Below are 1,033,030 nucleotides of genomic sequence, written 5' to 3' on the forward strand. Positions count from 1 at the left end.
CCACCCTGGTTATTTATAGTTGTTTTAATTCCCACTAGCAGCTGCGATACTACAAACGCACTTAAGAGCACCATGGGACGTTTTTGATCACACTATCCGTCTCAAACAAATTAGAAAAGAGTGATTAATAAGGTTTCCACTCTTGATTTAACGATTGTTTCGAGATCTACTACTGGATTCGGAATACTGAAATGTTGTGGAAAAAAGAACACTGCTTCTTACGGAGCAATATTTTACACTAAGTTTTTATGACTTACAGCTTATACTTTCAGTAAATTTCTACGAAGACACCTGTGATAATGTTCGACATTGTAAACCTACTGATGAGTTTCCAATAAGTACAGCACATTTTGTTCAATGCGGTTAATGTTATATCATCCTGAGTCACATAGGTCGAAGTATTGCACCCACAGGTACCTGGTACCTACAAACACACAACGTTTTTTGTTCGGTACTTCAGTCTAGTGATTAATTTCACAATAGCTTGGATAAATGCGCACTTGAGACCGCCATAATCAGTTTCCGCCATTTTCTACAGTTTTGTTTTAGGATGTGAGGTCGTGTTTCGTGCGGCATATGCAAACTTTTCGCTTTCTGCACATTTAAGTGCTGTATAATATATTGTAGCGATTTAGAACATATTGTAAACTATTTAGCTACGGAGTTTCTTGGACAGTAAAATGCTATATACTTTTAGAATTATGTATATAACATGGGCACCGTAAGCCATACGTCATCGTTCGTGAACCATACTGTACCTAGAGACAGAAGAAATTCTTTTACCGTGGGACCTGTGACACTTGAAAATTAACTGATTTATTTAAAGTCTTAACAATTTTGTCTGTGTTAAAAATGGAAATTTGTTTTAGTTTCCAGTAGCTTCTATTTCAAAAAGTATTTGGTTTTTGACAATACGTCTCCTTAATTCAATCTCTTAGACGTTATTCGAATGTGGTAGAGTAATAAGGCAACATGTAGACGATTAAATACAGTACTGCAAAGACTTTTCGGCTGCAACTTTTTTTAAATTTCAAAAGAATATTTGTTCTTATGCACGTTCCTTCGAATATGTTTTAACATTTGGGGGAACCTTAATTTTCCGAAATAGTGTAAAATAAAAAAAACAGAACTACAGCACTTAAACCCCGCCGGCTGATGGATGAAAACGTCAGGCTGAAGCGTAATTTCCCTGCACTACTGGGAAGGACACTTTACAGGGAACATATCGAAACCAGGGTGTAAAGTCTTTGCTTACTGAATTCCATGTACTCCGTTGGAGAGTAACTATTCTCGCAAACGGGCGTGTATAGAACATACCCAGATGTGAAAATTCCAGAGAGGACATGTAGTTGGTCCCAAAGTAGCTGGTTGGAGTAAGCGGCGAATCTCTTGCCATCTGAATAGGAGCGATGCCGCTATTCGACGAAGTTGGGAGGAATGAATGAACCACAGTCGAACACAGCATCAGGAAGGAAGCGGTTTCCCTGGATGCAGAACAGAAAGTGGGGAACAAGGAATGGACACTGAGAGCCCCGTTTTCATCTCTACCATCTATTCGACGTTCAAATAGTGCTTCAGTGACCACAAGGACCATTAACAGGGGGTTACGGAAAGGGGGCTAAGCTCGAAGCGTGTTTTGCGGCCACTGCCGTTGGCCTATAAACCAACAAGCCCGTCCGCAGTGGTGTTGGGCGCTTTCGGTCTGGAATGTCATTGAATGGTATGGAATTGTCTTCAGTGGTGAGTCCCGCTCCGAAACGAGCCCCGACTGCCAGCGAAGACTTGTCTGGCGACGCGTCAGATCGTGGTGTCATACCAAATTCAGTGTCGCTCGCCATACGTCCCGACATCCACGGCTAATGGTCTGGGGTGCCGTTTCATCAACGGCACCGTAACAGAAAAGCAGTATGTCCACAATATTCTGCACTGCGTTTTGTTGCTCTTCGTGGCAAACCAACCTGGGCTTACATTTCAGCAAGATAACACCCGCCCGCACCCGGAGAGAGTTTCCACTATTTTTCTTCGTACTTATCAAACCCTACTTTCTTCAGAAAGTACGCCGGATATCTCCCCAATAAAGGTCGTTCGGAACATTATGGGTAAGGGTCCATCAGTTAACTCCGGATCTTGAAGATTTAACGCGTTAATTGGAGATAATTTGGCACGATATCCCACAGGAAGACATCCAACAACTCTTATGACTACGAAGTCTTTCGCGACGGAGTCCTTGCATAAAAAGTTCTCGGTTTACTTGCCGCGTCAAATTTGGATAAAATCCCAAGCTTTCGATGACTACCTCCGTCATCTTCGTCAGGGGTAAAACTGACTGTCGTGGACCGGTGAGGCTTCCGCTTTTATAAGCAGTGGACGGCTTCTCATTGGCTGGATGACGTCACGGTGAAACCGATGCGTACTGAGGTGGCGGCCTCTATACCCATAGATTTTGTTTGCGCGCTTTATCCAGCGTTGCTTGCAGCGCCATCCATCGCAACAGGCGGAGAACTGCGAGGAATGTAAGAAGTCTCCCTCTGCGCTCTTTCTATATCAATTGCGCGCTTCCATGCATTGTTGAGTGCATAACCGGAATCTCTGTTGAAATTATTTTCACAGAGTCTAATTTCAACTGCTTCCCTGATGACAGAGTACCAATAGTTTGAAGCGTGAGCAAGTAGTCTTGTTTCATCGAATAAAATCTTATGTTTATTTAAGAAACTGTGCTCAGCCACCGCTGATTTTTCTAGATACCTGTATTTCAGGTGACGCTGATGTTCCACACTGCGATCGGCGACAGTTCTTATAGACTGGCCCACATAACATTTCCCACACTCGCTAGGAATGCTGTAAATTCCCGGTACTCTCAGGCCAAGATTATCTTTCACGGGTCGCAGCATTTCCTTAATCTTCCTGGGTGGCCGGAAGACTGGTCTGATTCCTTGCCGGCTCAGGACTCTGCCGATCTTGCTGGTCGTTGCACCGCAGAATGGTAGCCGTGCGATGTGTTGGTCCTCTTGATCTGTTCGAACAGCGTCCTTTCTTGGTTTCTTCGCCAGAGTAGATCTGATATCACGATCAGAATAACCATTTTTTATGAATACCGTCGTCAGATGGTTAACCTCGGAGCCGAGATGATCCTTGTCCGAAATAGTCCTTGCTCTGTGTACCAAGGTGTTCAGCATAGCTCTCTTCTGAGCTGGGTGGTGAAAACTACGCGCGTTTAGATATAAATCTGTATGCGTCGGTTTTCTGTGCACAGAATGTCCCAGACGTCCATCTGATTTTCGCTCCACCAGTACATCTAAGAAGGGTAACTTTCCATCCTTCTCCACCTCCACTGTAAATCTTATGTTCTGATGTATACCATTCAAATGTTCAACAAATTGCTGAAGTGCCTCATTGCCATGTGGCCAGATTAAAAATGTATCGTCAACATACCTGAAGAAGCAGGATGGACGTAAGGGAGCACTGTTCAACGCTCGTTCTTCGAAATCCTCCATGACGAAGTTAGCTATGGCTGGTGACAGTGGCGAACCCATGGCTGTTCCGTCAATCATTTCATAATATTTTCCACCATACAAAAAATAGGTGGTCGTCAAAGTGTGTCGAAATAACTTCAGTATTTCAGGAGAGAAATGAGCAGCCAACATTTTTAACGTATCTTCCACTGGAACCTTTGTAAACAAAGAGACCACATCTAGGCTGATCATGATGTCATTCGGACCTATCCTCATCTGCTTTATAATGTCAACAAACATTTTTGAGTTTCTAATATGATGGCTACAGTGGGCGACTATAGGTGCTAATAATTTGGTTAAGTATTTTGCCAACCGATATGTAGGAGACCCAACAGCACTAACAATAGGTCTCAACGGAACCCCATCCTTATGGACTTTGGGTAGACCATATAACCTGGGTGGCCTTGGTGCTCTTGGTCGTAGATTCTTGACTAGTTTTTCTGGGAGGCCAGAGTTCTTCAGTAGCTCCCCTGTCTTCCTACTAAGTGCTGCTGTGGGATCCCGTTTAAGAATACGGTACGTGGCATCTTCCAATAATATGGCCACTTTCTTATGATAATCAGTAGCATTGAGGATAACTGTGGCATTCCCTTTGTCGGCTGGTAGTACAACTAACTCTTCATCCTTCCCCAACGATTTCAATGCCAGTTTCTCCACTCTACTCACATTGGGCTTAGGAGACTTGGCTGTTGCTAAAATCCGACAACTCTGTTTATAAATTCCAAGCTGAAAACGTGCTTGCGTAAGTGCCAGAAGTGGACCAACGCGTTAGTGACATGCTCAATTTGTGAAGCTCTTTCCCTTGAATAAATTACCCAATTTTCCTGAAATTATATTCATTTGTTTGTCTGCACATGTATATCACATCTACCAATTTCACTCGCATTCGGATAATTCCTCCGTGATGTATCGTTTTTTTCGTCTTAGAGTGCGATTTAAACTTCTGTTACAGAGGTGAAAGTTTTCAGACAACACTCTCTTCTGTCGTAATTTTGCCATGAAAGTCATTATGCAAAGAGATCTTCACACTAACATTCCATTCTTAGGTACAGTGGATTCACTCTGAGCGCAAAATCCCAGTAAGAAAGATGCGAAGGAAATTAATGTCTACGAGTAATTTGCTAGGGACGGAAGATAAGTTTTTATGATGGAAACGATGGCGAAGGAACTCAGCCGCGTCTTTTTCAATGGAAATGTTGTGGCATTCATCTTAACTGAATTTAAGAAATCACGGAATACATAAATCAGGATGGCCAGATGGAAGTTTAAACCGTCGGCCTTCCTGTGCCTTGCTCACTCCTTGAACCAATAATCTTTCCTTCTGTTTATAAATGTCTGGATTACACCGAGAAAAATTTCTACTCTGACTTTAGACTAAAGGACTGAAAAAGGTCGATTACTGTCGCCATTGTGAGTATCGTATTGGTATTACGAGAACAAGATCATAAACTCATTTCTCTATTGTTATGTATACGAACAGAATAGGACAGGGAGGGGCTCTTATCAGATTAACATTACTTATTTGATACTCTTCATCTTGTAACTGATTTACTGCGATCGGATATCCCAACGTCACGCGCCAACCGCTCTTCTCTATCATTGAGATCAACAGAGCATCTTTGCGTTTCCAGTATCTAATGGCACAGTAATTATCGAGGTGGCTGAATTCTGCTATGGTTTCTGCAATACGAAATGAAATGATCTGATGCAGGGTTCGCAATACCAACACAACAAAGGGACACGTGAATAGGAAATAGTGTCAGTTCATATCCATAGTACAAGAACATTCAGAGAATGAAATGGAGGTGACCTATCCTAACAGTTTCCCAAAGTAGTTGCGCGGACATCTACTGCATTGGGTATAAATTGAGTGACGGCGTATTGTACCAAGAAAAAATAAAAGGGAGGCATGAAGGAGAACCCTGACGTATCGACAAAGGAGGTAACAACGGAATTTCTCCGTGGTACATGACAGTAGTGGAAGTCTTCCATTGGAAGCACAATATGTCTACATCTGTAGTTTCTAAGTCCACACTCTCCCATCTCCCTTTTCCCATCCGGCGTCCCTCTTCACATCCGGTTCCCCTCTTCCCTCACCCCAGCACCTTCCCCTTTTGGTCTCTCTGTAACCCGTCTACTTAACCCTATTCCCCTTCCCAAGGATAGGCAAAGTGGACTACCTGATAACTGCCGACTCGATCCCCGTCATGTTTATTTTCTCAAATTTCGCCTGTTCACTGCGAATTTTCAGAAGTGGTACTTTCTGGGACTGGTGGATCAGACACGATTATGGTGGTGAGTATCTTGCAGTGGTTTATTTCTAGATGGCGGCTATAACAATTGTTCCTCGCGCACTTTCGTATTTAAATAATTTTGTGGAGACAAAGGGTTCGCACTTTATTACGTTCATTATTATTAATGATACTAGGAGTACATACACATACACCAGGTTTTAGGGTTTGTTGTTGAATAAAACGATGCTCCACTCTGGAACAACAACTTTTTATATGTAGTACACTCTGCTTGTAAGCAGTATCAGTCTTAGAAGCACACATCACGAACATGTACGCCTATGTACTGGTGTAGTAACCCTGTCCAGAGCACTGTGTACTGCTGGATACTTCCAGTGACATTGAATGTAGACTTAGCTTGTGGCTGTCACTGTCTGAGTCTCCCTCTATCAATACACAGGGTGTTACAAAAAGGTACGGCCAAACTTTCAGGAAACATTCCTCACACACGAAGAAAGAAAAGATGTTATGTGGACATGTGTCCGGAAACGCTTAATTTCCATGTTAGAGCTCATTTTAGTTTCGTCAGTATGTACTGTACTTCCTCGATTCACCACCAGTTGGCACAATTGAAGGAAGGTAATGTTGACTTCGGTGCTTGTGTTGACATGCGACTCATTGCTCTACAGTTCTAGCATCAAGCACATCAGTACGTAGCATCAACAGGTTAGAGTTCATCACGAACGTGGTTTTGCAGTCAGTGCAATGTTTACAAATGCAGAGTTGGCAGATGCCCATTTGATGTATGGATTAGCACGGGCCAATAGCCGTGGCGCGGTACGTTTGTATCGAGACAGATATCCAGAACGAAGGTGTCCCGACAGGAAGACGTTCGAAGCAATTGATCGGCGTCTTAGGGAGCACGGAACATTTCAGCCTATGACTCGCGTCTGGGTAAGACCTAGAACGACGAGGACACCTGCAATGGACGAGGCAATTCTTCGTGCAGTTGACGATAACCCTAATGTCAGCGTCAGAGAAGTTGCTGCTGTACAAGGTAACGTTGACCACGTCACTGTGTGGAGAGTGCTACGGGAGAACCAGTTGTTTCCGTACAATGTACAGCGTGTGCAGGCACTATCAGCAGCTGATTGGCCTCCACGGGTACACTTCTGCGAATGGTTCATCCGACAATGTGTCAATCCTCATTTCAGTGCAAATGTTCTCTTTACGGGTGAGGCTTCATTCCAACGTGATCAAATTGCAAATTTTCACAATCAACATGTGTGAGATGACGAGAATCTGCACGCAACTGTGCAATCACGTCATCAACACAGATTTTCTGTGAACGTTTGGGCAGGCATTGTTGGTGATGTCTTGATTGGGTCCCATGTTCTTCCACCTACGCTCAATGGAGCACGTTATCATGATTTCATACGGGATACTCTACCTGTGCTGCTAGAACATGTGCCTTTACAAGTTCGACACAACATGTGGTTCATGCACGATGGAGCTCCCGCACATTTCAGTCGAAGTGTTCGTACGCTTCTCAACAACAGATTCGGTGACCGATGGATTGGTAGAGGCGGATCAATTCCATGGCCTCCACGCTCTCCTGACCTCAACCCTCTTGACTTTCATTTATGGGGGCATTTGAAAGCTCTTGTCTACGCAACCCCGGTACCAAATGTAGAGACTCTTCGTGCTAGTGTTGTGGACGGCTGTGATACAATACGCCATTCTCCAGGGCTGCATCAGCGCATCAGGGGTTCCATGCGACGGAGGGTGGATGCATGTATCCTCGCTAACAGAGGACGTTTTGAACATTTCCTGTAACAAAGTGTTTGAAGTCACGCTGGTACGTTCTGCTGCTGTGTGTTTCCATTCCATGATTAATGTGATTTGAAGAGAAGTAATAAAGTGAGCTCTAACATGGAAAGTAAGCGTTTCCGGACACATGTCCACATAACATATTTTCTTTCTTTGTGTGTGACGAATGTTTCCTGAAAGTTTGGCCGTACCTTTTCGTAACACCCTGTATAATATATAACCCTCGAAAGTCTCAACACTAGAATACTGCAGATAACCTGTTTCCGAAACTATGTCAACTATGTTAACCTCTCGCATATCGGCAAACAATAATATGTACCTAAGCAGATCGACGGTAGGGAGCAGACAATCCGTAATCATTGCCACAACGTACTCGACGGTGCTGTAAAACTTATTCACCTCTACTTCTCGGAACAGTGCCTATATTTTTATGCGAGGATTCTTTATTTGAATCGCAACTTCACGCTCACTATCAGCTATCTGACCAGCAGTCAGACGTTTTGGATCACTAGAGATGAATTTGTACAGAGTAGCAAAAAGAAGACATGAATTCTGTCCGACCCCAGGAAACACATTGGTTAACTCAATACTGAGGAACATGATTCTGCTATACAAAATGACACGGATGTATGACTCAATGCGCCGTGCGGTCAGAGGTTCCTTGTCATGGTCCGCGCGGCTCCCCCAGTTGGAGGTTTGAGTCCTTCCTCGGGCATGGGTTGTAAGACATCGTGGTCTCCTGACGTTCATTGCTTACATATTCCACCCTCTCCATCATATTCCGCACACCAAGACGCTTCATTCGAACACAAACTCGATAAGATATAGTCAGTATTGTATGGATTCAAGTAAACGATATGCAAATAACAAGTGCACCGTGGTTGAAATACTCGAGGCTGGCATACACACATACATTCCAGACACGATGGTCACAGGAGCTTTTAGTTCGAGAGAGGCAGACCACACGCTGGGAGGCCAGTTCGTCCATTGTGTGGGAGTGCCCAGCCTACGCATTCTTTACAAATATACCACGCAGTTTCAGAGATTTTCACAGGGAGACAGCAAACGCCAAACGCTGATGCTACAGATTTCCGGATTGGTCGCCTTAAAAGAAACGTCATACTTCCGGTTTAGAAGAGCAATGACGATTGGCAGACGATATTCCTGACGCCTTGAGCTGAAGGAGTAATGGAAGAGACCAAAAGATATACCCCTTCACGTCTGGGGCGGAGAGGGGCCGTTCCGTTGTCGCTCTTGGAGCGAGAGCACGTAACGAGAGTGTGCGCGTTCGTACGTGTACTGAAAGAGTGAGGAACAAGTCTCTCCTCAGTACTTCACTGGGAGAGCACCTCGGTCAAGAGTGAATCAGAGTGCGACTGTATGCTGAGTCCTTGTGATTAAGCGTTGTTCACTGTGTTTACCACCATATTTATTGTGCGGTGTGAATGGAAAGAGTTATAGTTAAACGCCTGCGAGCGAATTTTTGAGTGGCATCGTTGACCAGTGTACCACGCCAATAGTTAGAATAGGGGCTAATAGGAGTCCTTGACTTCATCAAGGCGTAGGGAGAGTTTGATTGGGCGAAGGTCAATCCAGATAGAACGAAAGTTATCTTATTTGTCAGCAGCGAGCGGCGTAGACAACAGTCATCGCAGCTTACGGTATTGTGTGCTACAGCTCTTGCGAGCCCCATATTTCCTCCACAACAGTACACTTCACTGCATTTCACATGCGACAGCCTCGACCGTACCTAGCAACATTCTAACGAATAATTATTCAAGTTGAGTAGGCGCATCTCTCAGACATTCTGCCATGTCAATAACCATCTTAAACTTCGTATAGAAATTTCATTAGCGAATCCTGTCCTTGGGAGGTAACTTCACATTCCGAAAAGAACCCAGAAATACCTTGTTCAGTTCATAACGAAAGGTGCCATTGCGATTTCTCAGAATTTTAGCAAAATAAATAATAATTTTCGTTAGTTTCATATTTTTCTTACACTAACTAGCACTACTCCAGTACCCAAGTATCCCACTAGTTACGTAAGAAATTTTGTGCATTATTGTGTCATTTCCTTACAGCGGACGACTCCAGAAGATATTTATTGCTGAAAGTTTTTCAGGCATTTCTTTTTAGAACGTTAGGAGCGTCTGTCTGACTTCTGTAGTAGTGTGGAGGTGGAAATTGCTTATTGCAGGCGCCATGGGGTAAAGGGCACATCTCAGATTAATCCACTGTGCAGAATGACAGAATAGCATCCACACGCTCACAGGGTGTGTGTGTTGTCCTTAGCGTAAGTTCGTTTAAGTTAGATAAAGTAGTGCGTAAGCTTAGGGACTGATGACCTCAGCAGCTTACCACAAATTTCCTAATTTTATGACTCATTGCAAATGTGTGTGAACAGTGGCTGATGTATACACGCAAGTATCAAGGTGAAAAAGCCAACCATTGATACGAGTTACATACCGCGACAAATTACATTGCAACAATTCATACTTAGTGGTGGGTTCCAAAGAAGAAATAGTTGCATGGTGTTTCTGATGATTCTGAAGTAGAATACGCTTTTTCGACTTATAATATTTTATACAAGTTTCTGCTGCCATGTTCTGTGGAACGGCGTTCTCCCCAAGTCGATTTGCCGACGTATTCTGTTACGTTCTCCTGTAGAATATCCACTGCACACAAAACATCTACTTTCCAATGAGATATAGAGTAGCGTACTATTTCGAGATGTCATTGTTTCACGCTAGCTACACTGTGGTCAGATAAAGCCTCCGGCATGCCTGCGATCCACTTCGGCAGCTTGCCGTACATTTTTACTTCGTTGTTCAGACTGATTGTTGCTGAACGGCGTAGGCCCTGACCTCACAAGGATAAACTCCAAGACGTAAATAAGCAATCTACATTAAATTGGAGGGTATGCAGAGGGTCAAAATTGTGCAACACTTGCAGAAAGTGTGCACTGATACGAAACTACCTGACACTTTATCACTGTGTAGCGGACCTAGACTCGAACTCAGGACCTTTGGCTTTTACAAGCAAGTGATTTACTGACTGAGCTACCCAGGCATGACTCATGACCTGTCATCATCGCTTTACTTCCAGCAATATCCCTTTTCCCAACTTCCAAACTTCATGGAAGTTCTCCTACGAAACTTACTGGACTAGCACTCCAGGAATAAAGGATATTGCGGATTCACCGGTCAGCTACAGACCGGGGGACTGTTACCATAATGAATGTTTCACTCTACAGAGGAGTACGCGCTGAAATGAAACTTACTAGCAGATTAAATCCGCGTGCCCAGCCGGGACTCGAATCCGGGACCTCTGCCCTCCAGCTGCAGAGTGAAAAATGCATTCTGGGAACAATCCTCCAGGCTGTGGCAAAGCCATGTCTCCATATCTTTTCTTCTAGCAGTGCAAATCTTGCAAGTTTCGCAGGAGATATCTTGTAACGTGTGGGCTGTGGGAGTTGAGATGCCAGCAAAAGGAAAGCTGTGAGAATGGGACGTCAGTTTTGCTTGGGTAGCACACTCGCTAGAGAACTTGCCCACGAAAGGCAAACGAGCTTGGTTTGAGTCCCTGTTTGGCACACAGATTATCTACAAGAAAAATCTCAATGCAATGCGTATTTTTGCTTTTTGGCCCACTTTCACTTTTAATGGGCAAAACATACCCCAAAAGCTGATTTGGCAAATTAGGTTTACCGAGCATTTCTTTGAAACTGTGAGGCATGACTAACGTTCTCGAAAACTGTACAATCAACTTTTGTAATAATTTGGAACTTTGCAAAATACCCTAGCAAGATTAATTAATTTTGAAGAATGAAAACCTTTTGTACAGAAGCTCTCACGCCACATGCACCCATGTGCAAGAAAGCCGTTTCTCAAGTAGCATTTTAGGGAAATAAGAAGTACATAATGTGCTGCCAGAGTATTTTTAAGTCACCTAATTAAAATATTTAAACTTCCATCATTATTACAATTCCAGAATGAGATTTTCACTGTGCAGCGGAGTGTGCGCTGATATGAAACTTCCTGGCAGATTAAAACTGTGTGCCCGACCGAGACTCGAACTCGGGCACACAGTTTTAATCTGCCAGGAAGTTTCATTATTACAATTATTTCTTTGATTTATTTTTGTTTTATGTTTTAAATTGTTATTTCACGTTCTCAATTAAAGATTCTGTTTTGTTTAGTTTACCGTTTTGCATAAGTTTATTTTGTTATTTGAAATCAATAGGCTTCTCATTATTGTGATATAAAATCATTATACTGATGATTCTGTGTAAAGAAATGCTTAAAACATACTTTTTTCCACGATGCGCATTATGAGCTTTGATAATAAGACAATGGGATCCAGAAGTGCTGGTGACTGCGTTCATAGAAGTAAAAACAGTTAAGAATCTTTATTTCTTAAGATATACAGGGTGTACGCGCCAGTAATCACATTTGACAAGTAAGAACTGTGAAACAGTACATACCATAGTGAATAAATAAGTCACAATCGGTTTTACAAACTCATATCCTGCTTTAAGCGTTACTCAAACAGTATACATATAGTTTTTCTCTTAACTAAGTAAGCCCTGTGGCCAAAAAACATTTTTAAACGAATACAGTTTTGCGGAAGTTTCAGAACCTTAAATTCCTAAGAAAGCTTTTAAAAACACAAGAAAATCGGAACCATTATAAAATCCTATGACCAAACAGCACAATGCAAAGACTAATTAATATTTCATGAGTAAGAAACCTCTTAATGAGGTGGATTCAAACAGTTTAAAAAACCATACAATAAGACCAGGCATATACGGGCCCACCAATGTGTACGTGCAGCCAGGGCCATTGTGGCCACCTGTTACTTACACTAGGCATTCACCGTACACATAAGCCGTCGTCGCACAGAACAGGCCGCGTAACAAGAATAAAAAGCAAACATTCTAAAACACAGAGTAATTAATCAGTTTCAAGCTCGTTGTAATATTTCTGGCTAAGTCAGCCATCATATTAGGCTCCAAGAAGCTGTTCCCAGAGCAGTGGAGATGGAATAGGTATATAGATGACGAAATATGGTGTGAGGTATCTGTGACAGATGTTAGATTCGGTACCATTCCCGTGAGAAAGACCGCCTGCATAATGCTACTGCTCTGTGATTGGCTGCTGTGTTCGGAGCAAGGACTCCAAAACGTTAAAGTATAGTTATTATTATTAGTTAAACTACTCATTGGAATGACTTCACTTTTTAATATAAATATCTCTCAACAGATAACTATCAATCAGTCATTTTAGAATTATTAAAAACAATTTAAATCAAAAACAAAAGACTGACGAAATTGCAGACGAAGCACTTCGGAAGCGTTCGGGTCACGCCTTTTCTGGTATGGCGTGCGAAATGTTTCGGGCTGTTCGTCACTCTGGATTAGGTAGTCGAGATGCACAGTCATGTTGTCTGTGGCAGGATGTGATTGCCAGTATTCAGTATTAAAAGATTCACTCCGGTAGTTTGAGGCACAGACACGTGCCACAAATAGTGTAAAGATACATTTTCGTAAACATTGTGTTTGATCATGTACTTTGATGTATCAGAAGGTGTTGTATTAAAATCATGTAGTCTTCTAGTGTGGCTATATTAAAATACGCGAGTGGCATCTCAAAGAAGTGATATATTATTTCAGAACAGAACCTCACTAAAAGTCAGCTTCAGCCTCAAGATACAGAACCTACGACCTGCGTGCTGTTTTCTGCGCTGGGGACATCAACTTGAAGACAGCAGGTTAGTGAACTGTAACAGAACCTTCGTATTCCACACAGTGCAGTGGAAACAACTAGGCGCCTCACGTGTACTGCATGCACGGAACAAATGTGCTCAGTGACACGTCATCCGCAGTAATGCAGAGGAGGTAAAGGAGGATGATTTTGATTAACACCAACAATCAATTCATTCTTCCTTTCTTGCCGTATCGTGACGCACTGTGAAAAAAATTTGGAAACTTGTGGTAAGTTCTATGGTACCAAACTGCCGAGGACATCGGTCCATAGGCTTATACACTACTTAATCAAAATTAAACTAACTTACGCTAAGGACAACACACACCCATGCCCGAGGGAGGACTCGAAGCTCCGACGGGCGGAGCCGCGCGAACGGTGGCAAAGCGCACCAGACCGTGCGGCTAAGCCACACGGTACTGTGAAAGTACGAGACTTAACTAAATAACAATTACCTGCCCCCCCCCCAAAGAAAGCTTTTTAATAAAAGCATAGTTTAAAGGAAACAAAGTCATTCATTGCAAGGGTGAGAGATGCTGCACAGTTAATTTTGCTAACGAGCAGCATCTGGATTAATTACAAAAAAATTAGCCAGGTGGGAGTAGGTCTCAAACACTGAGGATTAAGTACAAACTTAATTATGTATACAGACAGTACATTCATTCCGGAAATCGAGAATCTCGACCGTTTCTGCGTCTTATCGACGTTGATGGTGGCAATATATCGGTCCTAGGGATTGCAAGATTTTCCAGAATGTTTTAACTTGGAGAATACGAATGTGACTCTCGTGCAGGAGACAGGCGACCATTGTGAAAATAATCAGCAGTTATTCATTCGGGCTGACAGGGTCGCAAATGGTAAAAGTCTAACATCAGGCAAGAATGACTTTGATGCTAACATGAAGCGTTTCCGAATTTATCCGTCATCAGATTTTCAAGAGTCATTACTACACGTTGACGTGGCGTTACATGGTGTACAGCAACAAACATTCGCAGACTAATCGCTCCTGGATATCTGAAGATTGGCAGATTCCAAAACTTGTCATATTAACAATAAATGAACTTATCTCCTTATGTCTGACTTGTCATTGCGACCCAGTCAGCCTGAACGTGGAACTACTGATTGTTTTAATTTAAAGTTTGACATCGGATAACAAATCATGTGATGTAATTACAAGTTAACAATCTTATGATTTTTTTCTTTACTTGCACTGTGAAATCTTACTTATTCGCGAATTTCATGATTGTAGATCGACTGGAATTACCTTATAGGTTTTGATGAACTGGTTCGCGAGTAACGAATTACGTGCATTAATGACCTTAACTTCTGACTGTATTAACTTACAAGCTAACGTTTTTTATACCACCAAGGGACCATAAACCTTAGTATCTAACATTAATTTCAAGTTGATCGGCCATCCGTTTCTTAAAAAAGGATTTTTGATAGACCCGCGGATAGACAGACGGACTACAAAGCAATCCTATAATGGTTCAGTTTTTACAGACTGAGGCACGAAACCCAAAAACCCAACTAACACTTAAAGTGACTAACGGTTAACATCTTCGTTTTCGTAGAACATGAGCAGTAATTACCGAAAACAACAAATTCCAACTTCTTGCTGGTGGAAAATTAGGCTTTTGGGAAGGCCAGGCATGTAACTGTACATTCCTCAAGGCGTTTCTTTTTTTGCATCAAATGCAATGTGAAGTCTTCCGTTATCCTGATGGAATATGCCATTTGGTATGCTGGTATTAAAGAGTATGACAACCAGGTTTCCCATGCTTGCCATACGGTGACAACCATTCATAATTCTTTCAATAATTACCTAATCAATCCTGCTGTCAAGTACGCAAACGTGACTCATACCTAACGCTGAATACCATTCAGTGTCACAGCTGACTCACACTGTACACTATTAAAATCTGTACTGACTATGATCTGGTGTCCTAAACGACTCTTGACAGCTCGAGATGTGAATGCAGTTCCCAGCAATCTGTTACGTGGTGTTGGGCTGAAACCTCAGCCCGGATTTTATGTTCAAAATGGTTGAAATGGCTCTTAGCACTATGGGATTTAACTTCTGAGGTCATCAGTCCCCTAGAACTTAGACCTACTTAAACCTAACTAACCTAAGGACATCACACACATCCATGACCGAGGCAGGATTCGAACCTGCGACCGTAGCGGTCGCACGGTTCCAGACTGTAGCGCCTAGAACCGCTCGGCCTTTCCAGCCGGCCGGATTTTAGGTATTTTCGATTTATTATTTATGTCAGTTGAGCAATCCTAAGATCTTTTCGTGGTGTAATCCTCAGGGAAGGACCCTTTACCTACGTGCCCCACTGTTGTGCTGAGACAATCTGGCAATCCCCCATTTTGCATTCATTCCACTACGGCCAGTTATCTGTACAATCGGTCGGAATGATGCCAAGAATTTGAAATTTTGCAAAGCCTGAAAGATGGCACTAATCAGCACGTGGACGTCCTCTGGCACGATGTCTTACGATCTTCATCTGCGAAGTTCCAGTCGCGCTATACCAACCAACAGGCATCATGTGAACACATCATTCATCTGTAAGATGACTTTGCTGCATTGGAAGTACTGATAATAATCTAGCACAGAACGAAATTTTAACTAACGTATTCTTCAGACATGGAAATTCTGGCCGCTTTGGTAGCCTTTAGTCAAGGTGCTCATGGTATAACGTTTTCTACTTCCAGCAGTGTAAGATACGCAGACATCTACGTCATAAGAAACAACCTGGTCTACTAGGAAATCAATGCTCCAGAATGAGTGATGAATTTTCTTAGGATACGAGTACATTTGTGGAGACAACACTGCCATAAGATTTCCTTCAATACAAGCAATAATGGGTCGATACAGTACCTGCAAACTGTGATGGTACGGAAGACGTCTTATTAAACGCTACCACATTTCGCATGATTCTTTGACATTTTCTTCGGTGCGATTGAGGGTATTGCCATAATGAAATACGGAAATATCTGTGAGAACCTATTGGGGCTATTGCCTAAGTCATATTAAGCTAAGTATCCGTTTTATTCATCTGCATAGATACGTTTATTTCTCTGAGACTATTAGATCTGCTTAAATCTATGATACTTCCATAAAACCTATTATGATGGAAGAAGACAACTGGAGTCTCACAGTTTCCCTGTTGTAACGTCGACTATACTGCAGGTAAAATTACTTTTTGACTGACGTTTCAACTAGTAGGGCGGTAGGGGTCACCTATCAGCCAATCGAAGTTCCTTCCCGAGCGTCCCTATGTCGTCTGTTTTTTAAGTAAGTGCCAGCATGTTGCCTAGCGTCGATGACTGCAGGCTCGCCACACTGCCCGCCACAAATGCGATCTGTCAGTCACAAAGTAATTTTAATCGGAGTAAGATATCATTTTTCACAACTACCTATTTCAAATTATTTACGGTATATGGCAGCTGTAGTGGAACACAATTACGTGACTGAAATGCGTTAGAATTGGTAACCGAGTATATTACTTCTCTCTCGACATGTTTCTTCCTTCGTTTGCAGAGAACCTTCTCACGTTGTGTGCAGATAGAGTTAATTCAACTGCGAATTCGTGTGGGTGCTGTTATTTCGTTCTCGAAAATGGAACTGTGAGCACCAGCGTCGGAGACGGCACGCTCCTTCGCAACAAACATGTTTACAGCAACCAAGAGAAGGATTACTGTAAGCCATTCTAAATTGGAAGTTTCAGCGAGCAGTTCCCTTTCTCAGGCGCGTTTTTCAGAAAGCAGCGCCGAAAGGCAGAATACCCAGAGAGGTATCGCACATTCTGACTCGTGCTGCAAACTAGCAGATTGAGAAATATTGCCCCTCGACGACCCTCTTTAGTATCCTTCACAATTCTGTTAAAAATTCAATCCGTTAGATATTTACTTCGTTTGAGACTAGCAGAATTACGTTCTTAGCCAGTTTAGAAGAACGGGAGCTTTTTTTATGCACTACGAAAACTTTCTCTCTTAGCTTGTTCATAAAATTATTTTTTTTAAAATAAAAGTTTGATCGGAAGAAAGCAGAAGCTTCGGACGCTGACAATAGCATGCTGAAAAGAGGAAATAAATAAAACTGTCCATATAAAATGAGAAAAAGAATAAAATACTAATTTGGGTCACAGGGTAAACAATGGAAGATATAAATCTAGTGGAAAAAGAGGCCCCTGCCCATATAAAATGGAAAAAAAGAATAAAATAATAATTTGGGTCACAGTGTAAACAATGGAAGTTATAAATATAGAGGAAAAAGAGGCCTCAATGCAATGAAAGTTTGCAACAAAGTAGAGGAATTATGGATAACTAAACTAGTCCAGCCACTTTAATATATCAGGAAAATTAATTCATTCTGTGCTGCTTTTCTATTCGAAACGGTATAGTATTCCTGTCATCAACACATTTGAGTAAAATTAAGAAACTGCAGAATATTTTGCGAACTTCCATTCCTTAATCACCTGAAGTGTCACAGTGGACGGTAACACCTTACATCACCTAAATCATGCTTTGAGATTACAAAACTGTAAATAACAATTATTTGCATTGCGAATTGAAGAATGGAGAAACCAATTCAAAGAATGAAGTGTGGTAGTAAATGTATCTTATTATATTCGCTACTCAATTAAAATTTTTGTTCTTTCAGCGAGCAGCTCTATGTGTAAACTTTAATGCAGTTACTATATTGCAAAAGGAGCTCTTTATTAAAAAAAAACACATATTTTCAAAATGTTCCTAGTAACTCTGGAAAGTTTGGATACTTATTACAGTTTACAGGGAGAAATAAATACATTGCGGTGAGGAAGTTGTATTGGGCTGTTGTTGTTTTTGTCTTCAGTCCTGAGACTGGTTTGATGCAGCTCTCCATGCTACTCTAACCTGTGCAGGCTTCTTCATCTCCCAGTACTTACTACAACCTACATCATTCTGAATCTGCTTAGTGTATTCATCTCTTGGTATCCCTCTACGATTTTTACCCTCCACGCTGCCCTCCAATGCTAAATTTGTAATCCCTTCATGCCTCAGAACATGTCCTACCGCCGATCCCTTCTTCTTGTCAAGTTGTGCCACAAACTCCTCTTCTCCCCAGTTCTATTCAAAATCCCCTCATTACTTATGTGATCTACCCACCTAATCTACAGCATTCTTCTGTAGCACCACATTTCAAAAGCTACTATTCTCTTCTTTTCCAAACTATTTATCGTCCATGTTTCACTTCCATACATGGCTACACTCCATACACATACTTTCAGAAACGACTTCCTGATACTTAAATCTATACTCGATGTTAACAAATTTCTCTTCTTCAGAAACGCTCTCCTTGCCATGGCCAGTCTACATTTTATATCCTCTCTACTTCGACAATCATCAGTTATTGTGCTCCCCAAATAGCAAAACTCCTTTACTACTTTAAGTGTCTCATTTCCTAATCTAATTCCCTCAGCATTCGACTAATTCCATTATCCTCGTTTTGCTTTTGTTGATGTTCATCTTATATCCTCCTTTCAAGACATTGTCCATTCCGTTCAACTGCTCTTCCAAGTCCTTTGCTGTCTCTGACAGAATTACAATGTCATCGGCGAACCTCAACGTTTTTATTTCTTCTCCATGGATTTTAATACCTACTCCGAACTTTTCTTTTGTTTCCTTTACTGCTTGCTCAATAAACAGATTGAATAACACCGGGGACAGGCTACAACCCTGTCTCACTCCCTTCCCAACTGCTGCTTCCCTTTCATGCCCCTCGACTCTTATAACTGCCATCTGGTTCCTGTACAAATTGTAAATAGCCTTTCGCTCCCTGTATTTTACCCCTGCCACCTTTAGAATTTGAAAACGAGTATTCCAGTCAACATTGTCCTGATTGTGGCGCTCACCTGCACGGCGCCAAACACGCATACGACCATCATTGGCACCAAGGCAGAAGCGACTCTCATCGCTGAAGACGACCCGTCTCCATTCGTCCCTCCATTCACGCCTGTCGCGACACCACTGGAGGCGGGCTGCACGATGTTGGGGCGTGAGCGGAAGACGGCCTAACGGTGCGCGGGACCGTAGCCCAGCTTCATGGAGATGGTTGCGAATGGTCCTCGCCGATACCCCAGGAGCAACAGTATCCCTAATTTGCTGGGAAGTGGCGGTGCTGTCCCCTACGGCACTGCGTAGGATCCTACGGTCTTGGCGTGCATCCGTGCGTCGCTGCGGTCCGGTCCCAGGTCGACGGGCACGTGCAGCTTCCGCCGACCACTGGCGACAACATCGATGTACTGTGGAGACCTCACGCCCCACGTGTTGAGCAATTCGGCGGTACGTCCACCCGGCCTCCCGCATGCCCACTATACGCCCTCGCTCAAAGTCCGTCAACTGCACATACGGTTCACGTCCACGCTGTCGCGGCATGCTACCAGTGTTAAAGACTGCGATGGAGCTCCGTATGCCACGGCAAACTGGCTGACACTGACGGCGGCGGTGCACAAATGCTGCGCAGCTAGCGCCATTCGACGGCCAACACCGCGGTTCCTGGTGTGTCCGCTGTGCCGTGCGTGTGATCATTGCTTGTACAGCCCTCTCGCAGTGTCCGGAGCAAGTATGGTGGGTCTGACACAGCGGTGTCAATGTGTTCTTTTTTCCATTTCCAGGAGTGTATTATCACCGCTCATTTGTATAGTGTTTCAGCTAAATAATTTTCGTCTCAGAATTCAGATAGAAAAGAAACCTACCTAGAATCGGTGACGTTCAAAATCGGTGGCCAGTCTCAATAGGAAATTTATTTGATTTCAGCTCTGACCAGTTATTTATCAGCTATTTAGTTCATCCCGCTTTTCTACTTCGTTAAGAAAATGTTGAATAAACAGTATCTTCCTTTGTTTAGGCCAGTACGTGACTTTTCTCTAACTACAAAACATAGCTATTACTCACCATTACTAAAAAGTGAAACGTAAGGATTATGAGAAAAATCTAGTTTTCAGAGATGACACTACTACTGTTGCAACTAAACATGAGCGTATTTCTTAAGAATAAGGAAAAAAATCTTTATTACAGCTTGTAATGTGTATACAAGTATCGCTAAAGACTGAATCTTTAAATCCTCCAATTCTAGCTCAGCAACAGTTCAACGCTAGTATTGCATGATTCCATATCGTAGCGTTTCTGCGGCATTACATTTAGCCTTTCGCTATCATCATCGTTTAGTGAACTTCAATTTGGACATTTTGCCTGTATTTACTTCCATCCGTGACAGTTTAACAAACATGGTTGTGTAATAGCTTTAGTCGAGTTTTAACTACTGCAACTGTACAAAGGTGAATGTTTAGGACCAAATCTAAACTTTTACTGCGTCTGCCCGTCCTGCCAGCGCCCTAATGCTCGAGATACCTCAACCATTACTACATGCCATACCTAGTCCCAAGATTTTTCAATTCCTCTTTCACAGTTCGACTAACCTGTATGTGGACTCTGATAATATTTTGCTGGTTATGAACTGCAGATCAGTTCTGAAGAAGTTGTAAAACAAGCCAGGAATTTAAAGTCTTGCGACCTGGATAAAAAGGAGGTGGCTGACGTTGTTCAGGGTTTAACAACCAATGAAATTCAGTTTAAGAGAAGCCTAAAGGATTTATTGGTGGCCAACTCCTTCTACTCCATTGATGAATTTCTTAGTAAAACCAACTGATTTGTATATAAGTACAACATAACTTCTGCACAATTTCAGTGCAGTAATGTGTTCACTGAAAATTTGTGTGTGTGTATGTGTGTGTGTGTGTGTAAGTATAATCTAACTTCTGCACCATTTCAGTGCAGTAATGTGTTCATTGTAAATAAGTATTACAGTAGTTGTATTACATGTTTATTACCTTATAAATAAATAAAAAACGTTTTTTATTTTAAATTCAGTGCATTAGTATTTGTAAAATGACTCTTAGTGTTCATTAAAAATGACGATCATTCCACTTGGGACCTGTGGAATGGTACATTAGTTTATTTGTTTTAGTTGTAAATATTTGTCATGTATTGTTGTTTTTCTGACATGTTCCACATCCAGGAGGACCTCCTCACTACGGATCAATTGGAATGAAAGTAAATCTAATCTAATCAGACGAGGCGTTAGGCAACGATTGACTGAACCGAGGAAAGAAGGACAACAGAAGAATGGATAGCTTTGAGAAACGAAAAGCGATGCCAGCAGAGCGTCAAATAGGTAAAAAGACAAGTAGAAATCATTGGATAACATAAGAGATATCGAACTTAACTGACGAAATGAAGAAACAGTAAATTGCTGCAAATGAAGCACGTGGAAAGGGAAAACAGACTACAATGTATAACTAGTATTCCATAATTTTTCTTATTTGCATAATCCGTAAGAGCAAATGTTACTGAAAAGATGTGAATTCAATATAGCCTATACTCAAATAGCACCAGTGAATTAAATAAATAATAAAATGAGTTTTGTTTACGCCAGTAGTGTTTCGGAAAGCACAGCAAACGAAGGGGCCAAACGTGTTATATCTGTTAGAGCCACGGCCAGGTTAAGACAAATGTAATATCTCTGTTAACTTCAGGACGTAATTGTGGTACACATTAGTAGTAAGGACATATTTTTACATATGTGATAACGGAAGTTGCTTTCTTCATTAGTGGCTAGTATTTCAGTTTAAAATTTGAACTAGTTATTGTCCGGTCCGTAGGCAGGTCGCCCGGCGGAAATAAAAAGTGGAAATGAGTTACAGTCAACACAACAGGTTTAAGCGTAAGAGGAGAAGGTCCACTTACTTGTCAACTAAAAAATTAGATTTACAGAAAGTACGAAAATGTTCTGCAAGAGTGGTTGGATGCCAAAAGCATGGCTGTAGAAGAATACACAACTAGTCGATAGATAGATGTCACCTACAGCAAAATTAAAACGAACTGTTGAGAAAAGAGAAGCAGCCAAATGAATATTAAGAACACAGATGACGAATTAGTATTTCTGCAAAGAAGAGAAAGCTGATTGAGGTATACAGATAAAACTACTACAGAAAGCAATACTACAGAAACGCAAGAGGATGAACGTAAGTATAAGGTGGGAGATACGGCACAAAGAGAAGAATGTGACAAAGCGGTGAAAGACCTTAGCAATGAGATGGGAGATATGACATTGCGAAAAGAATCTAACAGATGAATGGAAGAGCTTAGCCGAAATAGGTTCAGAAAAAATCCCTCAGCATTACTAAGATCCTTGAGACAGCTGGCCATGGAAAAATTATTCTACCTATTGTGTAAAATACATGAGGCAAGCGAAGTATTTCAAGACTTCAGAAGAATGTAACAATTCGAATTCTAAAGAAGGCAGATGCTGACGAGCATGAATATTACGAAATTATCGGTGTAATAAGTTTTGCTTGCAAAATACTGTCACGAATTATTCACAGAAAAATGGAGTAACAAGTAGAAAGTGATTTCGGAAACGATCATTTTGTACTCCAGAAAAATGTAGAGACACGCGCTGCAATAATGACTCTACTGCTTATCTTAGAAAATACAGTGGGTCGACAAAAATATGGAAACACTGCGAGAAATGCTTGCTTGAACAAAAATTCTGGTAGACCTGGTCCAGGAAGATGTATGAAAAGGTTCAGATACAGCAAATTCTAATACAAATTATTCCAATGGAAAATGCTCTTGTAATGGTAACAACGGTACTAGGGAAGAAAATGGTCCGAAGAAGAATAAAACTAAATTTAATGCTAATAACAATTACAATGGAAAAGAGAATTATTATGAGAAACAGATCAAACCCAGTAGTCATGATTACCAAGGAAACTTTGATTATCAACATGCAAATGATAATCAGAGGCAGTATTCGAATGAGAATACAAATAATAACCATCAAAATAATAGAAAAAGGAGAAACGATAGTAGATTGGGAAGTCCATACAAGGATAGACTGAAAAATGTGCGTAATGACAATCAGTACTGGCAACAGCCAGGGCCGAGTCTTTGGCAACCTCACTACAATTTTTCAAAGCAAGGGTAGCCTGTAAATTATATACAGACTGTATCTGTACCAAACAGTCCGTTTTCACAGTCATAGGATCCAAACAGGCAACCTGCATCTAATAATATCGAGAATATGAGAATAGTGGAAATATCACCGGATACGAAACAAGCAACAAAGAATCAGACAAACTAGATTCGGTCATTGTAGGCCTTTGTCAGGAGACTGGACTAAAAAATGAAGGCGGTAGGTCTACTCCCAACAGAATTAATATGATTAGATATCAGGACGGAATAAAATTAGAGGACGCATTATATCACGAAGATATCGTCTGTGATAATGAAACAGCAGAATATATACAAGCGTTTGAAACTTCACCGTCGTGACTTCTTTCCCAAAGCTTCTATAACTTTACAGTTGCTCGCTTGCAGAACCGATAATCGCTTGACCTGCATAACCACTCGGCCACCGTGGCCGGCCGTCCAGTTGTATTTACACGTTACTTCAGAAGTGTCCTTATATAGTAGTTATAGATAGTTTTATTGTAAATTCTTTTATTCATGTGTGTTGGTTTATAAGTGTTTATTTCAGATGATATGTTTAACTGTAATTTCAACTCCTGATGAAATCTAAGTTCCCATAAGGGAACAATTAAAGAATTTAAAGCCTTGAAGTTTCAATACTGAAAGTTCTTTCACAAAAATTTTTGAACAGTTAGAATAGATGTTTCAATGTAAATATGATTCTCTGATTTTTTCTGTCTAGCTTATATTGGGGTAATTAAATATATACTTTAAGTATATTATGCATCTATGAATGTGAATGAGTCATGAATGTACTTTACCTTGATTTATGTAGAAGATCCTATCAGTCAGTTTTTTTATATGACGCTCATTATGGTATATGATTTTTGTCTTCATGTTTCGACATAAAACCAAATGAAGACACGAACAAATACCGCTGCTGTGTAAGTGTAAAGTGATATGAAGATTGTTTATGGTGTGGAACTATGAGCCCCAGCAGTTATAAATATTTGTGCCATATGTCTCACGAGAATTTCAACAATCAAGTGGATATGCACAAACTCTGTTTTTCATTTTTTAAAACTGTGTTAAGCAGTGACAAATCACTCAAATCAGTGATAATATGAACTCACGTCGAGTGCATATGTTAGCAGCAACGACTGAGTGTTGGCAAACTGTTGACAAACTTTAAAATAAAAAAAAAAAGAATTTGAACAGACCTCAGAATTTTAATATAACGAGATAACCTCGCGAGTAAAAACTCTTGAAACAGACTGTACTGCTAGCTGCACGCCAACAATGGGAGTGCAACGTCGGTTCGCTGCACCATGTGCAAAGGTTTCCGAACAGCGAGAAATAAACAAACCACTCAATGAACACCAGACTCTTTAAAAAGTGCAGTGTCATATGGCTGTGATTTATTTAAACGAACTGTAAATCAGTACATTAATCAGAGGAGTGTTTATATGCAGAACATCTTCCGTAAATAAAATGAGTGAATCCTTGTGAATGGAGATAAACTTGTTTCTTCAGCATCAGAAAATAAATAATTTCTTTGTCACTGACACCAATTTTCGATATTGCATGTACCCACACCGGACGAGAGGAATGTGGAAGCAAGAATTGTGCCAGAAATACTAGATCGAGAACAGGGTGCAGTAGACAGCAGCCGGCATTCTAGCGATGTTCTGGTGGCGAACCAGGAGCAGCCTCCATCAGCAGCGGCCTCCACTTGCCTTCGACCACTGATCCAGCAACTGGATATGGTGTTGGGTAATGGACATGTCAAGCCTGACAGTTAGATTAGATAACTGTACTTTTTCGAAGCCAGTTGGACGGTTTTGTTCCCGGTTTTCCGGATCCAGTAAACCCGAATGGGGCAGGATAAGCAATTCCGGAAGTCTCTGCAGCCTTTTGCGAAACTGTGTAGTTGCTGAAGCCGTTTAGAACTACGATATCCACACTAGACATATGGTGTACTACCTGATGTTTGTCTAACCACTATGTAAACTTTCCAAACAAAAACTCTTTATTTAAAGTAACAACTGAACGTTATGTGACATTGACTTAGTGGACTGTAAAAAAAACTTAATCTATGAACAAATGTATTTTCTTTTTCAGCCCAAAGTGCAGTGTAATGTCAATACCAATATTTTGTGTCGCCAGTGTATGGGACAGTGCTCGAGACTTATGAATTAACGAACATTTTTCCAGAAATGACTTTTTAGCCTATATGTGACAACTGAGAAAAGACTTACTATTATATTGTGACTTACTATTACATTGTGAAATAGCAACAATATGTTTATTTTAAAATAAAAGAATAATAATACAACAAAAGATAATACAACAAAAAGAATGTATTTGCATCTTATTGTCTGTGGAATTTTGTGTTCTTCTGTATGAATCGGATGATAAGCTGAGATCTGCTCTTATAAATACTGTAAAATGTTCCATAAGTGATCAAAAGAAAAATATAACGTACAATTTACTAAATGGAATTATAGTTTACTGACTTTTATTTGTAACTAAATAACCAACTATGAATGTTTCAAGTTTTGTGTCCGCAACTGTCCAGACTGTGGTTTGTTTGCCGCCATTACGTCAGATTATGGAGCGGCAATTTTAAACTGCAGAAATAATCAGACACCACTTCTTTCGACCGTTATTACAATATTTGAATTCCGAGGACAAGAACCCACAGGAATTTATTATTTTTCAATTGTAAAAGTGAAAATAACATTCAGTAGAACAATCTTAGACTTTACATAAATGAAGTAATTTTATGGCTGTTGCATAAGATTAATTTTTCCCATACTAATTTCTCAGTGACTTTAAATAACAATATTTACGACACCAGTGTTGTTATGGATAGAGGTTGTGATGTGATGTATTAATTATTTGGTGCATACATTTTAATGTCAAATAAAGGAGTATATGGAATAAGCGAAGATGAACCAATTTGTAAAAAGGATGATTTCTATAATAATTTAAATGGAATCATAGAGGATATCGGGAAAACCAGGGAGATTATTATTGCAGGGGATTTTAACAGTAGAACTGGAAGTAAAATTGGAAATAAAATTATAGGACCATTTGGAGAAAATGTTATAAATGATAATGGTAATAGACTTATTGATATCTGTGAACAAAATTCATTGAAAATATTAAATGGCTTTTATCAACATAAAGAAATGCATAAATACACATGGCATAAAGATACATTGACCCAAAACTCAATAATAGACTATATTATAATTAAACAGCAAACGAGGATAAAAATACATGACATAAGAGTATATAGAGGGGTAACTCTTAGCGATCATTATTTGGTAAATTCCAAATTTTTATTCCCCTTCAGAGGAAAAAGCACTGAAGAAAATCGAAATTGTCCTATAGAAAATATACAAACAGAAATCAAAATTCCTAAATATAATTTGAATAGTTTTGAGAATGAAAGCACAATATTTTTATATCAAAAGAGATTATATGAAAAATTGGTAGAAACAGAGTTTGATAATACAGAAGATCAATATCATTATATTGTAAATAAACTACATGAAGCCGCCAAGGAAGCTTTAGGAGAAACAGAAGAAACACGTACAAACCATACATTATACTACTGGAATGAAGAAATTAAAAAGGAAGTGTAATTAAAGAAAGAAAAATATTTAAAATGGTTAAATACCAGAAATCTTCAAGATAAAATAGAGCTTAATGCACAACAAGCAAAAATCCGGAAAAAGGTTGCAGAAGCAAAAAACAAAGTTTGGGAACAGTCATGTCAAAAAATTGAATCCTATATTGGTGGTAAAAGAAACACAGATGCATGGAAAACTATAAAAAATTTAAGAAGGAATTCCAAAGAACCAACACATATTAAATATATTACTCATGACTCTTGGGAAAAATATTTTAAAAGTTTATTAACAGAAAACAGGCAAGAATACTTGGGAAACCCTGAATATAATGAAATGATAGATCTACAAGCAGAGAATTACAACCGTTTGGAAATAGAGACAGTAAAAACTGCAATAAAATCTTTAAAGAATGGAAGGGCTACAGGCATTGGAGGTATTCCTGCAGAATTATTAAAATTAGGAACAAAGAAATTAATGGAATTGTTAAGAAACCTTTTCGAAAGATGTTTAAATGGGGAAGATGTCCCAAATGATTTGAAAGCAGGATATATTTCAGTGATACATAAAAAAAGGAGCGAAAGATGAGTGTAAAAATTATAGGGGGAATAACAGTGACCAATACCTTCAGTAGATTATATGGAAGAATTATTAAATATATGTTAGAACAAGAATACAAAGAAAAGGAGGCTGAAGAACAAGCAGGTTTTAGAGCTGGAAGATCAACAATTGATCATATCTTTTGCCTACAACAAATTATTGAAAAAAAATGGTTCAGGCACAACCTATACAGATATAGAAAAAGCCTATGATAGTGTGCCTTTATCCAGTTTATGGAAAGCTTTAATATCAATAGGAATAAATCCAAGAATAATTAAAGCAATTCAAAATTTATATAAAATTTCTATTTCAAAAATAAAAATTGGTAAATATCTATCACATGGATTCCAAGTCACAAAAGGATTATGTCAAGGATGTAGCATCTCACCTACATTGTATAAAATATATACAGAAGTAACTTTACAGAATTGGAAGAAAAAATGTCACGCTATGGGAATACCAATAAATGATAGAACGATATACTCGTTACAATTTGCAGATGACCAACTGATTATAGCCAAAGACTATGAGGACATAGAGTATATGTCCAGAAAATTGATTCAAGAATATAAAAAATCAGGCCTAAATGTAAACATGAATAAAACAAAGTACATGGTAATTGGTGGAGTGAATGGAGACTTAATATTAGAGGAAGGGGTGGGAACAATAACAGCTACTGAGGAATATAAACATTTAGGTGTGAAAATTACAAATGATGGGAAACAGGACAAAGAAATTAGATCAAGAATAAATTCTGGAAGGACGACAATCTCTTTATTGAATGGAATTCTCTGGGACAAACACATAACAACTGATAACAAAATAAGGATTTTTAAAACAATAGTTAGGAGCATTATTACATATGGTTCAGAAGTGTGGACATCAAAATGGCAACTGAAATCAAGATTATTAGCCACAGAAATGGATTTCTGGAGACATTCAGCAAGAATATCAAGACGAGAAAGAATAAGAAATGAAGTAATCAGAAACAAGATGAAATGTAAAAATTCAATTATTGATTTCATCTAGCACAAACAACCTAAATGGTATGGACACATCAGACGAATGGAACAGGAAAGGCTACCAAAATGCATAATCGACTGGGTACCAATTGGAAGAAGAAAAAGGGGACGACCACCTGATACATGGATACAGGGAGATCAGTCAGCAATGAGGAAGAACAACATTCCTGAAGATTTATGAACAAATAGAGAAGAGTGGAGAACAATAATTAGTGACTTACTGTAATCTAGAATAGGTGCTGGAAAAATGTACTCACATTGTAAACCCAGAATAATAATAATAAAGAATTACTGAAACTCGTTATAGTTGCGCTCAGCAGCATTTAAATAAGAATTATCAGAGATTATTTATTCCATTCAAATAATGCTGTTATTCTTGCTACTACATTCTCATAAGTTTTACAATAACACATACACACCACCACAACAACATTAAATAGAATCCTATTACCCATTACAGTCGGAACTCTCATTTCTCTTATTTTATTGCGCTAATTACTTCTCCTTGTGTAGATGGACATCAACAAAACATTTTTTGCATCTGATATTTCATCTTCCCTCCTGAAAAGTAATCAACTGAAAACACAATAATATTTTGTCATCTTATGATTAACTTTTTGTAAGTTCAGGTTAAAATAGTTTTAGTAATGAGTCTGTGTTTTGTTTTACATATACTTTTAGTTTCTTTCTGATATTTGACTCCTTTTATATGGTATATTCTCTTACACCCTTCTTCTTCTAATTCACCTTAATCTAGTCTCATTCCAACTGGCAACCTTGACAATGCATCTAACACAACCTTTTGTGTACTTTACTTCTAACTGAAATTGTAGATATAGACCCATTGCATCAGTCTATTATGCAGCGATTTACATTTTGTAAGGAATGTCAAAGCTTGATGGTCAGTGTAAATTGTTATTTTGTGTCCCCATAGGATACAGTAAAGCGTTTTAAATGCCCAGATTATGCCTACGCTCCTCTTTCCGAGATGGTACAGTTTTGGTCACATTTACTCAATGTTCTCCTAGCGAAAGCTATTGATAATCTTTCTTCTTACCACTCCTTTTTAACTACTTGGAACAGGTGTGACCCTAGATCATATGCACCACTGTTGGTTCAATGTGCAAAGGCAGTTCTAAGCCTCAAGATACTGTCCTCAATTATTTCAGTTTTTAACTTTCTAAATACGTCCTGACATTCGTTTGTAATAACTAATACCTCATTGTTGTTTAATTATTCATTGACCTTAGTGTACCAAGGGTTGATGGGTCACCTTTGTGCACACCTTTTGTAAATATTACCATTTAGTGTGGTATTTCCTATTTTTAAATCCTATTAAAAATATTTTCGTTTTTTATCATTTCCTCCACCAGATTTATAAATTTATAAATTTTTCCAACAAAACTTCGTCTGTTAGTTTCAGTCTAATGGCGGTCGTCATAAAGTCTATCTCCTTAATACTAGACGTGACTTGGTAATGAACGTCTTAGTCCATAAATTATAGCATTTCGACAGTTTAGACTCTCTATGGAATTGAATTTCTCTGTGAGGGCAGCAACTATGATCTCAACGATGATTCATTTCTCTTTGGCTTCTTATTATTTCTTGTTCCATCTTATTCAGCGCCATTTTTTTCCAGCGTTAGAGAAAAGTGTGATTGAAAATGTTCCTTTGGTCTCTCTCTGAGAAAGAAGTATTAGGTATTTTAGACGAATCTGTGGCTTCAGAAATTGAATTTGATGACAGTGATGAAGTGGTGAATGAAACTGAAGAGCAATATGTTCTGCATGAGGATGTGGACATTGATGGCTTACAAACAGATTATGAAGACGAATTTTAGGCAGCTTTAATGGGTGATGTCGCAGCTGGTAAGGTCAGTGAGGAGTATTTTACAACCAATGGAAAAGATTTGAGTCCCAAACCTCCTCATATCACAAAGCGAGTTCCACAAAACATAGTGAAAGGGCGAGAAGACATAGGAAATTAAGGCAAATATATGAGAATCATTTGAAAAGATTTTTTAATCCACTTAAAACAAACAGAATGAATTTATGGCTTATGTAGGGTTACTTATTATTATGGGGAAGGAGGGTAAGACACCTATTCCCAACATTTGAGGAAGGTTTGCTTATACTGCCACTATGAGTAGAAATAGATTCCATCTCAGCTTACTAAGGTGGTAAGATCCGGTGACAGAGATGCAGATGAGTTCTGGGAACATGACAAGTTTGCTGCAGTACGATAAGTATTTGATAAAATGAATGAACTACTACCAAGATATTATTCTGCTGTGATGCACAGAGTTACTGATAAAATGTTGTAATTGTTCTGTGGCAGGTGTCCTTCAAGATCGTCAAGTAGGGAAAACCTGGAAAGTATGGTATGCTTATACGAATGCTCACAGATTCTAAAACCCGATACATTCTCAATGTGAAGCCATATGCATGGAAGAAAAGTTATAGTCCACAACAATCAAATTCAGCTGCATCTGTAGTGAAACGCATGGTTGTTCCTATACACAATTCAGGACGCAATGTCACCACAGAGAGATATTACACTTCTGTTGATTTGGCTGAAGAATTGCGGAGGTGTCACTAGCTAATTCTCATGGGAACATCTCAAGGAAAGGATAGTATCCCAGTAAATTTGAGTTCCGTGACTCTGGTACTGGGAATATTCCAGTCACAATTGTTTCTTATATATGACACTGCAACTGGTTCACCTATTGACACTAAGAGGAACATAGTCATAAATTTATATTATAATGAGACGAAATGTGGCATTGATACAATCGATGAAATGGCGTGGAAATTTTAAACTGAGAGGGCTACATGAAGGTGGTCGCTATCTATTTTCTACACTCTTGTCGATGTAGCAGCATTAAATGGTTACACATTGTTTTTACTCAATGTCCCTTAGTGGAATAAGACAAAAATCTAATAAGCAACGGCTTTTTCTTCAAGAATTGGGACTGCAGCTCAGGAAACAATACATTTAAGAATGGGATACGGATTTTAGAGAACTCCAGAAGCGTACTGTTTCAGCCTTGGGACGTATTCTCGGATGGAATATCGAAAAGAAGTTCGCTCCAAAGGTATCTAGAGGAGGTATGGGAAGATGTCATTTGTCTTGTCATGAAAGGCAGTCAAAAGCACTGAAGTGAAATAAAGAGAACAAAACAACAATAATCTGTAACAAATGTAAGAGATACACATAAAGTAAATACAGCAAGAAAACTGTTATATGTTCCAAGTGTGAAGACGTTTCTGAAGAAAGTGATGAGTAAGTCATCACAAAAACTATGTAATGTAAATTGCTGTATTTAGCCTAGAAGGTATGTAATATTTTTGAATTATTATGAAGTGTTGTTCAGTAACTCCGTACTACCGATCTAAAGACAAACTGCTTAAGAAAATAAGACTAAATAAACTTCAATCATGAAGAAGGTGAAAAATACTAAATGAATTTTTGTAAAACAATAAAAGAAATTTACAATTTCTGGACCTTTGTTACATGTCAGTAGCTCTTTATACAACATCTTTGAAAATTAAAGAATTTTCAAATATAAAGGTATTTATGGAGGGCACAAAGTAATTCCACCCTCCCCCCCCCCCCCCCATACTGCGTGTCATGAAAAATAAATCGATAGTGTAAGGGATAAAGCTGGGGTGTTAAAAGCTTGATTTGGCATGAGTTTTCCTTAAAATCCATGTAACCCTAGAAATATTTTTGGGATGTTTCCTACATTTTGGAACTGAATTCTTTAACTGCTCTTATTTTCTCAGGATCTATTCTACTTCTCTGATTACTAATTAAATACTTCACTAACATAATTTCATTTTTCACAAGTTCTGATTTCTTCAAAGCAGTGTCATCCCTCTTTTACATGCAATTTGGAACACCTCCCATAACAAATTACAGTGATATTCCTAACTTTTGTTAGCTATAAGGATACCATACACATATATTTTAACTTTACTACTCAAATACTTGCCTAACACTTTATCCAAAGCACATTTAGCATAGATAGTGATATCTTGAAGCCAAGGGGTACTACACAATGTTGGTAACATTTCCTTCAAAAAGAAACAGTATATTTTATAATATTTTTAGCCAAACCTATCTGCCAGTAGCCTACTGTTAAAACAAGGCTACTCTGATATTGGATTCCACCGAAATTTCCATCTTAACTAACAGGTTTGTCACATACCTTTTTAATAATTGTACTCAGTTTTCTGGCATCACTCTTATTTGATTATCTTTTTTTTTCAACACATGTAATAGGGTTGTTTTAATTACTGTTACTTCTCCCTGTTGCCTCCAGTTTTTCAATTCTGTCAAGTTCTGATGCTACAGCTTTTCTTTTAGCGGTCAGTATTTCCGATGCTTTACTATAAAATGGTTCATGCAGTTTAATATTCAACTTGCACTTAAAATCGATGGCTCTTCCTGCTTCCTCGGAAAAGACCTGTTCATTTTCCACTAACAGTTGGTACAACTTAGCCTTCTCCTCCTCAGTAATTTCACCTTTTGCTGAAATAACTCGTTTTTGTCTAGCCATACATCATTGTGTTCTACAGATTTTTCCTCTTCCCAATCTTTGCAAGAGTCTCCAAATGGTACCTCCATTGCTTTCAAAAAACCTAGTGGTTCACTTTCATTTAAAAAAGGTCCCACAAGATTCAATTTCTTTTCAGGAACTAAATATCTAAAAGTTATTGATCCTTCCTGACAGTTTATAGTTACGTCGTTTTCACTCATCCAATCAATGCGAGAAATAATACTGCCGTTCAGATTACACATCACTCAGAATACACTCTCTGTATTATAGTCCCCAATTATAAAAGGCAAAAACATTTGTCTCCTAATACATTTACTCAACATAACTGTAGCACATACTATTGTTAATCCTGACAAAGACATTTCAGTCGTTTCATCATATTTATTAAATATTTCCACAATGTCTCTGAAATGCATGTCACATCACTTACAGTGTGTGGCAAATCACACTCTTTTACACCATAGCGTTCTATACTAATCAAAGGCTGTCCTATCCTACTTGAGAATTCATTGTCCTCTTCTCTTAGCAGATATTCAGTAGCATCAGCAGTCCAGTGTAGGACTAGCTTATTACATTTCTTGGGTGATTTCTTCCTCCTTTCCAACTTCTGTGCCTCAGGTGGCATTTCTTTATTTTCATCTCTTATACAGATTCATCTGAGGCAGAGTATTCATTATCACCTATACTCTCTTCATCTGCCTGTTTGTATTACTTTGTTCGTTTTGGTGTATACAGAACAATTGTATTTCTTTCTCACCATCAGTCTTTTCCATTTCCTCACCAATACCTAAACTGTGGGTATCTATCACTATTTTCTGCTTTTCCTTCAGTTCATGTTTTACTACACCCCTCTCACATTCACTATTCATTTTTTGCCCTTATTTGGACTTACACTATATGTTTCAAAACCATTCAAAGTTGCACTTTCTTCTATTACTTGATCTTTATATTCCTCACAACACCTGTTACTATTTTCACTTTGATCACTGGAAGTACTTACATATCATTATAATTCTCACTAATGTCTTTGATATTTTCTTCTATGTCTTTTTTTCAGTTGTCTCACACCTGTTTCTCCTATGTATATTTCTCCTTTGTATATTTAATTAAACCTTACCGTATTCTGCATTATTCATCAACCGAGCAATTATATTCCTTACCTGACTGAACATTATTATTATTACTATTATTATTATTGTTGTTATTGTTATTATTCCTAATCTCAGTAAATGCATCTCCCACCTGTTCCCCAGCACTACTGTCAACAGTTCTTTCTACACACTTGCGAGATTTAAAATTGTTCTTTTTGAATGTGTTTAATGCATAATGGGTAATGGTATTACTTACATTCTGTATATCTCGTGTAATATTTCATCTATATCTGCCTGACATGCTTTTCTAACCTTACAATACCTCCTCATTTCTTTTTGTCTACATTTTTTTGGTAAACAGTGCACCCATTCCAATTAGCCTCACTCTATTTTTCTCCACTTATTCATATCCATTTCACACCATGAATAGCATTCTTTATTCGTGTACGTAATGTAACATTTCAATTTTTGCCTATTATTGTGCCTGTTATTATAGTTTTCTTTCTTGAGATAATGTTGGTCGTAATTAAACTGTTGTTGGGTCCTATCCCTTCTATCTTTTCCAATTTGGCAATTTACTGTTGGAGCCCTTCGTTTTCCTCATTGGTTACCTTGTAATATGACCTGGAGTGACGACTTTCCCTGCTCCCAAAACCTTTTCCTCCTCTTCTAACCCTGTCGGTTCTAATGGATCTCACTTCATAGTCTCTACCTCTGTTATTTCTATTATTGCTGTTGCTATTACAATTGAGTGTGCTTTGATTATTATGGAATTATTATCATTTGCTCTGTTCTACACATCAAGTTCGCCTACTCTTCTCATTAAGTCTCTCTTATCACAAATTCCTAAGGTAATATAATCTTGCACTTTTCATGGTAATTTCTGGTGTGTAGCACTTGCACTTAATGATCTTCAGCCACAAGTACTGCACATGTTCTACCTTTCCGCACAATTCCTCACAGCAGGTTCATGTAGCATTCTCTCCCCCCCCCCCCCCCCCCCTGGTCTATATGGAGGTGCATTTAAAACTTCCTGATAAATTGCACTTTGTGTACTTCTTGACCAAACTTTCGCTTCTTGATAAATTCATCTATATAATCACAGTCTTCTGTGGCTATATTTGCCTGCTTCTTAGCATCCCCATGCAGCATAGTTTCTGCAACTACGACCCCACCTTTTTTTGGGTATTTCCTTAGGTACAAGTTTCCTAAATACCTTCATAAACTTTATCCAGTGGATATTGACTTTTCGGTTAATGTTTTTAAATTCAGCCCCAATTTCATAAAGACATGCCCTTCCAAATGGGAAAATGGCAGCTAATCTCTTTACCCTATTTTATGGACTATAAGACACCACAGACTATGATACACACCTTAAAATTTTAGGAAATTCTAAAGAACATTTTTACCATTTTTGTTATTAGTTTGCAAAGCGAGACTAAGAAAAACTCTTAGTTTATAAAACTTGCAAACGTCCCGAAAATCGTCGTCTGAAGTTTCTTTTCCTCTTCTTCTTCTTCGTCATCCTTGTCCTCTTCACATATAAGACTGTCTTCACTGCCATCAAGAGCGTTACTTACGCTGCACTTCTTGAAATATTTAACACTAATGTCTTCTCTCACTCTAGACCATGACTGTTTTATCCACTGACGCACTTAGTTGATTGTAGGACGTTTTAAAGCTCCCTTTGGCGTGAATTCATGTTGGGTTTCATCCATCATCCATTTGTTCCACTTCTCTCTCCTAAACACTTCAAATGGTTTATTTATCGAGATTTCAAGAGGATGCAGTTGTGAAGTAAGTCCTCATGGATTAACAGCAAACTCTGTTATTTCCTTGTTTGAATCTCTCTTTCGCAGAATTTTTCAAATGACTACTAAGCTGATCTAGCATAAGAAAAGAACTCTTCTTCAATAAAGCACCTTTCCTTCTCTGCCACACTCTGTTAACCTGTAGTTTCATACCAGCCTCGTTCATCCAGTCCTTATGATGTACGTGAACAACAGCACTTGACGGTATTTCAGAAGGTTTTGACTTTTTTTTGCGCTTGAAAATGATCATTAGATTAAGTTTAGTACGTCAGCGCTGCATAAAATGAAAACAGTGTAGTGCATTTTTTCATGTCCACTTGATTTATGGTTACAGTTTTATCACCTTTCATGACAATAATTCTGTTACTAGGCTCATCAAATGTCAGAGGAGTTTCGTCCAATTGGCTATTTGACTTAGCTCTACACTGGTTTTCTTTCGATTTTGAATAATAAAACGATGGAAAGATAAAATTTTCCCTTCTTACTCTTGTGACATTTTCTGGTATATTTTGGTTTTGATGCACGTGCTATGTCCTTGACTCTTTATAAACCCGTACCTAGCACCAACCAACTCCACCATTAAAGTCTACTACGTTTCACTGTAGCGCTAGCTTATAAGCATGTATTTGAATCGTTTTTGTATTAATTACAATGTCATTTTGACGGTTTCCTTGAATCAATTTCAATACGTCACCTCCTAGTTTTGGTTGTTTTGCATTCAGTCCTCTACTTGCACATTTTGTCTTACTCATTTTTTTGTTCTTCCTTGCTATCCCGCCAATTGCGAATGGTTGTTTCTGTTGGTGGAGTGCTGAAATGCCGCTCATCTGTTCTGTTTCCATGTTCCTTCGAATATGCTGCTACTTTCAATTTATAACCCGCATCCTATGAATACGTTTTATTTTTTTCCATTACGAAACTAGCCATTGTTACCGGTAACACAAATCACCTTCATTTCAAGTTTACTGGCACGGTAGACTGCAATGACACATCATTGGCTAGACAGAGCCCTGGGTTTATGACGGCGAGGCGGGAGGGAGAAAGTGTTAGCAAGAATGCGAATCCTGCAACTCTTGTTCGTCGTATCGGTGCATTGCTGCTGCCAGTTGAATCAGCTATCTCCTATACTCTTAATGTTTGCACTTCCGCCAAATACGTGTGGTGAGCTACGTCCAAGCATCTGTCGAAACTGCTACTATAAAATGCACTTTGCAGTATACACATTTGTGACTCTGAGTACTAATAGCCAGTATCATGTTAAAAAATGGTTCAAATGGCTCTGAGCACGATGGGACTCAACTGCTGAGGTCATTAGTCCCCTAGAACTTAGAACTAGTTAAACCTAACCAACCTAAGGACATCACAAACATCCATGCCCGAGGCAGGATTCGAACCTGCGACCGTAGCGGTCTTGCGGTTCCAGACTGCAGCGCCTTTAACCGCCAGTATCATGTGTCTTACAAGTTCTGCAGAGGCCACAACTGCACAATATATCTGGCATATATTTTGTAATAAATTGGAGCCCACTTCTTCTTAGATAATTACATGTATTTATTTAGCTACAATTGTTGTAGAATTTTAGCATTCTGATTCTGTTCTCTGAGACTCTAATTGATAATTAGCTCTATTAACACACATATTACATCTTCATGACACCCATTCTCAACTAGGGATCTCTATATTGCAATGTTCTGGAATACATATGCCAGGATTTCCCTTCAGAATATTCCTTAATACCAAAGACATAAGTCCTTACAATGAGAAGTATGTAACTTTACAATATTCTTAATAATATAATCCTTTTAACAAAGTGAATCAAACAATACACATTTTTTTTATTTCACAAATATGGTTTATCAGCGTATACAGCATCATTAGTTGTAATTTTATCCAAAAGGGGGCAGGACATTGCCATCACTTCCCAACATTAGTTCTCATTACACCAGCTAGAAGGCATATGCATACAGTTAGGCGTGCTGCATGTTGCGCCTCTTTAATCATGAGAATAGTCAAGTGCTTAAGTTTTGTCAACTGCTACAATGCTATATTATTACGGAAAGATGTAAGTGGTGGGAAGTTTAGTTTATGGTCGTAATGGTACTTGTATCATTACAAGCTCAGACTACACGTTTTATATATAGTTGTGCACACTATTACGGACCATAACATTTTTCAAATACTCTCTTTTCCTTGTTGGAGTCACAGTTTCTCTCGGATTTCGTGTGGCTTGCAAATAAAAGTTGAAGCCTTTTTATGAGTGCACGTGTGCAGGATCCGATTTACAATAGGTTTTGGGGAATCCTTTTCACACATATTTCTTAGAATCTTGGCTCTGATTCACAAGGAATGTCTGGGGTGAGGGAGGAATGCCCTCCAAATTTTTCGTAAGTAAGCCTAAACCTTGTTACTCTAATAGACAGTTCCTATGCTTCATTGTTACTGCGCACATAATTTCCAATCAAAGGCTCTGTAATCCCTCCAGAATGTGGTAAAGTTAACACAAAGTGGCTCTGATCAAAGTCAATCTTTCTTTGATATTTAGTTCAGAGCCTGTACTAATCAACATTTCGACACACAACCCAAACACGGTTAAGCAAGGATGATATATTATTATGTTACCTCCACCGACTGGTATCACAGATTCGTACTGTAGTGTTCTAGACACTTTCCCAGTAGCACCTATCAAACCATTTACTTTCGCGACTGTTAATTCGTTCTTAATAGGAACTGACTCAAAGAAACCACTTTAGTCGCTGCCTCTATCAAGAAGACAACGCACTGTTATTCCTGAGATATTAGTTTTTATAATAGATTGAGTTATTCTAGTCTGAACAATTTCCTCATGAAAGTCTTCTAATAAATATTTTTCATTATGTTTCCAGCTAAAGTAATTTTGCTCAGATGCAAGTAAATTTACGCTTAGATACGTGGGGTCATCAACCCCTACATCCGGAGCAGCCTTTTCGAACCTGTCCATCAGTTTGAAATCCCGCGCCTCACGACTTCCTCTACTTTAGTTTGCTGCGCATCAGCTAGACTAGTGTCTACCTCTGAGCAACTGCGTCCCTGTGCAACATTGCTATGTGTAATGTTGTCGTCTGCTTTAATAGTCTGTGGTGATTCAATATAAATAACAGATTCTCTGACCTCATTATTATTGCTACCCCCTTCACCTAACGGCTCCTTCTCCTCAAAACCTTTCAAAACTGGATTTGCTTCCTCCACCAAAACTTTATCCTTCAGACTGCCATCATTGCCGAAGTTGTAAGCCTTTACTTCCTCATCTGATTCATTATGTTTTGCTTTTTCTCTTTACTTTTTGCTTCGTTTTTCTAATTGGTCCCAAATGCTGTGAACTAGATAATGAGAGTGATTCAGCAGATTACTGGTACTGTCTGTTTGTGCTCAATTATCCCGGTTATCGGTTTGCGTATACTGATTGACTGTGAACTGTGGTTTTGTACTGGCTGCGTCACTGTTTCCGTCTGATTCACGCCAGCTTCCTCATGGACGGGACTTGCATCCCACACGCGGCCTATTCTGTGCATACGATTCAGAGTGAGATCGAGTATCGTTCTACTCTTCATCTTGTCTCAGTCGTACATTATTTATGTTTCTGCCTATGTCATAATAATTATTGCGAAAGCGCGGTGGCTGCTTACCTCCTCTTCCTTTCCATGGCCTTGACCACAACAATTACATCGTATATTCTGAACTCCTATACTTCTTATATTCAAGTTCCCACAGTCATTACTACGGTTATTTATATGACTGTTAGAGAACCCCCGCACCAAATAAATTATTACTAATGTAACTAATATTGTGATTCGAAACAGAACTATGAACAGTTCAGAGGCGACCTTTACAGGAAGTTCCAAGGAAAATGGTCTATGGCCCTGACTTCTAATCGCCTTAAAAGTTAAAAATAATCTCGCTACTTGCCACGCTGTTTTATGAAATTCACGTCCGCCCCCGGTAGCTGAATGGTCAGCGTAACGGATTGTCAATCCTCTGGGCCCGGGATCGATTCCCGTCTGGGTCGGAGAATTTTCTCCGCCCAGGGACTGGGTGTTGTGCTGTCCTCCTCATCATCCTATCACCCTCATCGACTGCAGGTCGCCGAAGTGGCGTTAAATTGAAAGACCGGCACCCGGCGAACGGCCTGCCCGACGGGGGCCCTAGCCACACGATTAAATAAAAATCAAATTTACGGGTTCAAATGGCTCTGAGCACTATGGGAAAATTTACGGGCGGCACACAAACGGTTACCTCTCTGAAATCTAAGCAATTCAGGACGGTGTACAGTCCTTGCCAGTTCACTTCCTACTCTTACCAAAAATGCGTTGAAGTCTGCTCAGCTCTGACATAATTCGAGGCACAACACACGCGGCCATGTGACTGACGCAGACAGTTTGAAATGTCGGTACGAAGCGTGTCATACCACTGCCTCTCTGCATGTTTTTATACAGAGGCGCAGTGGTCCGCCAAACGGAATATCTGCTATCAGCCGCTCTACGCACAGGTAGCAATTCCTAAATAGCCCCTTTCACGGACACGTATTAATTAATAGTCCTGTCGTTTAGCAATTTATAATCTTCTTATTTAACATAAATAGACTGCATTTAAACTTCGCTGGCTGAAATTCTTAGAACAGTACTCACAGTAGAGCAGGCCTCTGAAGTGCCTCTTTAAGTTTCCTTGTAATCATTGTCATTTAAAATACAGTCCGGAAACTTACTACAGCTTTATTATTTCATGAATGCATTTTCTATTACAAATAAAAATAATACACTGATGAGCCAAAACAATATCACCACCTGCTTAATAGCATGTTTGTCCGTCTTTGGAAAGAAGTACATCACTGATCAGGGACTTGACAGTCTGTTGGTGGGCTTTTGGAGGTAAGTGGCATTATATGTCTACGCACAGGCCATGTAATTCTCGTAAATAATCGGCCGCTGATGTGCGTATGTGGTGATGGTGCTCGATAGCGACCCAGATGGGTTCCATACATTAGGCGATTTTGGTCACCGAGATATTAACATGAGTTCACACCTACATTGCTAAAAACATTCACAATTTCGAAAAACAGTTTGAAGACGCGTTTATAAACGTCTGCAGTGTAAAGTACTCAGATTCTGATTGAATGACTGTAGTAGATAAGAGAGAAGATATAGAGAAGATTAGTGTTTAATATCCCGTCGACAACGAGGTGATTAAAGACGGAGCACGATCTTGAGTTAGGGAGCGATGGGGAAGAAAATCGGCGGTGCCCTTTCGAAGGAACCATCCCGGCAGTTGTCTGAAGTGATCTAAGGAAATCACGGAAAATCTAAATCAGGATGGCTGGACGCAGGTTTCGACTGTCGTTCTCCCGAATGCAAGAACAGTGTGCTAACACTGCACCATCTCGTTCGGTCGAAAATACAAAGACTACAGAGTTGTATCGCTGCATGCTACAAACCATCGCCTCGAGAAGCATTTCAGTCTATTAATGCTGCAGGGATCTGATAACGCAGGTATATGTCAATTCTGTTAGGTAAAAAATTTATCCTGGTGTGCACAGAGTACCAACATTATATTGTAATACACGGATGCTCCTGTGCTACCTTTATTTCAAGGAATACTTAGATCCACATTTAGTTGAAAGAAGTGTGTAAGTGAAAAACGTAGAACCTAAAGCCGTCGGCACACGGACCGTGCATCCGAAAGTTGAGCGTTGAGCGTGCCGAGTTTCTGACGACATAGCGTGGAATAGCACGTTCTGGAGTCTTTCCGAACGTGCAGAGCAATATCTGGCACGTCAGATATTCTGAGCGTGCGTCTGAGCGTTGACCAATGAGATGGCACAACGCCACCTACGTCACACGCATGCCGTCTTCCTTCAGTACAGAGTTGTGAGGCGCCATATTGACATTCATTTCAAGCTTATATGTATATATGCTGTTTATAAGCACCAGCAAATTCAGAATCACTGGAAAACCCGTTGTTAACTGTGTGATTCGTTCCAATAAAATAACGAGAAACATCATATTCATGGCAAAAGAATTATTGTAACTTGCGTATTATGATAGTAGGCTATTTAAAGGCAGCGACACACGGAAGATCCACTAAAACGCATTGTTCTTGGTACAATTTATTATAATTAAATTTCAATTAGTAACATATCTATCATAAGGTTTTCTGAAATGGTAACGTACTTTGATTACTTACATTATATGTATTGTTGGTTTAGCGTAATGAATAGCGTCACTGTCATGTATTGGTCTGGTAGTTGGGGCGGAGGTTCGCGTCTTCACGTTTCTAAATTTTATTTCCTAACATTCGCGTTTTTATTAGGTTCTGACACTGTATTATTAGTTTTATATAAGTATATACACTCCTGGAAATTGAAATAAGAACACCGTGAATTCATTGTCCCAGGAAGGGGAAACTTTATTGACACATTCCTAGGGTCAGATACATCACATGATCACACTGACAGAACCACAAGCACATAGAGACAGGCAACAGAGCATGCACAATGTCGGCACTAGTACAGTGTATATCCACCTTTCGCAGCAATGCAGGCTGCTATTCTCCCATGGAGACAATCGTAGAGATGCTGGATGTAGTCCTGTGGAATGGCTTGCCATGCCATTTCCACCTGGCGCCTCAGTTGGACCAGCGTTCGTGCTGGACGTGCAGACCGCGTGAGACGACGCTTCATCCAGTCCCAAACATGCTCAATGGGGGACAGATCCGGAGATCTTGCTGGCCAGGGTAGTTGACTTACACCTTCTAGAGCACGTTGGGTGGCACGGGATACATGCGGACGTGCATTGTCCTGTTGGAACAGCAAGTTCCCTTGCCGGTCTAGGAATGGTAGAACGATGGGTTCGATGACGGTTTGGATGTGCCGTGCGCTATTCAGTGTCCCCTCGACGATCACCAGTGGTGTACGGCCAGTGTAGGAGATCGCTCCCCACACCATGATGCCGGGTGTTGGACCTGTGTGCCTCGGTCGTATGCAGTCATGATTGTGGCGCTCACCTGCACGGCGCCAAACACGCATACGAGCATCATTGGCACCAAGGCAGAAGCGACTCTCATCGCTGAAGACGACACGTCTCCCTCCATTCACGCCTGTCGGGACACCACTGGAGGCGGGCTGCACGATGTTGGGGCGTGAGCGGAAGACGGCCTAACGGTGTGCGGGACCGTAGCCCAGCTTCATGGAGACGGTTGCGAATGGTCCTCACCGCTACCCCAGGAGCAACAGTGTCCCTAATTTGCTGGGAAGTGGCGGTGCGGTCTCCTACGGCACTGCGTAGGATCCTACGGTCTTGGCGTGCATCCGTGCGTCGCTGCGTTCCGGTCCCAGGTCGGCGGGCACGTGCACCTTCCGCCGACCACTGGCGACAACATCGATGTACTGTGGAGACCTCACGCCCCACGTGTTGAGCAATTCGGCGGTACGTCCACCCGGCCTCCCGCATGCCCACTATACGCCCTCGCTCAAAGTCCGTCAACTGCACATACGGTTCACGTCCACGCTGTCGCGGCATGCTACCAGTGTTAAAGACTGCGATGGAGCTCCGTATGCCACGGCAAACTGGCTGACACTGACGGCGGCGGTGCACAAATGCTGCGCAGCTAGCGCCATTCGACGGCCAACACCGCGGTTCCTGGTGTGTCCGCCGTGCCGTGCGTGTGATCATTGCTTGTACAGCCCTCTCGCAGTGTCCGGAGCAAGTATGGTGGGTCTGACACACCGGTGTCAATGTGTTCTTTTTTCCATTTCCAGGAGTGTACTATAATAACTGGGGCGGAGGTTAGCATCTTCACGTTTCCAAATTTTATTTCCTAACATTCGCGTTTTTATTAGATTCTGACACTGTATTATTAGTTTTATATAAGTATATACTATAATATTTGATGTTATGTAAATATAAGTTCACCTTTTTTTGAGGGGTGACTTTGTTCCATTGGCTTAATCTACAGACAGCTTGCGCTACTTGCATAAAGATATTTTGGTCCTGTTTCTTTTACGCTTCGTAAATCACATGTTGCAAAGATTCTGCTATTGGGTAGGAACAGTGAAGAAGTATTCCAAATTTGTACCCCACTGTTTGTAATGAAACTTTTATATGTCTCTGTCCTTATTGATTGGACATGGTACTTTCCTTTTCGTAGACGATGGGGGAAATGTGCGTTTTAATGGAGCTAACGTGGGAATTTTACACGCGTCCGTTGAGTAAACAGTGTGAGTTACGAACTAGAAACATCCCTTAACTGCCGCTGGAATGCGTTGCGATCGTGTATACCACGTTGGGGCCCACGTACCGTATGCTCAAATCGCATCATTCCTGAGCGTTCAGCAGCACGTTGAACTTGGCACGCTCAACTTTAACGTTCGACTGCACGGTCCGTGTGCCGACGGCTTTAAAACCTGACTTGTGGCACTACCACATTAATGGGAAAATAAAGAAAAGCAGAAACTTTGAATGTGAATACACTGTATGTAAAAAGTCTGTATGAAGGAATTTTTATAATACATTTTGTATCTATCTTTTGTGAGTTTGAATTTTAGTTCGTTTTCATTCTGTGGTCCGTTTCCATACAACGATGGCGAGTGTCTTTATCTCTTGAATTGAACTACGTCTTACGTGGATAGGTGAGATGTGCAGAGATGTCTCCCTCTGTGCTAGACCACTCTATCAGGCAGCGGCAGGTGAACAGCAGAAATAAGAAAAACGCATACTGTGATTTACTGACGAAAAGAGTTTGAGAACATTATTTTTGCAAAAAGAAAAGCTGTGAGATCATCGTTAATGATTAGACAGATGTAGTCAAACCATGTTTGAGATAAGATTTAATGAGGAAATTATATAACGTGACAGTGCAGAAGGTAATTTAACGGGAACCCTCCTCCAGTTTCCGGAAAAATTGACAAGAATTCATAACCACTCACCAGTGTGTTTAATCAGTATGGTACTATTTGGTGTATGAAATAGAGAGATATATATGTGTGTGTGAGTGAGAGAAAGAGAGAGAGGGGGGAAGGTGAGAAAAATATTACTAGAAATCACAGCTTCTGAGAGGTTATATGCAGAGAGAAAAAAAGAGAGAGAAAAAGAAATAATATAGCATGACACCATTTTTATGCCAGAAACAAGAAATATCTTACAATCTCAACAAAGAGTATGCTTCGCTTTCTAGTGGAAGTTATGTAATTTTTGTTACATACCTGGCACCATTCTTACCCATCATTCTATTACTGTGATCTGATTGCTTAGAGATAGGGACGATGGGAGGATGAGTGTATATCGGAAATAGGGTAATTTATTACAATTTTTGCAAATCATTTAAATTTCACACTCCAATTGTTTATTCCTCAGTAATATATTACAATAACAGAGTAATTTTGATAAAGTAGTTTATAGGAAAAGAAATTATTAATTTATGTTAGAGACAACAAAACAGCACCGTAATTTTTGATGTGAGAGATGCAGAGATATGTCTGCACGTAAATGATGCATGGCTTTAACTTTAGAATTGTCCTTCTAATATTATGCCAGAGATATGTTTGCTTGCACAATCAGTTTCGAAGTTTCGCAGAAATAATTGACACCATATTTACGCATTATAAATTTTCATAGAGATCAGTAATTATACCCGCATCCTGCTATAGCGTTTAGCGTTTACCAATATGCGTGTATTGTTCACAATCTAGCGTTTACCATTTAGCGTTCATTCACCGTTAGGCGTTTAGCCTTCACCGCTTAGCGTTTACCATTAGGAGTTTAGTGTTATCATTTAGCATTTACCGTTATGCGTCCAGAGTTCACCATTTAGTGTAAGGCATTTAGTGTTGGACCGTCGGAGCCTACCTGTGAGCATTCACCAATAAGTGTTTAGCGTTTATGAAGCATTTAGCATTTACCGTTAAATGTTTAGCGTTTAGTGTTAACCCTTTATCATTTACTATTTAGCGTTTAGGTTTTAGTGTTTACCATTGTCCGTTTACTGTTTACCGTTAGTGTTTTTTGGAGGGAGTGAGGGGTGTAAAGCAAAAATTTGGTCTATTTCCACCATCTTGGAGTTTGAATACTACCCTATGATGGCTTGGGAAAAAAGGGAGGGGAATTATAAAGCACAAATTGCTACAAAATACCCATTGGACCAAGTGTTTGCCCAGGAGTGAAGGTGAACATGCAGAAAGTGAAGTCATCTCCCAAGCACATTAGAGGAAGAACGTGCTTGGTCACCAACTGGGCTTTCTGGATGTTCACCTCGGTGGAATGAATATTTTGTGTGTTCTTTCTTATTTGTCTGACAAGCCAAAGTGACGTTGTTTGCTGTTAGTGGAAATGGTGGCATGTTAATAAGAATTTTCTGAAGATCCGATGATGACAGCATATATATATATATATATATATAATTATTATGCACGTTTGGGCCCTACTGGACCACGCGAAGTACAATCACGGGGCATTCAGTTATTTTCTTTTAGACTTTCTCTCTGCCCAAATTGTTTTCATTCTCTCGGAATGAGCTCTTTTCCTTTCATCAGACCATGTGGTTCCAGTTTTCTTTGGTTTTTCAGCTTGACCAACTACCCAGTCATGAATTTTTTGCCTAAATAATTTTCTGTCTTGAATTTCATCTTGTTTTATATCTGCCTCTTTCATGTCCTCTTTTATAGCAGCAATCCATTTTATTGTCTCAAATTTAGCTTTACTTCGATTTTCGTAGAATTCCACTACTTGTTTAGTTAGTCTGGTAGCATCCATTCTTTTAATATGCCCATAAAATTTTAATCTGCGTTTTTTCATATCCGAATATATGCTGGTGTATTGTTGAATTTCGCTATTTGCTCTTAGCCTGTATGTTCCTTCTTCAGTATATTTTGGACCTAGAATTTTTCTGATTACTTTTCTTTCTCTTTTTTGGATTTCTTGAATGTCCTTTTTTCTGTTTAAAATTAGCGTTTCAGCCCCATAAAGGCACTCTGGTTTTATGACCGTGTTGTAATGTCTCAATTTAGAGTACCTCGAGAGACATTTTTTGTTGTAGATGTCTTTTGTAAGTCTAAAAGCTGTCTCCATCTTTTGACAACGAATTTCATTTCCAATTTTTTCTAGACCAGTCTCTGAGATTGTTTCACCTAAATATTTGAATTGCGAAACTCTTTTGATTTTTCCATACTTAGTTTCCAAAAGTTTGGGTGCCAGTTTGTTGCTAGTCATATACTGTGTTTTTTCAAATGAGATTTGGAGACCTACTCTTTCTGCTGTTTCTTTAAGAATTTCTATTTGTTTCTGAGCAATTTGGATGTCCTGCGTTAGAATAACCAAGTCGTCTGCAAAGGCCAAACAGTCTATTCGAATATTTGTTCGTCCTAATTTCACTGGTTGGTCAATTTTGAACTCCAATTTTCGTTCGCGCCACTCTTGTATTACTTTTTATAGAACGCAGTTAAATAGCAACGGAGAGAGTCCATCACCTTGCCTCACGCCTGTTTTTATTTCAATGGATTCTGAAATTTCTCCTCTGAACTTTACTTTTGATTTTGTACCAGTTAGCGTGTCTCTGATAATTGCCGTGGTTTTAGGATCCAGGCCTTGTTCTTTCACAATTTGGAAAAGAGATTCACGATCCACTGAGTCATAAGCCTTTCTAAAATCTACAAAGGTACAAACTAGTTTTTTATTGTAAATTTTTTGATGTCTGAGAATTAGTTTGAGGACTAAAATCTGTTCTGGGCAAGATCTATTTGGCCTGAAACCTGCTTGATATTCGCCAATTTTCCATTCAAGTTGTTGTTGTGCTCGGTTCAGAAGACATTGAGAGAGGATTTTGTATGTGACTGGAAGAAGAGAAATTCCTCTGTAATTATTAACATCAGTTTTGTCTCCCTTCTTATGAAGTGGGTGAATCAAGGCGGTTTTCCATTCATCAGGAATTTTTTCAGTTTGCCAAATGTTTTGCATGATTGAAGTAATTTCTTTAACGGTTTTTGGACCAGCTGCCTTTAAAAGTTCTGCAACAATTCCATCTTCACCAGATGCTTTGTTGTTTTTCAACCTATGAATTTCTTTAATGATTTCCTCTTCATTTGGTGCAAGTGAAACTGGATTGCATTGTTGGGGAATTTTTGGTGGAAATCTTTCTGTGGGCTCGGGGCAATTTAGAAGATTCTTAAAATATTTAGAAAGTTCTTTGCAATTTTCTTGGTTGTTAAAAGCCAACTGTCCATTTTCCTTCTTGAAGCAAAGATTCTGGGGTTGGTACCCCTTTATTTTGGTTTTAAAAGTTTTATAAAAATTTCTGGTATTGTATTTCTGAATATATATATATTACGATTTAAGGATAGAGGATTTTCACTCGAGGCAAATGCCGGGATGGTTCCTCTGAAAGGGCACGGCCGACTTCCTTCCCCATCCTTCCCTAATCCGATGAGACCGATGACCACGCTGTCTGGTCTCCTTCCCCAAACAACCAACCAACCGATAGAGGATTTATGGATGAGATAATAGTTCTACCCCACTGATGAATTTCGTAGAATAAAGAAGTGAAGGACGTGTTGTAAGTAGTATCAAATGACGTGAGGTGTACAAAATGTGACTTATTTAAATAGTCAGTGCTGTACAGCATCCTGTGTTCGTAAGTATTATAAAATTATGTGGTATATACACGCCAATTTATAAACACAAATGACTTACTTGAATGCCATTTCACTGTACACTCGCAATATCTAATCTTTCGCAAATATAAATTGCAAGTTTTGCTTGTATTACATTTTCTATCTCGTTGGAGAATTACCCGTGGACCTATAGAACGAAAAGTTCATCAACATGTCTAATACCAAGGTAAATGTCCAGGAATCTAAGACGGTGACCCCATTAGTTATCTCTCAAACCGTAGCTCGTGCTACTACGTTTGCTGTCTCACGGAACGTTCACTGTGAGAAAAGAAGCAGGATCCCCGCTGTTTAGGGATAGAGAGGGGCAGAGAGCTTTAATTCGTCCCAAAAATACTCATACAAGAGCACGCTCTACCAAGGAGTAAGAATATGCCAGTTCAGTATTTCATAGAACATTCAAAGAGCGACCATTGTACTTGAAGGGTCCCTTACTGTGAAGTACTGCAGGTACCCTGCAATAAACTCATTAGCTCGTAATTGCTTTCTGAAAAAGAGTCACCTGTTCTGAAGGGGTTCAGTCTGTTAGCAACTGTCGCACCTCTCTATGATCGCGCGTTTCCCAGCAGAAGCGGTTCTTTCTGCAGAAAGGGACCCACTCATATAACGCACGGGAGTCCTGAAAGGACGCAGGCAGCTATGGTCAGTCGTGAATGGCGGGGAGTGTGGGTGTTGTAAGCCGCATTCAGTCTGCGCACACGTCACCTTCCAGGGCACAAAAAATGAAACGAGATGACTCTTCAGATAACGGTCCAACCACGTGTCGCTCGCAGGCGCTAATTCACGTGGCCCATTAGAACTAAGCGAGATATTCTGGAGCTTGTTTACCATCAGTCCTCCAATAAGTATGTCTTTAATATGACGACTGTAGATGACAATACAGAAAAGTATTTCGATATAGTGAAGAGGGAGTTCTCTTATAAACATTATCAACAACAGCGCAGTGCCATATACAACGGCGTAAATATACTCTCAAAACTGAAGCTAACATTTAAATTAAACTAAATATTGTATCCATTCAGTATGATTAAATTACTATGAACAGTTTTTATCGGGCAAAATAATTACGCCGGTTTTACACGCGGTAGTAATGTCCCATCTTAATACACGGGAATAAATACACTAGGTTAACATAAGGGAGGCCTATGGGCAGTCCTCTTTGAACGAGACGGCCTTCATCTCAGAATGCATCGACAGACAGAGAAAGACGACAGTTTCCCCCTCAACGAGCCTTACATTACTGGACACTTGTTACTTTCTAGCTAATAAGTTAGAAACAGTTGAACTGGAATATTTATTAACTGCTATTACAGATAAGTGATTGCATAATGCATCGAAAGGGATGTATTAGGAACGCAGAAATTGTGCGCAGTCTTAGAGACAGACTCCTATAGGCTGCCACGGTGATAAACAGAAATTATGTTTGATATTTCAAGCATCTGTGGGAACACCTGGTTGCATGTGGATGAGAGACTTAGACAGTAACTAACAGATAACAAAGAAGGGGAAAATCAGCTGAAATAAAATATGTGAGGATAGCAACAGATACACTCTGAGGGCTCAAATAAACAATTATGGGATAAGGAAAGAATTACATATGACTCGTGTGAGTGAAAGAATAGGATACGGGATAACAAAACTAAAGAAACATCAGACTATAGACCTAAATGAATGAGAAGTATACGGAGACAAAGGAAAAGAGAGCTTTTGTGAAGACGGAATAGGTCATAAGCCTACGACCTCAAGGGAAGAAAAAGAAAAAGTCAAAGAAAAATACTTGAAACACTACTGAATGTCTCTTAATCGTGTTAGTATTCTTAGTAAGGAGGACTCCAATCAATAAAAACCGTAAATGCAACTTGAATTTCGGTTTCTTTCTACGTAAGGTTTTTTACATACTCTAGCAGGGATTCAAAATGCCGAATGAACTACCTTTTGTAGATCGTCTGCTTGAGAGCATGCGTTTCTTATTAGGCTTCAAACAAGTCCGCGAATACGTTAACGGGAAACGGGTTACTGCCATTCATAATAGGAGTTCCCTAAGGAAATGGATAATAATAGACTGTTTCGTCCATTCGATTAGAAACTTTACAAACATGAAAAAATAAAGCAGAAGAATTATTTTCATTTGTGTGTTAAAAAAGAAAGTTTAAGAACTTCTGCGTTGGTACCGACTGCTACCGTCACTCAATTCCTAAAGTCCGCCTCAGAATTGAGGTGATTCAAACATGAAAGATAAATATGCAATTGTAGGTGTTTAATGTTTTATTTCGCTGTTAAAGCGAATTCATGGTAACTGTAAATGTAAAGGAAACAATGAGTGTCGCAACAACTGGTTTTATTCAGCGTATAGAAAAGAGATTCACAGAACACAGAGAGTAAATACAGAATATTGAAAACTTTTTCTGACAACTTTTACCTGTTTAATAAGACCAATTTTGGAATTGTCGATGACAGCTATTGAACGCTAAGTATTCGTTGAACATAATTTACAGTTATATATGTAGGGATGGCATTAGATTGATTAATTAATTTAAAAATATAATAGGAACTGTGACTAATTAATTCATGCATGAAATATTAGATTGAAAAGAATCCATATCCTTTACCTACGGTTTGTATAAAATGGCTTGAGAAGGATTCCAGGGCTTAAAATTCTGGAATAAGGAAATCTGGTTAGAAAAAATGGGGGTATTTTTGCTGTACTTACACGAACAGAAAAACGTTATGGTATGTTCATTTATTTTCCGTTACTTATCTATACCGGTACATTACTTTACTATGAGATTTTGTTTGCGTTGCTCCAAGACAATGATGACGTAGTCAATCGTCTGTCGCTTTCTCCTACAACAAGAAAATACGCCGGATGTCATGAACACGGATATAGAATATGGAAGGTGGTATTTACATTAAGAACTCACCTATTTCTTAATAGCTAAAGTTACAGTTGAGAATAGGGTGTAGTGGCGCTTTCAAACTAAATAATGCATCCTTCCTCTACCGCTTCTAGGAAACTAAAGGCAACCGTCTAGTCTCTAGTGGCCAAACGGAAAAAGTACTGTTGACGATAGAGGAGGTGTAGATATCACAAGTCCCCCAAAGGTGGGAGAAGTAACCAGTTTGATTGATAACCGTCATCGTTTTCTTTTTGTGTTTCTTATATTTTAACATTTGTGAAGAGATACAATACAACAGTTTACTGCTAAGTGTGTTCTGCAAGTGTACGGCACTTATTGTATACTTACTGAACATTTAAACGTATAAGGGCTGAAAATAACGAAAGTACTTTAGTAGTTTCATGTGTTGCACAACCACATTGATTATAAGGGATGTACAGGGAACGATGACTTATTCGGTTACTAAATAAGTACCTAGGATGCATTGTTTAGTATAGTGACAGTAGATATTGAGCGGCAGTGAGAGAGGGGAGCAAATGTCATTATTTTATCAGAGAAGGAAGCGACACTTTGTGGATGGTTGAGTGGATTCTTTCCTTGTCTCAGTGAGCGATTTGTGAGAGAAACTTTGGTGGTTCCACTAAATGACCCTTTAAAAAAACAGAGTAATGCAATGTGTTTTAACTCGCTCAATTCCTCGTTGCTGCGGAGCGACGGACTCGTAGCGTGTAGACTCCGGAGGCAACTGACGGGGCAACGGCTCGTGTTTGCACCGGGACGCCGACGGCGTATTCTCCCGTGACTCACTCGGGCGGCAGCGCGGCCTTCTTCTTGTGAACTCGCTCATTCCGTCATTAACAAGCGGCTACGGCGTAGCGCGAAGTGCTCAGACCTGGAATTGAACCAGCGACCCTCAGGTTCGGCATCTCTTCTGGCTGCGTTCATCAACCTCTGCGTTCACATACGACACATTTGGTGAGGCCGCAGACCTTTCGTCCTCACCAGCCACCTGGGTAAGCACCAGACGAACTTCTCTCTGATAACATGTAGAATGGCATCTTCTACGTTGACGAATTGGCATGGTACCGACATCTACTGTCGAGCAGCGTGGCGGCTAGGTCGTTGTAGCGAAGTATGACGTCCACTTACTAACCATCGGTCCGTCCGTGCAGGCGACGTTTCTTCGTATCTTCTTTCTCCCCTCGAAGGAGCTCCTCAACAGACCCCCCTCAAGCCCGTTTCTCGGCGATAATTATTCGGTGTTTTTGCCAATGTCGCAAAGTTTCTAGGGCGGCGACTGACTCTTCGGTCGTTGATGTATGATTTTCACATTGGGCAGAAACGTGACCAATGTCGACACACTTGCCGGCATCCCTTATTCGACTGCTGCCGCTTCCGAATATTATGGCTAACGTGTCAAAGTTCACACAACCTATAATAAGTCTTTACGTAATTTTCTGCTTTGATAAACCATAAATAATACATTATTACTATATACAATTATTATACACCCTACACTATAAATTAGGAAAAGAAAATTTATGTCGTCTTAGTGGGAACTTGAAAAATACGTTTTCTGATTTTTGTAAAGTAATATTTAGGCAAGAATTGGAAATCATCGGAAATTCGTTCAGGTTTCATGAGTTCCTGGGTCGACAAATTTTCGTATTCTTCGGCCTAGCATTTGCCCAGTATTCGTAAGAAATCGATCCCAAAATACGAGTATGTTATCAAGCGGAATCAACTGTTGCTTTGCACACGATGTCAATTTTGGTTTAGCATGCGGAGAAGTACAGGTGGGTCTATTATAAAGGCTGGGTAAGAAATCAGCTCCTCAGACGAACATGAAACAAAGTTGTACAACTAGTGTAAATACATCGAAAAAATGAAAAAAATACTGAAATTGCTTTTTTCTGCTAGTAAACACTCGTCGCATTATTTTTATCTATATTAGTGTATTTACTTGGGCAGAGATACCCTAAAAAATTCAACAACTTAAGAACTAGAAGTACATAGTCCATACCATGTAGTTTTTTAAAATATTCGTTTAAGATAACCGACGAACGCCCGTCCACCCACGCCACGCGTTTCTCGTCTGTGCATTCTATGAACGCTCAGACATTTTATCTTCTAAATTATGCTTTAGTTCAGTGTTCACTGTTCGATTACTCGATATTACGCTCTATCGGTAAGAAATCTTGTTTCCACTTAGTTCTTCGTGTGGGCAGTTTGTGTGGTTCAGTGAAAATATGTTTGGTTATTCGCTAGTGCCTTCCAGCAATAAGACATTTTCTTCTCACTTCACTAGTAGTTCGTATGATGGACGACAAAGTGCTGCCCACTGTAGCTACTACTCCAACAGCCAGTTTCAGTTGAACGCTGTTGTATGCACATTAAACTGTGTGTTCACTTACTCTTTGGAAATTGTGTTCATCGTTCGGAACTGTGGTAACGCTCGCGTTAGAACACTAAAGTACAGTTCATCACACCACTCACCGACAGCAAGTAGACATGACGGTATTCCATGATAGGCAGTATAACATGCATCGCAGCCGTTAGAATTTTCGCGTAGGAAGGCACATACCCACAATTCTCCAGTTTGCTCCTGTCTCTGAATCGTTTGTCACCGGCTCTCCTCACTGAAGAAAACTATTTTTCCATAACTCTAAGTACTAACACGGACAACAACAAAAATCACGAAACTCTCGCTAATCTAGCATCCAATCGCTACTAGTATCTCTGACCTGGTGTTTTTACTGAAGCCGACAAATTGCAGTGTCCATGTAGCTAATTATCTGCACAAAATAGCCCCTTACACTGAACGACGCAACGTTATTTCAATAGCTTTACCAACGTTATTTCAATAGCTTTACCACAGAGGATATAAATTCATCACAACCGCCTTCCTGCCATTATTTCATTTCAGAGTTTTTCATGTCCCAATACAATATTCGTATCTAACAATTCTCAGTTCCTACTTCGAATATTTTGTTTTATTCCAATTAAATACAGTTTCCTTACTGCTTTTTTAAATATTTATTTCGGTAGTTGTCTCATGCAAGTACTATCGATTTCAAGACAAAATTGCCTTATCACCAGTTAGCTTTTAGGCGTTTTTCTAGAAACTCATAGTTAGCTTTTAGGCATGTTTCTAGAAACTATTGAGATCATATAGTCTTGAAATCGATTACGCATATATGAGATAAGGAAAAAAATAAAGAAGTACAGTTATAAGAAAACTGCCTTTCATTTGAATAAAACTACAAATAATGTCGAGTCTTTGGAACCTAGCGAGCTCCACGCTTAAAAATCAGTTTTCAACAAATTTGGCAAATAAATACTTCTGCAAAGCGGGTTAGAGTCTACAAAAAAATCTTATTTCTGAAATATATACACCGACTCGTATATCTACATGATTACTCTGCAGCTCATCGAATTTCTGGCTGACACCTTTAAGCTACTTCTCTACCGTTCCACTTCTCGGATAGCGCACTGGAAAAACGAACATTTAAATCGCTCCATGCGAGCGCTGGTTCCTCTTATTTTATTATGATGATTATTCCTCCCTATGTTGGTGGATGCGAACAAAATAGTTTTACACACTGAGGAGAGTGTCGGAACGAAACACGCCTTTGTTTTAATGACTGCTACTCCAGGTCGTATATCATATCTGTGGCACTCGCTCTTTTATTTCGTGATAATACAAAACGAGGTGCCTTCTCCGAAATTTTTCAATGTTCTCCGTCAACTTTACAAGCTGCTGAGCACCCAACGTACAAGATTTTCAAATAAAAAAATAATGAATGATAAATGAAATAATACTGAATATAAAAGCCAAGCTATGGCAATTATCTGTGTAAGTCACCTTTTATTTTGTCCCATGAAGCGTCTCGAAGGCTTTGAGCCACTAGTTCAGGTGGATTAGTGGATTACATTTCATTTTTGTTTGCTGGATGTAGTCAATCGCCGGTTTTGAGTTTCATTTCGCTACAAATAAATTACAGTCAGAACTTGTTAACGTAATATGGCATTGCGTCGTGGACTTCAGTCCGAAGACTGGTTTGATGCATCTCTCCACGCAACGCTATCCCGCGCTAGCCTCTTCATCTCCGGAAAACTACTGTAACCTACATCTTTCTGATCTGCTTACTGTATTCATCTCTTGGGCTCCGTCTACAATTTTTACCCTCCACCCTTGGTCCAATACTAAACTGGTGATGTTTGATGTCCCAGAATGTGTCCTATCAATAGATCCCTTCTTCTAGTCAGGTTTTGCCATCAATTACGTTTCTCCCCATTTCTGTTAAGTTTCTCTTCATCAGTTGCGTGATTTACCCATCTAAACTTCGGCATTATTCTGTGGCACCACGTTTCAAAAGCTTCTATTCTCCTCATCTCTTAACAGTTTATCGTCCATATTTCACTTCTATACATGGCTACTCTCGAAAGACTTCCCAACACTTACATTTATATTCGATGCTAACAAATTTGTATTCTGTACGAATATTTTTCTTGCCATTGCCAGTCTACATTTTATATCTCCCTACTTCGGCCATCATCATTTATTTTGCTGCCCAGATAGCGACATTCAACTGCTATTTTAAAAGTCTCGTTTTATAATCGAATTCCCTCAGTATTACCCGATTTTATTCGACTACATTCCATTATCCTTGTTTTGCTTTTGTTGATGTTCATGTTATATCCTACTTTGATGACACTGTCCATTCTGTTCAACTGATCTTCCAAGTCCTTTGCTGTCTCTGACAGAATTACAGTGTCATCGGCCAACTTCAAAGTTTTTATTTCCTCTCCCTGAAGTTAAATTCTTCTCTAACTTTTTCTTTGGTGTCCTTTACTGCTTGGTCAATGTACAGATTGAATAATATCAGGGATAGACTACAACCCTGTCTCACTCCCTTCTCAAACACTGCTTCCCTTTCATGCCTCTCGAGCTCGATTCTTATAATTACCATATTGTTTCTGTACAAGCTGTAAATAGCATTTCACTCCCTGTATCTTAAACTTGATACCTTCGGAAAACGATTAGTCTAGACAACATCGTAAAAAGCTTTCTATAAGTCTACGAATACTATAAACGAGGGTTTTCCTTTCCTTAACCTTTCTTCTAAGATAAGTCGTAGTGTCACTACTGACTTGCGTGCTCCCACATTTCTGCAGAATCCAAGCTGATCTTGCCTGAGGTCGGTGTCTACCAATTTTTCCATTCTTCTGTAAGGAACTCATGTCGGTTTCTTGCAATCATGATTTACTAAATTCATAGTTCTGTAGTGTTCACATCTGTCAGCACCTGCTATCTTCGGAATTGCAATTATTACATTTTTCTTAAAGCCTGAGCGTATTTCTTCTGTCTTGTACATCTTCCGCACCTCTAGCGTCACAAATTTTAAACTATAGTATAGCTATTTACAGTATGTTTCAGCAGAAAGGACCATGAGGTTCCTCATGAATATAAACTTTCATCTTCAGGTGTCACACAAACACGAAATATGCACATAAACATTGCAAGAGATAGTACTGCTATAGAAATATACTTTTTCGTCAAGAAGCATTCCTTACTAACTTACATTGTGAATGTAAGATATAGATATAGATAGTGATATAGATACAAATATGACTATATTATGAAAAGGATAGGTTACTACTCGCCATATAGTGGCGAAGATAAGTCAAAGACAGGCACAGCAGAAAGAGTACTAAACATGTACGCTTTCGGCCGAAGACCTTCTTCTGAAATAGACAGCATACACACAGATTCAGTTCTCACACAATCATGACCACTGTCTCTTGCTGCTGACGCCAGTTTGCGAGTAGCAACATATGATGGGAGAAGCAATTTGGGCCATGGGGCTGAGGAGGAAGATAGGGTAGGGAGGGGGAGGCAGAGCAGACTATGGGTAGGTGACGACAAAGCTCTGTTTGTGGGAACATACAGGAACGAAGTGGAGAGAGGGTAGGGTAGCTGGTGCAGTCAGGAGATTAGGTGGAAGGTGCAGTGGGGGTGGAAAAGGAGAGAAGTAAAAAGACTGTGGGTGAGCTTGTGGAATAAGAGATTGTGGAGTGGGAGCAGGGAAGGGGTAGGTGGTTGCAGGACAATAGCTAACGAAGGTTGCGGCCAGAAGGGCTACGGGAATGTACGATACATTGCCAGGAGAGTTCTCATCTGTGTAATTCAGAAAAGCTGGTGTTGGTGCTAAGGTTCTAGATGGCTCACTCTGTGAAGCAGTCATTAAAATGGAGAACGTTGTGACAGGCAGCCTGCTGAACAACTTGGTGAGCCAGCTGTTTCTTGGCCACAGTTTGTCAGTTGTCATTCATACAGACAGACAGCTTGTTGGTTATCAGGCACATGTAGAACGAAGAACAATGACTGCAAGTTAGCTTGTAGATCACATGACTGGTTTCACAAGTTACCTTTCCTTCGATGGGAGAGGTGATGCTTGTGCCCATATTGGGGACGTTGAATGGGACAGGTCCTGCATCTAGGTCTATTACAAGGATATGAGCCTCGAGACAAGGGCTTGGGAGAAGCGGTTGTATTGGGATGGACAAGGGTACAGTGTAGGTTCTGTGGGTGGCAGAATATCACTGTGGAAGGCGTGGAGAGGATAGTGTGTAGGTCATTCCTCTTTTCAGGGCATAATGAGAGGTAGTTGAAACCCCGGTGGGGAATGTTAATCAGTTGCTCTAGTCCTGGGTGGGACTGAATCACGTGGGGTACACTGCTCTTTAGTTAGATAGTGGGACTTTGGGAGGTGATAGGTGTCTGGAGAGATAAGCCACAAGATATCTGTTTAGGTACAAAACTGGGGGGATAGTCATGGCCTCAATGAGACTCTTGGTACATTTCAAGAGGGATTGATCATCACTACAGAAGCAATGGCCACAGGTGACTAGGCTATATGGAAGGGACTTTTTAGTATGTAATGGATGTCAGATGTTGAAGTGAAGGTGGTTGGTATGTTTTTCTTATGAAGTGCTTATGTAGCCATCTTTGAGGTGGAGGTCAACATAGAGGACATTAGCTTGTTGGGATGAGGAGGACCAGGTAAAGTGAATGAGGGAGAAGTTTTCAAGGTTCTGGAGGAATGTGGATCCTCAAACTCAGTCCAGATCATGAAGATGCCATCAGTGACTCCAAGCCAGGTGAGGGGTTTGGGATTCTGAGTGTTTAGGAAGGATTTCTCTAGATGGCCATGAATAGATTGGCATAGGATGGTGTAACGCATTTGTCTATTGCCATACCTGGGAATTGCCTCTGTGTGATGCCTTCAAAGGGAGAAGTAATTGTGGGTGATGAAGCAGTTGGTTATGGTGACCAGGAAGGTGGTTGTCGATTTGGAATCCATCAGGGACTGGGAAAGGTATTGTTCAATAGCAGCCAGGCCTTGGGCATTAGGGCTGTTAGTATAAAGGGCACCATGAGGTAAAGGGACAGAAACAGTGGAGAGTCTATGGGGGAAATGGTTGGTATCTTTTGTGTAAGAGGGTAATAGGCAGAGGGCGTTGTTCTACAAAAGCTGAGATTCTCTCAATAGGGGCATGGTAACCAGCCACAATGGCGCATCCTGCGCTATTGGGTTTGTGGATTTCAGTAAGTGTGTAGAATGTAGGAGTGTGGGGAGTGGTAGGGGTCAGGAGGGAGAAACAGTCTCTGCAGAGAGGTTGTGGGATGGATCTAAGGATTTCTAGGGTGGGCCTAAGAATTTTTGGAATGCAATGACTGCAGCAGGATTTGCAGGTGGACAAATCTGACAGCTGCTAGAGTTTTTCTGCCAGGTAGTTTTTGCGGTTCAAAACAACAGTGGTGGAGACTTTGCCAGCAGATCGGATAATAAGGTTGGGATAAGATTTTAGGTGGTGGATGTAAGGTTAGCTTGTATGTTGAAGGGGTTGGTGAGACAAGGTTTGAGGTTAAGAAATTTTGGGGGCAGTGGGGATGGATCACAATTGGAAGTAGGAGTGAACTGAGTCAGGCAGGTTTCAACATCGGTCTTAGGTTGGTCTGATTGGTAGGGTTGGTGGCGAAAAAGTGTTTCCATTGCAGGGACTGGAAAAAGAAGAAAATGTCTCAAACAAGTCTAGCATGATTTAATTTTGGAAAAATGGATGTGAAATCTTATGGGACTTAACTACTAAGGTCATCAGTCCCTAAGCTTTCGATTGGCTGGCGGCCAGTACCAATCGAGCCATCTCAACAGTAATATTAATTATGACGATATGAAAGCAAACACAACACTTTACCCCGTCACCGAGTGAAAAAATAAATCTTTCACACACCTGGGAATCAAACCTAGGTCCCTTCACTTCAGAATCCCCCGCATTGACAGCGCAGCTACCGGGTCAAACGGACAGCAGTGCTTCAGTACAATAAAATGCGGAAAATACTTCCAACATCATGTTTCCACTCTAGAGTTCAAAAAAATATCTCAAATTTTAGTAGTTCAATAAACGTTTACATACTTTTGAGTGAGTTGTTATTTCTTCTTCTTTGGCTTAGCGTCGCACTTGGAATGTGTTACCAGTGATAATAAAAGCTGCAGTCTTGAGCCACAGGCACTTTACGGAGCGTACTGCAAACCATCCACTCCACTCCCAATAGCTTAGGCTCCCCACCACTCTCAACGATCGGACCCGAGTCCATATCACTAGCTCACTGTTCCCCACCATTCTCGCGAATCAGGTTGCAAGTTACCTCTCTAGCTCACCACTCCCCACGACTCTTGCAAATCGGATTGCAAGCTGCTCCCCACGAAGGCAACTAGCTCTCGCGGACGAGATAGACGGGGCAGACCACGCGGCAATTAGAGGGGCCACTCGGTTCTCTGCACTCTTGGCGCAATGATACAGCTTGCAACTCGCTTTCTTGACTGAACACCTCTCCACCCGAGTTCAGCTCTTTATTCTTTGTAACCTTGTTTGATTTGTTCTAATCGTCGTCTTCTTGTGCTGTTGCTCTTCTGTTTTCTTGTTGTGTGAGTGTTCTTGTTAGGTAAACTATTATGTCTTCTTCTGTATCTGTTGCATTTACAGTTGCTATTGTTGTTGTGTTGGTAGCCTTTACGAAGGTTTCATTCTTAGGTTGGATAGAATACTAAATATAATGGTATGTATAACATATAGTTATTTTAACATTCATGATAGGCCTTGTATGAAGATTTTCTCAGGAGAAATGGTATGAGAGGAGCCATCATTTGAGTCAAAAAACTAAATGAGTATATATGACTAATTCCAAATGGTTTCTGGGATGGAACGCATTTAAAGTTACTTTTGTAAGTTTTTCTCGAACAACACGAAATCGGCGGCCTCTAGCGAAAACTTGTTGCAGTATAAAATTTAAATAAATTAAATTTCCTTTAAAAAAGTATTATTCATTTTTTCTCGAGAAGTTACAGGTTGTGTGAAAAGAATGAGAGAATACAGAAAATTTTGTATAACGTGCTTGCGTTGAGGTACAGGTAAGCCTGTTGGCGATAGTTTGCTAACTTGATAGACCACGCGTCCACTTCAAATTATTGGTCTCGATTTCATCCAAACTACTATGTTACGTTGTAAAAAATGACACTGTTATTGAACAATAAGGAAAATAAGTAAAAATGTCCACTAAATAAGTCTCCGAAACCATTCAGAATATTGTATTTGCCCACATGAAGAATTTTGCTTCAAATGATCATTCCTGTCTTATCCATGAATATTGGCCATTCGTCTTGGGGCAAATTGTATATTATGTTGAATTTTTTGTTTATTCATTTAACCGACACAGATTAGTGCCTTCAGCAGTCCTCTTACATCAGACGAAGGTTTTACAGGTAATTACAAAACAATTCAGAAAGGCAAATTGAGTCTCCAGCTGTATCGAGCTGATCAGTGTCGTCGGGTTTTGGGCCAAGTTATGATTTATTTGCTTTTGTGTTGCCTTCGTCCTCAACTGCTTTTCATTTACAACAACCAATAAGTGACTTATTTAATATTATAAAGAAGTTGTTCAAATTAGATAAAGGTATGGCATTAGATGTACAGCTTTCAAAAATGATTTGCAGACAATACCATCCTTTCTCTATATTTGAAGAGACAAAATTTAATATATATATATGCAACGGCCTTGCCGCAGTGGATACACCGGTTCCCGTGAGAAGTTAAGCACTGTCGGGCGTGGCCGGCGCTTGGATGGGTGACCATCCAGCCGCCATGCACTGTTGCCATTTTTCGGGGTGCACTCAGCCTCGTGATGCCAATTGAGGAGCTACTCGACCGAATAGTAGCGGCTCCGGTCAAAGAAAACCATCATAACGACCGCATCGTCACCTGAGGATGACACGGCGGTTGGATGGTCCCGATGGGCCACTTGTGGCCTGAGACGGAGTGCTTATATATATATATATATATATATATATATATATATATATATATATATATATATACATATATATATAAACTTTGCCAGAATTATAGTTAACCAAGTCGAAAAACATTGTTAAACTCTCCAATGCCCAGTTTGCATCATGAGTTATTTGATAAAATTAATAATGATTTGACCACTGAAAAGGCAGTCTGCCTTTCGCCTGATGCGTGGACAAGTGTAAATATCATTACTTTCCATCCATTCACTGTACATTTCATAGATGAGAAGGCTGAACTGAAGTCGTACCTTTTGAAGTGCTCACAGTTCGAAGAGAGAGACACTGCAGAAAACATCTCAAACTGAGTAAAGTCTGTTAGCCCAAAAACAACATCAATTTCAAAATCACTTCTATAATAACAGAAGATACATCAAAATATGAAATTAACTGCCATACTTCTGAAACTTCCACATATTCCAAGCTTTGCACATTCTTTAAACTTCACTGCGCAACACGCAGTTCAGAAGTCCTTTCAGAAAACCGTTGACGAGATCAAATGAGTTGTTATCTTTTTTAAAGAGAGATTCTTTGCTTTATGCAAACTTACAGAAATGTAAGAAAATTTAAAAAATGACTGACTGAAACAAGATGTGTGAACCAGCTGGAAGTATACTTACGAAATGTTGCAAAGGTTTACTTTAAATAAAGATCCCACAATTTCTTGCCTCGCCATTTTAGCTCGAAAATCGAACGCCTTTAACATAAGAGGTACAGACTGGGAGATAATGCAACAGGATTTAAGGATCTTGAAAGTTTTAGATGAGACAACCAAAGAAATATCCTAAGAGAAAACAGCATCACTTTTAATAATGAAAATAAAAATAATGAAAATCAAGATCAATGGAACAGCAACTAGGATCTCTTAAAGATAAAAATAAACAATATCCTCAAGGAGTAGAGCCACCGGTTGATAATATGCTTAAGGGTTATCAGAGTGGTTTGCGGTTATCTCCAGCAAGAAACTGATTAGTCAGACAACGTTACTGGAAGCCCCGATTCAAAGAGAATGGTTTTCTAACGACAAAACATTTCAGGAGTGCTACATGAAAGATATTGGATAAATAAATGCGTTCGTTGTTCAAAAAGAAAAAACGGGGCCCATTTCTCAACCTGTTACCACTATGACACATAAGACTTCTTCAATACGGGAGGAGTTCAATGAAACTATTAGTCAGCTTCAAGCAAGTCACGACCAAGAAAGTGCGGCAATTGTCGAACTGGACAACTATTTAGTGGAGGGAAACAGCAATCCTTTGAACTGGTGGGAAGTAAGAAAATTGCTGTGGCCAAGACTGTATCAACTGGTACTGAAAGTATTATGCAACACAGCAACAGCAGTGGCCGGCGAACGAATATTTTCAAAAGCAGGACAAAAGGACACTAAGAAGAGTAAGAGACTCATATCACTAAATGGGTCTAATTTTATGTATAAATGACAACACTGATTAATCTGTTCTTTATGGGAACTATATGGTAATACTGACTGTAAGCAATAACTGCAGATACACTTGAGTTATAGTTGTTATAATTTTTATACTATTTGTCTTTAGTAAAAATGTCAAAATATAACAAGAATCAGTCTTCATCCTTAAAATTTTTCTGCTTGATAAAAAATATTTAGGATTTTGTTGTAATATTTATAATTTTTACAGCAGACGAAATTTAAAACAGTTGTATCTGAAAATTACTAGGGAATAACACAAAATCATTAGTCCACTTTATATGTTCTTTCAGAATAGCACGAAATGGGATAAAAATACAGGTTTAATCAACTGAATTAAAAAGACAATGTACCTGCCTTTTACTTATTTTTGTGAGTGAATGGTGAATGCTGAGTCACTGAAAAGAGCTAGTTCATTTCAGTGACTGACAGTTTTGACCCGATCACTGAAAATAACAGTTTTGCTCGTCTCTAGTTTTCAAGGCGACAAGCGAACACAGGAAAGCAGAGAAAGTAAAGGACTGACGCTGAATATAATGGCGTTACAAAATAATAACAAAGGAAAACAGCACTTGGTTGTGGGACGGGAGAAAAATCTTTACGCAAAATCAAACAATGGAAAATCCAGGATGGATAGTGACAATATTATGAAAAGGATGGAGTGCTACTCACCATATAGCAATGACACTGAGTCGCAGACAGGTACAGCGAAAAGTTGGCCATTGTCTCTGGCATGACGTACACTTAACTTTCGCAAATGTTCTACCCTGTGACTCCTGTTATAATTTTATGTTGACAAGAGCTTCTACCAGTGGGCATTCACCAGCGAGCATTCATTCTGATATTCGTTAAATGTAATCCGGCTGCTATCTAAAGCCATGGCTTGGGATAATTCTTGTTTTGTCAATTCTATGAATGACAAGAGCCGTTCGGCTTCAGCTAATCTAATGTACCATCAGGTGATGTAACAAGGCCCAGGACTCCTGAAGAAGATGTTTTTAGAAATATCGAAACCTAGGTCAAGGGCTAATAAACCTTCGTTTTGCCACTGGTTGGTTGATTCTTGAAACCTCTTGAGAAAAAAAGAGTGCTAAAACCTTACAACATTTAACTGTTTTCTTGTTTCAGTATCTCAGAGATATTATTTATGATTTCTTGTGTGCTATGAAACAAAATATTCTTCAGCTACGAAATAACGTGATAATTGGACATAGATGAAGATCAGACAACATGCAACAAATGTATTAAATAATGATGTCAATGTTGGATGATGTTACAATTAATAGAGTACAGGTTAAATAAAGAGTACCTTAAAACACGTCAGTGACGACATATATTTTTATTAAACAATAGAGTGCCCGAATTATTCAGTAATATTAACAGTATATAGAATATTTGGTTCAAATAACATATCAGAAACATTAAAACGATGGTGAAGCAGAATTATATGGATTTTTTTGACGATATCTGGAAGTGGTTGCGAACCTAAGAAAATCTGCTCATTCAGCAGCAGTTCTCAGCGACTGTATCATGATTTTTCTAATCAAACAACTGATGCATCTCTTAAAATTCCTTGTGTACTGATTTCTTATTTCCAGTGTTCCTTTTTATTTCCGTTAGATCTATGTCTCATGCAATGGTTCCAATTGTTTTCTAGCAATGAGTGGCGTCAATCTGTTTTTATGTACTGCTATCGATGCAAAGGAATTTACTTCCGTGTGTTAAATATATTTTCAGGTTATTGAATCTAAAGTAATCAATGTATATTTTTAATAGCCCACTACGAGTTTATTTTCCAACTCATAACTACTCATAATTACTTCCTGCCAACAGTTTCAAAGGTGTACTCAGTGAGGTGCAGGGCAAGGCAAGGTTACATGGCAGCCTAGATTAGATGTTAGTGGGTTTGTCAGAATGCTATGCTGACTCTATGGACGATCCTGAGCTACACTCCTTCACGAATTGATTCTGTTGCCTGACACTAATAGCTTTTCCAGTACTGACAATATCCTGAATGTGTGAAAAATAGTGAGGTTCAGAGTGTAGCTGAAACTGTAGGTCCCTCACTTCGTACGTCAGTGAACAAGTACGGAGCACGTGTGGTAATGAGCGGTGGATTTCGAACCAAGAGTGGGGCTGAGAAAGGATCTGCTTCTTTCACGAAATGAACTGCATGATAAAAATAACAGAATAGTTGCATAGCAAACGGTGCCTTTATTCTGCACTGACTGTAAACCCAAAAAAGTTCATCTGCAACGAAAATTAATTTATAAATCGACAGTACTCTGGTGGATCTTCTTAATTTTTGTCGTAGAGCCACATTTATTAGTTTTAAGTATCCTGAAGATAAACCGCGTCCCCTGACACACGGGTTGGGCTAGAGGTTTCGGGCAAATTTCTCTTATTCACAGGTGCTAATTGGCAATTAGCAGTCATATGGCTAAGCTGCAGATGGACCACTAACGAGTGGCTGGCAGGAGGTGATGCTTACCCTCTCTGAGTGATCTCGTAATGACGCCAGGCGCCACTGGCCAAATAGCACGGAGCGTTAACACTTCGCTGCGTTACGCACATCTCCAGGCGAGGAAATTCCCGCTTCGCGGATAACGGCGACAATTATTGACAACCTCTGCAGCTGACGTGTCCCAGAAGAGTCGTTATCGCCCGCTCCCAGAGTGTTTAATAAAATACTACGACCCCACAGGATACGACGCTAAAAATAGTATCATATCACACTGATATTAACGAAATTTTCGTTTAAAAAGCTGCAGTCCATACATAAATTTTACACGGAAAAAAGGTAGAATTGGAACTGGTAATCAGATATCAGGCTAAAATGCTCGCTTGTGAAACTGTTGGATCGGAAACGTGGAAACCACATCTACTAAAAATTGTCCTTTAACACATTTATAAAATACCCTACGTTAACTGACAGAGATATATGCTGCGGATATTGGAATGGGAATATTACAATAGAGAATCAATCGTAATTGAATCAAACTGGAACTTAAAATCTGTGCCTGTATTTCACAACCTGCTACTGCACATTTTTGACGTTCCTGTAGTTCAAGGACTAGACGCAAAGGCACGTCAGCTGTATTTCCCTCGCAGGAAAGAAAATTATTCTTGCAAACTACAGGGATCTGATTTTGTAGACTTGAGCTACGTAATGGACGGCGCAGTAGCCACCGAACTACCCATCAAACAACAGTGGCACTCGCTATCATAGGGGCGTTGTCTGTCATGGAGAGATTTACTGTTAAACAGGTGAGAGCGTGCGTTCCAAGAAGAGGCAGACAATAAACTTACTCCAGTGTACATCCCGTGGCCTAGGGGTGGCATCGTTGATTAGTAATCAAAAAGTCTTCTATTCCAGTTTCGAACTTCATCACTGCTTAAATTTTGAATAAAAATCATCAGCAATGGCAGCCGACGTCTTCCAGTTTAAGAAATCCCCCCCCATTCAAACAACGGTCTTGTCAGAAAGGGCGGAGGAGCCGACAGAGGTTCAGGGCAATTTCTTGCCCGTGGGGTGGGAAACTACCCTTAAAGGAGGAAGAATCAACAGTGACCACAGGCTTGAAGATGTAGAAGGCAATGTAAACCACTGCATTAAAGACACATAACATGATTCCTCAGAACATGTGGTCCGTATCCACACATCCCAAAGACAGAAGACTTGACAAGTGCGAGAAATATAGCACAATCAGATTAAAAGGTCATACATTGAAATTCCTGACAAGAATAGTATATAGAAGAATGGAATAGAAAATCAAGGATGTGTTAGATGACCATCAGTTTCGCGTCAAGAATGGTAAAGGCACCAGAGAGGTAATTACAGCTCTGACCTTGCTTTTGATAATGGAAGCAAGACTGAACGAAAAGCAAGACACGTTCGTTGGATTTGTCGGCATTAAGAAAGATTTCGATAACGTAAAATGCTGAAAGACGTTATAAATTATGAGAAAATTATGCGTAATCTAGAAGGAAAGACGAATGGTACACAACATGTACTAGTGTCTTATGTTTTATTCTGTGGTCATTTGGAGGGGCCGTGAATTCGGTGTTCCCACGCCCGGGTTCCCGGGTTCGATTCCCGGCCGGGTCAGGGATTTTCTCTGCCTTGTGATGACTGGGTGTTGTGTGATGTCCTTAGGTTAGTTAGGTTTAAGTAGTTTTAAGTTCTAGGGGACTGATGACCAAAGCTGTTAAGTCCCATAGTGCTTAGAGCCATTTGAATTCGGTGTCTTGTATTATGGGTTTTTATGCTCGTAGTTCGGCAGGTCGTTAACTTTTCCAGACTTTATGCTTCTTATTGGGGTCTGCCAGTAAGAGTAAAGAATAATTTTCCACGCTATTGGTTTGAAGACTTGAATTTGTTAAGGGTATTTAATTTCAAGGAGCAGACATAACTCTGAAATTAGAGGGTTTGTGTTGTGTCCTTTCGTTTGGTTGTCTGTCCTTTGTTTTTTTTTATGTTACAGTGTACTACGAGCGGCGGGCGCAAACAGTTCCGGATTGACCATACAGAGGACGACGCCTTAACTGAAAGATGTTAGGACGGCATTAGCTCAGCCAGCTACGTCTTGGTGACGTTCGGCTCTACCTGGCTGTATAGTTTGATGACTCTTGCTATAGGGTGGGTCACCCGTTGGGCTACGCCCGCTGTTTAGTGGAACTTAAACTGACTATTAAGATAACTGTATTTTCTGCCTAAATATTGTTGTTATACTTGAGAGGGATTTTACAAGTGAGTTCAGTGAAATAAGTCACTAACCAGGGTGAATCACTAACTATTCCCACCGAGAGTAACTCTGAAAGTATGATACAGGGTGTTTCAAAAATGACCGGTATATTTGAAACGGCAATAAAAACTAAACGAGCAGCGATAGAAATACACCGTTGTTGCAATATGCTTGGGACAACAGTACATTTTCAGTAGTTACAATTTTCAACAACAGATGGCGCTGCGGTCTGGGAAACTCTATAGTACGATATTTTCCACATATCCACCATGCGTAGCAATAATATGGCGTAATCTCTGAATGAAATTACCCGAAACCTTTGACAACGTGTCTGGTGGAATGGCTTCACATGCAGATGAGATGTACTGCTTCAGCTGTTCAATTGTTTCTGGATTCTGGCGGTACACCTGGTCTTTCAAGTGTCCCCACAGAAAGAAGTCACACGCGTTCATGTCTGGCGAATAGGGAGGCCAATCCAAGCCGCCTCCTGTATCTTTCGGATAGCCCAAAGCAATCACACGATCATCGAAATATTCATTCAGGAAATTAAAGACGTCGGCCATGCGATGTGGCCGGGCACCATCTTGCATAAACCACGAGGTGTTCGCAGTGTCGTCTAAGGCAGTTTGTACCGCCACAAATTCACGAAGAATGTCCAGTAATCGTTTCGGATCTGAAAAATGGGCCAATGATTCCTTTGGAAGAAATGGCGGCCCAGACCAATACTTTTTGAGGATGCAGGGACGATGGGACTGCAACATGGGGCTTTTCAGTTCCCATATGCGCCAGTTCTGTTTATTGACGAAGCCGTCCAGGTAAAAATAAGCTTCATCAGTAAACCAAATGCTGCCCACATGCATATCGCCGTCATCAATCCTGTGCACTATATCGTTAGCGAATGTCTCTCGTGCAGCAATGGTAGCGGCGCTGAGGGGTTGCCGCGTTTGAATTTTGTATGGATAGAGGTGTAAACTCTGGCGCATGAGACGATACGTGGACGTTGGCGTCATTTGGACCGCAGCTGCAACACGGCGAACGGAAACCCGAGGCCGCTGTTGGATCACCTGCTGCACTAGCTGTGGTTGCCGTACGCGGTCGCCCTGCCTTTCCAGCACGTTCATCCGTCACGTTCCCAGTCCGTTGAAATTATTCAAACAGATCCTTTATTGTATCGCTTTTCGGTCCTTTGGTTACATTAAACCTCCGTTGAAATTTCGTCTTGTTGCAACAACACTGTGTTCTAGGCGGTGGAATTCCAACACCAGAAAAATCCTCTGTTCTAAGGAATAAACCATGTTGTCTACAGCACACTTGCACGTTGTGAACAGCACACGCTTACAGCAGAAAGACGACGTACAGAATGGCGCACCCACAGACTGCGTTGTCTTCTATATCCTTCACATCACTTGCAACGCCATCTGTTGTTGAAAATTGTAACTACTGTACTTTCGAAAGTTTGTCTGCCTGAAAATGTACTGTTGTCCCAAGCATATTGCAACAAACGGTGTATTTCTATCGCTGCTCGTTTAGTTTTTATTGCCGTTTCAAATATACCGGTCATTTTTGAAACACCCTGTAGGAGCTGAAACGTTTGTGGGACAAAAGTTGCATGCGACAACGGGGGCCATAATATGATGTTGGGTTTTTGTTGCTAGGTGGGATCGCGTCAGAGGTATGACGATCAACTTCGTGTTTTTAAATGGGATGCTATAGTTTGGTATTTACTTCCTGATAACAGCTATCGAGACGAATCCAATGATGTGTAACAGTAAGGTCTTTGAAGGTCAACGAAGGTCACAAAGATGGTGTGAACGTCCATTTACAGAAGGTGTTCGAAGTGATGACTATTGGTTTCAATGCAGTGGTGCAATACTCTTATCATGGATTGAGTGGTATTCCTTATCGAAGCACATGCTCTGACAATTCCATCTTGCATATCTTCCGGTTAAGTGGAACGTCTTTATAAACAATGTGTCTTACGAATCTCCACAAGAAAAAATCCAGAGGCGTCAATTCTGGCGAACGAGCCGGACACGATACATCTCGAATCCAACGATTTGGGAATTGCTTCTGCAATTCATTTCCAGCCATCAGCAAAAAATGTGCCGTACACCCATCGTGTTGATACCACATTCTTTTTTCTTGTTCCTAAAGGTATTTCTTCTAATAACAGACCTAATGCTTCTAGCAGGAATGTGGTGTACTACCTACCATTAAGATTTCCTTCGATGAAATAAGGGGCCCATAATTCTGTTTTCCAGAATCCCACACCATACATTCACCGACCACGATTTTTGGTGTTCAACTTGCCGCAGCCAACATGGATTTTCAGTTGCTCAATAATGTATGTTACGCAAATTAACATTTCCATGGTTCGTGAATGTAGCTTCGTCAGTAAATAAAATCAAATTAATGAGTGTGTCATCGCCCTGGATCTGAAGTTGAGCCCATCGGCAGAATTCAATGTGATGCATACAATCCCTACCAGTTAATTCTTGGTGGAGACTGATGGCGATGCAGAACACCAACAACACTACTTTGGCTAATGCCAGATTCCCTTGCGATTTGACGCGAACGAACACAAGGATCTCGAACCACAGTGGCAAGAGTACCAATCTCCGTTTCCTCGTTAGTAACTTTCCTTTGGCGTATATGTTTCCCATGTGTTAAATATCCAGTTATTCTCAACGTACCATACACATATTTAAATGTAAAACGTGAAGGGTGAGTACGTTGAGGATATCTTTCAGTGCATAAGTCTCTAGCTCTCACTGAATTTCGTTGGCATTCTCCGTAAATGAGAAGCATATTGACTTCTTATTCGAAGAAATACATCATTCACATTCGCTTGATTCAACGATACTAGTCTTACCGTTCCTATTAGTGTTGTATTGCGAAACCGTCGAATGGTGTTTACATGTCAATGGCACACTAGATGGATACGCTGTATTCAGCGAATATTTACTAATTGCACGATATACGAGTGAGAATTGACAGAGCATGTGCCAATGTGATAAGGAATACCACTCAATCCATGATAAGAAGACTACAGCACTGCGTTGATTCCAATGGTCATCACTTCGAACACCTTCTGTAAATGGACGTTCATGCCACCTTTGTGACCTTCGTTGACCTTCAAAGACCTTACTGTTACACATAATTCGATTCGTCTCGATAGCCACTATCAGAAAATAAGTACCACACTATAGCATCCCATTTAAAAAAAAGAAAAAACAAAGTTGACCTTCATATCTATGAAGTGATCACACCTAGCAACAAAAAACCAAAGTCATATTATGACGCTCGTTGTCCCATGCAACATTTGTGCTACAAACTTTTCAGCTCCTATCATACTTTTGGAGTTATTCTTGGTGGCAATAGTTACTGACTCATCCCGTATACTATTTTGTGACCTCATTGCACCGCTGAGCTTATATGCTATGAAGCATCTGGTTGGTCTAAGTTATTTGATATCAGTGATTTGCCCATGTTTTACTGTTCAAGTTTCTTTCGCCCGTTAAGAAATGTCTATTTAGATGGCTGTAATTGGCACTGAGTTCGCATCTAAAGAACTATCGTTTGTTGTTGTTGTTTCACCGTACTTTAAATATTTTGTGCCTTAAAGGGAGTTCCTTTTACTCAAGCATTTTGTAAAGATTACCCGGCCGTGGTGGTCTAGCGGTTCTAGGTGCTCAGTCCGGAGCCGCGCGACTGCTACGGTCGCAGGTTCAAATCCTGCCTCGGGCATGGATGTGTGTGATGTCCTTAGGTTAGTTAGGTTTAAGTAGTTCTAAGTTCTAGGGGACTGATGACCACAGATGTTAAGTCCCATAGTGCTCAGAGCCATTTTTTTGTAAAGATTAGCTGCGTGGATGATCACTGAATTGTTTATAATTCTATTAAGATCACGATTAAGTGGTCTGACTCTGGTGCTTTTGTCGTAAACTGACGATGTGTTCGTGACTAGCTGTTGAGCTACTAAGTGCGCGGGGAATAATAGTAACTGGCTTAAACTGTTTGCATTGGTCAAATGGTCAATTTTTACTTGAAGCGTCTGGAAGTCATTCAGAATGTCAGTTTGTTAACATGATATGAGAGGGAGCAATAATCTATTGGATTAATTCACGGACGGCTTAATTAGAAAGTTAAAATTAAATGGGTTTGTGGCGTTTAATGCCAAGGGATAATTTTTACAATTGCTTTTCACTGCAAATTTTCTGTGTGTGTGTTTGGGGAGGGGGGGGGGGGAGGAAGGGGGAGGATTTATTTTGTTTGTTGTCGTTGTTAAACATCTTAATTAGGTGCTGTGACTTTCTGTCTCTGACTGGTGCTAATAGCTTTGTTAGAGATATCAAAAATTATTCCAACCAAAGGGCCCAAGAGGATGCCTATTGTAAAGAGAAAGGCCAGCTAGGGCACTGAAGGACTTAAAATTTGTAAAACTAATACCAGTACTGTGACACTTAAACCCTCCTCTCCCCCTACACACAAGTTAGGTACTGTTGTTGATTCCTTGGTTGCCAATTGGTTAGTAAGGATTGTTTCTGTTGTTTAATTGGTTGTCTTGAGTGGTTTCTCGAGCTAGCAATTTGCCAATTGGTTAGTAAGGATTGTTTCTGTTGTTTAATTGGTTGTCTTGAGTGGTTTCTCGAGCTAGCAATTTGTTAAATCGTGAGTTTTAATTATTCGTTTTAAGGAAAGAAGGTCATACTGGAAGATTCTTGGAATTCTTTGTACATATTGTTTACTGTCATTGTTATTTCACTGATGGCTACCAGACTTATAAAGGTAATAATGTTCTGTAATTCTGGTTACCTGAGTTTGTGTAAGTTTTCTGAAGTGCCCATCTGTGTTGCGTTGTTTAAAAGTCTTGAAGAGACTAATAATAAATCTATAATGTTCGTAAAGTGGCTCGGCACCTTACCACTCAACCCCCCCCCCCCCCCCCCAGCTCCTACCGTTTCAGTGTAGAGTGAGGGAGAAGGGACGGGTATTAAATTTTCCAGTAACGCAACTCACTATTCCCACCATCTTGGACACTTTTAATACTGCATTATGATTGGCTGGAGATATGGGGAGTGGCGCAACTCCTCACTGATAAGGATGATGTCACTGATGAAACGATCAGTTCAAGGTCATTGATGACATCATGCATGTCGTCACTGATAAGATCAAATTTCAATGTCAAAGTGCTCCAGAATAACCAGGTATTTGAGAAGTAATGATTCTAGCTGTACTGGACAAATGGTAGTACTCCCGATATTGGTCAGTCACACTCTCAAATGTAAACCACAGTCTTACTGTCTGCAGGCATCAGCATGATCTGATTAATGTTGTATTTTCGCGTACAGGACGTTGCTAAAACTCAGTGCATTTAAACTGGTTTGAAACGAATAATAACTTCAGTAGCAACTTGTGCAGTCAGTGATTCACCAGTAACTGTTATCAACTGAACTTTTCATTGTTTATTTCCTAACTATTACCAGAAAAATAAGGTATATAACTGGTCCCTGTCGATGAGGGGGGAGTGAGACACATCTACTGATATAGTACACCATCCTCGCATGTTGCATGTGGATTCATTCTTCAGTGTAGTTGTGGTGTGCCGGTACATAAAATAACCTCGTTATAAAGGATCCTAAAGATTCTTTATAAATAAAGCGATGCAAGACGCATATGAAGCAGGAAACATGAAGTATAATATTTGTTATGACAGATTTCTTGCCTGTCCCACATATGTCTCGTGTAAATCACTAAATGGTCAGCGCCTGTCATTCAGTAAAATGATTATTGAAAGCAGTAGGCAGTACAGAGAGACTGACAGTAATCAGCCAAAGTGCAGCGACTAATGAAGCAGAGACTAAAAATCGTGCTTAAGAACGAATGGGTGTCAAAAGTGGCAGTATTAGGAGAGTCTTTTCATAACATTGGTAGCCACCTAATACGGAAGATTTGCTGCGTTGGGCTCTAAGATTGTCTTTGTGTTTAGTACAATTTACTAACACTACATTATTAATCCATTGCACGCTCAAGTCCAAGGAAAGTCACTTTTGTTTGGTAAACCCACTTCGAAAATGTAAACGTTAATACTTGTATACATAATGTATGTGTGCTTTTCTTGTTAACTATAAAAAACTGTGTTTGTGTGTCGTGAGATTTTGAGTATTTTCGAATGCTCAGTGTGATAATCATCTCATGTTATATTCGTTAGTGACTGGAAGTCATAGTCGTCTGAATTCTACTCCTGTCAATTAATGAAATATTTAACGTTTGTAATAAGTAACATCAGTGATGGCCAGGATTCAGCCACCTTCTTTTATATTAATTCCTTATCTTTTCATGTTTTGCATGTAATATTCTCTGTAGTTCGGCTGGATCTGTGACTTGGTGTCCCGTTGGGCCCCCTGAGATTTGTAACTCACCTCTTATATGGAAGAGCGAGGGTATAAGTCGAAGTGACCGCCCTTGGCAGGTACCACGCGATAGTGCAGGCATTGTTTCACATGGGAACCAGAAACTCGCTTTCTTGTAGTTCTTTGTATATTGTACCCTGCACAATATGGAGTCCGGGCATACATTCACAGAAGTCGTACAACATAGTGTGACATACGCTTGCTCACTTTCAATTTTTACAAGCTGTGCCATCTGGTGAAAATCACATGTCAAACGAACTTTGGTTTGTGCAGATGTGTCGCTCTCTGAGAATGCTGTGGAAGGTAAGTCAGTAAGAAATAGTTATCTCGGCAATGACAGAGCTGCATTGTCGACACGAATTCCTTTGTCCTTGTGGAACGATGGGTCGACTTTGTCGTCGCTTGAGATGGGGTGAACTACCTCTTGTCTAAAATGCTGTAAGAGGCCTCCTCATTGGTTAATCTTAAAAAAAAAATAACAGAAGAAGTCAGCATGTCAGTTGCTGAGAAACGTGGTTTTGGAGACGAGCATATTGACTCAAGCGGAAAATTTGGTTAAGTGAGAGAAACTCAGAATTGTTTGCAGACTGCATACACGGCAAAGAATCGATTGATTAGCATTGTGTAACTATTGCTAGGAAGGAAGAATGTTGCCTTGTTAAGAAAGATATCACTGGCCAACGCTTTGCAGATCCTTCGTCGCTGGTAGAAAGGAATTGGATGGACTGGTAGAGAGGAGAAAGAATTCTGTGCTGGTAGAGCGCGCATTATCTAGGGATCATGAAGAGAACTCTTCAGCTGGGGATCTGGAAAGACCGTCTTCGTCTAGAGTCTCGGAAGGGAATACTTTGGCTGCAGACATGGATCTGGTGGTACGGAAGAGAGAGAGAGAGCACCTGAAGATATAGAGAAGGGTTGTTCTAGTAGCCGACAGGTGATGTGTAACGTTCTGCATCATATCACAGCGATCGGAACTCTTCACGCTGTTGAGTGCTGAATATAGTGAGGAACTGCAGCTCGGGTGACAAGAGTATGGGACTTGCTGACCGATTACAGACGTGTTGATAGGATAGTGTATATTCCGAGATTCTTACGGGTTTTGTGAGTAACAGATGATCACCCTGTTAGTTGCCGTCTGTGAGGTGTAACTCCCATGTCTCATGTTTCGAAGGCCACCCCTGTCCTACCAGTTATCTGTTGCACGACACCTTCTACTAGAATAGGAGCGATCTGATTATCGGCCAGGCCAGCTAATGTAGATCATTGTGACATCACAGAGGTATGTCAAAAACTCAGCTGTGCGCTCAAAGGTGTGACTAAGAAGGTACTTCGCGTTAAAAACATAGGTCACTCTGATACTTACGTGGGCAAATATATTCATTGCATCAGTTTTGGACCACATTAGTTATGGAATTGGAAACGGAAAATTAAAAGACAAAAAAAAAAGGAAGTAGTTTCAGGAAATCAGTAATCCTTATCCCACATTTCTCTGTTATTGTAACAGCAGACAAGCTGTTGACGATGAGTATAAGGGTATAATTATATTCTCTCCAGACATGACCACTCACATTACCTGGGGAACATTTTCCAAGTATCACTGCACTTTAATCACTTGTCTAAGGTATTTACTTGGATTGAAGTGAAAGCTAATTTGTAAGCCTTGAGGGATTACGTTAAGACTGCTAGCACAGTAATCCTTATCCCACATTTCTCTGTTATTGTAACAGCAGACAAGCTGTTGACGATGAGTATAAGGGTATAATTATATTCTCTCCAGACATGACCACTCACAATACATGCCACGTGCTTAAATAGGCCTACATCTTTCCGTGCGCTGACACACACTTAATAGTATAATTTCTGTATGATGTATGGGAGTCATCCAGATAATAATTGACCTTATATTTTATGAATCGTGACTAATTTTTAACATTAAGTAAACAGCCACTGCCTCAAAGTGCAGTTTGTCGATAGTTGTATACAATTAACCTTAGAGGGCGTTTGTTTATTTATTCACCCAGTCAGCTATTACTTTTGCTGTTTATTCCCTGTCTTTTTTTTTATTTATTTTTTTTTTATTTTTTTTGGAGCAGTTAAATGAAATCTCTCTATCAAGCATCGTTTCACTTCGATCTGTCGTTCAAATTTAGTATCTAATTTATGAGGAGGATGTTATTTAGAAACTATCTGAGTTCCGATATGAATAGGTAGGCGCCAGTGTTGTTAGGACACCGTTAGAAACGCAACATCTTGAACCGCATAAACTTCCGGCAAAATCCGCCTACGCCTTCAGAACGCCCTCAAAGGCCCTCCCAAAAGGTGGTTATTTTACTGTTTCAGTACTTTAATTATTTTATAAGATGACGCGGCAGTACAGCCAGAAAAGTTTTAATGAAAACCGAATTCCACTTCGATTCTGAGGGTAAATATTGATAATTCGGCAGGTATATAGCGTTTGCAGCATTAACTAACAACTAAGGAAAGTGACATAAAATAAAAAATAAAAAATAAAGGAATACATCTGTGAAGGAATGCATCTGTGAAGGATAATAATGACTAAATTTTTGCGCAGGAACTCACGAAAAGGGAACAATAATGTTGTGGTTCGCTGTGCAACAATATTATCGGGTCCCAAATCGATCACGGATGCACTGTGCGTGCGGATCAACAAGGGGAACAGAGCTCAAGGTATTAGACGCAGTCCATCATGAAGGGATTAGCCTGACTGGAGAGGTTTATCGAACAATCCCTACAGTCGATCTCTGGCTGTACGTGGTAATGAGCCTCCAGTCGCAAACCTGTAGGCAGCATTTGATAACTAAACATAGATTCAGAGATGTACTTTCCCAATGATAACTTAAATTTATCGTTCCATACGCATCCCTGAAGCGTCATTTTGTTAACTGGACACTTATAACCTTTTCAGATAAAATTTGAGTTCAGCCTTAATTGGCTGAAACGGTTTCATCCGTACAGAAGTTGGAATTTAGTGTTCGGATAAACTGGAGCGCAATGCTTCATTTGAAGTACACTTGATGCTCTTTGCGATACTTACTGTCAGATTACTCTTATATTTGGTGCAGTGCGTACTGATGATTCCGAACCAGAGTACACCTGTTTATTCCAAAAGCCTCTCGTTCAATCGTCGACATTAAACTAAATAAATTTAATGATGCTTGCAGAGATGTTGAGTGGTTGTGACTCTTTACTGCTAATTTCTGATTCAAATTTGTCTGAGTTAATAAAAAATCATATTTTACATAGAAAGTAAAATTAACCTTGAGTGCCGCAGGTTTATTTTGAGCAGTTCATGTAAATTTTCAAATGTTTCTCTGTCTGTACCTATTCAGACATAGATAGGGGCACTTTTCATTGAAATACCTTTGTGCCCATACGGCAAAGACTACCAAATCCACCGGTTAGTCCCTCAACCGTTAGGGGTCAAACCCAATGGGACTCGGGGCAAGTAAGGCTAGCAACCTGCTTCCCTGGTACTTCAAATATGATGCTGGCAACAATAAATATCTTTTAAAAGTGAAAAAAAAGAAAAACTACGAACGTTCTATAATGGTCTCCACCTATTACGAATATATCAGAATGTTAAAGAAATGTTCTAAAATATTCTAAGAAATTTAGAAAATAATTTGGAAAGGGCATTTATCCCACAGATCTGCACTCCAGCAAATTAACTGTTTTAACCGATGAGTTGTAGGACGTAGTAAAGAAAAACAACTCATGGACAAACCGCATCCTCTTGCAAAGAGAAATTACTTAAACAGTGTAATTTTATAGGTGAACAACTTCAACAATCAAATCAGCAAATACCGAATAAAATACCAGGAAGAGAAAAACTATTTGAATCCATTGATACGAGTAGGAACTAAGACGAAAGCGTAAACTTCTTAACATAATATCCAAATTCGCTTAATTATCGGCGTGTTCTCACACAAAGCTTCTAAACAACATCATAGAAGTGTTAATGTTAAGTGAAAAATGGCAAGTCAATATTAGTACCACGAGTTCTACCCATATCAACTAAGTTACCACTCCGCTTTAAAAGACTCCAATTTACGGTACGATCATTTTACAATCCGACCAACTATAAAGCACAAGGGCAAACATTCCCATGTTGTGGCGAGAATTTAAGAGAATTTTTGTTCAGGGGTTAGAATAGGCCTGCGGTATTCCTGCCTGTCGTAAGAGACGACTAAAAGTAGTATCAACTGTTTCGGCCTTTAATGTGATGGTCCCCTAAGGGGATTTTCCGTTAGTAGGTACCATTTGGGGAAGAACGCCTTACGTGGTGCATCATAAATCCATTTTGCCCTAAGATCTGGCACACCCAATATTGCCATGGAGTTGGACTTACACCGAGCTTCCGGCCACATCAGCTGCAGTGTGTTCCGGATAGCATACACTCCCTCCATTGTGCACTTCCATCTTCGCCCTCATGTTATACATGGATATTGGACACCCGACATCCATCACGGTAGCCAACCCGTTGTGGTGGGGTCATCATGTACCCTCTTGGTGGTAGCCCCCTGACTACACAGGGATGGCACTTCTGATGCCTGAGCTGCTACCTCCCCACATATGCTGAGGAGTAGATGCCTATTCCTCTGGGGCATCAGGACTCCCGGCAAAGACCATCCTGCCAGGTGGTGTTTGCTGTGGCTGGGTGGCGCCCGTGGCGAGAGCCCCTGGTCGGAGTGGGTGGCATCAGGGTGGATGACCCGCAGTGAAGCTTGGTACATCTTCTCTCGCTGGTCGACCTCCACCAGCAGTCTCTAAGCGATCGAAGTTTAACCTCAATGGGAAGAAATATGATCCTAGATCATTTCCCGCCCTGGCCACTCCATGGGAAGAACATATGGCTAAAGAAGGCAGTGGAGATGTTTAACCTGGTACCTCATCTGTACGTGAGTCGATGGTGAATCTTTTATGTCGATCAAGCCCCAGTTTTTTGTGGAGCATTTAGAGGACAAGTTTAGGGAGATGGAGGGCTTGTCCAGAATGCGCTCTGGGTCAGTTCTCATCAAAACAGCATCCTCTGCCCAGTCACGGAGGTTGCTCGCTAGTGATAAGTTGGGGGATGTTTCAGCTACCATCACGCCCCATAAGAGTTTAAACATGGTCAAGCATATTATATTCCACAGGGATCTTCTCCTGCAGTCGGACGATGAACTGCACGCCAACCTAGAATGACGAGGTGTTCACTTCATCTGGCGTGTCCATCGGGGTCTGACGGATAATCAGGTGGCCACCGGTGCCTTCATCTTGGCCTTCGAGGGTGACGTCATACCCGACAAGGTCAAGGTGATGGTTTACTGCTGTGATGTGAAACCATATATCCCTCTTCTGACGCAGTGTTTTAAATGCTGGAAGTTTGGGCATATGTCATCCCAATGTACTTCTGGCATCACCTGTTGAGATTGTGGATGTCCTTCGCATCCCAATAGTCCATGTGCCCCGCCTCCCATCTGTGTCAACTGCAGAGAACACCATTCCCCCTGCTCACTGGACTGTAGGATATTCCAGGAAGAAAGGAAGATAATGGAATATAAGACCCTGGACCACCTGACCTACACCGAGGCTAGGTGGAAATATGAGCAGCTACATCCTGTGCCAATGCCATCAACTTATGCTGCTGCTGCAACACCAGTTTGATCCTCTCCCGTGTCATCCCGTACAGTTGGCTCTCAGCTATGTCAGAATTCACTGGCCCCCTTGATTGTGGGGGACACTTCACTCCCTGTTGCTCCTGCTCCATGTACTTCAGGAGGAACACCAACCCAACCATTAGTTCCCACTTCCCAGCCGGAGAGGCGTGAGACTTCTTCGGCTACTCTCGCCAGGAAGGGGTCCCTTGGGGCCCTCCCATCCCAGGCTTTGCCCAGTGCCAGAGCGGACACCGGCAAGTTTCTGAAGCAACAACCGGTCACTGGTTGTAGGGCCTCATGGTCGTCGTATGTCCTGAGACTGACCCAGTGAGGCCCTCCCAGCCAGAACCACCAAAGGCACAGCACGCAAAGCAGACAAAGAAAAAGGCTCCCAAGCATCCTGACATTGCGGTGACACCCATCCCACCGCAACCTTCCACCTCTGCGTCTGAGGATGAGGTGGAGATTCTGACGTCCGCTGAGGACCTGGATCTCGCCAGTCCCTCAGATGCGATGGATAGTCGTTGCACAGGTAGCCAATCGGTGGCAGCAGGGGCCCAGGAGGCGTAATCTGCCTCCCCAGTCCCTTCCCGCCTTTCTCAGCCATGGACAATGTCATCCTCCAGTGGAACTGCGGCAGTTTCTTCCACCATCTTGCTGAGCTCCGACAACTTCTCAGCCTTCACCCTTTCTTCCGCATTGCTCTTCAAGAAACTTTGTTTCCGGCAATGCGAACCCCCACCCACTGTCGCTATCAGGGTTATTATGCGAACCGGGCAGCTTATGAAAGGGTGTCTGGTGGTGTCTGTATATATGTCCTTCACTCTCTTCACAGCGAGTCTGTCCCTCTACAAACACCTTAAGAGGCTGTCGTTGTTTGGGTGTGGATGCCACAGGCTGTTACTGTCTGCAGTCTATCTTCCACTGGATGGTGATGTCCCACAGCATGTCCTGGCGGCGCTGATAGCCCAGTTACTGACACCTTTCCTATTACTGGGCGACTTCAACGTCCATAACCCTCTGTGGGGTGGGTCAGTGGCAACAGGTCAAGACTTCACCATTGAGAACGTACTGGCACAACTCAACCTCTCCCTTTTAAACGATGGTGCCTTCACGCATTTCATTGTGGCACATGGCACGTACTCCGCCATCGACCTTTCGATCTGTAGCTCTAGCCTCTTACCGTCTGTTCAATGGAGTGTGGTAGTGACCACTTTCCAATCTTTCTGTCACTGCCACAGCGTCAGTCTTTTGGGCGCCTTTGCAGGTGGGCTATGAATAAGGCTGACTGGGACTTGTTCTCCTCCACTGCCGCTATTGAACCTGTTTCTCATGAAGCCATTGATGTGGTGGTTCACTCAGTCACCACCGGCATCGTTACTGCCGCAGAATCTGCCATTCCCAGTTCTTCTGGGTCCCCTGGGCGGAGGACTGTGCCTTGGTGGTCGCCTGCGATCGCCGAGGCGATTAAAGATAGCCGGCGGGCGTTCGAGCGTTACAAGCGTCATCCATGTTTAGAAACCCTCGTCGCCTTTAAACGGCTCCGTGCGCGGGCCCGCCGCATCATTCGTCAACACAAGCAGGAGTGCTGGGAACGGTATGTCTCCACCACTGACCTCCATGTATCTCCATCACAGGTCTGGGCCAAGATTAAACGACTCTATGGCTATCGGACCCCTGTCAGCGTCCCTGCACTCGCACTGAATGGAGAAGTTTGTGCTGACTCCGACGTAGTTGCAAACCGCTTGGCAGAGCATTTTGCTCTAAGTTCCGCTTCTGCGAATTACCCACTGGCCTTCCGCTCCATTAAAGAGCGGTTGGAACGTCGGGGCCTTTCATTTCGCACCCACGATCCTGAATCCTATAATGTTCCACTCAGTGGGTGGGAATTTCACAGTGCCCTAGCCGCTTGCCCTGATACAGCTCCTGGGCCAGATCGCATCCACTGCCAGATGCTGAAACACCTTTCAGTGGAGTGCTAGCGACCTTTAGAGCCGTCTCTGGGTCGAGGGTGAGTTTCCGTTGCAATGGCGGGAAAGCATTGTTATCCCTGTTTTGAAACCTGGCAAGAACCCTTTGGAGGTGGACAGCTACCGCCCCATTAGCCTCACCAACGTTCTTTGCAAGTTGCTCGAACGGATGGTGAGCTGGCGATTGAGTTGGGTGCTCGTGTCTCGGGGCCTCCTGGCTCTGTCTCAGGGTGGGTTCCGTAAAGGCCGCTCTGCCGCCGACAATCTGGTGAGCCTGGAGTCAGCCATCCGTACGGCCTTTGCCCGGCGTCAGCACCTCATCTCTGTCTTTTTGACATGCGGAAGGCGTACGATACGACATGACACCATCACATCCTATCTACACTTCATGTTTGGGGTCTTTGTGGTCCGCTGCCGATTTTCATACGAAATTTTCTGTCGTTTCGTACCTTCCGCGTGCAAGTCGCTGCCTCCCATAGTTCCTCCCAAGTTCAGGAGAACGGGGTACCACAGTGATCAGTCTTAAGTGTCTGTTTTTAATTGCATTTAACGGGCTCGTTGCGGTGGCGGAAACTTCTGTCTCCGCTTCGTTGTATGCTGAAGACTTCTGCCTCTACTATAGCTCCACTGGCATTGCCGCTGCTGAACGTCAGCTGCAGGGCGCTATCTGCAAGGCGCAGTCTTGGGCTGTAGCGCATGGCTTCCAGTTTTTGGCTTCCAAGATCTGCGTTATGCATTTCTGCCAGCGACGAACGGTTCACCCTGAGCCGCGGCTTTATTTTGCTGGCGAACTTCTTGCTGTGGTGGAGACACATCGGTTTTTGGGTGTGGTTTTTGATGCCCAGTTGACTTGGCTCCCACATATTCGGCAGCTTAAGCAGATGTGTTGGCGGCATCTTAATGCTCTGCGGTGCTTGAGCCACACCAGCTGGGGAGCCGACCGATCTACCCTCTTACGGCTCTACCAGGCGTTAATCCAGTCCCGTCTGTATTATGGGAGCCTGGCTTATGGTTCAGCATCTCCATCTGCATTGCGGGTGCTGGACCCAATCCTTCACAGCGGGATCCGACTTGCCACTGTTGCTTTCTGGATCAGCCCTGTGAACAGCATACTTGTGGAGGCAGGTGTCCCTCCACTGCGGTTACGGCACCAACTTTTACTGGCCGCTTATGCTACGCATGTTTGTAGCTTGCCCGGGCATCCTAATTATCGTCCCCTGTTCCCGCAGTCGGTCGTCCATCTTCCGGAACGTCGGTCCCGGTCGGGTTGTGCGATCGTGGTCCGCGTCAGAGAGCTTCTCTCCGGACTTGGGGTTTTCCCTCTTCGACCTCCTTTCCGGGCCCCTCTGCGTACACCCCCGTGGTGGGTGCCTCGCCCTTGCATTTGGCTTGATTTGGCACAGGGCCCGAAGGACTCTGTCCCACTGGAGGCCTTCCGCCGCTGCTTTCTTTCCATCCTTGCCACGTATCAGGGCTCTGGCGTTGTTTACACTGACGGTTCGATGGTTGCTGGTCGTGTCGGTTATGTCTCACTCTTAGGGACCACTACAAACAACATTCATTGCCGGCTGGCTGCAGCGTTTTCACTGCTGAGCTGGTCGCCATCTTTCGTGCCCTAGAGTATATCCGTTCCTGCTCAGGTGAGTCCTCCGTTATCTGTAGCGACTCCCTGAGCAGTTTACGAGCTATCGACCAGTGCTTCCCTCGCTTTCGTCTGGTGATGGCTGTCCAGGAGTCCCTCCATGCTCTTGCCCGTTGCGGCCGCTCTGGGGTCTTTGTGTGGACCCCTGGTCATGTCGGCATCCCGGGCAATGAACATGTTGACCGCCTGGCCAAACAGGCCGCCAGTGAACCACCGATGGACATTGGCCTCCCGGACACTGATTTGCGAGCAGTCTTACGCCGCAGAGTTTTTGCGCTATGGGACGCTGAATGGCGCTATCCGACCACACCCAATAAACTCCGTGCTATCAAGGAGACGACGACTGTGTGGCGGTCATCCATACAGGTCTCTCGTAAGGAGTCTGTTGTCCTCTGCCGGCTGCGCATTGGGCACACATGGACGACGCGTGGCCACTTATTGCGGCGTGAGGAGCCACCTCTCTGTCGCTGCGGATCCTTTTGACGGTGGTCCACATTTTGTTGGGGTGTCCCCTTTTAGCAGTGCTCAGGCAGACATTCGCGCTGCCTGACACGCACCCTCCCCCTTTCAACAAGTGACACTGCCATGGCAGGCTTAGTTTTGCGTTTTATTCGGGCAGGGTTTTTTTATCACTTAATCTGAGTGTTTGTTATGTTTTTCTGTAATGAGTCTGGCCTTTGGACTCCGATTTTAGACTGAGTTTTAGTGTGTTTCTCGGTGGTTGACTTTTCCTTTTTTGTCTCTATGGTCGGCCGACCACTGTCACACTCTGTGTGATTTTAATTCGCTTTGTCTGATCTCTGTCTGAGTCTTTCTTGTCCTGTCTGCCGTCGTCTCCATTATTCGTTTTTATTCTGTGTGGGTGTTTTTAAGTTTTGGAAAAAGGGACCGATGACCGTAGCAGTCTGATCCCTTTAATCCCACAAATCAACCAACCAACAAAGAATTTTGTTTCTTGGGTGAACAAATGTACCTAGTGCGTATGCGTGTTGAAGAAACACAGAATTTATCCGTCTTTGCACCCGAAAGCAGAGTTCCGAATATTTATAGTCACATATTTACATATTTCGTATCTGTTAGATACTACAAGGATTATTAATTGCAATTGTTTTCTGAGAGGAAAACGAAATAAAGACCAAGTGAGATAGCCCATTTTCAGATGGTGCAGAAATAAGACGTACAATCGTTTACAATACGGAATGGAATGGCTGAATACTTAAAAAAGTGTTTCTGTTTATGTTATTTCGATTCAAAATGGTTCAAATGGCTCTGAGCACTATGGGACTCAACTGCTGAGGTCATTAGTCCCCTACAACTTAGAACTAGTTAAACCTAACTAACTTAAGGACATCACAAACATCCACGCCCGAGGCAGGATTCGAACCTGCGACCGTAGCGGTCTTGCGGTTCCAGGCTGCAGCGCCTTTAACCGCACGGCCACTTCGGCCGGCTATCTTATTTCGGATCGACAAGATTTTCGTTAATTCCAGGACAGTGAATACGCAATCACTTTATGCCAACATTCATCTATGGGAATACACTGTAATCTTAACGAAAGAATTAAGTTACAGTTTTCTTGAAACAGTGACGCTGGCACTAGGTTGCGTTATTGTTTAGGCTGGTAATTCGTGGGTTTCTAGCAGTTCTATGGTATCTCAGACAAAATAATACACATAGCTTAGTTTTTCAAAATAACTATGAGCATCATAGCGCAACGAAACCTCACCCCAAATCTTGAACTCGTAGAATTAGAATATTACAGAGCCATTTTAAACAACTTATAGCCACACACCATCCATTAGCAACTTTAAAATAAAAATGTTTGTGAAGGATTATTTGACGTTCAGTTAGTTAAGGTAAAACAATTCAGTTGATATATACGACATCCCAACAGGAAAGGAACTTTCACCATTCCAAAAATAAAATATTTTAACTGTGAACTGGAAACGTAACATGGCAAAATACAACAAATTGCACTTAATTCAGTCAAAAATATGCTTAAATCCACCCAAAAAGATGGTCATTATAATATATAAATATATAACTAATAGGAAACACGGATAACTATCTACATAAAAATCCCTTAACTTCTTGTGTATTTCTATCGCTCAAAAACCGGCGCTGAAGCAACTGTGGTTCACCAAGCGCCGTAGATGACAGGGGTGAATGACGTCTGCTGAGATGTGTACAGGCCAACAGACGTGCAACTGTTGAGCAAGTGACCTCCTGGATGAAACACGGGGCTGCGAACAGTGTCTCCTCGACGACCATTCAGCAAACGTTGCTACATTTGGACCTCCGCAGCATCCACCTGGCTCATGCACCCTTGCTTCGTCAGGGATAAAGGCTGAAATTTGCACTTCATTACCACAGAGTGGTGACAGGTGGGCTTTTCAGATGAATCAGGTTTTATGCCCCATCGGACAGATGACCGCTGAAGTGTACAGCTTGAAACAACTAAAAGCAAATACCATACATTAATTATGGTCTGAGGAATGTCTGGATAATCTCGTCATTCTTGAAAGCACACTCTATCAACACAAGTATGCAGATGTCCTTGGGGACCACGTTCACCCCTGCATGATGTTAGTATCTTCTCAGCACGATGGCATCTACCAGCAGGACAATGCAACGTGTCACACACCTCGTAGTCCACGTGCATGGTTCGAAAAGCAACAGTAGGAGTGTGTTATACTCCCTGGCCACCAAACTTCCCGCATTTAGACTCAACCAAGAGTATGTGGCACCACATTGGTCGGGATGTTCGCGCCATGGAGTCTCAACCTAGAAATCTTGTGCAGCTGGTCATGGTACTGGAGTCAGTATAGTTCCACATGCCTATTCGTACTTCCCAGTCTCTCATTGTCTCTCTTCCTGCACGTCTCACAGAGGTCAGCGGTGCAGAAGGTGGTTGTTCGGGCTTCTGACAGGTGGTCGCGTTGATGTGACTGGAGAGTGTAGTTGTGCCAGCATGTTAATTATTTGCTACGTTTACTCACTTTGGAAGTAAACCTAATAAGGGTGGAACTCAGACAGGCTTCACTATCTGTTTTCAGTGGTTACAAATTGGTGCCAAGTACTACAAAATTCACGTCAGCCTTTTCTATCGGATTTGAATGACACTGTCAAGACGTGACAGCTGCAACCGATTCCTGACGATTACGATCTTGTTTCGACCAGCGTTACTACGCCGTGCCACATGACCTGCGCGTGGTACACTGCTGCTCGTACACGCGTTTTAGAGTCGAGGGTGAAGTCCACAGCTCGTGGTCTCGAGGTCAAGTTCTCGCTTCCCGAGCACGGGGTCCCAGGTTCGATTCCCGGAGGGGTCGGCGATTTTCACCTGCCTCGAGATAACTGGGCGTTTGTGTTGTCCTCATCATTTCATCGTCATTCATGAAAGGGGTGAATTTGGACTGAGCATTGATAACCGCGCAGTTCAGCGCCCCACAAACCAAACATCCTCATCGTCGTCATCGACGTTGATACACCACCAAATCGAGCAACTTAATCTACGGTCAGTCTTGGGCACTTACAAGTTCTGTCATTTCGACAAGTCTCCATGTCGATCCATTTTACTGCACTGACTCAATATAAGTGGTTCATGGTGTGGGTTCCTGTTGTCATGTCCTAGTTCATGAACCACGGGCAATGTATGAGTGGCCATGTAAGTGATCCTGACGGTCGGGATACCAGTTACTTTGGAATAAGGCTGGGCATATCGAACACATTCTGAGTCGTGGTCACCTTTGTGCTCAGACGGCAAAGACTACCAAATCCACCGGTTAGTCCCTCAACCGATAGGGGTAAAACTCAATGGGACCCGGGGCAAGTAAGGCTAGCAACCTGCTTCCCTGGTACTTTAAAGATGATGCTGGCAACAATCAGAGCAAAATGCCTCGGACCTTTGGAGGTGACGGTGTCCCACCTCTAATTGACAAACCAGGGACTCCTAAGATACGACCCGGCAAACAAATGATAACGAGATGGGGAGCTACTAATATCAATGGGGGATACTCTGGGAAGAAGGTAGAGCTGGCAGAGGCTGCAAGTAAGATGAGGTTGGACGTTTTAGCTGTTAGTGACATTCGGGTAAGGGGTGAGAAAGAAGAGGAAGTGGGAGAATACAAGGTCTACATGTCAGGAGTCAAAGCAGGAATAGCACAATAGGGTGTAGAGATTTACATCAGGAAAGAAATGGAACCCAGCGTAGTTGCAATAAGGTATGTAAACGAACGATTGATGTGGATAGATTTGACAGTGTCTAGCAAGAAAATTTGGATTGTGTCAGTATATTCGCATTGTGAAGGGACAGATCAAGATAAGATTGCTAGTTTTTATGACACACTCAGTGATGTAGTTGTTAGAGTAAAGGACAAGGACTGTGTTCTGGTCATGGATGATTTTAATGCCAGGATTGGAAATCGAACAGAAGGGTATGAAAACGTTATGGCGTAAATTTAGAGAGGATATGGAGGCCAACAGGAACGGGAAACAACTCTTGGATTTCTGTGCCAGTATGGGCTTAGTAATCACAAACTCCTTTTTTAAACATAAGAGCATTCACTGGTATACTTGGGAAGGCAGGGGAACCATATCTGTCACTGACGATATAATAACAGATCAGGAATTCAGAAAGGCTGTGAGGGACACATGTGTATTCAGGGGATCCTTTGATGACACTGATCACTATTTTATCTGCAGTGAAATTGGTACTGTGAGGCCGAAAGTGCAGGAGGTCAGGTCCATATGTAGGAGGATAAGAGTAGAGAAACTTCAGGATAAGGAAATCAGGCACAAGTACATAACAGTGATCTCAGGTACCAGTTAGTTGAATGTAGTCAATTACAGTCATTGGAAAAGTGGCTAAAGAATGTCTTGGAACAGTAGTGCGTAAAGGTAGGATGAAGCAAACAGCTTGGTGGAATGACACAGTCAAGGCAGCCTGTAAAAGGAAAAAGAAGGCGTATCAAAACTGGCTACATACTAGAACTCAGGTAGACAAGGAAAGTTATGTTGAAGAAAGTAACAAAGCCAAACAGATAGTTGCAGCATCCAAGAAGAAATCTTGGGAAGACTTATGTTGGAGACTTTGGGTCAAGCTGCTGGAAAACCATTCTGGAGTGTAATTAACAGTCTTGGAAAGGAAGGTAAGAAGGAAATGACAAGTATTTTGGACAGGTCAGGAAAACTGCTGGTGAATCCTGTTGATGCCTTGGGCAGATGGGGGAATATTTTGGAGAGTTGCTCAATGTAGGTGAAAATAGGATCAGCAATGTTTCAGATTTCGATGTGCAATAGGATAGGAATGATGATGGAAATAGGATCACATTTGAGGAAGTGGAGAAAATTGTCAGTAGATTGTAGTGCAATAAAGCGTCAGGGGTGGATGAAATTAAGTCGGAACTCATCAAATACAGTGGAATGTCAGGTCTTAAATGGCTACACAGGATAACTGAAATGGCGTGGGAGTCGGGACAGGTTCCATCAGACTGGACGAAAGCAGTAATCACACCAATCTTTAAACATGTAAACAGAAAATATTGTAACAACTACAGAGGTATCTCTTTAATCAGCGTTGTGGGGAAAATCTTCTCAGGTATTGTTGAAAGGAAGTGCGAGTATTAGTTGAGGACAAATTGGATGAAAATCAGTGTGTGTTTAGGCCTCTTAGAGGTTGTCAGGACCAGATCTTTAGCCTACGGCAAATAATGGAGAAGTGTTACGAGTGGAACAGGGAATTGGATCTATGCTTTATAGATCTAGAAGAGGCATATGAGCGGGTTCATAGGAGGAAGCTATTGTCTGTTCTACGAGATTATGGAATAGAAGGCAAACTTTTGCAAGCAATTAATGGTTTTTACATAGATAGTCAGGCAGCAGTTAGAGTTGGCAGTAAATTGAGTTCATGGTTCAGAGCAGTTTCAGGGGTAAGACAAGGCTGCAACCTGTCTCCACTGTTGTTCATCTTATTTATGGATCATATGTTGAAAACAATAGACTGGCTGGGTGAGATTAAGATATGTGAACACACAATAAGCAGTCACGCATATGCGGATGACTTAGTTGTGATGGCAGATTCGATTGAAAGTTTGCAAAGTAGTATTTCAGAGCTAGATCAGAAATGTAAGGACTATGGTATGAAGATTAGCATCTCCAAAACGAAAGTAATGTCAATGGGTAATAGATATAAACGGACTGAGTGCCAAGTAGGAGGAACAAAGTTAGAACAGGTGGACGGTTTCAAGTACTTAGGATGCATATTCTCACTGGATGGCAACATAGTGAAAGAACTGGAAGCGAGGTGTAGCAAAGCTAATGCAGTGAGCGCTCAGCTAAGATCTACTCTCTTCTGCAAGAAGTAAGTCAGTACCAAGACTAAGTTATCTGTGCACCGCTCAATCTTTCGACCAACTTTGTTGTATGGGAGTGAAAGTTGGGTGGATTCAGGTTACCTTATCAATAAGGTTGAGGTTACGGATATGTGAGTAGCTAGGATGATTGCAGGTACTAGTAGATGGGAACAATGGCGGGAGGGGGTCTACAATGAGCAAATCAAAGAAAAGCTGGGAATGAACTCTACAGATGTAGCAGTCAGGGCGAACAGGCTTAGATGGTGGGGTCATATTCATGGGAGAAACAAGGTTACCCAAGAGACTCATGGGTTCAGCAGTAGAGGGTAGGAGGAGTCGGGGTAGACCGAGGAGAAGGTACCTGGATTCGGTTAAGAATGATTTTGAAGTAATAGGCTTAACATCAGAAGAGGCACCAATGTTAGCACTGAATGGGGGATCATGGAGGAATGTTATAAACGGGACTATTCTCCAGACTGAACGCTTTAAGGCATAATCAGTCTTAAGTGGTGATTATGATGGTGATGATGATGATGATGATGATGATGACGCCATACATCCGGCACTTACACAGCGATTCACTGCCATGGCTTTATGTCAGACGTGCTCGTAAGTGTGCCCCAATGATTGGTTGGTTGATCGGTTGATTCGACAGAGGGGACCAGACAGCGAGCTCATCGGTCCCGTCGGATTAGCGAAGGATGGGGAAGGAAGTCGGCCGTGCCCTTTCACAGCAACCATCCCGGAATTTACCTGAAGCGGTTTAGGGAAATCACGGAAAACCTAAATCAGGATGACCGAACGCAGACTCGTAGCCATTCAGAATGCGAGTCCAGTGTGCTAATCACTGAGCCATCTTGCTCGGTGTTTGCCCCTATCCAAAAAATCAATCATTATGTTATTTCTGAGCCGTGGGGCCGTTAAGTTAGCAGCTGTTCTGTCTGGCGCCACTTGCTCAAGGGTAGTATCGACCATCCCTCTTACGGCCCCATTGTCAGTATCTATGAGGAAGAGTTGGTATCTGTGGGTTGTGTCCTTAGGTCTTTGCTTGCCGATATACAGGGTGTTACAAAAAGGTACGGCCAAACTTTCAGGAAACATTTCTCACACACAAATAAAGAAAAGATGTTATGTGGACGTGTGTCCGGTAACGCTAAATTTCCATGTTAGAGCTCATTTTAGTTTCGTCAGTATGTACTGTACTTCCACGATTCACCACCATTATTTCATACGGGATACTCCACCTGTGCTGCTAGAACATGTGCCTTTACAAGTACGACACAACATGTGGTTCATGCACGATGGAGCTCCTGCACATTTCAGTCGAAGTGTTCGTACGCTTCTCAACAACAGATTCGGTGACCGATGGATTGGTAGAGGCGGACCAATTCCCTGGCCTCCACACTCTCCTGACCTCAACCCTCTTGATTTTCATTTATGAGGGTGTTTCAAAACTCTTGTCTACGCAACCCCGGTACCAAATGTAGAGACTCTTCGTGCTCGTACTGTGGACGGCTGTGATACAATACGCTATTCTTCAGGGCTGCATCAGCGCATCAGGGATTCCATGCGACGGAGAGTGGATGCATGTATCCTCGCTAACGGAGGACATTTTGAACATTTCCTGTAACAAAGTGTTTGAAGTCACGCTGGTACGTTTTGTTGCTGTGTGTTTCCATTCCATGATTAGTGTAATTTGAAGAGAAGTAATAAAATGAGCTCTAACATGGAAAGTAAGCGTTTCCGGATACATGTCCACATAACATATTTTCTTTCTTTGTGTGTGAGGAATATATATATATATATATATATATATATATATATATATATATACGGGTTCGCTAGCCCGAGGGCAGGAGGCAACAAGTTTGGGGGTTGGCGCTAGTGTCACGACAAGAGGTGGTCACGAGGTCCGAGCGGCCGTAGCTACGAGGTACTCAAGGAGGGTCTGCGCAGAGTAAAGATGCCGGAGTACTTCACTGGGGTCAGCGTCGACTACAAGCAGCAGGCCGAAATCCCCTCGGCTTGTTGGCAACATTGGTGTCGGATGACCGCTCGTGGCCCGGCTGCCTTCTTCTACCTGGCTTTCATTGGAACCACTCAGTAACCGCTGCGACGCACCTTTGATCTATGGAACTGCTTGCCGATAAAGGGAAGTAACATTCTGTAATTCTCGTGGTGATTTGTTTCATTGTCTACCTGACCTTCTAATTATTTTCTGGTTTGTACCCGACCCTCAGAGTTTTACTAGGTCGGCTGTCTGGTCGTAAATATGGGCTGCAGTAGTGTACTAGACACTAGTTGTCGTTTGAAAATTTGTTACGATATTATATTGCTTTTCCTTTCTGGTTTATACCCGATCATTAATGTTCTAATGAATCGGTTTCTGCCGGCCGGTGTGGCCGAGCGGTTCTAGTCCCTTCAGTCTGGAACCGCGCAACCGCTACGGTCGCAGGTTCGAATCCTGGCTCGGTGATGGATGTGTGTGATGTCCTTAGGTTAGTTAGGTTTAAGTAGTTCTAAGTTCTAGGGGGCTGTTGACCTCAGATTCTAAGTCCCATAGTGCTCAGAGCCATTTGAATCGGCTTCTGCTCATAAAAGCAGTCGGAACAACTGTACTAAGACACAGGTTGCCGTTAAACAAACAGCGGTCTTGTGGTTAGATTTATATGTTAACTTGTTCAATTTCATTGTAGTTACGTTAGTTATAATCTGAACAACCTGCTGTACTAAGCTGTGCGCTGCTGTATTTTTAACTGGATCTTGTGTTTCCGCCGAGTGAGTTCTCTTGTAATAAGTGTTCAAAAGTAATGTTTTAAAACGTTCCTTCAGAGCGGTTTTCATAACTAACAATCAGTTTAACTTTTAAAATATTAACAGACAACTGTCACCAGGGCTTTAGTCAGAATAAGACTGTCGAATTCCGCAGCTCGTGGTCGTGCGGTAGCGTTCTCGCTTCCCGCGCCCGGGTTCCCGGGTTCGATTCCCGGCGGGGTCAGGGATTTTCTCTGCCTCGTGATGACTGGGTGTTATGTGATGTCCTTAGGTTAGTTAGGTTTAAGTAATTCTAAGTTCTAAGGGACTGATGACCATAGATGTTAAGTCCAAAAGTGCTCAGAGCCATTTGAACCATTTGAAGATTGTCAAAGGGGACAGGTTGGGATCCAGTCGAACCTTGGATGCCGATTATAAGAGGTTGCTTGCTTTGAAGTAAGCCTTATCATTGGTATAATTGTTTCCTAATCTGTTTAACTTTTAGGCACAGGTGCGCATCTTAACCCCGAACCTTTAGATACACAAATTTTAATCTAAAAGTTACGTCATCCGTCTGAGTAGCTGAAACACTCTTGTCATCAATTGTGCTTATATAGGTTCCACGTGTTGCAGAAGGGCATTTAATAAGACAGACTGTGTGCAGCGCGGTAGTGAACACCGCTGTTTCACCCGATAACGGGCAGTCTGCAGGTCCGGTCGCATCGTAATTATTGTCATGTTGTTGGTTGTTTGATTTCTCTTGCAAAAGCTTATTCATCTTACAAATTTGTTCATTTGGTAAAAAACAATATTATTACATATTGTTAAACAGGTTACACGAAAGGAAAGTTATATTGGTAGGTTCCTTCTACGTTTTCCTTTATTCCAGTGAGTAACCACTCCTCAAGTTCTATTGAGTATGATTGTTTTCACCTGCTGGCGTGGTACAGTGGCTTACTTGAGAGTGAAATCTGAACGCTGGCAGCTATTGAGTCTCTTTAGACATACCCTTGTGCTCACACTGCACATACTGGGAAGTGTACGGTAAAAACACACTAGCCCCACTGCGTCGTTTTTTGTTATAATTATTTCACTGAAATCTAGCAGAGAAAGATTGGTAACGTTATCGGGTGAACAACAAAGGTGCGGTGGATGATTTGTGTCACCTCCCCCATCCCATTCAAAATGGCATTGTGCTGAAAGATAGAACAAGGCGCCAGAGGATTCTCGCCTCCGAATATTGTCGGTTAGGATTTATTTACGATCGCTGTCACTATGCCGTGCTACAGAGCTCAAGTGATACACTGACCTACACCAAGAAGTTGGTAAGTTTTAGGTACTCGGCCTGCAAAATATGTTGTGAAGCATTGTGGCTTGCCAGAATTTCCTATTTCCATGATTTGGTTCTGACCATCAGTTGTCTTCTGGTTTGAGACTTCAGTAGTGTTCGGCAACATAAATAATGATTCATCATTGGTTCTTGACATGATTAGCAATCGAAAGAGGAACCAATGTATTATCTGATTCAGTAGGATTGAGAGCTCATCAGTCAATAGCTACATAATAGCAATATCCCTAAAACTGCTACAAACTTTTAAATGTACTTGTAGAGAGTCAAGGTGGTGTGACTTACACGCAGTGTGCCATCTTCAGCTGCTGAGAAATACACCGAAGAGCCAAAGTGCTGGTACACCTGTCTAATATCGTGTAGGGCCCCCGCGAGCACGTAGAAGTTCCGCAACACTATCTGGCATGGACTCGACTAAAGCGCTGGAAGGAGCTGGCACCATGAATCCTGCAGGGCTGTCCATAAATCCGTAAGAGGACGAGGGGTAAACATCTCTTATGAACAGCACGTTGCAAGGAATCCCAGATATACTCAATAATGTTGTGTCTGGGGAGTCTGGTGGTCATTGGAAGTCTTTAAACTCACAAGAGCGTTCCTGGAGCCGCTCTATAGCAATTCTGGACGCATGGGGTGTCGCTGTGTCCTGCTGGAATTACCCAAGTCTGTCGGAATGCACAAAGGACGTAAATGGATGCAGGAGGTCAGACAGGATGCTTACGCACGTATCACCTGTCAGTCGTATCTAGGCGTATCAGGGGTTCAGTATCACTCCAACTGCACAAGCCCATACCATTACAAGCCTCCATTTGCTTGAACAGTCCCCTGTTGATAGTCAGGGTCCATGGATTCATGAGGTTGCCTCCATACTCGTACACGGTCATTCGCATACAATTTGAAACGAGTCTCTTCCGACCAGGCAACATGTTTCCAGTCTTCAAAAGTCCAATGTCGGTGTTGACGAGCCCAGGCGAATCTTAAAGCTTTGTGTCGTGCAATCATCAAGGGTACACTAGTGGGCCTTTGGCTCCGAAAGGCCATGTCAATGATGTTTCTTGTTGATGGCCCTGCATTGAAATCTGCAGCAATTTGCTGAAGGGTTGCACTACTGTCACGTTGGACGATTGTCTTTAGTCTTTGTTTGTCTCGTTCTTGCAGGATATTTTTCCGGCCGCAGATTCCTGATATTCACGGTACACTCACGAAATGTTCGTACGGGAAAATCCCCACTTCATCGCCACCTTGGAAATGCCTTGTCCCATCGCTCGTGCACCGACGATAACCACTCACTTAAGTCTATTAATTCTATGTAGGTGAAACATTATGTAAATAGACACGCACGTAGAACTAAATAATTTCAGGTATAGAAATAACAAGTTTTCAAATCGTAATTTTGGATTAAACAATTTATCTACTTTAAGCTATAAGTGGTTGCAGATGACAAACTGTGCAGCAAAGCGGTCACTGTAGAAACACAACACATCAGAAAAAGTACACCCATGTGGTAAAAAGGTATGAATTCGTAATTATGTGTTTTTTCAAATATCTGTAATTACGATTTAAAAACTAATAGCTACATGTATACAAACAGAAAAGAACACTCTTTATCTTTAACAGATAAAAAATAAAAGCCCACTTAATATGCTGAAACTGCAGTGAAACATGTTTGGGTTAAAAAATATAATTGTGTTTTGCTAAAGGCGGACCCTATCCAAAAGCATACATATAGTAACAATACTCATTTATACAGTGGGATATAACTGACCAACCACTTCCTGCATGAGGTTTCCAAAGGAGAAAAAATATTTCTATTGAAACTAAGAGACAGTTAACTTTAATGTACACGATTGTAGCCAGAGGTCTGAAAGGATTAAAAAACTTTCTTTAAATTTTGAATTCATAAATATTGTCTGTCATTTCTTGATTCTTCTTCTGTAAATTCTCCCAGCTGAAGAATGGAATATTGTACCGCTGGCAGCTCACCGCTCGCTCGTGTGGGGTGAGTAGGATGAAATAACAATAAGAGAAAGAAAAGTGGGGCGGGTAATGGACAGTTACTAGTAGCACGTGTACCCAGAGACAGCTTTCATGAAATCATGGGTACACCCGTGCGTCATTGCCTATATAGCATTAAATAGTTGTTCAACAACTGTCACTGCAGACAGAATTACATCGCAAATAGCATTATTGCTACTGGGCATGGGTAAAACAGTGCCAATAACTGCCGAAAGGCCGGCCGCTGTGGCCGAGTGGTTCTAGTTGCTTCAGTCCGGAACCGCGCTGCTGCTACGGTCGCAGGTTCGAATTCTGCCTCGGGCTTGGTTACATCATACTCTCAAAACCACCTAAAGGCGTGTGGCGGACTATACTTCAAATACCGCTAACTGATTCCTCTTCCCTGCTCCACTCGCGAATGATGCGTGGTTAGAATGAGTGTCGCTAAACGTCTGCATTAGCTCAAATTTCTCGGATTTTCTCGGAGTCATTTCTCGAGAAGTGTGTTGGGGGGAGTAATATGTTGTCCGCCTCTTCCCGGAAACTACACTCTTGAATTTTCAATAGCAAACCTCTTCACGATGCATAATGCCTCTCTTGTAACCTCTGCCACTAGAGTTGTTGAGCGTCCCTGTAACGCTCCTGCGCCAACTAAACGATGCCTTTACGAAGCTCGGCACCCTTCGTTGGATCTGCTCTATCTCTTCTATCAGTCCTGTTAAGGACCGAGCGAGGTGGCGCAGTGTTAGCACACTGGACTCGCATTCGGGAGGACGACGGACGGTTCAATCTCGCGTCCGGCCATCCTGATTTAGGTTTTCCGTGATTTCCCTCAATCGCTCCCGGCAAATTTCAGGATGGTCCCTTTGAAAGGGCACAGCCGATTTCCTTCCCCATCCTTCCCTAATCCGATGAGACCGATGACCTCGCTGTCTGGTCTCCTCTCCCAAACAACCCAACCCAACCCCCATCCTGTTACGGATCCCCAACTGATGAAAAGTACTTAAGAACTTGTCTTGGAAGCCACTTCCTTCATGGATGACTTCCATTACCTTAAGATTCTTCCTAAGAATCTCATCTGGCATCTGCTTTTCCTACTATTTGTTTTATGTGGTCATTCCACTTAAGGTAGCTCTGGATATTTACTTCTAGACATTTTACGGTAGATGCTGTGTCCAGCAGTTTTTCAGAAAAGTGTCTTGTAAAATAGATTTATTTTCCTGTGTTTGTAAAATGGGTTACATTTATTTATGTTCAGGGTCAACTGCGAAAGGTTGCACGATTTAACGATCCTCTACAGATCATTCTGCAAATCGATACTCTCTTGTGGTGGTGCTACCATGTTATAGACAACCGTGTTATATGAGAGCAACTTTCAAATGGTTCAAACGGCTCTGAGCACTATGCGACTTAACTTCTGAGGTCATCAGTCGCCTAGAACTTAGAACTAATTAAACTTAAATAACCTAAGGACATCACACACATCCATGCCCGATGCAGGATTCGAACCTGCGACCGAAGCGGTCGCTCGGCTCCAGACTGTAGCGCCTAGAACCGCTCGGCCAGTCCGGCCAGCGCGAGAAACTTTAAAGAGGTCCGACGCTTGCTACTAGATGTACCTTGTAAGGCGCAACGGTGCTACCACGCTTCCTTGGGGTACTCCGGAAATCATCTTTACATTTGTTGATCTTTTTCCGTTGTATTTAGATCTATCTGCAGTCACAGATCTGGTCCGATAATCGGTAAACTTGTATTTTGTTCATTAAGCGGCAGCGTAGGACAGTTTGAAATGCCTTCCTGAAGTCAACGAACACGGCACCAATCTGAGTTCCGTTGTTTACAGTGCTATGAATCTCGTGGAGGATCAGAGCGAGCTGAATTTCGAAAGATGTCTGCCTGCGGAGTCCAAGTTGAGTTTTGTAGACGAAATTTTCGTTCTCTTTCAACGTTATAAAACATGTTCCATAATTCTGCAACAGACCGAAGTCTACGGCTGCTGTGTAAACCCTTGTGGCGCAACGAGGCTCTGTGACGAAGCGTCACTCTTTGTGGTGGCAGGTCCCAGGGCAGCAGGCAGGCGCAAACGAACGATAAATCACAGTGCACGCAAGAAGCGCATTTGTTGGGCCGCGCTAACGCTAAACTCATCAATTTCCTTTCTTTCCCCCAGGAGAGTCTGGCAGTTTTAATGAACGACCTGAACCAGCAAGGTCAGTGCACAGTATTCCCTGAGGTATTCCTCCACCCCGCCTGGCAGGTTCAATAATTTAAACGGAGATCTCAGTTACCGTTGTGGAAATGCAAAGGGACTGAATAAACTTTTCCTTAATACGCTTACAATGATCTTCACCTGCTTTCACCAAATTTCTAGTTACGCAACAGAACAGAAATGAATTGGGCATGCTTGCCAAGCTACACACATTACCAGTTACGATTGCATTTAAGAGGTGTAGGAGGCAGAAGAGGCACCACAGTACATTTTAATTTCCACTGTCTATACTTTTACACATAAATTCATAAGACTTTGGCAGCATGACCATAAAGGATTAAGAGTTCACACTCATAGCAGTGGAAGTTCTAAAACATAACAAAATAAATTTTTGTACATGTGAAATTTTGTCATTTTTTCACTTAGTATTGGGTGCATTTGTTGCTATAGGTACACTTTTCATCATAAGTAAGAGAAATTCTTCGATGAATTTTGCACAGCAGACATACCATACTTACAGGTGTATGAAACTCTAGAATTTTCGAAATGTATTAAAAAGTGTGGTAAAAATTGAGATAGTTAACTTTAAAATTTGAGTTTTTCTGAACACGAAGTTCAAAATGAAATAGCTCATTCATTTTTTCATGAATGAAACAAGTTCTAGAGTTTCATACACCTGTATATATGGTTTGAATGCTATGCAAAATTCACAGAAGAATCTTTCATACCTATGAAGAAAAGTGTACGTATAACAACAAATGAAGCCAATAGCAAGTGAAAAAGTGATGAAATTTCACATGTAAAAAATTATTTTGCTATGTTTTTGCTATGAGTGTGAATCCCAAATCCTTCCTCGTCATGCTGAGAAAGTGTTATGAATTAAATTGTGAAAGTATAGACAGTGGAAACTAAAATGTCCTATGGTGCCTCTCCTGCACCAAGTCGGCCCATTTGACGTCCTAGCTCCCTTAAAAATAAGTTAGGAACTGAAGTTTATTACTTCATATTCAACTATCTGACTACCAAACCTGTTTGGTCCCTCTCCCTCTGTCCATCTCCTCGTCTCCTCCTCCCTTTGTCGTCTCATCCTCCCACCATCTCTGTCCATCTCATCCTCCCCGTCTCCTTGCATATCAGCCTCTTTCTTTTCTCTGTTCATTTCCTCCACCCCTCTCTCTGTGCACTTCCTACTTCCCCTATCTGATTCTATCCGCTATGGATACTGCCTATGAAATTTGTTGCGACAGTATTAGTAATAAAGACGTAATAGAACGGTACGTATGATGCGCTGCTTTTTCAGACATTTCATTTTTCATGACATTGTCTCTTGAACTATGTAACGTACAATTATATACTTTTGCTGGTACGTTCAGCCTTACCGCAGTGGTAACAACGGTTTGCGTCAGATCACCGAAGTTAAGCGCTGTCGGGCTGGGCTTGGATGGGTGACCATCCGGTCTGCCGAGCGCTGTTGGCACGCGGGGTGCACTCAGCCCTTGTGAGGCAAACTGGGGAGCTACTTGATTGAGAAGTAGCGGCTCCGGTCTCGGAAACTGACATATGGCCGGGAGGGCGGTGTGCTGACCACATGACCCTCCACATCCGCATCCAGTGGTGCCTATGAGCTGAGGGTGACACGGCGGCTGGTCAGTACCGTTGAGACTTCATGGCCTGTTCGGGAGGAATTTACCTTTTTGTAGGTACGTTCAGTGGCTTATATGGATACTGTGTGCCAAATATGTTGCGAATAGATTTAGTAACAAAGAAGCAATAAGCTAAACGTCATGCACGATGGACCAGTTTTTCACGCATCTCGCTGCTTATGACACCAAATCTCCTAATCTACATATCGTACAATGTTATTATTTTGGCGGTACATTCTGCGGAATATGTGGGTACTGTCAGCAAAAGGTGTTCTCATTAGAGTTAGTAACAAAGAAGTAATTAATTTAAGGCCGGCCGAAGTGGCCGTGCGGTTAAAGGCGCTGCAGTCTGGAACCGCAAGACCGCTACGGTCGCAGGTTCGAATCCTGCCTCGGGCATGGATGTTTGTGATGTCCTTAGGTTAGTTAGGTTTAACTAGTTCTAAGTTCTAGGGGACTAATGACCTCAGCAGTTGAGTCCCATAGTGCTCAGAGCCATTTGAACCACTTAATTAATTTAAGTCGTACACAACGAGCCAGTTTTTCACGTTTCTCAGTGTCCATGATGTCGTATCCCCTGAAGTATGTGTGGTACCACGATATATTTTATCGGTGCATTTATAGGCATATGTGGATATCCTCTGTGAAATTTATGGCAAGTATGGTTTGTAGTACAGACGTAATAAATTTAAATGTCATGCAAGTTGCATAACATTGTTTATAATGTCATAAACTCCTGAAGTATGGTAGGTACCCCACAGCGATTACTGACTGACAGTAAATGATATGTGTACCGTGTTTGGCTGAAATCGGTCTTGTGGTTTAGGAGGAGATGTGGAACATACACGCATAGATCCATTTTTACGAGTATGGTATGTGTGGATAATATCAAATTATCGTTAGGCGAAATTCAAAGCAAAAAAGAAAACGTTCCCAAGGTGAAAGAAGAGAATGACTAGGAGGAGAGCTTTGTGTAAGTAGGAGGAACTGTCTGATAGTACAAATAGAAGAATAAATTGATGTCGGTTTGGAAGACAGAACGGATCCAATATTAGAGTCACTGTGTAACATGGTTTTGGAAGACCGAGATCAAATAAGCACAGGGTGTAAAGTCACCTGGCATTTCTAAACTTATTCAGGTAACTGAAAACCAAACGATAATTCCAGTTATTGTGTCGAATCTATGGAAATGGAGACATAACATCGTCATTTCGGAAAAGTGTCACGGTCACAACCCCTGAGATACGAAAGGTAGTTATATACGTGAACTACCAGATTAAAACCTCATGCAAACAAGTTTATGATAGAAATTATATACATAACAGTTGAGGATTTGTTAAATTACGATACGTTTGACTTCAGGAAAGATAAATTCTCCAGAGAGGGGATTTAATAATGAAACCATGGCCTATAGAAAGTGCTGGCATGCTCTTAGAATTTGTTGGTCAAGAAAAAGTGCTCCAAAACGTAAACTTAAAATACGAAACTATCCGAAAAACAGGTATAATTTACAAGAAGGACGGCTAATATGCATGTGTGCAAGAATTAAGAGGAACAAGGCCAAGAGAGAAGCGTTTGCGTTAAGAAGGGTGTACGACACGCAGTTGAGTCTTCGCCTCCTCTGAAACTTCGTACTTTTTACTTCAACTGCTGAGTACAACTTCTTATTAAAGATTTCACTTAAGCTGCTGAGTGAAATTGAATGCAAGTAAATCTGCTTAAACTGCTGAGTGAAACTGAACGTAATGTCACTTTGTTTGTCTTTATCATCTCAACACTGACCCACAATATCCTAGCGCAGTGCAATCTGACTGCTCAAAAATGATAACCAGACTTCAAATAATTAATACAAAATAACTGCCCTGAATTAAAGGAAATAATAACCTATACACTTCATAAGTCACTTACCTGTCCGCCCCTGGTAGCTGAGTGGTCAGAGCGACGGGATGTCATACCTAGTGGCTTTTCTCCGCTCAGTGACTGGGCATTGTGTTGTCCTTATCGTCATTATTTCATCCCCATCGACACGCAAGTCGCTGCAGTGGCGTTAACTCGAAAGACTTGCACCAGGCGAAGGGTCTACCCGACGGGAGGACCTAGCCACACGGCATTTCCATTTCCAGTCACTTACCTCAAAAAAAAAAAAAAAAAAAAAAAAAACCTTTAGTACGCGAACTACTGCAATACAGCAAGAGCCAATACAGCCAGCTAAATAAAAGACTAACTAGTATAGGCTCTAACTACTAATAGGTATGTGGTTAGCAAAGGAAAGACTTTGTTGCAGAACAAACAATGTATTTACCTTATGAATGTGACAACCCGTTCAAATATTACATAATAGTCCATGACATCCAGTTCCAAAAATTATATAATAATCGACAAGTTACATTTACATGACAGACACACGTCCAGATCGTCCACACGCGCTAACACTTCAAACCTCTAACCTCCATCAATGCTAACTGCTCACATCTAACTTCCATCACTGCTGGATGTTCACCTCCAACTGCCATCACTGCTGGCGATTCACCTCAAACTGCCATCACTGCTGGCGATTCACCTCAAACTGCCAGTGCGACCAGCCGCAGAGTCTCTAATAGAATGTGCACAGTGCTGTCAGAGTTATTAATGAAGATCGCTACATAGCGTTGCCAACATACAAACACATAAACAGCCTACTTACATAGCTCCCCCGCTCCTCTCAAAAAATTTTAGGAAATAGTTGGAAATAGTTTGGGCAGTGGCCAAGACTCCATTTTTAAACAATTTTTCATATTAACAATATCAAATAGATCAGATCCACACAATCAGTAACATATTGTTGGTCAGTAACTCGAAAAATTCACCTCACTGTTCCTTTTTTTTGGACATCAGTCTACTGACTGGTTTGATGCGGCCCACCACGAATTCCTTTCCTTTGCTAACCTCTTCATCTCAGAGTAGCACTTGCAACCTAGGTCGTCAATTATTTGCTTGACGTACTCCAATCTCTGTCTTCCTCTACAGTTTTTGCCCTCTACAGCTCCCTCTAGTACCATGGAAGTCATTCCCTCATGTCTTAGCAGATGTCCTATCATCCTGTCCCTTCTCCTTACCAGTGTTTTCCACATATTCCTTTCCTCTCCGATTCTGCGTAGAACCTCCTCATTCCTAAAGACAGTTATAATCATTCATCAGAAGAGTAGTCTATGACAGTTTTACGCACAAAAAGTAAGCAGTAAAAGAAAAGACACATGTAAGAAGTGGACCTCCATGCAGCCTAGAAGAAGTAGTTTTGTCCTCCCAACAGAAACACAGTGCTGACTCTTAACATGAAGAATGATAACATGAAGACAACAGAGCAACTCCACAGCAGAGTCAGTTGAAGTCTTGAAGAATATTGGTAGAATTGGTAAGTCACCACAGAGCAGACGCACAGCTTGCCTTGTAGAGATTATGGTAGCAGTGGGCCACCAAAGGTGCAGACCCGCTGTAATCCTTGTAGAGATGGCTAGTAGCCAACTGTTGCGACTGTGCGGGTGCACAATCACAATTGAAGAGTCTTGATGACAATGTCGCAAGTCCATGAACCACCACTTGTGCGCTCATAAACTTTTTGGAATATCCTTAGAACCAGCAATGCTGTTAACCAGTCCCTTGCTGAATTATCAACACACGTTAAAGCACTAACACAGTCATATAACCTTTGAAATCGTATGACCAACAGAAATGTGTGCAGCAAAATGAATCCCTATAACTTACATAACTTGAAGACCTCGTGTTTATACAATTATAATTTTACAGCTTAAGAATACAATTACAAATGTAAATAAAAAGTCATTGTAGTCAAAAACATAATACAGATAACATTTGTAGTAATATGGGCTTTTCAAAAGAACAGAAATAAACATATACATCAGTATTTGAGGAATTATGACATGATTACATAAATGAAAAAATTCGGATATTCTTGGAAACTTTAACCTGACACATGAGCATTAAAGAAAACATAACATAATAAATAATGTCCAAATATCTTTCCAAAGTAAAAAAAAAGTTAGATTTGAGGATAACAGTACTCCTCATCTTAGTAAATGCAGCTTAATATTAGGAAAGAAAGTTCTACCAAATTTATCTTATCAGGTAAAGACACAGAGACAGGAAGAACACAAACACACAGGGATACACCAACACATGAGACTAGCACAAAAGGAAAGGACAGGTTCTGTTTTCAGTGTCACATTTAGTACTACAGTCCTTGTGGAACTTCATTTCGAATCAAAACTTTATTTATCTCTCTTACTTGTACATTTGTTCCCCCAAAAATATTCTGTCTAAGTATTTTTGTATTTATGTTTTCAACGAGTTTTTGTACTTCCATTTTTTCTTACCAAAATCCTACTTAAACCTGTTGTCACTGTTCCCTACTTACACTTGTTCATTTCCTCTTTCAAAATAAGTGGTCCTCATTATACAATAATCTTTGGCCAGACCTTTTCCTTATAGCTCCTCAATGCATTTCTTCCCAACTCATCACAACTCTTTTATGTAGCATACCGCCTCTTAAGCTAAGCTAACTTAAATCTACTGAGATCAGATACATAAACTAGAGAACAAGGAAATTCAGCAGCACAAAACAACTAACACAAACAGCAATGACAAAAAATGCAAATTGGCAAAGCATTCAGCAGCACATTTAAATTAGCAAAACAAATCCAACATTACAACTAAGGCAAAATGCAACAACAAGAAATAAATCAGAGGTAACACTGACTTATCAGAGTAATACAAAGTAAAATTCAATAGGGAAATGCCTGACAAATAAGATCAGCAAATGCTATAACTTACACATAAACATGACAAAGCACAAGCAGAAAAATTATTACAGTAAAGACAGCAAGAAAATTATGTATGCAATTCCTGTTACTAGTCCCTTCGCCTTTTTATGCTTCTTTCCTTTCCTAGTGCTCCTTTTTTTAAGAATGTCGATCATAAAATTATCACTTAATGGATTTGTGGCAGAAAGTGTTTACAATTTTTTTTATTTTATAAAACCAATGCTGCAGTGCAGCTAGACACTAGATATCAAATGATATAAGCAAATATGTGCAAAGCAATGCATAAAAACATTATTCACCATTTATTCACATTATTTCATAAGTCAGTAAAATTCTCTCAACTCTCGTAGAAAGATACTTGTCAGACTCATGTGTGTAGATATAAGAACATTTCTCGACAATTCATAAGCATTTCAGTAAGTAGCACAAACTACGAGCTCCAAAGGGTAAACATATGTTTCCAAGTAATTGTATATCGTGTTTGTGGTGCATTCTGCAAATAAATATCAATGGCTAGGTCAATGGCCTCTCTTTTTCTAAAACTATGCATGCTCTTATGGATGTGCGGCAAGCTTCAAAGTTGCTAAAGCGACACGAGGAAAGTTTAAAGTCCACACAACAATACGTATATTTCAAAGCAGCTAGCCTGCAGCTAAGCGCAGCATTACGTCAAGGTCACATATACTCTTTACCGAAATATTTGCAACGGATTCCGCTACAGTGACAGTTTCATACAAATGAAAAAATTTTCAGGTTGGAAATTTATGTTGGAAGTGTAGATAAATGAAATCTCATGAGTAACATTGTCCAAAAATTTCCGTTGGCATTGTGGTACTCACATTCAATATTTACTCACCTTTCATAACTCTTAAAGTACAATTCTTGGTTTCCAACTTTTTTTTTTTTTACAAACCCAGAGTCTCTAAGCACTACTCACTATTCATTGCCTCATTACACATACATATTCGTCGATACTTGTTCAAAATTTCATCATAATACACAGGTAGCAAGATCACATTCCTCATATAGCAATATCGTATTGATCATAAACATATCTCAGCATCATAATGCACATCATCACCGTATAATATCTTCATAACTCCTCAATCAAATTTCAAAATCGTATCTTCTTTCAATAATTTGAAAACCTAAAAAAAATGCTGTCTGCCCGTTTCAGTAGTGTCATCTTCCTCAAACGTACTTCAAAAATCATGATCCCATGCAAAATGCATCACTCAATCCTCTCACAGCATCACAATTGTTCCGAAAATATATGAACAGTTACCAAAATGCAGACAAGGCACAATTTCATGCATGCAGTCTAATCCAGCTACGTAATTACCTAGACATGTGTCAGTGATATAGGAAAAAAAAATGTTTGTCTCTCTCAGTTAAATGATCAGATGGCTGTTAATTTTGTGTTAGAGAAATATGGTACCAATGTGTAAAATTGTATAAGCAAGTACCACATTAGCTAGGGCTCCTTGCGTTTACCACATGCATGGTACACAAAGTAGGCGTACCACCATTAGTGCTAATGTAATTATACTCTAAAATGTTACATATTAAAACGGCAGAATGAAATTTATCGCCGAAAACCTTCTCTGTATCATTGTAGTTCAAAAATATTTCTTAAAAATGTTCCAAGTACAAAAATTAATCACTCAAATGCGTCTCCTGTAGTGCTAAACTATGTTTCTTGCTGTAAGGTAATTTCTGTCATTGCTTAGTGGTAAAATGTACAAAGTCTCGTAGTTATCGTCGTTCAAAAGCAAAATTCTCCAAAAATCAATGTACTTACCTTGTCATAGACAAAAGAAAAGTGCTATGCGTATAAATGTCGTAGTTATTACGCTCATTGCTGTGACCTTGAAAGTACTATACTGTAAAGTAGTGTTGTGTTACAAAAATAACTGTCTCACTGTAGCTATGCCACAAAAGTCATTACCAAAACATATTTTACTTTCCGGAAGAAGATAGAAAACAGACATAAACAGATACAGTGTAAAAATCAATCATGAGAATTGTGCACTTATTAGTGCCGTCGTAATGTAATTGTGTAGCTGTCAAACAACCCTAATACTGTGTCATATGTAATCTCTCGTAAAGTACTTTACATAAAAAATGTCTTTTCAAGTAAAGCAGAATGTTGCAGTTAAACTTCATTATCGGTGTATGTTCCAAGTAAGTGAGCTTTATAGTTGTTACGTAATCGTGCAAGTAACAAGCAAAATGTACACACAGTAAGACTGTGTCGTCTGTTCCCTATAAAAGAGTACTCGTAAAATTACTGTGTTAATAGGTTCCACAGGTTCTTGATTAGATAAAAATTAGCTGTATGTTAAAAGTTTATGAATGAAACAAAGCGTAATATTAACGTGAAATGAAAAATTTAATGCCAAAGACTAAGTAAGGAAGCAAATTGTTTCTCAATAGCGGGTATAATCTTTTGTTAATTTTCATTGTACTTTAATGACCAATTAGGAGGAAAGCAATAAGAAAACTGTTGAAACCAAGCCTGTGGATGTATATCATTACTAGGATTCTTGAATGTTCTGAATTTTCCAGTAGTGATGATGAGCTGGTCAGTCATTGTGTCGCCTAGTCGCAAATCTGTCATTCTTACGTCGTGTCGGCGGTTCCTTCTCAAGGATCGCTGCACCTTGCCGGCTCCTTTCAAGATCTCCGGAATACCACGTATTACTGCTTTGTAACCCTTCCGCATTTCTAAATACCTCTTCCTGTATCAGAGTGCCAATACCCTCTGGAATATGTAGTTCTTGTATCACGAGTGCCAACTGATTTTGTACTTACCTCATTTCTCTTTTGTGTTGCGTGTTAAATTGTTTCTGACTTTGTTTGAATATCCTAATTTCCTTGTACTCCTCTGTGTCAGTGAAGGCTACCAGTCTTATATCATTCAAATCATCATTTACCTTCGTGGATACATTTGTTAACTGGTCCGAAAGTTCGGCAAACTTTTCCGATAGCGTGCTGATTTCCTCCGTGTGTTTTTCTGAACAAAATTTTTTAGTGTGTCCATTTGTGTCGAAATCTTATCTACTGTGTCCTTTAAGTTTTCATGATCCCTTACATGTTGCGTGACTGTATCGGTAGATTCAACTGAGTCAATTTTAGTCTGCAAGGTGTCGTGATTTTCATGTACAATGATCTACAGTTCTTTTATGTCAGACTTGTTATTCTGTAATGTTTCTTCATGTCGAGAAAAGATAGGCTGAAAATGTTCACAAATTTGTGTTTTTACATCTTCAGAAACTTTTTGATGTTTTGATTCGATTTTGGATGTCTCAAAAGTTAAATCTTCACGTATTCTTTCAAGTGGTTGTTCAATTGTGTTAAAATTTTGAAGCTCCTGGTTCATTTGATTAACATTTTGAATTAATAACAATAAATATGCATGAGTGACTGAAACGTGTTCCAATGCGATTTTCATCAATGCATCCACACTGTCAATATCGAGAAACAGAACGTGTATCTTGAGTAAATTCAGAAACGGGTAATAACTCAAAACCTAAATCTATGGAAATATCAAGAATTTGTTCCATCATTTTGCATTCCTCAACTTCTGTATGTTCAACAATTTACACAGTTCCTTCATTAAATCCGTTATGAAGTAGGTCCCATGATCAGTAATTATTGTCTCTGGTACACCAAACTTCAGCCAGCCGGGGTGGCCGAGCGGTTCTAGGCGCTACAGTCAGGAGCCTCGCGACCACTACGGTCGCAGGTTCGAATCCTACCTCGGTCATGGATTTGTGTGATGTCCTTAGGTTAATTAGGTTTAAGTAGTTCTAAGTTCTAGGGGACTGATGACCTCAGAGATTAAGTCCCATAGTGCTCAGAGCCATTTGAACGACCAAACTTCAAAATCCAGTTATTTACTAACGCTTGCGTGACCATTGCTGCCTGTTGGTTTGGCATAGACAAAAACCTTGGTCTATTATTGTCAGAATGAATCTATTCCCCGATGGTGTTCGACTGTAAAGTCCTAATACATCAATTCCCAACAAAGAAAATGGACATGTGGCTTCCGGCAATTGTTCTGTTTCCGACTCAAATCTGCACTCTGCGCACATGGTACACAATTCTTGACATACTGTTCCATATCTGCTTCCCTGTCTCTGCGCCGATGCCTCTTTGCCACTCTCCTAATCATCGCTCTGCACCTGCCATGACCAGATAACACGTAATCATGTGCTTCCTTTAAAATCTCATCTCTCAGTTTCGCTGGCACTACTACCCTTGGACCTAACTTCGTTTCCCTGTACAGAAGACCATCGTACACTGTAAATTGTGGCTGTGTCCGATACAATTTACAATCGTTGTCAGCGTCCTGTAATTCTTGCCATACTGCTAGGTCACAACATATGAGTTCTACTTTTTCCATCTTTCTAATCAGTGCATCTGCATTACTGTGCTTCTTCCCTGGCTTGTGCATCACCTCATAGGCGAATTCACTAAGCCTCACAGCCCACCTAGCGAGTTCTAGGAGACGGGTCCTTCAACCCCAACAAACACTTCAATGCAGCATGATCTGTCACTACCCGAAATCTTCTCGCATATAAATAACATTTAAAATATGTGATTCCATAGATTACGCTAAGCATCTCCCTCTCTGTTGTTGAGTAATGCCTCTCTGCTACGTTCAACTGCCTAGATTCATAGGCTACAGGATGTTCTTTCCCATCAATTTCCTGACTAGGAATACACGCTAATGCTTGATTCGATGCATCATATGCTAGAATAAACTCATTTTCAAAATCTGGAAACACAAGAACCGGACTTGATGTTAACACTTCTTTCAATTTGTCAAATGCCTTCTGACACACTTCTGTCCACTCAAATTTCACACTCTTCCGTAACAATCGCGTCAATGGTTGTGCAAAATCTGCAAAACCCCTCACGAACTTTCGATAGAAATTGCAAATTCCGACGAATGATTGCACATCCTTAACTTTTTTCGGCTCCCAAAAATCCTTTACAGCCTATACCAACCTCAGATCTGTTTGTACTCCTTCCTTACTGATGATATGACTTAAATATTTCACTTCTTCCAATACAAAATTACATTTCTCCAGGCTCAACGTTAAACAAGCTGCTGTCTACGCTGCTCCATACTACTTGAAAATACTATAATGTCATCCAAATAGAGAAGACACTGCTGTGGTTTCAAACCCCTCAACACACTGTCTAGCAACGTCTGAAACGTTGCTGAAGCGTTTTTCAAACCGAATGGCGTTCTGGTGTACTGTTAATGGCCTTCCTGAATAGAGAAAGCAGTTTTTGGGCGATCCTCTGGAGCCACCTGTAACTGATGATAACCACCTGTCAAATCCATCATAGAATAGTACTGGCACTGTCCAGAGTCTCCGATATGTTTGAAATGGGGTATGTGTCCGTTAATGTCTTATTATTGAGGTATCGGTAGTCACAACAGAACCTGTATTTCTTAGTTACAGCCATAGATTTTTTTAGGCACAACGACAATGCAGGCTCCTCAGCAACTATTAGTATGCTCTATAATACCGCCTGCAAGCTGCTGCTCAATGAAATCCTCCACAATCGGCTGCAGATACCTCGGTACTCTGTATGGTTTACGGTAAACTGGTTCTTCGTTCCCTGTTGGTGTCCTATGTCGAGCTAAAGGAGTTGCTGGCAACGGCCCTTGCGGAGAAAAACAAATCCTTAAATTCCCACAACAATTCTTCCATGTACTCTTTTTCTTCTCCTTTCAAATGCTTAACTTTGTTACGCAGTGCAGTTAGTGGTTGATCGCTACGCCTACCTCTCGAACACCAGTCTTCGTCATCTGGTACGTCCAGATTCACTACTAAAACTCTTTTTCTCAAACTGGCGTCTAAGGCGCTAAAATTATCCTCATTCATGGGGACTACTCACCCGTCGTTTCCCTCTTGTACGTGTACAATAAACAACCTAATGAATCCAAAAATTCATTGCCCTCCAGTGCTTCAATAACACATACCCTGCCCACAGGTAGATTTGACTCTACACTTACCCAAAGCACACTCATGCGAATTAAGCCTTAATTCTAAAGTACGCAGTTCAATTGGTTTGTTCATTAAGTTGAACACCCCTCGCGACAGCACTGCATCGACGACAGCTTCCCCTAGCTGAAATAACATTCCAACAAGTTCCACAGTTCGTTGTCCAATGTCAATTTTGGCATGATGTTGATGCAAGAAGTCTACTCCTAGGATCATGTGGTAGCCCATGCTTACCCATGGTACTACCTCCATTCATGTATTAAATCGGACTTTCCCTATGCGAAAGTCCACTGTCACTGACCCCAAAGGTGTGACCTCCTTATCCCCCACTCCACGCAACCTATAACGTAGTGGGTCTAACTTTCCTTCATCCCGCCGCTGGCTGTCTACGGAATCCGCATTCGCCTCAGAGGATTGAACCAGCAACCTGCTGTGGACTAGAACGCTGGCGCCCCATCTGATGCTGCGTGTAGCTGCGTGTATGACACACCCTGCCATTCAGGAGAGCTGTCACACTTCAGTGCCTTGTTAGTGAACCGGCGATTATTTGTACATGGCTGTGTGCCTCTGTTTTACTAAAGCACCGCTCTGAGTCATGTACTCATAACACCTGTGCTGCGCCAGTGGGCACCTTCTGCCTGTAACTTGCACCATGCAAACCGCTGCGTTTACTCTTTTCAGCAGGTCTTCGGCCCTGTGGCCTCAATTCTACTTTGAAACCGCTGCTAGTGTAACTTACTGTCAACAGGCCCACGCTTGGCTGTAACTTGTGCGCTCAGTATCTTTTCCCATCTTAAACAGTGGTGCTGCTACAGTGCGCGTAGCGCTGTCAGATTTATTAATGCAGAGCGCTACATAGCACTGCCAACATACAAACACATAAACAGCCTTCTTACACCGCTCATTGGTACAAGAGTTCAAACGGTTCGATAAAGTTAAATAACACACCTAGAACAGCAAAAAGGTAGCTCTGTAAAATGGTCACAAGATTCAACTTGTTAATGCAATCGTACATGGCGTAAAAACAATCAGTTGGAAACTGAGAGATTATGTTAGGTGATAAGTGATTTCCTTTTAATGTATCCTCAATTACGCCTTTAGACCAGTAACTTAAAACATGAAAGTTTAAGACCATTCTAGTCTGTAAAAGATGTTAAATGTATTTATAATAAAACTTCTAAGACTTTAACTGATCGGTTAATGCACTTTGGTTTAGAGTAGAGGTTCCAAGTTGCTACTCCAGATGGGTGTAAAGGGAATGTGCGTAACATTAAATACTGAACGCGAAAATCAAGACTTGGCCCAGTCTGACTACCCACTGAAGCAGATCTTAAGATCTCTTAATTGTGATATTATTTCCTCCTTCTTGCTCTTTCAAAATGGTTCAAATGGCTCTGAGCACTATAGGACTTAACAGCTGTGGTCATCAGTCCCCTAGAACTTAGAACTACTTAAACCTAACTAACCTAAGGACATCACACACATCCATGCCCGAGGCAGGATTCGAACCTGCGACCGTAGCAGTCGCACGGTTCCGGACTGCGCGCCTAGAACAGCGAGACCACCGCGGCCGGCTCTTCCTCTTTAACATATAAATTACAGCCTAAACATAAATCAATGATTAAGGGAACTAGTAAATAGTAAATGATAAATGTTATTTCTGCTTATACATTTACTGTAAATTAAAAAATCCTTTATATTACATATGTTTATATTTCCTAACTAATATTACTGATCAATTGCCCACGTTTGCCCCTTTTTATGGCTACGCGATCTAATATAAATAACACGAAATGACTGATATAATCTACGTAACAAACACTTGAAGACACTACTTTTAAAGATGATCTACAGTGGTATGCAACCTAAGTGGAAATAAAACTTATGTGATCACAGCTGTATAGCCGTATAGCCCTAATTAGCCAAAGCAATTAGCAGTATCACCGTATGTACAGCATCTGGTGCATCACAGTGATGGTTCACGTACACATCTGCAACGATGGAAGATCTTCAGCCACAAAATGAACTTTCAAACACTAGGACAGCAGAAGATGGTCCTATGACTAGTATACTCTAATACTGTCTTCTACTCTGTGTGTTCTGCAGACAAGAAACGCTGACTCCCAGCCACAAAGACGGAATTCTGATAATGTCTCTATGTGAGTATGGACAGAAGAAGTGCTCTCAATCACTGTACAGTGAGTACTCAACGATGACTCCCTTCCCGAAAGCGAAGTCCAGAATTGCATAAATTCGCAACAGTAAGGTACTTAACTGTTCTAACTATAAAATCTCCTGAGAGCCAAGACAGCAAGTCCGTCTGTACCAACAAAGCTGATACTGAGTGACCGTCAAACACGGGCGCTCTAAACGGAAGACCTCTTTCTCTCCACCGCTGGCTTCCCTGCAAAGCTCACCTCCCCTCCCTCGTAAAAGCAGAAGGCGAATCATATTCTCAAAACCATGGAATATTCTCCCTGAACGCCGACCAACCATATTTTAGTGTTTTGTCGTCCAGTGTGGAAATTTTGTGAGGAAATACCTATCCCCGTTAATTAGGACCTCATACAATCGTACCTTTCTCAGAGTAAATATCCTGAAATAACCCAGCCTGCGTGATTTCCGAAGTACGCTTCCATGTTCCTCTCTGCTGCGTCCAGGAATTTCAGAGTTACCGGTTATCCTTCCAGCCTAGTTACAATAACAGTCGGCCACCGCTGTATTGTGGTTCAGTGCTCAGGTGGACCGACTGTCCGTCTTGGCTACTTCCTGTGTCAAGCAGGACCAAGACACCTGTGCGGGATTTTGTACCCAGGGCTTGAGTTACACCTATCGTTTCATTTCCACTCGCGTTCCAACCTCTATTATTATAGGCAATCATTCATTGCGCCGTTTTCATAATAAAGACACTGTCACCTTTCATGCAATAAGCGTAAACAACTATTTACAAGGCGTACGTGAAAAAGTCTTCGTATTCATATATACGATGTACAGCCTATCAAATGATACCTAATTCCGGTTGTAAATCACGGCAATGAACATGAGTGCTTGTAAGGTCCGAAATTATAGCCACCTTACAAGGTCTTGGAATCTGTTCGAAAACACTTAATTCAGTGTCTCACATACGCAAAAGCAAAACAGTCATGTGCAGTTGCAGATACTGAAATTTCGTTCAAATGAGGTTTCGTAGCCGGCAATATGGCGGTATCGGTGCGTAGTAAACACTTAGTACTGGCTACTCATTCGGTAATTTTGACTCGATTTTGTGATAACGGAAACGCGATCACGTAGCAGCCAACTGCACGAAATGGCAACGCTGAAAGATGCGGAAATTTCCGCAGGAAGAAGCATTCAGCTTGAGTTGTAGTTTCACTGCATGTTCTCGTGTTCTAGTGGTAAACATCCTACAAAGCAGAGATAAAGTCGACAGTACGAGACCGCACATCCCTTTAAATTCTAAAGCAATTCCGTCTGTTACAAGAATCACTCTGGGAGATCAGAGAGTGGATTCAGCGGATGCGTGCCAAACCCACCAGCCACCTAACACTGGCCGACGACTGCCGAGGTGACAGTGACGCTTTGCGCCTTGCACCTACACCGAGGTGACGAATGTCGTGGGACAGTAATATACATGTACACAGATAGCGGTAGTATGGCGTACACAAGGCATAGAGAAGCAGTGCATTGGCGGAGCCGGTGATTCATGTGAAAAGGTTTCCAACGCGATGATGGCCAGGACAGACTCTGAACGCCTATGGATATTGGAGCTCGACGCATTGGACATTCCATTTCGGAAATCGTTACGGAATTCAGTATTACGAGATCCACAATGTGAAGGCAGTGCCAAGAATACAAAATTTCAGGCAGTATCTCTCACAACAGTCAGCTCAGTGGTCGATGGCTTTCACTTAACAACCGAGTGCAGCGATATTTGAGTAGATTTGTCAGTGCGAACAGACAAGCATCACTGCGTGAAATAACCAGAGAAATCGATGTGGCGTCAATGTGGGGTCCGTTAGGACTGAGCGGCGAAATTGGCATTAATAGGATATGGCATCAGACGACCGACGCTGGTTCCTTTGCTAGCAGCAGGACTTTGCATCGTATCAACAGGCCGGCTAATGCTGACCGTACGTAAGCTGTCTGTCTGTTTGTGAGATCTTCTCTCGTGACTACATCGAAATCTGATAAGCTAACCACAATGAGATTTTAACTCTGCAGCGGAGTGTGCGCTGATATAAAACTTATTGGCACATTACTCGTAAAACTGTGTGCCGGACCGAGACTCGAACTCGGGGCCTTTGCCTTTCGCGAGCAAAGGCTCTACCAACTGAGCTACCTAAGCATGACTCACGACCCGTCCTCACAGCTTTAATTCTCCCTGTACCTCGTCTCCTACCTTCCAAACTTCACAGAGGCTCTTCTGCGAACCTTGCAGAATTAGCACTTCTGGAAGAAAGGATACTGCGGAGACATGGCTTAGCCACAGCCTGGGGATGTTTCCAGAACGAGATTTTCACTCTGCAGCCGAGTGTGCACTGACATGAAACTTCCTGGTCGATTGAAACTGTGTGTTGGACCGAGGTTCGCAGAAGAGCTTCTGTGAAGTTTGGAAAGTAGGAGACGAGGTACTGGCAGAACTGAAGCTGTGAGGAGGCGTTGTCAGTCGTGCTTGTGTAGCTCAGTTGGTAGAGCACATGCTGGCGGAAGGGAAACGCCCAGATTTCGAGTCTCGGTCCGGCACACAGTTTTAATCTGCCAGGAATTGATAAGCTAACGTTTCAGCAAGTTAAACAATATTTGACAAACGTTGTCTTTCCCAGTGTGGGAGTAAAATTCGTTCATATTGTATGAATGGAATAAGAAAAGAAAATATTTTTTGTTGCATGCATTTCTTTACCGATTATCATTATTGTAACGATTTTGTAACATAATTAATTATTACTTTCAGTTAACAATTATACTTATGTGAAAAGCTAACTAGAGAACGGTTAAAAATTACAACTTAATATAACAGTTTAAAACATGAACGAAAATTTCATTTCTTTCAGAGGTTGATTACACGGTTTTCAAGAACGTTAGATATTTCGACATTTATATCAAAAACGTTTTTTATATTTCGAGTTTTCAAAGTTATTCCCTCTAAAACTAATATACAGATGACTTTTCTGTGTGCATTTTACCCTTTAAAAGTGATATTGGACAAAAAAGGTATTGCATGCTTTTTGTCTCCTCTTCACACCCGCCAAGTATCATGAAGATGATTAATTGGCAATTCGGAATGTTCCTTTGTGAGTGGCGACAGGTCGACAGGTGGTCTTTACAGAAGAATCACATTGTTTTCTCCATCGGCCTGAAACCTAACACCCTGGACCAATTGCCAGAAGGGTTCAGGCCCTCAGATTGAAAGTTATGCTCTGGGGGATGTTTTCATTCTGCAATGCACAATGGACAGCACAACTATGCCTCGACCCTTGAGGAGAATGTCCAACCCTACATGTACACTACTGGTCACTAAAATTGCTGCACCACGAAGATACGTGCTACAGACGCGAAATTTAATCGACAGGAAGAAGATGCTAAGCAACTGATTAGCTTTTCAGAGCATTAACACAAGGTTGGCGCCGGTGGCGACTCCTACAACGTGCTGACATGAGGAAAGTTTCCAACCGATTTCTCATACACAAACAGCAGTTGACCGGCGTTGCCTGGTGAAACGTTGTTGTGATGCCTCGTGTAAGGAGGAGAAATGCGTAACATCACGTTTCCGACTTTGATAAAGGTCGGAATGTAGCCTATCGCAATCGCGGTTTATCGTATCGCGACATTTCTGCTCGCATTGGTCGAGATCCAATGACTGTTAGCAAAATATGGAATCGGTGGCTTCAGGAGGGTAATATGGAACGCCCTGCTGGATCCCAACAGCCTCGTATCAATAGCAGTTGAGATGACAGGCAACCTATCCTCGTGGCTGTAACGGATTGTGCAGCCGCATCTCAATCCCTTAGTCAACAGATGGGGACATTTCCAAGACAACAACCATCTGCACGAATAGTTCGACGACGTTTGCAGCAGCATGGACAATCAGCTCGGAGACCATGGCTGCGGTTACCCTTGACGCTGCATCGCAGACAGGAGCGCCTCCGATGGTGTACTCAAAGACGAACCTGGGTGCACGAATGGCAAAACGTCATTTTTTCGGATGAATCCCGATTCTGTTTACAGCATCATGATGGTCACATCCGTGTTTGGCGACATCGCGGTGAACGCACATTGGAAGCGAGTATTCGTCATCGCCATATTGGCGTATCACCCAGCGTGATGGTATGGGGTGCCATTGGTTACACGTCTCGGTCACCTCTTATTCGACCTGACGGCACTTTGAACAGTGGACGTTACATTTCAGATGTGTTATGACCCGTGGCCCTACCCTTCATTCGATCCCTGTGAAACCCTACATTTCAGCGGGATAATGCACGAACGCATGTTGCAGGTCCTGTACGGGCCTTTCTGGATACAGAAAATGTTGGAATTCTGCCCTGGCCAGCACATTCTCCAGATCTCTCACCAATTGAAAACGTCTGGTCAACGGTGGCCGAACAACTGGCTCGTCACAATATGCCAGTCACTACTCGTGATGAACTGTGGTATCGTATTGAAGCCGCCTGGGCAGCTGTACCTGTACACGCCATCCGAGCTCTGTTTGACTCAATGGCCAGGCGTATCAAGGCCGTTATTACGGCCAGAGGTGGTTGTTCTGGGTACTGATTTCTCAGGATCCATACACCCAAATTGCGTGGAAATGTAATCACATTTCAGTTCTAGTATAACATATTTGTCCAATGAATACCCGTTTATCATCTGCATTTGTTCTTGGTATAGCAATTTTAATAGCCAGTAGCGTAGTTTTTTATCTTCGGAACGATTTCTCAGTGTACCTGCGTGATTCGAAGAGCAGCAGGATGAGTTTACCGTTCTCCCCTGGCCTCCAAAGTCCTAGGACTTAAACCGAATTTAGAATTTGTGGGAGCGAGCACCTCTGTCGAGCTCTCTGCACCACGGACCTTCAACCAAGATAGCTAGCGCAGCTGGTCAAGGTACTGGAGTAGGTACGGCCCCACATCCTTGTCAGTACCTTCTGCAATCTCTTTTCCTGCACGTCTCCCTGCAGTCTGTGCTGCAAAGGTTGGTTATTCGGGCTTTTGGCAGGTCGTCACGTAAGTGTAGCTGCACAATGTATTAATGGGTGAGCCCTAATGCAAGAGAAGATTAGTGTGCGAACACAACATATAATATTTTACATTTGCTGGTACAAAAAATGAGTTGTGACTACGAACAGCGTTCCAGAACTACGTCTACCCTCGCCGGAATTTATTGCCTGAATCTTAGACAGCTTTCGGTCAGAAAGAAGACGAAGAACGAAGTGCTTCACTGCTAATTCCACAAAAATATTTTTTGAGCGGGTTAGTTACGTCATCCCTCGCCGACCCCTCTCCTCATGATATTTTTCTCTAACAAATGTATTGTTTTCACCTCTTGTCGAACGCCCATCAAGAAAATTTTTTTCTTCACGAAAATGAACTTCTAGTTGCATTGCTCCCAAACCAGGAGTGGAATCGAGAAACTACTTAAGTTTTGCTACACTATCGTGTAAAGTACGAGGGACACTATCGGTGATAAATTTATCTGTTGTATTCAATAAACCAACGAGAAACGCTGTGACATATGCACTGTTCTAATACAAATGTATTGCAAAAAAAATGGCTCTGAGCACTATGGGACTTAACATCTGAGGTCATCAGTCCCCTAGAACTTAGAACTACTTAAACCTAACTAACCTAAGGACATCACACAACACCCAGCCATCAGGAGGCAGAGAAAATCCCTGGCCCCGCCGGGAATCGAACCCGGGAACCCGGGCGTAGGAAGCGAGAACGCTACCGCAATGTATTGCAAGTTATCTGTTGTGAAATGGTTGAATAACTGTATCACGAACCAGTACTGAGATTATTAAGCACCAATGTTCGAAAACGTATGACTTATGAACACAAGTTTCAGGATCATGCTGTCCCATTAACAAATTCTTTAAAACCCGGAAACATAACACATTACTTCCCTTCCACTCATTACTTCACATACAACACATACTAACACGTATAACGTAAATCTACAGGGCACTATACCTAGATAGGCGGATCAGCTAGAATATTATGACCACCGACTCACTATCGACATAAAACTGTTCACCTGGGGGGGAATGACTGCTAGTCAGACATACGCGAAGAATGTGTAGTGTCAGTGAGCGTGCTGCCTATGTGGGGAAGGTGTGCGATCTACCTGAGTTTAGGGCAGACTGTGATGACCCGGAGGCTCGGCTCTAGCATATGGAAACGGCACGACTTGCCTGGTGTTCTAGGATTGCTGTGGTGAGTGTCTTCAACACATGGCGAAACTAAGGTTAAATCACGTCCAGAGGTCGCGGGGATGGGCGGCCACTCCTCATCACACATGTCGGACGTCGTAGGCTAGGCAGACTGGTAAAATAGGACAGGCGACGAACTGTGGTGGAACCAACATCCGACTTTAATGATGGGCAGACTACAAGTGTTCAAAATGGTTCAAATGGCTCTGAGCACTATGGGACTCAACTGCTGTGGTCATAAGTCCCCTAGAACGTAGAACTAGTTAAACCTAACTAACCTAAGGACATCACACACATCCATGCCCGAGGCAGGATTCGAACCTGCGACCGTAGCGGTCGTGCGGTTCCAGACTTAGCGCCTTTAACCGCTCGGCCACTCCGGGCGGCGACTACAAGTGTGTCTGAACACACAGTGCACTGAACACTCCTAAGGACAGGCCTTCGCAGCCGATGACCCACTCTTGTGCCAATGTTAACATCACGATAGCGGCAACTAGGACGGAAAAGGGCACGTGGATATCGGCACTGGATGTTGATGCAGTGACACAGTGTTGCATGGTCTGACGAATCCCAATATTCTTCATCATGCTGATGGGAGGGTGGGATTCCGTCGTCTTCCAGGGAACAGTTCCTTGACACCTGTACTGTGGGACGGAGACAAGCTGGCGGCGGCTCCACAGGAGGCAACTACACACTGTGTTGGACAGCATCAACAGGATCCTTCACTTATGTATTCTGTAGTGTATTTTATCATATAATGTAATAAGTGTCAACCATGTGTGTAGCGCCATACGCTAAATAAATAAAGTAACAGGATGAGGAAAGGTACACTGCCGGATTGGTACGCTAACATCCAGGGCAGGTAACTGGGGCGTTAGCGGTCACAAGGCAGAAAATACCGCCAGTTGCACTTCACTAGTAAGAATAATACTAAATTCAATGATGAATAACAAATAGAGAAAGACAACTGCAAAATTTCACGGCCTCGAAGCACTTCACTCGTTGCCGCCGGGCTCAGCGGCCCTGGGAGCAACAACCCGCCGACCAAAGGCGAGATCTCACAATAGTCAAGGTTGCATTAGCAGTTAACTCTTCACTCAAACGTCCAGGGTTTGGTGTGCAACAAAGTCGTCGCTCTCGCAGCTACCCCTACTCGATTCGGCGTGGCAGCACGCCGCCAACGACCATGGCTTGCCCTAGCACTGCGCGGACCTGCTCGCTGCTGCGCCCCCAACCGACCTGATGTCCGTTCGCAACTACTCACCAAATCCAGTACACAGATAGGGTTAAAATAATTGCTCACTGAAAACCACAAGATACACACGGATCCGGAAAAGAATTCCACCAACAACTCACAATACTGAAACCAGTCACTGTGAAAGAACACGGACGAATTATAAGTGGGCACAAACACAGAGACGCCAGAAACGGACGGAAGAGCCAATACGCGTCGTCCGCTGCGACGACCGACCGAACGACCTACTAATGGTTGTGCCCACTCAAGTCAGGCACGGGAAAGATCCTAGTATAAATCGTCGACTGACAACTTATTGCCATGAGGTCACTTCGACTGGCGGACACACACACACACACACACACACACACACACACACACACAGGTAAAAGTTGCACCACTTGAATATCACGGTCCATTCACCTAAAACTCGCTGAATCCGGTCCTTGACGTGGTCCTGCGCTCTCGCGACCACATCCTACCGTCGGACAGTGCATGTGTGTCGCCAGCAAGCAGTCGGGAGAGTACTGGCTGTCCGGACCTCACTGCTGCTCCGTCCCAACTCCCCTCGCTCGACACACGACGACCCGGAAATATCAGATGCCTCTCCAAAGACGGTATCACGGTACGCGCTATCGATAAGCTGGTGCAGGATACTGAAGTACTACTTATCATTGTCATCTTTCAATGAACCTCTACTTTAGTATAACAAAGAAGTATTCGTTACACGAGTCTCCTACTACAAAACAAAACTTCACATATTAGTGAGATAATACGCGTTTTTTACCACCACCCTCTTCGTGAAATCCTGTGTCACATCCAAGAAGCATTGTGGGACTATCACCTGACTGTGTAAATATGAGTGTAGGAACAGATCCATAAATAAATCAATGCCACACGTAAATCATTTAAAAAGCGTATTCTCAAAAACTAAAAATTGTGTAGTTATATGCAGCAAAATTTAAGTTTTTACAGTAGTGCAATGTCACACTTTCTTAAATATTTCACCCTTGTATATAGGAGGTATGAAATCGAGGTTTCAAGAAGACCTAAGATGGAGAATATTTGCTTACTGGTTTCCATTCTGGAAACTTGTGTCTGCACAATAAAAGTAACAAGGTGACTAGCTGTCTAGGTCTCCAGTGACATTGGACCTTAGATCTATTGCATCTTCGATTCCACAAAGTGGCCTCATTACACATAGCTACCAAGCCAGTACTGCCGACACAAACTGTCATCGATAGTACCGATAACGCACAACGTAAAATAATGAATTGTAGATTCTGTGTGAAATGACATTCCTGGAATCAAATCCCATATTAAGTACCTGTTCTTACATCTTACATGATAATCGTTGAAGGTTTTTTTCAGCGAAAGTGACAAGAAAATATCAAGTGAATATAGTAGGTAAATTAAAAACCACTCCGCAATATAAGTAGACGGTCACACAGTTGCCACCCACGTTCTGAAATGTTGTCAGTTCTTCATTAGTACAACAGCACGAAAAATACATTTGCACAGTCATTGTTTAAAAGAAAACATTTTTTTCATGCTCTGACCCACATCCAGAAAGCTCACATTTCGAAGAAGCAGCAACTCTGGCTCACGATGAGAGATGAAACACTTAAAGTATAAGTCAATGATGTTTATTTCCATTTCTGTAAACTAAGATGTCGTTATGAAGTGTAGTTACAAATGATATTCTGACGCACTGACGGCTACCTGAACATCATAAATGAAGAGCAGGTGGAGCTTTTTGTGTGGCATTTGTCTTTAGTAGCTGTCATAGCTATAGTTGTTTTTCTGCATGCTGCAAATTAAAAAATTATTTCACTGGAAGTGTTTTACGTTTATTTATTATCACCCAACATTATAAAGATTTTGAGTAATAACATTTTTTGTCCTTTTGAATATTAGGAACTTAAATAGAGTTTCTCTTCAGCATGCTTTTGTTGGCACTAGCTCTTGCATTGTGCACTGTTTCGACATGAAATCAAAAGCGCACCGTAACCTCTTGTCGGCAACCAAGCAACAGCTTGTTTCATGTCCCAAAAAGGGCATGTGATTGAACCCAATAACTGGAGAATGGCCTTCCTGGGACATGTGCTGCCAGTTACGTGGAGATAGAAACAAATGCCGAGATTGAATATCACTTTTAGCGAGTCTGTGTTGCTAATTTATCAGTTTATATGCCCGAGAAACACATCACTCAGATTTGGTGGAAGACGACGTTGGCATAGCGTCTGATGTGTGGAGTTACAGAAATCACCGGGAGCGTGGAATGATTGAGGCCTATGGACTTACCTGTAGACAGTATGAGCTGCTATTCGGATCATTCTGCTGTGCTGCAAGGTTCTAAATACTGCGTGTTTTAGGCTTGAGTTTAAACCTATGTTATTTAAAAGAGTTTGCCAGCAGCAATAATGTACATCGGTAATTTTTTTAACGTCACTGTCGTTTTTATCTGTTGGCGACGAGCCCAGATTTTTTTTTTTTTATTCATCACTCTGTTTATGGGCTAGATACGGCCCATCAAGAATTCCTCTCCTGTGCCAACCTATTCATCTCAGAGCAGAACTTGCAACGTAAGCCCTCAATTGTTTGTTGTCGTTGTTGCAATTTTTGTCGTCCTCTACAGTTTTTACCCTTTACGGCTCCCTCTGGTCTCATGAAAGTTATTCCCTGATGCCTTAACACATGTCCGATCACCTGCTTCCTTTGCCGGTTAGTAATTTCCACAGGTTCATTTCTTTCCTGATTCTGTGGAGAACCTCCTGTCTTATCAGTCCATTTGACTTTCAATATTCTTCTGCAGCGTCATATCTCAGATACTTTGAATATTTTCCTCTCTTGTTGATAACGACGGCTGATAATGTATGAATATCATATCAGACGCTTCTGTAATCTATCGTGTATTGGTTAAAATGGCTCTGAGCACTATGGGACTTAACTGCTGAGGTCATCAGTCCCCTAGAACTTAGAACTACTTAAACCTAAGTAACCTAAGGACGTCACACACATCCATGCCAGAGGCAGGATTCGAACCTGCGATCGTAGGGGTCGCGCGGTTCCAGACTGTAGCGCCTAGAACCGCTCGGCCACCCCGGCCGGCTGTTGTGTATTCAGCGTAAGTGGAGGTTCAGCTTTCCTATCTCAGTAGTAACCGTGTGAGCGTTATCGTTCAGATCCTATTTACGGACCTAGGCTCAGTAATTTCAATTTAAAATCAGGCTATGTACATCCTAGAGGTTTGTATCTGTCCACGTTATAGATATTTCTGTCAATTCGAGCGTGGTTTGTAATGTATCAATATGAATTGTGCTGTCTTTGATACTCAGGCTTAACTTTATTACTTGTTGTTGTACTTTAAATTTTATTTCTACATCTTTTATCATTGTCTATTACCTTGCCAGTGTTTTTATTCCTAGCAGAGGCTCACTGCCTGTTCTTATCAGGTAAGTAAATGTTTATTTATGTTTCATTTGTTATTATGGGACACAAACTAATTGTAATACTTTGTCTCTGTTTCAGTTCATACTGTGCTTTATTTAATCTGTGTTGAAACAGAATCAATGGAGTGAAGTGAAACTCAGGAGTTTGTTTAATTTTTAATTTTCACTTCTAAATCCTTATTGTCTATCTGCTTGTATTAACTTGAGTTTCTCAGACTTCAAATGTTAAAGGAATACATTAAACTGTTTGGAGTGCACTTTTAAAAATGAAATTGTCGTTTCCAGTTCAAAACTTACGTTTTATGACTTGTCAGCTTACCATTCCCAACTCCTTACTCGCAGTGATATTTCAGCCCTAATACAGAAAAACGGAAATGAAAAAAAGAAAATTCACAGCGCTGTTTATAAAACGTGTACATCGAAAAATAAATTTAGTGAGCTGCGAATGACAAACTTTCAAATAAAAACGCTGGCTTTACAGGGAAAACTCGCGCATTAACCGAAAAATTAGATCCACAAAACTGGGGGCTTCTGTTAACATGAAATATGTAGCAGTTGAAGTCAGAATGTGGAACAAGTAACACAAAAAATTAGTTTGTTCGTATGTAGGTCAACAGCCACGACGTAAATTATGAATGCTAAAACCGTTTTAAAAGTCCACTGTAGTCTGTCATATCGCCATATAGACACACACTTCAAAGACGCATCTGCATGAAAATAGTCCCAGAATGAAACTGGGCACTAACATTATGTAATACATGTTGCAATATAGGTCATCTTGTGTGAATAATTTGGCAGTCTACGATGCACATTTAAAATGTATTTAGTATTCAGCTGATAGTAATGCGTGAATAAGTCACTTTTAAGTGACACTGTCATTCAGTTTATAATAACCAAAGAAACCGAAAATATCGTACACTCTTAATGATTACAAACTAGCACCTGTGATGGATTGCCCATAAAAGTGAAAAGTGTCTGAAGAATGATCTTTGGAACTCTTGGACAGCTTAAGACAAGGAGAAACCAAAGTAATAAAAAGAGGTTTACTGAAGACAGTGCAGGACGGAAGTTCTATGAAGCTTCTGGCAGCTGGCACATTTTAGCCGTCTTTTAGTACCTGGTTGCTCAACACCTTCGACGCCTCTAGACTACACTGCGGGAATTATCAATATGTAATTATTTGAACAGACTGCTACATTAAATATGGCGCTACTTGCTGCTTAAAGCTAATTGAATTTTAATCTGGGAGAAGAAAAGAAATGCTAAATCTTTCTTTGAAGAGAGTCACGGCGCATATAAACATTTCTCCAGCCACTACTCCTCATCGGCTTTTGCTTAACAATAAACTGGGAATCACATTAACAGAACAAAATCATAACGGCAAATAGATGAGGAGACTGACAAAACGGTTCAAAAATGGCTCTGAGCACTATGGGACTTAACATCTGAGGTCATCAGTCCCCCAGAACTTAGAACTACTTAAACCTAACTAATCTAAGGACATCACACACATCCATGTCCGAGGCAGGATTCGAACCTGCGACCATAGCGGTCGCGCGGTTCCAGACTCAAGCGCCTAGAACCACTCAGCCACACCGGCCGGCAGGAGACTGACACCTAACTCGTGAATCACCGTGATAAAGCGATGGTATTATATGATACGAGACGTTAGAGTATGAAAGAACTCGGGATCTAATCTTAATCATTGCTTCCAGAAATATACCCGTATTCAAATAGCCCCTACATGGCTAACAAACGGCCAATGCATGGCGACTATCAGGTATTTGCTGCTTTCAAAGGAAACCGCTTTGACCTTCTACATGAGTCACATTTTATTTTATCTGATGAATCAAATGTCACGTAACGACATTTATTGTGAAATGTCTCAGTGTGAGCCGTTCCTTTGTCTCCGTTGAGCTGCCTTCAGCCTTTCTATATATTTGCGTCTCTATTGGTCGATGCACCTGTGCTTTCGTTTCTGGGGAGCAGAATGAGCAGCAGAGAATGGTTAACTAGTTTCTGACGGGCCAAAGAGGTATTAGGGGACTCAGGTCATCAGCTGTTGCAGGGTATACGGAACCTATTTTCTGTCCCCATTTCCGCCACTACCCGTGAACCTCAGTCCAGTAGCGTGAAACAATGCTGTCCGCTGGGTCATTGGAAGAGGAGAAGAAGAAGGAGGAGGAGGAGGAGCAGCAGATCAGCGTTTAACGTACTGTCGACAACGAGATCATTAGAGGCGGAACACAGCCTCAGATTAGGAAAGGATGGAGAAGGGAAACGACAATGCCCTTTGAAGGAACCATTTGCCTTAAGCGATTTAGGGAGATCGCAGGAAGCCTAAATTAGGATGTCCGAACGCGGGTTTGAACCGTCGTCTTTCCGACCGCGAGTCCAGGTGCTAACCACTAGGTTAGCTCGCTCGGTTGGTTCACTGGCAGATGATGATGTCTGCTCTGATCAGCTCTTGTAATGTAAGTTTAGGAAGTTGGAATGTGTGTTTGGTTGAATTTGAAGTATCTACTTTGTTAAGAAGGGCGACGATGATAATTAGTATTTCAGAGAATTAACAATTCTATTCGTTGGCCTATGGATGCTTAGCGATAGGAGTGTTTGATTCCACCTTTGTTTCTTTGTAGTTAGTGTAAATGTTTCTTGTGTGAATGAGTTGTGTGCATGTTATCCGTGTGTCATGTTAGAATTCATTTTCCTCGTTTCGATCCTAAATTCGTGAAGAGAGTTTCGGGTTTCATGAAGCGTGTCAATCGGTAATATACCACGTTCTTCTCACGTGGCACAGTTGAGCCTTCCGCTCCGTAAATGTTATCTTCTCTTGCTGTGTTTTTTTTCTGTAACTTTCCGTACGTGTATAATACACTTAAGAGCCAAAGAAACTGTTACACCTGTCTAATATCGTGTAACACCCTCGCGAGCACGCACAAGTGCCGCAACACGACGTTGCATGGACTCGACTATGTCTGAAGTAGTACTGGAGGGATCTGACACCATTAATCATGGAGGGCTGTCCATAAATCAGTAAGAGTGCGAGAGGGTGGGGATCTCTTCTCAACAGCATATTGAAAGGCATCCCAGATATGCTCAATAATGTTCATGTCTGGAGAGTTTGGCAGCCAAATGAAGTGTTTAAGCTCAGAAGAGTATTCTTGGAGCCACTCTGTAGGAATTCTGGCCATGTGGGGTATCGCATTGTCCTGCTGAAACTGACTAAGTCCGTCGGAATGCACAATGGATATGAATGGATGCAGGTGTTTAGACAGGATGCTAACGTACGTGTCATCTGTCAGAATCATTTCTAGACGTGTCAGGGGTCCCATATCACTCCAACTGCATACGCATCCACTAGCTTGAACAGGCCCCTGCTGACATGCAGGGTCCATGGATTCATGTGGCTGTCTCCACACCCCATACACGTCCATCCTCTCGATACAATTCGAAACGAGACTCGTCGGTCCAGGCAACATGTTTCCAGTCATCAACAGTCCAATGTTGGTGTTGACGGGCCCAGGCGAGACGTAAGGCTTTGTGTCGTGCAGTAATTGAGTGTACACGAGTGGGCCTTAGGCTCCGAAAGCCCATACCGATGATGTTATGTTGAATGGTTCGCACGCTGACAATTGTTGATGGCCGAGCATTGAAATCTGCAGCAGTTTGCGGAAGGGCTGCACTTCAGTCACGTTGACAGATTCTCTTCACTCGTCGTTGGTCCTGTTCTTGCAGTATCTTTTCCCGGTCGCAGAGATGTCGGAGATTTGATGTTTCACCGGATTCCTGATATTAGCGGTACATTCGCGAAATGGTCGTACAGGAAAACCCCACTTTAAAGCCACATCGGAGATGCTGTGTCGCGCATCGCTCGCGCGCCGATTATAATATCACGTTAAAACTCACTGAAATCTTGAAAACATGCCATTGTTGCAGTAATCGATCTAACAAATCTTCCAGACACTTGTTGTTTTATATAGGCTGAAACTTACCCTTCGAAAATTAAGAATGACTGTGCTGGAAAACTTCTACGCTATTTGATTTTCAAACACCCGAGCAAAACTAAACGTACTCAGACAGTTCTCTCTTTACTTAATCTGATCGTCACTAAACTGACACACAATATTTTTTAGCGCAACGTAATCCGACTTACAATAATCCCTACAGAAGAATGGCCCCGACTAAGAATAACTTATACCTTTCATGAATCATTTACCTCAAAAAAATCTTCATTACTTGAACTACTGCAATACAGCGAGCGCCAATACTGCCAGCTAAATAAAAGATTCCAACTACTGAAGGCACTTGCTACTGATAGGCATAGTTAGCAAATGAAATATTTTAATAGAGAACAAACAACGAATTTACCTTAATAGTGTTCAAAAGTCATTATATATGTCTCAGTTCATGACATCCAGTCTTACAAATTTCCTTTTTCTGACGGACACACGCCCAGCTCGTTGTTGTTGTTGTGGTCATCAGTCCTGCGACTGGTTTGATGGAGCTCTCCATGCTGCTCTATCCTGTGCAATCTTCTTCATCTTCCAGTACCTACTGCAACCTAAATCCTTCTGAATCTGCTTAGTGTATTCATCTCTTGGCCTCCCTCTACGATTTTTACCCTCCACGCTGCCCTCCAATACTAAATTGGTGATCCCTTGATGCCTCAGAGCGTGTCCTACCAACCGATCTCTTCTTCTAGTCAAGTTGTGCCACAAACTCCTCTTCTCCCCAATTCTATTCAGTACCTCCTCATTAGTTACGTGATTTACCCATCTAATCTTCAGCATTCTTCTGCAGCACCACATTTCGAAAGCTTCTATTCTCTTCTTGTAAAAATTATTTATTGTCCACGTTTCACTTCCATACATGGCTACACTCCATACAAATACTTTCAGAAACGATTTCCTGACACTTAAATCTATACTCGATATTAACAAATTTCTCTTCTTCAGAAACGTTTTCCTTGCCATTGCCTACTTCGACCATCATTAGTTGTTTTGCTCCCTATATATCAAAACTCCTTTACTACTTTAAGTGTCTCATTTCCTAATCTAATTCCCTCAGCATCACCCGACTTAATTCGACTACATTCCATTATCCTTGTTTTGCTTTTGTTGATGTTCATACTATATCCTCCTGACACTGTCCATTCCATTAAACTGCTCTTCCAAGTCCTTTGCTGTCTCTGACAGAATTACAATGTCATCGGCGAACCTCAAAGTTTTTATTTCTTCTCCATGGATTTTAATACCTACTCCGAATATTTCTTTTGTTTCTTGTACTGCTTGCTCAATATACAGATTGAATAACATCGGTGATAAGCTACAACCCTGTCTCACTCCCTTCCCAACCACTGCTTCCCTTTCATGTCCCTCGACTCTTATAACTGCCATCTGGTTTCTGTACAAATTGTAAATAACCTTTCGCTCCCTGTATTTTACCTTTGCCATCTTCAGAATTTGAAAAAGAGTATTCCACTCAACATTGTCAACAGCTCGTCCGCTCTCATATCTCTGGCATCTCTCTCCGCACGTCGACCACTGCTGGCGGCTCACCTCCAACTGGCCAACGCTACGCGCTGTTCACATCCAACTGCCCAACACTACATAAGGAAAGATTCCAACAATAAGTTCAACCAACCACAGACTGCACACAGTGCAGTCAGTGATTTTCATACACAGTACTACGTGGCGTTACCTACATAAAAACCTAAACAGCCTACTTACAAGGCGTTGCCGACCTCAGCGCCGAATACTGCTTGTTTACATATCTGTGTACTTGAATATGCATGCCTATACCAGTTTCTTTGGCGCTTCAGCATACTTTATTTGAATAACTTCCGTGAGTTTTGTGTTTCATTGTACAAGGTAGCAAAAGTAGACCAACTGCCTTTCCGCCACGTGGAGAGCCTTCAGCGCAGCGTTATTATTACTTCAAATTCAATTTGAATTTCGCACCGTATAGGAATGTGCTTTCAGAATGTGTGTGTGTGTGTGTGTGTGTGTGTGTGTGTGTGTGTGTGTGTGTGAGTGTGAGTGTGTGTGTGTGTGTGTGCGTACTGCAGGATGAATGAGCAACTTCATGCGGATGAGACGAATCCTTCGTTATACCAAATTGAAGTTTTTCCCACATGTTAAGATATAGTTTATGAAGCAGCTTCTGTGTTATACTACGAAGAATATCAAACATTGTTTTAGTAATCATTATTATTCGTAATTAATGTTCTTACATGATCTGATTCGTGAATAAATGCTAAATGGACTCTAAACTGTGTTTCCTAACGTTTCCTAATGTACAAATGTCCAACTCCGTACCTCTCACCGCCATCTGATTCTACTCTTTGTTCCTCTTTCTAATACGTTATTTTGAGTGAAGAGAAAAGTTTTATTTCTAATCTAATTTAATGCTCGCCAGGGAGAAAACATATCAGTGGTTCAACGCATTCTTAATAGAATGAACTACTAATCCCCTCATAAATTTAATTTATTGAGATTTACTCCATGCAAACGAGAACTAGGCTCTTTTTCAATCTGATCATTCCGATGGAATGTTTAGTTGAAACACAGGTAGGTATCATTCAATTGTTGATGTTAAATATATTGGTACAAAACTGCCTGTTGAGCTCAGATCCTCACTTTCGTGGGATTTGAGTCCTTTGGGACGATACAGTTCCTTTAGTGACACATGTCGCGTTAGAATCCTGGCACGACGCAAACGTTTTCATTGTGTCATTGCAAGCTGCAGAAATCACACTCCAGACTACTAGGGAAAGGCAAATAAAATGTTTAACGTCTCTCCAAGCGTTGTCAATAATAACGATACAGGCAGGTTTAGATTCTGTCAGACTCTGAACACTGCATCACATCATTTCAGGTTCGATCGTGGCTTCCCTAGCTGCTGGTGAAAACTTTTGGATCCTAGAATCCCGAGAGTTTTCTCGACCAAGATTGATATCTGTACATTCACTTATCAAATATTACAAACCTAAAATAATAAAATATCGCCAGCTGGTATTCTTGTGGCTCTTTCCAAGGCGTTTGATTGTGTAGATCATGTTACATTCTTAGATACATTCAGGCTTTATGGAATCAATGGCTTTACGGACAACTGTATCCACCCATTCCTCACAAAATCAATGCAAAGAGTAGTGCTGAATAATTCAAACTATGTTGGAACGATAGACAATTGTAGTAAGTAGAAAAAAATTACAAAGCGAGTCGCAATAGTTCAAATTTGGGTGCATTCCTATTCTTTATACGTGTGATTATCCTTCCATTCAAAATTCATCAGTCACAATTGTTATTTTTTGCAGACTTTACTAATGTTATAATAAATCCCATAAGGAGAAAGCCACAGAAGAGACTGATAATAACATTTTAGAAGAATTATAAAGTAGTTTTCTGACAAAAGACACTCCCTAAATTTTGAGAAACCACTATATATTAAGTTTTGTACAGCAAAAAAAGTTATACCACCGATTGATGTAGCACATGAACTGAAGTCAGTAACTAGGATAGAATGCTCCAAATTGTTGGGTCTACATACTAATGAACTCTTGAACTGGAAGAAGCATATTATTGAGAATCTCTAGCAATGAAGCCCGTCTACTTTTGCTCTTCGTACAACTGCTGGTGTTGGGAACAAACAAATCAACCTCCTGAGTTATTTTGCATATTTCCACTGAATAATGTCTTATAGAATAATTTTTTGGGGTGACTCATCACTTACAAAGAAAGTATTGATTGCAAAAATAAAAAGTAAATAAAAAAAGACGAGCAGTAAGAGTTACGTGCATTGTGCGGTGTAGCCCTTATGTATCTATCTCTTCGCGGAACTACGCATTTGAACTGCACCATCAGAAGAGGTTTACTCGCTAATCAAATAAATAACCCCTCCCCATTTGAAAAGAACAGCGTTGTCCATAGCTACAAAATTAGAGGAAAAATAACCGTTATTACGTATTACTAAAGCTGTCAGGGGCTCAGAAAAAGTTCAATATGCAGCGAAAAATGTTTTTGATTATTTGCTGAGTAACATATATTGCATGACAGGCAGCAAACCAAGTTTTAAATCTAACCTAACATCATTTCTCCTGGATAGCTCTATGTATTCCCTGGGATAATTTATATTTAAAAACCGGTAGACTGAAAAAAAGTCTTGTTTTAATGTGTAGTTGTATGTCTCGGGTTAAAAATAATGTGTTCGTTAATGTTGATTCATGTATGCGTATCCTTTCAATGAAAGAGTCATTTGAACGACCTATGAAAAAATGTAACTAAGTAAATACAGAGTTCTGTAGCTATCGTCTCGGGACATAGTCATCAACGACGATATCTGTGGAGATTGCCTAAGTCAGAACATAATTTTTAGTCACGTTATTTTTTGTTTAAATCTTTGTAATCTTGCTACTCCTGAAAAAAACCTATATTTGATGTTTATTCGTGGCTTGAAAACCACGTCGGTAAACACCTGGTACGATTTCCGTTAATTCGGTACATTTTCGTCTTGTCATTTCACTTTCTTCCATCTAATGACTGTCGAGAAAGTTCGTTATGTAACATTTGATCGCACCTAGTTAGCAATCCGATTAGGTGATCAGTTGACACACACACACACACACACACACACACACACACATGTATATATATATATATATATATATATATATATATATATATATATATATATATAGTTGAAATTACATTATATATATATATAGTTGAAATTACATGACAAAAATTTTTGCACTATCTCGAGACCTGGGACCCGTATTCAGCAGCTCTTGTTGCTGTTAACTAACAGCGAATAGTCTGGAATGTTTTTTCATTAAGAAATAACATTGTCTGTACATCCACAAATTTGAAATGCGGGTTTGTAAATTTATGCGTTACATGGGGATTGGAACTGATCATCTAATCGGATTGCTAACTAAGTGCGATCAAATATTACATAATGAACTTTATAAAGTCCATGCATATTGCATGCCTTTTAAATGTTGTGATGGTATTTTCAAAGAAACAAAAATAATCAGGACAAAAAACGGAATAAATCATAATTAAAGACTTATTTTGTAACAAGCTACCAGACAGCACAGGCCACTAATACAAAAAACGCTCAGAAAATTTGCTCTAACAGTCTCTGAACTTCCCGTTCACCCTGTATATTCGAACTGAATTCTGGTGACAACACTGATTAGGACTCTCTATAGGCTAATTTACTTCCGATCCTAGTTCTGCTTCATCTGGTTCTAATAGGCGCACGGATCTGTCTGTCAGTGGCTGCAAGAAACCGCAAGACCGCCATAAAACGGCGTCATTATCTTAATAAGCTCGGCGACAAGTTACCGGAGCGTTCCAACCGCATTGGACCCCGCTATTTGGCGAGATTAAGCCAACAGCTTACGGCAATTACAGAAATCCCTGGGAGTGCAGTGACCTGGGATTTACCGCGATACCGGCCCGCCGTCTCTCGGCAGCGAATGGCGAGGGGGCGAGGGGCCGACGGCCCGGGAGCGGCTACCTGCGCGGTTCTTTTGCTCCCGGCGCTCGAACAGACCATTAGTCGGAGCGAGTGCCGGCGCAGGTAGTTTATGGCTCGGAAGAGAAGTGCGGGTAGCGGCCGCGTGGCGCATGCAGAGCGCACGGGACCCACCTGTGTGCGTGCCGGGGCTGCGGGCGTGGGTTGGGGAGGCGTGGTATGGGGCCGGGGGTGCTTTCGCATTCCGCTCACCGCTGCCGGCACAGTTCACGCGCACGTCGCTCAGCCACCGTCGCCATTTCCGGTGTCGCTCACGCAATTTTTTTTATTTTTTTTTTTTCGTCTCCTGACAGCCACGCGTGAGCAGCAACCCAACTCTGCTTGTTCGAGGTGCCACTGCACCGAGCAAATGTGTAACATTTCTCTCTACACTTTACGAGAACCTACCTGTGAACGTTTCCCTGCAATTTATTTATTTTTCTTTTTGCCTCACTACTTTTACTGTAGTGTAAACATTGCGACACTGCTGCAGCAGGGTTTGAAAATTCATTGGGTTGATGAGAAATGAGGAAGTGCTTGCAGGACTGGAAAACTTTGACAACAAGAAATAATTGGATGACAGGACATGTGTTAACCTTTTGGTGACTAGCTGACACATGTGCGCCGGATACGAATTTATTTATCTGAGTTCATAGTTATGTGGAAGTCCGACATCTGTTTGTTGCTGCGATTCGGCGTTGAATGTATCTTCTGTCTGGTCCCAAGAGGCACATTGTTTGGCACCGAATGCGCGAAATATAGCTTAATTGTTTCAGTTCTGCAATACGTGCCTTGTGTGTTGATGGTTTTATGTAATTTTTTCCTCTCTTCAATAGATAAACTCAGTAAAGGTGCTTATTGTCTTTCTTTATATTGTTTGGCACTAATACACAGATTAATGCACATATTTATTCACAAAACACTTTTGGATTCGACTAAAGGTTTTTCCTTGTGGGCAGTGTGCGTAGAGAATTTTTCTTTGTGCCTGTTGTTCATATTTATGACTAAATGTTTGCATTTATGTACTGTATGCGGTGCTGTGGTCTTATTTTATTTCCTTTGATTTGATATGGAAAGGAAAACTCTTCAAATTCCTGGTTTGTTTCTTCTGATGATTGCTTGGCTTCCCGTTCTCTTTATATTCCTCCCTGCTGAAAGTTGCATTACAAGAGCAAGAGGAAAAGAAAGTTCGTCACTTATTTACCCACAATTACATTTCCATATGATGAAACTGTTTACCATCAACGTCCAAAACAAAATAAAAAAGACGAGTGACCTACTGCCAATATTTTGCAGTGAACACATAGTGTGTAGTGGGGCGATCACTCTGTTGTAGAAATAATTCATCACAGCCGTTCACAATACGAGCACGAAGAGTCTCTACATTTGGTACCGGGGTTGCGTAGACAAGAGCTTTCAAATGCCCCCATAAATGAAAGTCAAGAGGGTTGAGGTCAGGAGAGCGTGCAGGCCATGGAATTGGTCCGCCTCTACCAATCCATCGGTCACCGAATCTGTTGTTGAGAAGCGCACGAACACTTCGACTGAGATGTGCAGGAGCTCCATCGTGCATGAACCATGTTGTGTCGTACTTGTAAAGGCACATGTTCTAGCAGCACAGGTAGAGTATCCCGTATGAAATCATGATAACGTGTTCCATTGAGCGTAGGTGGAAGAACATGGGGCCCAATCAAGACATCACCAACAATGCCTGCCCAAACGTTCACAGAAAATCTATGTTGATGACGTGATTGCACAATTACGTGCGGATTCTCGTCTTGATTGTGAAAATTTACAGTTTGATCACGTCGGAATGAACGGACAACTGGTTCTGCCGTAGAACTCTCCATACAGTGACGTGGTCAACGTTACCTTGTACAGCAGCAACTTCTCTGACGCTGACATTAGGGTCATCGTCAACTGCACGAAGAATTGCCTCGTCCATTGCAGGTGTCCTCGACGTTCTAGGTCTTCCCCAGTCGCGAGTCATAGGCTGGAACGTTCCGTACTCCCTAAGACGCAGATCAATTGCTTCGAACGTCTTCCTGTCGGGACACCACCGTTCTGTAAATCTGTCTCGATACAAACGTACGGCGCCATGGCTATTGCCCCGTGCTAAGCCATACATCAAATGAGCATCTTCCAACTCCGCATTTGTAAACATTGCACTGACTGCAAAACCACGTTCGTGATGAACACTAACCTGTTGATGCTACGTACTGATGTGCTTGATGCTAGTACTGCAGAGCAATGAGTCGTATGTCAACACGAAGCACCGACGTCAACATTACCTTCCTTCAATTGGGCCAACTGGCGGTGAATAGAGGAAGTACATTACATACTGACGAAACTATAATGAGTTCTAACATGGAAATTAAGCGTTTCCGAATACATGTCCACATAACATATTTTCTTTATTTGTGTGTGAGGAATGTTTCCTGAATGTTTGGCAGTACCTTTTTGTAACACCCTGTATATCTTTTTGTAAGATGAGGACTAATTTCATAGTATGTAAATTGAATGAGGATAAGGGGGAGGGGGAAGAAATTAGGGAAAGGGAGGGGTTTACTGCTGTCAACTACATTGGCACATTACACGGAATCAACGGCGACGAATGAAAATGTGTCCTGGACTGCGTTTTGAATCATAGATCGCCGGCTTATTAGGCAGGAGCGTTAGTCACTGCGCCATACGCGACACAGTGTTATCGCAACTGCGCGGACTATCTCGGAACGTCTCACGGATGTAGCACGCTGCCACCGAGCTCCACCTATCCGCAGTCTCTCTCATTTCCTCCAAGCTCGCTAAACCGAAATCCCCGTAGAATGTCGGGCATATTTGTCCATCCGCACTGAAGAAAGGTGGGTCCATTGTCTAGTGCGAAGGCACCAGTACGTCCAGCTTCCTGCAGGAATCACAGAGCAACGAGGATGGAGGAAATGGACAGGGACTGCAGGTAGGTGGTGCTCGGTGGCGGTGTGGATCGGCCGTGAGGTGTTCGAGATAGTCCAAGCAGTTACTATAACAACCTGTCCCCCATGGCGCAGTGGTTAACGAATTTGTCAAGTTAGTGGGAAATCCCTCATTGGGATCCCGGTTTGGGGCACAATTCCACTCGTCACCGCTGGTTTCGTGTAATGCCCAATGCAGCTGACATCAGTAATCGCTTCCCTTTTCTTTCCTCTCTCCCGCCCTTCCCCGCCCCCCCCCCCCTCCCCCCCCCCCCCACTTTCAATATACATGTAATGTATCACAGCTGCGGATTCCGCATGGTGTCTGTTCTTTTGTATTTGTCCAAAAGGATAGACACCTCTTGCTTATACACTGAAGAGCCAAAGAAACTTTTACACCTGCGTAATATCGTGTAGGGCCCCCGCGAGCACCCAGAAGTGCCGCAACACGACGTGGCATGAACTCAACTACAGTCTGAAGTGGTGCTGGAGAGACTTGCTTGAATCCTTTAGCACTGTCCATAAATCCGTAAGAGTGTGACGGGGTGCAGATCTCTTCGGAACAGCACGTTGCACGGCTTCCCAGATATGCTCAATAATGTTCATGTCTGGGGAGTTTGGTGAGCAGAGGAAGTCTTTAAACTCAGGAGATTGTTCCTGGATCCACCTTGTAGCAATTCTGACGGTTTGGGGTGTCCTGCTGGAATTGCCCAAGTCCTAGGATTGGACAATGAAAATGAATGGATTCAGATGATCACACAGGATGCTTACGTACGTGTTACCCGTCAGAGTCGTATCTGTCAGGGTCCAACTACACACGATCCACACCATTACAGAGCCTCCACCAGCTTGAACAGTCCCCTGTTGACATTTAGCGTCCATGGATTCATGAGGTTGTATCCATATTCGTACACATTCATCCTCTCATTACAGTTTGAAACGAGACTCGTCCAACCAGGCAATATGTTTCCAGTAATCAGCACTCAAATGACGGTCTTGACGGGCCCAGGCGAGGCGTAAAGCTTTCTGTCGAGCCGTTGTCAAGGGTACACGAGTGGGCCTTCGGCTCCGAAAGCCGGCACCGATGATGTTTCGTTGAATCTTCCACACGCTGACACTTGTTGATGGCCCAGCACTGAAATCTGCAGAAATTTGTGGAAGGGTTGCACTTTCGTCGCATTGAACGATTCTCTTCATTCGTCTCTTGCAGGATCTTTTTCCGACTAACTTGATGTTTACCGGATTCGCGGTACACTCGTGAAATGGTCGTACGAGAAAATCCCTACATTATCGCTATCTTGAAGATGCTTTGTCCCATCACTCGTGCGCCGACTATAACACCACGTTCAATCTAACTTAAATCTCGATAATCTGCCATTGTAGCAACACTAAGCGATCTAACAACTGAGCCAGACGCTTGTTGTCTTATGTAGGCGTTGCCGGTCGCAGCGCCGTATTCTGCCTGTTCACATATCTCTGTATTTGAATACGCGTGTCTATACCAGCTTCTTTGGAGTTTCAGTGTATAATTTAAGAGTAGCTACTGCAATGTACTACTATGTATTCGGACATATTTTGAAAAATTTCACAAAAATGTTAAACTGCGATTATAAATGATGGTCCATTGATAGTGACCGGGCCAAATATCTCACGAAATAAGCATTAAACGAGAAAACTACAAAGAACTAAACTCGTCTAGCTTGAAGGGGAAAACCATATGGCGCTACGGTTGGCCCGCTAGATGGCGCTGCCGTAGGTCAAACGGATATAAACTAAGTTTTTTTAAATAGGAACCCCCATTTTTTATTACATATTCGTGTGGAACGTGATGTATATGAATGTTTTCGCTTTATCATAGATGGCGCTGTAATAGTCACAAACGTATAAGTAAGTGGTATCACGTAACATTTCGCCAGTGCGGACGGTATTTGCATCGTGATACATTACCCTTGTTAAAATGGACCGTTTACCAATTGCGGAAAAGGTCGATATCGTGTTGATGTATGGCTATTGTGATCAAAAGGCCCAACGGGCGTGTGCTATGTATGCTGCTTGGCATCCTGGACGACTTCATCCAAGTGGCCAGGCCGCTCGCCGGATAGTTACGTTATTTAAGGAAACAGGAAGTGTTCAGCCACATGTGAAACGTCAACCACGACCTGGAACAATTTATGATGCCCAAATAGATGTTTTAGCTGCTGTCGCGGCTAATCCAGACATCAGTAGCAGACAAATTGTGCCGGCCGAAGTGGCCGTGCGGTTAAAGGCGCTGCAGTCTGGAACCGCAAGACCGCTACGGTCGCAGGTTCGAATCCTGCCTCGGGCATGGATGTTTGTGATGTCCTTAGGTTAGTTAGGTTTAACTAGTTCTAAGTTATAGGGGACTACTGACCTCAGAAGTTGAGTCCCATAGTGCTCAGAGGCATTTGAACCATTTTTAGACAAATTGCGAGAGAATCGGAAATCTCAAAAACGTCGGTGTTGAGAATTCTACATCAACATCGATTGCACCCGTACCATATTTCTATGCACCAGGAATTGCATGGCACGACTTTAAACGTCATGTACAGTTCTGCCACTGGGCACAAGAGAAATTACGAGACGATGACAGATTCTTTGCACGCGTTCTATTTAGCGACGAAGTGTCATTCACCAACAACGGTAACGTAAACCAGCATTATATGCACTATTGGGCAACGGAAAATCCACGATGGCTGCGACAAGTGGAACACCAGCGACTTCGGTGGGTTAATGTATGGTGCGGCATAATGGGAGGAAGGACAATTGGCCCCCATTTTATTAATGGCAATCTAAATGGTGAAATGTATGCTGATTTCCCGCGTAATGTTCTACCGATGTTACTACAAGATGTTTCACTGCATAACATGATGGATGTCCGGCAAATAGGCCGCGTGTGGTTGAAGCGGTATTGAATAGCATATTTCATGACAGGTGGATTGGTAGTTGAAGTACCATACCATGGCCCGCACTTTCACCGGATCTGACGTCCCCGGATTTCTTTCTGTGGCGAAAGTTGAAGGATATTTGCTATCGTGATCCACCGACAACGCCTGACAACATGCGTCAGCGCATTGGTTCAAATGGCTCTGAGCACTATGGGACTCAACTGCTGTGGTCATAAGTCCCCTAGAACTTAGAACTACTTAAACCTAACTAACCTAAGGACAGCACACAACACCCAGCCATCACGAGGAGAGAAAATCCCTGACCCCGCCGGGAATCGAACCCGGGAACCCGGGCGTGGGAAGCGAGAACGCTACCGCACCGTCAGCGCATTGTCAGTGCATGTGCGAACATTACGGAAGGCGAACTCCTCGCTGTTGAGAGGAATGTCTTTCACATATTGCCAAATGCACTGAGGTTCGTGCACTTCATTTTGAGCATTTATTGCATTAATGTGGTATTTACAGGTAATCAAGCTGTAACAGCATGCGTTCTCAGAAATGATAAGTTAATGTACATGTATCACATTGGAACAACCGAAATAAAATGTTGAAACTTACCTAGGTTCTGTATTTTAATTTAAAAAACCTACCTGTTACCAACTGTTCGTCTAAAAGTGTGAGCCATATGTTTGTGACTATTACAGGGCCTTCTATCACAAAGCGAAAAAAAGTGGTCCAACTAAAACATTCATATTTCTTTACGCGAATATGTAACAAAAAATGGGGGTTCCTATTTTAAAAAAACTTAGTTGATATCCGTTTGACCTATGGCAGCGCCATCAAGCGGGCCAACCATAGCGCCATCTGGTTTCCCCCTTCAAGCTAGACAAGTTTCGTCTTTGTAGTTTTTTCCTTTGACGCTTATTTCGTGAGATATTTGGGCCGGTCACAATCAATGGACCACCCTGTATAAATCTGTTTTGCATAATTTATGCTTCTTTCTTCTGTTTACAGATCCTAAAACCTAATGATAACTTTGGTTCAGTTGGGACGTGTATGTTGTACTGATTTCCAGGGGAAACCATTCACTTCTGCTAGAGTGCAGTGGAACATATAAGACCAACTTAAATTAACTGTAAAACTACAAAGAACATTATAACTGTAGAAACATGTCTGACTTAGTAGCCATTCAAAAGTAGAAAACGAATTTTCACAGTAATATGAGAAATTTTAATGAATACGGTAACGAAAGGGTGAGACATCAAGCAATAACGTCCATCGTACAAGAGGGCGAAAACTGTTAGGGGAGGTAGGTGGTATACATCCAGCAACTGAATGAGGCTGAGATTGTCAGGTTTACGTGTTTCTGTGAGTTGCGGACGTTGACACGTCAGAGAAAAATATAGCACCCTAGGTCAAACCACAAAGAATACTGACTATACCGCTCGACACACACACACACACACACGCACACACACACACACAATGCATTGATTCTCTTGGTGTGCAACTGTTAATTAAAAAACTGGAATACTGGGTCTGGATAAAATTTCTAAAGGTAACGTCCGAGTCGTTTTAGAATACTAAAAACGACTATAACCCAAGACTGATGTCTGCTCGTGTCACCGAAGTAGTCTCTTTCAGGCAGATGGAAACTGTTTTCGTTGCTTTGTACGGGACATTTTTTCAAACGAGGGCAGAATTATAAAATTGCCAATTTTCATGTAACTGAGGCTACGTTTCTGAAAACGTGTCTTGCAATAATAACTTAATCTGACAAGAAGTACACAAATCTTTAAGCGACTGGTAGTGCTCCTCTTAGTATTTTATGGTAGACTGCTCTGATACCTAACTGGTAAGCATGTTTCGATAGTAAATGTGAACTATGCCTTTTTATACTACTGCTATATGAATACCATAGTTTTGAACTAACGATTTGAAATTACATTCTCGTACGAATACATCCAAGGTATTCACTGAATTATGAAATAAAACTATAAAATTTCCACAAAACCTTTTTAAAATTCCCATGATAAAAGGCAGAAATTTAAAATGAAAACACTGCAATATAAAGAAGAACGATTGAGCAAATGCCCCTGCGTATCAATAAAAATAACCAAAAAAAAAAAAAAAAATGGAAAATTAACACTCGTCAAGGTGGGGGAACAGGGAATAAACTTTATATATGGCTTATTCAACTTTGATTGCATCTACAGTGCTTTGTTTGCCTTCTAAACTGCCCATCTCATCACGTTTATGCATTTATTTCATTTCATTCACACGTTATACTTTTTTAATATTAACCGGCGTAGCTAAAGTTGAAGAAAATGTTCTTTGGAAGCTATGTGATTTGGGTTGGCTATGAAAAGTGTGGCCTAGAATCGGAATAAGTATGTGTGTTCATTTTAATCTGTCTACTAGTATTTTCAGTTTACCTGTCTGGATATGTGGGACACCCCTTGGACTCAGTGAGGTGTATGGAATTTTTGATTCCAAACTATCATGGTTCTCACACCTAACAGACATGAAAGCAAGGGCCCGAAAACCAATGTATATCTTACAAATGCCTTAGCCGCAGATCTTGTGCAGGAGGCAGGGCACATCTGCACAAGTTTATAGGGCTTTCATGAGATCACGTGTAGGAACTGATGCACTATGTACGGATATCGAGAACTTCTCATCTGAAAGTAGTTGACGTCATCCACCATGAGGGTATCAGGGGGCTGCGGATGCTTACAGGGACATGTCCATACCCAGTGTCTTTCCTGAGCCTGGGGACCCACCACTCAGCATTCGGTAGCTACTCCTCAGGCTGCGTCAAGCGTACAATTGTAATACGTCCGAACGTGGCCACTTTCGTCAGCGCGCCGCGAGCGGTTGAGGAGGAGGAGGAGGAAGGCGCAGCGAGCCCCCAAGAAGAGGACACTGCAGTCATTCTGCAAGCACAGAACGGGAAGCCGGGCCGGTGTCCTCGCCTCGCTCGAGGAGGGACACGACGCGAAGGGCCCGTCTGACAAGGAGAAGCGTGCCAAGAACTGATGGTCACCTGCAGCCATTAGGGCGGAACGCCAAGAATGTATGTGTGAAATCATCTGAGTTCTTCTAGCTCGGCTGGAGTCATTTTACCTGCGTTAGAAAGCAGGGATGTGCCAACAATTCCAGCACCCCACGGGCACAGGGAGGAGCGCACAAAAAGCGCAGGGAACTGACGCAGGGAGGCGTGTCAAAGAAGCCAGGATTCTTAAGATGATGTTTTTTTCGACAATGAGGACATTCCTTATAAATCACGGGCGCTGGCAGATTTTGAGACAGATCGTAAATATGAGTATGTCCAGAGATCACCCAGAGAGAGCGGTTATCAAGAAGTGCTCCGTAGCTGCTCTCCCAACAGCCTCAGAATGCAAGAAAACCTCTTAATCATGAGAAAGGTGCCGATTAACGAACCACACGCCAGCCCACGCCAGATAGGAAATTTCCACCCCGGACGGAGAGGCGTGGCTATGAATCGGCGGTCTGTCATTAGGCTGCATTGAAAATTTCGTCTGCCAATGTCAACACCGAAAGGAAGAATATTTTGAAGAGGAGTTGAGCTGACAGATGGATTAAAAGTGACGGGGCAGTCGTGAAGACGCAGTGGAACCATAAGGACACATGCACTCTCCCACCCATCGCCAACATCCGCCTTTCGACGTCGTTATATCACGGCTTCGGCCACTCAACTGACGACGGGCAGACAACGTGGAGATCGTACCTGGGCCTTGCCACAAAGCGCCGATTGCTGATGAGGGCAGTCAACCAATGCAGCACAGCTCCGAGGTGACGCGCCGCACTGACACAGCACTTTCCCTCGACAGGAGTATACGACGAACGATAACGATTCGTTCCTTCCTCCATCCCATTATTAACTGAGTCATGTCCATGCCCAGTCAAATCGGCCCTGAGATTTTTAATTTTGTTTTGTGTAAACAGCATGAAAATAAATACATTTCTTTCATGGTCTGATCATATAAGCAATCTTTTACATTCGTACTTGAACACCTCTGTATCGTAGCAGTTGTGTTTGATTTTGAAACTTCCTGGCAGATTAAAACTGTGTGCCGGACCGAGACTCGGAACCTTTGCCTTTTGCGGGCAAGTGCTCTACCAACTGAGCTACCCAAGCACGACTCACATGCCGTCCTCACAGATTCCACTGATGGATCGTATCCTCACTGTTCAGTTGCCCAAAGACTTCACTGTCTTCCATGCCGAATTATATGTTATCCTGAGGGCGCTGGAGCAGATGGAACGTGTCGTGCCTGAGCAGTTCCTCATCTGTTTCGACTCCCTGAGTAAGTACCCTTTTTACAACACTTGTGCCCAGTAGGTAAAGTAGTTAAGGATATCGAGAAATGGAAGCAGGTGTCGTTCTGCAAGGTACCAGGGCAAACGGGTGTATAAGGCATTGAAATGGCTGATGTAGCAGTCGGGGAGACATGTCGCAATCCTCGGTTCGTTCAGTGTGCCATCCCCCTGCATGCTATCACCTCGTTCTTAAGATACAGAGACGTGTATCAGTGGAGAGTAAAGTGGCTGGAAGTGAAAGACAGTTAACTGTGTCAGGTAAAGTACACATCTAAGTCACAGTGTACCGTTTTACAGTCACGTGGACAGGATGAAGTCCTCACACTCTTCACACAGGATACAGTCGTCTGAGGCATGGCTACTTGCTCCAGTGAGTAGACCCTCGAGGGTGTGGTGCTTGTGAGATGCAGGTCACGGTGCTTGTGTTTTGTACTCAGAGAAGAGGGCAGCGCCACTCTTGGAGACAACACCTTAAAGTAGCACTTACGTGTGGGTGAGAGGATTTGCATGATTCGACGAAGCTGAGGGCTATAACTGCAACGTAGCTGCTCCTATGCCGAGCAGGCCCCTTGCAGAGAAGCCAGATGAAGAGAGTGTTACAATGTTCCATTTTTCCCTTTATCCAAACCTGAGTTTACCTTTCTTGAGATGACAAAGAAACTCTGTCAAAGCTGATCCCCAGCCCAGCAAAAAGAAGAGCGTTATGAGTAATGCCTCTTTGAAAAAATCTTGGTTCATGTGGCCAGGATGACAGTACCCTGTGATGATCCCTTATCAGGGTTACAGCGAATATTGCAATGATCTAGGATGTAAGGTGCCACCGGGTGCTGTCTATAAACACTTGAAGAGGGGAAGCAGCAATCACCTCTGTTAGGCGACAATTAACAGAGAACAAAAGTGGAGGTAGTTGTCTTAAGTCCTAGTTGGCAACATAGCTAGGAGTAGGTCCTCTGATTTAAGATCCAGTCCATCACTGAGGGGATTGTATCATGGGCTCATTATACATCCACACAGAAAACTACAAGGAATATGCTGGACAGTTACTAAACCCATGGTAAACGAAAATGGGGTTAAAGATATATTATGTGTAGGTACGTGGAATATAAGGGCAGGTTGTAGTACAAAGCAATTAGAGATTCCACAAAATGAGAGAAATTGAGAGCAACAAAAGATTTAAATAGCTGCACATTAATTTACAGTCGAATAAAATCAACTAGTTAGGAGTGGAACAGACATTCTTAAGATGAAAAATGGAAAAAGATTAATTCTATAAGTGAAACGATAGTAATTACTAGATTTAGATTTGAAAGAGGACATTTGCACATCATAAGAGCATATGCTCTGAAGAAGGAAAATTCAAGGAGTCTGAAATATGTTATGAAGAGTTGCAAACATCTGAAATATGTTATGAAGAGTTGCAAACAGAAGTAAATAAATACAACAGAAATGATCATTTGTTAATATTAAACGCATAAATGCAAGAACTGGAAAAGTATCAATAGTAAATACTTTCAATACATTTGGTGAAACATCTTTAAAAGTGAACAGCAAGACATTAAAAGATTTTCCTACATTTAATCAGCTAAAAATTACAGATATCTTCTGCAGAAAGAACGACATAAATAAATACACCTGAAACGCAGGAAGGTCACGCTCAACAATTGATTATGTAATAACTAAAAAAATTAGTTCTCAGATTCGAGATAGTCATGTGTTTAGAGGTAATGATATACGAGGTGCGGCAATAAAATAATGAGACTGATGTGAAAAAAAATGTTGCTTACCGTTTTAGTTAAGTTTAGTGTTGTCTCCTTAAAAGTAGTTCCCTTCTGATTGCACACTTTCCAGCGCTTCTGCCATTGATGGTAACATTTCTGGAACTCATCTCCTGTAATATCCTCCAAGATCCTCGTCGCAGCTAATTGGACATCGTGTGTTGTTTGGAAATGGTGTCTCTTGGCCGCCGTTTTGACTCTTGGAAATAGAAAAAACTCGCACAGAGCGATATCTGGTGAATAATGTGGCTGTGGTAGTACTGATATTTGTTTAGAGGTTAAAAGTTGCTGTACTGACAGAGTGTATCGTATGGTGCATTACTGTGGTGCAGAATCCTATTATCAGCCATGTTGGCATGCACACGAAGAACTCTTTTATGAAGTCTTTCTAAAATTTCTTTGTGGTAATATTGGTTAACTGTTTGTCCAGGAGGGACCCATTCTTTACGAACAATTCGCTTGGCTCTGGCCAAGTTGACATCAGTCCATGAGGACTGTGTCCACTGTGGTCTTCATCTTCAACATTCTTCTTCCTTCACTAAACATTTTATGCCAACGAAAAACTTGAGCTCTTGACATTACCTCCTCTCCAAAAGCCTTCTGAAGCTTACCGTAAGTTGTCGTCGCGTTTTCACCCAGTTTAACGCAAAAAGAAATGGTATATCATTGCGCAATATTATGCGGATCCATTTCTGTGATGAGAGACACAAACATGTATTAACTTATTACAGCACAACTCACGACTGAGCAATTGCATCGATATGACGCTTGGACTAGAAGCAACTTATAGATCAAGGTCAAAGATATTGTTCTATGGAAGCCTGCATGGTTGCCACATCTTGCAAAGAAAATCAGTCTCATTAGTTAGTTGTTGCACCTCGTAGGCTCTGGCCACATCCTAATTACTTCAAAGACTGAAATATGGGCAAGGTGGAGGAAACAAACAGATGTAAAGAAGACCCAGAGACAAATTTTGAAGTGTGAAGTTCGTCTTCTACGGGAAGAAAGTAGAAGAAGTACGTACCAACAAATACTCAGACGTAAACTGACAACAGTTGAAACTATAGACAGTATTGAATAAAATTTGCAAAGATCAAAATTAGCAATGTTGAAAGCGGCTACTAAGATTTTTAAGGAACAGTAAAATATCAGACTAGAAATGCAGTTTGAAAATATGGAATCCAGAAATTGTCAACAATATTGAAAAAAAAATCCTTCTAATGCCCATTTACAAACATTGGCAAATGAAGGTAGGATAATATATAAACAGAAAATAAATAAAACAAAAATTAATAAAAAAGGTACTACAGTGAAACCTGCAAAAAAGTCATTGGTAATATAAAACATGACATTCATAGAAGAGAGAATATAGTGTTTCAAGTTAGGAAACAGATGAATAAAATGGAGAATGGTACTGCAAATCTTAATATACTGGCAGAAAAATCAATAGATACACTATCATAAAAATGTATGATACAGTGAAGATAGTAAACAGTCATTATATAATAAGTAATGACAACTCTGTACATCAGAAAGATACAAAAGAATTAAAAGCAGAGCTAAATGTAACGAAAATTGTAAGGCTGCTGACCTAGATGGAATTAATACTCAATGAATCAGATACACAGAAATCATTTTAGAATTTTTTCCTCCATTTTTTAATTTGCACACAAAGATTAAGAATTTTAAATATGTATTGTAAAAACTGTTCTATATCTAAGGAATGGATCAGAGCTACAGTTATTTCTGTATTTAAAAATGTAATAGAAACACACATGAAATTATAGAGGAATAAGTTTACTAAGTGCAGGATATGAAATTCTTAATCAAAGATACAGAACTAACAAAGTATTAAATATCTTTAATAAGGATTTCCAAGCAAATTACTCAGTCAGTGCAAATGTAAAGATTTATGTTTCTTGCTTTAAGGGGACGCAGTGCCTCAAAAAAGCTTACCCTGAGGTACCCAACAATTAAGGTGTGAATATGCTGATATGCAGATCAGAAACACATTCTGCAGCCAGTGCATATTAGTAGTAGTTTGGAAAACTAAAGACTCCCTGTACAACTCAGAAGGAGCATTGCCACAGCTCTAAAACTTAAACTAACAGTACCGAAAAACGATCAAATCACTTATGAGAAGTGAGAGAATGGGATCCCCATTTCGTCTGTCTAATAAAGGAGCAAGGACTGTACACACACGCGCTAAGTGCAAGCTAACTATGTGCATGACTTTTTCTAAACCACTATACAATTCGTTCATGTTGCTCTCTTATATTCATATCATTTATTCTGAATGTTCAAGGGCTTTTATACTTATGTTCGTTGCTGCAACACTATAAAAAGCATTTGACGATATAAAAACTGATACTATTGGGGTAAAAAAAGTCAGTTGATATGGTAACTGCCATTACCGCAATCAAGGCAACTACAATTACCCCAAATACTTGGTGGATGCAGTTGATGTAGTGATGACTACCGTTACCCGAATGAATTGTTTATACTACTGGGATAATGGTGGTCAGTTGACATTATGACATTGTGATTACAGAGAAGCATCAAAGTAGATGGTAACAACCTCATCTAGTTTGTATTTTGTTACACATAAGCATAGGAAAACTGTAACAAATTGCCATTTTATATTTGTTTGCAGATAAAGATGAAACAAAACTACAACAATCTGCCCCCATTTTGAATTCATTTGCCGAGGAGCATCAAACAACACTGTAACAAGTTTGTTCATACTTCACCTGAGAGCTTCCTGAGTAAGTATGCATAGACATCTTTAGCACAGCCTTTCCCACACAATTGTGACATGACCTCTGACCATGCCTTCTAAATTTAGAGCAAGTTCTAAACTCATTTTCAGTTTCATAACTGCTAAAAGGTTAACAAGAAGAACACAATTCCATCCCCTTCTCAGCAAAAGGATGAAACGCCATAGTGTAAATATAACAATGATTTATAGTAATATATTGTTAATGTATATTTGTGTATTTAACTAATTAAATTGTTCTGTATGCCCAACATCTTAAGCGTAAATGATAGCAACTGTGTAATGGTAGGTATGACATCAGATCGCGGTTTCCACCCAGCTGCAGTTTTCAAAAATCCTCAACATTATCATAATAGAGTGACATTATCTGATAGTGAATGATCCATTTATGTTATAACTTTTTACTTGTTGCAGCTACATTCAGCAGATGTACACAAGTCTCCTCAGTGGAGCTATATCAAAACAGTTTGTCCTGGCGATTTCCCAACCAGTAAAAAATTTTCAAAGCAAGAAAGATCACACCTTTGCAAGAACACTAAGTAATTTAATGTGTGCTGCTATGCTATACGAAGCTCTACAGACGAACTAAGATTGCATTTGTATGTTTGGAGATTTTACGGAACTTTATGCCCCATGCTGATAGAGCTTCATCAGTATGTTGGAACGGATTCACCACAGCTGATGTAGTTCAGCAACTGCATACCATAGTTAAATTTATTTACTTTCTCAATGTTAGAGACTATAAGTAAAAGGAAGTCACAAGCTGTGTGTGCGTGTGCGTGCGTGTGTGTGTGTGTGTGTGTGTGTGTGTGTGTGTGTGTGTGTGTGTGGTTCCAAAATGGTTCAAAAGGCTACTAAAACCTAACTAATCTAAGGACATCACACATATCCATGCCCGAGGCAGGATTCGAACCTGCGACGTAGTGGTCGCGTAGTTCCAGACTGAAGCGCCTAGAACCGCTCGGCCATTACGGCCAGCCTATGTGTGTGTGTGTGTGTGTGTGTGTGTGTGTGTGTGTGTGTGTGTGTGCGTGTGCATGTGTGTATGTGTGTGTGTGTGTGTGTGTGTGTGTGTGTGTGTGTGTGTATCATTAACCAAGAATATTTCCTATATACTAGTCTAATAATGTTCTTAGTAAACTGAGTGTCTGGGAGAAATACCCTGTCGACAAAGACTTCATAGTAGGTAGCCGGTCATGCAACAATACAGAAAGAAAAGTAATCGAAATGCACATGTGCTTAGTTAGCAAGCTCCCACTCAAGTCGAGACTTGTTCTAGATTTAGGACGAATAACCATAGGTAATGTTGTGTTACTCTAAGTACTGTAAGGGGAGGGGTATTACTAAGATATGCACTTAGTCATTGTGATCTCAGGCAATACACGAGACAATGTTTACGATTTTGATTAATGATTATCTGTACTTAGTAAATAATGGATGGGAAGGAACACCATGATTACGTAAAATGATACTGTGCTAATATGCACACTTATGCCTAGTTATCTTGGGACAAGCTGTTACAATTTGGTTTGATGTTTATTATATTATTATTATTATTATGACAATGGCTTTCACGGTCTTGTTAAAAATGGCAGAGAGGCAGACAGAGGTTCAGGGCACACTCTAGTCCTTGGAGTGGCAAACTGCCTCTAAGATGCAGAAGAATCAGCAATGATTAACAGCATGAGGATATAGAAAGCAATGAAAGCCACTGTATTAAAAACTCATAATGCATGCTGACAGGATATGTGGCCTTTAATTGAGAAAGTGCCAAGATTATCTTCCCATGGGGCAAAATATTTCCGATTAGTTTCCCATCTGCATCTCTGGGAGGACATTGCCAAGGGGAAGGTGAAAATGAGGAGAAAATGGACTAAAATACGAAGGGATAACAATGTTAGGTTCGGAGCTTGGTATGCCAGTAGTTTAAACTAACAGGAGAACCAGAAAATTTGAATAGGCAAATGTAAAGGCTCAAACTAGTTTCATTGGGGATCAGTGAAGTGACGTGGAAAGAGGTCAATAAGTGATAGCGTTGTTCTCTCTATAATCTACAACAAACTATCACTAAGAGCAGTGGTTCAGGTGTATACGCTGATGTCGCAAGCAGAAGATGAAGAGACAGAATATGAGTGTGCTGAAAGGGGAATTCGGGATGTTAACGGAGAAGAAAATCTAATAATTATGGAGGACTGGAATGAGGTTGTAGAGGAAGGAGTAAAACAAAGCATTAAGGAAGAATATGAGATCTGATAATAGAAAAGACAGAGGAGAAAGATTGACTGGGTTCTACAATAAATTTCAGTCAGTAATAGCGAACGCATTGTTCAAAAATCACAAGAGCAGAAAGTGTCCTTGGAAAAGGCCAGGAGATATGGGAACGTACAAGTTTACAGCAATGGGAACATTCCAGTTTATATCATAGCCAGGCAGAGATTCCTGAATCAGTTATTGACTGGTAAGGTATACACAGCAACAGATAGAGATCCACATCACAATTTAATAATGATGAAGGTAGACTGAAGTTTGAGAGACTAGTCAGGAAGAATCAGTGCACAAAGAAGTGGGATATGGAAGTACTAAGGAATGAAGAAGTATACCTGAAGTTCCATTAGGATATAGACATTGCGATGATGAATATCTCACTGGGCGTTTAAGCTGAAGAGGAAAAGACTGTAAAGGGCAATTAAGCAATGGGAAAGAAGAACATAGGGTTTGATTTATCGCGGCTTTTCCTGTCTGGTTTGTTAATATTGAACAAGAAACAAGTAATGATAATAGTATGTGGTCAGTTTATACAAACTTTGGGCACTTGACAGTGGCTTTTTGCGTAAGGTCTGTTCCTTGTAAGTTTTATTTTAAGTGATTTTTCTGAAAATATCGCACTTAGTAGTTTGAATATTTCCAAAGCTTTGGTTCGTACTGGACCTTAGATACAATTTGTTACACGGAACCTTTAGCTTTGTCAAGACGCCCTTTAATTGGAGCAATAGGTTGCTACATAAATGAAACGCAAGATTAAATAATATCACTGTATTCACAAAATATTATACTAAACTGAATCACGAAGACGCATACATTAATTCTGTTGCTGTGTGCAACTGTGAGTACGCCTAGTGAGATTCGTCTCATAGAATAATGACGGTGTGCCAAATAATTATCTGCAGCAATGGCAGATATGGGTCCGATCAGGATGGCTTCCAGAGCAAAAAAGGTGTCGTCGCCAAGACAACTGAAGTGCATAATTATTCTAATGTTTCAGCGGTTGCACGCCACAATCGATACAACCACTTATACTGATTAATATAATATGTAATTCTTTATTTCTGTTCTGAACTTTTATCTACGTTATTGCTATATATCCACGCCCATTCTGCAAATGTGCCTTTAAAAGGTAGAAGGGAGATCACTGCGAAGAAACTATGGGTAATAGCAGAAGTGATTCAGTTGATCGACGAAAGAAGGAAGTGTAAAAACATTCAGGTAAATACAGGAATATATAAATACATTTGGGAATGAAATAAATACGAGGGTTGAATGGAAAGTAATGCCTCCACCTTCGTTAATTGGGTTTGGACGGGAACATTTTAATATATCAAACGCAGAAGTAATCCTTAGAATGTGATCTTTAATTAACAATATTCACTTTTCCACATTATGACCAGCCAATTGGATACATTTCTGCTAACGGTGAACACGTTTTCTAAAGCCGTCACTGAAGAAGTCGACACTCTGTTTCCGCAACCACAGACTCATAGTTCTCTCAACGTCTTCACCAGAAGCATAATGATGCCCCTGCAGATAGTCTTTCATTATCGGGAACAGATGGAAGTCAGACGGTGCTAAATCTGGACTGCATGGAGGGTGCCGTACGGTGGTGAGATTCAGTCTTTGAATTTCTACTGTGGTGGCACGTGAAGTGTGTGGTTTGGCATTGTCGTGCTGCAGGAAAACATTTCCCTTTTCCTTTCGAACTCTTGTTAGCCGTCGTTTCAGAGTTCGCAGCTTTGTGAAGTAGCACTCTGAATGTATTGTTGTTCCACAATCAAGGATATCAACACGGATAACACCATCTGGGTGGTTGCTGTTACAGGACGTCCAACTCTTTGTTTGTCACGCAGGTCAGATGGTCCTCCCTCAACATCTTTCAACTTATTCGCCCAACGACGGACAGTACTCACATCAACACAATCACCAAAAACTGCTTTCATTCTCTGAGGAATCTCCTTTCGGGTTATACCTTCTGCTGTCAAGAACTCAATGACTGCAAGTTGCTTAAATCGCGTTGACCGACCGTCTGCGCAGCGTTCCATACTTTACAATCTATGAACCCAACCGTTCAATGCTAAGGCTTCCCGCCAACTGGATCTGTAGAGCAGAGGCTGCAGAACAGGCCAGTACCTGCCACATACCAATGCTGTCAACTGTTGAAGGTGGGGGCATTACTTTTCAGTCAACTCTCGTAGGAACTGCAGGGAAATAAGAGCGAAATGGGTGCTTGAAAAATGTGAAGAACTCGAAAAGACATGGTTTTCAGAACGACTGAAAATAACCTACAGTGAAATTAAAAACCAAGATCGGTAACATTGAAAATGCATTAGGAATAACACTGTTAAATGCAGAAGAGAGAGCACATATTTGGAAAGAGCGTACTGAAGGCCTTTGTGTGGCGAACATCTTGTCTGATGACGTGATAAAAGGTGAAACAGGAATAGACATATGAGAGGTAGGGGATGCAGTATTAGAATCAGAATGTAAAAGAGCTTTGGACGACTTAAAATCGGATAAGGCGGATGAGTTTGATAACACTGCATATGAACTCCTAACTTCAGCTATATGCCATCGACGTTTGGAAAATAATCATACACACGATTCGGAAGATCGCAAGAGCCGACAAGTGCAAGAATCACCGCACATCAACCTATACACATATGCATCTAAGTTGGATACAAGAATAATATGGAAAAGGATGGGAAAGAACTGATGGTTTACTAGATGAGGGTCAGTTTGGCATTAGGAGAGGTGAAAGCAACAGAGAGGCAGTTCTGACGTTGGGGTTGATAATGTAAGCACGACTGAAGAAAATTCAAGACTCGTTTACAATGTTTTTCGACTTGGAAAAAGCGTTTGACGGTATAAAATGGTGCAAGATGTTCGAAATTAGCTGTAGAGACAGGCTCTTTATATGTAATATGCACAAAAACCAAGAACGAACAATAAGACGAAGTTTTCTGGTTAAAAAGGGCGTAAAACGGGGATGTAGTCTTTTGCACCTACTTTTTAATCTATACATGCCACAATAAAAGAAAGGTGATAAGATGCTCTGATGAGATTACTATCGTCAGTGACAGTCGAGAGAATTACATGGTCTGTTAAACGGAATGAACAGTCTAATGAATAGGGAATAAGGATTGAAAGTAACTCGAAGAATGCCGAAAGTAATGAGCAGTTGCAGAAATGAGAACTGCGAGAAACTTAGCATCAGAATTAGGGCACGAAGTAGACGACGTTAAGGCATTCTGCTACCTAGAAAGCAAAGTAACCCATAGCGGACGGAGCAGGGAGGAAATGAAGTCCAATTTAGCACTGACAAGAATGGCTTTTTCGGCCAGGGTAAGTGTGCTAGTATCGAACATGAGTCTTAATTAGGGAAAGAAGTTTCAGATAATGTTTGTTTGGAGCATACCATTGAAAAAAAGAAATGAGCGTTTGGCATCATTGGCCGGTAGGCCCCTTGCGAGACAGTTCCAGCCGCCTTGGTGCAAGTCTTATTGCATTCAATGCCACACCGAGCGACCTGCGCGACGGATGGGGGTGAAATGATGATGAAGACAACACAACACCCAGTCTCCGAGCGGAGAAAATCTCCGACTCAGCCGAGAATCGAACCCGGGCCCGTAGGACGGCACTCCGTCACGCTGACCACTCAGCTATCGGGGCGGACGAGCATAGTATTCTATGGTAATGAAACATGAACTGTGGCAAACTTGAATAGAAGACAATCGAAGTATTTGAAATGTGGTGCTGCAGAAGAATTTTGAAAACTATGTGGAATGATGACGTAAGGAATGAGGAATTTCCCTGTGGTATTGTCAAGGAAAGAATGTATGGAAAACACTGACAACGAGAAGGACCACATAACAAGACAACTTTTAAGACGTCAGGAAATAACCTCGATGGTACCAGAGGGAGCTGTAGATTGTGATAACTGTATCGGAAGGCAGACACTGGAATCTGTCCTGCAAATTATTGAGGACCATAGGTTGCAACTGCTACTCTGAGATGATAAAGTTGCCACCGGAATTTTTGGCATGCTGCCATAAAGCAGTCAGAAGACTAATGGATAAAAAAAGAAAAACGTAAATAAATGGTATGTGAGCAGTTTGTCGGATTTACTTTCACACTTAGGAGACTCTCGACTGAGAGTAATGGTAGAGACCACGAGTTGGGTTATGGATGTCAACACGTCTGTTAATCCTCATTACCCTAATAGTATTCGCCACGCATTCAAGCTAATGGTAGTCAGAGTGACTGGGGTAACGACAGTTATCATATCCATTAACTCTCAATACTCCAATAGTATCCATTTTTCTTATACCATTACCATTTCGGTCTCAGCACAGCAAGAATCTTAAGATAAATTCAATTTAAATATGCAAAAAAAGGTTGGAATACGAAATGGTGCCTTATTGGACAAATTGTTACCATTTTTGTTTGACGCCAGTCCCAAACAGGTGATGTGTGGTACAGATTGTAACAGTTTCGTTTAGAAACTTTAGATGTATGGAGAGAGTTTTCTGATGTTTATCTGTAACTTATGACATATGGGGCATTTTCTTACGATATTGTTGATGCCTATTTGTAACAGTATAAGCTTGCATTACCAGCAGAAGATGACCAATGTTGTGTACTGCAAGACACAATTTTTCCCAAGCTCAGAGTCACTATAATGGTTGGCTTACTTTGAAAAGTAGTAGAAGGTGGACAGCTGAATGCATAGCAACCCTCATTTCTTACCTTTAGTTATGGGTTTTAAATTCGTATGTTAAACTGACATGCAGTATACAAGTGACCCACACTTGTTTTAATAAATAAGACAGATTTCTTGTTTCTTTGTTGTTTTTTTTTAAGTGTGGTAGAAGTATCAAACTATTCTCCCTCAGAAGTGCATTTTAACTTGAGTTATATTAGTTGTGCCAAGTGTGTTTTATAATGTTACAGAGCAAATCTGCGTGAATTTGAAACTTAATGGAGACATCTTTTGGTGTTTTTAGACAAAAGTACAATGAAGGGGACTTTAATGTGTAAATTAGATCAGTTCTGCTAATATGTGAGCTACATGTACTTTTTTAATGTCATAAAACAATTAAGCTACAACAGTATCAGCAAGTGCGTTTTGTACTGTTACAGAGGTAGTCTTTACATATTTTGGTGAATGATATTACAGATTTTATTTTGGTTCGAAGACTGAATCTCATTCACAATCAGAGATTTTTGGATCCATGTCGATCACTGCCTTCCAACTGAGCAGTTTTCATGCACAGTATTTGGTGCATGGTTTAAGAGAAGTGATAAAAAGTCAATATTACCCACTCAAGAACATTAATTACATTTTTCTTGATGCATCATCTTATTCCTCTAAAGAGGTGCTTGGGAAGGTTCGTTTTAGTATTACCTGTAATATGGTGTCATTTAGACCTAAGAGGATATCTCATCTCTTACTGCATTCCTATTTAGCTTGTCAATTTACTCACATGTTTTTTCACTGTTACAGAACAATAAAACAAACAATTTTAGGTGGAAATAATATTTTGATACTTAATTTGAGAGTCTACAGTCATTATATAACATGTGTTTACTACAGTTATTGAATAATAATACAAATGATTTATATGTATAAATATTTAATTCTGGGTAGCCCATTGTGTCTTGCACCAACTGTGGTACAAGGATCAAAGTTTACCTCTGCTGGAGTGCAGTTCAGTTAGATCAGTGTCATCAAATTTGTTTGGAAAACACTCAAGTAATGAACACTGGTATTGTCAATATCTTCATGTATTTTTGACTTGCTTTCTAATGTGAAAATAACATTGTATCATCTGTTATAAAAAGGCTTTCACATTTTTCATTAATTAAATAATGTAAGTTATATCAGTATCATAAATAACCTCACACGTTTTTGAGAGAGATGCTAGACACGGAAATAACGTTGATGTAAATCTTGTGTGTGTGCTTATTTGTTTTTAATACGTAATGCAAACGTGGAAATACTATTTAGACCATTATTGTCAGTAACTTGGCGTTTTTTTTCACATGCAGTTCAGGTTATTTAATATATTTCTTGACAGTGACAATTTACATGGTTCAGATTGGTTGGATATTTTTGTCTGTGGGACAGTTTATGCAGTTCACATCGTTTGGATACTTTTGAACTTGGCTTCAATTTACACAATTCGTGTCATTCAAACACTTTTGAAGATAACACTACAAAGGCCAGGTGACCTAGTTCTGTCGTCTTGGAACCTTGTTTTCTATTTACAGCCACTTTTAACTTTCGGAAACTGTACTAGTTCTGTCATCTTCCATTTTTTTAATTTCCTACCACAGCTATATTGGATTCTGCATTCTTTGATTTTAATTCTTGAGTACAGTTCAGGTTGTTCAAATTCACCAGGTTGGATTAAAGGAAGATGTCAAAGGAATTCGGAGTTGTGCTGCCAGTTTTATTAACAGTAGGTTCGATAAACGTGTGAGTTTGAGGGAGATGTTTCATGATCTCAGATGGGAGTCACTCAAGTAAAGCCAAAGTTCTTTTCACGAAAATAATGACTGAGATTATTTAGAGAACTGGGATTCCCAACTGACTCCAAAATTATTCTACTGTGAAGACAAGAGATATCGGAACTTTCATGGAAATACATACGCAGTCGCCGTTACTGCCCTCCATATGCCAGTGGAACAGGAAAGGGAATGGCTTGTAGTGGTACAGTATACCCTCCACAGTGGACCATATGTTGGCTTGCAGAATATGTATGTCGATGTAGACTTAGGTGCCGACATCAGTGCATGTAGGTGAACTGGGTGCCTAATATCATAACCTGCACTTATTATACCGTAACCTTGAGCAGATGGCATCATAAGTATTCGAAATCTACTGTCATACTAGTTATTGGTCCCTCAAGTGGTTGTAAACTTTGCCCACAGACAAACATGGAAATGCCAGGTCTGCCCTTGTGAATGTAGACTTTCTCGCTGTGCACTGTTGATGGAAAGATCTGGAATACTCAAGTAAATCAGAATATTTGTGATGTTTGAAAATCAAAATTACCATTTTTGTGGTCAAATGCTTGGACATTACATATCCTCTTCCTTACGGTGGAAGGGCGGCTGCCGCCTCGCTTGATGTGAAATGGGCAGTGTGTGAGGACAGAGGCTGGACTAAATTCCGTTGGTTGGCATTGTTGTTCTGTGTAGTGTGGCAGCCAGTGGCAAGCGTGCTCTTGAGAATGACAAGTATGATCCTCGTCGAAATGACCTCCATTGTTCAACCTCACCAGCCAGGTAGAAATCAGAATGCTTTTCATTGTCTTGTTCGTTATTTGGCTATGGTTATTGATAGCATTATTTCCTTTTGATGGACTACTTTTTGCACCAAATGATGAGCAGTCCTCATTATTTTAAAGGAATTGCTTTTATACCTTCGTTTCCCTAAGAGATTTTTGTCAACAACAGTTGCTGTATAGGTGTGGCCTCCCATCCTGTATCAGCTAAAGTCATTAGGTCAATATCTTCAGCACCAACTTCCTGTTGGGCACAGGCAGAAGCTTCGTGGTGGACGTGTGCCATTCTTATAGTTACAGTAACATTCTTCATCCACCTTTGTGGCCCTCTTGTGTGGTCACTTACGATAGGTATCTCAAGGCAATTCCACACAATTCTACGTACACATTCTACGTCATGTACCTGATTTTATAACTTCCTGTTTTTTATCTGCTTAGCATTGATAGAGTTCTTCTCGTGAGTGATATCGTGCAAAATTCTGTCAAAAACGTTTTGGCAAGTCTGCCAACTTGCAGTAGATGCTCTCACAGTGTGCGGACAGGCATTACCTTGCTGAAACATAGACCCAGGATAGCTTGCCATCAAAGGCAACAAAACAGGGCCTGGGAATCGTCGACTTACCGCTATGCTCTAAGGGTGCCTCAGATGACAACGAAACGGATACTGAGATGAAAGAAATGGCCTCGCAGGCCAGTACTCACGGTCGTCGGGCCGCATGGCGAGCGACAGTCAGGATAGTAACACACCCCTGACCGGAGCATCTCCAGACACGTCACCGCTGGTCATCGCGGCTCTATTCGAAGCAGGACTCAGCACTGAAGCCAGTTATACTCCAGTCTGTGCGTTTCCAGGCAGAAGGCGTGTCTTGAGGCACCCTGAACAGCTGTGGGATACCAATTTGAATTCCCCTCGCCAAGTGCTGCGACAACCAGGAGCGATTGACTCGGGCCCGATAGCTCTTCATAGCAGGATTCTTTTTTTTGTCATCCGCGGCACCCTTGCGGCACAGCAGTATCTCGGAGATATTCTACGTCCCATTTTGTTGCTTTTCAAGCCAACCCATTCTAGGCTTGCATTTTCGCAAGAATATCCCTCCCGCACATGGCGAGAGTTTCTGCTGTCTTCATTCTTACGATACCCTACCTTGGCCAGCAAGGTCGCCGCATCTGTCCCCAATTAAAAGTGTTTGAGGCATTATGTGCGGAGACTACCAACTGCTAGGATTTTGACTGCCAAACAAACCAGTTGGAACGAATATTGCACGACGTCCCTGTGAAGGACATCCAAAAAACTCTGTCAGTCACTGCAGAGATGGATAAATGATTTGATAAGGGCCAGAGGTGAACCAACATTTGTTTGTCTTATTCAGTTTTTGAAACTCTTTTTCATGAAGAAAATAGAAGTCGTCCAGTTTTTTCTGAAACTGTGATCGCTTGCGTCTACACGTACATCACATCTACCGATTCGCATCATATTCGGATTTTTCCTTTATGGTGCCTCTTCTCTTTTGTCTTAGAGTTTATTGCCAAATTTTCTTTCACAGAATTCGTCTTTCACGATACCAGTTATTATCAATGAATTCAAACTGTAGTGGTTAATAAAAAAAATAAATGGAGAAGAGAGACCGTGAGAAAAGGCAAAGAATGAAAAGCAAATCGGACTTCGTATTACAGAAAAGCTATAGTTGGGGTGGTCCTTGTGGCGTTTTTGAGCAAAAGTTAAACCAATTTCCACTACAAAACTTACTGAAAAGAAACAGATAATAACAAAATGTAACTGACATGGGGAAGTGCCGTAGATAAATCATCCTTTACCAGGTTAACTTGTCTTCTTTCGTGCGGCGTCCAGGTCTTCAAAAATCTCCTTCATTTCTGTGTGAAAAGTCGGCTCCGAAATCTTGCAATAAGTTTCATTGTCCAGGAATTTCTAATGTATACAAAACCGTCTTGATACTAAATGCAATTTATTTTAGTTGCTTCCCTCCATCCTCCGAATTTCATAACAACTTCCACAATGTCTACATATTAATAAGTTGTTTCGTCTTAATCAGATCACGTCTGCTTTAAGCTTCGGCTATCAAGAGACAATTGGAAACGGATAGAAAACAAAAAAAATTGCAATTTTGGTATTTTCTCTGCCGTCGAGCGCTCATACCGCTGCGACGGGTTATTTTTATCTGAGGGAACGAGTGTAGCGCGGCGAAATTCAAAGTCCCGCTACAAAACTCCTTGTTAATAATTACCTCGTTGTTGATTACTGCTTTTGGTGAGCTTTGTCCTCCTTTGGTATCGACAAAGAATTTGCAGATTCAGGACATAAGTTGTTTGTTCTTGTTTGTATTCGGACGTATTATCTGCTATGTGACAGCACTTTTTAGATAAGTCCTCCTACAGACTTATCGATTCATTACCGTCCTCGGTTATATGAGTACATGTTATTTCTGCTAGTTTATTCACATCATATTATCTCTTCTCATTATGCTGTCTTCCCGCTCTTTTCTGATCCCTTAAAGTCCAGTGACGATCCATTCCCATTGGTACATATCCTCCACATCGTCATTTCGTTTTCATTGTAATCATACTTACATCATACACTCCAGGTTGTTGCCTGATCAATAAATTTCTCATTTTTCTCGTTGTCGTAAGGACCGTATTGTATACTATTAACAACTCGGCGTGTTAGTGACCTATTATGGCGGATACTAATGTTTGTTAGCCATTATCGAAATATGTTATTGTAGGAGAAGCTAATTTGAAGAGTAATGCTTTTGAATTGCTTCGCAGCTGTTATATACAGGGGGTGGGCAAAATAATATGAGCATCTGACACATACACAATATTTTCTTATTAATAAGAGTTGGGCCACCACTGGTTTTGAGAACAGCTTAAACTCTTTGCGGAATAGCTTCTCCCATTCTTCTACCAAAATTTGCGCCAATTGCTTAAATGATGTTTGGGTTGCAGGTCTGGTCCTCAGTCTGTGGTCTAAAACTCCTCGTAGCTTTTCAATGATGTTGAGGTCTGGCGTTTGTGCTGGCCAGGGAAGATGTTTGATGATATTATGATGCTCCAAAAATGATACCTGGAACGTTTTGGCAATGTTTGGCAGCAATATGCTAGTCATACTAAGCACCTCATAGTCGCGGATGTCCAGATATTCATTCGCTGTAATCTGGACAGTGAGCGTAATGTTAGGACAAGCTGAATATCATGACTTAGTCGGCCAAATAGTAACCCAATTTCCCCTATGCCTCACTGTACGAAGCAGGCAGGCCGGATCGTAGCCTTCTTTTGGTGTTCTCCATAAATAAACTCAGCCAGTTGTGAGAAACAATGTAAACGATGATTCAGCGGACCATACTACATTCTGCCAGTCATAAAGTGTCAAGGTTTCATGATCGTGGCGCTACTTCTTTCGCAGCATTTCTTTGCCTTCCAACTGTAAAGGCTGCGTTCACACTGCCGGCCGGGCCGGGCCGGGCTGACGCGTACTGGCTCGCCTAGCCAGCTCAGGCCGACGTGTAGTGCATTCACATTGCGCGCCGCGCCGAGCCGGGACGGCGAAATGGGGGAAAATCAACTTCTCCGATTTTCATGTTTTAAAAATTCTTATCGGTATATAAGACTTCGCCACTTCGTTTTATGAACTTATTTTTTCCTTTAAAGCGTTACTTACGTCGTGAAAAAAGAAAAAGTCTACTTTTCGTTTCGCGTGATTTCTTAGTTTCGTAACGCTTCCCAACCGATTTTGAAGAAAGTATGCGGCTAAAGAATCTGATTTTTGTACACGTGGTAGTGCAACATCTTAGCTTCGTATTGAATCATTTATCTTTCCATATTTCTTAACAGTCATTGTGACATGATGCTATTTGTCAACGTTGTGCACTTGAGTTACAAATCTTGTAGTGAAAAAGTTGTGTAGCGGGTAGCTTACTGTTAGATCCGTTTTAGACCATACATTGTTGGGAATGAAATGTAGCTAAAAGTACCAAAAAGTTTTTGAAATGATACTGATATCTGTCTCTGGTCTCAAGTAATGCGAGCTATTCAGTGGCGTCAGTGCCGCGTCCGCAAGCCACGGAGTTCGCGCGGTTACAGCTTGGTTTAGTGTAGTCATATAACGCAGCACAGAAAAAAACTAATTACTAGTGACCAGCGCAGACCTAGTGCCGGGCCCTCTTATTATTTTAATGGTCTCATTCTCTAGATAAATCCAAATGTATAAGAATTTTTCCCTCGGCTACTGGACAATCATCTGCTATGCTTTTATAATTGGCCACACGTTGCATCACAAAAGACAAACAATTATTTGTCATCAACATCCTACAATTAGTATGATGTATATTTCGTATTTCGAACTAAAAGATAACTGAAGCGCAATTCTGCAGTCTCGTTGTCTACTTTGGCAGAAAAAATAATGGAGAGTTAATGAAACTACTATAGATCGGCACAGATGTGCGTTTCATTGTTCTTCATTGTTTTTTTTCTTCCTTGGCGGGCTGCGCTGCACTGTCAAGGTAATCCCTACTCTTTGGCTACATGGCTGGCGGGAGGCCAAATAAATAAATTTAAAAAGATCCCCACCCTTCGACAGCTGAAAAGCAAGTCAGTAGAAAACGCAGCTGCAGTCAACAGTTGCTCGCCTTCAGCTAGTCTGTGCTGTCGTGTAGAACAATGTCTTCACTCTTTTATTGGTATTGTTTTGACTCTGCAGTAACTCGTCGAGTTTTTAAGTACAGAAGAACTAGGAGGTTATGGATTCATCCCATAAATAGCGACAGACATTTAGGAGAGTTTTTTTCTTTATATGAAGAACTTAAAAACTATCCTGAAAAATTTTATTCAAATTACAGAATGAATCATAATACATTTCAGTATGTGCTGCAGAACATTCAAGACAAAATTTCTAAACAGAACACAAATTTTCGCAGAAGTATAACAGCAGAAGAAAAATTGTGTATAACGATAAGGTAAGATTCGTTAGTACACACTTTTTGGTTTGAAGTAGAACTTTGTACAGGATTCACTACCTCCAATTAATTGTAGTCATGCTTTTGTATTTTAAATTTCACAAACGCTTACCTCTGATGGGAAGAGTGTTTATGGGACTCCTGAGAATCATTAGGAAGTAATTAGCTTCGTCATTTTGGGTAATGTCTTGCTGTGCCTTCAACGAAAAATCGCAGAAATACTCCTTCAGAATTTTCCAACTTTTTTCTTCGTTTTTCTTCATGATGCAGCGCTTGGCAGTGGTAATGGTTCATCATGTGGAGCCACTGATGAACTCACAGAATTCTTTTCATTTCCTTGTAAGATAGACAGATTGATAGGCGAAGAGTTTTGAGATAATGCCCTTTGACTTAGTGGTTCTATTTCCACTGATAAGGAACTGCCGCAGCATGACTTTACAATGCATTATCATCTGGTAGGGACACATTTCCGTCCCTCAATGACACTCATATCTGTCTCCGTTTACAAGTAAATGCGAACTATTCAGTGGCGGCAATGCCGCGATCGCTGGCAAGCTATTGTTTTAAATGCATGTAAATACGGTAGATTAAACAAATGAAATAAAAGTAATTTCGCATGTATCATTATAATAAACGTAATTTTTCCTCACTGATTGTGAAATGTGAGGTAACATCTTAAAATAAAAGACGTGTGCAGTCACACTTGTGATGAAAGCAGAAGGAAGACGTGTGATGCGTGTACTGCAGAAGCTGTAGTGCTGCTCCACAGGCTCGCGCCTGCGGTCGGCTCGCGCCGGCAGTATTAAACACTCGGGATATCGCCGGCTCGGCTCCGGTAGGCTCACGCCGTGTCGGCGCGGCCCGGCCGCCAGTGTGAACACCGCAATTCAAAACCATGTGTTTGACACCAAAGCGGGCGGCGGCCCGGCCAGGCTCGGCTCGGCCCGGCCGGCAGTGTGAACGCCGATTTTGCAATTGTAGCCTTCCATGAATGTTAGCCTTGTAAAGTTCCCGCAGTACTGCTTTTGTCGACACAAGTGAGTGTTGAGTTCTGCAGTCACTTTTGTCGCAGTAGTTTTGTGTTGTCTGATCGCTGTCCTTTTGACTTCTCGTTGGTCACAGGCAGTTACTTTGGAATTTAGTCCACTTCTCTTCGCCAACGATGTTTTATTATGTTACGTATATCCTGTCATTACAGTGGATACTGTCACTCGTGAAACGTTACACAGTTCAGTCATTTTCGTCTCAGATATTCCTGCTAACCGTACACCAACAGGATGTCCTTTTTGAAAGTCTGGGAGATCACACATTTCACTAATCACTTGTGTTCACTGTTACAGAACAAAGTGTACAATACACTGGAATGTAACGTCCAAGACTTGTCACGTCAGCTGTGCGCTGCAACCGTGTATCAGTATTTACACATATGCAGTGGTTCCAAATTGCAAAAAGATGTACTGTAATGCATCGTGTTCACATTATTTTGTCCACCCCCTGTATATGATTAGGGCTATAAAATGGTCTCAAGCTAGAGTCCATTTACATCGCCTATGATGGATCAATATCTTATAAACAGAACTGTTATTTTTCTCTTAAATTCAACATTGATCAAATAGATGGAACTTACGTATAAAGAACAAAGAAACATGTCGGTGCCTTAGGGTTTGATAACGTAAAAAAATGTCAATTTTGCAATTTAAACTGCTGTAAGAGAAACGTGATTGGTGGAAAGTAGCCTCTAAACTTAACACATTGCAGATATGAGTAGCACAATGCTCTTGTAGGAGTAGGATGAGATTAAGATCAACAAGAATACCTTTCTTCCGGCGTCGCGTTCCTTCCTACCACATTTCCTTACCCTTACAAACAACAGAAACGGAGTACCTTGTGACCTTTCTCCTCTGTTTTGCTTACCTGAGAGGCACATTAAAGAGAAGGTATGAGTGCATAAAAAAGAACATGAAGACTTTGAAAGATTCGTAGAGGGCAGTTTCGGTTATTGACACACGTCCCATTACTGATGACGTGATTTATGTCACTATCGAATATAATTAATCGTGTATTGAATTTACTAAAATGACAGGTAAAAATTAGATGTTTTTGAGGGATTCTGTCATCTGCAAGACACGTGGATTGATCTGAGAATTTCACTAATGTTCCTTTCTCTCTGTTATATTGTTCTTAAGGCCTCATATTTTAAATTCCACGCAGTTGACCCTATTCTTATTTGTGTGATGCATTCTAGGAGCTAAAAGTCTTATTGCGAGTAACATTCAAACGAAATGCCACATTTCTTTCTCTTCCTTCTTACGACCAAAGATATGGCGGGAATTAAGTCTCCTCTCAAGGCAAGAAGTAAATAAGAAGTTTCGTCATTACGAGCCAAGCAATATTAACTTCAGGACGTCTGTTAATTTCAGTCGCTCAATGGAGACAGCAGACTTGGAAGCACTGAACTTCGTCCCCACCACAGTCCACCGCACTATCTTTCGTTGACAGCCTCTCGCCTTCTATGGGTCAGCAAGAAATTGTGATGTACTTGACAGTGAAAACTGCATCGGCAAATCCTACTGTCTACTAACCGGATTGCTGCACATACAAATCTTAATAACCCACTAATTAACATAAACTTGATATTTTACTTCCAAATAGTTTATCTATTTATCTCATGGCCGTTACGAATTTTATAAAGGACATGAGAAGGAGAACTAGTCGCAATTAGCAAATCTTACAGTCGTAACGTTTACCTATGATCTTTCGTCGATTAAAATAATTGGTGTTGCGGGTAAATGTAAACTGCGTCAATGTAACTGGAATTGATGTCCTGTAGTTTACTTGTCATTCATGCTTTGTAGCATAAATATTTTACATATAGAAAACAACGTATCACAAACATTTGAGGATTGCGAAGCAAGGTTTCTAGCTGAAAATAAACATTTACTGCAGGGTTAACAGTCTTACTTTTCTCTACCTTTTTTTGCAAGACTTGATTTTTGGATCTATAACCTGCATAAAAATTTTTAACCATCGTGTTTTAGGTTTTCTATGATTTCCTTAATCGCTCGAGCAAAATGTGTCGACGATTCCTTTAGAAGCCCTATGTATGAGCTAGTGCTCTGTCTCTAAAACCCCAAACTTCGTTCCTTCATGTTGCCAAGAAGACATTCCAGCACTTTTTTCTCTCAACCGTTTTTTACTCTTGAGCAACGTAACATGCGTAGTTCGCTTGTATCCGTTTGAATTTGAAACAATGTAGTAATCTGTCAAGTTCTTCGGTGATGTAAGTCGGAAAGTATTTTTTTGCATATTCTAATTGTGAAATATTCCGTATTTATTAGTAGTCTGTTCAGTGCATTAGTTTTCGTGCTAGAGTAAGATCTGCTATCAGGATTTTGTAACGGCTACATATGGAAAATGGATGGATTTGTTCTGTGCATAATCGCCTACTTATTATGTGTCCATAATTCAGTTCTTCACATTTTCTCCATGTACAGAACTGCGTGCTAGGCTTTTCAGCACAGTATACGTGTTTGTATGTTTACCGAGACTTAAGTGCACTTTATTTAGCCTTTTCTTTAATACCGAGCGAGATGGCGCAGTGGTTAGCACATTGAACATGCGTTCGGTAGGACGATGATTCAAGCCCGCTTTGGGGCACCCTGATTTAAATTATCCGTGATTTCCCTAAATAGCCTCAGGAAAATTCCGGCATGGTTTCTTTCAAAGGGCACGGCCGATTTCCTTCCCCATGCTTCCCTAATCCGAGCTAATGCTCCATCTCTAATGACCTTTATCTCGATGCGACATTAAAAACAATTCCTCCTCCTCTTTCTATCCTTTAATGCGATTAATTAACTGCCCATCTTGTACCAAGATGGCATGAAGTCACATATGAGCATTAAAGGTGCAAATTGTTGCAGATGTTGTCCCAATTACTATTGAGATGTGTTTCCTGATTTCTCTTTTGATTTACTTCTTTGAAGCAAAAGCGCTTTGTCTTGAATGGAATTATACTCTACGGCGTTAGATAGGTCTGAATAGAAGAGTACGGTTCAAATGGCTCTAAGCACTATGGGACTTAACATCTGAGGTCATCAGTCCCCTAGACGTAGAACTAATTAAACGTAAGTAACCTAAGGACATCACACACATCCATGCCCGAGGCAGGATTCGAACCTGCGACCGTAGCAGCAGCGTGGGTCCTGACAGAAGCGTCTAGAACCGCTCGGCCACACCGGTCGACAGTAAAAGAGTAGTTCGATACAATGCAAATCATTTTTCACAATGACGACAGCCTTAGCGTTCACACCTCAGTGTTACATATATTTCTATTTACTTTTTGCCATATCTAGCCGGAGTCAACGCAAGTAAATACCACTCAACTGGTGTTTCATGCGCAGTCCATTGTCGACGGAAACCGTAGTTTTTTTTGTTACGCACAAAACGATTTTTAAAGCCGTATCTTACGTCCCCGTCTGTGGCTGTTCCAGATCAGTTTAATGCAATATTCATTTTATCGATATGCATTAACAGGGACAATAAAGCACGCAGAATAATCAACAATCGCGCAGCGACAGCACCGCCTTGGTAAGCGCTTTCTGTTACCGTCATGTAGCAGAGCTGCTCAGTCGCTGCTAGAGTACTGGTTATTCTTATATTCCTCCTTCTCTACTATTCCTGTAAACAGTTTGACAAAACTAATATCGCATTAGATTGATCTGAGACCGCTCAATCGAATGTGCACGTGAAATTCCGCTTAAAAAACAATCTTGTTTGTAATGGGAAACAAGGCGACGTTTTACGTCGGCGCTGGGCGTTGTATGAAAGACGTGATGCTCGGTATCAGTTTCGGCTTAGTACAGTAACAAACTGAAAAAAAAATCGTTGTACCTGTCGAGACACCTGACGACTCTTAGCAGGAAACCTCGTGTATTCCTTTGCAACAGCTGGTACACCACTAGATTTAAATAATGTTTTGCTTCAATGTTCCTTTAGATGACTTCTCTTGAGAATAAAATAGAAAAGTATTAAACATTCAGAAAATTACTGGACACTTGTTACGTCATTTGCCAATTTGTTTCAACGACTTGAAGCAGTAACTGGGAGTGATGACCATTTACAATAGGAAACACTGCAAGACTTAAGATGAAATTTCCATACTGGTAAATCTGTATGGCGAACTGGGACTCGAACAAGAGAAATTCATATTCGCGGCCAACGCTCTTACCTACATTTTGAAATTCTTTTTTCTTTTTATTTTTTATTTTTATTAGTTAAAACATAACTCTCCTGGGAGATGGAGGAAATTAACTAATGCTACCATTCCGTTTGATGTGGCAACTTCTACTTTAAATATTTATTTGAATTAAATTTCTCTCTAATTGTAAATTAAATGATTAGGAAAGTATTTTTTATTTCCTGGAACTGAAAGAAGGTAATCCTAAAATAAAGTTCCTTCATTCTTAAAATGTGAAGTAATTTCTCCTTCTGAAGTCGGTGATGTCTCTCTTAGTACTAAAAGTGAAATTTATGATTCCTCATAAATGCAAAGAATTATAATAATTTGTCTAGATGTAATGACTTGGGCATCTACAGAAACTGAAGTTCTTTTATCTTGTTAAGGAAAAAATAGAAAAATAAATAAAACCAACTTCTTCTCCTTCTCTGTAGCATTTTTTATTTTTACTACATTTATCATCCTATGTGTGCCTGAGTTGTATTTAATATATAGTAACAACGTGGCTAAATAATTAATCAATTAGAGTGGAAGACTCAGCAGGCTAAATACTGATCTTAATATCTCAGATGTAGGATACCATGCTTTGGCGTAGTTTGAAAAGCTGTTTTCATAATTCCGTTTTTTTTTCTGTTCATAGTGTAATTGTCATTCTGATTTCTTTACGCAAACTCCGTCAAGCTTGGCGTTTCTGATATTACCACGTAGTGCACGATTTGGTCCGATAGCCAGGATACCATATTAATTTCTGGCTGGAGAAATGCTTTTGGTCTGGTATTAGAACTTCTGGTATTTTGACATATTGCGTAGTGATACATGTTTTTGTTGAATTCATTGCCAGATTGCGCATGCGCGGTAATGCGTGTGTTGAGACACATCTACTTTATTACACTTAGCACAGATGGATGATCCCGCGCCCGGGTTGCCGGGTTCGATTCCCGGCGGGGTCAGGGATTTTCTCAGCCTCGTGATGACTGTGTGTTGTGTGATGTCCTTAGGTTAGTTAGGTTTAAGCAGTTCTAAGCTCTAGGGGACTGATGACCATATATGTTAAGTCCCATAGTGCTCAGAGCCATTTGAACAGATGGATGAGTCTGTAAGATGGGTACAATGACAGCTCTGTACCTCTCTGGCCCGACATCTCATGAAAGCTAGTTGTTGTGAACATTCTTCCACACCTGAGCCCCATTAACGTGAGGGTATTTAGCTTCCATTCTGTTAGGACTTGACAATTTTCTAATATGGTCGTCCAATTTTTTTTGTGTTGTTCGTTGGCGAGCATTTCTTGGATACCAATATGATGAGCCCCTCATGGAAGCTTATGGAAAGCCGATGGACATTACATGAGTCGCTGACCATGTTAATTAGCTCTTCTTTCTATATGTCTCAACAATCGACGTGTTCCTGGAGACGTCCTGTCGGAGTTCTCAGTAACACTACATATATTTCCTGTTCTGCACATTCTTCGCTGAGAGAATTTTGGCTGCATCTGTCAGCACGTAGTTGGTATCATTCACAAAAACTGATTAGAGGTTCTCATCTACTTCTAACGCAGCATACAACTCACGGAAATGTTGCAGCACTTCACTTTCGATTTGTGCCTGCCGTTGTGTTATCTCGTTTCCTTTTCATATTTCAGCAAATATTTTATGTTCTGTCTTTTTCGACGTTCGCATTAAACTGTAGAGTGACGCATTCTCCTCCTGATATATTATCGTGTATTGACCTCACTTTTTGATACCCTAGTTTCGTTTATTACACTGACATTATCTGCGCTCTAATCTTCTTGATCTGGGAACTATAAGCAGTTACATCTCAGGTATTTTCATGCAGATATATAAAATTCATGTTCTATTCTGCCCATCAGTTTTGTTGTAACCATGTTGTGTAAGCAAACACCTTATTTTGGGCCCGCACACTACAAGCATAAATTTAATCAGCTGAGATATTTCTTCACATTAGCCTTCTTATGATTCCAGCACCATAATTCTCTGAGTGAGGTAGTATTTCCAGTATCCTTGTGCACTGAAAGTCGTTTGCCTCTGTAAACTGATTCTGGTGAACTAAGTGCAGTGATAGTAAAAAGTCACAGGACAGATTTCTGGTGTAGTAACGTTACGTCCTATGACCCGAATGCAAATCTGGTCTATTTTTCTCGCAAAAGGCTAATGCTAATGACCTTGGTAAACACTAATGAATCTGTGTTTGGTGCTTCCTACGTATCAATTACTTTGAAACTGCTGGGCATGTATTCTAGTTGCACGCACCTGTTGAAATCTGATTTTAGTCTTTTTTTTAATTAATAACAGAGTTAAAATAAACACGAAATTCAACTTAGTTCCATATAGTTTGTAAAACAGACATAATTTTCTGTTTGAGAAACTCTACGGCTGCTTCCAGACGGAGTATAGGGATTTAAAAAGATTTTATCTTCCATTTGCGCTGATATCCCGCTACGGCTTAAAACAGTCCCAGGTTCTACAACTTTTGTTAATACCACTATACCAGCACTTTCAGATCTGTTGTGAACTGATTCAGCTTTTCTATACCAGTAGACTCATTTGTGTGGTGAATCGATAGACACTTTCACTGGATGTTCAAGTGCGCGCTGAAAACAAGCGCCTCCGAATTTTTTATGTGAATACTTCGAAAGCTTTTAATGCAGGTTATTAACATTCTACATCTTTATTCTTCGTGTCTACATATTTATTTCCCAATATAGTCGACCTGGCAACGAACACATTTCTCCCAACGAGACCCCCGGTTTTATTGACACTATCAGTGTGCAGTCTTTGTTGATGGAGCAACAACCTCACCTCTCCTTACATCGGTTTAGCAGTATCAAAGTGAAGATGTTCCTAAAGTTTTGAAAACAGATGAAAATCGGATGAGGCTAAGCTGGTATTGCGTGGAGGATTATCGATGACAATGAGCCCAAGGCGTAAGAGTACTGCAGATGTCGCAGCTCTCGTGTGTGGTGCGGGATTGTCATGCTGAAGGGGGATACTCCATATGTGGACGAACTGTTCGAAACTCGTTTACAGCCCGCTGTTTGTCCCACACCGACATGGTCACATTAAACACTGCTATGTTATACGCTACAATTCGGCGGCTACTAGGGGCAGAGGACCGCAAATACATACGGTACATATGAAGAATAAATTTGAAAATTGTTAATAACGTTTATTTTATTTAACACACTTTAAGAGTTTTCATATAAAAATGAGAGGCGTTATCTGTCAGCAGTCCCTCGCACGCCCCTGACATTCCCGGACCGTTTATTTTGTTCGACCGCGATTGCAATGTCTCTTTGATAGTGGGGTTGTTTACCGTTTGTTGCCTTAACGTTGCTAGTAACAGTTCTGTTACCATCTACAACTTCTTTTCTAACCAGGGCTTAACAGTTAGGTCAGCGGTCCTGAATTTTTCTGTTTCCATGTACGCCTAAAGCTGGAAATGCATATTCGTCGGAAACAATGTCGACATCACTACTGTGTCCAGGCTTATTGTTTACAGTTTCGGGATCATCAAAGCACCTAAATTGCTTTCAACCGACTTGGCACTGTTTCCTACTGGTTCTTTGTTTATTCGTGGTACGAGATCAGAAAATGAGAGTTTAAGTTTAGTTACGTTGGGTTCAAGATGGAATTTTCGTCTGGAATAGTCTTGTAGAACATAATCTGTTTCGTTGCATATGAAATTTGACTGTAGTTGCTCCAAGTATGTAATGAATGCATGGCAGCATCCAATACTCTTTAAAGGCGGGAGCAGTTTTTTAACTTTCATTTCGCCAGCTCTTATTTCATTTGGGACGAGGAAGGATAAAATCTGTCCAGTCCTCGTTCTTAATATCGTAAATCTGCAGTTTGATTTTTATTACTTCGTTTCGAACCTCTATAGGAAGTTGAAGACACGCATGTCTGTCAAGTTGCTTTCGACTAAACTAAAGGCAAACTTAGCAACAAAGCCTGTTGCTAATGTCAACTCACAGTCAGCAGTACACTCACTGGTTCATTAAGTTAGAGCACCGCTTGAAGTAGCAGATGAGTATTCGACCTCTTTTCAGTTCCACTTAGGCAATTAGACTTCTAAATTTCGAGTGCTGTAGGCCACTCGTTGTCCTTAGCGAATTGCAGTTTCACTGTAATCTTCGGCGGGTACGTTTCCACTATTGTTTATGCATTTCTCACACTTAGGAAAGTATTAGTTGACCATAATACTATTGCACTTGATTTTGAGGGCACGGTGGTCTATTTACCGCCAGTCCTTAATTTGGGTTGAAAGCATATTCACAATTGACGTTCGAACATTAACAGTGTGACAGGCCAGCGTAGCCTAGAGTGTTATCACAACTTCCAGTACGGGGAAGTATGGCGGGCACGGATCAAATCCGCCCGGTGGGTTAACGATGAGAGATCGGTGTGTTGGCCAGCCTGGACGGGGTTTGTAGGCGTTTCCATACGTCCCACTACGTGAATACCGGGCTGGACACGAATTTCCGCATCAGATACACGCTGCACAAACATTTTGAACACATTCTCACATTTGTACAAAGAATTAACTCTATATGCAGACAGACTGGGTACATTGCTTCTGTTCTGGGAAATGAACAGAAGACGTGATCTTATCTGTTGAGTCCCCTTTAGACTTACTCAGCATCAGCACTGACAGTGCGACCTGTTCATCTTACTTGTCAGTAACTTTTGTACGTGTTTACAGTAACCACCCTACATGTTTTCGATAATGGACAAGCACAATAACATTATGGTTGAGTAGTGTAGAGGCCACACCCTCCGCAGAACTCAGATGTGTTATAAAAGCTACGCAAAACGATACGAATAGCATGTAACTTGGCCGGCCGCCGTGACCGAGCGGTTCTAGGCACCTAAGTCGGGAACAGCGCAGCTGCTACGGTCGCAGGTTCTAATCCTGCCTCGGGCATGGAAGTGTGTTATGTCTGTTGGTTAGTTAGATTTAAGTAGTTCTACGTCTAGGGGACTGATGACCTTAGATGTTAAGTCCCATAGTGATTAGAGCCAGTTCTGAGCACGTAACTTGTAAACACTGCGTGACCGACCGCTACTAAAGTAATACTAATACGTTATTCTCCTTCTTGCGATAACACGATAGCTAAACTATATGTAGTGTTTGGGATGATTTGATATACTGTGGCGATTATCCGGGATGTTAAATATGCATTCCAAAAGTGTCGGTTTTTCTTTTGTCATCACATTATGTTCATCCTGGCCGACGATCCAAGTGAAAGCGCCATTCTCTGTGCTGGGATAAAGTTTCCAATCCGGTATTGTAATACCTTTGACCGTTATCGATGGCTCCAGTGTCCGACTGATTGCGACTCTTTCCCTAGTCCTCTTCCAAACGTGGCTGCGATGACTGCAGATGAAGGCTGATGTGTGCCAACGAAGTGAGGATGTGATACCTTCCGCTGTACGGGTTCGGCTTGAGGTTTGTGTTTTACAGTCATTCTCCCGTGGGAACTGATTTGTTGACTATGTCGTACCGCAAGCAGTAACGCTGGAAGTTAACGGGGGGTTTTTAGTATTTTCCAGGATAAATTTCCAGTCTCTATACGGGTACTTGTCTTCGCTGTGGTTTACCGTTCTTGAATTTTGGATGACACTGACTTTTGTGGAGTGTATTCCATATAATATATTTCTGTTAAATATCGACGAATGTATTAAAATTCCTTGTGATATGTCCGATGTTCATTGGTGGATTCCTGTCATAGGGATATAAAATAGCAAATACATTTTTGTAATGCTTGGCAGGTTGTGCTGTAGTGTTCTAACGCTGCTCTTAATGAAGATTGCTGTGCACTGTGATTGGATGTCTTTGATCCCTAGTCTGCCTTTGAGTTGTCTAAAAGGTTGTTGTCTTGTAGCTGACTTTAAAGATATTCGCTTTCCAGATATACCAACAACCGAGGGCAAATATTTTGCAGTGGGAAGTATCGCCATGTGGTATATTCTGCTGAATACAAAATTATGGGGAAAGCTGACTCTCGGTGGTTGGTTAATATTCCTCTTTTTGTGCTCTTTGATGATATACCATAGAGGGGTTAAGTTTCATTTCCCGCTCAGTTGTGTCACAACCTTCGATCTGTGCGTCAACGTGATATCTAGAAGTATAGTCTCTGTAGTCACGTTTGGTGCACGTGTTCGATTTACAAACCTAGGAGCATTATTTTTCATTTCTTTGAGCTTTGCTACAGTTGCACCTTAATTTTTTATTCGTTTAACTGTCATAATCTCTTCTCCACCGCAGGGTGTAGGCCGTCATGTCACGATTCACGCGGCTCCTCCCTTCGGAGGTACGAGTCCTCCCTCGGGTATAGGCGTTTGTGTGTGTGTGTGTGTGTGTGTGTGTGTGTGTGTGTGTGTGTTGCGTGTTGTCCGTAGCGTAAGTTAGTTTAAGTTAGATTAAATAGTGTGTAAGCTTTGGAGCCTCAGCAATTTGGTCCCATAATATCTTACCACAAATTTCCGAAATTTCTCTTCTCCGGAATTGACGAACGCACATATGATCTGTGTGTGCTTGCCATACTGTTCCTTCGTACTTGCTGTTTAATAGGCACCAGATATGTGTGTTGCCCATTAATTTTCACCCTCGATCCTATGCCATTTCTTCATTTCTTTATTAGCTGACTGGCTCATTAAAAATTAGTATCTTTGTAGTTTTAACTAACAACTGGTGATTAATTCCGCCAAAGGGTTTAATAATATTTAGGAAAGCTATCGCTAATTTCGCCTTGCGTATCCATGTTAAATTTATAATACCTCTACACTCAAACAAAGATTTAACACAGACCGCAATCTAAATGAACCAGCTTGGTACGTTCCAAAAACTTTACTGAGAAGTCGTTTCATGTTATTGGCTTTGAGCAACATAACAGGACGGAAATTTTCTAGTCTATTATTTTGTCAGTGTTTGAATGGAGCCCGGCCGCTGTGGCCAAGCGGTTCTAGGCTCTTCAGTCTGGAACCGCACGACTGCTACGGTCGCAGGTTCGAATCCTGCCTCGGACATGGATGTGTGTGATGTCCTTAGGTTAATTAGGTTTAAGTAATTCTATGTTCTAGGGGACTGATGACCTCAGATGTCAAGTTACATAGTGGAGCCATTTGAAGCATTTCATGCCCGTACGTGTAAGGAAACATTTACGCTTCGAGAAGTCGATAATACTAGGGGACTAATGACCTCAGATGTTAAGTCCCATAGTGGGCAGAGCCAGTTTTTTGAAAGGAAAACCATCATTTCCTCCATATACTTTGAGGGACGACGTTATTTATTAAGACTCAATTGTACATTTCGATGTCTTCGACTCCTATAATACCGCAAAATTCATTGGACAATCCATAGAATCTAACGGCTTTGCTCTTGGCAGCGTTAATGATGTTATGTTTGATGTTCCCGTTTTTTGTTCTAGCGATGATTTCTTCGTTAACACTTGAGTGAAGAAACAATACTGATCTGTTCGAAAAGTAATTTGCCCATGGGTCCTCTGCTTATGGTGCTGAGCAGATACCTTTATAATATCTTGCAGCTTATTCCTTGATCGCACTTTGTTGGATATATTCATTTTCACCGTCATCTACAAGATTACTCATTATGTTTTACTTGTTCAGTTTTGTTTCTCGTGTTATATGGTGGATAAATGCAGTTCATTTTGCGTCTCGAGCCTGTAATTGAAGGCCAGGTAACGTTTGACGAACTCATGATTTTATTTTTACCTTAATTTTGTCATTTTTAATTACGTTGTCCATTAGAGTAGCTGGTTGACGGAATGGCTTACATAAAATTGCAAAGTAGTGTATTAGGGTATTCCTTCTCTAGTACGTTTTATTTTGTGCGCAGTGGATGATACATTTCTTTATTTGCGGCTTTGCCCTGTCCGTCCACCATAGCGCACTTTCTGCGTAACTGTCACAGTTGCTTAAACATTTTCTCCAGTTATCTTTAATTTCTTACCTTAACTTATCATCATCTAGTAGCGACTCATTCAATTACAATACGCGATGTTCTACCTAAGTTTTCTCTCAGGTGTGCGGAAAGCGGTCGACGGTAAGCGTGATGGCCATACCTCATAATCTTGTACATTATTTAACATGGTGTTTGGAGAAACAAATTCTATACAGTCTGCTGGCGGTCTGGTTACTGACTTGAATCAGGGTGGAGAAGGTTCCAGTTGGTTTTGAGGGACTGAAGATATACAGGTAGTTCACTTCTTTCCTTATCGTGCAATTGAAATCTCCTTTTACTGTTAAATATGGACATGCTTTAGTATGAAGGCCTGCGATTCCGTCTCGAAATAAGGGACTTACACTTTTCCTTTTGTGCGATTGGGCGTCTGTGTTGAAGAGTACGTCCTCTGTCATGGCAGCAGTGTGTTTTTCTTGCTCTAGTCACGCCTGAGCTTTACATCGTGTACTCTTTCTGTATAGAAGCACATTTCCAGTTTCTTCACCCATAGTAACTATCGCATCAAGTCCAACTACCCCTGAAATCTTTGTAGAGGAGTTTGCTTGGATAAGAGATATGTCTATATCTGTCGAATATGAATAATCGGTTAACCATTCTATTTTTACGTCTGAATGAAATCGGTTTATGTTCACTGTTGCTATTTTATAAGATTGTATGCTCATGTCTGTCATTTGTATTACTCTGATCAGAGTGGGATGTTTTCTACGTTTATCGGGTGTGTCGTTCGCATCGCTTGTTTCCGTCGATCATCTATGTTGACGGTAATATCCAAGCATGAGCCAGCACTTTCCTACTGTCTACTGCAAGCTATATTTCAATTTTCAATTTTTTCTTATTCCCAAATTTAATGTTCTTGACCGGAGTCGTTCTCAGTACATTCATTTTTCGTTTCTCCCTTCTCGTCGTCTTTATATCCCCTTTGCACTTTTTACTTACTTTTCTACGTGACCCATTTCGATTGGGTTTGACTTTCTCTCCTGGAGTCTTAACAACGCCTTGAGATTTAGTAGTCATCAGGTAGCTGCAACTTCCCTCCACTGAATTTACTGGCACGCAACCATCACTAACTTGACCTCATGTTTTAAGGAGAGAGAAACAAACTTGGAAAGTGTCTGCCCCAGCTATAGATCCTCCCGCGAAATTTGGACGACCAAATGACCGGTTTGAAACCTTTGCACTTTTATAGTTTTAAATAATGACAGAATTTGGAATGAGTCTTGTCGTTGGGATAAGGGTAATTGTGTGAATGAAGAGAAAACATATTTAAAAAATGAACCTAAGACTTGAAAGAATAATTATGTATTTATAATACAACCTTATCTATACATTTCCATACACATAATTTTGGAACAAAATTCTTTGCAGATCATTACAATACCTCGGTGTAAATGGTATTTGACATAAGAATGCAATCTTTGTGTACTTTCTGTTTTCCACTTTCTTTGAGGGGTGTAAAAATGTTCGTTGGCTTACTATCCTTGAAAATGCTACAAGTCGTGTCCGTGAGTAAGGACTGGATTTGTTACAAAAAATCCAGCTCTTTGAAGTGTTTGTCCCTGCGTCTTGTTTGTAGTGATAGCAAACTCAACTTTAATAGGAAACTGTCTTCTTGTCACCTGAAGAGGCATGCTTGGACCAGATGGTGTTAACTATATGCTTTGTATTATAAAAGCTTCACCCGTCTCATCTGAGCGTTAATTGTAAACAGGGGACCCGTGCAAAACTTTCCCACTTTTATAGTCAATAATCATAGTATTTGGAATAAGTGTAGTCGTTGGATAAGGGTACTCGGTGACAATGAGTAATTTGTTCGTTGCATCAGGAGGTACATTCGCTTAGATAAATCAATTGTACGACGGGCAGTGTTAATGGAGTACCGTAATGATCACGGTTGTTATCTATAACAATGCAGCATACAAGTTAACCGGTTAATAAGTATTTTGAAACAATCAGAATGGTATTTGTAATAAGATAATATGAGAAGGGTGTCTTATTCATAAAGACCTTTTGCCTAAGATTGTTAAATGTGTCTTTTCCGTTACAATTTTCAGCAAATAGTAAGTTTTAGTGCAAAAGTGGTATGCAATGTCAGAATCGGTGAGAACACCTTTCTAAAATGCTTACTTCTGCGTCAAGCAACGAACGAAAATTTGTACCGGCAAAACAATTCGTACCCCGGCCCCCTACTTATCAGTCACATACACCACCCGTTGCGCCACACTGGCACTGCAGGTAACGCAGTTGGACAGATTACCCCAGAACGTCACCCCCCCCCCCCCCCCCACGCCAAGAAGAAATTCTAATTCACGCCTTAACCTCTTACTATTTCTCTTCTAAACTCACATCGGTATTGCCGACGCCCTCCAGCACTGGAATAGCGAAATGGTGTGAATCCTACCTGTATCTCAGAAATTGGTGATGTATCCATAATATACAGGCGATTTTCCTGAGATATGTCTCAATTTTAATTACGATAAGGACGTATATTGTATATTGTATATTGTATATTGAGCAAGCAGTAGAGGAAACAATAGAAAAATTGGGAGTAGGTATTAAAATTCATGGAAAAGAAGTAAAAACTTTGAGGTTTGCCGATGACATTGTAATTCTGTCAGAGACAGCAAAGGACTTGGAAGAGCAGTTGAACGGAATGGACAGTGTCTTGAAAGGAGGATATAAGATGAACATCAACAAAAGCAAAACGAGGATAATGGAATGTAGTCAAATTAAATCGGGTGATGCTGAGGGAATTAGATTAGGAAATGAGACACTTAAAGTAGTAAAGGAGTTTTGCTATTTAGGGAGTAAAATAACTGATGATGGTCGAAGTAGAGAGGATATAAAATGTAGACTGGCAATGGCAAGGAAATCGTTTCTGAAGAAGAGAAATTTGTTAACATCGAGTATAGATTTAAGTGTCAGGAAGTCGTTTCTGAAAGTATTTGTATGGAGTGTAGCCATGTATGGAAGTGAAACATGGACGATAACCAGTTTGGACAAGAAGAGAATATAAGCTTTCGAAATGTGGTGCTACAGAAGAATGCTGAAGATAAGGTGGGTAGATCACGTAACTAATGAGGAGGTATTGAATAGGATTGGGGAGAAGAGATGTTTGTGGCACAACTTGACTAGAAGAAGGTATCGGTTGGTAGGACGTGTTTTGAGACATCAAGGGTCACAAATTTAGCATTGGAGGGCAGCGTGGAGGGTAAAAATCGTAGAGGGAGACCAAGAGATCAATACACTAAGCAGATTCAGAAGGATGTAGGTTGCAGTAGGTACTGGGAGATGAAGAAGCTTGCACAGTATAGAGTAGCATGGAGAGCTGCATCAAACCAGTCTCAGGACTGAAGACCACAACAACAACAAGGACGTAGGCTGAGGCATTGAATTAAAAGTTTTACCACCACCAGGGTTCTAAGCGGAAAGTTCAGCTTACTAAGTTCAGCTTACTATGCAAATGCATTAAACGTAGTGACTTCAGAGCTGTATATGTTACGGAAGTACATCTCCCTCCTTGACAGAAATTCCATTTCATGCCTCAGCCCATTGCTGTTTCCCTTCTCAACACGCCTTAGCATCATTGACACTTTCTAGTAATGGAACAGCACTTTAGTAATGATCGAAATGTGGTTAATCCTGCATGTACCTCAGGCGTTTGTGATATATTAATCAAATACATTTGATGTTACTGAGACAAAGTGAGTTTCACCTTTATGTACGACAGTGATGTAGGCTAAAGCAGTAATTTCAAATTTGTTGCACCACTGGGAATTTGTGTTGGGGAGAGATATATACAACAGTAGTTCGAGAGGTTGGAGTATCTGCAATGCGATTGTGGTACAATACTTAGTGCATCTGCTTAGTGCGCAAAAGACCTTCGTTCGCACCTTGATGCTGGTAAAAATTTTAATTCATGTATTTAGCCTACATTATCTGAGCAGACCAACGAGACTCAAATTGAATATGATTTTGATACCATTTTCAGCCCTGTCCGATTAGTATGTGTTGAGCAAAGGGATCGTTGAATTGAGTAATAACGTATATAATTATGGCAGAACACTAAAATGACCATCTGAAAGCAGTGAAGGATTGAAACAGCGCAAGGCCTGTAGCAAATGGTAGGAATATGCCCTTGGTTTGCTTTAGGCCTCAAAGTTTTAGATATAAAATTAAATAAAACTTAAATTTTTTTCCTCAGCTTAATTTGGGCAAATTTAGAAATAATACTAGTCAAAGCAATGCCTCTAAGCAAATTACATATTATATTCATTACGGTGAGGTCGTTTGGATGTTCTTGTCCCATGGTGCTTCGTAATGGGCTTCAGTGTTGAAGAAAATCGTTCTCCGTCGTAGTTGGTGATCAAAGACGTGAAATGGGCAATAGTGTGTCTACATTTGGGAAACGCGATTCTAATGAATTTTCCATGAAAAGTTTATAAAACTGCAGCCCCAGGTGCTCTTGATTTTCGCTGTTAATAGCGGCAGCCACGTATGTTTTAAGCAGCTCAGCAAACTGCTTTCTTCCAAATCCTTTTGGTAAAGAGTGACGATACTTGGAGTTCATTTCCAGCTCTTTTCTGTTGTTGAAGATTGAAATTGCCGAAGTATTCCAAATACGCTAGTCACTTGATGGTACATTTTCATGCATTTAGCTAATGCAGACATCACTTTACCAGTTGTGACAATTAACAATTGAATTGAAAATGTTGTTCATGTTTTCGGTTATTTCCAACATTATAGAGTGTAGTAGAGCTGCTGAAATGGTCTTACTTTGTCTTTAGCTTCGGTCGTCTTGATGCCTGTTGCTTATATTCTTCACGGCCAGTCAGTCTGCTTTTGCTTCATTATCTTAAATTGTAGACCGCATTGTTTGGGCGTAGCCATGCAATGACTTATAAAGGACGTATCACACGTTAAGGTAGCGATAACGCTTGCAAGAGTTCTAGGATTATATTCCAAGTGATAGACAATGTTCCCGTTTCCAACTTACCCATCTTCATAATTAATCCTTCAGCCTGCTTACGACACTCTACCTTTTGATCCATGTTATTGTATGTATCATCAAAAACATGCCTTGTAGTGGTAAAAACCACATATGACTTCACTTAACAAAGTCTAATTACACTCCTGGAAATGGAAAAAAGAACACATTGACACCGGTGTGTCAGACCCACCATACTTGCTCCGGACACTGCGAGAGGGCTGTACAAGCAATGATCACACGCACGGCACAGCGGACACACCAGGAACCGCGGTGTTGGCCGTCGAATGGCGCTAGCTGCGCAGCATTTGTGCACCGCCGCCGTCAGTGTCAGCCAGTTTGCCGTGGCATACGGAGCTCCATCGCAGTCTTTAACACTGGTAGCATGCCATGACAGCGTGGACGTGAACCGTATGTGCAGCTGACGGACATTGAGCGAGGGCGTATAGTGGGCATGCGGGAGGCCGGGTGGACGTACCGCCGAATTGCTCAACACGTGGGGCGTGAGGTCTCCACAGTACATCGATGTTGTCGCCAGTGGTCGGCGGAAGGTGCACGTGCTCGTCGACCTGGGACCGGACCGCAGCGACGCACGGGTGCATGCCCAGACCGTAGGATCCTACGCAGTGCCGTAGGGGACCGCACCGCCACTTCCCAGCAAATTAGGGACACTGTTGCTCCTGGGGTATCGGCGAGGCCATTCGCAACCGTCTCCATGAAGCTGGGCTACGGTCCCGCACACCGTTAGGGCGTCTTCCGCTCACGGCCCAACATCGAGCAGCCCGCCTCCAGTGGTGTCGCGACAGCCGTGAATGGAGGGACGAATGGAGACGTGTCGTCTTCAGCGATGAGAGTCGCTTCTGCCTTGGTGCCAATGATGGTCGTATGCTTGTTTGGCGCCGTGCAGGTGAGCGCCACAATCAGGACTGCATACGACCGAGGCACACAGGGCCAACACCCGGCATCATGGGAGCGATCTCCTACACTGGCCGTACACCACTGGTGATCGTCGAGGGGACACTGAATAGTGCACGGTACATCCAAACCGTCATCGAACCCATCGTTCTACCATTCCTAGACCGGCAAGGGAACTTGCTGTTCCAACAGGACAATGCGCGTCCGCATGTATCCCGTGCCACCCAACGTGCTCTAGAAGGTGTAAGTCAACTACCCTGGCCAGCAAGATCTCCGGATCTGTCCCCCATTGAGCATGTTTGGGACTGGATGAAGCGTCGTCTCACGCGGTCTGCACGTCCAGCACGAACGCTGGTCCAACTGAGGCGCCAGGTGGAAATGGCGTGGCAAGCCGTTCCACAGGACTACATCCAGCATCTCTACGATCGTCTCCATGGGAGAATAGCAGCCTGCATTGCTGCGAAATGTGGATATACACTGTACTAGTGCCGACATTGTGCATTCTCTGTTGCCTGTGTCTATGTACCTGTGGTTCTGTGAGTGTGATCATGTGATGTATCTGACCCCAGGAATGTGTCAATAAAGTTTCCCCTTCCTGGGACAATGAATTCACGGTGTTCTTTTTTCCATTTCCAGGAGTGTATATCAAACATTGTTGTACTCGATAATGGGTTAAATCATAAATCGTGATAGTAATATAAAATAAAGAAGTTTTTGCAGTCAAATGGCGGAAATATCATTCAAAAGAATATAAGTGCCTTTGCAGTATCTGTTCGGGCCCTAGTGTCCGAGAACGTTTTTCGGAATTGGAATTTTTCGGCCACACGTAGTTTACTTCGGTGCTCTCAAAAGAGTACTCCATCGATAGATAGATGCGCAAAAAATATTTAGAGGATTTCAACGAAATCGAAGAAAAACTACGTTTCTATGCAATATTCTGCGGTATGCTGCACATTATTTAATGTACGTCCGTAGTAGGGAATGTGTTCTGCGCATTGCTTTCTTTTGTTACTCGTGCTTCGAAGCCACAGCACTTCCCATTCATGTCGCTGACACTATGCATGGGGGCTTAATTATTATGCAATAACTTCAGTAGCTGTGTGTCCGGCTACGACGTCTCGTAACCGGTTGGCCCTGACTAGTATTAGTACGCAATATGACTGCATAAAATAACAATAAAGAATGAAAGGAAATTTCCGTTAACACAATTGATTGATTAAGTCCCCTGCAACTACGAAACAACAAAGCACAAGTGTAACTGTTCTGTGTGTGGTAGTGTGATTCAACACACATGTATCTGGCACGGTCCGTCTTCAATACGACAAGATATTTTAAACACCATTTACAATGAACTAATTGAAAAACCAGAAATACTATAATTGCACATAGAAACCAGAATTACAGGTACAATACATGAACACGAGCCAGATGCTTTGTTGACTGAACCAAGAGGCATTGTCATTAAGAAAATGTGAAATAATTTTTTTTTACCTCCGTATATATTGACGAAAAATACACTGTGATCATTGCAACATCATCCATCTATACATTACACCAGCCGAACAGCATCTACTGTCTCGCCAAACAGAACAACAACTGCACACGACATGCTCTCACTAATACTGCTCTCGACATCCTCTCAACAAGCACTGCCCACGACAACCTCTGAACTACCACTGCCCCAGCGGAGGCAGCGGAATAATAATCTTTGGCGCAATCTCTGGCGCTGTGACTCAGTGTAGCCACCTTTCATATGCCCCTCCTCCACGGGCTAGAATTTGATGGTATTTTTGCCAGAATTGGTGGTGAAAATATCACCAAATTCGTGCAAAAAATACAGACAAAAAAATAAAAGATGATATTAATAAGTAAATATCACATAACCAAATAAATTTTGGCTTTGCAGTGACCTTTCAGTAACCTAATATATAAAATGCAGTAAGGAATACAAACGCTTGCTTACATGTGGTTTTACTTAATTGTTTACACAATTATCATTTGTCAGAGTGGTTAAACAATTCAATCAATGGCACCAACAATGACGAATAGGTGCAGGTAAGAGTCTCATAACATTTCATAAACAGTAAATACACAAAAAATCAGTTTACAGAAATATTCACATAAAATCTTTTCAACAGTTCAATAAGCAAGTAGCACTCCTCAGAGTAGTTGACAGTTCCAACAGTAGCACCTAGCAATGGTCAACAGGTGCAAATAGCAGTCCCATAACATTTCATCAGTAGTATTTAAATATTTCCAACAGTGGCACCCAGCAATGGCGAGCAGGTGCAGACACCAACAAGTGACATTTTCTCAGTAGCAGCTGTTCCATCAGTGGCACCGAGCAATGTTGACAGGTGCAGGCAGCAACAAGTGACATTATCTCAGTAGAAGCAGTTCTATCAGTGGCACCCAGCAATGTTGAACAGGTGCAGACAGCAACAACTGACATCATTTCAGTAGAAGCAGTTCCATCAGTGGCACCCAGCAATGTTGACAGGTACACACAGCAACAAGTGACATTATCTCAGTAGAAGGAGTTCCATGAGTGGCACCCAGCAATGTTGAACAGGTGCAGACAGCAACAAGTGACATCATTTCAGTAGAAGCAGTTCCAACAGTGGCACCCAGCAATGTTGAACAGGTGCAGACAGCAACAAGTGACATTATCTCAGTAGAAGCAGTTCCATCAGTGGCTCCCAGTAACGTTGAACAGGTGCTGACACCAACAAGTGACATCATTTCAGCAGAAGCAGTTCCAACAGTGGCACCCAACATAGTTGAACAATTGCAGATAACAGTCCATAATATTCACTATCAATAATTAAACAGTTCATCAGAGTTCATTAGCAGAAATTAAACATTTCCAAGTGACACCCATCAATGTTGAACAAGTGCAGGTAACAGTCCATAATATTCACTATCAATAAATAACAGTTCATCAGCAGAAATTAAACATTTACAAGTGGCACCCATCAATGATAATAGGTGCAAGCACGAACAACAGTTTGAATGCACACACAATTGCTTTTACAAAATTATTATCAATGCTCTTACACTAATCATACAAATTATAATAAACACACAAATGATATCAGATAATTGTCATATTAACTATTACAAATACACAAATATCAGTAAACCTCTAATATTTATGGGTGTCAGTTCAAGCTACAACAAACAGGTAAAATAATATTTAGGAGATAGTTTGGTACCAATTATTTGGGATTAGGAAAAGAAAACACACAAAACACACTCACTCATCATTGTAATTGAATAGTGTTAACTGTGTAAATGCAATTCTGTCAAAATTTGATGTTCAATATGTGTATCAAGCAGTAGTGGCAACAGTGTATAACAGTCAATAATAGTTAGTCAATGTCATAGTCATCATGTCAAGACCAATGTTTGCCAAGCCAAATCAAAATGTATGGTTGCTGAACAACTGTCAGTGTGCCAAGATATGCAAATACTTCCTCTCTCCAAAAAAAAGTATATTCTGCTTATTGATTTAACAAAGTGTGTGTGTAGACAGTCTTCCTTCCACTTGAGTGTTCTAGTCTGCCATCTTCATCCTCCTTGTTCCATATAAACCAACAATAAAAAAAAATATGTGCTCCTCACTTACTTTACCTCTTATCCACCAAAACTCCAATAATCATCAGCATCACATAATCTTAGTACTTCAATAATACCTCTTACGTTGATACATATAAACCTTATCATCAATACCATTTACCTTTCCTCTTGTCCACCAAAACTCCAATAATCATCAACAACACACAATCTCAATACCTCAATAATACCTCTTCAATACGTCGATACATACAAACCTTATCACCAATATCATTTCACTTCCCTCTAGTCAGTCTCCTCAAACAAGTACAGATAAAATCCTAGTGCAAACTTCAATTCATCATCCCATACAATCCGAAGACACAATATCCACACACAACCTCTGTGTAATCCACCTGTCCAAATCTTCTACTCATTATGAATTATAAAATACATTTTGGTTACCTTGTCCGTCATAAAATAAAATAAATACATACATGACCTCTAGCAGCCATTAGTTTGCGTAACTTTCAGTAAGTAAGTAGGAGTATGAGGTATGAATGATTACATAAGACTCTGAATGAATAAATCGTAATATTTCACAGTGTGTACACCACTTCAAGAATCATGGAAAAACAGAAGCAAACATGTGGAGTATTTTTTTTGGTGTCAAGTGTCGCTTGCTATTTCAATTGCTCACGAAGAATGCAGTGTAATAACTGTCAATGGTCTAAACCTAGTGTTGGTATTTCATGTCGTTAGCTTCCTTTCTATTAGCATACATTTATATAGCTTCCATAAAACCTCCAGCTCATGTGACTTCAATGAAGTTTCTTGTACCAATGTCGTTCGTAGAATTATAGCAGTTCATTTTCTTATCTTAAAATATAAAGCACTGAGCATAAGCAAAACATGCAATAGCGAGTAAATATACCAGTAGAGAACAGAATGTCAACTAGTGGATGTAGCACAACCCCTAAAACGAGGCTCTGCTGAGCGAACAATCTATAATTAATACCATAGTGTGACCTCAACTCCATGTTCGTACACGGTATATCAGCATTTCTATACACCAAATTAAAGAGTAGTTATGACAACAAAACAGAAATGTGTAAATATGCAATCCATACGCAAAGCAGCAAGTATATATCTTACATAATAAACAGGTCATTAGCATCATATCAGCATAAGCGAATACATGTTCATACGTAATCTTAATAAGTAAACATGAGGGCGCAAGCAGATAAATCACAAAGTATAACTTACATACATAACTATATCAGCACAACTAATCAGGTGACAAATATAATTTAAATAAATAAGCACAGCAGGCACATAATAAAAAAATATGACATCAGTGAAAAAGCAGAGCAGCCAAGCGATGCATAATGTACATAGGTAACAACCCTGTTCATTAACCAATCATTGTCAAAATCAGTTAACACAAAGTATAAATCACGTAATCGCGAGCAGCAAATTACGTATAAAGTACATACCTAAGTAGAAATATATTACCTGAAAAATAAACTTAATTAATAGTAACCTTTTTAGTTTATTACTTTCTTCTTCGAAATTACATTCTTCCTGAAATTTTCTTGATAGCATGTCCTCTTAACGTCGGACACACAAAATTTACCTGAAGTTCTTAAGTATTTTATACAACTGTATCCTGAAGAAAACTGAACGTTAATAACATAATTTATGAAGTCACTATAGCTTTACACTGAATTTAATCGGAGAAATTAGACTGTGTATTTGGTTACGGCTGTCAGTGCATTCGCACTGAGCGCTCGATCAGCTGTAGGTACGCGTGACGTAGGAAGCAACTGTTTGCGGTTAACGACTGCCTTGTGCGGCGCGCAGTCTGACTGTCGCTTTGACAATGTGCCGCCGCCAAAACACAGCGCGGTATCCTTGTATTCTCTGCGCGTTTACATGTAACTGTTAATTTCTCAAAAGGATGTCATTCCACAAGAATTTTAACGTTCGATATATGATGTATTCCCTTAGAGCGCCGTGATTTAGGAGTTTCTACTTCGTCAGTGTCATCATGAATAATTTTGCGAACTCTATATGGACCGTTATAAAGCAGAAAAAATTTGCGACACAAGCCTTTTCCTTTGTGAGACAAACGATGAGACTTAATTAACACCTTTTGACCAACTGACAAGGTTTTTAAACGACCAGGACGTTTAGCTGATTTCTCTCTTCTAGGAGCCGCAGATGCAATATTTTGTAGAGCCAGGTTGACAACTTCAGAATGCCACAGTTTCCATGTAGGCAGAAAAGGAACGATTTCAGAAATGCGATTTGTCGGTGCTTTATTTTTTAATATCAGTATAGGCGGTAAAGAAGTTGAATCATTAGGGAGTTCATTCAGAATGTTTTGAAAAATATGAAGATACTGATCCCACGTTCGGTGATTCTGATGACAATAAAGACGACACGATTTATTGATTTCCTTCATCCATCTTTCTGAAGCGTTAGATTGAGGGTGAAAAAGTGAAATGAAAATTGATTTAATCTTAAGTCGCCTTAGAGTACGAAGCCAAATTTTAGAGCGAAACTGTGATCCATTATCTGATATAACTTTATCAACATGACCCACTTCTTTAAGAAAATGTTTGATGAAAGTCTTAGATACTGAACGAGCTGTTGCTTTGCGTAAAGGTGTAAAACACACATATTTTGATGTCAATTCCACTGCTACCAAAATGTACGAAAACCATTAGTCGACTGCAGCCATCTCCTTTAATTTCGCTGGAATGATAGGAAACATCGGTGCTCTGTGAGAAATAGTTGGCGGCTTAGCCTTTTGACATAATTTACATTTGGCAAGAAGAAATCGAATACGTTTTTCCATATTACTGAAGCAGCAATTTTCTCGTAATTTATGAAAGCATTTTCTGGGACCAAAGTGTGCATAACTGAAATGTGTATACCAAATCAATTTATTAACCCACTCATCAGGAACGCAAACTAACCAAACAGAGTTGTCAACCGATTTTCGTTTAAAAAGAATATCATTGCGAACTAAATAATACTGTCTAATCGCTACGCATTAGGTAACACAGATAAAGCAATAGTTTTTACACATATACGAAAAACTGATTCACTTATAACATTCAATGGGCTCCCAGAATCTAAAACTGCAGTGAACTTATTCTTACTCACACATACTTCAATAACAGGATGTAAAAATGCGTCTACATTATTTTCCTTTTCGTCTAGCAAAATATCTCTCATGTCTTCCAAGCGTACGTACTGTAAAGTCGTAGCGTGATTTCTTTCTGAACCGTCTATATTGCCGCCAGAAGCCGAAGCTGCAAGTCATTGTCGATTGCTTGCGTCACGTCTTTGATAATTCGCATCATTTCGCGGATCAATTTCTACGATTTGCACTTGTCTCTCTGAAGTTCTGTCATGTGGAGGATGCCAGTTAGGTCCCTCCGTCTGTTACATGTAAATTCTTGGTTGTGTCTGTTATTAAAATTTCTATTTTCCTGGCTATCTGCATGACTACTTCTTGTGTAATTTCAACTGTCACTTCTGAAATTATTGTTATATCTACTACCCTTGTTATTTCTGTAGTAACAATTTCTATTATTGTATGAATAATTTCTGTCTCGATGATACCAATTACTGTTTCCGTATGATTGATCACTCCGGTAGGAATTTCCGTTATTATAATTGTCTGTGTAATTTCTGTTAGAACGTCTGTTATTGTCATAAGGCTGGTATCTATTGTCCTGTCTGTTTCGTCTGTCATTTTCAAAGTTACCGCTATAACGTCCGTTCCGATCATCATCCCTTTTCTCTGAAAATCTATTGTGATTACCGTTACTGAAAAAATTACAAGAAGTTCCGTCGTCGTTGTCATACTCAAGTTCTTGTGGCAAAGTCTTAAAAGTTTCAATGTCGTCTTTACATCTTCCGGCTAAGGCAATGTGTCTTATCGATTGTGGCAGCTTAGTTAAACAAATGCTAATTAATTCAGTCGGGCTATAAGGGTTGGAAAGCAATTGATTCTTTCGAATTATGTCTTCAAAGTATCCTGTCGGCGTGCGGAATTCAGGCTGTTTAAAATTACGCTGCATAATAAGACTATGTTTGACTCTGTCTTGCGTGTTTTCGGACCAATATGCCGATAGAAATGCATGATAAAAATCATTTAAATTATTATTATCTCTAATAAGTGCGTGTATTTTTGGGTAAAATTGTCATATCCAGTGATTCTTTACTGACTCCTTTTCTAGATAGATTGATAGTTGAAGAGTTGTTTTGATAGATACAAAGAATAGTAAAAGAGTAAGCAGCAATGCAGAAAACTAAAAGGGAAATAGCACCACTACAGCTCGGTACCCTGTGTACGCTACGGCACATATTCACTAAGTGTAGTGAATCCCCTGAGGACCTAAATAGCCACACATAAATTCCAGTTTGTGACTTAGTGGCCAATTTGGTGGAAGTGCGTACATAAATTGATCTAACCACGAACGTGGATGCACGTCATTATTAGAATTGCGAAAGATCTGACACTTCTGAACAGTTAAAAAGTGTTTACAGTCAAACTTTCGCCTCGTGGCGACAAAGACCTTTCGCGTCTGTCCCAGTCCGAATGTCGATTATTGTCAAGTTCGCGCACCTGCCGCTCTCTTGTTGCATCTCGTAAATGAAATAAATTATTTTCTTCATAACCCGCTGCTATCGGTGATTCCAAATTTCTTCTACTTTCTTTTCCTACGTTTTCGCTTTCGGTTTGTTTAACTTGCTTTCGTAACGCCTCACATTCCCTTTTAACGCGTTCATTAAATTTTCCCTGATTTTCGGCATGTTTATTTATATTCTGGTACTCTTCTGTTTCTGCAAATGGCAATGGAACTGTATCATCTGAATCTCTGTCCCCATTTAAACTAAGATTTGTCAATTTATCTGAAATCTCCTCAACTCTTTCCGATAAGACACCTATTTGTTCTTTCTGTTTATTTACGTCATCCGTAAGTGTCACGACTCGGGTTTCAGTATTGACACATGTAGTAGTTTACTGTTCATATTGTTGTCTTAGGTAATTTATTCTGTCATTTGGTACGGATTCCTTGATTCTTTCAAATATTTCTTCCTTGTCGTGAGCACGTTGAAGATTTAACTCTGAAAATGTTTGTACTATCACGCGATCTCTTTCTTCCTGTTCTCTATCCTGTTCCTTTTGTCTAATTTCTATTGAAATTAATCTATTATTGTGAGCATTCAAAATTGGTTGTACTTCTTATCTAATTTCTTTCTTTAATTCATCTTTCATCTTTTTAGAACATGTCCCTATTCTTGAGTCTAACCGTGTTTCCATTGTTCCCATCTCTGTTTTTAATTGAGATCCTAACTGTGATCCCAAATTTAATATTGCACTCATCAACTGCTCCATATTAACTGGTTCGAAATTCTTTTCGCCCCTAACATTTCCCGTAAAACTAACTTCCTTCGTCGTAGCTGTAAAGCTATCTGTGTTCGATACTATTCCAGAATCTTCTGTCGTTAATCTCGTATTCGATGAATTTTTTTATTGTGAAAAATTTTGAACTGGTTCCGGACTATTTTCCCGGCTTATTAAATTGTTTTCTACTTCATTATCCGTCATATTGTTCTCCTGTGTTGGCGAGTTCGCCATGTTAACGATTTCGTTATTCTGACTATCCATCATTTTTGCCTTTATCATCAATCGCGTAATCATTTACAAAACATACAAAACTCTTCACTATACGAAAATTACACACAATAGAACACTTAATCACCGACAATACCATTCACACGAAATGATTCCCGACAAACACGTTTAACGAACAATTAACATCTTCATAATTGCACAAAATTGTCAAACCTGTGTACGAGACATCAAAAATTAAATTCTGCAAAAATAGCATTAGAAGAATGACAAGACAACGACAAATGTTCAATTACCAAATCTACACATGCAATATAGACTACAATTACTTAACTATAAATTACTACAACATTACTAGTCTGCTATTTTTACCGTCAAAAGAAATTCCAAGGGACGATCCGAAGCAGTGGTCTCCACGTGCATGGGGGCTTAATTATTATGCAATAATTTTAGTAGCTGTCTGGTTACGTCTCGTAACCAGTTGGATCTGACTAGTATTAGTACGCAATCTGACTGCATAAAATAACAATAAAGAATGAAAGGAAATTTCCGTTATCACAATTGATTAATTAAGTCCCCTGTAACTATAAAAGCTACGAAACAACAAAGCACAAGTGTAACTGTTATGTGTGTGGTAGTGTGATTCAACGTGCATGTATCTGACACTGTTCGTCCTCAATACGACATGATATTTTAAACACCATTTACAATGAAGTAATTGAAAAACCAGAAATACTATAATTGCACATAGAAACCAGAATTACAAGTCTCATACATGAACAAGAAACAAATGCTGTGTTGACTGAACCTGTGACTAAGAGGCATTGTCATTAAGGAAATGTCAAATAATTTTTTTTTTTTTTGCCTCCTTATATATTGACGAAAAATGCGCTGTGATCGTTGCAACATCTTCCATCTATACAACAGTAACCGAACAGCATCTACTGTCTCGCCCAACATAACAACATCTGCACACGACATGCTCTCACTAGTACTGCTCTCGACATCCTCTCAACAAGCACTGCCCACGACAACCTCTGAACTACCACTGCACCAGTGGAGGCGGCGGAATAATAATCTTTGGCGCAATCTCTGGCGCTGTGACTCAGTGTAGCCACCTTTCAACTATTATCATAGCTTTGTCCACGAGAAATACACTCCTGGAAATTGAAATAAGAACACCGTGAATTCATTGTCCCAGGAAGGAGAAACTTTATTGACACATTCCTGGGGTCAGATACATCACATGATCACACTGACAGAACCACAGGCACATAGACACAGGCAACAGAGCATGCACAATGTCGGCACTAGTACAGTGTATATCCACCTTTCGCAGCAATGCAGGCTGCTATTCTCCCATGGAGACGATCGTAGAGATGCTGGATGTAGTCCTGTGGAACGGCTTGCCATGCCATTTCCACCTGGCGCCTCAGTTGGACCAGCGTTCGTGCTGGACGTGCAGACCGCGTGAGACGACGCTTCATCCAGTCCCAAACATGCTCAATGGGGGACAGATCCGGAGATCTTGCTGGCCAGGGTAGTTGACTTACACCTTCTAGAGCACGTTGGGTGGCATGGGATACATGCGGACGTGCATTGTCCTGTTGGAACAGCAAGTTCCCTTGCCGGCCTAGGAATGGTAGAACGATGGGTTCGATGACGGTTTGGATGTACCGTGCACTATTCAGTGTCCCCTCGACGATCACCAGTGGTGTACGGCCAGTGTAGGAGATCGCTCCCCACACCATGATGCCGGGTGTTGGCCCTGTGTGCCTCGGTCGTATGCAGTCCTGATTGTGGCGCTCACCTGCACGGCGCCAAACACGCATACGACCATCATTGGCACCAAGGCAGTAGCGACTCTCATCGCTGAAGACGACACGTCTCCATTCGTCCCTCCATTCACGCCTGTCGCGACACCACTAGAGGCGGGCTGCACGATGTTGGGGCGTGAGCGGAAGACGGCCTAACGGTGTGCGGGACCGTAGCCCAGCTTCATGGAGACGGTTGCGAATGGTCCTCGCCGATACCCCAGGAGCAACAGTGTCCCTAATTTGCTGGGAAGTGGCGGTGCGGTCCCCTACGGCACTGCGTAGGATCCTACGGTCTTGGCGTGCATCCGTGCGTTGCTGCGGTCCGGTCCCAGGTCGACGGGCACGTGCACCTTCCGCCGACCACTGGCGACAACATCGATGTACTGTGGAGACCTCACGCCCCACGTGTTGAGCAATTCGGCGGCACGTCCACCCGGCCTCCCGCATGGCCACTATACGCCCTCGCTCAAAGTCCGTCAACTGCACATACGGTTCACGTCCACGCTGTCGCGGCATGCTACCAGTGGTAAAGACTGCGATGGAGCTCCGTATGCCACGGCAAACTGGCTGACACTGACGGCGGCGGTGCACAAATGCTGCGCAGCTAGCGCCATTCGACGGCCAACACCGCGGTTCCTGGTGTGTCCGCTGTGCCGTGCGTGTGATCATTGCTTGTACAGCCCTCTCGCAGTGTCCGGAGCAAGTATGGTGGGTCTGACACACCGGTGTCAATGTGTTCTTTTTTCCATTTCCAGGAGTGTATTTCCGCTGCGTAAAAACAAAGGAGTAAGAAAGACGAAAATAGCAGACTGTACAGTTTTGACTTCGTCTCCATATAAGGAAAAGCTGGAAAACAACGGCTTCGTTTTGTAAATTATGCAAGAAGGATGAACAGAGGCACATACCTGAATGTATGAAATATTGGGAGTGGAAACGTCAAGACTGCGCTAGAGTAGGGCCAAGGAAGAAGATATACTGTTGTAATGAATGTATTTAGATCGTTGTTTCAATTACAAAGTTATTTTAATTTTTCTTCTCAGCGATCACATGGGGCCAATATTATCGTATTTATTTCATCATGACGCAATTTAGGAAACCAGACGTCGGATATAAGACAGCGTATCCCCAAATTGGAATAACGTATGTTTAAATCAAATATTTACTGTGTTCCTTTACAATTTCTCAATTTCATTAATCTGATGAAGCTATGATTCACAATAAATGTGTTTCTATGGACACAAATTTTCATAATTTGTCATTATTCATTTTTTTAGTTAGAAGCCTGAAGTCCTTAGTTGGTTCAGTACGGGCTGCCTTACCTTACATACTCATTTTGCGTACCAATAAGAATAAGATGTTTTCTTCAATAGGATTTCAGAACACGTTTTTGGCAGTTGTGTCCACCTCCGTCGTCTCAACATACCGCGAATAAGAGGGCTCTGTTTGTCACTCCGCTGTACATTAATTACTAGGCGCTCGGGCATTAGGCAGCTGCGGCACAGAGCTAATGACAAACATCGATGCGCTCGAAAGTTTTAAAGCTTTACTTTCAGAAGATCGTAGCTACATCCTTTAAAAATTATGCCCACAATATTCGCTCGTGATCGATTGCTTGGCCTGTTACCTTGCAAGTTTAGTTACGTTTTATTATTAAGTATGGTATTATGAAGTTGATACATATTGTATTTTAACGCAGCGTTATTTTAATGCATTTTTTGTATTTTCCTGTTTATTGAACTAGGCGTTCTTTTAAATTTTATTTTGGTGTGAAATGATAGCTCTTTCGATATGGCTCGTAACGGGCCATTAACTTGCCTGGTACCCTGGTTAAAGATCATAAGAATAAGAACTTCAGAAGTTTGCATAGCCACTGGTATTTCCATTTTAACAATTTCCTTATTTAGTCTGTTCCATTAAAAATTGTTTGAAAAAAGAGAATATCCAAATGTTAATTAGCTGCATTGAGTGGAATGTAGTATTGATGGGCAAAAATTAACCCACAAAAATAACATGGAAAATACTTTATATCACAGCAATGAAAAAGGTCAAAATTTAACTTTTAACGAGTTAACTTCTTTTTTTAAACATTCAGCGAACTCGTCATTAACATTAGTGACAAAGAAGCACACTTGAATGCATAATGTTTTCATTTTGTACTGCAGTGAGTGTAAAAGAAACAGCAGTTTCAAATTAGTAAACCAGTTAATGAGCAGACTTTTGCTCTTTTATATTTTTTGTTGGAATACGTCAGAAGCACTTGTAATGCTGATTGTAAACCCGCCAGGGAATCAGCTTTTATATACACCACACATCTCACATATATTTATTGACAATGTTTCTGCTGTGGGCGAGGTGAACCACAGCAGATGTCTTACATCAGTTTCCTTTACGTATTTTCAATGTTGACGTAATCATTACTACTACTTGGAAATGAAACGATTTTGTTAGATGGTTCATCACCTATAAAACAGTACTAGTACATTGAGTGATCAGTAAATTATTACCACATTGAGAACCGAAAAGTCTACCATAGCGCATGTGACGTTCGTGAGCATATAAAACCTTGTAGCATGTACAGAAGCTAGTGACATTTCAACTAGCAATGAGACAGCTGTCATATGATATTTACTTTTTCAAAACTTAATCTGTCGCAAATTAGTAGAAAAATACAATGAAGCGCTAAAGAAAGTGGTATAGGCATGTTTATTCAAATACTGAGCTCTGTAAACAGGTAGGATATGGCGTTGCAGTCGATAACGCCTATGTAAGACAACAAGTGTCTGGCGCAGTTGTTAGATCGGTTGCTTCTGCTACAATGGCAGGTTATCAAGATTTAAGTGAGTTTGAACGTGGTGCTACACTTGGCGCATGAGCGATGGGACACAGCATCTCCGAGGTAGCTATGTGGTATGGACTTTTCTGTACGACCATTTCACAGGTGTACCGTGAATATCAGGAATTCGGTAAGACAAAAAATTTCCGACATCGCTGCGAACAGAATAAAAATCCTTAACGACGGGACCAATGATGACTGAAGAGAATAGTTCAACGCGACAGGAGTGCAAACCTTCTGCAAATTGCTGCGGCTTTCAGTGCTGGACCAAGTGTCAGCGTGTGAACCATTCAAAGAAACACTGATGATTTGATGATGCTTGATGACTGCATGGCACAAAGCTTTACGCCTACCTTGGGCCCTTCAATACCGACATTGGCCTGTTGATGACTGGGAACATGTTGCCTGGTCGGATGAGTTTCGTTTCAAATCTGGTCAGACGAGTCTCGTTTCAAATTGTATCGAGCGGATGGACGTGTACCTGTATGGAGGCAAAGTCATGAGTCCATAGACCCTGCAGATTAGCAGGGGACTGTTCAAGATGGTGGAGGCTCAGTACGTACGTAACCATCCTGTCTGCTCACCTGCATTCATTCAAGTCCATTGTGCATTCCGACGGACTCAGGGAATTCCAGCAGGACAATGCGTAACCACACACGTCCAGAATTGCTACAGAGTGGCTCCAGGAACACTCTTCTGAGTTTAAACACCTCCGCTGGCCACCAAACTCCCCAGATACGATCATCATTGAGCATATCTGCGATGCCTTGCAATGTGCTGTTCAGAAGCAAATTTATGGACGATCCTGCAGGATTCGTGGATCAGTTCCCTCCGGCACTACTTCAGACATTAATCGAGTCCATGATGGGTTGTGTTGCGGAACTTCTGCTTGCTCCCAGGGCCCTACACGATGTTAGGTAGCTGTAACTGTTCATTTGTTTGTTTTTTTCTTTTCTTTATTGAGTTTCGATTCCCCCCGAAGGGGGCGGGCTGGCAGGAGCAACTTAGTATGCCGCTCTTCAGCCTACAGAATTCGTTTTAAAAAGATGAAGATAATAAATAATAAAAACAAGCGATAAAATCAGAGACTTAAATGGTTACATGGCGGAAAAACCGTGGAACTTAAAACATAGAACAAAGGGATGATGATGCAAATAAAATACATATGAAACAGACAGGTAAAGTAATAGACAGACAATTAAAAAACACGGCGACAGTCTGGTTTCTGTTCGCAAGAGACATCATGATTTCTGTTCGCAACACTTTGGAAAGACGAACAACACTGAACATTCACTTGAACACTGCACTAAAAAGTTGGCAAATATGACATACTACGGCCGAGGGCAGGTGAGAGGGACCTGGACAGATGATGGGAAATAGAAAGGGGGAAAGGAGAGGAAAAACGAAGGGGGGGGGGAGGATGAAAGGAGCCAATGGAGGACGAGGACCGATAAGAGGGGGAGGGAGGGGGGGGTGCTGGACAGATGTGACAGGGAGTGGGGAAAGGCAGAGGAGGGGAATACAAAAGGACTCCGGGTGGGGGGGGGGGTTCCTTTGGCTGTCCCTTGTGTATAAGAGTTTATCTAACGAAAAGACAATCCTGACCTCTTACTGTAGCTGACTGCAGTGGTATCATAGATCGATACCACCTTAACTGAGGTCTTATAGTTGGCAACAGAAACGCTCTTTTCCATCAGACTCTGGTAGCTGTCGTGCGGGGACCCAGCAGATCAAATGATACGTGTCCACTGAACCCCACCTTCAACGGCTCCGACTACGAGCGCCCTCTGTTGCCACTCTATAGAATTGCAGGTGGCAGCTACACAGCCCAACTTAAGTCGCAGTCCTTGACAGCCTTCAGTCTTAGTCAGCCTTCCACAGTGTGCTTGTGCATAAATAGTGGGAACCTCATACTGCATGACGCTCTTTAGTAGCTAGGTTCTGTAAGTAGGTTGTTTAGGTTTTCTTGTTGGTAATGCCACGTAGCGCTCTGTAAGAAAATCACTGGCTGTGCTGTGTGCAGTCTGTAGCTAGTTTGCATTGTTGTCTGCCATTGTAGTGTTGGGCAGCTGGATATTAACAGCGCGTAGCATTGCGCAGTTGGAGGTGAGCCCCCAGCAGTGGTGGATGTGGGGAAGTGAGATGGCGGATTTTTGAGAGCGGATGATCTGGACGTGTGTCCATCAGAAACAGTACATTTGTAAGAATGGATGTCATGAACTGCTATATATATTATGACTTTTGAACACTATTAAGCTAAATACATTGTTTGTTCTCTATCAAAATCTTTCATTTGCTAACTATGCCTATCAGTAGTTAGTGCCTTCAGTAGTTTGAATCTTTTATTTAGCTGGCAGTAGTGGCACTCGGTGTATTGCAGTAGTTCGAGTAACGAAGATTTTTGTGAGGTAAGTGATTTATGAAAGGTATGGGTTAATGTTAGTCAGGGCCATTCTTTTGTATGGATTATTGAAAGTCAGATTGCGTTGCGCCAAAAATATTGTGTGTCAGTTTAAGCACAGTCATTTATAAGGGGAAGTTTCCTATGGCGGCCCTGCCAGGATACCTAACTGGAATCTTCAGATTTTTCTTGTAGTTTGTGTAATTAGTGCAGCCTTTGTTTATTGCTAGTGCATAATCGTAGAGAGAATTTCCTTTGCAGTTGTAGGTTTTCATTCTTGTACAGTAAAACAGTTGTGGCATGCATGTAGATTTGCACCAAGTATTTTGCAGCTGCGCTTGCAATTAACACGAGATATCATTTTCAGTGCTATGCTAATGTGTTCTCTTATTTCTGCTCTTGAAATTGTGCTTTTCTGTGTTATTGTGTGAAATATTGTGACAGTAATGGAGTGTGAAAAACGTAACACTAGGCTCCAAAGTAAACTGAAAAATAATAGTGACGACGAGTGTAGTTTATCAGCACCACTGTGTAATGAATCATCAGACATTCAAAGTGGTAATTTGGTAATTGTGCATAGGGAAATGGAGTGGGGGGCAAATAATGGCGTAGACAGTGAAACAATTAGTGAACAGGGAAGCACTATCGATCGATCGGTTGGCAACAGCTCGCCTCAGGAATCCGAAATGACAGAACACAATATTGCAAATACTTTAGACTGAGGTTTTGGGTCCTCACCGCTTTCTCAAATGAGTCAAGACACATTTTCTGCTTGTAAAAATGTGAATGTTGCTAGTGCAAATGCACTGCCGAAAAGCATAGAGGAACAGATTCCAGACACTAATACATTATTATTGCAATTAATGCAACAAATGAAACAAAATCAGAGACAAACACAGCAACAGTTAGACACAATGGAACAAAATCAGAGACAAACACAGCAAAAGCTTCAAAAGTTAGACACAATGGAACAAAATCTTCGGAAGTTAGACACCACACTTGAACAAACACGTGAAGATTTAACTACTGAGTTACATAACATTGAATCCAAATGTCAAAAAGTCTGTAATGACATAAAAACACAAATTTGTGAGCGTTTTCAATCTATTTTTTTGTGGCATGAAAATGCATTACAGAATCACGAAGCAGCCACAAAAGAACTGCAAACTATTGTTCATGAAAATCATGAGACCTTGCAGGCTAAAATTTACTCAGTTGCATCTACCGATTCGGTTACGCTACTTGCAAAAACTCAGGAAAACTTAAAGGACACAGTAGATACTCTGAAAATTGGTTCAGAAAGACACATGGAGGAAATTAGTTCATTATCAGAGAAAGTAGTCGAACTTTCGGATCAGCCAAATAATTTATCTACAAAGGTAGATGATAATCTGAATGACGCAAGACCAGCAGTCTTTAATGACACAGAAGAGTACGAACAAATTAGGAAATTCAAACAAAATCAGAATCAAATTAATACGCAACACCAAAGAGAAATCCGGGAAGTACAAGATCAGCTGACACAGGTAATACAAGAATTACATATTTCAGAGGACACTCGTGCTCCAACACGGGAAGAGGGACTTAGAAATAAGGAAAGGCCACAAAATAATGACACAGGACATTTCGGAAATTATGAAAGAAATTGGCAAGGTGCACCGAATTTTGAGATGGAACCGTGGACACGATGTAACAATGACCGATATGCGACTCACAGACAATGATGATTTTGACTATAAGCTGTTCATTACTACACTGTAAATTCAAAACATTTAAGAATTCTGGCAACAACATTCATCCACAAGCTTGGCTTCATCAATTCTCTCATTGTTTTCCTCCCAACTGGTCATTAGACCACAGATTAGAATTTATGTGTGGCCACTTAGAGAATGAATCAGCTGTGAGAATGCGATCGGTCATTCATGATTGCCACAGTGAAGGAGGATTTTATCATGCCTTCCCCCCAACATATTGGTCTCAAGCCACACAAGACCGAGTAAAACATAGCATCATAATGATGAAACAATCTGAATTTTCCAGTCTTGTGAAATATTTTGGAGACATGTTGCACAAGAATCAGTACCTGTCAAACCCTTACAGCCCCTCAGAACTCATCCGCGTTTGCTTAATCAAATTCCCTGAACATTTACGGCATACTATTTTGGCAGGACGTTGCAAAGACGACGTTGAAGCTTTTCAGGGACTGTTACAAGAATTGGAAATTGAGACTGACAATCGCGGAACGCAAAAACAGGAGCACAACAATTACAGGTCACATCCGTCACAATTCTGCGATGACAGAAATAATAAATGGACACAAGAAGGCTATTCTTACAACGTAAATCGTGAGCAAAGCAGACACCACCCGTATGACAACTAATAATTACAGGGAAAGATCAGCTCTCCACGGTAATGACTATCACAGAGACAATCAGAGAAACAGACAATATGGGAACCAAAATAATTATTATCAAGGGAGACAGAAGAAATCCAGACGCAACGGTCCAGCGCGCAGTTACGATTCAGGGAGGAATTCTCCACCACGTGTCCGACAAGAAAGAAACTATGGAATCTACCGACATAACGACAGACAATATGATCGTAACGACAGACCTGAATTGCATCAGAACTGGCGGGATTCAAACAGGGCAGGGCCCTCTCGACAAGGTGAATTTGTAGAAGTTAGGTCTCCAAATGCCAATAACGACGCGTGCCAACAAAGAGACAATAGGCAATGACTCATACCACTGGCAGCCACAAAACGTACTTATGAAACTGACGCCGCAGCTGCCGTAGCTAGTAATTATGTAAAAATGGAAGACATTAGGGACATCTTACTCCAGGAACACGAAGTAAAACATAACAACATTGCATATCCTGTGATTCACATTACAGTAAATGACGTAAAATTAACGGCAGTACTTGACTCTGGCAGTCCCATTTCAGTAATTAATGAAACAGATTTTAGCAAATGCAACAAATCGAACGATTGCCCCACACTTCCTTTACGTAAGATTAACTTACAAGGTGGAATTTTTGAGAAAGTGCAGATGTACGCGATCAAACCAACTTAGAATTCTTTTGTCAAAGCCGCAGCTTCTCTATGAACTTTCTTATTGTTCCGTTATTGTCGACGGAAATTATATTGGGAGTAGACTTTTTGAATGAATACAAAGCAATCTTAAACTTTCATGATGCTGAAATAAATTTAGAGAAATAAGGTAAGTCAATAGCTTTGAAATTTGAAGATTGGCTCTCAAACCATGATGAGGAAATTAATCGGCTTTACCTTCTGTTAGACAACAGTTCGGAATTTCCTACGGAACTAGACACTAACAATCACTCTGCAAGTACTGACAGGGATGATATCGACGGCATGTTTGATACTAATGAGTTAATTCAGAAAAAATTCAAACAATTGAGAATTGTAATGACACTGATAGGCAGGACCTTTTTGAGATTTTACAAGCACATTCCACAGTTTTTACTCACAAAACAGGAACAATCACGGGATTTCAAAACCAGTTTCGTGTTCGTGAGCATACTAAATTTTGTGTTATACGATACGTAATTCCAGCACATTATAGGGACCGTGTTAGAACAGAAATACAATATATGCTTGACGAGGGCATTATTGAGCCTGCAGTAAGCTCATTCAACAATCCATTACATGTTGTTGAGAAGAAAAATGGATCGATCAGGCTTGTCTTAGATTCGAGACAAATCAATACTATCATCATTCCTGAAACAGACTGGCCGCAAACGTTGGAAGAACTTCTTCAAAATTTTAATGGTGTAAAAGTGTTGTCTTCTGTTGATCTCAGATCCAGCTTTTATCAGATCGAACTTCATCCAGAATGTAGAAAATACACAGCGTGTCTTTGTTTCGGGGTTTGCTATCAATTTCGGAAACTTCCTTTCGGTTTGAACATTTTTTCGGCAGCATTCATTCGCGGGCTAAATGCCATATTACCTGAGTTCTTAGAACGTCACATCACCTTAAATGTGGACGATATTCTGATAGCAGAAGCCTCATGGGAAAAACATAATCGCATCCTTAACAGTGTGTTACGTATTTTTGCAGAATCTGGAATTACAGTTAACTTGAAAAAGTCTGAATTCGGTAGGACAAAGGTGAAGTTTTTGGGACACATTATTTCTTCCGAAGGCATTCAGCCGGATCCTGAAAAGTTAGAAGCAATCAGAGCCATTCCAGTTCCATCCACAAAAAAAACAAGTCCGCAGTTTTCTAGGTCTCGTAAATTTTTACCGTCTTTTTCTGAATATGCAAATTCTAGTTACACCAATACTTTGTTCTCTTACTGGAAAAAATACTATTTGGAACTGGGATGAACAGGCACAGTTGGAATTCAATTCTTTGAGAGAAGCGCTGCTTAACGCGCCGATACTAGCTCACCCAGATCTACACAAGATTTCTGCCTTAGCACGGAATCTTCTAAAGTCGGTCTTGGTGCTCATTTATTTCAAGAAGCCATAGAAAATGACACTACTGTTCAGAAAATCATTGCTTTTGCTAGCCTAGTGCTAACAAAATCTGAAAAAAAATCCGTTACTGAATTAGAAGCTTTAGCTATCGTTTGGGCATTTAACAAGTTCCGTTTCTTTCTTACTGGTAACCACGTAAAAGCATAGTGTTCATCGTGCATTACAATTTCTAATGTTTTGAAAATTAAATCATGACAGGTTAAAACGTTGGGCATTGTTTCTGCAAGAATTCCACTTCACAATAGTCTACATTCCCGGCAAGGGGAACATTGTTGCGGACGCACTGTCACGCGCACTGGCTGGACGTGAGAAAAGTAACATAAAAGGCAACCTTGAGCAAAATTTCAGTATTCTTTACATTCAGAAAGTCGCCTTTGATAACTTCATCACCACATCTTTAAAGGACATTGCTCATGAACAAGATAAAGATACGATTTGGAAAGACATTAAAAGTAAATGGCGTGAAAAGACACACACACATATTCGGCATTATTATCTGGTTAGAAACGACATACTCTTCAAACGCTGCACTGTTGATGACAAGCTATGGGTACTTTGCATTCCAGATGATTTTGTTAATAAGGTCATTTGGTACATTCATTTTAGCTACGCATATTTTGGTCTAAGAAAATGTTATTATATTCTTCGGACGACTTGTTATTTTAACAACATGGAAAAGAGAATTCTAAGAGTCTTGTCTACTTTTAAACTTTGTCAAAAAGCTAAACCATCCACCATCTCACATCGTGCTCCGTCGTTTCCGATCATTCCTTCTAAATTAAGAGAATTTGCTGCTGTTGATCTCTTGGGACCCCTTGTCAGAACATCGAATGGCTTTTCGTACGTTCTAGTCGTTGTTGAACTTACTCCAAAATTTGTTTCTTTCACTCCGTTACGTAAAGCCACTTGAGAGTCTGTATCCAACGCCTTTGTTAAAAATTTCTTACGTGAAGTTGGACATGTTAGTAAAGTCATTTCAGACAACGGACCGCAATTCAGATCTGCTGTTTGGTCACGCATGCTTCGGTACCATAAAATCAAACCTGTATTTATTTCATTGTACTCACCACATTGTAACCCGTCTGAAGGGATTATGAAAGAAATCAATAAGCTTTGCAGACTTTATTGTCACAGAAGGCATCAGCATTGGGACAGATATTTATACTTATTTCAAAATGTGCTGAATGAAATGCCTCATGACTCCACTGCTTTACCACCTATTCTGGTACTGAAGAATGAAGAACCGCCGAACAGAATCAGAGAGCTTGTACCTTTTCCGAATACACGTAAACTTCAACACAAAGACATAATTGATTTGGGTATTAAAATATAAATTCTGCAGCAGACAAAAGGAGAAAACTACACGGTAAAGCAAATGCAAAGAAATTATATATTGGTCAGAAAGTTCTCATTAAAGCTCATTCATTGTCACATAAGAAGAAACACTTGAGTCACAAATTCTTCTGACTTACAATGGACCTTACAGAATCCGACGTATACCACATGATATCTGCGTTGAAGATGAAAATCTGCGTACTAGGAAGAGTAAAGGTTTACACAACATTTCACATTTAAAACCGTTTATTGAAAGATAATCTGCTTTTTAACTTTGTCTTTGCCATAAAAATTTTTCACTTCACGCTACTAGTACAATTTGTCACACTGAGAAACTGTTAACATGTAACAGTGTTTTGCAGTTACCTATCCAGTCTAGAACCTAGGGAACATATTTCGACAGTATTTACGAGTGCATTGTTATAGTGAACAGACGACTCAGTGTTATTGTGTGTGTACATTCTTGCTTGTTAGTTGCACGATTACGTAACGACTATAAGGCTTACGTACTTAGAACATATACCAGCACTGCTAATGAGATTTTCATGCAACATTTAGGTTTACTTGAAAAGACATTCTTTATTTGAATTACTTTCTGTGGGATTAAAGATGACTTAGCATTTTGTTTCTTCGACAGCTGCACGATTATATCACTACGTTACTAATGTGTGACACAATTTACATTGTTGCTTTTGTGCTGTATCTGCTTTATATCTGCACAGTTTTTCTGAATTCTTCTGGAAAGTAAAACATGTTTTAGTAGTAACTTTGTGGTATAGCTACAATAAGACAGCCTTTTTTGTATTACAACAATACGTTACAGTGTAGTATTTTCTTGATCGCGGTACTGTACGTAATAACTACGATATCTATACGCATAGCATTTCGCTTTTGTTTATTACGAGGTAAGTACATTGACTTCCACAGAACTTTGCTTTCGGACGACGATAATTACGACACTTGGCACATTTTTTACCCTTAAGTAATGACAGAGAATTATCTTATAGCAGACGCACATTTAGCACTAAAGGACACGTATCTGAGTGATTGATTTTGTACTTAAAACATTTACTTTTAAAGATTTTTGAATTGCAATGATACAAAGGTTTTCTCTGATACATTTCATTCCATTGCTGTAATCTGTAACACCTGAGGGTATAATTACATTAATCCTCAGGGGGGTACACGCCTACTTTGTGTACCATGTGTTTGGCAAGCACAAGGAGCCCTAGCTAATATGGTATTTGCTTATACAACTTCACACATCGGTACCATATTTCCCTAACACATAAATTACATAGCTATCTGATCATTTAACTGAGAGATAAACATTTTTTTTACTACGTCAGTGACTAATGTTTACCCAATTACCCAGTTGGATAACTTCATACTTACGAAATTGTATTTTGCCTGTACTTTGTGAACTGTTCATATTTTTTCGGAACCATTGTGATACTATGAGAGCTTTGAATGATGTGTTTGGTATGGCATCATGGTTTTTAAATTAGGTTTGAGGTAGATGACACTACTGAAATGAGCAGAGATTTTTTTTTTAGGTTTTGAAATTATTGCAGAAAGCTACGACGTTTTTGAGATTTGACTGAGGTATGATGTTATTATTACGATGACGATGTGTATTATGCTGTTGAGGTATGTTTATGATCAATAAGCTGATGCTATATGAGGAATTTGATAATGCCACGTATTTATTATGATGAAATATTGAAGAAGTGTCGACAGATGGCACAACTGAGTGAACATTTGGAATACATTTCACATAAATTTTCTCAGCATATTATAGTTTTAGGTGGAGATTTCAATTTACCAGATATGGACTGGGACACTCAGATGTTTAGGACGGGTGGTAGGCACAGAGCATCGAGTGACATTATACTGAGTGCACTATCCAAAAATTACTTCGAGCAATGAAACAGAGAACCGACTCGTGGAGATAACATCTTGGACCTACTGATAACAAACAGACCCGAACTTTTCGACACTGTAAGTGCAGAACAGGGAATCAGTGATCATAAGGCCGTTGCAGCATCCCTGAATACGGAAGTTAATAGGAATATAAAAAAAGAGAGGAAAGTTTACCTGTTTAGAAAGAGTAATAGAAGGCAGATTTCAGACTACCTAACAGATCAAAACAAAAATTTCTGTTCCGACGCTGACAATGTTGAGTGTTTATGGAAAAAGTTTAAGGCAATTGTAAAATGCGTTTTAGACAGGTACGTGCCGAATAAAACTGTGAGGGATGGGAAAAACCCACCGTGGTTCAACAATAAAGTTAGGAAACTACTGCGAAAGCAAAGAGAGCTTCACTCCAAGTTTAAACGCAGCCAAAACCTCTCAGACAAACAGAAGCTAAACGATGTCAAAGTTAGCATAAGGAGGGCTATGCGTGAAGCGTTCAGTGAATTCGAAAGTAAAATTCTATGTACCCACTTGACAGAAAATCCTAGGAAGTTCTGGTCTTACGTTAAATCAGTAAGTGGCTCGAAACAGCATGCCCAGACACTCCAGGATGATGATGGCATTGAAACAGAGGATGACACGCGTAAAGCTGAAATACTAAACACCTTTTTCCAAAGCTGTTTCACAGAGGAAGACCGCACTGCAGTTCCTTCTCTAAATCCTCGCACAAACGAAAAAATGGCTGACATCGAAATAAGTGTCCAAGGAATAGAAAAGCAACTGAATCACTCAACAGAGGAAAGTCCACTGGACCTGACGGGATACCAATTCGATTCTACACAGAGCACGCGAAAGAACTTGCCCCCCTTCTAACAGCCGTGTACCTCAAGTCTCTAGAGGAACGTAAGGTTCCAAATGATTGGAAAAGAGCACAGGTAGTCCCAGTCTTCAAGAAGGGTCGTCGAGCAGATGCGAAAAACTATACACCTATATCTCTGACGTCGATCTGTTGTAGAATATTATGTTTTTTGCTCGAGTATCATGTCGTTTTTGGAAACCCAAAATCTACAATGTAGGAATCAACATGGATTCCGGAACCAGCGATCGTGTGAGACCCAACTCGCTTTATTTGTTCATGAGACCCAGAAAATATTAGATACAGGCTCCCAGGTAGATGCTATTTTCCTTGACTTCCGGAAGGCGTTCGATACAGTTCCGCACTGTCGCCTGATAAACAAAGTAAGAGCCTACGGAATATCAGACCAGCTGTGTGGCTGGATTGAAGAGTTTTTAGCAAACAGAACACAGCATGTTGTTATCAATGGAGAGACGTCTACAGACGTGTAGGTAACCTCTGGCGTGCCACAGGGGAGTGTTATGGGACCATTGTTTTTCACAATATATATAAATGACCCAGTAGATAGTGTTGGAAGTTCCATGCAGCTTTTCGCGGATGATGCTGTAGTATACAGAGAAGTTGCAGCATTAGAAAATTGTGGCGAAATGCAGGAAGATCTGCAGCGGATAGGCACTTGGTGCAGGGAGTGGCAACTGACCCTTAACATAGACAAATGTAATGTATTGCGAATACATAGAAAGAAGGATCCTTTATTGTATGATTATATGATAGCGGAACAAACACTGGTAGCAGTTACTTCTGTAAAATATCTGGGAGTATGCGTGCAGAACTATTTGAAGTGGAATGACCTTGTAAAATTAATTGTTGGTAAGGCGGGTACCAGGTTGAGATTCATAGGGAGAGTCCTTAGATAATGTAGTCCATCAACAAAGGAGGTGGCTTACAAAACACTCGTTCGACCTATACTTGAGTATTGCTCATCAGTGTGGGATCCGTACCATATCGGGTTGACGGAGGAGATAGAGAAGATCCAAAGAAGAGTGGCACGTTTCGTCACAGGGTTATTTGGTAACCGTGATAGCGTTACAGAGATGTTTAGCAAATTCAAGTGGCAGACTCTGCAAGAGAGGCGCTCTGCATCGCGGTGTAGCTTGCTGTCCAGGTTTCGAGAGGGTGCGTTTCTGGATGAGGTATTGAATATATTGCTTCCCCCTACTTATACCTCCCGAGGAGATCACGAATATAAAATTAGAGAGATTCGAGCGCGCACGGAGGCTTTCAGACAGTCGTTCTTCCCGCGAACCATATGATACTGGAACAGAAAAGGGAGGTAATGACAGTGGCACCTAAAGTGCCCTCCGCCAAACACCGTTGGGTGGCTTGCGGAGTATAAATGTAGATGTAGAATAATGAGTAGTGGTTAGGGACTCTGACTTGTGAAAAAGGATGTCGGAAACCAAGAATCGTACTTTAAGAGTTATGAAATGTGTGTAAATGCGTGAATGTAACACAATGCCGGCGAAAATTTTTTGGACACTGTTATATTTATAGGATTTTGTTTCTACACATTTGTAACGCAAATTCTCAATGTGTGAAATTTTTTATATGAGCCTGCCACTGTAGTGGAAACTGCTGTCGCAAATATTTCGGTAAGAAAGGTAAGTGACCTTGTCGTAATGCGTTTGGGTGCCCAGCTGAGAGATAGTCATCTGACAAAAGAAAGCCATTAGGTGGAGAAAAAAAGAGGCCATTATCTTCGCTATTGACATTCCTTTGTAGAAAGCATCGCAAATACGACACGCTCATTACTTGGAAAGATACTTACATCTGCACAGCTGATTATGACAAGCGTCTTTCTACGAGAGTTGAGAGAATTTCTACTTACTTATGAAATGTCACATGACTATTGAATGATATTTTTATGGTTTGCTTTTCATAGTTACTTATTTCATTTGATATCTGGTTTCCAGCTGTGTTGCAGCATTGGTTTTATAAAATAAAATAAAATACATTTGCTAATGTGAACTCTTTCTGTCAACAGATCTATTAAATAATAATTTTAATATCCACGTTCTTCGAAAAAGGAGCATTTGGAAAGGAAAGAACAATAAGAAGGGATTAATAACAGTTACTGCATACATAATTTTCTTTTCAAGTACTTGGTAATTTTTTGTGTAGAATAACTTCTTGTGGTGCACCACTTTAATGACATAGATATTAAGATGTGAATAGACATTTCCCTTTTCTGCATTGTTGTCTTTAGTGTAATATTTTTTCTGCTTGAACTTTGTCATGTTTAGGTATAAGTTATTGCATTTGCTGCTGCTGTTTGCGATGCATAGTGTTACTGAATTTGACTTTGTATTACTCTGTTACGCCAGATTTACTACTGATTTATTTTTCTTGTTTGGTGTGCATTGCCTTATATTAGTTGTAATACTGAAATTGCTTTGTTTACATTTATTGCTGCTTGCTTTGCAAATCTGCATTTCTTGTCATTGCTGTTTGTGTTAATTGTTTTGTGCTGCTGCATTGCCTCATCCCTTAGTTTAGCACCTGAGCTCCGTAGATTTAAGTTAGCTTAAGAAAGTGTAGGATATATAAGAGTACGAGTTGTGGTGAATTGGAAGAAATGCATTGAGAAGCTGTAAGAAAATGGTTTGGCCAAAAAAGGATTTTGAAAGAGGATATGAACAAAAAAGTAGGGTTTAAGGACAACAGGTTTAGGTAGGATTTTCTGGGAAATAAATGACGAGGTAAGATAATGTAAAATAAATAATGAGGTAAGAAATATGTGAACATATGAATACAGAAAGCATGCTTGGATAGGATTTTTTTGGTGGAAACAAATGTTGACATAAGACGAAAGATCTATGGAATGAAGTTTCGGGTTGGACTACAGTACCAAATGTTACTCTGAAAACAAACCCTGCTCTTTCCTCTTGTGTTATTCTGCTATGTGCTTGTGTACCCTTGTGTATTTGTGTTTTTCCTGTCTTTATGTGTTTAGCTAATAAGATTTATGTTGTAGAATTTTTTTAAATACTATCTTATTTTCTTTGTAAAGATGTTTAGACATTATTTACTCTGTTCTGTTTTATTGCTCATGTGTGAAATTAATGTTTCGAAAACTATTCTCATTATTTTATATATTTACTTATGTCATAATTCCTGTAACACTTACATATCTGTTTATTTCTATTCTTTTGTAATGCCTGTGTTACTACAAATGTTATCGGTAGTGTTATGTTCTTTAATGATGTATTTTGTACCTTTGTTATTGTGTTCTTATGTTATACAATGGTAATTGACACCAGTTCATCAAATTAAGTAACTTGTAAGCATTCATTTCACTGCACATATTTCTGTTGCTCATAGTATATGCACAATATGTGAAAAAAAAGAGGACTGTTAGTGTTTGGACGTGTGTTAATAATTCAGCAAGGGACTGATTAACAGCATTGCTGGTTCTAAGGACAATTCCAAAAACTTTGTGTGCGCACAAGTGGTGGTTTATGGACTTGCTATATTCTCCACAAGACTCTTCGATGGTGATTGTGCACCTGCACAGTCGCAACAGATGGCTGCTGGCCGTCTCTACAAGGACTACAGTGGGTCTGCATCTTTGATGGCCCACCAATCCCATTATTTCTACAAGGACTGCACAGGGTCTGCAGCTCTGGTGGCCCACCAACACCATACTCTCTACTAGGACTACAGTGGGTCTACTCTGTGATGAGCTACCTACCAATATTCTTCAAAACTTCGACTGACTCTGCTGTGGGTTTGCTCTGTTGTGGCCCATTACCTGTCTGAATGTCAAGAGTCAGCATTGTCCTTCCGTTGGGAGGACAACACTACTTCTTCAAGACTGCATGGAAATCCACTACTTCCGTGTGCATTTTCTTTTACTGCTCAGACTTTGAGGAAAAAAAAAACACTGCAATTTTACTGTGATGAATGATCAGGACTGTGTGTATGGACTGTGAGAAAATTTTAGCTTTTGACCAACATTGTATCAATAAGTGTGTGCATTTGATTTCTTTGTTATTGTAATTATGAAAAACTTTTTCAAATCTGTATTGGCCAGTGCCCAAAACAATTTGTAAAATTTTTTGTGGGGAACGTGGGGGCTATGTAAGTTGGATGTTTAGGTTTTCTTATTGGTAACGCCACGTAGCGCTCTGTATGAAAATCATCGGCTGTGCTGTGTGCAGTCTGTGGCTAGTTTGCATTGTTGTCTGCCATTGTAGTGTTGGGCAGCTGGATGTGAACAGCGCGTAGCGATGCTCAGTTGGAGGTGAGCCACCAGCAGTGGTGGATGTAGGGAAGTGAGATGGCGGATTTTTGAGAGTGGATGATCTGGACGTGTGTCCATCAGAAATAGTACATTTGTAAGAATGGATGTCATGAACTGCTGTATATATTATGAATTTTGAACACTATTAAGCTAAATACATTGTTTGTTCTCTATCAAAATCTTTCATTTGCTAACTATGCCTATCAGTAGTTAGTGCCTTCAGTAGTTTGAATCTTTTATTTTGCTGGCAGTAGTGGCGCTCGCTGTATTGCAGTAGTTCGAGTAACGAAGATTTTTGTGAGGTAAGTGATTCGTGAAAGGTGCACATATTTCTGTTGGTCATAGTATATGCACAATATGTGAAAAAAAAGAGGACTGTTAATGTTTGGACGTGTGTTAATAATTCAGCAAGGGACTGATTAACAGCATTGCTGGTTCTAAGGACAATTCAAAAAAATTTGTGAGTGCACAAGTGGTGGTTTATGGACCGTAGCGGTCGCGCGGTTCCAGACTGTAGTGCCCAGAACCGCTCGGCCACCCCGGCCGGCTTAGTAGCTAGGCATTACTGGTTTGTACTTTTGTGAAGTTTATTCACAACTCTTAGCGAAAGCTGTAAGTTAAGTAAAATATTTGTTGCATTTACGTGTTCGCTAATCATTTCTGCTCCTGTCCAGCAGCCCTACGACGACAGCTGCAGTACCACTTTGTAGCCCATCTATCCTTACTGTTGTATACGAAGCAGTACTCAACAGAGGCCGTGACAATGAGCACAGTTCTGAAGAAGATTCAGAAAACGAAGGAGAGCAGCATCTCAACACAAACTGAATTCCAATTCAGACTCCACAGCACTGCAGAGACGTGGAAGTATGCCAGAAGTTGCTAGGCGTCGTTCTATGTAGCAACGTAGACAACTTCCATCACGTTTCTTTACTTTGTTTTTCCTTCTATTTTCTGGGCGGGCTGGCAGAAGGACTGTGTGTGCTTTTTAGTCAGAAATTTTTGCTTATATCAAGGTTGAAAATAAATACAGCAAGCCGATAGTAATGGAGATTTAGCTTTTGGAGTTGTCATGCAGCTGAGAATGATGGAATTCAAATTCCCGTGATTCTTCTAGAGCTGATATTCTCTGCTTGGTGACCAGATCTGCCCCAAACAATTAGATGGAATGTGGTAAAGTGAGATACAGTGGTCACGAGCTCATGTGAGGATGACGCTGTAGTGAAAGGCTGTAGTGAAAGGCCGTATAAACTGTAGATCCCAAAGCAGCGAATGTAACGAATATCCACACGTTGGAGGAATTTCTGTCCATTTTCCGATTTTTGAAATTCCTGAAGATTCTGGTTTTTAGCCCATCACATGTATTGAGTCTGGTCATTACAGGTACATGTTCCAAATTCTTTTAGTTTGACAGTGGCTGAACCTGGGCCGGCATAGTGTTGGATGTTTGGCATAACTCCAGTGCCCGGTCAACGTGAGCACCGTCCCACGGTAGTATTGCTGACAATAGATGTTGAGTACATCTGGTGGAGGGACGCCCACTGAAGATCCCTCTACCCACTAATATGAGGACTGAGACTGGGAAGGGGGGGAGGGCGGGGGACATTCTCGTGGAGCGCGCCGGACTGGTTGGTGATAACGCGTCTTTATTCAGAACGGTCACTTACCGGTCAGCTCGGTTCGCCACCAGACACGTCCACTAGTTCCTTCCGTTGGGGGCGCAGTTTCAATTTAATTGCGACAGCCCCATGTTGCCGTAGAGAGTTTGAGTATTAGGCATAGGCTTTTGAAGAAATAAAAACTCCACTGGGGACTGGAAACAGTTTCTTCTCTCGAAGATTTTCTTCAAAATACCACCGGATGCCCCGATTACTTCCTATCCTTGACTTTCGCCGTTACGGCGAAGAAGAATTTAATGGTTTTCTTGCGCTACTGTTTAGCTCACTTCCTCATATTCTACTGGCACGTTACTCGAATAGCTTAATTCAAATTGCTCTTCCCTAGGGAATTTAACCAATTAAAGTATGTTTGTTCTTGAAATGCCAGCAGTGTGGGTTCCCGGTCACCTTTTACAAGTTGCTATGTAGTAAGACACGATAAAGTTTGTAAACATGGATGTGAAAATGGAATTAGGACACCTGGTAACTACAGACTCAGTACACATAGTCCCAAGAGCAACAAACACCTTATTAACGCCAAACCTTCTCAACAATTAAAGCCACTTACAAGGTAGTAGTTAGCGAAATCAATTGGAAATACTTGTTAGGCATTCGTGATTTTGTAATTGTTCATGAAATGGCCGTTAACGCCATGCAAACAGATGAGCGTAAGGTCGACACTTGACAGCTACTTGAATTTGCCAGTTGACCATGCACGTGAGATGCCACCTTTCCCTTACCTCTCTCGTGCCTCTCACGCGCACAGCTGTTTCTTATCTCGTTGCGTGGACACAGCAGAGACCTTTCCGCCTCTCTTCCCCCGCCGATCGAGCCACCACTACTTGGACGTCACGTGAGCCAACGCACGCTTTCTCTTTCCCTTACGCCCCTCTAGGTGAGAGTTACTGCGACGTCAAGCAGCCACAGCCAACCTTCTGAGATACTGTGCTATCCGCAACATATCCCATAAACAAATTGGTACCGGCTTACTTGACGCAACAAACCAAGAGGAGTACGCCAATATCTGTAGTAGACCTCACATTCTCAAAAATTCATTTCTCGACTGATTGATTCGTTAATGTAATAAAACCGCACTTAATTATCTTTCACAACTAAGTTTCTCGATATCTTGGATGACGCTGGGGTAAGTAAGGAAATCAAGCGTGAGGCAGTGCGCTAGCCACAAAACCATGGTTGATATATTCACAGCCCCACTGGTATGCTGAAAGGTAGAGCCGACAGACCTCGGGTTGGAAAGATTAAGATAGCGGAACAATTCAGTTCGCACTTGTTTGGTGTTACCATGTTAGAATTCCCTAGAGCAATTTACACAATGAAAACCTCTCTCTCGTACACGGTCTCAAGTAACAAAAGTTTGTTGACCTTTCCATTAAGACTTACCGAACTTGAATCCTTATCATGAATATTATCAGTTAATTTCAGATTATAGCTGTCACCACAGTCTATGTGCTGATATGTCCATAGAGGTCTTGGTTACGAAGGAAACCTTCGAGACATTGCAACTTTCATCACACACTACTTTCAATAATAGGTAAGCCATCAATAAGAGGCCACCATCGATGCAACAAATACACAGTTCAATAAGTTGCGATAATGTGTGTGCATCAGGCTTACTAATTCACTGATTAGCATTATATACTGCTACCGTCGCAGAACACTTGCTTTTCTGCGACGCTTAATTTACTAACTCTCACCGAGCGAGGTGGCGCAGTGGTTAGACACTGGACTCGCATTCGGGAGGACGACGGTTCAATCCCGCGTCCGGCCATCCTGATTTAGGTTTTCCGTGATTTCCCTAAATCGCTCCAGGCAAATGCCGGGATGGTTCCTTTCAAAGGGCACGGCCGACTTCCTTCCCCGTCCTTCCCTAATCCGATGAGACCAATGACCTCGCCGTCTGGTCTCCTTCCCCGAAACAACCAACCAACCAACTAACTCTCAAGGTAAGCGCGAGAACAAATTTTCAGCAGGGACGTAGATCCAGCAAGAGCCCAACGATGCAGATACGTGCCAAAACGGGCGCAACTGAACCTGTCCACGAGATGAACAACAGCTGGCGTAATTCATGCGAAGAGATACTCCATTATGTATCAACAACACCAGCTACACTTGTTGGCTGAAACGTAGATTACGCCAAGTGATAGTCAGAGAAATGGTACACTTAAAGAAACTCTTGTTAATGCATTAAGATCTTATTTGCCCTAAACTACTACCCCGCGAGGTGACAGGAAGCTGCATTCTGGGACGAGACTGCACCTTGTTCCTCACGCGCGTGAGAATACACTTATCAGCAAGCGAGCTACACGCCACTAACTGTTGCACCTCGAGGTTGTTACATTTACGACGCGTTGAAAAGAAATGGCTGAGATAATACACCCCTGGAAATTGAAATAAGAAAACCTGAATTCATTGTCCCAGGAAGGGGAAACTTTATTGACACATTCCTGGGGTCAGATACATCACATGATCACACTGACAGAACCACAGGCACATAGACACAGGCAACAGAGCATGCACAATGTCGGCACTAGTACAGTGTATATCCACCTTTCGCAGCAATGCAGGCTGCTATTCTCCCATGGAGACGATCGTAGAGATGCTGGATGTAGTCCTGTGGAACGGCTTGCCATGCCATTTCCACCTGGCGCCTCAGTTGGACCAGCGTTCGTGCTGGACGTGCAGACCGCGTGAGACGACGCTTCATCCAGTCCCAAACATGCTCAATGGGGGACAGATCCGGAGATCTTGCTGGCCAGGGTAGTTGACTTACACCTTCTAGAGCACGTTGGGTGGCACGGGATACATGCGGACGTGCATTGTCCTGTTGGAACAGCAAGTTCCCTTGCCGGTCTAGGAATGGTAGAACGATGGGTTCGATGACGGTTTGGATGTACCGTGCACTATTCAGTGTCCCCTCGACGATCACCAGTGGTATACGGCCAGTGTAGGAGATCGCTCCCCACACCATGATGCCGGGTGTTGGCCCTGTGTGTCTCGGTCGTATGCAGTCCTGATTGTGGCGCTCACCTGGACGGCGCCAAACACGCATACGACCATCATTGGCACCAAGGCAGAAGCGACTCTCATCGCTGAAGACGACACGTCTCCATTCGTCCCTTCATTCACGCCTGTCGCGACACCACTGGAGGCGGGCTGCACGATGTTGGGGCGTGAGCGGAAGACGGCCTAACGGTGTGCGGGACCGTAGCCCAGCTTCATGGAGACGGTTGCGAATGGTCCTCGCCGATACCCCAGGAGCAACAGTGTCCCTAATTTGCTGGGAAGTGGCGGTGCGGTCCCCTACGGCACTGCGTAGGATCCTACGGTCTTGGCGTGCATCCGTGCGTCGCTGCGGTCCGGTCCCAGGTCGACGGGCACGTGCACCTTCCGCCGACCACTGGCGACAACATCGATGTACTGTGGAGACCTCACGCCCCACGTGTTGAGCAATTCGGCGGCACGTCCACCCGGCCTCCCGCATGCCCACTATACGCCCTCGCTCAAAGTCCGTCAACTGCACATCCGGTTCACGTCCACGCTGTCGCGGCATGCTACCAGTGTTAAAGACTGCGATGGAGCTCCGTATGCCACGGCAAACTGGCTGACACTGACGGCGGCGGTGCACAAATGCTGCGCAGCTAGCGCCATTAGACGGCCAACACCGCGGTTCCTGGTGTGTCCGCTGTGCCGTGCGTGTGATCATTGCTTGTACAGCCCTCTCGCAGTGTCCAGAGCAAGTATGGTGGGTCTGACACACCGGTGTCAATGTGTTCTTTTTTCCATTTCCAGGAGTGTAGTCTGCTCCTTCAACTCGTATGGGCATGAATACAGAAAGTTCAGAGTCCCTTAATGAATGACTGCAAGCAGTTGCCCCGAATCTTACCGCAGCGTGTGGGAAAACTACGAATTAATTCACCTTAGTACCTGTCCCACAAGCATATGAGACGATAGCTTCAACTTTGACTACAGACTGCCAGAACTAACTTCTAAATGACTTCTAATACGACCTCTGCTACGACCTCTGCTACGACGTCTGCTACCATCTTCTCCAACTCCACTCGCCTTCATCATTTGTGATGTTTATATTACGAATGATTGCGTGATACTTACATTATTTTACTATGTTATGTATTTTGATGCCAACCGCTGGTTAGCCATTTAGTTTGACGATATTTACATTTGTGTTGCCATTATTTGCGCAAGTAGATTACCTAAATTGTCCATACTTCAACCGAAAATGTTACACTGCTATGAAGTTTCATGCTACTGCATAAATATACTCCTCTAGTTGCAGAGGTGTTCTCCATTACGATATTTACGCAGTGAACTGTCTGTTCACTGCGTTTGTGAGTCTGCCTCTCGAGGTCTAGTGGCTAACGTTGCTTCTTCTGAATCACGGGGTTCCGGGTTCGATTCCCGGCCGGGTTGAGGATTTACTTTGCCCGAGGGCTGGGTGTTTTGTGTTGTCCACATCCTTTCATCATCATTATCATTCGTGACAGTGGCTAGATTGAGCTGTGTAACACATTTCACTGTATAAAAATTGGGACTTTGCACGGGCGATGATAATTGCGCAACTGAAAGCCTCACAAACACAACGTAATCATGTTCCTGATGCGTCTTTAGTTTCTGTCGTTAACCATTTACCCTCGTTTATGGATGTGCCAAGCTGTTTCCTTACTACGATGTTTGCCCCAAATAGCTACTCATCGTTCACTCTTTTTTCCTGTTACTTGGAATCATATCATTATTCTTTGTCTTCCGCTGAAACGTGTCCTGCAAGCATCATCTGAACCCTGGTTCACTTGCTTGCAGGAAGATATCATTTGCGTCATTCGGATTCCAGTGTTGTTGACCGTATATCTGCAGATGTTCCACTTAAAAACTTCTTACCAGTTCCTTGAGAGTGTTATTAAAACTCATTCACCCTTCGTATCCACCTGTAACGTAGTGATCTAGTGATCTGCGTTCGGAACTAATCGTCAGACTTTTGCATTTTGAGCATTAATTTATACAATTTACTTGCGCGATGTCTCTAAAGTCTTCGCCAGTGGCTACTATGAAGTTTTTCCGCAACGACCGTGAACGGTATGATTTCACCTGAACAAGTGCCCAGTTTGGTGCCCAGTTTGCGTGTGATCTGTGGAAGTGCAGTTATCTCGAATCCTTCTAAACCAAGAACGAATGATTCACATAACGTATAGAACTGTGTAAAAATAAACAATCTATACTCTGTTGATAAGGTAGTAATCTCCTTGTCGGTCCTTCGAACAGTTGTTAAACCACTCTTTGATTGTTTCGACGCACCTTGCAGTTGGAAGTGTCCGCACGTCATTCCTATTCTCATATCGTCCTTTATTTCGCGGTATCTATTTGACATGTCTGAAACTTTACCTTAAGCAACTGTTGGCATCAGTTCAGATGAAACTTGGTATCGATGCCACCTAACCCGCCGACTCCTTGAGGATTGAGTTAGTGAACGATAAAATCCCCATCATTTGTGACATCTCGTCGTTGTAGGATTCACTACTCCCCCTCCGACCTTTACTGTTCAAGTATTACCGCGGTGTTGACTCCCACTCCCGGCAAGCAGGGTCAAAGGCAGGCGACCGTGGTATTGCTCCTCCCCTACCGTAGTGTCTCCCGAAGCTTTGCAAAGGGTGTGTCCTTCTTTACCGATTCAGTGTTAAGTAGTGTGAGCCACACTCTTGTTGCTCCGAGGAGTCACTGTGCTCTACAGTATGTGCACACAGTGTTGCATTACTAAAGATCGTTTCCGAGGATGATGCCCATAGAAGGCTTCCGCCTTGGTACTGCCACCTTTTGTCAGATTTAAAACAGGATGCATACCATGCAAGATTATAATGCCGTCTGCTAGTTCGTATTGTGATCGAGGACCTTGTGCGTCCAGTCCCTGAACTGTTCAAGATTGGTACCATGTGATTCCACACATCTACCAGCCGTGTGTCTCTGCCTCTCGCATTGCTAATATTGATAATAGCGTATTCCTTTAATGACATTACCATGGATGCGTTATAGTATTACACCCACTGATGTGATACCGTTGCACCATCTTGAGTCCGTTCCAGCATGTAATTTAGCCGTCAATTTGTGTTCCTCCCTCCTCCCTGTCAACCTATTCCCTGGTACCTGAAGAGCGTTCTACGCCTCTTGACCTATCCCCTACTGTAAGTTGGGGCAACTGATCCTGTGCCAAACAGACAGAGTACGTAAGGCGCCCGCCATACGTTGATTGTACTGAGACGCTACGGATTAGATGTGAAGCTAAATATTTACATCTTACCCAAAAAATTATTTCAGAAACTATGTGAACCATAATGCCGAATAGCTTTAACTCTACCCACACATGTGAACCGCTGTTTCGGTTCCTTCTCCGCGTCTTTGCTTTTGACTAGTGATTGACGTACTCCGTCTTCGGTAACGTCACCAAGTATGACCTGCACGCAGGATTCCTACCCCTTATTGTTCAAACAGCTTTATCTCGATGAGAGACTGGTAGGCAGTTCTGTGAACCACTGAAAGAAGTGGCTGTAAGAACCTCACCCAGTAAACCCTTTTGAAGTCTAGACTGTACATGCAACCGAGGGATGGTGCCTCCCTTTGATTAGTACGTAGCTGCAAGTACAAAACCACAGAATCTTTGTGCCTGATAGGTATGATAACAACTTTAGAAGTTTATTAAGGCCTAACTAGGTTGTGATAAGATTATGAAAGTGTAATACTTGTAACCAAGCATTTGTCCGATGGTCTCCGATTGACACTCTTTGTATAATGTTGATAACTGACTCAACCCTTAATAGATTTTTCATTTTTGCTTAACATTATAGTAATTACTTATGGCTGTAGAAGGAAACAGTGCCGGCCAAGAGGCCGTGCGGTTAAAGGCGCTGCAGTCTGGAACCGCAAGACCGCTGCGGTCGCAGGTTCGAATCCTGCCTCGGGCATGGATGTTTGTGATGTCCTTAGGTTCATTAGGTTTAACTAGTTCTAAGTTCTAGGGGACTAATGACCTCAGCAGTTGAGTCTCATAGTGCTCAGAGCCATTTTTGAAGGAACCAGTATCTACATTCTTAGGATACAACTTTACTAGATACTTATATAGGTGTTAACGGAATGCAGGATTAATTTTATTTAATGAGTAGTATTGTACAACATGACATATATACTTGTAATTTGGATAATTTTCTTATTTTCCTCATTTTGGGAAAGCGTCTTAATAATTAAGAGGGACTAGAGAAGAAAAAAGATAATTAAGAGGAGCAATGTTGTACTCTCAGATGTTGTAAGAATATAGATGGACAAACTTAGCAGAAGATATCCGCAGCCACTCATCAGGATTTTAGAACAGAAGACTTTCAGCCTCGGCTGTTAGTATTATGGAATGAAAATGCTTACTAACATTATCTTTCACTTATTATCGCCAATGCAGATGGTTTACCCTATGAGGAATCAACTTTGCCGTATTATTACTCCGTTGTGAACGTGTGTTTATGGCGTTCAAAAATGGCTCTGAGCACTATGGGACTTAACATCTGAGGTCATCAGTCCCCTAGAACTTCGAGCCACTTAAACCTAACTAACCTAAGGACATCACACACTTCCATGCCCGAGGCAGGATTCGAACCTACGACCGTAGCAGTATCGCAGTTCCGGACTGAAGCGCGTAGAACCGCTCGGCCACCGCGGCCGGCTTATGGCGATCGATAGACGCTTTATGGGCACTGATGTCGCTACCTGCCACTAGTGCTAGTTGTGAATTTGAGTGTTACTGTGTACGTTCTTCTTCTGGTTGCCTGGACAGCCACCCAAAAACACATCCTCTGCCAAACCAAGGAAGTCTTAATCATTAGTAAAGATCGTCCGACACATGCTGTGTTATCTCTTAATGCCTTTCAGTCTCGTATCCTAGAAGAGACTACTACCCCTCTTTGCACTCTTACTGTCCTTACGATGCACGAGCCTTTGTTTGTCCCTGTCGGAAACGTCGGAAACAGTTCGTTGTACTCCGTGCCACAACCAGTCTCTGTAGCTCTGATCGGCTATCAGTCTACACTCGTCTCTCAGATCTGCCGGGTCGTCAGAACTAGCAGTGGATTATTGTTTAACATTTCCTCTTGCGACTTATTTACGCCCTCTGTTAAGCTTTCTGCTCATTTAACTTACTCCCACAACGCTAGTCTTAAACCTTTTATGTTATACCTGCCTCAAGTACCTATTATGTTACCACACCCAGGCAGCTTGCCGGTGTTACCCAACAATTTTAAGTCTCGAGTTTTAGACTCAGTTAACATATTATTAGCTAAAGAACATGGGAAAATCATTTTTGATGGCGCCATTGCGCATATCACTGAGTGGAACGACAAAGAGTGATTCTTCTCAGTGCTACGAGTGTCCCTCTAACTCTAATCCTTGTTTGGCTTGTTAGATGGACCTTATATATCAGTGGCTGCTGCGAATATCTTAATCCACGGCCTCAACCAATAACCGAGCAGCTTGCATCAAGCGAGTATCACGGTTAGCACCTAAGCACGCTCCAGGTATGACCCTCCCTTATGTTACGATGTAGAGATCAGTAGTTTGTCTTATTACTTTGATACTCCTTTTAAATGGACAACTTTTATGTCTTGGTGTGGAGTCATGCAGAGTCACTAGAGTGGAATTTTATATTTGAGCATTAAAAGTCCGGCATGTCAGGCACAAGGGTTATTTTGCCACTTTTATTAAGAAATGTAGATAATTATACATTTTTGTAAACCACAATCACGGAAATGGCCTAGTTGTCGAGCAAAGTCCGTTCTACGGCATTAAAGTTAATAATAACTGTTACTTCTTAAACAGCCCCACAACCTGAATTCTTCCTTGACCCCTCTATTTATGCGAGCCCCTCTGTTGAGCGTTACAGCCGCCTGAAATCTGCGAGGCCTACTCACCGAGTCCTCCGACCCACTACGGCAGTACCAGCCCTGTCGGTTTAGACCGCACGCCTACGCCGCGGCGCCCCGAACCCTGCAGCACGCATCTCAGCCGCTGTCCGGCTAATCGCCTCAACCGTGCCCTCGCGCCGTACGCTGGCTTCGATGGCCTGACACCGTTCTCACACCTACGGCATCCCATCAGGCTGCCCACGTCAAGACCCAACTCACTGGCCACTTCTCTATTATGTTGCTTAGTTAGGTTTAATTTTATAAGTTGTATGTGGCTATTCTACACCAGACTTCGACAAATATGAAAACCAAATTACACTACGGGCTATTAAAATTGCTACACCAAGATCAAATGCAGATGATAAACGGGTATTCATTGGACAAATATATTACACTAGAACTGACGTAGGTTCTAGGTGCTACAGTCTGGAACCGCGCGAGTGCTACGGTCGCCAGGGTAGAATCCTGCCTCGGGCATGGATGTGTGTGATGTCCTTAGGTTAGTTAGGTATAAGTCGTTCTAAGTTCTAGGGGACTGATGACCTCAGAAGTTAAGTCCCATAGTGCTCAGAGCCATTTGAACCATTTTTGAAGAACTGACATATGATTACATTTTCACGCAATTTGGGTGCATAGATCCTGAGAAATCAGTACCCAGGACATCCACCTCTGGCCGTAATAACAGCCTTGATACGCCTGGGCATTGAGTCAAACAGAGGTTGCTTGGCGTGTACAGGTACAGCTGCCCATGCAGCTTCAACACGATACCACAGTTCATCAAGAGTAGTGACTGGCGTAATGTGAGGAGACAGTTGCTCGGCCACCATTGGCCAGACGTTTTCAGTTGGTGAGAGATCTGGAGAATGTGCTGGCCAAGGCAGCAGTCGAACATTTTCTGTATCCCGAAAGGCCCGTACAGGACCAGCAACATGCGGTCGTGCATTATCCTGCTGAAATGTAGGGTTTCACAGGGATCGAATGAAGGGCAGAACCACGGGTCGCAACACATCTGAAATGTAACGTCCACTGTTCAAAGTGCCGTCAACGCGAATAAGAGGTGACCGAGACGTGTAACCAATGGCACCCCATACCATCACGCCACATGATACGCCAGTATGGCGATGACGAAAACACGCTTCCAATGTGCGTTCACCGCGATGTCGCCAAACACGGATGCGACCATTATGATGCTGTAAACAGAACCTGGATTCATCTGAAAATATGACGTTTTGCTATTCTTGCACCCAGTTTCGTCGTTGAGTACACCATCGCAGGCGCTCCTGCCTGCGATGCAGCGTCAAGGGTAGCCGCAGGGATGGTTTCCGAGCTGATGGTCCATGCTCCTGCAAACGTCGTCGAACTGTTTGTGCAGAAGGTTGTTGTCTTGCAAACGTCCTCATCTGTTGACTCAGGGATCGAGACATGGTAGCACAATTCATTACAGTCATGCGGATAAGATGCCTCTCATCTCGACTGCTAGTGATACGAGACCGTTGGGATCCAGCACGGCGTTCCGTATTACCCTCCTGAACCCACCGATTCCATATTCTGCCAACACTTATTGGATCTCGACCAACGCGAGCAGCAATGTCGCTATATGATAAATTACTATAGCGCTAGGCTACAATCCGACCTTTATCAAAGTCGCAAACCTATTTGTACACGTTTCTCCTCCTTACACGAGTCATCACAACAACGTTTCACCAGGCAACACCGGTCAACTGCTGTTTGTGTATGTGGAATCGGTTGGAAACTTTCCTTATGGCAGCACGTTGTAGGTGTCACCACTGGCGCCAACCTTATGTGAAAGCTGTGAAAAGCTAATGATTTGCATATCGCAGCAACTTCTTCCTGTCGGTTAAATTTCGCGTCTGCAGGACGTCATCTTCGTGGTGTAGCAATTTTAATGGCCAGTAGTGTAATTTGAACTATTACATTTTTTGTAAACCATGCCCCTTTTAAACGATTTACTATAATTCAATGGCCTCAATATTTTAAGGTCCCATGCTACTGTAAATGTTGGCATAATTTTCCGAGGAGCGTTTTAAATTGCTAGACAGTTTTATAATTTTTAAATCATTTTTAGGATCCGTAAAACGGCTCTCATCGAAAGGGGAGGAAATGTGCATGATGAGCCATTTTATTGAGAGGAAAAATGGCTTTTCAATTTCTTTTCGAATTTTAAATTTCAGTTATCTTTCACGTGACGCACAATACTGCTTCATTGGCAAGACACCGACTGAGCCTGGGTCTGTATAGTACCGGATGTTTTGCGTAACATCCACGGTCAGTCCACGTAAACATCGTCGGACCGGAGTGTAGTTGACTCGGGACGCCATATTGCGTACCGCTTATGGATAGACGCCCACTGAAGCACCCTCTGCCCACCAATAGGAGGACTGGACGGCGTTCGCGTGGGGCGCGCCGGACGGGTTGGTGAGGATCCGTTCGTAATGAAACCTTTGTCTTGCCTGCAAGCTCGGTCCTCGACCAGACGTGTCCACTAGTTCCTCCCTTCGGGGGCGCAATGGCCCTCAATTTAACTGCGACAGGCACCTTCTGACGTAGCGAACTTGAGTATCGAACCCCTTAGGTGTAGGCTGTTGGAGAAATAAAAACTTCTTTCGAAGGTTTTCGTCAAACACCGCCTGTAGCCTCGCTTGTTGCTCATTTTCCCGTCCTGATCGAGTTCAGCACGTACATTTTGCCACAGGATGAGTAGATATAATGAATACCAAATTGTATGGAAAATTTCTGTTAGTTTCTGTTTACTATATTTTTATTCCAATTTACGTGGTGGTCGTGGATATTTCTCACCAGGCCCGATGCACGCCCCTGACGTTCCCAAATCGTCTCTGATCTGCCACGAAGGCAGCAAATAATAGATTTAAAACTTTTGTTCCTGTACTTATCTGCACGAAAGTGAACTGAGTCTCTCCTCTCCCCTTACCATATTGCCTCTCATGTTTAATCGAGGTGCGTCTGAGTCTGTTTAAACTACTCATTTCCCTTACATAGGAGCATAGTAAAGGACCATTTATGGAGTAGTTTCGTCACAAAATTCAACTGTTGCTGAACAGGATAAACTCCGGGTTCTCCTTAGCACATGGTGTTGTGCAGAGTCAGGTCCTTTGACGGCACATTGATGCGAAGCCTTATCCTGTCTTACTTCACACATTCACATAGTGGTTAAAGAGAATCTCGTTGTACCTTAGTACAGTTTCCACCATCTTATTTCCCAATCCGTCCCACGTGACTACCGAAAATGTTTGTATGCAGTAACCTTTTTCTTCCCAAATTCCTATCAAAGAATAAAATAAGTCTAGCTCTTGTTATCCGTAATCACTTCAATTACTGGGCCAGTTTAGTAGATGGACTTAATTAGTGCAACAGGCATACAGGGTTTGAATGTGTTGTAGGTGAACGCAAATTCGATCCCAGACGACCATAGAGGAACGAGCAAATGTAAGTAACCACCATCCAGAGAAATGTTACAAAACACCCTCATTTCAGTTTTAAACTCGCCTAGTGTATTGTCACAAAATGGCCGATATTGCCACTCATACTACTATCCCTTATGAAATCGCAGCTACTATCAAGTTTTGTTAAGTTCTACAATTTAGTACGTTATTATGAAGTTGAAACGTATTTCATTTTAATGCAGCATTATTTTAATGTGAATAATTTTTTATTTCTCTTTGTACTGCAGCTGGCGTTTCTTTAAATTTTATTCATATGCGAAGTGGTCATAAAAGGCCATCAATACGTCTGCTCAGAATGTTAAAGATCGTAAAAATATGAACTTAAGAACGTTCCGAAGCTGCTGGTCTTCCTGTTACAACATTTACTTTCCTCATTTACACCGTTTAATTGAAAACTGTTTGAAACAAAAGAGCATATCTATATGTTAATTAGCTCCATTGAGCGGAATGTAATACTGATAAAGGAAAAAGTGTTAATACATTACCGAAATTATGTGGACTGGATTAGCGCGCTTTTGTATTTGAGACAAAAGTTAATTGCTGAGTTAGCTGCCTTTCTTGAAAACAGTCACTGCAATTGGAGTTAAAAAAGTAATGAAGTGGAACCACTGACAGTACTAAAGACAAGACAAAGTTCACATCTTAATTAGCGCCTCTGATCTCTATGCAATATTTATGGAGAAAGAACTACGTTTTATTTCGCAGACATAAAAAACGTAAAAATTTAATTTTTAGTACGTTAGCTGCATTTTTTAGACATTCATGGAACGTTTTCTCAAAATTACTGACAAAGTAATATCTTAGAACAACTAATGTTCGTGTCTGTCAGTTTTATTTGTTGATGTAATGAATGCGAAAATAACAGCAGTTTCAAACTCTGTAAATCGGTTAATGAGCAGGCTTTTGCTGTTTTAAATTTTTGTTCGAATATGGCAATAACGCATGAATAATTAGGTATTAACCAATCCTGGGATTAGCTTTTGTATATAGGAACCACTCCACATATACTTGTTGACAATATGGTTTCTGCTGCGGAGGAGGTGAGCCACAGCATGTATATTCAGCCTTTTCTACTGTAGTTTAATTCTGACGTAAACTGCATATCTGCTCTTTTAACTTTTAAACTCACTCCTCTTGCAAATATGAGGATAGATGATGATGGCTAAGATAAGGTAATACTATTATGATTGTGCTGGACAACAAATTTTTCAAGAGTAGAGAGCTAGTTGAAACAGTGTTGTAACATTTCATGTGATGTTGTAACAAACATATTGAGACTTTCGTTCGTCGTTTTGAAAATGTGCTAAGAGGTTAAGTTGTTACTACGAGTTTTGAATTGTTTACGACGGAGACTAAATAATTTCGATATCTAGTTTCTTATCTCAGAATTCTCATATTTGGATTCTATATTACTTTTGCCCATGACATTTTGGGAATCTAAGTGTTTGTTGCTTTGATCATACAATGTAAGCTTTCACGGCCGGTATTGTCTTCACTTAAAACTTCCGGGCTGATAGGCCGTGGTCGAAGTATAAAACTCTCTCCTGACGTTTCGTCTCCGACTGCGGGAGACATCCTCGGAGGTAAAGCGGCGAACTGCGAAGAGAACTCGAGGAAGCGCTGATTATGTAGGCAGTACAGAGGGCGCCACTGTCGATCACGTGGCGTCGGCTGTGACATTGTCTCTGGTAATGCCAACATTCTCGACTGGAAGTAATCGATCGTCACGCTTGCGGTGCAACGTGACATCCAAATTTTATCCAGTTTAACACCTTCGTCTTTCCTGTTAAAATTATTACGATGTTTATCAATCTCGATAGCCTCTCTACACAAATGTGCATAATAATGCGAAGTTTTCGATATAACGCTCGTCTCGCTGAATTTTATTTTGTGATCACCTTCCTGGTAAACATGTTCCGCTACGGCCGATTTATCCGTGTGACCCAGGCGGCAATTCCTCTTATGTTCAACAAGACGGGTGTTCACACTTCTCTTTGTGGTACCGATGTAAACCTATCCACAACTACAAGGAATTTATATACCCCCGGTGTAGCCAAAGGGTCTCGTGCATCTTTTGCCGACCTTAAAAATACTTTTATTTTCCTGGTGGGTCTGAAAATAGTTTCTACCCCATACTTGCCCAAAACTTTCCCAATGCGGTCTGTGACCTTACTAATGAACGGAAGAAAAACTTTGCCCTTGGACGACTGTTGTTCGTCGTTACTCCTGATTCTCTGCCTAGAGCGAAGTGCTCGATCTATATCCTTGCTAGAATAGCCATTCTTCACGAAAGTTGACCGTAGATGTTCAATCTCATCTTTTAAATAAACAGGTTCACAAAGTTTGTACGCCCTGCCTACCAAAGTTTTCATTACACCTCTTTTTCGTCTAGGGTGGTGGTTTGATTCTTTGTGTGGATAACGATCAGTATGTGTGGGCTTTCTATGCACCTTATGGCCCAACGTTCCGTCCCGTCGTTTAATTACAGACACATCCAGGAAGTTCAATTGCCAATTCCTTTCCGTCTCCATAGTGAATTGGATTTTCGGATTAATGCTGTTTAAATGTGTCAGGAAGGCATCCAACTCCTCTGCTCCGTGTGTCCATACTACGAACGTGTCATCGACGTAGCGATATCATCTGGCTGGTCTCTTACTGGCAGTCTGCAACGCCCGTTGTTCAAAAGTCTCCATAAATTAGCCACAGCAGGACTGAGAGGGCTGCCCCAATCTGTTCATAAAAGTTATTATTGTATTGAAAGTAGGTTGTGGTGAGGCAGTGTCGGAATAACGCCACAATATCGGTAGGAAAAATGTCCGCTATGCGTAAGATAGCTTCGTTTACCGGAATCATGGTAAATAACGACACAACGTCAAAACTGACGAGGATATCATCCGGGCCCACGCTCGTTTCCTTTAACTTGTCAATGAAATGAGCTGAATTTTTAATATGACTGTCCGTCCTACCAACATAAGGCTGCAGCATTGAGGCAAGGTGTCTAGCTAACTGACAATTGGCCTCAACGGAATCCCAGGTTTATGAACTTTGGGTAAGCCATAAAGTCTAGGTGGGCACGCTTCTGTTTTAAAAAGCAGCTTCTTATCGTCGGAGCCAAATGAAGACGCTTTCAGCAGTCGATTTGTCATTCTTAAAATCTTCATAGTAGGATCTTTCTGGAGTTTTTTGTAATTGGAGGGAACCAAAATGTCATTGATTTTTCCATGATAGTCCTCACTGTTCAGTATGACGGTGGCATTACCCTTATCTACATTAAGAACAATAATGTTTTTCTCTCCATTTATATCCCTCAGCGCCTTCCTTTCAGCCTGCGACAAATTACTTTTAGGTGGCTTACATGTACGTAAAATCCTAGCCGTTTCCATCCTAATTACGTCAGCGGTCTGCTGTGGAAGTTGACGGATACCGGCCTCAATATTTGCTACAATATCCTCTGTGGGTACGTTTTGGGGCGTCACAGCAAAATTGCCTCCTTTCGCTAGTACAGAAATTTCAACTTTTGACAAATCTTTATCAGACAGGTTAATAACAGTTCGAGAATTGTCCTCAACTGAACCTCCAGAAATGTTGTTCTGTAAGTTATTGAACTTCTTCTTCTGCCTATTTGCTGACATTTCTGCACTAACTTCCATAATTTCGAATGTTAGACCGTCAATGTTATTCCAATCACCACACTGCATAGTATTGCTAAGAAAAAGTGGAGACGAAAAAGTTTACTGCTGGTTACCTCCAGTGCTCACCGCGTCTGATGAATCCTCTCACATAGCAATGCAGACTCCATACGGTTGTAAATGCCATGTGCCTGGGCCGAGCGAAACATCCTTTTCACCTTCAGAAATTTCGGAACAGTCAAAGTGTCCCTGCAGCGTAACAGGAAGGTGAGGGTAAACAGTTGTGCTTTCTTCTTGCGCATTCCTTCAAATCGTCGAACTGATGCTGACATATCCTCCCCGTAAAGGCGTTTGATCATACAATGTAAGCTTTCGCGGCCGGTATTGTCTTCACTTAAAACTTCCGGGCTGATAGGCCGTGGTCGAAGTATAAAACTCTCTCCTGACGTTTCGTCTCCGACTGCGGGAGACATCCTCGGAGGTAAAGCGGCGAACAGCGAAGAGAACTCGAGGAAGAGCTGATTATATAGGCAGTACAGAGGGCGCCACTGTCGATCACGTGGCGTCGGCTATGAGATTGTCTCTGGTAATGCCAACATTCTCGACTGAAAGTAATCGATCGTCACGCTTGCGGTGCAACGCTGACATCCAAATTTTATCCAGTTTAACACCTTCGTCTTTCCTGTTAAAATTATTACGATGTTTATCAATCTCGATAGCCTCTCTATACAAGCGTGCATAATAATGCGAAGTTTTCGATATAACGCTCGTCTAACTGAATTTTATTTCATGATCGCCTTCCTGGTAAACATGTTCCGCTACGGCTGATTTATCCGTGTGACCCAGGCGGCAATTCCTCTTATGTTCAACTAGAAGGGTGTTCACACTCCTCTTTGCGGTACCGATGTAAACCTGTCCACAACTACAAGGAATTTTATATACCCCCGGTGTAGCCAAAGGGTCTCGTGCATCTTTTGCCGACCTTAAAAATTCTTTTATTTTCCTGGTGGGTCTGAAAATACACTCCTGGAAATTGAAATGAGAACACCGTGAATTCATTGTCCCAGGAAGGGGAAACTTCATTGACACATTCCTGGGGTCAGATACATCACATGATCACACTGACAGAACCACAGGCACATAGACACAGGCAACAGAGCATGCACAATGTCGGCACTAGTACAGTGTATATCCACCTTTCGCAGCAATGCAGGCTACTATTCTCCCATGGAGACGATCGTAGAGATGCTGGATGTAGTCCTGTGGAACGGCTTGCCATGCCATTTCCACCTGGCGCCTCAGTTGGACCAGCGTTCGTGCTGGACGTGCAGACCGCGTGAGACGACGCTTCATCCAGTCCCAAACATGCTCAATGGGGGACAGATCCGGAGATCTTGCTGGCCAGGGTAGTTGACTTACACCTTCTAGAGTACGTTGGGTGGCACGGGATACATGCGGACGTGCATTGTCCTGTTGGAACAGCAAGTTCCCTTGCCGGTCTAGGAATGGTAGAACGATGGGTTCGATGACGATTTGGATGTACCGTGCACTATTCAGTGTCCCCTCGACGATCACCAGTGGTGTACGGCCAGTGTAGGAGATCGCTCCCCACACCATGATGCCGGGTGTTGGCCCTGTGTGCCTCGGTCGTATGCAGTCCTGATTGTGGTGCTCACCTGCACGGCGCCAAACACGCATACGACCATCATTGGCACCAAGGCAGAAGCGACTCTCATCGCTGAAGACGACACGTCTCCATTCGTCCCTCCATTCACGCCTGTCGCGACACCACTGGAGGCGGGCTGCACGATGTTGGGGCGTGAGCGGAAGACGGCCTAACGGTGTGCGGGACCGTAGCCCAGCTTCATGGAGACGGTTGCGAATGGTCCTCGCCGATACCCCAGGAGCAACAGTGTCCCTAATTTGCTGGGAAGTGGCGGTGCGGTCCCCTACGGCACTGCGTAGGATCCTACGGTCTTGGCGTGCATCCGTGCGTCGCTGCGGTCCGGTCCCAGGTCGATGGGCACGTGCACCTTCCGCCGACCACTGGCGACAACATCGATGTACTGTGGAGACCTCACGCCCCACGTGTTGAGCAATTCGGCGGTACGTCCTCCCGGCCTCCCGCATGCCCACTATACGCCCTCGCTCAAAGTCCGTCAACTGCACATACGGTTCACGTCCACGCTGTCGCGGCATGCTACCAGTGTTAAAGACTACGATGGAGCTCCGTATGCCACGGCAAACTGGCTGACACTGACGGCGGCGGTGCACAAATGCTGCTGTAGCTAGCGCCATTCGACGGCCAACACCGCGGTTCCTGGTGTGTCCGCTGTGCCGTGCGTGTGATCATTGCTTGTACAGCCCTCTCGCAGTGTCCGGAGCAAGTATGGGTGGACTGACACACCGGTGTCAATGTGTTCTTTTTTCCATTTCCAAGAGTGTAGTTTCCACCCCATACTTGCCTAAAACTTTCCCAATGCGGTCTGTGACCTTACTAATGAACGGAAGAAAAACTTTGCCCTTGGACGACTGTTGTTCGTCGTTACTCCTAATTCTCGGGCTAGAGCGAAGTGCTCGATCTATATCCTTGCTAGAATAGCCGTTCTTCACGAAAGTTGACCGTAGATGTTTGTTGCTTTGTTCGTCGCGCTGGAATAAAAGAAATCAATCTATGTTACTGGAATGTCGTCATCATTCAGCTGCAAGATATTTATTATACTGGCGGCTGAGCTTAGGCGGAAGCATTACCTCAGCACATATTTGTGCACTACACTTGTTTCTGCATGTAGAAATGAACTCCACAACCTGGTGCACAGTGCAATAAAATGTGTTCATATAATTCCACATCTAGTAATTTCTTAAGTGCAATGAGAGGACCACAGAATAACCACGAAAACCTCGTACTGTAAAACGACCTGATCCGCACCTTATTGTTGGTGCTACATATTAGGGCACGTAATGTTCTCCAGCCGTTCACCAAATCCAAACGCTTCTGTCGGATTGCCGCAGCATATTTTACTATTCAACACTCAAAACCACTCTTTTCCAAACACCCATAGTGCAGTGGCATCGCTCTTTACATCACCTCAAGCGTCGCTTAGCATTGATTGCAGGAACACGTGGCTTTTCAGGAGCTGCTCAGCCTTTGTATCGTGTTATTCTTAAATCCCTACACACAGTTATTTTGCTCGCTGGACAGCTATCAGCACTTTAGAACTCAATATTTGTGTCTTCCGCTTATTTCATGCGATTTTTTAACATCAACACTGTGAAATGTTCAACGGTCTCCGTCTGTTCGTACGCGAGATCTACCGAGTCATGGCTTACCTACGGTTCTTCCTTGCTTCAGTCTGGAACCGCTCTGCTGCTACGGTCGCAGGTTCGAATTCCGCCTCGGGCATGGATGTGTGTGATGTCCTTAGGTCAGTTAGGTTTAAGTAGTTCTAAGTCTAGGGGACTGATGACCTCAGATGATAAATCCCATAGTGCTTAGAGCCATTTGAACCACTTGAAAATCACAATACCAACAGTCAAACTGCGCTGATTTAACCGGGTTGAAACATCTCTGATGGATTTGTTACACTGGTGATATCCAATAATATGATTCGTCCATGACCTTCTGACTGACCCACCGCCTCTGTACTGACAACACAGCACTCCCCGCCTCCTTTTACACTACTGGCCATTAAAATTGCTACACTACGAAGATGACGTCCTACAGACGTGAAATTTAACCGACAGGAAGAGGATGCCGTGATATGTAATTATTAGCTTTTCAGAGCATTCACACAAGTTTGGCGCCGGTGGCGACGCCTACAACGTGCTGACACGAGGAAAGTTTCCAACCGATTTCTCATACACAAAGAGCAGTTGACCGACGTTGCCTGGTGAAACGTTGTTGTGATACCTCGTGTAAGGAGGAGATATGCGTACCATCACGTTTCCGACTTTGATAAAGTTCGGATTGTAGCCTATCGCGATTGCGGTTTACCGTATCGCGACATTGCTGCTCGCGTTGGTCGAGATCCAATGAGTGTTAGCAGAATATGGAATCGGTGGGTTCAGGAGGGTAATACGGAACGCCGTGCTGGATCCCAACGGCCTCATATCACTAGCAGTCGAGGGGGGGCGGGGTTTATGGGCGCTTAACATCGAGGTCATCAGCGAACTAGCAGTCGAGATGACAGGCATCTTATGCGCATGGCTGTAACGGATCGTGCAGCCACGTCTCGATCCATGAGTCAACAGATGGGGACGTTTGCAAGACAGCAACCATATGCACGAACAGTTCGACGACGTTTGCAACAGCATGGACTATCAGCTCGGAGACCATGGCTGCGGTTATCCTTGACGCTGCATCGCAGGCAGGAGCGCCTGCGATCGTGTACTCAACGACGAACCTGGGTGCACGAATAGCAAAACGTCATTTTTTCGGATGAATCCAGGTTCTGTTTACAGCATCATGATGGTCGATCCGTGTTTGGCGACATCGCGGTGAACGCACATTGGAAGCGTGTATTCGTCATCGCCATACTGGCGTATCACCCGGAGTGATGGTATGGGGTGCCATTGGTTACACGTCTCGGTTACCTCTTGTTCGCATTGACGGCACTTTGAACAGTGGACGTTACATTTGAGATGTGTTACGACCCGTGGCCCTGCCCTTCATTCGATCCCTGTGAAACCCTACATTTCAGCAGGATAATGCACGAGCGCATGTTGCAGGTCCTGTACGGGACTTTCGGGATACAGAAAATGTTTGACTGCTGCCCTGGCCAGCACAATCTCCAGATCTCTCACCAATTGAAAACGTCTGGTCAATGGTGGCCGAGCAACTGGCTCGTCACAATACGCCAGTCACTACTCCTGATGAACTGTGGTATCGTGTTGAAGCTGCATGGGCAGCTGTACCTGTTCACGCCATCCAAGCTCTGTTTGACTCAATGCCTAGGCGTATCCAGGCCGTTATTACGTCAGAGGTGGTTGTTCTGGGTAGTGATTTCTCAGGATCTATGAACCCAAATTGCGTGAAAATGTAATCACTTGTCAGTTCTAGTATAATATATTTGTCCAGTTAATACCCGTTTATCATCTGCATTTCTTCTTGGTGTAGCAATTTTAATGGCCAGTAGTGTATATGGACAGGTCTGCCTGTAATGATATCTGGCAATCAATTCTGCATTACGTAAGGGTGTCCACATACATTTGATCAGATAATGCACGATACAAGCATATATACGACTAAATTTCTCCTGTTTACGTCCTTCTTGTGAACATTTCAGCACACTTGGAGTTCATAGATTCTGAACATGGGACGATAATCACGCAAGAAACTTGGGTTGCAGCATATACGAAATTACATGTGAATTCGAGTTTATTAGGTCATCAATGTCTCTGATGGAACTTCAGTGTTGCAGAGGCAGTGTGTTCTCCTAACAGGACGAACATAAATGTTTGATGAACAGATGTCACATGCCTTCCTTAGAGCCATACTGGAAAATCAATGGGCTACAGAAAATCCGATGGCCGCCAGTTGGAAATCGGCGCATCAGAAACTCGGTTCTACAAGAACTATACAGCAACGTCCATATACTTCAATAGCCGACGACCGAGTCTGTAACGTGTATCACTAATAATACTGGTATGATACGGTACTCTTTACGCTTTACTGGTTCTGTCCAACGTTCGGAGTTGCGTGTGCCTTGAGGAGGCTGTCATGCGTCTCTCTCGAAACGTCTTCTATAACATAATAGACAGATCCAAATAGTCAGTTTAATCGATACTGCAATGCTGCATGAATACTGAACTGCTGCCAAAGATTACACAGCTAGTTACTCCTGCTTGCCCCGTCGGAGGTTCGAGTCCTCTCTTGGGCATGGGTGTGTGTGTTGTCCATAGCGTAACTTAATTTAAATTACGTTAAGAAGCTTAGGGACCGATGACCTAAGCAGTTTAGTCCCATAAGATCTTACCACAAATTTACAATGTTACTTCTGCTTCTCCCTTCCTTTTATTGCGGTAAGGAGGACCTGTTATTTTGTACTGCCCTGGGAGCTTTCTTTAGGTGGGTCGCAACAAGGAAGTTAACTTCGGACTGGGGAAGTCACAGTGCCCCATCTCTGAACAGTCCGCCCCGATACCTGAGTGGTCAGCGTGACGGATTGCCGTCCTACGGGCCCGTGTTCGATTTCCAGATGGGTCGGGTGTTTTATCCGCTCAGGGACTGGGTGTTCTGCTGTCTTTATTATAATTTCATTCCCATCCGGCGCGCAGGTCGCCCAGTGTGGCGTCGAATATAATAAGACCTGCACCATGGCAGCCGGACCTGCCCCGCAAGGGGCCTCCCGGCCAATGACACCAAACCCTTATCTCCATTTCCATCTCTGAACAGCAAGCGTAGGAGGGTGGCCTGCATTCCATAAAACTGCACTGCGTCAGACACTAGTAGGAATTCTTTTTGGCTAGAAAAATTATCTGGAAGCCAGGTGAAGCAGTTGTAACTTGAGAATATGAGTGGGCATTGTCCGCGGTCACGCCACACAGGAATGTTCTTTTAAATCCAATTAAAGGGGACTGTGATTGGCTCATAATAATTATATGGATAGAAGGAGCGTTTTCCTGCGTATGTATACAAACAAAGTTTTTGGTTGGATAGGGTCGGAAACCTGTCATATAGTGGGAGGAGTTTCTGCCTTCGTTCCCATGACACAGCTTTACTGGTTAACAGTGAAAGGATCAAAGAGAGTAGAAATTTGTTAAACTTGTTTAAAATTATTGTTGGTTGCAACTCGCAAGATATGCTGCAATTAGCCAGTGAAATTACTACACTGGCAGACACAGATCATTTTTGAATAGTAAGGTGAGAAAACACTTGCCTCCGGGATATCGAGGAATATTCTTGCTCCATGAGCGCCACTGAGAACGCACTTCACTTTAGGCAGCTGCACAGACAGGTATCTCTGACATAGAGCATAGTTAAGAGCTCGAATTGGACTCAAGATTTCCAGCCGCCACTGCCGCTGAGTTCCATACTTATTCTATCTGAGAGTAGTAAACATGAGCCAGCAATGCAATCAATGAGCCATGCTGGGGACCCTAAGCTTTGCGATTTACGCCAGGGTTTAATTGCAACGAGCTAATTGTACCAATCATGCATTTTGTTGTATCTATTGGTGTTTCTACTTGCTTTCCAGCGATCTTTCTTCAGATATTATTTTTTTCTTGTGGGGCACCACAGCAGTATATTTGCCAAAGGACGCTTTCAATTATTCCACCTCGTCTGTTTTTTCACGAGTTTTCAATTTATTATACCTTGCACGATTGGCCAGTTTCGGTAGTACGGGCCGTTTTCAAGCACAGTAGGTGGCGGTATGTTAAACAATTAGTATGCCGTTGAATGGTGATATAGTCTCCTATCTGAAAGCGAGCAAATGAAGTGCAAGTGTCGGAGTTAAAACTGGAAAGCCTACTGCATGGAGTAACAGTCATCTTTACAACTATTTTCACGTTATAGGACACTACATGTGCTAACACCAGCAGTCACTTTGTCCACGTGGAAACAACCACTAACGATTTTCGCAGTCATTGGCCATACCGGCGGTACAGTTACACATTGTGCTTTAATGTGTAAGGACATCTGTGCCAAGGCTACAGTTAATAATCACAACCCTTTTAGTGTTATAGTCTTCTTTTAGATAACTTTTTATTTGGCAAGGAAGGATCCAACGATTACTAGTATATATATATATATATATATATATATATATATATATATATATATATATATATATATGTATACTACAATTTTTTTTACTTTGGAATTATAAACATATTTATGACAAATCGTCTCGCTTTAAACCCCGGTGTAAACAGTACTTTCTCTTATATGTACCGAAGATAGCCTATTAACTGGTCGAAACTAGAATTCGTTGTATCCTTCCTTGCGTTACTGGCAAGTAAAATATTATCCAAAACAGAACTACAATTACAGATCACTTCTACAACTCTGAAATGTCTGGTGACTGTAATAGAACGCTTTTATTCCTTTCAGTGTTTACATGCTTGATTCACTGAGTAATCGTTTGCATAATGTCTAATAGTAATAAACGTAACGCCGCCTGAAGTAGCCGTGCGGTCCGGGGCGCCTTGCCACGGTTCGCGCGGCTCCCCCCGTCGGAGGTTCGAGTCCTCCCTCGGGCATGGTTATGTGTGTTGTCCTTAGCGTAAGTAAGTTTAATTTAGATTAAGTAGTGTGTGAGCCTAGGGACCGATGACCTCAGCAGTTTGGTCCCATAGACCTTACCACAAATTTCGAAATAAACCTAACTGTAATAGTGACTGCTACTTTTTTTGTAGTTACATCAGCCGCTCATTACTATATCCGTGTGAGTTATGGAACCGATCTTTACATGCTTAACTGGGAAACCTCTATCAGTTTTTATTCAGTAGGACATTATCCGTTCCTTGACATTGTTTCAGTTAATTGACATGATCGCTTCCATATAGGTAACCGCAGAACCGTCTTATAGCATCTTAGGGGGTATGCTAAATAGCTCAGCCGACACCTCGCAGCTACACTTCCAGGTTTTGTATGGAGCGTATTCTCTCTTCTTCAGTAGAATTCCGAGCTAAGAGGTCTTGGTCGAGATATAAAAGTACTCCGTTATGTTTTCCCTCCTACTGTGCTGGACATCTTCGGAGGTAAAATGTTCTACTTCCGGAGACGCCTCCTGAAGTCAGAGACGAAACATCAGGGAATAGTTTCATACATCGTCCACGGCGTCTCAACCGAGAAATTTTATGTGAAATAAATACCAGTTGTAAAAGCCAACACTATATTAATGTGTTCTTTCTTTTACTCATCCATTACCAGTGTCCGATCACGGCAAGGAAAAAGGTTTAAATTAATAATCGGCAAAACATGGGGGAAGGTGGCTACAACTCATGTCCCGGTACCTCCATGCGATTTTCGGTCACTTAGTAACTTAATCTTGAATTATCAAACAGCTTTGCCTGCTCCAGATTACTTTTACCAGTGTTGTAGTCGGTGATATGGCGATCACCTTCGTTGTTTTTCCCCGAACAGGGCGTGTTCCGAGAAACGGCCATTCCGTTTGTGCTCAGGACGAACCTGACGTACTTTGCGTATAAAGTTCCGTTTATATTGGCTTCTCCATCGCCACATGACATCAAAACATTTGTAGAAGTTTACGGATTTGAGATGAGTTCGTCGTTATTGAAGCGGAGGCTTCCTGGAACATTTTTCATTTCGTATGGCAAGTGAAGGTTGAAGAGCCGTAGGCCAGCACGCCGGTTCATCCAACACGGCACGCGCCCTGTCTCTGGGCACAGGGCTGTGCCGCCCCAATCCGACAGCGCAGCATCACCGCCCGCGGCGGCCGACAGCAGAAGGCTGTGTGGAGTACCTCGAGGCCACGGATGCCGACACGGTGTGTTTGTTCGGCAAACTGCGGCGCTGTGCTGCCTGCTGCAGGTGGCCCAGGATGTTGTGCTGCTGCTGTTGCTGCTGCTACCGCTACTGCCACCGCCTGTAACGCCGGTGATCGATAGCCACCGGACGCGCTCTTTACCTGCCTCGGCGCCAGCGCGCCGAAACTCACACACCAAGCGTTTCGCCACCTGTTTGTCTTTTGTCGCTGTCTCGTCGGCTGATAGTTCGTGGTACGTAGGCGACGCTTTTGCTTCAGCCCAAGGTACGGCGCTCGCCCTAAGACATGCAATCACAATGTACTAAATGCAATGCTGTCCATTAAAAAACACAAAGAATAACAGCAAATACAATTTTACTCACGTTGCATTTAGAAGAATACAGCTGATTTCCAGGCTTCCAGAGTGCTGCGTTTCGTACAGCAAGATTCCACCTTTAGTCGCGACAGCTGGTCTAATCCGTATGATCCGGCTGCGTGTAGGATCCAGTTAAGCAAGGAGGACAGATATGGGAACGTCATTCCACGCTAATGTAATCTAATCCCAGAATTCATCAGTTGTGGTAACTGGTCAGTGGTGGCGTGCCACTTTCGCAGCAAACACATGGCTACAATTTTCAAATAACTTCCGGGAATTGAGCCAGGTAACACTTTTAGCGACCGCTGATATTTCGGAGGGAGAACATCCCGCTATTTTCAAGGTAAATTGCAACGGACAGGAGGCCTACATGCAAATTTAAAACCTCGGTTCTCGGACTGAAGCAGGAAAGATAACACACACACTGAACACTTGTGCCACCAAAGATGACCAAAGTCAGAGCTATCGATAGTGAGACTGTGAATTCGCAGGTGAGGTAGCATTGACTCTGTCCCTCTGTTTTTTGACAAGAGAGACAGCCGGATTCCAAATAGAGTTTAAACAGAAACCTCCATCCCTGTTAACGAGGTTGCTCGCTAATTTAATCTCAACTGCCTCCCTAATAACAATGTCCCAAAAGCTGGACGTGCATGCAAATATCTCGGTGTTATTATATAACATGGGGTGACCAGTATCCAAGCAATGTTCGGCAATAGCAGGTCTATTTGGCTGCTGTAATCGTGTGTGCCGCTAATGCTCAGTACATCGGTCCTCCACGGTCCAGATAGTTTGACCAATACATGCCATGCCGCAGCTACAAGGAATGCGATATACACCCCTCTTACGCAGTCCAAGATCATCCTTAACGGAACTCAAAAGTGCTCTAATTTTAGTTGGAGGTCGGAAAACACATTTCACATCGTATTTCCGTAAAATACGACCGATATTGTTGGACGTGTTTCCTACGGAAGGCAAAAAGGCAGGAGACTTAGGTGTTGACTCAGAATTATCATCAATCAGCCGATGTACAGTTGGTCGATAGCGCAACGCACGTTCAATCTGTCTATCACTATAACCATTTTGACGAAATGTAACCTCAAGATAGGACAGCTCAGCTGGCAAAGTCTCAGCGTCATAAACGACATGGACCCTGTGTACCAAGGTACGAAGTACCCCTTCACGCTGAGCTGGATGGTGACAACTATTAGCCTGTAAGTACAAGTCGGTGTGAGTACGTTTCCTGTAGAATTCATGTCCCAATGATCCATCATCCTTCCTCCTAATCAACACGTGAAGAAAGGGAAGGCAACCTTCCTCTTCCACCTCCATGGTAAAACGAATGTTCGGGTGGATCGATGGAGGTGCAGCGTGTCACACAGCTTGCAGTGTGCGTGCATCGTTCGAAGAGCATCAAGATGAGTTTACTGTATTTCCCTGGCTACCGAACTCCCCGGATCGGATCAAACCCAATCGAGAATCTGTGCGACCACTTCGATCGGGTTATTCGCACCATAGTTTCTCAAAGGAGAAACCTAACGCAGCTGGCCACGCCTCTGGGGTCAGCATGGCTCCACATCCCTGACCGTACCTTCCAGAACCTCTTCGGCTCTCTCCCTGCGTCTCGCAACCGTCCGCGGAGCAGAAAGTGGTTATTCACGATTTCGACAGCAGGCCACATTAACGTGACTGGAAAGTGTATAGCGTCTACCATCGATATTATCAGCTATACAAACCACAAGTGGTGATGTTCGGCATGTAGTGACACCTGTTACCATAACGCCAGCTGCTGCGTCTGTATCATGTTGACGATTCCACTATGAAATGTTGAAACCTTCCCGTCTCCTCTATACCTCTTTTGCTAATGATAACATTCCCTTTTACAATAACCTATGTAACCTTTCCTTAGGATTTCTATCTCTTGCTTAATAATAACAAACGAAATCTTCCCTTTGAAATTTATTCTCTTTCTCAATCTTCGCATACAAATTTAATTGCTGCTTATTAAAAGTGATTTTCTGATTATTTCGACGAAACATAGAATGTGTCGTCGTCGTGACCCTCAGTCGTTATCTGCAATAAACCAAAACTGTTCCTTACCTTTTTTTTACTATTACTGAATCGCCATCTGACTGCTACATCGAACTGCGACAAGAATATACTTACTCTGGTTTACTGTACTCTATTAACTGCTGGTGGGCTGTCATAATAAGTGGCTGTATTTATTACCAAAGCTGACGTTATTCTTTATTAGCAAAGCTGACGTTATTTTTTAATTAATTTGACTGAAGTTACGTAATTCATAGTTACACTTTTTCTTGACAACAATAAAATTTTTGCAAAGCTTTATGTTGATGGTTTCTGGGATGGATTATAATCAGTAATGCAACATTGCTGGCACAAATTAATTATATTCTGAAAACGCTTCAAATATTTACTGCTGGTAATGAAACGATCTTACAAACGTTCAAATGGGATTTACTTTTTCAATAATCTTACGAATAGCATTGCGCAAACATATCTTCAGTAGTCTTGAGTTTCTCAAAAAAATAATTCAATAGTATTAGTTCCTCTTATGATAATAGTTAGCTGATGTCTCTGTACATCCGTGTATAATCTCTTGTAAATCATAGCTGGTGGCTAGCAGGCACACCGGTCCTCTCTACCTCTCGCTTCAGACCTGCTACCGACTCGCTTCACTTCTCGCTTACTACTGACTTCCTACGAGCGCTAAAGTGCGGTCTCTCCTGCCAACACTGCTTTCTGGTGCAGACAATCCCTGCTACCATTACAAAATGTATCAATGCCTGGTCTTTCCCACTCTTTTCTTAAAATGTATTCATACGCGGTCTCTCCCGTCCTTTTTAAAATTATATCAATTTGCGGTCTCTCTTGTCAACAATACTTTGGTGCAGACATTCCCTGCTACCATAATTATTTCAAACATGACAAATATTAATTATTCCTACTTAATCCTATTAATAAAATATAAACCTTTCATAAATTGTGATTTGACAATAGACAATAGAAATATACACGTCTTACATAACCCTCCACTGGGGTTTCTTAAAATTTTCCTTCGTCGTTAAGTCATTTGGACTTGACGTAAGGAGAAAATTTGATTATAGAAATGTGTAGTAATAAGTAAGTTAATGATAAAATATTTCTTTCAACAAAGCACATTCATATACTGTCATAAGAATTTGTTTTCCTAAGTCTGAGAAAGAGAATATTCAAAAGAGTATACATCAAAATATACAAATAATATGAGTCAGTAAGTTGGAAGTGTACATTGGGTAGTATACTAGGTGTGTACTACCGAGCACTATAGTGAGATTCACGAACGATGACGTTTCGTGCAGACCGAGGAATGGACGGGGTTCGCAGCGACAGTTTCAGTACGCGCACGCACGTGCTTTGCGATACAAGAAAGCATGTATCCAGCAAATTTTGTCCCTCGCTAACCTTTGTAGAATTTGTCGCTTACCAAGAACATGAGTGACGATAACTCGCAACAAATGGAATAAAAATCCACAAAATAACTCGCTTTTAAAGCTCACGTTGGCTGCGATATTCACAGAAAAGCGCTCAGAGCACTAACGAACGCCCATTGATCGTGCGCCTTCGTTCGTGACTATAGACAGAGGGAGCCGTTGAGACACTGGAGAGCGATGTGGAAGGCCCTCCAGAACCAATCCATTCCATATGCGCCCGTTGCTTGTCGTTTGTTGTAAAAACATGCAGAAAAATTGCGCTGCCGTAACCGCAGTCCCATTAGAACACGATCAACTTTCTCTCGAATTCTGACAAGTGCTCCTGTAGATTTCTGTCCCTCTCTCTTTTTTATCTATTTATTTTTTTATAGTTTTTCTGACTTGTGTGATGCACCCGTCATGAATTCTTGTCCCACGTCAAGCTGTTCATCTCAGACTATCACTGGCATCCAGCATAAATGGTTCGATAATATAAAATAATGCCCATGTTCGAAATTCTCACAAAAATATATGTAAGGTATAGGGGAGAAGGGTAGTATAAAATACGTACAAGAACCACGAGGCAAAACGGAAGTGGGAGACTAAGAACGAAGTGGTCGTTCCGGAATGAGTGTAGTACAGGGATGTCGTCTTTCATTATTGTTGGTCGTTTTACACAGGGAGGAGCCAATGACGCCAACAAAAAAGAAGTTCAGGATGGGATCAACGTTCAGTGTCAAGGAACGTCAGTGATAAGAATCGTTGATAACACAGCTAATACCAGTAGAATTGAGAAGGAGGTGGAGGTGCTGTTGGGATGAAGTGGACAGGCTGATGAGCACGTGAACTAAGAGTAAATTGAAGAAGGAGGAAACTATTGGGAGAAGCAAAAATAAAATTAGCGTTAAACGTGCCGTCAGAACTGGAGACCTTGAAGTAGCTGAAGGACTGCTACTGCCTTGCAAACAAATTACACTGAAGAGCCAAAGGGAATGGTACATCTGCCTAATATCGTTTATGGCCCACGCGAGCTCGCAGACGTGACGCAACACGAACTAGTGCTGGAGGGAATTGATACCTTGAAACCTGAAGGGCTGTCCCTAAATCCGCAAGAGTGCGAGGGGGTGTAAATCTCTTCTGAACAGCACGTTGCAAGGAATCTCAGATTTGCTCAATAACGTTCATGTCTGAGGAGTTTAGTGGCCATCGGGAGAGTTTAAATTCAAAAGAGTGCTCCTGCAGCCACCCTGTAGCAATTCTGGACGTGTGAGGCGTCGCATAGTACTGCTGGAATTGCGCAAGTCCGTCGGAATGCACATTGGACATGAATGGACCCAGGTGATCAGACAGGATGCTTACGCACGTGTCACCTGTCAGAGTTCTTCTAGACGTATCAGGGGTCCCAAATCACTCCAACTGCATACGCCCCACACCATTACACAGACTCTATCAGATTAACAGTTCTCTGCTGACATGTAGGGTCCATGGATTCATGAGGATGTCTCTATACCGGTACACTTTCATCTGCTCGATACAATTTGAAACTAGACTCGTCTGACCAGGCAACATGTTTCCAGCCATCAACAGTCCAATGTCGGTGTTGACGGGCCCAAGTGAGGCGTAAAGCTTGGTGTCGTGAGTCATCAAGGGTACACGAGTGGGCTTTCGGTTCCGAAAGTCCATGACGATGATATTTCGTTGAATGGATAGCACGCTGACACATGTTGACGGCTTAGCATTGAAATCTGCAGCAGTCTGCGGAAGGTTTGCACTTTTGTCACGTTGAACGATTCTCTTCAGTCATTGTTAGTCCCTTTATCTTTTTTCCGGACACAGCGATGTCGGAGGTTTGATGTTTCACCGGATTCCTGATATTCACAGTACGCTCGTGAAATGGTCGTATGGGAAAATCTCCACTTCATCACTACCTCGGAGATGCTGTGTTTCATCGTTAGTGCGCCGACTATAAAACACCGTTCTAAGTCACTTAAATCATGATAGCCTACCATTGTAGCAGTATTAACTGATCTAACAACTGTGCCAGACACGTGTTATCTTCTGTAGGCGTTGCTGACTGCAAAATCGGCGAGTAGAGACACATATGGAGAATATTGACAATAAGTATTGATGGGGTAATGGGACACGTGTTTAACGCATCAAGGAATCACTTCCACGGTGTTTGTAGGCAGTTGGAACTGCAGGCGAAGACAGAGATTGCAATATATCCAACAAAAATGTTGGGTTCAAGTGCAACTCTGAAGTGTAGAGGCTGGCTAATGAGAGGAATAAGTGGCAGACCTCATCAGTCAGATCTCGCGAATGAAACGTTTATTTTAACCAGAAAAAGATACTTCCAAAGTACGTGGTCTAAATACATTTCCAAATTAAGAAAATGTGACATACAAATGGACTGCTGGCTTCACATTAGTTTCTGCAATGAACCCAGTATTTTTCTCTACTTCTTCAAAAATAAAAATGGTTCAAATGGCTCTGAGCACTATGGGACTCAACATCTGAGGTCATCAGTCCCCTAGAACTTAGAACTACTTAAACCTAACTAACCTACGGACATCACTCACATCCATGCTCGAGGCAGGATTCGAACCTGTCATGTAGTGGGGGGAATTTCTGCCTCCGTTCCCATGACACACCTTTACTGGTTAACCGTGAAAGGATCAGTGAGAGTAGAAAATAGTTAAACTTGTATAAAATTATTGTTGGTTCCAACGCGGTTCAGGACTGAAGCACCTATAACCGCTCGGCCACTGCGGCCGGCTTCACTTTTTCCGGTGGTATATCTGTAGCTGATTTGGGAAAGTCACTAACCTCTGTAATTAATGATATCCAATTCGTCCTCGCCTTTCTCTGTGTTTAAAGGCGTTTTGTTGTCGCTGTGTACTGTGGATTTATGTGCAGCCTTCTTCTGTACGTCTGAGTGCCATGATGTGGTAGCAATTGCGGCGCAAAAAGTAGTTTTCAAATGGTTCAAATGGCTCTGAGCACTATGGGACTTAACATCTATGGTCATCGGTCCCCTAGAACTTAGAACTACTTAAACCTAAGTAACCTAAGGACATCACACAACATCCATGCCCGAGGCAGGATTCGAACCTGCGACCGTAGCAGTCGCGCGGTTCCGGACTGAGCGCCTAGAACCGCTAGATCACCGCGGCCGGCAAAGTAGTTTTCAGCTGTACATCTTAAAGAACAAAATTTTAAGTGAAACGCTAGGACAGAAATGCCGAACGAAAAAGAGACAGACATGACATGCAAGATTTTTATCAATTCACATAGCTGTCGGAAACGGAAATTAATTCTGGAGATTCGTTGAGCTCTCAGCTCAGTTATGTGGATTTATCAAGTATCGGCGAAAGAGCGCAATGCCAGCGGCATTTCTACTACTTATAGACAACCAGTGGAAACGGGAAAAATGTTATCGAGACGCAGTGTAAGTTGATATTCCAAGGAAAGAATCATTTATTTGGTACTACTTGTCTCTGTCGGCCGCTGTGACCGAGCGGTTCTAGACGCTTCAGCCCGTAACCGTTCTGTTGCTACGGTCGCAGGTTCGAATCCTGCCTCGGGCATGGATGTGTGTGATGTCCTTAGTTAGGTTTAAGTAGTTCTAATTCTAGGGGACTGATGACCTCAGATGTTAAGTCCCATAGTGCTTAGAGCCATTTTAACCATTTGTCTCTCTCAGAAATACATTTTTTACGCCCCCCCCCCCCACTACACATCGTACCCAGTGGAGGTGATCACAGAGAACTAACGGCTTTCACTTACGAGTGTAAAGCTTCTTGGAAAGAGTGTTCATGTCATCCTGATTGTCAGAGATCTTACCCATTCGTATTCTCTGACTGAATTGCTGTCACTCTGAACTATCATAAAGGAATCAGAAATATTAGGTTTGGTTGGAGTGCACAAATATGCATTTCATCTCCTTTGGTCCTAGCAATCGACTTTTAAGATACTATTAAAAGCATGATCTGTAAAGAATAGCAGCACCGAAGCAGTTTATCTAGTGGTAACAGTGGATTCATCACCTGGGACAGGCTCCAGATATGGTGTGCTGTGGCGAACATGAAGGTAGATGCTGAGCAGTGACATCTCGTGATACGAACGACTCTCGTTCGTCCAGTAATAGATTCTGTCTTCCTGCTAGTATGTGGATGGGGATTTGTATAGCCAGTCTGGAAGTTAGTTGCGTCTACATTTCGTCCCACACTGAGTTTCTCTGCATGGAATAACGTGACCTTATGCGGCTCCTGGTGCAGGTGTCCCCTTAAAATACGATCAGTACTTCGTGTACCAACAGTATCGTGCGTCAGTAAAGAGAAAAGGTAGCATTACTGGGAACATACGATAGCAGAGAAACTATGCAGCATCGTTCTCTATCCAGAGGATCCAGAAGATATTCCAGGACACTAAATTCGCCTTTAGAATTTCATCTTGGCACATTGTTCTCCTGGACTGCACTGCCATACTAGACTACGATAGCTGATCAGTTGATACGCGCATGAATACTAACCATTTTTTACTCAAAATCTTTTCTTCGCGAAAATACAACTGTAGATTTACATTGGCGGCCGAAGACTTCCGGCATAAGAAGTCAGCCTCATTCTGCCAACGGCCTTGTCAAAGAGGGCGGAGGAGCGGATACAGGTTCAGGGCACTCTCTTGTCCTAGGGGTGGGAAATTGCCCCTAAAGGCGGAAGAATCAGCAATGATCAACGACATGAGGATGCAGAAGGCAATGGAAACCACTGCATTAAAGACACGTAACGTGTATCCACAGGACATGTGGCCTGTAATTGAAGAAGTATTATGATGATCTCTCCATTGGCAAAAGATTCCGGAATAGTCCCCCATTTGGATCTCCGGGAGGGGACTGCCAAAGGGGAGGTTACCATGAGAAAAAGATTGAATAATCAACGAAAGGATAACGTTCTACGAGTCGGGGCGTGGAATGTCAGAAGCTTGAACGTGGTAGGGAAACTAGAAAATCTGAAAAGGGAAATGCAAAGGCTCAATCTAGATATAGTAGGGGTCAGTGAAGTGAAGTGGAAGGAAGACAAGGATTTCTGGTCAGATGAGTATCGGGTAATATCAACAGCAGCAGAAAATGGTATAATAGGTGTAGGATTCGTTATGAATAGGAAGGTAGGGCAGAGGGTGTGTTACTGTGAACAGTTCAGTGACCGGGTTGTTCTAATCGGAATCGACAGCAGACCAACACCGACAACGATAGTTCAGGTATACAGGCCGACGTCGCAAGCTGAAGATGAACAGATAGAGAAAGTGTATGAGGATATTGAAAGGGTAATGCAGTATGTAAAGGGGGACGAAAATCTAATAGTCATGGGCGACTGGAATGCAGTTGTAGGGGAAGGAGTAGAAGAAAAGGTTACAGGAGACTATGGGCTTGGGACAAGGAATGAAAGCGGAGAAAGACTAATTGAGTTCTGTAACAAGTTTCAGCTAGTAATAGCGAATACCCTGTTCAAGAATCACAAGAGGAGGAGGTATACTTGGAAAAGGCCGGGAGATACGGGAAGATTTCAATTAGATTACATCATGGTCAGACAGAGATTCCGAAATCAGATACTGGATTGTAAGGCGTACCCAGGAGCAGATATAGACTCAGATCACAATATAGTAGTGATGAAGAGTAGGCTGAAGTTCAAGACATTAGTCAGGAAGAATCAATACGCAAAGAAGTGGGATACTGAAGTACTAAGGAATGACGAGATACGTTTGCAGTTCTCTAACGCTATAGATACAGCAATAAGGAATAGTGCAGTAGACAGTACAGTTGAAGAGGAATTGACATCTCTAAAAAGGGCCATCACAGAAGCTGGGAAGGAAAACATAGGTACAAAGAAGGTAGCTGCGAAGAAACCATGGGTAACAGAAGAAATACTTCAGTTGATTGATGAAAGGAGGAAGTACAAACACGTTCCGGGAAAATCAGGAATACAGAAATACAAGTCGCTGAGGAATGAAACAAATAAGAAGTGCAGGGAAGCTAAGACGAAATGGCTGCAGGAAAAATGTGAAGACATCGAAAAAGATATGTTTGTCGGAAGGACAGACTCAGCATACAGGAAAGTCAAAACAACCTTTGGTGACATTAAAAGCAACGGTGGTAACATTAAGAGTGCAACGGGAATTCCATTTTAAAATGCAGAGGAGAGAGCAGATAGGTGGAAAGAATACATTGAAAGCCTCTATGAGGGTGAAGATTTGTCTAATGTGATAGAAGAAGAAACAGGAGTCGATTTAGAAGAGATAGGGGATCCAGTATTAGAATCGGAATTTAAAAGAGCTTTGGAGGACTTACGGTCAAATAAGGCAGAAGGGATAGATAACATTCCATCAGAATTTCTAAAATCATTGGGAGAAGTGGCAACAAAACGACTATTCACGTTGGTGTGTAGAATACATGAGTCTGGCGATATACCATCTGGTTTTCGGAAAAGCATCATCCACACAATTCCGAAGACGGCAAGAGCTGACAACTGCGAGAATTATCGTACAATCAGCTTAGCAGCTCATGCATCGAAGCTGCTTACAAGAATAATATACAGAAGAATGGAAAAGAAAATTGAGAATCCGCTAGGTGACGATCAGTTTGGGTTTAGGAAAAGTAAAGGGACGAGAGAGGCAATTCTGACGTTACGGCTAATAATGGAAGCAAGGCTAAAGAAAAATCAAGACACTTTCATAGGATTTGTCGACCTGGAAAAAGCGTTTGACAATATAAAATGGTGCAAGCTGTTCGAGATTCTGAAAAAAGTAGGGGTAAGCTATAGGGAGAGACGGGTCATATACAATATGTACAACAACCAACAGGGAATAATAAGAGTGGACGATCAAGAACGAAGTGCTCGTATTAAGAAGGGTGTACGACAAGGCTGTAGCCTTTCGCCCCTACTCTTCAATCTGTACATCGAGGAAGCAATGATGGAAATAAAAGAAAGGTTCAGGAGTGGAATTAAAATACAAGGTGAAAGGATATCAATGATACGATTCGCTGATGACATTGCTATCTTGACTGAAAGTGAAGAAGAATTAAATGATCTGCTGAACGGAATGAACAGTCTAATGAGTACACAGTATGGTTTGAGAGTAAATCGGAGAAAGACGAAGGTAATGAGAAGTAGTAGAAATGAGAACAGCGAGAAACTTAACATCAGGATTGATGGTCATAAAGTCAATGAAATTAAGGAATTCTGCTACCTAGGCAGTAAAATAACCAATGACGGACGGAGCAAGGAGGACATCAAAAGTAGACTCGCTATGGCAAAAAAGGCATTTCTGGCCGAGAGAAGTCTACTAATATCAAATATCGGCCTTAATTTGAGGAAGAAATTTCTGAGGATGTACGTCTGGAGTACAGCATTGTATGGTAGTGAAACATGGACTGTGGGAAATCCGGAACAGAAGAGAATCGAAGCATTTGAGATGTGGTGCTATAGACGAATGTTGAAAATTAGGTGGACTGATAAGGTAAGGAATGAGGAGGTTCTACGCAGAATCGGAGAGGAAAGGAATATGTGGAAAACACTGATAAGGAGAAGGGACAGGATGATAGGACATCTGCTAAGACATGAGGGAATGACTTCCATGGTACTAGAGGGAGCTGTAGAGGGCAAAAACTGTAGAGGAAGACAGAGATTGGAATACTTCAAGCAAATAATTGAGGACGTAGGTTGCAAGTGCTACTATGAGATGAAGAGGTTAGCACAGGAAAGGAGTTCGTGGCGGGCCGCATCAAACCAATCAAACCAGTCAGTAGACTGACGACCAAAAAAAAAAAAAAAAGATTTACAATATGCCAGTACCTGGTGAACGTTGCATCAGTGGAAAACCTTAATGTCATTACTTCGGATGCAAACGCCGTAAAAAAGGGGAAAAAAAGTCGTCTGGTAATCCTAAAAAGACCGGGAAACTATTTTCCCACAGACAGTTAACAAAGAGGAAAACACTGTGAAGATACTAATGTCTCCGACTGACATAAGATTAGTCTCTGCATTTCAACTGCCCCAAAGAAAACTTCTAGCACTTGATGTCACTAGCGTCCTGGATAGATCCAACGAACCAGTAATACCAGTACGTGATTTGAATTCTAAATATACCGTCTTGCATTAAGGGCTACCCAAACCTGAAACATATCTAACTACTACAATATCTCCAGAGGAGTTTGTGGCACAACTTGACAAGAAGAAGGGACACGTTGCTAGGACATGTTCTGAGGCATCACGGGATCACAAATTTAGCATTGGAGGGCAGCGTGGAGGGTAAAAATCGTAGAGGGAGACCAAGATATGAATACACTAAGCAGATTCAGAAGGATGTAGGCTCCAGTAGGTACTGGCAGATGAAGAAGCTTGCACAGGATAGAGTAGCCTGGGGAGCTGCATCAAACCAGTCTCAAGACTGAAGACCACAACAGCAACAATATCTCCAATTTATCTGATATTTCACCAAATGAACCAAATTATTTCTCACAAATACGGTTTACTTACCGGGCGTTCTGTACATCGTTATATATAAAAGCATGCTAATATAAATGCTCTTTGTACCGTAAAGTCTGATCATAGCCCGTTACCATAATCAGTAGGTGATACATCGCCAGTCATTGAGTAAATTCAGGTACACACCAACATTAAACATATTAGCAAGAAATTGCAGCTACTATTGAATCTGTTTCTGAAACGCTGATTGTCGAAGAAGTGGAACTGCGAGTAGTATTATTCACGAGTCTCTTCACCACAGCGGCTAACCTCAAAACTATGCGCATCTCAATTACAAACTACACCGCTGAATTTGTTCCCGAGTTTCAACTAGGAATTGTATGCGGAAACTCTGGTTACGGACGTGTAATCCAACAGCAAAAAAACAGTTAAATAGTGATTTTTATCCATAATGGATCCAGCTGATCTCCCTGACTGTTTCGTTATAGAGTGTAGAGTAGTAACTGTTGCCACTCACAATAGAATGTGGGTTTTATTTAGTGCGCGACAGGTTTCGGATTTGAGCCCATGTTCAGGTTGTTCTACATTCAATTACATGTTTCAGTGCTCAATGTTGGAGATCACTGTATACATAAAAACCAAATAATGTGATGTGACTAAATAGGTCCATCTGAAACAACTGGAAGTTGCTAAGCGACATGTGTTGTAAAGTATTATAGTATCTGAAACTTCCTGGCAGATTAAAACTGTGTGGCGGACAGAGATTCGAACTCGGGACCTTTGCCTTTCGCGGGCAAGTGTCACCGCTTAAAGCAAAGGTCCCGTGTTCCAGTCTCCGTCCGCCACACAGTTTTAATCTGCCAGGAAGCTTCATATCAGCGCACACTCCGCTGAAGAGTGAAAATTTCATTCCATTAGAGTATTTACTTACAGCTGTAATATCCAAGCCGCTCCCACATTGCATTCATCACACATTTTACAAAATTAATGTCTCGATTTTTTACGCATTAACTGCATACTTCATGTGACGGTAAATATTGGTGCTTCCGTGTAATACTTTTGATACAATAGATGCTAATAACTTCAGACGCACATACATTCACAACATATAACGTGTTTACACAGGAAAACGGAGGTTATTGTGAAAGACTTTGTACTTTTCTTAATAAAAATTGATTTGAAATTTGTGAAATAAACCTGGACTGGTTTCCTACCTTTAGCTTCGTGTATCTGTGCTGTAATTCTGAAAAATTCAAGTGGTGTAATTACGGAAACAGGGTTAGTTAAAATAAGTCACCTAAACTGAAACTGTATAACTGCATTTTAATTAATTTCTACAAAATTAATTAGCAAACCAAAACTGTAAGGTAAATAAGCTGCCCGAGAAACTCTGTATTGTGCAAGAGTGAGCAGTGCTACAATGCGTGACGTCACAATACGTAACCTAAAATTTCAACACACAAAGTGAACAGAATAAAAATGCTACATAAAATCACTAAAAGAATTTCAAAAGAATAAATCACCACACTGTAGGTTACGTACGCAATCTGACTAAACAAATTCCGAAGACTGAACTGCATACGCATAGGTAACACTGCACTGTGAAATAAAACTGTGTTTGAAATAAAATATGATCAGATACTTACGTAAATTGAACCTAATAATAATTTTAAAAAGCATTGCTTGGCAGTGATTGACCTCACTGTATCCTGATTGTACTGTAACTACCGCTGTTGGAAATACTTATTTTCTTACAATAGTTCCATGTAAGTCTGTATGCGTTTTTTAGTTTTGTGATCCTTTCTTCACTGGATGTCGAGCTCAGTCCCGTTGTGTGTATAATCTCGCCCCAGGTGTCTGAAACTTTTTTCTCATGTTGTATTCCACACTTCGTTACCAGTGAGTGGTTGTCTGTGGATTTCGGGTCCATGTACTGCGTTTTTCCATGAGATTTATAGTCCTGTTTTGACTGCGATTTCGTGTTGCTTCTCTAGTGTTTCTTTGTCTTCTTTTCTGTTATTTGCGGGATGGTTATACTATCATTTTGTGTTGGCAGTTCTATCCTTGCGTCTCCCATCTTTACCCCACTGTTTCTTTTGACCCATGTCCTTATTATTTTCTTCGAAATCGAGTTAAATAGAATGGATGATAGGCCATCTTCTTGGCTCACTTCTCTCTTGATTTCCAACGGTTCCGAGATCTCTCCCATAAACTTAACTTTGATTGTTATGTTTGTTAATGTTTCCTGGATTAGCTTTCTTTTCCACCTTCTTTCCTTCCATCGTGTTATAGAGTGTTTCTCTATCTGGGGGGTCGTAGGACTTTATGAAGTTGACGAATGTTAAAGTGATACTCGTTGTTGTCAATATTGTTTTCAGTCACCGATCTGTTCATTGAATGAGCTTCGGTTTCTCAATCCTCCTTCGTATTCTCCTGTGTGAAGCTCTAGCTTTAGGTAGAACTTTGTATGTCACAGGCACTAGTGAAATCAGTCTGCTGTTATTAGAATCTATTTTGTATCCTTTCTTGTGTACGGGGTGTATTAGGGCTGACTTATAATCATCTGATACCTTTCCTGTTTTCTAGATGTTTTCGATTCTTCTGTGTATTTTGGGTGTAATGCTTTCCTGGTCTAATTCCCAGATTTCAGTAATCAGTCCATCTTCTCCAGGTACTCTGTTATTTTTCAATGTTTTTCTTATTTTTACGACCTCCTCGTGTTTTGGGGGTTTGGAATTGAGGCTAGGTTCTGTCTCCTAGAATTGTAGATTTTGCAACGGTTTTCCGGAGTTTATTAGTCTGTTGAAATATTGTGCAAACATTTCACAGTTCTTTTTCGGAGTTGTCTCCAGCTTTCCGTCTCGTGTTATGAAGCATATGCTCGGTGGTTGCTATCCTGTCGTATTTTCTCTGAATGTCGTGTAAAAATTTCGTTTGTAGTTTTAGTTGCAGCCCTCTTATATCCCTTCCAATCTGTTATTTTAGTAGCCTCTTTTTTTCACTACAGAATATTTGCGAAGTGTTCTTCTTTATCCTGTTGAATTCTTCCTATTTTTCGAATTGCCTAAGACTGTTAAAATTTTTCCAAGGTCTTATTCTGTCTTCTATGGCTCTGTCACATGTAATGTTCCACCATACGTGTTTATTTTTTCTCGCTAGTTGCCCCTATATTTTCGGTTCCTTCATTTTCATGACAGTTTTGTTCAGTAATTACTGCCGATTTTCTTAATTTTTTTCACGTCATTTAATTTATGTCACTTCATTCTGAAGAATGTACACTTAGTAGTATCAGAAACTGATCAAGGTTCTTACATTAAACTTACGCAACGAGTTGGCTGAAACTTTATATACTGCAGTTTTTTATAATATTTCTTTCTTGTTCGGTTGTTGGTACTCTAGGTCTTTCCTGAAAGTTCTGTTGGTTCTCCTGATTTGGGTATAAATTTCCCTTTGATTTGGAGTAGATGATGAAAGGATTCGAAAACTCGTTTTCTTGATCTTACGTTCATAATTTCTCGGAAGTTTTTCGAAGATATCCCTATGTGGTCTATCTGACGTTCTCTTGGGCGTTGTTGTGAAATTTCCAAGTTCGTAGTTTCTTGTATGGTTTCTGGCATTGCGTTCACATGATTCTGAGGTCTAAATTCCTGTAGAAGTTTTTGAGGCACTTTCCAATTTTGTTTGACCTCTTGTGGGACATGTGTTTTCCTATCGTGTGTTTGAATTTTTTTCCCTGCCTACTTAGGTATCAAAATATCCTAGCCACACTTTCATGTGCCTCGTCGGGATTTTGTTGGTGGTTTCTTCCAGATCTTCCCAGAAACCTATTATCTATGGGGTTTTCTTCTTATAGATATTTGTGAGGGCAAGTGCATTGATTAGTGTATAGGATTTGTTTCCAAATCATATAGTAAGTGTTCATATTTTTTTCTCATTTTGAAGTGTAATGTATTACAGAGACCCGTACCAATTATGTACTCTAAATACCGTTCCGAAGAGTTTGGTTATGGGTGGTTCCTCCTTGTATATTCCGTGGTTTTCCGAATAAAAGTGGTTCTCATCCTTGTCTCCTGTATTGCAAGAATTTTGGTACTGAAATTGTCCAGTTATTTGTCAGATCTTTCAATTTATTTGGTTTCACTAGTGTGTTCGCGTTGAGTGTTCCCATGTAAAACATTATCTTTGTCTTGAGGGTCTTTGAGAAGCTCTGATTCTTCTCTTCATCATATGACTGATCCCCTGGAATCTGATGATCAGGTCTCTTACTCACTGGGGCATATGGTGGTTCATACTTTTCCATTGATCTGTTATGATTACTGGTCCCTGTTGAGGGTTTGGTGGTCGAATCCCAAACTGGACTTCTGAGTTGCTGAACATTCCATCACATCCGAGTTCACAGAGCCAACAGACCAAAGTACGAGTTGCTGCCACACAAATGTGTCCGTATTTTGGGGTTTGATCTGTAACCCTAGGCAGGGACCCTCACAGAATGCTACCATCCGGAGCCAGATGTAACCAGGTTCTTTTAATAAGTGTGTAACTCTTCCTGCTCCTCCGTCCTCACCACTTCCAAGAAGCCCCGGGCTTGGGACCAGCAATGGCGGAGCTCCTCACACCTGATGCAAATAGTTTATGCAACTAACAAAATACAGAGACAAAATACGCTAGTATTCAAAATTAAAGCAACAAAAGGAAATTTTGCAAGGTTACGTTTATTTTGCCACAAAACTATATAAACAGGTGATAGTAAGGCAGAAAAAATGTAAACAGTACAGAACACAAACAACTGCTACATACGTAAAGCTAGAAAAAAAATGTTCTTCGTTTTTCCAAACGGGTTTTCACACACATTCCGACAAATGATTAATGTGCTCAGTATGGGGTGTGACCGCCTCTGGCAGCAGCAATATAGGCTGACAAGAACGGGGCATGCTGTGAATGATGTCATCAGTCTCATATTGAAGCAGTAACTCGAATTCTTCCCACAGAGCTGCTCGCAGTCTTGGACAGTAGTTTGTGGATGCTGACGTGATGCAACCTGTGTTCCTAATGCATCCCAGACATGCTCTATGGGATTCAAATCGCCACGTGTGTAATATCTTCCGTTTCCAAGAAAACATCAACCACCAGTGCTCTATGAAGTCGAGCATTATCGTCCATCAATGCGACGTCTGGGCCCACAGCTCCTCGCAACAACCGCAAACGAGGTTCCAAGATATCATCACGATATCTAACAGCAGTTAAACCTTGCCGTTCACCTGTACAATACCATGAAGAGTTGTTCGTGTGGTAAACACAATTCCTGCCAACACCAATAGGGATCCTCCACGATCTCGGTCTCTTTACACAATGTTTGGGTTCCGAAATCGTGTTCCACGTTCACTTCAGACGCGAATCTATCAAGAATCCCTCTCCAAACCAAATGGAGACTCACTCGTGAAAACAACATTGGTCCACTGTTTGACAGTCTAGGTAGCATGTCGATGACTCCACTCTAGACGTTCCTTTCTATGAAAGCGCGTGGGCCGTTGACATACAGCATGTCTTCCACAATAAAGGCCACTCTACCGAAGCTTTCTGCCCACCGTTTGCTTCGTCCAGTGGATGTTGGGAGCTCACATGCCAGTTACCATCCAGTACTAAGGCGCTAATATCATGCTCTTACAGCCAAATAACGGTCCTCTCTTCTGAAGTCACACGTCGTCGGCCCTGCCCTGGTTTCGGGATACAGTTTTGGTCTCTACAAACTGTCGCCACATCCGAGAAACAACAAAACGATTCACATTAAGCCATCAGGCCGAATCAGTTTTCGACTATCCTTCTTCCTTCCTACCTTCCTTCCTTCCTATAGCCCACCACCTCAGATACTCTGGTGGGCATTTTCTTTGTGCCATATTGCACTGTCTGCGACTGTTTACACAGAGATTGTGGATGTGCTGCTACCCGGCGAATACTACCTCATTTCATAGGTGCCCTGACGTCATCGTTAGTAGGGTTATCCGTTGACCGGAATGCAATCCTCCATGCAGAACACGACAGTATGGACATCTGGTTAACAGTTAGCATTGATTAGACACAGGACGGGGAAACATGGGTTTGCTGCTTCAGTTCTGGACACCAGTGTATTCTACAAATCAACATATAAACGTAAGGTCAAGTGTTTTCTTACAGCTGACTAATCCATAATTTCATTTCAAGTAGTGGCATGTTTACAAGAATTCTAGCACTTAAGTGCTATAAAACATGTTTCATTATTATAAAAAAAAGTAACAAATTATTATTGACAATGATTTTCGACCTGTAACGTACATGCATATTTGATTTCAATATTTATGGTGTTGTATGTCAGTCACACTTTGTTTCAGTGATATGGTAATGCTGCCAGCTTTCGACGTTTATGTGTGTGCGTTCATATATGGATAACTGACGAATGACAATGTTCCTGTAGTAAGGATTTTTACTGTAAAAGCTTTCAAATACGAAGCGAATCACTTCGGAAACAGCTTTAATTTTCAGATCTTCTAACGAAGCATGGAGCATTTAATATTCTTCGCAGTGTCTTATTCTGGACAAATTCAAGTTTGTTAATGTACTGGGATGCAGCGTCTTCCCTCAAGGGCAGACGTATCGCTTTACTGCCTTTATTAATGATTTTTGATTTATTTGAGCAAGACGTTCTGTTTATTAGGGGATGTCAGACAGTTAACATCCTTCTTTATTCCCTGCGTTTTTTTTTTTTCTAATGACCTCGTTGCAGCGGGACGTATAATCACTAGCACTACGTCTGTTATACGTTTCCTAAAGATAGACTATGTGATCAAAAGTATCCGGGCACCTGGCTGAAAATGACTTACAAGTTCGTGGCGCCCTCCATCGGTAATGCTGGAATTCAGTGTGGCGTTGGCCCACCCTTAGCCTTGTTGGCAGATTCCACTCTCGCAGGCGTACGTTCAATCAGTTGCTGGAAATTTTCTTGGGGAATGACAGCACGTTCTACACGGAGTACTACACTGAGGAGAGGCATCGATGTCGGTTGGTGAGGCCTGGCACGAAGTAGGCGTTCCAAAACATCCCAAAGGTGTGTTCTATAGGATTTAGGTCAGGCCAGTCCATTACAGGCCGTGCATTATGAACGGGTGCTCGACCGTGTTGAAAGATTTGATCGCCATCCCCGAATTACTCTTCAACAGTGGGAAGCAAGAAGGTACTTAAAACATCAATGTAGGCCTGTGCTGTGCTGTGATAATGCCACCAAGACAACAAGAAATGCAAGCCCCCATCCATGAAAAACACGACCACACCGTAACACCACCGCCTCCGAATTTTACTGTTGGCACTACACACGCTGGCAGATGACGTTCACCGCGCATTCGCCATACCCACACCCCGCCATCGGATCGCCACATTGTGTACCGTGATTCGTCACTCCACACAACGTATTTCCACTGTTCAATCGTCCAATGTTTGGCATTTACCGGCGTGGTGTGTGGCTTATGAGCAGCCGCTCGACCATGAAATCCAAGTTTTCTCACCTTCCTCCTAGCTGTCATAGTGCTTGCAGTGGATCCTAATGCAGTTTGGAATTCCTGTGTGATGGTCTGGATAGATGTCTGCCTTCATGTTTCCACTTCACTATCACATGGGGAACAGTGGACCCAAGGATATTTAGGAGTGTGGAAAACTCGCGTACAGACGTATGACACATGTGACTTTCAATCAGCTGAAGATGTTCGAAGTCCGTGAATTCCGCGGAGTGCTCTATTTTGTTCTCTCACGATGTCTAATGAATATTGAGGTCGCAGACTTGGAGTACTTGGTAGTAGGTGGCAGTACAATGCACCTAATATGAAAAACGTAAGTTTTGGGGTTGTCCGGATATTTTTGATCACGTAGTGTAAAAGGTTTAGCCAGATGAGCTCCGGACAAGGAATGCTTTCATTGAATAACAGCAGCAGTGTTTGTAAATCCAATTTTTTTCTTGCGTAAAAAGCAGCTACACTTTTGCCCACAATTATTTTGCCCCATCTATCTGATACACCTTTTTTGAACCTTTAGTAAGGCTCGCTGGGTTTTATCGTGAATTTTCGTTACTTTCTTGTCAGTTTAGTATTTGGCTGTCGATAAGTGAAACCGATGCACCCGTTGTTATTGTTTTAATTGGTGACTATATTACAAGCAGTAATGATGTTGTACATATCGATGGGTACAGCATTTGGAGTAAGAGATGTAACTTTCTTTTGCCAAACCTGTGTCTTCTCTTTTGGTGAACTAACGATGTTGATGGTGGAATAATGCTTCGTTTACGTAGTGTTTAACGAGTAACGTCCCAGGCGCAATAGCGTCCTAGGTTTATATTTTGAGTCTATAGTGGCATACGTTGTTTACACGTTGTTTTATTTTTTCGGAGGGTTCCGTGATTCACCTCTTTAATTGGTTCATTATAATAACTGCTACAAGTCACAAGAGAACGTCAATTTATTTAATACACGTCCAGTTTCGAGGCTGTGCCAATTTTCGGATGCTTTTGCATTCAGTTACATGTTTAAGAGCTCAGTGTAGGAGATCACTGTGCACATAAGAAACAAAGAACATGATGATTACTAAATACATTCGATCGAAACAACTGAAAATTGCTAAGTGATATATGTTTTGAAGTATTAAAGTACTTACATACATACAGCTGAAGTATCCATGTCGTTTCCACACTACATTCATCAGATTTTTTACAAATTTAGTGTTTTCGAAAGCATACGCACTCATAACATCTGACGTGTTTACATAGGAAAACAGAGGTTATTGTCAAAGACCTTAGATCCAAGAAATTCAAAGATGTTACACATACAGAAACATAACAGATATTAAAGATTATGGAATTGAAATTATCATATGATTATGGACCAACATTTTCATTTATGGTGTATAGAATGGTTACTGGTAAATTGTATAACGTTGGAATCATTTTCTGTTGAAAGGGTAAAAAGTAACAGATGTAATTTTGAAAAATTTCATTAACGATGTGTAGAATAGGAAAGAAAATTAATGTTCTTGAAGAGATTAAAACTTACATCCATAGCTAAAAATCACCACATCTCATACTCAGTGAAGAAGTAGTCTTGGCAAACAGGTCGTTTCTAGACATCTTTAATGGAATTTTTAAAAACTAAAACTGTTACTCATTGTCTCATCACAACTAGCAAAGAAAAAAAAATGTTTTGCACTCATTTCCATTTCTTTACCAGCTGTGAGGAGGCAAAAAGTAACAGTTTTAATTTTTTTAAATGTTATGAAAGGTGTCTAGAAATGACTTGTTTGCCAGGTCTGCTTGTTCGCTGAGAATCAGGTGTGGTGGGTTGGAAGTATGCAGGCAAATTTCACTCTCCTCAGGAAGATACATATTCTTTCCTTAGCTGACAGTGTGTAGTATGTAATGGTTTCTTCCTGTACATGTAACATCTTTGAACTTCCTGCACCTAAGATTTTATGGTTTGTAGTTTAGTTTTGGTATTCAAGGAAAATGATGTGAGCTTTATATTTTCATTCGATTTGTCATATACCGTTTGTATATACTGGTCACTTTTCCAACAGCAGTTTTCGGTAGTCGGTGTGTTACGCCACAGAGGTTCTGAGAGCAGACACTCAGATCTTTGACTGCTGGTAGCATTGTTGTTGGAGTTAGCGTTGTGGAGGAGGCTAGTAAGAGAGTTGGGTGTTAGATATGCTACTGCATGAATGAGAACAGCTTGCAGAGCATAGAGATAAAAATACAGAGAAGGATAAATTTTGAAATATGATTTGGTAAAGTGTAATTTGGGATGTGAAGATTCCCAGGTTGTATTGGTTTCTTGCAAATAATTATGATGTGCTTTTATAATGGGAGGTTTTAGGGGAATTTCTTTTTATTGCTTTGGGTTAGTTAGTTAATTGTTCAGGCTTGCTCTCAGAAGTTGGTTTTACCACTCTTTTACCATTTGCAGTAACTAATTTCTTGGCAGAGAAATTTTTGTTGTAAAGGATAATTTAATTAAAGATCATTGTAATTGTTGCGAAATGACTACTAGTCTTCGTAATGTAGATTTTTGAAGGGTACATTTGTTTCAATCATTTAGCAAATTCAAGTTCCACCACCGTCTCGTCATTTCTCTGATTATGTGTATCGCGACATTGCACAGAGCGGAACACAGTTTTTTAAAAGGTTAAGCATGATATGTTTAGTATAGTTTCACGTCCTTGCGTTGTACAGCACAAGACCTCTTCTTTCTTATTTGGCTTCGGTGCTCATTCACATCATAATTTCCTTGTTGAGCTCTGTGTCGTTAGCATAACACTGCGCCCACATTTACGTCTAAAGACGGTACTAGCCAACTTAAGAATTAAAAATACTAGTGATCAAGGGAAAAACGAAAATCAAAGAGATCGAAAACAAGAGAGTAAAAGACTGAGAAAGATCAACGGACTGGTTCAAGAAGTGAGGATCTGGGTAAAACTACCAACAAAAGGACTTTACGAACAGACAGAGACGTTTACAAACAACATCAGGAAAAGAAAGCCGAAATTCTTCGGACACATACACAGGACGATCGAAAACAGACTGACTAAGCAGATTTTTAACATAGTGACAACCAATACAGTGAAGAGGAACTGGGTAAAGGAAATAGTGGAAGATCTCAAGAAATTGAACATCTCCACAGAAGATATGGCAGACGGGGAGAAATACAGTGAAAAAATCAGAAAACAAAATCTACAGGAAAGAAGTGGACAGAAGGGAGGAAGAAGAAAGCTGGTGGGTATATGAGAGGTTTTTGATAAGAAAAAAGAATGATATAGACAAACTACCATGAAAATTAATTATGTTTCAGCACTCTCCTTAAAGAGGAATTAACGATAATGATAATAATAATAATAATAATAATAATATGAGGTATAAGGTCTCCTGAGTTGGAACCTTACGAAGTCAAATAAATTAAACTAAATACCGCGAAATAGATAAATGATAGTAATTTTTTCTGAGTTTTGCAGTTATCACAAACATTAATTTAATAATGACTAACTTCTTCCATATTAATTAAATAGCAGAACTTTACAGCAAGGTGAAATAGAGTGAGGGAGAAGTGATAAATGTGTCTGCATTATAAACTTCTAGCCTAAAAAACATTTCTGTGTTACTACTGATAACGTGCCTATGATCTCATTTGTACTAAGATTGCAGTACACGCGAGGTGCTGTTTGCTTCCACAGCCTGAGTGGAATGCATAAGTTCCAACAAATGTTCACTAACCTGCAGTGTTCTACAGTTGCTGCTCCCTGCGCAAAAGAAAAAAAAAAAAAAAAGAAAAAAGAAAAACAAAACAAAACACGTAGGTTGTGAATCCGTAATCTTGAGGCAGTAAGAGACTCTCAGTGAGAAACTGTTGTTTTAGAAATGATTAAATTTCCAATCAGTTTGCCACTCGCTTTTTGTTGGCAGAAGACGAGAAACTGCACAATTACGTTCCTTTTTAGAGTCACAAATGATTTTTATTCTTCAGCAAATTAATAAACTGTATATTTCCGTGATTAGTATCGCAATTTTCTCAACCATATTTCCAAATAATCATGCATTGTTAATAAAGTATTAACTACTAAAACAACATGCCTGTCCTCCGGGACTACCGAACCAGCTCTAATCTTATAGCCGAACCACTTCAGCCGCCATCGAAGTTAGGCGCTATCCGAAGATCACCGAAGTGCTTTGTCTGTCTTTTTGTTTCGCAGTTGTTTATTATTCGGCTGGTTATTAATACTTCTGAAATAACGGAATGATAGCACGCTACTGAGAGATGCTTTAAATATGACATGCAAGTAAATACGCTATTAGCTTGTCTAATATTAATAGCTGAAAATTATCATTTAGCTGCGCAAGTACCAAGCGCAGCAGCCAATCGCAGAAAAGGAACACAATCTACGCGCCCTTTCTCACGATACCCGTACCGAACACACCATCTGTCATCGGTACCTCACACCATATAACAACGTCTTGGCACTTCTGCCTTCTCATGAGCTCTAAGTAGAGCTTCTTTTACCTGAATATGATAGCTGCAAAGCCAGAAATGTTACAACTTCTACTGATCTTTAGTGCGATGTAACTGGTTTGATCGAGGCATCTCTTTTGTTCCAGATTCCAGAATTGAATCTGATAGCGGCAATGATCATCCTATCATTGTATAAAAAATAAGACTGAAATCTATAAGTTTTATCTTCTTAGAGATGATTAGAAACAAAAATTGCGCATAATTCATTTGACTACCCTGTATCACATTAGCACCATCCAACATACGTGAGTATTGGGGCGTACTATTCGTTTACAGACCGTGAAATTACTGTTCACTAACAATGGATGACGTAATATTGGCTGCCAATCATAGCAGAACATTGAAACGCGTGGGAGCGAAACTAATCAGTTAGGAGTACGTGGGCGCTAGAGCGCACTCGTAATGAGTGGACGAAACTATTGGTCACATTTAAATTAAGTAGCTACTTCCATGAATCAGATAGTGAGTGTAGTTTCGGTGTTACAGATGATTTTCTGCGCTTATTCACACAATAATCTCCTTGTTGACCTCTGTGTCGTTAGCAGAACACTGCGTCCACATTTGTGCCTAAGGATGGTATTAACCGACTGTACAGAATCGAATTAACAATATTAGATTAAAATTAAAAAAAATATAACCCTGACCCTATGATTAAAATCAGGAATTTTTGTTGTATCCCCACGAATTGATAGTAAACATGGCGATGTTATTTCACGAATATTTGAGTTCAGGATTAATCTGTATCCTGCGAATAGAGACAAGAGAACTCTATACAGTGCGAAATTAAATCGTCGTATCGTTTAATTAATTGTTATTCGAAATAGAATTATGCCAGTTACAGCAAGACCAATTCGCAAAACACTATAGAAATTCTGTAAGGACTGTACAATATTACAGTGGCAGGCAAATCTCCTGTTACGACTAACAGGAATTCTTCCATGGTCTTTCTTTATTTAAAGGTGGATTTCAAACATTTTGTTTATCGAGATTTAAAGTGGATTTTGAGGGTAGATCGGACGGCATTACTCTTGAATGAGATTTCTTACAAATCCTACTCTTCCGTAGTGCGTGTCTAGACCCCACCCACGTTGTCAAATTTTCGAGAGTGGTCACGCTTTTCGCTGTGGTAAAGAGATTTAATGTTTAGCGCATTTTCTTCGCTGAGTTTCTGTACGGATTTAAAACAAGGAAAAAAGTAACCTCACACCGCTTCAAAGATAACTACAAACAGAAAGAGACACTCCAGTGTCATCGTTTTGTGTGACAGTTTCTGTTAGAAACAGCATTTCTTTGTGGATAAATAATAGATTTCAGCTATCGGTCGTCCTTTGGAATTTTTATTGGCAGATCTAGATTTCAGCTAGTAACTAGCCATTCTCAATACACTATCATTTTTGGTCAATGCACGTAATGCCCTGTTGGTCGGCCGGCCGGGGTGGCCGAGCGGTTCAAGGCGCTACAGTCTGGAACCGCGCAACCGCTACGGTCACAGGTTCGAATCCTCCCTCGGGCATGGATGTGTGTGATGTCCTTAGGTTACTTAGGTTTAACTAGTTCTAATTCTAGGGGACTGATGACCTCAGAAGTAAAGTCCCATAGTGCTCAGAGCCATTTGAACCTGTTGGTCGGGCTTTGTCCACATTCAATGAACTCTGGACAAAGCCCGACCAACAGGCATATATGCATTGACCAAAATGATAGTGCATTGAGAATGGCTAGTCACTAGCTGAAATCTAGCTCTGCCAATAAAAATTCCGAAGGACGACCGATAGCTAAAATCTGTTATTTACAAGCCAAAAATAACGATCGCTGCGTGTAACAGCCTCTGAATGGAGGCTAACCTGATTTCTTTGTGTCTTCTGCGATAGAAGGAACATTAATTTATCCGGAATATCTTTGATTTACTGTATTTTTCTATACTTAAAGAAGGCTGCAGATTTATTATTTTAGCGAGAATATTTCTTGATTATGGCGACTGCCTCTGGAAATAAATCTTCCTGTGACTACATTCTGGAGCAAATCGAAAAAAAGAGTCAAACTATCGTATAACATTTTTTAGTCAGAAGAGGAATATAAGTTTTCCATGAAAAAAGAGCGGTTGTGTGAGCACAAAGACGGTCAAACGCTGATTTTTAAAAGACTCTGACAGAAATGTGAGGAACAGTTGCCTCAGTACTTATTTCACCTTCCTCAGCAAAAATTTTCACATGAAAAATATTCACGCTCTTGTCACCCAGAACGTTCTAAGTTCCTTAACGCAGTCGCCCTAGGTAGTTAAGCAGTCATATTCAACATATCTCTCTCGGTGTCACTGTCTATGTGTCTCTCTTGATTTACTGTATATACCACTGCCACTGTCACATCTCCCAGTTACTGTCTCCTTTAGTGTTTCTTTCCCATTAACAGTGGCTCCGTCATAGTTTAGCAGCTCAAATATTCTGACGAACCCCACTTTTTTCCCCTATATCAATGTGTTTTAAGATTTCTGTCCCAAATGCGCCCTCCCCTGTACCTACTTGTTGATGTTCATTGATCTCGGAGGGTCCAGTCCCCCAAAACCTATGTAGGGAATCCACTCATGTGTCATTTTTATTTACACTATCTCCTCTCAGTTTTACTACCTTTGCTACTATCTCCATCTCTCTCCCTCTTTTACTGCCACTGGCTCTCACTGACCATGAATATCTCCTCTGTCTTTGCCTCCCACTGCTATTGCTTTCATTCATCTCTCTTTCTCTTTCAATGTTACTTTCTCTCTCATGGCATCATTATCTCCTCTATCCCACTGGCAAGGTCCCCTTCTCCTCCACCGTCACTGCCTCTTTGTTACTTTCTTCCTGTGCAGTCCTAAAGCATCGACTCGACACCGACCAACGCAACACCAATGGAAAGGGCGGGCAGCGCCACAATCCAGGAAGATAAGAGTTCAGGGCACCCGTCAACGCTGATTTAACCAGCCGCCCAGTTCTTCGAGAGCATCAGTACTGATTAACAGGAACCCGAAACTTAGCCTGCATTCTGCTTTTAGTAATAGAGAGTAAATGCAACTGTATGTAGGAGGCACAGGTAGCACAGGAACCCACTTCATAACGAGAAGTCAACTTAAATTTCTTCCTTTTTTAGAAATAAAGTATTCTGTAAATATGAGAGTGTTACCGGTTTATATACATCATTTTGGTTGCCAGCTACCTGTCATCGCAACTTCTCTCCTTCCTTGTTTTTGTCGGTGGTGACTGCCGCAGTAGCCGACACAACACTTCTGCCAAAATTTTTTTGTGCAGAAGGGGGAATGGGGATCGTGTCACCGATTACACACTTTTCTGTCAAGATGTTGTTAAAGAGTAGAATATTGGCATTTTCTGTGCTTTGAGAAGGGCATTTTTCGCCTGGTTCCTGTATTTTCCCTGCTACAGCACGGTGAGATGCTTATATAAAATGAATTCTACAGACCAGTAATGTTTCGACAATTTATTTGTACACTTCAACACATTTATATTCTTCAAAATGTATAACCAAAAGATAAGTATATACAACATTAGGTTAACACGAAGAAGTCCGCTTTAAATTATTTCTGGATACTTTGCTCATCGATCGCAATTAATGGAAAACGCCCAGTTTGTGATTTATATCTTTAAACGAGCGAAAAGGTTATTAGAAATATTTTACTGGTTTTAAAGTATTTCCAGTGGTACACAATTGTTTGCAAGTCGTTTCAAGTTCTTTGAAGGCATTTTTTGTCATTGCAGTGCTACTTTGGGCGTAGTTGTGTGGACTTGAAATACCCACTGTACAGAGACAGCACGTCGCAGTTTCGTTGGTGGAAAAATGCTGACTAAAAACATAGTTCAGTAACCTCAGATCCATTGCGTTGATCATGAAACCCTTGCCACGTGTTCACTACATCAGTTAAAACTAGATTCATGCCTCAATTCGGAAATTACGTGCAAGTTTTAAGTGCGTAAGTACGGTAACTCTGAATCTCTGTATCTCTCTAATGGATAATGGCATCGAAAAATGTTTCAAGGTTTGCTCAGTACATCATCTTAAGAACATAAGGTAAAAATTTTGACTTCTTTCCACGGATAAAAATTATAGAAATGGTCAGCCCCAGAATAGATACCTTTCATACCCAAAAACTAATGATTTTCTGCCTGTATCTTGATAATGGATACAGAATTTCGGAAACGGGAAACTGCCTTTCCTAGGCGGATGCCTAAATAATGTACAGTTAAAATTTGAGCCAATTGTTAATGTTAATTACTTAGATAATTGCGGCTCACAGTGAAAAAAAAGGCTAAAATCCTGCTTCTATGATGTTCTGAGTAAGTACGGTAACGTTGAACCTCTGGATTTCAGTAACGAATAATGACATCGAAAAAATTTTCGAAATCTCCCCTGAATATCGTCTTAAGAACGCATGACAAAAAGTACGACTATCTGCCACGAACAAAACACTATAGAATTGGGCATCCCAACAACTGGTTGGAAATGAAAGGCAAACGGCCGTGGCATTTTCGAGGAAAACAGCGTGGTATTGGACTTAAGTGTCTCGGAAAAACTACATGAGTCTAGTGTCAAACTCCCCGCTCTGTAGGTAGTGGAGACGCACGTCACATTCCATGTCGGAAATCGTTACAGAATTCAATATTCCGACATCCGCAGCGTCAAGAGTGTGCCGAGAATACCCAGTTTTCAGACATTGCCTCTTAGTAGGGACAACGCAGGGACAACGGCCTCTCTTAACGACCAAGAGCAACGTCGTCTGTGTACAGTTGTCAGTGCTAGTAGAGCAGCACTGTCTGAAATAACCCCATAAATCAATGTGGGACGTACGACGAGCGTATCCGTTAAGACAGTGCGGCGGAATTTGGCGTTAACGGGCTATGGTAATAGATGACCGACGTGTGTGCCTGAGCTAACAGCAAGTCGCCTGCAGCGCCTCTACTGGACTCGGGACAATATCGGCTGGACCGTAGATGACTGGAATACCGTGGCCTGGCAAGATGAGTTTATTTCATTTGGTGATAGCTGATGGTAGCGTTCGAGTTTGGCGCAGATGCCACGAAGCCGTAGTACTAAGTTGGAATTGTGCAAGCTATTAGTGGCTTCATAATGATGTGGCTTGTGTTTCATCCTTTGCCTTTCATTTTTGTGAGTCTGAATTCCAGACTGGCGTGTGCACTACGGATTCGGTATCTTCTCTACCCAGGGCTGATATCATCTGAAACTTAAAATAAGGATATGTTCTTGGCTATTTTATTTTTTAGTTGTTGCAGGACTTACTACCTCCATCATTTCAGGGTTTAATTTTTGCTTAGAGCCCATTGTGTTATGAATTATGTTGAGTTTAGAATTTAAGGCAAATGTTAAGATTCCATTTTGCCACACTGAAGTACAGAATCGTGCTTATGCGGTTGGTTGAGAAGAAGGGCCCTTTGATTTGAGCCATGTAAGTCCTGATCAGAGAGAGTATGTCTTGGATTACAACGGTTTCCTGAAGTCCTTACTGACCGGCTAGAGGTTACCAACCGAATTAAATACCAAATTCCATTAACTGACTCCACTTCTCTGAGACAGTTCTCAAATACGATTTCACCTCTGAAAATGAGAGAGCTTCATCGAATTGGTTGTATCAAGTGTTGGAATATGACATTATTAGACCATTAGTGTCGCCTTATGCCTCACCAGTTTGCCTGGCGCCTAAGGCTGAGGAAGCAGGGTACAGGCCGCTTGTTGATTACAGGGCTCTTAATCAGTAAGTGGTAGTTGAATGGGTCCCTATGCCTGTATTTACGTAACTGTTTTTCTTGGTTTTCAGGCATTAAGTTTTTAGTATCATTTATCTCAAGCTACTAAGCTACTAGATACCGTTAGCTGAGGAATCTAAAAGTGTCGCCTCATTTTGCACCGATTACAACTTGTATGAGTTTAATCATGTGCCTTTTGGTCTCGCTAACGGGGTGGCAAAATTATTGCAACTACTTGTTTCAGTGCTGGGGGACCTCAAGTTTCGCTTCGTTTATAATTACTTAGACGACGTGCTAATACATAGAGCTTTGATAAGCAACTGTATCACTCGTCTCAGGTTTTAAGTAGTCTTAAGGAGATCGGACTCACTGTTAAGTCATATTTCATTTTCGGGACACGTTGCCTATAGTGTACGCTTTGCGACTGATCAACCTCGAACCCAAGCCATTTATGACTTCAGACCTCCCATAGATAAGAAAGGAGTGGAACATTTCATTGGGAAGGTAAATTTTTTAAAGTATATTCGTAATGGGAAGGTAAATTTTTTTATATATTCGTAACATGCCCCTCATGTCCGTCCTGATGAATCAGCTCTGGAAGACGAATGAGCATTTACGTTGGTCGTCGGCTCAATAGGAGTGCTTCAATGCCTCTTGTGAGTGCACCGGTCTTGGGGAGTCGTGCTTCCTATTTGGGAGTAGCTGTGGTGCATCTTCACGGGGATTGAGGGGGGGGGGGGGGGAGCGGTGACCTCTAGTGCATGGCGTCACGCAGTTTGTCCAGGGCAGAAAGCAAATATTCTGCTTATGAATCGGAAGTGCTGGCTGTTGGATGTTTTGTTTGATCTTGGGAAGTTCAGCTCTTATTTACAACTGATTAGGATGTTCCAGGAAGATGAACATTGGGCATGTAATGAAGCTTTAAAGCGTGGGATGGTCGAAGAAAGGGGCTGCCGCTGTTTTAACAGAGGTGCCCTCGCTGTCTGACAATTGAAGGAGCAATAGCGTCAGAATCCTGATACGGCCCTGATCCGGGAAATGATCGATAATCACGAAGCCCTGGATCTATACTTGTTGGTCTGGTGCATTCTTTGCTACCACACCACCAACGATCAGAAACTGAAAGTTTTCCTTCCTAAGAGTTTGTTTCTAGCTGTTAGTAATTATTTTCATGCTTCCCTGTATGGTGCACATCTGGGCTCAGCTACATCAATTCATACCATTAAACAGCACTTACCTGGAGTGGCCTGATAAGAACTCGATGGCACAATGCGAGTTGTGTAAAACGGCTATGCCGAATTCGAACACCCAGTAGGCCTAGAGGCTGTTGGGTTCCTCTCGGGAAGACAGCCTCAAAGATACTAGGGTCTAGGAGAGCCGGCATGGTAACTCAGCGTGCTCGGTCAGAGAGCTGGTCTCCGTAGTAAAAAAACTGATTGAAGGGATGAAAACGAAATTCAGCGGATATCATTTGACGTTCGCTAAGAACAAATACAACGAACAATAACGAAAAAAATACCAAAAAATAATTTAGCGTCTTTGATTAGTAATGGAAAAGTCCTCGGTCCCGCGTTCGAATCCCACCACCGCTTAAATTTTCATTAATAATCAGCACTGGCGACAGAAGATTTCCGGCATAAGAAGTTACCTTCATTCTGCCAACGGCCTTGTCAAAGAGGGCGGAGAAGCGAAGAAAGGTTCAGGGCACTCTCTGTCCTATTGGTGGGAAACTGCCCCTCAAGACAAAAGAATCTGGAATTATAAACGGCATGGGGATGCAGAAGGCAATGGGAACCACTCCACTTAAAAACACGCATCGTATCTACACGACTCGCGGCCTGCAACGACCTCTCCATTGGTCAACGATTCCATTCGGATCTCCGGGAGGGCAATACCAAGGGGGGAGGTGACCACGAAACAAACACATAATAATCAACGAAAGGATAATGTTCTACGAATCGTGGCCTGGAATATCAAAAACCTGCACGCGGCAGGGAAGCTAGAAAATCTGAAGAGGGAAATGCAAAGGATCAATCTAGATATAGTAGGTGTCAGTGACGTGAAATGGAAATCAGACAAGGATCTCTGGTCAGATGAGTATAGGGCAATTTCAACAGCAGCAGAAAATCGTATAACGGGAGTAGGATTCGTTATGAAGAGGAAGGTAGGGCAAAGAGTGTGTTACTGTGAATGCTTCAGTGACAGGGTTGTTCTTATCAGAAACGACAGCAAACCAACAGCGACAATGATAGTTACTGTGTAATGCCGACGTCGCAAGCTAATGTAGAGATGGAGAAAGTATATAGCGGTATTGAAAGGGTAATGCAATACATAAAGGCAGATGAAAATCTAATAATCGGGGGGTACTGGAATGCAGTTGTACGGGAAAGAGTAGAAGAAAAGGTTACAGGAGTATACGGGCTTGGGAGAAAGGAGGAGGAAGACAAATTTATTTCTGTAATAAATCTCAGCCAGTAATAGCAAATACTCTGTTCAAAAAACACAAGAGGAGGAGGTATACTTCGAAACGGCGGGGTGATACGGGAAGATTTCAATTATATTACATCATAGTCAGACACAGATTCCGAAATCGGATACCGGATTGTAAGGCGTACTCAGGAGCATATTCAGATCACAATATAACAGTGATGAAGAGTAGGCTGAAGCATAAGACATTAGTCGGGAAGAATCAACACCCAAAGAAGAGGGATACGGAAGTACTACGTAATGACGAAATACGTTTGAAGTTCTCTAAGGCTATAGATACAGCACTAAGGAATAGCTCAGTAGGCAGTACAGTTGAAGAGGAATGGACAGCTCTAAAAATGGCCATCACAGATGTTGGAAAGAAAAACATAGTACAAAGAAGGTAACTGCGACGAAACTATGTGTAACAGAAGAGATACTTTAGTTGATCGATGAAAGGCAGAAGAACAAAAATGTTCACTGAAAGTCAGGGCTACAAAGCTACAAGTCGATAATGAATGAAATAAATAGCAAGTTCAGGGAAGCTAACTCGAAGTGGATGGATGAAAAACGTGAAGAAATCCAGAAAGAAATGACTGTCGGAAGGACAGTTTCAGCACCTCCGCCTACATTAAAAACAAGGGTGGTAACATTAAGAGTGCAACGAGAATTCCACTGTTAAATGCAGAGGAGAGAGCTGATAGGTGGAAAGAATACGTTGAAAGCCTCTATGCGGAGGAAGATTTATGTGATGTGATAGAAGAAACATGAGTCGATTGATACAGTATTAAGATTAAAATTCAAAAGAACTTTTGAAGACTTAAGATCAAATAAGGCAGAAACAATGTATAACATTCTATCAGAATTTCTAAAATGATTGAGGAAAGTGGCAATAAAACGACTCTTCACGTTAATGTGTAGAATGTATGAGTCTGACGACGTACCATCTGACTTTCGGAAAAATATCATCCACACTATTCCGAAGACTGCAAGAGCTGACATATGGGAGAAGTATCACATAAACAGTTTAACAGCTCATGCATCCAAGTTGCTGACAAGAATAATATACAGGAGAATGGAAACTGATTTTTAAAATGTGCTAGATGACGTGATAAAGGCACGAGAGAAGCAATTCTGACGTTGCAGTTGATAATGGAAGGAAGCCTAAAGAAAAATCAAGACACATTCATAGCATTTGTCGACCTGGAAAAAGCGTTCGACAATGTAAAATGGCCCAAGATTTTCGAAATTTTGTGAAAAAGTAGGGGTAAGCTATAGGGACAAACGGGTAATATACAGTATGCGCAATAGCCAAGAAGGAATAAAAAGAGTGGATGACCAAGAACGAAGTGCTCGGATTAAAAAGGATGTAAGACAGGGATGTAGTCTTTCTCCCCTAGTGTTTAATCTGTACGTCGAAGAAGCAATGATGGAAATAAAAGAAAGTTTCAGGAGTGGGATTAAAATTCAAGGTGAAAGGGTATCAAAGATAAGATTCGCTGATGACGTTACTATCCTGAGCGAAAGTGAAGAAGAATTTCGTGAGCTACTGAATGTAATGAACAATCTGATGAGTGCAGGATATGGATTGAAAGTAAATCAAAGAAAGTCGGAAGTAATGAGAAACAGCAGAAATGAGAACAGCGAGAAACTGAACGTCTGGAATGATGGTCACAAAGTTGATGACGTTAAGGAATTCTGCTACGAAGGCAGTAAAATAACCAACGGACGGAGCAGGGAGGACATAAAAAGCGGGCTACCAACGGCAAAAAGGGCATTCCTGGCCAAGAGAAGTCTGCCAGTATCAAACATAGGCCTTAATTCGAGAAAGAAATTTCTTAGAATTTACATTTGGGGTACAACATTGTAGTGATGCATGGACTGTGGGAAGACCGGAACAGAAGAGGATCAAAGAATTGAGACGTGGAGCTACAGACGAATGTTGAAAATTAGATGGACTGGTAAGGTAAGGAATGACGAGGTTCTGTGTAGAATCGGAGAGGAAAGGAATGTGTGGAAAACACTGACAAGGAGAAGGGACACAATGATTTGGCATCTGTTAAGGCGTCAGGGAATGACTTCCATTGTACTAGAGGGAGCTGTAGAGGGAAAAACTGAAGAGGACGACCGATATTGGAATACATCGAGCAAATAATTGAGGACGTAGGTTGCTAGTACTACTCTGAGTTGAAGAGGTTGGCACAGGAGAGGAATTCGTGGTGGGCCTCCTCAAACCAGTGAGAAGACTGATGACCCAAAAAAACAGACGTTTATCGATATATCTTTATGGCCTTTGACGTGTTTCGTTGCTTTTTATGGGTTATCCCCGGTAGATCAATCTCAGGCTGTGCCACCATTAAACATTCACCAGCATGTTCTCCAATTTCGATCCATCAGAGCCTGTAGAAGTTTTGTTTGGAGTATGCTATAAAAGTGTATTGTCCCCAGCTGTCCTCCGCCAAGCACGTTAATCGCAACTTAAAGGCTGCTTTCTTCATATATCATGCCGAGAGTCTACGGTGTTGGGATATATCGGTTTTGTTGTTTAGCTTTTAATACCGTCCTTTATGAAGCACATAGCCTTGTTGATGTTGGGCTGTTCCATAAACTTCCCCCTTTCCAATCTGTGGACGGTTGGTGGTTTACTGCCAGAGAAGATTGGTCCTTTTGATATCAAGATCAAGTGGAATGTGGCCTGGCATAACACTGCTCGAGTGCATCAGACACATGGTGTGAGGTACATCCAGGGGCGCCGGGAGTACAGCGTCCAGGTGGGAGATTTATTTTACGTGTGTAACTTCTGGGGGTCAAAGTAAGGGCAGTCATGGGATTACACAGACGATGGTCTCTCGTTTTGTGGGTCCGTGTAAGGTAGTGGAAAAGATTTCCCTTGCCATTTTCTGGTAGCAGCGTATTACAACCAAGAAGCGTACGCAGGCAGACATCAGTGAAACAAAGCCTGACAACAGAGAAAGTCTTAATGTTAAACAAACCTCCCAGTTGTTTCGGTTTTAATGAGCAAGGTTGAGATAATCTGTGGTCAGTGACAGTGATAATTTCCTTACCTGCGAGGTGTACCTCACCGATAAGGGCGGGATTGGGCCGCAGAGATTCGAGGAGCGCATACGGATTGTCTTGACCGTGTGTGTCCAGCCCGTCAGGCGAGCCTGAAAGTGGTTTTTCTCGTACAGTACTCGTATTTGGCGATAGATGCTGTGGACAGTGCTATGTGGAACTGGATATGTGATTGGTAGTGCTAGTGAAGTTACGTGAACCTGTTGCAGTGTACCTTTTGTAACGACAAGCGTCCATGGCTGTTGGTTCCTCCGTGTTTGGATTCCGTGTATTTGTACAGAAGTAAACATCGCAGTCTGCTTAATTGGGACGGCCTCGACTCTGTGCTTCAGAAAAGTCGCTGTTCTGCGGAGGTTACTGTATTATACTGATCTCACCTCGGTTTCAGGATGCGTGGAGAGCGAGTCTGGTGGAGCCATTTGAGTTGTACTTCAGTACGATTGACCATGGTGAGAGCTGTTCTTACATAGTGGTAGAATGAAAGTGTTAGGATTGTCGGCTCCGGCAATAGTTTGGGGGCTCCTGTTTGAGTAGTCATATTCTGTGATCGTAAATAGTGTTAATCTGGATGTTTTAAGGCTTTTAAGTATTTTTAAATTATAAGCTCAGAGTGTTTAAACCTGGTGGGCCTTGCAGTTGCTAAGCGAGTACCTGCTGTCTAAATCTAAAATGCAGTTTGTGCAACTGCTAAATTTGATTTCTTTTGTACTTTTATAAATATGAAAGATGAATTGATTTAACTGAGCTTTCAGTGTTTAAGCCTGGTGGAATTTTGCAGTTCTCAAGTGAATTACTGGAAGCTAAATTTAATTTGCAGTTTATGGTACCTAGTGAATTTGATTTTCGAGCACGATCATAATCATGAAATATTTACTGATCTAACTGACTTTCCAGCCCGCTTGCTGGTGTTATTGCAAATTTATTAAGGTTTTGAAGTTTCTTTCTTTTTTAAATAAGTTTTATAGTTACCTCGCCCATGGCGAGGGTTTGGTGTTATTGTTTTATAATTGTTTGGGTGCTGAAGTTCTGTTTATTCTGTTTTAGGTAGCTACCTGGTTAGAGTTTTCAGCTTTATTTGCCTGATGGCTGCCGCTGTTGGCGTCATCTCGTTACTGGGGAATCTTGCGCCCGTTTGTAAGAAGAGAAATGTATAAATATGAAGTTTCATCCTTTCTTATATGTGAATGTGGAATGAATATTAATTGTGTGATAACTTTGTAATGAAGAGTGTCATTCGTTAATCTTATGACCTCTGGGGTGTGGTCCTGGCACCTACTGAAATGAACGATTTGTCCTGTTTTTTTTTTTTTTAAATTATTTGCTCGACTGTCTTTAAAATGTTGAGCAGTTGTTAATTAGTTTTAACTGTATTGATTAAGTTTTAAGGGTTATTTTTCTCTAATTCTCGGGAATCACAGCGGTTGGAGGGGAGGGGGAGGGGAATCTTAGTTGTATTCCACAGGTGTGTCTACTGCCAGACGCTATGAACACATCTACTGTCTGTCTGAAAACGAACCACGGGCAGTTGTGGCCTAGCGGTTCTAGGCGCTTCAGTCTGGTACCGCGCGACCGCTATGGTTGCAGGTTCGAATCCTGCCTCGAGCATAGATGTGTGTGATGTCCTTAGGTTAGTTAGGTATAAGTAGTTCTAAGTTCTAGGGGACTGATGACCTCAGATGTTAAGTCCCATAGTGCTCAGAGCCATTTGAACCATTTGAAAACGAACTGCACTGTTATCGTAAAATTTTTACGTGTCACGTTTGATGAAGACATGCCAAATTATGTTTGAATGTAGTAAGATAAATGAACTGAAATTTTCATTTTTATATTCTCATATCATAAGAACCTAATTGCACATGTCATGTTGATAATTGCTAGTACCTCTGTCTAAGAGGGCAATACTTGGTCATTAATAACATTTTCTTTCAGAGAGAATCCTATATTCATTACTGATAATCCTTGTCGCACGATTGTAGTTTATTTCTCTGTATGTCAAATCCCCGTTGCCCGAGAGCTGGGGCTCCATTTCGCCTCCACGGAAGGGCAACAGTGAAACTGTAAACATACTACCTCCTGACTTGTCGACTTTTATTCAGGAATATACATAGTAACACGTATCAAAAACGGGTAATACCTTATTGGAGCGTCCGACCCGCACTTTTTCCCACTGGCTTCCTGCGGAACCTCGGGCGAATGACGGAACTTACGCCAACTCTACGCAGCAATAAGGCCATCAAGAAAAGGGAAATGAATAATGTGTGCAAAGATGTTGCGAGACATGTATAAAGAAAAAAAATCAAAACCGAAAACTGAAAAATGTACCAATCCCAATAACACAGCTAAATATGTAAAAATGCTATTTAAAAGCTTTTTTTAATCAATTACATGAGTGGTGCAGTGGTGGCGAATGTACAAATATTGAAAACTTCACTTAAATGCGTATTTGAACGTTATCATAATAATGCAGTTTTCACTAATTAGCTAAGTATTGATCTGTAGAGCTATACAAGTTCATATTTGAAGACTTCCTATCAGTCATTCTAACTGAATGACTGATAGGACTGAAGGTACACAGTAAAGACAGCACTTACAACAATGATAACTGATTGTGTATAAGTGTAACCCTGCCTGGAGGACACTTAGCAAAAGTGAACTAAGCTTGCGTGGAAATTACCGTCTTGATTCACTGAAGTTTTTTTCTTATTATAATATGTTATGTGAGCACTAGGTATTGACTGCTGGCTAGTGTGATTAAGCGAAGACAATTTGAATGCAGTTTTTTAATTTCATGTGAAAACTGTATATTATACATGTGAAGTAAATACTGACAGATTAAAATTTCGTTATATAGCGAGTGTACACATGCCTCCAGAAAATAATGCTTCAGATGGTTCCCGTTGCTGTTGGGGGCACTGCAAATACAACTGCCAAACTGCCAGACAGTGTGTACGTTAAATACGTTTTTTATCTAATTGTAACCAAAATTTAATAGAGATAGATCTTTTTTCGGTGATAATCCAGACTATTATCCCCATATTAATTATATCGTTGATGTTTTCCTTTGCCGTTAGCGTTGAGTTGTCTTTTAACTTGTACCTCTCTCCTGTTAACATTGCTTGAAGTTAGACGTATGATCAAAGTCATTCGTTCCCACTATTATGAATCTTATACTAAAAAAATGTAGCGTTGTTCTCCACCAACTTGCAGAATAGATATGATATGAAATTATTACTGAGATAAATTACGGACTTTCTGTCCCCATGTGTAAGCATTACACCACCTATTGGTGCTCTTACTAATACATGTTAGTAATACAAGCTCTAGTGCACCATGCAGTTGGAAAGAGTTTGCAGGGAGTATTAAGTCCGACACAATAAACAAAAGTCATAGAGGTAATTCCGTTGCCGACTTAATTCAAATATTGAAAAAATAATTACTTTTTTTTTATTAAAAATATTTTTGGTTGTGAGATATTACATGGTCCTAGTAAAAGGTTGATGTATTACATTTGTTGTATTAAAATTAATATCTTTTGTGACATGCTCTTTGCAATGAAGTAACGAAATCTAATGGAATTAGATTTTCCTCGAGAGTATGAGTCTCAACTTTGTCTTCGATAAAGACAGAAGCTGAAGCAACGAATTAAAATTTTTGCCGCAGTTGAAAGTTAAACAATGATCTCCTGTTTACTAGGCAAATGTGCTGATCAGTACAGCACTTTAGCATTGTGGTTACTACAGCTGCACTGAGAACGCTAGTCCAGTTCCCTCCCTAATACAGATTTCAATTCACATCTTCAGGCCATTTTCGCCTTCATAAATCATCAGTACTGCCGATGCTCTCGGACATTTGAAGAGCACCCGAGCTTTGTATGTAATGGTGAAATGCTGCCTGTACCTCATGATTACGTGATCTACTGATGTGATGCAATTACATTTTCCTGGAGACACATCGCTTACTGTTGCACGATAAAGTAAACAAGATGTGTCGTTCTATGTACTACTTTTAAATGGAATACCATGCTGTAATGAAATCATATATTTTCGACATTTTGACAGAGGAAACGGCACAAAGTTGGTAAAGGGTTGTAATTAGTTTAACCTTTTATTCTCAATGTATCAGAAGAAAGAGAGTGTTATTTATCTATACATAAAAGGCTATGCCCCGACTGACTCACTCACCGACACACACACTGATTCATCATCGTCCAGCCCAAACCGCTAAGGATAGAAACTTGAAATTTGGAAGGGGCGTTCATTTTATCAGTAGGCGTCGTTCAAATGGGATTTTTCCAAATTCCACCCCTAAGGGTAAGAAATAGGGAATGAATTTTTTTCTCAAAACATGTCACCATTAAGGCAATTTTGAAGCCGCACCTATGAAAATCGGTATTTGGTGTCTCGGTCAGAAATAAAGGACTGCGTGTTCCAGCATGGGGTGATATAGGGGATGAAAAGTAAAATGAAATTATGTCATTACGAATATTTTTCAAAGCCAGATCTGTGAGAATCTGTATTTGGCTTCTCCATTAGAAATCAAAAAGTATGTGTTTAACTGTTTTCGAAAATTCAGCCATCAGGAGATGACACAATGACAGAAAGTTTTTAAGAATCTACTTCGTTATTTTAAAAATTTCTTAAAGTTAAATTACGAAAACTTGTGTTTCACTTCCCGTTTACATACGAAGAAATATGTGTTGATGGGTGAATGTTCCGATGGAAATATCACAACAAAATCATAAAACGTATGATTAACAAAAGCCGTGAACTATAGCTGCTAGATAGTATTTTGGTCAGTTACACATTCGGAATAGACGATGTGCCTATGGTGTTAATTAGCGTGAAGAGTTTAGAAAGTGCTGCAATTTGTGAACAATATAAAAATTAGATTACTGAAAACCAAATAAACGTTTGCGGTCCCTACAGACTACGAGAGCAAAGCAGCGGGCTCTAATCTAGTTTTTCATATGGAATTATCACGACAAAAGTGAATACGACATTAGTTTATTGTGGCGAGGGAACAACAGACAAATGTAAAAAGTATTTCACGGTTGTAGTAAAACTGTCTTACGATGGAAAAAATCGAAGGTGTTCAGTGACAAGCAAAGATAACCCAGGTGATGTAATGCATCGATTTGTTACTGCGGTAAACAATATTCCAAAAAATAGAAGTCAATTTCATCTGCCGCAAACATTTCTGGAGATTATGACAAATTATTTATACTGAATGGTTCAAATGGCTCTGAGCACTATGGGACTCAACTGCTGAGGTCATTAGTCCCGTAGAGCTTAGAACTAGTTAAACCTAACAAACCTAAGGACATCACAAATATCCATGCGCGAGGCAGGATTCGAACCTGCGACCGTAGCGGTCTCGCGGTTCCAGACTGCAGCGCCTTTAACCGCACGGCCACTTCGGCCGGCATTTATACTGAATATCTTGTAAATAACTGCCGAATACTTCTCATGTCTCCTGGACCAGACGAGCCGCAAAAAAATTGCGAAAGGACGTGTGGGCTGATAAGAAAACCATCATGCATCAGGACATAGAACTTGTATTTGAAAGTGCGAGGTCAACAGCAAAACAAAGGACTCTGAAGTAACAGTAACCAGTACTGCTAACCTATGCAGAAGATTTTCCCTCATCTGATTTACATGTATTGCATGTGTGAGCGAAACATTTACAGTTCATTTAAATGGTTGCTGCAGCAATTCGTAAAGCCAACAGTTTTTCATTGATGCTGCGAAAATAACGCTTTTGTGCCACCGTGTGCCATAACAATAAGTCACTCAGCCACGGCAGTTTGGAAATTTTGTGAACTGAGTTGCGATTATGTCAGCGGGACTCCATGAGGATGTTGCCAGCAGGATCGCCGCTACACCAGCGCTGGCGTTATTCACGTGTGACACCAGTTGCACACATTGGGCAGAACTTTGTAGTACGACCGAGCGAGTAACATGAGAGGGAACCACGGATTACCACCTAGCAGCCGAACAGGACGGATTTGGCTGGAACCCAGGGTATCACTAATCTGGTCAACAGCCGATTAGAATAGTGTGCTGTCAGAAAAATGGAAGTACAGCACTGGGGCAGGGTCCTGAGTTGCATGGTGTGTTAACTCTCCCCCTTAAACAACCGGTATCGTACTTATCGAAAAGAGCTTACAGGTGTGTATATAAGTTCTCCGTCTGTGCCTACCTATGAAGAGTTTTTGTATTAGAGTACCCCTAATTATGGGTTCTTGTACTGTGATCACTTCATCCAGCGAGCAGTTGCATTCACTGAAGCTCTGGTACGTTTTATTTTATCTTGGGATAGGTAATGTAAGCATATCTCAGTAAAGCAAACCTTTTGTTGTCTTTAATCTAGTTTTGTAGGTGCCACTCTGGTTCGTTTTGCAGTGAATGTGTTTTGAACCTTGCGTATTATTTTTAATGTAATTTCCCATAAAGACAGTTTTTGGTACAACATCTAAAGCAACTTTGGAAGTTATTTGGAAACGTTCTCTCATCCCCTTGTAATTGTGAATTGCAAAGAAATTCATTATGACTCATTATTACGGAGATGTTTAATAAACTCAAGTGGCAGACTCTGCAAGAGAGGCGCTCTGCATCGCGGTGTAGCTTGCTCGCCAGGTTTCGAGAGGGTGCGTTTCTGGATGAGGTATCGAATATATTGCTTCCCCCTACTTATACCTCCCGAGGAGATCACGAATGTAAAACTAGAGAGATTAGAGCGCGCACGGAGGCTTTCAGACAGTCGTTCTTCCCGCGAACCATACGCGACTGGAACAGGAAAGGGAGGTAATGACAGTGGCACGTAAAGTGCCCTCCGCCACACACCGTTGGGTGGCTTGCGGAGTATCAATGTAGATGTAGATGTAGATATTTCTAGTCGGCAGCTCGTGGTCTCGCGGTAGCGTTCTCGCTTCCCGAGCACGGGGTCCCGGGTTCGATTCCCGGCGGGGTCAGGGATTTTTCCTGCCTCGTGATGACTGGGTGTTGTTGTGTCGTCTTAATCATCATCATCATTCATCCCCATTACGGTCGGAGGAAGGCAATGGCAAACCACCTTCACTAGGACCTTGCCTAGTAAGGCGGCGCGAGTCTCCCGCGTGGTTCCCCTACGCTCTTTAAAGAAGTATGGGACTCATCATCATCATATTTCTGATTTATTACCATTGTTTTATTTGGCAGGGACTGTGGACGCGATCAACCACAGCAAACTTTAGATGTACAAATTTCTCACTGTTACGGTGAGATTGTACTTGATGCTCTGACACATGTGCAATAAATTCATTTTTGAACGTAATATGTGTTTTTAAATTCTTCTCATTCCGTGGCTTGACACATTGTAATTTCTTTATGTTGTCCTTGCGGCTGTTAACTGGTTTTGGATTTTAAATAACCCTAATGCGTTAAATGTAGGTCCATTAGTGTATTACTGAATATTTGATGTTATTTATCAGCTTCTTGGTCTATTTTAATTTATTGCTCTTATAAGTCTTTCATGTTAGGTTGTAAACTAAACTGTGTCATATTGTTAAACAGAAGATTTAAAATTAAGATCACTCATCACTCAACCCAGCCATGCACTTCAGTTACGTCAATAATCTAAGTAATTAATAATGTTTTATTTCGATTGACTGTTCTCAAACATATATACTGTTTCCAATGAATGTCATTAATGGATCTTCTGTAATTAAAAAAAAATACGTTTTGTCATTTCTCTGACTATTGCATAGGGAACCGGTAACTAGTACTGAATCGCTTATTGCAGATACCCCAAAAGTCCACTTTGGATGAATAGTGAGATAAAGATAGAAACACATACTCTGCATGTAGTTCCTCCAGAGAGTGAACAAAAGTAATTAAAGTCATCGTTTCTTGCCATGTAAACAGAGGAAGGAAGTATGAGCCGGGTGCTGAAACACCCAAAATCCAGGACTTCGTTTATTTTTCCCCTAGCTGTTGGTACTAAAATACTGTTTGGTACAACTGCGTAGAAGAAACTGGTTTTCCTATTCTAAGTATTCTTGTCAAAATAGACGAAGAGTCTTGCACAAACAGTTATTGGAAGAAAAGTGTGAAACATTCTTCGGAATATCAGAGAAATGTTACGAAGAAAGTTAAAATTCACCAAGAGGAACAAGTGAATTACAGAGGCAAAGCAGTTCCGAAGTGTCGAAGAACCCGTTTTAGTATTTTTGCTTAAGACAATTGAACTCTTCCTTTAAAATATTTCCTGAACATAGAGCATAAGTATGATCAGGACCTTTTCCTGCAAGAGCTGATCATAGCTAGTAATGCCAAAGGACACCGTCAAAATAACGAGAGGAGGTGCAGGCGTGGAAAATCTTTTACCTACTTTTGCGCTGGTTGGCGATAAACGATTTCAGTTACTTGGACCAGCTTTTCTAAGTTACACGTGCTTGACATTATTAAGTCAGGGGCGATCTATGCTAATGTAGAAACAAAAGTATAACTTCAAACAGCCAAGATCGCTATTGTAGAGCAACTATTGTGATGACCGGTTTCAGCAAACTACGTTGACTTCATCAGATCTTCTGCATTATATGTCTCTGAATCTTGATCAAATGCATATTATACCACTTCGTATCATAGAACGATTCTTCATGAACATGAGAACACCAGTATATCAGCACGTCAAGCATAAAATAACTATTACATAGAACAACGTACGTCTTGTACTACTATACAGTATCATGTTCATACATTAGCAGAATATAAATATATTGTTCTCATGTTCATGAAGTACAGTTTTACGAAATGACACGGTATAATACGCATTTGATCAAGATTCAGTGAAATGCACTGCAGAAGATCTGACGATGGCAACGTAGTTTTCTGTAACCGCTCTTCACAACAAATGCCGTACAATTGCGACCTCGGTTTTTTGAAAGGGAAGGAAGACTGCTAAGAATGTTAGTCCTATTCCATCACAGGAAATTGTCAAAATTACAGACCACATTAGATCATTCCCCATCAGGGGAAGTCATGGCAGCCACACTATGCGCTACCTACACTGCGAACTATCTGTGAAGAAACTGTACCAAATTTTTATTGCTAAGCATCATAAATCGCCGGTGAAATAAGAGTACTGCAATAAGGTTTGTCACGAAAAATTTTCACTTGGAAAACGTAAAGTAGACACTTGTTACACGTGTGAAAAGCTGATGCTGAAGATTAAGTCGAAAACACTCAATGAGGTCGCAAACCGAGCGGTAGTAGCAGAGACTATTGTCCATATACGAAAGATCTAAGACGTTTTATGATTCTCTACAGAATGGAAAAAGACGATCGAAAACTGATCCTGGAGCCACTGTTTTACGTTCCCACTACATACCAAATGTTCACCTTCCTCGTGTCCCTGTGAAAGAACTGTTGTGTTTTCACTAGTGGACTGTGGCAGTATTTTGTATATATAATCGACTAACAAGACGATCTATTTTTTATCTCTGTCACTAAGGGAACGCGAAGAAAGGAGCCAATGAAGTTCGCACTTTTCTATTAAGCTGCATCAATGAACATACAGCCCAGATGTGAAAAAGTTGCTTCTTTTTTGCGATAACTGCCCGGTACAGAGCCAGCACAGCACAATGATCCGCTTGCAGTTAGCTTCTGTGAAGTTAAACTGGTTCGAAATGATAGAACATTTTTACCCTGCCATGTGATATGGCATTTGGCTCAATAAAAAGAGACCTCAAGAAAGCAGAGAGAATGTAAACAATCCAGGAATTATTGGAATTACTGTAATTTCATTGTGCACTTGGTGAAAGGAAATGAAACAGTAGAATTCAGGAAGTGGTGGCTATCAGTTTATAAGAAGACTTGCTGTTCTGTTGAGACGTCAAGACGATATATTGCAAGGGCTGACAGGCCAATAATAAATCATTCAAAATTTTACCATTACTGTTATAAATCATCAGTTCCAGGCGTTGTGGGAGCAAGTAAGATCATTAATGATCTCAGACCAACAACTTCAACATGGATTCTTATGTAGGAAGAAACCACAATTGCCAGATGAAAAGTGTTACAAGTATGAGAGAGGACCTATAGAGATGAAGAAAATGGAAGATGTTAATAATAAGTACAGATTGTTCCTAATAGTGAAAGTGTCTCATTCTCCTGGAATGAAATATTAACTTGGCCTCCTGTAGCTGTGAAAGAAACGTAGGTAGAATCACTGTACGGTTAACATCGAACACTGTTTTGTTTTGTTGTATGTTTTTCCTTCTGTAAACAGTAATAATTAGTTAAAATTTTAAACATGTCGTACTGCAGCCCTGCAAGGAAGACAACAGTGTACAGGTTTTTCACTAAACTTAGTTAATTCGTTTTAGCAATTCTTGAAATATTTTATCAACAAACGCATTGATTGCATAACAACCTATATCCAGAGCATAAAATGTCTTTTATTGTACAAACTTCATAGCAGGTCGATGTGAAATGCTAAAAGTAACTTTGTTGAGTGCTACGTAATCTTCAGGTTAACTTTCACCTCATTCTAACAATACATTCAGTAATTACATTGTTTCTCTTACTTTTCTTAAAATTAGGTCAAAGTGACTTAGATTGTTTTTGCAATCAGCTGTACAGCTGTGATGGTTAGAAAGGAAAAACAGGAGAGAAGTGCCTGTATGTATGGGAGTTGTTAGCGTGCCAAAGGAAACGAGATTGCATGAGGTTAATGCGCCAAGAGCACTTCTGGGAGTCAGTAGCTCTTTGCTGAAGCTTGAAAATCCTGGAGTGGAAAGTGAGGGAAAAGGATTTCCAAACTGGTACTAAAGGGCCTCAGATGGATGTACTGTCAACATACTGCATCGTGGCATAATTTAGAATGCTCTAAGAAGTGTAACAGTGCAAGTATGTGCAATTCGCAGGAAGATCCACGATTGTATAATACTTTGCAGCACTGTTGCCTCCGTAGATCATCACTTCGACATTTACAGCCAATGTACAGACATTTAGACTTGTAACAGTGCATGAATAAGCCAGTTCATTGCAGTATATCACTACATTTGTAAAAATTCAATGATCACATGTAACATCACTCCTAAGTGTCGCAGTCTGTGTTATGGTCCTGTTCCTGATGCTGAACATTTCTGAGGTTCCATAAATGTGAAGTTAATTATTTCAGCTTTTGCTAATGTTAATAGTTAAAGTGTTCAATGATGTGAGTGAAATTATTAAATCAGTTAAAAGGTACTGCATTTCATGAATAGCTCAGCATGATGTAAAAACCAGATAGCTACAGAAGATAGTTGGTTTATTTTTCATATTGATCTGAAATTACTTTTGCTATCTTCTTTAAAGACAATGCAATGTTTGGGAACGAAGTTAACAGTCCAGGGACTTTAATCCCTTAGCCACAGGATCACGTTCACTTAATCTTGGAAAAGGCTAACATGAATTGGCGTTTTGTAAATGATGTGTTGTAAGTTGGTGGATATTTCTGCAGATCTACGAGAATCGAAGAAAACTAATTTTTTCTTGGAGAAAAGGACACTACGTGAAATGAATTTTGTAACAAGCTGCAGCATCTTATTGCCAGGCAATGAAAGATTCGCCTTCCCGTTTCTGAGATAACTGATTCGACAAACTGGACTATCATCAGACCTATTATATCGAATAAACGTTAACATCTGTTTGCTCGTGTAAAAAAGAGTTCTACGTGTAATCTGAGTTTCATGGATAGAGAAACAGTTTTCAGAAAAAAGGACTGTTTAGTTCAGAGGCGCCTACTCGAAGAAAAACACTTAGTATTATGATAAAAGAAGGAAAATGATGAAGATAATGGCGTGTCTTAAGATATGCAGCCTGTTTGACCTACAAGTTTCTTTGCGCTCCAGAAGGTTGAAGGAGGGTGTGAGCTTTCCCGGTGGACGGACGAGCAATTTATCAGCCCACACAACTTATGAGATCACATTTATTCCGCAGGCTTCCTAGGAAAAGATAATATCAAGCTACGTTTGCAGAAAATAAATGTTGAGGAGTGGTGTTGGAATATATGCACCGTATTATACTGCCCATTTTTCACGTAAACATTATAACGAAGACTACACCATTAGGTTTTCACATAATAACAATGCGGAAGTTCGGCTTTTCACCATCCATCACGAGCTGTGTTAAATACCTGAGTGCACATTTTACTACGGCAATATCTGCTTCAACATCGTATGTTACTATAATTCATCAAAGCTTGGCCAGGCAGTGAAAATTTGGACGTTTTTTTTGAACGTTTAATTAAGATTGGGAATGAGTAAGAAGCTAGTTGATAAATGAAAAGGGTGTTTATTATACTACAGAATTGGCTTTATGTACATAACACAAGAGGAAGAAATAAAATTAGTTCTGAATATCGCCTATCTCTTTTATACGCCATATAAAGACACAAAAACGGTAGGAAATAAAGGTTCTTCCTGTTTGAAGAAGCATTCACACGCGATAAACGTGAAGTGGCCCAGCAGGTACTTCCAAGGATCTTTCACCGAATGATATGTACGTTCATATGTCTTTACTTAATTTTCTCCGAGGTCTCAGAAATTATTAGGTACGAAGTTGATCAAATGCGAGAACTACGGAGGTACTGTGGAACGTCAAAAGGAGAGAAAAATTATAACAAATGTGAGGAACTAAAAAAGGTGTGTCGTAGAGAAATTAGCTGTGAAGTGCACCGAAGAGGGTGGAAACATTTCTAAAGATATAGTCATCCATATTTGATATTATTCGATTTTTATTTTAGTAATGAATTCAATCTCTGTTACGTTTATGTATTTCGTCTGTAATCAAACAGCTAATGGGAAATAGACACGCATTTATCTTAATATTTTATGCAAGTGTGTTAATACTGGAAATATTTGTAAAGTGTTGATCATTGTCTTTGGAACAAAAACAAATGTTGCTAATGTTATCACTGTTTGAAGTGCTTGATTTCGAATCTAAAATCTTGTTTGTCATTTATTTTCAGAATGTCCTAAGTTCTTCCTTGATCAGTTCATCAAATCCTGGACAGTGTGTTGTTGAAGTGCATACCTGAAGAAAGCGAAGGGAATGAAGACGCGCTTCAACACCGCACTTCACTAGCTTCTGATCGATTCAGATCTTTCTTTGCCAGCGTCCATATTTTTTGCTCACAAAGAGCTGTGCTCTAAACATTGTTCTTCAATAATTATTTTCTGCTGTCAAGTTCGAAATTTTTGGATTTTAGCAGCTGCTTAAGAGAAACTACTTTTCCGTTGTGTAATTCTTGCTGCTGTGTCTTTCTCGCCTCTTTGTTCTCTATCTCTTTCGAGAGACAAATTTCATACTGCTGTTTAAGAGCTTCATACAGCCATCCAGTATGTACGTATTCCTTACATTACCTCAGCCTTCTTGCTTTTTGTGTGTCTGTCACAAGCGTTAGCTAGCAAATATTTCATTTCTGTAATCACTCGACCCTACTGCTGTCTGCTGTTTGCTTTCGGCAACTACAGCAAGCCATATCGTGTTGATGTTCTGTTCATGAGAAGCCACTCGTGTATTGAGATAGTCCTTTACTGTCCTAGCTATATTTTCTGCAGTAAAATCAAGTTAGTGCTGAGAATGAAGAACTTTGTCTTACATTTTCTCTGTGTATCATTTCAACAGCACTGAATTCTCCAGAGTGCTTCGCATAAAGAGAGTGAATCAGTCCGTTTGATCCCACGCTGCTACGTTAACAACACTCTTCTCTATATCTTCGAATGCAATGTCGGTTTTCTTTGACTTGTCTACTTTAAACTTTTGTTTAAGGTATACTTTTTGCTGGTCATGATGTGATATTCGCTGATAATGACGACATTATTTTTTCAAGAACATCTGAGTGTTGTGGCTGTACTTCTAACAAGGGAACCTCCCCATCGCACCCCCCACAGATTTAGTTATAAGTTGCCACAGTGGATAGGTCTTGAAAAACTGAGCACAGATCAATTGAGAAAACAGGAAGAAGTTGTGTGGAACTACGAAAAAAATAAGCAAAATATACAAACTGAGTAGTCCATGTGCAAGATAAGCAACATCAAGGACACTGTGAGCTCAGGAGCGCCGTGGTCCCATGGTTAGCGTGAGCAGCTGCGGAACGAGAGGTCCTTGCTTCAAGTCTTCCCTCGAGTGAGAAGTTTACTTTCTTTATTTTCGCAAAGTCCGTTCGTTCATTGACGTCTCTGCTCACTGTAATAAGATTAGTGTCTGTGTTTTGCGACCGCACCGCAAAACCGTGCGATTAGTAAACGAAAGGATGTGCCTCTCCAATGGGAACCGAAAACATTTGATCGCAAGGTCATAGGTCAACCGATTCCTCCACAGGAAAACACGTCTGATATATTCTATACGACACTGGTGACGGTATGTGCGTCACATGACAGGAATATGTTGCCGACCCACCTAACTCGTACACTTGGCGAATGGGTAAAAAGATTCTTCTACCTTGCCCGATTTAGGTTTTCTTGTGGATGTGATAATCACTCCCAAAAAAGTGATCGCATAGGACGGACAGATAATAATTGTCTGAAAATAAAAAAAATTAAACTTTTCACTCGAGAGAAGACTTGAACCAAGGACCTCTCGTTCCGCAGCTGCTTACGCTATCTACGGAACCATGGCGCTCGTAATCTCAGAGTGTCCTTGACGTTGCCTCTCTTGCACATGAACTACTCAGTTTGTATATTTTGCTTATTTTTTTCATAGTTCCACACAACTTCTTCCTGTTTTCTCGATTGATCTATGTTAAGTTTTTCAAGGCCTATCCACTGTGCCAACTTATAACTAAATCTGAAGGGGGTGCGATGGGGAGGTTCCCTTGTAAGGTAATACAGCTTGCAAGTATCTACAGTCAACTGTTGCTGACATTACACTTGAATGTTTCCATGACAGTGTCTTCGGTATAGTTTGTGGATGAACCAGTAAATTTAGGACCTAGGCCGACAAATATTGATGCTTTGAAGCACATAATACATCTGCATGTGTAAGTAAGCTATAAAGGTACGTAGCAGTGTGCAATGTAATTCTCTTGGTTGTTTAGGTGATTCAGGAACTGACAGTCTCTACTGTATGCTTATGGTTGTGTTCGCATAAATCGATAGACAATTTTTTCGTTATGTAATAACCATTGCTATGTCAATGTGTGTCGCTCCAACTTAGACATTTGTCAAACTGTTATACCAAATTCCCAACACCATCGTCGTAGATGGCAGCCGGCTGTGCTTTCTGAAAATTCTCTATGCTGGTCTATAGCGAGTAGCCTGCGCCCACGTGTTGTCTTCGTATAAAGTGTTTCATGTGAACAGATATGATACTCAGGACGAGACAATTAGGGCTGTGTTGTGGGTGATCGAACGCTTCCCATCGAAAAAGCAGCAGGTACGTCTTCACTGCCCCTGCAGAGTGCGGCTGAGAATTTTCATGAAGAATGAAGTGCGTGGCAATTGTGTTAGGTGGGCTGCATTCATTAAGGTGAAGCCTCTGTGTGGGCCCTCCTACTCGGCAGGAGATATCGTTGTTCTAGGTACCTTTACTCGCCCACAGTGCGCTCACAACTGAAAAGAGCGTCTTGATGCGATCGAAGGTCATACCAGAGACACTGTCCAACACATCTGTGCAAAGATTCATCGGGTTTTCACTGTGGTGTCCATTTCGCGACCGATCCGAACTTACTTTCTGGACAACCCTCGTATTTCAAAGAATATTTAAAAGTCGGTGTAGTGCTCACCCACGCCACAGCTGACTAAGCACGTAACCGCTCATTGACGCTTCCTCTGCATGTCCGTTCAGTCTTTCCTGAGGGGCCGTAGCTACAACAGATCCACGGACGAATTTGCCTCCACCATGGGGTACACTGTTGGTGCTATGGACTTTCATTTAGCTGTGTCATGTATTTCACCAACCAGTCTGGGGCATTTATTTTATAAATGGAGTTATGGTTACGCGATTCAAGCACAGTAACATTATTTCCAGAAGGTGAATGAATACATTGTGATCTGGTTATTACGTTTTTCCACTTGTTTACTGGCTGCACAATTATGTCGTAGTAATGTTTCTCTCCTGGCATAAAGTAGATCAGAAGATGACAACTAGGCTCTGTTAAAAACATTAATTGAGGAAAGAAAAATATTTCAGCATTCCATCTTGGCTGCAAAAAATCTTACACGCCGTTTAAAATTTTCCTTCCATTCTTCGATAAAGTACTCTCTAACAGATTTTTGCAGTTACATTCTTCAGAAGCTTAGTAATTATACTCATTCACTAATCTGATGCAACCCCCCTGACACATAAATTACATCCAGCAGAGTATGTGGTTTTTACTCTGCTCTTTGGTCTGATAACCGCTAAATTTCCGTTAGTATTTCATTAATACCTGGAAATTAGTTCCTGGAGAGGACTCACTCTTGCCAGTCACAAAAGACCATAAATATTTCTTCGTTTCATTTCCGTTACAAGATAGAATTTAAGTTTACCCCTTCTTGTGTTTTCAAAGTTACTGTTATCAAACACACACTCTGTGCCACTGTAATCAGCAATTCTGTTCTTTTTGTTTTGTTTTTGTATACTCGTGTGAATAGAATGTCTCTTCTGTACCCAGTCCAGCTCACCATTCATTCTACACTGATCAGCCAATAAATATGTCCACCTGGACTAATCAAGTTGGCTGGGGAATTAACGAGTCTGTTGTCATGCAATTAGAATTTCAGAAAATAGTCATCGAAACTGTCCAGAAAATAGCAAAGGCAGGTATGTGTAAGGACTATCCTACAATCAGTTAATAACTGATGAGGACACGTTCATAAGATTTGTCGCACCTTTCTACAAAGTGAAATAGTATAGTATGTTCAGAATTGTCAGGAGAATAAAGCTTGAGGGAAATAAGCGTAGCATGAAATATGTAGAAGAGCCAAGAGGTAAAAATAAAAATGCAAGGTCAAGTGAAGTCAAGGAAGAATTAATGAATCTACTAGACGAAATGTAGGTTAATTTCCATAGATTATGGACTGAGATTAAACGGAGGATTGCAGAAATTGGATAGCGATAAAACTTCAAAATCAGGCACCGGGCAGGGAAGGAATTTTGCTTTGGTTTGATGCAGCTCTCCATGGTACTCTATTTTGTGCAAGCCTCTTCATCTCCGAGTAGCTACTGTAGCCTACATCCTTTTAAATCTGCTTACTGTATTCATCTCTTGGCCTCCCTCTACGATTTTCACTCCCCACGCTTCTCTCCAGTACTAAATTGGTGACCCCTTGATGCTTTGGAATGCGTCCCACCAACCGATCCCTTCTTTTGGTCAGGTTGTAACACAAATATCTCTTCCCCACAAACCAAACAAAAAAAAATATCTCTTCTCCCCAATTCTGCGTAGCACCTCCTCATTAGTTACATGATCTACCCATCTAACCTTCAGCATTCTACTGCAGCACCACATCTCAAAAGCATCTATTCCCTTTTTGTGTAAACTGTATAACGTTCATTTTCCAAACCCACACGTGGTTAGACTTCAGACTATTACTTTCAGAAAGGACTTACTGAGACTTAAATCTGTATTCGATATTAACTCATTTTTCTTCTTCAGAAACGCTTTTTTTGCTATTGCTAGTCTACATTTTATATCCTCCCTTCTTCGTCCATCATCAGTTATCTTGCTTCCCAAATAGCAAAACTCATCTGCTACTTTAAGTGCTTCATTTCCTAATCTAATTCCCTCAGCATCAACTGATTTAATTCGACTACATTCCATTATCCTCGATTTGCCTTTGTTGATGTTCATCCTATATTCTCCCTTCAAGACACTGTCCGTCCCATTCAACTGCTCTTGCAAGTCCTTTACTGTCTCTGCGAAAATTGCAGTGTCACTGGCAAACCTCCAAGTTTTTATTTCTTCTCCCTGTACTTTACTACTCTAAATTTTTCTTTTTGTTTCGTTTACAGCTTGCTTATTATACATTTTGAATAACATCGGGGATAGGCTACAACCCTGTCACATTCCCTTCTCAACCACCGATCGCATTTTGTGTCCCTCGACTCTTATAACTCCCTTCTGGTTTCTGAACAAATTATAAATACCCTCTTGTTCCCTGTATTTTACCCTTGCAACCTTTAGAATTTGAAAGAGAGTATTCCAGTCAACATTGTCAAAAGCTTTCTCTGAGTCTACAAATGCTATAAACGTAGACTTTATCTTTCCATAACCTATCTTCTATCACATCTGTCAACGCCTGCTTTCTTTGGGATTGGAATTATTATATTCATCTTGAAGTCTGAAGGTATTTTGCCTGTCTCATACGTCTTTCCCACTGGATGGAAGAGTTTTTTCATGGCTGGATCACCCAAGGTTATCAGTAGTTATAAGAGAATGTTGTCTACTCCTGGGACTTTGTTTCGACTTAGGTCTTTTAGTACTCTGTCAAATTCTTCACGCAGTATCATATCTCCCATTTCATCTTCATCTACGTCCTCTTCAATTTCCATAATATTGCCTTCAAGTACATCACCGTTGTATACACTCACTATATACTCCTTCCACCTTTCTGCTTTCCCTTCCTTGCTTAGGACCAGTTTTCCATCTGAGCTCTTGATATTCATACAATGGTTTCTCTTTCCTCCGAAGGTCTCTGTAAGTTTCCTTTATGCAGCATCTATCTTAGCATTGGTAATATACGCCTCTACATCCTTACATTTGTCCTCTAGCCATTCCTGCTAAGTCATTTTGCATTTCCTGTCGATCTCATTTAGACGTTTGTATTCACTTTCTCCTGCCTCATTTATTGCATTTTTTTATATTTTCTCCTTTCATCGATTAAATTCAATATCTCTTGTGTTAGCCATGGACTTCTACTAGCCCTCATCTTTTTACGTGCTTGGTCCTCCGTTGCATACACTATTTCTTCTCTCAAAGCCACCCATTCTACTACTGTATTCATTTGCCTTGTTCTTGTCAGTCGTTCCCTAATGCTCCCTCTGAAACCCTGTACAGCCTCTGGTTCTTTTAGTTTATTCAGGTCCTACGTCGTTAAATTCCAGTCTTTTTGCAGTTCTTTCGCTTTTAGTCTGCAGTTCATAATCAATAAAATGTGGTCAGAGTCCACATCTGTCCCTGGAAATGCCTTACAATTTAAAAGCTGATTCCGAAATCTATGTCTTACCATTATACAATCAATTTGAAACCTTCCAGTGTCTCCAGGTCTCTTCCGCGTATATAACCTTCTTTCTGTAACACTATTGTTCAAATATTCTCTCCTTGTCTGAACTGTGAAATGAATTCGTAGCACTTTAATTCATATTTGATGTATGCAAATTTTGTGTATTGAGAAATGCTACTCTTGCCAACTCGAAAGTTTGCATTTCTTCTCTTTGAAGTTTAATTCCCTTTTCAAATGTCTCCTTTTTTGCCCATACTATTTGCTCAATGTACAGATACAGTATCATAGAAGACGGATTTGTTGGTATATCAACGCGGACTGTTCAACGTGCTTACGAAGCTCTAAAATTGACAGGAATTTCTGTTTTCAGTGAACGCAGATCCGTTTCAAAGAGTTTTAGAGCGAACATTTCGAAGAGTTATTCGTTTTACAAACAAAAACTGTCTTTTCTTGCTGCAGTGTATTTTATTTCGTTTAGACGTGTCTTGGATTTTACTTTAATGCATCTTCAGTGTGATAGTTCTTGGAATCGGCGTTTCTTCTCATCTAGTCACATGCTGGAGGTGGCACCTTAACTTGACTTACGAAAAATAAGCACGTTGTCATATTCCGATTTTTTTCCTTGACAATTTTCATATTGTTTGCCCTTATTGCTGTGGAGCGCTAGTAGTCTTCTGTCACTGGTGGTAGATATTTCAATTAAATTTGTGATTTAAAGTTGTAACTTCTGTGAGTTCAGAGCTCACAGCATTAATTTCGTTATGAAAATTCTCTTTACTGAATGCAACTGACTTTTCGTCACTGCCAGTAGTTATGTTACGGATTTTGTCTACTTCATTGTTCAATTCGTTGCACTAGATCCGTATGCCGTTAACCATTATACTCATCGATTTATGTCCTTCTTGCTTCTATTATTCATTTTAATGATCTCGTCATTTTGTGCCAATGTTTTCTCAAGAGCTTTACTAACCAGTTCAATTATTTGCTTGCAGTTTTTGTCAACGTGAGTCCGAAATTCTTCGTCTTCCGTTTCGATCTCTTCGCGTTTGACTTTACATCCCTCTCTGAGATGATCATGTTTTTCATCGAACTTGTCAGTAAGCTCGGATCGCAAATTATTAACAGTATCTGTTAACATGTTCAATTTAGTTTTGATTTTCTCCTGAATTTGTTTGTTTTCCTCCCACATTTCTTTGTTTTCCTCCCGAACAGATTGTAATTTCCTTTGCGATCTTTCATTTTGTCGTGCATCATTGATTCCATTTCCTCTAATACCTGAGTAGAGACCTTATTACTAACAGTAGTGGCCCCCTTTTGTTGAGTAGCCAAAGACGTTGAACTTGGCTTGGGCAGATGTTTTGTATAAGCATCACGTTAAAGAGAGATGCAAGCTGCATTGCTAATGAGTTTCATCGTCCTGCCCGTTGAATGTATCCTAGGTGGGCAGTAATCACAAAAGGATGTACCAGCCTCCATCAAGCTTACTTAATTGACATGATTGCATATTCGAAATGGAATTGTGGATATAAATATTAATTAACAGTGGTTGATTTTTATTTCAAATACGCATGGGTTGCTGCTCTGAAGACTAAAGGTGGTGTTGCAGTTTCAAACGCGCTTAAAAAAATTTACTCAGAAAGCAGGCGGGTTCCAGTACACTTACAAACTGATCTTGGGATATAATTCTGCAATACTAGTTTCAAAAAGTTAATGCAACATCTCAGAATGAATCATTAGTCCACTTTTTCAAATATGAAAGCTTCTGTAGTTGAACGTTTCAGTAGAACTCTCAAGAGTCTTATGTTCAGAAAATTTACTGCTCCGGACTCCTACAAATTGATTAATACTGTACAAGGTTTCTAAAGCAATATAATCACATGGAACACAGGAAAATTAAAATTTAGCCAGCGGAGGTGTATAATGAAATCAAAAATGATTGATCCACGTCAATCGAAACTTAAAATTGGTGATTATGTCAGTATTAGCAAGCAGAAGACAGTCTTTGACAAAGAAGACATTGCAAACTGGTCAACGGAAATTTTCAGAATACGTAAAGTGCAGTTTCTCAGATGCAGATATTGGTGGTACGTCTTCCATTTCCAAAATTTGCGAGCTCACAGGCGAGCTCTTACCTGCTACCTTATTGGTTTAGTTCCCATTACTGCAAGGGATGAGGAATCTTCGCTGCTACATTTCGCCCCATTTCTCCTTGCCGCCGCCACTGATCTGGTTAAGTCAAAGGATAGCGACAGACTTGATCAATCGTGGTACACAGGACGTGGTACACAGAACTATCTCCGTGGTACTTAAACTGAATTTTGTTAGTGGTTGACTGATCGACCTATTCCCGTGGTACACAAATCGAACTAACCTACACTTGCACAACACACGGGAAAAATGACACACGGAAGGTTTTTTTTTCCACCTCAGCCGGTATAAACCGACCCTTTTAATACTTGAACTAATAATTCGTAATAGAGGGAAGTTCAGAACATTCCCATATTATGCAAATTTTAACCTCTTGTACACACACACACACACACACACACACACACAGCGAGAACTGTAATTGTAAACATTGTGTGTGTGTGTGTGTATGTGTGTGTGTGTGTGTGTGTGTGTGTGTCCTTTAAAGACCTTTTATGAAACAAATCAAATTATATTTGATCACAAAGCAAACTGTAATTCTAAACATTGTGTGTGTGTGTGTGTGTGTGTGTGTGTGTGTGTGTGTGTGTGAGTGTACGTAACCGACTCATCTGGACAGCTGCCCGACCTTGGAGAACGGCCAGAGCGCGATGACTCAGATGGGTATGGTGCGTTGTAGTAAGCGTCCTCGTTGCGTATATACGTCTTCAAAGTGTTTCAGAACGAACATAGACATACTACTGACAGTTATCGTTCTCGGCATTTCATGTGAGCAAGTTAATCACCGAAAGCTTAACTAGGTTAAATAATACTATTATTATTATTATTACTATTATTATAATTAGCGGCGTCCTCCAAGTCGAGAGGACGCGCAGCAGAGCAGCAGCATTTGTCTGATAAACTGTAAATTAATTTAGTCTTTGTTTTTTGTTCACGTGCTTCTCCAAAAAAGAGAACTGTACGTGTGTATTTTACTGTGTAGAGTAGTGGCTAGAAAATTAATCTTAGTCTTTGTTGTTTCGTAAGTCTTGTAAATATCCTTGTGTAGGGCGGCTTCCTAGCGTAAATTTTCCTGTCACCAGAAACTCCATCACGCCACTAAGTTTGAATTTTGTGCTAGTAGGCAGCACACAGTTTAGATCAGTGCATTCTAGTTTGAATATTCATCTCGTGCAGTAACTTTTCGGCAAAAAGGATTTCTAATAACAGGTATCAGTAAATACATCAACTTCAGTAGAGAAATTTATTTCTATTTAATATCTTGCGGTCTCAGAGTACGGTGAGAAACATGCACAGTAACTTTTAATGTTACTTTATTCTCCTTTGGTATATTTACAAACTCAGTAGCGCCGTTTGAGACCGCATATCTAAATTATACACAATACGTTATGAGTAGGGACTGTGCTTTTTGTGAGCAGACACAAGGAGAGTTGGTTCCTGTCCATAAACAGCTGGAAGCTGTGTTGGCTACCGTCGACAAGCTTCTAGCTAATGCTCAATGTTGCGGTGATATCGGGGTGCCAGACACGAGACCTGCAACACCCTTGGTGCCTCTGGAATTCCATGGTGACCTGGACGTCACTGCGGCTTCCGATACGCAACATCTGACCGGTCTGTCCTCACTCCAGATGGGTGGCAGACATTTGTGGGTTCGAATGTCACTGGGTGGAGGGCGAAAGAGGGAACAGGCCGTAAATTTTAGCAACAGGTACGAGATGCTACCCAGTGTTGATGATAACTCTGAACCAGCACGGGATGCCTTCCTGTTGGGCCAGCGATCGATATTCTTGCCCAGTCCGGACAAGTACAGAGAGTGAATATGCTGGTCATTGGGAGCTCCAATGTTAGGCGGGTAATGGACCCCCTCAGGGAGATAGCAGGCAAGGCGGGAAAGAATTCCAGTGTCCATTCGGTATGTTTGCCGGGAGATCTTATCCATGATGTGGATGAGGCCATACCGGCGACTATCGAGCGCACTGGGTGCAACCGGCTGCATGATGTGCCACATGTCGGCACGAATGACGCCTGCAGCTTTGGTTCTGAGGCCATCCTCGGCTCCTTTCGTCAGCTGGCTGATTTGGTGAAAACAACTAGCAACGCACGCGAGGTGCAAGCTAAGCTGCCTGTTTGTAGCATCATTCCCAGGGTTGATCGCGGTCCTCTGGTTTGGAGCAGAGTTGAAGGCTTAAACCAGAGGCTCAGACGGCTCTGCGAAGGTATTGGGTGTGAATTTCTCGACCTCTGCTATCGGGCGCAGAATATTAGGGTTCGCCTTAATAGGTTAGGCGTGCACTACACGGTCGAAGCGGCTGGTAGGGTAGCGAAGTACGTGTGGCGTGCACACGGGGTTTTTTTAAGGTTAGAGGACCCTGGGAGCGGAAACGATTTGCCTATTAAATCAGCCACAGCAACCTCAAAGAATCTTGGTCCTCGCAAATCGGAGATGGAAAAGATTAATATGATTTTAGTATACTGCTGGAGCATTCAAGGAAAAGTTTCAGGATTAGTATCGCTAACTAAAGACTATAATGCGGATAGTATTGGGAACAGAAAGCTGATTGAAACCAGAGGTCAATGACAACGAAATCCTAAATTCAGACTGAACTGTTTATCGAAAGGATAGGTTAGTCGCCCGGCGTGTTTATTGCGGTAAAATAATTCCATAAAATCTAGCGAGGTTATCACGGTTTCCAAATGTGAATTAATCTGGGTGAAATTGAGTATCAAAGAACGGCCAAAAATGGAGATCGGGTGCTTTTATAGACGACCTGGATCAGGATCTGTAGTTGTAGAGAAGGCTTCAGACAGAATTTGAAGAATGCCATTGGTAATTTTCCTGATAATGCCGTTGTAACAGGGAGTGACTTCAACTTGCCAAGTACAGATTGGGAGTGTTATGCCGTCAAGACTGGCGCCAGAGACAAGGAATCGTGTGGCATTTTTCTGGATGCTTGTCCGAAAATTACCTTGAGCAGATAGTTTAGAGAACCAACTTGTGATGGTAACGTCTTAGCCCTCCTGGCAACAAACAGACCTGGAATTATTGAATCAGTTAACGCAGAGAAAGGTATTAATGATCGTAAGGCTGTAACAGCATCTATGACGACGGGTCCTACAAGAAATGTTAAGAAAAGTAGGAAGATATAGTTGCTCAGCAAAGATGGCAGGATACAAATTTCCGAATATGTCAGCAGTCAGTATAAAATATTCAGCGATGAGGACGAAGATGTGGAGACCAAATGGAAAAAATTCAAAGGCATCGTTCAGTATGCCCTAGACAAGTACGTTCCGAGTAAGGTATTAAGAGATGGGAAAGATCCACCATGGTTTAATAGCCGTGTTAGAAAAGCGCTACATAAACAAGTAGCACTTCATCTCAGAGTCAAGAGAAGTAAAAACCTAGTTGACAAACAAAAGATGAACGAAGCGAAAATGAGCGTGAGGAGGACAATGAGAGATGCGTTCAATGATTTTGGAAGTAAGGCGTTGTCAGTCGACCTGAGTAAAAAGTCTAAGAGATTTTGGTCGTATGTAAAATCAGTAAGTGGGTTCAAATCACCTATTCATTCTCTCAGCGACCACACTGGCACCGAAACGGAAGGTAACAGAGAATAGGGCGAAATACTGAACTCGGTCTTCCGAAGTGTTTCATCGCGGAAGATCGTAACACTGTTCTTCCTTTCAATCGTCGTGCGAACGTCGATATGGCAGATATTGAGATAACCGATCGCGCAAATGGAAAGCAGCTATAATCGTTTAGTAGTGGAAAGGCTTCAGGTCCAGTTGAGATACCTATTAGATTCTATAAAGGTTATGCGAAAGAACTTGCTTCCCTTCTAGCAGTAACTTACCGTAGATCGCTTGAGCAACGAAAGGTACCTAACGACTAGAAAAAAATTGCAGATCATACCCGTTTTTAAGAAAGGCCGAAAGAGAGATCGTTGACGTCAATCTGTTGTAGAATTTTGGAACATGTTTTATTCTCAAGAATTATGACATTCTTGGTAAATGAAGATCTCCTCTACAAAAACCAACATGGATTCCGCAGACAGAGATCCTGGGACACTCAGCTTTCTCTGTTCCTCCGTGAGATCCATAGCACAGTGAACAACGGCACTCAGGTTGATGCCGCGTTCCTTGATTTTTCGAAGGCATTTGACACAGTCCCGCATTGCAGTTAAAAAAAAAAAAAAAAAAAGAGCTTACAGAGTATCAGAGCAGACTAGAGATTGGATTCAAGACTTTCTTACAGATAGAACTCAAAACGTCTGAGTCGACAGATATAAAGATAATATCCGGAGTACCACAGGGAAGTGTGATACGACCGTTGCTGTTTACAATATATACAAATGATCTAGTAGAAAGCATTGGATGCTCTTTAAGGCTATTCGCAGATGATGCAGCTGTTTATACCAAAGTAGCAACGCCAGAAGATAGTAAGAATTTGCAGAATGACCTGCAGAGAATTGATGAATGGAGCAGACTCTTTTCGTTGACCCTGAACGTAAATAAATGCAACATATAACGCATACATAGGAAAAGCTACACTATTGATGACAAACAGCTGGAGACAGCGTCTGCCGTAAAATATGTAGGGGTAACTATCCAGTGCGACCTTAAGTGGAATGACCATATAAAACAGATAGTGGGAAAAGTAGACACCAGACTCAGATTCATCGGAAGAATCTTAAGGAAATGTAACTCATCTACGAAAGAGGTGGCTTATAAGGTGCTTGTTCGCTCGATTCTGGAGTATTGTTCATGTATCTGGGGTCCCTATGAGGTAGGACTGATAAACATAGAAAAGATCCGACGAAGGGCGGTGCGTTTCTTCACGGGATTGCTTAGCGGGCGAGAGAGTGTTACGGAGATGGTCCTTTTATTTCGCATGTATCGACACCTTACTGTCTGAAGCGTCGCCGAACCCAAAGCTGACGTCACAGGACGCCACGGGCACCACTCTTTTACACCAAAACAGAAGAATGCTGTAGGCACCTTTGAGCCATTTGTCAAAATGATGTGGTTTCAAAGAAACTACTCTTTATTTCCGCTGTGAAGTGTTCTTTTGATAGGCTGATGGAAGTTTTGATCCACCCAAAACATGACCATATGTTTGTATCCTACACAACTTCGTGATCAGAATGAATACTCACAAGCCACAGACGATTTATTGAGTTATTAGACCTTTAGTCAGTATGGCGGATTAAGCATCTTGTTTCCTTGTAGATCCATTCGTAGTCATAGTGAATGCTGGTACGCAAACTCCAAGCAACCTCCTCCCAGAGGTTTCGCTTTTACGAGTGTTGTGCTTTGCGAGGTTCAGAGCTTATGGTGTCCTCATAAACATCCATATCCTACTATCATTGAGCAAAGGTCACTTGCTATTTTTAAATGTAAAACAAGTTTAAGCTAAATTCTCCCACACTTATGAAACCGTATTAATAACATGGTTCTTGGCATATAATGTGTCAATACCGTCACTGCGAGATAGCGATGGAAATGTTACCGATGGTGATGCTACTAAAGCGGAGTTACTAAATACAGTTTTCCGTAATTCCTTCACGAAAGAAGAGAAGGAAATATTCCAGAATTCGAAACCAGAACAGCTGTTCACTTGAGTGACATAAAATTAGATATCTTAGGTGTTGTGAAACAACTCAAATCACTTAAGAAAGGAAAGTCTTCCGGTTAAAATGGTGTACCAATCAGGTTCCTTTCATAGCATACAGACACAATAGAACCTTTCTTAGCAATCATATATAACCGCTCACTTGACGAAAGGTCTGTTCCTAAAGACTGGAAAGTAGCTCAGGTCACACCAATATTCAAGAAAGGAAATAGGATTAACCCATTGAATTACAGACCCATATCACCGACCTCAATTTGCAGTATGATTTTGAAGCATATACTATACTCGAACATTATGAATCACCTTGAAGAAAATGACTTATTCATACGTAACCAACACGGATTCAGGAAATATCGTTCTTGTGCAACGCAGCTAGCTCTTTATTCCCATGAAGTAATGAGTACTGTCGACAGATCGATTCCATATTCCTAGATTTCCAGAAGGCTTATGATATCGTTCCTCACAAGCGACAATTAATCAAATTGTGTGCATATAGAGTATCGTCTTAGTTGTTTGACTGGATTCGTGATTTCCTCTCAGAGAGGTCACAGTTCGTAGTGATAGACGGTAAAAAATCGAGTAGAACAGAAGTGATATCTGGCGTTCCGCAAGGTAGTGTCATAGGCAGTCTGCTGTTCCTGATTTACATAAATGATCTAGGTGATAATCTGAGAAGCCCCCTTAGATTGTTTGCAGATGACGCTGTAATTTACCATCTAGTAAAATCATCAGACGATCAATTTCAATTACAAAATGATCTAGAGAGAATTTCTGTATGTTACGAAAAGTCGCAATATGCTCTAAACAAAGAAAAGTGCGAGGTCATCCACATGGCTACTAAGAGAAATCCGGTAAAGTTTGGTATACGATAAATCGCACAAATCTAAGGGCTGTCAGTCAGACTAAATACCTAGAAATTACAATTACGAGCAACTTAAATTGGAAAGGCCATATAGATAATATTGTGGAGAAGGCGAAACAAAGACTGCGCTTTGATGGCAGAATACTTAAAAGATGCGACAAGCCCACTAAAGAGACAGCCTATATTACACTTGTCCGTCCTCTGCTGGAATATTACTGCGCGGTGTGGGACCCTTACCAGGTAGGATTGACGGAGGACATCGAAAGAAGGGCAGCTCGTTTCGTATTATCGCGCAATAGGGGTGAGAGTGTCACTGATATGATACGCGAGTTGGGGTGGCAGTTACTGAAAAAAAGGCGGTTTTCTTTGCGGCGAGATCTATTTACGAAATTTCAATCACCAAATTTCTCTTCCGAATGCGAAAATATTTTGTTGACACCCACCTACATAGGGAGAAATGATCATCATAATAAAATAAGAGAAATCAGAGCTCGAACGGAAAGATTTAGGTGTTCCTTTTTCCCACGCGCCATTCGAGAGTGGATTGGTAGAGAAGTAGTATGAAAGTGGTTCGATGAACCCTCTGCCAGGCAGTTAGTTGTGAGTTGCACAGTAACCATGTAGATGTAAATGTAGGATCGAGAGGAAAATCTGTCTGGCTAACAAATATTTCTTTCATTGTATACAATCCACTTCTCGTCTTCGGCATGTGAATTCTGCTGTTTTCCTATATCCCTTGTGAAATCTCTGATGCAAGGGGCCCTGCTTGAGAAATTAATAACGAATACTGCATAAAACCCACTCCCAGGACCATTGGGCTGAAGTGTCGAATTTAATTTCCGTTGCGCTTTTCAAATAATTAATTGGATTATATATAAGTGAAGTTTCACAGAGACTTTAAATGATGATGCATACTGTGGACATGAGCTACAGTAACGTTTTCCCTACCCCTAATGAGAATCATAGTAGTTTCCAGCAATCAGTGGCATATAGCAGAAAGTGTGATCCGAAAAAATAAGAAACAAAATATGTATAAGAATCAGAAACACAAGCAGAACGATCAATTTTGATTCTATAAGGAACCGTTTAGCACAGCGACCATAGACTACAAAGAAGGAGAGGCACAAAGCAATCAGTCGCAATTGCATTAATTTTTAATATTCTTGCAAATCTAGATTTCGGCTACAAAGAGCCATCTTTAGTGCATTTGAATTACAATTCAAAAGACTGTCGTCAGTACATGTCACCTTATGTTCTTACAGGTGTAACAACATATGTTGCAATTGCCTACATACGCAAACTCGCTGTAGGTGACATGGATACAGTAGGTTCTCATATAGCACTCTCAAGACTGTCATGTGGTCAGCATTACTTGTTGCAGCTAATTGTCTTACGCTAACACTAGCGTTGTCGTCAACTGCACGAAGAAGTCCCTCGTCCATTTCGGGTGTCCTTTTGCTCATAGACCTCCCTCAGTCATGAACAGTAGGCTTGATCGTTCCGTACTCAGTGAAGACGACCATTAATTGCTCAAACGTCCTCCTGTCGGGGGACTTCTTGTTTTGGAAATCTCTGCCGATATAAGCGTCGAGCTCCACGATCATTAAAATCTACTAATCCTGACAGCAAATGGACATCTGACAACTCTGCAGTTTAGCACATCTCCATTGCAGTGTTTCGGAAACTAAGTGCGTGGTGAACACCATACGCCTAACGGTACGTGCTCGATGCTAGTGGCATGTCAATATAGCCAACGAAGTGAGACACATATCATCGTTACGTTCGTTCAAATGTAAGTTGGTGGTGAACCTAAGATTTACAACTTACTGTATACACTTCTAACATCGTCAGTGTATTATGAACACGGAACCGATTTTCACCTGCCAAGATCGCTGAAATCTTGTGTTCATATAGATTACCCGTTTCGGCAGTTCTCTGTGCTATCTTCGGTTCTATATTTACATCATTATACAATCTTCTCCTTCAACACAGTAACTGGTGCTTTGCAATTATGTCCATGTTCGTATCGGAGCTGTGCTAAAATTCGGCATGTCCGTTTTAAAATAACAACTATGTTCAAACACGTTTTTGGGCCGATTACAAGTGTTCACATTTATCGCTATTGGCGATCTTGGCAGCTGAAAATTTGTTCAGTATTCATAACTTACCGTGCGTTCTGGCTAAACGTTTCCTATAAGAAAAAATTTCATGTAACGCTGGTACGTTCTGTTTATGTGTGTCTCTCATGATTAATACGATAATGGAGGGAAGCAGACAATGAGCAACAACATGGAACTAAAGGGTTCCCGGAGTCAGGTACTATTATTTGTAAGTCATCAATCTTCTGTCTGGTTTGATGCGGACCGCCACGAATTCCTCTGCTGTGCCAAACTTTTCCTCTCAGACAGCACTTGAAACTTACGTCTTCAATTACTTGCTGGGTGTATTTCAAGTTTTGTCTTCATCTATTTGGATAAATTTTTCCTGTCAGTATGGCCGCTGCTTTTGTGTTCATCACGTTTGTGGCACCTATCATACTTCACAGTTTTCTTCCTGATTGAATGTGGTACTGAGTTTTGGTTCAAATGGCTCTGAGCACTATGGGACTTAACTTCTGAGGTCATCAGTCCCCTAGAACTTAGACCAACTTAAACGTAACCAACCCAAGGACATCACACACATCCATGCCCGAGGCAGGATTCGAACCTGCGACCGTAGCGGCCGCGCGGTTCCAGACTGTAGCGCCTAGAACTACTCGGCCACTCCGGCCGGCTACTGAGTCTTGAGGGCGCAACTTCAGACGAAAATATTAAAAGTGTCAAGTAGAAATAGAATTAACAATAGAAATTAACAGTAACGCCATTTAACGGCTTGTTTCTGATAAAAGTATTATTTACCAAATTTAACTTAAATGACGTGAGCTAATGACTAATACTTCACAATGACATGAAAATGAGAATACCTTCAAGATCTATGAGGTTCGACAATAAAGTAATGTGACTGATTTTCTTTGCAAGATGTGGCAACCCTGCAGGCTTGCGTAGCACAATATCTTTGACCTTGGTCTATAAGCTGCTTCCAGTCCAAGCGGCACACTGATGGAACTGCTCAGTCGTTAGTTGTGCTGTAATAAGTTAACACGTGTTTGTAACTCTCGTTACGGAAATGGAACCACATAATATTGCGCAACGGTATGCTATTTCTTTTTGCGTTAAATTGGGTGAAAACGCGACGACAACTTACGGTAAGCTTCAGAAGGCATTTGGAGAGGAGGTTATGTCAAGAGCTCAAGTTTTTCGTTCACATAAAATGGTTAGTGAAGGCAGATGAAGACCATAGTGGACGACCATCAACGTCAGGGACTGATGTCAATTTGGCCAAGGTGCGTGAACTCGTACGATCTGATCGAAGATTATCCGTGAAAATTATTGCAGAAGAACTGAACATCAATCGAGAAACTGTTCGTCTAATAATAAGTAAAGATCTTGGTATGAGAAAGATTTGTGCAAAAATGGTCCCTAAAAGTCAACAGCTAGAAACACGGAAAAATATGGCAGCCAATCTGTTAGAGCAAACGGAAATCAATCCAGAATTGTTGAGTGGTGATGAAAGTTTTTTTTTTTTTCAGTACGATCCAGAGACAAAACTCCAAAGTTCGCAGTGGTGCTCAAAGGGATCACCCAGACCAAAAAAATGTCGCATGTCAAAGTCAAAAGTGAAATGCATGCTTGTGTGCTTCTTTGATTCCAAGGGAATTGTTCATAAATAGTGGGTGCCTCCTGAACAAAAAGTTAACCAATGTTACTACACAGAAATTTTAGAAAGACTTCGTAAAAGAGTTCTTTGTGTCCGTACCAACATTGCTGATAGTTGGATTCTGCATCACGATAATGCGCCATCCCATAATGCTCTGTCAGTAAAGCAATTTTTAACATCAAAACAAATTTCAGTACTACCACAGCCACCTTATTCACCAGATATCGCTCTGTGCGACTTTTTTCTATTTCCAAGAGTCAAAACGGCGGTCATGGGACACCATTTTCAAACAACACAAGATATCCAAAAAGCTGTGTAAAGGGTCTTGGAGGATATTACAGAAGATGAGTTCCAGAAATGTAACCATCATTGGTAAAAGTGCTGGAAAAAGTGTGTGCAATCAGAAGGGAACTACTTTGAAGAAGAAAACACTAAACTTGACTAAAACGGTAAGCAATTTTTTTTTTCACATGAGCCTCATTACTTTATTGTCGCACCCCGTTTACCTGTTGTCCTTTGAATGTGAGGAATATTTCCTGAAAGTTTGGATATACCATTTTGTTGCACACTGCATAGGGTGTACACCTTCAGCTGTATTTATAGGTCTAGTTTTATTTGCAATCTATTTCGGTGCTACATTACACCATCTCCAGATCACTTTATCATACCAGATGATCATGTGGATACCGGGTAATCATCGTCATACATCTGATGGAGGGTACAAAAAGTTTATGTCCTTCATGCTGAACCTTTTGTTCTTTCTATCGTGTGAACGGTGGTATCTCTACGCTCAGTATTGTACTGCCGCCGTTCACAACACAGCAGGCAAGACGGTAAAATTTGTTGATAATCATGTGTCTTGACCATCCCGCGACAGACCGCCATGCAGACGGCCAGCAAAAGGCTTGACGATATGGCCATCTGGTGGCACTTGAGTAGTGCGTTCGCCGCGGTAACTGGGACGCTGTTCTTCCAACACGGAGCAGCTACTTATATTTCAGTTGCTCGTCGATATTTGACAATGTATCCAAAAAGTAGACACGAAAATGAAATGGCTACCTATATGCTGTATATCATGTGCGACTAGTTGCAGAAGATTTGTCATACATCTGTTAAATATTGCCATTTGAAATGAAAATGAGAAAAAGAACCGGGATAACTGCAACAACTAGAAAAAAGGGTATGGTCGAAGAGAGGCGCAATAAAACCAAGAACGAGACTTTCGCTCTATGTTGTTTGTGACAGTGCATGGCCCTCCTGTGTAGCAAACGGATCTGAAGATAGTAATTTGAGACTGTAGAAACCGGCCGTCTGTTAAGGTAATTGAGATGTGTGTGTCGGAAAATAATATATGGCTCTTGACTCTACGATGTATATCAAAGTTCTGTTGAAAGCCGATCACATTACTCAAGAAAAGCAGTCGTCAGACCTAGAAGGCTGCGACCTGGTAGTGACTGACAGACTGTAGTTCATCGTCCCACGCCGGCCGGTGTGGCCGAGCGGTTCTAGGCGCTACAGTCTTGAACCGCACGACCGCTACGGTAGCAGATTCGAATCCTGCCTCGGGCAGGGATGCGTGTGATGTCCTTAGGTTAGTTTGGTTTAAGTAGCTCTAAGTTCTAGGGGACTGATGACCTCAGAAGCTAAGTCCCATAGTGCTCAGAGCCATTTGAACCATTTTTTACATCGTCCCAGGGAGTCTCAGACGGACGATGAAAGGTTCGATCTGAACTTCTGCGTGGGAACGTGTTTCTCGTGGGTACTTTCACTGGCACGAAACTCGTCCACCTTAGCAGATGTACCACTCCACACTTACACTTTTGTGTTTCATGTATTTTAGTTCTCTAATGTGATATGCGGTAATATTTTGAGGCAACTAAATTCGGGCATAGATTATATCCTTTTTCCAGCAACGAGTAATCCAGAACAGGTTTTTCAATCTCCATGAACTGCATTTAGACCGAAGATTTCTAATGTTGAAGCTTGTGGGATTTGCGGATAGCAACCCATAGCATGGTTAGCTGGGAAAGTAGCAACCTTTCTGTAAACAAAAATAAAAGGCCGATCTCCGTATTGTCAACATATCCGATACTCCACATGTGTGGTGCACTATCCAGCACACTCTGGTAAGCCAAAACATTATGATTGCTGCCCACCGCGACGTTGGATGCCACCTGGTGGCGACGGGGCACGTGACGCGATAACAAAAGTATGTAAGTGGAGAAGACAACGGCGGGGGATCATTCTAGAGAAGATAAGGGCGGCAAATTGTGAAATCGATTGAGATAAGAGACTTTGACAAAGGGCACATTATTATAACGTAGAGCCCGTGAACGGGTATCGCGAAAACGACGAAGCTGATCGAAAGTTCGCGTGCTACTATGGTGAGCATCTATGGAAATATGTAGAAAGACAGTAAAACTAAAATGGTTGGAGGTCCACGGTTCTTCACACATCATGGCGTTCCGAGTAGTGCCTGCTCTGTAAATTACAATGTACGAGCATGGTGATCTGTGGCATCTCTGCCGAAAGGGCACAATTCTGGTTCACGCACCTGCGTATAGCAGCATACCGTTCATCGTACATTGTTGAACATGGAGATCCTGATCAGACTACACACGTGTTGTCAGCCCCCGGTAGCTGAGTGGACGCCGGCACGGTAACTCAGCTTGTTCGGTCAGAGGGTTAGATGCCCTCTATAATAAAAAAAACTGAGTTCACCGATCAACAACGAACTAAAACGGGTGTCTTACGACGTCCGCCCCGAGCAGATTAAACGAACAAAAGCGAACAAAAATGAGACTTAAAACAAAAAAACAAAAAAATAGGTCAGCGCTACAGAATGTCAATGCTCAGGGCCCGGGTTCGATTCCTGGCTGGGTGGGAGATTTTCTCCGCTCAGGGACTGGGTGTTGTGTTGTCCTAATCATCTTCATTTCATCCCCATTGACGCGCAAGTCGCCGAAGTGGCGTCGAATCTAAGGACTTGTACCTGGCGAACGGTCTACCCGACGCCAGGCCCTAGCCACACGATATTTACACTTTATTTACCCCAGTGTTCACATGTTGACCCAACGACATCGTCAATTAGGATTACATTGAGCACGAGACCATCCGGATTCGACCGTAAATCACATTTTTGCTACATTGTGTCGATGGTCGTTTCCACAAACGCCGACATCGAGATGAATGGCGGCTCTCAACTGACAGAGCGTCACGGACGCAGGCTGGTGGGAGCAGTATTGACATTCTGCTGTACTTTCAAGGGACATTTGTTAATAATCGCAGACACCACCTGCATCCCTTCATGCTTGATGTCTTCCCCGAAGGCGATGTCATCGTTCACCAGTAACTGTCCGTGTCTCGAAGCCAGACCCGTTCTACAATGGTTTGAAGAGCATGATGGTGAACTCAGGTTGATGTCTGTTAATCAACATCACCTGATGTAATTCCTAAGGAATCCATCCTGGTCGCTGACATCATCAAAGCGTACGCAAATTAGCGACCCGTTATTTACGCGAACTGCATTCAAATGGTTCAAATGGCTCTGAGCAATATGGGACTTAACATCTGAGGTCATCAGTCCCCTAGAACTTAGAACTACCTAAACCTAACCGAAGGACATCACATACCGGAGGCAGGATTCGAACCTGCGATCGTAGCGATCGCGTGGTTCCAGATGGAAGCGCCTAGAACCGCTCGGCAACAACGGCCGCCCACGAATTACGTGGCCTGTGAGTAAACATCTGATGCCACATACCTCCACAAATCTACCAACGAACTTTCGGATCCCAAATAAGCAGAATCGGTCATGTATTTTGTTCCAAAGGGAGCCAAACATGCTATTATACAGGTGGTCGTAATGTTTAGGCTCATCAGTGTATATTTCCAATATTTTATCAATGCTGAAAACATTGTCATACTTCTGCTTTCATTGTCAACATAACATTTAACGGATCGATATTTTTACGCCTGGCTATATTTAGCCATCACTGCTGTAACCACGTGTGACAACTAAAAAGAGAGAAATGATGACCAGGTACTATGAAACAAGTTACTAAAAAAGATGCTTCATCTTAACGGCTGTTGGAGTACCAATATAATTTCAACAAATACCAATAACCTGGGGGGAGGGGGGGGGGGGAGGGAACTAGTTCATATTCATCATGCGGTTTGTTACATATAGCCGGCCGGTGTAGCCAAGCGGTTCTAGGGTTCTAGGCGGTTGAGTCTGGAACCCCGCGACCGCTACGATTCGAATCCTACCTCGGGCATGGATGTGTGTGATGTCCTTACGTTAGTTAGGTTTAAGTGGTTCTAAGTTCTAGGATACTGATGACCTCAGATGTCCGAGTCCCGTAGTGCTCAGAGCCATTTGAACCATTTGTTGCATATAACTCGTCTCCGCGCCCGCATCTCGTTGTCGTGCGGTAGCGTTCTCGCTTCCCACGCCCGGGTTCCCGGGTTCGATTCCCGGCGGGGTCAGGGATTTTCTCTTCCTCGTGATGGCTGGGTGTTGTGTGCTGTCCTTAGGTTAGTTAGGTTTAAGTAGTTCTAAGTTCTAGGGGACTGATGACCATAGATGTTAAGTCCCATAGTGCTCAGAGCCAACTCGTCTCCGCGCCATAGTTAAAGGCATTACAAAATCCGAGAAAACAGTAACGTTATTTGGCATTTTCGGGGGATGCGTCGGTGGCATCTGATGACGGATCAGTGCACAAACGCAAAACTTAAACCTTACAAAGAAGTGCATCGACTGACCAGATACCTTAGCTCGCCTTCAGTACTGTAAATCACTATTACAGTCTGTACATGGTGGCAGTGTTGATCTTGATATTCTCATTCTTATCACAAAGTACTGCTACGTTACTTGTGGTAGGTTAACGAAGGAAACAGTCGACGTTGGAGTTCTGTCCTGTCTTCCGATACGCCTCATTATCTTAGACGCTCTTGCATTACCGTCAATAAAATAAACGTTTGATTTTTTGTTAGTTGTTAATTCACATCCACATGAGACGTGCGTGTTGGTGGAAAATAGATCACGCTGGAGTAACTACCCTTGACGTACCAATAATTTTCAGATTCGCAACTTGAGTTCATGTACGGAAAAAAATTCAGGGACAAAAGGTCATTTCTCGATGCACCAATCACATTGCACAGACTGAAGTATTTAGTTGCAGTGCTGAGGTCGAGCAATAGTATTAAAATTCAATTTGAGTTTGAAACTCTTGTGTAGGTGATGACTTACAAATAAATTTGTTTTTGGGTGGGATTCGCGTTGAGAAATCAAAAATTTTACTCGTTTACCCCCAGATGTGCTTGCTGAACTTACAGTATCATCAGTGAATATTTTTCTTTCTATTAAAAAACAGGACGAAAATGATCTTTATGTAATGTCATACATAAACACGAGTTCTTAAGTTGGTTGGTTTGTGGGATTAAAGGGACCAGACTGCCACGGTCATCGGTCCCGAGTTCTTAAGTATTCATAAATTTGAAAACATAGAAGATTTTTTATTTATACCTTGTTACCACATGCAATGGTTTTCGTTGTTATTCGTGTTTTGCATTACAGCTATTTTCCTTTCACAATTTGTCATGGGCAACCGAATAGAACTTAACGCAGAAAATTGATTTACTTTAAAAATTTACGACTGGATGCATTATGGTTAGCCCTGTTATGAATTAACTCTGTGTGAATGTTTTGTGTCCGTTTGCGCAATATGTTAAACTTACTTTTTCTGGTTTCCCTACTATCTTCACTGTAAAAACTGTTCTCTGCAGATTTTTCATTTTCAGTGTTAACAAAACCACGATAACAAGATGGTGGTGAGTTGAACAGTTGATACTCTGGGTGGGAGTTTTGAATACTTGTGAGGTGTATCTGATGGTGAGTACGCATGCTCTCGCGGGCGCGCACCCGTATGTCTGTGTGTGTGTGAGAGTGTTATAACAGTTTAGGATGTGTGGGCATTTATTTATTGCTGCGATCAAATGATGCCGCCTCCCTCGTAAATGGCACTTCAGTTTTCTCTAACGTCCTACCAATGTCTCTCCAAACCCGGATTTCTGCTCAGAACAATACGCCAACATCTTTAGTTGGAGGTGGTGACCGAAGTCTGTCTCTTGGGTTTCCCACACGACGCTGGTGGCGTTAGAATAACCACTGACAATGATTTGAATGTTGAAGACTAAAATGCTCATAATCTGCTGGAGTAAAATCATAAGTATATGAAAACTATATTTTATTACCTCTTTTTAATGGTCGCTGAAAGTGGCATGATCAGAAAAATATTTTCTGTGATAGCTGAGAGGCAGTGGGCAGTGCAACACTCTGAAAAAAAATAAAAATAAAATCCAGATTGTATTTCTGCTCAACGAAAATAATTTTAATTGCGTAGGCTTGTGTGAACAACGTCAGTTGACATGTAAGTATTCTGAGTATGGCAACCTGTCATATTGTAAAAAGCTACACTGAGACACCAACGTTTCAGTCACGGTACTGTATAACAATAAATTTTTTCACACAAAGCGAAAGATACAACAAAGTTATCGTTCGGTATCAGATAATATAAACTGTACAGGAATACACTATTTAAAATCAAGTGCTGCTCTGCTTTGGTGAAACTATCCAAGGTATGCTCACTAATAAACTAACCGGAGAACGCAAGTCACATTTGTCCTTTATTTGTTAGCGGTTTCGCGAAGTTTCAGTCTCACTCAATAAACTAATGCACAGAACCTCTTACGGCTGAGTTGCAGGAGTTCGTATGTAAGAAAGCACAGTGTATAAATCGATAGTGAAATGTCCTCCATATGCTTCCAATATATTCTCGATTAAAATGGAAGGTAACTAATTAACGTACAAACACTTATTATTATGAAATTTTTATTTCACTTTTGATTGTCAACATACAAAAACGGTCGATATTTTCTACCAGGTTTTCAATTTTTTATCAGAATTTTGTACAAAATTGTCATATAAAACGGTAGAGTACAAACATTGCTGCTCCTGAGGGCCGAGCTGACGAAACAGCGTTCATTATTGTATTGTCGGTTGTGAAGTGCAGAGAAGCTCCCTCTTGCGTGTGTGATATGTGTGTGTGGCACTCCTCAGACCACGGTCCAATGTGACGGTGTGGAGCAAGACCGCTCCAGAAGCCTGCTGACCAGCACAGCAAGCGCCCACAGGCCCACGCAACCTGTGAACACCAGTATCACTGTAACGCATACACCCAACAACAACGAGACAGATATCGTGGGACAAGAGGGAACATTTTTTTATTGACGTTCACAAAGGCAAAAACGGTGCAGTATTCGATGCAACGACTGATAGAGCAAAATTAGTAAGTGAATTACGAGGAATACAACAGCAGTGAACATTTCTTGGGTGAAAGTAGTAATGATCATTTCAGAAATGAAAACTACAGACATCAAAAAAAAGTTTTGCATCACCCCGGTTCCCAGAACTCCTGAAGATAGACGTTGACTGTGGATACTGTATCACAGACACAGTCCCTTTGACTGTTCAGAGATGTCTCTAAACCCGCCGAAGATGTAAACAATCGTGCATGAGCATCGCCTGTTAGACGGAAGGGGTCCGACAGCCGGTCAGTTCCAGTCATTTCACCAGGAAGGAGGTACACGGCTTCTGTTTTTTGTGGTTCAACCATGCCTAGACGGTCAGCACCGCGGTTCGATCGCATCCACATTGTAACTTAGTTACAGGAATGGCTCTCAACAACGGAAGTGTCCAGGCCTTTCGGGATGAATCAAAGCGATGTTGTTCGAACATGGAGGAGATACAGAGAAACAGGAATTGTCGATGATATGCCTCGCTCAGACCGTTCAAGGGCTACTACTGCAATGGATAACCGCTACCTACGGATTATGGCTCGGAGGAACCCTGACAGCAACGCCATCAGGTTGAATAATGCTTTTCGTGCAGCCACAGGACGTCGTGTTACGACTCAGACTGCAATAGGCTGCCTGATGCGCAGCTGCACTCCCGACGTCCGTGGCGAGGTCCATCTTTGCAACCACAACACCATGCAGCGCGGTACAGATGGACCCAACAAAATGCCGAATGGACCGCTCAGGATTGACATCACATTCTCTTCACCGATGAGTGTCGCATATGCCTTCAACCCAACAATCATTGGAGACGTGTTTGGAGGCAACCTGGTCAGGCTGAAAAACCATAGACACACTGTCCAGCGATTGCAGCAAGGTGGAGGTTCTCTACTGTTTTGGAGTGCCATTATGTGGGGCCGACGTCCTTCTATTGTGCTCATGGAAGGCGCCGTAACGGCTGTACTATATGTGAATGCCATTCTCCGACCGATAATGCAACCATATCGGCAGCATATTGCCGAGGCATTCGTCTTCATGGGCTACAATTCGCGCAGCTATCGGGCACGGATAACGACATCGCTCCACTAGAGTAGCCAGCGTGTTCTCCAGGCGTAAACGCTATCGAAGATGCCTGGGATAGATTGAAAAGGGCTGTTTATGGACGACGTGACCCACCTACCACTCTTAGGGATCTACGCCGAATCGCCGTTGAGGAGTGGGACAATCTAGACCAACAGTGCCTTGATGAACTTGTGGATAGTATGCCACGACGTATACAGGCATGCATCAATGCAGGAGGACGTGCTACTGGGTATCAGAGGTACCAGTGTGTACAGCAATCTGGACCACCACCTCTGAAGGTCTTGCTGAATGGTGGTACAGCATTCAATGTTTGGTTTTCGTGAGCAATAAAAATGGTGGAAATGATGTTTATATTAATCTCTATTCCAATTTTCTTTATAGGTTCCGTAACTCTCGGAACCGAGGTGATGCAAAACTTTTTTTGATGTGTGTATTTCGGCAGTAGACTTCGTGTCCATCGTAAGGATGTGCCAGTGCACCGCTGTTAAGTGCCAGATTTTACGAATGAAAAGTCTATATTGGTGTAGAGTGAATTGTTTCGGGACAAAGCAAGATTGAAGTACTAAATTTAAAATTAGTCAACAGCAAGCAGAGCTCTTGCACTGACGGTTTCGTGCAAACGTATAAATAGACAGTTCATGCATCCCTGGAATCGAGCATCTTGACGATTTCCGACTGTTCGATGCCGATACTGGCAGGATATCGGTCCCGACAATTTCCAAAATCTCAGAAACTCTACAGTAGTTAAGAAAGAATCCGGGTCATACAAAAAGAAGAAAGAAGAGGGCTTTAGTTTTTATATAAAGAGAGAGAAATTTAATACAGTATTTTTATTTACCTTCCAAACCATGATTACAGCTACGATTTATGTCTATTTATCTAACATGCTATTGAATGATGATCGGTGCAAAGTAAGTGGCAAAAAGATATTTTTATATGATATAGATACTACTACACGATTTTCGGAGTTGATCCTTTACTTGTGCTGTGAAACCCCTCTTCTTAACACATGATTCTAGGCGAACAGGAAGTAAGCAAGATATTTTGATGAGTGAGTTTGAGAGTAATAAAATATGTAAACTGTCATATATTATGACTATATTAACTTAGAAGCTTATATTTATTTAACCACCAAGCTATCATAGACCTTAGTAGGTGACAGAAATGGCAACTTGAACGTCTATCAATTCCTGAGATAAAGAGGTCTTAGCAGGCGGTTGGACAGACAGACAGTAGGATAACGAATGACAAATAAAGAATCGTGTAATATAATTACAATTCCACAATTTTTGGTTTTTCCCTCAGTTTCACTGTGAACCCTTGCGTCTTGCAAAATTTCATGAGTCTGGGTCAACGAGAAGTACTCTACAGGTTTTGATGAGTGAGTTTGCTACTATCAAAATATATGACATAAATGGCACTATCATTTGACTGCATTGGCTTAAAAATTAAAACTTTTTACACTGCCAAGAGACCGTGGACCTTAGTATGTGATGTAAATTTGAAACTGATACGTCTAGCACATCATGAGAAAAAGTTTTTTTAACTGTCGGACAGATAGACAGTTGGACAAGAACGTGATCTTATAAGGTTTCCGTCTGTACCACTGAGGTAAGAAACCCTGAAAGTGATCATATAAGAGTTCAATTTTTGCCGATTATGATACCAAATCCTAAAAATTTGTGTGATTAATTAAAATTTTATGACATGTTCAAAATGAATTACAGAAAATAACTGAAATATGTGAAATATTCAGAAAAGATCTGAATATTATTTAAACAACGCCCTTGGAATTTGGAAGCATAGATCGTTCCTGAATGTAGACCAAATGCTGAGTTGACGGACACAGTAGGGACAGTAGTATGTTACAGAATATTCTAAACACATTCTAGTGAAAAGAAACACAGATTAACATTATTTCTCGAAGATATACTTACGCTGCGGTAAAGAGCTGTCTCCAAACAGATGCCGATATCTACAGAGAACATGAACAAACGAAAACAAATGATGCACAAACAGCACGTGGTGTAAGCAAGTTTAACTTGTTCCCTGAGCTAAAAAAAAAGTCCTATGCAGCCTATAAGTTAGGAGAGGGATGTGGTTGCTATGCGAGCAGTATCACGCTAACTTTTAACGATGTGATTTCTCTCGCTGTCGACTGTAAGCATGTACATCTGTGAGATGTAAGCTACAATCTAAAGAAAAATAAAGCTACATAATTAAGTTCTTGTTCATTTGCAGTTACACGTCTGCAGTCTTCGAGCACATAGAAATATCTATGCCACAGAAGAATGAAAACGAAATGATCCTGTCCATCGATGAAGTCTTATATCGATCCGCATTCGTATTTTATTTTCGGTAGTAGAGGAAATACTGCAGCTCTGTCAAGCCAATCCAGATGACGTCTTTAGTCGTCTGGATCGGTTTTGTTCGCTGATACAACAGACAGTACGTCGAGAATACGCCCTGTTTTAGCTTACCACATACATGTAAGGTGAAAGCAGCGCATAGCACGAAGAAAGTGAGAGGATGAAATCTAATTAGGAGCCGCGGAGCTTTAGATGTTCCATTTGTTAAGGAGCGCTAAAAACGCAGCATTGTGTTTCTGGCAAATTGTAGGGAAATGCGGTGACAGTTGTGATTAGTTAGACCTTTGATTTAGTGAATCGAGAACGGAAGTAAGGTACAATCGGTAACAATATTTCCCACGAAGGATTCTATGTTCGATGTTTCCAACAGACTTCCAGAAACAGAGTAGGTCATCAGTTCATCTAGAATATTTTTTTACAGTAATTGTCGTGATCGATATTAATAATTCTGGTCAGGATAACCCGGTATGGTCTTGAGTCAGTGCTGGCTAAGTACTGGGCTTGCACAACGAAAAAGACGGCTTATTAAATTTTGTATGTCCATCCTTTAAGCAGGAGGTCTCTGGGACGACGGCCGTTTACTATCGTGACAAGAAATAAAATCACCTATAGCCGTCCTTATGATTTTATTTGATTGCTACTAGTTTCAACGTTTCATTGCGTCATCTTCAGGCTGTTTTGATGCGGTACAGGTTGATATGAAACCCATGCATAACCCACAAGTTGCCAGCATTACTGGATACGCAGATAATATGTGAGCACTCCAACCATCAACTGCCACTTGGGAAGTGGAGTATACTAATTGCACAAAACGTAAAGTGACGACCTGACGTGAAGGCTTTCAGAGTACTTGAATAGTAGCCTCCTGTTTTCGGCACGTAGGATGTAATAAACACTGACAAACAAGCAACAGGTAGAAGATGTGGAAGTATATTGCAGAGATGAATGTGAGTGGAGAATGCAACGAACTCTCTGGTGCAATCAGGAGCTTAAAGAACAAACTTATTAAAAAATTAGAGGAAATGTTGGTAATGGAGATACACTTAGAAGATGCGCAATGTGTCTTAAGTAGAGTCCAATCTGAATACTGGGAGAAGGTAAGGTACAGAACCTCATCTTTATCTTCTCCACCTCATTATGGGAAGATGTATGTTGGGGCGCTGAGGAAGAGGGAGCATACCGCTGGAACAGAGTTCTGATGGAACAGGAGATAGTCTGAGAAGACGCTAGCCGATACAAACGTTCACACGTTAGACGCCGCCAACACTATGTATGGGATGAAGGGCCCCCTACCCGCAATTTAACATCGAAGACCATAGACTGCCGCTGCAGATAACCATCCGACTCGTTTCTAGACGACATAAAGACATGTCCTAAGCCTTATTTAAGCATAGATATTCTATTACGAGGAACAAATTCTGGTATCAGTTTTTTTTACCTTTCGTCTCCAGTGCAGACAATCTTGATTCAAAATGGACTATTTAACCCTTCATTTGGCAATATTGCCCTCTAGCAACGTAAAAACTGCACACTGTTTTCTGCAATACGTTCCAAGTTTTGGTCTGGATGGGCAGTGGTGCTTGTAAGAAACATTTAATGTCTAATTTACAACGATATTCTGTCCTCTCTGGTGAAAAGCTTCTCAATAGTGTACTTCTTTAGCAGGCACTGTGCAAGGTTATGTGAGCATCAGTTACCAGCGGAGCATTTTCTTTTGATTTTATGGTGCTCCTTTTCTTCAATAACACAAACTTCTTATGAACGGGAAGAGGAAGTCATAAGGATAAGTTGTTATACAAATGTGTTAGAGAATTCTTGCGTGTCACATTGCAAATAGAATGATATCCTGTCGGAAGAGGAATTCTGACTGTGGCTGTTGGATGGACAATAAGTCTAGAAAATTATGTTTGATTGACATTGATATGCACGAGAGGGAAGATGTATGCATAGGCTTCGATTGTTAAGTGTGGAAAATGTGTTATTGTTCGATGCTTTGTACCAAAAAGAAATTCTTTTTAGACGATTCACATGAAATACTGCAAAATTCAATCATTTTTACAGCCATTGGAACATCATTGTAGTATTTAAGTTTTAAAACCCATGCACCTTTCCAAGGTAATGATACCAAATAGTAAAGTACTGTATTTTGAAATTTGTATAATTTTTTTTTTTTACCTCAGCACATACATCTAATTTAAGTAACATAATTTATCTCCTCACGCTATTTGTGTATGCCAAATAAAGGATTAACAGACCAGTTTTTGACACAGAATTATAGTGACATGAAAATAGTTTAAAATCAACTCGTCCAATAGAAAATAGTACAGCCTGGGAATGAAATCTTAGAACTGCCTGATGTGTTGTTATATTTAACCCTCTATGGCCGAGCTCAACAGATTTCTAATACGTACCACCGAAACACTGTTGCAAATTTATAGCAACAAGCACTCCATCGCGGTTGTCACGCATCAGAGATCTGTAACGATTCAGATGACGTGCATAGGAAATGACGCTGTGCTGTGAGAATGTATTGAACCACGTGCACTGTTGCGTCTTGGGAGTTCTGTATAGTGCGGACGCATTTATTTCAACGGTTGATATTTATTATTAATCATATTAAGAACGTAAGTGAACTTCTACAACATACAAGGGGACCTTCGGGTATAGGAAATCCAGTTGGTGGTGAGACTTCTCAGGTTTGTAGTATACCTCAAGGGCGTCCACCCATAAAACTTTTAAAGCGCACTAGCCAGAACATTCCAGGAAAACGGCTTGTAAATTTTACGCGCATCTCATTTACCGGTCAAATTTTACGCTTTAGCAGCACAGCGAAATGGCTGCGCCTTTAGCGGACTCGCTTGGCACGTAGAAGACCCAGGTTCAGTTCTAACTTTGGGTAGCTTTTTATTTTTTTATTGTTTTAAAATAACAGCAACTTTTAAATAAAGTTAATATCCTATAATATTATCAGTTAAACCACAAAGAGTTTTACTTTATTTATGAGGTGACTGTTACAACTAGTTAATATAAACTGTGAATTACAAATAATATTTGTAGATTTCTAGAATGCTGGGTTAATGACAGGAATCATATTGTGTTAAACACCCATAGTGGCGAAATTCAGTTCTTTTTATGTAACTTAAGAAGGTCCGTTTATATTTTGGGATATCTAGTTGGGATCTTCAGCTCGGAGTAGTCTGCGGACCCCCGACTTGATACATATTCTTCTTATCTGTCGAATTACTTAATTTTCACTAGAAACTAGGACTGAGCAACTTCTGTCATTTAAGGCTTTTACTGCGTTTTTACACTCCTGGAAATTGAAATAAGAACACCGTGAATTCATTGTCCCATGAAGGGGAAACTTTATTGACACATTCCTGGGGTCAGATACATCACATGGTCACACTGACAGAACCACAGGCACATAGACACAGGCAACAGAGCATGCACAATGTCGGCACTAGTGCAGTGTATATCCACCTTTCGCAGCAATGCAGGCTGCTATTCTCCCATGGAGACGATCGTAGAGATGCTGGATGTAGTCCTGTGGAACGGCTTGCCATGCCATTTCCACCTGGCGCCTCAGTTGGACCAGCGTTCGTGCTGGACGTGCAGACCGCGTGAGACGACGCTTCATCCAGTCCCAAACATGCTCAATGGGGGACAGATCCGGAGATCTTGCTGGCCAGGGTAGTTGACTTACACCGTCTAGAGCACGTTGGGTGGCACGGGATCCATGCGGACGTGCATTGTCCTGTTGGAACAGCAAGTTCCGTTGCCGGTCTAGGAATGGTAGAACGATGGGTTCGATGACGGTTTGGATGTACCGTGCACTATTCAGTGTCCCCTCGACGATCACCAGTGGTGTACGGCCAGTGTAGGAGATCGCTCCCCACACCATGATGCCGGGTGTTGGCCCTATGTGCCTCGGTCGTATGCAGTCCTGATTGTGGCGCTCACCTGCACGGCGCCAAACACGCATACGACCATCATTGGCACCAAGGCAGAAGCGACTCTCATCGCTGAAGACGACACGCCTCCATTCGTCCCTCCATTCACGCCTGTCGCGACACCACTGGAGGCGGGCTGCACGATGTTGGGGCGTGAGCGGAAGACGGCCTAACGGTGTGCGGGACCGTAGCCCAGCTTCATGGAGACGGTTGCGAATGGTCCTCGCCGATACCCCAGGAGCAACAGTGTCCCTAATTTGTTGGGAAGTGGCGGTGCGGTCCCCTACGGCACTGCGTAGGATCCTACGGTCTTGGCGTGCATCCGTGCGTCGCTGCGTTCCGGTCCCAGGTCGACGGGCACGTGCACCTTCCGCCGACCACTGGCGACAACATCGATGTACTGTGGAGACGTCACGCCCCACGTGTTGAGCAATTCGGCGGTACGTCCACCCGGCCTCCCGCATGCCCACTATACGCCCTCGCTCAAAGTCCGTCAACTGCACATACGGTTCACGTCCACGCTGTCGCGGCATGCTACCAGTGTTAAAGACTGCGATGGAGCTCCGTATGCCACAGCAAACTGGCTGACACTGACGGCGGCGGTGCACAAATGCTGCGCAGCTAGCGCCATTCGACGGCCAACACCGCGGTTCCTGGTGTGTCCGCTGTGCCGTGCGTGTGATCATTGCTTGTACAGCCCTCTCGCAGTGTCCGGAGCAAGTATGGTGGGTCTGACACACCGGTGTCAATGTGTTCTTTTTTCCATTTCCAGGAGTGTATATACAACATATATTAAATGATAAGTATCTTGTTACAGAGGACATTCTGGGTGACGAATAACAAGCGGTTTTTCGATACATACATATATACATTATTGATATAAACTTCTGGTCACTGGTATTCCTCGACAGCGAGGCTGGCGCAGAAGACTCTTTGCCGCCTTTCGCTACTTTGCCCGCCAAGACTCCAAGTGCGTCTTCAACTCTCTTGGAAAGCTACGGAGACCAGGCGGAATATCTCATGCAAATAATAAAACACACGAAACAGGACTTGTACCCTGATAAAACGTCTTACATAATTATTAAATCTTTATATTCCGAACGATTATTCTGGATAACAAAAGATGTATATAATTCTATTAATAAAGCTTGTTCGTTTGTATTCAACATTGATACAAGATTTCACGTCTACTCAAGGAAATTATTTTATTTCCAAACGTTGGCTAAAAAAAGCCGGAAAATCTCGTACGCCCACAAACTGGTGATCGGTTTGGGGTATCAGAAGCCTTTCTGAAATCATCCAAACAGAAAAAAATTGGAATATTTCATGTTAGCATGGAGGCCATGTTAAAAATGTACATGCTACAGTCTAACTAAAGATTTTTAGTGACCTATGACAGGACAACACATAACAGAATTTCGCAATTCTGGCTGATTTCTACATCAAACTAATTTCTATGTTCATTAAAAAAAGTTTAATAATTTCAAATGCATTTTAATGGAGGAAAGTTAGAGCCTTAATTACTTTATCATTGAAATGTTGTTGGAAATTTGACGATACTGTAAGCTGTAGCGAAAAAAAAGGGCTCTGAGCACTATGGCACTTAACTTCTGAGGTCATCAGTCCCCTAGAACTTAGAACAACTTAAACCTAACAAACCTAAGGACATCACACCCATCCATGCCCGAGGCAGGATTCGAACCGGCGACAGTAGCGGTCGCGCGGTTCCAGCGCCTAGAACCGCTCGGCCACTCCGGCCGGCGTTTTCCAAAAGATCTTTTAAGAAAGGTTATTCCTGTAAACAATCGTCCTTCATGAATTGTGTAAGACGTCAAAATATTTTGTGGGCTCAGTTCTGTATGGTAATTATCATTCTGGTACTTCTACGTAAAATACGAAATTGACAAATAAAGACGATATTGTAAAAAAATTAATGCAAATAAAATCCTACCCTAAATTTTGTTACAGTGTTAATTAAAGCTTTAAAAAAATGCCTTTCAGATTAACCAACGTTTTAAAAAGAAAATCTTAGCTGTTATTCACATTTTATGTTAATTAGCTATAAGAGTCATTTCGTAAGTGAAATAAAACTCTTAATGATTTAACTGATAATATTTACGTCATTAACTTTATCGAAAAGTTGTTCTAATTTTGAAACAATTAAAAAACAAAATAAAAGTTTCCCGAAGGTAAGATCGAACCTGGATAGCCCGCTGGCAAGCGAGACAGCTAAAGATACTATAGCGTGTAATTTTACCAGACATGAGCTACTGGTAAGACTTTAGACACATTTTTCTCTGAATCTTCTGCCTAGTGTGGTTTACAGCTTTTATAGTTGGACACCCATGAGGTATACTATTAACCTGCGAAGTCTCATCTCGAACCAAATTTCCGAGAGGTCACACTCTTTCTGGAAAAGCCCTGCCTCATGTATTTGTCTGTTTGCAAAAAGCAACAGGTAACTTTGGCCTCCGAGTTAAAAAAAAACAACAGTAAATGAATACGCGCAAAAATATAAAAGAGAAGTAATAACGTCTTCGAAATCCAGGAAGCTTACGAGCACGTTCTTGTTTTTAAATCTTACAAACTTTTCGGCATACGCCTTTTCAAGAAAACTTGTTTCTGTAGATAACTAAACCTATAGACTTGTATGGATAGGAGAGGAATGTACTCGCTCATGTAATAGGCAGAGCAGACGAAAAGACTGCGGTTGTCTGATTACCTCCTCCTGTGGAAGTGATCGTGATTTTTATGCGCCTAAAATAAGGGTGATACAGTTAATAATACTGCTTCCGTACGCGGGGGTTCTAAAGGGTGACACAGAAATCGGGAACATTTCCACAATCCAATAAAACTGTAAGTGACGAAGGAAAGAAATTGCATTCATAGTAATTGAAACCATACAACTTCGGCATTTACGAAAGATTGATGTCATTTGTCATTTTTTAAAAATTAGTCCTTTAGAAAGTGTCGTTCTGTACGAATACATTCTGAAATCTGCTGCCGGCCGCGGTGGTCTAGCGGTTCTGGCGCTGCAGTCCGGAACCGTGGGACTGCTACGGTAGCAGGTTCGAATCCTGCCTCGGGCATGGGTGTGTGTGATGTCCTTAGGTTAGTTAGGTTTAAGTAGTTCTAAGTTCTAGGGGACTTACGACCTAAGATGTTGAGTCCCATAGTGCTCAGAGCCATTTGAACCATTTTGAAATCTGCTGTTAAGATTCGTCATTGACCGCTGCAACATCTCAGTTGGGATACTGTGAATTGTATTCCGAGTTCTCTGTTTTAACTCATCCAGCGATCGTGAGATCACACGGTTGTCAAACCGTTCTCGCACATATGCCACTGACCGCGGTGCAGTGTGTGATGTCGCTCCGTCTTGTTGAAACCTGGCTTTTTGAACGTTTGGAAAGTTGTTTAATGCAGGTGTAATGAAAGTTCGTAACATCTCCACGTAACGATCGGCATCGACAGTTATTGTGTTGCGCTGTTCATTTGCAGAAAAAATACGATTCGATAATCCCATGTGATGAAACACCACACCATACTGTCACTTTACTAGCGTGTAAATGGTGCTCATGAACATCATTAGGATTTGTGTTTGCTTAGTAACGGTAGATGTGTTTATTTACACAACCTGTGAGATGAAAATGTGCCTTATCTGACATCCACAAATTGTTTAGAAATTCATCGTCATTGTTTATTTTTGTTGCCATTTGTTGACAGGATCCTAATCGTAACCGGTAATCGTTGTTCTTCAATGTTCGCTAGTTTTTAAGTATGAAATTTTAAATCAAGATGAAGAATTCTATGAACACTCTCCTGGGACTCTCCTCTGCTGCTTGCTTACGAGTTGAAAGCCGTGGGCTCCGTAAGACAGACTCGTGTACAACATCAGTGTTCACTGGAGAACGCTCACTTCTTGGTCGTCCTGTTGGTTTCTTCTTGAGGCCAGATCCAGTCTCTTCAAACTTATTAATCCAACATTTTATCGCGTGTTTCTACGGAACGGCATCATGATGCCAAAAATTACAAAAACGTCGAGACTCCCTCTGAACGGCTACCAAACTATCAGTGTTTTTCTAAAACATTTTTTTGGCCAACGCACGCTGTTTTCTGTTCCACTGTTCTATGGTTACTGAAATGGTTGACTGTTTACTCGCTAACTGTCACGAACCCTCAGTGCTGCCACCTGCCCATGGCTGCAACTACTCACTTCAAACATTCCCGTTCTTCTATGTCACACTTTCTACAACAGCAGATTTCAAAAGACACCAATGCGTAAGTGCTTTCTTCAATTTTCAGAGTCGCGTGTTTCATCAAGACAAAGTTGGAGAAGCGCCCTTCATAGGGTATCATGAAGGAATAGCGTGAACGCTCACCGCCGTGTGATTTATCTGTTAGACGTGCCTGACGTGAGGTCAGCAAGTAGTGCGTGTGTCCGGCTTACTATGGAGGCCCGGAAATTGGAACAGCAAAGTGTAGTGCGATTCCTGACTGCGGAAGAAGGGTCAGGAAGTGAAATCGGTGTCCGAATGTCTTATTGTCTGGCGGACACAGCAGATTACGTGAGCGCGGAATAAACGATTTCGAGAAGATCGGTTGCCACTGAAAGACAGCAGTCGACCACGACAAGCTCATCGCCTCATTTCTGCGGTGGATGCTGCTGTCAGAACTGTGGAAGACATTAGGACATATCGGGCCTCTGTTAGGGTACCGCTACCACCGTGACACAGCACTTAGGTTCCCCACAACCTGACAACGGACCAGAAGCTGATCAGAATGTCGACATCACCACAGCTCCTGGAACGGTATCGTGATGAAAACTTTTCCTGTTCCATATTAGCGCGAGAGATGATATGGTGTCATCAATTTGAGTAGGAGAGCGAGCATCAGAGCCAACAACTGAACCACCCGCAAAATCCAAACTCATGCACACCAACACAAGGAAAGTCACGATGACCTTTCCTTTGACTGCAAGGGCCTGATGCTCTTTTGCTTTCTGGAACACGACGCCGCAATTAACGCATAGCAGTAGGAGACGTGGGGAGGGAGGGGGGGACCGACACTTTGCAGAAGCTGAAAAGTGTCATCAATTACAAACGCCCAGAAATGCTGACGGGCTTCATTCAGGGAATACCCGCCCACATGTTGTTAAAGTTGTTTCGACCACGTTGCAGAAGTTTCTCTGGGAAGGCCTTACACATCTTCTAAACAGTTCTGATTTCTCCCAAGTGATTTACATATTTTTGGAACCGTGGCGAAAGACGTTCGTGGCGTAGATCTGCTTCGGAGAAAAAGATGACCGCCTGTGTACAATCACAGTTATGTAGGCAACAGCAAACACTATTAAATGACGGAAATGACCGTCTTGTCTCATAGTGGGATAAATGTATTAATAGTTTCGACGATTACTTGTTTCCCCCTATCCCGTTTTTATTTGAGGGCCCTTATACAGATCCTAACTAACGTGATTACTTTTCGTAAATAAACAGTGTTGGCAGAGTGAGTATATTAATATATCTCAAGCGGAATATGTACAGGCAACTTGTATCAACACTTTTAACACAATGAACTCAGAAATGAATTGTAAGCCATAGAAGTTATGAAAGCGGATATATGTTTGAGTGTTCCAAATATTCTCCTAAATGACTACATCGATTTCAACAAACTTGGAACACTTAATGGTTGCTGTCTGGAAAGAACGAATGAGGGAGTAAGGACCACCTCCCTATCAAATGGTTGATGTTGTGGGTGCAAATAGCCGGACTAAATACATCCAGTATTTGAGACTGAGAGTACTTAGTGACTTGCAACAGAATTTTACACGTAATTTCAAATTCCCAAGTATTATTTCTCGCTGGAATCCAACGCGATATGATGAAAGGAAAAAAAAAGAAAAAAAAGATTATCGCTTTCGCTGTGCAGTGAAATTGTGCCGCATCATGCATGACATTTTAATTTACTGCTTCATTATTACTATCTCTCTTCACAGTATAATTCGCGGGCATTATCCACTGGATGTACCTGCAAAATTATCTGACTGTACAACACATTGTTCAGGAGATATGACGCCATAAACACGTATATGTTTAAAAACGAAATTTCAGGCTGAAACATGTGTAGGAATGCTGAGTGAAATGAGTTATATGTTATGTGTGACAAGTGTGAATATGGGCAAAGCCAGGGATAAAAAGCTCCTCCTAAACCCATCGATAGATTTCAACCAAACTTGGTACACATATTACGATGTGGAAATACACATGAGTACTGTGGGTGTAAGAACCATCAACCTCCTACTGGGGTGGGGAGGGAAGGGAGTCGAGGAAATGGACAGACTGGGGGAGGGGGGAAGGAGAAAGAGGGCGGAGGAGATGAGTGATGGGTAGAGAGAAGTTGGCAGAAAAGGTGTAGAAGGAGCAGGAGGCTGGGAGGAAGAGGGGTTAAGAGGAGATGGATGGAGGGATGAGGAGTGAAAAGATGGGTCAGAAGAGGAGGAAGGAGGAAGTGGACAGAGGAAAGAAAGAGGAGTACAGAATGAAATGTTGGAGGAAATGAGTAGAAAGTTGGGAGGAGGAATTGGGCAGCGAAAGAGGAGGTGATGGAGAGGAAGAGGAAGGAGAATAAGGAGGACGGAGAGAAGGGGAAGGAAAAGATGAACAGAGAGAGGGTGGTGGAAGAGGTGGATGGTGAGACGGGGAAGGAGGTACAGGGAAGCAGGAAATGGACAAAGAGAAGAAACGGATAGAGACTGGAGGTTGGAGGAGATGGACAGAGAGAAGTAGTAGGAGACTGACAGAAAGAGGGCCTAAGAGGAGATGGATGGAGGGATGAGGAAGGAGAAAATGGAGTGGGAGAAGAGGAAGGAGGAGATTGACTAATAAGGGATTTGAATAAATACATACCTTTACAAAAACGGGGAGAAGAACCTGTGCATTGCCCTGAGAGCAATGGAGAGAAGCACATCGGGGGTATTAGGAGAGATATGAAAACAAGGACATTAGTCTTGGAAGAAGACGCAGTCACTACTATAATTATATTGAAGTAAATGCTGTATGCAAGATACAACAAATGACCGAGATAAAGACGTCCTGCTATATGATGATTAGATAAAGTTAACAAAGGTGCATCTTTACATCTGCTACATCTAAGTTCTTTGACCACAGCCCACATGTTTGTATGTATACATAGTGTATTTCACGAGTGCACATCATAATAGTGTAATATGAAGCCATACTTGGTAAAACTGAAATATGGACGTGAAAATGACCATAAGTGTGTAACTAAGTGGCAAAACTATCACCACAGCATAACTGTAACAATGGTGCATCATCTTTATGTAAGTACAGATATATTTTCGTCAAATGCTGTCTTACCTATTTTTTGTATTTATACAGTGATGTCCAAAAGGAGAAACATATACATGAATGTATAAACACCTGAAGATGGGCGCAAGCCCGAAACCGGTCGTGTGAAAATAAATAACCTTTTATTGTGACTGGTAGCAGATAATTTTCTACACCTCGTAAAGATGCAGAAGCTATAAAAGAGCGTGTTGCTAGCTACAGTCACTAATAGATAGGTTCAATAGGACGACTTGATCCAGCATAGGGTGTCAAATGAGATTATGAATGAAATGATCAGTTTCAGTATGTGCCAAGAACAGATGGAAATATGATACTGTTGCCTGTTCACGTAGTTGGAGAACATTCCCTAACAGTGGTTTTTTGCACTTAAACAATTCCCATAAAATACCTTTATCACAGTAAGGTAGTGTTGACCATTTCCTGAGAGTGACCCATGTCTGGGAAACTCCACAACGCAATAACTGATGAATCAGAAAAATGAGTAATAACATAATCGATTTCAGAATGTGCCACTCATTATTACCGTTGAACTACATTGGCCACTGTTTATCGAATTTTTGTTTTAATCCTAAAACTGAAGAGGAGTCCAGTACGTACTATGTGTTACGTGACTAGAGTACCTCCTTGTGTCAAAGGTGAAAATTTGGTGATATGTAGTTTCTATGCAATGTAATGTAGTACATTTGGTAACCTAGCTGAAGGTGTTTCATGTGACGTTACAGCAGCAGTTGAGGCGCCATACTGCTAATACTGAGTTATGTTTGACTTTCATTTAGTGTTCAGAGAGTAAAAAAACGATTTCCGTCATTTTAAACCGTTTGCAGTTGTATGAATGTAAGGTTTTGTGCCCCATATCATAGTAAATTAGAATTAATTAGCAACGGAAAATTTGAAGCTTTTTATGTGATTTTGTAAACCGCTACCCGGAAAGCCGGGCGTACGCAACTGCAAAACATCGTAATGAAACTGCAGCTGTATTTGCTGTACAGCTAAACCGGCCGATCAGAGCTGAAAATGACAAATCATTAGACCAATACCATCGAATCCTTCGCAAAATGAGAGTTGCGTTATGAGTAGACGTATTACGCACAAGTTTCCGCTTCCTCAAATCAGGGTAAAGAAGAGAAGCCGAAAAGAGGAGATGACAAATAATGACAAATAATTTCGTATTACTCAGTCAAACATATCTTCTAAAGAGAAGGAAAGAAAATAAAAGTAGCGACAGAACCCAAAATTAAAAATAATTGGAGAAAGTTCTCTAAAGAAAGAAGCGCAACGTGTTAGGGAGAATGATGAGGAAGTAAATGTGAAAAACCGCTGCAATTTGAAAATGCTGTTTGAAAATCCTCTGCAATTGCGGCCCGAAATATCGAAGAAGAAGAAGAGATCGAATCTATTATTTGCTCAGAAGAAACTGGTATTCTGAGGATACGGTTCACTACTGCTTATCCAAAGGGTGATGGTACTAGGAAAGATCAAATTGTGAAGGGAATGTCCCGTTGATTTCGGAGAAATACTACTGTGTATTCTTATCTTCATAGTGAGTGAACTGTACTCAATACGAGTATAAGTATTTTGTTTTTAATTTATTTCCTTCCAATTGTTGTATTAAAAATTGACAGTAATTTTTGACATTGTTGACTGATAAATAGAGAAATGTTTGCAAAAAATTTTGACTTCGACATTTTTCGAATTAGCCGAAGTATCACCAAAAATCACCTATGTGCGTATTATTACCGTCCGTTACACTATATTCCTTTTCATAATGACGATGGCGATTTTGTAAGTTTCAGATCTACACTGTCGTTTACGTAAGTACTGAACTATTTGCCTATCCTAACTGGGGTGTCTAAAAGGACTTTTCACAACTTTGAACATTCATGCACAGTTATTTACACAGCTCAAACTCCTGGTCTTGGCGTAATTGTGTAGGATTCACGTAGTATGCTAGTACCAATCACACCACGAGAAGCAACAGTTCTAGCAAATATGACTGCTTCCACTCGTCACGGGCGTGCTAGCTGTGAGTTTTGACTTGAAGAATCAAAATCAAAGATAGCTATATAACTACTTTTCGGACCGAGTAGCGTCAAGATCCTCCCAATAGGCTAACAATTTGAGAATAGCATAACGTTTTGGTTTAAAGTGGGTGGTGGTGGGGGGAGAGTCTTCAGCAAGTCATAAAAATCCTCATATCGACAGCATGTATTTGACGATGTCGTAGAACAAGTGAGTTAAAACCTTGTTAACAGTCCTACGGAAACGATGCGCTTCTTTTTGTATTATGAACACCGCAAGCCGTACGAATCACCAACGTTACTAGGACTGAAAGACAGTTATATGGCTACAGGAAGCGACTTTTGTGGGGAAACATTATATCGATTGAACAGAAGTGTAATTTACCTTGGAAAAATTATCTTTGGTCATGGGTCGACTTTTCATTCAATTGGTGAAGTTAATAAACACCGCTATGGTATTTTGGGTAATGAAAGTCCACAACTAACTTTGGAGCACATTTGTGATAGCCTAAAATTCTATTGTGCATGGAGCAAGAGCAAAATTTACTGCCACTTCATTTTCCAAGAGTAAATAACCAACGAAATAGAACTAGATTTTCACTCTGCAGCGGAGTGTGCGCTGATATGAAACTTCGTGGCAGATTAAAACTGTGTGCCGGACCGAGACTCGAACTCGGGAACTTTGCCTTTCGCGGGCAAGTGCTCTACCAACTGTGAGGACTCGTGCTTGGGTAGCTCAGTTGGTAGAGCACTTGCAGTCGAAAGGCAAAGGTCCAGAGTTTGAGTCTCGGTCCGGCACACAGTTTTAATCTGCCAGGAAGTTTCATTTCAGCTTACACTCCGCTGCAGAGTGAAAATCTCATTCTGGAAACATCCCCCAGGCTGTGGCTAAGCCATGTCTCCGCAATATCTTTTCTTTCAGGAGTGCTAGTTCTGCAAGGTTCGCAGAAGAGCTTCTGTAAAGTTTGGAAGGTAGGAGACGAGGTACTGGCAGAAGTAAAGCTGTGAGGACGGGGCGTGAGTCGTGCTTGGGTAGCTCAGTTGGTAGAGCACTTGCCCGCGAAAGGCAAAGGTCCCGATTTCGAGTCTCGGTCCGGCACACAGTTTTAATTTGCCAGGAAGTTTCAGCCAACGAAATAATTCTCTGGAAAATGTTTTAATTCTTCTGATTGGTGTGTCTGACAAGAATGCAGCGTACATTTCATGCAAGACGGCGCACTACCGCACTACCTACGACTGAGATTTCATCGATAGCGACGTTGCAGGTAAATGGATTGATCGAGGTGCACAGATTACGTGGCTTCCACGATGGCTGGATTTGATACGCCTTGACTTTTATTTGTAGGGATTCATCAAATACACGGTGGTAGTAGCACTCTTACCGACTTCTGTAGCAGACCTCAGAGCACGAATCTGCGCAGCTATAGAACAAATTATGCCTAACGTGCTACAAAGAGTCCGGCAATAAACTGACTTTAGATGGGATGTGTGACACATAACAGCTTGAAATAACATTCCATTTGGTTAGCTAAAAGGTGAAAAAAACTTCATGCGCTTTGCTGAAACAAAATTACACCAAAACCAGGTCTATAAGCCATGTGAATGACACTACATCAGTTTTCAAAGTTGTGAAATTGTTTTCAGGCATACCCTATATTTTTTAAAGAAAAGGTCATGCTAAATTTACAAAGAGCGAATTGTTGGCACTACTGCTCCATCAAGGGTTGGCAGACCTACCGGAGGCCCTCGCTGCGGCGGCCTCCTGGTCTTGCTCCCTCCTGGCGGGCCGGCTGTCGGTTCCGGGGCCGAAGAAACGGAAGCTGGCGTTGAATCCCGTCGCGTCCAGGCGACCGTTGGAGCGGAACGTCAGCCGAAAGTACTTGCCGTCCGAGACGGCGTCGAACCCTCGCCTCTGGCCGCAGAAGCGCGGGAACTTGCGGTCGCGGCCCATGTAGTTGGACAGCTCCACGTAGTCGCTGGCCGACACCGCTTCACACCTGTTGGATAGAGAGGGTTGATTGTACCTACGACTGCAAACAAAACACCAAGAACACAAATTCTAAACAAAATTCTGGAGTCCCTGTTTGTAACGAAACATATGTGACATGTGTATTAACGAAAGCATTGTACTTATGCACAACTACAGACATTTCAAATATAATAAAATCACAAGAGGTTCTACTAACAACAGATTATTGGATTAGAAGGAATTTCTGTCTGATTCTGCAGCGAATTTGCAGCTCAGTTAGTCCTACTTTTAACAGAAGACAATACACGTTTCTGCCTACAGTCGCAGTTTCTTTACGTACTACTTTGACAGTACGGCAGCCACAGCTAAGGCAGTATATTGTCAATATTTGAGAATCTTCAAAAGCGTTTTTTACTAAAGAAGGTCTTGCGAATTAGCGGGAACCGCAGTAAGCCTCTTGGAGGCGCCTTAGCTGTTTTGATTCTGTATTGGGAACAGTACCGCTTTCGCACCGTTACAGGTGCACCCCCAAGTGAGGCAGTGATAGCCTTCAACCAATCGGGAAACTACGATATTCCATAGCTCAGCTGTCAACGATAAATTTGGCATTAAGTACCAGTAGGTAGTCGGCCACTGTGGTCGAGTGGTTCTAGGCGCTTCAGTTTGGAACCGCGCTGCTGCTACGGTCGCAGGTCGCAGGTTCGAATCCTGCCTCGGGCATGGATGTGTGTGATGTTCTTAGGTTAGTTAGGTTTACGTAGTTCTAAGTCTAGGGGACTGATGACCTCAGATGTTAAGTCCCATAGTGCTTAGAGCCATTTGAACCATTTTGAACCAGTAGGTAAATGACAAATTGGAGACATTGGGTGATAAGACAAATAAACAAAGGTGAAAATGGCGACAGTCTTTGGTAAGCCAGTGCTACTGACTGGTAGTTGATGGTGTTCTTCTAGAAGCTCATATTGGCAATCCCGGGACGGATGTTTGTCAATATGAGCTTCTTACAGAAATCACCATTTACCTGTCAGCAGAAATGGCATAACAAGCTGTCACCGTTTCCACAGTTGCTTAATGGTCTAATCACGCCATATGTTTGACAATCAGCCACTGGTGCTCAATGCCAAATTTACCGTTGACAAAATCCTATAATCTATTACCATTTTCGATTTACAATTAAACTACGGGATTTCGCAGCTTTCCGGTTGGTTGAGCGATATATTGCATCATCTGAGGATGCACCTGTAACGGTGGGAAACCGTTAAGGATACATCTGTAACGGTGTAAAACCGTTAGTGTTCCCAATAAAGGACCACAAAATAGCTAAACCGGTTCAAGAGTCTTCATTCATCGTGAATCCCATTAAATCATAAGACCTTTGAAGTTTATTAAATATTAACAACACTTTTTTTAAATTTTGCTTTGAGGTTACCAGTTTCGATACAACCTCAGGCCACCCTCTGGCTCTCAATGGCAACGCTCACTTCCCAAGTAAGTGTCAGTTGCTGAGTTGTGTGTCTGACATACGTACTCTGGAAGCGAGCGTGTCGTTTGTTTGCCAGGGAGTGGCCTGAGGATGCTACCGTACATCGAAACCGGTAGCCTGTAGGCAAAATAAAATTTGGAGCTCTAGACGAAAACATATTTTTTGGGACTGTGGTGGTCGCTGTTCTGTCAGATAGTATGTCGGAAATATATACCTACTTTTAACCATAATGTACCGTAGATCCCTTGAACAAAAATCGTGTCCAGTTGGAAGGAAGCACAGGTCACACTTGCCTGCAAGGAGGACAGCAGATTTGATTCACAAAACTGCGTTCCGGTGTTCTCAACATACATTTCTTGTTGAATCCTGAAATATATTCTGAGTTCAGAAGTAATGACGTTTCTAGAACAGGAGAAGTTCCTCCATGCGAAGCCGCATTAACTCCGAAAAACACTGATTATTTGAAACGTAACTGGCAGTTTATTCTCATGATATCCTGAAAGCCACGTATCAAGACAGTTAGGTACATGTAGTACCTTTCGACATTCAATAAGCACTTAATTGAATACCACATCTAAATTTGTTATAGAAATTGGAATCGTATGGGGCATCAAGCGAAACTTGTGACTTTATTGAGGTTTTCTTGATATGGAGAACACAGCAGATTATCTAGGATGGAGAGTCACCTATAACAGAATTAAGTTCAGTGTGATGGGACCCCTGCTGTGTGTATTCTATATTAATGGCCTACCAGACCATATTAATAGTAATAATAGACTTTTCGCAGATGCTGCGGTAGTAAGTACCGTCGGAAAAAAATACTGCAAAGATATTCACTAGGTTCTTAATAAGATTTAAAGTTGATGTGTACATTGGTAACTTGGTTTATACGTTTAGAAACGTCAGATTTTGTACTTCACAAAACGAAAAAGTAAGTAAAATGAATTGCAACCTTTAGCTCGATCAGAGAGACCAACAAGAAAGAGACCCAATAAAATTGTAGTAATAATTATTTTAAAACAAAAAATAATTTTTAATATACTACATTTTTAAATCGGTCCCAAAGGTATCCTGTCTCCATACAAATTGATAACTCCCATTCATGTAGCCCTGAAAATCTGCATTTGTGAATTTTCAATAGCTCTGAATATACTGGTAAGATTTAAAGTGAAAAACATGGGGAGCATACAAAAGATAACTGTTAAGAGATCAGCTATTCATGCATCAGACATCAAGTAGTGTAACAATAAGTTAGTGGACTATTAACGCATCAATTATGTATTGCACGTGCCACACGACTGCGTTTTAAATCTTCCAAATACTTTCACAGCAGCTGAAAATTCATAATTAAAATTTTTCACGATACGTGTATGGGATAATAGATCTAAGTGGGACTGGAAAAAATTATTTTATACGTTTTAGAGTCAACTGAAAACATGGTATACTAAAAATGTGTTTTTATTCAAATAGTTATTTTTAATTATGTGCTGGATGATGAAGTCTGTTCGATTTCTTTGATTCCCTGAAAACACCATATTCCAGTTTGTCGCACTGAAGATTGCGTGGACGCCTACACCTAAAGAACCATCAACGGCTTGAATTGTGTCTTAGTATTTAGCGCGTTTAGGTGGCAGTGAAACATACGTAGTACCCATACGGCAGTTGACATACGTGTCGTCCAAGTACCTCAGACAGCAGGTGAGCGACAAGTGTTCGCTTGCGGCTAAACGGCCCAATTCAGAGCCTGACTAAACCAATAGCCACATCCGACTTCCCAAACACCCCCGACTTTGCAGGTAAACCTCACAGCTTAACTTGCCTGTGGGAGAAATATATGTCGAAGATTATGAAATGTATTCGCAAATTGAGAATACTGTACCACATATAGTTCTATGGTTTACTGTAGACACAAGGAAATTTGTGCCGGACCACGACTCCATTGTGAATTACAACTTATCACTAGTACTCGCCTTAAAACTTCGACTATCTGTGTACGCCTCCTCTAACGATCCGAACTTCCATCTATCATAACGTCTACGTCCCATAGTTCTTGCACACCGTTCATACGATTTCTCCATGGGAGAGAGAATATTTTTCTCGTTAATTTGCCTTGGTTTCGCATGAAATACACTTAGTGCAGCGTCTGTATTTGACAGAGTCTATATAGCTCGATTCAAATGTCCTTCAGACGTGCACGCATTTGTATAGTAAACAGTACAGGTGATGCAATATTGTAATCGCAATTTACGAATACACTTCAAAATTTAAAACTGCTGTTGATCGTCAGCAGTGTGTATATGTAGGGCACGTGCATCGATCTATACGGACACTGTCAACAGACACTGCACTAACTGTAACTACTCGTATATGTCTGGAGTTATTTGGCCACAGAATAATGCAGCAAGACATTTTACTTCACGGTAGGATATTGAGCTGCTGGCTAGCATACGTTTAGTCAGAACACCCATACAGTTCGTATGGTAAGAGCTAGTTTATTTGTATTTTCCTGTGGTTGCTGCAGATCTGAAGATGGTCGTTGCTAACGGAAACCAGTAGTCTGAAGAGCTAACAAGTTTGCGATCATAAAAATAAAGAAAATTATTTTACACTTTCTGCATCACTGTTACATTCGCTACCATGTCGTAGCTTGTGCAAATGGGGGCTCTCGTACCTGTCTAGAATCTATAACATAAAAGACAACTATTTTTTTCTGTAAGCTGTGCCTCTCAGGCTTCTTAGTACCGTCGACGTAGGCAACTGCGTTTCCACTCTTCCTCGGCTATTCTCTGGAACGTGTACGTTCCTAAAAAAATGAGATCACTGCGAACAGTTGGGTAATGTAAAATGGTTATTACAGAATTGCGCCTGGCGCACGACTCTGCAATTATCACCTCAAACAATCGATCAGTGATCATGAAACTTGGCGCTTGGCCTCCTCTACATAGACATTGGATGACTTGGCTGAGAACTTAGTTCTGGAAGTCTGCATTTGCCTTTTAGGCCTAAACACCAATTGGTCGTCATTCTGAAACTACCTGCACGGCAATGATCGTTCATAACATTAATACGGGTGTGAGGCGAAATTTGGTAGCCCAAAGAAGCAGCATGTGATGTGTGTCCCTTACACAGTAAGCTGCGACCTAGTCGTGGAGTAAAAGCGTTGATTTGCGCGAGCTTCCCACGACGTTTTTTCTTTACAGGCTCCCATAAACTTGTCAAGAGATAATTAGATTAATTATATTACGCATCCCTGCTGCTAACTGCGTAAATCTTTAGGATCTCATCGGCAAAGTGCGACGGACATTCAGAGACGATTATTTTAATCTCTCGTTGTATATATTCATGATACCTTCGTGCCCATGCTAGGTATCACACCGCGGGCAACTGACGTTCTTCGGAAGATGCCTACACTGTCATCTCAGCACCGCAAGTGTTATACTACGGTTTGTTTTCACAGTTCAGAGCGTACATTAGTTTCAGTCGAATAGCGGTATAAAGATACATAGGATTAACAATGAACTGATTCAGACACAAAAGCAATTTGGTAACGTTAGTATACTGAAACACAATATACAAGGGTTATTCGGAAAGTAAGGAACGATAGGTCGCGAAATGGAAAATACAGTGAAAATCTGATGAAGCTTTGCACAGATACGTTGGGCACTGTGTCTAGTACGCCCGTCGATAGCGTCATGTCACTCTTTTCAGTTCTGAGCTCACAGTGAGAACGTAAAGATGGTTAGAAATTAGCGTCTCCCACCAAGTATGAGGGCCTGGTGAAAGATTTTGCCTGAAGCTATACAATCCACATAATATAACTATCATGCGGTTCGTTCTACACGACAATCCTCGGCTGCACTCTGCAGGGGCAATGAAGATACTCCTGCAGTGTTTTCGATGAGAAGTGTTTGATCACCCACAATACAGCCTGTAATTGGCTATCCCTGAGGTTCATCTCTGCACAAATGAACCGCTGGCTATGAAGACAATATTTTGACACAGACAACGAGCTGCGGTCCAGAACAGAAAATTGTCGAAAAGCACTGGCGGCTGTCCTCTATAACGAGGGAATTGATAAGTGGGTACAACGCTACTACAGATCTCTAAGTCTGATCGGCGACTGTGTAGAGAAGTAGCTGGAAGGTGTAAATAACCGTTGCAAATAAAACAATTGTGATTTTCACTGTGGTTTCCATTTCGCGACCTATCGTTCCTCACTTTCCGAATAGCCCTCGTACATAGAGGTACTACGCTACAGAAGACCTATTGATAATTCAATCACAAATAATAAATCGCCTTTGGTACCTATTTTGGAATACTCCTATTTAATCCATATTAATGTCTATGTATCTAAATTAACGATAAAATGTAATTTTATATTCTTAAAAATTGTTTCCAAAACTGCAGATAGGGAATTGAATATTTGAGAAGGTCTCTAGTTACCATCTTACATAACATTAGAACATTAGAACCACATTTGGGTATTACAACCATAGTTGTGGTTACACCAGTATTCAGATATACGTACATAGGAAGTACATAGTGACATACATTTATAGGCCGAGCTTTCCAGATACTGCTGAGTAATACGTAGCAATATAGTAAAAAAAAATGGTTCAAATGCCTCTGAGCACTATGGGACTTAACATCTGTGGTCATCAGTCCCCTAGAACTTAGAACTACTTAAACCTCACTAACCTAAGGACATCACACACATCCATGCCCGAGGCAGGATTCGAACCTGCGACCGTAGCAGTCGCGCGGTTCCGGACTGAGCGCCTGAACCGCTAGACCACCGCGGCCGGCAGCAATATAGTAATTTAATGGTGTTTCGCCTTCCCCTGTCATTCTAATTACCAAGAGCTACATCGGCATGCGGGCATTGTTGACGATCTCGTGTGGTTTTTTATATGTTGGTATGTCGTTGGATGTTAACAAGGTTTGGAGGTTGCTTGGGAACATACAGGCCTATTACAAATGATTGAAGCGATTTCATAAATTCACAGTAGCTCCATTCATTGACATGTGGTCACGACACACTACAGATACGTAGAAAAACTCATAAAGTTTTGTTCGGCTGAAGCCGCACTTCAGGTTTCTGCCGCCAGAGCGCTCGAGAGCGCAGTGAGACAAAATGGCGACAGGAGCCGAGAAAGCGTATGTCGTGCTTGAAATGCACTCACATCAGTCAGTCATAACAGTGCAACGACGCTTCAGGACGAAGTTCAACAAAGATCCACCAACTGCTAACTCCATTCGGCGATGGTATGCGCTGTTTAAAGCTTCTGGATGCCTCTGTAAGGGGAAATCAACGGGTCGGCCTGCAGTGAGCGAAGAAACGGTTGAACGCGTGCGGGCAAGTTTCACGCGTAGCCCGCGGAAGTCGACGAATAAAGCAAGCAGGGAGCTAAACGTACCACAGCCGACGGTTTGGAAAATCTTACGGACAAGGCTAAAGCAGAAGCCTTACCGTTTACAATTGCTACAAGCCCTAACACCCGATGACAAAGTCAAACGCTTTGAATTTTCGGCGCGGTTGCAACAGCTCATGGAAGAGGATGCGTTCAGTGCAAAACTTGTTTTCAGTGATGAAGCAACATTTTTTCTTATTGGTGAAGTGAACAGACACAATGTGCGAATCTGGGCGGTAGAGAATGCTCACGCATTTGTGCAGCAAATTCGCAATTCACCAAAAGTTAACGTGTTTTGTGCAATCTCACGGTTTAAAGTTTACGGCCCCTTTTTCTTCTGCGAAAAAAAACGTTACAGGAGACGTGTATCTGGACATGCTGGAAAATTGGCTCATGCCACAACTGGAGACCGACAGCGCCGACTTCATCTTTCAACAGGATGGTGCTCCACCGCACTTCCATCATGATGTTCGGCATTTCTTAAACAGGAGATTGGAAAACCGATGGATCGGTCGTGGTGGAGATCATGATCAGCAATTCATGTCATGGCCTCCACGCTCTCCCGACTTAACCCCATGCGATTTCTTTCTGTGGGGTTATGTGAAAGATTCAGTGTTTAAACCTCCTCTACCAAGAAACGTGCCAGAACTTCGAGCTCGCATCAACGATGCTTTCGAACTCATTGATGTGGACATGCTGCGCCGAGTGTGGGAGGAACTTCATTATCGGCTTGATGTCTGCCGAATCACTAAAGGGGCACATATCGAACATTTGTGAATGCCTAAAAAAACTTTGAGTTTTTGTATGTGTGTGCAAAGTATTGTGAAAATATCTCAAATAATAAAGTTATTGTAGAGCTGTGAAACCGCTTCAATCATTTGTAATAACCCTGTATGAGTAAGAACACGAAGATAACTTGCAAGTACGTTTATGTGATAGGTGTTGCTAGGATATTGTAGGAATATATGCAAACACGTAGTTGGGTAGCGCTTAGGTTGAGCCGACAGAGGTGTTCGTTGAACTTCCAGTGATTACATTTCGCCTGTGCTATAACTGTCCTGAAGCTTGTTGATATTTGTGTATTATTATACCATGGTAATCGTGGAATCAAGTGATGAGTTAGTGTGTCGTGACTCCCTTGGGTTTTAGTAGTCCTCAACCATTCTTCTTGCCAGTCTGGCGACAACTGCTTTTAGACCACGGGTATCACATCTGTGAGACAGAGTTTATTATGTTCCATAACTCCGTGTAGTGATACTGGCTTTGCTAGGACATCTAATTGTTCATTTTCTCGTATCCCAGAGTGGCCTTCCATCCGTGTCATCACTATTCTGCTATACTTCCTCTACAGCCGAAACAATTACGAGGTTGCCACAATTATCATGATGGTTTCTAATTGGTTATAGAGCTGACATACTATGAGAGATAATGACTATCATGTCTGCTGTGGTCATCTGTGCGAATATCAGGGCTTCCATGACAGCTGGGCTGTCATAGTACTGAAGTGTTGAACTGTGGATCCATCTTGTACAGGCCTTGTCGTTTGTTTCAGGTTACCCAATAAGCACTATTAGCCCCGTCACTAGGAACATCTTTGTATATCACGCACGCAGCGTGAGAGTGAGACAAGAATTCCATTGCCGTTGCGTTAGCTGCGTACTGGTTTTAACACGTTAAACTGGTCCTGGCATCAGTTTGTTAAAGTTGATGTTCCGCATGGTCTGTTGTAATGTGGTGGAAGAGGACTTTACCACGCTTGGTGCCTTAATGCATATATCTCCATATATTCAGCTACAACGGGTGAAAGTTGCTTATTTAGCAGTATTTGTCGCACACACAGAACCATGTTTTTCATCAAGGGGGCCATATTCGCCGAAACAGAGCCACATTAGGAATTTCTTCGTGAGAAATGTTTGTTGCAGCTGTAATGGTGATTCATTCGCTTCAACCAGTAGTGCGTTGGTTGAAGTTGACTTGAACGCCCGGACTTTGTGCTGCAAAGTGTCGTGTCTTTGGAGCGTGCTGTCTGGTACTGATCCGGAGTACATGTGTTCGCAATCAAAGTGTGTTCTTAGCAGGGACCGATATTAAATCATCGCTGACAGCCGATCGGAGCCCCACTATACTCCACTCGTAGATATGATAAGACTGTCTGCTTATGTCGGATATAATGATCCCATCTTAGTTTATCATCGATAATCATCCTAAGATATTGTGTTGTTTCCGCAACTGGAAAACTATGTTGTCCTAATTACACTGTTTGCGGAAGTGATATACTGTGGCAAGTAATGATCATTACAGTAGATTTGCCATCACAGATTTCGAAGCACGTTTCTATACACTACTCATGTAGTGTAAGGCACCATTTGGTAACACAAAATTTTCCGAATCTAGTATATCTACTAGCATTTTTCCCACTGCGTTTGCATTCCCGCAGCTCCATAGTGTATGGAGGTCGTTCAAGTCACCTAATACCAGAAGAGGTTTCCGATGGAGTCAAACATTGTTGTTAACTGTTGTCTGGAAAGCCTGTCGTTAGAAGCTTTGTATGTTAAGTGCAAATCCAGATGGAGATCCTTGATCCTCAGTCGAATACCCACCATTTGATTGAATCTTGCTGAGTGTCAGTACTGTTAATGTGTTGTTTGTTGTTGTGGTCTTCAGTCCTGAGACTGTTTTGATGCAGCTCTCCATGCTACTCTATCCTGTGCAAGCTTCTTCATCTCCCAGTACTTACTGCAACCTACATTCTCCTGAATCTGCTTATTATATTCATCTCTTGGTCTTCCTCTACAATTTCTACCCTCCACGCTGCCCTCCAGTGCTAAATTTGATGCCACAGAACATGCCTTACCAACCGGTCCCTTCTTCTTGTCAAGTTGTGAAACAAACTCATCCCTAATTCTGTTTAATACCTCCACATTAGTTATGTGATCTACCCATCTAATCTTCAGCATTCTTCTGTAGCACCACATCTCAAAAGCTTCTATTCTCTTCTTGTCCGAACTATTTATCGTCCATGTTACACTTCCATACATGGCTACACTCCATACAAATACTTGCAGAAACGACTTCCTCACACTTAAATCTATACTCGATGTTAACAAATTTCTCTTCTTCAGAAATGCTTTCCTTGCCATTGCCAATCTACATTTTATATCCTCTCTCCCTCGACCATCATCAGTTATTTTGCTCCCCAAATAGCAAAACTCCTTTAGTACTTTAAGTGTCTCATTTCCTAATCTAATTCCCCCAGCATCACCCGACTTAATTCGACTACATTCCATTATCCTCGTTTTGCTTTTGTTGATGTTCATCTTGTATCCTCCTTTCAAGACATTGTCCACTCCGTTCAACTGCTCTTCCAAGTCCTTTGCTGTCTCTGACAGAATCACAATGTCATCGGCGAACCTCAAAGTTTTTATTTCTTATCCATGGATTTCAATACCTACTCCGTATTTTTCTTTTTTTTCCTTTACTGCTTGCTCAATATACAGATTGAATAACATCGGGGAGAGGTTACAACCCTGTCTCACTCCCTTCCCAACCACTGCTTCCCTTTCATGCCCCTCGACTCTTATAACAGCCATCTGGTTTCTGTACAAATTGTAAATAGCCTTTCGCTCCCTGTATTTTACCCCTGCCACCTTCAGAATTTGAAAGGCAGTATTCCAGTCAACATTGTCAAAAGCTTTCTCTAAATCTACAAATGCTAGAAACGTAGGTTTGCCTTTTCTTAATCTTTTTTCTGAGATAAGTCGTAAGGTCAATATTGCCTCACGTATTCCAACATTTCTGCGGAATCCAAACTCATCTTCCCCAAGGTCGGCTTCTACCAGTTTTTCCATTCGTCTGTAAAGAATTCGTGTTAGTATTTTGCAGCTGTGACTGATTCACTGATAGTTCGGTAATTTTCACATCTGTCAACACTTGCTTTCTTTGGGATTGGAATTATTATATTCATCTTGAAGTCTGAGGGTATTTCGCCTGTCTCATACATCTCGCTCACCTGATGGTAGAGTTTTGTCAGGACAGGCTCTCCCAAGGCTGTCAGGAGTTCTAATGGAATGTTGTCTACTCACGGAACCATGTTTCGACACAGATCTTCATTCCGTATCGTATCTCTCATTTTGTTTTCATCTACATCCTCTTCCATTTTCATAATATTGTCCTCAAATACATCGCCCTCTATATACTCCTTCCACCTTTCTGCTTTCCCTTCTTTGCTTAGAACTGGGTTTCCATCTGAGCTCTGGATATTCATACAAGTGGTTCTCTTTTGTCCAAAAGTCTCTTTAATTTTCCTGTAGGAAGTATCTATCTTACCCCTAGTGAGATAAGCCTCTACATCCTTACATTTGTCCTCTAGCAATCCCTGCTTAGCCATTTTGCACTTCCTGTCGATCTCATTTTTGAGACGTCTGTATTCATTTTTGGCTGCTTCATTTACTGCATTTTTATATTTTCTCCTTTCATCAATTAAATTCAATATTTCTTCTTTTACCCAAGGATTTCTACTAACCGTCGTCTTTTTACATACTTGATCCTCTGCTGACTTCATCCCTCAAAGCAATCCATTCTTCTTCTACTGTATTTCTTTCCTTCATTCTTGTCAATAGTTCCTTTATGCTCTCCCTGAAACTCTGTACAACCTTTGGTTTAGTCAGTTTATCCAGGTTCCATCTTCTTAAATTTCCACCTTTTTGCAGTTTCTTCAGTTTTAATCTACAGTACATAACCAATAGATTGTTGTCAGAGTCCACATCTGTCCCTGGAAATGTCTTACAATTTAAAACCTGGTTCCTAAATCTCTGTCTTACCATTATATAATCTACCTGATACCTCCTAGTATCTCCAGGATTCTTCCATGTATAAAAGTTTCTTTTATGATTCTCGAACCAAGTGTTAGCTATCATTAATGTACGCTCTGTGCAAAATTCTACCAGACGACTTCCTCTTTCATGTCTTACCCCCAATCGGTATTCACCTAGTATGTTTCCTTCTCTCCCTTTTCCTACTCTCGAATTCCAGTCACCCATGACTATTAAATTTTCGTCTCCCTTCACTACTGAATAATTTCTCTTATTTCATCATACATTGCACCAATTTCATCATCATCTGCAGAGCTAGTTGGCATATAAACTTGTACTACAGTAGTAGGCGTGGGCTTCGTATCTATCTTGGTCACAATAATGCGTTCACTATGCTGTTTGTAGTAGCTTACTCGCACTCCTACTTTTTAATTCATTATTAAACCTACTCCTGCATTTCCCCTGTTTGATATTGTATTTATAACCCTGTATTCACCTGACCAGAAGTCTTGTTCCTCCTGCCACCGAACTTCACTAATTCCCACTATATCTAACTTTAACGTATCCATGTCCCTTTTTAAATTTTCTAACCTACCTGCCCGATTCAGGGATCTGACATTCCACGCTCCGTTCCGTAGAACGCCAGTTTTCTTTCTCGTGATAACGACGTCCTCTTGAGTAGTCCTCGCCCGGAGATTCGAATGGGGGACTATTTTACCTCCGAAATATTTTACCCAAGAGGACACCATCATCATTTAACCATACAGTAAAGCTGCATGCCTTCGGAAAAAATTACGGCTGTAGTTTCCCCTTGCTTTCAGCCGTTCGCAATACCAGCACAGCAAGGCCGTTTTAGTTAGTGTCACAAAGCCAGATCAGTCAATCATCCAGACTGTTGCCCCTGCAACTACTGAAAAGGCTGCTGCCCCTCTTCAAGAACCACACGTTTTTCTGGCCTCTCAACAGATACCCCTCCGTTGTGGTTGCACCTACGGTACGGCCATCTGTATCGCTGAGGCGCGCAAGCATCCCTACCAACGGCAAGGTCTATGGTTCATGCGGGGGACTGTCAATGGAAAGGTGGATATCCTGCTTTACTAATAACGCTGCACCGTCTTAGCCACATACTCTATCTTCACTAATTACAAAGCCGCCCTGGATCGTGAACTATTCGGTATACTTTAACTAAGTTTCAGTGATGGCAAAAACGTCTCCTCTATTTTCCATACAATTTACTCGCTGCTGGTGGAGGAGCCGGGTTTACTGTATTAGAGGAGGAAATGGTGGAATCGGCAATGAATCCACTGGAGTCACCGTTCCTGACGTCTGCGGCGTCGTCGTCATTTCATGGGCTGACTGCTGTGCATCGTAGTTGGCAATGCTAATTTTTCCATTGAGTCGCTGCTGAGTCGGAAGAAGCTGCATTTCTGTACACTGTCTCGGAATGTTTGGGGAAGAAGTAACTGCATTCACATTAGGCCTATTGTCGAAAAGGCTACTGCTTGTCGAAAGGTAATATTATTGAGAGACATAATTTTGTTTATTTCATTGTGTTTGAGATATAATAGGGAGTTTCGAGAAAGGGCACTGTGACCACCGGCACAATGAATACAACTTGGTTGAGTGGCCCTAATACAGGCATCGCTTCTGTATGGGCCTAAGCTGTACGTACATTTTGTGCTCCTTCTGCACTGTTTGTTGCCATGTTTAAATTTCAAACAGTTATAGCACTATTAGACAGAGGGAACATACACTCCACTGGTCAGCGAACTCCGCGAATGCAAATAAACTGTGGTAGCCGCTCTCATCTAAACGTCACAAAACAAACTGGTGATGGATTTATTACCTTTTCCTCGTTCAGTTTATAATTTTATCAAATCGCCTGATTGCAAGAACTTGGCCGCAACACGTCATTTCCCTTAGGAATTCATCCTCCGTAAGGGAGTTTCCAACATTATTGATAATGCTTTGTTTAGTAGTGAAGAACTTCGGAATATAGGCCTCCAAATTTGCTTTGTCTAAGAAAGAATGTTGAACCAAGGCATTTGCAGTTAATGATAACACAGTCTCAGTTTTCATTCGGTTTTACCTTGCTGCAGTAATATTGACTCTGTGCTTGAATAATGAATCACATTCCCATCTAATAGCTTTACCTAGTGCAAAGTGGAGTCTGCTTGTATTTCTGTCTACACTTTCAACAGCTGAGATGAAAGGCCCTCTGTCGGTAGCTGTGTGTAAGTTACAGGTAGGTGTGCGACGGTTCTTTCTTGGGTGGCACCGACACGTTACACTTCCTCCATTTCGTCTCATTGGTCGTCCTGCTCTTCCAACTCCTCCGTGCAGTCCTGTTAACGTCTCTGCGAGGGTTTCAGGCCTCTTTTTGTAGGTGCATTGTTAGGTAGAACATGTCTGGTGAGTCTGCGTTGTGGGATGCCATGGCTGCGTCACTAACCACTTCACCGGTGGGTACATGAAGTGCATCAGTATCCACTGCGACGTTGCGTTGCTGATTTTGTGAAGTTTATGTAGCAGGAGGAGGGATCCAGTTGCCACCATCCATGGTGGTGATCGCAGCGCAGCAGAAGTTCTAACGATTTGGCAGAGACTATGGAAGTATATCAGATACGGATACGAACTGTCGCTGTTTACACTGCGTGATCACTAACCGAGCAGGAAGAGTTTACACCGTTGTAACGCACCGATGCGATCTCTTCCATATCTCGGAGCAAACTGCTTCCAAGCCTTCATTGTGTCATACCACATGTTGGTCTTAAAAGGTGAAGAATCCAGCTTGATTTTCTAAATTTTTGAGCTTACTGGTACTCCCTTCTACCACCCAATAACTTCGCTTTATCGACATGTTGGAAAAGATCAGTCGTTGACTGCATTAATATTATGCTCTTTGGCAGCATGGGTATCAACGTTTAGCAACATACACCGTTCTTTAGCTCCGCAAGGGCCACTCGTCTCTTGGACTCTTGTAATGTCAACAGGCGCTTCTGAGACAGGAATTCACGTAGTATCTAAATCATGTCACAATTTAAAATGGGAAGATAACTCGGTTGCATTATTCAGACTGAAATTTATTCTCCGTTTATATTTCATGAACTTAATAAACGCCTTTCAAACATAGTGTGTCTAAATACATTGTGTCTTGTGACTGTTAAGCAAATACATATAATCGAGGAACGAGATTTGTTATGACGGCGAAATATAAATTTTATAGGTGTACTGGGAAGTGTTGGGAAGTGCTGGACTGGTCTCCTATTTAGCCTCAGAAAACACGAAAGACAAATGGTTAAAATCCGAGAACGTGCAGAGGAACAGAAAGGGAGTGAAACTACCTCGACGATTAAAACGGCGTGGGGGATCGAGACTCAACGTTGGGACGTTGCAGGGTAAAGTGCTCTGCCTACTGAGCTATACAGACGCGACTCACAACTCACACTCACAACTTTACTTCCGTCAGTACCGCATCTCCCACCGTCCAAACTTTACAGAAGTTCTCCTATGTACCTTGAGAGACAAGTATTCCAGGAAGAAAGGACATTACTGTGATGTGGCTTAGCCAGAGCCTCGGTCATTTTTTGCAGAATGAACCCTCACTCTGTAATGAAGTGTGCAAAGAGTACCCGTGGTCTAAGGGCTCCTCTTTAAAATCCGCTACGATACCTTGGAGCTGAGAGAAGGCGGCCCCGGACTCATAAACGTGAGGAACAGGCCTGTGCGTGCGATCCAACGCTACTGGAGGTTTGAGCACGTCACCTTAATTAGGGCTATGATAACGAAACGACCCAGCGTCCATTCACTCTCTCCACCAGTCAATATTGGCCACATCACGAGACCGTTCGCACACCTTCGGGACATTTTCAGCGATTGCAGCTACGATCAAGAGAGTTTGCCGGAGACCAGCCCACAAGGAAAGACGTATGTCGAAGCTTCCTCTAACACCTTCGCAATGTGGCGTAACGAAAGTACCCAGCGATACAGTGGTAGAGAATACGGAGAGCGATTTATCTTTCCACTCTCTCGCTACAGAGCTACGTGAGTTCTGATATGTGGTGGTAAACGGCAAATTGCCAAACCGTCAGCGACTTCACTCTGTTCACCTGGTTGACACGCCATTATGCCCCCACTGCGCGGTCGTCGACTCAGACGAGCATATTTTGGTTTGTGGAAAGCCAATCGACTGTTGGCTTATCATGAAGAAAATGCTGGCCCTTTTATTGCGTATGACACATGTTGCGATCAGAGCTAACGACCAACTGTTCTCTGACAAAGTATAATTTTCCGCCGCCCAGACAATTTCCGTAAACTGGATAAAGGATATGACGACGTGTTATCTATATCGCGAAGACGACAAGGACGTCATAGTCGTCTGGCACATTCCGAAAGAGTAACATATTACCTTGTGGTGACACGTAAAATACAGTAGATGTTTTTCCAATTACTTGGGTTTCTTATTCATGGACCCTCCGACCAGCTCGGGTGTTCCGGGTGTGAGAAGTGAAATGAGAAGATGCTCGACGTTCAGGAAATAACATTCATTCCTGATGTATTCCGAGGACTATATAATGTTTATAACTTTGCGAAAAACCGACTTGGATGCACACCAACTGGACCATTTTAGGGTCCTGTTTTACTTTTGTTAGTGAATTCTTTAAATCTAGATGGCATTGAGAGCCGTTTCACGTTTGGTTAAATTAAAGAGCAACTTTAGGTTCTGTATGTTGTGTTTTGCACCTATAGAAAGGCCGGCCGCTGTGGCCGAGCGGCTGTAGGCGCTTCAGTCCGAAACCGCGCTGCTGCTACGGTTGCAGGTTCGAATCCTGCCTCGTGCATGGATGTGTCTGATGTCCTTAGGTTAGTTAGGTTTAAGTAGTTCTAAGTCTAGGGGACTTATGACCTCAGATGTTAAGTCCCATAGTGCTCAGAGCCATTTGAACCGTTTGAACCTATAAAAAGCAAAAATAAATTTCTGATTAGCACTCAAAACGTCGTCGGTCCCGGGTTGGAACTCAGTCACTGCTTAAATTTTTAATACAAATCATCAGCATTGGCGACCGAAGATATCCGCATCATAAGTTACCCTCATTCTGTCAACGCTTTCTCAAAGGAGAGTCTGCAGCTCATGGTCTAGTGGCTGGAGTTGTTGCGTCTGGTTCACAGTGGGCCGGGATCGATTCCCGGCCGGGTTGGGAGAGACAGGTAATATACAATACGTACAAGAACCAAGAGGGAATAATAAGAGTGGACGAGCAAGATCGAAGTGCTCGGACCAAAAACCTGTACATCGAAGAAGCAATGATGGAAATAAAAGAAAGGTTCAGGAGTGGGATTAAAATTCAAGGTGAAAGTGATTTGCTGATGACATTGCTATCCTGAGTGAAAATGAAGAAGAATTACAGGATCTGCTGAATGGAAGGAACGATCTAATGAGTACAGGATATGGACTGAGAGAAAAACAAAGAAAGACGAAATTAAAGAGAAGTAGCGGCAATGACTACAGCGAGAAACTTAACATCAGGATTGACGGTCACAAGGTATATGAAGTTAACGAATTCTGCTACGTAGGCGGCAAAATAACCAATGACGGACGGAGCCAAGAGGACATCAAAAGCAGACTAGCACTGGCTAAAAGGCCATCCCTGGCCAAGAGCTGTCTGCTACTACCAAACACAGGTCTTAATTTGAGGAAGAAATGAAGTGTGTGAAAACCGGAACAGAAGTAAATCGAAGTATTTGTGATGTGGCACTACAGACTAATGCTGAAAATTAGGTGGATTGATAAGGTAAGGAATGAGGAGTTCTGCGCAGAATCGGACAGGTAAGCAATATTTGGAAAACACTAACAAGAAGAAGGGACAGGATGACAGGACATCTGATAAGCCGTCAGGGAATAACTTCCATGATACTACTGGGAGCTGAGAGAGTAAAAGTTGCTAAGGAAGACAGAAACTGGAATATATCCAGCAAATAATTGAGGACGTAGATTGCAAGTGCTGCTCTAACAAGGCGACCCTCCATGCTGTAAATCGCGGATTTTGATGCGCTTCAAATATGTTGCAGAGGCACTTACCCTGAGTATCTGACTATCCGTTTTTTTAGCAACGGGCCTTGGTTTTTGAGAAAATCGATTTTGAATTTCATTGGGTGCTTTGTATACCCGTAACATAAGAGGTATACCGAGTAAGTCAGCGTAGCGCAGTGGTAGAGGCTGACGCTACCGCGCTGGAGGTACAGAGTTCAAAGCCTGCTCGTGTACTTTAGTTTTTCAAAATCGACCGCAGTTTTCAATTTTATTTCAAATAATATCAACAAACAGAGTAAGGTGTGCGAAATTATAAAGATATATTCAGTTATTAATTTTTTCTGTCATACAATATCACAAAATCTTATTTTTCATCGTCCACATTGCTTGATGTGCCAGAACAATATTGTGGCTGATACTTATCACAGAAACAACAGAAACACAAATTTTCGCAGCACCACACGCATTTTATGAAAGCAACCGTCTTGCAGGCGTACGCTTTCATCATGAGCGATACAGGGAAACACAATTCTTTTCCATTCAAAAAGATTTCTCTTTCAACCGCTAATTTCGATGCGAACCGTGCGTATCTAATCATGCTTTCAAAATTAGGTGCCCTGAAATGATGTAGGATTAGCGACTGTAATTTTATCGAATCTTACCTAGAAGCGATCTCCCTGTTGTCTTCCATCAGGTCGGGACCATTGTGAACAATTTTCATGAAGATTTTCGCATGTCGGTAAAAATAAACATCGCAGGGCTGGCAATAAGGAGTGCACTTTGGTGGGACCACTTTTAGGGTGCAGGTGCTCGCCTTCCTTTCATCAGTGAATATCGTAAAAAGTTGAATCGGTTTGCCCTCCCCACGAATCGATAATGCAGAAAAAAACTTTCTGTCCCACGTACGGAAGAATTACAAAACGTAAAAATTATTCGTGTGCCACTTTCGTGAACTTTCTGCATTTCGACTACATTTCTGTATTTCCCAGTTAATTCGTCTACTCGTTTTTGAACATTAGGATCAAATTTTATGCACTGTCTTGAATACATAAAAAAAACATACGGGAACACGATTCGAACACGGTACCTCCAGCGCGGTAGCCGTGCATCTGAGCCACTGCGCTACGCTGACTTTTTCGGGTTAGATGTAATGTTACGTCTATACACAGCACGCAAAGAACTTCAAAATCAATTTTCTCAAAAACCAAGGCCCATCGTTAAAAAACCAGTTAGCCTGGTACTCAGGATAAGTGCCTCTACAACATATTTGACACCGAACGAGGTTGCGCAGTGGTTAGACACTGGACTCGCATTAAGGAGGACGACGGTTCAATCCCGCGTCCGGCCATTCTGATTTAGGTTTTCCGTGATTTCCCTAAATCACTCCAGGCAAGTGCCGGGATGGTTCCTCTGAAAGGGCACGGCCTACTTCCTTCCCCATCCTTCCCTAATCCGATGAGACCGATGACCTCGCTGTCTGGTCTCCTTCCCCGCCGGCCGGAGGAACCGAGCGGTTTTAGGCGCTACAGTCTGGAAACGCGCGACCGCTACGGTCGCAGGTTCGAATCCTGCCTCGGGCATGGATGTGTGTGATGTCCTTAGGTTAGTTAGGTTTAAGTAGTTCTAAGTTCTTGGGACCTCAGAAGTTAAGTCCCATTCTGCTCAGAGCTATTTCTCCTTCCCCAAAACAACCCAACCCAACATGTTTGAAGCGCATCAAAATCCGTGATTCACAGTATGGAGGGTCCCGTTGTAAGATGAAGAGGGTGGCACACGAGAGGGATTCGTTGCGGGTCACATCGCACGTATCAGAAGACTGAGGACTGCCAATAAAAAAAAGGAACTGGAGCATCAATGTCGCATCTCGCATACGATCCGCTTCTGCATAGTGAACAATGTGGATATGATAACGAGCTTAATGGAAAGGGATATGGCTCTATCGTCAAGTACTAACGTTAAAAACACCCGTCTCCCGACTGGAGCAATCCATCAGTTCAGTTCACAGTCCTGAGGCAATAGCACTCACCAAACATGATGAGACTATTATGAATGTTTGACTGTAATTCACCGGCTTCACTTAATATCTGTTTAGGTGTGAAATTCGAAGTTCAATTACTTGCTGCAGAAATGTCGGCAGTGAATATTTGTTTTAGTAGGTATGAAGTGAGAGTGGGGTGGGATACTCACGGCTCCACGCCTTCGACGTCGAAGTAGTGGAAGCGCACCGCGACCCTCTGTCCGGGCCGGCCGTGGAAGAAGTAGTGGCACTCGGTGTCCCGGGGATAGAGTCCGGGGAAGTTGGGGCTGGAGAGCCGGCCCGCGGACGCCACGCTGCTGTTGAACGAGAAGGCGCACGGCCACGCCGACAGCTGCCGGCCGCCCACCGAGGACACGCCCAGGTCTGCGGCACGGCACGTGGCCACAGCCTCAGCCGAGTGGCTACACTGCACTGGCAGTTTCACTACTGTCTGATAACACACTGCAAGCAGATGCCTTCTGACAATGACACAAGGTAAGTCACTGATTTTTAAATACACACTATGTGATCAAAAGTATCCGGACAGCCCCAAAAATATACGTTTTTCACGTTAGGTGCATTGTGCTGCCACCTACTGCCTGGTACTCCATACCAGCGACCTCCGTAGTCGTTACACATCGTGAGAGAGCAGAATGGGGCGCTCCGCGGAACTCATGGACTTCGAACATGGTCAGGTGACAGGGTGTCACTTGTGCCATACGTCTGTACGCGAGATTTCCACACCCCTAAACGTCCCTAGGTCCACTGTTTCCGATGTGATAGTGAATTGGAAACGTGAAGGGACACGTACAACACAAAAGCGTACAGCCGACCTCGTCTGTTGACTGGCAGAGACCGTCAACAGTTGAAGAGGGTCGTAATGTATAATAGGCATACATCTATCCCGATCATCAGACAGGAATTCCAAACAGCATCAGGATCCACTGAAAGTACTATCTCAGTTAGGCGGGAGGTGAGAAAAGTTGGATTTCATAGTCGAACGACTGCTCATAAGCCACACGGCACACCGGTAAATGACAAACGACGCCTCGCTTGGTGTAAGGAACGCAAACACTGGACGATTGAACAGGGAAAAACGTTGTGTGAAGTGACGAATCACGGTACACAATGTGACGATCCGATGGCAGGGTGTGGGTATGGTGAATTCGCGGTGAACATCTGCCAGCGCCGGCCGGAGCGGCCGGGAGGTTCCAGACGCTAAAGTCTAGAACCGCGCGACCACTACGGTCGCAGGTTCGAATCCTGCCTCGCGCATGGATGTGTGTGATGTCCTTAGATTATTTAGGTTTAAGTAGTTCTAAGTTATAGGGGACTGATGACCTCAGAAGTTAAGTCCCATAGTGCTCAGAGCCATTTGAAACATTTAAAACATCTGCCAGCGTGTGTAGTGCCAACAGTAAAATTCGGAGGCGGTGGTGTGGTCGGGCTTTTCATGGAGGGGGTTTGCAACCCTTGTTTTAAGTGGCACTATCACAGCACAGGCCGACATTGATGTTTTAAGCATCTTCTTGCGTCCCACTGTTGAAGAGCAATTCCGCGATGGCGATTGCATCTTTCAACACGATCGAGCACCTCTTCAAAATGCACGGCCTGTGTCGGAGTTGTTACACGACAATAACATCTCTGTAATGGACTTGCCTACACAGAGTCTTGACCTGAATCCTACAGAACACCTTTGAGATGTTTTGGAACGCCGACTTCTTACCAGGCCTCACCGAACGACATCGATACATCTCCTCAGTGCACCACTCCGTGAAGAATGGACTGCCATTCCCCAAGAAACCTTCCAGCACCGGATTGAACTCTTGCCTGCGGGAGTGGAAGAGATCATCAAGGCTACGGGTGGGGCAATACTGTATTGAATTCCAGCATTACCGATGGAGGGCGCCACGAACTTGTAAGTCATTTTCAGAAAGAGGTGCGGATACTTTTGATAACATAGTGTATTTGACCTGCTTCACAAGCCGATGTGTTAAACACGCATGCACATAAAGTCTTGGGATGTTTTTCAGCTTGCTCGTGGAACAACGAAGTTTTTATTTTTAAAATGCCTTAAGATGTTTCTTACAGCTACGTTCGGGATGAACACTTTCATTTACCTTTCACTGAAGCACAATGAGCCTTCCACTGCATACACGACATCCATTCAGACAATAATGTAACTCGCCCGATACCTTTCCTATCATGTCTAGAAGTGTTGCTACTGCAATTCGGCACCGAGTTCGCCCAATGTTAATAGAAGCGGAGACATATGGAGTTACTTGTTCCTTGCAGCTCCCCCCCCCCCCCCCCCACAAAAAATCACAACATATTGTAAGATCATGTGACTTCAGGGTCTAATAGTTCAATTTGAGTTTCATAAACCCATTACATTACGACCGACCCACCGCTGAGGCTGCGTATTGCCAGGAAATACTTTGATATACATACAGTGTTGGTCTGTCTTGTTGTAAAACACCATTTTCGTCATGTTCTCGTAGTTGTGAAATGAATGAGCCAGCCAGCTGCCACAAGGAGACCCTACCGGGAACAGCATGAGCAGGTATCTTACAGTTGACGCAGAGGTTAACTTTTGGTTTCAGTACTCAAGACAAAACCAGTCTGCCAATCTGGAGAAGTAAGGCTACTATGTCCCCGTAATTACCTCTTTTGCAAAGTTTACTACTGAAAATTTTCGCGCATTTTGGAACCAACGTGTTTCGCATAGGCAAATGAGATGCGGAACTTTAGAGATACCTCCCAAATGACAGACGTAAGTGTATGATTGGTTTCAGCATTCCGCCCATGATGTTTAATTTTCCTTACATATAGAGGGATCACCTGCTACATAGTACGAGGTGAAACCGCTAAGACAGGTCCCACAATGGGAAAATACATTTCCTGACACTAAAAAGGAAGCACCCAGAGGATTTCGTAGTATGACAATGTCACTTCTTACACGTGTACGCCATTTTATGATTAAAAACCGTATTTTACGCGGTAACCAGGCCTGGTAGGGTATTTAAGGGCCATAAAAAGATCAGTTGCTGAGTGATCACTGTGTAGAACACGGAGGTGCCTTCTACTCTTGTCAATCAGCGTTGTCAGCACTTGGAAGAGTTTGAAAGGGTCATTGTTGCTGGAATCCGTTTCCGTGATTTGTCGAATCATACAGTAATCCACATTTGTAGGACATTAGTATGTGACATTGGCGCGATGTAGGACTGCTTGGGAACGTGAGGACAGGCATACCCTCTAAGGTTCCGATCGACTACCTCTGACCACCAAGGAAGGACCACCGTGTTGTTCACCAAGCACGTTGTAGCCCCTTCGCATCTGCCATCTGAAAACAAGTAATAGGCTCCCTACAACATACTATATTATCCCACAGCTATGGTCAGAGTCCAGCAGCAACCGGACTAGGGAGTTAAGCTGTTAACACCATAAGCGGCTGCGTTAGGATTAATGCCGTGACCAGGAAGTATGGACAGGTGATGAATGGCATCGCATTGTGTTCAATGATGCATTGTGGTTCTTACTATCGAACAAGACCATCGTCGGAATGTATGGTGGCAAGCTGTTTTGAAGAGGCACAACAGTCTTGTTAGTCCTGGTGTCAAGGTATGGAGAGTCACCTGGACAGTTTGGTCGTTATTGAGAAAACTAGGATGCCACAATGGTACGTGATGTACATTCTGTGCCCTAGCGGCCGCTTATCAATTAGAGGGCCCGCAAGGTGGACTGCCGACCTCCCTTCAAGAGCTCATATCGAAACATCGCCAGTGGATGTAAACAACTCTCCGCGTAAACACGGAAGTACTTCGTGACAAATCATGCGAAAGAGATCCTCCAAATGGAATAAATGTGACAAGATGTAGTACTCCGCCGAATTGGCGTTATAAGCACGCCGGCAGCTAGAACAGCTCCGGCCAGTACCTATGCCGGTTCTAGAATAGTAGACACTCGCCGTAGCATTCAGGAAAATGTTTTATCTTTGTAATTGTGTAGAATAGTATTTTGGCTTTTTTTTCATTTTCTAGTACTCTTATCTGTCTTTTTCCACCACAAGAACTGTTGTGCTTCTTGTTGTTCTTGCGTTTGGAAATTAGGGCACACCAAGAAGGCGTTTTAGTTGTAATAAAGTGTGTTCAGACTTGATTGTTAATTCTTTCCTGCCGACCACAGGACACTGCATTTATTGACGACAAGGATAAAAATTTGATTTTTTAACGAAATGGCCTTTTCAGAGGAACTTCTTCAGTCCTTGGTGGAAACTATACAGCAGATTCAGGCAGCAGTCACAAGGTCAGGACTTCGTCCTCAGTCCCCAGCATTGCAAGAGGTAACTCTTAGAGTTGATTCCATTGTGTGTAAATTTAATACTTTGGACATGGCTCCAACGACATTTCCGGCTTTTGATAGGTCTGTCGAACCATGGTCAAATTATGTCGAACGGTTGGAACAACAATTACTGGCACATGGGATCCACGACGAAAATTGATGTCGAGGGTTTTTTTTTTTTTTTTTTAATTTTGTAAGCGTCAGTCAGTCTACAGATGTATCGTTTAATTCAACTACTGAGCCCTGAGCAGACCCCTTGCTAACTCGGGTTTACTCATATTAAAGGCTGCCTTTTTGAGTACACGCATCACCTCCGCCCGTCAGACTTTCTTTTCTTGTCCTAAGTCCCAAGATCAGACATATCGGGAATGGATTGCGACACTCCAGGGTCCCTCCCGCGCTTGCAAATTCCGGTGTGCCAATGTTGCTTGGAAGCAATCTCATGCCTTGATTCGCATTATGGTAGTGTTTCACGCACCAGACGAAGGTGTTCTGGCTGATATTTTGAAGTTACAGGACCCGTCCCTCGACACCTGTCTGCCGATCATTCGTGTGTTTGAATAATCTCACTGGTTACAACAGCCGCGTCGTCTTGATCCGGCTGTTTTTGCGGTTCGCCAGTTGCCTAGCGCCAAGCTCTCGCTCCTTGTCGATCCGTTGGTACATAACGAGACAGAAAGCTTCTCGCCCGTTTTCCATGTCTGGACTGTTTCCGGACTCCCCAACGGTCGGAGTGCCCCCACCGCCGAGCAAGGTGCACGGCTTGCAGCAGAACGGGCCATATCGCCGTTGTGTGTCAGGCTTTGCAGAAACATCACGTAGATGCCACGCTTCCTGCAGACGCACAGGCTCGTCACGAATCGTCACCTCAGGACCTGGAAACCTCGCATTCCATTAATGGACAAGTATTATTCATCATTTTCCAGTCGGGAGCCCGTTTTCTCCTTACCTTGGAGGCCACGCATATCCCGGTGGTCTTCCAAATTGATACGGCATCATCTGTGTCTGTTGTGGATGGTGCCACATACCAACGCTTGGGCTCTCCAGCTTTGTCTCCGTACACTCGCTCCTTGCGCTCAGTCGACGGCGTTCTTTCCACACAGATAGAGACGGTCGTTCCTTCACCACTCAGCTTTGGTGGTCGGCTCTCCCGGCGCCGCTAACCTTCTGGGTGTGGACATTTTCATCTGGGTTTGTGAGTGCAGGATGTTCAGGCGGTTTTGATCCCCTCCTCGGATACCAACCTCGTCCCGTTGTTCAGCAAATACGAAACGTTATTCTCATCCCCCACATCAGGAGTGAAGGGATTCACCGCGCATGTCCAGCTTCTTCCTTCTGCTGTCCCTCGTTTCTTTTTAAGGCCTACCCGGTCTCCTTTGCTCTCTGAGACCGGCTCCAGGTGGAACTTCGCTGCTTACAAAACGAAGGCATCCTTTCTCCCGTCGCGCACAATCGCTGGGCGACGCCTGTCGTGTTAGTCGAGAAGCAGAATGGTGCTTTATGCATCTGTGGTGATTTTAAAGTCAGAGTAAATTCTCAGTCCGTCATCGATCCATACCCTATCCCATCAGCGGATGACATACATCTCTTGCAGGCTCAACCGTTTTTTTCCGAAATTGATTTGCGTTATGTAATTTACAGCTGCCGTTGGATGAGGAATCGCAACAGACCCTAGTCATCAATACCCCATGTGGTGTTTCCCGGTATAACCATCCCCATTTGGCATTGCCAACGCCCCCTCCATTTTCCAACGTTATTTGGAACACCTCACAAGTCAGGTGCCCGTTGCGGTCAGTTATCTGGTCGATGTCATCGTCGGTGGCTCGTCTGCGGTGGACCTTGCGGACAAGCTGGATAGGCTGTTTCAGATTTTTTTCCGAGGCTAACCTGCGATGCTGGAAAGAAAAGGGTGACTTTTTTGCTTTGGAGGCTAGTTATCTCAGGTTCATGATTGATGCCTGCGGCGTAAGGAGTATATCGAGGTGATTCAAAATTTGCCTCCTCCCACCAATGTGAAGCAACTGAAACTTTTCCTCAGGCAAATCAACTACTATCGGCATTTTATACCCCACGCCACCGGGATTTTGGCGCCCCTGACCGGATTACTGCAAAGGGTGTGCGTTGGGTTTGGGACCCAGCATGTGGACAGGTTTTCAAACACCTCTACTTGGCTCCCTCCCGCCCTCCTTGTCTGGCCGCTTACGATCCGCCCTGCCCCTCATCGTCGCCGCCTATGCTTCAAACTGTGGCAGGGTGCGATGTTCTCGCAAGAGGTCGACGGCATTGGGAGGCTGGTGGCTATTGCATCAAAAAAATTGACAGACGCTCAAACCAAATATAGTTAAATCGAAAGCGTTCGGCGCTCTTCCTGCGACGTTCAACCATGACATTGTCTATCGCACCTCTGAATGGCACGCAAAAGCAAGTTTTCTGACTCGACTGCCTGCCGGGGCAGATCGTGAGTTTGACGTCTCCCCCTTGGTTTGTTTCCATGTGGAGCCGGACATGAAAGCAGTTCTGGAGGCGCTTCCGTTGGATGCCGATGCGATTCGGCAGGCCACCGCTCAGGATCAGAAACTGCAAGCACTCCGCCGAAAAATCGCTGCGGGTTGGCCGTTCAGCCGTTGTAGCGTCCGCGATGCGGTGGTCCAGTATTTTTGGAGTCATCGGCACAGTCTCTTTTTCAGCAGTGACGTCATTCTTTTGCGTAGTCATTCGGGCATTCCCGGGGTGGTCATACCGCATGCATAGCGCTGCCGTGTCCTCGATCTCCTCCACGCTGGCAATTGGGGGATCGTCCTCACCAAACAGCTCGCCCACTGACATCTTTATTCGCGCGGTTTGGATAAAGACCTTCAGTACGTGCCAAACACGTCAGGCAGCACCCCCACGCCAGTATCTTTTGTGGCTGGATGCTGCTGCTTCATGGGAATGCCTCCACTTGTATTTCGCAGGGCCGTTTCATGGTTCCCAGCGCCTCATCCTGATCGATTCTGGATGGGGATACCCTTACGTATCCCGTATGATGAACACTACTTCTGCTGAGACTATGAAAATTCTCCAGGGATTCCCCAAAATGATCGTACGGGCAACAGTTCACAGTTTACTTCGACCGAGTTAAGCAGTTCTGTACTGCCAATACAAATCTCTCGTCCATACCTCCCTGTTTCACCCTACGTCAAACGGCCGGGCAGAACGTTTTGTGAGGACATTCAAGACCCAGCTCGATAAAGTGCTGAGCCGTCAACCGCTGGAGGAGGTTTTGCTTCTTTTTTTTGGCTACATACCACCGATCCCCCATGCTGGTAAAAATCCAGCAGAGATATTTAACAGTCGAACATTCCACTCTTCCTTATCTGTCCTTGTTCCGGAGACTTTTCACCCTCACCCTCCCGCCCGCACTCCGGCGCACTCCTTCCGCACTGAGGAGGAGGTCTGGGTGCAGATCTTCTCTCATCCATGGGCGCGCTGGATGTCTGCCATCATTACCAAGCTCTGCGGCCAAGCGATGGCGTCTCTCCGTTGGGCCGATGGTTCCGCCGCCAGCCGGCACCTCAACCAGCTCCTCCCCCATCTGGTAGACGACACCGCCCCTTGGGAGCTGCCAGTGCTTGTCAACGGCTGCCCTGTGACAGAACCTCCACTTTCGCTTCTGCTTCTACTTCAGCCACTCCCTCCACCGCCAGCTGCCCCTGCCCCGTCGCCGCCGCCCGCCCCTGCCTAACCACGAACCTATGGCCGTCGACCAGGATGCCTCTGCTCCTATGGGCATTTGCAGTGTATCTTTTTTCCAGGGGGAGGAATGTCGTAGCGGTTCCTTTTCAGTTAGAGGGCTCGCACAACAGACAAGTAAGGTGGGCTGCCGATATCCCTTCAAGAGCTCAGATTGAAACATCGCCAGTGTATGCAAACGACAACAGACTTTCCGCATAAACACTACGCCGGCTCTAGTAGAGTAGACACTCACCGTAGCATTCAGTAGGAAGTTGTATTTTTGTAACTGTGTAGAATAGTATGGTTATTATTTTCTTTTCATTGTCTCGTGCTCTCATCTGGCTTTTGCCACCACAAGAGTTGCTGTGCTTATTGTTGTTCTTGCGTTTGGAAATTAGTGCACACCAAGAAGGCGTTTTAGTTATAATAAAGTGTGTTCAATCTTGATTGTTAGTTCTTTTAAGCCGAATGCAGGACACTTCATTCTCTGTCCTCATTTATTACGACCCATTTGATACTTTTAGTGGTGCCATTTTCAATAAAGTGTGTTCAATCTTGATTGTTAGTTCTTTTCTGCCGAATGCAGGACACTACATTCTGTATCCTCATTTATTACGACCCATTTGATACTTTTAATGGTGCCATTTTCAACAGGACAATGATACTCCACTCACGGCATGTATCTCAAAGAACTGTCTGCGTCATTTGAGGTACTCTCGTGGTCAGCAAGAGCGCCACATCTGTACTCTACAGAATATGTTTGAGAACCAGCTAGGTCATCAACTCTGTCCCACAGCCAGTATGCAAGACATAAATGACTAGTTGCAATAAGTGTGAGACAGCTTGCCTCAGGTCAGTGTCCAATGGCTTAATGATACAATTCACAACTCAATGCATGTATTCCGAACAGAGACAGTGCTACGTCATACAGATAAATAGCCTCATACTGCCAAATACGTTATAAATTTGGCTGGGCTTTGTACTCACTGAAGTAACATCACATACTCTCTCGAACTGTGAAGTATGATCTCTTCACCTCCGTTTCTTCACAGTGCTTCACATTTTCTGAGACAGTGTTTATCAAGGGGGGAAGAAGCTCGACAAATTGTAGTGGTGAGTCGTCGGCAAATATTTTGAAGTATGCAAGTCCATTTTAATATATGCAACTGCCTGTTTATGATACCGACTTCCCTTAATGGAGCAATACACTTTTTCTGTGGTATTGGGAAAGGCGTACGAAGGTAGCTTTGTAATCGGGCGGAAAACTTTATATCTCAGGAACAACACTTCTAATATTAGATACAAATAATAACCCGAGTGGTGTGATAGACGTCCAAATGCACACACCATATACGATGGCTAATTTAACGAAATAACCAGGGTAGTACATGAGGAAATACACTGACGGAAAAATATCGCAACCAAATAAGGAGCCTGCCGTTGCGGCCGAGCGTTTCTAGGCGCTTCGGTTGGGCAGCGCGCTGCTGCTACGGTGGCAGGTTCGAATCCTGCCTCGGGCATGGATGTGTGTGCTGTTCTTAGGTTAGTTCGGTTTAAGTAGTTCTAAGTCTAGGGGACTGATGACCTCAGATGCTAAGTCCCGTAGTGCTCAGAACCATTTGAACCAAAGAAGGAGTTGTGCGACGTAAACGAAAGTTTGTAGGCGTAGTTCTACATTTGAAAAATGAGTCGATTCAGATTTCTCGCCAGTCGCATAACAGTGGCGCTAGTAGCACCACTATTAGTATGCAAATAAGATTTGTTATAAATTCACGCTTTTGGTAACGGTCGTTAACATTAGTTACCTTTCAGATTGGGCATTGCGAATTGATGTTAGTCAAGAACGTCTTTTTTATGGGACAAGTAGACCCTTATAAACATCTCACGGAGTTTGAACAAGGTCGTGTAACAGAGCTAGGAGAGGGCTGGATGTTTCTATTGCAATATTGCAGAAAGACTTTGTAGGATCGTAGCCTCTGTACATGACTTACGGCAGCAGTGGTCACGAGAATTTGCAATTTCAAGACCACTGGGCTCAGTACGGCCCCTTGAAATTGCTGATAGACTGGTCACATGGCTTTGTGTTACCGTACTGCATCTGCAGCAGCAATCTGATCATCAGTTGAAACCAAAGTGACACAAAGAACTGTTATAGATCGGTTACTTCAAGAACAGATCTTAGTCAGGCACCCTGCCGCGTTCACTTCACTGGCCCCAAACAACTATCATCTGCTACTTCAATGGTGTGAAGCGAGAGCTCACTGGAGGCGAGGGTTGTGTTTTCTGATGAAAATTGGTTCAGTCTCTGTGCTAGTGGTGTCCTTGTGGTTGTTAGGAGGAGGCCAGCTGAGGATCTGCACGCAATCTGTCTGCGTAAAGACACAGTAGACCTAGCCCTGGAGCTATAGTCGGAAGTGCGATTTTGTAAGACAGCAGGAGCACTCTTGTGGTTATCCTGCTCACCATGACCGCAAAATTGTATGCCAGTCTGGTGATTCGACCTGTAGTGTTGCGATTCATGTGCAGCATTCCAACGGGTGAATTCCAACAGAACAGTACTCACTCACAAACCGCTATTGTAACCCAACATGACATGCTGCCTTGACCTGCTGGATCATCAGATCTATCTCCAATTGAGCACATGTGGGACATCATCGGACGAAAACTATAGCGTCATCCACAAACAGCGTTAACCATCTCTGTACTCACCGACCATGTGGAACAAGCATGGAACTCAATCCCACAAACGGACATCCGGCACCTGCACAACACAATGCATTCAAGTTTGCATGCTTGCGTTCAAATTCTGGTAGTTACACCATTCATTAATGTACCCGCATATCATATTTGCAATTTCTTTGCTCGCACGTTAACCTGTGATCTTGCGGTGTTAATCACTTAAGAATCTTTCCTACAGAATTGTTTTCCCGAAATTTCATTACTTCAAATTAAATGTTTTTGGTGTTGCGATCTTTCAGTAACTGTGAATGCAAAATAATAGCTTCCCAAATTACACTTCCACTGTCACCGGAAGGGATCCCACATATGTATGCCATAGAGTGCAAACTCTAAACCAACACTAACTCAAATACATTTTATGTATCTATCTGCACACTTCAGGTATTCATCAGTGATCTACTGTTCTAGCGAATAGACTGCTCGCTCATGAAGCCAGTTAGATTTTCACAGTGTATGCCATAGTCGAGAAAGTGGAGAAAGATATCCTACTTGTACCAAGCCCTCTTGAATCTTGTTTGCAAATGTCGTGATAAATTACAGAAACTGAATGTTTGGCAAGAAGGCAGATAGGAGGAGGAGGTATTCAGATACTTATACTTTGGGTTTATGCAACAAATTTGACCAGCTGTCAGAGTTGAGTGAAAAGGAGGTTCTTGTAGCCGTAGGTGTAGGGAACATGCAGTAGTCCTCAACAGTTAGGAGGCCTTGGTCAGTTGCAAAGTCTATCAGAAAGAAGAAGGTTCTGCTGCTAGGTAGTTAGCTCGATAGAGGTGTGGACCAGCAGTTGCAGGAAGTGTTGGGGAGTGAGTACCAGGTCACCAGCATTGTGAAGCCTAGTGCAGGGTAGGCTCAGGTGACTGACAGCATAGAGGAGTTATGTAGGAATCTTACGAAGGAGGATCAGCTAGTGATAGTGGGTGGAGCAGGGGTCTTAATAGGGAAAGGGAATATGATGTTGGTGGTGACCAGCTAAAGATAGCTACTCAAACTGGTGACACTAATGTGCATTTCGTGCAACTGTTTCAGCGTCATAACCGGCCTCATCTTAATGCGGCTGTTAGGGGCGTTAACATGGGGCTAGAGAGGGCACTGATGGCAGAGGACATGGGTCACATTTCAGTGGTGCCAGTTGAGTCCATCAGTAGATCGGGTTTCACTAGGCATGGCCTACACCTCGATAGGTTTGGGAAGAAGCTGCTGGCAAAGCTTAAAGGTGACAGTGTAGTGGGTGGTGGTGGGATCACTCATGGAAAAAATTCTGTAGTACTTGGTTTAAGAGTTGCACCTTTTATAGATTGAAGTCAGCTGACAGGTATACTTCCTTAAAGGAAGTCCCTCTAACTAAGGGCTCATCTTCAGAGTTCGTCATGTTTCCATGTTTCCAAGTAGAGAAGGATTTAGCATATCTCATCAAAATATAAGAGGTATTTGAGATAAAGTTAGTGAACTGCTTGTAGATGTTGACTCTGAAATTATTGGTTTATCTAAACATCTATTAAATAATTTTACAATTCAGAGGCTCCCTTTACCAGGATACAGATTAGATGGCTGTTTTTCAAGGAGTTTCTTCCAGGGTGGGGGAGTGGCCACGTATGTAAAAAACAGTATTCCATTTGAGTCCATAGACGTATCATGGCACTGCAGTGAACAGATATTTGAATGTTGTGCAGGGGCAGTTGAATTTAGTGAAACTAAACTTCTAATTGTTGTTGTTTATAGGTACCCTAACTCTGACTTCAGAGCATTTCTGCTTAAGCTAGAGAGGGTTCTTGATTCACTTTCTAGGAACTACCAGAAATTAGTTATACGTGGTGACTTCAATATAAATTTTGTATATGGTGATGCAAGGAAAAGGATGTTGGTAGCTCTCGTAAATTCATATGATCTACTGCAGACTGTGTTTTTTCCAACTAGGGTGCAAGGAAACAGTATCAGAGCCGCAGACAATAATTTTACTCATTCTTCATTACTGGATGTGAATTCTGTTAGTAAAATGGTGAATAGCCTTTCAGACCATGATGCACAAATTTTAACACTAAAACGCTTTTGTACTCAAACAAATGTCACATACAATTGCAAACTATGTAGGAAAGTTAATCCAATGGCAATAGAGTGTTTCTCACACCTCGTCAAGGAACAACAGTGGCGGGATGTTGCTTTCCTTAATACAGTACATTTATCATGCTCTTTGAGAGTTGCTTTCCATTAGTACGTTCTAAACGGGGTACTAGCAGTAAAAGACAGCCTGGGTGGCCGACTAGTGGGATAACGATATGTAGAACGAAGTGGGAATTATATCAGAATATTAGAAGTAGTAAAAATCAACCTACAGTAGCCCATTACAAACAGTACTGTAAGGTGCCTAAAATGTTATTTGGTAGGCAAAGAGTATCTGGTATGCAAATAGAATAGCTAATTCACACGATAAAGTTAAACCCATATGGTCAGTTGTATAGGAAGTGTGTGGTCAGCAGCAGAAGGTCGACGATATAAAGTCAGTTCGTAGTGAAAATATTTCTGTTACTGATAAATCAGATATATGTACAGTATTTAACAATCATTTTCTGAGCATTGCTCCTGAATCAAATAAAAATTTAGTTTCTACAGGAAATCATATAACTTTCTTGGCAAATTCCTTTCCAAGGCAGACGTCTGAAATACCCCTCTGTGGTACAGAGAAGGGGCAGATTGAGTCAATAATTAAATCACTGAAGAGTAAGGACTCTGATGGATATGATGGAGTGCCTAGCAGAATATTAAAGTACTGTGCTGCACATCTAGCCCTGTATTTAGCCATATTTGTAATTTTTCCTTTAGGAATGGTCAGTTTCCTGAACGATTAAAGTACCCCGTAGTGAAGCCGCTTTATAAAACGGGAGAAAGGGATCATGTAGATGATCTTAGACCTATTTCTATGCCGTCAGTGGTTGCTAAAGTTATTGAAAAGACTGTGTATGTAAGGATTATTGATCATTTTATATCACACGATTTGCTATCGAATGTACAGTTCTGCTTTAGAAGTCGTTTAACAACTGAAAATCCTATATTCTTTTTTCTCTGTGAGGTACGGGATGGGTTAAACAAAAGGTTTCGAACGCTAGGCGTATTTTTTTGATTTAACTAAGGCGTTTTATTGCGTTATCACAAAAAAAATTGCTCCAGAAGTTGGACCATTACGGAATACGGCGAGTAGTTCACAATTGATTCACCTCTTACTTTAGCAACAGGTAGCAAAAGGTCAGAATTCACATGGTTGAGAATGGCCGTGATGTGTGGTCTAAGTGGGGTGCGGTCATGTGGGGGGGAGGGGGGTGCCCCAAGCATCAGTGTTGAGGACACTCCTGTTACTTATTTATATAAATGATGTGCTGCCCTCTAGTATCACAGGTAACATTAAAATATTTATGATTGCTGATGACGCTAGGGAGTAAAGGATGTTGTGTGCAACATTGGCTGGATTTCAAATAGTGCAGTTCATGACATAAGATAACGGCTTGTAGAAAATAAACTAACGCTAAATCACAGTAAGACTCAGTTTTTACGGTTTCTAACACAGAATTCAATAAAATCTGACGTTTTAATTTCACAGAATGTGCATATGATTAGTGGAACTGAACAGTTCAAATTTCCAGGTGTTCAGATAAATTGTAAACTGTCATGGAAAGCCCACGTTCAGGATCTTGTTCAAAGACTTAATGCTGCCATTTTTACTATTCGAACGGTATCTGAAGTGAATGATCGTTCGACACGAAAATTAGTCTACTTTTATTATTTTCATTCGCTTTGTCGTATGGTATTATATTTATGGTATTATATTCTGGGGTAACTCTCCCCATTCTTAAAGGATATTTTTGACACAGAAAAGGGCGTTTTGGGGCAATAAGTGATGTAAGTTCACGAACCTCTTGTCGAGCCCTGTTCACGAGTCTGGGTGTTTTCACATTGCCCCTGCTCACTCTCTCTCTCTCTCTCTCTCTCTCTCTCTCTCTCTCTCTATATATATATATATATATATATATATATATATATATATATATATATATTCCTTACTGTCATTTCTTGTTAACAATATTAGCTTATTCCCGTAAATAAGCGACTTTCACTCAGTTAATACTCGGTAGAAATCAAACCCGCTTTTGGATCAGACTTCCTTAACTCTTATGCAGAAAGGTGTGGAGTATACTGCTGCATGCATTTTCAATAAGCTACCATTAGAATCAAATATCTTAGCAGTTACCCACGCGCTTTCTAATTGAAACTGGTTTCCTCATGGGTAAGTCCTTGTATTCTGTCGAGGAATTTCTAGAAAAATGAAGCTGATTCTTGTTGTATTGTTGATTGCGTTTACTTAAACGTATTGCTTGACATTTTTCGGGTTTATTAATATTTTATTTTTATCTGTTATTACTTTTGTGTTGTAATTTCATGTAGTGACACGTTCCATCACCTTGGAGATTTGCTCCTCAATTTGGTCCCATGGAACTTAAAGCGTAAATAAAAAATAAAATTAAAGTGAAGAATAAAAACCAGTAACGAAGACGAATAGCAACGGTCGAGAGAAATACAACTAATATTTTAAGAGAGGTAACACACAGTCCACATATCACTACGAGGTTGCGCAACTGGAATCTGTCAAAGGAAGATTCTGCGGGTACTACCTTCCAATGCATCTGAAACTTCTCATTTCGCTCCCTTAACAGCTAAAAGACAATGACTTTCTAAATCGGTTACAGTTCTCCGAATTACGTCAACAATAACTGAAAAGTTATGAGACATTTGTATTCAAGGTTATGTGTACAGTAGATGAATCGCTTACAGACCAGTGGCGAATCAGTTTACGCAGCGTGCACTGCTGTGAGTTCAACACTCGTGGTGGCTAAAAGAAAGTGATAAAAAATGACCTTGACTTTTAAGTTTCTGGTGCGGCTCTTCAAGAACTGTATTCATGGATGCGTTTTACTGATGCGAATTTAAATAGGCATATAATGTATATGTACAGTTCTTAGTGGATACCTTGCTGCTGTTATTAGAAATCATTCCACTGTACAAAAGACAATGCATGTAGTACCGCCGTCGACATCTGTCCCCCCCCCCCCCCATTCTTGACTGACTTCCGTAACAGTAGATTTCCTCATCTTACGATCGATCAGCCTCTAAGCTCACCACATTTAAATTAAAAGGTTTACGAAAACGTAGCGATAGCTCCCGAAGACATAGGAAAAAGGTGCAACATGGTCTTGCACTGCGGTAAGTCCACATGTGATTAAACATGCAATATTGTCTGCATGAAATGGCATTATAACGTTTATAAGCGAGCATGGTCAATATTTTGAGCACATGAACATGCTAATCATAATATCAAATCCACGAACAGTATCAGAGTTACTTTGTTTGCTTGCATTTGGTACAATAGGGCAGACGATTGAGGCGCCTCCTCTCATTGTGAAAGGACTGTGGTCCACGCTATTGTCCTGTTACCATTGGATCAAGATCCATACACTTTTCTGAAGTCCTCTTCAAAGTCTCTTTTCAGTGTTGGAGAGAAAAGTATATATTTCAGACAGAGTCTTTATGTTTCCAAGTTTCGTAAAGCTCACACTTGCTTGCAGAGTAAAAGACTCATGGTGGCTGTACTTGGCAGACTAAAGAAGGGGTCAACATCCAATCTCACTGCCTTTTCGAATAATAATTACATGTAACTTTGAGTCATCTCTCATATTTCATATACTTCAGGGACTCAGTGAACAGGAATAATGCTAACTATACAGGTTTAGATGGGAAAAAGAGACTTGTGATTTAAAGATTTCGAAAATCAGCACAGTATATCAACAATTCCACTCGCGACATGGGCGGAATCTTTACGTTACTATGCTAAAAATATGCCAGCATCACCCTTCTTTGCAGAGCGGAGTTACGGAACCGACTCAAGCAAGTTACAAAGGGAGTGAAGTGTCACTTGTTTCCAAGGTGCCACAAAGCGTGATGGCAATGGCGATGGATGATGGACTGGAAAATTTCGTGGAAGGTCAGTGCAATTTGATCAAAATGTAACTTCTTGGTCTTAGCTGTCCTTAGAAATTACAGCCCACTCAGGAGCTAGAGTTTCACGAGAAATTATCTACGGAATTCTTAAATCTGTTCGTCAATGTGCTAGGTTTAGCAGAATGTTTTCCGTTCCAAGCAATACTTAAGTGGTTATAATTACAGCGGAAAGATGAGCACTAAACGTGTACCACGAATGAACGGCATAAAACGCTCTTCAAAAATGAATTCTACTTCAGTCTCTAGCCGGTGGTTGATACTGAGGATGAAGTATAATTATGAGAAAGATCCGAACATCATGGAGAAAAAATAGTTTGGAGAGAAGTTTGTGGTAAAGGGACGGTGGCGAGAGATGGAGGGTAAGGCGTCTTGGTGTGAGGATTGACATGAAGATGCACTTGGAAACGTTCGTGATTTTTAAAAAAGTTCACTTGGGTAACTTCCTCTTTGTGAGCTGTGAAGCCCGTCCACATCGATCTGATTAGTTGGATGAACTTCGCGCATCTGACCAAGTGCGCTGATTGGGCAGCATAGTTATTGGACATTATAGTTGGAGCCACGAAGCACGGCGCTCGACTTTAGGTCTGTTCTACGCTCCTACGTGACGCATTCCCCAACAGCCAATGAGCACACAGCAATGTTACGAGCACTCTGCTGTGAATGTCTTAGCCAGTGCTAATGTTAAACGAGATCGTAGATAGTTATGTAATGAATTTTTACTCTATTTGTTGCGAGTTGTTATCGATTATGGTGATGGTAAGCGATAAATTGTACGAGGATTGGAACTTTAATAGTGGCAACTATTTATTTACGGCTCTCACAAAATAGATACGTGTTTCAAAGTTTTACTGAACTTCAAAGTGGTCACCAGCATTGTGTATAACCCGTCGCCAAAGATGTGGAAGTCGTAGGATACTCTTAGGAGCGGGCCGCTGTCGCCGAGAGGTTCTAGGCGCTTCAGTCCGGAACCGCGCTGCTGCTACGGTCGCAGGTTTGAATCCTGCCTTGGGTGCAGATGTGTGTGATGTCCTTAGGCTGGTTAGGTTTAGGTAGTTCTAAGTCTAGGAAACTGATGACCTCAGATGTTAAGTCGCACAGTGCTTAAAGCTATTTGAACCATTTTTGAACACTTAGCAGTGCCACTTGTGTTGACAGTTCGAGAGGCGCGGTCTATTGCCCGACGAATTTGTAGAAGTTCTGAAGCGATTGCAGTGTAGTGTTTTCTTTAGTTTAGAAATCGAGTTCAACTCACGAGAGCTTAAGTCAGGGGAGCGCAGTAGGTGGTATAGCACTTAGCAGCCCCATCGGTTAAACAAATCAGTAACAGCTTGCACTGTACGTGATTGAGCATCGTCCTGCAACAAGATGGTCAGGTCCTGCAGAAAGTGTCAGCACTTCTGTCTCTAGGCTGGTAGTAAGTTGTGTTCCAAAAATGAACAGCATAGAGACAGAAATGATGATACTTTCTGCAGGACCTGACCATAATTTTGCAAGACAATGCTCAAGCACGTACAGTGCAAGCTGTTACTGATTTGTATGACTGATGGGGCTGTTAAGAGCTATACCACCTACTGCACTCCCCTAACTTAAGCCCCTGTAAGTTCAACTCGGTTTCTAAACTGATGGAAACACTTCACTACGTTCGCTTCAGAACTGCTACAAATTCGTCGGGCAATAGACCGCGCCGCTCGAACTGTCAACACAACTGGCACTACTAAGTGTTCAACAGTGGTTCAAATGGCTCTAAGCACTATGCGACTTAACATCTGACGTCATCAGTTTCCTAGACTTACTACTACTTAAACCTAATCAACCTACGGCTGTCACACACATCCACGCACGAGGCAGGATACGAACCTGCGACCGTAGCAGCAGCGCGGTTCCGGACTGAAGCGCCTAGAACCGCTCGGCCACAGCGGCAGGCTGCTAAGAGTATCCTACGACTTCCACATCGCTGGCAACGAATTATAAACAATGCTGATGACTAGTTTAAAGCTCATTTAAACTTTGAAACAAGGATCTATTTTGTACGAGCTGTAAATAAATAGTTGCCACTATTAAAGTTCCAACCCTCGTACATAAGCAAGCGAGAGACATGATACATGATACGCATGATACATGCTTTCCTCAAGCTCGAAGTGCGAGTTTAGGTGTACCGCTTGGAACTGTCAACAATGCAGTCCCTGCGTATGCCTCGTCCCGCGCGAACTGCCATCTATCGTGACTCGCAGCATAGCGTTCGTTCTTTGGTTCTTTGCATGCAGAACAACCAAATGAGGTCGGCTGTTTCTCACTGACTGTTGACGAAGGTGTATCTGGCCTGGAAGCCGACGCCACCGGAGCCCCTGGCGCGCAGCTCCAGGGTGAGGCGCGGCCCGCTGGACATGAGGGGCTGCTGCAGCGGCGGCTGGTGCAGGCCGGCGCCGCACGCGCTCCACACCTGCTCCTGGCGGCCCTCCGACCACGCCAGCACCGACACCGCGTCCACCGCGTCGCACCTGCGCATCGCAACACCGCGCCACTGCTGAACAGGCCGCAGCTGCTGTGCGCTCACAACTTCACTACATTATACCGTGGTACCAGCGATACAGATAGCCGTACCGTAGGTGCAACCACAACGGAGGGGTATCTGTTGAGAGGCCAGACAAACGTGTGGTTCCTGAAGAGGGGCAGCAGCCTTTTCAGTAGTTGCAAGGGCAACAGTCTGGATGATTGACTGATCTGGCCTTGTAACAATAACCAAAACGGCCTTGCTGTGCTGGTACTGCGAACGGCTGAAAGCAAGGGGAAACTACAGCCGTAATTTTTCCCGAGGGCATGCAGCTTTACTGTATGATTACATGATGATGGCAAGGAAAGCGTTTCTGAAGAAGAGAAATTTGTTAACATCCAGTATTGATTTAAGTGTCAGGAAGTCATTTCTGAAAGTATTCGTATGGAGTGTAGCCATGTATGGAAGTGAAACATGGACGATAAATAGTTTGGACAAGAAGCGAATATAAGCTTTCGAAATGTGGTGCTACAGAAGAATGCTGAAGATTAGATGGGTAGATCACATAACTAATGAGGAAGTATTGAATAGGATTGGGGAGAAGAGAAGTTTGTGGCACAACTTGACCAGAAGAGGGGATCGGTTGGTAGGACATGTTCTGAGGCATCAAGGGATCACCAATTTAGTATTGGAGGGCAGCGTGGAGGGTAAAAACCGTAGGGGGAGACCAAGAGATGAATACGCTAAGCAGATTCAGAAGGATGTAGGTTGCAGTAGGTACTGGGAGATGAAAAAGCTTGCACAGGATAGAGTAGCATGGAGAGCTGCATCAAACCAGTCTCAGGACTGAAGACCACAACAACAACAACCATGCATGAATCCAAATGTCTGTACAACTCGTATTCCGCAAGTTCGTAGACTTAGTACTGTGCACACTGCTAGCGAAACAGGGAGAGCTGAGGTGTTTTCATCTTGTTCGCTGTGACTGCGGGCAAGTCCAATTATGAGGCAAATGCTGAAAATAATTTCCCCGGTTCATGATACCAGTTTACCTCTAGGAGGCAAGATTAGTCACATGTTTAAAAATAGTGCTATTTTTATTAACTCATTTAACCTGGTCGATTAGAGAATCCATGTTCTCACCTTAGGTCGGACCGTTTTACGTAACAGCTACTTAACATCATCATCATTATCATCATCCCCTTCCAATTATTAACAGTCATTCCAGTCTCTGTCATCTATGCATCCCTGACGAAGTCTACATCGTTCCCTTATTTCCAGTCGGCCGATAACTCATTTTTCTTTTTGCCACCATCCTATCATCACGTTCCTCCCATTCGCTCTATTTTATTCTACACTACTGGCCATTAAACTTGCTACACCAAGGAGAAATGCGTATGATAAACGGGTATTCATTGGACAAATATATTATACTAGAACTGACATGTAATTACATTTTCACGCAATTTGGGTATATAGATCCTGAGAAATCAGTACCCAGAACAACCACCTCTGGCCGTAATAACGGCCTTGATACGCCTGAGCATTGAGTGAAACAGAGCTTGGATGGCATGTACAGGTACAGCTGCCCATGCAGCTTCAACACCATACCACAGTTCATCAAGAGTAGTGATTGGCGTATTGTGACGGGCCAGTTGCTCGGCCGCCATTGACCAGATGTTTTCAATTGGTAAGAGGTCTGGAGAATGTGCTGGTCAAGGCAGCAGTCGAACATTTTCTGTATTCAGAAAGGCCCGTACAGGACCTGCAACATGCGGTCGTGCATTATCCTGCTGAAATGTAGGGTTTCGCAGGCATCGAATGGAGGGTGGAGCCACAGGTCGTAACACATCTGAAATGTAACGTCCACTGTTGAAACTGCCGTCAATGTGAACAAGAGGTGACCGAGACGTGTAACCAATGGCACCCCATACCATCAAGCCGGGTGATACGCCAGTATGGCGATGACGAATACACGCTGCCAACGTGCGTTCACCGCGATGTCGCCAAACACGGATGCGATCATCATGATGCTGTAAACAGAACCTGGATTCATCCGATAAAATGACGTTTTGCCATTCGTGCAGCCAGGTTCGTCGTTGAGTACACCATCGCAGGCGCTCCTGTCTGTGATGCAGTGTCAAGGGTCTCCGAGCTGATAGTCCATGCTGCTGCAGACGTCGTCGAATAGTTCGTGCAGATGGTTGTTGTCTTGCAAACGTCCCCATCTGTTGACTCAGGTATCGAGACGTGGCTGCACAATCCGTTACAGCCATGCGGATAAGATGCCAGTCATCTCGACTGCCAGTGATACGAGGCCGTTGGGATCCAGCACGGCGTTCCCTATTACCCTCTTGAACCTCTCCGATTCCATACTCTGCTAACAGTCATTGCATATCGACCAAAGCGAGCAGCAATGTCGCGATACGATAAACGGCAATTGCGATAGGCTAAAATCCGACCTTGATCAAAGTCGGAAACGTGATGGTACGCATTTGTCCTCCTTACTCGAGGCATCACAACAACGTTTCACCAGGCAACGCCGGTCAACTGCTGTTTGTGTATGAGAAATCGGTTGAAAACTTCCCTCATGTCAGCACGTTGTAGGTGTCGCCACCGGCGCCAACCTTGTGTGAATGCTCTGGAAAGCTAATCATTTGCATATCACTGCATCTTCTTCCTGTCGGTTAAATTTCGCGTCTGTAGCACGTCATCGTAGTCGTGTAGCAATTTTAATGGCCAGTAGTGTATGTTGTCATCACCTGAAAAGATTTTTAAACCTGATCTTATTGTTACATTCCTTCTTGCATCCATTTTACTACAGTCCCTTACATACCCTGTTGTGGTAAATGATGCGGTACCATAAACACGAACAGATACAGCCATAACTGTATAAGCAGGGAAATGTTCCTATCGGAGCACAAAAAAGCGAATATGTTCCTCTTTATTTGAAAGTGTCTGACTGAAAACTGAGTACCAGCTAGCTCATTTTATCTTCATCAACACCTTTAAAAGCTTTCCTAAAAATGTGGCTTGCGAAACTATCTCAGCTTTTTGTGACTTGCAAGTCACCTCGAACTCCCACAAGCTCCCCTAACTGTAACTCACATCCAATATTGTATCACTGTAAGTGGCTCATACCCATCCACTCCCAGTTGCCGTGTCTCAGTACGTATTGCGCCCAGTTCGTCGTCATTATCTCTTCGTGTCTCTCTGTCATTGCCTACTGTATCACAGCCACAGAAATTTCGTTCTGTCCTACTACTACAGTCTACTCTCACTGCCAGTGTCTTTCTTTTGGCCCCTCTTACATCATTCCTTCTTTCCTACTGCTACTATCTTTTCTTACTGTCGTTATTTCTCTCTACTCTCGTTGTTATTGTCGCATACTCTGTCTCTCATTATCACTGGCTCTCACCCACTTCCACTTTCTTCGTCTGTTTACTCTTCTCCCACTAGCAATGTTTATTTTTTATTTTTTTCTGGTACTGTTCTCTCACTGTCAGCTATATCCCACAACCACTTTGTGCTCCGATAGAAGCTTTCTTCCGATGGTTCTCTTCGTTTCCCTGTCACAGCTTATTTTTCCTCCCAAAGCGCTTCCAATGTTTCCGCATGTACCTTGATATTTATTAGCCTTTTTCTCAGTGTCTCCGTTACAGTTAAAACTAATATCATATATTAGACAATTGAAGAGGGATACTTGTTCTAAAATATTCTTTCTTATTAGTATTATTTTCGATATGACTAGAGTCTTAAAAGCCATTTTTGTCATATTTGCGGATCTAGTTAAATTGTATGTAGGATTTAGGCTTTATGTACTGATCTTTATAAATTATCTTGAAAATTTACTTATCTTAAAAATAAAATTGTCTTAAAAATGGTAGTAATTTAAATATGACGAATGTTAATAAAACCTACATCTTCATCTATATCCATACTACAACAGCCATCTTATGGTGAGTGACGAAGGTTCCTTTGTGTACCGCTGCCACACACACATAAGGAGATCCGACACGATATTAGGAGGTATCCCATGACTTTTTTCACCTCAGTGTAACTTGTCCTGGTCGATGCTGTACCTCCTGTTTAGTTCTGTTCGATTAGGCATGCATCATAAGCACTGTTTCTTGTAAATTTCAACCTAGCGGCATTACGGTTGTACGAGGTTTTCTGGGACATGCTGTTGTTGGTTTATGATTCGAGAGTTAGTAGCTACTGACCTTAAATATAAGTATTATTGTTTTCACTTATTTTTATTTGTGGGGTTTAAATTATTTACTAGTATTGTGAAAAGTTATTTTAAACATACAGGGTGTTACAGAAAGGTACGGCCAAATTTTCGGGAAACATTCCTCACACACAAAGAAAGAAAATATGTTATGTGGACACGTGTCCGGAAACGCTTACTTTCCATGTTAGAGTTCATTTTACTGCTTCTCTTCAAATCACATTAATCATGGAATGGAAACACACAGCAACAGAACGTACCTGCGTGACTTCAAACACTTTGTAACAGGAAATGTTCAAAATGTCCTCCGTTAGCGAGGATACATGCATCCACCCTCCGTTGCATGGAATCCCTGATGCGCTGATACAGCCCTGGAGAATGGCGTATTGTATCACAACCGTCCACAATACGAGCACGAAGGGTCTCTACATTTGGTACCGGGTTTGCGTAGACAAGAGCTTTCAAATGCCCCCATAAACGAAAGTCAAGAGGGTTGAGGTCAGGAGAGTGTGGAGGCCATGGAATTGGTCCGCCTCTACCAATCCATCGGTCACCGAATCTGTTGTTGAGAAGCGTACGAACACTTCGACTGAAATGTGCAGGAGCTCCATCGTGCATGAACCACATGTTGTGTCGTACTTGTAAGGGCACATGTTCTAGCAGCACAGGTAGAGTATCCCGTATGAAATCATGGCGGTGAATCGAGGAAATAGGGTACATACTGACGAAACTAAAATGAGCTCTAGCATGGAAATTAAACGTTTCCGGACACATGTCCACATAACATCTTTTCTTTATTTGTGTGTGAAGAATGTTTCCTGAAAGTTTGGCCGTACCTTTTTGTAACACCCTGTATATCTTGGTGCGGGCAATGCACTGTGTGACCCTGTGAATCTTTGGAGTGTAGCCCACTTCTATGGGTTGGTTATCGTTCGCTTGTTAAATGTGTTCTAGTCACATGTATTAGAAGTATTAGTGTTTGCAGTATCTGAGCAACGTCCTGTAGGTTAGCGCGTCCAGTACTACCGGGATGAGTCCCGTCCACACTTGGTTGGTTGTAAAAGGAAGCTAACTGGACACTAGCTGGAATTTATAAATTAACTGTGTTGTAAACTTTCGGGCAACAATCTCTATCTTGTTACTTAATTAGAGCAATAGTTTTGTATTTTAAAAATACTTTTATTGTTCTAATGATGTTTGTTTGATGGCCTATCTCCATCACTCCTCAAGCACCTACCTCACTGGCAATTGCACTCATGCTCCCACATCTTTAATGGCTGTGTCTACTTGCAATGATAGTTCTGCAATCGAACAACCATAAAGAAATGATACCAAAAAAATTTAAAAATTATTGCTATAATTAGTAATGATTAGTATCAAAAAATGGCTCTGAGAACTTTGGGACCTAACATCTGAGGTCATCAGTCCCCTAGAACTTAGAACTACTTAAACCTAACTAACCTAATGACATCACACACATCCATGCTCGAGGCAGGATTCCAACCTGCAACCGTAGCGGTCGCGCGGTTCCTGACTGAAGCGCCTAGAACCGCTCGGCCACTGCGGCCAGCGATTAGTATGTATCAAATGTCAGTACTGACCAAGAAGAAATAGCGTTAACTCCGGCGCTTCTAGTAGTACGAGAATAACGGAAAAAAATCGTGGCAACAAGATGGAGTTGTGCGACGTGAACGAAAGTTGACAGGCAACTGAAAGCTAATGCCTATGCAAATTTCTTGGCAGTTGCATAACAGTGGCGTTAGTAGCGCCATTTTGAGGATGCAAATCAGATTAGCTTTAAATACACGCTACAACGGTCGGGAATGTTCGTTATCTTTGAAATCTACATCTACACTTACATGGTTACTCTGAAATTCACACGTCAGTGCTTTGCAAACGTACTGAGTTGATGTTGGTCAAGAATACCTCTAAGGCGACAAAGACGCAGTTATAGAGTTTGAATCAGTTCGTGTAATAGGGCTACGAAATCTGGATGTTTCTTCTGCGATACTGCAAAAAGATTTGGCAGAAATGTAGCCACTGTGCATGATTGGTGGCAGCGGTGATCACGAGAATGTACGGTCGGAAGAAGACCAGGATCCGGACTGTCACGTGGTGCTACCGAGGGGAAAGTCCCTGGTGTCGGCGATTTGCTATGGAACATTGTATTGCATCTGCAGTACAAATTTGAGCAGCCCGCGGCACCACAATGACAACAACAAATTTTTACAAATCGCTTACTTCAGGGACAACTCGGAGCCACACCCCTGTAGCGTACATTACACTTACACCAAACCACCGCCATTGGCAACTTCGGTGCTGTCAGGGCAGAGCTCATTGGAGGGCAGAGTGAAGTCCTGTTGAGTTTTCTGACGAAAGCTGATTCTGTGGTTATCCTACGCACCCTGACTGCAGATCTGTACGCCAATCTGGTGATCAGACCTGTTGTGCTGCCGTTAATGAGTAGTATTCCAGGTGGTGCTTTTCAACAGGATAACGCTTGTTCATATACTGCTGTTGTAACCCAACATTATGTACAGAGTGTCGACATGTTTCCTTGGTCCGCTAGATCACCAGATCAATCAAGCACATATGGGACGTCAAAGGGCGACAACTTCTGCATATTCCACAAACAGCTTTATCCGTCCTTGCATTGATAGACAAAATGCCAGAGGTCTGGAACTCCATGCCACTAACTGACATTCAGCACCTGTACAACACAACGCACGCACGTTTAAGTGCTTGCATTAAACATTTTGGCCGCTTACAAAATGGTTGAAATGGCTGTGAGCACTATGGGACTTAACATCTGAGGTCATCAGTCCTCTAGAACTTAGAACTACTTAAACCTAACCAACCTAAGGACATCTCACACATCCATCCTCGAGGCAGGATTCTAACCTGCGACCGTAGCGGTCGTGCGGTTCCAGACTGAAGCGCCTAGAACCGCTCGCCCACACCGGCCGGCCTTGGTCATTTACATCAATTACTAATGTACATACGTATCACATTTGCGGTGCCGTATCTAGCACTTACATTGCTCTAATATTGTAATGTTAACCACTTAAAAACGTTGCCTAGAAGAATTCCTTATTTCTTGGTGTCACGATTGTTTTCTCCGTCAGTGTGCTACAACTACTACAATTACTACTACTCTGCTGTTGCTGTTGCTAATAACAATAATAGCAGTCGTGATAGTGACTGATACACAATGCATTTATGAGTGTGTAAAAGCGATGTGTTCTGAAAGGAAAAAAAAGACTTGATTTTCCGGCATTATCACTCACAATTTAAATTATAAATTACAGGTTTCGGCCGCTAAAGATCCGTGTAACATTATAAATATATAATTTCTCTATGATTTTCAGGTATCTTTCGTTACAAGTATCGTGTATGGTTTTCCATTCCCACTCTCAGTAACAATACTAAGTTCCTTTTTATTAAGTTGAAGGCCCAATACTGATTTATTGTTCTTGTACGTATTTTCCTTGAAATCAACGTGAAAGAGAAGAATTGAAAAATCAATGTATACAAAAGAGGAAAGACCATGGCCGATGTATGCCACGGGTTACTTCATTTGGAAGACTGGCTCTGTTTCAGCTGCTGAACCTGAACGACCGTGGCAAGGTGGATAAGTGGTTCACGTCAGATCATCGAAGTTACACAGCGTCGGGTGAGGCCAGCACCTCCGTGGTGAGTGCCCTGGTACGCCGCGCGTTTTTGACAATTTTCTGTCTCTTTTTATGGCAGAGGGGACGGGAGGGGTGGTGGCGTACAGCCCCTGATCACCAGTCTATGCGCCAATGTCCTGGAATTAATTCGAACCCTTTCATTAGATACACTTACACTGCATTCATACGTCGCGAAGCAAAGGTGCGTGCGGGCGCGAAGATCAGGAGAAACGCTTTCAGTTAGGCGGCTGAACCTGTCCTGCGAGGGATTCTAGCCATTCATGCCTTCGCAATTAGCACCAGTCAGTTTCCTGTTATGGCACATAGAACGTCCGTTAATAAATCATAAGGTTTCTAATTTATCTCGTTTTTGCAGTGATGGGATGGGCAAAGTATTTCTGTGGTATCAGAATAACTTTTCAGTCTTTTGGATAAAAATAACTTCTATATAAAAAGAACTACAATAGTTCCTTTAAGTCTTTCTTTTTTGTTTTACGAATTAATGTGAAATTTGGCTCTTCCAACATTTTCCACGTACATTCCCCAGATATTTCCCGTGTAATATTGCTTTAAAAACTTATAAAAATCTTAAAATTCTAACTTAAAATCAAGTACAAAATTTTTAAATACGGTAAGGAGTTCATCACGTCAGAATAGGTACCGGTATTACGATAAAAGTACATGAAAATTTTTACTTTCCAGAATGTAGTACATAACATCAACCAACTAACAAACTTCCTAGGTGTTACAGAGAATGAAGGTTGTATAGGTACGTTTTCCATTTCGGCACAAAGGACACGTGGTCTGCTGTGGCTTGTTAGAGAGTAACTGATTTCTTAGCCTATTCACTGAAGTATCTGACAACAGAATAACAGTAGACAGTATGCACTGTACGTCTTGTTTGGGAAGAAACGTGTCCCATCTTCTCACAGTAGTTGCTCTTAACAACAGTAATGCTCAATATATTGTTCGTCCTGAAGCTTGCATGCAGTAAAGCTTGGTCCTAACGCAGGTTTGTTTATTTCTGGTAGTTTTAGTTGTACGTTGATAATAATACACAGTAGTTCGGATACGTTTAGCACAAAGGATAATTTTGGTTTTTACTTTAGTCATGTCACCAATAACAGATTCGAAATGAAGTAGTGAGGTGTCATATGAATTTTTAGTTTTCGGTTAAATCGTAATTTTGTCCTGTGCTCTTCCATCTGTATGACATTTTATTTCTGGAATGAGGGTCATAAGGGAAAGAGTGTACAATCAAGTCACGATGTGTATTCCAAAGCATATGGGATGGGCTGATGGACACCGTGTGTGACCTCTTTCTTCAGGTCAAAAACTTCTATGTTAATATTAGTTAACCCAGAATATGATGTGATATGAGTGAGAATAGCCATAGTAAGTATCTACTATTGGTTCTTTCAGATAATGGAATACTGTAATCAGTTCCTGGAAACCGGAAGAATCCTTTCTAGTCCTTAAGGGGAAGTTTGCTATCTTTTGGTTCAAAAAAATCCATCTTTTTAAATGCACTTTTGTATCCATAAAAGTGTTTAGAATCCACCCCTGAAACGGTTTTTCCGAATACGGAACGGAAATGTTTGTTATTCGCAGTTGAACAAAATAATGCACCTCCCTGAAATCGGCCTTTACATGGACAAGTTTTTTCTTTCGGAAGACTAGTTATTGTACCGCTGCTTGGGATGAAACACAAAATTCAAATGAAGGTTTGAACGCGTGTGTTTGGAAGTTAGCCCCTATGCATTTGCATTCTAGTGCAAAAACTGTGGACATTGCGAATTTCATGGCAGTGAGCAGCTTCAACGAAGGGTATTCAGCAATTCTGAGTACCATGACAACGCTAGACGTCACCCTGGGACTCTATTCGACGAAGTTCACCAAGCATTCAGACGACCACCGGATTCGAGCGGCCGAAAACCGCTTGTCACCGGTCATGCGAGCGGCTTTGGAGCAGCACAGGATGGCCCAGATCGAGCAGAACGCCCTCTGTCAGAAAGAGGAAGGACTAGTTTATGGACCCGCAATAGCAGATTGAACGTACGTTGCATAATATTGCATTTATATGTAGTCAAAACTTCAAGGGCGTTTTTCTCGAAAGGACGTTTTTTTTATCGCGCGGTATGGTAACTTCAAATATACTGAACCGATTGGCATGATTCTTTGTTTCCGACGAAGCTAACTAAATTGTATAGGACTTATACCACTTTTATTCCGATCCATCAACTATAAATATTATTACTTGGCCATGGAAAACCCCTATTTTTTTCATATAGCCGTCATTTTGTTTCCTGTGGTCCAAATGACCTAAGTGAGGTACAACTCCTAAAGAATCTTATAATCTTTGCTAACGTCAACTCAAAAGCTTGATTTCAGACGAGCCGGCTGACCTGTGTCATACAGCGCGTGGAGGTCTACATCGAAATTTTGTTTCATTCCGACGGCACTTCCGCCTTTTCTCTTCGACATTTCCGGTCGAAAAATTCCAGTTTATAGAGGAAATGCCAATAAACATTTTGACCAAATTTGACATTGATATCTATAACACATCCCGAGAAAACATTTCTCAAAGAACATGCTTTTTTCGGGCCAAAGATAGTAAACCTCCCCTTAATAAAATAGCGCCAATTACGTCACCACAACACGCCACTCGATCTATATTTGTACGTGCATTTGTTTGACATGAGACGGTTCCCTGCATAGGAAATCATTACGAATGTTATGGCTGCCAGATGTCGACTATTGGTGCCAGTTTTCATGAGCTCATCTCCATGACCTGAATTTGCTAATGGATCTGCAAATGCAGTATGATATGAATAATCTTCCCTATATTTCACCGCATATGCATCTCGTTATGCAGAATGGATTTATTAATAGGATATGCATATATTGTTCTTTTGCAGCGTGATAATACACGCAAATGGATCACACACTGCAGTTCTCAGCATTACAATAAATTAGAGGTTTTTAAACCATACTTCAAGCTAAATGTGAATACAAAAGTTTGATACGTTATTGCTCTTGGTACTAGCAACCTGAGACTAGGCTTTAGAAAAGAATGAATCCCCAATTACATTTCAACGAAAACGTAACTGCAACGAAGAACGGGAAACAATACCAACAACAAAATATTGTTGTGGTGTAATACGATTAGTGTGCCGTAACGCTCACAAATAGGAAGAGCTCATCATGAAATCTCTTCAGTTAAGAATCTGAATGGTTCTGGCACTTAAACGGCCATTAAAAATGAAACAACAGTAGGACATCCGGAGAAACAAATTTTATTGAAAGCAGCATGGAATACACATTAATTGTGAGGTAAATATATTCAGAAGCAACATTCCACCAAGAAATTTTTTTAAAAATTGACATTACTTGACGAACAATACACAGATCAGAAGGAAATTTTCACTCTGCAGCGAAGCGTGCGCTGATATGAAACTACCTCGCAGATTATAACCACTGAGCAACGTCTTCCGTGGGTAAATGTTCTAGCGGCTGATCTACCTATCACGACACAAGACCTCTTCTCACAGCTCTGATTCCGCCAATATCTCGTCTCATATCTGTCAAACTTCACAGAAGTTCCTCTGCGAAACTTGCAGGATTAACACTCCTGGAAGAAAAGACATTGCGGAGACATTGCTTAGCCACAGCCTGGGGGATGTTTGCAGAATGACGTTTTCACTCGGCAGTGGAACTTGCACTGATATGAGAGAGAAAGATCTCGAGTTCGAGTCACGGTCTGGCACACAGTTTTAATCTGCCAGTTTCAATACTCAGATCAGTTCGTAGAGGGAATTTGTGGTTAATTGTCTGTTTGTGATTGAAGTTATATTGTCGTTTATAGTACTTAGAAATTAGACCTATTGAAAACAGTCTTCTGAAAAATATTAGCACACATACTACTCGCAAACCTTGGGCAGAATCAGTTTTTGTGGGAGGAGGTGACATTTCCACTAATTCTGTTGCTGTGAAAATAACTTCAGTACTCAGCCTACGAACAGATCTACTAAAGGGAGAACCTGTTTTCGATTATATGGGTATCCTTTCCGCTGTCACATTTCGAAAAAAAATAGTTTTCTGAAGGGAATGTGAAACAGAATTGAGGTGGGGCACACAAGTATTCAATAAAGATACATTAGAGCATCATACTCAATCTATGTAGATAACATAGTTCCACATTAACCATTCACACAGGAATCGCAATTGGGCCACCTATCCATCTTGTTCAATAAACTGGAATAATGTGATTTGGTCAGTTGCTCCTGATATGAAGGATAAATTATTTAGAAAAACGTAGCAGCCTTGGACAACATTGATTAATCATGCATTTAAGAAATGCAGTTCACGGCCAGAAGCGTCCCACTTCCCACTTGCGACAGAAACTAATTCTTGGTGAACATCTCACACACCACGGAGAGCCAAGCGTTTTAGAGAGCCGCTTCGGGGATTCGGACACGTTTCCACGTCTGACTAGGCGAATACAGGACTGGTTTCCAAGCCCCGACTCAGTTGCACGATTCAAAAGCATTTAGACAACGTTCGCACACAGTTGGGGCACATACACTCCTGGAAATGGAAAAAAGAACACATTGACACCGGTGTGTCAGACCCACCATACTTGCTCCGGACACTGCGAGAGGGCTGTACAAGCAATGATAACACACACGGCACAGCGGACACACCAGGAACCGCGGTGTTGGCCGTCGAATGGCGCTAGCTGCGCAGCATTTGTGCACCACCGCCGTCAGTGTCAGCCAGTTTGCCGTGGCATACGGAGCTCCATCGCAGTCTTTAACACTGGTAGCATGCCGCGACAGCGTGGACGTGAACCGTATGTGCAGTTGACGGACTTTGAGCGAGGGCGTATTAGTGGGCATGCGGGAGGCCGGGTGACGTACCGCCGAATTGCTCAACACGTGGGGCGTGAGGTCTCCACAGTACATCGATGTTGTCGCCAGTGGTCGGCGGAAGGTGCACGTGCCCGTCAACCTGGGACCGGACCGCAGCGACGCACGGATGCACGCCAAGACCGTAGGATCCTACGCAGTGCCGTAGGGGACCGCACCGCCACTTCCCAGCAAATTAGGGACACTGTTGCTCCTGGGGTATCGGCGAGGACCATTCGCAACCGTCTCCATGAAGCTGGGCTACGGTCCCGCACACCGTTAGGCCGTCTTCCGCTCACGCCCCAACATCGTGCAGCCCGCCTCCAGTGGTGTCGCGACAGGCGTGAATGGAGGGACGAATGGAGACGTGTCGTCTTCAGCGATGAGAGTCGCTTCTGCCTTGGTGCCAATGATGGTCGTATGCGTGTTTGGCGCCGTGCAGGTGAGCGCCACAATCAGGACTGCATACGACCGAGGCACACAGGGCCAACACCCGGCATCATGGTGTGGGGAGCGATCTCCTACACTGGCCGTACACCACTGGTGATCGTCGAGGGGACACTGAATAGTGCACGGTACATCCAAACCGTCATCGAACCCATCGTTCTACCATTCCTAGACCGGCAAGGGAACTTGCTGTTGCAACAGGACAATGCACGTCCGCATGTATCCCGTGCCACCCAACATGCTCTAGAAGGTGTAAGTCAACTACCCTGGCCAGCAAGATCTCCGGATCTGTCCCCCATTGAGCATGTTTGGGACTGGATGAAGCGTCGTCTCACGCGGTCTGCACGTCCAGCACGAACGCTGGTCCAACTGAGGCGCCAGGTGGAAATGGCATGGCAAGCCGTTCCACAGGACTACATCCAGCATCTCTACGATCGTCTCCATGGGAGAATAGCAGCCTGCATTACTGCGAAAGGTGGATATACACTGTACTAGTGCCGACATTGTGCATGCTCTGTTGCTTGTGTCTATGTGCCTGTGGTTCTGTCAGTGTGATCATGTGATGTATCTGACCCCAGGAATGTGTCAATAAAGTTTCCCCTTCCTGGGACAATGAATTCACGGTGTTCTTATTTCAATTTCCAGGAGTGTATATTGCCTCTAGGTGCGTAACGGGGTGAAGACAGGAAGAGCATCAAAACACCCCTTAAATTACCCATGCCAATTACTATGATAACAATATCGACTCCGTGTGGATGCGAGAGTAAAAAAAAAGGATTTGACGGAACAGTGAAAGATTTAAGTCAAAATACGGAACCTGGAGTTGACGATGACTCTTTATACACTCCAAGACAAAAAATTATAATTAAATAATAAATAAGAAATTATCCGAATTGGACGGAAATCGGTAGATGTGATGTATATGTACAGAGAAACAAATGATTATATTTTTCAGAATAACTGGATGTTTTTTTCAAAGAGCTTCACAAATAGAGCAAGTCAACAATACTTTGGTTCACCTGTGGCCCTTATGAAAGCAGTTATTCCGCTTGGAATTGATTCATAGAGTTGTTGGATGTGCTTCAGAGGGATATTGTACGAAATTATGCCCAAATAGTGTCACTGATAGTAAAAATCACGAGGTGGTTGGAGAGCACTGCCCACAATGCTGCAAATGTTCTCAACTCGGGAGAGATCCGGCGACCTTGCCGCTCGAGGTAGGGTTTGGCAAGCACAAAGACAAGCAATAGAATTTCTCGCCGTTAGCTGAAATGTAAGCCCAGGGTGACCTGCCACGAAGGGCAACAAAAAGGTGCTCGGAATGTCGTCAGGCTACCGCTGCAGTGTAACGGTGCCGCGGATGACAAACAAATGGAGCCTGCTACGAAACTAAATAGCACCCTGGACCATCACTCCTGTTTGTGGAGCCTGAGCCGTGGCCGGGACTGGCGCCAATAGTATCTTTGACATGAGTACGATTGATTTCCTAGTGCAGGGATTTGTCTTTGTGCTTAGGCCGGCTCGAGATATAAGGGAGTGCTGACCGCTTATAGGGAGGAGAAGGCACAACGCTGTGAGAACGGAACGCGGTGCGTGTGTCGGCGATTGGCGGGCGGACAGGAGCGAAGACGGCATGCCTGAGGCCGGGCAGCAGTTGCCACGTGATTGTACTGGAGTCGGCGGTAGTTGGCTGGCGCTGTGCATTCTCCGGCAACCTCGTGAGCTGTGGATGTGCCCGCTTCCTTGGAGGGACACGCTGTTATGGTCTTGCGAAGTGATGGTCTGGCATCTTCGCAAAATCGCGCCAGCATTAAGACACCCAGTTAAGTACGTTAATTACTAAGAGCGCTTAGTTTGCTGTGATTGTGATCGCCCTTGGTACAGTAAGTCGTTGCACGACGTGTGATGTTATGCTTGTTCCATTTCATATGAGGCCTCCTACTAAGCATGTGCTCTGCTTCCGCATAATGCTGATGTATTTTTAGATGTGTGTCATTAAGTTCTAGTGAGTACCGGTTCTCGTGAGCGAGTTCATTTCCCACTCTTAGAGTTTGTTTATCAAGTACTGTTTCAGTTAAAGGAAGTACTTCCTAGTCAAATTAGTTGTTGTTTACCCTTGACTTTATAGAGATATTTGCTGGTCAGTCTTAAATGTTAAGGTTAGGAAAGGTTTTTCTGCCTTCTGTTGTCAGGTATAGTTTGTGTTTCAGTGAGCTGGGGCATCGGGCAACCGAAGCCCAGAGCGTCCCTTTAGATTACAAGTTTGGCTTACGGGCTCGTGTGTTCCTCTTCGGTGGCGTCTGCTTGGTTCACATTTTGATGCCTACTCGACGTGGGGCTGCAAACGGAGCCACGTCTTGGTTCGACGTTAAGTATTACTTCTCTCAGTCGGTTCCACTGTTCGTGGTTAAACTTCGATCTTACAAGCTTGGACCTTGCTTCTACTGTTACACATTTATCATTGTACAAAGTTGTAACTTTCTATACCCTAAAAGTCCATCTACAAGACAACAGGCATTTGAATAATTTCGGGGTCGCCCTGTAAGGCTGACCAAGTTATGTTTTAAGTATGCCTTTTAAAGTTGAGGCTGTGTGTCAAATGTTATTTTACATGTAATGTGAGTTTTAATTGAAAAGGTCTTAAATACTGTGTCTTAGCTAGAATTGTTTGTTAAAGTTATGGTTAAATTCAGCCTCAGTGGCTTCTGTCAATTTTGGTGGAAAATCGTGGGCTACATGTAACGTTAATTGAAAAGGTCTTAAATAATCTGTATTAACTAGAATTGTTTGTTGAAGTTATTGTTAAATTCAGCCTTAGTGGCTTCTGTCAATTTTGGCGCAAAATCGTGAGCTACATGTAATGTTAATTGAAAAGGTCTTAAATAATGTGTCTTAATTAGTGTTGTTTGTTAAAGTTATGGTCAAATTCAGCCTCAGTGGCTGTTATCAATTTTGGTGGGAAATTGTGGTCTACATGTAATGTTAATTGAAAGAGTCTTAAACAATGCGTCTTGACTAAGGTTGTTTGTTAAAGTTATTTACTAACTTGCTTTAGATTTATGTAACGAACATCTCTTAAATAATCTTGCCCGAGTGGCCCTTGTCAAATTTTAAGGGAGATTGTTTTGCTTAATTAATTAACCCATTCACTTTGTTGTATCAGCCCTTCCACCCAGTTTAGATTTAAAGGTTAAACAAAACAGCTGTTAGGTATTCCGTTCCAGGGCCTTATGGTGGGAACATTCGTGTTGGTATCCAACCATTGTTCGGGGCTGCCGGCCGTTGTGGCCGTGCGGTTCTAGGCGCTTCAGTCTGGAACCGCGTGACCGCTACGGTCGCAGGTTCGAAACCTGCCTCGGGCATGGATGTGTGTGATGTCCTTAGGTTAATTAGGTTTAAGTAATTCTAAGTTCTAGGGGACTGATGACCACAGATGTTAAGTCCCACAGTGCTCAGAGCCATTTGAACCATTTGTCCGGGGCTCTCCAGAAACGCTTCGCTTGAGTTCGGGGCTCAGTTCGAAGCGGGGCTCATCACTGAAGACATTTCTACTGCAGTCAATGGGATTCCCGGCCGAATGTGCCCGACATCACTGGAAACGGACGTGTTGGTGTACAGAGGTCAAGTTTAGTCGCTGCAAGAGGTGCTGTGAGTTCAGACGCCTTTCTGTAAGCCACCTATTAATGGTCCTGAAGCTCCAGTTGCATGTCGGATCGATGATGATGATGAACTCAGGGCTCTGAGTGCCTCTCTGACGAATGCTCGTTCTTCACGTACTGTCATCTGTCTTGGTCGATGGTTTCCTTCTTGGCTCTGTATTCGGACATGGTGCACCCATTCCTGTCAGCATCTTCGAATAGTGGCACCGCTTCTAGTCAAATGTCGAGTGATTTTGCGATTATTCCAACCTGTATCTTTGAGCCCCACTGCGTGCCCCCTCTCAAATGCTGAAACCTACGTATACTGTTCAAGCGCCTGTCTGCGGGGTGTAGTTACTGTCGTACTGAGTATGTGGAAGGCAATTCCCAAAGATTTTATATCCTTCTATCGATAAGTTCCAAGTTTACTATAACATTTCTCCATAGCATGTTAACCAGCAAACCTATGGTAGTATCACTTACCGAATTCAAGAAAGCACTTGATTCAGCATACAGAAAAAAAAATCACCGTGCCTTACAAAAAAAGTTTAGAATCTGAAATTTCCAGCTAAGGAATTCAGAACTGAACTGATATATTTTGGAACTGTGTAGAATGGAATTGAGATAGACTGTGCAGCCTTTGATACCTATTTTGGAACACTTTTAGAAGAAGTGACGGAGGCAGTTACTTGAATAAATCTTCTAGAAACAATAACCGATGGAAGTGATCTCAGAATTCCATCTAAAGAATCAAACTTTATGACAAATAAATGAATGCACAAAAATATTACGGAGCAGAAATATGTAATATACAACGAGTTTGTAAATTTAAAGATCTCACACGAACTGCACAGCAGAATGAACTAGAAATATTTGCAATGGCTGTAAAAACTAGTAAAGTAGAATGACCGATAAATTTATCGAAAAAATCCAGAAAAGGAATTCATTCTTAGAAATTCATGACTAAAACATTAAATCACAATATTTACATGGATCTAAACACTTTACAGTTAGCTTAAAGTTTGACAGAATAGACAGACTTGATAGACAGATTCTTCGAAAAATAACGGGTACGTTACAAACTACACAGTTGGAAAACGAGAATTAATTAGGAAATTTACCAAAAAATACGAAAATACCAGAACTTATAACTAAGTACTTTTATTCTCCTTTCGACACCTCTACCAGGTGAATAATGTTAAAAAAATCATATACTCCTATATTTCTGGAGAAAGAAAGAAATCATCAAAAACAGGGATTACGGAAGATGAAAAACTAGAAAGAACCAATGTAATAAAATAGGGAAATTAAAGAAAGTAATTTCGTAAGCATAAAGTACTAAATTTGGAGAGGTTTAAAGGCAGAACCAATAAGAAAACAGGATAATGTAAAGACAAGGTCGAGAGAAGTGGAACAAGCGCTTGAAAAATATGGAGCAAAAAGGAGAGGAAAAAGTTGTTACTTGATTCCAGATAGTTAATACTAATGTAAGTAAAAGATGAGATTACAGTGCTTGTGTTGATGATGATACAATGTTCTTTAGAACTTGCAGGCATGTCCAAAGGAACTGGCACTGCTACAAATACAGGCCTTATGACTTGTACGAAATACATTCGCAATTGCGAGTATCGATAACCATCAGCTGTATAATGGAATGATGACAATGAAAATAACGGCTGCAGTTGCCACAGTGCCTGTTCCTTCGGACATTGTTATGCTCGGATAGCCTAATAGTATGGCGACCGTTCGCAATAAGGAGGAAATCTGGTTTCGTTTCCCGATCCGGCACAAATTGTCATTGTCGTCCTTCCATTACAGAGCTGATTGTCCATATCTGCATCTGGGAATACATTCCATATATAAATAAAAGGCATCCGTCGATTGATCGTAGAAATATTTATAGTTTTTCGTCGCGTATTCAAGCAATCCAAAGTGTCTAGCTAAAATGTGTGTGGAAACCGTAGCTAGAATCCATAGTTTTGTTGGCAAAAAGTGTCGTTTGTCAGTAGGAATCCAGATTGCAGTCTGTTGCCCCAGGCTGGAGATATATTTCTCTGACACTGCAAAGTTTACGGTTGATTTTTATTAAAGGGTGACTGGTGTGTCCTCGTTAATTCACCAAAGTCGATACGTTTTCTACTTTCAGCCATTACATGACTAGCTTAACCCCCACTGTTTCGCTCGCATGGGACTGTATGGTCTGCACAGATAATTTTCCTGAATCGAATTTTTGTGTTGTTCACAAAGTGCAACACCTAAACCTGTCATGTTAATTAAGACCATAGAAGTATCTACTGACCAAAATGCGATTCTGGTGTTATTTAACCATGCCTTTTGCATTCTTCTGGTGATGTTTCCATAGAAGCTTTCATCCTCTAACATATACTTCTTTAAATTTAATCGATAAGTCAAATAACGGTTTTCATAGATGTAGCTTTAAAATTTTTAATACAACGAAATATTATCCTAAAATTTTCATACCATATTTCACCACCTTAGTGGACGAATTTCCAAATAAAGTGAAACACGCATTATTTTATTTCTGAGTTAGAAGACAATTACCAATATTCTCACATGTAAATTTAAAAAATTCTTTAGTAGTTCTTCACTAATCAACTATTTAAAAAAAATTTCCTACTATTTCACCCCACACGGGTTAAATTTAGAAAAATTTTCGAACACGTATTTCTTTATTTCCGACCGAGAACTCAATTATAAATTTTTGTAGGTCTACTTTCAAAATTGCCTTAATAGCGGCATTTTTCGCAAAACTTTTCATCCCCTTGTTCACCACCTTTCTTTTTTTTTTTGGTCATCAGTCTACTGACTGGTTTGATGCGGCCCGCCACGAATTCCTTTACTGTGCTAACATCTTCATCTCAGAGTAGCACTTGCAACCTACGTCCTCAATTATTTGCTTGATGTATTCCAATCTCTGTCTTCCTCAACAATTTTTGCCCTCTACAGCTCCCTCTAGTACCATGGAAGTAATTCCCTCATGTCTTAGCAGATGTCCTATCATCCTGTCCCTTCTCCTTATCAGTGTTTTCCACATATTCCTTTCCTCTCCGATTCTGCGTAGAACCTCCTCATTCCTTTCCTTATCAGTCCACCTAATTTTCAACATTCGTCTATAGCACCAAATCTCAAATGCTTCGATTCTCTTCTGTTCCGGTTTTCCCACAGTCCATGTTTCACTACCATACAATGCTGTACTCTAGACGTACATCCTCAGAAATTTCTTCCTCAAATTAAGGCTGGTATTTGATATTAGTACACTTCTATTGGCCAGAAATGCCTTTTTTGCCATAGCGAGTCTGCTTTTGATGTCCTCCTTGCTCCGTCCGTCATTGGTTATTTTACTGCCTAGGTAGCAGAATTCCTTAACTTCATTGAATTCGTGACCATCAATCCTCTCGCTGTTCTCATTTCTACTACTTCTCATTACCTTCGTCTTTCTCCGATTTACTGTCAAACCATACTGTGTACTCATTAGACTGTTCGTTCCGTTCAGTAGATCATTTAATTCTTCTTCACTTTCACTCAGGATAGCAATGTCATCAGCGAATCGTATCATTGATATCCTTTCACCTTGTATTTTATTTCCACTCCTGAACCTTTCTTTTATTTCCATCATTGCTTCCTCGATGTAAAGATTGAAGAGTAGGGGCGAAAGGCTACAGCCTTGTCTTACACCCTTCTTAAAACGAGCACTTCGTTCTTGATCGTCCACTCTTATTATTCCCTCTTGGTTGTTGTACATATTGTATATGACCCGTCTCTCCCTATAGCTTACCCCTACTTTTTTCAGAATCTCGAACAGCTTCCACCATTTTATATTGTCGAATGCTTTTCCAGGTCGTCAAATCCTATGAAAGTGTCTTGATTTTTCTTGAGCCTTGCTTCCATTATTAGCCGTAACGTCAGAATTGCCTCTCTCGTCCCTTTACTTTTCCTAAAGCTAAACTGATCGTCACCTAGCGCATTCTCAATTTTCTTTTCCATTCTTCTGTATATTATTCTTGTAAGCAGCTTCGATGCATGAGCTGTTAAGCTGATTGTGCGATAATTCTCGCACTTGTCAGCTCTTGCCGTCTTCGGAATTGTGTGGATGATGCTTTTCCGAATGTCAGATGGTATGTCGCCAGACTCATATATTCTACACACCAACGTGAATAGTCGTTTTGTTGCCACTTCCCCCAATGATTTTAGAAATTCTGATGGAATGTTATCTATCCCTTCTGCCTTATTTGGCCGTAAGTCCTCCAACGCTCTTTTAAATTCCGATTCTAATGCTGGATCCCCTATCTCTTCTAAATCGACTCCTGTTTCTTCTTCTATCACATCAGACAAATCTTCACCCTCATAGAGGCTTTCAATGTATTCTTTCCACCTATCTACTCTCTCCTCTGCATTTAACAGTGGAATTCCCGTTGCACTCTTAATGCTACCACCGTTGCTTTTAATGTCACCAAAGGTTGTTTTGACTTTCCTGTATGCTGAGTCTGTCCTTCCGACAATCACATCTTTTTCGATGTCTTCACATTTTTCCTGCAGCCATTTCGTCTTAGCTTCCCTGCACTTACTATTTATTTCCTTCCTCAGCGACTTGTATTTCTGTATTCCTGATTTTCCCGGAACATGTTTGTATTTCCTCCTTTCATCAATCAACTGAAGTATTTCTTCTGTCACTCATGGTTTCTTCGCAGCTACCTTCTTTGTACCTATGTTTTCCTTCCCAACTTCTGTGATGGCCCTTTTTAGAGATGTCCATTCCTCTTGAACTGTACTGCCTGCTGCGCTATTCCTTATTTCTGTATCTATACCGTTAGAGAACTTCAAACGTATCTCGTCATTCCTAAGTACTTCCGTATCCCACTTCTTTGCGTATTGATTCTTCCTGACTAATGTCTTGAACTTCAGCCTACTCTTCATCACTACTATATTGTGATCTGAGTCTATATCTGCTCCTGGGTACGCCTTACAGTCCAGTATCTGATTTCGGAATCTTTGTCTGACCATGATGTAATCTAATTGAAATCTTCCCGTATCTCCCGGCCTTTTCCAAGTATACCTCCTCCTCTTGTGATTCTTGAACAGGGTATTCGCTATTACTAGTTGAAACTTGTTACAGAACTCAATTCTCCTGTAACCTTTTCTTCTACTCCTTCCCCTACAACTGCATTCCAGTCGCCCATGACTATTAGATTTTCGTCCCCCTGTACATACTGCATTACCCTTTCAATATTCTCATACACTTTCTCTATCTGTTCATCTTCAGCTTGCGACGTCGGCATGTATACCTGAGCTATCGTTGTCGGTGTTGGTCTGCTGTCGATTCTGATTAGAATAACCCGGTCACTGAACTGTTCACAGTAACACACCCTCTGCCCTACCTTCCTATTCATAACGAATCCTACACCTGTTATACCATTTTCTGCTGCTGTTGATATTACCCGATACTCATCTGACCAGAAATCCTTGTCTTCCTTCCACTTCACTTCACTGACTCCTACTATATCTAGATTGAGCCTTTGCATTTCTCTTTTCAGATTTTCTAGTTTCCCTACCACGTTCAAGCTTCTGACATTCCACGCCCCGACTCGTAGAACGTTATCCTTTCGTTGATTATTCAATCTTTTTCTCATGGTAACCTCCCCCTTGGCAGTCCCCTCCCGGAGATCCGAATGGGGGACTATTCCGGAATCTTTTGCCAATGGAGAGATCATCATGACACTTCTTCAATTACAGGCCACATGTCCTGTGGATACACGTTACGTGTCTTTAATGCAGTGGTTTCCATTGCCTTCTGCATCCTCATGTTGTTGATCATTGCTGATTCTTCCGCCTTTAGGGGCAATTTCCCACCCCTAGGACAAGAGAGTGCCCTGAACCTGTATCCGCTCCTCCGCCCTCTTTGACAAGGCCGTTGGCAGAATGAGGCTGACTTCTTATGCCGGAAGTCTTCGGCCGCCAATGCTGATTATTTATCAAATTTTAGGCCGTGGCGGGGATGGAACCCGGCAACGAAGAAGTCTTGATTATGAATCAAAGACGCTACCCCTAGACCACGGGTATAATCACCTAAGGAGAGTAATTTCCAACGACCCATCTTGTACGATGCCTACAATATATAAGAAGCACACCACTTCGAAATTTAAAGTTGCTGTCCTTAGCGGTTTGGTCTGGGCGATGACGAGCCAGTGAGTGAGTCAGTCAATCAGAACATTGCCTTTTATACAAGTTGATCGTTAATAAAACGGACAAACTGCAGGAATCGGTTCAAGTCTGGAAATGGAAGAAAAGAGGACCTATGAACATGTGTCCAGAAATGCATCGTCATGACGGTAGATGGCATTGACGAATGACAGTTCCTCTGAACATCAACCATATCTGTAGCTGACAGATAATGTTTATTGAGGTTAATGATACCAATTCTCGTAATGGTTGCTTCGTCGGTAAAATGGTCTGTTGAGAGAAATCTCATGATTGTGATGGTATGGTACAAAAACTGTCGAGAAAATCTTTCACGTAGAGGAAAATCCATGGCTGACAATCCTTGTAATCGTTGCAGGTGATAGGGATAGTAGCGGTTGTCATGCAGGATACACATACTCATGCTTTCGCTTACAACATGGACTGTGCGGCTGATCCCGGCGAAGGTTCGAGTCCTCCCTCGGGCATGGCTGTGTGTGTTTGTCCTTAAGATAATTTAGGTTAAGTAGTGTGTAAGCTTAGGGACTGATGACCTTAGCAGTTAAGTCCCATAAGATTTCACACACATTTGAACTTTTTTTTTTGCTTACATGTTGGCGGGGCACTTGCCTCAAGCGTGCGCTAGGTTCATCCAATGTCCTGTAGAACCCAGTCCACCAAATCTGGTGTAAGCACATTCCCCGCCCCATGCACGTTCGTCTGACTCGAAGGACCCATGATCACACAAGCGACCAAAAAGGCCTTGAAACGTTGTGTGATACGTTTGATGCCTGTGGAGGTACTTGTTCTGGAACAGCCATGCTGTCTCTCGACCGTTTCCATCGGCTTGGCCGTACGCAAACACCATCTCGGCTCGTTCGCGACATGACTACCGGACCATTCTGTTGTTACAGTGCGCTGCGTCAATCACACAGCCTGCAACGAACAAGGAACGCACGGCATGTGATCAGAGGAACTTTCATTCGTCAGAACCACCTACCACGGCGACGATGCACTTCCGGACACGTGTTCACAGTACCTTTTCTCCCACATTTACAGTCAGGAATTCGTCCCTGAAGTTTGTCGGTTTCATTAATGTGATTCTTCAGTTTGTTCCGGCGTATTTGTTGCTCGAATAGTCCACGGGTATACTGCCGGTTCATAGTGTCCAAGGGGCACAATATTTCGGCGATCAGACATGTCGCTATCGTCAGGTGCGCTGACGAACAGAGCTCCTGAGGACGGGCGGCCGATTTAAATCCCCTCCCCCCGCGGGTCGCTCGCCCTCAGGAGCTCAGTTCGTCAGCGCACCTGACGATGGCGACATGTCTGATCGCCGAAATATTGTGCCCCTTGGACACTATGAACCGGCAGTATACCCGTGGACTGTTCGAGGTTTCATTAATGTTCACCTTGTATGTAGGTGTGGAGAAGTTGTTACTTAGGCAGCGGTCATAAATTGTGTTATATTGAGTAGCACAGAACTGCAGAATTTCAATTGAACTCCCTCCGGCGTGGTGTGTGGTGGTGAGGCGACTCACTCTGTGGTTGAGGCGTCGGGCGGGCCCAGCCGGAAGTCGGTGAAGAGCAGGCGGACGCGCTGGCGGCCGCGGCCCACGAACTCGTAGCGGCAGCGGCTGGTGGCGGGGTAGGGCGCCGGGAACCGCGGCGACTGCACCAACCCGGTCTGCCGCCCGTCGCTGTCCACCGTCACGTCGCACGAGCGCGGGTCCGCCGAGCCTGCAACGCAACGGGCGTCTCGCTCAGTAACAGTGACCCGCTCCTCTACTCCAGAAGCAGTCGCCTTTTGCCTCTTCTTTGACATTCGTAGAGGGGAAAATCTGAGGAGAGCTAGATTTTATTCATTCTCGTACGATTTGGAAGTCAGTACGAAGCAACGTAAGGAAAAAAAATAAAAATCCTCGACAAAAGCACTTTCATGATTAGAAAGATTTCCGCGTGCATTTAACTACACTACTGGCCATTAAAATTGCTACACCAAGAAGAAATGCAGATGCTAAAAGAATATTCATTGGACTTTAAAATTGCTACACCAAGAAGAAATGCAGATGATAAACGGGTATTCATTGGACAAACATATTATACTAGAACTGACACGTGTTTACATTTTCACGCAATTTAGGTGCATAGATCCTGAGAAATCAGTACCCCGAACAACCACCTCTGGTTGTAATAACGGCCTTGATACGCCTGGGCACTGAGTCAAACAGAGCTTGGATGGCGTGTACAGGTTCAGCTGCCCATGCAACTTCAACACGATACCACAGTTCATCAACAGTAGTGACTGGCGTATTGTGACGAGCCAGTTGCTCGGCCACCATTGACTAGACGTTTTCAATTGGTGAGAGATCTGGAGAATGTGCTGGCCACGGTAGCAGTCGAACATTTTCTGTATCCAGAAAGACCCGTACAGGACCTGCAACATTCGGTCGTGCGTTATCCTGCTCACATGTAGGGTTTCGCAGAGATCGAATGAAGGGTAGAGCCACGGGTCGTAACACATCTGAAATGTAACGTCCATTGTTCAAACTGCCGACAATGCGAACAAGAGGTGACCGAGACGCTTAACCAATGGCACCCCATACCATCACGCCGGGTGATACGCCAGTATGGCGATGACGAATACATGCCTCGAATGTGCGTTCACCGCGATGTCGCCAAACACGTATGCGACTAATATCGCAGTAGTTGCTGGAAACGTTTTCCTCTTTGTTGAAGGCATAGTTCAATATGTTTTCATTGATTTGCGGATGCCTTTACCAATTTTTCATTTATAATAGAGGCACAGTGTCAGGAATGTGCTGTGTGTACCTCAGTTTGGCAAAAACCATTGCTGCCTGAGTCATCTGTTGAGAGCAGCCATGTATTGATTGCAGAAGACAAGGATTTTAACAGCAGACAGACAGGCCACGTGATAGCAAAGAACTTCATAATTCAGTATAAATGAAAACAGCCAGAGGACAGTCATACACGCTAGAACTACTATCTCAATATGGGGTACAAAGCCAGCAATCCTCACATGTACTCCCGCTCAGTGAATGTCACAAGGTAAGGATGCAGGAGTTATGCCATTTAATGCTCAGTCTGTGGAAAAAAGAGTGCTTAGATTGTGCAAATTTGTAAAGGACGCTACATAACCTTATCTTAGGAAAAAAATCTGCTTTATCAATGAAAATCGTATACTCTTAGCCCTACTTATACCTCCCGAGGAGACCACGAATGCAATATTAGAGAGATTCGAGCGCGCACGGAGGTTTTCCGGCAGTCGTTTTTCCTGCGAACCATACGTGACTGGAACCGGAAAGAGAGGTAATGACAGTGGCATGTAAAGTGCCCTCCGCCACACACCATTGGGTGGCTTGCGGAGTATAAATGTAGATGTAGATGTAGATGCTGTAAACAGAACCTGGATTCACCCGCAAAAATCACGTTTTGCCATTTGTGCACCCCGGTTCGTCGTTGAGTACACCATCGCAGGCGGTCCTGGCTGTGATGCAGCGTCAAAGGTAACCGCAGCCATGATCCCCGAGCTGATAGTCCATGCTGCTGCAAACGTCGTCGAATAGTTCGTGCAGATGGTTGTTGTCTTGCAAACGACCCCATCTGTTGGCTCAGGGATCGAGACGTGGCTGCACGATCTGTTACAGCCATGCGGATAAGATGCCTCTCATCTCGAGTGCTACTGATACGAGGCCGTTGGGATCCAGCACGGCGTTCCGTATTACCCTTCTGAACCCACCGATTCCATACTCTGCTAACAGTCATTGGATCTCGACCACCGCGAGCAGCAATGCCGCGATACGATAAACGGCAATCGCGATAGGCTACAATCCGACCTTTATCAAAGTCGGAAACGTGATGGTACGCATTTCTCCTCCTTACTCGAGGCATCACAACAACGTTTCACCAGGCAACGCCGGTCAACTGCTGTTTGTGTATGAGAAATCGGTTGAAAACTTCCCTCATGTCAGCACGTTGTAGGTGTCGCCACCGGCGCCAACCTTGTGTGAATGCTCTGAAAAGCTAATCATTTGCATATCACAGCGTCTTCTTCCTGTCGGTTAAATTTCGCGTCTGTAGCACGTCATCTTTGTGGTGTAGTAATTTTAATGACCAGTAGTGTACAAAACATTTCCAGCCCAGTAATACAATGACGGTAAAAAAAACGCATCAGCTAAAAGTAGTTATTGTGGTGCAATGAAACGTCAGGAAAGCATTTGTCTAGGTAACAAAAAATGGTTCAAATGGCTCTGAGAACTATGGGACTAAACATCTATGGTCATCAGTCCCCTAGAACTTAGAACTACTTAAACCTAACTAACCTAAGGACACCACACAACACCCAGTCATCACGAGGCTGTCTAGGTAACATATTTAAGTGATTAACACTGCAAGGTCACAGGTTAATGAAAGCGCGAGGTAAACCATTGCAAATCTGAAATGCTGGTACATTAATAGCCACCAGTATCCTGAACGCAAGCGTGCAAATGTGCTTGCATTGTGTTGTACAGGTGCCAGATGTCAGTCAGCGGGATGGAATTCCATTCCTGTTGCACTAGGTTGATCAATTCAGGGACGGTTAATGCTGTTTATTGATGATGGTATTCTCGGTCAATGATGTCCCGTATGTCCTCGACTGGAGACAGATCTACTGATCGAGCAAGCTAAGGAAACACATCGACATTCTGTAGAACATGTGTTACAACGGCGGTATATGGACGAGCATTATTCTGTTGGAAAACACCACTTGTAACACTGTTGATGAAAAGTAGAAGAGGTCGAGTCACCATACTGTCGTACAAATTTGCAGTCTGGTTGCGTGGGATAACCGTGAGAGTGATCCTGCTGTTATACTAAATCATATCGTAGGTTCAGTGTGTCTAGCATGCAGACAGGTTGGTTGCCAGCCCTCACCTGGCCTCCTAATCAACACAAGGCCATGATTGTCACCGAGAAAGAGCAAGTTTTCATCAGAAATCACAACAGACCTCCACAACTGCTGCTAGAAATCGCGTACTGTGGTTACATTCCTACCAAGGCTTTGTGAAATACCATAGGAGAAACACTTAGTTTCTCGTAGCCCTGTTTAAACTCGGTGGGGTGTTGATAATGTCATCTTTGTCGCCTTGAAGGCATCTTTACTAACGTCAGTTCCCCACGTCAAATCTCAAACGTAACTAACGTTCACGACCGTTTCAGCTTTTATTTACAGCAAAACTGATTTCTATCGTCATAGTGACGTTACCAGCGCCACTCTTATGCGACTGACACGTATCTGAAGAGACACCATCTTCCCGTTAGTCTATATTCGAGACAGACTAGTTGTAAAGTAACTGTAAGGCTCCTAGTTCGATTCTCACAAGCATTTTTTTCTTTTATTTTAATTCTATATTTATTAAGAGATGGAAATGTTAATTAAAGAACACTGACTAATTCTTAAACGAAAGTAATATTTTTATCTAATGGTTGTATGAAACTCAAATTTTTGGAGGACACTTGTCGCAGTTTTAAACAAGGCTGACAGCAGAAACCGTAAATAAATATGTAATTAATGACGTATACAGCAAAGTAATTAAGTAATATGACTTCACTCCTTTTGCTGAAAATACCTCTAGTAGTACTTAAATCTTATCAAGGCTTTATACAATTAATTTGTCTGTATACGTCATATATTGAAACAAAAAACTTGTTTTGTTTTATATCTGATGTTGCGCATTGTAATCAACTGTGAATTTTCGGATTTCCATGCAATCAGTAATTATAATTGAAAATACGTTCATTATTTTAATAAATCCTGATTCAGTATTTCGTACTTATATTTGTTAGTAGATGTGGAATTTAAATAAAAGTAAAATAAAGTTGCTAATAGCGGCATTTCAGCTAGCGACTTTACGAACACAGTCCTTTTTTTCTGCGGACTAGTTTATACCTGATACTGTTCGAAAATACTATCTGAAATGGCTCTTTTTATTTTTTACTCTTTTTTTACTGTTGCATCTCCTTGCAGTATGATATTAATGTCCAGCCACTGACCTCAAAATTTCGTAGGCACGAATCACATCGAAGGAGTTCGTAAGGTACCATTGCAGTGCGAAATTTTGTCTATTTGCGACTTTTTATTTGTTAATAATCTGACGCCAGTGATTCAAGTGGGAACCCTTATCCTTTTTAGTTTTACGTAGCACCAACAAATGACACCGCCGCTGTATCCAAGAGATAACGGAAGACCAAATGAGTGTAGGTGGAACAGAATATCTGTCATCTTCGGTAAGGTACCTGCATTTTGCTGTAATGCGTTTGTGCTGATCTTTCATTTCATTGCCCTACGTAGATATGTGTGCTTCGTGAAGCCGATGTCCCAGGTTTCAGTTCATCTGCAAATGGGAAGGAGAAACAGAATGGGAAGTTGTGATGCGAGTTAAGATTCGGTGGTAAGTCATACGCTAATCAAGGCACCGACAATACGAAAACAGCAAAACAAGCATTGACAAACGTGATCAAGTCGAATTCTATTACTGGTACTGACCACATTTCATTTAAAAATTCGTATTTCTAGATCTTTTCGACACTTCAAGGTTTTAGATACGTCAGGACAAAGCTTTTTCTATTTACAGAATGCCCCAAGAAATAATGTAGCCGCCTCGAGGTTTACTATTACCTAAACTTCATGACTGTGGTCCATGAAACAAGATCCACGAGCTTTTTGTTACCAGAATAACTGTAGCGATATCCTCCACTGGGAGAAATAGTCGATACTGAAACGAAGACTCACTGTCCATCAAGTGATATCAACAGAATTTGCATGCTTGTCTTCTGTATCGCTCTTCAGTGGAAAAAAAGATAAACCATATAGTTCTGCAGACTTTTAGGGCTGTTCTCATTGATTGCAAAATCTTAGTCATTAGGCCGCACCGTACTCCTCTAGAAACTTCTTCAGTGCTCGGTGTTCGATCCCTCTGCTGGGATCTACTTCAGGACTCCGCTGGTGTCACTGGATGATGTTGCCTCAGTTACATAATGGTTCCTACCAAATCACAATGTTGTACCGTCAAGGAGAAAGGAGGAAAGGCGTCGTAACACAATTTAAAATAACATTGTAATAAAACGCGTGTGGATATATTTTTTGTCGGGTAAAAACCGCTTGATGATGATAATGTATGCGCTTTTTTTCTCGGTAAGTTCCCTTAGAGCCAACACATGGAATTTGACACTACATTTGGTTTTGAAAGTTCACGTAAGACAACAATTTGAGTCTCACCGTGGTTCGAAGTTAAGGCTTAACAAAGGACTGATTCGAGAGAAAACAAGTTTTCAGTCAGAGTGTACTAAAACAAATAAACAAGGCAAAAATAGAACAGTGGATACATCGTCGTAGTATACTATAAAATTCCTGCTTGTAACACAACAATAAATAAACCACTGGATAGAGAATTGCATATTTGTGCCGGTCTGCGAGTATCATCCCTACAATACAGCAGAACAGTTTACAAGAAAGAGATTTGTGTATTACAGCTACACGTTCAGATCCACCAGTGTTCAGAGACTACACACATCTGTTGTAGATGCGCTGCACAATAAGCAAAGATCGAAAGTAACAATGCTTAATACACTGCTACTTTAAAATACAGCGTTGTGGAATGATTTATATCTTCACATTTATCGAGCCCGCCAAGAAGTAGACGAAAGGAATTGTTTCACGCTGTGCTTGAATTTCTGAGGAATTTTTGACACCATTCTCAATGTGAGAGGTTCCATGCACTCTTTTGCATGTCGCCTCCCATTTTCATCGATTTTATTAGTGTTTTATGTCACTGCGTGGTGGTAACAGACTGAATAAGGTAATTGTAATGAGAGTATTTGTACTGAGAGCTCAAAATAATTTTCACTTGATTCCTATGCATGTTGGGCTACTTCCCTTGGTGACCTGTGCGAGGCGAGCTCCGGTGGGCTGGCACACTGCGTTTTCGGTTGGGAGCTGCACTTCTGTGAATTCTGAGAGGGTCGTACATCAATGGGCTTAAGCACCTGGTGGGACGACTGACGTCGGTCGAGTTTCGCCTATTGTATGCCGGTCGAAACGACCTGCGAGACGTCTGAGTGTCGCTGCAGTTTATGTGTTTACCGTTCCGGCGCGTCCGGAGCGAATACTGCTGGCGACGACTGACTGCATTGTCCTCATGATTCTGAGAATACTTGTGGACTGTGCCTTGCTGGGCACGACTGTCTGGCGCCGGATGGCCGGTGGTCTAGGCAGTTTGTTTTCGTAGCTGGTCACACGGCAAGTTCAGTGCCCTCAGCTGAATAGCAGAGGCATGATTGGTCAAACTGAGGCTGGTTGACGTCATAAAGCCCAGCTCGAAATTGGAGGGAACGGTCGTTATTGGAACGAATGATGTTCTGAGACGGTGTGGGGGAATTTTGGAATCAGCACTGAATGCTGATTCGCGACTTTGGAGTGTAGTAGGGAGTTGAGTAATGTTGACTTCACTCTTGCGTTGCGTGAGCGCATGGGATTCAGGATCTGATCTACGTCGGAGTCGGATGATCTTACGACTTAGTCGCACTTTTTTGGCAGAACTTAGAATTATCGGACAGCCTTCGTGGCCATGGGTTGAAACAGAGTTGCTGCACGGCAGAAGTCGGCGCCTGCAGCATCCGAACGCTGCCTATCGACGACCTGCTACCGATTTCAGGATTGGTACGTATTTTGAAGCTCCGGCAGTGTAGGACCTATCAATTTTATACTGAAGTCCTCAACAGCACGCGCGCTCGCTTTGCTGCAAGTCCACCTTGCTTGTTTCTCCATGCGATACCATTTGAGCTCTCACTGCTAATCGCGATACTGCAGTATAGTCGGTAGAGTATTATTTGATTCATTAGGACCTCCAGTCATTATCGTCAATCTATTGCATCAGAGAGAGTAGGAGCCCCTTGTTCTTCAGCCAGCTCTTATTGTCATAATACTTCAGTATACTCCATCCTTTAACCCCTGTTTGTGATGATAATCAAGTGCCTTTATGTTCCGATGCATAATAAATCTCATTGTAATACTTAATCCGCGTATCATTTCGTAGATATGTGCAGAATCCTATTTCCGGTGGTATATTATGATAAAGTTCTCTTTTTTTTCTCTGAGGATATTACGATTTTTGTTAACCTATTGTAAGTATGCACTCCTTATTTTACCAACTAGGAGGGTTCACCATTATTTCCTTTCGTTACCGTTGTGCACATAATTAATTATGTGGTAGGTAAGGAGGGGGTTGAGTACATGTCCTGTTCTCATGCAAAATTTGTCAGAACTAAAGAGGTACAAACTCTTCTCCACCCCGGCACCTCGCATAATAAGGCGACCTTTGCCTCGGTTCTTTCCTGTGACTGCTGAGACGCTGTCATGACTTGATCGATAACTTTTATGATTAAAGAAAAACATCATAATTAATGCTCTTTGTTGTAATTAGATTTCTCTGTAGAAATATTTGGCGGCGTGAAAGTAACAGCCATTGATTTTGTTCATTTTTGAAATAATTTCATGTGTTGTTTTGTGTGTGTTGGTTGATGTGTGTGGGTTCTGTACCACATCGCCTTTCGTTGAAACTGACGGCGTTGCTTCAGCGTTGAAATTATTTTGGAGGGGTTACCTTATCGACATTTGTGCGCTAAATTCTTTTTTTTTTTGTAGTAGGAGTGGACTAGTGCAATTTTTGTGTCAAGTGTTATATGGGGCTTTCGCTGTAATATTTTGTTATTGCTGATGATGTTCCGTGAATGAATGTTCACTCGTAGCAGGGCGCGACTGTTGTCGATCTCATCTCAACTACTCACGATGGAGCAGGATCAGAGTAGTAACAGGATTGTGCCAGATGAAGAAATGTTGAGTTTTCCTACGGGACGGGAGGTGTGGAACACAGACGATAGACGCGAATTGGAGGCAGACCGAGAGCAGGAGGATATGAGCGGTGAAATATGAAAGAAGGGGAGGTAGAATTGAATAGGAATGTGGAGCATCTTCTTTGTGTAAATAAGACCACAGCCTGGAAAATTCGGCCACGACAGTAAAACAGTGCTCAAGTATCTAGAGTAACATCACCAGCTTGTGATGACGGGCCTAGTCAGCCGATGAATTTACTATCAGAGATTTTGGGGGTGGTAAAGGACATAAAGCAGAACCTAGAAAAGAGAATGGATCAAGCAGAGAATAAGGTACTTGCGATTGTGAACTAAGTCAAGAGTGGAATAGCGGTGGTCGGTAAGACGAGAGTCGAGGCGAAGAAAAGGACCGTCGAAGCCAAGATGGATGCAGAGTTAGCAAGGGTAGAAGCAGCTGACACCAATAAATTGGCAAAAATCGCAAAGAACCGTGCAAGAATCGCTAGGCGAATTGGACACGTCAGTGAGGTTGGAACTGATGCGATAAAAGCCCAGGGGAAGGAAGCACTTGCGAGTTCAAAAAATGGTTCAAATGGCTCTGAGTACTATGGGACTTAATATCTGAGGTCATCAATCCCCTAGAACTTAGAGCTACGTAAACCTAACTAACCTGAGGACATCACACACATCCATGCCCGAGGCAGGATTCGATCCTGCGACCGTAGCGGTCGCGCGGTTCCAGACTGAAGCGCCTAGAACTGCTCGGCCACACCGGCCGGCACATGCGAGTACGACGCAAAGAATGGAAAGCGTTGAAGAACGCGTTGTGGATACCACCCAAAGATGCGAAAGCTTAGAAGAACGTGTAGCACGCCTGCAACGCCTAGTACAAATTGGTACATCGCATCCAGAGGCGACGACTGGCGGACATGGAAGTGGCGCCGGACGGCGGCCCACCGTGCACTGGCTCGGCGCAAGGTAGTGGACTATCAAACGCACTCAGCAGCCAGGGAGCGCACGGACGCAAAATTACAGCCCGATCGCAACAAATGACATCCAGTATCATTATGAGGCAGGACTATGTGGTCATAGCACGCACCAAGAGATGTCAGCTCGCGTCGAACAGACGGGCGCGTTTGATCCTAGAACCAATAGAAATGTGCAAGAGGGACCTGAGTTTGACTATAAACACATTTTACCGGTCCTCAAATTCCAAAATTTCCTGGAAAATGGAGGCTCACTTCACCCAAAAATTTGGCTGTCACAATTTTCTAACACGCTACCAATATCTTGGCCACTGACAGCTAAATTAGAATTTATCTTGAGGCACATCGAGCGCACGGCACCTGAGAAAATGCGGCGGTGTTGTGGATACATGCAGAACGTACCAAAAATTCACCGACGCGTTTCTCGGAATGTACTGGTCGCGCGAAATGCAAGATCAAATAAAACAAGAAATCATTTTGTGTCCAGATCTGGATACAAGAGCCCCACAAAACTCTTTGAGACTTTAATTAAAAAGAATCAGTTTCTTGATGTGCCACACAGTGATTGTGAAATAATTAAGTCCTGTTTCGCGGAACCGCCAAGCAGCTACCAGCAAGCGCTTGTAGGAAAAGTACAATTCAAGAGCCTTTCGCTAGAGTTAATTTTTGAAAAAGAAGCAGCGCATGATTCAAGGGAAGGGCAATATAACTATTACAATGGCGACTTTCGTGGAGCACCGCTCAATAACAGCAACAATGTCAGGAGGTCTGAGCGTGATGGAACATCCGGGAGGCAGGACTATGGGAGACAAAATTCAGGACGGCAGAGTAACTGGCAGAGGCAAAATGATACCCGCCAGGACGACACGAACTGGAGGTGCAGAGATTCAGGTGAACAGCGGGATGAATCAATCAAAATACGTGGTCCTAACCAGAGTTCCCATCACCGAAACAGAAACGGAGGGCGAGATTGAAGTCAGGACCGTGCGCATTCGGCTCACGGACAATCCGCACAAATACTGGGACAGAGCCGCTTACATATGTTGGAGTATGAGGAGGTGCACAATTCATTCGTGAAAATGAAATTTTGTGCCGGACCAGTACTCGAACCTGGATTTCCCTCTTTACGCTTGCGGTCATCTTAAGCGCCTCGACTGTCTCAGTAAGCATCCAGGATCGGCCCAGATTTGCATACGTCACCACGTGTCTACGTCCTATAGTCGCACAACTGCCTTGGTTACATCACAGAGAGAGACTTACAAATACTGTCGCACTATTGCAGTGCCTGTGTTTTTACGAATTACTCTGAAATGTCCTTCAGATATGCATGCATGTGCTAGGATGGCCTTGGTGGTTACAGCGACCGCTAGCACAAAAGTGGGAATTTCGAGTTCGAGGCTGAGTCGGAAAAGATTTCCATTATAAGCCATATATTGTACAGCCGGAAACTGATTATGTTCCTGATTGGGAATACATTTCTTGTATTTCATACAGTTGTCGAAACTAGCAATGCCTGTTCCTTTAGACACGCATCCATGTCTGAAGGACGTTGGTGAGTACATCGTAAGAACACAAGCACTGCAGCGTAATAGTTTTTCGTACGCGCCGGTTAAAAATAAATAAATAAATAAAAAGTAAAAATGTAAGTTTCTGTGCTGTCTGTTGTGTTGAAGAGAACCAGAAATTTCTTCGACACTTGCAACCAGAACGTATCACTGTTATTGTTAAAGACTCCCATTGTAATTGAGCTAGACACTGTTACCGCCTAAAATATGGAGAATAATATAAAATACAATGAAATAATAAAACAATAAAATTACAATTAAAACGTAATGTTACTTGATTGCAAACAAACATCAACACTCCAAAATTAAGCTTGAGCACTGAAATACTCATTAGGAACAGGCAACTTGTTGCCGCTACGAAACGCACTGTTATTTTCATCAAAATTGCGTGAATAGCCTTTCTTCTTCATGTTTCAGGTTGCTATGGCGCTTTAGGTGCTCCCTCTATCCCTAGCGTATAGAATCAGTTCTTGTCCGGTATAATCCACTATCCGATACTACCTGACCTTCCCATGTATGTTGTGAATAAGAAGGATTCAGTGACATAAACGCATATACAAGCTGTCATTTTTTTCCCTCTCAGACATGAATGTAGTATGACACAGAGTAACTAGTACATTTAACATGGCACTGTGCAATGATTTGCAGATTAGATGAAGTTCGCAGTGGTCGTTAACTACAGTAAATAGCTTCATGGATCGTATTCTGAAAGCAACCAATGTGCTGGGTTTTCGTATACACCACGGGGCTTTTTTTGACGTTGGTTTCCGTGGTACTAAATCACTTGCAGCGCTCTCCATTAGTGTTTAGATCTCACTCGGATCTATGCGTACGTAAGGTCATTACAGGAATTCCTGTTCTCTGCGGCTTTTCTGGTGTTCGGGGGAGATCGGTTCTTGCAGAGAGCGCTGGACGCGAAGCCGTTTATCTGCGCGGAGTGCCGGGCAGGCGCGCAGTCTGTTTCGAAATCGGGCGCCTGACGTCAGGCTATTAGCCGAGGCGGGATTTCCATTAGGGGCTGCGAGCCGCCGCGTCCATACCGATGAGCGCGCTGCACCGCGGCACCCCGTAAACTCGCCCCTCCCTGTCTTACACTCTGTGTCCCGGTCTCGTGTCTCCAGGTCCCTGTCTCTCTCTATCTAACTGTGTGTCCGTGTGTGTGTGTGTGTGTGTGTGTGTGTGTGTGTGAGGTCTTGCTCGTATGCTTGTGTCTGCACGTGTCCCTCTGCGTGGGCGTGGGCGTGTTTGTGGGTGTTGCTACAGAGTACGAGATTGATTCTAAGCTCATCTAAATGCAGCGAGCGGTCTAGATGAATAACGGTGCTGCACTGTTGCTTTGTGTCAGTCGAGGTCCTAGAAATCCAGACTCGTGGGTACTTACAGACATCAGCACTTCACGAACGGCACTTCATGTGTCGTAGGAACCCATTTTAGCGATGTTAGGTCAGAGGCGTGTCTAGTATCTACTTGTGGTATACATTCATTTGCCTTGAAGCATAATGATTTGCTTACTACCTGGAGTTCGTCCAGACTGTGGTATATTGAAATAAACGAACAAAAGAAAGAAATAAAACAACGTACACTTAGTACACCTCTGCTCAGCATGTGACTGAAATGTCTCGGTAATTCCTTGAAGCCAGTGTCGCCGCTGCCTTAAATTTTGTCCGGTTATGCTCTATTGACAGAAAGCGCTAACAACATTAACATTAAAAAAAGGCGTGGTTGAGACTGGCTTTTTTCAGTCCAGACATGGAAATAATTGCATTTCGATAAAAATTACGCCTAAAATTAGTTATAAAATGAGTTAAAACTCGGCGATGGTGGTTTCTGTTTTCTGTTATTATTCACTGGACTTTTGCTGGTTTCGTGATGTGTCGTTATCTTGTAAAATTCTGCAGATGATACGTAGAATACAAGTACAGGGCGAGGTATGTGAATCTGAAAGACAATTTGAAGAAGAAAAAGATGTAGATCTATAGATCTTGTGAATCTGAATGAAATCATAGTGTATATTCCATTGCTAGGTTTTGTAACGTTTTAACAAAAATTAAATCGGTGGTTTGGCTGTCGTTGCAAGCCCTATCTTTGGGACGACTTCTGTTTGCAGTGTTACAAACTGAAGCGGCGTAATATCCCAAATAATTTCGTTAAAAAGAAAATATTTTTCTTCTTAAAAGTTAAAGTTTATTTTAAAAAGTTAATGAAGAGCGCATTTTCTGAAACAAATGAAAGCTTTTGTGTTGTTCGGTTAAGTCTAAATTTTACATTGTGTAGTTGAGATTTTATGTATTGAGGAAGTTGAAATTACTTACAATCAGATAACGACCAAGACAGGTGAACAGTTTACGTTGTGATGAATATACAGTGCCTGACGAAAAAGTGGCAAAGTTGAAAGTCGATGTAAATTGCTGTACGTACAAACCATTGGCAGATACGAAAATTTTAAGAGTCGAAATTCCCTTTGACAGATGAGACGTCACAAGAGTGAATCAGTGTTATCCGCGTTTAATGTTGTTGCTTAGCCTGGTACGGTGTGTGAGAGATTTGAACCGCGCCAGATGTGGAAGGATCAATGTGAAAGGCACGGAAACGCCAAATATTGGTGTAAGACAGCGTTATCAGCAAGTGACAGCCCGTGAGAAGGACCACATGGAGGATCTCCATTTGGCCGGCTGGTAGAATCATGCAACAACCAGATCTGTGGGACATCCACACGTGACAGTGGCTTATTGTTAGACTGCTTGTGAATATGAGGCCAGGCATTCTCACCTTCAGGGTTCCAATAGAACATGTCTCACTACCAAAAATATTGTGCACCAAGCATGTTGCAATCCAATCACATCTGCACCTGCCATCCAGAAACAAGTAATGGAGTCCGTGCAACGTTTACACATACGCTGCTGTTAGCAACACAGCACAAACGTCTGCATTTGGAGTGGTGCCGTGGCCAGGAAGCACGGGCTGATGATTAACGGCGTCGTACTCTGTTCAGTGATGAATCGCCACTCTGCACTGCACCAGTTGACCATCGACGGCGAGTATGGCAGCTACCTGAGAGGAAGCCACGCTGTCCCAGTGTTTTGGAGAGGCAAAGCAGTCTTCACTCTTGAGGTCATGCTGTGGGAAGCCATTTGGTATGACTTTAGGTCACGGCTATTAGTGACAACTATATGTCACGGACAACTTGCACACTTGTAAACCGGTAGAGGTGGCGCAGTGGTTAGCACACTGGACTCGCATTCAGGAGGACGACGGTTCAATCCAGCGTCCGGCCATCCAGATTTAGGTTTTCCATGATTTCCCTAAATCGCTCCAGGCAAATGCCGGGATGGTTCCTTTGAAAGGGCACAGCCGAAATCCTTCCCCGTCCTTCCCTAATCCGATGAGACTGATGACCTCGTAGTTTGGTCTCTTCCCCCAAAACCACCCAGCCCCACACTTTTATTGTGGCATAATAAGTGAAAGTCAGATTCGCACCTTACATGAGAGCTTTATACATCGCAATGGGAAGGTGAATGTGACACCTAACTTAATTTGGCGGTAATGAGCAAATTTGCCTATCAGTATGAAATGCAAAAAGGGATGACACTCAATCGGTGGTAATTAACACTCCGTTCCTATAATGCATGTTTGAGTGGAATGTGAAACAAGCAGCGAGAGGTGTTTTAGTCTGGAATTCAGAGGGACAAGGGCAAGGCCGTGCTACAGGGGGTACCACGGAAACAAGTGAAAGAGGTGTCCCAGGCGGAAAGTCAACTACCGACCAGGTGACTCAGATGGGGAGAGCGAGTATAATGGACCATTTGAGGGAGGACAGAAAAAAAAATCTTTTAGAAAACTGCGTTTCGGAATTCCAAATGGATACGAAACAAGACCAGTGGCGCATTTTCGATCACGTGTCCAGTGAGTGGTACACACGTGAGAGAGTCAATGTATGCATTTAGGCGCCGGCCGAAGTGGCCGTGCGTTTCTAGGCGCTACAGTCTGGAACCGCGCGACCGCTACGGTCGTAGGTTCGAATCCTGCCTCGGGCATGGATGTGTGTGATGTCCTTAGGTTAGTTAGGTTTAAGTAGTTCTAAGTTCTAGGCGACTGATGACCTCAGAAGTTAAGTCTCATAGTGCTCAGAGCCATTTGAACCAATTTTTTTTTCTGCATTTAGGCGTCTGGAACGGGTACAAAACGTCCGATTGACGGAAACGCGGTGGTGAGGAGAAAAGAGCCAAAGTTTCGACGCAATTTACTAGTAGGGACCTTGCGATTGGTAGAGAGAGAGAGTTTCCACGATATAAGAGGAACGCTCCTATTGGTTGAAAAAAACCGTGACGTGACGAACGAAAGAACCTAGGTGGGGAGACAGTTCGGCTATGAGTAAGACATAAATCATAGAGGACTCTTTTCTGAACTGGCGTCAAGTGCAGAACGGAGCGCATAATGCTCTGACGATGCAGAGGAATAATTTGTGTGAACACTGCGTTCACAGCGGCTGATATCCAACTAGAAATTAGCTGCAGCATCGTTTGGCTCCAACTGTGGAGAAACGAACCAACCTATTAGTGAACTGTTCTTGCGAGAACTGAGAGAGCATTATAATATGCACGCTGCTCCAACCATGCGGGTGTATATCGCCACATTCTAAGACTAGGGATGAGTACACGTTCCCTCGCTTAACGAGAAATGGCTCTGAACACTATGGGACTTAACAGCTGAGGTCATCAGTCCCCTAGAACTTAGAACTACTTAAACCTAACTAACCTACGGACATCACACACATCCATGCCCGAGGCAGGGTTCGAACCTGCGACCGTAGCGGTCGCGCGGTTCCAGACTGTAGCGCCTAGAAACGCACGGCCACTTCGGCCGGCGCTTAACGAGAAATATAGGGAAAGTTTCTGCTGGAAAATTCAGCAAAGGTGTAATTAGTTTCATAGGAATTTCAGCGGAAGATGGCGGCCTAGCAGACGACTTCTCATCGGAGCTTAAGGTAAATACCACGTGCACAGGTGTAAACTTGTTGGTTCACCAGCTTTTGTCCACTGTAAACTTGAGCGACCTTAGGTAATCTTTTGCTCAATTTCTCACGTAACTAACCATCCAACATAGGCTTGATTGTCATCATAAAAATAGTACCAAACTTTGAACCGGAGTCGGACGATTTTCGTAGTGCTGACCAACATCATAACGCAAGTGTACGAACAATTTTGTAAAGAAACTACTAGATAAAGTTTAATATTGTCGTTTTTAGGACTATTTAACCTTCTGAGAGTTAATATTTAATATTGTTGTATTTAGAATTATTTCACTTTTTGATGTTGATGAGATGCGTTATTCTAACAACTTTTTTATGTTGTCACATTGAAAACAGTGTAAAAGCGCTTATTTTTGTGTTAATATTGCGACATTAAACATGTAATTTCAACTTACACAGTTGTATTCAATACTAGAATAGGCAAACCATAAATATTGCACCTTACACACTTACGTGATTTCTTTCATACAACAGTATCATGGCCGCGCGGGATTAGCCGAGCGGTCGGAGGCGCTGCAGTCATGGACTGTGCTGCTGATCCCGGCGGAGTTTCGAGTCCTCCCTCGGGCATGGGTGTGTGTCTTTGTCCTTAGGATAATTTAGGTTAAGTAGTGTGTAAGCTTAGGGTTCAAATGGCTCTGAGCACTATGGGACATAACTTCTGACGTCATCAGTCCCCTAGAACTTAGAACTACTTAACCTAACTAATCTAAGGACATCACACACATCCATGCCCGAGGCAGGATTCGAACCTGCGACCGTTGCGGTCTCGCGGTTCCAGACTGTAGCGCCTAGAACCGCTCGGCCACCTCGGCCGGCGTAAGCTTAGGGACTGATGACCTTAGGAGTTAAGTCCCATAAGATTTCACACACATTTGAACAATTTTTGAACAGTATCATGGTGCTACTTTTTAACAGGATAATGCTCTTTCGCACATGGCATCTGTCTCTATGAATTGTCTGTTTCATGTTGAGCCACTCCTATGGCCAGTAAGATTCCCAGATCTTGCCCCAATAGATGGTACATGGTACCAGCTCGGACATCGGTTCAGTCTCAGCGCCAGTATCCAAGATTTAATGGACCAGTTGCAACAGTTGTGCGCCAGCATGCCTCAGGAGAGGAGACTACGGCTTTGTGACACCTTTCCCAAACGAATCAGAGCATGCATTCTGGCCAGAGGGTGCAATGTCATACTGATTAATTCGGCTCGCACTACAATGATGTTTGTAAATCTGACACGATTTTATAATCACAAAAATGAAACCATATGCCGTCTCAACCCATGAAGATACATTTCTGTTGCTCTTCCTCTTCACGGCGGTGAAAATTTTTTATCACGCGGCGTACATTTTGCGATGTACGGCGTAACAGTTACCGATGTGGGCTTATGTTATTAACGTTCAGAAAAGCGAACATGAACATGCACATTGGATACGCATAGCGAATAAATTTTATTATAGAAATAGTCAACAGCCACTCAGTTGCAAAATGGAAGGTTTATTAAAACCCTTTTACTATTTTTTCAACGTTTATAAAAATATCTTGGAAAAAAGTTTTACTGCTGCGCCAGTCGCGTTGTCCACATAAATGTACCGCTAAATATGTCACATCAACTTTATTCCAATACACATACAAAAAACTACATCTGCATACACTTCAAGTCAATAAACTAAGAACAAAACAATTTTTTCTTTCCGTTTCACTGCCCCAGAAACAAATTAAAAACAGTTCCAATCAACCGGTTGCGGCCAAGGTTTGAGGTGGTTCTTCTTTTCTATAGGCAAATACAGAAAATAAAAAAAAATTCCTACAGGAATATTCTCTGTGCCCCACAAAAAGCTCACTGAGTTTCGGATGAAACTAGTTGACAATGACCGGCACTTAACATAATTAATATTACCCACATAGTGCGAGTTAAACATTGGCCTACGGCTACTATCATCAACAACCAGTCACTACAACAAGCTACTGTCAAGTAACTGGTACTTTCCCTGTTCAAATGACGAACCAAATCAGTCACGCTCATAGCGTAATAAAACGAGGTGAGCTTCTTTATAACAATGACTCTTTCTGTATAGAATTAACATATGAAAATGGATATCGCCTTTAGAGAACACATTTACACACCCAGCATGCTATCAAACAACGAGCAAAACAAGTTGCTCTATAACCTCGACCCTTCCATGCATATATAACTTTCTAACCAATCCACCCAGTGCACCGCTTGTTGTACACTGCAATGGATGCAGCCGTCGCCTACTCAAGCTCGTCTTCCTCTTGAAATGTAGAAGCTCCTTTGTCTGCCTTCACTGAACTCGTCGTTCTCTGGCCTCGGACAAAGACACCACCTGCTCGATCGTGTTGTTTACGTCTACGCATCGGCCGCCTTCCGCCCTGCGCGTTAGCGATGTCCCATTCACAGCTCCTCTGCGAGCCAGCTTGGAGAAGGCTTCTCATTCTTGGCCATGCAGCAAAAGACTCCCATTCCGTTCGTCACTGCTCCATCTCGGCCACAGTGGTGCTGGCGGTATGACGCCAGTGAGACGCGCCATCAATTATGACTCTCTGCCCGTGGGCAAAACGAATGTGCTGATTGACAGGAGTACAGAAGGAGGAACATATGATTACATACACCGACGGAAAAAATTGCATCACCAGAAATGTAGAGTATTTACACCCCGGGAATACACTTGTCTAAGTAACGTATTTAAGTAATTAATATAGCAAAATGTTCAAATGTGTGTGACATCTTATGGGACATAACTGCTAAGGTCATCTGTCCCTAAGCGTATACACTACTTAACCTAAATTATCCTAAGGACAAAGACACACACCCATGCCCGAGGGAGCACTCGAACCTCCGCCGGGACCAGCTGCACAGTCCATGACTGTAGCGCCTCAGACCGCTCGGCTAATCCGGCGTGGCATTAATATTGCAAGATCACAGGTTAATGTAAGAGCGACGTAAGCCATTGCAAATGTGAAATGCTGGTACAATAGTAACCACCTGAATGTTGAATGAAAGCATGCAAACTGCATGCGTTATGTTGTACAGGTACCGGATGAGAGTTTGTGGAAAGAAATTTCATGCCTGTTGTACTTGGTCAAACACTACAGGGATGGGTAAGGCTGTTTGTGGATGACGTTGGAGTTGTCGTCTGATGACGTCACGTATGTGCTCGAATGGAGACAGATTTGGTGATCGAACAGGTCAAGACAACCTGTCGTCACTCGTTAGACTATTTTTGGGTGCATCTACTGTATGTAGGTGAGCGTTATCCTGTTGGACAGCACCCGCCTGAATTCTGTTCATGAATGACAGGATAACAGGTCGAATTACCAAACTGACGTACAAATTTTCAGTCAGGGGCATCAGAAAAAACAACAGACCTCCACCCTGCCCTTCAATGAGCTCCGCTTGACACCACTGAATCGCAAATGGCGATGGTCTGAGGTCAGTGGAATGCACGCTACAGGAGCTATCCTTGAAGTAACCTATTTGTAACAGTTCGTTGTGTCACTGTGGTGCCAGCTGGTGCTCACATTGCTGCTGCAGATGCAATACGACACGCCAGAGTCATTCTCTGAACGCAGTGGTCTTCCTTGTCGATACTGCCATGTGGCTGTCCGATCCCAGTCTTCTTTTCACTGTACATTCACGTGACTATCGCTGCCAGCAGTCATGTACAGTGGCTACATTTCTGCCACGCCTTTGTGCAATATCACAGAAGGAACACCCTGCTTCTCGTAGCCCTATTACACTATCTCATTCAAACCCATACAGGTGTTGTTAATGACGTCTTTGTTGCCTTAAACGTATTACTGACTAATATCAACTCACCACATCGAATCTCAAAGGTGACTAACTCTCACGACCGTTACAGTGTATATTTAAAGAAAATCTGATTTGATGCTAACGCCACTCTTATGCAACTGGTGTGAAGTTTGAATAGATGTAATCTTTCAGATGCAGAACAACGTCTGCCAACATTCTTTTATGTCGCACAATGCCTTGTTGGTTTTGCGACTTTCTCTTCCGCCAGTGTATTTATGTGATTTGGTGGTGTGTCAGTTCATGACTAAATGTTACCTGTGTGTGAGTGATCTACAGAACACGCTGCCCAAGGCGTCAGTTGAACACCCTCTGTATCAAGATACGTCAGTACAGCATGGGCAGTATCCGATCTTATGTTATCTTGTTGAAAGAAACGGAGATATAGAAGATAGAGTATTCTGAGTGGACTTAGGACTTCCGAAACGGCTGCTGTCGAAATTAATAGGTGGGCAAATCAGAGGTGATTATACGTTGTATCTAGCAACATCCATTATCTGCAGAACTCCAACAAGCAGAAACACGTACTTGTCTGTTAGCAAATTTAGAACAAGCTGTACTGGTCATGGGTCAAACAGTAATCTTGTATATTGTCAATTGTGGACCATCTTGTGTATGTGCACTTAATATTATTTACGAATAGTTAGACTCGTACTTCAAAAGCACAAGAAAGTTTCCTCTGATGGGTTCACTAATAAAGTGACTGTAACCATCGAATAAATGAAGGACTTGGTGGAGTACATTGTACGAAATTTACTCTACACAGAACGATTCCTCTGGCAGCACAATGGAAACAAGTAAGTCGCCAGGTCCGGATGGGTCCCGATTAGATTTTACAAACACAACTCTACTGCATTGACCTATTACCTAGCCTGTGTTTATCACGAATCTCTTGCCCAGCGCCAAGTGCCAAGCGATTAGAAGAAAGCGCAAGTGACTGCTGCATATAAGAAGGGCAAAAAACGGACCCGCGAAATTATAGACCAAAATCCCTAATATCACTTTGTTCTAAAGTCCTTGATACATTCTCAATTCAAATGTAATAAATTTTCTTGAGACGGAGAAGCTGATGTCCACGAATCAGCATGATTTTAGAAAGCATCGCTCGTGTGGAACTCATCTTCCATTTTTCTCACAGTATATACAGCGGACTATGTATGGAGGGCAACAGGCACGTCCCATATTTCTAGATTTCCGGAAATCAATTGACACGGTGCCTTATTGCAAGCTCTTAACGGAGGCACGTGCATATGAAAGAAGTTCCCAAAAATAGTTCAAATGATTCTGAGCACTATGGGACCTAACATTTGAGGTCATCAGTCCCATAGAACTTAGAACTACTTAAACCTAACTAACCTAAGGGCATCACACACACCCGTGCCCGAGGCAGGAATCGAACCTGCGACCGTAGCGGTCGCGCGGTTCCAGACTGAAGCGTCTAGAACCGCTCTGCCACAGAAGGTCCTAGATATGTGAGTGGCTCGAAGACTTGTTAACTACTAGAACCCATATGTTGTCCTCGATGGCGAGCGTTCGTCAGAGCTAAGAGTACCCCAAGGATCCCGACGGAAGTGTGAGACGACCGCCATTATTTTTTGCACACATAAATAACTGAAAGGGTGGGCAGCAACCCGCGGTTGTTTGCTTATAGTGCTGTGCTGTATGGTACGGTGTCGAAGCTGAGTGACTATAGGAGGACGCAAGATGCCTTAGACAAAACTTCTAGTTAGTGTGATGAACGGCAGTTAGCTCTAAATGCAGAAAAACGCATGTTAATGGGGGTAAGAAGGAAAACAAAATTATAATGTTCGGACACGGTGTCCTGCTTGACCGAGTCACATTGTTTTAGTACCTTCGCGTAACGCTGCGAAGCTATATGAAATGGAACAAGCTTGTGAGTATTGTGGTAGGGAAGGAGTATGGTCGACTTCGGTTCATTGGGAGAATTTTGGGAAAGTGTGGCTCATCTGTAAAGGAGACAGCATATGGGACGCTACTGCGGCGTATTCTTGAGTACGGCTCGAGTGGTTGGAATCTGTACCAGGTTTGATTAAAGGAATACATCAAAGCAATTCAGAGGCGGGCTGCTTGATTTGTTACCAGTTGGTTTGAACAAGATGTAAATGTTACGGAGATGCTTCGGGAACGCAAATGGGAATCCCTGGAGGGAAGGCCAACGTATTTTCGAGGAACGCCATTGGGAACATTTAGAGATCCGACATCTGAACGACTGCAGAACGATTCTACTACCGCCCACGTACGTAAGGACCACGAAGATAAAGAGAAATTAGGGCTCATGCGGAGGCATATAGACAGCCGTTTTCCCCTCAATCTATTTGCGAGTGGAACAGGAAAGGAAATTAGGAGTATGGTACATGGTACCCGCTGCCACAAACCTTACGGTGTCTTGCGGAATATGTATGTTAATGTTGATATCAATGTATACTTCTTTTCGTCGAACATCACAGTAGACAGTACTGTTGTATGGCCAAGCAGCTTTCTCGAATCTGGTACTCCAAGGAACCGTCTATGGGATATCACTAACGACCAGTGCAGAGCACGACCTCTGTGTGAACACAAACAATCTGGCAGAGCGGCTGGTATCTCTTCCTAGGCCAGAGGATGGTGATTCCTACTTGTTTTAGTAGCCGACGACTGCGTCTTACTGGTTCAGTGATCCAACATAGAGTACAGTGGATAATGGAAGCGGTGCATTGAGAGTACTCCTTAAAGAAGCATACTACGCAGGGAATGTCAGTGGTTATAGTGCAACGCCGTAGCACTATGGGTGTGCGAATATCTTTCATAAATGCGAGAGTCATTTTCATTTGATAATTACATGCTGAGACCGTGACTGATTTGTGTGTTTTATTATAAAATAGGTCACCTTGTTTTATTATGCAGTGAGCGTAACCGATTTGGTTCATGCCATTTGTACAAAGAAAATACCTTGGTATTTTACTCTATGAGACTGAATTATTTTCTTGTTGTATACTAGATTGTATTGTGGTAAATATTTAGGGAGACCTGTAGTTACTTGACAGGAGCTTGTGGTAGTGACTAGTCGCTAACGTGAGCAGGAATAGAGCAATGTTTGATAAAATTACATTTATTAAAATTATATTTTATTAAAGAATGACACGGGCAAAGACTCCGAGGACACAGAATAATGTTTAGCTGTGTGCTGCGTAGGTGATCTTACTTAAATCTAAGATCTGTCTCAGTCGCCAATGTTTAATTGCAGACGCTACACTTATTTTCTTTGCCTGTCTCCGGCACAAATTTTATCTATTATTGTCGTTGCCTCATTGCAGATATTGTGGCAACCTCGATTTAATTCTGTTTCACTGAACTTTTCTTCAGCGTGCTGAAGACATTTTGATTATTATACTCTAGTTCGTTCCGTTCTTCAAGAATTATTTTGGATTGAAAATTAAGTTCTGTTTTATTTTTATTGTTGTGTTCTTAAGAAGATTTTGTGAGTAATAATTTAGTTATGAAACTGAGCCCACGCTTGCACAGCCCGCAGTCCAAACCCGACGCCATCCTACTCCTACGCTACACTCTATAAGCACAAGAAGTCAGATTTCGGTTCACAATTTGTTAAATGCCTCCTGTGGGCGGTTCCATGCATTACGATCTCCTAATACGGGTACATGCGTTTACGTTACTTTAGCATGATTTTTGTTGGATGTCTCAAACTTTCATAACGCCGCTTTCGTGAAAGAAAATTTTTTCGTGAAATGCACTGCACAAACTCTTTCATTAACCTGTCACACACATGTGTTGATACACCTTATCTGGAATTTCGAGAAATGATAATTTTGTTTTGACATATGAACTTGGTTAAATGCGTCAAATCAAAGAGAATCTCTCATACTAACACAAACACGAATTGAAACCTCAAAAGACTACAATATGTAAGAGGTTCCCTTCATTTTAGTGAAATTAGTCAAAATATCTGTTTATTGTAGAGTACTGTAGTTTCTGTGAGGTAGCTTTGGATTACACTTAGATAAAGACATCTATTGTCAAGAAAACAAGAAGACATTTTCCGTTCGATAGCAACACTGTAACCGAACTGACCGAAAATTTCAATTAGTTAAGCGATCATCGTTTAAGATTTACGGGATTTGCAAGAATTCATAAGCAATGTGTTCAAAGAATAATTTCATTTTGATTTCGGAAACATCCTGTAATAATCATTTACAAACAACATTAACGATGTAGGAGGGCCCTCTGCCTCTATGCAGTGGAAAATGGATATTTAAATATTAATATACACACAGCTGAAGTGAATCATATCTTAACTTGATGGAGTGGTAGCATGTAACACCCGCCGTAAAAGAGAGGCTCTGGAAACTCAACGGCGCCGGCCGAAGTGGCCGTGCGGTTAAAGGCGCTGCAGTCTGGAACCGCAAGACCGCTACGGTCGCAGGTTCGAATCCTGCCTCGGGCATGGATGTTTGTGATGTCCTTCGGTTAGTTAGGTTTAATTAGTTCTAAGTTCTAGGGGACCAATGACCTCAGAAGTTGAGTCCCATAGTGCTCAGAGCCATTTGAACCAAACTCAACGGCAAATAGGTGGAGAAACGACAGTTGTAGTATATGCAGAACCAGTACTCGTGTATGCCTATATTCTAAACCTGGGCCACTTGGAGGACGTTTTCACGACTCGGCGGCGTGGTATAATAGAAGGGGGCAGTATGGGAACACTGAAGCGAAAAAGCGCTCGGTAGGTGGGGGTCTCCGAAAACACTCAGCATTACCATTCCAGATGACGCCTGGGTCTTCGCCTTTTTTCAGCATTGACGAATCCTAATGTTTCCACAGTACTGCAACAGTTCGTACTGATCTGGTATAAATGTCATGTCCGTCAACAGTGCACCATAATATGACGCAGTGGTTAGATGGTGCAGGAGCTTCCAACATGGGTAAACATCTGTGGCTGACGACTTTCTGTGTCACAATGGTTAACCCAGCACTCTTCTGTGGTGATTGGTTCTGAAACAGAGGTAACATTTCCGCTGCACCTCGGTTCTTTCTGCATCCTAAATGGATGAGAGCAGTCGCGGAACCTATCGATCGGGGTAACTTTGTCATGTTCCAACTGACGTGAAAGTGTGACAACTGATTCATGAGTTATTTCCATTTTCTCTTCCTTCACAACGATTGTAGTGGGTCGGTCTCCGAAGACCAGACTCTCCATTTCTTTTTTCGATTCTCACGTCTTCAGAGATAGTCGGCTACCTCGGACTTCGTCAGCCACAGTTGTTTACCCATGTTGGAAGCTCCTGCACCATCTAACCACTGCGTCAAATGATGGTGCACTGTTGACGGACATGACATTTATACCAGATCAGTACGAACTGTTGCAGTGCTGTTCGCCTTGAAATTCAGAAAATGGATTATTGCAGGATATTCCACTTTCTAGAAAGGGCTACCCTAATGGTGTTGCCTCATCTATTACGGCACTATACTCGCGGTAGTTCAGGGTTGGAGACATATACACAATAACAAGCAAAAAGTAATTACTAGCGTGCAGCCACGTTAACCTAATACCGTGTACCTTTCACTCATCTTCAGAGCAAGCCTACAGGCTGAAGCTACAGCACTCGCTCCGTCCTTTTCAACCCTCGGAAGTTGGTAGCTTCAGCCTCAAGGCTCACTCTGAAGATGGCCGAGAGGTACGTGGTCGAAATATTAGGAGGACAGTTTTATGTGGCTCCAAGCACGAAACTTAATGGGATAGTCATTCCGCCACAAAAACATGACGAAGCACAAAATAAAAATGTTGTTACGCAGCTTTATGTTTTGCAAGGTGATACTTAAAATTTTTTCAACCCTTTGTATACATTTTTAAGACTAAAATGTGACACAATTTGTCGTGTTGAACTATTCAGACAGACGTATCTCCTAGGCTCTACATCTGGAAGGACTCTGATAGGCAGTGACTGACGTTACTGAAAACTGTACTCTCCCAGTCTCTGTGACAATGGCTCGCGGATATTATGTTAGTGTGAAAATTATGGGACGGAGAAACTTTCGCATGGTGCGTCACTGCCAAGTAACATTGCTCGATGAAACTTGGACCATACGTAGAAAGAACTTCTACAGTACAGTATAGAAAGTAACTGAAAGAAATACGTAGTCAGACGAACAGAAATAATTTATTCAAAGATAATAATTACACTGCAGTCACTGACTTATGGCTCTCCCCTAGATATTCCACAATGTGAGACATGGTTCTTAACAGGAGTGTAATTATCACGGGCAGCGTTGCATTTTGTGTAACGGGCTCCTATGTTGCTCATAACATTAATCCACTACTGTGGTTGACAATCACTGGGTCGTTGTGGATGCATAATGTTGGACGTACCCTCGTATGGCGAGCGGTGAGAGCACCTAATGCACCGAGGAATTTTGTAGAACATAATCGTTTTGGTGTTCCACGTGATAAGGTGTGCGAAGGCATAATGTTGCGTGGGCATACTGACGTTCAAATCTTTGAACAAGGTACAGAACCGTCATGGTTATAATGACATAGGACTTTTTATCCATGTGCATCTTTTCCATTCGGCCATGCATGGCAATGCGCGACCCCATCGAACACCGTAGGCGAACGAGCTATTCCAACAGGAGGGTATCTGGCGAATCGACTGGCCTGCTCGTTCCCCGGACTTATGACCTGTCGAGTATGTGTGAGATGCATTAGGCTGACATACTGTAGCACGTTTACATTGACCAATGATCATGTAGCAGTTGTCAACAGCTCCTTACTAACTTTGTAATGGAATGGGCAAGCTGTGGCGCCCTGAAAATATTCTGAGTTCGGAGTTTGCGTGGCCGCTTGGGCCGTTTGGCAAGCCAGATCTCATCAGCAACCGTGTGGTGCCAAACATTAGTCGGAGCAAGAGGGGTAGCCCCAGCGCGTCGTCCAGGCTGACCACATGGCTGGGAATTCCATGTTGACGCTGTGTTGAGGACTGTGCTTTGTGTCGATGAAGGAGATTTGTATGCTTGGAGTGACAAAGATGGTGGATTTTGTGAAACCATAAAGGCAGACATTTCACAGTTCACGTAGAAATTAATAGTAGCCAGAGGAATCATGATACCTTAAAAAGAAACATGTACATAACCATTATTTGCACGATGATTCTCATGGTGTAATCAGATTTTCAATATCTTTATTAGTTTAAAGTTTAGTATCTGACTGTAAATTATACAAGTAACACCCAACAACGAATTTCCAAAATGTAAACGGTTCATCCGATTTTGTCGATCGACATGTATTTAGAAAGCTGTTAGAGTAAACCTAAATTGATATGAATTACAGGCATGTACCTTGAATAGTACACAATTTATTGGAGGTCAAAATTGCTGATTACTATTGATCGCATCAGCCCATAAGTTCCCCAAAGTTACTTGAGAAACGGTAGCAGCATGCTTATAAATGTGTTTATACGTCTTTGTCTTTTTTTATACCAGATACATACTATTCATGAAAAAATTGGTCAAATATTTACTGTCTTTTGAAAGCACAGAGACATTAGGCTACCGGCCTGCTTTTGTTTCTGTTCCTTTGATATATGTTTATTTGATTTGTTTATGTATTTAATAATGTGTGTTAGAGCTTGTTTATGGTGCAGCGATAGGAATATTTATGCGATTTCAAATTATTTAAATGTAAATCCAATATTTAGTATGCGTTTCAATATATTTGTGAGTGTGTGTTGGCTCGGAGACGTGGTGGAATCGCTCTAGCCAATCACAGCGTTCGTTACTATGGTAAGATACTACCGAAGTCAATGGAGAGACTGTAGGAAAGTGGGGGAAGAGCATCGGGTCACACAGAACACGGGGGGGGGGGGGGGGGGAGGGGTCGGCTTGTTGGACGGGAAGGTGTGACGGACGGTCGCAGGAAATATTTGGAGGGTGTTGAGCAGTTTGCGCGTGGTCGCGGTAGATAGAAATATTTCGTAGTTCCGACTCGTGCACTTGTGAGAATTCTGTGGCTTCTGCAGTGAAGACGTAATATTCGTTCAGAAGCGAATATTTCGCGAGCTATGTTGTTGCTCATAACTAATTACGTGCAGTAGGAATCTATTGTTTCCCTGTCATTCAACTTATATCTTATTTAATTGCTGGACCAACGACACCAATAAGTGTTTTGCAGATACAAATGGCATTCTTATAGGTTCGTCTGCTATCGTACTCATCATTTAAATTAGTTAAAATAGTACCTGCAGATTTTATTTAATTGCAATCTTTAATTTATAAATTGCTATATTACATTCAAAATTCGCAATTGCTAAGTGATAGGAACCTTCGACCATTCTGTTCATGTGTATATTCATATTGTATACTGTAGACTCAGTAGTATTTGGCTCGTAATGCGGCAACTACGTATCCCAGCCCCTAGACAACGAAACCAGTCAAAACTTTTAATATTTCAACTCTGAGTCTGAGGGTACGTAGTTGAGGCCACCGCATTTCTTTTTATTTGAAAACCCGCAATCTTGTAGTTAGCAAGGCAGCATGTTGCAGCGGAATGTATCCTAGTCCGTCCTTGGTGATCACACACGCTATTAAGAACCAAGCTCAGCCGTTTTTATTTTCTATGGAACCATTACGAATCGCAGTGACTTCAGTGTAATCATTGTCTTTGAATAAAAGAGTCATTCTGTTCGTCTCATTGCGTCTTTATTTCAGTACCTTCTGTACTACACTTTAGTACTTCTACACATGTGTGGCTCACGTTTCATCCAGCTATCTTACTTACCAGTGACACATCTTGCGAATGTTACTTACCCCCTCAATTTTCACATAAGCGCATATGTTACCTTTCGTTTCACGTTAATGTTCGGTTGGAGTCAGGGGGTCCAGCTTTGTCTGTTCACTTGTGCATTCCCGGGGCGGTGTGACGAAGTGAGCTGAGGTATGGACTCACCTGTGGCGTGGCTGGCGTCCCCCGGCCCCTGGAACTGGAAGGAGGCACGGAAGCCCTGTCCGGGCCAGCGCGAGCGCGCCGTCAGCTCCACGTAGAGGCTGGAGCCGGTGGACAGCACCTCAAGGTGCGACGCCTCGTCGCACAGCACTGCGACGGCCGCCGCCGACGGACTGGGGCCGTCGAAAACCGACACCATATCCGGGCTCTCCAGGCAGCTGCAACAGGTGCGCTGGTTCTCAGGTCCACAACGGTACACCCACGTAGGAATCTTTTTTTTTTGTTTTCACTGCCTTACGAAAGTTTATCAGAAGTTTACGAGCATATTATACTTACGGACGAACAAGTGAAGAACTATACAAGCAGTATGTAAACTTCGAAATATGCTAATCTCTATGTGATGTTCTATTCCTTTATTTAGCCACCTAAGGAGTCACGTTCAGCCGCCTCCTTCTTCCTCCACCCGTATCTCTAACTGAAATTTATTGGATCGTCGAATTATTAAATACGAATCTTATGCTTTTCTGGAGGTCTCAAAGACCCAGCATCTGTTCGTAGGGTCACTAACCTGTAAGCATGTCAACACCGTAAGATTGGCCACAATAAATAAAACCTGACAAACATCTCTTCGCGCGGGATTAGCCGAGCGGTCTGAGGGGCGGCAGTCATTGGCGGTGCGGCTGATCCAGGAGGAAGTTCGAGTCCTCCCTTGGGCATGGGTGTGTGTGTTTGTCCTTAGGATAATTTAGGTTAAGTAGTGTGGAAGCGTAGGGACCGATAACCTTAGCAGTTAAGTCCCATAGGACATCACACACATTTGAACATTTGAAACATCTCTTCTGTGTAGTAATATCTATTACACAGAAAGGTTATCGTGCATATTCAGAAAGAACCAACAACACAAAGTGCTTGGAAAACTTAGAAAGGATAAGACGAACTATTAAAAAGGACACACCGATACACATTGTAAGTGAAAGTGTTTAACAATCTGCAAACTCTGAAATGTAACGTTCGATATGGTAGCACCCTCACACAAAGTCCCGCCTGAAAGCTAGTATTCAACGTTCTTCTGTAGCACCAAATCTCAAATACTTCAATTCTATTGTTTTCCGGTTTTTCCATGATCCAGGTCTCACCACCATACAATGCTGAACTCCAAATGTACATTCTCAGTAATTTCTTCCTCAAATTAAGATCTCTGTTCGATACCAGCAGACTTCTCTTGTCCTGGAATACAGTTCTTGCCAGTGCTAATAAGCTTCCTACGTCCTCCATGCTGTGTCCGTCTTGTTTTCTTTTTCTTGTCTAAGTAGCAGAATTCTCTAACATAGTCTACTTCATGATCCCCAATTGTGATGTTAACTTTCTCGCTGTTCTCATTTCTGTTACTTCTCATTACTTTCGTCTTTCTCCGATTGACTTTCCATCAATAAACTGTACTCATTAGACTGTTTATTCTTTTCAACACATCGTGTATTCTTCTTCAATTTCACTGAGGATAAAAATGTCATCAGCGAATCTTGTCATTAATATCCTTTCATTTTGAATCTAGCTGTTGAACCTTTGTTTTATTTCCATCGTTACTTCTTCGACTAACGGATTTAACAGTAGGGGCGAAAGACTACAACAATGGGTTACACCACTTCTATTGCTCCACTGTTGTTGGTTCTTGTACAAATTGTATATTACCCGTCTTTCCATATAGCATAACCCTTTTATTTTTATAACTTCGACCACCTTACACCGATTGCCATAACGGAATCCTTTGTTCCAGGTCGATAAATTCTGTGAACGTTTCTCGATTTTCCCTTAATCTTGCTTCCATTATCAACCGCAACGACACAACTGCCTCTCTGGTGCCTTTACCTTGTCTAAAGTCAAACTGATCACCACCTAACACATTCTTAATTTTCATTTCCATGCTTGTGTATGTTATTCTTGTCAACGACGTGGATGCATGAGCTGTTACGCACCAACGTAAATAACCGTTTTGTTTGAACTTTCCCCAATGATTGTAGAAAATCCGATGGAATTTTATCTATCCTTGTCCTTACTGATTTTAGGACTGCGAAAGAAATTCTGATTGTAATACTGGATCCCCTGTCTCTTCACTGTCGATTGCTGCTTGTTCTCCTGTCACGTCATCAGATAAGTTCTCCCCATCATAGAGGCCTTGAAAGAACTCTCTCCGCCTATCCACTCTCTCCTCTGTATTTAACAGTCGAATTCCCATTCCACTCCAAATGTTACCACCCATGTTTGTGATTTCGCCGAAGATTGTTTCGACTTTTCTACATGCTGAGTCCGTCTTTCCGAAGATAATTTCGTTTTAGATTTCTTCACAACTGTCAAGGAGCCATTTTGCCTTAGCTACTCTGAACGCTCGATTTATTCCTTGCCTTTCTGTATTCCTGAATTTCCCTGAACATTTCTGTGCTTGCTCCGTTAGTCGATCATTTCAAATACTTCACCTGTTATCCATGATTTCTTCGCGTTTGCTTTCCTTGTACGGTACCTATGTTTTTCTTTTCAGTTTCTGTGATTCCCCTTTTTAGAGGGGAACTGCCTACTGAGCTATTCATTATCGTAGTATCCATAGCTCAGAGAACTTCAAGCCTGTCTCTTCATTCCTTAGTACTTCCGCATGCCGCTTCTTAGCTCACTAATTCTCCGTGACTGGTCTCTTAAACTTCCACCTACTCTTCACCATTACAAAACTGTGATTTGAGTCTACATCTGGTCCTGGGGTCCCGTTACTGAAAACCCTTAATAAACTACATCGAGTTCCCTTCGTCTCTTTGCCTCCCACTGCGACCACTATGTATTCCTACTTTCCGCTAGTAAAAGTAGAACTGATAACATCTTCCTTCGTAACGATTACACTCTATCCCTCTCCACGTACTCTGCACTTGCCATTCAGGTTAGTGGCCGACAGTCCCAAAGTAACTACGACTGCCTGTACTTCCTCCAATGCTTCCACCCCCAGACACACGTTTCGCCTTCTTACTCTTTTAATTTGTTGTCTCGGCAAAATCTGTTGCACGGAGCTCATGTTAGTCACTCGTCCCCGTGCCGCCTCCCATTACCGTCGTAGGGTAATATACGACAAGCCGTTGTCCGCAAACCACAGGTATCCCTTCAAAAAAGAAAAACATCGCTCTGCAGCTGTAAGCCCGATATCGTCTTCCGAGTTTCTGAGCAACTGCGTTCTATAACTACTCCAGGTATTGCAGAGGATTTTTACCAAACATTACCATGGACGGGTTTACATTGTTGCGTCCGGCAATCCCAAGGTCTTTGTACAGTACTTGATCTCATAGTTAAGTCTACCTTCCGGCCTCATAATGTCGCTGCACAATGCACACTTCTTTCACCAGGGAACATTAATCAGTGTGATGTTCCACTCGCTGTGACGCAAATGCGGCCGCAGTTTACAGCAGTCATAGTGGCTTTCATACCGTTAAATGTGCCAACATGACTATTTCACAGGGGCAGAGTCAAACCACCGCTGTGGTGAGGTAGCCTTACGGCGAAGGCAGGGCGCAGAAGTGTTGCAAAATCGAAAAAAAAAACTGAGAAACAGAGAAATACGGTTTAAGAACTAACCAGAATGCGCTAGTGAGTTCTCCTACGCTTCATGATATGTTTATGTTATGCTTACGAGAAGAAGTCTTCCCCTCAGCCAGCAACTGTAAACGCAGGTCTTGTGTCAGTGTAATTTCTGCAGAGCTATTTTTTCCGGGTGGCATCCTACACCAATGACTACTACCGAACCGATGTCCATCCGTAAAATTGTTTACGTAGGATCAGAGCTTTTGGTTCATATATTTGTCATTTACACATCTGGCTCATATTCTTTCGTCCGCGCATACATATCTAAAGCATATTGTACGAGTCTCTCCAACTTCGTTCAGTCATGCTAGATGTCAACTCCTCAAGTAAATTAAAATAATTTCCACCTCATATTTATACGTAGCCCTACGTTAACGAAGTCAAAAGGCTCCATCATGTTTGTAATCAGTCGTTGTAACTAGTCGGTTTCATGATCAATTACTCATTACATTTGGAACTATTTTGCTGTATGCAAATAGCTTGATTACTTCAGTGTCCCAGTCTACAAGTGGTAATCTCTCCGTTTATTAACATAATTCTGATCAGGCAATTGATGGAGGTATTCTGATGAGGAATGATGTGGGGCTGTTTTACGTCTGTCATAATCTCTCACCAGAGAGTGATTCAGGAATTTGCTTTCTAATATGAATATGTCTCTTTGTTTTCAGACCCCCATAGGATAATTGCAGACTTACACTATTGTTAGAATGCACTGAGCACCTCTTCACAGACAGACGCGTACTTCTACCTTTTAAGAAACCGTGAGCTACAAATAATCTTTGTAGCTGTTGTCGGTCTTGGATCAGGACGACTGCCGAATGGTTTTGGCGACGTGTGGGTCTATGTCATCAGGGCCATAGGAGGTGATATACGTCACTATGTAATTCAGTTCGATTCAGTTCAATCCAAATGTTGATGGTACATTCATCCTTTCTTATGTAATATCTTCATACTTCTCTATTAGTTCATTACTTTGTCCTAAAGGCTGAAGGACACAAACACGCGTGATTCGTTGACTTTCTGATACTCGCTGTCTTTATTCGGTTTGTATGTCTAGACTACATCTGTGGCGTCTTCACAAATTTATGCAGGACAGGCAAAGGCAAGTTTCTGCAATTTTTATCACTTACATAATTGACTAAATGAAAGGTTCATGCCGGCCGCTGTGGCCGAGCGGTTCTAAGCGCTTCAGTCTGGAGCCGCGCTGCTGCTACGGTCGCAGGTTCGAATCCTGCCTCCTTAGTTTAGTTAGGTTTAAATAGTTCTAAGTCTAGGGAACTGATGACCTCAGATGTTAGGTCCAATAGTGTTTAGAGCCATTTGAAACATTTTTTGGAAAGGTTCATGCATTAAAATTTACTTCACGTGAAACACAAAAAACTTATTATATTCCCAGTGTTTTCCAGTTCCCCATTCAATATTTTCTGTTGTCAAAATACTGCTATATCTAACTTTTATACATACAATTAGCACACAAATACACGAAGTGAATTGTTAGATGCCCTTAACAAAACTATTGACTCACATTTTTGTAGTTTAGTGTCTTACAACATTCACGTAGGAAGTGTTTGGCAAAATGATTAAAAAGTTATGAAATGAAAAGAAAATATCCACGTGGATCTTTTTATTCACATATCAATACGGTTACGTTGACGTTGGAAATTAAATACATGAAATAGAAGAAGAATTGAACAACTAAGATAATCTAATAGGATTAAGTAAAAATAACAACTCATTGTCTAGGAAAGAGATGCACAAGAGCCAACAGATGTCTAAATTCTGAAACTGAGGAAGAACTGAATATATTTCATATTCTCAATAAAATATAAGAAACTGGAATGAACATCTAGAACAATGGGGAGCAAACTCATTACCCGAAAGAGCCAAATATCAACAGTACAACGACTGAAATTTCTTTTGAAAGCCAAATCTCAACTTCAACTGCACAGGTAGACATATTGCTGTTGATTTAATTGGGATACCCCTAAGATGGCCTGTGCTGAAAACGTTCTCGATCTGACTGAGGTACGTTCGCTGAATTTTGTCCCTTCAGACTCTTCCATCCACGACGTTTCTTTCTTAATACAAGCACCAGGAATAAAAAAATAATGCATACACTTTGTTATCCACAGAAATGTGAGTTTTTTTACCTCTGTTAGATTCCCAGATAATGTGACGTAATTGTGAAGAATAATTACGTAGGTGATACTAATATTTATTTGTTTTATCTCCTTTCTTTGATCATTTCTGTAAGTCCAAACTTTCTCAACATATCTTTTTCAGTAGTCTACACTAAAAAGACATCTTCTCCACAGCGCTCCCTAAAATGAATAAACTTTAAGTACGTTGAGTAAATCTTTGTATCATATTAAATAACGATATAATTTACTTTTGTTTTCGGTATTTAATTTTAGCCACCATTCCAAGTTCTCATGAAAAGGACTACTTCTACACTTATTCTTGATAAGGTTCATGCTTGACAATGATTGTTCGAATAAAATTGTGGAAGTGTACAAGAAAAGAACAGCACACATTGGTTTCTTCAGCTGAGTGTACGACTCAGGAGTATTATTCCAGGCGTTAAAAATCAACATATTCTACTTCTCCAGGTCTTTCAAAGCAGACCAATTGTGCCGTAAACTAAGTTCACATTTGTTTTTATCCGTTACTTCTTTACCAACACAAAGATTTCCAAATTTGGAGGACTACAGTTCTTCGCTTCTTAAATCCAGCGATCCATTTCAAAGTTGCCCTTGTATTTATTAAAAGGCGGAATACTTAATTATGTTAAAGTAGCAATTACAGATTTATTTTGACATAGGCTGACGTCGCTTTGCTTTTTTTAATTTAATGAAATCTGTTGAGAAAAGCAGTCTGTCTTTCAAAATTTTCAGCAAAAAGACAGAATTTGTTTTCGACTAATATAACTTCTCATAACATGGGAAAAAAATTACTTCGTGTCCCCAGCGTTTTACGATTGAGATGGTTTGGATGAGACGTAACTTCAATCATGAAATAAAATTTTCGATCCACTGATTATTAGTTCTGAATAGTAAACACCCTTCTAAAGAAAATGTTTCCTTTCCATAGTAAATGTATCTTGGTATGCAGCAGAAGATATGAGTAGTCACTCTCACTTTAAAAAGGGCGATGATTAAAAGCTTTAGCTCCAATGGAGATCGAAAATCTTAATCACGATTTCCATAAATTCACAAATTTCATCTGCAAGTATCCGCGCACAAAGCGCTTCTTGATTAGTAATGCAATGGTAATTAAATTATTTTTTTCAAAATGGCAAAAGACTCTTTCTTTACGCCGGTCACACTTTGCGACTCGCCTGTTGAAACTGAGACAAATTTGTCTTGTGGAATATGATTTCATTGCTCTCAATTACAGCAATTAATACTTCCTCTCCGCCTTTGAGTGGCAATAATCCTAAGGTTCCTTCTTTATGCAGATGAAATAACTCGTACAAAAAGAGAAACGCTTGTTTCATTTGTGTCAGAAGACTCGTCAGCTGCTATCGATAAAGCTGGAAACAATTTAACATCTTCGAGTTGCTGGTTGGTTATTGTCGGAGATGACTTGTCTATTCCTTCTTCCACTGTCCTACGAAAAAAATGGTAACTCATAAATAATTTTTAGCATGTAGTTGTTCTTAAAATCCCGAGACAGCTATTCGTACGCTTTTATTAACTATCTTTTTAAGAGAGGTCTTCAAAAAGTAGGTTTCACATTAATATGGGATATGCGAAGCCGGAAAACTTTTACTGAACGGTGCACTTCACTTCAAAGTCACACAGACACGTGACGCCATTTCTCAACATCGTCACCAAGTCTCTGTAAAGAACACCCGGAAGGTTCTGCCGATCATTCAGTTTCTCGGCGATAGCAATTTGCTCCTCAGTCACGGAGCCTTTTGTAAACTCTTGTGAGAACGTCCCATCGTCGGAAAATCTGCGATCGCTGCGAATCATTTCCTTGATTTCCTGGATATTGTCGTCTGTGATCGATCAGTATCAGCCACATCTATCTGGTTTTGGCCGTCTTGTAGGCACGTTTTGCCCGCAGGAATCATACTCACCCGCGTACTTAAACTATGGAATACGTTCACAGTTACCGCATAATTTCACTCCCGCAGTGAGACGCCTGTTACCCGTACTGCAGCAGAACTGTGCCTACAGGAAATTCAGAACATGTCTTCTCTCCCGAAAATGCCCCATTCTTGTTGCGTAATGGTTTTAAGGTGCGAGGACGTGTGCAATTTTACGGTATTCCAAGATATATAGTGATAGTAATAACAATGCAGTGTTCCTTCGGACATGCATGTGTGTATGCATCTCCGAAGGAACAGGCACTGCTACGATTACAGCCGTTATGAAATACATGGTATGTATTCGCAGTTGCGAATATCGACAAGGGTGAGCTGCAGGTCCGAAGGAACATTACATCGTTCTTTTTAACAACACAAGAACTGTTATACGTTTTCATCGAAAAAAAAAAAAAATGGTTCAAATGGATCTGAGCACTATGGGACTTAACATCTGAGGTCATCAGTCCACTAGAACTCAGAACTATTTAAACCTAACTAACCTAAGTACATCACACACAACCATGTCCGAGGCAGAATTGGAACCTGCGACCGTAGCGGCCGCGCTGTTCCAGACTGTAGCGCCTAGAACCGCTCGGCCACTCCAGCCGGCATACGTTTATATCCGCCGATACGGGGATTACATAATATGTGTATAAGTACAGGTTTTGACGTAGGAACGACCATATGTGGAAGTTTGGCCCTTAGCTGTGAGTTGTGTACGCATAGCCAAAGCGGTTGAGGTGACTGCTCGCGTAGAGAGGGAAATCCGGGTTCGAATCCAGTTCAGGTACAAATTATCAATTTCGTCATTGGCTTATACAGCTGACGGTTGTTCGTATTCGCAACTGCGAACACATTTCATGGATATGAAGAATGCTTTAGTCGCTGCAGAGCTTTTTCCTTTGGACATACACTACCAGCCACTAAAATTGCTACACCACGAAGATGACGTGCTACAGACGCGCAATTTAACCGACAGGAAGAAGATGCTGTGATAATCAAATGATTAGCCTTTAAGAGCATTCACAGTAGGTTGGCGCCGGTGGCGCCACCCACAACGTGCTGACATGAGGAAAGTTTCCAACCGATTTCTCATACACAAACAATAGTTCACCTTCGTTGCCTGGTGAACCGTTGTTGTTATGCCTCGTGTAAGGAGGAGAAATGCGTACCATCACGTTTCCGACTTTGATAAAGGTCGGATTGTAGCCTATCGCGATTGCGGTTTATCGTATCGTGACACTGCTGCTCGCGTTGGTCGAGATCCAATGGCTGTTAGCAGAATATGGAATCGGTGGGTTCAGGAGGGTAATACGGAACGCCGCGCTGGACCCAACTGCCTCATATCACTAGCAGTCGAGATGAGAGGCATCTTATCCGCATGGCTGTAACAGATCGTGCAGCCACGTCTCGATCCCCGAGTCAACAGATGGGGACGTTTGCAAGACAACAACCATCTGCACGAACAGTTCGACGACGTTTGCAGCAGCATGGACTATCATCCCGGAGACCATGGCTGCGAATACCCTTGACGCTGCATCACAGACAGGAGCGCGTGCGGTGGTGTACTCAACGACGAACCTGGGTGCACGAATGGCAATACGTCGTTTTTCGGATGAATCTAGGTTCTGTTTACAGCATCAAGATAGTCGCATCCGTGATTGGCGACATCGCGTTGAACGCTCATTGGAAACGTGTATTCGTCATCGCCATACTGGCGTATCACCCGGCGTGATGGAAGGGGCTGCCATTGGTTACTCGTCTCGGTCGCCCCGTGTTCGCATTGACGGCACTTTGAACAGTGGACGTTACATTTCAGATGTGTTACGACCCTTGGCTCTACCCTTCATTCGATCCCTGCGAAACTCTACATTTCAGCAGGATGATGCAAGATCGCATGTTGCAGATCCTGTACGGGCCTTTCTGGATACAGAAAATGTTCGACTGCTGCCCTGGCCAGCACACTCTCCAGATCTCTCACCAATTGAAAATGGTCAATGGTGGCCGAGCAACTGGCTCGTACAATACGCCAGTTACTACTCTTGATGAACCGTGGTATGGTGTTGAAGCTGCATGGGCAGCTGTACCTGTACACTCCATCCAAGCTCTGTGTGACTCAAAGCCCAATCGTATCAAGGCCAGAGGTGGTTGTCCTGGATACTGATTTCTCAGGATCTATGCACCCAAACTCCGTGAAAATGCAATCAAAATGGTTCAAAATGGCTCTGAGCACTATGGGACTTAACATCTATGGTCATCAGTCCCCTAGAACTTAGAACTACTTATACCTAACTAACCTATGGACATCACACAACACCCAGTCATCACGAGGCAGAGAAAATCCCTGCCCCAAAATGTAATCACATGTCAGTTCTAGTATAATATGTTTGTCTAATGAATACCCGTTTATCATCTGTATTTGATCTGTGTGTATCAATTTTAATGGCCAGTAGTGTACATACATGTCCGAAGTAAAACTGCATCGTTATTTTCAGCAACACAAACGCTTTTGTAAGGCATTAAACCTCTAATACCGGGCAGCGACTTTGAATTTCGCCTCTGTGCGGGAGTTACATAGTTCGTGTACCATTACAGGTTTGGAAGTTTGGTTAGCCAAAGTGGTTAAGGCGAACGCTTGCGTAAGTCGGGAAATCCGGGTTTGAGACCTGAAACGGCACTAATTTTCAGTGTCGTCATTCGCTTATATGCTGAGGGTTGTACGTATTCCCAATTTTCTTTGTAAAGTGTCCTCGTACATTTTCACTGTCTGTATATGTTTTTCCTCTCTTAGCAGTCTCTTCGCTAACCACAAAATTTGCAATATTAATATTGTTGAAAATTGACCCAAGTAAGTATATACAGAACTTGACTTTTATTGACTCTTCTGAAGTTTCTCAACTTCTTTTTTCCTTGCATCACAGACAGGACAATGAGTGCTAAGTGACTGTGTATCTCCAAATCTGCTTTCTTGTTACGAAACAATTTATCCAGACAAATAATGCATTTCGGAAGGCCTTTTGAGTTCTGAATAAATATGAAACTTTCGGTCCATTCATTCCTATGTCAACAGATATCGTCTTACATTTTTCTTCACTTCGTCTTTGTGACCATGTCAAACAGGGACCTAAAAATGTTTCATATTATAATAATGAGGCCATCAACACAGAATCATTACAGTTATTACACTGATGACGAAAACTTGCAGCGGAACGGAAAAATTCCGCTAACTTTACGTTTCGAGTAGCGTTTGCGGCCGCGACTAGTACTAACCACGGCACAATGAGACTGCTGGCTGAGTGGCTCACTCGACTCGCGCATTAATCCCTCGCCTTCCCTTCGCGTACAGGCCGACTGAAATTTCGTGGCCCGTAAATGCGCTGAACGGCAGCGAATGGATGAAAAAATGGCGCTTGTGGGGAAACCTTGGAGGGGAGGCAAAGCGCTTCGGACAGAGTCAGGTAGAATTGCCAGTCGCAGGGGTGGGGCATTTCAACTGTAGTTGTAGTCGTCTCTGCAGAGGCAGGTGCTCGGTAGTAATGCAATGAAGAACACAGTACGGTGATACTTGACGATACGCATTCACATTTTATCTCTCTGGAAATACATGTAATCGCTCACACGAAATATTTTGTAGAACAACCAGACGCAAAAGTGCTGCATGCAGCTCGCAAACCGCGGATTTCAGGCCTGTGATCTAGAAAGGATAAGTGTTCTCAAATAACCTTTACATATAAGAATGTTTAAGCCAGCTGGGAAGAGAAGTCAAGGAAAACGGAGGAAGCGATGGTTACCGTAACAGGTAAAACAGAAATTTCCGAGGTGAAGATAATGGTGATAATGACGTTCATCAGTTGTACGGGAGAAAGACCTGTAGGAGATGTTGCCATTTCTTCCTCAACAGCATAGGGAGTTTTACAGAAAACATTGCAACATCTGATCCAAAGAATAAAGTTGTCTAAGAAAGAGAAGTAAACACTGAGAGATCTTTTCGGTTCAATTTTATATCGTTACATCCTTGTAAAAAATTTAAAAGAATTAAGAAATGGGTTTCGTTGACAACAATTCTACTAATCAAAATATTACAGATTCAGAGGTGTATTTTTGTACTTTCTTTATCACAACTAAAACGTAATGCTTCTGTTTTAGTTGCACATGAAAACAAAAACTTTGGCACAAGGAAGAAGACAATTTCTTTCATGGGACTTACAATGTTGTCAAGAAATTACTTATTTTGTAATTTGTCTCATTATTTTTTGCAGTGATGAGGTAGGGAGCATAATTTTTTGGTAGAAGCTTGCCTTCTCATTTTTTGCATATACATTTCAAAAACAGATGGATTACTTTTTGTTTCTGCGGACAAATGTGGGATTTGGAACTTAGAACCCTTTACATATTCACTCTACATGTGTTACGGTATAATAAGATAGAATGAATTAAGTACTTGTTTTTAAGACATTTTGGTACACATTTACGTCACATTCTGTTAAAAGCTTGTTCCATATCTGCGACCGTTGCGTAAGCTGTAGCACCATTCTATAATTTACTTCACGATTTGCGAGTGAACTTCAGCACTATTTCTACTGCTACAACCAGCTTAAATATTTCTTTGGTTTAAAAATTTTGTAAAGAGAAAGTCATAGACTTTTATACATATTCACCAAGTCCCCTCCGGTAAAGAAGAATAACTCTAGTATTGTTCCAATTTTGGGGAACTGTCTTCCTCTATCGACATTCTGTATTGAATAGCTTACTTTGTTTACCGCCATAAATCTCCTATTTCCTTGTTGTTGGTTCTATGTTTAGACTTAACCTGTCGGCAGTAAGGAAAATTATTTATGTAGTGTGTGGTGGTAGGGTACTAACGAATGCGATAGGTAATCAAGTTAAAGTAAAGGTAAACAAATCATAGGAAGGACGAAGTTTGGGGCTTTCCTTTCCAGAAGCGAAAATTGAATTAGTTTACTTCAAAAGAGGAAGTTGATGATATTACCACAATAAATGTACATCTACATCTATACCTACACTCCACGAATCGCTCTGCCGTGTACAGCGGGGCTACTTCTGATGCCACTATTAGTCCCCCCCCCCCCCCCCCAACCCCCACCCACCCACCCACCTTTCCGTCCTCCATGTTTGAATTGTGCGTGGGAAGAATGATTGACGGCAGATCTACATATAAATCTACGTATCACCTCTAGTCACTCGGGTTGTCTCGTGGCTATTTCGCAAAACGCGTGCGGGAGGAAGTGACGTGTTACCCCACTATTCCCAGAACGTACTCTGCCAGAATTCCCACCAGTAAAACTCGATTCTTCAAAGAATCTAATGGCCGTGTATGAGACAGCTTGAAACTTCTGATTACCTTACAAACGAGTTTTAATGTGTTACGTCCTTGGCGTTAAGTTTGTAACTGAGGAAAAGTTTGTAAAAGTGATATATCGTGAGTTATGAATCGTACAATGATATACACTATATGATCAAAAGTATCCTGATACCCCCCAAAACATACGTTTTCCATATTAGGTGCATTGTGTTGCCTCCTACTGCCAGGTACTCCATATAAGCGACCTCAGTAGTCATTAGACATCGGGATGGAGCAGAATGGGGCGCTCCGTGGAACTCAAGGACTTCGAACGGGGTCAGGTGATGGTGTGTCACTTGTGTTATACATCTGTACGAGAGATATCCACATTCTTAATCATCCCTAGGTCCACATTTTCCGATGTGATACTGAAGTGGAAACGTGAAGGGATACACAAAGCGTACAGGCCGACCTCGTCTGTTGACTGACAGAGAACTCTGACAGTTAAAGAGTGTCGTAATGTGTAATAGGCAGACATCTATCCAGACCATCACACAGGAATTCCAAACTGCATCAGGATCCACTGCAAGTACTATGATAGTTAAGCGGGAGGTGAGAAGACTTGGATTTCATGTTCAAGTGGCTGCTCGTAAGCCACACATCACGCCGGTAAATTCCAAACGACGCCTCTCTTGTGGCAAGGAGCGTAAATATTGCACGATTGAACAATGGAAAAACGTTGTGTTGTGTGACGAATCACGGTACACAATGTGGCGATTCGATGACAGGGTGTCGGTATGGCGAATACCCGGTGAATGTCATCTGCCAGCGTGTATAGTGCCAACAGTAAAATGTTATGGTATGGTCGTGTGTTGTTTCAGTGAGGGGCTTTGTACCCCTTGTTGTTTTGCGCGGTACTATCACAGCACAGGCCTACATTGATGTTTAAAGCACCTTCGTGCTTCCCACTGTTGAAGATGCATTCGGGGATGGCGATTGCATTTTTCAACACGATCGAGCAACTGTTCATAATGCACGGTCTGTGGCGGAGTGGTTACACGACAATAACATCCCTGTAATGGACTGGCCTGCTCAGAGTTCTGACATGTATGCTATACAACAACTTCGGGATGTTAGGAACGCCACGACCGACATCAATACCCCTCCTGAGTGCAGTACTCTGTGAACAATAGGCTGCCATTGTACATTGTGCCTGCGAGAGTGGAAGCTGTCTTCAAGGCTAATGGTGCGTCAGCACTATATTTAATTCCAACATTACCGATGGAGGGCGCCACGAACTTGTAAGTCATTTTCAGTCAGGTGTCCGGATACTTTTGATAACATAGTGTAATTTTACAGGTACTGTAGACTCAGTGGTATATATAAATGCTGTCTGCAAAATGCGTTGGAATAGATTTGTTAGTAAAGGAATAATAAATTAAAACGGTTTGCTCATGCGACTTTTTTACTGCATGAACAGCGATAATGTAGTATGCGATAAACTTTTTTCCTCAAGATATGTTGTGGGCAGATTCGGTGAGAAAAAAGTATCATAAAGGTTTGAAATTACGTGTAAAGTTTGTTGGAAATCGCTAAGTACTCTCGTTCTCAACTGCTGGGTGAAAATAATCTTGGTAAGTTGCACGCCGTAATTTATTCCGCCTCATCTCATGTACAGTAGTACTTGCCTCACTGCGTTTAACTTTTAACATAAGATTGTACCTCTTAATGAGTAAATTGGGAGAGCATTTTACATTTTTAAATTCAGGCAGCAGTTATACAAAATATTGAAAATCAAGTTTATGTTGCTCGTGGAAGCCGTTAGGCAGCCAGCGTGCAAATCGCACAGCGCACAATGAACCAGGTGATCTGGGTCAGCCGTTGGGGAATATACGGGGGCGGCTATTTCTTTCTTTCTTTCCTTTTTTTAAATACAGGATCCGATACGTTCCGAACTGGGAGGCATATAGAAAATTATAAATGTTTTATGAGCAGCTACTTCTCTACATAGTCGCCGCTTTATCCCAGACATTTCTCGAAGCGTTGTACCACATTTCCACTACTCTCGTTATAGAAGGCAGCCGCCTGTTCTTTCTGCTAATTCCCTACACTGACCTACAACCCGTCTGTGCCAATATGCTATCATAAGAGCCAGTGATTCTTGTCAGCAAAGATGTGAAACTCACAGGGCTGTATTGTGGGTGACCAAACACTTGCCATCGAAAACACTGCAGCAGCGTCTTTGTTCCACCTGCAGTGATTTTCTACATCGTTGCCGCACTTTGCTGTCGCACTCGATGGTTACATTAAGTGGGCTGCATATAATCAGGTGGAAAAAATTACTTGACGGGAGAGTCTGTTGTTATAGGCATCTTCCTTTGGTCATTGTTCACTGAGAACTGAAATGTGCGACATGACACAAATTAATGGGCATACTAGAGACCTGCGCAATACATCAGTGCACAGCTTCGCCAGATTGTCACTGTGGCTGTAAATACACATGCCGGCCGCTGTGGCCGAGCGGTTCTAGGTGCTTCAGTCCGGAACCGCGCTGCTGCTACGGTCGCAGGTTCGAATCCTGCCTCGGGCATGGGTGCGTGTGATGTCCTTAGGTTAGTTAGGTTTACGTAGTTCTAAGTCTAAGAGACTGATGACCTCAGATGTTAAGTCCCATAGTACTTAGAGCCATTTGAACCAATTACACATGAGCTTAGAAAACAAAAAAGATTTTGCAACAACATTCTTCCATTAACTAAATGCTAACGTGTCAAAAAGTGTTCCATCTCGTTCAACTCCTGTGTTAATCCAATCTGGTAATCATTTCTGTCTGATATCTGTATTCATGAATCGATCGACCGAGTGTTGGTTGGTTGATTTGGGTGAGGGAAGGATAGGGAAGGAAATCGACGGCGACCTTTCAAAGGAACCATCCCGGCATTTGCCTGAAGCGATTTAGGGAAATCACGGAAAACCTAAATCAGGATTGCCGGACGCGGGTTTGAACCATCGTCTTCCCGAATGCGAGTCCATTGTGCTAACCACTGCGCCACCTTTCTCTGTTGACCGAGTGTTCCGTAAGCCACTTGTATCGCGGATGACCTACATTTTTGGAATGTTCTGCCTATGAATCTCAGCATGACATCAGTTTCTCTTGTAGTTCATTTTGTATGGTTATTCCAATGCAAATCGCTCCGAATGGTCGCTTCTACGAATTTTGTGGTAGTTAACATTTCCAGTGACTTGACACCAATAGATTTACTCTATAGTGGTTGATTTTTGCACGTCTTTGTGCACAATATGTTAATTTTATTTATATTCACGGTCAACGCCTAATCCCTGTACCAGTTATCAGTCCTGCTTAGGTCTTCCTGCAGTTCACTAGACTCTTCGAACATTGCTCCTACTTGGAGACAACAATACAGCCTGCGAATAGCCTTACAGAGCTTCGAATATTATCAACTAGAGCATTTATATATAGTGCAAAAAACAGCGATCATATTAATGAGGGGAATATTCTGAACGAGTCCATAATCATTTAAAATATTTTTTGAAGAATAGAGATTGCGTCACTTAATATATTACTTCATTTATAACGTCATTTCAGCTACTACCTTCATCCGATCTGTAATTAAAACTAAAGGAACAAAAGGAATTTGTTATAAACTATCAGGCTGCAAATGTTGGTCAAGAAGCTAGCAAGTTTGTTTTAAACAAAAGAACAACGTCATCATTCCACCATCTCTCAATACATTAACATCAAGAATATAGTTGTGTACATAGTTCTGTGTAGTCAGCGTGTACACAACTTTCCTACTAGAGCGCGCCCCACTAAGCACAACAGTGCAGCCGCAGCGCTCGTCCATCTCTGCACTACGAGATGGCGCTGTCTTAGAGACGGACCAAATTCTACTTCCGCCGATCCGTGTATTAATATGTAACGCAGCCAATTAGAGTGCTGCTAACGTAGAACCTTTTCTCCTTGTGGATCACACTAGCGCAGTGATACCTGAATGCGCAAGGTATTATAACGAGTGTTCAGACCTCCAATTAGTCAGTCTGCATTAGTCTGCATCAGCCTGCATTAGTCTGTAGTCAAGTTTCAGTCTGCGCCCAATAAGATTACCATATTCCTGTACATAGCCATGGAGATAAATGAACAGACACTTTGTCAAGTATCAGAGATATGTGAGAATAAGATTAATGTGCCAAGACCAAAGGAACTTCAGATTGTCAATTATAAATAGCAGCCAGAACCAAGTTAAGTTATTTCTATGCTTTTTATTATTTTAATAAATGTGTGTGAAAATTAATCAAGTTCTGTTTAAAGTTGGTCACCGTCAATCTGCTACTCTAAGCGTGCAAGTGGCATTTCTATTGTCTGACCTAACGGCAGAAGATAAACATGCCATGATAAGACCACGAGACATATTGCTGACACTCGCCTACTTCGTTAGAGCGACAAGTCAAATAATCTGATGGTGTGTGTACCGAAGGTCTTACAGTACTCACACCACAAATATATATATCTGCCATTATGCTAATTAATTAAACTACCAAATTACTTTTGCTACATTGTGTTGTTGCTTATGAAGCTTACATATTTTTGATAATCAATGCAGAAGTTTTATATGTGGAAATACTGTAGCTCTCACCAGTACTGTCAACATTTCTATGTATTTTTTACAGACATTTTGGACTTGGTAACAACGCTGAGGCCAAAAGCGTGCAATACTAGCACCTTAAAAAAAGTGAGTCACGTGCATTTTGAATTGTAATAGAATAATTTAGGCTTAAAACAGCATTGTGACATTTAACTTTTGAGTGCATTATGCTTTGCACCAAGTGTGGTACAATATCGATGCTTACTCTTTGACAAGTGAAGCTTAGTATGCATTTAGACTGATAGTGCCATTAAGTGAGCGGTATGTGTTTTATACTGTTATAGAAGATATTTTATATTGTTATGGAAGATATTCTGCACATATTTTGATAAAATATATAGACACTTTAGGTGTGGAAGTATTTCATTTGAGGCTTCATTGTGTCTTGCACCAAGTATGGTACTAAGAAAAAAGTTTTCTTATTGCCAAGTGGGAGGTAGAGATAACATAGATGGGACTGCCTGTTTTGTTCTAATGGTCAATGTAATACTGAGCTGTGATGGGCTGCTCTGTTGTAATACAAGCATGTCTGACCTGTTTCCAACAAAGGGCGTGGGGTAGGAGAGACGAAGAAAATGATAACATTATGCATTTCCCTCCTGACACTGCATCCCTTATGTATGACATAAGAATGATTGTTATACGGTACGGCACGGAAGTATGTGCAAAAAGTGGACCAAGTTCGCCACAGATATACAATGCCAAAAAAAAAAAGAAAAGAAAATAGTACAACCCTTTAGAGCTTTCCAATTCACTACTGATTTCTTGCTGCAACAGTGCATATGGAGCAACCGAAATGATTACATTTATATATTAGTAGCACAAGCGGTTCTGTGGTAGCAGGTATCATCCCATTCAGAAATACCCATATTAACATGTGATGTTGGTTCCACGAGTAGCAATGCAGACCTTAACTCTAGAATCCAGTCGTTCGTAGAGATGGCGAATACTGTCCTGAGATACGTTACGCGACACCCGCTCGACCTCTTCATATAGTTCAGTAAGAGGTATTGGTTGACGAATAAACGACTCACTTTTCATACCACATCCCATCATATCCCACGTGTATCCAATTGGAGACAAGTCGGGAGAGCGTGCTGGCCAGGGAAGCTATTGCATGTGTTGCAGAGCACGCCGAATTTCGCAGGTAGTGTGTGGGCAACCATTACCCAGTTGGAACAACACATCACCTTCCTGCTGCAAGAACTGCAAAGGAAGCGACAAAATAAAACATTCCCACGTACCGAGCGCTGGTTAGCGTCCCCTACAGAAACACCAAAGATGAATGAGGGTTGTGGTTATTGTAACCTTGGCCTGGGATGGGAGCAGTGTATCTCGGACGATACAGCGCTCACCAGGTCTACATCATTTCCCAAGCGATCCTCTGACGGAACCAGCCGAACCACGCACGTCGATGCTGTGTGATAAGTGGGAGGCGGTCTAGAGGTGTCTGTGCCCGCAGTCCTTGTGGCTGCTGTATTATCTCTCACTGCTGTCCTTACAATATGACGATCTTGACGGGCGTCTGTGATTTGAGTAACAGTGAGAACTATGGTATATATTATCCACGTGTCTAAGTTCTACCACGCTTTACACCATATCTGGCAAATAATTCAGTCCACTGCAGTTAATTCCTGTTAGCATTTCAAGTCCGTGAAAGATAAGTGTGAGCTAAGGGGTTGCGCCATTTCGCGTCCGAGGCAGCCATTGCCGGCAAGGCCGTGCCTATGATTCACGACGGGTCTGGCCGATGTTAATTAGGCCACCGGCCGACAACGGCTGCGGACGACTCGGCGCGATAACAATTGCCGCTCGCCGCGCCGCCTGAATGCGCCGTTAATGCGCGTATTAAATCACGGCGAGCATTATCCGCCGTCGCCGTCGTTAATTACGTACATCCAGCGGCGAACCCATCTGCGGGATTTCGCGTGTCTCCTGCAGGCACCACCACAGGTTTTTTACTGCAGCTTTGTGGCAGTGTTCCTTCAACTTCACGCATGCAATTTTGTGGGTAAGCGTAATCAGTTGGTGAAGAGAATTTCAGATAGACATTTATTGTTTCGGTATGAGACTCCTCGAGTTTGATACGTCCATAACCATCCACATGTATCATCAGACCTATCCATGTATGTTTTGTAAACACGAACTTTGGTTTAGCTAATGAGTTGATTGGTGAAGACTAGTCAAGTTGACACTGGGCTTATGTTTTCGTACGTATATAAGTTTGTCACGTTCCCTTTCAGGAGGCTGTATACGAGGGATGATCGCAAAGTTTTAATTAACTTCTCATATTTCTATACATATTTTCCAAAACGATCCTTTTTTCTGCTATTAGCGGGAGACCTTGTTTGTAGAAGAGTGCATTCTGGATCTTCAGGAATCGTTCCTCCTAAAAAATTATCCTGCAGAGACAGTCGCGCAATGGGTTCCTCACCCGAGAAATGAGGAAGAAGTCACTCTGTGCCATGTCGTGTAAGTAAGGGGACGGTGATATTAGGGGAGAAATTTTAGGTATTTCAGTAGTAATCTCCTGCGACGGTTGGCCCCTTACGAGTACAAAATGTCTCCAACACTCCCTGGCAGCCCCGAAAAACAGTAAATTTTCACTGCCTTAATCCTTTGCTTGTTTCAAAACTTTCCGATATCTTATAACCAACTTTCACTAATTCCTTCAATTGGTTGTATATCCTTTCCACCAACTCTAGTAATGCACCATCCACTCCAGACATTTCCACTCCTGTCCATAGCAAACTCCTCGGCACACCAAACTTATTTAAGTTGTATTGAAGAATTCACGATCCACTCCAAACTTTTCCACTGTTGTTCATAGTAATCTCCTTGGCACACTTACCTTATTTAAATTGTATTTGTGAGTTGTTCTTGATTGCTGTAACAGACAGTGAGGAAGTTTAGGAGTGAGAATACAGTGTCAGAGTTTACTGTTTGCTGACGATCAAGTACTTCTGGATAAGGATGATGCCGTGTATCAAATGAATAAGTTAATGGCTACCTATAAACAATAGGGACTAGCAGTCATCGTGGATAAAACAGAAAATCTTGTTGTTGGAAAAAGGCAAAACTGAATAAGGGAGATCTGGGTATTGAGATTGGCTGGGTAAGAAATGGGTAGGTATTTCAAGTACACTGGCGGAAAACAATCGCAACACAAAGTAGAACTGTACGACATAACCGAAAGTTAGTAGACGTGTTTCAACCTCTGAAAGGTGATGTCCATTCAAATTTCGTGCCAGTTGCGTAAGAGTAGCGCTAGTAGCGCCTCTATGAGGTAGCGAACTATGAGATTCGCTTTAAATATATACTGTAAAGTTCGCAAGCTTAGTTAGAGATTGGACGTGGAAAGCTGATGTTAGTCAAGAATGCCTTTAATCGACATAAACACCATTATCAACATATCATTGAGTGAATGTGGTCGTACAGTGGGCTACGAAAAGCTGGAACACGCACGAAGGTTTCGCAGGAATGTAGCCCTTGTAAACTATTAATAGCAGTGGTGTTTACGGGAATGTACGATCTCAAGAAGATCGGGCTCCAGACTAAAGTCCGCATCATCTTGGAAGGCGGCCCAATTTTCAGCCATTCTGCACATCTCCCTCCGTTAGCCACTGGTAGCCAATAATATTCATTCTCTTTCCGAGCGGCTAGTAGCGAACTACATCCAGACAACGAGAATCTCGCACCTACATGCTGCACTTTTGCCGTACTTCACGACAACCGAGTTATTCATTCAACTGTCAGTTTTTTTTGTTTTTTTTTTTTTGTTTTTTTTTGTTTTTTTTTGTATTCCAGTATATTTGCGAATGTGTATCTGTAAACGCTTAACTTCGATTTTAAAAACTCCAGATAAGTGAAGTGCTTCACAAGCAGGTGAGAGGGATTATTTACCGCATTTATAACTTTTTGAAACGTGAATTTGAAAACAGGTCTGACATTTGAAGACACAAGAACGGACTCCAGAACCATGTGGTATCGTCAAGAGAACGGTAAAAGGAATTGTAAAAGAAAATATCAGAGCTGTAGGAACAGCAGAAAAAGTTAGTTTCGTGTCGCCTGGAAAACATCGAAATTGCAAGAAACCTGTAACACAAATAAATGCCTTTAGCAACGACGTTTCAAAGCTCTCCACGTGAATGATGAATGCCCGACATCACAAAAACGTGTTACCGTTACGCAGGAGAAAATTAGCGCAATAGTAATCGCTTCGTCAACAGTGTATTACCTTGATGAAACATGGGTCAATTAGAATGATTCGAGGAATATCTGCTGGAAAATGAGTGAGAGTAATGGCGGTTTTAAGGTTGTCATAGGAATAGGTTCCTTCTGGTTTTGTTTCTGAGAGTAGACTGCTATTGACATGTAAGAAAGCAGCAATGACTACCATTCAGAAATGAACGGTGTCAGTTTCGTGATATGATTCACAATCCTTGTCATACCTTGCTTCGAAGTAGGTCATTGCCAGTTATAATTCAAGTGTTACGGAGAAAACACGAAGTATAAACACCAGAAAAGTGGATGTTTCTCCATGGCTTGAAAATAAAAATATTAAGCACAGTATAAACCACATCCGTGCTGACCTGCAGCAGCTCGTTAATTTACATAAGTCACGGGACAGAAGGTACAGACTTGACTTCCTTGCACGTGAATGGGGTCACACAGTTTTGGGTTTACTCACGTGTCACTGTCATTGTAGCCCTATGGAGTTAATTTGGGGAAAGTGTAAGGCTACGTGGGATAAAAACAAAACAAAAGAAAAGAGAAACATTCAAGATAACATTCCCTGAATCTCTTGTGCATGAAGCCATAAACAACATTCCACCTATAGCGTGGGCACAGTCTGTGCGACATGATCAAAAGCTTAGAAAGAATAATTTGACAGAGAAGTGATGTGGATATAAGGCTTGAAACTATCACCGTAAATTTACAAACAGATTGTTCAGAAACAGATTCAAATGGAAGTGATGGTGGTATTGCGATGTAGACTTTGGAACAAAGTAATAATATTTATCAGGTTTAAAGTCTCGTACATTAAAAATTGTTTTTGTCAACATATCATTTGCGTACATAACTTCCTAGCCGTTTTGATTAGGACTTTGTATCCTCTGAATTATACAGACTATAACGTTCAACATATTGCCCAAGGAGAAGTTAAGCTTCACCCACCATGTTCTATGCTCTAAAAACATTCGAGAATGCAACTGGATGAACTGGTCAAAATTCCGACATTTCCACATGTAAACCTCTGTCATTTTCTAGGCACGATCCAGATAAAGCCCCAAAAATGACAGAAACTGTTACTTGTCGAGATATCAGTGGTTTTCGACGTCGTTGGTCATCATTCCCTAGAGATATTCGCAGACGATGGTTAGTTGTTTGCTTGTTCAATGCATTATAAATGCGGTCTCTCACTGTAATGTCGAAGGAGTTAGTTTACACTCAAAATGACCGTTAACAGAGGAAAGTATGACAGCTTACTGTCCATGTTTACGATAGTCTTTTCATTAGTCATTTCTACCACTAATTCTTTTTTGCGTGGAGTGATTAGACTTAACTACAGTCAAACCGTCAACACACACACCTTATTCTTATAAATTCTATTGAGTAGAAGCAGTTGTCAAGCAAATATAACGATTTTGGTTTGTGCCTGAAGATAATTTTGTTGTGTATCAAATTATTACTTAAAAAAAGTTCAAATCGCAATAAACGATCATTATTGCAAGCGGTTTCAATGGTCTTGGGATTAGACAGTCGTGATTTTGAGAAACATTGTACTTCACGTCTTCACAAAGCTGTGTCAGCTTTTCTTGCCTCCCGACGTCACGCAGAGTAAATCTGTGGAGCAGTGGACGCAACGTCGTCAGAACGTGAATTAATATTTCTCGCATTACGGTTGATCGAAACTGGTTTTAATATTTACTATTCTCCTCATAGATTTGAACGTATAATACTATGTACTGTAGGCAAATAGGCCTAACTGTTGTTCGCAGCAACGCAGTTCGGCAATGTGGACTTTGTTTGCCCGCTCTCTGCTGCCACGCATGCGCATTTCTCATCCCTTCACTGCTCCGCCTCTATACCGCGGAAGCGCCGTCTTAAGTGACGCGAGCTATACCGAGAGAGAAGATCATTGTGTTAGGAGTATGGCTCTGGCGCACTGCACTGCATGTACAGCAGCAGATCGAGGATACGTTGGCACTACAATGACACAGGTAACTGCTAAATGTCGGTTCCTTCAAGGGTAGCTCCTAACCAGACGCCCTGTAGCGTGCATCCCACTGATCCCAAACCACCGCCATCTGTGACGTCAGTGATGTCCATTGAGAGTTCAGTGGAGTGACGGGTGGTGGTCTGTTGTGTTTTCTGCTGAAAGCTAGCGCTGCCTCAGTGCCAGTGATGGCCGTGTGTTGGTTAGGAGGAGGCTAGTTGAGGGTCTGCAAACAACCTGTCTGTGTGCTGGACACACAGTTTTGGGTTTACTCACGTGTCACTGTCATTGTAGCCCTATGGAGTTAATTTGGGGAAAGTGTAAGGCTACGTGGGATAAAAACAAAACAAAAGAAAAGAGAAACATTCAAGATAACATTCCCTGAATCTCTTGTGCATGCAGCCGGCCGAAGTGGCCGTGCGGTTAAAGGCGCTGCAGTCTGGAACCGCAAGACCGCTACGGTCGCAGGTTCGAATCCTGCCTCGGGCATGGATGTTTGTGATGTCCTTAGGTTAGTTAGGTTTAACTAGTTCTAAGTTCTAGGGGACTAATGACCTCAGCAGTTGAGTCCCATAGTGCTCAGAGCCATTTGAACCATCTTGTGCATGAAGCCATAAACAACATTCCACCTATAGCGTGGGCACAGTCTGTGCGACATGATCAAAAGCTTAGAAAGAATAATTTGACAGAGAAGTGATGTGGATATAAGGCTTGAAACTATCACCGTAAATTTACAAACAGATTGTTCAGAAACAGATGAAAGGCCTCTGTTGGATTCCTTTCATGTTTAATTTCTTAAATCTGTTGCCATTTATGGAATAAATTCCTATTCTAAATGTACCGTGGCGTTTCTGACTATCTGGGAGGAGACTGAGCAGTGGAACGTGTTACTTTTACACATAAACAAGAACGATCTGTCACACTACTACACTTTAAAGCACAGTTTATATGTAATTCTTATATGTAATTCATGTCACACAGTTTCATACGGAACCTACATCCGCTTTCTTTTATATACTGTATATGATAAGATACTGTCATCCCCCTTCCCTTTTGTGTGAGAGGATGAATGAGCATATGTATTTCTAGTTGCATGCTTGAGGGTAGCAGACAAGGCTGTTTGCTAGAGAACAGTAGGACCAACGTCGGAACAGGTAGCTACGCTTCCTAAAAGCAAAGAGGTTTCTATCCTTAGTATGGTTCTGTCCGTCCGTTGTCATGTTGGTATAGGAAGCTGCCCCTCTGGCCACTTCCGTTTGTCTTTCTGAGCCACCCTCAGGAAGCACGCTCGGCAGTAGGCAGTTGCAGGGTGGCCGTGGCGAGCGTCTGAAGTGGTAAGATCTCCGGCTAAGCACGTGTCTGTTAAGTCCGTAGGACAATGGATTTCTTAAGTTCAGCCTAACTGAAAATTTAATCACTTTTATTTCGGGTTTAGGTCTAAAATATCCGATGTTATCTTAAATTGCAGCGCAATATAGTTCTCGAGTGAAGTTCAGATTATTTTCCGGTAGTTGCTTTGTTACTACTTTGTGAGTAAAGTGGAACTACGTGTTGTTCAGTAACTCTAACTAAGATCAATCTTAAATGCGAATGCTTGTGTGATTATAACGTCTCGTCTTGACTATATTTTCAATATAGCAACTTTTCTTTATGTTCAGCCCACGTGGGGTGTACTTTGCGAGACCACTACCACGTGCTTATATAACTGTTTGACCCATCAGGTTAATAGTAAGACGTTAGTAACCAGTTCAAGGTTTTTCTTTTGTCAATTGCTTTTCGATCTAATTTATTTTAATTATCAAAATTATTGTGGAGTTGTACGCTTTGTGTAAACCAAGTTGACCACGTGAAGCATGTGGTGTAATCATCAAAGTAGCCCTCAGCTATTCTTTTTGCGAAGATTTCACAAAGAGTTAATATGAATTTAGTATACCAGTGTGTGGTAATTACATGACGGACAGGATTGTGGTATGAACGTAATTTCTTTGGGTAAAAACTGAATCTGTTGGTTGTGGTTAATTTCTTCTTGCTTATGTTTCAATGTTCTTCGTGTGTTATTTTATGAATGTAGTGTTGTATGCAGTCTCCCAGTCTTGGCTCCATATTTTATGTGTTCCGTAAGATTACAATCTCACATTTTTTCAATCGTAAATAAGGCACCAGCTCCGTTATAACTCACGTATAATATGCTGAAATCTCAATGAACAATCTTAAAATAAATTTCCAAATATAAACTGATTTCTTTCTTTTTATTTAAATTCTCCTTCTTTATATATACATTACCGGTTTTGTATGACTATTAAAAGATTATCATTAATGTTAGTCTGCTTGGTAAACCTAGACTAAATATCTGATGAAACAGTTGCCCAGTAATCCACGGTTAACGTCCCCAGACAGATCACGGCTTTTAACCCACTTTCATTGTCAATTAGCACCGATCTCAGCATACCAAATTAAAGTGACAACATTACACAGATTCAGATGGAAGTGATGGTGGTATTGCGATGTAGACTTTGGAACAAAGTAATAATATTTATCAGGTTTAAAGTCTCGTACATTAAAAATTGTTTTTGTCAACATATCATTTGCGTACATAACTTCCTAGCCGTTTTGATTAGGACTTTGTATCCTCTGAATTATACAGACTATAGCGTTCAACATATTGCCCAAGGAGAAGTTAAGCTTCACCCACCATGTTCTATGCTCTAGAAACATTCGAGAATGCAACTGGATGAACTGGTCAAAATTCCGACATTTCCACATGTAAACCTCTGTCATTTTCTAGGCACGATCCAGTTAAAGCCCCAAAAATGACAGAAACTGTTACTTGTCGAGATATCAGTGGTTTTCGACGTTGTTGGTCATCATTCCCTAGAGATATTCGCAGACGATGGTTAGTTGTTTGCTTGTTCAATGCATTATAAATGCGGTCTCTCACTGTAATGTCGAAGGAGTTAGTTTACACTCAAAATGACCGTTAACAGAGGAAAGTATGACAGCTTACTGTCCATGTTTACGACAGTCTTTTCATTAGTCATTTCTACCACTAATTCTTTTTTGCGTGGAGTGATTAGACTTAACTACAGTCAAACCGTCAACACACACACCTTACTCTTATAAATTCTATTGAGTAGAAGCAGTTGTCAGGCAATTATAACGATTTTGGTTTGTGCCTGAAGATAATTTTGTTGTGTATCAAATTATTACTTAAAAAAAGTTCAAATCGCAATAAACGATCATTATTGCAAGCGGTTTCAATGGTCTTGTGATTAGACAATCGTTATTTTGAGAAACATTGTACTTCACGTCTTCACAAAGCTGTGTCAGCTGTTCTTGCCTCCCGACGTCACGCAGAGTAAATCTGTGGAGCAGTGGACGCAACATCGTCAGAACGTGAATTAATATTTCTCGCATTACGGTTGATCGAAACTGGTTTTAATATTCACTATTCTCCTCATAGATTTGAACGTATAATACTATGTACTGTAGGCAAATAGGCCTAACTGTTGTTCGCAGCAACGCAGTTCGGCAATGTGGACTTTGTTTGCCCGCTCTCTGCTGCCACGCATGCGCATTTCTCATCCCTTCACTGCTCCGCCTCTATACCGCGGAAGCGCCGTCTCAAGTGACGCGAGCTATACCGAGAGAGAAGATCATTGTGTTAGGAGTATGGCTCTGGCGCACTGCACTGCATGTACAGCAGCAGATCGAGGATACGTTGGCACTACAATGACACAGGTAACTGCTAAATGTCGGTTCCTTCAAGGGTAGCTCCTAACCAGACGCCCTGTAGCGTGCATCCCACTGATCCCAAACCACCGCCATCTGTGACGTCAGTGATGTCCATTGAGAGTTCAGTGGAGTGACGGGTGGTGGTCTGTTGTGTTTTCTGCTGAAAGCTAGCGCTGCCTCAGTGCCAGTGATGGCCGTGTGTTGGTTAGGAGGAGGCTAGATTAGGGTCTGCAAACAACCTGTCTGTGTGCTGGACACACTGTACTTATACCTGGAACTTGTATCTGGGGTGCGATTCTGTGTGACAGCAGGAGCACTCTCGCGGTTCTCACGTGCACCACGGCTGCAAAATTGTTCGTCGACCTGGTGTTTCGACCTGTTATGCTGCCATTTATGAACAGCATTCCAGGGGTGTTTCCAACAGGATAACGGTCGCTCACATACCGGTATTGTAGCCCAACATGCTACGCAGTATGTCAACATGTTGTCTTGGCCTGATCGGATCACCAGATCAGTCTTCAGTCGAGCACATATGAGACATCAGCTGACGGCGTTTCCATCATCAGCAAACAGCATAAGCCTTCCATCTGTTGAAGTATGAAGTGCAACAGGCTGGCACCTGGCACCCGTAAATCACAGTGCATGACCGTTTGCGTGCTTGAATTCAACATTCTGGCGGTTACAACGGTTATTAATGTATCAGCATTTCACATTTTCAGTGGCTTGCCTCGAGCTTTCACTAACCTGTGATCTCGCGGTCTTAATCACTTAAATACACTAATGCCCATAAGTTAAAGATAATGCTGACACATGGTGGAACAACACTCTGGTGGGCTGTTTGCGGGTTTAAATCACCTCGGGGTATGACCAAGCGGTGCATTTGACCTGCGGTCGTCGCACGGTGGCGCTGGCAGCAGTCCACATACGCAGAATTGTGTAGGTGCATGTCAGAGCACGCTTCAGCGAGTGAGTGTGCAGACGTTTTCAGACGTGCTAATGGTGACTGTGAGTTGAAAATGGCTCAAAGAACACATATTGATGACGTTATGAGAGGTAGAATACTAGGGCGACTGGAGGCTGGTCAAACACAGAAAGTCGTAGCACGGACCCTCCGTGTGCCACAAAATGTGATCTCACGATTATGGCAACGATTCCAGCAGACAGGAGGCGTGTCCAGGCGCTACAGTACGGGAAGTCCACAGTGTACAACACCACAAGAAGACCGATATCTCACCATCAGTGCCCGCATACGGCCACGGAGTACTGGAGGCAGCTTGCTCAGGACCTTATGCAGCCACTGGAACAGTTGTCTCCAGACACACAGTCTACAGACGACTGGACATACATGGTTTATTCACCCAGAGCCCTGCAAGGTGCATTCCACTGACCCCTGATCACAGGAGAGCCCGTAAGGCGTGGTGTCAAGAACACAGTACGTGATCATTGGAACAGTGGACCCAGGTTATGTTCATGGACGAGTCCAGCTATAGTTTGAACAATGATTCTCACCGGGTTTTCATCTGGCGTGAACCAGGAACCAGATACCAATCCCTTAATGTCCTTGAAAGGGACCTGTATATGGAGGTCGTGGTTTGATGGTGTGGGGTGAGATTATGATTGGTGCTCGTACACCTCGGCATGACTTTGACAGAGGAACTGTAACAAGTCAGGTGTATCGGGACGTCATTTTGCACCAGTTTGTCCGCCTTTTCAGGGGTGCAGTGGGTCCCACCATCCTCCTTGTGGATGGTAACGCACGGCCCCACCGAGCTGCTATCTTGAAACAGAAGATATCAGGTGAATGGAGTGGCCTGCCTGTTCTCCAGATCTAAACCCCATCAAGCACCTTTGGGATGCTCTCGACCGATATATCGCAGCACGTCTTCAAACCCCTACTACACTTCAGGTGATCCGACAGGCATTGGTGCAAGAATAGGAGGCTGTACTCCAGAAGCTGTTCGACCACCTGATCCAGAGTATGCCAACCCGTTAGGCGGCCTGTGTACGTGTGCATGGTGATCATATGCTATATTCATGTCGGGGTACATGCGCAGGAAATAGTGGCGTTTTGTAGCACATGTGTTTCGGGACGGTTTTCTCAACTTATCACCAATACCGTGGACTTACAGATGTGTGTCATGTGTGTTCCCTATGTGCCTATGCTATTAGCGCCAGTTTTGTGTAGTGCCACGTTGTGTGGCACCACAATCTGCAATTATCCTTGATTTACGAGCATGAGTGTATGTTACCTAGATTAATTTATTCCCGAAATTTTATTTCTCTACTTTAAAAATCTTTGGTGTTGTGATTTCTTTTCTATCAGTATATCTGCTTTCACAAATCGATAAGAGTGGACTGTGTGACTTGGACACATACCACAGGATAAGTCAAGCGATGGTGGTTGTAAGACCCTTGAATGGTATTTTTTAGAGTCGGCACATATCTTGGCGAGCAAAGAAAGTAGTGTTAAGTGCTGCTGTTGAAACCATTCCGATATAGTGTTCAGAGCATTGGGTATTGAAGTAGAGAAAAACAGGGAAAATTTCGACCGTCAAAATGGACGGGTTACGGCTGAGCATGCGAGCGACCCACTTGGATCGGCTGAGGACTGAATATGTAAGAATGGAGATGGATGCTGTGGAGTCTGTCAGAGAGCGATGATGCTCGAGCGCTGAGATGGTATGGGCACGTCCGACAGATGGAAGCAAAAGGACGGCCACGGTGTTTGCTCAACTGGTCTCCTCCAGGGAGAAGGAGGCGAGGGAGGCTGGAGCAACGTGGAGGTTAAGTATAGGGGAGCCATGGAGAGGAGAGGTCTATCGGACGAAGATTACCAGGATAGAAATTTGTGACATTTGAGAACACGCAAATGTTGATAAGTGGAAACGCCTCCTGAAGTAAGTAAGTATATTTCCACTGCGTGCCTTATTTTGCCTTTGGTATGGGCCGTCATGGATCCTAGCGGGCGATGACATTTGCCTTTTCCACAGTTTCATGCAAGATGATGAAAATTTGTTCTTGATTTATTTTCATTTGGGACACTATCGCCTCTACTGCGAAAAGGCAGTATTCGAGCACCAGGACCGCCACTTTTCTTGCGATTCTTCAAAGAAACATTGTCTGCAACTTTGTCATTCAGACTTAATTGAGAGCTATGTAAGCGTCTGGCTTAACGATGGTGCATTGTTGCCAGACACACAATCCAACTCAGCAGGGATTGATTGGTACACAATTGTTGCCCCGGCCGGAGTGGTCGTGCGGTTCTAGGCGCTACAGTCTGGAACCGAGTGACCGCTACGGTCGCAGGTTCGAATCCTGCCTCGGGCATGGATGTGTGTGATGTCCTTAGGTTAGTTAGGTTTAATTAGTTCTAAGATCTAGGCGACTGATGACCTCAGACGTTAAGTCCCATAGTGCTCAAAGCCATTTGAACCATTTGAACAATTGTTGCCCTTCAAAAGCAAAAACGAATTATCGTACGCGAACCCACTAAATTAATAGGCTGCCACATGAAACATCATTGCTTGGACTATCCAAGCGACAGACAGAGAAACTTGGCTTCGACGTGGGCATTTTAGCGTAAGGAAACATCGCAGACATATTACAAAAAACAAAGAATTAATTGTGTAACTTCATGGTAACAGTTAATATTTCGGGACGACTCCTCATAAAGTGACGATTTAGACTGTGTCTCGCATCCTTCTCTGGTCACTGAAGATTGATTCATTCGGTTACGAAATCGATAGCAAGTAATTTTTGCGTCAATAAATACTGCTGAGTGGAAACTGATACGAAAAATGGGGCAACATAAAAAAATATTTGTTTCCTCCGTGAGTGCAGTTGCGGTTGTCAGAGTACGACCCTATCAAACAACAAAAAATTAAAATTAGTAGTTCCTTTCCTTAGCCACATAAACAACATACATGAGGATATACAATAAATGATGCCTTAGAATTTTTATGTGAAAACTCTTAAAGCTCTTTCTACGTTCTTATTCTTCAAGTCTACACATTTATTTCTCAACATTATTACCCTGGTGAAGAACATATTTTTTCCAACACGACACCAGTTTGTTGATTGCTTCACTGTAGAACATTTGACTTTTTTGACGGAACCACACCTTCACATCTGCTTGCAGCGCTTCATCACTATTAAAGTGGTGTCCTCGAAGGTGTTGTTCAGGTTTCGGAGATGGGGCCACGTTGGGACAGAATGGCGGGTGATCAATGACAGTGAACCTAAAGCGTCGCATTGATGCAGATGTGCAGCCTCGTGTATGGTCTGGCATCGTCGTGCTGAAGCAGAGGGTGATCCATCTGTAGACTAAATCTTCGAACTCGAAACTCGTTTACAGCGCACTGTTTCTCATGCACCGACATAGTAATGCCACATTCAGCCACGCTGCAGCTACAGTTCTGATCCCTGTAGTGGCAAAGGCTACAAATATGAAGACGTGAAGAATAAAGATGTGGAAATATTTGTAATATTTGGTTTACTTAACATGCTTTAAAAGTTTTCACATAAAAAGTTCGGAGAAATAACTTTTCAGCATGCCCTAGTAAAAAAGGACAAAATAGATGACCGGAGGTTGGAATCTAGGAAATCCTACAAATTTGCCCAATTAAATTGAAGTCGCTGATGTGAGTTCAGTTCTTTCAGTGACTGACACCAATGAGCCAGGCGCCCGTAACGAGCTTCTGCGAAGAATTTTTATGTTCTTAAACCATTTCCAAAATTTAGTTCTTCTTTTAGTATCTCGAACTTTAATACAACGTAATACTCAGTAAAGCTCTGTAACGACGGTATTACAGCTGCTGTGTCCTGTAGTACATTAACCGCCGTCATTATGATTTGGTTACAGATTGCACATTACAGTAAAATGTCCGTGTGGGCTATAATTTCCATTCGTAGACTTATTTAATACAGTTCGAAGCATGTCGTTCATGCCGTTCATCCCTCCCCCCCCCCCCCCCCCCCCCCCCGCTACACCCACCCCTACCGCCTGCCCCCCTTCAGTCTGCTTATGCATCTAATAAGCTGGCGTTATTGAGAAAAAAAAGTTATGAAATTTATAGCAGTTATGGTATCCCATTCGTAAATCAACGAAGAGGAGAGTTTCCCTTCTCATCACGAAAAACTTCAAAATGTAAATGAAGCGTAGTTTACCGCAGTAAGTTTTCATCGCCGTAATAAAATTTTCATAAAGTTATGAGAGGCGCCACAGGAGAAACCTCTCGCACCTCCCTGTGCTTCCAGATCAGCAGTCGCCACCAAGATATCCGACAGCTACTTTGCTCCACTCATCTCTGCTTTCTGCACGCTCTCATGTTAAAAACTGCAAGATAGTGGCTGTGTCTATCGTTCATTAATTTCTATCTATTTGTACCTCAAACAATACGTTTGCCTACTTTGGTCAGTTAATTAATTTAATATCGACAGAAAAATTTTGTCGGAAGGAAAGAAAAGTGACCAGAGTTAACTTGACAGGTATCAAATATTTCAGATAAACTGCGATAATTTGTCACTGAACTTGGTTTTATTTGGGAACATGTGTCTGCTGGCCCATTTCCGTGCAACAAGGAATACAATACTTATTCATATTTTAGTTCGTTTTTACGATGTATTCTAACACACAACTATTTTCTAATGATGACAACGATTTGCGTCTGATAAAATGTGTCTAAGGAGCAAATTCTGAAAATTATCTCGTCAGCAGTTCAGCAATTGTGCCACATCCATATATTGCCCGCCCAAGACTTCCTCTCCACAGGAGACCTCTAAATAAGATTACGTCACTGAATTGTTTATCGGGACACGCGGCAGTGACAAATTTGTAAAACGCAATAAAATGTATTAATAGCATACCAAGAGCAGTTTTGTTAGTATTGTTTTACTATGCTGACATTTTCGACCTTCCGATCACCTCATCTTCAGACCTGTTGCATGAATGATATCTAGTCCCAATCGTGCATATACAAGACAGGCAACCAATACTCGTATCTGGTTCCGTAGGTATCTGAACTCAATGAGCATGCCTGCTCTTCATACATTTGACAGATACTCATATGCTGGCAAATATGTGAATAGTGCGGCTGTTGATACAGCAAGCATTATTACATTTCATCGACCAGCCGCTGTGCCACACTCCAGAACCCACGATGAAGTCACACTGATTTGCAAAACCGTCGGCAACCTTGCATTTAGTTACTAACTTCGTGTTGTTACTCTGCTACTGTCCACTCTTTCTGTTATTGGGCTGGCAACCATACTAGAACCATACTAGTAGGAAGTGCATTCCGATTGTAGGAAAAATTTGACCTCTTGCCTTCGATTTCTCTACATCAGGGTTGGTCAAGATTTCATCTAACGATCCGTACTTTGGGGCAAATGCTGTAGCGCTCAACCTGGCAATGAAGTGGCACTGCTTACGATTTGGTCTTATATTTCACAGTTCTAAACGATATATAAAAAACGAAACAAATTTTCAGTATTATTTGCTGTACGGACAGACGCAGAAAATTTCAGATTTTCACATCCAGGTGACCACATGATCGTGAATTATTTAGTTACAAAATCGGAAAAAAAGCCTTTCACACACACATATTGTGATTGAATTAGTGTGGCACTTTTGCAACTTTCTTTTGGAAACGTGAAAACACTGTCTGAGAAACCATTGTAGACATTCTGCACTTTTAATGTTGAAGGTATTAGACTCTTAACGGGAGTTACCTTGCAGATCAAACAGTTCATATGCACCTGCACAGGGGCGATTTCAACTGAAACGGCAAACAGTCCCGAAATTAGCTTTAAGACAGACATAGGGTTTGCAATTTCCTCAAGACGTTTAGAAAACTATTATTGTAATTCCTTCAAGGCCACAATGGCTTCTTCAGACCTCGCGTTTTCTTTAACGCCAGTGTGCTTTGGGAACTTAAACGCATCCCCATCCAGTCAGAAAGAACTTACGTTGCAACGTGTTACCGTAGGTAGTGTGGAGTCAAGTCCATTTAAAATGCGAAGTCTGTAATCCATTTCGGATCTAATTTTCGCTCCTGCACTCATTTTTCCTTCATAAATTCAACAATAGTGAGCTTAAATAGAAAAACCTTTCCAGGCATGCCCATTGACTTAACCAGTGTACTTTGCTGTGACGTATGTAGTTGCCATACAATTCCTTCAATTCAATTGAAAACTGTTGCAATTGACAATGGAATAACGCGTGCGACTTCAGAAATTTTACTGTTCCTACCACCAACTTCTTCTTGTGCTCTGTGCTAGCAAATTTAACACAAGCTGCCTCTTCATGTACAGAACAATCAACCCTGTCTGTCGATCGTTATAAGTTTTGCTGTTTCATTTTCGACTAAATCTTTAAATTATTTCTGTGTAGTATGTAATGTCATTTCATAGCAAATATGCAGTACACATCGCTTATGTATATTGAGAATTCTCATCCCTCTCTTCTGTCCTTCCTATTTATTTTTAAAGGATTGTGACGGTAGACCTCTAGACTGCCTCTTTTCGTCCAAACAACTACTGGACATGTGAACATCCTTCATACCAAGAACAAACAGCTAAGGGAAAGCAGTGCTACACCGTTATTCTGTGGAGTTTGGCACGCCGTGATCTAAAAGCAGAAGAAACTTGGAGTTTAATTTGCTTTTCGCCAAACATGTTTTGCCTACTCATAGTGGGCATCGTCAGTGGCATTGATTTTTCTATTCTTTTTAGTGATGGTTCTTCAATAAGCGGTAGATGCATACAGTTCAGGTCTACAATTGGCAGTACGTCACACTTACACAATTCACTATACGTAATCCTTACTGTTGCACAAAGCACAGGACCGTGTTCACAGTGAGCATACATACAAGAGAAGAGAAAGGTAGCCCTACCTTCACTCCTGCTATTGACACTGTATCTCCTGAGTTGCATCTGCCTGGTTGTGAATACTAGGAACGAAGCTGATGGAACGATCGACGAGGGTTGACATCGGCAACAATCAACTGGATTAAATGTGTATGGAACGTGAAACGGTTTAAGCAACACTGTCACAGGACAGTTTATCTACCAGACAGTGAGCAGATTGTATTCTGGCGGAAAAAAATATGAAAAATGAAAAAGGAATTACGAGAAACTTCCCTTAAATCTTCGAGAAGTTAGTTGCACTGTCAGGAGCCATTGAAACTACGGTTAAATGGGTATAGCTATTACAAAGAGTAAAAACAACCTAAGAAGAAAAAGCGGGAAGAGGTTACCGATAATGTACTGAATAACGTAATTACAAAGTTTTGAAACGACGTTAGATTAAGCGAGGTGGCAATCTCACAGCTCAGGAGATTGATTCGCACGTTGCTGCTTAGAGTGCAAGAGGGAAAAGAAATGGTTCAACACATAGTACTTTATAGCCATTCCTAAAAGCAGCTGAAAATTATGATTCTGGCATTTGCTACTCTCAGAGTATTAGTTATAGGAGTGGCTGTGATTGTGTACGGTTGGTATAGTGAAAACCTGAAAGCCTATAAAGCTGCCAATATGGCTCGCTAGCAGTTAGCTGAAGCACAGTGTCTTAATAAAGTAATCGGATCTATAGCACTTTATGATGGGAAAGGTCTGTATGCAGACCCCTACAGAGGGAACGGATTTGGCTTATATCTGAAAACATAAACAGAAAAAAAGTCCTTGAACGGTATTCCAAAAAGAGCGCTTACTACCACTGACTTGATTTATTATAGTGAAGCACTATTAATACCTTATTTTTGTCGGAACATACTAAAAGTGGGTTAGTGAAACTGCACACAATTTGCGAACGATCTTACTGACCTCTTAGAAGAAACTACCTTGTCGCTCTTTACGACAGTCTCGTTTAGTCAATTCTAGTTTACTGTCAATAAAATGAAAACTGGTAATACGTCTCGGTGTCCTTGTATTTTAGAGCTCACCGCCGTTTACAGCATTGCTCTAATAAGGATCTCTACCCTTCGTCGTTGGTTCTTCACATACGCACTAATTCCTGTCACACCTTTTACTTTTTAATTTTCTTACCTTTCAGGTCGTGCACATACAGCCATATCAACACTGGAAATACGGTGCGACAGTGTGTGGTGCGAGAATTCATAAGATACAGTCGCTTTAGGTCGTACTTTGTTACGGAGTTATACAGGCGTAAGAATAGTTACGCAGCACCATTAGGTGACGTGCGTGCAGTGACGATGGTACGAGGTTAATGACAATACAACACTCCCTTCTCGAGCAGAGAAAATCTTTATCAAGGCCGGGAATCGAATCCACCCCTCCCCTTTATATTCTTTAAAATTTTGTTCACCGAGTGAAGTGGCGCAGTGGCTAGCATATTGGACTCGCATTCGGGAGGACGACGGTTCAATCCAGCGTCCGGCCATCTTTATTTAGGTTTTCTGTGATTTCCCTAAATCGCTCCAGGCAAATGCCGGGATGGTTCCTTTGGAAAGGCACGTCCGACCTCCTTCCCCGTCCTTCCCTAATCCGATGAGACCGATAACCTCGCTGTCTGTTCTCCTTCCCCAAACAACCCAACCCAACCTCCCATTTTGTTCTATATTGTTTATTGAATTTGTTCGGGGGGGACGTTGAACCGTCAGCTGCCGAGTTGGAGGTTGGGGCAGCTATCTTCCAGTTAGCCCACCAACTGCACACGGAAATTGATGAACAGTTGCTAAATGAAAGCCACACACAAGCCACCCCGTCTGACTTCAGAGTAACAAACCACTCGACTATATGAGTTCGGCACTTCTCTAGCCGCTCGCTTGGGATTTCGAATTCACTGAAACCTGACTTGGTCGTGCGGTAGCGTTCTCGCTTCAAACTCCCGGGTTCCCGGGTTCGATTCCCGGCGGGGTCAGGGATTTTCTCTGCCTCGTGACGGCTGGGTGTTGTGTGATGTCCTTAGGTTAGTTAGGTTTAAGTAGTTCTAAGTTCTAGGGGACTGATGACCATAGATGTTAAGTCCCATAGTGCTCAGAGAGAAACCTGACCCGTAGCCGCCGACTCGGCACAGCGAGAACACGCTTACCCACGTTTCCTTCGCCTCGACACCTAGACAGGTTGAAACTTACTCGTTCGGTTTCTAACGTTAAACTTTATCGCTCTTCCTAAAGTCAGCCAACTGTAGACATAAAGCTTCACGAACCATCACCCTACCTGCCAAATGTAGCTCCCATGACAGCGTATTTATACCTACAGTAGCACTATGGCGACAACTGAAATATCTGAGAAAGTCAGACTAACACAGCACATACTTTACAGCGATGACAACTGTTATTAATGACTCTACTGCAAGTGTCCAGTGAAAAAAATATTCAGAATATATGGAATTTAAATTTTTACTGTTCACAGTATTGTATTGAACATTACTGAGAAAGTAAGCCAATGGCTGAACGGTTTAAGCAAAACGGATACCCATCTCAAATAAAATCCTAGTTAGTCAATGAATGATCGGAACTGAAGAGTCACAATATTGTCACTTTATTTAAATGAAATAACGTTTTTAGTTCTTGGCGGTGTCTTGAACTGTGAAACTCGTAGAACTTCTTCAAATTCATTTCCTGTATTGGTTTGTAATGGAATCCTGTGGGGTAGTGGGAACTATTAGTCAAATGCAGCTGAACTTCATTCACAAATTATTGCCAAAATCATTACTTATTTCTTTAACGGCTTTATGCGCACCCAGAAACTCACTTGCTGCCAAGTAACGAATCCCAGCAACATTTATCGCTACTCGGGCACTTGAAAGTTAAAGATGTGCAACTTACGCCCCACAGAGGCACTCGTTGTTCTTTGACTCTATATTACTGAACCCTCGTATAATTTACGACTGCAGTGGGCTATGAAATAGGACATACCCTACTTAATTTTGTACGTAACATACTTTTGGAGATCTAATAATTTCAGTTAACTAATGCATAACATATAAATTGTGACGTCCTTTGTGTAAATTTGGAGTAATAAACTTTACGATGTTTTAGTGGAAATGTAACGATTTCTCCCACTTTAGTGTTATATGATTAAGTAATAGCACACCAGTATATCACAAAAGTAATACTCATGATGATTTCCTTACTTTACAGTACCTGGTTAGTTGTCATTTGCCTGATAATCCGTTCTTTTATAGCACATACACAAATAAATCATACTTTCACTAATATAGGTCGTCTTGGGCTGCTCAGTCTCACCCCATTTTCTCCCTTTGCTCACAGGTATAGAGGGTGAAGTACAACTTCACGGAAAAACTTTCAGAGCTTTTCAGAGATACCTTCTGAATATTTCGATACAAGAGACCCACGACTTCCGGCGTATCGTTTCAGGTCTGCTGCATTCCCTTCAGTTTCTCGCCGCAGTTAGCTTTGTATTTCCAATGTAGTGAAAGCAGTGCACAACAGCGCAAATGTCGGCGGTATGTGCTGAGCGTGTTGTTTCCTTTCGCTTACTGCACCTTCTGCTGACAACACCACTAGCTACTTAATGTCTTCAAGCTTGCTTTCAGTACTGCTCAGTTCTGTGTGTGGGCTTGTTTTTTTTTATTTTTTTTTATTTTTTTTTTTTTTCTCCAGCAGTGGTATATATACGTTAACAGTGGTACACACTTGCTTGGGTTTACTTAAGAAGAGCTGACCAATGTATGCTTCGTGTAAGGGTTCACGGAATTCATTGGAAAAGCGGCCACACGATACTTCCCTTAGCTCTTACCGCAATGATAGCAACTACATGCAACTACATCACACGTCTCTGTTTCGTCTGCGGGATGTTGCGTTATTTTGTATTGTGTAATGCGTGGCGCACGGTTTGGTTATGTCTATAACATGCTTCTTCACTGTTGTAGAGCCATTTTGACATAAATAAGGGATATTGTGGTAACAAAACGAATAAATCAAAATTACGTTAATATTCCGCAACGAACATACGGAGACCGTGAGTCCCTTATACATTACTCTCTATGTATCTCTGAACAAAGTCTGAGAACTTGTTAGTGGATTTCTGATTTACCTATATTTCAGCAGCGCCTAATCTTCCATCGGTGTTTTTGTCTTGCCTATATTTCATCCACGCAATTCTCTGTCTCTGACGTCACCCCACTGGCTTGCTACCCTTTCCCAGCCTCACGTGTCTCAATTTAGTTTATATTTTTCTTTTGGATTCAGAGCCACCAATACATTTCAATTCAGATTTTAATAATGAGAGACAGAGAGATTTGCAATAGTATTTGTAGATTTCAAAAAAGCATACGACTCGGTAGATAGAGAAACATTACTGAAAGTATTGGAAGAATTTGGGGTCGATACGAAAACAATTCAAATTATCAAACAGACGCTAACAAACAGTAAGGCCAAAGTTAAATTTATGGGTGAAATTTCAAGGAAGTTCGAAATTAAAACAGGTGTTAGACAAGGTGATGGTTTATCCACAATCCTCTTCAACTGCGTACTGGAAAAGATATTGAGAATATGGAAAGAAGAACTCAAAGGCACCAAGAATGACATCAGAATTGGAACAAAAAAAGAAAAAATAGAAGTGGACTGTTTAGCTTTTGCAGACGATCTGGCAATAATTACAGAAAACGAAGAAATAGCTCAGAACTACCTGGAGAAACTACAAGAAGTTTCGGCCAGAGCTGGACTGCAGATTTCATTTGAAAAAACCGTGTATATGTCTAATCATAGAAATAACAAGAAAAATCTTATTACTAAATACGGCAATATTAAGAGAGTAGAAAAATTTAAGTATTTAGGTGAAATAATTCAAGTGAATGGTTTAGACAAGAGTGCAAACCAGGCGAGAGCAAGGAAAATGGAATTTGCTTTTCAAAAAACCAAAGACATATATAACAAAAAAAACATTTCGATTCAAGCTAAATTAAGACATTATAAAACTGTCATTAGACCAGAATGCCTGTATGCATCGGAGTGCCTAACTCTTAACAAAAAGGGGGAAATAGAAAACATGGAAAAGAAAGAAAGGAAAATTTTGAGAAAAATATTAGGACCGAGAAAGATTGGAGAAGAGTACAAGCTGAAGAGTAATAAGGAGATATACAAAACTATTGAGAAAGTGAGTGAGGCAATGCGTAAACGCAGACTAACGTTTTATGGTCACCTGTCGAGGATGGATGGAAACAGACTAACAAGAAAAGTGTTTGAACATAGTAACAGGAACGAAAAAACCAACAATAAATGGATACAGATGGTGAAAAAGGATTTGGCCTATTTTAATGTCACCCGTGAGTCAATCAGGGACAGGGAAAAGTTTAGACAAATAGTGAACGAAATTAAGTGTTTTCCAGAAGAAACGAAACTAAAGAATAATAACAGGAAATGGTCGGAAGAGCGGAGGAGGAACCACTCGAAAATGATGAGGAAATATTGGGAAGAGAGAAAAAAAGATCAAAAAGCCGGGCAAGTGAATTGTTGAACGTGGTCCAAAGATGGCCGAAATCGAAAGAAGAAGAAGAAGAAGAGAGACAAATTCCTACTTTTGCAGCAATATTTCGGACATGTAGAATAAAATAATTTTGTGATCACATAAATTTTAAACTGACGTGTTTTGACGGGGAATCCCTCAGCCATTCAAGTTTGTCCTCTAGCTTGTAGCAGGTGTTTCCATAACCATTTATGAAAATTTCGAGTGTCACAGGATTTCATTACAATGCCCTTGTCGTCAATTACATTTACACCAGTCATAGAAACATTAAAAAATGATCAATCTGGTTGGGAACAAAAAAAGGGAAATAACGTTCTGCTTTACTTAGACAACATTTACAGCGTCCCCTAGAAACAGTGATATATTTCAAAACTGTACAATAAAATGTAACTACAATACGTTTCAGATATCTAAAAGTCAGAAATGTTATCTTTGTTTAATGTTCCTGAATATTTAGCATTTACTGACAGTGTCACAACACTTCTACATCAATACGGTATAAGTTTCAATTCATCGGCTAAACTCATCAGAAATGTTGTCTTTGACCCTGCACCAAATTTGTTTCACCATGTTCATGAAATCGTCTTACTCAACGTGTTTACCTACAGTTACATACCGAATATTACGTTGCGAAACAGTAACTTCTGCTTTTATAACAAGATAGTCGATTAGAAAATTTTGTACAGCAGCCTTTCAGAGATATACTGCGTTATATAGCATCGAGAATGATAACAAAGACGTTTTTGACTAAAGTAAAAAAGAAATCAACTAAAAATTGTAGAACAACTTTCACGCTCTCAAACGAAAAGAGTCCTGGAATAATGTATAAGTTGATTTTAATATGAATAATAATATAGGTTCAGTTTTAGGTTTTGAGAGAAATGTAGCATCCACTAACTATTCAGAACATTAACGTTCTGTGCTTTGAGTGTAACATTTCTGGAGGTTCGTTCTGCAGTGTTGCTCCAACACATGTTACATCTTTTCTGGCCTGCAGTAGATCCTGGAAAAAAGATTGCGGTGTCACCAAATTCATCCATTTACATGTAGGTTGTGGAAAGATACGCCTTCGAGTTAGTGAAATTAATCAGTGGCCAATCTTGTGATATTCGTTGGTGAAGAAATGTTGGACCGTATTTAAGGGAAAGTAGTGAGTCAAGTTGTAAATAGGCAAGATGCTAGTAGAGGTGTGTCTGAAAAGAAAAAGAAGAAAACAAAGATCAAGAAGAAGGAAACTAACGTGAAAAATGTGCTAACACTTCTCATTTGACACATGCTATCATCATTTGAATACACAGTAATAGAAACAGGGACATAATTCTCTGTGAGTTCTCCTGCAATATAGGAGATATGCAGCATGTTGAGAGAGAGAAAAATTCTCGATGGCTTCTCCATTACTTACCTCGAATATAAAAAATGTAACTCATTAGGACAACTGTCATTCACAACTGCTCCATGTCATACGAATGCGTGATTTTTTTGGACATGTCTGAAAGAACAGACACAATACAGAATCTGCGGCTGTGATACGCATAATGTAAAGTGAAGGTTGAGCTGAGAGAAAAGAAAGGAAAGTAACTACTATTGAATTTTAATCACCTACCGCACTTAAATACTCACCTATTTTAACTATCTGAATAACTGCCTTTCTCTAATCATATAGTCTTCAATCCCTTAATCTCCACCTAACGTATGGCTTCCCTACCACTACGCACGATAGCTGCATAACCTCAACAATGTCCATATTTAACGTCAGATAAAACGTAGTCTACAGACGAGAATCACGTCAGTCAGCTCCAATTTTAATAATTTGTTAACATAACTGACTGACAGGTTTATGGAAGCAACGTGGTTGATTCATTGTGGAACTTTTTCATTTAGTTGAACTACACAGAAAAAGTTTTGGTGCAACAATATGACTACTACAGTTTTTATTTTTTGATCGAAAACCTCCTCTTCAATCCACATTTAATCACAGGAAATCATTATCTGTATCTGTCTATGTAGTGTAAGTAGAAATTAATTGACAGTCTCAATACAGTTCAATGACAAGTAATGTGTCTGCCATCGTGAAGAGGACAGTACGACTTAATGAAGGACATTACAATGGTTTTACCTTGGCTGATGTTTATATGTATTTACTTAATTTTGCATGATTAACCAATTTCGGACTTAATGGCCATTATCAAGTGTTAGAGTTGCCAACGTGACATACACTCCTGGAAATGGAAAAAAGAACACATTGACACCGATGTGTCACACCCACCATACTTGCTCCGGACACTGCGAGAGGGCTGTACAAGCAATGATCACACGCACGGCACAGCGGACACACCAGGAACCGCGGTGTTGGCCGTCGAATGGCGATAGCTGCGCAGCATTTGTGCACCGCCGCCGTCAGTGTCAGCCAGTTTGCCGTGGCATACGGAGCTCCATCGCAGTCTTTTAACACTGGTAGCATGCCGCGACAGCGTGGACGTGAACCGTATGTGCAGTTGACAGACTTTGAGCGAGGGCATATAGTGGGCATGCGGGAGACCGGGTGGACGTACCGCCGAATTGCTCAACACGTCAGGCGTGAGGTCTCCACAGTACATCGATGTTGTCGCCAGTGGTCGGCGGAAGGTGCACGTGCCCGTCGACCTGGGACCGGACCGCAGCGACGCACGGATGCACGCCAAGACCGTAGGATCCTACGCAGTGCCGTAGGGGACCGCACCGCCACTTCCCAGCAAATTAGGGACACTGTTGCTCCTGGGGTATCGGCGAGGACCATTCGCAACCGTCTCCATGAAGCTGGGCTACGGTCCCGCACACCGTTAGGCCGTCTTCCGCTCACGCCCCAACATCGTGCAACCCGCCTCCAGTGGTGTCGCGACAGGCGTGAATGGAGGGACGAATGGAGACGTGTCGTCTTCAGCGATGAGAGTCGCTTCTGCCTTGGTGCCAATGATGGTCGTATGTGTGTTTGGCGCCGTGCAGGTGAGCGCCACAATCAGGACTGCATACGACCGAGGCACACAGGGCCAACACCCGGCATCATGGTGTGGGGAGCGATCTCCTACACTGGCCGTACACCACTGGTGATCGTCGAGGGGACACTGAATAGTGCACGGTACATCCAAACCGTCATCGAACCCATCGTTCTACCATTCCTAGACCGGCAAGGGAACTTGCTGTTCCAACAGGACAATGCACGTCCGCATGTATCCCGTGCCACCCAACGTGCTCTAGAAGCTGTAAGTCAACTACCCTGGCCAGCAAGATCTCCGGATCTGTCCCCCATTGAGCATGTTTGGGACTGGATAAAGCGTCGTCTCACGCGGTCTGCACGTCCAGCACGAACGTTGGTCCAACTGAGGCGCCAGGTGGAAATGGCATGGCAAGCCGTTCCACAGGACTACATCCAGCAGCTCTACAATCATCTCCATGGGAGAATAGCAGCATACATTGCTGCGAAAGGTGGATATACACTGTACTAGTGCCGACATTGTGCATGCTCTGTTGCCTGTGTCTATGTGCCTGTGGTTCTGTCAGTGTGATCATGTGATGTATCTGACCCCAGGAATGTGTCAATAAAGTTTCCCCTTCCTGGGACAATGAATTCACGGTGTTCTTATTTCAATTTCCAGGAGTGTATTATATATGGCTATTTAGCAGTGGACATGGAAAGCTCCAAAAGTAATCATGTGTATGTACAAGCACCAGATTTAAAATATAATGTCAGTTTCTACCTACGAAACTGAGCATGTCCAGTGCCTAAGAACGTGACAGTCATTTCAACGATGACCAATACCACATCCAGCAAATATTCTCTTTTGAATACAAGACACTTACACATACGTGCTCGCTTTCGCAACTACCCATGTGCGATGCTAAAGAGAGGAATATCTGACATGTTGGCATCTAGAACACTTGTAAGACCAAAATTGACCAATTGTACATAACCAAATGAAGAAAATATGTGTATGCAACAGATTATGTGGAACCATTACAATGTCCTTCAATAAACATATGGCTGTGATACCAAGAATTAAGACAGTGATTAATATCTCTTAAATAGGTTGGTTCTGCAGTTTGTAGCACACACTGCACTATTATCAAATCTCACCATCTCCCACTGCTGGCCGACCTCTGCGTCATGTTTTGCTACACGCAGCCACTGATTACTTGCCTAACTAAACCCACCAGGCAGGGTGCGGTGTGGCATAAAATGTTTGTAATAAAAATGCTGTGATACTTTACAAATAATGTCCCTAACAGCTTTACTTCATGCTGTCTTTCATAAAACGCCGTGACTATTAACAAAATAGCGTCCTGAATTGGTCTCTGTGTGAGACTAGGTTACTTATTGTGTTAGTCCTATGTAAAAGGCCTGAAAAAATCCACGTTCGATAGGATCTTGACTACGAATTATTTCTCAGATACCTACAGCCAGCATGGCCAGGATGTCAGCGTCGTATATATTTAACTTGATATACTTAACTGCTGTGGGGTTTAAAGGCTCACAGTTAATTCAGCTGTCAACCATGCAGGGTGCTTATTCTCTCAGGTCTTTCATCTTGGATCGCCACCTCGCGTTGCCTGCCATGGCAGGTGAGCTAGTTGTGCCATTTTAAATTCTGTGTCCTTGAAAGATGGGGAAAGTGGCTTCAGATAAACAAGTCACAGAATATTGTGACTATTATTTAATACAGACAGGTCGGCTGTCACCACAGGTAGTCTCTGGAAAATATGGCAACAATGCATAATGTGCCAGAAGCTACGAAACCCTGTACTGCTAACGGCAATTTCAAGCTTAGACCACAGCGCGCACTGTCTTTCTGCTTTAAAATGAGAGGACTATGTCTACGCAGGCAGTATGAAACTGTATCTGTATGATAAATTTGGCCTCTCATCGTCCGTTCAAAAATACAGTACAGAATCCACAGTACTAGATGTGTGAAGAAATTGGGCAACAGTTGCAAAGGAATCTGAATTTATGGCACTGGGTTATCCTCACTACCGAGTGCCTGACTTCTTAGTACCTGACGAGCAATACGGAAGTGTGTGGAAGCGACCAAGTAACAAGTTACGTCTCAAGCTAGCATTTGCATGGGTACCGCCAACAGTGACTTCTAGGAGAATCTGGTTGATAAGGCTTTTGTCATTATTCTCCATTATAACGGTTTAAGTCCCGACAATACGGAAAAATGTTGTTGTTGTTGTGGCCTTCAGTCCAGAGACTGGTTTGATGCAGCTCTCCATGCTACTCTACCCTGTGTAAGCTTCTTCATCTACGAGTACCTACTGCAACCTACATCCTTCTGAATCTGCTTAGTGTATTCATCTCTTGGTCTCCCTCTACGATATTTACCCTCCACGCTGCCCTCCAATACTGAATTGGTGATTCCTTGATGCCTCAGAATATGTCCTACCAACCAATCTCTTCTTCTAGTCAAGTTGTGCCACAAATTTCTCTTCTCTCCAATTCCATTCAATACCTCCTCATTAGTTATGTAATCTACCCATCTAATCTTCAGCATCCTTCTGTAGCACCGCATTTCGAAAGCTTCTATTCTCCTCTTGTCTAAACTATTTATCGTCCATGTTTAACTTCCATACATGGCTACATTCCATACAAATACTTTCCACTCCATAGAAATACTTTCAGAAACGACTTCCTGACACTTAAATCTGTTGTTGTTGTGGTCTTCGGTCCTGAGACTGGTTTGATGCAGCTCTCCACGCTACTCTATCCTGTGCAAGCTTCTTCACCTCCCAATACTTAAATCTATACTCGATGTTAACAAATTTCTCTTCTTCAGAAATGGTTTCCTTACCATTGCCAGTCTACATTTTATATCCTCTGTACTTCGACCATCATCAGTTATTTTGCTCACCAAATAGCAAAACTCATATACTACTTTAAGCGTCTCGTTTCCTAATCTAATTTGTAAAAATGTAGTTATAAATATTTTCAGGTAATTAACTTATTATCAGTGCAAGCAACGAACACAAGAGGAAATTGGCAAACAGTAAACAATCAATTGTTTCAAGGAGGTGGCTGCACTTGGGAATATAAATGTAAAATGTTTCACGAAATTAACCTTTATTACCATAGTAAGCAACATATATAAGACGAAAATGGCAAGATTAGTTGTTTTAAGGAGGTGGTTTTACTTTGGAACTACTGGAACTACAGTTTTCAAACTAAACTTTTTAACTCTACCCGAACAGGCCTTCGAACGCCCAATGGTACCGACCTATACAGTTATCAACCACCGATTAATACATGTAATGTATTTGAAAGCCGTGCGTGGTAGCCGCGCGGTCTCAGGCATCTTGTCACGGTCCACGCGGCTCCCTTCGTCGGAGGTTCAAGTCCTCCTTCGGGCATGGGTGTGTGTGTTGTCCATAGCGTAAGTTAGTTTAAGTCAGATTAAGCAGTGCATAAGCTTAGGAACCGATGACCTCAGCAGTTTGGTCCCATAACATCTTACCACAAATATCCAAATTTCTAAAATATATTTGAGCGCAAATTCGCATTTTCCTAAATAAAATCCCACAGCTCGGAATTATCATGAACTCACAATGCCTGACACCAATTTATAGACCTAAATAACAAGCAAAAATGGGCTTAAAGTTTAATAAATTTTGTATCACTTGTACCTGTGTCCCAGTGATTTCATTTCGATAATACTCATTAAAGTAACAGCACAAACTCAGATTTACGTTACAATAACTTACATAAACTTACTTTCACAGTCAATCATCTCTTCAGTACTTCCACTATATAATAGAAACCCACATCAGAATCTCCTACAATCTGCGTGGCACCATCTCCGTGCCGTATATTGCTTGGAACGTTATGAAAGACTCCTACAATGCATACATACCTATAAGTAGCTTGATGTACCACTAGAAGTCTTCGTCTTGCAGTAACATCGTTGCTTTCTTGCTAAAAGTAATGGTACATACAAAAAATTAATGAAATGGTGGTCTCAGGTAAAAACCACTGGGGTCAAAGGGTTAAGATGTGAAGCAAAGACAGAAAACATAGAGTGGGTTGATGAAACTTATACTTCCTCAATATATTGAAATTAGTTGAGGTGTTGCACATTAATTCTATTAATGAAAACACATATTTTTGTAACCGAATTTTTTTGTACACCACGAAAAACTGGTGAAACCTTACTATAAAACAACTAGTTACAATAATATACGTTACTATCTGGCAGACGTTAATATTTAAATGATGTATTCTACATGTCCAGTCTTCCCGTATGAGTTACGTACGTAAATAATACAATATATTTATAGTTAAATATGTTACATACCTTACAATAATGGAAATCTAGGTAACAGATTTTTAAACTTAACATTCTGCCACACGACGACCTATATTATTGAAACCGAATGTGGCAGAATGATGTTTATGACAGCTTTCTAGCGGTGTATGCAACATGTCTATTATGAAAACTATGCAGCAAAACCTAGAGAAGAGTTGTGAGCAATATCCTCATTACTTTCGGAACACTGTATACGAAACCTCGCTGCGAAAATGCAGTATTAGGGACTGTCACAACATAAATTACGGGGGTGTACTTCACATATTCGTCACGTCTCCTACACAGTTTTTAACTGTGGAATATGAGTCAGTTCATACCGTTAGTGAATTCTCTAGACGGCTGCAGGTCATCAATGGTGTCTGTTGTTTCGCACATGTCCGAAAGAACAGACACCATATCCATATAAGTACTAAGTGAATTCGGTGCGATGTAACTCGTACGCAATTCAAAGTTGTACTAATTATCATAAGACAACTACAGTAGGCCTTAATTTGTACTCACCTGACGTCTCCTTTCTGTAGGGACACTTCTTCAAACACCAGACGAATACGTTCATTGTCCCTGTAACGAAGTAAAGCAGCAGTTATGATTCTAAAATGTTAAATCTTCATATTTCGGTAATAGTTTTACTTAATCACCTCATATCGCTAACTTTGCAAAAATCAGCAATTGTGTACTCATTAATTTTCTAGTTTCTGATTTATTGTTGTTAAAAACTAGCTCCTCAGGAAAAAATCAGCCAATGAGCCTCCAAGACATTAGTTTCGTTTGACAGGTGTAGATTGGCCATTTCGAAATAAAACTGAAGATAAATTATGTGTGACACCTAAATATATCATTTGATTAAAATCTGAGCGCATACACAGCTGAATGAAGCTTTGATTTACAACTGGTCACATATCTCACTTAACAAAAGACTGTTTTTGTAGAGTTTTCATGTTTAATGATTACTTTAAACACAAAATGTTTATTTATTTTGTCACCATTACCAAAAAAGGGAAGGAGCTATGCTTCCTGGACCAAAGAAACTATTTCAGCAGGTAACATTAAATTAAAAACAAAATTAAACTGTAACTCCTAAATTCCGGAATTGAAGAATATTGGGTTTACATACAGCAGTCGTTTAATATTCTCGTCTAACTTCTTTGAATTAGGTTTAACAATTTTCGTAAAAATATCTTTTCCTATAATAGCATCCCAGCCGACTCTACACACCCCCAAGCCGACAAAATGGCCTTATTCCATTCTTGCATACACCGAGCGCTCGCCATTCTTCTTCCAGCAGACACAGTGGAGAACGAGTTACAAATCCTAGAAGTTTTCGCCTATAATAATGGATATAAACGATAAATTGTGGGACATCTGTTTAACAAGAAAACGAGTATGAAAACTGCGACCTCATCTACACTAGGTGTCGTACCAGAGGATAATTCCACTAGCTTCATTTCTATTCCCTTTATGGGCAAAGCATCTTATACAATAGGGCGACTCTTAGAGAGCCACGGCTTTAAGATTGCATATTCTACGAATAACAGCCTCAAAAAGAACTTGGTCTACTCGTTAAAGAATACTAATTTCAAATTATGTCGTTCTGGGGTGTACAAAATCACCTGTAGTGATTGCCCGAGTTATTTCATCGGCCAGACAGGGAGAGACTTCTCAGCTAGATATAAAGATCATATACCCACGAAAAGCACTTTGTTCAGTTGGCCCACGCTCCCAATCCACCAAATAACACAGAGCTATTTAATTGCGATGTTACAGACACTAGGCTTGACATCCTTGAGGAGCTGAAATTCTTTAAATATCTGTTTGCTTGACAAAGAAAACCTACTTAATGACCAGCTACAATTGAGAATTAAGAACTTTTTCGAAGGTTTTCAACCTTTGCTTCACCAGCCATGCTGTTACGTTACCTCAGCAGTCGCGAACCCCTGACTCCACTTTCTTCAGTCGAATACTTGTGTATTCAGAACTGAGGAATAATTTTGCCGAGCAATAGCTAGTCTATCTTACGGGCTCCGAATCCGTTTATAGGGTTCTCGTTCTCCTCAGAAGTAAGTTCGGTTACATATTATGCCATTAACAGTTTTAATGATTATATTAATCCAATTCCTAATGTAAAGATAGCTACTTTAAGCGTCTATATTTCCATGCGCGCATGCGCATGACCATCAGGGGTGCTCGGTACATAGCTGCTCGCTGCGATTAGTTCGGCGCAGCTCTCGAGGCCTACCGATCTCGTCCGAGCAGTGGGGCCTGCTGTTTCTCATCAGCCCAAGTAATGTAGATTTATGACTAGTTACTACGATGCTACAGTTTTACATGGCCACACTTTGGCATGCAATAGTTTAGTGTCAATAGCTTCTGAAGAAGGCCAAATTATTTTGGCTGAAACTTAAGTAAAGATTGGTTTCTAATTGCAACTGAGGCTGACATGTTATATGTTTGATAGAACTTATATTTGAAGATTTTTTTGTCTATTACCTTTCCTACGCATTTTATTCAGGAATATTTAACAGAGTTTTTTCAAGGGGGTGCTTGACTCTCTTAACGGCTGTGTGGGCACGTATAGGACGCATGTCTCTTATTTTACTCTACCCTACAACGTATTCAAAGGCTATCAAATGCGAAGTGTATCTCTATTGTAGGTTTACTTGTTTTCTTTAATGTCTTAACGGTTTTCACTGTCTTGAAGATCGAAATCTGCGTTAGTTTGCTATAGCTTCTGTTTCCAAATGTTTTTAACTTGTAACTGGTTTTTGATAACACTTCTTCTTAATTTTATTTTGCTTACTAATTATTGGTGTGTAGTAGAGTAACGAACACAGCTTATTGAACACAGTGTTGACAAGATTTTTTTCGATTACAACACATTTAAATTTCAGTAGAATATTTTTTCCTTGTTACTTGACCATGTAATCCTCTGAGTAATTTTTGTAATTTCAGAAAAGACTGCAGTACACGTAAAGTTAATACCATCATTTCTAAAATGGGATAAGAAAATGTAGTAAATCACTATTAGAGTGCTGGCTAGAGGCGTAAGTCTGAAAATTTTTGTCAGGTACAGCACCCTGTCGTATAAATTTTCTTAGGATTTTGTGGCCACTGCTTGTTATGTCGCCTGTTTGCCTACTTCTCACAATGTTCGGGTGACGGTCGTTTATTGGTTTTGCTGGAGTTTCATCACCATTAGTGGGTTGCAGTCATCCTGTTCACCGACCTTACAGGGCGTCAGACTATCAAGGATCCTCATGAAAGTTGCTTTACCGCAAACGCTTTCGTAGAAGGTTACTTATAGTCAGAAATTATATAAACCTGATGTAAACATGCAGTTATGCCGTGTATGTTATTTGACATGTCTGAGTTGTACACAAGGAATCATAACGCGATGTAAAAGCAATTGAGTAATGGATGACACAAGTAAAGAAATGTAACGTATTACGCACACAAAAGGGAAAGAAATTCACTACTGTACAACTACATTACTGCCGACCAATTGCTGCAAACATTAACTGGTAGTAACCATTATTAGCGACTATAAGCGGAATGACCACATGAACGAATACTAGGAACAGTGGATGACATACTGTGATTCACCGGAAGGCTCATTATGAAATCTAACTCATCCACTAAATAAGTGGCTTTACAAAATACTTCTTCGGCTGATTCTTTAGTATTATCTGCCAGTCTGGGACCATTGCCAGGTGTATTTAATAGAAGAGACAGAGAAGGTTCAACGGAGAGCAGCGTGTTTGTACACGGGATCGTTCAGTCGGCGCAAGAGCGTTAGAGACATGCTCAGCAAACTACATGAAAAGCGTTGAGTATGACTAAGAGGTTTAGTATTGAAACCCCGAGAGATCACATTTCGGAAAGAGTCGGAGAACATATTACTTCCTCCAACATACGTCTCGTGAAGTGACCAAAAAGAGATAATTCGAGACATTACAGATAATACAGAGGCTTAGCACTCCGTCTTCAGGCCACGAGTGGCCTACCGGGACCATCCGACCGACGTGTCATCCTCAGAGGAGGATGCGGATAGGAGGGGCGTGCGGACAGCACACCACTCTCCCGGTCGTTATGATGGTATTCTTCACCGAAGCCGCTACTAATCGGTCGCTTAGCTCCTCAATTGGCATCAAGAGGCTGAGTGCACCCCGAAAAATGGCAACAGCGCATGGCGGCCTGGATGGTCACCCATCCAAGTGCCGACCACGCCTGACAGCGCTTAACTTCGGTGATCTCACGGGAACCGATAATACAGAGACTTATGGAAAATTATTCTTCCGTGGCACTATTAGGCAATGGAACAGTGAAGGGGGCATTAGTTAGTAGCGCCAGAATCACCAGAAGCACCCATCGCTACACTCCGTCAGGTGGCTTGTTGAGAATCGAGGTAGATATAACATGTATGTCAGTCAAAGATACATACATGCTGCAGTGGGTGAACAAAAGATGGAAAAAACCAAAAACACTACACATTACCTAATACGGTGTAGGAAAAACGTTGGTATTAAAACAGCTTCCAAACGTCTCGAAATAGATAAATACATGTACTATATCGTTTTCAAGGGAATTTCAAATCACTCTTCCTGCAAAACAGTAGCAAGATCAGGTAACGGTGATGGAGGTGGATAGCGATTACGCACCTTTCTCCCCAAAGCAGACCACAAAGGATCAATAATATTGAGATCTGGTGACTGGTGGCCAAGGGAGATGCGAAAATTCATCCTCATGTCCATAAAATAGTCCTGGAATTTTCGAGCTGTGTGAAAGGGGCCGTTTTGGCTTGGAACACAGCACAAGCATTGCACTATGGGATGGATCTGATCAGCAAAAACGGTCAAATAATCCTTGGAAAAAATGCGGCCTTGCAGGGAACGCATTGGGTCCATGGACTACCACGAAATGGCTGCCCATATCATTACCGAATCCCTCCACCATTTCAGTATAGGGACGTAAACTGAGCCAGAAATTAGAAACAGTGTAAAACCAGACTCAGACGACTAAATGAGTTTTTCTCCATTGTCCGATAGTCCAGATATTATGACTACAGCATCACGTTTTCCAGCTATGACGATTTGCGTCACTGACGAGTGGTTTTGGAATTCCAGCTCGCCGTGCAATTTCATACTTATGGAGTTTGCTTGGTGTTGTTTAGGTGCTGATGAGCTTCGCGAGTGTGACAGTCCATTCTGCAGTGACTTTCGCAGCTGTTGTCCTCTTACTTTTCATCACCATCTTCCTCACAGACCGTCTTTCACGATCATTCAACACATGCGTCGTCAAATACAACAGAGCAACCTGCACGCTTCGCTAGCATCTACATCGATGTTCAGCCTCGCATTTTTCACTATCTTTCCATATTCTCGTCATGTTGTGAACATGTAAAAGAATGAAGAAAACTGAGCTCTTGCCATAAGGATCTTAAAATAATGTACATGAAGTCAAGTATCAGATACCAGGGAAATAATTCTCATCTACAGCATGAGAGGTGCCAAAGCAGGTTATTAATATTGGATTATTATACCCACTACATTTTCGATTATTAATAAACTCATAAAGTTTAAATTTCTCGCCATTTAGTAATGTGATCGAGAGGAAAAGGGGCTTCTAGGAGAGTTCTTTCAAAAGTCACGTTCCATGTCAACAGCCTCTTTGTGAGGTGGGATTTCACCAAAAACGTCCACCTAGTCGCTGCACGCCAAAACATAATGCTTATCATAAAAATATTTACATAAAAATGGAAAGACTGGTGGAACCGGACCCTAGGGAAGACTATTTCGAGCAGGAGCATGCAAGGCCTTACTGTCGTTACGATTTACCTTAGAAATTAAAGGAAAAAAATGGCTCTGAGCATTATGGGACTTAAGATCTGAAGTCATCAACTCCCTAGACTTAGAACTACTTAAACGTAACTAACCTAAGGACATCACACACATCCATGCCCGAGGCAGGATTCGAACCTACGACCATAACAGTAGCGCGCTTCCGGACTGAAGCGCCTAGAACCGCTCGGCTACAACGGTCGGCCAAATTAAAGCAATCTGTAGTTTTAAGCATTTGTAGGTTTACGAAGCCGGCCGGGGTGGCCGAGTGGTTCTAGGCGCTACAGTCTGGAACCGCGCGACCGCTATGGTCGCAGGTTCGAATCCTGCTTCGGGCATGGATGTGTGTGATGTCCTTAGGTTAGTTAGGTTTCAGTAGTTCTAAGTTCTATGGGACTGATGACCACAGCAGTTAAGTCCCATAGTGCTCAGAGCCATTTGAACCATTAGGTTTACGAAAAACTTTAGATAATGTTGGCTACATCATCATTCTTTGACATTCTAAAGGTAGGAACTTGAGAAAATTTATGTAAAACCTGAATACGGCCTAGATGGTGGTAGCTGCAAGAGTACAAGGTTATTAAAGTGGCGCAGTAAAATAAAGAGTAAGATACGGTTGTTGCCTATCCCCATGTTATTCAGTCTCTATACCAAACAGCCAATAAACGAAAGCAAAGAGAAGTACGTAATGGCAAATGAATGAAACCTTCAGGGCCTGCCGGTTCCACGGTAATTCGGTCAGGGATGACAAATGACTTGGGAGATTGGTTCAGTGGAATGGATAGTGAACTGAAAAGTTCATAAAGAAAAAAGATTTAGTAGATTGTAATCGTATTCAATCAGGACACTTCAGGAAATTAGATGGGGAAATGCGTCTAAAAGTAGTGGTTTAGAAGCGAGATTCAGAGGGATGTTAAGAAGTAAAACGTTTCTCAGAAAAAGATATTTGTTAACATGCAATAAAATTTTAAATATTGGGAACTCGTTTTCTGAAAGTGTAGGCGGCCCAAAACAAAACTGGCCATATAAATACACTGCTCTGCAAAGCTTAAGGACGAGGTAGTTAAAGTAAGATAACGCATTAACTACCCACTGGAAAATAATAAAAGTGCGGGAGTATGTTGCAAGTTGTCTCCCAGTCGTGCATAGACAGTCGAATGTCAAACGGCGAGAGGTCAGCGTGACTATAGCGCTCAAGGGGTCTCGCAACACGAGGCAATTGAAGGATCGAGAGAATGCAGTATGTGTCAATCTTCAAGCTCTAATGTTACTCTGTGGTGCTGGTCTTCATTACAACGTGTCCCGTAGTCAACATTTGCATGACTTCACACAGGAAACAATAATCGAGAAACTGGAAGAAGAACGAAGTGCGACGTGTGTAGCTCAGGAGTTTGATACTACTTGCAGCATTGTTTCACGTGCATGTCGAGCGTTCCGAGTCACATGCACTGCCGCCTGAAGGAGAAGAGGTGATCGACCACGGTCAACTACAGCAACAGATGACTCACCACTACATTTAGCAACAGGAAACAAAGGGCCTAAGTCAAACACCGAGTGCAATTGCTACCACATTTAACAGGAATGCAAGGCACGCAATCTCATGCTTCACTGTGGCACGGCGACTGCATTGGGGGTGGTCTCTTTGCCCGAAGACTAGCAAGTTGTGTTCCGTTGACACCTGCTCGCCGGATAGTGTCAAGAGCATACGGACCGAACCAATGAGGAGTGAGCTCACGCGCTCTTCTCGAGTGTGAGTAAATTTAATCTGAACAGTAAGTCTGAAGGTAACCTCATAAAGCGACAGGTGAGAATACTCAACGCACCCAGAAACATTGTCGAAGATGATTGTTTTACTGGGGCAGCTGTTATGGTGTAAGAAGATATAGTGTTGCAAAAGGGTACTAACCTCCGAATTACTGAACGCGGTACACACACTAGCCAGCTTTGTTGAGCAATGTACTCCTTCCACATGTGCGACTTTTCAGAGGTGCTTTCGGCCCTAATTTCATTTTAACCGGTGATACTGTGCGGCTATATCGAACAGTGCAAATGCAGGCGCTCTTGAAAGGAGAGTATATTCAGAGATGAGCCTTGCGTGCCCGTTACCCCGACTTACATCCCATCGAACTCGTGTAGCGTGCGGTGGAGACGCGTACTGCAGTACGTCATTCACCAACGACCATCCACCAGTTGTCAACCACGCTGGTGGAAGAATGCAACGTCCTACCACAAGGACTCCTGATCAACCTTGTAACCGGTATGGGAGCACTGCTCCGAGATGATCACACACATAATTAAGAACCATGTCCTGCATTTTGTAATGTCTAGGGTCCGTCATAGATCGCGTTGAGTTCAGGATATTGTATGTTAACTGGGGACCTAGAAACGACGGAGAGGCTCCGTCTCCACCGCAACCGCAGTGGTCCACAACCCCACGACGACTACCGCAGTCCACTTCACCCCTCTGCCGCCCCACACCGAACCCAGGGTTATTGTGCGGTTCGGCCCCCGGTGGATCCCCCAGGGAACGTCTCACACCAGACGAGTGTAGCCCGTATGTTTGCGTGGTAGAGTAATGGTGATGTACGCGTACGTAGGGAACTTGTTTGCGCAGCAATAGCCGACATAGTGTAGCTGAGGCGGAATAAGGGGAACCAGCCCGCATTCCCCGAGGCAGATGGAAAACCGCCTAAAAACCATCCACAGACTGGCCGAATCACCGGACAGAGATATAAGTCCGCCGAGCGGATTCGTGCTGGCGTCCAGGTGCTCCTTCTCACTCCGGAAAGCCGTGGGTTAGACCGCTCGGCTAACCGGGCTGGCGAGTTCAGGGTAATTATAGTGTTTGAATTAAAGTGTAATTTCTATTCGTGTCACTATGCATTTTTGTTACATTGTGTACTGTACTGTACTGCATTATACCGTAGCAGTTCCTTCTGTGTGTGGTCCAGGTTTTATACAGCTGTGTTACTTGGTAGCGACACATCATGCGAAATTTACTTTCTTCCTTACGTTTTGGATACCACTGTATTTCATACAGCTTAAGATACGAAACCTAACTTCTAACACTTTCCCCATGTGCGAACGATGTAAGCTGAGATGCCTATCTTAATATGTATGGGATATTTTCTAGGTAAATTTTATTTTAAGAAATTTTTCAAAACTTGTAACACTGCTGAGCAGGGCGATGAAAAAACTTTTTTCACTTCATATTCAGTAGCTCACGAGTAGCTTTCGCATGATATGTGAGCGCCAAGTAATTTAGCTCGATGAAACTTTGACCATGCATAGAAAGAACTTTTACAGTGTAGTACAAAAGGCAAACGCAAGAAATGTGCAATAAGACGAATAATTTAGGCTACTACTGCTAATGCGTGAAAATCGTATCTATTCACTAATGTAGGTAGATATTATACTTCAGTCTCCCTAACATCATACGTTCTCATACCACATATCGCATTGTTCGCCTGTAGGGACGGGTGATACCAAGCTTAGTGGAGGAAGAAGATAAAGTAAAGGATAATGGAATAAAAGAATAATCCACAACTCATTCAATGATGGTAACTTTACAAATATTTTCGTCGTTAAGTCACTTTCATTCAGGCATAGCTTATGATATTTCTTCGATCAACTTGATGAATTTATGATCAGAAGTCCATGAAATGTCGATTTACAGTCACACATTTGGAGGGAGATCCATGAACATCGACTAATAACACTGTTTCAAAAGTTCGATAGCCAGAAATAAAAGAGAGAAGCGGATGTCTAACAATAACGTTTCTAACGTGGAAATATCTAGGATCATGAATGGAAACATTTCACATCCTACTCCATTGATGAACTTCTTAATAGAACAGACTGATGTATGTATACAGTCAATAACATCAGATAATGTACACCTGTAATACACTAAAGTGAAAAAAATAAATAAATATAATAATACTTTCTCTTTGATGGTATATGGCTACTACAGCTTAATAAGTAACATACGAATATTACGTACCTGAGTGTGTTATACAGTTAGATGTTGTTCTATAAGCTATTACTTTTAAATGAAAATATGTTGTAGATTTTTTGACTTGTTCCACAGGCACGAGGACAGTTTCGCTTGGGATCTGTGGAAGGTACATTACATACCTGTTTTTCTTTGTAAATCTGTATTATGTACTCTTCTTTTAAGGCATGTTCTGTGTACTTAAGGATCTCCTCAGTATGGTCCTACGCGAGACTGTCTGCTACCAAAGACCTGGTTCTGGAAAAATATTGGAGGTTGCTACGTTCCACTGCGATGGTGAATTACTTCCAGCATTAACAAATGGTTCAAATGGTTCTGAGCACTATGGGACTTATCATCTGTGGTCATCAGTCCCCTAGAACTTAGAACTACTTAAACCTAACTAACCTAAGGACATCACACACATCCATGCCCGAGGCAGGATTCGAACCTGCGACCGTCCAGCATTAACATACGGTGGAGACGCATCTTGCGTTTGTTTCAAATTGTGATCCGAACAAAATCTCGCAGTGCCTGCAGTGAGCTCTAGGACTGCAAAGCATCAGAGAACAGTTTCTTTTTAATGAATTCTGACTGAATGGTGACAGAAGTCCAGTTTAACGCTTTTGCTTATGACACAAATGCATCAGATAATGCTACATTTAGACCTCACTGTGTTTTGTTTGGAAAATTATGCCACTTATATTTGCCAGATGGCATCACACGCATGGAATAATTTTTAAAAACGTTGTTGAGGAATTGAGGGGAGGTTCAGGAACATCTCCAATTATCCCAATCATGAAGAAGCACAAAAAGTTTCATGAAAGGAATAATAAGTCACCATATGTACTGCCTTGTAATAAAGTTTCTGTCAGTTGAGAAGGATGACATCGTTGAGAACCAATAGACTGGGATTTCCGTGGTCTACAGTGGGTATTCCAAACTGCGGCGGTCAGCTGCGAAAGAAATTGCAAGGCGGCGTATCCCAACAGCGCGCTACTGAGAAACAACAATTTTGGCAACCTAAGAAAGACATCAGGTTGTTTGTGGCTACAAAGATCTTCATGAGAAGAAAGTTAACGACAAACCAAGCTGTAACATGCCGGATAAAGTTCGCTTAACGTTACGCTGAAGATTATAGTTTGATAGTACAGGGTGTTTCCGTAATAGGGTGCAAAAATTTAAGGGACATAGAAGATCCTCCACTGAATAATTTGAGGTAGGGAACCTGTGTTCGGAGAAGCCAGCTTAAGCAGATAATACGAGCAAAATCACATTACTGCGTACATTTTTATTTACATTAGTTACAGTTAACTGCAAGTACCAACACTGACACAGTGTTCGTAGCATTTGTACTATATCTTACAAAATGTGCTGAAACTGACGGCCATGAACCTCAGTGTAAACATGACATCGGCGAACCAGATTCTGACAAACCTTTACAAATATCCCTGATGTGTTCGAATGACATCATTGGCAGCAATAATTCTGGCATCTAATTCCATCTCAGTATGCACTAACAACAGAGCCTGCTTATGGACAAGTGAAGTAAATACAACCAGCTTCATTAGTTCCTAGTAATCAGGCTCGTCCTCCTTGTTTCCTTGAAGAAAATAATAAATGTACGTCATGTAAAGAAACAGCACAGAACGTGTAAACTTGTACTCGTGTTAGTTGTAAATAAGCTGGCAAGCAGTAATGCTAGGCAAAGCGGTAGACAAGTTTACTTCCGTACCTCCTTAAGCTGGCTTCACCGAGTCCAGGTTTCCTACCTTGTTCAGTGCAGCATTATGTGTGTCCTATTATATTTTTGAACGCTTTTACGGAAATACCCTTTAGAGTAGCTTTGACTGTGGGAAAGCGTAAGTGGAAAAATTAGCAGTATTCGAAAAACTGAGTGATTAAATGAATAAAGAGTGTTTGAGGAAACTATAACCTCCTTGGTTTCAGATAGTAATGTTTCTTACAATTACTTCCTTGAAGTTGGTGCGCACTGCTAGAGTAGTCGTTTTCGGAAGAGAGCCGAGAATGTGGCTGGCAGCATAACAGTTAGTGCACACACACACACACACACACACACACACATACACACACACACACACACACACACACACACACGCGCGCGCGCGTTCACACATATACAGGACGAGCAACTGGTGTGTGGCCGACGAGTCATTTGGTGAATTATAGACGGGTTAGACGCACAAAATATGAATAGTTTCAAACAAAGGTGTACCGAGCGAGAGTAAGGTGAATGTAGCATATACTGTCTGCAATCAACCCAACCAGCTGAAATAAATCCTGATGACCGACCGAATACCCATATACGCGCTCACAGACAGACGTATCTACTCAGTACCCCGTTGAATGTGAGATGCATATTGACTAGTAGCCAGTGCACCCACGCACATTTATTGAGATATCACAGGATTGTTTCACCGTTCCCCAATATCATGCTTGGAGCTACAGATGTGATGTGGATCACTGGTTAGAAGCCTCGTCTAGTGGCATAAGCTAAATTAGTAATCTATTCCCTTCGTGCCATCAACTAGTGTCAGACTCAATTAAAAATGTGAACACTGCTTTAAGAGGAAATAAATTACGCACATACACTACTAGCCGTTAAAATTGCTATACCAAGAAGAAATGCAGATGATAAACGGGTATTCATTGGACAAATATATTATACTAGAACTGACATGTGATTACATTTTCACGCAATTTGGGTGCATAGATTCTGAGAAATCAGTACCCAGAACAACCACATCTGGTCGTAATAACGGCCTTGATACGCCTGGGCATTGAGTCAAACAGAGTTTGGATGGCGTGTACAGGTATAGCTGACCATGCAGCTTCAACACGATACCACAGTTCATCAAGAGTAGTGAATGGCGTATTGTGACGAGCCAGTTGCTCGGCCACCATTGACCAGACGTTTTCAGTTGCTGAGAGATCTGGAGAATGTGCTGGCCAGGGCAGCAGTTGAACATTTTCTATATCCAAAAAAGGCCCACACAGGACCTGCAACATGCGGTAGTGCATTATCCTGCTTAAATGTAGAGTTTCGCAGGGATCGAATGAAGGGTAGAGTCACGGGTCGTAACACATCCGAAATGTAGCGTCCACTGTTCAAAGTGCCGTCAATACGAACAAAAGGTGACCGACAAGTGTAACCAATGGCACCCCATACCATCACACCGGGTGGTACGCCAGTACGGCGATGACGAATACACGCTTCCAATGTGCGTTCACCGCGATGTCACCTAACACGGATGCGACCATCATGATGGTGTAAACGGAACCCGGATTCTCCCGAAAAAAAGGCATTTTGCCATTCGTGCACTCAGGTAAATCGTCGAGTACACCAGAGCAGGCGCTCTTGTCTGTGATGCAGCGTCAAGGGTAACCGCAGCCATGGTCTCCGAGCTGATAGTCCATGCTGCTGCAAACGTCGTCGAACTGTTCGTGCAGATGGTTGTTGTCTTGCAAACGTCGCCGTCTGTTGACTCAGGGATCGAGACGTGGCTGCACGATCCGTTACAGCCATGAGGATAAGATGCCTGGCATCTCGACTGCTAGTGATACGAGGCCGTTGGGATCCAGCACGGCGTTCCATATTACCCTCCTGAACCCACCGATTCCATATTCTGGTAAAAGTCATTGGATCTCGACCAACGTGAGCAGCAATGCCGCGATATGACAAACCGCAATCGCGATAGGCTACAATCCGACCTTTAACTAAGTCGGAAACGTGATGGTACGCATTTTTCCTCCTTACACGAGGCATCACAACAACGTTTTACTAGACAATGCCGGTCGACTGCTGTTTGTGTATGAGAAATCGGTTGGAAACTTTCCTCATGTCAGCACGTTGTAGGTGTCGCCACCGGCGCCAACCTTGTGTGAATGCTCTGAAAAGCTAATCATTTGCATATCACAGCATCTTCTTCCTGTCTGCTAAATTTCACGTCTGTAGCACGTCATCTTCGTGATGTAGCAACTTTAATGGCCAGTATTGTATAAACTGCTCTATCTCATTGCACTTCGTAGTAAGTAATAACGAGTTAAGAATGGATCTAGCTTTCTCAAAGCACAAAAATTATTCTGCAATTTTGTGAACCCCTGTCCCATGGTGGCTTTGTGGAGTCAATGACTTTGTTTGTATTGTCTCTGCAGCCCCTACCTCGGATGCTAGCAACTCAGCTGGAAGGCTGGATGGGACTAAAGCTGTTCGTGCATATGCGGATGACGTGATGGTTCTACTCCGCAATTCTGCGGAATTACCTCGACTGAAGGCTGTAATGGATGATTATTGTCGGAATTTAGGTGTGTTACTTAATGAAGGTAAATGCAGGCTTCTTAATTTGCGAGGTTTTGATGACGCCGTTGTTCCATCGGCTACTGCAGTGGATCGGCATACGTCTCTCGGTATCATCATTGATCATTGTCCACTCAAAATGGCGACTCTCAAGTGGAAGCCTTGTTACCGAAAATAAATCAGGGAGGGATTCTAGAGCATGAAAGGCGTTCTCCTGCTCTGCTCCAGAAAGTTCGAATACTGGATACACATGTCTTATGTAAAGCTTATTACGTGACCCAAGCTTATCCGCTTGCCTCATTGACAGTGAAGAAACTACAGCAATTGTCGTTTCTTATGGAAAAGACATGTCTTTCGCTTACGGTATCAGGTAAGCCTCATTCCTTTGGGGGGTTGGGCCTGGCTGACATCCGAAGGAAGCCGCAGATGCTATATGCGCGACGTACTGGTCTGATGATGACTCAAGAAACTAACACATTCACGTCTCGTTTCTTTCTCTGTGTGTGTCTTGCTAGGCTTGAACCCACTATTGATGCTGGTCGCTTAAATAATAAGTTAAAACACATTGGTGACTTCTGTCTTGTGGTGAGCTATTTTGAGGCTGACATTTTGTGGAGTCCTTTCCTCACCATGAAACTCCTACAAGCTCGTTGGAAGGCAGTCCTTGCCCGAACCTCGTTGAAAGAGGATCACAGCAAACAAACTGGAGGACAGTTTGGTGCAATATCAGTCTTCCGATTTGGACGATGGGAGCAACGTCCTTTTTGTATAAGGTAGTAAATAACTTGATTCCAACAACTGAGCTACTTCCCGTATTGGGCTTAGCGACACGGATTTATGTAGTCCTTGTACAGATACGATGCGACATCGCTTTATTTGTGGAGGTCTTGTGGCAAACTGGTCTTGGATGAGAACGCAAATGGCCTTCCTTACTCAATCTTCTGAGACTTTATACACTACGGAAATCATATTCCGGCCATATTCTTCCTTCTTTCCACGGTCGATAACCCATACCGTTATGTGGTTGCTAGGACACTTCGTTCATTATGTTGTGAAAGGCGAGGGGGAAGATCACAAAAACATTATGCAGTACATGATCACGGGCTATTAGACATACTTGTTAATGACGCGATATCGAGACCTCTTCTCCAAGATGTTGAATCTTGTTTTCCATCGGCAAGGTGTTGGTTAATTTCATTTTTCTTATGATAGATGTTTTCTTTGTTATGTATGTTTCCCATCTGATTTGCTTCGGCTTGTTCTCTCCCACTTTACCTGCTCGTGTTGTTTTGTGTTTTGGCTCAGTATCGCTCCAGCTCTATTTTAAAATGTATATAGGTGAAGTATATATGCACATGAGCCTATACAGTACTTGAAATCAGCTTGCAGTTTTTCTTAGTTTTCTATTTCGAATACAATCTAATCCTGTTGTCTTTCTGTTTTTAGATTCTATATAAAAACCACACACACACACACACACACACACACGCACACACACACACACACACACAGAAGCACAATTTTTATGGATCATAATTTAGAAGGCGGTGGAAAACATAACAATGCTTTCTTCTGTTTCAGGTTTGACAACAAACATGGTGTTATCACTTGAACAACAGAAGTGGGTGCTAAAGGGTTACTGGACAACAGAGGATGTGAGTGGGTACGCCGACGCTGGAGTGTTGAATTTGGAACACCACCACCGACGAGAGTAACAATTACAAGAATCAGAGATGAGTTTGAAGTCGAAGCAACGGTGCACGATATGAAGAAGAGATACAGCCGACGAAAGAGAAGCTCAACAGACAATAAGAGTGTTGATGCAGTAGTCCAGGCATACACACGATTCCCGAAGAAATCGGTGACGCAATGCTCTCGTGAGAGTGGGATCTGCAGAACAAGGTTCATAGAATTTTGCGTTTTCAGAACTTTAAGCCTTCCAAGACTTCTACATGCTCTTAACGACGATGATCCTGGTAGGCGAAGCAAATTTTGTGAGTGGTTCTTTAGTAGATGAGAAGAAGAGCAACATTTCCGAGATCTAATTCTTTGGTCAGATGAAGCAACGTTTTAACTTGATGGAACAATTAACCGCTATAACTGCGTGTACTGGGCCGGGGAGAACCCACACGTAACCGAGCAAAGGCATGTTCATCTACCAGGAGTAACAGTCTGGTGTGGTCTGTCTTCTAGAGGGTTAATCGGGCCGTACTTCTTTGACAGCACTGTCACGAGTGACTCGTACTTGGAAATGTTGAAAATGATAACTCCGGGTCTTAGCGTTGTGTTTGGAAATGAAGATTATTACTTTCAACAGGATGAGGTGCTACCTCACGTTCACCTGGATGTGAGGGCATTTCTCAATCGTACATCCCCTGCCAGATGGACGGACGAAGAGAGAGCGTGGAGTATCCCGCTCGATCTCCAAATTTAACTCCTCTAGACTTTTTTCTGTGGGGTACTCTCAAGAACACACTTTACGCTGCGGAATCACACACTGGATGATCTTAGAGAGCAAATTGAAGAAGCCTGTGATGCTACTCCGTTATAAACAATAAAGTAGGCATGTCGCTCAGTCGTAAGTCGTTGTCGACGGTGTAATGCGATGGACGGACATCAGTTTCAACATTTACCACCTTACGTCGGAGCACGAGGCACTTAAAACCACCCTTTATTATACAGTAAATTAATCTTAACTGTGTGTGTGGATCTTGATGCCTTACCAAATCATGCAGATTACTGCTCTTTGTTTTTACTGTTATTGTCCTCTGTACATACGCATAGAGCAGTACAAAGCCTTTGTTTTCGATCACCTGCTAGCAAACAATAGTGTACTGCTTCATAAGTGCTGTCGCCGATGCGTTTTTCTTCTGTTGTTGAGCAAATGGAAGCAACCTTGGGGGCCATGCTCTCCGCGCTTAAAAATATGCACTTGACAGAGTACAACGTAATAAACTTTCCTGGTGACGTTTCTAGACCCTTATGAACGGAGGTTTTGTAATCCTCCGAAGGGTAAGAAGTGGAAGATCTGAGAGGAAGGGACGACGGTAGATGTCATAGACGAAAATCCTGCAAACAACATGCGAAGCTCGGTAGCAGAGAAATGCAGTAATCTCCCTCTTAAAGGCTTTCCTTAGGCCAAAGAGTAATATGGAGGTCTACAGAATATCCAGCAGCAAACTAGGCCATAATGTCTACAGACAGTCGACGCACACCACAAGATAATGGTGTGCTACGTACGTTGACAGCTTGAGCTCATCGTATCAAAGAAGTCAGCCACATACGTGCGAATGGATACAACAGAGACAAAAGGTTCAAATGGCTCTGAGCACTATGGGACTTAACTGCTGTGGTCATCAGTCCCCTAGAACTTAGAACTACTTAAACCTAACTAACCTAAGGACATCACAAACATCCATGTCCGAGGCAGGATTCGAACCTGCGACCGTAGCGGTCGCGCGGTTCCGGACTGTAGCGCCTAGAACCGCATGGCCACTCCGGCCGGCAACAGAGAAATATAACGGGCATTGAGGTACAACGAAAACAAACAAAACAAGGGTACAGAAGACACTATTCATGTTGTGAAACTTCCTGGCAGATTAAAACTGTGTGCCCGACCGAGACTCGAACTCGGGACCTTTGCCTTTCGCGGGCAAGTGCTCTACCATGTTGCTCGCGTAACTTATGTGAGAGACCTCAGCGAACGTGTAGGCAAGGTCCTGCCTTGTAGAGGAATCAAACCCTTATTTCAGAGTGCCCGCAAGGTGCGAAATTTTTTGAGGTCCTCTCAGGATCCAGTGAACGCCCTGCATACTGCAGGTGTCTACGAACTTCGGTGTGAATGCGGCGAAGTCTATGTTGGTATAACTTGGAGCGTTTCGGATCATGAGCGATACGTATGGCTGGGACAGAACAATAAGTCAGCTATAGCAGACCACAACCAGGAATGAGCCGTCCTACCAGTTTTCAAGAATCTCGCGTTCTTATACGGCAGTCGTGGATTCAGCAACAGAAAAGAAGAGAGCTACTGAAATAATTGAGCGTCCTAAACAGGGAGAATGGCTAGGAGTTACCTACGGCTTGGTTGTCGGCGATTCCAGCCCGGTGGATCGCGTGTGTTCGCCAGCCAGCAGCACCACTTGACCTGGCTTAAGCAGTGTAAACAGCGACCTCGAGAAAACTGCCTTGTAGTTCGCTGCACTTCGCTGCAAGGAAAACGCTTGCCCCTAGATGCAAGCAGCAAATTCGCTAATGCGTTCCAATCCTGAATGAGGGATTGCTTACCAGTCACTTACCGGAGTGGCACAGGCAATAGCCAGCTACCTTCTACCAGTTACCTACCAGAGGTTCCTTCCGCCACGGTATCACAGACAATAATGTACCTTACAGCCACCCCTTCCATAGAAATTTCTTTTCAAATTGTCCAATTGTGGCGTCGGTAGCCACCAGATAAACTTAAATGACGGTATATAAGGGGAGACATTCACCATTACACACACCTCCCTCCTTAACTGTGTCCCTCCTATGTCCATCCCTCTCCAGCCCTCTTCGACGTGCCCCCGCCCGTCTTCTCACCTCTACCCCCTCTCCTTCCTTTATCACCATGCCCATGGCAGACCCTGTGTTTTGCTCGTCGTCGTCAGTGTGCTACGTCAGTGTTGTGTTTGGTGCTGTTCTCCTGTGCATCAAGAGCTGTTTTAATTGTGTGCTCGACCTGTTATCATCTGTGACTGTTCCGTGCCACGCCGTCCTTCACGTCGCTGTTTTATTTAGTTTTATGACTTTTCTGCTCCGAATGTACTTTGCCTGGTGCCTCTTAACCAAGTGTGTGTTTTTTTGTCTGTATTACTTTTTTTAGATTTTTATCTCCGATTTACAGTCTGCACTTTGATTGGTTATTTTTCCTTCTGTTCCACCTTTTTTGTTTTCTATATTTCGCCATGTTTTCTTCTGTATATTGTTTTAAATGTCTTCATGTCTATTTTTCTCTCTCAGCGATTATGCTGCTGCCAGCCCGCCCCTGATGCTGTATGGAAAAAACAGTAAAGGAAAAATAAAAAAATACAACAGTGAACCGCCTTGAAGAGGACCGCAGCAAGTTGTTGGTCGAGTCGTCGGCAGTTCTGTTGCTTTAGTACTATAAAAAGGTTGCGGCCCAATACTCAGTATTGTTATAATCAAAATAAGAGACCTGAGAGCCTACAAACCTATATTAGTAGAGAGATATATTGCTCTGAATGGACATCACATTTTGCGCCTCCTGTGAACCGATCTTCAGATCTTAGAAAGAATGCTTTGCCGGACTCGTGTGTATCGTAATCATTTTTATTTTGCTTCGACGTGTACTACCAGCTCTTAAAATACTCCACACTTCTTTCAACACACTGCATAAATAGAAAACTTGATAGAATTACGTGTATGTCATGTTTTCTGCCCGTCTACTATCGTAGTGCCGGCCGGTGTGGCCGTGCGGTTAAAGGCGCTTCAGTCTGGAACCGCGTGACCGCTACGGTCGCAGGTTCGAATCCTGCCTCGGGCATGGATGTGTGTGATGTCCTTAGGTTAGTTAGGTTTAATTAGTTCTAAGTTCTAGGCGACTGATGACCTCAGAAGTTAAGTCGCATAGTGCTCAGAGCCATTTGAACCAACCATACTATCGTAGTCTTCCTTATTATGTACGAAAGAATCGTCATACGTGCCTAGCATGCTTAGGTAATGCCGCTTACAGAACATCAGTCATGCTGGACTGGCCTCGGTCTGTGGCTGGACCGAGGTACACCGAGCTAGGAACTCCGAAGCGTGGCTCCTCGCTTCAGCAGTGAGCTGCTGCGATTTCAGAAGCGACCGCGGAAATTTCTGCGGCTATTATTCTAAGCTGTTCCTCAACTACAGCTCCCGCCCGTCAGAATTGAACTTTAAGTTCCGCTCTTGTCCCTCTAACCGAATTCCGCGCCGCCGCCGACGTAACTCATCTGCATGTTAAGTGGCACTTTAATGAATAAGTAAGTACAGTCGGCCCTAAACAAACCCCGCTGTGGTGTCCGCAGCCCGCCTATATTTTGAGCGCAGGGAGCGGGGGCTCTGAATAAGGCATGAGCTCCCCTTCTAGCCCTGCCTTGCCGAAAAACGCTGTCCTGTTGTCCCGTGGGAGGCCAGGAGCGACAATTTGCCAGATTTCTGCGGATACCCTCCGGCTCTTAAAGGGAGGACCTCCTGCTCTTCACGAGAAAAGGGAAAGACGAGCAGCTAACGTACAACTGGGAGGTGTGAAGGGTGTTTCACAGATATTTATCCCATTCTTAAAAACCTATATTTTCGACAGAAACGAAGATAGAAACGCGGGTAAATTTTAACTTATACGTCAAAAACCATGCAGACATTTTGAAGTTGCCTCTTCATATAACTGCTTATAGGGATTGCCCCGCTGTAATTAGCTCTGGAGAACCTACACATAAAGAGAGAGCGGTGCAACTTGAAGTTGCGACGCCATATACTGTCCGCGGATCTCTTTCGATTCATATGTTCGCAGTACTTTCCGATGGTGGATCACTGTTTTGACGGATCATGGAAACTATCGTTACAACGCAGAAGCACTGTAACAAATATGTATGAAAAGGCGGTGTGAAGAATCGCCGTTGAATGGGTCTTGATGCTCGTTTCCTATATCAGCTGGAAACATGGCGTAAAAGTTTTTGGTTTAGTGCCATATGAATAGCAATTCGATCTTACTCTACCTATGTTATAGTATGTTAAGCAAGGTTTGAACGACGAATGGGAGCTGGTGTCCAGGAAAATTTTTCGAATCGATTAATTCCTACCGCGAAAGATTTTAATTGGGCTGAAATCAATGCTCAACTAATGGTACCATTTGTATGTGCACTGTTCGGATTTTATATACAAAAACAGATACCCTCTACCGAATTTTACGTTCAAAAGCATTCACCCTTAAATAACTCTGGACTAGAGCGAGACTGATGGTTAAAATTTGGTCCACTGGCGTATCGGACCTCACCTAAGATAAGTTTTAACCGTTTCAAAACGATCTTGCTTTGTTTCGAATTTACGTGCCAAAAATACGTTTCTCTGGGTGATTTTAGAAGCGCCGCTTCTGTACTTTAAACTTTTGTGAATCGGTTAAAACTTTGCACGATGGTAGACAAACGGATAAAGTCAAAACGATTTTTTTCATCCATTACTCTCTGTGCGTTGTCGAGATACGATGGTTTAAATTCGAGCTACTGTTGCACGCAAAATTCGTTCTGTCATGTGAACTGAAAGTGCAGAAACGGTTAACAGTGAATCAAATGAATAAAAAAAGCATTCTTCAGTTAAATTTAAAAACTCGCTCTCATAAATCTGCATTTATTCGGATTATACTGAGTTATTTGAGGAACTGCTACGCACTTTGTATGTGACTGTACTTTGATTGGACCGCTTATTGCACAGATATTACGTGTAAGCATAAACATGAGCCATTATGTGAAGACTCTCTTTTCAAAGTTTGAACAGGAAAGTGTTCTTGAGAAACTAGTTTGGTAAGCTGGATCACATCTGTACTGTTTGTATTTACCCATCTGTCCCTCAATCTCCAGATATTCAGAAGCGATGACACAGTATCTTGCTTTCGATGAAAGTAGTGTTTAACGTCTCATTGATGTCAATGCTTCATCTAAAGCATGTGTCTCCCCTTCTTTTGCTGGTACGGCTGCTGGTCCCATATTGCTCAGAGCCATTTGAACCATTTGTGTATCCTGCACGATGAAGAACCTGTATTGTCCATTCCACAGCTGGTGTTCATATCTTTCTCGCCCGCATCTCGTGGTCGTGCGGTAGCGTTCTCGCTTCCCACGCCCGGGTTCCCGGGTTCGATTCCCGGCGGGGTCAGGGATTTTCTCTGCCTCGTGATGGCTGGGTGTTGTGTGCTGTCCTTAGGTTAGTTAGGTTTAAGTAGTTCTAAGTTATAGGGGACTGATGACCATAGATGTTAAGTCCCATAGTGCTCAGAGCCATTTGAACCATTGAACCTTTCTCCATTTGCTGCTGTTTCTGGGTCATCAGGAGGGGCAAAACTGGCATTTATTTATAGAGGTTAAATAATTGATTTCTCTGGCATCAACAGACTTTCAAGAATGAGATTTTCACTCTACAGCGGAGTGCGCGCTGATATGAAACTTCCTGGCATATTAAAACTGTGTGCCGGACCGAGACTCGAACTCGGGACCTTTGCCTCTGGCGGTCAAGTGCTCTACCATATGACCTACCCAAGCACGACTCATGCCCCTTCCTCTCAGCTGTACTTCAAGTTTCAACAACAGAGTTGCTTCGACTGTTTCAGTATTTGTTAACTGTTGAAACTAATTTGGTTTTGAAGCAATCATGATAACAAACCTACTGTGTGAATTTGCCACCTGTCGTTCACTCTGCAGACCTTCAGAAATGACGACAAAGTAGCTTGCTTACAGTAGGATTAGTGTTTACCATCCCACAAGTGCCACTGTTTCTTCTACTGCAGGTGTCTCCCGTACTTTGGCTAGTATTGCTACCGCTATTGTTATTGTTAGCGCTTTTTGTCTTGGGGACGTTTATACTACAGTCTCGCTGCTGGCACCTCGCCGATCGCTGCTGATACATCACATCGCCGGGAGCCTTGTTGGATTGAAGTCTCGCTGCTCTCCGCTCGCCTGGAGTAATTACCTTGCAGCTGGTCACATCAAATGCTGCACTGCTGGAGGAAACTGAAGCAGCCAGTCACTGCTCCAGTTTCGGACATGCGGCCACGGTCGCAGCGCGAAACGCGAACCAGCTTGATATCATTGCCTGGCGAGGATGGTAGTGGAAAGCTGAATGAGCAGCAATGGTGCAGTTTAATTGGACTGGTAAGCTCCAGTGGACTTGTTTTATCATCGGCATACTATGTCGGCGAGCAGCGAGGTGGCAGCATATATGCACCCTTAGTTCCTGTTTCAGCTGCTTTAATCTCGTCTGCTGGAGAAGTTGTCTATTCCACAGCAGGTGTTCATATTTTTTTCATTAGCTGCGGCTTCTGGGTCATTGTGTGGGGCAAAAATGGTATTTACTCACAGTAGTTAAATAGCTGATTCCTCTAGCAACAGCAGAATCGTTTCGATTATTTCAGTAATATTGTTAACCCAGTTTTCATAAGTTATTTAGGCTTCTGTCCTGTTTATAATTTGCGTTTTTGTTATTTAGATGTATCATTCGGTTTATAAAATCAGTTCTTTGCAGGTCAATTGTGATGAATAAAACTGCATTTTAGGATGACTGGTAGCTCTTTCTGTAGGTACCGTTCCGCTTCCTGAATTTATTGCCGGCCGGTGTGACCGAGCGGTTCTAGGCGCTTCAGTCTGGAAGCGCGCGACCGCTACGGTCGCAGGTTCGAATGTTGCCTCGGGCATGGATGCATGTGATGTCCTTAGGTTAGTTAGGTTTAAGTAGTTCTAAGTTCTGGGGAACTGATGACCTTAGATGTTGAGTCCCATAGTGCTCAGATTCATTTCAACCATTTCTTTTTTAAAATTTCTTTTTACAAGAGCAGTCGAGACGCTATGCCTTATGAGGGTTACTAATCACAATTCTCGTTATTTAGTTTACTCACAGTACCTCTCGAAGTTCAAGGTAAATGGTTCAGTTGGTTCTGTCAACTTCATTCACAAAACCAAGTACTGCAGTCCTTAAAATCTGTAAATTGCATTACTTTTAAATACCGTGGAGACCACCACAAGATTTTGTGAAAACTATTTCTTACAATCCTTGTTGATAACGTAAAGTTTCGGTAGTTGTTTCCCATTGTTGTCATAAACCTGTTTTATTACGACCAACAACACCAAGTGTTGCTTCGATATCGATATTACCGCTTGTTTGTTGGGAAGATAAATTGTTGTTGCAGTGTTCCATGTTTGTTATTGGTTACTCAAGTACTACGACACTAAATAAGCGTCCACTTGAAAATTTTTTGCTTCATAAATTGCTTTGACAAACTTTACAGTTTATGACATCTGCAGGGTTAAGTTTTTAACATTTATTGTGGGGAAGAGCTAGTTACTTTCTTATCTTCTACGCTTGTTTAGGCACTTCAGTGGATTTTCACACCACGGGACGTCAGCATCAAAGCTGTAAATGTGAATGAATGCAAAAACACTCCACGATTATCATTGGTACATCTACAAGAACTTGCTTCGTGTCGGAAACGACCGACTGCTTGCGATTTTATTTTCTCTGACGTGATTTTCGTTTTATTTTTAACTTTTTGCGTCAGGTGTATACATTTTTGTTAGTGCTGTGATCTGTCTCTTAAACGAACTTCAAAGAAAAAATATCTAGGTGCTCGAATAGTTTTTAAATCCACTGTGTGTACGCCATATACTATCAGTAGCAGTACAAATAAGTGTTATTGCTCTAGTAATGACCAAATAGTTCGAAAAAAGTTTACTATCGTATTTTACACAGTTTCATGTTGTATTTTTTTCTCAGTTACAAGTATTTAAGCGGACAGTCAATTATCAGCCATTGTGCGGCCAACTGAGGAGTTACTTGATTGAGAAGTAGCGGCACCGGTAGTGAAAACTGACAACAGCCGGGAGAACGGTGTGCTAACCACCGGCTCCTACGCATCCACATCCGGTTACGCCTAAGGGTTGAGAATGACACTTCGACCGATCGGTACCATTGGGCCCTCAAGGCCCGTTCGGACGGTGTTTGTTTGTTTGTCTGCAATCCATTGCCACGCTTTAGTAAATTCAGTCGCAGTATGCACGAAACGTGGCCGTGATAGTGATGTTAGCCGCTCTTTGCATAGTATACATCTACATGATTACTCTGCAATTCACATTTAAGTGCTTGGCCGAGGGTTCACCGAACCACAATCATACTATCTCTCTACCATTCCACTCCCGAACAGTGCGCGGGAAAACGAACACCTAAACCTTTCTGTTCGAGCTCTGATTTCTCTTATTTTATTTTGATGATCATTCCTACCTATGTAGGTTGGGCTCAACAAAATATTTTCGCATTCGGAAGAGAAAGTTGGTGACTGAAATTTCGTAAATAGATCTTGCCGTGACGAAAAATGTCTTTGCTTTAATGACTTCCATCCCAACTCGCGTATCATATCTGCCACACTCTCTCCCCTATTACCCTTTCGATGTCCTCCGTCAATCCCACCTGGTAAGGATCCTACACCGCGCAGCAGTATTCTAACGAGTGTAGTGTAAGCTGTCTCTTTAGTGGGGGTTGGGGTCCGCAGCTCGTGGTCGGGCGGTAGCGTTCTCGCTTCCCACGCCCGGGTTCCCGGGTTCGATTCCCGTCGAGGTCAGGGATTTTCTCTGCCTCGTGATGACTGGGTGTTGTGTGATGTCCTTAGGTTAGTTAGGTTTAAGTAGTTCTAAGTTCTAGGGGACTGATGACCATAGATGTTAAGTCCCATAGTGCTCAGAGCCATTTGAACCATTTTTGGGGGTTGGGTTGTTTGGGGAAGGAGACCAGACAGCGAGGTCATCGGTGTCATCGGATTAAGGAAGGATGGGGAAGGAAGTCGATCGTGCCCTTTCAGAGAAACCATCCCGGCAATCGCCTGGAGTGATTTAGGGAAATCACGGAAAACCTAAATCAGGATGGCCGGACGCGGGATTGAACCGTCGTCCTCCCGAATGCGAGTCCAGTGTCTAATCACTGCGCTACCTCGCTCAGTGTGTCTCTTTAGTGGACTTGTTGCATCTTCCTGCCAATGAAAGGCAACCTTTGGCTCGCCTTCACCACAATATTATCTATGTGGTTTTTCCAACTGAAGTTGTTCGTAATTTTAACACCCAGGTACTTAGTGAATTGACCGCCTCGAGTAATCGAATTCCAACGGATTTCTTTTGGAACTCATGTGGATCACCTCACACTTTATGTTGTTTAGCGTCAACTGCCACCTGCCACACCATACAGCAATCTGTTCTAAATCGCTTTGCAGCTGATACTGGTCTTCGGATGACCTTAATAGACGGTAAATTACAGCATCATTTGCGAACAACCTAAGAGAACTGTTCAGATTGTCACCCAGGTCATTTATATAGATCAGGAACAGCAGAGGTCCCAGGACGCTTCCCTGGGGAACACCTGATATCACTTCAGTTTTACTAACCTGCTTCCTCGTTCCCTAGTTCATTCCTTAACAAAATGTGCATCGAGCAGAGATGGTGACAAAACATTAAAGGAAACAGTTTGGCAGTTCGGGTACAACTGTAAGGCGTGATTTTTCTGGAGGGTACAGCGCTGCAAACATGGATCCATAATGAGTGAAAGGATCTCGCACTGAACTAATGGCGTCCAGTGTCTCTTGATATCACGGTAACTGATTATTGTGAGAGCTTGTGAAAGACTCCGTATAAGTGTCTTCCCTTCTATCAACTTAGACCGAGTGTTGTGGTACAGGCGGTAGCACACTCGGGATGACAGCTGTTCATATCCCTGTCCAGCTATCCAGATTTAAACTTTCTGTTATATCTTTCAATTGTCTAAGGAAAATTCGAGGATGGTTCCGTTCGAAACGACATTTTCAATTCCTTGTTATATCCTTACAAAATTCGTGATTGTGGTCTGTGTTTATTGACCTCGTCGTCGTCGTCTTCGAACGAGCTTATGGTGAATTGCAACGCCGCAAAGCAACAACAGTTAATGCCGTAACTTCTGACATGCTGGCAACAGTATGGGACTAGTATGAATATTGCCAGTTAAAAGTAGGAGTAGATTATGTAAGCATGCGTGTAAAATGTTATAGCTTTAAAAAATCGAGTGGTTTTTTGAAAATATAAGTTTATTGTTGTATGCCTATGTTCAAATTTGCCTCCGGTCTTCACTCCTGTAGATGATATAGTCTTGTTAAGTAGGGTGAAACTTTTTGATTAATCCCATATTTTGTTGTGTCAAACAGGAACGAAGGTTCAGTTGCTATGCACCATTTTCCGATGTATGGTTGGAATCCGGAAAATATAACACGACAGCCCGTTTATTGTACATTTAACAAAGACGAGTGCACAAGTCGTCACAATGTTATATGTAAAACGGAACCAATAGCAAAACAGGACAGACAAAGAGTGCCTTCTGTCAATGACGCCGGTAGAACAGAAGAAATCACAACACAATCCTCTCAATATCCGTTAAATTTGGTACCCACAGGAGCCGTTTGTGACTTACGTCACTAAATGCCGGAGTTCGCAGAAATGTAAACTCGGATGCGATATTTCTCAAAATTTTCATTATAATAATAAATAATTATAAACACCAGGTGATTAAATACTGTATTGTTTTACTTGTTACTAATACTTATGTATCACGAAGTGCCCGAGTTCTCTGTAGTGCAAACCGTGATAGGATATTTTTCACGATTTTCGTAAAGGACTTACACAATCAATTATAAACACCAGGTGATTGAACAATGTTATTGTGTTACTTGTTTATAATACTCATGTATTTCGTAGAACAACGGATAAAATCATTATTAGCAGAAATCCAAACCTACTTTCTCCAACTAAACCAACTTTAGTGACGCCTACATGTTTTAAAAAAATAATATAATGCAAACAATTTATTAAGTGAAGTCGTTTTAAAATTTTTTTTCAGTAAAGGTCGTAGAAAATGCACAATTATAAGCCTTTACGCCTGAAGTCGGTACACTGTAAAAGTCTGGAGTCCGTTTTATGCCCGTATATTCTTCAAATTTGCTCCCCGCCACGGCCGTAGACATTCATCTACAATTCCATAAGCACTGGAACACTAATGGAACATACTACAATATCTGTGTGGTAAGAGAAACCTATTGTGCAGTACCTGCATCCCTTCACGCTTATTTCTTCACTGACAGCCATGGCATCTTCCAACAGCATGACTGTCTGTGCCAGAATACCAGAACCATGTGGTTTAAAGAGCGTGGTAGTGTACTCACACTGATGTTTTGGCTGGTAAATTCGACTGATCTGAATACGTTGGAAAATATCTGGTACCCTATAGGACACCAACTCCGCGCTCAAAAACCACCGGAGTTGCGTGACCTGTGCGTAGGATTTTGTGCGGCGTTTCGTCGGAAACCTACCACAGATGTGTCAAATCCAAGCCACGCGGAATCACTGCTGTGGTACGTTCCAAAGATGGACCAACATCCTATTTTACAGATGGTCAAAATATCTTCGCTCACCGGTGTACTGAAGGCAAACAGTCCCATCTAAGAGTTAGTGAGTTCATCGTTAGAAAAGCTAAAGGTGTGGAAGTCGATAAACTTTGGTGGATCTTTGGTATTTGTCTTCTCTTTCTCTGGTTAAAACTTAGTGATCATTCGTCGAAATACAAATATTTAATACTATATTCGGAGAGCGATTTATGGTTTCTCGAGTACATTTCGGTGTTAGCTCTGTCAGTATAGGAAGAGAAAATTTATTCAAAACTAATGCTAATGTCGGTAAACTAGATCCGCTATGTATTTTATCTATTTCACAAAGTATTGTGTCACAGAACTGTTTAGTGTAATGAATGTTCCAGTACAACCTTCCGAAAACATTATAATTTCGAAACATATGTGCTTCCGATACTACACTATTTCCCCCTAAGACAACAGACCTCTTGAAATGGGATACTACAGAAGAAGATACTGGTTATTAATAGATCCGTAGGTCGGATAACTAATGAAGGTATGCTGAATTAGAAAGGTTAGAAAATAGATGGCATTCATCCTGTAACTATAAAATAACTGTATGATTATTCAAATGCCATTTTTCTAATGGCAAAGACAAACGGAAGAAAAACTGTTACTTCTCCCAGTCGATATGGAAAAGTGGCTAGAGACAGGCAAAATGAAAAATACCCCCCAGATGAAGTGAAATATCGCTTATGTTTTGATGTACCTTCCTAAACTGTGTAAACCAATCTTTGCCAGCCATCTTCTTCTGTTTATTGAATACGTGTGGTACATTATTGACGGAAATCAGTTACTGATATGCCATAATACCTTCGGTCCTTATCAAATATAGGTTTAAAGAGTTCTTCTTCTTGCTCTTGGCTGAATACACATCCCAACAATCTTGTCTTCTAGCATCAAGGGTTTCTTAATCCTTTTTTAACTCTCCTTTTACATGTGCTACGTGAGACAGTATTTAGTTGTTACTCTGTAGCACACGGCATCTTTGCTTGTCTTACAGCTTCCAATGCCTTTTGCTTAGCTTGAGAACCCCATGAATGTCGTGGTGATATTCGTAAATAGTTTGATGATATCTTAACATACGTCCGTAATAAGATCAAGTAGTTTTTCGCCAAACCCATGACTCAGTATAGTTTTTATGAAATATCGTAGGTACGCATGCAAACCATGCTCTACCAGTATGTTTCAAAACGCAGCGTATAAAACCAGGATTTTTCCAGGGCACATTCATCAGGTTCTGTTGGTGATAGGAAGGTGGGGTCAAGTGTTTCGGATAGTCCTTGGGTTATGGATAATGTGTGCATCCAACAGAATGACCATCTTACTGTAACTATCCTATAGCAAAGGGTTAAAGTTTGAATATTACACACAATCTCCCGCGTACGCCAATGGAGCAAATCGGTTGGTTCTTTTTGCATGCTTATGGAGTCTCCATTTAGTTCATGCGTGGTTCATCAGAAAAAGCTTTTCTCTCCATTTTTCGTCGTCAGCAACGAATATCTCAATAGCCAACCGCAGAAAGTTGCTCAGATTTTGAAGGTATATTCTCTAGGCATTTATCTAGAAGTGATATCTTTCTGTTTCCAAAATCTTCATCCGTTATCGAAAGCACCACAAAAAAAGATTCCGATCTCCAACAACGTTGGGAATTTTCTTGATGTCTTTATTCATTTCCTGAATAAGGAGGTTAAGATTTAGCCTAATTGTATGCAGACATATTTGCCCTTTTTTGCTGCAAGAGAAGGAGACAGTGGAAATGTAGACAGACGGAGAAGTAATAAGTACGGGAAGATACTAGACAGGATTGTATAGCGAGAGCGAAGGACACAGTAACAGTGTCAGAGAACGAGAGAGATAGAATGTTAGTGGATCATACTTGACAGTGACTAAGCAATGCTAGAAGAAGAGTAAAGGAGACAGTGCCAATGGGACAGGAACACAGACGAGGAGAAAGTGGAAGTGGGTCAGAGCCAGCTATAATGAGAGACAGAGTCTATGACAATGACAATGAGGAAGAGCGAGGTAGCGACAGTGAGAAGGGACAGCAATGGTGAGAAGGACTGAATGAGATTGTAGCAGCAAGAAAGAGAAAAAAAGGTTACAATGAAAGGAGACAGTAGTAGAACGGAGGAGACTGTGGCTGTGAGACGGAAGGCAGTGACAGACACAGTGCGACAACGACAATAAAGAGCGCTGAATGTGTAAGTGAGCATCAACAAGTGGGTTAGGATGGGTAGGAGTGACTTGCAGCGATGGCCTAGTTGGTGTGAGCGATTTACAGTAAGCGGGGCTTGTGGGAGCTTTTGGGAGCATTTTTAAATGTGCGGAGGGGAAGGTAAAATGAGGCAGCCGGTGCCCTACTTTTAATCAGGAGGGTTTCATCTTTTTTGTGCTGTGTTAGGAGCATTTTTCCGCTGGTAATATTGAGCCCAGTTTCAAGGACATGGAAGGACAAATAACATACACGACTAAATACCACGAGAATAAAACCACACTAATGTATATCAAACGTATTCTTTTGATAAGCACATTACTAAATGAAATTGGATTTCGTGAAGAAGAAAAGTAAAAAAATTATCAAACTCTCTGGCTTCCATTGCAAGACATCAGTTGCTTCAAAAGGCTCTTCTAAAAAGAAGTTTAAAGTTAAGGTGAGTAGTAGTCTCAAACCAGGTTTTGGAGGATTACTTTACCAGTGGAAAAATACTCTTGTCGGAGCACAAAAAAAGAACATGAACCTCTTTAAAAGACTCTGACAGAAAAGTGGGGTACCGGCTGCCTCAGTCTTCATTCCGCCTTCCTCACCGAAAATTATTGCATGCGAACATATTCGCACCCTTTTAGCTCAGGGCATTGCACATTGTTTTATCCAGACTCTATTTGTAGTTAACCCCTCATAATCAACGTCTCCCTCTCGATGCCACTGGCTATAGAAGTCTATCACACTGTCTCCTTTCTTCCCACTGATCTACTCTCACTTACTCTGTCTCCTTTTGTCTTTTTTTTCCACTGCTACCGTCGCCGCTATACACTGGCAGATCCAAAATTACTTTTCTCCCATGCCCACGTGTTTAAAATTCAAAAGTCTCGGACCCCCAAAGCCTATGCGTAGTCTCCACTCTCACTGACGAGCAATATCTACTCACTCTTTGGCTCCCAATGCTGCTATCTTCTTCCATCTCTGTTTCGTTTCACTGCTCTTCTCTCTCTCTCTTTCAGCATGACTGTCTACTCTCTCTTACTCGTCTACTGACAACGACTTCTCTCTTTCTCGTCCACTGACAACGACTTCTCTCTCTTCCATAGTCACTTTCTCTCTGCTACGTTCTTTCAGCATAAAAGACCCGAATATTTTCGCATGCCAGAGTGCTTGGTGACGAAGGTGGAATGAGAAGTGAGGTGCTTGTTTTCCCATTTTTTGTCACAGTCTTTATAGGGGAGCGTATTTGCCTTTTGTGTGCACCGACAGGAGCACTTTGCAGCTGATTTCCTTCTTCGCCCTGCTTATATAAAAGGAATGCGATGGGTCAGTAAAATTTTGACATTTTACAGAATGAGATTTTCACTCTACAGTGGAGTGTGCGCTGATATTAAACTTCCTGGCAGGTTAAATCTGTGTGCCAGAACGCGACTCGAACTCGGGACCTCTGCCTTTCGCGGGCACGTGCTCTACCAACTTGAGCTACCCAAGCACGACTCACGCCCCGTCCTCGCAGCTTCAATAGAACCTCGTCTCAATAGGATCTATTCTCTTATTGTCTAATCTGTTTGTCAACCATGTTTCACTTCCATACATGGCTACACTTCAGACAAATACCTTCAGGAGACACTTCTTAACGCTTATCTATATTCGATATAAACAAATTTCTTTCCTTTAGAAACACTTATCTTGCCACTGCCAGTCTGCATTGTATATCTTCTCTACTTCGCTCATCATCAGTTATTCTCCCGCCCAGGTAAAGAAGACTCATATAGTACTTTTTCATTCCTGATATAGATCAACTACATCTATTATCGTTGTTTTGCTTTTGTTGATGCTGATGTTATAACCTCCTTTCAAGTCTCTGCCCATTCCATTCAACTGCTCCTCCAGGCCCTTTGCTATCTCTGACAGAATTGAAATGTCATCAGCAATCCTCAAAGTGTTTATTCTTTTCCCGGATATTTAATTCCTACTCCAAATATTTCTTTGATTTACTTTACTGCTTGTTCAGTGTACAGATTGAATAACATTGGGAATAAGCTACAACCCTGTTTCACTCCCTTCTTACCCCTGCCTTCCTTTCATGACCCTCAACTCTCGTTACTGCCGTCTGGTTTCTGTACAAATTGTAAATAGCCTTTCACTCGCTGTATTTTCCCTACTACCTACAAAATTTCAAAGAGAGCTTTCCAGTCAACATTGTCAAACTCTTTCTCAAAGTCTACAAACATGGGTTAGTCATTTCTTATCCTATCTTCAACCATGAGACATAGGGTCAGTATTGCCCGCGTGTTCCTACATTTGTCTGGAATCCAAACTGATCTTCTCCGAGGCCGGCTTCTACCAGATTTTCCATTTTTCTGCCTAGAATTGATGCTAGTGTTTTGGAACCATGGCTTACTGCACTGACAATTCGATAATTTTGACAGCTGTCAGCAACTGCTTTCTTTTCAATTGAAATTATTATATTCTTCTTGAAGTCTGAGGGTATTTCGCCTGTCTCATACAACTCCTGCAGGCCGGGTAATAGGTGCATATTTTATTGCCTTAGTACGGTAACTCTGAACCTCTGAATTTCGGTAACCGGTGATGTTATCGAAAAATGTTTCATGGTTCCAAGACACCATCATCTCAAGAAAAGATGGAAAGAAGTCGACGATATGCAATGAATAGAAATTATAGAAGTACCCATCATCGCAAGTGATACTGATCCTGGTTTCTCGGAGTTTTCTCAAGTCCGCCCAGGAGCAAATGACTCTTTTATAATCAAAATATCCACGGGTATGCTGCCGGTCTATAGTGTCCAACGGGCACAATATTTCGGCGATCAAACATGTCGCCATCATCAGGTGAACTGACGGACTGAGCTCCTGTGAACGTGCCGGCACGGAGATCCGTACGCTATGGCTGCTCAGAAGGCTACGCACACTGATCTGTATTTGCATGCAGACAGCTGCCACCACCCTTCACAGAGGAAAGGGGTACTTAAAACTCTAGTAAATAGGGCGCGCACTATCTCTGACGCAGAGAGTCTAACCCAGGAATTGGAACATCTGAGAACTGTATTTCGAAAAAATGGGTACTCAGAGTGGCAGATTCAACGTGCTCTCCGCCCAACCACTGCAGCACAACCTGTTGAGATGGATGAAGTCACGAGGGAGGAGGTAGGCACTGCATTTATTCCATACACAGGCGCACTCTCGGGAAAAATCGCCCGCATTCTGAAGAAACACCGGGTCGGAACTGTGTTTTGTCCTCCAAATAAAACTCGTGCACTGGTGGGGAGCGCCAAAGATGACCTCGGTTTGAGGAAGGCCGGCGTGTACCAGATTCCGTGTCAATGTGGCAAGTCGTATATAGGTCAGACGATGCGTACCGTCGAGGATCGATGCCGTGAACACCAGAGGCACACTCGACTGATGTATCCGAGCAAGTCGGCGGTCGCTGAACATTGTTTGTCGGAAAATCACGCCATGGAGTATGACCGCACGAGGATTCTGGTACAGACGTCGAGATACTGGGACAGCGTTGTTAGAGAGGCCATCGAAATTCGCACCAATGACGACCTCATAAACCGTGACTGTGGCTATAATCTTAGCAAGGCTTGGGAACCAGCGATCGGGTTAATCAAGAGTAAATCGAGCAGACGTATAGTTGTGACGACCACGGCGGACAGAGCCATCACACCGACGTCATCTCAGACGCCGTCGCAATCTGTTCCACCGCGCGACCGTGGCGCTGGGCGCGGACGGCGGAGGGAGCGCGCCGCGGGCGGAGGGTATTTAAATCGGCCGCCGCCGCGACCGAACCCAGTTCCCTCTGAGCAGCCATAGCGTACGGATCTCCGTGCCGGCACGTTCACAGGAGCTCAGTCCGTCAGTTCACCTGATGATGGCGACATGTTTGATCGCCGAAATATTGTGCCCGTTGGACACTATAGACCGGCAGCATACCCGTGGATATTTTGATTATCAAATACGCCGGGAGAAACTCAAGAATCACGACTCTTTTATAAGCTGCTTAAGGGCGATCACAGATCTCACCTAATGGGAAAGAACCAACCGATTGCTCAATTTGCCTGGTCTGGAGGAAGTGTGCAGTTCTTAAATTTTGACGCTTTACTGTAGGATGGTTACAGTATTACACTTCTTCCGGTAGGTGTTCAAATTTTCGCTAAGGCAAGGGATATCTAAAGCACTTGACTTCTTATCTCTGTAATACATTGACCCCAGGATACGATCCTCTGAAAAATTGCATTTTCGCGCTTGGTTTTTTGGAGCATACAAGGTATCGAAAGTGAAACCTAATATCTCAATGCGAGTAAGAGGTACGTCTGACTTCCCATACATGTTGATGAGACTACGGATGCTTTCTGTAAGGCATAACATATAGAAAAACTTGAACCACCCAACGAAAATTATTAAAATAAATATAAGTAACAACATCGACATGGAAAGCAGGACATAATTTAAAGCAATTTTGTGTAGTAGCTGAGAGTGGCCATTACGTCACATCACAAGCAGCTTATACTACGGCAAGTTTACGATTTGGACCATGTCGGATGTTTCAATTCTATCTCGGATATATGAAATGAACGGCGAGTTGAAAAGAGTTTCATCACATGGTAAGTCAACAGACATGTTAATGAAACCACATTTAGATGTGTGGACAGCTTACCTGGCCCTGAAGTAGTACTTGCAGGTGGTGTTGCTGGGGTAGCTGGAGGGGTAGCGTGGCGAGAAGAAGCGGCCGCTGCGGGGGCCGTCGCCGCTGGAGAACAGCTGGTCGCACTCCGTGCCCAGCACTGGCCGGCCGTCCGACCGGAACGAGCCTGCGACACCACAAAAGAACAGCCGTCACAAGAACAGCCCGCTCACGTCTGCCATCATTGGTCCTCGCTGGGTATCTACTTTCCGTCCATGTGAGCGGAAATAGATGCACAGGTGTACCTCCTCGCACCGGCTATTTGCCGGCCGGAGTGGCCGAGTGGTTCTAGGTGCTACAGTCTGAATCCGCGCGACCGCTACGGTCGCAGGTTCAAATCCTGCCTCGGGCATGGATGTGTGTGATGTCCTTAGGTTACATAGGGTTAAGTAGTTCTACGTTCTATGGCCTGATGACCTCAGAAGTTAAGTCACATAGTGCTCAGAGCCATTTGAACACAGCAGCATTCATATTAGTAATTCTGAAACATGGTTGCCAAAAATTGAAAATGAAATTAGCAAAAGAGTACATTCTCGTAACTCATGGTGATATACACTCAGACGCGCGGAGTGGCCGCGAGGTTAGAGGCGCCATGCCACGGATTGCGCGGCCCGTCCCGCCGGAGGTTCGAGTCCTCCCTCGGGTATGGGTGTGTGTGTGTTGTTCTTGGCATAAGTTAGTTTAAGTTAGATTAAGCAGTGTGTAAGTCTATGGACCAATGACCGCAGCAGTTTGGTCTTTTAGGAATTCACACACATTTGAACATACACACTCAGTGGTGGCCAAAAACCATGGAAAGACAATGGACATGAAATTGGTTTTCACCTCATGTTGACTATGCGGTGCGTTTGGCTCGAGACATTCCAGGTAAGAAGGGGTTACTGGCGACCACTTTCAAGCCAGTAGTGGTGTGACTAGTACTGGACGAGCGGCGACCTGAGTAACAGCACACTGCCTGTCACCCCACATGGCTCCGCGGAGGTGACGTGACGTATTTTCGTCCATTGCATAGATATTTCTGAGTGACAGTTTAAGCATTTCGAAAAATTGTCCCTGAAATGTAGAATATAAATCTTAGTCAATGTTAACCTAAAAAAATCCGCGTTGTTGTGTAATTTTCAGTGTCAATAACAATGTGTCTTTCATCTTTTGCCTTCCCAGGTTCAAAGTCGGTTTAATCGCTACGCGATCCCATGTTGATTTGGCACCCGTCTGGAGCATGATACTGAGGTACCATATCTAATTTGCGTTATCGGCCGCACCTAAGTGCGACATTCCTATGTGAAACACGACCCATTTTTCTACAGGACACGGCTTGCTGCGATTTTTGGCTGCTTCATTCAGTGCGTCATCACTTCATGAACTTCTTATAGGATTTTTAATGCTGACTGTTAACAAATGTTTCATTACGAAGCTGAGGCATTTTTAAAAAACACTGATGGAAAATGATCGCTGCAGCAGTAAGGTGTTGTGCTACATAAACTAAAGCTGGTAGTCTTGTTTCTACATCTGAAAGACGATGTCTATTGAAATTTTGTGCCAGTCGCGTAAGTGTGACGCCACTAGCTCCACTATGAGGATGCAAATCAAGTCTGCTCTAAATACACGCTATAACAGTCGTGAGCGATAGTTACCTTTGAGATTGAACGTGGTGAGTTGATGTTAGCCAAGAATGGCTTTAAGGTAACAAAGACGCCATTATCAACAATTCGCTGAGCTTGAAAGAAGTCGTGTTATAGGGCTACGAGAAGCTGGATGTTTCTTCTACGATATTGCAGAGGGACTTGGCAGGAATATAGCCACTGCATTTGACTGCTAGCAGTGGCTATCACAGGAATATACCGTTGCATGAAGACCGTGCTCCGGACAGCCACCTGGCACTACCGGGGGGGGGGGGGGGGGGGGGAGATCATTGTGTTCAGCGATCCGCTCCGCCGCATCGTTAGGAACCTGCAGCAGCAGTTTGTACAGTAGTTGGCATCACAGTGACACAACGAACTGCTATAAATGGGTTACAGCTCCTAGCCAGACGCAGTGTAGCATTTGCTCCACTAACCCAAAACCACCGCCATTTGCTTCTTCAGTGGTGTCCAGCGAGAAGCTATTGGAGGGCAGGGTGTAGGTCTATCGTGTTTTCTGATGAAAGCTGTTTCTGATTCGGAGCCGGTTATAGCCGTGTATTGGATACAAAGATGCAAGTTGAGCGCCTGCAACGAGCCTGTCTGCATGCTAGACACACTGGACTTGCACCTGGAGTTATGGTATGCTATACGATTTCGTATGAGAGTAGGAGAAATCTTGTGGTTATCTCACGCACCCTGATTGCAGTTATGTGTAATAATCCTATTATTCCACCTGTTGGACTGCCATTCATGAACAGCACTCCAGGATGAGTTTTCCAACAGGACAACGCTCACCCACATATCGCTGTTGTAACCCAACATACTCTACAGAGTGTCGACACGCTACCTTGGTCTACTCGATCACTAGATCTCTCTCAAATGGGGCACATGTGGGACATCACTTGACGACATTCAGCACCAGCATTACCCATCTAACATGTGTGCAACTATTCGCAGCAGCAGCCATATTGCCTATGTTCGTCTGTGAAAATGGACTCGATAAGCAACCTGAGCTATCAGTAAACGGAATATAACCTGCATAACATGTGTGCGTGTTGTATGAGTGTCAGTTTCACTGTCATTTAAGCCCTCAACATGTCGTTAAACGAAAAACTTAAAACTAACAATTGGATAAGATATCTGACTGCGTATTTGAATATGAATTTACAAGTGGTACAGAATCTGACTGGTGCTACGGAATTTACTGGATTAGAGTACATGACAGGTTGTGGCGAGTCAGCGTCTCTGTTTCGGCGCGTCAGCGTCTCTGTTTTGGCGCTAAGTTTTGCACTCACCGCTTTAGATGGCTGCCTTTTTGCATGTGGTTTAAAGCAATTCGCAGCAGCATGCAGAAGCAGCGGCTACAGTTTATTGTTACTAAGAATGAATATAATAAAAAAGAGTTTGCTTGGCTCCTGTTAACTATTAAATAGCTTGTGAGAAGGGATTTCATAAATTAAGTCTATTTAAAACTTCGTAATCATCGTAACCCATAACCAATAACCAATAATAGATAATGACAATAACAATGACATAATTATCAATAATGGCTGAGTGCCAGATTAACATAATATTTCAGTTCAAAGTTACATTAACATTTAATAACCGCAGCATTAATATATTAATTAGATATGGAGAATAATTATTATTATCTGGAGGATAAGGAGGCTTCATTAACGGACAAGAATAACATGGGATTTTTGCAAACTCGGACCAACAATCACGAATCTAGCCCTATAATTCCTTTTGCGCTATGCTTGCGAATTTTACCTTGAATTCCATTTTCAAAAGTAGTTAAGCCATCTAAATCTCTTCTGGCTATATAAATGATATCAGGCCTTGAGTGTGATAAGATCTGCCATCACCGACGTCACGGCAGCGTGACACATCTTCTGTCTCCGAGCCTTCGACCGACACTACTACTGCCACTCTCGCAGACAGACCTCGTATCACAACAATGTTTAGAACTGTGCTCCCATGTGTCGCCCTCAGATTGTTACTATCGATATCTGAGTGCTTACACAATGCAAAGAATATTGTTGAGTTTACTATATTGTTCTCAATGTAATGGAGAATTCTGACACACTCCTTACATCCGTCCCTATATTGACCGACCAAGCACAATAGTCATGGAACTCTATCCGACAAACTGACTTCCGTCACCTGTACGACACAATTCATTCACGTTTGCATCATTACATTCACCATTATACTCGGTACATCCGTTATTAATGTACCAGTGGTGAATTTTTATCTTGCAGTTATATTAACCTGTGATCTTGCAATGTTAATCACTTAAATATGTTACCTAGGCAAACGTGTTCCTGAAATTACATTACTTTACATTAATTATTTTTGGTGTTGCTATGTTTCTTCTGTCAGTGATTTATATACAGTTTTTCTTTATACCCGTGGATGCTTTTATAAATCAATGCTACTGTCACAGTGGGCAACACAGGAAGTGTACTAATTTCTCGCTAAAGTTGAGGTCATTGTCGTAAGAATCCTTCCGGTGCAGCTTGCAGGTGCGTTCGGCCATTTTTACGAACAGGATTCCCTCACGAGTAATCTTACTTGTAATTCCCTGAAGCTGCTATCACAGAGCAGTTGAAATAGCTCTCAAGCTTATTTAATCTTATTTTAGGACAGAAAAGACTATAATTTGAGTTGTTCGTGCTTCTCTTCTTCATATCTCAAGTAGTGCAGGATGATAGTGACTAGTTTCAGGCTTTGCTTGTTTTCACAAGCTACCTGTTACAGAGAACAAACTGTAATGTGTTGATGCCTAGAATGTGGATAGTAATGGTATCAGTAATAATATGGTTCAATGGTAACTACTGACGTCTTTTGTATTTTGAATGCGTTTGGTGCCACCAGTCCTATGTATGTCATCATCATTCTTAAATGTAGCTCAAATGTGCGTTCAGGGGATGCCATAATTGTACGATGGCTATTCGAAAAGTAAAGTCCGATCGGCGGTGACATGGAAACCACAGCGAAAGACAAAAATGTTTTATTTGCAACAATTTGCGACACGTTTCAGCTAGTTCTGTATTAGGTTCCGTTCCAAGTTAGACATTTGTCGTAACGTTGTACCAACTTTTCAAAACACTCGTCACAGAATGCAGCCTCCTGTGTTTTCCGCCTATTTTCTGTGCTAGGCTGCAGCTCGTTGTTTGTGATCAAACACTTCTCAATGGAAACGCTGCAGTAGCGTCATTGCCCTCGTAGTGTGTGGCCGGGAACTGTCACGAAGAAGGAAATACGTGACAGTTACGTTATGTGGCGTTGCCTGAAATCAGGCGAAATCCTACAGCGGGCATCCATAGTTGGCGGGAGACAATATTTTTTCACGCACTTTTATGTGTTCACTGTGTGGTAAGAACTGAAATGAGCGAAATGACGTGATCGATAGGCATACCAGAGGCATTGTCCAATGCATCTGGTGCAAATCTTCATGGATTTCCACTGTTGTTTCCATTTCGCGACCTGTCTGACCTTACTTTCCGAACAGTCCTCGTAGTTACACCTTACTGTAGCAAGTTAAAATATGAGATTTATACATGTCTTTCTTAAATGTGGTATTTTCATTATATTGTAAATTTCGGGTGATTGGGAGAATTTTAGGAAAGAGTGGTTCATCTGCTAGGGAGATCGCGTGTGGAACACTACTGCAACCCATTCTTGAGTGCTGCTCGACTGTTTTTGATCCCCACCACGTTGGATTAAGGGAAGAAATCAAATCAATTCAGAGGTGGGTTGCTTTAATTGTTGCGAAAAGGTTCGATCAACACTCGAGGGCTTCGTGAATTGAAATGAGAATCCGTGAAAGGAAACATTTAGAGAACCAGCATTCGAAACTGACTGAAGAACGATTCTACAGCCGCCAACATTTATTCTGCGTAAGGACCATGAAGATAAAAGAAATTAGGGCTCGTTTGGAGGCATACAGACAGTCGTTCCCCTTCGCTGTTCTTGCGATTAGAGCAGGAAAAGAAATGACGGGTACTGGTACAAGCTATCCTCCGCCACGCACCATACTGTGATTTGCGGGGTGTATGTAGATTTTAGATGCGCGTCCAGTAAGACTTCATCAACGTCGTACCTTTATTTTATATGCAATGTAGAATATATTATCATTGCAAACTACAGTATGTCACAGCGACTTATTTTTCGTAGGGGTTATTGTAAAGTTGACACGTTTATGCAAATAATTTGTTGGTTTATTCATCAGTCTCCTGACTAGATTGTAGCGGTCCGTCACTGATACCTCTCCTGTGCCAATCTTTTTATCTCAGAGTAGCGATTGCAGCGAACGTTCTCAGTTATTTGCTGGAAGTGTTCCAGTCTCTGTCTTCCTCAACAGTTTTTAACCAGTACTGATCCCTCTGGTGTCGAGGAAAATATTTTCTGCTGTCTTAACAGATGTCCTATCATCATGTTACTTCTTCCTGTCAGTGATTTCCATATATTCTTGTTCTCGCCCATTCTGGGAGGAACCTCTTCATTCCCTACTTTATCAGTCCATCAGTCCACCTAAATCGATCTAATTGGATGCCGGCAGGCGGCAACTGCATAATGTAGACCCGGCCTGTGTGAGAGAACTGACTTAATTGATTGATAACAATCAAACCACACCTTCTGCTTCGCTTCATGTACTTATTTCTGCCTTGCTTGCTCACTATGTCTGTACTGTTTACACAGAATTTGATAACTTAATTCATAGATGGTGCTGAGGTAGTATCGATTCTAAGGAGTACAGTAATACACTTCGTTTTTCACGTAAAACATTGGTTTTTACAATCTCAATTCGAATATATACATTCATATTAATGTGTTGTTTACAATTCATCTCTTCTAAAAAAAAATGATTCAAATGACTCTGAGCACTATGCGGCTTAACTTCTGAGGTCATCAGTCGCCTAGAACTTAGAACTAATTAAACCTAACTAACCTAATGACATCACACACATCCATGCCCGAGGCAGGATTCGAACCTGCGACTGTAGCGGTCGCTCGGTTCCGGACTGCAGCGCCTAGAACCGCACGGCCACTCCGGCCGGCCATCTCTTTTAAAACATTGAAGTATTACAAAGAAAATAATTTATTTCCATCCGAAAAAAATCGATGAAAACTTCTTTATCTGAATGAAGTTTATCATTCAATTGGCAACTACATATACGATTTGTAAACAGTTTTTGCTACCCGTTACAGGCAAAGCTGGAGCTTTAGCTGATGGTTTTGCCGACCATTACAAAATCATTTGCTGTCCTGCATTCTTCGAGAACATCTGCCATTTAATCTGGCAGCTCAACAATCTACAAGCAGAAGAAGATGCGACAGTAGCAGTGTGACAAAATGAAAGGATGTACCTAAGCAGCACCAGAAAAAATTTGGGGATTGAAAATAAGAAGGAAGAAAGAAACATCAACGAAAAAACGCTGTTCATTTCTTTGATATGGTCTAAAGTTTTGCTAAATTTTGTAAATAAAATTGTTTCTGTACAAATATAGCCCATACTCAAGAAGCTCAATAATGTAAACTATTCTAATTTGTTTAAAAATGAGCGAACTAGAAGTAAATGCTTTGTATAGAATTATTAGATGCAAATATTTTATGACTAGATATGGAGAAAATTTATATATATATTTGAAATTAAGTATGATTTTCAGTTTTTGGAAGTTGTACTGATTAGTTTGAGATACAATGGATTAAAGAAAATGGAAAATAATGGTAATGAAAGTCATGTTTTGGAATTTTTTTAATTAATATTATTACTCTTACCCATATAGTGATTATTGAAAGCCTCTGATATTCTGTTAAGGGGTTTTGGCCTGACACCTCAATAGAGAATTGTGTTGCTTACAACGATAAATGAATTGACTAGGACTTACTACTTCAGCAATTCAATCCTTCCAACTCTATGATAATTACAACCTGTTGTAACCAAATACCCATCCCTACGAAGGAGACGTCCCCCCTCTTATCTCCGCCAAAAGGGTTGACAAACAATCAAGTGAACCCATATTCTCGTCAGCGTCGTCATTGCGCCACGGAGATAGCACCGAAGGTAAACGAAGGAAAATTTGGTGTGGAGAAACTCTGTTGGGACCCAACACACAAGACATGATCAGGTATGCCGATTTCGCTACAATCACATCTGGTCGTTGCCAAGTCTTTCATATATCTCAGTAACAGTCACGCCTTTGAGGATCACATTCAGAGACTATAGTGGGTACTCGGGACTGGCAGAGATTACAGGGGGAGGTGTTGGCGCGCCAGACGGCGGGGCCCTTCTGCGTTCCGCGCTACGCCGGCTGGCCGGAGCCTCTCTCGGTTCGGCTGTCACAGCCCTCGGGCCGGCCGGGGTGATCGATGCGCGCCGTCAGCGCACGGCGCAGAGCGGCGCCGCACTCAGCTTTTATCTCTCTCATTGTTATTCACGCCGCTGCTTTACGCGCCCAGGCGTCATCGCCGCCACACGTTACGCTCCGTCCAGCGCTCCAAAGGGCGCTACAGTGATAGCCGCCATAAAGAAGGCCAGGCTCGCAGCACCGCGCTTCATTCGGAGCGGCATAACGACTCAATGGCCCTCCCCTCCTGCGGCTGTCTGCTCGCCGTCGCAGCAGAACACTGTGTTCTAATGCAGTAACCGGGCAATACGCCTCTCGTAATAGACCTGCGCGTGACGGCGCACTGCCGGGGTGAAAACAGGTTTCGACTGTCGTTTCTGTACAGCCGTGTTAACGGCACGGGTCGATCTATTCGTTTGTTTGTGTTACGTCCCGGCCTGCCACAATAGAATCGTGGTATATCACCACTGGAGGCTTACAAGGCTTACGAGAGACGTTGCAAGGCGTAAACGTTTCGCCGTCCCTGCAGTGCATTAATTGTTATGAGCACCAGTAAGCTTAATTAGAGAAAATCGGAATATTATGCACTTCAGGGGCTGGAAGGAAGAACATTTGAGCCGAAACAGATGCCCCTTGGTTCAGTTGCTCACCGCCTGCCGACTTGCACACTTCGAACGTACTCGTTGCTATCCCTTTGTTACACAGAATGTTCTTTTGTTTTGCAGGAAAAGCTGTTATAAGTAGGCAAGTGTAACTATATGAAATGCTTGAAAGTCTCTTGGCGTTTGCTGCCGGATCCTAAAATCAGCTTGATTCGATATTTTGGGCTACCCAACTGGTCGCCATCTTCAGGAGAATGCTGCTTCTGCTGATAAGTCCCTCTGAGAACTGTTCTCAGCGGGTCGCATCAGCAGAAGCAGCATTCTCCTGAAGATGGCGACTAGTTGTATCGCCGAAATATCGAGTCAAGTTGATTTTAAGATCCGGCAGCAAACCTGAAGAGACTTTCAAGACTTATTACGCCGGGAAAACCTACGCAATCATATATGAAATGCTACTAATTTTTTTTTCAAAGACGAAACATGGAAGCAAAAATGTCATTATGATGTGTCTTTCACAGGTTTGAAGAAAGCTCTGTGCGGTTCTGGGCGCTACAGTCTGGAGCCGAGCGACCGCTACGGTTGCAGGTTCGAATCCTGCCTCGGGCATGGATGTGTGTGATGTCCTTAGGTTAGTTAGGTTTAATTAGTTCTAAGTTCTAGGCGACTGATGACCTCCGAAGTTAAGTCGCATAGTGCTCAGAGCTATTTGAACCAGCCAAGAAACCTCTGTCTCTTCCAGTGGGGTACTAAAGACAATATAGAGAAGGAAGACAAAGCCGCATGTACTTGTAAATTAACTGAGGGGGACATTAATGTCCAGCTGTAGCTGACAGCAGTGATCCCCCTTAAATTTACATAAAATATCTCAGCTGTGGGATCTGCGTGGTGTCTGCTCTTACAAAGGAACAGACACCACGCATTCATGTAAAAGCTACAATTAGTTCCCAAGAATTCACTGCTTCAGAAAGGCGTGTAAGGAGAAGAACAAAATTGTTTCTAGGTAAGTTTTCTGGACAGGTTTTCAAGGGACTGACACATGTGCGCTATTTGATGTTTACAGTCTCACAGAAAGTGATGTTCCCTGCTTCTGACCTCTTTTTTTTTTGTACGATACCTACATCATTTTGGCAACACATGGTGATTTAGTTTTGCTTTCGTTCACTGTTTATCCTACTATTTCTTTTTAGGTACTGCAGTGGGTTTGCAAAGAGATGCCTGTCATGTGGGAAGTAAGGTTCGATTTATAAAATCATCTTCACGTTGCGCTTCACATTTTACCATAGGGTCTACTTTATGTACATCACCACAGTGCTGCTAAAATACTGTTATGGCCTCCATTATAACATAATTTAAAAATATATTACGATGGTAATTCGTATTGTGAATGTAAATAGATGTGGCTCAAAAATGGCTCTTAACATCTAGGACTTAACATCTGAGGTCATCAGTCCCCTAGAACTTAGAACGACCTAAACCTAACTAACCTATGGACATCACACACATCCATGCCCGAGGCAGGATTCGAACCTGCGACCGTAGCAGTCACGCGGTTCCGGACTGAAGCGCCTAGAACAGCACGGCCACCGCGGCCGGCTAATAGATGTGGAGTATGGAATTAAAACATGTATCTCAGCAAACTGTATTCAACCTAATGATAACGTACTATAGAAACCAGTGGCCCCGTAGTAAAGGCATTTGGTGGTTTGTGGAGGTATACACAAAAATGGAAATTTTTTTTGTCTTCTGTGATTTTATATAATGCGATTGTTGGGAACTATTTCCAGCTATTGACCAGCAAATGGCACATATTTTAAAAGATTTTAGAAATTACAGTTTTTTATGTTAATTACATTGAAAGGCATCAAAGCACTAGGGCTTGTCTCTTTTCGTTCGACAATACATTGTTATGCAAACAACACGCATTTTTATATGCAAATTAGAGTCAGTCTGATGCGCAAATTAATTACATTTCAAATTAAATCCAGTCGAAATGGAGGAGAGAGTGGAAATACATGTTCATTTTCAATTGCAATACAACAGCAGTGACTGCGTTCGTGATATCTTTCTCTTCTTCCATCTCGGCACTTTTATATATTCTATTCGATATACTGCATGTGGGTGAAGTTGATTTCTACCTGATGTGTCTGCCACAGAGCCACAAGGGCAGTTCAACATAAGAGGCATCTCAACCTTTGCTGGTGCACCAGGCAGGGAAAGCATCGTCGTCTGGTGCTGGACTCTGGTAGGAGTGGATGGATGCTGGAGATAGCCGATCATTGTGCTCTGTCTACTCCCTGGAGAGGCAATGTCAGCCAGGCACACTCTGTGAGATACACTTTTTGACAAGGATATCTGCGAAACGTGTCCTTGATCGAAATATCATTTTGTAAATAGTACAGCCAAATTTTCTAGGTGTGATATAAATCTCGGAAGCCCTTTAAAAGACACGGACAGTCCCTGGCAATGATGGTCAAACGATTTGGTTACCTGTTACTATCTAGCACAACATCTTTCATTCTTCTCCTCTACTTTGTTCTTTAACACTTGGAAACAGAATGCAAAAGGAATCAATAGTAAGACTGGATTGGCTAGGCTGTCGTGACGGTAAATTTCCAGATACAAGATTCTGGAACAGTTGATATAGTACACGTGATTCGGAGGGCCGCATTTTTGCTGCGGTGGAAGGAATCCAGCGGTGTCTGTTTAGTATGTTCATTGGTGGGACAAAAATTTTAATTTCTGATCGGTAACTGCTGCTTGAGACACAGGAAAAATCCTCAGAAATTACGCGCTCTGGACCTTTTACTTCATTTTGGACTCTTTCTGAGCAGGGTGGCGTCAGGTCTGCTTGCAGAGAGGACACTTTGGCCCCTGTCTGCAGAAGAGTCACTTGGCACTTTCCGCTCGGTGGGACACTTACGGTTCTGCCAGCAGCTGCACACTCTTTGGTCAGGACACCCCAGGCAGAGAATTGCTCAAATGGTTCAAATGGCTCTAAGCACTATGGGACTTAACATCTGAGGTCATCAGTCCCATAGACTTAGAACTACCTAAACCTAACTAACCTAAAGACATTACACACATCCATGCCTGAGGTAGGATTCGAACCTGCGACCGTAGCAGCAGCGCGGTTCCGGACTGAAGCGCCTAGAACCGCTCGGCCACAGCGGCCAGCGCCGAAAATTGCTGTCACGTCAATAATTTCACTGTTTGTTGCTGTCTGGCCACTACGGATGGCACAGTTGCACTATAACTTCACTTATATTCCATATATGAATGCTGTCACTTAATGGAACATTTACCACTTTACTTGACAATTTTTTTGTTGTGCCGCGATCCAGTCTTTGATCAGGAGGTAATTTGTCTTTAACAAAAATAAGGAAAAGTAGCATGCAAGCGCCTTAGGGTACTGCGTTAACAGCCGCGATGCTGTAGCTGCAAGTGAGGCGGCACCTGAGTTACAGTAACAGAGACGCCAGTTGCTTGCACAGCACAGCTCACAGAGCTCACTGGTAAACAGCGCGGCATAGCTGTAACGCTGTAACGCTGTAGCAAGTGGGTGTGTCGGCACACCAGGGAACATCCTTTGTTTTGGCAACGTGACTAGGCGCTGGTTTCTAACGAAACAAATGGGCGCCAGAGGTACATAAATAAATTTTGATTTTAAGACAAGGACGACTCGTCACCACTGGAAACCAGCAGTACTATCAGGTTGCCAGAGCAATGGCGGACAGCGAGACGACTGGGCTCCATCAGCTGCAGCCATGAGTTCGAGACCTAGCTGCGCCTGCCGCCTGCACCAAGTCCTTCGCGGGACATGGCGTCACATCACTGCTAATCTGCCCTCCGTATCTACTGACGCCGGCGCTGAGTTCCTCGTGGGATTCAGCTCCGCAACACCAGGCGCCATTCGACTGCACATTCCTTCAAAGTGACACGAGAGGAGTGAGGCACTGTCGAGCTTACATGATGCCAAGGGAATATTGTACAAATCGACACTGCGGTCGCGTGTGGAGCCCAGGGGCCGCTTCCCAAAAATTCAAATGGCGCTGAGCACTATGGGACTTAACATCTGTGGTCATCAGTCCCCTAGAACTTAGAACTACTTAAACCTAACTAACCTAAGGACATCACACACATCCACGCCCGAGGCAGGATTCGAACCTGCGACCGTAGCAGTCGCGCGGTTTCGGACTGAGCGCCTAGAACCGCTAGACCACCGCGGCCGGCCCGCTTCCCAAATGGGGCGCCATTGCAGCACAGCTCTGCGCTCCACTGACGTCAATGTCAATAGCGTGCAGGGGCTGACGGCCTCAGTAACACGAAGTGACAGCTCAGCAGTACCAAGCGAAAGCTGCGAGCCGTTCATTTTCCTAAGTCAGGATCAGGTAGGAGGGGCGTGCCTGCCTGAGTACGCCATGTACCCAGATCAATAACGCTCTTTGTAGTTGTTAACAGTGTTTGCCTTGGGCCCCATGCCTGTCCCTACCACTCATTCATTTCGCAGCGTGCCCAGCACACCACGGAGTGGGGTCAGAAGTGGGATCTTTGAGCCTGTCACTACGTAGTTCGGTAACAGTAGAAGGAGTAACAACGCCTGCAATATCTTCGTTGTGGGGTCAGTCCAATTGTTTTGTTTTGTTATTGTTTTAGTGTGAGTGTCATGGGAAGCCACTGAAGTCTGTCATGGGTTGAATTGTGGCTGTAAGTTTAAGGGTGACAGGAGAACGCAACAGTATTTGGAGGAGGTATAAATATGGAAGATTTTACCTGCTTGTTATGGGTGATACGAGTATCATGATCAAGGGGCCTGGCTCATTGCCTATTAGTACATAAACTGTTAACTTGAGTAGTGATTCAGGAGGTGTTCTTTTGGTGCAGAATAATAAGGGAAGGATAAGGAGTTAGACTCACTTGATACTGCGTTAACTGTGGAGGGGATGAAAAAGGAGAGAAAGGAGGAAGCAGGCAGAAAGGAGAAGGAGTAAGCTGAAAGAGAGAGGAGCAGGTTTGTGGTTAATTTACCTGCACCAGCAGAATATCCGATGTCGTTGCTGTAGTTCAACCTGTCGGTGCTATGAAGAGTAGGGCAGGAAGTCCCGACTGGTTAGAAGACATTTTTTAGTGGAAAGGTTAGATTAGTTGTAGCCAGTGTCGAATTACGACTTCCTGGGAATTTAACCAAGGCACAGAGTAATGAAGAGAAAGAGAGTAATGTAGAAGTACCACCTCCAATGTCCAGGGGAACTTTGGAGTCTAGGATAACTATAGTGCCTGTCGGAGTGAGCCTAGGCTCTTCCGAAGTGACTAAGCGTGACGCTGCCAACATGGGTGACTGAAGTACGATAGTGTCTGCCCCATCCTGTACACTTGGTGTTGAGAGCTTGGCCCAGACTAAGAAGAAGGTCCATGTCAGGGTGATATTTTTTTCTCGTGCAGAGTGGAGATGTAGACAACTATGTTGTTTTAGATACTATAAGGAATGCACAAGAAGTTGGCAGCTGCGTTGCAGATGTTGTGGCCGCTTGTATTTCCTTTGAAGCAAGGTGAAAGGAAAAGGAAAACGAGGCGGGTTCGTAGAGTGAATAATCAAGTAGACTGAGCTTAACCTGTTGGACACTTTATGCTACGTGTTCAGAATGCGAGGCGATCGCGTGTCTTTCGTGACAGTTCTACACTGGCAACAGATTTCTGTCGTCGAGGTTAACTTTGGCATAATGTTCAGTCAGAGCATTTACAGGCTCACATTGCACCTCTCACTCACGTCATACTCGTTGTGTGCACCTGACTCAGGCTGTGCTGTACACAGCTCTCTGCGCATGTCAGCTGCTTATCCTAGAAGCACAGTGTCACAGCCGATCTGCGCAGCGAACTGCTAACAGAGTGCATGAGTCTTGCGTACGCAAAGAGTAAGACGTGAGTGAGGTGCGCAATGCGACCCTGAAAGCAAACGCTCTGGCGGAAAATCATGCCAAAGTCAACCATCGACGACAGGAAGTTGTTAACAGTGTATAAATGTAACGAGGTTCGTCTGCTGTTCAAGGGAAATCAGTTTAACCGTGTACAAGTACATTAATGACTAATTCACATGATACAGTTGCACCAGGCACCAGAAAGTTGTTTTGGGTGAGCAGGAGTACTAGAAAACCAAGTATTTTGAGGAAAATTCAGTCTTCAATGAGTGACACAGGAGAACTAAGTGGCACTACTTTTCGAAGTGTTGTGAATAGGAATACTGTATGTGGTCTTCTTGTAGGGGTAGTTAGTATATTGTCTGGGGAAGCATAAAGAGAACTCGTGTCGCAAGGACAAGATTCCGAAAGTTGTGCCAAAGCAAAGGGTTAAGAAACTACCACACAGAGCATTGCAGTTCAGTGAAGCATTGCAGTTCAATGAAACCACACCATATTTTGTTGATGATAATATGTTAAGGACAATTTATAGAAGACAGAGAGAATGTAATTTTTAGTATACACGTGTTGAAAGGAGAGTTAGAATTTTTTTGATAGGGGTGGCAAGAGCCTTGGCAGTTCATTTTGTTTAGTAGTTTTGAGCTAATGACCAGGACAGGGCAGCCTTGAGAGAAGTTATGAGATTAAGCATTACGAGTGAGAGATGAAAGATAGTCACGGAGTCAAGATTTCCAACAGTAGTTTGCGTATCAGTTCGGAATAGCCGATATAGATTTGGATACTAGTTTTACAGATTAAGGGCCGAAGTAAATACAATAGAGTTCTAGGCCGAATGAAGATCTAAGACACCGGATCATCTCTGTAGAGGAGGGTTGTGTTGTGCCAAAATCCAGTCTTTGGTCGGAAAATTATTAGTCCTTAAAAGTAAGGCGAAGTAGAATGGAAGCGCCATAGAGTGTTACGTTAACAGCCGCGGAACAATAGCCGCAAGTGTGGTGACATCAGGGCTACAGTGGTAAACAAGCCAGCGAGTGGACTGTACAGCGAGGATAGCAGGCCTTGGGAGTAAACGGAACTGCACACCTGTAACCATGTAACAAGTGCGGAGGTGTCATCACACCAGGGCAAGTCTCTTGTTCTGTCAACGCGACAGGGCGCCGGGTTTTAACGAAACAAATATTTTTAACGAAATCAAATTTTGCTAATAAACTTAAGAACTTATCACATCCAATAATTTCATTACAATGCTAATCATCTGTGCACATAATTAAGGAAATTTTGTGATTACCTTTGCCACTGATTTATTGCTGGGAGCGTTTAATAATTCCGTTGTGCTCAATTCAGTTAATGTGTTTCTTTGAAGGAGAAATCGAGACAGACACCTAAATAACATCATTTCTCATGCTCCTTACTAGCGAGGGTAGGTGTTGCATAAATTGGCTGAACATGGCCAAGATTTCGGGTATTTCGATCCTTTTGTGAGGCACAAGAAATCGGATTGAGCAGAGCTTACATAATAGGATATGTAAATAGGACACAAACCTTGCCACCTGAGAAGAAGGAAGATAATGACGTTGAAGTGCGAAATGAAAATATTACCTCGTGGAAAATGAGCAAATTCGAGGATATGAGGATGATCGTTTAATTGGTACATGTAGCAGAGAGGACGGCGAGCCATAAATAAGATGAAATGGAAGGTCAAGACGTGACGGAACAGGATGACAGAGAATCGGAGTCCGTTCCAGGTGAAAAAAATGAAGAAGAGGAAAGTGCAATTTAGGTTATTCCAGACATTTGTACGAAGCTAACAGTGAGCAGTGTAGAATATGTAATACAAGCAAGGAGGAAAATTGAAATACAAAAGGAGGTAATAGCTATCTTTGTATATGGTTAGGAATGTTAGGAATAGATTGATGTTGATTTTAAGGAATAGTTAGTTGTGAGCTAAGAGCATATTTTGGTTTGTTATATCAAACTTCACGATAAAATAGTACATTTATGTGGAGATGTTTTTGTAATCGTATTTGATAGTTTTGTTTTCCTATACAAATGCTTTGCTGCCTCATAAGGTTAGGTTTGTAGAATTGTACATGACATCAGAAAGTTTATACAGTTCAAGGTGTCGTAAGCTTTAGCACAATCAACGTCTTGTTGGTTAGTCGTCGATAGTAGAGAGATAGAATAATTTAGTGCAGTGAATTTGGTGTCCATGCCGTGAATGCATCTGGATGAAGGTTATTAATGACGGTAAACATGTATTTCTTTCCACACCAACAGCGTCAGGATTTAATATATTTGATAATGATTTTTGAATTTAGGGTGTTCAATATATGATACCTACACCAATACTAGGAGGAAGTTGGTGACATTTTTTCTGTGTATTTTTGTTTAAAAAAAGTAGACGCTTCTCCTAATAATTTTTTGCTTATATAGTGTTATGCCACCAGCACGAGAGAAAGATGACAGTATGGAGACGACAATGAGGCTACATCAAGAAGGAAACGGTAGAAAGAGACTCAAAATCCTTCTACTGAAGCATGGAACATGATTGCGTAAGTGCATGGACAAGGTATGAAGGTTTTTATCGATCTGAGGGTGACGAAACCTTTTGTTACACAAGAAAGAATAACAATGACAATGTAACAAAACAGATTTTTATTTTTTTTTTATACAAGGCTTTCTACAGATTCTAGCTACATGCAGCTGGAGCCGAAGGTCAGAAAAGATAAAATAATGATTCATAGGATTATGATAACCCCTGGAAAGATCATAAGAGTGATGATAAAGGGATGCTGCATAAGATGAGAGGAGAAGATGGAAACTTACACTAGTAAATAGTGTTCATGGTATGGCGAAGTTTTCGTATTCTTGTACTACTGATTACATTAACGATAATTTGTACAGTTTACTGATGAATTGCACGATACGAAGCATGTACGTAAACTTAAAATTTGACTAATTGGGGTGAAAAGAATGGAATTAAAACGGAACGGGAAAAGATAGGAAGGGAATAATGGCTTACAGCCGCAAAGAGCACTGCAACAATGCAATGATGGGAGCTGAAAACATGTGCCAGACTGGGACTCTAATGCGAATGCTGCGCTTCTCTACAGCCGTTAACTGTCTCGCCTCGCCCACCTATGTCCACTCACCCCGCCGCCACCCAACATCGGACCTAGGGTTATTTTGCAGTTTGAGCCCAGTGCACAACCCCCCCCCCCCCCCCCCCCCGCCCATCCCGGGAACGTCTCATTCAGGACGAGTGTAACCCCAATGTTTGCGCGGTAGAGTAATTGTGGAGTACGCGGACGTGGAGACAGTGTCAGCAATCGCTGACATAATGTACCTGAAGCGGAATAAGGGGAACCAGCACGCATTCGCCGAGCAGATGGAAAATCGCCTAGTCCACAGGCTGGCCGGGACATTGGACCGCGACACTAATCCGCCGGGAAGCAGTGCGACCGCACGGCTACCTGGGTGGGCTTAAAATAGATTAATCGTTCAAGCGCCCATCCTTAGGGGTGATAGGAATGAGTAAAACATGAAACAATGATTTTTAATTTTTTCAATTTTTAAATTTTTGTTGTTGTTTATGTTGGTTTTATATCAGTTCGATGGCCTGTACGTGTTGGTGTACATTATCTTAGAAGGTGTATCAGGGAGGGATACATCACGAAATGGAGAGATGTGGCGCACCCCGACTGCTGGAGGTATCTTGCGAAGTTTCATATGTAATGGGGCGACTGGAGGATCATATTGTGCTCAATAACAACCGAATCCCAGAAATAGAGGAAAATATGTCGAATGTTATGAAACAGGTACTCTATATCCTGTCCTCGAAACAAGACGAGGGCATGGTGTTTTGCAATAGTGTGAAGTCTGGGGCAACAACAGGAACACCAGGGTAAACATTATTGGGGCAGAAAGGTCACAGCCATGATGCGATGGGTGAGAAGCGGAACATCCCATTTCAGAGGCCACATGAGACCATGCTCGTCGTTGTCCTCAAGTTGGCAGCCAGAGAAAAGTGGCGACGTAGCCAATCCTATATGATGAAGTCGACAATTGGTCGGGAATTTACCTCGACGACGAAATATCGGCATGCAGATGCGTTCGACGATAAAAAGAGTGCATGGATGCACCCCCAAACCATCTGCCAGTTAATGGCTGGGTGTTGTACCTAGACGAGGTTGTGAATGGTGGAGTTAATGGCTGGGTGTTGTACCTAGACGAGGTTGTGAATGGTGGACGATGTAAAAAACGGATAAAATTCCTTCGCAAAAAGAGGGTGAGTGAACATCAAATCGTCCTGAACATAGCTGTGTTCGACGATATGGTACAATAATGGGGAGCTGTGTGGTATGTCGATCAGTGGTTGAAGAGTAGCTGGTCTGAGGGTATCAAAGAGACTGAATTTAAAGACAGGTAAGACCGCCACCAACGTCACAGCATAGTATACACAAAGAGCACGATGGCTCGCTCTTGGACAGTGATGAGTCTGAAGCCACCATTTAGAGGGGTCACTGATAAAGATTTTTAGTAGAACTTGAAAAGGGCCTCCGCTCACACGATGTATCCGAATGCCGATTGAAGTTGTTGATGAAGGAGGAACAGCATATGGGCCACATAAATTAGTTTAGGAGCCATGTATGAATTAACATAGACCATGTTTAGAAGTTGGTTCAAGCTATGGTACACATGGCAGTGAACATGGTGCCATGTGGACTGTAAAAGCCAGTGCTAAACCAATGCTACAGTATGTTGTGTGGAGCCAATAAAGGCGTTGTTGTTGTTGTGGTCTTCAGTCCTGAGACTGGTTTGATGCAGCTCTCCATGCTACTCTATCCTGTGCAAGCTTCTTCATCTCCCAGTACGTACTGCAGCCTACATACTTCTGAATCTGCTTAGTGTATTCATCTCTCGGTCTCCCTCTACGATTTTTACCCTCCACGCTGCCCTCCAATACTAAATTTGTGATCCCTATCTATTTAAGGGTGGTACCGACAGGGAGTAGGTCTGGCACCACAAAGTCGGGTCCACACTCGATATGCATCATCAACGACTTATGGACGTTAAGAATTCTACTCGAAACATATCCATATTGATGGATCCACTGGGTGGCGTCATTTAGGTCCAGTGTTGAGTAGGCGAAACGTAAGAGATCATCTGCATAGGCCCTGCAGTGGTAGGTACGATCGCGCAAGCTGAGACCTTATACGTGTATTGTAAGACCAGCAGTGGGTGGCTCAAGGGCAATGGCATACAATAGTGTGGACATTGGGTATCCCTGAAGTACAGAGGAATGTATAGGAATCAATCCAACAACTCTCTCATCGACCTGGACCATGGAAAGAGCAGGAAGCAGTAACCAGCGAAAGGCATCCACTCACGTCACGGTGGTGAGGAGACATGGATATGGAATTGCAGCGTGGACTGTGGACACCATACGATTTATCATGTTGAAGGGTGTGGAGATGGGATTTAGTACGCTGGCGTTCCTTTTGGACATTAGGTGATGGGGGAAGCGCATCGAGCTCACAAAGGATGCTTCCTTGTAACATTTCGTGGAGACCTTTGTGACTCCAGGTTTCACACACTTTGAGCCACCAGTGTAGCATGGATAAGTGCCGTGGGAGAAGCTTTTCACAGGATGCCCACGTAGTAGCAATACGTTGTTGCCAGTGTGGGTTAAACTTTCAGGACCCTTTGCTGCGCCAGACCGACTGAGGTGGTAGAGTAGACGTGCAGATGGCGGCACAATTGTGCGAAATCGCAAGAGAAGACTTCGTTTCGAAGGTGGACAGAGACATAAAACCAGTCGAGTCTGCTCGCAGAACGTGCCGTCTAACGGCTGTGACTTTTACCAAATGTGAATTAGCTGAAAGTCTTCGACCAAGGTGTGCAGCATTTGGATTAGTGAAAGACCAGGTATCTGGTCCTTTGGGTGGTTGATGCAGTAAAATCGCTACCCACAACCAACTATCATTACGTCTGGAAAATAGAGGAGCCACGTCATTTGCGAATTGCGAAGAATATGGACTACTGCCGTTGATTCATGGAGCCAGAAGGGGAGTAGATACTGACGACACGCATGTCAAAGATGGTTACAGCCATAATCCAGCTGGTGGGAGAAGTGTGACATCTGTGACCGAGATCTCTTCCTGTACGCAGAAGGCCACTCCACTCCGTGAGTTATCGCCTACAGGCGTGTATGAATCACAGCTAAAAACTGAGTTGTGGCGTGGCAGCACGAACTTCCTGAATAAGGGTGACGTCAGAGCCCCAGAGCATATCACAGGATCTGTGCCTTTGATGTTGTGCCAGTTATCCTGATATTCAGTGTGGCAAACTGGTACGGTGGTAGATCCACATCTACCATCACTGGGGCGGTGAGGGGCAAGAACTGCGAGGAGGACCCAACCTGACTGCCGCCATTTGTCGATTCCGATATTAACAAGTAACGTCGTCGGAGGGTGGTAGACATTCCTGTGGAGGAGACATTCCGTCCTCCACATTGTCACCTCATGTCTCTGTCCCAAGGGTTTGTTCAATGTCCATATCAACGTCGTTTTTCTGAGAGAGATCATCAGGCGTTAGCAGAGAGACAGAAGTCTCAACCATTGCATTAGTTAGTACCATGTTCGTGGGGGCCTCCACTGGGTGCCCATCCGGAAAAACCTGTTGGTCGTTGGCAGTACCGCCTGCCGACAGCCGCGTAGGACCGCCAGCTGGTTGGGTGGCGCCTCCTTTGCCTTGCATAATAGTATCGCGAGAACGTGTGGGCAAGAGGCGACGACGTTTGTGCGGACGTAGCGACCGGTGTTTGTCAACGTGTTCCTCAGTGTAGGATGACGGCAAGGAGGAGCGTCGACCTGGTTAGAGGGCCTTTGTTGGTACAATGAATGAGTCAACCGATTGTCGTGAGGAGGTATCTATCTCCGTGGCGTCCGTGGCGCGAGTCCTGGTGGCGGCCATGTAGTCAAGTGGAGCGGCTGTACTATACGAAAGATGGTGGGATGGTGGGGCGTGCGGATCGGAGAGGCTATGTGACGGGCTGTCAAAGTCGTAGCCATAGCGAGGGTCACCGTATAAGTTATTGGTACGGCGCCCAGCGAGGGTAGTAGGGACGATTCTGACAATGGGAGGTACGCTACACATTGTTGGGTGCAGTCAGACCGCAAATGGCCCTGCTGTCAGCAACCGGAACAGGTGCCGGACTGACCGTCATACATTATGAGGGCTCCGATACGAACGTAGGAGCGCCAGAGCCTTTGCAAATCGATACAAACCTGCCTGACACCATTTAAGACGGAATAGGTTCGGAACTATACCCAAAGTTCGGCGACATGTTCCAGGACGTTGCCATAGAGTCGAAGTGCCATAGTGAAGGCATCCGCGGGTAGTACGAACGGCAGTTCGAATATCCGTATCGTTCGTACGCAGAGACAGGCATTATCGACGGCAACGGTCCCTACGTTGCATTCGGTACAACAGAAATGTAATCCACGTTTAGTCTCCTGTAGATCTCTGTCACACTCTGCTTCGTTTAATATCTTGACATACCCTTTAACACTAACTGTAAACAGGTGGATTCAAATTAGATCTTTTATCCATATTTCAACGTAGTCACGAAGAAACCGTTCTATGTCAAGATCCTTGGGACGGATGAAGTCTGATAAAAAGGTGAAATATAAAGTCGTTTTGCCATAGCTTTGCGCCATGTTGAAGATGGCACTTAAGAAGCGGCCAAAGTAAACACAACACGCGACACGAGCCTTCGGGAGGTTGGGAAAGAAAATGGCGCGTTAAAGAGATAGGAAGGTAGTAATAATTTCCAGCCGCACAGGGCACTGCTGTAATGCGACGACCAAGGCAATTAAGCAACTGCTCTAGGGTCGCAGTGCCATCTGGTTTCGATTCCCGGTCTGGAACAAGTTTTCAACTCTTGTTGTTGTAGTACCGCATTTCCCAGTGCGTCTGGAAGTCATTGTTGCCGTCTTGTCTATGTCCCAGCTCGTTTGCATTCTATTTCTTTCACAGAAGTTATTTATTATTATGTCCCATCTGCTTCATCACGAGTGGTAGTCTATTCCGTCTGACATGTCGGACAGAACAGACACCTTTCACATATGTAATAAACTTAAAATAAGTCGTCAGAAAGAAGTGACTATATATGACTACTAACAAGCTGAAAAGCCTAAATGCTTATGCTCAAAGCAGTGAAATATATATTAATTCAATATTGTGTAAATAGTATATGAGTAATAACAAGTAATTTTCGTTGCTTGGGCTCCCTGCATTTTCATGAAAAGTTATCAGAAAGAAATTTTTTCGATAAGACTGAGGACGGATTGTATGCATTTTGCAGACTTGCACTGCTTGAGCGTCTCTCGTGGTATGGATCGAATACATATTGAGCAGCACAAAAAAAAAAGATATACAAAAACCAGGCGGACACTCATTAAAAATAGCTCAGCTTCGGTAATCGGACGAGAATCGGTGTATTCAAGTTTGCAATTTGTCATGTACATCGAGTGTTACTAGTAGAAATTAATGTAGGACTTACGAGCTATATGAAGATGGGTCCATGTAAGGAAAGAAGAGCGAGCACTGCGGAGTGGATGGTATCACAGTGGGTAGAGCTATGGGGCATCAAGGCATGGCAAGGAAAGACTAACTAATGGAACAACAGATCTGGCCAACTGTCGCCTGCGACAGGACGGGTGGCAGAGCTAGGTGTCAAGCATCAGCGGTATAGGTCCCGTGGCTACGTGGGACCTAAGGTGAGTCATGGGCAAAGCTGTACCAGTGGAAAGTCTCCTACGGCTGAACATCAAGGAGTGCCATGCGCTACCGAGTAGATGGCACATCGCTCAGGTGGCTGCGTCCTCCACCGCGGCAGAGAGAGGAAATTCTTTTTTGAGACACTGCACATAATAACATGTCTTCAAAATGAGGGGTTATACAGTACCTGGTTTGAAAACGTCAAGAAGGGGAGGCTGCACCACATGCACAATTGCACATGTAAAAGGGTCAGTCCAGAATACCAATCACATTTGTCTTTTCCTCCCCTTACATGCTATACCGAGGACGCGGTATCAAACGGCATGTCGTCACTTACCTAACCTTGCAAGACCCGGTGAGACTCCCCTACCTGAGTCTGGCACCAGAGGCCAATTTTTACCCTGCATGCTAAATGAGCTTTAGGGACGGTTTTTCTTTTGAACTGCCCTCTTTGCCTGGTGAGGCTCAGCCAGAACCCATGGTGAAATGGAAACTTGGAGCGAACGTTTTCTCCGAACCACTAATAACAGTAAACTAAGCAGCAATAAGGTGATTGTACGTAGCTTCATAAGGTTCCACACTTGGTACGACCAGCAGACAAGGACTTGCTCTGGCTTAAGACAACATGGAGCTGGTCTCAAATGCAAGAATAACAGAGTCTGTAGTGCCAATACTTGGACTCCTGTAGACAAAAAACACACGACATCCTGTCCCAGTAGACGCCACAAAGGTGGATGGACAGCAACATAACACATGTATATGCCAGCCCGTCGACGTCTGCAGGCGACAAGTAATACCGTAGTCTCGCCCATTTACTGAACTACTTAGTTACCTCCCCAATAGGTGTGCCTGCTCCGTATGTGAACAACAGGTTCAGCGTGTGAAGCAAATTTGCTTTCTCTTCTCTTAGGAGAGCACCAATTCGATGGCTTTATATCTTTCTTGTCTTTTTTTGTTGAGGAAGACATTACTTCTCCCAATGCTTATTATTCTGTTTGTAGGCTCCGACTGTTATTTGAATAGTTTTTAGCAACACGTGTGAACTACCTAAAGCAACGTGAACAGGCATCAACAGTTAACGGGTACAGTTTTGAATTAAAAGAGTTGATCTTTTCTCTATCGTACTGTACGCTGTGTACACCGGAAAAAATATACTCAAAATACACAAATAAATTACTTGCAGTTGTGGTCTGTGCAAACAATTTACAAAATGCTTATTTTTTTATTACCCTAGATCTGATAAATAGGCAGTTATTTTTAATTTGTTATTTGCTCTTTGGTTTAAATTTTTTGTGTTTTTTCACGTAATACAAAAGTTGTGTTTTTCACTCCAGTACAAATGATATATTCTGTAATGTCATGACCATGTACTGGTAGACACCCGTGCATTTGCAAATGTGTGGCAATTTCTCGCGTTCCAAACTTTGTTGGTGTTAGCTCATGAGTATCTCTTACTTAAACTGATATAGTTGGCATACGTATGTATGGACCTTACGACAACGAGGACTTCGTTTGTCTCTTGTTACACGTGAAATTCTTAGTGAAGCAGCCACCAATGATATCTGGGAAGAGTAGTTAGCTATGTACACTATAAGTAAATGTGCACTCATACCCAGGTCATGATATGAATGCTCGCATGTTTGCGTATCGGAGAGACACAAGGTTTCACAAAGAGTATCACTGAACGCACAACGTTTCTGAATATAAGCAAAACATTATCCAAACTATCCACATTTTTACATGCAAATTAGTCAGTTTGAGACACAAAGGAATTAGATTTCAAATTAAACCCAGTCGAAAGTGGGGAGAATGTGGAAACGGACGTTTATTTTTAATTCCAATACAACAAAGTGACGGCATAGGTGATTTCTACCTTTTCTTCCATCTTAACACTCTTACACAGTATAATGGATGTACTGGTTGCGGGCTAAGAAGATTTTTCTTTCTTTGACAGCTGCAGACCAACAGGAGCTTTCAGCAGAAGAACTGTCCCAACCCTCGCTGGTTTAGCACGCAGGTAAAGCATCGGCCTCTGGTGCTGGACTCAGGTAGGAGTAGGAAAGGTGCTCGAGGTAGACGGTCATTGTGCTCTATCCGCTTCCTGGAGAGACATTATCAACCTGGAACGCTCGGTAACATTTTCCTGCTAAGGACATCTACGAAACGTTAACCTGGTGAAAAGAGGATTTTGTGGATAACACAGCCAGCTTTTTGAGCCGTTCTTAAGACAAAACATTATGGGAGGTATAGCAGTCTCGAAATATTTCTAAAAGACACGGACAGTCCTGGAAATGATGGTGACATGCTTTGGCCACCTGTTCAGCATCTAGAATAATGCTTTCCCCAATTTTTCTTTTTTGTTTTTCCATGCTGGAAGATAGCACGCAAAGGTACCAAAAATAGGACATCTGGATTTGCTCGAGTAGATGACATAAAATTTTTAGATGCAAGTTTTTGGAAGAGGGGTTTCAGTGCACTTCATTCGGAGGGCCGCATTTCTCGTACAGTGGTTGGAATACAGCGGTGGCTGTTTCATATTTTCGTTGGCAGGAAAAAAATGTTACTGTATGATTGGCACGCCTGCCCGGCTAGCCGCGCGGTCTAACGCCCTGTTTCCCGAGCGGGAAGGCGTGCCAGTCTCTGGCTCGATTCCGCCCGGCGGGTTAGTGTCGAGGTACGGAGTGCTGGACAGCCTGTGGATGGTTTTTAAGGCGGTTTTCTGTCCGCTTCGGTGAATGCGGGCTGGCTCCCCTTATTCAACCTCAGTTACACTATGGCGGCGATTGCTGCACAAACACTGTCTCCACGTATACGTAAACCATAATTACTCTACCACGCAAACATTTGGGGTTACACTCGTCTGGTATGAGACCTTCCCAGGGGAGGGGGTCCACTGTGGGCTGAACCTCACAATAACCCTGGGTTCGGTGTGGGGCGGCGGTTGTGAAAGACTGAGGGCTACAGCGGGATAAGCCACTCTATTGTTTCTAGGTCCTCAGTGCAATACACAAATACACACATATGATTGGCAATGGCTGCTTGAGACGCAGGAAATATACACAGTACTGATGCGCTCTGAACTTTTTACATAACTTCGGATTATACTCTGACTAGGGTGGCTTCAGATTTGCTTACAGAGAGGGCACTTTGATCTCTGTTTGCAGCAGTCACTCCGCGCTGTACATTCTGTAGAGACATTTTGGATTCCGTACGCAACTGGGACACTCTTTGGTCACAACGCTCGGTAGACTTCTAGAGGATGCAGCAGCGGCAGGCACACAGTTGCATATAGCGAGCCGTCGGCACCTGTCACAGTCAGCAAATTCACACCCCATCGATAGTGGGACTTATAGAGAGCACCGGCGGTATAGGTCACGATTTATCTAATAAATCTCAGTAACTTCATGCTTAGGTTCTATCTGGCGATGAGGGATGACACAGTTGCACAAGTTTACTCACATTCCATGCATGAGGGGAATCAGTGCTGCTGAGTCTCGGATTTGAGTGACCTAAAATTTATTATGTTAGAGAGCTCAACTTACCGTCACTTGCTTCCCCGCTCGAAATTTGGCAACACTTTACCTTTTTTCGTGTTTAGTATTTTTTTTAAATCTAGAGCACTCTTATTATAATAATTGACAATGTTTCAACGAAATCAACTTATGCTAATAAACTCGGAAATTCATCGTATTATTTAATTTTGTGTTACGGCTAATAATCCCTGTGCATAATTAAGCAAACTATGTGATTACCCCCACCCACTGACATATTGATGGGCCGAAAATTAACGTTTATTAACTCCGTTGCGCACAGTTTGATTAGCTTGCTTCATTGGGGAAGAGTTCTAGACAGCTAAGTAACTAGCATCATGTCTGACTCTCTTTAAGAGGGAGGGGAGATTTCGCCACATTTCAGAATAATTTGTTTCTTTGTGGACGTTCATATTTACTTTGTGGTGTTCACTGTTTTCCTAAATTGTACGAGGTGCATTCAAGTTCTAAGGCCTCCGATTTTTTTTCTAATTAACTGCTCACCCGAAATCGATGAAACTGGCGTTACTTCTCGACGTGATCGCCCTGCAGACGTACACATTTTTCACAACGCTGACGCCATGATTCCATGGCAGCAGCGAAGGCATCTTTAGGAGTCTGTTTTGACCACTGGAAAATCGCTGAGGCAATAGCAGCACGGCTGGTGAATGTGCGGCCACGGAGAGTGTCTTTCATTGTTGGAAAAAGCCAAAAGTCACTAGGAGCCAGGTCAGGTGAGTAGGGAGCATGAGGAATCACTTAAAAGTTGTTATCACTGAGAAACTGTTGCGTAACGTTAGCTCGATGTGTGGGTGCATTGTCTTGGTGAAACAGCACACGCGCAGCCGTTCCCGGACGTTTTTGTTGCAGTGCAGGAAGAAATTTGTTCTTCAAAACATTTTCGTAGGATGCACCTGTTACTGTAGTGCCCTTTGGAATGCAATGGGTAAGGATTACGCCCTCGCTGTCCCAGAACATGGACACCATCATTTTTTCAGCACTGGCGGTTACCCGAAATTCTTTTGGTGGCGGTGAATCTGTGTGCTTCCATTGAGTTGACTGGCGCTTTGTTTCTGGATTGAAAAATGGCATCCACGTCTCATCCATTGTCACAACCGACGAAAAGAATGTCCCATTCATGCTGTCGTTGCGCGTCAACATTGCTTGGCGACATGCCACACAGGCAGCCATGTAGTCGTCCGTCAGCATTCGTGGCACCCACCTGGATGACACTTTTCGCATTTTCAGGTCGTCATGCAGGATTGTGTGCACAGAACCCACAGAAATGCCGACTCTGGAGGCGATCTGTTCAACAGTCATTCGGCGATCCCACAAAACAATTCTCTCCACTTTCTCGATCATGTAGTCAGACCGGCTTGTGAGAGCCCGAGGTTGTTTCGGTTTGTTGTCACACGATGTTCTGCCTTCATTAAACTGTCGCACCCAAGAACGCACTTTCGACACATCCATAACTCCATCACCACATGTCTCCTTCAGCTGTCGATGAATTTCAATTGGTTTCACGCCACGCATATTCAGAAAACGAATGATTGCACGCTGTTCAAGTAAGGAAAACGTCGCCATTTTAAGTATTTAAAACAGTTCTCATTCTCGCCGCTGGCGGTAAAATTTCATCTGTCGTACGGTGCTGCCATCTCTGGGACGTATTGACAATGAACGCGGCCTCATTTTAAAACAATGCGCATGTTTCTATCTCTTTCCAGTCCGGAGAAAAGAAATCGGAGGCCTTAGAACTTGAATGCATCTCGTAAGAAATGTTCATCAAGATTTATATAACTTTCCAAAGTGATTAATTGAATGAGAACTTTGCAGCGCTGTCTGTGGCACATTCCATTGCTGTCTTATATAAACAACCATTCTTCCTGTTGTTTGTCTGATATTACAATTTCCTAGTTTCTGAAACTTTTGAGATATTAAATAAATATGGCGAATGGATGTTGAAAGAGTTACACAGAAAACCAAATTCTGATTAGAGAACGTTCATAAGACGTTGTTACACACACGAGGAATTATCAAAAACAAAATAAAAATAAGAATTCTGGAACGCATCTTTCTTAACAATATAAATTTATGTTTTCAGATGTAATCCACTGCTCTGGAAAATTTAAGGAAGGGGTAGATAAAGTAATATGTTAATTACTTGGTGGAAATAACTAAAAATGGAGGAGCATGTTGCCAGAAGCTTCCCATTCGTGCATAGAAAGCTGGAAGTTACATGACGTAAGGTCAGCCAAACGCGGCTGGCCTTGCAACACAAGATAGACGAAGGAACGGGATACGACGGTATGTGTCAGTCAACGAGCATTTGCGGTGCATTGTGGTGGTGTGCGTCACTACAACATGGTATGATTTCACAGACGGAAGAATCATTAGAGAACTGGAAGAATAAGTGAATGAGTGTAGCCCAGGAGTTTGGTATTACTCATAGCATTTTCTTTACGTGACTGGGGCGCTGTCTGGACCAAATCAGAAAATGTGGTTGGCCACGGTCAACTACAGCATCAGATGACAGATAAACACGTAACCTCACGATACGCAGTGGTATGGTGATTATAAGGGTCTCATTGCCCGACGACCAGCACGTGTGTTCCGTTGACACTTGCACATCCTCAGCACCCTCTGTGAAGGTGCGAAGAGCTATGGACTGGACCAACAAAGAGTGAGATCATTTGCTCTTCTCGGTTGGGAGGAGACTGAGTTTGAGTAGTGATTCTAAATGTGCACATCAAGTGGCGGGACGTCGGAATACCTAATGCACCCAGGAACATTGTCGAATATGATAGTTTCGGTGGTCCAGGTGTTATGGAGTGTGGAGGTGTGATGTTGCTTCAGAATCTTCGTACACGGTACACTCACAGCTCAACGTTATTGTAACCTTTACTCCAATCACGTGTTTGCCAATGACTAATTTTTTTGGATGATCATGCACCATGGCATCTAATTGCGTAGGTGGAGGGGTTCTTGGAACAGTAAAATTTGGTCAAAGAATGGCCTGGCCATTATCCCAACTTAAATCCCATCAAGCACGTGCGTGATGCGTTGCGGGGGGAATGGAACGTCCTACCGCAACAGCTCCTTACCAAGCTTGCGCCTGCAATGAGATTCATTGCAAAAGGCCCACTGCTGTCTGTGGTGATCGCGCACTCTGTTGATAACTACACTGAAGAGCCAAAAAATCTCGCACACCTACCTAATATCGTGTAGGGCCCCCGCGAGCACACAGAAGTGCCGCAACACGACGTGGCACGGACTTTACTAATGTCTGAAATAGTGCTGGAGGAACTGACACCATGCATCCTGCAGGACTGTGCATAAATCCGTAATAGTAGTAGGGAGTGGACATCTCTTCTAAACAGCACGTTGCAAGGCATCACACATATGCTCAATAATGTTCATATGTGGGGTGTCTGGTGGCCAGCAGCAACGATTAGCTCAGAGGAGTGTTCCTCTAGCCAAACAATTCTGGAAGTGTGTGGTGCCGCATTTTCGTATCTAGACGTATCAGGGAACACATTACTCCAACTGCACACGCTCCGCACCATTACAGAGCCTCCACCATCTTGACCTGTCCCCTACTGACATGCAAGGTCCATGGATTCATGAGGTTGTCTCCATTCCCGTACACGTCCATCCCCTCGATTCAATTTGAAACGCGAATCCTCCAACTAGGCTTTCTCTGCCTCGTGATGACTGGGTGTTGTGTGCTGTCCTTAGGTTAGTTAGGTTTAATTAGTTCTAAGTTCTAGGGGACTGATGACCATAGATGTTAAGTCCCATAGTGCTCAGAGCCATTTGAACCTCCAACTAGGCAACCTGTTTCCAGTCATCAACAGTCCAATTTCGGTGTTGACAGTTTCAAGCGAGGCGTAGAGATTTGTTTCGTGCAGTTAGCAAGTGGGCCTTCGACTCAGAATGCCCATATCGATGAGGTTTCGTCGAATGGGTCGCATGCTGACACTTGTTGATGGCCCAGCACTGAAGTCTGCAGTAATTTGTGGGTGGGTTGCACTTATGTCACGTTGAACGTCCCTCTTCAGTCGTCGTTTGTCCCCTTCTTGTAGAATCTTTTTCCGGCCAAAGTGATGTAGGAGATTTGATGTTTTACCGGATTCCTGAAATTTACAGTACACTAGTGAAATGGTCGTACATGAAAATGCCTACTTCATCGCTAACTCGGAGATTCTGTGGCCCATCGCTCGTGCACCGACTATAACACCACGTTCAAACTCATTTAAATCTTGGTAACCTGCCATTGTAGCTGCTGTAACCGATCTAACAACTGCGCCAGACACTTGTCTTATATAGGCGTTGCCAACCTCAGTGCTGCATTCTGCCTCTTTACATATTTCTGTATTTGAGTACGCATGGCTATGCAAGTTTCTTTGGCGCTTCAGCGTATATCCTGCGTTTTGTAATGTCCACGGGACCTTCATAAATCATGGTGACTTCAGCGCAAGTGTTGTCTATAAATAAAAGTATCATTTCTGTTCATCTCATTGCGTATTTCTTTCAATTACATTCTAACAGTGCTTTCTATGAATGGTCCAAGTTTCATCAAACTATGTTGCTTGGCAGTGACACATGATCTACAGGCTTCTTTCGTCTTCCAGCATTGCACTCCACTGCATATTTCTGTTTGCCCCACATGTACACCAAACTTCAATAATAGCATATTCAAATGTCTGATAGTGATGTGACGTGCACTTACGAGAATATTCTTATTTTACGTAAATTGAAGGTGAAGGGGGGACTTTATGGGGAATCAGCGTGATGAGAAAAATGTGTGGCAGACTAGGATTCGATCCCAGGATATCCTACTTAACTAGGCAGATGCATTAACTACTGTGCAGCCCGGACAAATTGTTCATCGCAAATGCACCGACTATTTTGATACGTTCCACAACCGACCCTTCCCTCCCATCCCCCCACCCCCTCCCCCCCCCGCGCCACCAAGCAACATCTGTCTGCCGTCCTCGCTTATGTCTTCTGCGCTCGCTAATATTAGATTCCCGTTGGTGGTCTAATGTAAATGTGCTCCCACACTGAACATTGCGGATTAATTCCCGTTGAGGTGAATCATTATATGAACAAGTTGTGTCTGTTCTTTTGGATGTGTATTCATGTTGCTGTTTTGATATTTATTATTTACTACTTCCAATTTTGGCTACAATATACAATGTGGTAGCGGAAGCTATGTTGCTCGATAACGAAAGGTAGCACTGAAATGCGTAGTTCTGGCAGATTAAATCAATTTTTTTTATTTCTTTCCATTCTTTCCCACGCAACATCCATGTGAACTTACTTTCAATTCTCTGAATTAATTGGAACGAGGGCAAACATACTTGTCATGGAGGGAAGTTTGGAATTCTCCTGCGGCCTGTATTGGATTATCTCGCCGCAGTCATCTATGCCACACAAACAATGCCAAAAATTGAAATGGGTGTATAAACGGCAGCAACTCAGATCTTTCTCTAGGTGATATCGCCAAGCCCATATGAATAATCATGAAGTCATATTTCGATACCACTCTGTGGCCGTTCACAAATTCAATGTGGCAGGAACTATAGGCGTAGTTAACTGCTTACTGCCACCACATCAACGTAGGTTGCAGACATATCAATTTCTCATGCTGGTGTCACAACACGGCCTAGCTTATTGATGTCTCCCATTCCCTCAGAAACATTGCATCTGAACGTTTCGTTACGATTAGAGAGATATAATACGTGGATACCGCACTTTCCAACCAGGAGCCATCCTTTGCATTATTTGTGAATTGTAGAAATACTGATACACATGAGATGCACGTGAAAGGTAATTAAGACTGCAGTCCTATTATATCTACCACTGCAATATTAACCCTCGCAATGCCCATCATTTGAAAATACTGTAATCTACTGAGTTACTTTGCATTTTAAATTTTGAAAAAAAATGTTTATTGTTTTTAATTAATTCTTCTACCAGATTCCATATATGTTTTAAACTTTCCGGTTAAACTTAACCCAAAAATGTAAGTCTCAGTATTAGATGTTACTTTCGCTGTCAAATGTACCTTCAGGGACTTACTTACATATGCCTTGAGAATGCACTTTCAGAGTGAAAGTTAACAACAGTGAACGAAATTTGCATTTTTAAACTTTTGTGGTTTTCATAAAGTCGACAACATACGTTATACAAAGTTCATCGATATTGCTAAGAGAGAGCTAAAAGCTGTTTTTAGGTTCATAATCCTACTTACACATCAGTACCTCTTAAAAGTATGTTGTTAATGTTATTCAAAAACGATTAATGAATTCTGCTATTTTTTTTTGTAAGTGGGCATAAAATACCCCCTTCGCCTTCGGTAATGCGCATTATGAAAAGTGTCTTGGTATTGAAAGTGTTAACGAATATTAAGTTACTTCATGCCTCTTATTTTTTGGGTCACCACAGATGCCACCTTTCTGCCAGCCTTATCATCTTAGAGTTGTATTTGCAACTGTCAATTATTTATTTGATGTAATCCCGTACATCTTCTACTCCATACTGCCCCCACAAGATCCATGGGAGTTATTCCTTGATGACTTTGTACACGTCGCATCATCTCGATTGTTCTTGTTGTTGGTGATTTGCATACATTCCTTCCTCGGAGATTCTGCGGAGAGTCTACGCGTTACTCATCTCATCTCAAATGCTTTGATTATTTATTCCGCTTTTCCCCACAGTCGAAGATTCACTTTCGTACGATTCAGTATTCAAAACGTGTGTCTTCAGAAATCTGTTTCCCAAACGAAGGCCGATGTTTGACGCTAGTAGACTTATGTCGACCAGGAAGCCCCGCTTCACCTGAGTTTGTATGCTTTTTATGACATCCTTGTTAGGTCTGTCATGTGTTACTTTATTCCCAAGTTACCAGAAGTCTCTCGCTTCATCTACTTCGAGGCCGCGAACTTTGAGGTTAAGCTTGTCGCCTGTCTCTCATCTGCTAGTCTTCATTATTTACTTCATCGGTTTGCCAACAGTAATGTTCATGGAGGACAGCAGTGACATCAGAGAATCATCTTACTCTCCTTGAGTTATAACTGCATTAATGTTCCTTCCTTTCATTTCCTATACTGCTATTTCGATGTACAAATTGAACAACAGTGGCGTAATATTGCATCCGTATTTAACATCACTTGTAATTCGAGAACTTCCTTCTTGGTCTTACGTTCTTTAGTCCGCCCTTGCCTTTTTTGTTTTTCTTTTTTCGTTTCATACAGTTTGCACCTACTTTTCTGAGAATCTCGAACATCTTGTACCATTTTACACCGTCGAACACTTTTTCTAGGGCGACTGGTCCCATGAACAAGTCGTGATTTTTCTTAAGCTTTATCAAACTCGACTTCAGGACCCCCTTTCAAGATACCTTACCTTTCATCAAGCCAAACTGATCGTAATCTAACAAATCTCCTATTTCCCTACCATTCTTCTATATTCTGGTAAAAAATTTAGATACATAAGTTTTAAGCTAATAGTTCTCGCACTTATATACCCTTGATATCTTCGGGATTGCGCGGATGATATTTTTCCGAAAGTATGGTAGTATGTCTCCAGTTCCATAGATTCTACATGGCGCTTGAATAATGATTGGTTATTGGTTATTACTTCCAGCAATGATTTTGGGAATTTAGAAGGAATCATGTCTATGCCTTATGTCTTACGTAATCGTAAGACTTTCAAAGCTATGGTGACCACACAAGCAGAAGTTGAAGAAATGGAGAAAACATTTTAGACAGCTGAAAGCGTAATTCAGTATGTAAATAGAGACGAAAATTTAATAACAAAGGGTGACAGATTCAGTGTAGTAGGGACAGGAATAAAGGACGGAGCTACAAGAGTAGGAGTTATATTAGGATGGTTCTATAGGAATTACATCAGGGTCACACAGAATTCATATACTGTAGTTTAAGGTGTACCCCAGAGCAGATATTAACTCAGATCTCGATTAAGTAATGGCGAAGAGTATTCTGAATCTTAAGAGAACAGTTTGAAAGAATCTTTGTGAAAAGAAATGGGATATTAAAGTATTGCTGAATGATATAATTCGTTGATGACATTCATATCTACAGTGAAACTGTGGATAGCAAAAATGGAATGAGCGTTTTAGGTTGACATGGCCTAATAGCCATAACATGTAAATAAGCATGCTTACGAAATTGCATTTTTCGTTCTGTGTAATCTGATATAATTCGCTGATGACATTGCTATCCACAGTGAAACTGAGGTTCAAATGGTTCAAATGGCTCTGAGCAATATGGGACTTAACATCTATGGTCATCCGTTCCCTAGAACTTAGAACTACTTAAAACTAACTAACCTAAGGGCATCAAACAACACCCAGTCATCACGAGGCAGAGAAAATCCCTGACCCCGCCGGGAATCGAATCCGGGAACGCGGGCGTGGGAGGCGAGAACGCTACCGCACGACCACGAGCTGCGGACTGAAACTGAGGAATAACTGCAAGATCTACCAAATGGAATGAGCGTTTTAGTTTGACATGGCCTAATAGCCGTAACATGTAAGTAACATGCTTACGCTATTGCATATTTTGTTCTTTGTAATCGGCCAAATATCAGATACACAACGATTTTGTTAAATAATTTTAAAAATTTCTGTATTTTTCATATTCGTTTGATAATGGCATAGGGACTAAACTGCAATCGTGAAATAACGAAAGTGTTACAGCCACTGGCGTAAATATGATGTCTTTTATACAGCGTTATCTGTCATAAAGCACCACCTGTGAGGCAGTTGTTTGTGGATAACAACACTTCTGAAACGAGCCTCCGCCCCGAGTCCCCAGCTGAAGCCGATACAAATGGTTCAAATGGCTCTGAGCACTATGGGACTTAACTTCTGAGGTAATCAGTCCCATAGAACTTAGAACTACTTAAACCTAACTAACCTAAGGACATCACACACATCCATGCCCGAGGCAGGATTCGAACCTGCGACCGTAGCGGTCGCGCGGTTCCAGACTGTAGCGCCTAGAACAGCTCGGCCACCACGGCCGGCGAACCCGATACAGCAAATTTCGGAAGAGATATGCAAAAATTTAAAATTCTTCCGACATTTTGGCTGCTGTTCCAAAGGACCTTCCTCAGGGTGCTTTGTTGGTGGACAGTGACAACTGTCGTGGAAGCCTATGTTTGCACCTTTGGGATGAGTTAGAATGTCGACTTCGTTCCTGCTTCTGACGTCCAACATCGGTACATCACTACCTTCACTCGTTTCCGCGCTTGAGGAAGAACGGTCTGTCTCTCAAATACCTCACTCGAAGTACTGAAAATTTCCACAGTAGACTTTAGGCTATCATGAAGGCGAAGGGTGGATGGACCCAATCTTAATATCCAGATAGTGTATCTGTCACGACCACTAACAGCAGTGAAGGACGGTCATTTTCAAACTTAAAGATGATCAAGATCAGGTTTCGGGTCTGCACCTTCCAAGACAGACTCACGTTTTGCCCTCATTTTCTTTTGACAGTAATTTTTTGTGGCACCTAAGCTATGACGATATTGTAAGTAGTTCATTAGCATAAAATGAGGGTGCAAATCAACTAAGCAATGAAATTATTTAAAATCTTAACTTTTACACTGGTCATATGGAGAAGTATTTTATTGGTATTAAATATAGGTAATATGTACTTGGATGATGTATTCAACTTGATATCTTATATTCGCCTAACACAATATTTGCTTATGGTTACAAATGAAATACTGATGTTTTGTGTGTACGTGTATCTGACCACCTTACAAATATCGTTGTTCATACCGATGTAAAGAGTTAACAGTGTAATTTTTTCTTAACTTTTATCAGATCATTTCACCAGAACATACGAAGTAAGTTATTTTACGGTTCAGTAATAAACTTAAAATGGTGTGTTATTGGATTTTAATTCGAAAATTTCTCTCAAAGTATAATTTAAAGGGATAATTCTCATAAAATTTATCCTGGCAAAGCCCTCACCTTTGTTTGAGCCTTAATGGTTTAAAGATTACAAATACTGCCCTGGAATCATGCAGTATGTCTGTGGCAGGCCATTCTGGCTAGCTGTGCGGTCTAACGCGCTGCCTCCGGAGCGGGAATGCGTGCCGGTTCCCGGCACGAGTCCACTCGGCGGATTAGTGCCGAGGTCTGTTGTGCCGGGCAGTTTGTGGATGGATTTTAGGCGGTTTTCCATCTGCCTCAGCGAATGCAGGCTGGTTCCCCATATTCCGCCTCAGCTACACTATGTCGGTGATTGCTGCGCAAACACTGTCTCCATGTACGCGTACACCATAATTAATCTACCACGCAAACACGAGGGGTACACTCGTCAGTATGGGATGTTCCGGGGACGGGGGGGGGGGGGGGGGAGGGGGTTGTCCACTGGGCCCGAACCGCACAATCACCCTTGATTAGATGTGGGTTGGCGGTTAGCAGTGCAATGGGTGGACTGCTACGGCCTGTTGTGGTGTTGTGGGCTACGGCGGGACGAAGCCTCTCCGTCGTTTCTAGGTCCCCAGGTTCCGTACGAAATGCAGGTACGCATGTTTGTGGTCGGAATTTCGTCTCTTTATTTCATTCTGGTCTTCGTTAGACATTTTTCCTTGCTGAATCATTAGAGAATATCTTACTTACTTACTCCTTCACTGCATGTCATCTTCAGCAGTATACTGCCATGACATACATCAAAGGCTTCCTATCCCTTTATTTATGTCCTCCCTGCTGGCCATGATTCGCATCAATAGAGCTCCCAATGGGGCTTTTAATGAATCGTTTTTGGTCAAATGTTTGAGGGGAATGAAAAGACGACTCCCCAGAAATTGCACAATCGACCTTTGTCCGCATTTTCATAGCAAACGAAGAATGGTATATAAACAAATGGGGTAGCCAACTAACCAACGTGAAGTCTACTGTCGCAAAAATTGTTTTTGTTGCTTGAAAGTAATCAAGGCAGTTAACAAAAACGTAATTATCGATTTGAAGGAAAAATTTATCTGAGTTTTCATAAGAAAACGGATTCTGGGAAAAGGACAAATCAGGTATCATTTGACCAGGCATGAGGCACAGGTATTCAAAAAAATATATAATTGTGTGACATTAATCGTTGTTATTAAGAGAAACTTAATTAGTGATATGAGAGAAAACTGAAATATCTCACAAGACCTTCTACTGCCTATACAAATGAAGTGTTAAAAAATCACTTCTTTACGGTTATCTTGGGCATAAAATACTGCGTTTGTGAGATACCTGACTCTCAATAAAAAGACTGAAAAGAAAAAACAGTCAACAGTTTTGTTACATTATCGAACTAAAAGTAAAATAATCATGTACAGCAAATCAGGAGCCGATGGAGACTTTAAAGCACAATGTTTAACTTAGAATCTTAGAACTTTTAACATTACTGGAGCTTATGTGTCTGGTGTATTAAGTTCACCGAGTAGTCTCATCTGCTGTAGGTATTTCCAGCTTCATTCAAAGGCTTATAAAATCTTTCTCCAATCTATCGTTTTTTCAAAAACAGTTATTTATTCTCACAGAAGGTAGCTATATCTTCTTATATAAAGAAATTTTCACGGACAGTAGCTGATATAAGTTTTGCTCTTTACTTCTTTCCTATTTCTACATCCTATATAGCAAAATTCATTAACCTTTATAAGAATGTCTTATCGAAGGTTAACATCTGACCCTGTAGCGTGTCAGCCGGTTGCGTATACCATTGCAAGAGTCTCCTTTTTGTTTGTGTGAATATTGTAGCCATCAGCCATAACACGTTTCATTTAATTTGACGCGTTGCGTTCATGTTCGGCAACCACTGCAGTGTCATAAGAGAGCTGTGTCAGGCTAATTTTCTGTCCGTGAAAAACATCTCTCACATCGGTACAGTTCTCCTCTTCGCTTATTGTCTCATCCGGATATAAATCGATTGTAATATTGGACAAGATTCACATACAAATTTCGTGATTTTGACTCTTTCCCCAATTCTGTCATCATAGGCTATTACAGCTTACTTAGCGGAGAGATTGGATTACCTTTCTATTCTGTAGTTGATACCAAACTATCCTTTGCATTAGCAATGGATTACTCTTTCATTCTGTAGTTGGTACCACACTGCTAAAAATGGAAAAAATACTGTTTTGCGATATCAGGTTGATACCAAACTATCCTTCACATAAGCAATGGATTACTCTTTCATTCTGTAGTGAATACCACACTGCTAAAAATGGAAAAAAATATTCTGTTTTGCGATATCAGATTAGTATCATTCTATTAAGACACTACCCAATTCATTAATGGGCTTTTCCTTGTTAAGACTTTTTATCAAGTTTATCGCTGCTTTAAAAAAATTGAACCCACAGTCACACTGCCGGAAAAACAAATTAGAACACACATTCAGAGTTTGCCCTCGCAGATGACGAAGAGATTGAGAAAATGTACGATGAGCTACAGGAAACTCTTCAGATAATTAACGGAAACTAAAATAAATTTTGTTCTTTGGGGTTCACAGTGCAAAATATATAATTATGGTGGGTGCCTGGAATTTGGTAATAGGGAAAAGAAGAGAAAGACAAATAGTAGGGAAACATGAAGGGGAGAAAGGACTGTAAGAGGTAGACGCCCGGTAGAATTTGTACAGAGTGTAATTTAAACATCGCGAACACCTGGTTTAAAACGTGAAAGAGGGGGGCCTGCTATGAAATGAAATGGTCATCGGTTTCAGTTGAAGCGAGAGTCATCACCGAAAAAGTGTCTGGCGACGCCCCGGTCAACGGTGGGGTACCGACGTAACTGTCGCCCACCATCCGTCCCAACAACCAGGAGTAATGGTATGGGACAACATGCGTTTTCATAGCAGGAACCCTTTGCTTTTCATCCGCGAAAACCTTACAGCGCAACGGTACGTCGATGATATTCTACGTCCAATTTTGTTGTCCTTAATGGCAAGCCGTCCTGGGATTACATTTCAGCAAGATAATTCCCGCCCACACAGAGTGATAGTTTCTATTGCTTGTCTTATAGCTTGCTGAACCCTCCTTTGGCCAGCAAGGCTGGCAGGTGCATTATGTGCAGGGCCCTCTACCATTTAGGGATTTTGACGACCTAACCTGCCAATTGGGTAATTTCGCACGATATCTCTTAGGAGGACATCCAACAACTCTATCAGTCAATACAGAGCCTAATATCTGCTTGCATAGCAGCCATAGGTGGACCAACGCGTCATTGACTTATTCAGTTTCTGAAACTCTGCCCCTTGAGTAAATCATCCAACTTTTATTAAGTTTTAATCTTTCGTTTCTCTGTATATATACGTCACATCTATCAGTTTCCGTTCCACACGAATAATTCCTTCGTGGAGTGTCTCTCTCTCCCTTTTTCTTCTTTTTTGTCTTAGAATGTGTTTCTCTTTCACATTGCAGGCTTTAGAACTGCACTGTTATAATTTACTTGTTGTTTTACGACTTTTAATCCCACTCGTTTCATAACAGAGTTTAATATGGCGGCTAAAGACTCGCCTATCACCTTTCGAACTAAAATACCACAATTACCATCATCAAAATGTGGCCCTTGGACCCTTTCTCAGATCTTAGCGGGACTATTTAGGAGTAAGCAGTTCAGCGCACATTCTTGAACATGGGGCATTGCAGCGGACGATCCCTAGTCTTCCAATGTTGACCAAAAGACATTATTAATTAAGACTGCGGTGGGAACGGGATTATTCAGATTTGACAGTGGATCTACGGAAAAGTATTGACCTGTGGGGTGAGTAACATTGCATGTTATACTCTATCTATGGCCGTGTCGAGCATCATCCAGGCAAGTGGCAACTCGGTACATCCAACGCGCAACAGATGTAGGCCGTTCCTGTCGTTATTATACTGCGTGTAATCATTTAGTGTCACATAACTCTGGACACCAACCAAAGAACTGTCGACTCCACATTGGTGGTCATAATGTTTTGGCTTGTCAGTGTCTCCAATCAGATACGAAAAAGGTTTCCTGTTTATACACGCTCTTGTGGTTTAGCTACACAGAGTGATTCAGCTGCCCCTAATCATGGCGCTTGTGCCAACTGCATTGTCTTAAAATGCCACCTATGACATTTTCTTCTCTCGTTCGCTACATGTAAACTACACACTTGTAAAAAAGTTTTGTATGACCCCGGTTCCCAGAACTCCTGAAGATATACGTTGGCTATGGATATTGTATCACAGACACAGTGCCTTTCACTGTTCAGAGATGTCACTAAACCCGCCCAAAGATGAAACCAACCATGCACGAGCAGCACCTATTAGACGGAGGCGGACCGACAGCCGATGAGTTCCAGTCATTCCACCAGGAAGGAAGTAACGGCTCGTGTTGTCTGTAGTTCAACCATGCCTAGGCGGTAATAACCGCGGTGCGATTGCGTCGGCATTGTTACTTTGTGCCAGGAATGGCTCTCAACAAGGGAAGTGTCCAGGCGCCTCGGAGTGGATACAGAGAGACAGGAACTGTCGAAGACATGACTCGCTCAGGCCGCCCAAAGGCTACTACTGCAGTGGCTGACTGATACCTACGGATTATGGCTCGGAGGAACCCTGACAGCAACACCACCATTTTGAATAACGCTTTTCGTGCAGCCACAGGACGTAGCGAATCAAACTGTATGCAATGGGTTGCATGATAAGCATCTTCACTCCCGACGTCCATGGCGAGGTCCATCCTTGCAACCACGACACCAAGCAGCGCGGTACAGAGGGGTCCGACAACATGCTGAACGGACCGCTCAGGATTGGCATCACGTCCTCTTCACAGCTGAGAGTCGCATGTGCCTTCAATTAGTCAATCGTTGGAGACTTGTTTGGAGGCAACCTGGTCAGGCTGAACGCCTTAGACACACCGTCCACCAAGTGCAGCAAGGTGGATGTTCCCTGCTGGACTGGCATTATGTGGGGCCGACGTAAGCCGCTGGTGGTCATGGAAGGCGCCATAACGGCTGTACGATACGTGAATGCCATCCTTCGACCGATAGTGCAACCATATCGGCAGCATTTTGGCGAGGCATTCGTCTTCATGGATGACAGTTCCCGCCCCCATCGTGCACATCTTGTGAATGACTTCCTTCAGGACAACGACATCGCTCGATTAGAGTAGCCAGTATGTTCTCCAGACATGAAGCCAATCGAACATGCCTGGGATGTATTGAAAAGGGTTGTTTATGAACGATGTGACCCACCAACCACTCTGAGGGATCTACGCCTTTGAGGAGTGGGACAATCTGGACCAACAGTGCCTTAATGAACCTGTGGATAGTATGCCACGACGAGTTCAGGCATCCATCAATGCAAGAGGACGTACTATTGGGTATCAGATGTACCTGTGTGTACAACAATCTCGACCACCGCCTCCGAAGGTCTCGTTGTATGGACGGATTTTTATGGTATTGTGCCTACCAAAAATATTGGGGGAGAGAAAGGATCCACCTTGTTTCAATAAACATTTTAGGAAGTTGCTGAGCAAACAGAGAATTCTGCAGAGACGTTTTAAACGTAGTCTCTGCCTCGCTGACAAACAGAAATTGTGCGAAATGAAAGCAGCTGTCAAAAGGTTAATGAGAGATTCTGTTAACGAATTTGGAATCAATATTTTATTTACAGTTTCCAAAAATAACCTAAAAAAATTTTGGTCGTACGTAAGGTCTACGAACGCTACAAATAATTCAGTACCTTCTCTTGGTGACAGTACCGGTAATGTAACGGATGATGATAAAAAGAAGGCCGAAATTCTAAACCTAGCTCTCAAAAACCCGTTTACGGCAGAGGACTGCAGCACCATTCCCCCTTTCAATCATCGAACAAACGCAAAGTTGTTTGACATAGTGTTTAGTGTACCTGGGATTGTAAAACAGTTAAAATCCTTAGACGCCAGGAAGGCATCTGGCCCAGACGGTATCCCCGTAAGATTTTATGTTGACTATGCTACAAATATAGCACCATTCTTATCCATCATCTACCAGAGATCACTGGAACAGCGGAAAGTTCCACGGGACTGGAAGAAGGCCTAGGTCATAGCAATCTATAAAAAGGTTAGAAAATCGGATGCACGTAATTACCGGCCAATTTCACTAACGTCGATTTGTTGTAGACTCATGGAACATATTTTGTGTTCTGACATAATGACCTTTCTAGATTGTGATAAGCTCATCTCCGGAAACCAGCACGACTTTAGGAAACAGTGATCATGCGAGACACAGCTGACCCTCTTTGTGCATGTTGTACAACAGGCTCAAGATACCGGCTCCCGCTTGATGCCATATTCCTCCACTTTCGAAAGGCGTTCGACTCAGTTGCGCACTGTCGCCTGCCCCAAAAATTGCGCTTTACCATCTATCCGATGACATATGCGGTTGGATGGAATGTTTCCTAACACACAGAAAGCAGGGTGTTGTCCTGAATGGGGAGACTTTAACAGAAACAAGCGTAAAATCAGGTGTGCTCCAGGGCAACGTAATATGTCCTCTGCTTTTTACGATTTACATAAACGATCTGGTTAATGGTACTGACAGCAGCATTACACTGTTTGGCGATGATGCTGAAGTCTTCAGGAAAGTTGTGACACGCAAGTTGTGAACAAATCAATGAGAATTTGCAGAAAATAAATGCGTGGTGTAATGACTGGCAGTTATCTCTCAGTATTAGTAAGTGTAACCCACTGCGTATAACAAGGCTAAAATCCCCATTAATGTACGAGTGCAAATTAAAGGCTCAGTCTTTGGAAGCGGCAACATCCGTCAAGTATCAGGGTGTGACTATTCGAAATGATCTCAAATGGAATGATCAGATTACACAAGTAACGGGCAAGGCGAACTCTAGAATGCGGTTTATTGGTAGAAACCTGAAGGGATTCAGTCCTTCAACAGAGGAAACTGCTTACAATTCATTAGTTCGTCCAGTTATATTGTTCGTCTCTATGAGACCCTCACCAGTTGGGTCTGATTCAAGAGATTGAGAGCCGTTGCGAGATTGAGAGCCGTTGCGAGAACGTTACAAGTCTCACAGAAAGTTTCAAGTAGGACACACTTGCAGACTGACGACGCGGTAAACGGAAGGGGCTGCTCACTAAATTCCAAAATCCGATCTTCGTCGAGGATGTAGATCACATATTATTACCACCAACTTTGAAATCGCGCAATGATCATCATTCAAAGATAAGGGAAATCAGAGATCGTACTGAGGCGTTCAGAGAGTCGTTTTTGCATAGCGCGATCCGCAAGTGGAACAGAGGGGGGAAATATGAGTTGGCGCGAATAGTACCCTCTTGGTGGATAGCGGAGAATATATATATAAATATAGATGTAGATGGTGGTAGAACATGCAGTATGTCATTTTCATGAGCAACAAAAAGGGCGGAAATGATGTTTATGATGATCTCTATTCCAATTTTCTGTACAGGTTCTGGAACACTGGGAACCGAGGTGATGCAAAACTTTTTTGGTGAGTGTATTAGCCCTACAGAAAAAGATGAATAGGGCTTTCTGTAGGAAATTTAATGTACTCAAATTTTTACTGGCAAACGTTGTCGCTAGAGGCCGTAGTTTTCGAATTATTCGACAAAAATGTACAATAGTGAACTTGAAAAGCGTGTTCCTTAAATAATTCGAAAACTTTTCCAAGTACAATATTTAGTTACATTATATTTTTTATAACAAGAAAACGGTAATTTTTTCTGTAGGACTGATAGTGTGCTTGTAGCGAGGAAGAATATTTCAAACTCTCGTGAGTTGTTTTTCAAGCCGCTGTGGGATGCGTAAAATCCGTCGGTAGGGGCAGCTGAATCGTCATGTACGAGGCCTGTTCAGAAAGTAAGCTCCGATTGATTGCCAAATTGAAACCACAGTGAACATCAGAAATGTTTTACTTCTAACAATTAGCTACACCTGTCAGCTACTTCTCTACGTAGTCGCCGTTCTGACTTAGACTTTTGTAATAGCGTTGTACCAACTTTTCAATAGCCTCATCATAGAAGGCAGCCGCCAGTGCTTTCCGCCAATTCTCCACGCTGGCCTACACCTCGTTGTCTGTGTCAAAATGTTGTCTTCAAAGACAGCGGTTCATGTGACCAGAGATGAAACTCAGGGGGAGACAATTGCGGACTGTATTGTGGGTAATCTAACATTTCCATTTGAAAACGATGCAGGAGCATCTTCATTGCCCCTGCAGAATACGGCTGAGAATTGTCTTGAAGAAGAAACAGCACGACAGTTATGTAATGTTAGCTGCATAGCTTCAGGCGAAATTTCTCACCAGGCCCTCGTACTTGGCGGCAGACACTATTTTCTAGACAACTTTACGCACTCACTGCGAGCTCAGAAATGAGAAGAGCGACGTGATGCTAACTGGGGTTATACTAGAGACACTACCCAACACATCTGTGCAAAGCTTTATCGGATTTTCATAGTCGTTTCCATTTCGCGACCGATCGGAGCTTACTTTCTGAACGCCCCTCGTATATCCTATGTTACATCCCAAGTGGCCTTCATCGTCTGTCAGCGAGATGAAGTACGAGCTTTTGAGTATCCATTCTCTCTACACAGCTTTGTCATAAGAGTCAACGGCAGACTGTTAGCCAAAGTTATACCGATGATTTTGCAGCGAGCTTTTTAAATCATTCTTGTCACAGTGCACAGACACCAGACAGCATTTATTTTCCATTGATTGCGCTAACACAATATGAAAAACGGGAACTCGTAACTAATACAATTAACGCAAGATACACACTGGAACAGAATCGACATGAATCAACGAGCGCTGCTCGGTACTTTTGGACGGGCAACTGATTCGCTGTCTTTTACAGCAGTTCTCCCCACCATAAAAACTGCTCCCTCTGCAGACTTACTGTACCTGCATTTTATACAGAAGAGCAACGAGGACTTAGCTGGTGATGGAAAGGTAGGTCTTAGGTGGTAGAAACAAAGTAAATCTCCTAGAGTGATTGGTGTCTGTCCGCGCTACCTGACTGGCTAGCGCTACGGCAACCCTGCTGAGGGATCATAGAGCAGCCTGGCCAGTCCTACTCCTACAAAGGGCTGCGACCGTAACCACAGGAGCGGCTGCTGCGCAGAGGGCGGGCCGGCCCTGCTGCGTCTGACAGCCAACGCTGTAGTGCGGCCTCCCAGACTGGCCACGGACACTGCGGTAGCTGTCTGTCTGCCGTGGCTTGCGTGCCTCTCTCTGCAGTTATACAAGTCTGAGTGACATTTAATGTCCATCTCTCTGTCCTCTCTCTTCTCTCTTCTCTCTCTCTCCTCTCTCTCTCTGCCCCTCTCTCCCTCTCTGTCTGTCTCTCCTTCACTCGCTCCCTACCAGCCTCCCCCTCTATTTCACCTCTACCTCTTCCCTCCCTTTCTATTTCTCATTACCAGCTCATTCTTCTCATACCTACTTTATATTCACTATTCACAACTTATTTTTGCCTTTCTCCCAATTCCCCCAACTTCATCTACTCAACATTTATATCTTCAGCTCCTACACTACTCTTTCATTTCCCTTACGTATTAAATAAACACTTCTATACAAATAATAAAAATGTATGTATGTATGTATATTCCATATATCCTCCTAAACCACTGGACGTATTTGAACCAAACTTGGTACAGATATCATTTACTGACTGGAAAGAATTAATGTAGGATAATAACCACTCGTTTATGAAGGGGTGGGGGGCGGGGGAGAAAGACCAATGTAACCTAAGATGCGATAATACCCATGCTTCAGTTAGCCATTATTTGAGAATGAAAGCGCATAGAGTCTGCATTCACATATAGAGCACTTACAGACTTGCAGCAAACTTTTCAAACCCTTACGAAACTGTTTCTTGCAGACCACTGCCACAAAATGATGAAAGGTAAAAGGTTCGTCTCTCATTACCTTTTCGCTGTTCATGCAGTAAAACTGACGGGTGAAGCATGACGTTTTTATTTATTACTTCGTCCGCAGCTCGTGGTCGTGCGGCAGCGTTCTCGCTTCCCGCGCCCGCGTTCGATTCCCGGCGGGGTCAGGGATTTTCTCTGCCTCGTGATGACTGGGTGTTGTGTGATGTCCTTAGGTTAGTTAGGTTTAAGTAGTTCTAAGTTCTAAGGGACTGATGACCATAGATCCCATAGATCCCATAGTGCTCAGAGCCATTTATTACTTCTCTACTACTAACTGTATTCGGGACGCATTTTGCAGACCGTATTAACATATACTACTGAATATACAATAATTATTATCTCATTGTACGATACTTAGTTCAGGAGATGTGCGTGAAAAGCTAACGTTTACACAAAACGTTTAAGGTTATTAACTGATTGCTCCTAACACTATTCGAAACACTTTTTGCAGATAGTATTTACATAATATGTAATATATTATATCGTTAAACGTACCTTCAGAAATCTACCAAGTATAGTTCAGGATATATGATGTCAAATATTGAGATGTTGGTAAAAGAAAACTGCCGCATCATGCATACGTTTTAATTTATTACTGCTTTGCTACCAACTCTATTCGCACCACTTTTCACAGACAGTATCCAAATACGTCGTTGTATGTACTTACAAAAATGTACGATTTTACGACGCACAATTCATAAGATATGGCGTCGAATACTGAGATGCGTGAAAAACTGCCACATCACGCATGACGTTTTAATTTACTACTTTTTTGCTACTCACTCTATTCACAACGTATTTTGCAGACATATCCACATTTACCGCTGAATTTACGTACAAAAACTATATCATTTCGCGACATGTAAGTCAGGAGATGTGACTTTAGAAACACAGGTGTGAGAAACTGTTCCATCTTGAGTGACGTTTTAATTTATTGTGTCTTTGATACTAACTCTACACGCAACACATTTCGCAAACTGTATTCATATATGCCACTGAATGTACCTACGTAAATGTATCACTGTATGGCACAATTTTCAGGAGATATGACATCTCAAACAGCGCGAGAAACTGCTGCTTCATGCATCACACTTTAATTTATTACTTCTGTACTAGTAACTCTGCTGACAACACGTGTAACTGACAGCATGCACATGTACCACTGGACATACCTGCAAAATTATGTCACTTTACATCAGACAGTTCAGGTTACCTTCTTTCTCCTTATGCGAGTAATAAACTTCTCCCCTGCTTCTGTCCTCTTCAGCACTCAGTCAAGGCGCCTTTCCCACAAGGAGAGATTTACTTTATAACCTAGATGGGTAATCTATACTTACTTCATTGTGGTCATAGTGACTAGTCAGTACAGCTAAACATGCTGTTAAATCAATTATATTAACTACTACGTGCCATTGTCACATGGAACTATTATTGGCTGCTTTTCTGTGGCCTCAGTAGTGTTGCTTTTATATCGTTATGATGATTGGGAGGCAAATCCGCCGACAACCTAAACAGGCAGAAAGCGCGACCTGTTATACAGGATATACCAGGAGGAATCGTCATTATACAGGGATATGACGGGAACGATCATTCGAAGCAAAGAAAAAGAGGAGAGTCATCACTACGTGTCCTGTAGAAGACACGTGTTCACAACGTCTATGTTGAAGATATGCTCATAACATAGACGATATGCTCATTCATAGACGAGCACTTGTTCAGTTAATGTCTTTCGTAGCATAGAAAAGAAGAAATGCTTGTAGCTCTTAAGGTACATATTTTAGGGCTCATGTTTTACAAGACTTACCTGCATTGAATAATCGTTCCTGTCATATCGCTGAATATTGATCATTCCTTCTCGGATACTATGTATGTACACAGATAAGGATTCCCATTCAGAATTTGACATCTTTTCATTACATGCATCATAGGACGGATTCCACGTACGGGAAAGCCGGTTCCGCTGATAGTAAAAAATCATACTAAATTTGCTATATGCGAATTCATCTATCTCTGAGTCACTTGACAGTAGTTTGAGTAAACAGTGCATTAACCTGCAACCTAGCTTAATGATATTCAACTATTTGGAATGAATAAATGGAAACGAATAGTATTAGGTCACAAAATCTGTAATTATTGTTACAATTTTCGATTCTGTCATAAGAATATCGCAAACAAATGGCATCATTGGCAGAAGTGATGGGGCAGAATCCAACACAGCACGAATCGGATAATCCTGCCATTGCCCGAAAGATGGCGTTATCTGTGTAAGACGAAGGTGATCTGAACACATAAGACCATTACCTACAGGAATAAAATCCTATTGAACAGAGCATCGTGTCCAACTGCTTGACTCGATACTTAGTATCAGCAGCATTTTGTTCCTCTGAAAATAACGTAATGCTGAAACACGTAAGAATGAATGAAATAGAACAGATACTTGTGGTAACATCGAGAGTCTTATTATAAGTGCAAACTATAACCCACATTTTTCCTTAAGCTTTTAAACAAAACGTAACCATAAATTAATGTAATTCAGAGCGATTGTTTCAGTCGATCAAAACAAACCGAGAACGGGTATGAGTCCTGCAAAGTTCGACGAAACACTGTGGAGATGATATAGTGACATATACGCTAACTTGCAGCAACCTGTGTAGAAGGGGTTGAGGATAAAACCATGTCTATCATATTTAGTTCCATCGACCAAATAAATGTTCCCCATTAATTTTGCCAATGACAGTTTGGTCACAACAAACATGCATACCCGGACATTATTAAATTTGATAACACTAAAATACGGTCAATGTAACGGCCAGTAGTAAAATACCTTGCTCCTAGCAAAACGGTAATCGAGTGAACACTAATTGAGTGATTAATTGTTGGAAAATCTATCAACAAAAGCATAGTGATAGATAACGTTAATTGCATAGAATGAATGAGATTTTCAGGTGGATTTTCAGGTTTATTACTGGCATACTTAATAGAAATAGGATCGATGACCTTTGTAGTCTGGTCCCTTCAACCCCCAGAAACCAACCAACTTAATAGAAAAGTGGCTTTCAACGTCAGTGAAGTGAAAGTAATCTGAATATAAACATGAGAAAGGCAGACACATCCTCTTATAGAAACGTTCTCTCCCCTGTTATTTGTGAAGGTGTAACTTAAAAAAGATAGACGAAACGTTTCCATCTCTGCCATCATATTTTCTGACAACTTTTCCCTAAAAATAGCTTACTGTGATCGTATGTTCATACACACATTTAACTGCTTCCGTCTGAAGAATTCAGCGTCTCCTGATTTACATAGTGCTCCACATTTGTTGCCGTTTACACTACCGCGAGTACATTATTAGTCTACAATGAAAATAAGTTTTTCTGCGATAAATTACATTGTCTGTGTTTCACAGTGATCATAAAATTTAACTCACACTAATCTACAGTTGCGTTATAAATTTATTTAAATGTTATTGAGTTAAAAAGACCTGTGTCGCTTGGTCTTTGTTTCCCTTGGTATTCTGAATTTAAAATAAATGTGTAATTAATCATCTGATTTTAAAGCACCTTATTCAAAGGATATACTCGTAAACTGTATTTGGTATTTTGGTCTGAGGTAAAAGATTAATTAATTTCGTGATTTTGCAACTTGCAGTCCATGAGCTGCAAGATTCTTTTAAATTCACCCCAAAACACTGGAATATTTCCCTTAAGCTTTATTCATAGTCGTATTAATCTTAACGGAAACTGTAGACTTTTAATGCTGAATGTTAAGTTATTTGTAATATGTGGAATTCGTGGTATGAATACTGAGCTGCCTTTTCCTTCATATTTCCTTTTCTGCAAGGTTGTTTAGAAGCGTTTTTACGAAGACATACCATAAACATTGAGCGAATTCTTATTCTTGATTCATCATTGTATAAATGATTTTAATATTTTTTTGCTGTATTCGCTGATTTTTTGTTGAACTATGTCACTTTTTGTTGTTAAAATTGTTCGCTCCAAAAACCATTATTAGTTTAAGTAATTTCTCTCTATAACACCAAACACTTTTGCCAGGTGATCTTTCTCTGCCTTACTACATCGCACACCGCAAGAGTTAAGAGAAATATGGGATTAGATTACAATTAAGGGAGAAGAAATGAATCCTTCAAAATTTGAAGGAATTAAATTTTACTTGAGGCATATAAGTCTCAACTTTGTCTTCGGCAATAAAGAAGCCGAAGAAATAAATTAAAATTTGTGCCATGGCCAGGACTTGAACCCAGGTCTGCTGCTTACTTAGCACATGTAGATGCACTAGCTAATGTATAACTTACACATGTTGTCGGGGCGATGTGTGTGTGTGTGTGTGTGTGTGTGTGTGTGTGTGTGTGTGCGTGCGTGCGTGCGTTTGTGTGTGTATGTGCTGTTCGTGTGTTTGTGAAGATCACTTCATTTTATGACCTTCATTCCGATTACTAGTTTCGACAGAATTGTATTGTCATCCTAAGCCGGCCGCAGTGGCCGATCGGTTCTAGGCGCTACAGTCAGGAACCACGACCGCTATGGTCGCCGGTTCGAATCCTGCCTCGGGCATGGTGATGACTCAGAAGTTAAGTCCCATAGTGCTCAGAGCCATTTGAAGCACTTGTCATCTTCAGATTGGCATTACACTTTCCGAAAAGAAAATGAGTAATCTGTAATCTGTAATAAGTAATTGGTAATCTACACAGGATACAACCACTTTTTGGGATGACCCAAATTTTACAAAAAATTCTACATACCTTTGGCTTTATGTTCACATAGATGTGTCGTCGACATTTTGAGATCAAAGCGTAAATACGTTTAAAAACTTCATATGGTTTGTGTAACGCCGATGTGAAGATGACAGAACAATTCTGTCAAAACTAGAAAGTGTAACATATGTCTTAAAATGAAGCGATCTTGCCTTTCACTATATATATATATATATATATATATATATATATATATATATATATATATATATATATATCACGGTTAAAAGAAGACGTGGGTAAGAAACAAAACATTACTATTGCTTTATTTTAAGAAGGAGCTGACTTACAATTAATCCTTGTCGGAAAATTATAATTCTGACGATGGTTGTACATTTCTTTATCAGGAAACAAAAAGTTGTCGTACTGTCATTGTGTAAAAAAGTATTATTATAATTGTCCTTAATTTTACATTGACAAGGACTTAATCTAACGATTTGTAGTTGATAGTTCATCACCTTTTTATCGTATGTTCCTCCACTTTCTAATATGCTGTACAACTTCCTTCAAAATAAAATTTCAATGAGTTGCATTAGAAAGGAATAGAGATTTCAGATTAGGCTGAAATCTGTGTATAGTAATAATTAGGAAGTTCCTCAGTTCGTATTTTGTACTTCATCAAATGACCCACATAATAAATGAATAAAAATAAAATATCTAAGCATAGTAATGCCATGAAGTGAAACTCTGACAGCTTCAATTAAAACGCAATAATCGTTTCGTTACTATCTCAGCCCTAATGGTTGAATCACAGATTAGGTAGTTAGGTGGTCAACAGCACTTGGAATGAAGGCATTGCTGCCAAAGAAGAGTTACTAAACACAGCCTTCCGAAATTCCTTCACCAAAGAAGACGAAGTAAATATTCCAGAATCGAGTCAACATGAGTAACGTAGAAGCAGATATCCTCGGAGTAGTGAAGAAACTTAGATCACTTAACAAAAGCAAGTCTTCCGGTCTGGATTTTATACCAGTTAGGTTCCTTTCAGAGTATGCTGATACAACAGCTTCATACTTGATCGTAAACAACCGTTCGCTCGACCAAAGATCCGTACCCAAAGTCTGGAAAGTAGCACAGGTCATACCAATGTTTAAGAAAGGTAGTAGGAAGTAATGCACTAAATTGCAGGCCCATATCAGTAACGTCGATATGCAGCAGGATTTTGGAACATATATAGTGTTCGAACACTATGAATTACCTCGAAGAAAACGGTCTGTTGATACACAGTCAACATGGATTTAGAAAACATCGTTCTTGTGAAACACAACTAGCTCTTTATTCGCATAAAGTATTCAGTTCTATTGACAAGGGATTTCAGATTGATTCTGTATTCCTGGATTTCCGGAGGGCTTTTTCACTGTACTACACAAGCGAATTGTAGTGAAATTGCGTGCTTATGGAATCTCGTTTCAGTTATGTCACTGGATTTGTGATTTCCTTTCAGAGATGTCACAGTTCGTAGTAATTGACGGAAAGTCATCTTGTAAAACATAAGCAATTTCTGGCGTTCCCCAAGGTATTCTGGTTCAAATGGCTCTGAGCACTATGGGACTCAACTGCTGCGGTCATTAGTCCCCTAGAACTTAGAACTAGTTAAACCTAAGTAACCTAAGGACATCACAAACATCCATGCCCGAGGCAGGATTGGAACCTGCGACCGTAGCGGTCTTGCGGTTCCAGACTGCAGCGCCTTTAACCGCACGGCCACTTCGGCCGGCCCCAAGGTATTCTAATAGGCCCTTTGCTGTTCCTTATCTATATATACGATTCGGGAGACAATCTGAGCAGCCGTCTTAGCTTGTTTGCAGATGACGCTGTCGTTTGTCGCCTAATAAAGTCATCAGAAGATAAAAACAAATTGCAAAGCAATTTATAAAAGATATCTGAATGGTGCGAAAGTTTGCGTAAATAACGACATCCACATGAGTGTCAAAGGGAATCCGTAAAAATTCGGTCACGTGATAAATCGGTCAAATCTAAAGGCGGTACATTCAACTAAATATCTAGGAATAACAATTACGGGCAACTTAAATGGGAAGAAACACTTAGAAAACGTCATGGCAAAGGCTAACCAAAGACTTCGTTTTGTTGTCAGCACTTAAAAAATGCAACAGATCCACTAAAGAGACGGCCTACACCAAGCCTGCCCGTCCTATTTTAAAATACTGCTGCGCCGTGAGTGGTACTTACTAGATAGAATTGACGGAGTACATCTACAAAGTTCTGAGAAGGGCAGCTTGTTTTGTATTATCGCGAAATAGGGGAGACAGTGTCTCTGAAATGATACAGGATTTGGGGTGGAGATCATTAAAACAAAATATTTTTCGTTCGGGCGGAAACTTCCATGAAAATTCAGTCACCAACTTTCTCCTCCTGAATGCGAATATATTTTGTTGGCGCCGACCTACATAGGGAGAAACCATCACTATGCTAAAATAAGGAAAATCAGTGCTCGTACGGAGAGATACAGATGTTCGTTTTCTCCCTGTGTTGTACTAGATTGGAGTAATAGATAATTATTGTGCGGGTGGTAGGATGAACCCTCTGCAGGCACTTACATGTCGTTTGCAGAGTATCCATGTATATGTAGATGTCGATATAACTTATTTCTATGCTATAGGGGCACTAAAGTTTCGAGGACAAAAAGTTTCAGGAAGCATATGAACACACCGGCTCACAAAAGGACAGTTCGACAAAACTCTGTAATTCAATAAGTACATCATTTGCATTAGTAAAATTAAAATGAGGTAAAATTTGCCTTTTTTCACTTTTCTTGCTATTAGTTTGCCACGATGTTATACTTTCTTTCGAGAAAGTATAAAATCATTCATATGGCACAAAAAGTCTATTTTCTTCCACTGAAGGTCCTAAGCACATTCCCTATACGAAGAGTTCCAGTGTTCTATCCTAAGCATTCTGAAACACATCAGCCAACTGATGGCCTGACACGTCCCATATATCATTGCTATGTGTTGAATTTATCGTAATCTGCATCGTGTTTCTACCGACTTATGAATATTTGATGCTGATAATAGTGGTGATTTTGGTGATTGCAAAGATCGAGTCACTAACGCATACCTGAATTTCGCCCTATCTTCGCAGTTACCTGCTTGTGCCTATGGTTGCTGCGCTGTATGGATCTGATAAAATCATGGGCATCACGGCGAGATGGGCCAGGGGCCGCTGGCAGCCAGCCCCAGGATTCCCAAGGGAGCGGCTTCTGAGGACCAGGCCCAAATGAGCAACGGCAGTGACGCAGATGCTGACGGTCAACTAGGCGTCTAACGGACCCTCTTTTGTCATGTTCGACACCAGTGGGGAACGAGTGGTCATACCGCCACAAACTGCATCAACATGTTAGGCGGTCACGGATTCTGCCAAAAAATGGAAGTATAACGAACTGTTCATGCGCTCGGCCGGGGAAGGATAAATAATTTTTGCAAGCTGGTATATTTACCGAAAGATCAGCTCGGCGGAATGTTATTTTTCGCTGGTAACGCTTTCCTCCGAGAGATATTTATCTCTGTTTTTTTCTTGGGAAATTGACTGCTGTTTATCGTTCATTTTTTTTCTTTTCCTCTTGTATGGGAGAAGTGTGACATCCAGATTCCATTCCACCTGATGTGAACATTTTTCTCGCTCCCAAGCTGGGACTGTAGCTGTAAGAATTTATCTGAACATGATAGTTAAGACCGCCTTTTTCTAGAAATTTCAGACGACGAAATACAGTCCGTTGGGTGACGTAAAAACATATTTAATAAGTGTGTGCCTGGAGCTCGGTTTTCGCAATAAAAACATATCGAATAAGTAACCGCATGGAGCTCGGTTTCCTCAAAATTGTACATGCCATTACGCCATAAGGCAGCTCGTTAATTGTTATTATAAATGTTTTTTAAAATCTCATCAAACATTATTGAGTGGAGCCTTCTTATGGTGGAGTATTCTTTTGCACGCGTTTTGTGCAGAGAGGAAGGATAAATTTTTGGACGCTGTGAATGGAGATGCAGATACATAGGTTTAGGGCTTATAGATGTGAAAAAGCAGGCATTCAGACTTGGGAGGCGTGGCACAAGCCAGACTCCCACACACAGTGGTAGCTGGTGACTGGCAGTTGGCACCACACTCCGCCGTGTGTGTAGCTCACCTCTTCGAATCATCACCTATGGCGAGATTATCTAGCAACACAGACAACAAAGAAAGTAAGCAGTTAGGTGTTTTTCGTCCTGTTGCTTGTATGCTTTATTAAGTTCTGTGATTTAACACCTAGTGAATGATTCGAGGGCTCACCCTTTACCGAGCAGATTCTATTATTTGCCAACGGATTTAGTAAGTCAATCTGCACACCACGGCGAGCTGGTGTGGCCGAACGGTTCTAGGCGCTTCAGTCTGGAACTGCACGACCATTACGGTCGCAGGTTCGAATCCTGCCTCGGGAATGGATGTGTGTGATGTCCTTAAGTTAGTTAGGTTTAAGTAGTTCTAGGTTCTAGGGGACTGATGGCCTCAGATGTTAAGTCCCATAGTGCTCAGATCCATTTGAACCATTTTGCACACCCCGCGACGGTTATTCTCTTTTCGGGAATGCCTGTTCAATGCACACTTCTGGCAACCAACCTGTCTCGGGTTTAAGTTAACTTCAATGTTCATGATTGGCAGTATCTTTGACTTTGTAATTTATTGCTCAAGTTAATTTGTAGTCATTACTTTCTTGTTGATGTATGTGCTTATGAAGAGCAACTGTAATAAACCGGGCTATATTGGGCCAAGACTTGTAATTCATTATTTCTAATTAATTAAACTTTTAATGCTTTCTGTAAGAAACAACGCCCGTAACTGATTTATGAGAGCCACTCTAGTCACATGGTTCAATCTGTTGTGCGATAAATTCATTTCTGAATCAGGATTCATACAGCGATATCCAGGTCACGGTTGCTCCAACTGGTGTAGATCATTTTAGCATCCAGAAGGCATGTTAGCTCAGTTGGCGTCTTACAGTTTAAAGTTTCCAGTTCTCAAGAAATCACTTGTGCTCCCTCTGAAATATTTTACTTCCAGATTCATACTGTGTGCCGAATCGAAACTCGAAGGTGTACCTAGTTTGAGGTTTACTGTCACAAGATATTTCAAAATGGCACAAAATCGACTATGAAATGAAAGACAGAAAGAAGCAGCGACCTGGTGGCAATCAATCAGAAGCTCTGAAAAAGTAAGTAAGATTTCCTAAAGAGTGGTATGGAACAAGACAGAGAACCTCACAAAGTTTCAAGAGCCGACGTTCAAACATTTGTCAAGAAACATGTTACTTCGTACAATTTATATTTCGTGAAGTACAGATGGGGAGAGGAAACGAGATGATTGGTACTTGTACAAAACAGATCCTCTGCAAAACACGGTGTGGTCGCTTCCATAGTACAGATTTAGTTGTAGACGTAGAAAGATTAATTGTGCACACTGAGAATCGAGCTTTATCAATTCTTCAGTAGCGAATTTCGAAAGGGCACTCATAAATTATAAAAGCCCACAAAAAATGTATTACATGACTGTGGAGAAAACAATAAAAACGTCCATTACCGTATCTGCGGCACAGATAATGTAAAAGGAACACATTGTTACGAGTTTTGTATCATTAGAAAGCGTTTACAGCGGTTTCTACCTATGAAACAAAGCGAAATCTGAGTGAACTTTTATAGAGGGAAGAGACAGCAGCTGCAGTAGCCGTGTAGCGCAATAAGCGATCAAGTGCGTGTTTCTGACAGCGCGATCGCCAACACGTTCTCACGCATACACCTCGCACACAGACACACACACACAGACGCACACACAAGCACACATACGCATTAAGACGGGTCGCGCCTGCGATGTTACTGCCGCCTGGGTGTGACGGCTACCCGCAGTGTAGTTCGAAACACGCGAGCTGTGGTTCGCAGTGGCGTCTACATGCAGCGCCTGCTGCTCATCTCCATGCGAAATGCAGCGCCTGTACGTGACAAGGTAATCGTAGCACTTGTCAGGTGATAAAGTCCACACTCGTGACAAGAACAAGGAAACGGGAAATGTGTGTGTATTTGTTGTAAGGCAACTTACATCCAGTTTACATTAAGTATTTTCGACAAGTATGGACACTTAAGCAAAAAAGGTGCACTGAGTGCAATTTTGCCCTTCTTGACTTAAGCGTTGCTTATTGTAGGCGAAACAGAGAACTGTCAGGAGAAAGCAGACCGCATCCTGCAGTGTATAATTTTTCACCGTCTGTTGACAGGTTTGTGTGCTTTCTTCACCACAGTAATGGGGCATGTGCATTGAGATTGGAATGTGGAGTCCTGCTATTTGGAATGTAACAGTAACTATGGAGACAAAAAGAAATTGAAATGACAACTTGTTTACCTAATCGTAAATTACAAGATTTATTTTAAAATTCCTGTGCTGTGGTTTGCGGGGGGTACCATCGTCGTACCGCACCTCCCAGTTTTTTCTGGGAGAAAGATCAATTGTGCATTAGGTATTGCGCGTACTGACAATGCCTTAGTCAAGATTTTAAACTGTATTTTCATATTCCCAAAAAGCACACTTGCCAAATGAGTGATAAATTTTACATTGTAGCAACATCTGAAATAAAAGCTGAAGGGAAACACTGAAAAATATTTCTTGCTGCGTATGGAGAAGGCAAATACAGCACGGGAGGGCTTCAATTACTCTGAACAACACTAGGAAACTTATTCTGTACAGAGTTCTTGTACGTTCCGCCATATATCTGAAAGTAACTGCGGAAGTTGTAGTCAATGAAGATGGGAGATACGTTGCCACATATTCCGGTAACTAAGAATGCGTTAACATATCTTTAGTGTCTGAAAATGCTGTCAGGATAAAGTATTTACTTCAAAGCTATTTGCAGTGAAAATGTATAAGTGGCAATACGAGACAAGACTTATTGTTGCCAAGGCATCTGTTAGAATGCAAGTTAGATCGTAATTATAATTTTCTAATTTTAATGGTACTATACCAATCTATAATTAGAGTATACAAAAATAACGAAACATATCTCTACATTTAATTAGTGCGTTAACTGAAGAAGCTATAATGAAGGAGAAGACAAAGGAAACAGATGCAAACTGTGACACGGCACACTGTGTTAGATTTGCTCATGACATCGTGATAGTTGCGGACTCCGAAAAAGAAATGAATAGACTGTTTCAGGTCCTATCGGACACCCTTAAAATATGAAAGGCATTAGCAAAGTGAACAGACAGGAAATAAAAGTAATGGTAGTAAGAGAAAATGTTACAGCAAAGTAAAACCAATGTAAAAATTGATGACGTTAGAATTGACCAGTATTATAGTTCTTTTATGTTGGTAGTATAATTACAGAGGACAAAATATGCTTAATTGAAGTGAGAAAAAAGTCTGCACTGACACGAAAGGCATTTATGGCTAATGATTGTTCTTTGCTTCTTCAAACACCATAGATCTGGATACCGATGTCAGAAAACCTTTTGCAAAATGACATTTATGGAGTACAACGCTTTATTGAAGGGAAAGTTGGACTCTGGGTGAAGTGGAAAGGAATCAGTTTCAAGGGCTGAAATGTGGATATGGCGAAAAATGACAGGAGAGAGCTGGAAAATTTGAAAAACCACCATCTAAGTCTTAAGGATAGTCAAAAAAAGACAGGACCACTAAAGGAAATGGAAACGAGGAAAATAATGTTTATCGGACATATCATCAGATACAAGACCAGTATCATCAATATTCTTGAAGGGAAAGTGTTGGGAAAGAAAGAATAAGGACGGCATGAGATGAAGTATTCGGAAGACAACAAGAAGAGGATAGGACGTAACAATTACACGAAACTGAAACGAACAGACACTGATAGAGAAGAGGGGTTGCCTGGACAAGGCATTAGCATTCAGAATATGTGTGTATGTGTGTTTATATAACCAAATTATGTTTTCATGTTTTTTTGCAAAAAAACAAAGAAGAATACAAAATGCTTTTATCTCGGAAAAAAAGTATCTAGTTTTTTATTCAAGCGTCCACATGTAATACACTTCAAAATTCATCCACGAGTTTCATCTGCATGCAAAATTCGACTAGTGTATGTGACTAGGTAATCGGAGAAGTTGTTACACGATAACTTTTAGCCGTGAAGCATGCACATAAAAACGAAATAGATGGATGTATTACATGTATTAATACTTATTTCCTGCTTACAGTAAGTTACTAAGAAATTAGGTTACACGTATGATAAGCAACTGAAAAAAAATTGGGACGAAAATAAAGCCCAGAGAAGCAATGGCTGTCATAACTTCCGTATACGAAAGCATGTAGCGACGTATTCGGGTTACTACTACAAAAATTGATTTTCATTCTTAATGTGGTCCAAATCTGCTTCGAATCATCGTAGCACATGTGCAACCAAATTATCAGTTAAGTTTCTCCTGTAAATGTCACATAAAACAATCCAGTGTTATGTATAATTTGTGGAAGTAATAAATATCTTTATTTTCGTGATGAAAACCAAGATTATTTATTTAATATTTGGTTCTATTGCAAGTAGTACGATGTTCAAAATGATTTAAACAACTGTGAAATTTGCATAAACATGTGAGAGAGCTCCGTTAATTTGGCACCTTACGTCAAACCTCAATTTTACTATTACGCGTTGGTGTGAGGAGACAGACGGTCAGCAAAAGTCTGATAAATGACGGTGGGCTGCGGAAAATGTGTGGTATGCACCCTTCTACATTTTTATGTGGCATAGTGCCGATATCTGGCATTATGTTAATATTCTGTAAGGAATTAACCACTAAAGTACACGAACTGCGAATACCTGCAGGGTCAATGGTGATGTTGAAAAAAAAAAATATCGATCATTTGCCAGCATGAATTTCGGTACTGACGTCGACGTTGCACCGAAACGCGCTACGTTGAATTAACATTTAGAAACGCTGGCTCTTTCTGTGAATTTTCGTTTGCCTGAAAATTAATAAATTGCTAAATGTGTAGTCGTATTTCTGACTGTTGTTTTTGGTAACTGACACCACCGATTTCGACCTATAAGTACATGGAGAAATAATGTTCTGTAATGGATACCAAATTACGAAATACGTTTGAGCATAATGTATTTTAAAGAGCAAACCTCGTAAAAACAGATTTTAATGAGAGAGTGTTCTTCCAACAAAGGTGACTGTAAGTGATCATTATTCTGAGTGGAGATGTTTCATGTGGGATTAATTGGAAGCCTGAAGAAGCATTTTTTGGATTTGAACCGTTGAAAGCTATGAACAGATTTCACTCATATTTTACAAAAGAGTACATCAGCATTTTGAGTAGCAACCCATATGTTCGTTCCTAAATTCTAACTATAGGCACAAAAATTCATTTTAAAGAATCATATTACATCACAGGTATGACTTTAGTTATAATCTGAAGGCCACCACAATGGTTTCAGCACTGTGCCACCAACAACGTATGTTTATTATTATTTTACTTTGTGAATTGTGTTTTGTATGACGTGTTACAGTTTCACGACTACTACATACATTTTCCTTAACAATTTGGGTGACGATAGTGGTAGTCACAAAAAGGGCCAGTAAATACAAATGTGATCACACTTATTCATGAACTTCGAAAAATTATTTTACCAGGAGAACAACTCTGTAAAGTAACCTGAGCTATAATTACTACCGTATGAAAGTAAACACGCAAAAATGTTTATGTCGTGCTTCAAGTATGTAACTACTCTTTTGTCACTTTTTGCTGTGAGGTATCGTGATATTACGATTTCCCTATTTGCACCTCACGAGGCACCGTTTCTTTCCGAAAGGCAAAGTCCTGTTTTAAGAATTGCAGTTTCGTGTAAGTAGCTATCATGAACGCATGTAGAGTGTAGTGCAGCGTACTTCCACCCTTTTCAGAGTTCATGCTAATTTGTACATGTTTCTGATTTGGATATAAGAAAAGTGACGTCTCTAGCGGCGCCTGGTATAGATAGTACTGTGTCAAGTTATTATTACTAGAACATTTCCTGCAGTGAAACTGGGTCGAGTCGGCCGGTGTGGCCGAACGGTTCTAGGCGCTTCAGCCTGGAACCGCGCGACCGCCACTGTCGCAGGTTCGAATCCTGCCTCGGGCATGGATGTATGTCCTTACGTTAGTAAGTTTTAAGTAGTTATAAGTTCTAGGGGACTGATGACCTCAGATGTTAAGTCCCATAGTGCTCAGAGCCATTTGAACCATTTGAAACTGGGCCCATATGAGCACCCATCGTCAGAGCGTCTTCGATGAAACTTGGCATAGCGTAAGGACATAATTCAAGGTCGACGAACACATGCGTGCAACTGTGTTAGAGGGATCGCTTCAGTAACTAGAGCAGTCTATATTCTTTTGCGTTAACATAGTTTGTAAATTAAGTTGTATTGTATTCGCTCCAGTCGTTCCAGGACAGTTCTGGGCCCACTGAGCCTGCTATAAAATGAGTACCGGGGATTTTTCCTGACCGAGACGATGGGCGTGCCATCCAACTAACGCTGCGGCGAAGAAAGATTGCACTCTTAACTGCAGTCATGCCAACAGTTCGGTGACTAGGTTGCGCCATGGGTTTAGCATTTACTTTTCTTGTTGCATTATATACATTGGAGCACGAGCCTTAGCGGGATTGTATAGAGTCAGGAACACGAACCCTAAAATATTATGTATCAAGTTTTTCCGTAAATCAACGTATGTAGAATGTAAAATTGTGATATTATATAGAAGCCAACATAATGCGGTGGAAGACAGCGTTTTTAGCAGAACAGAGAAGTACGAAAACTTTTATACAACCACGGGCTTGAAACGTAGGAGTCTTTGATAACGTACGGGACACTGCAACACAAGTACGTCAAAATTTTCAGTTCGGTAAAAAGCTGGTGATGGGTACTCATTAAGAGATGAGAAGCAACAGACCCGATGCATGGTTTACATTGTGAATGTGTTCATGTGAGCACACTTCGTTGTAAGCCGGGCACAGTCACTGTTATAAGTTCAAATGGCTCTGAGCACTATGGGACTTAACATCTTAGGTCATCAGTCCCCTAGAACTTTGAACTACTTAAACCTAACTAGCCTAACGTCATCACACACATCCATGCCCGAGGCAGGATTCGAACCTGCGACCGTAGCAGTCCCGCGGTTCCGGACTGCAGCGCCTAGAACCGCACGGCCACCACGGCCGGCAACTGTTATAAGCCTCGCAGCTACAGAGAGGTGTTGATGGGCATTTAATTAATTTGGATGTCAAATTTCACAGCCCGTATCCAACCAACTATCAATGTGAGGGACTATAATTGTGGTAGATAAGATATTTCGAATTTGATTACTGTTTTTAACTTATGTATTTTCTCTGCAATTGATAAATTTCACCGTCACCCCTAATTCCTTGACAATAGCATTGTTACTAAAATAATTGGTGAATAATTAGCTGCGTAGTCGGAGCAGGTATAGGAGAAGATGAAAACAGCAAGCAAAATTTAACAATAGCGAAAAAATTATTGCTAATTTAAATATAACAAGTGCGAAGATATGAAGGAGTAATAAAGATGAGATGATGTACAACAAAGTATTACCAGAGAGATAGATTATTTAAATGAACTGAATAAAATATTGATGGCTTTGACGGTAGAAGCTGTGAAGAGATGAAATTCTAGGGAGGCTTGAAAGAAGTGCGAAAGAAATCGAAAAACTGATGAATATAAAGAAGACAAATGTTAACTTACGCCTGTCGAGGAATCTGAAGCGTCCCAGAAAGCCAGAGTTGTTTCCTGGTGAGGAGTCGGAGTGCATGGCGAGGACCAGTGCCGGGCCCTGGCTGTACAGAGTGGTAGGCACGTCTCGCAGTCCGCCGCACAGCACGCCAGACGCCACCGTGCGCTCGCTCACCTCAGCGCGTGCAGCTGGGCCCAGCGACAGGAACACCTCCACGTGGTCTCCACGGGAACACCTGCACATAACACACTCGTATTGAATACGTCAGTCTATGCTAGCTAACCACTGCACGAGCCGTAAGGGACAGGAACTCTTTCATCAGGCCACCACGAGAGCACCTGTACACAATGCACCTCATCGTGTGCTTGCTAACATCATCACGAACACTTTCAGTAAAGGAAAATGTACTAGATACGTCATACTGCCCCCTGTCATCAAAGTGCACGCAGTGCCGGGGAGACGTTCAAACGGTCACTGCAAAAACATCTGCACCTAATACACATACTTGATACATTACCGTGTGCTCTCTCACTACAGCACGTGCAGCAGTAGTCCGTGACAGGCACACATTCATGTGGTTGTTGCGCCATCACCTGGACGTAATTTATGTGTATTGTACGTGTCATTATGCGTTCTTTCTGCTCAAAACATTCAATAGTGCCTAGCGAGAAGAATATCTCCGTGTGGTCGCCACGAGAACGCCTGCACCTAATGCATTTGAACTGAGCATGTCGTAAGTTACCTTACATTAGCGCTTTTCTCCGGACCCAGCGGAAGGAATATCTCCACATTCCAGTATGAGAATAATCTACATATGACACAAGTATACTGAATATATCGACTTGTGCTCCCTTATTTCAGCACAGAGTGAACACACATATACCGCATTGGACAGTCGTGCAGTAGAGCCCGACTACAGGAAGACTTCCATATTCTGCTAAAAAGATACCTAGACTAAACTACGGTACACAGTGTTCATTACACAACGCCCGCATCTCGTGGTCGTGCGGTAGCGTTCTCGCTTCCCACGCCCGGGTTCCCGGGTTCGATTCCCGGTGGGGTCAGGGATTTTCTCTGCCTCGTGATGGCTGGGTGTTGTGTGCTGTCCTTAGGTTAGTTAGGTTTAAATAGTTCTAAGTTCTAGGGGACTGATGACCATAGATGTTAAGTCCCATAGTGCTCAGAGCTATTTGAACCATTTGAACCATTACACAACGCTAGATCACCTCGAAGGTAGTAGCACGAGCCAGAGACTGGAACACCTCCATGTGCTCGGTGTGAGAGCAAACTCGTTAATGTTGCCTCATGTGTGTAACTCAGGACTCCGAAAGAGGAACACTTCTGTCTGGTGGGAGTCGGAGCACATATGCGTTGGCTATTGACTGCTGAAGGAAGAAGAGGCAGTCACATAAAAAGTAGCGTGCAGCTCACTAACTATGGAAAAAATAAAATTTAGGAGTTTATAACGATTGCAGCCATTCTACAGCATTATTCCGATATAGGCTATTATTCTAAGAGTTGTACAGCTAGATTGTAGCTATATTGTTGACCTACTACTGTAGCATAAAGTGCAGTCCTCTAGCTTGCGACACAAGGGGTGAGCCAGAATCTGAATGAGACTTTACAGCAGCTAAGCGACCGTTGTTGTTGTACATCAGTTACCCAAAGTGTGGTGTGTCTGTTTAGGCAAATGGTGATTACTCGTCACCTCAGAAAATTCAGCAATAGTATAAATACGATAAAGCACGAAACTAGGTTTACACTGTGAAACAGGCTGTAGGGGGAATGGAGTTGGGCCGGTAGATGTGCAAGCACAGGTTCTTAACCAACTAGGGCTTTCATTGTTTTATCATCATAAAACCTTGTACGCCTCAGTCATGCATTAACAAACAAAGCAAGTACTAGCGCTCAATCTTTCAAATTAGTTGACTTCTGACGTAACAACATGAATTTGATAAAAATAATTTCTTGCCTAGCAGTGATAAAACGAGACTTGAGAAGCATACAAGAACCCACGATAGAAATGGTTCAAATGGCTCTGAGCACTATCGGACTTAACTTCTGAGGTCATCAGTCCCCTAGAACTTAGAATTACTTAAACCTAACTAACCTAAGGACATCACACACATCCATGCCCGAGGCAGGATTCGAACCTGCGACCGTAGCGGTCACGTGGTTGCAGACTGTAGAGCCTAGAACCGCTCGGCTACTCCGGCCGGCCCCACGATAGAAAGCGTAAACTAAAATACACGTAAAAATGTCATTAATAGGAAATATTGCTTCGCCCCACTGAAAGTAACATGTTTACTGACTGAGCACTATTTCCGCAACAACGACACTAGCTCATCAGATAGCACAACAAAAACCAACTGGAACCAAACACCTTAGACACGCACCAGCCAAACAACACGTACAAAGAACATGACCTGCTTCGACACAAGAAATTCATACACAAGCAACTATGAAGTTACATGGAATGGCAACAGCTAAATGTTATCACTAGAATGCAACTAAATCATAACATGACATCGCCATACTTTATCAGGTCAACTACAAATATAATATACTCAAAGCACACAACGGCATCGCCGTGCCTTTTTAGTTCAAATACAACTATATAAGGTACCATTCTACAAATGCAGGAGCAACAATGGTCCCACTGTGCTTTGACAATTCACCTCTTTGTCACAGATAGGGGCCAGAACAAATGCAACTGAGCACCATTCAATGGCAAAAGTCACTCTTGTGCCCACCTTCTCCACCATCTCTTTCGCCCATCCTCGCTGGCTTCCAGGTACTGTATGGTCTAGGAGTACGGAGACAAACACCATCTACTGCTGCACCCCAATGAAATTACAGCAGGCCACACCCCACGCCGCACATTGGGCCAACTCGATTCAAAGTCTGGACGGACTAGAAATAGAGAAAAGCGTACGCTATAATTTAAACCCCGTGAAACTTTGTATGTACTGCACTGGTGCATACGTGTCCAATGCTACTGTGGAATTCCAGTCTCAAGTAGATATGATACGTGCCACGACAGTTACCGGTAAACAGTGTGTGGTGCGTTCGTGATAATTTTGGCCGATGTAATGACGTATACCGATGTAAAACTAAGCTACGACTACAAAATTTCTTCTGTGTGGCTCCACTTTTGAAAATGGGTCTTCTACTACCTTAATAATATAGTTAGTGACTTCAAATGTATTTGCGTGTGCATATTTTCGAATTTTTAATGGTTAATCATTTTTTTTAACGTCCGTTAGTGTCACAGGGTAAAAATGGATCCCCAATTATAGCAGCTACCTCATAAACTACTATCTTTACAAAAAAATGTCATTAGAATTTTCTGCAGACCTCTTTCGGAGCTACGCCGAGCTGTGATAATAATTTTTTTTAAATTACGCAAATAATTTTTACAGCATTAAAATTTTTCCTAGTAATATTGTTCGTTTCACGAAATTCTGTAGAACTGCTTAAATTACGTAAACAGGACTCTAGAAATATAGCATGTGTATCAATATCTCTGAAGGAAAGTATATTTGTCGAAAGCCAGTTGCTAACTTCACCGCACTCACAATATTCCGCTGCAATGCCCGATAAAGACATCAGTCCAAACGGTTTAGATGCATGCATATGTCATAATTGAAGCTGCTCCTTTGCCGATTGGTCGGCTATCTGCAAATGCGCAGGAAATTCGGAATAAGGATATCTGATGTTATTTACACGCGAATATACTCTTGAGTGTACGAGGCATGACATATTCCATCCGTTTCTGACATCTTCAGATATACTCATCTCGGAAGTGTAGAAAATGAAAACTGAAGTTAAACGGTTGCTTCTCGCCCCCATCTCCCAATGGAAACCCGACAGTGACCCTTCTGAAAGCGATAGTGACGCAAGCGACGAATGTGACTACAGTTTCGACTGAAAAGATGTAGAATGTTGAATAAAACATTTCACTACGGCAATTTAGACTTCTAATCCGTTATGAGAGACCTAAAAATACTGTACTTTGAGGCGAAAAAAGTCATGGGATTCAACATAATATCGTGTCGGACCTCCTTCTGCCCGGTGCAGTGCTACAGCTGGACGTGGTATGAACTCAACAAGTCGTTGGAAGTTCCATGCAGTGATATTCAGTCATGCTACCTCTACAGCCGCCCATAATTGCGGAAGTGTTGCCTCTGCAGGCCTCTGTGAACAAACTGACCTCTCCATTGTGTCCCATAAAGGTTCGAGTGGTCCAATCATTCGCTCGAACTGTGCAGAATGTTCTTCAAACTAAGCGCACACAATTGTGTTACGGTGACGTGATACATTATTACCTACAGAAATTCCGTCATTGTTTGGGAACATGAGGTCAATGATTGTCTGCAGATCATCTACAAGTAGCCTAACACCGTCACAGTCAATGACAGGTTTAGTAGGACCAGAAAAACCAATCCATTACATGTAAAGACAGCCACAACATTATGGAGCAGCTACCAGCATGCACAGCGCCTTCTTGACAACTACGGCCACGGCTTCGAGCCGTCTTCGACATACTCGAATCATACCATCAGCTCTTACCGGATAAAACTGGGACTCATCTGACCAAGCCACGGTTTTCCAGTCGTGTAAGGTATGACCGATATGGTCACGAACCTAGGCGCTGTGGGCGATGTCGTGTTGTTAGCAAAGTTTCTCACGCCGGTCGTCTGCTGCCGTAGCCCATTAACGTCAAGAAATGGTTCAAATGGCTCTGAGCACTATGGGACTCAACTGCTGTGGTCATAAGTCCCCTAGAACTTAGAACTACTTAAACCTAACTAACCTAAGGACATCACACACATCCATGCCCGAGGCAGGATTCGAACCTGCGACCGTAGCGGTCGTGCGGTTCCAGACTGTAGCGCCTTTAAGCGCTCGGCCACTTCGGCCGGCTCATTAACGTCAAATTTCGCCGCACTGTCCTAAAGGATACGTTGGTGGTACGTCCCACATTGATTTTTACGGTTATTTCAAGGAGTGTTTATTTCTGTTTTTACTAAAAACTCTGCGCAAACGCCACCGCTGTCGGTCAGTAAGCGAAGGTCGTCGGCTACTGTGTTGCACGTGGTGAGAGGCAATGCCTGCAATTTGATATTATCGGGATATTCTTGACACTGTTGATCTTAGGATATTGTGTTCCCTAACGATTTCTGAAATGAAATGTTTCATGCGTCTAGCTCTAACTACTATTCCGCAATCAAACACTGTTAATTAGTGTCGTGCGGTAGTAATCGCGTCAGACACCTTTTCAGATGAATCATCTGCGTACAAATGACAGCTTCGACAATGAGCTGCTCTTTTATACATTGTGTATGCGACACTGTCGCCATATGTATATATACGCATCAGTACGCCATGACTTTAGTCACTTCAGTGTGTACCCGATATTTTACTGTAAACCGTTATTTTTGTAATTTTTAATCCGCCAGTTTGAATTTAGTGATTCCTGTGTCGGATTCCTAAGCAGCAACCAAAGAATCTGCAAAGTATTTGGTCGGGTAGGATTTTGTATCCAGTTTTGTGTTACGTCCAGGTTTTGAAGGAAGTTGGCACAGTGTGCGCCGGAGTATAAGTGAAGCTGGCCGGCGCGCCATCGTGGCCCTGCCGTAGAACAAAGGCATGCTGTCGCCAAGCTGATGCAGCCGCTTTGGTCAGGTGCTTCAGACAGACTTTCACTTTGCCAGCACGAAACTCGCGGCTCGCCTAGGCGCTGCACTCGCCGAAAAAATAAAAAGCGTATGCGTTCAACCTCTGGCGCGCCCGGGAGCATGAGCAGTGCCGGCCGGGCTGCGGGGCAGGCGGGCGGGAATTCGAGCGTGTTTACTATTTCACAGCACAGCATGGAATGGCGAACACAATTTGTCTGCCTTAGATCAACTGACGCTGTAGCGACAGGGAAGACATCGAGTGACAAAATTAAAACAAAATACATTTTCTCAGTTACGAAAGCAGCAGACACTGTACAACGGATTAAACGTTCAGAAAGAATGACCCTTTTGAGAGAATTCGGTGCATACGTTTATAACTTATACGTTGTGTTTGCTTAAGAAAGATAAGTGCGTGGATCTCGAGTAATTCATGCATATTATCAAGGTATCTGAAAGTCAGGGTATCTGGATTCAGTGTCGATTACACGAACAAGTAACATACGTACAGATAAAGAGGAAGAAAATCAACGTAATTCGTCAGAATTGACAGCCTGACGTCTCCGTACTTTCTATCAACGTGGAACAAAGAAAGCTGAATGCTTACAATCTCACACCAATCACCCCACCTCAACAGGTTTGTAAAAAGTCTGGGTATACCTATATAATGAAATCACACTCCGTCTCCAGCATTGTTGTAGTCAATTTGATAACATTCCATAATATTCCGAGCTCAATGCCTTAAAGATGAAGCACTGAGGAAAAGTGACCCTGATATCATAATTGGATCGGTAGAGGGTAGAGTGAAAACTGTATGCCTCATCTTGTAATGAAACATATATTGGCGTGTAATTAGTTGATTGTATGCCAGTGGCAAAAATGCAAAATACGCATAGTCTTCCTAGATGGGAAGCGCGACAAACTTAACGTAAATGGCGTCACAGTTAACTTAGCTGTAAGGGGTTGAAATGAGGCACAAAGCTTGTCTACTAACCACTCCTGCTATACAAACACGTGACCCTACGACACTTCTGCAACTCTTTTATCTTTGAAAATAGTATTGGATCGCTTCACACAACGTAAACCTGTCAGCGCGAAGAAAACCTCTTAGAAATGCGCCTAATTTTAGGAAAATTGCAGGACATTAGGGATTGCAAAATCCACGTCAGCTAGAAAATACGAAACTTTTAATTTAAATCTAATGAAGTGAACTACTGACAATGAATAATACGGAGTAATGTATTCTGAAGTGTGTGATAATTAAACTAAAATGACTGTTACCGACACTGGACTCAAATTTAATTGGAAAACGGCAGGAAGAAGAAATGAAAAACAGTTCCATATCTGGACTGCTTGAATGAACAATGTAAGTAGACAAATATTTAAGAGTTTTCATTCAGTGTGCTAGATATATAACCAGGTGAGTTAACTGTGAGCTGCTCAGAAGATGGACTGCACTACTACCTGAGTTAAACTTCTATCCATGAACTACCGCCAGAGGTCGATACATGAGAGACGGGAAGAGACTCGTCTCTACGTTCTCTGCTGAACGCTCACTGACCTATGTTCTACTTGAAGAGGAGACTGAATAATGCTGCCAATCTGACGAACGAAAGTGCTCCCTCTTCTACTAAAAATCATGGGAAAGAGGCAGAATATTCCCACTCAAATGTTGCAAAAAAAAAAAAAAAAAAAAAAAAAAAACATTACGCTTCATGGAGTTGGTACTTGTTTCCAGCAGTCTCCTTCTGTCCATTGGTCAGCACTGACTGCATCCCGTCTGGTTGCGGGTTGCGATTTGCAGGGCCGCTACTTCAGATTGGACAGTCTGTAACTTAAGACGGAAGCAACGGACGTCCTTAGGCCGGGGAACCACCAATAGGCGGCTCCTCCTTGATGTGTAGACGCAAAGAAAAAAAAGGGGAAAAAAATTATCCCCGAAGCACCCTCAGTGGAAATCTGCGGTGACCGGTGGCACCGTACCTGTGGAAAGTAGTTAAGCAACAGGAACTGTCCACAATGAGAACTTCGGAAAACAGCACACGTTTTCGTGAAAATTTGTTCCAGCATAGAAAGAGCTCGTTCTCGGCTTTTGAGTCTACTAGAATAGCCGACAGAGTAGTACCATCGAAGCCTCCCGATCCACAACCTCTGGTGAGAAATCAAATACATTCCATCCTCAGAAAAAAAATTACAGAGCTCAAACAATGTTATCGCGTAATCACAGCAGAGCTAAAACTAAACTACGAAGCGATAATGGACAGTCATGTTACAAGAGAAAATGAAATTCTATTTCGGAGGAACACCTATTGAAGGATGTCACATACATACCGCTGTGCTTGTTTCCCTGAGAAAAAAATTCGTGGTCAGGTATCGTCACCTTCTCTTCTTTTTTTCCATTCTTAATGTGACACTTCCAGTACTGCGACAGTAAGAGTGGTAATATTATAAGACGTGAATTCCACTGATAAACGCAGAAGAAAGAGCCGACAGTGGAGAGGGTACACTGAAGGCCTTCATCAGGTGTTACCTGATAACTATCTAGAAGAAGAAATTGGAGACGTTAAGAAAGAAATTCGAAATCTTGTATTAGTCATAATTTGAAAGAGATTCGGAAATCTTGAGAGAAAATAATGCCGAATGAGTAGATAACGTTCATCGGATCTCTAAAATCACTGGGAAAATTTACAACCAAACGACTATTCAAGTTGTTATGTAGAATATATGAAACCGACACCGTTCCAAGAGACTTATCGAAATATAACACTCATGCAATTGCGGGGGTACCGAGAGCAGGTAAGTACGAAATCCATTACACAATCAGCTTAGAACCTCTTTCATCCAAGATGCTGACGCGAGTAATGTAGAGAAGAATGGAAAACAAAACGAGAATCAATTAAATAATCAGTTTGGTTTTAGGAAAGATAAAGGCACCAGAGCGGCAGTTCTGACTCAGCTTAATAATGGAAGCGAGACTGAAGAAAAATCAAGATACATTCATAGGATTCGTCGATCTACGAAAAGGATTCAACAACGCGAAAAGGAAGGAAGATGGTCGAAATTCTGAGAACAGTAGGGGTGACCTACAGGAAACCACGGGAGATATACAATACGAACAAGAACCGAGAGGGTACGATTAGACTGGAAGACAAGGAACAAAGTGCTCGAGTTAAGAAGAATCTGAGACAGGGCTACGGACTTTCCTCCTACAGTTCGATCCATATATCGAGGAAGCAATGACGGAAATTTCTGGTTCAAGAGTGGGATTTAAGTTCAGAGTGAAAGGATATCAATGACACCATTCGTTGACGACGTTGCTATCCTCAATTAAAGTGAAGAATAATTACAAGACCTGTTGAATGGAATGAACATCTAAAGAGTGCAGAATATGGGCTGGGAGCAGACAGAAAAAAGAAAAAGTAATGAGCGGTGGCAGAAATATGACCAGCTAGAAACTTAACTTCAAAATTGTTCACGAAATTGACGGCGTTAAGGAATTCCGTCGGCCTGATGGAAAGTAACCCATGATAGCCGAAGCAATGAGAACAAGAAAGGTAGACTAGCACAGGCAAAGTGGATATTGCTGCGTTTGGAGCACAGCATTGTAGAGAATCGGGAAGATGGAGATGTGACACTGCAGATGAATGATGCAAAGGATGGCTGATATCAGAAGGAATAAGAAAGTTCTTTGTAGAATCGGCGAAGAAGCGAAAATATGGAAAACACCGACTACAAGAAGTGACATGATAGTGAGGCATTTGTTAAGTGTGTCAGGAATGATCTTCATAGTCCTGGAGGGAAGTAGGCGGTGGTGCGGGGGGGGGGGGGGGGGGGGGGGGGTAAAAACAATAGGGCAGGAAAGAGATTGGAATACATATTGCACCATCAAAAGGAAAAAAATGTTTCTCGCTATACTTTCGAGAACCGATTTACGCTGGAAGGCTGTTTGATTATCATTTACTTCGAGTAATGGCTTGTATGAAGTACTGAAAATGAGGCAAATGTTGACGTCAAATCGACAACGGGGTGATAGGATAGCCGATAACAAACTCTGCTAGTGGAATCACTCGAAGCACCGTGGTGACATGCTTCTGGTATCCGTATTAAGAAATAAATCTCGGGTGAACAGCCTGGTATGAGTGTACATAGGACACAATATTTCGGCAGTCGACCACGTTGGCATCATCAGATGCGCTGATGTACTGACCGGTGGCGGGCCGGCGCCATATATATATAGGACAATCCCCCTCCCGCTCCTCCCTCAGGCGCTTCCTATGAGTCGGTGCGGTCCGCGCCCAGTGCGCGGTCCAGATACAGCTTCCGTTCTCCCGCCGTCTGAGCGCTGCGTCCTAGGTCTTCTCGTTCAGGAGGGTGCCACGGGGCGCGGATCTCACCGACTCATAGGAAGCGCCTGAGGGAGGAGCAGAAGGGGGATTGTCCTATAAATACATGGTGCCGGCCCACCGCCCGTCAGTACATCAGCGCACCTGATGATTGCCGAAATATTGTGTAATATGCACACTCATACCAGGCTGTTCACCCGAGATTTATTTCGTCATAAAATACGCCTGGAGGAATTGAAGAATTGGTATCCGTATAGTTACATAAGATCTGATGTTACTAATACGATATGGAGACTAACCGACAGTCAATAGCAGGGTGCTTATCGTCTTCCAAGCCTCCCAAAAATAAAAAAAAGAAGTCGGGTGACAAAATCCATGACTAAGGTAATGTCAGTCACCTGTTTTGATAGCAAGGGCTTGATCCATCATAAATTCCTGCCCGGGGATTACAGGGAAGACGAGTATCACCAGGCCATAAAAGTACTTTGTACCCCTTGCTTCCTTGGTTTTCTTTGACCATTTACCGAACTCTTCAGGCACATCTTGTAATTGAGGAAGTAGAGTGTCAAATGGGCTCAAATGGCTCTGAGCACTATGGGACTTTACTTCTGAGGTCATCAGTCCCATAGAACTTAAAACTTCTAAAACCTAACGAACCTAAGGACATCACAAACATCCATGCCCGAGGCAGGATTCGAAACTGCGACCTTAGCGGTCGCGCGGTTTCAGACTGTGCGGCCTAGAACCGCTTGGCCACAACGGCCGGCGTAGAGTGTCAGTTCTAGTCTGAGATGAACAGGTTGTCACAGGAGAGGAATTCGTGACAAGCCGCATCGAGCCAGTCAGAATTACAATGACTCTAGTCTTCTTCAATAAAGAAGCTCAAACGGTGGCGTCATGAAAGAGAAATTACTGAGATAGTACCTCTGGATGGTAATACTGAATGGAAGTGAAGCACGAACCATCGATAATTCGGAGAAGATGAAACTTCTAGTAAGTTATAAGTGGTGCTATTGAAGAATATTGAATATTTAGTGCAAACCTTAACAACCAAAACAATAGTAAAAAGAGTACGTTAGGAAACGCGGCAATTAAGGCCCCTTACAAGACGAGGGCCATGTCAGTGGGCCAGGTGCTTTGGTATCCGAAAGCCGCTTACTTTGCTTTGGGAAGAGCAGCAGAGGTGAAATAAGTACGTGCAGTCAAGGAGTGTATGATTTGGAAATTTTTGGCCAGTTCCTATGGGACCAAACAGCTGAGGTCATCTGTCCCTAGGCTTACACACTACTTAAACGAACTTACGCTAAGGACAACACACACACACCCATGCCCAAGGAGGACTCGAACCTAAGACGGGGGGAGCGGCGCAATTCGAGGCAAGGCGCCCTAGACCACGCGGCTACCCCGCGCAGCTAAATAGTGTATAAAACCAAGCATAAAGGATATTGCTATAGTTGTTGTTGTGGTCTTCAGTCCTGAGACTGGTTTGATGCAGCTCTCCATGCTACTCTATCCTGTGCAAGCTTTTTCATCTCCCAGTACCTACTGCAACCTACATCCTTCTGAATCTGCTTAGTGTATTCATCTCTTGGTCTCCCTCTACGATTTTCACCCTCCACGCTGCCCTCCAATACTAAATTGGTGATCCTTTGATGCCTCAGATCATGTCCTACCAACCGATCCCTTCTTCTGGTCAAGTTGTGCCACAAACTTCTCCCCAATCCTATTCAATACTTCCTCATTAGTTATGTGATCTACCCATCTAATCTTCAGCATTCTTCTGTAGCACCACATTTCGAAATCTTCTCTTCTCTTCTTGTCCAAACTATTTATCGTCCATGTTTCACTTCCATACATGGTTACACTCCATACAAATACTTTCAGAAATGACTTCCTGACACTTAAATCTATACTCGGAGTTAACAAATTTCTCTTCTTCAGAAACGCTTTCCTTGCCATTGCCAGTCTACATTTTATATCCTCTCTACATCGACCATCATCAGTTATTTTGCTCCCCAAATAGCAAAACTCCTTTACTACTTTAAGTGTCTCATTTCCTAATCTAATTCCCTCAGCATCACCCGACTTAATTAGACTACATTCCATTATCCTTGTTTTGCTTTTGTTGATGTTCATCTTATATCCTCCTTTCAAGACACTGTCCATTCCATTCAACTGCTCTTCCAAGTCCTTTGCTGTCTCTGACAGAATTACAATGTCATCGGCGAACCTCAAAGTTTTTATTTCTTCTCCATGAATTTTAATACCTACTCCGAATTTTTCTTTTGTTTCCTTTACTGCTTGCTCAATATACAGATTGAACAACATCGGGGAGAGGCTACAACCCTGTCTTACTCCCTTCTCAAACACTGCTTCCCTTTCATGTTCCTCGACTCTTATAACTGCCATCTGGTTTCTGTACAAATTGTAAATAGCCTTTCGCTCCCTGTATTTTACCCCTGCCACCTTTAGAATTTGAAAGAGAATATTCCAGTCAACATTGTCAAAAGCTTTCTCTAAGTCTACAAATGCTAGAAACGTAGGTTGGCCTTTCCTTAATCTTTCTTCTAAGATAAGTCGTAAGGTCAGTATTGCCTCACGTGTTCCAGTGTTTCTACGGAATCCAAACTGATCTTCCCCGAGGTTGGCTTCTACTAGTTTTTCCATTCGTCTGTAAAGAATTCGTGTTAGTATTTTGCAGCTGTGACTTATTAAACTGATAGTTCGGTAATTTTCAAATCTGTCAACACCTGCTTTCTTTGGGATTGGAATTATTGTAATCTTCTTGAAGTCTGAGGGTATTTCGCCTGTTTCATACATCTTGCTCACCAGATGGTAGAGTTTTGTCAGGACTGGCTCTCCCAAGGCCGTCAGTAGTTCCATTGTTATAGTAGCTACAGTCAAAAGGAGACATCAGTAGAAGATAGAAAAAAAATGGAGGAAAGTATCGAAATAGATGCAGGACTGATTACTTAAAAATTGGAAGGGTCCATGCAGGCAGTTTCTCCACGTCTTTCAAAAACTACGGTAAGTATTCCGTGTGTTAACAATCCCATATCGTTCAGAGTTGATATAACTGTATTCCGAACGTTACGAAAATGTAATCAGCAACAAACTCTACTAGAAAAATACAGAAAAAAATAAGGAATTTTACTTTTTATGCGTAGATTTGTAGACGGTCGGTTGATAAGCTTTTATTTGTAACATAAAATATATGTGACTGTACCACTAAATATTTTAAATAAATGTAAAAACCATGCGTAGCTCTACTCTATGGATTCATGAATCATCCGCTGACGTGACATTCCAGTCTTTCTTCAAAACCGTGGTTACTATTGACATGAAACAGTGTATATAATTTAACTGCTAAGCAATGTATAGGCTTACTTTTTTCTTGGTTGAGTATAATGTGGTGTCGTCAGTTTTCTGTGCTCTCTACCTCTTTGAAAGGCTTCACCTACCGCCTTCTACGACCTTTCATAGCATGTTGCGCTTGAGCTCCAGTTTCGTTTTCCAGCAGAATCAAAAGATTATGATTCGAAATTCACTCTCTCCCTCTCATTGGAGACTATGGGAGATACTTCCACGCCCATCAAGGATAGCACAGACCTCGATGAATGTATTCAATACTTTGCTCAGTCACTTTCGTGGCATCGTACACCACAAATGATTAATTAATTGTGAAATACATGGGCCACACCTGCTCCTAGCTGAGCATAGTTAACATCAAAACATTTTTTTTCTCATGTTCATACTCACAGAGAGAGCGAATCGTTATTTCTTTTAAGATATATGTGACAATGTGCTGTATTTAAACGAAGGAGTTCGCTAATCTTACGAGTGTTAATTATGGTCATAAACAGAAAAAAAGTCTTAATAACGTTTTTCCTAAAACGTTCAAAACATTAAGTCTAGCTAAATAATATTTTTATGTGTATTTTGTTGGAATAGCTGTATGTGATTATTTTATCAAGTTCTTCATACGTCCAGAATTCTGTTACATTGCCATAGTAGAGTGATTCTGATGGTTCTAATGAATGTGACAGTGACACATTGCCCAAGCAACAGGAGATGGTTTCACGTATACCAGAGACCTTCAATTACGTTGTTTCTGCCATTGAAGCAAACGCCAATTTCATGCAGCGTATGCTACCACTAACAATACAGCTGCTTTTTCATATGTATTTTAATCAAGTATTTTACTTCTGCGAAGGGTACAGTTTACGTGAAGGTATTTCCCCACGAACTTCTGTATCTCCAGTTCATAGATGTGATGTGTAATTGCATTCTCATGCAGCGTTGATAAGAAGCATGAACTTGCCTTCCACAGTGATTTCGAGATTTCTGAGCGTGAACAGTCTGACGCCATTCACTGATGCTGCTGAAAGTTAAAGCACTTTTCCCTTCAATTTATCGTTTGTTCTGAGCTTCTTGTAACAGCACAAACCGGTAAGTCGTCGGACATATGTTAATTGCTCGACGCTCACACCGCTGAATATGCAACGTATGGAAAACGCCCAAATGCAGATTACCAGCTTTCTTTACCCCTGTGCAAGCAGTTTGCTGGTGTCTATTATTATACTGTAACAACACGGCATGTGAAAAAGCTTGGTGAAGTTCGGGCAGTTTCTGAACAAGTTTCTTTCTAGACGTGTCAAGCGTCCCAAAGCGGTTTTTACACATTAAACATCTGCCGATAAGTTTGCACAATTATTTCTCTAATTTTTCATGAAAAAAATTGTTCCGTCCTGGTAGGGAGAGATGAAATGTTGCCTGTGATGGTGTGTTTATTCATCTACCGAATGTGAATTCGAGTTTTGATCAACAGTGTCTTTGTGCCATAAGAAACATCTTTCTCGTCCAAGAAGTTCAACAATTTAGCTGTACAGACTCCCTGTTTCCATCCTGGCACACTGGTGTTTAACAAGTAAATCACTGGATCAGAAATTAAAGAATTGTTGTTGCAGGTTTTCTAGTGACCAACGTGAGAGAAAAACTGGCAAGAGAGTAGCAGAGTTAACGACAGTGATTAATTTCCTTAATTGGAACTGCCATCAAATAACTCAGTTAATCACCACGGAGCAGGAAAGAGACCTGTAAATTAAGTGGCAAATAATCTCAGTAAGTAAAACTCCTTCATGGCGTATGATGTGATACAGCTATTTCATAAATCATCACTTCCTATTTCAAATATTCTACAAAGGCTGCCTCTGTTTTCTCCACTTGTAAAAATATAATATGTCACTCGATAAACAGGAGCTACATTATAAAAATAAATATTTCCACTAATGATAAATATTATTTAATAGCACATGAACGGGCAGTAAAATGAGTAATAATGTTGACAGATTTTTGCAGCCACTTTAATCCACTAAAAAGCTGTTATTAGTATTGACCACTGTATTTATTAACTTTGTAGACCTCTAAGCATTTCGGCGTCATGCCACTCTAAAAAGCTCTACAACACACTTTCACGAAAGCATACAGTTATTTTAATTGTTCATTGCAAAAACGGAAGGAATAAGCACTCAGTGAAAAACATTGTAAAATACACTATATACACATCGTAAAAACAAAAAGAGGTAGAACTCACCAAAATATGTATAACACATTCTTAAATAAAACAAAACTGAATTTGTCAAAAATGGATACAAACTATTTGGTTAACATTGCTTGATCATATTTGAGTGTAAACCGACTCACTGTACATGTCGAAATATTACGTGAGGAAGACTTCCAAATGGCAGAGATATACGGCATTTATAAAAATTATATGTTTGAAATACGTATTTAGTGACGCAGTTGATACATACAACGTAATTTTCAACAACAAATAATAATTTATTACATGACTTATTTTATTATCTAGGAAGATTCCATCTGATGCCTGGGGACTGACTAAAATTATCGCCCCAAGATGGCGTCAATGTACAAAAATTTATTTAAAATAATTGAACATCAGCTGTTCAATAAAATAATAAATTACAACAGATGAATAATTCAGTATCCAGAAATGCATGTATAACAACGTTAAAATCAGTATATTGTTACTGCAACCATCAAATAAAACAAAATTTAAAAGTTACACGCAAAAGACAAGAAGCAAATTTAGTATTTAACAGTTCTGTAGAGACGAGCATCATTGCATAAAATAAAACAAAATGCAATAAGTGTATGGACAGAAATGCGACAGATGAGTGTGTGTTGAACATATGGCTAATGACAAATGGTAAGAAATTAGCATCTACTTAATCTTATGATCAGGCACAATGTACAAAGCAATATTTCATGGTTGTGAACTATAATAGACTGTGAGCGTACCACATAAGTCTAGACACTTCGTGTAATGATTATCTACTTACGGTAGAATCAGCCAACCCACAATACACAAAGGTGACAGTATATAAAAGCAGGATACAGAAGATAAAGTGTAGCGACGATAGTATCAGTCAGTTGTATCAGTATTTCTGTGTTTCAAAACATGTAATATTCCTGAACATCGCATCGTTCTCCCGTCTGAAGAGCTTCATCACCTAATACATCGACGTGTATAGTGAGTCAGTTTGCTCTCAAATGTCATCAGTTGATGTAGAGCAGATACATTGTATCTATGTTTGATAAATTCAGTTTACCTCAGAACGTGTTACAGATATTTTGGTGAGTTCTACCTCTCTTCATTTTTACGATGTGTATTTTATGTTTTTTACAGTGTTCCCACTCAGTGTTTGCTTCTTCCGTTTTGTGTAACAGTACAAATGTTTCTTCTCTTACACGCTTTCGTGAATTTCTCTTGTAGCCCCTTTGGGAATGGTGTAAGGCCGAAAGACGTACGGCACTGTGAACATAATAAATGCAGTGGTCAAACTAACAAACGCGATCTTGTTGTTAGAAATAAAAGTTCTAAGATTTCAGCGATGGTAGGAGACTACACCGAAAATACGCGAGCACTTGTATGAGGAGCAATAGCTTTCGTCGCATTTGCAGTTCTCTACCAGGCATTCGGCATCACGCAATATTCCAGTGATCACATCTACACTCCTGGAAATGGAAAAAAGAACACATTGACACCGGTGTGTCAGACCCACCATACTTGCTCCGGACACTGCGAGAGGGCTGTAGAAGCAATGATCACACGCACGGCACAGCGGACACACCAGGAACCGCGGTGTTGGCCGTCGAATGGCGCTAGCTGCGCAGCATTTGTGCACCGCCGCCGTCAGTGTCAGCCAGTTTGCCGTGGCATACGGAGCTCCATCGCAGTCTTTAACACTGGTAGCATGCCGCGACAGCATGGACGTGAACCGTATGTGCAGTTGACGGACTTTGAGCGAGGGCGTATAGTGGGCATGCGGGAGGCAGGGTGGACGTACCGCCGAATTGCTCAACACGTGGGGCGTGAGGTCTCCACAGTACATCGATGTTGTCGCCAGTGGTCGGCGGAAGGTGCACGTGCCCGTCGACCTGGGACCGGACCGCAGCGACGCACGGATGCACGCCAAGACCGTAGGATCCTACGCAGTGCCGTAGGGGACCGCGCCGCCACTTCCCAGCAAATTAGGGACACTGTTGCTCCTGGGGTATCGGCGAGGACCATTCGCAACCGTCTCCATGAAGCTGGGCTACGGTCCCGCACACCGTTAGGCCGTCTTCCGCTCACGTCCCAACATCGTGCAGCCCGCCTCCAGTGGTGTCGCGACAGGCGTGAATGGAGGGACGAATGGAGACGTGTCGTCTTCAGCGATGAGAGTCGCTTCTGCCTTGGTGCCAATGATGGTCGTATGCGCGTTTGGCGCCGTGCAGGTGAGCGCCACAATCAGGACTGCATACGACCGAGGCACACAGGGCCAACACCCGGCATCATGGTGTGGGGAGCGATCTCCTACCCTGGCCGTACACCACTGGTGATCGTCGAGGGGACACTGAATAGTGCACGGTACATCCAAACCGTCATCGAACCCATCGTTCTACCATTCCTAGACCGGCAAGGGAACTTGCTGTTCCAACAGGACAATGCACGTCCGCATGTATCCCGTGCCACCCAACGTGCTCTAGAAGGTGTAAGTCAACTACCCTGGCCAGCAAGATCTCCGGATCTGTCCTCCAGTGAGCATGTTTGGGACTGGATGAAGCGTCGTCTCACGCGGTCTGCACGTCCAGCACGAACGCTGGTCCAACTGAGGCGCCAGGTGGAAATGGCATGGCAAGCCGTTCCACAGGACTACATCCAGCATCTCTACGATCGTCTCCATGGGAGAATAGCAGCCTGCATTGCTGCGAAAGGTGGATATACACTGCACTAGTGCCGACATTGTGCATGCTCTGTTGCCTGTGTCTATGTGCCTGTGGGTCTGTCAGTGTGATCATGTGATGTATCTGACCCCAGTAATGTGTCAATAAAGTTTCCCCTTCCTGGGACAATGAATTCACGGCGTTCTTATTTCAATTTCCAGGAGTGTACATCTAATTCAAAACGAAACGAACCTGATAAAGTTTGTGAAGCATTCATTTCTTTGGCTGCTGAAAAACGTGAGTGTCCCAAATAAATCTCTGACATTACTTTCGTTGAGGAGGATTGCGTCCATTGAGTTTCCTCATATGCACTGTGTCACATATCCTAGTTTGAACTGTGTTGTCTAAATACCTGTAATTCGAAGTAGGTTTAATTCGTCCCATCACTGCCGATTTTTAGTCTTCATGTTTTTTGTAGAAGATTTTCAGTCGAAACAGAATAAGATTGTCATGCTCCTGTAATGAAACCTGTACCTGGGGACATATAAGTAAAATCAACAGATTCGAACTTTTGTGTCGTAATTTTTTTTTTTAAGAAAACCACAACTCGTTTTCCTTGCAGCCATCTTGCTCGTTAAGTCATTGCTTATAATATTTACATTTGGTATAATTCATTGTGTTGATTAAACTCTTGAACGCCAATTTCCTTTTCTTTCTTGAAAGGTTTCCTAAAATAGGTAGCCACGATTTTAGGTAAAATTATCATGTAAAATTATTATCATATTCTGCTGTATTATTTACCAGGTGCTTATTTGGGTCATCTTATTTCTATGTTCGATTTTTCCCATAGTTTATTTTCATTAAATGTGTTGTATTTTGGTAAATTTGTTGCTTCAACATGATCTATACCTTTTCTAAATAAATATTCAAAAAATACAAATTAAAAGATAAATCTTAAAATTTGAGTCTCTTTTATACTAATAACATATTTTAGTAGCCTTTAAACTAGCTATCTTTAAGATTAAGTTTAAGTTCATTATTTTATATTTTGATTTTATAATTATTTTACGTTTTGTACTAAGATTCTTGATTTAATTTAACAGAACTTGTTTCTCATTACGTTATTATAATAAGAGATCGTCTCTACTTTCGAGATATTTCCTAGGCTCTTCTTCACATACAGAATTTCATTTATATTCCTAATCCTAAGGATCAATGAATTTCAACACAAAAAATGTTGGACTGAAAGACTTCTTTATACTTATTCACTGAAGTGGTTTCTTGTTGACATATTATGTTTCTAAGGCCTGTTATGATATTTCTGTTATACGTCTACGGCCGTTTGTGCTTTGGTACATATCTCTTCTTATTTTTACTTCAACAACGGCTATAAGCCTTAAAAGTGCATTTTTTCTGTGCCTTTGAATTAACGTGGCTTATGGTGTTTAGCAAAACACAGATGTACCACATTTCGGTGTTGTGGTATCGCTAACAAATCATATTTATTGAAACGAACAATCTTGTCTACTATGTGCTGTACTATGTAGCTTTCTTCTTACGAAATTTCACAAATCACATCTTTTAATTTTAATTTCGTACGAATTATTAATCATTTGTATTTTCAGTCGTTTCAAATTATTCTTATTGTTCAAATCTGTTTACTGTAGTACACTCTGTCAGTTGCCTTTCCTAGGTAAAGTCAAATCTACTGATTTATAGCTCGTGACATTTACATTCTTTTTCTCTGAATGTGGAGATGATTTCAGAAGGTATCATGAATCTTCTCCTTTAAACAGTTTGAAGCAATTGTCTCCCTCTACGATATTCAATAATTCAGTGCCAAATTAAAACATTCATTTTTAATCCTGATTGTTATATCTTGACACTTTATTTTTCATAGAGTAAAGATTCTGAATTACATTAAACAGACTTCTGAATATTTTGCACATCTATGTAATATTAAATTAGCTATTTTATTAAAGCATTTTTACTCAGGTTTACTTCCTTTTTTTTCAAATGTTTTGTAATTTCTGTTGTTGCATTCTGTTCTATTAACTCTAATGCTTGAGATGACCCATTTCACACAGTATCTGCTTATCATTTCTGCCGCAATTGTGTCCAGTAGTGCTACTCACCACTAGACAACCTATTGTTATGTCTTGAAACAGTGCTGCGTTTATTAATTATTTACAGTTCGCACAAATGCAAATAAATCCTTCTGAGTTAACATGGGATGTGCACATAACAAATTGTTTTTGTCATTTGCCATTGCCATAATGTATGTGAAATATTTAATGACCGTAAAAGCAACGTCAATTTATTATGTATTGATACAAACGTCATTGGTGTCAATCCAGTACGGTTAGCAAAAGTACAGTATTACCAAAGCAAATAGCATCCAAACCTCTGTCTCGACCATACGAATCAACATATACTGAAATCTTTCCCTCATTGTGTTAACTACTTTTTCCGGCCGGAGGCAGCATTTATGGTATTATTTATATCTTCAACAGAACAGGAATTTTAAAATAACTGATCTAATATCTCCAAATTTGCACTCCTTTTCATAATGAAAAATGTTTCGTATCTAATCAGGCCATAAGAGAAGGTGAATAGCGAAATGGGTACAGCACAACAAACCATTGTAACGCTTGAGGCCTCTTCTGCAATATAATTGTATTAGTTGAAAACACCAGAGATCAGCTGCACGAAAGAACTTTTAACCCTTTACCTGATTCAGGCACCTAGTGCCCCTCTACATAAGATTAGAATTTGTGCATTATTAGCGAACGTCAGAAATAAGTAGGTGTATGCTGCATATTATTGTAGCCATATACAGCTGCTTATATTTGACGCTAGCTAATAATGGGCTAATTCTAATATTCTGTGGAAGAGCACTAGGTGCCTGAATCAGGTAAAGGACTAAAATTTCTTCTTTTGCTATTGTTTCTCAGCTCATAGGACTATTATAAACCAATTAGAGAAATTACGGAATGGAGCAATGAGTGTGTTCTATTACTTTGTATGCTGTTAATGTGTTCTGATAAAGATTTTTACTTGGATTGAAAGAAATGTGTTCTAACAGCAGAAGAAAAATGCCATTGGATCCACGCGCGTGGCAGCATTGAAGAGTGTGCGGTGAACACCGCGGGAAGCATAAGAGCTGATCAGTACAGTAGGGTTTACGCACTGAAAAATAGGAAGGACTGCGAACTGGGAAATTAGGAAAGAATACATTTCCATGCAACATATAAGAATTACCACTTTTATATCAGCGAAACTGTACTGTTTGCTAGTCGTGGTGATATACTGTAGCAACATAACATATTAATGTAGAGTAATAATACATCAGTATTATGACAAACTTAATGGAACAAGTTTGAAAATAGGTATGTAGCTCAGTTTCTAAGTAATGAAAATAATGCACGAGGGCGTGCTAATAAGTAACGCCTCAATTGGTTTATGTGAAAACTCTTCAGGCTTTTTAAGAAAACCAGTGTTATTAACCTTTACATCTTTAATCTTCATGCCTGCATTTTTATATCTCAACACAGTCATCCTGGGGACGAACACGCTTATTCGAACGAGAGACCAGTTTGTTGACACCCTCACTGTAGTGGGTTTGGGCGTACTTATGGAGCCACAACCTCACCTCTGCTTGCACTGCTTCATTACGATCAAAGTTAAGTCCCCGAAGGTTCAAAATGGCTCTGAGTACTATGGGACTTAACATCTATGGTCATCAGTCCCCTAGCACTTAGAACTACTTAAACCTAACTAACCTAAGGACATCACACAACACCCAGTCGTCACGAGGCAGAGAAAATCCCTGACCCCGCCGGGAATCGAACCCGGGAACCCGGGCGTGGGAAGCGAGAACGCTACCACACGACCACGAGCTGCGGACCCGAAGGTTTTCTATAAGTTTTAGAAGCAGATGAATATCTGGTGGGGCCAAGTCTGGACTGTATAGAGGAAGATCGATGACAGTGATCCCAACGCGTCGGGTTGTTGCAGATATCGCAGCGCTCGGATGTGATCTGGCACTGTCATGCTGATGGAAAGGGTGATCCGTATGCGGACAAATACAGTACTGGCCATGAAAATTGCTACACCAAGAAGAAATCCAGATGATAAATGGGTGTTCATTGGACGAACCTTATTATACTAGAACTGAGATGTGATTACATTTTCATGCAGTTTGGGTGCATAGATCCTGAGAAATCAGTACCCAGAACAACCACCTCTGGCCGTAATAACGGCCTTGATACGCCTGGGATGGCGTGTACAGGTACAGCTGCCCATGCAGCTTCAACACGATACCACAGTTCATCAAGAGTAGTGACTGGCGTATTGTGACGAGCCAGTTGCTCGGCCACCATTAACCAGACGTTTTCAATTGATGAGAGATCTGGAGAATGTGCTGGCCAGGGCAGCAGTCGAACATTTTCTGTATCCAGAAAAGCCCGTACAGGACCTGCAACATGCGGTCGTGCATTATCCTGCTGAAATGTAGGGTTTCACAGGGATCGAATGAAGGGTACAGTTACGGGTCGTAACACATATGAAATGTAACGTCCGCTGTTCAAAATGTCATCAATGCGAACAAGAGGTGACCGAGACGTGCAACCAATGGCACCCCATACCATCACGCCGGGTGATACGCCAGTATGGCGATGACGAATACACGCTTCCAATGTGCGTTCACCACGATGTCACCAAACACGGATGCGACCATCATGATGCTGTAAACAGAACCTGGATTCATCCGAAAAAATGACGTTTTGCCATTCGTGCGCCCAGGTTCGTCGTTGACTGCGGCATCGCAGACGCTCCTGTCTGTGATGCAGCGTCAAGGGTAACCGCAGCCATGGTCTCCGAGCTGATAGTCCATGCTGCTGCAAACGTCGTCGAACTGTTCGTGCAGATGGTTGTTGTCTTGCAAACGTCCCCATCTGCTGACTCATGAATCGAGACGTGGCTGCACGATCCGTTACAGCCATGCGTATAAGATGCCTGTCATCTCGACTCCTAGTGGTACGAGGCCGTTGGGATCCTGCACGGCGTTCCGTATTACCCTCCTGAACCCACCGATTAGATCTCGACCAACGCGAGCAGCAATGTCGCGATACGATAAACCGAAATCGCGATAGGTTACAATCCGACATTTATCAAAGTCGGAAACGTGATGGTACGCATTTCTCCTCCTTACACGAGGCATCACAACAACGTTTCACCAGGCAACGCCGGTCAACTGCTGTTTGTGCATGAGAAATCGCTTGGAAACTTTCCTCATGGCAGCACGTTGTAGGTGTTGCCACCGGCGCCAACCTTTTTTGAATGCTCTGAAAAGCTTATCATTTGCATATCACAGCGTCGTCTTTCTGTCGGTTAAATTTAGCGTCTGTAGCACGTCATCGTCGTGGTGTAGCAATTTTAATGGCCAGTAGTGTAGCTCGAATTCCACACTCGATTGGAACATGGTTTCATCCACGCACCGACGTAGTTACGTTGCACAACGTCGTGTTACGCACTAGAGTTAGGAGCACTGTAATGGGAGATGACTGTAAATATGTAGGCACGATGAATACAGATGTAGAATGTTAATAACTTTTGTGTTTTTTAAACTATTAATATAAATCACTTACAAAAATTCTGAGGGACTCCTCCCGAGTATGCCCTGGTGTAATCAACATATTGAAAAAATCGTACAAAGTAACAGTGAAGTCATGGAAAGATTAATGAACTTTACTATTTAGACCATTTTCGGACGAGTACTGGATGTACAACAAAGGATATTATTGTAAGAGTAAAGAGGACGTGCTGTGGTTTTGGGAGACTAGGCGGTTCAGCCACATTAATGTGACTACCTATCAAAAGCCTGCATAATAGTTTTTTGCAGGGCAAACGTGCACAAAGATAATCAATGAGGTTCTGAAAGATAGAGACATTCTGAAAGGCAGCCACATTGCTGTGGAGCCATGCCGACTGCAGTGCCGTGGTCAGTAGCGCTGGGTTACTCGGGTGAGGATGCATGGCACGAGCAGATTCGCGATTGGGTAATAATCCAGGTAGTCTGGTGATCTGGGAAGTATGGTGAACTCATTGTGGTGTTCTTAAGACTTCTTACGTACACTGTGAGCTGAGTGAAACGATTAATGGCTCTGACCACTATGGGACTCAACAATTGAGGTCATCAGTCCCCTAGAACTTAGAACTAGTTAAACCTAACTAACCTAAGGACATCACACACATCCATGCCCGAGGCAGGATTCGAACCAGCGACCGTAGCGGTCACGCGGTTCCTAACTGAAGTGCCTAGAACCGCACGGCCACACCGGCCGGCGAAACGATTAATTTTCCTACCGGTAGATGTTATAGTGCTGAGGAGAAAATACATTCCATGTAGGGGTTGACATCGTCCCCAAGGACAATACATACTTGTGTTGATCCGTTGTGCCTTCCACAATGGCGAGGTCCCCAGAGAATGCGACGAAAACATTCCCCAGACCAAACACTCCATCCTCCGGCCAGGATCCTTTGTAGCAGGGCCGTACACGCCAACGGTCGTCTGTCCTACAGTGCATAAAACGTGATTAACCTGAATAGGTCACCTGTCGCACCATCAGTGTACTTCCAGTTGCAGTACTGGCGTGCAAATTCCAGTCTTAACCGCCAGTGAACAGCAGTCACCATGGGTGCATGAAACCAGTGCCTGCTCAGAACGCCCAAATGCAGCAACATTCGCTGATTGGTCGCTGAGAAGACTGCTGGTGCACCTTGGCTCATCTGGGCCGTCAGTTGCTCAATAGTTGTACGTCTATTCGCCCGTAGCCATCTCTGCAACCGTCATTCACCCCTGTAACCTACGGCCTGTGTTGCACCACAGTTGACCCTGTGCCATTGTTCCATGCAAAGAATAGTTTGTATAGTTTTATCACTACGGTACGGAGCAGTTTACAGATTGAGCCTTTTAGGAAGTGCAGTGATCGTGCCCGTTTGGACGTCAGATAAATCACTCCGTTTCCGCATTACTAAAAGAACTGCACTGTTTTACGCATCCCCCAACACGCTTTATATACGCTTCACTGCCAGTAGAGCCATCTGGCGTCTGTGAGTGGTTATAGCACACTGATGTCAAATATAGGCGGTACTCACATTAATGTGTCTAGTCTGTGTAAGCAGGATATTCAGAACGAAGCCTAGATTGTATCTGCAAAAGAAACTTTACCATTATTGTGTATTATTCCTTTTGACGTACAGTTTTAAGACACGTACTTCAAATGAGAAAATACTTTAAGAACATTCTGCCAACTGCATTATACAAACGTTACAACAAACTTGGAAAGGTTGTAGAGGGTGCCTTGAGGAGCATAACGAGGATAGGTACGCCTGTCAGAAAAGTAATCCGACGACGCTACAGAGAGACGAAAAGTTATAGGCACTAGCGCCCGCCACTAGGCCACCCCTTCGGCAGCAAACGTGACATTGTACGCTGACGGATGTTGGTGGAACGTCTCGTAATGTTCTTTGTTATACAGTGACCGCAACTGATAGCGAAGATCACCAGTTGGGAAGATGTCTGGTGCATAGGGAGATAATGATAGTGGCACGTAAAGTGCCCTCCGCCACACACCGCTGGGTGGCTTGCGGAGTATAAATGTAGGATCGCATTGTCTCCTATGGATGCAGTAGTGTGTTACCTCGGTGGATTACACTTTGGGACACGGGTTTACATCCGTAGTTTAATTTCCTTCTGGAACAAAGTCTCCAATGCTATTCCATATACAGAAGGAAGATAAACGGTAGATTAGAATCCATCTCCGATACCGTAATCCACTAAGCCAACATAATACTGAATTCATAGCTGATAAGGCCTTTCTACGCAGCAGCTAGCTTCATCTCCTCTGCTGGTGATGGCGCCACTCAGTCGCGATCACAGAATAGCAGAGAACTTTACGAGACATTCCGCTTGCGGTTCAAGAGTATTCAAACTGACTTTCACTGCCGAAGATCTGGCCTAGTCCCAGGCGCCGGTACCCATAATTTTGACCCACTGTAGCGCCTTTGGGTGACGTTGCCGTACGCAATTTCATATCCTCGATTTTTTCCTCAAGACACCATCTACTGCCACTCTAAGTTTGTCTTAGTATGTCTGGGACACACTATACACTGTATAGGAAGCAGAACTTCACGAACTCTGCACCTTAGGGGGAACAAACATCTATTAAATCCAGCAGCCAATAACTTGAAATTAGTGATGCAAAGTTATGTACCTTGCATAATCATTAAATTCGGAGAGATGTCACAGATAACAGACAGGCTCACATTCAGCTAGACGCACGCTGGTTTGACATGTGGTACGGCGAGAGTCCCGGCACAAGCAAGCACGGGTCACGTGTAGTTGGCGTGTGGAGCTGTCTGCTTATCCAAAAGACGGCACTTCAGATTCTGCTATTGTAATATGTGGAAGCACGACGGAAGCTGGTTGTAGTACGATGGACAACAGGTAGTCTCAAAGGTTACTGTGACTGGCTTTTTCCCTGGCGCTGCTGGCTCGCACGTGGTATGCAGGAGACGGCTAAAGGTCTGAGGTCGCAGATTATTTCACGGCCAGAGCATAAAGAAACTCTATGCTAAAAAGATACGGAATATGCCATAGAGAAACGTGTCGAGGAAGAACGTGTAAACACTCATTCTGTAGAAACATTAATGATTGTAATATGTAGTAGATAGTGATCGGGCCAAACATCTCACCAAATAAGCAAAAAAACCTACAAAGAACGAAACTCGTCTAGCTTCACGGGATAAACCAGATGGCGCTATTCTTGGCCCTCTAGACGGCGCTGCAATAGGTCAAACGGATATCAACGGCGTTTTTTTTTTTTTAAATAGGAACCCCCATCTTTATTACATATTCGTGTAGTACGTAAGGAAATATGAATGTTTTAGTTGGACCACTTTTTTCGCTTTGTGGCAGATGGCGCTGTAATAGTCACAAACGTGTAAGTACGTGGTATCACGTAACATTCCGCCAGTGCGGACGGTATTTGCTTCGTGATACATTACCCGTGCTAAAATGGGCCATTTACCAATTGCGGAAAAGGTCGATATCGTGTTGATGTATGGCTATTGTGATCAAAATGTCCAACGGGCGTGTGCTATATATGCTGCTCTTTATTCTGGCCGACATTATCCAAGTGTCGGGAGCGTTGCCGGATAGTTACGTTATTTAAGCAAACAGGAAATGTTCAGCCACATGTGAAACGTCAACCACGACCTGCAACAAATGATGGTGCCCAAGTAGGTGTTTTAACTGCTGTCGCGGCTAATCCGCACATCAGTAGCAGACAAATTGCTCGAGAATCGGGAATCTCAAAAACGTCGGTGTTGAGAATGCTACATCAACGTCGGTTGCACCCGTACCATATTTCTATGCACCAGGAATTGCATGGCGACGACTTTGAACGTCGTGTACAGTTCTGCCACTGGGAAGAAGAGAAATTACGGGACGATGACAGATTATTTGCACGTGTTCTATTTACCGTCGAAGCGTCATTCACCAACAGCGGTAACGTAAACCGGCATAATATGCACTATTGGGCAACGGAAAATCCACGATGGCTGCGACAAGGGGAACATCAGCGGCCTTGGCGGGTTAATGTATGGTGCGGCATTATGGGAGGAAGGAAAATTGGCCCGAGTTTTACCGATGGCAATGTAAATGGTGCAATGTATACTGATTTCCTACGTAATATTCTACCGATGTTACTGAAAGCCGTTTCACTGCATGACAGAATGCTGATGTACTTCCAACATGATGGATGTCCGGCACATAGGCCGAAGTGGCCGTGCGGTTCTAAGCACTACAGTCTGGAACCGCGCGACTGCTACGGTCGCAGGTTCGAATCCTGCCTCGGGCATGGATGTGTGTCATGTCCTTAGGTTAGTTAGGTTTAACTAGTTCTAAGTTCTAGGGGACTACAGACCTCAGAAGTTGAGCCCCGTAGTGCACAGAGCCATTTTTTGTCCGGCACATAGCTCGCATGCGGTTGAAGCGGTATTGAATAACATATTTCATGACAGGTGGATTGGTCGTCGAAGCACCATACAATGGCCCGCACGTTCACCGGATTTGACGTCCCCGGATATCTTTCTTTGCGGAAAATTGAAGGATATTTGCTATCATGATCCACCGACAACGCCTGACAACACGCGTCAGCGCATTGGGTTGGGTTGTTTTGGGGAAGGAGACCAGACAGCGAGGTCATCGGTCTCATCGGATTAGGGAAGGATGGGGAAGGAAGACGGCCGTGCCCTTTCAGAGGAACCATCCCGGCATTTGCCTGGAGGGATTTAAGGAAATCACGGAAAACCTAAATCAGGATGGCCGGACGCGGGATTGAACCGTCGTCCTCCCGAATGCGAGTCTAGTGTCGTCAGCGCATTGTCAATGCACGTGCAAACATTATGGAAGGCGAACTACTCGCTGTTGAGAGGAATGTCGTTACACGTATTGCCAAATACATTGATGTTGACGGACATCATTTTGCACATTTATTGCATTAATATGTGATTTGCAGGTAATCACGCTGTAACAGCATGCGTTCTCAGAAATGATAAGTTCAGAAAGGTACATGTATCACATTGGAACCACCGAAATAAAATGTTCAAACGTACCTATGTTCTGTATTTTAATTTAAAAAACGTACCTGTTCGTTTAAAATTGTGTGCCATATGTTTGTGACTAATACAGCGACATCTATCACAAAGTGAAATAAGTGGTCCAACTAAAACATTCATATTTCTTTGCGTACTACACGAATATGTAATAAGAAATGGGGGTTCGTATTTAAGAAAACGAAGTTGATATCCGTTTGACCTAAGGCAGCGCCATCTAGCGGGCCAACCATAGCGCCATCTGGCTTCCCCCTTCAAGCTAGACAAGTTTGGTTCTTTGTAGTTTTTTCGTTTGACGCTTATTTCGTGAGGTATTTGGCCCGGTCACGATCAACGGTTCAAATGGCTCTGAGCACTGTGGGACTTAACTTCTGAGGTTATCTGTTCCCTAGAACTTAGAACTGCTTAAGTCTAACTAACCTAAGGACATCACACACATCCATACCCGAGGCAGGATTCGAACGTGCGACCGTAGCGGTCGCGCGGTTCCAGAGTGTAGCGCCTAGAACCGCTCGGCCACTCCGGTCGGCGTCACGATCAGTGGACGACCCTGTATAGTACATAGTATTAAAATTAAAATACATGAATCTAACTATTAGTTTTAAAAATTAATAACTGCTAAATGCCTTAAGCGATCTTAAACAACAAGGTCTCCACAGAGAGCTCACGAATGGGTCGGTAAACGGCTTCGGAATGTCTGCTAAGGTCATGGAGTTTGAGTTAGGAGAAATCATCCTGATTCCGATAGTTAAAGAAGTGCAAAATAAAGTTGCATAAATATACTGGAGCTACAGATAATAATCTGCAGTAAGTGCTGTAACCGCCAGTACCCGGATATCGGTGCTCACGTCGGAGCTCCAGAAGAAACGGAGAAACTGAGGAAGCCGCCAGGCGGGAGAGTCGCCTCGAGAAACGTAGGCCAAACTAACTGTAGGCCATCGAACCGCGACGGACAGACTGTGGATAAAACAGCAGACCAGCACGAGGACAATCAACCTAGACCACAATGACGCGCTAAGATAAGTCTTTACCACAACGATGACGACAAGGTCCAAAGCAGCAAAGACACAAATCACAGACGCGACCTAAGATAGTAACCAGGTAGGAAGCAACGTAGCTACCAAGTAGCCCTACGACAGCGATGACAGACCCGACAAGATCAAGCGCAAGCACCGGACTGACTAGCTGTGTGTTGCGCGGCCGCATGTACAGGGTGGTCCGAGATTCCCGTTAGAAGTTCGTAGAGGGGAGTGAGTAGATGCTATTTTGAATTTACCCAGTTATGGCTATCTCATTTTTTCACCTATCTGTCTGTCCATTTGTACGCAAGAGACGTTACTTTCCCCTACCACGAGGTGTGAAGTGGAAACGAGTTCCACCTTATTCAGCCTTTCTGACAAAGGGAGAGTGTCATAGCAAAATACGTTTTACTTTTTTGACGGTAGATTTAAACTATACGGCAATATAAGAGTGATTTGATGTATCACTAAGGTCGATCCCACTAATATTCAAAAAGTCGCTGAAATTTATCGTCATTTAAACTGCATCAAACTAATTTTCCCCGGCATTCGGATATCACTGTAGTCTTGCCAATCTGAGAACTGTCGTCTCGTGAGAGTGGAGTAATGTTCCGGGCCTTGATTCCTAATAATATGCAACACGGCGAACCGCCCCAAATTCAGTTCGAGCCTTCTTTTGAATTTCAGACCACGACCTCTTCGTTGCGGAGGGCCACCCGTTTCCGTGCTACAACCATTTGAAAACATGATGGTAATAAGCCTACTTTTGCAAGTAATTGGTTAGGTGTGACCCAGTACATAATCTGTTTTATTGTTTCACCCATTAATAGCCAAAGAAGGGCTATCTTGAACGTGATGAAGTACGGCCTCTTCCAGTTTTGGTGTGCGGCGTCTTCTTGGAGCACCACAGTCACTTCTGCTGATAGTGAAGGAGCCCATTTCTCACAGCCGTTGCGTAAGTATGACGGAGTCACACGTTATGCAGGATGACCTTGCTGAAGGTCACGAACATTTCTTCCATTACCGTGAACATCGCCATTCAAAAGGATCATACCGATGTATTCTGCAAACGTGTAATCGGCTATGTTGCTGTAACACTCACAGACTAGTGTGTGTGTGTGTGTGTGTGTGTGTGTGTGTGTGGTTATCTGTTTGTGTGAATTCCTAAGGGACCAAACTGCTAAGGTCATCGGTCCCTAGACCTACACACTACCTGCACTAACTTATGCTAAGAATACCACACACACACACACACACACACACACACACACACACACACACACACACATGCCTGAGGAAGGACTCGAACCTCCGGCGGCAAGGACCGTGTAGTCAGTGACATGGTGCCTCTAGCCGCGCGGCCACAGACAAGTGAATGCGGCTCGGACCAGTTCGCAGAAGTAGGATAAACGTCAAATAATATCATCCGATCCGACTTCAGCATTCACCACAATGACTACCCCGTTGCATACTTACCTAGCAAACATGAGTTCAAACGGCCGTATCACGGAAACGGTACGTTTCTGGAGCTGTGTTCGTATTCAAAATATTACGTACTCACTCCCGTCTAGAAGTCCTAGAAGTCTGTAACGGAAATATCCGAACACGCTGCATACCGGAGCCCAGTAACAGCCATCAAAGTCCATCTCCTCTGGCAGGCATTCAGTCTCGCGGCTCCCGATACCAAAGAAGATTGAAGTTTAACGTTCCGTGGAGAACGCGGTCAGTAGAGACGGAGCACAAACAGGGAATACGGAAGGGTTCGGAACGGAAGCTGTCATGTTTTCTTCAAAGATCCACCCCAGCATTTACATGGAGAGACTTAGTAAAATTACGGAAAACCACAATCTGGAGAGTTGGACGGGGATCAGAAACGTCGTCCTCCACAGCGAGATTCCAGCTTTCTGTTACGCGGCGAGATAATACCTGTACATTTCTGCCGATGGTATGTCGTCCCGGCCAGCAAACATCAGCCACTTCAGTTAATTTTACGCATATATTGACATTTGCCGCGTCACAGCTAAAACCTATACTGAGCACCTGTAGCGTGGGTTAAACACTTGTATAGTTTCTCTATCCGCCACACGTCTCGTACTTTTCCGCAGTCGTCTTTTGAAACCACAGAGGTCTTGTGATTAACCTTGTTTGTGTCACAAGGTTTCGCCACATTAATTTTTTTTCACAACTGTCTTTCCCTCACAAAACATGACGCCGTTACCAGCGTGCCAGCATGTCACATATGTACCCCAAAAAGCGTCACTTCAGTGTCTCTCACGAGCAGAGAAATACATAAAGAAGAGACAATCGCGCAGAGCCGCGCTGTGGCCCTACACAGCGGTAGCGAAACAATTGCTATATACAAGGGGCCGTTTTATTGCGGGGCGTTATGCGCGCTTTAGCACTGGTAGCTGGGCCGGGTCGTGTGCTTTTATGGCCGGCATCCCTCTAGCATCGGGCCCTGAGCGCAACGACCGGCAATAAGCCCTCAGCTCGCGGCCCTTGCCACAGTGTTTGTTTGTGTTGCTGGGCGCACCGCCTGCTGAACAACGTATTACGGTAGCAACGAAGGAGGTGCCGAAGCTGTTTACCACGGACGAAAGGGAGTGCTACCCTTCTTCCGGGTTCCACGTGTGAACTATCAGCCAGCCATCGAAATCACGGTATGTGAACAAAAGCGTTAATCAACGTACATTACCACTGCAAAGGAGCCGATTGGCGTAGAACCCGACAGTGCTATTTACTTTTCCTGTGTAGTTCTTTCTTAATTCCTCCTTGCACTTCCCTAGCCTGTGCAGCCGCACTCTGTAGAAGTTCCTATTGTCGTACTTGGGAACCTACCACGAAGCAGGGAAGTGACTACAACAACCAGTCGCTTACCACTTACCAATCGGCATCTGCTCTGTTGCTCGGTTCATTGGTTAGTTGATTTGGATGAGGAGACCAAACAGCGAGGTCATCGGTCCCATGGGATTAGGGAAGGATGGGGATGAGAGTCGGCCGTGCCCTTTCAAAGGTACCATGACGACAGTGCCTTAAGAGATTTAGGGAGATCACGGATGACAGGACGCGGGTTTGAACCGCCATCCACCCAAATGAGAGTCCAGTGTGCCAACCACTGCGCCACCTCGCTCGGTGCTCTGTTCCTAGCGACGACACTATACGAGCAAATGCAACAGTTAATGACCTCCTCCTGCTGGTCGGCGGTCGTAGCCGAGAGGACATCGAGCCAAAGATTGAAAGGGTCATTGAAAAACTGCACCAATGGTGCCTTAACACGAAGATGAAAATATCTCCTACTAAATCCACATATTTACTGCTAGAAGGTCAGCTTATCAGGAATCCCACGGTCAGAACTGAAGGCTCACCAGTTCTTCGGCGGCGAGAGGCGCGATACCTGGGAGTTATAATTGACGAGAGATGGAACTTTGGAAAACACATCGAAGCCGTAACTCAGAGAGCCCTCCAGTTACTAAATAATCTCATTTCCATTGGACATAAACGATCTCATCACCCCCCTCATCTCATCAAACTCTATCACAATAGCATCTTGACCTCAGTAGTGGGTTACGGCTCGGGAGTCTGGGCGCACAGGCTCACGCGGGTCGTGCCCGCCATGATAGTGAGAAGAGTCCAAAGAAATATGATTCTAAGATCAGTAGGGGCCTACAGGACTTCACCAGGGGGAGCTCTGTTAGTCATAATGGGGCTCTGCCCGTTAGACATCAAAATACGTGAACAAGCGGCATGGTACTGGGCCAAAAAAGGGAATGGGGAAAAAATAACATACATCATGGGTGTGAGAGTAGAGGATAAGAGGGAAATACGAAACAGAGGGGAGGAATTGTGGCAGGGGATTTGGGAGGAAGATGAAACGGGGAGAAGAACATTCCAGTTTCTACCTGATGTTAAAGTACGCGGGACCATGAAATATTTTGAACCCACACGAGGACTCATCCACTTTCTCACTGGTCATGGACCCTATCCGACATATTTATGTCGGTTTGGGAAAAGGGCAACCCCCGAGTGTGACTGTGGCGCGGCGGAGGGAATTCCTGATCATGTGGTTTTCGAGTGCCCTCTCTTCAACGACGTGGCGATGACACTCAGAGACAGACTTCCAAACAACGAGACATACATTCTTCTAAGACAAGAAGACACTTTCCATACCCTGAATGCTCTGGCAGAAGAGGTATCGCGAAAGGTCTTAATAGAATACCTGAGGGATCAAGAATAGACACCGAACTCTTTAACCAACCGATTACGACATGATCCCAATCCCATACCGCCTGTGCGTGGAATGGCCGACTTCCATTAGTTGGAAACCGCCACGTATGGGATTAGGGGGGTGGGATCAATCACACCGATTACGACAAGCACCAACTATGACGTAGGTTAAGCTAGTAGTAGTAGGACGTAGTTTAGAATACTAACATAGGAAACTGCAGCGATTACTAACCTTGGCCGGCCCGGTGCCAGGGGCATGCTCCCCGGGGTTAGCTCGAGGAGCCTGGCCACTCCAAGTAGGTTTGTATTTACTGGCACACCTGTGACGCTGCAGTTAGTAGTCATTTCTAGGTTAGAAGTAGGTAAAAACTAAACTGCCCATTGTTCTTGTAGGAATCTAACACTACCTTAGGAATTAAATAGTAGCTCACTAACAAAAAATTGTAATCTAACCTGCAAAAAACTTAGTCTTATGTAACCATTAATGGTCCACTAATCATGTTAGGAGGTGGGCCACATATGTATAATTATTATTGTATTATTGTTATGTCAATAAAGAATTAAAAAAAAGATGCAACAGTTACAAGAACTAATTGTAGCGTGTCTTGTTAAATGACGTACGCTGTGTTTAAAATACTGTATTTATTTGGTACTGCATACTTGGCCATAAGTTTATGAAATATTCGTACTCACTAACACATCACGTTCTGATCATTCAGATATATTTTCTGATAACATTCGTAATCCCTTGGAACCTGACACTTTGGAGAAGTTACGGGTCTAGCCATTACGCATTCCTCATTCTCACTGAAGCGATCGAACGACACTGAAATGTGAACGATACAGCGTGTGAGCTACGACGACCACTCGTGTCCAAAGGCAGTAGAATGCCTACGACTTCAAATTATTGTTCGTACAACTTCGTACACATATGTTAGTGATCCGCCGAAAATGCGATCTAGACTTTTCCCTATTAAGCCAGATACATTTAATTAATACAGGTACGTTGTCTGCAGTATGCGTTATTATCTTCAACGTGTATTGTTTATGATATAAACTTAGCAGAGAAACCCCGTGTGGCTATCTCATTTCTTCACCTCTCTCCGTCTATCCGTATGCAAGAGACGTTACGTTCCCCTACCACGAGGTGTGCAGTGGGAAAGAGTTCCACCTTATCCAGCCTTCTCACAAAGGGAGAGTGTCATAACAAAATACGTTTTACTTTTTTGACGGTAGTTTTAAACTAGACGCCCATTTAAGAATCATTTGACGTATCACAAAAGTCGATCTCTTTAATGTTCAGAAAGTCACTGAAATTTATCGTCATTTAAACTATATCAAACTAATTTTCCGTGGTATTCAGATATCGCCGTAGTCTTGCCAATCTGAGAACTATCGTCTCGTGGGGGCGGAGTAATGTTCCGAGCCTTGATTTAAGTATTCCTAATAATATGCAATATGGTGAACCACCCCAAATTCGGTTCGAGACTTATTTTGAATTGCATACCACGACCTCTTCGTTGTGGAGGGACACCCGTTTGTTCCTCCCCTTTCGACGAGGTGCCCGCCACTCCAGGGAACCCAACAACTACACTGTAAAAACATGCCTAACAGCCCAGAGCAAAATTTAACCGTCACTCTGGGTAGGTGGTATACGGGTTCCTCTTTCCGCTGGCGGAACCTTACTGGGCTGCGATACTCTCGGTAATGAAACAGACGGGAGAGGCCCTCTCGTCTTCAGTTGCTTGCAATTGTTAGCTGGAGTAGGTCAGTACCTTAGAAGTTCCAACTATATGTATGTATTTGTGTGTTTTTGCTACTCGCAGTATCAGTAACGGACCGTACAGCTCCTATTAGTACTGCAACCGCATTCGTTTCAGTCGTGAACCATCAGAAATGGAACGGTTTGCCTTTAGATCGGTAGGCGCGGCACAGCTAACCATGCGTGCGTGATAGCGCTTTGTATTTCCCCTGCCTCGGCTTAAGTTTATTCTTTTTCGTGGATAATAATCATTTATCTATCAGTGTACCCATTGTATCTTTCTCTGATCAAGGCCTGAACGAGTTACCAGAACGCACATTAAATCACAAATTCCTCCTTTTCTCTTGACCTGCACCAAGACGTTTACTCTGTCATGTTTGTGCTGTTCCTATTTTTGTAGTACTCGATATTTTAATTGTAGCAAGGTACCTCGCATTTCCATGTGTGTGTGTTTATGCATATATACGCAAGGTTTTACCAGATCTGTCCGATTTCTAGTCTGTAGAATTCACCTACTGTATACAGACCTTTATTTAATAATTAGAAACCACTGCTAGAAGAGATGGGTTCTGATGCTAGCCACGGTCAAGACAGCAGAAGATTAGCAGCTAAAGTCAAACACACACATAAAAAAAAAAAAAACTTTTCATCACCCCGGTTCCCAAAACGCCAGAAGTTAGAAGTATACTGTGGGTACTTTATCACAGATACTGTCCCTCTGCCTGTTCAGAAATGTCGCTAAACCCAGCCAAAGATGTAAACAACCGTACATCAACAGCACCTATTACACGAAGGGGGTCTGACAGCCGATCAGTTCCAGTCATTCCACCAGGAAGGAGGTAAACAGCTCGTGTGGTCTGTAGTTCACCCATGCCTAGACGGTCAATACCGCGGTTAGATCGCGTCCGCATTGTTACTTTGTACTATAGAAGGCCATCAACAAGGGAAGTGTCCTTGCGTTTCGGAGTGAACCAAAGCGATGTTTTTCGGACATGGAGGAGATACAGAGAGACAGGAACTGTCCATGACATGCCTCGTTCAGGTCGTCCAAGGGCTACTACTGTAGTGGATGCCCACTACCAACGAATTACGGCTCGGAGGAACCCTGACAGCAACGCCACTATGTTGAATAATGCTTTTCGTGCAGCCACAGGACGTCGTGTTACAACTCAAAGTGTGTGCAATAGGCTGCATGATGCGCAACTTCACTCAAGACGTCCATGACAAGGTCCATCCTGGCAACCACGACACCATGCAGCGCTGTACAGAGGGGCCCAATATCATGCCGAATGGACCGCTCAGGATTGACATCACGTTCTCTTCACCGATGAGTGTCGCATATGCCTTCAACCAGACAATCGTCGGAGACGTGCTTGGAGGCAACCCGGCCTTAGACACACTATCCAGCAAGTGCAGCAATTTGAAGGTTCCCTGGTGTTTTGAGTTGACATTATGTGGGGCCGACGAACGCCGCTGGTGGTCATGGAAGGCGCCGTAACGGCTGTAAGATACGTGAGTGCCATCCTCCGACCGATAGTGCAACCATGTCGGCAGCTTATTGGTGAGGCATTCGTCTTCATGGACGAGAATTCACGCCCCCATCGTGCACATCTTGTGAATGACTTCCTTCAGGATAATGACATCGCTCGACTAGAATGGCCGACATGTTCTCCAGACATGAGCCCTAGAATAGATTGAAAAGGGCTTTTTATGGAAGACGTGACTCGCCAACCACTATGAGGAATCTACGCCGAATCGCCGATGAGGAGTGGGAAAATCTTGACTAACAGTGCCTTGATGACCTTAATGATAGAATGCTACGACGGATACAGGCATGCATCAATGCTACTGGATATTAGCGGCACCAGTGTGTACAGCATTCTCGGCCACCACCTCTGGAGGTCTCGCTGTATGGTAGTGCAACATGCAGTGCGTGGTTTTCATTAGCAATAAAAAAGGGGGAAATGATGTTTATGATGATCTCTATTCTAATTTTCTGTACAGGTAGCAGAACTCTCGGAACTGAGATGATGTAAACCTTTTTTGATATGTGTGTATATCTGTTACTTGGGAATCAGAAATCAAGCAGCCATTTTAAATTCTACCACCGCTGTTTGCACGTTTGTTCTTTTAAAAGAGAATCAAAGAAAGCCGCAACAGCAACACATTTCATCCTCTCCATGTGTGTATCCATATATTCCACCCCATTTTTGGACCAAATATTGACGATGGAAATTTTTTGCACTGCCTGGATTCGGAACAGCATGTATGTTCTGTTCTTCTCCTCCTAAAACACTTGATCGATTTCAACGAGACTTGATGCACGTATTATTTACTTCCTAGAAAGAAACCACCTATTTCTCAAAGGGACGGGGTGGCGGTGAAATAGAAGTGTAACTGACCGCTCGCATGTACCCAGAATATATTCATTCAATAGTTGGGAATGAGAGTACTTAGTCACTCATAGAAACCTTTATACCTAATTTCAAACTTTCAAGACAATTTTCTCGCTGACACCGCCGCTCTCAAAATGATGAAAGATAAAATGCTTATCGCTCACTACATTTTTCGCAGTTCATTCACCAAAACTGCTACACCAGTCATGACTTCTCAGTTTGTCACTTTCTTATTACTAACTCTATTCACAAGACATTTTACGGGCATCCACGTATACCAATGAATGTTCCTGTCGTATGACCCTGTTGTTGTTCTGTAAACTTCTTACAATTTGATTAAATTGTAGGCACGATAGTGGTTAGTGAAATGAATAAGTGATAACAAAAACTGAGTACCATTTATTAACGGAAACATTTATTCGACTCAATACCGTGAGAACGAAGGCCAGCCACTGTCTTCAAATCGCACTTACTCAATGCTACTAACTTTTCCTTCTTTGCACTACAGCATTTGAAATATTTTTCAATAAAGCGAACCCTGCTCCAATTAGCACACAGAAAAGAATCCGTATAATCATGTAGATGAGTGTGATCAGACCAACGATGCAGTCTAACAATAAACGCCAATTTATAATTGAATAACCAGTGAGCCGTGCGCGCCTCGTGTTCGTGCCGTCATTGCTTGATATCTTGTCTTGACGGCACTGCCGTCTCGTTTCTTATTCGATTTACTGGCGTCACTAAGTTGCTATCTTGCCTGTCCGTGAGTGGCAGCAGCAGCGCTTATCGATAAGAGCACCGTCGTACTATCTTTGGAGCGACCGCTAGTATTTCCATGTCGTCGTGCGTCGGGAGTTCAATGGGGACGGAGCAACAGTGAGGTCCGGACAGCCATGACTCGCCCGACTGTTGCCGGCACACATGACTTCAGTGGGGACGACCGTGGTTGGTCGTTCGGTCGGTCGTCTCTTCGGACGACGTGTATTTGGTCGTCGGCCGCTTCTGGGTTCTCTGCGTGTGTCGACTTGTGATTTGTCCTTGTTGTTCATCAGTGACAGGTTTTAGTATCGTGTGAGTTGTTTGTGGACGTGTTTTCGCGGAACCATGTGTATCTTGTGTGGTTTTGACTGAGCAGTTATTTTAATGCTGTCTGCATGCTGCATTGAGCTAGTCAGTTGGTTGGGATGGAGCAGCGAGGAAGTCTCCGTGGCGTAAGACCAGGCCGGGACCGCTCGCGGCGTGCATGCGGTGTCGGATCGTGTGGCGCTAGCTGTGAGAGCGACAAAGCTCGTTGCCCACCGAACCTGGAGGCTGCAATTGAGTGATCAGTTAACCTGTTATGAAACCTCTACTATTGTGACATCCCTTCGTTCATTTGCAGGTTGTTCCTCCCTGGACCGTTCGGGCTAGCAGCAATGTATGATGTGTTGGAGTCGGAGAAATCTTGCAGCCGTCTTCCTATATTGTGATTAATTATTGAATTGACTGTTACTTGCCAGTGAAGTGCACCAGTGGTATTTTCTGCCCTGTGGCCGTTAACGCCCCAGTTAACTGGCCTGGTCGTTAGTGTAGTTTTTCGGCAGTGTGTCTTTCCTCATCGTGTTGATGCTGTCTGGCATTGCATGTAGTTCGACAGCCTTTTAAGTTGTTTGGTTCATATATTGCTTAGAGTGGTTATTGTTCCGTTGGCTGTTTTTAGACGCTAATTTCTGAAGTATTGCTGTTTGTATTCTCGTACTCGGCCGATATTTTCCATCGTTGTGCCGTTGGTCGGACAGAAGGGAATTGGCTGAATTGTTGGTCGGTCTTTGGGCCGTCCCTAGTTTGGGTGCCATCCGATTATTTAACTACAAGTCTTAGCTGTCTGTTTCACCTCACCTTACGTTGGAGAAACCTTCTCAGGCCGACCCTTTGAACACTTCTGAGCACTACTTGTTCTGTTTGTTTGAGATTGTGATTTTTATTTTAGTTTGAAGTATTGTACAAGGCCTTCGGCCGTGTATTAATTCAGTTCTTTTTAAATTTTACATAAAGGCCTTCAGCCGTATTAAATTAAAATTTTGAAGATTGGTTTTATTTTTAAAAAAAATATTTTTCCATAAAATTTGTTCTATCTGAAATTGTTGGTAATCCAGGCCCTAAGCCGTTAGTTTTTCGATGTTTTACGTGTGGCCTTAAGCCGAGGATTTACGTGAATCCCTTATAATGTCTTCAGCCGTATGTATTCTTTAAAGCAATTTTTTTATAGGTAGGAAGGGGTTTATCTTCAGTTGTGTGTCTGAACTATTTTTCAGGTCTTCAGCCGTTGTTTCAAATTTGTTTGTTGCCTTCAGGAGTGCAATAAGTTAATATTTCTTTACTTAGGCTTTCGGTCGTTCTGTTGTAAGTTTAAAAGAAATGTCTTGGTTAGAAAAATTGTTTATTAATGTGTTGTACTTATAGTTGTCCCTCGGACGTGTAGTGTAGGCCTTCAGCCGCTAATTATTTTCAAATGCACGTTTTTTAAAAAAAATTTACCTTCTATTTTTTATTGACTTTGATTTCTATGCGGGGCCTTCAGCCTTTCTTGTTTTGGTGTGGTTTTGGGCCTTCATTCCATAAAGCATCTCAAGTTTTAAAAGCAATGAGTAAATAAGTGGTTCTTAGAAAAATAAAGTTGTGTATTTGATTGTGCAACTCACAGTAACAGTTTACGGCCCCATCCTCAATCTTGACCTTATCCTGTGCGCTCCCTGAGTGCCTAACAACCAGGTTTCAACTAGCTCGGTCAAGAACTATCGAGACCGGCACACCACTTTGCTGTTATAGCTAAAGTTCGAAATTAGGCTGTGGGTAAGTTTTCAAAGTTCACGAAGCTATGCTGGAATTTCCAAGAATCCAAACATAACGATGTAGTATCAAGTGCACGAAGCTGTGCGGAAATTTCACAAGTATTTAACCACTCTGTTATTGAGCGTTAAAGTACATGAGCGAACTTTAGGACACTTGCTCTTCCCGAACTCTTACAAAAAATTATAGCAGTCCCACCACTTGTCGACCAGAAAATTTTAAATACTTTACTGGCGATTGGTATGTCGCTCATCAGGGCGCATCGGTGTTCACCGGCCTCTTAAAGCGAACCGACCACAGGATGTATTTGGCTCAGAAACGAACAGTTCGGGCAATATGCGCTGTAATTTCGCGAACCTCTTGTCTATCCCTGTTCACTAGTATAGGTATTTTGACATTGGCCTCTCGATGTATTCTTCACTGTCGTTTCTTGTTAACACTATCAGCTTATTCCAAAGAATCAGCAGCTTTCACTGAGTTAATACTACGCAGAAATTCAATTTACATTTGGTTCGCACTTCCTTGACTCTTATGCAAAAAGGTGTGGAGTATACTGCTGCATCCATTTTTAATGAGGTAACACAAGAATTCAAAAATCTTAACAGTAAACCATGTGCTTTCAAATTGAAACTGAAGAGTTTCCTCATGGGTCACTCCTTCTATTTTGTCGAGGAAGTCCTTGAAAAATTAAGCTGATTCCTATGTTATATTGTTCATTGCGTTTACATAAATTTATGGCTTCTCTTTTCTTGGGTTCATAAACATTTCATTTTATCTGTTATTACATTTATGTTGAAATATCATGTACTGTCACGTTCAATGACCTTCGAGATTTGCTCCTCAATTTGGTCGTACGGAACTAGAAGGGTGAAATAAATAAAATAAATTCGTAAATAAAAAGTCGAATATTTATTTCGACCTTTGTTTTCTAATCACACAGAAATGTAAATAACATCGAATATTGCAGTATATACTTGTATTACATTGATAAGAATGTCTCAAAATATGTTACGTGTTAACAACGCTAAGATGAATAAAAGAAAAGAGAAAAAAGATTAGCATGCAAAGCCCTTGTGTCTTGACAAAACAAACTATTGGCTGCTAACTCATTAATAACTAACTTCTAAAGTTTTGTGAGCAAAGCTAAATGGATAAGGCAAAAATTACGGCCCTAAGTATAGCTTTTAACGTGGGAAATTTGAACAAAATTTCATTCCGATTAAAGCTATCTGACTACAGCAGTGTGTTGAATATGATTTTGAGCTGATTGGTAATTTATTCCTGGACGCAGATTATAAGAATACAACTCAATGTAAGTCAAGGGGTTCAACAAAACCATTGATTACGTGCAATACCCTCATTTATTCATAAACACTTTTACGGGATTAACATATAAAATGAATTATAAGAATCCAGCTGCAGTTATTCATTGAAGAGCCAAAGAAACTGGTACAACTGAGTAATATACTGTAGGGCCGCCGCGAGCACGCATAGGTGCCGCAACACGACGTGGCATGGCCTCGACTAATGTCTGAAGTAATGCTCGAGGAAACTGACACTATGAATCCCACAGGGCTGTCCATAAATCCGTAAGAGTACGAGCTGGTGGAGATCTCTTCTGAACAGTACGTTGCAAGGCATCCCAGATATGCTCAATAATGCTCATGTCTGGGGGGTTTGGTGGCCAGCGGAAGTGTTTAAACTCAGAAGACTGTTCCTGGAGCCATTCTGTAGCTATTATGGACGTGTGGGGTGACGCGTTGTCCTGCTAGAATTGCGCTAGTCCGTCGGAAAGCTCAATCGACATGAATGGATGCAGGTTATCAGGCAGGATGATTACGTACGTGTCGTCTATCAGAGTCGTATCCAGACGTATAAGGGGTCGCATATCACTCCAACTGCACACGCTCCACACCATTACAGAGCCTCCACCAGCTTGAACAGTCTCCTGCTGACATGCAGGGCCCATAGGTTCATGATGTTGTCTCCATACCCGTACACGTCGATCCGCTCAATACAAATTGAAAAGAGACTCGTCCGACCAGGTAACATGTTTCCAGTCATCAGCAGTCCAGAGTCGGTGTTGACGGCCCTAGGCGAGGCGTAAGCTTTGTGTCGTGCAGTCATCAAGGGTACGCGAGTGGGTCTTCTGATCCAAAAACCCACACCGATGATGTTTCGTTGACTGGTTCGCACTCTAACGCTTGTTGATGGCCGAGTATTGATATTTGCAGCAATTTGCGGAAGGGTCGCATCTATGCCACGCTGAACGATTCTCTGCAGTCCTCGTTGGTCCCATTCTTGCAGGATGTTTTGTTGGCTGCAGCGATGTCGGAGATTTGATGTTTTATCGGATTCCTGATATTTACGGTAGTCTCGTGAAATGGTCGTACGGGAGAGTCCCCACTTCATATCTATCTTGAAGATGCTGTGTCCCATCGCTCGTGCGCCGATGTAACACCACGTTCAAACTCATTTAAATCTTGATAACCTGCCATTGTAGTTGCTGTAACCGATCTAACAACTGCGCCAGACACTTGTTGTCTTATATAGAGGCCATATCCCTCCTGTTTACATATTTCTGTATTTGAATACGCATGCCTATACTTTCTTTGGCGCTTCGGTGTAAAAGATTAACATATAGAATGATGTATGAAGATTAAATGAAAAGCAGTGTTTTACGAAGAGTATAGCCTCAGTACGTGTAAATTTTCAACCTTAGAATAACGAAAGCATCTAATTTTATATACGAACTTGACATGTACGCCTCCCCACATTTTACTCGAAATCTATTTGAAGAGTCTTCGTGGATACTGTAAGTACAACCCCTTATTGTAAATTTACTTGTTATCCCAACTTTTGCTTTGCCTTTCCTTCCCAAACGTGTTATGAAAATATTAAGGAATACTATATTTTGACAATTATTTGTGGTGTAAGTAACATAGAGCTGAAAATAAAAAACGATCCGCGTAGAGGCTGGATCGTACGGCCGTCGCATTATCGCTCTGTACTCTTTCGGCGTGCCAAAGGCACGCTAACATTAAAGGCACCAAAAATGCATTTTTTTTAAACGCTTGGGCATGTGGAGCTTCCACTTCTGTCACTTTCATTTCTAACCAAGCCCTACACATACCACAAATTTGGAATAAATCGATGATGATGAGTAGACATGGTTCCCTAGTCAGTCTAAAATGAATGTGCGGTTTAAGAAACGTAACCAAACGATTTCACATATTCAATTAGAAACTGACTTTAGTTTTTAATATTTGTCAGTACGCCACTGTACAGCACGTATCAGAATTAATCGCTCAAACTGACACAGCCGCAACTATAGGACAGCAAATGCAAAACATTTTGATGGCGTGTGTAACGGAGATGCGTTCTCAGCAGATAACTGACATTGAGTTTCTCTTGGTTGAATCCCAGAGCATCATAGATGTTTCATGGGCGCTTGCAAATCGTCTATTGTAACCTGGAAGTGAACGAAACTGTTGTGACTGACAATTCACAATTTTTCAGAAACACAACTTTTCTTTGTGTACGTTTACAAGGTTGGTGACTGAAGAACAAAATAACGGTAACAATTACTCCTACCTGAGGCCAACAAAAAGTTCGCTTATAATTTTCCACAAAGGTTCGTGGTAACAAACACATACTAGTAAAAGCCCAATTCACAGACGAAGACGCAATCTTCAGTGGTCTAAGTCCACGAGGTTGCTATCCGCAGCGAACTTAACTTCGGGTCTGGTTCTAGCCCCAAAATGGCTGTCTCCAGCCAATCATGTGTTTGCATAGTGATACTTCCTGCAGGACGTGGCTCGAGCTCCCACTACCGGAAGCAGTACTCGGAATGTCTGTTTCCATTATCTTGTATGTAAATAGCCGGTGTTTACCATGGTGCTTTTGGTATGCCTTGGACGTAGACATCTCCGCCCTCTGTGGTATAATATGGGTTGCCGGCCCTCAGGGGATACCTTGGCTTCGGCATAACCGAAACTACGGTGAATCGTTGGGCGAGACATCTGTCGTCATCGAAACGAGGCAGCGTAAACCATTCCGTTCCCCCACGTGCTATCAGGCCGCACACAGTTGTGATTCATGCAGTGCTGGAATGTGTGGCTGCTCTCATTCGAGGTTACCGACGGATCACAAACAAACTCCTCGCTAGTGAACTGGACGTCTGTGTTGCTAGGCTGACACATTTGCTTACTAGTTGCGGTACACAAAGGTGTGTGCCCGCTCGGTTCCTCGCTACCTAACACAAGGCTTCCATATGTGTGGCTCAATGAAGGATGTACTCCACGAGAAGCAGTACGTGCATGATGTGGATGTTGCAGTATGAACATGTAACACGTCATCCACAGTTGCAAATAGAAACCAATCTTTACTTAGGTTTCAGTCAAAATAATTTGGCCTTCTTCAGAAGCTCGTCACACTAAACTAATGAACGTCAAAGTTTGGCCATGTCATGTATAGAACTGTAGCACCGTAGAAACCAGTCATAAATCTACATTACTTGGGCTGAAGAGAAACAGCAGGCCTCACTACGCGGACGAGGTCGGTAGGCCGCGAGAGCTGCGCCGAAACTACAGGCGGCGAGCAGCTGTGTACCGAGCATCGCTGATGGTGCTTCTTGCGTATGCGCACGAGAAAGTCTAGACATATAACAGTAGCTATCTTCATATTAGGAATTGGATTAATATAACCATTAAAACCTTTAGTAGCGTAAAATAACTTACTTCTGAGGAGAACGATACACCTATAACAGATTCAGAGTCCGTAAGAAAGACTGGCTATTACTCGGCAAAACTATTTCTCAATTTTGAATACATTGCAGCATGGGGTAGGCTCCAACGTCTACTAGTAGAGTGGGCTACCACTCTACTAGGGCATAAATGCCCTCCCAATAAGGTGGCGTAAGGCCGTCGCACTGAAAGGAGACTATAGTGGAAAACAGGGTTTAGTAGGGAGAAAAGCGGAACCCCGCATAAAACGATGCTGTTTTTAGAAAAACAGTTGCGTTAAACACTGATCAACTTTCGTGTTACAAGTTATCACTGACTTCTCTAGAAAGTATTGCTCAGGAGTGTACTTGAAAAGTAAATATTTGCTTTAAGTCCTCACAAAACTTGGCTCAAATTTAGTCCATTGTATACCATACCAATAAATACAGGGCTGCTTCAGTACGTTGCATGTAAACAACACACAGCGCGCGCGTACTTGTCAAAGCAGGCGTTTCACGTGTCGTAGCTGCATTTGGATCCAACACTGCACTCGTATCTACAGCAAGTTTGGTTATTTTAAACTGTTCTCTGCCATTTCGTCAATCTTGACATAGACTAGACGCCCCCTGCTCTGTTTCTTAAACGGTACCAAAGGAAGAGCAGTATATTTCTTTTTGGGAAGACATGAGGCCTTAATCCAGAAGAGAAATGCCAGATAATCTTGTAGGTCAAGTTACATTTCATAATGGACGATACTGCCACACTAGATGTCGTCATATATCAGAAGCAAAATATGTAGGTACGCAGTGACGCGTGTACCATATTCCGCAACGTTATACAAGGCGAACACTGTCTGGCAATTCTGGAAGATCCCACCGCAGAAGTCGAAGGTGCATTCGACCACCATGTTTTCCTAGATAAATTTGTGAGTTAATCATTACGGTTTACGCCAAACTCAGGCATAAGGGAAATTTGTGGAAAAAAATTATATTTCCAATATACTTGTAATAACTAGGACACTATTTCATTCTGTAGTTAATGTACACTTCTATGCACACTTTTGCAGTTTTTTACTAAGTGGCTCGTTTTCGGTTCCAGGTTTACAGGAATTGTTTTGTTTCTTTTATAGTACACTGTGATCAGTCTCCTTTTTGTAATTACACTATGTGATCAAAAGTATCAGGAACCTAGCTGACAATGACTTACAAGTTCGTGGCGCCCTCCATCGGTAACGATGGAATTCAGTATGGTACTGGCCCACCCAGAGCCTTGATGACAGTTTCCACTCTCGCAGGCATATGTTCAATCAGGTGCTGGAAGGTTTATTGGGTGATGAAAGCCCATTCTTCACAGAGTGCTGCACTGAGGAGAAGTATGGATGTCGGTCGGTGAGACCTGGCACGAAGTCGACGTTCCAAAACATCCCAAGGGCGTCCTATAGGATTCAGGTCAGGACTCTGTGGAGGCCAGTCCATTACAGGGATGTTATTGTCTCGTAACCACTCTGCCAAAGGCCGTGCATTATGAACAGGTGCTCGATCGTGTTGAAAGATGCAATCGCAAACCCCGAATTGCTCTTCAACAATGAGAAGTAAAAATGTGCTCAAAACATTAATATAGGCCTGTGCTGTGATAGTGTTACGCAAAACAACAAGGGGCACAAGACCCCTCTATGAGAAACACGACCACACCGCAACACCACCGCCTCTGAATTTTACTGTTGGCAATACACACACTGGCAGATAACGATCACCGGGCGTTCGCCATACCCCAACCTGTCATCGGATCGCCACATTGTTGTACTCCATAGAACGATTTTCCACTGTTCAATCGTCCAATGTTTACGCTCCTTACATCAAGCTAGGCGTCATTCGGCATTTACCGTCATGAAGTGTGGCTTATTAGAAGCAGCCCGACCATGAAATCCAAGTTTTCTCACCTCCCGCCTAACTCTCATAGTACTTGCAGTGGATCCTGATGCAGATTGGAATTCCCGTGTGATGGTCTGATTAGATGTTTGCCCATTACACATTAAGACCCTCTTCAACTGTCTGGTCTCTGTCAGTCTACAGACGAGGTCGGCTTGTATGCTTTTGTGCTGTGCGTGTCCCTTCACGTTTCTACTTGACTATCACATCGGAAACAGTGGAAATCTTGCGTACAGACGTATGACACAAGTGACACCCAATCACCTGACCACGTTCGAAGTCCGTGAGTTCCACGGAGCGCGCCATTCTGCTTTCTCACGATGTCTAATGATTACTGAGGTCGCTGATACGCAGTACCTGGCAGTAGGTGGCAGCACAATGCACCTAATATGAAAAACGAATGTTTTTGTGGTCTCCAGATACTTTTTATGACATAGTTTACCTGACATTGCCGGCAGGAAGAGAGCGATCTCTGAACTTGAATTCTCTAGATTTTTAATTAAAACCTATATTTGACAATATCGCAAAGCAAAACTCTGACATTAGTGCGACAGTCGTCCAGAAAGTAAATTTAGATCTGTCGCGAAAAGGAAACCGCACGTAAAATCAAAAATCGTGTATTTAGGACAATTAGCTACACGTTCCAGGTATTTTTCTACGTAGTCGCCTCTCTGACTTATACACATGTCGTAGTGTTGTACCAGCTTCCCTATACCCTCGTCATGGGAGGCAGCCATGGGTACTTTCCGCCGATTCTGTACGCTGTCTGCAGCTTGTTGCATGTGGAGAAATGTTGTCTTCGTAGCTAGCAGGTCTTGTGGGCAGAGATGAAAATCGGAGGGAACCATATCCGAGCTGTGGGTGATAAAACTCGCCAAACACACACTGAAAAAGCTGCAGGAGCTTCACTTCATATGCAGTGTTCTGCAGAGAATGAAGAAGGAAATGCATGACAGATTACATGGAGGTCCATGAAATCAGGCTAAATTTCTTGATAGGAACTCAAACTTGGCGGGAGGCATTATTTTCCCGGACACTTCTGTGTTAAGCTTCGTCGGATTTTGTCGGTGGCTTGCATTTTGCAACCAATTAGAACTTACTTTCTGGGCACCCCTTGTAGTTTCAGTCACTTAAATGGTCTTCTTTACATCGGGATACAAACATGCCGTGTGTGCATCTAGAGAATAGCTACAACATTTTCTTATTTCAGTGTTCATATTCTTTCCATCTTAGAGACTACTAATTAATGGATGCGAAACAGCAACATCGTACATATGAAGAGGTTGAAAAATGAGCCAACCAGTTGCAAAAAAGCCTTTATTAGCCCTTGACCTAGGTTTCAATATTTGTAAAAATATCTTTTTCAGAAAGAGTGGGCCTTGTTACATCACATGATGGTAACTTAGATTAGATGAAACCCAGCTCTTCTTGTCATACACAAAACTGACAAAGCCATAGCTTTAGATAGCAGCCAGATTACATATATTGTAGTTCAGAGTGAATGTTCACTAGCATATGCTCACAAAAAAGATAGAGGCGATTGTCAACGTAAAATGGTAATAGGAGTCACAGGAAAAATATTTACGTAACTTACATGTACATCGTGTCAGATACTAAGAGACTAAGGCCCACTATTTCTGAAGTAGATACATTACTAGCCATTAAAATTGCTACACCAAGAAGAAATGCAGATGATAAACGGTATTCATTGGACAAATATATTATACTAGAACTGACATGTGATTACATTTTCATGCAATTGGGGTGTATAGATCCTGAGAAATCAGCACCCAGAACAACCACCTCTGGCGGTAATAACGGCCTTGATACGCGTTGGCATGGAGTCAAACAGAGCTTGGATGGCGAATACAGGTACAGCTGCCCATGCAACTTCAACACGATACCACAGTTCATCAAGACTAGTGACTGGCGTATTGTGACGAGCCAGTTGTTCGGCCACCATTGACCAGACGTTTTCAATTGATGAGAGATCTGGAGAATGTGCTGGCCAGGGCAGCAGTCGAACATTTTCTGTATCCAGAAAGGCCCATACAGGACCTGCGACATGCGGTCGTGCATTATCCTGCTGAAATGTAGGGTTTCACAGGGATCGAATGAAGGGTAGAACCACGGGTCGTAACACATCTCAAACGCAACGTCCACTGTTCAAAGTGCCGTCAATGCGAACGAGAGGTGACCGAGACGTGTAACAAATGACACCCCATACCATCACGCCGCGTGATATGCCAGTATGGCGATGACGAATACACGCTTCCAAAGTGCGTTCACCACGATGTCGCCAAATACGGATGCGACCAGCATGATAGTGTATACAGAACCTGGATTCATCCGAAACGATGACGTTTTGCCATTCGTGCACCCAGGTTCGTCGTTGAGTACACCATCGCAGGCGCTCCTGTCTGTGATGCAGCATCAAGGGTAAACGCAGCCATGGTCTCCGAGCTGATAGTACATGCTGCTGCAAACGTCATCGACCTGTTCGTGCAGATAGTTGCTGTCTTGCAAACGTCCCCATCTCTTGATTCAGGGATCGAGACGTGGCTGCACGATCCGTTACAGCCATGCGGATAAGATGATTGTCATCTCGACTGATAGTGATGCGAGGCCGCTGGGATCCAGCACGGCGTTCCATATTACCCTCTCGAACCCACCGATTGCATATTCTGCTAACAGTCATTGGATCTCGACCAACGCGAGCAGCAATGTCACGATACGATGAACCGCAATCGCGATGGGCTACAATTCGACCTTTATCAAAGCCAGAAACGTGATGGTGCTATTTTCTCCTCCTTACACGAGACATCACAACAACGTTTCACCAAGCAACGCCGGTCAACTGCTGTTTGTGTATGAGACATCGGTTGGAAACTTTCCTCATGTCAGCACGTTGTGGGTGTCGCCACCAGCGCCAACCTTGTGTGAATGCTCTGAAAACCTAATCATTTGCGTATCACAGCATCTTCTTCCTGTCGGTTAAATTTCGCGTCTGTAGTACGTCATCTTCGTGGTGTAGCAATTTTAATGTCCAGTAGTGTATTTTTACAAATATCGAGACACAGGTGAAGGGCTAATAAAGCTTTGTTTGCAATTGGTTGGCTGATTTTTCAACCTCTTCACTAGGAACCACTAATAATCGTTTTCTACATCGTGATATTGACAAGTAAACGCTTTAATAAATAATGTACAGCATTCAAGTCACAGTTTTCACTGTTAATTGTGATATGTCCTGTACACACCAGAAGCACAATGGACAGGAATTTCCACACAGATACTCTAGAAATGTTCAGAGAAGCCTCATAAAAAAGTAAAGAAAGAATGCCACGGGTAATTTCTTTGCTGTGTGGCACGTGTGCTCTTTTCCAATCAATGGCGATAACATCGTGTTCAGGCAACGGAAGCCTTTCGTAGCAGTTGAGGCAGTGTAGCAAATTTAAGCTCTCGGAGGGTGTCGAGAGCTGTCGCTTCGGCAGGCTGCAGCCAAGGCACACTTTTTGCCGCGCCGTGCGCTCTGCGCAAGGCAGCTGTTTGCACCGGAGAGCCGGCGGAATATTTCAGGAGCCGCAGCCCGGCTCTTGGCGGGAAGGCAGGCCGTGGCCGCCGCGCAGCCGACGCCCCTCGCCGGAGCGTCTCATTTATTTAGAGTCCAGGTCTCCCCAGACGCGGACGGTCTTCGACGTCTGAACGAAAGCCGCCGCAGTTGCCGCCAGTCGCCAATGGCGGCCATCCGTCTCTCCTTCCGTCTTATCTCTGCTGCAGCGCGGCCGGGCACTTCGTCTGCGTTTAGCGCGGCTCTGTCTGCTGGCCACGGGGATACATCCTCACTAAGCTTGTCAACGGCTCGACCAGTCGCTTTAACGCACCACTTACTCGTTGAGATAGTGCTGTTTCCAAAGAATTAACGGTCCTTCCGGAAAAGAGGACGGTTGCAACTTTCATTCCCGGTACAGCAGCGCTTAAGATAGGACAAAAGATAGAGGTTCTACTAGAGTCGAACAATGGGAATGAAGCTCTAAGCTGCGGTATGGTCGTGGAAGTCGCTCGTAGCATTATTAATGTAACCTTCCTGGTTTCTCCATTTTTAATATTTTCAGGTGGTAGTTGCTAGCTATTTACTCTGTTCGTTTGCTCTTTTTTAAGCATAAAATACATAGTGACCCACTCAAACCTCCCTGATTTCAAGGACCCAGGAGAGAAAAACCACAGTAGATACGACAGTGAAAAATGCACCACACTGTAGAGCACCTCAAAAAATTTATCTTCCCGCGTCGTAAGTGCGAAGATCGTCGTCAGAGTGCAGCATGGTCACATGAAGTGAAAATGGCGACCCCACAGCAGCGCGCTCATGTAGTACTGCGGTTTGCAGAAACAAAATAGCCGATTACTGTGCAAAGAAACTATCGTCGTGTGTATGAATGTGGTCCACCTGATGTGAAAACAATTAAGGAATGGTACAGCAAGTTTCTGGCAACAGGAAGTGTTCTGAAACATTCTGGCGGTGCACGTTACGAAGTTTCAGAAGAGGCAGTGGAGGACATCAGACAAACGTTTCTCAGAAGCCCACGTAAGTCAACTCGTCAGGCATCTAGACGACTTGATGTACCTTCATCAACATTGCGTCGTGTAGTTCACTAGCGTCTTCGAATGTTTGCTTACAAAGTGCAAATTCTGCAACATCTGATGGCGAACGACAAATCACGCCGACAACAATTTGCTGCAGATATGCTGCAGCGTATTGGTATGGATGCCAGCTTCCTGGAAAGATGTTTATTCTCAGATGAGGCAACCTTTCATCTATCATGAATGGTTAATAGGCATAATATTCGGATTTGGGGTTCGCAAAATCCGCACGTTGTCACTGAACATGTTCGTGATAACCCTAAACAAAACTTCTTGTGCCGGCCGAGGAGCGGTTCTAGGAGCTACAGTCTGGAACCCCTAAGTTTGCGTCGTAGAGTAATTGTGGTGTAAGCATACGTGGAGAACTTGTTTGAGCAGCAATCGCCGACATAGTGTAACTGAGGCGGAAAAAGGGGAACCAGCCCGCATTCATCGAGGCAGATGGAAAACCACCTAAAAACCATCCACAGACTGGCCGGTTCACCGAACCTCGACACAAATCCGCCAGGCGGGTTCGTGCTGGGACCAGGCGCTCCTTCTCGCCCGGAAAGCCGTGCGTTAGACCGCACGTCCAACCCGGCGGGCTTATGCGACCATAGTGGACGATATTTCTGCGTTGCGACATCGTATCACTAATGCGATCGCAACAATAATAGAGGAAATGTTACAAAGAACTTGGGAAGAAATTGAGTATAGACTCGAAATTCTTTGTGCTACAAATGGTTCACATGTAGAGGTGTATTGATGATAAATATATTAATTCTCTGAGATGCTCTACAATGTGGTGCATTTTTCATTCTCGTTTCTACTGTGGGTTTTTCTCGTGGGGCTTTGAAATCAGGGAGATTTGAGTGGGACACCCTGTACATTCAGAATACTCGTAGAACAATAAATTAACAACCAAAGCCTTTATATGTATTAATTTCTGTTGAATGGACAGAATTTAAAACTCACACCTACGCCTGACATATTACTTAGTGACGAACCAGAATTTCTGTTCCCTTATTATTTTACTTTATTTTAAGTTACAACGATATTATTTAGCATAACAGAATAGTACACATGAAGTTACAACGGCAAGCCAAAGTTATGTGAAGTCATTGGATATGCTGTCGGCCATCGATTTCTGAAGCCTCCGAATAGAAATAACTTTTTTTTATCGGCTTTCGGGCCTTGCCCATTCAGCCATGCCAGAAGTGTAACGTCAATAATGACGATACGGCAGATCGGACCGAGAATCGAACCGAGGCCCCTTCGCTTAGCAATCCTGCACTCTGTCCGCGTAGCAACCAAGTCGGACAAAATGACTTTCAGTCGGGCCACATTGGTTTCGGCTACGATCTGCTGCGCAGTAAACCATCTATCGCCCCATTTGACTCTGTGGAGCTCCGTTCCTCAGACATTTCTGGTCTTCTGCTGCTGTGGTTTACGCTTATGGTAACATAGTCTCTCTAATACTGAACGTCTAGTCTATAAAATGTTCAGCACGGGAATCTGAATTCTTGTCTAGTATTTGATATGCTATGATCAATGATTCTTGCACCATCTATCACCCCGCCAACAATGGCCATAAGCTCGCGACTTTCTGCTAAGTTCACAACAAATTTATGTGTCACAGACTGATTAGATATCGTGTTTACAGTCTCGCCATTCTCTGCATCTAGCCGCTACATTTGAGAGACATACACGGCACACCATTAAATGGGACGACCTCTCTGTGCATATTTTACTAACCGAACTAGAATGTAATAATTTGTACAACTTGTCAAAACGTTCCTGCACCGGTTAATGAACCTGTGGGAGAATATCTGTAATGAAGAAGAATGATATACTTTAGTTACAGATTTAACTGAAATGTACTGAATGCATGAAATGCGTTAACAGTTTCATCTTGTATGCAAGACGGTGTCATTAACGACGAAACATATTTTGAACTGCAAGCGATGGGGAAGTAAATAAACTGCGTCCATTGGGAAGGAACCGCCTTGGCATTTGCCTAATGACATCTGGGTAATCACGGAAAATCTAAATCTAGGTGGACAGGTGGGGATTTGAACCTCCATCCTCCCGAATGCGAGCCGATCCATGAGCATGCCTGTTGCCAGGGTTGGATGCGAATAATTTTCATTCACATATAAACAGTCTGAATCGCTATCTGCATGTTCATCGTGGAACAAATATGTTACTGCAGCACATACACCGTCCATCCAAAAAGTTCCGAGGCTTATTTTACTCCTAGCGTGTAAGTGACGTCAGCGATGTAACTACTCTGGCAGCTTGAACTAACAACAGTAACAACAGATGTGTGTTTGACAAAGCAGTGGTGAGCAAACAATTTGAACAGGTGGGCGTGCGGCCAAAGTGTGCAACATAGTTATGTAACAGATAGCAATGGAACAACAAAAATGGTTCAAATGGCTCTGAGCACTATGGGACTTAACTTCTGTGGTCATCAGTCCCCTAGAACTTAGAACTACTTAAACCTAACTAACCTAAGGACATCACACACATCCATGCCCGAGGCAAGATTCGAACCTGCGACCGTAGCGGTCACGCGGTTCCAGACTGAAGCGCCTTTAACCGCACGGCCACACCGGCCGGCAATGGAACAACAAACTGAACAAATCTAAATCAAGTGTTCCAGACATTCTCATTCTCCTGATGCATTACAACTGTTGTCTTTACCTTACCTTTTACCAAACCAGTGTCGTAAATTTTTGGAGTGAATGGGTACGTAGCACCAACGGTTATTAGTTACCACGTCAGACTATTTTTTTTCTTTAGTCACTTCCTATGACATTTAGTCACTTGTCTCAATTTTTGCCCTAAAATCATACGTTACTCTTTGTTTCCACTTTCAAGCGATGCTCGGGCTTTCTGATGAATTTTCGTGTGGCCTACTCACACCCCCGTCTCCCTCCCTCTACTCGCCCATCACATTACTTACCTCCTTAGGAGTTTTCTCAACATTCGTTGAAGTCCTCGGCTCATTCCTTCGTCGAGCTAAGAAAATCTCACCTGGAGAAGGTAGGTCAAGACAATAGGTATTATGACATTTGCCTAATTAAGGCCAAATAACCTTGCTGGGGATAGCCGGGAAAATATTTTAAACGTGATTCTCTCGAATGCAGGCCTTATATCTCACCCACTTTTATGAGTCACATTCTTACGCTCAAATGATACTATGCAAAGATACTGGCGATTGCAACATACAACAGCTCTATGCCATATTCGAGTGAGTAACTCAGCAGCCTGTAAATATCCACTGGTTTTGTCCACATTCTGTCTTCAATGTTTCCCACAGCTGGTGAATAATGTTTGATGCAAAACAAACAGAAACAAGCTATTGAGCTAGGCCAACAAGTCTTCTGTTGTACGTCGAGCAATAGAATGCGGTGTCAACAAGCATTTTTAGTAATTTCTGGACTTTGGCTGCCATTTTCGGGCGCCTTAATGCTCATGCCAAATGAGTGTTCTCTTGCTGCTTAATCAACATTTCAGGCATATGAATTAAATTCCTAAATAGCCACCGAAAACGATTCCTATTTCCTGGCTGGGTACTCTCACCTCCCTCCTCCCACGCTCGTATTTTTAGACAGTTGGAAGGTGCACACTTCCGCTGTAGCTTGTGCGCTGGCAATCCGAAATCGCCACTCCCGTTATTTACATTGTAAATCAGTAACATGTGGAAGTTTGATTAAAGGTACTCTTATAGGTACATTCAGGCCACGCACTTTACATTATCATGAGGTGATCCTTAAACCAATTGTACAGTTTCAGAGAACTAAGACTTTTCATCTTACAATTGTAAGATCATTGTCTGTTTGTAACTCAGTTAAAACGCCTTTTACCATGCATGACAGCTGTAAGTAAAGTATGTACATATAGTCTGAAATTCTCGTAAGTCCCAAGTGCTCAAGATATGAACGCCAAGCTACGCGTTTTATTCATCGTGTCTAGGACTCACTACTGGGAAACGACAGAGTGAGTTTAACTAAAAAGTGCCGCGAGGAAGTCAGCCGCTGTGGCCGAGGGATTCTGGGCGCTTCAGTCCGGAACTGCGCTGCTGCTGCGGTCACAGGTTCGAATCCTGCCTCGGGCGTGGATGTGTGTGATGTCCTTAGGTTAGTTAGGTTTAAGTAGTTCTAAGTCTATGGGACTGATGACCTCAGATGTTAAGTCCCACAGTGCTCAGAGCCATTTTAACCATTTTGCCGCAAGGAGATTATGTCTATGAGCTTTCACACCTTTTACCTGTCACAGAAGTACTGCTTCAGGAGACACCTCATAGAGAAATTAAATTTATTGAGGAAGTAGCAAAGAAACCTCAAACGAATCTAGAAAAGTAACAGAAAGAATACAAAAATTCTCACTAGAATAATCAAAGGAAACGACCGACTTCTCTATCTTTCTGTAGAAACGCCGATAAGAACATCGACGGTAGGAAATTCCCAATTAAAGCTGGCAAATAAGTTTTGAGGTACGACGAAAGTAATTGCGTAAAGAAAAGTCAAGACGTACTGATCCGCCATCATCTTAATCTTTTTCTGCGTCAGAGTTGTTAGAATGCTATGATATGTAGAATAATCCATCACGTAACAGAAATTGGGTTAAAGAATTAATTGTTGCCAGCTCCTAATTTACATTCCATTTGGATTGTATTGTAGTCCAATACATTCATGTTACGAAGTAATATTAATAAATAAATGTACTGGACATCAGCGCCACAGTTACATTATCTCAAACCATACAAAAAACAAGCGATAAACAAGATTTTTTCTTCCTTCTTGGACGCGTGATCTGCCTATGCTACCAATTGAAAGACTGTTTGATTTATGCCATTTGCGTTTCGCTTCCTTTAATTTATGAAGTATCTTCAGTGGCTATCTCGTGATATTTTTCCGTACGTGTCGTCATGGAGATATACGTAGTTGTCCTGCGTGCTTTTCGGTGTTTTCGAATAAATTTTAGATGAACGCTTCATTTCCACTGTGTGTTTGCGTTAGGACGTTGAAACTGCACTGTCGGCCAGGGGCATGATGGGAATTAGTGTGCGCATTGTTGTCTGGTTTAGCGACGAAACCCACTTTCATTTGGATGAAACTTCTTAATATGGGGCTATATTAAAGAGAAGGTGTACACCAATAACCCCAATACAATTTCTAAGCTGAAAACAGCCATTCAGAGCGTCGTCGACAGCATCGATGTTCCGCACTCCAGCGGATCATACAGAATTTCACTATTCATCTGCGCCACGTCATCGGCAAAAATGGTAGGCATATCGAACATATCATAACCTAAATCCGAATATCTGTAGTGACGTTTACATGTAGAATAAACTGTGTGCAAGCTGTAGTTTGTAACTAATTTACGTTTACATTCGTATAGTACAATAATTTTCATCCTGTTTGAAGAATGAACTACGGAAAGATGGAAAACAAATAAATAACGACCTTTTTATTCTCTTCATACATATGCGAAAGGTGGTTGCCCAAAGTGAACACACTGTAACTCTACGCATTCATAAAGAAATTTTGAAGAAAAATAAATAAGTGCTAGCCGTATGTGAATAATCTGTACAGTGTTTTTCGGGATAAAATTAATAGTTTAAGTGATGCCACGGACGCAGAGCAGTACAACATCGTGAGAGAAGGTACGAAATGCAAAGAAATTCGTATCTCTAAAATATTCTATGCCAGGGAAGAGGATATTAAATCTTAAGCATGGTTCCTTTTAAATCCATCACAATCGTTCTTAAGGAGAGAAATTTACTAACTGGCAAGACTAAAAGGAGAAAATGACCCTGAGAATAAGTAACGTGAAAATAGACTGCATCCTTTCCTGCACGAGATATTAGCTTTCTATCCTCGCACACCGACCTCACCAGAACTTGTCCCATTAGCAGCTAAGTGCTGTGGATATCATATGAAGTACGTGCCGTAAAGAGATACGTTCACCGTATAAGCAGGATTATTCGTAGGTACATCTGGGGTTTTACAAGACGACTGCGCAAAACGACAAGACATACAGCAAAATGAGACGTATTTGTAGAAGTATTCCGATTCGTGATAAGCGAAATGGCGTAGTTACACAGCACACACCTTGGGCACAAGCGTGTCGGAACATGTTTATAAATGAGCCGCACCGTATTGTCACGTCGAGTTAGTTCGCACCTGCAGACAGCAACCCAATGAATGGATTCCATAACGGGCTGCTCTCACGCCTTCCCAGGAGTGTGTGTTAGTGGCAGAATTATACAACTTCCGTCTATTGCCAGAGACGCTATCTGGATTTTGGTTAATTCAGCTGTTTTGTGTTATGGTTTGCAGTATGCCATTTCGATGCAACAGCGCATTTAAGATTCATCGCAAACTCGCCACTGTAACGTTAAATGTCAGCATCTCAACGACATAAGCCTTGAACAAATTTTATGATAAACGAAATTAAAACTGAAAGTCGTATGAATTAAGTGTATCGTAACGTTGTGAATTTCAGTATCGAGGGAGTTAAATGCGGAAAGCATTTTCAACTTAGGTTTCATCAAACATTAGAATATATTTATCATTCTCAGTCTGACAACAGAAAAAATCACTATGAAAATATTATTAATATTGTAAACCACGGTACCTGGCACTAAGGCGGGAGGCTGTGTAATTTGCATATCTCACTATATTAAGATGGTGATAGTTTATTTTATGGATTATGAATGTTTCTGGGTATGTGCTAATGTGTGGCGCATTGGGGTTAAGAAAGACGAACAAGAAACTCTCCAGCCGTCCAGGTCGATTGTGGACGGAACTACGGCCTTTTTGGTATAAGATTCTTGGAAGTGAGGTCGACCCAGCGCCCACAGGAGAGGCAGGTGTTGTTCTCTCACATAACGGTTTGTGGCTAATATCCAGCCGGAGAGCACCACAGCGCATTGTGAGGGAATCGGGGAAGTCTTTCCTTGTTTTCTCACTCCTTTTGAAGATAACCCTGTGAAACTTGTAGAAAGCAAGGGCCACAGGCAAGAATCTCTTGCCTCGTAGTGGTCTTATCTGAATTTCTTGAACTAAGTTGTGAGGCTACGGAAATTGGTAGGAGTACGTGCCGTTTTGGTAAAGATGTGTGACAACAGAATTGAAATGAATACTCTCTATTCGTAGGGGAGAATCTCTTGTTGCCGCTGGGAGCGAGATTCTCTGCATGGAGTAATCCTCGTGACAGAACCGCAGTGGTTCATTATTTTGCGATTGGCTACTGGCATCTGTTTGCGGTAAGGAAAAGGTAGAGCATAACTGAGTGCTGCAACAGACGCACAATCCGGGGGGATGAGAGTGACCGGATCTAGATTGGGGTCGGTTGTAAGAGTGTCCACATCAGCTTTGTGTTAGGACGCCGCAGTGTTCTCATGGCGTAGCAGTGCTAGCTGTTACATCCTACAGTCCCTGCTGACCACCCCGTCTTCGTGAAGGGGCCAGCACATATGAAACGCACAGCCCGGCGCCAGAGTCATATTTTACGTTGAGCATAGTTCCAGCACTCGCAGAGTAGTTCGTTTGATTTCAGACTTGTGGAATACAGAACGATGGTCAATCTCATCACACTTTACAATGGTAACGAATTTGCAGAAATGTGGCTTTTAGTCAACAGCTTCCAGCCGTAGTACCAATCGAGAATTGCAGTACGTTCCCAACGGAACAAGACTGATAGAGGGGTGACACTGTTCAAAATGGTTCAAATGGCTCTGAGCACGCTGGGACTTAACATCAGAGGTAATCAGTCCCCTAGAACTTAGAACTACTTAAACCTAATTAACCTAAGGACATCACACACATCAATGCCCGAGGTAGAATTCGGACCTGCGACCGAAGCGGTCGCGCGGTTCCAGACAGAATCGCCCAGAACCGCTCGGACCGTAAACATTGGACGATTGAACAGTGGAAAATCGTTGTATGGAGAGACGAATAACGGTACACAATGGGGCGATCCTATGGCAGGTTATGGGTATGGCGAATGCCCGGTAATCGTCATCTGCCAGCGTGTGTATTGCCAACAGTTAAATTCGGAGGCGGCGGTGTCACGGTGTGGTCATGTTTTTCATGGAGGGGTCTTGTGCCCCTTGTTGTTTTGCGTAGCACTATAACAGCACAGGCCTATATTAATGTTTTGAGCACCTTTTTACTTCTCATTGTTGAAGAGCAATCCGGGGTTTGCGATTGCATCTTTCAACACGATCTAACACCTGTTCACAATGCACGGCCTTTGGAAGAGTGGTTACGCGACAATAACATCCCTGTAATGGACTGGCCTCCACAGAGTCCAGACCTGAATCCTATAGGACACCTTTGGGATATTTTGGAACGCCGACTTCGTACAAGGTCTCACTGACCGACATCGATACCTCTCCTCAGTGCAGCACTCTGTGAAGAATGGACTGTCATCGCCCAGTAAACCCTCCAGCACATGATTGAACATATGCTTGCGAGAGTGGAAACTGTCATCAAAGCTCAGGGTGGGCTAACACCATACTGAATTCCATCATTGCCGATGGTGAGCGCAACGAACTGTTAAGTCATTTTCAGCTAGGTTCCGGATACTTTTGATCACATAGTGTAATTACAAAAATGAGAATGATCACAGTGTACTATAAAAAAAAACAATTCCTGTAAACCAGGAACCGGAAAACGAGCCACTTAGTAAAAAACGGCAAAAGTGTGGATAGAAGTGTACATTAACTACAGAATGAAATAGTGTCCTAGTTATTGCAAGTATATTGGAAATATAATTTTTTCCCTCAAATTTCCCTTATGCCTGAGTTTGGCGTAAACCGTAATGATGTTCATTAGTCATCAAATCAACAACGTTTCTCACGCTTGTTGATGTGTATTGGGTCATCACCACATTAACTCACAAATTCATCTAGGAAAACATGGTGGACGAATGCACCTTCGACTTCTGCGGTGGGATCTTCCAGAATTGCCAGACAATGTTCGTCTTGTATAACGTTGCGGAATATGGTACACTCGTCACTGCGTACCTACACATTTTGCTTCTGATATATGACGACATCTAGTGTGGCAGTATCGTCCATTATGAAATGTAACTTGACCTACAAGATTATCTGGCATTTCTCTTCTGGATTAAGGCGTCATGTCTTCCCGAAAAGAAATATACTGCTCTTCCTTTGGTACCGTTTAAGAAACAGAGCAGGGGGCGCCTAGTCTATGTTAAGATTGACGAAATGGCAGAGAACAGTTTAAAATCATCGAACTTGCTGTAGATACGAGTGCAGTGTTGGATCCAAATGCAGCTACGACACGTGAAACGCCTGCTTTGACAAGTACGCGCGCGCTGTGTGTTGTTTACATGCAACGTGCTGAAGCAGCACTGTGTTTATTGGTATGGTATGCAATGGACTAAATTTGAGCAAAGTTTTGTGAAGAATTAATGCAAAAAGTTACATTTCAAGTACAGAAACGAGCAATACTCTCTAGAGAAGTCAGTGCTAGCTTGTAATACGAATGTTGCTCAGTGTCTAACGCAACTGTTTTTTTTCTTTCTAAAAACTGCTTCGTTTTATGCGGGATTCCGTTTTTCATCGCTACTAAACCCGGTTTTGCACTGTAGTCTTCTTTCAATGCGATGGCCTTACGCCACCTTATTGGGAGGGCCTTTGTGCCCTAGTAGAGTGGTTTGAGCCAACCCAATTCTAAATTGAGAAATAATTTTGCCGAGCAATAGCTGGTCTTTCATACGGGCTCCGATCTGTTATATGGGGTATCGTTCTGCTCAGAAGTAAGTTCTTTTACTATATTAAAGGTTTTGATGGTTGTATTAATCCAATTCACAATGTAAAGATAGCTACTGTTATATATCTAGACTTCCACGCGCGCATGCGCAAGAAGCACCATCAGCGATGCTCGGTACACATCTGCTCGCCGCCTTTAGTTCCGCGTAGTGAGGCCTGCTGTTGTTCTCTCCAGCCCAATTAATGTAGATTATGACTGGTTACTACGGTGCTACAGTTTTATACTTGACACGGCCAAACTTTGACTTTCATTTGTTTAGTGTTACTGGCTTCTGAAGAAGGCCAAATTATTTTGGCTCAAACCTGAGTAAAGATTGGTTTCTATTTGCAACTGAGGCTGACGTGCTGCATGTTCATGCTGAAACATCCCCATCATTCACGTACTGCTTCCCGTGCAGTACATCCTTCATTGAGCCACACATATGGAAGCCTTATTTCAGGCAGCGAGGAACCCAGCGGGCACACACCTTTGTGTACCGCAACTAGTACGCAAATGTGTCAGCTCTAGCAACACAGACGCCCAGTTGACCAGCGAGGTGTTTGTTTGTGATGTGTCATTACCCTCGAATGAGAGCATCCACACATTCCAGCACTGCGGGAGTCACAGCTATGTGCAGCCGGATAACACGTGGGAGAACGGAATGGTTTATGCTACCTCGTTGCGATGACGACAGGTGCCTTACCCAACGACTCACCGTAGTTCCCTTTAGGCTGGAGCGCAGATAGCACCTGAGGGCCGGCAACCCAAATCACACCACAGAGGACTGGGTTCTCTATGACTAAGGCGTAACAAAAGCACCATGGTAAACACCGGCTATTTAAAAACAAGATAATGGAAACAGAGATTCCGGGCACTACTTCCTGCTGGGGTGGGGGGGGGGGGGCGATCCACGGCCTGCAGGAAGTATCACTACACGAAAACCTGATTGGCTGTAGACAGCTACTTAGGGGCTACAAAAAGCCCCGATGTTCAGTTCACTCCGGATACCGGCCTCGTGGACTTCGACCGCTGAAGATTACGTCTTTGTCTCTGAAATGGACTTTTACTAGTGTGTGTGTGTGTGTGTGTGTGTTACAACGAACCTTTGTGGAAAATTAGAAGAGAACTTTTCGTTTGACTTTTACTGTCATCGATATTGTTACCTTTCTTTTGTTGTTCAGTCATCAACCTTGTGAACATATATAAAGAAAATTGTGTTTGTGAAAAATTGCCGATAGTCAGTCACTATACTTTTGTTCACCCCCAGGTCACAATAGACATAATAGAATTCCAACCGCCCATGAAATATCTATGGTGCTCTGGTCTTCCGCCAAGAGAATCTCAATGTCAGCTATCTGCTTGGAACGCACCTCCACTACACACGCCGTTTTCAAGGCTACGTATAAAGCCATCAACTATCGGGACTTCATAAAATGAAAGGGGTCCAAGAGGGAATATTCCACGATGTTACACAACAAATTCCGATTTTTTCAACCGAAAGTGGCGTACAAAAATGAAATGTTGCGTTACTTTTTGAACACCCCTCGTAATAGATTTCCAATTATCCGGCGCATGGCTCATTTTGAAACCCACTTTTATCAAAATGTTTCGCCTCTGCTGTCTTATAGTTCCAGCTGTGTCAGTTTGAGCCATTAATTCTGATACGTCTTGTACAATGACGTACTGATATATAATAGAAATTAAAGTGAGTTTGTAATTGAATATGTGAAATCATTTGGTTAAGTTTCGTAAGCCGCACATTCATTTTACACTGACTAGGGAATCACGTATACTCATCATCATCGATTTATTCCAAATGTACGGTATGCGTAGGGCTTGGTTAGAAATGAAAGTGACAGAAGTGTGAGCTCCACATGCCCAAGTGTTCAGAAAAAATTGAATTTTTTGTACCGGTCGGTAGAAGCCTGGGCCTTTAATGTTAGCGTGGCTTCCAGGCAGCGATTGGCGCAGCGAATGAATACAGAGCGACTGTGTGATCGAGCCTCTATACGGACCGTTTTTTATTTTCAGCTCTACGATATTTACACCGCAAATAAATGTCAAAATAGTAGTTCTTAATATTTTCATAACAGGCATGGAAAAGACTGGCAAAGGAAAGGAAGTAAATTTCCAATAAGGGATTTTACTTACAGTATCCACGAAGACTCTTCAAATAGATTTCGAGTAAAAAGTTGTAAGGCGTACATGACAAGTTCGTATACGAAATTAGATGCTTTCATTATTCTACGGTTGATGATTTACACGCTGTAGGGCTAGACTCTTCGTAAAACAGGGGAAGCAGTACTTTTCTGGGCATCTTTCACAGCTTATAAACGGTGCTCTTCTACAACTACTTGGCTGTTTTAAAGTTGCTACAGAAACATCATATCTCCTCCGCTCTCACTGCGCAGATAGCAACAAACCACGCGACTCGAAGGTCAGACTGATAGTATTGGAATATGAAGTGCTGTACGCCTTGATGACATTGAATTTTCTAATTTTGAGAGAACTGAAGGGCGATCTGTTTTACTTCTAAAAACCATTCAGCACTCAATATCGCATAAAATATTTCTTCATTTAAGACAACCAGTTGAAACCGACTTTGCTATCATCTTTATGTCTTAAAGTCTTTTGTTGTAAAACGTGTTCATTTTATGCTGAACCTCATGCACAAGATGCCAGGTGGATGCTTTGATTACAATCCCCTCTTAGAAAGCTATTATCAGAGTGCTCATTATAACATAAACAATTGTCCTCACAGTGACACAAACCCCCGATCTTCGGATTGCCGTTCACTCTTTCAGCGACACCAGCTGTTACCAGGAATCTGCCTCATGCCTCGCCCGACCTGAGACAAAAACGCCAGTTTTTTTTTTCTAAACGCTTGACCTTCTTCATCTCCTACTTCTGTCACTTCGATTTATGGCCAAGCCCTGCAAGTCTATTAACTTGGACGAAATCGTTGTTGACGAGTAGGTGCGGTCTCCTTGTGAGTGGGTTCGGTCGCTGACCTCTGAAGCCCGGTCTCCGCACCTTTCTCCTAGAAATGGGTTCCTGACGCCCACATTCAAATCCGAAGCAGTCTCACGTGCAGAAAACCGTCAAAAGCTGTGTGTCGCTCCACAGAGATGACATAATGCCCATTATTCAATTACTTGTTGTGCCATTGTGCGACTATCTACGCGACTTAAAACGTTGCCGTAAATTTAAAGTACACTCAACACACTACTGACGGAAACTTGTGTTCTTGGATACTGTCCAGCATGCTATGACCCGTCATCTCACGTTCAGAGTCGGCTATGCTCACTGCAAGGCTAACTGTAACAGGTTGTTGTGGGTACGCTTGCGCAGTCCGGCACATCTAGCAACTGCATTCGGCCGGCATAAACGGCGAATCTTTAAACTGAGTTATCCATCCCGCGACTTTTGGACACCCAGTTTGCAGAAGGATGCGTTATATGCATACTTCGGATGGAGAAAATATGTAATTGTGTGGTTCTTCTAATGAGCTGACTTTATAATGATGTGACTAGTGTCATAGACTATTTAGAGCCAAAATAAACTGGTTTGCGATCCAATCATCTTAAAAATAAGTTCGCAGCATAAAATTAGCTCTCACTTAAAATCTTAAACGACCCGATATGTATCACTAGGCACACAGGTTAGTGCGTTAACTTCCATCGCCAGAGTCAGTTTGAATAGAATCGTTTGGAACAAAAATCCACGTCATTTTGAAAGTAACAAACAAATAGAAAACTGGACTAACTGCGAATAGAACTTGCGCTTTGATGGTTCCGTACAAACCATCCACTCCAGTAATCGAGAATCTCGATGATTTTTGTGTTATCGATATCGATAATTGCAAATATCCGTTACGGGAATTCCAGGACTTTCGAGAAAGTTTAGATTTTACATAAATGGGTAATTTCGCACTTGCTACTGTAATGCTGGAGAAAAAGATGTCTCAACGTATGGACAGTTTTATATTTTCGTATTATATAATAAAAAATTGACAATTTTCGGATTTCTAACCTTACTTCAACCGTGAAACCTTGCTTCTTGCCAGATATCAGTTCTGGGTCAAGGGAAACTTTCATGCTCTTGGCATCACCGCAAACGCTGCGACCGACGTGTAGGTGTCAACAAAACGCGCTTGTAAGTCGTCGGGCAAAGACACAACCTTTACGCAGTCGCCGTACCACTGAGAAGCGTGAAATTGCGTACCTTCCACCCCTATCAAATATGGTTGCAACTGCACCTGCTGTTTGACATAGATCTTCTTGCCTATCGCACAATGTAGCGATCACCTGCTTCTATAGTTGATTGTGATCGACTAGTTCCTTTTCGTAGGCAGCAGCGTCTCTACTTTGCAACGCTCCCACTGCACTTGAGACAATGGTGTGAGTGTGAGCAGCACCAAATTCCTAGGCTACACTCCTCAGTTGCATCCTTCTTCCTATCCCCTTCCCCGTGTCAAGTATCCCCAATGTTTGCTCCGAGGTATGTTGTGATGAAGAACATAACCAGAGTGCACCGTAACTACGCGCTGATTGACACATAATATCTTTTCCTGTTACTGCAAAAGCGGGGCTAGCCCCATCCCCTTTCTGTGTTATAGTCACACTATGTCCAGAGCGCCAAATACATTACACATTTCCAATAATCAAAAATGTTAGTGATTTTGTCATTTGCTGTGACAAAGTCTGTCACTATGTGACATTTGCCTATTTTTGAACATACCAGTAGATGTTGTTGATGCTGTAAAACTGTAGAACATTCGTTGGTTTTATGAAGGCAGACACTGTTCGAAGTTTCCTCATTAATTGCCACGTCGACATACTTGGCATGTGCAAAATTGCACCAGACAGTTGCTAAAGCTTATGTTTTCAGAATTTGAAGTTGACTTCCCCATTTCGTGCTCGTGAGTTTTCTGATGTCGATATTCCTCGCACATATTTTTCCCTTGTCATGACACTGCTTACGAAATGTCAAAATGCCGTCAAGTCGATAATCAAACACTTCGGCTAGTCACATGGTTCAACTGCGGGCCGTGTCTCGTAACTTTCAATATCCTACGTACGTCTTTATTTTTATAGTGAATGGCACATATCCAGCTTGAGGAATTTTTTTCTCTATAATGGAAACGTGCGTCTTCGGGGGTCCGCATCAGTTTACGTAGCACTTCCTGAAACGATTTTTCTTGTACGTATATGGCAGTATCATTGGCATGCATAAACTGATTCGTCTCAGGGTTTATAGGCTGGTCGGTTGTATAGATGTCATGTAAAATTGGTGAACAGACACTGCCTAACGGTAGGCCATTCTTTTTGCCTTCTCCAGCGATTATTCCTTCCCTGCAGCGTCACATAAACACGTCTATTTTGAAGGATACATGCCACTAATTTTGTCATTCGGATACCCTTAGTCATGCTATAAAATTTAACGAGCAGCCGTCGGCGGTCGGCAGCATCAGAGGCAGCCGAGGGATCCATAAAAGCGACTACAGTTGTCTGCTTCGGTTCGAAGCCGTCCTCTACGCATCGGGCGACATTGAGTATTCGGCATTACAAATTATGAGGCATAAACCCTGCTTTTTGTTCTCTACTGTGCCAAAATTCTCTCAGGAACCACTGTTCAATAGGCCTTGTAAAGATGACGCAAAAGAACACAAGTCTGAAGTTTTCATGATCTGCAGGTTCTTTCCCTGGTTTTAGAGAGCCAGCACCTTGACGTTCCTGCCGAGTTCCGGAATGTGCAAGATAGTGACAAAACTATTCAATTACTGTGCAGTCCATTTAAGGGCTGCAGGCCCAGAATGCTTTATTTATACACAGCGGATTTCATTAATGTCAACAACTTTTTCCATACTTTTTCCATTTAGTAGAAGGTGGTGAGCTATTCTGTTGGTTGTTACTCCGATTGTATTGCTTCATGATGAAATTCATTACTAGTGAGGGTCATTTTTCCGTTCGCGCTGTTGATACCGCTTGTCGGACCTTTTCAACTTCTTAAATAATGTTTTCTGAGAAACGATCGTCTCGTTTATCGATTAGTTTGCACCAGACGTTCCTTAGATCCTCCTTTCTGGCCCGCAAAGTCTTCGATCTAACAGCCCTCGGTGTGTACAGTCTGGACTTTTTTTTTATTTTTACCAGCAGAACAAAATTGTCGTAAGAACTAATAAATGGTTCAAACTGCATGGTTTTTCGGTAATATTCTTTTATAAGACCCTGCCATTTGCTTTTTCAAAAATAAAATTTGTCAAGTTGACCTCACCAGCTTTCTGTGCACGACTGGGAGGCCTCTGGTATCATGCTCCCGCAATGACATTCAGTTCTACCGAGCAGTTAATATGTTACCTTACTATATCCAGCTCGTCGTTAAGTTTTGCAGAGCAGTATAAGTATGCGTCATTAGGGTTCCAGAAGACGATAATACCGTACAGCCCAAGTGTCGTCCAATTTTTTCGCTATTGACACTTTAAAATCAGAAATTTCCACCTTTCACAATAACCACTGTATTATGGTTTATTTCCTCGTGTTGTAGAAAAACTAATGTGTACTTGCTTTGCTGTAAAATTAGAAACGATTTGTTAACGTAGGGAAAAGTTGTTTCACGAGTCCTGTTTCATTAACTCCTCTTCGTAGTACCGCAGGTTTATAAATAACAATGTCGGTGTTCCGAGAGCTGCAGTGCAGGTTGTATATATCTCTTGTAGCTGAAAAATCGTAGGTATTTTCATTAAACGGTGCCGTCGCGGAGTATGCTGAAGAAACAATAGTACCAGTTTGTGCCAGCAGGTGAAAATATGGCGCTGTAAGCAGTCAGAATGTGGTGTTGGTATAGGTAAAAGGGAGGAAAGATCAAACACATGATAAATGTGATTCTGGAACGTTTATTAAGATACGGTTAAAAGTTACAACATGTGTTAAATATGATCTGCCGACACAACAACATGCCGCATCCGTAAAACAGCTGTCTGCTCGCAGCATATCCGGTGCAGCAGAGCGATGTGTCGTCGTATGCTATCCTTCGGATTAGGAAAGTTTACATGCGTCGCTGACAGACATAATCTTTCAGATATCTCTGCAGCCAGAAGTCAGATGAATTTAAGTCTACGATCCTGAAATTACCTAGAGATGATGTCGTTGTTACCGAAGATTTCTCGAAGCAAACCTTAACCTGGCAAGCGGCATTTGGTGACACCCCATCTTGCAGAAAAGCCGGCCGCGGTGGTCTAGCGGTTCTAGGCGCTGAGTCCGGAACCGCGCGACTGCTACGGTCGCAGGTTCGAATCATGCCTCGGGCATGGATGTGTGTGATGTCTTTAGGTTAGTTAGGTTTAAGTAGTTCTAAGTTCTAGGGGACTGATGACCACAGATGTTAAGTCCCATAGTGCTCAGAGCCATTTGCACCATTTTTTGCAGAAAAACAGTGGTATGGTCACAGTTGCGTTCTTGCAAAGGCGGAATCAGGTTCCGCACAGGAAGATCGTTATAACATCCAGATGTAACTGTACACTTGAGAGGTGTCATCTGCTCCAAGAAAAACGGTCGGAAAATGATGGAGCTTGTGTAACCACACTACAAAGTCATATAAGCTGGCTGTTCCCGCACGACATTTGGCAGAGTGGAACCCCATATGCGACAATTCTGCGTATTCAAGGCAGTCTACGGAGTAAAATGTGGCTCGTCCGTCCAAAGAATATTCCCCGGCTACATGTCATCCATTTCCATGCGTGCCGAAATTCGAAGTGTAAAGTCATGGCATTGCAACCTATTTTGGAGCTTCATTTGGTGCACATTCTGAATATTCCAGGGATACCAGTGTAACATACGCCGCAATACCTTTTGAACTGTTGATGATGGGAGAGACTATTCTTGTGAAACAGTTAAAGCACTTGCTGCAGAACTGGATGCACGGGCTGCACGGTCGGCTATAGCTACAGTGGACCGCCTACTTCTTCCTGCAGCACCACCTAATTCACCAGTGTCTTCAAATTTATTGATGACGTTCTCAGACTGTTTATTGATGCAAGGTCTCTTTACAGCTGTTGCTGTTGGCGATATTCCCGCAACGTACCGCTGCGATTGCTGCCGTTCGGATACAACAACTTTACCTTCGCAGGCTTTCTTCTCAATAGCCATTGCGTTTCGTACACAAAATTTTAACCTCCTTAGCCATTTCCACTTCACGAAATAAATCAACACTCTTCACTAAGTGACAAACGGCATATTCCTACTGACGTCAAAACAGAAAACATTTCATATTCTGATAGCTTACAGCCCCACAGTTGGCAGGAAGTTCAGATGTTCAAATGTGTGTGAATCCCGAAGGGACCAAACTGCTGCGGTCATGGTCCCCTAGATCACTACTTAAACTAAGTTAAGCTAAGAACAACACACACACACACACACACACACACACACACACACACACACACACACTCATGCCCGAGGGAGGACTCGATCCTCCGGCAGAAAGGGAGGGGGGCAAGGGGGAAGGAGGGAGGTGCGCAATCCCCTACTCAAACCAGGCGGCCACTCCGCGCGGCTGCCAGGAAGTGTAACTATTATTTCAGAACACACCGCGAGCACATCGATTAATAAACATATCTACGATGTTTCACATCGTGCAATGTATAAAGCTCATACTGTAACACTCGGAACACAGTTGGTTTACTTATAACCACCCGGGACTTTACATTCACCTGTACGGTAAGACGCTGTGACAACAACCCATCGGGAGATAGAATACCGGCTGGTGACGTTGCAGTCACGTGACAAGCTAAGGAACGTATAAAAACGCAGAAAGGAAAGGGGCATAATTCTACCAACGATGCGTGGCACAAATGGTGAAATCCACTGAAGTAAGCGACTTTGGCAAAGGAAAGACTGGGGGCGATTTTTGAACTCTAGAGTGGGAGGTCAGTGCTCTGTCTTGTTGGAAATAAGTTTAAAATCGTTGGCCCTGCGGGGTAGGGGTTAAGTTTTAAGTGTTTCCAGTGGTTGTGTGTGATCATTATTTATCAATCAACTGTTTCCGCTGGTACACATCCTCCAAGGGATTTCCTGAGCTCCGATACTTTTTGGTGTTCTGGGACAGCGGTGCGATTTCGTGAGTGATCAAGAGCACTGTAGGTAGAGGTATCATATAAGAGTGTAAAGACATTTGCTTGCTGGAGGCGGGGGTTTGATAAAACCGAGGTGGACATGGCGAGGTTTAACAGACGACAATAAAGTCGAATTGTTTCCCTGTTAAATTGATAATGACGAAGTCCCATATTTCTTGACAGAGCGTAGGGGAACGATGTGGATGACCCGCAGACCCGCACCGCCGTACTAGGCAAGGTCCTAGTGGAGGTGGTTTCCCATTGCCTTCCTCCGACCATAAACCGTAATGGGGATGAATGATGATGACGACACAAAAGCAGTCAGTCATCCCAAGGCAGGTGAAAATACATGACCCGTCGGGAATTGAACCCGGGACCCCTTGCTGTTGAAGCGAGAACGCTCCTGGTAACTTAATGTGTGGTTAAATATGAACATAGGCTTCCGCGGCCATTCTCAAAGTCAATAAAAATTTTCTGGGTTTCTCACCACATTGTCAGTATGTAAAACTACCGACGATTCGATCAGTGCTGCAAGAGACCTTCTTCAGGGTGACCCTAAAGAAGGCCACTTGCAACTGTGATACGAAACGTCGGTAGTTTTACATAGTGACAGTGGGGTCACAAAGCCCGTAAAATTTTATTGTCTGTTAATGTATGGTGTTTACGAATTTGTTATTCCTTTTTCACTCTAACCTGTTACATTGCTTTGCTCACATGGGAGACTATCGGTGGAAGTTGTTAGAAAGCAGGTGGGGTCTATGTAGTGAGAGCGGTGGTCGTTTTCGAATATAATGGTCGAATCTGAAATACTTCTGAAAGTAGTTTGAAAGCTACAGGCCATTTTAACAGCATCTCTTGGGTCCAAGCGAGGGTTCCGATTAATTTAATAAGTGAGACATTCTGTGGATTAACCCGGGTCCGCCAATAACCATTTCAAAGTAAATCTTCGACGAAGTACGTTGCGTTATTTGTCTCCCGCTAAGAGAGCGTGGAATCTGGATCCGGGCGCAAGCAGGACTCAATGTGAGGCAACCGCAGCTGTTAGGCACGGCTGAAACGAACATTTCACAAACATTATAGTTTTTATCATCAAATTTTATAACGTTTATTACAACTCAAATATTTGCGCAATGAGTACTATACGTATGTGGACAGTGATGATGAATAAGGCCGGCCGCGGTGGCCGTGCGGTTCTGGCGCTGCAGTCCGGAACCGCGAGGCTGCTACGGTCGCAGGTTCGAATCCTGCCTCGGGCATGGGTGTGTGTGCTGTCCTTAGGTTAGTTAGGTTTAAGTAGTTCTAAGTTCTAGGGGACTTATGACCTAAGATGCTGAGTCCCATAGTGCTCAGAGCCATTTGATGATGAATAAACAACCATCGGGATCGTATTAACGCAGAAACCAATTAATTTTATCGTTCCTAAATTAGTTCGTAATTCTGGTGTTCTGATTCTTTTCCAGAGTGGATGACCTTGAACCGATGGTCTCTGCCTCTCTCTTGTGTCTTGGTTTGCCTCTCCCTTGTTCTTGGCCGGCCGCGGTGGTCTAGCGGTTCTAGGCGCTCAGTCCGAGCCGCACGGTCGCAGGTTCGAATCCTGCCTCGGGCGTGGATGTATGTGATGTCCTTAGGTTAATTAGGTTTAAGTAGTTCTAAGTTCTAGGGGACTGATGACCACAGATGTTAAGTCCCATAGTCCTCAGAGCCATTTAAACAATTTGAACCTTGTTCTTGTTGTTTAATTTTCTCCAGAACAGACAGTCTTTTCCCAACGTCTTCTACTGCTCCATTTCCGGTGTAAAAGTGTCACTGTTACTTTTGAATTACACTGCCTTACAAAAAAATATGGAGCACACTGAAGGGAAGGAGGAAACGGAATGAAACTTAATGGGTTGAGAGGGTATATGATGTTCCTCTTTGCCATCCATCGTCGGGGTTGTTATTACAACGCCTAGACAGTACGAGCCTACCTATCAGTATGATGTCTGTGCCTCTACGACCTAGATACGTGCACTGATTCGGTTGGGAAGGGCGTCACAAGGCCATTGTAGCCTCCCAAGGGGCAGCGAGTCACCAACTGTTGTAACTGATCCTTAATATCCTGGATACTAGCACTCTGACAGAGGTAACGTCCTAGTTGGCCCCGTATAGGAAGGCAATGGCAAACCACCTCCACTAGGACCTTGCGCCGGCCGGTGTGGCCGTGCGGTTCTGGGCGCTTCAGTTTGGAACCGTGTGACCGCTACGGTCGCAGGTTCGAATCCTGCCTCGGGCATGGATGTGTGTCATGTCCTTAGGCTAGTCAGGTTTAAGTAGTTCTACGTTCTAGGGCACTGATGACCACAGATGTTAAAGTCCCATAGTGCTCAGAGCCATTGGAACCTCTAGGACCTTGCCTAGTACGGCGGTGCGGGTCATCCGCATCGTTTCCCTACGCTCCATCAAGGAGTATGGGACTTCATCACCATCAATTTACCAGGGGAACAATTCGAATTTATTGTCGTCTGTTAGACCTCGCCAAGACGACCTCGGTTTTATCAAACCCCGCCTCCAGCAAGCAAATGTCTTTACACTCTTATGTGATGCCTCTACCTACAGTGCTCTTCGCTGGCCACAGGAATACATCAGGCGAAAAATGGCACCACAATGAGGGGTATTAACAACGTAGGATTTCCGTAACGAATGTTGCGCTGTCTGAGTTTCCTCAGTCACTACCAGTGGTGATGCCCGCATCTCGTGGTCGTGCGGTAGCGTTCTCGCTTCCCACGCCCGGGTTCCCGGGTTCGATTCCCGGCGGGGTCAGGGATTTTCTCTACCTCGTGATGGCTGGGTGTTGTGTGCTGTCCTTAGGTTAGTTAGGTTTAAGTAGTTCTAAGTTCTAGGGGACTTATGACCACAGCAGTTGAGTCCCATAGTGCTCAGAGCCATTTTTGAACCAGTGGTGACCTGACGCCAGAATTAACACTGTTGGGCCTGTCCAAAAACAGTGTAAGAATGCGACCTCTCCCCAGGTCGCCGTCGTACTTGATGACGATGGTCATCCAGCGTAGTACAGAACCATGCTCAATCGCTGAACACAGTTCACCGGCAGTCCATTCGTTCTGGTCACTGAACCAGTCCAAACGGAGTTGTTTGTGTTGTGGTGTTAGCGACAGCCTACGCATGGGACGGTACGTCGCTATTTTGGTTGTTGCTAGTTTCCGAAGAATGATTCGAGATGACACGCTGCGTTGAGTCGAGTGGCGGGGTTGCGATGCGTGTGGCTATCTTCCATTGCCATAGTCGGACGTGGTCGACCGAAATCCTTACGACGAGTGTGTCTGCCTTCAAGTCCGCATGCAGTCCAGTATCGTCTCTCTTTTACTTCCAAATGCCCCACAGATTTGGATATTGAATTACTCGATCAGATTGCATGAACCCCCCCCCCCCCACTCGTACTAAATCTCCAGAAATATCTTAGTTTAACCGGTGAGTTCGTAGATGGTGGTATAAGGGGCGTACAGTATACCTGTCCAGACTTGCAGAGTCGTTCGAGCGTCGTCGGATTCTGAAACTGCAATGCTACTGTCTATGTTTTACATATTGAAGCGGGAGGAAGTTTCTTTGTGCAAATAATTTTTACACAGGATGCCATACGGTGAGTTTACTTAAGCTACACAGTAAAATGAACTTGTTCGCACTGATTATAAACTAACGGTTAACGGTCGCATGACTTTATCGAACGGCATCTTATCGATGACTGCTGAGTGTTGTGCGAAGTCTGAAACTTGAGCGTAAAATCGGTAAAGTTCGTAATAGTGTATTCATTTGTTTATTAATATCAACGTTTCCTGGCACTGTAAAATTACTGGAAAATAGTATTTATACCTGTAGATTCCTCATAATTTGTGAGTGGTAGTCCGCAGCTCGTTCCCGGCGAGGTGAGGGTTTTCTCTGCCTCGTGATGACTGGGTGTTGTCCTTAGGTAAGTTAGGTTTAAGTAGTTCTAAGTTCTAGGGGACTGATGACCTTAGATGTTAAGTCCCATAATGCTCAGAGCCATTTGAACCATTTTTTTTGTGAGTGGTAAAAGACAACGTTTGTTAGGATATACACTCCTGGAAATGGAAAAAAGAACACATTGACACCGGTGTGTCAGACCCACCATACTTGCTCCGGACACTGCGAGAGGGCTGTACAAGCAATGATCACATGCACGGCACAGCGGACACACCAGGAACCGCGGTGTTGGCCGTCGAATGGCGCTAGCTGCGCAGCATTTGTGCACCGCCGCCGTCAGTGTCAGCCAGTTTGCCGTGGCATACGGAGCTCCATCGCAGTCTTTAACACTGGTAGCATGCCGCGACAGCGTGGACGTGAACCGTATGTGCAGTTGACGGACTTTGAGCGAGGGCGTATAGTGGGCATGCGGGAGGCCGGGTGGACGTACCGCCGAATTGCTCAACACGTGGGGCGTGAGGTCTCCACAGTACATCGATGTTGTCGCCAGTGGTCGGCGGAAGGTGCACGTGCCCGTCGACCTGGGACCGGACCGCAGCGACGCACGGATGCACACCAAGACCGTAGTATCCTACGCAGTGCCGTAGGGGACCGCACCGCCACTTCCCAGCAAATTAGGGACACTGTTGCTCCTGGGGTATCGGAGAGGACCATTCGCAACCGTCTCCATGAAGCTGGGCTACGGTCCCGCACACCGTTAGGCCGTCTTCCGCTCACGCCCCAACATCGTGCAGCCCGCCTCCAGTGGTGTCGCGACAGGCGTGAATGGAGGGACGAATGGAGACGTGTCGTCTTCAGCGATGAGAGTCGCTTCTGTCTTGGTGCCAACGATGGTCGCATGCATGTTTGGCGCCGTGCAGGTGAGTGCCACAATCAGGACTGCATACGACCGAGGCACACAGGGCCAACACCCGGCATCATGGTGTGGGGAGCGATCTCCTACACTGGCCGTACACCACTGGTGATCGTCGAGGGGACACTGAATAGTGCACGGTACATCCAAACCGTCATCGAACCCATCGTTCTACCATTCCTAGACCGGCAAGGGAACTTGCTGTTCCAACAGGACAATGCACGTCCGCATGTATCCCGTGCCACCCAACGTGCTCTAGAAGGTGTAAGTCAACTACCCTGGCCAGCACGATCTCCGGATCTGTCCCCCATTGAGCATGTTTGGGATTGGATGAAGCGTCGTCTCACGCGGTCTGCACGTCCAGCACGAACGCTGGTCCAACTGAGGCACCAGGTGGAAATGGCATGGCAAGCCGTTCCACAGGACTACATCCAGCATCTCTACGATCGTCTCCATGGGAGAATAGCAGCCTTCATTGCTGCGAAAGGTGGATATACACTGTACTAGTGCCGACATTGTGCGTGCTGTGTTGCCTGTGTCTATGTGCCTGTGGTTCTGTCAGTGTGATCATGTGATGTATCTCACCCCAGTAATGTGTCAATAAAGTTTCCCCTTCCTGGGACAATGAATTCACGGTGTTCTTATTTCAATTTTCAGGAGTGTACTTATTAATAATAGCTACTTGATTCATGCTAGAATAAATGTACTTTCCCTACGTATCTCATTGCTGACGTTATGAGCGATTTCTGCATCGTCACCTCATCCAACTAGCTCTGAAAGCGCCAGATGACCAGTTGCCTCTGTCAGCCAGCGTGGGAACTTACCCTTCATTCCTCACTCCGTACGTACTGCAGCGCTGATGCGTTCACTTCATATATGTGAAATAGCAAAACTGTAGTTAAAGTAAAGTGCACTCTTATCTGCAGACAAGAGGTACCACATAAACTGAAAGAATGGAGGCCCACAATGAGACAGCTTCCAAACTCTGTGATGTGCTGATAACTGTGTCTCACACGGGTACAATGTCATGCGCGTGTCCTTCACAGTGCTCACGCGACATCTGAAGCTGCATGTATTCTACCAGGTCCAATAATTACAATAAATATGAAAAACACTGACGCACTATCTGGCCGGTCTATTTATCACAATAAATTGCAACTGCATGCATTTACATACGCACTATGATGCGTACATATAGAAAACTCTATTGAGATCCGACCATAACTTCTGGGAGCTACACTTTTTTTGGTCAGGTAGTGTAGTTTTTACTAAACGCCCCAGCTGCCCGCTAGGCTGGCGTTCACATCAACATCGCTAACTTGGAGGGTCTCACTGTAAGCCGTATCATATGGATAATCACGAAAGTCGTGTCAGTCTATTTACCTCTCTCAGTCACCCATGACAGAACCTCCTACTCATCCAACCCACAATCAAATTGGAATCCTGCACAACGAATTCGTTTCTGTTTAATTATGACTCATTTTTAATTACAGTACATCGACTGTCATTCATTTTACTGTAGTTGCAAAAGTGTAGCTGTTGATGTAAATCCGTATCTCATTGAGGGGTCAATGACTTGTTGCATTTTGTCTACTTGGACTTCCCTACACTTTCGACCTTACAGTTCACATTTTGCAAGTAAGAAAGTTCACTGTAAGGCAGCTGTACAGATTAACTGTTACTTGATAACTAATTGGTAGAAATAATAACTGAGCCTTAATAAGTATAGCTGCATGTGAACGTAGAGTATTAAACTCTAGTGACTGAATGTTGAACTGAAAAGAAGTGTTTCACAGTCAGTGTCTCTCAGAAAGGACAGTTATAGATCTTAAAGTTGTAAATCTCAAGGAACTGAACACAAACTTTAGTGCAGCATACTAATTGATTGGTAATTGTTACTAAGACAGCGTGTATCTGTCTGAGGTTTTTGGTGATATGTGCAATCCTGCTCAGGACGTCGTTGTCTTTAATGAAATTATGCTACTATTTATTTTCAGATAGAGATACCTATCTGAGTCTCTCGGAAAGTTTATATTACTATTAGAAGTCAAAATTTACTGCCTCCACGAATGGTTGCAAACAAAAATGGAAATGCTGAGATAAATCAATGAATGGAACTGAATGAAAAAAATCTGGTGCTTTTTTAAAATCAAAACAACGGTTGGTATCTACCGTTACTATTATGTGGAGACCAAGGAGCAAACTGCGTTCAACGATTTGGAAAAGTATGTCGACGACCGAAGGAAAGAAGGGCAGAGCCTAGATCTTGTACATGTAGGTGATTAAAAAGGAATGGAACCCTCGTTTCAGGCTTTCAGTAGAGTTATTTAGTTATGTATCTTACGGGAGTCTTAGCTCGACTGAAATTGAGTCAAAGGTGAGATTAAATATTATACCTAAGTAGCCTAGTATGTAAGCGAACGGTGTGGTGCACAGATAGTAAGGTAGAATTAATGAAAGGTTACCGCTGAGCTTTCGACAGACCCCTTTGTGCGTCAGAATGATCCGCACTGGTTCCACTGGCCGATGGGTCTCTCACCATCTGCTCATATGCATTTAATAAAAGACATCGTGCAACGGATGGCTTATAAGACAGAGTTGGCATACAAAACAAGAGACATGGGTATTGCACCTCACAAAAGATAACAATCATAATAATTAGCTATGTTACGAAACAATATTATGGAAGTGGAAGAGGATATAGATGAAGATGAAATGGGAGATAGGATACTGCCTGAAGAGTTTGACAGAGCACTGCAAGAACTGAGCCGAAACAAGGGCCCGGGCGTAGACAACATTCCATTAGAACTACTGACAGCCTTGGGAGAGCCAGTCCTGACAAAACTATACCATCTGGTGAGCAAGATATATGAGATAGGCGAAATACCGTCAGACTTCAAGAAGAATATAACAATTCCAATCCCAAAGAAAGCAGGTGTTGAGAGATGCGAAAATTATCGAACTATCAGTTTAATAAGTCACGGCTGCAAAATACTAACGCGAATTCTTTACAGACGAATGGAAAAACTAGTAGAAACCAATCTCGGGGAAGATCAGTTTGGATTCCATAGAAATGTTGGAACACGTGAGACAATACTCACCCTACGACATATCTTAGAAGAAAGATTAAGGAAAGGCAAACCTACGTTTCTAGCATTTGTAGACTTAGAGAAAGCTTTTGACTATGTTGACTGGAATACTCTCTTTCAAATTCTGGAGGTGGCAGGGGTAAAATACAGGGTGCGAAAGGCTATTTACAATTTGTACAGAAACCAGATGGCAGTTATAAGAGTCGAGGGACATGAAAGGGAAGCAGTGGTTGGGAAGGGAGTGAGACAGGGTTGTAGCCTCTCCCCGATGTTGTTCAATCTGTATATTGAGCAAGCAGTAAAGGAAACAAAAGAAAAATTTGTAGTAGGTATTAATATCCATGGAGAAAAAATAAAAATTTAAGGTTCGCTGATGACATTGTAATTCTGTCAGAGACAGCAACGGACTTGAAAGAGCAGTTGAACGGAATGGTTAGTGTCTTGAAAGGAGGATATAAGATGTACATCAACAAAAGCAAAACGAGGATAATGGAATGTAGTCGAATTAAGTCGGGTGATGCTGCGGGAATTAGATTAGGAAATGAGACACTTAAAGTAGTAAAGGAGTTTTGCTATTTGGGGAGCAAAATAACTGATGATGGTCTAAGTGGAGAGGATATAAAATGTAGACTGGCAATGGAAAGAAAGGCGTTTCTGAAGAAGAGAAATTCGTTAACATCGAGTATAGATTTAAGTGTAGGAAGTCGATCCTGAAAGTATTTGTATGGAGTGTAGCCATGTATGGAAGTGAAACATGGACGATAAATAGTTTGGACAAGAAGAGAATAGAAGCTTTTGAGATGTGGTGCTACAGAAGAATGCTGAAGATTAGATGGGTAGATCACATAACTAATGAAGAGGTACTGAATAGGACTGGGGAGAAGAGAAGTTTGTGGCACAACTTGACTAGAAGAAGGGATCGGTTGGTAGGACATGTTCTGAGGCATCAAGGGATCACCAATTTAGTATTGGAGGGCAGCGTGGAGCGTAAAAATCGAAGAGGGAGACCAAGAGATGAATACACTAAGCAGATTGAGAAGGATGTAGGTTGCAGTAGTTACTTGGAGATGAAGAAGCTTGCACAGGATAGAGTAGCATGGCGAGCTGCATCAGGGAATAGGCTAGATGCTGCAAGTAATGAGGCTAATGAGGAAGAGTATTACATCAATGGTGTGTGCTTTAAATTGCGAATTTGGGTGTGACAGGAAGCGTGGTAGGGTAGTCTGTGCGGCTGTGGGGAGTACTGTGTCCGGATGGCGTAGTGGTCTCGATCGTTATGAGGCTAATACGAGGGGCTACATCGAAGGTGATTGGGAACGGTCGGGAAGCGGGCTCGATTCCTATTAACAGCTCAGTCCGACAAGGGTGCCCACTCTCCATGATGCTGTTTGCGATAGCGCTTGAGCCGCTGATGTGTATTACGAGGCGCTCAATTACTGGGATAGTGCTTAATGAGAACTCTTTCGTTTGTCGCGCATATGCGGACGACCTGATCCTTCTTGTCAGATCAGGACATGAAGTGCGTCAGGCTGTTGAACATCTAGACTCTTACCGGTCGGCGGCAGGCAGTGTCGTTAACATGACGAAATCCAAAATTGTGCACATTGGACGGGGTCTGGAAGACGTACCGGGACCGTTTTAGACGGTGGAATCGCTGAGATGTTGAACATCTAGACTCTTACCGGACGGCGGCAGGCAGTGTCGTTAACATGACGAAATCCAAAATTAAGCACATTGGACGGGGTCTGGAAGACGTACCGGGACCGTTTTAGACGATGGAATCGCTGAGATGTCTGGGGATCACATTTACCCGTTCACTACGGCGGTCAGCGGCGGCGAGTTATCGGTGGCTTCTGCAGAATGTTCGTCTGACGATACACAACAACTCACCGAGAGCCTTTGACATGATCCAACGTGTGGCATACACTAACGTTCACATAGCGTCACGACTGCCCCATTTAGCGCAGATCCAACCAATACAGAAGGGTATTGCGGACCGCCTCATGGCTGCCGTTGGTTATTATGTTAGTACTGGGCTGTTATTTAAGATCAAATATGACACGTTAACGCTACAGTTCCGGAACGGTGGCCTCAACCTCACAAACGTGCGAAACAAAGCTCTGGCGCTTTACATACGAGCGATGATACGAAATTGGCAACAACGAAAGCATACCATAACGTCAGCTCTGACAGATGTACTTTTTCCGCCTTCGTACGAACCCCCTATTGCGGTGGGCAATATTTCGCCTTCTCTTGCACACATTGCCTCATTTATTGTTGATTACAGTTCTGTTCGTCTGAAAGTACTTTCGACGAGAATACCCACGACTCGGGAGATCTATAGGTGCTTGATGGATCACCATGTCCGCAACATAATGGAATTCAAATACCCGTAGAGAACGTGGAACCACATTTGGTGTGCAGTGTATACTCCATTACTGTCAACAGCAGCGAGATCCATATGGTATATTCTTATAAACCGTAAACTTGTGACCAGGAGTCGATTACATACAATTCAAATGGTCGATTCTCCTCTTTGCACAAACTGTGGACTGTTAGCAACGGAAGAACATGGTTTAGTGTGTGGCGCAGCGAGCGACGTCTGGACGCTGACGCGTCGAATACTGGCCTTCCTTCGGCGCACTAACTACACAGAAATCACATCGGATGTACTTTTTCTACCGGACAAGACCTTTTTTCCCAAACAAAAGACGTATGCGGTCAATTGTATCGCTGGACATGCGGCGAAATATTTGTATTCGTACGATATTAAGTCCGTGATGGATTATTGGATGTATTTACAAGAACAACACAACCTCTTACGGAGTCATACGAAATACAGGACTTACTTTTCCAATTTTTTAGGAAGTGTTTTTCACAATGCGGCCGAGAGCTGGGGTGTCCCAGAACTGAGAAGACTCCTGCAGCAGAACGACTAGAGACAGTACTGCGCGGTTCAATTATATTGGCATATAGCACACTGAGAAGAAAACTGACCCCTACCTGTTGGCGCCAGTTATGACTGGATCATGTTAACGTGAAAAAAAAACACGCACACAACGATGGTAAACACCGAAACCGCCTCAGATAATGGTCCTTCAAATGGTCGACGCAGGAGAGATACATGCCACCCACAATGGCAGTATTGGTCAAGATTATATGGCTTTCTGCCAGATTTATGATGCGACACCGCGTGCTGCAGGGATTGTGATGCAGATGATAACTTCATTTTCACTCCCGCCCGTGACTAGGATTGTCATTTACTTTATTCATGTTACAAAAAAAAAAAAAAGAAAAAAAAGAGGGCGGCCTTTACGTTGATTTTATGGTTTCCAAATTGTTTTTGCTGTCTCGATACTTTTATTATCCCTAGGACAGCACAATTGTACGAATAAAGATTGTTTGTTTACGCTGCCTTCCTATTCCCAAACAAAAAAAGTGGTCGTAATGTTGGACCATAAAGCGGAGGAACCGCGTTTTTATTTTTTTTTCTTAAAAAATAAAAAAAACAAAAAAGCGGTATAAATATTTACAATTATATAAAAATAATAATAATAATAATAAATAAAATAATAATAATAATAATAAATAAAATAATAATAATAATAATAAATAAAATAATAATAATAATAATAAATAAAATAATAATAATAAAAAGTGGTCAGCGCAACTGCCTAGCAAGCATAAGACCCAGGTTCGAATCCTGGTCCAGAACAAATTTTCCATTGTCCCATTGATATTAATCAATGCTGTCTAGACTACTGCCTTTAATTCCCTTGTGTCTTTAAGCTGCTTTGAAATGTGTGTTGACGATGTTTCACTGCTCGTAAGAGTTAAGATTTTGTGTAAGCACAGGTGTCCGTCAAGTTATGTTATACAACTTCGGCGGATGTAGGTCTGGATCTAATATTGCACAGGGCGTACTGTATGAAAAATTGCCAGCAAGCGGCGCCCATACGTCCGGCCTGAACAGTGCTTGGACTGCGGCGTGTATCTGCCACTAGCGGATGCTTCTTTCCAGCCCCCTCTCTTTCTTCTCTGAAAGCCAAAATAAAAAAATAAAACTGCCAGGAATCCCGAACGGACACAAAGTCACTGCCCTAAGCCTCTCTGCTAAGTCTTGCTCACATAGACCCAGCTGAACTATACAAAATATAACATGAAAAACATCCACTAGGAAAGAGAAGGAATTAATGTAAAAGTAGATGGTTTAATTCTCTTAATCACTGACGTTACGTGTCACAATTGTTGAATATTTCATTATTTTACGGAAACGGAATCCAGATAGTAATGAATTTAAATCAATTCTGAATGATATACGACATCAGTCAGTCCCGAAATAAACTGACGCGTTTCACTGAAAACGGCGCCGGCTGGAGTGGCTGAGCGGTTGTAGGCGCTTCAGTCAGGAACCGCGCGACTGCTACGGTCGCAGGTTCGAATCCTGCCTCGCATGCATGTGATGTCCTTAGGTTAGTTATGTTTAAGTAATTCTAAGTTCTAGGGGACTGATAACCTCAGATGTTAAGTCCTACAGTGCTCAGAGCCATTTGATTTGAACTGAAAACGGCTGAAACGGCTGGTTCGTGTATGGGAAGTAATTATTCAAGCAACTACCACTAAACAAGAAACTGAAAACACGAACAAAGCGGAAGTTTGCATAAAGAAATATTTGACAATTCAGAAGCAATGAAAATGCTAATAATGGGAACAATAATGCTGACTGTCATACCGATAATACAATAAAAGCAGAAGGAGACAAACTTTATGCCAGAGCATTTGCATTTTTATGAGCAAGTGGGGGGTTGAGATGACACTTAGTCTTATGCGTGAAACAGTTAACTGTAGAATGAATCTAGTAAAAAATGTCACTCGTCTGTTCACAAACCTTTTCCCAGTCAGTCTAAACTCCGCTCACCAAATTCTCAAAACTAGAACTACAGGAAACATCTTTAAAAGCACCAAACGCCACCGAGATGTATTATTTCTCAGAAAATAATATTTCCTTCATTATTAAAAGTTGTTTAAATAAGATTCTCCGTATTTATGACAATACTACACCGATTAACTTGCCATAGTAACCCCGAGAGAAGACAATAGTACATTAGAAACTTACAGTAGAGAAAAACTAACACACAGACACACACACACACACACACACACACACACACACACAAAGAAAGCCACACAAATAGCGATGCAAGCAAAGGAATATTTGGTCGAATACACAAAACTATAAAAAACACTGTGTTCAATACTCAAAGAATTAAACGAAGACACTTCCTTAAATAATAAATAATACACAAAAACGTTCGCAAATATCCAAAAACGCCTGTTTATCAATTCCAACCTCCACCCCTCCCCCCGTTTTTCTAGGTCTCTCTCTCACTCACTCACTTACACTACACACACACACACACACACACAAACACAAATGTGTCGATTATGATATGATCATAAGAATAACATATCCAGTCCCTAGCGGACAACGTCCTCGTCCTGGCCATGAATCGAACCTAGGTCTCCGCAATCGAGAGCCAGCAACGCTAGCGTCGAGACTACGAGTTGCTGATCAGAAGGCAAAAAAAGTTATACTCTGATGTCGGTAATTATGCATGACGTCATACCGTGTATATGAAGCTCCCTACCGCGTTTGATGTAACAAAGACGAGTTTACTCAAAACCATCAGTAAAGTTTAATTGCTGAAAACGAAGTGACTAAATTTTTTCCCAGAGACCATAACAGCGACTCATTAAAAAGAAAGTCTATAGTAATAAAATTGTCGCATGCCTGTTCCTATATGTGACATCTAAAACAGTTTAATTAAACATCCATAATTCGCACCATATTAAGCAGAAACTGAACGATGAGCAAATGATCAGCAACAATAACATAGCGTCTCTCTATGAGTATGATTTCATAAGAATTTTGGCTTAAAACTCGATGAAAGTGAAATAGAAAGAGGTGAGAAAGTAGTATGTTCTTTCGGTTGGTTATAATTAAAGTGAAATTCAGTACTTTAAACATAGCTGCGCTACAGCAACGGTTCCACGTAAATCAGACTAAGAGCAGCCGACCAGTTGCAAAGGATAAAGTAATCTTTACCTAGGTTTCAATAGATATAAATCTATCTTCTTCAGAAGAGGGCAGTATTATAACAACATGAAGTGATATGTCCTTATCGTTTAGGCAAACATCTGCGTAGTTACATTAATTATATAAAATATAGCCCTGAAAACAGGGTTTGTCAGACAAATAAAATAGGTACATAGAAGTTGCAGAGCGCCTAAGCAACTTCTATGTACCTATTTTATTTGTCTGACAAACCCTGTTTTCAGGGCTATATTTTATATAATTAATGTAACTACGCAGATGTTTGCCTAAACGATAAGGACATATCACTTCATGTTGTTATAATACTGCCCTCTCCTGAAGAAGATAGATTTATATCTATTGAAACCTAGGTAAAGATTACTTTATCCTTTGCAACTGGTCGGCTGCTCTTAGTCTGATTTAAAGTGAAATTATTCACGGAGGTGCAGTCTGGGCTGCAGTTGTCGTATGGCAGCAAAACTTGGTCGATGTACTAATTCGTTAATGCGGAACGGATTAACGCTGAAAAAATCCAGGTGCAAATATTCTTTTGAATAAATTGTGTAAGAAATGGTTAATATGTAAAATCAACATTATGCCTCTCTCACTTGTTTTAACTTTTCTGTCCGCACCCCATTCCTTAGACACCACCTTTCTATACCCTTCCCTTCAATTAACAGCGCCATATTTCCAACTTGTGGCCAAAATAGGAACTAATTTTTGCAATGTAAATCGGTTCCACATTACTGAATTAGAACATTTACTAAGTTTCGCTTCCATACGACAAAAATACTGTAGCTCACACTGGATCTCTGTGAATAGCTGCACTTAAATCACTGCCACACAGGACAACTACAACAGAAAACCGAAGTACTCTAAAGATGCACAACGACAAGGAAAACATACACTACTCATGGAAACGTGTATTTTCAAAAATAAGCAGATTCCTTACGACTGCTTCGCAATCACCTCCCGTCAAACTGTAGAAACAAGTAGGCGTACAGGAATCCATTGTCACAGGTAACGTAGTGTCAGGTGAGCAATCGAGACAAAATAATAAAACCCACATGCTACTTTTTTAGGTCTATAGTGGGAAAATAACCATGAAGTTTGTGTGATACCTTACAGAAAGGAAACGAATCTCGCTGAAGGTAAAGGTGTCGAAACATGTATGGGTAAACAGAAAGAGAAATACATTGTGTTTTGCTGAAGACGGAGTTTACAAACCGCAAGTTTACATTGTTGACATAACTTTCACTGTTTATATCCCGTTACACAGTATTGAAGCCATTCGTAGAAAATATCTTGTGCAGAGACACAAAATGATATCAGAAGAAACGAAGTTCCTGTGGGAAAACACGTGTCATTTTCCTGGAGGAAGTTCCCGACGAGGGTATTGCTTGTTCTTTGTGGTGACCATCTCATCCCTATCTAGGTCTTAAAACGAAGACACCGGATACCGAGACACTGGGGAGACATAAAGCGAATTTTCTCATCTCGCAGCTAGCTACGGGAACGACCTCAGCATCGATACGATGTAGTCCCCTGACTGTAGTGAACGCAGACATAAAGAAAACAGCTGTAAGCTATGAATATAAAATAAATAAATCGAATCTTTGCAGTAAGTTAATTTTATTTATAATCGTAGATAATCTTGAGGCGCCAGTTATGGATAATGTGCACATTGATTGAAGTTCAGACACTGGTGCTGCTAAACATTCACTCAAAATTATATATATCCCAGAATCTGGAATGATGTGAAATGAGAGGGCCTTTCAGATACGATCAAACATGAAGGTAATGAATATGCAGTGCCCATTAAAAATTTCTGTCGGCAATTGGAACTCAGAGGTGGAAACATAAGAGCAGATGAAAGTATGAATAATGTCATCCTCATTGGATCTAATGATTAAGGCGATTGCTCGCGATAAACAGACAATTCGGATTCGGGTCCTGCTTTGACACAAATTTTCGATTGACCCTATAGACTCACTCGTTATCACAACGAGTGTAAAAAACGAATTGCAGACAAAGGAACAGTGAAATTTCATGGCAGGTTAAAACCACAGTCTAGTATGTACAGTCGCGACATTCTCTGTTGCAGAAGTTGTTACCGTTTGACACATTGAGCGACAATCGCACTCCAAGCGGAAGGAAAGCTGACCGTCACATTCGTAGTAAAGATGTTTTCATGCATTTTATACGTGACATATAAGGTACTGATTTAATTTATGTATTTGTTTTTGCCTCTAAGTGTTTGTGTAATATCAGAAGACATGAATGATTTTCTAATAAACGCTAATGAATCCAGTGACATGCTACAACGCATTCTTGAAGAAATATATGTGACACTGGACAGAACTGCAACCTATCACGTTGATACCAAGAGAATATAAATACTGAGTTTCACGCATCAGAGTCAAAGAGAATCGACGCCCCAGTTGTAGCATCGTTCTGTGTGTTAGCCATACGTGCCTCAACCCCACAAGTACAACTTTCATGTCAATAAGTTGATTACATAACAGTTCGCTTGAATGCAAGTACTGAATAACTGACAAACAATCTGTCTGTGAAGAAGTTCTTTTCTTTCTTTTAAAAGAAGAAGAAAGAAAAAACATTGCCATCATTCTTACGAAGCAAGGAATATTAAGTGGATGCCAACAGATTTGAATGAAAAAGTACAAAATAAATCAGCAGCCCAAATGAACCAACTTTTTCAGTTTCTTATTGGGATTCTTGTTGTTAGAAAATAAGTTACGATACCAAAATTCAAGCTTATAGAAGAATTTCTCTTGGACATATAACCTGATGGCAGTAATTTATTGCAATACAGACGCTTCAGTTTATAAAAAACATTTTACAAACCAAGATAAACAATTAGTATTCGCTTTCGTCATCACAATACCCAGCGGAACTCAACATCATAACTGCTGGTCGCTTGGAGCGCTGCTATCGCAGTGGGAAACAAAAAGATGACAGTGTGTCACGTCTGTTATGTTAGACTGTTTGGGATGAACCGTTACTCGACCCCGCGACCTCGGTTTCTCGCATACACTGATTGAGCTATACAAGCACGACTCAGACTCTGGCCTCACAAATGTACTTCAGCCTGTATGGTCTCTCCTACTTTCGAAACTTCACAGAAGTTGTGCCATATAACAGGTGTTGCTAGTTCCCCGAGTTATGCGGGAGAGTTTTGGTGAAATTTGTAAGGTAGGAAATGAGGTTCTGACGGAGGCGTTGGTGTGAGGTTAAGTCGTGCGTCTTCCTTGGATAGCTCAGTCGGTAGAACACTTTCCCGTGAATGACCAGGGTCCCAAATTCGAATCCAAGTCCGGCATAAACTTTTAACCAGTCCAGAAGTTTCAAATAAGCATACAGTCGGCTGCAGAGTGAAAATTCATTAAACAAGAGAACAGTGGTTGGCTAGACTGCAAGCTGACAATGAATAAAAGAGGATACGTTTATTAAATAAATTCCTTTTATTAGATTCCGAAATGGGACCTAATCTAGACTTGTACAGATGAATTAAGCCGGTACATGTCTTTGATCTAATTGTAAGATGTGACTGAGAAATTATGGACCATTGCTTGCTACTGCTATGCTATTAGACGTACACAAATTTACCAGTTCGTGTGAGGCACCAGACTCTTTATCTCCAATTTAATACGATTACTATATATTTTGAGCAACATTTCACTCATTTAATATGGAGAAACGATCAGCGGTTGGTGATATACGTTTGAGAAGTATTTAGTTAGTTGAAAACATTTTGACTGTGATGTACCTGAGAAAATAGGTCAACGCAATTTCTTATAGATGGGTTATGAAGAATATAGTACCGAAACAGAACATAATCTCAAAACAGTGCTATCCCTGAAAGTTTCTTCAAAAATTGAACTTCCGACAGAATAAATTTCACATCCAGGGGATATAAAACATGAGTAGGAAATGTAATTATGTGTGTCCATGTCACTTGTGTTGAGAGAAATAATATTATACCACGATATTATTACTTCTTAAACACTAATATTTCTGCAGAAAATAAAAGCTACCAGTAGCAGCTGAAAAACGTAATCTACGTGGTGGGACTTCTGACGGTAAGAAGTGCATATAACTATTTGCTTCATTTATGTCATGTGAATAGGTACTGTAAAAATAAACTGCAAAAAGGACGGAACAGGCCACAAAATATTGTATCCGGTCGTTGACTCAAGCTAGGTTCTGTGGAGGGGCAAGGGGGGAGGAGGATACGGGGAAGGTGTTTTGTTACAATCTGTCTCTCACTCCCCCCTCCCTCTGCACACTACAAGTGCCTCAACGTACTTATAACTAGCCACAGATATGACACTATGAGGAAATATCTCAGATGATTCATCTTCTCTTATTTATGTGTAGTTCAGCAAACGTTAACTGAAATCCGCTCATTTCTCGTCGTAAATTTACGCCAGTCTCTCAGAATTCTCCTACTTCAGAATCTGATGTCACTACTAATGAAAAATCAAATTTACCACAAGGACGTTTCTCCTCCTATTTCTCGACCTCTGGTCAACGTAATTCCAATTACTCATAGCCGCTGTTTCTCAGGAATTCCTGCTTCTTGAATTATTTTTTATTGTGTTCTTTCACAGACTCACAACTTATGTGATAGTCGAATTATCCCAGACACCACTAGACTTTATGCTGAGGGCTTCCTTAGAGATGCTATTCTTCTTTCCTGTTTACTGCGTTTTTTTCAAACAAATGATGTTTTATCTGTTTTGCGTATTGTGCATTTTCTAAGTTTTACGATCTGTGAGGTGCAGCTCTCCTTTTTGCACCTTCCTGTTGCACTAACGTGTTACCCTTCTTCGTTTTTTAGTTTCCTTCTACAAGCAACCCAAGTGCTCCACTAGGTTTCTTTAGGTTCTTCAAAAACCGGTAACTTCACCGGGTATGTCAGGGTTCTTGCTGATCAGTCTTTAGGTTGAGTTCTGAAGTCTTATTTCACTTTGTAGGTGTCTGTAAGGTTCAGTAACTGTGTATTTATGTTTCTGCCTTCAGCGGTCACTAAATTCCACATAAAAGTTAGCCTTTATTTTTTTAAAAAAGAAAATAATACTACGTAAGTCTCAAAGATGATATTTTGCTGTTGCTCATTGATGAACTTTCTCGTTTTTGAATCCAAGTCTGAGTGCCACAAACAACATTTAGTTTCTAAATGATCAGCAGGAAATGTCTGTAAGATCCTGCATTCATTCTTTCATAGGTTTATCGTAGTTCGCTATTGTGACCTGGTGGTGCCACACTATCGGTGAACATAGTATGGGACAGGCTGTGTAGTTGCTCTCCTGAAGCTCTCGAGGTGAACATATATTATGCGTTACAAAAATAATTTACTAATGCAAAAATAATACTTAATGTATGTTGATTCTTACAAAGAAGAAGACAGAAACCAGCCACTATTAATACTGCTATTTAGTAAAGTAAATAGCGCCGTAACCGATTTCGAACTGACAAGTTCTTCATCAGACGGCTGTTCACAAGATTTACAACATGCTCTTTACATAATCGTCAGTTTTCGATTTTTATTCTTTCACTGTAGCGAAATGTTCTTGGTGTGTTGGTGTCATCGAAAATTCCGCGCAATTTTGTTGCGAAGTTGCGCGGAATTTTCGATGGCTCCAAAACACCAAGAACATTTCGCCGTCAAACACAGACAAGTTATTAGTTCTGCACCACCGTCAATCCTATAGTAGCCGGGTTACATTAATGTAAGTTCCAAATTCGCACTACTGAAGGGGAAACGTGCACCACTTTCAGTACTGACATACAGAGGTTGATCAAAAATATGGAAACACGGCGAGACATGCATGCTTGACTATATCTGCAGATGCCAGCCAAGCCTGCAGATTGCGTTTTTGTACTGGACGACGAAAGGCACCTATTCAGTGTCCTCAATATATTTCGTGTTTCACTTGTGGCCAGTTGCGAATGGAACATGTCGGAGCTAACTGAATTCTAACGTGGACAAACTGTTGGTGTTCGTATGGTGAGTCCTTCCATAAGCAAAGGAGCCGAGGTGTCAGGTGTTTCAAGAGGCACTACATTAACGATTTGCACAGCATGCAGGGAAAGTGGCATAAAAATCTTGTTACAAAGCAAACGAAAGTGTGACAGGCCGTCACTGATGAGGATCGTGACAAAAGGAAAGTGGACGACAGGCCTATATTCACTGTAGAACCAAAAGTCGCACTCGTGACCCCTGTTAAATATCAAAATAACGCGAAGAGAGCTCCATAGGCCCGGAATTGCGGAGCAAACTGGAATTCCAAAACCACTCACTGGTTACAGGAAAACGTTGTGACGAGAGAATAAAACCTGGACTCCGTAGCAATGGAAAAAGATCGTTTAGTAGAATGAGCCTTGTTTCCAAGTCCTGGCTGAGTTTACATCCCAAGATCGGAATATCATGATGTTTCGGTGACGATTTTGGGCAGCCGATATTCCATGGGCGCCATGGTTGCCCTGCGGTGTCGCATTACTGAGAAGGAATAGTTCACCACTTTGGCTAATCAGCTCCATACCATGGCACAATCTATGTTCTCCAATGGTGAGACTGTATTCCAAAACGGCAGAGTCTTTTGTGATGCAGCTCGTAGCGTCTATCATTAGGTTCGTGAACACCCTGATGAACTGTTGCATTTCCTCTGGTCACACAGATATCAGACTTATTGAGTCTCCGTGGTATAGTTGGGACAGAGTCCAAACATCGTTACCTAAACTACCCATTAATTTGAAGGTTCTTTTCAAACCATACAGGACCTGTATTTTACCCTTCGTCACTCCCACCCTCCCTCCCTCCCTCCCCCCCCCCTCTCTCTCTCTCTCTCTCTCTTTCTCTCTCTCTCTCACCAGTTTCGCCTTGAGATATATATATATATATATATATATATATATATATATATATATATATATATATATATATATATATATATATATCAAAAAAAGGTTTGCATCACCCCGGTCCCCAGAACTCTTGAAGACAGACGTTGACTGTGATATTATATCACAGACACAGTCCCTTTGATTGATCAGAGACGTCACTAAAACTGCCCAAAGTTGTAAACAACCTTGCATGAACAGTGCCTATTAGACGGAGTGGGTTCGAGAGCCGATCAGTTCCAGTCATTGCAGCAGGGAGGAGGTACACAGCTTGTGTTTTCTCTAGTTCAAGCCTCGATAGTCAATATCGCGGTTCGATTGCGTCCGCATTCTAACTTTGTGCCAGGAAGGGCTCTCAACAAGGGAAGCGTCAAGGCGTCTCGGAGTGAACCAAAGCGATGTTGTTCGGACATGGAGAAGACATAGAGAGACAGGAATTGTCGAAGACATGCCACGCTCAGAATGCCAAATGGACTACTACTGCTACGGATTATGGCTCAGAGGAACCCACCGTGTTGAACAATGCCTTTGGTGTAGCACCAGAACGTCGTGTTACGACTCAAACTGTGCGCAACAGGCTGCATGATGCACAACTTCACTCCCGACGTTCATAGCGAGGTCCATCTTTGCAGCCACGATACCATGAAGCGCGTTACAGAAGGGCCCAGCAACGTGCCGAATGGACCGCTCAGGACCGGCATCGCGTTCTCTTAACCGATGTGTGTCGCATATGCCATCAATCAGACAATCGCCGTAGATGTGTTTGGAGGCATCCCAGGCACGTTCAACACCTTTGACAAACTTTCCGGCGAGTGTAGCAAGGTGGAGGTTCCCTTCTCTTTTGTGGTGGCATTATGTGGGGCCAACGTACGCCGCTGGTGGTCATGGAAGGCGACATAACGGCTGTACGATACGCGAATGCCATCCTCCGACCGATAGTGCAACCATATCGGCAGCATATTGGCTAGGCATTTGTCTTCGTGGACGTCAATTCGCGCCCCCATCGTGCACATCTTGTGAATGACTTCCTTCAGGATAACAACATCGCTCGACTAGAGTGGCCAGCATGTTCTCCAGACATGAACCATATTCAACATGCCTGAGATAGAATGAAAAGAGCTGTTTATGGACGAAGTGACCCACCAAGCACTGTGAGGGATCTACGCCGAATCGGCGTTGAGGAGTGGGACAATCTGGACCAACAGTGCCTTGATTAACTTGTGGATAGTGTGCCACGACGAATACAGGCAAGCATCAATGCAAGAGGATGTGATACTGGTTATTAGAGGTACCGGTGTGCCCAGCAATCTGGACCACCACCTCTGAAGGTCTCGCTGTATGGTGCTACATTATGCAATGTGTGATTTTCATGAGCAACAAAAAGGGCGGAAATGATGTTTATGTTTATCTCTATTCCAATTTGCTGTACAGGTTCCGGAACTATAGGAACCGAGATGATGTAAAACGTTTTTTTGGCTTGTTGGGCTGCTTGTAGAAGCAAACTAAAAAACGAAGAAATATATATGAATGAAGTCGCACCAGTCTCACCTTGATCTGGGAGAGAGATTTGAAATTGTTAGGTTATCCAGACTTCTGGTCTTTGGTCAACGTATTATTATTGCAAATTGCCAGCGTTATCTGCACCGTGGAGGTATTATACTCTTTTTGGGTCAACAATCTTCTGACTGGTTTGATGCGGTTCACCACGAATTCCTCTCCTGTGCCAACCCCTTCATCTCAGAATAGTTCTTGCATCCTGCGTCCTCAGTTATTTTCTGGATGTATTCCAATCTTCCTGTACAGATTTTGCCCTCTACAGCCCCCTCTAGTGCGATGGAAGTCATTCCCTCATGTCTTACCATGTCTCGTATCATCCTGCCCTTTCTCCTTGTCAGTGTTTTAGACATTTTATTTTCCTCTCCGATTCTGCCCAGAACCTCCTAATTCCTTACCTCATTAGTCCACCTAATATTCATAATTCATCCGTAACACCAGATCTCAAATGCTTTCATTTTCTGCTCCGGTTTTCCCACAGTCCATGTTTCACTATCACACAATGCTGTACTCCAGACACGCGTTCCCAGACACTTCTTTCTCAAATTAAGACCTATGTCTGATGCTAGTATACTTCTCTTGGCAGGAATGCTCTTTTTGCTATTGCTAGTCTGCTTCTGATGTCTTCCTTACCCCGTCCGTCATTGGTTATTTTACTGCCTTCTTCTGCTTCTGCTTCGTTAGGACCCTTCAGGGTCACGTGTGGCTTGTTTTGCACGTCTTATTTCTTCAAAATACCTGCTTATTCTCTCGCTTCTTCTGTTTCTTTCTTCTTCTGTTAAGACAACTTTGACCACCCACCAAACCTTTATACTTCTCCCTATCTGTATTACTGCCAGCAGATTCTTTTCTTTTATTCCTACAGCCCTCCAGTCACCACTGACTTCCTTTACTCGCGTACGACATGTTGCACTCCGTATCTTCTTAGTCAACCTCTTCACGTCCATCCTCATGATTTGACCAACAAATCGTAGCCTCCTCTTCCATATCTCTCTCGATATGGTTTCAATATTTTCATACAGTTTTTGTCGTGTTCTGTGCATCCAGATATCCCCATGTCTTTTAGTGCCCCGTATGTCTCTCAAAATTTTCCGCTCCTCCTTCTCCAACCGTATACAAGCTCTCTTGCTGAGTGCAATCGTTTCTGATGCATACAGGGCAGCATTTCTTACAGTTGCTGTGTAATGTCGCAATTTGGCATTCCGTGACAGATTTTTCTTACCACATGCTGTTTTCACCTCATACCAAAGCTTCTGCAAAAACTGTGCCCTGTCTATTTCGCTACTGTTGCTCTGTATACCACCAGTTATCTTCTTCCCCAAATAACGAAAACTGTTGAATTTCTACACCACTTGGCCATCTGCCTTCCAGTCAGACTTAGTGTTCAGTGTCTTAGTTTTCTTACATGAAGTCTTCAGTCCGACCTTTTCTGCTGTTTCGGCTAGAATTTTTAATGTTGTCTTTGGCTCTTCTTCTGTCTCAATTAAGAGTGCCATGTCATCTGTGAATGCCAGGAAGTCCACTGTTGCATTACGTTTGACCGTGTACCCTATTTGCACACCTTTGATTTTCATGTTACTATTTAGTTGTCTGCACTGTGTCACTACTTCGTCCAAAACCAGGTTAAATATAAGTGGTGACAGTCCGTCCTCTTGCCGGACTTCTGTTTTTATTTCGAAGTTGTCTGACAGCGTACTGCGATGCCTGATCCTGGCAGAAGTGTCGCTTAACGTTTCCTTTATTATTGCATGTGTTGTAGCATTCAGTCCTCTATCTTCTACCACATCAAGCAGAGTACTTCTGTCAACAAAATCGTAGGCCTTTTGGAAGTCCACAAATGTCACTATTCTCTTTTTTAGTTTCTTGTGTCTTTGTTCTATTATCCTTTTTATTGCAAATATCTGTTCTGTAAAGTTCCTCGCTTTTTTAAAACGACACTGGTACTCTCCTACTCTCGGCCTCAGTTGTTCTCCAACTCTGTTCAGCAAGATTCTCGACAAAACCGTGTACGCTATGTTTAATAGAGAGATGCCCCTGTAGTTGTCAGGTACTTTCTTGTCCTCTTTCTTATGTAGTGGTATTATAATGGCTTCTTTCCAGCCTATGGGTATTTTCTTATTTCTCCGTTATTATATTGCACATGCTTCTTTCTATTTCAGGCCCGCCCCACTTGACATCTTCAGCATAGATACCGTCATTGCCTGATACCTTGTTAGTTTTGATGCTTTTAGTTACCTCTGCTACTTCTGCTCTGGTGGGTGCATTGTCTAGACTATCCTGAGTTTCGTCCCTAGAGCCTCGACTGCATTCTCACATTCATCCGTCCACCGCTAATGCTTCCTTTTCTTGTTGTTAGTAGCCAGTCGCACTGCCGCTTCTTCCACCATATGTCTCAATCTCTTCCAATCACTCTGAACTACCATTCTATAGGGATACTCTGCTCTGTGTGTTTTCAGAAGATCTAGGTCGATTCGGTGAGTGGTTATGGTCCTACGTTTCCTTGCTGTGCTGGGTATCCATCTGCATTTTATTTCGACAAGGTAGTGATCTGATTATTTTACTGCCTAGGTAGTCGAATTCCTTAACTTCATGTACTTCGTGACCTTCTATCCTGATGTTAAGTTTCTCGCTGTTCTCATTTCTGCTACTTCTCGTTACTTTCGTCTTTCTTCGATTTACTCTCACTCCATATTCCGTACCCATTAGACTATTCATTCTATTCAGCAGATCACGTAATTCTTCTTCACTTTCACCCAGGATAGAAATGTCATAATCGAATCGTATCACTGATATCCTTTCACCTTGAATTTTAATTCCACTGCAGAACCTTTCTTTTATTTTCATCATTGCTTCTTCGATGTACGAATTGAACACTAGGGCGCAAGACTACATTCCTGTCTTAGACCCTCTTTAATCCGAGCACTTCATTCTTGCTTTTATTATTCCCTCTTGACTCTTGTACATATTGTATATTACCCGTCTCTCCCTATAGCTTTACCCTTTTTTTCTCAGAATTTCGAACCCCGTGCACCATTTTACATTGTCGAACGCTTTTTCCAGGTCAACAAATCCTATGAACGTGTACTGATTTTTGTTTAGTCTTGCTTCCGTTATCAATCGCAACGCGAGAATTGCCTCTCTGGTGCCTTTACCTTTTCCAAAGATAAACTGGTCGTTATCTAGCACATCTTTAATTTTCTTTTCCATTATTCTGTATATTATTCTTGTCATGAACTTGGATGCATGAGCTGTTAAGGTGATTGTGCGATAATTATCGTACTTGTCACCTCATGCAGTCTTCCGAAATGTGTGACATATTTTTACGATAGTCAGATGGAATGTCGCCGGACGCATTCATTCTATACACCAACGTGAATAGTCGTTTTGTTGCCACTTCCCCCAATGATCTTAGAAATTCTAATAGACTGTTCTCTATCTCTTCTGCATTATTTAATTTGATGTCCTCCAAAGCTCTTTCAAATTCTAGTTGTAATACTGGATCCCCTATCTCTTCTAAATTGACTCCTTTTCCTTCTTCTATCACATCACATAGATCTTTCCCTCCATAGGGGCTTTCAATGTTTTCTTTCCACCTATCCGCTCTCTCCTGAGAATTTAACAGCGGAATTCCCGTTGCAGCCTTAATGTTACAACTCTTACCTTTAATGTTACGGAAGGCCTGTTTTGACTTTCCAGTATGCTGAGTCTGTCCTTCCAACAATCACTTCTTTTTCGATCTCTTCACGTTTTTCATGCAGCCATTTCGCCTTAGCTTCCCTGCACTTCCTATTTATTTGAATCCTCAGCAACTTGTATTTCTGTATTCCTGAGTTTCCCGGAACACGTTTGTACCTCCTCCATTCATCGACCAACTGAAGTGTTTCTTCTGTTACCTACGACTTTTTCTCAGTTACCTTCTTTGTATCTATCTTCTAACATCTGTCATGGCCCATTTTAGAGATGTAGATTCCTCTTCAACTCTACTGCCCACTTAGCTATTGATTATTGCTGTTTCTATAGCCTTAGAGAACTTCAAGCGTATCTCGTCATCCCTTAGTACTTCTGTATCCAACTTCTTTGTGTATCGATTCTTCCTGACTGATATCTTAAACTCCAGCCAACTCTTCATCACTATTATATTGCGAGCTGAGTGTATATCTGCTCCTGGGTACGCCTTACAATCCAGTATCTGATTTCGGAATCTGTGTCTGACCATGATGTAATCAAACTGGAATCTTCCCGTATCACCCGGCCTTTTCCAAGTAGACCACCTACTCTTGTGATTCTTGCACAGAGTATTCGCTATTAGCAGCTGAAATTTAGTACAGAACTCAATTAGTCTTCCTCCTCTCTCATTCTTTGTCCCAAGCTGATATTCTTCTGTAACCTTTTCTTCTACTCTGTGCCCTAGGATTGCATTTCAATCTCCTATGACTATTAGATTTTCATCTCCCTTTACGTACTGTATTACCCTTTTAATATCTTGCTACACTTTGTCTACCTCTTCACCTTCAGCTTGTGACGTTGGCATGTATACCTGAACTATGGTTGTCGGTGTTAGTTTGCTGTTGATTCTGATAAGAAAAACCTTATCACTGAAGTGTTTACGGTAGCACACTGTCTGCCCTGACTTCTTATTCATAAAGACTCCCACTCCCGTTCTAAAATTTTCTGCTGCTGTTGACATTAGCCTATGCTAATCTGACAAGAAATCCTTGTCTTCTTTCTGTTTCACTCCACTGACACCCACTATATCTAGATTGATCCTTTGAATTTCCCTTTTTAGATTTTCTGGTTTCCCTATCACCTCCAAGCTTCTGACATTCCACGCCCTGACTCCAATAACTTCATCCTTTCGTTGAATATTCAGTCTTTTTCTCATGGTCATCACCCACTTCGCAGTCGCTTCCCAGAGATCCGAATGGGGGACTATTCCGGAATATTTTGCCAATGGAGAGATCATCATGATACTTTTTCAGTTACAGGCCATTTGGTGGTGGTAAGTTCCTATGGGACTAAACTGCTGAGGTCATCGGTCTCTCAGCCCACATGTCCTGTGGATACACTTTACGTGTCTTTAATACAGTGGTTTCCATTGCCTTCTGCATCCTCATACCGTTGATCATTGCTGATTATTCCGCCTTTAGGGGTAGTATCCCAACCCTAGAACGACTGAGTGCTCTGAAATTTTGTCCGCTCCTCCTCCCTGTTTGACAATGTCGTTTCCAGAATGAGGGTGACTTCTTACGCCGGAAGTCTTCGGCCGCCAGTGCTGATTATTAATCAAATTTTAAGCGGTGGTGGGATGCGAACATGGGACGGAGGAGGTTTTGAGTAATAAGCAACGTCGCTACACCTACACCATCCGTGGTTCATGTGTTATAGAAGGAACTATTACGACGGCAGTGTCATCAAGCCGACGTCCGCCATGTCTTTTGCCCCAAACATTAGCTTCTGGTGCTTTGTGTGGTTTAGTGGTGCTGTTTCGATCAAAATCCCAGAATGGGTCATTTACGGTAATACCGGTACCACTCAATCTGATTATAGCCCAAAGTGTAAAGAAATAACATGTCATTCGTAAGTGTGCACGCAGAAGCGATATTTTCTTTTACATATAAGAATTTTGGTCGCGCTGTTTACTTTTTCTGTGGTGGTTTCGTTTCTATGATTTGAGTTTAGATTTTATACCAGCCAAACTCGAAAAGCTCTCTGGTGAACGCTGTGAGAAGGAAAGATTGGAAGTTGACCAAACATATCAAAATAGCTTCTCACGATTTTAGGAAAGAGGACATAGACTAAATATCAGTTTCGTCACTCTGCGTTAAGGAAAATTCGACATTACGGAAGGAGCCATTTCACATCACATATTCCTCTCATTGGTTACTGTATATATATATATTTATGAGGCCAACTGCATATTGTTCAAATATGCATTAAGATCAGGAAAACAGTGGCAAATGCCTTCTTGACACTGCGCCATTCACTTAAGCACTGCAGCACTTACTATTTAAAACAACTCTTGCTAACACTCCACAGTATTTAAGAACAAAAAGCAATCACAAACAGCAGACTGCTAACGTTTTGGGTCCTCGAAAGTGGCTGCACTGGCTTCAAAGCAACGTACAATAGGAGTCTGTGGCACCATCTCCCATTATTATACCTCCATGAGGTGCACAGACTATCAGAATTTTAAGAATGGTTAAAGTTTTGTGAATCAAAACTAATGGAGAGCCATAATGTAGAGACGTTGCTGTTTTTATATATAGGGTTTTGTAGGTTATTACTGTCTGCTAATTTACTTTCTCACTACCACGTTCCAATTTGTTACTGGTAATATACCGTGCTTTTCTCTAGACGCAATTACTGTACAACGGCTTAAAAAGCCAAAACTGGTTGTGAAATGAAAGAAAGTTTAAATACATAGCAGCCGGAGTAGGCAAAAAAATCGCATCCGTTTTCACATCTATTGTGTCACGAGTAGGACATAACTGTTAATGCTTACTCTTAAATGTTACTTGTTGTTTGTTAATTTGTATCGCGTCAGAGCTATTTTTTCAATCTAGTAACTGTGTTTGTTGTTTATAGCTTATGTAACGGTGCCTCTTAACGGAGTCATTTTGACCCCACCTTATATCTTGATCTGAACTACATCAGTTGTTCTAGTTTACCACAGGGCACAATCAAATAATGTCGAAATTATCTCAGCTGTGTAATTGACGAACTTCTTTTAATTAGGTACTAACAAACGATTTCTTTCACAGTCTAGGCTTCTCGTCGCTGCTCGCGCAAATTTTGTCCCTAACTCTTCCATGTTTATTCATTTAAAACGTTCAAAAAATGAATTACGAGGGTAGTTTATGATAGTTTATTTCGTAAAAAAAAAGTTATTTTACTTCGGCTTGCACGGGACTGATTAGTATCAGAACGGAAAACCATGAAAATATTTTATGGCTACTGATATTTTGAGTTTTAATTGCTAATTTTAAATAAGGAACTAGCCGTTTCATATCGATAAATTTAGTACTTTACAGCGTAGTTTGCGCAGTGTTCTTGTTTCAAGCAGAGTATGGGTGAATTACGTAGAAAGGTTATGGTGATCACCGCCGGCGCTAACATAGACTATTGTTCTACGAAGTAGTGCATGCAACGTTACTCACAGTTATTACTGTGTCTGATAGTTTGAAATATCGACAGTTGCAATATTACAATACAGGCTACGCGTCTTTTAGTCATATGTCAAGAACCATCTCGCCAAACGTTGAATTTCTCCCCTCTTCCGTCAGTACGTATAGATGGGGACTACTGACCAGTGCTGCTATAACTGACGAGAACTCCAATATGGAGACAAGGAATGACTAATACAGATTCCAGCAGGTGCATTTTCATGTTTCGTCTGTCGAGAAATAGCTGGTGCTAAAATACTCATATAGCGGCACTTCAGCAGAGCTGTCAATATTTCACTACGTTTCCCTGTGTTCTCTGTCTGCAGGATGTCTGAACGAAACCATGATGAGAATGAATATATATTTATATTCTTTTTTAAATTTTAATATAATGACTCTTCTCTTGGCAAGCAAAAAGTAGTCACTTTTCGAATGTTTGTTATCTCTTCTTATACTTATTCTCTTTACATTGAATTCCTCCTTAAGAAGCGTTACAAAATTTCGTCTGCGTAAATGCCACCATTCCTAGATACTTAAATATCAAGGATTACATCACATTATCTTGCCACCTCTTATAGCAGAAATCTTAAAGAGAATAATTCTGCCGTCTGTTATACATCGTCTCTTCAGTTTTTTATTTGGTTTCTGTAATTGTTATTATCATTTGTACCATACTAATTAGGAGCCATAGCAATCATAATTTAAACAAAGAAGTGTGTTTATGCAGTACATGTGTACATTTATCGATCTCGACTGGATGTTGATTTTCAGTAAACATTTGCCATCACATGCTAGATGGATTATTGATTCGCAACACCCATAGTCACATAAATCTTAACGCAATCTTATACTGCCACAAACTATGGTGTTCTCCAGTTAATATGGTACGTGTTTTTCTTCCATATCGCGCTTACTATTTTAGGGTACATGCTGTACTGTGAACAGTATATAATATTCAGAAACATGATCCATCCTTCTAGCCAAATATTTGACAAGACTGGCTCTCTTGTAAAATGCTGTGTATTCAGTACATCTTGATACTATAGCGCATTTTATGTTAGGCTGTACTGCATTTAGGTGGCAACATTCAGAACCTTGAGCCACTTCATGTTCCTCAAGGTATCCTTGTTCCTCCTGACGTCATTGCCCTGGTCTTCGTATCGCCTTAGGTCGCCCGCTGTAGTAAGAAGTCTACTCAACATAGCAGGAGCCGACATTATCTACTTCATAAATTCTAAATGTTCAGACACTACCTTTCCTACTACAGCTGTAACGCTCTGACATACTTGTTTCTAAGGAACATTTATAACTGAAAGGAATAAAGTTCACTGTGCCAGGAAACAAGAGACTGCTGGCGATTAAAACTGCACTACCTGGAAGGGTAGCAAACTATGAAAACTTAATTGTGTGTATGTAGTATAGCAGAAAGAAGACGTCATAAAATTTTGATCCAATTTGGAGGTACAAATGGAGCAAAATGTACTACACAGAGATTCTCCTTTGGCCGAAATCACAGCGTTAATCGGGCTAGCCTCCAAGTCAAACTGAGAATGGAAAACTGAGACGGTTAACTCGTATACTGCCATAACATAAAGACACAATCATCATTCGTAGTGGCAGGTAAGTGACGATTCGCCGGGAATTCATTAACGGATATTTCCAGTGGGTGAGAAAACTGGAGTGAGTTCCCCGCAGGGCAACAGTCGAACACCCGCTGTGTTGATGTAGGTCAGGACAGCGTGGCCGACTGTGCTGTGTGCTCTGTACACAGTGGCACTCCGTATCATCACACGTACGGGACAGGTATAACAGTAACGAATGCAGTTTTCCAGTGTTCACTCTTCTCGCACACATAGATGCATCCATCGTGATTATGTACGCAGAAGTGGGCCTCGTATGGCAGCTTTAGTTTGTCTCGTCTTCGGCCACACCCCTGCCGGCGCTTCTGTGTTGCCGTGTTGATTCTAGACTTTATCCGACTGTTCATGTCGACTGTTTTCTTGCTGAAAAAAGTTTTATTTTCCTGGCTCAACATACGAGAACTGGTTCTACGGTCCAACGTGGTCGAGTGAACAGTATGTCCTCACAAGCGCCAGTTGCATGCGGCCCCTGACATCCGGAGTGGTGTTCAGTATGGCCCCTGTGAACCCACCTACTCCATATGAATCTTTTATTGCAGAAACAGCACTTTTCCACTTTTAGACGCTATATGAGTTATTCATATTTTCATGATTGTAGAGGCAATCCCTACAGTTTTATGTAGAAAGAACATGTTTACCTTACACCCGGTATACAGACAGACTGTAAAATTGCAAATTAGTGCAGAAACGTCATTTCATTGACGAAGTGCTGTTTCAGCTCTAAACGTGTGCGTGAGATATCAGCACAGGATGAATTCTGTTACAGACGACTCATCATTAATTTAGTTATTATTCACAACGTGAGGGTCAAACAGCAAAATTTTATATGTCATGAGGGGGAGGCTATGGAAAGGCCAGATGAAGTTTGGTCTTTTATCCTAGGCGTTATTAATAGTTCAAAATGGCTCTGAGAACTATGGGACTTAACATCGGAGGTCATCAGTCCCGTAGAACTGAGAACTACTTAAACCTAACTAACCTATGGACATTCCACACATCCATGCCCGAGGTAGGATTCGAACCTGCAACCGTAGCGGTCGAGCGGTTCCAGACTGAAGCGCCTAGAACCGCTAGGCCACAGCGGCCGGCGACTCACACGCTCACCGGCCACCTCATTCTCACCAAGCACGACATACTTGTTGCCCCCGTCCATGTCCTCCATGCTCGATATTTTTAGATTCCCTTCTACAGGTCGAATGTAAATATGCAATCTCACTAGATGTTGTACAGTCATTGCCCATCGATGCGCGTCGATTTAATAAGTGTGTGGTGTCTGATCTTTTGAATACAGCAGAAACAACAGACACCACACATCCACATAAGCCTTTTCTTATACTGTGTTTTGCTATAATGCAACAGTACGCCCAAGATAATTCCGCCACAGCGAAAAACAGCAAACGTCGCAAGTACAGCATAAGTCGTTTTTACACGTTGACAGTCCTCTGATGATGCATTAGTCGGTAACAGCGCTACTTTTTCTCAATAAATAGCATTACTAACACGTTCTGATTCTACTTTTTCGTAAGAAGTAGCTAATATTCTTACACAGCGTCACGATGGCAATGTTCATAATGATACCCACAACTATTGTAACAACGGTTCTTCTGGGGCAGAAGTAAGCATTATGTTCTTACTCGAAGTGGCTTTGTAGAAGAAATTACATTCATCACGTCAGGAGACACCCAATCGACAGAAGTGTTACTGGAAGCATTTTACCATCGGAAGTACTTTTCGGCTACGGCACAAATGCACTCTTCGCCTATTACTCTACCAAGAGACGGCAACAGGAATGCCGGAAGACAGGGAACGTGCCGAAACGGAATTACTGCGAAAAGTGAGTGAACTCGTTTCCTTTTGCCGGAGCCATTTCCTCTGGCGCTATAATTGCTGGCAGTGGCGGGGCGGCAGCCATGTTTAGCGGCCTGGCCGCCCCCGCCGCCAGCAGCATCGCCCTCACCGCCGACGCCAGCGCCCGCTGCGGCGGGCCCCGCGACTAATGAACTCCCCGCCCGCAGAACAAGGCCCTCATTAGCGAAGACCGCCCCCTCTGACGGGCTGACGGCGGGCGCCCACGCCTGTCCGGCTCACGGCGAGGCACTTCTACCTGTCGCTGCCCACAGAGCGGCCATCAGCCTTCTTGAGTCTGTGTGTAGGACCCAGTGTTAAAGACGATAGAGCAAGCGCAGTTAAATTTTACCGTCATTCACGTAATTAACTGACTGCGGATGTTGGAGTTCGTCTGTCACTTTCTGCGATTACACGAAAGCCCAACTGGTAAGTATGTTAATCGGATGGTAGAATATAGTTGAACGAATTGTACCACTTTTGAGATTTCATTTAACATAGCCTCAAGAGCAAGTTACAAAATTATACAAACAATGTCACCATCAACTGCGAAATTTTTTCTAGTATCTAATTTAATTAATCGAAATTCCAAGAAAAGTAAACACACTACACTAAATTTTCTACACATCTGGTGGTGGAAACGATTAGGAATCTGATTGCCAAATTTGTACCAATACCTGCATAAATTCTACCACCATTGTGAAATACACCCATGAGCTGAAAGGTATGTACTACTCTATGTTATGAGACCAAAGACGCTGCTGCGTTTGATTACATTGTTTATTACTAAAGGCCTATATCAGCGTGGTTGCCATCTCACGTTATCTGTGAAAAGTAAAACATTTGGTACAATATTTCAAATTTTGAAGTAGATAATTTAACATATTGAGTCGTGTGCGGCTCGCGTTGATGCCGTTCATAGCTTGGCATCTCGTAATAGCGATAGTGGCGTCTCCTTTTCTTAGTGTGTTCACTGGCACCACTACATTTGCTCGCCTTTTCTGTCTGTGAGTGGCAGCAACAGCGCTTATCGATAGCGCGTACTGTGGTAACATCTTTGGAGCGGCCTCTAGTATTTCCGGGTCGTCGTGTTTTGAGGGAGTTGAGTTGCGACGAAGCAGCCAGTACTCGCCCGACTGCTGGCGATACACATGCACTGTCCGACGGAAGGATGTGGTCACGAGAGTGTAAGACCACACCGAGGACCGGATTCAGCGAGTTTTAGTTGAATGGACCGTGTTATTAGAGGAGTGCAACTTCACTTTAATATGTATGTCCGCACTTCGAAGTGACCTCATGGCAATAAGTTGTCAGTCCATGATTTATATTGGGATCTTTCCCGCGCCTGTCTTGAGTGCGGACGACCGTTGGTTGGTCGTTCTGTCGGTCGTCGCAGCGGACGACGTGCATTTGGTCTTGCGACCGCTTCTGCCTTCTCTGTGTTTGTGCCGACTTAAAATTCATCCGTGTTGTTTCACAGTGACTGCTATTAGTATTGAGGGTTGTTGGTGGAATTGTTTTCCAGAATCCGTGTGTATCTTGTGGTTTTGATTGAGCAGTTATTTTAATGCTGTCTGCCTACTGGATTTGGTGAGGAGTTCGGTTGGGGCGCAGCAGCGAACAGGTCCGTGCAGTGCGAGGGCAAACCGGTGCCGATGGCGGCGTGCTGCCACTGCCGGATCAAGGAGGGGTAGCTGCGAGAGCGACAACTTCGTTGCACATTGAACCCTGGACGTTTAAGCTGAGTGAAAAGTTTACTGTTAATGCAACCTCGACTATTCTGAGATCTCGCCTTCGGTCGGCGGGTTGTTGCTCCTAGGGCCGCTGAGCCTGGGGGCAACGAGTGAAGTGTTTCGAGGCGGTGAAATATGCAGCCGTCTTTCTCTATTTGTTATTCATCATTGAATTTAGTATTATTCTTATTAGTGAGGTACAACCAGCGGTATTTTCTCCCTTGCCGGCCGCGGTGGCCGTGCGGTTCTAGGCGCTGCAGTCCGGAACCGCGGGACTGCTACGGTCGCAGGTTCGAGTCCTGCCTCGGGCATGGATGTGTGTGGTGTCCTTAGGTTAGTTAGGTTTGGGTGGTTCTAAATTCTAGGGGACTGGTGACCTAAGATGTTAAGTCCCATAGTGCTCAGAGCCATTTGAACCATTTTTCTCCCTTGTGGCCGCTAACGCCCCAGTTACCTGCCCTGGAGGTTAGCGTACTTTTCCGGCAGTGTACCTTTCCTCGTCGTGTTGATGCTGTCCGACTGAGCAGTAATTTCACTTCTTTCGTTATAAGGCCTTCAGTCGAGTTACAGTAAGTTCTCTTAAAGCAAACTTGTTTTCAAAGCAAGGTATTTGTTTCAAAAGTGCCATATGGAATTGTTTTCCTGTGTTCTAATTCAGGCCTTCGGCCGTTCGTTATCTGAAATTGTTTGTGCCTTCAGCCGAGTAATAATTTCACTTCTTTCATAATAAGGCTTTGAGCCGTCATACAGTCAATTGTGTTTCTTTTAAGAGATGGTTTTAAAATTTTAATTTCTTTAAATAAAGTTTACGTATTCGTTGTGCGACCGAGAGTAACTGATTACGGCCCCATCCACAATCGTAACCTTGTCCTGCTCCATCCTGAGAACCCAGCTCTCACATATAACACAACTGTGGTTTGCTACATACTTCATATGCTCTTAACATCCGAGAAGATGGTAAACTTTGGTCGGAGACGTTGTATGTGTAGCCGTAGAATTACTAAAGTTTGTTTCATAATGTAGTTTCGTGACAACTTTATTGACAGTTGAGGAAGCGATGTTATGTGGTGACAGGCTGTTTGCTTCTGTGGGACTCTGTAGGTTATATCATTCTTCATAAAATATGTTTAATCATCAATGGTATTCAGTATGCCATACATTTGTTCAGAAATCTTTTTTCTTAAGTCATCGCCGGCCGGAGTGGCCGAGCGGTTCTAGGCGCTATAGTCTGGAACCGAGCGACCGCAACGGTCGCAGGTTCGAATCCTGCCTCGGGCATGGATGTGTGTGACGTCCTTAGGTTAGTTAGGCGACTGATGACCTCAGAAGTTAAGTCGCATAGTGTTCAGAGCCATTTGAACCATCTTAACTCATCAATCTTCGATCTAATATAAGCCGCCACAAATTCCACTCCTGTGCCAGCCTCTTAATCTATGACCTCAATTATGTGCTGAATGTATTCTAGTTTCTGTTCTTCTCTACAGTTTACACGCTCTACAGCTCCCTCTGGTACCATGGAAGTTACTCTGTGGGGTTTTAACAAATATCCTACCATCCTCTCTCTTCTTCTTGACAGTACTCTCTATATAATCCTTTCTTCACCGATTCTCCGGAGAACCTCCTCATTCCTTCCTTATCAGTCCATCTATTTTTCAACATTCTTCGGTAGTACCACACCTCAAATTCTTCGATTCTCTTCTGTTTCGGTTTTCCAGCAGTCCATGTTTCATTACTATACAATGCTGTGTTCCAAACATAATTTCTCAGAAATTTGTTCTTCAAATTAAGGCCTATGTTTGTTATTAGTAGACTTCTCTTAGACAGGTATGAACTTTTTGCTAGACACGTCAGCTTTTATGCCCTTCTTGCTGCGTCCGTTATTTTGCTGCCTAGGCAGCAGAATTCCTTAACTTCAAATACGAGGGTAACCCCAAAAGTAAGGTCTTCTAATTTTTGTAAGTACATAGACGTGTTTGTTTCTACAATGGTTTACATCAGTTTACAGCTTTAACATTTAGCTATTTTTTGACGTAATCACCATTTCTTTTGATTACATTTTTGTAGACGCTGTGGCAGTTTCTGTATGCCCATGTCATACCAGCTCGCCGCCATGTTGTTCAGAAAGTTATGAACGTCTTCTTTCAACTCGTCGTCGGACTTGAAATTCTGGGACCACAATTAACGCTGACGGGTACTGTGACACTCTGAAAAAACTCAAACGGGCAATTCAGAGAAGAGGAATGTCGAGAAACGGCGTACATATTCTCCATGACTGCGCGCGCCCACACATCGCTCGGCAAACCGGTGCTCTCCTGCAACAGTTTCAGTGGAACATAATCACCCACCCACTCTACAGTCCTGACTTGACGACCAGTGACTATCACCTGTTCCCTAGGTTAAAAGAACATTTGGCCAGAAAGCGACTCAGCTCCGACGACGAGGTGAAAGAAGCGGTTCATAACTTTATGAACAGCATGGCGGCGAGCTGGTATGACATGGGCATGCAAGAGCTGCCACAGCGTCTACAAAAATGCATCGACAGAAATGGTGATTATATCGAAAAATAGCTAAATGTTCAAGCTGTGAACTGATGTAAACCATTGTAAAAATAAACATGTCTATATACTTATAAGAAAATAGGAGGCCTTACTTTAGGGATTACCCTCGTTCTTCGTGATCACCAATCTTGACGTTAAGTTTCTCGCTGTTCCCATTTCTTCTAATTTTCTTTACTTTCGTCTTTCTTCGATGTACTCTCAATACATATTCTGTACTCATCAGACTGTCCATTTCCAGTCACCACATGCTGTAATTCTTCTTCATATTCACTAAGGACAGCAAGGTCATCAGCGAAACTTATGACAGATATCTTTTCACCTCGAGTTTTAATTCCAGTACTGATCTACCCTTTATTTCCGTCATCGCTTCTTCGATATGTAGATCGAACAGTAGGTGCTTACACTCTTTTTATTCGTATCATTCCGTTCTTGGTTCACCACTCCTATTCCGTCTTGGCTCTTGTACATATTGTATATTATCCGTCTTTCTCTATAGATTACCTCTATTTTCTCAGAGTTCGAAACTCTGCGCATTTTACTTTGTCGAACGGTTTTTCCATGTCGACAAATCCTATGAACGAGTTTTGATTTTTCTTTAGTCTTGCTTCCAACGTCAAAATTGGCTCTCTGGTGCCTTTACCTTTCCCAAAGCCAAACTGGTCATCATTCAACACATCTTCAATTTTCTTTTCCATTTTTCTGTATATTATCCTCGTGAGCTGTTAAGCTGAGTGTGCGATAGTTCTTGTACTTGTGAACTCTTGCAATCTTCTGAATTGTGTGGATGATATTTTCCTTCCGATAGTCAGATGGTATACTGCCAAATTCATATATTCTACATACCAACGTGAATTGTTGTGTTTTGCCACGTTCCCCAACGATTTTAGAAATTCTCAGACGTTTTACATTCTGATTCCAATGCTGTACCCGCTATCTTTTCCGTATCGACTCCCGTTACTTCTTCTTTCACGTCATCAGATAAGTCTTCACCCTCATAGAGGCCTTCAGTGTACTCTCTCCACCTGTATGCTATTTCCTCTACACTAAAACTTTCAGACGTAGGTCATTTCGCGTCCCAGCCCGTAGAACGTTTTCCTTTCGTTGCTTATTCACTCTTTTTCTCAAGCGTATCTCCCTCTTTGCAGTCCGCTCCCGGAGATCCGAATGTGAGCTAGTCCGGAATTTTTTACCAATGGAGAAGTCATCATGACACTTTTTTATTACTGGCCATATGTCCCTATAAGTGTCTTTAATGCAGTGATTTCAATTGCCTTCTTCATCCTCGCGCCCTTGATCATCGCTGATTCTTCCGTCGTTAGGTGGAATTTTCCATCCCAGGGGGGCAAGGGTTCCCTGGACTCTTATCCAATCCTCCGCCGTTTTTGACATGATCTTTGGGAGAATGAGTGTGACTTCTTATGTTAGAAGTCGTAGGCCGCCATTGGTGTTTTTTATTAAAAATTGCGGACCCAGGGCAAAGGATATTTAGATTATTAATCAAAGATGCTGTCCCCAGACTGAGGGTGTTATCTTCTTACCATATATGCCATATAATAAAGCTTGCAACAATAAAAGTATGACCTACAGAATACCATAGAAGCAAACAGCCCGTAACCACATAACATCGCAAAATGGTTCAAATGGCTCTGAGCACTATGGGACTCAACTGCTGAGGTCATTAGTCCCCTAGAACTTAGAACTAGTTAAACCTAACTAACCTAAGGACATCACAAACATCCATGCCCGAGGCAGGATTCGAACCTGCGACCGTAGCGGTCTTGCGGTTCCAGACTGCAGCGCCTTTAACCGCACGGCCACTTCGGCCGGCCATAACATCGCAGACTAAGCTCGGACGTCGTTATGAAAGAAACTTCCATAACTCTACAACTACGCAATTAACTGCTACAACAAAAGTGTAACATCTACTGTAGCTCGAACAAGATCAAAGAAGCTAACTTACACAACACCGTGACAGAAACTTAGACATCTATGGATACCAAGACCACCTGATGTACGTAGAAAATCACTGTTATATAATACTTTAAATTATCTGCTTAAAAGTTGGAAGTATCGTTCCAAACTATGTACTTCTTACAGATAACGCGAAGAAGGAAATCACTCCGAAATAGGTCTACAGTAATGAACGATATAATCAAACTCTCCAGCGTCTTTCGTCTCATAAGATGGCTGGCTCTGAGCACTATGGGACTTAACATCTATGGTCATCAGTCCCCTAGAACTTAGAACTACTTAAACCTAACGAACCTAAGGACAGCACACAACACCCAGCCATCACGACGCAGAGAAAATCTCAGACCCCGCCGGGAATCGAACCCGGGAACCCGGGCGTGTCTCATAAGATAAATAAGAATGTCGTTCTATGACATCCACGACGTAGCAGCCCCAGATGTGTGCAAAAAGGTACGTACTGGTCTGAGTTTAAGGAAATCTACCATAGTTTAGTTCTTGCATCAGTATATGCAGACATTCCATTGTAACTTTTTCGCTTCTTTTCTGGCCCTTACATATCAGTTTACATTTTGCATTTGATGCATCTGCTCATTTTTTTCCATTCTATCGCCATCGCGTACCTCTCTTTACCATTCCTCAGTTTCACGAATTACTTTCTATGGTGGGTTCCCCACAAAGTTTAGAAAATACTCCCTTTTCACAGATGGATCTACAGTTCTAGATTTCTTCTCGTCAGTTTCGGTTACCTTGTTTTGCACGGACTGCTCATCATCTCACTCCGTGGCCATCCTCTTCTTGTTCTTAGGGCTTTCATCAGTTTCACGAATTTGGCGACGTTCCGTACATGAACACCATCAGCCCACTTTTTGTCTGCCGTTTGTTTTTCTGCCTGAAATTGAGAAGGAATCCGTTCCGTTTTGCCGTGGTGACGTTTTCTTACGTCTGACATGCTTAAAATGAACACCATATCCTCAAATGTAAGAATATGCCGTATCCATACGTTTTCAACACAGTTAAAAACCACATCAGACCTGCCAAAAGTTTGTACACAGCCATCACCATTTTTTTTTATTTTTTTATTTTCAGCATGCCTCTTAACTGTTGCTTAGGGACAGATTACATGCGTGAAAATTCATTTAACTCGTGATCCCCATTTAGATATAATGCTGCAGATAAATGCAATTCATCCTTGCACCACTTTCCATAACGCTTTTCTGTTGCCATACTGCCGGCCGAAGTGGCCGTGCGGTTAAAGGCGCTGCAGTCTGGAACCGCAAGACCGCTACGGTCGCAGGTTAGAATCCTGCCTCGGGCATGGATGTTTGTGATGTCCTTAGATTAGTTAGGTTTAACTAGTTCTAAGTTCTAGGGGACTAATGACCTCAGCAGTTGAGTCCCATAGTGCTCAGAGCCATTTGAACCATTTTTTGTTGCCATACTCTAATAAATCATAATTAATTAATTAATAACTTAGGATAAAGAAAGCATTAGAAAATTCCCTACATAATTTGTAAACACAGTACTAATAATATTAAAAGCATTTTAAAAGCTCACTACATGACCCACGTTCTTAAATTTTACTCGTACAAACTGAAAACTTGTGATGAGACATTGTAAGCGTCGTCGTCTCTTTTCCTTTGTCGATTTACTACAAACGAACCTCAAAGAATACATTCCCATGACCATCTGAGAAGTAAATTTATTTCTTGTTATAAAATGGAACACCTACAGCCGTCTTTACGGTGTTATTTATTATACGGATACCAGTTTCGGTGCTCCAGTGCACCATCTTCAGTCTTTAACTGACGCTGAGGGGGTTAATTCCAATCGTGTACACACCCTCAGCGTCAGATAATGTCGGAAGATGGGCACTGAGCACCGAAACTGGTATTTATATAATAAATAACATCGTAAGGACCACTCAAGTCGCTCAGACTTCCAGTCACATGGATGGACATAAGAAAATTTTATTACACGTATATTCACATGTAAGTGAAACATCGATTTGCCATTTACCTTCTAACAGTAATTCCCTTCGACACGACACAGAAAGTTAGATGAAAACCACAAGGAAATTAACACTGTCTTCAGTCGACCTGTTCCTCAAAAATAGAACTTGTAGCTGATAACATGGCCCCAAGAAGGACGTAGTTCACAGTGAGCTCACTAAATGTCCAATAGTACATGAAATACTAATTCCACAACAGTAGTACAAACCAGTATCCGGTATAGAAAAGTATCTCTCTCTTTATATTCAACCTCAGCGAACAGCTTTATTTGGTTAATGACCGTCGGGGAAATTTCCGACGCCGCACCTCGACCCCAGGGAGGCTACCATTTCCCTTGATAAGAAAATTTTAGGAAATTTACATACTCCAACAACTATACTTGCTGAGATTAGTGTGCGTAGCTTTCCCTGTGTCCCTCTGATGGGTCATTTGGTAAGGATAATAATCGGGTGTGTTTGGCCTTACTGAGTTGTTTTATTTGGTTGGTTCAAATGGCTCTGAGCACTATGGGACTCAACTGCTGAGGTCATTAGTCCCCTAGAACTTAGAACTAGTTAATCCTAACTAACCTAAGGACATCACACACATCCATGCCCGAGGCAGGATTCGAACCTGCGACCGTAGCGGTCTCGCGGTTCCAGACTGCAGCGCCAGAACCGCGCGGCCACTTCGGCCGGCTGTTTTATTTGGTGTAAAACCGTTAGAGAATGCTGCAGTGAACGGCCGTCGAACGTTGACGGTGGGGAGAATTACATCTCCCGGACTGATGGTGACTGGTGAGTGTCTTGTTGAGCCGTTTGTAGACGCCAGAAGGTAGGCTTACGTAAGTGCTCCTCTGGACCCCCATACACACTACGACAGACCCGTCAATAACCATAAACATTCTGCGGAATACACATGGCCATAACGTGTGAGGCGACGGGCTAGCTTGTTCAGTCCGACTGATCCGGTGGCCAGAGAAGCAATGGAAACCATTTAACCGAAATGGAGAGTGCGCAGGCGCGACGGTGTGTGTGTGTGTGTAGGGTGGGGAGACGGGCCGCCAGGCTGCCAACTGTTAGTGCGGTTTTATTACTGAGTCGGTGAAGTTCCACCACTTCGCCAAGTGCCTCCTCATTACCACTAATTACCACAAATTTCTCCACTTCCCTCCTATCTTTACGTCAATAACTGTTATACTCATCCGAGCTCGAGCAGTTCATGAGTTACCCACAAACACACGACACAGTCTCAGTAGTTTGAAATCTTCTCGCAATAAATTGACATGACAGCTGTCATAATGAGCAGTAGCATATCAGTAGTAATGTAATTTCCAAGTGTCTGTCTCCATACAATGACTTTCTTCTTAATTTGTACATGATTGTATGTGCATTTTCTTACCTGCAAGTGATCTCTATGTAGAGCCTTGTAAATGGCTTCAAATATATCAAGTATAATTTTCTCAAATGCCTGTGGTGATAGGACAGCAGAGAACGGCAGGTCCACCAAATGTATCCCCATAGGTAAGGACCCCAGAACTGTTATAATTCATTCATCAAAATTATCGCATTTCTCGTCATCTTATTTTTCTGTCAATTAATTCTGCCATTAATGACAGCAGTTGTATGTACTTTCGTCCATTCTAACGTATTCATGCCGACTTTTAGGAGCTAGTTACAGTTGAGTAAATTCACGTGTTTATACATTTGTTTCTTCAACAACCACTTCCTACATCGCATCTTCTGTTTTCTTTCCCCTCATTTCTTCCTTTTGTTAGTCGCTACTAACACAGCTCAAACAAGAATGATGAGCACGTCTTCTCCGCTGGGGTACATGATGGAAGAAGCTCTCGGCTTTTCGGCGACCTTTCAACAAAAGACGTATGAGGCCTTCGGCCGGCAATCTTCAGGTGGACTGTTCAGACGTAACTGACAGGCCATCGAGGAGCATCTGACATAACCTCCATTGCCATGTTTACGGTAGCTTGAGTAGTTGTTAAACCATAGCGGCTCATGTAACTCCAAGGCTATTGTTGAATACAAAAAGCGTGTTTGTCCGTTGCCTGCAAAGTGTTGCTTCTCCTTCGAAAAGTGTTATTTATGGTTTGTGAACGACAGTCGCGGCAAAATATTCACGGCGGAGTAGGAGTCGTTATTGTTGATGTTTATGAGATACAGTCGAAAGAAAGTGTGGGGAGGTACGGTCGTCCGTTATAAGGTGGTGTGGTCGACCAGAGTATGGATGGCCAGCACAAAATGAGCCAATAGATGGCAAAGCCAGCCAGTGAGTAGCAAGGAAGAGTTCGACATTTCTACCTAGACCGGCGAGAAAGATTGTAGGCACAGTCTTTGCAACGTAAAGTGAACAGTCGAGGGGAATTCACTATAGCTAATTTACGGGAGACCGGAAGGAATTCTGTGGGTAGGAAAGCGGAGGACGGTAGCTACCTATTGCTCTGACTACTTTCAAAGAGAGCCCCGAAGATTCTACAGTTGTTATTAGGATAAGTCTTATACATCAGGAGTGAAGCTGACTCAGCAAGAGGGTTCACAATGAAGCCTGTTTTGTAACTTGAGAATAAAAAAAGAGCTTCTCATTTAATATCTATTGGCGTGAACTTTTTACTAATTAGTCCCTTCATTTTATATGCTTTCTCAGCACTTCGTGGTGTTCTTGTGTTTGAGGTGGGCATTAATAAACACGTATGCTGTAAGTATTATAGTGAAAGCAAAACGATGAGAGATAACGTGGTTGATTGATTGCAAGGTTTTGGAGAGGGGACCAAACAGCGAGATCATCGGTCCCATCGAATCTGAGAAGGATAGGGAAGGGAGTCGGCCGTGCCCTTTCATAGGAACCATCCCGGCATTTGTCTGAAGCGATTTAAAGAAACCACGGTAAACGTAAATCACGGTGGCCGAACGCGGGCTTGAACCATCGTCCTCCCAAATGCGAGTCCAGTGTACTAACCACTCCGCCACCTCGCTCGGTAGACAGCGTGTGACTAAATAAAAAATGGATTGCTTAACATTTTGTTGCGTTACTGTGTAAGTATGGAAACCTTCCTGAAAAGGTGAGTGACGGACACGGTGGATTTGCAGACAGCTTACTGTTGCTCATTGAAGAGAGACCTATCTGTGAAATGCTAATGACTGACAGAAAGGGTGCATCATCATCATCATCACAGTGCGATGCCAGAGAGAAGAGCCCATTCACAATGCGACAGCTCCACCGACTCGCTCGCCGATCCGTCGGACTATGCGTGGACACTGGCGACTGCCTAGCAGATCCTACCCAGCCTGCACTCACGGATCGTGTGTCGGCAGGTAGCGGTCGGGTCTACGACGTACAGTTTCGCAGGTCGAACCAACACACCTGACAGCACACTCATCGCCCATACATAGACGAACGGGTTGGGACAGATTTGCTCTGTGAAAAAGTCATCAGATTGGTCCTCCTGTGTATGGTGAACCTGAGGCCCACAGCTAGCTGACCACAGGATTTTGGGGGAGCCTAAGACATTCTGCCCTAGCATTTTTTTTTAATTTTCTTTATTGTTATATTTTTTTATTTATTTTTGTGAACCATCAGTCATCTGAATGATTTGATGCGCCCAGCCAAGAAATTCTCGCCTACCCTAACCACTTGCACTCTACGTCCGCAGTATACTATTTCTTGGATGTATTTAAATCTGTCTTCCACTACGGTTTGTACCCTCTAGATCTTCATCTAACACCATAGAGGTTACTCCGTGATGCGGTATCACATATCCTGTCATCCTGTGCCTTCATCTTGTCGGTGTCTTCCATGTGTTCGCCGATTCTGAAGAGAATCACCTCATTCTTTATCTTATCAGTCCATCTCGTATTCATTATTCTTCTGTAGCATCATATCTCAGTCCATTCGTTTCCGCTCCGTTCCGTGTTTCCTACTGAACATGATTCACTGCCGTACAATGCTGTGCCCCAAACGAACATTCTCAGATATTTTTCCCTCAGATTAAGACCTATTTTCGATACTAATTGACTTGTCTTGTCCAAGAATGCCGTCTTTGCCTGAGCTAGTCTGCGTTTTATTCCATTCTTTCTTCATCCATAGTGGATTATTTTGCTTCCATGTTGATGTTAAGTTTCTCACTATTCTCACTTCTGCTACGACTGATTATCCTTGTCTTTTTGCAGTTTTCTCTTAATCCATATTTAGTATTGATTAGTCTGTTCAGTCTATCCAGCTGATCCCCTAATTCTGCTTCACTCCCATCCAGAATAGCAGTTTCATCAGTGAATCTTGCCGTTCATATCCTTCCACGCTGAGTCTTAACCCTAATCATGTACGTTTCATTTCCGTCATATTTTTTTCGATGCGTAGTTTGAACATTAGCGACAAAAGCAAGAGTCCATTCAATCCGAGGACGTCGTTCTTGGTCTTATTGTCTTAATGATCCCTCTTGGTTTTGTGTACGTTGAAAATAACCCCTCTTTTACTATGACTTACGACTAATTTTCTCAGAATTTCGAAAGTCTTGCACCGTTTTACATTGTCGGACGCTCTTTCGAAGTCGACGAATCCTCAGCTGCCCGATAAGGGTCTTAATCGGATTTAGTAACACAAAGCGACCGAAGTATTCAGTTACTGACAGTTGTCAATTATCCACCATTCGCCGAGGCCACAGCGCGTTACACTAGGCTTTTCGTATTAGGTGCATTGTGCTGCCACCTACTGCCAGGTACTCCCTGCCAGCGACCTCAGTAGTCATTAGACATCGTGAGAGAGCAGAATGGGGCGCTCCGCGGAACTCACCGACTTCGAACGTGGCCAGGTGATTGGGTGTCACTTGTGTCATACGCCTGTAGGCGAGATTTCCACACTCCGAAACATACCTAGGTCCACTGTTTCCGATGTGATAGTTACGTGGAAACATGAAGGGACACGTACAGCACAAAAGCGTACAGGCCGACCTCGTTTCTTGACTGACTGAGACCGTTGACAGTTGACGAGGGTCGTAATGTGGAATAGGCAGACATCTATCCAGACCATCAGACAGGAATTACAAACTGCGAGCGCTATGACGTTTAGGCGGGAGGTGAGAAAACTTGAATTTCATGGTCGAAGGGCTGCTCATAAGCCACACATCACGCCGGTAAATGCCAAACGACGCCTAGTTTGGTATAAGGAGCGTAAACATTGGACGACTGATCTGTGGAAAAATATTGTGTGGAGTGATGAATCATGATACACAGTGTGGCGATGCGATGGCAGGGTGTGGGTATGGCGAATGCCAGGTGAGCGTCATATGCCAGTGTGTGTAGTGCCAATAGTAAAATTCGGAGGCGGTGGTGTTATGGTGTGGTCATATTTCATGGAGGGGGCTTGCACCCCTTGTTGTTTAGCATGGCTCCATCACAGCATAGGCCTACATTTACGCTTTAAGCACCTTCGCACTGTCGAAGAGCAATTTAGGGATAGGGATTGCATCTTTCAACACGATCGAGCACCTGATCATAATGCACTGCCTGTGGGAGAGTTCTTACATGACATTAACATCCCTGTAGTGGACTGGTCTGGACAGAGTTCTGACTTGAATCCTACAGAACACTTTTGGAATGTTTTGGAACGCCGACTTCGTGCCAGGCCTCACATGCCGACATTGATACTTATCAGTGCAGCACTCCGTCAAGAATGGCCATTCCCCAAGAAACCTTCCAGCACCTGCCTAAACGTATGCCTGCGAGAGTAGGAGCTGTCATCAAGGCTAAGGATAGGGTAACACCATACTGAATTCCAGCATTACCGATCGAAGGCGCCATGAACTTGTAAGTCATTTTCAGCCAGGTCTCCTAATACTTTTGGTCACATAGTGTGTATCAAAAGCAGCGAACCATCAAACAAGCCGATAAACATTATTCCCCGCCGACTATCAATTCTTCGACGCAGGCAACCGACACAAGAACTGGATGAGGTCAAATCGTGACGGTAGATCGCTATACAACCAATAGTATCCAGTAAACCTAGTCATTCTGCCATGTCAGACCAGTCAAATCCCCATGGGGGCCAAGATCCCACATGTATTTACTGTATTTTAATAAGCTGCTCTTTGAAATTACTGTTCCCCTTTTCTTCTCAGTTAGTCAGATGTACTGTCAATACCTGGGACTGGAAGTGTCGTTCTAGCCACTAGGTGACGTTCGGTTTCATTGTTGACGTTCAAGCCTAGTGGCTCTATGACAGGAATAATTAATTCTACCCTTGATGTAAGAGCAAGCTCACTTTACCACACTTTTGGCATCCAGTGTGGGGCTTGACAGAGCAGTAGTAGTACGTAGAACTGGGTTGAAAAGAAGAGGTTTACTACTCAGTGCTGGATGTTAACTGGTGTGGTGGAATTTTATTTCGAAATTAATTGTTGAATGCGAATTCCTTGACACAAAAGCATATCAGCAACAGTTATTTCCGCAAACCATTATTTGTACATGCCAAGTGCGAAGTGACACTGATAAACAAAGTACGCTATGCTACATACTGTAATGTGGCGTTGGAGTTTGGATGCAGATGTTAACCTGCTGCTATGTTGGCTGCACATCTGTCTGCAGTTGACTGCTCAGATACTGCGTCTACACACGTGGCATACACTGTATACATTCCCTTCATTCCGCTGTCATTTCGTCAAATCTTTAAACAGAACATGCCTTCCTGTGAGTTTTCATCGTAGAACTCTTACCGTGACATATGTTTTAAGCAGTACTCACTCGAGATGCGTCTTCTGGACGTCAAAGTCGACGAAGACGATGTGCACGACGTCGTGCGGCCCGCCCACGAAGGTGTAGAGCAGGCAGTCGATGTCTGCTGGGTAGGGCCGCGGGTAGTCGGGGCTGCTGAAGGCGCCGAACTCCTTTCCAAATGTGCTCGTGAACAGCACGCACTCGCAGCCTGCAGGGAGAGAGGTCGCGGTTAACCATTCGTCGGAAAAATTACACCCTTTCATCAACACATATTTAACCATCTCTGTTGTAACAAACTTTGAAAAACAAACCATTAAACAACGTTACTACACTGTGGTTATGAAAACTACAACACCACGATAGATACCAGTATATGAAATTTTGCTTATTGTGCATATACAGTGTAGCAGGAAGAATACATTCATAAATTGTTCGATGATACAGGACTATACATGGTGCGAAATTCAGTATACAGAGAAGCAACTTCTGGCAGCAACAACGGCTCTAACGTGCCTGGGCATCAAGCCGAACTGAATTTCGATGACAGAATTAGAGACATGTATGCATGCATGGTCTCGTGGTGATATGATTTAATAAAATTTTCTCGGGCTTCCAGCCACGTCGAGTGGTTAGAATCCCACGACCTTCCGACCGAGCCATTGTCGAGTGGTGAATGACTGCCGCGTCGTCTTGGCCTTGCCGCTATATAGCCGCGCTACTGCCTTTGGCGGCGCTGCTGCTCTCTTCCTCGCCGGATATGGTAATCTTTTCGTCCCGCGTCCGTCGCACCCGCTTCAGCCTCGCGATGGCAGGGTCCCAGGCTGTGCTGAGCTGCAAAGCGCCGTCCTTGTTGATGATATTTTCAGATATTTTTATTTCTTGAACCTCTTTCTTACTGCTATCCCCAACTCCCTCCGTCTTCATAATGAAATATGTTACGTCGAATGGAACTCGGTGTCGATTTGTCAAAGCGTGTTTTCAGGATAGTGTAGGGGTAACCACCTGCTTGTTCCTTCCAGCGTTGCCCCAGTGGATGCTCTTTGGCCGCCGCAGCTACAGCCACATCGAGATGGTATTTTGTACACTGTAGGCGTGTGAAGCAACATAATCCTTCAGTCTTCGAGTGCTGTCGTATTTTTCCTGGGAGCCTGAACACTGTGAGATATTGTGTCACTTCAGGAGCAGGCTAATCTTACCCGACACAGAAAGACAAAAACGCAAGCTTCTTGTGGTGTTTTCCCTGAATGTCACATCAGAGATAGCCTGTGATGTCTGACGGTGATTGTAACCGTTTTCCTGGAAGACTTTTCGGAGGTGGCTTATTCTAGCGGCAGATTTTCAGGACGTCAAGGAGAGGCAACGCAGCACCTGCTTCCATCGTAAACCTAATGTAGTCATGAATGCCATTCTCCCAGGTTTTCGTGTCCTTGTGGCGAGATGACAAAAGTGCCGTCGGCGTAAGGATAAAATCAACTTGGCTTATCTGAAGCCGTGTCCAAAGCGAAGCCTTCAAATTTGTCCATAAAAAGGTGGGCTATGGATGGAGCTGATGGACCTTCTATTGCCACACCGCCCGACTGGTGGAAACACTGACCTCCATACAGGAAATACGGTGAAGTCAACCTGTGCCTGTGGAAGTAGAGAGATATTTGTAGAACGTACTGGCAATGGCATCATTCTGTATCGATACAGGTCTGGACAGAAAGGGCAACATATAAGGTGCACGCAAATAAGACCTAGACAGATGTAAAAAGTAACTAATTTATTATTTGAAAAGTAATTGGCAGAAATGTTAAAACATTTGTCCCGCTGTCAGACAATAAGATCAATGCCTCCTTGGGAAAATGCTTGCGGTTGCCTGTGGTGTCATGATTATACCCAGCCGTGCACATCTTCGTCCTAAGGAAATCGACCCCTCGAATGTCTATCTTCAGAACTCCAAAAGTATTGAAATCGCATGAGGAGGAATCGGGTATGCATGGATGAAGTTAAGGGCCTCACCGTAAAGCGTAGTTGAAACTGTCTTGGCAAAATCGTTCTGTTGCCCACCCACATGTTGCAAAGATTGTTTTGACTACGCTGCAAAAGTTTCGGTGAGAATCTCTTACACGTCCTCTATACAGTCCTGCAGTCTCTCAATATGATACGTGAAGAAAGGACATTAGCGGTCGACGATTTGCTTCAGACGAAGAGGTGCACACCTGAGTACAATCTTGGTTCCGTACGCAATCACGAACATGTTTCCTCGAAGGTATTGACCGTCTTGTCTCACAATGGGATGAATGTTTTATCACTTACCGCTGTCATTTCAGCAATAATTAACGGTCTGCTTACATTTTTACCATGCTTGTCGTTTCATTTCACTTGCCTTACATGATTCTCCTATGTTGAAATTAACGTCAGGGAGAGCTCGAAGACGGGTCACCAGTCTTAGCACGCTAGAAATGTAACGAGTGCCCTCCAAATTACCGAAACTGGTGAGATAGTGCTGGTAACGCAGTGGCACCTCATACCATCACACCACTGCGTAATGGTTTCTTATACAATGTTTTTACAGAGTCTCAGGGCGATATATGACATCATGGGTAACAACTGTTGCAGACAACAGTTCTCTGACGTTTCCCGGCAGCGTTTGTCGTTATTTAGTACTCGTGGGCCTTGGGGCGGCGATACTTCACCGAACTAGCCGGAACTGCTAGCGAGGTGTGCTGCATACTACCTATTCGAGCAAAATGACATAATGCTTTCCAAAAGCTGAAGAATGAGTGCGTCCAAATGGAGAAAAATATTCTGGAAGCGAATCAGGAAGTTCAATTTGGCTGGGCCTGCTCCTTCTCATATAGAGCAGATGACTGAACTATAGGTTATAAGCGTGTCGCAGGGTGCCTATGTCCTGCCGCCTCTCAGGGGCTCCAATGCAGAAGGATACCCAGCGTCGCGGGAAGTGTCAGTAAACGTTTATTAAGAAAACTTGCTCTCCATCACGTTCTTCATCACCCCTAGACGTTTGATGCAAAGGCTTTGAAACATCCTATGTACATGATATACATGATATTAGCCCTAATTCACAATGTGGTTCCTCTGTGTTGTGTACATAGTTCCGCGTAGTCAGCGCGCGCACAACTTTCCCTCTAGAGCGCGCCCCGCTACGCACAAAACAGCGCAGGCGCAGCGCTCGTCCGTCTCCGCTCTACGAGATGGCGCTGCCATTAAGACGGACCAAATTCTGCTTTCGCCGATCCGCATATTAATATGTAATGCAGCCAATGAGATTGCTGCTAACGTAGAGCCTTTTCTCCTCGCTAAGCACACTCGCGCAGTGATACATGAACGCACAAGGTATTATAACGAGTGTACAGACCACCGATTAGTCAGTCTGTACCAGTCTGTGGTTAAGTTTCAGGCTGCGCCTAATAAGATTACCATATTCCTGTACATAGCCATGAAGATAAATGAATAGACACTTTGTCAAGTATCAGAGATATGTGAGAATAACATTAACGTACCAATACCAAAGGAACTTCAAGGAACTTCAAATTGTCAATTGTAAACAGCATCCAGAATCAAGTTACGTAATATCTATGATTTTTATTATTTTAATAAATGCGTGTGAAAATTAATCAGGTTCTGTTTAAAGTTGGTCACCGTCAATCTGCTACTCTAAGCGTACCAGTGGCATTTCTGTCGTCTGACCTAAAGGCAGAAGATAAACACGCCACGATAAGACCACGAGACATATTGCTGACACTCGCCTACTTCGTTAGAGCGACAGGTCAAATAATCTGATGGTGTGTGTACTGAAGGTCTTACAGTACGCACACCACACTCTGAAATGTTAATAATCAGTATATCCAAATACACTCCTGGAAATTGAAATAAGAACACCGTGAATTCATTGTCCCAGGAAGGGGAAACTTTATTGACACATTCCTGAGGTCAGATACATCACATGATCACACTGACAGAACCACAGGCACATAGACACAGGCAACAGAGCATGCACAATGTCGGCACTAGTACAGTGTATATCCGCCTTTCGCAGCAATGCAGGCTGCTATTCTCCCATGGAGACGATCGTAGAGATGCTGGATGTAGTCCTGTGGAACGGCTTGCCATGCCATTTCCACCTGGCGCCTCAGTTGGACCAGCGTTCGTGCTGGACGTGCAGACCGCGTGATACGACGCTTCATCCAGTCCCAAACATGCTCAATGGGGGACAGATCCGGAGATCTTGCTGGCCAGGGTAGTTGACTTACACCTTCTAGAGCACGTTGGGTGGCACGGGATACATGCGGACGTGCATTGTCCTGTTGGAACAGCAAGTTCCCTTGCCGGTCTAGGAATGGTAGAACGATGGGTTCGATGACGGTTTGGATGTACCGTGCACTATTCAGTGTCCTCTCGACGATCACCAGTGGTGTACGGCCAGTGTAGGAGATCGCTCCCCACACCATGATGCCGGGTGTTGGCCCTGTGTGCCTCGGTCGTATGTAGTCCTGATTGTGGCGCTCACCTGCACGGCGCCAAACACGCATACGACCATCATTGGCACCAAGGCAGAAGCGACTCTCATCGCTGAAGACGACACGTCTCCATTCGTCCCTCCATTCACGCCTGTCGCGACACCACTGGAGGCGGGCTGCACGATGTTGGGGCGTGAGCGGAAGACGGCCTAACGGTGTGCGGGACCGTAGCCCAGCTTCATGGAGACGGTTGCGAATGGTCCTCGCCGATACCCCAGGAGCAACAGTGTCCCTAATTTGCTGGGAAGTGGCGGTGCGGTCCCCTACGGCACTGCGTAGGATCCTACGGTCTTGGCGTGCATCCGTGCGTCGCTGCGGTCCGGTCCCAGGTCGACGGGCACGTGCACCTTCCGCCGACCACTGGCGACAACATCGATGTACTGTGGAGACCTCACGCCCCACGTGTTGAGCAATTCGGCGGTACGTCCACCCGGCCTCCCACATGCCCACTATACGCCCTCGCTCAAAGTCCGTCAACTGCACATACGGTTCACGTCCACGCTGTCGCGGCATGCTACCAGTGTTAAAGACTGCGATGGAGCTCCGTATGCCACGGCAAACTGGCTGACACTGACGGCGGCGGTGCACAAATGCTGCGCAGCTAGCGCCATTCGACGGCCAACACCGCGGTTCCTGGTGTGTCCGCTGTGCCGTGCGTGTGATCATTTCTTGTACAGCCCTCTCGCAGTGTCCAGAGCAAGTATGGTGGGTCTGACACACCGGTGTCAATGCGTTCTTTTTTCCATTTCCAGGAGTGTATGTAGTATAGATTGGTTTGACGAATGTTGCACGCTGCTTTTCTAGCGTTGAGATTTTAAAGACCAGCAGAGTTTATGAAGAGCTGCCGAATGTGGCCAATGACCAGTTCTAGTGTCGAAGTACTGGTTCCATCTGCCACCGACATCTCTGGCATTCTCTTTATCTTTATACGGATAGTTGCGGGTTCTTGGCTGTTCAGTATAGAATGTGGAATCAAAATACCCTTAATAGGCAAGTAATGATCGAAGGTATTGCTGTGTCAGAAATCTACGGATTCCAGTCACTGATGTTGGCACCTGTTTCGACTGGACCAAACGTGAGGATCTTGTAACATGTCGGTCAGGGGGTCGGGGGATGGTGTAATATAACGCCGAAACTGGTTGCTTGGTAAAATAACGACAGGAAATTTAGACCGGTAAAAGATGTTTTCAGTCGACACTCATCCTGGCTTTTGGCCGAGAAAAGCCTAAGAATTGCATCGTACGGCATAATACTCGCCTGCAACACGGCACCGTTCCGCAGCTGCCAGCTGCACAACTTCGAATTTCGTGGCGCCCGCACCGAGCGCCATCTGGGCGTCAGAGGGCTCGCTTGTGGCGTGCACTGTGGGGCAACGACGTACGCAGACAGAACGACTCCTCACGCAGAGCTAATAACCACCAACATTGTACAGGCGCCCGGCCGTGATTGCTGCTGGCAGAGAGCGACGGTTTTATCTCAGCTTTCATTTGGAAGTCGTACCGGAAGAGGCCGGTTCTATCTGCCACCATGTCAATGGGAGCTCAGAGAAAAAAGTCAGCAACCAGAACAGTAAGGAATATGGAGGATACTACGTTTTTCATTTCATTCAGGTATTTAAGGTAACCTCCGAGTTGCAATACATGTACATTTAAATCCACTCTGTTAAGAGTCAGTGTGTTAGATGTTGATCAACTTGGCTTTAGGAACGATAGAGACACCAGAGAGGCAATTCTGACTTTGTAATTGATATCGAAAGCAAGACTGAAGAAAAATCAAGACACGTTCATGGGATTTGTCGACCTGGAAAAAGCGTTCGACAGTGTCACATGGTGAAAGATTCTGGGAGAAATATGGGTATTCAATAGGGAAAGACGGGTAATACAACATGTACAAAGAAGAGGGAACAATAAGAGTAAGTAAATAAGAATGAAGTGCTCGGAATAAAAATGTGGTGTCACCGCCAGACACCACACTTGCTAGGTGGTAGCCTTTAAATCGGCCTCGGTCCATTAGTATACGTCGGACCCGCGTGTCGCCACTGTCAGTGATTGCAGACCGAGCGCCGCCACACGGCAGGTCTAGAGAGACTTCCTAGCACTCGCCCCAGTTGTACAGCCGACTTTGCTAGCGATGCTACGCTGACAAATACGCTCATTTGCCGAGACGATAGTTAGCATAGCCTTCAGCTACGTCATTTGCTACGACCTAGCAAGGCGCCATTATCAGTTATATTGAGCTTATTATTAATGTACCGTCAAGACCGATGTACACCACTTATGGATTAAAGTTAAGTATTCTACCAGTTACCTCCTGTTTTGCTAGTCTTATTTCTCTGACCTGTTCCAGACCTCACGCCAGTCTGCGTGAGCTTAACGCGTGCCTTTCGGCTTCTTCTCATAGTGACTTGGCTGTCTTGCCAAGTCACAACAAAAACGAGTTTAGTCTTTCGCTCCTGCTGTTCAATCCATAAATCGAAGGAATAAAGGAGGAAAAAAAGAATCACGTGCGGGATTAATATTCCAGGAGAAAGGTTATCAGTGATACGGTTCGTTGATGACATTGCTATCCTCGGTGAAAGTGAAGAATAATTAGAGGATCTGCTGAATGGAATGAACAGTATAACGGGTACAGAATATGGACTGAGAGTAAATTGATAAACGACGACAGTAATAAGAAGTAGCATAAATGAGCACAGCGAGAAACTAAACATCATAATGGGTGAATACGAAATAGATTATGTTAAGGAATTTCGGTAGCTTGTAAGCAAAACAAAAAATTATTTACGAGTCAAGATGGACATCGAAAGCGGCCCAGTGCATTCAATGAGGGCACTCCTGGCCAAAAGAAGTCTACTAGTATCAAATGGAGGCCTCAATTTGAGTAAGAAATTTCTGAGACTATACAGAAAAGTATGAAAGTGAAACATACACTTTGGGAAAATCAGAAGCGAAAAGGATCGAAGCATTTGAGATGTTGTGCTACAGAAGAAAGTTGAAAATAAGCTGGACTGATAAGACAAGGAATGAAGAGGTTCTCCCCAGGATCGGCTAGTAAAAGAATATATGGAAAACACTGAGTAGAAAAAGGGACTTGATCATAGGTCATCTGTTAAGACATCAAGGAATAACTTCCATACTTCCATCGTACTAGAGGGATCTGCAGAGAGTAAAAAAAGGTTTTCATTATGAGGGGCAAACGCTGTACTTTTTTTTTTCAAGATGGTCATAGGGCCTAAGCAATGAAATTTAAGTTGTTAAGATTCCGGTTATCAGAATTACATTGCTCTTTTACGTGTAGCGCCTAATAATTTACATTCAAATTGCTAAAATTTTAATAATCGGAGAATAAACCCATGTGTTGCGGTTCTTGTTATGGTTGCCGTTATGCCTGATCAACTAAATTCAATTTCAAATTTTTTTGGTAAAGTATTAGGCAATCGCTGAGCTGCTTCCTCTAAAACTTACCCTCAATTGTTCACAACTGACGCACTGTGCCTGAGATGGATTTCTGGAGACGGAGTTGTGGATACTCCAGACTTGACCATAGTAGAAATGATAGAATCGGAGAAGTTTATGAATGTCAAAAGCACAATCCTAGACTACATAGAAAGGAAGCGTCTACTCTGGTATGATCACTTACAGCGTATGCCAGACACAAGATGGCCAAAAAGGGTTATGGCAATGGACTCCACATCAAAGAAGAAAGCGCGGTAGACCTGCGAGATGCTGGAAAGACAACGTCAACGTAGCAATGGCAGCGAGAGGTCTTAATGAAGGAGACTGGAATGACCGTGAACGATGGAGACTGGGATGCGAGAGGCGGCGGCAGCCGTAGAAACCTCACTCATATATATATTTCTTATTTTAATGACAGTTGTTAGGGATAACTCCACACAATCAACCAACCCTTCCACACTTCCTGTGCTCTGGTACAGTTTGAATTGCATCACAAACTTATTCTTCTTGTGCCTTTGTTCCGCATCGGAGCAAGCCCGGTGTGGTTATTAACGGTTTGGTGGTGGTTAACTTAAAGGGTGGCCAGATGTCCTTCCTATCACCACCCAGTTACCCACCAGGACGGACTGTGTGTGCCGCAACTGTCTGCGTGTAGTGTTATTGATGTGAAAGTGAGCGAAGGTGCTCTAAATTTTTGCGAAACGTGTAAAGGAGGCGGGCAATTGGATACCAGACTGGTATTCACTTAGTGAGATGTGGGAAACCGCCTAAAAATTACACCCTCTTTGACCAGCACACCGACCCTAATCGCTAGGCCATCAGGTGGTTTCGATCGGCTGCCGGTGGCCTCCTCGTCCCGGTAACAGTACGTTAACACACAACACTATCCGAACTTACGACGTGAAACTGAAAAGATCCCTATGTGATTTAAAGACCTGTGGGGTGCACGCTGCGCAAAATAAGAGAATTCAGTAAAAAAGTAACTGATTTACAGGATAACGTGTCTGTGTCGGCATGGATAGGGCTGTAGAGGCATTAATATGCATATACGCTCGCGTGTGGCAAACGAGAAATGGCGGCGGGTGAAAATGGAGGAAAGAGATGCAGTACTAAAGACGAAACGAGGCATGAAAATGCCGAGGGAGAGTGGCTGAATGCGGTTTTCATGGCAGGCTGTTCCGAGCTCTGAGTAGCAGTCGCGCTACTCCTCCCAGACTGGCCGGGCGATGGGCTAGGCTTATGATGGTGCAGTGTTCCCACGTCCATTATGCCGGTGCCTCGTTACTGGAGTGCGCATAAAATATGCATCCAGCTCCTCGGTTCATTTCGCTGCTCTCAGTCGAGGAATAATTCACTGAAGGGTATCCTCACGTCGTCGAACAAAACCTAATTATTTCAGTGACGTCGGGCGTCGGCTATCAATGATGGTTGCTATCAGATGATCACCGAAAAAAAGAAACGAGCTCACAATGTTCGTCTGGTAACCAAAGGTACAAAGTACCAGTCGGGATGTACTCGTTAACCGTGAAAACGGTCACAATCACGACCAGAAAAATATTTTTCGAAGCCGCCGAGTCGGTTGATTAGACCGTTATGGACAATCCGTAACCACAATATTTTTGCGGATTTCAGCTACATGAAACACTAAAAAGTTTATAATCCATTACGGGTTGTAAACATAATACGAATTGCAGCGGTAACATACCATATAGTCAGAAATGTTTCCATTAATATCGCTTCGATTGTTCACATGCCGTTGCCTCCTGAATAAACGTAAATATCTGGAGATTCTCGTGACAGACAATAGGCCAACGCAAATTTCTATTGGCAGTAACCTGTACTATTTTCTTGCCTTATATGGTAACGAAGCAATAGAGGGGCAGGATTTTTTTTCTATGATAACCAATAACCTTATGTGTACTGATTCAAAGCTGGGGTGTTATGTGACAAAGTGTTAAACCAGTGGTACAGACTGGATAAAAAGTTCTGGCTTCACTTTTTACTTCAAATTAACATGGTATTTTACGCGAATTTCACACGGCAAGCTACCACAGAACTTTTCATTCAGAGACTCTGTCGAGGAAACTCTTCGTATCTACACAGTAGAAGAACTGTTATTAGTATTTGGATTTAATTTCTAACATAATAAACAGATGGGCACAAACACTTTGAAAATTTTCGAAAAGTTTAAAAAATTATAAAATTTTTAATAGTCAAGGTCTAAACAATAACACATTAAATTATATTTTAATGCGTTTTTGTTTGCGATCTTGATTACTAGAAGGTTTTGTAAAAATTTAAGAAATTTCCAGTAATTATTTGGTATAATAAATAATTAGTCGGAAGATCGGGAGGTTTCAGACTGCTGCAATGTCACCAGATGTTCATGTGTAAAATATCATTACCACTGTTTTGCGTTGGGATCCAGTTGTAAATATGGGGGAGAGCTAAGTATACGAGCCATATGTTATACATTTCGTACAAGGATGATTTGATAAATCTAGTAAGAAAGCAAGAAAAAATATTTTTTCCGTAAACAACTCACCTTACCTCCTTTGAGAGATATGCACTTGGTTCAGTGATCATCCTCCTTTTTCATCCCATCGGAAAACTGGATTCTATCAAACTATGCAAAATACTCGTTCGTAGCAAATATCGTTTCCTATTGTGATGAAAATTTCTATTCAGAAAGGCAAATTTCTCAGTAAGGGAGTAAGGAGAATTCACTTACGGCTAGTTCTGGTGAACAGGGAGAATCAGGAACCAATTCAAAGCTCAGTTCATGCACTTTCGCCATTTTTAGCGCTGATGTGTGGGATGGTGCATTTTCCTGGTGGAAGAGCATTGTTTTGCCTGCCAAGCATAGTCTTTTTTCAGCCAGCGCAAGTTCTGAAGATCCAGCAATGAAGCATATAGTCTAGGTATGGTTCTGCCTTTTCCAAAGTATTCTTTGGGGATTGTCAGTTCGGAATCTCAAAAATTTTGTCACCACCTTATCAGCTGTAATAATGGTCTTGCCTTCTTCAATGCTATTTCACTATCCTTTGTCCCTTGATTTGATTGCCGCCTTGACTCTGGTATGTATTAATGGCTCCAGATTTCATCAATAGACGCGAATCGGCTCAAAAAAATATTGAGAATTGCTGTTAAACATTGACAGACATTATTCTGAAATATTGTGCCGTATGCGTTCTTCGTCGTCGCGACACCCACCTCATGAAATGCTTAGCAGTGATACATTTGAGCATGTGAATGAACAGTGTGTGCGGATGATATAGAAGACATGCAGTAGATAGAAAGTAGGTATTCAACAGTCACAGGCAGAATTTCTATACATATAGAATATGATGTACATTAGGTACTCACGGCCTCTTATCACTTACACGGTTTCAATAGCTTAGAGAAGCCGATAATTAATGTAAGTTTTGCCATTACCTAACTCAAAATAGCTGAGTAATCCGCTGAGTAATCCCATTAATACTGCTTAGAGCTCAAGCCACCTTAATATGTGATGAAATCAACAGCGCTCGTAACTGACATCGGTGGCCGGATGAAAACCCACATGACTTTTTAGTGACGTATTTTGTAGGGACGCAATTTCATTTTCTACTTAATATTTTCCATTATTTTAACAAAGAGACTTGCATAATATCTAAACTTAGAATGCTGACAACTGTGGAAATACCATCCCTTTTTGTCTTGCTTCATTCCCTTGTCACTTCAATGATAATATATCCTCCTCAGAGCCTCTACATGTATGCACCTGTGTAATTAAGCAAGTTATTGTTTTGTAAAAGAATAATAAATACTTTTTTAAATGAACCCACCGCCGTTTGACTAACAGTGTTTATTTAATAGGTTTCGGTATTCATGACATTTACAAGTGATTGAGTTTATGTCATTAACATGTAGTGCTGGCTGTGTATCGGGTTTCAAGAAACGAGAATGGCTCGTTGTTTTCAGTGCGCAAAGTACTAATTGTGTGTATACTCTCAGATAAAGCTGTCACTTTATTGTAAGAAGTATTATGATAGCATCACGTTTTAGTATCAATGTCATTTTTGATTTTTGCAATTGACAAGTGGTTAATCATGTCGTTAACGATATCAAAAGGGCCTACCCTGGGGGAAACGTTGGAAATTTTACCTGGCCAGTTAGTTGAGCTGTGAGCATCCAATGCATATATGTCTCAGGAAACAGAGGCAATGCGTACAGATGAGGCGGATACAGCGGAGAAAGCAGTCCCAGAGTACGTGGAGAGGGGAACGAAATAATTTTTCGAGTGGCTGGCTAAAAATTAGCACTGCTATGTTTCTCCTGCGATAACGAATGTGAGACTTTCGGAGAGACTTGAAAGAAGGGGAAAGGGAAGTACTTATATGAAAGCGGTTAGTAAGGAGATCAGAACTCCATTACTGGTGCATTTATCTTTCCTAAATCAGAACTGATTGTCATCTAACAAATCATCAATCAGTCTTTTGCATTCTTTGGTCACATGTAAATGCGACATCATGCTTGTTTCGCTTCATCATTTTCGTACTACAATCTCAAAGTATATAAACTAGTCGAGCTTGTAGGGTCATTTAGAGTAGCTACATTGTAATATGTCAAACGGCAAACTGACGTAATCTACTGAAAATCCTCAAAGGATGGCAATACTGACGTTCTTAGTATCATGTGGTGACGTTAGTCCCCCTGTAGCGTGTTCCATATTTCACGTATGGACGTACATATTAAAGGCCTAAACCAAACAGATTTAAACTCTACCAGACAACCGAAACAAAAGCCTCAGCTATGCGTATATCCTAGTAGTATGAAGGGGCGTAGCTGCACATCTCAAAGGTGCCCATCGTACAAGCTTGAATACATAAAACAATAAATTTGAGTATTAAGAATCAAAGGAGTACTCGCACCTAAAAACTAAAACTGTTCGGGACTCAAACCAAACAGTTGGGGAGAAAGACAAGGAAGTAGAACTTAAATAAAGAATACCATTAGAATGTAAGAAATTTTGCTATGCTTTACCAGAGTGGAATACAAAAATATCAGTAACTAGTAGGTCAACTGTGGCATGATGCAGTGGAATCTGGCGAAAGAGAACTAGATCCATCAAGTTCCCTGCAATGCAGGCAATGTCAAAAAGAATGAAGCAGAAAACCTTTGTTATTGTAGGGAAACGGTAGCAGTTGTGTACATATCATTACAAATCACGTTTGATGCCCAATAGATGGAGGGAAATACTATGTGAGACGTAGCAGCAGCAATAAGGTCAAATACAAAAGGCCAATGATGATAGCAGATGCATTACTGTTAATTAGCTTAAGTAAAGTTCATACGGATGAGTGTTATGACCCTATACCAGCAGGAATTCACGTAGAATTAACTCGCGAATAATGGAGATAGGAAAGAGGTAAATACCAAACAGTTTAATAACTACAAGAGTGAAGAGACTGAACGAATGTATCTGATGTATAATCTACACATATATTTGTTGCAAGGGGAAGATGTACTCTGGTACGTTATGTCAAACCCTAGTATGTTAATAACTACACAAAATGAGAATTCGATGGACGAGAAGACATACAAGGAGTGCAGTTGACTAAACATTTACAATTATTACTTGTAATCGTCATGTTTTTTGGAATATAGATATGTCTAAGGGCATTTCCGTCAATCTGTTGACCAAACTGTAAAGGAAGGAAGTTTTATATATATTATAGTGGGCATAGCGTAATGGGTTATTCGCATCCGTAGTCGTTGGCTTTCTGTAGATGAACCTATGATTCCCACTGCTGTTCATTAGTGTAACATCTATAAAAATTAATTTTGCTGCTTTCTATCCTTTCCCTACATGAACTGCATCTTGAGATGTGTGCTATTCAAATCCTCCAAGATTTTCATTAAACTGTCGTCGTCATCTTTAAATAGTAGCAGTAAATCATCAACGCATCGATAATAATATAGGATCAAATGAGTTAATTTTTACTTTTGTGTTAGCAGAAGAGCCAACACCGCGTTACGAGTGGAGGCCGAAATGCAGGCGTTTTAGCTCACGCAGGCTGGCGTGAGGAGGGAAGAACTGTACTGACGTGAGGTCTGGAACATGACAAGGATTGAGAATTCAGAAAGCGGACGTAATTGGTTTGATACTTAACTTTAATCCATTAATGATGAACGTCGTTCTTGACGGTGCATGATTCACAATATTATCTGTTCAGAATACATTCTTGAAGATAGTAATTATAGTAACTGAATAGGGCGCCTTGCTAGGTCGTAACAAATGACGTAGCTGAAGGCTATGCTAAACTGTCGTCTCTGCTAATGAGAGCGGATGTAGACAGTGAGCCATCGCTAGCAAAGTCGGCTGTACAACTAGGGCGAGTGCTAGGGTGTCTCTCTAGACTAGACCTGCCGTGTGGTGGCGCTCGGTCTGCAATCACTGATAGTGGCGACACGAGGGTCCGACGTATACTAACGGACCGCGGCCGATTATAAGGCTACCACCTAGCAAGTGTGGTGTTTGGCGGTGACACCACATTTACTGTTCTGTGAAAAACTTTTCTTGAAGGTGATTGACGAAGATGTTTGCTAGTGTACCTGTGAGGAAACATCCTATTGCCAACGCATCACCTTTGAAAGAAAAACAATTTGGACCACTTATTTGTAATTCTGGAGTGGCAGCTCGTCCTACAGTTCTCAGATTATGGAGGTCCCTTCGTGTTTTCTTGGTATAATGGAACTCGAGAGTACGACATTCAGTTTTGAAGTCACGTTTCCAGCTGCCGTCACCTTACTCTCCGTCATAGACCTCTGTCTGTCACGATCCCACAATCAACACTTTCGTCCGCGTTGTGACTTAGAGGACGACGTTTCTCCTCTTGTCCTGTAGGTGGTAAATATCTTCGACACGTAGTCCCTTGGAATATCGAGGACTTTGGCTGCTTTAAATGAGGAAGCTCCGACATAATGCACTCACAGCTACTCAAAACACGATTCTAACCAAAACTGACACTTGCAACGCATTGATAGTATCGCACAGGTGCAGTTCGTGTTCAGATAAAACAGCGCCACCTGCAGGCTTCCCAAGCTTCTGTATTTACTCTCAGGCACGCATCTCTCGCGGTGTTCCCATAGTTTTGTCCCTTGCACACCTGTCGTCGTCAGTAATTACACTATGCGATCAAAAGTATCCAGCCACCCCCAGATACATACTTTCTCATATTAGGTGTATTGTGCTGTCACTTACAGTCAGGTTCTCCATATCAGCGACATTAGTAGTCATTAGACATCGTGAGAGAGCAGAATGGGGCGCACCGCCGAACTCACGGACTTCGAACGTATCAGGTTATTGGGTGTCACTTGTGTCATACGCCTGTACGAGACATTTCCTAAACATCCCTAGGTGCACTGTTTCCTATGTGATAGTGAAATGGAAACGTCGAGGGCCACGAAGGCCGAGAGCACAAAAGCGTACAGGCCGACCTCGCCTGTTGACTGACAGAGACAGTTGGAGGGGATCGTAATATGTAATAGGCAGACATGTATCCAGACCATCACACAGGAACTCCAAACTGCATCAGGGTCCAATGCAAGTACTATGACAGTTAAGCGGGAGGATTTTACGGTCGAGCGGCTCCTCATAAGCCACGCAACACGCCAGTAAATGGCAAACGACGCCTCACTTGGTGTAAGGATCGTAAACATTGGACGACGGAAGAGTGGAAGAACGTTATGTGGAGTGACGAATCATGGTACAAAAATGGTTCAAATGGCTCTGAGCACTATGGGACTTAATATCTGTGGTCATCAGTCCCCTAGAACTTAGAACTACTTAAACCTAACTAACCTAAGGACAGCACACACATCCATACCCGAGGCAGGATTCGAACCTGCGACCGTAGCGGTCTCGCGGTTCCAGACTATAGCGCCTAGAACCGCACGCCCACACTGGCCGGCTAATCATGGTACACAATGGGGCGATCAGATGGCAGGTTGTGGGTATGGCGAATGCCCGTTAAACGTCATCTGCCAGCGTGTGCAGTACCAACATTAAAATTCTGAGGTGATGGTGTTATGGTGTGGTCAGGAGGGGGCTTGTTGTTTAGTGTGGCACTATCACAGCACAGGCCTACATTGATGCTTTAAGCACCTTCTTGCTTCCCACTGTTGAAGGGCAATTCGGGGATGGTGATTGCATCTTTCAACAAGATCGAGCACCTATTCATTACGCCCGGGCTGTGGTGATGGGGTTACACGACAATAACATCCCTGTAATGGACTGGCCTGCACAGAGTCCTGAACTGTATCCTACAGAACACCTATCGAATTTTTCGAACGCCGACTCCGTGCCAGGCCACATCGACCGACATCGATACCTCTTCTCAGTGCAGCACTCCGTGAGGAATGGGCTGCTATTCCCCAAGAAACTTTCCAGCACCTGACTGAACGTATGCTTGCGAGAGTGGAAGCTGTCATCAAGGCTAAGAGTGTGCCAACACCGTATTGAACTCCAGCATTGCCGATGGAGGGCGCCACGAACATGTAAGTCATTTTCAGCCAGGTGTCCGGATATTTTTGATCACATAGTGTATATACACTCCAAGCAATGGCTTCGCTTACACGATTTGCCATTAAAGTTTCCCTCTCGCACCGTGGAAGTTATTTTCTGATGCCTTGTCATATCTCCTATCATTCTAAACCTGCTCTATAGGAACTTTCCTACATTTTTCTGGTCATTGATTCTGTGGTGAAACTCCGCGTTTCTTATCAGTCCTCTTAAATTTCAGCATTCTTCTGCAACGCCTCCATACTCTGCAGTTCGGCGTTCCCTACAGTCCATGATCCAGACCATACAACACTGCTTTTACACATGTATTTTGAGAAATTTCTGACACATGTTCCCATATTTGATATCAATAGACTCCTTATGGCGAGTAATTCAGTCTTTAGCTGCTTTCTGCACTAAAGCGCCAAAGAAACTGGAATAGGCATGTGTATTCAATGTAATAGATATGTAAACAGGCAGAATACGGTCCTGCGGTCGGCAACGCCTCTACAGGAACATTCTCTTCAGTTTAAACATTCCGCTGGCCGCCAGTCTCCCCAGACCTGAACCTCATTGATCATATTTAAGATGCCTTGCAACGCGCTGGTCAGAAGAGATCTTCAGCCCCTCGTACTCTTAAAGATTTATGGGAAGCCCTGCAGGATCCATAGTGTCACACCCGTCCAGACGTTACTCGAGTCCATGACATGTCGTGTTGCGGCACTTCTAGGTGCTTGCGGGGGATCTGCTTGATATTAGGCAGTGTACCAGTTTTTTTGGCTCTTCAGTGTACGTTGTCCTTGACCCGCCAGGGTAGCCGAGAGCGCTAACACGCTGCTTCCTGGAATCGGGCAGGCGCGCCGCCCCAGATCGAATCCGCCCAGCGGATTAACGACGAGGGCCGATCTGCCGGTCAGCCGGGATGTGGTTTTTAGGCGGTTTTCCACATCCCCCTAGGTGAATACCGGGCTGTTCCGCATGTTCCGCCTCAGTTACACGGCTCGCAGACATCTGAACTCTTTGCCGGCCGCGGTGGTCTCGCGGTTCTAGGCGCGCAGTCCGGAACCGTGCGACTGCTACGGTCGCAGGTTCGAATTCTGCCTCGGGCATGGATGTGTGTGATGTCCTTAGATTAGTTAGGTTTAAGTAGTTCTAAGTTCTAGGGGACTGATGACCACAGCAGTTGAGTCCCATAGTGCTCAGAGCCATTTGAACCATCTGAACACTTTCGCACTATTCCATGGTTTACACTCGCCGCAGACAGTTGGGGGTACACTAATTCCGTCCCAGGGGGTAAGGGGTGGCGGCAGGGAGGGCGTTCAGCCACCCGTTAAACATTAACATGCCAAATCCGATAAACTATGGCTGATCCTGCGTAACTGCGGGACAAGGCCCAAGCGATAGAGTAGTGTATGTTCTCATTGCTTCCCGGCATGCATTATTTTGGCTCCAAGGTACCAGAAATTACTCAGTTCTGCTACGTGGTCCCTAAATTCTTTTGTGTACACTCAAATCTGATGCCCTTCATTACTTTATTTAATCTTTAATTGTTTTATATGTATAATTTGTGCTCAGTCTGTTCAATGCTTACAATAAATCCGGTAAATCTTCCTCAGTTTCAGTGAGGATAAGGAAATCATCAACGAATCTTGTCATTGATATCCTTTCACCACGAAGTTTAATGCAAGATATACTCTTTTATTTTCGTGTTTACTTCTTTGATATACAGCACCGGAAAAAGATTACATTTTAACCGGAACAGCAATATCTTGTTCTTACATCCTTACTGGTCCCTCAAAGTTCATATAGGTATTGTATATTTTCCGCCTATCCGTAGAGCGTGTGCTTGGTTTTATGAGAATTTCACACGTATATAAAGGGCAACTTCTTTATATACGTAAAAATCTTTTGAAATTGTCTTTATATTTCTGGGTCAGTTGTTTGTTATCCGTAACGTCAAACCTGCGTGTTTGATGTCTTTAACTTTCCTAAAGCCAACTTTAGCGTCGTAAGTCAGATCCTCAGTCTCGTTTTATATTCTTCTTTCGTTGTCACTTTCCCGAATAATTTTATAAATTACGCAGGAATGTTAATTTTCCCTTGACTTTGTTTGCAGAAAAGTCCTCCTAGGCTGGGTCAACCCTAGCTCTAATAGGGATTTCCCTAAGTCCTTCAAACAGAGATCCATTGCATGTGTTATGTGACACCTAGTAGAAAAGTGTAACTTGACGCTAGAGAAAGAATTAGGGGCATGAAGGTAATATAGATGATTATGATAGTTGATGATTGTGGTTGTTCAGTGGAAGATTTACATATTGATGGAGTGATTAGTACAGTACAAACTGAGGCAGAGGACGGCATCCCACTACTCAAGAAACATAAGATTGAGGGAGTTATTTACATCGTGTCTTTTCTAAATGTTTAGCTCTAAACAAAGAACAGAAAACATTATCTAAATCGTATATAATCATGCGATGATATGCGTTTCGACATTTATTCACCCGCAGCAAAGGCAACATGCGCATCATACTGGGACACACGCATCCGCAGATGCGTGACTACTGTTGTTTGCGCTCACAGGTACACAGTCTCTCTCTCTCTCTCTCTCTCTCTCTCTCTCTCTCTTCTCTCTCTTTGACGCACATACAAATAATGATTACAATTATTATCAGCAAAACCGGTTTGAGTTCGCTGAGAACCTTTGTAGTCACGGAGGACAAATTACTGCACCAAACATGCCCTAAGCGAAAGCTACCTAACAAATATTAGCCAAGTCAATCGGTCCCCATGTACCAGCCACGCGCCAATTACTCGGAATATTTGAACAGCGCAGATCAATAGTGATGTATGGCTTATAAACACAGCGTTGCCGTGTTTAATGTTATTATGGCAGCAACGCAGGCTCAAGTAGCATATGACATGCGATGTTATATTGTTCCACGTATCCGGCACTTCCGAAGCCTGCCTGAACGTCAATGGTCACATTGCACCATGTCTGTTATGAGAGACATTACAAGGAACATAGTCTTGTTTGTCGCTCTGTTAGTGCAGTTAAAAGTGTCTCCACCAGAACAGAGAAAAATATGACATCACAGAACAATGGGAAGGGATAATTTGGCGCCTAATGACACATGCATTACGTGTCGACAATATGAACAAAATTAAACCAATATATTTTCATTCATCTACCTAGAAATGTGACGTATTTCTGAGGTACCTAACATTTCTTTATTTGCTTCACTTGTTTGTTTTGAAACACTGGACTTAAATTTTTAACATTGGTACTTTTCGTAACGTTTTCTGCAGGCGGCCATTTCTTAGCATTTCTCTCTGTTATATTGCTAGAGAAGGCCGAAATGCACGCTATAAGCTTACGCAGGATGGCGTGAGGTCTGAAACAGGATACGTAATGAATGCTATAAAGAAAAGTACGTAGCTTCTGGAATACTTAACTTTAATCCATCATTTGTATACATCGTTCTTGATGAGACATGCTTCATACGATAACTATCAATTGCTATGGCGCCTTGCTAGGTCGTAGCCATTGACTTAGCTGAAGGCTATTCTAACTATCTTCTCTGCAAATAAACGAGGCTTCGTCAGTGTGCATCGCTAGCTAAGTCGTCCGTACAACTGGGGCGAGTGCTAGTAAGTCTCTCGAGACCTGCCGTGTGGTGGCGCTCGGTCTGCGATCACTGACAGTGGCGACACGCGGGTCCTACATGTACTAATGGACCGCGGCCGATTTAAAGCTACCACCTAGCAAGTGTGGTGTCTGGCGGCGACACCACACTCTCCTATTTCGTTGTTCTTGTTTCCTTGCAATGTGGCAGGTTTTTTGCTCTTTTTTTAAATTTGAGAGCTGCTACTGCCGCTTCTTCTTTCGACTAGCTTTCTTCCATCTGTTTCACACTTTGTTGTTTCCTGTTCGTGAATTCCTTTTACCAACTACAGAACGAACACGATATTGCAATTTTTGTGTTATTCTGATTACGATGCAAAGTTCCCGTGGAGATGCATGTACATCCAAAGGAACTTTGCATCCTAGAGCAACACAGTTATTGCAGTATCATATTTATCTGCGGGACATGCGACTTTCAAGTACAACGTCTTACCTGTACGGGAATATAGATAATGGATGTGCAAGTAGAGGTCGTTGACGCAAGGTTGACGACGTATAGAAGTTTGGGTCTAGTCGTGCGTCGTGCACGGATAGCCAAATTGCCTGCCAGCACGGTAGCTCAGCGAGTTCGGTCAGAGGGTTAGCTGCCTTCTGTACAAAAAAAAAAAAAAAAAAAAAAAAAGTCCGCCCCGAACAAATCCAATGAACAATAACGAACAAAATGAGATCAGAAAAAGGGGTAAGGCGACCGCCCGCGATAAGCGGGAAATCCGGGTTCGAGGCCCAGTCCGGCACACATTTCCACTGTCGTCATTCTTTTCTACAGCCGATGTTAGTCCTTATGAGCAATTGCGAATTCGTGTTATGTGCAAAGAACGAACGTCTTCCCTTCAGATTATTTTAGGTTCTTTGATTGTAGATGGTTCATGCATTTACCACGTTTGGAACGTCATAAAAGACATAGACCTAAGCATCGCCTGTAAGCAATCTTAATTGAATACTTAAGATTCATCACGCTGGCTTACCCGCCTTTTCTAACATAACTGTGGAATGTAAGTCAGATTTCTTCACGCAGACTATGATTTGTTGACCTATTTTGTTTACTGTTTCTACTAACGACCTTTCTTCTGTTGACGTTTCTTGGTAAGCTGAAGGGATGTGAATAAACCGTCAGTTGCGACGTTCCCTCCTTGGTTTACAAATGATTGCGCGAACAGATGAACGTTATACTCGCAGTGGCTGGTCATCTTGTCCTACTTCTTCCTCAATGAAGCGAAAACCAACAGAAGAGTGTAGAAAGAAATTGGAGACTGAATGGCAACAAAGTAAAAACAAGGGAAAAAAACCCTATTTTACCTACCACCCGACAACGGTTAACGCTTAAGTTACCACTATTACCGTACTTTATGGGAACTGAAAACGCCATGGAAAACGGAAACTGTTCAAATTCAATGATGACCAACTGTTAACGTGTAATGGAGGAGACCAAATGCTTTTAGCCTGCAGTATTTTAACGAAAGAGAGAGACGCGCACAGGAAGCAAATAACTAACAAATGAGAACGATAGCCCGTCATTAAATCAGAGTTAGTTAAAAAATTCACGATAAATTTTTGAAACTTTTGTTGTTCACACAATTCTCAGATGTGTGTCTATTAGTCGACTACCCTGAAAAACCCATACGTATGCTACAAGGATAGCTGATTTAGAATAATAACTCAGGATAAAGACCTGCGTGTGTGAACATAAATGTTACAGTCCAGTATATTGTATAATCTTGATAAATTACCATTTTCAATTTGGAAAGAAATGTATCTCATATAACTCTATGAGTTGTATTATCTCTGTGAATCTAAGATTCTACAGACATTTTAAGTTAAATTTCAAACACGTAATATTACGACATAAATGAGCATATTATAAATAAATAATTATAATAACGTTGCTAGAGAGAACAGTAATCTGCAGGGAAAAGTAGTGATTGGAAACGCGAAAAACAAATAAATTAGGTTAGGTATGAGCACTACACTGCAGTGTAGAACTTGGGACCGCCGCGCGGGATTAGCCGAGCGGTCTAGGCGCTGCAGTCATGGACTGTGCGGCTGGTCCCGGCGGAGGTTCGAGTCCTCCCTCGGGCATGGGTGTGTGTGTTTGTCCTTAGGATAATTTAGGTTAAGTAGTGTGTAAGCTTAGGGACTGATGACGTTAGCAGTGAGGTTCCATAAGATTTCACACACATTTGAACATTTTTGAGAACTTGGGACCAATGAGGAATTCATAGCTAACCCGCTGACACTAGTCCGAAAGATACTGACTCGAACAGAAAACTACTATGCGTTCATTTCCAAGTTTTAATACCAAGGTACATGTTGTCAAATAAAAGATATTGAAACGTAACCGGATCATCTAAAAAAAACTGAAATTCCTACTAATACGATCTGATAATCATTTACGTACAAAATGAAAAGGAATGGTTTCACCACACTTACATCCATAAAATCTGATTTTATTCCTTTAGGTTGCTTCGTTGTTGAGAGGTTAAAATGACCAAACCCACTAGGTACATCTCTACATCCTGTATGCAGAGTGCTACATACGTTATTGATAACATACTGACAATGAGATCTGGATAAAATTTTTCCGTTGGTCTCAACATGGGGCGGGAGCGGATGAGGTTCGTTACTGTCTCTCGGCTCCCAGAACGACCGGCGCAGACGATCTGAGCTACCTAGCCTAAGAATAGTGAAGCAAACTTTAGGAATATACACTGAAGATATGCCTTCGGGGCTCTCAATGCAGCTTGCTTTAAGTAAAATCCACAACTCATGCGTGTTCTAGAACTACAGTCATGCATTGTTTAGCAGGGGTGGTGGTGGTGGCGGCGGGGGATGGGGGGAGGGGAAGGGGGATTGAGGGGGAGGCGTGGTCGTTGATTCTGGGGATATGATCTGCAAAATGTTTCATTTACATCAGTCATCTCTTATCATTTACAATGTATGGTAACAGCAACGAGAAAAAAATGTCTCTAAGCACTATGGGGCTTAACATCTGAGGTCCCCTAGACTTAGAACTACTAAAACGTAACTAACCTAAGGACATCACACACATCCATGCCCGAGGCAGAATTCGAACCTGCGACCGTAGCAACAGCGTGGTTCCGGACTGAAGTGTCTAGGACCGCTCGGCCACAGCGGCCGGCAACAACTAGAAGCTCGTAAATTATTGTCAGTAATGGATAAATTTACTCCCAAATTTTGCACAAGATTAATCAAACAGGCATTGGTGCCTTGTTGACGTGTACCGACTCAGCTGTGTTACTATGGCATTCACCTTCGTAGTGCAGCAGCGATTGAACACTGCTTCACAAACTTGCCATTACTGTGTGAGGAAACAGTTAAATATTCCAGTTTCGTTGTTATCTGTTTCCCTTCCTGTCCTGTTGACAAGTACCTGGATAATGTTTTTCGTCGCAATGGCTTTTCTCCCAAACGATTTTCTCACTAACGATTATAACTCCCAGTCTCGCCTTGAAAGTGACGCATTCAAGTCTTAACCGAATAATAATTACACTGTTATTCACATTTCGAACTTCAATACTGCTTTACTAGTACCCTTCTTACCTAATAATGTGAAGACCAACTCCAATCTCTTCGAAAGAGTTTCGAGTGTTGTCAATGTAAGGATATCGAGTGAAATAAAACGGGAGTCTCAGCCGTGCATTAGAGTACATGTAGTGCCCGGCGTCGCCATCCTGCGCTGAATGAGACGTATAATGAAGGCGGCGTTCGCAGCGTATCTACGCCTCCAGTTCGCTAACAGAAATGTCAGGAGAGAATTCCGTAGGTGATTGATGCTCTCACCGATCCTTGATGGCATTCGTCCTCCCAGGCGACATCGTGTAGGCGAAGCCGGTGGTCCCAGACGCAAGGACTTTCCTAAGTCCGGAAGCAGAATGAGAACGACTAGGAGCGGACGAAGGCGGACGTACTTCCCATGTAGCACGTAAGCCCTTACGTTCGGTGAATGGCTCATCTTCTGATACCGGGTGTGCTGAGCGGGTCCCCTGCTTTTGGAAGGCATCCTTGGCCGTAAGTGATGCAAAATTACCATCATCAGAAACACATCACCTAGCGTTGTGAACAGATGAGTACATGTATTTATCCGAAAGCCTCATGTAGGTGGTTCTCCTTGAACACACAGATATTGTAGTGATACCCAGCACCGAGGTGCTTGGCTATAACGGGATCTACATAATGGGTTGGTTGGATCGATTCCTGCTCTTAAATGCTTAGAACTAAGGACAAATTTTCAGTTTGTAATAAACAATTTAAATGATTAAAAAATAATATCTACGAATGGTGGATCTCCGTAAAACGTCGACTGAACGAATGCTTTATTTACTGTTTATGTTACTTGTCCTAGATGCTAAAACAGATCGTGTATCACACGTAAAATGCTGAAAGTACAGGAGGACTATATAAACAGTATTTAAAATGGAATATATAGGGTTTCATGCCTGGATAGCAGAGATACAAGTCTCCGAAAGGCATAATATACGCTATCGGTGTTAGTGTACCCTAAGTGAAGATTACGACAACCGCGTGTTCCACATCAAACCATCACTCTCGATATTTCCATGGATCCTTACAGAGAGGGTTGACATTAGACAAATGTCTGTGTTTCTTTTTATTTATCTCACGGTTCAACGACTCTAGCTTGTCTTAATGCCATCAGCTTTCACGTCAACTGTAAGGGATAATCATCTGTAGTGAATCAAGAACAGCCGACCGCTGTAGCCAAGCGGCTCTAGGCGCTTCAGCCGGGAACCGCACTGCTGCTACGGTCGCAGGTTCGACTCCAGCCTCGGGCATGGATGTATGTGATGTCCTTAGGTTAATTAGGTTTAAGTAGTTCAAAGTCTAGGGGACTGATGACCTCAGATGTTAAGTCCAATAGTGCTTAGAGCCATTTGAACCATTTTTGAATCAAGAATGAATAAAACTATGTTGGAATGAAAAGCGCTTGTTTCGTCCTCTACGTAATTGTACCGAAAGCTTCAAATCTCTCACTCCGGGGGGTAAGACGTTATTTCCACGAGTCGATTCTCAAAATTATTCCGTAAGATACATTTGAGATTATATATTTCGAACAATCTCACACGATGCCCTGTTACTGAGACTTGTTTCCGTGACCTAGGACTTTCGGTCTATGGTACCAGGACATTATGCACGATGTTCTTCACATTGTGTTTGAAATATTGTTCCAGTACAGATCAGTAGGCAAGTGGTCTGGTATTCTAGTTTGGATCTCCTTCGGTGGTTCGTTTCGTCCAGATTATATCACAACACGAATATGTTGTGACTCTAATAAATCTGACCGAGCTCTTTACGGCAGTAAACAAACGCTAACACGTCTGTCCAGCCTAAAATTGCAAGCAGAAAATATGGTTCCTTCGTTCATCCATTTTTCTGTTTACAATGTGGGCATCATTATCTTCCGTTAATTGTGACACTCATAGCAATGTTTTGGCCCCCTTTGCGTATACATCATTGGCACCTGACAATCACTTATCTATATTTAGTAATTGGGGGTAATAAAAGTAGAGGTAGTTTGATGTTTCTAGGTACCCAGAAGGTTACGGTGATGACAATTTAATTAACTTCAGTGTCACCAGAGACGCCAGTTCATAATGATGAAATCCTCATTATAGTTTGGAACATCAATCCGCGAAGCACAGTGCAGTTAGTAAAACATTCGGCGCTAACATCAGGTAAATGGTATCAGATCTTTGTGCGACACACACACATATGCAGCTCAAGCCTTCGACACAGTTTTCGTGAGAAGAATATTATCATCTCTGTGTTATATGACACGTAGGTAACTAGTTGTTCTAGGGGAGCGAGGTTTCTTACAGAGCAAACTTCACTTAAGTCGAAACGTGGGATTTATGTGTTAGAATTCTGTAATGTTTCGATTTTTGTATCTCTCAGTGAAGTATTACTCAAGAGATTACCTGGCTTAGGCACTCGAGGACTGTATCAGTTGTAGGAAGGAGAATATTAATTACGACCGAATTAGAACAAAATATACTTAGCCGCACACTTGCACAACAGAAGGTCGCTTGCGGGGTATGAACCCCGTAAAAAGGTATTGTCAGACTGAATTTAGTAAGAGATATTAACCATGGGCTGACTCTACCAGAGCAAGGAATGAAAACGTTTATTGGTTATGTGTTGACCAAGATAAGCCACGTAACATTAAAGTGGAAGGGGGTAACTGGAATCTAATCAGATGCTTGTGAGATACTAGCTCCAACATATCAGAAACAACTTTGCTTCTTTGGAGCATTGTTACCGCACCGACAGGATCAGAGCTGGTGGCAAAAAGTAATTCTTAAAATTACACAGTATTTGTAATAAAGAACGGACTTAAGCAGGGAGATGCCCTGTCTCCGCTACTTTTTAATTTAGTCCCAGAATATATTGTACGAATGGCAGCAGATAATTCAGTGGGTGTGGAGTTAAATGGAAATATTAAGATATTAGGGTATGCAGATGATCTAAACATAATTAGCGATAGGAAAGAATCTGTAACAGCAAATGCGAGTGCGTTAATCAAGGCTAGTGAAGATGTAGGTCTAAGGATAAGTGAAGACAAAATTAAATACCTGGTTACTACTAGAATGCCAACAGCAGTAGATCAGGAAATGTTAAGAGTTGGAGACATGCAGTTTGAAAAAGTGAACACATTTAAGTATCTAGGCGTGGACATAACTTCGAGAAATGGGATTGAATCCGAACTGAAGAAGAGATTACGGGCGGGAAATGCGTGCTACTTCTCATTGAATAGATTACTTTCTTCACGGATGTTTGTCTAGGAATTTAAAGATTAGAATATACAAACTATTATTCTACCAGTTATACTGTATGGGTGTGAGACTTGGTCCCTCACTGTGCAAAATGAAAAGCCGTTTCGAGTATTTGAAAACAAAATTTTGATAAAATTTTCGGAGCAAAAAGGGATGACATAGCGGGGAGTGGCGAAAACTGCGTAACGAAGAGGTTCACGGACTCTATTCAAGCCCTGACATAATCAGTATTATTAAATCACGTAGACTGCGATGGGCGGGTGACGTAGCTCGAATGGATGAGGGCAGGGCAGCGCGCAGAGTACTGGTAGGGCACCTAGAAGGAAAACGGCCTGTGAGGAGCCCTAGAAGTAGATGGGAGGACAATGTGAAGGCTGATTTGGGGAGCCTAGGTATTGAAGGTGAATGGAAGGAAATAGCCCAACACAGGGATAGATGGCGAAAATACGTTGCTGCGGTAATGGACTCTTGAGTCCGGTATGACCAGTGGGTAAGTAAGTAAGTATACAGTATCGGACCGAATTACCTTCTATTAGGGAAGTGGAGTGCCCACTACGAGTGTGATATAACTTTCAAAATGGTAACGAGCAGTAACCGGTCGTCGTTTTCGTTCTAGTTTTATTAGGGCAGATCCAGATTTAGGCTACTAACTAGCAACTATTTATGCAATATTTCGGTATTGTCATCCATGCCCTAGTACTTCTAGACCCGTTTTTCAGGCTCTTGTCACACCCCATTAAAGACTAACTCCGAAGAACTGCATTGATAATGGCTAGTTACTAGCCGAAATCTGAATCTCTTCTAATAAACCTATAACGGAAACTACGACTGATTGCTGCAGTTTACCATATTGAAAACTGTGTTTATAAATTGTCGATCCTTTCATGAGTTGCACAAACACTTGTTGTATGTGTACGTGTGATGACGACTTCTTTTTAGGAACACTGTTGCAAAACTTTTTCACGGTGACGAATTGTATATCAAAACAAAAAATAACGAAGCTTGACGAAAAAATTTGATGTAAACAGACCGTTTACTGTTTTAATTTTCTGACATAAGGAAATTTCTCAGAGTTTGATTCCAATAGCTTAATTTATAAAGTGATAAATACAGCATCATATTCTGCTACGTACTTCAGCTGAAAATCTCTTTTATAACAAAATGGTTTAGAACAAAGCTCATGCACGTGTATTAGAAAAGTCGTAGTCATACAAAAAGCGACTTCTGTTGGACAGCAGCCATCAACCGATGGCGTCCTTTTGAATGAAAATATTGCTGATGCACCAGACGGAAAGAATCTGAAGTATCAGGACTTGTATCCCTAAACTATTTCAATTCCCACGTTTACGGTACTGTCGACAAAGATCCCAACATTGTTAGGCGAATGGAAGCCAAAATAGATACCGAATGTATGTACCATGTTTCAGTTTATGCTACACGGCTATTCGATAAGCGAATGCAGTCATCCCGACTTCGTATTGTTATGTGGGGACACTGTGTGTTGCCAGTAATTACAATGACATTCCTGCCACGCCAAGCGACCACGGACATTGCGGTACAGCTGTGAAGCTTTAATCCGGCCGTAGACTTCGTAAATTGCATGTAGATCGTTAGAGAGCAACTACAGCCATCTCATAACTGTTTACTGTTTAAAAATACCGGAAATATCAGTGATTGAATCGAACTTCACTTCTGCATCCTTCAAATTTTACCTGAATGCTTAGCGGTACAAGAAAAAAAAAATCCAACTAAGTAAAAATAAAACCACTTAAAATAAAAACAATCTAAAATCAGCTGTCGTGACAACACAAGCCATTAACGCTCTACTCTGCTCAGTTGTGTCACTTTTTTCTACAGACAAAAATTCTCATTGCAAGGTGTCTGTCATGCTCTAAATCTTTTACAACACTCGACTATTAATCGGCCATGCAGAAACAGTGTCACCCCTGGCCAAATGAAACTTAAGAGTGCGAAACACGCTTCCTCATGAAACTGCTGCATACAAGGATTCAAATAAGGCGGTAAATACATGTGACGGAATGGGACGGAAATTGGTAGTTCCAGTGGAAAGGCGAGAGTTCGCGAAGTCGAAATGATCAGATATCCGATATAATTTTCGAAGGTTTATGTATAAAGTTTCTCACAGGAAGAAGATGCTGTGATATGCAAATGATTAGCTTTTCGGAGCATTCACACAAGGTTGGCGCCTGTGGTGACACCTACAACGTGCTGACATGACGGAACTTTCCAACCGATTTCTCATACACAAACAGCAGTTGACCGGTGTTGCCTGGTGAAACGTTGTTGTGATGCCTCGTCTAAGGAGGAGAAATGCGTACCAACACGTTTCCGACTTTGATAAAGGTCGGATTGTAGCCTATCGCGATTGCGCTTTATTGTATGGCGACATTGCTGCTCGCGTTGGTTCAAATGGTTCAAATGGCTCTGAGCACTATGGGACTTAACATCTATGGTCATCAGTCCCCTAGAACTTAGAACTACTTAAACCTAACTAACCTAAGGACATCACACAACACCCAGTCGTCACGAGGCAGAGAAAATCCCTGACCCCGCCGGGAATCGAACCCGGGAACGGGGGCGTGGGAAGCGAGAACGCTACCGCACGACCACGAGCTGCGGACGCTGCTCGCGTTGGTCAAGATCCAATGACTGTCAGCATAATATGGACTGGTGGGCTCAGGAGGGTAATACGAAACGCCGTGCTGGATCCCAACAGCCCGCCCCCGTCGAGGGGAATCTAAATTCAATACAGGAAAAAAAAAAAAGAAAAAACTGGATCCCAACAGCCTCGTATCGCTAGCAGTACAGATGACAGGTATCTTATCCGCAAGACTGTAACGGATCGTGCAGCCACGTCTCGATCCCCGAGTCAACAAATGAGGACGTTTGCAAGACAACAACCATCTGCACGAACAGTTCGACGACGTTTGCAGAAGCTTGGAGTATCAGCTCAGAGACCATGGCTGCGGTTACCCTACACGCTGCATCACAGACAGGAACGCAGGCGATGGTGTACTCAACGACGAACCTGGGTGCGCGAATGGCAATACGTCATTTTTTCGGATGAATCCAGGTTCTGTTTACAGCATCATGATGGTCGCATCCGTGTTTGGCGACATCGCGGTGAACTCACATTGGAAGCATGTATTCGTCATCGCCATACTGGCGTATCACCTGGCGTGAAGGTATGGGGGTGCCATTGGTTACACGTCTCGGTCACCTCTTGTTCGCATTGACGGCACTTTGAACAGTGGAAGTTACGTTTCAGAAGTGTTACCACCCGTGGCTCTACCCTTCATTCCATCCCTGCGAAACTCTACATTTCAGCAGGATAATGCACGAACTCATGTTGCAGATTCTGTACGGGCCTTACTGGATACAGGAAATGTTCAACTGTTGCCCTGGCCAACACATTCTCCAGATCTCTCACCAATTGAAAACGTCTAGTCAATGGTGGCCGAGCAACTGGCTCGTCACAATACGCCTGTCACTACTCTTGATGAATTGTGCTATCGTGGTGAAGCTGCATGGGCATCTCTACCTGTACACGCCACCCAAGCTCTGTTTGACTCAATGCCAGGGCGTATCAAGGCCGTTATTACGGCCAGAGGTGGTTGCTCTGGGTACTGATTTCTCAGAATCTATGCACCCAAATTGCGTGAAAATGTAATCACACGTCTGTTCTAGTATAATTCATTTTTCCAGTGAATACCCGTTTATCATCTGCATTTCTTCTTGGTGTAGCGATTTTAATGGCCAGTAGTGTATATCGAATCGGAGTATTTGACATCCATTCCGAACAACACCTCAGAACGACAGCAGAAATGACATTACAAATCACTTGATAACAGAGTCGTGAGTGGGAAAGCCTGCTTATAAGTCACTGGCATTGGAAAAGGGCATTCCTGGCAAAAATAATTCTGCTAATATCAAACATAGGTATTAATTTGAGGAAGAAATTTCTAGGAATGTACGTTTGAAGTGTAGCATTGTGTGGTGGTGCAACACAGACACCGGGAAAACGGGAACCGAAGAGAATAGAAGCATTTGAGACGTGGTGCTACAGAAGAATATTGAAAATCAGGTGTACTGATGAAGTAAAGAATGAGGATTTCTCCGGAGAATCGGCGAGGAAAGGAATGTGTAATAAACACTGACAAGAAGAAGGGACAGGGTGATAGGACATGGGTTATGACAACCCGGAATAGCCTTCATGGTAGTAGAGGGAGCTGTAGAGGGTACAAAGTGCAGAGGAAGACAGAGATTGGAATAGATCCAGCTGATAACTGAGGACGTAGGTTGCCAGTGCTACTCTGAGATGAAGAGGTTGGCACAGGAGAGGAATTCGTGGTGGGCCACATCAAACCAGTCAGAAAACTGATGACGCAAACAAAAAAAGTCACCTGAAATTACAGATGATATGATTTAAAATGTTAACAAAAATCCCATATTATTTACGCGAAATAAGTACGTAAAAGAGTACGCGAAAAGATACGATTTTACCTAACCTGAATAATAACATAGAACACAATTACATGCAAGCAACTGAAACGCTCGCGGCCTTTTGAGTTTTGCCATTACGCCTAAGTTGTAGTTCGAATGCGTCCATACTATACACGAAGAAAATGTCGTAAATACTGTACTGCTTGCTACAGAACGTGTCTCAGAGCGGAAGACGAGAATACCTTCAGCCTTAAGGTATGATAGAACTGAAACGAATTCTGCTACTTGGGGATCTCGTTGGTTGGATCCCGTCGGAAGTCTTGGCCTAGCGCTAAAATAACTTGCACTTGTTTTCGTGAAGGTGACTACACCTTGCAGCCAAAGGCTGTTAGTTAGGTGAAATGCCATCAACACGCGGGAGGTGTTCAGTTACCCATATATATATATATATATATATATATATATATATATATATATATATATTATATATATATATATATATCTTTCTGTTTCAGTGAATGGGAGACCAGCGCAAAGAACTGGATGCACACGTATGGTGTTGGACAATGTGTTTCCCCAACCCCAAACTTAGAACGAAGATGAAAAGACGTGTACATTTTGGAGTGCCGATAGCATACAGGTGTGCCCAGTAACTATGGTTCCCCCCCCCCCCCCCCCCCCCACTAAGAAAGAAGTCTACACGAAGAAAAATGCAACTGATGTAAACTATATCAGATGCTCTGCAATTTGCTCTATTCCTAAAGGCGGAGAACATTTTGTTTCTGGACTTTACAGCAAAAGTTTCTGGTAGCTCTAATACAAAGACTACTGACTCACCTTAGAGAGATATAGGCATCTGTCTGAGCACTTCCAGTTCGATTCACGAGATAAAACGAAGAGAGCTCAATGGCAGCATCAGGGTACTAACTTTAAGAAGAAGGGAGAACGTTTGATGTTCCGGTTAAAGTGATAAAAGTCCTACACATCTCCGTGAGAGAGTCCACATCTCAAATTAAAACTGAAGAACAGAAGCAGTGTCCACATTTAAAAGTATTGCTGCTTATTTTATGCACGTACGGAAAATATTAATGTATCGGGTAATCAATCTCAGTTCACAATAACCATCATTAAGTAGATAGTGTATTAATAATATCGAGCTGGAATATAAAAAACAGGTACAGTCACGAAAAGGAGCCAAACAATCTTCGTCATACGCATTTAAAATTTTAAGTAAGTATGGAAGTAATATGTATGACGAAGCTTAATTGGGGCACTTTGTAACAGTACTATTTTTACATACGCCAACTTTATATGGTGCCTGTGTACTCAGGTCTGAAGATTGTTACTACGAACGGAAATTATTTACCTGATGTAATGAAGAAAATTGTAAGTAACGTGAATAAAGTTTGTAAGGATAGTCTTAGATCAGTGAAAAATCTTGCAGCGACTGTAACACAACTCCTGAAAGTGAACTCACATGTTACGCTGCCATAGATATTTTGAAGGATTTACTACATATGACACACAATTTTGATCAATGAAGAAGCTTTCCTGACGTTGCAAAGCCGAGTGTCAAAACATTGTTGGGTATCTGTAGTAACAAGTTTCCTTCCAGTCCAGTGATGTTTGATACCAATAGTAAAGAAACTTTTTGAAATAAAGAAAACGCCTTGAGAGCTATAAGATGTTTTTGATCATAATTACGGTTTTCGATTACATCAGATACTATTGTTAACTGTAGGAGGAGACAGCAGTAGTTTCGGGAAATACTGTTCGCAACAACGTTAACCCGGAGACATTAACTGATTGCTGGAAAAGATTTGCTTCCGTCGCCAGAAACAAAACAGAGACTAACTTAAAATTTAGTAAGAAAGATATAAATGGCAGTGCAACGCCAAAAGTTAGTCAGGACCAGTTTCTGAAAAGCTGGTGTGTATATCGGTCGATAGATGAGTGATCTTTCTAACGACAACACGACTGAATTTTTTGTAGAGGTAAATCGAAAAAACAGTATAGAGCTCCACTGACAATATTCCATATAAGAGTCTGGGAAAACGTAAGGCTGGAACGTTCAAAGAACATCTGCATCCTATTCATATAAAGAGCTACAATGTAACCCGTCGCTGAGAAAACACATTTTCCAGTCACACATACATACACTGCTGGCCACCGTAAATGCAACACCCTGAAGGAAGCATCCTAATCAAGTGAAATTTACACCATGGGTTTGCAGCGATGAGATATGCAACTGATTAGAATTTCAGCGCAGACGCACATCACGCGCGCCTGTGGCGCCACCTCATAGCGCCATTTAAGGCTTGGCGATTTCGACGAGTGTACGTTCGGCTCGTGTGTTTACCTTGTGGTTGTTTCGCAAGACGATCAGTTATGCCTCGTAGACAACAGCGAACATCGTTTGATCAAGTATCCGAGTTCGAAAGAGGAAGGATAGTGGCTTACCGAGATTGTGGATTATCATACAGAGAAATCGCTAGTCGTGTTGGACGAAACCAAACAACTGTAATGCGGATATGTGACCGTTGGATGCAGGAGGGTACGACGGACCGACGTGGTCGATCGCATTCACCTTGGTGCACCACTGCACGTGCTGATAGGTAAATTGTGCGCATGGCAGTGACGGATCGCTCAGTGACATCCCGAATCATAGCACAGCACATTGCGTCTGTAACGCATCATCCAGTGTCTGCGCGTACCATTCGACGCCGTTTACAGCAGAGTGGTCTGTCCGCAAGACGTCCATTGCTTCGTCTACCACTGACGCAGAACCACAGACGTCTCCGTCGCCAATGGTGTGATGACAGACGGATGTGGACGGCAGAATGGAATGACGTTGTCTTTACTGACGAGGCACGCTTCTGTCTGCAGCATCACGATGGTCGGATTCGAGTGTGGAGACACCGTGGAGAGAGGATGCTGGACAGCTGCATTATGCACCGCCACACTGGTCTTGCACCGGGTATTATGGTATGGGGCGGTATTGGATATTACTCTCGCACGCCTCTAGTACGCATTGCCGGTACTTTAAATAGCCGGCGCTACATATCCGAGGTGCTGGAGCCAGTTGTCCTTCCTTACCTTCAGGGCTCGGCCACAGCCATATTTCAACAGGATAATGCGCGACCACACGTGGCACGCATTGTCCAAAGGTTCTTCGTCAATAACCAGATTGAAGTGCTTCCCTGGCCGGCTCGCTCTCCGGATCTTTCGCCGATAGAAAACATGTGGTCCATGGTTGCTCAACGAGTGACCCAGATTACATCCCCAGCTGCCACACCAGATGATCTTTGGCAACGTGTGGAAGCTGCTTGGGCTGCTGTACGCCAGGAACACATCCAACGTCTCTTTGACTCAATGCCGAGACGTGTGGCAGCGGTGATCTCCAACAATGGCGGCTACTCTGGCTACTGATTCTGGCAGGAGCCACAAGTCACAGACGTCTGTAAACGTAATCATTTGATACTTGGTCAACATGTTATCTACAAAATAAATTTTGTTGTGCTACCTCTTGTTTTTCTTGGTGTTGCATTTACGGTGGCCAGCAGTGTATATTCCCGCGAAACTGCAGTCGTCTCCGTGATGCTCATGGTGAACTCTTTGACGAGAATACTTCATTGTTAGAACAACGGTGAAAAGAATTTCTAGCATAGTGATTATTGGTCTATGGTGAAAGCGGTCTTGTTACTCAACACCACAGATAGGACAAAAAGGTTCACTCATAATGTCATTATACTTTTATTTTGTTTCTTGTACGAAACGTAGAATGCATAAAATTTTATTAAGAGGATCAGTGGTGTGAAATACATAAAGAAATTCTATTCTCTGCACCAGTGTTTATCAGCCTGTGAGTTGCGACCCCCTGGGGGGTCGCAAAGCCTTGCTCAGGGGGTCGCTGTCGCAGGAGAAATAAAAAATTTGTTCATTTTATGCTCGCTCAGAGCGAAGCGCGAAGACAACAATAACGTCCGTACTTGCTGGCGTACTCTGACAACTGATTGTAGTGACCGAAAACGCGCGATTATGCCCTCGCCCAGTCCTCACCCCCACGCCTCTACAGCGCAAAGAATATAATTATATCTCTGCTCGCAGAGCACTGCGATCTCTTTCCACATTGCATTTGATTTCTCGATCAGTATATAATCAATAGAAAGAAATTTAAATACGTTGCCTTTGAAATCGCTGACATACTTTTATTATGGTTCTGGGGATGGCCAGAAAATTTTTACTTGGAAAGGGGTCGCGCATTCAGAAAGGTTGAAAAACACCGCTCTACTTTATGATATACAATTCATCGAACTTTTCTGAACACTGTATTTGATAACCTTTTCATAAAATTATTACACAATTAGTTCCACGGCCTGCCTGCGTGTAAGTAAAAATAAACGTACTAAGTAGTGTTTCCTTTTACATTTCAGTTTCGTCCACCTTCTTCCGTTCACTTTGAATTATATTTTTTTCTAAAATTCTTTTGTTACCTTACTTTAAATACAAATTTTCCTAGTAAATCGTCTTAGGTGGTTCGATGATGCGACATACTATGCCTCAAAGTGCGCCATGATAAGTCTGGTAGAGAAAGAAGCTTGAAATCTTTCTCCCCTTCTGCAGTTGTCAATACGCTTACATAAAAACATGGAGTCTCATTATGCTCCCCTATAAAAGTGTGTCGATTTCATTATCTTCAAACTAAATGGTCGCCCACAGCAGAAGCAGGTCTATGGCTTAAGGTAGCAGATAAAATAAATCCGCTGTTCATTGTTTTTTGTTCCGGGGACACGACCCGCCGTCAGTTTCTTCTTCAAACGTCAGCTCCCTTTCCCATTGTTCACCGAACCGAGAGACAATTTCGTGGCTGTAATGACTTGCTGTCAATTGTCGGGGAAAGTCCGCCAGTGATCTGATTCAGCGTGAGAGCATGGTTTCGTAGAAGTCCAACTCAAGGCGAATGTAGCAAAGAACCCTTTCTGTTGAGGACAAGTAACTGGTAACATTATATTCTCTTATAAATGTGGTGGGAATGTGTCCGCCTCTTTGGAAAGACCAAGTGCAGATCACATTAAAACAAGAGAAAATTCCTCTAACAACCGGAAGTTGTTATAATATGCTTCTGTATATTAAAAGACTGAATGGAGAATGTGTTACCAGCTGCTTCATTGTACCTTTCCCAGCATCTTTAAATACTTTCCGCAAAACATGGCTTGCGAACATATTCGAACTCTTTTTAATGTGTATCCCAATGACTACCCACCTTTTCACTCAGTGCTTTAAACAGGAGCATATTCGCCTTTTCAGTGCTCCGACAGGAGCATTTTTCCGCTGGTTCCCTTCTTTCCCTGCTACAGCTGGTATGTCATTCATATGAAAAGGACTTCATTAGTTGGTTAAATTTTTGATCGTTTACTTATGTGAAACTGAAGTAATGCAAAACTAGTTTAAATCCTCAGATCGGATTTTACGTGAACAAAAGTTTTACATGTGCTTCAATACTACAGCAGCATGCGATTCTCAGAACGCTTCTGATGATAAGAGAAACACTTTACAGAATATTTCTCAGTGCTGCGTCACTTTATAAACTACGTTTTTGCGTCATACCGGGTTTTACGGCCGTATGTGGCGTGTACGAGAAGAATAACTTTAAACCTACACTCTGTGATCAAAAGTACCCGGACAACTGACTGAAAATGACTTCAAAGATCTTGACGCCCTCCATCGGTAATGCTGGAATTCAATATGGTGGCCCACTCTCACAGGCATATGTTCAGTCAGGTGCTGAATAATTCTTGGGGAATGGCAGCCCATTCTTCACGGATTGCTGCGCTGAGAAGAGGTATCGATATCAGTCGGTGAGGCCTCGTATGAAGACAGCATTCCAAAACATCCCAAAGGTCTTCTATAGGATTCACGTCAGGACTCTGTGCAGGACAGTCCACTAAAGGGATGCTATTGTCGTGTAACCACTCCACCACAGGCCGTGAATTATGAACAGGTGCTCGATCCTGTTGACAGATGCAGTCGCCATCCTCGAATTGCTTTTCGTCAGCGAGAAGCAAGAAGGTGCTTAAAACAACAAAGTAGGCCTGTGCTGTGATAGTGCCACGCAAAACAACAGGGGGTGCAAGCCCCCTCCATGAAAAACACGACCACACTGTAACACCACCGCCACCGAATTTTACTTTTGGCACTACACGCGCTGGCAGATGACGTTCACCGTGCATTCGCCAAACCCACAACCTGCCATCGGATCGCCACATTGTGTACCGTGATTTGTCACTCCACACAACGTTTTTCCTCTGTTCAACAGTCCATTGTTGACGCTCCTTACTCCAAGCGAAGCGTCGTGTGGCATTTACCGGCGTAATGTGTAGCTTATGAGCAGCCGCTTGACCATGAAATCCAAGTTTTCTCACCTCCTGCCTAACTGTCATAGTACTTACAGTGGACCCTGATGCAGTTGGAAATTCCTGTATGGATAGATGTCTGCCTACTACACATTGCGACCCTCTTCAACTGTCGGCGGTCTCAGTCAGTCAACAGACGAGGTCGTCCTGTACGCTTTTGTGCTGTACGTGTCCCTTCACATTTCCACTTTACTTTCACATCGACAACAGTGTACCTAGGGATGTTTTGGGGTGTGGAAATCTCGCCTACGGACGTATGACACGTGTGATACCCAATCATCGTGAGTTCCGCGGAGTGTCCTATTCTGCTCTCTCACGATGTGTAATGACTACTGAGGTCGCTGATATGGAGCCCTAATATGAGAAACGTATGTTTTTGGGAGTGTCCGGATACTTTTGATTACCTAGTGTATGTATCTCAGAAACAGATTAAGGTATAAAGATGGAAAGAAAATTTTAATATTATTTGACATTGAGATCTTAGGAATATATCGTTAAGATCCATTTAATGCGCATAGTCTTCTTGGAACCAGCCTATTGGTTTTGGTATCCGAAAACCATGTTTTTAGGGTTTCTCAGGAACCACTCCTGGACTAAATGAAGCCTCCATAAGCCCATTTAGGAGCAACGCAGACCACAACCAGTTCCAGAAGAACCGACCAATTTGCTTAGTTTGCCTAATCCGGAAGAGGTTCGTAATATTCAAACTTCAACACATTACTGTAGGATAGTAACAGTAAGACGATACTTCTGTTGTGTAAATAAATGGTGCGTAACCCAAGGGCAACGTATAACAGTTGAGCTAAACTTCTGTCACCAATAGAACATGAAATTATGAGCCCCGGAAAGATCATGCTTTTATGAGAGGAGTTTTGGAACATATTAGGTAGAGCCTACGGTCGCAAGCGCACTAGTAATAAAAATGTTAACTATGCCTCCTGAAAGTTAGTTAACAACCAAGTCGCTACCCAAGCAGTAAAACCATGGGCACAGATATCAGAAAATCGTGAAGTGGTTTCCATTTCCTACTTCAAATTAAGAAGGGTAGACTATTGCATTTGTAATTTGCACAGCAGAAGCAGAAAGAGAAGATAAGGATATTGTTTTATGTACTTACTGTATGTTAAACTTAAAATGAATAGTTTGTGGCTTTTAAGTGCATGGCTGACACTGAAACTAAAACTAAAGTCCATCCGAATAAGCCTCGGAAGTCCCAATACAGACGAACCGCCGTGTCACGCCTGTAGGCATCAGTGGGAGCAAATGTGGAGGGGTACGCAGTCAGCCCACCACTCTCTCGATCGTTGTCAGCTTTCGTGACCGGAACCGCTACTTCCCAATTAAGCTGCTCCTCAATTAGTCTCACGAGGGGTGAGTGCCTGTCATCAACTTTCGGCAGACCTGGACGATCACCCATCCGCGTCCTTGCCAAACCCAACAGCGCTTCACTTCAGCGATCTGACGGTAACCGATATTAACAGTGAGGCAAGACTGTTGGCATACTTGACACTACTAAATTTACTTCTATGGGGTATCTACATTTATGTTTATGTCTACAAACAACAAGTCATCTTCTCTGATGGAAAGCTCCCTTTCCACTGGCACATGGCACTCTTTCCTGTTTCGGTATCCAATGCTTCGCAGTAAGAAAGATTATTGGTAATCCTGGACATGGGCTCGAAACTCTATATTTGATTAATGGTCTTTCCTGGAGATATATATAGGAGACAGCAATATATTGGTTTGAATCCTTATGGATACTGATTCCCTGTCCTATCCTGATTAGAATAAATGTTCAAATGCGTGTGAAATCTTATGGGACTTAACTATTGAGGTCATCAGTCCCTAAGCTTACACACTGCTTAACCTAAATTATCCTAAGGACAAACACACACACCCATGCCCGAGGGAGGACTCGAACCTCCGTTGGGACCAGCCGCGCAGTCCATGACTGCACCGCCTGAGACCGCTCGGCTAATCCCGGGCGGCTGAGTCGAATATTTCGCGCTTGTTTGTTACCAGGCAATCTAATATGTGACCTTCACGCGTCTATCCTCTAAGTTGCTGCTCGGGAGAATTTTCGGGTAAAGCATTTAAAATAATTTCACATGTCTCTGGTACCTGCCTCAGATTCTTGAGTACGAGTTGAAATCTACAGCTAATAGTACAATATGACCAGCAGCTTTACCTGAAACCTTCTCCATGTTTTCCCTCGTCGCCACAACTGCATCTTAGGCACAGGCTCTATAAAAGTGCCCAGTGACTATATTTGCTCCTCCTTTAACTCGTATCTTCATCTCAACTTTACCTCAGTCGTTGTCTATGCTGACCTCAGTAGTTTGCAGCTCTAAAAAAGCCTCCACCGACGGTTTTCAAGCTCTCTTTGTGATAAAAACTCCAACTTGATTCTAGAATTTCAGAATTATTAACATCTGGTTAGGCCAGATATCTATCCATAATATCACCTGGCATGCTTACGATTTATAAGCGTCGCTTAACACTTTCATTCTTCCATCTGGCATGACGAATTCTACTTTCCTTAATTAACTATTCCTTGTTTGAAACCATAATGTCTTACTGTGTCCCATGCAGACGTTTCTCTATCCTAAAACACCGACGTGATCACGCCAGACCTACTTCGTTATCCTAGCAGCCGCATGTAGTGCATGTTCTACCTATTAAAGCGTGTCCTGGAACTTGCCCAATACCGTAGTTCGAGAAATAAACATGCAAGTCCATAGAATAATAATGTGATCCTCCAGTTTATGTCTTCTACTGGGTTCCAAACCATGCGACCGTGATCTGTTATGGAAAATGTTCTGTATAACGCTAGCTCAGCAACTCCACGAGCAATACTAGATGTCTTCACGAAAGCAGCCAGCAGCCCTTAGGAATTGAAGATGGCCTCTGAATCCAGGCGGCAGGATTCATTCCTGTCGTCTTGAGATATGATTTTCAGCCCGGTGTAGCCAGTTTGCTCAGTTGCTTCCAACAGAGCCTCCTCAATATCTCGGACAAGAAGCTGTGACAAAGAGAATGGCCACTGCCATTACTTCCCAATTTGCCCGCTGTTTCCCTGAGGAGTTCCGTCTTCCACCTAAAATTTGAGCTCCTTCTGGCAACCAGTCGGACCCTTTGCACATGTGTAGACCTTTCAGGAAAGTTGGCCTCAGTTGTAACTTAGAAGTACTTTCGGCAATGGGTAATAGGTCTACCTCAAACCTGTTTTGAAGTGCAAGGGGACAGCCATGTACCCACTTTCACCATTTCATCATGTAAGGTGGAGTGGTCTCCTGACCTTCATTTCTTACATATTCTGTCCTCACAATCGTATTCTGCACATCAAGACGCTTCATTCGAACCCAAACTTGATAAGGTAGAGTCAATTTTGTATGAATTCATGCAAGCGATATGCAAATCTAATAAGTAATCACAAGTACGCACTGAGGTTAAAAATGTCGAGGTTGGCGTACATAACATGACGGCCACAGGAATTTTCGTTCTAAAGAGGCAACCAGTCTGCTGGGAGGCCTGTCTCTTGGAGGGGTAAGTCAACACACACCTACTATGGCCAGAGCGACCGTCCAGAGAGAGGACAGCTTTTGCCAGAGCGAAGGGAAAACGGCCCCTGTGTTTGACTTAAAAGCATTTCGCTACACTGTGTGGGAGCACCCAGAAGACACATTTTTTGATGGACCAACTGCACAGTTATGGAGTTCTCACAGGAGGACAGTATACGTCTAACGGAGATGCTACATACTTTTTGCATTGATCAACTTAAATGAAATGTCATTCTCCCATTTAAAAGAGCAACGCTGATTGGTGGAATATTTCTGACACAAAGAAACAGAGGAGTGAGGGAAGACAGGAAATGATGTACCCCTGCAATCTTGCCAGAAAAAGGGGTTGTTCAATTGCCACTCTTGGAGTGGGAACACATAACGAGACCGAGTGCGCTCGTACGTGTGCGCAAAGAGCGAAGAACAAAGTCTCTCCTCAGTACTTCACTGGGAGAGCACCTCTGTCGTTAGCGAACTGAAGTCATACTCTATATTGAGTCTCTCGCGATTAAGCTTTGTTCAGTGTGTTGGCCGCCACACTTATTGTGTGGTGTGAACACGGACAGAGTACTAGTTAAATGTCTGCGAGTGAATATTGAGTGGCATCGCGCTGGACTAGTTATCTGACCGGTGTACCATGCCAGTAGTTACACTAGGGGTGGATAGGAGTCCTTGACTTCATCATGGTTTAGGGAGAGTTTGATTGGCGAAGGTCAATCCAGATAGAAAGAGATAGTTGTGTTATTTGTCAGCAGCGAGCGATGCAGGCAGCAGTCGTCGCAGCTCACAGTATTGTGCGCTACAGTGTATGTGAGCCCCATCTGTCCTCCATAGCAGTATACTCCACTACATATCTCACGTGACAGCCTTGACCGTACCTAGAAAAGTTATTCAAGCTGTGTAGGCGCGGCTCTCAGCCATTCTGCCGAGTAAATAACATTCTTAAAGAAAAGGGAGAAAAGAACCATTCCATAATTTGTAAAATAATAGCATTCCTATCCATAAGAGGCAATCTACTGTTCCGAAATGAACCCAGAAATTTATTAATTTTTTTTATATAAGAAAGAGTTTTACTTGATTTCTCAGAATTTTTTGCAATAAATAATATTTTTCATTCGTTTAATGTTTTTCTTACACTAACTAGCAATACTCCAGTACCCAAGTATTCCATTACTAACGTAAGAATACAGAATATTGTTGTGTCTTTTCCTTACAGCGGACGACTCCAGGAGATATTTGCTACTGAATATTTTTCAAGCAGTTCTTGTTGTTACATTAGGAGCATCTGTCTGACTTCTGTAGTAGCGTGAGGTGGAAATTGTTTCTTGGAGGAGAGTACTTGTTGGATCAATGCATTGCGCAACTTGACAAAATAAAACCCACACACTCACAATCATTGATTCAGGACCCGCTACTGTTCGTCATTCACTGTCAACCAAATGGCGACCGACTAGGACAAGAGAATCGAAATGAGATGCCAATATATGTGCCTCTGGAGCACCAAAATCACCGCAATCCACGGTAGCTGACAGAAACCTGTCGACAGTGGCCAACATATCTTCCACCTATTTACTGACAGTTGACAATCCCCCTACGTCCTACACAACAGATGCTGTTCCTGTCAGTGTTTATTATACGTTATTCTGTACCACAGGGAACGAACAATTAACCTAAGCAGTCTCTGGATGTAGTTTAAGTACAGCTTCTACCCTGATTCTGGTTTTCACTACACTAGAAAGTCAGGACACACAATGCAAACGAACTAAAATTTCTGCAAAATCTTAGAATAAGTAAAAGTATGCAGATACAGTTCACCTCTTCTCCGCAGCACATGAGAACAAAAACTGTATTGGATCCTGTGTATAATCTATAACTACTACTGGTCCCGGTGCATACGCTCAACTCCGCAGCGGTGGCTACACTCCTCCTTTTACACCGTCAGTCTTCATATAAACTCCTCATACTGTCCAACATGCCTTGTTTGTTTCAGTGAAGTAGAATTACTGCACTATACTTGTGACATTAAGTTTCTCACTGGTCTCATTTCACAATTACTTGGCTTTTCATTTGTTTTCTCGTAATCCATATGTTTTGGTCAATAGATTGTTCATTCCCTTCAACAGGCCCTGTAATTTTTTTCAGCTTTACTGAGGACACCAACGTTATCAGCGAGACTTCTCAATTATGACCTTTCATCCTATGAAACTGTATTGATAACCACCACTATAAAGCGTAGCATCTCTGGTGCTTTTACTTTCCACTGAGCGTAGCGGACGACCATTCAATACGTGCTTAATTTTTTTCCCATTTCACCTGCATATGATTTTAGTCAGCCTCTTGGATTCCATAGCTATGAAGCTCAAAGTGCAAATGTATTCGAACTAGTCTGTCCTCGCTACCTTCGGGATTTTGTGAAACATGTTCTCCCGAAAGCCCGACGACATTTTTCCAGTCTGAGATTCTACACAAGGTGAAAAATCGGCTAGCTGTCACAATACCGATGATTTTAAAAACTCCACAAGAATGTTCTCTACGCGATCTGCTTTGTTTGACCGCAAGCCTTTCAAATCAAATATTATATTCAATAAGTCATCTATATTGACAATTATTTCTTCTTCTATGACGTGTTAAAATTATATAACTTCTCAATAATTTCCGTTGTTCTACTTTTCTGTCCTGTGTAGGGTGAAGTTTCTCTTGTTTGGTGTCAATATGATTGTCGTGGCGCTGTTGAAATACTGCTTGATTATCCTCCCACACCGAGAGAAGCGACCATTTTGCATCAGAAACGATTGCTGTATAAGCACTACTATTTCCTTTGTGCAGAATGCAGACAAAAGACAATTACAGTAAATGTGCTTCCCGTAAGTCCACGTAACCCTTTATTGAGGAATATAAAGTCACTGTCTAGTCATTGCTAGTTGCAAGAATAAAAAGCTACAGAGTATCTTGTCCGGTTTTCAGAGACCTGCCTGTCAGGATACTTATCGATGTACATTCCCCTACCTGAAGTGCGTTAATACTCATTCTTGGCTTCATTATTTGTGACCTTGTCGATGTTTCGGTGTCTCGAGTTTTAACAAGCTACTGTCTGTACGTCTAAGACAATGACAAATAAGTATCGTGATGTATTTGCTCCACTATGCTTCGATACGGAAGGGTGCAAATGTCAATGGATCAACGACCTCATATTACAAGGAATGTAAATTCTTTAGTTTCAGACTCTGAAGAGAATAAATTGGGTTTAGTATCGTACTACCGGTATCCGTAAAGATAGGTAGTTATGAAATGATAGTGGTTACCTTTACCTTAAGTCAGCGTCTACAGGGCATGTTAACTGAATTTGAGTAGTATTCAGCATTAACTGGTTTCTCGACAACAGTCATTCACTTATCTTGCGTAACCGTCATCCACTTCTTTTAATAACAGGTTTCACAAGAAAATGGTTAGTAAATTTTGATGATGAATGGCTTTTATCATACTTAGATCAATTCCACATTAGGGGAAAGAAATCATATTTCTGCAAAGGGTGGCACATTTCTTTATTCATTCAGCTTAAAGATAAAAGTTCATTTAGTTTAATATCATCTTTTTACCTGTACATAGGGCCTACATTTCTACAAGCGTGCATAAATTACACTAAGCTTTGAAATAGAAACATGAGCATCCATCCAGATCGTTTGATTTTCGCTTGTCTGCTCATTCATGTTTTGTGAAATTTAATATTTGTATTTGCACTGTAAAACCTTTTTGTGTTTTAAAAGTTACAACTGTCAAAAGTAAATCAGCCGAGGAACCAACACAGCAGTCAGCCACAATTTCATTCCGTATTATATTATCGGGTAGCGTAACTGGAGTAACGTGAAATTTCAGCAAATATTAATTTTTTTGTCTAGTCCTATGTATTGTGCACTCACCTCGCTGAATAGTTTCTGTTATTAAACCCTAAAGGGTATTCTCCTGGCAGTGACACCTGTTTTTCTATGTGAAATGTATATTTATCTCGATTGCAGTTGTTGAGAAAATAATGCTGATGACAAAAAACAAATAAATGGAACAGCATTAATTCGTCATGTAGCCGTCATACGAAAGGTATGATAGAGGGAGGTTCCAAAACGCCTGTAAAATGGCTTGTTCTTATTAGAACCATTTTGCACATGAATCACCTCATTGTAACACCGCATTGTCTCCTTTGAAATAATTCTCTCTCTCTCCGCTCTCTCTCTCTCTCTCTCTCTCTCTCTCTCTTACTCACTCTCCCTTTGTCTCTGTCTCCCTCTCTCTTTGACACACACACACACACACACACACACACACACACACACACACACACACATCTTGTACTGCATGTGGTTGATGCCTTAAGTCATGTGTTTGTTTCGTAACTGAGTTACAAGATTTGCTTTTTGGACATTCCTTATTGAGACTTTTCGTTGCATGTGGATAGTTTTCTACGAAATACCAGAGATGAGATCTGTAGTATCGTAGGTACCAGTCGATCTTGCGCTGTCCGTGCAACTTTATACACATAACTTTTGTCAAAACTGTTATGGGCAGTGTGACGTATTGTGATTTAAATCGATTCAGTTGGCGAAATTGTTATTCGTACACCGTTTACGTTCGTTTCGGGCTGTTATCTTATGTGTAGGGCGAACTATTTTCATTTCGGACATTTACGAACTAGAAATTGAGGACGTGAAATACAAGTTTGGTCCGATGGAACAAGCACTGAATTTGGGGAACTTTATGGCCGGCTAAAACTGTATGCCAGATCGGGACTCGAACCAGGGACCTTGGTCCAACGCTCAAGTCCACTTCGGTGTAAAGTTTTAATTTGCCAGGAAGTTTCATATCAGCGCACACTCCACTGCAGAATGAAAAATCCATTCTGGAAAAATTATTTGGTAACCAGTTACATAGAGAAATGCTGTTACTCATTTTAACAGCCATTAATGGATAACAACTGTGCCCGTTTAGTTCCCGAAATACTGTAGTCCGTAGATATCGAAGCAGAGACTGATGCAGGTAGATGTCATGAAAGCTCGTCAAAGAACGTGGTATACGTCTGAGGAAGTGTATCAGTGGAACAGACAGTGTGTGGGTGTGAGAGAGAGAGAGAGAAAGGGAGAGAGAGACTAGACAACGAGATGTGAAATTAGCGTCTTAAATGTGCTACTGCAACACGAGAGCAAACACTTCTGCAGTTACAGTGTTTATTGGCCAGTATACGTAGCCTGATCTTTGTACCTGGGAAAAGAAATTAAGGTTCTCAAGAAAACAAACAAAGTGGAAGGTACTTACACTGAGAGTTTGAGAACTTCTAACAGAAGGTGCGATTAGTGGCACTTGAGAATAGCGTGAGGATGTTTCAGAGCGTTCCACAAGTCCTACGCCACGACACCACAGAGATCCATGGGATATAGTTACGAGAATATCACCTATAGCTGAATACTGCAGTCAAAGTTCCGCGTCAAGACAGTAAGTGAGTTGTCGGATACAGAAAAGTGCAACGAAGCTGAACAATATCGTACGCAGTCTACAGTGGTACTGTTGGTGAACAGACGGTGGAATAATGCAACTTGAGATGTTAAGCTTCAGATGACAAAGCCAAAGGACTGATCTTCGCTGTTCTGCAACTCGTAATTTACTATTTCCTATTCACCAAGACTGCCGGCTTACTTTTACGGTGACCATGTGGTGTATGGACCACCGCTTCGGAATGAACCGGTAAAGTGGTGATGTCAATGGTCTCTACCATCGATTCCTCCACGTCCATCGTTGACGAAGAGGCAAAGGCCTTGCCGCAGTGGCTACACCGGTTCCCGTCAGATCACCGAAATTAAGCGCTGTGGGGCGTGGCCGGCACTTGGATAGGTGACCATCCGTGCCACCATGCGCTTTTGCCATTTTTCAGGGTGTACTCAACCTCGTGATGGCAATTGAGCAGCTACTCGACCGAATTGTAGCGGCTCCGCTCATATAAAATCATCATAACGAGCGGGAGAGCGGTGTGCTGGCCATATACCCTTCCTATCCGCATCCGCCACTGAGGATGACATGGCGGTCGGATGGTCCCGATGGGGCACTTGTGGCCTGAAGACGGAGTGCTTATAGTTGACGAAGACGTAAGAAAATGTTTAATACATAGGAAAGCCCAATCCTGGGTGGATGGTTTGGACACTACTCCAGCTGAAGGAAGATCAAATGCTCCACCATAATTGGCAAAGGTTATTTGTGGAGGAAGAAAGAAGACTTTAAGAATGAGAAGACGAGACAGATTTAATGGTTTTGTTTCAGAATGCACAGAGAAAGTGACAATATTGCGAGACGGAGAGTGTGGGAAACTTCATAATATTTGCGCAGAATCAAGCGAGAACACCGAAGATAAATAAGTCCTGCTTCATCAATACTAAGTCGTGAATCCTAAGCGGCTAAGGATGCGTTAAGGAGCAAATACGGTCCATGAACGTGAAGACAACAGTTATTTGTGTAACAACGGTTGCACTTGATAATCTCTGTGCCAGATCGACCTCAGAATGTGCCATGCACTCTCGATCAAGCCTCTGTCAAACGCTACCATACGTCTTTTCTGTCCGGGACTCCACATTCGCGTGGAAGATTGATTGTGCACCTGACCATCTCCTACTCACATGGAAGCGCTGAACCAACATTAATTCTCTGTGGCGTCAGGAGCATTCTTTCTTCGCAACAATTTCAGCTAGATATGCTTTAGTGTCAGGAGTAAGTTTTCACAAAATTTTTCTGCAATTGAGACCGCGTTTTGCTGTAAACTGACGCAGCATTTCCTGCACTGCTGGAATTTGCCATCATCACGGCTCATATCAACTGACTGATCGATCTTCTGGACTTCTCAGCGCTTTACGGTCTTCAGTGATCCCTACACATGGTGCTCCATGACGTTTGTGAATTCACCTAGTCACCTTTCATTAAATTGTAGCATCGATCTTTTGTTGTCTTGAATTCAAGCCAAAAATTTCCTTGATACACATATAATTCGCATTAACTTGTCTTGATGTCACGTGCAACTCTATTTCACATTCATTACAGTCATAAGTAAGGTTTCGAGTCTGTACCCTAATCGATTCACATGTTCTTTGTTCCAGTAATACCCAACACGCATCATTCCCCGGTTCGCTGGGCAGTCTACTTTTGAAAAATTCTTTTACTAAAAGTTGAAATTTACAAGACGTTTAATGATGTACACTTTAAATTGAAAATTTCTCTCATTAATGTAGAATATGCAGGTACATCTGGCTTATATTAAATACCGTATCCGGCTAAAGTTGAATATACACTATCTCTCCACAATCTTTCAACACTGATATTATTCCTGACTTACAACCGATATCAGTGCAGTAACTAGGGTGGCAACTTTAGCCAACAGCGATAACCAACATATGTGTAAAAGACCAGTCATATGTGAGGAAATAGTGCTAAGCAGTGGATGTGCGGCCGTCGTGTGTCAACGTTGTTGTCACAGATCGCAAAGGAGTTACAGCTCTCAGTCAAATGCTCAACAAATTCTTCGGAATGTTTTCAAGAAGAGAAAAGTGTGTGTAAAATTTGTACCGCACTCATTGCTTCTTGAATAAACACGACACATGTACGCCTGCCACTGTTTCACTGCAATGTAAATCGTGGAAAAATCTTTTCTTTAAAAAAACCGTGACGGGTGACGAGACTTCGTGTTATCATTACGAACCTACCACAAAATTACAAAGTTCAGAAATTCACACGAAAGATCGATACTTTGACGAGGCAGCCGACATTCGTGTCATTCCGACGGGCGAGTTGAATAACATCCCAGAGAACGTGCTTTCTGGAAGTTTCACATGGTTGTATGAACTTTCAGTGCATTGTACTCAAGTAGACGAAGACTACGTATTAAGCGTTAGAATCACCCTCATAATATTTCACGGTTTTTTAAATAATCCAGTGTAGAACATTTCTGGAGCGACGGGTACAAACAAATCTTACCTGTATTGAATATTTAAGTGTGAATGATTAACAATGAAATTCTAGCTCATTTAACTAATATTTTTTACAGAATCTGACTAGGACTGTATATTTCACGGCAAGCAATTTTATTCACCAAGAGTGTAATCAGTAAGGCCCACTAAGGATCCACAGAAGACAAAATCATGGCTCCCAACAGAAATAACTCACTAGTCCTTAACCAGAAGTGCATGCCGGATAACGATTGTGGGTGCTATTCTGTACCTAACCACATCTGAAACATCGTAGTGCCCCTGTGGAGTTAGAGTACAATCTTCCACCTACCTGTAACTTGTTCGTAGTCTGGTTTACACAAAAAATTAGATGTGGACGAAATACTTATGCAAAGGCAGAACTTTTAAAACTGATCACGGTTTCAGAGACTTTGCTTCTCTTAATATGAATATTTTCTTTCAGAATTTGTTGCTAAGATAATGTTTTAATTTTAAGATAGAATGTCCATTGAACCACCAACACTGAAGCTGCTGGCATCGACGGCATGTGGTGGACAAGTTCAGTATATAAAATCAACTCCAATGAATGGACATAATATCCGCACGCCTTCTCACGCTCTCGATTTACACCCGAATTACGTTTAGCCGATGTTCATCATGTATCACAAATACTGGGTGTCAGAACAAATCGTTTAGGAAAATTGGACTTCATGAAGTCTCCTTTAATTTGAAAGTACTAGTATGTGTTAAAAATGGAATGAAGAAATCATAAGATGTGTAACTTATAACTAAATGTATTAAACGAATCTCCAAAGGCACCATCGTATTTAGTAGAGATGTGCAAAACAAAGGTTTCACTTCCCCGTACATAATCAAACGAAAACGTAACGAGGACCACACAGATTCAGGTTTTATTAATAACAACGCGCTATGAGAAAGGACTGAGAGTTTGGTAACCACCATGTGTTACGCTAAATTTCTCTCCAAAACGGTTACGTGAATACTAAGTATATGCACGTGACAAACTCATACTGGTTTATGTGGTAGACACATAGATGCGGCTACAATAATGGCATTTGAATTAGCACAAGAGAACGTAGCAGGAAACTGTAGCCATCGTCTTGGTCCACTAGTTCACATAAAGTGGCACATACATAAATTATTGTAAAGCAAAAATTCTTCATGTGGCGAATAATCAGGATAGCGTGATAACTGGTCGGCAGAGGGCCACGTCGACTTGGAGAAAGCACCAATCGTGAAATAATCCGGGTTTTAATTTCGTGAATCAGTCTGCAGGCTATCTGAGAGGATATCTGTAATGATAAAAACAACAGAAAGTTTATTTTCTCTAGTGCGCAAGCTTAGCGCTCACAGAAAATGTCTCTAGGTACCACAGAGGGTGTGAATCCGCGTCCTTTAAACTGTGTCCACAGAAATATGCGCCCACTTATCACACCGCCAGAGCTCCTCTGTATGCCTTTATGTAGGATAATAACAATAACGTCGCATAGCTCAGCGGCGTGGTGGAAGTTAGCTAAGGACTTTTACGGTCGTGTGCTAATTAAGAGGACTGGAAACGTTCGAGCAGGAACTGTAATGCCGAAAGTTTACGATAGGAAGTGATCGTCATTTTATTTTATATCGTAGTGAGTAACAAATAGTTTTTATTTCAGAAACTACAAAAGAAAACATTAAAACAGAATTACAAATACGGATTTCAAAAATCGCATTTCTTGTACTCGACGAAGCACAGTCCAAAATTAAAATAAAGTAAAACATGGTCCATATCAGTGCATCAGCATATGGTTCATGTAATGTACATAAGATGAATTCCCACTCTAACTAAAGGGCCATAATGCATTTATATAGCTCACATGAGCTGTACATAGCTTATTGTCCCATTCCTAGTGCTACGTGAGCACATCCTTCGTATGTGACTTACAAACATGGAAAGAATTATCTTTATGACAATAGTAATTCTACATCTCCATTCACACCGTACAGACTACTGCGAAGCACATTTCAGACTTCACTTTCCATTGTAGTAGTCATTAGGGCTTTTCTCCGTTCCACCCGCGTATGGAGTGCGGGAGGAATGACTTTTTAGGACCTCTGTGGGCGCTTAATTAGTTTAATGTTGTTCTTGTCATCCAAGGGGGCCGACACATAGGGGGTCGTACTATATTCCCAGACAGATCACTTAAAGGTGGCCCTTGAAACTTACTGATTAGGTTTTTTTGTAATAGCTTGACTATAAATGGAAATGGGCGTGTGGTACTGTTGGCCGCGAGGTCCCATCAGCGGAAGTTTGGCCGCCGAGTACAAGACTTACTTCAGTCGACGCCACATTGGCGACTTGCGTGCCGGTGGTGAGGATGAAATGATGATGAGGACAACAGACCACCCTATCCACGAGCGAATAAAATCTCCAAGCCGTCCGGGAATGGAACTCGAGCCCGCAGCATTGTAGGCAAGCACGTAACCACTCATCGAAGCAAGCGGACAATTTGACTGTTTCTTCAGGAGTCTGCTAGTTCAGTTTCTTCGGCATCACCATCACTCCCGTGGTTCAGACACATCATAGACCTCTCGGTCTGGCCTTTTTCGTGTACGTTCAATCCCGTGTTAATCCTATATGGTACGGATCCCAGACACGTGGGCAATATTGTAGAACTGGTAAACAATCATCAGTCTAGACTGACTGCTATTCCGTAGTATTCTGCCAATGAAACGAAGCCTGCAATCTGCTTTACGCACAACTGAGCCTGTGTAATCGCTACATTTCATATCGCTACTAACTGTTACACTCACCTATTTGTATGATCTGCCCGATACCAGTTGTGAGTCGATATTACTGTAGTCATGGAGCACAACAGGGGGCAGACAAATGAAATCTACATCTACATCTACATCCATACTCCGCAAGCCACCTGACGGTGTGTGGCGGAGGGTAATCTGTCTGATTTTATCCTGATGGTCTCTTCGCGAGATATACGTAGGAGGGAGCAATATACTGGTTGACTCTTCAGTGAAGGTATGTTCTCGAAACTTTAACAAAAGCCCGTACCGAGCTACTGAGCGTCTCTCCAGCAGAGTCTTCCACTGGAGTTTATCCAGCAGAGTCTTCCACTGGAGTTTATCTATCAACTTCGTAACGCTTTCGCGATTACTAAGTGATCCTGTAACGACGCGCGCTGCTCTCCGTTGGATCTTCTCTATCTCTTCTATCAACCCTATCTGGTACGGATCCCACACTGCTGAGCAGTATTCAAGCAGTGGGCGAGCAAGCGTACTGTAACCTACTTCCTTAGTTTTCGGATTGCATTTCCTTGGGATTCTTCCAATGAACCTCAGTCTGGCATCGGCTTTACCAACGATCAACTTCATATGATCATTCCATTTTAAATCACTCCTAATGCGTACTCCCAGATAATTTATGGAATTAACTGCTTACAGTTGCTGACCTGCTATTTTGTAGCTAAATGATAAGGGATCTATCTTTCTATGTATTCGCAGCACATTACATTTGTCTACATTGAGATTCAATTGCCATTCCCTGCACCATGGCCGGCCGCGGTGGTCTCGCGGTTCTAGGCGCGCAGTCCGGAACCGCGCGACTGCTAAGGTCGCAGGTTCGAATCCTGCCTCGGGCATGGATGTGTGTGATGTCCTTAGGTTAGTTAGGTTTAAGTAGTTCTAAGTTCTAGGGGACTGATGACCACGGCTGTTAAGTCCCACAGTGCTCAGAGCCATTTGATCCTGCACCATGCGTCAATTCGCTGCAGATCCTCGTGCATTTCAGTACAATTTTCCATTGTTACAACCTCTCGATACACCACAGCATCATCTGCAAAAAGCCTCAGTGAACTTCCGATGTCATCCACAAGGTCATTTATGTATATTGTGAATAGCAACGGTCCTATGACACTCCCCTGCGGCACACCTGAAATCACTCTTACTTTGGAAAACTTCTCTCCATTGAGAATGACATGCTGCGTTCTGTTATCTAGGAACTCTTCAATCCATTCACACAATTAGTCTGATAGTCCATATGCTCTTACTTTGTCCATTAAACGACTGTGGGGAACTGTATCGAACGCCTTGCGGAAGTCAAGAAACACGGCATCTACCTGTGAACCCGTGTCTATGACCCTCTGAGTCTCGTGGACGAATAGCGCGAGCTGGGTTTCACACGACCGTCTTTTTCGAAACCCATGCTGATTCCTACAATTTCTAGTCTCCAGAAAAGACATTATACTCGAACATAATACGTAATTCTACAACTGATCGACGTTAGAGATATAGGTCTATAGCTCTGCACATCTGTTCGACGTCCCTTCTTGAAGGCGGGGATGACCTGTGTCCTTTTCCAATCCTTTGGAACGCTACGCTCTTCTAGAGACCTACGGTACTCCGCTGCAAGAAGGGGGGCAAGTTCCTTCGCGTACTCTGCGTAAAATCGAACTGATATCCCATCAGGTCCAGCGGCCTTTCCTCTTTTGAGCGATTTTAATTGTTTCTCTTTCCCTCTGTCGTCTATTTCGATATCTACCATTTTGTCATCTGTGCGACAATCTAGAGAAGGAACTACAGTGCAGTCTTCCTCTGTGAAACACCTTTGGAAAAAGACATTTAGTATTTCGGCCTTTAGTCTGTCATCCTCTGTTTCAGTACCATTTTGGTCACAGAGTGTCTGGACATTTTATTTTGATCCACCTACCGTTTTGACATAAGACCAAAATTTCTTAGGATTTTCTGCCAAGTCAGTACATAGAACTTTACTTTCGAATTCATTGAACGCCTCTCGTATAGCCATCCTCACTCTAGACAAAACTTTTGTGTTGAGCCGTCAGGTAATCTGTAATTTGCTTTTTGTCACTTTTGCTAAACGGAAATATCTTCCTACCTCTTTCAATATTTCTATTTACGGCTGAAATCATCGCTGATTCCCTGTTCTGCGTTAACTGTTTCAAATAGTTCGGGTCTGTTTGCCACCAGAAGGTGAATCAGATGGAAAAAAGTCAGTAAACTGTTTATTCTAGGAGACTGATGACCTCAGAAGTTTAGTATCATAGTGCTCGGAGCCATTTGAACCATTTTTTTAAACTGTTCATTATTTCGAAAGTAAACGCCATTACATCTATCCAATGTAAGACATGACGGTCAATGCCTACATGAAAAATATTTGCTATTGTCTAAGTTTGTACCCAGCGAACCGACGGTCATGAGTGTCTTCCTTCAGGGCTTCAAATATATGGATATTGGGTCAGTTTGGGACTGAATGGAGGATGTATAACGGCCTCCCAGTGAAACTTCTGCAGCTCAGCTTTGGAAACCTGTGGGTCATCATTATATTGCTCCAGAATCAAACTCAGTTTGATTGTTTCTAACTTTATCTGGTTCCATCGAATTATTATTAGAGTGAATTTGAATACTCTTCACTAGTGTTTGGTGCTAGAATGCGTCTCATGAAGATCCTGGCTTTGTGACTATGTCTGCATAACTTGCGGTTCTTCTTTGCATTTTCATACTGTCGTCAAGTATGACTGAATTTATTCGTTGTTGTCGTACCTGTTCTGTACACCACGCACCGAAGTGACCAATGGCTGCGCGGATCGCTAACGAGCACTGCTGTACTTTATATGTCAATAGAACTTTCTGTCCCTGTATGTTTAGTTGAGTTGGGTTATGTTTGAGGAGGTCTATACATACTGCCCGGATACCACTGTTGAAATTAAAATGTCTGCTGTTCTGCCATTTATCTTGTAGAACGTATAAAACGGTACCATATGACGCCAACGTCTGTTTCACAGTTTCGTCGAATATTTCAAAGGGAAGTTTATGAATTCGCACTGTACGCAGTAACCACCCCGATTGTGTTACCATGACTTTACTTATCTCTCCAGAACTCGTTTTGAAATCGACTGTAAACTTCAACCTAGAAACTATTCGGTTATATTTATCTTGGATATGACCTTAAGGAACGCAGCGTTTCGCTAAATTCGTACTGCAGTCCTATCACTTCGTTATATCTCAGACGAATTTGTTCCAATAACCACTCGTCTATATCCGCAGTCTCAGAACGTTACTGTGCAACGGAGGAACGGAATCGCAAAGTACAACGCCGCACCGGAATTTTCATGCTGGCGCTGATGTGAACTTACAGCTTGCTGGCAATGTTTCCTTGCTGCACGCTACGAATGTGCCTGCTTGCCTGTGTTGCTTACAGCCACTCTGTCCCAACGATCGCTGCGACACCGGCCGCCCTTGGGAAGACGGACGCAGAGTCTTTACGATAGATAGATTCTTAAGGGCATAAGTGCACATATTTCTTTTGTTGACTGAGGACAGTGTACTGAGTAAAGTTACATCAGAGTGTACTTAGTTTCGAGACTAATAACTGTAGCTATAACTGGTCGTATGTTTTTAGGTTTCGAAGAACGCGTGGCAAAAGCAAGCCATTAATGTTTATTTTGCTCTAGGCCACAGGTCAGGTACTGATGGAAACTGAATTGTTCAAGACATTTGTATCTCTGATTTGTAATTCTCACTTTCGATGATGTGACTTGTAAAGTCCATGCGTTACGGTTTCCATGTTGTGTGACTTGTAAATAAAGAGTGTGTTAGAATCAGAATCGCTGCTTACTGCTGTCGTTTCCCAACATCCGCAACTGTGTGTTAGAATTAGAATCGCTGCTTACTGCTGTCGTTTCCCAACATCCGCAACTGCCAGTGTGAGCCAAGGTTTTTGAACGCACTTAAAGCGCCAGTACCACGAGGGGTTCATTGCAGCTATTTGTCACGCCCCTCAACCAACTCTCCGACGGCCACCGCCTGCATACAAGGGCAAGTTCAACTGAATTGTCACGCCACATACTTTATAGTGCCATTTGTAAAGGCAGTTGATTACATTATGGTCCCTCTGTACTGCTATTGCAGCTGTTCGATTGGCGCTTTAACGGATTAACAGATTTTACGCTAGACCTGTAGATTTTTTTATCACTGGTGGTGCCACGTGTTTGATCAAAAATGTTCAAATGTGTGTGAAATCTTATGGGACTTAACTGTTAAGGTCATCAGTCCCTAAGCTTAAACACAACTTAACGTAAATTATCCTACGGACAAACACACACACCCACGCCCGAGGGAGGACTCGAACCTCCGCCGGGACCAGCCGCACAGTCCATGAGTGCAGCGCCTCAAACCGCTAGGCTAATCCCACGCGGCACACGTGTTTGTTGTTTACTAAACTACGAACAGCCTTATTCCGCTGAGTCAGTTACAATTACTTCACGGTGACCGACACAGAAAATGCCGATAATAACAGTCAATTGCAGCACCAGAGTAGGTTACGAAAGAGAGCAATAGCTAATTTTACATGTATTTTGAACGAAGTACGCAACTTCAATGACATAGCTCCCATAGAATATGATGAATATTCTAATGATCGATTACAGGAACTCTTGTGTGCATTAACTGATTTTCATAACAAAATACATAATCTTCTCGCTGATGATAATTACGTTGTTGACGCGTCCAAATGTGACGAATACACAGATGCAGCCAAGCTGACAGTTTTTCCCACGTCACGGGGAACAAAGGGGAAACGTATGGCTTCTGTTGTTTAAACTACCGTCAGTGTATAAGCAACCGGCTACAACACACAACTCAGCACCTAATACTAGACTGCCCACTACAAAAATTGAGACATTTTCAGCAGATATTGAGGGATGGACTCCTTTTTGGGAACAGTTCGAGCAATCGGTGGAGAAAGGCCCCACGACGTCCATCATACATAAACACATATTTCTGCGTGGCTACTTGGAAGAGGAGCCAAAGCATTTAGCCGATGGCATCGGTGTGACTTCTGAGAAATACAAATAAACTAAGAGAATTCTCACAGTTCGCTATGGCGATAAAATCTGAATTGTACTAGCTCATCTGGGCTATTTAGAAGCTATGAAACCCATACGCTTTCCGAATCCAGACTCCCTTCATTCTACGTTTATGGATCACAATTGCCACTTCCAAGCTTTGCTCGCGCTCGGTGAAGACATAAATGTTTATGGTCGCGTCCCTGCACCAAGCATTCTCAGAATTTTTCCTGATGATACTTGCAGATGCTGGCTCGTTTATGTCAAACCGGCCTTTCAGAAAGTGACTTCTTTCAGTTAATAGATTTTATAGGAACGGAAATAGATGCAGGGCATATTTTACAGAAGATCCGTTGTGACAGTAAAACGGTAAGTTACCCCTATACAGCTGCTGCCCCTCGCGTCTGCTCTAATCAGATACAAACATTACCCAAGGGCAATAAAAATTACGGCCCATTTTGCGGCTTTCGTGAAGAACGTGGCTATCGAACCAAGGAATGTAATAAGGTTACTGAGTCCACAGAACAAAAACTGAAATTAAAAGCCACTAACCGGCGTTTTCTATGCGTAAACAAGGGACATAAGGTGTGCAATTGCGAAAATAATGGTGGAGGCTTTTGTGATAATTGTAAAAAACCGCATCACAAGTCGACGTTGTTGAGGCTAAGACGTTTAAGACAGCTGCACAGAGCAATGTCGCTTTTGTTAGTAAAATAGTCACAACTACGCCAACCTCCACTTTCTTGCATACTATTCAGGCGCGTATCGTAGCCAAGCAACCTTATCCGATGTGTGCTAGATATCGGGAGCCAAGCCTCTTTTGTAGCCAGATCGTGATTAGCGTATTTGAAACTGCCTGCCTTAGACGAACGACAGCTTAGTGCTTGCACATTCGAATCTCCTAGTAGGTCGTCACGACGGCGTGGCTTTGTCAATTTCCAAGTTAGACGAGTGTAAACTAACTGTACGACGTACACCTATTACTTCACGCGTCAGCCTCGAGTGCCTCAATAGATTAAGGATACAGCGTGCCCACTACAGTTAGCTGATCCACAGACAGACTCAGAAGAAGACATACCCATCGAGCTTTTAATTGTAATGTTCATTACTGGAAGTTTGTCACCAATGATATGATCTATCCATCTGCATTTTTAAATCCATTGTTACGTTTCCTATCATGTTCCGTTAGATCCGCAGTGGGTGCAGGTCTGTGCAAAATTAGTTGCTGTTATCTTCTAACTTCAGTATCACCTGCCTGTAAATAACTAATACAGGCCATTTTGGGATCTAGAGAGGATTATCATAAATGCGTAGCATGATACGGCAGAAATCGATTCCGTCCTTCTTCATGAATTTCAGGTGTTTCGTGGTTGGTCATAAAAGAGTCGTTAATCTGCCTAAGAAACAAAATATCACTTTATGTTACAGCATCTCACTGAACGCAGAAAATATATTTTGAAGTTTACATAAAAGACATCTTAGCACCGACTCCTTTAAGGACACTTACCACCGTCTCATGTTGGACTACATTACAAGGAACTACGCAGAGCCACCTCCTGAAGTTCCAGGTAATACTGTCTTTGGCCTTCTGTATCATACAGTTAAGAAGGAAAAACTAGGTAGAATAAAGTGGAGAATCCTACTCGACACGTCCTCTCACGAATTCAATGCACCATTTCTCACCAGCAGCTTACAAGCGGATCCAGATCTTCTGCCACACTCATTTTCTGTTCAGTTACAGTTCTGGTTACACCAAGTGGGTACTACAAGCAATAGCACGCAAGCATTTCGGCAACCTGTCTTGCACGATGACGACAGGAATTTGGCAAGACTTTCGTGGCGCAAAATTTCTCAGGACCTTCACGGAAACTACGACTTACCGTTTCACTAGGCTTCCATTTGATCTGACATGCAGTCCGTTCTTTCTTTCGGCAAGGCAGAAATAACATGCTTCTAAACATGAGACTGCGGTTCCTGTATCCGCGCAGATACTGGCCAACAATGTTTTCATGAATGACTTCGCATTTGGTGTAAACGAAAACAATGAACTATTGCTAAGTATTATGAACCGAAGAAATTATTGAACTTTTGATTATCGAAACGGGCCACTGCTTCATATCGGTTACAGGGCGTATGGAGAACCGACGGGCGAGAGACCACATATATAAACTTTAGGCCTATGTCGGAACACAGAAATCGACATTTTGAACATTAAGGCGGATGATGTCACTGAAAATTTATCTGATGGACCTACTACCAAAAGGATACTATTGCAGACTGAAGCTAAATTTTACGACCTACAAGGACTATTCTTTCCTGCGTCAGTCATGAAAAAAATCTCCTGTTCCAAGAAATGTGATGTACGGAACTTATTGGAAGGGACTGCTTGCCGTTAACAATCTGACGGAATTCTCGGACTTCCACTTTACCTTTATTGGCTTACATTCGTATCCCACGATAAACTACTAGAGCATGATGTTGAGATTCCCATATTTTGTGATGCTTCGGAATGATCGTATGGGGTAGATCTGTGCATCCTCAGTATTTTACTCGCCAACGCAATGCACAATGATTCACTTAGCCTGTAGCAAGAGTAAACTTGCACCTGTCAAAAAGATAACACTGCCCTGTCTGGAACTTCTAGGTGCACTTGTGGGAGCACTATTACTAACACATTTCTGCACTGCTACAGGTTACGATATTCCTCACAAAACTTTGTGGACGGGCGCTACAGTGACCTCAGTCTGGATATGCAGTGATGCAAATCGATGGAAGAATCTAATCTGCAAGAGTGTCAGAGAATTTCATACATCATCTAGCCAGTAGCGACGTTGTCCTGGACATGATAGTCCAGTGGGTCGCCTTCTTGGCAGTCAAATCCAATCTGCACATATTTGATGGAAGGAACCACCGTGGCTTACACACCAAGAGGAATGTTGGTCATCTGGTACTCCCAACGTGCCTCATGATCTCCGGCAAGAGAGAAGGAACGTAAGACATGTGATGGCACTTGCTGTACCTCAGGGCATCATAGTCGTTATCAAATTCACTTCACACATAACATTCGTCACATAGAGAAACTTGCTGGAGAGTTGACAGCGATCGAGCTTGAAAGTGCACGCACTGACTGGATTAAAATAATCCAACGTCAGTGTTTCACGCGGGAATTTGACGCACTCTAGAAGGGTGAACCAATCCCTAAAGACTCTAAAATAGGACGCTTTCATCCGTTCACTGAAGATGGACTGTTTGCGTAACTAATCTGTGAACAACAAAATCCAGTACTAACAGATGGGCTACACCACTTCACGAGACACCTCATTTCATCATCATTGTGTCATACTGGCGTTATCCGATCTTCAGAAAAAACTTCCGTCAAACCATGTAAGGGGTCCTGCATAAATGCTTATCATGCAAGAGCATGAAGAATTCAAGAGAAGAACAAACTAAGCTCTTCCAACTGCAGATCGAATGAGACCATCCATAACACTCTTCACTTTCGCAACAACATACGCATTACATTTAGAACTTTGCTTCAATATGAACACCGATACGTTTTTGATGGTTTTAAACAGATATGGACTGCTACCCACAGCCTACATCGACAACGCAAAGACCTTTCAAGCCGCTAGCAAAGAAATGTCTGAACCATGATACTCACTGACCGCCTCAGAGACTCATCACTTCTCCACCAAGAACCGGATAACTTGGAAGCTCACTGTACCACGAGCGTCTTGGTGAGAAGGATGGTGCGAGAAGATGGTGGGCACCGCCAAAGAATTCTTGCGAAAAGTGCTGGAATGATCAACATTAACTGCAGAACAACTTTATACCACTCTGCTCAACATCGAAGCTGCAGTAAACTCGAGGTCAATCTCTCTGGGATATGATTTCTGCTGCTAGCACACTTTCTGGTTAATGAAGGTCTGTTAAATGTGCCCACTGGACCAGAACTTACAGCCACCCACAATCTGAGCAAAAAGTGGCAGACGAATTTTGGGAAAAATGTGCAATAAGTTTCTCATGGTCTCTAGGAGCTTCCACGAATTTAGTGGCACATCTGACAGATGTAGCGACTTCCAAGCAGGTGATCTGGCTTTGGTTCAAGAGGATGGACGCCTGAGCCACATGTAGATGAAAGAGAAAACACGAAAGTGTGTACAGGGAAGAGGCAATAAAATAAGGACGGTCACACTGCACACGACAGGACGACAGCAGACACCTCTGGTTCAGCTGGTCATCACCCTGGAGATTGGCCAGGGTGGGGAGAATACTGGAAACTGAGATGTCCAAGACGTTTATATCTTCGATTTGTAATAGTCACTATCGAAGATATGACTTGTTTTAAACCCTATTCTTATAGATCATCTGTGAATTATAAATTAAGTGTGTGTCAGAATGAAAATCAATGCTTACTACCGTCATCTCACGACATGTATTTCACTACAGGTACTGAAGTGTAGACGGAAAACGGGTAATCTACATTGACAGGGTAGACTACTTCGTAGCGCAGTTACGACTGTCTAGAAAACGTCGTGATATATTAGCAGGCGGATTGTTATGTAGAGAGGAAAAAAATAACACACTGAAGTGGCTAAAACATTCCGAAAAGATTAATCACTATATCTGTATGAATGCCCGTAATACCAGGTCTTCTTGTATATGGTACCTTAATGGGTACACACTCCTGTGGGTCGGTTGTTTTTTCTCGTCGTCAGTCTCCACACGAACATGATACAAAATTTACGACGTCGGACCACGCCAGTCAGTATACATGAGCTGTTCTGCGTCCGCGTGTCGGCACTTCAGCGCCTGACTTCCTGCCATGGGGAAGATAGGCATTAATGGTTTGCTGTTGCCATTTGTTCCTGTTCATAAAGACACTGAGCAAACTAAAAGCTTACCACTAATAATAGCTGAAGAAGTAAATACTGATGAAATATTGTTCAGTACACCGTCCTCAGTCATTGAGCCTTGCGGACTCGGATCGATAGCTCGGTCGATATAGCTGTGCGGAGTATAGGACGGTTCGAGGCGCCATACGCTTTGACCGGCACTTGGCAAGGCGATTGGATACGGTTAGCGAAGGCGGATAGAGCAGCTGGGGGCGCGAAGACTCTCTACAGTCGTTCATCCCTGACACATTAAAATCTGCTTCGGCGGCTGGAGACCTGATCTGTACGAGGACCGTGTTTTGCCCAATTGTGGGGTCATGATATAAACAGAGCCGAGCTTGTGAAGACCTTCCGCGCTCCTTCGCTATTGATTCATCAAATACACTCCTGGAAATTGAAATAAGAACACCGTGAATTCATTGTCCCAGGAAGGGGAAACTTTATTGACACATTCCTGGGGTCAGATACATCACATGATCACACTGACAGAACCACAGGCACATAGACACAGGCAACAGAGCATGCACAATGTCGGCACTAGTACAGTGTATATCCACCTTTCGCAGCAATGCCGGCTGCTATTCTCCCATGGAGACGATCGTAGAGATGCTGGATGTAGTCCTGTGGAACGGCTTGCCATGCCATTTCCACCTGGCGCCTCAGTTGGACCAGCGTTCGTGCTGGACGTGCAGACCGCGTGAGACGACGCTTCATCCAGTCCCAAACATGCTCAATGGGGGACAGATCCGGAGATCTTGCTGTCCAGGGTAGTTGACTTACACCTTCTAGAGCATGTTGGGTGGCACGGGATACATGCGGACGTGCATTGTCCTGTTGGAACAGCAAGTTCCCTTGCCGGTCTAGGAGTGGTAGAACGATGGGTTCGATGACGGCTTGGATGTACCGTGCACTATTCAGTGTCCCCTCGACGATCACCAGTGGTGTACGGCCAGTGTAGGAGATCGCTCCCCACACCATGATGCCGGGTGTTGGCCCTGTGTGCCTCGGTCGTATGCAGTCCTCATTGTGGCGCTCACCTGCACGGCGCTAAACACGCATACGACCATCATTGGCACCAAGGCAGAAGCGACTCTCATCGCTGAAGACGACACGTCTCCATTCGTCCCTCCATTCACGCCTGTCGCGACACCACTGGAGGCGGGCTGCACGATGTTGGGGCGTGAGCGGAAGACGGCCTAACGGTGTGCGGGACCGTAGCCCAGCTTCATGGAGACGGTTGCGAATGGTCCTCGCCGATACCCCAGGAGCAACAGTGTCCCTAATTTGCTGGGAAGTGGCGGTGCGGTCCCCTACGGCACTGCGTAGGATTCTACGGTCTTGGCGTGAATCCGTGCGTCACTGCGGTCCGGTCCCAGGTCGACGGGCACGTGCACCTTCCGCCGACCACTGGCGACAACATCGATGTACTGTGGAGACCTCACGCCCCACGTGTTGAGCAATTCGGCGGTACGTCCACCCGGCCTCCCGCATGCCCACTATACGCCCTCGCTCAAAGTCCGTCAACTGCACATACGGTTCACGTCCACGCTGTCGCGGTATGCTACCAGTGTTAAAGACTGCGATGGAGCTCCGTATGCCACGGCAAACTGGCTGACACTGACGGCGGCGGTGCACAAATGCTGCGCAGCTAGCGCCATTTGACGGCCAACACCGCGGTTCCTGGTGTGTCCGCTGTGCCGTGCGTGTGATCATTGCTTGTACAGCCCCCTCGCAGTGTCCGGAGCAAGTATGGTGGGTCTGACACACCGGTGTCAATGTGTTCTTTTTTCCATTTCCAGGAGTGTATTTTAGTGAGCTTGTTACTGTAAACTGTGTGGTTGCTTCTACTACGATCAGTCCGCGACTGCTATGGTCGCAGGTTCGAATCCTGACTCGGCCATGGATGTGTGTGCTGTCCTCAGATTAGTTCGGTTTACGTAGTTCTAATTTCTAGGGGACTGATGACTTCAGCTGTTAAGTCCCATAGTGCTCAGAGCCATACGATCAGTCTTCTCTGACCCGTATTGCTGTATATATTGTCGGTCGAGATTCATTCCGAAAGGAATGAACCTTATTTCAGTGGCGGAGCTTACTTCAGTAAGAGCTGCCCATTCCATTTCAGTTATTAATGGCAACTATTGATAAAATGATTTTGAGATTGAAATTTTGTTTTGTCTTCTACTTAAATACAAATGGTTCAAATGGCTCTGAGCACTATGCGACTTAACTTCTAAGGTCATCAGTAGCCTAGAACTTAAAAGTAATTAAACCTAACTAACCTAAGGACATCACACACATCCATGCCCGAGGCAGGATTCGAACCTGCGACCGTAGCGGTCGCTCGGCTCCAGACTGTAGTGCCTAGAACCGCACGGCCACTCCGTCCGGCCTACTTAAATACAGTGCGTTTTATTTTTATAGCCGGCCTAAGTGGCCGAGCGGTTCTAGGCACTTCAGTCTGGAACCGCATGACGCCTACGGTCGCAGGTTCGAATCCTGCCTCGGGCATGGATGTGTGTGATATTCTTAGGTTAGTTAGATTTAAATAGTTCTAAGTTCTAGGGGACTGATGACCTCAGAAGTTAAGTCCGATAGTGCTCAGAGCCATTTTTTATTTTTGTAAGAACTGTCCTTTTCACTGCAATTATACTGGCCAAGCAGTTATAAGACATTTTTAGGCACTGAAATTCTATCTTGTTTGCTATTTAAAAACAGTACACTGTTATTAGTTTTTAAGATTAATATTTAGTTTACTGTAGTTGACCTTGTACGGGACCCACTACTCTACCGGTACGGCCGTGACTGACTAGTTTGCAACACCTTTCCCGTCCGTTGGATTTCACTGCCTGTATTCAAATAACTTCGCTTTATCTTATACTTACGTCACCAAAGGGCGTAACGCATTTGTTGTGCATTTAATACCAGTTATTTGTGAATTTTAATGGCATTATTTAAATGTCATATCTAACGTCAATTCTAGATATATTGAATTCTATATAAAAAAGGAATTTTCTGTAATTGGTGAAGTTTATAACTTAAAGGTAGGTTTTGGCAATTTGAGAAATTTTTTTCCTGTTAAGAGTTTTGTATATTGAATTTGTGTTAATGATCTGCTGAATAAAATAGCATTCGTGTTGTCAACTGTGAGCGCTGTTCATTGCTGTCAGGTTCAGTCCTACTACTTACAGGGTTTTAGACTGGATAAGGGGTATGCAAGGCCATCGCCATCACCATTAAAAATATTTGCACCTATACCAATTCCAACTTGTACATACAGATGTTCGTTTTAACTTGTGATAGCCAAATACTTCGGAAACGACGCATCGTACGAAAAGAAGGTGTAGATGTAAAGCTGATATTGTTGTTGTTGTTGTTGTGGTCTTCAGTCCTGAGACTGGTTTGATGCAGCTCTCCATGCTACTCTATCCTGTGCAAGCTTCTTCATATCCCAGTACCTACTGCAACCTACATCCTTCTGCATCTGCTTAGTGTATTCATCTCTCGGTCTCCCTCTACGATTTTTACCCACCATGCTGCCCTCCAATGCTAGATTTGTGATCCCTTGATGCCTCAAAACATGTCCTACCAACCGATCCCTTCTTCTAGTCAAGTTGTGCCACAAACTTCTCTTCTCCCCAATCCTATTCAATACCTCCTCATTAGTTACGTGATCTACCCACCTTATCTTCAACATTCTTCTGTAGCACCACATTTCGAAAGCTTCTATTCTCTTCTTGTTCAAACTAGTTATCGTCCATGTTTCACTTCCATACATGGCTACACTCCATACAAATACTTTCAGAAACGACTTCCTGGCACTTAAATCTATACCCGATGTTAACAAATTTCTCTTCTTCAGTAACGATTTCCTTGCCTTTGCCAGTCTACATTTTATATCCTCTCTACTTCGACCATCACCAGTTATTTTGCTCCCCAAATAGCAAAACTCCTTTACTACTTTAAGTACCTCAGTTACTAATCTAATACCCTCAACATCACCCGACTTTATTCGACTACATTCCATTATCCTCGTTTTGCTTTTGTTGATATCTTATATCCTCCCTTCAAAACACTATCAGTTCCGTTCAACTGCTCTTCCAAGTCCTTTGCTGTCTCTGACAGAATTACAATGTCATCGGCGAACCTCAAAGTTTTTATTTCTTCTCCATGGATTTTAATACCTACTCCGAATTTTTCTTTTGTTTCCTTCACTGCTTGCTCAATATACAGATTGAATAACATCGGGGAGAGGCTACAACCCTGTCTGACTCCCTTCTCCACCACTGCTTCCCTTTCATGCCCTCAACTCTTATAACTGCCATTTAGTTTCAATACAAATTGTAAATAGCATTTCGCTCCCTGTATTTTACCCCTGCCACCTTCAGAATTTGTAACAGAGTATTCCAGTCAACATTGTCAAACGCTTTCTCTAAGACTACAAATGCTAGAAACGTAGGTATGCCTTTCCTTAATCTAGCTTCTAAGATAAGCTGTAGAGTCAGTATTGCCTCACGTGTTCCAATATTTCTACGGAATCCAAACTGATCTTCCCCAAGGTCGGTTTCTACTAGTGTTTCCATTCGTCTGTAAAGAATTCGCGTTAGTATTTTGCAGCCGTGACTTATTAAACTGATAGTTCGGTAATTTTCACATCTGTCAACAAATGCTTTCTTTGGGATTGGAATTCTTATATTCTTCTAGAAATCTGAGGGTATTTCGCTTGTCTCATACATCCTGCTCACCAGATAGTAGAGTTTTGTCAGGACTGGCTCTCCCAAGGCCGTCAGTAGTTATAATGGGATGTTGTCTACTCCCGGGGCCTTGTTTCGACTCAGGTCTCTCAGTGCTCTGTCAAACTCTTCACGCAGTATCATATCTCCCATTTCATCTTCATCTACATCCTCTTCCATTTCCATAATATTGTCCTCAAGTACATTGCCCTTGTATAGACCCTCTATATACTCCTTCCACCTTTCTGCTTTCCCTTTTTTGCTTAGAACTGGGTTTCCATCTGAGCTCTTGATATTCATACAAGTGGTTCTCTTTTCTCCAAAGGTCTCTTTAATTTTCCTGTAGGCAGTATCTATCTTACCCCTAGTGAGATAAGCCTCTGCATCCTTACAATTATCGTCTAGCCATTCCTGCTTAGCCACTTTGCACTTCCTGTCGATCTCATTTTTGAGACGTTTGTATTCCTTTTTGCCTGCTTCATTTATTGCATTTTTATATTTTCTCCTTTCTTCAATTAAATTCAATATTTCTTCTGTTACCCAAGGATTTCTGCTAGCCCTCGTCTTTTTACCTACTTGATCCTCCGCTGCCTTCACTACTTCATCCTTCAAAACTACCCATTCTTCTTCTACTGTATTTTTTTCCTCCATTCCTGCCATTTTTTCCCTTGCGTATGTTTTACTAAACCACTGTCTCTCATTGGTGATAGATGGTGCTGCAATGGATAAATAACAACTATCCTTGCTTTTACACTTAAGAACCAAGGTACTGGTTTCTTCTACAATTCATTTACGATGTAAATGTACACCTTTATGTTCTAACGGTTGATATTGATATTAAAACGTTAGTTGATTGTTCTAAGTATGATCGTACAGTACTGATAATAAGGCTAAACGTTGAAATTACTGGCAAATATGTTACTTGTATGGCAACGAGTTTTCTGTACCATACGAGGGTTATTTCTATAAACTATCGGAATGCTTGGTTTCAGCTCTCACCCTCCAATCCCTTTATCAGGGTACTGATTCCGGTGTGTGATTTCATTCAACCGCCGTAACTTTATCTCCTGTCGCTAGGCAGGTATCCGCCGAATAAAAACCACAACAATTGCAATAAGGTAAAATGTCCATTAACCGAAAGCAACAAGGGCACCTGACATGGATATTCACTGAAATTAAGCACCCCAATGGTGAGAGGCAAGGATGCTCATTAAAAACAAGTATTGCGATCAGAAGAGAAAACTATTACATCCACGCCTTTTTTTCCTGAATCGTGCCAAACGTAGTTTCTAATAAGACAATGAAACTGATAAACATATTGCACTACGCAATTAAATTTGCAACTCTGAAGTGAATTTAGAACGCAAATATCAACCGTTAGAAGACAAAGGTTTATATTTACACCGTAAATGAAATTTAGAATCATATGCGTCGGTTATAACCACAAAACAGGCACATTTGAAATTTTTCGATGACAGCGGCCGCTGACACAAACGGAAAACAGTGGTTTGCTAAACTGTACGTATGTTTTGCTGTAGAATCCGAACATGCAATAAAAAAAGATGGGTTTCACATTTGAAAATTAGCACAAAGGCACAGTGTCATTATCAATGCACAGAATGTTGGGGGACGTGAGTCCAGTTTGAGTCTGCTAGTTCATGGGTCTCATTGTTTTGTGTGAGGATGTTCATTTTCATATTATTACAATGACAACACGCGACTACACAATGCTGTGTAGTCGCATGTTGTACATTATTGATCCAACCTGCTTGAAAACGTGTTGGTCCGCCTTTGGAATGCAATACAGTAGGGGTACTGCACAACATGGATTCGGCAAGGTATTGGTAGTTTATCGGATATATGCGGCATCACATGTCTACTCATAGGTTACGCAAATAGTGTAAATTACGGACCGGGTGTGTGGACGCAGAACTGGCGCCCAGTAGAGTTCCAGATGTGTGCCATCGGGTTAGTCTGGCGGTTCCTCAGACCACTGCAGCACGATTCTAGCCGTGTGGCACTGACCGTTATCCATCTACAATACGGCCTGAATAGATACAAGTGGCCCACAACCGTACTCACGCGGTTGTTATGGTGTCTTCGATTACGACCATAGATCTTACGGAAACCCAGGTCAATCTCCTGTTTAGTATGCCTGCTTCTGTGAGCCAGTGAATGTTTCGAGTAGCGGTTCGTAGGGGTGAAGTCATATTCGGACAAGGGTGTCGACCTAATGTAACATGAAACGCTTTTCATCAGACCATTTGACACGTTTTCAGTGATCCTTGGTGAAATATCGATGTTCCCGTGACAATCGTAATCGTTATTGACGAACATGTAGTGGTTGTCAACTGCACGGCCCCATGTACGGCAATGTGCATGCACCAGAGTTGAATACTCTTTCGTCAGGTCTGCCACAGCTCATCGGCTATGCTGTTTTACACATGTTATTTGATGTAGCGTCGAAGTACTACATCATTTTGTCTACTCGTAGCTTCAGCGTCCTTCGACCGTCTTCGATTAACTACTGACGATACTAGCACGCAAAGAGAAGACCAGCTTCGTCGTTTCCCAGACGCTCCTTCCAACATGTGAGTCCATAGCACTATGCCTTTTGTTGAAATCGCTTATGTCAGCGGATTTCCCCATTTGCGTCCCACATTGCCGCTACAATTATTCTCCATTCCTCTCAGTTCCGCTCATATATGAGAGACGTTCAGTAGGCAACGTAACACTTCTTTTTCTGAAAGCAGGTTGGTCTTACTCGGAATTAAGGTATACCACATTATTCCCCACTCTTTTGGCTACACAGCCCTGTTTTTAAACGCGATGGCCTTACTCCACCTTACTGGGAGGACTCACATGCTCGTATGGTCGACGCCGGAGCCAACGTTTTGCCGCACTGCTCATGTGCTGCATCCTGCAGAGTGCATCCTTCACTGCACAGTCGCTCTTTATGGTCTTCTGTTAGGCAGCGAGGAACACAAGGGGCACACATATTCGAGTACTGCACTAGTGTGTCAGCACCATCAACACGTCCACTTGAGCAGCGAGTTGCTTGATTGTGATCTGTCGATGACATCGAATTAGAGTGGTCGCACGTTTCAGTCACAGTTATGGGTGGACTGCCGGTACGCGGGAGATCAGATTAGCTTTTGCGACCTTGTTGTGATGATGACAGACGCCTCTCCCAACGACTCACTGTTCTTTCGTTCACTGCCAGGTCTCGCTAAGCATTTTGGAAGCCCCTATGAATATCTGCGACGCTCTGGTTTTCCATTAAAATAAACTCAATGTCAGCTCTGTTTTTAACGCACCTCCGTTACAGACTCATTTCGGAGGCCATGTGTAGCGCTGCCACCTATCGGAACTTCATGGAACTATAGGAGTTGCGACAATAAAGTAAGGAGACTGATTTTCTTTGCAAGATGTGGCGACCCTGCAGGCTTGCGTAGGCACAATATCTTTGACTTTGGTCTATAAGCTGCTTCTAGACCAAGTGGCACATCGATGCAACTGCTCAGTTGTGGGTTGTGCTGTAATAAGTTAAGACGTTTGTGTCTCTCTTCACGGAAATGGAACCACACATTATTACGCAAAGGTATGCCATTTCTTTTTGCGTTAAATTGTGTGAAAACGCGACGACTACTTATGGTAAGCTTCAGAAGGCTTTTGAAGAGGAGCTTATGTCAAGAGCTCTAGTTTTTCGTGCCATAAAATGTTTAGTGAAGGCAGAACGAACATTGAAGATTATGACCGCAGTGGACGACCATCAACCTCACGGACGGATGTCAACTCGGCCAGGGTGCGTGAACTCGTACGATCTGATCTGTGTAAATGATTGCACAAGAACTGAACATCAATCAAGAAACGGTTCGTCTAATAATAACTTAAGATCTTGGTAAGAGAAAGGTAAGTGCAAAAATGGTCCCCATACTGCTCTGTCAGTACAGCCATTTTTAACCTCAAAACAAATTTCCCTCTGTGCGACTTTTATCTATTTCCAAGAGTCAAAACAATGCAAGATGTCCACAAAGCTGTGACGAAGGTCTTGGAGGATATTACAGAAGATGAGTTCTAGGAATGTTACCATCAGTGGCAGAAGCGCTGGAAAAACTGTGTTGAATCAGAAGGGAACTACTTTCAAGGAGACAACACTAAACTTGACTAAAACGGTAAGCAACATTTTTTTCTCACATCAGTCTCAATACTTTACTGTCGCACCTCGTAGGTGCTTACGTGGGAATGCTCCACGATGTCCAACAACAAATTCTGCATTTTTTAAACAGAAATTGGCCTCGAAAAAAATGAGTTTCTGTACTTAATGAACGACCCTCCTACTTTTCTCCCACAACGACACCAAGCGCCGTTCAGTCCCGCGCAGCGCAGTGGCCATAATGTTTTTTCTCTCGACAGTTTATACGCTGTAAACAAACGAAAAAATGATGACGGACAGTTCACAAAATCACCGTCTAAGGACAGGCTACTCTCTAAAACACGTAACATATTTTTGAAATGAAGGCTAGGGAACTCTGATCATCCATCGTAAAATTATGAAGTAACATCGCTTATACTTTGTAGAGCCCGGGAAAATACTGTTTCAGATGGGAAATAACCCTCCCAAATGTGAGTCCTCCGTAAAACGGCGGTACCAGATCGATCGATACCAGTCCCAGTTAGTTTTGGACGTGCTCGTGAAAGCAAACACACCCAACTCACCTATCCACACACACACACACACACACACACACACACACACACACGATCAGCCACGCTACAGTGGGCATTTACTGCAGCTTAACGTCATTGGCTGGAGAGTGCGCAGCTGTTAGAATTTTTTCACCCACTCTGATATTCTGATTGCCGGCCGTGTCGCTGATTCTGGAAATGATCCTCCGCGCACGATGGGACTGGCGGGCGGGCAGTATGATAACGGCGCGCTACACACGACACGGCGCCGCCCGCATTTGAATTGCTGAGCGCCGGCCGCGGCCCGGCGCGGCGGCGGGCAGACGAGAATAGGATGTCCGGCGGCGCGTCTCGATTACCGCCGCCCCCGGCCCCGCTGCCGCCCCCACTCCCCCGGGGCTCTCACGGAATGTCGCGCCCAGCAGGCAGTTAATTAGAATTCCTGCGGACTCGCGAGCTGGGGTACTGGGTGCGAGGCTGCCGACCACGCCGCGGCAAAACACTGGCGCACCCAACCGTCTGGCGCCAGCCAGTGGCACGCCAGTGAGGGCCGCAGAGTAAATCTGGCGGCGCATGCGTGCCTCGTAATGCAACGCAGTGGTTGCGGCCCAGCTCATCGGCGAGATTGCGATGCGAACTGTGGCCGTTTATGCACACAGCAGGGGCAAATCACTGCCTGCAAGTGGCAGACTCATTTTTAACTCAATATAGCAGTTATTTGCAGAGATATTGAATAATTTTAACCAATAATGTTGCTAAAACAGTATTTTATTTAACTGTTCTTATAGCTATGAGCTATGAGCTCAATCTAGCAGATGATGAAAGTAGACATACATGTTGTTGTGGTCTTCAGTCCAGAGACTGGTTTGATCCAGCTCCCCATGCTACTCAATCCTGTGCAAGTTTCTTCATCTCCCAGTACCTACTTCCACCTACATCCTTCTGAATCTGTTTAGTGTATTCATCTCTTGGTCTCCTTCTACGATTTTTACCCTCTGCGCTGCCCTCCAATACTAAATTGGTGATCCCTTGATGCCTCAGAATATGTCCTACCAACCGATCCCTTCTTCTAGTCAAGTGTGCCACAAATTTCCCTTCTCCCCAATTATATTCAATACCTCCTCATTAGTTATGTGATCTACCCATCTAATCTTCAGCATCCTTCTGTAGCACCACATTTCGAAAGCTTCTATTCTCTTTTTGTCTAAACTATTTATTGTCCACGTTTCACTTCCATACATGGCTATACTCCATACAAATACATTCAGAAGAGACTTCCTGACACCTAAATCTATACTCGATGTTAACAAATTTCTCTTATTCAGAAGCGCCTTCCTGACCATTACCAGACTATATTTTATATCCTCTCTACTTCGACAATCGTCAGTTATTTTGTTTATAACTTTAAGTGTCCCATTTCCTAATCTGATACCTTCAGCATCAACCGATTTAATTCGACTACATTCCATTATCCTAGTTTTGCTTTTGTTGATGTTCATCTTATATCCTCCTTTCAAGACAGTGTCCATTCCGTTCAGCTGCTCTTCAAAGTCCTTTGATGTCTGACAGAATTACAATGTCATCGGCGAACCTCAAAGTTTGAATTTCTTCTCCATGAAATTTAATTCCTACTCCAAATTTTTCTTTTGTTTCCTTTACTGCTTGCTCAATATACAGATTGAATAACATATGGAGGAGACTACAACCCTGTCTCACTCCCTTCCTAACCACTGCTTCCCTTTCATGCCCCTCGACTCTTATAACTGCCATCTGGTTTCTGTAGAAATTGTAAGTAGCATTTCGCCCCCTGTATTTTACCCCTGCCACCTTCAGGATTTGAAAGAAAGTATTCCAGTCAACATTTTCAAAAGCTTTCTCTATGTCTACGAAAGCTAGAAACATGGGTTACTACCTTAGGACTTGGTACATGGGAAGCCGTCACAAATGCACATACAGAAAAGTAAAATAAAATAAAATCTCGTACGGAACAATTGTAACAAGCATCAGCATGTAAAAGAAATACGATCCTGATAGAGAAATTAATTGAGAACAGTAACAAATAAGTGAATGACAACATTGTGCAAGAGGTCCGAAAATAACGTACGCCTCTCGGGGCTGACACAGAGTTTTATAGCAGTATATTTCACAGATTCCTCTGCCAATCTAGATTAACTAGAGGGTAATGCAGATCATACTTCCTTCTAGTGTTTTAACAGTGAATATCTCTTACTCTCAGACACTGATGGAGTGTTGCTAACAGTTTTCTTAAGTGCATAAATGTACTCTATCGCAGTCGTTAATATTTCAAACTGTTTAAACAAATGCCAGCAACTTGCATGTGACGGAAACCCACACATAAATCTGCTTCCTTTTGTTCAATGAATACATTAGCCTACATGAGGAGTTACTTCAGAATGTTATTCCATAAGACATGAGTGAATGAGATATGCAAAATGCGTCAAGTTATTGATTTATACAGCTCCAATGTTGTCAATTATTCTTACAGTAAAAGTAAATGAAACAAAACTTTTTGGCAGTTCTGTTTTACGGTGTTTCCTATTTTATGTTTTTATCATTATTACACCTAGGTAGTTGGTTACTTCTGCCCTTTTCATTATTGCTTGTTGCTATAGTAGTAAGATGTGGGATAAATTTAACAATATAAAACTGGGCGAGATGGGTTCCTTCAAAGTTTAAAACGAGCCCATTTGTGCAAAAACAACCAGTAATTGTCAGAAAAGAACATTTTCTATCATTTCCTGTTGTTAGTAGCCTGTTTGTATGTTGGCACTGCTATAGACAGTGTTAATACCGCTGACAGTGCTCTGCGCCATCGGCAAGATATTCTGTGGTTGGACGGACTAGCAGTTAGCGAGTGGATAGGAAAGTGTATGGACGTGATATTCTTAGCGGAGACTCTGTGTTCGTAGGACACACAATGTAAAGTGAGAGGAAATTGTGTCTTTATAAGAAAATATGTAAGGGAATGTATGAGAATGGATGTTATTGGTAATGTTTGAGTAGTCGAATTAGTGTAAAAAACATAATATTTAGAGGCAACGGCCTTGCCTCAGTGGATACGCCGGTTCCCATCAGATCACCGACGTTAAGCGCTGTCAGGCGTGGCCGACACCTGGATGGGTAACCATTCGGGCTATCATGCGCTGCTGCCATTTTTCAGGATGTACTCAGCCTCGTGATGCCAATTGAGGAGCTATTCGACTGAATATTAGCGGCTCCGGTCAAAGAAAACCATCATCACGACTGGGAGAGCAGTGTGCTGACCACACATTGCAACCTCAGCTGAGGATGACACAGCGGTCGGATGGTCCAGATGGACCACTTGTGGCCTGAAGACGGAGGGCTTTTATAATTTTTAGAACTGGATGTCACATAAATAAGGTAAAATTTTCTAAATATATTGTTTGCTCTGCAACAGAATCATTTTTTAGCTAACGATATGCCTACTAGTTTTTAGTCTATAGTAGTTAGAATCTTTTGATTTAGCTGGATGTTTTTGCTACTAGCTGTAATTGCTGCAGTTCGTGTTATTAAGATTTTCTCTGAAGTAAGTGACTTATGAAAAAGAATGGGGTTTCCCCTATTGGGATTCGTGATTGAAGTGAGTTTAGGCAATTAACAGAGTTTGAGGTGGTTTCATATTTTTTGAACTGAAGTGAGTTTAGGCAAGTAACAAAGTTGGAGGTAGTTTCATATTTCTTTAATTTCATAGTTTCTGGATTTGTATTTTTGTTAGGATTTCTTGCAATTTAGGCCTATTCATTCGTGTTAATTATCGGAAGTCGTGATGCCAATGTATAGCAGCCAGGTCGCGTTGGGTTTGAATATTGTGGGTAATAATTGAATATATTAAGTTTGAGTTGTTTCTGTCAGGGATAATTCTGTATGTCAGTGTTTAATAAAACACCATACCGGACCACAGTCATAACACATATTGCTGCCTTCGTCAAAACACAGCCAGTTATGCTACAGAGGAAACAGTGAAACTCTTTCGTATGAGTTTCACTGTTTCCTCTGTAGAATAACTGGCTGAGTTTTGACGAAGGCAGCAATATGTGTTATGACTGTGGTCCGGTATGGAGTGAATCCCCACCGTGAACGGTAGCGACACTCGCAACCATAGACTCGATTGACCTCCGAGTTGTGGTATAGTATGCTAAGGCACGCATCGATGTCCACTATCAAAACTTGCAGTAGTAAAGTGCCACATTATGGTGGCTTCACTCCTTGTGCTCTACCAACATCTCTACAGACGAGTTTATGCATGTGATTGACCAGCTCATGGTCTCTTTCCCGCCAGTTGGATTATTCAACAGTGACTTTCGTAATCATACATACAGCCCTTTTTCCCCAGCTAAAAGTACAGATGTTCAGATGTGTGTGAAATCTTATGGGACTTAGCTGCTAAGGTCATCAGTCCCTAAGCTTACACACTACTTAACCTAAATTATCCTAAGGACAAACACACACACCCAAGCCCGAGGGAGGAATCGAATCTCCGCCGGGATCAGCCACACAGTCCATGACTGCAGCGCCATAGACCGCTCGGCTAATCCCGCGTGGCAGCTAAAAGTACGATCTGAGCCACACCCGCCAATAAAGTTTTTCTGGGAATGCACTCTTATGGGAAGTTGCGTTTTCTCCGACTCATACCTGTATCTCGAGTAATGTTACTGTTTTCTCATGTTTTCAAAAGGTGCCTTTTTATCAGTAAAGATATGCTTTCGGCCCAGCCCAGAAATCCTAGTGGTCTGTGTAAATACACTCGTGTGAAAAACCCATGGACGAAAATAACTTTATCATGGTATTGTGTGACAGCCAAGTAACAGAGCTTTATGAAACTTGGACCATACACAGAAGGAACCGCTACAGTGTAGTACACAAGGTAAGTGAAACAAATACGCAATACGAATAGTAATGACACTTTTATTCAAAGACCGCAATTACACTGAAGTCACCGTGATTGTGATGTTGCCCTTGGCATTACAAAACGCAAGATGTGGTTCTAAGTACGGTGTGTAATCACCACGGACAGCAGTGCACGCTCTTTAACGTGTTCCCATGCCGGCTGGTAAACACTTCCTGCAATAGAGCGCTCTGCTCCTCCACCAGCGCGGTAGACAAGTGCTGGATACTCGTTGGTACAAGCGCTTGTGCTGCAATACGCCGTCCCAATGCATCCCACAAGTGCTGGATGGGATTCAAGTAAGGGAAATCAACAGGTCACTCTGTTCGCCGAATATCTTCTCGTTCAAAGAGCTCCTCTGCTTGCGCAATTCGATGTGGTCGTGCGTTGTCATTCATAAAAATGAGGTAAGTGCCGAATGTACCACTGGAAAGACGCACGCAAGAAAGGAGTACAGTATCATAATAATATTGCCCAGTAATTACACATTGTTGAAAGAATTAGAGGTCAGTATACATAAGGAACATTGTGCCACCCTACACCGAAACACCTAGGCCATCAAAACGTTCTTGTTGGTCAATACTGGACTACACGTTCATGGTTAGAGTGGTGGATCATGTAATCCACCCGGGAACGATATCAAACATGATCGCTTTGGTCGTCAAGGTGTTATTGTGTGGGGAGGCATAATGTTGTATATGCGTACTGATCTCCAAATCTTCGAACACAGTATACTCACTGGTAAACGTTATTCTGACACTGTACTCCTCCCCCATGTGCGTCTTCTAGGACTTGCTGTCCGCTATGGCTGATAACAAGCGTGCAAATCAAAAAGCGTAGGTGAAAGAGCTCTTGGCACCAAAGATATTCGGCGAATGAACTGGACTGCCCCTTCGCCCGACTTAAACCGCATCGAGAACTTGTGGCATGCTTTGGGGAAACGGGTTGCACATGCACCGAGGATCATCCAATACTTACAACAGCGCTGATGGAGGACTGGGGCGCTCTACCTCAAAACTCTTTGCCAATCTTCCCTCACAGCAGTTATGGCAGTCCGTGATGATCACACACACTATTGAGAACCATGTCCCACTTTTTCTAATGTCTAGACGACCATCATGAATCGCGGTGACTTCTGTGTAATCATTTTATTTGAGTAAAGATGACATTTCTGTTCCTCTTATGGCGTCACTATTTCTGTTACCTCTTGTAGTTGTCTCATCAAATATTGTTTATATTTTACTTGTTTCATTTATTTAATGCAAACTGTTACATAGCGATAGTTTTGAATATAATTAATGTTAAGGTGCAGTACCATCACGCTCTCAAAGATTGCATTTATTGTATGTTCCCTCAAACGCGTCCATTTTCCTGCATTTATTTATTTCTGTGTATCTTATTGATATTGCTTAAGTTCCTAATAAATTCTGTAGTTACATTGATAATTGTTTCTTCTTTTAATTGGTTTGTGTATCACTCCCCATGTTTTATACCTCCTGACATAGTCGTGTCAATTACCAATTTTGTTTTATTTTATTAGTTCTGTTTATTAACAAAAACTGCTATGCAGGCATTCTGTTCCTATTTTATGTTAAAGTTTTTCCTGTCTACTCCATTTTTATTTATTTACTGTTCAATTTTGTAGGTCTTCATTGCATTACCACCACACGTCAAAGATGTTACTGTATGTTTCTATTGTAGTCTAGACGTGTTAATTCTCTCCCAATGTTGTTTGCAAACATTGTAACTTCTTTGCTGACAATACTCCGTAAATATCTGAAGATGGCCTTGTAAGCCGAAAACCGGTTAACAGAATTAAAGTAATATTGTAGAACAAAAACAAAGTGGTGCATTTCATTTATTATAATGTTGTTCTACCAAGAACAGACGGAAGATTCTGTTAACATGAAATTTGGGACTATTTTGGTTGCTACTTCTCCCCATGAATTTAGAAAATCCTAGGTAATGTTGTCTAAGCCTTCCTTCGTATTTTATCGCAAGACTCCCGAGACCAAGTTAAATTTCGACTCCTATACTACATCCTATTTATTCTTCTATCACGTCGTCGGTCAGTTCCTCCCCTCTCCTAGGGAACTTCAAGTCTCTCTCTGTATGTGTCGTCTGTCTTTCATCTGCGATTAGCTATTGACGTACAATTAATATTTCTAAGGAATTTTTTCTGCTACCAGTCACGACATGGCACTTTTTATGGATCAAATAAAAAAACTTCTGTCACTCTGCGAAAGAACTGATTGATGTATCAGTCCGATTTGTTATTCAACGTAAAACGTAAAACAATAATTGGGCGGAGGAGTACATTTGGTTCACTATTAACCCCATGTTCTTCACTCAGGTTGACGCTAACCCAATAAATTTTATGGTTTATTCATTGGCACTAGAGATCTCGTGACAGGCAGGACAGAATGAGTATTTAGTATTGGAAGGGTATTTATTGATTATTATCAGTGTGATAACAGTCTACAATAGGAAAAAGACTTACTAGCGGCTGGCAGTAAGTAAAGAAATAACGGAAGATACACAGCGCCGCTGTTTGCAGACACGGGGAAGTAAGGCGCTGAACGAAGTTGAGAGATCTTGATGTCAACGAGATGTCACTGTAAGAGGATGAGAAATGGATGCAGCCGAGACAGTCACACCAGGAGAAATGGATGCAGCCGAAAAAGTGTGAAGTTTCCTTTACAGGATGATATGAAGTTTACTGTGTTACTTTGCTGCAGATTCTTGTACACAGTTACATCACTGTCCAGGAAGAGTTTACTGAAACAGAAAAAATTGTATTATGTTTAAAATAACTGTTTACCTTATTATTTCCAACAGTTCTTGAGGTGTAAAATGTAAGGGAATGTACAATTTTTCCCAGAACATCGTCAGTACGAAAGGCATGATGGCCGAAGCTTTCTTGATGATATATATCTACTTCGAACCAACAGTCTTTTCAGTGAGATGAATGCAGCATCGTAAGGAGTTTCAAGGCCTCTTAGTACTCGATCGGGAAAATATGGAGTTTCAAGGCCTCTTAGTACTCGATCGGGAAAATATGTCTATGCGTGGGGATTACGGCGTCACTATGAAGCGCTTCATTACCAAAAATGTGCAAACCTTTTTTGGGACACCGTGACTTGCGGCAGTTACGTTTTGTATAATAGATTGCTTGTGAAATGTTGATTTTTCAGATACAAGCCATTGAACTACACAGATAGCAGCTCTGGGACTTAGAGGCTGAAGTGTATTTATACGACATGTGATGCTCAAAATAATTTTCTGGCGGAGTCTTCGTTCTGAAAAGTTTCTGGAATTAATAATTTTATCTTATAATATCTGATGCCGTATTGATATGGAGTATGTTTCAAACGGAGGGGTGAATGAGGCAAGAGATCTGCGGCTACAAGCTTAAGCTGTGTGAATTCTTTAGTGTACCACGCTGCCATAATCTTTTCTAAGGAATTGCTGTGGCTTCTGGTGCTTTCACTTTCTGTAATTTCACGCTGATATCAAAATTTTGGAAATTTGTGGTAAGGTCTTATGGGACCAAACTGCTGAGGTCATCGATCCCTAAGCCTACACACTACTTACTCTAACTTAAAGTAACTTACGCTATGATGAACGACATACACACACACCACACCCATGCCCGAGGGAGGACTCGAACCTCCGGGGGGGGGGGGGGGGGGTAGGGGCATGGACCGTGATAAGGCACCCCATACGGCGCGGCTACCCCTCGCGGCGCAGATATCACGTCACCGCACAGTAGACCTGGAGCACCTCAGCATATCTAACTGAGTCTAATGGGAGGAGACAAGTGTAACCAAGCTAATATTATATTTAAACGCTATTAGTGGTGTGTGGCTCAAAGTTATAGTCAGTTTTAGTGATCCCTTCGCTTTCGTGAGCTGCTCGAGTTAACAGGCCCTAAACACGAACGAAAGAAGGAAAATTAAGTGTCAGAGTGAAAGTGGAAACAGATGGCCATATCAAGGTAGTTTAAGAAGGCAATAACAAGGTAATAAAAATATTTTATCAGGTCACTGTATAGTGATAAAGAAGTATCATCAAGTAGTGAATTGGTTATTACGAGCTTTGTCATGGATACGAAAAGGGGGTAAAAAGCGATTTGTTTCCAGTTGAGTAGTAGTTATTTATTCTTCCTCCAGATACACAAATCCATCAGCAGTCACTTTGTACAGTCTCATGGGACCGCACCAGAATCTACGTGTGATATACAAACATACGAGGGAATTGCAGCGCTCTTATGAGAATGAACATAATACTAATTGGTTATGATATTTTCCATTGTACAGGAAAAGTCATGGCTGAAGAATATATAAATGCACAGATCAAGAACAGGGCCAGATCCATAGTTTCTACAGTGTTGCTATACGAATATCTTTGAATTCACAAGGGAATAAATCACCGCGTCATAAGCAAAGGCCGAGAGGAACCAAAAGGTAACAACTAGACCACATTAGCAACTAAATGCTAGACGATAGGGCAATTCAAATGCATACGGGTTTATATTTTACTCTACTGGATTACATCGGTAGTGAGATAGAGCAATATATGTATCGGGATGTTGTTATGGTGACCAACGGGCTAAGCGAACCACTAAAGGCACTGAGTATGCGCTAAACTGAATGGAAGATAATGGTGCAATAATGCCATACTTTCTTGGTGACAATGCAGGAATCACGTTTTGTTACTTCCGAACGAAGGTATACTATTATGCAGTGTCAACTTACTGTATGCTTCGTTAGAATGACAGTGTTAATTAATTCTGTAGTATAGGGATGTAATCCCGTAAATGAATGTGGGGTGAGTGGATCTGAGTGTTTTACGTATTGCCTGGTGATCAGGTACTTAAAAACACTCTTGGCTGGCTGAATACTTGTTATGGATAACTCTTCAAACAGGTAGAGATTGACACAAACCTGGGAACATTGACTTTTACATTTTTATATTACATTTCATCAATCGTTTAATGAAGAACATGATTTCATGTCGGAAAATGTATCATACTTATTGATAACTTACCACATCAGAAATGTTTTGGCCCATTAATTTTTAAAACTTTACGCCATCACAACGAATGTTCTAGTGAGAACTCCTTAATGTAACTGGCGGAAACAGGATAGAAGAAAGTTAGTAGTATACTGATTGTGAACACAAAGACTCTCCTAACTGTGTTAGATATTAGAAATTTGCTTACTGAGAAGATATTTCCCTATTTACACGCTTAATACGTATATCAAGGACGACACCATAAGGTAGGTACATCTTAACGACAGCTCTGTGACATCTTACAGAATCATAGGTTTTACATACTTCTTCAGTAAATCTTAAACTAGACCTAAATTTCCGTTGTTCCGTTGTATCTCAAAGCATCAGAAAATCGGTAGTCTTTTATAGAAAATTAAAACATGTAACTCACCTGGGTTTATAGCGTTGCCTGCAGCTATCAGCAAGAGTAGCAACAGGTGCAGCAGTAGCGGCGGCTGAAAGCAAAAACAAGAACCTACATTATTCTTCAAGTTACTGCTGCGTATAACAAAGAGTCTACTTTCAATAATAATAGCTGACAGATGAAATGATCACTAGAATATCCTTCGACGACATTCGCTGACAGTGCTATTATTAAGAAACTACAACGGGCCTTACAGTAATATTTTTGCTATCTAGTAAGAAAATTGACCAAAAACATGGTTGTGTTCGCATGTTGTTGTGTTCTTGTGTCCTGCATTTATTGCGTATTGTTTGTATAGTAATTATAGTGGTATCTCTTATGTCATACCACTTGGATTTCGTTTTCGCATGTTGAAATATTCTCTGACAGTAGATTTCTAGACTTTTGAACTAGAACTGATTTTTTTATTATGAGATTTTGTAATACATATTTCACGTGTGATTTAGTTAAATGAAGTAATTGCTGTATCTCTTAAGGAAGTTCCTTGGTACTGTTGTTTTACTGAATACTTTACTGTGTTCAGAAATAAATGATGAAGCTGCTAAATAGTAATTACGCCTTCACAGTCCCAAGCAATTTCCACTCAACAATTTATGCTGGTGTTTAAAATCCTACGGGCGCAGGTTCGAATCATGCCTCGGGCATGGATGTGTGTGATGTCCTTAGGTTAGTTAGGTTTAAGTAGTTTTAAGTTCTAGGGGACTGATGACCACAGATGTTAAATCCCATAGTGCTCAGAGCCATTTGAACCCTTTTGTTTAAAATCCTCCTCTACCACAGTGACGAGAAACAGCACCCAATTAGTGGCACGTAAAATGCGGACTATAGACTGTACTGTGTGAGAAGTAATACAGAAATATCAGCTAATCAAGTATATACTGATGAACGTTATTTCACTAGGAGCATTGAGCAGTCACAGTGTTCACGTGTGACCGATTGAGAACTGCCATGATACAGATGTAAAGCATTACAAACTCAGATTTACAGTAATTCCACCCCGTCTGCAGTGAATGATGTGTTTAAATCACAAATTAGCTTTTTCTAAGTTTAACTCTTTCAGTGAACGCGTATTGCGGCCCAAATGTGTGGCGTAGTTTCGTGCCTGCTGTGGGTGTTAGTTTAAAGTTGATGTAAGACAAGTGTCTGGCGCAGTTGTTAGATCGGTTACTGCTGCTACAATGGCAGGTTACCAAGATGTGAGTTTGAATGTGATATTATAGTCGAAGCACGACCGGTGGGACGCAGCATCTCCGAGGTAGCGATGAAGTGGGGATTTTCACGTACGAAAATTTCACGAGGATATCGTGAATATCAGAAATCCGGTAAAAGATCAAATCTCCGACATCGCTGCGGCTGGGGAAACATTCTGCAAGAACGAGAGCAACGACGAATGAAGAGAGCCGTTCAACGGGACAGAAGTGCAACCCTAGGGCAGACTGCTACAGATTCCCATGTTGGGCCATCAACAAGCGTGAGCGTGCGAACCAGTCAACGAAACATCATCAGTATGTGTTTTCGGATCCCAAGGCCCACTCGCGTACCCTTTAAGACTGCACGACAAAAAGCTTTACGCTTCACCTAGGCCCGTCAACACAGAAATTGGACTGTTGATTACTGGGAACATGTTGTCTAGTCGGACGAGTCTCGTTTCAAATTGTATCGTGCGGACCCTGCATGTCAGTAGGGGACTGTTCAAGGTAGTGTAGCCTCTGTAACGGTGTGGGGCATGTGCAGTTGGAGTGATATGGGACCCCTGATACTTCTAAATACGACTCTGACAGGTAACATGTACGTAAGCATTCTGCCTGGTCACCTGGATCCATGTGTGTCTATTGTGCATTCCGAGGGACTTGGGCAGTTCCAGAAGGACACTGCGATACCCCACACGTCTATAATTGCTACATATTGGCTCCAGAAACACTCTTCTGACTTTAAACACTTCCACTTGAGCATATCTGGGATGCTTTTCAACTTATCATTCAGAAGAGATCTCAACCCCCTTGAACTCATACGGGTTTATGGACAGCTCCTTACAGGATCCAATTTCCTCCAGCGGTACTTCAGACATTAGTCGAGTCCATGCCACATCGTGTTACGGCACTCCTGCGTGCTATCGTGGGCCCTACACGATATTAGGCAGGTGCTCCAGTTTCTTTGGCTCTTCAGTGGAGGTGACAGCCGCAACTAGACAGCCGTCGTGCTGCTTGAGCCAACAGCATCCTCTGTTAGCCTGGCACTTGTATGCCCACGTCCTGAGTTTGTGGCTACCCATGCCGCTGCCTGGTACTGCAGCAAATGCTTCTAAGCGACAGCTGAGTTGTGGAGGCCATTATAAACCAGCTCGGTACCAGGCTGCTCAAAACATTCCGGAACTTTGTCCACAAAACTAGTTTACGCTTACCGTTCACTTATTGTACAAGGCTTTCTTTGACGTACTCTCCTCCACAATTGATACATCGCTCCCAACGCCGTTTCCATTTCCGGAAGCAGTCTTGGTACCCCTCTTGCTGGATTGCGTGAATTGCCGACCTCGAATTTTCTTTAATCTCGTCTATCGTTGCAAATATTCATCCTTTCAACGGAATTTTTAACTCTGGAAATAAAAACATGTCGCCAGGGAACAAGTCTGTAGATAACGAAGAATGAGGCAGCACTGTGATTCCGTTTTTTGTGGAATAGTCACGGACCAACAGGGATGAATATTCGGGTGCATTATCGCCATGCATGAGCAATAAACTGTCTCCCCACAATTCAGGTAGTTTCCTTCTCACTTTTTCTCGCAGGCGTCGCAACAGGTCCCGACTGAACTATCGATTAACAGTTTGCCCATGTGCGAGGAATTTATGATAAATTAATCTTCCAAAGTCAAAGAAAAATGTCAGCATGTCTTTGACATTTGATCTGTCCTGACGAGCTTGTTTATTCTTGGAAAACCTTTTCCGACCCATTCTGAAAATTGAACCTTGGTCTTAACAACATAACCGTAGACCCATGCCTCATCACCACTTATGATTCTCTTAAGAAATATTTCATTCCCATCTGTGCGATTCAAAAGCTCTTCACAGACTGCGAGGCGAGGGTGTTTCTGGCCTTGACTCATGAGCCGTGGCAGGAACGATGCATCCAGAGATACTGTGTCAGGATTCAATGACATGTTACAACTGAAATTTTGCATTTCTTTTTCATTTTTTTTTTTTTTTGGCCTCCTTCCTCCCCTATAGCCCTACCTTTTCCTCTCCAAAATTTTCGCCATCCTCTAGTGTCGACGCAGCACATGAAGCATGGTGCTGGTAGTAGCAAGACTTATTGCCATAAACCAAAAATAAAAGCGGAGGCATACTCTGCTATGCCTCAGGGGGCGACGACACACTACTCTGAAATACACCTCTCTGCAGGTGTGAGGCAAGTGATGAGTTTAGAAACTAAAAAGGAAGAAATAAATAAAGGCAAAAATGAAGGCAAAATAAAAAACAGGGGCGGCAGCACACACAAATGAAAACGAAACTGGCGAGATAATCCCATCGCCCATAGAATTAACGAAGTAATAATCCTTTAAGATAGATTACGTGTTTCCTAATTTCTCAATAATTTTCCATACAAGGTTCACACAATTCCCATGTTACCAATTGCCATATCATCAGTATCATAGAACAGTCTATTCTAGTGATACCCAGAAGGCCAATGTCAAATCTTGGGTATAGGCAAGTCAAGGGTAGTTTGAGAGTCCGAGTGACATAGATCCAGGGGTAAACTCAGGCAATTCCTGAACGAGGTGCCTTAGTCAACCCGGAACACCTTTTGATAACTAAGCACCATTGCAATTTTCAGAAATCTTGCAAAGGTAGTGCTATACTTCTGGTCGGATTCCGTCGGGCGTTGCTAGCTCCACAGGTAATCCATAAAAGAGACAGCATCAGTGAGGGAAAGGTCGTAGATCGTGAAATCGTTTGAAATTTCTCGGATAGTCGGTGGTAGACGTCGTATTCGTCTGCTCATTTTTAAACCGTGTGAACCATTTGTAACTGCGAGTACGGCTTAAGCAGCCATCACCGTAGGTTTCTTGCATCATTTGGTGTGTTTTTCTCGAACTTCTCCCAAAGTTTAATGCAGACGCGTTGCTCTTCTAACTCTGCCATCTCGAAATTCACAAACTGTGCGGCACAAAGCTCTACTAAATACAGCATTGAACAACAACTAACGGACATACAACAATGAAACTTCCGGCAATTAGGAGTACGGCGGGTATTGTGGGCCATTTAAGGAATAATATAAAATACATAATATACTTGTAGCTTAAGTCAGTTATGAGCGAAAAATCGTGTTTTCGACATCTTTCCTAAAGTAATAAAAATGTCTTTAGCAATGTATGAAGGGAACATAACACAAAATGTAATCAGCATAAACCTTGCATTTTGGGCATTTTAAAAATTAGCGGGTAGTATGGGCCACACCAATATGATTATTTTTATAAATTTTAAAAACATGTTTTGAATAAAAGTCTTATTGTTTAGCATTATACGAAATATATAACACTGATCACCCTATGCTACCCAAAGTATATCATTGATTACCCTATGATTTATTTAGCTTACAGAGATCACAAAACAAAAAAAAGTAAGTCGTCTATGACCGCACAGAGCTCATGTGCCCAGTTTCACACTTGTTGCACTGAATCCAATTTTCCTCATAGCTTTCTCCAAACACAATACATTTTTCATATACAACGCCTTCAGAAGTGCGTGGTGTAGAGCTGTCATTACGAAAAATTTTGAGTTATTCATTTGTCTTCTTCTTATTGATCATCGTTTGTTCTTGTTTTGAAAATTTCATTTGTCTCTTTTCCTGTTGTGCTTCTTGCTTTTGCTCTTCTAAATCTTTCTTGTCTGTCAGCGTATTTTTTATTGGAGATGATGTCAATATTTCGCTTCGGTCAGCTTTTCTTTTCCGACATGTCAACTTCTTTTCGCTGCAGGAGGGCAAAGCCGACATCTCTCTTAAAACACTTGCAAAATCAGAATGTCCACTTGAGTGTAGCGCATTGGAGGAAGTGGTGGTCTCTCTAGAAGTGATTGTAGATTTTGCACGGGAAGCAAGCTGAGGTTTTTCTTTCTTAAATGCTGGCATAGTACCCTAAAAAAAAGGAAAGGAAATGGGTTCCGTTGTCCATACCACCCGAATGTCGCATGACCCATATTACCCGTCTCACGCAGATATGAAAACATGGCAGTAAGCGAAACATTGTTAGAGCAATCGAAATGCAATTGTCACTGTTTGTCGTTACACGTATTGCCAAATTCATTGAGGTTAACGGACATCATTTTGAGCATTTATTGCATTAATGTGGTGTTTACAGGTTATCACGCTATAACAGCATGCGTTCTCATAAATGGTAAGTTCACAAAAGCACATGTATCACATTGGAACAACCGAAATAAAATATTCAAACGTACCTACGTTCTATATTTTAATTTAAAAAACCTACCTGTTACCAATTGTTCGTCTAAAATTGTGAGACATACGATTGTGACTATTACAGCGCCATCTGTCACAAAGCGAAAAAAGTGATCCAACTAAAATACTCATATTTCTTTACGTACTTCACGAATATGTAATAAAAAATGGGGGTTCCTATTAAAAAAACGCAGTTGATATCCTTTTGACATATGGCAGCGCCATCTAGCGGGCCAACCATAGCGCCATCTGGTTTCCCCCTTCAAGCTAGACGAATTTCGATCTTTGTAGTTTTTTTCGTTTGATGCTTACTTCGTGAGAATTTTGGCCCGGTCACTATGAATGGACCACCCTGTATAAGGATAGTTCATGGCCATCACATTCACTTCATCAGATCACACTTGGTTTCTGTTCGGAAACTGTGTGAATAGTCTTGTGTAGGAGACTGAAGCGGATCTTCTGGTAAGAATTATCGATGTCTATGGCATTCTGTCCGCCGATAAAATAATCTAGCTGGAATCTTCCTGTGTCTGCGGTTTTGAACAGCGTATTAAATCTGATTCATGTTACATAATTTTATGTTGATGTTGAAGTTACTCTATGTTCGTAATTTTCGTTTATTCACCATAATAATAATGTGAAGAGTAGACTGACGTATAAGAGAATATTCAAGAAGAATCAAGGTAATAACGTGGTGCAGAAGCCCAAGGCTGTAGTTACTGTGATAATAAGGACTGCAACAGGATGTTCAGTTGGAGATAAATGAACACTCTGAAAGGAGCAGTCACCAGTCATGCAGAGTCAAATACAAGGAAGATAACTGGAAAGAAACCTTAGGTGACCAAAGAAATACTTTTATTGGTCGAAGAAAGAAGGATGTGAAAATATGTTATGAAATAAAAGTAATACTTGAACACAGGACACTCAGGAATAAAATAAATAGAGATACAGTAATATTATCACCATCAACCTGGGGCACCATTGACCATAGTCATTGCAAATGAGCAAGAATCTGCATGTCTCTAGTACCTGTATCAGTAGACATGCACTCCGTTATCTATCACGTAACAATCCACCAACCTCATTTATGATGTCATTCACATTCTAAGAAGCCACATTTCACATTGACAGGCTCAAAACTATTTGAACATTTAGGTTTTCTGCGAGACTTTCAAATGTGTTTAACCATACATTTATGTGAGTGCTGTGTATTGTAGTATTTATTCATCTAAAATACGTTAGCAAAACACACACACACACACACACACACACACACACACACACATACACACACAATGTTAGTGCCATGAACTTGCAGTTAAAACATCACATATGAACATCTAAAAAATAGACTATTGTAGTACACACAACAATCCCTAATGTGTTATTTATGTTTTATTATTATACTTTCTTTCCTTATGTCTTTATATGATGTCTGCCGACGGTCCATATAATGACTCTGTTAATTTTTGTGTGACATTTGTCAACTGTCACAGTGTTCTTTCCACGTGAAGAATCTCTGTAAAAATAAGTGAGCAATGCAAAATATGAAAAGTTTGCGTAGAGTTTCACAGTATTATTGTCCACATATATCCGTTAAACTGGTGCCTAAGAAAAGATTATCAACACTCAGATTAAGTTCCCAGTGCTACTACAATGCCTAAATAGCTACAAAAAACATGTGCTTGAGAAATAATGTGCTAAAAAGGCAGCTAACGCTTCATGTCAGAGCTAAATGAGATAACGTAGCAAAACTAACATGACAACGCTTGTAGCTGCAGGAAACACATGTTTGCTAAAGTACTATGCTATACAGGCACGTACATACGCAAATAGATATTCCGAATTACTGTGAGCTGCTGAAAGAATGCAATTAATCCCATTTTCATGGGTTTGTTTGTAAATAACTTTTCTGCTACCATTCACGATTTCTTTGCAATCATATTTTACACAATGCTTTTCGGGAAATGATTCCTATTTTCAGGTGTGTTTCACCCTGTAATGTGACATTTTTACGTAATGTTTACGATTTGTGAGGTTCTGCTTTGTTTTGTTAGCTTTAAATTTTCTTGTGGTTAATTTGTGCATAGTCTCACACATGTTAAACTTGACTCACAACTTCCAGTGCATTGGAAGTTGTGAGTGATATTTACAGAAAAAAAAGTGATGACAGTAGTGCGATGTGTGTTCTGTACACGGGATCTTATATATTTTAAGAGAAATGATATAATTTTGCTGTGCGTCGAATTTCGAATTTTGATTAGCAACCAGGGATTTATAATTAAACTTGCATATTTCAGTAAGTTACCTTTGCGCGCTCGTGCGCGTGTGTGTGTATCTATGTGTGCGTGCGTGTGTGTGTGTGTGTGTGTGTGTGTGTGTGTGTGTGTGTGTGTGTGTGTGTATGTGTGTGTGTGTGTGTGTGTGTGTGTGTCCATTTTTCTACTCTAAATCGTTATTTATTTTACTGAATTATTGTATTTCTATAGCAAAGATTATATTTTCTCCTTCGTCTCTTTCTTGTTACACCATGATCTTTCGCTGTGTTGTGTAGTACGTAAAAATTTCCTATTATAAAGTTCTCCTTAGGTATTACTAAACTGTTTAGTTTAAGACTTACATCAAAACCCCTTCTTCCCTCGTTACTAAAATTATGTCTGGTCAGTTCGTATGTAAGTGTGTAAGATGTTTGTTTTTACATCATCTACTTTGATTACATGTTTTTCATTATTTTATGATTGATTATCGGATATGAAAGCATTTTATTTCCAAACGGATATATTGTAACCTTCTGTGACAGTTATTTTTGCACATATTCTTATTCAACAAAACTTATTCAACTGTAATAAGAGAAATAATTTCTGATCATTACCATCGATTATTTTTTTATAGTTTAGATGATGCATTGTCTTCTTGCCCCAGAAACTGATATTACAAAGGTGTAAACTTACTGAAAAACTTGTAAAAAAGCATGACTTGACGAGAGTTCGTCCCTATCAACCACCAATAAGGCAGTATTAAAAGTACCAACAACTTTTATGTAATACCTGGAGACGCCATTTAACATTTGACAAGCGTCATAGAACAGTTTCGGTATGGAAACATTTAACTTAAGGGACCATTCTGCCTTACACTAAGTGTGGACGGAAAACTGGAATTAATTGCAATCTTCCAGTAGTTGGCAGTGACTCCATCTGCCCAATTGTTTGTGTGCTTTTCTGCTCAGCGTAGTACTTTAGTCAACATGAGTTTTTTGCGTTCATAAACTTCGTCAGGTTGGTCAGGTTAGTTTTGCTACAGCCTTCTTTTAGGCGTAACATATGACGTGTCAATGGCCTGTTAAGCATATTACTTTTTACCCACATTTGTTCTGTAACCATTTAGGCTTGGAAACAGCATGGGGCATTTCATTTAAGACTTCATAATCACGTTTTAGGCCCAAATTAGAGGAATATGTGTGCGTGCACGTGCGCATATGTGGTTTTGTGTGTGTGTGTATGTGTGTGTGTGTGTGTGTGTGTGTGTGTGTGTGTGTATGTGTGATGCTATCGTATTTTATATGGGGAAAACTGAAAGATTAACTCCTTAGGTAATTTTTTTGATAGATGCTCCTGAACGCAATGTAAAGTAAATTCGGATCATCTGGATTCATTAGAGCATGGACGAAATGGCTGCTCTGCACTAAAATGCTATTGCGTGTCTCATTTTAATGGCCTATAAACAACTGGAATGTGGTGCCTATTTTGTATCAGTGGCCGCCACTGTTTCAAGAAATAAGTTGTGGTTGCTTGCTGTGTGAATGTCGTAACAGATAAGGGTGGCATGGCTTGTCACGTGAAAGATGATGGGGGCTCTGCGGTGTGACATCATGGGTAGTAGAACAACAGTGTTTCTAATCCACATTCTCTTATCAATGTCACTGTTGTTCCAGATAAATGGTTGCAACACTACCAACAAGTGCCACTCGCCACATTCTCTTATCAATGTCACTGTTGTTCCAGATAAATGGTAGTAACACTACCAACAAGTAACACTACTTAGGTGCCACCCGCCGATTCCGATTGTCTCCGAATGTGTTGTAGTCTAGGTCAAAACATGAGATACATATTTTTTTATCTGTTCCCATACGACCGTTGAACTGGTGAAAACCATCCCGAAGAAAATGCGGTTGTTACCTTTCTGAGTACATGAGATATAAAAAAAAACGTCGAAACATAATTTCCATGATTTCCACTGCACTTTAGCAGTATGAAATTACATCTTTAAACATTTTGATATATTTTGGAATGCTCCCCACATCTCGCAGTTTTTGAAGAGCTAGAAGGTTTACATGTACAACTGCAATAGTCTATTTAACAGCACATTCAACCATATATGATGAAGTTACATCCCGAAGTCGCGGTAGCCTGAAATAAATTGGTAGTACCCCTATGTACCGCTACATGCGCGCTCTGTACGCCATATGACGCTTGTCACACATGGTGACAGTGTTGTTTGCCGTTTCACAGTGCAACCATAAGAGACGGGCACCTGAATTGAGAGGTTTCGCTCTCTGTCGATCCCGGGAATAACCAAAGTGGAGGTGGCGAGAGGCTATTCCTGTTTCGTGTTTTCATGGTCTTTGTTTCATTTGTTCGTTGTTTGTTTCGTTTCATTCTTTGGTTGTTTGGCTTTGGATATCACGTTTGACACCTGCTTTGTTATTTTTAGTACTTAGGTTGCATTACATTATCTTCGATAGTCAGTGCAATAATGAGGGGACGTATGTTGTCCATTGCAAAGCGGTGCTGCATATACATACACATTGTGCATCGCACACATCTGATTATTGCAATATTATTGCACAATTTACAGCATGTATCACAATTTTTAAAGCAATAATTAACAGGAGCGTCACATTTATCAGCTGTTTGAGTGATGTATCCGCTGTTGAACCACGCATACCTAAACAACCTATTCAAAAATCGATGGGACGAAAACTGATAATGAATCAAAGATTGAATTTTCAGGATTTGATTCGTCAGGTGCAAATTTCTTCCATGCTCGTCTGAATGTGTAAACATCAAGTGCCTGGATTATGACAGTCGTTCCAGCAGGAATCGTCAAATTCTACGTCCTTATTTCCTTAATTCATATATTTGCGTTAGATCACCAGAAAATTGTATTACGGGAAAGACCAATCTACACTAGAAATTATTACAAAGGCTGCGGTAACTACGAGCATGTACGAAGCATTACTGTGGACTTATTCTCGTTACATTTATAGCGACCTGTACTGCAAGCGTGGAATCTGACGCGGTGGGTGGTGTTTGGATGGGGTGGAAGGGTAACTGTAGCGGTGGGGTGGGGGGAAAGAACGGCGACGAGCGCTCGACGCGCTCTGTCTACCAGAGACCCCAGCAGACGCGCGCACGGCCGCCTGTTGTTTGCATTAATACACGTCATGCGGCAGGGCGGATATGAACATCGAATCACTCGGCGGAAACACGGTAATGAGGGAGTTTTGGAAGGCCGGGCAGTAGGATAGCTAAGCATTAATGTATGCACGCACAGGTGCACGTACTGTCATTCGATAATCACCGCTCCCATTTCACTGCGGCCGAAATTTGCAGACGGAACGTCGTATTGAAATAGAATAGCGTGTACAGAGTGCAATAGATTGAACGTATACACGTTTGTTCTGAATACAGCACGATGAATCCAAAGAATCTGTTACGCCTACAACACAAAAGCTCCGATCATCCGCTATACAATATCGACTCTGTCATTACCGAAGATTTACCAGTGTGAGATGCGCTGCTAAACCCGCAGGACAAAATGGTTCAAATGGCTCTGAGCACTATGGGACTTAACTGCTACGGTCATCAGTCCCTTAGAACTTAGAACTACTTAAATCTAACTAACCTAAGGACAGCACACAACACCCAGCCATCACGAGGCAGAGAAAATCCCTGACCCAGCCGGGAATCGAACCCGGGAACCCGGGCGTGGGAAGCGAGAACGCTACCGCACGACCACGAGATGCGGGCCCCGCAAGACAGGACAGGTAGTTTAAATTGTGGAAAGCGGATCTCAGTTACACCCGAACTTCATTTATTTGACCAAACATTACAAGAGCAAAGAAAATTAAATAAAAGAAAACACAGCATTAATTTTCGGAACTTCATAACCCACTGAATACGCCATACAATCTCATGCCTTAAGGTCAAGACCACTTTACTTTAAAATCGGCTGAAAGCCAATAACTTAGAATTGCTCGGTCACTCCGGCCGGCTATCTTAAATCAGTTCTTTCAATTAGGCTGTAGGCCCAAACTATGACACACCTTAAGAGAAAAACAACATAATTTAAAAAGTCCCATCTCTTAAGGCTCAAACCGAAACTAAATTTTTAAATGCAAAAGTCCTTATCTTAAAACAGGTCTTTATTTAGGCTCAATGCCCAAACAGTCTGACACCTAAAGAGCAAAGCAACTTTAATTTAAAAATCAGCTGAAGGCCCATCACTTAAGACTCAACAAATTTAAATTTTTAAGAAGGCCGAAGGCCTTTCTTAAAGCAGTTCTTTAAATTAGGCTGAAGGCCCAAACAATCTTGCGCCTTACAGGCAAAACAACCTAAATTTAAGAATCGCCTAGAAGCCATACAAATACACACAACAAGAACAGATAAGAAATGGCAGTACACCCAACGGAGCTCAGATTTCCGATGGTCGGCCTCGAATTCACACACTAACGCTCGCTTAGGTGGGACAGGTAGTCGGCCCAACCATTCTCGATCCGACGACAACCCAACCGTCAGAAAGTCAACGAACCCACCGACAAGATGAATTCCACTCCACCCGACCAGCACACAACAGGGTGTTCAATGGAACAGCGTAGAAAGTATTGGCGCCCACAACCAATTATACACTGAGCTGTCAAGCAACACACCGTGCTGGACAGCGACAACACGATGAGGAAAATACACTACCTGAATTTATGTCAACGGCCAGGGTAGGTAATCGGGACGTTAGCGGCCACAAGGCAGAAGATTCCGCTGGTGCACTTCAGTTCAAAATAACCAAGTACGGCTAAACTCCACCGGAGGGTGGCTAAAATTTTCCAACTTGAAAACGCACGTTGTTGCTCGCGTGACTGTCCAAACAGCCGAGAACGAAATTCAAACGACACAATGTGAACAGTCGTGACTTGCTGGTAGATTAAGTCAAAGCTCAACTTTCGTGTCCAGGGTCGGTGAGCCACGGATCTTGTAGCAACAGGTCAGCACCACATACTCCGACCGTGCGTAAACTACTCGCCGCGGGGATTTCCTCGCTGCTCCACGCCAACCGACCAACTGGTCGCACACAGCAAAGCCAGAAACTATAAGCACCACGCCAAGGACACTACAAGGTGCGAATATCGATACACACCGCTTCTGCCACTCGGGGAGAGAGAGGATAACAGCATAATCGCTATAACTGCGGGAGACGAAACACAGAATAGCAACCAAGGTTTAATCCAGCAAATAATATGAGCCTGCCACGGCTCACAGTGTTCGTATTACATTTAGCGAATATGATGCAACAGTCAATCAACACCGACGTATTTGTAGATATTTATAGTATTTTGGCTTATCATGACTAAAGTATATTTCCTCAGGCTGTCACAGGACCGAGAGAATTATGGGCATGCTGTGGAGAACCGTAAGAAGAGTAAAATGGTGATAGATTTGGAACATAAAAAAGGCAGTAACGTTTCGGCGTAGAAAGAAGAGGAATTAGAGTTCAAAAACAGTCCAACCTATTTTCAGAAAGGATAAGGATACAAAATCACTATGGGGATGGGAAAAACAAGTCACTGAAGGTAGGACACGAAGCGACAAATTACCACAGATTTACAAATATGTATTTGAGCAATTGCAGAAGGCATGCAATAAATCACTACATATTCATGACTTGGACCTGTAACGATAGGCTTTGAGGAAGAGAGATGAAGCTAATTTGTCGTGCCACCTATTCGCGGCATCTAAAAATGGGTTTACCATATTAAAGAATGTCGTAGGATTATTTCTAGAAGGTTTACTAAATTTATTACTCACAAGGGAACCTCCCAATCGCACCCCCCTCAGATTTAGTTATAACTTGGCATAATGGATAGACCTTGAAAAACTGAACACACATCAATCGAGAAAACAGGAAGAAGTTGTGTGGAACTATGAAAAAAAAACAAGCAAAATATACAAACTGAGTAGTCCATGTGCAAGATAAGCAGCATCAAGGACCATGTAGACTCAGGAGCGTCGTGGTCCCGTGGTTAGCATGAGCAGCTGCGGATCGAAAGGTCCTTGATTCAAGTCTTCCCTCGAGTGAAAAGTTTAATTTTTTATTTTCAGACAATTCATTTGTTACAGTTTATGTAACAAACTCTTATGTTTTCATCCTTTTTTGGGAGTGATTATCACATCCACAAGAAAACCTAAATCGGGCAAGGTAGAAGAATCTTTTTAGCCATTCGCCAAGTGCACAGGTTAGGTGGGTCGACAACATATTCCTGTCATGTGACGCAAATGCCGTATAGAATATATCAGACGTCTTTTCCTGTGGAGGAATCGGTTGACCTATGACCTTGCGATCAAATATTTTCGGTTCCCACTGGAGAGGCACGTCCTTTCGTCTACTAATCGCACGGTTTTGCGGTGCGGTCGCAAAACGCAGCCACTAAACTTATTACAGTGAACAGAGACGTCTATGAACGAACGGACAGATCATAACTTTGCGAAAATAAAGAAACTAAATTTTTCACTTGAGGGAAGACTTGAACCAAGAACCTTTCGATCCGCAGCTGCTCACGCTAACCACGGGACCAAGACGCTCCTGAGCCCAGAGTGTCCTTGATGCTGCATATCCTGCGCATGGACCACTCAGTTTGTATATTTTGCTTATTTTTTTCATAGTTCCACACAACTTCTTCCTGTTTTTTCGATTGATCTGTGTTCAGTTTTTAAAGGCCTATCCACTGTGGCAACTTATAACTAAATTAGAGGGGGGTGCGATGGGGAGATTCCCTTGTCAGAAACAATTAACCAATAAGTAACAATTAGTACAACAAACCAATGTATTTGTGGCAAACGTAAAATTGAATATCGCATCATTAGGAGAGGAAAATGTTTATAATTCGAACCAATCTGTATTTAATTTGGAGACACATGCAGGTCTTCTCTATCCTTTAAAGGCATACAAAAAATCTAATATCTCGCTCAATCGCTGGATTCGTTAACCCGTAGCTACTTGATAAAACCAACTCAATCTGCAAGTTTTTTTTTTTTAATCTCCTTTTCTCATAAGACTGAAGGAAACAGGTGGGCAGTTTAGGCTCATTGTTCGGGAAATTATGTGCTATGCCGATAATATTATTGCATTTACTTCAACATCTGGTAAATTAACATCATATCAAACTATTAAATGGTTTGCGAATGTTGAACGATCTCTTCTGTGTTTGGATTCATAGACAGGACTAACGGAAAATACATTTAACATCATAAACAAAGGTAATAAGGACGTAAAAATTATGACGATTCCTGCCGGAACAATTGGCATAATCATTGATGTTTACACATTCAGGATGTTGAATAATTTTCTGAAACAATTCTCTGACGTAATCCTACTACATGGCTTTAATGTAAATTTTCATCTGAGGAATAACACTATGAAAATTCAATCTTTGATTCATAATCGGTTATTATCTCCACTATTTGTGAGCATGTTTTGTTATGCGTGGATCAAGAGCTGAGACACCACAGGAAAGCCTGATAAACGTGAACCTTTTGTTAATTGCTGCTTTAAAATTGTGATACATGCTGTAAACTGTGCAATAGTATTGCAATGATCAGATGTGCGTGGTGCACAATGTGTATGTATATGCAGTGGATAATACAACTTTTTAGCTGTCGAATTTCCTCGTTTCCAATGGAGTAAGTGTGTGCTACAGTGCTACATATCAGATTCACCAAGTATTCCCACACTGATTGACTATGATCAGGTACAGAGAATATTAAGTGATAATCTAATGCTGAATGTTACCTAAGATCACTGATGTAACTGTAGAACAGTACATTTGCTTGAAAGAACAGCAGATGAAATGGTGCTCGCTTCCAGTCTGCTGCTAAAATCGCATTGAAATTTAGATTTATTTTTGACAGAAGAAACGAGAAAGCATTTATGATGAGGCTTGTGACAACAGATTACAACTGTCAATTTCGTGTACAATTAACGAGAAACTTCAGTCCAGCTACGCTGTAGGCTCTGTAACACCCCAATTGTATAACCCATAATGAACACCCTTTTGTTGCGAAAAAAGAAAAAAAAATTACACTCTTGACAGTTTGATTAACAAAAATGATATGTAAATACTAATGCTTATCATAAAGAAAGGACTGAATGAAAGAATATCATACGATAAAAAACAGAATGTTAAAAAAAATAATACAAAAAATTATAATTTACGAAGGTTAAAGGCCAGATCATAAATTGACCAAGATGAGATTTATCCTAGAAGAGAGTTGTAGCCGCATCGAGCTGTAAGTTCGCTGTGACTACAATGTAACTCGGCACTGTAACTCCTCTCTTGTACTCTTGCAATAGTAGTACGCATGTTAAGGGCTACTAGATTGTTTTAAAACCGACCTGAAGTTTAAAAGTTATACGGTTGGAAGCATTAGTCAGAATTCGGACTGAAGTAAAATCATCTTTACCGTTTAGACATAACAGGATAGTTGATGTATGTGACAGAAAAATAACTCGTGTGATTGCTGATTTGTGATGGGACTTAGCCTTCGTCATACGTAATAGTCACGAACAGCAAAGGACACAGGAAGAGACTGATCGCCGACATAAACTCAATTATTAGACTTGAGTAGGCAACAGATAAACGCAGTCACGAAGAACTTACAATTGCGCCGTATTGACAGAAGCTATCGTCAAAGACAGAATTGCTGATGCTAACAGACGCAATTCCCTGAATGAAAAATCGGTTTGTGTGCTCAGTGTAGGGACAAATAAGTACGAAGAACAATAAACTAATTCAGCTTTAATTCTTCGTGTCGCATTGATCATTTAATGGACATTTAAAGTGTATTTGTGGAATTAACTGATACTTCCGATAACATAAAAGTGAAAAGTGATTTAGTGACAATTTAACTGTAAACAGCAGTAAGTTTACACCGAAATACGACGCATTCTGAACATTGCTCAAGGGTATGTTATCTCTGAAATTACGTGGTGTAGTTGTTGAATACGCGACGTAGCGACGCCTTCACGACGGAATAATAATTAACAACTCAATATACTCACAAAATCATGATGTGACATCGGCTTGGGTGATGGATTGATGATTCAAGACATTATATTTTCAACTTTTGAGTTCCCTTTCTCAAACCAGGCATAAGAACTACAGTCAGCAAGTTCGCGTAAACCGAAAAGTCTGCCGCGAACATCCAAAGGGCTTTTGGTTATCACTTCAGATCAAGGGAGTCATCGCGTTATCGAGTGGTGCAGTCGCTATATTTATAAGTGGAGAAGATCGATAGACATCGAACACCAGTGCTTTAATTACAAGCAAGGGTGGCGCCCACACTCCGGCGTGATGTTTCATCGAAACGTTGATATCAGTTTTCAGAGACAGTATCTGAAAAATAATCAAATACTTACAGACTCGCGCTGTCGTGATCGACGGACGCAATTCCACGGTAAAACGAGACCTCACTGCTCTCGTGAGTAAGTCGAACAAAACTAACAGGATTCGTGAAACGATCGGAAAGAGGAAGGACGCGCAAGACAAGTAGTAAGCCGGGAAGGGCATTATTCGAATAAATTTCTGTCGGGATAAATATTCCAATAAATAGCAAAGGTTGAAAATACCGCTTCAGTTGTAAATTTCTTTATTTTCGCACTACCGGTTTCCGACTGTTATGAACCCATCCTCAGGTGCCATTGAAAAGGCATGTTCTTTGGGCAAAGGTGATGGAGGGACGCCGCAATGTGGGCGGCGGAGGGAATGAACTTTCGATAGTAAGCGATTTTACCCAGGAAAGACCGCAATTGGTGGACATCACGCGGACGAGGAAGGGCTGTTATAGTGACAATGTGGGAGGAGGTAGGCGATATGTCATCACGGGAAATGATGTGACCTAGGTAGGAGATAGCAGGTTGCAAAAAGTAGCATTTAGCAAGGTTGCATTTTAGGCCTGCAGTACGCAGGAGCAAGAACAATTGTCGCAGATGACTGAGATGTTCATCCGCGATGTGGCTGGTGACTGACGATGTCGTTGAGGTAGTTTATACAACCTGTCATATCCCGCAAGAGCTGTTCCAAGTATCGCTGAAAGATGGCCGGTGCACTAGCGATGCCATACATGAGGCGGTTCAACCGGAATAGCCCAAACGGTGTGTTGACGATGGCCAAGTGAGTAGAAAGCTCATCTAAATGTATTTGGAGGTAGGCCTTGGCAAGATCGATCTTCGAAAAAAAAATGGTCCCCCTGCGAGCTTGGAGAACAGGTCCTGTAGCTGAGGACTAAGCGTAGCTTGAGGTCGCCACAAACTCGAAGACACCCATCTGGTCTCTTGAGGGCGACCAAGAGTGCCGCCCACGAACTGTAACGGACCAGAGTGACGACTACCTCCACCGTGAGACGGTCCATTTCTTGTTGAAGAGGCTGCTGGAGGGCGTGGGGAACCCGCTGCTCTCGGAAGTACTTCGGGCGGGCAGACGGTTCAGCTGGGGCGACGCATGAGAATCTCGACGACAGCCGAGGTCCTGGAATTCCGAGCTCAAGGTATCGACTGCCGGGAACGGAACCAGGGAAGACACCAGATGAACATTGTCGTCGATGGCGAAGCCAAAGGCGCGGAAGGCATCCAACCTGAAGCGATCTGACGTGGCCGCATTGTTGAACACAAGAAAGGTAGCTTCCTGGAGAACCGATTTATATATGACGGAAGGCGTGATCTGACCAAAGAGGGCGATAGTTTGCTTATTATAAGTAAGCAAGCGCCGAGGTGTGGGCATCAGGGGGGCTCCCAATCTTCACATAAGAGGAATAGTTGATCAGTGAGACCACTGCTCCGGTATCCACCTGCGTCTGCAGCGGCCGACCGTTGACTTGAACATCGATCATTAGCTTGGAAGATTCCGAAGACTGCACCTGTTTGAAATCCATGGGTATAGGCCCCCACAGTCACTGGCCGGAAGAGGAGGGGGCTGCCGAATTCGACAGACCGAACTGACTTGTCCGTTACGGGCACACTGCACAATACGCCCACGTGTCAGGGCAGTCTTACCGTGCATGGTTCTTAAAGCATCCTGGGCAGGACTGCAGCCGGAGGGGCTGGCGGCACCGGCGAGGGCGCGGTGCCGCCGTGAACTGACGGTCTGCGCCGGACCCGCGGAGTCGTCCGAGGGCGCAGATTCCTGGACAGGGAGGCTGCCCTGACGACGCTGTGCAGGACAGGATGGCCTGCGCCGGTCATCGGAACGGACGGTGGCAACGGCTTTTACCTCCGCCAACGATGCGACGGGCTCCGAGGCGTCGTTGTCACGTCGGGCCGCCACTTCCGCCCAGGATTAGAAACGCTTGTCGGCCGCTGTAGAGACTTCGTACTTGAATGCTAGAACAATGATCAATGATCTGGTCCAGAATAGGGTCGTCGAGTCTGAGGGTGTCGCACCGGAAAGCCTTGTCAGGGACGACCTGGATGAGGTGGGCGCGGACCATCTCGCCATCTGGTCGGCGTAGGATTCTTTGGAGACTCATGTGTTGAAGTGACATTTCCGGCTGAGATCTTTCAGTTCCACTGCCCAGTGACGATAGGATTGGCCAGCCTTCTTGCGACACTGGTAGAAATCGACGCGGGCAGCCAACACGTGGAACCGTCGTCGGTAATAAACCGCGAGAGCCTCACAAATCTGGGGGAAAGTCAAAGAATCCGGAGGTCGAGATTGGAGTTTCGTCAAGAGAACATACACATTGGACTGGTTCCAGGATAAAAAGTAGGAACGACGACCAGCCTCCTGGACAACCTGGTGGATTTAAAAATACTGCTGGAGCAGCTTCTGGTATGTTTCTCAGTCTTCAGCATTCTCGTTGAAAGCGGGAAACGGCCTGGGCAGCGGAACCGGGCGGTTTTGCAAGAGTTCTGTAAATAAACGATCCTATGTATCCTGAGAGTTCTTGCAAAACTGTTGAAAACCTTGTAGTAAATCGTGCACACTTTGGACCAGCTACTGATGGACAACTGCCGCCATGAGGAAGATACACGCAGGCACCAACACGTCGCCACTTGTGTTGTGACTGACAATTCGCAATTGTTCACGAACACAACTTTTAATGATGTAAGTTCACAAGGTTGATGACAGAACAACAAACGAAAGGTAACAATAACGATGCCAGCAAAAGTCTCCTAACTGAGGAAAACGAAAGTTCACTTCTAATTTGCCCCAAAGTTCGTGGTAACACACACACACACACACACGCACACTGGTAACGGTCCAATTCAGAGACGAAGACGTAATCTTCAACGGTCGCAGTACACGTGGTCGACATCCGGCGTGAACTTCGGGGCTGGTTCTAGCTTCTAAATAGCTGTCTCCAGCCAATCAGGATTTGGCGTAGTGATACTTCCTGCAGGCCATGGCTCGAGCTCCCCGTGCAGGAAGTAGTGCTCGGAATATCTGTTTCCATTATCTTGTGTGTAAATAGCCGGTTTTTGCCACGGTGGTTTTGGTACGCCTTGGGCATGGACAACCTCGCCCTCTGTGGTATAATATGGGTTGCCGGCTCTCAGAGGCTACCTTGGCTGTGGCATAGCAGTTTATAAAGAGGTTTTTGAAAAAGCATTGCTCTAAAAATGAATTAGAAAGCAATAAAGTACACATGCATGTAAAAGATGACAAAGAAATGTATCAAACAGTCCATTGGACTTCAAATTTATGAATCATCTACTTTTTTCTCCTGAGTTGTTTGATGCGGAATCCTCGAATTTTTCTCCATTATTTTGTCATCCATCTCAGAGTATCACATTGCAAATTACTCCCTGAATTATTTGCCAGATGTACTCCAATCTCTGTCTTCCTCTAGAGTCTTATGGTTTTACCCTCTGCCGCTCCCTCTCAAGCAACAGACGTTATTTCCTGGTGTCTTAACAGATGTCCTATGATCCTGTCTTTTCTTCTTATCAGTGTTTTCCATACATTCCTTTAGTCACCGATTGTACCTTACCACTGCACCCTATTTCAACATTCTCCCGCTGCACTACATCTCAAATGATTCTACTTTCCTCTCTTTCAGTTTTGCCACAGTCCATGTCTCACTACTATACACTGTGTGCTCGGAACGTAAATTCTCACAAACTTCTTCCTCAGATTAAATCCTTTCTTTGATACTAATAGACATCTCTTGGCCAGGAATGCCCGTTTTCCGAGTCCTGGTCTACTTTTGATGTCATTGCTCCGTCCGTGTTCGGTTATTTTTCTACCTAGGCACCACAGTTCCTTCACTTTTATCTATTTCGTGATCACCAATTCTGGTGTTAAGTTTCTCGCTATTTTCATTTCTCCTACTTCGCATTACTTTCGTCTTCCTTAGATTTACCCTCAGTCCGTATTCTTTACTCATTAGATCTTTTATTCCATTCAACCCATCCTATAATTCTTCACTTTCACTGAGGATAGCAATGTCACCACTAAATTTTATAATCAATATCTTATCACCTTGAACGTTAATTTTACTCTTGAACCTTTCTTTTAATTACGTCATTGCTTCTTCTATGAATATATTGAACAGTGGGGCCGAAAAATACATCTCTTTCTTACATCCTTTTTAATCCGAGCACTTCGTTCTTGGTCTTCCATTCTTATTGTTCCCTCTTGGGCTCTTGTACATATTGTACATTATCCGTCCTACCCCATAACTTACCCCTATTTTTCTCAGAATTTCAGACATCTTGTAACATTTGACACTGTCGAACGCTTTTTCCAGATCGATAAATCCAGCGAACGAGTCTTCTATATATTATTCTTGTCAGCAACTTGGATGCATGAGCTGTTAAGATGATTGTACGATGATTGTCACAACTGTCAGCTCTTGCAGTCTTGGGAATTTTGAGGACGATATTTTTCGAAAGTCTGATGGTATAACGCTAGACTCAAATATTCTTCACGTCAACGTGATTAGTCGTTCTGTTGCCACATCCCAGTCGATTTTAGAAATTCCGATGGAATGTTATGTATCTCGTGTCCTTACTGGTTTTTAAGTCTTTCAATGTTCTTCTTAATTCTGATTCTAATAGTTGATCCCCTATTCTTCCCTTTCGCCGCTTGTTTCATTTTATATCACGTCATCAGATAAGTCCTCCCCCTCATAGAGGCCCTAAATGTACTCTTTCATCATATGTCCTCTCTCGTCTCCATTTAGCAGTGAACTGTTAATGTTGCCATACTTGTTTTTCATTTCATCGGAGTTTGTTTTGACGTTTCCTTACGCTGTCAATGCTCCCGACAGTAATTTCTTTTAGATTTCTTCACATTTCTGATGTAGCTATGTCGCCTTCGCTTCTCTGGACTTTTTATTTGTGAGTGACTTCCGTTTCTGTATTCCTTCTTTTGTCGGTCAACTGAAGTATTTATTCTGTTACCCATAGTAACTTAGCTGCTACCTTCCTTGTACCTATTGCTTTCTCTTAATCTTCGGTGATTCCCTTTTTAGAAATGTCCGTTTTCCTTCATCTCAACTGCCTATTGAGCCATTTATTATCATAGTATCGGTAGCCTCACAGAACTTCAGGCATACCCCACTTCTTTGGACACTGATTCTTGCTGATTACTGTCCTAATCTTCAGCCTGCACTTTATCACTACTAAATTTGTGATCTGTGTCTATATCAGCCCCAGAGTATGCCTTTTAGTCCAATATCTAATTTTGTAACCTCTGCCTGACCATGAAATAATCTAACTGAAATCTTTTTGTATCTTCCGGGCTTTTCCAAGAATACCTCTTCCTCTTGTGATTCCTAATCAGAGTATTCGCTATAACGATCTGAAATTTTTTTGCAAAACTGAATTAGTCTTCCTCCTCTTACATTTCTGCTGGAGTCCCATATTCTCCCGTATCTCTTTCTTCTACTTCTTTCCCTATAACTGCATTCTACTCCCCATGACTGCCTTTACGTATTGAATTACGCGTTCAAAATCTACATATACCTTCGTCTTCTGCTTGCGACGTTGGCATGTGTGCTTGAATTGTTTTTGACGTTGTTGGATTCTGATCACAACAACTCCCGTTGCACCAATTTCTGCTGCTGTTGATATTGCCCTATACTCATCTGACCAGAAATCCCTGCCTTCTGTCCATTAAACTTCACTGACGCCCACTATTTATGGAGCCTCAGCATTTCCTTTTGCAGATTTTCTAGCCTCCTTACCACGTTCAGACTTCTAACATTCCACATCCCGACTCGTAGGACGTTATCCTTTCATTCGTTACTGAAGCATTTTCTCATGATCCCCTTGGCAGACCCTCCCCAGAGACCCGAATGGGGGACTAGTGCGCAATGTTTTGCCAATGGAGAAATCAACAAGACGCTCTTTTATTACAGGTCACATTTGCTGTGGGTACATGTGATGTGTCTTTAATGCAGTGGTTTCCATTGCCTTCTGCATGCTTATGCCGTTGATCATTGTTGTCTGTTCTACCTTTTAGGGCAAGGGACTGCTCTGAACCTCTGCCCGCTCTTCTTCCCTATTTGAAAAGGCCGTTGCAGAATGAGTGGATAACTTGTTCTGCCGGAAGTCTTTGGCCGCCATTGTTAATGACTGTTATTCGAAATTTAAGCAGTGGTGGGGTTTGAACCTAGGACCAAGCAACTTTTGCGTATTAATCAAATACGCTACTCCCCTTTCGATTTTCGATGCACCTATCTCCTCAGTTAAGATTAACATAAAAAAATTGAAAATCAAATCTTCCCCCTAATTGCACCGTCACTTCAACCCTACCACAAAAAGAAAAGATAGGAATTAATTTCACGCTTTGCCCACAACTACACTCCTGGAAATTGAAATAAGAACACCGTGAATTCATTGTCCCAGGAAGAGGAAACTTTATTGACACATTCCTGGGGTCAGATACATCACATGATCACACTGACAGAACCACAGGCACATAGACACAGGCAACAGAGCATGCACAATGTCGGCACTAGTACAGTGTATATCCACCTTTCGCAGCAATGCAGGCTGCTATTCTCCCATGGAGACGATCGTAGAGATGCTGGATGTAGTCCTGTGGAACGGCTAGCCATGCCATTTCCACCTGGCGCCTCAGTTGGACCAGCGTTCGTGCTGGACGTGCAGACCGCGTGAGACGACGCTTCATCCAGTCCCAAACATGCTCAATGGGGGACAGATCCGGAGATCTTGCTGGCCAGGGTAGTTGACTTACACCTTCTAGAGCACGTTGGGTGGCACGGGATACATGCGGACGTGCATTGTCCTGTTGGAACAGCAAGTTCCCTTGCCGGTCTAGGAATGGTAGAACGATGGGTTCGATGACGGTTTGGATGTACCGTGCACTATTCAGTGTCCCCTCGACGATCACCAGTGGTGTACGGCCAGGGTAGGAGATCGCTCCCCACACCATGATGCCGGGTGTTGGCCCTGTGTGCCTCGGTCGTATGCAGTCCTGATTGTGGCGCTCACCTGCACGGCGCCAAACACGCATACGACCATCATTGGCACCAAGGCAGAAGCGACTCTCATCGCTGAAGACGACACGTCTCCATTCGTCCCTCCATTCACGCCTGTCGCGACACCACTGGAGGCGGGCTGCACGATGTTGGGGCGTGAGCGGAAGACGGCCTAACGGTGTGCGGGACCGTAGCCCAGCTTCATGGAGACGGTTGCGAATGGTCCTCGCCGATACCCCAGGAGCAACAGTGTCCCTAATTTGCTGGGAAGTGGCGGTGCGGTCCCCTACGGCACTGCGTAGGATCCTACGGTCTTGGCGTGCATCCGTGCGTCGCTGCGGTCCGGTCCCAGGTCGACGGGCACGTGCACCTTCCGCCGACCACTGGCGCCAACATCGATGTACTGTGGAGACCTCACGCCCCACGTGTTGAGCAATTCGGCGGTACGTCCACCTGGCCTCCCGCATGCCCACTATACGCCCTCGCTCAAAGTCCGTCAACTGCACATACGGTTCACGTCCACGCTGTCGCGGCATGCTACCAGTGTTAAAGACTGCGATGGAACTCCGTATGCCACGGCAAACTGGCTGACACTGACGGCGGCGGTGCACAAATGCTGCGCAGCTAGCGCCATTCGACGGCCAACACCGCGGTTCCTGGTGTGTCCGCTGTGCCGCGCATGTGATCATTGCTTGTACAGCCCTCTCGCAGTGTCCGGAGCAAGTATGGTGGGTCTGACACACCGGTGTCAATGTGTTCTTTTTTCCATTTCCAGGAGTGTATTCCTGCATTGCCTCCCAAGGCGAAGGGATCCACAGTTCTATTTTTTTTTTTATATTTTCATTTATTTATTTTACATGATTATAATTAGTAAATGGGTAGAAATGAATGTTCTATAAAACAGAGTGAAAAGAAAATGTGAATGAGGTATAAATTACAATAACTTTTTATATGATTTCTGTTAATTCTGCTAAAATACTCTTTCTTGAGATATTAGTGCAATTAGAATTTTCTTGCCCATTGGCAGTGGCATTATCTATCTCCAAAATGTCATCTAAAATACCTATAACAGACTCAGTCGGCTTTGCTGATACCTCGGTAAATGCAGCTTTCCATGAGTCAGTCAATCTCTTTCCTGCCTCGCCGCTTGTAAATCAGGCAGTTTTGTTTGATTTTGTGAGGTAAGTTACACTATGGCTGCAGGGCGTTTTACGAAAAAGCTTCGTAAATAACATGCAAAGAGCGTACGGTATCTCGATGTTATCACCAAGCTCCACTTTTTCCCCTTCGTCGAAGATGTAGTCAATGGCCATCCCGTTGAACCATGTAAGCACATGATGTTTTGCGAGGGGAAAGTAATAGTTATCCGAACATAGGAGGGTCCGAAGTCCAGTCACGTCAGGTGATGCATGATGGTAGCAAGCTAAGATCTTTTGTGTCAGACGCTAAACGATGGGCGACTAAACGAACGTGAAGCGATGTCCGTTGGTGTTCGGGAGGTAACAGTCAGGGCAAAGTGGAAAATCTATTAGTCCGACAGCATGGAGCTCGTGTCTCATCGCACATATTTTGTTGGTGAGTTGATACTACGTTGCAAGCAGGGTTGTTTGGCCGAAAGTGGTGGTGTATCATTTTCCACATACTCTATGCGATGGGCAGTATACGGACACCCCCCCCCCCCCCCCAAAAACATACGTTTTTCATATTGGGTGCATCGCGCTGCCACCTACTCCTTATCAGCGACCTCAGTAGTCATTACACATCGTGAGAGAGCAGAATGGGGCATTCCGTGGAGCTCGCGGACTTCAAACGTGGTCAGGTGATTGGGTTTCACTTGTGTCATACGTCTGTACGCTAGATTTCCACACTCCTACACATTCCTGGGTCCACTGTGATAGTGAAGTGGGAACGTGAAGGGACACGTACAGCACAAAAGCGTACAGGCCGACCTCGTCTGTTGACTGACTGAGACAGCCGACACTCGAAGAGGGTCGTAATGTGTGATAGGCAGACATCTATCCAGACCATCATACAGGAATTTCCAACTGCATCAGGATCCACTGCAAGTACCATGACAGTTATGCGGCAGGTGAGAAAAGTTGTATTTCATTGGTGAGCAGCTGCTTATAAGCCACACATCACGGCGGTAAATGCCACACGACGCCTCACTTGGTGTAAGGAGCGTAAACATTGGACGACTGAACAGTGGAAATACGTTGTGTGGAGTGACGAATCACGGTACACAATGTGGCGAACCGATGGCAGGGTGTGGGTATGGCGAATGCTCGGTGAACTTTACCTGCCAGCGTGTGTAGTGCCAACTACAAAATTCGAAGGGGATGGTGTTATGGTGTGGTCGTGTTTTTCATGGAGGGAGCTTGCTCCTCTTAATTTTTTTGCCTGGTACTATCACACAGCACAGGCCTACATTGATGTTTTAAGCACCCTCTTGCTTCCCACTGTGGAAGAGCAATTCGGGGATGGCGACTGCATCTTTCAACACGATCAAGCACTTGTTCATAATGCGCGGCCTGTGGCGGAGTGTTTACACGACAACAACATCCCTGTAATAAGCTTGCCCTCACAGAGTCCTGTCCTGAATCCTATAGAACATGTTGGGACGTTTTGGAACGCCGAATTCGTGCCAGGTCTCACCGACCGACATCGATACCTCTCCTCAGTGCAGCAATCTGTGTGGAATGGTCTGCCATTGCCCAAGAAACCTTCCAGCACCTGATTGAACATGTGCCTGCGAGAGTGGTAGCTGTCATCAAGGCTAAGGGTGGGCCAACACCATAATGAATTCCAGTGTTACCGACGGAGGGCGCCATGAACTTATAAGTCATTTTCAGCCAGAATGAATATCGATACACGGGAGAGCTGTGTCTCGACCCGTGCCAAGGACGTCGGCGAGACGTGAGAAACCAGCATCAGGACCTCCAGTAGACGCTCAGTTAGGAAGGTGTGCTGACTGTTCCATCTTTTCCACTTACTTTTTATATAAAGGGCAGCTGCCCGTGCTCGGACGTTAAGCAGTCGCGGCCCTCCACAGCGTAAGGGAAGGGTGAGAGTGTCACAACGTATTGTAAATATGTGTCCTATGTATAGGAAATAACCAAAGGCTAGCCGGCCGAAGTGGCCGTGCGGTTAAAGGCGCTGCAGTCTGGAACCGCAAGACCGCTACGGTCGCAGGTTCGAATCCTGCCTCGGGCATGGATGTTTGTGGTGTCCTTAGGTTAGTTAGGTTTAACTAGTTCTAAGTTCTAGGGGACTAATGACCTCAGCAGTTGAGTCCCATAGTGCTCAGAGCCATTTGAACCATTTTTTTAACCAAAGGCTGCCTGAAGGAGGGCTGCCGATAGGGAGAGGATGGGTGCCGCATGATTGAGTTTTGACGCCATGCAGTGGTTCAGGTATTCCACATGTTGCAGGTGGTTCAAGTCCCGGAGTAGATTCTGGAGCAGCATCATGTGTATAATCTGTAGCAACCGTCGGTAGTTTGCCATGACCGTTCAGCGCACATTCTACGTAAACGTGGCTTCCTAATGTCTCAGTTCACTAACTGGAACGAGGGCGGTGACAGCGACCGGCGCGTGATCGCACCCAATGTCTACCGCCACCGTCTTACTGACGTATGGAATACTGCCAGCAGTATGTCCACATCGCTTGATCCAGTTTAGTATGCCGAGGACATCATCGGCGGATCAAACCAGCAGTAGCATGTCGTCAGCGTATGCCCTGTAGCAGAAGGTGACGTTCCGCAGTGTGACATCAGATAGCTTGTGATAGAGATTCCCGATGGCTCGAGCGCGACTGCATAAAGGTGAGTAGAAATAGGGCAACCTTTTCGCAGAAACCTCTTAATGGATACTGAGCCCACCGTCCGCCTTTCACCTAGACGCGAGAACTGGCTACTGCCAGAAGGATTTGCAGCGTGTCGATGAGCGCTGGGGGAATTCAGTCCATCACCTGAAGGAGGAAGCTATGGTGCACTCTATCAAAGAACTGATTGAAATCGATGGAGACGATTGCCACTCTCAATCAACACGCCATGGCGATCGCTTCGCTATTAAGTTCCTGCAGTCGCTGGTGGCCACTTGTATGTTTGAATCTCCCTGTTCTGTGGCGAGAATCATTGGCAGGGCCTTCTTAACCTCGACTTGCCAAAAGCGTGGTGATGATCCTGTAACAACCGTTCAAAGTCTTAAGTGGCCGACAGTCAGTGACCGTCTGACTTTCCGGTGGCTCGTGTGGAGGTATGAGAAGTCATTCGACTAATGTTGGTGGTACTGTGCAGCTCGAAGACATGATTTCTAGGAACACTGTGACCTAGTGGGAGCACCATAATGACACGGAAGGTCCAGTAAACATAGAATAGTAATCCATCAGGCCCTGGTGACTTACTGATCGCACCTTTATCCTCCAACCCTTCAAAGGAGATTTCTTACATTAACGCCATCACTGTTATTTTGCCATAGTGCGCGCCACCTACTGTAATGCTTCCACATACGCCTCATCATCTATGGTTCTTTCCTGGTAAAGATGACCAAAATGATCTCCCTGGCTTTTACTACGGATACTTGGGTGTTATACGAGCGACTGTCTCGCGTCGTAACGTGTGTGATTAACTGTGAGCGATATCCGTGCATGGCCGCCACAGTTGTGAGCATGGTTGGTACCTCTGCGACCATTCGGTCGTGTCTTCGCGACAGCACTGCGGGAACTTCTAATCGGCACTTCGAGGCGATAGTATGTGAGTCTTGATTCGGTGTCGTTTTCATCGTCTGTCTGGCGATGAGGTTAAAGCATCTAAGTCCTTGTGTGCCACGTATTAGGAGCCTAGTGTTTGCTGGTGTCACGCAGCCGTTTACTTGGTAAACTGCGTAAGGATCTTGTTGGCGCACAGGAACCACCATGCCAAAGTCGATTGGTATCGAGCATGACGTTGTTCACAGTTGTGGTACGTTCCGGCGTGTTATACTCATCTTCCAAAGACCATTACAATGCCAGACTTGTTGAGCATGGAGGTGCATCGCGCATATATAGCTACTGTGATCTTAGAAGCAATGGCCCGGCAGGCACCAAGCACTGTGTCAGATCTTGTGACACATATTTACGATAAAGTCGGCTCGCCCTGTATCTTTTCCCACGAGTCGAAGAAGTGAAGACCGTGAATCACAATACCCGGTTCCGAGCATGCCGTGTTATGTGGGATTTGATCCTTGGGATGAGGGTTAAATTAGCCAGCGAATACATTGTGATCATACTGTTCTAGGAAAAAGAGGGCGACGTCAGTGGAGTAGAACGGTCCGGTAACGAAATTTGTTGTTGCTCGAGGGTGCATAAACACTAATGACTTGGGTGTCGAGTGCCGTGACCACTAATCTCAGTCCATGTGTGGTGGGCACGCACGGGGTGTAGGTGGCTTCGATACAGTCACGCACTAATATCGCCATGTGTCACGTACGTTGTGTAACTATAAAAGTTCTGGAGTGTGTTCGTTCGTACTTCTTTCCTGTGTCTCGTATGGTTTCTCTCAAGGGTTCGATTTTGGCAAGAGAGCCAATCATTATGATTTTCATCACGGCCAAACGGAAGGCCTAGCATTGCGGGGATAGTGCAAGGTTATCCATGGTGGTGGTAAGAAGCGAGAGTCGCGAGTGTCGTCATACAACGAAGACCGGAACACTCCCAGTCTTATTCAAACCTCAGCCGTCTCCGTATCAGGGTCCACGACGTGGGCACTGTTCTTGTTCCATAAGATCGCGATAGTGGACAGGAAGTGACCGAGCGGCCTCGCAGTGTGAACTGGAACCTTCCTGCACTGGAACCTTCCTGCTGATCACATTTGCCGCAGAGGACTGGGAGACGGAGTGAGCCTTCCCCGTCCGTTCAGCAGATGCGGGTTTAGTGGCAGTGGTGTCAGCCTCATAATTGGCGTCCTGTAAGATCGGTTGTTCTTCCTTCTGCGAGATACCCTTTGCCGTCAAGGTCCTGCGGCGTCCCTTTCGTCATTTCGGTGAACGCTCTTTCCATTTGTGACATTCCGTCTCCGACGAGGAATTCCGAAGTCTACTTTGATGCAGCTCACCGTGCTATTCTATCCTGTGCAATCCTCTTCATTTCGGAGTAACTACTGCAACCTACACACTTCTGAATCTGCATACTGCATTCGTCTCTTGGTCTCCCTCTACGAATTTTAGCCATCACGATCCTCTCCAGTACTAAACTGGTGATCTCTTGACGTCTCAGAATGTGTCGTGTCAACCGATACCGTCTTCTAGTCAAGTTATGCCACAAATTCCTCTTCTCCTCAATTCTGCTCAGTACCTCCTAATTAGTTACGCCATCTACCCACCTAATCTTCAGCATTCTTCTGTAGCCCCACATTTCTAAACTTCTATTCTTTTCTTGTCTAAACTGTATATCTTTCATGTTTCACACTCATACATGGCTACACTCCAAACAAATACTTTTAGAAAAGACTTCCTGACAATTTATATCCATACTCAGTGATAACAAATTTCCCTTCTTCAGAAACGCTTTCGTTGCCATCGCCAATCTACATTTTGTGTTCTCTTTACTTCGCCCATCATCAGTTATATTGTTGCCCAAATAGCGAAACTCATCTACTACTTTAAGTGTGTCATTTCCTAATATAATTACCTCGACGTCACCTGATTTAGAGCGACTACATTTCATTATCCTCGTTTTACTTTTGGTGATGTTCATCTTATATTTTCTTTCAAGGCACTGTCCATTCCGTTCAACTGTTCTTCCAAGTCCTTAGCTGTCTCTGACGGAATTACAATTTCTTCTCCCTGGATTTTTATTCTTACTCTAAATTTTTCTTTAGTTACCTTTACTGCTTGTTCAATATACAGATTAAATAACATTGGGGATGGACTGCAACCCTGTCTGAATCCCTTCTCAACCATTACTTCCCTTTCGTGCCCCTAGACTCTTATAACCGCCTTCTGATTTCTTTACAAATTGTAAATAGCCTTTCACTCCCTGTATTTTACTCCTGCCACCTTCAGAATTTGAAAGAGAGTATTCCAGTCAACACTGTCAAAAGGTTTCTGTGAGTCCACAAATGCTATACACGTTGGTTTGCCTTTCCTTAACCTAGCTTCTAAGTTAAGTCGTAGGGTCAGTATTGCCTCGCGTGTTCCTGCGTTTCTACGAAATCCAAACTGATTTTCCCCGAGGTCGGCTTATACAAGTTTTCCATTCGTCTGTTAAGAATTCGTGTTAGTATTTTACAACAGAGACTTATTAAACAGATAGTTCGGTAATTTTCACAATTGTCAGCACCTGCTTTCTTGAAGTCGGACGGTATTTCACCTGTCTCATACATCTTGCCTACAATATGGAAGAGTTTGGTCATGTCTGACTCACCCAAGGCTATCAGTAGTTGTAAAGGATTGTTGTCTTCGCGCGGGGCCTTCTTCTGACTTAGGTCTTTCAGTGCTCTGTCAAATACTTCACGCACTATCATGTCTCCCATTTCACCTTTATCTACTTCCTCTTCCATATCCATAAATTGCGGTCAAGTACATCGCTCTTGTATAGACCCTCTATGTACTTCTTCCACCTTTCGGATTTCCCTTCTTTACTTAGAACTGGCTTTTCATCTGAGTTCTTGATATTCATACATGCGGTTCTATTTACTCCAAAGGTCTCTTTAATTTTCCTGTAGGTGGGAACTATCTTACCTCAAGTGACACATGCTTCTACATCCTTACATTTGTCCTCTAGCCATTCCTGCTCAGCCATTGTGCATTTCCTGCCATTCTCATTTTAGACGTTTGTATTCTCTTTCGCCTGCTTCATTTATTGTGTTTTTATATTTTCTCCTTCCATCAATTAAATTCAGTATGTGTTGCGTTATCCAAGGACTTTTAATAGCCCTCGTCTTTTTACGTACTTGGTACTCTAATGCCTTCACGACTTGGTACTCTCCTGCCTTCACAATTTCGTCTCTCAAAGCTACCCATTCTTCTTCTTCTGTATTCCTTTTCCCTGTTCTTGTCAATTGTTCCCAATGCTTCCCTTGAAACTCTTTACAACTTGTGGTTCTTTCAGTTTATCCCAGTTGCATCTGCTTAAATTCCTTAATCTGCAGTTTTTTCAGTTTTAATCTACACTTCATAACCAGTAAATTGTGTTCAGAGTCTACATCTGCCCCTGAAAATGTATCAAAATTTAAAATCTGGTTCCCAAGTCTCTGTCTTACCATTATATAATCAAGCTGTAACCTTCAGTTGTCTCTTCCTCATGCGTTATCTTGTTTTATGATTCTTAAACTAGGTGTTAGCTATGATTATATTATCCTGTGTGCAAACTTCTACTAGGCACCTTAATCTTTCATTACTTTCCCCCAGTCAATCTTCACCTACTGTTCCGCTTTCTCTTCCTTTTCCTACTCTATAATTCCAGTCACCCATGACTATTAGATTTTTGTCTTCCTTAACTATCTGAATAATTTCTTTTATCCCATCATACATTTCTTCAGTCTCTTCATCATCTGTCGAGTTGGCATATAAAATTGTACTACTATGGTAGCTGTGGGCTAGTGTCTACCTTGGTTATAATGATAAGTTCACTATGTTGTACATAGTAAGTTACCCACGTTCCTGTTTTTTATTCATTATCAAATCTACTCCTATTTGAGTTTATATTTATAACCCTATAATCAAGTGACCAAATATCCTGTTCCTACTGCCAATGGAGTTTACTAATTTCCACTATATCTATCTTCAACCTATCTATTTCCCTTTTCAAGTTTCCTAACGTATCTGCCCGAGTAAGGGGTCTAAATTCCACACTCCGATCCGTAGAATGCCAGTTTTGTTTCTCCTGATGACGAAGTCCTCCAGAGTAGTCCCCGCCAGGAGATCTGAATGGGGGACTGTTTTATCTCCGGAATATTTTACCCAAGAGGACCCTACTGTCATCTTGCCGTACAATAGAGCTGGATGCCATCGGGAAAAATTGCGACTGTAGTTTCCCCTTGCTTACACCGTTCGCAGTACCTGAATAGGACGGCTGTTTTGGTTGATGCTGCAAGGCCTGATCAGTCAATCATCGATACTGTTACCCCTGCAACTACTGAAAAGGCTACGGCTCCTCTTAAGGAACCACACGTCTCTCTGTCCTCTCAACAGATACCCCTCCGTTGAGGTTGCACCTACGGTACGACTATCTGCATCGCTGAGACCTGTAAGCCTCCCACCTGCGGCAAAGCCCATGGTTCATGGGGATGTACGATAAGGATTACATCCTGCTGTGAGCGGTGCCTCCAGTGTTCGGTGGTATCGATGGCATTGTATGGAGTTCTGCTATTAGCCAAGCTGACTGATCGGCCAGGCATCGGTCCGCGCAGAGTGGGTCCAGAACTACAACGTTGATCTGTTGCGTCTGGTCGACGGCAACGCGGTGAGAGTCTCCGCGTAAGTTATTGGAAGGGTTGTCAGTGACGGTGGAGGTGCCACGTCCTGCGGAGGAAGTTGTATTGCCGGATGTTGGATGCACTCGGAACGTAGGTATCCTTCCTTGCCTCATCCGGAACATGTTTTAAGTTGGCGTCCACAAATATTCTCTTGCCCGGCAGCCTCCTATTTGGAGGTATGATGGTACGCGTCTTCTGAGTTCAACGCTTGCCTGGTATACTCCGTTGAGTACTGGATACGTCTTAAACTGAGTCTATTTTTCTTCCAAGTGTTCGTGTACTGTGCCGTAGGGGTGGAGCGTCTTCCGCCGGCAGGATGTGCTTATAGCCCAAAGTCTCAATCTGGTATTGTCAACTTTGACTTTGCCAACATTTCAGTCTGTGTGGCAGAAGGGAGTCCTTACGCCATCTCTCGAAGAACCCTGTCTCATGTAACATCGTTAATAACCGTCACGTATATCGTGTTCCTTACGATCTAAAAGTGGACGCCGACAATGTCGGGATCTTGGCCTGTGCCTACAAAATACGCTGGACGTCGAGTTCTTTTGGTCTGTTAAGGTCTTTTCTAAAAGCGAATTTCAGTTTTCTGTATTTTCACGGTACGGAGTCACATTAGTGTCGGCCGGAGGATGTAAACAAGGCGGGCGTACTAGCGCAGCAGAAGGAAACTCACAGAAAATCTGGTCTGCTCTGCTGCTACAGCCGGACTGCCCCTAGACCATAACACTCATTATTTACATATGACCAAAGAATGGCTTTATTCGTGTAAATGAATAATAATTATAAATCACAAATAATCAATAATAATCGTACCCGTATTCGTTGTTCTTCATTCGAATAAATATTGCTCGGGTCTGATGGTAACTGAAGCGCATTTCAAAACTGCACATTGCATATTAGCAGCGAATGGGGCCGTTCGGGTAGCTGGGCGACCTAGGGCCTCTTGCCAGGGTTCGCGCGGCCTCCCCCCGTCGGCGGTTCGAATTCTCCCTCGGACATGGGTGTATGTATTGTCCTTAGCGTAAATTGGTTTACGTTAGATTAAGTAGTGTGTAAGCTTAGGGAACGATGACCTCAGCAGTTTGGTCCCATAATACATTACCACAAATTTACAAATTCCAGCGAATGGGCAAGTGAAGGCAAGCGCGCGACATCCATGTGGCTGTGAACGACTGCTCACTCAGCTGTAACAGCCGCGTGACTGTGTTCAAGTGCTCACTCGATGGTCATTACGTGAGGCAGCATCGATAACCTTCGGTCTCACACTGAAGTCGCGTGAACCCCCCGCGAAAAGGGCACGCGCTACAGTGGTCTACTACTTGACGTTCCTTGCTTTCTCTGAGGTCGTTGTTCTCGACATAGTCGTGTTTGGAAACCTTGTGCTTGTTAGTAACACCTAGGACGAAACCAGTTTTGAATATATGCTTGATGATAAATTCTCAAAAGCTAATCGTTGGTGTAGAATTTAGCAGCGAAGTATTTTCGAAATAATGCTACCATGTTTGGATCACTGATCAAACTAGTGACGTAAGTCTGCCCGTGATAACTCCAAGTGCCAGCGATCCTGTACGGATTCATTGATCACAAACGGTGTTTTTCCCTTCTTCCAGGCAAGCAAGTGTACTTTGCGACACTGAAGTTAATAATTTTCTAGATGTGGGAGACGCCATAGTCATCAGCCACACATTGAAGATGTGGGTACAGCCAGAAACCATTCACACACAAAATATGGTAGCTTCCACAAGAACTAATCTCGGCTATTTCCATTCACTTGTAACCTGCAGAATCATCATTTGACCACATCCATCATCGGCTACTAGCATTTCCTTGTAACGCAAGTGTCTCCACACAGATCACGTGTTCAAGAACTTCCGTCATTTGACATGTTTGAGCTCAGTGATTTCTGGAAATCTTTCATTTTATGATTAACATAAATCTGATGAGTAATGAAACAAATCTGCAATCAATACGTTGCTCCGTATCATTGTGAAATCAGATATAGCTAACATCCACCGACAACAAGTTTCCAGTTGGTGGTACGCTTGAGAGAAAGCCTAGATAATATCAACAACGAATTCCCCATCATGACTAGGGGACGCAGCAGGTCAGAACTGAAAGTATGTCTTCTGCTGGCAACAAGCAACCACTTTTCGGTTCAGTGCAAGTATGGTTAAGAATCAGTGATTATAAGGCCACATTCTGTGGTGTCATCGCCAGACACCACACTTGCTACGTGGTAGCCTTTAAATCGGCCGCGGTCCGATAGTATTCGTCGGACCCGCGTGTCGCCACTATCAGTGATTGCAGACCGAGCGCCGCCACACGGCAGGTCTAGAGAGACGTCCTAGCACTCGCCCCAGTTGTACAGCCGACTTTGCTAGCGATGGTTCACTGACAAATTACGCTCTCATTTGCCGAGACGATAGTTAGCACAGCGTTCAGCAACGTCATTTGCTACCACCTAGCAAGGCGCCATTACCAGTCACTATTGATGCTGTAAAACATGTACCGTCACGAGCGATGTTCACCAATTATGGATTAAAGTTAAGTATTCCAGCAGCTACGTACGTTATTGGCTATATTAATTACCTTGTCCTGTTCCAGACCTCACGCCAGCCTGCGTGAGCTTAAACACGTGCCCTTCGGCTTCCTCATGGTGGCTTGGCTGTCTTGCCAAGCCACAACACATTCCATCAGTAATCGCTGGTGTGGACAGAAAACTTAGGAAACATGGAAGATATTTCTATTTAAGATATATAATACGAGAATGAAGTTGGTAGATACGCTGACGCCATGGAAGATAGTGAGGGATGGGAAGAAAGAATCATGGTTCAATAACGATGTTGGAAACTTAATATGTAATTTTAGAGCTGAATGGTATATTCAAACGAGATTCAAGCTGCCGAACAAAAGATAAAGCAATACACAACAATGAAAGACAGCTATGTGCAAATCATCCAAGAAATTCAAAAGCAAGAACTCACACTGAGGAAAGTTTTGGTACTATGTAAAATCAGTCACTGGAACGTAGTTATATGTTCAGGCACTCGTTCAGCGCAGTAGTCCCAGAACTGCTCTCATTAATAAACGGTCACAATGCCCACATAGTACTAGGGACAGAAAGTTGGCTGAAACCAGATGTAAACAGTAATGAAATTCTAAACTCAGATTGGAATGTATACCGCAGAGACAGGCTGGACAGTGAGGGGGTGGCGTGTTTATAGCGATAAGAAGAGCAATAGTATGGAAAGAAATTGACGGAGATCCGCAATGTGAAATAATTCGGGTGAAGGTCACGGTTAAAGCAGGCTCAGAAATGGTAATTGGATGTCTCTATAGGCCCCCTGGCTCATCAGCTGTTGTGGTTGAGCACCTGAAGGATAATTTGGAAAATATTTCGAGTAGATTTCCCCACCATGTTATAGCTCTGGGTGGAGATTTTAATTTGCCGGATATAGACTGGGAGACTCAAACGTTCATAATGGGTGGCAGGGACAAAGAATCCAGTGAAATTTTTTTAAGTGCTTTATCTGAAAACTACCTTGAGCAGTTAAACGGAGAACTCACTCGTGGTGATAACATATAAGACGTTCTGGTGACAAACAGACCCGAACTATTTGAAAGAGTTAACGCACAACAGGGAATCGGCGATCATAAAGCGGTTACTGCATCGATAATTTCAGCCGCAAAAAGAAATATTAAGAAAGATAGGAAGTTTTTTCTGTTTAGTAAAAGTGACAAAAAGCAGATTTTATAGTACCTGACGCCTCAACACAAAAGTTTTATCTCAAGTACAGATAGTGTTAAGGATCAGTGGACATAGTTCAAAACCATCGTACAATATGCGTTAGATAAGTATGCGCCAAGCAAGATTGTAAGAGATGGAAAAGAGCCCCCGTGGTACAACAACCGAGTTAGAAAACTGCTGCGGAAGCAAAGGGAACTTCACAGCAAACATAAACATAGCCAAAGCCTTACAGACAAACAAAAATTACGCGAAGCGAAATGTAGTGTGAGGAGGGCTATGCGAGAGGCGTTCAATGAATTCGAAAGTAAAGTTCTATGTACTGACTTGGCAGAAAATCCTAAGAAATTTTGGTCTTATGTCAAAGCGGTAGGTGGATCAAAACAAAATATCCAGACACTCTGTGACCAAAATGGTTCTGAAACAGAGGATGAAAGACTAAAGGCCGAAATACTAAATATCTTTTTCCAAAACTGTTTCACAGAGGAAGACTGCACTGTAGTTCCTTCTCTAGATCGTCACACAGATGACAAAATGGTAGATATCGAAATAGACAACAGAGGGATAGAGAAACAGTTAAAATCACTCAAAAGAGATAAAGCCGGTGGACCTGATGGGATACCAGTTCGATTTTACACAGAGTACGAGAAGGAAATTGCCCCCCTTCTTGCGGCGGTGTACCGTAGGTCTCTAGAAGAGCGTAGCGTTCCAAAGGATTGGAAAAGGGCACAGGTCATCCCCGTTTTCAAGAAGGGACGTCGAACAGATGTGCAGAACTATAGACCTATATGTCTTCCGTTGATCAGTGTAGAATTTTGGAACACGTAGTATGTTCGAGTATAATGACTTTTCTGGAGACTAGAAATCTGCTCTGTAGGAATAGGCATGGTTTTCAAAAAAGACAATCGTGTGAAACCCAGCTCGCTCTATTTGTCAAAGAGACTCAGAGGGCCATAGACACTGGTTCTCAGGTAGATGCCGTGTTTCTTGACTTCCACAAGGCGTCCGATACAGTTCTCCACAGTCGTTTAATGAACAAAGTAACAGACGAAGTGTGTGATTGGATTGAAGAGTTCCTAGATAACAGAAGGCAGCATGTCATTCACAATGGAGAGAAGTCTTCCGAAGGAAGAGTGATTTCAGGTGCGCCGCAGGGGAGTGTTGTAGGACCGGTGCTATTCACAATATTCATAAATGACCTTGTGGATGACATCGGAAGTCCACTGAGGCTTTTTGCGGATGATGCTGTGGTATATCGAGAGGTTGTAACAATGGAGAATTGTACTGAAATGCAGGAAGATCTGCAGCAAATTGACGCATGGTGCAGGGAATGGCAATTGAATCTCAATGTTGACGAGTGTAATGTGCTGCGAATACATAGAAAGGAAGATCCCTTATCATTTAGCTACTGTAGCGCCTAGAACCGCACGGCCACTCCGACCGGCGAAGTAGGTTACAGTACGCTGGTTCGCCCACTGCTTGAATACTGCTCACCAGTGTGGGATCCGTACCAGACAGGGTTGATAGAAGAGATAGAGAAGATCCAACAAAGAGTAGCGCACTTCGTTACAGGATCATTTAGTAATCGCGAAAGCGTTACGGAGATGATAGATAAACTCTAGTGGAAGAATAAACTCTAGTGGAAGACTCTGCAGGAGAGACGCTCTACTAGCTCGGTACGGGCTTTTGTTGAAGTTTCGAGAATATACCTTCACCGAGGAGTGAAGCAGTATATTGCTCCCTCCTACGTATATCTCGCGAAGAGACCATCAGGATAAAATCAGACAGATTAGAGCCCACACAGAGGCATACCGACAATCTTTCTTTAGACGAACAATACGAGACTGGAATAGAAGGGAGAACCGATAGATGTACTCAAGGTACCCTTCGCCACACACCGTCAGGTGGTTTGCGGAATATGGATGTAGATGTAAATGTATAAGAAAACAGTAAAATGAAGCTTAAATGATTCCGTCTTTGAAAGTTGCTTCATGAAAGAAGTCAGCAGACAAAGTGAACTCGTTGAACCAGATGGGTCGCACGCTGGATTCAATATAAAATACTTCCATATGAAATTCGCAGAAACATCTCATACAACGTCTCTAAAACTAGGAACTGACGTGACTGGAAGATGCAGCTGATAATAATATGGGTCATAGAGCACACGGGAAGGCCTGTAGTCCTGTATAACGTCAGTAAGATGCCGTATTAGGGAAGATACTCTGTGTTCATGTACGATGATTTTAAATAGACCAAAACAAAACCACTTTCTATAAAACAAGACCGTCTCACCAAACACTGATTGTGTGAAATCAATTTTGCTCTGTTACTTATACCGTTCTACTGTTTGAGCAGATATTTGCAATTTCGTTTGTACAACAAGTGGATTGAATTAAGTCTAACAAGTACCACTCATTATGCGTGTCTTGCGATTCCATGTCACAAAGATAAATGTTGAGTTACTTCTCGTTACAAAACGTTTCTCTCTTTCTTCTAAATGCATTTTTGTCCCTGTTCAATAGAGCGGTCCCAAATTAGCTCATGTTGCATTCAGCTGAACGACATTTGCTTACAGGGCCAGCAGTACACGTGGAATAATCAGTATATTAGCAGAAACTGAGTAGAGTTTCTGCATAACGCCAGCAACCAGATTTTGGGACGATGGCTTTAGCTGTGTTTATAATCTCATTAGATATTCAAATTGTATAATCTGTTGAGTCATATATTAAACAATCTGTTGTCCTAATTCTGAAATTATTTTTTCTTCAGAGTCAATATGAGCCCTGTCGAATATTCGCAAGTATTGGCTTTAGCACGTAAGCAGAGACTTAACTGCAACAAAAGACTAATTTACTGTAAGTCTCAATTTAATTAATTTGCTACTTACCTCCATCACACTATCCAGCAGCATACTGAGACATCATCTTGCACTGGGATGAGAACCGCTTATGCCTGAGCATCACGCTTCTCTGGAAAGAAATTGAGGAAAATTAGTTCACTGAAGGAAAGGTATTAATAAAAACCATTCACTACAAATAAAAGTGCGAATGACTTTCAAACTTCGTTCTACAGTGAGCCTCAGGAAACTTCGAGCGAAGAGTACGTCTTAAAATCGTGATGTATTTGGGACTGACGATCCCACAGAGATTTCTTGCTGTTATTTTCAGAGTGAGTTGTGTCCGCTGCTACGACCACTCATATAAAAAAATCATTGTAATATAAAGAGAAGAAACTACCTTTTTACTGAATGAAACGGGACGAGTAATATTGTTGTTCTGTATGAAACAGGGCATTTGTCGACGAGTAGGTCTATATGGACGAGGGAGGTATTATTGCGAGTGAATTGCCTTTAGCGGTTAAAATAAACTGATCACAGGGAAATGAAACGTGAATTTGTTGTTATTTAAACCTTAATAAAAAAGCGACCTTTTCACATAAGAAAACGTTCATATTTTATTATTTTTTCGAAGAATTGAAAAGTTTCATTCGACGGGACACAGACATCTAATTACCGTTCATGATCGTGTTGCCGGGGACAATTCCAGGTCAAAATTGTGGTATTCCGAGAAAGGAACAGTTTTTCTCATACTGAACTCTGAAATTCTGATTAATATCTTCATGTTTCGACATATGGCCTCGACGCAATTTTTGAATACTAAAGGCATTTTTGTGTCCATCATAGGCTCTCAGAAATTTTTGTACGGATGAACTGTGTAACATAATTTAGTAAACAGCAATGATGAAATTCATTGAAGTTTCAAACAGCCTACGTTGGACATAATGTTCTTGTAACATTTGAAATTTTCGATAATGCTTGACGGAATACGATTTACTATGTGAAGTAACTGCAGCACGTACAGACCTTTATAAGGGCTTAGGAAATAATGAAGCGCTGAATGGTATGTTTTGAAGAATTTGGCAAAAGTAATGCAATTTTTATGCATGAAGTTTTAAAAACATTTTTTTTTTTAAATTGACGTAACGCTGCACGAAGTTCACAAATCTTATACTTGTGCAGCTAATGTTATAAAAGCGTGCCGCTTATGGACAAGTTCTCCGTATGCTTTCAGAAACTGAATTAAGGTGGGATCATCGTTTACATCACTGTTACCGCGGGACAAGCTTCTGAGACTTAAATTTGTTAAGCGGGTAAGTGGGATCTTTTCCGGACTGGATGTAACTTTCTCAGAGCTATTTACTTTCAAAAGAATACCGATGGTCAATTCAGTATGAGGAAGAGAATACGTGAAAAGATCAGAAAATCAATACCAATGGCAAATCTAATATATGGAGGAGGATTCCTAGAAACTAATTAGAATCCAGTCAAACATAATCGATTTTCCAGTCAATTTCTGACGCCGAAAAGGTATTAAATGCACTCAGAATATGTGTCTTCACATCAAAGTACTAATAAATATCCTTTGGTAGGAGTAAAATTGTGAAGAAAACCCAAAAGTCTGCTGATAACGAATTCTAGAAGCAGGGTGTAATGAAAATATACTAGCACTAAAATACAGCAGAGGTATCTTTTTCTTAAAATACAATGAAGGAAAGGAAAATTTTTTCATGAATTTTACATAATGTCAGAAATTGATTATATGTCTACAACGATTGATGGAGAAGTAACCCGCCAGGTCAGCCAAGAGTGCTAATGCGCTGCTTCCTGGACTCGGGTAGGCGCACCGGTCCTGGATCGAATCCACCCGGGGATTGACGTGGAGGGCCGGTGTGCCAGCCGCCAGACAACATGGATACAGTTTTTAGGCGGTTTTCCACATCCCACTAAGCAAATACCATGCTGGTACCCACATGCCACTTCAGTTACACGACTCGCAGACATTTGAAAAATCGTTCGCACTATTTCATGGTTTACTTACACTAGATGCAGACAGCTGTGGTGCACTAATATCATCCCAGGGGGTACGGGGTGGCGACAGGAACGGCATCCGGCCACCTAACATCGCCAAATCCATATTAACACGGCCCACCCCGCATTGCAATGGGACAAAGGCCCAAAGAAAATCATTATGAACAATTGCTGGAGATGTTTGGTTATGTCTACGACATCGAGAATTTAGCTGAAAAGGTAAATAAAAACATGTTTTAACGAAACCATTGTGAACAATATGTTTCCCACTTTCTTGTTTCATCCAGCTTGTAAGTCAATAGCTTTCGTGGGAAAAATTATGAAAATCACAGAATGAAGAACTTAAGTCTACAGATATTAAATTTATGTTGTTTCGACTTCTGGGAGAAATGACTATCGAGAGAGCCTGTGAAACTGAATTTTGAAACTCTTATTAAAGATCTTTAAATTTTCGCTCAAATTAATTCTCTCCATAGGGTTGGACACACTGGTTAAGAAGCCCGAGGAGAAAAACTTCCACTTTTAGAGGGCCATGATACAAAAGGACAAGGGTGGCCCTTGTCAAAATGTTGCGGTTTCCCAGCACTGCCACACAACTGGAAACCCGAGAGCTTATGGTTAGCATTATACATCAGGAGCATGCTCTCATCCATGTTTGATAATGAGAGCACTTAGTGACTTGTAACAACTTTTAAAAGTAATTTCTAAATTTTTCTAATCTTATTCTGGATTGTAATATTCATGTCGGGTCTCCAGCCGCAACATATCGTCATCTGGACACAATATTTCGGCGGAACAGTTCCGGTGAGTTTATGCAATGGCTTTCTCACCTGAACATGGCGGCAAGGTGGACCGCCGAAATATTGTGTCCAGATGGAGAATGTTCCGGCTGGAGACCCGACATGAATATCACAAATTACTACGCTGGGAAAGTTTACGATTGTCGATTACATACTAACAGTATACAGGAGTGCTCTATTACTTAAGGAGTAGTGGGTTTACTGATTATTTTGTATCTAAAGAGAATCACTGAGGTTTTAAGAGTCGCTACATCTCATAGAAGTGGGAATGAAAGGTGAATGACTGAACACCTGCAGCAGTTTCAACCAAATATTTAGATCCTTACTTATGATTTGTAGAAAAATACTGTGACAGTAAGATTCCCCACTACCACTAGGTGCGAAGGTTGGACGAGAAGAGATGATATAAAAAGTTCGAAAACGGCTTATTGGTATTTATTTCTTTTTTATAGCTGACTGAATACGGTTAAAAGATTAAGTACAATTAGTCTCTGACCTCTGTTCTACGTTGTGCTAACCAAGCCGTGAGAACGAGCACTGCAGCGGGGGCAATAATTTTGTCAACGTGTTTAGTGATCTGGTATCAAGGCAAACGTCTGAATAAATATCACACATTAATTTACGTGCCTCTCTCCAGTCGCATGAAGTAAAACAGCTGAGGTTTATATATATATATATATACATATATATATATATATATATATATATATATATATATATATATATGTGTGTGTGTGTGTGTGTGTGTGTGTGAAATATACGCCGCATACGCATATAGTCAACACCTCTTTCTTAGCCTATGTATCGATTTTAACCAAACTTCGTACTCTTATCATTTGTTGCCAGGAAAGTAATACTACCTGTGGTCGGGGGGGGGGGGGCTGGTGATAACAGTAATATGGACAAAGGTGGAGGTAGGAAGAGGCGGCCGCTTGGGGGAGGGGGAAAGCAGCAGATGTTTGAGAAAGGGGGAGGAGGAAAGAGAGAGAGGAGGACGAGGAGGAGAAGGTGGAGGTGTAGGAGGAGGAGAAGATGGACAGAGGGAGAGGAGAAGGAGGCGTATAGAGAGAGGAGGGATGGAGAAGAAATAGAGGTGAGCAGGAGGCGGATGGTGACTAAGGGGATACAAAAAGAGCGGGCAGGAGGAGAAGATGGAATAAGCTGTGGTAAGGAGTCCTGACAAATATCTACCATCAGCTGAGCAAAATGTATGAGACAGGTAAAATACCCTCAGACTTCAAGAAGAATATAATAATTCCAATCCCAATCAAAGCAGGTGTTGATATATGTGAAAATTACCAAACTATCAGTTTAATAAGTCACGGCTGCAAAATACCAACGCGAATTCTTTACAGACGAATGGAAAAACTGGTAGAAGCCGACCTCGGGGAAGATCAGTTTGGATTCTGTAGAAATGTTGGAACACGTGAGGCAATACTGACCCTACGGCTGATCTTAGAAGATAGATTAAGAAAAGGCTAACCTACGTTTCTAGCATTTGTAGACGTAGAGAAAGCTTTTGACAATGTTGACTGGAATACTCTCTTTCAAATTCTGAAGGTGGCAGGGGTAAAATACAGAGAGCGAAAGGCTATTTACAATTTTTGCAGAAACCTGATGGCAGTTATAAGAGTCGAGGGGCATGAAAGGGAAGCAGTGGTTGGGAAGGGAGTGAGACAGGGGTGTAGCCTCCCCCCCGATGTTATTCAATCTGTATATTGAGCAAGCAGTAAAGGAAGCAAAAGAAAAATTCGGAGTAGGTATTAAAACCCATGGAGAAGAAATAAAAACTTTAACGTTCACCGATGACATTGTAATTCTGTCAGAGACAGCAAAGGACTTGGAAGAGCAGTTGAATGGAATGGACAGTGTCTTGAGAGGAGTATGTAAGATGAACATCAACAAAAGCAAAACGAGGATAATGGAATGTAGTAGAATTAAGTCGGGTGATACTGAGGGAATTAGATTAGGAAATGAAACACTTAAAGTAGTAAAGGAGTTTCGCTATTTGTGGAGCAAAATAACTAATGATGGTCGAAGTAGAGAGGATATAAAATGTATACTGGCAATGGCAAGGAAAGCGTTTCTGAAGAAGAGGAATTTGTTAACATCCAGTATAGATTTAAGTGTCAGGAAGTCGTTTCTGAAAGTATTTGTATGGGGTGTAGCCATGTATGGAAGAGAAACATGGACGATACACAGTTTGGACAAGAAGAGAATAGAAGCTTTTGAAATGTGGTGCTACGGAAGAATGCTGAAGATCAGATGGATAGATCACATAACTAATGAGGAGATACTGATTACAATTAGGGAGAAGAGGAGTTTGTGGCACAACTTGACCAGAAGAAGGGGTAGGTTGGTAGGGCATATTCTGAGGCATTAAGGGATCACCAGTTTGGAGGGCAGCGTGGAGGGTAAAAATCGTAGAGGGAGTCCAAGAGATGAATACACTAAGCAGATTCAGAAGGATGTAGGCTGCAGTACGTACTGGAAGATGAAGCAGCTGCATCAAACCAGTCTCAGGACTGAAGACCACAACAACAAGGAGTTGATGACAAGGGGGGAGAAGAGAGGGAGATAATGAGACAGGGGGATGGTGGATAGAGAGAGGGAGGAAGGGGATGGAGTAGGAGATGGAGAGGAGGGAGGAGGAAATGAACTTATATAATATTAGACGAAATATTAGCTGGGAAACTTCGGGTTTTTCAGTTGTAAAATCAAAATGAATTACCGGCTGCTGTGGCCGAGAGGTTCTAGGCGCTTCAGTCTGGAACAGCGCTACCGCTGCGGTCACAGGTTCGAAACCTGCCCCGGGCACTGATGTGCATGATGTCCTTAGGTTAGTTAGATTTAAGTAGTTCTAAGTTCTATGGGACTGATGACCTCAGAAGTTAAGTCCCATAGTGCTCATAGCCATTTGAGCCATTTCAAAATGAATTCCGCAAACAGAGATCAGCAGAAACCAGCTCACTCCGTTCGTATATGAGACCCAGACTGTTGCAGACATCGACTTGCATGTTGGTGCCGTGTTACTGACTACAGGAAGGCGTATTATGAAGTTCTGCACTATCGTTTGGTGAACAAAATCCAGCGCACCGAGTATCTGATCGGATTGTGATTAAGAACTTTCTTACACGTAGAACTCGAGAATACGTGTACTACCGATTCTTCAATTCGGCTCGGATATTTGGGAGCCCCATCATGTCGGATCAGAGGAAGACATCGAAGCAGTTTCCTTACGTTTGTCAGCGGTAGGATAGATCAGGACGCAGGCATTACGAAGATGCATCCTGAACTCAAATGGGAATCAAAATGGTTCAAATGGCTCTCTGCACTATGGGACTTAACTTCTGAGGTCATCAGTCCCCTAGACCTTGGAACTACTTAAACGTAACTAACCTAAGGACATCACGCACATCCATGCCCGAGGCAGGATTCGAACCTGCGACCGTAGCGGTCGCGCGGTTCCAGGCTGTAGCGCCTAGAACCGCGAGACCACCCCGGCCGGAGCAAATGGGAATCCCTGAGGTGAAGATGCCGCTCTCTTCGCGAGGCACTGTTGCAGGATTTTGCAGAACTGGCCTTCGAGGTCGACTACAGAACGATTGTACTGCTGCTGAAGTGCATTTCACGTAAGGACCACGAAGATAAAAGAATTTAGAGCTCGCACGGAGGAGTGTAGATTGTTGTTCCTCCGCATCTCCATTCGCGAGTGGAACGGGAAAGGAAATTCAACGTTACGCCGTAGCCTCCGCCATGCACCGTTCAGTGGATCCCGAAATATATACGTGAATTAGACGTAGACGTACCTGTGGAAAGCTGAGGTGGGTCGTTAGTACTGTTTTACGTCTAGTGGATGACGTTAGAAGCGGCGTCAGACTGTTGGGTGACGCTGCAGTGGGATATCAGAAGATAGTAACGCAAGAAGTCTGCAGCAAATTGCAGGAAGACGCGCAGACGATCGGTGATTGGAGTTGGAAAATGCAGTTGATCCTGAACGTAATTCTATGTATTGCGAATAAATAAGTGCCCATATGCACTATCTATCGGTTATGCAATTGACAACTAATCAGTTGAAACAGTTACTACAGAAAAATATTCAGAAATAACCACCCAGAGAGGCCTAAAGTGAAAACACTGCATAAATGATGGAGAAGCGAGTTCCAAGGTGAGGTCTATTGGAGGAATGCTAAGGCAACGTAAACCATCCACGAAGGGAATGCCTCACAAAACGCTAGTTCCAGCGATTCTCGTGCATTGTTCATCTGTCTGGGGTTTCTACCACGATGGTCTAATAAAGTAGATAGGGAAAATACAACAAAGAGCGATGCGTTTTCTAACGGGATCATTTAGCTGACGCGATAGTATTATGGAAGTGCAGGCAGGCCGGTGAGACATTGTGAATCACGGAAAAGGGTCAGGCAGAAAACTGCTTGCACCAAAGCACGTCTCGTGGTATTACCACAACAACAAAATCTGATAAACTGGGGTTAATACGGAGCTTTAGAGACAATCATGCTTCCAACGCGCCATTCGCAAATGAAAAGGGGAAGGGGAAAAGATAATGGAACAAGAAGTAAACTTCGTCTCGCATTGTTATGTGGATTGGCGTGTAGTAGATGTGATAGTAAAGGACTCAATGCGAGCTTCCATTATAGGAAAAGCGAAACTGATGGTAGAGGATGTATTGGTTACTGTAGTAGACGAATCGCAGCCATCAGTGTCTTCTAACTCAGCTGATATTACTTCGGGAGGAGTAAAAGTATTAGTCGTCGCCCGATGAAGCGAATATCTCCCGTGCTTCTGAACGCCAACGCATTTCCCAGCAAACGCTGCATTAGCATAAACCGCAGGAAATTGTATAAATTGAGCAACATATTTAGAACCAGCAAGAGCTGCGTAAGGCTGAGACCTGTAGTGAGTGGTTTGGTGGCTTCCCAGTTCTTCCACTTTAGCCCGCTCCCTAGCCTTTCCCAGCAGCAGCAAGTGCCGTAACTCGGCCGTTCTTCTTGTGCGGCTATCCGTCTCCATTGCAAAACGGCCCTCGTCGCCCGTGCGGCACGGCGGGGGCTTTTTATTGAACTTGGCACGCGGACAAATTGCATTAAGTGTGCGCCCGGCATCTGGAGACATATACGCCGAGGGAAATAATTCACGACGCAAAAAAGCGGACAGGATGGACCGTAGTTGGATGGCCCATTTCAGTCGCGTGCGGGTGGCGGTGGTTTGGGGTGGCAAGGGGCGGTCCGACTTGCCCAGCGAGAGGCGAGTGGATGAATATATTCCAGGAGGGTTGGGGGGGGGGGGGGGGGGGTGGAAGGAGGCTACGGAGGGCTACATCGACTGGCTTGTGGTGGAGAGGACGGCCACGTCGGACCATTCGAGCCTGCAATTTCTTGTGCCTGCGGTGCGGCTTGAATTGTGATAATAACGGCGGTTTATAGAAAAGACCATCACTCGGTAAAAAATATCTTGGGCAGGATTGCTCTATTATTCAGTCATTCGTACGACAGCGTTCCGTACAGCGTCATTAACACGAGGCGTCTTGAGACCTAAGTACAGTGCCACGGATCAACGGGCTATGCAGGTGGAGGAAGACTAGGAGGACAGTTTGCTTTCTAGTATGCATCAAGATTTTTAGCTATACCGTATAACCTTCGATTAACACTACGATGATAGTGAATCGATCTTTCTTTCGTCAGAAAAGATTTCTGGAAATCACTAGAGACCTGAATTAGGAAGGACAGTAGGGGTTAGTCGCCCACTTTCGACTCTTTTCCGTGAGGAACATGTAGAGCGCATTTAGCAGGATAGAGGAAATGCCATGTCAGGAACATTTACGTGCATTCTTAGATTTACCTGCTACTTGTTAGTATGGATTATATATTTTAATATCTCAACTGATAGTAATGTTTAACTTTAATCGCAAAAGAAAAGTAAACGACATTCTTAGTTATTAACGGGTTAGACCGGGTGACGGTCGATTTTGAAACCAATGCTCTAGATTTTTTCAATATAAGATGTTCAAATGTGTGTGAATTCCTACGGGACCAAACGGCTAAGGTCATCAATCCCTTGATTTACACATTACTTAAATTAACTTATGCTAAGACCACACACATACCTAAGCCAGAGGGAGGACTCGAACCTCCGGCGGGAGGGGCCGCGCAATTCGTGAAATGGCGCCTCAAACCGCGCGGCCACTTTGCGCGGCTTTTCAATATAATAGCAAACAAATTACAAAACTGACTTTAGACGTTTCATGTACACCCTTAAGATTGTATTATGCATTATTTTAAGTAAAAAATTTGCACCCCGAATACACTACAAGACTTAGACGAAAGGTTTTCGCGAATTCCGAGGACGGTTGGTGGGAGCTCTGAATGCCACAATATTCAACTCAGAACAAAATTTGAAAAAAACTACTTCGCAACTGATGATCTTGTGTAACGCAGTACGTGGGGCTATTTAAGAAAGTGGTTTTTAGCAAAATGGCGGCACTATGAAACTGAAATCAATTTTTTCGACAAAAAAAAGTCTTTACAAAAGACGTTCACCAAATTTGAAGTTAAAATATATCGTAAAAATCCCACTAACTACAGTATTAAAAACATAGACTCACAAGTCACAAAAAGTATAATGTACCTGCATTTATATTTAATGAACTATATCTCCCACAGACTTGAAAACTGATGTTTAGAAATTAAAAATCGTTTTAAGTTTCAACTGTGGTTTCAAATATTGAATCTGCACAAATCTTTAATGGGATATCGCACAGTCGGCCTTTTTTCGCCCATGTCGAAACTCGTTCTTACGGAATAATATCGCTTAACTGGCATTTCTTTGCCAGTTGAAGCGTTTTTTGCCTGATAGAGATAACTTTAAGAAACCCATCTATCTGTGTAAATATTTTTACATATAATTTTCAAACTAACGCGAACCGTATTATGAGGAGAAGTCTTTTTGAGAATAGTATTTTAGTTGACACCGGTGCCCTCTGTGACACTATCAGAAAGTAACTGTGTCGGTAAGTACTGTAGTATTACCTCGGCTGCATTCGAGCGCACGGATGCACAAGACACTCCATGCAGAAAATGGCGGTTTAACATATGTTAATATTTATGGCACACTCTATATTAATGAGTCTTAAAAACAGACTATAAGGAACATTCGAAACAAATTAAAAATTAGGCTAAAAGAAATTTCTATCGTAGATATAGCGCCTTAAGCAAGTTGTTAGGTCTAGCATAAATTCACGTTACAAGGGGAGAATATCGGAAAATTAAATCACAAAGAAAATGTGGAACTATCTGGTTTTATGCTGTAAATGAAGTATCACCTACTGTTCTTGCAACTGACACCCAAAACTCGAAACTGTGTTATCATGTATATGTATATCGTATAGTGTACCAACCCCCCCCCCCCCCCCCCCCCCCATGAACCATGGACCTTGCCGTTGGTGGGGAGGCATGCCTCAGCGATACAGATAGCCGTACCGTAGGTACAACCACAACGGAGGGGTATCTGTTGAGAGGCCAGACAAACGTATAGTTCCCGAAGAGGGGCAGCAGCCCTTTCAGTAGTTGCAAGGGCAACAGTCTGGATGATTGACTGATCTGGCCTTGTAACAATAACCAAAACGGCCTTGCTGTGCTGGTACTGCGAACGGCTGAAAGCAAGGGGAAACTACGGCCGTAATTTTTCCCGAAGGCATGCAGCTTTACTGTATGATTGAATGATGATGGCGTCCTCTTGGGTAAAATATTCCGGAGGTAAAATAGTCCCCCATTCGGATCTCCGGGCGGGGACTACTCAAGAGGATGTCGTTATCAGGAGAAAGAAAACTGGCGTTCTACGGATCGGAGCGTGGAATGTCAGATCCCTTAATCGGCAGGTAGGTTAGAAAATTTAAAAAGGGAAATGGATAGGTTAAAGTTAGATATAGTGGGAATTAGTGAATTTCGGTGGCAGGAGGAACAAGACTTCTGGACAGGTGACTACAGGGTTATAAACACAAAATCAAATAGGGGTAATGCAGGAGTAGGTTTAACAATGAATAGGAAAATAGGAATGCGGTAAGCTACTACAAACAGCATAGTGAACGCATTATTGTGGCCAAGATAGATACGAAGCCCACACCTACTACAGTAGTACAAGTTTATATGCCAACTAGCTCTGCAGATGACGAAGAAATTGATGAAATGTATGTTGAAATAAAAGAAATTATTCAGATAGTGAAGGGAGATGAATATTTAATAGTCATGGGTGACTGGAATTCGAGTGCAGGGAAAGGGAGAGAAGGAAACGTAGTAGGTGGATATGGATTGGGGCTAAGAAATGAAAGAGGAAGCCGCCTGGTAGAATTTTGCACAGAGCACAACTTAATCATAGCTAACACTTGGTTTAAGAATCATGAAAGAAGGTTGTATACTTGGAAGAATCCTGGAGATACTAAAAGGTATCAGATAGATTATATAATGGTAAGACAGAGATTTAGGAACCAGGTTTTAAATTGTAAGACATTTCCAGGGGCAGATGTGGACTCTGACCACAATCTATTGGTTATGACCCGTAGATTAAAACTGAAGAAACTGCAAAAAGGTGGGAATTTAAGGGGATGGGACCTGGATAAACTGAATGAACCAGAGGCTGTACAGAGTTTCATTGAGAGCATAGGGGAACAATTGACAGGAATGGGGGAAAGAAATACAGTAGAAGTGAATGGGTAGCTTTGAGGGATGATGTAGTGAAGGCAGCAGAGGATCAAGTAGGTAAAAAGACGAGGGCTAGTAGAAATCCTTGGGTAACAGAAGAAATATTGAATTTAATTGATGAAAGGAGAAAATATAAAAATGCAATAAATGAAGCAGGCAAAAAGGAATACAAACGTCGCAAAAATGAGATCTACAGGAAATGCAAAATGGCTAAGCGGGGATGGCTAGAGGACAAATGGAAGGATGTAGCGGCTTATCTCACTAGGGGTAAGATAGATACTGCCTACAGGAAAATTAAAGAGACCTTTGGAGACAAGAGAACCACTTGTATGAACATCAAGAGCTCAGATGGAAACCCAGTTCTAAGCAAAGAAGGGAAAGCAGAAAGGTGGAAGGAGCATATAGAGGATCTATACAAGGGCGATGTACTTGAGGACAATATTATGGAAATGGAAGAGGATGTAGATGAAGGTGAAATGGGAGATACCATACTGCGTGAAGAGTTTGACAGAGCACTGAAAGACCTGAGTCGAAACAAAGCCCCCGGAGTAGACAACATTCCATTGGAACTACTGACGGCCTTGGGAAAGCCAGTCCTGACAAAACTCTACCATCTGGTGAGCAAGATGTATGAAACAGACGAAATACCCTCAGACTTCAAGAAGAATATAATAATTCCAATCCCAATCAAAGCAGGTGTTGACAGATGTGAAAATTACCGAACAATCAGTTTAATAAGCCACAGCTGCAAAATACTAACACGAATTCTTTACAAACGACTGGAAAAACTAGTAGAAGTCGGCCTTGGGGAAGATCAGTTTGGATTTCGTAGAAATACTGGAACACGTGAGGCAATACTGACCTTACGACTTATCTTAGAAGAAAGTTTAAGGAAAGTCAAACCTACGTTTCTAGCATTTGTAGACTTAGAGAAAGCTTTTGACAACGTTGACTGGAATACTCTCAATTTCTAAAGGTGGCAGGGGTAAAATACAGGAAGCAAAAGGCTATTTACAATTTGTACAGAAACCAAATGGCAGTTATAAGAGTCGAGGGGCATGAAAGGGAAGCAGTGGTTGGGAAGGGAGTAAGACAGGGTTGTAGCCTCTTCCCGATGTTATTCAATCTGTATATTGAGCAAGCAGTAAAGGAAACAAAAGAAAAATTCGGAGTAGGTATTAAAATCCATGAAGAAAAAATAAAAACTTTGAGGTTCGCCGATGACATTGTAATTCTGTCAGAGACAGCAAAGGACTTGGAAGAGCAGTTGAATGGAATGGACAGTGTCTTGAGAGGAGTATATAAGATGAACATCAACAAAAGCAAAACGAGGATAATGGAATGTAGTACAATTAAGTCGGGTGATGCTGAGGGAATTAGATTAGGAAACGAGGCACTTAAAGTAGTAAAGGAGTTTCGCTATTTGTGGAGCAAAATAACTAATGATGGTCGAAGTAGAGAGGATATAAAATGTAGACTGGCAATGGCAAGGAAAGCGTTTCTGAAGAAGAGAAATTTGTTAACATGCAGTATAGATTTAAGTGTCAGGAAGTCTTTTCTGAAAGTATTTGTATGGAGTGTAGCCATGTATGGAAGTGAAACATGGACGATAAATAGTTTGGACAAGAAGAGAATAGAAGCTCTCGAAATGTGGTGCTACGGAAGAATGCTGAAGATTAGATCGGTAGATCACATAACTAATGAGGAGGTGTTGAATAGGACTGGGGAGAAGAGAAGTTTTTGGCACAACTTGACTAGAAGAAGGGATCGGTTGGTAGGACATATTCTGAGGCATCAAGGGATCACCAATTTAGTATTGGAGGGCAGCGTGGAGGATAAAAATCGTAGAGGGAGGCCAAGAGATGAATACACTAAGCAGATTCAGAAGGATGTAAGTTGCAGTAGGTACTGGGAGATGAAGAAGCTTGCACAGGATAGAGTAGCATGGAGAGCTGCATCAAACCAGTCTCAGGACTGAAGCAACAACAACATAGTGGACCAAAAGCCGTGACAGCTTATTGTCTGTTATACAGGACGTTAGATTGATCGTTTTTCAAAATGAAACACTTGTCCGGAAATGACAAAGTTTGAGAATGACGTCTTCAATATATCTTCAATTATATTTGACAGCCTAATCAGTTATGCAACTCGTTATCCTTTAGCATAAATCGGATTGAGGAATGTTCCTTTTGGCATTCTTGTGCATGCGATGTATTCTCCCATAGTCCCTTACTAACGAGGAACCAACGATGAAATTTCTCAAAAGCTTAGTAAAAACAAGACTTTGCTTTATAAATCCTGTGAATCCACACTTATAACAAGCTCGGTGAATCTCAAACATCCTAGCAGGATGTGAAAACTCAGAGCATAAAGTCCTTCGAGAGAAGGAAAGATGAAATTAGAAAATATTCATTAAATGATTTGCATGAATTGATTCGTATCGGAAAATTAGTTAACATACTACATTTCCATGTAAGACGGATGCCAAACAAAGGAGAGTGTAGAAAACATCTGAATGTTGACGTAATTTACAGATTGTCTAGAAGAGATGAGACATTCGGCTAATGCAGATATCTCAAGCTGAAGACGATTGTCCAGCTGATGTTGAATGAATTTATCTAACGTTTGTTATTTACACACACTCGTAAGGAATGCTACAGATTTCTTCTGCAAGGCTACCACTTAGGGCGATGAGAGATTATGTCTCATTTATTGAGGCTTGCCCATGACCAGGCTTTCTTTAAGGATGCATTTTCCACTCAAAGGGGAAAGACTTTTTACTTGATAAACACTATACCACCTTTATGCGACTGATCTTTCCAATGACTGCTATTATACATTCATAATCTGATGTTGCTAATACGTGTTTTCACGAGTATTTCCGATGGGTACAGCAGTAGGGTTTGTATCTCGGAGGTTTGCAAGAGCCAGACTCTTCATATACTCTCTCAACCAAAGTTATAACGACCTGACGAAGTCGATGGATTGAAGTGTCCTGGTAACTTCCAACTGGAAAATACATGACCTTTCTAAAAGTCACGCTAAATACCTAGACTTGAAAAGTTTATTGTGCAGTTTACCAACGTCCTATAGAAATTACTAGTATTGTTCGGACTCAGATGGGGAATTTTATCATAACGCATTAATCTTGTGCTGTACTGTGGCTGGAAAGACGAACTGAATTCCTATTTACGTGTGTTAAAATGGTCGCATAAGCCCCTTTTCATCTTAAGTGGAGCGTAAAATTACGCTTGAAAGCATCTCCAGAAGACCGTACTCGAGAATAAAGGAAAAGTTGAGGGTGAAGGATGGGCTTAAGGCGACAGTGAGAGGCGACGCAAAATCGCAATCAGCAGAGGCGAGGAGCCAGAAGTGAGACAGGCGGCATCGGCGCCTGCGCACAGATTAAAACGATAAGTCTCGGGGCCGCTGAAGCTCGCTTAATAGGCTGCTCCGCGTCTTCCACTGCCCGGGCGGACAGCCTCGAAATCTCCGCCAGTCTGCGGGAAAAATGACCGTCAATATTTTGCTGCCATCTGGTACGACGACTGATTATGCTCTACTGTGCAGGGGGGAAGGCGTTCAGGACCAGGCAATCGTCTTAGTAGGGACCAACCAATATGCTTAAGAAGGTCTGCTATTGGATAGTATCTAATGACAATGAGACTATCAACTATATCATCCATCATTTGTTAACGGACTGAATCTTGTCGAATTTTGTTGATCCATTATCGACTGTGGGACAACGGCTGGCATGTTGTTCTTGATACAATAATTTACCAACAACTTATGTATTGTAGAAATGTTATTTTATGAACTTCTTATATACCACCAGTTTCGGCGTTACATTCATGTCATCTTCAGGCCCCTGTACAATGAGTAGAACAAATGTACGTATGTTTTATATTTTTATAATAGTACATTTGTTCTACTCATTGTACAGAGGTCTGAAGATAGCATCAATCTAACGCCGAAACTGGTAGCATATAAGAAGTTCATAAAATAAATTTCTGCAATACATACGGCTGTTGATAAATTATTGTATCAAGAAATCTTGTGGAATCTGTGTTCTAAGGATTGGAATCAGATAGAAACATGTAGTTTGTTTACGAACTTCCAACATGCTCGAATAGCTGTGGGTCAGCAGCTTCTGTAAATCAGTACAAAGAAAAACCATGTAAAAGCGTCAATTTTCACTTTTTTTATTCTCTCGATGACTAGTTTTCGGGCCGAGACACATTTTCAAATCATCGTAACATGGTCAACAATGGTATTTCCGAAAATTTGGAAATCATGTGAAAAATGTGCAACGGTCAGTTACTGCGCTTACAGATAACTTACCTGTGGCTTAAGGAATTATACGGAGTATCCATTTAAAAAACATAAGTTTATCTTGAAATATATTTCCTTACGTTTCACAACGTCTCACAGTATTTACTTCATGAGCCCATGAGCCTCTGCCTTACATTCACAGCCGTGAAAGTCGTTACCAAAATAATCTCGAACAGTTTATGATCGATTAATTTCCATCAAATTTTTACACATTACTCTAATGAACATTCGGATGAACATTGTAAAACTTTACTAGTAGCAAACATGAAAGTTTTATTTGGCTCTTAGTCGCCTATGAATACACTACTGCTACAGAATCTGAGTTTGCAATAACAATAACCAAGGTTCAAGGTCAGAGAATAGAGGAAACCGGAGATGGCCAGAGAGGTGGCAGGAAATGGATGTAGAATGCGGAAAGAAGGCGTTGGACAGAGAGAGAGGCAGAAGGAGAGTGGGGAAGATAGAGAGGGGACGAAGAAGGCGAAGATATGGTCAGGGATGGGGAGATAAGGATATAAGAACTTACACTATTGGCCATTAAAATTTCTACACCACGAAGATGCCGTGCTACAGACGCGAAATTTAACCGACAGGAAGAAGATGCTGTGATGTGCAAATGGTTAGCTTTTCAGAGCATTCACACAAGGTTGGTGCCGGTGGCGACGCCTACAACGTGCTGGCATGGGGAAAGTCTCCAACCGATTTCTCATACAAAAACAGCAGTTGACCGGCGTTGCCTGATGAAACGTTGTTGTGATGTCTCACGTAAGGAGGAGAAATGCGTACCATCACGTTTCCGACGTTGATAAAGGTCGGATTGTAGCCTATCGCGATTGCGGTTTATCGTATCGCGACATTGCTGCTCGCGTTGGTCGAGATCCAATGACTGTTAGCAGAATATGGAATCGGTGGGTTCAGGAGGGTAATATGGAACGCCGTGCTGGATCCCAACAGCCTCGTATCACTAGCAGTCGAAATGACAGGTATCTTATCCGCATTGCTGTAACGGATCGTACAGCCACGTCTCGATCCCTGAGTCAACAGATGGGGACGTTTGCAAGACAACAACCATCTGCAAGAACAGTTCGACGACGTTTGTAGCAGCATGGACTGTCAGCTCGGAGACATGGCTGCGGTTGCCAATGAGGCTGCATCACAGACAGGAGCGCCTGCGATGGTGGTTTCTACATCTACATCTACATGACTACTCTGCAATTCACATTTAAGTGCTTGGCAGATGGTTCGTCGAACCACAATCATACTATCTCCCTACCATTCCACTCCCGAACAGCGCGCGGGAAGAACGAACACCTAAACCTTTCTGTTCGAGCTCTGATTTCTCTTATTTTATGTTGATGATCATTCCTACCTATCTAGGTTGGGCTCAACAAAATATTTTCGCATTCGGAAGAGAATGTTGGTGACTGAAATTTCGTAAATAGATCTCGCCGCGATGAAAAATGTCTTTGCTGTAATGACTTCCATCCCAATTCGCGTATCACATCTGTCACACTCTCTCCCCTACTACGTGATAATACAAAACGAGCTGCCCTTTTTTGCACCCTTTCAATGTCCTCCGTCAATCCCACCTGGTAAGGATCCCACACCGTGCAGCAATATTCTAACAGAGGACGAAAGAGTGTAGTGCAAGCTGTCTCTGTAGTGGACTTGTTGCATCTTCTAAGTGTCCTGCCAATGAAACGCAACCTTTGGCTCGCCTTCCCCACATTATTATTTATGTGGTCTTTCCAACTGAAGTTGTTCGTAATTTTAACACCCAGGTACTTAGTTGAATTGACAGCCTTGAGAATTGCACTATTTATCGATTAATCGAATTCCAACGGTTTTCTTTTGGAACTCATGTGGATCACCTCACACTTTTCGTTATTTAGCGTCAACTGCCACCTGCCACACCATACAGCAATCTTTTCTAAATCGCTTTGCAACTGATACTTGTCTTCGGATGACCTTACTAGACGGTAAATTACAGCATCATCTGCGAACAACCTAAGAGAACTTCTCAGATTGTCACCCAAGTCATTTATATAGATCAGGAACAGCAGAGGTCCCAGGACGCTTCCCTGGGGAACACCTGATATCACTTCAGTTTTACTCGATGATTTGCCGTCTATTACTACGAACTGCGACCTCCCTGACAGGAAATCACGAATCCAGTCGCACAACTGAGACGATACCCCATAGGCCTGCTGCTTGATTATAAGTCGCTTGTGAGGAACGGTGTCAAAAGCTCTCAGGAAATCCAGAAATACGGAATCAACCTGAGATCCCCTGTCGATAGCGGCCATTACTTCGTGCGAATAAAGAGCTAGCTGCGTTGCACAATAACGATGTTTTCTGAAACCATGTTGATTGCGTATCAATAGATCGTTCCCTTCGAGGTCATTCATAATGTTTGAATACAGTATATGCTCGAAAACCCTACTGCAAACCGACGTCAATGATATAGGTCTGTAGTTGGATGGATTACTCCTACTACCCTTCTTTAACGCTGGTGCGACCTGCGGAATTTTCCAATCTGTAGGTACAGATCCATCGGTGAGCGAGCGGTTGTATATGATTGCTAAGTAGGGAACTATCGTATCAGCGTAATCTGATAGGAACCTAATCGGTATACAATCTGGACCTGAAGACTTGCCCGTATCAAGCGATTTGAGTTGCTTCGCAACCCCTTAAGTATCTACTTCTAAGAAACTCATGCTAGCAGCTTTTCGTGTTTCAAATTCTGGAATATTCCATTCATCTTCCCTGATGAAGGAATTTCGGAAAACTGCGTTCAATAACTCCGCTTTAGCGGCACAGTCGTCGGTAACAGTACCATCGGCACTGCGCTACGAAGGTATTGACTGCGTCTTGCCGCTTGTGTACTTTACATACTACCAGAATTTCTTCGGATTTTCTACCAAATTTCGAGACAATGTTTCGTTGTGGAGCCTATTAAAGGCATCTCGCATTGAAATCCGTGCCAGATTTCGCGCGTCTGTAAATTTTAGCCAATCTTCGGGATTTCGCGTTCTTCTGAACTTCGCATGCTTTTTCCGTTGCCTCTGCAACAGAGTTCGGACCTGTTTTGTGTACCACGGGGGATCAGTTGCATCTCTTACCAATTTATGAGGTATGAATCTCCCAATTGCTGTTGCTACTATATCTTTGAATTTGAACCACATCTCGTCTACATTTGCATAGTCAGTTCGGAAGGAATGGAGATTGTCTCTTAGGAAGGCTTCTAATGACACTTTATCCGCTTTTTTAAATAAAATTATTTTGCGTATGTTTCTGGTGGATTTGGAAGAAACGGTATTGAGCCTAGCTATAACGACCTTGTGATCACTTATCCCTGTATCAGTCATGATGCTCTCTATCAGCTCTGGATTGTTTGTGGCTAAGAGGTCAAGTGTGTTTTCGCAACCATTTACAATTCGCGTGGGTTCGTGGACTAACTGCTCGAAATAATTTTCGGAGAAAGCATTTAGGACAATCTCGGAAGATGTTTTCTGCCTACCACCGGTTTTTAACAGGTATTTTTGCCAACATATCGAGGGAAGGTTGAAGTCCCCACCAACTATAACCGTATGAGTGGAGTATTTATTTGTTACGAGACTCAAATTTTCTCTGAACTGTTCCGCAACTATATCATCGGAGTCTGGGGGTCGGTAGAAGGAGCCAATTATTAACTTAGTTCGGCTGTTAAGTATAACCTCCACCCATACCAATTCGCACGGAGTATCTACTTCGACTTCACTACAAGATAAACCACTACTGAAAGACACAAACACTCCACCACCAATTCTGCCTACTCTATCTTTCCTGAACACCGTCTGAGACTTCGTAAAAATTTCTGTAGAACTTATTTCAGGCTTTAGCCAGCTTTCTGTACCTATAACGATTTCAGCTTCTGTGCTTTCTATTAGCGCTTGAAGCTCAGGGACTTTCCCAGCACAACTACAACAATTTACAACTACAATTCCGATTGTTCCTCGACCCAAGCACGTCCTGTATTTGCCATGCACCCTTTGAGATTGCAGCCCACCCCGTACTTTCCCGAGGCCTTCTAACCTAAAAAACCGCCCAGTCCACGCCACACAGTCTCCGCTACCCGTGTAGCCGCCAGCTGAGTGTAGTGAACTCCTGACCTATTCAGCGGAACCCGAAACCCCACCACCCTATGGCGCAAGTCAAGGAATCTGCAGCCAACTCGGTCGCAAAACCGTCTGAGCCTCTGATTCAGACCCTCCACCTGGCTCTGCACGAAAGGTCCGCAGTCTGTTCTGTCAACGATGCTGCAGATGGTGAGCTCTGCCTTCATCTCGTAAGCAAGACTGGCAGCCTTCACCAAATCAGATAGCCGCTGGAATCCAGAGAGAATTTCCTCAGATCCAAAGCGACACACGTCATTAGTGCCGACATGTGCCACCACCTGCAGCCGGCTGCACCATGTGCTCTTCATGGCATCCGGAAGGACCCTTTCCACACTAGGAATGACTCCACCCGGAATGCACACGGAGTGCACACTGTATTTCTTCCCCTCCTTAGCCGCCATATCCCTAAGGGGCCCCATTACGCGCCTAACATTGGAGCTCCCAACTACCAATAATCCCACCCTCTGTGATAGCCCGGACCTTTCAACGACGAGTCTGGGTGCACGAATGGTTAAAAACCATTTCTTCCAATGAATCCAGGTTCTGTTTCCAGCATCAGGATGGTCGCATCCGTGTTTGGCGGCATCGCGGTGAACGCACACTGAAAGCGTGTATTCGTCATCGCCATACTGGCGTACCACCTGGCATGATGGGATGGGGTGCCATTGTTTACACGTCTCGGTCACCTACTGTTCGCATTGACGGCACTTTGAACATTGGCGTTACATTTTAGATGTGCTACGACCGGTGGCTCTACCCTTCATTCGATCGCTGTGAAACCCTACAATTCAGCAGGATGATGCACGTCCGCATATTGTAGGCCTTTCTGGATACAGAAAATGTTCGACTGCTGCCCTGGCCAGCACATTTTTCAGATCTTTCACCAATTGAAAACGTCTGGTCAATGGTGGCCGAGCAACTGGCTCGTCGCAATACGCCAGTAACTACTCTTGATGAACTTTGGTAACGTGTTGAAGCTGCATGGGCCGCCGTACCTGCACACGCCATCCAAGCTCTGTTTGACTCAATGACCAGGCGTATCAAGGCCGTTATTACAGCCAGAGGTGGTTGTTCTGGGTACAGATTTCTCAGGATCTAAGCATCCAAATTGCTGAAAATGTAATCACATGTCAATTCTAGTATAATACAATTGTCCAATGAATATCATCTGCATTTCTTCTTGTTGTAGCAATTTTAATGGCCAGTAGTGTGTATGCAATTCCCACACATATTAGAAGCGTGACTTTCTCTTGTCTTGTATATTTAATTAGACGGCCTTAGCAATGCATGACCAGAAAAGGTAATTTAACATAAGTTTGTGTCGAAATATATTAATCTCTCTTCTTCCTTATGTATCAACAGAGCAACCATCACACAGTTTTGTGTTACTGTTGATCTGTGCCATTTTTTTCCTCTTTCGTCCAGTACATTGTCACACAGTACCCCGAATCAAGTCAAATCCGAAATCAGTTTCGTCAGTGAATACGTCACCTAGCACTGAAAGCGCTTTTATTACGAACACCAACGTACAGCGAGAACAGAACTGAACACCTGGACGGAGTAAGGGACAATTAATACGAACAGAATCTGTAAGCACAACAAACATCAGGAATTTCGAGAACCTTCTAGAAATGATAATAAATAACACATGGTGCTTGTGTTGAATTGGCGTTTCGTAGTACTGCAGCCAGCGGTGCAATCGCTGGGCCGCAGTTCACACAGAACAGTTCGCGGCATTATTTTCTTGGGTCATTTGTGGGATGTGTTCTTACGTGTGTGTGATTTGGTAACGTTGTTAATATTATGTACGTACCTTTATGTTGCAGTTTATGGAATTGGCGCAGGACACAGTGTCCGCTGTTAGGAGTTTGGGCTCTGGCCAGTTAGAACGCAGAAGACGTTCTGTTATTTGTCATATTATATTTCTGGTGTTGGCTGAATTTACTTACTCTTTCAGTTATTTCTGGACGTTATTATAGTACATGTGGGCTTAAGTCGTCAAAGTACTTGTGTTATTTATTCTGAACTCACTTCATAATAGTCTAGGAGGCTTTCTATACTATCTGTGACACAGAGGCAGATTTTACTCACCTCTCACATAATAAGTGTTACTTTATAAACAGAGTTCGATGAATTCATTGCATGCGGTCTTTGTTTTGAATGAAGTATCAGTCGTCACGAATGCTAAGATTGCAACGTCCCCTTAGAAAAATTATACATGACTGTGCTTAAACTTTCACACAATATTTCTAGCGCAACGCAATCTGACTTTCAATAATCCCTACAAGAGAATGGGCCTAACTAACATTAACCTATACCTTTCACAAATCACTTACCTCACAAAAATCTTCGTTACTCGAACTACTGCAATATAGCGAGCGCCACTACTGCCAGCTAAATAAAAGATTCTAACTACTGAGGGCACTAACTACTGATAGGCATAGTTAGCAAATGAAAGATTTTGATAGAGAACAAATGATGTATTTGCCTTAATAGTCATAATATATATAGCAGTTCATGACATCCAGTCTTACAAATTTCAAAACTCCGCCATCTCTCTCCCCACATCCACCACTGCTGGCGGCTCACCTCCAACTGCGCAACGCTACGCGCTGTTCACATCCAGCTGCCCAACACTACAGTGGCAGACAACAAAGCAAACTAGCCACAGACCGCACACAGCACAACCAGTGATTTTCATACAGAGCGCTACGTAACGTTGCCAATAAGAAAACACAAACAGCCCACTTACATAGCCCCCATGCTCCCCACAAAAAATTTTACAAATTGTTTTGGGCAGTGGCCAATAATGATTTGATAAAATTTTTCATAATTACAATAACAAAGAAATCAAATGCACACACTTATTGATACAATGTTGGTCAAAAGCTAAAATTTTCTCACAGTCCATAAAGACAGTCCTGATCATTCATCACAGTAAAATTGCAGTGTTTTTCTCAAAGTCTGAGCAGTAAAAGAAAATGCACACGGAAATAGTGGATTTCCATGCAGTCTTGAAGAAGTAGTGTTGTCCTTCCAACGGAAAGACAGTGCTGACTCTCGACATACAGACAGGTAGTGGGCCACAACAGAGCAAACCCACAGCGGAGTCAGTCGAAGTTTTGACGAATATTGGTAGGTAGGTCATCACAGAGCAGAGCCACTGTAGTCCTGGTGTAGATTATGGTATTGGTGGGCCACCAGAGGTGCAGACCCACTGCAGTCCTTGTAGAGATAGCCAGCAGCCATCTGTTGTGACTGTGCAGGTGCACAATCACCATTGAAGAGTCTTGCAGATAATATAGCAAGTCCATAACCACCACTTGTGCACTCACAAAGTTTTTGGAATTGTCCTTAGAACCAGCAATGCCGTTATCCAGTCCCTTGCTGAATTATTAACACATGTGCAAACACTAACAGTCCCTACTTCTCACATATTGTCCATATACTATGACCAACAGAAACTTGTGCAGTGAAATGGAACTTACAAGTTAATAATATGATGAACTGGTGTCAATTACAATTTTATAACATAAGAATACAATTACAAAGGTACAAAATACATCATTAAAGAACATAACAATACAGATAACATTTGTAGTACAAGCTTTACAAAAGAATAGAAATAACATATACATCAGTGTTACAGGAATTATGACATGAGTACATACATGAAAAATCAGAATAACTTTTGAAACATCAGCTTCACACACGAGCAACAAAACCGAACAGATAAATTATGTCTAAACATCTTTCCAAAGTAAATAACATAGTACAAAAAAAATTCTACAATGTAACTCATATCAGCTAAACACATAAAGACAGGAAAAACACAAGTATACAAGAGTACACAAATACATAGCAGAATAACAGAAAGGGAAAGGACAGGGTTTCTTTTACTGCAGTATCTTGCAAACAAAACTTTCTTTACGTCTTGGAGATCTCCCTTCGTTCTTCATTATTTAAAAAAGTGCTATCTATACCTGCTTTCTGTACTTTTTTCATAAAACTTCTCAATGCATTTCTTTCAATTCATCGCAACTCATTCTCTTATATAGTCTACCCCCTCTTAAGCTAACTTAAATCTACTGAGCTCATATGCTAACCTAAGGGACGAGGTAATGCAGCAGTGCAAAACAACTAACACAAACAGCAATGATAACAAATGCAAATTGGCGAAGCAAGCAGCATAAATTAGCAAAGCAAATGCAATATTACAACTAATATAAGGCAATGTGCAGCAAACAAGAAAAATAAATCAGTAGTAAAAGTAGATTAACAGAGTAATACAAAGTGAAATTTAATAACACTATGCCTGGCAAACAGCAGCAGCAAATGCAATAACTTATATCTAAACATGAGAAAGCTCAAGCAGAAAAAACAATATACTAAAAATGGCCATGTCTAATACCTATGTCACATCTTAACACTAGAATGATGCATCACAATTTATTCTACAAAAGAAATTACCAAGTACTTGAAAAGAAAATTATATATGCAGTTACTGTTATTAGTCCCTTCTTATTGTTCTTTCCATTCCAAGAGCTCCTTTTTCGAAGAATGTGGGTCATAAATTAATTATTTAATAGATTTGTTGAGAGAAAGTGTTCACATTAGCAAATGCATTTTATTTTATTTTATGAAACCAATGCTGCAACATAGCTGGAAACCAGATATCAAATGAAATAAGTAATTACGCAAACCAAAGCAAAAAATATCATTCAATAGTCATGTGACATTTCATAAGTTAGTAGAAATTCTCTCAACTCTCATAGAAAGACGCTTGTCATAATCAGGTGTGCAGATGTAAGCATCTTTCCAAGTAATGAGCGTGTCGTATTTGCGATGCTTTCTACAAAGGAATGTCAATAGCGTGAGTAATGTACTCCTTTTCTTCTCCACCTGTGCCTCTGAAAGGCACACACTAATGGCTTTTTCTACAGGTGACTGGCACACCTGGCCGCTCACAACGCATTACGTCACGGTCACTTACCTTTCTTGCCGAAATATTTATGACAGCAGTTTCCACTACAGTGACAGTCTCATATAAAAATATTTCACAGGTCAAGAATTTGCGTTACAAATCTGTAGAAACAAAATCCTATTGATATAACAGAGTCCAAAAAATTTTCGTCGGCATTGTAATACATTCACGCATTTACATACAAATCATAGCCCTTAAAGTACGATTCTTGGTTTCCAACAACGTTTTTCACAAATCAGACTCCCTAACCACTACTCATTATTCCTTACCTTATTCGTCCTTCAATATTTCATCATAACAGATACGTAGCATACTCAAATAACTCATATAGCATCAGCTTATTGATCATAAACATACCGCAACAGCATAATACACATAGTCATCGTAGTAATAACATCATAACACATCAGTCAACTCTCAAAATCGTCGTAGCTTCGTCCAATAATTTCAAAACCTAAAAAAAAAATTCTCTGCACATGTCAAAAGTGTCATCTGCCTCAAACATACTTTAAAAATCGTGATCCCATGCCAAATATATCATTCAAAGCTCTCATAATATCGCAATGGGTCCGAAAAAATATGAACAGTTCACAAAGTACAGACAAAATACAATTTCGTAAGTGTGAAGTTACCCAACTGTGTAACTGCGTAAACATGTCACTGATGTAGTAACAAAATGTTTGTTTCTCTGTTAAATAATCAGGTAGCTGTGTAATTCTGTGTTGGAGAAATATGGTACCGATGTGTAAAGTTGTATAAGCAAATACCATATTAGCTAGGGCTCCTTGTGCTTGCCACACACATGGTACACAAAGTAAGCGTGTACACCCCTGAGGATTAACGTAATTATACCCTCAGGTGTTATAGATTACAGCAATGGAATGAAATGTATCACGAAAAACTTTCTTTGTAATTCAAAAATCTTTAAAAATAAATGTTTTAAGTACAAATTTAATCACTCAAATGCGTGTCCTGTAGCGCTAAATGTGCGTCTTGCTGTAAGATAATTCTGTGGAAGTGTCGTAATTATAGTCCTCTGTAAGCAAAGTTCTGCTGAAGTCAATGTACTTACCTCATCATAAACGAAAGTGAAATTCTTTGTGTATAGATATATTAGTTATTACATACATTACCGTGATCAAGAAAGTCCTATACTGCAACGTATTGTTGTGCTACGAAAAAGGCTGTCTCATTGTAGCTATACCACAAAAGGTACTACTAAAACATGTTTTACTTTCCAGAAGAATTCAGAAAAACAGATACACTGCAAAAGCAACAATGTAAATTCTGTCACACATTAGTAGCGTCGTGATATAATCGTGTAGCTGTCAAAGAAACCAAATGCTAAGTCATCTTTAGTCCCACAGAAAGTACTCCAAATAATGAATGTATTTTCAAGTGAACCAAAATGTTGCATTAAAATCTCATTAGCAATACCTGTATATGTTCTAAGTATATGAGCCTTATAGTCGTTACGTAAGCGTGCAGCTAAAAGCAAGAATGTACTCACACACAATAACTTTGTGTCGTCTGTTCACAATAACAATGCATTCTTAATTTCTGTTTAAATAAGTTCTATTGGTTCTTGACTGGATATTTAACTTCAAACATTGTTGCATGTTAACAGATTCTAAGTCTGACAAAGCATACTAGAAATGTGAAGTGAAAAATTTTATGGCAAAGACTAAGTTATAAAGCAGATTATCTTTCAATAAACGGTTTTACATGTGAAATGTGGTGCAATCCTTTACTCTGCCTAGTATGCAGAGGTTCAACTTGAACGGAATTATCATGCAGTATACGTCGGTGGGGAATGCTAAAATTTTTTTCAAGGTTAGCGTCTATGTTATTTTTCTCTGAGCCAGCCGGCGCACGTGGCTGCCTGTGGTGCGAGTCATTGTCTGTTCCTTTGTTGGCGCGCGTCGTTATTGGGATTAGGAGACCTAACTTCTACAAATTCACGTTGTCGAAAGTGCCCTTCTCTGCTTGAATCCCGCTAGTTCTGATGAAATTCAGGTCTGTCGTTATGATTATCTCGTCTGTCGTCATGTCAGTAGATTTCATAATTTCTTTCTTGTCGGTCATGTGGTGGAGAATTTCTTCCTGAATCGTAACTGCGCGCTGAACTGTTGCGTCTGAAGTTATTCTTTCTCTCTTGATAATAATTGTTTTGGTTCCCATATTGTCTGTTTCTAAGGTAATCTCTGTCATATTCATTACTACGGAAATGCGATCTTTCTCTGTAACTATTATTACTCTGGCAGTGGTTGTCATATGGGTGGTGTCTGTTTTGGTCACGATTTGCGTTGTAAGAATAGACTTGTCATGTCCAGTTATTGTTTCTGTCGTCACGGAATTGTGACGGATGTGATCTGTAGTGATTGTTTTCCTGTTTCCGCATCCCGCGACTGTCTGTGTCAATTTCTAATTCTTGTAAGAGTCCCTGAAAAGCTTCAATGTTGTCTTTGCAACGTCCTGCCAAAATAATATTTCTTAAATGTTCAGGTAATTTGATTAAGCAAATGTGGATGAGTTCTGAGGGGCTGTATGGGTTTGAAAGATAGTGATTCTTATACAACATGTCTTCAAAATATTTCATAAGACCGGAAAATTCAGATTGTTCGAAACGTTTCATCATCATGATGCTATGTTTTACACGGTCTTGTGTAGCTTGAGACCAGTACGCTGAGAGGAAGGCATGATAAAATTCTCCTTCACTGTGGCAATCGTGAATGACCGATCGCATTCTTACATCTGGTTCATTCTCTAAATAGTCACACATAAATTCTAACCTATGATCCAATGACCAGTTGGGAGGAAAACAATGAGAGAATTGATGAAGCCATGCTTGTGGATGAATGTCGTTGTCAGAATTCTTAAATGTTTTGAATTTACGTGCAGTAATGAACAGCTTATAGTCAAAATCATGGTGTCGGTGAGTCGCACATCGCTGATTGTTACTACGTTTCGGCGGTTCCATCTCAAAATTCGGTGCACCTTGCCAATTTCTTTCATAATTTACGAAATGCGCTGTGTTATTATTTTGTGGCTGTTCCGTATTTCTATGTCCCTCTTCCCCTATTGGAGCGCGAGTGTCCTCTGAAATACGTAATTCTTTTATTACCTGTGTCAGCTGATCTTGTACTTCCCAGATTTCTCTTTGGTGTTGCGTATTAATTTGATTCTGATTTTGTTTGAATTTCCTAATTTGTTCGTACTCTTCTGTGTCATTAAAGACTACCGGCTTTGTGTCATTAAGATTATCATCTACTTTTGTGGATAAGTTAGTGAACTGATCCGAAAGTTCGGCCTTTCTCCGATAGTGAACACATTTCCTCAGTGTGTTTCTCTGAACCAAGTTTCAGAGTGTCCTTTTGTGTTGAAATCGAATCTACTGTGTCCTTTAAGTTTTCTTGAGTTTTTGCAAGTTGAGTAACCGAATCGGTAGATGCAACCGAGTCAATTTTAGCCCACAAGGTCTCATGATTTTCATGAACAATGGTTTGCAGTTCTTTTATGGCTGCTTCGTGATTCTGTAATGCATTTTCATGCCGCCAACAAATAGGTTGAAAATGCTCACAAATTTGTGTTTTTACGTCATTACAGACTTTTTGACATTTCGATTCAATGTTATGTAACTCAGTAGTTAAATCTTCACGTGTTTGTTCATGTGTGGTGTCTAACTTCCGAAGATTTTGCTCCATTGTGTCTAACTTTTGAATATTTTGTTCCATTGCGTCTAACTTTTGAAGATTTTGTTCCATTGTGTCTAACTTTTGAAGATTTTGTCCCATTTGTTCCTGATTTTGTTCAAGCTTTGTGTCTAACTTTTGTAGCCTTTGTCCCATTTGTTGCATTCACTGTAATAACAGTGCACTGGTGTCTGAAACATGTTCCTCAGTGCTATTCGGCAGTGCATTTGAACCGGCAATATTCGCATTTTGAAAAGCAGAAAATGTGTCTTGATTTATTTGAGAAAACGGTGAGGACGCAAAACCTGAGTCTACAGTATTTGCAAGATTGTGTCCTGTCATTTCGGAATCCTGATGCGAGCTGTTGTCGACCGATCGATCGATAATGCTTCCCTGTTCACTAATTGTTTCACTGCCTACACCATTATTTGCAGCCCACTCCATTTCCCTATGCACAATTACCAAATTACTACTCTGAACATTAGTTAATTCATTACTCTGCGGCGCTAACGCACTGCTTTCGTCTTCATTGTCATTTCTCAGTTTACTTTGAAGCCTAGTATTACGTTTTTCACACGCCATTATTGTCACAATATTTCACACGACAACACAGAAAATCACAATTTGAAGAGCAAAAATAAGAGAACACATTAACATAGCACTGAAAATAATATCTAGTTAATTGCAAACGCAGCAGCTAAATACTTGGTGCAAATCTACATGCATGCCACAACAACAATGAAAGACTGCAACTACAAACGAGATTCTCTCTACAATTACGCGCTAGTAATAAACAAAATCTACACTAATTACACAAACTACAAGAAAAAAAATCAGGAGATTCCAGTTAGGTATCCTCGGCTAAGGGACAACATATGCAACGTCCCCTTAGAAAAATTATACATGACTGTGCTTAAACTGTCACACAATATTTTTAGCGCAACGCAATCTGACTTTCGATAATCCCTACAAAAGAATGGCCCTAACTAACATTAACCTATACCTTTCACAAATCACTTACCTCACAAAAATCTTCGTTACTCGAACTACTGCAATATAGCGAGCGCCACTACTGCCAGCTAAATAAAAGATTCTAACTACTGAGGGCACTAACTACTGATAGGCATAGTTAGCAAATGAAAGATTTTGATGGAGAACAAATGATGTATTTGCCTTAATAGTCATAATATATATAGCAGTTCATGACATCCAGTCTTACAAATTTCAAAACTCCGCCATCTCTCTCCCCACATCCACCACTGCTGGCGGCTCACCTCCAACTGCGCAACGCTACGCGCTGTTCACATCCAGCTGCCGAACACTGCAGTGGCAGACAACAATGCAAACTAGCCACAGATCGCACACAGCACAGCCAGTGATTTTCATACAGAGCGCTACGTAACGTTGCCAATAAGAAAACATAAACAGCCTACTTACAAGATGTCCCTATTTCATTAAGAACCTTACGTGTACAACACAAATATGTAATGACAAATAAAGGATCAAAACCAAAAAGTGTTAATACCTAGGTATCACTTTCTGTAGACCATTAGTTACCATCTTATCACTGTATGAATTTCCAGCGTCTAAATCTATACTACATGACGCACCACAAGCAACCTAACGGTGTGTTGCGGAGAGTAACTCTTGTACCAGTAACTTATCCCCTTAACCTCTTCCACTCTCGAATCGCGCGTGGAAAGACTGATTGTCGGTAAGCCTCTGTACTGGCTCTAATTTCTAGAATTTTCTAGTCGTGGTCACTACGCAAAATGTATCTTGAAGAAACTAAAATATTTTCCGACTCTTTCAAGAAAGTGCTCTCTCGTATTTTGAGTAGCAGATCATTCTGTGATGCACAACGCCTCTCTTGTAACGTCTGCAATGTTGTTCGTTGAACATCTCGGTAACGCTATCGCACCGACTTAACGGTTCCGTGACGAAAAGTGCCGATCTTCGTCGGATCTTCTCTATCTCTTCTATCAAACCTCCTGGCAAGTGTCCCGAACTGATGAACAATACACAAGAATCAGTCGAACAAGTGCTTTGTAAGACACTTCTTTCGTGGACGAATTAGATTTCATTACTATTACCCTTATGAATCTCAGTATTGCAGCTGATTTTTCTACTATTCTTTCTAGGTGGTCCTTCTGCTTATGGTCGGTGTTGATGGTTACTCCTAGATATTTTGCGGTAGATACTGTTTCCAAAAATGTAGCTCTGCACTAGTGATTTTCTTTTCCTATGTACGCGCACTATGTTACATTTATTTACTTTAACGGTCAACTTCCAGATTCAAGCAAGTCATTCTACAAATCGATACTCTCTTATGGCGTTGCCGCGCTTAGTGGCCCTGCGGTTTGAGGCGCCGTGTCACGGATTGATTGGCCCCTCCCGCCCGGATTTCGTGTCCTCCTTCGGGCATCGGTGTGAGGTCGTTCTTAGTGTAAGTTAGATGACGTTAGTTGAAGTAGTGTGTAAGTCTATAAAAAAAATGAGTGCAAGGATCAACAAACGAACTCGACCGGATGTCATGTGACGTCCGCAATGACCAAACACAACGATCAACAACGAACAAAATGGAAAAAAAGAAGAAAAAACAGAAAAATGGACCGATGGCCTCACCAGTTTGGTCCCTTAGGAATTCATACACATTTGAACATTTTGTTCTTATGGCGTTGGTGTTTTGTTACAGACAACCGCATCACCTGTGAGGAGCCTTAAAGAGCATCCGACGCTTTGTATTGAGTCAGTTGGTCCTATCACATTTCCTTGAGGTACTCTGGAAATTACCTTTACCTATGTCAATTTTGTTCCCTTAAGAGCGACGTGTTGAGTTCTACCTGCAAGAAAGGCTTGAATCCAGTCGCAAATATGACCCAACACTCGATGAGATTGTATTTTTCTCCACTAACCCGGTTATGCGGGACGGTGTCAAATGCGTTCCTGAGGTTAAGAAACAAAGCACCAACCTCAGAGTCGTTGTCTATGGCGCAATGGATCTCATGGTGAAACAAAGCGAGCTGAGATTCTCAAGGTCTCTGTTTTCGGAATCCATTTTGACTTCCATAGAGGAGATTCTCGTTCTCCAAAAACGTCATAATTCTTGTGCAAGAATATTGAAATAATATGTCTACTCGAGGCGATCACGGATGACAACGTAGTCAACAGAAAGAGCTATAAACCTTAATCTTCCTTCTTTCCTTTTACGAAAAGTATATTTCTTTCATATTTTATCCTCGATTTGAGATAAAATGGATAAAATTACTGATTAGATGATTAATCTCCATAAGAGATCTAATAACTACGCTACGATTGGCTTTTGTCTATTCAAGCCATCACTGCTTTTCTAGGGGCCGTCGTTGTCTTACGGCCATTCCAGGTGTACGATTTCAATTAATGGCGGCCTCTACAAGATGACTAAATTAGTGCAGGTGAGTTAAAATTTTTTGATAAAAACAGCAGTGTACGTAAAAAGCTAAGCTGCCGTCTTACATTATTGAGAAGAAAGTTGCAACGATGTGGCAGTATTGGCTCGTCAAACACTGAACGTCACTGTCAGTCCATGTAAAATCCTAAGTTACACATTATTTCTTGACGAGGCAATTCTAGCAAATTATCGGTACTTTAAAAAAGTAGTTAAGCACAGAATTAGGCACTCAGACAATAGCCAACAGGAATTACGATGGGAAGTGGCCTCGTAATCTTCAATAATTTTGTCTAAAAAAACTGTTACCAACAACTGATGCAGCCGTACAACCGCTGTTCTCAAAATGCCCACTGTGGCGACTTTTTAATCTAGTTCATCTTGATTACGTTACTAGCTGCGCTGCGTACGGAGTCTTTATACGACCATAGTAGACAGGCGTGCAGTTAGCGCACTACTCTCGCTGCTGTTAGTGTCGGTTTTCTACGACATAGTCGCTAGCCTTCTGCCCAACCCCCATTCATATGGTTAAGAGGAGTGGGCAAGAATAAACAGATTCTTAGAATAAAGCCAAATGTATAGTTAAATGTTTTGTCTACAAAGCCGAAATAAAATAGATTAGTGGAACATTTTACGGAGCTTTAAAAGGTTTTCGAAATCATGAACGGAAATGAGTTTCTCTCTGAGAATGTGTATTCTACTACCTGATATATGAAGGATGCCGTACTGAAAATAACAAGGTTCTGAATTGAAAATAACAACAGTGGACTGTATGATCTACATAATCCACCAGATAAAATATTGTTTTATTACCTTTGAAAGTTCTATGTTAAACGTTGAACTTTAAATTTGCAGTCGGCCCCTCATTTCCTGTATATGATTTCCAGCATCGATCAGAGTTAGTCAGATTTCTCTACTCTAGTACTGGGCGAGACGGCGCGGTGGCTTGCACACTGCACTCGCACTGGGGAGGAAGAAGGCTGAAACCTGCGTCCGCCCATCCAATTTTAAGTTTTCTTTGATTTTCCTAAATCGCTCCAGGAAGATGCGAGGATGGTTTCTCTGAAAGGCAACAGCCGGTTTCCTTCGCCATCCTTGCCGCAATCTGAGCTTGTGCTCCGTCTCTAATGATCTCGAAGTCGACGGGACGTTAAACGCAATCTTCCATACTTCCTAATCTATTTTACTTCTTAGTTTCAGACAAATCACTAAAAAAGATACTTGCCCCTTTTTTTTAAATTTTCTGAAGTAAGTATGACTACTTCGGCACCTCGTTGGCTTCCCTTGCGGTTTTTTTGCTTTTTTTCTCGTAATGTACTGAATTCAGTACTTAATGCGAAGGAATCCTTTATGACAATTAAGTATCACGCCAATGTAGTTTTTTAAACGCCAAACAGCTAGAGAGAATAACTGTTAGACACTTCACTTTTGTGACTAGCTGCAGCTTTACGTGAAATATAGTAACTCAAACTTTCTTCAAATTGCTATTTCCGTTGTTCTTAATTACACTGATCACTTTCAAGCTGTTCAATATTTTTTTTACAAAACTGGACATAACATTGGTCAATTTGTTACCCACTTTGTCAATTAATCACTCTTCGTTTGCCTATGAAAATTCTGATAAAGCTATTGAGTAATTTCTAGGGAGTCTTGTTTTCGCTCCGCTGAAACATTTGACCAGAAACAAGGTGCATACGCAGCGAAAAAATTAAAGAATAGAAACCAGATGCAATGAAAACACGTAAACCATTCTTATAAAACCAAATAAGAGCCTTTTATCTTCAAACAAAAAATAATTGTTACTCTATATGATTTACATTTACATCGACGTTATTTTACAGATGGTGGTTGTTCCCGATCTTCTTTCCTTAACCTAAGTTACATTATGTTTAGTGACAGCCAGCAAAATAAGTGCATTTTATAGTTTAACGTTTTGATGGAATGAAATACAACCATGGACGAGACATTTATATTGCAAGAAGCCACCTAAGGTGTTTATTCGAGAATACCAGTCTTCCATTTGCTTAGAAAATTCAGAAAATGCCTCTGTAAGTGTTATAAATTTTTCAGTAAAACGCAACCAAAAAATTTAAGTCTTAGTAGTGAATGTAACTTTTTGCAACAAATGTCGAATTCATATTTTCATCTTCGGTTTCTTGTTACTTGTATTGTGGATGAAAGGCAACAACAATTAATGAAAACTTATTTTTTGTAATTTTTTGTGGTGGTCAGAAACTTCCCTTCCACTCAGTGTAAACATGACGGAAAATGCGTTGGTGTTGCTAAGACAGCGCTAAAAAAGATTTTCAGCGTACTTATATACCAAAATCTAGTAGAAAGTATTTTGATAATAACAGATAAAACGCATTTAACAGTTTTTTTACTGGTGAGCACAAAGTACACCCTTATCCCTCCCTTCCTTGTTATTACACGTTATGCAAAATGTTTTGGTACTGCTAGGGATAAAGGCCTTCGCCTCTCAGAGCTGCGGGCTAGTTTCTGTGTAAGTTGTAGACAACATTTCACTCCCTGTATTTTATCCTTCCAACATTGACAGGTTCAAGTCAACAATTGTGAGTGCTTTCTCAAAAATGCCATAAAGTCGCGGTTTCGGTGTTGCCCAGAGTGTTCCTATTTCTTAGGAACCCAGACTGATCTTCCCTGGGACTGGTTTCTACGATTTTTCCCTCCTTCTGTAGATAGTGTTAGTATTTTCCATCCATGACTTATTAAAATGATGCTTTCATGATATTCGCTACTGTTACTAAATTCAAACTATCAAGTACACAACCACACAATGTGTTCCTGATTGTCAATGTTTCAGCCCTGTTAGGTTGAAACCAGATATCTATATATTGTAATTGTAACTCATCAAGAGGCCGAAAATCATTTAACAACATAGACAGCAGTATTTGTTATTCAGAACAAAAGGGTAAGATGGTATAAAATGTGGTTCTCATTTCGCCTCGTTTGATTGCTTGGCGTCTCTTGGTACAAGCTATGAGCTCCAAAGGTGTGTGCTTGTGTATGTAATATGGTACCTCTCAGTGTCTACACTGTTTGTAGTTGTCCACATTCTTATTGAACACTTCAAATGTTTTGTGTCGTAACTTGCCGTAGTAATTCTGTTCCTAACGAACTGTTTTGCGTAGTTGCTTTCTGTTATTTTCAGTAGACAGTGGGGGCGCAGATAACAGCGGACCAAGATTCAGCGGCGAACTTCGGGCAGCCGTTCGGCTGAGACAGGAATATCGGTTCCTGAGTCAGTTACCCGAGCTTGTGCGTGGATGCCCGTGTGTGTGTGTGTGTGTGGGTGTGTGTGTGTGTGTGGGCAGAGGCCTGCAGGCCAGGGCCTGGGCCGTAATCTGCAAGTAGCCGCCGGCGCTGCCCCGGAATTCCGCAACCAACCAAACTTGCCGCCCAACAGCAAGTTGCGGTCCACGCAGCAAGTCACACTTGCTCGATAGCCATGACCTTCCCTCGATAGGGTGCGAGCGAAATGTCTCAGCAGCATGGAGCGCCGCTTCCTTCCAGCGAGGAGCTCCTCTAGAAAACTTGTTAACAGCTACAGGATCATAGTCAGTGTATTTCGGTGTACTGACACATAGCTATAAAGGCGACTTGGAACATGGTTTTTGTGAAATTATTAGTTCCACCAAAAATTACGACAAGGTAATTCCTTTTTCTTTTAAAGGCAACAGTGCGCTAATCTCTCACTAATATTTTAGCAATCAAATTTGGACGTCCTCTGAGACAGACATCGGTGTTAACTGTTGGCACTAAGATTAAATAATCACTATATTGCTGTTCCTAACTTATGTCTTTCTACCACTCTTCCTGTTTCTATCCTCTGTGCTCAATCTCAGTACTCTAAATAACCATTTAGATACATACATAAACCCACAAAAAACCACATGTATGTGCAGATTCATTACACAAAAACAAAAAAAAAAAAGAAAAACAAAAAAATGTCTAGTATACATGCGCTCTAAAATGCATAAGGGCACCTGTTCGCCCGCATCTCGTGGTCGTGCGGTAGCGTTCTCGCTTTCCACGCCCGGGTTCCCGGGTTCGATTCCCGGCGGGGTCAGGGATTTTCTCTGCCTCGTGATGGCTGGGTGTTGTGTGCTGTCCTTAGGTTAGTTAGGTTTAAGTAGTTCTAAGTTCTAGGGGACTGATGACCATAGATGTTAAGTCCCATGGTGCTCAGAGCCAGCACCTGTTCATCTTCGATATTTTGAATCCGATCTCTTATACTGCAAGGACTTTGCTTTCAGTATTTTTCGAGCATATAGTATGGATCAAACCAAGGAAAAAAATGTCCAGTAAACATGCGTTCTAAAATTGGTACTTTAAGAGATATGAACACTTGTTCATCCTTACTAGTGTGAAACCCATCTCCTATAGTGAAAAATCACTCATAGTTTTTAACGATTGCATTTTGAAGTAGCAGAGATGTATTTCATAGTATCGGAGATGAACAGAGTGCTCGTAGCACTTAAAATATGACTTCTAGAGCTAATGCTTACTGGACTTTTTTTCTTGTTTTGGTGTAAGGAACCCGTCCCTAGGGGTGTGTCGGTGTTTCTGTGGGGCATCCTGTATATTCCAAACATAGTGAGCAGAGCAGTATTAGCTCATTGGACCCGAATTTGGACCATCCTTATTTAGATTTACAATTGTTTTCCTAAACGACATAACATACATGTTCCTTTGAAGAGGACACTACAGAACTCTTTCGTCATTCTTCCCCCAGTTCGAGCTAATGCTTACATCTTCCGTTCCTTCTCTTGTTCCACGGGCTCCCAACTTTCTCCTCCGTACGCCAACGTGTCTCTTAAGAAAAAACTTGTTCTTGGTAACAGATATTCCTGCATGTATCAGTCTTGTAATGGTTAGCTAACTGTGCTACTTCACGATACCAGGAACACTTTGCACCATTGAAATCGTGTTATGTGATTGTCAGAAGGCCTTCGATACAGTTTTGTTCCATAAAGTAGTTAAAGATTAGAGTTTAACATCCAATCGTGAAAGATGTCGTTAGAGACGAAGCACAAAAATGACTGAAGGAGGGGTGAGGATGGAAATAGGTCGTTTCCTCTTCAAAGGGACATATGTCTAGTCAGTGCGAAATCGTGACGAAATTTTTCGCTAAAGCGTTGTGGAACATATCACAAAAATGCTACTGTGCATTGTGGAGGGCCTTACGCTCAAAATCCTGGTATCTCACAATCCAATACGAGTTCAGGTGGACTATATTTCATTCTTCGTACGTCATGTGTGAGATGAACAATGACCACATTAGAGAAAAAACTCGATAATCTTTATTCCCATACACCATCCGGGTATGAAACAGAATGAGGGAATACGGCTTGGTATAGAATCTACATTCTTACATCGACAGTACGGTGGTAGAGATGTAGATAAATTTCGTACAAAAATATCCTTTGGCTGACTTCCAAGATCACCTTTCACAAAGGGGAATTGACACATTGCAATCCGGGTGTTCCATTTCCTTCTCTATCTTACATGGAAGGTGTTTAATGGGAATTGTCTTCTGATAAATCTTTCTAATCCATTTAACAGTCCTTCAAACCTTTATCTTCCTCCTGCTAGGATAGTGACACCATTGCACGAGCTTCTCATTTGCCAGTTTAATTCCTCTGCCTAACTGACTTTCCACATTCTTTACTCCGCGTAAGTCTTGAACAGCAGTCTTACGAACTGCCAAATAGTTACGATTTTTGTCATTACCGTGTTGTTATTCCATCAGTTATGCAGTTAGTGAAAATTTCTCGTCAAATACTTCGAAGAAATCTTCTCTTCTCGCTATTCCTTATTACTTCCAACCGTAAAGCATAATTTCTGCCCTCAGAGTCTCAACTGTCCTGACATAAAAGTGATTATCATCTGGTGGATATTGCATTTGCTCTTGACCATGAGTAGAGCTGCATTGTGCTACAACAACACTGAATCGTAGTTGTTACATCGGATCAACATTTATAACATTTTCAACTGATAGGTCTTTCGTGGTGGGCATACTATACCAATGTCCATCATTCTTATCGCCTGATCAGACAATTTTCGTTGATTAATCTCACGTTAATTTCAGCTATAATGCAGGAACTTCATCGAAAACTGTTGCTTTGTTTCAGCTGAAACCTTAACTACTGTGTAAAATTTTAGTAGTGTCGTAGTAGCCATCCTTCTTCCCAGTCATTTATTTCAGTTGTATCCTGCCTCGCCGTCCCCCTCCCCCCACTTCGCAACCACACTCTGCCTCTCCGTGCACGCAACTCAGCGTTCAATTAGGTTCCTAGTCTCTCCGTTCGACTCTCAAACATCTCACGGGAGAAACGAATGCTTAAATCTTACCGTGAAGATTTTATGTCTCTTGTTTTATCATGACGACCATTTCATCCTATGTAGGTGGCCAACAACAAATTATATCCACAATCTGAGGAGAAAATTGGTGACTGAAATTTAATGAGAAGGTGCTGCCGCAGCGAAAAACGCTCTTAACGACTGCCACTCCAATTCTTGTATGATATCCCTGTCAGTTTCTCCCATATTTTGCGATAAAACAAAGCGAGCTAACCTTCATTGAAATTTTTCGATGTCCTCCGTCAGTGCTATCTGATGCGGATCCCACACATCTCAGCAATACTCCAGAAGAGCGAGTACAAGCGTAGTTTTAGCAGCCTCTTTAGTAGACCTGTTACATTTTCTTTCTGCCTATTAGTATCAGCCTTTAGTTTGCTTTCCCAACAACAATATTACGTCAACGATCCAATGTAAGTTATTTGTAATTATAATCGCTAAATATTCGTTACTGTAATCCTGTGTAAGACTTTGGATGTGTGTGATTTGTCGTGTAACTGAAATTTGGTGGGTTCTTTCTAGTGCTCAGGTGGATGACTTCATACTTTTTATGATTTAGAGTCAATTACCACCTTTCATGCCATTTAGGCACAAGTTTGTCAAAATCATTTTACAATTCTTTTTGGTCATCTGATGACTTTACATGACGGTAAACGACATATCTCCAAAGAATCTAAGAGAGCTGCTCAGATTGTCTCCTAAACCGTTTATATAGTGCAAGAACAACAGAGGGCATATAACACTTCCTTGGGGAACGGCAGATATTGCTTCTATTTTATTCGACGATTTTCCATCAATTGCCGGCCGAAGTGGCCGTGCGGTTAAAGGCGCTGTAGTCTGGAACCGCGAGACCGCTACGGTCGCAGGTTCGAATCCTGCCTCGGGCATGGATGTTTGTGATGTCCTTAGGTTAGTTAGGTTTAAGTAGTTCTAAGTTCTAGGGGACTAATGACCTCAGCAGTTGAGTCCCATAGTGCTCAGAGCCATTTGAGCCATTTTTTTCCATCAATTGTGTGCTCTTCAAACCTGTCTGCTGCTTCATCTATACTCAACAGCCGATCGTATTCTTCCGTTAATAACATTACTTTTCACTTCACTGGCACTGAACAAGGTTATCAAGGTTATTAGTAAGTAAAAGGGTGGGACAAAATTAAGGTAACCCCGCCCGAAATACATGTTTGAATATAAATTCACATTAAAGCCATGCCTGAAGGTTACACTGATAAATTTGATGACGTACGGCAGCTGCGCCATGTCCTCAATACGTTTCAGGTATCAGTCTTGGTCATAACAGTGTTCGGTGTAGTTGTGAGTTTATAATGTCAGAGCTAAGTGAATTACAGCGTGGGCAAATGGTTGGTGCTCGTATGGTTGGTGCTTCAGTAACCAAGGTTGCTGAAGCATTTGGTATTTCAACGGGTATAGTATCGAGGATTAATACTGTATGCAGGGAAAGCGAAAAAAAAACATCGTTTGCTAAGTCACAGTACGGACAGAAGTGAGTATTGTGTGATCGTGCCGGATGGTCCTTGAGAAGGATTGTGACTTAAAATAGGAGGACAACAACGGCAGAAAAGTCACTGCAGAACTGAATGTCGAAGTCGCAAACTCTATCAGCGCCAAAACAACACGATGGGTGATCCAGAAGGAAGGAACTGCTAGGCAAGGTGAAATTCCGAAACTACTCATCAGTGATGCAAATGCATGTAACAGGAAAACGTGGCGTCGAAGCCATAAATTCTGGACTATGGAGCAATGGAAGAAAGTCATTTGGTCGGATGACTCTTGTTTCACACTGTTTCCATTCGCCGATGATTTGGGCAGCCATACCGTGGTATTCCATGCCAACCATGGTCACTCTGCAATGTCGCTGTGCCGCCAAAGATTATGTGACCATTTTGGCAGCTTAGGTCTATTCCATGACACAATGTTCGTTCCCCAATGGTGATGCTGCATTCCAAGACGACAAGGGCCCTGTTCGTACTGCTCGGATCGAGCAGGGTTGGTTTTCTGAACACAAGAATGAAGTGTAGTATCTCACCAGGCAACCACAATCATGAGAACTCAATATTATTGAGACTTTGTGCTATGCTTTGGAGAGATGGGTGCGTGATTGTTGCCTACCTCCATCACCGTTATTTTAACAAGTCACAGTTTTGCAGGAAGAATTGGTATAAGCTGCCCTTGAAAATCATAGAGGACCGATATTTATCCATTCCGAGACGACTGTGAGCTGTTTTGGATACGAATGCCTTTCTGACACCGTATTAGGCACGGTAACGTGTTCTGTTTTTGCTGTTTTCATTTTTTTGACTACTGCCAGTATCTTCAGTTTGAGAAGACGACTATGTGGAAACTACAATATATACCGGGAACCGACATATTTAAGTGGATAGAGACCCTGTCGAAGTGTCGATTCACAATGGGCGCCATGGCATATTTGCACACATGCTGTAGACAAGGTATCTGATACATATTGTTACATCGAATTAGTTCGCGCCTGTCGGTAGGTAAACGAAGTAACGGGCTCCGAAAGAAGCCTACTCCTTCTATTCCAGTCTCGTATTGTTCGTGGAAAGAAGGGTTGTCGGTATGCTTCTGTGTGGGCTCTAATCTCTCTGATTTTATCCTCATGGTCTCTTCGCGAGATATACGTAGGAGGGAGCAATATACTGCTTGATTCTTCGGTGAAGGTATGTTCTCGAAACTTTAACAAAAGTTGATTTGGTTTCCCATGATTCTCCTATTTAGCTTAAGACAACTCTCAGATTTTTTTTTTTTTTTTTTTTGAGGAATGGTACGTCTAATTTGCTGCCCCATCCGTGCCTAACCAAAACTTGTGCTCCGTCACTGTTCAACTCATCGATTGGATTTCAAAGCCTAATATTCTTTCCTTCAGTATGTCACTCAATGCAGCATTTATTTGTTACAAGTTGATCAAGAATAAATGAGTAAGCTTCATTTATAGCTGCAATACAATAAAACCTCTAACACAAGTGTATATGAAACTTCCTGGCAGATTAAAACTGTGTGGCCGACCGAGACTCGAACTCGGGACCTTTTCCTTTCGCGGGGAAGTGCTCTACCAACTGAGCTACCGAAGCACGACTCACGCCCGGTACCCACAGCTTTACTTCTGCCAGTACCTCGTCTCCTACCTTCCAAACTTTACAGAAGCTCTCCTGCACACCTTGCAGAACTAGGACTCCTGAAAGAAAGGATATTGCGGAGACATGGCTTAGCCACAGCCTGGGCGATGTTTCCAGAATGAGATTTTCACTCTGCAGCGGAGGTAGAGCACTTGCCCGTGAAAGGCAAAGGTCCCGAGTTCGAGTCTCGGTCGGGCACACAGTTTTAATCTGCCAGGAAGTTTCATATCAGTGCCCACTCCGCTGCAGAGTGAAAATCTCATTCTAGAAACATCCCCCAGGCTGTGGCTAAGCCATGTCTCCGCAGTATACTTTCTTTCAGGAGTGCTAGTTCTGCAAGGTTCGCAGGAGAGCTTCTGTAAAGTTTGGAAGGTAGGAGACGAGGTACTGGCAGAAGTAAAGCTGTGGGTACCGGGCGTGAGTCGTGCTTCGGTAGCTCAGTCTGCCGGCACGGTAGCTCAGCGTGTTCGGTCAGAGGGCTGCGTGCTCTCTGTAATAAAAAACAACTGAGTCAAGGAACCAACGATCAATTTGAACGGATGTCTTGTGACGTCCGCCCCGACCAAACGCAACGAACTATATCGAACAAAATGAAAAAAAAAAAAAAAAAAAAAAGTTGGTAGAGCACTTGCCCGCGAAAGGCAAACGTCCCGAGTTCGAGCCTCGGTCGGGCACAGAGTTTTAATCCGCCAGGAAGTTTCATATCAGCGCACGCTCCGCTGCAGAGTGAAAATCTCATTCTGCAAGTGTATATGTCTGTCCTTTTCGACGTGCCAGAAAGAAAAGACACCATTTTCATCCAGCAGCCACTATGAATCAAGACGCAAAGGGATGTGGATAATGGGATAGGGGTACTGCATAAATAGTGTGTGGATAAGTTGAAAATTTGGGTCTGACGGGTGGCGTGCTAGGGTAGTCCGTGCAGTGCCGATGGCCACCGTGTCCGGATGGCGCAGTGGTCGGCACATCTACCTAGTAAGCGGGAGACCCAGGTGTGAATCCTTCTCCAGCACAAATTTTCAACTTTCACCATTGATTTAAATCAATGCCCACTGGCAACTAATGTCATTAGTTCCTTTGTGTCTATCACTGTTAAAACTGCTGAATGTGAAGCCGAAATACAAAATTGGTGCAATACGATGGCCAAGTGAGAGGAGTTGTCGGAACGACACAGAATATTTCCATCCGATAGTGTGATTCGCGTCAGAAGTTTAGTAGCAGACATTATGCATTCTTAGTGTGAAAGCTACTTGTGTCTCTGTTTCTATCTGAAATTTTCCTTTATACTGTTTATCGGTCAACTAAAACCACTGAAATTGGTCGTTTTGTTACGGTCTTTATGAAGCAGGGCTTCAAGACCATTCGCATTCTCCTACGTGGTGTGTGTGTGAAAAACAGCCAGACAATCTAGCTGGAGAACACAGCCGATAAAAATTGTGTGAATTTCCAAACAAGATTTGAAGAGGAAGAGTTGAAGCCACGACCCAGTCATAATAGAGTGTATTTCGTATGTGACCTAATGAAGTTCAAGAAAAGATGGTATTTTCAAACAATAATTATATATTTCAGAAATTTGTCCCCCCTACTCTTTTACAGCGTAGCGATGCGCTAAAATGTATTGGGCAATTACCAAGTCAAGCTCGCTAAAAATTAGTAATTGGACGTATCCGTCTTCTTGCTGAGGTCAGGATTACTCATTGATAATGTCTGAAATTGGAACATCAGTGTAAGCGAAAAGCCAGAGAGGAAGTGTAAGGTGCTGAACGCCCAAACAGTTTTAATCGTTTAACAGATGTGGTCTGTCAGCGGCAGGACTGCTTGCCCACACGGCTAAGAGGACGCAACCGGCTTGTGCAAATATATAAAAGTTACAGGGCCCAATCCAGGCCTCTATATCCAGCCATTAGTTCAGCTGTAAACTTTGTCACCTATCATGGGAACGTCTTTCTTTAACCAAATATCAACTTTAGTGGAGCTAAATGTTAGAAGTATTGTCTTTAAATTAGTGAAAGATTTAGAGAGCACGTCTGTGTGCAGTTTCTTCCTGGACTAACTAAGGCCTTAGCTACAAAGCTGAAACGTCACATCAGGAGATTCTGCAAGAACAACGCGATACAGATAACCGAGAAATTACAACGTAGTCGGTGAGGGCCATGAGTGACTACGTTCTTGTACTGAAAGCGTTATGTCGTCACTTTTCTGTTATACTGCCTGTATTATTCAGGATATGTTATTATTGACCGGGAGACCCAAACCGTCTTGGCAGGGAATCAAACGCGGGACACTCTGATCTGCAAGCGGCAATAGCAATCACTCGACCACGAACAGTGGTTCTACTGGCCAACGCCTCAAGGATATCACATGGTCAGACTTTAAAGTAGTTACCGCCGCAGTGGGTGTTTTTAGCAGTACATTTCTGAAAATACATTTTGAGAGAAGTTTTCATCCTCAGATTACTACCTAAAGTATGTCCCAAAACTTGAAAAACCATCTGAGAAGCCTACCGCTATCGTAAAAAGGAAACATTTATTTAATTTTGATTAATTTATTGAAATAGGCTCTCATGATTTATCTGCGTGATTAGCATTCTGAAATGACGTAAAATTTTAATAATATTTACAGAATATACTACTAACTCAGCCTGCATACAGTGCTTCAGAACATTTTACTAAATGATAGCGTCTGTTTCTTTAAGATTCAGTATTCTTGCAGCTCCGAAGTTGCGATTTTGACCTTAGATAAACCTGGCGTGGAAACAGCCACCAACTTAGAAATCAAATTGTATTTAGTTCCTAAGAGAGAGCTTTGCAACAAGTGCCTCTCAATCACAAGTACGGAAAAAAATGTGGCACTAGACTATATTAACGCCAATATTAATTTCCACAAGTCACCACGTCAAGGAGGAGGGAACTCTCTTTACTATTTACAACGTTTCATCTCCGGAAATAGCTAGAGGAAATGGCTTCACGTGCAACACTTTTTTTCTATGGTACTCATGAATATGGGTAGTATGATATTAACATTTTTTGTGAAAAGAAGTTTTCAGGTTTTTAAAAGTAACCCTCTACATCAAGCATCCTCCTTTTAACTTTCTTTAGAGTTTCCGGAAAGCTAACTTGCCGGTAACAAAAGAGACCCTGAGAGGCACACATTTATTAACGTCTTGGTTAAATTATTAACTGGCTATGATCTCTCTGGTTTGCCACATAGACATAAAAGCAAACTGCACAACACCTACTACAATCATATCAGTGAGAAATAAGAGAAAACATAAATCAGACAACAAAATGAAACCTCATGTAGGAAACACTGCAACCAGCAGCAAATATTTAAGATGTGGTTTTATTGGTCCGTCAGTAGTTCCGAACCTGAGCCCATCGTGAGACGACAGCGTTGACATCTTGGCAGGTTTTACACATGTCTTCATGGAAGGATTTGCATATTGTAAGACAGTCGTTTGAGTCTCTTTCTCGACTCACGTTGATCCATAAGATAAATTAAATAGTTTTCAGTTTAGCTAATGGATCACCATGGATCGAAAAGGAGAATGAATCCTCTCTCTTACGATATGTAAAGGAGAGCGTCCCACGAAAACGTAAATGTAAAACTTGGGAAGATATCAACGCTGCCGTCTTTCAATGGGCACAGACTCGAGGTTAGTAACGCTACAACAAAGTAATTTCTAGAAACCTGGGGGTCATTGCAGTATTTCCTACAGTGTAATTTACAAAGACACCTGCCGTGTACTCCAACCACAATGGACAAAATAATAAAATTAATTGTAGCGATAAATAAAAAGTAGCTCATCTACGTCACAAATTAACCTATTTTTTAATGAAAGCTATCGTTTTAAATGGATGTAAGGCCGCAGTGTGTTCGGTTAGTCTCAAACTCCGATTCTCGGCGAGACGTGCTGCTGGTTCCCGAATGGGGCAACCTGTCGTTATATACCACATATACTCTTGCTCTATGATAATCACTTCAAATGGCTCTGAGCACTATGGGACTCAACTGCTGAGGGCATTAGTCCCCTAGAACTTAGAACTAGTTAAACCTAACTAACCTAAGGACATCACACACATCCATGCCCGAGGCAGGATTCGAACCTGCGACCGTAGCGGTCTCGCGGTTCCAGACTGCAGCGCCAGAACCGCGCGGCCACTTCGGCCGGCGATAATCACTTCCTTGTATTTAGTTATAGTGATAAGAAGTTGAAGTAGTTAACTTCTTCTTTTGGGCGTACAGCCGCTGAGCTGTCGTCAGCTAAAATCCAACACGCAGCTGAATGAGTAATAGCCGAGGCAGGTACGAAATAACGACGGCTCGTAAACGCTGTGAGTAAATGACTGAACTCTAATAATGTTTTACTAGCGTCGTTGACGCTTCACAGGTTCCCAACAGCTATCCTGACTTTACGCACAGCTGTCACCGCTCGTTCCTCCGTAAATCGGTTTACCTGTGATATAAAATAAAATAAATTTTGTGATATTAGGTGACTGAAATTCACCTAATTACAGCTGGCGAATCAAATCGTTTCATTTGATACTGATTGTAAATTCTACACAGAAGTAGAGTTTTCCTAATTAATAAGTGCGATTATTGCTTTCAGAATAAATTGTTCACTCTGCGGGGGAGGGTGCACTGATATGAAACTTCCCGGCAGATTAAACCCGTGTGCCAGGATGGGACACGAACCCAAGACCTTTGCCTTTAGAGGTCATAGGGTCTACCAACCGAGCTACCCAAGCACGCTTCACAATCTGTCCATCCTTTGGAAGCAGTCACCATGGCTGTGGCTAAGCCATGTGTTCTCAATATCCTTTCTTTCAGGAGTGCTGCAGGTTTCGCTGGAGAATTTCTGTGAAGCGTGGAAGATGAGATATGAATTACTGGCAGAAGTAAGCTGTAAAGAAAGGCCGTTAATCGTGCTTGGGCAACTTAGGTGATAGAGCACTTGCCCGCGAAACGTGATGGTCCCAGGCCAGAGACCCAATCTGGCACACTGCTTTAATCTGCTAGGAAGTTACGTGATTAAAGTTTATTAGCTTAAAGATATGGCCCGTTACAACCCAACCATCACTGCAAGTTCTGTTCATTGACACATTAAATGCTCTCGCAGTTATGAGTATGAACAACCATCAGCTGTACAATGAATGACCACAATAAAAATTTGTGCCGGACTAGAACTCGAAACCGAATTTCCCGTTTATCGCTAGGAGTCTTCTTACCATTGGGCTATCCGAGCACGCCTCTCCTCCAGACCTAAACTTCCATATGTTATCAACTCCATGTGTCATACACGTCCAAAGGAACATTGCATCGTACCTATGAACAACGAAGGTACTGCAATATCGTTTCTATTTATTGATGTCTTTTTTGTTGCATCCTTTCGTTTCTGTTGAGATTGTGCCCTTTAATTTCCAACATATACTCTGAGAATCATTATTAAGTCTACCGACAACGCATTTCAGTTGAGATAAAGGAAGGAAAAGTTGGTGGGACGGTATATATATCCCGAGGCCCTGTGTATTGTATTTGTAAATGTACTCCCAACCTGTATGTGCTTCAATTTGTGTTCTCGCAATATATTACTGTATCCCGAATTTGACAAATTCCTTCAAAATCACTACCTTCGCGGTGACCTATTTTTAATTTTCATCGAAATTTCCGTACCAGTCGACATTAAAATACCTTCCATCAGTGACTCTCCCTTCCTGTGCATTTGAGATTTCTGTTATTCCAGTTTTCTGTTACTAAATTAGATTTTGATAATTAGACAATAACAATATTAAAAATAGTATTAAGACGTGATTCTGCCTTATCGTGTTGTGCTGGTGCCGGGGTTTTCTCGCTCCTTCTACGCTGTTGGTGAAACATTCTTTCTAACTGCGTGGCGTAGCTGGTCTTGCTATTATAGAAGTAACTAACTGGTAACGTCTCAAAACAAAACGCGGAAGGGTTTCTGCAATTTCCAATTTAAAATAGGAAACTTGAACTGCAACACTTCGAAATTTAAGTCACATATATCGGTTCACCTGTCTTCAACGACAGTTTTCCGTGAATACCATGAACTAGTGATCTAACGTTTTATGTTCTTTAAGACGAACATGTCACTTCATTTAAGTTTTAGACAAGTGGATCAATTCTGACATTTCTCATTTCTGCGGTTTCGATATCCTTGTCGTTGTCTTCAAAGGTTTCGCAAGTCGTTTCATCTCTTCAAAACTACTGCAGCTAGCACCCTCTATAGTCCGTTTTCAACCCAGTATTTATTCTACTTCTCAGTAGAGCGTACAGGCAATAATTACTGAATCCTGTACTAAATATTCCAGAAACCCATCCATTCCTACACATTTTCTTTCTCGGCTTTCCTGCAGTTCTGCATTTTAAGTATATCTACATCTACATGGACACTGCAAATCACATTTAAGTGCCTGGCACAGGGTTCATCGAGCCATCATTCTGATGCTTCTTTCCCATTGTCAGACGTTCTACCTTCGCCACGGTTCATCAGTGAATTCCGGATATTTATTTGTTTTCACTTTCTTTCCATTCATCCAGCAGATCTGTAGGAACATTCTTCTTTATCGACGATACGAGCAACGAAAAGAATTAGACTGCTGTAAAGATTGACACATCACTATCTACCATCTCACGTGGGAATAAATTCTGTCCGTATTCAAGCGTAATTGAGTCAGCACAACTCTGAAACACTTTCCCAACTACACAGTTCCACTACGTTCAGTATTCATTAAATTGTATTTATTACTAGGTGAAACATAATTAATGAATTCGTTTATCAGCTCATTGGTTAAGTTAACGTACGATCGATCCACTATGCGGCATATCAATCTTGAAATTTGCATTTACATTCGCAGTACAAGCAATGCCTGTTCGAATATATTCGACACCAACAGTTTGGAGAGGCACATCAACCTGGACACCATCTAAGGAGACAATACGATTGTCCTCGCAGAAATCGAGGCTATAAGTCAAGTAGGAGAAGAAGTAGGAATACATGATCGTCTACTCCATTTTCCCTTTGAAAAATAAAAAAAGGCTTCTTTGAAACGGTTTTCTGCTCGCGTATTACGCTTACCTTATCAGAGGATTGCGAAAGGCAGTGGTCATTTTATTCCCAGAGAAATTAAAATCCTGGTGTTGTATAAAATGCATCAAGTCAAAGTAAAGCGCACCGAACAGCTCCAAATGCGTCAAGATATAACAAGAGAAAAATAGGCAGACCACGGAGCACAGAAGTCTGTGCTTTTGTTCCAAATAAACAGGCATTTTCCATTGTGCGAATTTCTGCATACGGTCGGGTTTAGTGGAATAATTCAAGAGCGCCGAATAAATTAATTTCGAAATGCGCTGCTCACTATCTCTCTCCTTACTCACCGTCTCTCTGTCTCTCTCTCTCCTTTCCTTTTTTTCTCTCATTCTCTCCTCTCTTGCTCTGTCAGAGTGGCTGTTGTCTCTCCGCCCCTAACGCTCTCCCTCTCTGCCTCGTGTGTGTGTATGTGCTTGCGTGTGTGATCGTGCATGGACGTGCGTGAGTGCCTGTATATTTAGGAAGGGCTGGAAAGACAGAGAGAGTGATAGTCAGAGAGAGAAAGAGATAGCATGAGATAGAGCAAGAGAGAGAGAGAGAGAGAGAGAGAGAGAGAGAGAGAGACAGAGAGAGGAAATGTTGGCTGATTGTGTATCACAAAAACCTTCTCTCTGAAACAGCGTCTTGAGTCATGGAGAGGACTATATATAACTCTCCTGTGGAGTGAAACAGTATAATTTTTTATTCTATGTCCAGATGATAAGGGAAAGTGAACACCTGCCACAACCCATCGTCCGCGCGACAATTGGGTCCATAGTTTGTTACGTATCGATACTGTCACCACTATGTAGAGCAGCGGTATAGAGCCACATCACAGGTGCACGCAGTTGCTAGGTTACAACCTTGCTTTTTGACGAATTGGTGTAGTTTGGTCGTCCAGCTGTCGCGATACCGTACGGCTAACGCCTGTAGTTCAACTGTCCTTGAAATCTGTGTTGCAGACGTGGCCTGTACTCTTCGCCCACCTGCTACAAGGTCCCGTTGAGCACAAGAAGAAAGTTCCTCGGGAGTGGAACCACTATCGGACGGAGAGTACGCGTCAGCGACTCGGATGGGAATCATTGCAACATCCTTCATACAGCCCCGATCTTTCACCGTGTGAGTCTCACATCTTTGGCAACCTGAAGAAAGACATCCGTGGAGGTCTGTTTCAGCCGGAAAAAGGAGTGCAAGAGTGGATGTGGTTCAGGATCTGTCAGCGGCCGACCGCGTCCTATGAAAGAGGAAATGATTGTCTCTTTTACCCGTGGGACAAATACCTTAATCATCTTCGAAATATGAAATCATAGTTTGCCTTCAGTGGTCTCTTTTGAAGCAGTGCCAAGACAGATATAAATGCTTCAGAAAGAAGACAACGTCATGTTTAAAAACTAGAAATACATAAGATCTTTAGGGAAAAGTGTGTTCAGAGGATGTGTTACCCGACAAACACGAAATGCAGAGAAGGTAAGGGGAAATGGCTGCATGGGAAATGTGAGGAAGTCGAAAAAGAAATTACTGTCGAAAGGGCTGACTCGGCATATACAAGAGTCAAAACAGTTTTCAGTGAAATTAAAAGGGTGGTAACATTAAGAGTGCAGTGTAAATTCCACTGTTACCTGCAGAGGAGAGAGCCGATAGATGGAAAGAGTACACTGAAGGCCTACACTGGATGCCCCTGTGAGGGAGAAGATTTGTCTGATGAAGTGACAGATGAAAAAACTGAGTCGACGTAGACGAGACAGGTGATCCAATGTCAGAATTCAAGAGAGCTTTGGAAGACTAAAGATCGAATGAGGCAGACTGGATAAATAATGAGCCGTGGCGGCTCGGGTTTGATCTATCGAACGTACCGCGTATAATATTATCGCTGTATCTTGGAGGAAAGAGAGAAGTGGCGCCCCCTCGTGGGGGAAGTCGGCTAGGCACCTGTGACAGTCGAGTGGTTGGATTTTGGAGGGCGAGCAGAAACAGTGAGATAGGCAGTAGTGCGCGGAGCGTGAAGCCGTGTCTGCGACGCCGTGTGTGGTGGCAAGAGGAAAGTTTGCCACGTTGTGTTTCGGCGTACGTGGCGGACTTGGTGGGTAGAGGCGCCGATGCTGTCGGGAACATGCTGCTTCCTTGTTTATGATGTTTGCTTTTAGTGACTACATTCTCGTCTCTATGGCTCTGTGTCTTATGTGATGCCATTGCGAGCACAGTTGGTTTGGATATAAGCGGCATTTTGTTCTCAGTGTCCATCGTTCTGGCGATTACTGAGTGTGCTTGCCGTTGTGGTGTATTTATTGAGCAGTGTGCTTTGGACGCTTGACCTTACTATTAGGAGTCCATTGCGTAAGGCCGCGTTTATCCTGTGAGGACTTGTGTTCTACGTTTAAAAGCTTAGTTGTTTTCAGTCACTGAATTGCTCAAATGCATTCATACTTCTCTGCTTAAGTGTTATTGTTTTACGCCCCTATGAATGGGAAAATGATAAAGGGCCTTAATATTACTGACCTTCTTGTGTGCCACTGATTTGGTTGTGTTTTCCAGCCACTTAATTTGTGGGTTTATTGTAACGAACCGATGTCTGTTTCTGATTAATGTTTCCCTGTGACATTGAGTGTTAATCTTGTAACGAACACTGTTTTACATATTTTAATCACTGTGTTGCAGGACATATCCTATTTTTGCCTCTCAAGTGGAGAGCGGAGGTGGTTTAATGGCCATGATGATGTGTTGGTAGATCCATTTCACGAGTCTAGGCCGGTCACCCGGAGATTTAGAAGTTGTATGTTGTGTTAAGTTAATACTCCTTACTTTAAGCGTAGTGTGCTCATGCAAGAAGTTTATGTGGTTTTGCGCAGATTGCGGGGTATGTTTAGATGACTCTGAATTCAGTGTGTTAAATTAGTACTCCTTATATTAAGCGTAGTGTGCTCATGCACAGGAAGCTTATGTGGTTTTGCGCAGATTGCGCGGTATGTTTAGATGGCTCTGAATTCATTGTGTTAAGTGGTGTCCTCTGAGGTGCTGGAAGTAGTGGATAGACAGCTGTTTTCGACACGTTGTATATGCAAATAATTTATCTCCTTATTACGTTGGTCAGTTGCTAGCCCTTTGTGTCACAGGTGGTGCTAATTTCATTCATTTCGCCACCGGTCTTCGCAGAGGCTGCGGGAGAAACCGACCCACTGTGGCAAACAGTTACGTAGTCGCGTCCGAACACCGTAGCTGGCGTTGTTTACTACCCGACGCCTTCCTGTACTTGCAGGCTGGAGCGTGTTGGCTGGTTTCTTACGGCTTCCAGTCTGGGAAACCGTGCCTTTGGTGTACACGTGGAAGACTTATGTTTTGCTTCCAGTACCTCGGAGTGGCTCTATGTGGGTACTGAGAACGACTTATGTTGTTGGTGGCTCAGGCCTAAAGTGGTTCATTTGCTAAACAGAGGGTGTACATTCATTTCTTTCGCATAATTCTGTAACCATGTTTAGGTGGTTGTGTTTTTTTTTAAGTCAATTGAATTGTTGTTCAGAGGTTACTATGTATGGGCATTAACTTATGCAGACATTTAATAGCAAGGAAGTGTGTTTAATTCTGGTTTCAGCTTGTGCTGATTATGTGGGGAAATTGACTTGAACAGACATTTAATTAATTAGAAAACAACTGAATGCTAGTTGTGAGTTGAAGTTTATTGTGTTCCTAAACATATTAACGATTATTTTTAGTAGTTCACTTATGCAGTTAGGCGATTTACAAGGCCCTTTTGTGTTGTTTCCTTTTAAAAGTATTATCAATGTTATTAATAAAGATGTGTGTGTAAAAAAATAAACAGTGAATGAAGTGGCTCAAATCCCTTTGGTCCACACCTTCCGTCATTCACCCATGGGTGGCATTAACAAACCGTGAAAGCCCATTTCAAATAGTATTACAATAGAATTCCTAAAATCATTGGCACAAGTGGCAACAAAACGACTATTCACGTTGGTGTGTAGTATGTGTGAGTCCGGCGGTATACCATCCGCGTTTCGGAAAAAGAACATTCACACAATGCCGAAGATTGTAAGAGCTGGCAAGTGGGATAATTGTCGCTCAGTCAGCTTAACGGCTCATGCATCCACGTTACTGACGAAACAGTATATAGAAAGATGGAAAAGAAAACTGAGGATGTGTTAGATGATAATCAGTTTGCTTTAGGAAAGGTAAAGGCACCAGAGACACAATTAGGACGCTAGGCCTGATATGGAAGCATGGAAGCAAGACTGAAGAAAAATCAACACATATTCATATGATTTTTCGACACGGACAACAGCGTTCGGCAGTGTCAAATGGTACTAGAGGTACGAAATTCTGAGAAAAATAGAGTTGAGCTGTAGGGAAAACATGGGTAATATACAACATCTACAAGAGCCGAAGTACATACCCGTGGTCTCGGGGTAGCGTCTTTGATTCACAATCAGGACGTCTTTGGTCCCGGGTTCGATCCCCGCCACTGCCTAAATTTTGATAAATAATCAGCATTGGCGGCCGAAGACTTCCAGCATAAGAAGTCAGCCTTATTCTGCCAACGGCCTTGTCAAAGAGGGCGGAGGAGCGGATAGAGGTTCAGCGCACTCTCTTGTCCTAGGGGTGGGAAATTGCCCCTAAAGGCGGAAGAATCAGCAATGATCAACGACATGAGGATGCAGAAGGCAATGGAAACCACTGCATTAAAGACACGTAACGTGTATCCACAGGGCATGTGGCCTGTAACTGAAGAAGTGTCGTGATGATCTCTCCATTGGCAAAAGATTCCGGAATAGTCCCCCATTCGGATCTCCGGGAGGGGACTGCCAAGGGGGAGGTTACCATGAGAAAAAGATTGAATAATCAACGAAAGGATAACGTTCTACGAGTCGGGGCGTGGAATATCAGAAGCTTGAACGTGGTAGGGAAACTAGAAAATCTGAAAAGGGAAATGCAAAGGCTCAATCTACATATAGTAGGGGTCAGTGAAGTGAAGTGGAAGGAAGACAAGGATTTCTGGCCAGATGAGTATCGGGTAATATCAACAGCAGCAGAAAATGGTATAACAGGTGTAGGATTCGTTATGAATAGGAAGGTAGGGCAGAGGGTGTGTTACTGTGAACAGTTCAGTGACCGGGTTGTTCTAATCAGAATCGACAGCAGACCAACACCGACAACGATAGTTCAGGTATACATGCCGACGTCGCAAGCTGCAGATGGACAGATAGAGAAAGTGTATGAGGATATTGAAAGGGTAATGCAGTACGTAAAGGGGGACGAAAATCTAATAGTCATGGGCGACTGGAATGCAATTGTAGGGGAAGGAGTAGAAGAAAAGGTTACAGGAGAATATGGGCTTCGGACAAGGAATGATAGGGGAGAAAGACTAATTGAGTTCTGTAAGAAGTTTCAGCTATTAATAGCGAATACCCTGTTTAAGAATCACAAGAGGAGGAGGTATACTTGGAAAAGGCCTGGAGATACGGGAAGATTTCAATTAGATTTCATCATGGTCAGAAAGAGATTCAGAAATCAGATACTGGATTGTAAGGCGTACCCAGGAGCAGATATAGACTCAGATCACAATATAGTAGTGATGAAGAGTAGGCTGAAGTTCAAGACATTAGTCAGGAAGAATCAATACGCAAAGAAGTGGGATACGGAAGTACTAAGGAATGACGAGATACGTTTGAAGTTCTCTAACGCTATAGATACAGCAATAAGGAATAGCGCAGTAGGCAGTACAGTTGAAGAGGAATGGACATCTCTAAAAAGGGCCATCACAGAAGTTGGGAAGGAAAACATAGCTACGAAGAAGGTAGCTGCGAAGAAACCATGGGTAACAGAAGAAATACTTCAGTTGATTGATGAAAGGAGGAAGTACAAACATGTTTCGGGAAAATCAGGAATACAGAAATACAAGTCTCTGAGGAATGAAATAAACAGGAAGTGCACGGAAGCTAAGACGAAATGGCTGCAGGAAAAATGTGAAGACATCGAAAAAGATACGATTGTCGGAAGGACAGACTTAGCATACAGGAAAGTCAAAACAACCTTTGGTGACGTTAAAAGCAACGGTGGTAACATTAAAAGTACAACGGGAATTCCACTGTTAAATGCAGAGGAGAGAGCAGATAGGTGGAAAGAATACATTGAAAGCCTCTATGAGGGTGAAGATTTGTCTGATGTGATAGAAGAAGAAACAGGAGTCGATTTAGAAGAGATAGGGGATCCAGTATTAGAATCGGAATTTAAAAGAGCTTTGAAGGACTTACGGTCAAATAAGGCAGAAGGGAGAGATAACATTCCAGCAGAATTTCTAAAATCATTGAGGGAAGTGGCAACAAAACTACTATTCACGTTGGTGTGTAGAATATATGAGTCTGGCGATATACCATCTGACTTTCGGAAAAGCATCATCCACACAATTCCGAAGACGGCAAGAGCTGACAAGTGCGAGAATAATCGCACAATCAGCTTAACAGCTCATGCATCGAAGCTGCTTACAAGAATAATATACAGAAGAATGGAAAAGAAAATTGAGAATACGCTAGGTGACGATCTGTTTGGCTTTAGGAAAAGTAAAGGGACGAGAGAGCCAATTCTGACGTTACGGCTAATAATGGAAGCAAGGCGAAAGAAAAATCAAGACACTTTCATAGGATTTGTTGACCTGGAAAAAGCGTTCGACAATATAAAATGATGCAAGCTGTTCGAGATTCTTTAAAAAGTAGGGGTAAGCTATAGGGAGAGCCGGGTCATATACAATATGTACAACAACCAAGAGGGAATAATAAGAGTGGACGATCAAGAACGTAGTGCTCGTATTAAGAAGGGTGTAAGACAAGGCTGTAGCCTTTCCCCCTTACTCTTCAATCTGTACATCGAGGAAGCAATGATGTAAATAAAAGAAAGGTTCAGGAGTGGAATTAAAATACAAGGTGAAAGGCTATCAATGATACGATTCGCTGATGACATTGCTATCCTGAGTGAAAGTGAAGAAGAATTAAATGATCTGCTGAACGGAATGAACAGTCTAATGAGTACACAGTATGGTTTGAGAGTAAATCGGAGAAAGACGAAGGTAATGAGAAGTAGTAGAAATGAGAACAGCGAGAAACTTAACATCAGGATTGATGGTCACGAAGTCAATGAAGTTAAGAAATTCTGCTACCTAGGCAGTAAAATAACCAATGACGGACGGAGCAAGGAGGACAACAGAAGCAGACTCGCTATGGCAAAAAAGGCATTTCTGGCCAACAGAAGTCTACTAATATCAAATACCGGCCTTAATTTGAGGAATAAATTTCTGAGGATGTACGTCTGGAGTACAGCATTGTATGGTAGTGAACCATGGACTGTGGGAAAACCGAAACAGAAGAGAATCGAAGCATTTGAGATGTGGTACTATAGACGAATGTTGAAAATTAGGGGGACTGATAAGATAAGGTATGAGGAGGTTCTACGCAGAACTGGAGTGGAAAGGAATATGTGGAAAACACTGATAAGGAGAAGGGACAGGATGATAGGACATCTGCTAAGACATGAGGGAATGACTTCCATGGTACTAGAGGGAGCTATAGAGGCCAAAATCTGTAGAGGAAGACAGAGATTGGAATACGTCAAGCAAATAACTGAGGACGTAGGTTGCAAGTGCTACTCTGAGATGAAGAGGTTAGCACAGGAAAGGAATTCGTGGCGTGCCGCATCATACCAGTCAGTAGACTGATGACGAAAAAAAAAAAAAAAAAAAAAAAAAACGAGAGCCAAGAGCAAGAGGAACAGTAAGATTGGAACACCAAGAACGAAATGGCTGGATTACAATGGGTGCAAGAAACGATGTAGGTTTTGCCCCACTGTTCAATCTTCACATCGAAGAAGCAACGCCCGCATCTCGTGGTCGTGCGGTAGCGTTCTCGCTTCCCACGCCCGGGTCCCCGGGTTCGATTCCCGGCGGGGTCAGGGATTTTCTCTGCCTCGTGATGGCTGGGTGTTGTGTGATGTCCTTAGGTTAGTTAGGTTTAAGTAGTTCTAAGTTCTAGGGGACTGATGACCTAAGATGTTAAGTCCCATAGTGCTCAGAGCCATTTGAACCATTTTTGAAGAAGCAACGATGGAAAGAAAGGAAAGGTTCATTACAGGAATTAAAATTCAGCACGAAAAGATATCAATGATAATAATCGCTGATAACTTTGCTGTCCTCAGTGACAGTGAACCAGAATCAGAGGATCTGCTGAGCGGTATGGGCAGTCTAATGAGAACGTGGGTTGAGGGTAAGTGGAAGAACGTCGAAAGTAATGAGAAGCAGCAGAAATGATAACAGTGAGAAACTTAACATGAAGATTAAAGATCACAAAGTAGGTGAAGTTAAGGAATTCTACTACCTAGGCAGCAAAATAACCAATGACGCTCGGAGCACGGAGGACATCGAAAGCAAACTAGCAATTGCAAAAAGAGCATTCCTGGCCAATAGAAGTCTACTAGTATCAAATACAGGCCTTAATTTGAGGAAGAAATTTCTGAGAATATACGTTTGGAGCACAGCATTGTATGGAAGTGAAACATGGAATGTGGGAAAACCGGTAGATCCGCAGCTCGTGGTCATGCGGTAGCGTTCTCGCTTCCCGCGCCCGGGTTCCCGGGTTCAATTCCCTGCGGGGTCAGGGATTTTCTCTGCCTCGTGATGACTGGGTGTTGTGTGATGTCCTTAGGTTAGTTAGGTTTAAGTAGTTCTAAGTTCTAGGGGACTTATGACCATAGATGTTCAGTCCCATAGTGCTCAGAGCCATTTGAACCATTTTGAAAACCGGTAGAGAAGAGATTCTAAACGTTTGAGATGTAGTGTTACAGGCGAATCTTGAAAATTAGATGGCCTGATAAGGTAAGGGACGAGGAGGTTTTGCGCAGAATCGAAGAGGAAAGGAATACGTGGGAAACACCGAGTAGAAAAAGGAACAGGATTATAGGACGTGTGTTAAAACACCAGGGAACGACGTCCGTGGTACTAGAGGGAGCTGAGAGGGTGAAAGCTGTAGAGGAAGACACATATTGGCATACATCCAGCATATAACTGAGGTGATTTGGAAGTGCTACTACTCTGAGATGAAAAGACGATACAGAAGAGGATTCGTGGCGGACCGCATCAAATCAGTCTTCTCTGATGACTGGAGAAACAAAATAAATAAACAAATAAATAAAAAAATCAAGCACAAATAGTATATGATTCACTTGTTACCAACTCAGTTATCAGCAACATTTCACAAATTTAGCGTATTGCACGGTTCAGTAAATGATTTCTATCTACGATCTTGTGAGATGTGTGACAGGTGACAGGACTTCACTACAGTCTTCCGTGTTTCTGCGAAATGAACGACGATTTCTGCTTGTTTATGGTGTTATTGCAACACGTTAGGCAGCACAGATGTTCGGGTGTTTAGGATCATGTAAATCTCGCTGCTGTGTTACCTGATGTAAATTAACAACAGACAATACTACTATGCTCGTCCACCATAAGCGGTCCAGTGATAGGCACACGTGGTCTTGGGGGTACAACTTAAGAGACGGAAACTTCCTAGATACCGAACGCAATCTAGTCACTGATTAAATCCATAGAAATTACAAAATGGATGTACTTACGTATGTATGTATGCATGTATGTATGTCCCGCATCTCCTCCTAAACCACTCGGTCGATTTTAATCAGACTTGCTACACATACATGCTACTGTCAGGCAACAATCACTGTGGTGGTAAGAACTACCTATCTATAAAAGTAGTGGAGGTGGGGGTGAAAAAGGAGCGTAGTCCGTGACGAGTGAATTCCTAGATTTTCTCAACCAGTATTTGAGCCTGAGAGCACTTAACGACTTGCAACAAATTTTACACGTAATTTCAAACCTTTACGAAGTTTTTTCTCACAGGCAACCCATGGAAAATGATGAAAGGAAGAATGTTTCTAGTTTATTTATTTTCCTCTGTACATGGAATAAAAGTACGACATGAGACATTACATTATTATTTACTCGTTCTTTATTACTATTAGTATTAGCAAAACGTTTCACAGGCAGTATGCACATATGCGACGGAATATAAGTGCTAAATTATATCACTGTACGACATACAGTTCAGGAGCTATGACGGCATAAGCACTGAGATGTGTGACCAACTACCGTATCATGCATGATTTTTATTTTATTGCATCATTACTAATAAATCAATTCACAATAATCCGCCTCAATAGCTGAGTGCTCAGCACTGCAGAATGCGATGTGAGAGGCTCGGGTTCGAATCTCCAGTTGGTCGGAGATTCTCTGCGCTCGCGGACTGGGTGCTGTGTTGTCTTCCTCATAAATTCATCCTCTTCAACATGCAAGTCACCAAAGTGGCGTCAGCTAAAAAGAGTTGCATCAGGCGTACAGTCCACATGACGGCAGGTCATAGTCACATGCACATTTCATTGTATTCGCAACAAATTTCGCAGATGGTATCCATATATGTTCCTTAACGTACCTAGAAAATTCATTGTACAACACGTAGTTCAGGAGATACGAGGTAATAAACATTAAGCTGTAAGAAAATGAAACTGCAGAGCGGAATTCGATAGACATACAGGTGAAATATGTGTACAAATATGCGTGAAAACGTTATGCGTGAAATATATTTGACATGCACGTATGCCAGCAAAGCCACAGGTAAAATGGTCAGTCAGATTTGGTTCATGTATTAGCTAAAATCAGGAAAGTTATACTGTAGTGGTAAGAACCACATGCCTCTTATCGGACCGAGTGTGATAACGTAGAGAGAAAAGGGAGGATGAGGAGATGGTCTTTGAAGGTGATGTAGGAGACAGGTATATGTAGGAGGAGGAGGAGATGGATATAGGGGAGAAGGAAGTAGACAAAGAAGGGTGAGAGGAGGAGATGGACCAAGAGAGGAAAGAATTGTAGATAGAGGAAGAAACAGGCAGAGACATGGGCAAGGAGGAGATGAACAGACAGAGGGGAAGAGGTAATAGACACAGAAAGAGGAAAGAGAAGACGAGGTTTTTGAAAGAGAAAAGGGCGAGGAGGTGATAAACACAAAAGAAAAGAGGACGAAATGAACAAGAAGAGAGGGGGCTGGAGATGGACAGAGAAGAGGGGCAGGAGATGGAAGATGGACATATAGAGGGGGAGGACGAGATCGACAAAGATGGAATTGTGAGGTAACAGGCGAGATGTGGAGTTCTGAAAATATTCTAAATTCGGAGTTGGCGTGGCCGCACAGGCCGCTTGGCAAGCCGGGCTCATCAGCAACCACGTGGTGCCGAACAGTAGCCGGAACAAGTGGGGTAGCCCCAGTGCATGGCCCAGGCCGACAACGTGGCTGGGAATTCCATGTTGACGCTCTTTCGAGGAAGGTGCTTTGTGTCGATGAAGGAGATTTGTATGGTGGGAGTGCCAAAGATGGTGGACTTTGTGGAACCATAATGGCAGACATTTCACAGTTCATGTAGAAATTAATAGTGGCCATAGGAATCACGATACCTCAAAAAGAAACATGTACATTACCATTATCAGCACAATGATTCTGATGGTGTAATCAGATTTTCAATATATTTATTAGTTTCAGGTTTAGTATGTGACTATAAATTATACAAGTAACACCCAGCAACGAATTTCCAAAATCTAAACGGTTCATCCGATTTTGTCGATCGACTTGTCTTTAGAGAGGTGTTAGTGTAAACCTAAATTGGTATGAATTACAGGCATGTAACTTGAATAGAACATGAGGTATTGGAGGTCAAAGTGGCCAATTACTATTGATCAAATGGTTCAAATGGCTCTGAGCACTATGGGACTTAACATCTGTGGTCATCAGTCCCCTAGAACTTAGAGCTACTTAAACTTAACTAACCTAAGGACATCACACACATCCATGCCCGAGGCAGGATTCGGACCTGTGACCGTTGTGGTCACGCGGTTCGAGACTGAAGCGCCTAGAACCGCACGGCCACACCGGCGAGCTACTATTGATCACGTCAGTCCATAAGTACTCCACAGTTAAATGAAACAACGGTAGCAGCATGCTTACAAATATATATTTATTCGTCTATTTTTTATATCCGATATTTACTATTCAGGAAGAAATTGGTGAAATATTTACTGTGTTTTAGAAAGCGCAGAGTTATTAGACTACTGGCCTACTTTGGCTTCTATTCTTTTAATATATGTTTATATAATTGGTTTATCTATTTAATAATGTGTTTTAAAGCGTGTTTATGGTCCTGAAATAGGAATATTATTTAATTTCAATTTATTTAAATGTAAATCCAGTATTTCTTATGTGTTTCGATATATTTGTGAGTGTACGTTGGCTTGCAGACATGGCAGGAGTGCTCTAGCTAATCACAGCGCTCGTTATTTCGGTAGGCTACTACCGAAGCCAATGGATTGACTGTAAGGAGGTGGATGAGGAGCTTCGGGTCGCACAGGACACGGGAGAGTGCTGGACGGGAAGGCGCGATGGATGGTCGCAGGAAAGACTTGGAGAGTGTTGAGCAGTTTACGCGTGGTCACTGTGCAACGGTACTTTCGCGCTCTCGCCAATACGGTACGAGAACGTTTAAGTCCTACCACTGCAAAGACGGAAGATCCACGATTCGGAATGTCAGAACTGTGTAGTAAGTAGCGGCAGGAACACCACCACAAAATTACGTAGCACTAACACTCCAAACCCATCGACTCTCGGAGAGAGATTTTAACCGTGTTCAACCTAATGGTAAACTATCTAACTATTTTTCTCCGAATCATAGAGTTTGTGGGAAAAACAGTGAGAATAATTACTTTTGGAAACCTTTTATCAGACAAAGCCTGCTATAACAATAAACTGTTTCGCTTAATAAAATTGGCGCCAGCCCAAATCGGGCACAGTGTCTACACAAAAAGATGAAGTCAATTTTCGACACTGAATAAATAACTACTTTCACCTACTACGTAATTTAAACACAACTACTTAATTTCCATTTACTATGGTCACTTGGCAGTAAGCACTATTAATCCCACTTTCTGTCACTTATGGAATTTATCACTATACTTCAGTAATTATTTAAAGAAGACACACATATGTTTCAACAAGGATACAAAAAAAAAAAAAAATTAAACTTGTAGCTATCATTCATATGACCAAAACTATTATTTAACACGACTAAATTTCATCTCTTTAGGACTGTTATTTGTTAATGTTTTACTAACACAAATATCTGTCTGGATTTCTTTGACATGGAGAAGCAACACGAACAATTACTGTTAAGACTGTTGCAGTTAAACAATTATGTTACTTTACTTTCAGAAATGCTATTGAAAACTTATCCTCATGGTCACGCAAAGCGGTGGCCCTTAAACTGATACGTGCAAACTTTAGTATTTAATAATGATTTTCAGAATTTACTATCAAATCAGTGCTATTGCCAGTACTTTACTGTTATTCGAGCTTCAATAAACGTCAGGATACTCGGAATAAAGGTAAGGACCCTACTCAGGTAAATGAAATAGGAAAATTACGGTTCAACTCAAAGGTACATTTAACACATATATTCCATTGATTGAAGCTGGATGGTTCATACGGTGATAAACTTCTAAATAAAGTACTTTGCCTGTACTGATGTCGAAGGTGGCATGAGGTGGTGCTGCGTAGTAACATTGCCAGGCTCTTGATGTACATAGCTCTGTCTTCCTCTTTGTGGTGACAACAAAATTGCAAATTTCTGAGCTATTAATTTATTGCCGTACTGTGCCAATCATGTAGAACACGCCCGAGGCCAAAACCCAGTCTTGCAGGTGAATTCGAGGCCTCTAGTGCTTGACCAACGTAACGCGTGTTCACCACATGGAGTGCAGCTACCGACTGTGTGAGCCACTTGGGCGCCAATTCTCATTCGCGCGCCCCATCACCTACTCCATTCCACCACGGAACGGAGTTCCGTTCTACCTATGATCCCTACACCTTCTCAGTTTACACTTTTGCTTACAGAAACCTTAAGTATGAAACATCTACAATTGCATGACAGCCTATACATACATACAAAATTGACACAATTAATTACAGTTGTACTTGAAATATTACATAATTATTTACAAAATATGTTTTAATACATTTATTCCACCTACGTCAAAGAGGTTATTTTAAACTGATATACTACACTTAACGAAAGCTTACTCTCGTTATAGTATTTGCTTAATTTTTCAAAATTATTACCGAACAAAAAATTTTAAAATATACAGATTACTGGCAGTATTATATTTACAATAAAATTAGAACTGGAGATAGAAATATTTCATAATGCTGACTTGAGCACTTGTGAGATTTCCGTGGCTTCTGCAGTGAAGACGTAGTATGCGTTTAGAAGTGAATGTTGTTGCTCGTAACTAATTACGTGAAGTAGGAATCTATTGTTTGCCTGTTATTCAACTTATATTTTATTTAATTGCTGGACCATCGACGCCAATATGTGTTTTACAGTAATAAACGGTATTCTTAAAGGTACTTCTGCTATTCTACTTATCATTTAAAGTCGTTAAAATAGTACCTGAAGATTTTATTTAATTGCAATATTTCATTCATAAATTTCTATGTTACATTCAAAATTCGCAATTTCCGAATGATAGGAACCTTCGACCATTCGATTCATGTGTGTATTCATATCGTATACTGTAGACTCAGCAGTATTTGGCATGTAATGAGGCAACTACGTGTCCCAGCCCCTAGACAACGAAACCAGCCAAAACTTTCAATATTCGAACTATGAGTCTGAGGGTACGTAGTTAAGGGCCACATTTTTTTAATTTTTTTTTTTTATTTGAAAGCCCGTAGAATCACGGGTGAGAAAGGGAGATGAACAGTAGGGAAGGAACAGATGGACGGAGGGGGCAGGAGCAGCTTGGCAGAGAGAGGGAGTGAGTATGATGATGTGGGCAGATGAAACTAGAGAGGAGAGTGGGAGATGGACAGAGGGCGAAGGAACAGGTGGGCAGAGGGGGAGCAGCAGATTGACAAAGAGAGGGGGAGAAGGGAATGAATAGAGGGGCAGGAGCAGATAGGGTGGAGGGAGCAGAGATGGATAATGATAGAGGGTCTGGGTGGAGAGAGGGGACTGTAGGTCATGGGTAAAGAGAGTGGGAAGGAAGGGGTGAACAGGAAGAGGGGTCAAATGGAAACGAATAGTGAGAGGAGGGGGGAGGAGATCGACTAATAGAAGACGGGAATAAATAAACAGCCCGGGAACGCCAGGCCCCGCAAGTAATTTTTAATCAAAAACGTCAACAATGACGACAGAACATATCCAGTAGAAACAGTAACCCTCGTCCTGCCGACGGTCTTGTCTAGAGGTCGGAAGAGTGGGAAGAGTTTCAAAGGTGCATCCTGCTCTTTCAGCCACTAATCACTTCATGAAATGCACCTAATGTGTTACGTATCAATAGCACTTGTAGTCTGTGAACAGAAAATGCCATGATGATATCTAAATTAGCAAAATGATTCCACATTAAACGGCATTTGAATGTCTGAGGGCTTAAAGCCGAAGGGGAGCTGAAGGCGAGAAAAAAATGATAGCAAAAATGATTGAAATCTATGAGTCGGAGAATAGGAAAACAGAAATTTAAAAATGCTAGCGGTTGCAGAGAAGTGTAGATGATCTAATGGTGGTCAGTGGAATGAGACTGGAAGAAGATATGTATTTCCAGTGAGACTAATACAGCGTAATATGAACAGCAGCATAATATGGTGTACTGTAAGTAGGATACGTTATGAACAGGGAGGTATTACTGTGAACATTTCAGTGATAAGTTTGTTCTCATAAGAACAGACAGCAGTCCAATCCAACATAAAATGTTAAGGTACACATTCCGCGGTCAAAAGCTGGAGATGATTATATATGAAACAATGTGAGGATATTGTTGGTAATTCAGTATGAAAACAGAAATAATAACCTAATAATGATGGGGACTAGACTTGATGGTAGAGGAAGAAACAGTGCCTTGGGAGAATGTTGGCTTTGTTGTAAGACTGAGAGAGGAGAAATCCTAATTGATTTCTCTAACAAATTTTGTATACTAGAAGTGGAATACTGTTCAAACATCACAGAAGGAGGAGGCATAATTGGAAAAGATCCAGAGATGCAGACTCCAGCTACATAATCACAATTAAAGAGAGAATCCTTAATCAAATATCAATTGTAAACAGTAGTTAGGATCAGAGAAAGACTTAGAGCAGACTTTCGTAACGATAAAGAACAGACTAAAATTTAACAGATTCGTCCAGAAGAATCAGCGTGCGAAGAAGAGAGATACTGAATAAAAGAATGATCAGGTGCCTTTTAAATTTTGAGTAGCTGTAGATACAGCAATAGAAAACACCACAGACAGGAGTGCAGTTGAAGAGGAACGAACATCTCTAGATAGGGTAATCACAGAAGCTGGACAGACAGACCTAGGTGCAACTTTGGATAACACAATAAATACTTTTAATGTTGCGTGATGAAGCAGAAGCCTTAAGCACTTGGTGATGGGATAACATACTCACGAAATATATCGTGGTAAAAGTATCACACGTTTGACCAGTGGTGCATAACGTTCTCAGTACGGAAAAATACTTTAATTGGTCGATTAAAGATACTGACACGGAAGACAAACCGTCACAATTTAAAAACAAATATCATCTACAGAACACAGAATATAGCAGTGACAAGTAAATTTGAGAACTATGGTACAATCAGCTTAAGTTGAGGAAGCAATTTCTGAGAATGAGAGCACAACATCGAATGACAGTAAATCATGAACTGTGGGAAAACCTGAACAGAAGAATATCAACGCTTTTGAGATGTGGTGCTACAGAAGAGTACTGAAAATCTGATGAACTGATAAAGTAAGAAATGAGGAGGTTCTCCGCTGAATCAGTGAAGCAAGGAACATATAGAAAACACTTACGAGTAGGGACAGGGTATAGGATATATGTTAAGACATCAGGGGATAGTTTCCATGATACAACAGGAAACTGTTGCAGGTGAAAACTGAAAAGACAGAGCTTGGAATACATCCAACAAATAATTGACGACGTTGAGTGCAAGAGCTTTTCCAACTTGAAAAAGCTGGAAGAGGAGAAGAATTTGTAGCAGGTCGTATCGGACTGGTCAGAAGACGGTAAAAATAATTGGTTACAAGGAGAAGATATTCAAGAAAATGTCTATCAATGGCTTGCTTACGTGATGAATTACGTGGTGAGATGGTTGTCATTTTGAAGGACGTGGGGATCCAATAGTAGTAGCACATTTTGGTGGAGCCCTGGAAGACTTCCGAACGAACAGTCGCTGAGGAAACTGGCATTCAAACGACTGTTCAGTTTAAAGTGCAGATGCTATGAGATTGGAGACATGCTTTCGAACTCATGTATTCAAGTTAGCGATCAGAATGATATACAAGGATGGGAGAGAAAATTAACGATCTGCTAAGACAAGCATAGCTTTATGAATAGTAAAGGAGCAAGAAAGATTGTGCTGCTGTTATGCTTGATAATGGATTATACTTGATAATGGATAATATTTAACATAATAAGGCGCTAGACAATGTACAGTATTTCTAGATTTTAAAATCGTTAGAAATCTTGAAGACACTGTGCACCGATTCTCGCCATGTAAGTGTGCCTGAAATCCTATTGAACTGGTGTGAACAAACCTCATTCGTTTCTCTCTATTCGAGGACGATTTTGCGTCAAAAATGCGTCTTCTACACATCTATATCTTTTGGAGATTATTTATTGTAACAGAAGCTGTGTTTTTCTACCTGCATCGACGTTGTTCACTTCAAATCTTGTAGCGATAGGCTTTTTACGCTTTCTAAGTAATTTCTAAGTTATTTAATGCTACAATTTTTATTTTGTCAGCATATTGTGACATGTGCACTTTAAACGTTTTGTGTGTCCGTTAGGCTTGGGCTGGATAGTGGTCTGCTGATCGCAACCTCTAGGATTGAGCATAAAAATAAATATCTGATGGTAATCTACAATGAAGTTTCTCAATAACTTGACAGCTGTCAAGTCCCGCCTAATCATAAGTCTAAATTTATTGCAGTTAAAAAAGCTGTGTAACTATTACTGATCTTCGTTTGGTTTTTTTTTTCAAGTCAGATACCCGTACGCTCCTTCGTTATAAATATTTCATGTCCCAAAAGGACAATTTGACGACTGGTACACGAAATGCCACCCCGTAGAAAAAATGTAATAGCGATTGTCGGATCAAATGTGGAATAATTGAGAGCCAAGTTGTTAATGTGATCAACTGTTAGTTGCACAAATCAGCATATTAGTGTAAGAGTAGGTTGTGGACGTACAAAGATTCCGTCAGACAGGCGTTGCGGACACATGCACAATCTATGTCCAAATCCTGTTAGTCTCACTATTATCAAATTTTAATGTAGTTGCAATGCTACGGGTTGAAAAAGAAAGGTTTATTTACTCTTAAGTATGGAAGATTTGGATTTGTCATCACGTACTCTTTAGAGACGACGTAAAAATATGGATTATTGAAGGATGATGCGGATATTGACAATGTCTTGACAAAGATACCATCCCAGGCATGACCTTAAGCGATCTAGGTGAACCACAGAAAGCCGAAAGCAGAGATGCGAGATGATCATTTTTTGAACTTAAGTCCTCCCGAGTGAAACTTTAGTCTCTTAAGCACTTTACAGCTTTACTCGTTTCTTTATTTCGTCTGCTGTAAACGCATTTTGTGAAAAATGAATATAACTTGGCCGTCATTCTGCCTGCAGACGGTACGTCGTGCTTCAGTTTAAATAGGACTGTTCAAACGCCTTTGCAGACTGTATGGGAATAGCTTCACCTCCTGTGACTTGGAGAAGTAAAGGGAATCTATATTTGCATGACTGCTCATCATTTCTCTGGCAACCCATTGCACTATCAGAACCGAATTTCCAATCTCGTTGACGTTCTATCCCGTGCATGCTGCTCAAGCTTCACGACTTCACAGCAGAATAATTACAATTTTTCTGCTTTTGCTAGACTCTGTTAGCATGTGACTATTGCTTTAAATCCGGCGTTTCTCGCCTCTGTAACACACGTTATTTGATCAGATATTTCTCTCACTCAATATTCGTTTCCGCGACGCGGACTGATTTATCTGCAGCTTTGCTGAAAATCTTTCTGTCCCATTCCCGGGTTATAAGGTCACAAACCCCAGCTGTGTACATGTGCACGTACAAACACACACACAGAGACGCACACTCAAACCAGTAAACACACACACACACACACACACACACACACACACACACACACACACACATGCAGATGACCGAACTGCTGTATGGAACATCCGCGCGATAGAGATTCCATTTTCGCGACCTGCGCTGGTTGCGTGCCGACGGCTATGAACGAGATCTGCTCTGGGCTACCTCATCACGTGAGCGTGTGTGTGTGTGTGTGTGTGTGTGTGTGTGTGTGTGTGTGTGTGTGTGTGTGTGTGTGTATGGATGGGTTGGTGTGTCGGTGGGTGGCTGTGTGTGTTGGTGCCGGAGAGAAATTGCATCCACCCTTTTCGTCAAAAGCTTTCAAGCAGTAACACGAGGTCGCGGCAGTGTTCCAAGATTGCCCGGTCGCTCGCACTCGCTGCCGCCCCCCTTACCCTTACTGCCCCAGGAGGCTGCGCTTCATCCCACACACGAGATCACACGAGCGGTTCCCTGGCGTAATCCGATTTCTGAAGCGCCAAGTGAAGTGCGTGTTCTTCTGATGTCGGCTGCAAAAAGGGCCGACTGCGAAAAGAATTAGCGCGGGCCGCGTCCTTTTCTTCTCGACAGTAGTTCAATCTATAAAACCGCTCTAAGACAGCATGGACGCCCTAGCTACTCATAAATTTTTATCATAAACACACTGAGCATGCCGAAGGACGTACCTGCCATTACTGTTGGTTTAGCCCTCTGGTTATTGACGAAATGAGGCAATCTGTTTTAGAAAACTGCTCAAAGATACGAACTGGAAAGATGTTTATAGTGCTCAGGACATGAATGAAAAATATAACACATTCATGAGCAATGTCAGTACCAAGTTTTAAAACTGTTTTCCTCTAAACGTTACTCAAATTAAACAGAAGTCTATAATAAAGCCATGGATTACACAAGGAATAAAGATTTCCTGTAAGACAAAAAGGAAAATGCAACTGTAGACCAAGAATAACTCCAATGCTGATGATTTAGCTATGCACTACGAGATGAAGATAGCAATGTCAGGGAACAAAATAAAAACAATATGGGATATAGTGAAAGAGGAGACAGGTAGAACCCGAAAGGAACAGGAGTAAATAGCACTAAGGGTAGATGACACATTAGCAACCGATGGGCATAGTGTGGCAAATCTATTTAACAAGTACTTTATATCCGTTACTGATAGAATGGGATTGTCAGGATCAGTAAATAATGCCCTTGAATATCTGAAACTAGTCTTTACAAATAGCTTCAGGTACATGAATATGTCACTCACTTCACCAAAAGAAATAGCTTCCTCAATAAAATCTTTACAAACAAAGAATTCTAGTGGTTATGTTGAAATATCAACAAAGTTAATTAAGCATGTTCTTGTGAGTTTAGTGCAATTCTAAGTTACTTGTGTAACCAGTCAATAATAACTGGGACATTTCCTGACTGGCTAAAATATGCAGATGTTAAGCCTCTATTCAAGAAAGGGGATAAAGAGATACCATCACACTACAGACCGATTTCTCTTTTGCCAGCATTTTAGAAAAAAGTAATGTACAGGCAGCTTCTCAACCATCTGACCACAAACAACATATTATCAAGAACACAGTTTGGATTTCTGAAGGGTTCTGATATCGAGAAGGCTATTTACACATACAGTGAAAATGTACTTAATTCATTAAATAACAAGTTACAAGCATCAGGTATTTTCTGTGATTTGCCAAAGGCATTCGATTGTCTGAACAACAACATGCCTTCAAATAAAGTAGAATTCTATGTTGTCACGGGCAGTGCTGCAAAATGGTTCAAGTCATACCTCGCTAACAGGAAACAAAGTGTGTCAGTGCAAGAGACTAGTGAATTAAGTTATCAGTCATCATCAGAATGGAAAGTCAATATTGTTGATCATCAAATATTAAAGAACTTAATATTGCTACTCCTACGGTTCTTTGAAATTTATTACATAATTTGGAAAACCAAACAGATGCTGACGTCCTACCTTCCAGATTACTGGAAATTAGTAAACAATGTCATTTGTAACAAAATCTTTCAGCTTCACTGTGGTTGGTAACTAATAAAATGATGATTCATTAATCTGCCACTGGGATGAGTGTGTTGCTAACTAATGGCCAGAGGACGAGTAAAAGAACTGAAATTTGCATTTGATTCAGCTGTACTTTAGGAATCTGATCATGCAGCTTCACTTTAGATCGTGATGGAAGCCTCGATCTCTCATTAGCACTAATTTAGCACAGACAGTAAGAGGAAATTGTAGCAGTAGAGGTTAATAAATGGATTTACAAAACAATGTATATACTAAAGGAACGATCCCTAAGGATAATTATGCAGACTAACCACAGAACTAAAGCTCACTATTTGCTTATTAAGATCGCTCACTAATTTACTTCGAATGGTGGCCTCACGCGAGCTGGTATTTGAACACAATATTGGAATAATAAATCAGTTGATTGACTTAGATAAGTAAGCAAAGTGTTCTCGTGCAGTAACTATTCTAACCCAAATGTACTGTGAAATGCAGCACATCACTTAAAGCAGAGTTAAATTGTTGATGTTCAATAAATTCATTCAAGACTACATATAAAAACAAACTAACCTTGACAGTAGTTCAGCCACTGATAACTATACTCACTGCTTCGAAGGTCCAAAACTGTTGCCCCGAAGAATTCTCGACCCGAATTGGTACACACCGAAATAACTATATGTCATAACCAACCCTCAGCTCATGCGGCTCACCGAACACACAAACCTTACGAAGCAACATTTAACCTGCTTATTTGAAAGCCTGATCATGTAACCAACCACTAGAGTTAAGGGAGCGACTTACAGCTAGACAATCCATAGTGATCTGTTGTACTAGGAGATCACGAAGATTGTCTAGCAGCCGTATTCGTTGCTTCCTTAGCACCACCCAGGAGTCACCTCTGTGGACGCGAAATAACAGTTGGGTGAGAGTGTGTGTAAAAAGCTTGTGTCGCCATTGTTTGCTGGAGGTCTGCAGATGTTTACAGTACATAACTAAAAATTGGAGATATGCATATTGTAAATATCTACAAACCTTCATTAGTTCAACGTCTATCTCAAATCTGTCGCACACACCCTCACCCAACTACTCCCAAGGGTGATTTAAACAGTCACCGTAAGCAACGGACGTACATCTCCATTGTTTCCAATGGAGAAGCTTTAACTTCAAGGGCAGAAAAGCGCAGTGTGAACGTAATTATTGATGACAAAGACCGATCACCATGCAGATCAACTGCGTAGAGGAAAGTGTACCATCCTGATCTATGTTTTCTGTATTCAGATGACATCCTCCAGCCATTAGCAATAACACGAACAGTTCTATCTCAAGTTCCACACAGTCAGCACCACCCAGTAATACTGGAACCTGGCTTACAGATCCCACTCATTAATTCCACTTCGCGCCCGCTCTGTAAATATCAGGAAGCAAACTGGTCCGACTTCTCTAAAAAAAAAAACCTTACTAAGGGCTTGGGATGGATTACTCTCCTGAGCAATTACTACGTAAGAGCTTTGGCTCCACTATTAAGCACAGCAAGAAAGTTTATTGCCAGAGATTACCAGGAGGAGTATATTAGTGGATGTTCTGAGGTCAGTGAGATACTGTATGAAGATTTCCTCTCACCTGGTGAACAAGATATAACAGACGAACTGCTGCTTTGTCTTGACTTTACGCTCCTACAGAAATAGCTGGACACTGTTGAAAACACTTCAGTCAAGCAGGAAATCTGCTCTCTGTCACGCAGCTTGGGAGGTGCAAATCAAATAACAAGTACTACAATGACATATAACCGTACACGTCGTCTCAATATCCAACCCACTATATCCTGACCACGAACTACATGAATGAAGTAGGAACTGAAAACAATGATGTAAAAATGTTCACATCATGCTCCATATTCTCTCCCATTCAGTCATGATATTGCAGTGGCCATACAAGACCTTAAATCTGTTTTAATGGCATACATCCAGAATTATTTATGCAAAAACATAGCAACACCAATTTTTCTCCAACATTCACGAAACATGACTCATTTCAGGACTTACGTAACAGGCAGTGGTCATTGGTATTTAAAAAGCAGGCAGACCCAACAAAAAACCTTAGAGTTATCGTTCTATTGCCCTTACGAGTATGGCACACAAGTTACTTCAAAGACTGCAGCATTAGAGAATACGTTTCGAACAAAAGAAAATCCAGGCTCTAATAACGACAGTATTATGAAAGTGATAGAGTGTTACTCGCCATATAGAGGAGATATTGAGTCACTATTAGTCACAACAAGAAGATTGCCAAACATGTTAAGTTTTGACCAAAAAGCCTTCTTCTAACGTAGGAAACATACACACACAAACACATTCACGTAAGCAAAATTCACACGCAAGTATCGAGACACTTCAGAACATTCCTATTGAACAAGATGATTCCAAAAAAAATTGTAGCTATGTGAACAATCTTCATTGACAACTTACGTAGAAGCTGGCTCCCGGAAAGAACCGATCTGCAGCCTGTGATGCTGTGTGGAAGCAGGGTGTTGTCTATCCTCTGATGTCTTAACAGAGGTCCTGTCATCCTGTCCCTTCTTCTTGTCAGTGTTTTCCATATATTCCTTCCCTCACCATTTCTCCAGAGAAACCTCATCATTCAGTACCTTATCGGCCCACTTAATTTTCGACATTCTTCTGTTGCACCACGTCTCAAATGTTTCGATTCTCTTCTTTTCAGGCTTTCCCACAGCTTGAGAATATGCTTGTAGGCAATACTATCAGCAACCAAAATTCTCTCAATAGTGGCCAGCCTCAGTGCTCAGCCCTAGTTGCGCCACTATTTAGCTTTCAGATTGCTGATAAGACAGCCACTCAGTCCAGAAATTCTGTTGTGCTGATGATCGGATGGTAGCAACACAGCAAAACCAACTCTAAGTCACAGAAGATATATTAAGAAGAGACCTAAATACCATGGGCCAGTACTCCTACGAATGGGGATTCCCACTGAACTGTGAGTAATATCCCAGCCAACTGAGAACTGGAAATATTTTTCAAATATAACCGCCTGACTCATAACAAATATCCACTGTACCTTGGAGTTACACTAGAAGGTTGACTGTCATTTAAACCGCATCTGACAAAGACTGCAGCTAAATTTAGGCCAAGAAATAATATTCTGCAAAAAATATGTGTTACAACGTGGGTTGCTGCGGCATCGACCTTATGATCATCAGGCCTTTGCCTTGTGTACTCAGCGCCAGTATATTGCAACTCTGTATTGATTATGAGCAGCCACACGAAGCTGGTAGATTCGCAACCAAATCGAACAATGCAGACTCTTACTGGCACAACCAAACCCTGTGCTGTATTCCACCACCTAACCTGAGATGAAAAAATAGTTTTCTCAGGGAATATAAGGAAATGTGCAACAACCAGCAGCTGCCAATGAATGAGGACATACCGAGTGATCAAAAAGTCAGAATAATCTGAAAACTGAATAAATCACGGAATAATGTAGATAGAGAGGTACAAATTGACATACATGCTTGGAATGACATGAGGTTTTATTAGAACAAAAAAAATAAGAAATTTCAAAAAATGTCCGACAGATGGCGCTTCATCTGATCAGAATAGCAATAATTAGCATAACAAAGTAAGACAAAGCAAAGATGATGTTCTTTAAAGAAAATGCTCATTATGTCCACCATCATTCCTCAACAATAGCTGTAGTCGAGGAATAATGTTGTGAACAGCACATGTCCGGAGTTATGGTGAGGCATTGCCGTAGGATGTTGTCTTTCAGCATCCCTGGAGATGTCGGTCGATCACGACACACTTGCGACTTCACGCAACCCCAAAGCCAATAATCGCACGGACTGAGGTCTGGGGACCTGGGAGGCCAAGCATGACGAAAGTGGCGGCTGAGCACACGATCATCACCAAAGGATGATCGCAAGAGATCTTTCACGCGTCTAGCAATATGGGGTGGAGCACCATCCTGCATAAACATCGTACGTACCAGCAGGTGTTTATCAGCCAGGCTGGGGATGATGTAGTTCTGTAATATATCGGCGTACCTTTCACCCGTCACGGTAGCAGTTACAAAACCAGACTCACGCATTTCCTCGAAGAAAAAAGGCCCGATAACCGGTAGCTGTGGTAAATCCAACCCATACCGTGACTTTCTCGTCGTGCAATGAAGTTTCCACGACAGTTCTAGGATTTTCGGTAGCCCAAATTCTGCAGTTGTGGGCGTTGACAGACCATCGGAGCGTGAAATGAGCTTCGTCGGTCCACAACACGTTATTCAACCAATCATCATCTTCCGCCATCTTTTGAAGCGCCCACACCGCAAATGGCCTCCGCTTCATTAAATCGCCAGGTAACAGTTCATGACGCCGATGGATTTTGTACGGATAGCATCGGCGGGTATGCCTCAGTGCCAATAAAACAGTAGTGTATGGAATGCCGGTGCGGCGTGCGACTGCACGAACGCTGACTTCCCCGTGTATAGACGAACCCGCTACAGTCTCCATTTCTTCCTGAACCGTCTCAACAACATTACTCCTTGTGCTCGGTCGGCCACTACGGGGGTCTATCTTCTAAACAACCTGTGGCTTCGAACTTCTAAATCATTCTCGCCACAGCTGCATTTGTCAACGGACCTTTAGCCGTTCGAATCCCTTTCCTATGGAGATAGGATCGTAACGCTGAACCAGCACATTCCCCATTCTGATAATACAACTTCACAAAAAACGCCTTTTCAGGTAACGTCAACATGCCGCGACTGCTGGCGCATCTGATTGTCTCTCTCATTACACCTCCTTTTATACACGATTGTCATGCACAGTCACTGACGTTTTGCTGTCCAGCGCCATCTGTCGGACATTTTGTGAACTTTGTTTTTCTTTGTTCTAATAAAACCCCATGTCATTACAAGCAAGTGTGTCAATTTTTACCTCTCTGTCTACATTATTCCGTGGTTTACAAAGTTTTCAAATTTATACTGACTTTTTTATCACTCGGTACGTGCTGTCCACATGAACAGATTTCTGGCGGACCATAACTTCAATCTCCACGAAGCTTGGGGGCAAGAGAGATCTAATAATACTTTACCAGAACTCCGTAGTTTCTCGATGCCAACAACAAAGCATAGGAACTTGATGTGCCCTGGAGAACATGGAGAACACTTAACAGGATCCATGGAAGACGCGGTGACCCGCTGTATAGAAGAGGATCACTAATGGTGATATCACTAATGTTTTGAGCTTCTCAGAACCATCTGAACTGTAACACAAGACCACCATCGGTCTCTCCTTACTACGTTTCCCGGCATCAAGTTAAAAAAGTGCCGGCTTCATCGACATTAAATACAGTGTCTTGGTGATACATATGCGAGATCCTGGATTGAAATTTCCGTTCCCTGTGACATCTTCTTCATTAACAATGTGTGCCTCCCAACAGACACTGGCAGCACTGACTTTATACCCCTTCTGAAAACATCTCAGAGCACATAAATGTGGAACTTCCCCTTTTATGGTCGATTTTACGAGCACTGGGCTGGACAACAAAATCTGTGGTGAACGTAAGTGCTGGAACCATTGGAACAGCGAATCCTCCACTTCATCATGTTTGGCTGGCCTCATGCACTTTCTGCTGTCGTTAATGAACAGCTTGTCAGACTTGCCCCTATTTTCTGTCTTAGGCGTATTATCGATGAGGGAACAGATCTCGGGATCTGATAGTGTTTTACAAACTGTGTTTTGGTCATCTCTCCACTCTCAACCATATGCAGCATTTGCCGCTTTTGTTTTGGGGGCCAGAGCATTACGAACTTCTTTCTTTTTCAGTGTCACATTGTGAAAGATGGAGTGAAAGGAAAATAAAACCACATTCATTTGTTCACAAACAAACAGAGCCAGCGAGCTCTCTGGATTGATGCGTGTTGCCCACCTCTCTCTTCCTTCACTCAGGTGTCTTACGCTGTGGAAGTGGAACAAGGTTTCACTGTTGTTGAATTACAGTGCATCATTGAAAAAAAAAGTACTTGAAATGCATGATGGAAAACACCATAGGGCTCAGCACTACCTATGTTCATAGTTATTTGTTTTATAAGAAGAAAAACATATTGAATATTTAATGTGGGGACCAGTTTTTAGTTTGTGGTTCTAAATATCCGAAACAGGTTTTAAGTGGTAGAGTAATTCATCAGGGAACAAACAACTAGGTTGAGTTAACCGAATTTTCGTATCATGTGCTTTTTAAATAACAAAGGTATATTTGTATCTACCCGGCGAACGGTCTACCCGACGGGAGGACCTAGTCACACGACATTTACATTTTTAGCTGCAGAATAACACAGTTAATAACCGCGACTAAATTTCTTCCGGGTATGTGACCGCACTATCAATGTGTAAAATTTCCGATACTCCGGCCCTACTGTAAATGGCGTTCCTCATGTCTTTTTTATTTGTATTCAACGTACCTGTAGTTTAAGATTTAAAACGTCACTTAAAATTAGCCAGCTTACTTTTACGGAGTGTTATAGTGAGATAGAAGAAGTTCAGAGTGCTGAGTAATGGATGTTGAGATGGTTTAGAGATACAGGGAGGATGAACGAAAGGGGAGAGACGCTACAAGTATTCAAGACGAGTGTGTATGGGAGAGTTGGAAGAGATCTATCTCAGTGAAAGTATCTCAGTCAGATTGAGGACGTTGTTAGCAAAACTCAACTCCTGTGAGTACCATAATTAAGTTAATAGCTATGTATGTGCCTTATAGCTTAACTATAAAAATATGGTTTTCACAAGAAATTTCCGTCGTTGTTAACAAATTAGTTCTCAGAACACTGGCCTAGGCTCGTGTCGTAACACAACATGGGTCGGTCAACACCAATCTAACAACTGGATAATATTATGAAGTAAGCTGCTGAATTCGACGGACAAGTCGCCGAAGTGGCGTCAAATCGAAAGACTTGCACCCCGCGAACGGTCTACCAGACGGGAGGCCCTAGTCACACGACATCTACATTTTTAGCTGCAGAATAACACAGTTAATAAGAGCGACTAAATTTCTTCTGGGTATGTGATTGCATTATCAATGTGTAAAATTTCTGATGTTCCGGCCACGAGTGCTAATGGCGTTCCTCAGGCCTTTTTTATTTGTATTTGTATTTTTGTTTTTGCAAAGGTAAAAATATCCACAGGAGGGCTGTTTGCAATAGTGGCCAGAAATTCAGAAATTTTACACATTGACAGTGTAATCACATACCCAGAACAATTTTATTCACTGTGACAATGGCCGCGGAAGGCTTTGCTTATAATTAACAATAGTTCGTGTCAAGCAGAACAGTAAAGATGAATTACAAGTAAGAAGATTTAACCTGCGAGATTTGGCAACAATGGACGTTAGAGAAATGTTGCGGGAGAAAGAGAAGCAGGGAACGTAATGAAAGCTGAAAGTAGAATCGGGCAGAGAAACAGGTTTGAACGGGAAACGAAACGAAACAAAACATGACTCCAAATGCGTATAACAATTTGCTTCGATGTTTGACAGACAGGCAGGAACGTATAATTATGTTAATCCTTCAAACAAAAGTCTTGAAGTTGACAACATAACGTGTTTCAGCTACTTTTAATTACTGCACGGTACTGAACTGTGCGGAAAGTGCAGACTACAGAAAGGGAGAAGAGGTAGGTGGGTAGGTGAGGTCCTTGTTTTGCGATTATTGTGAGATGTCAGGTGCATGACCAGTGATACGAGCCACTGCGGTTTCTACACGCTGAAGAGTCGATGAAGCAACCACAGAGCATGGCCTTCACGTAACATGTCTGACCATAACCATTATAACTCTGGGTCTGTAGTTTTGATATGGTCAAATAGCCAGATATGGAGTACATCATGCACGAAAACGTTCATGGCTAGTTCCCGCTATCTAGAGTTTCCAGTACTCTTCCCATCACTGTTTACATTGCAGTAGTAGTTGCAGAAATTTACTTCTCACATGGCGTGAAAATATATATTCGGTAACTTGAGAAGAGGAGAGTCTTTCTGCACGTGTCGAGAATAAATTCTGCCCAGTTGAGGGGCTTATCAAAAGCTGCATACGATTTCAAAAAATGGTTCAAATGGCTCTGAGCACTATGGGACTTAACATCTTAGGTCATCAGTCCCCTAGAACATAGAACTACTTAAACCTAACTAACCTAAGGACATCACACACATCCATGCCCGAGGCAGGATTCGAACCTGCGACCGCAGCAGTCCCGCGGTTCCGCACTGCAGCGCCTAGAACCGCAAGACCACCGCGGCCGGCGCATACGATTTCTTCGCAGCTGTAAGCTATAGAGAAAGACATGTATTGAGCATAAACCAAGATGGAACAATAGGAATGGAGCACCAAGAAAGAAGTACTAGTATTAAAATGATTGAAAGACAGAATGCTGTCTTTCACCACTATTGCTGAATCTCTTCTTCGATGGAGCAATTACGGAATTAAAAGAGATATTCATGAGTTGGACTAAAATCCATGGTGAAAGGATATTAACGAAAAGATTCGTTGTTGACAATGCTATCCTCAGTGAGTGAAATGAATTAATGAGTACAGGATACGGTTTGAGGGTAAATCATAGAAAGGCCAAAGTAACGAGGACTAGCACAACTGAGATCAGCGACAATTTTATCAAAATTAGTGTCTAAGAAATTCTGCTACCTTGAAAGCGAAATATCACACGACGGACGAAGCAGGAAGGACATGTAAAGCTGGCTACCAAAGAGGACATCTCTAGATAAAGCAATTCTTCTAGTACTGTAAGAAAGAAATTTCTGAAAACTTATACATTGTAGCTAAAATGAATCACAGACTGAGGGGAAACTGAAAAAGAAAGAATCTAAGGGTTTGATATGTGGTGGCGGTCCGCCCAGATAACCGCGCGTTTGCTCGCCGCGACTAGGATTCTTGAGTCACGCCGGCCCGGTATGCGAATCCTCCCACGAGATAAACAAGGAGAACAGGCGTGCCGGAGAGCCTGGATGTGGATTTTTATGCGGTTTGCCACATCTGACTAGGTGAATATTGGGCTGGTACCCACGTCACACCTTAGTTACAAGTGACGCAGGCAAGTGGGATACACAAGTTCCGTCCCGAAAGGCAATGGGGAGAGGGGCGGAAGGGGAGGGAAGGTGTGATGATGGGATGGGTGGCTACTGGCTACTCTCTAGCACTGACGTTGCGAGAGCCCAATTAGTTATGTCCACTCGGCGAAGATATGGCATAAAGAGCAGGGAAATAAGGAGTTTGAGGCTTGGCTTCATATTTTCGTGAGCGCGGAAGCTTTGAATACCTCCTGTGTGCGATATTTTATTCACACTGGTTAGTCGGACATCGTGAATTAAATGACGAACAGGGTATAAGTAATTACTACGATTTGTAGTTATCGCACTGAGATGGCCATAATGGCTCAGCAAATATCACGCAAGACGATTGCTTGTGTTCATACAGTAAGACTCACCTGCACCTCCACTAAACAGCCTGTCAGTAATATACTAACGGTATTAGTGGTACAAAATAAAAGAACATGTACAGTATTTGAACGCAAATCTGTGATTATCCTCACTTAAAGGAATTTACGTTCATCTATGCATCTTAAAGGACAATGTCTAAGAGGAGGGAAAGTAAAGAAGAAACGGACAACAAAGGCATGTCAGACAAGACAGTGAGCTGTGCTGTGGCTCGTGTTGGTGCTGTTTGTTGGTTTCCGCCCCTTCTTGGAGGCAAGACGGTATCTTTTAGTTGACATGGTTGCGGTTGTTCGTCTTCTTCTCGTGTTGACTGGCGCCACTCGGTTTCGCTAGCGTTGCCTGTGCGCTAGTGGCACCAGCGGCGGTTTTCGATATGTAGTAACTGTTGCTCTATCTTTGGGGCGACGTCGTTGTTTTTCTGGGTCAAGTGAGTGGCCCATTTCGGTTGGCGACTCAGGAGGAGCCAGGTCTGCGCAGTGTGAGACCGCGCCGGGACCGCTGGCGGCTCACATGGACTGCAGGATGGAAGGGCTGTGGTCACGAGGGTCCACGACCTCGTCATAAACCGGATCCAGCAAGCTTTAAGATGAGTGCATTTCAATCCAAGTAGAGAAACCTCCATCACTGTGATATCTCGCGATTCTCCAGTGACTTGGGTTCGTGTTGCTGCTTGTAGTGTCGCTGAGACGAAGAGCAGCGAGTGGAGAGCGACCGTTTGGCGTGTCTGCGTTTTGACAGCTTTCTTGATTGTAGGCCGGTTGGTGATTCTTCTACTCTGGTGGCAGTGGTTCCTTAGTCATTCTGGGAGCTCTAAACGCAGTATTCTGGGGACGTAGTGCAGACTGCCGATTCTGGCTTTGGCGTATTGTTCCATCGTTGCATTTGGTTTATCGAACGTCAGGTAGCTTCAGCAAGATTATCATTAGTCATTCGTTAGACTGCCACTAGTATGGATTACCATCTTGTGAAGTGAATGGTACTCTTAGCTGCCTGTCTCGTCACTCGCGAAAGTGTTTGTGACCTTCTTAGAGGTCGATTCCTGGAGCACCGTCTGGATCAGTTGCTTGTTTTTTAATTAGCTTTTTCTATTGTATTTGCTGTTTTACAGCAGTTTTCAATTTTTTTATATTATTGCCGTTCCTGGCGTGTAAGGCCTTCAGCTGCGATTGTGGTCGCTTGCCTTAAAATTCGAATTTGGTACTTGTATTTACGCAGTAAGCTTTTAAAACCCTATTTACTGCCATTCCTGACGTCTGATGCCATCTGCTGTATTAGTGGCGACTTGCTTTTAATATTTCAATACCAGTAATTTGTAAGTTGCAGCGAGTTTTGAACAATTCTTAATTTATTTCCATTCCTGGCGTGTAAGGCCTTCTGCCCAGATCACAGTAGCTTGATTTTAAAACATTATCTGTTGTATCTATATTTAATGGTGGTTTGCTAAACTGTAACTCACTGAAAAAACTATTATTTACGCTTGTTTATTCCTTCATTAATAACGTGTGGTATTCTTTACTTATTGTTGAGTCTGGAATTACTGATTTAAAGTAAATCGTAACTGTAAAAGGCAACCAATAGTAACTGATTACGGCCCCGTCCACAGTCGTAAACGAATCCTGCCTTCCCTTGACTACCAGGTCTCAGACAGATATAGGTTTACAAAGATAACTTTGTTACTGAACCTCTTCCTCTAGAACTTAAGCATTATGATTTTATGTTTTATACAGAGTAGAGTAAAAAGTGCCGCACTTGGAGATCAGCATATCAATCCTCGTCCAGATTCAAGACAAAAGTCTATCTAGCAAAATCAGACAGGTGCATTTCGAAAACATACGGATGAAAACGAGGAGGTAGCAACACTTTCACATCGTGCAGCGAATCTGGATTTTGCAGAGGAGCGCTACCACCCCGCACTACCGTAGCAACTGTCGTAGCTCACTGAGTTTATTTCCGCTTTGCGCGTCGGGCGAGTAGGTTCTGCTGTCCCCACGTATATTGAGATGGTTTAGACATACAGCGAGTAGCGCCACGCCAGCGTCAATGTTTGTCCTGTGTCGAGTCCTTGAGCGCATCGCATCGTTTGTTTGTCTCTCAGAGTCTCGTGTTTGTGATTCAATTTTGACGCAGCGTTGTCTTGTGCCGTGACGTCGTTCACGGCTCCCAGGAACATTCCACGTACAGGTACCGTCTGTTTCAGTATGTCATGTGTAGCTGAATTTCATGATTGGCTTGTAGACACAACCAAGGTAACTGTAGTACAGGTTCACACGGCTTACTTCGATTCTAAATCGTATGTGTTTCATTTCAAGTTTCAAGTTAGATCAGCTTTAATTGTATTATGTTTGATTATTTTAATTGATAGTTTTAATACATTTGTAAACTATAGACCTGCTTCAGGTTGACAGTTTTCTTCTGTGCCACAGACAACAATGCCCTTTCACTTATCGCGATGGTTCTAACAGTAGTGTTATTCTGGAGATTGCCGAGGTAGAATATAGGAATGTGAGGGTGGTCAACCTTTTTTCCGAAGCTGATGACAGTTTCCTCTAGAATGTCTTGATTCCGTTTGGAATCGTACGGATCGGGTACACTGGTTGGCTCAACATCATTTACAAGTTTATAATGGTGTTCGCTTCATGGACCAGGGGGTGAAACGGAACCTGTATGCTTAGTAGGTACATGAAATTTCCAGAGGACAAGTAACGAGCCGTTTTATATGTAATGGGAGGGGACACCTCCACACAAATTGTCCGCACCATGTCATAGTATTAAAAGCCACTTACTAACATTATAAAAGATTATTTTTAGCGGAATTCGTTCCCCAAGGGACAGCCACTGTTCTTAACCAAGTTCCGAAATGGTAACAAATCTATTTCTTGATGCCTCAAGTGAATTTTTGAAGTTAAACTTGCGTAATGACTTTCCTTTCGTACCTCCCGGATGCCGCCATCTCCACTTCAAAACTAGCGTAGACGGACGCAAGATAGCGAGGAGGCTGATAATTCGTTTTCTCTTCTCCGCTCTGCTCAAAACATTTCGTTGGAGGAGGCCTCTTTCCTCACCAAGTTCAGACCAGATCATAAAATGTCAGCTGCTGTTCAAGATTCTAAATCATTCAGCATCCCTCTTATGTATCTCCCAAGAACGAGATCTACTCTTCGGGATCGCATGAGGATATGAGGATATACCTGTTCCGGCGCCCCGTACTATATCGACGAACTTGCCGCCGGACATCACTGAGTCTCTAACGTATTTCCACCCTACTTCTGAGCCCCCGGACGGGAGAGCATGTCACAGCTCCTGATGAGCACCCCCAGATCGGCACAAGTGTGCCAGTGGAACGCGTGATGACGATAAAAGACATACCAACGGTTTTCGTTTCCGTTGATTCTCAGGAGCGGCACAGTTCCACCTACGAAAAAGTGGGGTGTTTCCTCTGCAACTGATACTGAATTTCGACAGTACCACCCCCCCCCCCCCCCCCCCGCACACCCACCACGTTGCACGATGCGGTAGTCGCCTTCCCGCAAAGCCGCAACAAACAGCGTTTTCCACTGGACCGTACGGGTCGTGGAAAAAAAAAAAACAACAACAACATAAAGACGATGGAAGTGCGGGATCCAAAACTTTACATTAGGATCCATCCGTTGATCTGCTATAGACCACTTGAAGGTCACTTGCAACGCATCATCTGAAATGTTTTAGTAATAACTGGATGCAGATCTATACCTTTCTTACCTTGAACGTGAGCACAATTAGTTGCAATCTTAGACTTGTAGCGCTGCGACAATTTGTTTACGATTCAAATGGCTCTGAGCACTAAGGGACTTAACATCTATGGTCATCAGTCCCCTAGAACTTAGAACTACTTAAACCTAGCTAACCTAAGGACATCACACAACTCCCAGTCATCACGAGGCAGAGAAAATCCCCGACCGCGCCGGGAATCGAACCCGGGAACCCGTGCGTGGGAAGCGACTTTACGATTCAAGAAGTCTTGTGTGATCATTATTCTGTTCCCGGATTTTATACTTTCTAAAGTGTGCATCCTGGAATATCTGTTGGAACTGGGTTATTTTACAGAGAGGGAATACCACTGACTTCGAAGTTCTGGATGACAGCCGAGGGATAGGCTGCACTTCTGTGACCTTACTTTAATTCTTTTTTATTCCTCTTCAGGATATGGACATTCCACAGATCGCGTGCCTTTTTATAAAGAGGATATAGTTCATTTATTTCGTACAACTCTGCAGAAGCTTCCGTTAGGCGGAGATTTTAATTGTGTTTTACGTCCTGTCGATCAGACCCCCGATTTAGGTTTCACTAAGGGGCTTGACGATTCGGTGCGCTCTTCGCAAATACGCGATGCATGGATCTGTCACTATCCCACTCTCGTCGGGTATATTTAACGTGATAGTGTACCTCCTAGTGGTGAGGTGGCTAATGGATTTGGGATACCAACATTATATGCACGTGTGTCTAACTTCCTGACTTGGCTTACGCCTAAAGCTTACAGTTTCAATGGAGATGTAAGCATTTTTATGTCTTTTTTACGTTGTGATATTAGCCCACAGCTGTGGTGATAGTCCCGCGGACAGAGTGCCTCCGCAGATTTACTTAGTCAACCGTCTGTCTGTAATCGGACTACCACTGTATGCTCTCCGAGTACCATTTACAATTTTATGTTTCATGTAAATGTCCTTTTGCATTGTGATATTAATTTAAAACCCTTATCCATTTGTATGAAATTGGCAAAAATCTTCATAGCTTTCATTTGGCTTATGATAGAATTGTTATTAAACAATAATATTTGCTTGGGAATGAGTAACGACACCTCAATGTTGGGCCATCTTTCCACGCGTTTTCCTTAAATTAATACCGATCCTTGTCCTGGGTCACAATTGGTAGTCGCAGAGCGAGCCTGTGTTCTGTTTGGCAGGGGATGTTAGAATTATTTGTCCTTTGACGTCATTTGTCGTTCCTTTGAGTTATTGTACTAATATATTTGTCGCTCCTTGAGTTGCTAAATGAATATTTTCCGTTGTTTTCAGGAGGACACCACCTATCACGGATTCCAAGGAGGGCCCCGGAATGTCGCCTCTTAATAGAGAGCATTTGCTGTATGAATTAAAGGTTCATGGCCTGCCTATAAAAGGTAGCCACCGAGAACTGGCAGCCAGGTTGCGCGCGTCGGTGTACAGTCCGCTTTGGCTTTCTTCCGACACCATTGGGGAGGTACGGGAGGTAGGTGCGTCTCTTAGTAGTATTTCAGCCGCGTTAGATGATGTGCGATGTGCGATGTAATGTGTCTTCCCTGGAGGGTAGCCAACCGATCTACAAGCACCCTTATGGGATCCAGACGCTCCTAGTACATTGGGGGATGGCTTAATGGATTTCAGTCATGTTTAACTTAAGGATTCCGGAAGCAAGAGTTGTAATAAATACCTAATCGGGTAAGGGACTTGCAGGTTAAGGTGGCCTCCCTGAATTTGAAGAGTGAGAGGGTGGGTTTGAAGCCGGAGGTTTTAAGTCGTAATGTACTTGGCATTCTGATCACTTCTCCAAATTGCCCAACCCTATTACGTGCCTCTTTTCCGGTGCATCTGAGTTGTCTATTGATGATCTGCAACTACTACAGCAAGAGCTGTGGCTGCTTGTCCGGTTTGAGTCTCATTCTGACACTCTGCGCCTTCCACATCACGCGATACTTTCGTTACTTTATCCATCAACGAAAGGAACACTGATTATCTTGGTCTCTGAAACACTGTCAGGATTCCATAGGACTGCTTAGGGCTCGAATTATAGAGAGAAATTGGTCGGCGCTTGTGTGCAAAGGGTTTGAGCGGAGGTATTATTGGCGGATGTAGGTATCTTAAGAGATATTCAGCCAATATATTGAACGAGTGCGTATGGCTGTCTCAGCACTCAATATGAGGGTCACAGTATCTGATCCAATATTTTAGAAAACATGTGCCCAGAGGATCAATCTCGCATGGTGTTTCCGCGCCGTCCGTCTAATAGTCATGGATTTCCGGAACTGCTAGTTAACGGAGGCAATGACCTTTTCGGACGAGCAGCGCGGGTCAGGTGGAAGTCTTCCGTCAACAACTTTTGTTCCGCGGGGTAACAAAACGCGATCTGAATCTGAATGGTCCGGCCGCAAGTGACGTTTCCGGTGCGGTGGGAATGACCACCATTTGCGCGAATTACCTGTTGTAAGATGCCCCAGGCCTACAGCTGTCGCCATGCGTTGAGGGGGGGGGGGGGGAGAGGAGGCTACTGTTTCGTTGGTCCGTATATTCGTGCTATGGAAAAATCTTCCATTCCTTACGTCTCTGCCCGTGATGGACAGGAAGAATTTTGTGGTTTATTGGACTCTGGCAGTTGGATCTCCTTACTTGATTACAAATGGGACCTGTGTAAACCGTCTCCCGTGCGCACGTCTTCTCACAGATGTCGTACAGCGAATGGGCTAAAGTTGCCTCTGGAAGCAGTAGTTTATCCGTTTGTAATTTCTCATGGCCGGTCAGACTTCGAGTATTTACGTACTTGGCGGTCATCTTGTTGCTCGGGTGGTCCTTTACTTTGCGAGTAGTACATTGTTCTTTAGATACTCTCCAGCGGAGAAGATAGCCCTCTGCTCTTGTCGTGGTCCGAGCTCCATTAATTCTGTACGTCGAGAAATCGGGGAGTATTCTGTTGGTCATTTGCAGCAGGAACAGGCGAGACAGTTGTTGTATCTGCTTAGGGAGTTTCCGGATCTATTGTCCGACAAATTGAGTTTTACTAATTTGACTGCATGTAATATTCGTGTAGATGATGATCTTCCAGTTCTACAGGCCCCTTATCATCTTTCACCGCTTAAAATGAAAATTTTGAGGCAGAAGATCAGTGCTTCACCAATATTCCTTGTCCCTAATCCCTAAAGCTGAGGGACAGGGCTATAGGCCGGAAATGACTATACGTTTCTAAACAAGAAGGTCATTTTTAAATCAGTCCTTTTGCCTGATCGTCACAACGGTTTTATGTGGTTTTCTGGGGCTAGTTACTTCACCGTGCTCGCCGTGAATCAAGCCTATTAACATATTCCCTTGCCCGAAAAATCGCACATGTCACTGCCTACGAGTTTAATCGAATGCCGTTCGGGTTGGCAAATGGAGCCACTGTTCTTTCTTGCTTATTGGATGGTGCCTTGAGGGATCTGAAATTTATGTTAGTTTACAAGTACCTTGATGATGTACTTGTCTATAGCCGTTCTGCTGGGTTAACAGTGAAGCCGTCAAAGATAACCCTCGCCAGGCGCCAGATCTCATTTTTGTGTCACCTTGTTTCAGGTGTTGACATTAGGCTCGACCAACGGCGAACAACGGAGCTGAAGGAATTTCCGCCACCTAGGAGTAAAAAGGAGATGGCCAGGTTAATTGGAATGGCTAATTATTTTCGTTAATTCTTTCCCAGTTTCACGCAACTTGTTGCTCCCCTTTATAATTTGCACTGTAAACGAATGAGCTTTGTGTGGGGAGAAAGTCAGCAGTGTGCTTTTGGGGCTATTAAGACAGCCATCACTAATCCTCCGGTAGCTGCTGAGCCTGATTTCGACAAGACATTTGTTGCCTGTGTATGTATGTTTGTGGGCGGAGATATTCATTCGCCAAATGATTGCTCAAACTCATGGTAAAATCTTCAGCTGCCCTTATTTTGCACAGTTTGCCACTCGTTTCAGGCACTGACCATTATTACGCTTAGCTTTCCTGCCGTTTATGCCGGCTAAGCTTGATTATGGACACTGACCGAAAGTAGTAGCGAGCCGTCTAAAATAAAGGACAAATGACTGATTCACTACGACTTTTAACAATTTATTGTCCAGACTGACGCCTCGAATGCTGGGGTCGCCGAGGTTCCTCTCCAGGAGGATCCTGGTGAAAGACGTCCTCCAACTTATAACTCAAGGAGACTAAGGGTCCCGAGCTTAGGTATGTGGGCGGCCTTAGCCATTCTATTCACCCTTGAGAAGTTCAAATCTAATTTAGAAACCTACAATCAGATTTTGAACTGGCTTCTGGTCAGGCCCAGGAAGACTGGTAAGGTTGTGGGATGAGCTGCCGGCGATGAGCTGTCCGCATATCAGCCTACCATTTCAAGGCATGCCACATTAAAGGCTCTGACGCCCACGGAGCAGAAGCGCTTAGTCGTATATGTGGTGGATGATCCGGGAGCCGAAGGCGAAGCTGAGGAGCCTCATGAAATTGTGTGCAGTGTGTTGGCCAAAGTGTCACAATTGCTTGGCAGCCTTAAGGCCAAGCAGGATCAGGATCTGTTGTGGAGACCCATTAGGAGGCTATTGTTGTCCGTAGAGTGTGTTCTGAAGTATTTGTTATAGCATGGGATTTTGTGGGAAGAAGTAGTTAGTTCTCTCCAACTTTCATTATTTCCTAAACTCTCTGCTGGGTGGTCGTTTAGTCCTTCACAAAACCTTGCTGAAAGTACATGTTCACCTCATGTGGCCTTTGTTGTACGAGGATATTCAGCATTTGGTGATCAGTGCGAGACTTGTAAGAGGTGTAAACCGAATAGTAACTTGCCCTGTGGCATGCTGTATTCCGAGCGAGAGCAGCATCCTGTGGATAGACGGTTTATAGATTTCGTACAAAACTTTCCCCGTACTAAGAGGGGCAACCATAACATCTTGGTTCTTGTCGATACGTTCTCTCGGTGTGTTTGGCTGCTCCCTGCTCTTTCCTGTTCATTTAACAGTGGAATTCCCGTTGCACACTTAATGTTACCACGCTTGCTTTTAATGTCGCCAAAGGTTGTTTTGACTTTTGGTATGCTGAATCTGACCTTCTAACAATCATTGCTTTATCGATTTCGTCACATGTTTAATGGATCCATTTAGTCTTACGTTCCCTGTACTTCCTATTTATTTTATCCCTCAGCGACTTGTATTTTTGTATTCCTGAGTTTCCCGGAACATTTTTTATTTCCTTGTTTCATCGATCAACTGAAGTATATCTTCTTTTAGCCATGGATTCTTCGCAGCAACTTTCTTTACGCCTATGTTTTTCTTTCCAACTTCTGTGATGGCCCTTTTTAGTTATTTCTGTACCTCTTCAACTTTACTGCGTAGTGAGATATTCCTTATTGCTGCATCTATAGCATTAGAGAAGATCAACCGTATCCCGTTATTCCTTAATCCTTCTGTTTCCCACTTCTTTGCGTATTGTTTCTTCTTGACTAATGTCTTAAACTTTATCCTGGTCTTCATCTCTACTACATTGTGGTATGAGTCTATATCTGCTCCTGGGTACGCCTTACAATCCAGCATCTGATTTCGGAATCTCTGTCTGACCATGATGTAATCTAATTGAAATCTTCCCGTATCTCCCGGCCTTTTCCAAGTATACCTCGTCCTCTTGTGATTCTTGAACACAGTATTCGCTTTTACTAGCTGAAATTTATTACAGAACTCAATTAGTGTTTCTCTTCTCTCATTATTTTTCCCAGGCCCATATTCTCCTGTAAATTTTTCTTCTGCTCCTTCCCCTACAACTGCATTCCTGTCCTCCATGATTATTAGATTTTCATCTCCCTGTACGTAGTACGTTTTCCATTCAATATCCTTCTATACTTTCTCCATCTCTTCATTTTCAGCTTGCAATGTCTGCATGTGTAACTGAGCGATCTTTGTCGGTTTTGGTTGGCTGTCTATTCTGGTAAGAGCAACCGTATCACAGAACTGTTCACAGTAACACACTCTTTGCCCTACTTCCTGTTCATAACGAATCCTGCTCCCGTTATATCATTTTCTGCTGCTGTTCACGAGGGGATACACTTGTAAGTTCCTTGTTCGAACAAACCTTGAATATTATTCTTCGTTTCAGGTCCTTACTAAATTGAATAAAGTGAACAGATAGTGAGAATTTAAAGAACCATGCGGTCTCGTTAGGCAGACAGAATGACAGTGCCAGACCACGCACGATGGCTGCCACAACTACAATAACCCGACGACATGGGTTTACGGTGATCGATGATTTTCCATCCAGTCCCGATTTCTCCTCATCTGATTTGCATCTGTTTCCAAAACTGACATAACATCTTCGAGGACTTCACTTTAATATTGACGAACGGGTGCTAGCGTACGTCAGGTTACGGCTTCGTCAACGAAGTCAAACATTCTACGGCGACGGTATCAACAGACTGGTCTCTCGTTGGGAAAAATGTGTCCGGCGCCAAAGTGTTTATGATGAGAAATAAACAGTAGACATGAAGAATTAGGAAGTAGAATGTTAACAACTACTTTTCAAAGTTTTAACATATAAAATTCACATCACGCCCTTGTACAAGGTCACTGTCGGCTTTGCCTATGTAGACTTTACAAATAAGGAAAGTGACCCATTTCGCCTACCAGAAACGCGCTCAATTTGCACAGCCGAACTGAAAGCCATTGAACGGGCTCTAAGAAAGCCATGGCCGTCGCAATTACTCTTATCCCTGCATCTACGGACTCCGTGGTGCGAGTACTGTCCTCAATTGCTATGGGCAAAGGTAGTTGTTATTGACTATAACAAGTAGCTGGTGGTGTATCAGAGTTGCACAATACCGGTACGGAGGTATAGATTGTAAGAAACGATGGCCATGCTGGGATTGTTGACAGTGAGAAAGCTCAACAGATGGCTAAGGGGGTAATGATGATTGACGTACAAGAGCACTTCATCCCATTGGGTGATCTGATTGCAGTAGTTAGAGACATGCCCATAAACGAATGGAACAAGATCTACAGAAGGGCAGCCGGTAAAAAACGAATCCACCCACATGTAACGGAGGCCCAATCTTATGCTGCAAAGGGGGCTCTGGAATGAAACGTACCTGGATAGGTAATGAGACAGTTTGTGGTAATCATTGCCACATTGAAATTCAACCACGGCTGTCACAGACAGCACCTTTGTAGACTCCACATCTCACCAACACAGTATTGCGAGTGTGGGGAGCTACAGGCCATCAATCACATCTTCTTCAGCTGCCCACTGCTCAGAAGACATACTGTGGCTGCTAACAGATATTTATAAATTGCTACTGGATTTTGTTTTAAACGTTGGAATTAAATTGTAGCTGCTAAGATTCTTTATGTGTGTGTGTGTGTGTGTGTGTGTGTGTGAGAGAGAGAGAGAGAGAGAGAGAGAGAGAGAGAGACAGAAAGAGAAAGAGAGAGAGAGAGAGTGCGTGCACGTGTGTGCCTATTTGAATTCTAGTTGTGTTATTTTGCTTTAACTGTCGGTGACGCTGTATGTTTGTACTTCTGTGTTACTGGCTAAGAAATTGTAGTTAGCTTCAACTTATTAAGAATTTGTAGGTTAGACTGACTGTATGGGTACAACCGAAGGGCAATAAATAAATACTAATCTCTTTGCCTCATTCAATAAGTGCTCATTTTGTACTGCGATAGATAACAATGTCGCTGGTCTTAACTTGAAATCCTTCAGAATGTAAATCTATTGGGTCCGAACATTACCCCCATTACGAGAAGACACATTCCAGTTGAAATATACCATACTCAGTACGTTTGAAACATGTATGCGTGCAAATTGTTCTTGTAGTTGCCTTTTGTACTAGATTCCGTCAAACGGTGTATTTTTCAATATTCAGGGCTAGAGCTATATCGCATGAAGACCGAGCGGGGTGGCCCAGTGGTTAGACACTGTACTCGCATTCGGAAGGACGACGGTTCAATCCCGCGTCTGGTCATCCTGATTTAGGTTTCCTGTGATTTCCCTAAATTGCTCTAGGCAAATGCCAGGATGGTTCCTTTCAAAGGGCACGGCCGACTTTCTTCCCCGTCCTTCCCTAATTCGATGAGACCGATGACCTCGCTGTCTGGTCTCCTTCCCCAAAACAACCAATCGCATGAAGATACAGCCCATATCTGCAAACAGCGGAAATTGTATTCAGGGACTTACGATGGCGTTTCATATCCACATCGGATCAAAATAACAGAACTATAACATCGATAAATACTTGAAAATGGTAATTGTGTTTAACTCACGCAATGCATTGCTACAGAAACGTTGTTTATGTTTTAAAAATATTAAATTAATAACTGGGGCAACGAGTTAGCAACCATGAGAAGTAGACCGAAGACAAAATGATGGCGTTTCATTAGCAACAGTTTTATTGGTGGTTGCATGCCTTTCACTTCCTCTAACAGGTGTTCATACGCAGGAGGGCACTTTTACCAAAATCTGTGATGTTTCGATAGGTATTTAGTATTGCTGAATTAAATGTTCGTACACATACTTGATTCATTATAGATAAATCAGTGAAAAGATTCTGGGTGAGAATTTATACAGTTTGTGTTTTGGTATTTTGCTAAATTTGGTGGGCCGCAGAACCTGGATGGTGTAAGTAATACATTTTCGACAGTGTAACTGGAAGGGGAGACGGATTCAACTCCCTGAAACAGCACCCGTTGTTACAGCTGAGGTTTTAGTAGTTCTGGAGAGGACACAATTACGCAAAGAGACATGACTGTAGTATTTTAAGAGTGAAGTTGAACACCATTTCCTTTAAAGGACCACATTAAGTATTGCATACTGCGCCTTAGAAGAAGCACAATACCTTTCAAGCCAGAATATAGCATGGTATCGTGTTGTTCTTTAAGCACAACGTTGGAATTAAAGGCAAGGAAAGGCTAAGGAAGCGCTGTCACCTGATTTATAGAATGGAAAAACTACCAATTTACGATTTCCTATTCATCACGACATAACTTGGAAATCAGTGCGGTAGAAAGAGGACATCAACTGCATTTTCTTTGGTTGTCCGGAAGGCAGCACAGAATCACTACTAGGGAAAGAGGTGGTACAGGGAAACAAACTCTAACGAATTTGAAAACTTTCTTATCATTAAACGATATAACATTACTTCATAGCAGAATATCAAACATAGATACAAACTAAGTTTCAGGCATATAAATAAATACATGATTAATATGAAAGATAATAGTGATGTTAACCCGTGATATTTCTGTATACAATGAGTGCTGTATATGTAAATATGTCATATTAAGTTGTTGTGTTTTATATTATGTGCTTCCAGTGGCACATGCCACCTTTGTATTTTCCTTCAAATTACTCTAGTAACAATTGTATCTAGTCATTGTTCTGTGTAGTTTCTCACCGTCTTCCATTTGCCAATATTATTAATTCTATTGTTCTGTTGTAGTCTAGAAAATTTGCACCTTCTCTTTGACTACTGAAAACCAAAGAAAATACTGTCTGTTCAGCAACAGTGATAATTATATGATAGTACAATAGGAGACCAGTAAACAGTAGCTTAAAATTTTTCACTTGTGTTATGCTATCAGAAAAGTAATTGTATTTTCTTGGTCTCTAAATCTTTCATACTCATACAGTCAGAAGAACCACTGGCATACTTGTTTCGAAAGTGGTCGAAACAGTCTTATTGAGCATCTCTAGTGATGCTGTAAATATCACTGATGGACCCATTAAGAGAATTAAATACGCTTCCATAAACACAGTCTCGCCCTCACGTTGACTGGCATTGGACGTAAATAAAAAAGCCAACATATTAACACATTTTCTCATCAGTAACGTTTATGACGTAAATATAGCTTCAGAGAATCATGTACCCAATTTGTATTTCTTTTATGAATATTAGTAGCGGAGATTGGTAGTTAAGTAGATTACATATAATTTGTTTCATTGATTATTTATCTGGACAGAAGCAGGTTCGCTAAAGGGAATTATCTGAATTCGTTGCCCATTAAAGTCACAAATACTTATGAAATTAGTATTTAATAAATTATACCGATTTATTGCCCAAATTGTGTAAAATTGCAGAGATTTAAATTTGCTGCTTAATAACACGGTTAAATATTTCATTAAGCAACTCGTAGACCTTTACATTAAGGACACCGAGTAAAATCATTCAAAAGAGGACTATTCCGAAACAGCATGTGACTAATTTCTCATGCATTAAGAACATATATTTCACCAAATCAGTCGCTTGATATTATGAGTAGGGAATATAAATAAAATGAAAAATTTGTAGGCGAGGAAACATTATACAAAATGAAACATATTACTAGAAATCTTCTTCAATAGAAAATGATGCTGCAGAGTTTCTATGCATCATTTCACGGAATTTCAACAGAAAATTTAAGGGAAAGTCATTGAACAACACTCATATATGCAGATAAATATGATAGATGTAGAGAAAGTGTGTTTAAAAGGTGTAGGTCTTTATTTTCTAGTTTTCCACGGTTATAACAAGCAGGAGCATCAACTGATAAAAAAGTATCTGGCCACGCCCATACAGGGTTGTCAGATCCAGTCTGAGCAGTTTGTAAGGGTGTCACAGGGTAGACTCTACTGAGAAATAATTTTTGAAAAAAATAATCGATACTTTGCATTGTTTCCGAGATAGTCAGCATTGAAGTTAGCCAATCAGGCCCCTGCGAGTACAGATTCAAATGGCCCGCCGGAGACGATGCCATCAAACGTGTTCTTCGTATGGTTTCCTAAAAAACCGCCGGCCGGTGTGGCCGAGCTGTTCTAGGAGCTACAGTCTGGAACCGCGCGACCGCTACGGTCGCCGGTTTGAATCCTGCCTCTGGAATGGATGTGTGTGATGTCCTTAGGTTAGTTAGGATTAAGTAGTTCTAAGTTCTAGGGGACTGATGACCTCAGAAGTGAAGTCCCATGGTGCTAAGAGCCATTTGAACCTAAAAAACCGAACAAGAGAGCGATTCAAAACAATTGGACATGGGACGCTACGAAAGATCTTGAAGTACGGAGGAGGTGTGATGTTAGGATACGTGGGTTTCTACCGGCCTTAGGATATTTGCGCTTAAGAAAATGTGAAATGCAAAACACGTTTTACAATATAGTACAGTACGGGAACAGTTTTGAGAGGTCGGTTGCTTATATTACCTGTACGCTGTCATAAAGCAGCAATGATTCTTGGACAATAACATTTTGAAACTAACTGGCCTGCTCAGTGTTCCTACCTGAACCCAGAGGAACACCTTTGGGATGAGTTAGAATGTTGACTACGCTCGGGACCCAACGTCCAGTCCTCTACGTGTTTGGCTCTTACGACAGAATGGGCTGACATTACTTCACAGACACCTAACGGAAAGTACCCCAAGGAGATTTCAAGTAGCCATAAAGGCGAAGGATGGTCACATCTCATATTAAAGTCCACTAAAATGTGTCAGCATACGTTTGAGCAGATAGTGTTTGTAACTCACTGTAGCTAATATAATACTGCTTTTATAAAAATAGAAACAGCCGATATTACGGTTCCATTAAGGTTTGATTTACTTATTAGTTTCACTCCAAATGTGTTTGACCGCAGTCGTAGCATAATTGTGAGATTTTCTTCAGTTCTTCTTAAAATAATATCCGTAAAGATATGAGACATACAGCAGACTAACCAGTTATGTAGAAGCATTTAACATGGCTAGAACCGAAATGCTAAGAAGTGTAAGACTGTCAGAAAACGCTTTACATACGTAACTGACTGCTGAATCTCCTTTGGTATTTTCGTGTGAATTTGCAAACGTTTAGTATTCGTATGTACCTGGAAATACACTCCTGGAAATTGAAATAAGAACACCGTGAATTCATTGTCCTAGGAAGGGGAAACTTTATTGACACATTCCTGGGGTCAGATACATCACATGATCACACTGACAGAACCACAGGCACATAGACATAGGCAACAGAGCATGCACAATGTCGGCACTAGTACAGTGTATATCGACCTTTCGCAGCAATGCAGGCTGCTATTCTCCCATGGAGACGATCGTAGAGATGCTGGATGTAGTCCTGTGGAACGGCTTGCCATGCCATTTCCACCTGGCGCCTCAGTTGGACCAGCGTTCGTGCTGGACGTGCAGACCGCCTGAGACGACGCTTCATCCAGTCCCAAACATGCTCAATGGGGGACAGATCCGGAGATCTTGCTGGCCAGGGTAGTTGACTTACACCTTCTAGAGCACGTTGGGTGGCACGGGATACATGCGGACGTGCATTGTCCTGTTGGAACAGTAAGTTCCCTTGCCAGTCTAGGAATGGTAGAACGATGGGTTCGATGACGGTTTGGATGTACCGTGCACTATTCAGTGTCCCCTCGACGATCACCAGTGGTGTACGGCCAGTGTAGGAGATCCCTAACGGTGTGCGGGACCGTAGCCCAGCTTCATGGAGACGGTTGTGAATGGTCCTCGCCGATACCCCAGGAGCAACAGTGTCCCTAATTTGCTGGGAAGTGGCGGTGCGGTCCCCTACGGCACTGCGTAGGATCCTACGGTCTTGGCGTGCATCCGTGCGTCGCTGCGGTCTGGTCCCAGGTCGACGGGCACGTGCACCTTCCGCCAACCACTGGCGACAACATCGATGTACTGTGGAGACCTCACGCCCCACGTGTTGAGCAATTCGGCGGTACGTCCACCCGGCCTCCCGCATGCCCACTATACGCCCTCGCTCAAAGTCCGTCAACTGCACATACGGTTCACGTCCACGCTGTCGCGGCACGCTACCAGTGTTAAAGACTGCGATGGAGCTCCGTATGCCACGGCAAACTGGCTGACACTGACGGCGGCGGTGCACAAATGCTGCGCAGCTAGCGCCATTCGACGGCCAACACCGCGGTTCCTGGTGTGTCCGCTGTGCCGTGCGTGTGATCATTGCTTGTACAGCCCTCTCGCAGTGTCCGGAGCAAGTATGGTGGGTCTGACACACCGGTGTCAATGTGTTCTTTTTTCCATTTCCAGGAGTGTATTTCCTTTTAGTGTTCTATGACTGTGATTGTATTATTGTGTAAATTTTGTATTAGCAGTTAATGTTTTGACAGTTGTAAATATTCTGCTGTTAACGATTGTACCATTCCCGTTGTTGTGGTCTTCAGTCCAAAGACCGGTTTGACGCAGCTCTCCATGCTACTGTACCCTATGCAATCCTCTTCATCTCCGTGTAACTACTGCAAGCGAAATTCTTCGAGTCTGCTTAGTGTATCCATCTCTTGGCCTCACTCTATGATTTCTACCCTCCACGCTTCCCTCCATCACTAAATTGGTGACCGCTTGATGCCTCAGAACATGTCCTACCAACTGCTCCAATCTTCTAGTCAGGTTGTGCCACAAATTTCTCTTCTCCCCAATTCTGTTTAGTACCTCCTCATTAGCTACGTGATCTACCCATTCTAATTTTCACCATTATTTTGTAGAACCACATTTCAAAAGATTTATCCTCTTCTTGTCTAAACCGTTTATGCTGCATGTTTCACATCCGTACATGGATTCCCTCCATTCAAATACGTTCAGAACAGATTTCCTGACATTTGAACCTCTACTCGATGTTAATAAAGTTCTCTTCTTCAGAAACTCTTTCCTAGCCATCGCCTGTCTACATTTATATCATCTCTACTTTGACCATTATCAGTTATTTTGTTACCCAAACAGCTAAACTCATCTACTACTTTACGTGTCTCGCTTACTAATGTAATTCCCTCATCATCACCTGATTTAATTCGACTGCATTCCTTTGTCCGCATTTTGCTTTTGTTGATGTTCATCTTATATCCTCTTTTTAAGACACTGTCCATTCCGCCCAAGTGTTCTTCCAAGTCCTTTGCTGTCTCTGACAGAATTACAGCGTCGTCGGTAAACCTCATGGTTTTTATTTTTTCTTCCTGGATTTTAATTCCTGTTCCAAATTTATCTTCTGTTTTTTTTTCTTTTTTTTTTTTTTTTTTTTTACTTAACATACAGATTGAATAATATCGGGGATAGGCTACAGCCCTATCTCACTCCATTCCCAACCAGTTTCCCTTTCGTGCCCGTCGACTAATATAACCGCCATCTGTTTCTGTACAAATTATCAGTAGCTTTTCGCTCCCTGTATTTTATCACTACCACCTTTAGAATTTGAAAGAGTGTGTTCCAGTCAACATTTTCAAAAACTTTCTCTAAGTCTACAAAAGTTATAAACGTACTTTTGCCTTTCCTTAACCTATCTTCTAAGGTAAGTCGTAGGGTCAGTAATGCCTAGCGTGTTGCTACATTCCTACGGAATCCAAACAGATCTTCCCCGAGGTCGTCTTCCGCAAGTTTTTCCATTCGTCTGTAAACAATTCGTGTTAGTATTTTGCAACCGTGACGTGTTAAACTGCTTTCTTTGTAATTGGAATTGTTATATTCTTGTTGAAGTCTGAGGGAATTTAGCCTATCATGTACATTTTGCTCATCAGATGGAAGAGTTTCGTCATGGCTGGTTCTCCCAAAGATATCAGTAGTTGTAAAGGAATGTTGTCTACTCCCGGGGTCTTGCTTGGACTTAGCTCTCTCAGTGCTCTGTCAAATTCTTCAAGCAGTGTTATATCTCTCATCTCATCGTCATCTACATCCTCTTCCATTCCCATAATATTGCCGTCAAGTACATCACCCCTGTACAGACTCATATCCATCTTTCTGCTTTCCATTCTTTGCCTACGTTGGTATTCATAAATGTGGTTCTCTTTTCTCCAAAGGTCTCTTTATTATTCCTGTAGGCGGCATCCATCTTACGCTAGTGAAATATGATTCTACATCCTTTCGTTGGTCCTCTTGCCATTCCTGCTTAGCCATTTTGCACTTCCTGTCCATCTCATTTTGGAGACATTTGACTCCATAAATTCCTACATTGAGAGGCGGTGCGGGAGGGTGGAGGGGGAGCAGTTTCTTCATAACCAATAGATTGTGCTCAGAGCCCACATTTGTCCCTAGAAGTGTCCTTACATTTAATACCTTGTTCCTAAATCTCTGTCTAAGCATTATATAATCAATCCGAAAGCTTCTACTGTGTCTAGGTCTCTTCCACGTACACAGCCTTCTTTCATTATTCTTGAACCAAGTATTAGCGATGTGGAAAATACTACTAGGTGACTTCATCTTTCATTCCTCATCCCCAGTCCACATTTGCCTGTTACTTTTCCTTCTCTTTCCTTCCTACTACCGCATTCCAGTCCTCTATGACTATTGAATTTTCGTCTCACTTTACTATCTGAATGGCAACGGCCTTGCCCCAGTGGACGCTCCGGTTCCCATTAGATCACCAAAGTTAAGCACTTGGATGGGTGACCATCCGGGCCGCAATGCGCTGTTTCCATTTTTCGATGTGCACTCAGCCTCGTGACGCCAAATGAGGAGCTACTTGACGGAACAGTAGCGGCTCCGGTCAAATAAAATCATCATAACGACCGAGAGAGCGGTGTGCTGAGCGCACGCACCTACTACCCGTATCCTCAGTTGAGTATGACACGGCCGGCGGATGGTTCTGATGGGCCACCTGTCGCTACCGAGTGTCGAGTGTGCCAAACAGATGACTGGTAGGACCTCCTCAGTTTCATAACAGAAAGAAGTCAGTTGCACACATATGTTGAACCAAATATTGAAATAACTTTAAGGAGTGTGTTTGCAGTCGAGGATATAGGTCTTGAGGTAATATTCGATAAAAGTCTTGTAAATTCCTGGATGGGGCAATCAAGTTACTGAGCGACATGCTATCCCGTACGTTTGTCACCTCAAGTTGGAGGTAATGACGATGTACAATAGTAGCCAAAATCGAGAACATTCTGACAAATAAATCGAAATAAGTCGACTACATCTACATGAGCAGACATCAAGCCATCTGATTGTGTGTGCTGGAGAGTAATTATTGTACCACTAGCTGATGTACCCTTCCTGTTTCATCGCAAACGGCGTGGGGAGAGTGAATGTTGTTAAGCTTACGCATTAGATCTAATTTCTCGAATTTTAACGTTATTGTCACTTCCCGAGACATACTTGCGAGGGAGTAATATGTTGTCTCACTCTTCCTAGAAAGTATTCTCCAGAAATTTCAATAGCAATCCTGTCCTTGATGCACAACGCCTCTCTTCTAGCGTCTCCCACTGGAATTTGTTGAGCATCTCTGTAGTGCTCTCGTACCGACTAAACAATTCCATGACGAAAAGCGTCGCTCTTTGTTGGATCAACTCTATCTCTTTCATCATTACAGCCTGGTAAGGGTCCCAGATTGGTAAACAATACTCAAGAAACGGTCGGACAAGTCCACGTATTTAATGGGTGAATGACATTTCCTTAAGAATCTTCTTAAGCATCTCAGTCTGGCATCTGCTTTTCCTGCTATATGTTTCATGTGGCCTTTCCAGTCAACGTCGCGCTGATTGATGATCCTAGATATTTTACGATGTTTGATGTTTCCTGGAATTTTTCGTGCGTGTGTGAAATCTTATGGGACTTAACTGCTATGGTCATCAGTCCCTAAGCTTACACACTACTTAACCTACATTATCCTAAGGACAAACACACACACCCATGCCCAAGGGAGGACTCGAGCCTCCGCCGGGATCAGCCGCACAGGAATTTGTCGTCAATAGCGTAGTTGTACAGTAGTGTATTTCTTTACCTCTGTACGCCCTATGCGTTACTTTCATGTATGTTCAGGGTCAACTGCCAGTCCCCGCACCATCCATCAATCCTCGGCACGTTCTCCTGCAAATCATCACAGTCTTCTGGCAATGCAGCCTTATTACAGACAGTCGCCACATCTGCGGAAAGCCTTGACGAGCTTCTGACGCATTCTAATGGTCCTATCACACACCCGAAATTACCTTTAAATCTCTCGGTTCATGGTGTGGGTTCATGGGTTCATGGTGTGGGTTCCTGGCAACGTATGAGTGGCCAAGTAAGTGGTCCTGACAGTCGGGACACCAGTTACTTTGGAATAAGGCTGGGCATCTCGGACATATTCCGAGTCGTGGCCACCTTTGTGCTCAGACGGCTAAGACTACCAAATCCACCGGTTAGTCCCTCAACCGTTAGGGGTAAAACTCAATGGGACCTGGGGAAAGTAAGGCTAGCAACCTGCTTCCCTGGTACTATAAATTTGTTGCTGGCAACAATCAGAGCTAAATGCCTCGGACCTTTGGAGGTGACAGAGTCCCACCTCTAATTGACAAGGCTGCAAGTAAGATGGGGTTGGACGTTTTAGCTGTTAGTGACATTCGGGTAAGGGCTGAGAAGGAAGAGGAAGTGGGAGAATACAAGGTCTACCTGTCATGAGTCAAAGCAGGAATAGCACAATGGGGCGTAGGGCTTTTCATCAGGAAAGAAATGGAACCCAGCGTAGTTGCAATAAGGTATGTAAACGAACGACTTATGTGGATAGATTTGACAGTGTCTAGCAAGAAAATTAGGATTGTGTCAGTATATTCGCATTGTGAAGGGACAGATCAAGATAAGATGGATAGTTTTTATGACTCACTCAGTGATGTAGTTGTTAGAGTAAAGGACAAGAACAGTGTTCTGCACATGGGTGATTTTAATGCCAGGATTGGAAATCGAACAGAAGGGTATGAAAAGGTTATGGGTAAATTTGGAGAGGATATGGAGGCCAACAGGTACGGGATACTACTCTTGGATTTCTGTGCCAGTATGGGCTTAGTAATCACAAACTCCTTTTTTAAACATAAGAACATTCACCGGTATACTTGGGAAGGCGGGGGAACCAGATCTGCCATTGACTATATAATAACATATCAGGAATTCAGGAAGGCTGTGAGGGACACACGTGTATTCAGGGGATTCTTTGAAAAAACCGATCAATATTTAATCTCCAGTGAAATTTATATTGTGAGGCCGAAAGTGCAGGAGGTCAGGTCCATATGTAGGAGGATAAGACTGGAGAAACTTCAGGATAAGGAAATCAGACACAAGTACATAACAGTGGTTCAAATGGTTCAAATGGCTCTGAGCACTATGGGACTTAACATCTCTGGTCATCAGTCCCCTAGAACTTAGAACTACTTAAACCTAACTAACCTAAGGACATCACACAACACCCAGTCATCACGAGGCAGAGAAAATCCCTGACCCCGTCGGGAATCGAAACCGGCAACCCGGGCGCGGGAAGCGAGAACACTACCGCGCGGCCACGAGCTGCGGACTACATAACAGTGATCTCATAAAGGTACCAGTTAGTTGAATGTAGTCAATTGCAGTCACTGGAAAAGGAATGGACAAGGTACAGGGACACAGTACTAGAAGTGGCAAAAGAATGCCTTGGAACAGTAGTTTGTAAAGGTAGGATGAAGCAAACACCTTGGTGGAATGACACAGTCAAGGCAGCCTGTAAAAGGAAAGAGAAGGGATATCAAAAATGGCTACGTTACTAGAACTCAGGTAGACAGAGAAAGTTATGTTGTCGAGAGAAACAAAGCCAAACAGATAATTACAGCATCCAAAAAGAAATCTTGGGAGGACTTTGGAAACAGGTTGGAGACCTTGGGTCAAGCTGCTGGAAAACCATTCGGGAGTGTTATTAGCAGTTTTCGAAAGGGAGGTAAGAAGGAAATGACAAGTATTTTGGACAGGTCAGGAAAACTGCTGGTGAATCCTGTGGATGCCTTGGGCAGATGGAGGGAATATTTTGAAGAGTTGCTGAATGTAGGTGAAAATACGATCAGTAATGTTTCAGATTTCGATGTACAGTGGTACAGGAATGATGATGGAAATAGGATGACATTGGAGGAAGTGGAGAAAATTGTCAATAGATTGCAGTGCAATTAAGCGGATGGGGTGGATGAAATTATGTCGGAACTCATCAAATACAGTGGAATGTCAGGTCTTAAATGGTTACACAGGATAATTGAAATGGCGTGGGAGTCGGGACAGGTTCCATCAGACTGGACGAAAGCAATAATCACACCAATCTTTAAACATGGAAACAGAAAAGATGGTAACAACTACAGAGGTATCTCTTTGAACAGCGTTGTGGGTAAAATCTTCTCAGGTATTGTTGAAAGGAAAGTGCGAGTATTAGTTGAAAACAAATTGGATGAATATCAGTGTGGGTTTAGGCCTCTTAGAGGTTGTCAGGACCAGATCTTTAGCCTACGGCAAACAATGGAGAAGTGTTACGAGTGGAATAGGGAATTGTATCTATGTTTTGTAGATCTAGAAAAGGCATATGACCGGGTTCCTAGGAGGATGTTATTATCTGTTTTACGTGATTATGGAATAGGAGGCAAACTTTTGCAAGCAATTGAAGGTCTTTACATAGATAGTCAGGCAGCAGTTAGAGTTGACGGTAAATTGAGTCCATGGTTCAGAGTAGTTTCAGGGGTAAGACAAGGCTGCAACCTGTCTCCACTGTTGTTCATATTATTTTTGGATCATATGCTGAAAACAATAGACTGGGTGGGTGAGATTAAAATATGTGAACACAAAATAAGCAGTCTCGCATATGCGAATGACTTAGTTGTGATGGCAGATTCTATTGAAAGTTTGCAAAGTAATATTTCAGAGCTAGATCAGAAATGTAAGGACTATGGTATGAAGATTAGCATCTCCAAAACTAAAGTAATGTCAGTGAGAAAGAGATATAAACGGATTGAGTGCCAAATAGGAGGAACAAAGTTAGAACAGGTGGACAGTTTCAAGTACTTAGGATTCATATTCTCACAGGATGGCAACACAGTGAAGGAACTGGAAGCGAGGTGTAGCAAAGCTAACGTAGTGAGCGCTCATCTACTATCCACTCTCTTCTGCAAGAAGGCAGTCAGTACCAAGACTAAGTTATCTGTGCACCGTTCAATCTTTCGACCAACTTTGTTGTATGGGAGCGAAAGCTGGGTGGATTCAGGTTACCTTATCCATAAGGTTGAGGTTACGGATATGAAAGTAGCTAGGATGTTTGCAGGTACTAGTAGATGGGAACAATGGCAGGAGGGTGTGCACAATGAGGAAAACAAAGAAAAACTGGGAATGAACTCTATAGATGTAGCAGTCAGGAGAAGGTACCTGGATTCGGTTAAGAATGATTTTGAAGTAATAGGCTTAACATCAGAAGAGGCACCAATGTTAGCACTGAATAGGGGACCATGGAGGAATTTTATGAGGGGGACTATGCTCCAGACTGAACGCTGAAAGGCATTATCAGTCTTAAATGATGATGATGATGATGATCTCTCGGTTTTGCACCACCAACTTCCATCTTACAATGAAGTCTAGTCCGATACTCGATAAGCCACTCTTTTTTTCACTAAACGACACTGCGAGGCAGTGATAACGCCTTCCTGAAGTCAAGCAACCGACATCCGATGTCTACAGAGCTGCTGATCTCATAGGGGTACAGAGCAAGCTGAGTTTCGCAAGATCTCTGTTTGCGGAATCCATGTTAATTTTTATATGGAGAACTTTCGTTCTCCAAAAAACCCTCATAATACATGAGTGTGAAACAAGATGTATAGTTCTACAACAGATGTACTTCAACAATGTACGCCTATAATTATGTGTATCTGCCCTACGACCTTTCTTGAAAATGGGAATGACCTGCGCCTTTTTCCAGTCGCTAGGTACCCTTCGTTACTCCAGCGATCTACAATAAATTGCTGCTAGAAGCGCAGGAGGTTCTTCGGCATAATCTCTGTACGACTTTACAGGTACCTCACTGGTCCTGACATTTACCCCTACAAAGCTATTGTAGTAGTTTTTCTTCAAATTACATAGGCTCTCAGCCATGTGTGGTCCACAAATGACTGCCTTCAGTTCCAGGAAGTGTTCCAAGTCGTATGTTTTTCATAGGACTAATTTTTGGTTGACAGCATCAACCTTGTCCGCAATATTTGTTAGCAAATGATTTTCCTCTTGCATTAAAAGGCTAAATGAATTCAAATAATTCGTAATGTCGACCATAAAAGATTTTGTTAGCGTTTTGTTTATCCTTAAAGTTTTTCCCTCAATGGCTGCCTCAAGTTCCTTCAGAATTCAAAGTCGTTCGTTAGAAGACACGTGCATCGTGTTACGTAGTAAAGTCAAGCGCCACCTCAACAGTCGGAAACTAGAGAGCAGAGAGGCCCGTGAAGAAGACGTCAGGCAATTGGCACCCTGACCGACCCCTCCCTAGGACGACAAGGCGACTGCAGCAGCCTCTATGTGAAGAGAACATAAGCACCGCGTCGACTGGCTGTAGCCCAGTTCTTCAAAACCTTCACGACTAGCGACTTGAATAGAAGAGTCGAAGCTCATTTCTTCGCTTGTATTAGAATTGTTATTATGAAGAAGCCTGTTTATTTTATCTGTCGTCCTTTACTTGCGACACATCCCTTAAATATAAAGTATTGTATTTTTTTCCTTTTGTAATAAAACCCATTAGTACGAGTTGTTTGAATTGTTGTCTAGCGATCCGATAAAGCAGTTTTCCTAGACGCCCCATATTCGACGACTGGGCAGGATTCAACACATCGTATCGTCGATGTGGCTGGTGTCGTAATGATGTTCCAGTGAATGTTTTTCCAGCTCATAATAGTGCTATGGTGTATTAAGCAGAACGCATAGCCCTCGTACTATACGAAACGTAAAAGAGTTTCTTTCGGAATTGAATGGTGTGATCTCTCCGATTCTCCTTTTTTTTTTTTTTTTTTTTTTTTTTTTTTTTTTTTTTTTTGTATATGCCCGTGGTCTAGGGGTAGCGTCTTTGATTCATAATCAAAATGTCTTCGGTCCCGGGTTCGATCCCCGCCACTGCCTAAATTTTGATAAATAATCAGCATTGGCGGCCGAAGACTTCCGGCATAAGAAGTCAGCCTCATTCTGCCAACGGCCTTGTCAAAGAGGGCGGAGGAGGGGATAGAGGTTCAGGGCACTCTCTTGTCCTAGGGGTGGGAAATTGCCCCTAAAGGCGGAAGAATCAGCAATGATCAACGACATGAGGATGCAGAAGGCAATGGAAACCACTGCATTTAAGACACGTAACGCGTATCCACAGGAGGGGACTGCCAAGGGGGAGGTTTTTTAGGTTTTTTTTTTTTTTTTGGTCATCTTGGAAAAGGCCGGGAGATACGGGAAGATTTCAGTTAGATTACATCATGGTCAGACAGAGATTCCGAAATCAGATATAGGATTGTAAGGCGTACCCAGGAGCAGATATAGACTCAGATTACAATGTAGTAGTGATGAAGAGTAGGCTGAAGTTCAAGACATTAGTCAGGAAGAATCAATACGCAAAGAACTGGGATACGGAAGTACTAAGGAATGACGAGATACGTAAAAAAGTTCTCTAACGCTATAGATACAGCAATAAGGAATAGCGCAGTAGGCAGTACAGTTGACGAGGGATGGACATCTCTAAAAAGGGCCATCACAGAAGTTGGGAAGGAAAACATAAGTACAAAGAAGGTAGCTGCGAAGAAACCATGGATAACACAAGAAATACTTCAGTTGATTGATGAAAGAAGGAAGTACAAACACGTTCAGGGAAAATCAGGAATACAGAGATACAAATCGCTGAGGAATGAAATAAATAGGAAGTGCAGGGAAGCTAAGACGAAATGGCTGCAGGAAAAATGTGAAGACATCGAAAAAGATGTGATTGTCGAAAGGACAGACTCAGCATACAGGAAAGTCAAAACAACCTTTGGTGACATTAAAAGCAACGGTGGTAACATTAAGAGTGCAACGGGAATTCCACTGTTAAACGCAGAGGAGAGAGCAGATAGGTGGAAAGAATACATTGAAAGCCTCTATGAGGGTGAAGATTTGTCTGATGTGATAGAAGAAGAAAAAGGAGTCGATTTAGAAGAGATAGGGGATCCAATATTAGAATCGGAATTTAAAAGAGCTTTGGCGGACTTAGGGTCAAATAAGGCAGAAGGGATAGATAACATTCCATCAGAATTTCTAAAATCATTGGGGGAAGTGGCAACAAAACGACTATTCACGTTGGTGTGTAGAATATAAGAGTCTGGCGATATACCACCTGACTTTCGGAAAAGCATCATCCACACAATTCCGAAGACGACAAGAGCTGACAAGTGCGAGAATAATCGCACAATCAGCTTAACAGCTCATGCATCGAAGCTGCTTACAAGAATAATATACAGAAGAATGGAAAAGGAAATTGAGAATGCGCTATGTGACAATCAGTTTGGCTTTAGGAAAAGTAGAGGGACGAGAGAGGGAATTCGGACGTTACGGCTAATAATGGAAGCAAGGCTAAAGAAAAATCAAGACACTTTCATAGGATTTGTCGACCTGGAAAAAGCGTTCGACATTATAAAATGGTGCAAGCTGTTCGAGATTCTGAAAAAAGTAGGGGGTAAGCTATAGGGAGAGACGGGTCATATACAATATGTACAACAACCAAGAGGGAATAATAAGAGTGGACGATCGAGAACGAAGTGCTCGTATTAAGAAGGGTGTAAGACAAGGCTGTAGCCTTTCGGCCCTACTCTTCAATCTGTACATCGAGGAAGCAATGATGGAAATAAAAAAGGAAGGTTCAGGAGTGGAATTAAAATACAAGGTGAAAGGATAACAATGATACGATTCGCTGATGACATTGCTATTCTGAGTGAAAGTGAAGAAGAAATAAATGATCTGCTGAACGGAATTAACAGTCTAATGAGTGCACAGTATGGTTTGAGAGTAAATCGGAGAAAGACGAAGGTAATGAGAAGTAGTAGAAATGAGAACAGCGAGAAACTTAACATCAGGATTGATGGTCACGAAGTCAATGAAGTTAAGGAATTCTGCTACCTAGGCAGTAAAATAACCAATGACGGACGGACTCAAGGAGGACATCAAAAGCAGGCTCGCTATGGCAAAAAAGGCATTTCTGGCCAAGAGAATTCTACTAACATCAAATACCGGCCTTAATCTGAGGAAGAAATTTCTGAGGATGTACGTCTGGAGTACAGCATTGTATGCTAGTGAAACATGGACTGTGTGAAAACCGGAACAGAAGAGAATCGAAGCATTTGAGATGTGGTGCTATAGGCGAATGTTGAAAATTGGGTGGACTGATAAGGTAAGGAATGAGGAGGTTCTACGCAGAATCGGAGAGGAAAGGAATATGTGGATAACACTGATAAGGAGAAGGGACAGGATGATACGACATCTGCTAAGACATGAGGGAATGACTTCCATGGTACTAGAGGGAGCTGTAGAGGTCAAAAACTGTAGAGGAAGACAGAGGTTGGAATACGTCAAGCAAATAATTGAGGACGTAGGTTGCAAGTGCTACTCTGAGATGAAGAGGTTAGCACAGGAAAGGAATTCGGGGAGGGCCGCATCAAACCAGTCAGTAGACTGATGACCAAAAAAAAAAAAAAAAAAAAATGCTTTAAGACACCATCAAAGTCGATTGAGAAAGGAGTAGCGGAACGAGTAACAAATCGTTTGCAAAATCTTGATTCACCTGGTCTGGGTGAAAGTTTATCGTGCCGGACAATTGCAAGGGTCCGGTAAAGACTTCGATGACAGCAAAGGCGGAGATGGACGCCATCCCATCGGAGCAGCGAACCTGGAGAATAAAGCAACCCTAAGTTTCTGAACCAACGGCAAAACGGACGGAAGGGAACCTACTTTCTATGCTGTGCAGGTGTATGAGCTCATGCCACACTGACTGGCTGCGAGGGGGCAACTCTACGGCACTTCACGTCTGCGGTATTCCATTACAGTCGCGGTAATAGACTCTGCAAGTCTCATTTGATTTCAGCCGCAGAGTATAGTCCAGAGATCAAAGTTCGTGGGTCACTTCCTCGCAACCATAGATCCACCTTATTCAAAATCTTGCTTGTAGCACTATTTTCTGGTTTCACGCCTTCAACTCAAGATCCAGCAGCGATGGGATAAGGAGGGCAGAGGCAGGTATTTAGGTGAAACTACGCACATCAAAGAAAGCTTTGCATCACCTCGGTTCCGAGAGTTTCAGAACCTGTAGGGAAAATTGGAATGGAGATCAACATAAACACCATTTCCGCCGCCGGCCAGAGTGGCCGAGCGGTTGTAGACGCTACAGTCTGGAACCGCGCGACCGCTACGGTCGTAGGTTCGAATCCTGCCTCGGGCATGGATGTGTGTGATGTCCTTAGGTTAGTTAGTTTTAAGTAGTTCTTAGTTATAGGGGACTGATGACCTCAGAAGTTAAGTCCCATAGTGCTCAGAGCCATTTGAGCCATTTTTGAACCACTTCCGCCCTTTTTATTGGTCATGAAAACCAAACATTGCATGTTGTACCACCATACATTGAGACCTTCAGAGGTGGTGGTCTAGAGTGTTGTACACACCGGTACCTCTAATACGCAACAGCACGTCTTCTCTCATTGATGCATGCCTGTATTCGTCGTGACATACTATTCACAAGTTCATCAAGGCACTGTTGGTCCAGACTGTCCCACTCCTCAGCGGCGATTCGGCGTAGATCCCTCAGAGTGATTTGTGGGTCACGTCTCCCATAAACAGCCCTTTTCAATCTATTCCAGGCATATTCGATAGGGTTCATGTCTGGAGAACATGCTGACCAGTCTAGTCGAGCGATGTCGTTATCCTTAAGGAAGCCATTCACAAGATGTTCGCGATGGGAGCGCAAATTGTCGTCCATGAAGACGAATGCATCGCCAATATGCTGCCGATAGAGTTGCACCATCAGTCGTAGGATGTCATTCACGTATCTCACAGCAGTTACGGCGCCTTCCATGACCACCCCACTTAATGCTATCCCAAAACAGCAGTGAACCTCCAACTTGCTGCACTCGCTGGACAGTGTGTCTAAGGCATTCAGCCTGACCTGGTTGCCTTCAAACACGTTTCCGACGATTGCCTGGTTGAAAGCATATGCCACACTCATCGATGATAAGAACGTGATGCCAATCCTGAGCGGTCCATTTGGCATGGTGTTGGCCCCATCTATACCGCGCTGCATCGTGTCGTCGTTGCAAAGATGGACCTCGCCAGGGCATCATGCAGCCTATTGCGCACAATGCAGCCTATTTGAGTCGTAACACGACGTCCTGTGGCTGCACGAAAAGCATTATTCAACATGATGGCGTTGCTGTCAGAGTTCCTGCGAGCCGTAAGCCGTAGGTAGCGGTTATCCACTGCAGTAGTAGTCCTTGGGCGGCCTGAGCGGGGCATGTCATCGACAGTTACAGTCTCTCTCTGTGTCTCCTCTACGGCCGAACAACATTGCTTTGGTTCACTCCGAGACACCTGGACACTCCTCTTGCTGAGAGCCGTTCCTGGCACAAAGTAAGAATGCGGACACGAATGAATCGCGGTATTGACCGTCCAGGTATAGTTAAACTACAGACAACATGAGCCGTGTTCCTCCTTCCTGGTCCAATGACTGGAACTGATCGGCTGTCGGATCCCGTCTGTCTATTAGGCGCTGCTCATGCATGGTTGTTTAAGTCTTTGGGCGGGTTTTGTGACATCTCAGAACAGTCAAAGGGACTGTGTCTGTGGTACAATATCCACAGTCAACGTCTATCTTCAGGAGTTCTGGGAACCGGGGTGATGTGAAACATTTTTTGAGTTGTGTAGAAGTCGCTTGTTCGGTCCTGTACGGGTTTTCAGTAGATGTGTGATGGTTGTCTCTCTGAGACCTCGTGACTACTCAGGAATTCTGTCCTCCATCTGTTTTTGTGCAGGCCTTTTTACGGTGACTGCTGCCCACTCACAATAGGGGAGGTAATAGAGAAAGTGGGCTACACATCGATAGACGCACTCTCAGCCGGCTGGAAGACTACACCCAGCGGGTGACCGCTAATACGGTCAATAAACAAAGATTATCAGAACATTAGTCATTAGAAGCTGGAATGTAGGAACTTCAGATGATTTGAAAGACAATAACAGGCCTGACAGAAAATGGTTCAAATGGCTCTGAGCACTATGGGACGCAACTGCTGTGGTCATAAGTCCCCTAGAACTTAGAACTACTTAAACCTAACTAACCTAAGGACAGCACACAACACCCAGCCATCACGAGGAATCGAACCCGGGAACCCGGGCGTGGGAAGCGAGAACGCTACCGCACGACCACGAGATGCGGGCAGGCCTGACAGAAGAACAGCGATTGTCACCCATGAACGTGGTCGAATGAACATCGATATTGCTTTAAAATCTTGAACATGGCAGCAGCAGCAGTTGTAGAATTACGGATAGAGTGGGAATGGTAGAGCCAACCAGAAGCACGTCACAATTTTATTCAAACCTTTACCTCGGTTTCCATAGATATAAACTTTCTACCTCAAAATAAATAATAACACCAAAAAATAGGTTATATTAAAACCAGTACTTGGAAGTCATGGGTGTTGCAAAAAGAAACATCAAAACTTAAAACAGTGGAAATATAAAAGGAACTTAAGTGTTGTGTATTTTGTGAAAAGAGAAACAAAATCACAAGACCTATTGGAAATGTGTGGTCATATCTTATGGGACCAAATTGCAGAGGTCATCGGTGGCTAAGCCTACACACTACTTAATGTAACTTAAACTAAGTTACACTATGGGCAACACACACACACCCATGCCCGAGGGAGGACTCGAAACTCCGAAAAGGAGAGCCGCACGGACCGTGACAAGGTGCATCAGACCACGCGGCTACCCCGCGTGGGTATAAATCTTGATGAAAAGGATCCATATAATTGCTAAGACATAACAATAAGAATAACTCAACAGTAAAAATCGGCCCACGTAAAAGCTAAGGCCACGAGCATCATATACACAGACAACCGGCAGGAAAGAAGGGACAAGACAGTAATCAACTTTGGCACAGTTGGCGCTCATATAAGAAGTGGCACTAACCACAAAAGGCACCTGACATTTTAACAAAATTACATTAAAACAATATTACAAAAACTATAATATAACTAAAATTATAAAAAGACGTATGAACCTATGCGAATGGTGAACGAATCTACGAAGCACGTGAAACCAGAGTAACAGATTGTCTCTTTGAGAAAAATAACATCTCGAGACAGCATGGGAAATACGATACATGAGCTATGTCAATTTAAGAACAGGTCGAAAAAGTTGCTGATTTTAAGCTGGAACTGATTATTAAGAGTACAGCTCCTATAATCGAATATGTGCTTAAAAATTTGAAATTCTTCCAGGAAGTCGAGACTTAAGTCCACCGTCAGCAACAGAGGGTGAGGCTTTGTCAGTGCTAGCCACTCGTGCTGGCGAAATGTAACAAAAATCATGAAACAAACGTCAGCCGTACAGCCGAAGAACCCGAGCCGGAAGCCAATAGGCAGTTAGTTTAGGGACTGTTTCTTATAAATATTTTGTTGAAGGGCGATATTTCTAAGGACCGAACTTGAAGTCTCTGACCTACCTGCACGCAGGACGTAAGTTGTGTATCCGTCAGTGGCTGAAAGAGGTATGTAGGTTGGATGAGTGGTGAGTTGGCCACCACATGTGTTCGATAAAACTTTTAACACGATTTGGTGTAAGTGGAAGGTATCATTTAAACTATTCCACGTGGACTAGATCGTTGATTATGCATAATGATTACTTCATGTTTGAGCAGTGAAACTGATATTCTGAGCACTGTTTGGAATAGATTTCGAGTGTCAAACAAATGATTAGCTTTACTTGGAAACTTGCCTTTTTCGATGTCGTTTGGTAGCTGTGGCAGCGTGTAACAAGTCACCAGTACCATATTACCAACTGTGGATAATCGTCGGCCAAATTGCCAGGCTTAAAAAGGGGTTCGGTGCTAGCGTCTACACAGCAGAATTCTCAAGCCTTTACGGTTATTCGTACTACCCATGCATTATACGAAGTACTCAGTTTTTTGTAATGCAAAGTCTACTTATTCAGTGAGTCTCAACAACTTTTATCACTCTTGGAACGCATTCGCAAATGCGAAGAGGGAGACTCTTCAGCTTTATAATGGATGGATGACAATGGAAATTTGTTTCGGACCAAGACTCGAACCCGAATTTTGCGCTTTCGGTGAGCGTTCCAATCAACAACTTCGACAATCCGAACACGACTTATGGCCAGATCAAAACTTCCAGATCTTATCGTCCACGTGTCCACAACCTCCATTTGTACGCAACATTCCCGTACAGGGGAGACAATTTAGTTGAAGTCTCTGGCCTGTTATTGGCCGGTAAATATTACACTTCAGTGCCTGTATTGGTAACGATATATGTCTGACGGTATATTGATTACCTCGTACTTTATATCTACACAGGCACTGCAATATCGTTTTATCACCTTGGTAACAACCTCGTGTGACTGTTTCTTCCCATTACAATTTCCTAGGCAATGAGGATTTGTTCATTAACTTTTCTACCTTTTTCCATTCATCATTTTTACCGCCTGTTTCCTTGAAATTTTCCAACCACTTAATTTTCTAACACTCGCAGTTACTTCTTGTAAGGATGTGCTGTGTTCACTTGACATTCTCTTACTAGAACATCTTCTTTAATGTGTGATAGCAGAAGTGCTCCATAGTCGTAAAACGATGTTTTGGCTGTAATAAAATTTTTCTGATATCTTTCCAGCTTTGATCATCGTTTGTAATCACACATCCTGTAGGGTTCTGACGGCAGTGGAATCGAAGAACGTAAAATCGGGAGACCGGAAATTTAATTTAAAGCAAGATTTAAGAGCGTTTGACGGGGCATTCTAAGGTACATTCAGAAAAAAATATTTACAGTGAGGATTTCTAACAGCGTATCTGAATTTGGAACTGAGATGGAACACGATAATTTTTTTTCCATTTCTCCAGCACAGTTGCTTCAACATGTGATGTTGAACTACCACCTACCCTCCTTTGCAGAATCCCTAGAGCACTGTCGACTTAAATATAGTGGTAAATTTATATTACACACGTATCAATTATTATAGTGGTGGTAGTGATCGAATGAGAGTTTTGTGGTAACTGGCCTCTTAGCTCACAGAAACGGCCTGACAGTTAGAGAGTTTCTAGTCGGAGCCGTACTAATTAAAGCGGCCACTGCCACTCGTATGTAGAGAATAGCCGTGTGACTGTAATGACACTTCACAGCAATCAGGTATGTCTGTGGCCGATAGCAGAATCTGGCCTTGAGAGACGAAACCGTGTTAAGAACACATTCACAGTGGACTACAAACAGTAAAACGATTGTAACATCATTAGTTCGAAACTACATAATTGCTGTCGCATACATAAAGACTGGGAACAATACCACTGGGAGAATTACTCTAATCAGCCGAAAGTCGTTCAAATTTACCCGACCAAGACGTGTTTGCCTTTGTGTATGGCAGCGGAATCTTAGCACCCAACGACGTAGCGCAGTTGTCAGCTCACTCGATTCTTATTCTGGAGGACGAAGGCTCAAATCGGCGTCTGGCTATCCAGATTTAGTTAGCATGTGATTTCCCTAAAGTGCTCCACGCAGAAGCCGCGAAGGTTTGTTCGAAAAGGGGACTGCCGGTGTCCTTCCCCATTTATTCCCGATCCCAGCTCGTGCTCCGACTGTAACAACCGTATTAAACTGTAATTTACCTTGCGTTAAAATTTTAGCACGTCGAATGTCTCCGTCCTACTGTCAAGCACGTGACGTTGTGGATCCAAGTCGTCTTGACCCAGTTTTTTCGTCTGCCTGACTGGTTTATGGATGTCAGTATTCCGGGCGACTATCTTCACTCACTGATTTAAACTGCGTCTCTTGGTGGAAAAAACTGCGTATTGCGACGATATTACTCTCATTCCCACCTCCGGATTGTCCGACACTAGTTTAATGAATGTGATGGTGAACATGGCATACTACTCCGTCACACAACCGATTTTGACTATAACCGAAAATGATTTCCTTCTCCAACGAAAAAATTTTGTTACAGGGTTTGATACGTATCCCTCTCTTGTACACGTACATTACTTGTATTTGTCCATCGGACGTCGTATACAACCGTTAATTCAGAAACAGGAAGGATAACAATGTAACAACAAGAATTTCATCCTCTCGAAACATTTCATATTATGTTGTCCAATTCAACTTCCACTTGAACATACTGCAGAGTTTGAATACGCTATTTTGACATCCACTTTTTGAGCAGTATAGTTGCATTTTCCCCTTGCTCCTCGTCGCATGTCTCTGATGTGCCTTATCTATAGTTATAATTTCGCAAATTTAGAAACTATTCAGAGGAAGTGAATATTTTCAACTTTTTTTTTTTTTTAAGTTCCTCTCCTTCGCCCACCTCTTCATCTCAGAGTAGCACTTTCAATCTAACTCCTCCCGAACAGACCATGAAGGCCCAAAGGTACCGACCGGCCGCCGTGTCATCCTTAGCCCATAGGCGTCACTGGATGCGGATATGGAGGAGCATGTGGTCAGCACACCGCTCTCCCAGCGGTATGACAGTTTCCGAGACCGGAGACGCTATTTCTCAATCAAGTAGCTCCTCAGTTTGCCTCACAAGGGCTGAGTGCACCTCGCTTGCCAACAGTGCTCGGCAGACCGGATGGTCACCCATCCAAGTGATAGCCCAGCCCGACAGCGATGAACTTCGATGATCGGACGGGAACCGGCGTTACCACTGCTGCAAGGACGTTGGCACTTTCAATCTACGTCATCAATTAATTGCTGCATGCACTCCAATCTGTCTTCCTCTACAGTTTTTACCGTGTGCAGCTTCCCGTAGTACCATTCTGCATTCCATTTCCACATGACTATTAGACTTTTGTCTCCTTTTACGTACTGCATTACACGTTCGATACCCTCATATACTTTATCTCTTCAGCTTGCAACGCTGGCATGTATACCTGAACTATCGTTGCCGGTGTTGGTTTTCTGTCGATTCTGACGAGAACAACCCTATCACTGAACTGCTCACAGTAACACTCTCTCTGCCCTATCTTCCTATTCATAACAAATCCTACTCCCGCTTCCTGCTGCTGTTGTTATTACCCTGTACACTTCTGACCCGAAATCCTTATCTTCTTTCCATGTCACTTCACTGACCCCCACTATATCTATTTTGAGCCTTTCCATTTTTCTTTTCATGTTTCCTAGCTTCCCTAACACATTCATTTTAGAATTACTGCGTCGCAAAATCAAAATGAATTAGTATGTGTCTGGGTCTGCGTCTGTCCCCAGAAGACGGCCACTGTAAACGTACCTGAAATGTTGGCTTCTCCAGTATAGCTTATTTTACTTGTGACACGGTACAATATCGAGAAATGTGCTGATCCTAGTCGCGGAAGTCTACACAATTATATGGAATTAGTATATGTTTTCGTGATATTGTTATTTAAACAAGTGACGCTTTGTAGGACACACAACTGCACTTTCGTATATTTGCTGAGTTTTTTAAAGAACTCAAAGCTTTCTGCATAGATGAAAGGTTAATTAATTTCACTAGTGCTTGTTGGTTACATTCGCATTGTTACTGGCGATATTTGCATGAAGTGGCTAGAGTGATTACCCTCAGACGCTTGTGTCGCCAGAAAGCGCTGTACCGTGGTTTATAGAATAATAAAAATGTACTGCCCACGTAACAGTGCGCTACCTGGAGAGGAAAAAAATAAGAGACTGCTGACATTAGTAAACAATAATTTGTCTGGACGTACTGTGTTCCTACGTTGGGTACATTTTATTCAATTTATGATCGAAGGAGCAGTGTATGACATTACTCTTGCTCTCCTCCGATAAAAGAAGTGTGCGAGATTTAACACAAAACAAGCAAAACTAATGCCGCAAATTGGAGTTTTCACTTATTTCATGCGGAAAATTTGCTCTCTTGTGTGTTTAATGCAATGGTATTTCACATTCATGGTACTAAATATTCTCCACAAAATGATACTTATTGCTTTTATTCTTAGCGCCAATAATACTGTAACACAGATTTTATTTTATACAGTATAAATTAAAAATAAGTCTACATTAAAGTCACAATCGTAACTAACTTCAACAACTTGAAATAAAAATAAAAATGGAAAATGCACAATAATGTAAGTAATAATTTCCTTATAATGTGGATTTTTCTTGGAGCACTTCGGTTTGGGGACACCCTCGTCTGCGAGATTTGCCTGCAGTGAGTATAGAAAACAGCCTATACTTATTGCCACCTGAGTATTTCCTGGAGACGTTGACTCTATATAGACAGTTTCTATTTAATTTATTAGAAGACGTCCAGTTAGTGTGTGGCTTGGCAAATTCATGATATAATTCATTCTGCTTTTCTAATCCTTTTTTCAGTTACTGTGTTATGCCCTGCTGTGGTTCATGTCTCCCAGCTATCATCTGAAGAAGGCACGCAGACGACAGGTGTCTGGGGGTTCCTAAAGTACCACAATCACACAATAATGACCATATCGTTTCTATTCTTTATAAGTATTGGGTGTATGTCATGTCATAAAATGAACCACGTGACTGATTTTTATTCCTCCTTTGATGTTTGGGGGAACTGTATACTCGGCGGTCTGCATTTCCAGCGTCCTGATCCCGCTTTCATTCACCAAAGATCCAGTTTCGGATACTTTCTTTACTAATTACTAGGTGGAGTACCTGTCGTTACCCAGTTCTATTGGTCCATCATTTTCTCCATTCCTCTACCTGTCTCCTTCTCACCTCTCTCTGTCCACTTCCTCCACACCCACTCTCTCTATCTGTTCATCTCCAGTCCCTCTATCCATATGCTCCTATCTATCTTCTCCTCTCCCCCTACCCGCCCCCCCCATTCCATCTCTCCATCCACCTTCAGTCCAATTATGCCCCCCCCCCCTCACTCCCCGCCCCTATCTCTTCCTCGCAGCCTCATCTCCTTGTCACTCAATCACCTCGCCATGTCTCCTTCTCTTTGTACACGTCTTCTTCCCTCCTCTCTTAGCCCATCTCCTACCTCGCTGGGTCCATCTCCTCGCTCCCCATATCGATGCCCCTGTTCTCTTTCTCCCTCCCTCTCTCTCCATCTAGTTCTCCACCCTTCCCTCCCCACGTTACCACGACCAACCCAAAAGCAGGTTGCTGGCTATTAGCTCCACAGTATTCCCTTCCAGATATTAAGTAAGACGTATACCATGTTTGGTTGAAATCGATTCATGGGTATTCTAGTTTACCTGCTGCTTTGTCCTCATACACACGTGCCAAATGCATTTCACAGAAATTTTAATATTTTGCACATGTATTCTTACACATATTTCAACTGCTCTTTAACGAATTTCGCCCGGCAATTACGTTTTCAAGCTGTTCAATGTTTATTACGTCGTATCTCCAGAATCACCTGTTGTGGAATGATATATTGTTGCAGGTATATTCACTGGCATGTATGGATACTGTCTGTGAAATGTGTTGCTAATAAAGTTGGTAGCAACGAAGTAGTAAATTTAAGCGCTATGCATGACGCTGCAGTTTTTCATTCTTCTCAATGTATGTGACGTCAAATACTCTGGACTATGTCGCATACAATGGTATATTTTTGCAGGTACATTGAGTGGCACATGCGAATACTGTCTAAAAAATGTACCGTGAATGCAGTTGGTAATAAAGAAGTATTACATTGAAATATCATGCCTGACGCCGCAGTTTTCTGCTTAAAAAGGAAAAATGTAGTAATCGATAAATGTTTTTCCTGTCATCATTTTGCGGGAGTTCTCAGAAAGAAAAAATTTCGTACAGGTTTGCAATCTTGTGTAAAGTTTTTCCAGGTCGGTAAGTGATCTCATTGTGAAACAAAGGATGAATGCACTGCGAGTATTTACGATTCATTGCCTACATAACTTTTTCTGAAGTCCACAGCTATTATTTCGAGAAAATAAGTGATATTAGTGCCAAGTTTGATTGAAACAGGTATAATGGTTTCGGAGGGGATGTGGAACATAAACAGATACATACATACATGCATACATACATACGTAGAGGGGTGATTAGACTTCAATTAAATTGACAGATCCCTGAGTGCTGTGGTGAGAGCTGTGTACATCTCAGGACGCTGAAATTTCGTGTGTTCATTATTTGGCACCCTTTCACCGTATGCTGTAAAAAAATAGTTCTACTTTCTACCACCAGATGAAAATATGGCGTTTTAAGCACAAGAATATTGTGTGAGTGCAAGATAAGGTGTAGAACGGTCAAATCATGACAACGTTTTTCAGGATTGGTCACTAGTTACAATATATTCTAACAACTCAACATCGTGCTGCATCCGTAAGATCAGAACGATATGCTGTCGTATGCTGTCTCTCACATCAGGAAGCGTCCAGATATATCCCTAATAGACACGATTTTTCTGATATTCTTACAACCAGAAATAAAATAAATTTGGGCCGTGGGATCTGGAAGCACACGTCTCGAATTTGCCTAGATGTGATGGGGTCGTTAACGAAGGTTTCTTGGAGCAAATCTTTCCCTTGGTAAGCGACAGATGGTGCCATCCCATGTTGTATGAAACTAATGGTGTTGACACATTTGCATTCTTGCAAAATTGGAATCACGACTTGCACAATGAGATCCTTATAATGTTTTGATGTCGTTGTACACCTAGCAGAGCCACGAAGTGTTACCTCCTCGGAAAAAAACGACTGAATATGAAGGACCTCACCACACACTCACTTAATATGAATACAGCGGATATTCCTGCACAACATGTGGTAATGTAGAATCTCAAATTCGACAATTCTGTCCATTCACTGCACAGTTCAGAGTAAAATGTGCCCCTTCTGTCCAAAGGATGTTCCCCAGCTACAAGTCATCCACATTTTTGGGTGCCAAAAGACTAAGAGAATATTCACGGCTTTGTAGCCTGTCTTCGGGTTTCATTTGGTACATATTCTCAGTTTTGTAGGGAAATCAGTATAAAATGTGCCACAAAATTTTTTGAACTGTTGAGTAATGTAGAGAAAATTCACGTGACACAACTCGAGCTTTGGCTGCAGAATTTGAGTTACGTGAAGCACGATCGTCTATAGCTACATCAATGTCATCAACAACTGCCGTGGGCCAAACCCTTCTCCCAGCACCATGGTCATATTGTTTATCCCATTTATTGATATGGGTCCCCTACTTAGCTTTTTCTGTCAGCGATATTCTCGCAGTGCAGCACTGCTATTACTGCCATTCTGGTAAAATAACTTTGCCAGCATTGCACGGTCATTCTTCTCAATAGACGTTGCGTTTCGTACAGAAAACTTAATACTTCTTAATCATTTGCTATAACAGTCAGTTCACAAACGAAATCATCACGTGTCGCCAAGCGACAAACCGCATGCTGATGTCAAAACAGGGAACAATTTACACATGCTCACAATGGCCTATTTTCACCTGATGGCAGAAAATGGAACAATTGCTTTTGAAGTATACTTCACGAGCACACCGATGACTCTGTTAGCGCCAAGCCCGTAGATTCTATGGACCACGCTCCCTTCCAAAAGCGTCTAGCTCTTAGGTTCTACTGGGCAGTGTATTTTGTTGACTTAAAAGCGTCACGGGTTGTTTTCGCACCTCTGACAATAGATATACGATACTGATAGTGTTATTTTTTGGTCGGATGGATATATGGCGTGAATGAGCCTCCTACTTCCGCGGTATTTCGATCGTTATAAATCGTTCTTTTTCGCCTGCGGATAGAGCACACTATTAGTATTCTGTGTTGCATACTCACAGTGGCGCTACTAGCTATCCGCTGACGGCGTCAGGCTTGTTAGCGAGCAAAATCCCATGTATTAAGAGTTTGTCCTTTATTTGTAATAGTGGCTGACTTTCTGGTCAGTCATCACTCATTCTCAAATTTTGGAAGGGTTGGCACTCGTATATGCATAGTGGTATGTTACTTTAAAGGCACATTTTATTTATCTTATCATTTTAAAATAAATTAGTTTTCCTCAAACTGTTTACCCCTTTGTAAAAAAAAGTTTTGGGATCTCCACCCTCTTGGCAGTTTCCAGTGGGAGATCCGGTTTTTTGTGTGCAACTTGCTTCAGCCAACATGGATTTTCTGTTGCCCAGTAATGGAAATTAACATTTCCATGGATCATGAATGTAGCCTCGTCAGTAAATAAAATCAAATTAATAAATGTGTCATCCCTCTGAATCTGAAGTTGAGCCTATAGGCAGAGTTCAATTCGAGGCATACAATCCGTACCAGTTAATTCTTGCTGGAGACTGAAGTGGTAAGGATGATATTTATGGCGACGCAGAACACGAACAACACTACTCTGGCTCATGTCAGATATCCTTGCGATTTGACGCGAAGAAACACAAGGATCTCGAACCACAGCGGCAAGAGTACCAATTTCCGTTTCCTCGTTAGTAACTTTCCTTTGCCGGATATGTTTCCGAAGCGTTAAAGATCCAGTTGTTCTCAATTTACCATAGACATATTTAAATGTACGACGTGTAGGGTGTGTACGTTAAGGATATCTTTTAGCGGATAGGTCTCTAGCTCTCTCTGAATTTCGTTGGCATTCTCCGTAAATGAGAAGCATATCGACTTGTTCTTCGAAAGAATACGTCATTCACATTCGCTTGATTCAATGACAATAGTCTTACCGTTCCTATTAGTGTTGTACTGCGAAACCGTTGAATGGTGTTTACGTGTCAATGGCACGTAAGATATATACGCCATATTCGGCGAATATTTACTATTTGCACGATATACGAGAGAGAATTCTCAGAGCATGTGCTTCGATAAGTGCCGAAGTGATAAGGAATACCACTCAATCCACGATAAGTAGGTGGCAGCACTGCGTTGATACCAATAATCCTCACTTCGAACACCTCCTCTAATGGACGTTCATGGCATGCTTTTGACCTTCGTTGATCTTCAAAGACCTTACTGTTACACGTCATTGGATTCGTCTCGATAGCCGCTATCAGAAAATAAGTACCAAATTATAGCATCCCATTAAAAGAATTGACTTTCATGTACTTTCGGAGTTATTCTAGGTGGCAACAGTTAGTGACTTACCCTATATATCGAAGCAACCCTGCAACTGATTTACGTTCCGCCATGTGTCCATTGCCCGTACAGAGAAATGGAAAAGCATTAGAGAACATTCGATCTTCGGAGAGAGTTGATGAAACTCGCCGCTGATTCCTCTCTTGTGCCAATGTCCTTATTTTAGGTGATGATTTGTATCCAATATCCTCAACTATTTGTTGAATACATTCGAATCACATTATTTAACTAAAGTTTTCATCCTCTGCAGTTGCCTGAAGGAAGTTAATCCTTAATATCTAAATACATATCTCGTAATACTTTCCATTCATTTTGTCAATGTTATCCACATCTTTTTTCTGTTCGCCTATTATGGAGAGAAGCGTCTGATTTCTAATTTTTCAGTGCACATAATGTTCAATACCGTTATGTGGCACTACATTACAGACGCTTTGATTCTCCTCTTATGTGGTTTTACACCAATCCACAATGCTGTGCTCCAAAGATACATTCTCAGAAATTTCTTCCTCTAATTAAAGCCGACGTTTGACAGTAGTACACTTCTTTTCACTAGGAATTACCATTTCTGACTGTGCTAGTCTGCTTTTCTTGTACTCCTTCCTTCGTCAGACTTATTTTACATGGCTTTCAATGTACCAGTTTCCTTCATCTCCTTCGTATTACACAGTTTTTATGTTAACCTTATGGCTAAACTCATTTCTGTTACTCTTCATTTTGTTCGTCTTTTGTCGATTTACTCCGAATCCATATTGTGTGTTAATGACATTGTTCATTACAATTAACACGTCCTGCAATTCTTCCTGACTTTCACCTTTAATTTAAATCATAATCTGAAAAGTTTCCTTTATGTAGATAATTGATTCTTCGATATCTCAGCAGTAGGAGCGAAATAATATTTTCCTGTCTTATTCCATTTCTAATCGAAGTATTTCGTTCTTGGTTGTTCATTTTCATGTCCTTTTATTGGAATATTTTGTATATTACCCATCTTTCCCTATCGGTTACATCTATTCTCCTGGTTTTTCGACAATCTTGACAATTTCACACTGCCATACGCTTTTCGTAGGTCGACCAGTCTTATGACCGTGTCTTGATTTTCTTAAAGTTTTGCTTGCATTATACAATCGCAACGCCAGAACTATCTCCCTCGTGCCCTTCATCTTTCAGAAAGCCAGACTATTCGTTACCTAAGTGATCCTTCATTTTCTTTAGCGTTTTTCTGCATGTTATTCGTGAATGCATCACCTGCCAAAAAGACTATGCTATAATTGTCCCACTTCTTTGCCATTCTGATTTCGAGACTGAGGCACAATAGTTTTCCACAAGTCAGATGGTATGCTTCCAAACTCATAGATTCTGCAGGCCAACCTGAGTGGTGCCTAGTGGTGTGATTGCCACTTCCCCAATCATTTCAGAAATACCGTATTAATGTTAACAGGTCCTTCGGCTTACTGGGTTGCAAGTCTTCTAAAGATCTGTCAGAATATGATTGTAACACTGGATCCTCCATATCTTCTATATCGGCTCCTATCTCTTCTATCACATCATCAGGCAGTTATTGCTGCTCGTAGCAGGCTTCAGTGTATTCTTCTCCTCTGTCTGCTCTTTCTCCTCTGTATTTAAAAGTGGAAATCCTATTGCAATCATAACGTTGACATGTTGTCTCTTAACATCATCGAAGGTCGTTTTGACTTTTACGTAGGCTGAATTAGTCTTTATGACGATCATTCTCTTTCGATATCTTCCCATTTTTCTTACTGACATTTCGCCTAGGTTTTCCTGAATTTTCTCTTTATTTGATTGTTAAGTGAATTACATTTCTGTATTTCTATCTTTTCTGTACATTTTTGTTCTTCTTTCATTGGTCAAACATTTTCTTCTGCTACTCAAGCTGTCTTCTGAGATACCTTCCGTTCTGTCTTTTGTGAGTGTCTCTTTTAATTAAAACTTACAAAAGAATTTGTGTAGATGCGATTGTATCGCTAAGGCCTGATAATAGAGCTATAGTTTTGGAGGTACCTTTTAGAGAGATATAGCATAAGGTTTAAAGATTTCAGCAAATAATGTTTACTGATATTCAATAAAACTCATATTTGGAAGGCGACTCTAACTTCTTCAATGTTATTACATTAAATTACGTACTAACATTGTACAATGAATAGTCAGTACACAGTGATAAGTAATGTTCTACCACCTAATTATAGTTCTTGCTTAAAATATTTAATGGTTAGCACATGTAAATTGTAAATCTGAAATTCTTCCAAAACATGAGACAAGCATACGCATCATGATGTTCCATGTTCTGGAATTTATGGTAATGAAAATACTCTACGCCAGATTAAGTTACGGCTCCTTGCCTGTTCTCATTCGGAATCTGAGGGAATTATATCTGTAGCCACTTGCCACGATGTGTTACTGAGAGATATAATTCACTGCTATGTGCATTGTATGTTTTTACGTGTTTTATTTTCTTTTTTATCAGCTGTAGCATCCACGTAATAATACGGTGCCGATTAAAGGCCAGGCAGGAAAAAGACGTACAAAACATATAAAACATCAATTTATTTTGTTTTTGCGGTATCAACCGTTTCGAGCTTATGGTTCACTACTAACTTACCACTTTCTTCTCCCTTCCTTAAGATTAAGAGCTTTTTGTAGAATGATCAACAGAAAGGAACAGACGAGTTATTGTGAGATATGATTGTGTTGTCAATCCTTTTCATTGAAAATCTTCAAAAATGGACTTACTGCTGCTGTATTACACGTTCGTAAACTATTCCTTTTTGCCGGCAGTGAACGGAGAACCTTCTCAAGGGCCACACGATTGCAGGGTAAAGGGCACCGCAGCAACGTCTATCTGCAGGAGGCAGACTTGTAACTAGCGCCTGAATGCGCTTTGAACCTTTGACAGAACTAACGAAACCGGGTAGCCACAATTATCGACTGCGGACTTTCTGTTCAGTGGCGGTCTGTTTGCCTTTGCTGATGCCGGTCTAGAATGTTAGGAGCTGCTCCCTATAGCTGCTTGTTAATTAACTGATTTCGTGCAGTTATCATTCGCTTGCAAAGTGGGTACTTGGCAGATGTCTAAGAGTAGTTAATAGCTGCCGTTAATAATCTGCGATAACTATAATGTTGCTATCTGCACTACCAAACTGCATATATCGTTAACGACGTTACGTAACTGGTTCCCCTAAGAGATGAAATTTTTTGACTGTCGACTATGGTGATGTTTGGATAGCAAGATAGTGAGAGACGTAGCAATTAATATTGCTTTTGGGCTCTGCTGATGCCTTTGTGTCAGTGAGAGGAAAAACAGCAGTGGCAGTCACAGACAATAATAAGAAAAAAAGTTGTTTGAGAAGTGTAATAGTTACATAGAGATTGAAAGAACAGCACAAGGTAGAAAACCCATGGAAAAGACTGGTGACCTTAAACAAATTCCCAAACACCATATAACTTAGGACGACACTTCCTGTGTACGGCGTGGTGCAAAACATTTGTAACAAACGTCTGTGGTGTGAGAATGTGGGAGAACATTACACGTGGAATAAGAGTCTGAGAAACATCTAGCACCACTTTACATTGTCAAACGATTTTTCCAGGTCGACAAATACTAAGAAAATGTCTTGATTTTTCTTTACTCTTGCTTCCATTATCAACCGCAACGTCAGAAGTGTCTCTCTGGTGCCTTTACCCTTCCTAAAGCCAAAATGATAGTCGTCTAGCACATCCTCAATAATAGGTGGTATCCTCAATGCTGGTGTTGGACGGTTTTGAGTCGCTGCGTGGTTTGAGTCGTTGCTCGTTCCTGCAGCCCTCTGTTCTGTTGACAGCTCCATCTGATGATAGTCAGTCTGTGAGAGGGATTATTAGTTATGCTGTCTTTTTGTGATGCCCTTCGTGAGAGTGTTTTGTATTTTGTGACCGATAATTTACGGACAACAAGATTCTTGGTCTTCCCCCTGATAGGGTGGACGAGCGTCAATGTTCGGTGGCCTAGAATCTGACGAATTTGGTAACTCTGGGTGCATTACGTGCTATGTCCACTCCCTTATCAGTGGTGGGAGACATCATTTCACGTCCGGTTGCGAGTTCTTTAGCATGCTCTTCTAGGAGTCTTCTGTCCTGGGAGGTGATACCGTGGCCTGGTACGCCGGCAGCTGCAGAATTATCTGAGAAGGAGGAGGAGTTTGTGTTTCTAGTGTAACGTTCCTGCTTGATTTTGGCTGCCTGGTTCCCTAACCCTATCTGTGCCTGAGAGAGCGAGGGATGACTTTCCTAAGGCGGGGGCCTTAAGCTCCATTGTCCCGTTCGCGAGCTGCGTGTGCCGTGTTCGTTGCCCGGTTCGTCGTAAGACGTTGTCAGTTGTCTTTTCGCCATTACCATGGTCGTCGTATATGGAGCGACAAATGAGGCTGTGGGAGGGGCAAGCTCCGCCGGGCAGCGGTCGGCCAACCCTTGCGCAGCCGAGGTGACTGCCGCGGCCGCGCGTATTTCGATCCGTCCTGCGTGGCATCACGCACTCGACTACGGGCAAATCACCCACTCCGTATTGTCACACGGTTAGGTGACCCAATGTACAGATACGAAAGCGTGTTGCTGTCATTGCTGCCGGGAAGGCGCCACAACAGAAACTTCAATGAATTTTATGCCTATATTGACGTTTGTCAGCTCACGAACGATAACTATATCCAGCACATGCAATGTCAGTTAAGACTTGGAGAGAGGCTTTGTCCAAAGTAACATAACTTCATACACTCCTGGAAATTGAAATAAGAACACCGTGAATTCATTGTCCCAGGAAGGGGAAACTTTATTGACACATTCCTGGGGTCAGATACATCACATGATCACACTGACAGAACCACAGGCACATAGACACAGGCAACAGAGCATGCACAGTGTCGGCACTAGTACAGTGTATATCCACCTTTCGCAGCAATGCAGGCTGCTATTCTCTCATGGAGACGATCGTAGAGATGCTGGATGTAGTCCTGTGGAACGGCTTGCCGTGCCATTTCCACCTGGCGCCTCAGTTGGACCAGCGTTCGTGCTGGACGTGCAGACCGCGTGAGACGACGCTTCATCCAGTCCCAAACATGCTCAATGGGGGACAGATCTGGAGATCTTGCTGGCCAGGGTAGTTGACTTGCACCTTCTAGAGCACGTTGGGTGGCACGGGATACATGCGGACGTGCATTGTCCTGTTGGAACAGCAAGTTCCCTTGCCGGTCTAGGAATGGTAGAACGATGGGTTCGATGACGGTTTGGATGTACCGTTCACTATTCAGTGTCCCCTCGACGATCACCAGTGGTGTACGGCCAGTGTAGGAGATCGCTCCCCACACCATGATGCCGGGTGTTGGCCCTGTGTGCCTCGGTCGTATGCAGTCCTGATTGTGGCGCTCACCTGCACGGCGCCAAACACGCATACGACCATCATTGGCACCAAGGCAGAAGCGACTCTCATCGCTGAAGACGACACGTTTCCATTCGTCCCTCCATTCACGCCTGTCGCGACACCACTGGAGGCGGGCTGCACGATGTTGGGGCGTGAGCGGAAGACGGCCTAACGGTGTGCGGGACCGTAGCCCAGCTTCATGGAGACGGTTGCGAATGGTCCTCGCCGATACCCCAGGAGCAACAGTGTCCCTAATTTGCTGGGAAGTGGCAGTGCGGTCCCCTACGGCACTGCGTAGGATCCTACGGTCTTGGTGTGCATCCGTGCGTCGCTGCGGTCCGGTCCCAGGTCGACGGGCACGTGCACCTTCCGCCGACCACTGGCGACAACATCGATGTACTGTGGAGACCTCACGCCCCACGTGTTGAGCAATTCGGCGGTACGTCCACCCGGCCTCCCGCATGCCCACTATACGCCCTCGCTCAAAGTCCGTCAACTGCACATACGGATCACGTCCACGCTGTCGCGGCATGCTACCAGTGTTAAAGACTGCGATGGAGCTCCGTATGCCACGGCAAACTGGCTGACACTGACGGCGGCGGTGCACAAATGCTGCGCAGCTAGCGCCATTCGACGGCCAACACCGCGGTTCCTGGTGTGTCCGCTGTGCCGTGCGTGTGATCGTTGCTTGTACAGCTCTCTCGCAGTGTCCGGAGCAAGTATGGTGGGTCTGACACACCGGTGTCAATGTGTTCTTTTTTCCATTTCCAGGAGTGTATCTTGAAGTTTTCGCTCAGTCATATTCAGCAGTCTTGGAAGTTTATTCGTCTATTTGTAACAGAACGATCGATTACTGACGCTGCGTGGTTTTGTAACCGTTGTGAATCCTGCCAGTTGTTGTGCCACTTAGGAACTACTGCAGAAGGCGATTCAATAGAAACAGCTGGGATTCTTTTAAAAATTTGTTGTGTTGTTGCCCCACTATGCCGGACCACATACAACAGCAGTCACGCTTTGTTTGGTCTGACGTTCCGATGGAAACTGTAGTCCAACAATCTCCATCCATTAAGATCACGCATCAAGTTGTTTTCAACCCTTCGGTCCGTTAAAGACCCACTTTGCTCGTCACCTCCCAAACTGATGCCATCGCTCAGGAGGCTGTTGGTAAGTTTCCTAGATCTGGACACTGGATGAGGTCCATTTTGACAGGTTTTTTTAGAGAATTAGTGGGAAATGTGAAGGTTCTTATAAGTCGGTCGACCAGTACACCAGAGAGGATCCAGGAAGAAAGTGTCTCTATAGTGCGTATCCTGAAGATACACTGCATGACAAGAAAAGTGTAACACCTAGAAGGGAAAGAGGAAACGAAATAAAACTTCACCGGTTTATAGGGTACGTTAGGTTCCTTCAGTCAAATTAACAAAGAACTTGGAGGAAGTATGATGTTGCCCCCTCTCTGGCTTGGATCTATGCGTGTCATAAAGTTGTATTCTCTCCTGCGGCAAGCTGGACCCCAGGGTCACTGACATCCCAGGTACTGCCCTTGGGATGAAATTAACACCGCAGTTGCTCCTAAGCATTCTATCGAACACAGATTTGGGGAACATGCTGGCCACGGGATTAATTCAGCATCATGCAGAATGTTCATTTAGACAAGTTCAATATGCGGACGAACATTGTGGTGCTGAACGCTGGCACCATGACACGATCGAATGAGAGACAATAGATGAGGGTGAAGCATTACAGTGGCGTACCATTGTGCCTTCAGAGTTCTCTCTGTCACTACAAGCAGTGACCTGAAATCATACCTGATGGCTTCCCACTCCATGACGCCAGGAGCAATACCACTGCGCATCTCTATAACTTTGTAAGAATGGGACCTCTGTCCAGCTCACCTCCAAACCCGTCGACGTCATCCAGAGTCCTGCATCAACCGACTTCCATCTCTGAACACATTGCGATGCCATACATGAGCAATGCATGCTTCCCCGTCACAGCAAAGCTCCAAACTCAGCTGTCCCTTGTCTCGCTGCTGACTGGTGATACACTAGGGTCAAAGGTGCAGAATAATAGAATGTTGCAGGGAGTCTGTTACTAGTTCTCGGACTGCAAGAGCAGACATGGTGGGATTACGATGTTCTTGAGCACAAATTAGGCGCCTTTCCTTGTGGTGGTCGAACATGGTCAACCGGATGCCTGGAAAGCATGCCTCTCCTCACGGTCCCATACAGACCAACATCGGGCTACTTTCACATCAGAATACCTCACAAATCTACCTTGAGCTGATAATGCTGGCTCACATGCGTATGCGGAGTCTCCGTGTCCATCACAGTGATCACTCAGCATCTGCTGCTCTTTACGCCCCTTGTATGTCCTATCATGTCTCGTAACAACAATAAAACGAAGAAAAGTAATGAACTCTGCTGATCGTTCTTGTTGTCACAAGCACATTCAACCCCGTTGATTTACATACCTGCCTGTGGCGTGCACTCATTGCCATCCGACCACTTCTCCCGGATGCTTCGCTTTATTGTTAGTCAGGGTACTTACCATTGTCTTAGTAATTTCAAGTAGCTCTTCGCTATACTGAATAAACATTTTCATTCAGATAACATCGTTACTTTCTGAAGTATCATTTTTTTTTTTTTTTTTTTTTTTTTTTTTTTTTTTTTTTTTTTTTTTTTTTTTTTGTAAAAAGAACTCGGAGTATATTCATTTCAGAAGTAGACTAATTCAAATATGATACCTATTATAATTGTAAATCGTTGTCCTCATTGATAGAATCCTCTTAGTGGGAAACACTAAAGTCTTAACACACCTGTTGACCAGTCTTCATTATGTGCAATGTACACCGAGGTAGCGAGAGGCTACTGTGGTGACTTAAGCGTCCTGCAGATGTTTGTCAAGCTTTTATGTGGAGGCATACAAGGATGAGAAGAAACACATGACGCCACACCGTTTCCTGAAGTGGTGGCATCTATTTCTTCTTCCTGCATTTGGCTCATAAAGGGAAATATCGTTCTTGAACTGCGACATATCGATCCTACTCGAAACATATTTTAGATAAGGTATTAAATGTACAAAAATAGAGAACAGAATACAATGTCATGGTGACAAATGGCCAGGGACACTATATGATCTTCATTCTGAGATGCAGAGGTAATACGAGGCAAAAAGACCTGACGGTCGGCCAAAGAAATCGCTTGATTCATGGCTTTAATGACTGCCGTCGCAGATGTTCCGCCTACAGAATAGATACGCACAGATGAAGGGTGTTGCAGATACGATATTCAGTACTAGTGATGAGCATATCGACCATGCTTTCTGTGGTGTCGCACACTGCAGAGACCATTCAAAGTCCAGGGGCAGTAACACAAGTGACTGTTCCGCCATCCCATAGCCGTCTCGTAGACACACCCGCAGCTGGGCTCGCGAAGACGGAGCCGGCTTAGGAAGACGCAGCACCGACACCAGCCATTCTAACCGTGTTCAGCCTCCACAGTATTACTGTTTTGCTTCTATCTTACTGTGATTGATTATGACGAACGTGCCTGTGTGACGGACTAGTGTGGAATACTATTTGGATTTGCAGAAGAAAGTTAGGGAGACTACGTCACGTACATATTGCTTATGATTCTAATTGTTTTAATCTGGGTCTGAGCACCCACCTTTTCCTCGGAATCCACCCTTGGACGGTCCCAACGCTTTCCAACGCACTGAATGTCCCTGACGCTACGGAAAAAACTACACATAACAAAAAACGTTTTGCATAATTCCGGTTCCCAGAACTCCTGAAGATAGACGTAGACTGTGGAAAATGTATCAGAGACACAGTCCCTTTGACTGTTCAGAGATGTCACCAAACCAGCCCAAAGATATAAATAACCATGCATGAGCAGCGTCTGTTAGACGGAGGGGGGTCCGACAGCAGATCAGTTCCACTCATTCCACCAGGAAGAAGGTACACGGCTCGTGTTGCCTGTAGTTCAATACCGCGGTTCCATCCCTTCAGCATTGTTACTTTTTGTCAGAAAGGGCTCTCAACGAGGGAAGTGTCCAGGCGTCTTGGAGTGAACCAAAGCGATGTTGTTCGGACATGGGGGAGATGCAGAGGGACAGGAACTGTCGATGACAAGCCTCGCTCAGGCCGCCCAAGGGCTACCACTGCTGTGGATGACCGCTACCTACGGATTATGGTTCGGAGTAACCCTGACAGCAACGTCACCAAGTTGAATAATGCTTTTCGTGCAGCTACAGGATGTTGTGTAACGACTCAAACTGTGCGCAATAGGCCGCATGATGCGCAAATTCACTCCCGACGTCCATGGCGAGGTCCATCTTTGTAACCACGACACCATGTAGCGCGGTACAGATTGGCCCAACAAGGGCCGACAACATGCCGAATGGACCGCTAAGGATTGGCATCACGTTCTCTTTACCGATGAGTGTCACATACGCCTTCAACCAGACAGTCCTCTCGGAGACGTATTTGGAGGATACCCGGTCAAGCTGAATGCTTTAGACACGTTGTCCATCGGGTGCAGAAAGGTGAAGGTTCCCTGCTTTTTCGGGGTGGCATTATGCGGAGCCGATGTACGCCGCTGGTGGTCTTAATGCCGGAACGGCACCTCCGACCGATAGTGCAGTCATATCGGCAGCATATTGCCAGGCATTCGTCTTCATGGACGACAATTGGTGTCTCCATTGTGCACATCTTGTAAATGACTTCCTTCAGGATAACGACATCGCTCGACTAGGGTGGCCAGCATGTTCTCCAAACATGCCTGGGCTAGTTTGAGATGCGCTGTTTATGGACGACGTGACCCACCAACAACTCTGAGGGATCTACGCCGGATCGCTGTTGAGGAGTGGGACAATCTGGACCAACAGTGCCTTGATGAACTTGTGGATAGTATGCCAAAACGAATACAGGCATGCATCAATGGAAAAGGACATGCTATTGGGTGTTAGAGGTACTGGTGTTCACAGAAATCTGGACCACCACCTCTGAACGCCACGCTGTATGATGGTACAACATGCAATGTGTGGTTTTCATGAGCAATAAAAAGAGCGGAAATGATGTTTATATTGATCTTTATTCCAATTTTCTGTACAGGTTCCGGAACTCTCGGAACCAAGGTCATGCAAAACTTTTTTTGATGTGTGTATATTCGCGTACCAGCAACATAGAAATTCTCTTTTCTCTAGTAGCCGTGGTGTGTATCCGCTTTTCAGTAACCTTTCACCACAGACTGACAGCCCAACATGAGTCTTTAGGATGGTATCAGCTGGGGTACCACAGAAGGGAGTCCAAAACTCTTTGGAATACGAGGGGCATCCAATAAGTAATGCAACATATTTTGTTTCTAAAACCACATTGGTTCCGTTAAGGGTTCCAATACGACTTATTATTCCCCCCTCTTTTGGATACACAATCCTTGTTTTCAAAAAATTCTCCGTTCAGTGTGTCGGCCTTTCTCTACATACTGGGAGGGACTGTGTGCCAGCTTGGTACCAGTCTAATGGTCGACGTGGAAGCCAGATGCTTGTTGCTTCAATAATCTGTCCATACTGTTATTCGGAATACATCTTTCATTGTGCCAAACGGATTTAAATCGTAAAGTGCGTTGTTGTTAAGAGGGAGAAGGTCGTTAGCGTTTTTGTGGCGACGAACAAGCTGAAGCCGTATATGAAATATCCTAAGTGTAGCACAATGAACTTCAGACGACATCAAACAGAATACACCTTCAGAGTCCCAAAGACCGTCGCTAAGAATTTACCGGCACAGGATGCGGCTTTGAAATTTTGCTTCGGAGAGTGGCGGTGTGGAGCCACGGGCTGTCATTTTGTTTCCGGTACGAAATGATGAACCCATGTTTCGCCGCCTACGACGGTATTGGACAAAAAATTGTCACCAGCAACCCTATAACGCGCAAGTAATTGAGCACTGACAGTCCTCCGTTGCTCTCTATGGTCTTCTGTTAGGCGGCGAGGAATACAGCAGCCACACACCTACGAATACTAAAATTGGTGGACGAGTGTGTCAGTACTACCAACAGAGACGTCCAGTTGAACAGCGAGGTGTTTGTGATATGTCGATCATGTGAAATGAGAGTATCCGAACGATCCACACTGCAGCCTTCACAACTACGTGGTGTCGGCCGGCATGCGGGAACCGCACAGGTTTACGCTTGCTTGTTGCGTTGATGACAGATGCTTCGCCCAGCGACTCACCGTGCTTGATTTCCGTAGACAATCTGCATGCGCCTGTGACTATCGGTGATGCTCTGATTTTCAGTCAAGAGAATCTCAATGACAGCTCCCTGTCTGGAATGCAACTCCGTTATAGACGTCAATTTGATTGCTACTTACAGAGCCGTCACATATCAGAACTTCATGAAACTACAGTACCTGAAGTAGGAATAAACTCCGCAATTTTTCAACCGAAATGGACCGATAATAATTGTATTGGTTTGTTACTGATCGAACGGCCCCCGTAACTTATTTTTTAGAGAAGATATTTAGGGCGTTTTAAAATCATACGATTTCATAAGACTCTGAAGACAATGAAACTGCTACATGTGGGAAGTATGTCGTTAAAAATAGGTCAGATTCTAACACAGTACAAATTTAAAGTGCTATGTCGTTCTCCACAAGAGACATCAGTACTTCTGAATATAGTCAAGGATGACTCGATGCTCTACAACGTTGTGATCTACAAAGTCCAGTGCGAGTATAGCCATTCAGACATCCGACAGACGACGCGTACAGTCGATAATCGATGCACAGAACGCCAAGCTGTAACACCAAAATGAACCGGCTGTGACAGAGCAGTGCATCGACACTGCAGACTCTATGGTATGCGACGACGTGAAAATGCTGGCGTCTACTTAGTGATTTAGGAAATCGCCGGTAAAGCAGTGAAAATATATTTGAAAAAGGATTTAATTAGTGTAAATAGGGGTTTCAGTATGGACAAATAATGGAATTCGGCACTTTCGTTGATTAACTCGTGAAGACGTCTCTATAGCGTACCTCGATGAGTATCCAAGGATAGATGAAGCGTCTAATTACAGATCCAGATTATGCAAAGTTATTTGGCGCCGAATGTCTGTGCCGTAGTGTATCTGTGGCCGTTGTGTACGAAAGAACAGACACGAGTACTGCAGCTTCAGTCTGTCTGCTCATTTGGAACGTGTCTGGATGATACACGGTCGAAGTATGTTGGCTGTGGCTGAGCGGTTCTTGGAGCTTCAATCCGGAACCGCGCTGCTGCTACGGTCGCAGGTTCAAATCCGGCCTCGGGCCGGATTCGTCTCGTATAGTTTCATTGACTTCCGACAGGTGGCAGCGCTGTACGGAGCTGTTAAAATGGCGTCTGTAACGGATGTGCGTTGCAAACAACGGGCAGTGATCGAGTTTCTTTTGGCGGAAATACCAGGGCACCTCAGATATTCATAGGCGCTTGCAGAATGCCTACGGTGATCTGGCAGTGGACAAAAGCACGGTGAGTCGTTGGGCAAAGCGTGTGTCATCATCGCCGCAAGGTCAAGCAAGACTGTCTGATCTCCCGCGTGCGGGCCGGCCGTGCACAGCTGTGACTCCTGCAATGGCGGAGCGTGCGAACACACTCGTTCGAGGTGATCGACGGATCACCATCAAACAACTCAGTGCTCAACTTGACATCTCTGTTGGTAGTGCTGTCACAATTGTTCACCAGTTGGGATATTCAAAGGTTTGTTCCCGCTGGGTCCCTCGTTGTCTAACCGAACACCATAAAGAGCAAAGGAGAACCATCTGTGCGGAATTGCTTGGTCGTCATGTGGCTGAGGGTGACAATTTCTTGTCAAAGATTGTTACAGGCGATGAAACATGGGTTCATCACGTCGAACCTGAAACAAAACGGCAATCAATGGAGTGGCGCCACACCCACTCCCCTACCAAGAAAAAGTTTAAAGCCATACCCTCAGCCGGTAAAGTCATGGTTACAGTCTTCTGTGACGCTGAAGGGGTTATTCTGTTCGATGTCCTTCCCCATGGTCAAACGATCAACTCTGAAGTGTATTGTGCTACTCTTCAGAAATTGAAGAAACGACTTCAGCGTGTTCGTAGGCACAAAAATCTGAACGAACTTCTCCTTCTTCATGACAACGCAAGACTTCACACAAGTCTTCGCACCCGAGAGGAGCTCACAAAACTTCAGTGGACTGTTCTTCCTCATGCACCCTACAGCCCCGATCTCGCACCGTCGGATTTCCATATGTTTGGCCCAATGAAGGACGCAATCCGTGGGAGGCACTACGCGGATGATGAAGAAGTTATTGATGCAGTACGACGTTGGCTCCGACATCGACCAGTGGAATGGTACCTTGCAGGCATACAGGCCTTCATTTCAAGGTGGCGTAAGGCCGTAGCATTGAATGGAGATTACGTTGAAAAATAGTGTTGTGTAGCTAAAAGATTGGGGAATAACCTGGTGTATTTCAATGCTTAATGAAACAACCCCTGTTTCAGAAAAAAATGTGTTGCATTACTTCTTGAACTGCCCTCGTATTACAGGTATGCTCAAAATCTGATATAAACATAGCTAGTGTTTGATTCTTCCTCAGACTAGGGCACTCCAGAAGCTCCTGTACAATTGAGAATCGTTATCCAGTCCTACGTAAAACGCTGTGGTCGTAGACATTCCGTGAGTGGCCTCTTGCATGCAGTTTGTTAACTACCTAAGAGAAAATGTTTCCCGTTTATATTTAAACAAATTCACGAACTGAAAACTAGGGCAACTCACTGCTATTTCCTTACTAAACTGAATGTTTCCTTGTATTTTGTGTTGATTGCAGTCAGTCGTGCAAGGGAATCTCGACACTGTCAGCCCGTTGTTTCTACTCGGCAGACTATTCCTGTGTTGCCCATTAAAAGTTTCTGATGGCAAGGAGGATCCTAAGTAAAAGATCAAAGAGAAAAATTATTTATCTCTTAGATTAACTAAGACAACTTCCGTCGTCGTCGAGCAGCTTTCAGGAGCTACTTTTATTTGTGATGGTAATAGATACAGGAAAGGTATTTTCGGCTCACCTTTAAATTCCGCAAAAGCCGTAAAGTGTGTTTTTATTGTTCAACGCTTGCTGCGATTACCAGTGCCGGCGTGGATGTTAACTTAACTTGGCTTACAGACAGTGGTCGACCAGCAGTGCGCTTCGTCTCACAAGACTTCTGAAAATCAGCTCTTCTTACAGTACTGTAACTTATTGATTCACGGTGTCTATAATTACACTACCTGTTTCAAAACTCTGCAGAAAGGGATATGCACAGAAAGACGTCAAATTTTAACAGCATATTATGAACCGAGGAGAATATGTCATGAAACAAAAACCATATAACGAAAGTTAAGCCAATATATGGCGCTGTAAGCTTTGTAAAGTAAATGTAGACGGCTACTAATGACAGAAGAATCGAAATACGACGGCTATAATTTGAGTTGCACAGCACACCATCCGTATTTTCAATGTGCATGACTTCACAAGACGGCAATCAACAGTTGTGGCACTATTCGTTAGGTACGCCCATCCACCACGGTAACGTCGCACCAAATCAGATGCGAAAAATAGGTTTTCAGTTGTCCTGAGGCCAAAAACGCCATACAAAGCAAAATGACATCGGTATTTACACTGAAGCGCCAAAGAAATTGTTATAGGCATGCGTATTCAAATACAGAGATATGTAAACGGGCCGAATACGGCGCTGCGGTCGCAACGCCTATATAAGACAACAAGTGTATGGCGAAGTTGTTAGGTCGATTAATCATGCAACAGTGGCAGGTTATCAAGATTTAAGTTAGTTTGAACGTGGTGTAGTAGTCGGAGCATGAGCGATGTGACGCAGCATCTCCGACGTAGCGGTGAAGTGGAGATATTCCCCTGAGCCCATTTCCGAGTGTACCATGAATACCAGGAATCCGGTAAAACATCAAATCTCCGAGATAGATGTGGCCGGAAAAAGATCCAACAAGAACGGGACCAACGACGACTGAAGAGAATCGTTCAACGTGACAGAAGTGCAATCCTTCCGCAGATTGCTGCAGATTTGAATGCTGGGGCATCAACAAGAGTCAGTGTGCGAACCATGCAACGAAACGTCATCGATATGGGCTTTCGGAGCCGGGGGCCCACTCGTGTACCCGTAATGACTGCACGACACAAAGCTTTACGCCTCGCCTGGACCTGTCAACACCGACATTGAACTGATGATGACTGGAAACGTGTTACCTGGTCGGACGAGTCTCGTTTCAAATTGTATCGAGCGACTGGACTTGTACGGGTGTGAAGACCACCTCATTGAATACATGGACCCTGCAAGTCAGCAGGGGACTGTTCACGGTGGTGGAGGCTCTATATTGGTGTGGGACGTGTGCAGTTGGAGTGATATGGGACCCCTGACACGTCTAAATACGACTCTCTCAGGTGACACGTACGTAAGCATAATGTCTGATCAACTGCATCCATTCATATTCATTATGCATTCCACAAGAAAAATGCGACACCCCACACGTCCAGAATCGCTACAGTGTGGCTCCAGGAACATTCTTCTGAGTTTAAACGCTTCTGGTGGCCACCAAACTCTCCTGACAAGAGCATATCTGGGATGCCTTGCAGGATTCATGGCGTCTGTTCCGTCCAGCACTACTTCAGACATTAGTCGAGTCCATACCACGTCGTGTTGCAGCAGTTGTGCGTGCAGTCGGGGACCCTACACGATATTAGGCAGGTGTACCAGTTTCCTTGACTCTTCAGTGTAACTTCCTGTGGCCAGAAACAGCATATGAGGCAAAATAATACCGGTTTCTAATTGTTGTGAGACTACAGGAAGACATGATCAATATGCCTTTCACCGTTTTCTGCCACAAGCGGTGTTCAAGAAACAACAGGTTCCTCAAAAGCCCATAATATTTCGGAGATCACGTTCAGAACGCGTTGCGTATTGCACGCCTTTAATTCAGATACGTTCGTAATTGGAGCAATAAGCACAACATCTTTGGGATAATCCTACAGCCAGAAGGGACTCGGATTAAAATCAGGTGATCATGATGGCCAGGCTGTAGAGAAACGACGGTTGATAATTCTAGTATTTCCGGGATGCTACTGCAGCATCAATTTCACTGGCTGCGCAATGTGCACAGGAGCGCTATCTTACATAAAAATGATCCTACCCACATTTCACGTTGTTGAAAGGTTGAGGCCGACCGGAGTGGCAAGGCGGTTCTAGGCGCTACAGTCTGGAACCGCGAGACCTCTACGGTCGCAGGTTCTAACCCTGCCTCGGGCATGGATGTGTTTGATGACCTTAGGTTAGTTAGGTAGTTCTAAGTTGTACGGGACTGATGACCTCAGAAGTTGGTGCACAAAGACTCTTACGGGGTTTACTAGAGACAGGATCCACAGGACTCACCTCCCGGAGAAAATCCGGCTCTCCCCTAAACTGCCATCAACACGCACCACACAGTCACATTTGCGGCGTGAACTGGTACCGGCCAATGTGCGTGCTGATTTTCCGTTGCCAGTATTCCGAAATTCTGCGTATTGACATATCCTTGGAAAACGGGCTTCGTCTGGCAGCAGAATGTTCCGTGGCTATTCACTGTCAACTATCATGCGAGCAAGATATTCCAGAGCGAACGTTTGTTTTTCTAGTAGGTCAGCAATTGTATGGACAGCAAAGCAGGATGTTTCGGAGGATTTTATGAGCCATGGTAGCAAGCATTTCCAACTTTCGGAAAATTCCCCGTGCACTGTATGCCTCTACAACACCATCCTGTAATGCTGTGGCCCCATCTTCGACAGACTTCAGGCCAACTGCTCTCCTCCCTCTGCCATACTTCACTTCTAAAGAACCTATCTTTGTGAATTTTATAAGCATTTCTTCCAGACTCTTAGCCACCGTCGGACCAATGCCATTTCTCATCCCTGAGTATGCGGAACTTCTGGAAGGCTATCGGCGCACGGTCACCGTTCTTTTAAAAGAGATTTACCAGCAGCGCGGGACTCTCTTGGATAGAATCAAGCTTGGCTTCCCGGATTCCACGTGTCTGCCGGCATTCATATACTGATGCTTACAGTCCCATTTATTGGTCACATTTTCGTGAATTTCTTTTTGTGCCATGATGTTTTCCCTGGATCAGTAATATGCTCTTCAAATGTGACGACTTCCTGAGCAGTGCTTGTCTTTCTACAGAGTTTAAGACCTGGAACTTCATTTATGGGCCGATCGGGGATAGCCGAGCGGTTCTAGGCGCTACAGTCTGGAACCGCGCGACCGCTACGGTCGCAGGTTCGAGTCCTGCCTCGGGCATGCATGTGTGTGATGTCCTTAGGTTAGTTAGGTTTAAGTAGTTCTAAGTTCTAGGGGACTGATACCCTCAGAAGTTAAGTCCTGTAGTGCTCAGAGCCACTTGAACCCTTTCATTTATGGACAGTATATTACACTGAGAATGCTAAGTATTTTGCGAATTTTTTGTGTATATTAATTCTCCTCGAGCGGTAGCTTGGTTTTATGACCAAATTTCTCTATAAGGCGTCGTACTATTGGGCGTAATATGCCCCTGTTTTCCTCCGACATATTGCTTACCCAGTAGCCATAGGAGGAACCTACATTTTAGCGTAGAATATGAACCACGATGGAACTCAGCATTTTCTACATTAATAAATCATTGTCAGATGTGAAAAATGTGATAAGCAACCAGCTGAAAATTGGAAACTACACGTTTATACCATGTGCCTGAAACTTCTGCCTTTAGCTTACATGCCATCTACGTAAACTAACACTACGAAATGATTAAGTTTTCTGATCAATTTTAATGCCACAACAGCGCGAAAGATATAGCCCACATGGTATTTGCTTTGAAGGCATACAAGTGGCAGCATGCATTTCACACCCTAAACAGCTGCTGAGATGAAATAATGTGTATACGTATATACCGGACACGGTACTCGATTACATTACAACGGATTTCAAAACAAAAACCGAACATATGCCAGTAGGCCCCGCGATTTGAGGATTTTCCGTACATACTTAATAATGCATATAGGTGAATATAATAATTCCATGTGACTCTGTGACCTTGAGCAGGTTTGACTATTGGATACTACTTCGACGACTTGCGTCTCCCTAACGAATCCTACTATCCATCCGGGGAATAGAGACATACAGTTTAGCATGGAACCATAGGCCGTTTCTAGTAGCGTTTCACATCGTTGAGAGGTGGAAGTTAGGTTAGAACGAAGGCTGAAAAATCTATTTTCCAAACGAGATTTTATTTTCAGGTAAAGACGGAAGCACACAAATGTTATTTTTCTCAATTCGTTCCTTGTGGTAGGAAAAAACTAATAAAATGGTTCAAATGGCTCTGAGCACTATGGGACTTAACATCTGAGATCATCAGTCCCCTAGACTTAGAACTACTTAAACCCAACTAACCTAAGGACATCATACACATCCATGCCCGAGGCAGGATTCGAACCTGCGACCGTAGCAGCAGCGTGGTTCCGGACTGAAGCGCCTAGAAGCGCTCGGCCCCAACGGCCGGCAAAACACTAATAACACATCGCACCTTAATGAAAAATAAAAGAAGTCCGCCCTCTCTGCGTAACAAACAAAATGGCCGCAAACCCGAGGACGTATGCGAGTTGCTGCAAATTGTTACCCTAATTCGAGTACGTGAGCTCTCGTTTTCGTCGGACGTGCTTCACCGTTAGACCATCCTGCCCGACACATAACAGAAAGTTCATTTTATCTGAGTGACAACATATGTGACATATAAGGCCGTATATTTCGATTGAATTGACTTAGAAGCTTGAATTTTTGACACAGCGAAGGGTCCGTAGACCCTGAATGTGGTATACATTTAAACTTCTTACCTTTACCCGTTCCTGAAGAAAGGAGCCATAACAGTCTGAGAGGCAAGCAGACAGACAGACAGACAGACGAACAGACAGTAAAATGATCCTATAGAGGATCAATTTTTACCGAACGAGGAACGGAAACCTAACAATAATTTTGTATGGAGATAAACGCATAATGAGGTACACAAGAGTTCGGTCTTCAAAAAGATCAAAAGCTGCGCAGTGAATGTGCCAAAAATATTTCACTGTAGGCAAAGCGAAGCTACGCTATCTTTGCTGCTATAGCTGTAGTAGTGAGAAAGGAGAAAAAGAGTTTGTTCATTTCTCATCCCAAGACATCCGCACCGCTGTGCTCCAACGGCGGCTATAATTAAGAATACCGAGGCCATTTTTGCCGCTTTTATTACCCGCCGTTCTGTAATTCAGCTAACAATAATAACACACAACTCGGGCGGACGGAAACTCACATTTCACAAAACGACCCCTACGGCGCGAGCGGAGATTATATGACGCCGTTTCAGCGGGCAGCACATTTACGTGTGCAGTATATATATTGGTGTAAGGGTGAACCGAACGCCAGGGAGCGGTGATTTGTGAATTATAACCAGTGTGAGGCAAATAAAACAGCACGAAGGGAGCAGAGAGAGAGTGTGAGTGTGAGTGAGATCGAAGATGATTCTATGGGGATGGGGAGGACGGAAGAAAGAGAAGAATCACATACAGTGAAGTAACGACGAAAGAACGGCAGGCGAGATACCGTTGTTCAGGAAAAGCCAATGAAGCTGGCATGGTTTATCGAGGAATTGAATATGGTTCCTCTTATATTAGTATGTCAATGCTGCTGTTTCATGTACATTGTTGACTATGAACACTATCAAGGCGTGATAGAGAAAGCGTCAAATTGATATAAAATGTATTTCAGTCTTGGATACGGAATGATTAGCATTTCACAACAACCGTATAAGGTAGGTTCTCGATCTGCTTCTTGTCGTCATTGAGTTAATGTAAGTAATATAATTCAGAATAAACTGGGAACTACATTCTGGGCGTACATGGTGCTAGAGTTCGAATTCGTGGTAGTTTTTTCTTTATTTTGTTTAGACGTTCGTTCCCTTGCTCTCGCCGTATACAACCCAGAACTGATTTTGTCATTTGACAATAGACTGTCACATGATAGCGGGATCCATTAAATTGCATGCATGTCTCTACCTACCACGCAATGGACAATTGCACGATCATATTTTGTCCTGTCAAGGACATGCAAGGCGGCTTCCCGATGGTGTGCACAAACGATGACTATGTCCATATGCTTTTCGTGCTGGGCTTATCCGTTAACCAAGATGCTGCTTCTCCTCATGCGTATGCTGCACGGTATTCTCAAGGTACCATCGTGATAAGTATGTTTACCGTCACCTGGAGCAACTTCTTCTGCAACCAATATGTAATGGACTGAAGTTGTCCTAGAACTAAACGTACTCGACAAAAGAATATGTTATTCTTGAAACCATTCAACACCTGGTATTGCAGGGTAGTTATAAATATCTCGAAGACTTGTTGTTGTAGTGTTACACGATGAAGAACTGCTTCCACATCATTAGATAGAACACAAGAAGACGGTGTTTGATGATTACGATTTCGTGAATCGCATTTACACCAACTGGAAGATGGAAGGTATCGGACACTTTATAAATAGCGTGATAGGGACTGACGCATCTATCTCCATTCGTGAAGGGATTTTCAACGTCCACAACAGCCATTATTAGTAGGAACATAACCCACATGTCAACCGAGAACGTGGCTTTTCAGGCAAACTTTTGGCATAATGCTGTGGGACTGAATGGTGGAAGGAGTGCTGTTGACCACTTACCTATTCCTGGATAAGTTGGATTCGCCCTTGTATCGTAACTTTCCTTGCAACACTTTGCCCCACGCATTATCATACGTTACACTTGGTGTTTTTAGACAGGTATGGCTTCAGCATGATGCCACACTTTGGAATGAACGTGCATAACTATTGAAATAAAGCGTTTGCAGCGAAATTTAGTGGCAGTGGAGATTCAGTGTTCTGACATCCTCATTTCCGGGACCTGTTTTTTCATTTGTGGGGAAATAAATTTAAAGGAACAAATCTCTAGTACTCTACCCATGGATGGACGCGACCTAATAATTCGCGTGCATGCCGATTCGGTAATCGTGGATGGAAGTGTACTGCATAGGACAAAGTACGATACACTGACTGGCGATGCGTTTGCAGATGCAAAGTAATCGCTTTAAACGTCTCCTGTAAAGTGAACGTTTCTCGTGCATGTGAAGATAATCCTGTAAGTCAATTGTACATAATGGAATTACTGGGTGTAGCGTAATGTTCAATCTAGTGCAACCTCCCTATTGTATTTTTTGTACCTCATTCGATACAGACGTTTTTACTGTATCCAATATTATTTTCTTTTAGCTTTATTTGTTTCATGGACGAAAGAAAGTGGTCGTTTACATCTGTGAGAAGATCACGTTCTGTCTTAATATTTAAACGAAGATAACATGATCAGAAATAAATACGCAAGGTACTGCACTGTGGAGGCGTAGACTGAATATAATTTGATGCTTTAACAGAAAAACTTTTTGGTGCGAATGGGACTCGAACATCAGCGAGTCTCTGTGTGCGCTCCACACGGCATTGCCTTGTTTCATTGAGCTAACAGGACAGCGCAAGCACATCGCAGAGTTCATCCTACCTGTTTTTGGCCACGCTGCACGCAGTCACAGCGTTGCCAGAACCTCACTTTTAATCGCATTTCTATTAAGCCTAATGGCGGGACTAGGTTTTGCTAGACAGAATTCTGTCTTGAATTGTGATTAGAAGTCGCATGATGACCGCCAAGCGCGGCATTTTTTGTTCACAGTGTATAGATAGATTACGAGTAGTTTTCTCATTCGGAAATAAAATTTTAATGTCATTTGTGAGAAGATTGTGCTATGCCTCATGCAAAAACGAGAAACGTGTAACAGCAAGTGTCGAACTTTGACCTCGACAGGATCGAGATTATGAGAGCTCACTCTGCACCGCTGCTTCTCTTGTTGATATGAATCCCAGGACGCGAATACACAATCAATGGGGCAGGAGGGCTCCACTCAGCCATCATGCAGGACAAGTGGCCGACACAGCTAGCGCCCAAGAGGATAGACACGTAGTTCATTCAGCCTTACAGGACAGTAGATCAGATTAAGAAACTTGATTAAGGAAGTGGCTTATGCGCAGCAAGATAAGAACCTTTGTTCAAAGGTTTTAATTATGTTGTTTTAATAATGTTTGATTCATGACATGTTAAATGGTAACAGATGTAATCTGTGTCGAACTGGTACTCGAATCCGGGTTTTCCGTTTCACGATTCTCATTCGAGCCAGATTCCCAGCCTGGTGCTCACTACTGATGTAGCGTCAGCACCGCTTGAACCCTTTACTCGCAGTTCCTGGTTCTGATACAGGGTGTAATGGGTACGAGTGCCGATATTTTCATTGGCATCTGAGGACAGTGTATTGAAAATATTACTTCAGTGCTTCATTGAAATGAAGACTAATAACTATAGATATCAGGACTTCAGGGTTACCGTTCTTAAGTTGGTTAGTACCTCTAAGTACATGTGGCAAGAGGAAGCAGATAACTTTTTCCCCTATGCCGCAGGTCAGGTTGTGAAGTGTGAATGTGCAGCTGAAAAATGGGTTTCTATACTGACAGCCATAGTTGACTTAGTAGTGCTGTTACGACTATGCAGAAAACATCAGGCAATAAATTATGCGACGTGATTGCGGGAAGACTATTCCACACGAAAAGTAAACAACTGACACACTAATGTGTGTACATATTAAGGTCCAACATACAACAATAACTGCAGTTATATTCGTTACACCATACATGTGTCGATAAGGCTGTGCTCGGGTGGCCGACGCCGTTGGGGGTCCTCTGGCGTCAAGTGGAAAATCCGGGTGCTAGTCCAGGTGCTCCAAAAATTTTCACGTGTCACTATTGATTCATTTCAATGCCCAAATACGCCCAACGTCATTAAGACCTTTGTACATGTATTTGAATTGCCACGGGATAAAATAAGCCGGCCGTTGTGGCCGTGCGGTTCTAGGCGCTTCAGTCTGGAACCGCGTGACCGCTACGGTCGCAGGTTCGAATCCTGTCTCGGGCATGGATGTGTGTGATGTCCTTAGGTTAGTTAGGTTTAAGTAGTTCTAAGTTCTAGGGGACTGATGACCACAGATGTTAAGTCCCATAGTGCTCAGAGCCATTTGAACCATTTTCGATAAAATAAGATGTTTGTACTCTCGGTCACGTCAAGACAGAGCAGACAGCATATATAAAGCGAAACCACACAGACAGTGCGGCTATTTCTGGAATATCATCCTATTGTTCATGGTGATCATAGCTGCTGTTTCCGAAGCGGCAATTGAGACAAGCGAAAGTGATTGGCCCAACGACAGCACTGCAAACATGAGTAGTACCTCGCCGTCTTTTCAGACGAGTTATGATATCACGTAGAGCATCATTATGTGCTAATCCACTTAAGGAGACTCTGCTGAGAAAGACTGTTACCTTGCTATATTTCAAGAACATTCAGTCTCAGCACATGGCGAGATTGTAGGAGTTACCATTGTGAACAAAACATTTATCCTTCTCATGGTCGGTAATGTGGACAACATCCATTATCTCTGACGTGTGAATGATGGTAACTATGACGTATCTTCGAAGTCTCCATGGCGTTGTCTCATTAAATGAAAAGGAAGGACTGTACATTGCTCGTGCTATTCTCACCCAGTTCGGCCTTTCTACCGTGCACTGGTCAGCAAGAGCTCGTGCCCAGTGGAAACCTGGTCGTGGACACCTCAGAGAGAGGCACTCCACGTCTCGCCACACACCGGTAAAAGTTGAAGGAGCGTGGAATCACCTAACTGTATATGTCGTTCAAGCGCAGTTCGACTTGGTACAGCGTGGTGTTACATCATTCACCGATACCAAGGTGACGATCTGTTGTGATGTATAAATCCACAATCACACAAATATACACTACTGACCATTAAAATTGCTACACCACGCGGATGACGTGCTACAGACGCGACATTTAACCGACAGGAAGTAGATGCTGTGATATGCAAGTGATTAGCTTTTCAGAGCATTCACACAAGATTGGCGTCCTGACATGAGGAAAGTTTCCAACCGATTTCTCATACACAAACAGCAGTTGACCGGCGTTGCCTGGTGAAACGTTGTTGTGTTGCCTCGTATAAGGAGGAGAAATGCGTATCATCACGTTTCCGACTTTTATAAAGGTCGGATTGTAGCCTATCGCGATTGCGGTTTATGATATCACGACATTGCTGCTCGCGTTGGTCGAGATCCAATGACTGTTAGCAGAATATGGGATCGGTGGGTTGAGGAGGGTAATACGGAACGCCGTCCTGGATCCCAACGGCCTCGTATCACTAGCGGTCGAGATGACAGGCATCTTATCCGCATGACTGTAACGTAACGTGCAGCCACGTCTCGGTCCCTGAGTCAACAGATGGGGACGTTTGCAAGACAACAACCATCTGCACCAACAGTTCGACGACGTTTGCAGCTCGGGGACTACGGCTGCGGTTACCCTTGATGCTGCATCACAGACAGGAGCGCCTGCGATGGTGTACTGAACGACGAACCTGGGTGCACGAATGGCAAAACATTTTTTTCAGATGAATCCAGGTTCTGTTTACTGCATCATAATTGTCGCATCCGAGTTTGGCGACATCGCGGTGAACGCACATTGGAAGCGTGTATTCGTCATCGCTATACTGGCGTATCACCTGGCGTGATGGTATGGGGTCACCACTTGTTCGCATTGACGGCACTTTGAACAGTGGACGTTACATTTCAGATGTGTCACGACCCGTGGCTCTACCTTTCATTCGATACCTGTGAAACTCGACATTTCAGCAGGATAATGCATGACCGCATGTTGCAGGTCCGGTACGGGCCTTTCTGGATACAGTAAATGTTCGACTGCTGTCCTGGCCAGCACATTCTCCAGATCTCTCACCAACTGAAAACGTCTGGTCAATGGTGGCCGAGAAACTGTCACTTAGAATACCTCCCGATCTAAAAATCGGAAACAGAAATAGTCACGTCATGTCATCAAGAAATAAAAGCAATATCGTCGATAGATTCTAATTTGTCATTCCTAGACATCAGTGGTCTAGGACTTTTCGAAGCACACTCTCGTTATCAGAAATAACACAGCAATCAGCCTGTAAATCCCTAGGAGATATGCTTGCATGTATTGCTCCAAATTTGGGTAAGAAATCATCCTAGGAATGAATGTTCCGATTTACCTCCATTTTTTCATTTTATGCCCGATTACATTATTCGCAGTGAGTTGACTTTTGTAGTACCATGAAAGCAACGGTTTGGACAAAGAATTGCCTGTTATAGTGTGCAATTCACAACGAAGTTGTTCATCGAGTCATCTTCAAGTTATTTCTCCGTCGTTCCACCCTCTAACAGTGCACAGGAGAAACGAACAAATTTTCATTGACAGCTCTGTTTCTTTTATTTTATTACGATGGTCATTTCTCTATACGTAAGTGGGCTCCACCAAAACATTTTCGCATTCTGAGGGAAAAGTTGGTGACTGAAATTTCATGTCAAGATGCTGCCATCGTCGTTTTAACGACAGCCACCCGAGGCCGCGTATCATATCCAAGACACTCACTCCCATATTTCGTGAATATACAGGGTGATTCAAAAAGAATACCACAACTTTAAAAATGTGTATTTAATGAAAGAAACATAATATAACCTTCTGTTATACATCATTACAAAGAGTATTTAAAAAGGTTTTTTTTTTCACTCAAAAACAAGTTCAGAGATGTTCAATATGGCCCCCTCCAGACACTCAAGCAATATCAACCCGATACTCTAATTCGTTCCACACTCTCTGTAGCATATCAGGCGTAACAGTTTGGATAGCTGCTGTTATTTCTCGTTTCAAATCATCTATGGTGGCTGGGAGAGGTGGCCGAAACACCATATCCTTAACACACCCCCATAAGAAAAAATCGCGGGGGGTAAGATCAGGGCTTCTTGGAGGCCAGTGATGAAGTGCTCTGTCACGGGCTGCCTGGCGGCCGATCCATCGCTTCGGGTAGTTGACGTTCAGGTAGTTACGGACAGATGAGTGCCAATGTGGTGGCACTTCATCCTGCTGAAATATGAATTGTTGTGCTTCTTGTTCGAGCTGAGGGAACAGCCAATTCTCTAACATCTCCAGATACTGTAGTCCAGTTACAGTAGCACCTTCGAAGAAAAAGGGACCAAAAACTTTATTGGCTGAAATGGCACAGAAAACGTTCACCTTAGGCGAGTCACGTTCATACTGAGTTGTTTCCCGCGGATTCTCAGTGCACGCTGAACAACTGTCGTCGATTCACTTCTGCCGTACTCAATAACACAAAAAGCTTTCTGTTGAGCGGTCGCCATCTTAGCATCAACTGACGCTGACGCCTAGTCAACAGCGACTCAAGCGAACAAATGTACAACTAAATGAAACTTTATAGCTCCCTTAATTCGCCGAAAGATAGTGCTTAGCTCTGCCTTTTGTCGTTGCAGAGTTTTAAATTCCTAAAGTTGTGGTATTCTTTTTGAATCACCCTGTATAACTCGAGCTATTCTCCGTCAATCCCATCTGATGCGCAGCAATACCCCACAGGAGATGGACAAGCATGTTGTAGCAGTCTCTTTAGTACCTCTGTTGCATTTTCTGTTTGATCTGACAATAAATAGCAGTATTTTCTTTGATTCCTCCACAACATTGTGTCCTTGAACGTCTCAGTTCTTCGTCATTCGTAATTGTAATCCTTAAGTCTTTTGCTGAATTCCCAGCTTTTCGAATTATGGGATGTATCGCGTAACCGAAATTTAGCGGATTGCTTTTAGTACTCATGTGGATGAGTTCACATGTTTGAATACTAAGTCAATTGCCACTTTTCGCGCCGTACAGATATCTTGTCTAAATCATTTTTCAATTGGTTTTGATCTTTCGATGATTTTACTAGACGGTATATGAGAGCATCATCTGCTGTAACCTCAAAAGGCTGCCCCGGTTGTCTCCTTAGTCGTTTCTGCAGCTTAGTGTCAACAGAGTGCGTATAACACTTCCCTGGGGAACGCCAAAAATTACTCCTGTTTTACTCGACGACTTGCCGTCAATTGCTGCGAACTGTGATCTCTTTGACAGGAAATCACAGATCCAGTCGCACAACTGAGATGGTACTTTCTAAGCATGATATTTGATTATAAGTCACTTGTGAGTAACAGTATTCAAAAGTCCTCCGGAAATCTAAAAGTTTGTAATCAGTTTGATATCCCTTGTCGACAGCACCCATTACTACGTGAGCAAAAATACCTAGTTGTGTTTCACAAGAATGAAATCTTCTGAATCCGTTTCGCTTATTTGTAAATAATTTCTTCGAGGTATATGTTCAAAAATCCTGCTTCAAATCGAAGTTAGTGATATGAGTCTGTGATTCAGTGGATTATATTTCCATTATTCGATACTGATGTGACATGAACAACTATCCAGGCCTTAGATACGATTCATTCGACGAGCTGGTGGTTGTGTGTGATTGCTAATTATGGAGCTATTGTAGCAGCATACTCTGAAAAGAACCTATCTGATATACAATTTGCACGAGACATCTAGTCTTTATTAAGTGATTTAAGCTGTTTCATATTCTGACAAGGTCTGCTTTTAAGTTGCTCTTGGTCGCTGTTGTCCTCGATTCGAATTACGGAACATTTCTTCGTCTTTAGGCAATCCGTTTTTAGTAACTCTGCTATAGTGGCACTGTGATCAATAACATTACCATTATTGTCACGCAGTGAAGGCATTGTCCACGTCTTGCTGCTGGTGTATTTAAATAAGACCAGACTCTCTTGGCGTTTTGTGCCAGATTTCGACACAGAGTTTCGTTGTAGAAACTGTTAAAACATCTCGCACTGAAGATCTGAAGATATATTTAAACTTACAGCTTCTATAGAACTTCGTAATTCTTGGAGATTTTGCGTCCTTCTAAATTTGGCATGCCTTTTCCGCTGGTTCTGCGAGAGTGTTCTGACCTGTTTGTGTATTATGGTGGATCGGTATCATCTCTTATCGGTTCTGCACGTTCGAAAATAGAGACTGAAGCACAGCAGTCCTAGTATTATCCACCTTATGTGCGCTAGTCTCATCTCTCCTTACATCCTTAATTCACCAATTTTCATTGGGTGGAAAGAATTGTAACAAATTCCGCCCAATCTCATGAGGACAAATGGAAGTTGCATGAAGAAATAAATACAGTAATTTAAACGCAAGTCGACTGAGTGATGTCATATGAAAGTCAAGTATCAGTCTTTAACACGCATTCAGAAACGACTCACGCAGGACATCAAGCTTACCGGACGTTGTGACATAAGAGAAACGCTCAGCTGTTTATGGTTACATGAAAATCCGGGTCGGCTAGTATGAAAATCGTTCGAATTATTAAAAAAAAGAGCAGGGGGCGTACATGAGCCCTCTGGAACCAGTTCAGATTTTAAGTTTGATTCATAAAGTGAATCAGGATTCGTGCTACTGGAAGATATGGAAGATCACTGTCTACAAAGTTTTGTATGTCCACGAGTCTGTTCCGAGAAAAAACGTTCTAACTTGTAAGAAGAAATACTGAAACTGGTAACTGATAAATTTTTACACATCATTTTTTTAATGTATCATGCAGCTTTTATCACAGATACAGAGCTTTCAACTGTGTGCATAACACGTATTGCGTTCACTTAGTTACACCCATAAAAAAATGTTTGGCGTCACCTCGGTTCCAAGAGTTCCGGAACCTGTACAGAAAATTTGATCAGAGATCAACATAAACATCAATTCCCCCCTTTTTATTGCTCATGAAAACCACACAATGCATGTTGCACCACCATACAGCGAGATATTCAGAGGTGGAGGTCCAGATTGTTGTACTTACCAGTATCCCTCATACCCAGTAGCGGGTCCTCTTGCATTGACACATGCCTGTATTCGTAGTGGCATACTATCCACAAGTTCATCAAGGCACTGTTGGTCCTGATCGTCCCACTCCTCAACGGCGATTCGCCGTAGATCCCTCAGAGTGTTTGGTGGGTCACGACGTCCATAAACAGCCCATCACAATCTACTCCAAGCATGTTCGATATGGTTCATGGCTGAAGAACATGCTGACTCTAGCCGAACCATGTCGTTATCCTGAAGGAAGTCATTCATAAGATGTGCACGATGGGAGCACGAATTGTCGTCCCTGAAGGTGAATGCCTCGGGAATATGCTGCCGATATGGTTGCACTGTCGGTCGGAGGATGTCATTCACGTATCGTACAGCCGTTACGGAACACTCCATGACCACCAGCGGCGTACTTCGGCCTTACATAATGCCACCCCAAAACAGCAGGAAACCTCCACCTTGCTGCACTCTCTGGACCGTGTATCTAAGGAGTTCAGCCTGATCGGATTGCCTCCAAACACGTCTCCGACGATTGTCCGGTTGAAGTCATATGTGACACCCATCGGTGAAGAGAACATGATACCGATTCTGAGCGGTCCAGTCGGCATGTTGTTGGGGCCATCTGTATAGCGCTGCATGCTGTCGTGGTTGCAAAGATGGACCTCGCCGTGGACGTCGGTAGTGAAGTTGCGCATCAAATAGCCCATTGCGCACAGTTTGAATCGTAACACGACGTGCTGTGGCTGCACGAAAAGCATTATTCAACTTGGTGACGTTGCTGTCAGTGTTCCCCCGAGCCATTATCCGTAGGTAGCGGTTATCCGCTGCAGTAGTAGCCCTTGACGGCCATCGACAGCTCCTGTCTCTCTGCATCTCCTCCATATCCGAAGCACATCGCTTTGGTTCACTCTGAGACGCCTGGACACCTCCCTTGTTGAGAGCCCTTCCTGACACAAAGTAACAATGCGGACGCGATCGAACCGCGGTACTGACCGTCTACGCATGGTCGAACTACGGACAACACGAGCCGTGTACCTCCTTTCCGGTGGAATACCTGGGACTGATAGGCTGTCTGACCCCCTCCTTTTAATAGACGTGGTTGTTTACATCTTTGGGCGGGTTTAGTGACATCTGTGAACCGTCAAAGGGACTCTGTTTGTGATACGCTATCCACAGTCAACTTCTGTCTTCAGGAGTTCTGAGAACCGGGGTGATGCAAAACTTTTTTTAATGTGTGTATATTCAGCGTTCCAGTAAGGAGGTAGGGGTATTATTGTTTATACACGTTGTGGAGCGCATTGCAATCCAACGCACTCTGAGTAGTGCCTCAGCGTACATAGCTTTCTCCATTCAGTTCATAATAGAACTATTTTTACGTACATTAACATACAAAACCAAAACTTTTTTTTACGAAGTCCACAATATTTCCGAGATTAATGTCTTGGAGTACCCTTTCAAAATGCCGTGCTAGGGCTCCATAAGAAACTAACTATGCGTACATGATGATCAAGCACTTGATATACCTATTGTACTTCTTCCCTCCTGCGTTGCTAAAGGTAGGACCCTAGGAGAAACGACGTCACACCTATTTTCAGACCACTTCAGAGGACACAGATTGTGTGCGCCGTTGAAGACAGTCTCATTCTCTGGGTTCGCGACGTACAGATTCCTTGTGAGCGCCATAACAATTACATTAGACCGAGCAGTCGTACCATTACCGGCTGATGTGCAGAAAACCAAAGAAACATTTTAAAAAAAATCGAAAACAAGAGAAATTAGTAGTTCTTCATTGCAGACTTACAGATATCATAGAATAATTTCTGATCACATTAAAAATTGGTATCATGCTTCTGCATACAGGGATTCTGTTAATAATGAAGCAGTAGAAGTTAATACTAGAATACTTTCAACAGACAGAGACTATAGACTCATTGTTGCGCTGAAAAGACACAGTGACATAAGCTGAACTGCTTAGCTTCCTAGGAGAGTGGTGCCTTATATACTGACTCAGAACTGATGCGCTGTTAAAACGAAGAATGCTTTCGTTCGTGACGTTTCCCTTTACGAATGCCCAGCATTGTCAAAGATTCACCCTTCGTTGATTGGGGAGGCTGAATCTCTGACAATGCTTGCCATTCGTGTTGGCGAAATGTCAGGTAAGAAATTAAACAAACGTCAGTAGAAGAGCTTGAAACGGAATTCTGTTGGCAACAAGGCAACAACTTGAAACGATAGACTCAGTGGTGTTGTAAAGGAAACTTTAATAATAATGACTTTTGGAAATTATATAAATCCAATTCCGACTCGTTGAGTTTTTCCTGATTGGTTGATAATGATTGAAATTATGTTTTGGTTAATTATGTTTTCGGTAACCGGTGGCCCGCAAAAAGGTGCGGTTATTGTTGTACGGCTCATAATTGTTCATTAAGCTGCGTTATGAAACAAATATTTGCATCTTTTTCTTTAAACGAACCATATATTTTCTTTGATCTTATTTAACGGATCATTGCAATGGAATAGCACTGAAATGCGTTACGAAAAATATATTATTCACTGGCCCATGACTTCCGACAAGGATGGTTTCACTTCCATTACTGCTGAAACATGAGAATTCTGTTAAAGACGATGATAATTTCATTACTATGTTCATAGTTGCTTCATTATTTCCACAAATGATCTTCTAGTCGGTAATTAGCCTTCGACTAAATTTCCTTGACTATAATCATGTTTCTGTATCAATCCTTTTATGAAACAGCTGTGGTATCGGAGTACATCCCACACATTACGTTTATTGGGCGCTAATGACCATAGAAGTTTTGCGCCCTAAAACCACAAACAAAAAAAAACATTACGTTTATGAGTAGTGACACTTCACTGACAAGTGACAGCTATCACACTGTGAGAACGCCACGTGTCGTCATTTCTTTAAATTTGACTACAGAATTCCAGTATATGACTGAGCAACAACCGTTTACAGCATATGTATTATAAAACATTAAAAGAGAATAACGTAAATTAAGCTTTCGAGTCTACATTATTTTATATTTTATTGATTAAATCTGTTTCACTTTCGTCGTTGTCGTTGAGAACAATGTGTAATGGGTGAGCCGGCCAGAGTGGCCGAGCGGTTCTAGGCGCTACAGTCTTGAACCGCGCGACCGCTACGGTCGCAGCTTCGAATCCTGCCTCGGGCATGGATGTGTGTAATGTCCTTAGGTTAGTTAGGTTTAAGTAGTTCTAAGTTCTAGGGGACTGATGACCTTAGAAGTTAAGTCCCATAGTGCTCAGAGCCATTTTTCGTAATGGGTGAAATTACTCACCGTGTGGTTTTTTTCATATAATAATAAACTATTGAAAGGTTTTCTGATCTGTGGTCCCACAACAGGTCTGAGAACTCAAATACGTAAATCCTGGTTTAAGTCACTGACAAGTCCTAGTGACGTCACTGGCGAAATCGGGAATGGTATATTTATCGGATCATCCGGCTTTGCGGCAATGTCCTGGAGTTAAATTCCAACCCCTTCCTCAGAGTCTTACGTAGTGGGGACAAGTTGCACAGTTCACGGCGATCCGTTAACCGGATATGGGTTTCAAAACCAGCAGCGTCTGTGGCACTATTCTAGACGAGTAGACTAGCTGCCGGCATCGGGTTTCACCGTCTCCTTTCCCTTTCATAGTCGTGAACCACAGCAGAACGGTACTAGAAACTCCACACGGAATGTCAGCCTCAATATACACCATTTCGACAAAACATACGTCGTGAAGAAATGGCACCAGAGCGGAAAACAAAGTTTTAGAAATCTACAGCTGAACCTGTTACTTGAGGTGTTCGTGACAAGAAGAAAGTAGTGAGAGGAAACGAAAAAAGAAATAAATACAGAGGAAATGAGGGTAACAAAATAAGGAGATAAATGCATCTCCTAAGTCCCTGAAGAAGAAGCTTAACCAGGATAGTCAAAAGATAGGGAAGAAAACTGGCTGAGTCATTTTCTGGTACATGATGTCTGCTTTTGCGTTAAACAATTTGGGGTGAGGACGGAAATCATAAGCATGGTATTTGAACAGTCGTTCTCTGGAACTGGAGTCCAGTTTCTTATAACCATTGGGTCGCCAGTGGGAACGAACGATGGGACGTGAAAAATATGAAACAATATAAAAGGTATCAATGGTAGGAAAGAAAATAAGTGGGTCACAAAAGGGACTGAAGAAAAGGAAAGGGGAAAATGGGTGAGAGAGGAACGTGAAATGAGGAAACAGGAAGTTGAACAGATCCAATTAATAATATACAAATAATGATTTTCTTCTGCTGCAAAATTGTCCTCCCTACAACATTATCTCCAAACAACGACAGGCATTAAATAACCAATGCAACAAAATCGTTTTCTGTGACAATTTAGATTTGAAAAACGTGAAATTTGTTGTGGAACATATTGGAATATCCTCGCTTCAGCCTCTATAGTTTTATAAAGTTCCGATGGATAGCGGCGTTATACATAGCCTTCAAAATGGTGTCTTTAACGGAGCTGTCATTCATTTTCCTTTGGTAGAAAATCAGAACATCGCAGAAATTCGTAGGTGCCTGCACAATGTCTACGGACACCTGGTAGTGAACAAAAGCACGGTGAGTCGTTGGGCGAGGCGTGTGTCATAATCAGAGCAAGGTGGCACAAATCGGTCATAAGTCGAGCGTACCTATGTGTGACTCCTGCAACATTGACACCCGCGGACACTCTCATTCGAGGTGATCGGCGGATCATAATCCAACACCCCGCTGCGCAACTGGATGTCTCCGTTGACAGTGCTGACACACTCGTCCATTGGTTAGGGTTTTCGAAGGTGTGTTCCTGCTGTGTGTTTCGCCGCCTAACAGAAGACCAGAAATAGCCACGACGGACCATCTGTGCAAAATTGCTTGCGTGTTACGGGCTGACTGTGACACCATCGTCAAAGGCGGTGAAGAATGGGTACATCACTTTGAACCGGAAAACGGTAATCCATGCAGCGGCGCCACACCATCTCTCTTCCGAAGAAAAAGTTCAAAGCTGCACCCTCAGCAGATAAAGACGTGAGGACGGTCTTCTGCGACACTGAAGGGGTTTTTCTGTTCGATGTCCTCCCTCATGGTGTAACGATAAGCTTTGAAGTGCAACCCCCCCAGGAAATAGAAGAAACAACTTCAGCGTGTTTATCGCGAGAAAATCGCAAACGAACCCCTCCTTCTCCACGACAAGGCAAGGTCTCACACGAGTCTACGCACCCCAGAGGCGCTCACAAAACGTCACTGGATGTTCCTCCCCAGCCACCTTCCAGCCCGGTTCTCGCAACCTCCGACTTCACCTGTTTGCCCAAAGAAGGATACACTCTGCAGGAAGCAGTACACGGATGATGGAGAGGTTATTGACGCAGCGAGATGTTGGCTCCAACATCTGCCAGTGGAGTGGAACCATGCTGGCATACATGCCCTTCTAGCAAGATGGTGGAAGGCTGTCGCATTGAACGACGATTATGCTAAAAAACGGGTTTGAAGCCAAAAGAGTGGGGAATGATATGGTGTATTGGAATCCTGTATTGAACCAACATGCTTTTAGAGAAAAAAAAACCTGTTAGTCGTATAGCCACTGTTAACAGTACAATCACTATCCTAGTTCATAATAGTTCAGGCTAGCTTCTGGAATGTAATCAATGAAATAGTCAACTACATCATATTCTTCGTAAAAGAAAGTTCATTATTCTCTTTTGTTGTAGAAGCACAGATTAAAATAGTGCAGATTAACTACAAGACACGTAGAGCTTACTGTTTTGGAGTCGGCAAAGACAAGCGAGGCAGTAAATAAACGCCTCATGAATGAATGCAGCGCATAGAACTACTCATTCTGTAAGTCCCTTAGCCGGCCGTCGTGCCCATCCGGCTCTAGGCGCTTCAGTCCGGAACTGCGCTGCTGCTACGGTCGCAGGTTCCAATCCTGCCCAGGGCATGGATTTGTGTGATGTCCTTAGGTTAGTTAGGTTCAATTAGCTCTAAGTTTACGGGACTGATGACTTCAGATGTTAAGCCCAGTAGTGCTTAGAGCCATTTTTTTTTAGATCACTTACCACACAAGTATTATCTCATTCATTGCATATTTCGCTGTACTTTAACTCATCTGCCAAACTATAAACAGGACAGTTAATTAAAAGTATCTCTTGTGGATATTTTAGAACACGAGACTTTGTATTACCTGGAAACAAATACAGATCATTGCTACGAGTCACGAAATAATTATTTCAATAACTTTTGTACGAAAATTTTCAGGCTAACACTTCGATGGGGCTACTGGCGTCTCTTTGTATTTTTAAGGACTGCTGGAGCCATACTAAGATCTTTCTAAACACAGTCTAAGAAACAAAAGTACTCCGTAACAAACTTACCATGCTTCATGTTTGGAAGGCTTTTCTTCTTGTGACTGTAAGTTTAACTTTTGTTCCAAGTTACAATAACGTCGCTATACTTTTAAAAGAAATTTACGTTGAGTGTGGTAGTATAAGACTGCCAACTTTTAGCAGAAAAGAGATTCAAACTGAAATTACTTTATTTTATAACTTGTAATTATGTTGCTAATTCATAGCTAATGAAAGACAACCAGTATTGTACAGAAGACTATCGGTATGATCTAGCCGGTTCATTTTACGCTTAGATGTACGTGAATCGTTACTAAGTCTTTACTTAGAAACCAGTCATATATCGCTACGTGTTTAAGATGCTTAGTTTCATATATCATGACGCCCGAAGTTTCTTACACAGCTACAATCTTTTGTAAGCGCCTTTGGATTCTTGATATAGAGGTTTATCGCTGCGACATCTGCGTGTAAAACATCTTTGGTTTACTTGTCGTCTCAAACGTGGGTAAAACTCTCGAGGTTTCGATGAAACCCACCAAATTCTTTTTCAAGTAATAGCTGTCAGCTGTTCCTCACGAATGAAGGAAAATTTCGACAAAAGCTAGAGGTTTTATCTAGATTTGACGCAACAAGCTCAGTCTGTATTGTTGCCGTGCCAATGGTGAGTTGCAACTCAACGTTTTGAGCATTACGTTCTTTACTCTCGTCCAAAGTACCACTGATTTCATTCTCATCATTAATCGCAAAAGCCAAATACTCACCAAATGATGTACAGAGAACTAAGTGAGATGAACTATTCAAGTGGATGATGGTAAACATCGAAACGGGTTTTCATTCCTATTAAATGAAGCTAAATTCAGAGTGCCCATACATATGGTCGCCACAGCGACGGCTGTCATGGACACATATCCATGACGGACATCGAAAGATTTAATTATGGTATTAGCAAATATTGACATTAGAGAGTCGTTGTTGCTTGAAGCTCTTTGCAGTATTTTAATGTCTGCTGTGTGATGCGTATGTTTATCGCATGAAAGCAAAAATTAGCTGTTCATGGAACATGACAGTACGCACATAAACTAAAGAAGATAAAAGAAAGGACGAAAGTAAGAGACTGACTACACTGCATAAGTAACGCAATAGAGCGAAAAACTGTGAGCTACTCTGACAAATTTCTACACAAAATAGATGTGTTGAGTCAAAGTAATTGTTTCGATTTAGGTATGAAAGCCTGGAGGCTGCTTCTCACAATTTTCTCTTTCTCTGGAAGGCTACTGTTCAAGAAATCCGCGGAATGATTTATATCCATTTGTACAGCTTCAATAAAACTCTTCAGGGCATGTGACCGCGTTGTCAATAAGCAAAACTGTCCGATGTTTCGGCGGCTGTTACAAATGGCTTTCCTCAGGCTGTTTTGCTGAGTTTGCAACAGCGGCCGAAATGTCGGGGAATTTTACATACTGTCAATGCGGTCACATAGCCTGAAGAGTTTTATTAAAAGTGACAACGGCCGCAGAAGCCTACTCCTGTATGTCTGTGTAATGCACAAAAATGTTTGTATGCAGTTTTCACTGAATGAACGCTGTCTCATTCGCCCCTGGTACAGGGCTTCGCTGTTTCCTTCCTTGATTTACAGAAATGTTTAGATATTTTCATGACGTATTTTTCTACGGTATCTTTATCACTGCTACAGCCTCAGCTCCATTTGTCATCAAAAGAGGAACAATGATAAATATATATGTTAATCAATCCTTCTTTGGTTATACGCGAGACTAGCAGCTAGTTTAATGCAATCGTAAAAAAGTGTACAATTTTAAATGAAGAACTGCGGAAGAGCGAATAAAAAGACGAATTAACAAAATGTTTAAAGAGTTATCTCCATTTTATCAAGACAAAGTTTATCATTTCACTTCAGTTTCACTAGACGCACATTCCTAGTGCTGCAACTGTAGTTTAGTACATATTAATAAACAAAAAAAATTTCCTGGATTTTTCTTAATTTTTGGTTTCTGCGGACCGAACGATCTCGATCGCTTAGCGGCGTTTGCGTTGCTGCAATCAATATATCTGTAATGAACATTAAAGAAGCATAATTTGTACATTACTAGGCGATAAAAGGTAAAAAAGCTAAGGATCTTGCATTTTTTCTAATTTCTAAACTCTAGTAAATATCCTTTCACAGATTTTCATTTTTTCCTTTCGTCGACTGATAATGTATAAATAACACGTCTAACTACAGCCGAAATGCCATTGCAAATGGAGGGAAAGACCAGTCACTGGAATCAGTCACAGCCACTAAATATGTGGGAGTACGCTCAAGGAGAGATTTAAAGTTGAACGACCACGTAAAAGTAATTGTGAAAAGGCAGATGACAGACTCAGATTCATTGGAAGAATCCACAGGAAGTGCAGTCCACCGAAGAATGGCTTAGCTTACAAAATCTTCGTCCTAACAGCACCTGAGTATGCCTTTGTCAGTCTTGGACCACTGCGAAATACGACTCAAAGATAAAATTGAGCAGATCCAAAGAAGAGCAGCGCGTTTCTCCTTAAGTTCGTTTAGCGTCGCAATAGCAAGGTTGGTTACTTTATGCTTTTGAAAATATTCTAATCTAGTATTGCAGACTGTGTTATAAAATGTTGGAAAAATATTTATTGTTTTATTGGTCTCTTACACCAGATTCCGTAAATGTTTCCAACTTTTCAGTGAAAGTAACATTTCACAACAAATGTCATATTCATATTTTGAGGTTCAGGACCATTATTGCACCCTTGCAGGTCTTTAGCAAGTATGCTGTAAAACAAAGTCAACGACGATTAAAGAAATTTGTATTTTTTAAATTTCCTTTTGCTTTTGTCGTAAAGTACTCGTACCCTCCGTGTATACTGTACGGAAAATGAGTTGGTATTGCTAAGATTATGCTAAAGGGTATTGTCAGGTTTTGAATCCTACTTATACATCGTTTAGAAAGTATGTTGTTAATAAAAGTTAAGAAAGGTTAACGGTTTTCTTTGTGGTGGGCATAATGTATACTTCTTCCATCTCACTTGGTAATACACCTTATGGCAAACGCGATGATACTGTTATTGTTAATAGGCGCGAAAGCATCGGGGAGCTGGTGGACGAACTCGAGTGTCGTACGGTGTAATGAATGATTTTTATATATATACTGTTTTATCCACAAATGGTACCACAGACAGAATTTAAAATAAGAAAAATTTGTATGTTTCTTGAGAGTTATTTTGCGTGAACGAGCACATTGGCCTCATACAAATAACGAAAAATTATTATACACCACCGGTCATTGTGATTACCTTTTTCTAAGCTAAGCATAGTCTTCATGAGGTAGTAGAGAGAAGAAATGCAAAAGTAAACAAGCTTCATTGTCGGTGACAGAGATCGTAGAGAAGACAGCAAACCTCAGCTTCCGTACACGGTTTCGAATGGATGGAGTACGGTGTATAAATTCTGTGCGGGAGGTGTCAGTGGATGAAGGAGAGTGGCGCGCGCGGCGTGCGATCGCGTACTCACCGCGCGTAGTGCGCGCAGGGTCGGCAGAGCGCACTCACAGGTGCGCTACGCGGCGGCTACTGCCGTCCGGCCGCCTCGGCGCGCCGAGGAGCTCCGCTGCGTGCACGGCGCATGCGCCGGCCGCAGCCCATGTCATTCGCGCTGTCCCTGCCTTACTTCCCTCACAGCAGCCTCAACCCGCGGCGCCTTCACTCTGCGGCTTACCTACTTCCAGACTGGGGCACGGATAAAATGCATTCGCACGCGACTGCTGTCATTTTACTCATCTGAGTGACCATGGACGATCGCGAATACTATTGCAATGGCGCTTTAACTGCCCAAAAGCAATTCGAACTTAAGCTGACGAGAAAAATCTGTCGCTCAGCTCCCCTTTCTGTTTGTCTATGACATAATTTGTCAATTTATAATGACTAAAAATTTTGTATCCAGCCTGGATAGGCGGCGAGTGGATCTGCTTCTGTGAACTGCTTCTCTAAAATAGGCCGAGAGTGAAGGACGCGAGTAGGAGCAGGAAAAGGTGAAGTACTTCGGAACTGCGTGTAAATTTAAAGCACCTTTAATATAGGAAGAATATGAATACGTAAATTATTACTTAACTTTGGCAGAGATAAGCACTTAGGTGCAAAGCCGTACATCAATCAAAGCAAACATCGACTAGAGGTTATGAAGGCAAAATCTATAGTTATACTAAGATGGTAACTGTTCTTTCAGACATGTCTGAAAGAACAGATACCATCTTAGTATATACATAGTTAAGGCTCACCGGCCACTTGACCATCTTTTTCTTCTGTGCGAATGCACACACGGTGCCTGAACTCTTACGGGAATCGGCAGGGCGCCATCTGTTGTTGAAAATTGTAACTACTGTAATTTCGAAAGTTTGTCCGCCTGAAAATGTACTGTTGTCTCAAGCATATTGCAACAAACGGTGTATTTCCATCGCTGCTCGTTTAGTTTTTATTGCCGTTTCAAATATACCGGTCATTTTTGAAACACCCTATATATATATATATATATATATCAGTTGATGACATCAAGTATTACAAATTTCCTTTTTCTGACGGACACACGTCCAGATCGTCCGCTCTCAAAACTCTGCCATCTCTCTCGCCACATCCACCACTGCTGGCAGCTCACCTCCAACTGCACAACGTTACGCGCTGTCCCCATCCAACTGCCCAACAGTATAATAGTGAATATTCCAACAATGCCAACCAGCCACAGACTGCACATAGCACAGTCAGTGATTTTCATACAGAGCGCTACGTGGCGTTACCAACATAAAAACCTAAACAGCCTACCTACAAAGACTTCACAGCAACTTCTGAGCCAAAACTACAATGGCGTTGAAATCTGGCAAACGCACTGGAGAAACAGAGCCAATCCGAGATGGCATACTATATCTGAGACACCCAACCATCCAGCGGGCTTCCACCTCCCAAGGCCAACGTGGGTAACACTGAACACAATACGGACAGGTCACGGCCGATGCAGATCCTCGAGGTACAGATGAAACTTGAGCCCTGACTCTGGGTGCGATTGTGGTGAGAGAGAACAAACCATCCATCCACTTCCTGAGGGCAACACCAGAAGTTGTTTACTGGCTGCAGAATCGGAGTGTGGAATAGTGATTGCTGAAAATATTGGAATCTGAACTTTAAGCAATCTTATTGTTTTGTAGTGTAGATATACATTTATTGTTATGTGCTAGTGTTTAGTTTACACTATTTTATTATGTTTTTATCCTATATTTTAACAATGTCTATACTCTTTTATGCTGTTTCCAATGTAGTGTCATGCCATAAGCTAAATAAATAATAACGATGAGTCAAGTCAAATTTCACGCCAGTCGCGTGAATGGCGATCGAAGGGCCACTGTGAGGATGCACATCAAAATCCACGCTGTAACATTCGTGAGTGTTGGTTACCTTTGAGACCGGACGTGGTGAGTTGATATTAGTCAAGAATGGCGTGTAGGTGACATACACGACGATATCAAGTCCTCAATGAGCTTTAATGGGGTCGTGCAATAGGGCTCCGACGAGCTTCGTGCTATTTCTCCGATACTGTAGGAAAACTTGGCAGGTATGTAGCCACTGTACACGATTTCTGGTAGCCGAGATCACGAGAATGTACGGTTGCAAGAAGAACGGGGCCACGAGGCACTACCGACAAGGAAGACCAACGTGTTCGGCATATGACACTGCACATCGAACTACATCTGCAGCAGCCATTTTAAAAGAGTTAGCTCCAGAATGACACAACGAACGGTTACAAATCGGCTTCTTCAAGGACAGCTCCGAGACAGACTCCGTGTAGCTCGAATTCCACTGAACCTCAACCACCCAAAATTGTGACCTCAACTGTGTCAAGCGAGAGCTCATTGGAGAAGAGGATGAAGATCTGTTGTCTCTTGAAGAAAGCTGGTTCTGCCTCGCTGCCAGTGATGGCCCTCTTTCGGTTAGAAGAAGGCCATTTGAGAGCCTGCAACCTACCTATCCGTGTGCTAAACGCACTGGACCTACACCGAGTTCTGGACTGGGGAGCGATTTCGTATGACAGCAAGAGCACTCTCGTGTTCATACCACGCACCCTCACTGGAAATTTGTACGTCAGTCTGGTGATTTGACCTATCGTGCTTCCATTCGGGAGACCATTTCAGGGGATGTTTTCCTACAGGACAATGCTTGCCCTCATACTACTGTTGTGTAGTATACTCGACAGAGTGTCGGTATGTTATCTTGGCCTGCTCGATCACCAGATATGTCTCCAATCGAGCACGTTTGGGGCATTGTCGGACGTCATCCTCAACCAGCATTAACCGTCCGTGGATTGACCGACCAAGACCAACAGGCATGGAGCTCCATCCCACAAAGTGACATCCAGTGCCTGTACAACACAATTCATGCACGTTTACGTACCTGATTTCAACATTCTGGCGGTTACGTCGCTTATTAATGTAACAGAATTTCATAGTTGCAGCGGTTTATCTTGCGCTTACATTAGCCAGTGACCCTGCAATGTTACTCACTTAAATACTTTGGCTAAACGAAGAAGTTCCGAAAATTTCATTACTGCACATTAATATTTTTTTGTTGTTGCGATTTTTTCCGTCAGTGTACGTCTTTTTTGACGGCAATAATACACTGTCAGTAAGTAAAAAAATCAACTTCATGTAGATGGCACCACAAAAACGTCAAATTCGAATGAAGTTTACCACATTTATTGCCATGCTAAGAATAGGGCCGCAGAGCAACTGCAGGAAGCAGAGGTGCCGACAGTCACAACGCCATGAGTATAAAGGTACCGTAGTGCGTTTATCACTCAGATCGCGGTTGGAAGTTGGTTGCTTGTTGGAACATCCTTATATGCGTCGTGTAAAAGGAAGAAAGGCCTATCAGCACGCACTGAAATCCGACGTAGGTAGCTTAGTGGGCTGTACGGTTGCAGTTTATTTGTCCTCACGCTGATCGCTGCTGTCATGAGAATAAGGAATGGATGGGTTCAGGATGGCCATAGCCTATGCCATGGAGGATTTCAAGGGCCCCATGCAAATAGCCCCATGCAAATAGTGCCCAAGAGGACAGACGTTTTCAGTCGGTCGGGCAGTTTGGTTTATGACTGATTCCTTCTTTTCAACCAGTACTTTTTAATTCCACTAAATTTTAAGGAAAAGGTGAAAAATTTCTCATGAAATTTGTGGTATCCTGCTGTAGCTGATAAGACGAGGATATCATACAAATATACAGAGCAGAATGCCAGCTCCTGCAGCACAGAATCAATCAACCTCTGACATGATTGAGCGGCAATGTGCAAACCAAATGTCATACGAAGAATTCCGAATAAGCTGAAAGGAATGAAACTGGTGTGCCATCAGTCATACCTCCATCCCTGTGCTGGGTGGTCGGGTTATCAGCGGAAACCGGTCAACCAACTCGAAGTATCTACTTTGTGCTCCTGGACTGGCTTGGTGTTGTGAATCACTGCATTGCAGCGGAATTAAGCAGTAGAAAGTCTGGTGTCACCATCAACAAACGGCGCATTTGCTATGTCAGGTAACAGTTGGTAACATGCCAGGAAGTCCGCTCCGATTCTAGGCTCTGAGAAATCTGAAACAATAAATTCAAACGAAGGCTCGATGCAGTCTCAAGTCCAGGTGAATACATTTCATACTGTTCGTGGCTATGGCTGTTAACGAGTTGCTAGCAGAAAGGCAGTGGAATGTTACTGGGATGGAGTCATACAGTAAAGACTGTGGGAAAGTCATAGATCTAAGCCTACATCCAAAAGGAATTTCTGTGCGGCTTTCTGGTCACTAATAAGCAGTGGTGGAAATCAGTATTAATACAGGGTTCCTGCGTAAGTAGTAGGTCAATGTCGGAAGCATACATGTGTTGAATTTATTATGAAAGTAGCAGATATATATAAGACAATTTTCGTGGAATTATATATTTTCCTTCACAACACGAGTAACAAAATAAGGCTTTTGCATTTCCTGTGTGAAAACTGGAGTAAAGCTCCTTCACCGTCCGGTTCTGTCATTGAATAATTAGTGATTATGAACAAATTTCGTTTAATTAATAAATATTTGCGAGCCATATCACGAATCGACCTATCGCACCAGGCCTTCGTGTGCACTTATCTTTGCCTGGAGGGTGTCCACGGGCACTTTCTAAGAAGTCCCTGGTCTGCTCACTCTCTCTCAGACAGTGTGACAAGGAGGCAGGTGGTTCTGAACTCGAAAGCTCACCAGCGTGCGGAGCACCTGGTGGTTTGCTGTTGTCAGCTGTGCTTTCAACGGTGGGTGTGTGTGTGCCGCGATCCGCTGTAGTTAAAGGTATCGTGGGAAGAGGGGTCTTTTCCACTGCAGCCTTAGTTCTTTGGCTGCAGACCCCCAACTGAGCCAGAGCTCTGATCTGTGTGCCACCATGGGACTGGAGGCTGCGCGTTAACGTCTCTCCTTTAATAGCCGATAAGGAGCTTCAAGTTTTTGCTTTCATTCATCAGTGCAGCAGTGCTGTTGTAACTGCAGTTATGGCACGTTATACCAGCCGAGCCGGCCGGAGTGGCTGAACGGTTCTAGGCGCTACAGTCTGGAAACGCGCGACCGCTACGGTCGCAGGTTCGAATCCTGCCTCGGGCATGGATGTGTGTTATGTCCTTAGGTTAGTTAGGTTTAAGTAGTTCTAATTTATAGGGGACTGATGACCTCAGCAGTTATGTCCCATAGTGCTCAGAGACATACCAGCCGAGTGTTTACAAGGTGCGCTAACTGGGGTAATCCTCGTTAGCTGCCCAGACTCACTAATTACCACCTTGTTATTTAAATCATATATTACGTTTGATGACGTTCACCTTCCCGAGGTAAAACTTCCTTCTAAATACATGCTTACTGTATTGCGTTAGTTCCTTGGCGAGACAAGTGGAAAATGGCATTTAATCTGACATTTAGAAAATTTTGCCATTGCAAGCATCGCTAAGTTTGTTGTGACTTTTGATGCTCCAACTACGTTCTTCAGGCCAGCCTTATGGTATTCGCCCAGTCTGGGATTTCTTAGTGTAAACAGCATTGTCTATTTAAGACCGGTATTATGGGTCTTGCAACGAAAAAAATTATACTACTTATAAATGAGTAAAAATTTTATTCACTTATTGTAGCTCGTTGTTATATAATCTGGTACCAGGAATTCTACTTGTCTTTCTTATATTGTGAAACAGTGTTGTATTGAAGTAAGGGATTCAGTTAACCCCTAAATTTAATCCCCAGAATGTGAGATTCAGCTGTTTGTTGCCACATTATATTGTGTGTATTAATTTAATTGTGTTTGTAATAACAGTCTGGAGCACATTTTAGAGCCACTTAATTTGGGTTTATGGGGTGAGTTCCTGTGAAGAGTCACGGGTTCTACTGTCCAGTGCGAACTACTTGCAATACCAGAAGGTTGCTCCTATTATTTAGTAAGGATTTCACATTCATATTTCTTATTACAGTTTTTGTATGGTCAAAAGTTCCGCCTTCAGATTTCTTATTACAGTTGTACTGCATGTCCTTTCTTAAAACATTCTTTAAATTGGTTTAAATGTCACTGGTTGTTTGCAGTTAAGGTTCAGAAGTGTGTACATTGTTCCACGCATTGCTGAAAGCTTTTAACTCCTGAGCCGTGAGGGAATCTCTGACGCCAATGATTCTCTTTCTAGCTGGGGCATCAATCCAGGTTGTTCTGGCAGGCGTGTTTTCTATTTAGTTTTCCTCTTCAGGCCGCTATTTAAGCACGACACTTCCAGCAATGTGACTCTCTCCTTTCCACACCCTCCAACTCCTTTCCCAATGCAACTTCCAGCATCTGCCCCTCCCGGATGATGAGCTTCGCCCTGACGTCTACCCTTCACACCAACTCTAACCCCACCTCCCTCCTGCATCCTCCTCAGGGCTCACTGTCCTTCCCCTCCCTTCTCCTGAGCGGCTTTCCCCCTCCTACACCCCCTCCGTGATCCCCTTCAGTGGCCCTGCACTCCCTCCTGCCTTGTCTTCCCTGTTCATCTCCCACCCTGCTCGTCTCCTGCCTCCTGGTGTACCGCCTGTCCCCCCCTCCCTCCTTTTCCTCTTCTTCCCTCCTCCCATCAACCCTCCCCTCTTTTTTCCTCCTCCTTGACCTCCAATCCTTCGGCAGGTCTCTACCAGTGGGTTTTATTCTTTGTGAGTGTTCCGTCGTATCCAGTGGTTTTGTTATTTAAGTGTCTCGCGCTGTGTGATTTTTATACTGTTGCTGACTTTTAACTTGTGTTTGACTCCAGTGAATTTAAGTATGCAACGAATTGCCAGCTGTGCTCTTTCAACTTTATGTCGACTTTTTAACTGTCCCCAATACCCCCATATTAGTGTATATTTTAACTCTCATCATCTCCATTTACTGTATTTTTATGTCCCCCTTTTTCCCCCATTTTTATGTAAGAGTCTTCTGCTCCGTGGCGCTAGCGGTCGTGCTTGCCTGTTGTATAGGTGTAGGTTGTGTTGTGGAGTCTCGAGGTGACTGTTTCATTGAGTGTTGCCTGCTCGCAGCGCCGTGTTATGATTTCAGAATTGTGTCGGCGCCAGGCTGGTGGTGATGGACTCTAATCTACCAGCAACAATGTATATAGTACGACTTGATGCTGGATGTCTATGTACGCTATGTGGAGAGTCGCCGCCTGCTGCTACTAGTGGTGGGCATCCACTATTTTCTTTGAAGTAGCATTGGTGATCAATCTGATAGCAATTTGTGTTCACGGCTGGAAACAGTGTTTGACTGTGATTATCCCAACTAAGCCGGAAATAAGACTTCACTTTTAGTTCCGGTAGAGATATATTGAATAGTGCCGTTCAGAAAATAAAACAATGCCAAGTGACGAGAGTACTAAGTGTGAGTAGTGTGAAATTTGGATGAGTCGTTCTAGCACAGTGTGCAGGCCATGTTTTGTATTAAGACAGTGAGTTTCTAATGTACTTAAGTGTCTTGTGATATATACTGTGGTCTATGTTTGAAGCGGCCGTGACCTTCAAGTCTTGTATCATAGTTTTAATATTCTTGGTTTGGCCGGCCGTTAACACCTCCTGACTTTATGCTTGTTAATGGGGCTGCCTGGGAAAATTTTGAATTATGAATTGTAAGAAGCGAGTAATTTTATATGTCAATTATTTGCGGTTTTCTTTCTGTTGAGGGTGTTAAATTGAAAGAGGGCATAATCTTAAAATTAGAGTGTTTTGTGTTGTCGCTTTTGGTTTGGTTGTCTGTCCTTGTTTTGTACTACCAGCAGCGGGAACAACCAGTTCCAGGTTGATCGATACAGTGGGCGGCGCCTTGGGAAAAATGTGATCGGATACCTTTAGCTCGGCCAGCTACGTTTTGGTGACGCTCCATGCTACTTTGCTGTAACCTGTCAATGTCGCTGCTCGCCCCAGTAGTTTACTGAAGTTCAGTATTTTTCTCTTAATATTATCTGGTTATTTCTCTCGCTAGGGTATTAGAGGTGCACCAAGGTGTTTCCCCTGTTCCTAGTAATTGTTTTCTCTTGCATTTGTGTGGGCTATAGGTCGGGGTGTGCCCGCTGTTCCATAGAATTTAAAGTGACTGTTAAAATAACTGTTTTGCACATATTTGGTTTATTACTTTGAAGGCATTCCACGAGTGAGGTTTGTCGAATCTCATTGATCTGTTTAATGGACTAAGCTTCCCACTGCTGAGATTGCTTTTTAACAAGTTGTTATTAAATTTTCTACACTGTTTCTTAATGCACCTGGCGAATTTTGTCCCAGTAAGTTCCTGTTATCTTTGTTGGGAATTACGATTGTCATTTATATTCATTGGGTCCGTTTATTTAATTGAAAAGGAAGGATCTTTACTAACTTATTTCATTCTATTTACTCATAAAAATATTCTATAAGGGCTTTGATTATCCTTGTTATTGGTGGGTATTGGAAAACCGGTTTAGTAAAAGATTTTATAAAAATGTTTTGGGGATGTGTGTAAGAAATGTTTCTGGACTACAAGACTGTGTTTGCGTTTTCTTGTGATTGCTCTTGGTGACTGTCGAATTGTAAATTTTGAGTCCCGCGCTTATACCGTTAGGATTACGTAAGTTTACTGAAAAATACTCACTCATTTCTGCCTTGTACCACACTCAATCTAGAAAATGCTAACTATACACTTTCGTTTTCGGAGGCCGTCCTTCTAAGTTTGCTGATTCAGATGGAATTGCGTAGTTTGAATAAATTGTAATTCAATCGTGCATTAACGAATGATGTTCAAAATCCATTTGCTCAAATCTTGTAGAGGCATACTGAGGCGTGTCATTAGTGGCTACAGCGTGGTTCCCTTTGGTGGTAGGGCTTTTCATTGAACTTCTTTCGCTATCATTTTTGTTACAGTTAGGAGTTTCATTAAAACTATTGTTTTGTCAGATTGTACTGGTTGTGGTTTTCAGGTTCACTTGGTGGCAGAAAGGACCCTCGACTGCTGTTAGGTTTTGGCGTTTTAAGAAAAAATAACTACCTTATGAACGGCACGTTCTGGATCACGTGAGGGAAGATGACGTAGCAGAACATATGAAGAAAAATATCGCTTTCTTAGAAGGTAGGTACCCTTCTCGAGCCCAACTATATCGATATGCAGTTTCAAATGGCCCATTTTTTCCACCTTGTGGGATCTCTAGGGCGGGTAGCCTCAGGAAGCAACGACTAAGGCTGATGAGTTGCAAAGTAAAATAATTCAGTTGCAGGTGAAATTAAGTGCCTTAGAATGCGCAACCGATCTCTGACAGAGATCTTTGGCAATGGCAACAGCGTTGAGAAATACTCTCATCGCTGTGGGCAGCTACGACTGTCAAGTTCAGCGGAAGAAACAAACAGCTGACGCCACCTGTAATAAGGTTCGAGGAATTACTAGAAACTGTTTGCCTTGTGTGTATGCTAGTCTCAATCATGAACCGATGTGCGCATTACTGGACTCAGACATTAAGTACTCGGTTATTGGATCATAAATGGTACGTTAGGCACCGATTAATTTGTAAATTTCTTGGGTTACAATCCTTCAAGGGGATCTGCAGTTTTTTTGTTAGGCTGATATTTTGTGAAAATCGCTAGTTTAATACAGTATTATTCATGTGAGAGTTTTCTATTTTAAGCTCTATCTCATAAAGTTCCATTTATGTCGGAATGTTGATTTTCCAGCTGTTTATTACTAGAGGATCGTGGTGGCTTCGAAGTGAACCCCTTGTTCGGAGAAAAAGCTCAGGAGATATTAAAGTTGTAGCAACAGCTTCCGGGGCTTTTGACGGAGAAATTAGGTGTCGCCAAAAAAAGAGGATATTGCATCCGCTGAAGTGCCAGATAGAACATCATCTGTTATGACTTCAACAGGTTGCCTTTCGAGCGTCAACCGGAGCATCCATTTTCTCCTGGCACCTCGATTCTACGAATTCCTCTCCTTTGCAACCTCTTCATCTGAGAGTAGAGTAGCACTTGCAACCTACCTCCTCAATTATTTGCTGGATGTATTCCAATCTCTGTCTTCCTCTACAGTTTTTGCCTTCTACAGCGCACTCTAGTATCATGGAAGTCATTCTCAGTGCCTGAACAGATTCCCTATCATCTTTTCCCTTTTCCTTGTCAGTGTTTTCCACACATTCCCTTCCACTCCGTTTCTGCGCATTTCTTACATTACCAGTCCACCTAATTTTCAATATTCGTCTGTACATCACAAATGCTTCGATTCTCTTCTGCTCTGGTTTTACCAAAGACCATCTTACTACCACACTATTCTCTGCTCCAAATGTACATTCTCAAAAATTTCTTCCTCACCCAAGGCCTCTGTTTGTTACTATCAGACTTCTCTTGACCAGGAATGCACTTTTTGCCATTGGTAGTCGGATTTTGATATCCTCCTTGCTCTGCCCGTCATTGGTTATTTTACGGCCTTGGTGTCAGAATTCTTTAGCTTCGTATACTTCGCGACCACCAATCCTGATGTTAAGTTTCTCGCTGTTCTCATTTCTGCTGCTTCTCATTACTTTCGTCTTTCTTCGATTTAATCTCAGTCCATATTCTGTACTCATTAGACTGTTCATTCCTTACACCATGTCATGTAATTCTTCTTCACTGTCACTCACGATAGCAATCTCATCAGCGAATCTTATCATTCACATCCTTTCGCCTTGAATTTTAATCCCACTCCAGAACCTGTCTTTTATTTCTATGATTGTTTCTTTGATGTACAGATTGAACAATAGTTCCGAAGGTCTACAACCCTGTCTTATACCCTCTTTATTCCGAGCACTTCGTTATTGATCGTCCACTCTTATTATTTCCTCTTGGCTCTTGTACATAATGTATATCGCCCATCTCTCCCTATACCTTACCAATTTTTCTCAGAATTTCGAACACCTTGCACCATTTTAAACTGTGGACAGCTTTTTCCATGTTGACAAGTTATATGGACGTGTCTTTATTGTTATTTATTCTTGCTTCCATTATCCCAACGTTAGAATAGCCTCTCTCGTGCCTTTGCCTTTTCTAAAGCCAAACTGATCGTCATCTAGCACACTCAGAATTTCTTTTTCCATTCCCCTGCATATTATTCTTGTCAGCAACTTGGATGCATGAATTGTTAAGCTAATTGTAGGACAATTCTCGATCTTGTCAGCTCTCGTGGTCTTCAGAATTGGGTGAACGATATTTTTCCGAAAGTCAGATGGTGTTTCTGCAGATTCACACATTCAGCACACCAACGTGAATAGTCGTTTTGTTGCCACTTCTCCGATTGGTTTTAGAAATTCTCGTGGAATTTTATCTATCCCTCCTAGCTGATTTGGTTTTAAGTCCTCTAAAGTCAACTTCTGTTTCTTCTTCTACCACATCAGACAAATCTTCCCCCACACAGAAGTCTTCAGTATACTTCTTCCACGTATCCGCTCTCTCCTCTGCATTTAATAGTGGAATTCCCGTTGCACTCTTAGATACCACCCTTGCTTTTAGTGCCAGCGACGATTGTTTTGACTTACCTGTATGCTAAGTAAGTCCTTCCGACAATCATTTCTTTTTCGATTTATTCACTTTTTTCATACAACCATTTCGTCTTCGCTTCCCTGTACTTCCTGTTTTTTCATTCCTCAGCGACTTGTATTTCTACATTCCTGACTTTCCCTGATTACTTTTGTACCTCCTTCTTTTATCAGTTGAAGCTTCTTCGCAGCTACATTCTTTGTACCTATGGTTTTCTTTCTAACTTCTGCGATTGCCCTCTTTAGAGATGTACATTCCTAATCAACTGTACTGTAAGCTATTCCTTATGGCTTTATCTACAGGAACAGAGAACTTCAAACGTACCTCGTCATTTCTTAGTACTTCTGTATCCCACTTCTTTGCGTATTGATTCTTCCTGACAAATTTCTTAAATTTGAACCTAATCTTCAGGACTGCTAAACTATGCGCTCAGTTTACATCTGCTCCGGGGTACGTCTTAGTGTCCAATATCTGATTTCAAAGTCTGTCTGACCACGAAGTAATGTAACTGCAATCTTCCCGTATCGCCAACCTTTTTCCAACTAGTTGAAATTTATTACAGAATTAAATTATTCTCCTCTCCCATCCCTTGCCCCAAGCCCATATTCTCCTGTAACCTTTTCCTCTACTCCTTCTCCTACAATTGCATTCCAGTCCCCCATAATTATTAGATTTTCATCTCCCTTTACGTATTCTATTAACCTTTCAGTATTCTCATACTTTCTCAATCTCTATTTTCGGCTTGTGGCTTCAGAATGTATACCTGAACCATCGTTGTCGGTGTCTGTTTGCTGTCAATTCTGATAAAACAACCGTATCACTGAACTGTTCACAGTTACACACTCTTTCGCCTACCTTCAAATTCATAACTAATCCTAATCCCGTTACGCCATTTTCTGCTGCTGTTGTTATCACCCTGTTCTTATCTGACCCGAGATCCTTGTCTTCTCTCCATCTTACTTCACTAATCCCTAATGTATAGGCCTATAGATTTAGCCATTGTATCTCCCTTTTCAGATTTTCTAGCTTCCCTACCACATTCAAGCTTCTGACATTCCATACCCCGACTCGTAGAACGTTATCCTTTTGTAGATTATTCAATTTTTTCTCGTGGTTACCTCCTCCCTGGCAGTTCCCTCCCCGAGATGCGAATGGTGGGCTACTCCGGAATCTATTGTCAATGGAGAGATCATATTGACAGTTTTTCAGTTACAGGCCATATGTCCTGTGGATACACTTTACGTGTCCGTAACTCAGTGATTTCCATTGCCTTCTGCGTCCTCCTGTCGATCACTGCTGACTATTCCGCCTTAAGGGGCAGTTTCCCAACCCCAGCACAAGAGATTGCCCTGTATCTCTGTCCACTCCCGCGCCCTCTTTAACAAGGCCGTCCGCAGAATGTGGTGTCTTCTTATGTCTAAGATCTTCGCCCGCAAATGCTGATAATCAAAAGTAAATCTGTGGCGGGATTCTGAACCCAGGACCACGGACTTTTTGATTACCAATCAAAGACGCTAACCTTCTTTTTGTTTTAACTTTTCGCAGGAAGGTGCTTTACCATCAGGAAAGTGCACTACCATCTTTTCCTTTGTTTTTCTTCTTTTATTTCTCTTTATTTTATTTTTCTTTTTTCTTACTTAGAGCTCTTTCACTTGAGGCGCTGGATTCTCTCCCCCATACTACACCCAAAAACTTATCCAACACAAAACAAAAACAAAGCTAGTGCCATGCTTTCACATTAAAAGCTAACTAGGACGGTTATTTACCACCTCTTCAGGCTCCGCCCACGAACAAAATTAAATACGCCTCTGAACGGCCGACCGGAGTGGCCGAGCGGTTCTACGCGCTACGGTCTAGAACCGCGCGACCGCTACGGTCGCGGGTTCGAATTCTACCTCGGGCATGGATGTGTGTGATGTCCTTAGGTTAGTGAGGTTTAAGTAGTTCTAAGTTCTAGTGGACTGATGACCACAGAAGTCCCATAGTGTTCAGAGCCATTTGAACCATTAGAACCTCTGAGCGTTTTGCTACAAAAGAAAAGGAATATTTTTTCATTTTTTACTATGTTTTTGTTTGTAATTTTTTTATCTTTATTTGTTTTTAATCTTGTTCTGGGCGTGTCCACTGCAGCCAGACGCCGGGATGTCCACGTCGTCTTTTTGTTCAGTGAAGGTAAAATACCCCATCATTACCTTTGATGTTTGTCATCAGTCCATTATGTTCTATATGTCTTATCCCTTCTCACGCCCAGTACACGACAATGGTCTGGAGGGCGCGTGAACAACGACGCCAAGTAATTCCCAAAGAGCGAGCCACACGACGCCATGCGCCGTAAAACCGTTTAGTTGCTCGTTAATAGCGCCGAAAATGTAACAACCCAGCAACTCTCTGATTAAAGTGTGACAATGCTACACCCTTAACGCACACCGGCCATGGCGTTATGACAAGTGGAGGGTAGTAAGTGACATCGCGATGGATCATTTCGGTGGGCTCTACGGACAGAGGCAACCGTCGCAGCAACAACGCCATCATGCACCGTATGAGGAGCCAGAAGTCGGCAGCCAAGTCACATATGAAACGGTGCATGTCGGTGTCTACAGCGGTGCATCTGGGGTAGAGAGGATCCCCGGCAAGACGTAAAATGTATGAACGTCGAGTGGGGAATGGTTCAGTCGTTATCACATACCACAACGCCATCACTGCAGGGGAAGGAAAGGCGAGTATGTTACTCCACACCTGCCTCCAGCCAACCGTCGGATGTCGGCGTCCAATCACATTAGCAGGCAGTGTCCGTTGAAAGTAGCGGTGTAAGTCCTTGGTTCTAGGAGCCCGCGTTGACGGTAGGATATGCAATAGATAACTCATGTCTACCGGAAAAGTGCGAATATGACACAGTGTTGGCGATACGTCCAACAGGAATCGGCGGACGGAGGGATTCAGGAGTCACCTTCTCAATCAGAGTACCAAGGAGGGTGTCCTTTTTCGAAGTACGTAGGCCACGCGTCGTCGGCAAAAAGAGACTGCGCACCCTACTGTGCACGTTTATCACACCAATGCGCCTGCATGTGTGGCCAACGTTAATGTATCGTAACGGTTCTTAAATACCCTACCGTCGCTGACGAAATGAGCGAAAGCTGCCTGGAACTTGGTAGCTACCGTAGCGGCCATTAGGAGAACGTGCGTGTAATGATTAAGTTTCGGAGCGAAGTAGACGTTTACAAGATGTACCCGCATTATTAAGTCAAGTGTACGATCTTGAGTGCGGATAACTTTAACCAGTCTGCAATACGTATCTGCTGCTGCAAGCTACCACGGAAGGCCACTCCCAAACATTTCATTGCCGGGACCTAGGTAATGGACACTGGCGTACTCATATTCAAACCTCTGCCCACATCCATGTAGTGCGACTTCCGCAGGCCACCTCACCGTAATGCTGAAGCCACGCGATCTCCGAGCATCTGCCGATCTCACCGAGAAAACTACATCTTCAGTGAAGGCTTAACATTTAAAATCACGTAGCGGAGGCGAATGCGCTCCAAACGCTGTCGTGGACCATGAAGTACAGGCTCGAGGGCGACGGCAAAGGTTGACAGAGGGCATCCTTGTAGCACTGAGAGCTCGATAGTGAACGGTGGCGAACGATAGCCATTGATCTGGACTGTGGAAGGGGCTTCGTGGATAAGACGGAGAACCAGTTGGGGACAGTCCCTTGTTCTCTCAGACAACCTGGAAGAGATGGTGCTCGTCTCAGTCAAATAGGTGGTCTAGGTCAACAACCATGAGGGCGCCTTCTAAGCGGCATGCCGACATGAGTGCCACCACATCTCTACAAGAGCTGGATGTATATTACTGGCACCTCCTAGACATGTTTGCTCGGGATGCTTGGGATCTTTGACAACTGCGAGGAGGCGAGCACGAAGTATACAGGCGAACAGCTTGTAATCCGGATTCACTAGCGTCAACGGCTGGAAGTCTTTCCGACTGCATCCCCTGTTTGGTTTTGGCACAGGGATGATCATATCCTCCAAACATTTGAGGGGGGGGGGGGGGGGGGAACGCGAAAGAGGATGATTAGTTTCTGGCGGACCCTGCGCATTTCATCCCACGTGACGGCCTCCAAGAACGTTGAAATCTGGTTTCACAGGATAGACAGGACCAGGTTATGGTTGTGGAGGGGGGGACCGTAATCAGCTACTGTCAGTTGCACAAAACACACAAAATTTTATTTTCCTAAGCACTACTTAATTACACATTGCCTTAAAAGGATCAAAATAAAACAGTATGGCTGAAGGCCTAGTTACGAAAACTTGAGATACCTCCTGGGGCGAAGGCCCAAAACCGCATCAAAAACAGGAATGGCTGAAGGCCTGAACAAGTTATAAAAAACTTTTGCTTTAAAGAGTATACGTGGCTGAAGGCCTTACCTAAAAATAATTCACACAAATACTCGGCTGAAGGCCACACACAAGACAACATCTCAGGGCTTAGGGCCTGGATAGCAAGAATTTAAGATAGAGCAATTTTTTAAAACATTTGTTTTAAACAAATGAATCTTCAAATTTTAATTTAAGAAGGCTGAAGGCCTTATCTTAAAAATATTTCACATGTAAGCTCGGCTGAAGGCCACACACTGGACATTGAACAACTCAGGGCTTAAGGCCTGGATAAGAAGAATTTCAGATAGAACAAACTTTCAAAATTTAGTTTTTAAACAAATCAATCCTCAAATTTAAAATTAAAATTAAAACAAACTAAATTAACGGACGGCTGAAGGTCTCGGACAGTACTTCTGATTAAAATGAAAATCACACTCTAAAACAAACAGAACAGTGGTGCTCAGAAGTATTCCAAGGGCCTGCCTGAGGAAGTAGCTCTAATGTAAGGTGAGGTGAGACAGCCAGTCAAGATTAAGGTTAAATAATCGGATAGCAACCCGACCCAGGGACGGCTGAAGGACCGACCGACAACCTAATCAATTCCCTTCCGCCCGACCAATGGCTGCTCTGTCTCAACCGACCAACTGCCACACACACGTTGTTGTTGTTGTGGTCTTCAGTCCTGAGACTGGTTTGATGCAGCTCTCCATGCTACTCTATCCTGTGCAAGCTTCTTCATCTCCCAGTACCTACTGCAACCTACATCCTTCTGAATCTGCTTAGTGTATTGATCTCTTGGTCTCCCTCTACGATTTTTACCCTCCACGTTGCCCTCCAATGCTAAATTTGTGATCCCCTGATGCCTCAGAACATGTCCTACCAACCGATCCCTTCTTCTTCTGGTCAAGTTGTGCCAAAAACTTCTCTTCTCCCCGATCCTATTCAATACCTCCGCATTAGTTACGTGATCTACCCACCTTATCTTCAGCATTCTTCTGTAGCACCACATTTCGAAAGCTTCTATTCTCTTCTTGTCCAAACTGGTTATCGTCCATGTTTCACTTCCATACATGGCTACACTCCATACAAATACTTTCAGAAACGACTTCCTGACACTTAAATCTATACTCGATGTTAACAAATTTCTCTTCTTCAGAAACGATTTCCTTGCCATTGCCAGTCTACATTTTATATCCTCTCTACTTCGACCATCATCAGTTATTTTACTCCCTAAATAGCAAAACTCCTTTACTACTTTAAGTGTCTCATTTCCTAATCTAATCCCCTCAGCATCACCCGATTTAATTTGACTACATTCCATTATCCTCGTTTTGCTTTTGTTGATGTTCATCTTATATCCTCCTTTCAAGACACTGTCCATTCCGTTCAACTGCTCTTCCAAGTCCTTTGCTGTCTCTGACAGAATTACAATGTCATCGGCGAACCTCAAAGTTTTTATTTCTTCTCCATGGATTTTAATACCTACTCCGAATTTTTCTTTTGTTTCTTTTACTGCTTGCTCAATATACAGATTGAATAACATCGGGGAGAGGCTACAACCCTGTCTCACTCCTTTCCCAACCAAGTAAAGCTGCATGTCCTCGGGAAAAATTACGGCTGTAGTTTCCCCTTGCTTTCAGCCGTTCGCAGTACCAGCACAGCAAGGCCGTTTTGGTTAATGTTACAAGGCCAGATCAGTCCATAATCCAGACTGTTGCCCCTGCAACTACTGAAAAGGCTGCTGCCCCTCTTCAGGAACCACATGTTTGTCTGGCCTCTCAACAGATACCCCTCCGTTGTGGTTGCACCTACGGTACGGCCATCTATATCGCTGAGGCGCGCAAGCCTCCCCACTAACGGCAAGGTCCATGGTTCATGGTTCATGCCACACACACCACCACACGGAAATATTACGGCCACACCAAAGATGGTACAGCGGTACTAGTATCGATAAGCGCTGCTGCTGCCACCTGACCGAGGCAAGTCAGCAACTCGTTATGGTAGTAACTCAGGGAGAAATAAAACGCCACTCGATTGTAACAGAACGCCAAACAACAAACGGCATCAACGCGACCCGGCCACGGCTGAAATGCGGCGTCGCCTTGCGCCCTACCCAAAGGTAGGGCGCAAGGGAGTACGTTCTCAACGTCATTGTCGGGCCGTTCTCCTGCTAGACAGAGAGAGCAGTAATAATCTGTGAGGACACGGGAAATGGCGTTGTGTGTCTCTGCACGTTGCCCGTTCACTGAAATAACTGCCGTGATGAGTCACCTCTTTCCATGTCTCCATTCTGACGAGCACATTCCTATGGGATGGAATACAGCATTCTTGCTCGCACCCGCTTGTCATCAAATCTGTCAGCCGAGATCTGCAGAATCCGTGCGTACGTCCGGTGGAAGGTAATTGGGCGCTCTGGCGAAGATTGTTGCGACGCTAGTACTCGCAAGACCGTGTAGCATAACTACCCAGTCACGCCCATACGCCATGAGTATGAGGCGAAGACATGGTGTGTGTCTTCGAATCATTAGGAATGACGCTCACATTTGTGCCAGGTATCAGTAACGGCTACACGGCAAGCGTCTTCCAGGAGAACGTTCACTTTGAGTCCGAGGCTCTCTACTAAAACTCGTCTATTGTCGTGGTGGAGGCACGGCCCAGGTGAAGGGCTGATAGTGAGTGAATGCAATGTGCCACATCTCGGCCCCGACAGCCGCTACCCGAAGACATTGGGAGACGTCAATCCTGTCCAACCTGCCGGCCGAGTGGCTGGTGAAGTGTGGATATCCGCGTCGGCCACCGTAGATTAGTGTCCGTGTACAATGCAAAGCGATGTCTCTGCCCATAGCATGAAAGGCTGGATATGGGGTATGTTGAGGGATCTGATCGCCAGGGCGTAAGACGCTTCGCAGTACCACCAGAAAGGGCATACAGATTCACAATGCTGATTGCACCGATGGTGAGCGCAACGAGTCTCGCTGATGGCAAATACTGAATATCCTTTGGCTCTAAGCCAACACGCAGTATACATCTGTACCACCACCACCGTCGGAAGTTGTGTTGACGTAAGACCCGTATCCATAAACATCCAGGCGCAGATGAGGCCGTACCTTTTGAAGAAACACGATATCGATGTCCGCACCTCGAATCATCTCCTTTAACAACTGGATTTTGATCGTGGCACTAATGCCGTTGACAATAGCTGTACCTATCAGATACACCTGCGTCACTCGATAGTAAAATGACGTATCCTGCAATCGTTTAAGCCAGAAAGCACCACGTCACCCGTCTGATCGTCCTGTTACCCGCACTGTATATATTACTGATCGGCAGAGGCAAGATCTTCGTCCGATGATCCGCCGACAGCGGGAATCAGGTTCTAACTCGAGTCTGATAATATTCTTTCCATCTTGGACACCTAATCGCCAAGCTGGAGGTGTGGTGCATTAGGCAAAGCATGACGTTCATCTGGTATCCTAGCCACAAAATCGCCATTGGGCTCGTTGTTGGGTTGAGCGTCGTCAACTTGGCTTTGTCCTTGGGCGGACATTGCTAGCAGCGAAACTGGAACCGTTGGAGAGCGGCCCACAGACCGGGACGCAGATGGATTTTCCTCATCTACCTGCAACGTGTCACCATGTTGGGAAGCATTTCCTGCGGACACCCTCCTCTTCTCCCGTCGTTTGGGAGACTTCTGCTTGCGGGGAAGCATGTCCGCGTCCTGTGAATCACGACCAACACCTTCCGCATCTTCACGTCCGAGCTCGAATAGGTCTTCTGGTGCTCTCCTACCTCACACGGCCGGAGTCAGACGTCGTCGCTGCTGTCGAGTGCGGCAACGGTTCCAATGGGGGCTGCGTCGACGTGTGCTCGGAGACCGGGCTCGCGGGATTCGGTAACTGGATCGGAACAACGTCCGCGTCTGTCGCGTTCCTCGCAGCCTCAGAGTATGTAACAGGCAGCGTTGTCAGTTGCAATGTAGGCGTCGTATCTGCACGTGGTGGACGAGGCGTCTCTGCAGGCATTCAGAGCGTACATGCCCTTCCTGCCAGCACCCTGGCCAAGTCCATGGTTGACGATCATAAATGACGGTCGCTCGACAGCCACCAAAGGTCACTTACGACAGGATGTGTTTGAGCAGTTCGAATCGCATCTGACGGACTCCGTTCAAAACAGGATACGTGTCGTGGTTACGCCACTTTTCTTCAGCGCGATTTACTTCTTCGCCGTTCGTAGCAAGCGTGGCCGGAACTCCAAACGGCAGCTCGAAGATTCATATGTTCCGAACGGTGAGTTCTGGAGTCACTACACACGAATTGCTGTATGAGTGGAGGAAACGGTATCCATCGGTGGAACGGTGAATAAGCCGTTCGCATGCTGCTTCTTCGAAAAATTTCAGGTAAACTTTATTGTAGACGGTCGAAAGATATACAGGGTGGTCCACTGATCGTGACCGGGCCAAATATCTTACGAAATAAGCGTCAAATGAAAAAACTACAAAGACGAAACTTGTCTAGCTTGAAGGGGGAAACCAGATGGCTTTATGGTTGGCCTGCTAGATAGGGCTGTCATAGGAAAAACGGGTATCAACTGCTTTATTTTTAAAATGGGAAGGCCCATTTTTTATTACATATTCGTATAGTACGTAAAGAAATATCAATGTTTAAGTTGGACCACTGTTTCCACTTTGTGATAGATGGTGCTGTAATAGTCACAAACATATGGCTCACAATTTTAGACCAACAATTGGTAACAGATAGATTTTTTAAATTAAAATACAGAACGTAGGTACGTTTGAACATTTCATTTCGGTTGTTCGAATGTGATACATGTACCTTTGTGAACTTACCATTTCTGAGAACGCATGCTGTTGCAGCGTGATTACCTGTAAATACCACATTAATACAATTAATGCTCAAAATGATGTCCGTCAACCTCAATGCATTTGGCAATACCTGTAACAACATTCCTCTAAACAGCGAGTAGTTCGTCTTCCCTAATGTTCGCACATGCATTGACAATGCGCTGACGCATGTTGTCAGGCGTTGTCGGTGGATCACGATAGCAAATATCCTTCAACGTTCCCCACAGAAAGAAATCCGGGGAAGTCAGATCCGGTGAACGTGCGGGCCATGGTATGGATCTTCGACGACCAATCCACCTGTCATGAAATATGCTATTCAATACCGCTTCAACCGCACGCGTGCTATGTGCCGGACATCCATCACGTTGGAAGTACATCGCCATTCTGTCATGCAGTGAAACAGCTTGTGCCGGCCGGTGTGGCCGAGCGGTTCTAGGCGCTTCAGTCTGAAACCGCGCGACCGCTACGGTCGCAGGTTCGAATCCTGTCTCGGGCATGGATGTGTGTGATGTCCTTAGGTTAGTTAGGTTTAAGTAGTTCTAAGTTCTAGGGGACTAATGACCTCAGATGTGAAGTCCCATAGTGCTCAGAGCCATTTGAACCATTTGAACTATCTAGTAGTAACATCGGTAGAACATTACGTGGGAAATCAGAATACTTTTCACCATTTAGATTGCCATCGATGAAATGGGGACCAATTATACTTCCTCCCATAATGCCGCACCATACATTAACCCGCCAAGGTCGCTGATGTTCCACTTGTCGCAGCCATCGTGTATTTTCTGTTGCCCAATAGTGCATATTATGCTGTTTTACGTTACCGCTGTTGGTGAATGACGCTTCGTCGCTAAATAGAACGCGTGCAAAAAATCTGTCATCGTCCCGTAATTTCTCTTGTGCCCAGAGGCAGAACTGTACACGACGTTCAAAGTCGACGCCATGCAATTCCTGGTGCACAGAAATATGGTACGGGTGCAATCGATGTTGATGTAGCATTCTCATCAACGACGTTTTTTAGATTCGCGATTCTCGCGCAATTTGCCTGCTACTGATGTGCGGATTAGCCGCGACAGCAGCTAAAACACCTACTTGGGCATCATCATTTGTTGCAGGTCGTGGTTGACGTTACACATGTGGCTGAACACTTCCTGTTTCCTTAAATAACGTAACTATCCGGCGAACGGTCCGGACACTTAGATGATGTCGTCCAGGATACCGAGCAGCATACATAGCACACGCCCGTTGGGCATTTTGATCGCAATAGCCATACATCAACACGATATCGACCTTTTCCGCAATTGGTAAACGGTCCATTTTAACACGGGTAATGAATCACGAAGCAAATACCGTCCGCACTGGCGGAATGTTACGTGTTACCACGTACTTATACGTTTATGACTGTTACAGCGCCATCTATCTCAAAGCGAAAAAAAAGTGGTCCAACTAAAACATTCATATTTCTTTACGTACTACACAAATATGTACTAAAAATGGGGCCTCCTATTTAAAAAACCGCAGATGATATCCGTTTGACCTATGGCAGCGCCATCTAGCGGGCCAACCATAGCCCCATCTGGTCTTCCCCTTCAAGCTAGAGGAGTTTCGATCCATGTAGTTTATTCGTTTGATACTTATTTCGTGAGACATTTGGACCGGTCACTATCAATGGACCACCCTGTATATACCGAGGAGTTCCTGTGGGTCGACGAGCATTAATTGAAGCAGGAAACGCTGCAATCCGTATGCCTTAAGTCATGCATACTAGACATGGAACGTTAATTTAATCATAATCTATAAGAAAGCACCATCGTCGTAGGAGGTGATCTGTTTATACTACAGTACCACTTACCCGCATGGGTAGACAACGGTCCGCTCGCGAAACGCTGCACGGAGACTCGGGCACGTCCGTTTCGCAACACGGCTGAGAGCGAAGTGTGTCTTTTCCCTAACACCTGGAACACCTTGGTCAGGTTCCGTCTCGATTTGCGGGGGGGGGGGGGGGGGGGGGGGGGGGGGGGATTTTGGGGCATTTTGTCTGTCAGTGGGGTGGAGGTTGAAAGAAATAGCCTGGTTTGTGGGAATAAGAAATTTGTTTCGTAAGTTCATTCCTAGGTCTGCGAAACTACTGGCTCCTTCGAATTTGTTACGTCGAAAGGAAAATTCTTTTAAACTCAGTGAAAGGCAGCAAGCAGCCTTTGATGGCTGAAGAACGCGTTAAGTAACGCACCCCCATTGGCTGTTCCAGATTTTGACCACGCTTTTATTGTCCAGGCGGATGCAACTTTAGGGTTACAAGAGAGGAATAGATGATGTCGCACTGTTGCCTATGCTTTCCAATAGTCAGTTGTAAGGTAAGTAGATATTCCACTTATGAGCTATGTTGTTCGCCACCGAAAAATTTAAATTCTACCTCGAGCATCGATAATCTACACTCAGAAAACCAGATACTCGTACAACACCTCTTACGCAGTCCGAATCCAGGCGATAAAATTCTCCGTCAAGCGTATTGGAGGACGGGAGAATGTTGTGGCGAACGCCGTTAGTGTGATGTTTGACAAGGAAGAATCCTCGCCCTCTGAGGATGCAGGCAGGGGGATAGATTGTATGTGCGGTGCTTGCCGAGATACCGATCGTGTTGGCTGACTTGAGTAGGAACAGAATCCTGAGCTCGGGCTTATTAAAGGTCATCTAAAATCTGGTGAGGCTGTACCAGGCTATCAGTTAAGGAACACAGTTTATCTGTGTACTAAGAAGGACAGACAATTAAGAATGTGCGGGCCAAGGGCCCTGATCGCAGCTGTGTTCTGGTACTATCAAGAGTCGCTTTTAGAGGGAAGCAAAGCTAATGGCCCCAGGGGCCTAGTTTTATAGGTCCGCGGCGTATCTTAGAAGTGCCGACCTCTGTAATTCTTTAAATTGTTTTAAATGTCACTGAGTGTTTAGTTCAGGTTCAGTTGAGTGCTACTGCGACTTCGTGTACATTATTTATAAAACAATATATAAGATGAAGAAATCACTAATGTGGCCATCTTTCTATTAGGACGTGCGGAAAAAAATGGGTCACTGAAGGAATTGTAAGCCTGATAATCCTCTTTCTAACAAAGAGGGTTGCGCCAGTCTACCTAAACCAAGTGGTTAATGGAGCATTTATTTATTGATTGTGTAGGACCACTGCATCACAGTTAAACGGGTCACAGATACATCTTTGTGCCGGTCGCTGCCCTTTCCGTATTTGTGTGTTTACTACCTAGTAGAGGGTGTCAGTATTAAGCATTTGGCTAACATATTACCACCGTTTGGTCCTCCCAAGGTCCTGGTGACAGATAATGCTCCAGCATCTACTTGTAGGGAGTTTCGGAAGTGTTACAACACCTTAATATTACCCAGAAATTCTCTGTGGAAGGATTTAATAGAAAGACTCAGGGCGAATCGGATTAATACACCACTTGGAAACCCAGACTAAGTGGGATATCTCCTTACCATGACTAAATTTATCTTTCAGTACTACAAAACACGAAACTCATCAAGCGACCGAGGAGTCACTCACGTTCGCCTGTTCTTCGAACTCACCTTTACCCAACCTGTGGTCATTTTCAGACTTGTTGCCAGAGGAAGCAGCTCCATAATCTATCGAGGATAGCTGGCGCTAGCGTAGTAATAGGATACAAAGGGCCCATAAAAGAGAAGCGTCGCAATACAACCGTGGTCGGTTGCCTGTAAAGATGAAGGTGGGAGAAGTAGCTTTCATCACAAACTTCGAGTCGTTCGAAGCAGAGCTACTGGAAACAGAGGCCTAGTTTTACAGGTCCACAACGTATCTTACAGGTGCCGCCCCCTGTAATTCTTTAAATTGATTTACCAGTCAAAGAATGTTTCCAGTTAAGCTCAGGTGAGTGTTATTGTGAGGTTATATACATTATTTAACGGACTGCTAAAAGCTTTTAAGAATTGTTTGAATTTATTTCACGCATAAACCGTTAAGATAATATAATTTTACTGTCAAATGCTTATTCACGTAAAGAATTTATATTAAATTTCGTCATACCTAAATCTTTGCCTTGTAACACTCGTAACTTAGAAATTGTAACCATATCCTTTGGTTTTGGGGTCATCGTTTCAATTCAGCTGAGTCACGTGGAAATTTCCATCTTATTAAATCGTAATTCAAATGTGCATTAGCGGATGATGTTAGTTCCTGTTTGCCCTGGCCTTCCTTGTCCTTCCGTATAGAGGCGTACTGAACGTCTCAGTTCGATCGTCATTCTGCATTTTAATAACTCAGGTAATTCTCCACTACATCCTGTGGTACAGCATCTAAGACAAAGCACTTTAGATTCAGCAGCTAAATAACCCCAAAAATCTGGGAGATCGTGACAAAGGCAGTGACGATTGAACGAAATCTGGTGGTATGCTCTGGAAAGAACAACTGTCGAAACTGACATTTGACTCAGTACCAGGATGCTTTGCTTGATGCGAGAAATGATGCATCTGTAGTGTTTGAATCCACAAATCTATGACGTGACAAACAGGTGAAAGTAATCGGCATTTCCAGAGGAAATTTTGTCTAACAATGTTCTGTGTGGAACTGTATCAAGCACATAGTCTGCCAATGTATGACCTGACCAGGATAGATAGTTGCAACATTTTAGGCAGCTCTTCAACAGGTTGCTGAAATGTGATCAGCTAACTCAGAAACTGGAACCGTGATCAGCTAATACAGAGACTACTCATCTCCCGCTCTGTTCTGTGTCTTGCTCTAAGCCACCATGTAAGATGGAAACTGAAGAAATCCCTGAAATCCTGGAAGGTGTCAACTGGTGAGGGTTCTGTAGTGGTGGAACTATTGAAGCTGATGATGACAACACCCTGGACGAAACAGTCTGACTCATTAACTACATTTTGGAGAAGCAGTACAGTAACAGTTGAAAGGCAGTACTAATCTATCCTTAGGGCAAACAGAAGACAGAAACATTCACGATTGAAGGGCTATATCAGTTGTACCAGTTCTTTTTAAGATCGATTCTCTTAGAATGGATTAAACTTAATCTTTTCTTCATTTCCTACCCAGAAATGATTTTCCGTCTGAAGAACTTTGAGAGGCGTTAGGAATGCAGCCCCAATTAATACTTCGACGAACGAATCGGTCTATTTTTAATAGAGTTAAGTCACTACATTGGCTACGTCACGTTTTATAGCGGTTCAGATATTTTGAGGATACATCTGTTTGTAGTTAAAATTTGGATATTTGTGATAAGTTCCTATGGCACCAAACTGCTGAGGTCATCGGTCCCCAGGCTTCTTCATTACTTAATCTAACTAACTTAAATTATCTTACGCTAAAGGACAACACACACACACACACACATTCCCGAGGGACAACTCGAACCTCCGAGGGTGGGGGTGGGGGTGGGGGTCGAACCGCGGCAAGGCGCTATAGTCCGCGCGGCTACCCCGCGTGGCTTATCGTTTAAAAGGGAGCCTGTAACAAGTTCGGTGGCGTAACATGGAACTGAAAATGACATTTTGTTTTAAATGGGCGTCGGTCACTGACATGTGCCCTTTTAAAACTGAGTGTTTGCCAATGGTCAGGGACTGGAAACGTTTAGCATCTAAAGAGGGGTAAGCACTTTGTATGTTTATCGTGAAGGAACAGGTGAAAAGGATGCCAATGAAGTCGGTTCTTTCTTATTTGATTATCTGAAGTCACCCCCGAAAATATCGCAGAGCTTCGACTGTTCTGGGACAATTGCACAGGACAGAACAGAAACCAAACAGTCTCATTCGACATTCTGGACTTCAAAGGCTGGTGGGCAAGGCGTTTTAAGAAGAAGACAGTTTCTGAAGAAACAAGGAACAACCCAAGGTATGACAAATATAACTCTGAAAAAATGGTTGGTTCAAATGGCTCTGAGCACTATGGGACTCAACTGCTGAGGTCATTAGTCCCCTAGAACTTAGAACTAGTTAAACCTAACTAACCTAAGGACATCACAAACATCCATGCCCGAGGCAGGATTCGAACCTGCGACCGTAGCGGTCTTGCGGTTCCAGACTGCAGCGCCTTTAACCGCACAGCCACTTCGGCCGGCTAACTCTGAAATCAGGAGTTTCTTTTATTTTGTGTATTAAAGTGTCAGAGCTGGCTTCATCAATTTTCGACGTGTATCAAGGGATTAGTGAGCCACACATTGTCCATGGCACATTAGCGAGAACCTGTTCCTAGACGAACAAACCCCGCCTACATAGCGGGACTGTTGTCAATTGAACTACGAAAATTCAAAGTCTTAGAAAAGGTGCAACAGTACTTTCCAAGTGAGCATATAGAATTCGTTGAGGAAATTTTGGGCTGAACTGCTGACAATATAACAGAATATTACGACAACTAAGGAACAGTGCATCACAAGTGTAAAGACTTCAGTTTCATGTACATTTTCCAGTATTTCTACATGTTTCTTTTGCAAATTTAAGAGAATCATATTAATTTTCTATGGCTTAGAGTCGTTTTTGTAACATTAATTAATGTAACCAAATAGCAGCATTATGTACCGTGTCTTCTTCCTATGAAATCCATTTCTTTTAAAAGCCGGATGTTTTCACATTTTAAATTACCGTAAAATTTATGTATTTGTGTTCACGTAACAGTCAATGTACACACAAATCAAAGGGCACGTATAATACTTTATATGAACAGACTTTATTTCCTGGTATTTCTCCTACAAAACAATTTTTAAATTTCCCGTTAAGTTGTTTTCCTTATGCTCTTTTTAAAAAAGATCGCGTCATATGTAGTTTAGATCGATCGAATCTTTCTCTGATTTAATATGAGAGGAACAGCAGTGATTGTAAGGCAAGTAATATTCTTCTGTAATTAACAATATAGGCTGATGCAGACGTTGGATGCTGTTTACGAAACTCAAGTCTTTGGAGAGAGGGAACGCGGATAGCGGGATGGGCGAACCCTTGAATATGGGTAGCGGATGAACGGACACAGGTCACCGCAGGTAGACATGGTAAACGCATTCACTGGTTGCATTCTGGCACGATTTCGTCAGCTGAGGGACAACACTAGCAGACTCGCACTCCATTCAGTCGGCAATATAGCGAATCTTCCCAGCAGAGGAACGGCCTACTTTCTACAGGGTGGCTCTTACGAAAAAGTTTTGTTTTTAGGGTTCCCTGCCTCAGTGTGTTAAAACGGAACTGTTCTAGGATATCTTTGTTGTCCATCTGGTTCGACTGTCTGTCCGACTGTTAAGGCCACTTTTCCTAAGGATCAAGTAGATGTATCATGTTCACACTACTTAGATCTACGGTCACTTGGCGGCGGAAAAATGAAACCTTATAAGTCAGTGAAACCAAAAGATACGGCACTTTATACGATATATTTTCTTACTCGAAAACTCAAGGACCGATCCGCCTTTCCATACGTCCAATTGATGAAAATCGGAAACTTCAAATGCGGCATTTCGCAACTCGATGGGAACCAAAAATCTGGGTATTTGACTGCGTGTTGCATTTGTTAACTTCACAGAAGCATAGGTTTCGATTTGCTTAGAGTCGTTATTGAGCATTCTAGAAAACTTTGGAAAGCATGGTACATTGAGAAGCTTAATAAGCTGATTCTCACTAACACAATTTAATAACCAAAATTCAAAGATTATGGGCTCTGTCAAAATATTGAAAGTTTTCACAAAAGAAGATGAACTTCCTCATTTTCTTATCAATTGTACGTTGGAGACTAAAGAAAAGCACTGATAGACTAAGAAGGAACGGAGCTTGGTTTCGGGTATGCCAAGACTAAAACGAGTGTATTCTGAGAGTCTGCCTTTCCCGGGTTCCAAACTGTTCAAATGTGTGTGAAATCTTATAGGACTTAACTGCTAAGGTCATCAGTCCCTAAGCTTACACACTACTTAACCTAAATTATCCTAAGGCCAAACACACACACCCATGTCCGAGGGAGGACTCCAACCTCCGCCGGCACCAGCCGCGCAGTCCATGACTGCAGCGCCTAAGACCGCTCGGCTAATCCCACGCGGCCTTTCCCGGGTATCGTGGTCATTTTTCTCTACAACATTAGTCAGGAACAGGAACAACTTAAAGCAACAGTAGAAAAGGTGAGCTTCGAGATCTACTTTGAGAAGAGGAAACGCACGACGAACAGCAGCGATGGGCCACAGCAAGAAGAACTGTGGTAAGTTTGGATGAGTAATGATGTTTTAGTACTGGGTGAGGTAATCCAGTAGAACGACAAGGTGATAATATCCAGATGTGAATAATAGGGTGTGCGTGTCAAATAACTGTAATACCTATGATAAGACACTGAGTTTAGGAGACACACTAAGAAATTACAGCACCGCAGTAAGACCAAACGTTTTGTCTGCTTCGGAAATCTTGTGGTAAGGTTCTATGGGACCAAAATGCTGAGGTCATCGGCCTCTAGCCTTACACGCTAATCAGTGTAACTGAACTTACGCTAAGGACAACACGCCAATGCCCGACGGAGAGCTCGAACCCCAGCGGTGGGGGGGACCCGCTCGAAACGTGACAAGGAGCCCAAGACCGCGCGGCTACCCCGCGTGGTTATTAGGTTCTTAAAACATAACGAAGGAAACTATCTAAGATGGAAAGATGTTATGCAACAGATAGTTTGACGGACTTATTTAGTTAAGATACGATAAAGGAGCAAATGAGAACACAGGTACAGTGGAAACAACAAATGGAAACAGATGGTTACTTTCCTTTGGGCGCATATTAGGTATGGATAGTTAATCTCTCACGAAGAAAATATAGAATTTCTAAAATCAAAGTAAATCCACTCAAGATGACACCAAGACTGTCATGTACGTCGACATGAGCTTGGCAATGTCGAATAATAACGAACTGAAACGGATAGCTAGGAGTTTTATGGCGGAATCAGCATCCTCTTTTCCGGAAGAGAGACTCAAGAAATGCTGTCAGTTCTTTTCCATTCTAATTTAGTACATACCAATTTGTGAAATGGTTAACTTTATTCTTGTGGCATTTTAACGCTGGTCTTATTGTTGAAGTGTACTTCTAGAATTTCCTAAATACGTCTTTTAATACTGACACATAATGAATTTAATTTTTGTTGCCCAATTGATACGAATTTACCAAAGACTCATTTCATACACTTTCTTGTTTTTGACATAACAGCTGTCGATCTGTTGTACTTTTCAGCCTGTTATCTGCTGTTGTTGCACTGCGACAAATATATATAACAAATGTTTGTATTATATGAGACACTTGTTTTGGCTATCAACACATCTACTCCCGCTGTACAACTGATTATTGTAACATTCGGTAAATTTCCAAATCATCTTCAATTTTATAGAAGAAAGCCATCTTCTACAATAAATTTCTTATTCTGCAAGTGACTATACAATCTTATGAAGTTTCGTCACAGATTTAACTGTATACCAGACTGGAAATCGAGCCCTTGCCTCGAATATTCGTGTGGCACAAAGTTTTAACCACATAGAAATCTTTAAAAAAAAATTTTGGAACACTTCAGAAGTCTTGGAGATATCTTGCTGATATTTGTACGAGTCGAATTCAGATAAATCATTTTTTTTTCCTCTTGTAAAACATTGTCTGTGTCTGTACATCCATAACAACAAACGCCAGCTCTGAAATTTAATACATCCGCAGTTGTTAACAAGCGTTATCCATAAATGTCGATTTATTGTTTGTACCATTGTTCAAACTAAAGTCATTCCGTGAATCGTATATCTCTAACTGTCAACGTGTTACAGTGCGACACTACATATTCACCTATCACTTCATGAAATGGGGTATGGATGTGAGAACTAACAGATAGCAGCGCGAGCAGTTTGCGGGGATGTCAAAAGAGCGCGCCACCAGAGACGGCGTCGCATCGCAGTATTTATCTGAGCGGACTGCTTAAAGCTACGTGACAGCAGCAGCAGCAGTAGTTGTCCGAACGTGGCTCTTTCCGTCGTTACATTTAATGACACATTACGCGGGTGCCGCTTTTACGACCACGACTGTAATTCACCGTAAGCGATTGCCATAAATTTCCTTCTTCATTGTTCAGGTTCCCAGCTCAAAGGACGTTCTGTAAAAAGCCTGCGTTGTTAATGCGGATGGTATCCCGTTGCCTGGAAAGTAGACGCCCATTGCAGCAAACCAGAGTCTCTCCTAGCTAACCGTTTGCTGCTCCATTTACCTGACTATTGCCTTCGTGAGATAATGGGACATAGGTTTTTATAACATCAATCACTACGGATATTAAAATGAATTTAAGAAATGTAGGTCAATGGTATTGTCTGCTTAAAAAATTCGTCAGTAAACTAAAAAATTGAAAATATTTGTTTTTCAGTTTCAAAAACAACACACCCACTTTTGATTTTATTTTAGATTCCGCTTTATGCAGACATGTTTTGGCAAATGAGAGAGCGCAGTTACAAGTAATGCTTTCGAATCTCTATGTCGAAGCACTTAAAGCTTCTTAAGTAAAACAAACGTTATTAACATTATACATCTTTATTCTTCATGTCTACGTATTTATTTTTTACCACAGTCATTCCGGCGACGAACAAATTTCTGCCGACAAGAGACCAGTTTGTTGATACTTCAATGTATGAGTACAATGTTTGTTGACGGAGACTCAGCCTTACCTCTGTTTGCACCGCTTTATCACTGTGGAAGTCCTCTGGGGTGTTTTTCAAGTTTTGGAAACAAATTAAAAATATGATGGGGTGAAGTTGAGTACTATTGATGACAGTGAATCTTAGGTGTAGGATTTTCACAGACGTCTCAGCGGTCGTGTGTGGTCCGGCATTGACTTGCTGAAGGAGTGGGTGCTCCAGTGTGGATGAACTCTTCGAATTCGTAACTCGATTACAGCAACCTATCGTCGTGTATCAACGTAGTTACGTTACACACTGCCGTGTTACACGTTACAACAAAAGAGCGGCGCGTTTCCTCACTGGACCGCTTAGCTGGCGAGAGAGCGTTACGGAGATGCTAACCAAATTCCACTGGCAGACGTTACAAGAAAGGCGTTGTGCATCACGGAGAGATTTATATAGATTTACTATTAAACATATTACTTCTCCCATCCCCCTCCCCCCCCCTCCACCCGCCCACACATACATCTCATACATTGACCACAAGGAGAAAATTCGAGAAATTCGAGCCAATACAGAGGCTTTGCGACAATCATTCCTCCCACGCACTATTCACGGAGAGTTACATGACTGGAGGGATCAGATAGTGGTACCAAAAGTACCCTCCGCGACACCATTGGGTGGCTTGCGGAGTATGACGTAGTTGTAGATGTAGATGTATGATTTGGAGCCCTCTAGCGGCAGAGAGTAGCAAACATGTAGACACGAGGAATAAATATGTAAAACTGTTATTAACGTTTGTTTCATTAGAAAAGTTTTAAGAGATTTATCATAAAAATTTGGAGGCATTACTTTCCATCTCGTCCTCTTATTTGCCGTCTTCTGAGGGCCTCAATTTATTTCTGTAAAACATAGAACCAAGTTCATGGTTGTTTTTCTATTTTATGCTTAAAATACTGTAAGATGTGCATTTTGTTTGATTTGTTTCAGTTCCTCACCTGGCACTAAAATACCTGTAAAATAGATTTTTAAAGGTCGGCTTATTTTTATTTCTATCACCTGCAAAGTAGTCTTGAAGAAATTTGCTTATTTTCTTAAATAATTTTTCTTGAGTAGTGGTTTTGTATGCCAACTACTCACAATTCCCTTCCAGTTCTGCATCTTCGGTAAATTTTCATTTCGTGTTGCTATTGTTTACATTGTATTACACACCTTATTTTGTATTGCAATTTCACCTTTTCTTAAGACGAGTTTTCTGCAAAATATGATTTGAGAAACGCTTACGTCACCGCACTCTGACGGAGACATCATGTTGTCGCTGAGTATTTATTAATCGTTTTGTTTGCGTTCAGTGTGTCGTTAATTTTGAATGTTAGGTGAACGTAAGTTAAAATACATGTGGAAAAATGAAAGTGTAAAATATAAAATAAGGATCACAACAACAACAGACATAGAAAGGGGAGTTAGAACTGAGCTTTTCTTCATATTTTCAGGTATTTTTGCCGGTTTATAAAATTTGCAGTTCCGTTAGTAAAATCACTTATAAACTCCTTAGGAATTATTTCATTTCTTTTTTTTAAAAAAATACTGACTGCACTCGTTTCAAGTTAATAATTTTACCTGCCTTACTTCGAGATCAAATAGAGTCGGTAACTTTTTACACAGAAGGCTGTGGATTTCAGTATTACGTGATACTACGTTGTTTCTCTTGGTATAACTGTTGAAAACTGTATAGCAGCATTTCATAATATGAAGCCATTTTGTATGCAGAAATGTGAAGAATTCTGTTGCTTTGATAACCAGGATGGGTACTGGAGAGCCAATCGACTTCTATTTCCTAACGAAAGATTGCCCTAATTGTAAATCAGAGAACCATGCAGAACATATGTTATACCAACAACGAAGGGAAAAGTGGGCGGATGCTTGCCTCTGCAACTATTAAAATTTTCTGTTGTTTCATGGAAGAAATGGGTGTTTGTTATTCTATGTTCTTAGCTGATGATGACTCAAAAGGATACAACAGCGTGATGGCAACTTGCCCTTCTGGTGATGAGATTATAACAAAACTGGAATCTATGAATCACTTCAGGGAGAACATCGGCAGGTGACTGAGGAAACACAAACTAAGTTTGAGAAAGAAGAAACTTACTCATGCTAGAACAACAAGGGGTAAAATTGCAGACAAAATTATTGATGAATTGCAATAGTATGGCATGGCTATTATGAATAACAATGACAATTTTTTCAAAAAGAGGGAGGCAGTATGGGATACCTTCGTCCATAAACACATGACAAACTAACATGTCAACTTAGGCTACCCACACCAGATTCACGGCTCAAGTAACAGGATGCCGAATACTGAGACTCATGGTAGAGCTAAAAACGTACGAACCTAGCAGCGGTCATGGAAGTCATAAAGCCCATTTACAGAGAAGTGACACATCCTGACTTGTTGAAGAAGTGTCTACAAGAGGAAATTCAAAAGCCAAATGTGTCGTTCAGTAATCTAATACGGACTCACATGACCGAAATATATCTTTGTTGCAAGGAAGACGAATAGTAGGGGGCTGTGGCGCTGTTGATGCCCTTAACGATGATAAAATTGGTAAAGTGAAAGTGCTGCTCCATGTGAGACTTGATCCTGCATCAGACAGCTTCAGTGGATGGATAAGGCTCGCATCGATAAAGCAACATGTGTAACAGAAATGGCCAGCAAAGTGTTCAGAGGGGAGAAATGAATGAGATTTGTGGAAAATGGTGAAGAAGGTGATATACAGTATGATGCAGGATGCTTCAGTCAGTAAAAATCATAAATAAAACGTATATTAAGTTTAAATAATTTAAAGTTTTGTAGAAAGTTCACACTTTCTTTACTTTTGTTTTCCCTAAGTCTCTGGGACCAGCTGTAGTAAAGGTTTCAAATTTTCAGAGAGTGGCAAGATAGGTCTACTGAATCTACTGAATTGAAATTTAGAAAAAAACATAATATTTAGTAAAATTAGAATTACTTAGGAGAAAGTACAAAAAATTAAAAAGTTTTTTGACTTACAGTCAAAAAATTGTACCACCAAACACAGTGGCTGAAATGCAATTATTTTAATTCCGTTCCGTTAATATATGGAACGCTTAATGTGTAAATCCCACTGTGCGGGAAGCATTTAATCTAATCTTGTCCTCACAATTCTTTCGGGAACGACACAAAGACTGTTGATGTACAGTAAAATCCTGTTAGTACCTCCATCATTTGAAAATGATTCTGGAAGCATTTTAAGTAAGTTTTCTCTGGACTGTTTGCGTCTATCTTCAAGTGTGTGTTCGTTAAATCTCGTCAGCATCTCTCTTATACTTCTCCACGGTTCAAACAAACCTGTAAGATTTCGTACAGTCCTTTTGGATGTAGGGTCAATATCCCCTGTTAGTCATATTAGGTACAGGCCCTCAGTCTTTAGCAGTATTCCATGATGAGTGACTCGAGCGATTTCTAAGCAATCACCTCTGTTGACTTTCTCCCACGTATTATAGCGACGAACGTAAGTCTGTCACATTCCTTATCTGCGACTGAGCCTGTGTGATGTTCCATATCAATCCTCGAAAACTGTTACATCGAGGTACTTGCGTAAGTTGACGGACTCCATTTGTGACTGGGTGATATACCCATAGGATACTACTCATTTTCTTTTTGATAAGTGCACAAATCTATATTTCTGTAGCGTTTAAAGCAAGTTGCTAATATCGGCACCATCAAGACATTTAATCGACATTCTACTGAATATGTGGGGAACTTAATTTAACAACAGTGCATTATACGAAACTGCAGCATCTGCGGAATGTCTGAAGTAACTATTGATGTTGTCTGCAAGGTCACTAATATTCATGGATATCAATGGTCCCAAGACTCCCACGAGGTACAACCGAAATTACTTCTACATCTCCAGATGTCTGTCCACCCACGAATACGCTGCGTCCTCCCTACCAAAAAGTCCTCAATCCCAATTCCGTTTGAAGCGGTATACGTTCGTACTTTTGACAAATATTTTTCTGGAATACACTACTGGCTATAAAAATTGTTACACCAAGAAGAAATACAGATGATAAACTGGTATTCATTGGACAAATACACTCCTGGAAATGGAAAAAAGAACACATTGACACCGGTGTGTCAGACCCACCATACTTGCTCCGGACACTGCGAGAGGGCTGTACAAGCAATGATCACACGCACGGCACAGCGGACACACCAGGAACCGCGGTGTTGGCCGTCGAATGGCGCTAGCTGCGCAGCATTTGTGCACCGCCGCCGTCAGTGTCAGCCAGTTTGCCGTGGCATACGGAGCTCCATCGCAGTCTTTAACACTGGTAGCATGCCGCGACAGCGTGGACGTGAACCGTATGTGCAGTTGACGGACTTTGAGCGAGGGCATATAGTGGGCATGCGGGAGGCCGGGTGGACGTACCGCCGAATTGCTCAACACGTGGGGCGTGAGGTCTCCACAGTACATCGATGTTGTCGCCAGTGGTCGGCGGAAGGTGCACGTGCCCGTCGACCTGGGACCGGACCGCAGCGACGCACGGATGCACGCCAAGACCGTAGGATCCTACGCAGTGCCGTAGGGGACCGCACCGCCACTTCCCAGCAAATTAGGGACACTGTTGCTCCTGGGGTATCGGCGAGGACCATTCGCAACCGTATCGGCTACGGTCCCGCACACCGTTAGGCCGTCTTCCGCTCACGCCCCAACATCGTGCAGCCCGCCTCCAGTGGTGTCGCGACAGGCGTGAATGGAGGGACGAATGGAGACGTGTCGTCTTCAGCGATGAGAGTCGCTTCTGCCTTGGTGCCAATGATGGTCGTATGCGTGTTTGGCGCCGTGCAGGTGAGCGCCACAATCAGGACTGCATACGACCGAGGCACACAGGGCCAACACCCGGCATCATGGTGTGGGGAGCGATCTCCTACACTGGCCGTACACCACTGGTGATCGTCGAGGGGACACTGAATAGTGCACGGTACATCCAAACCGTCATCGAACCCATCGTTCTACCATTCCTAGACCGGCAAGGGAACTTGCTGTTCCAACAGGACAATGCACGTCCGCATGTATCCCGTGCCACCCAACGTGCTCTAGAAGATGTAAGTCAACTACCCTGGCCAGCAAGATCTCCGGATTTGTCCCCCATTGAGCATGTTTATGACTGGATGAAGCGTCGTCTCACGCGGTCTGCACGTCCAGCACGAACGCTGGTCCAACTGAGGCGCCAGGTGGAAATGGCATGGCAAGCCGTTCCACAGGACTACATCCAGCATCTCTACGATCGTCTCCATGGGAGAATAGCAGCCTGCATTGCTGCGAAAGGTGGATATACACTGTACTAGTGCCGACATTGTGCATGCTCTGTTGCCTGTGTCTATGTGCCTGTGGTTCTGTCAGTGTGATCATGTGATGTATCTGACCCCAGAAATGTGTCAATAAAGTTTCCCCTTCCTGGGACAATGAATTCACGGTGTTCTTATTTCAATTTCTAGGAGTGTATATTATACTAGAACTGACATGTGCTTACATTTTTGCCGGCCGCGGTGGCCGTGCGTTTCTAGGCGCTGCAGTCCGGAACCGCGGGACTGCTACGGTCGCAGGTTCGAATCCTGCCACGGGCATGGATGTGTGTGATGTCCTTATGTTAGTTAGGTTTAAGTAGTTCTAAGTTCTAGGGGACTGGTGACCTAAGATGTTAAGTCCCATAGTGCCCAGAGCCATTTGAACCATTTTTTATTACATTTTCACGCAATTTGGGTGCGTAGATAATGAGAAATCAGTACCCAGAACAACCACCTCTGGCCGCAATAACGCCCCTGATACGCCTGGGCATTGAGTCAAACAGAGCTTCGATGGCGTGTACCGGTACAGCTGTCCATGGAGCTGCAACACGATACCACAGTTCATCAAGAATAGTGACTGGCGCATTGTGACGAGCCAATTGCTCGGCCACCATTGACCAGACGTTATCATTTGGTGAGAGATCTGGAGAATGTGCTGGCTAGGGCAGCAGTCGAACATTTTCTGTATCCAGAATGGCCCATACAGGACCTGCAACATGCGGTCGTGCATTATCCTGCTGACATGTAGGGTTGCGCAGGGATCGAATGAAGGGTGGGGCCACGGGTCGTAACACATCTGAAATGTAACGTCCACTGTTCAAAGTGACGTCAATGCGAACAAGAGGTGGCCGAGACGTGTAACCAATGGCACCCCATACCATCACGCCGGGTGATACGCTAGTATGGTGATGACAAATACACGCTTCCAATGTGCGTTCACCGCAATGTCGCCAAACTCGGATGCGACCACTATAATACTGTAAACAGAACCTGGATTCATCCGAAAAAATGACGTTTTGTCATTTGTGCACCCAGGTTCGTCGTTGAGTACACCATCGCAGGTGTTCCTGTCTATGATGCAGCGTCAAGGGAACCGCAGCCATGATCTCCGAGCCGATAGTCCATACTTCTGCAAACGTCGTCGATCTGTTTGTGCAGTTGGTTGTTGTCTTGCAAACGTCCCCATCAGTTTACTCAGGGATCGAGACGTGGCTGCACGATCCATTACAGCCATGCGGATAAGATGTCTTTCATCTCGACTGCTAGTGATACGAGGCCATTGGGATCCAGTACGGCGTTCCTTATTACCCTCCTGAACCTACCGACTCCATACTCTGCTAACAGTCATTGGATCTCGACCAACGCGAGCAGCAATGTCGCGATACGATAAACTGCAATCGCGATAGGCTACAATCCGTCCTTTATCAAAGTCGGAAACGTGATCTTACGCATTTCTCCTACTTACACGAGGCACCACAACAACGTTTCACCAGGCAACGCTGGTCAACTGCTGTTTGTGCATGAGAAATCGGTTGGAAACTTTCCTCATATCAGCAGATTGCAGGTGTCGCTTCCGGCGCCAACCTTGTGTGAATGCTCTGAAAAGCTAATCATTTGCATATCACAGCATCTTCTTTCTGTCGGTTAAATTTCACGTCTTCAGCACGTAATCTTTGTGCTGTAGCAAATTTAATGCCCATTAGTGTCCAAAAGTTCTGCGTCTACCAAATTACCTTGATAAATTGCTTCCACGATTTTATGTGAGAAAAGTACGAGTTTATTTTCAAATGATAGACTAGTTCGGGACTTTCGCTGGTTGTCATAGAGGAGCCCATTCGGTTCAAATTACCTCGGTACGTCTGAGTTCAGAATTATTCATAAACTCTACAACTAATTGATGTCTAGTACATCGGACAATAGTTTTATTCATCACGTCTGCTCTACTCCTTGTACAAGTGCGTGAACAGTGCTTCCTCCTAACAAATGGGCAAGGTTTCTTGTTTTGGAGACCTACGGTAGATTACAGTTTAACGCAGTTGAAAAATTGGACATCAGGCGCAAGTAAAATTAATCAAGAAGCAGTTCGTAGGACGCAACAACAGCTACCACAAACTTGACAGTCGGGTTTAGAGCCTAGGACAATTTGTTAAACAAACATAGCGGAACAAGGACCACTGACAATTGCTAAAGAAGCGGGCGTCATTCGGTTTTGAATGAACAGAGCCTCACGTCGTAGCCTTCCGCCTGTCTCCATAAATACCCTTATGAGCAGTGTGCCGAGGTGGATAGCTCGCGTCCAGCTAGTTGAGCATATTCTTTGCCGGTCAGAGGGTGTTTGGTTTTTTCTCTGCTGGATGTAAGGAAGTCGATTGTGTGGAAAAGATGGAGACACGTGAGACTGGTCGGTTGAGATGGATGGTGTGTCCGGAGGCACGTAGGGGTTTCCTGGAGAGCAAGTGGTCAGCATTGTCGGTGCTCTATTTTCTGGTGTGAGCGTTGGCGGTCGGCACTTCCCGATCAGAGCGGTGGGGCTGTTCAGGTGCCGTGCTGGGACAGCCTGCTCCTTTAGTACCTGGGTTCCTCCGGGAGAATTCGGTGCAATCCAACGAAGCCCACCGGTGGTGTCCCCCTTTTGCACAAGACGACCGGAAGGCATTCACCACAGAATTCCTCAGGCACCGTGTCAGCGTCTTCTGGGATTCCTTGGTCGTGGAAAGAGCCCGATTGCCCTTCCTTGTGTTTATGGCGAGGGTCCCTGTCTGTTCTCCAGCGACTTGTCTCCATTGCCTACTGTTGGTTGTGTTTGAAGCAGCTTGGCGCTGGCCTTCCGCTTGCTTTTTCGATTTTTTTAGTTGTGTGAATTTTCCAATTAATGTGATTCTTAATGGGTTTGTGGCACTTGCTAAATTCTCTACCGTGGGGAATCTGGCTCATGTCTAGAGTAAATGTTTTCAAACAATTTTTGGGCGCCCAGTTTTAAGCAAAGTGCAGGCTGTTGTTCTGATGATTTAATTATTTTCATGCCTAGAGGGTTGTGTCCAATTCTAAATAGCATTCTAAGTTGGTCTTAAGAAGGGAGACCCTCTTTATTTAGAGGCACTGACTTGTTTCTTGCAGCCTGTGAGTCCCTTCCCACGCCCCCCCCCCCTCTCTCCCCACTCCACCCCCGTCTCGCCGCCCTTTCATAGGTAACACAACAGCATTTAATAGGAGTAAATCGAATACGGCTGAAAGCAAGGAGAAACTACAGCTGTATTTTTTCCCGAGGGCATGCAGCTTTACTGTATGGTTAAATGATGATGACGTCCTCTTGGGTAAAATATTCCAAAGGTAAAGTAGTCCCCCATTCGCATCTCCGGGCGGCGACTACTCAAGAGGACGGCGTTATCAGGAGAAAGAAAACTGACGTTCTACGGATCGGAGCGTGGAATGTCAGATCCATTGATCAGGCAGGTAGGTTAGAAAATTTAAAAAGGGAAATGGATAGGTTAAAGTTCGATATAGTGGGAATTAGCGAAGTTCTGTGGCAGGAGGAACATGACTTTTGGTCAGGTGAAAACAAGGTTATAAACACAAAATCAAATAGGGGTAGTACAGGAATAGGTTTAATAATGAATAAAAAAATATGAATGCAGGTAAGCTACTACAAACAGCATAGTGAACGCCTTATTGTGGCCAAGATAGACAAGAAGCCCACGCCTACTACAGCAGTACAAGTTTATATGCCAACTAGCTCTGCAGATGACAAAGAAATTGAAGAAATGTATGATGAAATAAAAGAAATTATTCACATAGTAAAGGGAGACGAAAATTTAGTAGTCATGGGTGACTGGAATTCGGTAGTAGGAGAAGGAAGAGGAGGAAACGTAGTAGGTGAATATGGATTAGGGGTAAGAAATGAAAGAGGAAGCCGCCTGGTAGAATTTTCCACAGAGCATAACTTAATCATAGCTAACACTTGGTTCAAGAATCATAAGAGAAGGTTGTATACATGGAAGAAGTCTGGTGATACTGACAGGTTTCGGATAGATTATAAAATTCTAAGACAGAGATTTCGGAACCAACTTTTAAATTGTAAGACATTTCCAGGGGCAGATATGGACTCTGGCCACAATCTATTGGTTATGAACTGTGGATTAAAACTGAAGAAACTGCAAAAAGGTGAGAATTTAAGGAGATGGGATCAGGATAAACTGACTAAACCAGAGGTTGTACAGAGTTTCAGGGTGAGCATAAGTGAACAATTAACAAGAATGGGGGAGAGAAATACAGTAGAAGAAGAATGGGTAGCTTTGAGGGATGAAGTGGTGAAGGCAGCAGAGGATCAAGTAGGTAATAAGACGAGGGCTAGTAGAAATCATTGGATAACAGAAGAAATATTAAATTTAATTGATGAAAGGAGAAAATATAAAAATGCAGTAAATGAAGCAGGCAAAAAGGAATACAAACGTCTCAAAAATGAGATCGACAGGGAGTGCAAAATGGCTAATCAGCGACGGCTAGAGAACAAATGTAAGGGTGTAGAGGCTTAGCTCACTAGGGTTAAAATAGATACTGCCTACAGGAAAATTAAAGAGACCTTTGGAGAAAAGAGAAACACTTGTATGAATATCAAGAGCTCAGATGTGAACCCAGTTCTAAGCAAAGAAGGGAAAGCAGAAAGGTGAAAGGAGTATATAGAGGGTCTATACAAGGGCGATGTACTTGATGGCAATATTATGGAAATGGAAGAGGGTGTAGATAAAGATGAAATGGGAGATAGGATACTGCGTGAAGAGTTTGGCAGAGCACTCAAAGACCTGTGTCGAAACAAGGCCCCTGGAGTAAACAAGATTCCATTAGAACTACTGGCAGGCTTGGGAGAGCCAGTCCTGAGAAAACTCTGCCATCTGGTAAGTAAAATGTGTGAGACAGGCGAAATACCCTCAGATCTCAAGAAGAATATAATAATTCGAATACCAAAGAAGCGGGTGTTGACAGAGGGGAAAATTACCGAACTATCAGTTTTACAAGTCACGGCTGCAAAATACTAACGCGAATTCCTTACAGACAGAAGGAACAACTGGTAGAAGCCGACCTCGGGGAAGATCAGTTTGGATTCCGTAGAAATATTGGAACACGTGATGCAATACTGACCCTACGGCTTCTTTCAGAAACTAGGTTAAGGAAAGGCAAACCTACGTGTCTAGCATTTGTAGACTTAGATAAAGCTTTTCACAATATTGACTGGAATACCATCTTTCAAATTCTGAAGGTGGCAGGGGTAAAATACAGGGGGCGAAAGGCTATTTACAATTTGTACAGAAACCAGATGGCAGTTATAAGAGTCGAGGGACATGAAAGGGAAGCAGTGGTTGGGAAGGGAGTGAGACACGTTTGTAGCCTCTCCCCGATGTTATTCGACCTGCATATTGAACTAGCAGTAAAGGAAACAAAGGAAAAATTCGGAGTAGGTATTAAAATCCATGGAGAAGAAATTAAAACTTTGAAGTCCGCCGATGACACTGTAATTCTGTCAGAGACAGCAAAGGACTTGGAAGAGCAGTTAAATGGAATGGATAGCGTCTTGAAAGGAGGATATAAGATGAACATCAACAAAAGCAAAACGAGGATAATGGAATGTAGTCGAATTAAGTCGGGTGATGCTGAGGGAATTAGATTAGGAAATGAGACACTTAAAGTAGTAAAGGAGTTTTGCTATTTGGGGAGGATATAAAATGTAGACTGCCAATGGCAAGGAAAGCGTTTCTGAAGAAGAAAAATTTGTTAACATCGAGTATAGATCTAAGTGTCAGGAAGTCGTTTCTGAAAGTATTTGTATGGAGTGTAGCCATGTATGGAAGTGAAACATCGGGGATAAGTAGTTTGGACAAGAAGAGTATAGAAGCTTTCGAAATGTGGTGCTACAGAAAAATGCTGAAGATTAGATGGGTAGATCACATAATTAATGAGAATGTATTGACTAGAATTGGGGAGAAGAGGCGTTTGTGGCACAACTTGACTAGAAGTTATCGGTAGTTATCGGTTAGTCGGACACGTTCTGAGGCGTCAAGGGAACACCAATTTAGTATTGTAGGGCAGCGTGGAGGGTAAAAATCGTAGAGGGAGACCAAGAGATGAATACACTAAGCAAATTCAGAGGGATTGAGGCTGCAGTAGGTACTGGGAAATAAAGCAGGTTGCACAGGATAGAGTAGCATGGAGAGCTGCATCAAACGTCTCTGGACTGAAGATCACAACAAAAATAACAAATCGAATACATTATATGAGGTTTAATGATTCTTTCGTCTTTTAAATTATACGTAAAAATGTCGTAAAACTATTCCATGTGAACAATGGAACTTCCAGAGAGCCTTTTATTTGATCATTAAGCTAATAAAAGTATATTTGTATACCTTGTGCTGTGGAGACCATTTTGAAGGTTGCTTCTGCATTTGTAAGGTTGTGGTGAAGTTTGTTGTACATTTAAGATACTATCAATTTTTGATCCTTGGCTGGTTGTTATTCCCGCTCTAAGTGTATAATAAATGGTTCAAATGGTTCTGAGCACTATGGAACTTAACTTCTGAGGTCATCAGTCACCTAGAACTTAGAACTACTTAAACCTAACTAACCTAAGGACATCACACACATCCATGCCCGAGGCAGGATTCGAACCTGCGACCGCAGCGCAGCGCGGTTCCAGACTGTAGCGCCTAGAACCGCACGGCCACTCCGGCCGGCTCTAAGTTTATACCTTGCTGGAACCCATTAACTGTAACTAGCATCACAGGAGAGTTAACATTCAGTGACGCTTTAATCCTAACTTGATACTAGGTTCTGGATTTCTTGTAGAGCCGGGGCAGAGGCTTTGACTTTATTTAACCGGTTCACTGCTTAAGAGAGCTTTGCTGTATATTTTAAAGTACACTACCTATCCTCGTTAGGGTTTGTTGTCGCCAGGGTCTGGGGCCCGAGGTCTATGTCGAGGGTATGTTGTATCGTCTGTGGGTTTTTACCGGACTTAGGACCGCTCTATTACTCAGACATAATTTTCTAATTATGGTGGGTGTCGGCATCACTTACATTGAAAGTTATTAATTTTTAATGTTAGATGAATAGTTACTTAAAAATATTAAGAAATATTAAAACAGTTTCACGTTTAATATTTCGCGTTTAATGCCCTTTCTTAAGGGTGAAAGCTCAAATTTAATCTTAATGTGTGTGTTTTCTTTTTTTTTTTTTAAGTTGAGCCTTGTACCTTGTTGCTATTGAGGAGGAGGCGGGGATTATTGCTGGTTAATACATTGTTTTGAAGAGTGGTTGGTAACAAATGAGGTTCATTGTCTTTCTCCAGTCTTTCCTCTAGGACCTGCTGACTGATGACCTAAGATACTAGCACTTGTTACCAGTACCATTCAGTTATACTCATCTGAGCGCAGTTGGTCATTAAGATCGAAGCCGTTCGTAACGAAGCACTGGATTAAATTATTATTACGTTGCAGCGACATCCATGTTTTAGATGCTCCAGCACTTCTCCTGAACACGCTGCTTGCCGTCCTTGAGTTAACACTATCCAGGTAACCACAACGATGGAGAAGCTGAAGGTGCTTGTCGCACTGACGCCATCGTCGACGCTGGATCAAAGGTCCGTGCGGTACCTTTGTTCCTGATCGACGCTGCAGGCACTTTCGGGTACTGGGGCCCTACCTGTCCGGTGGTGCCGGGATCATCCCACTACGTGACTTCTGATAGCATGGTACATCCCGATGGGACATCACGGATCATCGTGTACCGCAAGTCTCTAGAGGAACGGAGGGTTCCAAATGATTGGAAAAGAGCACAGATAGTCCCAGTCTTCAAGAAGGGTCGTCGAGCAGATGCGCAAAACTATAGACCTATATCTCTTACGTCGATCTCTTGTAGAATTTTAGAACATGTTTTTTGCTCGCGTATCATGTCATTTCTGGAAACCCAGAATCTACTATGTAGGAATCAACATGGATTCCGGAAACAGCGATCGTGTGAGACCCAACTCGCCTTATTTGTTCATGAGACCCAGAAAATATTAGATACAGGCTCCCAGGTAGATGCTATTTTTCTTGACTTCCGGAAGGCGTTCGATACAGTTCCGCACTGTCGCCTGATAAACAAAGTAAGAGCCTACGGAATATCAGACCAGCTGTGTGGCTGGATTGAAGAGTTTTTAGCAAACAGAACACAGCATGTTGTTATCAATGGAGAGACGTCTACAGACGTTAAAGTAACCTCTGGCGTGCCACAGGGGAGTGTGATGGGACCATTTCTTTTCACAATATATATAAATGACTTAGTAGATAGTGTCGGAAGTTCCATGCGGCTTTTCGCGGATGATGCTGTAGTATACAGAGAAGTTGCTGCATTAGAAAATTGTAGCGAAATACAGGAAGATCTGCAGCGGATAGGCACTTGGTGCAGGGAGTGGCAACTGACCCTTAACATAGACAAATGTAATGTATTGCGAATACATAGAAAGAAGGATCCCTTATTGTATGATTATATGATAGCGGAACAAACACTGGTAGCAGTTACTTCTGTAAAATATCTGGGAGTATGCGTACGGAACGATTTGAAGTGGAATGATCATATAAAACTAATTGTTGGTAAGGCGGGTACCAGGTTGAGATTCATTGGGAGAGTGCTTAGAAAATGTAGTCCATCAACAAAGGAGGTGGCTTACAAAACACTCGTTCGACCTATGCTTGAGTATTGCTCATCAGTGTGGGATCCGTACCAGGTCGGGTTGACGGAGGAGATAGAGAAGATCCAAAGAAGAGCGGCGCGTTTCGTCACTGGGTTATTTGGTAACCGTGATAGCGTTACGGAGATGTTTAATAAACTCAAGTGGCAGACTCTGCAAGAGAGGCGCTCTGCATCGCGGTGTAGCTTGCTCGCCAGGTTTCGAGAGGGTGCGTTTCTGGATGAGGTATCGAATATATTGCTTCCCCCTACTTATACTTCCCGAGGAGATCACGAATGTAAAATTAGAGAGATTAGAGCGCGCACGGAGGCTTTCAGACAGTCGTTCTTCCCGCGAACCATACGCGACTGGAACAGGAAAGGGAGGTAATGACAGTGGCACGTAAAGTGCCCTCCGCCACACACCGTTGGGTGGCTTGCGGAGTATCGATGTAGATGTAGATCGTCGTCTTTTGGAGCGGGATCGAGGACGCTCTAACCCAGCGTCAGGCCGTAATCTCACCCCGGCTTCGCCTGGCAGACGACAGAATTCGTCTGAATTGCTGGAGTGGCGGCCTTGCTGACAAATAGCGCCGAATCAACAACGGGAGTTAGCGGAATTCTCCCATGTCACTGGCACGACAAGACTGTCGAGGAGACACAGAACCGTAAATCTGAATGAACAAATTGCTAACAGTTCCGCTGACAACGTAGTGGCTTATTTGCGAGGCACCCCTACAATGCGCTTGTGACACCATTTATTTCGCGTCTAATATTCTACCCAAATTACTTAGGAATTGTACGTAATTCTCCATGTACCTATATTAATCATGTTTTACTATATTATAGTATATTATATTCATCTATATTTTTAGCTTTTGTGATTGATCAGTGTTGCACTGTTTAATTTACGTTAGTTCACTGTATAATATACAACAGTTTAATTATTCGTGGTAAGCGGTAAAGAGAGTGCTGCCACACGCCCCTAGGAAAGGAGCTTGTATTCCTACGAATCGTTTACAATAGGTTATCGGTTTTGAACCATTTTTGTAAATTTGGAAATTTATGGGAATTTGCTATGGGAGCAAACTGCTCAGGTCATCGGACGCTAAGCTTACACACTGCTTAATCTAACTTTAACTTACGCTAAGGGCAACACACTCACCCATGCCCGAGGGAGGACTCGAACCATTGAGGAGGCACCTCAGTACGCGCGGCTACTACCCCGCGGGGCACTGAATTCTTAATTTGGTGAAAAATTTCATAAAAAATGAATCACCTATTTGGCAATGTTCATGCGTCAAAACACAGCCCTCCAGAAAAAAAAAGGCTCAAACGAAACGACTACAGGAATGTTGATCTGTTCCATGGAATGCCGTGTCTGGATCGTATGTGTGCTGTGTGTGGGCTGCGTGTGTGTGGGTTCTGATTGATCTGACTGGTCCCGCTTTCAAGGTAACCGTACCGTCACTAATTATATAAATTTCAAACCTAACATTTTCAAGTGGAGTGCAAAAACTCGTGTGAAAGTAAGCGTGCCATTCTCTGCTACTGCCTTGATCGATTTTAATGAAAATTTTGATAGCCTAATGATATTAATTTATGTTTCAAAACAGTCGCACACTAATTAGAAACAAAGATGAGTAGCACCATAATGATGTAGACACTGCCATATTTTTTCAGTTATTCTGGAATTATTTCACACAAAAAACGGGTACTATGTTTATTACTGTAGTTTTTAGATTCTGGATACCTAATAAGGTAATAAAAAATCAATTTCACCAATCATCTTTTACAATTCGCCATGAAAGTTTAAGAAAAATATTTTTTGTTCTTTTAATGTTTATATATTCAAAGTAGTTCTCCAGTTCGAATTATTAAGCTGTAATGTCGAAAGCTCTGATTGAACTGGTTAGTGTATTTCGTAATCAGTGTGAGTGTCTCTTTGGCTCTTCTTCCTTATTAAATAGCAGCTGGCAGCTGCCGTTAAATATTGTCTGTGTTGCGAGTTTGAATTTACTATACATTAGAGTAGTATGACAAACTGTAAAGAAACCGTACGTTTTACACTCTGGAAGGAAACATGATAATAAAGATTTTCTCATAAAGCTGCCATACAAAATTCCATCATTTAGAAGTGCTATTAAAACAGTATCTACATTACCAGGAACCAGCTTTTGTGGACGTTGCTTTTGTAGCACGGATATTACAGGTAAAGATTCAAAAAATAAAGGATCTGGTAACGAACCCTAAGTTTTCATCTGTTTCAACATCACCACACTGTCCAGGACATTTGCAGTGATTGACCAACTGATGTAGTTTATGGCGATTATCTTTGTTCTTGGAACAGTTTAGCATCATAGCTGTTCACACAAACAGACCTAAATTATTTAGTTGCTGTTTTTGGCCTAGAGAAGGAAATAGCAGAAATGCTTCTTCTCAGACCCAAGGGAAAGATCTTCTTCACACCAAGAACACATATTTTATTTCCTCAGAACTGGGTATACTTGTCTTTAACGAATGATCCGCAATTCCTAGATATGATTTTTTTTTTCTTTCGAGCACTGTTCTTTATTTAAAGGTTGTTGCTTGTCACCCATCTTAAACTCTGTTAAGAAAGGCAAAAGAAAAAGACAATTGGAGACCCAATCCTGAAATTCAAGTATTACAAGTGAAAATGTTTATCTGTATCCACAGCTGAGTAGTATTTCTTCCTCTTTTTCGACGGTGTGTATTTTACTGGCACAAACTTTCAACTGGGGACGATTGAATGATTGCTATACATTTTTCTTGTGTTTACAAATGTTTACTGTTAACTCCAGCAAGTGAACCCGTCCCTGTATTCTGTGCTAGTACAGGGGAATCTAAGTCAATTTGGTGTTTCGTTTTTAATGACCTCATTTTTATGCGAATGGTAAACTGAGATTATTTTGAACATATCCTGAGCAGGAAAGGGAATTACGGGATAAAACACATTGGATGTGAAACTTCCTGGCAGATCAAAACTGTGTGCCCGACCGAGACTCGAACTCGGGAAACATTGGATGTTACTTAAAAAGTATATACTGCTGTTCATATCTTCGTAACGAACAAAGATACAGGAAGTCAGTCATGTTAGCTAATGTTACCCTGTTAGCTAAACTACATTTGCTTGATATGTTGTTTGTTTTGCTTTTGGACAAAACTATGTATATGCTGGTTAAGATAAAATGGAACACATATACATATAAATAAACTAGTATCTCTCTCTTTATATCACATATCAGAAACATTTTTACTGGTGCAAACAATGCCTTTGGTAACCAAGGAAAGCAGTCCGCATGTTACTAACGGGAATTTAAAATACACAGTATAGTTTATACATAAAACTTTACAGGTCGCATCTTACGTTCCATAAACGCTTATATTAAAGCTAACAGTTAAAAAAGTTTTAAGAATTTTCATTAAACTTAGGTCGATGGTGTCGCGTCGATGACGAACCGAATGGGAGAGATGTAGGTTTCTTCCCTTCTGTCTAGTTCGACCCCGCCAGTTTTTGCGGTGGATTGCCACGGTAGACTCTCAGCAGACCGCAGTGCACTAGTAAAGCCTACAATGTGTCTGAAAATCTGGAAATAATTCTTATGCGCAAAGTTACTTTCCTCATTCAATAGTTTCTTTGGCGTTTCAAATTGGTGAGCGTAATTCCTGAGCTTCACTAGTATGTACGAATAATAACTCTTTGGAACTTTTGCATTCCTTCAAGTCCTTACCCACTACAGGTAGTTTATGTTCGGTGCTCTTTATATATGTACCAAAGCCCTTCCTGTTCCTGTATCCACAATGGCTCTTATATTTAAAAATTCCTCTCAGTTTTCTCTACGTAATATTCGTTGTATTCTGCACACTAAACTTTATAAATTGGGTTGTGCACGATGGGTTCCTGCATAACTTCGAGTGTCATTCAACCTTATTTCAGCCACAGATGTATCTTTTGTACCTTTGTAATAATTCTGTATGCATGAAGAATAGTAAAGAAAAATTAGATATATATATATTTGAATAAAATGATTAGTGGCCAGTACACACGCAATGCCTTAAATTTGTCATGTATGCTTCTTAACCAGCAAAGCCAGTTTATTCAATACCCTGCTTCTTATGTGAATGGCGTTGTGGGGCCAGAGGGAACAGAATCTCGAAGAACTTTCTGGATCAAGAGAGTCGTGCCTAAAAAAATAAATAAAACATTAAAAAACTATTATCATCGTACCCATTATAACGGGCCTAGTGAAAAAGCGTAGACAAAGATGGAAAGAGTTCAACGTATCTCAGAGATATATCGTGTTTCAAAAGGAAAGTTCGATTTCGACTTAAAATCAAAACTAATTATGTGTGGGGCGGACGCTTCCGTATCATTCAAGATGGTTATTACAATTTTATGAGGTAGCAAAAACCCGGCATCAAACTTCTACTGTTGCCAGGTTGCTCTAAAAGTTCTAGAAATTAGTCTGTTTTACGAGCCTCAATATTCACTTTTTGAACGTTGATCTCCATTCTTTCACAGAACGTTTGTGTGACACCAGTGAAGAAGAAGATGAGCGCTTCCCCCAAACAACAAGGTAATGGAAAAATGGTATCCTTTGCCGGAACGGCAGTATGATGGCAGACTGCTGTTCGTCATTTCATTGAGACGTTCAACAAGCAGTTTATAAGCGAAAAAATTTTATCTTATGTTTTAATGAAAAAATAAAAAAGAAATATTATCAAATGGAAATGTAATTACTATTTAGCCTACAGGTATTTTATGTACTTACATAAAACCTTTGTTCAATTGGGAAATTACACTAATTTTCATCCCAATTCCACATGTTTTAGTATGTTTCTATTACATAACCAAATTACATACTTTAAGTGTCGTAAAAGGCTGAAGTCAGACTACTGCTCTCTCTCTCTCTCTCTCGGCAAACTCTGATGTTGTAATATAGGAGTACATAAATTACATCGAGCAGTGCGACACTGGATTTGCATAGCGCTTGTCCAAAAAACGGATAGGAAGTCGTCTGTTTATGACGAATGTGAGAAATTTTTTAATCCTTATATTCTAACTTATTTATATTATGTCAGTTTTCGTATTTCAGTGTATACGACAATGACTACATCGATGATTCAATTCTCTCGGCATTAGGACAAAGCCATTTTCATGGATATGACGCGAACGATAATTGTAAGCAAATTAATATGGGCTTTGAAATGAATGCCTTAAAAGCTATGAGCAGTTACTCATCTTGGGTGTTGTGAAGAAAATATGTTCTCCAGCACGCTCTTTCCTTTCCATTTTTATCTGGAGGTGGTAGTATTGTCCAAGACACGAAAAACTCGTGTACTAAACATGGGCTATAAAACGCGTACCTTAATAGCTAAGACAGCTTACTCATTGGGAGAGATTCGTTTCACGCAAGCGAAGATGAACAAGCGCTCATAGCCATTTCTCAAAATATGGAAAGCAAAAAGGTTGCAACACAAGAGATTTGTTCCACAGTAGCGAAAATGTATAAATGCTCATATTTCTTAAGGTGTCCATCTTAGAGCTCATGCTTACTACAATCTTTATCCTACGGATCTACACTATTGATTCCTATTAAATCACCATTATATATTTTATCCTACAGGACGTGACTTTTGAATCATTCTCTCTCTCATATACATGGTGATTTTTTTTTTTTACACATTGTACAAACTCTAGGGACTGATCGATGAGAGGATGCGGAACTGAAAAGGTCTAATGAAAGGTCTACTGACTTTACTTATATTAGATATCTTGACGACAAACAGGGCCTGATCTTCCTGAGGATGTTAATCTAGAAGAAGGTATTACCGAGCATAATGTCGTTGTGGCTTCTTTGTCAGTGGAAGTTGCAAAAAATCCAAAGACTCAGCGTAGTTTTCTTGTTCGGGAAAGCAAATAAAAGTGTCATTAATGATTGTCTTCATAGTCAGCTCCAAGCATTCACCGCGGGACACAAAGATATTGAGCATCTTCGGTCGGAATTTAAAGGTATTGTTCACCATATGCTAGAGAAGTACGTGCCTAGCAAAAATATAGTGGAGGGAAAGGATCCGCCAAGGTACAAAACATTTTAGGAAGTTGCTGAGAAAGCAGATAATTTTGCACAGTCCTTTTAAACGTAGTCACTGCCCCGCTGACAAACAGAAATTATGCGAAATGAAAGCAGCTGTGAGAAGGACGATGAGAGATTCTTTTAACGAATTTGAAAGCAATATTTTATCTGCAGATTCCAAAATAAAACAAAAAAATTTTGGTCGTACGTAAAATCTATGAACGCTACAAATAACTCATACCTCCTCTTGCTAACTGTACGGTAATGTAACTGATGATGATAAACGGAAGGTCAAAATTGTAAACCTAGCTTTAAAAACTCGTTTATGGTAGAGGACTGCAGCACCATTCCCCCTTTCAATTATCGAACAAACGCAGAAATGGCTGACATACTGTTTAGTGTATCTGGGATTGTAAAACAGTTAAGATCCTTAGACGCCAGGTAGGCATCTGGCCCAGACGGTATCCCCGTAAGATTTTATGTTAGCTATGCTGCAAATATAGCACCATTCTTATTCATCATCTATCAGAGATTGTAACAGCGGAAAGTTTCACGGGACTGGAAGAAGGCCCAGGTCATAGCAATCTATTAAAAGGGTGGAAAAATCGGATGCACATAATTGCCGGCCAATTTCACTGACATCATTTGTTGTAGATTCATGGAACATATTTTGTGTTCAGGCATAATTACCTTTCTAGACTCTGAGAAGCTCATCTGCAGAAACCAGCACGGTTTTACGAAACAGTGGTCATGCGAGACGCAGTTGCCACTCTTTGTGCATGATATACAACAGGCTCTAGATACCGGCTGCCAGGTTAATGCCATATTCCCCGACTTTCGTAAGGCATTCGACACAGTTCGGCACTGTCGCTTGCCCAAAAAAAGTGCGCGCTTACGCCTATCTGATGACATATGCTGTTGGATAGATAGTTTTCTTTCAGACAGGGAGCGGTATGTCGTTCTCAACGGGTTGGCTTCAACAGAAACATGCGTAACTTCAGGTGTGCCCCAGGGCAGTATAAGAGGTCCGCTGCTTTTTACGATTTACATGAACGATCTGGTTGATGGTACTGACAGCGGCATTACACTGTTTGCCGATGATGCTGTAGTCTACAGGAAAGTAGTATCACACGAAAGTTGTGAACAAATCAAACAGGATTTGCAGAAAATAAATGCGTGGTGCAATGACTGGCAGTTATCTCTTAATATTAGTAAGTGTAACCTACTGCGTATAACAAGGCCAAAATCCCCATTAATGTACGAGTACACAATAAATGCCCAGTCTTTGCAAGCGGTAACATCCGTCAGAGTACCTGCGTGTGACTATTCGAAATGATCTCAATGGAATGATCAGATTACACAAGTAATGGGCAAAGCGAATTCTAGATTGCGGTTTAGTGGTAGAATCCTGAAGCGATGCATTCCTTCAACAAAGGGAATTGTTTACAATACATTAGTTTGTCCAGTCTTAAAAGTATTGTTCGTCTGTATGGGACCCTTACCAGTTGAGTCTGATTCAAGAGATCGAGAAGGTCGAAAGAAGAGCGGCGAGATTCGTGACTGGTACATTTAGCCATCACGAGAGCGTTACAAATCTCATAGAAAGTTTGAAGTGGTACACGCTTGCAGATAGACGGCACGCTAAATGGAGGGGGCTGCTCACTAAATTCCGAAATCCGATCTTCGCCGAGGATGTAGAGCATATATTATTACCCTCAAGTTTCAGATCGTGAAATGATCACCATTCAAAGATAAGGGAAATTAGAGCTCGTACTGAGGCGTTCAGTCAGTCGTTTCTCCCTCGAGCGATCCGCGGTGGAACAGACGGGAGGAAATATGCCCTTTTGCCATTGCTAGTCTGCTTTTGATGTCCTCCTTCCTCCGTCCGCCATTCGTTATTTTACTGCCTAGGCAGCAGAATTCCTTAACTCCATCTTCTTCGTGACCATCAATCCTGATGTTGTGTTTCTCGGTGTTCTCATTTCTACTACTTCTCATTACCTTCGTCTTTCTCCGATTTACTCTCAGTCCATACTCTGTACTCATCAGACTGTTCATTCCGTTCAGCAGATCATTTAATTCTTCTTCACTTTCACTCAGGATAGCAATGTCATCAGCAAGTCGTATCATTGATATCCTTTCACCTTGAATTTTAATTCCACCCCTGAACATTTCTTTTATTTTCATCATTCCTTCCTCGATGTACAGATATAACAGTAGGGTTCGAAAGGCTACATCATAGTCTTACAACCTTTTAATACGAGTACTTCGTTCATGGTCGTCCACTCTTTTTCTTCCCTCTTGGCTGTTGTTCTTATTGCAAATGACCCGTCTCTCCCTGTAGCTCACCCCTACTTTTCTCAGAGTTTCGAACATCTTGTACCAATTTACAGCGTCGAACGCTTTTTCCAGGTCGACAAATCCTATGAACGTGCCTTGATTTTTCTGTAGAATTGCTTCCATTATCTGCCGCAACGTCAGAATTGCCTCTCTCATGCCTTTACCTTTTTTAAAGCCAAACTGATCGTCATCTAGCGCATCCAGAATTTTTCTTTGCCTTCTTCTGTATATTATTCTTGTAAGCGACTTGGATGCATGAGCTGTTAAGCTGTATGTGTTATAATTCTCGCATTCGTTAGCTTCTGCCGTCTTTGGAATTGTGTGGATGATGCTTTTCCGAAAGTCAGATTATGTGTCGGCAGGCTCATACATTCTACACACCATCATGAATAGACGATTTGTTGCCACTTCCCCCAATGATTTTAGAATTTCTAATGGAATGTTAATTGATCTTAAGACCTCCAAAGCTCTTTTCTTATTCTCTTCTAAATAGACTCCTGCTTCCTCTTCTATCACATCAGATAAATCTTGCCCCTCATTGAGGCTTTCAATGTATTCTCTCCATCTATTCACTCTCTTCTCTGGATTTAACAGTGGAATTCCCATTTCACTCTTGATGTTACCACTCTTGCTTTTAATGTCACCGAAGGTTGTTTTGGCTTTCTTATATGCCGAGAATCTCCTTCCGCCAATCATTTCTTTTTATAACTGTTCACATTTTTCCTGCACCCATTTCGTCTAAGCTTCCCTGCACTTCCTATTTATTTAATTCCGCAGCGACTGTTTTTCTCTATTCCTGAGTTTCCCGCAAGATTTTGTACTTCCTCCTTTCATCGATCAATGGAAGTATATCTTCTGTTACCCGTGGTTTCATCGGAGTTACCTTCTTTGTACTTATGTTTGCCTTCCCAATTTCTGTGATGTCCCATTTTAGAGATGTCCATTCTTCTTCAACTGTACTGCTTACTGAGCTATTCCTTATTGCTGTATCTATAATCTTAGAGAACTTCAAGCACATCCCGTCATTCTTTAGTACTTCCATATCTGACTTCTTCGCGTATTGATTCTTCCTAATCTTCATCACTACTACATTGTAATCTGAGTCTATGTCTGCTCCTGTGTATGTCTTACAATCAACTATCTGATTTCGGAATCTCTGTCTGACCTAGATGTAATCTAACTGAAATCTTAGCGTAGCACCCGGTCTTTTTCAAGTACACCTCCTCCTCTTGTACTTCTTGAACAGAGTAATAGCTATTACTAGCAGAAACTTGTTACAGAAATCAATTAGTCTTTCTCTTCTTTCATTCCTTGTCCCAGGCCCATATTCTCCTGTAACCTTTTCCTCTACTCCTTCCCCTACAGCTTCATTCGAGTCGCCTATGAGTAATAGATTTACATATCACTTGACGTACTGTATTACCCTTTCAAAATCTTCATACACTTTCTCTGTCTCTTCATCTTCAGCTTGCGACGTCGGCATGTATACCTGAACTATCGTTGTCGGTGTTGTTTTGCTGTTGTTTCTGATAAGACCAACCCTATCACTGAACTGTTTACCGTGACACCCTGTAACTGCCCTGTTTTCCTATTCATAACGAATCCTACACCCGTTATACTATTTTCTGCTGCTGACTATGTTACCCTATACTCACCTGACCAGAAATCCTTGTCTAATTTCTCCGCTTCAGTGACCCCTACTATATCTAGATTGAGCCCTTGAATTTCCCTTTTCAGATTTTCTATCTTCCCTACCACATTCAAGCTTCTGACATTCAACGTCCCGCATCGCAGAACGTTATCCTTCTGTTGATTATTCATGCGTTTTATCGCGGTCACCTCCCTCTTGGCATCCTTCCCTGGAGATCCGAATGTGGGACTATTCCGGAATCCTTTGCCAATGGAGAGATCATCATGACACTTCTTCAATTACAGGCCACATATCCTTTTTTTTTATTTTTGTCATCAGACTACTGACTGGTTTGATGCGGCCCGCCACAAATTCCTTTCCTGTGCTAACCTCTTCATCTCAAAGTAGCACTTGCAACCTACGTCCTCAATTATTTGCTTGACGTATTCCAATCTCTGTCTTCCTCTACAGTTCTTGCCCTCTACAGCTCCCTCTAGTACCATGGAAGTCATTCCCTCATGTCTTAGCAGATGTCCTATCATCCTGTCCCTTCTCCTTATCAGTGTTTTCCACATATTCCTTTCCTCTCCGATTCTGCGTAGAACCTCCTCATTCCTTACCTTATCAGTCCACCTGATTTTCAACATTCGTCTATAGCACCACATCTCAAATGCTTCGATTCTCTTCTATTCCGGTTTTCCCACGGTCCTTGTTTCACTACCATACAACGCTGTACTCCAGACGTACATCCTCAGAAATTTCTTCCTCAAATGAAGGCCGGTATTTCATATTGGTAGACTTCTCTTGGCCAGAAATGCCTTCTTTGCCTTAGCGAGTCTGCTTTCGATGTCCTCCTTACTCCGTCCGTCATTGGTTATTTTACTGCCTAGGTAGCAGAATTCCTTCATTGCCTTCGTGACCATCAATCCTGATGTTAAGTTTCTCGCTGTTCTCATTTCTACTACTTTACATTACCTTCGTCTTTCTTCGATTTACTCTCAAACCATACTGTGTACTCATTAGACTGTTCATTCCGTTCAGCAGATCATTTAATTCTTCTTCACTTTCACTCAGGATAGCAATGTCATCAGCGAATCGTATCATTTATATCCTTTCACCTTGTATTTTAATTCCACTCCTGAACCTTTCTTTTATTTCCATCATTGCTTCCTCGATGTACAGATTGAAGAGTAGGGGCGAAAGGCTACAGCCTTGTCTTACACCCTTCTTAATACGAGCACTTCGTTCTTGATCGTCCACTCTTGTTATTCCCTCTTGGTTGTTGTACATATTGTATATGACCTGTCTCTCCCTATAGCTTACCTCTACTTTTTTCAGATTCTCGAACAGCTTGCACCATTTTATATTGTCGAACGCTTTTTCCAGGTCGACAAATCCTATGAAAGTGTCTTGATTTTTCTTTAGCCTTGCTTCCATTACTAGCCGTAACGTCAGAATTGCCTCTCTCGTCCCTTTACTTTTCCTAAAGCCAAACTGATCGTCACCTAGCGCATTCTCAATTTTCTTTTCCATTCTTCTGTATATTATTCTTGTAAGCAGCTTCGATGCATGAGCTGTTAAGCTGATTGTGCGATAATTGTCGCACTTGTCAGCTCTTGCCGTCTTCGGAATTGTGTGGATGATCCTTTTCCGAAAGTCAGATGGTATATCGCCAGACTCATGTATTCTACACACCAACGTGAATAGTCGTTTTGTTGCCACTTCCCCCAATGATTTTAGAAATTCTGATGGAATGTTATCTATCCCTTCTGCCTTATTTGACCGTAAGTCCTCCAAAGCTCTTTTAAATTCCGATTCTAATACTGGATCCCCTATCTCTTCTAAATCGACTCCTGTTTCTTCTTCTATCACATCAGACAAATCTTCACCCTCATAGAGGCTTTCAATGTATTCTTTCCACCTATCTGCTCTCTCTCTGCATTTAACAGTGGAATTCCCGTTACACTCTTAATGTTACTACCGTTGCTTTTAATGTCACCAAATGTTGTTTTGACTTTCCTGTATGCTGAGTCTGTCCTTCTGACAATCATATCTTCTTCGATGTCTTCACAGTTTTCCTGCAGCCATTTCGTCTTAGCTTCCCTGCACTTCCTATTTATTTCATTCCTCAGCGACTTGTATTGCTGTATTCCTGATTTTCCCGGAACATGTTTGTACTTCCTCCTTTCATCAATCAACTGAAGTATTTCTTCTGTTACCCATGGTTTCTTCGCAGCTACCTTCTTTGTATCTATGTTTTCCTTCCCAACTTCTGTGATGCCCCTTTTTGGAGATGTCCAATACTGATCAACTGTAGTGCCTACTGCGCTATTCCTTATTGCTGTATCTATAGCGTTAGAGAACTTCAAACGTATCTCATCATTCCTTAGTACTTCCGTATCCCACGTCTTTGCGTATTGATTCTTCCTGACTTATGTGTTGAACTTCAGCCTACTCTTTATCACTACTATATTGTGATCTGAGTCTATATCTGCTCCTGGGTACGCCTTACAATCCAGTATCTGATTTCGGAATCTCTGTCAGACCATGATGTAATCTAACTGAAATCTTCCCCTATTTCCCGGCCTTTTTCAAGTATACCTCCACCTCTTGTGATTCTTGAACAGGGTATTCGCTATTACTAGCTGAAACTTGTTACAGAACTCAATTAGTCTTTCTCCTCTTTCATTCCTTGTCCCAAGCCCATATTCTCCTGTAACCTTTTCTTCTACTCCTTCCCCTACAACTGCATTCCAGTCGCCCATGACTATTAGATTTTCGTCTCCCTTTACATACTGTATTACCCTTTCAATATCCTCATACACTTTCTCTATCTGTTCATCTTCAGCTTGCGACATCGGCATGTATACCTGAACTATCGTTGTCGGTGTTGGTCTGCTGTCGATTCCGATTAGAACAAGCCGGTCACTGAACTGCTCACAGTAACACACCCTCTGCCCTACCTTCCTATTCATAACGAATCCTACACCTGTTATACCATTTTCTGCTGCTGTTGATATTACCCGATACTCATCTGACCAGAAATCCTTGTCTTCCTTCCACTTCACTTCACTGACCCCTACGATATCTAGATTGAGCCTTTGCATTTCCCTTTTCAGATTTTCTAGTTTCCCTACCACGTTCAAGCTTCTGACATTCCACGCCCCGACTCGTAGTACGTTATCCTTTCGTAGATTATTCAATCTTTTACTCATGGTAACCTCTCCCTTGGCAGTCCCGTCCCGGAGGTCCGAATGGGGGACTATTCCGGAATCTTTTGCCAATGGAGAGATCATCGTGACACTTCTTCAACTACAGGCCACATGTCTTGTGGATACGCGTTACGTGTCTTTAATGCAGTGGTTTCCATTGCCTTCTGCATCCTCATGCCGTAGATCATTGCTGTTTCTTTCGTATTTGGGGGCAGATTCCCACCCCCTAGGACAAGACAGTGCCCTGAACCTCGGTCCGCTCCGCCGTCCTCTTTGACAGGGCTGTTGGAAGAATGAGAGGGACTTCTTATGCCAGAAGTATTCAGCCACAAGTGATGATTATTTATCAAAACCAGAGCAGGAGACGGGACTCGAACCCGGGACAGAAATATTTTGATTATGAATCACACTATCCCTAGACCACGGGTCTATAATACTGGTACTGCTCCTAATTGGTAATATTGTTTCCGTTTCACTTCTCTTACCCTGTAGTAGATATGATACAGCTTGTGCACAATCGTTCCGTATTTTAATCGACGGCTTGTCGACATCGTATTTAGTTACAGAAAGACAAATGGCAACTGGTCGCCGGCAGCAAGGTTTTATCAGGAGATCTATCACTGACGACATCAACCACAGCATCCAATGTCTACAACAGCGTCTCGCCGTTTATATGACACAGGGTCTTTCCCGGAAGCAGGAAATCATGAAGGACGTATCCGAAATATTCCGACACCAGACACCAGACTTATGGTTAACACTGTGGAAAGCGGCCTCCACGTCAGCACCAGGCAATTGGTCCGCCGGTGCCTTGTAAACCACACTACCCTTATGACTTACAGCGCGTGCAGGGCTAACTGGTGAAAAACTTTCCACATCGGGAGCAATTTTGTCACTAGTTACTTCAGCAGGCAACCACGATTGCGGGATTTGTGTCATCCATC

At 42.5% G+C, this 1,033,030-nt stretch overlaps 1 protein-coding gene across 1 annotated transcript; it reads right to left on the minus strand.

Moving 5' to 3' along the window:
- Positions 1–312,645: 312,645 nt before the first annotated feature.
- On the minus strand, positions 312,646–973,399 carry LOC124595860 (suppressor of lurcher protein 1-like). The gene is made up of 13 exons (XM_047134767.1): positions 973,350–973,399; positions 812,877–812,958; positions 772,591–772,654; positions 690,639–690,819; positions 571,161–571,384; positions 507,876–508,029; positions 473,160–473,219; positions 424,262–424,476; positions 395,549–395,747; positions 370,726–370,925; positions 351,762–351,975; positions 331,607–331,866; positions 312,646–312,931 (listed from the first exon to the last, which is right to left on the minus strand). Exons 2-13 carry the CDS (start codon positions 812,898–812,900, stop codon positions 312,843–312,845), a joined length of 1,884 nt encoding a protein of 627 aa, XP_046990723.1. The 5' UTR covers positions 812,901–812,958; positions 973,350–973,399; the 3' UTR covers positions 312,646–312,842.
- Positions 973,400–1,033,030: the final 59,631 nt, after the last annotated feature.

This window comes from Schistocerca americana, chromosome 2 (assembly GCF_021461395.2).
Source record: "Schistocerca americana isolate TAMUIC-IGC-003095 chromosome 2, iqSchAmer2.1, whole genome shotgun sequence".
Lineage (NCBI taxonomy): Eukaryota > Metazoa > Arthropoda > Insecta > Orthoptera > Acrididae > Schistocerca > Schistocerca americana.

Coding starts and splice junctions, on each gene's coding strand:
- LOC124595860 (XM_047134767.1), bottom strand. CDS start 812,900: ATGCTGCTGGATAGTGTGATGGAG. Junction 473,220..507,875: donor AAGTACTACTTCAGGGCCAG/GTAAGCTGTCCA, acceptor ACTTCGTTACAG/GGACAATGAACGTATTCGTC. Junction 370,926..395,548: donor CCCGACGCCTCAACCACAGA/GTGAGTCGCCTC, acceptor TGCGATGCGCAG/GTGCGACGCGGTGGACGCGG.